At 42.0% G+C, this 1153433-nt stretch overlaps 8 protein-coding genes and 1 long non-coding RNA gene across 20 annotated transcripts in view; 6 read left to right on the forward strand and 3 right to left on the reverse strand.

Annotated features, from left to right (window-relative positions):
* Positions 1-11188: 11188 nt before the first annotated feature.
* CLRN3 (clarin 3) lies at positions 11189-23982 on the forward strand. The gene is made up of 3 exons (XM_048505006.1): positions 11189-11417; positions 17818-17997; positions 23711-23982. Exons 1-3 carry the CDS (start codon positions 11189-11191, stop codon positions 23980-23982), a joined length of 681 nt encoding a protein of 226 aa, XP_048360963.1.
* A 10633-nt stretch (positions 23983-34615) lies between these two features.
* On the forward strand, positions 34616-46827 carry LOC125438440 (basic proline-rich protein-like; the record flags this gene model as incomplete). Its single annotated transcript, XM_048506882.1, has 2 exons — positions 34616-36118; positions 46390-46827. Coding segments are annotated over 2 exons (1941 nt in total), but the record flags the coding sequence as incomplete, so codon positions are not given.
* A 72322-nt stretch (positions 46828-119149) lies between these two features.
* FOXI2 (forkhead box I2) lies at positions 119150-133105 on the reverse strand. The gene is made up of 3 exons (XM_048506883.1): positions 132842-133105; positions 124733-125345; positions 119150-121219 (listed from the first exon to the last, which is right to left on the reverse strand). The coding sequence occupies exons 1-3, from the start codon at positions 133103-133105 to the stop codon at positions 120684-120686; spliced, it is 1413 nt and encodes a 470-aa protein (XP_048362840.1). The 3' UTR covers positions 119150-120683.
* Positions 133106-203869: 70764 nt separating this feature from the next.
* Positions 203870-210798, reverse strand: NPS (neuropeptide S). The gene is made up of 3 exons (XM_048506421.1): positions 210733-210798; positions 210532-210613; positions 203870-204326 (listed from the first exon to the last, which is right to left on the reverse strand). Exons 1-3 carry the CDS (start codon positions 210738-210740, stop codon positions 204147-204149), a joined length of 270 nt encoding a protein of 89 aa, XP_048362378.1. The 5' UTR covers positions 210741-210798; the 3' UTR covers positions 203870-204146.
* Positions 210799-295977: 85179 nt separating this feature from the next.
* On the reverse strand, positions 295978-804372 carry DOCK1 (dedicator of cytokinesis 1). Of its 2 annotated transcripts, XM_048505444.1 has the most exons (52): positions 804026-804366; positions 752949-753032; positions 742381-742421; positions 739675-739730; positions 736975-737071; positions 734502-734650; positions 730990-731125; positions 730112-730269; positions 728625-728706; positions 727947-728082; positions 725773-725845; positions 722646-722725; positions 719027-719152; positions 717396-717520; positions 716963-717061; positions 715707-715779; positions 712516-712619; positions 711606-711789; positions 708202-708299; positions 702790-702879; positions 700632-700732; positions 694800-694925; positions 691979-692087; positions 685546-685616; positions 683582-683688; positions 677046-677173; positions 666336-666431; positions 534705-534806; positions 525534-525628; positions 472569-472647; positions 469790-469890; positions 461434-461492; positions 441546-441694; positions 425780-425865; positions 425427-425583; positions 417920-417960; positions 416022-416112; positions 406645-406764; positions 389848-389937; positions 363909-364013; positions 358680-358821; positions 358294-358372; positions 356575-356659; positions 355712-355798; positions 347870-348046; positions 345135-345218; positions 338788-338928; positions 330555-330700; positions 328319-328517; positions 313493-313643; positions 305846-305991; positions 295978-297128 (listed from the first exon to the last, which is right to left on the reverse strand). In XM_048505444.1, the coding sequence occupies exons 1-52, from the start codon at positions 804069-804071 to the stop codon at positions 297033-297035; spliced, it is 5583 nt and encodes a 1860-aa protein (XP_048361401.1). In that variant the 5' UTR covers positions 804072-804366; the 3' UTR covers positions 295978-297032. The 2 variants fall into 2 exon arrangements, with proteins under 2 accessions (XP_048361401.1, XP_048361400.1); XM_048505443.1 differs by lacking the exons at positions 295978-297128; positions 305846-305991; positions 313493-313643; positions 328319-328517 and having other exon boundaries at positions 330559-330701; positions 804026-804372.
* On the forward strand, positions 572304-710526 carry INSYN2A (inhibitory synaptic factor 2A). Of its 11 annotated transcripts, none has more exons than XR_007245250.1 (7): positions 572304-572931; positions 587222-587303; positions 595390-596590; positions 608442-608534; positions 631481-631552; positions 648512-648825; positions 656640-656742. XR_007245250.1 is itself a non-coding variant. In XM_048505447.1 (6 exons), the coding sequence occupies exons 2-6, from the start codon at positions 587234-587236 to the stop codon at positions 709898-709900; spliced, it is 1542 nt and encodes a 513-aa protein (XP_048361404.1). In that variant the 5' UTR covers positions 572304-572931; positions 587222-587233; the 3' UTR covers positions 709901-710526. The 11 variants fall into 11 exon arrangements, 7 of the variants coding, with proteins under 7 accessions (XP_048361404.1, XP_048361406.1, XP_048361407.1 ...); XR_007245251.1 differs by having other exon boundaries at positions 648622-648825; XM_048505447.1 differs by lacking the exons at positions 648512-648825; positions 656640-656742 and adding an exon at positions 709795-710526.
* A 145275-nt stretch (positions 804373-949647) lies between the features above and the next one.
* Positions 949648-1097431, forward strand: LG08H10orf90 (linkage group 08 C10orf90 homolog). The gene is made up of 9 exons (XM_048504846.1): positions 949648-950017; positions 1004788-1004882; positions 1011907-1013020; positions 1047642-1047932; positions 1053074-1053267; positions 1055601-1055802; positions 1091046-1091109; positions 1093819-1093918; positions 1096308-1097431. The coding sequence occupies exons 1-9, from the start codon at positions 949858-949860 to the stop codon at positions 1096344-1096346; spliced, it is 2259 nt and encodes a 752-aa protein (XP_048360803.1). The 5' UTR covers positions 949648-949857; the 3' UTR covers positions 1096347-1097431.
* On the forward strand, positions 961763-980153 carry LOC125437383. Its single transcript, XR_007245204.1, has 3 exons — positions 961763-961877; positions 975022-975028; positions 980143-980153. It is a non-coding gene; the product is annotated as an uncharacterized LOC125437383 (long non-coding RNA).
* A 23804-nt stretch (positions 1097432-1121235) lies between the features above and the next one.
* Positions 1121236-1153433, forward strand: part of ADAM12 (ADAM metallopeptidase domain 12) — a 327649-nt gene continuing 295451 nt past the window's right edge. Inside the window, exon 1 of the mRNA XM_048505732.1 lies at positions 1121236-1121533. Coding sequence (XP_048361689.1) covers positions 1121380-1121533 — 154 coding nt within the window. The 5' untranslated portion in view covers positions 1121236-1121379. The remainder of the gene's footprint in view (positions 1121534-1153433) is intronic.

The following is a 1153433-nucleotide window of genomic DNA, read 5'->3' on the forward strand; positions in this document are numbered from 1 at the left end:
CCCACACAGATGTCCATGCTGGTCCAATGATCCCCAGCATAGCCTTTTGGGGTGGTCAAATGGAATCCCTCTTTCCCTTTTCAATGCACATCGTTATATGGTGCTGCCTTGTTTTTTTAGTATAAGGTAACCCTTTCCATTCCACAATGGAACTGTCCAGAGTGCGAATCCCGCTGTCCATGAGGCTGGTTGACATGCACAGTCCTGGCTTGGGTAAGGCAGAACTGGGGCAAGGAGGCTATCCCAGTCAGGCAGCAGAGGCAGGGTGGTGAGGCGCTCAGATCGAGGCCAGCTCCCTGGGTTCTTAAAGGGCCATGTGCAAGAGAAGCGGAGCCGGTAGTGTTGGCTCGCCCCCACCCTGCGGATTTTCATAGAAGAAAAAGGCAAACTCCAGCTTGCTTTTAGTAAAAGAGAGCTGTGGCGAATATGGGTGAGGAAGTGGGTAAGTGGGAGGGCAGAGTGAGGTGTGTGAGGATGAGCTGGATGTGTATTGTGTGGTAGCAGTGGGTGAGGCACAGAGAGTGAAAGTTACCTGCGTGTGAGGGGGGGAACCCCACCTGACGTATCACACAGCAAAGTGTGTATGTGTTTCACTTCCACTCGTATTACCTAACAGTATTACCTATTTTCTGTTTTAACTGCTCATCTCTGCCCATCTGCATGAACATTCTAAGCCCTCAGGCCACAGACAGACAGGCTGCACGAACATTCTGAGGGTGACAGTTAAACACAGGCAGCTTCATGGCCTGGTGCGCCAGGAAAAACACGTTTTACCTGGCTCAGGTATGGACTTTCGGCGATTTGAAGGTCCGAGTACCTGCCCGCAACAGGGAGGGACGTCCTGTGAAAATTTGGGGGCGATCTGTCCAGCAGCTTCTGAGGGAGACCATCAGGGACAAACACACTGTTAGATTTTTATACAGAGAGAAGATGAATTCATGGTATGGGTGCATTTGTGATATTGTGTGCAGTTCTGGTTTTTCTTTTGGCTGTACTGTTTCATAAGAGGCTACAAATGCAACACAGAGAGCAATCCAGAAGTGTTTGGAACATCTTTCCTATTAGTTAAAGTGTTTAGGATTTTTTTTAGTGCAGTTGACTTTAGAATGGGGGAGCTGGTTAGAGGTTTATGAATTTATGACTGGTTTGGAGAAAGTGGATAGCAAACATTTCTCTTCTTCTCTCATAATATTAGAACTTCAGCTCACACAGTTAAATTTATTGTTATTGGATTCAGTACAGCCAAAAGAAAAATTTTATTCACATGACATATAAATAACTTGTGGGAAAATGCTTTGGCAAGATTAGTGATGGCCACAGATTTATTTAAAGAGGCATTAAACAAATTCATCCAACAGTCCATCAACTATTATTATGCTTGATATCTTAATGAAACCTGCATGCTCAGAAGCAATGTACCTATGAATACTGATTGCTGGGGGAGGCAATAATATACTTCATGCCTTCTTTGTGAGCTTCCTCAAACTATCTAGCTAATCACTGGAAACTTAACTACATGGAAACTTAGACCAATCCTCTTTGTATGTTTTTTATGTTCTGATATTTAAATTCAAGCCTGCCAATTCAGTTTTAATATCTTCATGACATTAACATTTAAACCAGACCACAGAATTAAAAAAAATGTGAAATAACTGAAGGATGCTGATGATTCTGTGACCACAAAAGCTTCCTCTGAATCAAACTGTAAGAACCATGTTTCAATGCATTGTAGCTTCATTCATTGACTCTATAAAGACATCTAATCAGTGGTGGGATTCAAATAATTTAACAACTGTTTGTTAACAAGCACCATTTTAACAACCGGTTCTGCCGAAGTGGTGCGAACCTGCTGAATCCCACCACTGCATCTAATATTCCCCTGGTGTATGCTTTATGACAAGAAACATTCCACAGTTATTGGTTGTTGTGGGTTTTCCGGGCTGTGTGGATGTGGTCTGGTAAATCTTATTCCTAACATTTCGCCTGCATCTGTGGCTGGCATCTTCAGAGGTGTATCACAGAGAGAAGTCTGTTACACATTGTGTCCAGTGGGGACACAGCCTGGAATACCCACAAGAACCAGTTGAATCCGGCTGTGAAAACCTTCAACAATTCATTCCACAATTATGTTTAACTTGCTAAATGATGTTGGAAAATCCTATCTACACGCAAAGATTTGTAAAAAGAACTTCATCAGGACTTTCTTACATGTACAAAGCCCATCTCCAACCCACAAGAGTGAAGGACATCAGAAAAATAGGTTTACACATGTGTAAAACAATTCAAATGGAATGGGAGATCATGAATTTGGATGATTTTTTTTGTTAGTAACAGTTTAGTATAGTGTATGCCACATGTAGGAAACAACTTACGTAACTCCAAAAATGGTTTCTTCGGTTATTGTTAACTAGTTCTCTAAAATGGTTCTACGCTGTTATCCGAAGGAATACAAGAACTGCATCTTGCTTTCATACACTTTTTCATGTCTACAAAATAATAGTGTTCAAATTGCTTCTGCTTTCCCAATAATCCATGGATTACTATGGATACAAGCTGGACCCATGATGGAAGAGGGAAGAAAAATTATGTAAGCAGTTTGGGGGCCCACTGGAGAGAAACATGGAATATAAATAAGATAAATAAATTTTATAGATTTTCTGAGAAACTGGAATTTTCTCTGTGAGCTGTATAACAATGAATAAAATTCTTTTTTCTGGGAGGCTCTCTATTGAAAGTTTCTCATGTTGTGATTTAGGCCCTTTCTGCACATGCAGAATAATGCACTTTCAATCCACTTTCAATGCACTTTGCAGCTGGATTTTACTGTGCAGAATAGCAAAATCCACTTGCAAACAATTGTGAAAGTGGATTGAAAGTGCATTATTCTGCATGTGCAGAAGGGGCCTTATTTAGGGTTGCCAGTTTCTAGGTGGCACCTGGATTACAACTAATCTGCAGGTAATCAAGATCAGTTCTCTTGGGAGAAAAATGACTGCTTTGGAGGGTAGACTCTATAGCACTTCATTCTGCTGAGGTCTCTCCCCTCCCCATACCTGACATCCCCAGGGTCCATTACCAAAATGGCCAGGTTATTTCTCAATCTAGAGCTGGTGACCTTTTTGTGACCAGTCAGAACCTTTTCTCTGATGGCACCTATGTGGTAAAATACAGGTCCCAGTGACCCTTATCTGTCACCTATTTTGGTTTATGCCAGTCAGGTGGTATAATATAAAAAACATTTTTATTCCCTTAAACTTGGCTCAATTATTTTGAACTGCTTTTAGGTGATTTTGTTATTTATTTCAAGATTATACTGTTTCTGGATTAGTTTATTGTTATTTATGTTGCAGATGATGGTTTGTATTTATATATTTGCCAGATGAAAGTGGTAGATATGAATTTTCCTGAAATTCCATCTTTTCTGTCTCTTGATTCCCAGGAAGACGATGCCTAGCTTTATGGGGACCCAAGGGGTCCATGGTAATAATTTTAGGGGAAGGCAGAATCGTTCATTCATCACTCTAAATCTCTTACTGGCGAGTATGTGACATGTCAAGGTTCATTTTCAAAAATCAGTATATTAAGGATTCCTTGGGAGCCACACAGCCCCCCACTTTGCAGTGGATACCCTTTGTCTGACCCTCATGGACAAAAAGCAAGGGTAGACCTGTAAAGGAAAATATTTTTTTCTGATTCCTCATTGCACCTTCCCCAACCCATGTGGCTTTTTAATAAGTGGATCTCATCTTTCCAGCTTGCATCTTTTCAAGGATCAAAAAGGACTGTTAGGAGAAGGGGACCACTGGAAAAATGCACACACACTCAGTGGCGAAGCCACCAGGGGGAGGGTGTGTGTGCAACGCACCGGGCACACCGATTCTGGTCATGTGGGGGATGGAAAAATTCCCCCTGTGCTCCCCCCATGGTGCCCCCCACCCCCTTTCGTGGCACCCCCCGCCTCCCCCCGTGCACCCCCCACTTACTTTTAGGAATGGAACATCCCAGAGAAGAAGCCTGCCTGTGTTGCCTGGGCCTGGTGGGAACTACATTTCCCAGGGGCTCCTGGGAAATGTAGTTCCCACCAGGCCCAGGCAACACAGGCAGGCTTCTTCAGCCTGCTCATTTCCTAAAAGTAAGTGGAATGAAGTGCCACAGGGGGAGCTGCTGTGGGGGGTGCCGTGGGGGTGGGGGGCTGTGTGGGGGGCCCCAGGGAGCGAAAAGCCAGAGTGTGTACTGGGCGCACTCTGGCCTAGCTACGCCTCTGCACACACTTCACAGGTTGCCAACCAGATACCCTTCCATCATGCCTGCATCAAGATTAGCTAAGAACTGCCTCCCAGCAGGGCACTTTATTTAATGGCATTGTATTAATGGTTTATCCATATACACTGTTTTGGAAGCCATTTTACAATGTATTGGGAATTTTAAATTGTGTACTTCACACACACAAACACAATTCCAGGTTATACCAACAAATATCAGTAAAAGGAAATCAGGAAATAATTTAATTTTAATGTGTTACGCACTCTTACATGCAGTCATATCTACATTAAGCACAAACAACTCAAAACACTTTTTACAGGTATAATCATTTGCAAATGGTGTTATGTAATTTACATTGATGCTCAGTCAAGCAATATAAAAAGGACAGCTGAATACATTCAAGGAAATCAGCATATTTGGTCCATTAGTGCATAAAATGTACTAGAATGATTATCTGCTAGTTTAAACATAAACCTCTTGTCTTGAGCCCTCAAGAAAAATATGGCCACAACCTAGTTACTTCTACAAAACGTCTTGCTTTCTAGATAAAACGTTTTGGAGTGTGGAGGTTTTAAGACTTAATCAATTGGTTATGCAATGAAATCTATATCCTGTTTCTGTGACCTGGTTTGTAAGTGATGCAGGCCAGAGTTGAAGCACTTACCAATGTAAATTCTCCATATGCACCCTCTAATTAACATATGCACTTACCATGTTTGTCAGTCCAGTTGCATACTTCAACCCTCTAAGTGCACTTCCCATATGCTAGTTTACACACTTAGAGTACTGGCAAGCCATCAGCAAGTCCACCGAGGCCACCAGTTGTTGAATTTACTGTACACAAACAAGCCAACATTTAAACAGGACCTGGCATTCACAAGCAATCTCTTTACTTATGGCATTAATGTGGTATACACTGGGCTTGAATTTGGTCAGTTCAATCAAGGATTACAGATAAAACTGGAAGGTTGGGCTTGTAACCATCATGCCTCTCAGCTGCTCTCAGGTGGCTTTCTCTCCCAGCCACCTGGCAAGACCCAGTTCCTTAGGAGGGATTGGTTTTGTCCAAGGGAAACCAGACCTCCTTTGCTGTGTAATTCCATCACAGCTCTCCAATTCTCTTAAGAACTTACAGGGTGGGCTTCTTCTCTGGTAGTTGACACCAGCTCCTGAGACATGTACTCCTTGCCAGTTTGATGCCAGGAGAATCATCAAACAGCTGTTTAATCACATGGGCACAGCAAGACTTCTCAGTAGGAATCAAAGCAGTCTTGATATTTCTTACAGAAAACAAAGCTTTATTCCAGTATCAACATCTCTAGAGGGTATACAAGCTTTAGAATTAAGGTGCAGGTTCTAACAAATCGAGAAAAACAGAATGATTTATTAGTTGAAAACAATGGTTATCTGGCATTTTGCTTTTTTCTCACCCGGCCATTATGGGCTAGAGGAAGTGGATATATATGTGGAAGAAGCTCCCCAGCTGTCACACTTACAAACAAGGAAAGAACTACACGCATCCCCCTGTCCCCTTGGCGCTCCGCCACTGATCTGAGCTCTAGAATTCTGGTTCAAGGAGCCGGCTAGAATGACCCAACTAGCCCCAGTCACTTAAAGAGCTCATGTTACCTTGGTCATGCTCTTTGCCTAATCCAAAGCAAGCTTTTGCAATAACTTCTGGACTTTCTCCTTCAGCACTGTAAAAATAAAACCATGAAGTCTTAAAAACGACACAAAATATCGATATAGAAACAAAACAAGCAATTAAAAGCAAACCAGACACATAAAACATCTAATGAAACAGACATCAGATCCAAAGTAGATCATAAAACAGGTTTAAAAACCATTTAGTTAAAGATTGGGTTAAAAACAAATATTTTGGCCTAGCACCTGAAGACAGTATGGTAGACAAAGGGAAGGGCATTTCCCAAGGTGCCATCACTAAAAATGTCCTTTCTCTAGCTACCACTTGCCTTACTATGAGTCTGGCTTGCAGGATAAGCCTGAACCTATCTTCGCATTCAATGACATAAGCTCCCTCCTCGCCTCTCTGTGTGGAACCAAAAGTGGGTCCAGTGAAGATAGGGTAGGCTCACCTGAGGCTTCTGATGAGTAAGGTCAGCTCGGGAAAAGCCAGCCCCTTGAGAGTCAGGATTAAGAGCGAGGGAGTCTAATCTGAAGAACCAGGTTTGATTCCCCACTCCTCATTATGGCAACCAAGATCATCAGTCAGGGCAACCAAGTCTGTTTGGGTTCAAAACCCAGACCTGAATCTGGACAGAAATTGACCTAGATGGTCCATCTAGAGATGGTCTGTTTCTCCCACTACACCTAGTGATTCTGAGACCCTAAGCAAAATTCAAGGATGTTCCTCTTTCCACTGATTGCTACTAACTACTAGGAGTCAACTTATATGAGACATCTGCCACAAGCCACGGTCCCCCAACCAAACTTACACACACACATGCCATCAAGGAACTAATGTTCCCAATTTCTAGATACAATTTGGCTCTGTTGAAGACCTGATCCAGTCTTCAGGGTGACAGCAATCAAGTACTGTGGGCTCTGAACCAGAAGCTCCAAGATGCCAAAATACAGTTTAAAATTTTGTTACATATATTTTAAAAATGTATTAAAGGAAGGTACTAAAATACAAGTTTAAAAGTAATGGCTAACACATTATGAACCAATTTATGATTTAGACTGACCACAACAGGTGACCACTGGTTGACCAATAAGGGCACATTCTAATTAGAACCTTCTAGGCTATGAGCGAGTTTGCCCCTCCCCTACAAATAAAACTCCCATCTCAGAAGAACTGGTTTCATCTGGTTCTAATTAACTGGGATTACCCCATTCTTCTAAGAAGAACACAGTAACCTTGAGGAAATAAATGCTCAGTCCAGTTAACAACATCTGCAGTTTTGAACTCTTCTAACTAATGAGAAAAGGCAAAATGACTTTTTCAGGCCTTAGCATTCAAAATGGATTCTCTCTTGACAGGTTCACGGGCATAACTTGGCACTTTTTTTCTGTGGCAAAATGGCCACAAGGCACCCTTGTTTACAGTTCCATATGCACTGACTGAATTTGTGGGCAACAGCATTACTAAGGCAGGGCAGCAACTATATTTAGGCAGGGTGGGCCCTCCATTTACCCTAAAGCTGACTTGCCCTGAAGCCACTGTCTCCATGACTTTCAGCAGTGGCTTGAGGATGGTGGTTGAGGCTGTTGGCTGTCGCCCCATTTCCTTTGCAACTGTGCCCTGCCCCTGAACTCCAGCAGCTCAGTTTGATTCGGGCCTTAGTGAAGCCTGTGCTGAGCTTTGAACTGCAGGCCAGAAGCCAGCATTTTAAAGCTGAACCCAAGCAAGCTGAGGCCAGCATCAAATGAGCCTGCACTGATCTTGAATTCCACGTGGAGTCTTGGGGCAGGGTCAGACTGGTTGGCCCCACTCCTGAGCTCCTTGTGGAGTTTGGGGGTGGGGCAAGCAAGCCCACTGGCCACACTCCTGAGTTCCTCATGGAGCCCCACTGATCGACATTCAACTGTGCTCCTGCCTTCAACTCCATGTGGAATTCAGGGGTAGGTCAAGCCCTGCTGGCCCTGTTCCCAAGCTCCACGTGGAGTTCGGGGGGTAGGGCAAGCTTTGCTGGTTGGCATTCAACTGCATTCCTATCCTAAACTCCTTGGGGCATTCAGGGGTGGGGCACAGTTGCGATGGGGCAACCCTGCAATGCACCCCCATGTCACTGTGGGAAGTTCCTTTTGGGACTTTAGCCCCCTTCCCTGTGCCTCCTTGTTGTGCCACTGGCCTGGATGCCCCATGAGTAAGACCACCCCTGTTTCTTGCAGGAGTCTCACAACCCTCTCTTTATCCACTCACCTAATCCTCATAAATTCTAGTTGGTGGCCTTCTGTTGTCCGAGGACAGCAGAACAAATGCTATTACACTTAAGTCTGGATTTTATTTTTGTATGTGTAAGACTCTCAGGAGCAGATCATAAAGACTTTCACAAAGTTGTCTTTCTATAGGACAGTATCCTCACGCACGTACAGTGTTCAAGAGCTAGTAGTTCTCACATAACTGCCCCCCGTGAGTTTAGCTTGCGGTATATATTTTAATAACACGATATATAGCCTTATATTCTACCTCACAGGATACAGGAAATGAAAAAGCAGATGGAAGAGGTAAGTAAAATGTGAGTGGGTGAGTGCGGTGGGGGAGAACAACTACACTGAATCATCCTTCTGACAAGTGAGAAAGTTGCTAATACCACAATGAGTTAGCATAAATAATTATTCCACCTCTGGGCTACAGTGATTTCTTGCTCTCTTTCCCTCTAGTTCCTTAGTACCACTACAAACATGAAACTTCAGTGTCATCTACAACATTTCAGGCATTCTCTGTATAATAGCTAACAAATGGCAACATGTCTCACAACAACAGGCAAATATATCCTTCTGTTGCAAGAAGACAGACAGTGTCTCAGGACATTTCAAGACATTCCCAAAACAGCTTTCCATGAGTAATACGTCATGTATAGAATATGTGATTATGTGGTATATTTATGACTTTCTATTATGATGGTTTGGGATGAGTTGAATAGACCATTTGTTGCTATGCCAATAAGATCTTGATAGAATGCAAGGTATTCCTCTATCCATATGCATGATGTCCACACCCACACATATCCTGTGAGCAGCCTTACATATTATGAATACATATGAAATTCTTTTCTCCATCACAAAAAATGCAGCAGCTTTATAGCATTATACTTTGAACCAGTACTCCATTAATTCTAGTTGTTATCATATAGCCGGATGTTTTTATGTGTAAGTGCAGTGGCGAAGGCTGATAAACAAATGACTGTGCAATTCACCCCTCTGACTCACTAGATAGCCTCAGGTAAGCCACTCTCTCTCTCAATCTCAGCCCAGCCTTTTCCTTCTATCTTCAATATGGGGATAATAATACAGACTTAATTTACAGGACAGGATTAAGTGAGTTTTTGAAAACATGTTTACGCTTTGTGTTGAATAGTAGTTGCAGTTTCATTTACAACATATATAGAACAAAAAAACTAATTTTAAAATAGAAACACAATAGTTTAAACCAAGATGTGACATGTTATTAATCTTCTCTTTTCCTCTCTTTCTCTGCTTAGTCTTCGGAATGTCCAAATATTAAAAGCACAATTCAGAGACACTAGTTTTTATGGGCTGCACCATTCTGCTAGATTTCATATATAAACTAACAGCTGAAATTTTCCCTTTCGCTATGATCATAATAAATCCTTGGAATCACTCATTAATTTCATTGATGCCTGTTGTGTCATCTGATCAATGGGATAAACATCCCAGTTTTTCTTATTTATCAGAGCAGCTAGATTTAATTCCCTAGAACAACTAAGCAATTCAAATGATGTAGTAATTCTATCCCCAGTGAAACTCAATTGCCTTTAAGTGACTTACACTAGGAATTAATTTAACATAATATTCAAATGGAAAGATGATTCCCGGTAGGCAATGCAAACAACACAAATAGCTTTATTCTGTTCAGTAGGTGTTATCATTGATGCTAGTAGGTCAAATTCTTTAAAGTACTAACTTTAAGCAAAGGCACCAACAGTTCTTTTTAAAAATGACGTAAAAAACTATGGTCTAAGAATTATGTATTCAGCCTTCATCAAGTAGTCTTTACACACATTTTTAAAGTAACTATCACAGTATAATAGGACTCTTCTAAGATTATGATCCAGAGAGTTCGATCCAGCAATTTATGAGCATGAAGGCAAATGTAAAGTTCTGTTTGTGCAAGCAATAACACCAGCTGCAGTACTGCAACTTTTAATGCAGGGCCCAACAAATCTCAGCTGCTAGGTCACCACAGTACCTAAAATGCAGAGGCTTGGGGGGTGGAATAGCACCTGGGCAAAATGATGCCTGGGCTCCGCCCCATCCCCCAAGACCCCCCCCCCCACTTACTTTAGTTCAGCTGGCTCACCCTGAGCCTGGCAGGAGGATTTCTGGCAATTGGGGGCCAGGCCAGGAGCATGGGACCAGGCACAGAAGGGGATGGGGGTTGTAATGTGTGTGTGGATGATAATGGTTGAGGGCACTCTTGTTGGTGGGAAACCCTCTTGTTTTGACAAATATTACCCACCCCACACACACACACACACACGTTTGGTACCCAAGTTTTCCCCTGGGACTTGAAAGCTTACCTAGAAGTGGATGTGAATCTTTCATAGGGGTTTCATCTCCCAAGTAAACTAGACAGCTGGACTGGCCATGATTTCTTTCCTACATGTCTGTTTATGAAAATAGAATGAATTTGAGGGAGAAGATCTGAATACTATCTGTAGAATGTACATAGCACCGTCCTCCATACAGTTAACAATGTTTACTTTGTTCCTTCCTTTCTTTTATTCAGAGGGAAGGTGACGTCATGGAACTGACCTGAAGTTGTTTCTATGAAGGCAATGTTCAGCCTATTGGGGAAGCCCATTTCTTCCCCAGAATATATATAGGTTTTCCTAATGGACTAAAGAGCACTCCTGGGACTATTTAAGGTGGGGATAATGGTATATGGAGTAATTTCTATGAAATTATAATGTTGTGATTTCTTATTCAGCCACAATTCAATAATAAGCTATTTGATTACGGAAAGCCTTCAGATCTTTGTCCTTCACAGCAGGTGCGACTTTCTTTGTCACTATAGCAACACCTTACTGGAGACCAAAGTTCAGTTATTTTACAACTTTGTGACCACGGCTGTTAGTTCAAAGTTTATTGGTATAAATAACAAAGACATCAATAAATGTTCCCATTCTCTAGTGGCAGAAGTGGATCCTTCACTGGCTGAATTTCTCCCCAACAGAACCAAAGTATCAAGAAGAAAAATCCTTGACTCTCTGAAAAAATGCCATCCAAAAGGAAGTCTCTAATGTTTGCCTCTGCTTGTTTCACCAGCATTTGCTCCTTTGTGATAATTTGTCTTGTTCTTGCAACCAAAAATTGGGTTTCAAGTAAGATTAGCTTTTCTTCTGGAACAGTGAATACAACATTGATTTACAGATATGGACTTTTTGAAGGACATTTGTCAACAACTGTGGTTAATGGAATTACTAAACCAGAGTCCAGTTTCCAAGGTAACTAACTACTATGGTTAATGTAAATAGTTTTTATTGGAGTGGTTTGGCTTGATGTATTTTATGTAGGCTACTGATTCTGAAAACCTGAATTTGTTTATACTGTTACTTTTATTGAAGTGGAGAGTTTATTGGAAAGTGGAGAGTTATAAAGTAAAACACACAGTAGCAACATTTTAGTATCAGGTCTTTAAAAATTATCCACAGACTCATTGACTCATTTTAGTATATATGGCATGCTAAATAGTAATTTAGGAAGATCAGTAACAGAGATTGCTACCTTGTTACTTCATGAAATCACATTATTGAAATTCAGTCACAGACAAATCAGGCATTTCACTGGAAACCGCTTCTATTTTGTATTTCAAAAAATGTCATAATGTTCTCCATTTTGGAATGTGAAACAGGCAACTCACCCAAATATTATCAATTTACTCATGTGACCAGTCTAATGCCTGAAAAGATTGTCACTGCTTTCTTCATTGGCTGACAAGAACTCAGAGTTTAGAAATGGAGATTGCCCCTTAGAAGAACTGCAGTCTTGTATGAGTTCCTACTTTCAGTGTTATTTTGCTCATCCAAGTAGACAGATCATCTGAGCTGGTATTTGTACATGTAAGCTAGTTAGAACTGGCTCAGGGTTACCATTTGATTCAAAATATTTCTGTCTCCTCTTCTGGATGCTGTTCAATGCATATTTAGTCTTCAAAAGTTCCAGTGAATCAAAGTGAGGGTTCTGTGTTTATTATTTCCATGGAAAATGTGTCCTGAATCACATGGTTATCAATCCACAATTCTGAAGGACAGAGCTTCTACAAGACTAGATGGATGCACACTTAAATGCACCTATGTGAATAACTGAAAGAGAGAGAGAGAGATTAAACTCTATGGTATAATAATAGTTCAAATAATCATCGCTATGCTTTGAACAGAAATTTATAAACTCAAGGTAGAAGAAGAAGAAGAGTTTGGATTTATATCCTTCTTTCTCTCCTGTAGGAGACTCAAAGGGGCTTACAATCTCCTTGCCCTTCCCCCCTCACAACAAACACCCTGTGAGGTAGGTGGGCTGAGAGAGCTCCGAGAAGCTGTGACTAGCCCAAGGTCACCCAGCTGGCGTGTGTGGGAGTGTACAGGCTAATCTGAATTCCCCAGATAAGCCTCCATAGCTCAGGCGGCAGAGCAGAGAATCAAACCCGGTTTCTTCAGATTAGATACACGAGCTCTTAACTTCCTACGCCACTGCTGCTCCTGATTAATCAGGTACTGATTAAGCAGTAATACAATGCAATATTTGTATTGAACCCTGTATTTTAGCAGTCACGTATTTTAGCAGGCTATGAAAGAGTATCTTTGTGGAAGATGCCACAAATTGTTTGAAGTAAATATTCACTGTTACATATATTGGCATGTAATATAAACAAGAACCCCATTCACTACATTGTTCAGGCACCATGTTTTCATAACTGTCTTGCCCTTTTGTGAATGAGATAACCCTGGCTGATAACAAGATGTGTGCCCACTGTTGACCAACCAGATGTTAGAAAACATGGTTAAGGTTCTTGCTTTTATATTATACGTTAATACTATGTAGAGTTTTATCAAATTATCTACCCGTATAATTATCTGAACGTTCCTAAATTTCATGCCATCAGATTTTATGGGACTTAGGACTTCATATGGCATTCAGAGAAATTCCAGCACCCTTGTGTAAATCTCAGTTGTAAAGACCCCCCAATTTATATTTCAAAACCCCGAATTCCAATCAACCAATGAAAAAGAGAATAATACTAGGTATTCAAAAATTTCAAGAAGTTAGATAGTTTATTTATTGCAGTCATAGACCATCCATAAAACACAGAATAAACCAATATAAATTCCAGAATATAACAAATAATTAGCATTTGGTGGAGATTTTATTCACATATAATATGTAACTTAAGAACTGGGAAATAAAGATAACAATCCACTAAAACTTTAAAACCAATTTCTATAAAACCAAAAATTATTCTCAAATATTAATAATATTAAATAGGAAAATATGATTAAAATTGTTATAAGACCTATCACTTTTATACTAATATAATACAATCAATTTAAACAAAGCTATCTCTGATTCAGATAAATAACATTACATTTCTCTATCAATTTGGTTAAAACAATATTAGACCCACTTTAATGACAATACAACGAATACATTATCGTCCCCTCTATTACTGATTTTGAATGCTATCCAAGCTACTTTAATTTCAAAATTTTTGCTAGAGAGCATCACTGCTAGTAGAGTCTTCCTGTCCCTTCCTGGAAAACGGGCTATTATTGGGCTAATAAGAATCATTGTAATGCTATCATGCCACTTGCCATCAAATAGAATATGCTCAAGTGACTCCTAGGATCCATCGTTACATATACATAGACACTTTTCAGATGGGATTCCTCTGTATCAGTGATGACAAACCTTTTAGAGACTCTATGCTGTGGTTACCGGGAAACTCGCACTCTGGGGCACGTGCCTCTTTGGCGCTCTCGCTATGCCCCTGTCCGCCTACCAGTTCTAGAATGTCCCTGGAATGCCCCAGAATGCTGCCGCCATGCCCCTGGAATGTCCTTGCCACATCCCTGCAGGGGCACATGCCCAGTGCATCACGCACCCCTCGCCCCCTTGGCGCTATGCCACTGTCGAGTGTCCAAACTGGGGTGACGGCACAAATGCCCACAAAGAGGGTTCTGAGCGCCACCTCTGGCACGCGTGCCATAGGTCCGCCACCACTGCTCTATATCTACCATAAAGACCACCGTGAGTAATAAATTGTACCTTAGTAAGGTAAAAATCTTTTATAATCTGAATTATCGAACAGTCTTACATAGACCAATGCCACTTTACTTTGTTGGGATCAAAAAGAAATTCTTTAATTCTATTAATGTCCTGTTTTTCAACATCCAGGATTATCTGTTTAAGTATCTCTTTTGCCCGTGAATAATCTATCATTATTAACATCCGAGCAGAGAAACCATAATATCTCAATTTGGACTCAACTAGCTTTCTCCATGGAGAAACATATGGGTCGATCAGTAGGAGAAATTTGAAGTAGAGATTGCAGTGTAGGTGAACACAAAGGAACTACTTAGTAAAGGCAGCAATTTAGCTTCACAATCTAATGAGCTGTTAATATGGGTATACCAAAAGATAAGAACTTCATGGAAGAATGGATACTAGCCATTACAGTCAAATCAAGCATCCAAGTCAACTAACTACATTATGAAGATAGGAGAAGGCTTCCTGCTCTGTTATGAGGGTAAAGACACATCTGTCTGGACACTGTTCAAAAGTAAACTGCTGGCCTAGAGGGGTCTGATCTAGGCAATTCTAATGTGGCATGATTTGACTTTTGTACATAACTAACATGAAAGCTTTAAGAAAGTTGTAAATTACTCACCACATTTCTCTGAGTTATACATACACATCTATATAGCATTGGGTACTATACAACTTAACTTCTGTGGACACAGAATTCCTGCTGATCACAGCAGAGGCTGAGTGTGAGGAGCAGAATGTGGAATGTGCTGTAAAACTCTGCAGTGTGAATGAGATAGATGACTTTTGCCATTACAAAGCAGTGCCTGGGCGGCAAGGAATCTGCTAGCAAGAGCAATTTGCTTGTATATTAAAAGGTCAGTTAATTAGTAGCCTAACTGCAAACTAACAAAGACCTCAGATATTATCCCACAAATTTATTGTGACTGCTGCTCCTCTGAACAATAAATCTGATCTTCTGTTTTACATTTTATAAGTTAACAATGCAGAGCACATAAAGCTCAATCAAAGTAGCAGACTGTTAAAAGGCTGCCACTAGCAATTTATATAGTGCAAAGGCACACAAGCGTGGCTTCATGGACTTTCAGAAGAGAGGCAGAATATACCAACTCACTTTCAGAAACTGTTGATCACCTCTGACCATTGTTAAAAGTTTTATTTAAATAAAATATTTTAAACATGATCATTTCCCTTTTAGCTTATTACCTAGGGATACCAATCTCCAGGTGGGACCAAGGTATCCCCTGGAATTACAGCTCATCTCTAGACTACAGAGAAGAATTTTAATACCACTCTGCCTTTATAGAGCTCGGGGCCACACAGATAGTCACGACTCCTTTGGATAATGGATTCTATGGCATTATACCTTGTTGGCATCTCTCTGTTCTCCAACCTTGCCCTCTCAGGCTCCCTAATCTGTAGAAATATTCCAGACCTACACACTCACAGGGTCTGTGCAAAATGCATCTAAAACTTCAAGTCAATAGTGACTTAACAACGTGTAAGCCTTTACTACAATTATACTTTACATTACTGACAGCAATACACACTGGTTATAGCTTTAAAAGTCAAAGTCTTTACTAAATTCATTTAGGGTTCCAGATAGTGGCTGGAAAACATCCAGAAATACAACTAGTCTCCATATAAAACAGATCAGTTCCCCTGGAGAAAGAAGCTGCTTTGGAAGAATGACTGTCATTATAACCCACCCTCTCATCCCAAACTCTGGTCTTTCCAGGCTCTACTCCAAAATCTCCCAGAATTTTACAATCCAAAGCTGTCAACCCTAAATTCATTCAGATCATACTTAGACCTAAAATTTAATTCTTAGGCATGCTTTTGCTTTTAAGGTTAGTATTTCTATGACTGTAGATCAGGGGTCTTCAAACTGTGGCCCTCCAGATGTTCAGGAACTACAATTCCCATCAGCCCTGCTACTTGGCCATGCTGGCAGAGGCTGTTGGGAATTGTAGTTCCTGAACATCTGGAGGGCCATAGTTTGAAGACCTCTGCTGTAGATCAAGACACAATAAGTGAAACAGTCATCAAGTGAGAATAGTTAGGGTTACCAGATCAGGTCTAAGAAATACCTGGAGGGGAGAGATCTCAGCAAGATGAGATAGATGGAAGACAATGTCAGTATATAATGAGTTGCATTTGGTTATGTTTTAATTTGTTTTTTTTCCTTTCTGTTATTTGTTATTAGTGTCTATTTATGAATGTGTCTGCTTTATGTGTGTGAAAAAATAGAAATTATTAGTGATAAAAAAGAGCTAAGGACACATTAAATGCAAAAAACATTTATGGGGACATAAAAATCAAGCATAAAACTGAGTCACCAATTTTTTGAATTCACTCCAGAGTCCTCATGCAGAAGGGGTCCCATTTTCTACAACTGCATATAGTAGAAGCCTCCATGCTAACACACTGTTTCCCAGCAACATGCTGTTGTAGCAAATAGCATCTTAGAAACTTAATTCACACAAGGCCATCTTCTAGAGTTGCCAGACCCCACTGGTTGTGGGAAACCCCCTGCTTTGCTGCCCTTCTACACCATTCAACCAGCCAGTAGTGGAATTTACTGGTAGTGAACTTAGATCTATGTCTCTGGTGTCCACAGTGCGGCCACCGCATGTTGTAGGTGTTGAAATGAATGATGTACTAAACAATAATTTCAAATACCAAGCATATAATACTCGCACATTCACCAGCTACTAAAGATGCAAAACAGTAATCATATGGTACGCTAACATCTTGCTCTATGTGAACCAGACAGTTTCAAATTTAGGGAAATATAGTGCCCAACGGAAAACAAGATCACAGGTCAATCTCAAAAGATTCTCATTTCTAGAGAACCAGCCAAGTGTGGGTTAGGCCAGTGGAAACATAAATGCTTTGAACAGCTCGAAGTTATCCAGGAGTGATGTGGGCAACATCAAAATTCATAAGAAAGCTGACAAAATGGGTTTAAGACCCCATGAAACAAGAATCTTGTTTGTATTGCATATTTATATCTTTGGGCTCAGGGTTCCATTTTTATATGGTTTGCTCTGGCACCTGATCCCTTGCTTTGTATGTTTGCTTATGCAGTGCAGCAACATAATTTCCACCAGAAGTATGGTCTTTGCATTGCTGATGACCTGCAGGAGTGCTCTGGAATTTGGGCAGAACTCTATGGTAGAAGCTGTTTTTATCATAGAGTTTTGCTCAAATTCCACAGCATCCCCATGGTTGTCAGCAATGTGATCATGTCTGGTGCAGCCCAGAAATAACAACCACACATTGCAGATACCAGAGGCCTCAGCCTAAGTTTACTGCCAGTAAGCTCCCCCTACCCCCACCCAATGGTGGGATTCAGCTGGTTCGCACCACTTCGGCAGAACCGGTTGTTAAAATGGTGCTTGTAAACAACCAGTTGTTAAATTATTTAAATCCCATCACCAGAACCGGTTGTTAAATTATTTAAATCCCACCACTGCCCCCGCCCCCTTGGTTGCCAGACAATGCCTGGCAACTTTACCATTTTTTTGTTAGTAAAACATTAATCTCTATCTTCAATACTAATCTTGCAGTATTTTTTTTCAGTTGCAGACTCACTGAACAATGGCACAGTGAAGAGTTTAAACATCATGATTATCTTTCTTCTAGTTCTTAGCTTGCTCAGCTCCTTCTTGAGTGCAGGGTTTACCTGCTACAATGCTGTCAGCAATCCTTATCAGACTTTTTTAGGGCCTATCGGGGTCTACACCTGGAACTCCATATCAGGTAAGTAGTATAAATCACAGTTCAAATTCCCACTTCCCTCAAAAAAACCTTTGTAACACAGTGTGATTACCCTACCTAAGCAAAAACACCAGCAAGTTTGCCCGTGAAACTACGCTAATAAGGGCTCTGCAGTATCAGGGGAATTTCTGGGTTGCTAGTGTTGTATGGGTACAGGTATAGATAGAAAGAATGAGCAATAAGATATCTTCCAAAATCATGGCAAGGAGATTTACTGTGCAATCCTAAAAAGAATTGTATCCCTCTAAGTGCAGTGACCTTAAAAGATTTAATGAGCAATCCTAAGAATATATCTTCCTGGGAATAATCCCAACTGAATAGACCTTAGTAGGATTCTGAGGAGACTTTAGGGCTGGTCTCTTAAAAAGGTATATCTGTTCAGGACCGCACTGTTAAAAAAGAGTAAAAACAATTGTAAGCATCTAAAACAGCTGTTGCAAAAAGAACTGTTGTAAAAGCAGTTCATGTGTACCACTACAATCATTATAATGTTCAGGAGCAAACAAGCACCTACTTCTTTGCTTAGCAGAAAAACCCTTCATCCATATTGTCTCCCAAACACAACATGGAGCCATTTCCAGAGAGTTCAGCAGAAGCAATCCCCTTTCCCCTGTGTTTCAAACTTTACATGATCAATATGTGGCCATTCACCAGTTTGACACATTGAATAGCAATTGCCATAAACAGTTGAATGAGCCAGTTTATCATATGTGTACACAAACAGATCTTTTAAGTAATAACTGTGTTGCAAAGACTGCTATGCTGTGCAAGACAGTATTTAATAAAATGGTTACCAGAATAAGTGAAGTGCATTGTCTGTAAACCATTAAAACAACATTCCGTTATTCTCCTGCGAACGATTTGGCATATAACCTGTCCAACCACTTTGCGGATTTTAAGCTAATTCATTTTGCCCTGACGAATGCGCCGTTCCAACCAGGGGGGGGGGGGGGGCAAACTTACCTATGGAGTTGGTGCAGTATTTTGCCAGTGTGGGTATTCACCCCACTGGTACAATGAGCAAATGCTCTGGTGAAGGGCCAGATACGTGGGTGGACAAGCACCGCAAAAGTCAGAAGTACTTACTGCAGTGGAGCTTCGCTGACATTCATAACAGATGTTGGCATGGGGGAGGCTGTGGTGTTCCCGGGGGCAAAGCCAACATTAGTCAGCTCCCACCCGGGTTTGTGGCCAGTTGCACCGCAGCTCTGTCAGTATTGACTAAAGGAGGGCTTTCCAGATGAGGGTTTTTGCTATTTCCTCCCTGCTTATGCCTCCAGAAAGCCCTCTGAAGGCAGTGTAACAGCGGTGCCTGCCTGGCCATCTCCAATGTCTGGATTGTGTTCTGCTGAGAGGTATTAGATAGGGTATGATCACATATCCAGAGTCAAGGTGAGCAGCAAGCAAAGGCGTAGTCAAACAGTCCAGAGTCAAGGAAGGCGGCAAGTAAAGGCATAGTGAGGCAGTCTGGTCAAGGCACAGGCTGGAGGTCAGGCAGACTTGGAGTTCAGAGGAAGACCAGGTATATGGAGCTTACCAGCAAGTACACTCATTGTATCCAGGCCAAGCTATGGCCAAAACAGGGCTTAAGTAAGATACCCCTGTTAATGGGTCCGAAATCCTGTAATGACTCAGCCCTCCTCTGAAGCAGATGCCTCCAGCTCACAGAGCCATCTGCCATAACAAGTAGCAGTGTGGGTACTTCTCTTTCCAAGCACTTAGCCTTTTGCCTTTTTCTTGCAGCTGGGCTCGTTACTCAGCTCTTCTGAACCTGATGGCATCAGGTTCTGAAGCTAGCTCTGCCTTGGCTGGCAGTACAGGCTTAGGGCTGGCTCTGTTGCTACAGCTCCTAGTCCACAGTGTCTTCAGAGACTGTCTCAAGACAGATTGGGCTGTTAATTTTTACCGTGCCTTTGTTCCAAGGATCTCAGGTCTCCTCTCCTAATTGTACAATGATCCCATGAGGTAGTTTAGGCCAAGAAAAGCCATTGGCCCAGGGTCACCTAGTGAGTTTTCTAATAGAATGGAAAGTGTAAGTTGAATCTTTCCAACCGTAATCAAATACTTCAAGTACAATATCAAATAAATACTGATTTACCTGCTTGCTCCAAACGATTGTAGGAACCATTTTATCAGTTAATGGGAGGGGTGGGATTAGCCAGGTCTCCTTTGTTTAGATGACACTGTATGAAAAATTGAATGATCCCCTAAAATTAATAGGTCATACACTACAGCTAAGCACTGTACAGGAAGATTTGTAATGGTGAGAATGTGACCATTCTGAGAAGCTTGTCCACACCATTAATGATGTTTATCTTACAGTATGTCCAGGATTTCAGTTCGAAAACTTTGTCCAAAGTACATGGAAAATAATTACAGTGGCTCAAATTATATAATTTGTATGTCTTTGAGATGTAAAACAATTGGAAATAAATAAGTTTATTAGAGATGTGCATAGATGTGATAACTAGTCAAAGTTCAAACTGAAAGCCTTTCTTGTTATAATATAGTTATAATTATTATGTGATTCTTTGGATTCTGCCATAAATCTGGTGCTTGCTGGTATCAATTACAAGTTTATGGAAGTCTAACAAAGGGTAAAAGAATAGACATGAAACTGACAATGATATTTACCAACCAACAGACTAATAGAGGTCTCGGTCATTAGACAGAATTGTTCAGCTAAGAATACGTATTGAAAATGTTTAACATTGCTGCCTCTCTGGGTAGGGACAGATATTATATAAGCCATGCCCTCTCTGATTCCAAGCCTGTTAGACACAGTATTAAATGAAACTGAAATAAGCTTTGCAAAAAGAAAATGAATACTTTTTTGCACATCCTATTGAGTATTGAAATCAATAGCTGCGAACCAAATGAGCCATGAATTCATATACATGTGGGACCCAATGACAGTTTTTCACAGAAGCAGCTGCAGAGGCAAGAAGCTTTTAAATCTCAACAGCTCTTTTGGACTGTGGCCAATATTTCTAAGATAAATTCAATGCTTTAATCCATTATCTTTATAAGTAATACAAATAGAAGCAACACCATGTGTACAAAGCCCCAGCATCTATATCCTTTCACGACTCCAATTTGAATACTATTATTTTTTTCATGAGTTTAATGAATGGTGAAGGTTGCAAATAACCTGGCAACACTTCAGTGACAATTCTTCTGGAGTTCTGAAACTCTTTCCTTTCGCCATGAGTGCCTCATTCAGTAGACAACAGTAAAACTGGTATATGTCATAACAATGAATTTATCACACACAACAGCAAGCAAAAATAGTTCAATATAAATTAAATGATTGTACAATAATAGCAAATCTAGCTATGTCATTTATCAGGCTAGAAGAAAGTGATATCCCAGTTGGACCAGAAAACATTCCAGTCACCAAGATGCAGTGGAAAAAGCTACAAAATACGTAATGGTGGCCCTTTGGCAGGAATCTCATGGGCCTGTCCATTTGTCACACTTTTGCATGCATATAGTTATGAATTACCTATTACTGTCCTGCACATCTAGTTAGACCTACTCTGTATGAGCAAGCAGTTTTACCATACAATGGACAGTGACTCTTGCACTACTGCTTTGGGGCCTCAATGCCCATGGTCCAAGCCCAGGCAGACAAAGGCAGGCCTTTTTCGATCATCAGTACAGAACTATAACCTGCAACCTTTTGCTATGTGATTTGCCTCTTCCACCTAAAACAGCAAACAGGAAGCGGCAGCATTCATGATGCTTCTGCCCCTAAGTAACTCCTCATACTGGGGTTCCCCATACCAAATTTCAGGCAAATAGGAGAAAGCCAGACATTCAGAACAGTCCTCCTTTGCAAGAAGATCTGTGTGGAATGCTGCTAATTGGTAGGTATCATTGTCACTTACATATCTGCTGAGCTGCTCTTTGTCTACCCAGCCCCTCTCTGTCCTTAAACTCTAAGCCACACAGGCAGGACCCAAAATAATGAATTGTTCTCAGTTTCCTATTATCTGTGTTTTCTCCCATAATTAATTCTGTAATCATTTACCCTGTGAAGTCCACACACCAGCCATTTTTATTGGTAATGCCCTTCATTGACTAGGTTGTGCAGTAATAGCAATTAGTCAGTGGCAGCATTGATTTTATAAAATGGTTTGCCTGAGAAAATACACACAGTATTATTTTCATAGACATTTCTGAAGGTTTTCAAGTTTTTTTGTTTTTAGAGTATTTTCAAATTAATGGAAAAAATAAATTTCATATTTCGGTGTATGTTGATTTATTTTACTTTCATTTTAAATGTTTTAATTAAAATGAAATTATAATAAATGCTAGAAAAAGAGCTATGTTCAGTTAAGGTTCTGATTATTTAAGTCTGACTCTATATCCCTTGTTTTATGAAGCGACTAGTTTCTAAGAAAGAACTCTCAGTTGTTCGGATCCAGTGGGTGTATTTCCATGAACAGAAAGTAGAGGCAAATTTCCCCTCTTGTTGCTGTCTGTTCTTGGTGGGTCAGCAGCATTTGGGGTGGCTACACCAGAAACAAGGAGGCAGGGAAGACCGGTCCTACCCCATAGATGGAAACTCCTGCCATCCAGGAAATTTTCAGTGGATCCAAACCAATGCTTGGACAAAAGTGTCAGTTCTCAGGATCTGACTTGTGACGCTGATCCATGTTAGCTGTTCCAAGTGATCGTGCTATCACGTGATGGTTGTGATTGTCATATTACACATACAGAATGCTCAAACTATAGACATGACATTTGAAAAAATCCTACTACACCAGGTTACAGACAAAACATCACAGATCAATGAGTGTTAGAAGGGTTTATAAAGTGCTAAATCAGTGAAACAGTGTACAACAATCAAATCTCAATATACGGAAACATGAAAAAACAAAACCATACATAAATAGCATATGACATACAACATGGAGACAAAGACTGTTCTATATACAGTGTATGAACCAAACATCTTCTGTGGTGCAATGCAGTTCTAAAGAGAAACGCATAAATAGAAAAGACCTCTGTGCTGTTAAGCAGTCAACCAGGGACCATGTGTAGCAAAGTCAGATGGGAATTCTAGATATTTTGCCCACTTCATGGTTCCACCACTTTGTCAGTAAATTTTCATTCAGCCTGCCCTTCTGCTGGAAACTGCATCTGCACAATTATGCATAATATGCAACACTTTATATTTCCTATTGGATCTCTCCTGATGCCAGCTAAGCTGTCTTTCACTGTATGTCTGTGAAAGCTACTGACACATTTTTTTATACACTGTATATAGATTAGTGTTCATCTCGATGCTATTTATGTATGGTTTTGTTTTTTCGTGTTTCTGTCTTTTCAGATTTGATCGTTGTACACTTGTTCACCGATTTAGCACTTTATAAACCTTCTAACACTTATTGATCTGTGATTTTTTTTTTGCCTGTTGCCTGGTGTAGTAGGTTTTGTATTTGTTTTTGACTGGATCTGGTACATCTTTTTTGACTATTCCGGCTGGTTCTGATTTTTAAAAAATCCCAACATTAGCTTCAAAAGGGTCGCGTGAGAACTGAAGTTGAAAAAATAGAATGAAAAATCAGCCATAAAGTTGAAAATAAATTCCAAAAATAAAAACCATATTTTGAGATCTATCATAAAGTAGTAATATAGAATGTTGTGAACTGACTTCTGACTTAAAGTTGTATCTCCATTTTCCCAGGATTCTGCATTTTTCTGGCCTTGATATTGTTTGCTGTGAATGTGGAAGCAAACAAATTATCTGTTGAACTGGCCTCAACTCCCTCTCCCCCTTCAAGACCGTACAAACTCTCCAACTCTTATGGATATTCATACTGGATCATGCTTCTTATAGTCTTTTTAAATGTTGCTACCATAATCATAATTGTTTTCTACCAAAAAGCAAGATATTCAAAAAGGAAGGAACAGCAAAGACCCATGGAAAGTGCTCCAAAAGATGGCATTTTATTTTAACAGCATCTGTAACTTCATTTCAGGACCACCAATCACACAGATCCAAAGTATAAATCATTAAGTACAGAGCTGCTGCCTACATGACTAAAATAAAACAATGCTATGTTAACAATCAGAACTGATAATGCGAAAGCATGGGGCTGAATCTGCAGAACAGTTTTGCTAATGGCAGCACTTTCTCCCATGAAAAAGTTCTTTCACCAGAAGAAAGCTCCTATCACCAGAGGAAAGCATCACAATTAGCAGAAAACATCTGCATGATTCAACCCACTATTTGTATTCTTATATTATTGTAGAGGTTTTAAAAAACTATTGTACTTGGTCACTTGTCTTTCACAATTTGTCCAAATGTAGTTCACCAGCCACCAATGGAAACAGACCCAGGGGTTTATAATCTGTCTGTTTCTGGTATTTGTCTTGGACTTCTAGCATTCCACTGACCTTCTGGGCTGAAACAGTCTTGGCAAACCACAAGTTCTGTAAGGCTAACTGTTTGTTTCCTCTTTCCCCATCTGCTAAAACATCCAATTTAAAATATGTCACTCGAAAGCACTTTGCTTTGTACATAAAATTCTCCTTTGAATCCAGGTTTTCTGCAAAATGTTATCCAGTGGTGTAGAGGTACAGTTAGCCAGCCACCTCTCAATGTGGGTCAGGATTTGGGTTGCACACACAACTCAGAGGCAAAAATAAGTAAAATATTTTAAGGTTTATTGAGTACAGCACATCCTCAATGAACAAAACAATTGAAATAATAAAAATATCCATGGTAGCATAGCCTTGTTTCCAAGGAGCAAGCAGAGCAAAAGATGGAAAAAATGCTAATAAATACTAGCAGGCTAGATCTAACAGCATCATGATGTCTAAGGTAGCAGGTGGGGAGAAAGGTTAAGTGATTGTAATAGTGAAACACAATTATAGTAAAACTACAAGTCAGGTGGCTTAAGCAGACTAATCACATGTTAGTGCCAATTAACAAAGACAGTTGGTGAAAAATCATTATTATCAGGTGCGAATACTTGAAAGAGTTTGTTGACGTTTTAGTTGTTAGGCAAACATCCCACAACTGGGCAATGACCTTCAGCCAACAGCTACTTGGTATCAGGTTGAGCGAGTTGGGAGAAAGCCAAAGACACAAGATTATTTTGAGAATCACATTTCAGCAAAGCCTGTTTCAAAATGGCTTCAGTTAGGCTAACACAGACAATTTATCCACAAGCAGGAATAGGGGAAGGTTAGTTACTGTGAGAAAACAGTATGCTCATGATCTGTCTTGAGCTATCACAAGAGCCCAAGAAACATTATCAAAACATGTAGCAGCAACAGGTGGAGGATAAGAGAGAAGGCAGCTGCAGAAAGTTTTGGGGAGAGAAGGCAACAGCGGTACCAGTTGGTAGAGAGAGTAGAAAGTGTCAGGAGCCCTGGAGGCAAGCAGATAGAGGAAAGTGGTATAAAAAAGGAGGAGGTTTGGGAGGGTGTGAAAAGAGGAGATGATGGAAAGTTGGAAGGAGGCAATAGGGAAGAAAGGTCATGATAAGAGGGAAAGTTCATCCCCCCCCCCCCGGTTTGTTGTTTTTCTTTGAGTAGCTCTGAAAGTTTTACCAGGCCTCTCCCACCCCTGTTCCCCTAGCTTCTAACTAGATGTTTTTAACCAATAAGGAAGATTCCTGCTGTTTGTGAAACAAACACTTTTCCAATGAAGAGTTGTTTAGAACTTGGTTCAGAGCTTTCTGAGTTGTGGTCATACAAAATCAACTAACCTCTATATGCCTAACGACCTCATACCCACACAGACAATACAAATGTTTTGCTTAAACTAGGTTTTAAAGGGTAGCTGATAACAGTTTTACTGCATTGTTCTGAATTCACAAGGGGATAGTAGCCTTTCCAGGTAATATACAATTTGTCACAGGGGCTGTTCAGGGTCTGACAGAGAAGGAGAAACAGTGGGCTTAAATTGTCCACTAAAGGTTTTAATTCAAAGTGAGAGTCCTCAGCTGTTAAAGTTGGAGAACTGCTGTGTTACAGTATATATGATACATTGAACCCCTTTACATTGAACTACCTAATCTTTTTTTAGCCTCCTAGAAAGACCATTGATGTCTGTTGGCCCCAAGGCCTTGTTGCTGTAGCAACCACTAACTGCAAACCTATGTTTCTCTTCAGAAATTGCCAGACTTTTCAGGATGTCCTCTTTATATCAAAGGTTCTGTACCAATGGCATCAAGTACATTCATTTGACTGAATACCCAAGCTGATAATTTTCAGACAAGAGATTGACATGAGCATTCTATCCTCAAGGTGATTATTATATGAAAATTGGATATCTCCTGAGGGTTGTCCACTGCTGATAGCATTTTCCTGCTGCTATACAATTGTTGGAGCCCTGCTGAGCCACTTATTTTTCAGAGCACAAGACATGGATTCCCTGATAACACAAATGCTCTGCTTCTATCATGGCCAACGTCTGATTGTAGATTTAATCACATGGCGTGATGGCTGTTGGCTCAGCAAAACAGTGTCAATTGCTCACTGAAGCTTACTGTGAAAATTTGTGCAATCCAAGCAAAACAGACAAACGCTTGGCTGTGTGCCAACTGAGCTTTGGGCAGGCATGAAACATCTATTTTAGCTTAAACATCTGCACTGGTAAAAAGCAGACTTTAAGCTGCATACACTCTCTAGTTCTCTGAAAAAAGGGCTTATTTAACAAGCTACACAAAATTTATAAAGACCTCCTCGCATAACCTCATCAGGAGGTGCTTAAACTTTATTGTTTCAGGAGTGTTACTCCAGACTACAGAATTCAGTTTCCCTAGACAAAATGGAAGTTTTGAAGAGCAGACTGTATGGTATCACATCCATGCTGAGATCTCTCCCATCCCCTAACTGCACTCTCCCTAGGTTCTGCCTAACAATCTCCAGGAATTTTCCATCCTGGAGCTGGCAACCATACTTGAGAATTCAGTGTTTTCAGTTCTGACACAGTTGCAAAAGATCAAACTGGGAGAATACTCTGAGAGGTCCGTATTGTATGAACTACAGTTATTATCTCATGTAATCTTTATCACTTACATAGAAGATAGGTTGTTAATCTCTCTTAATATAATAATATCCATATAACAACTTCTGTGGCACAGTAATAGTACAGCAGATATATTACACTTTAGTTCTGCAATGTTTGGTTAATGTGCATATGCATTGTGTGGGGGCGAATTCAAACCCCGGGCACAACTTCCATGCGTCATGTGGGGGGCACATTCAGCCAGGAGCCTCCTCCCTCCCCGTAGAAGTGAGGAACTGGAGTACTGCACTCCCTGCTAACACCTCCACTTCCTTTGCCATCCTCCACCTCCTACCTGTCCACCTTTGATGGCACTGCCAGTCACACACCCTCTGCTTAGGCTTCTGCTACACACAGCCACATCTCATCCAGGATGACACCCCAAGCAGAGGCATTCCTCCCATTGGGCAAAGTTGGCAGTTGCCCAGGGCGCCCCCCAAAAATGCAGGTTCGTTTGTGGAATTTTTTGTATCTTCAGTGTTTTTTCTGTTTTTGGCCTGCAGGGGGCGCACGTTTTAGGCTAGCAGCACCAAAAGTTCAGAGATTTTTCAGGAGAGTCTCCTGATGATATCACCCAGGTTTGGTGAGCTTTGGTTCAGGGGGTCCAAAGTTATGGACTCCCAAAGGAACTGCCCCATCCCCCATTGTTTCCAATGGGAGCTAATAGGAGATGGGGGCTTCACCTTTGAGAGTCCATAACGTTGGACCCCCTGAACCAAACTTCACCAAACCTGGGTGGTATCCTCAATAGGGGCTCATGAAGATACTCTGAAATTTTAGTGCTGCTATCTTAATAATTGTACCCTGACAGCAGGCACCCCCTAAATTTCCCCAGATTCTCCTTTTAAATTCACCCCCTTCATGCCAATGCTTGTTTTCTTTCTTTCTTTTATTCTCTCAATGCCTAATAAAGGTTGTTGTAGTTGTTGTTGTTGTTGTTTATTATTATTGTTTTTATTATTATTATTATTATTATTATTATTATTATTATTATTATTATTATTATTATTATTATTATTATTATTATTATTATTAAATGCACCCCGTCCGGCATGGATTTAAAGGGAGAATCTGAGGTCCCCAGTTTAAACATCGAAAGTAATGCTGTTTCAGGGTGGGGGAGAATCCACCCCAAAATAGCATCACTTTCAATTTTGTTTAAAATGTTGTTTAAGGTGGATTTAAAGGGAGAATCTGGGCTCCCTAGTTTAAGCACCATTGAAAATGATGCTATTTGGGGGTGGATTCCAGTATCACTTGTTTAAACTAGGGAGCGCAGATTCACCTTTTAAATCCAACTTAAAGGGAGAATCTGGGGTCCCCAGTTTAAATAACATTGAAAGTGATGCTGTTTCCCCCAATTGGGGGGACTGGATACAACACCATAAAATGTTTCCATAGCAGTAATAAAACATTATGAAAGCATTTTGAAATTGATCTCAAAAAAATTATTTCTGCTGTGTGGCATGGCCTATTGCTGTGTTCAGATTTGTGAGTTGGAGCATGTTCTATAATGTGATGGTGACTTTGAAATGACCTGGTGGAAAAAATCATTGTTTGGTCATGGTGGGGGAGGGTGGCTGCCCATGGGGGGGGGGGGCATCAAACTCAGGTTTTGCCCAGGGCTCCAGTTTGCCTAGGTATGCCACTGGCCCCAAGGCGAGGATGGAGGGCACAGCATTGAGCTGGGCTGCTGCCAAAGGGCTCAGCAGCCAGGTGGGGGACAGGGGAGCACACATGCCCATCTCACATGCTGTTGGCTCCCTCCCAGCACAGCCCACCCATTTGCCAACCTGCCCGCCTGCCTGCCTGCTTGGCCCACAGAGCAGGAGATCAGAATCAGGCCCAGGTGGTGAGTGTACCAGGAGCGAGGTGAGGAGTGGGGCTGTCACCACTAGGCCAAGGCCTACCCTAGGCTGCAGGGTGGATATGGCACAGTGCCCCCAGGAGATTGGTGTGCTGCTCCTTTGCAAGGCAGCTGGTGATCAAAGGTGCAGAGCTCGGCAGGGAGCTGTTTGAAAGAGAACCTTTGTGGTAAATGGGGGGAATTACTCATTGAACTGCAGTGATGCTTCTAAAAGAAGATTGTACACTAAATGTAATTTAGCTCTGTGATAAAATTACAAAATACACTCTCAAAATGTACCCTGAAATGCTGTTCCAAGAAGGGGCCCCTATATCTCTTTAAAGCAGCATTTCAGAGGGCATTTGGTGTTGCAGCAGAATAGGAGTCAGAAGAAACTTACACTTCATGGGAGGAAACTGTTCCACCTATGGAAATGCTTTGCAGGATCTAGGGGTTGCCAGGTCCCCCAGGTCACCAGTGGAGGATGAGGGGGTAGGGTTGCCAGATCTAGGTTGAAAAACTCCTGGAGATTTGGGAATGGAGCCTGGGAAGGACAGGATCCTCAGTGGTGTACAATGCCATAGAGTCCAAAGCATCCATTTTATCCAGGGGGGCTGATTTCTTTAGTCTGAAGATGAGCTGTAATTGTGGGGGATTCCCAGGTCCCACCAGGAGGCTGGTATCCCTAACTCAGGTGTCAGCCACCTTTACCACCCAAAGAGCCATTTGGACCCATTTTCCATGGCCCCGAAGATCTACTGAGCCGGAGAAGCGGCTCCACATAAAGCCACCTCCGGTTTGGCCCCTCCACTCACCTTTCCTTCCAGCGCTGGGAGACAGAGGGGCCGGGCAGGGAAACCCTTCTGCCCGAAGGAGCAGGCACTTGCCTGCTCTGAGGGGCAGAGGGGGGATGGCGGCTGCAGGGATGGCAGAGGCGGGATGAGAGCTGCTCTGGAGGGACACACCCATACTACCCTCCGACCTCCAGGGGTCGGAAGGCAATATAGGCGTGTTCCCCCAGCCCTCCAGAGCAGCGCTGGAAGGAGAGGTGAGTGGAGGGGATGCGAAAAGAGGCGCCCTCACGCATGGAGCCATTTCCTGTTCGGCCCCTCCACTCACCTTTCCTTCCAGCGCTGCTCTGGAGGGCTGGAGGGACACGCCCACGCTACCCTCTGATCTCCAGGCCATGCGGAGCCACAGAATAAGGCTGAAAGAGTCGCATGCGCTCTGGAGCCACGGGTTGCAGACCCCTGCCCTAACTGGATCCTAGACAGAGTGAAAGAGAATACACTGCTAAAATCAATGTACTTAGCACCCCAGCTACCTTCTCCTCCTTTCTGGGACCAACAGCAGGTTACGAAATTGGACGAAAGAGCACTAAGTCGTCTACCATTTAAAAGAGAGAGAGGCTCAGACAGTTACATTTGCATGAGTCATTAACACTTCATTCACAAAGTGAGGTTTCTCTCAGGCTGTTATTCATTCATCCTGTTTTGGTGATGTGTTAATCTGTTGATTCATCAACTAACTGAATCAAATATTCAAAGACAATTCATCTTCCTTCAGCTTTTTTTACTTTTTAAAAAGGGAGCAAGAGATATATCTATAAACGAGGGAACATGCAAAGTTCTGACTGGAAAAAGTGGAGAATTGGAAGAGAAAGAAAAAAGCTTGACCGGAAAAATTTCAAGCAGCTCTTGCTATAATAGTCTGCAGTTCTATGCACAAGGCAAAAGAAACGCAGATAGAAAAAGAATACATATATTTAGAATGTGGTAGCTAGTGTGGTCCAGCAGAGCATGTAGTAAATATGGAGCCAGGTCTGGTTTAAAACCATTACTAAGGTCTATGTGACGATTACCAACTCTTATCCTCATTTAATGCAAGTGAACTGCAGCCCACAAGGAGTTGTCAGGACTGCTTGTAATTGGCTGGCTGCAAAAAGCAGAGTTCTTTAGTCTGTGTGTGGAGATTTTGAAGGGAGTTCTGATCAGAGTGCCAGAGTGAACAGATGCGTGCCAACTAGACTCCATTCTAAATTGGTTAAGCTACTCTGGTTGAGGGACTGAAGGATCAGATTAAAATAACAATCTGTACTACATCCCTGGTGAAAAAAAAGTGACACTAAATAAACACATGGGTTGCTTGGTTGTTTTACTCTGAAGAAAACCTCACTCAGATTCTAAGCAGTTAAGCTTATGAGAGTGCGGCATTTTTAATATAGAGGTAAAGAGAGGAATTGGCTTCCTGAGGGATAGCTGGAATTCTTGCTCTTTGAAGCAATGTGTGGGCTGGACATATCTAGTGGAGAGGATTCTCTAGAACAGGGGTAGGGAACCTGCGGCTCTCCAGATGTTCAGGAACTACAATTCCCATCAGCCACCCCCCCCCCCCCCCACCCCCCCCCCCCCCCCCCCCCCCCCACCCCCCCCCCCCCCCCCCGCCCACCCCTACCACCCCCCCCCCCCCCCCCCCCCCCCCCCCCCCCCCCCCCCCCCCCCCCCCCCCCCCCCCCCCCCCCCCCCCCCCCCCCCCCCCCCCACCCCCACCCCCACCCCCCCCCCCCCCCCCCCCCCCGCCCCCCCACCCCCCCCCCCCCCCCCCCCACCCCCCCACCCCCCCCCCCCCCCACCCCCCCCCCCCCCCACCCCCCCCCCCCCCCACCCCCCCCCCCCCCCACCCCCCCCCCCCCCCACCCCCCCCCCCCCCCACCCCCCCCCCCCCCCACCCCCCCCCCCCCCCACCCCCCCCCCCCCCCACCCCCCCCCCCCCCCACCCCCCCCCCCCCCCACCCCCCCCCCCCCCCACCCCCCCCCCCCCCCACCCCCCCCCCCCCCCACCCCCCCCCCCCCCCACCCCCCCCCCCCCCCACCCCCCCCCCCCCCCACCCCCCCCCCCCCCCACCCCCCCCCCCCCCCACCCCCCCCCCCCCCCACCCCCCCCCCCCCCCACCCCCCCCCCCCCCCACCCCCCCCCCCCCCCACCCCCCCCCCCCCCCACCCCCCCCCCCCCCCACCCCCCCCCCCCCCCACCCCCCCCCCCCCCCACCCCCCCCCCCCCCCACCCCCCCCCCCCCCCACCCCCCCCCCCCCCCACCCCCCCCCCCCCCCACCCCCCCCCCCCCCCACCCCCCCCCCCCCCCACCCCCCCCCCCCCCCACCCCCCCCCCCCCCCACCCCCCCCCCCCCCCACCCCCCCCCCCCCCCACCCCCCCCCCCCCCCACCCCCCCCCCCCCCCACCCCCCCCCCCCCCCACCCCCCCCCCCCCCCACCCCCCCCCCCCCCCACCCCCCCCCCCCCCCACCCCCCCCCCCCCCCACCCCCCCCCCCCCCCACCCCCCCCCCCCCCCACCCCCCCCCCCCCCCACCCCCCCCCCCCCCCACCCCCCCCCCCCCCCACCCCCCCCCCCCCCCACCCCCCCCCCCCCCCACCCCCCCCCCCCCCCACCCCCCCCCCCCCCCACCCCCCCCCCCCCCCACCCCCCCCCCCCCCCACCCCCCCCCCCCCCCACCCCCCCCCCCCCCCACCCCCCCCCCCCCCCACCCCCCCCCCCCCCCACCCCCCCCCCCCCCCACCCCCCCCCCCCCCCACCCCCCCCCCCCCCCACCCCCCCCCCCCCCCACCCCCCCCCCCCCCCACCCCCCCCCCCCCCCACCCCCCCCCCCCCCCACCCCCCCCCCCCCCCACCCCCCCCCCCCCCCACCCCCCCCCCCCCCCACCCCCCCCCCCCCCCACCCCCCCCCCCCCCCACCCCCCCCCCCCCCCACCCCCCCCCCCCCCCACCCCCCCCCCCCCCCACCCCCCCCCCCCCCCACCCCCCCCCCCCCCCACCCCCCCCCCCCCCCACCCCCCCCCCCCCCCACCCCCCCCCCCCCCCACCCCCCCCCCCCCCCACCCCCCCCCCCCCCCACCCCCCCCCCCCCCCACCCCCCCCCCCCCCCACCCCCCCCCCCCCCCACCCCCCCCCCCCCCCACCCCCCCCCCCCCCCACCCCCCCCCCCCCCCACCCCCCCCCCCCCCCACCCCCCCCCCCCCCCACCCCCCCCCCCCCCCACCCCCCCCCCCCCCCACCCCCCCCCCCCCCCACCCCCCCCCCCCCCCACCCCCCCCCCCCCCCACCCCCCCCCCCCCCCACCCCCCCCCCCCCCCACCCCCCCCCCCCCCCACCCCCCCCCCCCCCCACCCCCCCCCCCCCCCACCCCCCCCCCCCCCCACCCCCCCCCCCCCCCACCCCCCCCCCCCCCCACCCCCCCCCCCCCCCACCCCCCCCCCCCCCCACCCCCCCCCCCCCCCACCCCCCCCCCCCCCCACCCCCCCCCCCCCCCACCCCCCCCCCCCCCCACCCCCCCCCCCCCCCACCCCCCCCCCCCCCCACCCCCCCCCCCCCCCACCCCCCCCCCCCCCCACCCCCCCCCCCCCCCACCCCCCCCCCCCCCCACCCCCCCCCCCCCCCACCCCCCCCCCCCCCCACCCCCCCCCCCCCCCACCCCCCCCCCCCCCCACCCCCCCCCCCCCCCACCCCCCCCCCCCCCCACCCCCCCCCCCCCCCACCCCCCCCCCCCCCCACCCCCCCCCCCCCCCACCCCCCCCCCCCCCCACCCCCCCCCCCCCCCACCCCCCCCCCCCCCCACCCCCCCCCCCCCCCACCCCCCCCCCCCCCCACCCCCCCCCCCCCCCACCCCCCCCCCCCCCCACCCCCCCCCCCCCCCACCCCCCCCCCCCCCCACCCCCCCCCCCCCCCACCCCCCCCCCCCCCCACCCCCCCCCCCCCCCACCCCCCCCCCCCCCCACCCCCCCCCCCCCCCACCCCCCCCCCCCCCCACCCCCCCCCCCCCCCACCCCCCCCCCCCCCCACCCCCCCCCCCCCCCACCCCCCCCCCCCCCCACCCCCCCCCCCCCCCACCCCCCCCCCCCCCCACCCCCCCCCCCCCCCACCCCCCCCCCCCCCCACCCCCCCCCCCCCCCACCCCCCCCCCCCCCCACCCCCCCCCCCCCCCACCCCCCCCCCCCCCCACCCCCCCCCCCCCCCACCCCCCCCCCCCCCCACCCCCCCCCCCCCCCACCCCCCCCCCCCCCCACCCCCCCCCCCCCCCACCCCCCCCCCCCCCCACCCCCCCCCCCCCCCACCCCCCCCCCCCCCCACCCCCCCCCCCCCCCACCCCCCCCCCCCCCCACCCCCCCCCCCCCCCACCCCCCCCCCCCCCCACCCCCCCCCCCCCCCACCCCCCCCCCCCCCCACCCCCCCCCCCCCCCACCCCCCCCCCCCCCCACCCCCCCCCCCCCCCACCCCCCCCCCCCCCCACCCCCCCCCCCCCCCACCCCCCCCCCCCCCCACCCCCCCCCCCCCCCACCCCCCCCCCCCCCCACCCCCCCCCCCCCCCACCCCCCCCCCCCCCCACCCCCCCCCCCCCCCACCCCCCCCCCCCCCCACCCCCCCCCCCCCCCACCCCCCCCCCCCCCCACCCCCCCCCCCCCCCACCCCCCCCCCCCCCCACCCCCCCCCCCCCCCACCCCCCCCCCCCCCCACCCCCCCCCCCCCCCACCCCCCCCCCCCCCCACCCCCCCCCCCCCCCACCCCCCCCCCCCCCCACCCCCCCCCCCCCCCACCCCCCCCCCCCCCCACCCCCCCCCCCCCCCACCCCCCCCCCCCCCCACCCCCCCCCCCCCCCACCCCCCCCCCCCCCCACCCCCCCCCCCCCCCACCCCCCCCCCCCCCCACCCCCCCCCCCCCCCACCCCCCCCCCCCCCCACCCCCCCCCCCCCCCACCCCCCCCCCCCCCCACCCCCCCCCCCCCCCACCCCCCCCCCCCCCCACCCCCCCCCCCCCCCACCCCCCCCCCCCCCCACCCCCCCCCCCCCCCACCCCCCCCCCCCCCCACCCCCCCCCCCCCCCACCCCCCCCCCCCCCCACCCCCCCCCCCCCCCACCCCCCCCCCCCCCCACCCCCCCCCCCCCCCACCCCCCCCCCCCCCCACCCCCCCCCCCCCCCACCCCCCCCCCCCCCCACCCCCCCCCCCCCCCACCCCCCCCCCCCCCCACCCCCCCCCCCCCCCACCCCCCCCCCCCCCCACCCCCCCCCCCCCCCACCCCCCCCCCCCCCCACCCCCCCCCCCCCCCACCCCCCCCCCCCCCCACCCCCCCCCCCCCCCACCCCCCCCCCCCCCCACCCCCCCCCCCCCCCACCCCCCCCCCCCCCCACCCCCCCCCCCCCCCACCCCCCCCCCCCCCCACCCCCCCCCCCCCCCACCCCCCCCCCCCCCCACCCCCCCCCCCCCCCACCCCCCCCCCCCCCCACCCCCCCCCCCCCCCACCCCCCCCCCCCCCCACCCCCCCCCCCCCCCACCCCCCCCCCCCCCCACCCCCCCCCCCCCCCACCCCCCCCCCCCCCCACCCCCCCCCCCCCCCACCCCCCCCCCCCCCCACCCCCCCCCCCCCCCACCCCCCCCCCCCCCCACCCCCCCCCCCCCCCACCCCCCCCCCCCCCCACCCCCCCCCCCCCCCACCCCCCCCCCCCCCCACCCCCCCCCCCCCCCACCCCCCCCCCCCCCCACCCCCCCCCCCCCCCACCCCCCCCCCCCCCCACCCCCCCCCCCCCCCACCCCCCCCCCCCCCCACCCCCCCCCCCCCCCACCCCCCCCCCCCCCCACCCCCCCCCCCCCCCACCCCCCCCCCCCCCCACCCCCCCCCCCCCCCACCCCCCCCCCCCCCCACCCCCCCCCCCCCCCACCCCCCCCCCCCCCCACCCCCCCCCCCCCCCACCCCCCCCCCCCCCCACCCCCCCCCCCCCCCACCCCCCCCCCCCCCCACCCCCCCCCCCCCCCACCCCCCCCCCCCCCCACCCCCCCCCCCCCCCACCCCCCCCCCCCCCCACCCCCCCCCCCCCCCACCCCCCCCCCCCCCCACCCCCCCCCCCCCCCACCCCCCCCCCCCCCCACCCCCCCCCCCCCCCACCCCCCCCCCCCCCCACCCCCCCCCCCCCCCACCCCCCCCCCCCCCCACCCCCCCCCCCCCCCACCCCCCCCCCCCCCCACCCCCCCCCCCCCCCACCCCCCCCCCCCCCCACCCCCCCCCCCCCCCACCCCCCCCCCCCCCCACCCCCCCCCCCCCCCACCCCCCCCCCCCCCCACCCCCCCCCCCCCCCACCCCCCCCCCCCCCCACCCCCCCCCCCCCCCACCCCCCCCCCCCCCCACCCCCCCCCCCCCCCACCCCCCCCCCCCCCCACCCCCCCCCCCCCCCACCCCCCCCCCCCCCCACCCCCCCCCCCCCCCACCCCCCCCCCCCCCCACCCCCCCCCCCCCCCACCCCCCCCCCCCCCCACCCCCCCCCCCCCCCACCCCCCCCCCCCCCCACCCCCCCCCCCCCCCACCCCCCCCCCCCCCCACCCCCCCCCCCCCCCACCCCCCCCCCCCCCCACCCCCCCCCCCCCCCACCCCCCCCCCCCCCCACCCCCCCCCCCCCCCACCCCCCCCCCCCCCCACCCCCCCCCCCCCCCACCCCCCCCCCCCCCCACCCCCCCCCCCCCCCACCCCCCCCCCCCCCCACCCCCCCCCCCCCCCACCCCCCCCCCCCCCCACCCCCCCCCCCCCCCACCCCCCCCCCCCCCCACCCCCCCCCCCCCCCACCCCCCCCCCCCCCCACCCCCCCCCCCCCCCACCCCCCCCCCCCCCCACCCCCCCCCCCCCCCACCCCCCCCCCCCCCCACCCCCCCCCCCCCCCACCCCCCCCCCCCCCCACCCCCCCCCCCCCCCACCCCCCCCCCCCCCCACCCCCCCCCCCCCCCACCCCCCCCCCCCCCCACCCCCCCCCCCCCCCACCCCCCCCCCCCCCCACCCCCCCCCCCCCCCACCCCCCCCCCCCCCCACCCCCCCCCCCCCCCACCCCCCCCCCCCCCCACCCCCCCCCCCCCCCACCCCCCCCCCCCCCCACCCCCCCCCCCCCCCACCCCCCCCCCCCCCCACCCCCCCCCCCCCCCACCCCCCCCCCCCCCCACCCCCCCCCCCCCCCACCCCCCCCCCCCCCCACCCCCCCCCCCCCCCACCCCCCCCCCCCCCCACCCCCCCCCCCCCCCACCCCCCCCCCCCCCCACCCCCCCCCCCCCCCACCCCCCCCCCCCCCCACCCCCCCCCCCCCCCACCCCCCCCCCCCCCCACCCCCCCCCCCCCCCACCCCCCCCCCCCCCCACCCCCCCCCCCCCCCACCCCCCCCCCCCCCCACCCCCCCCCCCCCCCACCCCCCCCCCCCCCCACCCCCCCCCCCCCCCACCCCCCCCCCCCCCCACCCCCCCCCCCCCCCACCCCCCCCCCCCCCCACCCCCCCCCCCCCCCACCCCCCCCCCCCCCCACCCCCCCCCCCCCCCACCCCCCCCCCCCCCCACCCCCCCCCCCCCCCACCCCCCCCCCCCCCCACCCCCCCCCCCCCCCACCCCCCCCCCCCCCCACCCCCCCCCCCCCCCACCCCCCCCCCCCCCCACCCCCCCCCCCCCCCACCCCCCCCCCCCCCCACCCCCCCCCCCCCCCACCCCCCCCCCCCCCCACCCCCCCCCCCCCCCACCCCCCCCCCCCCCCACCCCCCCCCCCCCCCACCCCCCCCCCCCCCCACCCCCCCCCCCCCCCACCCCCCCCCCCCCCCACCCCCCCCCCCCCCCACCCCCCCCCCCCCCCACCCCCCCCCCCCCCCACCCCCCCCCCCCCCCACCCCCCCCCCCCCCCACCCCCCCCCCCCCCCACCCCCCCCCCCCCCCACCCCCCCCCCCCCCCACCCCCCCCCCCCCCCACCCCCCCCCCCCCCCACCCCCCCCCCCCCCCACCCCCCCCCCCCCCCACCCCCCCCCCCCCCCACCCCCCCCCCCCCCCACCCCCCCCCCCCCCCACCCCCCCCCCCCCCCACCCCCCCCCCCCCCCACCCCCCCCCCCCCCCACCCCCCCCCCCCCCCACCCCCCCCCCCCCCCACCCCCCCCCCCCCCCACCCCCCCCCCCCCCCACCCCCCCCCCCCCCCACCCCCCCCCCCCCCCACCCCCCCCCCCCCCCACCCCCCCCCCCCCCCACCCCCCCCCCCCCCCACCCCCCCCCCCCCCCACCCCCCCCCCCCCCCACCCCCCCCCCCCCCCACCCCCCCCCCCCCCCACCCCCCCCCCCCCCCACCCCCCCCCCCCCCCACCCCCCCCCCCCCCCACCCCCCCCCCCCCCCACCCCCCCCCCCCCCCACCCCCCCCCCCCCCCACCCCCCCCCCCCCCCACCCCCCCCCCCCCCCACCCCCCCCCCCCCCCACCCCCCCCCCCCCCCACCCCCCCCCCCCCCCACCCCCCCCCCCCCCCACCCCCCCCCCCCCCCACCCCCCCCCCCCCCCACCCCCCCCCCCCCCCACCCCCCCCCCCCCCCACCCCCCCCCCCCCCCACCCCCCCCCCCCCCCACCCCCCCCCCCCCCCACCCCCCCCCCCCCCCACCCCCCCCCCCCCCCACCCCCCCCCCCCCCCACCCCCCCCCCCCCCCACCCCCCCCCCCCCCCACCCCCCCCCCCCCCCACCCCCCCCCCCCCCCACCCCCCCCCCCCCCCACCCCCCCCCCCCCCCACCCCCCCCCCCCCCCACCCCCCCCCCCCCCCACCCCCCCCCCCCCCCACCCCCCCCCCCCCCCACCCCCCCCCCCCCCCACCCCCCCCCCCCCCCACCCCCCCCCCCCCCCACCCCCCCCCCCCCCCACCCCCCCCCCCCCCCACCCCCCCCCCCCCCCACCCCCCCCCCCCCCCACCCCCCCCCCCCCCCACCCCCCCCCCCCCCCACCCCCCCCCCCCCCCACCCCCCCCCCCCCCCACCCCCCCCCCCCCCCACCCCCCCCCCCCCCCACCCCCCCCCCCCCCCACCCCCCCCCCCCCCCACCCCCCCCCCCCCCCACCCCCCCCCCCCCCCACCCCCCCCCCCCCCCACCCCCCCCCCCCCCCACCCCCCCCCCCCCCCACCCCCCCCCCCCCCCACCCCCCCCCCCCCCCACCCCCCCCCCCCCCCACCCCCCCCCCCCCCCACCCCCCCCCCCCCCCACCCCCCCCCCCCCCCACCCCCCCCCCCCCCCACCCCCCCCCCCCCCCACCCCCCCCCCCCCCCACCCCCCCCCCCCCCCACCCCCCCCCCCCCCCACCCCCCCCCCCCCCCACCCCCCCCCCCCCCCACCCCCCCCCCCCCCCACCCCCCCCCCCCCCCACCCCCCCCCCCCCCCACCCCCCCCCCCCCCCACCCCCCCCCCCCCCCACCCCCCCCCCCCCCCACCCCCCCCCCCCCCCACCCCCCCCCCCCCCCACCCCCCCCCCCCCCCACCCCCCCCCCCCCCCACCCCCCCCCCCCCCCACCCCCCCCCCCCCCCACCCCCCCCCCCCCCCACCCCCCCCCCCCCCCACCCCCCCCCCCCCCCACCCCCCCCCCCCCCCACCCCCCCCCCCCCCCACCCCCCCCCCCCCCCACCCCCCCCCCCCCCCACCCCCCCCCCCCCCCACCCCCCCCCCCCCCCACCCCCCCCCCCCCCCACCCCCCCCCCCCCCCACCCCCCCCCCCCCCCACCCCCCCCCCCCCCCACCCCCCCCCCCCCCCACCCCCCCCCCCCCCCACCCCCCCCCCCCCCCACCCCCCCCCCCCCCCACCCCCCCCCCCCCCCACCCCCCCCCCCCCCCACCCCCCCCCCCCCCCACCCCCCCCCCCCCCCACCCCCCCCCCCCCCCACCCCCCCCCCCCCCCACCCCCCCCCCCCCCCACCCCCCCCCCCCCCCACCCCCCCCCCCCCCCACCCCCCCCCCCCCCCACCCCCCCCCCCCCCCACCCCCCCCCCCCCCCACCCCCCCCCCCCCCCACCCCCCCCCCCCCCCACCCCCCCCCCCCCCCACCCCCCCCCCCCCCCACCCCCCCCCCCCCCCACCCCCCCCCCCCCCCACCCCCCCCCCCCCCCACCCCCCCCCCCCCCCACCCCCCCCCCCCCCCACCCCCCCCCCCCCCCACCCCCCCCCCCCCCCACCCCCCCCCCCCCCCACCCCCCCCCCCCCCCACCCCCCCCCCCCCCCACCCCCCCCCCCCCCCACCCCCCCCCCCCCCCACCCCCCCCCCCCCCCACCCCCCCCCCCCCCCACCCCCCCCCCCCCCCACCCCCCCCCCCCCCCACCCCCCCCCCCCCCCACCCCCCCCCCCCCCCACCCCCCCCCCCCCCCACCCCCCCCCCCCCCCACCCCCCCCCCCCCCCACCCCCCCCCCCCCCCACCCCCCCCCCCCCCCACCCCCCCCCCCCCCCACCCCCCCCCCCCCCCACCCCCCCCCCCCCCCACCCCCCCCCCCCCCCACCCCCCCCCCCCCCCACCCCCCCCCCCCCCCACCCCCCCCCCCCCCCACCCCCCCCCCCCCCCACCCCCCCCCCCCCCCACCCCCCCCCCCCCCCACCCCCCCCCCCCCCCACCCCCCCCCCCCCCCACCCCCCCCCCCCCCCACCCCCCCCCCCCCCCACCCCCCCCCCCCCCCACCCCCCCCCCCCCCCACCCCCCCCCCCCCCCACCCCCCCCCCCCCCCACCCCCCCCCCCCCCCACCCCCCCCCCCCCCCACCCCCCCCCCCCCCCACCCCCCCCCCCCCCCACCCCCCCCCCCCCCCACCCCCCCCCCCCCCCACCCCCCCCCCCCCCCACCCCCCCCCCCCCCCACCCCCCCCCCCCCCCACCCCCCCCCCCCCCCACCCCCCCCCCCCCCCACCCCCCCCCCCCCCCACCCCCCCCCCCCCCCACCCCCCCCCCCCCCCACCCCCCCCCCCCCCCACCCCCCCCCCCCCCCACCCCCCCCCCCCCCCACCCCCCCCCCCCCCCACCCCCCCCCCCCCCCACCCCCCCCCCCCCCCACCCCCCCCCCCCCCCACCCCCCCCCCCCCCCACCCCCCCCCCCCCCCACCCCCCCCCCCCCCCACCCCCCCCCCCCCCCACCCCCCCCCCCCCCCACCCCCCCCCCCCCCCACCCCCCCCCCCCCCCACCCCCCCCCCCCCCCACCCCCCCCCCCCCCCACCCCCCCCCCCCCCCACCCCCCCCCCCCCCCACCCCCCCCCCCCCCCACCCCCCCCCCCCCCCACCCCCCCCCCCCCCCACCCCCCCCCCCCCCCACCCCCCCCCCCCCCCACCCCCCCCCCCCCCCACCCCCCCCCCCCCCCACCCCCCCCCCCCCCCACCCCCCCCCCCCCCCACCCCCCCCCCCCCCCACCCCCCCCCCCCCCCACCCCCCCCCCCCCCCACCCCCCCCCCCCCCCACCCCCCCCCCCCCCCACCCCCCCCCCCCCCCACCCCCCCCCCCCCCCACCCCCCCCCCCCCCCACCCCCCCCCCCCCCCACCCCCCCCCCCCCCCACCCCCCCCCCCCCCCACCCCCCCCCCCCCCCACCCCCCCCCCCCCCCACCCCCCCCCCCCCCCACCCCCCCCCCCCCCCACCCCCCCCCCCCCCCACCCCCCCCCCCCCCCACCCCCCCCCCCCCCCACCCCCCCCCCCCCCCACCCCCCCCCCCCCCCACCCCCCCCCCCCCCCACCCCCCCCCCCCCCCACCCCCCCCCCCCCCCACCCCCCCCCCCCCCCACCCCCCCCCCCCCCCACCCCCCCCCCCCCCCACCCCCCCCCCCCCCCACCCCCCCCCCCCCCCACCCCCCCCCCCCCCCACCCCCCCCCCCCCCCACCCCCCCCCCCCCCCACCCCCCCCCCCCCCCACCCCCCCCCCCCCCCACCCCCCCCCCCCCCCACCCCCCCCCCCCCCCACCCCCCCCCCCCCCCACCCCCCCCCCCCCCCACCCCCCCCCCCCCCCACCCCCCCCCCCCCCCACCCCCCCCCCCCCCCACCCCCCCCCCCCCCCACCCCCCCCCCCCCCCACCCCCCCCCCCCCCCACCCCCCCCCCCCCCCACCCCCCCCCCCCCCCACCCCCCCCCCCCCCCACCCCCCCCCCCCCCCACCCCCCCCCCCCCCCACCCCCCCCCCCCCCCACCCCCCCCCCCCCCCACCCCCCCCCCCCCCCACCCCCCCCCCCCCCCACCCCCCCCCCCCCCCACCCCCCCCCCCCCCCACCCCCCCCCCCCCCCACCCCCCCCCCCCCCCACCCCCCCCCCCCCCCACCCCCCCCCCCCCCCACCCCCCCCCCCCCCCACCCCCCCCCCCCCCCACCCCCCCCCCCCCCCACCCCCCCCCCCCCCCACCCCCCCCCCCCCCCACCCCCCCCCCCCCCCACCCCCCCCCCCCCCCACCCCCCCCCCCCCCCACCCCCCCCCCCCCCCACCCCCCCCCCCCCCCACCCCCCCCCCCCCCCACCCCCCCCCCCCCCCACCCCCCCCCCCCCCCACCCCCCCCCCCCCCCACCCCCCCCCCCCCCCACCCCCCCCCCCCCCCACCCCCCCCCCCCCCCACCCCCCCCCCCCCCCACCCCCCCCCCCCCCCACCCCCCCCCCCCCCCACCCCCCCCCCCCCCCACCCCCCCCCCCCCCCACCCCCCCCCCCCCCCACCCCCCCCCCCCCCCACCCCCCCCCCCCCCCACCCCCCCCCCCCCCCACCCCCCCCCCCCCCCACCCCCCCCCCCCCCCACCCCCCCCCCCCCCCACCCCCCCCCCCCCCCACCCCCCCCCCCCCCCACCCCCCCCCCCCCCCACCCCCCCCCCCCCCCACCCCCCCCCCCCCCCACCCCCCCCCCCCCCCACCCCCCCCCCCCCCCACCCCCCCCCCCCCCCACCCCCCCCCCCCCCCACCCCCCCCCCCCCCCACCCCCCCCCCCCCCCACCCCCCCCCCCCCCCACCCCCCCCCCCCCCCACCCCCCCCCCCCCCCACCCCCCCCCCCCCCCACCCCCCCCCCCCCCCACCCCCCCCCCCCCCCACCCCCCCCCCCCCCCACCCCCCCCCCCCCCCACCCCCCCCCCCCCCCACCCCCCCCCCCCCCCACCCCCCCCCCCCCCCACCCCCCCCCCCCCCCACCCCCCCCCCCCCCCACCCCCCCCCCCCCCCACCCCCCCCCCCCCCCACCCCCCCCCCCCCCCACCCCCCCCCCCCCCCACCCCCCCCCCCCCCCACCCCCCCCCCCCCCCACCCCCCCCCCCCCCCACCCCCCCCCCCCCCCACCCCCCCCCCCCCCCACCCCCCCCCCCCCCCACCCCCCCCCCCCCCCACCCCCCCCCCCCCCCACCCCCCCCCCCCCCCACCCCCCCCCCCCCCCACCCCCCCCCCCCCCCACCCCCCCCCCCCCCCACCCCCCCCCCCCCCCACCCCCCCCCCCCCCCACCCCCCCCCCCCCCCACCCCCCCCCCCCCCCACCCCCCCCCCCCCCCACCCCCCCCCCCCCCCACCCCCCCCCCCCCCCACCCCCCCCCCCCCCCACCCCCCCCCCCCCCCACCCCCCCCCCCCCCCACCCCCCCCCCCCCCCACCCCCCCCCCCCCCCACCCCCCCCCCCCCCCACCCCCCCCCCCCCCCACCCCCCCCCCCCCCCACCCCCCCCCCCCCCCACCCCCCCCCCCCCCCACCCCCCCCCCCCCCCACCCCCCCCCCCCCCCACCCCCCCCCCCCCCCACCCCCCCCCCCCCCCACCCCCCCCCCCCCCCACCCCCCCCCCCCCCCACCCCCCCCCCCCCCCACCCCCCCCCCCCCCCACCCCCCCCCCCCCCCACCCCCCCCCCCCCCCACCCCCCCCCCCCCCCACCCCCCCCCCCCCCCACCCCCCCCCCCCCCCACCCCCCCCCCCCCCCACCCCCCCCCCCCCCCACCCCCCCCCCCCCCCACCCCCCCCCCCCCCCACCCCCCCCCCCCCCCACCCCCCCCCCCCCCCACCCCCCCCCCCCCCCACCCCCCCCCCCCCCCACCCCCCCCCCCCCCCACCCCCCCCCCCCCCCACCCCCCCCCCCCCCCACCCCCCCCCCCCCCCACCCCCCCCCCCCCCCACCCCCCCCCCCCCCCACCCCCCCCCCCCCCCACCCCCCCCCCCCCCCACCCCCCCCCCCCCCCACCCCCCCCCCCCCCCACCCCCCCCCCCCCCCACCCCCCCCCCCCCCCACCCCCCCCCCCCCCCACCCCCCCCCCCCCCCACCCCCCCCCCCCCCCACCCCCCCCCCCCCCCACCCCCCCCCCCCCCCACCCCCCCCCCCCCCCACCCCCCCCCCCCCCCACCCCCCCCCCCCCCCACCCCCCCCCCCCCCCACCCCCCCCCCCCCCCACCCCCCCCCCCCCCCACCCCCCCCCCCCCCCACCCCCCCCCCCCCCCACCCCCCCCCCCCCCCACCCCCCCCCCCCCCCACCCCCCCCCCCCCCCACCCCCCCCCCCCCCCACCCCCCCCCCCCCCCACCCCCCCCCCCCCCCACCCCCCCCCCCCCCCACCCCCCCCCCCCCCCACCCCCCCCCCCCCCCACCCCCCCCCCCCCCCACCCCCCCCCCCCCCCACCCCCCCCCCCCCCCACCCCCCCCCCCCCCCACCCCCCCCCCCCCCCACCCCCCCCCCCCCCCACCCCCCCCCCCCCCCACCCCCCCCCCCCCCCACCCCCCCCCCCCCCCACCCCCCCCCCCCCCCACCCCCCCCCCCCCCCACCCCCCCCCCCCCCCACCCCCCCCCCCCCCCACCCCCCCCCCCCCCCACCCCCCCCCCCCCCCACCCCCCCCCCCCCCCACCCCCCCCCCCCCCCACCCCCCCCCCCCCCCACCCCCCCCCCCCCCCACCCCCCCCCCCCCCCACCCCCCCCCCCCCCCACCCCCCCCCCCCCCCACCCCCCCCCCCCCCCACCCCCCCCCCCCCCCACCCCCCCCCCCCCCCACCCCCCCCCCCCCCCACCCCCCCCCCCCCCCACCCCCCCCCCCCCCCACCCCCCCCCCCCCCCACCCCCCCCCCCCCCCACCCCCCCCCCCCCCCACCCCCCCCCCCCCCCACCCCCCCCCCCCCCCACCCCCCCCCCCCCCCACCCCCCCCCCCCCCCACCCCCCCCCCCCCCCACCCCCCCCCCCCCCCACCCCCCCCCCCCCCCACCCCCCCCCCCCCCCACCCCCCCCCCCCCCCACCCCCCCCCCCCCCCACCCCCCCCCCCCCCCACCCCCCCCCCCCCCCACCCCCCCCCCCCCCCACCCCCCCCCCCCCCCACCCCCCCCCCCCCCCACCCCCCCCCCCCCCCACCCCCCCCCCCCCCCACCCCCCCCCCCCCCCACCCCCCCCCCCCCCCACCCCCCCCCCCCCCCACCCCCCCCCCCCCCCACCCCCCCCCCCCCCCACCCCCCCCCCCCCCCACCCCCCCCCCCCCCCACCCCCCCCCCCCCCCACCCCCCCCCCCCCCCACCCCCCCCCCCCCCCACCCCCCCCCCCCCCCACCCCCCCCCCCCCCCACCCCCCCCCCCCCCCACCCCCCCCCCCCCCCACCCCCCCCCCCCCCCACCCCCCCCCCCCCCCACCCCCCCCCCCCCCCACCCCCCCCCCCCCCCACCCCCCCCCCCCCCCACCCCCCCCCCCCCCCACCCCCCCCCCCCCCCACCCCCCCCCCCCCCCACCCCCCCCCCCCCCCACCCCCCCCCCCCCCCACCCCCCCCCCCCCCCACCCCCCCCCCCCCCCACCCCCCCCCCCCCCCACCCCCCCCCCCCCCCACCCCCCCCCCCCCCCACCCCCCCCCCCCCCCACCCCCCCCCCCCCCCACCCCCCCCCCCCCCCACCCCCCCCCCCCCCCACCCCCCCCCCCCCCCACCCCCCCCCCCCCCCACCCCCCCCCCCCCCCACCCCCCCCCCCCCCCACCCCCCCCCCCCCCCACCCCCCCCCCCCCCCACCCCCCCCCCCCCCCACCCCCCCCCCCCCCCACCCCCCCCCCCCCCCACCCCCCCCCCCCCCCACCCCCCCCCCCCCCCACCCCCCCCCCCCCCCACCCCCCCCCCCCCCCACCCCCCCCCCCCCCCACCCCCCCCCCCCCCCACCCCCCCCCCCCCCCACCCCCCCCCCCCCCCACCCCCCCCCCCCCCCACCCCCCCCCCCCCCCACCCCCCCCCCCCCCCACCCCCCCCCCCCCCCACCCCCCCCCCCCCCCACCCCCCCCCCCCCCCACCCCCCCCCCCCCCCACCCCCCCCCCCCCCCACCCCCCCCCCCCCCCACCCCCCCCCCCCCCCACCCCCCCCCCCCCCCACCCCCCCCCCCCCCCACCCCCCCACCCCCCCACCCCCCCCCCGCCCACCCGGCCCCCCCCGGGCCCCACCCCCCCCCACACCCGCCCCCCCCCCCCCCCACCCCGGCCCCCCCCCCCCGCCGCCCCCCGCCCACCGCCCCCCCCCCCACACCCCCCCCCCCCCGCACCCCCCCCCCCCCCCCCCCCCCCCCCCCCCCCCCCCCCCCCCCCCCCGCCCCCCGCCCCCCCCCCCCCCCCCCCCCCCCCACCCCCCACCCCCCTGCATGTGCGGTGCCCCAAAGCATGTCCAGATTTCCCCTGCGTGTCCGGATGCCCACCTGCGTGTCCAGACAGCCCCCCTGCATGTCCCGACAGCCCCTTGCATGTCCAGATGCCCCCCTGCATGACCGGACGGCCCCTGCATGTCCGAACCCCCCCTTCATCACCGGACGGCCCCCTGCGTATCCACACGCTACCCTGTGTTTGCAGACCCTGCGTGTCCGGAAACCCACCAGCAGGTCCGGACACTCCCCTCCGTGTCCGGACGACCCCCGCAAGTTCAGACGGCCCCATGCGTGTCCGGATGCCCCCCTCAGTGTCCGGACTCCATCTTGAGTGTGCGAATGCCCCCTGCATGTCCAGAAGTCTCAACTGTGTGTCCAGACACCCCTCTGCCTGTCCAGATGCTCCCTGCGTGTCTGGAGGCCCCGTGCAATTCCAGATTCCCCCCTGCCTGACCGGATGCCCGCTGCGTGTCCGGACGCACTCCTGCATGTCCAGACGCCCCCTTCTTGTCCGGATGCCCCCTGCATATCTGGACACCTCCTGAATGTCCAGATGCCCCCCTTCATGTCCGGATGCCCCCTTCATGTCTGGACGGCCCCCATGCGTGTCTGGATGCCCCCTGTGTGTCTGGATGCCCCCTGCATGTCTGGATGCCCCCTGCATGTCTGGAAGCCACCTTGCGTGTCCGGACGCTCCCCTGTGTGTCCAGAGGCACCCCCTGCATGACCGGACATCCCGCTGCGTGTCCAGACGCCTCCCTGCATGTCCGGATTCCCCTCCTGCATGACCGGACGCCCCCTGCATGTCCAGACACCCCCCTGCATGTCCAGATGCCCCCATGCATGTCCAGACGCCTCCCTGCATGATGGACAGTCTTCCTGCATGTCTGCACGCCACCCTTCGTGTCTGGATGCCCTCCCTGCATGATAGGATGCCCCCCTGCGTTTCTGGCTGTCCCCCCGTGTGTCTGGATGCCCCCCCTGCGTGTCCGGATGCCCCCTGCGTGTTCTGACTCCCTCTTGAATGTGCGGACGCCCCCACTGCATGTCCGGATGCCCCCTGCATATCCAGATGCCCCCTGCGTGTTCTGACTCCCTCTTGAATGTGCAGGTGCCCCCACTGCATGTCCGGATGCCCCCTGCATATCCAGATGCCCCCTGCATGCCCAGACACCCTCCTGCATGTCCGGACGGCCCCCTTGCATGTCCGAATGCCCCCCTGCTTATCAGGACACCCCCCTGCATTTCCGGATGCCCTTGCATGTATGGATGCCCCCCTGCATGTCCCGATGCCCTCCCTGCATACCCGGACGCCCCCCTGCATGTCCGGATGGCCCCCTGCATGTCCTGACGCCCCCTGTGTGTCTGGACACCCTTTTTCTTTGTCTAAGGCAGGGTCCACCAGGACACAATAATATTTCAATTAATATTATCCCATCTGTGAAGCCAAACCATAATTTTCTTGATCCATTACTTACATCCCAGTTTGTGTTAAAGGCTACAGGAAAAACATTCTTCAGTCCAACCACTGAGGTCTTCTGACTGCTAGATGGATTTCACAAATTTTGTTAATCTTTTCCTCTCTTCCCAGCTTTTTCGCTTTCTTCTGTTCCTTCACAGACAGTGTTATCCACCAATGGTTCCCTCCCCCTACTGCCTTTACAAAACAAATAAAACCAGCCCTGTGCCTCCTAAGAAATTGCTAAGCTGCTACAAAGAGAAACAGAACTAACTGAACTTGACCACTTGAGTAGCTTCATGATGCTACTTGGCAGCCTGGAAAGGGGGGAGGGGTTGTCCCTGCCAGAAAGTCCCAGAGAGGGTTTGACCCCCTTTCCCCCCTGACATTGATGACCTATATGTGAGCTCAGTCCAGGTTAATTTTAAAGAGAAAGATCTCCTTGTAAGACAGGAAGTTTACTACAGATTGGGCTATTTTCAGAGGCTGCGGACAAGACTGATATAGATTTTGTCAAATGCCTATAAAAATGCACTTGCTCCTTTTAAGATTTTACTATCTTGCACAAGCAAAGCTACTAATTTCATGCATCAGGTGTGAAGATTGAAGATAGCTTCACATATCACAAGGAATTGAAAACGGAGTCAGTTATCTTTTTTAAAAAAACTTGTGGAGTTATGTGAGGGCTAGGCAGGAACTTCACTCACCTTCCCTGGGGGACAGAAATAGCTGGAAGGCATCCCAGGTTGTAGGCTGACTGTTGTCTGCTTGAAGCAGTTTTATGACTGTATTTATTATATGCTGTACACCGCCCAGAGCCCTCCGGGGACGGGGCGGTATATAAGCCTAAAGTATAAATAAATAAATAAATAAATATATCTTGAATTAAGTGTGATAAAATGGAGGAGAGGATAATGCTGTAATCAACATTTGGTGCAAATTAGAGGGATAGGTGAGGTATAACTGGAATAAGTAAATAAGTAAATAATAACTACTGAAATCGCTTTTGCAAAGCAGGGTGAACAGATGCAGAGAAGACATTTTAACAGGTCTGTAGAAGATAGTTCAGAAGTTCCAGCTTGTCTTGATGGGATGAGAAAAAGATGCATTTCCAACATTTCTGTCTTCCACAGCTGTTCAGTATAAGAAAGCCTAGTTTCTTTGGCATCTAGTTGCCACCAGCTTCTTCTCTCCAGAAATGCTGCCCCTGTGTCAACATAGATTGGTGCTGTTGCATTATGGGTAGTGTCACAAACTGTCATGATAGTCTAATCCAGGACCAACCACAGGATGGTGCACCTAACAAATTATAACAAGATGAGGTATGGCTCCTCACACTTCACTAGGTAACCTGCCAGCTGTTTCTTTCTCTACCAAGTCAGCCAGAGCCCAAAGGATAACCCCTGACCCTCCTGGGACTAACAGCAAGACATTTGCCCTTGCAATGTGCAAAAGGGTCTCAGAAAACAATTAATTTGGATATGGAGATATATGGAGAGGAAAGGGGGCAACTGCCCCAGGCATGGGCAGAGAGAGGGTGGTGTCAGCCAGATCAGAGGTTGCCCACTTGGTTGCTGTGCATGCTGCTCCCTCCTGAAGATGTGATGCCCTTTCCCTCAGTCAGGCAAGATGGCACCTGCCCCCCAGTGGTGCACGCAGGCAGAACAGCAGCAATACTCCCAATCAGTGAGCCAAGTGACCCCTACGGCAGCCAATTGTGGAGACAGGCAGAGAAGCACAGGACACTTTATCAAGAAAGATGAATAAAAGTTTGTTTTGCCTAGCAATCCCATGCACATATCATTTTTCTTTTCTTCAAAGCTATGACAACACAAATATGTGCACATTGCAGCTTCTCTAGCTGTATCACCATAGCTTCACAAACATTCCCCTCAAAATAAAAGAAGGAAAAACAACACATTCACGGGATTGCTAGGCAAAACAAACTTTATTCATCTGCTTTTTAAATGGAAATTGCACGTGGATATGCTGCAAGCAGATGAAACCTCCATGGTTAATCTCAGAGAATCTATGCTGCAGTGCACAAAATGGTGGGCGTGAGAAGTGAAAATGAAAGTGAGAGGTTTGGGCGGGAGAAATAAAGCATTTCCTGCCTTTTTTTGTTCTTTCAGCAGCCAGAAAATGTCTTCAGCCCAGGTTGGAGGGAAAAGACGCCTAGTTTAGAGATTTTCAAAAAACCCAGGCCGTTTCCGCACGAATGCGGAAGCAGCCGGGTCGGCGTACTTGACGCTGACCCGACGACACTGGGACCGTTCACATGAACGGTCCCAGAAAGAGCCGGGACGACGGCGCCGCAGAGCGCCGTCGCCCGACCGACCCGGCACGTCCCCGGGCCTCCGGCACATCGCCAAGGCCTGAGGACACGCCCCCTGGCCCTGCGCGCCTGCTCCAGCATTGCAGGGCAGGGGGGCGTGTCCCCAGGCCTCGGCGGCAACGCCCGAGATCCAGGAGACAAATAGAATACAGAGGGAGTGGGGGGAAGTGCGGGGAAGCAGCTGCCGTCGCGAGCAGCGGTGGCTTCCAACAGCGTTTCCAGAAAAGTGCGATTCCCAGCGCACTTTCTGGAAGCGCCCGATTTGAAACGCCAGTAGCGCGGTGCAAGGGCTGCGCGGCTGCGAAGCAGCTGCGCCCCCTGTGCGAATGGCGGCCTGGGGACAGCGTTTTTGCCGTCCCCAGACCGCCATATTCCGCCCGTGCGGAAACGGCCCCAGATTGAGAGAAATAAAATGCTTTGAGGATGCTTTGGGGAAAGGAACTGTGCAAACTTCTTTCTCAAAAAACCTTTTTAAAACATCCCCAAAATGTTTTATTTCTGCTGTGCAGAAATCACCAGTGAGATGCACTGGAGTTACAGAGCATACTAATAGATATCACTCCTCATGCTTTTCTCACAGGGTACTGCATTTACACTGCCGCCTTTAGCAAGTTTTGGGTAGGCTTCAGAGATGCTCAAGTGACCTTTTTTTTAATGGCACCAAGATAAATATTGCCAGTTGCTCGTAAAAACTCAGCTCCAGAGGCAAGCGTAACTGTAAGCAACTCTTCTGTCTTGGTGGAAGCCCATTCCAAAGGTGGAAAAGGCCCTTCCCTCACTGCTAATTAATTGCACTAATTATTTTAAAACCTTGTGTTTTCCACATTATTGTAAGGGGTTTTTGTTACAAAAGCAAGGTTAAATGCATTTCCTTTCCAAGCAGTGGCGTAGCGCCAAGGAGGTGGGGGGGTGCATGACACACCAGGTATGCGCTGGTGTGAGGGCATGGTGGGCGCGTTCTGGGGTGCAGCATGGTGGGCAGGGTGTGGCAGGGGTGCAGGGTGCACGCGTGCCCCGGGCGCAGTTCCGCTTCACTCCAGCCCTGCTTCCAAGTACCTGAGAGGTAGATTCAAAGGTATTCCTTCCTTGTTCAGAGTGTGTCCCTGTAGCTTACAGGACACAGAAACACTCCAACACATTCTTTTAGACTGTAAGATGTATCATCGTGGGCACCAATTAAGGATTTTGCCCCTGTTGTCAAACCAGAGAAAAAGCTCAGCTCAGTTCTGCGTCCACTTTCTATTAAAAGAGGAGGTGGCAAAATTTTGGAAGAGATATTCAGATTGAAAAACCAGAGAACCTCAGATGCTGATTCCTAGTGTAAATTGTTTTAATACTTTGTCTCTTATGTAAGTTTATATTTGTTGTTTAGCCATTCAACTGGTATGGTATTTTCCAATTTGTATATGATTATTTTTATTGGGTCAGTAGACCAAAATAAATAGATAGATAGATAGATAGATAGATAGATAGATAGATAGATAGATAGATAGATAGATAGATAGATAGATAGATAGATAGATAGATAGATAGATAGATAGATAGATAGATAGATAGATAGATAGATAGATAGATAGATAAGCATAAGCATAAGCATAAGCATAAGCATAAGCATTTTTATTGTCATTGTGCACGCACAACGAAATTTACAGCAGCATTCCTCGATGCACACAATTTCAGACTCATACATCATCCTCACTTCCCCTTCCTCCACCCATCCCTACACAGCCCCAAATACATCAATATGAAGCAGCGGAGTTTAGCATAGCCACAGCTCTAGAGTAGAAGCTGTCTCTAAAGCCTCTTTGTCCCTAGTTCTAGGAGGAGCCCTGTATGCGTCTGCCAGATGGTAACAGTTTGAAAAGAGAGTGTGCTGGATAGGGCGGGTCCCTCAGAATATTTTGGGCTTTATTTGGAAGCTTCGAGAATTATAGATTTCTTCCAAGGAGGGAAGAGGGCAGCCGATAATCCTTTGTGCAGTAGTGATCACCCTTTGGAGCGCCTTATCCCCTGGCCAAAGCCACTGTGCAGCTGGAGAACCATACACACAGATGCAGTAGGTTAAAGACACTCTCTATAGCACAGCGGTAAAAGGACACCAGAAGTTTTCCATCTAGTTATTGCTGGCTGTAAAGTCTCAGAAAGTACAGTGCTTTGCTGGGCTTTCTTAACCCTTGTGACGATCTATGCGCCCCAGGTCAAGTCCTCTTTGTCATAACGGCGAGAAATTTCCGACAAGCCACCCGCTCCGCTTGATCTCCATTTATAGTCAAGGGGGCTGAATTTCTGAGCCATTCCTTCTGTATCCCACTATGAGCTCCTTTATCTTGTTGAGTGTTAAGGAGCAGGTTATTTTCCTGCGCACCATGAGAGCAATTGGTCCGCTTCATTCCGATGGAGCAGACTCATCCCCTCCAGAGATATAGAGCCCCACCACCGTTAATGTCATCAGCAAATTTGATAATGGTAGTTACTATGATAGACAGGAGTACAGTCATATGTATAAAGGGTGAACAGTAAAGGACTCAACACACAGCCCTGTGGCGTTCCCATATTTAGAGTAAGAACTGAGGAAACCCGATTTCCCAGTCTAACCCTCTGGGAACGTCCAGACAAGAAGTCCCTAATCCACAAACAGATTGAATGTGAGAGTCCAAGATCCACGAGTTTCGTCACCAGATAGATAGATAGATAGATACATACATACATACATACATACATACATACATACATACATACATACATACATACATACATACATACATACATACATAAGCAATGTACAACAGTGGAAGCTACAGTAAAGAGGTTAATACAAATTAGAATCTGCTTACTTGTACATGGAACATGGGTGGATTCCACACAGCACAAATATAATGTCTTTAGGAAGTTATAGCACTTTGGGGGAGAACTTTGCACAGCCTTCTTCCTCAAAAACTAGTTCAGCCCATCATATTTCATAGTTCAGTCCAGCAGGGAGGAAATCCTTGCCCAAACTTCTTACTTTCATTTCCGTCACTCGCACCTGCCATTCTGTGCACTGCAGGAGATTCTCTGTGGAGATTCCCGAAGGAGGTTCCTCAGCTTGCAGCTCATCCATTTGGGGTTTTTTTGCAGCTCATCCATTAGCCTAGTGATCCCATGCATGTGTCATTGTTCCTTTTTTTTTGAGGGGACTGTCTGAGAAACCACGGCAAATATGCACATATTCTAGCAATGTTGCTGTAGCTTCACAGACTGTGGCCTCAAAACAAAACAAACAATGACACATGCATGGGATTGCTAGATTAAACAAACTTTATTCATCTTCTTTTGACAGCAAAAAAGCTAACAGATGAACTGCAAACAGAAAAAACCTCCATGGGGAATCTCCTGCAGCCCACAGAATGGTGGGCACCACTGTGAAATTGACAAGAGCTCCGTGAAGAAGGCAGGAAGAAAGAAGCATTTTACCTGACAATGCTTGCATTCTCCGGTGCTGTGGGAACAAAAAATCCCCAAATGAATCTTTTTATAACATCCTAAAGATGTTATAATTTATGCTGTGCAGAATCCACCATATCTAGGCAATAAGTCGATAAGCAATTAATTTAGTTGACACTGGTGTTTGGTATCGTACTGGTTAGGATTCCAAATTGTTTGGAGCTGTTTAGATTCGTACTGTAATAAGGCATAAACCCAGTTTACAGAAACAGCAAATACAATATCAATAGGATTTCCAATGGTGAATATCAAGAATTCAGACTAGGTAGAGTCTAGGGGAGGTTCAATGGAGGAGCACTGCAGTCGCAGGCAGGTCAGAATATGCAGCACAACTTACAAGCAATCAATTCATCTAAAAATGACTGCTATTACCCTGTTTCCCCGAATATAAGACATCCCCGGAAAATAAGATGTAGTAGAGGTTTTGCTGAAGTGCGAAATATAAGGCATCCCCCAAAAGTAAGACGTAGCAAAGTTTTTGTTTGGAAGCATGCCTGACAAACAGAACACAGAAAAATAAGACATCCCCTGAAAATAAGACATAGCTCATCTTTGAGAGCAAAAATTAATATAAGACACTGTCTTATTTTCAGGGAAACACGGTACTTGTTCTTGTAAATCTCCTGCTACTAATTATTCTTCCCACATATCAGTCAATATATCGCAAAGTCATACAGACTACAGATGTGCCACATTCAGAAAGCTGATAAAGTGCCTGCAGAAAGATAATTCCGTTTCTAGAAGTAAGGCTGCATGGATACCTCAAGTCATACCTAAACAGCATGTGTATAAGGAATTAAGCATGTTAGAAAATATTCTAGAAAACATTTCATGTATAGATCTGTGCTATGTCCTTCCTTGGAATACTGTGCATATTTGCATCTCAAAAAACATATTGAACGGTTTTTCTGAGGAAAGTGCAAAAGACAACAACGAAGATAATTAAGGAGGTGGATCACTTTCCCCCACAGAAGTGGACTGGTACAAGCAAAACTGAAGGGACTTTGCGTTGCTAGAAAGCCTGAATAGCAGGGCTGCTCAGAGGCAACAGCCAGGGACATTAGCTTATCCCATTGCTTTCTCCTGAAAACTGACATCTGTTTGAGAGGACATGTGGCATTCAGTGAGCTGACTCTGATTTCTGTGGCTAAGTAGTTGAGTAACCTCTGAGCAGCGGCATAGTGCCAAGGGGTTGGGAGGGTGCATGATGCACCAGGTGCATGCCAGTACAGGAGCATGGTATGGGCATTTCGGGGGTGGTCAGGGACATGGCAGGGGCACAGGGCACCTGCCCCTGAGGCTATCCCTGGGGCACTAACAGAGTTGCTGGAGCATGGTTTTGCTGCTGGAGCATGGCCCTCTAGAGCGGTTGCCCACCAAGAAATTTCACTGTTAAGTGGATAATTAAGCTTTTCTAGGTATGAAGATCGGTTTGGACAAAGCTGCGCTTGCCCAATTCTACTTGTTAGGCTACTAGTAAAAGTACAATAATACATCCACCAAATGAAGCAGACAATACTATTGATTTGTGTTCAGTGTAGTGGCTTTGCTGCTACTCCCTTTGCTGCTACAATGAGAGAAGCTAAACATATCTTATCCGGGTATGTTTAAATCGCTTACTCTTTTTTTTATTGTGATACAATTTATTGTGGTACAATTTTTATACAATTCGACAGCCTATGTTTTATAACCACACTTCATCACCACTAGATGGCAGCATAACCCTTTAGGTTGTACAAAGAACAAAAGCTTGTTGCATGCTAACATTCCACATTTAAAATGAATTTTCTTCTTGTGGACATTATGTTTTGTGTTAAGCTCTAGAGATTAAATTCATAAAGAACAATCATATCATATTCGGGCCAAGCCTGTACAAGGCAGTTTCATATGTTAATAACTTTTACAACGACAGTTTCCCATTTTCTAAGTTATATTCAATTAAAGTATCTGTTCATAAGCATTTTGCATAATACTGTATTACAATCACTTTAGGATACAATTACTAGAAATTTTCAAGTCAACATCTGTTTGAGTCAAAAAGGAGTTCTGAAAAAAACAAGCTTGTTAACTGTATATAGTTTTATGGTGGAAAGCAGATTTAGTTAACTTTGGCTTCACATTAATCTTTCAAATAATTTGTTTTAAAAAAACAAGCAGTTTTACCAGTGAAATATCCAACTGCTTCTTTGCCAAACACTCACATGTGTACGTGTGTGTGTGTGTAAACATTCTCACTAAAGGACATCAAAGACTGGATAATGATATATTTCTCTAGATAAAGTGATGTACAGCTGGGAAAGGAAGTTCAGCAAAACAATCTGTCAGTGGAACAGTTTTCTGTTCAAATAAATGAGGAAGTCCACAAGAACAGGAAATTCATACGTGTTCCAGAAAACACAAAAGGCTCTCAACTGGGAATTGGCAAATACTGAAAAGCACATACACTGTGTTTTATATGTGAAGCTCCAAGCTGACTCTCTACTGATTCAACCTTAGGGGATTGTCAAAGGCTAGGAGTCCGCCAATGTGGTGCCAATGGGTGCTCTGATGCTCACTGGCACCTTTCCTGGCACTTGCCAAGTGGTTTTTTTAGAAAGTAGGGAGGGTCAGGTAGAGTTTTTGCTCAGTAGAGCTTCTGGTTGGCCTTTGAAGGTCTGATTGTCAAGATTTTTTTAAAAAGTTGCTTCAGCAGCAGCTGCCACCACATCACAAAGATTTTCATACTGAGACTGAAGGTAAGCCGTGTTTATGCAAGAAAATATTTTAAAACTGTGTTCATCATGAAAGGCTTACTATTAAACAGAGCTTCTGCATGAAATACTCAAGATTTAGTATTAGAGTTAGGTACAAGCTAATTTTCTGACCTCCTGTGGCAGCCATTTTATGGTTGCACCCACCATCTTATTTCAAAATTCCAAAGGCACCTGTAAGCTTGAAAAGTCTAGGGACCCCTGGGGAATCAGCAATCTCCCATCCATCCCACTGCCCAACTTCCCACCTGCTTACATATCACTCATTTGACTGTTATTCCCTCCACTCAGGAGCTGTGGGAGCTGTAGCAATCTTCCAAACCCCTTCACTCCCCAAAGCCTTCTTTAGAAGCAGCACAGCAAACCATGCAAGTCAGTTTCCAAACTCTCACAATTGCTTTTACTGGCAAGGGTTGAGCTACTATTTCTGGTTGCCCATTCCCAGGGCAATTCCTGCTATTGTAAAGTGTCATTATGATTGTAATATTACTGTAGCATAAATCTTGCAACCATCATGAATTCACTACATGATCTTTGGCAAGTTATAGTCTGTAATACAGGGATAATACTACCAACCTATCCTTACAGGATTGCTGTAAGGATTCTTGAGATGATGTGTATGGAACACTTCAAACACTCAGAAAATGCTGTATAAATGCTTTACATTGTTCTCATGATATAGCTGGAGCTGTGCTTCAATAGGAGACCAAGGGCCAACTAGACTTTGGGGAACAACACTGGGACACTGCTATCATTTTACAGAACACAGGTCATTTAAAAATGCTGCAAGGACCAGTCGGTAATGAGTCTACAGCATGGTGGAACCAGGGATTGATTTCCCAATGAGTGCATTTTCAAGTGCTGAAACAACCCCCCTCCCCCAAAAGGCTGTTTCAGCACTTGGGGGGGAAAGGAAGGAAACAAGAACCCATATGCATGAAACCAGGAATGGGTCCTTGTGGCATTTTTAAAAGACCTGTGGTCCCCTCTAAAACACGGGTAATGTCCCTGGATTGTGTCCAGAGATGCCTTAATGTCTAATTCTGTCCACAGGAAGCCTTCTGCAAAGACATAAGTGGTCAGTTTCCTTCGTAGTTTTCCCTTTAAGTAAACTAGCTACATTTTAGGTACCCCATCTGTTCATATTTGTTTAAATTTAGATATTTTATGATGTTGTAATGTTTTATGAGGTTATGAATGTTTTAATGTTTTATTCTTGTTGTATAAGCAGCAGTGGTGTAGGAGGTTAAGAGCTCGTGTATCTAATCTGGAGGAACCGGGTTTGATTCTCCGCTCTGCCGCTTGAGCTGTGGAGGCTTATCTGGGGAATTCAGATTAGCCTATACACTCCCACAATGCCAGGTGGGTGACCTTGGGCTAGTCACAGCTTCTTGGAGCTCTCTCAGCTCCACCCACCTCACAGGGTGTTTGTTGTGAGGGGGGAAGGGCAAGGAGATTGTAAGCCCCTTTAAGTCTCCTACAGGAGAGAAAAGGGGGATATAAATCCAAACTCTTCCTCTTCTTCTATTGTGTATTTTTATTGTAAACTGCCCTGAGTCCCTGGATATATGCAGGATATAAACAAACAAACAAACAAACAAACAAAAACAAACAAACTGGCAAAGTACCCAGGATAGATGTTTGAGTGGTCATGCAAGATCCTTCAGTTTCAATGAACTTATATCTTTGTTATCTGAGTTACTATCAAGCAGACAGCGGTGCAAGGAATAGCAAATTCGTCAGAAATTATGGGTTCCCAGTGGCCCCTAAGGAACAGCTCATCACTACTTGTTTACATATTTTACCTGTTTATTGTTGGAGCTCATTAAATATTCAAAATGAGGCTGTCAGGTTACTCAAAAGATTGCAATGTGTGTTTATAGAATTCTCTTCACAATCACGTTGAAGAATGGCACAGGTATCAGTGGATGATGGCAGGCCTTTAGTTTTCATTTGGGACTGAACAATTCTATCCACGACATATACATAGTGTTGTCCTCCTCGATGTTATCCTGGTAACGACTTCATAAGATAAGGCTAAGAAAGAGCAGCTAGCCCAAGGTCACCAATTCAGCTTAATGGATTCAGTGGGTATCCCAGGTCCTAACCTAACACTTCAGCCACTGGAGTGCTGTGTGGTTTCCGGGCTGTATGGCCTTGTTCTAGCAGCATTCTCTCCTGACGTTTCGCCTGCATCTGTGGCTGGCATCTTCAGAGGATTGAAGATGCCAGCCACAGATGCAGGCGAAACGTCAGGAGAGAATGCTGCTAGAGCAAGGCCATAGAGCTTTCGCCAGCTCTCCCCGCACTCCAGTGATTCCGGTAGTGAAAGCCTTTGACAATACACTTCAGCCACTGCAACGCACTCTGTTTATAGGACATAATGGTGATAAGAACCACTCTGTAAAGCTTTCAGTTTTAGTGGGGTAACAGCTTGGCCACCTTAGAATCCTGATATTCACCAAATTTTGGAAACCGCTTGGACCTAAATTAGAATACCCTTATAGGGAGCTACAAAGGTTGAGCTGGAAACCAAATATATATGTATGTGTGTGTCTATTGTATATATATAAAATATAATAAAAATAAAATATTTATTATCCAGAGCACACAAAAATATTAGTTAAAAACACAAGGCCAGGAAACCAGGCTACATCTTAGAAGTCAGTAGAGATTGTAACAATTTCAAACAATATTGGTAGCACATTTTAATGACCAACAAAGGACCAGACACATTTAAACTGATTTAGCCTTCCTCTGTGGTCATACAAACATTATTATAGAAACTACACATCTGGAAGTAAACATGTTGGGTATAGTCATCTGACAATGCAAACCCTTCTCTCATGTGAGGCCTGGTGTTGTCTGGCAGGAAAAATAATGGAGTTTTCACCATTATCTGGCTCACGCATAATCTGGTATATAGTTCATTGTTCTTGTTCCCAGATGTGTTTAATATGACAAATCTTAATAGCCAGACAACACCTGAAGGACATTTGCCTTCATTGCCTGTGGCTTAGTTCTGATTTTTAAGACTTAGTAAAGTCACAGCAACGTGATTTTTACATACATGGAGACAATTTTTATTTGAATCCATCTCTATGTGATATGCCAAGACTATCACATCTTCCATTGGATTCATATCAATTTTTTTCCACATGCAAACAAGTAAAGAAAATAATAATCACACCAAAATTACGTCTTGTGGTGATTTTATCATGGTGATGGAAACTGCTGTCAAGTTGCAGTTGACTTATGGTGACCCTGTAGGGTTTTCAAGGCTAGAGACAAAAACAGGTGGTTTGTCATTGTCTGTCTCAGTGTAATGACTCTGGACATCTTTGGTGGTCTCCCATCTGAGTACCTACCAGGGCTGACCTTGCTTAGTTTCTAAGATTTGGGTAGCCTGGTCAGAGTGATTTTGCTGTAGCAAAAAGTAACGTGAAGCTGGACATAAAGATCCTTTTTGTGCCCATGCACTCAATAGCTATGATTTATATTTGCCTTATCTGAGTAATGGGTTTTATTGTACTGTTTGATTTTATTGTTGCTACTGCAGGGGTTTTTTAAAGTGAAACTGACTTTTAGGCTTTCGCAAAATATAAGACATTAACATATTTCTGAATTCAAGACCTTCCTTTTTTAGATGTAATTTTTCCATGTGTGTTGAGCATTTTTAGGACTGTAGGCTTTGATGCATTGGTTCACAGTACTATGCTAAGCAGATTTACACCCTGCTAAGTCAATTGAAGTCAGTGGAGTAAATTCTGCATAGAATTACACTGTAAATCAGCTAAAGTCTAGCTGAATAAGCAACAGAGCTCATTTTGAATCACTGAAGAGAAATTTCTTATATAAATTAATGGTACATCTGAGGCCTTTTTTGTTCAGGTGTGTTACTCTAAATAATAACTAGGCTCTGAAAAAGGAAATAGCAAAGGTGGCTTTCCTTTTAAACAAGTGATAGTTTTGTTAAACCGTGTCCTTCAATCTCTTGAAAAGGCAGCTGTATCAAATTGAATTTACCATTCAATTTATGGTTAAAACGCAGATGACTAATCAGCTAAAAGCTTTTAATAGGTTGACAGCAAATCCTTCTTCATGGAGAAGACCAGCAAAATATCCATACACATAAATTAATTTGCTATTTAATATTACAACCATTTAGAGTATCTATACACCAAAGAGCAAAACACTCAAGAAAACTAGTAACATAAACTAAAATGGTTAGAGGTACTGAAAAAGAGGTACTGAAAAAGAAATACAAAAGAAAGTGTATGACAACTTGAAGACTTCAAAACTGAACTATTGTAAGTTTTCTCTTAAAAGCAACTTGCATATTCTAACTCAGGAGTCGGCAACCTTTACCACCCAAAGAGCCATTTGGATCCGTTTTCCATGGCCCCAAAGATCTACCGAGCTGGAGAGGGCTCCGCACAGAGCTGCCTCCGGTTCGGCCCCTCCACTCACCTTTCCTTCCAGCGCTGGGAGACGGAGGCGCCAGGCAGGGAAACCCCCTCTGCCCGATGAAGCAGGCAGCCACCTGCTCTGTGGGGCAGAGGGGGGATGGTGACCACGGCCTGCCCAGTGCTGTCACCTCTTGCGCTGCGGGAGGCAGCGGCGCCGGGCAGGGAAACCACCCCTGCCCCATGGAGCAGGCAGCCACCTGCTCCGTGGAACACAGGGGGGATGGAGGCTGCGGGGATGGCAGAGGGGGGTGGCGGCAGCTCTGGAGGGACATGCCCATGATACACTCCAACCTCCAGGGGTCGGAGGGCAGTGTGGGTGTGTCCCTCCAGTCCTCCAGAGCAGTACTGGAAGGAGAGGTATGTGGAGGGGACGCGAAAAGCAGCGCCCTCACGCATGGAGCTGCCTCTGGTTCAGCCCCTCCACTCACCTTTCCTTCCAACGCTGCTCTGGAGGGCCAGAGGGACATGCCCATGCTACCCTCCAACTTCCAGGCCAGGTGGAGACGCAGTATAAGGCTGAAAGAGCCGCATATGGCTCCGGAGCCACGGGCTGCAGACCCCTGTTCTAGCTGGTATAGAAGGGCACATCTTTCTGATATTGTCAGGAGCTAGGTTAAGCATACATATTACAGCCATTTTGCAGTCACACCATTGACTGCCCATCTCTTATCAGGTTAAATTCAAAGTACTGCTTATCACATACACAGCTCTATATTACCTTGGACCTTTATCTCTGCAGGATCTCTGTTCCACCACGGCAGCTTCAATCATCTATTCAGAGCCTTTGGGCAATATAAACCACCACCCATATATATGAATTCTCTGCTGTGACCTCCACCATGTTGTGTGGCCTGCCTGAAGAGTCAGGAAGGCTCCTGTGCTTCTGCCATTCTGCAAACCTTGTAAAACAATTGTTCAGGTGGGTGTTTCTATAAAGGGTTATATTATAACAGAATATTGAAGAAGATGCTTCATAAAGAGGAAGGGGCTGTGGGCTACAGCATTGTGCATATGTTTGCTGTTTGTATTATGTTGCACTATATTATTTTTCTATTGATATAGTATTTTTCTGCACTGCATCTGCACTCTGTATTATGTCTAATGGTCTAAGCTTGTTAAGCTTTCTGTAATCCTATTAGTACTTTATTAGATGTCTTATCATATTGATCGTACCAACTTCATTATGTAATCGGCTTTGAGTGCACGGCCTCATGAGCGGAGATGCACTGGCATAGTTGATGCTGGTGCACACCCCAGCCCAGGGCTGTTCGCACGATGCCCTGCGAATGGCCCCGGTCCCCCAGCAGTCCATGGGGCCACGTTCACACGGGCATTCCAGTGCAGATCCCTCTTACCCTGTCTCCCGGCCGTTGTCGCACTGGAGAGGCCAGGGGACATGCCACCGTGACCATGGCAATGGCTCCAGGGTCAGAGGCCAGGAGGCATGTCCCCTGGCCTCTCCAGAGTGACAACGGCCGGGAGACAGGGTAAGAGGGATCTATGTGGATGTGGGGAAAGTGCCGGCTTCCACCTGGTGCTGTTCGCCTGGCACCAAACAGAAGTCGGCATTTTCCACTGCTGCAGCTGTGCGATCTTCCAAACACACATATACACACAATGGTGTTTTTACCTGCCCCACGCCGGTCTGATTGTCCTGTGCAGAAACGGTCTCAGAGGGAAAGGGGAAATATCAATATAGCAAATAAATAAATAAAAAATTTACTGTAACATATGTAGTTATCCCCAGGAAAATGAGAAGAAAATGTTGGTATTTTCAATGCTGGATTTAACTATAGGCTTGGCAGGCAGATTTCTAGGGCCTCAAAATCTAACAGGCATCCAGCCAAGGTGTATAATATTTTTGAAGCTGTCATAGGCCCTTTCCGCACGGGCCAAAAACGACGGACTGGGGGCGGTAAAATTGCAGCAGCGCCGACCTGACTGCGCTCCCCCTCCCCTAGGGCGGCGTCAGGCCACCCTAAACAACAACCCTTTAAAGGGTTGTTGTTGAGGGGAAAGCGTCTTCCCGGCGGCGCGGTGCGAACCGCGCCACCGGGAACACACTGTTTCCCCTTCCCTTTCCCATGTACCTCTCGTGTCGCCGTCCTGCTGGCCTCCTCTAAGTCCCTCCTTCGCTGTCCTCCGACCCCTGGAGGGGGGAAGAGGCGGCTCCATGCGGAGCCGCCTGCTGTCTGCCGGCCTCTCCAGAGGCCTTCCGCATGCCTGCATGCGAACGGCCTCCGCCTCCACGCCGGCGGAATTCCTGCCGGCGTGGAGGCGCCCTTACGGCCGTGCGGAAACGGCCACAGGCTTTTCTTACTCATGCTGTCATAAAGCACTGTAGCCACTAAGCAACCCATTAGTAATTGTCCTTGCACTCAATTTCAGAATAATACTGTCTTAAGCTGGTAACTCAACCCTAACATTGATTTCTGTACTGATGTTATCCTTCCAGGACTTCACTGAAGTGGATCCCATGTTGTGGTGAAAACTCCCCTTCATGTTTCCCTTTCTAATCAATGGGCAGTTTCTTTATTTCTTAATATGCATTTTAAAACCAACTGTTCAACGATAACAGAAAGTAGGATCTAAAAGTCACACTGTTACTGCCGGGAAGTCATGATGATCTTATTAATGTTAGCAGTACCAACAATAGCAGTACCAACACTTCAGAGTATCTTTAGGAGACCCTCCTGATGATACCACCCAGGTTTGGTGAAGTTTGGTTCAGGGGGTCCAGGCAATAAAATTTGGAAGCTCATGGTTGTTGTTGTTGTTTTAAAAATATAACAGTACACTTACAGTTTTATTTTCTTAAAAATTCTTGTTTATTCCACAAAATGCTTGCAGAGTACGACTATAGCAGAGGTTTTCACAGTGTTAATTTTAACATTTATGCATTTTTTTTAATCACTGCAATATTTAATAATAACATCTTATGCCCTTTAGAGGAGGAATTGTGAGTTGCATCATCATCCTCAGCCTTACTCAATTTTGTTTAAAACACTCTTCCATCTTCCTCTAGTCATAAGGGTAGGGTAGGGTCCTCCCAAGTAGAACAGCCTTGGGCCTCTCTTCATCTAAATCCTGCACTGGATACATTCACATTTTGAGTTGTATCCCAGTTCAATATTCTGAGGCCCAACTTTTTTGCAGTTTTTTTGGATAAGCAGTAAGAAAATATTTAAAATATGCAGATCACAAATTTGTTAAAACTGTGCAATTTACCAGGCATGCTGCTTTAGGAGCTTCATAGCCAGACTCTAAATCAACTTGACAACTCATCCCATCCATCTTCATTTGTCTTTCACAAAGGTAAGAGAGGGAAGCAATCATGAGGGGATCCTTTTCCTCACACTCACTATTAACATGCGATAGCATCTCTGCCTCCTCCTCCTGTTTCCTTGAATTCTAATACTCCTGTTACTTTAAAGCCTTGAAACTTCAGCTGTTCATATTTCACTATTTATAAAATTATCTTCATGAAAGGAAAATTCACACTCTACCTAAAGCCATTGTTGCAGTTGTGTCACAGGCAGTGGACACTACCAAAGCAAGGTGGAAAAATAGCATGTTTAAAGTAATATTTACCATTTATATGAATTAAACATCCCAACATTTTCCAGGAAAGGCAGTTCATTTGTAAAGGCTTTTTCTGTACTGAATATGAAATGGAATATGGCAAATATTTTGGTTTTATGAGGAAAACCACAGACTGGGAAATGTTCAGAATGCATGACGTTATATAAATCTAAGAAGGCCACTGATAGGATTCAAAAATACAGGACACTTCTGCATCCCTAAGATCAACTAAACTAATCATGTTTATACACACACACTTCACTTATACCTCCAATGGGGACCCAAAGAAGCTTACATCATTCTCTTCTCATCCATTTTATCCTCACAACCACCCTGTAAAGTGGGTTAGAATGAAAGTACATGATTGGCCCAAGGTTATCTAAAAAGCTTCCATGGCAGGGTGGAGACGCAAACCTTGGATCTTCCAGACTTTAGTTTGACACTCTAGCCACTACACCACATTGGCCATCCCAGGCTAGCATAATTTTAAATGAGTATCACAATTGTGGGGATGTGGAATGGTATAGTATAGCCCTATCTCATCAGAACACGGTCAGTAGTTGTATGGGAGATCACCAAAGAAGACTGTGCAGAGGAAGGTTATAGCAAACCACCTCTGCTTAATCACTTGCCTTGAAAACTGAGGAGCACTAGATGCTCTGCAAAGCATCTCCAAGTGCTCTGGAAAGAGATTGGAATAAATGTAAGAAGACACCACAATTGTGAATTTGTGTGGCCATGAACCATGTATAGGTAAGTATTAAATAGAAATTATTTAGTTCCTGCAGTGTGCTGTGAAGCAATATAAATAGCAAGTAGTGGCATATCTACCCAAGGACGAGGGATACCCTCTGCCCCCGGTCATCACTAACCTGGTCACATGGGTGGGCACAAAATCAGCCCCCCATGTGACCAGGAAAAAGATGGAAGTCCTGCTGCCTCCTTGTCTTCTGGCACCCTCGCCCCCACCCATGTCATTATCAACATGGGCAGGGTCGAGAGCGCCCCCCTGCTGCCAGCTCCCAGGGAGCCAGCAGCCAGCAGCCCCGTCTGCCTTACCCTCTGGGGAGGCAGAAAAGACTGCCGTCTATTGGCCTCCAGCACTTGCTTTTATAGCACTGAGGCTGGGGTGGGGCTTAGGGGGTGTGGCCATGCCCCCAGGGTGACGTGGTCCAACTGCCTACTTCTTCAGAGACTAGCACCACAGGGGAAAGAACAGTAAAAAGGAAGTACCATGATTCCTACTTGAATATTGGGTTCATTGAGACCAGTGAAAACGAACCACAGTGTGTAATTTGCAACAAAGTGTTGCTAAACAGTTTGATGTTCCCAGCAAAAATGCACCATCATTTTAAGGGGCTCCATCCTGAATGCAAGGGCAAACCAACTGATTTCTTCCGAAGGAAGTACGGTTGATAAAAAGGCTTTGATAGCATCCTACTTTATCAGTTACCAGCTTGCTCAAGCTGGTGAAGCAAATACCATTGCTTAAAACCTTGAGTAAGGACTTTGTGAATGTATGCTGGATGGAAAAACCATGGAACAAGGGAGTTTTGTGAAACTATAAATCGCGCCCCAGGCTTCAGCCTGGAGGCGCCCGCTTATTAAACGCTGAGGGGAGGGACGCATTGGAGGTTGCTGTCCTTCCCGCCGCCGACGCAGGCGGCCACGCGTGCCGGGTGCCGGGCATGTGACATGGGCCCTCTGGCAGCCTATAAAAGGCTGGCGTCGGCTGGGGGCCGGGCCTCTTCTTCAAAGGCCGGCTTGTTCAAAAGGAAGCAGCCGATTGTATTACCGGTGCTCTCCTTTGCGGCCTAGAAAGAGAGGGATTGTCCCTGCCGAGTCTCCGAGCGGGCGTCTTTCCTCCCATTCAGCCTCTAGCTGCGGGGGTGGGGCGCTCGGTCGGAGCGCTTGCGAGGCGGCCAAGCGGCGTCTGCCGAAATTTGGGCGTTTGCGTCGGCCGTGCTCGGCCGATCGCACGTCCTGCGGCTGTTGGGGCGGGCGTTTGCGCCGTCTCAGTTTGAGCTTCGCTGCTCAGGAGGCTGCCCGAGGTGATCGCTTCGCCCACGCTGCTGGCAGGGCCGAAGGCGTGAGGGAGCCGGGCGGGCCCTGGCCATTTTAAGTTAGGTGTTTGCCGCTTATCCCTCCCCTTCCTCCTCCTCCCCGGCTGCTGTGTCAGCTGTCTCGTTGGGCAGCATATGGTCCACACTGCCAGGAGAGGGCTGTTTTGGGCTGACGGTGCAGGCTGCGCGTCTGTCACGAACTTCAGCGAACCCGATCCTGCTCGCCTTCTGTGGAAGCTGCCAGGGATTTTCGTCGGGTTGGAGCGGCGGCCATTTTGGCGCTTGTTACTGCACGCCACTGCAATTCAACAGGAGGAAAGCAAACTACATAGCCTTCTCCACGAGAGCTGTTCGGCGGTGAAGAAAGGGAGCAAGGGCGGCAGCTTTACTTGCTCAGGGCCAATCTTGGCGGCTTATCGTTTTCACGGGGACTGTTACTAGAACTCTGGCAGCCATTTGTAGGAGGAGGGCCCTCCCTTCAACAGCGGCAGCCATTTTAGCTTTTGACTTTTAGATTAACTTTAAAACTGTTGTAGACCCCATTTTGGGTGGAACGGGCAAGAAGTTGGACTTTTAGACTAGCCCCTGCTTTTAGGTACTTAGCAAATTAAGCAGCTATTCAAACAAAGTCACAGCACCAGTAATCACTGTAACATAGAAGCTTCCTTTAATTTTTAAACTGAAGTTGGAGTGCCAGTGGGCACCAAAGCCCGGAAAATCGTCATGAGAAAGAAGGCAAGGAAAGGGGCCAAACAGCACCCACTCAGGGTGTTGGAACAGGGGCAGGCAGGGCCAGCGCCAGGCCCTCCTCCAGGAGTCTGGGACAGAAATGCCACGCCTCGGCCAGGGTAAATGGGCTGCTTCTCTTAACATAACAGGAACGGGATGCCTTCTCTTCCAGCGCAGGTGCCTGGCACACCTGCAGCACCCGCCATAATTCCTGGGCCGGAAGCCATCCGGGCGGAGGCAAGGGCCCAGCATGGAGAGGTGCTGGGGCCGGGGACTCCAGGCCCCTCCTCGGCCTCCCCTATTAGGACGGGGTGATGAATAGTCCCCTCAGTTCCTCATGCCCCTCCCTCATAGTCCCTCAGTGCTCATGCCTCCTCATGGCCAAAGTGGGCTGTCCATATCTGGAAACTCTGTTTTTATGCCATATACTTATCCATATTCTCCGTGAGTATGGGCATGGGAATGTTAACCCCGCTATGGGATGGCCAGGCCAATTCAACCCTCCCTGGTTTTGGAGCAATGGCCAGGGAGGTTTCCATGGGGAACCAGCCCCCTTATTTTTGGCCTTCTCAGGTTCAAAGTTCTTCTGGTAGTCAGCTTAGGGGGGGAACGCCAGGGTCCAGCAGAGCTTGGGTTCCCCTGCCACCAATTTTAGGGGACTCCAGGGTCCATCAGAGCTTAAGTTACCAAAGCACCTCCCGGAGCGTGGCCTCCTTCGGTATCTGCCGCATCCAATAGTTCAGGGTCCAGAGTTGGCAACTGGGAGTAGTACACTGCCTGCTACCAGGCGGGCAGTGGTGAAGCTGCCAGCAGGCCCTTGCCAGCCAGACTGCTGGGCCCAGAGCCAGACCTCCAGACGCATAGGGAAAAAAGGCCTCCCTCATCGTGCTAGATCTTCTCGGCGTCCCCTAGCTCATCCCCTCCGTCTGGGTGAGTCTCCACAGATGAGGATTCTGCCCAAGCAGCAGTGGAGATTACTGGGAAAGAGGGGAAAAGGTGCCAGCTCTTCCCCTCTGGGATTATTCAGGAGGAGAAAAGCGGGAGCTCGCAGGTAGAGAGGACAGTGCTGGGGAACTTAGGGGCTTCAGCCTTCTGCTGCGTGGGCATGGGACCCTGGGGACCCCGGCTCCCACTTTCCGTCCGAGAAAGTTAAGAAGAACGTGCCCTGGATGGGTACTCATGTGGGATATCTTCCCGGTTCTCTGGCGGCCGGAAGAGGATCCAGAGGGAGACGGGTTCCCCCCGTTCGGGCTAAAGAGACGGCAAGAGAACGCCTCTGCGAAAGAGCAAGAGCATCTCCTTCCTCGGCCAACTGGCTGGAAGGGGCTTTGCGGAATATATGGCTCCTAATAGGAGCTGAAGCTTACCCACTAAGGGCCCTGGCATCTGTCTGCTCACTGGGCCAATGTTTTGAGTGGGCAACCCCGTAATTCCTATCCAGCGAAGTGGATCGGCTGCTATCAAGTAACGCGATGAGGCATTCCGCTAAAGAGTGCTCTCACATCGTCCTGGACGAGGAGTGGGGATCTAATACACGCATCAGACGTGGGATGACAAATGTAATTAAAATCTTCGTCATCTGGTGCTACATGGGCGCTCAACTGGGGCTGAGAGGGGCCGAGGAAAAAAAGGGTTTGCAGTCATGCTGGACTCCTCCCGGTCGATTAGCTTGCTGGGCCTTTAACCAAGGCTCCTGTAAGAGGGAAAAATGTAGGTTCGAGCACAGCTGTTCCCGTTGTTTTGGGGCCCACACCAGAGTACAATGCCCGCAACTGGCTCGGCCTCCCTTTCGACGTGGCCGGAACCCTGGCTCCGGCAACTTTAAGAAGGACGGTGGCGGCCAGGGAGGATCATTCTGTAGTAATGCACTGCTGACCCAGCAGCACCGTGGTAGAACGTTGGCACACCAACGGACCTACGGCCTTCTGGTCACACCGCACCCCCACTCCTCAACCCCGTATGAGTCACGGGTCATGAACTATCTGGCTCAGTCACCGGGCGTCCCAGACAAAGGGACAATGATCTGCCCCCAGGTGAGAGGATTAGGCCTCAGACGCTTACGGCTTCTTCTCCGCCCATCAGTTAGCAGCCAGGTGGAGATCATGCATCACATGATGATCTCCCGCTCTCCCGCTCTCCCGGACTCTCCCATCCCGCCCCTCTACACGCCCCCATTAGAATCATAATAATAAAAGGTGCCAGGAACCAGCACGCGGGAGATTCGCTAGGAACACGGGACCTCACAAGGGCGCTCCCGCGTTGCTGGCGATCTCCACCAATTAAGGATGAAATCCTCCTCCAGCGTCTGCTGCGCCTATTCCTTAGCTACTGGCGACCCTGCGGGCTGGACTCACAAGCTGGTGCCGGGTAAACCCGGGAATCTCGAACTCTCCCACCCTGCTCACCGTCAGCCCCTGGGAAAGTGGGCTGTACCGAAGTCACTGCTGGATCGGGCGCATCCAGGGACCACCATTTCGTACATTATCAGCTTCTGTCCTCTGGATCAAGGGCGATCCAGAAGACTTCTCAAGGCCCTAGGACACTCTCTCTCGTCCGGAATGGAACACCGGTGAAGTATGGGAGCTTGCAAAAGCAGGGCTTATGACAAGCTAACGTTAACTTAACTAAAAGCTGCTGCTAGCGAGAAATCGCGACAGGGTCTCCATAAAGAGAGGGGAGCTGCGCCAGAATTGGTTGAGGAGATTGAAGCCTGTCAATGTCCATGGTACCCAGAGGGGGGGGACATTGAATCTTTAAGGACTGGGAAAACATCAGGCGCTCTTCGCGACAGAGCTTCCTGCGCCGACGCCCGATGTCACTGGACTACTGGACGTGGAGACAATGCTGTATGTCAGCCTATCAGCCTGCAGGACCTATGGCTCCCTTTGCTGTAGGCGCCCTCGCTTGGACGGATCTTTTCCAACCTTCGAATTTCAACCCCGGAATTTCTTCTCCTCATCCACTCAAATTGGACGCCTGTCCTCCCTTCTGCCCCCCCTTTGCTCCCTCCTGCCCATTTCCATTCTCCCGCGGCTCAGTCAGCTATGCCCTCCCCTTGCTACTCGCCTTCATTTTCCTCGGGTTACCTGCACCTCCGTCTAGCGCCACGTAATCGCATCGGCTGGTTTCAAAATCTAGCAGAAGCGTATTAGCCAACTTCGATCTGCAAAAGAAGGAAACCCTGACGGAAGACGATGCCGATATCCTCGCATTGTGCCCCGTCCACTTCACAGATACCGAGGGGGAGGATGGCATTGTTCCGGCTGGTTAGTCGAAAATCGCCCCTTAAGCTATAACATCCTCACTGAGCTCCTCATGGCGATGCGGGACGTAGGAGTCATCATCTAGCCCCTACGCGGAGAGGGGCATGCTGGAGGCTATCATGCAGGAACCACCTAGTAATGGTTCTGGACGACTTGGAAGACCACCTTTCGCATGCTCCTGAGCCCTGCACAATTTGTTGTGATCTGGGGAAAGCGAAGTTCCGCCTAGCAGTGCTTCTTAAACAGGGCAGCACCTCTTGGTGGCGCCTACACCGGCCAGCTGCCAGCTTTTCACGGCTTCGATGCTGCTTCACCAACCCCAACGATCAGATTGTTCCTGCTCTGAGGCCACCCTTACGGTGCGCCTTCTGAGTGCTTCTACAAGGCGTTTATCAAGGTTCCCAATGCCGGCCAGCCAACCCAGAAGTTTCTTCCACCATCCGGCCAAAACCCTAAGAGCCCTATGCCGAAGTTTGCAGTGAACAGGCTCCAGGAAGCTCTCAAAAGGCAGAGTTGACAACGAGGGAGGCTCCAGGGGCTTGAACCTCCTTAAGCGCCTCGCCAAAGAGAACGCCTCCGGCTGAGTGCCGCCAGCAGTCACAGGCTTAGAGTAGGAACCCTGGAACTGGCCGACATGCTCAAAGCTTGCCAGGACATCGGGTCTTTCAGCCCACATCAAGCCAGCCCTTTCTAGCTGCAGCTCCTTCTCACGCTGCTCCTGAGAACAGCCCCGGGACGAAGTGTTTCAATTGTACCAAGCCAGGGACACCTCCCATAAGGGACTTCGTGGGGACTGCTTCCGGCGGGGCCTCACAGTCGACACAGAGGGGGGTCTCCCCAGAGCGGCTTAAGACCCCAGGGAGGTCTGGGCAGACCGGTGTTTCCCAAAGCCTGCTGGGAAGGGCTCCGCGACCCGGGCATCTCCCTCAGCCCCGAACCAGGAAGGCCTCGCGACCTCAAACTCCTTCCTCTCCCGGAGCTCCCCATTTAGAGATCTTCGCTGCTCCAGCTCAGTATATAGTGGGATCCCATCCCCCACGGAGACCATTAGGGCTGGTCTTGCCAAAAGCTTCCGGCCGCTGAACAGGGGTTGTTCATCATCCCAGGGGGGTCATCGACTCCATGCACCAGGGGAGCCGGGCCCACATGTTACAGGTATGGACACAAACATCCCGCGAGAAACTGCCAAGTTCATTCTCCAGAACACCCCTGCCCTCATGTCTCTCTGGGCACCTCGAAGTCTAATCTTAAGTTCAGCTAATCCTAAATCTCGTTGCTCGCCTTCCCCTACGTCTATACTTCCTGCTCTGTTAGCTCCCTTCTATTTTCCTAAAGTCACCATGCCTCCCGGCCAGTGCCACAGAGTGGCACGCATTTCAAAAAATGCTCTGCAGAGTCCACAATCACTGAACTACAAAGCAGCTGTAAGGGATCAAATCAGATCTCGTGAGCCTCTGAGCCACCATGTGCACCAAGCTCCTAAGCTCAAAGCTCCCAGTGGCAGCAAGTAAAAATCGTCAGTGCCCCGGGAAGGGCAGAATCCCAGCCCGCAAAGGAACCGCCCTGCAAGACGCAGAGAGCAAGATCTCAAATCAGAGTTGCAATCCTCCTCATTACTTTATATGTGTGCTCTTGTATGCCTATATATAAATCTCTATATGTCTCTGCCCCCTTTCAAAGAGACTCCTAAAGTTTTCCCTCATGAGAGGGATTTTTCCATTGCTTCTAAGCTATGTTCTTGGTGCTTCAATTAAAGTTTTTTCTCCTTTTGACATTATGTGTGCCAATGCCTTGAAAGGAAACTTCTCTACCCATTACAAAGCGTCCCAGCCTTAAACGGAGAGGGTATAGGCAGGCGGGATGCCGATGGGACCTGCTTCAAGTCAGCCTCCATCTTAGTCTCAAACCCTCAAAACTCTTTCTTCAAACCTTCTCCTTGAGAACCTTTTCCTTCTGCCGTCATCATGAGCCTACACTTCTGCCACACATGCATTGGCTGAGTTTACATGTGTGAAGCCAGAATTATTTTCATGCTCCCACATTTCCTTCTTCTAAGCTGAGCACCTCCCTGGCTAGTCAAGCAGTGCCAGGGGGTCTCTCAGCCACACCTATCTTACACAGCTCTCCGCTGTGAAGGTAGGGAAGCGTAGCCTCAAACCCGGCCAAAGATCCCGCTTTACAGGAGGGGAAGGTAGAGCCTGACTTCCAAACCCTTCCCCCCCCCTTTCTCTTCTGCACACCCCTCCTTCTCTCTCTCTAATGGGCTGACACACTCCCACCTCTAGATCTAGGATCTGGATATGGGGCTTTTGCAAACCCTCTCTCCCCAGATGGGTCTGCCCGCTGATCAAACCTCAAGCCCAGGGAACTGTTTTCTTTGCATCTTTCTCTTAAATCTTTCACTATGGATTGCTATATTACAATACATGACCTATAATTGTGGAATTGTTTAAGTTGCTTTGCAAAAAAAAAAACCACACTTTTAGACGCGTGGGATGGGATTGTTCTGTGACCCCTCCCGGCTATCTCTTAAGCCTTCGGGCAATTCTGCTGCTCCTTGTGTAAGAAAGGGGAGTAGTTTCCCCCCCCCTATCGCACTCCAATCTAACTGGGTCCTCCATCCAGCTTCGACCCACATCCAAAGTACTGATATCTCTCTAAACTAACTCAGCTAGCTGCACAAACCCCTGGGGGAAAAAGCGCTTCGCTTGTCGTTTTCTCTCCCACACAGATTTCCAACCCGAGCTGGGGGACCCAACTCAATCCCTGGGATCGAGGGAAAGCCGGCCTCTATTGAGGAGGGGCACGATCGCCTCCCCAGCCTGGGCCGAGGATGGGAGGGATCTCTCTGGGAGCCAGCCACACCCATTCTTCCACGGAGATCGCAGCCCCTCACTTCAACGGACCCCCCCCCCCCCAGGTGGAGGGAACGGGCAGCCTGGGCCAGCTACGGCTCAGAGTTTCCAGATACTGTGTGTCGGCCTGCCCCTCACCTACAATCGCCATTCTCCTCTCCCCTCTCTGCCTCACGCCCTGGCTGAATCCTCCTTGGAATTGCAGCGCCAGTGAATACATTCCTGATAAGATTAACCCTTTGAACTCTCCCGGCTGTTCTCAGTCAGCTTGAATATTTGTTGGAACACGCCTTCTCTCCTGCAAGCCTTGCTCGTGGAGGAATCACTGACCTTGCAAATGCTAAAAGACTATCAGTAGCTCTCCCTACGCTTCTTGAGAAATCCATGGACTAAACGCCATTGTTCGTAGCTTTAGTGAAGTCAAACAGCAGGAGCCATGCATTGGACAATTATGCAGCCACAGCATCTAGCTTTTATGTATTGGTTACCAAATGTTTATTGTTTCCATTTCTATGCCTTTGGCCCCGATTTATGCCCCCCCTTTTGGAGCCGACTCCAAAGGAACCTTTGAGTACTGTAAACCCAAACTGGATCGCTGGAAGCTATTACGCCTTTAATTTTAGAAGTATATGTTACTTAAAGTTGTTATTGCACTCACCAAGGTTGTGGAGAATGTAACGTAATATGTGTTGTTTTAATCTCTCTGATAACTCCCAATTGATTCATATGAAAGTGCGTGGAATTGCAAAAGGTTGTAATCCAGTCTAAAAGTGTATGATGTATTGCTCCAATTGGTGGTCAGTCCCTCTGGAGCTGGTTGGCTGCCGGAGGATGGTTGAGTGCCATATCATACAGCTTTTCCTGCATTGGTTTGATTGTATGCCTCCTATCGGTCGGGTCTTGGTTTCCTTGCTCTTAATGTGTATCTAATATTGCCTGTAACGTGTGTAAGAAGCCCCTCGAATTCCCCTTTTACCCCTCAAGCAACCAAGTTCTAATGTTACACAAGCAGCCTCGGGTCAGCTTTTGACCAGACGGGTGCGGAGGAGACATGCCGGCCCCTTTAAATCAACACCCTAGCATTTCTCGGTCCCCCTTCTAAAATGTACCGTAAGGGAGGAGGAGATGTAGTAATGCACTGCTGACCCAGCAGCATCCGCGGGTAGAATCGCTATATCACCCAACGGACTCTACGGGCCTTCTGGTCACAATCCGCACTCTCTACCTTCCTCAACCCCGCATGAGTCACGGGTCATGAACTATCTGCCTCAGTCAACCAAGGCGCTCCCAGACAAAGCGGGACAATGATCTGCCCCGCCTAGGGTGAGGATTAGGCCCAGAGACGCTTACGCTCTTCTCCAAGCGATCGTAGCAGCCAGGTGAGATCATGCATCACATGATGACTCTCCCCGCTTCTCCCGCTTCCTCCTGACTCTCTCATCCCCGCCCCTCTACACGCTTCCCATTAGAATTCATAATAAAAGGTGCCAGGAACCAGTGCACGCTGGAGATTCGGGCTAGGGAACATCGGACTCTCCGCCCCGCTGCTGGCGGGATCTCCACCAGATGAAACCTCCTCCCGCAGCCTCGCCTCATTCCTTAGCTTAATGGCCCGGGCGGGGCTGACTACACATCTCCCTGCCCAGAAGGCCTGAAGTCTCCGGAGGTTCTTGTAGAGTCTCGCCCCTTCCCCGAGTAGCGTGGTGTAACCTTTATGCCAATGGCTGGACAGGTATCCGTGTGGTCGGGAAGACAACATTATAATTTAAAAGAGGGATTTCAATTTGGTTTCTTCACATCCCATTTGTAGGGGAGAGCAGGGTGGGCAACTTCTAGCTCCTGAACCAACTTAAAACTGCGAAGGGAATTCGCCTCGCGTAGTAGCTGCCAAAATTTCAAAAAAGAATGCCTTGGCAGTAGTAGGAATCGCAGGCCCCTTCGCTGAGCCTCGCTGCTGCCCAACCTTTAGGGTTTCCTCTCTCATTGGGGTGGTCCCCAAAAAAGACCCCTCGAGGAGTATAGAATGATACAACACTTGTCCTATTTCCAGCAGGGGGGTCGGGTGAATCCACTTCACTCGACCCGGGCATCTGCTCTGTTCGGTATGCCACTTTGGATGAGGCAAGTAGAGCCTCATCTGGGAGGTGGGGAACAGCCTCGGAGGTTAGCAAAATGTGACATACAGTCGGGCTTTTCGGCTGCTTCGCCGTTATACACCCTAGGGACTTGTGAACTCTTTAGGGTTTTCTAAATTTGAGGGACAGTGGTATGTCGATAAATGTATGCCCATGGGATGCTCCATAGCTTGCGCAGCTTTTGAAAAATTTAGCACCTTTTTGGAATGGGCAATCAAGGATCGCATGCCATCAGCAAAAGTTACTCATTATCTTGACGATTTTTTATTTGTAGGTGCAGCCGGCACTGATGACTGTGCAGCGATGTTGTCAGCATTTCAGGACTTGGCGGCAGAGCTAGGAGTTCCTTTGGCGGCCGACAAGACTGAAGGGCCTGCGGTCTTCTGGCTTCTAACCTACTTAGGGAATCTTCAAGTTAGACACAATAGCAGGAACATCTTCCCTGCTCCCTCGAACAAGCTGACAGCTGCTAATGCGCGACACTGATTGGCGGTAAAATCTCTGCTAAAAAAGAAGTGCAGGCTTCATGGAAATACAGTCCCCTGCTCGGGCACCTTAATTTTGCTCGTGGCCAGTGGGTTGTCTCCCCGGGAAGGGCTTTCTCTGTTCCCGTCTTCCTCAAGCGAAGGTCCCTTTACGGCTGGCCAACACTCAGTTCCCCACCATCACATCAGGGTTACTTCTGGTCTTCGCCAAGACCTAGGGTAATGGTTACGCTTTTCTGAGCCGCTTTTAATGGAGTTTCATTTTGGGCAAAGTTTCTTGGGAGCTGCAGGATAGTTTTCAAGTCCACACCGGCATGCAGCTGGCTCGATAGGCTTTGGTATTTATTTCCCAGAGGCCAGTGGTGTGCAGGAGTGGGCCACCACGCAATCTGGTCTCAGGACCGGAATTTTGAGGGACATGACTTTCCTGGAGTTGTTCCTCTCTGGTGGCGGGCGGTTCTACATCTGGAAGGATGTGTTTCGCGACCATGCAGTTAAGTTCTGGGTGTGACAAATCCAGGCTGTGGTCAGGGTAGGTAAATCGGGCAGTCCAGCCGGGTCAGATGCGGGTGATGCGCTAGGTAAGGGAATTTTGTAATGGTTTTGCCTTGATTAATAAACATCCTCCCTTTAAAGCTGTTTTCTTGCCAGGTATAACTAACAATATAGCTGACGTTTCTTTGTCTCGTCAAGCCAGGGTCAGCCAGCCAGCCACTCAGCTCCTCAAGCCAGCCAATTCTCCGGAGAGGTGTCCTCCACCATCTGTGGCGCCTTGGAGGCAGTCAATAGTCGGTTAGGTGTCTTGGCAGTCACTGGCTCCAGCTACCCGTCACTGCTGTGATGAAGGGCACTGAGCACCTTTCTTTTGCTTTCTTTAAGCGTTTCCATCGGGCGCAGCCTGTCTCGGACAAGGGGTTTGCTAAGGATTTGGTGTCTCCGGTATTTGGTTTTGGATTTGAGGGGACCACCAAATGGCTGCCAGGACTATTAAGGTCCATTTAGTGGCCATTTCCTTTTTCAGCCAGGCCCTGGGGGATCACTGACTCACCTCGCCAAGCTTTGAAGCTAGAAGAGCAGTGGCCGGTGGCAGCGCCGCTCCCAGACCAAGCGAAGATAGTAGGCGCCCCATCACCAAGGAGCTCCTGGGAACTTTATCACTTTCAACGCCACAGACTCTAGTTTGTGACTCTGCCTATGAGCTCTACACACTGTTCCAAGCCTTGTTTACCTTGGCTTTCGTATGGGCCTTTTCGGTGTAGGTGAGCTAGTGGCCCCATCCACCACATCATCATTGGGCACACTCCCATAAGGCTTTGCAAAGGACCGATGTAACGTCTATGGGTCGATGGGAACTTTTACTCTATATGGTTGGCGGGTCCAAGACTGGACCAGCCGCTGCCGGGAACGAGGAGTGACTTTGGCCCCCTCCCCACCAGGGGCACCCTGTCCTGTGGCTCGCGAGATAGCTGCTTTTAGCTGTCCGTCCTGAAGGGCAGGGGTCCCCTGTTTTATCCACAGCGATGGAGCATCAGTGCGTCCAGATTTCAATTCACGGGCTGTAAGTTAAGTGCCTGTGCTTACAATCTTTAGGACTCCCAGCAGAGCAGTTCGGGTTCCCACTCCTTTCGGATTGGGGCAGCTACCACGGCCTCTGGCAAGAGGGACACTTCGCGACTGAAATTCAGGCTTTAGGGCCGCTTGGAGATCTTTGGCTTATCGTGGTTTATGCGTCCTGCCTCACCTTTCCTTGTAACTTTGTTCTCTTTATAGTTCCGTGGGTAACGTCACCGCTACCTAGTTTGGATGTGGTTGGCCACAGTATTGTTTATCGTGGCAATGGGCGCTTATAGCGCGAAGAGGGTCAGGGCTGGGGACAACACCTTGGACTGGACACCTCCTGGACATTCAACTGGCTGGCGCAGGGCGAGGCATGCGGTGGTCTTCTCTGCTCTTCGAAAGCTGGCGGAACTCCGTGCTTCCAGTATGGCTTCCCAGACGCAATAGTTCTTCAGCTGGGGCCAGGAAAATGACATTCGGGCCAAGGGAGTAGCATTGCAGAACGCCATGAAGGAAGACTTGAAGTTGCTTCGTCGCGAAGATGCCTAAATCCAAGCTGCTCTGGTCGGGCGCTTGGCTGGAGCCGGAGGACTTGAGGTAACGCTGTGGTTTCGCCAGAGTTGGGCCAAAGTCAGGTCCGGTTTGGTCGGGTCCGGCGAGTCCGGCTGGTACTTCGAGCATGGGAGGGGATAAGTTATTCCCCCCATGTTGATCTGACCCATGCTCTGCCGAAGCATTGTTTTTTTTGCCCCGGACGGAGTCCACTTATCGGATTGGGGCCAGGGACATCTGGTTGCATCGACATGTCCGCCCAGGCTCTGCTGGAGTGGCTTCGCTGGCTCCGGCGACTGAGCTGCCCGAAATCTGCTTCTGCTCTGTTGCAGTGACTTTGCGGCAATGCGCACTGAGCTGTGAGGACTCTGGGCTGCTGAAGCCGGGCGGGAGCTGTTGGATTGACAGCCTGGTGGTTGTAGGGCAGCACAAGAGCACATCCTATTTGGGGAAGGCAGTAGCCTGCATGTCGGACCTTCCCACCTCGGGGGCCTTCCCCCCATATGAGGTCCCAGTGGTGGCTATAGAGTTCTCAAAGCCAGCCTGGGGCTGGCGCTGAGAGCTCAGCTGCCCGGCAGGGGAGGGGTGTCTGTTCAAATTGGCTTTGGCGGCCCATGTGGCACCTAGTAACTCTCCTGTTCCGTTCCCTCGGGGGATGTGCCGGACAGGGGTTCTGTCCGAAGGGCCTAAGGGGTCAGCTTGGGCTGCCCTATAACCAGGTTAGCGGTTTGCTACCTGGGGGCCAGGATGTGCTCTGGTATGCTCGCCCAGCTTCAAAGTTTTGGTTATGTGTTAAATAAATTTTGGGCTGCGGCCGATTTCTATTCCAACAAGTTGTGTTAATGTTTTTGTGATTAAATGAGTCTCCACACATCCCCATGCAATGACTCACAGGCTTTTATTCTAGTGCAAGGTTTCATGGACTATGTATCATCGCTATGTTTGTTCGTTGGTCTTGGATCATAATAAAGGTGTAGGACAACAGCAACACTGTATTTTAAAGTTTTTCCTGACAAAGAGCATCTTGGCTCAAAACTTATTGGTCCCAATCCAGTGCTATACATGCGCTGCAACAGTGTGAGACTTTGAGATGGAAAAAACAGCAGTGATCAATTCAGCAGCCCCGTTGTCTCCATCCAAACAGACCGTCCTGCCTGATCAGATATGCAGTGGTGGGTTCTGCACATGATTATCCACCCGAGTGTTTAGCCCTAGCTTGATCAGGAGTATTGAGATGCGTTTTACATTTGTTTATCAACACTGTTTTTCCTGCTGAATTCATTTGCTACATTTTAAAAAAATGCTGCAGGCATAATGTAGCCATTTGTTGAATATGAAGCCAATAACTTTCACTGAAGACAATGAGGCATAAGATATTTATTGTTTATAACCACAGGCCATCTGTTTGTAGACTGCAATCTTAACGTGAATATTCAGTTTGCTCATATTCTCAATATCTGACTATAATATCTGACGGAGGAAAGAAACATTATGAATGGCTCAAACTTTTCCAGAAACTACATGTTAATTCTGGATAGTGGGAGGGCAAAATCTGAGGTGGAAATTTTGCTCATGCTCAAAGACATGTTCATCATTGCTTCACATGTTCGAGAATACAAATTTCTTTTTCCAAAACTTGCCTTTAGGCTGAGTGTTGAGTTATACAAGGTATTTTTTACTTAATTCAGGAAAATAAGATCTTCCGTAAAGTAAAAGAAAAATGATAGCTGAATAGATTTGCCCCCCCAAAATTGAATCAGATTACATATTTAACGACATTTCTTCTTTCCTTTTTTCATGTTGCTCATTATGCGGAGGCCAATGTGCTTAAAGTCAATTCCAGACACAGCCCAATTGCATTCTTGGTATTATTGGGAAAGAAACCAAAAATAGAACAGCCACTATTAAACAATCTATGTACACATATTTGGTGCAGCCTCATCTGAATTCTGAAACATACAGTTGTGGTTGCCATATCTCAAAAAAGGTGCTGCACTGCAGAGATAGAAACAATGCAGAAGAGGGCAACCATGATGATGGAGTGTTAGGAGTATCTTTGTTAGGAAGAAAGGTGAAAGAATGTGGAACTTTTCAGTTTAGAAAAGTAAGGCAACCAAGAGGGGAATGCAATATCAGTTTTTAAAAATTATGCATGGGATGAAGAATGTGGACAGGTAGAGCTTTCCTCCTTCTCTTATAACATTAGCACTCAAGAGCAATTAATTTGGTGGTAATAGATTCCAGATAGACAAAAGAAAATATTACTTTATTCAACAAGTAATTGAATTGTGAAATGCACTGCCAGTAGTCATAGTGATGGACATGAGCAGAAGTGTATTTAAAAAGGGTTTGTGGAGTGAATCCATCTGTAGCTGCTGCAATGGTGACTAAAGTGAACTTCACACCCAAAGGCAATAAGCTTCTGAATGCCAGTACTAAGAGGCAAGTCTGGGGCAGGCCTTGGCTTCTGCACCCTGTTTCTTGGCCCTCTGGGGCAACTGATTGGCCACTATGTGAAACAGGATGCTGGACTAGATGGGCCACTGGTCTGATTCAACAGGACTCTTTTGGCATTCCTATGTGCTATTTATTAATAAGGAGATTCTTTTGTTTTTCAGGCAGAAAACACTTTAGAGGGAAACATTCCTTGAGGAACAACACAACAGCATGAAAATTACATAAATAAAAATGCCAGAAGTCATACAAAATAAGATGGTATAAAAGGCAGATGTATAGTTAGATAAATAAATTGCTGGTAGTGCTTTAATATTGAGTACATTTTTATATGCCCCATAAGTACTTCTGACAGTGCTGGAAAACTGCACACTTTACCCAGGATAAAAGAGATTCAGGTGATTTGCCACAGTATTCTCATGAAATGCATCTAATTGAGTTCAGTGATCCCATCTGGGCCAGTGCTGTCATTTTCCTTCAATCCCCAAGGCTGTTTGCCCTGATCCCTATTGTCAGATTTCTTTTTTCCCTGAACAGTGATGGAGAATTTGCCTGAAGCAACCTTGCTTCTTTCAAAATGTCTTTGTTTGAAAAGCATTTACTCATTTACATTCCTTTGGAGACATGCAAGGCATGTCTGATTTTACAAATCCAGCACACCAGCTATGAAGTCCTAAGTAGAGTTAGTTCTTTCTAAGGCCATCAAAGTCAATGGGCTTAGAAGGGTGTCACTCTGTTTAGGATTGGATTGGGAAAAAATGCGCGTTATCAGTGTCAGAACAGTAAGAGGGTCTCTCCCAGAAAAATAAAGACCTCCAGATTCCTTTCAGTAATAATAATATGTCCCTGCACAACTATTTTTTACTATATTGCAAGCTGAAATATTTCAAAAATGAGTTTGGAATAAAATATGGTGCAAAATATAGTTTAGGACATTCAAATAGCAATTGATAACAAAACCATTTTGTCTAGTGAATTGTGTAAGAAATTTGATTGCATATATTAGTTTCCTGTAAGGAAAATGTCTTCTTAGTTCTAAATACACTTTGTGGCCTAAAGGTTTAATTTACTTATCTAATCCAATTCCTTTTTATTGAAATTTATTGCCTATCCTGTCCTGGAGGCTTGGGACTATTACACTAAAATGTAGTAAGACCCAGAAAGAAAATACCTTGAACACAATCATCAAACTTAAAACTATTATTTGAGCTATTAAATTCTGACCCAAAATTAAAAGCAGCTCATCAAATATAAGGCTTGGGGAAGTTCTTAGCCAATTAGGAACCTTCAGTTTGGTCACCTGTCTTTTCAACATTCCACACAAAATATTCTGCCATTTTAAGTAATGAACCAGGTTCCCTTAGCATTAGCAGACATTTCCTGGCTCATTCCCTCTGAAGCTGAAAGTGATTTCAAGAGTTGTCTTTTGGATATTAGTATGCAGTGGTAGTTAACCCAACAAAATCAACTTTTTAAAGTAAAAGGAAGTGCTTTGATTGTGTGTTCCTGCATTGCAGGGGGTTGGACTTGATGGCCCTTGGGGTCTCTTCCAATTTTATGATTCTATGATTCCCTAGTGTGATCCCTAGACAGTGGGAAATGCATTTTTTAAATTTATACCCAGTTTTTCTTCCAACCGGGATCCCAAAGTGTTGACCACCTGATATCATAATGGAAGGAACTGAGTAACCTGGTTAAGGAGAATTATGACCTCACCTTTGCTAGTTCCTAAAAGGGTTGCCAAGATGAAACTTGAGCCCAGATGGAGTTGGGGCAGACAACAGACATCTAGAAAGGGGAAAACATCCCTTTTCCTTATGTGATAGCCTATGGAGGAGGGTTGTTTCATTCTGTTTGCACACTCCGAGGATAAAATCCTAGATTCCCCCCACCCCTGCTCTTAAGAAAGTGGCATATGGAAACAGGAACCTAATCTAACATTAATCTAGGATAAGATAATGAAAGTTAGCTCGTCCTCAGGGCTGCTTTATGTACTTTTTTGTAACTTGTTTGCCACTTCAGATCCTCCAGAGGCTCCTGGTTGAGGTCTTCCTTTACACTCTCTGTTTAGTCACAACCCAGGCCCACCATTTTTCAGTGGTGGTTCCAGCATCATAGGATTTTCTCTCCAAGGAGGTACCAAGGATGCTATGTTGTTCACCTGCCATAAGCAAGCCGTGGATGCAAGTGGAGCTCTTTGGATACCTATGGCGATTTCCCCACTGGCGATTAATCCCATGATACTGACTTGATTAGTCCAGGTTTCAGCGAGATCTCCCCACAGCCAAAGCGCTGAACACAGATTTATCCCGGTTCTGGCGCTCCCCCCCTCCCTTATCCCGCATCTTTGCTGAACCTGCTTGGAAGTACAACTTTTTAAAAAAACATGTCTCCGATCCAGTTTGGAGGGGAGGATAGGGGATCTAATCCTGGTTCAAATTTCCCGCCATGGAGCATGATGCAAATGCCTTACAACCAATCAGCCCCAGACAGAGAAACCCTCACTATTTTCCTTATATAAGCCTCAGTTGCACTCTTAGGCCGTTTCCGCACGGGCAATTAATGGCGGCCTGGAGATGGCAAAAACGCTGTCTCCAGGCCGCCATTCGCACAGGGGGCGCAGCTGGCGTTTCCCCAGAGCGCTTGGAAGCGCTCTTGTTGGGGAAACGCCGCCGTGAAGCAGCTGCCGAGCGAACGGCAGCAGCTTCACGACGCCTCCCCCACCCAGCACTTACCTTGTCCCCGGGCCTCCGGCGCGTCGCCGAGGCCTGGGGACACGCCCCCCTGCCCTGCGCCGCTGGAGCAGGCGCGCAGGGCCAGGGGGGCGTGTTCCCAGGCCTCGACGACGTGCCAGAGGCCCAGGAACATGCCGGGTTGGCCGGGCGCCGGTGCTCCATGGCGCCGGCTGCCCGGCTGTTTCCAGGACCGGTCCCAGCGTTGTCGGGTCGGCGCACAATGCGCCGACCTAGCCATTTCTGCCTCCGTGCAGAAACGGCCTTAGTTAGACTGCCTTTTGTACGGTATTCTGTGGGAGGGAATCTTAGTTAGACCCTGTCCCTTTAATACGCCCTCTATAGGCAAGAGCTGTATAGCAGTCTTATTAGTTAGCAGTTCCTGTTTTACAGTCTGTTTAGTTCAGGTGTCTGAGGAAGGCTGGAGACAGCAATATCTCTGTTTAAGGTGTTAGAAATCCATAGAACTCAGAGTAAGCAAGTTTCAACAGAATTGCAAGGAAACAGAGTCCAAGTAGCAGCACAGACTTTCTTAGAAGCAGCTAAGGAAAAGTTGGTGCCTGCAAGTTCTTCAAACCAGCATCACAAGTATTCTTCATTTAGTTAGACTTCATGGGAGGAGTCAGAGTCCTAAACTTTCAGTACAATCAAACCTTTTTTGAACTGTTGCTTATTTGTCTGTGGATCTTACACTCTGTTCTGGCCAAGTGCAAGGCACCTGAATTTAGTTTGGTTGGGGAACAGAACAACACCTATGAAACCTAAATAGCTGCTTGCTAAAATCTAGATGTTAAAAGCTGTTTGAAATAAAACATCTTCACCTGATGACAGAAGTAGAGCAAGGAAGAGTCACGCTGGACTTCTGTATGAAAAGTGTTCCAAAGTCTGCCTGCCACTACTAAGAAGGCTCTGCCTTGGGCCCCTACCAGATGTACTGGTGGGATGAAATAGACCTCCCACCGATTGATTTTAGTAAACTGGCAGGTTTATATGGGAATAGGTAGTCCTTCAATTAACCTGCCTTGATGCTATGGAAGAAGGGATAGGGAAATAAAATTGAAGAATGACTGAAGAGATAAAAATCTGAAAATCAGGCGATGTCCATGGCACATTTGCTTTAAATAGGTCCAAATTCTGGCAACTTGAGCAATTCTCACATGATAACAGGGAAATCAGTACAGATACTGATAAACTGGTGGGCACACTCCCTGTGTTCTATCACCAAGGTGGCAGCCCTGTTGCCACACCCTATCAACCACATTCTAGTAAACTAGTCTTAAACTTATAATAAATAACAGGTCTGAACTGGAAAAAAATGTTGCAGGTTTCATAATGACCTATAGCTTTTTGGATTTTTTTTTCTGTTTGATTGAAGATTTTATTTTTATTCATTTTCAGATTCAAAAATTATGTCGCCCAGACAGAAGAGTGGTGCCTAATAGAGAACATTTTAAGACACTCAAGTATTTTACCTCAGGAAATGACTACTCTCAGGCACTTTGGAGCATTTTAAACACCGCAAAAGGTCAACAAGAAGTCCCTGTTTCCAAGGGATTTTATTTCTGCACACAATTTTAAAAAAATATGATGGTTAGATGACTTTAGAATGGAATAGAATATGTTGCTATTAGCATCACAAGTAACTTAGGGCCAACCATATATGACTACAGTAGGCCCAAGGCTTAAGAGGGGGTTCCAGAATAGTGATACTAGCCTCCAGATGAGGCCTGTCTTCTCCCCTGGAATTACAGCTCATCCCAAGATTATTGAGCTCAGTTTCTCTTGAGAAAATGGTTGCTGTGGAAGGTGGACATTATAACATTGTACTCTCCTGAGGTCTCTGTCCTCCCCAGACTCCATCCCCAAATCTCCAGGAGTTTCCCAATCTGGAGCTGGCAACCCTATATTCAGTGGTGGGATACAAATAATTCAGTGGTGGGATACAAACCAGTTCCGAAAGGACTCAGTGGTGGGATTACAGCCAGTTCTCCGAACTAGACAAAAAAATAGCTACCGGTTCTACCAAACTAGTGCAAATAGGCTGAATTTCACCACTGCCTATACTCCCTTGTCCCCTGGCAACCCTACTCCAGAACCCACACCAGCCCTGATGGCTGCACCAAAATTGGATAATCATAAACAAAGTGACATTATGATTTTACAGAACTAGATCAAAGAGAACATAAAATGCTCTCAGTAGGTGAGCCAAGAAGAAAAGTGGACCTTGGTCCAAAGGAATAAGGAGAAGCCCTGTCCCACATGGCAGCCACACTCTTATTTCAGCAGGAGTTATGGGGCAGATGCAGACGTTTAGAGAGACCCCCTAAAGATCCTCTGACATCACTTTGAGAAGACTCAAAGCTAGCCCAGCTCAAGGACCCTGTAGGAAGTTAACAAGAGGCAGAGTTGAAATGGAGTCCCATGACCCTAATAGGATTGATTAATCAGGCCTTTCCTGACCTGAGAAAGAATAAGGGAAGGATCATGAAGACAAGGTCAATGATGACTAGGACTGGGGTTTCTGTGTTCTCTGTCCTTATTAGGTATGCTACTGAATCTCATAGCCATACAGTTTCAATTCGAACATTTCCGCTTCTGACAGGGGTTCTCCACATCTGGGACAAAACTTCAGTGGCCTTTTCCCCTTATCTATACTAATGAAATTCAAAGGACATATTACCATCAATTGTCTTTGCATCAATTGTACATACATGCTGTCCAAGTAGCATTCAAGTGCTGTAAAAAATAACACATGAACTAGGAAACCAATAACAAAAATGAGGGAAACCAAGAAGCTGCTAATTGCAACACATGGCTACAAAGAGAAATGCATATTTGTGTCTTTCAAACTGCAGTTTAGGGATTCTAGTCTACACCTCTGTCTGTCCCTCTCTTGCAACTGAATGTTACAGCCAACATAAGTAATGCAAATGTATATCATTCAGACCATCATAATGCTAACTCCAGAAAATTCATGAGGCAAAATAATCCTTAGGAAAGGTCATCTCAGGCTTAGCTCTAATTGAACATGCTCTTGAAATAATCCTTAGGAAGCATTTGTACCTACCTACAAAATCAGGTATATCGCCCACAGCAAGCGTTCCAAGGACTGTTGAAGGCTTTCACAACCTGAATCACTGAGGTGTTGTGGGATTTCCAGGCTGTATGGCCATGTTCCAGTAGCATTTTCTCCTGATGTTTTTCCTGCATCTATGGCTGGCATCTTCAGAGGATCTTCTCTCCAAAGACTCTTTCTGCCACTTGTGTTTTTTGTTTATGTTGACAAAATAATGAAATTATTGCTTTTGAGGATTCTTTTCCCCATTAAGTGTGTGTCCTGAAGCTGAACCCCATGCAGTGGAATTCAGCAAGAGAAATGGGGTCTAGGATATAGACTGAAGCTAGATGTGGTGAACAGGGAAAGGTACAGTGCCCCCCACCCCACATTTCTTCTGCACCTAAAATATGTACACAGGATAAAATGGTTGTAAACAGTGAGGCCAAAAAGCCATGAAATACAAAGGTAGCAAAAGGTCTGTCACTTTTTGGACAGAGATTTATGAAAATGCCACAAACAGATTGGGTTACTCAACTGTACATGTTCCTTTAGAAGATGGCATTTGTTTAAGTGTGATACTTGCATAGAAAGTGTCATCTGCTACTCCTTTCCTACTGCAAATTTATTTGTTTATTTATTTTTTATATATTTATTACCCACACATCACCAAAATCTCTGGGCAGGGTATAATAATAAAAACACCATAAAAATACAATCATATAAACTTTCAAAAATCAAAGCACCATTTGTCAGATAGGATAGATAAGAGTCTTTATTGTGTCTTGTGAGAAGCTTTAAATAATGTAGCTTAAATAATGTAGCTTAATCTCATCTAGCTTATTTTTTTTTCATTTACATTATTTATTGCATGCCTTTCTCAGTGAGACTCAAGGTATAGAGTACTTCCAGAGTAAGTCAATACAGTCTACAGGATGGGTCATACAATATGCAAATCAATAGTATTTGGATTGCAGAACTCTGGAACCTGAACTGAAACTAAGCATGAACATTAGATTTAAACCCAGTTCTCCAGATTAGAGTCCACCTGCTCTTAACCACTATATCATGCTGAAGGGCAAGGAGATTGTAAGCCCTTTTGAGTCTCCTACAGGAGAGAAAGGGGGGTACAAATCCAAACTCTTCTTCTTATACATGCAACTCAAGCCAGTTCCATCAACTTCTTTGACTCGTCAATCTACTCCAAGTCAGCAAAGGTGACCTTGGATCACATCGTTTTATTTGTGCTTTGATGGCTGTTGACTGTAAACACAATCTGGAGTTGTTTCACCTGCCAGGTGAGCAGGGAAGACAGGTGACTTCTCTTGAATCTTACTACTGTGTTAAAAAAAATCTGACCCCATTTGTGATTCTTAATGTTTACTGTAAATTAAGAAATCCTGAAAACAGATGTAAATAATGCAATTTGCAGACTTTGCTACCTCACTGTTCATCCCTGTTTCCAGGTCATCATATTAAATAATACCAGTTGTAGCACAGAGCCAAGGGGGACCCCACTGTTCACATCCCTTCACTCCAAAAGCTATCCATTTATTCTCACCATCTGCTTCTCTTCAACCTGTTTCTATTGCATAAAATGATGTATTCTATAAATCTAACGTGGTCATGTTTTCTCAGAAACCTTTGGTGAGGAATCTCCCAAAGACATCAACAAAAACTCCTTACCCTGATCACACCTTGCATCTTTACATTATCCCAGTTACATGATGTTTATAAGAGCCAAGCAAACAATTTGAAACTAAGTGGATTGTTTCAGATGCCTACAGAAGCCTTAGAGGATGGCAAAATTTTCCAGAAAGGTTAATCTAAAGAGCCTTGATACAACAGGACATCTTGAAGCAACAGAGGTTTCCCACACAAAGAGAACTGACGCAAGAGTAGCCGCACTTTGGAGTGAGATGAAGGTTATTCTAAAGAAATTTTGTGAGAATGAAAAGAGGGAACTGTGCCAGTGCCTCCAACATGCAGTGTGTGGTTAAAAATCCAAAAATGAAGAATTCAGTGCAAGAGATCTCCCATGGGGTTTTTGGCTTGCAGAGGAGATATTTCACCAGCCTGGAGGGAAAAAAACCTTGTTGTGTGGGATTTGCATGAGGTTTGCATCATGGGGCATAAGTACCGGTATGTGAAAAAGTGATTACAGCCCCAGACCACACAGGTGCTCCCAATATTACCTATATGATCCAACAGAAAATACTGGTGTATACCTCTCAGGTGTTGTGCTAAATCTGACATTGGCTACAGTCCACAAGCTGCAGCTCAGAATCTATAGTGGCATCACAAATAATGCAAGGATGTTCTCCTCAGAATGTGTGCTGTTTCTGGCATCGGTTGCTTCTGTGGTGTTGCAGAGATTGCACATGAATTTACCTACCTTTTTTGCCATCAAGTCACAGCTGACTCATGGCGACCGCATAGGGTTTTCAAGGCAAGAGACATTAGGAGGTGGCTTGCCATTGCCTCCCTTCAGTTCACATCTCTGGTATTCCTTGAAGTCTCCAGTCCAAATACTAGCCACAGCCAGTGCCAAGAATGTGTGACAAGCCCAAGGTCACCCAGCAAGCTTCCATGGCATAGTGGGACTCAAACCTGGGTTTCCCAGATCTTAGTTCAATACCTTCACCACTACAGGCCTGCTTCTACACCATGGTGGTTTTCTGCAGTAGTTTGGTTGCTGGTACAATTCGGGGTGACATCACCTTGCAGTGCAGATTAATCTAGACAGCCCAGGATAATCAATTTTATCTCCATCTAGTGCTGGTTTCACAGCTGAAATGCATTTGAGCTCCTTCCTCTGTGTATTCACATTAGCTCCAAGATTGTTCACCTATCTATTTTTTTTATTTTGAGCATAGGAAACAGAAATATCTCAATACTTTTTTAAACAAAACCTCCACCCATTTGTCTACAATGACTTCTCTCCCTGCCAAAAGAGGGCAGTTTGAGCTATGAGTAATTCCCAACAGTTTTCTTTTAGGGAGGGAGGGAGGGAGGGAGGGAGGGAGGGAGGGAGGGAGGGAGGAAGGAAGGAAGGAAGGAAGGAAGGAAGGAAGGAAGGAAGGAAGGAAGGAAGGAAGGAAGGAAGGAAGGAAGGAAGGAAGGAAGGAAGGAAGGAAGGAAGGAAGGAAGGAAGGAAGGAAGGAAGGAAGGAAGGAAGGAAGGAAGGAAGGAAGGAAGGAAGGAAGGAAGGAAGGAAGGAAGGAAGGAAGGAAGGAAGGAAGGAAGGAATACTTGATAAGAATAATGCAATACTTTTAACAACCTTTTATATATTTCTAGTATTTATAGAGCCTCCAACAACCTCCCTTCCTCTTTGGGGGGAAAGTGATTCTCTTCTGTTTTGCAAATTGTTGTCAGGGACTGGCCCCTTGTGGCTATCAACAAATGAAAACAGAAGCCCTTCAACTGCACTATTACTCCTTCAAACACAAAAAAACACTGTTCATGCTAACAGCACCTTCCTCAGGAAATAACATCTTTTTTTCAGGATTATTTTAAATCAAAAGGGGGTTTGCGCGCGTGAAAAAAACCATACTGTTAATGTTCAGCACACAAAGGTCGTTTTTGCATGGTCCAAATACCTCAGATTGAGCAAGGAAAATATCCTTTTTGGCCAAGAAGTTTGCATGGTTCCTAGTCCTAAAGCGGGTTTGTCCCATGATATTTCCCGCATCTCAGGATTTTCAAAAATGGCCAATTTGTCAACTCTTTTCAAAAATCCGATGTTGAACCCTCCACTGTGCAAACACCATGGGAGCACAACCAGTTTATTTTTTCCACCCAGCCTCATGATCTTTCCGTCATGTCATATCACATCACGTCCCGTCCCGTCCCGTCCCGCCCCGCCCCCCCATCTTCCCACCTGACGTCATGTCAGTTTTCAACTTTGCTAAGCTGCCGACCATTGCAGCCCGCCCTTCCCGAAACATTCCCCCAAGCACATTTTCTGCTCATGATATTGACCAGTGCCATTTCGCCTGGGTTAATCAGGAGTGGAGTCCCAAAATGTCCCTGTTTTCTTTTATGTACATCTACTGGTTGCTCAAAGTGCATAGCTAGGGAGATGTGTACTTTGGGCCAAATGTTAGTGGACATATCATGGGGGAGGGGGGAGTTTTTCATTTTCCACAAAAATATGAGAACGTGAGTGGGCATGTGATGTGTAAAGCAGGTGTAAGGCGGGTACCAGCAATTCAAAAGGCAGGGTGGAGACTTCATTTAAGCAGGGTGGATAATTCATTCAAACTTCATCCAAATACAACAGCCAATCAGAACATGGGACACTGGGGATGTTTGTGCATGTGCAGTTATGCTTGTTGTGTAAATACTAAAAACCCAGGCTCGTGCGAAACAAACTGGAGTATTTCCTCCCGGTCTTCACTCAATTCCTTCACAGAAACGGACAGCCATGTAAAGGGAGAAACTGGGATAAAATAGACCCAAACTGTAATATACCGATAGTAGCCTGGTATAATTGTGCCATGCAGAAACGGCCAAATATAGTGGGCAATGTCATATGGAAGCATAAAAGAAACTGCACCAATCAGGTGGCTGAAACAAGGGAAATTTTTAGTGTGAAAGCTACTCTCGTAAATCCGTACTGCTGTACAATAAACAATATAAGAAACTATATTATTTAACCCCAAGTTTCAAAAAGGGACTCAACAGAAATGTGTCAGTACTCACAAACATGAAATATTCCTTCATGTATCTATTTTCCTGAAGTGAGCAAAAAGAATGTGATCAATAGCCTATCATTGGCCTAAAATAGCTAGATATCAATTCTGACCCAGAAGGCATTTATTCTAGTGAGAAACATTTTATATTGATAAAACAGAATTCTAGAGAACTGTATGAAACTATTAATCAGTGCATTCAATTCAATCTATCCTAATATTGCCTCATATAAGTGACTTATCTGAAGTAGGATTTGGGATGGTTTCTGTACGGATAATGACTCCAAAGGTTAAAAATATAAATGTTGTTACCATTTTTTTTAAAACCCAGAAATTTGCAAAATATACATTCCAGCGGAATTGTTTATGAATTACTTGATTTTTGAGAACATATTCAATAACAGCATTTTGTATGACAAGGGTTTACATTAGCATTTTACAAAAAAGAGGTATTTTTTTCTTTACTTTCCTGGATAACCTCCCATATCCAAACAATGAAAGCTTTTCAGGTTATTTGTTATGGCAACAATGAACAGGTAGGAGGCAGACATATGTGGATTTCCCAAGTCTGTTTTGTCTTTAAAAAAAAAAGAACTTTAAAAAATGCCTTTACTAATCTAGTCCAGAATTTTCTATCTAAAATCAGCCAGGCACAGTCAACTCTCAAGTTAACCAGACTCCCACTTATTTGCAAGTGTTCTGAAATCAACTCCCAAGTAGTTGCTGTATTGTAAAATAATAGGCAAATCTTCCGTCCTCGAACCACTGCAGACACATTCCCACAGTGACAGGTAATAGAAGACCCTGAGCAGTATTTCCCACCTAATGAGCTGCAAATAAGAAAACATTATTTGGATATTCTCATAGAGTGCCTGGAAAAAAATGTTCATAACAAAAACATCATAAATTAATGTTTTATGGTGTTCATGAACCACATCTTTCTGGGCATATGACAAAATGAAGCAGACCCATAAAGCAGACAAACTGATAAAATGTTATGAGCTAGTAGCAAATAAATATTTAAAAGACAAGTCACTGTGCCTTGCCAAAAACATTTTCACATTTTAAAAAATTACCTTTTATTGCCTGATCTTAAGGGATGCTTATGGACCTACAACAGTTTTGCTTTCAAACAAGCATGTATATATAAAATTAGAAAAGGAATGCTTCTCAAATTTGTCTTGGGATGTGTGTTTATTGAGTTTGGAAGAAAAACCTGTTCTGAATATGCATCAAAGTAGTAAAATAGTTAGATGTATGTATTTTTTTATGTAAGATATGCATTCTCTGCCTCTCCCTATAGCATATAATCTGTGATGACACAGTTACAAAAAATTATATCAGTTTAAAAGCAAGTGGGAATAAGAGAATCCGCAGCAAAGCCAGAGAAAAGGCAACACAAATATAAAATAGCCCATTTATGTATTCAGTGCTTACCTTGTGGTTGTTTGCTTCGCAGTGGGGTTTTCCCCAGTTTTTTTGTTTAAACTGGGATTTCTCCTTATGCAAAATGTTCCCAGCTGAGCTGATCTTTCATTTTGCTGCCCCTCCCCCCCAACTTCCTTGTTTTATCCATTTAACCTATAGCTGGAGAGGTTGCCTGCCACCTTTTTTGGGGGCACCATCTTTGATGTAGAATTAATTTGCTACATCTTATAAGTTTTAGAAGAATTTCAAGGGTCTATGTCTCAAGAGATAGACCCTCAGTGTGATTTTTAAAAACAACAACAGCTCTTCTGATTTTTCTGAAGTGGAACTGCTGCTGTGTGAGCAGGAAAAGCCAGGAGGAGCAAGAAAACCCCAAAAAAGTGAAATGCATGTTGATTCCCTTTGCTGTCCCTGTGGCAGATTCCACATGGGCCAAAAACAGTGGTGTGAAAACGGTGTGAAAATAGTATAAACCTCTTTACACCATTTTAAATCATTTTACACTGTTTTCACACCGCTGTTTTTGGCCCATGCAGAATCTGCCTGTGAAGTAAGAGGAAACCTCGCACTTTCACAGGCTTCAGGAACTTCAGAGATTCTCTGATCTGAGACGCAGTGAGTTCAGGAGAGGGGAAAATATATGTGTATCTGAGAATCCACCTGAAGGGAATGCTCAGTGCAAAGTTGACCACAAACAAATAAATGGCTATAGGCATTTGGTACAAATCCAGAAAGTCCTCTAATTCCTAAATCAACCAACATGGACCCAGGAGAAGTCTATTCAAAAGAACCCTGGGGCAAATGCAGGACAGACCAAGTCTTCAATGACACTCCCAAGTACATTAAGATGTGGCGCCTTAAAGGACATAAAGGCAAAATGCAATATCATCTGCAAACAGGACTATGTTTTTGGATGGTATGTATTAATGGCATTTTTGTTGGTGATGTTGACAATATACCAAAGCAAATATTTCAAGTACAGCTACCACTTATGTAATATGTTGAAATTCAGCTGTTTGTGACAACTTAATTCAGTGGATATCAGTTTTATGGAGAGGTTTCAGGTCTGCACTAGTAATTATCTCACAACATTTTCCAGTTTGTAGCAACGAAATTTTTACAAGTCTTAATGGGCAGTATTTCTGCTGACATCAAACTTGCCAAATAAAAAGAAAGAAGCTGGAGGGAAAGTAAACCTATATTCTTCTGTAGAACTACCCTGTGAGGTAGGTGGTGCTCAGAAGAACTGTGACTAACCCAAGGTCATCCAGCTAGCGTGTGTTGGAGTGCATAGGCTAATCTGAATTCCCCAGATAAGCCTCCACAGCTCAGGCGGCAGAGCAGGGAATCAAACCCAGTTCCTCTAGATTAGAGTACACCTGCTCTTATCCACTACGCCACTGAAGCAGCAGGATGTGCACCAGCGCCATGCAAACAATGAAATCTGTGTGGTGGAAAGCTAAAACAGTGTTGGCAATGTATGTACTTAGAGTTCCAGGGTGTGATTTCAGACATGCTGTCCAAGTTGCCTTGCAGTGCCACAGAGGAGGCTGAACTGAACATCAGCTGTGAGTTTTGTTCAAGCATGCTCAGCAACATTGCCAGGGCTCTTGCATGGTGCAGTGGGACCACTGAGGTAGATAGTGTCTTCACAGTATAATGTATTGTGGAAAACTTTCACAGCTGAAATGTTGTGGGTTTTCTGAGCTGTGTTGCAGTGGTCTGGCAGTTTTTGCTGCTAACATTTTACCTGCATCTATACCTGGAGTCTTCAGAGGTATGTCATACAACAATAACCCACAACAGCTCATCTTCACAGAATCATGGCTGACTTGGGACTCAGTTATTTAAGCTAGGAGTGCGTGTGGGGGGGAGCTCCTTTTGCAGGTTTTCAAAAACTTCTATGCCTTCATATATTGAGGATGATAATAACCAGAAGCATCTCTTTTTCATTGCATAGGTATTCAGAGATTACACAATGTATGCAGTGCTAGTACAAAGATACTCTATGACAGCATTTTTATGGAGTTGGGCAAAAGTCAAGGATACCTCCCTACATACACACACTTTATTCTCAGCCAACTCAATCTAAAACACCCATTTGTCACAATGAATGCCCCTTCAAAAATGTATGGCAATTGAATTTTGACTCTTTTTTTCCCCACCACTATTTTTCATCACCCATACAAGCCTCTGGAATCCCCTTCCTATTGTAGGGCCCTTTGTAACTGCCTCATTGGCTGGCTCACCTCAAGATATGGGGTCTCAAAAATAATAGACCAACACCATGCAGAAGCAATGTTCACTGTCAAATATATTAGGGTCTGAATCAGTCCTTTCCCATCCAATCCCTTTGCTCTAGTGCATTTGTCCTCACACAGAAAGACCAAATAAACACATTTCCTTCTTACTACCACTATCTATTTGATGCCATAATATCTTCCTTTCCATTCTCACATAGCTAATGTACTCTTTAGACTTTAAGAGCTATGTGAGAATGGAAAGGAAGATATTATGGCATCAAATAGATAGTGGTAGTAAGAAGGAAATGTGTTTATTTGGTCTTTCTGTGTGAAGACAAATGCACTAGAGGGAGCTTTTGTTCACAGATTCCTTCACTAGATGCAGAACTTACACAAAGAAAATGAATGTAGACATCTAAGGGTTGCCAACCTCCAGGGTGGGCCTGGGTTTCTCCCAGAGTTACAACCAATCCCCACACTGTTGTGAACAACATCAAGGGAAACTGTTTCCTCTTAGGAGGGGCTCAAGTTTATAGAGAGGAACTTAGACCCTTTCCGCACAGGTCAGGGGATGTGGTGTGCAGCCGGGATAATTGATCCCAGTGCAGCCCTGGGGCCATTCACACACTTCCATGCGAGCGACACCATGGCTGCCGTGGGTTGCAAATGCTTTTCCACACGAAGGCATATCCTTTTGTTTTTAAACCTTACCTTCTTCCCAGCGCAGCCCCTCGGGGGAGGGCCGGTCACCCTCTCCTTCAGCGCTGCGCAGGAGAGAAGGTAAGGCCCTTTCCGCACAGCAAACTCTGAGCGCGTTACAGCCGGGATTAACGAACCCAGCATAGCCCTGGGCCCTTCACATGGCTGGCTGTCTCATGGACAGCCAGCGCACCGGCTGGAGTGCGCACCTTCCCACTGAGGTGCTTTTTTGTAACTTTGCTCAGAAACTTACCTCCCTCCAATGCAGCTAGGCAGGCAGGCAAACTGGCTCCCCCAGAGCCTTGCTGGAGCCATTAGTGGCTCCGCAGATGGGAGCAGGGAGGGGAAGGAAAAAATGCAGCAGCATAACACACTTTGCAGCCACGGCCTTTCACTTGGCCCCAGCTGCAAGGTGAGTTAAAACAAAAGAATCACACATGGTGCGATTGTTGTAAAACCCAGGTTGTGGGGGGGACACGGAGTGGATCCACGTTAGGAATGGGATCCGTGTGAAGTTCCCCCCAACCCGGATTTTTCACCACTGTCATCCCAGTTTAATTGGCTTGTGCAGAAAGGCCCCGTTAAAAAAAAAAGCAGGCAAAAGCAGCAGCTGCTGCCCGGGGCCCTTCCATGGGCACAGCAGCAACCCAGGATATTAAAAAAGAATCACGCAAGACATGATTCTCAAATATCCCAGGTTTTGCCATTTAACCCGGAGCAGGACCGATTTAGGGGAGGGAGCCATGCAAAGTTCCCACCCCAAATGGTTTTAATCCTGGCCCTGACCTGGGTTAAATGGCCTGTGCAGAAAGGGACGCTGGGAAAATCTCAATATGTTTTTTGTATTCTGGGTGAAAATAATGAATCCATCTGATGTGGGTAACATCAAACCATTGGCTGCTATGATGACAATTCCAGAGCTCCAATTGGAGAGGAACTTAAAAAGAAATTGTTCTCTCTTTGGGTGTGTATGACAGCTGGGGAGTTTCCTCCATGCACACACCTATCTGTTCCAGCCTGTGATGGGGGTGGGCCAAATGCAAATGTTAAGTTAGGAATATCTGTCTGGATTTTTATTTCTTAGAAGAAAAGGTAAAGTTTCCCCTTCAGTCGTGTCCGACCCTGGGGTATCACTGCAAGCAGTGATTTCATAGGCAAGCCGTTTTCGTGGGATTGTTTGCCATTGCTTTCCCCGGCTATTCTTTTACCCCCAGCCATGCATGTAGGTAAGGGGGGGGGTTCTCGGGTTTGAAACCCCCCCCCATTCATGTCCGAAGCTCCGCCCACCCATTTGTGGGGTTTTAAAGCATTTTAGTGCTTTTTCGGTTTTTGGCCTGCAGGGGGTGCATTGTTTGGACTAGCACCACCAAACTTTCAGAGACTGTTTGGGGGACTCTCCTGATGATACTACCCGGGTTTGGTGAGATTTGGTTCAGGGGGTCCAAAGTTATGGACTCCCAAAGGGGGTGCCCCCATCCTCCATTGTTTCCAATGGGAGCTAATAGAAGATGGGGGCTACACCTTTGAGGGTCCATAACTTTGGACCCCCTGAACCAAGCTTCACCAAACCTGGGATGTATTATCAGGAGAGTCTCTTACTGATACCACCCAGGTTTGGTGAAGTTTGGTCCGGGGGGTCCAAAGCTATGGACTCCCAAAAGCGGGAGTGCCCCATCCTCCATTGTTTTCAATGGGAGCTAATAGAAGATGGGGGCTACACCTTTGAGGGTCCATAACTTTGGACCCCCTGAACCAAACTTCACCAAACCTGGGTGGCATCGTTAGGAGAGACTCCTAAAAGATACCCTGAAAGTTTGGTGCTTCTAGCTTAACAATTGCCCCCCTGACCGCAGGCAACCCCCAATTTTCCCCAGATTCTCGCTTCTTAAATCCACCCCTCTTCAGCATGGATTTCAAAGGAGAATCTGGAGGTCCCTCAGTTTAGAAGAAGAAGAAGAGTTTGGATTTATATCCTCCCTTTTTCTCCTGTAGGAGACTCAAAGGGGCTTACAATCTCCTTGCCCTTGCTCCCTCACAACAAATACCCTGTGAGGTGGGTGGGGCTGAGAGAGCTCCGTAAAGCTGTGACTAGTCCAAGGTCACCCAGCTGGCATGTGTGGGAGTGCACAGGCTAATCTGAATTCCCCAGATAAGTCTTCACAGTTCAAGTGGCAGAGCAGGGAAACCCGGGGAAATCCTCCAGATTAGAATGCACCTGCTCTTAACCACTACGCCACATTGAAAGTGATGCTGTTTCAGGGTGGGGGATAATCCACCTCAAAACAGCATCACTTTCAGTGTTCTTTTACTAGGGGCCCCAGATTCTCCCTTTCAGGTGGATTTAAAAGGAGAATTTGGGCTCTCTAGTTTAAACGCCATTGAAAGTGATGCTGTTTGGGGGTGGATTCCAGCATCACAGCAGCTGCCCGGGGGGGTGCAAAACTCAGATTTTGCACCAGGCTCCATTTTCCCTCTATGCCTCTGCCGAGAGGAGAGGGGCAGGGGAGGGCAGGGGAGTCTGCTATCCTCGACCTCGGAGAGCTGCTTTTATAAGTGCTAGGCCAGGGGCAGGGCTTGGGGAGGCGTGGCCATGCCCTAGGTGTGGGTGGGGTGTGGCCCCACCCCCGAACCCCCCCTAAAAATTCTATACCTACGTCTTTGCCCCCAGCTATGAGCTAGGTACTCATTTACCGACCAAGGAATGGATGGATGGCTGAGGACCATGAGCCAGCTGCCAGGATATCTGACCCACAGGGGGCTCGAACTCCTGACCGCGTGAGTGGCAGTGCAAGCACTTAACCACTACGCCACGCGGTTCCTTCATTTCTTAGAAGCTGCACCCTAATTCTATAACTGGTATATCCTCCAGAGATTATTATCCCACTATCAAACTTTGTTTTTTTTAAGAATTAAAAAACACCATTGATTCCGACTCATGAGCTCTTCTTCACCCAAATTACCAAACAGCCCTACTCAATGCTCCTCCTGGCATCAAATTGGTAAGAAGGGCATGACTTAGGAAGTCAGGACAACTACCAGAGAAGAGGCCATCAAAAAACTCTTAAGAAATGGATGGATTCCCACAGGGTTTCCTTTAAAAATGTCCTTCCTAGCCTCGGGGTGGGATGTACTCACTGGTTTGTTGCAGAGAAAAGGGGAGAGAGGCTGGGCAGAGTGTTACAGAGACTACTGAGATCAGATTCCCTATAGGAAATTAAGGCTTCAAATGGCAAATTCTGTGGTGTACGAGGTGATGCCAGATTCTCCCCTGCATAGGTACTGCCACCAAACCTCCAGGACTTTCTAAAACTGGAGTTGCAACTTTAACCTGAATCCCAGTGCACTTTTGGAAAGTAATAATCGGAAGCATTTCAGCTGGTATAGGCTATATGATTGTTTGTACACCGGAACTGTCATTGATAAACTTTGTTGTCTGAATCCTATCTTCTCTTCAAGAACTGGTCCTATGTGCAATAACAACTGCTTGCATATTTTTGGCAGAGACTGGAATAAAAATTCTCTTCTAAGTTAAAAGAATGGCTGGCGAAGTTAAAAGATACATTCTGTATTATCAAATTGACAGCGTACTTAAAAGAAAACCTTTAAATAATACTGATGTTTCGAGACAAATGGTGAATTAGATTAACCATTTGGTTGACATGAAATGTCAATTCTGGCTGACATTAAATGCTAAAAGGCAGAGATTGAGTTAACTATTCATGTTCTGCTAGTCTCTCAGAATTGCGAATTAAAATATTGTATTGCTAGTATGCTTCTCTGGGGCAAAGAATACAAAGAACTGTAAAAATTTTAATATCATACAATAAAAAGAGAGCTCTAAGAATAAACCAGAAACATTAATACAGGATTCTGGTAGATGCTGGAAGTAGGCATTTTGCTAATCATTCGAATGTAGCTTGATATGTCCTACCTCAGCCCAAGGAAATATTGGTATGCTTATTGGTGAAATATTATTTATGTATTATTACTTTTATACCCTGCCCTTTCCCACATGGGCTCAGTGTGGCTAACAACATTTAAAAATATACAATCAGTTAAAATCAATAAAACCACAACATGGTTATGCTAATATCTACTGTGCTAACTATAATATACCAATCACTGAGGGGAAGAGGGGGGAAGATGACAAATAACAGATGGAGATAGAAAAATTTGTGACACAGACTGGTAACACATTACATCATTCAGTTGGAAAGACAAGGCTTATTTACATTCCCAGCACATCTTTGTGGTAATGGCATTTTTATTGCTTTCTACAGCATCCTGAAAGACAAAAACCTCAAGATCATCACTTTGCTTTGCTTTAGGGCATTCTAGTCATAAAAACCTGCCCATATTAATGCTTATATTTTCACCATTTCTAAACTACCTGAATGAATGTGACAGCAATATTTTATTCCATAGCATGTTTGCACAGAAGTGTCACAGTTCCTGTTCAGATGCAGCTAGCAACTCATACCTCTTCATGTATTATGTCTGGCCAAAGTGTCTGTGTGTGTGTGTGTGTGTGTGTGTGTGTGTGTGTGTGTGTGTGTGTTTTAAAAGGCCTAATTTCCACAGTAACTTCATTAAGAAAAGAGACAGAGGGATTGCAGAAATCAGACCTCCACACTTCAACCATATGAGGTCATCTCAGGCAAGACAAGCAGATGTTCCACCTAAAATGGCTGCCACTGTTCTTATTCTTATGCTGACATAAGCCTGCTGTCCTGGCAGCAATCATTTTAGTAGAAGAGAGTTCACATAACAATGGTGATAGCCACTCTCATAGAATTAGGGTTGCCAGGCAACCAGTGGGAGACTTAGCAGCAGAGCGTGTGGTCCTTCTGAGGACATTTTTATATCACTTCCAGTGTGACCCTGAAGAGAGATCACCAAGTAGGTGTAACTCTCTACTATTTGCTCAAAATTTTATGGGTTAACCATAGAGTTTTGGGTGAATGTTAGAGTGTCACCCCAACATGGTGAAGTTACTTCCAGGCCACATCAGAAGTAATAGCACTCAGAGAATCATAGAGTTGGAAGAGACCACAAGAGCCATTCAGTCCAACCCCCTGCCGTGCAGGAACACATAATCAAAACATTCCCGACAGATGGCCATCCAGCCTTTGTTTGAAAACCTCCAAAGAAGGAGACTCCACCTCCCTCTAAGGCAGCACATTCCACTGTCAAACAGCCTTTACCATTAGAAAGTTCTTCCTAATGTTTAGATCTTTCTTTCTTCACCAACAGTGGCAAACTTCCCCCATCTTCTGATTGATGATCCACAAAGTGGAAGCAGGGAAAGAGGATTGCTGGCTGGAGGTCTTCCACCAATTTAGGAGACCTGACACCTCTTCACAGAGTCCTTAATGTGCAGTACCCCCTGTGCCAGCCTGTCTGCCATCCCTTCTTCCCTTCACAGGCGATCTTTGGCCCATTCTATGGCCTGTTTATGGCCTTGGCCTGGCTTGGGCCCCCATAGGGTGGGCCTCAGACTTGGTGGCCTTCTGGTGCTGGCTCCTCTGGGCCTTGGTGGGGGGCAAGACCTGGCTCTTTGATCCCCCTCCTGCTCTCAGTCTCTTGTCTGACTATGCCTTTCTTTCTCTCTCTCTCTCTGTCCTCTCCACCTTCTTTCCCCCACCCTGCTCTCCTCCTCCTCCTTTTAACCTTGCCACTATTTCCTTCTGCTTAACCCTTCCAATGCTTGCCCCCTGATTGGCTTTCAGGCTGTTTGTTGGGCTCTGCTGGGCAGCTGATTTGGCTCTCTCACCCAAGAGCCCACCTGGACCCTTAAGGAATGGGATGGGAGACAGGGCTGCGATTTCCACCTACGTCCTGCCAGCAACCACCTTGTCTGACTCCCTTGGGCTGCTCTGGGTCTTCCTTGATGTCCTGGCTATTTTCCTAGGGTCCAAAGCTGATACCTGACCCACAGGACTTCCCCACATGCCACCTGGGTGAGAGCCAGGCATGCTGCCATCTGCCACCACTTTGGGACACTTGCCACTGCTTTGGGACACAGCAGAACTCCAGTCTGGTGCAACCTTGCAAGGATGCTGCTTTGCTGCTGCTCAAGGCCAGGGGAGACTGTGCCTGTTACCTCTGGGGTGAGCAGGAGTGGGGCAGGAGAGTCTGGGCTGGTCACTGGTGCTGGCTGCAGACACTTAGCAACTGCCTCCCCAACCACAAATTGCTGTGATACTCCAGACTATGTTCCCACATTGTCCATGTTTGGAAGACACTTATCAGTGATAAATTTTACATGCTTCACTCATTCACACACAACTCACCCCAAATGCCCTGCATGGAATAATTCCAGACATGTAGAAAGGGTTAGAACTCCTGAGACATTTGCCAGCCTCCACATTCTAGTCTATAAGGCAGGGCTGGATATCTTAGACAGCATACAACTGAAGCAGATGGCGTGGTGTGATGGTCTCACAGCTCTGTCTCCTTAGTGTCCCTCCATTTTCTGGCAAGTGTCCAATGTCCAGTTCTGCACAGTTGCTCCTTGTTCATTCCTGGATAGTCTGTATATGTTGTTTTTTTTTTCTTTCCCTCACGATACTTCACATATGAAAAATGTACCTGTCTATTCATTCAGACCATTTTTCCATCTGGTCCTGCATTGTCTGACCGGCAGTGGCTCTCTGAGAGAAAAATCTTCCTCAGTACCTTTTAACTGTGTCCATGAAACATTATGCCAAAACACATGCTCTTCCACAGAACACCTGAACGTACACAGTTCACAAACTGCAGAGCCCTGTAAAACAATATATGAGACATCATATCAAATTGATAAAATCCTCCTTGCGGATTTTTGCTAGGAAGATTCACGGTATGTTCTTCCCTTCTGTGCAGCAGGCCAGAGGCAATCAGGGTAAACAACAGTTACCATGTACATCACAAGAGCTGAACTAACAGTCCCACAAAATATACATTTCCTGATTCAGCAGTTCTGCTGCTAGATAACATTTTCTTTGGAGATGGCAGAAAAAAAATTGTCAATACCGAGCTATAACTAAGGCCAGCCAAGAACTCAATCATGCTCTGAATGCAAACGTAATCACCCTTCCATTCATCACAATGTGACACAAATTGACCAAAAGGTGAACATATACTGAAGTAGGTTTTAACTCCTGAGCTGTTCATCAGGCACAAGTACATAATCCAAAAACAATAATAAGGGTACATGTAAATTGTATGAGTCTACTTGGGTTCCAGGGAATGATCCAACTGAAAGAAACTACAGCAGCAAATCAGAAACTGGTGTGTCTGTGTATATCCAATTAAACTCATGAAGTCTCTTGCTGCAAGAAAGGTTTTTGGAGCATGGGGGAAATGCATTTGAAACAGACATATTTTGCAGATACCTAAACTTCCGTTATGTCAATTAAATTAATCACATCTCTCTGATCCAGACTTAAACTGAAACATGTTCTCTAATTTCATCTTAGTCCTACAAGAGGACCAATCGCCAGTTTAAGAAATTTGTCACATTTTAATGGAGAAGGCTATAAATCTGATGAATGTCTGGGACATATTAATCTGCAATCCCCTTTCAAGAAATATGCCCAGGAATGTGTGCATTTTCAGGAACTGTTGGGATGGTGAGAAAATTTCAAAGAATGAAATATTATTTCTTTAGCAAACTCTTTTGTTTGGTTATTTAACAGTTAACAGGACACCCCTGAAAATGGATAATTCTTGAGATGTAACAATGATGAGTATCTTTTTGCATTATAAATAATTATTATATTTAATATTACCTGTTACATAATGTAATTCAGGACAGCTATTTCTGGCAAGTAATCAAAGCGATAATGAAGAGTGCAAATACTTAGCAGGGTTCTCTTTACAAGAGCAAAATAGATACTGGGATGGTGGCAGAATGTTTGGTTTCCAAACAATTGTGAAAAATCTTATCTACAGTGATTCATGAGGGATTTCCCCACATAGGGGTGGTAAGTTAAAGAAAGTATTTGCACTTGCAGAATGGAAAATTTTATTTATTTATTTATTTATTTATTTATAATACACATTCAATGGGTATTGTGATCACATACATGTTGAGGATATGCTTCAAAATCTATCACATTTCTACCCTACCATCCATCCAAGGAACTCAAAATATTGCACATGGTTCTCTCATTTTTTATTCTCATAACGAACAACCTTGCGAGGTAACTTAGACTGAGAGACAAGCCCAAAGTCACTCAGTGGGCTTCAAAATGAGTGGGGACTTGAACCCAGGTCTCTGAGGTTCTAGTCCAACACTATAATCACTGCACCACATTTGGTCTCATAAATAAAGAACTTCTGAGTTTAGTCAGATAATGACCTCACATCTGAGTTTATATAAGCAAAGGATATCTGTAAAGCTCTCTCTTCTAGCCAGTGGCGTATTTGCCTAGGGACGAGGGATACCCTCTGTCCCAGGCACCACTAATCTGATCACGTTGGGTGCATAAAATCAGCCCCCCACATGACCAGGAAGATGGCAAGGCAGCAGGAAGTCCTGCTGCCTCATTGTCTTTGGGCACCCTCGACCCTGCCTATGTCGTCATCAACATGGGAGGGGCCAAGGAAGCCAGAGGACACCCCAAGCCTCGCCCCCTCCTGACTCCCAGCTCCCAGGGTGCCTGTCGGGCATGGGGGGGTGGAGCCCTATCCCACCCCTAGGTGCAGTGTAGGGGGTGCCCGGAGACAATTTGTCTCCGGGTGCCATTTCCTCCCAATATGCCTCTGCTTCTAGCTTTGTTTCTTTAGAGAAAGCTGTTTAGCCTATTCTATGCATCTTTACTCAAAGACAAATCGATTTTTTTCAGTGGGTCTTACCCTCAGAGACCCAGAAATAGCACAGCAACCCAATTCCTTGCTCTCTTGAACACTAAAAATGACAATTGCATGAACTGGTTAGAATGCTGACTTTGGTTTCCTCTTGTTTTCAGAGTACCATTACCCTCTCTCATTGGTTACATTTGTGTTGTCAGTGTGGTATAGTGGTTAAGAGCAGGTGGACTCTAATCTGGAGAATTGAGTTTGATTCCCTACTCCTCAATATGAAGCCTGCTGGGTGATCTTGGCCAATCAATTCTCTCAGAACTATCTCAGCCCCACCTCCTTCACAAAGTGTCTGGTATGGGGAGAGGAAGGGAAGGAGTTTGTAAGTCACTTTCAGACTCCTTACAGATGAAAAAAGCAAGGTATAAATCCAAACGCTTCTTCATAAGTGATACAGATTTCAGGGGGATAGCTGGGTTAACCTAGTAAAGCACAAACAAACAAAAATAATCTTGTTGCATCTTGAAGACTAACAGGTTTATTGTAGCATACTTTTCCTTGGGGTCTGGAGCCTAGTTTGTCAGTTGCATCAAGTCAGTTTCTAGATGATGAACCTGAGAGCAGATCAGGATAAAGGCTCCTGTTTCATGACATATAAAAACACAGCTGATTTATTTATTCATTCGCCAAATTTATATGCCATCTTGCCAAAGACCTGCTCAAGGCATCTCACCAAGTAAAAAAAGTACAACAAAATCACTAAAATATCAACATAGGAAATTATGGATAATAAAATAAGCCAAAAAACAAATTGGGGCATGAAAACAGTACAAAAACCAAAATTAATCAACCTCAAATGATACTCCTAAAGTTGTCCGTAGGCTGGAAGCAGATTGTAAAAACAGCTCTAAAAGGATAAACATCTTCAGTTAAAAGCTTAGGCAAAAAACAGGATCTTCAGTGTCTTGCTTAGATTTATTTCAAGGATGTCCCAGTTTTAGTCTGCATTCTTATGTCATAAATATGTGATCAAAAGGGGGTTAAAATAAAGTCCTTTTTTTGAACAGGTTGGTAGAGTCATAGGCCCCTTCCACACATGCAGAATAATGCACTTTCAATCCACTTTCAATGCACTTTGCAGCTGGATTTTATTGTGCGGAGTAGCAAAATTCACTTGCAAACAATTGTGAAAGTGGATTGAAAGTGCCTTATTCTGCATGTGCAGAAGGGGCCATAGATAAATTATTGATTAGGTTCATAAAGACAGTAATTTTAAACAAAATGTTATGGAAGCTGACAGAGATAATTGACATGCATTGGTACTTTAACTGTAAAGTCTGAAAACAGTGAAAATCTAGTTGAAAGAGTGAAGATTCTTTGATTCATGAACTTACATTCTAAGGAAATATTTTTTTACATCTGTAAAATATTTGCCTCATTTTCATACCCCTCCCCATCAGTTTACTGTCTACTATGTTCCTGAGGCTGGCAGCAAGATTCTTTCTTCTGGCAGACATTCCCCAGAGATAGTAACTTTTTATGGGTACAGTTTGCCAGACTATGTAATAGATACAATTTACAGTTGTTGAGGAGCATTAGGCTCAGCTATCGGGTGTATGTATCTGTTGCTTTATGGTGGTGTGAGACGAAGTGTTAATTCTTCATAAAACAGCAAGGATTTGCCTTAGCTGTCATCACGGTCGAAAATTCAGCAATTAACTGACCTCCCATAGGTTACCAACAGCCCCACGTTCACCAGGGGTGCTGTTCATGTGCTATATTCCACAATTTGATTTGGCTTGACACATTTCTGAATTGGATTGGCCTCCCCAAAATGAATAGTCACCGCTCATTCCCTGTGAAACAGTATTGATGTTAAAGGGACTGAAGGCAAAGAGTACATATCCTATAAACTGCCTGGAATCCCTTCACTTTTTAAAAGAACAGGGTTCTACTTTTTGGGGAACAATTTTTGATCATAGGTTTGCAAACTCCCACACAGGAAATAACAGAAGATTTGGATGGTAGATCCTAGGAAATGTAGAATGTGGGGAGGGGAAGGACCTCAGTGAGGCATAATGCCACAGAGTCCACCCACCAAAGCTGCCACTTTTCCATGGGGGAACTGATCTCTGCCATCTGGAGATCAGTTGTAATTTTGGGAGATCTCCAGCCTCCTCCCCCTGGAGGCTGGCTACCCTACATAAGAACCTTGCAGAAACATTCACTTTGTTGTGAAAAGTAGAAACTGAACAGACTTATTAATGTTCAAAAGCCACTCTTCACAATGAGTGAATTCTAGAAATGTATGCTTTCTATATCTGAGCATGAAACTGACAACTAAAGCATGGATTCCCTTAATGGGGAGGAGATGTATGGGAGAACATGTATGAAATGTACACACAACTGTACATCAGAAGCATTAATTTGCTGAAGTAGAACATTCCTGTAAATACTGATTACTTATACAGAATCTAGGGATGGCTTCAGAGCAGGCCCAAAGCTCTTTGAGTCTGGTCACCTCAAGTCTGAGGATCTAAAGTTACCTGTGAGCAATGATGAGTTTAAGAGAAAAAAGTCATGCATCTCTCTCTCTCTCTCTCTCTCACCTAATCCAAGCAGTGGATGAACCTGATTTTTGATGATGCACAGTATCAAGAATGCATAGTAATAGAAATAGATATTTCCAGCTTGCTGCATGGTAAAGCCTGACTTTCTCAATACACACTCCTGGGGCTTGGAGAAGCATAGTAAAATACTACAGTACACACAAAACCATGTACCATCATTCCTCACCCGCTGAAAATCTCCAAAGTGGACACAAATTTCAGACGCCTAAATGACTGTCCCAGCAGAACATCAGCTTCCAATCCAGAAATGGGACATGAGGAATTTTTAAACAAATTCTACAAATTCTACATGCTACATAGAAATACATATACCATTTATTTTACTAAAAATATTCATGATCTACAGGCCACAAGATTCATGCATGCACTAAATAAAACACATAACGGACAGAGGAATGTCATCAGATTTCCCATACATGAGCCATCACTCTCTCTTAGCAGAATGTTGTAAATACAGAAGCATTCTTCCTACATCCAAGTACAGTAGCTATAACGTTGTGGATGAATAGGAGCTCCATAAATCAGTGTTAATCTCAGAGCAAGCTGTCAAAACATTGCAGAGCTATTGGATTACAAAGCTAGCCTAAAGTGTAACGTGTTGGCACCAGTGAGTACATCTACTAGATATGGACCATTTAATGTCTAAGAAGGAAGTTTTGCCTGTAGCAGCTGTTTCTTCTTGTCATTGCAGTCATGAGAATCATCTGTTTGGATGGGAGCAAGTGGATGCCACAGGTAGGATTTCTTTCTCTTAATGGAACACATGAGGTTTGATTGGAGCGGGCTGTATTTAAGCAGTAGCAGCCAGAGCTGAATTCAGAGGTGAAACCAGGAGGCCCGTCTTGAACTACAGACTTCTGAAATGACAGAAAAGGCCTGAGGGGCAGACTGATTAATCTTTGTTTAAGTAATTGCCAGTGAGTTAAAAATCTGTCTTTTACAATTCCACCTTATCTTTGGAGGAAAATGACAGCAGTACTTGCCAGCTATTTATCTTCCAAACACCATAGATAATCCTCTCTGCACAGGACTGCAGATATAGGAAAGCAAACTAATCAAAGTTGGCTGTTCTTACCTAAGGTTGTACATGAGCTTAATCTTCTCTGTGTTCCAATGAACCAAAACAAGAGGATAAATCACATAGAGACGTGAACACACGAAGCTGCCTTATACCAAGTCAGCCACTAGTCTACTAAGATCAGTATTATCTATTCTGATTGGCAGCAGGTCTCAGTAGAGGTCTTCTACATCACCTGCTACCTGATCTTTGTAACTGGAGGTTGTAGGGATTACACCTGAGATGATTTTTACACAAAGTAGATACTTTATAACTGAATGACAGTTATGAGTCAAATAGGCAATTTTGAACCCTGAATCTTACAGACCATCACAAAGTGATCCCACTATGGTGATGCCATCTTCCATTCCATCACTGCAAAAATATAAGTTATGGCACCCACCTTGAAGGCTGACACCACATAGCTCATGGCATGCAGAATTTATTGCCAAAACTGGCCCATTCCTAGCCAAAAGATATAGCAACTGTTCCAGTGACTCTCAAACCTTCCTAGCCAGAAAACAATAACATTATTTCCATGGCTTCTGTACCATATAGTGGCATGCAGACTTGTTAAGAGCTTTTCATGGTTTATTGGTGCTGGCATGAGAAAGGGAAAAGTAACAGCAAAGAGCTTTTGCAAATTGTATTCTTCTGGTATTTGACATCCCGTGAAATTGGATGAAGAAGTCAAGTTCCTTAACTGAATTGCTGATGGTCCTACTAGTGACACACAACTGGGAAAGTGACACACAACTGGGAAAGGCTGTGGCCTCCACTTTGCATGCAGAAAGTCCCATGTTGAGTCCCCAGCATCTCTAGTTTAAAAGGACAAAGAAGTTTGGGATGTGAAAGGCCTCTAACCAAGACCCTGGTGAGCTGTTGCAAGTCTGAGCAAATGATAACTGACTTTGATGGGATGAAGATCCAATTCAGTTTAAGCCAATTTCATGTGTGTTCTGAAAAACTAAAATAAATTGTTTGCCTGGATGTATGAAGAAAACCTCTACATCTACTGATTGCATACAAAATCTTTGCAACCTAAACCAGGTCTAACAGTCAACCTGATCCAAAGTTCTGTAAGAGTTCTTGGGCACACAAAAACTGTGCAGTGTTTACGGCCTAACCATGCAGTTTAACATCCAAGTACAGAGCTATTTACAATATTGACCTGAATGGGAAAGCCTTGTTCATAACAGAGGCATATCAGAGTTCCGCAGGGAGCCACTGGTTAGGGACAGTACAATCCATTGAAGTCAAAGGCAATTTCATACACAGCAGACAGCAAGTCCACATTCATTATGTAACATAAACTGGCATAACTAGGTTTTCCTTAATGCTGATAGATCCTGTCATTCTTTTACCATACTAACTCATAGGAATTAGGAGACAGAATCACTTCATCATACAATATCAAAACTATATTAAAGTAGCTGCCATCACCAAAAAACATTGTGTATTTTTATATTTGAATCAATCTTGGAGAATTTTAGTTTTCATTGGTTGAATTCAAAGGCTCCCAGCATGACAACAGCTGCTGAGTTTGGCTTGTTTCCAAACACTAAAGCTCCCCATTCTACCGTTGAAGCCCAGGTACGCAGGTCAGATCTGTGGCCATATATTTATTAAGGGGAAGAGAAGGGGGAAATCGTGGAATCATAGAGTTGTAAGAGGTCACAAAGGCCATCAAGTCCAACCCCCTGCCATGCAGGAACACACAATCAAACCACTCCTGACATATGATCATCCAGCTCCTGTTTAAAAACCTCCAAAGAAGGAGACTCCATCACTCTCAAAGGCAGGGAATGCCACTGTCGAACAGCCCTGACAGTCAGAAAGTTCTTCCCAGTGTTTAGGTGGAATCTCTTTTCTTGCACCTTGAATCATCATCATCATCATTGGTCTTTATTGACATAATCAGACAACAAATATAAAATACAATGGTAATGCACTTTGAATCCATTACTCTGTGTCCTGGTCTCTGAGGCAGCAGAAAACAAGCTTGCTTTTGGCATGACATCTTTTCAAATACTTAAACATAGCTATGATGTCCCCCTTTAACATTCGCTTCTCCAGACTAAACATCCCCTAAGTTTCTCTTTGTAGGGCATGGGTTCCAGTCCTTTTACCATTTTGGTTGCCCTCCTCCGGACATGTTCCAGCTTGTCAATATCCTTCTTAAATTTTGGTGTTCAGAACTGAACACAGTACTCTAGGTGAGGTTTGACCAACTTGCAGAGTAGAGTGGTATAATTACTTCCCTCGATCAAAACACTTATTGATGCATCCCAGAATTGCATCGGCTTTCTTGGATGCCATATCACACTGCTGACTCATGTTCAGTTTGTAGTCTACTAAGACTCCCAGATCGCTTTCACATGTACTGTTGTCAAGTCAGGTGTCACCCATCCTATATCTGTGCATTTCATTTTTTCTTCCTAAGTGAAGAATCTTACATTTATCTCTGTTGAAATTCATTTTGTTAATTTTGGCCCAGCTCTCTAATCTGTCCAGATCATTTTGAATCCTGCCCCTGGCCTCCAGGGTAGTAGCTACCCCTCCTAATTTGGTATCATCTGCAAATTTGATTAACATGCCCTCTATTTCATTATCCAAGTCATTGATAAAAAATATTGAATAGCACTGGAAACCCAGAACAGAACCCTGTGGCACACCACTACTCACTCCTCTCCAGGATGAAAATAGGCCATTGATTAGCACTTTTGTGTTTGGCTAATCAACCAATTACAAATCTATCTAATAGTTGCATTGTCTAGGCCACATCTTTCCAGCTTCCTTGCAAGAATATCATGGGATACCTTGTCAAAGGCCTTGCTAAAATAAAAGGACATATGCTACATCCAGAGTATTCCCTTCATCTACCAAGTTTGTCACTCTATCAAAAAAAGATGGATTAGTCTGACATGTCTTGTTTTTGAGAAACCCATGTTGATTTTCAGTGATCACATTATTCCCTTCCAAGTGCTTACGGACTGTCTCCTTAATTATCTACTCTAGACTCTTTCCTGTTATTGATGTCAGGCTGACTGGGTGGTAGTTGTTTGGGTTCTCCCCCACTTTTTTAAATATAAGGACAACATTAGCTCTCCTCTAGTCTGCTGGAACTTCTCCTGTTCTCCAGGAGTTCTCAAAGATTATAGCAAGCGGTTCTGAGATTACTTCTGCCAGTTCTTTTAATATCCTGGGATGTAGTTCATCAGGTCCTGGAGATTTGAATTCATTTAAAGTATTCAGGTATTCCTGTACTAGCTCTTTATTTATGCTGTGCTGAATTTCCCCTACTATATCTTCTGATCCATTTCCCCCCAGTTGGCCACTGTTTTTCTTTTGGGGGAAAAAAGGGGCAAAGAAGGTATTGACTAGTTCTGCCTTTTCTGTGTCCCCTGTTAGAATTTCACCTTCTTCTCCATGCAGTGACCCTATCATGTCCTTTTTCTTCCTTTTGCTACGGACATAACCAAAAAAGCCCTTTTTATTATTTTTAACATCTCTCGCAAGTCTGAGCTCATTGTGATCTTTAGCTTTTCTGACTTTCTCCCTACATGTCTTGGCTGTTTGTTTGAATGCCTCTTTAGTAATTCCCCCCCTTTCCATTTCTTGTACATGTCACTTTTATATCTGAGCTCGCAAGAGACATCCATCCTGGTTTGTTTAGACACCTCCCATTTTTTTCTCCTCATTGGAACTATTTGAAATTATTCCTTCAAGATCTCACTTTTAAGAAACTCCCATTCATCTTGTATTCCCTTCTCTTTTAGTATTCTTAACTATGAGATCACACCCAGTAGTTTCTTAAGTTTATTGAAATCAGCTTTCTTAAAGTCTAGAATGCATGTCCAACTGACATCCCCTTTCCATTGTATAATGAACTCCAGGAGAACATGGTCACTCCCACCTAAGGATCCTACCAGAGAGTCCTTGGACTGGATCTGTCTCTCAGCCTTATATATAACTTTGGGGTTATATAACCTGTGCGACCCACAGGTTGAGAACTCCATATGTATACATACTCCATATATATACATATGCATACATTCACACACACACACGTGTGGGTGGGTGGGTACATATGAATGAGATGGAAACATAAATGTTACATATTGAGACAACACTCGTTACCTGTAATACTAACAGAGAAATGTGTGCGATTTGGTGTCAGCCTAAATAGGATAGTTGCTCTAGGATTGATTCTCTTTATGTGAACAATACATTTTGTTTTTACAGGGTGTTGTGGCTGGATGGAAATGTAAACCCTGTAAACGCCCTGTAAACACCAGCTGGGTCTAAGCACAGGTAAAGACTTTCAAGCTGATGGCATCTGATTGGTCACTGTAAAATGAAGATAAGCATTTTTGTTGTAATCTGCTCAAATTGGGTTGCCAACTCTGAACTGGGAAATTCTTAAAGATTTGGGAGTGGGTGGTGCCTACCAAGATGGGCAGCTTAGAAGAGATTGGATGCCATAGTATCAGTCAGCCAGCTGAAGCTGCTATTTCCTCCAGGGGAACTTATCTTTGTAGACTGCAAATCGATTGTGCTTCTGAGAGAACTCCAGACCCCACCCGGGGATTAGTAATCTTACTCTTAAAATCATTTACCTACTGATTCTCTCTCCAGATACCAACACATGGGATCTTCTACATAAATATCTACAAAGCAACTATTGAAATATTAAATGAACTAATACAAAGAATGAAATAATACAAAGGAATTTCAGACACGGCCTGATAACTTTTTAAAATATAGAATGTTTCATGTTCTAAACTCAGGTAGTAAACAACAATGTGTACACAATTCCTGGACTTCATGATAGTATACCAAAAAAGTGCTGCCCAATAATTGTTTAGTATCAGGGGCATTAATTGCCAATTTAACACTGCCAGCCCACTTAATTTTTTCAAATTGTTGCTGTGAATCTGAAACCTTCAATTAAAGTATTAAATGTACAACCTCTTTCCCTCTCGATGGCAATCCAAAAGAAATCTGCCCTAAGGCTCATCACAGCAAAGGCATTCCCTACCAACACCCCAAGGTTAAGTCATTCAAACAGGCCAGGGATATTTCAGCTCAGATGCTTGAGTTAATGCATGCCTTAGGCAGGTGAAGAGCACTGGAGCATTCAGCAGTGAAAAAAAGAATAAAGGTGATAAATGACCACAAAGGAAACCTAATGCAATACAAACCTACCCTACAACCACCACCATAGTGTTTGCCTTGTCACTAGGCTGGCCACTCGTTCTCACGAACAACTCCCAGGCCTCCCTTTCAGTTTGAGGAACTTCACATTCGCTATTTAATTTGAACTGTAACATTCTTCTTTGGAAATAAGTTTGTTTTCTCATTAAAATGTTTGGTTTTAACAGGTCTGTTCAGCCAACCTTCTTAGCTACATTGGGTTGAAGTGTCATATCAGGAGATTCACTTCTTGGGGGCTCCTTGTGTTTCAAGTCTCAGAGCTAAGTCAGTGTGACTTTGCTACATGTGGCAATAGTCCTCTTAGCATGGACTCCCAGTTCCCCTGCTGGCCCCACTCCCACTGGAGCTATTCTGACCCAATGGTTTGTGTAGCTCTGCTTGGGTGGTATGTGTGCTGATATGCACAACTTTGCAGCCAATGCCAGGTAGCAAGGGGTGGATCATGGCAAATGAGATAGAGGCCATGGTCATCTACCCAGCCCCAACAAAAGATGTAACACACCACACGCATATGCATATTTTGGGGGCCAGTTTGGGGAAGGGCAGCCTATAAATTGAATAAATATAAACATAAACAATCAACACTTCGTATTTCTTGAATTTCCCCCCTCATGTGTGAAACTGTGGGAAAACAACCTATCCCCCATGCCTTGGATACAACTTGACATGGTCTAGATGAGATTAGAGAGGCAATGTTGTATAGTGGCTAATGCATCATACCGGGATCTGGCAGGCTTAGGTTCTAATCCCCATTTTGAAATGGAAACTTGCTGGTTGACTCTGGGCCAGTCACACATTCTCCGCCTAATCTGCCAGGACAAAATGGAGGAAAGAAGAATGATGTGACCTGCTTTTGGTTCCCACTGGAGAAAAAGGCAGGATATAAATGAAATTGTTTTGGAAGTCAGACCTAGCCAATTATCCATCTAATTCTGAAGTTAAAAGTTATCATTAAATGAAGTTTATAATATGGAGATTAGACAAAGGTTCACAACCAGAGAAGTATAAGGCTGTAAGAAACACACTCAGCAGGAAGCAATTCCCATTGAACTCAGTTTTTATTCCTGCTTCTTGGGGCATAAAGCAATGTTTGCACTGATATTACTATAGTAACAACCACAACAGAAACTCACAACATGTCTCAAGACCTCACCATAGAAATTAGAACATGTCAACTTGTAACCATGCATGGGGTTGTTCTAGATGACCTTGGATATCCCTTCCAATTCTATTTCTTATAATTCTACATAAAACAATAGAAATGGCCTGCTTCTAGAGCATCATTTGAAGGTCTGAAGTATAAAAACTCAGATTGTCAAATGTGCACTTTAGATGAATTTATTCTGGCATAAACATCCACAGACTAAAGCACAAACATGAAGCATTATCTTCAGTAGACAGGTTCATTCAGACAGACGCCCAGAAAAAATTTGGAAACAGTAAGACTCAGTCACAAAAAGGTAGTAATACCTGTGTGGTACAGCGGCTAAAGTGTTAGACTCAGATCATCTGGGAAACCCAGGTTTGAATACACGCTCTGCCACAAAAGCTTGCTGGGTGACCCTGGACCAGTCACACACTCTCAGCCTAACCTACCTCACAGGGTTGTCGTGAGGATAAAAAAGAGGAGAGGAGAATGATGTAAACTGCAATAAAGCAAGTAAATAGTACTTCTACCACACATTAGTAAATATCTCATCCCCCCCCCCATACCACTATAGTTCAGACACATTTTCTAGGGAACTTTGGGAATCTCTGAATTTTAACCCACCCACCCCCCACCCCCCACCCCCAATAAAACCATGTGCTTATTGTGCTGATAGCCTGTCCTGCCTTCAGTTGGCTCAGGGGAGTAACTGGCCCAAAGTTTTTCAGTGAGTTACTGTACCTACTTTCCAAACATGTACATGAAGAAGGTACTTCTCTTCATGGGATGGATACGTGGGATGAGAGCAGAGGGGGAATGAGAGATTCCAGGCTTTCCATCCCCTCTTGGTGTAAAAATGGCTGCAGAAACAAATGTGCTGTGAGTGCTAGAATGCAGCTCCCAGTGCTGAGGTCAGCGGGCCTCCGTTGCCTCCCCAGGGGAGTCCTCTCGCTCGACCAGCGCCTATTGTCAGGCACCAGCAGCCGAGGGCTCGTTTGTGGCCTCCTTGTCAATTTCACTTTTCTCAGGCGCACAGATGAGAAGAGCGCGTCCCATTGGGCACCAATTAGAAGGTGTTTCGCTTTATTTACTTCCTTTGATTTCCAGACAATGGGGACCTCATTTTTCAAATAAGAAGGCCTGCTTGTGATCTTTGTCCGCCAAGTTCTCTTCCATCACATTCCTGCCCCCTCAAAAAATTAATTGCAGAATCACTCCTGGATGCCTCCTGGTGCTGTAAACCTTTCCTCAATGTTAAATAGAATGGCACCGTATGCTGAAAGGTCAGTTAAAAAAAACTCTATGGGGATAAGTCAGTGAGGGCAGTTTGCTGATATACTTTACCGTTTTACTTTGATTTCAGTGGAAGTTGCTTCCACATAACTGACTTGGCACTCAAAGCTTCCCTTTCTCCCTCTGAAAATTCTTGCTCACTCCAACGAGCAAGCCCCATTGAATTGGCGGGTGTGAAGCCTGAATAGGATGGGGTTGATTGTATCTTCTTTAGCCCTTATTAGTTTAAAGCCAGGTGGTTTAGCTTTAAATAGAGATAACAGCAACAGGCTCTTTGGACAACTTTAAATGCTGTAATGTTTCCTAGAGTGTCTGAGCACTCCCCTTCCATGGAAATACTCACAGCACTCACAGGATTAATTCTTTGCCTTAACAACCAATCGCATGATCCACTCCAAGTCAAACCTTTACAGCACAATCTCAAGCAGGAAAAAAAATCCTTTTGAGATCAGTAGGGCTTACTCCCAGGTAAGCATGTAGCTTCAGGAAAGGAATTTTCCATTTATTCCATTAAGCAAAGTCATGCACCTTCAGTGAATTCAGATCCTAAGCACAACTTTCCCCGCAGTCCTGTGTAGGCTTACTTGGTGTAAGTCCCAGAGAATTCAGTAGAACCGACCTTTGAGCAAACTTGCCTAAGTTTTGTTACTCAGTACAATTCTGAGCATGCATAATCAGAAGCAAGTCCCACTGTGTGAAAATAGTGGGTTTGGGAGTGGGAGGAGAAGCAAATTCACTGCCCAGGGTTTTTTTACCCTGTCTGTAGCCCCCTGTGTATATTTCTGTCACCTGAGCCTTAGTAGTCACCTGAGCCTTAGTAGTCACCTGTCACCTGAGCCTTAGTAGTCTTGTTGCAAGGTTCTATTCTAGTTGTAAATTTTGGTGGACCAAAGATCCTTTTGTAAGGTGCATGTTGAGGGACAGACCTGTGTTTGAGAAGCTCATAGATGATATCTTCCCAGTTAGCATCCACTACACTTGCACCTGAGGAAGGGGGCTCTAGTCTAGTCCACCCCAATTTGTGCTAGAGCAAAAACATGATTCCCGTTCCTTTTTGTCCCCCGACGGCAGGATTCCCAGCTCAGGAGAGTTTATGCAAAACGTTCAGATTTCCAAAGATTCCTCGCGATAGAGGCGGAGAGACCCCCTTAGCAAACAGACGGGGTTTGGAACAAGCCGACCCGTCCAGCTTGCTCGCTTATTCCGGACGGGCCGTTTCCCTGCACTCTGGAGTCCGCCCCAGAAGCTGCGGGACAAGCCGCCCACCGTGAAGACGCCGCCGGGCCCGGCCGGGCGCCTTCCTCCAGCGGGCAGCCTTGGCCTGAACTCTGGTTGGCCTCCCTTCTCTTTAATGAGGGCCTGCGCTGCGAGCCGCAGTTATGGAACTGACAGGCCACCGACGGGGCGCGCAGCCCCGGCCGAGAACCACCAGGCAAGACAGGTAGGCTGGAGAGCAGCAAGCCCGGATCCCTTTGCAGCCCAACCCAAGAGCAGCCTCAGTCTCCTCCATCAGAACGGATAACTTGGGTCTTGTAGAGACCAATTGGACACCCCTCTATAAAAGGCAAGGCCACCCCCAGCTCCCCGCGCCCGTCGCCAGTACTCCCTGCCACTCGCTGCGCTCCGGGTCGTTTTCTGCGCAGCCCCCCCCCCCCACCCGCCCCTGGAGAAAAGCCACCCTGTCGTTTTAGTAGGAAATGTTCGCTTGGGAACCAGCGAGTTGCATAGTGGTTAGGCTCGGACTAGAAGACAGGAGGCTCGAGTTCAGATCCGCGCACGGCCAGCCAGGCGATGACGTGGAGCCAAAGCCCCACTCCAGGCCCTGGGGCGAGTTGGGTTCTTTTGAGCCCGCTGGGGTGGTATGAATGAATGTGTGCATAACTGTCCGTGGCAACTGTGGTGTCCTGCTAATGGCAACGGGAAACTGGAAAGAAAGTTGGCATGAGCGTGTTCCCTCTGCAACCAAAGGGGCTTTTCCCAGTTCCAAACTGCGCTCCTGTGTGCGCCTTAGTGGATGCCCTGAATTCCGAGTTCACAGGCCTTGGAGGCGGCCTGCGTGCATCAAACTGAGACCCCGACCCTGAGCCCTTTACTTGGAAGTAGGTCCCCTTGCGAGGACCGCGCTGGCAGGTGGACACGTGACCTCCCCCCCCCCCCCAAACTACAAAGCCTTTAGCGTGAGACCGGCTTGGAAGCGCCCATCCTCAGATGTTGTGTCGCCACTCGGAAGGAACGGGGCTTGTCCTCTCCATTTCTCTGTCTCCCTCTCTCTTTTTTTCCGCCCCCACAAAAGCGGCTCGCATTCAGGAAACGAGTAATTAAAAGGCTCCCCAGCAGGGATCCGGATTAATTTTGGACGCTCGATTAAATCCCAAATTCTTCCGATAAATTATTCTCCAGCTCCCTGGGCGGACACAAAGATGATCTTTTGTGTTGGCCCGAAGAAAAGAGCGGCTGTTGACGAACGGGCCGAGGGGTGCTCAACACGCGAACCTGCCCGTAATGGTAGAGTGTGAAAACAGGAGCCGGGGAGTTTTCCGCCCTGTAAACAACCAAACAAGAGCCGCCGTCGAGCTCGGCTCCTCCTGGCTGCGCCCGCTGCGGTCGTGCCGGCGGCCGGGACAAGTTGGAGCGGCTCCCACGGGCGCATCCGCGCTCTCGGGCGCCAGGAAACCGGACGGCAGCGCCTGCCGGCGGCCCAGCTCACCTCTGCCACGCTAGGCAAGGCCAGCGACCGAGAGAGTCTCTTCCTCAAGTGAAAGATCTCGGCTCAAGGTTGGAATCAGTAGAACCTCTTGAAACCACGCGACGGCACTTCAAACGCGCACACACACATACAATAACGCACGCAGTCACATCCTCGTGAGAATCAGTGGCATGAAAATTACTCTTCACACGCTGCCGCTTCTGCTTCTTAAAGCCCTCTTGGGGTCAGGCAAGATGCTTCCAAGAAAACGTGCCCTCCCAAGGTGGAATTGTCTGCATGCTTTGGACTGGTGAAGATGGACCATTGCCACCACATACCCACAAACACCCACCCTTGAATATGCTCTAAAATTTGGCAGAGCCTGATCCAGATAGCTCAGGCCGCTAGCTTGATCTTGTCAATTCTCAGAAGGTTAAGTGGGATCAGCTCTGGTTAGTGTTTGGATGGGCAGTCTCCAAGGGACACCAGGATCATCATGATGCCGTGGCAGGCAATGGCAAACTATCCACAAAAGTCTCTTGCCACAGGGTCGCTAGAAGTCAGCTGTGATTTGAGGGCACATTCCGTCATCAAACTTGGCAAGGGCTACTAGGAAAGGAATGGAATTTCTGCTTAGGCTTAACTGCTTTAGTTCATAATTGTTGTATCTACCAAGTTCCTCTGGATTTCCTTCTGTGTAAGCAGACAGTGGTGCACCCACATCCCCAGGAACACCATCCCCTGAACATAGAGGGATATACATTTGAGTAAACTTGCCAAGGACTACAAGATACACTTGGGAGAAAATGGACCTTCTGCTCGGGATTAACTGCTATCTTCCATAATTATATCTCTTAATATATCTATTAAAACCTTTAAAGATATTAATAAGCCTTTTAACATTAAAGAACACAACATTCATTTTAAAGAGCACCAAGCACAATGCACAATCTTATGCACACTCAAACAACGATCAAACGAGCAATCAACCATGATTCTTAACCAAAAAGGAATGTTGGGGCACCTTTAAAGAACAACAGATTTATTGGACTAAAGCACATGCGCAGATCAGACTCTCAATTGTCTAGCAGGATAGAAATGAACAAAATCCTTACCAGGCTTCACCCACATAATTTGGATCAAGATGAGAATAGTTATTCTTAGCGCACCATTTTTAACAGTAACTTTTTAAACAGTTGGGCTAACTCTGGTTGTTTACCTACAGGAAGAACAAGCAGTGTTTGCTATCATGACACAGTGCTTTAAAGGTCAACTTTCAATCCCCCTCCTTTCCCATTCTTCTATTCAGACCTCCTTAGGTCTTATTTATTCAAACAGAAGGTGAGGAAACCTGAGATGACACCATCCATCTGTCTTAGGTTGGGTGCCTGTACTTCTAATCCCAGATATGAAGCAATCATTTTAATAAATAATACACGACAGTAATTCTGCACATGGTCCAAGGATTTGACTGCTCCATTACAAGTTCTAGATTAAACGTTGGCATCAATCAAGGCTCTTGCATCTTAAACATTAGTGAGACCTAGTTCAGCTTTAAGTAATAACTATACCTCTTTTCAATTCATAAACACAATAGTTGAATATCAAGTTAGAATTTAAAACATACTAATTTTCTTTGCAATTTTTATCTTGTTTATTGCATAGATCAGCAACAGGGTAGTAACATACGCTGAATCTAAAACTCTATAATCTCTAACATTTTCCAAAACACATTTCCTTCTATGAGATACATACAGCTACTGTACACACATTCTAAAATACTCCTATTTTGTGGATTAGTGCATTTTGTTAAAAGCAAGAATCTAAGGCCATAAATGCATAGCAAAAAAGACTGTAAACAGAGCTAGTGAATGAGATGGTGTGGGTCTTTACCCAAAATCAATATGATTCAAACCACACCTGATAATTAACCTTAGCGCGGTCCCTGGAATGTGTGCCACTGAAGCCAAAGGGACCTCCTCAGTGGTGGGATTCAAATAATTTAACAACTGGTTGTTTACAAGCACCATTTTAACAACCGGTTCTGCCAAAGTGGTGCAAACGTGCTGAATCCCACCACTGGATCTCCTCCCAAGTAGTTCAGATAACTAAAGGTTTTTGAAAAAATATTTCATCAACATTTCTTTATTTGATTTATTTTGCAGTAAAGTTGTTGTAAGGCATAAAATCACACTGTCCTACCATAAAAAGGGCCCGATTTTGGTACTGGAGGTGGAAAATCAAAATTGTTCCATTTCCTACTATCATGTAGTACAATTTTCTGGGAATTTCTCTTGTGGTAGTTCCATTAGTCTGAACTCTCATGCTGATGTACAGATCCTGCTTCTCACAGTAAGGCATGGGGAATGGATCTGACCCTGGGAGTCAGATCAGATCTGCCTGACTTCTCATCTACCACCCTCAGTGGCACCCAATTCTACCACCCAAGGTTCTCTTTTATTAGTGGGTTACTCTTTCGTGTACCACAGCCTTAAGGCAAAATGGCGAAGCACTGAAAAACAACTGTTTAATTCAAACCTAGGCTATTTTACCGTCCCTTTAAACCTCTGTCCCTTCTTTGTTGTATATCAGGTTGTTCACACTGAAGGTGCTCAGGACAGGGGTGCTAAGCCAGCTTGTCTGGCTACCAGCCCCTGCATAGTAATTGACTCTGGAGTGGTTCTGAGAGCCAAGTTCAAATCCAGAAGCTGGGCTGCTGGAGGCAGAGCAAGAGCTCAAACTGGACCCATTCTGCCTCCCATGAGGGAATTCAGAGCCCAGCTGCCTGGAGAAGCCATTTCTGTTATGGACTGTAGCATTCATGGTAGAGAAGAAGGAGGAAACACAACTGCTGGAATCCAGGCTAGAGGATTTACAGTCATTCACAGAACTCTGCAAACATGGAAGCTGAGGAGAGCCCGAGTTGATCAGGGCAGGAGTTTCCAGCACTTGCTGGCCGCCGCCTTTGTCCTCAGCTTTGTCGGAGGCTCCAAGACCGTTTGCTGGATCAGACCTTCTCTTTCGCTTCCTCCTGAAATTGCCATTGTCAAACATCTTCTCACAGTTCGGATCCAAGGTCCAGTAATTGCCTTTACCTGTGAAGCAATCCAGGGCATGTGGATTTAGCAGTGGCAGACAGAAAATCTGGAAAGTGGGACATTTCTGGACAGACTGGCAATAGGCCAAATGGGTCAAAAGAGAGCAGCAGGGGCAGACATTCGTTCCTCCCTATGGCCCTGCAACCGTCGAACAGCATTGGTTTCAGTGTGGTTTTCACATAGTATGTTTAGGATGCTGTTCCCTAATTACTGGTTATTTTCCAAAATAAGAACCAAGTGGACACCATCTAGAGAAAACAATTGGGCTTCAGGGGCACACTCAGATAGGAAAATAGGGGACAGTATAGCAGTGAACCTGAACACATTTACTTACAAGGGAAACATCCAGAAATCAAAGGAACTTTGCTTACAAGTAAATATGTTTAATGGATTAGAACTCATTGTTACAGATGCTGTTGCCAGCAATTTAATTCCAGAAGAGAATTAAATGCTAGCCTGACTGTAGCAAAAATAAACAGGAGTTTTGTGGCATCTTAAAGTTGAACAAGCATTGTAATGTAGGCTTTCAAGGACTACAGAACTTGCTGCATCCAATGTATGTGGGACTCCTCACTAAGTAAACATTTATATATGAGGTTATGAAGAAGAAAAAAATATAAACAGCAAGGTCAAAGGACTACAAAATGCTATGTAATCAAGAGAAGTACAGAAACAGACCATTCGAAAAACTGTATCTGATTAGCAAACGACCTATCCGTGAGCAAAACTATGTAATGGTCTCTGTACTTTTCTTGATTAGTTAACGCCTGCATTGGTTGAGGAGTCCCAAGGTTTTTTAAATCTCCGAGTTTCATACTTAATCGGAGTGGTTGTCGTCCTCCCCTACTCCAGGTGGCTTTCAACAATCTTTGCCTTAATACAAAGCCAAGCCTCTGAAATGATGTTGCTGAAAACAGAATCCATTTGTCCATGATGTTTATACAATGATCCTAAGCCATTGCTAGGAGACCACATTGATTATTAGCATAATTTACTTCCAGGCAATATATTTTGGATCAAAATGCCAGAAAGCATAATCTTTGGTAAACATTTTCAATAATGTAATATATAATACTGATGGGAACTGAGAAATAATTTCAGACCAAAATGGGAGGGAAAACCAGTTTTGAATTGATTGTCGAATGTGGTGCGTTTGTGTGATGTATGCTGCTGGATTATGGCTGAAGCTACTATGAAAAAAACTCATCACTAGCAATTGCAACAATTCAAATGTTACAACAGTGGAATAATTTGGTGTAACGCTTCCCCTTGTTCATTATAAGATCCTAGTGAAAGCCATGGTGTGAAGAAAGTGCAGGAATGGCGACTAGCACATGACATTAAAAACATTCAGTGTTTTCTCCATGTCCGTGGTTCAAACATTCAAAAGTCACATTGACTAGCACGCAGACTCAGTTTTACAAGGGACTACTTTCTATTAGAACATCCCCAGCATTTATACACATGTAAATGTGTTACCCGTGTGCATAAACAATGTTGGTGTGTGCATGTGAGCCTCAAAGAGGCTTCTAGCATTATATGTGAATAGTAGTTACATTTTAATTCTGCTGGGTTGAATAAAATGGGTCCGGTCAGTTCCTTTTTCCAAAGAGGAAGGCTTCCATAGCTCAAGATGAAGGAAAAAGATGAAAACCTCCACTTTCTTCTCAAAGGGGCAAATCTGACTACAAGACTACAGACTATTCACTGTGCAAGTTACTGGGGGAATAGGTTGTTTTTTTTTTCAAAACAAGAAGGTGAAAATGTGGACTGCAAGCTTGCATCTGTTGACACAGGTCCATGGGAGATGGATGACAGCCGCTGATTTGGAAGCAAATTACAATGGATTCCTGGTACTGTTGTGCTCCCCCTTGCATGTTGTAAATGTGGGCATGTAAACCAGTGGACAAAAACAAGGCTGCAAAATAGCAGGGAGTGGGGGCTGCACATTTCTGGTCTGGGTAACCTTAAACTTTCAGAGATGTTTTTGCATAAAGCAGTTTAGCTTCTGCCTGGTTTGGCAGTCCAGCATGTTAAATACCCCTGCAATATACTGACAATATGTTGTCTGTTCTATGCACTCTCTTGCTCTAACTGCATTGTTTGTTGCTTTTGTGATTCCATTTTCTGTATTGATTATCCTATCACGTGTGATCATTTTTCCGCACGGTTCTAATTTTTGTAATACTAGTTCTATTGCACTGTGCGCCAGATCTCTCATGCTGATTACCTTGTTTTACACCATGTAATCCGCCTTGAGTCTCAGTGAAAGAGATGGCTGCTAATGTAAATAAATAAACACCTCAATTCTAAACCCATAATTTGATTTTGGTGGGACAGACTTATTTCTGGGTAACACATTTAAGGTCAACATGAAGAAGGGCGAATAGCTCTGTGCTATTTTTTATTAGGTTTGTTCCATATTCCCCCTCCCACCCCCCAAACAGGCTCTATGATTGGAGGATAATTCAAGAGTGTCAAAAGGTTTTCTCCATCCTTCCAATGCAGAAGTGTGGTTTAGTGGTTAGTAAATTGGATTAAGGCTAGGTGGACCTGGCCATGCAGGCCTGACATTCACTGGATGGCATTGGCCAGTCTTTTTTAGTGTAACCTACCTCACAGGGTTGTTTTGAAGAAAAATGGAAGGGGAGGCTATTTAGAGTTCATTAGAGGAAAGGTAGGATAAAACTGTAATTTATAGACAGACTTATAGGTGAAGTAAAACTTTGAATTCTCCTCAGTGGCTGCTAATGCAGAAGCAGCAGGTACTAATAATAATAGTATGGAGCAACCCTAAATTCTCCCCTTATTGGGGAGAATTTAGGGTTGCTCCATACTGGATACCTTTCTGCTTTGCGTTAATTAATCCAGAACAATGGTCACTCCCCATGCCCAAACGCAGTATAGTAAAAATGTATTAAGGGTAGGGAACTTGTTTGTTTTTTTTAAAAAAAAAGTTTAAGCATCTCATGAAAGGGCACCGACCTGATTATTCAAGGGAAGAGGATCAAATCTATATAGTACAGACTAATTCATCCCCTTCAGTTACCCAGGAATGTGCACCCCATCCATATATATTACCGATCTGGAACAGTTCGCACCGCTGGTTCTATGGGGGCTCCCTCCAACATTTCTGAAAAGTTGCTGGGAAACAACCTCTTCTTTAGTTTGGACCACTTTTTAGCTCCTTAAAGAGGGGGGGGGGTTGATTCTGAGAAGGACCCAGGTCGCTCTGACTCGCCCAGGTGGTCCCGCCAGGCGCCTCGGTGTGGCCAGGGTTCGCCCTTCAGCGAGCAGGACTCCGCGCTTGGAGAGACGCCGAGGTGACGCCTCAACCTCGAGTCTGACCCAGCGGGAGCCCCCGACAGCTCGCTTTCGGGTGCAAATCCTCGGCCACTCCTCCGGATTAAGCCCCGTCGAACAAAGCGGGGCTAACTCCGGAATAAACGCTCCCGGGACCGCGTTGCGCGGCTGGAGGGCCAAGCCCGGCGCCTGCCCGTCGAGGCTTACCGGGGTCGTCGTCCTGGCGGGCCACCTTCCTGAAGCAGTCGTTGAGCGAGAGGTTGTGGCGGATGGAGTTCTGCCAGCCAGCCTTGCTCCGCTTGTAGAAGGGGAAGTTGCCGGCCACGTACTGGTAGATCTGGCTCAGGGTGAGCTTCTTGCCCGGCGCGCTCTGCAGGGCCATGGCGATCAGCGCCGAGTACGAGTAGGGCGGCCGCACCAGCTTGAGCAGGTCCTGCTGGCCGGCCAGCGACAGCCAGCCCAGCTCCGGCCCGGCCGTCGGGGCGCCCAGCAGCGCCCGCCCGCCAGCCCCGTAGGGCGCAGGAGAGTGCAGGAAGGGGCCGGCGGCGGTGGGGCCGGCGGCGGCCAGGTAAGGGGGGGACGGGACCGCCGAGCCGTTGAGCCACAGGTAGGGGCTGCCGCCTGCCTCGGCCAAGCCGTAGCCGCCCCCCGGCGCCGGGAAGAGCCCGCGGGGGTCTCCGTAGAGGCCGGCCGCCTCCCGCAGCTCGGAGGGCTGCTGTGCCCCGCGAGCGCTCATGGTGGGCAGCCCCGAGTCCGGCCAGACGGCGGCCCAGGCACCAGGGCCCAGCGCCGCCCCCTCGCCCGGACTGCCCTCGCCCGCCTTTTGCCCACCGGGAGGGGCAGGGGGAGGCGGGCCGAGCGCTCCCGGAGGCAGCTGGAGGGGACCCTCTGCCGCCGCCCCGGTTGGACTCCAGCGTTGGCATCACTAATGACCCCCCTCCACACACACACACACACACACACACCCTTCCCGAGGGTGAAGCTTTTCTCCGGATTGGTTCGCAGCGCCGCCAATTTGCAGATAGACCCGCGCTGTCCATGGAGGTTTCAATGGAGAGCCGCGGCAGTAAAGCCAGGTCTGCGCTTTGCGTTGTGAAACACCTCAGTTTGTTTTCCTGATCCTTTTCCACATGAGCTTCCTTTCCTGAGGACGTGTGCGGGAGAAAGAACTCTCCAGCTCCTTCTCAGGGTTTCTAGTAAAGGCCAACAAAACAAAAACATCTGGAAATCAAGACTACGATCCTAAGCTTTCCTACTAGGAAGAATGTTTGACTGAAGCAAGTAGCCCTAATGGTGTGTAAACATTCCTAGAAATGGGCCTGGGTGTGTACAGTGAGTAATTATGTTCACCTTTTTTCTGATTGGGTTCCTATACTTTTGAGAGCGGTAAGAGAAACAGCAATTCAACAGGTGGTGCTTATGCGCTCTTTGTTTCACCACACTCAGAAAGTTTTGTCAGAAGAGTTTTGAAGAAGAGTTTTGAATTTATACCCTGCTTTTAGCTCCTGTAAGGAGTCTCAAAGCAGCTTTCAAACTCCTTTCTCTTCCTTTCCCTACAACAGACACCTTCTGAGGAGGCTCAGTTTTAAAATTATAATTTCCCATATCATTGGAAAGTTGTCGGGATTAAGGCCAAAAATAGTTCCAGTGGTGAGCACCTGCAGAAATTAAAAACAACAGTACCTGGCATGATCGCTGTGGGCACTGTGGCATTCATGGATGTATTTCCTAGCATCTGTTTGCAGGGGTGTACTGCCCAGGGGAACGTATAGACTCAAATGTCCCTGGCTGCTGACATTTAGTCAGTGGGAGGCAGAAAATTTCCCTCCACACCCCTCTTCCTCCCCCCCCCCCCGTTCCATGACTTCAAAACAAGTGACTGCAGACTTGCAGAGATGACCTGGTGCAAAAAAAGTTTGGTCGTGGTGGGGGAGGGCAGCCGCCCATGGTGGGGAGTGGGGAAACTCAGATTTTGAACTGGGTTACATTTTCCCTAGATACACCTCTGCCTGTTTGCTTCCCCACTGTTAACCCCAATGAATGGGAAATGAGGTAGAACAATGGTGATCTCTGCCAGACACTGGCCTATACTCTGCTAATGCTGGCAGAGCTTTGAGGGGGGAGGGAAGAGACAGGTAAAGTAGAAAGTGACGTTCCTTGGTGCTCCTCACTGGGTGCCCATTTTCCTTTGTGCCATTATGTCTGCCATCAGTTGCCTCTTTCCTCCCGGCCCCCTTCTGTTTCCTTCACCTAGTGATACCATTTCACTCAGTCAGCCAGCTCAAACCATTACTTCCCCCTGGTTTGCCCCATGCCTTAGGGGGTGGTATCAGTGCCCCGCATTAATTGCTATGTCCTCCTCAACTCATAGAATGGGGTGAAGGAAGCTCAGGACTTCTACCTTGCAAGGAAAGGAGCAGGCTTTACTTTCATCTGCCTGTGACTTCATGAACCCAGTCTGCTGAAGTATATCACTCCTGCCAAGCCCCACTGCCCCACTCTGTGAGTTACTTGATCTGGTGAAAGACCACACAGACAGATTTGTTGCTGATCCCAGTTCCCACCTTAAATATAAAAAAGGAAAATAATTCCCACAATATTGTTGATTGCACACCATTGCTTCTCTGTTGTCTGTGCTCCTTGCACTAATAATGGCTCTGACAGAGTGTAGATACTGCTGAACTGACAATTGCAAAGTCTTTGGCTTGCAGACTGACAGGAAGTGTCTGGATTGATGAGGCTACCATGATTTAAGTGAGGAGCTAGAAGTTCAGGGAATACCATGTAGCTGTCTGAAGGATGCTGTATCAAAAGTGACACTCCCATAATAAGGCTTCCAATAAAGATGTTAATGTTAACCACTCTCAAGTAACTGGAATTGATTATCTTCATACCTGCTTCCCTTTATCTACATTAGCTATATAAAAAGGCAATCCAAGCATATTGAAGGTTTAGATCTCAATGTAGTCTGCAGTCATAATTCATTAGCATCACAATAACTACTATGATGTAGTGGTTAGTATTGAACTAGAATATGTCTGATCGGGAAGTTTGGCCATAGGGGAGACCCAGGTTCAAATCCTCACTCTACCATGGAAGCACAATGGGTGACCTTCAATTAGTTACACTCCACCTAACCTACCACAGAGATACTTTTGAGACTAAAGTTGGGGAGAGGAGAATAATGTAAGCAGCTTTGGCGTATAAATGAAGCAAATATACAGACAATGTTGGATTGCATTTTGTTGCAACAGTTGTAGCAGTAAATGCTTTTGTAGTTATACGCCTGTGGCCATTCTCCAATTATTGGTCTATAAGTGATATAAGTTACACAGGTAGAAGAAGGTGTAATTTCCTCAGCAACCTCCATCCTGCCTGCTTCAGACCTCCTTACATCTTCTCAGTGTGAAGCTTCCATACAGCAAACATTTAAACAATGGTTATAATAGATTGTATGCTTAATTTAAATAATATCAGTAAGATTCATATACCATTAATCATGGGTTAGTCTAGCTAGTATCAAAAGTGACACTCTCAAAAGTGACACTCCCCACGGGGCCTGTTTCTGTGCAGAACTGGTCTCTGGCTTGCTGTTGCAAACATGACTTTAGGTTAGAGTATTGGTGGTGTTTGCCAAACCCTGTGATGGATTCTGCACAGAGGAAGAACGGGCATAGGTTGTGGTGGGTTTTCAGGACTGTGTGGCTCTGGTCTGGTGTGATCTTGTTCCTAACATTTCGCCTGCATCTGTGGCTGGCATCTTCAGAGGTGTATGACAGAGGGAAGTCTGTTACACACTGTGTAACAGACTTCCCTCTGTGATACACCTCTGAAGGTGCCAGCCACAGATGCAGGTGAAACATTAGGAACAAGATTCACCAGACCACAGCCAGACAGCCCAGAAAACCCACCACAACTAGTTGAATCTGACCATGAAAGCTTTCGACAATACAATGGGCACAGGACTTGCAAACACTTTTCCTTTGTCCCACAGCTACGTAGTGGTTGTGTGAATAGGTAGGTATGTAAGCACTGTCAAGTCACAACTGACTTATGGTGGCCCCAGCAAGGGAGTTTCAAGGCAAGTGAGAAGCACGGGTAGTTTGCCATTGCCTTCCTTGGCTGATTCTTCTTTGGTGACCCCCCCCCCGCCCCCGCATTCAAATTCTGACCTTGCTTAGCTTCTAAGTTCTGGAGAGATCAGAGACCAGTGTACAATCTGAAACATGCTTTTTAACAAGAGATATGTACCAGACTGCAACTGGTTTTTCTTTTCTTTTTTAAAAGTCTGGACTTCTCTGAATACTGTGAAACGGAGAGTTCCCCAGTGACTTCACAGGGTAATCAAATGGCTAAATGGCTAAATCGAATGGGTAATCGAATGGCCCATGAACATTGGTCTGAGCTTTATTGGAAGATAAAAGGATACAAATTGAACCGATTATACATGGATAACTCTTATGAAAATTTAAAATAAAAACGTAAAATTTCAGTATCTAAAATGATGTCTTCTCATTAAAAGAAAATTTGATTTTGGGGGACCTGTTTCATTTAGAGTTTGATTCTAGTGCCACCTAGTGGACTCTGCATCACTTGAGACTAATGGTTCCAATCCAAAGACATCTATCTACCCAAGACAGCTTGGAGTTTGTGTGTCTCCAATAGCCTTTCTTGCCTTATGGGAAATCAGCTTGGGAACAGAATGGATTTTAGAGAACAGTTTGCAATTTGGTCAGAAACTCTGCTGTTCTAAGGGGGGAAGAGTTTTTTTAAATTTCCCACTGTATATGGGAGCTGCAATAAGTTCTTGAATCCTAATCAATCTTATATTCTAATAGTGAAGTTGGCCAAATCTGAAAATACTTAATTCCAGAGGATGGAGCTGTGAATGGGCAAGACAGATTTTTCGACAGATTTGAACAATACTCCAAATTTGCAGAAAAGTTGAAATCTGAAATAAAAAAGTAAAAAAAGGAAGTTTAAAAACCCCAAAATCACAAAAGGAGAGACTGCAGGCTGTTGTTAGGCAACTACAGCATTCTAGGTTTGATTTCACTCAGTCAGGGGGAGTGGCAGGACATTTTCTAGGGCTGTTTTGGCCTTCGAGGGAGCACTGATTGGGGCTAGGCCTGACAGCAACTTCCACAGCACTCACTGGTGAATTGATAGTACTCAGCTTCATGACTCACCTAAACCTCGCTGCTTGCTACTGTTCAACAGCCCCTCATGAAAGCCAGTATGGTGTTGCAGTTAGAGCTTCAGAGTAAAAGTTTGCAGGCTTCTCTTCCCCTCTCTTGTGACTTCTCTGGTGCCGCAGGGGCAGGGATGGGCTTCTCTTCCCATCACTCTTCCCATCACTCTTCCCATCTTCCCAGTAGGCTTCTCTCCCCATCACTGCATGGTGCACTCGCAACTTCCCTGCACCCGCAGTGCCAAGGAAGCTGTGGGTGCACCATGCAGTGATGAGGAGAGAAGCCTACCGGCTTCTCTTCCCCTCACCCACAGTGCCAGAGAAGCCACAGGTGAGAGAAAGAGAAGCCGGCAGACTTCTCTCCCCGTCCTTTGTGCACACCAGCTTCTCTTCCCTGCCCAGGCAGCAGCCCCGGAGCAAGAGAATCCCCCACTGGCTTAGGTAAGTGTGGCTTTAGGGGAATGGGTGGGAGAGGGGCACCATGCCACATGGGGGGGGCTGCACCATGGGTGGGGGGAGCACCTGGAGGAGGTTTTACCTCCGGGTGCAATCTGGGCCCCATATGCCTCTGCTTGAGGGCAATTGGTAATTGTTAGTAAATATACTTCCCCATTGTTCTAGACCACTTAATTTAGCTATAGGATAGTAGTTCGTGCATCTGATTTAGTCCCTATCATATTTTTTTTCATTTGTTTCTTGGCTAATTTTTTGGTTCTTTAAACCTCTTAACACTGAAGTACACTTGTTCCCAAATGTACAAGGATTTTGAATGAATAACAGTCTGTGCTTTTTCATTCAAGATTTAAGTCAATCGATTGTGAAGTATGCTATATTTGTTCTATACTTAAACAACAGGGACCGGAGGTGAGGAAGCTGAAATAAGCAATCCCCTAATTTCTTCATCTTAGACAATTTTTTCTAATACAAGTTGATTACATAAAGTTTGAATAGGAACTGGTAACAAATGATAAACCATGGTCCAATTATTTCAGCACATGTAAATCATTAAAGCTACTTTATGGGGGGCAATAATTGTAACTAAATAGTCTTTCCTATGGATAGTTCCTTGCAGTTCATCAGGAGCAAGCTTTAAATCAAGGCTGCCCAGCATCTGTAGAATCCAAGATTGTTTTACAAGGTTAAATAACAAGGGAATCATTTATGTAAGAGCGAAATATGTGTTCAGCCAAGTGTCTGTGACAGATGGCTAGAAGGTGCTGTAATTCTAAGATACTAGAGTGTCATCAGAGGAGGAAATGTGAAGAAAAATAATCTCTCTAGTGAGGTGGAGAGCTTTTGGATAAGCATCCCCAGATAATGCTGCCGGAGGGCAAAGAAACAGAGAAAATTACTTGACACCTCTCTGCCTTGAGGGAAAAGGGGGAACAACTTACTGAGCTCTTGACTAAACTGGCTGAAGAATTACACAAGCAGCAAGACAACTTGCATAAAGGGATGTAACTCTAGTGGCATGTGGATCTCTCTACCACTGTGTAACTTTATCTTCCTCACAACTGCTGTAATTGATTAAATGTTTGCTTTAAGACAAGAAAGGTTTTCAACACTTTGCAGAGTTCAAACACATGACTACTCTGTGCAACTGCAGTCGGCAATACAGGATGGATTTCTAGAAATTCTTGGACCAAAAAGCATCACTTTGCAATGATCAATCACTGACATGGCTAGGAAGGAAAATAAAAACTTGGTTAAGGTAAAGGTGAAATAGATGTATTGTTGCTCCACAACAATTACCTGCTTTCATGCCATGTATTTTTTTTGCTTTCCCAAACAAAATCTACTTTGAAGCTTGTAAAGATTATAAATTTTATTAAAACAGGAGAATTTAGAGTTACAAGCAACATAATAATTGAGTTGCTTGTGCCCTAAAGCATACCTTTGTGGACAGAATAATCAGCAAAACCAGATTTCACATAGAAAAAACTGTGTTTAAAATGTAGAATCTTATTCCATAAATATTGACAGCAGTGCCAAAATCATCATAGATACCACACAATTGCAGCTCAGAAATGTAACATGTATACCGATTGATCTACCAGTTTCAATTAAGATCCTGAAACCGGTGGTTTGACGGATCAAGGAAGGATGGCGTAAATTTCTTCAGACCAGTACTACTTGGATATATTAATTGAATTAAATTGAACTGCTACCTAATGCTTAGGTTTCTAATGCTGGTTTTCTAATATGCAATAGTGCAACTCATGAGAGGGGGAGGGTAGATTCATGGTTGTGTGTGAAGCTGAAAAACAGAAATTCTGGTCTGCCTGAAAACCCCCATAAATGGGCTACACCACATTTTTTTTGGGCGGAAGTCTGTGGCCACTGTTGGGGTGTTCCCGGGTTGAAAGCCCTTTGGAAGTTGACTAAATTTGTCTCCACCGTTGGGAATGCCCCTGGACCACATCCACCAACATCAGCATGTACTCCTACACTGGAGGAGTACCAATGCAGAGGCAGCTTCCGGGTTTGCTTGTGTACTTGCCAGCTTCCGGATTCCACTGCTAACATATTCCCCCCACCCCACCAGCTTATTTGCTCCTTCACTGGCAGAGTGGGCAGTTGTGCTGGCATGACCTTGTACCACTTCCATGAGTCATTTTTCCCATCTCCTGCTCCCTTCCATGGATCGCACTGCAAAACTGTGCATATGGAAGATACACGGTTGTATGTCAGATGCACATTTATGTCATACTGTAGTGAGATGGGGGTAGGAAAGTGAGTTCCATTCTGCTTGTGGAACTTTGGCTGTAATCCTTTGTTTCGTGTTCAAGTACATCAGTAATTATGGCGACTTTAAACTAAAACAGGATCAGGCCAGTTACTTTCATTATCTGGCATTTCTCAAACAAGACCCTAATGACTTGGTTTTTGCCCTTTCTTCATAAAGCAAACTTGGCTGAATTTATATACTACATGGACATGAAAAATAGTACTAACCATGTCTGAAAATGCTTGTGAAAAAACATTTTAAATAATATTTGTTATTTATGCCCAGGGTTGTTTGGCAAGGATTAAACTATATTGATTTTGCTCTGAGAATACTACTTACTGAAACACCACTAGCAGCAGTAATTTGAAAGAAACTAAAATTTATGGGAAGAGCTTACCATATTTGCTACTAGAGGAGTATTTGGTGATCTCTTCTCGTATGGACTAGCATAAACAGCCATGCTGTGCTTTCTAGGCCTGGACTTTGAAGGTGGATCCCTGATGGTCAAGTGAGACAGTCCTGGGACCTGATCTTCTGTACTGTCTGACACTTCCGGGTCTGTTTGTGGCACAGGTCCAGAATGCCAGTTTTCCATTGTGGAGCCAGAGGGCTTGCCCCATCCTCGCTGCCCGCTGGCTCCTCTTCCTCGCCGCTCTCGCATGCATGCTCTTCATCACTGCTGTCGGTGCCAGTCTCAGTTGGGTGCAAGGGGGAAACCACAACAGCCTGCCTCATAAGAACAAGTGAGGAAGGATATTGTTGGAGTGGATATGATGAAAGCTCCAGCAGTGCCTCCCCAACAGACTTGTGGAAAACCAGACATGATCTGATGGACTGATAATGAGGAAGAATCACTGGATTAGAATGCAGAAAGAGAACTGCTGATCTGGTTATCTCAGATTCCTCAACATCTAACTTCTATGTAAACTCAGTAAGCAGCTGCATCTTTTCCCCAGAACAAATCGTCCTTTCATACTACTGTTAATAGAGAGACAATCTTTTCCCTTCATGTACAATAAAACTCAGGTGGTCTCCAAGATTCTACAACACTCTAACCACTACATCACAATGGCTCCACCATACTGAAGCATGTAGAAGGCCATTGAAGTTCCTTTGTGTGTTACCTCAGTGCCCTGAGCTGAACTGTGTTTTGCAGACAGTGCTCCAAATTGGATTTTATTAATATCATTTCTTATGTCTATGAAGAAGTTATGCAACCAGAAGATGATAATTTATCAGTAGTTTCTGTGTCATGACTTTTGTTTAAGTTTAGCTTTTTCAAGTTTCCTGTTTTCTATACACTCTACCCTACCATTTTTATTTTTTGTATTCTTTTATTAACAAGGCTTCTAGTTGATTGATATTGGATTGTATTTACCTTTTTCTATTGGATGTTAACTTTACAGACTATATTTTGTACTGAGTAGGATTATCACACTTTCTTGTCTTTCTATTGTTCATTATGCTAAGTATTTTGTAATTTCCCAATTCCCTATAAAATCAATAAAATAAATCTAAAACTTGTCTAACATTGTATATCTAGGCTTCTCGTTAGAAATTCTGGGTGCTGAACATATTTAACCCAGTTTCAGATAGCACTTTAATTCGCTGTATCTTGTAATTTGCATGTGTGTGTGTGTGCGCGCGCGCGCGTGTGTGTGTGTGTGAACACTGCAATAATGAATGCTCTTGAAACTGTTCTCATACATTCACTGTATGTATGAATTGATTTTGAAGTGAAGGACTTTCAGCATATTTTAATAATATGCTATTCAGCCTATTTTAGTAATTTGCTGTTTGGCTGATATATTTCTGAGTACTGGGGATTGGTAGCAAGTGTTTGGATTACTGGTAGTTAAGCACTATTCAGTGAGAGAAAAAGACTCAAGATCATGACTGCCCAGGAAAAAAAACCTTTTTGATGAAGTAATTCCTACTGTTATTAGGATTTTCTCCCTTCAAATGGGACCTGGAGGTCTCCTAGAATTATGACTGATCTCTGGGCTATAGAGATTAGCCCTCTTGGAGAAAATGGCTGCTCTGTAAATTAGACTCTATAGCATTAAACACCAGTCTCTCCCCTCCCCCATATCTCCAGGAATTTCCCAACACAAAGTTGGCAGTCTTAAGTACAGTAAGGACTCACCGGCTCTCCAGATAACTGCTTTCTTGTACAACTCCCACCTCATACTTATTAAGGAAAAACAAATTTCATCAACACTCTGCTTATCTTTCAGTGTTGGGTTGCATTCCCTTCTCACAAACCATGCCTTTGGGGGTGGGGGTGAGGATTTGTGAATAATACCCTCCCTTTTGTAACTGAGGAGCCAACACTATGAGGTTCTGAAACAAAATCAACACATTTCATCTTAAGTTTCCACAGGAGCCAAAAGCACCCATAGGTCAGAATTGCTTCTTATTTTAAACAAGGATCACTGATCCACATACCACTAGCATTATCCAGTTTTTTTTAATCCTACCAGTGTGCATCTCTTTCTTGCGCAGATTTTTTTCTTTCATTTTATTTCACTGTGTTGCGATCCAATGATTCATTTCCACTTGAAATTCTGTTTGATTTATGGGATTATATCCCTTACTTACGGGATCAAGCCTGTCACATTTCAAGGCAAGAGGGATCCTTGTTTTATAGGAAGAGCCAACAGAGGGAGGTGTTTGCCAACCTATGAAAGCTGCTATTTTGGAGGAGTGTGAACAAATAATATATAAAAAATAACACATCAAACATCACATTTAGCAGCCAAATGGTGCCAGACATTCAGGGTTTGGGGGCAGATATAGTTGGCACAGCCCCCTTCTATTTGCTCTGGGTTCTTAGTATTTGTCTTTTCTCCTTTTCCTTACCTTAGGGGATCAATTAAGTAAGAAGCTGAAGATGTATTACTGAATTTCTAGGAATCTTTAATTTTCTTTAAAAGCAATCAGTGGAGAGGTGGAAATTGGGATTGAAGTTGTGGCATTGGGGCAATAAAGGTTTATTCTTTCACACCAACCCTGACTGCCACATTAAAGGGTAAAGACAGACAACTTCTTAACATTAGTTTAAGGGCAGTGTTACATGTTGTGTGTAGTTCCATGATTTTTAAAGCAACATTTTGGGGGTTTACTGAATATAGCTTCTGGGACTCTGCCGTTTGGGGTGTGCTTAATATTTGCTTCTATCCCCCCCTCCCACAAAACCTGTGGTCTAGTATATAAACAAAATGTTTGCATATTTAGAAAACAGAACCAGAAAACAAGGCAGCTAGGGAAAACAGGAACCACTAATTGTATAATAGCAAAGTCCTCTCCAAGCCAGTGAAAAATCAATGTGCTTGGTATAAACACTCTGGAAATACCTATCAACTGGAATCTCTTGAATAACAATATCAGTATACCTGTTAAGTGGTAACCTTCCCTGTAAGTTATCTACTGAGACATTATTTTCACTCTCTCTCCTATGACTTTCATGAACTCTAAATCAGACAGCCAAGTATCAGAGTAAAGGGTGCTAGAAAAGTTTAGAATGCTGTTGTTTCCCTTACCTAGATTTGGTATAATAATGATTAAGAAAAACACACATGGGCTGATTACCCCATGGGGCAGCGCCTTGGGGCAAGGAATCTTGTCCTGACATGCTTCCTTCCTGGTGCGTGCCAGAAGTGGAAGCACATCAGGGCCAAATATCATGCCCCAACACACTTCCTCCCTGTGGCATGCTGAGGGAGGAAGTGCATAGGGGCAAGTTTTCTTGTCCCAATGTGCTCCCTCTTGCCTCACCCATTCTTCTCACTTTTCCCGTGGAAAGCAACAGCTCTTCTGGTGCGACTTTTGCACCAGAGCAGGGCAAGGGCAGGACAGAGCCGGCCATAGGTAATTGCCGATGATTGCTTTTCAGAAATATCCTTTGCCTCTATGTTTTGGTTCTAACTTTAAACATTTTAAGCTTACTTGAGGTTCAGATAAATGTGTTTCAATCCTGAAGATGGGGAAGGCAGGGAAAGCAGGAATGTATTTATCACTTTAACAGTAGTATATTAAAGTAATGAAAGCAACCAAAGAAGCTCATCTAGGAATGGAATGTTACCAGATATTTATGGATAACCTGTCCTCCAAATAACCCATGGCTAAGGGAGGAACAATAGACAACCAAACATGAAGGCAGCATTGCCAGGTTTAATTCATAACAGCAAATGTGTTCTGGTCTGCATCCAGGGCTTATTGTTTTTATTGGTATTGCATTTTAAAATTGTCACTTGTAAATTTAGGCTTACCAGGTCTCCTACTCCTGCCTCTCAGCTCTGGGGGAGTGTCATGGAAACACCATGACATCTCTTTCAATTGCTTAACTGGAAGTGACATCACACATCCCCTTGATGTCCTGGCAACTCCCACCCCCAATAGATTTGGGAGATTGCTTGAAAGTTGTGGCAATAAAATCAATACAGTCTCTCACTATAAAATCTCAGTAACAATCCATCCAGACGACACTAAAAAAATTGATGGATTAAAAACAGATAAATCTTATATACTTCTCATCCGAGCAGTGTGAGAAAGAAAACAAGGTCGAATTCCCACTGAACATTTAATCTAGATACAACCAAGTTTCAAAAGAATCAGCACCTTTTCATCCAGGTTCCAACATCCTCACTGCAGCATGTTTCTACTGAAGACATCTAGGTTTGCCCCTTGGGGGGGGGTGCCTGCTTTCAGGGGTGCAATTGTTAAGCTAGCAGCACCAAAATTTCAGAGTATCTTTAGGAGACCCTCCTGATGATACCACCCAGGTTTGGTAAATTTTGGCTCATGGGGGCCAAAGTTGTGGACCCTCAAATGTGTCAACCCATCTCCTATTAGCTCCCATTGGAAACAATGCTGGATGGGGCACCCCCTTTGGGAGTCCATAACTTTGGACTCCCTGGACCAAACTTCACAAAACCTGGGTGGTATTAGTAGAAGACTCTCCTCATGATAACACCAATGTTTGGTGAAGTTTGGTTCGAGGGGGCCAAAGTTATGGACCCTCAAATGTGTAGCCCCATCTCCTATTAGCTCCAATTGGAGTGGTTTTTTTTTCCCAAAAAGGTGCATATACTAGCAGGTCCAGGAAAATCCCATGATAAGGGGGGTGGGGGGAGCACCAGAAACGGGACTGATCTGTGTTCCACAGTTCAGCTGTGGTCAATTCCCCACTGGCAATTAATCACGTGGTACTGATGCGAAAAAACCAGGTTTCAGGAATGCCTCCCCACTCCTTGAGCGACAAAGAGGGTTTCTTGCTGTTTCTGGTGCTCGCCCCCCCCCCTTATTCCGCGTCCTGGCTGTACCTGCTTGAAAGTACAACTTTTTCTTTTACCGTGTTTTTTCCCAGTCTTGAGGGGAGGAATGGGGAAGTAATCTTTAATTAAAATTCCTGCCATGGAGCATGATGTAAATGTCAACAACCAATCAGTGATCGGCGGGCACTGAGCAATGTGCGCGCAACATTTCCTGGTTTCATTTTCACCTTTGGAGTCAGACAGCGCATGTGCGAGGAGATGAGGACACGTGAACCGGTAAACCATTGCCATTAGGAGATCGAGCAGCCGCTTAAACGATAAGCCATTCACCCTTCCAAACGAGCAAAAACCAGTTTTTCAGCCGCAAAGGAAAACTTTTTAAAAGTAGCTGCTGACAAAAATGTGAGAACACGAGAAAACGTTAGGTCTCGCAAGAACATGAAAACACATAAAAACGAGAAACGATAACCAATCAGAAAGCAGGGGTGGACGTTCTAACCATGGACCATCTAGTGATCGTGTTTTTTGTGGGGAGAAAAAGGACCTGCCCCAGTACAGCATGCCAGCCAATCAAGAGAGACAAAAAACGGAGATCAATTTGTTGTGGGGATTGCTGTATTTCTGGAACCCGATATAGTCCTACATGTCTTCACTGAATAAATGCTGCAATGGGAAGGTTGAAACCCCAATGAAAAGGTGTAGTTTATTTTTAAACTTGGTTTTAACTATATTTAATTTCCAGTAGGGAATCACTCTGTGAGGAGATCTTGAGGGAACCTGGATATTTTGAGTGACTATCCCAGGATTAATCACCAGTGAGGAAATCACCCAAAACAAAATAGGAGGAGGGAAGGAGAGAGGAAAACAGAGGCTTTCTCGGTGGAATAGCACTGCTGCCTCAATCATAGGCATGAAGGAACAGCTCTATCTCACAGGCCCTGTGAAATTGTTTCAGATCTTGCAGGTTTCCTCTGACAGTACCTAACAAAAGTGAAACTTCTGAATTTAGATCTGCCTCCTCTTTCCCCCTTTCCTATTATATTTCTTTTTAATGTGCTTGTGTATATGTAGACCCAAGATTCTATAGTGAATGGATATACATGTTATGTCCTGGCGGGATCCAGGACTATGCTGTTGCAGCAAACATGAATCTTGAAACTTTGCTGTGGAAAAAATGGTGAAGATGTTTTAACTGTCTATTGCAATTTCCCTTTTCCTGGTGCTACTTTGCAGAGGAAAAGAAATGCTGAGCATCTGCATATTCAGAATACCTAGGTGCTTCTTGCCTTAGACAAGAGAGACATAACTTTATTTGGTGGTAGAAAAAAAGCTTCTATTCCACTGAAGTACAAAATGCATAGGTTGTTACCATTTGTTCTCAATGGCCCTTTCTGCACGGGCCAAAAACACCATTTTGGAGGGGAGCCCTTGCACCGTTTTGGAGGGGGCCCTTCGCAAATCGATTTGGCAGCAGCGCTCTCCCCCCACCGAAATGGTGTTTCAAACCTCGCTCGGGGAACAAGGTTTTTTTTTGCAAATGCTGGCATCCATTTGGTGCTGAGCGAACGGCACCGGGTGGAAGCTGGCGTTCCCTCCCCCCCGGCCCTCGCATACCTCCTGTCACCTTCTGTCACATTGTGAAGGCCAGGGGACCTGCCTCCTGGCCTCTGACTCCAGTGTCGTCACTCTGGCCAGGGGGGCGTGTCCCCTGGCCTCCACAACGTGATGGCAGACGACAGGAGGTAAGTGACATTTTGGGGCGGTGCAGCCTGTGCAAAGGCTGCGCTGCAGGTGGTGAACCCAGAGGGACCGTCCGTGCAAACTGTCCCATGGGGGTGCATCGGCATATACTATGCCGATGCACCCCCGCTAGCTGGCCGTGCAGAAAAGACCAATGGTTCTGGACCAGATAAAACATTTTTTTAACCAGGACTAACCAGGACTACATATACACAAGCACATTAAAAAGAAATTTCCTTCTTACACCATCCAGTAGTGCCAGTCCTATACAAAACACTATTTTTCTTTAGCATTAACTGCTCCTGAGATGCTCGTAAATGAAAGAGAAATGATGGATGTCAAGGAGAATTGCTGGTGTGGGATACACAACTAGAAAGAGGTCCTATCTAGTTTGTCTCCTGACCAATGACCCAGGCTGCTTCTGCCAAAGAAAAGCAGCCAAGCCTCGTGCAACAGAAGTTAAAACAATGCTGAAAATTTGTCATCCTATTGTCACAAATCCCATTTCATGAAAGTAGTTGCTATTATGCTGTGTGTATTGGCTGACTTTATTTCCAGTAAAAGTCAGCCAACGGCTTGTAATTATGCTGAATAGTTTCCTGGAACCTTACTTCTGTAAATGGTGCCATATTTTGAGCAATATATCATCAATGTGCCTTGTTCAGATTATTACGCTAATATATCATTTGAGCTACAGCTAACTGTAGTGATGGATTAGTCTAATACAACTTTAGAGCAACAATTCTCTCTAATAAATCTGGGAAGCTCACACTCTCGTGTATAAGTACAGTGCAATATAGCACAGGAAGGGGATGTTCTATGGTGGTAATCATAAGAAACCAGGGGAACTCCAAAGCTTTATAAAAGAAAGTTTAGGACAAGGGGTCATGAAATGACAAAGCTTTACATTGCCCCAAAATTAGTAGATTGTGAATAAGTTATGAGTTAAAACAATACCCATGAAGAAAAAAAAATCCACCACCTAAAATCTAGTAACAATTCTGAATGTCATAGTGTAAGCAGTCAGACCTCTTCACCCATTAAGGGGTGCCACAAAGGCGCAGGAGCCAAAAGCTCACTACTCCCCAAAATAGATGCCCTGTGGAGTGTTTTGGGATCTACCTTGAGTGCCAAGCTTGGCAGGAAGGCAGTTGAACTCTTCCCCTAGCCCAGCGGTCTGCAACCTGCGGCTCTCCAGATGTTCATGAACTACAATTCCCATCAGCCCTTGCCAGCATAGCCAACTGACCATGCTGACAGGGGCTGATGGGAATTGTAGTTCATGAACATCTGGAGAGCCGCAGGTTGCAGACCTCTGCCCTAGCCCTAAGGTGTACCTGGCTAATCTGCTTTGTGTCACTCTAAGGTGATTCAATCAGTGCTCTGAGCAGACTATTGCTTACCCTGTCTGCACCCATCCCAGCAATCAATCAGTATTCAAGAAAGCAATCCAGGCACTGTCTTGGGTCCTGATGACCCATCAAGCCTCTCCTATCTTTCTGTCTGAACCCTGAAAAAATAATAAATTCTTTGTCTCTGGTTTTCTTGACAGCTTACCTCATATTACCTCAGGACCAATTCTGAGGTATGAATATTGGTCCTTTGGCCATTCATTGTGTGTATACACACATGCGCACACATGTGTGTGAGTGATAGATCTGTTCATGTACCCCCCACTGGCATGTGGGCTCTTCCTTTTGCTCCTGGAAACACAGGTCATTTTCCTCTTCAGTGCTTCTTTCCCTGGGTGTCCGTTCAAGACTTGTACCCTATCCAAGTTACTCCCTTTTTTTTCTCTTAGTCAGCTCTTGTATACTTTCTGCATGTATGCTCATTTCTTGTTTTACTATTTACTATTTTACTATTTTATATATTTCTTGTTTTACTATGTTTTTTTCTTAATAGAACCAATCTTAATTATACAACTACCTGCTCATTTGACAGTTTTCACCCAGGATTATTCTGATAAACACAGATTATTGATTCCTGTTATGATCCCCCTCTTGCTCTGTGTCGAGTCTAGCTAATTCCCTCTACCAAAGTGGAAACTGCCTGTTTAGGGCAACAATAGTTCTCTCAGGCACTGAACTTTGATGTTTATCTGTTTCAGGGTTGGTGTTGGTTTTTTGGTTTGGAAACTTTGGGCTCAATCCATCAGTAAATTTCCACTCACAGAAAAGGGCAATTTTCACTGATTTTCTTTTCCACTGTAGACCCCATTTGTCTCTCATGCCATTCTTTAGGGTCTCCCAATCCCCAGAAGCATCATTTCAGGTCGCAGAAGGACGAGGGAGTCAAGAAAGTCTTATGCAGCTGACGTAAATTCCTCCTGACCACAAATACTATCACTAGATTCATGTTCTGGATTGTTCGAGGTTTGTTTTGATTCCCATTATTTATCATTTTTACAAGATACTTTACAGGTCACTTTTCTATCCAATGGGTTCTCTAGGCATTCATTTTGTGTGTGTTTGTGTGTGTGTGATAGAGCTGTGTTATATCAGGAAGCCACTACCCTCTCTTTCCACGTATCTTTCCTACACTTTCAGAATATGGTAATCAGAGCACTGGGACTTGGTCTGGTTCAAAGAAATCCCTGTAACAATTGTGCCCCTAGCTGGTATCAGAGGTAAACAAGAGAACAGAAACCAGTTTTACTATAATCTGAACAGAAGAACTGGTATCCTGGTGCTAACCCCCTTGCAAATGGATGCCTCACTACCTAAGTCAGTCTTTCCTCATGGAAATGACTTTTAAAAGAACTGCTGTGGGTGAAAAAGAAATAAAGGGGAAGAGCTGTGAGAAAAATTCCTTTAGTTTGAAAATCCCTGAGTGATAACTAGCCAAGTTCAAGCCCTGCCAAATTTCTCTGCAGCTCATAACGATTCAGCACCAGTTCTGTCATCAGCTAGTTTCACCTGTCTTCCATTTCCCATACTTTACACTAACTGTAAGGGAGAGGAGGGAACAACAGCCAAGGTGAAAGCTGAAAGACTGCAGTAGGTGCTGGTCCTGCATGTTAAGCTTCCTGCCAGTATGAATTATGGGAAGTTTAGCTTTTATTCCTCCTAATTTACTGACTGGGAAGAATAACAAAATTGTAATTCCTTAATTCCCATGGATAATAGAGGGTTTAAACATACTAATGTAGAAACTTTCCTTTCAGAGTACAGGAAGTTTTGAAAGTATCCTTCTCTTTCACAATACCTCCTGACATTTGCTTTTCCTCCCTCAGAACAACTAAATTTGAGGAAAGTGGAAAGAAGGTCAATGGAGGGAAATTGGTGTTTTAAAAAGGCCCTACACAATTCATTTGGCTTCTATCAACTTGTGTCTATTTTATGGTCCTGTGCAATAGGTAGAGAAAACTGAGGAGTCACACCATCCTCAAATAATGGTCAAATAAAGAGCAGAAGATGGTGGGGGGCAGAGTCTTGGGGGAGTGGCTATCAGCGATGACATAAAACCACTCCTGGGAAAACCAAGAATTGATATAACACCTCAGTAAGAATCTATGGATTCCTAGAGAAAATTGACGTTATTCTTAAGTTCCCCTGGAAGTGATTACATGCCATCAGCCTGATTGCCATTTCAAAAATTTTTATTCTGCTGCCAATCTGAATGATGGTGGAAAACAGGACCCAAGCATGCAGGATCCCCTGCCTCTGGCAGAGGTCTAATAAGCCTAAAAGAGATTGAGAAGAGCAAGGAGGCTATTCTCCTGATTGTTTCCTTTGCTTGGTAGGAAAATTGCTTGCCAAATCAGAGCCAAAAGAATAATACATCAAAAATAAAGATACAATGAACAGCCTGGAAAACCCACAACAACCAATACAATGAACTTTTATGAACAGAGGTATAGCAAGGGGGAAAGCGCCTGGTGCACCGTTGCATCCTCCGCTCCTGCCCCACCCCAGAATGCCCCCGTCCCACCCTAGAACGCCCCCGGAATGCCCCCACCATGCCCCCGAATGCCCTCACCATACGCCCACAGGGACACATGCCTGGTACATCACGCACCCCCCCCGCCCCCTTGGAGCCACGCCTCTGCTTACAAATCGACTTGGACCCCTCTGATAAAACATATGATGGAAACAGACTTTCTGAATTCCTCTTTGATGGGTAATGGAACTCTCTCTGATATACAAGTGAGAATGTAATATGATAACAAATCGTAAGCTTTCTTGTTAGAAATAAGTAAGCGTAGATTAATCGACACATGATTACGATATTATTGGTTTTCCTTTTGACATGTTTTTATTTATAGTAATAATGAAATGAGATGACGTAGGAGAAGTCTCCAAAATTTGCTATGTTTAATTGTTTAATTCAATAAATATATATTTTAAGTAATATTTTTGTTTTACATTTTTAGCATCAAATTTAAAGAAATAGAGATATATGCATGTTACATACAGAAGAAGAGGAAGAGGAGAGTTTGGATATGTACCCTGCTTTTCTCAACTATAAGGAGTCTCAAAGCAATATACAAATGCCTTCTCTTCCTTTCCCATAACCGATACCTTGGGAGGTAGGTGGGGCTGAGAGAGTTCTGAAAGAGCTATGACTAGCCCAAGGTCACTCAGCAGGCTCCATGTGGAGGAGTGGGGAAACAAACCTGGTTCACCAGATTACAGTCCACTGTTCATGTGGAGGAGTAGGGAATCAAACCCAGTCCACTGTTCTTAACCACTGCACTACATTGGCTCTCAATAGAAATTTAATTTTTAAAATGCTGTTCTTTTTATGGAAGATGATGTTTTGAGTTACAAACGTATGACCTCTGACAGGCAAACGTGGCTGGGGCAATAAAAATCCATAGCACGAAGCCCCCTCAATGTCTCTAATTACCATATAAACAAATTGTAATCAGAAGGTAGTTAAAATAATGGCACCATCACTTGACTAACATTCAGTTAAAACAAAAATGGCCTGACAACATTTATTTCAATGTTAGTCTTTAAGGTCCCACCTTATATTGCTGTAATAGACTGACAAAGTAACATTCAGTTGCAAGTAACATGCAGACAAACACGAGTTGGTAATGTTTGATCACTCATTATTGGGTACTAGTTAACAATACGAATCCAGCTATGGGTCTGGAGCAGCCACACAGTTACAAAGGAAAGAGCAGATCCAGGGAAGCTTGCTGGGTGACCTGGGCCTAGGCACATACTCTCAGCCTAACCTACCTCACAAAGTTGTTGTGAGTATAAGGTGGAGGAGCAGAGAACAATGTAAGCCCCTTTGAGTCCCCAATGGGGGAGAAGGATGAAATATAAATAAATACATTTTGGTCTCATAGAAGGACTAGTTTATATTCTAAATGGAGCCAGAGTTGACCTTACATGTCAGTGATAAGTTGAACAATTACTGTCCATATATTTTTCTGCTATTTTGAGTTCCGCTGTTTCTGCTTTCTGCTCATCCATGGCTAGCTGCAGTTCCAACAATCCCGCTTGCCTTCTGCTTGGTTAGCTTCCCTGCCTGGGGCTGATGCTTAAATTAAATTCCTTTCTTGTGCTACAACTGATACTGAACACATACCTCTTCTCGTCCTGTGGTTCATTGGCAGTGTTTAAGTTTAAAATAATATCCTTAATCCCATATCATGTTCCCCAAATTTCCTTTTACAAGCAATGATGCTATGAGCTATTGTCATCTGATGGGGGTGGGGAGGATAGCATTCTGACCTGAAAATACCTTCTCCTTCCAACTTTTGGCTAGAAGGGGGGGGGGGGGGAACCTGCAGCATGCTTACAGTGGAATCCTGAACCAAATCACTCTGCTCTAAATCCATTGACTTTAATAGCAATAGAAGGATGTAGCTTTGTTTAAAATGGCCCAGTCTGCTAAAAATGGCAGCAAAATTCCTCAGATTTTTAAAATCCTATTGATAATAATTAAATCCTATTGATAATTGATAACTGATTTTACAATAAAAATAATTTTACAAGTGTTGCAATTCTTAAAGTGTAAGCAAAGCTGGGCCTGTTCACACATTAAGTATACATGCAGGGTTTTTTAAAGTGTAAATGTAAATATTTAATGCATGAATGAGACAAACATATCTTTACAAATAGACTTATTAAAATTGTCTGTGGACTCTGTCTAGTCTACATTCATATGCAGAGACTCATGTTTGTGGCTAGGTAATGCAAGTCACACACAGAATGACCCTTTGAGATGTGAAAAGGAGAGTAAGTTAGAAAGACCTAAACTGTAGGGAAATATACCTTTGGCTAGAAACAGGAGTGGAGGTCAATTTGAACAGCAAGAGACAGAGTTGTATCATTCCTGCAATATGATTAAAAGGAAAAGAAGATAAATAAATTCATATCTCAGCAGCAAGCATTGCTAGCAACAGACTCTTCTTGAACAAATGACTGCAACGAGAAAATAGGTATGAATAAAAAGTGTTCGGGGGGGGGGGGGGGGGGGGTCCAAAAATATAACTCCCAAATTGTGTGGGTACTGACCAGTATGTTTATCATTAGGATTATGCTTGAAACCTTTGGTTTGAAACTTTCAAGTTGCTTGTTGAAAATTAGTCCATTCACACTTATTGGAGTGTAATTTACAAGGCAGAAAATCCATCCTTCAAGCAATTTCAGAGGGTTATGAAACAGCTCTCACTCAACCTCTCTCTTCTCCCGTTGACCTTGACATCAGATGGCTTGTGCTTCTTTTAAAAACTGATTGATCTGTTTGCTTTGGTAATATGCTGCGGTAATTAAAGATTTATTTTATACCAACATGATAGAAGCTGGAGTAGATAATTTGCCCTCATGTGTTTCATTTTCCACATGTTCACTTTCAGGCAACATGGATATCTAATTACTGCCTCCTTCCAAAGGGAAGCAAAGATGGGATATTACTGTGGGCTGTCATGGAATGGCAAGAGATGATGGGCTGAAGAATTGCTAGCACCATCGGGCACCTAAGGAACGGGGAAGGAAAATGGAGGTCTTCGTAGTGGTAGAAATGGTAGCAGCAGAGTAAGCAGAGGCAGAGCAGTTGCCCAACCAGTGAGATATAGCAATTATGAACACAAACAGCAGCAGAAATTTGGTGAGATCAAAGGGCACTGGTCTTGTTACTGCCAGGAAATTATAAAAATATTTTTTCCTAAGCTTATCGCCAGATTGCACTGGACAGCCCCAGAGCAAAGAGACCAGTGTTATCCAAAAGTCTCCATAAGTGTGCCAATGTTTTACATGGTTTTCTTCCTGCTTTTATTTCTGTTAAGACTTAGTGTAAGCCCCTCAGTGTTAGATTTATTGTATTGCCTAAATGTATATGCTTATGTCAATCATACATTTTAACTAGGTTTTTTTTCCCAGTTGATTCAAGGTTTATTAATGTTGATTTAGGATATTTTTGTTTGTACTCTTTTATTATATTATAAGTTCTGTAAGACTACATCTAATATTTAAATTAGAAATGTTATTTTAGATATTTGTATCTGTTAATAGAACCAATAGCTTATAGCAGCTGATATTAAGAGCCAAGGAAGCTAGCCTTGGATTCAGTTTTGGCCAACACCCGGTAGATCTCTTTAGCAAGAACAAAGACCCTTTTTGGATTACAAATTGAATCTGATGACGGCACCCCAGATATCCCAGCCGTTGAAGAACGTTCCAAGATCATCATTGGACCATTTGAGCTTTCTTTTGTTGCCAGACTAAGGCACGGAAGCCTCAGGACACAACCCAAGGAAGCAGCCCATCTGATAACAAGATACCTGGGTGCGTTCACAGCCTCACCCAGTTTCATGAATGGACACTCTTCAACCCTTTCTGCCCTATCGTAAAGTCTCGCAGGAAGACGCCTGACAGCAAGATCTCAGGATACCATTCACAAAGTTGTAATTGTACCATTTCTTTTATGTGTTGATTTTTACTTTATTGTTGTAAGGTAAGGAACCTGCCCCCTTACTTGCCCCTTTGCCCCCTTTGATCTGTGTGTATAAAAGTTTTTGCGCTTGACTACGAGAGCCCGATTCACCTGCCTGAGCTGTAGCAACCACTTCTGAATAAAATGCTTTGCTTTTGAAGAACACTGGCTTCCTGCGCCTCACTAAGTTGCCTGAGCTGAAATCACTTAATGTTACCCGAGCAGCAGCGGTAACAGTCTGACATAGCCCTTCCTGTACTTCTACTCTGACCATAACAACGGCCCTTTTGGCATGGGCCAAAAGCGACAGCGGCAGGCCGGTAAAACAGCGTTTTGGGGGGAATGCTCACACAGGCGCCGCTGCCAAATTGCTGCAGTGGTGCCCGGATCCTGCCCAAAAGGTGTTTTTGAATCTCGCTCAGAGAGCGAGGTATTTTGGAAACGCCGGCTTCCATTCTGTGCCATGCGAACGGCACTGGATGGAAGCCGGCGTTTCTCTCCCAGCCCTCCCAAATGCTCCTTACCTCCATTGTGCAGGCCAGGAGACATGCCCACTGGCCTCATTCTCCAGCGTCGTTGCTCTGGCAAGTGGGGGGGCGTGTCCCCTGGCCTTCAGAACAAGAAAGTAGGCGACCGGAGGTAAGGAGCGTTTGGAAGCGGCGCAGCCTGTGCGAAGGCTGTGCTGCCGCCACTTCCAGCAGGACTGTCCATGCGAATGGTCCCGCAGGGGTGCGCCGGCATAAACTATGCCAACGCACACACACCCCTCAGTGCCCATGCAGAAAGGGCTAAAGATTCCCTGTTCTCAACCTCCTTCAGAGATGAACTGCCATGAAGTGGCCCAAAGTAGCTCCTGTTTGTCCACTGAGGGAACATATATGTACAGATGGTCTCAATGGTGTGCGCACAATGCACCAAGCGCACGCTGGTGCGGGGCCGTGGCAGGGGTGTTCTGTGGCGTTCTGTGGCAGGCGGGGGTGTGGCAGGGGTGCAGGGTGCATATGTGCCCCCGGCGGAGTTCTTCCTCAATCCGACCCTGGATGGCCTCACATAAGTTTCCCCAACAACTGTTCTCTAGGCCCATTTCAGGTCAGGAAAATGGTATGGGAGACTGTTCACCATTGTACCAAATTGAATTAGGTCATGCTTAGTGGGGAAATTATTTCCTTGTTCAAAACTGGCCATGCCCTTCCCTACTACCTTTAAAGAGCCAGCATGTTGTAGCGGTTAAGAGCAGGGCACTCTAATCTGGAGAACAAGGTTTGATCCCCCACTCTGCCGCTTGAGCTGTGGAAGCTTATCTGGTGAACTAGATTAGCTTGTGCACTCCAACATATGCCAGCTGGGTGATCTTGAGTTAGTCACAGTTCTTCAGAGCTCTCTCAGCCCCATCTACCTCACAGGGTGTTCGTTGTGAGGAGGAAGGGAAAGGAGTTTGTAAGCCCCTTTGAGTTGTAAGCTCCCTTTGAGGGGAGATAAATCCAACTCTTCTTGTTCCACCCTCCAGCCTTTCCCCAGCCACCCATGTCCTCTGGGGTATTTTTTCCCTTCCCTCAGGGCCTGAATTGGCCCTCTTCCCTGTCTATCTTGGCCTTGCCCCGCCTCCCCAACCTCCCCAACCTCCCTGAGGTCTGCCCTGACATCACCCTGTGAGGCTGAGGCCTGTAGACAGGATGGTAGGTGGCACCTATGCCCAGGATTTGTTGCTTCACCTGGTTGAGCTCCCCCGCCTGGCAGAGCCCAGTTGTCACAACTATCCCTGCCCTGCCACCCTCCTTCCACCATATCTTGGGTCTGTCTTTCCCTGACAGAGTCTGGTGGGCCCCCTGGCTCCCCACTCCCAGCACCGCTGCTCCTGCCACCAACCATCGTCCCATCACAGTGAGGCTTCTCCACGAGAGCCTCGGTTGGGTTGTTGCCGGTTGGGATGAGGCTGAGCAGTCCTGGGCCTAGGCCGACACAGGACACACTGTAAAGACTTAGGAAACTGCCAGATTGTTGCACTGTGTGGTGACTTCACTTCTGAGCACATGACCAGAAGTGAAACTGCAGCATCTAATGATGCCACTTCCATGAGTCTCCGTGACTTAAAAGTTCCCAAGGATTGCCTAGAGCTGACAGCCTTGGCTTTCCAGAACCATTTGCAGTCCTTCAGTCTGTCAGCTCTTGCTGCTCCTAGATAGCCTACACAGCACAATCCGCAGTGTTGTATCTGTGCTTCACTTTGGAGGGAAACAGCCAACAAACAGACAGGCAAATACATGTTACCCATAAGTGAACATGCCAAAAATAAAATGTCTGGTTAGCTTCTCAGTAGTTGCTTTCAACTACTGAGAAGCTTTTTTGGGTTTTTGTCTCCCTTCCCCTATTCTATGCTCATATGTTATTTCTTGACAGTGATTAGAAGTTTGTTTATATAGCGTGATTATTTTGCATAATGATTCTCTTCTAACTTACCTAATTAAAAAAAAAGAAATTGGTAACAAATTTTGGGATAAAAAAGGAAGGGAGTTGATTAAAATTATAAAGTATGAATCCAACTAATATAGGATAATAAGCATGTGATCTATTGCAGATGCAGCCAAGCGATCACTCGACTGTTTTCTCCTAATATTCCATAGTTATTACAAACATTGGACTATATAAATCTTCGCTGGCCTTCCTCCACAGCTGCACATTGCTTTAAAATAAATAACTTGCAGAGAGTCTTAACGCAACTACCGAAATCCATCTGCAATTACAAATTACAATCAATAAAACAAACATCACACTGAGACAGTAATAAACCTCCCCTTCTCTCTTTCTGAAAACACCTTCAGGCTATAGAGAAGGAAACCCATCCTGTGCAATATAAAAATATCTACGAAGTCAATTTATTCCAGAGGAAAACTCTAAATGTCACTGCTTAATGCTGTGCAAGGAATTTCACATCCAAATCATCATTAATAAACTTACCTCTCTTTTTTTTCAAGGGAGGAATTTTTATGGGAAAGCTTGAAAACCCTTTCAAGACAAATGCACCTTCATGCCTGAGAAATGGGGATGTGACACAATGGTCCCTAAGCTATGCGCAACAAAAGAGTAGCCACATTATTAAATCACAAGCTTCTGTGAGCCAGGAGTATCAAACCAGAGAAGATGTTGATTACAGTGCCTCTGCATAAATCATTGTTCCAGATTTGCGTCTTTCCATTCAACAAGCCCAACCAGAAGAGTGACTCAGGAACACCCATGGCAGGCTCCTCTGAGAACAGATAATTTTATTCCTGTGCACCCTTTCAGCTGCAAGACACTTTTTCAATTTGCCTCCAATGTAATGTAGAAAGAAGTGTGGTCTAGCTTTCAGAAGTTCAGGGAACATCTTTGGTAGCATCTTCTTATGGCAATAAAAACAGTAGCTGATGAGATACCTGATTGTGCCAGTAATATACACTATATAGGTATTCAAGTAAAGATGATGAATATATTGAATCTCCAAAAAGAGAAAAGAAACAAGAAAAGAACATTACTGACAAGTTGTTTTTTTTTTGGGGGGGGGGGGTCTGGTTTGTGTGTACTGAACTCCCACCACTAAGTGGCACTGCATCTCCAGCTTTAGGCTTGTAACCTGAAAGTTCTATTGGAGCTTGCTTCTGTTGACCTAGGTCAGGGGTAGGGAACCTGCGGCTCTCCAGATGTTCAGGAACTACAATTCCCATCAGCCCCTTCCTGCATGGCCAATTGGCCATGCAGGAAGGGGCTGATGGGAATTGTAGTTCCTGAACATCTGGAGAGCTGTAGGTTCTGACTCCGTCTAGAATAAGTAAACATATAATGGCAGTACCTTCCATCTAGAGGCCATAGAACCAATATGAGTAAACCCTAGACACACCTAAATCCTAGTGGCAGACATCTTTAAAAGGTACTATCTTGTAACATAATTCTCAAGAAAGTGAGATGTATTTTCATCCTAAATACCTAATTTTATTTATCAGAATCTACACTTGGCAAGAAGGATAGTTATACACTGAGTGAATGAATAAGACAGAAGTTCTGATCAGTTTGGATCCTGCTCTTCCAAATGACAAATACTAAATAAAACTTTTCAGGTTCCAGAGAACTGGGAATATATTTCCTTTTGATGAATTAACAGCTAATTACAAAAAAACCCCTTTTAAATTGTGCAAGTAATGCAACTTTCTGAAACTATCTTTTATTCTCAATTAATATTGTTTATGTTGTCTGTTATAATCCTGCAGTGATTCAATAATAGTGGCTGCTTCCTGTATTTTGCTCCACAATAGCTTTCAAACCAAAGAGAATTTCCCCCCAAGGATCCAGATGACATCATCCTCCAATCAGCTGCTTTGGCCTGTTGTTTCCCATACCTGCTTTGTTATAATCTTTCCTGAAAGAACTTTAAACAACAGGTTTGCCTGCTATGTGGGTGCAGCAGTTCAGATTTTTTAAATCTCCCATTAAGTTGGGCAACATTTCATAACTCTCATGACTCTCATAGTCTTCTGACAGCCATTCACACACTGGAAGGCTTCTTGCCTCATTGGCTTTATATGGCATTGGTGTCTAAAACCAGCTTGGAAGTCAAATGAGGCTGTCTTGTGATCAGTACTGGTGGGCTGGGAATTGCCCCCCTTTCTCCCCTCCTGTCTGATCCCCTGCCAAGAACTCTTCTCTATTGGGATCCAGTCCTTTTCTGCATATTCTTGCCTACTGTTACTCCCACATCTGCTCCTGCTTACCTGCCAGTCTCTCCTTCCAGGGACCGGCATGCACAACAGGCTTGAAGTCCAGTGGAGAAGCACTCTCTGTAGGGATTCTAAGGGAAAGTTACCAACCCACAACCACTGAACATATGGTGGGAGGAGGAAGGGAAGCCTCTTTCCCACTTTCCCACTTTCCAAGCCACCTTTCAGTGTAAACACAGTTTTTTTAAAAGGGTGAAAAACACCATTATTGGTGAAGGAATGGCAGCCATCGGGAAGGTACAATGGAAAGTCCCAGGGGGTGTCTCTACTCCAATTGCAAATGCCTTTCCATTCACTGTGACAATGAACAGAAAACTCTTACCATGTGGAAGCAGTGTGAACCTAATCTGTATTCCCATATTTCCTTTGCAAATCCCGTACTGGACATATGCCTGTACTCTGTTTTCATCCCAACTGGTGGGACATGGAAGAAAGGTATGCTCAAAAACTGTTTGCCATTGCAGCTAGTTGCCACATAATTTCAAATATAATAGAAGTTATTTCTATATTATTTCTATTACAACAGAACTAGGATAAGAACTGAAATAAAAGAATCAGACTTATCTGAATGTCCCCTTTAATTTTACATCAACATGCTCCTGGGTCTGGCAACCTCAGTAAAGGTGACGGCATCCTAGTGGGCACTAGGAGGACACTTTAAATTTAATTTAATTTAACTTTTTAAATTAGAAATCAGTGAAAATGATTGAAAAGGCCCAATCCAAATTGGACCATAGCATGGTGCTCATGTTGTCCCCGCTTAGTGCATTTTCAAATGCTGAAACAGCCACAGGTAGGAGCCATTTCGGCACTTCATAAGACACAGGGGGATGAAACGAGTGTGCCTCAACCAGCTGCACGACAGGATTGTTCAGGGCTGGATCCTTGATACTGTTGTAAATCAATTTTAAATGGTGGTGTGATCCCCATAATGGCTACAATGATGCTGTCACATCTATTTTGCCCAGAAACTGAAGGAACCTGGGCTAGAAGTGGCTACTATGAATCACGTTATGTAATATTCTGTAAACATTAATTCATTCCTTGATTTTCAAGGTGTGAGATAAAACTTTTTTTAAAAGTCAGGTGGAAGTTCCTAAGGGTGTGATTCTTTCAGTAGTGGTTTCCAGCATCAAGAAAGGAAGGAGATCAAGATTTTCTGATTTGTTATCTCCCATGTGAATCCATCCAGTTATTGAACGTAGAAATAATGAAACAATCTTTCCCTCTCTCTCTCTCACTACTTTGAATTCCTTCTCATGATGGGTTTCTAAACATTGTCACAAGATGCTACAGTCATAATCCCTGACCTTTGTTATCAGCTTTAACTCAGAGCAGAAACAAATCTTAACACCAAAGACAGAACTTTTTGATTTATTTTATCTTAGCTACACCTTGGAATCCCAGATAGTTCCCTCGTTCACTTTGGGAAACCTATAGAGATTCAGTATAAGATGCTGGAAAATGATCTGTTGATGAGAAGAAGAATAAATCCAAGGTTTGTACACTTCTGAAATATTTTTTTTCCTTTTTCAATGATCAGCCATAAGAAAGCACAATGAATCTTTTTCATTGGAGTGGATGAGTAACATAATCTTTGTACAATGTTCCAGTTGCCTTTATGGGTTCAGCATTCTGATTCAGACCTTGTAGATTTGTAGCTCACAGGCTGTTAAAATTCATTCTGAAAATGATGTATTCAAGAAATTTTCTTGTCATCAGACAGCTAAGCAGACAGTTCCAGACATGTGGAACAAAAGCTTTTAAGCACAAGTGTAATTATTTTTCTCCTAGGTAGGAAAACATCCCAGCTTTGTTCTTTCTTAATGTACTGTATTTGAATATCAATAGAAATATAACACAATAGGGAGGGGAAGTTCATGGAGAGTGTTAAAAAGAGCCACCAGAAGGAGTCTGAGCAATTTTCTCTCGATGGTATCTTCTGCAACTCAGTTGACAACAAATAGTCCACTGTGGTTTACAACTTTTGTTTTTACTGTTTTGTGTTTTGTTATTTTTTTAAAAAAAATCTGAATCAGAATAAAGATTTTTGGTATAAATGGAGAACTCAGAGGGAAATAGAGCACAATAGTCAACAGCAGATTAGTGCAATTCTACTGTCACATAAACAGATTCATCCCACTGGTTACTTATTTGTTCACTTATTTGTTTTAATCTGTTTTGTATGCTCAGTGTAGACTCAAAGTGACTTATAATGACAAAAGAAGAATAAGAGCTGGTTTTTGTACTCCTCTTTTCTCAAAACACCTTCAATCACAATCTCTTCCTTTCCCCACAACAGGCATATTGTGAGGTAGGTGTGTCAGAACATGTGTGAATGTTTAGATGAGCAAAATCTAAATGACAGCTGGACCCTCCTTCTAACAGGTGCCCTGTGCAGATTAGTATCGAGTGCACAGCTTGTACCGTGTGCAAACCTGATAAGGTGAGGGCACCTGATTGGTACCACTTTTGTATATAGTTAGCACAGACAGCAGTGTGATGTGTGCCTGAAAACACCTGTGGTCTGGTGAAGCACTTTGTTAGTAGATAGCAATAAATAGAACTGCACTGGTGACTGTGTGTCTGTCAGTTCTTGTCTACATTGTGTCCTACAAGGTGGTCTACTCTGAGTAAATCCGCTGCTTCAACAAGGTGACTGGTGCAAGGCCCCCATTGTGGAGGAGTGGTAAATCAAACCTGGCTCTCTAGATTAAAGTCCACCACTTTTAAACACTACACCATGATGGTAAAGCTACCAAATACTGCAAACACCAATAAATCTATCTACCATCAATTGAAAAATCCAGAGGAGGCCAGAGCAGGTGATAGCTGCTCTGCCCTTGCTGGCAACAGGCATTACAGTTCATCTGCTTGAAAAGTATTGACTGTGCACAGCAGGCCAACTAATGGTGATGCCTCTCTGTGGCCCCTTCCGCACAGCAAATGTATAACAGGTTGCAGTCAGAATATAGTAACTTGTTTTCCTGTATTCGCATTCACATGCATCCATGCAGGCAGTGATTGGAGCCCACAGAAACAATCTGGGTTGTTGCTAAATCTTCACACGGAGATGTGTCTTTAAAAAAAAATTACTTTCCACTGATGCGTAGCGACACAGGCATGCACAAATTAACCCCCACAGCCATGCTAATGTCTCATGACACGACCATCTGACCTGCGTAGCTATGCAGATATAAGCCATGAAATTTTGAAAAAGGATAACAGAAGTGAATAAAGCATTTCCTGTCCAGCCGTTCGCTCATGAGTGGCTGCAACCCAGGATTTTCGAAAAGACTTGCTAATAGTGTGATTTTAAAAAAAAAAAAACGATTTGGGGGAAATAACACAGGGCAGACTTGTTTTGGGGTGGGATCTGTGATGTCCCCCCCAAAAAAACTTTTTTTACTGTCCCATACCTGTGTTTATTGTCCTGTGCGAAAGGGGCCTAACTTTGTTTCACTTTCTCTAGCCCCCCCCCCCCCGCTTCTATATTTATAAGTATTTGTCTTGTGATATTCTCACATTCAAATTCAGCACCTCTTTAAAAATCATTAACATAGCATTCTATTTATTGTAGAAAGTGCCAGAGCTGATATGAGTAAGTGACAAAGAAGTCAGACACACAGTTGAAACCCAAAACATTCCATTTTTAACCTGCTGTTATTTTTAAGAAAGGCTTAACCTCATTCCTGTGTTTCACCATGAACCTTATTTTGAATATTCTGGTTTATCTTTGCATTTAAAAAGTTTTGAATTTGTTAAAAGGATGATTGATTTCCTGTTTCCTGACAGTCCAGTTGTGAATTGTTGATATAGTGTAGTGATAGTATAATATACAGTGATGTGAGGATGCAAATTCAGCTCCAAATTCAGGCCTAGTTTTTTTCCACTGATCATTTATGCATGTAATACTTACCCCACTGCTGTTTGCTTCACAGTGGGGTTTTCCCACAGTTTTCTGTTTACACAGAGATTCTCCCCTACAAGTGTTCCTAGCTGAGCCAATCACCATTTTGTCCACCCTTCCTCTTCCTCATTGTACCCATCCAACCTCCATTCAGGAAGGTTGCCTCTCATCTTTTCCCCCCTGCTGTCTTTAGTTTAGCATTAGTTTGCTAGACCACATCAATTTCTTGTCAGTTTCATAGTGAAAATTTAAAAAAGAAAAGAAAGCCCTTCTGATTCTTTGGAAATGGTACCCAAAGAGATGGAGCCCAAAGAGAGGGAGGAACTGCTGTAGTGTGGGCGGGGGAAGGCAGGAAGGAGTGAAAAAACCAGAAGAAAACTAAACACATGTTGATCTCTTTCTCTTTACCTGTGAAAGGAGAGGAAAAGTCACACTGTAGTGGGTTTTAGAAACCACAGGGATTCTCTGACCTGAAGGCAGAGTGACTGCAGAAGATGGGAAAATATGTGCACAACTGAAAATCAATTCCAAAAGGAATGTACACTCAATGTGAAGAAGACCATGAGTGACTAAATGGTCATCATTTTGAAAAGAATGCAATCCTGACTAATCTAGCTGGACTAGAGTAAGACATTTGGCAACAGCAGCTGTTAGCTAAAGTGCCAATAGAACCACATTACGAAGAACCAAACCCTTGTAAATGAATAAGGTTAAAAAGTGGTGATATTACTTGATATGGTAAAGGTAAAATTATATAATGAGAAATTCTGCTGTCACTTTCTGCTTGAACCTCAATGTGTAGTGGAACTTTCTTATTCAATGAACAGCTGGAGATACTCTGATTGCCTTGGGATGTCTTGGAAAAAAGAATCAGAACAAAAAAAATATTTGAAACAAACCACTTCTCATTTTGGTGCCATTCCCTGCATAGATGTAGCCAACAGCTGCGTGTTGTATAAAGAAGGGCTATGGAGAAGGGCTCTGCAAAATGAATGAGTGATATCATTCAAAATAAAATTTCTAAAGTGCAGTCCTCAACAGAGTGACATCTTTCTAAGTCCATTGACTTCAACAGATTTGGAAGGGTATAACTCAGGTTAGGATTGGACTGTTAGTTTCATAAGGGGATAAATAATGAGTCTGGCATTAACGTCATTGAAAAGATGACACAAAGGCAGCTTGAAAATATGTTGCCTGTTCTATCACTTCGTTCTATCAAGGAATATATAGAAAGCTTTTGTTGTGCTTTGGTATGTGAATGGTTAACTGTAGAAGAGGGACATATTTGTGTGTGTGTGGGGGGGGGGGAACAGAACACTGTTGAATGAAATCTCTATCTCCATTAATGAAAGGGAAGGAGAGAAGGGGAATGCGACTGAGTTTATGCCTCTTCCAGCTCTTCGCATACTTTCAATTATCTTGGTGTTTGCTAAGCCTGAAATTTAGTACTGAGTCTGCAATCATGTTCTACTTTGCAATCTCTTTTTGGAGTTCACCTAGGCAGTAACATTTACAATTAAGGCACTTTCAGACCTAATAAGGTAATATTAGTAAAATGCTAATTTTGGCAAATATAATCTACCAATAATAAGTGAGTTTCTGAGTAACTAATAATTTGATAGACTTCAACACAAAAAGCATAATAATCAGACTGAACTGCTATTCCAAATTAATTTACACAGTATGAAAATGCATTTGAATCAAAAAGTATCTTCCTATTTCAGAAATGTGGATGCTACAGCTTTCAAGACTCATTCATTTCCTACGTTTTGTCAGTCAACTGCAGCTACCAATGAGAGTATCATCATTCAAAGAAAGCTCCTGAGGAAATTTGTCTCAAACTATGCTAACAATTAATGCCAGATGTTGTTTACTGGCATATAGACAAGTACTTCATGCCATACCTTTAGACTGGTTAAAAACCTCTGGCCAGAACCCAGTACAGAATTAACCATTGAAATTCAACCAAGCCTGTTCTGGAAAACCCTCCGGATTCAGAGTTAAGTTGAACTAATAACATCTTTTCACTGCAGTATGGGTTTTCTTTAAATTTTGCTTTTGGGCAGTGATGAGAGTCAAATAATTTAGCAACTGGTTCCGGTGGTGGGATTCAAATAATTTAACTGTTTGTTTACAAGCACCCTTTTAACAACCAATTCTGCCAAAGTGGTGCGAACCTGCTGAATCCCACCCCTGCTTTTGGGATTATTTTCCCCCTCAGTTCTTCATTGTAATTTGGTCTCACTCACAAAAGCAAACAAGCAAACAAAACCAACAAAAAAAGTCTCCACTTTTTTTGTAGCTTTTTGGGGCATAAAATCCCCTTACACAGTGTGTAAAGCACAAGGAGTATACTGAGCCACATAGCTTTATTGGCCACAATAAATGCATTTTCTTCCTTTGCAGGGATAATGACACCAAGGGAAGCTTCATGGGAGTAATTGACTCACTTATTTCTTCTATTTCTACAATATCGACTGAAAGTGCTCCCTCTCAAAGGCTGTGAGATAAAGGACGAAACTGAAAAAACAACACAGCAACAATAATGCTTAAAGGCAGCTCCAGCAGACAGGGGCTGTGCAAGTGACACAAATGACCTCATTTTGTGCTTCTGGGTTACGCAATGGGTTTGCATTTTCACATCTCCATGAATTGAGAGGAACACAGACTATTCATACATTGTGCCTCAAAAGAAATACAAATGCTCAGCCATGGTATGTTGCCCAAAGGGGCAAGAGCACTCAGGTCACAGCTTTTTGTAAGGTGAGACGGGGATCTGAGACTTTACTGGGGAAAGGAGGCATCACAGAACGAACATAAGCCAACAAGCAGGCCCACCTTGCAATCGTTCCTCTATCATGTCACTAATCAATATGATACATCTATGCCAGAAAATTCTTTGCACACCATAGTATACTCCATATCTAAAAAAATTAGGCTGCTTTGTACTAAATCAGGCAACTTGTTTATAGAGCAGGAGTGTTTACTCAGCCTGACAGTGATCTTCCAGAGCTTCCAGAGTCCTTCCCAGCTCTGCTACCTAATATCCTTGAACTAAAAATGCTTTGGATTTGAATTTCCTTGGCATTCCTCTTAAATGCATCAATCGCTTTTATATATGATTCAAAGTATATAACATACAAGTGAATAAAGTGCAACAATCAATTATACAACAAAACATGTGCAAATTTGTTGAGAGGCTCTTCCTAATTCTTAAAGCGACAACTTCTATCATCAACTCCAATTTACAGTGCCATATTCAGTACACCCGTTAGTTCAAGATGAGTAGAGTTGTATAGCCACTGCTCGTATGCTTTCTTCAGAATCGAGACTCTCTCCAATTCCTTATAAGAAACAACATCTACAAGTGCCCGTGTTGCGCCGCCTGCACTGGCTCCCAGTTGAGTTCCGAATCGTCTTCAAGGTATTGGTGTTAACCTTTAAGGCCTTTCGTGGTCTGGGACCTTCGTACCTAAGGGACCGTCTGGCCCCATATGTCCCACGTCGGTCTTTGCGTTCGGCAGAGGCCAACTTGCTGGAGATTCCCGCCCCCTCCATGATGCGGCTGGCCTCTACCAGGGCCAGGGCTTTCACGGCCCTGGCCCCTGCCTGGTGGAATGCTCTCCCTCCAGCTGTCCGGGCCCTGCAGGACCTAAATGAGTTCCGCAGGGCCTGCAAGACTGAGCTATTCCGCCGGGCCTTTGGGGAGGCCGGCTGCTGATTATGCCCGTTAACAGCTTGGACCCGCTGTTCCCCCTCTCAGAGGAGTTTAAATGGTCATACGCCATCTGTATTTTAAATAGTTAAGAATTTAAGAGCTGCATTTTAATATTTAATATTTAATATTGTATTTTATCCTTCCACTTGTTTGTATTAATGTTGTAAACCGCCCTGAGCCCCTCGGGGGAGGGCGGTATATAAGTGGAACAAATAAATAAATAAATAAAAATAAAGTCTATGTAGTATTAGAGAATCTTGCGAACCCGTCTGCATAGGATGAACGGTGTACGCGTTTCTTGCCATTTTTGATTAATCTTCATCAGATAGGATTGTCATAGTCACAGCCATATCCGGGGTCTATGCAATTACAATCAAAATTACTACGATACTCTTATTGTTATTCATTTACAATGAATATTTTACATCGAATTATGTTTGAGTATTCTCAACATTTTTTAAAAAATAAATTATTAAATTATTAAATTATTAAGTCATTTTTAAATATTTAATACATTGTTAGAACAGTTATTAACCCGGAAATATATACAGATTTTTTTATCATATATACATTATTTTAATTATTTTATAAAACCAATTATTTTAATTACAAATATTAAAATTCTATTAATAATTTATAGCTTATATGACTTCATAAATACTTACAAAATGCTTTGGATTTGAATTTCCTTGGCGTTCCTCTTAAATGCCAATCTTGAGCTGTGCCACTGATGTTCATTGTACATTTCCTAAATCTATGCTGAGAGAATCATCATGGAGCGACCAACAACATCTTGATCAATGTCTGTAAGCAGACAGAAATTTTTTAAAAACCCAGTGGTGTGATTTCTTTTTGCGTGCTGATGTGTGGAGGCTTGCTTCCAAATGATCACAGTCATTGCTTTCATTGGAATGAATTTGGCCGCAGCCGGTTTTATTAAAACCAGCATAGGAAGGTGGGCAAGCATAAAGGGCACATCCTAGCCTCTGCGCAGCCCCCATGCTGAACCCAGACCTCAGGCAGCAAGCATGCCGAACCTGCCTTCGGACCGCAAGTGTGCTGAACCCCGCACCGTTCCCAATCCGTATTGGGGAATTGAGACAGAAAGTCACTATGTGTCACCTGAGCATGTGCCTATTATGTGACACCCCTTCCTGCTGGGGGTAGTGAGCTCTTGCAAAGCCTCTGCGGCTTGCATTAGGGAGCATGCCCCACCTCCAGACCTCCTATTGAGGCCCCCAGCCGCAGGGAGGTCCAGCGTACAAGCTCAGCTTCCCCATAAAGGTGACCTTGGGCTAGTCACAGGTGTCTTTTGTGGGGAGAAGAAGGGAAAGGCATTTGTAAGCCAACTTGAGTCTCCTTACATGACAGAAAGGTGGGGTATAAATCCAAACTCTCCCTCCTCCTCCTCCTCCTCCTCCTCCTCCTCCTCCTCCTCCTCCTCCTCCTCCTCTTTCATCCAGGTTATCTCCTTTTACCATCCTTTTGCCCAAAAAGGAAAATAACAAGCAACAGTGGCATAGTGGTTAAGAGCAGGTGCATTCTAATCTGGAGGAACCGGGTTTGATTACCCACTCTGCCGCTTGAGCTGTGGAGGCTTATCTGGAGAATTCAGATTAGCCTGTGAACTCCAATACACACCAGCTGGGTGACCTTGGGCTAGTCACAGTTCTTCTGAGCTCTCTCAGCCCCACCCATCTCACAGGGTGTTTGTTGTAAGGGGAGAAGGGGAAGGAGTTTGTCAGCCCCTTTGAGTCTCCTTACAGGAAAGGGGGAATATAAATCCAATTCTTCTTCTTCTTCTTCTTCTTCTTCTTCTTCTTCTTCTTCTTCTTCTTCTTCTTCTTCTTCGTCGTCGTCGTCGTCGTCGTCGTCGTCGTCGTCTTCTTCTTCTTCTTCAGCCCTTTCCACACAGACACTTTTAAATGTTTTGAGGCAGGAAATAAAATGTTTCTTCCATGGAATTCGACATTGTTTTTAATTTAAAATGTTTTATTTGAAGCCTCAAAACATTTAAAACGAATGACCTTTTGAAATAATTATTTGGTTGAAATGTTTTCAGAATGGCTTCATTTGCTTTCAGGCGTTTCCCAAGCCTTTCTGCCTTCCCTGCACTTCCTAATGGGAACCATTTACTCAGCTTACTCCTTGCCCCCCATCAGTTTCTCCTGCAGTTTTTTTCCTGTTTTTCCTGAAGGTTTCTTTATGAGGGGTGGGGGGTGCTTATAATTAAAGAAGGGATTGCAAATGGTGCAGAGAACTGTATCACTCTGCTGTGGAGTATAAAAGCAATGTTCTCAAACAAAAAGAAAGAAAAAAGGGAGAAATCAGAAAATGTCAGCCAGGAATCGTTTGCTTGGGGCGGTGGGGAGGTGAGTGCACACATACATCATGGTAAAGGGGGAATTAAAAACATTTTACAGCCATATTCAGGGATTTGTGCAGAAAGGGCCCTTATCTCCCTATTCCTTCAACAGGAGGTGCTTCAGAGTATTTGCATGTTATTCCTGTAACCTTTCCCATACTCCAATTTCTACCAGTGCATCTGTGTTTCACTCCACTGGCACACAAGTATAATCTCTCCAAAACACCGTATCTGCTGCAGCAGAAGACAGAAAAGGACAAAAATCTCCTTTTTCACACACACATGCCCAATCCGTAATCTATTTAAATATAACCTAAATTAATCTAACACAATTTATTCTCATACCTAACCTAAACAAAGGTCTGTAACATACAACCTCATTAATCTGTGAATCCACTGATCTTAAATCTGGTTGCTAGGTATCATGTAAAGAAATTTTTAAATGGGAATCAGATACAGGAAAAGGTGCTTAGAAAAGAAGAAGAGTTTGGATTTATATCCCCCCCTTTCTCTCCCATAGGAGACTCAAAGGGGCTTACAACCTCCTTTCCCTTCCCCTCTCACAACAAACACCCTGTGAGGTAGGTGGGGCTGAGAGAGCTCCAAAAAGCTGTGACTAGCCTAAGGTCACCCAGCTGGCGTGTGTTGGAGTGCACAAGCTAATCTGAATTCCCCAGATAAGCCTCCACAGCTCAAGCGGCAAAGCGGGGAATCAAACTCAGTTCCTCCAGATTGGAATGCACCTGCTCTTAACCACTATGCCAGTACTACACCACACTGGAGAAAAGAAGGACTGTTACAGCATGCAGAAGATTACTCCACTCAATGCAGATGGATGATGAAGCAACTATGCCCACCTTTCAGTTGGAAAGTACCAACATGAAAGGTTTTTCTGTTGTCTGCCTACTTGGCTTTTCAAAAGTGCAGATAGACATTAATGACATAGGCTTTGCTCTCATCACAGTCTTGCAAAAGATCATTCTACAATAAATGTTATTAGTCTTTTAAGGTGACACTGGACTTTTGTTTCTCATCACAATCCCCTCTTGGCAAAAGCAGGGGACACTAAACACTCCCCCCCCCACACACACACACACTTAGTGCCAGTTTTTTTGGAGAATGTTTTATTTTCATTTCCTGGGCAGTCTAGGCTGTATCTATGAATACAAATCAACGAGATGTCAAACATGAAGATTTATTCAGACTATCTGGAAATACAAAATTCAGATTCATAACATTCTAACTATGATATTATTCAATGAATTCTGAATATTTCTGAATCCAAATGACACATCCCAATACTGAATCGTCAATTCTATGTGGGGTGCATGCACTTAAATGGCTGGTTTTCTCTACAGTAAATCCCGAAGCTATAGGTTGTTGTGAAGAGAAACTGAAGAAGGAATAACGATTTCTGAGCTCCTTGGAGAAAGGGAAAGGTGCAACATAATAGATACTACCATAATCTAAAAACAAAAGCTCTTTCCACCATGATTGCTTTTAGCAATCTGCAAATATATGCTGATTTAATAGTGTATTGATTAAAATTCATATAGCAAATGTTTTTGTTGTAGCTGATACCCTTACAATGGTGATAGTAACCTTGGGTAAATGTCGGTTCTCTAAACTCTGCATCCAGTGTTACCTGCCCTGGCATGAAAAGCCTGGTACATGGTGAAAAGCTCTTGAAAAACAAGATGAAATTATTGGATTTATACACATATCCTTTTATTCAACTTTACACTGGAAACACTGAGTTTCAGGCTGAGGACATTTCTTCCTTTTTTTCCTGAAGTAACGGATCATAATTCTTCTGCTGTGTCTGGAAAAATGCCTCCTGTGTGAAAATGCTTTCTTGCGTCATTAGCTAGCTTGTTGTTTATTAAATTTATTTTACAATACTAGCAGGTCTCAAAAACACTGTGGCATTGATTTCTTCTTGAGTTGATACAAGGGAAAAGGACTTCATAGGCAAACATTTCTTCTCCCTAGAAAGTGAGGCATGTTATTTTGCCTGCTAGCAGATAATTGAAATACGGTTGTCAATCTCCAAGTGGAGGCTGGTGATACTTCGGAATTACAAGTGAACTCCAGACTACAGAGATCAGTTCTCATGGAGAAAATAAATGCTTTGGAAAGCAGACTCTGTGATGTTATACCCTGCTGAGATCCTTCCTTTCCCCAGTCCCGAACCCCTCTCCAAATCTCCAGGAATTTCTCATCCTGGAGTTGCCTTTTTCTTTTTGCTGTTATGAGCTGCTTTAGGCCCCTTCAGGAGGAAAAAGAGGCATACAAATATTTGAACTAATAAAAATAGCAGTTGTGTCAGTCTGTAAAATGACAATGGGACCTACAAAAGGAATAGAGAGCAACACCCTAATCACATAGACAGGAACAAGCTCTTGGAAGCCCTTAGCTGGAATGGATCGAAAATATTCAGGAGATACACATGGGCTTCTCTTTAGTGAACTTGCTTACTGGGGAGGAGTTCTGCATCCTTGCAAACTGCTTTGCAGGAATGCAGCTGAAGTTCCTGATGGATGTTTGTCTGGGTGTCTGAGGTGAAATACCTGCAAGAAATTGAGAACACAAGAATTTTCCACTAAGAATGTGCAGTTGGAGAGTTACTGATGAAGATCAGACCATGTCCCACTTGGAAACAATGGGAAGTTCTTAATCCAACTAAAAATTTTCTTTCCGGTATCATGATTTTGATTTTTCTAGACAGTATGATGACCTGAGTGATAAGGAGACAGGGTAACTGTCAGCAGATATGTGTGTTAAACAGAGACCCTATCCATTCCAGTCCTGACTGGACTTTGATTTCTAGGAATCGACAAGGTTAGGAGCTAAGAAGAAAATAAAATAAATTATATAATCAGCATTTATTGCATAGTGCACACAATATTTAAGTTAACACTCTATAGTGAAAAACTGAATGACAATCATAGGCCATTTCTGCACACCCAGTTGAGGAGGTGCATCGGCACCCACTTGCTGCACAGCCGGTGGCACAGCCTTCGCACAGGCTGTGCTGCTCCCAAATGGCTCCTACCTCCTGCTGCCTTCCATCACTTTATGGAGGCCAGGGGACACTCCGCCATGGCCAGAGCGATGGCTCTGGGGTCGGAGGTCAGGAGGCGTGTCCCCTGGCCTCCACAAAGTGATGGAAGCCAGCAGGACATAGGAGCCATTCGGGAGGGCCATGGGAAATAAGCTGGCTTCCCCCCAGTGCTGTTCGTTCAGTACCGAATGGAAGTTGGCATTTTCCAAGTGAGGTTTTAAAACAGCGTTTTCCAAGAGAGGTTACCCCAGGCGAGGTTTAATAACACCGTTTGGGGGGGAGGAGATCGTCGTTGCATCGATTTGTGTGAAGGTCCCCCCGCCCAACGGTGTTTTACTGGGCTGAAATGGTTGATTTCAGCCGGTGCAGAAATGGCCATACAGTTTTTATTGACCGTAGAGTGTTTTGAGCTTAAATATTTTGTACACTGTGAAATAAATATTGAGTATATAATTTATTTTACTTTCTTCTTGCCTCCTACCCTTTTTTGGTTCCTAGTTTGTTCATCAAGGTGAGTCCCCCTTCCCTTTGACATGTTTAGACTTCGTATTCTCGGTATTTTCCCTTTCCACCTATCATTATACTATCTCACTAGCTGGAGGAGTCTTTCTGATTCTTGATAACTATAGGCCTAGGTTGTTTAGGTCTAAGTTTGATTCCCCGCTCTGCCACTTGAGCTGTGGAGGCTTATCTGGTGAACCACATTAGGTTGTGCACTCCAACACATGCCAGCTGGGTGACCTTGGCTAGTCATAGTTCTTTGGAGCTGTCTCAGCCCCACCCAACTCACAGGGTGTTTGTTGTGAGGGGGGAAGGGAAAGGAGATTGTAAGCCCCTTTGAGTCTCCTTACAGGAGAGAAAGGGGGGATATAAATCCAAACTCTCCTCTTCCTCCTCCTCCTCTTCTTCCTCCTCCTTCTTCTTCAAGAAATTCTCCTATCTGGAACAGATGTCATGAATGATGACTACTATCTCCATCATTTCAAAGATATACTTGTGATTCCAAGACCCTTTGGAGAGTGCTCACTTATGGTGCTATGTTTAATATGAACTATATGGAAATACTACTGCTCAACATTTTTTTTCTTTGCAGTTTCCCAGGATTATATAAAAAGTTAAGAGAATAACATTAATTTATTCTGGGTTTCCCCATGCAAGTTCCATTGAACTGAATTGAATCAATGCAGGAAAATAAGTTGTTCAACATGCACAGAATATAAATTTCATTATTATAATTATCTACCTCATAGCTTTGAGATTTGGTAGCTAGAAAACAAGGGTGTGCAAAAATAAGAACTGTTGTCATACCAGTCAGTTTATAGAAAAGGAGGAAACTAACTCACAGGGTTTTTTTGGTCTTTCTCCAGATTACCATCCACACAGGTTTCTAAGACAGACCCCCAGAAAAGTCTGTTGAATGAATTATCCTTTAACCTAGAGCTGTCAAATCCCACAGTCACCAGCAGTGGATGCGGGTGGGTAGGGTTGCCATATCTAGGTTGGGAAACTTCAGGAAATCTAGGAATGGACTGGGTGGAACGAGAGGAAAGTGCGCCTGGGGATCGCACGTGCCCTGACCCCTGCCATGCCCCCACCCACCCCCTCCTGTCCCGGAATGCCTCCTCCATATCCTGGCCACGCTCCCACACTGGCAGGTGCCTGGGGCATCACACTCCTTAGTCCTGTTGGTGCAATGCCACTGCCCTGAGGAGAACAGGGACCTTAGTGGGACAAATGCCACAGAGTCCACCCTTCAAAGCATCCATTTTCTCCAGCTGAATAGATATCTGTAGTCTGGAGATGAGCAGTAGTCTGGAGATGAGTATCTCCAGGTCCCACCTAGTTGCTGTCATCCCTCCTTTTTATTGTATACAATATCATGCTGCCAAGCAGGCACCAAACAGCACTCCTGTACAGAAGTAGATCATATTGGGTTCAAGATGTTTCAAGAAGATTGGAGTGCAGATTTTATTTTCAAGTGTAAGATACTAATTTAATTCCAGTGGTGCATCTAAGGTAAGGCAGATATGTCATATGCCATGGGAGCCTCTTGAATATAGGCACCAGATCCAGTCAGTGTCAAACCTGGGCAGTGGCTGTCTCTCCTGTATCTTACAACCCAAGGTCACCTAGAGATCCACAACTCAACCTACTTGGTGTGTTAGGTGAACTCGAGACATGGGATGGGTGGGGACTTGCTGGTCTTCAATGTTTGTCCAAAGCTTGTGCATGGGGGGGGGGAATCAGCTGTTCTGGGCATAATTGGCAAAGTGCCAGCTGCTGGTGAAGCCACAAGATCAAGCCACCAAGCCAAGCCAAAAATTGGCAGAGTTGGATGGGGCAGGCCCCAGAGACATGTCCTACATGTGTGAGGTCAACTGCCCTCCCCTTTCCAATCGGACACCTCTCTGACAGAATAGAAATTTCAAAGAAGGCATGGGGGACAATTGCCAATCTCGTCCCACTTCCTCTATTTCACTCCCTTTTGCCTTCCCTCTCCCCCTTCTTTCTTCACACAGAGATAGTGGCAGCACACTGGCAGCAGCTGGGTAAGAGGCTTCTCCCACCACCAGCAGTCTCCAGAAGTTCTGTTGGGCAGGTGAGCCAGGTTGCATGGCTGGCTTTGGTGTGTCATATCACTCCCCTGGGGGCTCACTGTGCAGCTCCTCCTCCTGCCAATCCTTCTTGTGGCAATGAGGGGGCACATTGAAACAGTCAGTCACCTGAAACTGTACTTGCCTGTGACTGCAGGCAAGGGCACATGTGAAGGTGCCCGGAAGCTGGACTGAGTGACAGCCTGGCTCCCCCTGGTTTGCCATTCCTTCTGGCCTGGTCACTGGTTGCCTTCTCAGGCAACTCACAGCAGAAACTCTTCCCACCCCAGCTGGGACAGGATTGTCCAAGGTTGATGTGGGACTTTGGGTGGGTGGGGGTGAACTGACGGTCTTATTTCTCATTAGCTACATAACTATTTTCCTACCCACTACATGTGTAGCAATGTTCCATCACAACAAGCTGATTGTATCTTTGGAAAGTATCAGAAAACTGGTGCCAAGGAAACAGCTAGGGAATGTTGCTCTTGGAATATTCTAGCACTGCAGAAGACCCAGTCATGACACCAGATTCTTCTGAGAAAGCACTCAACGCATCCTGGTAACTCTGATACATAAACATGGTTGAGTGAATATATCTTTTTAATCTATTTCGCCATCTCCTGAGAACTAATTTTTATTCCTTAGTACAGTCATAAATACATCCGAATGCATTGGTGCTGCAGTTCCTTGGCCTTTTTATTATGTAAATGCAGACTTGCCATTCCTTCCAACTGACTAATGCTAATGTGACACATTGTGTCCTTCCATGAAAGTTTAAAAATAATAGAAAATAATATTATGCTGATCTCAGCAGTTGAATAAATTGGTGCTACTTCCTGTAAAAGAATTACAGAGACTTATTTTTTATTACTGTGTAATTTTGTTGAAAATTTGCATTTTGAATATAAGCCAGGAAAGGGCAGATGGAAGATAGTTGGCTTTCCAAAATGCTAACATTATGAGCAAGATCTTTCAGTGATGCTTCAGTTCTTAAAGACCCTGTGTTAGGCAAGTGGTTCACAGTTGCACCATCAGACTGCACCAATGCTCTTCCTGGTTACTTTTTGCCATAAATGGCAGGTAGACTTGCCAAATGGCCAGGGAATAAATGGATTTTTTAGGAATATCTATTTTTTGCTGGTTTTACATGACAACCTATTCTCTGAACCCATTAATTACTTTCAAATGGTCTATTGTGGCCATGCCTCCACGGATCACACATGAATCACATTGACCACAAGGAGAAATAGGGGTGTGTGTTCATGGATTTCTCTCTGCATGTGCAAAAACTCAAAAGACTGTCAAGCCAGCTGTTCTTGCACAAGATTCCTGGATTAGATGGGTGCTACAGGAAACATCTGTCTTGCTGCCTGCCTTGGTTAACCAAAAGTGCCTGAAGTATTATCACCAAAAGAGGAGAAGGGAACATGGAGAATGATGTTAACAAGCCTGTGATTCTCAGAGGCATGGCATGGACAAAACAGTGGCATTCCTTATTTCAGTACTCAGAAGTTACTTCCTCAAAAACAGCAACCCAGAAATGGTGATCCTGGATTTGTGAGTGTGTAAGTAGGCCTTGGCCACGTGTGGTCTTTTTTTCATTGAGCATACATTCCCTTTGAGTTGGATTCTTGGTTACGCAGATGATTCCCCATGTTTGGAACTCACCATGCTCTCAGATCAAAGAATCCCTGCAGTTTCCAAAAGCTCGGAAAGTGCAACTTTTCCTTTCCCTTTGCAGGGAAAAAAAGGAAAGGGAATCATCATATGTCTAGCTTTCTCCAGGTTTTCTCACTCCTCCCTGCCTTCCTGCTTCCATACAACAGCAGTTTCTTTCACTGTTCTGGCCACCCTTTCAGAGGATCAGAAGGGATTTTTTAATACCTAAAATTTATTGCTTGACTCCGAAAATGACATAAAATTGAATCTAGTGAAGTAATGCTAGACCAAAAATGACGACAACAACAAAAAGGCAGGAACCTCCCCAAATGGAGGTTACAAAGAAAGAAAATGGAAGCAGCAAGTGGGCAAAATAGTGGATCAGCTTGGATAGGGAAACATTACAGCAGGAAAATCCCTGTGTAAATAAACAACTGAGGGAAAAATCCATTGTGAAGCAAACAGTTGTGGGGAAGTAGTGTATGCATAAACGGCCTTTGTTTTTTCTCCATGTATATAAATGGCTGTAGATTGATTAGCATGTGGACCAGGACCTTATTCAATAATGGCACCAAGTTTACCAAACTCTCTATCCAAAGGAATTTGCAATTTCCTCTCAATTTAGCCTGTTGACATTGGTTTGTCAATTTACTGCCAAATCCAGATAGGGTAGCCAAATCATCCTGTGGAAGCAACATGGACTCATGTCAGTGGATTTGCCCAGCTTGGGGCACTTACCTCAGCAGAGGGCAAACATGCTCTAGTTTGCCTGGATGTGGTGCTCCTGTGCCACCCCTGGCCCCAGCAGCACAGCAGGGACATTCTGGAGGTATTTCCAGGCATAGACCTGATGTTAGTCAGCTTCCAACCCAGGTTTGCAGGCAGATATTCCACAGGCCAGGGCTCAGACTTACACCAGCCAAAATAAAGGACTTTCTAGTGATGGGGAGGTTTTTCTGTATTTTCTTCCTCCCCACATCACCAAAAAGCTCTCTGGAGATGGTGGGGAGGCACAACGGCAGTGCTGTCTCTGGCCACCTTAGGCTGTGGATTGTGCTGTAATGTTTCTTGTATTTTATTAACCTTTTATTTTTTTTTCCCAGCTGGGGTTTCTTTTAGTTGTTCTATTAGTGCTGCATATTGTTAGATTTTGCTGTTATGAAATACCTTGAGATTGGTTTACTTTGTTGGTTTTTTTTGCATGCTGCTGTTTTAATGTATTTTTGTTCTGTCTTATTCCTTTGTTTTATCGATGATTTTATTGCTTGGCGGGGATTGTTAGCTGATTTATAGAGAGCTATTCATGCTGCAGATTCATGTTTAAGTTAGGCTTGAGAAACAAATATATTTTAGGAGTACATCTTTTCGTCTGCTCTCCTGGTCAGGTTGGTCCTTCCAAATGACAGAGGAGGAAAATATCAGCCATATTTTTTTTAAATGCAACTCCTTCTGCATTTAAAAAATGCATTTAATAAAAAAAAATTAAAAATGCATTTAAAAAATTATAGCCAGAATCTACCCAAATGCCATTCATCAGTTGGGTATGTTGTTTTTGCAGGGTGGCATATATGAAAGGGATATTTATATTGCTAAAGGACATATTGCATTCATATATGTCTCCCTGCAAAAACAGCATATCCAACTGATGAATGGCATTTGGGTAGATTTTGGCTATACAGCATAAGATTTATTTAAAACCTTTTTTTAACTATGCTTTAGCAAACTTGTGACTGAGGCAGTAAATGTTTTTCTCCTTTCCCCTGCCAAATTAGTTCACACAAGTCAGTGAAAATCAATTGGTTGTCAGCATATTTATTTTGGAGTTGCCAGATATTTATTCTAAAATTAATTGTGCAGAAGGCTTTGTACCACAGAAGTTGCTGAACAGTAGTGCTGTCGTCATCTCATTGAAATCTTCCTGCTAATATTAATCTACCAACTTGTAAACAATTATTTGACTCCTTTTTTAAAAAAAATACTAGTATTTCAGGAAGTAGAATTGGTGTGCTTGATGCGCTGATACACAGTTTTATAACAATCAATTTCAGATCGGCTAATACAGCCGTAAACATGTCAACTTCTTATGTTTTTTGTATTGCTATCTTCGACAAAGGCTTCATAACATGGTGATGTATGCAAATATTTTTAAAAGTGAAGTGGTTCATCTTTTACTCTATTAACTCATTTATCAAATGAGGAATGGAGGGTTATCTACATGGTCTCATGAAAGAATTCCTGTTTACAGCCATCCTTCACAGAAATTTTGCCAGATACATTACAGAAGCATCTACTCTGGAAAGCATTAGTGGCAAAATATGAAGCAAGATCAGGCAGAGGCAGAAGGAAACAAGAGAGGGAAGAAGAAGAAGCACCCGAGAAGCGAAAAAGAAGCATACTTGAGTTGCACTTTCTCTTTTCACTCTTTTGGCATAGTCCAGGGGCAACTCACATATCCCTCCCCACCCTGCAACTTCATGCCAATATCAAGACTGTGGAATAGTCAATCCCAGCACCATGAAAATGCATTAAGTCCTGTTGCCCTCCTCCTTATAACAGAACATGATTCAGATAGGTAGTCATTTTAGTGAAAAAAGCAGACTACAAATAACATAAGTAAAATAAAATAAAATAAATATTGCACATCCATTTTTAAGTGGCTAATTACACACAAGGCATCTGCTGCACAATGGGGGCAAAAGTGCATTGCTGCAGGATTTCTTGTGTGGACATATTTCCTCAAGTCCCACGCTTTCACTTTTTATTCTCCCTGCGGCAAGCAAGACTACTTCTAGCACAAATTTAATTTTGCTTTGCAGCCAGAGAGGGCAGATTTTCCAGTGGGGACACCTAGCCTCACCCTCCATTCCCGCACGCTGCTTTGTACGCTCCCCTCTTGCCCTCCTCCCTGTTGTAGACCCCTTCCCGCTTCTCTAAATGCTTGTATCGATACATTGATAGTGTAATGACAGAAAGTTGGCTTTTGCAAAGGAACAGCACAAGTGGGGTCTCTTTCTGGTGCCACTTCACTTTCCCTGCTCTGTTTCTGCCTTCCCCGATGATCAGGAGGGATTTTTAAAAACTTTTTTTCAGACAAGCTTCTATTTAAAAACAAGCTCCCCTCTCTTGCAGCAAGTGTGTGTATGTGGTGTGTGTGTGTGTGTGTAGGCAAAACAAAAGAAACCTGCCACATAAATGGCTACAAACAAGAGTATATTGTGTGTAATAATATAAATGTAAAGTATAAGTAAAGAAATACAATACCAGGAAATATATAGCCCAATAATTCAAAAGGCTAATACAAATTCCAGTATTTCAAGAGGCTAGGCAAAATGATGTGCTCTTCAAAAATGTTTCTGGAGAAATTGTTACTTACTTGTACCTACCTTGTTTTTGGACTCGTTTATCTCCAGTCACGGTGCCTCCTTTGCAACTTCTTTTCAGAATGTTTGGGTGTCCTGTTTTGTTCTTTGAGGTTATTTTACTCTTCCTAGTATTGTATTTCTTTACTTATACTTTGCCTTTATATTATTTCACACTATATGCTATTATTTATAGCCATTTATGTGGTAGGATTCTGCACAGATTGAGTGAATAAGCAACAATGTGGCAGATGAAGTTCAGTGTAGGTAAGTGTAAGTGATGCACACTGGGGAAGAGGGTGGAGTGGAAATCACAGCTTTAAGGATACTCTAATGGGTTCTTAAGTTGCTGAAACTGTGAGGGAAAGAGATCTTATGGACGTAGTGAATAGATCCATGAAAAAAGTCAATCCACTATTCAGCGGCAGTAATAAAGGCAAACTCTATGCTTGGAGGTTATTTTAAAAGGGATTAAATATACAACAGACAATGTTATAATGCCTCGATATAGATCTATGGTGTGACCTTATTTGAATACCAGGTACAGTTCTGGTCACCGTATCTTAAAAAGAACATTGCGGAGCTGGAAAAAAGTACAAAAGAGGGCAACCAAAACAATGAGAAAAGACTGAATAGTCTGAAATGTCAGTTCAGATAAGAGACATTCAAGGGAAGACATGATAGAGTTTTATAAAATTAAGCATTTGGTAGAGTGAACGGAAATAATTTTCCCTACCTCTCCCAAAACACAAGGGGGCATACAATGAAGTTGATAGGCAATAGATCAGTGGTGGCGAACCTATGGCATGGATGCCAGAGGTGGCACTCAGAGCCCTCTCTGTGGGCATGTGCAAACAGAGTTGCCCCCCCGCCCCCCACATCTAGGCTGGCCGGGGCCGCTGGGCTCGATTATTAGCATTAAACCTAAGACCTAGTTTTGGGGAAGCAGTGTAGGTGACCCTGTTAAGTGCTGTTAAACCACACTGATTTTCATTCGAAGTACTAAAGCACGATCCTTTACTTGGGAGTAAGCTCGGTTGCTAGCAATGGGGCTTGCTTCTGAGTAAACCCTCCTAGGGTCGTGATTCACCCATTGAAAGAGTTGTACAGTTGCTTCAAAGCAAAGCCACTGACTACCACCAAGCTTACTCCCGAGGAATGCACGTCTTGAAGCCAACCATTTTTTCTAAACTAAAACCTCAGTATTCAGGTTAAATTGCCATGTTAGCACTTTGCGATAAATAAGTGGGTTTTGGGTTGCAATTTGGGCACTCGGTCTCGAAAAGGTTTGCCATCACTGCAATAGATTAAGAATAGATAAAAGCAAATGCTTCTTCACTCAATGGTGGAAAATGTGGAATTTGCTGCCAGAGGATGAAGTGATCCGAGACATAGACAGCTTTCAAAAGTGATTAAACAGTCTTGGAGATTAGATCTGTCAGCAGCTACTAGCCATGGAATCTAAAGGGACTTCCACATTCAGAGGCAGTAAAGCTCTGAACACCCGTACCAGGAGGCAACATTAGAGGAAGATCTCAGTATCTATGCTCTGGTGTTGACCCTCCTGAGTAACTGGTTGGTCACTGTGTGACACAGGGTGCTGGACTAGATGGACCACTGGTCTAGTATGTCCTTATACCTCTGAAATGAACTGGGTGAGCAATAATGTTTCTGCTAAAGCACACATTTTGCGCTAATTATGTCATGTGATAAAATACTAGAGAAAAGGGCACCTTCTAAATCTTGCTAGAATTGATAATGTATGCATTTCTCTTCCAGCCTCAGCTGTGAATGTCAACACTTTAGGAACAGATTAGCAGTTCACAGGTCTGGCTTAGAGCCACAGGTACATATTATTCATTTTGACAAAATATTTGCATGTCTTCTCACATAGAATTGCTGTCTCATGCCTGAAAGACTTTGATGGAAATATCATGCTGGTAAGACAAAAGGACTTACCTGGTCAACTCTGGAGTGGTTTAAGAGCATCAATTCAAACAGGCCCATCAACCACTACATGTGTAAAATTAACACAGCAGAAATCTGTAAATGGGATCAGTGCACTGTCATGCTAACTTTATGTGCACAGATGCTTTTCACATGTAGTAGATGAGTTTAATGAGAAGTTTACCATGTACAAAGTCTCATTGATCAGTTGTTTTATCCTGCCAGTACCCCATTTAAATCAGGTCTGAATTGCAAAGCGAGAAACAGCTCTTAAACTTATTGCATCCCTAAAGTTTCAAGTTATTTATCAGTTACATGTTTTTATCCCATCTGTCCTCCAAAGAATTTAGGGACTAATTATAGCTAGTCTTTGGATTGTGTCCAGGTCCTTTCCTTCCTGTTGTCTGTCCTGAATCTGCTACATACATTGGATACCCCAAGTTTTTTTAAAAAAAATTACATAAACTCACATAGCAAGAAAAATCAACTGCTCAACAAATCAAACAAGGAACCATATATTAACCTCATAGTCAATATAACAAATGATACCATTAAGTTATAGTAAAGAAAAACAAAACATGCACAACAAAAAAGGGAGAGAAAAGGGCAACCCCATCTGGGGGTGGGGGGTAAAAAGGGCCATAGGGAGCAGTGCAGCTTTTGCGAGGAGCATGAGTTAATCAAGCGCAGTCCTATTTTGATTATCCTTATCAGTACCATAAATGTGATTTTTAGGTACTATTCAAACTGATAAGCCTTGAAGCTGCTTTCATGAGGTCGGCACAGGATCTAGACTCTGACTAGCTTATTCTTTCATGCATTAGTGTTTATCCTTATATGTATGGATGCTTTTGGCTGTATTTAAGCATATGCCAATTTACTTACTTTGTTATGCTACTTGTTGTGCTATGTTATAAGTAAAATTTGCATCCCAATGGGAGGCTTTTTTTCAAGTTTCATCTGTTACCCATTTGGTACAAAAGCATTCTCACCACCACTGCACAACACAGTTTGGTGCAGCTCGAGAATATGTTCTGATTGAGAGTGTTTCAAGTGCCGTCTTAAATATTTTTATTTGGAAGAAGGTCCCACAGATTTAGGAACTTATGATTTTGGTCACCAAGGCAGTGCTGAGAGATAATATTAGAAAAACTAGAACATGTGAAACGATTAGGGAAGATGGTTGACTCAGGAATGAATTCATTCCCAAATGAACATGAATCATCATGAATCAATCGTTTCAGCCTGGAGCAACAATTTTACCAAAGAATTACAACTATGGATTTTTAATGGCAACTGTGAACTGCGAAATCCTAATTGTACTAGTTATAAGGACAAGAACATATGAAAAATTTGTGTGATCAATTGAAAAAAATGTTGTAATTTTCTCACGTCGTAAGTGCTGGTGCCTAGCATCACTCTCAGAAAAATCCATTTTCACGAAGTCTGCAGTTTTGGTAAAATGATCTTTGGGGAAAGAAGTGTTCCAGTGTTTCTTAATGAGATATCGGAATGTTAAAACATTCTCCAGGTTTCAGGAAGACCAAGAGCAATTAATTTCATCTCAGGCAGTGTACAGATGATTTCTACAGAGCAGCAGGAACAACCTTCCCTGCAGTGCTAATCTGTGGTACCAAACCCAGTCTTTCATTGGTAGCTCAATACAAATACATGGACAGGAAATCCTGGCTGGCCTCGGAGGAGGAAGTCTGTTGATTTGTTTTCCTCTCATTGTAACTGCTTCCCTTAGTCCCCACCTAAACAGTAGAGTGAGAAAACTGACTAGGACTCTCTGGATTCTGCACAATTGGAGACCTTTTAAAAGTTGCTTATTTAGAACTGCACTTGCACGTTTTGAAGAGAAAACTAGCTATGGAATGACACGTCATGATACATTTAGACTTCTACTCCCATTTGTCTGGCATAAATTCTACTCTGATATTAACATTTAGGAGGAGGAATGAAATATTTGTTTGTCCGTAAAAAGTAGAATGACGCTGCCAATTTAAAATGATAAAGGCAAGCTCTGGTCATTACTGACTCAAGGGGTGATGTCACATTTTAACTGAGTTTATTTACATTTTTCATTGTCCTTTCTCCTAACTTATCTGGGTTCTGTTCATGCCACCTAACTGGATGTTAATGCACACACACCCTTCATTCACTGGCAACTGGAAGGAGGGTTACAGGGAGTGACAAGGGGGACCTTGTCTGTGGTGCCACATCACATTCAATAAACATCCAGAAGTAGGGCAACTCTAGAAGTTGCCAGAAACTCTATTGTATTGTAAAACCACCAGGGGAAAGGGAACCCCAATCCCCAAAAAGGTCTCCTTGTTCAGCTTTTCACTGCAGGTATTCCTAAGGAGCTGGAAGAAAAGTGACTGGAACATGGGTATCTTTGAAATTTGTGACGAGCCCAGGAGTGCATCTCAGGATTCATTTGACGCCTGAACATTTACTGTTTTGTAAACTTGCTGGTCAATTATACAATGTATATTAACAGACAGATCCTCAGATGTTTGCATGCAACTACAGCACATGGGAAGAAGTGGCTCCCACTGTACTATTTTCATGGCCTTAAACTGCCCCCCACAGCCACTATCAGTAATGTTGCAAAAATTAAATGAAGCCATCAAAGCAATTTAATTTTTGCCCCAGAGCCAACAGCAGCTTCACAGGACAGTTTGATGTCCACAACATACGTGGGATTAAAAAATTTTGGTAGGCCTGTTTGAATCCTGGATAAGGAACCATTTAAATCCTGCAGAGTTCTCTTTCTTGCTATTTGTAGACATTGATAGATTTGAGAGTGCTCAGTTCTTCAGAACTGTAGAACAAGCAAAGGGAAAGACTCAAATTCCTTTGTTAGGAAGCTAACACGTGGAATGTGGTATGGCATTCTTTAACAAATTCAAGGAACACCCTAACCTCCACTTTCTTTGGCACATCACTTTATTCTGAATCATTTCCACAGTGTGGTCTCATTGTGGAAAGTACTTTATAATTCCAACAGCAGTGGTTCTTACAAAAAATCCTCTTATGCTTATAGCTATCTATGCCAGATAGGGAGAGGTGATTCATTGTTTCCAATGGGGTTGGCAGCTGCTGGTTGGGAGATACCTGGAGATTTTGGGGGTGGAGTCGGAGGTAGGTGGGATTTGGGGAAGGGAGGGGATTCAATGAGGTATAATGACATGGAGTTCACCTTCCAAACCAGCCATTTTCTCCAGGTGAACTGATCTCTGTCTCTTGGAGCTCAGTTGTAATCCCAGGAGACCTCCAGCTACCACCTGGAGGTTGACAGTCCTATTTCCAATGTTAAGTGTTCATAGTCATTGGACTGATAATCTAATAAATGTCACATCTGATGTACCTGTTAAGGTTGGGGCAAGTGAAGTGACTGAAGCTTCCAGCACCAGAAAAGGCTTGTTAAATAGAAAGTATCTACACTTTGCCTTTGCATTTTTTCTTCCTTGCTTGTGCAGTTCTGGAGCTCCCACTGCATAGCACAGCTGAGTAGACAAGACAGTGTGTGTGTGTGCAAAGGCGGGGGGGTTCCTTCTAAATTTATCAGTGACCGGGTTTCACACCTGCCTGATATAATCTTTCCTCGGGGATGTCTTGCCAAGAGTGATTTCTTGCATTTCAGCAGCAGCAGCTCAGAATGGCAGGGATGACATTAGTTCTGTGTGTGCTGCTAGCCCAGCTCCTCTGAAGCAAGTAAATGTTGATTATTCATTTTTTTTGCCTATTATATAAATAAAATGCAGCATCTCTGGATTACTTTGCACATATTTTTTAATGAAAAAAAACTGCATTCCTTTTAATATTTCTTCCTTCTTTCTCCCTTGAAGCTGTTCACTGGAATATATTGAGAACGTTATAGGCAGAAAAACAAACTAAAAGCTAGAGGCAGCTTTAAATGGCCATTTAAGCAATATGAAAGATTAAAACTACCTATGAGGAAATAAAACCTCAGCAAAAGTGAAGTAAATGGAGTCATGCCAGTTCACATCAATGTAGGATTCCCCTTGAGCTTTGTCCATCCCCAGAATCTCTTACCTAACAAAACTGGGCTAGAGTTTAACTAACGAAGATTAGGAAGATTGGGGAGATTTCAATTTTTTGGGCTCTGGTGGTAGACTGAGTATTTAAATTACTGGGGAAATTTCTGGTGGCTGCTACCAGCCAGGTACAAACAGAGCTGAGCTCCAAATGATCTACTCACAATGTAGGTTCACTTGAGGATTCACTCTTCAAAATCACATCTCCCCTTATTAGCCATGGAGGATACTCTGACCCTCCAGTTGTAAACTTCTGGTGGTCCCTGGCCCAACCAGAGCCAGAGCTTTTTTAGCCATGGCTCCAGCCTAGTGGAACATTCTGATGGCTGACACCAGGGCCCTGCAGGACTTTAATCAGATCTGCAGGCCCTATAAGGCAGAGATGTTTCACCAGGCCTAAGGTTGAGACCATCTATGAGTCCATCTAAGTCATCTGATAAACCAGCCTCCCATTATCCTTACATTTATCTTCACCTTTTTCTGGTTTTGCACATTTAACAGTATATTCAATATACTGTATATATTGACATTTTAGTGCAATATATTGACATTTTGGTGCAATTTTTTAAAAAATGAAACCAATTGTTGTCAGGGTGGTGTAAAGGACTACCATAGTAGTCCAATCATCAAAAAGGGCTGGAGATGGGTGGGAGTAGACAGGTCAGCACAGGGGAGTGGGGTGGACCGGATGTTCCCAGGTTTGGAGATGACTGCAATCAGCTTCCACCCGGGCTTTCAGGCTGGGGACACCACAGTCAAGGCCTTGGACTTACACCACCCAAAAGGGTGCCATAACTCCATTTTAGCCCTATGAAAGGCTTTCAGGCAGCTGGGATTTTTTCTGTTTCTGTTGCCTACCCCCCCTACACCGCCTGAAAGCCCTCTGCAGTGGCAGTGCCATCCCCAGCCGCCAGGTGCTTGTGGAAGGGCTGTATATTCTTCAAATAGAGGCCACTGAAAAATATTTTCACATGAACATTTCACCAGCACATTTGAAATCTACATTGCATTTATGTCATTAATATCACATGAAGATTCTACCTTGAGTGTTTTTGAAAAAGACTGACTACAAATGCCGTGAAAAAGTATAAAACAAATTAGTTCTTGGGATCAACAGAATATGTGAATTGGTTGCCAAATTGGAAGTATACTACAATGTATGAACATATATTTAATTTCTATTTTACTGTGAATATAAGAGGCAGGAAATCTCAGCTGGTCACACTGAAATTATTGTTGAAGCCTTTCATGTGTTGTTGAAGCCATTCATGGCCAGAATCAACTGGCTGTTGTGGGTTTTCCGGTTTACCAGATTACCGCTAATGATGGGGACTTTCACTGATGCAAAGAACATCTGCTATCAGATGAGGTATGTCCCAAGAAGACAGGACCCTATTATTGGCAAACTACACCTTCTTTTTTTTTTAAGTAAGACTTCATAGATAGCAGAACAGAAACATTAAATCCAACACCTAATTCTTCCTCCTGCTCCCTTACATTAAAGGAGCTGTCATTCAGTCCCTTGACTGATAAATTTTAGAAGGCTTTGGTGAAGGATTTCTCCAAAAGCTTTTTAGAAGTCCAAGTGTTCTAGTTGTTGCAGGTCTATTTTTGTTGACCAGCAGAGAAGGTTGATGAGACAGAACTTCCCTATAAATAAGACACGGTGTTTTCTTCTTCTGTTTCTTTAATCATTCTGTTCTGCCCCCCAAGTGAATCTGTTTTTGGTGCCCTGTACTTGGCTAGGACAGAGTAGAGGAGACACAAGCCAGGTTCAACAGTTCAACAATAGGTTTATTACTTAAGAGGATTAAGACCCTGACTCCTCCTTGGGTCTATCTAAACCAGAGTACTTGCTTGTCTTGAGCAGATTTGAAGCTATAGACTGTGTCTTCTCTTGGCTGCTTTCAAGAAAGTCCACTGTGTCTTGCTTCTTTTTAGTTCCTTCAGTCTTCTTCTGATTCTAATTGCCATTGACCTTAACTTGTGCTCTAAGGACCACCATATACGTCACGAATATTCCAGTCTCCAGCTACCCTTGGCACCTCGCTCTGACTGACTGGCTAGAACTAAAACAGGGGATTGCTGGGTAAAGAAGGAAACTGCCTTTTGGGAAATGTCTTAAAGGGACAGGGGCTAACTAAAATACCCTCCCTCAGAAGACTTAACAATGAACTAAACCCATGCTTACTATGGGGAAACTAAAGCTTAATGGGGAAATAACAAAAGCCTCTGTGGGGGCATGACAATTCTTGCTTTAATAATGCTTTCTATTGGTTTATCTAGTACCAAAGTTAGGCTAATGGAACTGCAGTTTCTGGCTCCCCTTGGTTTCCTTTTAAAAACTTAATGTTAAACCTTCCAATCTGCAACAATTGTGTTAGGAGATTAATAATTTCATACTTTCAATGTAAACTCTTTTATTCTTTATTTTGTGTAGAATATAAAATCTGAAAGTTATGCCTCATCTAAAATTTTTTTACATCAGAAGCATCTGAGTCCTTGTCAAGTTATGCTATGTCACTTGTTTCCCTGATTAATTAGCTTAATTAGTTGCCAGGACTAAGTGGCTTTCCTTCTTCAGGGTCAGGTATAAACAGTATGCATGATCAGTTACCTATAACCTCTCAGAGTGGGAGCAGGAACCTTGGCAAGGATTCAGGAATCTCCCAGATGAACTGTATACCTTTAGCATGATAAAACAGTTACTATATATAGAGCTGCTTTTCTATCATCATTCCTTCTCTTTAGGTTAATGGCCTCACAGCAACTAAATACCATTTTGCACAAACCCCAATTTGAGTTTACAGACATGAAAGTGAAAAAAATTATTAAGATCTTTCTTCATCTTTCCTACACACTGAAAAACAGAAGATATAGGTATGTGATCAATGCTGATATTCTATCATACAAATTAATAAATCATTAAAAGTATGACATCTTTTCCCTTCAACATGAACTGTCCATTCTTCTACATTCAACTACCCAAAGTTGTATTTACTTGATATGAGAGAGAACTTGCACAAAGAAAGAGCTAATGTTGGATAGTGATTAGTGGTCAGGCCAGAATCTCTATTCATCATATCATCTTGCAGCTATGAAACTCAGCAGGTGACCATAGGCCACACAGTCTGTCTCAGTTTAACCTTCCCCACATAGTTGAGAGAATGAAATAAAAAATAAGGTAGGGAAGAACCACGTATGTTCTCACGTTTATTGGAGGAAAGGAAGAGTCAAAATGGTATGATGAACAGAAAATTTTGTCCTATCATTTGATTTGTGTTTCTTCTTCCTTTCTTAGTTTTCCTTACTGGCTTCTTCCTATTGCAGACTTCCTTTCCAACAGATATCCAGATGTAATTCATCAGTGTTCTACCCTTGTGAGGCAAATATCAGCTAGTGATTGTGTGTCTTCAATCAGGAAAAATGCATGATAAAGGGTTAACCACTCTTCCCATAATGCTGTGGCTTTGAGCCTAAACAGATGAAGATGCTATTAACCAAAGCTTTGTATGAGTGCTAAAGCCCAGCTTGAAGGAGACTAAGTTCAGAAGTTCCAATGATACCTGAACTTGGACAAATTCCTAGCATCTGTTATCCTATTTCCCCCTACCTAGGTAAGGCCTGAAACATCCTGTGAGTGGACAGCCCTATCTTAGAGCGTTCTAAACTGTTTGCTTTGCTCCTCCAATTTCTAGCAGAGGTTGCAGTGTCCTAGAAGAAGACTTTGGATTTATACCCCACCTTTCTCTCCTGTAAGGAAACTCAAGGCAGCTTTCAAACTCCTTTCCCTCCTGCTCCTCAAAACAGACACCTTATGAGGTAGATGGGGCTCAGAGAGTTCCAAAGTACTGTGACTAGCCCAAGGTCACTCAGCAGGGATGTAGCAGTGGGGAAACAAGTCTGGTTCACCAGATAAGAGTTCATCTCTTTTGTCAAAGAGTGGGGAATGAAACCCGGTTTTCCAGATTAGAGTCCACCTGCTTTTAACCCTGCACCATGCTGGCTCTACTCTGAAGATCCACAAAATGCTTGATACTGATAATATCGAAGGCTGCTGAAACATTCAACAGTATCACAGATTTTTCTGAAAATCCTTGTCAACAGAAATCATTCATCCATAACAAAGATTATCATATAATACTATATGTAAAGACAGACAAACATCTCCAAGTACAGAGCTATATTTGGACTGCTTTGAAAGATTTCCAGGGTTTTTCTTCTTCCTATAAGGAAATGAAAAGGAAGTGCTAAGAGATAACTGGTAGTAATATATAGTGGCTTAATCACAAAGTGCTTTTTAAAGGGATTTAATGAAGAAATGTGGAATACTGAGTTGATTTACCTTCCTAGTTATATGAGCCATATACCTCATTTTTATGGCCAACCAAAACAATACAATCTAGTATGCTTATTTTAGTTATTTTGGCTCATCTTATGAGGTATTACATAGCTTCTGTTTTTGGATTTTGCTATAGACAAACATGGTTACTTATGTTTTGTATACACTCCCCTAGTTAATTATTTCCAGTGGTCAATTGGTCACTCAAGGGACCACAAGGTACGGACACAGAAGGAATGTGCAGCCTTTTGCCTTTATACATTAATTTTTTTAAACACAAGCTTTAAGCATAGAAAAGATTTCTGAAAAATTTAAATTGTTTTTACATCACATCTTTAGTTTTGGGGAAACCAACAATGAACAAATGCAAGTGCTTGTGGTAAGTTGCTATGTGCCTCGAGATAAACGTGTATCTCTGAACAGAAAATATCTGTCCACTTGAATAGTTGTTTAGTTCCGCTGAATTTAGTGCAACTGATTTCCATGTAAAGTCCCAGCAAAAGTCATTTGTTAACCAGCTGGTGGCAGTGTTTTCATTAGAAAAGGCTAAAAGATAGTGTCTCCATTTTTTTCACAACCTCTTCTGAACATTTTAAAGTGAAAGAATCTCAATCCCTTGATCTTTTTCTCACTGAAATTCTAGTCCAATCCCTACAAGAAGCAAAAGAGTTTGCTCTTTTCTAAGATTGCTATTATTTTAAGTAGTTATATAATACCAAGAATGAAAAAAGTGAAAGATAATATTTCTCAAAACGTGGGGTATTCATACTTTCTGTTATGTATACTGTCAGGATGCTGCTTGGTTGGAAGGATCCTCGCTCTGCCTTTTTAAGCCAGAGTTTGAACAAAGATGTTAAAAGCAAGATAAAAGCATGACATGTTTAATATTGTTTTCTATTCACTACTGTTTTAAGGAAGAAGAATTGCTATTTGAAACAGAAAAGCACTGGAACACACACACGTCTCATTCCCACACATTTTCACTATGACATGTTCTCCTCACTTATTTCACATTAGAAGGGCAAAAACAAAGGAAGAGAAGAAGAGAGTGATTGGTTTATGAATAGTATTGCATTGGCAAGGGAGACACTTCTCAGCATTTCCTCACCAATTGTTAAAATAGCCCATTCAAGACACATTAATAATGTTTGAACATAAAATTCACTCATTTTCTCACTCAGGTTAACATCACACATACAAATTAGCAGTTTATGAAAGACAGAATACTGAAAAACTGAGGACTTAATCTCAGACCTTATCATTTGTTGTCTAAAGCAGCAAGCATCCCATCCCATCTCTCATGGTGATACCATCTGAATCAACTGCCTCTGGTAACTGCCTCCTTTGCTTTAACATAGGAGTCTACATCAGTATCCATTTTCTTTAAATATACCATTACTGGCTGATCAATATGAAAACCTCAGTATCACTGAAATGTGACAGCCTGCTTATGCTAACAGGGGAACTTTCTTTCTGTGGTGGAATGAACCTGGTTGTGGAAAAGAAAGATTGAATCTCTGTTCTCAACAAGGGCATGTGAATTTGGAATGTATTTTGAATAATTTGTCCCTTTTATGAATGTGAGGTGTGTGTTTTAATTATATATTACTTTACAATACTTTAATATCTTCTCTACCTTTCTTCTTGTACTTAGATTGTAAGCAAGTATTTATAATTAGTATTGTACAGAGGCACAATAATAATATTCATTTAAACAAGGATATTAAATTGTGATATCACATAGGATGTACATGATGAGAATTCATCTGTGATTTGCAGCAGTTCTGCAAAGTGATTAAGCAGAATATGTAAATTTACACAAAACTGAAAAAACTTTGGTCCAGTTTTATCTAGTTTGCGCAAGATAAATTCTCCTATAGCCTGTAGAAGACAAATAGCTTTTGTTCTGAGCTATGTGAACTGCCGTTATCCATGTCATTGATACTCGTTCAAAACAATATGATTATTCCCTTGTCACTATCTACCTCCCAATCACTGCTCATCAGAGATGTGAATATGACAGATAGATCTGATTTCTAGATGGGAGTATACTGAAGATGTACTATTAAAAAAAAGGAATGCTGCCTATCAGCTTTGATTGCTTTAAAAGGGGGATCCATCTATATGGCTATTTATCATAGAGGCTAGATGCAACCCCCTGGTCAGGCACAGTAAATGGAACAAACAGTAGAAGGGACAGTTGCCCAAATGCATTCTTGTAAGGCTGGGCACAGTTGAGCCCAGACAAGCTCTTCTCACATTCTTAAAGCCTATACAATGCTCAGATTTGTAATTACTTCTTTGACATATTTTTTTCCTAATGGCACGATTCCAAGTTCTGTCACCCGCTGCTTTGCTTTGGGCAAGGGGAGAGGGAGGGACAACTTCTTTGGTTCAGTTTATTCACTCCCTTTGTCTACTTGGTGTCCATAAATTGAAAGCTTTGCCTTTCACTGCTTTCCAGCTCTCAAAACAATATATTATCGACTGTAGTTAGAACCTTTGGGTTATTAGATACCCCTACAAAAATAACTACTTTGCTACTGGGAAGTCAGCACATTTTCTGAGACTGTTTGAAAACAGCTTTAAAACATGATCATTATGTATTCAAACCCTGGAATCATTCATGCATGGGCTCTGCATGATCAAATTCTGCTGTACAGAGAGATCTAGATAGAATAATGCCAACGTGTCATGTTGGACTTCTCTTGTACTAAGAATACTCTGTGACTGTGTACACACCATAATTATGAAGTGACTCTTTCCTTTCCTTCTAGTCTCACTTACTGAAGAATATCCATTTGGAGGTCAGAATCAGGTTAATAATGCTGGAATCCCGTTGACCTCACTCTTTCTGTGGAAATCCATCCACTGTATTCAAGAGTATTTCATCCAGCAGTGACCTTGAAACAGCAGCACATGCAATTATCATACCATGAACCTTGATTACTATAATTCTCTTTTAGCAATGCCTTTCTTTCTACTGCAGCTTGTTCAGAATGCAGCAAATGCAGTGAGCAGCAGCAAAAATTTATGATCAGCCACCAAGTTTAATTAGGTAGGATCTTAGCCAGTGGTGGGATTCAGCAGGTTTGCACCACTTCAGCAGAACCAGTAGTTAAAATGGTGCTTGTAAACAACCAGTTGTTAGATTATTTGAATTCCACCACCGGAACTGGTTGTTAAATTATTTGAATCCCACCACTGATCTTAACCATGTTCTACGATATGCTCATATGATAAAAATTTCAGGCCTTATTACATTCGGGATAATTCTCTGTAGGGCAAGTTATGTAATCACTTCAACCATCGCTTGTTTCTTTTGACAAATTCCTGAAATCTCCCCATATAAATTTGCTCCCATGTCCATCTCTTTGCAACCTAGAATAAGGGCTGATTTTTACTCTATGGCCAAAAGGGGCCATTACCCCAGGTTCATCACCGCCAAGGGGCCACTGCCATCCTGTTAAGTATGACTCTCTTCCTCCCCTCTAACTGCTACAGAAAAGTAGTTTGGCTAGCTGCAGCTCACATAGCAGAGCCACATGGACACTGAAAATTGTGTGATACAACTACAATTCCCTCCCTTAGAACACTGTACAAGGAACTAAACCCATGCTAGCTATAGGGAAATTGAAACTTAATAAGAAAATAATAAAAGCTTATCTGGGGGCATAACACCCCATCCTTTTTAGAATAAGAAGTAAAATGACTTAAAAATGCTAAATGTAGGATAAGAAGTAATGGTAAAGATTACCTAAGTTCATAATTTTTTAAAAATTAAATATTTTGTGGAATGCTTGATTAAATAAAAATAGTCTGTGGAAAGTAAAGGTGGAGAGACCTTCGCAAAGACCTTGTGCTGATCTCACAAACAACCTTGTCATCTTCTTGCATCTGTTCTCAGGGAGCAAAGCTACTTTTTGACGTTACTTCCTGAAGATGGAGGGAGGGCTTATACAGGGATAGGCACTGTCTTTTACAGGATCCACAATTTATATCTATCAAGACATTTCATACTCTCTGGTCTGAGCCCAGGGGAATCTTAGTCCAAGTCAAACACTAGCCTTCCAGCAATATCATACGCAATACTATACCCTTGTCTACAGTATGCTCACAATTGTTATCAAAACCATTTTTTTATACTTCAGGAAATTGCTTGTACTTCAGCTTAGCTCAAAAAACATGGATCCTAAAAATTATCAAAATTTTCCTGTCAAGACATCCATTCACTAGCTCCCATCCTCAGAAATCATCTCACACACACCTGTACCACAAACATTCTAAAAATCTGAGCCTACACACTGAGTACATTATTAAGGAATCGGATTTCTAGCATGTCTCCAATAAATTTTCAATAAAAGGACAGCAGCGGGAAAGAATTTTTATTCTCTCATCTTTTCCCTGTGGAAAAAAAGAAAACAAGGTAGTAAAGAAAAACTACAGTTTCCCATAGCTCCCTAGAGATCAGCTTTGTACTTCTATCTGAATGCAGTCTTGTGATTGCATGCTTGAGACAAAAAAATGGTCAACAGTCACAAGTCAGTAAGTCAGATGTATAAAGGGGAAGAGCAAGTGGTAATCACAAGAAGTGTTTACTTCTGCTCTATACTACTCTTATTTCTGAAATGCAGTCTTGGGTTTACAGACCTGGGGCAAATCTTCAGTCTCAAGTTCCAACCCTGTTTGATTTAAGGGAGGAAAGAAGAATCAATTGCCTACTTCCATGCCCGGTCTGCCTCTGGCTATTTAGCGCAGGAACATAAAGGTGGAATAAGGAATGAGTTCTACATGAGAAGCATGAAAAATATGTATCTCGAGTCCAGATACAATGGCAGCTCTACACCACCTGCCACCTCTGAGCCCCACATGGAGACCAGAGGTGGTGGAGGTCTGTGCCTGGCTGACAAGCAGACTGACTGCCTGGCTGACTTGCAGACCGACTATCTGGCCAAATACCAGTCTTGTTTTTAACATGGTAGCAAGGCTAAAGCAGCCCAAATCATGCACAAAACATTTGGAATGGTTTGGGAACTGCTTTTCAGCTCCCTTTAAATTACTGCCATTTTTTTTAGGAGGAGTTTTTTTTTCATTTTGGCTTTGCCAAATACATACCCTTAGTTTGATTGTTATTTAAAGAACATTCCAGGCCTTACTTGTAGGTCAGCAACTCTACTTTTGGAAGGGAGCTATGACCAGCAAGTTTGCCTAGACACCACATATGTGGTCTGATTAAGAAGAGGAAGCAGCTTGAAGATGGTAGCAATGGAACTCCAACAAGTTATGTACTGGGCACTTGGGCAGAAAGATCAAAAATTACTAAAGACACCTTAAGATATACATTGTAAGAATGGAAGTAGGGCAGATCCTGCTCCATAGTGCTGACATAGGAGGGCTGCCTCAGATTTATGAGGATTCAAGATGTTGCCACCTCAATGTAGGGAATTTCCTGGAGATTTGGAAGAGAAGCCATAGGTGGGTTTGGTTTGGAGAAGGAGGGACCTAAATAGAGTATAATGCCATTGTTCATCCTGCAAAGCAGCCATTTTCTCCAGAAGAGATTATCTCTGTAGTCTGAAGATTGGTTGTAATTACGAGAGATCATCAAAAGCCTCACCTGGAGGTCAGCACCATACATCAGAGTGGTGAGACAACAGGAAGACAGAAAATTACATTTGGGACCTAATGACCAACAATTCTAACAATTTTAGTAATTTTTGTTCAATTTTAGTACTTCTTGTTCTGTGCCAATAGGCTGTAATTTACCAGGAGCCTGACATAGTTATGCAGCATTTATTTCAGTTGTGGCCTCGTTAAACTATGTTTTGTATAATGTATTGTCGAAGGCTTTCATGGCCGGAATCACTGGGGTGCTGTGTTGTTTCTGGGATGTATGGCCATGTTCTAGCAGCATTCTCTCCTGACCTTTCGCCTGCATCTGTGGATGGCATCTTCAGAGGATCTGATAGTAGGAAAGCAAGTGGAGTATATATACCTGTTGGAGTGTCCAGAGTGGGGGAAAGAACCATTGTCTGTTAACAAGTAAAATGTGCAATTAGCAAGCTAGATTTACATGTGTTGAGTGGTATCCACCCATTAGCATGTGAGTAATAATGAAGATAGCAAGGTCACTAGGTGAGGGCATCTGAATAGAAGTAGCCTGTCCTTTGTTCCCTTTGATTCTATTACTGCCTATAGTCATCCTGTGTTTGGGTGGTGCTGATTAGTCACTGTCTTGACTCTAGTGTTTTTCAAAACTGGTAGCCAAGTTTTGTTCATTTTCATGGTTTCTTCCTTTCTGTTGAAATTGTCCATGTGCTTGTGGATTTCAATGGCTTCTTTGTGTAGTCTGACGTAGTGGTTGTCAGAGTGGTCCACAGATGCAGGTGAAATATCAGGAGAGAATGCTGCTAGAACACGACCATACAGCCCAGAAACCACACAGCACCCTATGTTCTGTATAGTCCTTCAGGAGGTCAATGTTAATGAGTCATGCCTTACCTAATTTAAACCCAGTTTGTCTGATGGTTGAACAACTAATGATACATATTTATTCTTTTTTATACATTATTCACACTTTCTGTTTGCTCTTGCTTCAAAAGCCCCCATTTGACGGCTTCCATATTTTAGGGCATAATGTTGTTTTGACTGCCCCCCCCCCAATTCAGTTTTTTCAGGTTCAGATTAGCAACAAAACTGAAGCAAGACAGAAGACAGTGGCAAAATTAACCCATGCAATTTTTCTATAACTAAGTCGTATTGGATAGTCTAAAGCATCATTAGCAAGGGAACATTTGTTTTTCCAGCAGGAAATGTGGCAAGTTAACGTGAACAGGATGTGACACAAGACACATTTCTAAAAACGACTGGCCTGTGCTTAGTGTTGGGGTATATTTCCCCAAAAACCTCACTTCAAAAAGTTTTCAGATTCAAGGAAAGCAGAAGCTGAAGACCAAACACTGAAAATTGCTTTTAAAATGTGTAGGAAAATGTCTTTCTGACTATGAAACTCCCATCTCATAACCATAAAAGACATAAAGCATCTATAATCCCATTTCCTCATTCAGAGCAGTAATATTCATATATCAAGGTGTTGAGGTGCTTTTAGCATTCAGCTTTTTAAAGCAGGGATGACATTCATCTTTATGACAAAAAATAATTGTAGAATGCTAACATGCACTGACTTCAACTGTGCTTAGAAAAAACGGCATCAATATATAAAGAACTTAGTTTTTACTTCTGAAAATGAAGGAAGTAATATGCTACAAGTTTGATTTCATCTGAGTAGACCTTAAGCTGTATATGGACATCATCTTTTTGGTCTTTCTGAGATTATTGGTATTCAAACATCCTCATTAATGTACTGCAATGTACTGTACAAATCCCTTGCAGTTTAATGCAATATCATTGTGTGTAGGACAGAAGTCCAAGAACATATCAACAGTCCTTAAAATAGGTCGTTGTCTCATTAAACTATGTACTAACTTTAAGGGCTTGGATCTCACAATGAAATACTCTTAGTCTACACCTATATGGTTGTAAAATAAAAAGGGGTTTTGGTATATAACACATTAGTAATTTGCAAAATGAATAGGGTTCCAATATATGTGCCGAGAAGTTTCTGCAGAGTCAAGATGTTCCAAGACAAAAGTGAATATATGTGAAAGCCCATAGATTGGAAACTACTACACTTGATCAAATGGAATCATACCCTCACAATAAACAGAAGGTTTGTGGCACTTGAAAGATTTCTGGGGACATGCCCCCTCTGCCCTGCGATGCCGGAGCAGTCGCGCAGGGCAGGGGAGGTGTCCTCTGGCCTCGGCGACGCACCGGAGGGCCGCAGAGCAGGTAGGTCGACCCAATGACGGCGCAGTGCAGCGCCGTCGTCCTGGTAGGTTCTGGGACCGTTCATGCAAACGGTCCCAGAGGGGTTGGGTCAGCGTCATGTACGCCGACCCAACCCCTACCGCGGCCGTGCGGAAATGGCCAGAGCTCCTTTCTAGTGAACACAGGTGCCAAAAGGCCCAGTTTATTTTTTCTAACACATCATGGCTACTGCGTGGAATTATTAACTTTAAAATATTCTCACAGTGTCTGGTAGAGTCCCTGCAACAAAACCCACTGACAGAACTGACCCCTCATCTACTCAAATGTCTCCATATCCAATCAACAACGAACATTAGCTATACCATCAGTACTCCAGTATGAAACTGCTAATTCACCAGCAGATGTGAGAGTAGTTGACTCAACAGAGACTGGATTATTGTTCCAACTTACAAATTATGTACACTATTTACATCCATTCTACTTTGCTAGTCCATAAGCAGCTGGAAATAGTCAACACCTACTTGGCTAGATTATTTGCCCTTTTGATTTAATATTGTTTCCATCTTTGCTCTGCAATGTTACATGCTAGTGAATCATCTGGTTTGGTATATATATCTCCTCTGCCAGATGAATGTAAGACTTCATGAATTGGATGAAATAAGGTCTGCCATAGTATATTGCTTAAGTCTTTCAAATGCTTCAAAAATTTTGTTGTTATGGACAAAAGAATGTGAATACAGCCTGCTGAATCAGAAGAGTGGTCCATCTAGTCCAGCATAATGTGGTCAACCAGTTGCTCTGAAGAGCCAACAGACAGTGCACAGAGGTCAAGGCCTTCTCATGATGCTGTGCCCTAGCACTGTTATTCATAGTTTTGTGGCATCCATATGTGGAAGCTTCTTTTACACGCCAAGGATAGTAGCCATTTATGAACAGATCCTCCATGGATCCTTTCTTTAAAAGACATTTATGCTTGTGGCCATCACTATGCCCACTGGCAGTGAATTATACAGCTTAATTACTCATTGAATAAAGAAGTATTTGATGTTTAGATTGGGTCTGGTAAACATGAGGGTCTAGAGCAGTGGTGGCGAACCTATGGCACAGGTGCCAGAGGTGGCACTCAGAGCCCTCTCTGTGGGCACGCGCAAACAGAGTCACCCCCACTCCACACATCTAGGCTGGCCTGGGCCACTGGGATCAATTATTAGCATTAAACCTAAGACCTAGTTTTGGGGAAGCAGTGTAGGTAACCCTGTTAAGCGCTGTTAAACCCCACTGATTTTCATGCGAAGAACTAAAGTGTGTTCCTTTACCTGGGAGTAAGCTCGGTTGCTGGCAATGGGGCTTGCTTCTGAGTAAACCCTCCTAGGGCTGTGATTCACCTGTTGGAAGAGTTGCAGGGTTGCTTCAAAGCAAAGCCACCAACTACCACCAACTTACTCCCGAGTAACGCACGCCTCGGAGCCAACTTGAGCCCTTCGGGGATAGGCGGCCTATAAGTTTAATAAAATAAAATAAATAAATAAATAAATAACTGTTTTTTCTAAACTAAAACCTCAGTATTCAGGTTAAATTGCTGTGTTGGCACTTTGTGATAAAATAAGTGGGTTTTGGGTTGCAATTTGGGTACTTGGTCTCGAAAAGTTTCACTACCACTGGTCTAGAGGCAGTCTTTGCCCAAGAGCTTGTGGTGTTCTCATGTCAGTGGGACATAGTAACAATTCTATGGCAAATCCAGAGAAAATTTAATTCAGCAAGACAAATAGTGGCATTACAGTCTGCCCACATTATCTAATACACTTCCTCTGTTAGTGAAATTAATATTACTAATCACATCAAGTTTTGCACATCTCCTAGTCATAAAGATCTGTATATAAGGCTGCAGATTAAATGTACTTTATACTCAGAATTTGTTGGTTTCTAAAATAATTCAAATGGAAGAATGAAAACCAGCAGATATCATAGGAAAAAGTTCAAAAAAGAATAAAACCTTCCCAGATTCTGCCTTTTGGAGTTTAATCCCATAAAACCACTGTCCATTGATAAGCTCTGTGTGGCACAAAGCAATACAATATTAGCAGATGACTTTCTGAGGAAAAGAAATATCTATCTGTACTGTGTTTTTCAGTATGACATCTTAGTGAAGATAAAGGCAGTTCAATGTATTGTCGAAGGCTTTCATAGCCAGATTCAACTGGTTGTTGTGGGTTTTCTGGGCTGTGTAGCCATGGTCTGGTGGATCTTGTTCCTAACATTTTGCCTGCACTTGTGGCTGCATCTTTAGAAGTATATCACAGAGGGAAGTCTGGACACAGTGTGTAACAGACTTCCCTCTATGATACACCTCTGAAGATGCCAGCCATAGATTCAGGCGAAACGTTAGGAATGAGATCTACCAGATCATGGCCACTCAGCCCGGAAAACCCACATAAAGGCAGTTCATTTTCCAAGTAAAGTATATAAATAATGCTTTAATTACTGATCATATGAAGTGATTCACAGAGTTGGAATACCCAAATACTTAAGCTGCTATGATACTTTGCAAGTAAAGAGAAGTGGCTAACATCTTCTTGAACATAGCTGACCTATTCTTGGCCTGAGGTAAGCTTTAGATTTCCATGCATTTCTTCTCTTGGCTTTGAATAATGCATCATACGATGATGTGACAATAGTGCATCACTCAGCATCCTGATGCCAAAGCAGCAATTTTGCAGCAGTTACTTGAAGAGAAAAAAATAGGAAACTAAAAAACCCTGATATACAGGAAGAAATTACCCTATTGGAAATGATACAGAATAGATACAAGAGGAGACCCACAAGAACTTGTGAATATAATTTCATTTTCTCCTCCCCCACTATTTCCTTCTCCCCTTCCCTGAAAACCACTATAAACTTTCATGTTTTCCTGTTCCCTTCTGTCCTTCCTACCCACCAGCCAACCTAATTTATTTGCCCTCTGTCTTCAGTTTTTCCTCCTTCCCTCACCCTGACAGCCTCCACCAAGGGAGCTATTGTCCAATGTAAGAGGTGTTAGCTGCTGGACCCAACCCAGTTTAAGCACTACAGAACCCACAGGGACTTGCAGGGAGCACCTCACTTTTCCCTACATCCCCTTCTCCACATTATTTATTTTTTCCCTTCTCCTGCAAACCACCCCCATATTCACATATTTCCCTTATTGCTTCCTGACTTCCGTCCCACCCATCCACCAACCTACTTTTTATCTGCCTCCTTCATCTATGTTTATTATTTATTTAATGTATACCCCACCTTAATCCACAATGGGGACCCAGAACAGTTTACATCATTCTCCTTCCTGCAATTTTATTCTCACACTAACCTTGCGAAGTAGAAGAAGAAGAAGAAGAGTTTGGATTTATATCCCCCCTTTCTCTCCTGTAGGAGACTCAAAGGGGCTTACAATCTCCTTGCCCTTCCCCCCTCACAACAAACACCCTGTGAGGTAGGTGGGGCTGAGAGAGCTCCGAGAAGCTGTGACTAGCCCAAGGCCACCCAGCTGGCGTGTGTGGGAGTGCACAGGCTAATTTGAATTCCCCAGATAAGCCTCCACAGCTCAGGCGGCAGAGCTGGGAATCAAACCCGGTTCCTCCAGATTAGATACACGAGCTCTTAACCTCCTACGCCACTGCTGCTCCTCCAGATTGGGATTAGAATGTATAACTGGCTCAAGGTCACTCATTGGCTCAAGGTCACTCAGTGAGCATCCTTAGCACACAGTGAGCATCCTTAGCAACATTTGGATTTGAATCTGAGTCTCCCAGTGTGATGCAACACCATCCTACCACTCCCATAGAGGCTTCCTGGTGATCTGGGGAGGCCTACAAAGTGCAAAAGTCTCTCCACTGCCAAGTGACTTAAGTCCAAATTGCAGCCTGTTGGTATAATGCCAGCAAAGACCAGGAAAGAGCTGACTAAGGTCAGCTCCTCCTCTGGCCACATCCCTGGCCTGCCCCGTTTACGCCTCCAGTGGAGGTAGGGGTCCTAGGACGTTAGCACCACGTCCAGTGCCCAGGGGATGGCTGAACCTGCATGCCAGCAGGATCGCTCCTCTTCTGGGGTAAGTGCCCTGGGGAGGACAAATCCAGTGATGTGGTGGCGTGCTGCTCTCAACAGCAGATTCCCTCCCCATTTGGATACTGCTGTTAGTCAGCATTTGAGAAAGTTTTGTTACAGCGAATAGCCAGTAACAATAAGTGATTTCAGCTCAGCAACTTAATGAGGCGCAGGGAGCAGGCGTTTCTTCAAAGCAGGAAGGATTTTATTGCAAGTGATTTCTTGGCACAGCTCAGCAAAAGGACCTCCACATGGCTGTGCATCAGCCCCTTTTATACATTTCCCAGTAACCCAGAAAAGGGGTGTAGGGCAGTCCCACCCCCACAGTGCAAAACCCAGGAAGGGGGCGGTCTCCTTCTATCTAATACAGAGAAAATATCCTAGAACACAAAAGGGAGAAAACAGTCCCTTTGCACATGCTGATGAAATCAAATCCCAGAAGCAAAGCTTACACCTTCTTGCCTGAGGTGGTTCCTTGGGAGTGTTAGACAAAGACAAGTTTAAATGATCCAATGAATTCTTGGATCCTGAAAGTAAGGATGGGAACAGTCCAATGAGCTTCTGGATCCTGAGAGTAAAACTTCAAACAGTCCAATAGCAAAACAGGGTGACATCTTCCAAGGCTGGGTGACCCTTGGGTGCTGGCAACAGATCCGATTAGCAAGTCCAAAGAGGGTCATTGTTCTTGTCAAAGGGTCAGCTGGGCGTTGGTCTAAGCAGCATTCCAGAGTCAACTTCCTTGTTACTTAATATCAGACCTTAACTGGCTATTGCTTCTATTCTCAGACACAAATTTCAAAAATAACATTTCTAACTTAAACATTAGGAAAACCTTAAAGGATAAACACACATACTTATACTTATAGGCAGGACTGTACATCTACCTACTGGCAGGGCTCGCTTAAAACTAATAGAACCTTAACCTAACAGAAGAACCTTATTAAACTAAAATCCTAAACTGCAGGCATAAACTTAACTAAGAGGAGCTTTTACTACATCCTAGAATGACAGAAACACAATGGAAATCATATAGCATTGGCACAATCATGCATATACATTCTTTGTGAACCTTATGAAGGCTTCTGAACCACACAGGTCTCTGTATCCGGGCTGACGTCACACATAGGGGAGGGCTGAGAGAACCTTTAAAGCCCTCCTTTGTGCTGGCCATGCGCTCTAGCCAGCCGACGAGTTGCCCACCCACCGCTCCCTGTTTTATTATGGTGACGCTTGATACTTGTCATAGCCCTTGGCGGTGGCACATGGGTATTGATTTGGAAGTGCCGATGGCGGCAAGAGGCAACCGCCCTGCCGAACCAGCAAACAGGGAACACCTCTGGCCAGAAGCATCCACCCGGCAGAGCCCATAGCTGAGCAAACCCCAACGCTGGGAATCTGCCTGCGGGAGCTTCGCTAGGAAGCAGATAGGCCAGATCGAGACCCATGCTACGCCTCACACTTCTGTTTTTGTTTGGTCAATAAAATGGCTATGGCAAAATGTTTATCCTAGCAAAGAGTGTGGTGACTATTGGGAAAGGATCCACCCCAGGTGGTTCTCACCCTCAGAAGGCAACAGCTCACTCGCAACCTAGAATGTGTCCAAATTGGTTGTGGCCTGTTGTGGCCAGCCTAAAGTATTACCTATTGTGGCCAGCCTAAATCATAAATTTGTTAATTCAGTGTTAGCATTTATCTCATCTTTGATTCTATGTTTCTTGCCCTCCACTCTGCCTGAAAGTTGATTAGAACTTTGCACATATAATGAAAACAACTAGTACCTTTTACTTGCAAGTATTTCTTTATGGTATGTAGACTCTAGCCTTTTGTTATTTGTGTAACTGTATTGCACCTTGATATGAATTTCACTGTTGTTTCAACAACTGTATTTTAGCACCTTGCTTTAATTAATTTAAAAAATATATTTTGGCATTTTGAGTTTTTGGTTCAGAGCCCAGAGAGCTCAGAGGTGCTACCACCCTAAAGGCCAGGTCAGGTCTTTGACATTGGGCCTGGTCCCAATGAGCACTCCCTCAAAGGCCAAAATAGCCCTGCAAAGGCTTAAAGGCTGGAAATACTGTTGTTGTTGCCTAGCAATGGGTACTGAGGACATTTCTTTCTTAAAGATACAGGAGTCACTTCTATTATTTTGGGAGAATTAACCTCCATTTTGATTTGTTTTGTTTTTAGATTTTTCTCCAAACCTGGGGCTTTTGTCAGGTTTATAGAAAGATCTGTCTTTTCTGTTCATTGTTCTGCATTTTATGTATATAATCAAAAATTCTCTTACTTAGGTGGCACTACCATAAGCAACATGAATTAATTAAAATGGCAATCTTCCTTTCTAATGCCATCAAGCTCAAATAACTTGAGCTTGGCAGTGACACTACTGAAAGTGGCCAGGATCCCTGTCACATTTTAATTCATATGATAATTCATCTGCAGCTCCTATATGTCAGGCTATAAAAGGTAACCACAATCAATACAGTTAAAATCTGCTGCTTTTTTTTCCTCCTTGTCACAACTTATTACATAACCACGATGTTTACACAGAATTCAATCCCATGGATTTCAAATTGCCTATACTTTTAGTTAAGAACAGGTCTTTAAATGTGTAGTTAATATTATCCCCTTGTACAGAGAGACACACAAATAATGAAGTTTCTTTCTCTGCCCTCCCACAATGAAGTCTGAATTTGGTGCTATTTCCGGATTCTTTGCATTCTTCCCTCTAATGTTTGTTCTGGCCTGTCACTGATGCTAGTCTTTTCCACATATGTCCATACCAAGACATTGCCTTAACAGGTCAATGTTTTCTAAGAATAGCATAGGCACAGGGCCAAAACAGGGTGCCAAACCATAAGAATATATCCTGAAAGCTTGTTCAAAAATAACCCATCATCATCAACCTTTTTATTGGCATAAGTTTAAAATACAACAGGGAGGTTGAGGAAAATCAAGTTAAAATAAGTAGGTTCAGACATTTCCTGCAGTTAAAACCATAAATAAATAAATAAATAAACTAAAATCTGTGGCGAATCTGCTGTGCCTTGCCACTTCCAGGAATTTGGCAACATCTAGGGATCTCGGAGGAGACTGATCACAAAGCAGAAAGAAGGATTTGACCTTGTCTGGTGAGTAGGCATAGTTCTCAGTGTGTGGGTCTATATATTGTCTTCTGGATGAAGTATATAGTTCGCAATCTAGGAGGATGTGCTCGATTGTTTCAATGGCTTTTTGTGAGCAGGGACACGTTCTTTGGGACACTGCTGAAGGTAGGGCGTTCAGTCAGGCTAGCATTAAGGTACGTCAGAGATATGGTGAAGATATATTGTAAAAGTACCTTGGTAGCCCTTTACTGAAGGGAAGAGGGTGGGAACCCTCCGGTAAAATGCCCTTCATGTATTGAGTAGATAGCAGTTGATTTTCGATGTCGAGTAGCCTTAGCGACAGAAGTTTGACTATTTCAAGCTTCATCCCATGTTTATGAAGAAGTCTAAAAGCTGAAGCCTAATCAGATTAATTTTTTTCCTTGATCAGGAGACTCCAAGTGGAGAGGTAGGAATCCGAAAGCATTCGCTTTGTTAGGCTGTCCTGTTCTGGTCGGAAATGGAGGCGCAGCCAGTATCGAAGCGAGGAGAGCCATATACGTGTTTCGAGAAGATTTAGACCTAATTCCGAACATAAGGAGAGAGATGACACGCTGTTCGAAATTCCAAGTAGTTTACGAAAGAAGCTAGATTGTATAGACTCAAGAGGCTTTAGATTATGATTTAGCCAGATTGGAGCGCCATACAAGGTTTTTGGGATCAGTTTGCCTTCAAAGGCTCTCACTGCTGCTGGGACGCATTGACCCCCTTAAAAATAACCCTTTCCAATCAAGCAAAACACTTCACAGTTGAAAATATAACCTAACAATACTTTGTGAGAAGACTCCAAAATGCATTATACAAAAAAGCCCAGGGGTTTTTCAGCCTCTTGCCGCTGGATAGTAGCCCCTCTTGTCCTGATCCAAAGATTAGAGGACTCTTTAAAGCATAAAGCATAATTCCATAATGCTCTATTTATTTTTAAACAACTTAAAAAATTTAAATGGCTACCCTCATCATTTGGAATAGCACACATCAGTTTCCCCACCTCCCTTTTCCTTTTTTAAAAATTCAGAGGCTGAACACTTTCCCCTCACCTGCGCTAGGACACCTACCTGTCTGTTACAATACAAAAAAGGCTCTCCCCAGCTCTCCCCAGCTCTTCACCTATATTTTATACTAGGAAGAATAGCAGGAACATTGCAACATTCAACAACTATGTATAAATCTCTCAGAGAGGGGGAAAAGTCTGGAAAGACCTTGATAAAACAGTAACACTAAAGACAATGGTCTGATAATCTGCCAAAACATAAAAGATTACCAGAAATAATAGGATCAGTATCTTACTTCTTTTAAGAGAAGCAGATATAAGTTGGAGATGTACCAAAAATCAGTTTTGGAACAACTGTGCAATGATCCAGCTATTCTCAAATAAAGTAAAATTATTAGAGATCTGTCATACTTAAAAATTACGTCTACAGCAAGACTCCTTTGGGGTTATATCAAGGATGTGGTACAAAAAGAAAACTGGGACATTTTAGCTGGTTTAATGACAGCAGCATGGAATGAACTAGCTAGTGAATGCAAAACCCCTGAATATCCTCCATCAGCAGTTTGGGAAATGAGATGTCAGAATCCCTTCCATACAAGCCCTGGCTACACGTAACAGTGAAAGCACATACAGACAGATGAATGTATAAGAAGGATTCAGTGTGTATTCACGTCACAATTGAAATCAGGAACCAGTACCTGGAGCTGAAATCTCATATGCAGTTGTTGAATGTAACATGAGAATTTCACCCAACTAAAAATGGCTTACCTCTAAGAAAATCTACAGAATTAAAGCCTTACACTTTTCTTACAGACTTATATACATTGCTGGTATGATGTCTTGCCTTGTTGCAAGTGGTTTTCCCAGAGCTGTAACCCTACTCAATATGCATATATCCACATATACAAATATGTAGCACAACAGCCCAGCCATGCTAATTTTCTTCTCTCTTGTAATGTAGGAGGACAGTAACATTGTATTCCCCTCAACTGCAGCCTGAATTGGTACAGTCTATTTAATCGTTGTGTTGTATGTAGTAAACAGAGGCTGGGATTTTAGGTTAGAAATCTAGTGCACCTTTTCCTAGAAACAAGCTAGGGTTACTTGCCTCAAGGCGGACCCTGGAGATCAGAGCAGAGAACTTTGTTCCTCTTGAGAAAAGTGCTGCTTTGGAGGGTGAACTCTGTGGTATTATGCCTATCTGAGGCATCACCTCTACCCAAACAATGCCCCTTCAGGGTCTGCCCCAAATATCAAGAAATTGCTCAACTTGGAGCTGGCAATCATCCTAAGGACTTGCTTCCAGGTAAATATTAAAGGATTGGGCAACTTGGAAGCACGTTATGGGAAATAAATGAACTTTGTTTTAGTTAATGTGTTTGTGACATTTCTCCATCATCCGATATTATCTGTGAGCCTTTATACAAACATTTTGCTTTTAAGAAATGCTTCCTATGCTAAAACTTTGAAATCTAGTATACACAGTAAATTATATTTTTATTTTTTTATCACGCAGTCTCTTAACAGTTGTACCAGTTTCTTTCTGCCCAGTGATTTTTATTTGTATTTTATTATGCTAATAATAAGTAATATACCCTTTTCACATCTGTCTTGTTCTTTCCTGCAATCAAAATGATATTTAGTTCTAAAAATGGGAAGAGACTATTTCCTATTATGCTTACAGTAGTTTGTGATGCTAAATTACCCATATATATGCAAATAAAAGCAAATTAGCATCTAAACAGAAAGAACCTCTTTTAAAATATATGCCTGGTAATCATCAGGCCCGTTGTATGCCATTACAATAACTAATTTCAATCTTGTAAGTAAATAATGTGCTTTTGCATCAAGTTGTCTAATTGCCTATTTTGCCAGTATTTTGTGAGAAGCAAAATGTTCCGTCTCCCCATTTCCGTTGTTGTTGATTTAGAGGAATTATTCTTTTTTTTTTTTTTGGCATTTAGGCCCGATTCATACAAACAGAATGTAGGGTGGCTGCGTTCTGAAATACAATTGAAAGTGAAACTACAATGAGCAATGGGTATCATCACCTGTAAGTAGAGCATTAAAAGAGCGGTTGACAACAACTTACAGAGTCTGACCTGGAGACCCACTAAGTATAGATTAAGCACTTCCAGCTGTGCCCAGAAACTGGTTTGATTAATGCTCTCCTGGAGCCTGATTTACTGACTTTGAGAGGATCCTAGCCTCCACTTTTAATCACCCTTTCATATTTACAATCAAGGTGGTATAACAGTGGTTTTAAAAAAATCCCAATTTTCCCCATCCTTTCACTGAATGTTTATGGATAGAAATTGTTTTCTAATCTATGTTAGGGCTCATATTTAAATTATGGGAACAGCATGAATAGTGATTTTCAGTGGATTCCATCACATGCCATTAGAACTGCAAATCACACCAAATCAATCAAACAATGTATTTAGTCCTATGCCAAGGTCACAAGATTTCTGGAAACAGCAGGGTTAGTGTCAAAATGGATTTGGTTCATTGGTCTTTCCCAAGTAGTTATGTTATTCTAATATTATGAAAAATGCTTTTGTGGTTGTAAATAAAGGATCATGAGTGTAATTTTTCATTTACATACAGAAACGCTAAAGGCTGAAGGGCTGATGAACGAAATTGCTATCTGACATGGTAAGATTTGGGTGACAATCCAATAGGACTGTTCCATCTCAAAGGGACCCCTTATGGCCATATTTGCAATCCAGCTCATCATGAAGGCAGTTTGAATAAAAGACCAAAGGCCATCAGAACTGATTGCTCTGAAAGGCCACCCAACAGGCAATTCAGAATCACCAGCTAGTAGACTGTTCATCTCATCCAGATTCTAACCTTGAATTTGAGTGTGACAGATTTTAGCAATGCCTATTTTGTGTTATATAATGAATAACAACCCCACCCTCCACTTTGTTCATGCTAAGAGCCCCATCCAAAGAGGGGAGGTGAATCCTCTTCAGGGAGTGGTGCGTCAGCGGTGCCAGTGGATTTGCCCTCCCAAGGGCACTTACCCCAGCAGAGGGGCAATCCTGCCAATGTGTGGTGGCGGCTGCAGCCCCACCCCCAAAGGCTGGCATGCAGCACTGAATGCCACATTAGGGCCACATCACTTCTGGGTTAGCATGGGTGAGGAAGGGATACAGGAGGAGTTGGCTCCATTTTGACCTTTGCTGGTGGTACACTGGCTGGTCGTAGTCCACACTTAAGCCAGACAGTCAGCTAGCATAAGCCCAGTGCACTCCATTGGGGCTTCACAGTGGCAGGGAGGCTTTTCAACCACCCCATGCTGCCAGGAAGCCACTTTAGGGATGGCAGCCAAGTGCCCAGCTCATGAATGGGGCTGCCCACACACATCTATTCCTAGTACCCATTGTTATTTGATGCTTAATGATTTTGTACATCATGAAGTTGGATTCAGAACATTATTTATTCATTTATTTAGAATACATTCATATTGCCACTCTGGGAACCTGCCCAAATCAGACATCTCATTCTGATTGTGTTGCCCTTGTGCAACAAGATCCTTCATGCAGAAGTCCTACTATGCAGAGGTTTTTGCAAAGAAGTAGAAAATCTTCAAGGACTTGTAGGGGCACCTGGTTTTCCCTTTTCCCCAAATTAATCAGAAATCTGCCATCAGTATTATTACTTTCTTCCACAAAAGATGTCCACAACTGAGCATGTACATAACATATTTTTATTCATATGACAACAGATGGATGATGTTGTTTCTTTTATTGCATTTCAGACAAATTAGCTTTATTATTCAGCCTCTACATCTTTTACTATTTTTGTGATGTTTAAATTATATTGTTTATTCAAAGAGTGACCAATATTTTTGCCTTGTATCAAGTCGACTCTTTATAACATCTTAATGCCAGTACACTGAGTTTGTTACATCACTTCTCCTACAAAATGGCCACAAGGTAAAAGTCACACAAATAATGTAACTCAGCAGATGACCTTTCCTTGTTGACAAAATCTACAATGTTTTGCGACTGCAGAGCTAACCAGGTCTATTTTTGTATAGCAAAGAAATAAAAGTTAAGACCTAAAAAAGTAAAGAATATTTTCTGTCACTGCTCAGACTAACCCATCTTTTAAAGAAATGAATAAAAACGGACTCATTTCAACTAATATTTGTTGCATAACTGTTACACTGATTTTGTTATATTTCCTAGTATACAGTGCAAAACAGGAATGGCATACCCCCAGAGTGTGATTTCTGAGGAGATAATTTTATAAAGTATTATAATGCAATCTGAGGCCACATTTACAGTGTTAATTTGAGAGACTCCTACAAGATAGGTATCTTTTCTGTAAAGAGGTGCATGATCTATAAAATACTTTGGATAGGAGTTCACAAGATGAATTTATATAGTTCATTGCTGACTGAATTGTCCATTGCTTCCTTATAGAAACTGACAAACTGTATTATGAAAAGCTGAGTGACCATTATGGGAATCTGGATGACCAGTTCCCTGTAGCCCCATGTAATGTCCATTTATCCAAATGCCTAGTGCTTTCGATAAATGAAATTATACTACAATGTTACCACGCAAATAAGAATCATTTCAGCAAAACTCAATAAAATATTTCTTTAAACCAGGCATGAACACATTCAGATGTTGTCCATGACCCATTGCAAATAAACATATTCAAACAACAAGACTTATTTTTGTGTTACGAAACATAGTTTCTAACAGGTGGCATTAAATTAAAAATACTTTTTAATACAAATAGAATAAAATGCATACTCTGTAACTCTGAAAAAATGCCTGCTTGAACAATCACATTTGCTTCCACTGTTTCAGATAAAGATCTGTTTACATTATGAACACACTGATACATTTGTCTCTGATGGTTTCATCATCTAAAATGCACTACAAACAATTTTAACCACATCCAGTTAAACTTTTTCTTTCTTCATGTATAGGTCTATTTCCTCAGGCACTTGTCTACGACTTCATTCTTTGAAATGAATTCTTTTTAATTCCTGATCCAACCCCATTTCGAAAGGACCTTTTAATAAACACCTTCCTCAGGAAAGGTTTTAACAACGCTAGCTCTTCAGACCCATCCACCTTGGCTAGGCAACGGTTCATCTGGAGTAGACAGTAATCAGATTTTCCAGACACCTGGCAATTCAAATAAAAAGAATTATTGGTCTGAAGATTTGAGAAGAAAAATATAGATTAGGGGAAAAGCAGATAAGAGAAAGCCACAAATATCTATTTGTATGAAAAGCACACATATACACGCACATAAACCCATTTAGGCTTCAAAGACACAGATGAATTTGTATTATCTCTAAATTACAGATACAGACTCTCAGGTTTTTATGAGGTCCACAGATGAGAAAGCACGACTCACCTGTAAGGACTGCTGCTATTATTGTTGTTAGGTTTACTCTCAGAAGAAAGGTAATATGAATTATGTTATATTGCCCTGGCTTTCCTTTAAGGAAGGGTGAAGATTTGTTGTTGCCAAAAATTGAGTTTCTGTGACTAGTTTAATTAGTAATTTAACTCTTGATGACAGGGAAAGCTTAACATCCATGGTTCAGAATGCACTATTTCTAAACTTCAATGAGGTATTAGGTTTTTTCTTCCCTAACCTATCTGAAGTATAAACAAAGGTTCATAATACATCATTTGCCAAACTAGTCCTTGAAACAGGTTACCCTTAAACTAGCAGCTTGCTGTTCTGAAGTTTTTTACCCTTAATGGTGGCAGATTCATCCCAGCAGCCCTAAAAGTATTCAACACAAAAGTGGTTCAACATCTAATGTATGGGGTTCCTATAGGAATCCATGCATGGAAATCCAAGCTTGAACAGTTGCAGTCCAGCTTCCTAAATAAAATATTTGGAGTTCCACACTGTGTCCCCCATGCAGTCCTTTGCCTTGAGGCAGGACAGCACCTTTTGGAAACCAGGGCATAGGTCACCACTTTTAAATTTTGGGTGCGCCTCTGTTTCCATTCCAATGTCCACAGCTTGGTCTAACTAGTGATGCATGAACTCCAGACCTCTGACTGGTGGCTACTAATTGAGGCTAAGATCTCCTCATTGGACCATGCCTGGGATTCCTTGCTCATGCTCACTGCCAATGAGGTTTATGTTCAACTAAAAACAAATTATTTGAGCAGGAATGTCATGCCCCCACAGAAGCTTTTGTTATTTCCCCATTAAGATTCAGTTTCCCCATAGTTAGCATGGTTTTAGTTCATTGTTAAGTCTTCTAAGGGAGGGTATTTTAGTTAGCCCCTGTCCCTTTAAGACATTTACCAATAAGCAGTTTCCTTTCTTTACCCAGCAATCCCCTGTTTTAGTTCTAGCCTGTCAGTCAGAGTGAGGTGCTAAGGGTACTTGGAGACTGGAATATTCTTGACGTACATATTATTATATGGTGGTCCATAGAGCACAAGTTAAGTTTAACAGCAGTTAGAACTAGACAAAGACTGAAAGAACTGAAAGGAAGCAAGACACAGTGGACTTTCTTGAAAGCAACCAAGAGAAGACACAGTCCACAGCTGCAAACCTGCTCAAGACAAGCAGGTACTCTGATTTAGATAGACCAGGGGTCTTCAAACTATGGCCCTCCAGATGTTCATGGACTACAATTCCCATCAGCCCCTGCCAGCATGGCCAAGTTCATTAACATCTGGGGGGGGCATAGTTTGAAGACCCCTGAGATAGACCCAAGGAAGGAGTTAGGGTCTTGTTTCTCTCAAGTAATAAACCTATTGTAAGAACTGTTGAACCTGGCTTGGGTCTCCCCCACTGTCCTAGCCAAGTACAGGGCACCAAAAACAGATTCACTTGGGGGGCAGAACAAGGAATATCAACATCTTTTGAATAAGGCACAGAGTTCCTGTTCACTCTTGTACTTTGGGATTATTTCCCAAAAGCTCTGTGTTGCCCATTATCTGAACTGACTTCCTAACCATAAACTCAGATGTGCATTCTCAAGTGCAAGATGCAATTCCTTTCTATCATCTTTACTTCAAGGCCGGTTCTTAAACATCCCTCGGCATGATCAACACTGTTCTTTCTGCCCTACTTACACTGACTCCCTTGAACACATCTTGTTCTCCTGCCCTAAGGATAATAGCTTTAGGCCGGACTTCTCTGCCTTAACCTCGGTTGGATTCTCAGTTAGATTCTTGGACCTTCCTATCAATGCAAAGATGATTTTCCTGCTCAACAATCCCAAGGTTCAGATAATGGAAATCGTAGCCAAATTTTTGCTGCGCATTTTGAACTAGATTCCCTTGGCTGCTGACCATATTACTTTTACTGTTCTCTACTGGATTTACTCTTTACTCTCCCTGTGTTCTATATGCCTAATAAAGGTCTCTGAATCTGAACTAGCAGCTTGCCCTAGCCATCTTGCCAACAAAATTGCCTTTAGTGGTAGTAACTGGAACCTAACTGTGCCTCCTGAACCTAGTTATACCCCTGTAATCCACTGGAGTTGATAGCCTTGAAATTATATAACTCTGCTTACAGTACACTTATAGCCTAATTCACAGACCCTAGGTGACTGGGGACTGTTCTCTTCCACCACTTCCAGAGGACTTTCAGATGGTGTGGGAAGACAACTAAAGCAAACAAACATAAAAAAGAACCCTGGCTGCCTGAAAGCCCTCCATAGGGCTAAATACAGTCATGCTACCCTTTCAGGTGGTGTAAGTCCAAGGCCTGGACCGCCACATTCCTGGTCCTAAAGAATGTCCCAACCCACTTCTCCTATGCCAGCATCCAACTGGACACCAGTTTTGCCACTGAGGAGTTGAGAGGTGCCCAGCCACTGATGTCTTTGTCCCCTCCATTGGCGGGAGTGCCCCACACTGCCTTCATCAGTGCATTTGCCCTGCCCCACAGGATTGGGATGTTAGCAAGGATGTAGGTAAGGGGGGTTCTTGGGTTCAGCCCCCCCATTGCATGTCTGAAGCTCCCCCCCTCCCCCGTTTGTGGGTTTTTGAATTTTTAAAGGTTTTTTGGTTTTTGGCCTGCAGGGAGAGCAGTTTTTAGGTTAGCGGCACCAAAATTTCAAACTATCGTCAGGTGATACCCCTAATGATACCAGCCAAGTTTGGTGAAGTTTGGTTCAGGGGGTCCAAGGTTATGGACCCCCAAAAGGGGTGTCCCATTGTTTCCAATGGGAGCTAATAGTAGATGGGTCTACCCATTTGAGGGTCCATATCTTTGGACCCCCTGAATCAAACTTCACTAAACCTAGGTGGTATCATCAGGATAGTCTGCTGCTGATATCACCCCAGTTTGGTGAAGGTTGGTCCAGGGGGTACAAAGTTATGGACTCCCAAAGCGGGTGCCTCCATCCCTCATTGTTTCCAATGGAAGCTAATAGGAGATGGGGGCTACACCTTTGTGAGTCCATAATTTTGGACCCCCTGAACCAAACTTCACCAAACCTGGGTGGTTTCATCAGGAGAGTCTCATAAATATACCCTGAAAGTTTGGTGCTGCCAGTTTAACAATTGTACCCCTGACAGCAGGCACCCCCCAAATTTTCCCAGATTCTCTTTTTAAATCCACCCCCTTCGGCATGGATTTAAAGGAAGAATCTGAAGTCCGCAGTTTAAACATTGAAAGTGATGTTGTTTCAGGGTGGGGACTAATCCACCCCAAAACAGCATCACTTTCAATATTGTTTTATCTGGGGACCTCAGATTCTCCCTTTAAGGTGGATTAAAAGGAGAATCTGGGCTCCCTAATTTAAACCTAATTTAAACACCAAAGTTATGCTGTTTGGGGGTGGATTCCAGCATCACAGCAGTCGTCCAAGGGGAGGGATGTACAAACCTCACATTTTGCACTGAGCTCCATTTTCCCTAGCTACCCCTCTGCCTGGAGGGGAGAGAGAACGGACTGCTGGCTGCCAGCTGGGAGCCCAGCCGGTGGGGGAAGTGGGGCGGGCAGGTCACAGGAGTCTGCCATCCCTTGCCTCGGAGAGCTGCTTTTATAAGCACTTAGGCTGGGGGTGGGGCTTGGGGAGGCGTGGCCACGCCCCCAGAGGCTGGTGGGGGCATGACCTCACCCCCGAACACCCCCCCCCATAAAAAATCTATATCTACATCACTGGCTGTTAGTCTTTCTCACCAAAACTACCCAACATTGATAGATGCAAGAGATGTTGCCTTGGTCATATTAGGGACTGGGATAGAGCTGAATGGAGGTAGAAGCTAGAGAACAACCAGCTGGTGCCTCAGCACTTTTGTCTTTCCTGTATGGCCAAAGCAAGAGGCTTCAAAACAAAGGGAAGAAAATGCATGTTTTGTAAAGAAACTTATGAAAGTATTGTGGTAGGGTACTGTCAACTGTGATCCAGTTCAGGAAAGAACTGAATTACTTAGGGGAAGTACATCCCTAGTTTTCTGCCTGGCTTTGTTTAATTGTCTTTTCTAGCCCACCAGGGTGTGTCAGATGAATAATGGAGTGAAGTCAGCTCTGGAAGCAACTAAGATATTTGGGCTCTTTCTGCTAGGAGCTGGAGATGAATCAGAAGTCATATTACTACTGTGCACCTCTGAGGACACTGATTGGAATCCCTACCCCATAACAACTTCAAGGATTTTGACCAAAATCATTGTTATGAACAAAGCTTCTGTATGTATGCATTTTACTTTCTTTGTAGGAAGAGCCATGGTGCTGCTTCAAGTTTTTAATTTGAATCACCCTCAGTTTCTAGAAGCATAACAACCAATTAGGGTTTATAACTAATTAATAACAGAGCCTTCTTAAAGTGTATGTAAAAGGCAAACTGATAACAGGTATGTGGGAAGAGGAATAAAAATGAATATATTTAACATTTCATATCTCCACAATGAGGCCTGTAAGGAAACACATCCATTAAAAATGGATGAACACTAATCAATAGCCTGGAAAAAACAGAATTCTTGTACAAAACAGAAGACAACTCTTAGAGAAAGGTTAATTGAAAGTTCATGTCAATAAGATAAGTGGCATACTAATAGGTTCCACTTGTACAGCCAATATGTTTTATTAATTAAAACGTGATAATATTACTGTGATGTAAAAATCCCACACTAACCCTAAGATTTTCATGAGAGCAAGCTGATGAGCATTACAAAATTAGCCAGTGTTTTCTAGGGGATTTTTCCCACATCTATTCTTTCTTCAAAAACTATACAGCTTTTACCTATCTGATAAATGTTCTATTATGTGAAAGTGGTTAAGAAACACTTCTGTCCTGATTAATCATTATTTTTCATGTCCCTTGTGCCTTTAGTAATCAATATATAGAATTTTATTGAAATAATCAGACATTTGTTCCTTTTAAATATTTAAAATATGCACTGTGAAATACACCAATCTAACTCTAGCCATGCTTTGAAATGGCAGTCAGTGAATTAGTGGCTCCAGAATTAATGGCTCCAGATATGTATCCCACTGAAAACCAACAAAGGAAGAACACAGTCCCATCAATTTTAGTCCTGGGGCAATGGATAGAATGTTAGAATAAGCACTTCAGACCCAGGTTGAAATGCTTACCAAGGGATGCCTGTAATTATAACTTTCTTCCCAGAGTTATTGTGAAGATGATATGAATAATAAAGCATTAGGTAATGCAGCAGCGATGCAAATTCATGAACAGCCTCCATGAAAGTTAGTAGGCTTAGTTCATGGATGTTTCAGTTTTTTAGAGTTTTGAATTAGAAATTTCAAATCAAGGAGTTTAGGACAAAAATATGTCCTTAATGTTTTGTGTTCCATGAGAGTGCTACAAGAAAATGAGTTTCCCTTACATGTATCATAGCATTATTCATAGAATATTTCCAAAGAAATCAAAATATCTGCAAACAATGGATAACTTATTTACATATAGTGACTCTGAAACAGCAATCGTTATTTCCAGAAAAAGTCTACCTCTGACTTTTTATTAAATTTTGATTCATTTCCCTTTATATAATTTTCCAAATGCTCCTATCTTCAGATGCATAATAGTGTACTTTAAACGATCGTATTTCAAGTCATGAAAACAGCGCATAAATAAAAAATAGAATTAAATGAAGAAAAGTTATCAAAAGAAAATTGTTTATATTAGCTAATTAGCATCTTTTCAAAAATTCCTGTATTCTAAAATCTGGATCCATGGAAATCAAAAACTGGAATTTTTGCAGACACACAATATGTTGAATTAAGCAACTCAGATATACAATTATAGTAAAGGGATTTCAAAAACCTTTGTTAGTAAGACTTTGTTAAATATATTTGATGCTTATATTTAAAGCAGTAAAACAATGTTACAAACAACACATATAACATCTGCCTACACAAGAAATTTTTATTACTTACCTTAGAAGGGACAATAGGGTAACACCTCCACATATGCATTGTTGAGATCCAGAGAATTAATATAACATTTAGCCTGAAGAGAGTGCAAGAAAAACTCATATTAATTTTATATTAGTGATTTTTGCTATAAATCTTTTTTGGAAAAGAGGTTCTTATCCAATTCTATGTTTTAAAAAAAATGTCTGAGTCCAATATATTTACCTGACCATTTCTGTTATTTTTTAAAACTTGTAATTGTAAGTGGAACTACACAATTGTAGAACGACATTCCTTATCTTTCTCACAAGTCATTTCCTAAATGACCATTTTATACCAAGAGTTCAGGAACAAAAATGTCACCAAATCACATTTAAGTATGACTAATTGGTCGCTGGTTGGCTTTTATTCTTGCTAAATGAAAAAATGGCAAGGACACATCCTTGTTGCCAGCACAGAACTATCAAGTGACTGAACTGAAAAGGTTGCCATTAAAAGGCCTTTAAAAGTGTTCACATCTGACCAGGATCTCTTTGTGATACAAATTGTCAAAAGTATAGTGTGCCTACATGTCTGTCATAGAAAAGAAAATGAATTCCCAGGCCATTCCCGTTTATTCTGTTAGATACAGATAAACAAGTTTATTTTACATAGTCATTATGATTTGTATTTTTGTTTTCTGTGATGCTCATTCATTAGCCACCACTTACAGCACTAAATCTACTCAAACTCTAGATCTGCTATGAATTATGAATATCTTCTTGGTCCCATCTTTAACAAGAGCTTAAACAGGGTCTCAGTTAAATGTATTTATTTATTTATTTATTTATTACACTGGTTTTGTATGCCACCTTTCCTCAATGGACCCAGGGCAGCTCACAACATTTCCATAGTACGTGATAAAAACCATTTAAAACATAAGCAGTATAAACATTTTAAAAAATATATAAATACATTTAAAACATTAAGATCATTTAAAACATTTTTAAAATATTAAGAACTTCTAACTTTATGGCATCAAGAAGTAGTACCTGGGGGAGGGGAGGCCTGACGGATGGAAAACCTTATCCACCTCAACCATATGCCAGGTGAAACGGCTCTGTCTTACTAGCCTTGCAGAATGGCATGGTCACACAGGATAGCGTGTTCCAGCAGGACGGGGCAAAGCCCCCCCAAACCCTGGCCCTTGTTGAGGCTAGTCATACCTCTTTCAGGACAGGGATCACCAGTAGATTTTCATTTACAGAGCATAACACTCTTTGGGGGATGATTTATTGTCTGGCTTTGAAGAAATTTACATATATGTTGGACAAAAGATTTTTAAATCGGCTTGGTTCAGGGAAACCTCCTCTTTTCTGAATCTGTACGCTTTTTCTGGCATTGATTTCTCTTCTTGCAATTTTTAGAAATTGCAATTTAAAAAAATTAGTTCCCAAAACAAACACATTAGTTCCTGAGCCAAACAAGAATAATTATGGCATTTTAAAGCAATTTTAAAATGTTGCAAGGGCCTGATTGTAAATGAGCCTACAGAGTAGCTGGTTGAGGCCTTCTGGTTCCCCCATGCCTCTTCAAGTTCTGAAACAGCTGCAACCCCAAGGGCTGCTTTAAAAGGCATGGGAAGCGGGGACTAGAGCTCCACAGACTACTGTGCTGTGGGCCCAGTCAGTGTCCGCCACTCATAGCATTTAAATCACTTTAAAATGACAGTAGCATCCACGATTGAGACCTTTGAATGCCATCACATCAAGTTTAATCCTAATTAAATTAATGAGTTTCTCTGTGGGTAAACTGCTTGACAGTATAACAGATTCATTGATTAACAATTCCAATGCATATCAATCAATCCATCCTTTATCATAGCTTAGTAAACCATTGTTTAAAAATTGCTTTACTACAGCTAATTACTTATCTAGCCTCATGATTTATTAGGAGACACTGAAGAAAGAATGCCTGAATGGTTTGTGCTAAGCAAGTATGGCATAGTGGTTAAGATCAGTGTACTCTAATCTGGAGAATGAGGTTTAATTCCACACTCCTCCACAGGGGGGCTTTCCCCACTTGAAAGGGCGGCAACCACACAGCCGCCCCGACACTGCCGCTCTTGCACCACATCAGCGCGCGTCATTCCTGGTGCTGAAGAAACGGCACCTTTTGATTACCCCGCACCGAGGGGGCGCGAGAGCGGCGCACAGCAGAAGGTGAGTGGGGAAAGCCCCAGGAGCAGCAGATGCTAATCTGGTGAAATTGGCTTCTTTCCTCACTGCTCCATATGAAGCCTGCTAGATAATCTTGGGTTAAGTCACAGTTGTCTCAGAAATTTCTCAGCCCCATCTACCTCACAAGATGTCCATTGTGAGGAGGAAAAGGGAAGGCAGTTGTAAGCCAGTCCTTGAAGGAGGAGAAAATCATAATATAAAATCCAACTCTTCTTTTGAAACAAATTCTGATCTGTTCATTTTAACAGGGGCTTTCTCATGGGAAGAAATAAGGAGCAGGCTCAAGTCTCACACAAACTCACACAGTTCCTTCATGCCCAGACTCAAGTAGCTCATGCTGCTTCCCCCCAATTTTTATATTCATTTCAGTGGTGAGAAAGCCATGGGAAAAGCATGGGGGAGCACTTGAGACTGAGGAGATTTGATTCCTCTTCAGGGGGCATCTTAGCCAGGAAGTAACAATCTACAGACTGGTTACTATTTTAAAAAATGGAGCATACTCCTTGAATCATCCGATGTGTGTAAAGCTGCACTCTATCAAATAACATTTTGATGGCTCCTATTAAAAATTCAACAGACCTTTCAGAGATCAAATCAAAAATAAATCAGAATAGAGCTACCAGCTCCAAGTTGGGGAATTACTGAAGGTTGGAGGGTGAAGCTTGAAAAGCTGGAGGTTTCAGAAGAGGAGGGGCTTCGGCCAGCTATAAATTCATAGAGTCCACCAGTGGCAAAGCAATAAGGGGGCGGGATGTGCACGACGAACCGGCCGCATGCCCATATGGCCATACAGAGGAAGAACATGCCAAGCTGTTAGACAAAGTTCTTTCAACCATAAGAGCATCAGGCTTAAAGTTGAATGAAAACAGAAGGTACTTACTTACTCCAGAAAGAACGTACCTATCTTGAACATCACATAGATGAGCAGGGGATACACTCTGACTGAAAGAAAGTAGAGGCCATCTCAAGGATTGGCCTCTACCCCTATGACCCAGTAGAGAATTTAAAAAGTTTGGAAGAATGGTACACTATCTGGGAAGAGTGTTGCCACTCTTGGCATAAGTATTGCACCCACTCAATGAGCTGCTGAAAGTTGATATTGCTTGGCAGTGGGGCTCAGAACAAGATGAAAAACAAGATGAAACCTTCCTGATGACAAAATAGCTTTTGACAAAAAAAGTACCAGAACTGGCATTGTATTGCATAATGTCGGTTGCAATACTGTATAAGTTCTGATACTAGCAGCTGTCGATTAGGAAGCGTGTTACACCAGGAGCATGATGAAGTGTTGAAACCTGTGGACTTCTGTTCTAGGATATTAACAGCCTCAAAGACCCAATATGCCCAAATTGAAGAGAAGTCCCTGACATGGGCACATTAAATAACCCTCCCTGCCCCATATCTCCAAGATGCCCCTTTCCCACTTATCAAGGCGAAGCAGTGATATAAGGCAGGAAATCAGTGTTGGGAGGCCAGCCAGGAGGCTGAGGTGGCAGGGAAGACCACCAGCAGCACCAGTGGGGCCTGAGAAGATGGCTCCACCACTGACAGAGAGGGAAGCAGCCTGCTTGTAGCCCAGGGCAAAGTTGGGGAGGGAACCATCCTGCAAATCAATGAGAGAATTGGAAGAAAGCATGGTTTAGGCAGCATGCTGTGAGTGAGTGGTGGGGGAGAGCTTGGTGCTGGCAAGGGCAGTGAAGGAGGCCAGGAAAAAGGGGTGACACTTGGTCCTAGGGAAGGAGGGAAGAAAGAAGAGGGAGGTGAATAGGGAAATGTGGGGCGGCACCACCAACTGAGAAAAATCAGTGGCGGAGAGGGGAATTTGGACTTTAGGTGGAGAGATAAAAGGAGGAAATGCCAAATGGCCAGGGGGGAAGTGAGTCAGCCAGGAGCAGCTGCACCCAGTAGCTAGGAGAGCCAGGATCTTTTGTTGGCAAGGATGGCCTCTATTCTGAAGCCAAGTGAATACTCCAGAGACCATGGCAGAGGGTCAGGGTGCTTCACACAAAATATTTTCAAAGTACCTTTAGGGTCTAGAGTCTTTCCAGCTATATACAGATGATAAATCTCTGGTATCACTGATAAATTGCAAAAAAATTGAATTAGGTACCAAGAAGATGTCGAATATGTTTTATTTGTGAAATGCAATATAACCTTTAAGCAGCATAAAGATCAGTTAAAATACCATATTACAAACATCACTACCAATTTCAGATTCACTATTTCAACCTCTCCATATTTTTACTGTCTTTGACCTAGAGCTCCAGAAGGTACTGAGGTCTGTGAGAAAGGAATGACCATCATGTATTAGCAGCATGCTATATGATTCAAATAATTCTTGGTAGAATGAGAAAGACTTACTGAGTCACAGGGCTTAATGTTTCATAACAGTCATCAAGCAATTACCAAATGCAAGAAACTTGCAAAGTGACAACTAAGTCAAGACCTTAAAACAATAATAGAGAACTGTGAATTCTGCCAGAAGAACTAATCTAGTTTTGTACTGTGTGTTTATAATTTGAATTATTTTAGGTATACTTTTAAAAATTATAATTTTAATGTTGAAGTGTTTTAATGTGTTCATGTTTGCCACCTTGAGTACCCTATTTTTATTTATTATATATAGTATGCCTTTCTCACACAGTTAAAATGGACTGCATATAGTATGTCAATATGATCAACAAAATGGGGCATTCAATTAAAAAATGCATTAGGATTTCATTAAAAAACTGAAGCATAGCATAAGTATTAAAATAACATATTAAGCAGTACAAACATTATCCAATAGGGTCCTCTTTACAGTAAGCTATTCGTAGTGGCATAGGCTACAGTCTCTAATCATTTATCTACGAAAGTTTGTAAACCACATTTAGCAGTTTCAAGTAATATGGGGGCTCAGAAGCATAACTGCAAACACTACTTTTTGGATAATCAGGGAAAATGTCATTTTCTGGGATATTTTAAGTATCTGGATTTTGGGTGCCTAACTGGCCCAAAAGGTAAACAGATGTTCAGGTTTTTCAGGTTTTCTGATAATTTGGAAGCTTGAAAAACCAAAATCCTAATTTTACTGGAAAAGTTTTTTTGCTCAAGCCTGATCCCATTACGCCCCCCCCCCCGACTCCATATATATTTCCCCTTCCCTCCTCTCTTCTGGCTCCACCCCCTTCTGCTTGTACTTTTATTCCCCTTGTACTCACTCATCTGCCTCCAGTTTCCCCTTGGTGCATGCTCCTGGTGACCACCATTACCATGTTTTCTGCTACCGCAGTATTTCCTGTGAAGTATCTATGCATATGATGTGCGGCATGGATTGTTGCTTTTTTGTAGTTCCATGTGTAACCTCAGCTTGTGGGTTCTGTGGGGCAGTACTTGGAAGGAGTTGCAAAGAACCAAATTTAAACAAAACAGTTTACTTTACTTAACAAATAACACTATTAAAACATTTAACATTTACACTTTGCAGTCCTGTTAAGTTTGCATTTTCAAGTCCTTATTTACAGTCTACTGATATTGCCAAGTCCAATTCTTCTTTTGCTGTTGGTGGTTGGTTTTGAAGACTTTTGAGGCTTGGTGACTGGGCTTTAAGATGATAAAGGTTAAAAGAAAACTCTCTTAATTTACATACACAAAAAACCTGAAACAATAAATTCTAACATTTACAAAATAGCAAAAAAATAAACTCCCTTCCCACTAGTTCCCCACAACATTGCAGTTACCTTAAACAAGGTGTTAAGGGCTTAATAAAATCAATCAAGGTCCCAGCCTGGTAGTCTCGCTTCCTCCAACCTCATGAGTTCTGCAGCATTCTACTTCATTTCAGACTCCACCCCTTTCTGGGTCATCCCATTCTGACACAGGGGTTACACATGCACCCTATTTATTTAAATATTTTGTTTTGCAATACTTGAGAGTTCCTCACAGGTTTGGAGAAAGCTACAACTTCGCCCTCATTGCCTACTGTATGTATTTTTGATCTACACTGGGGCATTGGTGGTCAGATGTGAGTTTAAATATATACATACTAGATTACTTTTCTCAACAAGAAAGGTTGTGCCTATGAGATGCTATAATAACCATAAAACAACCCATGGCACAACAAAAGCTAACCCTTTCCCTGATGCTCACTTCTCCTACTTCCAAATCTACTCTTTCCAAAGCTGTTTTTGTCATGCTGACAGTTATATTCCACCCCTAATGAACTTTAGATTGCTCAACTCCCTCTTTACAGGGACCTAGTTCTGAGAGCCAACATGGTGAAGTGGTTAAGAATGATGGTCTGTATAATCTGGAGAACTGGGTTTGATTCCTCACTCCTCCACATGAGCGGGACACTCCTATCTGGGTAACTGGATTTGTTTCCCCACTCCTGCACATCAAGCCTGCTAGGTGACCTTGGGCTAGTCACAGTTCTTCAGAGTTCTCTCAACCCTATCCACCTCACAATGTGCCTGTTGTAGGGACAGGAAAGGAAAGGAGTTTGTAAGCTGCTTTGAGACTCCTTCAAGGAGAGAAAGGTGGGCTATAAATCCAAACTTATCTTCTTCTCGTGGGTTGCCATCATGTCTTACTTGAAGATAGTGTTCTGTGTCTATAATTAAACCTAGAAATGCGACTGTTGTATGCTTACAAATGTTTCATTCATGTAGTCATGCCAAAGAGCCATGGCCAGTTATTGTTAGCTCAGAATCACTTTGGGGACAACTTGGATTTGCCTCCGTCAAATGGCTGTTTGGCCACCAGAATTTCTAGCTATTCTTACCACATTCCTTCTTCATTCCTGAAATGAATTTTTTCAGCCTCTTATTATTATCTCCATCTCACAGACCTGGAGTGTGTGTTTAACTTATGATTTCCCTCCCCTATATAAAAAGAATGTGAAATCAGTCCAAATCTCACGTCTTTCTACTTTATACAATGCAAAGATGTCAAATGCAGGAACTAAAAACCTCAGGGACTATGAAGTGTGCGAAGCCCTTAACATGTAATGATTCAAGACATTCAAGGACATCCTCTAGAACTATTAGTAGAGGGGAAGAGCTGGTTGAGGTTTTTTTAAAAAAATACATCAGCAGTGATTTTCAAGGACAATCAGGTGTTAATACCATCAGTGGTAGGGTGTTTTATGATTCTACTATTCACACTCAAAAGAAATATTATTGTTGGTGGTTCTTTTCTCTCTTAGATTTGTTTTAAACTGACATTTCCCATGTTTTTAAATACTGTGCACCTATTCAAGCTTCATGGCTTCTATCAAATCTTATTCATGGACAAATAAACAGATGGTGCTTGAAACTGTTACATAGGAAACATTTCTAACCATCAGATTCCACAAGCAGCAAGAAATCATTCCACTGAAAGGCTTCCAGCTAATTGTCTCCTAAAGATATATGTTTTTAATTGCTAGCTACATAACTAAGGCCTAGCTAGCATGAATCAAACATCATGTTAAAGAGCAGACGAAGGCATTAAGGGTGAGTGACCTGAGCTATTTATTGTGAAATCTTCTGTTGTTCAGATCTGCCTCTGAAACAGCCAACAGGAAATTCTCCCATGTCTTCAGATAATTGGAAAAGATGAGTAAAAATGATCTCTACATGTTATCTAGCTTTTTATATCAAAAATTGAGATTTGCCTATTATTTGTTTCACTTGGGAATATTCAGCTTTGACTAAACTTTTCTGTGTGACACTCAGTGTGGGCAGAAGTCTGTGAGTCTGACTCATCACTGGCCCATTAAAAGGGACATAATCAGAAACAGGCTGGTAGCCACGGTGGTACAAAAAGGGCCCCATCAATCATTTGCCATGCCCAGTGGTGGGATTCAGCCAGTTCGCACCACTTCGGCAGAAACGGTTGTTAAAATGGTGTTTGTAAACAACCAGTTGTTAAATTATTTGAATCCCATCATAGAACTGGTTGTTAAATTATTTGAATCCCACTACTGGCCATGCCCCTCCAGTCAGCACTAGGGTTGGTATGAAACCTATCATTTTATTTATTTATTTATTTATTATTTAAACTTTTATACCTACTTCATCCCAAGGCCTCAAGTGTACAACATAAATCTCGCACAAATAAATACATAAACCTTTAAAACAGCAGTAGAGGCATAAGAGGCACCAAATACCTAATTTTAAATCCTCCCTAAGAGGGTAGAGTGGCGAGTCCTATTGGATAGAAGGACTCGTTAAGAGCTAAAAGAGGGGGGGGGGCACTCTTCAGCCGCTGGTCCCTCTCCAGCGTCCGGGCGAACAGTTCCGCTTACAGGCCCTGCGAACTCCCCAAGGTCCCAAGAGGTCTGATGGCTGGTGGAAGAGTGTTCCATCTGTACCGGGCCAGAGCTGAAAGGCCCTGGCCCTGTGGAGGCCAGCCGCATCATTGAGGGCCAGGGACCACTGAAAGATTGGCTCTAGCCAGCCGGAGAGGGCCGTAGGACATAGGCGATGCGTCTCAAGAGGCACGAGGTCCCGCCACGAAGGCCTTAAAGGTCAGCAATTAACACCTTGAAAATGATTCGAACTCCACTGGGAGCCAATGCAGCTGGCGCAGCACAGGCTGGATGTTCCAGATGGCGCTTGCCTGTAAGCAACCGTACGCGATGTTGGACCAGTTGAGTCTCCAATGACGAAGGGAAGGCCCAGAGAGCGAAGGCCAGTCCAGTCTGGAGGCGGGTGCGGACTGCATGTGACCACTGTGGCTAGGTCCGCTTTGGGAGAGGAAGGAGCCAACCGGGCTCTATCGGCGGAAAAGCGTCCGGAAGAGTATGGGCCAATTTGGCCTACTGAAAGAGACTAATCCAGGTGGACTCCCAGGTTATGAACGAGGGTCGGCGCCACCGTGACTTCTCCTACACCGCGGGCTGGAAAATCCCGCCTCGCGCTGCCAAAGGATCTCCGCCTCGACAGATTCAGTTTTAACTTTGCTCTGTCGCGAACCAACCAGCAACCGCCCAGAGCTACTGCCAGAGCCGCTAGGGCGTGACTGCTCCTCTCCATCAACAGAGAATGAGCGGTCATCCGTGATACTGGATGACAAGCTAGCCCAAACTCCGCATCAGCTGAGCAAGGTCGAGCATAGATATTAAATAATAGCGATAGTAATGCCCCTAAACACCGCAATGAAGCGGGCACTTCCGAGGCCTGATCCCCACACCACTCTGTTGAGTCCCACCCCCGAGAAACGAGACAATCCATTGAAGGACAGTGCCCCGACTCCAGAGACACAGGCAATAAAAGGCCCATTTTACCGATATCAAACGCTACAAGATCAAGCAATACCAGCAGCTCGAACTTCGGTCAAGCTGGGTAGATACCTAAGGTATTCCAGACAGCGACGAGAACAGTTCTCATTCCCATGCCCAGCACGGAAGCCGACTGAAGGGGTCGAAGTCGGCGCGTTATCCAGAAAACCTTGAAGCTGTCTAACACCACTCTTTCACCTTCCCCAGAAACCAAAGATTCAAACGGCTGCACTGGCCAGGATCACCCGGATCTAACCCATGGTCTTTAAGAGTGGGTGGACCATCACCTCCTTCAACCCATCCGAAGACTCTTGCTCATGGTTACTGATGATACTCAACAGATGGGTCAGAGTTCACTGGCAGGTCTTTATAACAGGAGTAAACAAATTTAGATCCAGAGGACAGGTAGTAGGTTCAACAGCAGCTAAGGTCCGTCAACAGCGTCGAGAGCAAGGAAAACCTGGCCAAACAAGGGCCTGAAGACGGCAAGGAGCCTCCAGTTCACCACCAGCCACCGTGGAGGGAAGATCCTGGCGGAGCGGACACGCCACTTTATCCAAAAGCTCATAAATGCCTCTGCACAGCTAATGCTCAATTGAGAATTTGCAGAACTTCCCGATAAGGGAGTGTTAAAGACCGTAATTGAGTACGGAATAATTCGCGCCGGGCGAGAAGGCTGACGCGAGAGAAGAGAGAGAAGACCCTCTTCGCTTCTCTTTCGTCGCCACCATAGGCTTCTTCATAAACGCCCTATAAGATGCTTCAAGCAGCCTCGCTGCCACGAGATTTCTCCACCCTCGCCCCAGACGCCTACCAGCTTTACAGGCGCAGCTCCTCTGTATACCACGGAGCACGCCGAACGGGCGAGAGGTTGTCGCCGGGGCAACAACCCTCGATGGCATCGGAGAATGGAATTCCCAGTCCTCCACCTGCTCATCGAAAGTGTGCCGGGCGGGTTCAGGGTCCCGCAGAGCATTCAGGAAACGGCGGGATCCATTAAGTCTCCGCTGGCGTGGCATAAATCAGCTCCCCGTCATTTGCATTGTGGGCGGCGCGCGGTAAGTCCATCCGGGACCTGGCATAATGGTCGGACGGCGTACTCTGCCCACAGAGGATACCACCAAGCACCCCTAACGCAAAGACCAAATCCAGCTGCAGCTCAGCCTCGTGAGTGGGGCCAGAATTTACTAAGGAGAGGCCTAGTGTCGCCATGATGACACCAGGTCCTAGCCACTGATATGAGGCGGTATTTACATGGACGCTTTGAAGTCACCAAGACACAAGTCTGGGGAACCGCAACGCCCAGTCCGACACTGACTTAGTAGCCGCTGTAGGCTATCTCCCAAAGTGCCATAGGGCACCGTACACCAGAGAATGGCTAACCCCTGAGGCCAACGACGGTAATGCACACATCCCAGCGCCGTGTGATTCCTGAACGGGACCGCCTCTAAGTGATAGACCCACGACAGAACAATGCCACGCCACCCCCCCCGCCCCAGGTGTTCGTAGGATTGGTAGAGACATCGCCGAAACCTGGTGGGCGCGACTTCAAGGCTTAAGCATCGGCCCCATCTTCACAAGACTCCAGGTTTCAGTAGGACACACATGCCAGGTCCACCTGCTGGGCTCCGAGAAAATCCCGGAGCACCATGGTCTCTTGAATCCCGGAGCACCATGGTCTCTTGAACATCATGAGTCTTTCACGTGTAAATTCTCTATTGTAAAAAAAGAAAGAGATTGAGGTAAAAAAGTGTGAATCCTCACACAAATTTTCCAAATGTGAATTCTCTATGCAGTTGACTAGAACAGAATTAGCAGTTAGCATGGGCTGAATGTAAAATGCATGGGATATATGTGTGTGTGACAGGATTTCTGTAACTTTTTGGCACTTTTCTAGTTTTCGTAATCCTAGATCTATTGCATTGCTTATGAGATCCCTCATGGTATTCAATAATGTTGCTTTACACCATGTATATACATCTTGAGTCTCAAGTACACATTTGTTAAATAAATAATAAAGCACAAATAAATAATAACGAAAATAAATTATGGGCTGACCACCACTCACTCCCCTCCCCCTTGAAAATTTTCTGGCTGTGGTCCTGATCAGGAATATGAAAGAGCTTAGAGGTCTTTTGAACATTTACGGTATGTTGAGAGTCCAAAGTTTTAAGGCAAACTTTCCAGAAATTCAGCATGGGAAAAGGTAGGGCGGTAGGGCGGTTTATCAAATTGAACAAACAAACAAACAAACAAACAAACAAACAAACAAACAAATAAATATAGAGACAGGAATAATTTTGCCAGATTGTAAACTTTTTGGAGGAGAATTCTAGAATGCTATTGCTCTTACAGATATTTTGCATTTTGCTGTGGTTCAAACACTTCTTTTCTACAAGCTATCACAATTTATTACAATGTATTACAGCTTTACACAATTTATTACTTTCTCTTAGCAAAATCAGTAGTACTTTTCCTTGGCAAAATTAATATTTGCTGGATAATGCCTACGTTAGACTACGTTCATTCATCGGTGGCCCTGAACCTGCAACTAACAGAATGTGATTTTATTTGGCTGAAGGTGCCTCCTTGATATAGCTGTATATTGCATCCCAGAAAAATGAAATGAAATTTTGCAAGAAAACAAAAACTGTCCAGGAAATGTTTGTGTCTGCTACCAAAATATGCCTTTAGCTTTTATAGACTGAATGGAAACAGTAACCTTTCGTAACTCTCAAGTATGAAACGACAAAAAAGTCAGTCTTAAGCATTCAATACTGCCAATCTCTGAGCAAATTCAGATGCTGCTAAAACACTTGAGCAGCAAAAAAAAAAAAAATGACTTAATTAAAACCAAGCTGTGAACTGTGCTGATCACAAGAGCGTATATCTGGTCATAGGACTCTCTACAAGGAAAAGGAACAAATGAAAGAAGTGTGGCAGTTTGGCCTGAAGCTGTCATATGCGCTCATATCGAGTCAACCTAAATAGACTGTCAAGTGTTCTGCCTGTGGATTTGACCTTTGCTGTCTTCACTTGTCCTTTCTGTCTTATCTGGGTGCCTGTGAGGTCCTTTCTGCTTGCAAAGCAATGTAAGTTAAAGTTAACAAACAAGATTTGTATGTCAAAAACTTCATACTTAACATAGCTCACACACACAATTCTCCAAATGGAATTTTGCCGAGAAACTTCCCAAGACTGAAAATTCTGCAGGAAGTGAGGCAGCTGGGTTTACTCTTTGTCAGTGACTGACATTTTGAAAAGATGTGAAAAGTGAATAGGCCATAGAGCTTAAGGTGCAAAAAAGTAAAAGCAAATCCCACTTTTGCAGCTCTCCTTTGGGTCCAAGCCTTTTTAGAAGATAAAAACTGCATTCACATTTTTTAATCAATCTCCTAAATTCAGGAAGTATAATAAATTTACATTTCTGGAAAAAAGAAACATACTCAATAGATTATTCTTCTCTAACTATACAGTTTTTGCATTCTCATGTTTATGGATGAACTGTCTTATGTGCCATGCGTTCTTCAGTTATCGGTAAACTGGGCTTAATTGTCATTTAAGCATGGGAAAACTATCTTTTCTTATGAGACCCCAATCATCTGACTTTGACTCCTGGTTTTATGGAACTAAAAAAAATATAAGATAATTTCCTCAAACTTTAAATAAAAATTAAGCCCAGCTCCAATTCCAGTCCAATGTGCAGAGAGGCTATATAGGTGAATCTGGTGGAGCTGTCACGCCTGGTATAGATAAGCTGAAGCACAGGCAGGACCCAGAGGGAAATCCATACTGCACTGACAATGGCTAAAAGGGAAAAAAAAGGTGGAAGAACATAGGAGAAATAGGTGAAAATAGGCCAGTACTCATAGAGGGGTCAAGTAGTGAATGTAGTTAGAACAATCAAAACATATCAGGGGTATTTGCTCAAGTCTAGCTATTTCTTCTCTTTGAAAGAAAAAAACCCTCCAACATACGTTGGCTGATAGCAGTATCTGAAAAGAGCTTCTGTACCAAACGGAGTGAAGTCAGATGCAAGAGCTGACTTTGATATCTGGTATCTGATAATACATCATATTCTGTCTCTTAAAATAGTGCTTCCATTTCAACTGTCTTGACTGATAGCCATTAATTAATCAGACTGTAAACTGTACCTACTCAGTGTAGTCTTCATAAAATGCTTCTCAGCTGAGCTAATGCATCTGAGTCTAGTCAGGAGGTATGGTATCTAAACATAGCTGGCTATGGACCAAGGGTCAGAATGAGCTGAACTGAGGCATTGGTCATAAAGTTCTGTGACAGAGAAGGAGATGAGCCAGATACAAGCAATATCTCCTGTGTTGATGGGTTACATCTACAATAGGTGATTTGAATGTGAAGTTGTAAGAATCAGGATTAGAAGATTCTGATGTTCTACAAAGGTCCTGTGCTTCTTAGCTTTCTCCAGCTTCAAATAATATTGATGGTCCCTGAATTGGCTAGAAATAAATGCACTGAAATTAATATATTGCCCATTAAGACTAGCCTGGATTGAGCATGCCAGTACTGCCTTCAGTTGAAGATGAACAGGAGACTTTCTTGGTGGATTGTGCCCCATATTTTAAAACATTAATTTCATTCTGAACAGGTTCTTGACATTCTCATGACTCGGTGTTTTCAATCATATAGTGATAGAGTTGAAACTTGCTTTCTAAGCTGCTCATTTATTTCTTTCCACACTTTTTCAAACAGAAGTTGTTGCTCTTGTTAAAGTGTTGAAAAGAATCAAAACAGCAAGCTTTACCTGTCACTAGCTAGACTATGCATTAAATTAATGTTGAAGAAATCAATAAACCACAACAGTTTTGTGGCTGATGGGTGAAATAGAGGAAGAAGCAATGTTTCTTCTTTCTAGATTGAAATTGTTGGATACCTGGACATTTTTAAAAATGCATTTTATTTTGTTGTGGTTGTTGGTTGTAAATACCAGGTTACTTGTTTTATGATCAAGAACTTGAAAAGACAAGATTGTTTATATCAAAGTATGGTGCAAAATGCAAAATAAATAGTTGTTCACAGGTTACATTTCTGATTCTGACACCATGATAATGAAAATCCCAGAGAGAGGTGCAGACACAGTGAAAGAACATTTGAAAAACAGAAGATGGCTCATTCTACTGAAGTGTTTGCTGAATGTTCAGTATTAGCATTGAAGAACACAGAATTTGTCAAATAATTTAAGACCTTACAAACTGAAAGTTTTCCTTCTCAGACGTAAGCAATCCTTTATTTATGTCATTGTCCTAACGGTTCTGGTGCAAAAATCTTTTTGAATCCAAATATAGCTATCTATCTAGTCCTACGTAGAAGCAGACACCATCCTGATGAATCATCTTCACAAGAACAAGAACAGCAAAATGACCCAAATTTTTTGCTAAAGAAAAGAAACATTTAAATGAAATGTATATATGTAAATGTATTTTTGTTTGAGAAGATGCCCAGAGTTTGTAAGAGGGATCTGTAAGAATCTTTGGTTTATAAAGGAACGAGGATGTTACTTTATGTTGGTGTTATTGAAAATATTAGTCTTCTGGAATATTTGGTCTTTATGAATTGCCTATAAGAAAGAACAAGAGAGAATATTATTAGTTATTGCCTATAAAGATTATTGGGTTTGTTAAACCTGTATGCAACTTGTGCAGAGGGGGATTAATTCAACCTCTAGGTGCACCTACCCCATCCCAGATACGGTGGAGCCTCCAGGTGGGGCGTGGAGATCTGTGCTACATGTACAAACTTCACATGGATGTAAATAAGACAGAACTTAGTTGAAGCAATTTTATTTGGCTTTTATTTGTTTGCAGTCTTTAGGTGCACAGGGAAAACAGACCTGTAATATAAAAAGAGTCAATATTAATTTACAAGTTGCATCAAAACATTTTCCAAAGTAACATGTTCCAGACAACCTTAAGACCTCGGTGCCAAGTACTTTGGTTCCTTACTGATTTAAGCAGATGCAGTCTCATTCCTGCATTCCCCACCAACAGCTGTCTAGAGCCCATTGTATTGTTCAGCACAACAGGCTTTACTACTAATATTATGTATGATACATGAATAAAATTAAGAACTTCCTTAATTATTTCATCAATATTATAGTAAAACCTCATTACAAAGCATGCATTTTTCATTTTAAATAGCACTGAAAACAAAAATGGCAATAGAGAATCACTCACAATTTCATTTGCACACACACACACACACACACACACACACACACCTCAGTGTGGAACATAGTGAACATTTTAAAAACTTTTAATAGGTGATCTTATATAAATTGGCATTTCTTTTAAAATTTGAACCTTCCTCTCAGGGCAGTACCTAACCCCCTAAAGAAGCAGGAAAGCCAGAAAGGACAAGTCCAAATTAAGAGTACAGAGTTTGGCTCCAACTTGCATTTCTACTGATGAATAAGGAGAAAGGCAGTTTCCTGTGGTTTCAGAAAGGTTATGATGGCAATCATAAGACCTGCATAGACAATTCCATGTAAGGAGGACAACAGTAATAAGGGAAATTGGACAAGATCGAGCAAAAGAGTGGATGGAATGAAATGCTTTGTTACCACAAAGATGTCAGCATCAGCCAAATGGTCTCTCAAACAAACTGATTCACAGGCCTTCCTAAGGGGTGGAAGAGATAACGTCTTCCTTATCCTCTTACAAGGTGACACTGAAAAAGCCTCTTGATTCTGAACTGGGGAATTGCAAAATGGACTAGCTACAGTTAACACTGACAAAAACAAAATGCTCAGCTGTTCAGAGCTTACACATTGTTCATAAGAGATACATATAGTCCTTTAAATTCATGTATGGTTTTAAAGGGAAGTTCCAGCAACTATGAGTCCAGAGACAATTAGTGCAGCTATTTCAATATTCCCATGATAGAAACATAGCAACTAATATAGCAGTTAGCAAATAAGCTGCTTTATTTTGTACCAATTGAAGATTCCTTGCCCAATTCAGGGATAGCTTTGTATTCTGTGAATCTAGTTGAGAAGTTACAGAAGTATAGATCAGCATGACTAGCTCAGCTGCACGTATTAGAGAAAATGATTTCTGAATAGGATAATTCTGAAAGAAAGAACTCTTAGCAAGTTCCAACTTGTTTCTCCATCAGTAAGCCTAGGTCCTAAAGCTCCACCAATCTCTTTAGCTAATGACAACAAAGCTCTCTCTTACAAGTCAGTTCTATCCAGATTTTCAGCATTCCCAAATAGTATATCTGTCTTTGGGCTGGAATTCAGAGTTTCTACTTGTGCAACTACTTGTGCACCTTTCTCTGCAGAGAATCAACACCCCCGCCAAAAAAAACCTATAAACAACTGTGAGGAAGCCCACAGGTTCACCCAGGTCACAGCAACAGACCCACTTAAAAATAAACAGCAATTAAAAATTAAAACAAGGTAATAATTTCTCAAATATTGAATTAGTTGAGTCAAACCCTTCACTGTCTTCTCCACGCAGGCAGAATAACTCCAATTTGAAAGTGATCTAACCAAGACAGGTGCTCCAGAAACCCGACAGTGAAAGGACAAGTTCAAGAACCAAAAGCAAACTTTGAACTATCACTCAAAACCTCAGTCTGGAACTGAATGAACTGCTTAAGACCCAGAACTTAAATTTATATTCTCTGGCCAAAACTTAGAAATTTGAAAGTATCCCAGAGAATAAAAACCTTCTCTGATTGGCCAAAGAGCAGTGTTGGCAGCTATCCTGAAACCCCAGTGACCACTGGCAGTTTTCTTCCCCCTCCTCTCTGCAAAAGATACTCTGCAAAGAGTTCAGCTCTCTGCAAAAATACATGGCAGCCACTGGTTACCACAGAATATCCAGCAAGCTCTCTCATCTGCCAATGAGAATGCCTCCATGTTGCCCTGGAAACCACACACAGGGCATGAAGAGGGCAGGGGACAACACAACAAAGGCCTTCAGCAATACAGAAGGGGCCTTAAATAACCCCCCCAGAATCCACCAGTAAACTTACCAGAGAGACCCATCCAAGGTAAGTTAGGAGGAGGGTTGAAAAAGATTCTCCAATTTATTAAAAAAAAAAACTTGAACAGCTTTTTAAAAGGGTTTTCTGGTGGCTATACACTGTGGAAACAGGCCACTTAAATTTTAAATACTGAAAACCGATAACCCAAACATCTATTTGGATTATTGGTTTTTTTTAAAAAAGTTGGGTTTTTTGCTTACCTTTTGTATTAAAAAAATCTCTATTGTGTTAGTGATGTAACATAAGAGCACAGACACAAGCCAGATTGATTGCATCAGCTTTGGCAGTTTGATCCTAAATGAGTGATGTCATGTTAAGGTGAAGATACACTGTGTCTGCAGTTAGGAGCTAGTGAAATTGACAAGGGAGGTTGCTTTTGCAGGAGGGAATTGATCAAAGACTGCATGGGTAACCCTGCAACTGCCATGAACTCTTCATGTATCCCGAATAAATCTGCTTTCACAGTAAGGAAGGTGATGTGAGAATTAAGATATAGGAGCATCACATCCAAGTACAGGTCACGGGACCATCTGAGACACAATCATGACACCTGAGAAAGATCCCTGTGCATCCCTACAGAACACTGCAGTCTCAAGGAAGGGCAGCAAGATCCTCTGCAGGACGTTCATTGCAATCAGTCAGAATATAGTCCATACCCACTATCTATATATAATTAATAAGTAAATATCTTCCTTTGAAGATTAATTGTCCTCACCCCTTTCCTACTTCCAGAGGCATTTCTGTTCTACCAAGTTTTTAAAGTGAGATTTGTTAATCAAGTCTAAGACAGAAGTTCCACCTGTTGTCAGTTGCTGATTTCTGTTAATAAGCTCTTTGAACAGGGGGTTGTTGTTTTTTTTGGTACCGTCATGTTTTATTCTATTTGTGAATGATAGTTAAGATACATTGTCCAAACATCATAAATAAATAAAGCTTCTCATGGTCACAATTATAATAGCCAACAATTAACACAAGGAACTAAACATTCTGGCTCCCATTTTATAACCAGACAGGTGATGCAAGTGGATTATTCACCCTGTCACATTCTGATTGTTTTAACCAAAAAATTTGCACTAAACAACTGAAACAAAATTATCTTCACAGTCTTCACAGTCAGATTTTGTGGATCCTGTCTGAGGCAGATAAAAAAAATATTGGCTGTGTTGAAGTCATCGTTCTGTATTTATAAAACTTAATTCTTAATATGTAATTATATTCTTCCTTTCTTCAGCTCCCCCTCCCACTTTAAATATGCAGGAACAGTGTGGGCAGATGAAGCATCTTTGCATAATTCTGACAATGCATGTCAAGTCTGTCTTGCTCTGTCTCTGTGTAGAAACTGCCAATTATATCAACTGTGCTAGGTTTGGGGCCCAATCCATTTGCATAACTAACACCAACATCCATTGACACACCTGTCTCAGTGTTAGATCCTTTTATAAAAACGGGGAGATTTCCACAGAGACTTCAGCCGAAGCAATCAAACCCATATTTATCTCCTCTGGCACATGGCAAGAAAAATCTATATTCTAAAAATACCTGGCGCCAAGCATTTCAACCACAAAATGCTATAAATAATCTCGAATTTCCAACTGATGACTACAGTAAAGTTTCTACCTGACTGAAACATTGCAGACACTAATGGTGTGATGATCAGAATGCAAGCAAGGATCGTAATTCATCAGTAAAGCACCTTCTTGGCATGCAGAAGACCCTAGGTTCAACCCTTAGCATCTTCAGTAAAAAGAATCAGTAAGTGATATGAAAGACTTCCACCCTGGAAAGACCCTGGAGAGCCACTGCCAATGTCAGTAAACAATATTGACCTTGATGGATCAATGTCTGATGCAGTATGAGGTAGCCATGTGTTCATACGATGACTTGAGAGAGCGGAGTTCAAATTTCCTCATTCTACTATAGGGCTCACTAGGTAGTCAATCAGTCCAAATCATTATTTAATACCAGGGGAACACAGCAAACCATATTTATGCATAACAAGAGAAACTGGGAGAAAACTCATAAAGGTGGACTAGTGAACAGCATTTCCGTTCTGGCAACTTGTGTGTGCCAATATAAATTACATTTTCTGGGACCACTCAAATCAATTGTTAAAGAAGTTGCCACCTTGGAAGGAGATGTCAGGCTTCAGCTGAAGACACCTGTCAAATAGGAAACTTAATTTTGAATCATACAAAAATAAGTGACCCGCCAGTAATCTGTGAAAGATGACAAACATTCATTTTGAATGGGACAGCAAGGATGAGTCCCTATACAATGAAAAGAAAATACAGCATAGCAAGACCATGAAAATTGATGTTTCAAGCAGTAGCAAGGAAGCTGCTGCTACGCTGGCAAAAGGAAGGAAAATGAGATTCCCTTACAATATTCCCTTACAATCCACAACGTAGTTAAGCCAAAATGTTTGGGTGGGAGCCAGTCACATTTCTGCTACTGATTCTTGTGGTATTAAATCAACTTAAATCCTAGTACTTCGGTTAAATTGGACTGAACTACAAAGAAAATGATGCAGGCATTTATGCAGACTGCATGGGCGAAGTCTGAATAGCAAACTTAGTAAATATGTTCAAAGGAAAGCTTATCATGAACATAGCCATTGCTACTTGTAGATTACATCCAATCCCCATCTGTTCCAAGACAAATGCAGAGTAATTCCTTGGCTTCCAATGTGTTTAGATTGAAATTGAAAAAGAGAATCTGGATTGTTACATGAAGTAATATAGACTGGAAAAGAAAAAGGATCAATTCTGCTGGATACTAATAAGATAGCATCCCAGCTCCAGGTTTTTACATGGGAGCAGGCTTGTGTGGTTTTCCAGTTGTCAGTGTGGCTGTCTATACAGTGCACCAGCAAAAAGGCTTCTACTTGGCTGTGCTCCCCTCAGTTTCCCTGCTCCAGTCCCTCAAAAGTGGCCCTCCTCCTTCCATTGGGTCACTGGGCCTTTTTAATTTTTTTTAAATAGTTTTATATTCTTAGATCCATATACCATTGTAACAAAAAGTGGCCGATTTTTCACCAGGTGATCCCAAAGCTGCCCCGTCATAAATCCTAGTCCCACTGCCACTCCCAACTGTTCCCGGGTTCTTCATGGGATTCAAGGCAGGGCGAGCACAGCTGCCCCAAATGTTTCTTCTCGAGCCCGGTGCTTCTCCATTTTGCACAGCTAGCTCTTACGCAATGTCTTCCATGCATGCGCAGACAACCTCCATTTACCACATTCTGATTGGCTGAATCTCCTCCCTCCCACTCACTTTCACTATTTTAGTTTTAATTGAACACAAAACAGGCACTGAAAATAGGCACCCTCCCCCCATCTAAAATCCTTGCATGTGCAATGGAATCGTCATCCTCCACCCCCATCTAAAATCTAAATCTAAAATCCCTGCGTGTGCGAGAGAATCAGAGGTTGCCCCAGCCAGTCAGGTGGCTTCTTGGTCCTGTATCTCTATGCCTCACTCTGAATGTAAACAGTAATTGATCCTGACCTGCACTTTTAAAACACATGCTTTTCTGAAAGCATGACTGCCCACCTGAAACTGGATTCCTAGAGTGACTTTTTAATGTCTTTCGCCTTCATAAAATCTATTCCTTCCTTCCCATGTGCAGTATATGTGAGGAAAATACACTTTAGTTTCCCTTGCTGAGAGGAAGTAATGAACAAAGAAACCTTCTGCATCTTTGGCATATTTCACTTTTCTTTCACCATTTGAACTTCTCTTTTCTTTTTGAGAACATTTTCTTAAGTTTTGTTTTTCTTTACATCAGTGAGAGGGCCAATCAGCCAGAGGTCTAGCAGGGTACTTGGCAGCCATGTCTTCAGCTGATTCAGTTGCCTGCCTACATTCTTCTTCTTTGCTATCTCCATCAACTTTTTTTGTCTTTTCTCTAGGTTCTCAATGTCTTTCTCTCAGTAGTATGAACTTAACTTTAACTCCTGAACTTAGATATTTTTAGCTTCAGACCCTTCCCTCTTGCACCCTTTCCCAACTCTGGGATCTATCCTCACAACGATTCCGGCACTGAGTCAATTAGCTCAATGTGACTGCTTCTCTTTTGTGAAAAACCAGATCATTCAACAAACTTCCTGATCTGCAAAGCAGAGAGATGAAATACTAGAAGATATATCCTTAATCTTGAAAAGAATGATCTTCAAATAAAATCTAGCCAAAAGTATCTCCTTTCAGACTGCTTGGATCCTTTCAACCCTTTACTTTCAGCAGTGTTCTTATAGCCAGCACTGTCCTTTATAGACTCCACCCAAACTAACAAAAAAGGGGGGGGGAACCCCTTTCCAAGCCATTTTTTTCCTGTAAAAAGGCTGAGGAGAACATGAACGGTGCAGACAGCCTTTGAGGAAGTTTTAGTAACCACTGAGCATCAAATATACTTTCATGATAAGCAGAGAGAAGGGATTTTCTAAAATTATTTCTGCTGAAAAGATGAAAAGAAAGTTCTTTATTGGCTGTGCTTTACAGGATTGAAGGCGGAGACAGAACCCAAAAGTAGAGAGGGCAGCAAATAATGGGTGAAAAGCGGGTTGCACAAAACCTACATATTCCTAGTCATCACTTATCGGATGTTATCCTTTGTTAAGCTGATGAGTGACAGCTAGAAGCTTTTCCACTAGTAGAAATGTCAGCTCCAGATCATTATTTGATGACTATCATTGCTCGCACACAGGTCCCTGTGTAGAATAAAGCTAATGTTGCTGTCACACAATTCAGTGCCCAGCCTGATATGGCTTTTGTCTGACTATAAGCAACTGAACCTCCCCCAGTAAAAAGGATCAGCCAAGAATATCACATACCAAGGGATGTTAGAGTTCTCATTTTCTTTTTTTGTACTGGTCTAAGGTAAGGAAATTTAGCCTTTTTGCATTTGTACAAATAGAGTTTTTTTCTCACATACTAGTGCAGTTCTCTTTTATTTTTATGGGTCCTCTTTTTTGTTCATGCACCAGCTCTTGATTGCTAAATTTGGCCTGTCCCTGTCTTAATACCTGTTCCCTACTTAGTATAAGGACACTGAGGCCTTTTCTGCACAAGTTGCTAAAAACATTTCAAGAACATTTTCAAAAAAACCATTGACCATGATGTTTGTCCACACTCACCTCCTCCAAGCATTGGGCTTTTTTTTTTTGGTTAATCCATAGCTTTGTTGCTTTGTTGATATGCAAAAACAAACAAAAAACAAGATGGCAACCAACAGCCAGATGCTGCGTGCTATTTTGAAAGTAGAGTTTAGTTCCATTCTAACAGAGGAGTAAACACATAGGCCGTTTCTGCTCAGTGGCAGAAACGGCTCTCCACCGGCATAATTAACGCCAGTGGAGGCTCAGGAGCTGCAGAGAACCGCAGTGAACCACAGGGTTCATCCAGTTCACCTACCTCTCCTCCCTGCACAGCTCTGGATGGCTGAATGGACACACCCATGCTGTCCTCTGACCTCCGGGGGTTAGAAAGCAGCATGGGCGTGTCCCTCCAGCCGTGCAGAGCTGTGCAGGGAGGAGAAGTAGGTGACCAGAATACCGGAGGGGCCAAAAGCGGTGCTTTGCAACGCACTGGTGGGAAGACACTGCTTTTGAAAAAGTGGCGTTTTAGAATAGGATACTTTATTTATGGTCAATGACCAAATATAAGAGGCATTTTTAAAAAGCTGCGTTTTCAAAAGTGACGTTTTTGCACCGGGGGGGGGGGGTGATGCAGCAGTGCCAGCTGTGCAAACAGCACCCCAGGGACAGTGTTTTTACCATCCCTAGGGTGCTGTTTTTCAGCTGTGCGGAAACGGCCATAGCCTCACCCCTTCAGCCACTTCACATATTCTTTTTGACCAGGAGAAAAATGGGGGGGGGGATACTATCTTATATGGAGGGTCTGCTTTAATACAGGAGCATCCTACTTTCCATCTGAGGGAAAAATCCCCACATGGAAGCCATCAGAGTGTTAGTAGCAATTCTAAACAAAGTGCCATTTAACCAAAACTATGGCAAATATTTGACCACAAAAGCAAGATGAATTTGAAGGACTGTACATAACCTATTTCAGAGGTGTTTTTTCTCCTTACACACACACCTTTAACCAAACAGGTGAGCAAAAAGGTTTGCAAAAAGAAGATATGCATAACAAGTGACTTTAAATCTTTACAAGAATTGGGCAATTGAATTTTATGACTCCATTTTTCAAATCATTCTTTGTTTTGCTGGACATTTTAATCACTGATACCTCAATGCTCAACACTGATGCCAGCCCATCTTTCTGCAAAGCTAATTATAACATTGCTGAATTTTAGCATAATGTTATGTTTTGCTCTGTTGTACTAGTAGCTCTATTGATATGCCATAGACCACACACAGTTATGCTGGCACAGCAAATCTTTAAATAAGTTTGCTATTCTGAAAAAAGGAAACATTATTATGTGCAAAGCTATGCAAATGGGATAGACCCAAAAGAGAACGTCACAACCTCTGCAAAACAAATATAGATAAGACCTTTGTAATCTGCTCAGAGTCATTTTATAGTATGCTTGACAATTTTGTTTTTAGGGTTGATTAGCTATTCCATTCTAGTACCCTTGTTTTTCTATAAATTGCTGTGATTAAATCACTAGTTAAGCTTCTGCTTACATTTTGCAGATGTCAAACCCTGAACACATAATTTCATAAATTTTGTATCCTGCTGTGTGGAAGGTGGCTCAGCAGAACTAAATGACATGTAAATGCACACTTAAAGCTGAAATCATTCAATGAATGGGGACGTTATATGGTTCAGAGAGGTGTTCAAGAAATCTATTTCAATTATCTTTGGCTTTGTGGAGAAATCATTAGGCTAACTCAAGGCACATATCATTGTGTGTGTGTGTGTGTGTGTGTGTGTGTGTGTGTGTGAGAGAGAGAGAGAGAGAGAGAGAGAGAGAGAGAGAGAGAGAGAGAGAGAGAGAGAATCTGCAACCATATAGTCATGGATATTGCCACTATTTCATACTGGATTTTCTTGTGCGGACAAGACAATCCAGTTTCAGAAATGTCATGCAACAATGGCTTAATATTATCTCTGGAGGCAACCATACTCCCAGCCTTATAACCAACTGGTTGTATGGCCAAAGGAGTACCTGCATGTCTTTTTTAAATGAGAAAATATTCCACAAACTCAATTTCTCAGTGTGATCATGAGTTTGAAATTATATTGTCTTCTCTTTATTTAGCCAATTTCCATGAAAAGACATCTTGATTTGCAGTTCAGTGAGACAATCTTTAGTTAAGGAGTAAGAAAGTAAAATTATTTTAAACCTCATTTTCTAGAGGAGGTGGGGAATAGTATCATTGGCCTATCAGTGCAATCCAGATGGGGCAAGTGTGGCGGTGGCTGGGGGTGGTGCAGTGAAGGCGGTGCCATGCTGCCTCCATGGAGGCTTCAGGCAGCAAGGAAAGGAGGGGTATTCAAAAACCCTCCTGCTGCCCAAATTGCCTCATCGCCCAATTAGGCTTACGCTTCACAAAAGTATGGCATAAGTCTCAGGGTTCTGATAGTGGTGCTCCCAGGCTGGACTACAGTTGACTCCACCCCTGGGAAAGTCCCTGTGTGGGTGCCCACTTGAATGCCAGTATTGCTTCACAATGCCACTCACTTCTGGGGTTCGCCACTGCGGAACTGTGGGCTGCCCGTGGCCAGTGCTTTTGCCCTGTCTGCTGGCGGGGGTGCCTCTTGTGCCGCAGAGGGGGCAAATGCATCGGTGCAACCCAGCCCTGCATTCACACACACCCCAGTTGTCCCTTTCCCCATCTGGATTGAGCTGCCCATTACTTAAAACTTGTCCCTCTATTTAAAGACCTTTACAATATATAATAAAGGGCATTAATACAAATTACAGGACAATATCTGAAGAAGCCTTTCTAGTTGTGTCTGTGGAGCATAGACCAGGATTACTATCATTTCACCATGTTAATTGAATACCAGAGATAGCATAATTAATTAAAAGGGCTTGATGTAACTGAAGGCTATTGGGGGGAGTGTCTGGCAAATGAGTCCAATAATTTAACAAAATTTCAGACAAGAAATGGTTGAGTTCTGCATTGCAGTGAAATTGCAAGAACTTCAGCTACCCAAGTATTGTTCACACTGATGCTTTTTATAAGATGACAACTCTTAGATGGGTAGATTCTTGTAACGAACAATTTTCTATTAGAAGGAGACACATTTGTCTGTCTCAGAAGAAAAATAACACTTAGGAGACCATTTCTGCTCCTGACAACTGCTGCATGAAGCAAAGTTTGTGACTCTGAGTGAAAGCCCACTAGCAGCATGCGAATATGATCAGTGTAGAATTATCATTTACATTGCTTGGCTCCATCTTCTGAGATTGTCATTCAACAAGGGGACATTGTTATAAACAATGCATCATGCAGTCTTTCTGGAGTTCCTGTTTTCTATGACTCTGTGTGCCTGGTTTCCATGCAGCTTCACCTGAGAGACTTGGGCTGGAATGTTTTTTTCCTCAGCTGTTTAAAGAAGGAAAAATGCTATGTATGAACTGGACCCTAGTATATATTCTGTTTTTCTGGGGAGGGGGGGTCAAGACAGCTCATGCAGGAGTTACTACTTTGCCCACATTAGCCTGGAATTCAGCATCTCTCTTCTACTCCTAACATGTCCCCAGGGAGAACAAAGAGAAGTGCAATATATTATTTCCTAATAATTGGTTTCTTCCAGCCCCCTCAGCTTAGCATTTTCAGTGTCCTGTGATGCAACCAAGATTTTGGACTGCTGTGGAGAAACCCCTGAGTGTGATGTGATCAGGCAGCCTCCTCAACCACCATCAATATGAGGAAGGCATTCATTTGATATGCGCTTCTAGTGAAAAGGCAGCAGTTCCATAAATAAAAAGATGTATCTGTTGCCCAGGAAACTTTCCTCCTTTTTCTGCAGCATCAGAATCAACATATTTCTTTAATATAGTTATTTTTAATATGAACTTATCATTTTGTCTACATGTTTCATTTAACACATATGTGCAGGGGGGGGGGAACACCTCCAGTATCTGCTATAAAAAGAGATAGTGATATAGGAGACCCTTTTTTTGTTAAATATGGCACAGTTTTATCCTTATTAGCAAAATAGTCACTAAACCAAAAGCCTGTTAAAGCAAACTCTGTTACCACCAAAGAGTGAGGACACATAAACAGCTGTACACATAAGCAGCTGTACACTGTTCAATTAGACTTATTAAGACTAGACTTATTAAGTATAAAGAACTCAGCAATGGAAGGCACAGTTCCAAGAGTCCTGTCTTCATTTGGGAGTCTGGCCAAGGATTATCAGGACTCCTAAAACATCAGATGGATGACCAGAAACCTTGCTTAGCCTAGTACTAATAACCAATGTAAAAATGCAAAGTGACTAACCTGCTGGACCTTCCTCCTGAAACTGCCACAAATCAATTAAGAGATAAAATTAAACAGAAACAGTGGCAAGGTGAAGACTAACAAAATTCATTCCACCATGAGCTTTCATGAGTCATAGCATTAGGTGTAGAGCATGAGCATCCAAATCAAACTGTACTCAACAAGCTACAGAAAGTGAGGATGAGGAAATGTTTCAAAGAGAAGCCAGTTAGAAAGAATAATAAACTGAATATAATTCCATTGATTGAGAATGGGCAAAAAAAGGGAAGGGGGTGGTTAAACATCCTCGTCACATTGGGAACCTTGTCATGTTGAAGAACCTAGTCTTACAGGGAAAAATGAAGACACGTGGACCAGGACAGGACTATTCCCAACTGTAGTAAGATGGCCAGAATAGGATAAGCTCTTTAATCAGAGTTGAAGAAGGTGCAATGTCAAGCATGCATGGACGTAGGTAAGGGGGGGTTTCTCGGGCTTGAACCCCCCCATTCATGTCTGAAGCTCCGCCCACCCGTTTGTGGGTTTTTAAAACATTTTAGTGCTTTTTTTTGTTTTTGGCCTGCAGGGGGCACATTGTTTGAGCTAGCAGCACCAACATTTCAGGGATTGTTTGGGGGACTCTCCTGATGATACTACCCGGGTTTGGTGAGGTTTGGTTTTGGGGGTCCAAAGTTATGGACTCCCAAAGGGGGTGATCTCATCCTCCATTGTTTCCAATGAGAGCTAATAGAAGATGGGGGCTACACCTTTGAGGGTCCATAACTTTGGACCCCCTGAACCAAACTTCACCAAACCTGGGATGTATTATCAGGAGAGTCTCTTATTGATACCACCCAGGTTTTGTGAAGTTTGGTCCAGGGAGTCCAAAGCTATGGACTCCAAAAGGGGGTGCCCCATCCCCCATTGTTTCCAATGGGAGCTAATAGGAGATGGGGGCTACACCTTTGAGGGTCCATAACTTTGGACCCCCTGAACCAAACTTCACCAAACCTGGGTGGTATCATTAGGAGAGACTCCTAAAGATACCCTGAAAGTTTGGTGCTTCTAGCTTAACAATTGCACCCCCGACAGCAGGCACCCCCCAAAATTTTCCAGATTCTCGTTTTAAATCCACCCTCTTTGGCATGGATTTAAAGGGAGAATCTGAGGTCCTCATTTTAGAAGAAGAAGAAGAGTTTGGAATTATATCCCCCCTTTCTCTCCTGTAGGAGACTCAAAGGGGCTTACAATCTCCTTGCCCTTGCTCCCTCACAACAAACACCCTGTGAGGTGGGTGGGGCTGAGAGAGCTCCGAAAAGCTGTGACTAGCCCAAGATCACCCAGCTGGCATGTGTGGGAGTGCACAGGCTAATCTGAATTCCCCAGATAAGCCTCCACAGCTCAAGTGGCAGAGCAGGGAATCAAACCCGGTTTCTCCAGATTAGAATGCACCTGCTCTTAACCACTACGCCACATTGAAAGTGATGTTGTTTCACGGTGGGGGATAATCCACCCCAAAACAGCATCACTTTCAATGTTGTTTAACTAGGGGCCCCAGATTCTCCCTTTAAGGTGGATTTAAAAGGAGAATTTGGGCTCTCTAGTTTAAATGCCATTGAAAGTGATGCTGTTTGGGGGTGGATTCCAGCATCACAGCAGCTGCTGGGGGGGGGTGCAAAACTCAGATTTTGCACCAGGTTCCATTTTCCCTCTATGCCTCTGCCCAGAGGGGAGGGGCAGGGGAGGGGAGGGCAGGAGAGTCTGCCATCCCCAACCTCGGAGAGCTGCTTTTATAAGCGCTAGGCCAGGGGCGGGGCTTGGGGAGGCGTGGCCATGCGCTAGGGGCGGGTGGGGGTGTGGCCCCCCCGAACCCCCCCCCCATAAAAAATCTATACCTACGTCCCTGGAAAGGGGAAATAAATCCTCAGTAAAGGGACAATGAGCTGGGGAGTACTGATATAAACCCTCTTTCTCCAAGGTACTGCATACAGTTCGCTAGGACCAGTTAGAAAGGAGCTGCTGCTGGTAGGGCATGTGTTCTTATGGTGGGGAAGTAAGGACCATGTCAACCTATTCAGCAGGGCTGCCTTGCCTTCTGATCATCATGATGGAAGAAAGTAGCCAGGGGGGGGGGGCTGAGTCTAAACCCAGAAGAGATGGGGAAAAGGCAGATAAGGCATTGGCAGTTTCCTTTCATATTGGAGGGGGTAAACCAATCCTTCCTTTTCAGGGTGTCCAGAAACTAGAGACTGCTCCTTCAGTAAACAATACAGATTGAGGCAAAGGACATTGGCAAGAAACATCTTTAGCCGTTGTCCAAGCTGGATGAAAAAGCAAAGTGAAAAGGGACCTGCAGGTACTTTTCACACATTCCCCAGGGAAACTTTCCAAAGCAGATGAGTGAGGGAATCAATGACCCCTTTCCTCAAGCAGATGAGGGCAGCAAACATGGGGTTTCCAACAAACATGGCATTATCATACAGGGATTTATCTGGTCCTTCCATTTAAGATTATCTGGGGAAATGGAGCCATTTCATTGATGGGCAGTGCAACTGACTGACAAAAAAAATTCCTCAGTATTTGAAGCCACATAGACCCTCCCTCTTCCCCAGGAAGAAAAACCATAGCAAGAAGAAAACCAGGCTGGCCTCAGAGTGAAGCAGATGCAGTGAGCATAGCTTGACTCTTGTCTGCCTAGAACAGGGGTAGGGAACCTGCAGCTCTCCAGATGTTCAGGAACTACAATTCCCATCAGCCTCTGTCAGCATGGCCAATTGGCCATGCTGGTAGGGGCTGATGGGAATTGTAGTTCCTGAACATCTGGAGAGCCGCAGGTCCCCTACCCCTGGCCTAGAAGAACTCTGCTCCCAATATCATTCCTCCCTGGAACTGCTGACCCTGGAGAAAGGTCACTCTGGCCTCTGCCACCAGCCAGGAATCCAGGCAGAGGCATAGCTGGGCCAAACTGCGCCCGGTGTGCAGTCTATATTTTGCACACACTCCCATGGCCCCCCCACGGTGCCCCCCCTGCAGCACCCCCTTCCCCCTTCTCACACTTACCTTAGTTCCTTTCCTTTTCCTAGAAATTTTTCAGGTTGAAAAAAAGGCCTATTCACAGTTCAGGCTTAAAAACGGCCTGATGGGAACTATACTTCCCAGGAGACCTTGTGTGCCCCAAGGTCTCCTGGGAACTGTAGTTCCTCAGGCCGTTTTTAGCCTGTACTGTGAACAGGCCTTTTTTCAGCCTGAAAAAGTTCTAGAAAAAGGAAAGGAACTAAGGTTAGTGTGGAAAGAAGGGTGGGGGACACTGTGGGGTGCGGGAAAGGGGGAGGGGTCTGGTCCACCCCCCAGGCATGCACTCAGTGCACGGTGCACCCCCCTTCCCCCTTGTAGCTCTGCCATTGAATCCAGGTGCTATAGGAGAGTGCCATCAGTTCCATCTATGCAAGACTACCATTGAGAGAGGATCAATTGTACCTAGATTCTATCAAGTTGATTTCCTTTCTCAACCTTTTCCTTCTGCTCCTCTTTCTTAGAGCATAAGGAAGAGATCATCTTCCAAAGCTGCTTTGGGAGTTAATTGTCAGGAAAGCCTTTGGCATCTTCCTACCTCATATTAGGACCCAGCAAAGGGAGGCAGGGAGGAACTGGAGCTTCTTCCACTGGCAACTGGGCTTCTTAACTGCCTCATGCTTGAAAAGCCATGTCACCAGACACATTGAGCATTATTATTAAAAAGAAAAACTAGTGGCCAGACTCCATTAAAGTATTTCTTATCCTGTCTGCCCTTTCCTCTTTTTAGCAACCATTTCTAAAGCTTCTGCACTCTGATCAGCACTTCTTTTTAGTGTGACCAGCCAGCTGGCATTTGCCGCATTACAATGAGAATCTTCTATAAGAGTCAAAATCTCGTGGATGCAGGCATGCAATAGTCTAGCATCAGACAGATATTTTGATGAAAAGGAATAAAAGGAAATGTAAGGGAGCTAGATGGAATTTTACTCAGCCACTCCTGCCTGTTTCTGCCGTTGGCATTCTATTGGCAGTTTCAGCTAGCTGCCGTGGGAATTGTGTACACTCATCCTGAGAACAAAAATCAGCTGTGTGTCTTGTGCCCTACATATAATGAGCATACAGCGGGGAATTTTCAAAGTTGTGAGTAATGCTCAGGAAGGAAAAAAAACAGCTTTATGGGGGGGAATGGTTTGCAGGTAAAGAACTCCATTGAATCTCCTTAATTCAACCCAAATACGGCACAGGATTCTGAAACGTTTTCAGAGTACAGTGAGGGATTCTTCGCACACACACACCCCCCCACACACTCACAGACTTCACCTTCAGCAGACTGTCTATACAAGAACTGTAAAATCCAGTACATTCTATTGCATTGTGCTAGCATGAACCACAATAGAACAGTGCAGCAGTGTGGAATTGACCCAGGAGAAGGTTACAATGACACAGCACAATTCAGAATGAATGGAGACACAATGTTTCAATTGCAGAACTAGATTTGCGTGCAGATGTGTGGATTCCGCTTCCCTCACAAACCAAACACACACTTAAATTCGTTGGAAAAGAAATGGCCGCAGCCCTGTTTATTAACAATTAATGCATAACTCTTTTGGAAGCTGGGCAGGCATATCGGGGCACATCCTGGCCACCAGGCAGCGAACCGCTGAACCTGGTCACTGTCAGCTCCACAGCTGACCCCTGGCCCTTCGGGCAGCGCACTGCTGAACTGCGGCACCTGCCCTCTCAATGGGGACTGGGGACAGAAGGAGTTACTAGCAGATGTCACTTAAGCAGCCTACCCATTTGTGACACCCCTCCTGCCAGGAAGTGAGTAGCGAAGCTTGAAACAGGGCTTCTCCAGGCCTGCAAGTCCTCAAGCCCAGCCTCCTTACCCCCCCAGACCTCTTATTGAGAGGCCCCTCGCCTAGGGGAGGTCTGGGCAAGTGCAAGCCCTGCCTCCCCAAAAAAGGATGTGCCCCTATGCCCTGAGATCCGCCCAGATCATCGCGCATTAAAATGTCTGACAGCCTTAAACAACTTAGCACAAAACAACAGCCAAAAACTCAGGGCGGAAGGGTGGGTTCCGCTTGCCGGCAGCCATGTAAGGAGGCTGGGCTGAACTGGGCATGGGCTTAAATAGCCTGCCCGTCTCCCTCGTCACGTGATGGTTCCCACCCCGTCATGTGACCCGTCGATCCAACAGGGAGGTGAGCCGATCAGCCTCCTTTCCTCCCTCAAATGTTTAATGGCCAGCCCAGGGTAAGTCCTGGTGCGCTTTTTATGAACACACTGAGTAAATTACAGTTCAGACCTCATATTCTGAGTGGCATCTAAATACAATTTACTTTTACCACTTTTAAAATAATATATACAGCCTCTTAACGAGGTATCATTTAGGGTCTTAGCATAACTTGAAGATAACTTATATGGCCCTTCAGCCACACAAAACACTTAATATACTGTAGTAAGCTGTTCTAAAGGGGCAGTCAACCTATTTGTAATGCAGCATGATGGACTTACTACATATATTTCAGGTGCTACTACATATGCTTCGGGTGCCCCTGCTTTGTGAGATTAGGCAGATTGCAACCCAGGAGAGGACCTGCTTGGTCATTCACCAAAGCTCTGGAACTCTTTTTCTTAGGGAGATTTGCCAGTCTCCTTCTGTTGCCATCTTCCACCAGCAGATTTTTGTTTCATTTGGAATTTCCTCAGTGATCTCTTGTTCTTAACCTATATTTTTATGTTTGATGTATGCATTTTAACTCTTTTGTACATATTTTAGCAATATATGTTTGAGGGGGTTGATTGTAATGGTTTTTTTAATGTAATTTTATCATGTGTTTTAAAAAATGGATTGCTGCCTTGGTGGGCCTTGTAAGGGTATAAAGGCAGGGTACAAATTTTGGAAAAAATGAATCTACTCAGTATGCCAGTTTGATTCTGATGGTAAAGTTCATCATGTGTTCTGTGCAGTTAAGGACATATGAAGAATCTAGTTGAACAGCCAAAAGAGCCATCTTGTTCATTGCTATGTTTCCAGTAGAGGCCAAAATGCAACATTCCTTCCTATTTATCCCAAACATCTGTTATTCAGTGGTATACTGCCACTGTGCATGGAGGTTCCAGTTATTTTTTACAACTAAGTGTATCCAACAAGAGTAGAGTAGATACTAATGGCTTCTATTTTATAGTATGTAAGCTGTGATAGATAGTGTCACATTGATCATTTGGAGGTGCTCAAAGTTATGTGCTTTGCAAACAAGCACCTGTTTAGATTGCAGATGTATAACGCAACAGTATGTTTACTGTTACCAGAGATCTTCTCATCTGGCAACTCCACCTACTGCAGCCAACTACGATTACAAAACAGAAAGAAAGAGATGATAGGAATAGGAATAAAACAAGGACTTCTCATGCAGTAATTCTGTCATTAATTTGAAGGGCTTCTATGCTGGTACAGGTCACTTAAGAATCTATTAGGCTTAGCACAAAGTACTTCACACCCTGTTGGCGGCTTAACTGCAGGATGAGAAAGAGTACATGCATATTCCTTCAGCAATGATTTGCAGGAGTCACAAAAGCTTCTCCAATCATATTTTTCCTCCTGCTACAAAAACATCTCAACAGAAATGTTACAGAAATTAATGGGATCACATTGTTGGCACATGAAATATGGAGGATAAGGTGCTTAAAAGTGTAACACTAATAGGTAATTGGTTTGCCTAATTGAGGTGCTTTTGTAAATTTGGCAGAATTTGCATATGTCCCTCAACTACTTGGCGCACCGTAAACAATAAAATGCATGTACTTGCGATGAAAGACATGCACCAATAAATGCTATCTATAGGCTTCAGAACATGATAAAGTATTTCACTGTGAGGTTCATTCATTTCCTTTGCTTGTCTTTTTGTGGGTATCTTAAATATAGCTGCATTACAGATGCTTTTTTAAGTGTTCTGGGGAAAGTATGTTTTGTACTTTAAACTAGGAGATCTGGGTGCACAATCCTGTACAGTCACAAAGTTCATTTCAGTAGTTTTGTTCAAGTTTTGCATTCTGTTTCAGCCTAACTTTCCTGGCAGATCCATTGTGAAAGATGGGATAATCTGTAAAGCTAAAAACAGGATGCCTAACAGCCAGGCAGGACAGGGCCCACCCACCCCATTCTCAGCACTTGCATTTCAGCTCGCCAAAGAAAGGCAAGCAAACTGTCTGTTCACAACAACACTACTTGCAGGTAGACAGAAATAGTGTTACAACTACTAGTTCAGCAGAGACCTTGTCCAATAAAGCTTGTGGCCCTGACCTGGATGGCCCAGGCTACCCTGATGTTATCAGATCTCAGAAGCTAAGCAGGATGGGTTCTGGTTAGTATGTGAATGGAAGACCACCAAGGAAGACGAGGGTTGCTATGTAGATGTAGGCAATGGCAAATCACGTCTGATCATCTCTTGCCTTGAAAATCCATTCTGAACATAGGGGTTACATATGCATCCACTTATTCACTGTAAGAAATAGGTTTCCTGGTACTCTTTTTGAATCATTGTAAAAAGGTTTAAGTCCTGACCTGGGTAACCCAGGCTAGCCTGTTCTCATTAGATTTCAGAAGCTAAGCATGGACAACTGGCAAATTGGGTGGCAGACCTTTACAGAATACCATGGTCATCATGTGGAGGCAGGCAGTGGCAAACCATCTCTGAACATCTCTTGCCTTGAAAAGTCCAGTGGAGGAAGGGGGTGTTCATCATAAGTCTGATGTGATTTGACAGCAAAAAAAAATCTGTACACAGAATTTCTTTGTCACAAACCAGATCAGCATAGAAATTAGAAGCAACAGCTGTAACAGACAAACAAGGCTACACATCTGGAATTTGTAACCATAGGTGTAGAATTTCTGCTAACTGACCATTGCAACATTTTTCACAGCATTCACATTCTTTTAGGACAAATCTGGAAATCAACAGCTAACATGAACAAAAGACAGTCCTTCAACCATCCTAGCCAGTGAGACGGCATCTGCCCAGAAGGTCTTTAATATGTTAATTCCTGTTGGCTTCAGCAAATGTCTTTTGTGCTTTTATGTGAGACTCTCTTTACTCAAAAGACTAAATGTATTGCAATATGGAGAGCAGAGAGTTTATGAAAATCTGAAAAAGACATTAACTGGGATGGATTGCAAATGCTACAGAAATCTAAAATGTCGATTGTAAAGAATGGGGCAGGGGAGGGGGAGAGAATGTTTATTAAACCATGTCCTAAGAAGTATTTATATAAGATTTTTCTTTCTTTCTTTTTTGCAAACACTATTTTAAATTGGGGGTCAGATATGAAAAGTTGTAAAACCTATGCTAATTTTAAATGCAATAGAATAGAAAAGGCAACTTGGAAGAAGGTAGGGTACTCAGTTTCTGATATGAGAGCCATAACATACATGACTTACCAGAGGAAGTTATGCAGCAGCCTTTTCAAAAGGATTAAAAGAATAACTTGGAATAATTCTAGCTCCACATGGATGGTTAAATGCAAGCAGTGAGGCTTGTCTATTGAAGGGTAGAGAGAAAGTGTTGCACGCCAACATGCCAAACACATGAATATGCCAAACCTGGTTTCTTCAGCTCAGCCACTGGAGGAGATGCTAATTGGTCAAAGCACTGGTAATCAATTCCAGTAGCAATCTAGCCTATTAGAGAATATATTTATCCTAAACCATAAAAGGACAAATTAGGCATTATGGTAAGTGGCTTTGCTGTATTAAATTTGGTCCCAAGGTAGCCATCATGCAAACTTTATTCATCTTTAAATGCAATCTTTTAAGTGGGGCACTAAGACCTAATTTTTAAAAAAAGCATTAACCATGGTTCTTTGATTCTACGTTGTGCCCCTGCCCTGATTTAATTGGATTCATTGAGGTGCTTTGAATATGAAGTAGTCCAAAGAAATAAAAAATATGACTATTTTTATAGTCCTAAGATAGGGAAGAAGATTTCGGAAAGTATAAGCAAAGTGCTCTAAAGAAAGGTTTTACCCAAAGAAAATATATACATTGTTTGCAAAATGTATCTTTTTTAGCGATCACACAGGTATCTTAATGTTCAAAGCTATGATTTTTGAATTTTCGTTTCTTTAAAAAAAACCCTACAAATCTCTTCCCAATTTTTATAACATCCATTATAAAATTAGACTTCCTTTCCTCCTTTTCTTTCTTCTCCTTCATCAATCGCCATGCTTTCTCCTCACAAGCCATTTGTGAATGAAGTGTACATGTGTATTTTGTGCTCAGAAATCAGTTTCTAAGCCCTTGGCTGTTTCACAGAAGTCTGAATAGATGGAATGTCAGTCTGAGCCAGTGAAGCAGTATCCACGTACTTCATCCCTCTTTGTAAATGTGTTCCTGATTAAACAGTAAGTTCTAATTAAATGCAGTACTAGTCAGAAGATAATATTGAAGTTGGCCTTCACAACCCTGTCAGCATAGCTCATTTGTGACTTGAGAGATAGCTTCTGTGGGGTTAGAGGGTAAGTGTTCTACTTCTCACTCAGAGACAGACATTGAGATAGCCAATTAATGTAGTGTTGTGACATGGGTGCTTCGCCTATAGGCCAACAAGTACCCTCACAGAAATTACCACAAAGCTACGTGTGGGCAGAATTTAGACTAGCAAGCTAAAGGACACTGAATCAATATCCAATTACTAATTTCACCATATATCACGCTTCACCCAGCTAGCTTTGCTTTTGAAAGGAGGCAAGTTTCCATCCAACCACCATTTCACAAGAAGGAGCACACATGCTTGTAAGTGAATTGCATTTTGTTTTTAATTATTGTCTACTATGTAGTTACAGGTGTAACTATCAAAAGGGTATGACAAGATCCCAATGATATAACAAAATGTACTTTGAAAGTGATTAACATAACCAAAATGTATCTAGGTATGTCCATATTTCTCACAGGGACTCAATGCAGATTACACATAGTGAATCAATACAATCAACAAAATGGGACTTTCAGTATTTTAGAAACCCAGAACTGACACATAGCTTAAGTATTAACATGATGTATTAAAACCCCAGTCCAACAGGGGAGGGGAAAATGAGTCAGTATGGCTAAAGAGCTGGTGGGGTGGGCAAACTGGGAGGCAGGCAAGCACTGTGGAGGCTGGGGTTCTCAGCTGTGTTGGCATCCATGAGGACACCAGCATGGCTCAGGGCATTTCTGAGAGTGAAGGCAATGGGAACATGGCACCTGAGGTTTGGGGTGGCATAATTTCATTTAACTCAATGGGGAGATTTCAAGCAGCGTTTTTCCCCCCTCATTTATCTGCATCTTCAGAGTACTACAGATCCATACTACAGATCCATATAAATGTACAATTTCATAATTTGTCAGTGAGAAATCTATTACATTTTACCTCTCACTTCCAATGTGGTGTAGCGGTTAAGAGCAGTGGACTCTAATCTGGAGAACTGGGGTCATTTCCCCACTTACCTCGACCCCCTTTGCTGTGCACTACTCTCAGCATGCGTTATTTCTGATGCACTCCTGGGCTTCCCCACGACCCCGCGCTCTGTGCGGGGTCATCAAAAGGCGCCGTTTTGAGGGGCGCCAGGAATGACGCGTGCTGAGGGGGCGGGAGAGCGGCAGCGTCGGGGCGGCTGCGTTGTCACTGCCTCTGTAGTGGGGAGTGCCGCAGGACCCCGCGCTACTTGGGGAGAGTAGCGAGCAGCAGATGGTAAGTGGGGAAACAACCTGGGTTTGATTCCCCAATCTCCACATCAACGGCGAACTCTTATCTGGTGAACTGGATTTGTTTCCCTGTTTCTTCACATGAATCTTGCTTGGTGACCTTGAGATGGTTACAGTTCTTCAGAACTCTCTCAGCCCCACCTACCTCACAAAGTTGTCTGTTGTGGGGAGAGGAAGGGAAGGATTTTGGAAGCTGCTTTGAGACTCCTTACAGGAGAGAAAGATGCAAAATCTTTTTCTTCTTCTCTACAGTATAGTCTTTTTTCCCAGAATCAAACTTAAGTTGTAAGCCAACGGCAAACAAAAAAGTATCACCATGGTAATCCATACAATTTTTGATTTCATGGATTCATGAGACTGACTTCAAAATATCTACATACAAAAGGTATTATGTGTCATTCATACTATGTACTGCAGATACGCACTCATCCTTCAATCAGATGTAGCTCTCTGAGAGTAGACTGCCATATGCATTATCATTTCCATTTCAGCATGTAAAAATGAATCTGCAAATCTGCTTTGTCTATTTCCAAAGAATTGTTTCATTACCTGTACACAGCAGGATCTGTCTGTCCAGAGAAATAGAGCAAAGGAGCTGCTCTTGATTTCTACATATGAATGAGCATGGCCAGAACAGTTCTGAGGATGCAATATCCCCACACACGTGAAGAGATAACAGGATTGAGAACATATCTTTAAACAGTTCAAGTCCCACATATTCTCCTTGTTTCAAGCTACTAAATGATGATAAGTTCCATGGGTGGCAGCCTAAATAATAACATAACAAAGAATAACTGGTCTTGATGCTTACCTACTGTGATGCCCCCCCCCCCCCCGCCCACACACGCACACACGCACACACCACCTTCTTAACTCTTTTGGAAGGGAGACTCCTTCACTGACCTGTCTTGCCAGATTTTCAACCTTTTTTTCTCTTCAGGGACTGAGATGCTTCAGAAATTGTAGCATGCTGATAGTAAAAGCACTTTCCCTCAGCACTCAGAATAACCCAGAAAAAGAGCCATATTGCCCATGGAGGACCCTTGAGTCATCTGATAGCAATTTATTGGTTGTTCCCAGCCCCAAGGACATTTGTCTGACTTCTTCCAGAGCCAGGGCCTTCTCAGCCCTGGCTCTTGCCTAGTAGAATTCACTCCTGGTGGACATCAGGGCTCTGCAGGATATAAACCAATTCTGCAGAGCCTGTAAAACCAAGATGTTTCACTGGGCCTACAACTGAAGCCACATGGTTCATATTGTAGCATACTGATCCTCAATTATACCTTCTCCTCTCTTGCCCCATAGGACTTTATGAAATTTGTTGGATAATCTCCTCATATAGATTAAACCGTTTATACAATGAGCAGATTGTGTGGTGGTTTAGAACAGCAGAGCATATCCCGAACATGTGTGTGAGCTTAGGCACAAAGAAAAATGGAGTTGTTTGTAGTTTCTAATCTAATAAAAAGAGCATTTATTAGTGAACTCCATTCTGGATAGGAAGGCAGATAGATAGATAGGTTCACTATTCTATTCTAATCTAGCTGGATGGAGATGGATGCACGGAGCATCCATCCTCTCTACACACATTGTGCTGTAGATGGTTGGAGAGCAAGATGGAGAGTGAGAGAACCAGAAGGAAGTCCCTAAGAGTATCAATCTAACATCAAAGGGATAGTGCCAGCATGATAGAGGAAAGGTGACAATCGCTAGATTCCTATCTAGCATCTGGCTTACTAGTAAAGCCCCCTCTGTGGTTGCAGCAGGAAACAGCGAAAAGTCCTTCTCTTCCAACAAAATTGATCAAACATTGGGTTTAATATGTGAGTAATGTGTTTGTCAAATTGCCACCTGAGTAATTACTATGGATTAGAACATTTTAATTTTTAAGTTATTGATGTTTTTAAGTTATTGAATGTTTAAGATTGTGACTTTAAATAAGTTTGTCAGTCACCTTGAGCCTGGCCTTGGTTGGGGAGGGTGGGGTTTATAAAATAAAAGGATGTCCATATTTTAAACCCTTCTAGGCAAACCAGGTACACAAAATAATTCAGGTACACAAAATAAATAGTGAGGCAGATTTTAAATGTAAACAGAATAAAATGTTTATTTAACAGAGATGAAATGGGAAAGGGAGATAAATAACTTTGATGGAAGGAATTGATGAGGCAAGGAGATACACACACACACACACACACACACACAAAAGAACTTTGGCAAAGATTTCAGTATTTGATTGTTGGCCCAGGCTTGTCAAGTTTGTTTAGTTTCAATTCTTAGCTTAGATGTTATTCAGTTTCATAGATGGTACAATTCTTATGTACTTTTCAGATGTTCTGGAGTATACACTTAGGATCTAACACAGGCTGATACAAATATTCAGTACCCTCACAAGCATTACTCAGAAAACCAAGACTAAAACATAAAACACTCTCTTTTGAGGAAAACTGAAGCGAAACCCCATACACAAGATTAACTGGTGTCCAGGAATTCTTCCCTCACTAGAAGATATATTCCTTTCTGGTTTATATGTATGGCCCTTCAGTTTGACCCCTCAATAAACCCCACCACCAATTCCCTCAGCCTGTGGGAACATCAACATCCTCTGTCCCCCACACCCCTGTGTATCCTTTGTTTCACACAGCTGTCAGGCTGATATCTGTAGAACCAGGCACACACTTTGACTGAACTACTCTTCTCAAAGATGTTATGTTTTAACACAGTAATGGCAGTTATCTCTTTACTTCAGGAACTTCAAGATTCAAAAGGCTCTCAAATTGTTCTAGTCATGCAGGGGCATACCTACAGAAAATGGCTCCCAGGGAAAATATTGAAAACACCCCCAAAAATTGTGCCCCCAAAATTGCATCCCCAGTGAGGGGTGGGGGAAAAACAAAGTGCAAGTGTGAGCAGGACTGGTGCCTTGCTGCAGACCTTAGCAGCCAGACATGGGCACGCGTGCTTCTGAAGAGGTGGGCCTGCAGGTGGACAGAAGAAGCAAGTGGGTGGCAGCAGCCTAAGGCTATTCCCTTCCAATTTCTGGGTCTTACTTACTCTCTAAGCTAAACCTCAAAGGGGGTGCCCCATCTCCTTAGCTCCCATTGGAAACAAAGGGGGATGGGGGCTACCCCTTTGAGGGTCCATAACTTTTGCCCCCCCCCGATACAAACTGCACCAAACTTGAGAGGTATCATCAGAACAGTCTCCTGATGATAACCCTGAAATTGTGGTGCCGATACATCTTAAAATGTGCCCCCTGCAGGCTGAAATGTGAAAAAACACCAAAAAAAAAAACCAGTTCGGCTGCTGATCCGAATCCTATGGATTCAGATCGGATGGGATTCTGACGGCTCGGATTCAGACCCTACTCGTCTGAATCCATCTGAATCAGTGTGGGTTCGGTCCGAATTCTGGATTTAGACTGCCCAAATCTCCAAATTCTGGATTCGGACTGTCCAAATCTTCAACCCTTCCGAGAAGGAAGACATGGAAAAGGTAGTTTCTCCCCATACTCTCCAAGCCTACTGTGAGGAGGAAGAGGCACCCAACCCACCTTGCCTCTTTGTCAGACCTGCCTCACCTCATCTTTCCTCCCAGACTTGGCCTTGCACAGCACGTGGCTTCCCTGCCAGGCCAATTCCATTGACAGAAGCGCAGCCAGTGGGATGCCCCAGTCCTACCTCCTCCCACTGTGCATGCCCCACGACCGCATCAAAGGTGGTGGTGCCTAGGGTCCGGAAGGCCACTCATGTGGGACCAAAGTGTCAGTAGAGAGGCAGGCAACCCCTGCACCAAAGTTGTGCACTTCCTTCACTCTCTTGCCGATGGGGCACAGCTTCTGCCTGTCATGGTACCCAGCCGCCACTGAGAGTGCCAAAAGAGTCTGCCAGGAAGGGAGCCGGCTGCTCTGCTGGCCCCAAGATCAGGCTTGGCTGAAGGGGACTCAGTGTGAGACAGGCACGCATACTTCCATCCATCCCCAGCTCATCCGCTGAGTCCTGCAACAGCCAGGCTCTCTGCATGCCTAGCCCTTGGCAGAGCATCAACATCCTCTGTCCCCCACACCCCTAGGTATGTCATTGTAGTCAAGGAGCTGACTTCCTCCCTCTGCATTATCATGTCATTAGGCCTATCAGAGTGAAGGATGCCACAGCCAACGAGATGGCTTCCCTGTTCCTAGGTCTTTATGACTCACTTTGAATGTAAACAATATTTTGCTTTCAGACCTGCACCTTAAAATTAACTTTTCTTCTGCAGTCTGTCATGCTTACATTTTCCAAATTATCACTGAAAGAATGTTGTAAGCCAGTTTGTCCCAGTGCACATCAATGAAATTAAGTTTATGATCTCCCAATGTAGATATTCCATATTTTGAAGATCTATTTGAAGTAGTCAGTGTGAGAAATACCAACTTATTATTAACAGGCAGGCAAAAAGGCTTAGAGCATCAATAACTAAATTCAAAGGTTCTTCATAATCCAGTGATGCAGGAGACAACTGGCAGAACAATAACACTGCAATTAAAGCATTGCATTTCAACCTTTGTGATATTAATTGGGAACATTTGGAGATGTGTAGCATAATGAAAATAGAAATGACAGATGCAATTAATGATTGTGTTGCAGAGGCATTATTGGTAGCAATTAATGCTTAGATCTTGTTCCAGCTAATGACCAAGACAGTGCAAGGAAATTTAGAAAGAGCTGAGATGCAAGGGTCATGAAACCCCATGGTGATGAATCTGATACTGCACAGCAACTATAAGCTAGAGAATGCCAGAACTCAAAAAGCATGTATCTAAAACAGGCAGGCAGGCAATGAATGGAACATTAACAAATTGATGAAAGGAACTGGCAGATAAAGAGGGTGTTTTTTTTTCATTTGGGGCAGACAGCTATCCAAATTAGAGCAGCCATATTTTCAGATAACCTCTAAACATACAGTACAGAGGCTTCCTGCACAAAGACTGATTGTTAGAAGAAAACCATCTCTCAAGGTGTTGCTGTTTAAATGTACACTCTATTGTGTTTAAATACTTTGATAGTGAGTACAACTGTACAAATATTTTACAATTACTGGCCCATGCAGTTGCTATTAAAGACCAGAATAAGGCCTATGTAAAAATTGTACACCACTGTGACAAAAATAATGCTACAAAAGGAATGAAGATATTAAGTGAAATATGGGATGATTTTTTTTCTAATTAATTCTAGGCATAATGAGGACAACATGAGCAGAGAGTTGTAGACGGAGGCCACATTTTTTGGTGGGGAGTGGGTGATAGACACAGAGCAAAGCTTTGCCACAGAGCAGAGCTCTGTCAGTTTAAACAAACCAGTTCCAAAAGATTCCTCAGGTTCAATGATTTATTGTTCAAGGCTGCAGCATCGGGAATGCTCCTCTGACAAAAAGAAAGGAGGAGGTTAAAAGGACAGTTGTCTGCGTAACTTGTTTTATACCCTTACAAACATCCCTCCCTGTCCTCTGTTCATTGACTAGGTTAGGAGGACACACAGACTGGTCATCTCATCATCATTCTCCCCCTCTGCCCTTGCCCACCTGTACCTCTATATTTGGTCAAGACTTACGTCATAAACATCCTACTTTCACTATGTAATGGTTGCTATACCAACTAAGCTCTATTTTGTCTTTATGTTTTTGTGCTCTTCTGCTGGTCTTATCTTTTGTGTGGCCCTACCTTACATTCCTGTGTGTTTACTTGGACTTTCAGGAAAGTTCAGTTCCATGTTGCCCTATCAGTTTCCCTAGCTAATCTATTTTTCATATGGGGTGCTTGGTGCTTTGTGAGTTACTCTAATATAACTTGTGTGATTAAATATATTTCCCTTATGACTTAATACATCTATAAGTTAATATCTCTATCATGGGTATGAAGGACTGTTCAAAGGATCCTGCCCTGGAGGTCTCATGTTCTTACTAGAACTGCTTGCAGTACTAAAGAGGCAAGATACTTCTCAGCGTTAAACATTTTAGAACATTTGCTTATCTTTTCGGCAGCTGCAGTGGCTGAGATGAATGGCTCAAAAAGAATCCCACCTCACTGCATCCCACTACTCCATGTTGTTCCTGCTGCCTCCAGCCATTTTCTGCTTTCAGCTCCTGCAAGTTTGCAGCAAATGAAAAAGAGCCTTTTGCATTTGCAATTGGCTACTTCTTTATTTGTGTCCTTTTATCTTTTATTCAAAGCAGTATGAGGAGGGCCAAAGTAACAAGCCGTGCATCCCACAAAGCACTTAAACCAGCCTACTGGCACTTAAAGTCAAGTCCATTTCTTTGGCTTAAGTATACTTAATAAAAGGTTTGTCAATTGCACCCTGCTGGTGCACACTGGGTTCATTTTGTAGGGGTTTGATAACCAGCCTGCCTGCTGCCAAACACAATTGAAGGGTTCTGGTGATGTCATCTAAAAGGATTTGGACTGACGCCTTATATTTTCTTTTGGTACGAAGTGTTTCTATTAGCGCAACTTATTGGCAGATGCATCTCTGGTAAAGCTTTTAAGTAAACGTGAATAGAATGCATAAATGTGTCCTATTATTTATTAGCTTTATACATTCATCTAGGTCTGTCAGAATAAAAGGAATTGTACTGAATGTACAGATTACGGGCTTCAAAGTGATGGGGAGAGGGGAGAGTAAGACACATCTATGGTTCCTAAAAATCAGAAGGAATATGCAAGGACCCAGCCTGAAGTGATAGATCTCTATAGGAAAATATGTGCCCCCTTTTTATATTGAACAGGTCACCTAAACAGGAAGTTTGTTCTCTCAAAAGGTATCCCCTGTTTTAACTGTATTTATAAGACACGAAGGCAATAGATTGCCTCATTCTGTACTGTCCCAGCTGGATAAGTGGCCTGTGTTTATAATGTTTCCAAAATCCCCAGAGGTCATGACACTGCATCTTGAGATTGATGCAACAGCAGGGCTTTATGTGGCTTGAGTGGCTAAAACCTTTCAACACCTTGAGAAGTATAGCCTAGGGCAGTTTTTGAAAAACGCTTAATAAATACCCTGCAAATATCTTCATATAAGAAAACATCACTCCGTTATTACAGTGCATGCACAGGAGACCAAATGTGAGGGTTTTTAAAATGCACACATATTTAAATTTGTTTTTTTCCCCCTCAGAATGGAAGGGAATAACCTCCCCCACCCTCACCTTTCACAGGAAATTTTAAAAATCACACCACATCTGCCAAGTGTGCCCCAATAGCTATGCGGCAGACAGTATAAAGCACATATGACAAGTGGGTGTAAATCAAAATATACATAGGAACCATGATCCCTTTGATAATATTTCAGCAGTTGCCTTGATATGGCACAAGCCTTCTACTAGAAACTCATTGCTTCTGTAGTAGTGTACATAAAACACACAGTGGTAGCTGTTCAAGTTTATAAGGCAGTGCCATGCAGTTGTTATGCTATGCAATAGCAGTATAACCTCCGTCAATAGTTAATATTTTAGCTGCTGACCAGATGGGGAGAAGGTAACTCTGTCTTTGAAATCAACAGTTAGCTCCTCCATGAATTCCACTGCTGCTGTAGAGTGATACTGTGGCAGCTATGCAGGTGGTGTTTTGTCAGCACATAAATGAGAGATTACAAATGCATATTTACTGTGTTTAAAATTGTGTGCTAAATTATGCCAAAAAAAATTACAGGCCCCAGCAGCTTTCTAGGCTGTGATATTAAAAACAATGCAAACACTACTCAGAAAGCAAAATGAGAATAGCTCATGTATACTAAAACTCCAGAAGGTCATGATTAGCATGGAAAAATTAGCTAATGGACTCAAATTCCTTAAGAGGCTTTAAGATCATGATAATGACAATGCATGCATAATCGTTTATTTTGATTTGCAGAAAGACAGTGATGGACTGTTCCTTCTGACAGGGTCTCATGTAAGATGCAAGCTTTTGGAACACAGCTCTGGAACATGGAAAATTGATAAAGAGCTGGGTCATATGATAAAGCAGATGTTATTTATCTGTGGAAAGCCCTGAATGAAATTTTTGCCAAGGATGCACATCAGAGGAACTGCAAGCATAAAATATGAATCAAGCACTATTCAACAGGTTTCAGAACTCATTTATAAATGGAACAAGTGGCACTAATAGATGTGAAGCGTGGCCCAGGCAGAGTATAACACTAATCAAATGAAGCTGCACTAGAGAAAAGCACTGGGTGGGGTATTAAGGATTATTTGTGCCTGCAGTCAAAGCAAGAAGAAGAACAAAGAGACTAACATTCACAGTTTGGATAAAAATACTCTTCAACTTTTACTGGAATAATAGTTAAACTGCAAAGACTTGAATGGTTTCTCTCAGACTGGTTTCTGAGAGAATAATTAAGCAAGGCAGAGGATAGTTGTGGAAAAATAGCCTCACAGGTTTTTTTTTCTGCTTATACCCTGTTTCCCCGAATATAAGACATCCCCGGAAAATAAGACGTTGTAGAGGTTTTGCTGAAGTGCGAAATATAAGGCATCCCGCAAAAGTAAGACGTAGCAAAGATTTTGTTTGGAAGCATGTCCAATGAACAGAACACAGAACACATCCCCTGAAAATAAGACATAGCGCATCTTTGGGAGCAAAAATTAATATAAGACACTGTTTTATTTTCGGGTATCCTCTTTGTGCAGAAGTGGGTATCATTGCCACCAGCAACTCTATAGTTCAACAGAATTCTCAGCCAATGGACTTGAACTTAGGTTCTCTCTACTGCCTTGTTCTTTGGAAGTCTCCATTCAGGAGTTGTGATTTTCCCCACTTCTCTGTTCAGTTACTGAGCATATCAACATTCCTGCTTGGATGCCTGGTTGGATGAGGAGGATTAACAACCCCCCCCCCCCGTTCCCTTTTTGGCTTGCATGGATCAAATAAGGGTCTTTAATATGGGTTACAGAGGCCTCATTTAAAATAAAGCGAATGTTATTAAGTCAATAATAGGCATATGCATCTTCCGCAAATGCAACAGACTGAGCAGGGGTAAAAGGAAAAGTGATATAAACATATTCCTCTGCCCCTGAATCTTACATACTCCTTTAAAAAATGGTAGCATGATAGGCTATTTAATTGCACCCAGATGTGCCGAGGTTTCATCTGGCGAATAACCACAGGACACGTCTTGGAATTAAAATGGGCCGCAGCCCTATTCATTGAGGCAGAAGCTGAGCAAGCAAGAGTAACACATCTGAGCAGCTGGTCAGCACCCATGGCTTAACCCCGGCACCAACCCCAATCCATATTGGGGAGGACAGAGAAGGTACTGGACCACCTGGGCAACCGCCTGTTGTGGCCCCCTTTCTGCTGGGGTGTCGGGCTTGATATACATAGTGTGCCATGAGCCTGCCCCACCCCAAGCCTCTTATGGAAGCCCCCAACTGCAGGGAGGTCCAGTGCACAAGCTCGGCCTCCCCATAAGGATGCGCTCCTCTGCCCAAACTACCAAGGCTGCAACAGAATGAGCAGTAGAAAACCCTGCCCAAATAGGGAGGGAGGGTGGGTCAGTTTGCTTTAGGCGTTGAAGAAGGCTGGAGCAACCGCGTGCTACCTAATATATAGGGAGTGTGCTCCACCCCTTGCACAATAGCAGACTTCTCTCAATTTCTCCCTGTTTTCCAGTCCTTGGCTTGCAAACTTTTCACAGAATGTGTTAAACTTTAAATTGTTTCCCTCCACCTGAGCTATCCTAAAATTGGTTTTGAGTTTGCACCTTTCCCCAAAAACGAGGGGCTTATTCTTGTTTTTATTATCCTAATTCAGGATATCCCAATAGAATATCTTACTTTCTCCTGAGAGGTGAGCAATTGGTATCTGCCATTTTTTTTCCATAAAGAAAAAGAATCCCTTCTAGCCTGAATTCCTTGGAGTTCATTACTTCATTCCCAGTAAAGAGAGTGACCTGCCTGGGGCTAGGGTGTCTTGTGTGTTAAACAATGTATCATGCATTTCCTTATCACAACACTGTTAACTACTGGAGAAACTGGAATTAAAAACAGGAGGCTAATATTTATTGTTTTCAGTTCTATATTTGGATGTATTCTCTTGGATGTGTCACCTACAGATTATCATAGTTTATGCTTGAACCTAGTATTTGCCATGATATCAAAGCTGGATATCAATCTTTTATTTACTTAATGTGCACCCCACCTTTCTCCCTGTTAGAACAAAGTGGGTTAGATGGTTCTCCCGTTCTCCATTAGGATGACAGTAAGTATCACTGAGGTCACTCAGTAAGTTTCTATGGTGAAGTGGTGATTCAACCCTGGGTGTCACATATTCATTCATTCATTCATTCATTCATTCATTCATTCATTCATTCATTCATTCATTCATTCATTCATTCATTCATTCATTCATGTATTTAAGATATTTATTGGTAGCTTTAATTTCTTACAGAGCTCAAGGCAGCTTACAATAATAATAAAATACATAACATAGATTACATAGAAAATATAAAACCAAGATTTAAAATCACAGCTTGGAACATCTAGTCCAACATTTTAACAACTACATCAAATGGGCTCTCAGAAAGTAATAGGCCTGTAGTTTCATACATTCTTTTGAAGTTTGGGGTAAAAGCCACTTGCTTTGGGCTATCATTTTTGCTTAAATTATCCATTTCTTCCCAGTCCTTTTCTAAACTTAGTGAAAATTCTTCAGATTCTTCAGATGCACTGTTAGCAGTATTTTGATATCCTTTTTTTTAAGGCAAAGAATTATGAATACAATTGCTATGAAGTTTCAGACCTAATGAATGGAACATTATTTGATACAGGAAAATACTGACCAAAATGGATGTTTAGATAAATGGGAATGTGGTATTCATAGAGTTAAAATTGCCATATCTGACATAGGTGATGTACATTCCATTCAGACAATAACTGAGGTATGGATAATGAGATTCTACAGAATAATCAGTGATCTGCAATGCTGTAAAATGTATTAATTGAATTACTTATTTAGAGGCCATTACACGCATCAGGAAACACATCAGGCCTTGACATGGCACATTTGTCTTATAATAGTTTACAGTGAAAATAAGCATGCTAATGTTGTTACTTCTGTGAGCAGCAAGAAGTTCCAGTGATAGCTGTTGGCTGAATTGGTTCCCTTTGGAGGAAGATGCAGTAGAGTCTTATGACACTTCTGTAATATTTGCTTGTTTTACAAATCCATGAATAGAACATAGAGGGGCAAAAAGTATTCATGCAGTGCCCCAAATCCAATACATATTAGATCCACAAAGAAACTCTGAACTTTGTTTCAGCTAATTCACAGCAATCTGCTGCTCTGTTTCAGATTCAAACTGTTTTTACACACACACACACACGCACGCACAGAGAAAGAGAGAGACAGAGAGACAGAGAGAGATGTACTTTACTTTCCTTTCAAATTGGAAATGGTAACCTCTTCCAAGCTTTGATGTGTGTTTCAGCAAAGCTACTAAATGCTCTCAACCAACAATCAGAATCAATTGTGAAACACTCACCTTACAAGGAATGGTCACTTATTGCAGAAATGTTATACAGAAAGGAGTTGTGATAACCTTTTGTTTTTACTAGGCTATCAGAGTAGTACAAAAACCCCCAAATAATTATAAAATATGTGCTTGAAAACTAGTAAGAAAAATCTTTGAAAATTATTTGTCAAATGCTTAAATATAAGCTCCTAAAAGTAAAGAAAAATAGTAGAGTGCTCCACAGTAACAATTGCAGTCTAAAGAAACCATTATTTTCTTGATGCAATATTAAGGTGAAGGCACAAGAATGTGTTGAAACATAATTGTCTCTCTTGAATGATAAACTCAGGAGCCATGCAGGAATAGCAAGGTCAAGCTATTCAGGGTGTACAGCTCATTCATAATGATCTATCCAACAATGAGCAGCCACAGAGCGTAATGACTTGAAACAGCATAAACATACAAAGTAGTACGTTGGCAAACTCATAATCAGCTGAACTGAGAGGAGGACATTGGAACACCGTTCCGCCAGAACTGCCCAAGGGCCAAAGAAGCCTTCCCTTCCCATCCAACTTCCCTTGAAAAAAACTGAGGTTCCAATGAGGTTAGTCCCAGAGGTTAATGTCATCACTCCTCCATAAAAATGACATAGCAGCTTTAACAATGCAATTCTATGTTTAGACTGGAGTACCTCTGCATGGGATGACATTATAAATATTACTGAAGCTGTGATCCTAACCACATTTCCTTGGAAGTGAGTTACGTTTAATGTATGGGACTCAGGTACGTTTGACATCATGTGATAACTGCATCCTAAAGTGATTGCTTTGTTGTGTCAAACAACCATCACAAATGTGAAAAATAATAAGCAGAATTTTCTGAGTGAAAGAGCCAGGGTAGTGCAGTGTCTATTAGGGGTGTGCACAATTTTTTTCTGGCATTTTTCAGATTTGCTAGGGGTTTTTTAGACCTGAAAACTTTCAGAAAAGCTAGGAGATGATCCAAATGCCCATACTGGTAAATGGACTTCTTTTTTTTGCGTTTTTCCTTTCTTCTTTTCTCTCTTTTCTTTTCTTTCTTTTTTGACCTTTTTTCAGATATCTGAAAATTTTACACTCCAATAAAGTCTATAGGGATTGGAGGGAGCTCTTTTCACAGCAGAAGCAGCAAATTTGCAGGTGACTCTCTTTAGAAGAATCCCCATATTGGTGACGTTTGGATCCTGGTGTCCAATTGTATGGGTTCCCAAGGGGGCCCTTCTAGCCAATGGAGTTTTTAATCGTTTCCAGTGGAAGATGGGGCACCCCCTGTATTGTCTACATCTACATGTAGCTTAGCACTGACTGCTTTGACTAGTAGCTAAAGCCCAGGATCTCAGGCAAAGAAGTGTTTTTCTGGCTACGTGAATCACCTTTAAATAATTATAGTATACAAGGGATTAGGCCTGGGACTCTCAACATGCAAAGCTTGTGCTATACCACTGAGCCACAGACCCTCTACAGTTTAGGTGACATTCTCCTCATGTATTAGGGACTTTGATTCATTTATCCTTTGTGACTAGAAATAGCTACTTCTCCATGGAGGGCAAGGCTGCCTCAATTGCAAAGTGCTAAAGTAAATGTATTGGTGAATTGCAAACTGATTGTTTTGTCCCCCATGGGCATTGTTACTGTCACAGAATTACAAAGCTAAGCAATAAGGATCTTGGCCAGCCATATTGTCACTGTATTGTTCTTCTAGTCTCTTAAAATAAATAAAATTATGAAATCTTCTTTTGTCATTGCAGTCGGTAACATACCACTCAATTGAATAATCTAGTTCAAAAAAGGGGAAAAGGGAAATCTAGTTTTAAAAAGTTTTAAAAAGGAAAGTCTAACCTCTATGCTGCCTTTTTAGATATGAAAGGGGCTTTCGATTTGGTTGACAGGAAGTTGCTTTGGAACAAACTGGATAAAATGGGTATACATACTAGACTCCTCCCACTTATTAAACGCATTTCCCTCTGCTGTTCTTAGGGCCGACCGTTGAATATTCCACTTCAAGATAGAACATGTGCATATTGTCAGGATATTGTTGAGACCCTCGAGCATATTATGTTTTCTTATCCAAGGTATGCGTTGTCTAGACTTTCCCTACTTGTCCCAGCTCTAGGGAATAAAAAAAAGTTGTTCAGAGCATACAAAAACTATTCACCTGCTGAATAATAGCAATGGTGGAATAACTGGAAAAACCGCTGAATTTTTATTAGAAGTGCTCAAGTCAAAGACATAATGGAAGCTTGATCGCCTGTTCTGTACCAACCTTATGTGCTTTGTCCAGTTTTATGTCTTGTTTTAACACCAGCTCTGTCCAACATTTTGTTTTATTTTTTACTGATATGCCTAATAAAGGTCAGTTGAAGATGAAGTTGAAAAATCTAGTTCATTTATTTAGCAGTTTTCTAGATAGCCTTTATCTACACAGAGTGCAGATGAAAGGCACTTTATATCAGGAATCCAGCAATAAACCAAACAGGAAACTGCCTTATACTGAGTCAGACCATTGGTCTCTCACGGTCAGTACTGTTGACCATGACTGGCAATAGCTCTGTAGAGTCTCAGGTCAAGGTCTTTCACCTCACCTACTACCTGCTCATATTAACTGGAAATGCCAATGTTTGAACCTGGGACCTTATGCACCAAGCTACAACCTTTCTCCTAAAGAAAGTTTTAATATAAATATATATAATATAAATATGTACGTGTATATGCAGCTCAAACAGTCAACCATCTCAACCAGCATAAGGACTTAATCAAAGACTCATCTCAATAAAACAACTTGACATAGCCTTCAAAAGGTAGAAAGGATGGTTAGTAAAGACTTATGAAAAAGGAAAAATAAGACATATATGATACAATACCTATCTAGGAATTAAACTAGTCACTGACAGATCTCCTTAGCTTGACTTTATAGACTACCTTGTGACTGAAAATACTAAACTCTTCCCAGGAGGTAGATAAAATCATCATTTGTGTACTCATCAGGTAACAGTTCAAATAATCTCATCATTGCACAAAACATAAAATATTTACTACAATCCTTTGATTAGTTTTCCTACTGAATACAATTTCTTAACAATAAACACAAGTGATCTAACTATGGCTGAATCCATTTGACAGATGTGCTATACATTGCTGGAATTTTCTCCTCTGTAGATCTATGATATACAATGAACTTACAATGTCAGCAGAAATTCAGCTAATCCTACAGCACAGAGAGGGTAATTTCAAAAGGTAATTGATGTCTTTTTAACCTAGAAATGTCAGATTGAATTGAGAATAATGGTGCCTGACAAGTCAACAGGTGAAAGAGAAATTGCAGAATTGATCCACTTTCAGTTCTGAATTTTTAAACTAAGTTAGCATTGTACTTCTACCCAAGCATTAGTACATAAATATTTCCTTCTTGGTATTAAGGCATGTTTCAGAAAGCACAGAGACTGCTGATGGATGGGCACCAGGATTTCCGTCTCTGTTACAGAGTTAAGGGGGAGTTGAAGGTGATGAAATCATAGAAGTGCCTTTTAGGCCTCCTGGGCTGATTTTGCACAATAAAAATCCCCCGTGCTGTATTTGCGAGCATAGCTGCCATGACCCTTTTTACCCTGCTGTTGACTTTGCACTGCTCCCTGGCTATCCTCCATTTGAACCACGAAGTCTTCAGCAATGTCTTCTATGCATGCGCGGGCAACCTCTGTTTCCCGCATTATGATTGGCTGAATCCCCCCGCACTCTCCCTACTCACTTTCACCAATTTAGTTTTAAATGACTGCACAACACAGTCTATTTACAAATGTAAATGGACTGAAAACCCCACCCACAATACAATGTCAACCACACCTTTGCATAGCAAGTTTTACCCAAACACTTACTGATTGGTTCCCCACCCTGGGACATGGACAATATATACCCCACTAAACATTCCCTTCTTCCTGGACACAGTGTGTAACAAACTTCTGTCTTTCACACATCTCTGAAGATGCCAGCCACAGATGTAGGCAAAATGTTAGGAACAAGATCTACCTGACCATGGCCACATAGCCCAGAAAGCCCACAACAACTAGTTGAGTCCAGCTGTGAAAGCCTTTGACTGCCTTATTATTTGTCTATCAAAGTCAATCTTGTTTCCTCTGTCTGACAGCAGGTTTCCAGGGTCTTTGACATTAACAACTACTTTGTACTTTTAGAAATGGAGATGCCAGGAACTGAACCTGGAACTCCATGCCAAAGCACGTGCCCTTCCACTGAGCCACAGATCCTTATTTAAGCTGCCTTATCCAGAGTTAGACTGTTGGAATTGTCTCCTTTGATGGCATCGGCTACTCTTCAGAGACTCTGTCAAAGGTATTTCACATCACCTACTACCTCACACTTGCTGTGTCCCTTTGATACACTTGTTGAATTTGTGCCTGCCATTTAAGAGTGTGTGTGTGCATGTGTGTGGAAGACATGCTGTCCTTCTGTAGGAGGCATGAGAGTACTTGGAAATGAACTTTTTCCCCCCTAGTAAACATTTCTTTTCCTAAATAAACATTCCAAGGTCTAGAATTCACAGTATGCTGATGGAGTCTAGGAGTTTCTGAGCACTTCCTAGAGGCATAGAAAATTTAGATGCTTTTATTACACAGATGTAGGTGTAATAAATGGAACTTGTATATTCTAAGTCATAACACTGGCCCACCTAATCTAATACGGGCTCCTCTGTAGACAGAAGCATTGCTGGTAATGTCAGTAGGTAGGGCCAATTGGTTTTGGATGTTTGGGACGAGAACATAATTTCAGTGCTTGCTGGGGGGTGGGTGGGTGTCATTTTCTGTAAATACTCCCCGGCTACCATTCTTTGGCCACATTATAAGAAGATAAGAGTCACTGGAAAAGATAATAATGTTAGGAAAAGTTGAAAGCAGCAGGAAAAGGGAAAGACCTCCATCAAGTAAACCACAAGATCTGAGCAAGGCTGTTAACAATAGGGCATTTGGGAGGGCATTCATAGGGTTGCTGTAAGTCACAAGTGTCTAGATCTCACTTAATAAAACAATCACAAAACTAACCTGAGAAGTTTTCTTCTATTAAGCTAAACAAAAAAGTGTAATATCTTTGAGAGACAAGGTTTGGATTTGCATAGTAGATTTTAGTATTGTTATTTTAGAATATAGACACTTCCATTTTTAATACCTGATTTCATAGTAAATTTTTAAAATGACATTCTTAAAGTACCTGGGTAGTGGTAATCACAAATGAGCTAGCATGCAACTAACTGTGTTTACTCAGAATTGTCGCTAGTTTGTGCTCCTTGTCAGCATCTCATCCTACTGCTCAGTATAATGTTTGGGAATATGTCCTGCCCCCACAGAGGCTTTTGTTATTTCCCCATTAAGCTTTAGTTTCCCCATAGTTAGCATGGTTTTAGTTCATTGTTAAGTCTTCTAAGGAAGGGTATTTTAGTTAGCCCCTGTCCCTTTAAGACATTTCCCAATAGGCAGTTTCCTTTCTTTACCCAGCAATCCCCTGTTTTAGTTCCAGCCTGTCAACTCTAGAGTGAGGTGCTAAGGGTAGTTGGAGACCGGAATATTCTTGACGTCCATATTAGTATATGGTGGTCCATAGAGCACAAGTCAAGTTTAATAGCAGTTAGAACTAGACAAAGACTGAAAGAACTGAAAGGAAGCAAGACACAGTGGACTTTCTTGAAAGCAACCAAGAGAAGACACAGTCTACAGCTTCAAACCTGCTCAAGACAAGCAAGTACCGGTACACTGACTTAGATAAATACCCAAGGGAGGAGTTAGGGTCTTGTTTCTCTCAAGTAATAAACCCATTGTAAGAACTGTTGAACCTGGCTTGTGTCTCCCCCCACTCCGTCCTAGCCAAGTACAGGGCACCAAAAATAGATTCACTTGGGGGGCAGAGCAGAATATATTTAATGTCTAAAGGATTGTTCAATTGGAACTGGGTCTCCCAAAATTTTCTACTCTAGTTTAGAAAGCCATAATCAATTTTAATTATAGATTGCTTAATTTTGAGAACTTTCCAGCACTTATTCAATTGGCAGTTCTAGAGCACTGCTGGTCTCGGTGGAATAAAACTGTAGATTGCAAAATTGCATAACTGTCTCTTTTGAGGTCTTTGACCCCTTCCGTAGAGAACAAAAGAGTGTTAATTATTAAGAAGCTTTTTAAACAAGACTGGAACCTATTACTTCAAGATGCCAGATGGAAATGTTCCCTGTTCCATCAGAGAATCAAATAGCTGAATTTTAATTTCCATCAGTTCTTTGCATGCTGACCATACGTAAATTAAGTCAATCATGTTTGCATGCTGTAATGTGCTTCCAATAGCACAGATGAAGGGGTGTTTTCCTGGAATTCCCTCAGAACAACCTTTTTGTGACTGTTCCTTGTCAATGGTTGATTCGTTACTACATATCTTTAGTATTATAAACATAGTGTTGCAAAGGAATTTTTTTTTTACAAAATGGGAGTTAAAATATCCACCTACTTCTGATATCCATAAATTAAGACTGTCTGAGTGGCTTCTGTAAAGCTTTCAAGGTTGATGTGGCTATCTTTGCTGTTGTTTTTAATACTTAAAGAACTATGGACTGTAAAGACAAGTAATATCTGAAGGAGGTGATCTAAAGTCACCTCCTTTCCTTTGTACCAATCTCTTGCAGCCTAAGCCCAATGGCAAGGAACCTAAAGCTTAATCTACATCATTCAACATAATTCAATATAGAAGAATATTGTTGAAATGTCCATGGGAACCACAGTGCAGGTGGTACTGATGTAAACAGTGACGACACTATCACATCAATCTACCTACACAGTTCCTCTTTTAGTCTGCAGCTTCTTCTACTCTGAAGCATTAATTATTAATTATATTTTTATCCATGGTCTGATCTCATCAGATCTTGAAAGCTAAGCTGGGTTGACCCTGGTAAGTATGTAATTTGCCTTGAAAACTCCATGGGGTCACTATAAGCCAGCCATGACAACAGCAAATTAATTAATTAATTAGGGTATTGTGGGGTTTCCGGGCTGAATGGTCATGTTCCAGTAGCATGTTTTCTCCTGACATTTCACTTGCATCTGTGGCTGGCATCTTCAGAGAATCTGATGGTAGTAAAGCAAGTGGAGTATATATACCTGTGAAATGTCCAGGGTTGGAGAAAGAACCATTTGCATTGGTTAACAAGTGTAAAGGGTGCAATTAGCTCAGACCTATTGTGAGCGCCATCGGATCCCCTACATATGATTTGGCAAATTTTTTGGCTGCACAATTACAAATCCATATTGGACATACCAAACACTACATTAAGGATTCAGCCCATTTCATAGAATAAATCAGCAATCTAATACTCAACCCCAATGACAAACTGATCAGCTTCGAAGTGGTTTCCCTATTCACCAAGGTCCCCATAGCAGACAACATCGTACTCATTAACCAGATTGTCCTGAAAGATATCACAGCCCTGTTTCAACATTTATTTATTTATTTATTTTTATTTTTGAGGCTTTTATACTGCCCCATCCCCGAAGGGGTCTGGGCGGTGTACAACAAATAAAAGCAACAATACAGGGTAAGTAAAAACATTAAAAAGCAGCAACAATTAAACAACAATTATCAAGAGAATAAAAATATAAATGGGGTCCAACATCTTAATTTTAAAATTCCCTCCCCCACCTCCCAAAGGGAGGCATGGTGGTCTCGTTAGATGACAAATGACCCAGTTGTCAGGGTTGGACGAGGGCCAAACAGGGAGGGGGGCACCACATCAGAGGCCAGTTCCACCAAAGGCCCGGCGGAACAGCTCTGTCTTACAGGCCCTACGGAACTCGCCAGGGTCCCGCAGGGCCCGGACAGCTGGAAGAAGAGCGTTCCACCAGGCTGGGGCCAGAGCCCAGCCGCATCATTGACTCACTACAAGCTACTTCCAATGGGATAATGAATTCTATGAACAGAGAGATGGCATAGCCATGGATAGCCCTCTCAGCTCTGTAATAGCAAATTTTTACATGGAACACTTTGAAAAACAAGTCCTGCGAACAGCACCAAAAAAGCCCACTATATGGTTCCATTTTGTGGATGACACATTCACAATTTGGAGTTATGGAGAAGAAGAACCAAACAAGTTTCTGGACCATATTAACAATATCCACCCTAACATCCAATTTACTATGGAAAAAGAAAATGAGGGGAAACTACCATTTCTAGATGTCTTAGTCATCCGCAAACTGAGCCAATAATTGGGCCACACAGTATACAGAAAACTTACACACACTGATAGATATCTACATAAAAACTCCAATTATCACCCAGGACAAAAAAGGAGCACAATAAAAACTCTGGTAGATCGTGCAAAAAGAATCTGTGAACTCCCACCTCCTTCAAGACAAACTGAATCACCAAACTGGGCTCTACAGGTTAACGGTTACTCTACTACAGACATCAGAAGAGCTGTAAGACCAAGAACAAGCCACAGGAATGAAGATAAACAGCCACCCTGAGGGAAGGTTTTCTTACCATACATCAGGGGATCACTGATCATATTGGGAAACTGATGAAGAAACATAACCTCCAAACAATCTACAGACCCACTAAGAAAATTCAACAAATGCTACATTCAGCAAAGGATAAGAGGAATCCTCTAACCTCTGCAGGAATCTATCACATACCATGCAGCTGTGGACAAGTATACGTAGGGACCACAAAATGCAGCGCCCGGACACAAATCAAAGAACATGAAAGACATTGCAGACTAATTCAGCCAGAAAAATCAGCAATAGCAGAACACGTGATAAACCAAGCAGGACACAGAATGTTATTTGAAAACACAGAAATTCTGGACCGCTCTGGCAACCACTACATCAGACGACACAGAGAAACCACTGAAATCCACAAGTACATGGACAATTTCAACAGAAAGGAAGAAACCATGAAAATGAACAAAATTTGGCTACTACTACTTAAAAACACTAGAATCAAGACAACGGTTAGTGAACACCACCCAGACACAGGATGTCTCCAGGCAGGAAGCAATCAAAGGGATTAAAATGCCAGGCAGTTGCCCTCACTAATTGATTATGCAACTTCATTGTTACTTATATATGCTAAAATGGGTGGATTCCACTCAACACATGCAAATCACACTTGCTAATTGCACCCTTTACACATGTTAACCAATGCAAATGGTACTTTCTCCCACCCTGGACATTCCACAAGCACATATACTCCACTTGCTTGGTAACCATCAGATCCAGGGCTTTCTTGGCCCTGACCCCCACCTGGTGGAATGAGCTCCCTAGTTGGATCAGGGCCCTGTGGAACATAACTGAATTCCACAGGGCCTGCAAGATGGAGTTCTTCCACCGAGCTTTTATCTGTTGCCAGCCGGCCTGAGTATACTACCATTAGCCTCCCATGGGTGTCATTTGTATGTTTTATCGCCATCTGTTTTTACTATGTGGTATTTATCTTCGAAATTGGTTGTTACTGTTTTAATTGTTTTTAAAATGAGTATGTGGTTTTTATTGTTTTACTATGGAAAACTTTTGTTTTACTGTTGTTTGCCACCATGAGCCCCTTGGGGGAGGGCAGGGTATAAATATAAATGAAAATGAAAATAAATAAATAAATAAAACAAGAAAAGTATATAAGAATAGTGGAAATAAATGCATATGTTACAAACACAGTTTAAACCTTATCAAACTACTTGCTACTAAGGAATAGGGGCAGTGGTGGGATCCAAAAAAATTAATAACAGGTTCCGATGGTGGTGGGATTCAAACAGTGGCATCGCCGCACACACGCACCTCCAGTCCCTATTAGGCAAGGAGGTTGCTTTAGGCACTCAGAAAAAAATTAGTAACCACTTCTAGAGAAGTGGTGAGAACTGGTTGGGTCCCACCTCTTAGTAGGGGGCATAAGCCTGCTTCCAGAACTCAGTGAGTCAGCTCTGGAGAGGGCTTCAATTGACCAGACTGGTGGACAAGCAGAGTTGGGGTAGCAGGCTGGGATCCAAAACCAGCTATAAATTGGATGGGTTCAGGAATAACGTTTTATACATTTTTGCTAAGATTGAGGGGGTGTCAGGCCTGCGCCATTCCGGGCCTGGCAGTTCGCACGTCCACAGCCCAGCTGCAGATGGCCCAACCATTATCATTGCTCAAGGCTATGCAGGCCTCCCCCCTTTGCTTGCCGTACCTAGTTCAACAGAGCTTAATCGTTTCTCCTTATCTGCATTCTTAGAGGAGTAAACTGTCTGTACCAAACAATGTTGTTATTCTCACTGTCCTTTCACATGCTGATATTATGGGAATGCAAGGGTGGGGGGACACCAGGGGTTGAACTAAACTGTAAAGTATATACAAGGGGTCAGGGAGCCAAACCCCTCAGTTTCAGCTACCTGAGCCTGGGCTGACGCAGTTCCAAATAAAGCTCTTGAAATCTTCCTGAGTCTTGTTGATGATTGGAGTAACAGACCCTTACAGGGGGAAAGGATGTTGACATTGGAATATGGGAGTGACAAAAAGATGAGCTAATATGAAAAGGGGGGTTTAATATGCGTGTTTTGTGGAAGGGAGTTTTCTTCTTTACCATTAAAGGTAAAAGTATTAAGAAGTGTTACTTTAGGGAGAAGTAAGTATTGATGTCTTGAGTATTTTACATGATAGTGTAGGGAAAGAAATCTTCCTTCCAGATTTTAAGATGAGGAAGAAATAGCTGGCTTGTTGCTCATTGTCTTGGTTATCTGGATTGTTCATTGCATCCAGATTATTAGGGAGGTCCTTAGAAGAAAAGGCCCCTTTGTTGATTCCCACCAGATATGACTTTTGTATGATTAACAGGAACTGACTTCACATTTTTTGGACTCCCTCACTGTCATATCAGTTTGATCCAGACACCATTTTGCATTTCTAGGTCAATGCTAAGATGTGCATGTGTACAGGGATCATAATGGGGAGGGGTCCCCTGTGAGGGCAAATCCTGGGGCATCAGCCCTTGCAAACTGCCCGCGTTCTCCTCCACCATTACCCATCCATGCATCCTTTCCCCACCCACTCTTTCATTTGCCAGCCCTCCCTGTGCTCATACACTCTGCCTCAACTGTACTGCATAAAGTGTGCCACTGGGAGAACAGCTGCTGGGAGTATCATTCTTATTTACCTCATGCACACCCTTCCCCCAGGAGTACTGGGCAGTGCATGCAGATGGGATGTGGATGGTGAACAAGCAGGTGAGGCAATGCAGGTGGAGAGAAATGGCAATGGTCTCCTCTAGAAGACTTTGGCCTCAGCAGCTGCCCCACCTCAGGGTATGTTGACACCAGCCCTGAATTCACTGCCTGTTGAAGTACTGATGTATAGTTTTAAAAATGAGTTAGACAGATTAATGAAGCATAGATCTTATCAATGGCTATCAGCCATGCTAAGACTAGAGGCAGCACACCTCTGAAACTCAGCGCTAGAAAGCAAATTCAAGAGAGGGCATTGACCTCTATATTGCTTATTGGTTCCCCAGGGAAACTGGTTGGTCACTGTTTAGCAGAAAAACCATTGCTCTGATCCAGCAAGCTTTTCTTATGTGGTCTTTGCTTCTATTTAGTCCACTGTGAGGCTTCAAGACCAGAAAAGTGACTTCACTGCCATAAGAAGACCATTTTCCTCATTCCAACAAGCTATCTGTCCACTTTGGTTTTAACCCAGCACATTCTTTTTTCAGTAATTCAAGGAAGGGAGTCCATAGGAAAAAATCATGATACTGCTTTTACTAGGAAGAAGAAGAAGAGTTTGGATTTATATCCCCCCTTTCTCTCCCGTAAGAAGACTCAAAGGGGCTTACAAATTCCTCTCCCTTCCGCCCTAGCAATATACGCGCTATGAGGTAGGTGGGGCTGAGAGAGCTGTGACTAGGTCAAGGTCACCCAGCTGGCATGTGTTGGAGTACACAAGTTAATCTAGTTCGCCAGATAAGCCTCCATAGCTCAAGTGGCAGAGCAGGGAATCAAACCCAGTTCCTCCAGATTAGAGTACACCTGCTCTTAACCACTACACCATGCTGGCTCTCAGGTAAAATGGAAACCTGGGAGAGAGTTTGCATTTAAGAATGAAAAGCAGCACCTGGAGCACTGCATAAATGGCTGCGCTGTGCCTCCCCAGTACAACTCTGGCACTACTAGTCTTGTGGCTGAGGTTAATGAACCCACCCTTGAATCCTGACAAAAGCTTGAACCTCGAACATGCTGTAACATTTGTTTTGATGCACAAGTAAGGATTTAAGGAGTGGAACAATCATCCCCCCACAAAGTTACCTCTGTGGGTGTGAGTCTAAAAGAGATAGAATGAGAAAAAATGAGAAAATAATTTTTAAAACTTTTTAAATTAGGACCTTTTAAGAAATCTGGTTCAAGATGGTCCACAATAAATAACACCATGGTCAGAAAATTTCTCAACCTGAAGATATCTGAGGCAGTCATCAAGGATGGCTGCACCAGTATGTGCTCTGGGGCATTTTATTAAGTACCTTTTCCTTGTTCTTTTAGAAACTCTGCTGTCACAGTAGTTTACTGCAAGAGGTGGAATGCGTGCACATAATTTCCCCCAAACCATGGTGCTAGCATGTGTTTTGTTTTTTTTTAATCTGCCAGCTTTGTTCTTGCTGGAAAATGCTTTCCTCTGCTCCATAATTTTCTTTTAAAAATGAAAGGAGAAACAAGCAGCATTTAGCTATAAGTAAATTATCACTTTATAGGTAGTTGCTTGATTCTGCCTTCTCAATTGTCCTTATCGCAGAATTACAACACTATGGAGCATATTTATTTATTACTTTTACAGCATGAACATTGGTCAACACTTTATCTTCAGCTATTAAAACATTATCTCTTAATGAATCCCTTGTAAACAATTTAAGTAGTCCAGATTACAAGAATTTGAGTCGAAAAGCCAAGGCAGAATTAAGTTTTCTTTCACATTGTGTATAACAATTTTGTGAGTTCTTTCAAATTATTTATTTATTTGTTCTTTCGGTAATAAAGAGTTTATTTGGAATATGGAGTTTATTTGCACTATATCCTACAGCATCTTGAATCGCCAAAGACCTATGCAAGGTCCTCTTTGTTGACTTTAGTTCAGCATTCAATACTATCAGACCGGACATTCTTCTAACCAAACTAAATCAGCTAGCAGTACCTGAGCATATTTGTAAGTGGATCACAAGCTTCCTAACAGATAGGAAACAGCAGGTGAAGCTAGGAAAATTACATCAGACACCTGTAAAATGAGCACAGGGGCCCCCCAAGGCTGTGTGTACTTTTCACCACTTCTCTTCTCTCTGGCCATACCAATGACTGCCGCATCTCAAACGCATCCATCTGTTAAAATACTGAAATTTGCAGATGATACAACAGTGATTGGTCTCTTATTCGAGACAACGATGAAAACCGTCAAGATACAGATTTCGGGAGGTTGAATCAACTAGCCTTCGGTGGTGCCACTGGAACAATCTTAGAACTGAACATACACTTAAAACCGTGCAAAGAAATGGTGGTGGTGATTGTCAGGAGAAACCCTCCCATCCCTGCACCTCCTCTCACAATAATACTAGACAACACAGTATCAATAGTAGAGACCTTTTACATTTCTAGGCTCCATCATATCTCATGACCTAAAAAATGGTCACCTAATATCAAAATGTCATCAAAAAAAGCACAACAAAGAATGTTCTTTCTTAAGGCCAACTCAGGAAGCTCAAACTGCCCAAGGAGGCTGCTGATTACAGTTCTACAGAGGAATCATTGAGTCTGTCATCTGCACCTCTATAACTGTGTGGTTTGGTTCTGCAACCCAACAAGATCGACACACAGACTTCAGAGAATAATCAGAACTGCAGAAAAAAAACAACGTTGCTGCTAACCTGCCTTCCATTGAGGGACCTGTATACTGCACGGGTCAAAAAGGGCTGTGGAAAATATTTACTGACCCCTCGCGATCCTGGACATAAAACTGTTTCAACTCTTACCCACTCTAAACGTGGCTACAGAGCACTGCCGCACACCTCAAGACAACTAAGACATATAGAACAGTTTTTTTTCCCGAATGCCATCACTCTGTTAAACAAATAATTCCCTCGATAATGTTAAACTATTTATTATATACTTATTATATAATTACTGCACTACTTTTTTCATCATTCCTATTACCCATCTCCTCCCACTTATGACTGTATGACTATAGCCTGTGCTGACATTTCATTTTATTTTATTTTATTTTATTTTATGATTTTACATTTTATGTTTTCATTACTACTGATTGTTTCCTGATTGCTTACTAGACCTATATGACAATCATTAAGTGCTGTACCTTATGATTCTTGACAAATGTATTTTTCTTTTATGTACACTGAGAGCATATGCACCGGAGACAAATTCCTTGTGTGTCCAATCACACTTGGCCAATAAAGATTCTATTCTATTCTATTCTATTCTATGATAGAAACTAGTATTGAGACTACTTTGAACATATGCACTACAATCAGCTTTACCAAACTAGTTTGTCTAGCTAGTTCCATTACGCTCTGGCTACCCATGGCACAGATATTAACCAGACAAACTGCCTAGAAATGTAAATATAATGGAGACCATTTACTGGGAAGTTTTAGTTGCTACTAATACTGTTTTAAATCATGAAGAATAAGAGCTCTTTTTGGGGTGGGGGATAACTAAGAGTTGTGCTAAGATTGACTCTAGGAACAGGGGAAAATATATGGAAGGAAAGTCATTATTATAGTCATAAATTTGGCCCAGGAGTTAATGTGTTCAGAGAAGCTCTGAAATAACCTTTTTTAAAGGGAAGGCTCCTTTCATCTTCCCTCAGAAAGTATGTAGCGCTTTGAAAAAACATTTTTCCAGTTCTCTTTTTTATCATACTTTGTTATTTTAAGATAAATTCCACACAGAAGCATATTAAACATATCTCAATACACTCATAAGCACCCATTTTAAATGCAATAAAAATAGAGTTCCCAACACTGCCTCATTAAAGGGAGAGAGAGAAGCTGCAGCAGTGTGAGCTTGAACACACACCTATAAACTGGAATTCTATACTCCATTCCCACTCAGGTGTTCCAGTTGTACAGTTTTGCCATATTTCTGTGAATTCAGCTGTATAGCGCTGGATAGTTGAATAGGCCAGGAAATTACAGACACAGAGAAACATCCTCATTGCAAACAAGATTTTAAAAGAAAGAAATTCCCTCCCACACAAATCTTTTTGTGGTCACTGCTCACTTCCAATTATGTTGTACCATCGTCTAATGTCTGTTGTCAGCCAGAAACAAAGAACATTGGTGAAAAAAATAAGTTCTAAGCAGTGAAATTGTTTCTTTCTGGTACTACAATGGCCTACAGAAAAAGAAAACATTCCTACTGAAGTTACATAATTATGTGTTAGATAACCCTGTCAGAATCCCAGAGGAGGCCCAGCAATGCTGCAGTTATTCCCATTAAAGATCAGTGCCCTCCTGTCAGTTACCTGCCAACTTGAGGTCGCACTGCTCTGGGGACATACCTTTCCTGAACAAAAAGTAAGCCAATATTTGTACTTAAGCTCCTTTCCAAATAGCAGCCTATATACAGCATGAGCAGAAAAGGTAAAATCCCTTTTGCAACATGCAGCTCAATATCCAGATGGACAATTGGGTCAGAGAATCTGCTATTTGTTATCTGCAGAGGCATCTTCGACTTCTATTCAACAAAAAGCAAACTATTATCACCTGTGATTCTGAATCTCATGTCAAAGGTAGGGATCAGGAACACAGCTTAAGACAGCTTTTCAGGGTTCTAATCCTTCAGAGGCCTGGAAGGATGAGGCCACAAGCATGTTATAAAATTCTAAATTATTGACATGCTCTGGTTAAACATTCTGTAAGTTTAAATGAAGTCAAATATAGACTTAATGAATCCGCCACCTGATCCCTAACCAGTGATGGACTGCCCAGTCATTCAGTGGATCAGCAGGGCAAAATAAGAAGCTTATTAAAACCCTGGAGTGATAAGAAGTAGTGGAGCAGATAGTTTTAATTATTAAATACAGAGTTGAATTAGTTTTTATTTGCTTTAAAACATTTATACTGTTTTCCTCTACAAAATGCTTACACAGAAATAACTACTAATATCTAGCACTTATTATAGTCTTAGGTCCATTCCAAAAATTACATTTAGGGCTTCCCTGTTTGGTGACAAAATATGGCACGAGTTCTTGCCTTGTGTGAGGATCATTGCACAGAGCCCTCAGGGGATGGGGCGGTATACAAATGTAATTATAAATAAAATAAATAAATAAACAAGACAATGTGCATTATATGGTATATAGGATTTTTAATGAAAAATATTCCGTTATGGTGTGTTCTTCCTCCCTCATCTTGGAGCTCTGAAGGTGTCATATCCCATGAGTCTTTGCTAACTTTCTAATGGAATTTCTTGAAGCTGTATGCAACATCAATCATTTGAAGGAGAATGGTATACACGCAGAAGGCTAGACATTCTCCATTCTTTCAAAAGATTTGGAATCAGATTAGGCATGCCAGTTGCCTGTTTATTTATTTGTTTGTAGGCCTCCTGCTGGTTGGACCTTCTCTTCCTTCCTTGCTCCTCCAAGTGGCAAGAAAAAGGCACTAGGCTGGAAATGACATCTGATGACATATGACATCTGATGACATTACCCCAGATATGACATCAGTGTGTTATGTGACACTCTGGCCATCCTCAGACACTCCATGGTTATTATAGCTTTGTGTCTAGTCTAAACTTACCACTTTCCTGGTTGGTGATAGTTATGGCATGACAGATAGGAACAAGGATGTGGCATGACAGACAAGAACACACCGTTGCCAACACTCTTGTCACATCTGGATTTGGGGGGGGGGATTTAATGTCACACATCATCAGCTATCATTTCTCTTTATAGCCCTACCGTAATAGCTCCTGGAGATGCTAGCTGGTGACCTAACTCTTAAAGCCTCATTCCCCATGAGGATAGTATAAACACCCAAAATACTTTGGGTGAAAAAGATCTCATCAGATCATCACAGAACACTTAAGGCTGATTCCTGTAGTGTTAAGTACATGACTCAATGTTCTAAATTCATGTGGTGAGTTTTTTAAATAAATACCCTGTTTCCCCAAATATAAGACATCCCCGGAAAATAAGACGTAGTATAGGTTTTGCTGAAGTGCGGAATATAAGGCATCCCCCCAAAGTAAGACGTAGCAAAGTTTTTGTTTGGAAGCATGCCTGACGAACAGAATACAGAAATATAAGACATCCCCTGAAAATAAGACATAGTGCATCTTTGGGAGCAAAAATTAATATAAGACACTGTCTTATATTCGGGGAAACACGGTATGTCACATGACAATAGAAAACACCACATGATAAGCTTAAGATTGAAATGAGGCCTTCCTGTAATGAGGAACAATTGATACTATCACTCTTCTTCCCCCCCCCCCCAAAAAAAAACCCCAGGATTTTGGACTGCTTATCTTCTCTTTAGATCAGCGCGGAGTGCAAGGACTCCTGGAAAGAGACCCAAATTGACCAACACAGTTTATTTGTATACCTGTTATTTGTAGGGATTTTGTTTTATTGTAAGATGAAACTCAAAATAACTAGAGTCAATCTTTTTATACTTATAGTTGAAATATGAAGAATCCATAAAACTATGAACAGCTTCCAACTTTAAATTAATATAAAGTATTTAAAAGGTTTGGCCTTAAGCCGCAAATGCTCAAAATAGCTGCAACCATGTTGCTTTCATTTGGATCATATTTATACCCCAATCTCAAGGTGACTCAAAAAAAGTTCAGTTAAGGCAGAAAATACAACCAAGCTGACAGAAATCTTAACAAATCCATACATTCATACATGCATCAATAATTTTTGTCAGGGTAGGTTTGCAGTCTTGATCTGGGTCCTAATTAGCCAACATGCAAAAATCTTATGTCACTAGATATGGTCAATATAGCTGTATGGTGTAATGGATAGATTGTCAGACTAGGATTCCAGGGGCACAAAGTTTGAATTCTCACTCTACTATGGAAGATTGCTGGGTGACCTTGGGTCAGTCACATTCTCTCAGCCCAATTTACCTGACAGTATAGTTGTAGAGAGAAAATTGAGAAGTGTTCTAAAATGGAGAAATGTTTTAATGGCGTTTGGGTCCCCACTGGAGATAAAAGTGGAGAATAAATGAATGAATGTACTAATGCTATCCTTGCCAGTTTACAGCCTCAAGATTTTGTGAGGTTATAAGAACAAAGTTACATTATTCCATCACCCTTAAATAGCTCATCAAAACTTTTACAGTTGTCTTTCAGTAAGAGGAAGATACTTAGCCTCAAAAATAAGTAGCTTCTATTATGGCTGGAGGTAAACCAATGGGGGGGAAAGGGAAGAAAGTTGCCTACAGTGTGTACTTCAGTTGGACTTTTAGAGATAAAACTTTTTATGGCTTCCAGCATTTTAAAAATAGTGCTTTGGAATGGATTTGTTTGTGCTATACATTGAAATTTTAATTTAGAGGGCCTCTAAATTTAAATATTAATATAGAAATATTCTTTGAAGCCCTTTATAAAGAAGTGGGTATGCTGCTCAACAAACATTCATGAGCATTTATTTATTTATTTATTTGTTTGTTTGTTTGTTTGTTTGTTTATTTATTTAATATACCGCCCCATCCCCGAAGGGCTCTGGGCAGTGTACAACATAAAACCACAGATAAAAACATCATACAATACTTTCAGAAATATAATAAAGCAACGATTGTGTCCTAAAATGGCCTCCCACCTAAAACCTAATCCTCCTAGGAGGGGGAGGAAGAGGTAGCGGGTCCTGATAGTATTAAGGACCCATATATCCCAGTAACGGGTCCCGATGATATAGGGGAGGGGGCACACTCAGCGGCTGGTTTCTCCAAAAGCCCGGTGGAACAATTCAATCTTGCAGGCCCTGAGAGATTTTTGCCACTGTGGATAATGCAGCAAGGAGATATGGTTAGTCCTGTCTTTCCTGTATACACGCTTATAATTATTTAATGCTTAGCCCATCAAAGTGTAAGGTGCAACTGTAATGACAGGAAAAGAAATAGCCCAGAAGCCTTCGCGGCTTGACCAAAGTTTCATTCCTCCTAGAAGAAGCCTAGTGAACCTTTCATAAGATAGATGTTTAGTTCATTAGAAGACCCAGGAATCAGCACTGAGTAATATCCCCTTTGCTTTTGTCAAATAAATAATTACTTTAAGAGAAGGCTAGGATGAACAGGTTTTAACAAGGTCTGATGTAATGGGGAAAGAGAGCCTTATGAGTTGATGAGAAGGGAGCTGAAGGACCGCCCATATAGGGTGAATATTGTAATGATATTGATTATGAGCACACAGAAAATTTGTATTATTCACATCACTGACAATTGATAAGTTTCTGCAGCATTGAAGATTTAGCTAGTGAGGTAATTTGGGAATCTGCCAAGAAACTTTACATGAGCTTTCAAACTTTAATTGGAATCTACTTGCATTTACAAGGTGATATATTGTAGAAGGATGGGAAGGGGAAGAGAGAAGGGTTTTGGTAGCCAATTGAAAGAGATATTGAAGTGTATGCTCTGTCACAAAATGTAAGATTTATTTCTTTATTATGCACAGAAATGTAGGCTGGAGTCTTCCTCCTGCTTGAATATTATAAAAGGGTTAGTTTTCTTTGTCTTGTCAGTTCTTCCCTTTTGATGACTGAACTCTTGTCAGTTGGAATAAAGTTAACTAATTCAACCTCCTGTCTCCTGGTGCTTTTCCTTTCCAATTTCCCTCTAAATTGGGAGCAGGGAAGCTTGCCAAAGATACTCCTCAAAGTATCACAACGATTATAAAACTTGCAACCTACAGATTATAGAAACAAGATAATGACCATTTCCCCACTGAGAAATTAAACCTGGGTACAACCAGGTTTCAAAAGAAACAGCACCTTTTCATTGCGGTTTCTCCCTCCCCACTGCAGCGTGTGTCTAGTGAAGACCTTGATGTCTATTGCTGATTCAAGCAATGTAACACTCCCCACGAACACACGATCTGCTTGGCAGGTCTGTTCTTCCTCGTTCTGATTGGCTGTTGTGTTGTGTTAGGAACTTTAAAAAAACTTTTTTTTATGCAGCTATGTCATTACGTAGATGCATAGGCAAAATTTTCCCGCCTTCTGATTGGCTATTGTGCTGGAGCGGGAACACTACTCTGCCCCTGCTTGAAAATTCATGTTATTCTTCTTGTCATTTTTATGTTCAAACGGAGCCATGCATAAACGATTTATCAAAATCATTATACCGTAGCTTCCTATTTAGATTCCATCATAGCCACGGGCAGCATGGCACAAAAAAGGCTGCGTGCGCTCGGCATGCAGCCCATTGCACTCTGATTGGCTGGAAGGTTTGAAGGGTGGGAAGAATAAGCCATGTCTGTCCCCTGTTTCTCCCCACCGATCCGGCTTCGGAGCATGATTGGGAAAAAAGGTGCACTTCAATGCAGGTTCTGAAAAAATGCAGGATAAGGGTGGGAACACATGCCAGAACCAGGATGAATCCGTGTTCGGCACTTAAACATTGGGGAGTTATTAAATTTATCAAGTATCACGCAATAAATTGACCATGGGGAATTGACCAATGTGTTGTACATGTGCAAGGCAGCCCACCCACATAAGAAGAATACCAGGAGAAAAAGACCACATAAGTCCTGTCACAACAGTCTCAAGGCAGGACATATGTGAAGTTTAAAAGTAGGTAAGTCTCAGTTAGGTAGTAGACAGGAGCTTATCCACTTCACTATCTGTATCAGCTTCCTCAGTACGCAATGCTCAGTCTATGCAGGGATTCCTGTGACGAAGTCAATGGAGCTATAAACATAGTTTACATAAGAATTTGTATATAATAATAATTGTTATTACTATACAACACCTCATAACATTAAAATGGTATATTAAGAATGCATTAAAAGTCTTTATGTGATTACAAATAATTATAAATGGTAATAAATATTAATAAATAACTTGGTTAATAAATAGCCATCAGTCATAATATTAAATAATTAATTAAAGCATACACAAAAATAGAGTAAAATTACTATTGAATCAAAATTATATTATAAACTTACAGTATACGTAAGCTTGTAAAAATTTCCCCAGACAAGCGAAATGGAGGACTTGGTAACAGTCAAGTCTTCTTTTTAATTACCGTGCAACAAATGTAGTAGGTTAATTAACAAATTAATGATTTAATACAGCTGAGGGATCTAAGTACTTAAACTTTTTTTATATCTTTATTTTACAGATTCTGTGAAGACTCACAATCCCAGAAACACTACAAACCATAGATGCTAATACCAAATGTCTTTAAATATCATAAATAAAGATCAAATTAAGAAACGTGAGAAGTCTATTTCATTATTTAACCCATGGGGCGGGGGGAATTAACATAAGGCATAAAGGCATCAATTTATTTACCTTCTTGCTGGAGTAAATGCTCCCTAATATTTATTTGTTTAAAGGGGGATCCTCTGTAAGTATAAAGGACACAGAATCCGTTTCTGTGTATCCTTTTTCTATAAAATGCCCCTCTGGTCAAACAAGAACCTAAATCAATTTATGCCTTTCAATGTTCCTCCCCCACCTTCATGTGTTAAACAATGAATTAGACTTCTCATGTTTCTTACTTTATAATTCTGGGATTATGCACACTATCAATTTAATTTGTTTGTTATGCTGGCTTCTTTTGTAACCTGCAGTTTGGTGTAGTAGATTCTTGTTATTCCTCTGTTGAGTTCCACTAGACCTCCCTAGTGGTTCTATGTTCTTGTGTACCCACTTGTGGTTTCCAGCCTCAGCTTGGGAAATTCCTGGAGATTTGAAGATTTGGGAGACTGGCATTTGGAGAGGGAAAAGAACTCAGCAGAAATGGGATGCCATAGAGCCTACCTACCAAAGTTGCTATTTTCTTCAGGGAATCTGATTTCTGAAGTCTGGAGATCAATTGTTATTTATTTATTTATTTATTTATTTATTTATTTATTTACTTACTTACTTACTTACTTACTTACTTACTTACTTACTTACTTACTTACTTACTTATTTTTCTATACTGCCCTATCCCCAGGGGGCTCTGGGTGGTGCACAACATAAAATTTCACCACAAATACAACCAAACAAAGGGAGCATTCCAAAAGAACTCCAGGTCCCAGCTAGAGGATGATAACCCTCATTTACAAACAGACATTTATTGTGTGCATGTACTGCATTGTGCGCGCAGTAGAAAGTTACAGGTGTAACATATTAAGTTGTAAGGTGCAGCTGGCTGATCCACCTTGCCTCCAGCTTTCATTTACTGACACAGATGCAACATATGCTTTGGCTAGGTCCCTGGCCATTTCTGCACTGAACTGTCTTTGTTTTAGAATGCTGTGTTCAGATCCTAGTGCCTACCGAACAGAACAAGGTAGGCTCTAGGACTCAAATGGAGCATTCTAAAAAAAATGATGGTCCACTGTCCAGCATTTGGTGAACTTTTTTTGGTGATGGTCCACTGTCCAGCATTTGGTGAACTTTTTTTTCTTTTGGTAAGGCAAGATCTGTGTATCTGTGTGTTGTGTTCAAAAAGCACTCACAATTTCCTGTAGCAGGAATATCATATCTGAATAAATGCGAAGGCTATTATGCTTCCTAATGGAACTGCAATTTCCTTATGTTGAAGAGGTGGCTGTTATTTGATGTATACATTTACACTGAGTGATACTGCAGCAATGGGAACAACATGGTATATTCTGTAGTACCTATGAAAGCAGTCTTCAACAGGCTTGTATAGCTGTATTTCTGATAGTGAGAACAAAGCCTAGAAACTCATCTGCATATTTGTAGTTAGGTTTTTCGTTCACTGAAACAAATTCTTTTTATGTGGCTGTATAATGGCAGTGTAATGTAGTAGTTAAGGTGGCAGAGCAGGGCCTGTGAAACCCAGGTTCAAATCCCCACTTGTTCCATGGAAACTTTATGGGTGACCTTGGGCCAGTCACACATGCTCAATACCAGGATTATGACCTGGAGACAGGGAGTGGCAAACTACCGGCTAGCCTCTCTTGCCTTAAAAATCCTGTGGTGCTGCCATAAGTCAGCTGAAACTTGATGGCAAAGTATGTATGTGCGTGTGCGTGCGTGCGTGCGTGCGTGCGTGCATGTGTATGTACATGCGTATGTATGTATGAACATGGGCAGATGGATCTTTGGCTTACAGCTGTGGAAACTGAAACTGCAGAATTAGTCACAAGAACCCGTAGAAGGAAAGGCATGTACGTGGCAGTCAAAGCAGACTAGCTGCATGCAGCTGAGGTAGTGAAGACCCAGATATTCAAGATAGTCATGTGATCCAGGCCATATTTTTTTTCTCAAAAATCTTTTCAAACTGGATTATTGTGTACCATGTGTTCATAGCTTTGAGTGTGGAGGGTCACCTGAGATTGCCTTGGTTCCTTGCCTTTTGCCATGTCCAGGCCTGCCCCTTTGTGTACAGGTTCTTGGTTCCCTCTTCCACTCAAGGTCTGGCTGTTGGATAAATATTGGTTGTCATCAGCCCAAATGTCCAGATGATCTTACTCAGTGGTTGCCTGTAGATGTTAAGGAGCATAGGAGCTAGGATGGAACCTTGCAAGAACCCATAGGCCAAAGGCCAAGGGCCAGAGCAACAGTTCCCCAGCACATGTCCCCAGCACAGTTCCCCAGCACATTGTGACAGGCGTGATGACCGCATGGTGACTTGCCTGCCTGGTGCGAAGGTTGCGGATGTCACGCTACGTCTAGATAGGCTGTTAGACAGTGCTGGGGTGGAGTCAGCAGTTGTGGTCCACATTGGTACCAATGACATTGGGAAATGTAGCCGGGAGGTTCTGGAAGCTAAATTTAGGCTGCTAGGAAAAAGGTTAAAATCCAGGACCCCCCAAGGTGGCATTCTCTGAAATGCTACCTGTTCCTGTGCGCAAGCCGAGCTAGGCAAGCGGAGATACAGGGTCTCAATGCGTGGATGAGAAGGTGAATTACCCAAGGCAGAGGGTTTCAGATTTGTCAGGAACTGGGGAACCTTTTGGGATAAGGCAGGCCTGTACAAAAGGGACGGGCTTCATCTTAACCAAAGAGGAACCAGGCTGCTGGCGCTCAACATTAAAAAGGTGGCAGAACAGCTTTTAAACTGATCCCTGGGGGAAAGCCGACAGGAACTGAGGTGACTTCGGAATACAGAGTCCATGGGGATGCAGACAGAGAAGGAGGTTTTTTTAAATCAACCACATACAAGTGAAGAGCACAGCAATGTGATAAGTGATAGTGTCTACAAAAGGCTAGAGGGCAAAACACATAAATCCCAGGTTAGGGACAGAGACAGAGTATACATAAGTGTCTCTATGCTAATAGTAGAAGCATTAGGCCTAAAATGGGAAGAGCTGGAGTACAGAGTTTTGAAGGAGGACATTGATATAGTGGGCATCACAGAGACATGGTGGAATATAGGAGAACCAGTGGGATACTTTGTTATCCCAGGTTACAGGCTCTACAGGAAGGATAGGACAGAGGCGTATTGGGGGTGGAGTGGCCCTCTCTACATCAAAAAAGGCATAGTGTCACATGGAAATAGACAATGCAGGGGGAGCTGATTCCCCTACAGAAGCACTGTGGATATCAATACCAGGGGTGAAGCATAGTTTAACATTAGGAATATATTATCGTCCCCCTGACCAAAGCGCACAAGGAGGATTCTGAGATGGAAAAGAAGAAATTAGAGAGGCCAGCAAAAGCAAAAATGTCGTGGTAATGGGCGATTTTAACTATCCCCATATAAACTGGAAAAATGCATGTTCAGGGTCATAGTAAGGAGAGAACATTCCCTGGATATGCTAAATGACGCTGGCTTAGAGCAGATGGTTGTAGAACCAACCAGGGGAGATGTGATCCTAGATCTAATTCTATGTGGGACCCAGGACCTGATGCTTGGGGAAGTCCAGTGTTGTTGTTGAGCCGATAGGGAACAGCGACCACAATGCTGTCAGATTCAGTATCTCTGCATGCGAACAAGTGACAACTACTAATGTAGGTGCATTTGCCTTCAGAAAGGGAAATTTCTCAAAGATGAGGGGGATAGTGCTTGGGAAGCTAAAAGGGAAAATCAAGAGAGTCAAAAAATGTCCAAGATGCTTGGAGGTTATTTAAAAACACAGTCACAAAAGCTCAGCTGGAATGTGTTCCACAGGTTAGGAAAGGCAGCGCCCAGTCAAGAAAGCCATACCATGGTTAACAAAGGGGCGTTGAGGGAAATTATTAGGAAAAAAAAGATGTCTTTTTAGAAAATGGAAGTCCAACTTAACTGATAAAGAATACCAGAAAGAACACAAATGGTGGCAAAAGAGAAGCAAGTTAGCTGTAAGGGAGGCAAAAAAAGGATTTATGAGGAACACATGGCTGTGAACATCAAAACCAGCTTAGCAAACAGTTCTTCAAGTACATCAAAAGCAGGAAGCCAGCAAAGGGAAGCGGTAGGCCCGTTAGATGACAAAGGAACAAAGGGTGTGCTAAAAGATTGACAGGGAGATTGTTTAGAAAAAGCCAGATGAATTCTTTGCATCTGTCTTCGCAAAGAGGAGGTGAGGAAAATTCCTGCACCTGAACCAAGCTGTAGGAGGCGAATCCGAGGAACTAACAAAGATAGTGGTAGACAAGGGAAGAAGTTCTGGCAGCCATTGATAAACTAAATGTTACCAAATCCCCTGGCCCAGATTGCATTCACCCAAGAGTTCTTAAAAGAGCTCAAGCATGAAATTACTGATCTTCTCATATTATGCAACTTATCCTTGAAATCAGGCTCCATCCCTGAAGACTGGAAGATGGCCAATGTCACGCAATCTTTAAGAAAGGATCTAGGGGGGACCGAGGGGAAATTACAGGCCAGTCAGTTTGACATCTGTTCCTGGTAAATTAGTAGAATCTGTCATTAAAGATAAAATTATAAAACATGTAGAAAAGCAAGACCTGCTGAGAAAGAGTCAGCATGGCTTTTGCAGAGGCAAATCCTGTCTTACAAACTTACTAGAGTTCTTTGAGGATGTAAACAGGCATGTGGATAAGGGGGAACCAGTGGACATTGTCTACTTGGATTTCCAAAAGGCTTTTGACAAAGTTCCTCACCAGAGACTATTGAGAAAACTCAGCAATGAAGGAATAAGAGGGGAAGTCCTCCTATGGATTAAAAACTGGTTGAGAAACAGGAAGCAAAGAGTGGGTGTAAATGGGAAATTCTCACAATGGAGAGATGTAGGGAGTGGTGTCCCCCAAGGATCCGTATTGGGACCAGTGCTCTTTAACCTATTCATAAATGACCTGGAAGTAGGGGTGGGTAGCGTGGTGGCCAAGTTTGCAGATGATACCAAATTATGTAGGGTGGTGAGAACCACAAAGGATTGTGAGGAGCTCCAAGCGGACCTTGATAAATTAGGTGAGTGGGCTAAGAAATGGCAAATGCAGTTCAATGTAGCAAAATGCAAAGTGATGCACATAGGGGCAAAAAATCCAAACTTCACATACATGCTACAGGGGTCAGTGCTATCAGTCACAGACCAGGAAAGGGATTTGGGCGTCTTAGTTGATAGTTCCATGGGAATGTCAACTCAATGTATGGCAGCTGTGAAAAAGGCAAACTCTATGCTGGGGATAATTAGGAAAGGAATTGAGAATAAAACTGCAAAGATTGTCATGCCCTTATATAAAGCTGTGGTGCGACCGCACTTGGAGTACTGTGTTCAGTTCTGGTCGCCACATCTCAAAAAGGATATTGAAGAGATAGAAAAAGTGCAGAGAAGGGCGACGAGGATGATTGAGGGACTGCAGCACCTTCCTTATGAGGAGAGGCTGCAGCGTTTGGGACTCTTTAGTTTGGAGAGGAGACGTCTGAGGGGGGATATGATTGAAGTCTATAAAATTATGCATGGGGTAGAAAATGTTGACAGAGAGAAATTTTTCTCTCTTTCTCACAATACTAGAACCAGGGGGCATTCATTGAAAATGCTGGGGGGAAGAATTAGAACTAATAAAAGGAAACACTTCTTCACGCAACGTGTGATTGGTGTTTGGAATATGCTGCCACAGGAGGTGGTGATGGCCACTAACCTGGATAGCTTTAAAAGGGGCTTGGACAGATTTATGGAGGAGAAGTCGATTTATGGCTACCAATCTTGATCCTCTTTGATCTGAGATTGCAAATGCCTTAACAGTCCAGGTGCTCGGGAGCAACAGCCACAGAAGGCCATTGCTTTCACATCCTACATGTGAACTCCCAAAGGCACCTGGTGGGCCACTGCGAGTAGCAGAGAGCTGGACTAGATGGACTCTGGTCTGATCCAGCTGGCTTGTTCTTATGTTCTTATGTTCATGTCCCCGATTGGTTCACTTCCAATTACTCTGGAAGAGACATACAATTAACAGCATCAGTCCACCATTATAAAACCTGATCCTCAACTCACAGTGTGAGGAAATGTGCTGATGCCAACATCTAGGAATTGCGTTTTGAGCCTGATTCTAAGACCAGTTGCACTACTGAACTTCCAAGACATTCATAATGTTAAAGCAAATCAATGTTCTTATTAAAGCCATATATCATGATATGAGATTCAAAGTTCATAAAACATTATATTATATAGGCCTTGTCAACAAATCATTCTTGGTCCTGGAATACCAATATTGCTTAGGCAAAGTGTTTAACAAAGGTGCTAGTCTGGATGTGTGATATGTGACCAGAATATATTGAAAAGACACCTATCAGTTTGACCATAATATTCACTGATTTTTCCTTATGTTTTCATATTGTTGAATATGGGTGCTTGAAGTTTAAACCATTATAAATTATGCTAAATTTGAAACAGTTGAATAGAGCTTAAAACGATTATAAATGATTACAAATTAAGATGTACAATTTTGCTTCAATGCAACAATGCACATTCAACACTTTAGGGTATCCATTAATCCCACCAGCCCTGCTTTTCTTGTCTATGAGCAGACTTAGTTGTTAAATGTACTAATTTCTACACCACTGCTCCTATGATCTGTCACTGTTTGCAGCACTGAAGGGAAAACTCAAATTAAGTTGTGCTAACTTAATGTAATTTGTGCTATACATGTATAGTCTAAACATGTAACTAAAAATAGTCATCAAGGAAATAAATTCCTTTGAAATGCAAGTGGAAGAAAGTAATTACATATGCCACAAACCATCACACTTCCCAGGCAGACCAAATGCATCAACTAAAAAAAAATTAGCTCAGAAAAGCAACAGGTAAGTTTAATTCTTCTTTACAGTAGTGGTGCTACCTGCCCCCTTCCAGTCATATTCAATGCTTCCAAGCATCCAATGCTAGCCATAAAAGCCAGACTTTCAGAAACACGTCCAAATCCTTGTTTCCATGGTGGTCCAGCTGTCTATAGAAGAGTAAATAGTGGCAGACTCTGTCAACCAGAAGTTACATTTGCACAGATCACCATGAAGTCAGAGGCCTGGGGAAACTTGGCAAACCATTTGCCATGCTGTCTACAGTGGCCTTCATTGCTTGCCAGATATTAATGAAGTGACATTTTCATACATCTTAATTTTGAACTGGGCCATAGAGTCTGGATCAAAAAAATCTACAGTTCAGCCAGGAATGTAAAGAGAGCAATTTTTACAAGCCTGAGGGAAACCCCAAATTTAGAGAAAAATATAACCCCCCCCCCCCAAATACATTGGGAAATAAAAACTGCCCGTCATAATAGAAAGAACACCTGTAGCGTTAAGAAATAAATACTCCCTGAGCTTTCACAAGCCAACAGTCAGAGATCTTGGTGGCCATTTTGGATGAACAAGTGGCAGAGGCTTCCCCACGACGGTGGGTGCAAGGGTCCGATGGCGGCGGTTTTCTCGACGAGTTGGACAGGGGAGAGTCAGTGGCAGAGACACCCCTACACACACAAGGGCGGGGCTCACCACAGTGGCGAGGACAGGTACAAGCAGGTGGTAGGACTATCTTACTACACTGAGTAGCCAGGAGTTGAATGGCGGGGAATCGGTGGCAGAGATTTCCCCGCAGTGACAGACTAAGACTTCTAATAAGAGCAGACATGGATCCTGCTCAACTGGCCTGTGCTGCCTGTGAGCAAGAACTGGCTTCGAGTCTTTGCACTGATTATCATCGTGACTCCCAACAGACCAGAGGCTATGGACTAATCAATGGATATTGGTGGCAGAAACGTCCAGTAGACTGGTCAAGGGAAAGGAGACATTGGCCTTATTTGTTCCTGAGCTTTTGCACCACTGCTCTTTTTGCAGTTAGTTAGGAGTGTGGGCTACTAGGAGCAGTTGCTCCTTTTGTATTTTGTTAGTTGGTAAGCTTTCCCCTTACATATGTATATAGTTAGGGAATGTAGTTAGCTTTTTCCTCTTCATTGTTAGGAGTGTAAGTTAGATGGACATAGCCAACCCATTTGGAGTAACCAGGTAGTACTATTAGGTTGTTTTGTGCAGCAGTTATAGTTTATTGTAGAGTAGTTGTAGAGTATTGTAGGGTATTTATCAAGGTTGTAGCTTTTAAGAACATAAGAACATAAGAACTAGCCTGCTGGATCGGACCAGAGTCCATCTAGTCCAGCACTCTACTACTCGCAGTGGCCCACCAGGTGCCTTTGGGAACTCACATGCAGGATGTGAAAGCAGTGGCCTTCTGCTGCTGCTGCTCCTGAGCACCTGGTCTGCTAAGGCATTTGCAATCTGAGATCAAGGAGGATCAAGATTGGTAGCCTCTAGGTCTGTGTGTTCAATGTCCAGGCTGCTAGTTGGAACCATCCTGGATTTGGATGTGTAACCCCCATGCCCAGAATGGGTTGACCCAGTAAGGGGGTGGAGACTCGGAGCAGCAGAGAGGCTGCAAGAGCTCTTTTGCAGAAGAAGCAAGGCTACCAGACTTGGACCTTGATTTCTATAAGCCCTTAACACCTTGTTAAGGTAATTTCAATATTGTTGGGAACTACTGGGAAGGTAGTTGTTGTTTTGCTATGTTGTAACTGGTGGAGTTTTTTGTTTCAGGGTTGTCTTGTGTGGCTGTAATGGGTGAGAGTTCTCCTGGAAACCTTTCATCATGTTGCAACCTGTTCATCAAGCTCTTGGAGTCTTCAAAACCAACCACCAGCAAAGAAGAATTTGGACTTGGCAATATCAGTAGACTGTAAATAGAAGGACTTTGAAATGCAACCTGAACAGGACCTTGAATTGTAACGCTAAATGTTGATGTTTTACAAGTGAAAATTGTGAAGAAAAAGTAAACCATTTTGTTGTTTGTAATTGGTTCTTTGCAACTCCTTCCAAGTACTGCCCCACAAAACCCATAAGCTGAGGTTACAAATGGTGCCCAACCAGCGTGGGGCTTGGAAGTGAGATTGCAAATATAAATTGCTTGCAATGCAAGTGTGCAGCAAGTTGGGGCTTTATCCCCATATAAAACTGTTTTGTTATGAAAGTTCAAGAGATGCTGCTGTGTTAATTTGAAACACTGTTTGGCAGTTATATGAAGGAAGGGATCCCAGTTGCAATCCCCCATCCCTTCTGCAAACTGCTTTGCTGAATTTGCAACATTTGCTGGAAAGTTTTGCAAACTTCCAGTGCAGCTAAGTTTGGAACAGTTGGAAACTCTTGCAAGGGAAAGACAATGTTCTGCATTCAGATGCACCAAATGTGGTTCCACCTAGTACAGGACCTTCTGGGGAAATCTCACAGCAATGATTTCAAAAGTTGCATTGCAATTACTGTCGGGACGCATAGAATTTTAGTGGGGGAGAATGTAACCCCCATGCCCAGAATGGGTTGGCCCAGAATGGGTTGACCCAGTAAGGTGGCAGTGGAGTGCAGCACTCGTGAGCAGCAGAGAGGTGCTGCAAGAGCTCTTTGCAGCGGAAGCAAGGCTACCAGACTTGGGCCTGGATGTCTATAAGCCCTTCACACCTTGTCAAGGTAATTTCAATATTGTTGTGGAACTACTGGGAAGGTATGTTGCTGTCTTTAAGATGCTATGTTGTAAATGTTGGAGTTTATTGTTTCAGGGTTTTCTTGTGTGGTTGTAATGGGTGAGAGTTCTCCTGGAAACCTTCATCATGTTGCAACCTGTTCATCAAGCCCTTGGAGTCTTCAAAACCAACCACCAGCAAGAAGAATTTGGACTTGGCAATATCAGTAGACTGTAAATAGAAGGACTTGAAATGCAACCTGAACAGGACCTTGAATTGTAACGTTAAATGTTGATGTTTTACAAGTGAAAATTGTAAAGAAAAGTAAACCATTTTGTTGTTTAAAAATTGGTTCTTTGCAACTCCTTCCAAGTACTGCCCCACAGAACCCACAAGCTGAGGTTACAGATGCACTACTGGATCCTGGAATAGTAGGTCTGGCACTACAGAAAGCCTCCAAGGAGACTGTTGGGACAGTTCAACCAACTCAGAAAACCATGCCTTCCTGGGCCAGTAAGGTGCTAGTATGATCACTAAAGTCACTTCTGTCTGATTTTCCTTAATATCCTGGGAATTAGGGTTATGAGAGGGAACACATAAAACACCCTTCTTGGCCATCTCTGCTTCAAGACATCCACTGCCTCCACTTGGCCATCTTCAAACCTGGAGGAGTATCTCCTGATCTCACTGTTTCTGTGTGTGGCAAACAGATGTGGAATCAGTTTCCTCGATCTGCCCACTATCTCCTGAAAGATGTTATACTTTAGGGACTATTCTCCAGTCTTTTACTGACCTGCTCAAAAAAGGTCTGGGTGTCGAGTCCTCACCAGCTCCTGCTGATTATTTATTTATTATTATTATTATTTATTTAATTTGTATACCGCCCGATCCCCGAAGGGCTTTGTTGCCTGGCGGGATGGCAGCCTCCCTGTAGGAAAATCTCCCAGACTTCTCCTTATTCTTCTTCTTTAGTGAAGAGGCTGATGATGAAGAAGAAGCTTTTCCCAATGCTTTATCAATGTTGCTATTCAGTACACAACTAGGCCTCAGGAAGCCCAGAGCTAGGCACAAAGCAGGGTTATCAAACTGGAGAGGTGGACTCCTGTCAGCCAAGAGATGGTGCAAAAAATTTACATAGCCCTGCCTGAACTATTGGAGGCATGACTTAACCAGCTGGATAACTGAAGCTTTACGGTAGGAGAACTCAGGGACATTCACTATATCTGATTCTCTATGGGCTGTACAGCGCAATCCGAAGGCACTTACTCTGAAGTGGAAGAAGAAATTTGAATCAATATAGTGCTTATCACGCTGATTGTAATAGGGAGGGAAAGTCAAATGTAATCTGGCTTTATTTGAAAGTGGTTTCATTTTTCAAAACGGATGCTTAGGTAAAGGTTAGACATTAACAAGAATGTATTTAAGTTGTAAACTGGTTAGAAATTAACTTCTGTCTTCAGTATGCTGCTGCCAAAATCTGTGCAAATTGACTATTGGAAGTGTAGTGTTTTCAAGGGCACTTTTGCACATTTTAAAACAACACATGGTTAAATGCATACACACAAAAAAAAAATTGGTTTGGCTGAATGAAAATATTAAAGGTATCAAATGCAACTTCTGAAATGAAACTGATCTACTAGCATTTCCTTTAGTTTGTTACGGGTTTTAGATCAGAGCAAAGATCCATCTAATTCAGCATTGCCGTTTCTCCTGGGTAAAAATGGCAGCTTTGGACTGTATGGCATTTCACCCAGCTGAGCACTCTGTCCTCCCCACATTTCACCCCCCAAAACACCAGGGAGTTTTCCAATGTGAAGACTGTGGTGGGGGAGGGTGGCCAACCATATGGGCCTCCCCGAAAAACTCAGATTTTGCCCAGGCTTCATTTTCCCTAGATACGCCTCTGCTTGAATGTGCCCAGCTGTCAGCCTGGCTCCCGCAGACCCTCACACCAGTCTTGGGCTCCCAAACCTGGATCCGGTTCCACAATGAACTTGCAAAAGTCCACACCCTGATCTCTTTTTTGCTTCAATTCTGGTTCTAAGTGGATTTCTTAGGGAACTGACCTCTGCATACAGTGGTGGAGATCCTATGTTCACTTCTCACTGGTCTGTTTTCAGCTAATTCTCCCAGCTAATTCAATGAACAGGCCATACCAGTTTGGGTAACACTTCAGGTTTTTGGGGCATAGTCTAGATTTAAGCTTGTTCCATATTCTCAGAATGGTGCACCAAATATAATGATTATTAAAATCCTAATGGACATACCAAAAATATTAATATCATCCATATCTCAAATCATATTCCTCTAGATCAAGCAAGCATCTATTTTTCAACATAGCCCATTCTTTCAGCCAAACCAAACAACAAGCACCAAGTATAGTTTCAGATTGGGTAAACTATACCTCCTCTTTCCTTTGCATCTTGCAATATTTTATATTTGATCTGAGTTTTTCCCTTGCCAAACAAAGTTTGATATATCCTTCTGCCATTATTTAAATGGACTGTCAGTAGCTAACACAGGTATTGTATTCATGAAGGCTTTCACAGCTATAATCAACTGGTTGTTGTGGGATTTCTAGGCTGTATGGTTGTGGTCTGGTTGTTTTTGCTCCAAACATTAAACATTCAGGTCCCTCTAGGAGGGACCAAATTATCAGCAAATCCTCGTAATTTATGAGCATTGTTCTTAATTTTGATACCCCCAATCTTCTCATCAGGTCTTATGTCTCTATGCAGTTCTTCTCAAACTGATATAAATTGGAGAAGAGATAGTGGGCAGTCTTGTCTTGTTCCTTTCTGTATCTCACATGCTTTAGTTAAATCTCCATTAACCATTATTTGTGCTATTTGCAACATACAAATCAATTTCACCCATTTTAAGAAATTCTCTCCAAAACCCATATTTTCCAAAACTTTGAAACAAGACCAGTTCAAATTATCAAATGCTTTCTCTGCATCTATAAAAATCAAAGCAGCTTGTTTCTCATTTTGTTTCTCCAGATATTCCAAAATTTCCTAAAGTTCTGCCATTGAAAACACCAAATATCAACTTTCAATGATGCTGTGACCCACTTTTAATAAGACCTTAACAGAAATAATGATTATGTGAGCCACCACAGATGTATAAGGACTCGTACAAGCCACAGGCTCTAGCATTTCAGTCTAAAAGTCCAGTCTAAAGGGGGGGGGGATATATCTATGGTGTTGGTACGAGCTTGTGCCAGTGTGTTTGTGCACCCCATTGGCGAATGTGCTGGCAGGGTGGGCTAACTGGGAGACAGGCAGGTACCATAGACCTTGACAGTGCCTAACCTGGAATGGAGGATGCTGGAATGACTCTGGTTATTCCAGAGGTATTGGAGTTACATCATCCAAAAAGGTGGCATAACTCTGTTACAGGCAATGGAGACTTTCAGGTGACCAGGGAATTTTCCGTGCCACCTGAAAGCCTTCTGGAGGCAGTGGGGCAATTGCACTGTCCTTGGCCCCCTCAGGCTTTGAATTGGGCTTCCCAGCCCATACCATCAGCTCATTTCAAGTGCTGAGCACAGTAGGAATATATGTTAGAATAAAGTTATATTTCATTTTCAAACTAATAAGAAAATGTTGCTTTAGTAAAAATGTGGTCAAATGTCTTTTAAAGCAATTATTTGAGTCTACCTATTGAGGTATTCATTCCTGTGAGCTTCTTGCAAAACTAGGGAAAAGTTAAAACCCACCATCAATGCTATCACAAGTAGAATAGCTACTCTATTATTGTCGCTTTCCATTTATGAAAGGCTATTTATTCCCAAAGCTCTATTTCCCTGTATCACCCAAGAAATGGCAATTGTAAGCCCAAAATTTAGTTTAAATTCACACACAAAATAATAAAATTGGAATGAAAGAAATTGAAATGACAGGGCAACTGGACCTTGCAGATAAAATGCAGTGTACTAATGCTGAAAGTTCATGATATTAACAAAAACTCATTGTCTGGTGTCTCTCTGTTATGCATGCTATTGCAAGATCTCTTTCTGTGTTTCCTGTATGCAATATAATTTATATCCTAGTAGTATCTGGTAGCAAGTGAAAAAGGATTTGTTTTCTAATTCAGTTCATACCACAGTTCAGTACAATCAAGTAAAGGGTGGGGGACACAGATGATCAACAGAATGATCAACAGAATGATACAGTGTGCTAATCATCACAGAAGTCTGGTTGCTGGGCAAGGACTGTAAAGCTGTTTCTTTTTTTAAAAAAAGAACCTATCTGAACTTTTTGTTAAAAAAAAGATATACTTTACCACTGAGCCATGGCCCTTTTCCTCTCAGTGAATCCTGCACTTATGGTGTTATTGAAAGGATTATATCAGGCACTTCTATTTATCAGTTTCTGCACTTGAAAAGAGGAAGATGAATCCTTGAGTGTGTTTTTTAATGAAAAAACCAAAACATCGATTGTTGAAGCTTTCAAAATGGTTACCTTCAGTTGTTATGATGCATCCAAGCAGGCAGACACACAAACCACCTGTGCTTGTTTCTCATACCTCCAGCATTGCCTATCATCATATTCCAAGGGCCTTCGATATTTTTTCTGGCCTCCATTTGTCCGGTCTCCTAGTCCTGCTACTCATTTACTTCCTGTTCTTGTCAAGCTGAAAAAATTGTCAGCAGCTCCTCTCCTCCTCCTTCTCCGTTGATCAGGGAAGCCGCAATGCTTTTTCAACATGGGCATATTCTTCAGTCAATCATTTTCTCCAAGCTACCTCATTTTGTTCTTTAATCCTGGCTGCTCACAAAGCCTTGAAGTTAACCCATGACACCTCTGCCATTTCTCAGATTTCATTAGGATTCATCAAACCAGGATCTGAAACCATGGTCTAATGTTGGTTTATTAACCACAGTTTTGAATTATTGTTTCGTGTAATGTACAAACAGTTATTTAGGTTAAACATCAGTACCCGGGCTTGTTCCTTGGGAGAGCCCTTATTGCAGTGCAGTATATCCGCCAGGTCTCTGTGAGGAAACAGTGAAGGCAATGAATCTAGTACTTATCTGCAAGCCAATTCCTGGTTTCACAACATCAAATAAACCAGGGTTTTATATTATGTCTAAAATGAGCTACTGTCTTTTCATTTATAAACCAAGATGTGTGACAGATGAAGCCCAAACCACATTATAATGAATTAAAAACATTTTATGGCAATGAGGAGCCAACTTCATCTTCTTAGAGACAGGAGTATTTTAAAATAATTATTTATTTCTGGAGTCAGAATATTCGATCTATTGTTAAAGTTACAAAGTTTGTTGATGGTAAAAAAAGTACAGTGACATTTAAAAAAAATTAGTTTTCTGGTTTTCCTCATAATTACCCAATATTTTCAGAGTTCTATTAGTGGAAATAGCGTATGAGTTAGCCATTTATACATTTTCAGCAGTTACCAGAATTTAAAAGGCTGTAACATATTTCTAGTTACATTGCACCATTATTACTTTAAAAGCAGGCACAGTGAAATTAAACACATTGTTAAGACCTATCATATATACAAACTGTCTGTACAGAATGACACAACTGTAATCAACCCCACGAAAAATGTTGTTTGCATTTTGTTCCAAAATGGCTTCCCCTATTCCTATTTTATTTATTCCTTTCAAATGATCAATACTTCTGTATTTGCATTCATCATAAATTAATGCCTGCCCAGTAGCCTACAATATGCTAATTACAAGCAAACTCAGGTTCCGCTGTTAGCTGGATCCCCATTCAGGTATAATTCAACTTTAAAAAGCAATCAACCCATGAAACGCCAACATTAATCGCCCAATGCAATTAAAGACACTCTTCACAAATGTTTTCACTTCACTAATTCCTTGACACCAAAGTTTACAAAATAATGATACTAAATCTGCACTCCTGGTATTCGGCCAATTTATTTCATAAGGCTTGTATGTGCCAATTCAGTGGTGGAGTGGCCTACTCTGTGATCTGCCATGATGCTACTTCTAAATTATAAATAGTCCTAGCTTCTAGAAGTCAACCATTTTAACATTTAAAAAATGGTAAATAATATGTTGCCAATTAACAGCATACTTCTGTTTTGGAAAGTTGAGTGGGTTTCCCGCCCCCATAATTCTGAAACCTTACTTGGAAATGCCATCATTCTGAAAGTAAGGACTATTATACTAAACGTTAGATGCTGCAGGGGCTGAGTGGTGTAAACACAGTGTACATCTTTAAACATCTTAAGGAAAAAGAAATTTTACAGCTTAGTCTTTGGAGGTATCCTTTCTTGTGTCACTGGACAATTCCAGAATCCACAGAGGCTTGCTTCCGAGTAGTCTTTGGAGGAGGTGGCGGAGGTGTTTTGCTTGGTAATGGAGGTGGTAGTTGCTAGAAAGCAGAAGTGGAAGAGAACATGTTATTGAGGAACCAACACTGACTGATCAATTTAGGAGTCATTTCCTAAAATACTGTTGTGACATGTCAGAAGAGGACGTGCATTCTTTTAACTCCACTTCAACTTAGATCTTATGCTGCTGGCTCTTAACTAAGTCTAATATTTAATACTGACACGAACTGATTTCTCAGGATTTATTAACAATTTGGCGTTTCAGAAAAGTATGTTATAAGGAGGTGCACTACTGACTATATTGGTATGTATTAACTATCATAGCCCTAAGCACAACAGAGCTGAGAGACTAATGCAGAAATACATTCTCTCCCTGACTTTTATAACTGGCTTCCTGTTCTTTTAGAAAGGTCTTCTTGCTACACAAAAAAAGGATGAATTAATTATTTTATAATTTGCTACTATATATGCATTAAACATAAGATTCTAAATGCCAAAATATTTAGCTTCTGAACAACTTTACGCTTTCAATTCTAGGAAATGACAAGAACTGCCAGTTTGCTTAATCAAATTAATGACAGGCAAGAGCTCAGATTCGACATGCGGTAAATTACTGACTCCCATAAAGATCAAGCTATATGGCCGATGACAAAAATCCATATTGTAAGGATAATGTCAGGCTACTGCAGAATTGCTCACACATGACTTTCAGGGTGATTTTCAACAGCATCATTAAGTATGCGACTAACATTACTTCTCTGCTATAGGACTGAAGTAATACTGCAGTGTTATTTCCAGCAGAGATATCATCTTTCATGCCATCTTACTCCATCAACAGAACATAAACTCTCCTTTCCCTTTTAACGTCTTAATACCTTCTTACCACCTTCCCCTCTTTCATGTTTTCTCTTTCATCCCTTTGCACATTTCCCTTTTCAGATGGTATTCCCCTTTCCACAAATCTATTCAATAACTTTGTCAGATTGTTAACAGTTTTGCTTCTAACCAGAAGGTTATAAAAATGTTAGCCATGCTAAAATAGCTTCAGTAATTACAATATTCATGCACACACAATGTTTATTACATTTCTTCACTGCTGTCACAGGATCGCAGAAAATATCTGAGACAGCAGGAAAAACACTGCTGTATCTACTTCTGTAATCTGCATCATCATTCTGATGCTTCCATTCCCATCTCAAGGCACAAACATTTATAGGCTGGTGCTAAAACTCTCGTTGTAATCAATGTCCTCATTCTCATTTGGTGGTTCAAGTATGTACTTGGGAGGATGAATTACTAAAGGAAGGGATGTCCCCATTTGCTTCAGCATTGGGAGTAGAGATGTTAATTTGGGCTCATATATATATATATCTGGAGCAATATTTTGGACTCTTAGAACTAGTTGTGAATACGTCCAGAACATTTCCAAGACTGGCATTTTAAGGCTCTCAAGTCTCTTTTGTTTCCATTTAACACGTTTCCTGGGCTATGGGTGTGGGAGGAATGGGAGGTAGATCTCCCAGGCAATGGCATCAGACATTCGAGGGAGCATAAAAATGTCTGCTCAGTCATGATGATTCTCTCACAGCTCTTCGTGGCTCTCTGAGCATGACAAAGAGAAAAGCAGACGACAGTGCATTGTAGGTCATGACCTTTGCTAATGCTTCAAGAAGACATAAGTGAAATACCTCCATATCATAGCAACTCATTCATTCTGTTACAGGAATGCTATTGGTAAACAACAATAATAATTGTTTTGATATTGTACTGAAAAAGTAGATTTCTTGTTTGTGCCCATCACCCTAACTTTTCAAGACACTCTATTCATCATCTGGATAAGAATAAGCTCCACTCAAGTGTTCACTATTTGTCCCTGAATAATTGGATGAAGTGTTAGAAAATAAAGAAAAAAGTGTAACATTTATACTAAGGACTACTTTTTAGGGCAACAGCAAATTATTTAAGCAAAGGAATAATTTAATAGTGCTTAACGAATGGAAGCTTATGTAAAATAGACAGAAAGTATATTTGTTGGAGAAGAAGTAGTCTGTAAAAGGAAAAACTTCTTTCAGGTGCAACTGATGGTTTACCAGTACTACCACTGCATTTTCTGCAATTCATCTTATATTAGTGCCTAAAAAACTTATATATGGCTGAACTGTGAATAGTTATTGCTGCTCACTGATCTAACTGTATACCATGACAATTCTGTATGCAGCACAATATAAAAATCCAGAGTTTCAATCTGTCAAGTTTGGAAGATGACTGAGCAATTTTATATTTATTTAGTTATATTACTATCAGCAAAGTCCATTGCAGGGCAGATGCAATGGGCCCTAGCAAAGGGTGAAAGAGGCAGCATCTCCACCCGCAATGAGCTTTAGTGGGGCTGTAGTGCCCCCCCTTGCTTGCGGCTTGACAATTACCTGGTTCTGGGTCTGTGGCTCAGGGTTGGGAGAGGTGTGACTTGGTTTAGGTTGGAAGATGAGGATAAGGGGAAGCTGGAGAGGAGTGGCTTGGGATGGATGTGGGCAGCAAGGTGAGGCTTGGGGTAGAGGAGGATGGAATGGAGTGGCTTGGGGTGGTAAGTGGGTTGAAAGGGGGGATTGGGGTGGCAGATGGGGAGAGGGTGGAACGGAGAAGATTCTGGTGAGGGAGGGTGGAAAGGTGAACGTTCTGGTGGGCCAGGGTGGCAAGGTGAGGGTTGGGGGAGGTTAGTGTGCTGCCGGCTGGCTCGTGACAGTTAGACTTGAGATGGGAGAGGGTTGGAAGGTATGACTAGGAGTGGAGGGACAGTTGGAAGGTGAATATGGGGGTGGGGGTGGGTTGAAAGGTAGAAAAGACATGAAAATGTTTTCTTTCAGCCAAGTGAAACCAAATGAACACTGTGAAAAGAGACACAATATTTTGCAGAAATTCAAAATTTGCTGAAATCTGAAATCAGCCTGGCAACTTTGTAACCAATATTAAGTAGCTACCCACCTACCATCTTGCTTGCTTCTACCCCTAAAATTAGAAGTGACATACATTGGAAATAGGACTTAGAAACTGTGGGATTGGTATTTATTTTTCTAAATATGTAATATATATAGTTCCATTCCATCCCTTTAAAATTATATTGAGAAAATGACTATTAGCCTCTCAGGAACAATATCACTTGCACCCAAGGCATTTCCTTTTACAATACGGCTGAAATACAATGCTGATTTCCCCTTTTCTTTACATTAATTATATGTCTGTGTTTGTGTTTCAGTCATTTCAAGGGTGCTCTTCAGGTTCTAAGAGATTGCTTTCTCTCTGAAATAATGATAGAGCCTGCCAGTTCAAATTAAACTCTATTCTAGGCAGACTTCCCTGAGTCACGTGTACCTCAGGGGAAGTGGGAACCTTATGTAAAAGGCACATCTGCAACATACAAGCAATCTGTCCTTTCCATTTCAAATACCAAATTGCTCTCGTTTGCTTTTCTTCTGTATTAAAAGAAGCAATTGCGCTTAAAAATGTCTTGTTTCTCTTCACTGTCTTGAAGGAGGAGCGCAGAATGTACAGTGGAAGGAAAAAATGGAATACAAAGGCATTAAAGATTTCTCTCCCTCAAAATAAATTATGGCTTGAATAAAGCAGAGCTACATATTGAGAAACTGTGGAAGTTTAAGAGAAGTTCACTACAAAAATACTACTGAAAGTTAATAGATTTCTTTACCACTAACCTGAGCATGTATTTCACTGGCCATAGTTAGTTGTGACTTATTTTTATTTACATTTATTTTATTGTTTGATTTTCTTTTCAAACAATGCATCATTGACTCCATGCTTACAGGATCAATGATTGATAATGAGATAATATTTAAGGGGCTTTTAACAAAATCTGCAAACCTCACCCTTCTGATTCACTTCAATTTGAGTCTTCCCACTGGTAGTCATGATCCACATTCCCCAGCTCCATTCCTACAGGGTGGCATGCAAAGTATTAGTATAAAATGTTTTAATTATGAAAAAATCAGGGAGGCATATGCCTATTGATATAATCCCTTTTGCTTGTAAAAGGGATCATTCAACAGAGACTCCATCAAGGTGAAGGGTAACAACTGAGATACAGCATAGATGGCACAGATTGGCTGAAAAATCTGTTCTCTCTGTGCTGAGACATAACAAGTTCCATGGCTAGGCTCTATTACCCTACCAATTCCTAGAGATCAGCTGGCTTTAGGAGATGTTCTACCCCTCCTTCTCCCAGGGCCTGCAATCCAATTTTATTCTTGCTATATGTGATTTCTGATGGCCTGTCCCAAAACTGTCCTTCTCCCAAGACTCCCTTTTCCTTGTTCCTGCTACTTGTTTATCATATCTAGTAGTTTGCTCTTTGAAGCTGTCATTTCCTTCAGGAAAAGTGATCTTTGTAGTTTGAAAATCACTGCAATACTTGGAGAACTCCAGGACCCACAGAGGATAGCACCCCTTGACCTAGGCTTTCTTTTATAGATATTATATCAAGATGTCACTGGAGATACTTTACAGTATGGGAGTGGGACAATTCCCCCTCTTATCTGTGGAAAATTACCAGTCTTCCTTTAGGATATGTATATAAGATTATTGCTTATAAATCAAACAATATTTATGTGGTTGGCTACCATTCATAAAATATGAAACAATATCCTACACACCCAAATAGACTTGTTGGTGACTAGTTTGAAAGCCTTGGTCTAAAATACAATTTTAGATTACCGTATATACTCGCATATGAGTTGAATTTTTCAGCACATTTTTTTGTGCTGAAAAAGCCCCCCTCGACTTATATGCGAGTGAGGTGTATTTAAAAAATATTTTAGGGTTTTTACTTTGTCAGCTGCCAGGGGGTGCAGTTTTTAGGCTAGCAGCACCAAAATTTCAGGGTATCATCAGGTGGCACTCCTGATGATACCAGCCAGGTTTGGTGAAGTTTGGTTCAGGGGGTCCAAAGTTATAGACCCCCAAAGAGGGTGCCCCAATCCCCAATGTTTCCAATGGGAGCTAATAGTAGATGGGGCTACATTTTGAGGGTCCATAACTTTGGACCCATAATGTGCACCTAAACTCCTAATTATTATCGATAGGATAATCTCTTATGACTTACCAATGAGGTTTGGTGATGTTTGGTTCGGGGATCCAAGTGGGTGCTCCCATTTCCCATTGTTTCCAATGGAAGCTAATAGTAGATGGGGCTACTCTTTTGAGGGTCCATAACTTTGGACCCCCTGAACCAAACTTCACCAAACCTGGGTGGTATCATCAGGAGAGTCTCCTAAAGATACTCTGAAATGTTGGTACTGCTAACCTAAACATTCCTCCCCTGACAGGCACCCTCCAATTTTCCCCAAGATTCTCCTTTTTAATCCACCCCCCCCCCTTCACAAGGTGGATTTCAAAGGGGGGGGGAGGGAATCAGAAACTTCTACAAAACTAGTTTACTGGCTTTTCTCTGAGAATAAATGTTATTCAAAAACTTATTTTACCTTCTAACTCAATTAATGTAATATGTATTTGAGTATCTATTTTTATTTTTTGGGAATTTACCCTAGCTGTGCTGCATTTCCCACCCTCGACTTATCACTTAAGTCCAATAAGTTTTCCCAGGTTTTTGTGGTAAAATTAGGTGCCTCGACTTATATGTGGGTCGACTTATACATGAGTATATACGGTACTCTGAATGTTACCAGAATGCAAAATTACTCCCCAGAGTTAGTCTTTTTATTCACCATTTCATCATATACACAACATTCTCCTCTTAAAAGCACTATGTACCTGGCAGTCCCATCTACTCCTCAAGCTGGAAGACAGTGAATTTAGTTCAACATAGGAAGTCTGGGATCGAGGTACAAAGTTCATAGAATTGAAGTGAACACTCTTACCCAAACTAAATCATAATTCAAATACTTAGAATTAAAGGTTTTTCTTAAGCTTTGCTGTATGAAATCTACCTCTCATAAAAGTAATTTTATTGTCACTACCACCTCAGTGTATCTTCTTCACAGTTCTAAGGCTACCAGCTCTCATCTTTCAACCTTGTATATCATTATCCCGATCTATCAACCAAAGACTTACAAACTCAGCTACCAAGTTACTAGAGACCCACCATTTGGAGATCACTGCTATAAGAGGTGCATTGTTTCTTCTATAAATACTCTAAGTGTACCCAAAATTTCTTTTCTCTTAGAAAAGGTACAGGAAGTGACAGAATGTAAACACTTCTCTTATCCTCCAGAGGATGCACAATCTGTATAGTGAGAATGAAACTTTAGTTGATGCAGCATCTCTGATTAGGTTGTACTACCCTCAGCAGCTTTTTCCTGAGCTTATTCGTATGCTAACATTGCCTCACTGCCTGCTGAGAGAACATAAGAGAAGCCTATACATCAACTAAACGCAGCAACAAAATCTTGAATTCTTCATAGCATACAAAGTTTTCAATATGATTTTCTGTGAATCTGGGGATGTATTCCTGGAATACCAAATGAGTGGGCAATGAATGGGTACATGTAACATGTTCTACCAGTATATTGTACACAGATACACATCTTCTGAAGCTAGCTATGAACAAATTCCGTTTTACACACTGATTGTTTTAATAAAGCATTACAATGGGGGTAAAAATGTGGGAAGCTATCACATGCTATTCTTGCCAGCATCAGTTCACTTATTATGCATTGCTTCCTCTCTATGCTACATTCATCTCATCTAAGCCTATTCGCTAATACCAGCCTACTGAAATGAGTGGAATGAGTCCAGAAATCAAAGCCATTATTTGTGTGCTTAGTAAGTGTTAGAGCCAATGGTATAATTTAAATACTCCATTGTCTGTTTTCTTTAGTTCCTCTTCTTGATTTTGAATGCTAAGCATGCAGCTGATTTTGTGTGCAATGATATGCATGAGCTCGTAAAAGAGCAGAAAAACCCTCGTGGAATTCCTTCATGTAATTGATCTTTGCAAAAAACCTAATATCTATTTTATGTTCTGATACACTATTAAGAAAACCTTTCACCACACAAAGTTTGCTATTCTACTAATTCTTCAAACTATCAATCTAAAAATAATAGTGAGGAGCTTGTGAAGACAAAATTATTTTTCAATTTGATTCAAAAGTGGTTAAAATAAAATTAATATACAATAAACTGGTCATGTTTCTATCCTTTCTTCAAAGAACTCAAGGCAGTGTAAATGTAACCCCTATGTAAGAATGGGATGACCCAGAAAGGGGTGGAGTCTGAAAAGAAGCAGAATGCTGCAGAACTCATGAGGTTGGAGGAAGCAAGGCTACCAGGCTGGGACCTTGATTGATTTTATTAAGCCCTTAACCCCTTGTTTAAGGTAACTGCAATGTTGTGGGGAACTAGTGGGAAGGAAGTTTATTTATTTTTTTGCTATATTGTAAATGTTAGAATTTATTGTTTAGGGTTTTTGTGTATGTAAATGCTGAGAGTTTTCTGGGAACCTTCAACACCTTGAATCCCGTTCACCAAGCCTCTGAAGTCTTCAAAACCAACCACCACCAAAGAAGAATTGGACTTGGCAATATCAGTAGACTGTAAATATAAGGACTCGAAAATGCAAACTTAACAGGACTGTAAAGTGTAAATGTTAAATGTTTTAAAAGTGTTATTTGTTAAGAGAAGTAAACTGTTTTGTTTAAACTTAGTTCTTTGCAACTCCTTCCAAGTACTGCCCCACAGAACCCACAGAAAGAGGTTACATAAACAGTTTTCCCCTCATCCCTTTCCCCCTCTCAACAATAAAAGAAATCATAAAAACAATAAAAGAAACAATAAAAAATTAAGAATTATCAGCCATGACAAATGAACTATAAAGATAAAACAAGGGCATAAAAACAACATGAAACAATATTCAGCACTGCAGTCTAAAATTATATTTATAAAACAGTTCTCAGTTTAGACATAGAGCATAAACAGAGGATTTACTGGTTTTAGTGTCTGTTTTTTATTATCTTCTTCAGATCCTCATATAAAATTCACCCTACAATAAAAGATTTCTACTTCCTTGCATAAGTCTAAACTTCTAATAGTAAAAAACAAGTGTATATGAATCACTTAATTCCATGTCAGAAACAGATAATCTAAGGACATAGCAATACTTTCTAAGGCATCAGTAGCCAAATTTTGCTCAAAAATTTCAGTATTATGTAGAGCAGCAAGATTGCTTTCCTCATTGGCAACTGTGAGAGAATGCCTGTGAAACAAAACTCATACATTAAAGGTGTCTGAAATGTACTTTATTTCCTCTGCTGGAATAAGATTGGAAAAACATAAAATCTAAGTTGCTGCTGGGACTCTCTTCTGTCTTTTTAACAGCCTCCATCAGCCTGTCTAACAGTGCTTTGCTTTATATATAGCTTTCACTACACAATGAATCTGTGTCCACATACAAGTAATTTAGAATGAATTCACTATTCCTTCATGCTCTAACAAAAATACTGTGTTGTAACCGTACAACAGTACAAGAGATCAGCAACCAGAAACACAAGGTTCTGGGGAGTATCAACTGACTTCCTTTTTGCTAATTCAAAGGACAAATGGAAGGAATGGCATGGCAGAAATGGGATTTGGAGCAGTAGATATTGGCTCCTGGAATGCCTCTTTCCATTTTCTCTTTGAACATCCTACAGAAGCAAAAAAGCGTACTGAACAAAGCAGTACACACATTATATATTGCTAATAATATATTACTAAAAGAATAAGGTACTTCACACCTAGATGCAAAACTTACCCTCTGTGGTACAGGTGGGGATGTAGCAGGGCTAACCGTTTCTTGGCTGTCCATGAGGCATCCATAATCTGCCACACTGCCTTTCACAGGTAATGGAGGAGGAATGTCTGTCATTTCCACAGTATTCATGCCGTTTAGTTCTGGATCTAAAAACAAATATATATTTTATAATGGTGCATTTAATCCAATCTTCAAAGACATAACAATTTTCATGCTCTAATATTGAGGCAAAGAAGATACAGGTGAACCAAGAGACCCAACAGTAAATTGCTGCCTGAAAAATGAAAGGCGTATCAAGTAATATCTGATGGATTCAGATCAGTGGGGCAGCTGGAAAAGATGAAAAAAGAAGCTTGAGGAGCGGATCTTTCATTCTTAACCCTCCCTGGCAGAAGGCAATCTGCATGTTCAAAACTGTTTTGCTGGGGATAAGAGGATTCATTAAAAATACATCAACAACGCAGGGTGGAAATGATGACAACCTGAGTAAAATGGCATGCCTCTTTCTTCTTGATTAATGGTGGAACAAGTTCTCCACCAGTGGAAGAGGGAACAAGAAGCCAAGTGGAGTGGAATATTTTGCTTATGAGGATCTAGCAATGTTCACTGGATGACTTTCAGGGATGCCAGGAAAGTTCAAGGAAGGGGAGATCCCCTTCACCAACCTCTTTCCACAACTTCTACTGGCATACTGAATCTAGAGTCAGTGGTATATTTACTTACTTTATATCTCGCCTTTCATCCCAATGGGGACCCAAAGTGGTTTACATAATTTTCCTCTCCTTTGTTTTATCCTCACAACCACTCTATGAGGTAAGCTGAGAGTGTGATTGGCTCAAGGTCATCCAACAAGCTTCCATGGCACATAGGGATTTGAAACTGGACCTCTCAGATCCTAGTACAACATTTTAACTGCAACAAATCAGTAGTGGACCAGTGCTGCCAGATATCGCATTGTTTTAATTAATTAATGCTTTCTCAAATGCCAGTATTTCAAAAGATGCATTAGATGACCTTTATTTTGAAACACGAGTGTTAACAGAGATGCATTTTCAGCCTGGCTGAATTCATGTGCAACAAAAATACACAGCAAATTTTAAAAACCAGGTCTTGGGTGCTACATTCAACAATAAATTGCAAACTACAGAGCATATCTCAAAAGTATTGGTTGTAGTTGCTTTCTGTATCTCAGAAGAAATGGAGATGTTCCTGAGCAATAATCACATGTGGTCAAATACATTCTGTGTTTGTGTGTGGGGAGGGGGAAGCCACTGATTCCTCTCCATGTTACCTATGTGAGGATGGAGAACCATATGTCTAAAAATTGTATTTGATATTAACGAATAAGGGAAATATGGAAACAAAAGATTTAAAAGGGTTTTCTCTATAAAGGCCAGCTTGTCAGCAGTTACATCGTGGTCATGCAGGCAAGCAAAAGATTATATCACGAAGAAAGATATTGTCACTAAGGGTCGAGATGTGACAGAAGACATATCTTGTAGACTTGTTTGGCAAAACTAGCTATATGGGATGGTCTACGTGAAATAAGCATAGCAATAAAGAAATCAAAGGTTAGCATAGAAGGGGATTTGATTAGATAATTAAAAATGTGTTTTTCTACATTTTAATTAACACTGAAATGATAATGAGATATCTATATAACACTATTCTACTAGAATCACTTTTTATATTTGTCAAAATCATTTTAAACCTTTTAAAGTGAATACGTTGCATGGGAAATATTTTTATCCTGGAGAGGTCTCTTTCTGAGAACTCAGGAATGTTGGGAACTGGTTATCTGGATTGAAAACCAGAAAAAAAGAATTCAGTTTATTGCCGCCTCTTGCATATGGGCAAAAGGAGACGTGCAGCCTTTGTGTAACACAAAATAGGCAGACAAGCCAAATTTGATTTTAATGCTAAGGAAGAAAGCACGTAAGGGAAAAATGATTATATGGAGTATGTATGCAGGTATGATTATGAAATATGATGTATGTATTCTTGAAAACTATAAAAGATGAGGTCTTTTGTATGGTGAGGTGTGACTCTCCTCTAGAGAGTTCACCCTGTGTGTGAAATACCTAATTCTGCACAGTAAAACCTTTCTTTCTTTGTTAAAGTTTGATTCTTGGGTATTATTTCCTTATAAAACGCAACTGCGCAGGACCATACACAGGGTGTGACCTGACACCTACATGGTATTCAAAGAGACTGGAGAGATGGAGGTGCCAGAAAGGAATACATGGATTGAAATATTTAACTGGCAGCAATAAAAGTAATGCTTGCCATTAGCAATCTCTCCTGTCCCCGAGCATTCCTAATAAGAAAGTTGTGCCAGATTGTTCCTTCCATGATATGTATCTACTTAATATTCCCAACTCATTCCAAATCTTGTAGCTCATTCCTCCTTAGCCAATACTGAAAATCCAATGATGTTAAAAGTTTATTTTCTAAGATTTATCACAATATGATAGAATGCAACTTTATTTGCTCTTCCACATAAAGCTGTTAAGGAATTCAGTGCAGAAATGAATTTTATTATTAGCCACATATCTTTAATGAAAAGTCTGAAAATTACTTTAATTATACTACATTAGAAGCCAGTAATTGTTTGTATAAATAATCTATTTGGGGGAAAAACATAAAATAATATTGCTCTGAACCTAGTGCAAAATGAGATGAGTCCGCTTGAATCAAAATACATTCTGTCATAGGTTGGTATTTTTTTAGATGCTTGCCCACACTATCTAGGTAGCCAAAGCATTAATTATATTCTTCATTTTTTTAAAATAACTGAAAGTGCCTAGAAGAAGAAGAAGAAGAAGAAGAAGAAGAAGAAGAAGAAGAAGAAGAAGAAGAAGAAGAAGAAAGTGCCTAGAAGAAGAAGAAGAAGAAGAAGAAGAAGAAGAAGAAGAAGAAGAGGAGGAGGAGGAGGAGGAGGAGGAGGAGGAGTTTGGATTTATATCCCCCCTTTCTCTCCTGCAGGAGACTGAAAGGGGCTTACAATCTCCTTGCCCTTCCCCCCTCACAACAAACACCCTGTGAGGCAGGTGGGGCTGAGAGAGCTCCGAGAAGCTGTGACTAGCCCAAGGTCACCCAGCTGGCGTGTGTGGGAGTGTACAGGCTAATCTGAATTCCCCAGATAAGCCTCCACAGCTCAGGCGGCAGAGCTGGGAATCAAACCCGGTTCCTCCAGATTAGATACACGAGCTCTTAACCTCCTATGCCACTGCTGCTCCCTCTTTAATTCTCCCTCTTTAATTAAACCTTTTTAATTCAAAAAAGTACAAATTTCATCCCTAGTCTGATAGGTTAGGGATGAAATTTGTGACAAACTTTTTCATAAAGAAAAACTTGATATGCTAGGAACTGGCCATGTTCCATGCTTGATTCCTCAAATACATAGCATAACAAAAGTACCTTTTTTGCCGCCAAGTCACAGCTGACTTATGGAAACCCCATAGAGTTCTCAAGGCAAGAGACTAGAGGTAATTTGCTATTGCCTGCCTCCACAACATGCCCTTGGTATTCTTTGGAGGTCTCTCATCCAAACCTGGGTTTCCCAGATCCTAGTCTGACACCCAAAACACCTACACCATGCTGGCTCTTTTTATTTTATTTTAATTTATTTTTTAATCTTATAGACCGCCCAACCCCCGAAGGCAATTTTAAAAAGTGCTCTCAGCCTCCACGAGCAGAATTAATATTTAAACAGGGACAGTTCACTGTCATCTGCCAATTGATTCACTCTTATCTTCTGCCTCATAGTAAGAATGGGAAGGAATTAAGAGATTGATGTGCTCACAGGATATGTTAAGATCTCAAGAAGCTTACACTGATTAGGACACTGCTTTATGGAACAATCCCATGAAGAAGGGCTCTGATTTCCTGATTTACTACATATGAGTGAAGGGATGTTAGTTATCCAATTCTGGACCTCTGCCTCTTGGTCTAATCAAGATGGTGTGTTAATGTGCATTGATATGGAACAACCTGTGCCCTTCTGCACAAGCTTTTTTCTCCACAGTTGCTAAATGCCATTATAGGCCCTTAGCAATAGATATTTAGGAGAAAAATGCAGTTTTGAAGAGAATGTTCTACAGTGACTTTCTAATTAATTATTGTATTTGTCTTAAGTTATTCACATTCTTAAGTTGTTCATATACTCCACCAAGTTTTAATTGCAGTCAAACATTAGCAAGCAGTCAAACCTAAGTGGGTCATGCAAGTTGTACATTATCAAGTCACCGGGTGCGTCTTGCCAGACTGGCCCAATAATGAGCCCTCCTTTTACTGACAGAAACCAAACCTATTCTGGTTGCCTAGCAACAGACACCAAGTGCGTCTATTCCTTAAAGCTACAGGAGTTCCATTTATCATTTTGTTTTTTCAAACCTCTCACTGTATTTTTAAAAGATGTCAGATTTTTCTGCAAACCTGCAGTGTTGTTTGGGTGTGTCTTGTCTATTCTGTTTTGTTTGTTCATTGGTTCAGTAACTAGATTTAGGTATCCTCTGGTTTGGCTGACTTGGCACTTAGAATATACAAGCAGGTACCCACAAGGACCTGTGCAGGTGGGAGATGAGAGAATCTTACAGCCTTTTCTTTTTTCCTCCCATATTCTTTCCTTCTCAACTATTAGTCACCCTCCCTTGATCTGCCCCTCTGTCTTCAGCTCCCCCCTTCAGCAGCATCTACCTAGAAAAGCTATGACCCAGTTGTATGTGTCAGATATTGGGCAAGGCTGCTTGTAGGGAACCCTCAATATCTGTGGGAGACACATCACTTTCACTCGTATTTCCTGTCACCCTTTCCTTCCTCATGGCAGCTCCCATATCTTCTCCTCCTTTCTGCCTCATTATCTCCTTATCAAACATTCACCAACCCCTCTTTTTATCTGCCTTCCATCTTCAACTATATTTACTATTTAATTACCTCACCTTTTCCCACAAAGCAGGACCAAAGCAGCTTACAGTTCCTTTTCATTCTCACAACAGTCCTCATAACAATTCTGTTAGGTGCGTTAGACAGAAAATATGTGATCGCCCCCAAATAACTCAATGAGTTTCTGGAGCAAGAAATGAATTCAAACCTGACTCTCCGGGACCCTGAAACTCTAAATGCTATACCACATTGGCTTTTATAGGGTAGCTGCAGTGAAAAGTAGGAAGCAAATAGACCTAGTGGAGTTATGCAACTTTGATGATATCAAGGTACCCAGTGGTTGCTGCCAGGCCTAGGTTTGTCAGCTTCCATGTGGGACCTGACAATCACCAAGAACTCTCTGTCATCTCCAGATGACAAAGATCATTCTCCCTGGAGAAAATGGCTACTTTGAAGGATGGACATTATATCATGATGATGCCCCGTCCATAACTCTTCCTCCAGACTCCACTGCAAAATTTTCAGGAATTTCCTACTCTGGTGTTGGCAACCCTAGCCAGGCCTGGTCCTGATGAGTCTTTCCTCAAAGGCAAAAACAGCCCTGGAAAGGACCCTGGAAAGGACCCTGCCTTTGTTCATAGAAACCAACCAGGAATTCTATGGTTGCCTAGTAACAACTGGGGGGGGGGGTCAGTTTTTTAAAGCTTTGTAAAAAAACTTCCCAATGTATTTTTTTAAAGATTTCATATTTTTCTGCAAACATGGGACATTTTTCAATTTGCAGAAGTTATGCCTTATCAATTCACAGCTCCAATTACCAGTTTGAAGTATCTTCAGGTTTTAAAAGCATCCTTTTAAATATCTTTTTAAAAGCATCCCTTTAAAAATCTTTAGCTGACTTGTCTATTAGAATATACAAGTGGGACGCTCAAGAAACTTGTGGGGTGGGTGCATTCCTCTCCCTTCTGCTTCCTTCTCTCTCCCCCCTTCTCTAACAATCTTTCTCCTCTTTCTCATTTCCTCCCCTTCTATTAATCTCCCCCACCTCTATTTTGCCCCAACTTTCTCCACCTATCTGCCCTTTCCCTTCCCTATCAATCTACTCCCATTTCTCCCTCTTTCACCTACTCTTTATCTGTCAACCTTCCTTTCTCTCTGTTGCCCCCCTTCTCCATCAATCTCCCCTTCCCTTTATCAACATACCCCTAGTTCTTCCCCTATCTTTCTCTGACAATCCTCCCTCTCTCTTCCCCACCAATTCTTTTCAATATACCGGTACTATCTTACCTCTCTTCTCTTCCTTACCTTATTTTACTAGCCAGAGACCTGTGATGTCTGCAAGCTGCTCTGGGCTCAGAGTAGTTCCCCTGTTGCTGAGGCAGGAACTGCTCTAGGCCTTCAGGGACAGCATGGTTGTATCTGGGAACTGCTCCCAGCTCAGAGAAGCTCTCAGACAGTGCTATAGCTAGTGAATTCTGGACTACTGGATACTGCCACTGCCACTAGTGGAAAAAAGGTAAGTGCAGGCAATAGCCTGCACATACTAGGGAGAAAATGGGGGGGGGATTTAAATCCCCCAATAAATTTTTTAAGATGTCAATTTTTCTGTAAAACGGGGCGGGGGGGTGAGGGGAGTTTTCAGGAAAATCAGCATGGCCCTGATCCACAGATTTAGATATCCACAGGTAAGGGCCACACTTTAGAAACAGATATAGTAGATACGATGATGATGTAGATATAGATATAGTAGATACGATGATGATGTAGAAATAGATATAGTAGATACGATAAATACAGTAGACACGATAGGTATAGTAGATACGATGATGATGTAGTAGATACGATCACTGGCCAGGGTCAGTGCTAATTTGTCCAGTGTGCACAAATTATAAACATGAGGTCATGAAGCTGAAGTGAAATCACTTGCTTTATCTGGTATACATTTATTGGGGACACAAAACAAAACACAATTTTAGACCAATCTACTGTTCTGGTGTCCTAGGTTAAGATAAAATACCCCTAATACCAACTACTAATTGTTTTGTAAGGTTGTTCACTGCCATTATTTATACAGATTTAATGGGACCTGAGAGATTCAGAATGGTGTAGTGGTTAAGGTGTCAGATCAGGACCTGAGAAATCCAGGTTCAGATCCCTGCTTGTTTCATGGAAGCTTGCTGTGTGACCTTGGGTCAGTCATCACTCCCACCCAAAACTCTGGCTAGTATTTGGATGGAAATACTCCTAGGAATACCAGGATCATGACATGGAGTCAGGCAATGGCAAACCACTTTCGAACATCTCTTGTATTTAAAAAGTCACTGGAGGTTGCCGTAAGTCAGCTGTGACTTATGGGGGCCATACTCTTGTTCTATATTAGACTACAATTTTAAAGCTGTAATCTGTAATAATCTACTTTTTTAAAAACAGTGATGGGACACATTAGTTGACTGACTTAGGAATTTTTGAAATTATTTCCAGCAGTTTTTTTGTGAAGGTTTCTGCTTAGTCTTCTAGTATAAAATGTCATATAGGAGCTGCCACGGAAACCACTGTACAAAATAAGTTGGATCCTTCACTGCAGTTTCTAAGTAAGGAGTCTTGTTTCAGTGGAGGAACTGTCTTCACTCAGATGGACACACTCTGGAGAAGTATCTTGCTAAGCTAATTATCCAGCTAGGAACAAAGCATTAGACATACCACAGAGCAACTGGAATTTAGTTGGGCAAGATGCCACAATCATGGTCTTGTAAAGAGACTTACTGGACTGCAAACTGAAAGAAAGCTTGGTCCTTGGAGTGATGGGTGGAGGGATAGGCTGAGAAGGTGGTGATGGTGAAACAGAAAAACGTTTTTCACTTCCCATGACATTAATCACTTGACTCTTTGGTCTTTGTGGTCTCAGAGGACTGATCTGCATTGGATTGAAAAGAAAAAAAGTTAGACCGATTTGGAGCCTACCTTACACACAAAGAGCAGTTAGCATGAGGATATATCACTTGCTCTTGCAACTTAGCTTGGTACATTAAGGGAGAAACATTTCTTATTGAGCTGTTGACCTTGTGATAAATGTGTTCCTAGATGTACAATGTAACATCACAGCGATAAGAAAAAAAGTTTTCATTTCAGTGTGGTAGTGCTCAAACAAATATCCTTGGCTTGTCCTTCCCTAGGCATTATTTTGTGCCCTAAAACTTGCAGTTAATTTTTTAAAGAATTTTGAAGTTTCTTTCTAGTTATCTGCAACAGCATGACATAGCTGTTTTCATAGCAGTTATATTCTGTTATAAAGGATTAAAAGACAAATTGTGTGAATCTTGTTTTTAAAACAATTTTGTTTTGATCTCCTAGAAACACATAGCATTGATTTTTCTCATTCAAATCATAGGTTACTATACCATTTTTGACAGAGGTAAATATCATCAGCACAAATCTAATTACTACCCAAACCAATGATATTTGTTTGCTCTTAAAGTCCTGACCCACAGTTTATTTTTAAGAGTTTTTAAACAAAGAAAACTTTCACTTCCTCACCCCCCCAGCTTAGAAGGGAATGCAGATGAGGTGCAGAGACTCAGCTGCGAGAGAGAACTTCAAATGGAGGTGTGTCATCCAAGCCTCACCAGTCTGATGTCCCAGGTGAGAAGCAGCTCCCCAGCTGCTCTGCAGACTCGCTCCATGGAGAGCCCTGGATGGATCCAGTGTCGTTCCCAGCCCCTGGCACAGGTTAGGGTGAAAACCTGAGCCCTTTTGCCATGCCAAACTCACTGGTAGCACCATCTACTCTAAGGTATCCTACACCTTCTCAGTCAGTCCTTAGCCATGAAGGAGGGCAACCCATCACAAGAACATTCAGTATCTCATTGGTCCTTGGTGAATGGAAAAGCACCTTCCAGGGTGATTTTCCTGTAGTTGTAGAAGCTGTGACATCCCAGCCCCAGAGCTGAGTAACCGTCCAGATATCTTCACTGCCTCACTTGGCTGTTGCTTTTTATAGCTTTTCTTTCTCTCCCTGCCCCTACTCCATTTCTTTGCATGGAATTGGAAAAGATCTATACAAAAAGGATAGCTCTATATTTGGTGCTAGCTTCTATTGATATTTTGATAGATCAATATAAGTGCAATTCAAAGGGCTAAGCAAGCAATTGTGCAACTACCGGGTGTAATGAGATCTGTGCCTTTAAGAATCAGTTGATGGGCAGAGTTAAGATCATAGAGAGTTCTCAGGAGAGAAGTTGCATGGCAAGGAAGGAGTGTCTCCTTGCGTGTAAACAGAAAAATGCAAGGGACCACTGTGGAGAGAATAGTCTCAAGGTAAGCATCCCATGCATGATCGCCACTGATATTGAAAATAATTCCCTGTACTGATTGAAACAAAAAAAAGTATCAAAGGATTAAATGGTATACTTTTAGTATTCTCTCACAACTTCATACCAACCAATCAAACAGGAAGGATAGGACTCCTATGACCTCCAGAGATTACTTAATTATAAGAGTTTCTTCTGCTCTGAACTAGAGAGGGTGAGTCACAATTCATAGCATTCAGGCAAGGAGGCACCTATTAACTATTGCTGCTTGCCTTCTCCATGGGGGTCACTCAGTTTCTCATGTGAGAATCTTCCGAAGCTGTTTAGATTAGAATTTTAATCAAGCAGGAGAAAAGAGAACATATATAATGCCAATAGAGGCAACAATTTTTATTTTTTCATTAGTGCATGAAAATAGTTCCTTATATTTATTTAGATCTTTAGCTCACCCTTCAAAATGGGGCTTGAGGCAGTTAATACAACAGTAATATAATAGTGATAATAAAACCACAGTTTCAATACATTCCAATTAAAAACTCAGCAAACAGCAAATGGGTTTGGGCATTAAAAAATCAGCAGCTTTCATGGCAGAGTCCACTAAAATAACTTAAGTAAAATGCCTGGAGGAATAACGGCACCCTCACGCCGGTGTGCTTCACACTGCACTGGCAGGAAGACGCCGCTTTTCAAAAAACTCGCTCAGGGAGCGAGTTTCAAAAGTGGCATTTTCCCACCATTTTGGGGGGTTTGGCACGGCGCTGCTGCATCTGTGTGAAAAGCACCTCAGGGATGGTAAAAACACTGTAAGGAGCTGTTTTTGGGCCATGCAGAAACAGCCCTAGCATGACTGGGATTAGGGCAGAAGGGCAAGAGACAAACTTCTTGCAACTGATGGAAGTGAGAATTATCCTTGGGCATGGAGGCTGATTCTGTTCTCAGAATATTTCCCTTATGCAAAGACCCTTCTTGGCTAAAAACACCTCTATGCCCTAGACACTGAAGTTACTGTTATCAGAAAAACACACATTGAGTATCACAAATTTCGATGAGACATCTATGATTTCTTCTAATGAAGGTTCTGTAATTGTTTGATAGTATTATGTGGAATAAGTATGATTGAAATGTGAATTACTGGGGGACTGAGAAGGGATACTCTTATGAGAGTCAAATGACAACTTCACAGCAATGGCTTTTAAAAATAAAGGAGAGCCCAAATGGGTGCAGAGCACCATTTCAATGGGAGGGAAAGCGCCTGCCTCCCCTGTCCCATTTCCCCACACTTAAACAGCATCTGGGGGGGGGGGGTCATTCCTCTAGTGCTGCACATGAAATCTTTTAAAAAAATAAAGATGATATAATTAGTTAATTTACTTCAGAATTTGTGAAATTCATTTCATTCAACAGACTTTTGGTAAAGATGTCTGCTTAGCTTTCTAGTGTAAAATATCGCACAGTAGTTGCCATAGAAATCACTGTACAAATAAGATGGCCTTCAAAGGAAGACCAACTGCCTGCTGGAGAACAACCACCAATAGCCAAGGCAGCCACTTATCTATAAAGTGTATTGGTCCTTAGCCTCTGCTCCAAACCTGCCTGTAAAAAGCTAAGGACCCGTTAGATCAAGGGAGTAAATGCATCCCCTCCACTAGTGAGTGTATGCTATCCATGTAACTCATAAATCTTAGCAGCTAATGCATTCTTGAAGGACAGGAAATATAACTAAATAGAGAAGATTGGAAATGGGACCAAAGCAAAGAGAGGCAACAGTGATATATGAAAGTGGGAACTTAGCTAAGCAGAGGTGTTCCATAAGTTTGTGTTCCTTTCTGAGAAAGGAAATGAACTGAGGAACTGGCCCACTTCCAAAGAGACAGGAAGCTGAAGCCCCTCGGGGATGGGGCGGCATAAAAATCTAAAAAATAAATAAATAAAGTAAGAAAGTAAGTAAGTAAGTAAGTTAAGGTCTGTTTATTGAATAGTGAGACACCCCTTTGGAGATGCTCTTCCCATCAGAGTGAGATAGCGATCTGCTCCCTTGAGAAACAATTTTAGTACATTTTGTCTTTCATATAATTAGATAGGTAACATGGTAATCCCATGCAGATCTACTCCACTTAATTGAAATCCGTGGGCTTAGACTCTGCACAGGATTGCACTGTCAGTTTGCATGGGCTAGTCCAGTGGTGGTGAACCTATGGCATGGGTTCTAGAGGTGGCACTCAGAGCCCTCTCTGTGGGCACGCATGCACAGAGTTCATCATGTGGAGGGGTGGAAAATCGCCCTCCCCCCCCACACATCTAGGCTGGCCTGGGCCGCTGGGCATGACGTGTAGGTAACCCTGTTAAGTGCTGTTAAACTCCACTGATTTTCATGGGAAGAACTAAAGCACAGTCCTTTACCTGGGAGTAAGCTCGGTTGCTGGCAATGGGGCTTGCTTCTAAACCCTCCTAGGGTTGTGATTCGCCCGTTGGAAGAGTTGCATGGTTGCTTCAAAGCAAAGCCACCAACTACCACCAAGCTTACTTCCAAGTAATGCGCGCCTTGGAGCCAACCATTTTTTTCTAAACTAAAACCTCAGTATTCAGGTTAAATTGCCGTGTTGTCACTTTGCAACAAGTAAGTGGGTTTTGGGTTGCGGTTTGGGCACTCGGTCTCGAAAAGGTTCACCATCACTGGGCTAGTCTGACTTGCTTTTAACAAAATGCAGGGCTGCCAAGAAACTATTCCTTTTTCTAGCATACATCTTGCATGTTTGGTACAATACATATCTTTTTCCTACCTAAAGGACTTCATAATTCTAAAAGTATATGCATACTTAGACTCCATTCAGACTTCTTATTAAGCCTGAATGTGCATGAATCCACATTGATGCTGGGCTCACAGGTGTACAATCCTTTCTCCACTACTCAGGGATTATGGTTCAGTGGTAGAACATTTACTTGGCATGCAGGAAATCCCAGGTTCAATCTCTGGTCTCTCTAGTTGAAAAGATTAGATAGCAGGGTATGTGAAAGTCCTCTTGAGACCCTGAAGAGCTGTTGCCAGTCTCAGCAGACACTATGACTAGCAACACTTGACAAACCAATAATCTGATTTACTGGTAGTCACTTCCATGTGTTCCCTCATTCACAGAGCAAAATGAAGAAATCCTAGTATTAAAGTACACATGATGTATGAATAAAGGTGCACGGCTTAACTTAACCAGACTTAGTCCCCTCCCCAAAACCTAGTTTCTGAACCAGAGTTTAGTGCAAACTTGGAATCCCAGCACGTGTGTGTGTGTTGGTGGTGACAAATTCAATTAACCCTTCATGGCACTTCACAGGGAATGGAGAGATGATGCAGAAGCCCAGCAACAAGCCAGCTTCAGGTACATTCAGACTTGATGTGATATCTGCATACAGCCTTGAAGTGGAGTCCATAGTGATCAAAGCCAACAAGAGTTTTGCTATGTAATGCAGCAGGGTGGAGAACACAACAGACTACTTATGACCCGATAATATTGATGGATCCCTAAACACAACCATCCAGCATAGTTATTAATTTGTAATCTATAGTGGAGGTTTCAAAGAGAATTACATCTTATTGTCCCACAGTAAAAGAGATGAGAAAAATATTTGTGTTTACTATGTCTCCTTGAAAAGCTACTAAGTCTGCTCCAAAAAGAAATGGCAAGAAATGAATGCTAATATACGTCCTATGCAAAGCCATTTGGCTAAAATCTGATCTCATTTCTAAAAAAAGCAAAACTGAGAAAAATTACAATAGTGGTTTGTCTAGACAACATTACCAAAGACAAAAGTGAATACTGATTTACTTGCAGCACATTATAATTGCAAGCTAATAAATGCATAATAGGCCATGCATTATAAAAAGCATAAAGTGTCATCTAAAAACAGTGGGCTCCCATCAGGTTTTGAAATGCACACACTTGACAATGTTTTAGTTTAGGATGAACTGTTTGCAACACAACAGGCTAGACAACGCATCATGCTAGCAATGTAAGCATATGGAAAATAAAGAGCTGTTAAGAGGCTGAGAGCTAGAGCAAAACACAGCCGGTGGCCCCTTATCCTAGACATAATGTAATAATTGTGCAAATACAGATATTAAGCAGACTGTCTCTGATGCCTCTCATTCTGTACCTTGTCCCCCAAACAGCCATTTGTCTGCACTGTGTCTTACAGGTCAGGAAATAAAATAATTATGCTTGGGTGTGTGGGTGGAGAGTTGCAGCTGAGATTCAGCATTGAGGCAGTTTGGCTTTAATTCAAGTTCAGGCCAATAAATCTTTTGAGAGATAGCTTGGTATATCCGAACTTGCTGCAATGGCTATCCCACAAATACCAGTGACATTCATGCAACCATGTTTCAGACAGTGCTAATGGCCCTGTTAGTCAGGGAAAGAACCTTATTTTCACAGTAGAGATATATTACAGTTTGAGTGCTGGGAATTTTTCAGCTACTAAAACACTGCCCAACTATGAGCGCTAGATACTCACTTCAGATTAGTGAGTGATTTTATTGAATCTCCGAGCCAAGGAAAATCATTCTATATATCCCTGGTTGGCAACTAATTTTAAGCAGGGGACATATTTTGGATTAAGCAAGGATGAAGGGCTACAATCTTTGGCTCTGCCCTGTTCTACTGCCACGTAAGCCAACAGAAGCAAAAGGATATTTAACCAGTTCCACCCTTGTTGAAATATCAAAAAAGGAATCTCTCTATATTCACTTAAGCAGCCAACTTCAATTGCATTTTACTTGGTTCAGGATCAAGCAGTTAGGGTTTAGTTATTGTATTCAGTTCCTTTCCCTTACAGGCTTACGGCAGCTTCTAACAAAAAACAGTATATCCTGAACCATAAAACCCTTAAATGACGATAGAACCACTTGATCCATTAAATGCAACCCTTATACTTTCCTGACAATACACCCAAAGGAGGGGTAGGGGAGAGGGAGCTTGTTAAGATGGAATAACTGTAGTTGCCTTAACTGTAAGCCTGGTGGAACAGCTCTGTCTTAGGTTCAGAGGAGGTGGGCTCTATCGAAGCTTCTGTTGCTACTGCTATTGAGTCAGGAGGGAGCTCCAGAGAGCTCAGTCTGTATTGCCTCAAGAAAAATAGTCGATGACTACCAACTAACCATATGAACTGCGTCAAGTGAAGAATATGGTATCAGCTTTGAGGATTCAATGATATGAAAGCGGTGCAACAGTTGTGATGCTTTTTCCACATATTCAAGTCACTGCGGACTGCACAGAAGTAAACAGGCAAACACCTGAATGCTTTTGAAGAGAGAGCAGGCTTGTATACTTCCACATTTGCGATTCTAAATTTAAGTAAATGGGTGAGATGAAAGCTAGTCTTTTACATTTCTTAAACAGAACTACGATGTCAGCAAAGTGGTAGATTTGGGGTGTTCTAAATGGTGAACTACCATTGTGTATCTGTACTGTTATATGGCTAGTTGGAGAGCAGGGTACACTGGAAGTCAGAGGTTTCTGCTTGCTTTGAGAGTACTGTGTATGTCCTGGCAAAAATAAGCCAAGATTAAGAACACTGAAAAGAATCTTGCACTGTTATGTAAGACTATACAATGTTACAAACCCCTTTCCCCCATTAATTAAGAAAGCCACTAATTTTTGTACCTTATTGTTTCCAATGTCCTGCTGCTCTCCTTTAGAAAAGGAGGATGTTCTATCTTAAACCCTTTGGACACACTAAAAGAAGACCATTTAACAACAAAATTCACATCAATTTGCCAATATAAATTTGGATTCAGTTACTTCATGGCAGAGATCTGAATGAAATCATCCTTGTAGATGCATTCACCAAATGTCTCAGCATACTGTCAGTAGTGCTAAAAATTCAGACTTGCAAGTCTATAGCGAAACCTGTGAAGCATACAAGCTGCCTTACACAGAATCAAACCATTGGTCTGTCAGGGTTATTATTGTTTACTCTGACTATTAGCATCTTCCCAGGGTCTCAGCACTGTTTTGTAATAACTACTGCCTAATCATTTCAACAAGAGATGTTAGGGACTAAACCTGGGACCTTCTGCATCCAGATGTTCTATCACTGAGGCCTCTTCCACAAGGGACAATAAACATGGGTGTAGGATGCTAAATAACCCGTTTTTTTCGGGGGGGGGGACTTCACACAGATCCTGTCCCCAAAACAAGTTTGCCCTGTGTTATTTTCCCCAATCCAGGCAGGAGGTGCTTTATTTGCCTCCCTTTTCCTTTTTTTTAAAAAAATGTTGCAGCTTGCACAGGTGCAGATGGTTGTATCATGGGACATCGGCATGACTGTGGGGGTTCATTTGTAGCTATGTATAGGTACACATGGGTAGGAAGTAATTCCAAAAATAGATGCGTCTCTGTGCAAAGGCGTGACAGCAACCTGGATTGTATTCGTGGGTTCCAACTGCTGCCTGCACAGATGCATGCAAACGCAAAAACAGGAAAATGGGTTCCTTTATCCCGATTGCCACCCATTACACATTTGCTGTGCGGAAGGGACCAGAGTCATGGTCCCAATGGTGATCTCTTCCATAAAATCACTGGTAGCTTGCATTTTAAAATTCATGTTACATCCATTTCACAAAGCAGTTCAGAGCAGAACATGTGAATGTTTTTCCATTCTATCCTTACAACAACTTAACAAATGGTGACTGCATCCACTAATTTCTTGGGCATAAAAAGGTATGAACCCCGTCTTTCCCCCATCCCCTTACTGTGGTTACTGTGAAATTGCTTTTTATTTCAGTACTCAGTTTTTTGACCTAGAATGTATGATTCAGGGGCACTTGGGTTAATTATTATTTCCTGAAGATGCCACTTTCCCTAGTTATATAGGTCTATTCTAGAATGAAAATATGACTTTTTAGTGTAATGAAAACAAAATCACTACTCGTTAATGTTGGTTGTGATTAAATCAATAAAACATGTGGCCTGTTATTCTGTTTGACATATGTGTCCGAGTGTTCTGTTAAATACTCAGCAGAAGAATCTGTCCGTGTAAAATGCTCCGGAATAAACAAATTAAGTACAAAAGGTTATATCAAGGAAATTTTCTGCTACTTAGAAAAAGACAAATGGAATCTAAAGAACCGTTACTGATAATAGCAAAATACTGAAGTATTTTAATTATCTTTGTGGAGCAGATCAAAAGCATACAAGAACCATTTAATTAGGATCAATTTTCTCTTTATAAAATGCACAATGTATTTGTTTCTGATCGCTCATTTAAATTAGTATGGTAATTTTCCAAGTGCATAGCGAGAAAAACTTTATTAACACTTTTTTGTAATTGAGAATGTCTCTATAACAATTTAGAATACATTTATGAAGTTTCATATTCTACCCTTATTTTAAAAGAGCACTCTGATGAGCGTTAGTCTATTAATCATTGCCTGCTAGAGAGGGAAACTGGAGAGAGTGGCCTATGGGTGATCATCTTCCCTCAGTAACTTAGGATCTAGTGCAGTGTAGCAGTGACAGTACTGATCTAGGATCTGGAAAACCTTGGTGGATACCCCAATCTTCCAGGGAACTCATCAGGGCCCTTTCCCCACTTACCTTAAGCCCCGCGCTACTCTCCTCAGAAGTAAGCCTTGGGGGGTCCCTTCCTCCCACTTCAGGAAGTGGCAGTGAGGAATGCAGCTGCTCCGATGCCTGCCTCTCTCGCGCCCCCTCCCGTGGCAGTAATTCCCTGGCTAACAGCTTTTGGGAAGTAAGCCTTTTGAGAAAGCAGAGGCGCGTGCCAGGGAATTGCACTGCAGCTGAGGAGGAATTCTGCAGCCAACAACCCCTTGGACAAAGGTAAGTGGGGAAAGGGCCCAGGTGAACTTGGACCAGTCACACAATCTCAGCCCAATAGGGCTGTTGTGAAGACAAACAGAGCAAGAGAGAACCATGAATACTGAGCTCCTTGAAGGAAGGGAAAGGTAAGATTTTTTTAAAAAAATCCGTAGACAGATGAATAGACAGATATATCACCATCTCTTACTGGCCTTTCTGCTGGGGGGGGGGGGGGATGCAAAGTGAAGAGAGATGAAATAGAGTTCTCCCAACAGACAGCATTCGCTCATGGGACGATTCTGAAGAGATTCTGGGGAGGCATCCTATGCCATATTTGCTCAAGATGTCTGGTTTTTTCAAGCCTGGAGAGAGAACTGCATGGGAGGCATGAAATAAGTTTGATGTAGATGTGTGGCTGCAGTTCTTCCTGTATAGTACATCCATTCTTCCCCTTAGAGAGAATAGATGGCTGTGCCAACAAACAGAATCCTAACTTTTTTTTTAAAAAAAGAGTCTCAATTTTAAGAGAAGAATTAAGGCACCAACAAAGTTAGCCACACTCCAAAACAATGGAACATTGCCACATGTGAACACCACAGATCCTGTGCAGTGACACTTTGAACTCAAAACTTAGGCTCTGAACAGTTAACACTTTCCCCAAAACAGCACTGCCATGATAGTCATTAATTCAAATGGATTTTCCATGTCATTGTAACCAAATTCTTCTTTACAATTTATGTAGTACTTATTGCACATCCAGTGTTGTACCTTCAACCTGCAGAGGAAGAGGGCTGGGACCACAAGTGCAAGGCAAAGTGCTACTCCTTTATAAAGCCTAAACTGTAAACCAGTAGAGATTAAAGATGAGCTTCAATTTGCAATGTCTATGTATTTGGAGCATTTGTAAATGCCTTAATGCATCTCAAGTCTGAAGGATATTTTTGCTTTAGATTTTTTTAAAGGAATGGCATATGAACCCTCAGATGAGAGTTATAACTTTATATTGGACATACAAAAGAAGGATGCTTGTATACAAATTTACATATATCCATTCGTAGCAAACTAAAGTCATTTGGTTGGATCCAGACTAAACTGGCAATTTCTACTGACTCTTTCTTCCCCCTGCAGATTCCACCATGTTATCTGTCAGGGTTTGCTGTTTCCCAGGATTAGACTTTCATAAAGATCAGTAGAGGGCAGCAGGACAAGGGAAACAGAAAATTTCCACTCTGCCATTGGAAAATTCAGTCTGGATCTAACCCATTTATCTATTGGGGTGTTGTGTGGTTTCCAGGCTGTTTATCTATTTGTCAGGTTTTGAGAACTAACCTTCAGTTTATTAAATATCTGCATGTTATTGTTTATCTGGGTCAGAACCATTTAGTAAACTAGACTCTACCTCGTGAGCAGTCAGAGCAAGGTTTTGCATCAGAGCAAGACACTGCTATCGCCAAAATGGATGCCCTTCAGAAAGTTGTGGGATCTATTTTGAATGTCAAGCCTAGGCTGGAAAGAGGTTGGCAGATAAACTTTGGCCCCTAAGGTGTGCCTGGCTGGAAAATAGAGCTAGCTAGTCCCCTTTGAGTCACTCTAAGGTGAGTAAATTAGTGCTCTGAGCAGACGATTACCTACCCTATCTGCACTCATCCTTGCAATCAATCAGTATTCAAGGGAATAGCTCAGGCATTCTCTTGGGTCCTTATGACCCATCAAGTCTCTCCTACCTTTTTGTTGGAATCCTGGAAAAGCAATCAACTCTTTGTCTCTGACTTTCCTTACAGTTTACTTCATACCACCTCAGGAACCTGCTGGCTCTTTGGACTTTCACAGACAGACAGACAGACAGACAGACAGACAGACAGACAGACAGAGAGAGAGAGAGAGAGAGAGAGAGAGAGAGAGAGAGAGAGAGAGAGTGTGTTCCTCAGCACTGCTTCTCTGGATATTGCTTCAAGAATAATAACAATCACCTTTCCTGGAAACCTTATCCAACGTCCTCCCTTTTCTTTTAGTCAGCTATGCATGTGCATGTTCATTGCTTGAAATATATTTAGTTTATGTGTATTTTTAAATAAAACCCATTTGAATTGTACAGCCTCCTGCTCATTTAAGAGTTTTGACCCAAGATGATCCTGGTATACACAGGTTATCATTTCCAATTACTTTTTGCTTATTGTCTCCAGCTAATCCCTTTAGCTTGAGACTGCCTTCTTAGGGTAACACATTCTGTGATCCCATATGTTGCAAATAAGTGGTGCAGCAGACTTGCTGCATGTACTAACCTGGCTGAGGTATGTGTGGATAAATTGAGGGGCAAGAAGCAACCCTAAACTCTTGCTTATAAAGTTTATGGTTTAATTCTGGAAAAATGGGTTTGGCATCACACATCCCAAAGTAACTAAAATAATGGCAATGACCCTGCTTCAAATCCATATTATTATAACAAATATAATACAGTTGATGTGTACTTGGAAGAAGAACATATTTTGTATATGATCTGTTGAAAGGAAGAGATCATTTACAAAATATATTCTTTTATGCATGATCATCTAAAATTGCACTTTAGTCTCAAGCTTTGTGGAATTATATCATTGTAGTTCCTGAAGACATTAACAAGTATCTATAAAAGCAGCTTGATTAATTAACCTTTTTGAAGCATTTTCCTCCTGCTGCATGTCAGAATAAATCTGCCACCTTTTAACTTCAAAGCATTTAGTTAACGTGGGCACTGTACAGCTTGCCAAGTAATGTGCAAATAGTGAAATACGGAATTTGTTCTCTTTAAACTGGAAATTTCTCTTTTCATAGGAATATTATACCTGAAAGTCTCCATGACTTTTTATCATGATCAAAAGTTTGTGCAGGGAAAAAGGTAGAGAAAAGAAGTATCCTTACAATATCTATACAAGAACATCTAAGATTCTGAAATCTTTAGGAAGCAGATTATTGGTATTTGGTGCAGGGGGTGGTCTATCAGACCGCCCACTTTTTTGTTCTTGGTTAGTCATCAAATTTTGACTCCATGCAGCCCAGAGATTCTATGAGCAGTATGCAGAAAAGCAGTTCTGATCTGAGAATCCCTAGCAGTTAGGCGAGCCATGTGGTTGCAGTAACTCAATTCAAGGTTTCCTGTAGGGGTATAATTTAGAAAGGAAATTTGACATAGCACTCCCTACATCAGAGCATTGATGTATCCTGTGTGCCCATGGCCTATTCAAGTTAGGATTAGTCTAAGTAAAAGTCCATTTCCATTCTGGGCAAAATCTCTGCTATGATAGTGTCCAACAGCAGTGGCGTAGGAGGTTAAGAGCTTGTGTATCTAATCTGGAGGAACCGGGTTTGATTCCCAGCTCTGCCGCCTGAGCTGTGGAGGCTTATCTGGGGAATTCAGATTAGCCTGTACTGCTCTCACCTGCATGTCCAGCTGGGTGACGTTGGGCTAGCCACAGCTTCTCGGAGCTCTCTCAGCCCCACCTACCTCACAGGGTGTTTGTTGTGAGGGGGGGAAGGGCAAGGAGATTGTAAGCCCCTTTGAGTCTCCCGCAGGAGAGAAAGGGGGGATATAAATCCAAACTCTTCTTCTTCTTCTCTTCAACAATTATACCAGATAAAGTCTTGTCACCAGTCAAGAATTTGATTAGAAAGGTAAGGGGTTTTTTTTTATGTGAGTGTATGTGCTGCTAGAGCCATCTCCTGGGCCCACAGAAACTTCTCTTTGAAGTGGAAGAACCTCCTAATTGAGGAAAAACTCTTCCTTAAGGTATCAGCCCTCAAAAGTCTCCATAAGGATTGAAGCTGGTTTTTAAAATATGGTTCTTTATGGATGTCTACAATGTTTAACCAAGCATTCACCCAGCAAAGTCACAGGTCATTATCATATCCAGACCTAACATACTTGTCAGTCATTATAAAATTGAGTCATCATCTCCCCCAGTCCTCCTGCCCTGCCACAAGTTTGAGGTAGCACAGATACACGAAGCTCCCATATACTGAATCAGGCTGTTGGTCTTACCAAGTTTAGTATAGTTTACTCTGACTGACAGAAGTTCTTCAGGATCTGAGGCAGAGATCTTCCATATCCCCTATGACTTCATCTTTTTTAACTTCAGTTGCCAGGGACTGAACTTGAGAACTTCTGCATGCCAAGCAGATGCTTTACCACTAAACCATGCGCCTCTCTGTGATAATCATCTTCCCCTTTGGAAGCAAGCTGGAACATTCACATGCCTAGTGATAGCCTACCATTTTTCAAATTGCAGGGTGTGCACACTGCTGCATAATATTTTGCTTCCCTCTTGAAAGTTGTGATGTCATAATTACTTGAGAATGGGTTTACAAATGCCTTTTTACCCCACTGCCTAACATACAGTGATGATTTGCATGAATGAGGATGCAAACACAGATTAGTGACCAAAGTTATAAACTCTCTGTGAGTCTACATTAAAGAGACTTAAGGAATGGAGAACACTGAAAAGTGAATCAGCCTGAAGCTATTCATTCAGCCAGTATTAACATAGCAATAAAAGCCGGGTACTAGGTTGGGAAATCCACAGCTCCAAACCAGCTCAGTGTGCCAAAAGTTTTAGAGCTTCTGGTGTATGGAAAGAACAAAAATAATGACAAAAACATCTCTAGAATGTGAGACCTATCAGTTGACAGCAAAGGTCACAGGAGCTTTGCCAGCAACACCTCCAGAAAAGGCAGCACTACTATCTTATTGTCTTATGCAAGGCTCTCAGCCTCAGTTAACATTATCACTTCAGCAATGAGACAGTTTATACATAATATTTAACACAGACCGTGTTAATTGAAAATTAGACATATTTGATCCAGACTAGGGTTCAAAAATGTTATTTGATACCACAAAGATAGAAAAAGTGTTCGTAAAGATTACTTAAAGATATTTTTGACATTCTTCCAGAAAACCCTGTGTTAAAACTTACCTTCTGTTATATAAAGTCTTCCTTCATTCACACAGTCAACCTGATCATATGGATCATCAATAATGGCACTGGCAGAAACAGTAGATTGTGCTCTGTTTTCTGCAGGCTATGTATAATATCCAGTGTTTACTTTAGGCTGGGTCAAGAGTTTCCTATTTCGGTAGGTTTGAAAGGTACGTAGGATCCTGAGTAAAGGATCCTCCTCTGCATATACCCTTGTTATATCTTGTTATATCTTCATTGTGGATGGGAACACGTGAGCACTTTATCAAGCACTTCCACCTGATGTGTGGTAAAATTCTCTTTTCTACTTGAACATGTTCATACAGACAACTGGGTGATCAATTGCTTACTTGACCATTGCAATGAATTACGACTTGAATAAACAATAGTCTGTACTAACGCTACATGTGTTAGGACTCCTGAAGCACTGCTATATGAATTCCTGCGTGAATGATCCAGTCACTGTTCACTAAGTTCAGATACATAAAAACTCAAGCTCACAATTAAGTATGGTTCAGTTATCATTACCGTTTCTGAAAGTATCACTGCTTCAGACTGTTGCAGAGAAATATCTGTGGATTTAAAGTCTTTCTCAAATATCTCTTGGTGCTTGCTGTTTCTCTTTTCTTTCTTCTTCTCCTTCTTCTCCTTATCTGGGTCATCTTTGTCCAACTTATCTTGTGATCTAGAATGCATTTTCTTTGGCAGAAGGGGCTCAAGCACAAACCTGTAAGGCATTAATATTTACTAAGATGACTAATATACTGTCAAAAAAAATGCCATTTGCATTTTGTAACCACAGAGTAACTTAGCACATCAGTTCTTTATCAGCCTAATATACTTAATAGTTCAATGATGGGAAAAGGAACAGACAATTAAGGTCCGGCTGTCTTGTGTTAAAGTTTGCAGATGAGCCTGTTATGGTACAGCCACTGGCAATTCCTAAATATGTGGCAGATTTATTACAATACTAATCTCTGATGTCTGTTAATAATTAAAGTTTACTCATCAAAACCACTCTAACTGAAGAACATCTGTTTGTCTTATTTGATATAAAGGCAGTTTTTACAGCATTATACTGAATGTGTAGCTTAGCAACTAAGAGAAAGAACTATGGTGCAAGAGATCAATGGTTCAAATCTCAACAAATGCCCCTAGGTGGCCTTAGTCACTGTCCATCTGGAGTAAGGGAATATTAATACTGTCCTACTTTACACGGCTGTTATAAGGACTATTGTGATAATTTGTGCCAAGGGTTACAGAAATGCTAAGTATTATTACTGTTAGAAACCCAGATTGATGAAAGTTCAATTTGGATATGTTTAGAAAACATTTGTACAGTTATTAAATGTCTGTATTTGTAACTATATGCACATATTCAGATAGCAGATACATATATGATCAGCAGAGGCAAGGGCAGATTCTCCTATAAACTTGCAACTATATTTGCACAGTTTTTCACACACCTATATTTATGTTTCAATTGATTCAATAATATGTATTCATTAATTTCTCCCAAATAGGGACCCAAAGGAATTGATATCATTCTCCTCTACTCCATGTTATCATCACAATAAACCTGTGAGATAGATTAGGCTGAGAGCGTATGATTGGTCCAAGGTCATGAAGCGAGCTTCCTAACCCTATATCCTTTACCTATCAATTGCTGTGCATAAAAAGGGAAAGAAGAGACTCATACAGAACACCTGAGTGGACAAATACTGATTAATGGGCTATATGGGTTCAGGCTTCACACTGTGCTTTCCAGGTATATGACCTCTCAGAACATCTTACACTGTCTTTTAAAGTTTCTTAATTGCCAAATAAAGCAATCAGTGGGCTTAAAGTGATGCAAACTCTGCTTAGGACAAGGCTGTATTCTAGAACACCTGCTCTGAGGAGCAACAATAAGCAATGGAGACCCTGATCCCTGCCCGTAAAAGTCAGAAAGGCCAGAATTATGATGCAATCATTTAAAATTAGCACTGTAACTAGCACCAGTCAAGAACTGCAACAATTCAGGAATGAATTAACGTTGAGACCTCAGGTGAAATTCATTAACGGATCCTTAATTTTGATACATTTAATAAAGAAAAGAGGGTGTCAAATTAGTATGAGTCCTAAGGCTAGGAATTTTAACTGCTGCCATCTAGACACAAGACCCAGTGTGCAAATTTTAACATATGGGACAAAGACAACCTCCCAAAGACCACACATTTTTAGGTTTTGTGTATGTGTGTAGATATCTGTAGTAATCTCTCATTGTCTGGTCTAAATATTTAAAAAGACAGATTTTGAGTACAAACAAGATGTGAGCTTGGGGTAGACAACCTCTTTGGCATGCACAATTAACTGCAGAATACCAGATTCTTTTGCTTGGCTTGCAAATTCAGCTGTTTGCTCAAGGAAGGAAAGCCCCTGAGATGCTGGCAGCACTATTAGGGCTCAGTTTGCCCCCAACATATCTCTTCGAGTGTAATCCTTTTCTCCCCACCCTTTTTTGTTTTTTAGCACACCAATGTCTTTTACAATAGACAGGAGAAGTTTTGTCCACTTATTTAGTTATTTTCACTTATTTTTGCTGTATTTATACCACAGCTGTCTTCTCTTATGGAACTCATAACATAGCATGCACAGTTCCTCATGACATGTCTAATTCAGGTACTGACTAGACCAAGGTCTACTTAGCTTCAGAAAGGTTGCTGTATAGTGTAGTCTCCCAACCATGCAGACTTCTAACTATGCCATGGAATCTGATACCTACCCATCGGAGCCAGGTCTAGAAGGGGTGCTGTCAGATGAAAGTGAGGAAACAGATGCAATAGACAGTGGCCTTGAGGAAGAGGGCATTGTAAATGATCTAACCATGGATCTTGGACGACTGCCTCGTCTGTCATCCACACTGGAGGGCTACAGAACAGAGAAAATATAATTTTACTGTTTCCAAAGCACACTGAAGATGCAACTGTCGGGTGTTGCCGACAATGACTTTGAATCCACACAAAAATCTACCATTATTTAGGTGTCATTCAAATGTCTTAGCTAAAGAATACTATCTCTTATCAGCCTTCTGTAGAGAATGGTATTTCAAATCACATTTACCTTCATTGAGGCCACAGCAATCTCTCATGAATATTTATATCACTTATGTAATATAAATACTTCAAATAAAATGCTGCAGAAACAAACATGGCACAAAAGGTAGTTTCTCGGAGAAACATTTAGACTGGAAAAATATATTTTATATGGTTGTTTAAATGAGATAATTTATCGGTTTGAATATTTATTCAAGGTTTGTTAGCCATTAATAACTAATATATGCATAAAATAATTGAACTGTTCCAGCAAAACCTGGAATCTCACACTGTTTGATCACAGGTAGATTTTCCCACCCTGTCAGCTTCCAGGAAGCTGGTGCAGCACAAGTCAGACAGAAATGATAAAACTCCATCAATTCTGACAGGTCTTAGCTGCAGATCAGAGCAACAATGGGAGGGTAACATCTGGGAATAATTTGCCAGTCAATTCTGTACTACATTGATATGTGCTACTGAAACAAATGACATGTAAACAGAGTTTATGTCAATCTTTCTCATCTCAGGAAAGAACATTCTCTTCTAGGGCAACAATGTTCAACTGCTGATTCCCCACTCTCCCATATTTTTTATGTGTCACTGGTGGCCCCACCAAAAATGTTTTTAAGTTTTAAAAAACAAGATTCTAATTTTTAGTAACACACTTTGTGTGTGATATTTATTTTATTATTTGGAAATTTATTTGCCAACTTTCCAGAGGACTTTTTCATAAAGCTGCGCATTCCCAGCTTTTTGGTCATGGCCTGATGAATGGAGTGACTTCTTCAGCTACAGATGTTGTTCACACATTTTCAGAAGTTACCAATGCATATTTGATACATGAATTTCAGAGGGTAGCCATGTTGGTCTGCAGCAGAACAGCTAGATTTGAATCAAGTAGCACCTTAGAGACCAACAAGTGTGAGGTATTCAGAATTGGAGAGATGACTGTGCATTAGAGAAGCTGGTGACAAAGTGGGTATAATGTATTGTGGAAGGTTTTCACGGCCGGAATCACTGGGGTGCTGTGGTTTCCGGGCTGCATGGCTGTGTTCTAGCAGCATTCTCTCCTGACATTTCGCCTGCATCTGTGGCTGGCATCTTCAGAGAATCTCTGAAGATGCCAGCCACAGAATGCAGGCGAAACGTCAGGAGAGAATGCTGCTAGAACACAGCTATACAGCCCAGAAACCACACAGCACCCCAAAGTGGGTATATCTCTGAGATTTAAACATGTAATTATTTTAGCACATATAAAAAAATCTCTGAAGATGCCAGCCACAGATGCAGGCGAAATGTCAGGAGAGAATGCTGCTAGAACACAGCTATACAGCCCAGAAACCACACAGCACCCCAAAGTGGGTATATCTCTGAGATTTAAACATGTAATTATTTTAGCACATATAAAAAAATTGCAAAAATCAAGTTAAGTAATTTACATTGTTTCTTCAAAGAATCATTCTCTTTTAGACATCTTCCAAATCAGGTTTCCCCCTGGACTTTATCCATTCCCTCTCTATCATGAAACAGACCAGTATATACTGTAATGGCTTGGATCTAGGGACGTCCAATAAGCATGCTGGGCTGACCTACTCCAACATAACACACTTCTCTAAAGCATGGTTCATACATCATAACTTCAGTGCAAATGCCTCAGTAGTGCACCAAACAATTATCAGATTGCCAGCCATTTGCACAGAAGTTCAGCATATGGGAACTATATCCCTAAGTCGGTCAAATTTATGTGACTGTTTCTAGAATTCCCACTAGTAAACTTATACAATAGCAGTTGATTCAGTGCACCTTCTAGAGCTTCAGTTATAAGGACTACAATATTTTGATTGTATCCATATAAATATTTAATTCAGAGGAGGTGGAGACATTATTGCTCTTAAGCAATTTCTGATTGCTTGTTTGGACACAAATTTTACAAAGCTACTGGTAACGAACCTCTAAAATGACAAGTTTTCATTATTTTGCTTAGCTTCAGGGTTCGAACATGATTTGTGCAGTTAATAAAGCTTGAAAAATTCTCTGCTCTGTGTGGGACCAAATACACAACATATGTCACTGTGATAAAACAGAGAGAACAATTCTGAATTTATACACACAAGATTTACAGTTATAACTGTTTGAAAGATTTCCAAATGCATGCAATTTTTTCCCACTAAACTGTGAAAGTATAAATTACACCTAAGTACTTCCATGTTTTTTAAATTACTTATTCTACCTAAATTATACAGCAGTTCTACACAATGTGCTCAACGCTGATGGAAGTTTAGGCTGACTGTTCACACTCAAAGCACAGTATCAATACTAAAGTTACCCAAGTAGGCCCTATAGCAGTGGTGGCGAACCTATGGCACTCCAGATGTTCATGGACTACAATTCCCATCAGCCCCTGCCAGCATGGCCAATTGTAATCCATGAACATCTGGAGTGCCATAGGTTCGCCATCAGGGCCCTATAGAGATCTAGCTCTGCTCCTGGAAGATTACAGTTTACAAATTGGGGGACCATGCTTATAAATTACTCTCCCTTACTGAACAAACTGCACTCCAGTGAGGGTCAGCATGTCAAGCCTGCTCTCCATTTGCTGAAGTAAGGCCGCTTGAGACCAGAGGCAGGCCTTTTTCAGTTCTGACACCTCAACTGTGGAATTCCTTCCCCACTGATGTTTGCTGGTGCCTAGCTTACTATGTTCTGCTGTATGGTGGGAGATCTCCTGCCCTCTGATGCTGTTGCCCACCACTGCTCAGATGGGTAGTGGGAACAAACTAGCCAGCAAAATGGAGCAACCTGGAAGTGTTGTCATTGAGTCAGAAGAAGAGAAAGAAGAGTTTGAATTTATACTCCACTTTTCTCAATCATAAAGTTTCAGAGCAGCTTACAAACTGCTTCCCTTCCTCGCTCCACAACAGATGTCTTGTGAGGCAGCTGGGGCTAAGAAAATTCTGAGAGCACTATGACACGCCCAAGGTCACCCAGAAGGCTTCATGTGAAGAATGGGGAAACAAACCTGGTTCACTTGCTCCTAACCACTACATCATGATGGCTCTCAATAAAGCCATGCCCTCAGTATAATTACATTACTTCCAGGTTGTGTCAGATGTTGTGTCATCCAGTGGGCATAATGGCAAACCCCAAACTGTCAGTTCCCACTTCCCCCACTTCCTGCCAGGAGCCAATCATGCCTTGCATTCCTAATAACCCTGTTTCTATACTTTCTTATTTGGTAGTAGTGCTTGTTAGATTCTGCACTGATATGCATTTGGATGTAGCCTTTTTATTCTGCAAACATTTCATTCATTCTGTTAACAAAGTACTTAGCAGAATGATCAGAATCAAGATCACTTGAAATGTCATAATCCTGATTTTTTTAAAAAGCAGCCTTACTGCTTGGGGCTAAGCTTGGCAACAAAAATACTATACTATTCCTTGACATGTCCCCCTGACTTCAAAGGGACGTTGCTTCAAAAGCTATCATATATCACTTGAGGATTTTATATGGTATCAAAACTTAAAATTGCATATAACCTTAATTTTAAAGCAAACAGTGAACCCACTATGCAGAACAATCTCATTATCTGTTTGGCTATATCTGAAGATAATGTGATTGCAGTAAAAATAATAATTAAAAGACACTAATACATATTACATTGACGTTCTCCTGGGTAACTGAAATGTATCCTGGGACATTTCAATTCAAGATGGTTTTCTGCTAACCTCAAACTCATCATATTCCTGCAAAAAGACTTCAAAGGGAAGTTTCAGCATGAAACCGGTGAACTAGAATGTATTAGTAAATGAAATTCTCTTGGATTCAAATGAGTTACTAAAGTTATCTTAAAATAGTTGCAGGCTTTCTTGTGCAACAGAATAGAGAAACTTTCACAGGGAGATGTGATACTGGTCCCCTTAGAGTGGACACATGCAATAGCCAAAGATTCTGTCCTTTTTCTGATGTTGTTTGAACACCTAATATGAGGCCCTCAGTAAGATCACTCAGTGTTTTGGAATCTGGTGTCATCAACATTCTGATACATCCTAACATATATACCTTTAACCAGTGCCCCAAAGGAGGTACTGATCTGGTTCTAGAATGTTGCCTGGACACTACAGCAAAGCGGCTAAAAAAGAACAAGCTAAAACTTAAGCCAGACAAGTCAAGAGGAGGAGAAGCTGGTGTATCCATGGCTTTGGTAGACTCAGTTGTCCAGGGGTATTCCTGGATGTGACCCTACAGATGGAGATGCAGGGCTGGTACTTTGCAAAATCTTCTCTCCATTACATATGGTTTGGAAATTGCACTCCCTACTCAATACAGCTGATATCATTTTGATCCATGCTACTCTGATGCTAGATTACCATAGTGCACTTTATGTAGGGTTGCCTTGAAGACAACTTGGAAACTTCAGTAAGTGTTGAAGGAAACGGCTCAGCTGTTGATGGGAGTTGATAAGATGAGCTTGAGAGATGTAAATTGGATTCCAGTTTGTTTCCAAGTTCAATTCAAGGCACTTGCTTTGATATTCAAAATATTTATGGCCTGGGACCCACACTGATGTTGGACTGCCTTTCCTAGTATGAACCTTTGAGATTCTCCATCACAAAAAGGTCTGCTGGGAGTCACTATGCTAAAGAAGGTGAGGACTGTTTCTGCTTAAATGTGTCCTCTCTCTGTGGCAGCCCAACCTTTGTCCAGAAAACACCGTAAGGTTGAACTGTACAGAACAGCCTTTGAGGAATTCATTTTTTATTGTTACCATTATTGTTCCTGATCATAGCAATGAAATTGATGTAGCACCATGGCGGCGAACCTTTGGCACTCCAGTTGGCCATGCTGGCAGGGGCTGATGGGAATTGTAGTCCATAACATCTGGAGTGCCAAAGGTTCACCACCACTGTAGCATCTCTTGGAGTTTTTTCTTTTTCCGCTTTCATGCGCTTTAAAGTATATACAGAAACCCATGCGATTTATATTGGTATAAGCCCATGTTTTGTCCCATTGTTTGTTTGTTGGTTTCATTTGGCGCACTATTATGAGGCCTTCAAATTCAAAAACCAGCCATGTAATAATGTCGTAATAATAATAATAATAATAATAATAAAAATAAGAGCAGAATAAGAATAAAATGCCAGAATAAAGAATAATATAAAATTTCCAGAGTTATACACTTAAACAAAGTCGTAGCCGCTGGATTCTTCTTCTTCTTCTTCTTCTTCTTCTTCTTCATCTTAATCATTATTAATATTAATAATAATATATTATGTCATTATTATTAAATGACATTCGTAAATAGAAAATCGGTATGTAAACAGTTTTTTTTTTTAAAAAAATCTTGGACAGAAGAAAAGTGTAAGCAGCCATACCCCTCTTCCTGCTAAGAGATGTCATAGGCACAGGCACCAAAGATTGGCATAAGGGAAAGACACTGCTCCACGCAAAATGGAGGTCTCTCAGATAATTTTGGGATCCATCTTGTGTGTCAGGTCTGGGCAGGAAGGTGGTTGGCAGCTGAATTTTTCACGGGGTCCTAAAATATGCCTGGCTGGACAATGGAGCTAGCTAATCTCCACTGTGTCACCCTAAGGTGATTTAAGCAGTGCTCCAGGCACACCATTAATTATCCTATTTAAACTCATCCCAGCAATCAATCTGTTTTCAAGAGAATAGCTCAGGCATTTTCTTGGGTTCTGACAACACATCAAACTTCTACCATCTTACTGTTGGAACCTTAGAAAAGCAATCAACTCTTTGTCTCTGGCTTTCCTGCTAGTTTCACTCATACTCCCTCAGAATTCATTTGGGGGTATAGCGATTGGTCCTTTGGCCATTCATAGTGTGTGTGGGCGACGGGATGGGGATGGGGGGGGCACGACACCCTGGGTGCATGCTGCAGCGGGGCGTGGTGTGTCATTCCAGGGGTGTTCCAGGGCAGGCGGTGCCATGGCAGGGGTGCAGGGTGCGCACATGCCCCAGGCATAGTTTTCCCTCACTCTGCCCCTGGTGTGTATTCTGGATCTGTGGGCTTTTTCTTTAGTTCTTGGAAATGCTGGGGTTTTTTTTTCAGTGCTGCTTTCCGCTACTAGGCTATGTCTCTTCCCCGGGCGGTATCTATCAACCGGCATGCAAGAGCTAGCTATCTTCCGTAAGCTAACCTCATAGCAACGGTAATTGGTTAAAACGAAGATGGCGCTCTAATCTGGAGGAACTGGGTTTGATTCCTCACTCTGCTGCCTGAGCTGTGGAGGCTTTTCTGGGGAATTCAGATTAGCCCACCGGAGTTTCGTTCCAGCACTGCGCCAGCTGGGTGACTTCCCCAGGGCTCGATGCAGTTCTTCTGACCCGTCTCCTCACACCACTCACATGATGTTTGTATTGAGGAAAAGAATTATAAGGGAGTTTGTAAGCCTCTTTGGGAATCTCCTAAAAGGGGATGCCAAATCCAACTCTACGCACTGGCAGGCCATTTCTGCACGATGAAGCCATGGGACTGTTCGCACAGTCTCGTGTGGGCGGCCCCGAAGCTGCTGCGAACTGCGGAGGCTCCAGTTCACGTGTGTTGTTTACCTTTTCTTTCCTCTGAGGCTCCAGAGGGAGGAAGAGACATGCCCACGCTGCCCCTCTGTTGCACGGGGTTGGAGGCGCAGCCGGGCATGTCCCTCCTCCCTCTGGAACCTCCTGAGGGAAGAACAAGGTAATCACTCTTTCCCACATCCTAAGCTGAAACAGCGCCAGAAAGTGGCAGTCTCACACTGGTGCCCTTCACATGGTGCTGGCGGAAATATGCTGCTTGAAAGCAGCGTTTTCATGCTGTTTATGGGAAATTTGCGCTGTTTTTTTTTGGGTTGATACCAGAAACTTGGCGTTAATTAATCCTCAGTCAGGCTTTTCTATGTGTGCATTTTCAGGCATACGATATATTCGCCGCTTTCAATAATTATTATTAATAAAGGTGCGTGATTTTCATGTTCATTTGAGAGTTTCGAAATAGGATTGTCCTGTTGCACAGGGTTGTCAGTCCCATTGCCTCTCTGTCTCTGCAGCTAATTCCCCCAATTAGAGACATGACTTCCTGCCGGGAGGTAACTCAAAGTGCTCTTCTGCAAATCCCATTTGGGATTTCACAAATGTTGCCTCCTCTTTTGCAAATGGAAATGCCATTCCATTGGGATAAACTACCTAATTAAATACTGAACACTGTTGTATTACACCAATTTGTTTATGACTGCTGTTGTGAATAGTTTTCCCCCTGTATCATCGCGGCATACTTTCGCTGGAATCTAAAACAACTTGTAATTACGTCTACTGCTATCTGTGCCATTTTCTTGTCTTTTTGGTTCAAATTCGCGCACCCTCAGCGGCTGTGCATAATACCCTGACAAAAGAGTGCAACCCTTCATAAATCTGACAAAATTAGTAGTAGTCGTGAACATTTGCCGCAAATGCCCGATAAACTGATTTAGTTTTCCCCAGGATGGCCCTTAAAGACTTTTTACGTGAACGCTACAGCTAACATGGTTACCCCTCTGACATTTATCAAATGAGCAATTAAAGTCAAGCATGTGTGAACCAATCTAGAGTAGCTGCCTTTGAACAGAACTTTAATTCAACATGGTGTTTTACTTGACTGACTTGCTTGCTGTAGTTAAACAGTAATGGGATTGGGTTTATCAGACTACTTGCTTTCAAGACCCATCCTGGCTGAGTCCCGGGGTGGACTGACCATTTAAGTTAACATAGAAAATACCCAATGCTATCTAAAGGGCTATGGCATGTCACAGGGACCACTCAGACTCATCGCGGAAGTTATCCTCGTTAACCGTGCCGAAATTCACCTAGAACTCAAACGTTATATTCTTGCCAAAGCTAATACTTTTAAGACAACACGAAGCTGACGCATCCATAGAACTTCTTGCAGACTCCTCCACTGCATATTGCTTCTCCGGCACTTTTTCTTCAAGTTGGCAGAAACAGGCTTCCATCCTCTCATGAAATGGCCTAAGTGCTTCTGTTACTTTCTCTCCATGAATTCGGATACCTTCAGTCAGGAAAGGAATCTGAAACAGGTTGTTATATGTTAATGATGAATGCACAGATTTCCAGTCAAAAGAAGGGGAAGGGTTGTTGTTTTTTAATCTGAACTGTAAGCACAACATTTTCTACTGGTTCTCAGAGTAGGACTAAAAACTCACCACCCTAGATTTGGGACTGCTTTGGCACGTGTTGCTCATTCTATAAAGTTTCCATAATAATGTTGTTGACTTGTGCCTTTGAATCTTTTAATTAAACCAGCTTAGGCATTGTGTTTTGAGATACAAAGCTAAATTCATCAGGATGAATAAATTTTCTATTAACATTATGCTGAAAAAATATATCCAAGCCTAGTATGAGTTGAATTAGCATGGTGATGAATGCTGACTCTCAAGGTAGACTATTAATGTCAACCCCAACAGATTTTAAGAGAATAAATAGCAAAGAAACAAAACCTGCCTCTGGGTAATTAATGCTATTTACAACCCTTTGTACCACACAGGAGGAAAAAAACTCTGCTGGAATTTGTGCACATCAGTATCTGTTAAGTAAATGTAGAGACTTACATGCTAACAATCAAACCCATATTTTCTAATCTGGACATGCTTTTTAATGGGTTTACTGGCAGAGAGAAGGAAGGAAGAAGGCAAAAATTCTCTGTTATAACCAAAAAATAATCAGGTATGGGCAAGGCTGTTGTCACAAAATAACTATGCCAAGATAAGATTATACAATTATTGTGGAGGTTTAGCTGACCTTTACAATGTTTTTAAAAAGCTATTTCATGCCCAGGGCTACAGTCCTCTTCTTAGATTCCTTGATGAACTTAATAATAAAGGGGTGGGAAGGGAGGCCTTTTCCAGCCTGCATGATTTCAGAGTTTTACATTCTTCACAGTAATCAAGCTAAGAGGCTGCTTCTTAATAGTTCATAATTAAATCATAATACTGATTAAAAGCAGATTTTTTTTCTAGCATCATGAACATCCATCTCAATGAGCAAATTTACAAGTGTGAAAGATAATGTATACAGATGAACAGCTATTGAACAAAACCAAGGAATCTTGTCAAGATGAAATCTTAAACAAAATATGGTTTGTTGACATTTAGCAGCACACAGCTGCTGGTTCTCTTGGCACTACAAAAGGAAAAAACCCACAATGCTTCCCAACGGTTGCCACAGTTTTTTTACCCTTTCAGGGACGGTAGTTTTATTGCTAAATAAAAAGAATTGCTACTTTCTTGTGGGTTTGACTACAGCTAATGAAGCTAAATTCCTTTAATCATCAATAAGTGATTCTTAGGTTACTTCTGCACAAGCGAGTCTTTTGGAAAACGCCAGCTTCCATTCAGTGCCATTCAGCTCCGGCGCAAATCCCTCTTACCTTGTCCCCCAGACACTTCACTCTGGAGAGGCCAGGGGACATACTTCCTGGCCTCTGGCCCTGGAGGCATTGCCATGGCCACAGAAGTGTGTCCCCTGGCCTCTCCAGTGCAACAGCAGCTGGGAGACATGGTAAGAGGGATCTGCGCCGGTGTGCCTATGCGAACGTAGCCCCGTGGGCCACAAGGGCACTGGGACAGCTCGCAGGGCACCGTGTGAATGGCCCGGGGGGGGGGGGCTGCACCGGTGTCAACTATGCCGGTGCACCTCCACTCATGAGGCCATGCAGAAACAGTCTTAGCTTCTTAGCTCTCTTCCATATGACAATTAAATGGAGGATGCCACAATGTAATTTTTTTTGCCTGATTTGGGAGGTATATATGCTACAGCAAGGTTAAGTATAGATCTGAAGCTGAATCACTTATTACACTTATTAAAGGTAAATTACAGTGAGAAAGAAGTAACGCAGTTCATTAAACATACACTCTAACATTTAATTCTATCCTAGTAGGTCAAACTTCCTAAAGTCAGTGTTATATTTTACATGTATATCACTGCCTTTCTGACATCATTAAATTCAAGACTGCAATCCTTGGAAGCTTTAAGCAAGTCTTCTGTGTTGGGTCTCATCCAACCAATTTAGAGTCACATGGTCAGTTAAATGTAATAATGATGATGATGGTGATAATTATTATTATTCCACTTATTCAGGGTAAAAATTAATGTATGTACTATCATATTATACAAGAATAATTTACAGCTGAAGTTCTTCATTGTAAGGACCACTTTTCTACCTGTCATTATTGGTTCTCCCTCTGCATCGGACAGCGAAGATGAAAGCAGCCTACCACACACCCCTGTTAATCCCCCCACTGACAGCGAAGGGATGTTTCAGGAGCAGAGGCGTGAGAGCAGCTGTTCATCAGAAGAGCATGAATCAGCTGTTGAACAAGAGTCCTCTGCGGGAACCTTGAAGAAGTCCACCCTCACCCAAGCAAACAGTCCTCCCAGTTCACCCACCCCTTTAGAGCAGCGTCACCAACGGTTACGCCTTGAATTATGCCGACTGGCTGCTCGGCATTTGTAAGTTACTAGCAGGATCAGTTCCCTGCAGAAACATTTCTACAGCATTTCTGCCCTCACGCTGATAAGAGACAGCTCACAGCCGGTGTGTTTTTGCAGAAGGCAATTCGTCACCTTGACAGCTACTCTGCTTCAGTTCCGTGAATTGCTCAGAAAAGCCTGCTTTCTGGTAACGACCTTTGGACTTTGCCCCCTGCTTTTGGATTTGTGTTTTGGATTGTGATGACCTGGTAGACTGGTGAGCTTGCTTACTGATTCTCAGAATGAACTCTAACCAGCGCCTTGTGTAGGGGTGAGCCCGCGAACCCAGCAACAGAACTTTTCACTTGAGAAAGAAGCGCATGGAGATGCCTGTGGCCAACTTCGCCCTTCTGGGCGCCTGCACGCATCCCACCCCAGTCCCCGTGAGTCACAGGTCATGAACTACCTGACTCACGGTCACCAGGTGTCCCTGACAAAGGGACAAAGGGGCTCTTGCCCCCAGGTATGGATTAGACCCAGACGCGGACGCTTTCTCCTGCACGTAGCAGCCCTATGAGATCATGCATCACATGATGCTCTCTTGCTCTCCCGCTTTCCTGCCTATCCGCCTCCTTTACATGCCCCCAGTAAAACCCTAATAAAAGGTGCCAGGGACTAGCACACGGCAGAGTTGCCAGGCCCACGGATCAGTGTTGCCAGATGCAAGGACCGCGCTTCCTGCTGCTGGCTCTCTCCACCGGATGATATCACCACGTCTCGCCTCTTCCTTGCGACCCCCGCGGGCCGACTTCAGCCTTGTCAGGTGCCTTAAGAGACATTTCCGACTTGTGTTTAACCTGCAGTAAATATCTATCAGCTGCACCCTGTCTTCTGTCCGTCCTTGACAGTCAGCCCATAACACTACCTTTTATTTTGTCCTTCCTCCAAAGAGCTCAAGGTGGCATGCCTGGCTCACATCTCCCCATATTTACCTATGGTAATCTGTAAATTTACAGATGGAGAACCACCTTGGACAGAATAATTAATACATTTTAGGATGAGGGCAGGCCACTGAAGGAGGCAGTGGTAAGACTTCTTTTGAAAAAGTCTTCATTCCCTAACATAACTTGGCAAATTGTAGACTGACACTGAAGTTCTCCTTTCTAGGCAATGATATCCTCAGCCCTGAACACATGACAACACATTCATATACTAACTGTAAGGGAATGTGGTCAATTAAGATGACTAACCAGCTGCATGATACCCATTTTGTCCAACAATGTATGTATTCTCCTCACAGACTCTATAACTTCCACTTAGAAAGAGTAAAACTCTTTCCACTTAGAAAGAGTAAAAAAGATTATTGTCAGCTACACAGCCTGAACTTCTGGAATTAAACTGGAAACTTCAATTTTGCCATAAATCTGAATGAAGCATGTTTATCTGTTCTTGGATCTCTATATTGAAAGTTGCATATCTCTTGCACTGGAAATTAAAGTGGCTTTTTTGTATGGTGAAAAGGATTGTGTTCTGGTAACATCTTAGGTGATGGAGGCATTCCTTTGTATTTTCAGAAAGCCACAAAATTATCTCGCATTTTTTAAAAAAATTCATAACTCAAAACATCAGCATTATGTCACCCTCCAAACTACAGCACAGGGGCGTAACGAGGCAAACTGTAGCCCTGGGCAAAACCTGAGTTGGATCCCCCTCCCATGGGCAGCCACTCCACCACGACCAATTTTTTTTTACACCAGGACATTGGTGCCTGCAGGGGGTGCATTTTTAGACATATCAGCACCAAAATTTCAGTGTATCATCAGGAGACTGTCCTTATGCTATCCCCCAGGTTTGGTGAGCTTTGGTTCAAGGAGTCCAAAGTTATGGACTCCCAAAAGGGGTGCCCTATCCCCCATTGTTTCCAATGGGAGTTAATAGGAGATGGGGGCTACAGTTTTGAGGGTCCATAACTTTGGGCCCCCTGAACCAAACCTCACCAAACTTGGGGGGTAGCATAAGAAGAGTCTCCTGATGATACGCTGAAATTTTGGTGCCGCTAGCCTAAAAATTGCGCCCCCTGCAGGCCAAAAATGGAAAACCACTAAAAATACCCAAAAACGAACCCTGCATTTTGATGCCCCCCCACAAGGTGGTGCCCTGGGCAGCTGCCCACCTTGCCCAGTGGGCATTACGCCCCCGCTACAGCATATACAAAAATATAATGCAGCACCATAATTCAGTTATCTCATCCAGAACCCAATGATTTTAACCCCTTTTTCTTCAATAAAGTTTCACTGTGGCATCTAATCTCATGTTATTTGGCACATATCTCTTTGAAAGAAAATATAATTTTGCCTTTTCAAAATGTGAAATGATTTTCAGAATGGTTGAATTTTAAATATTCTCCTTTCGTATTAAAAAATAATTACTGTCTCTTCTCTCCCAGCTGCTTCAGATAAAACATATGTTCTATTAATTTGTTTTATTTATGGGCCTTAGTTTTAAGTAAACAAATAGGGAATACACAAGAGATGTGGAAATGAGTGCAACTGTATTACAATAAAATCATGTATACTGTAAAGATATGCAACCTTGCAATAATATATACATTTTTGCTAGCAATCTAATTCTCTTTTGGGTAAATAGTGTATCCGTGAGCACCATTAGAATCCACTTTTAATACAGTTATTTGGGGCAATGACACAGTGCTAACATTAAGTTGTTCTCTTGGGAGCAAATTATTTTTCTCTGTAGGACTGAAAATTCCTAAAATCCAATCTGTTGTAAAAGCTTACGGGAAAGAAAAATCAATAGAATTTCAGAAGACTACACTAGTTTTTTGTTCAGCATGCTTTTGCAGTCTGTAGAGAATTAGTGAATATCTTTTCTTTCTTCAGTGTCTAAAATAAAAGTCCTCTGGAATTTAAATTATTCTTCATATAGTAAGGACAGAATTGAATATAAAGCAACATAGATGTAGCAGCATTTTCTTTAAAAGCATTCTGTCACATCTGTGAAGTATATCAGAAAATTATCCTGAGGCCAAACACACAATGTTTTCATACACATTTGCAACAGATGCTAGAATTAGCTTTCTAGTTCCCCCTTCCATATATTTGGCATTTAACGGAAGTACTAGTCCTTTCACAAGGGCTATTGTACTTGAGATCTACATTTTTTAAAAAAAGATATGGGCCATCAAAGATCTTTAAAAGGGAATTAAATCTGTCACCCCTCTTACACAGTTTCCTCTACTTTCATTAGAGCATTACTGTTTAACTACATAAAATTATCCTGATTTGGACCAAGACATCTCTACTTATTTTCAAAAGCCATTTAATTTTTTTAAATTAGGCCTTGCCTAGATGGTTTTAATATAACCCTACATCTAGCCCATTGGCACTCATTTATCACTTTCTAATGTTCCGAAACATCACCCTTCCTAAAGAATTCAAGTGTGACTATTTGCAGGTGAACATTAATTCACTCACCCCTGCATTCTTCTATCGTAGACAAAAATCAGTCCCAGACATGGGAAAAAGTGACAACAGATTAAGCTACGCAATGATAGTTTATCAGCAGGAAATTCCAACATTATGATTTCTTTAAATTATGAGATGAAATCATGGGCTAATATGTTAGTCATATTTGGGAATATAAAAAGGCACAAAAGAGTGAACTTCAACTTCTGTTTCAAAACATTCAAATCTCTACACTACAGTGAATACTTTGTTGCCTGAATTTTGTTAAAAGTGACAGAAAGTTGCTTCTGGATGTCACTTGGCTCCTTAGCAATTTGCTTTACCTGCCATGCTATTAAGTCCTTAAGTTTTTCAATCTTTTCATGATCTTCTGGGTGGTCATGGATGTACTTCTCGGCAAAAAAAGCCTAGGGAAAACAGAAAACAAAGCATCTCAGTTATTTTACAGAGTGGGTAATAAGTATGTCATTTCAAAGAGGTCCAACAAAAACATTCCACATTACCTTATGTCTACCTTAACATTAGACTTTATATAGCAACAATTCACAATATCAAATTTGCACAGCAATCAGTGTTAAATGCAAAAGATGATAAGTAACATAATGTTTTTGACTTTTATATCCTGGGCTGGATTATAAATACTGGCTGTCACTATTCAGTAGTGACCAAGGCAAACCTGACTGTCTGGCCTGAATAATTCTGAGTTTGAGATATTCTACAGTAGACTATATATCTTAGCAAAGTCCTTGTTTTGCACCTGCACAGGCTCAAAAGATCTAAATGTAGTTAAAGTGTCTGCATTGCAGGTCAGTCCTCCAACATCACTTCAATAAGAGAAGAAAATACTGGCACATGAACATTGATTGATTTCATATTGTTGTATTGCTGTAGGAAAATAAAAACAAGTTCAAGGCCCAAGATTCATTTGTTGGTTGCATATTTATTTAACTCTGTTAGTAGCTGATGGCAAACTTCCAAGCAACCCGATCTGGGGCAGGGGGGAATCCCTATCTGGAACCGGCGCACCCCTGCGCAGCTCTCTGGTGCCTGACCTGAAAGCTGGCTCCATCGCCCAGGCCTGCCAGCCCAAAACACTGTGCTGATGGGCAGGGGATGTCAGCCTCCAGAGCCCAGTTGGCCCCCTTGTGCCAATGGAGTTATACCATGATTTTTGCAGCATATCTCTATTCCCTGATATGGGGGGGTTTTGCCCTTCTTTAAAAAAATATTTCAGGGGTTCCCATGCTGCAGGAAAGCCCTCTGGAGGGGGTGGGGTGGCATCAGAGTAGCACCGTCCCCACCCACTGTTCCAGTCAGGATTGAGCTGATAATCAAATCACTTCTGAAGCTGTATGTAATCATAATAATCTCCATAGCTTGGACACGATGGAGAAAAAAGGAATGGCAATTTTCATCAGTGCCCCCTTCCAATCACATGCCTTCAACTCTCCCCTCAAGCTGTTATTGGGAGTTTTCCTGTTGTCCATGAACAGCATTTCAGGGACATGTCGGGCTGCAGACAGAAACAGGAAAGAAAGTCACATTCAATAGACAGAAATCACTTCTGTCTGTAGGAACCAAGCCAATTTGCTGTAGCAATGAATTTCAGAAGCAAACTATGAGTGTTATTTTGCTGTCAAGTCAAAGCTGACTTAAAATGACCCTGCAGGGTTTTCAAGGCAAGAGACATTTGGAGATGGTTTGTCATTGCCTGCCTTTGAGTGAGCTCAGACAGTTCTGAGAAAAATGTGACTGGCCCAAGGTCACCCAGCAGGCTTCATGTGGAGGAGTAGGAAAGCAAAGACACAGGTTTTCTTAGACTTATCATCAGTTTCTACAAACTACCCCAAGGTTTTTGCATTTTGAGAATGTCAGCTGATAGTAACTATGAATTCAACAGCATAGTTAAAACAACAGCCTGCATAAAGACCAGGAAGGATAACAATAAGGCACCTTTAGAAATCTAGTCTAGTCAGCTATCAATTGGAAATAATATGATTTGATATTTCCTGGAAGTTTAATGAACAAGCAATTATTGTTTTTGAGCACATTTACATGGGGTATTATCAAATAAAATAAGACTTTTATTTTTGGAACTCCTTTAACACTATCATTTTTGATTCCTTGATTGACAAAACAACTTCCTGACCCTTTCACCATTTAACAGACAGTACACTTGACAATCCTTGGCACAAAGGAACAAACAATTCAGAAGTAAGAAATGTGTGCTGTGGCATTAAGAAAGGAAGAACAGAAAGCTGGAAGAACAGATCAAAAACAAAGCTCCAGTGACTATCTGTACATATGAGTTTTCCAACAGACACGAAGTTTAGCACACATTTTGCTCCCCCCGCCCCGGGTGAAAAATGCTTTCTAACTACAAACATGTTTTCATAAACATGTAGATTAATGATTCAAAATATATCTTCTAAAAGGGAATATACTTTTGAAAATCAATAAACATGTATTTTTAGTACTTTAAAGCAGTGGTGTACCACCAATGGGGACATGGGATATCCTGGGCGCATGCCATTTGAACACATGGGGGGGTTGGGTACTGGCTGGGTCCTTGCGTGACCCGGCCAGCCCCCGATGACTTTCTCCATGCAACTCAGGTGGGCACCGCGGCCACAGGTCGACTCCTGCACTCCCCAGCTTCCCTGCTGACAGGGAGGCTGGCTGTAGTTGTGACACCTGCCTGAGTCTCCTGCCGCCGAGCCAGGCTGGGAGGTGGAGAGTGGCTCAGGCGGGCACCTGATGCCGGCTCCTGCCCTCTTCGGCCTCCCTGCTGACAGGGAGGCTGGTTGCGGCTATGGTGCCCGCCCGCAGCTGACCTGCCATAAGTGGGGGATTGGGAAGGCGGGGGAGCTGGGTCGGGGGGGTGCGTGGGGAGCAGGTCATGCGCCGGGAGCCATTTTAGGCTGGTACGCCTCTGCTTTAAAGCTACTCTTACAGTTACAACATTAGACAATCTGTCAATATTTATCAGCACTATGTTTCCCACACTTGAGGCACTAATATGATCATTAATAGTCAGAGAGAAGACTAACCAACATACCTTTTCATAATTGGTGAAGCCACCCATAACTGCAGGATCCACAATGCCATTTAAAAGCATAGACAGAGGATTAATTGGCAGATTTGGATCATTTAAATGTTGCTGAACCATATTGTTGATTTTATCATTTGTTAAGTGCATGGTTTCTATTGCATTTTCCAGTGGGCTGATTTCAACCTGAGGTAACAGAACGGTAAGTGCATTATTAAAAAAATAGATCATCTTAGTAGCTTCATTGGTTTAATGCTCATCAGACTTATCAATTGAAAACAGCAGATCTGAATACAGACATTAATGTCAGTGTAATTTCATTTTAGCAGGTATAAGCAAGCCTCAAATCACAAATATCAGTTTTGGTAGATTATTCTTACAACAAATACAAATCACACACTGCAAGACAACCAACATATAAGTATTTTATCTACTTTTGAATATAAATATATACTGGATATTCTCCCCTCCCCCCTCCAGTTCAAATATATTTAACCCAAAGGGTCAGGACAGATGATAATTTAAGGCACAGAAGTGACATCACTCAGTTAAATCCTCAACCCCTCTGAAATCAGCCCCAACTCAACCAATCTTCTTGTATGAACTCCCACTCTCCTCATGAGATCTTCCACAGCCAATGCCTATATTCCCACTAAATGCCCACTCATTCACAATGACTTCTCCCAATAACTTAATGTATAATACAATATTTATTTTTATAGTGGTCCAACAGCACCTGTAAGACTAGCAAGCACAAGTACTCATGAGTCAAAGCTCATTTCAGCAATATCTGACTAAACTTCATTCGTCTTGAAGGTATCACTGGACTCTTGTCTGATTTTGCTGTTACAGACTAACACGGCTGCTCATCTAGAATCATGATCATGTGCACCCTGTCACTGCATTCATGCCCTGATACATAGTTCTTGGACTGAAGTCTTTAGCCACTGCCACGTAGTCAGGGGTGTAGCTGTAGAAAACGGGGCACAGGGCAAGCACTGAAATTGTCCCGCCACAACATCCAGCACCCACTTTTGCTTTTTCCATCTTTTTAGAGACAAAACTGAAAAAGTATACTGTATGTTAATTAACTATTTGCAAAGAAGTTCCATGAGTTTTAGCATGTATCATGACTCTAATTAGTAAGAAGCTAAAGCCCTATACCTAAGTTAAAATTAGACGTTACACCCTTATTAAATCCATTTCCATTTAAATCTCCCAACTACTACATCATAATGGCTCACATAGAAGCTGCCAGGAGTAAAACAATATAACTCTACCAACACAACTGAGAATCAGTAAGTAGAGCCCGCCACCCTTATTTTCTTTCTTTCAATAAAATCTTTGAAAGACTCAGTGGTTTTTGAGTATCTGGACAAAGAACCAAGGATTCCTAAGACAGGCAGGCACCCCTTAAGCCCCCTGGTCTTTTGACACACACAAACAAAGATAAGTAGGGAGAGTTGTCAAGCTCCAGTTAGGCCCTGGAAATCTCCTGGAATTACAACTGCTCTTCATACTACAAGCACAAGTTCTCTTGCAAAAAATGCCAGTCTTGCAAGATGGACTCTATAGCATCATATACCCTGCTCAGGTTCCTCTCGTCCCTAAACTCTGCCCTCCCCATGGTCTACCCCCCCAAATCTCTGGGAATTTCCCAAACTGGAGTTGGCAACCCTGACTGAGAGTCTAGCACAGGGGTAGGGAACCTGCGGCTCTCCAGATGTTCAGGAACTACAATTCCCATCAGCCTCTGTCAGCATGGCCAATTGGCCATGCTGGTAGGGGCTGATGGGAATTGTAGTTCCTGAACATCTGGAGAGCCGCAGGTTCCCTACCCCTGGTCTAGGAATAGTCTCGGAATCTAAGCAGGACTCCTCAGAAGACCCATTCTAATTAATCGGGCTTGCTCCTAGGAAGTGTTTTTAGGACCACAGCCTTTTTGAAACTCCTCATTTGCACAAACAGAAGAAATACCTCTGGCTATTAGATCAAGTCATACAGAACTTTCTGAAAAAAATCATTCTTCTTCTACGGTGTGGAGGTGTCCGTATCTCCATCTCTCCTTGTTCTTATGAAGGAACTCCTGTACTCTCAAGTGGATCAGCTTCAAGGCCACAACATGTGGCTGGTTCTTCTCACACTGATCAGTCTCATATAGAAATTGTTCCTACCTTTAAGGCATCTAAAAGCAGCTTACAAGTGCCTTCCCTTCCCTTCCCCAAAACAAACCCCTTGTGAGGTAGGTGGAGCTAAGAGAGTTCTGAAAGAACTGGGACTGGCCCAAAGTCACTCAACAGGATGCATGGGGAGAAATGTAGAATCAAACCCAATCCTCCAGATTAGAGACTGCCATTCTTGCTGCTTCTCTGAGTTTGTGATGCTTTTCACCTGCTTCCACTTTTCCTCTGTCAAAACCTGCATTACATAGGTACAGCCCGCTCCCCCCAAATTTCTGCTGATCTTGATCACTGCAAAATAAATTAGCCCCTTAAAAAATCTCCCCAATAAAGTTTATATTATTCTAGACCTTACCTGTAAGAAGCAATGAAGGACTCTAGCATGCCTCTCATGAAGCTTGAGAACAATCCCAGCCTTCCTAGGCTCAAGATTCATGCAAAGCAGCTTTTCTAAATGGGAATGCAAGCTCTCACTCCTTACAGAGACCAAGGATGGCTTTTGATTTGAGGAACAGGGAGGAAGGGACACTAGGGGCAAGGTAAGAACACTGGGTGGGGGCGGCGGGTTAGGGGCAAGGTAAGAACATTGTGGATAGGACTAGGGGCAAAGTAAGAACATTGTGGGTGGGTGAAGGGAGAGCTAGGGGCAAGGTAAGAATGTTGTGAGCGTGGGAATGGGGGCTGGAGCAATTGAAGAGGACCTTTGGATGCTGCAGTGGCTGGGCAGGGGGATAAAGTTAAGGGGTTTCCTTGGCACCCCGCCCCCCATTCGATGCCAAAGCTCAGTTTCCATTGGTCTTCCTCACTGAAGGCATGCTGGGGCAATGAAGGTTGAGCAGGAGAGGGGATGACAAGGAAACCCCTTCCCTTAACTCCCCCACCCACTTGGTTTCTGATGCCCCAGCATGGCTTCCAAAGGCCCTCATAAATGAGGAAGGCCAGTTGAATCCATGCTGTGGATTAGCTGCTGCTCTTGCCATAAAGGAGTGGGGGTTCTTCCTACACCCTCCATGAATGCTTAAGGCTCAAGCCCCCTGCTCCCTCACCACGCCTATGCATGTAGTGCAATGCTGAGGGGCAACACTGTCATGGAGAAGCTGAACCACGTCCTGAGAGACTTGTTGCACTGCAGCTACAAAGCTGACAGTGGGGTTGAACTTCCCCCATGAAAGTGGCACAAGCATCTCAATGGGCTATGCCACCAAATGGGAGCACTCCCAGGCTGAAAGGATTCAGGAAGCTGACTAATGCTGGTCCCTCGTCCAGGAATACCCCTTTTCACACTGGAGTGGGATCCTGAGCTGAAAGAGCACTATTGCCATGGCTGTCATGGTGTCCTGGCATTGTGCTGCTGCACAGCTCTTCAGCACTGACATGAGGGCCCCTTCACTGGCATAAACACCCCTTATGCCAGGCAAGTGGCATTTACTCCAGCATTGGATCACACCACTTCACATCACCACCACCCCGTCCCTTCAGCTTTGCACTATTGGTTTGGCAGGTTGTCTCAATTCCGTAGATTTAGCAAACCTGAATTTTAGCAGAAAGGGTTCTTCCCTTCACATTTCAGCATGACAGTAATTTGGAAGCCCTTTGATTAAAGTGATCCAGAAAGCCTCATGTGCTGCATCACAATTTAAAGCACAGTTGTTTAGCATTATTTTTCCTTGTGAGGCCCCTGGTGTCACATGACAGGTTGGTTTTGAAGCACAGGAGAGTTCAAAAGTAGTTTCCTATACATTGGATGGGTGGGTTTCTTTGTCAAAAGTGCTTACATGAGCCCATAAGGCTCTACTAGGTGACACCAGAGCTTCTTTGAAACAAATGCAGTGCCAGAGTAGAAAAGTTAAGGGGTTAATTGACATATGTTAAAAATGCAAGACTGTATTTGATTGCAGTAATTTACATAACCTTTACATAAGAACACCTTCTATCTAGCTATCAGTAGCTTAACACATCTCTGAGAGGCATTTATAATCAGATCTTTCTAATCGTCACTCCTACACCTGGCACCCTGATTACATCTAACATGCTTTGATGATCATTTTTTAAAGTGTGTTTTATGTATTATTTTGGAATGCAAAATAACATGGCAAACAACTCTGTTATATTTGTCAACCAGCGCGATCTTAACCATTTAGTAGGGATGAATTTGCGATGTCTAGTTTGAACATCAACAATGAGGGTATAAACAAAAATGGGTAAAATCCATGGACCAGCTGGACAGCTGGAATCAAAGCCATGAAATTCAATGTCTTAGATCCAGTCACTCTCTCAATCAAAGTTTGAAGATAAAATGGAAAACTTATCTCTCTAGAAAGGGTAGGATAACAAAATGTGATGGAAAGAAACAATACACATTTCTATACACGATGCCATCCCTTCCTAAGTGTATAAAGAAATCTGTTTTTCTACACGCACCTCCCAGATTTAACATTCTAGTTAAAGTGAGATGTGCATAAATAGTGGCCATCGTACACATCAATAAGATACCACAGAAGTATGTGTACAAATGAATTGCATAAAGTGGACATCCTGCATTGCCCATTCAACATTCATTGTGTAAATCAAAAACCATTAAATGTCTGGCCACTTGCATGTTTTCCACAAAATGTATACTCTGGAGTCAACAGGTGAAATTCTCACATCTTCTCCATCATCTGGAGACTGGCGTAGTAACTGCACAATACGTTCAAATTCTGTGCCAATGCAACTAACAACTGCATCTTTATCCCTTCAGAAAAATGTATGGTATGGAAAATATTTCAGTACGTTCACACAAATCCTAACATGTACAAGAAATCAGTGCATGCATTTACCCTCTCATGTGCTTACTAAGTTTATCACATAAATAGGTTTAAACTAGCCTGATCACATTTTTTTGTCATTTGGAAGCAATTTGTCATGTGAGACTCAATGCTAGGCAACAGGGAATTTTAGATTAGCATACATTTATGTTAACATGCTCAATTAAGCAGTGATCACTTTTCTCCTCTTGGAGAGATAGAAACCTCAGCCCACACACAATAGAGATAGAGATCCTCCTCCCATTTTCCCCCAGTTAGTTTCAATCATCCAGAATCCTGTGATAATCTGGCAATGTCTCCCTCTAAGTACCATCTAATTCCTGGTTCCCTCCCTCCTTCATCTTCTCAGTCTCATTAAATTGTCCAATTACATTAAAATTATTTCATGTCATTACTCTAATTAACTCTCTTGCTTCTTATACATCTGGTCTCTAGGAAGACCTATGCAGACAAATAACGGCAGAGGATGTGTAGAATGAGTAGGGTTAGGTTTGTTTGTTTTTTGAGGTAAGATTAGTTCACTATTCCACACATCTACACATGTCATAAAAAGAACAACAATCAAGGTCACCGAGTATATCCAAAACAGGGAGTTCTAAAACCAAATGGTATCCATCAATCAGTATGGTTAATAATTGGATTAAAAGGAAGCAATCATGGCCTTCAGAAGTACACAGAACTGTTCTGAAGACAGCTTACTAAATGCTCATAATTCAGATCATCTGTTAAACTTCACACCATTTACAGAGTTTCATCCTGGATTCAGCTTATTGGACCTCCAAGTCTAAAAATACATGGAGGTTATAGTCCAACTATTCTTCAAGTTATAGTTCCCTCTCCTGTGATCTCCTTTTGGCTAAGGAAATTATTCATTAATCCTTCTGGTTTTCCATAACTCTCTGAAATTTATTTATTTCTTCTGTTTATTACTTCTGTAGTACTCTTTATTCCACACCTGACATATACAGTTATGCAAAAATACACACTAATGCTTTATCCCCCTTCATCTAAGCCACAACATACATAGATGGCTACTGTCAGACAAAAACTAACAGGATTTGTAATTTAGAAATAGAATATTTGACATAACCTACATACAACAATTCATAGGTTATGACTCTTTTACTCCTCCAGTTTAACTTCTACCTTGTGCAACACATATTTAAAAATAATTTATTTCATCTGATTTTGATGAGATTTTCAGTATTTATATCAGGAATTAAAACTCAGAATTACACACATTTAGGAATAGACAGTTTCCCTGCTACCTTTCATTTGATATGATTATTCAAGAAAAACTAATCCAGCTTTTGTAGCAAATATATTAAGCATAGGAGGTCAACAGTTGTCCTTTTGCTCTTCTTGCATTATTCAATTGGGCGGCGGTTGTACGTTCCTCAACCCTTGATTACAAAAAGCTTATGTAAAACACTGTTTGGAGCATTTCTGCAGTATTTGATGCCACGTGAGGAGCTAAACAGTTCCATGCAGAAAGAACCTGCCTAAAGGACTCTTCACTTCATAAAGTAAAAAGAACAAGAGTCTAGTCAGAAGCAGCTTAAAGATAAACAAAATTTATGGCAAGGTATGAGCTTTTGTAAGTCATTGCTTACTTCTTCAGCGTACTTCTTCAGTGTACAGAATATTACACTTGGCCAGAAATTTTAATAGTCTTTAGGATGCTACTGGACTTTTGTTCTCTTTTACCACTGCAGGCAGACTAAAACAGCTACCCATTGTGATCATAAAACAAAGAAGCTTTTAATTAGATAAAATAGGATTGGAGACAATATAATGAAGTGTGCCATCATTATCATGTGGATACTGAAATTCATTACAAGTGTTTCATTGGTCAAGTACACTTTGTTATATTTTATACCATACACAGTCAAAGACTTCATTTGTTCAATTTTTTTGTCAATCTGAAGGCAACTATACATTGCATTATTCTTATCAATCAAGCAATTTAAAAAAAATCTCATTAATTGACTTTGAAACAGAACAATTGATATAATAACTTTCATTTGTAAGTTTTTCCATAAAGAGAAAAAATCCATTAATACTGGAAGTATATAAAACTGCAGATTTTACAGTAGACATTAAAACTGTTAACGTGTTTAAATGTTATGCAAATGCATTCTGATTAAAATACCTATGTATTTTAAAGTTCCTGCTGTCTTACAGAGAATGCCAGCTGAATAGTGCTTCTGAAAAAACTGAATTAATCCCAAATTAAAATGGAATTGTTAGCTTTTTGCTGTGACACCTAAGAGTCTGGTGCCACCTTTTTCTAAAAAAAGTCCTGCCCATGAAACACTGGTTTGTTTTTTAATGCACAAAATGTCTACAAATACCAGTCCTTAGAAGAGGAGCTTGTGTACCACATAATAAAAGGGTTTGAAAGATCATTTAGCTGAACTGCTGGAATGAGACAGATTGCTTTAGAACTGTGGTTCTCAACCTTCCTAATGCCACGACCCTTTAATACAGTTCCTCATGTTGTGGTGACCCCCAACCCTAACATTTATCCATTTTACAGATGGAGAACACTGATGCAGAGAGTCTTAGGCAACTCTTGTGAAAGGGTTGTTCAACCCCCAAAGGCGTCGCGACCCACAGGTTGAGAACCGCTGCTTTAGAAAATCACTAAGGAATTAACCATCAGATCCTGTGATTAACTGCAATATAGTGAAATGGCAAATCTAGAATTTACAAAAGGTTCCCTGTAGGAAAACAAATACATTTAGGCGGGACAGTAAACAACATCAAATATAGGCATCAAGAAAGTTATTGGAGACTTTTTAAAAAAAATAGCAGCCATGTTATTGAGCTATCCTGGTAAATACTATCTGAATTGAACTTACCATAAAAACTGATTTGACTTCAAACCATCTTAAAATTCCAGGTAATTTATATCCCGTCACGTAAATGGTTCTCTCAATCCACATATTCTGCAAATTTAAGATCAAAAGTTTGAAGTAGAAAGTAGGCAGATTAAGATAGTCTTCAGTCTGACTAATAATTTATATTTCCATCAGCCTTAGCCATATACTAGATTTTTTAAAAAATCACTAGACAAATCTAAAAGATTGCCTTGTGTGCCTGACAAATCCTTGTGTGTAATACTTTGCAGCAATCCCTTTAATATATGGTCAAGGACTTGCACATGTGCAATTCAGGTACACACTACCTTACAAATTGCTTCTGCAAGCTCCATGAACTTCAAAAGCACCACACAAAACTGCACTGAGCTACACTTTGGAACACTGGTAAAAGAGAATCTTGCCTCATGTGCAAGACTTTTCACTGTTCTCTCCAAAGCATGGATTTGACCAGTAGGTAAACTATGCTTCAGGTTTCCTGGGCAAATCCTTCAAAAGCTCCTGACCCTTCCTCTTAGGAAGCTCCACTTTTCTCACTCTAAAAGAGCAAATCTGAGCAGGTCTACCCAGCAGTCATATTATTCAGTGGGCATTGTTGCAGAAAAGGGTTCTTAAGATTTCAGCCTAAGGGATTAACAGGGCCTTAAGTTCCTGCAGGAATACTCCTCAGGGAAGCAATGAAAGTACACAAGTTAGAAACAACACATGGCCCAGTTTAATGAACCAATTTTTTGGTACTCATCATGCCTTGTATGAAATTATTTCATAATTACTAATAAAAATAAATATTATTGAAACCCAGTAAAGAGTATTTCTGTTGTACACAGCACAAATATAAAAATTACCGCAAATTCATTGTCAGGGTTTTTCTCTCCTTTTCGAATTGGTCGTGAATACTCAAATCGCTGAACCTCATTAACCCTGTAGAAACTAGAAGAAAAAGGGAAATATAAAGCTGCGCACATATTTTCATATAATAATATGCATAAGAATTACAATAAGTACACACAATAAATATATCTGTGCCAGTCAAATCTACAATGGCTCTTAAATCACCCGCTATATTTCAAGAACAGCTTTCCCTGTGACAACAGCTGCAGAGTAATTTAAAATGACTCTTATGTATGTACTGATCTCAATTGACTAAAAGATTAATCTAACTTTGATTTAAAAGATTGGAAGCAAACAATAAAGGCTTTAAAATAGCTTTGCAAAAAAGTTTATAAATCCACAAAATTATCTTGATTTGATTAGACATGGTAACATTAGTTGCTTCTAACACACACAATTATATGGATTGTCGAAGGCTTTCACGGCTGGAATCACTGGGGTGCTGTGTGGTTTTCGGACTGTATTCCAGGCTGTATTTCAGAAGCGTAACAAATCATAATAAAATTATATTTTCAAATAATGTTTTTTACAAACAGAATCTAACTTATTGTTGATGGTTTCACAGATGATCATTTATAGTAACCAAGAAACATAGACTGAGGATAGTGAGGGGGTTCATCTGATCTAGCAAGGAAGATTTGTGCCTGACTAACAGTAGAGCCTTTCCAGTCTGTTATTTTACCATACAACAAAGGTGTACTACTTCAGGTGGAGTCTGGCAAAAGTCATATCACTTTTGATCAAGTAATGTCTCACTGGGATCTGTCTTTCCCCTGTACTAACACTATGGGTGTCACTCTTCAAGTAATTTCCACTATGGTTTACATAGAGGGACAGGCTTATGTGATTTTCCTGGTGTTTAGGCAGCTACTGAAAAAGTGCAGTTGTGATTAGGGTTGGCAATTTGGGTAGCTCGAATCGCCGAATATGCCCGAATTGGCTTCATATTTGAGCCAAATCTGGCCTGAATGCAATGACCCCGAATTTGAGCCGGTCCGAATACAAAGTATTTGGACCGGCTTGTATTGACAGTCGGGATTCGGTGGCATTTGAGAATTGTTTAAACAATCCCTGCATGCAGCCGATTCCCGGGGGAAGGGGGTGTGGACTCTTTAGTTTGTTGTGTTCCAGGAAGGGGCTGCATGCGGGGATTGTTTAAAGGGACTCCCAAATGCAGCCAATTCCCAGGTGGAAGGGGGAACCTTTCAGTCCTGCCCCCCCCCCCCCCCGTACCCTTCTCAGTGTTGCTGACTGAGTGCTGGGCTGCTTTCAATTCTCCTAAGGGGTTATATTGACGTAATACTATTCTAGTTCAATTTTAAAAAATGAAAAGGCCTTCAGAGGCAGGGGTGAGAAAGCATCATGGCTGCTGAAGGGTCAAGGTCAGAGAAAATGGCTCCCATGATGGAATAAACATTTGAATTTTCCTACCAACTCAGCAGCCATTCAGGCTTTACTGCAATCATTCCCAAAACTTCAGAGCAAACCAGTTTGAGACAGATCACAGAAAAGCCATGAGGTACAGCAATGTACCACATTGCTGAGGGGAAGCAGGAAAAAATCCACATGTCAACAGCAGAGAACTTGGGACAGAGAACCTGTGTGGAAATGGCCCATGTAATCCAAGTGAGTAGATATAATTGTGAATGGCTTTTAAAATAAAAGAATCATACCTTAAAATTTGTTCTGATACTGGCTTGTGAAACTTTGTTGGTAAATCAAGTTTTGGTTTTACAGTGAAGCACTGAACATCTGAATTTTAGAGTTAAGAACTGTAAAGGTATAAAACTAAAATGAGCCATCAGAGAAATAATTCCAGTGAAGACGGAAAGCATATGATGTCCCAATTTTGCTAAAGCAGGTTTGTATCCAGTCAAAGTCTGAGAGGCCTCCTGGAACTCCATATAAATTTAGCTAGCAAACAGAATAATAAACATTACCTGAAAAATGCATATGAAAAAGTCCATACCATATGCTACAAAAATACACAGGTAACAGAAGCTTGTATGTCACCACAAAAGTGCACCAATTACATCTAAAAGGCATTATTAAAGGATACACTGTCCAGAGGAATTTTTAATGTCTTCGCCTGGGGCTGATGTTGTCTTCATTTTTTCAGCATTAGGAAACTGGGTTAACAATCTCGCCTCAAAATCTTCACGACGCTCATATTCTTTTCCTCGATAAATAAAAACTTTGTTCTATAAACAAATATATAATGAAATTTGTGGGAATGATGGATCCAAAAACAAGAACCCTAACAGAAAGACGATTTAGCACATATGTCCTGGACTGACAATTTATCTGAGCATTTGCCTGCCATAATTCATTTGTCAGGGATTTAAACAATGTGTAACTTTTAATCAATGAATTTGGCCCAACTGATAAGTTATATCTATAGTGTGGGAGCTACTGAAAAATGGTATGCAGTGGCTGTCCACATGACACATAATCTGAAAAACAACTCCCCAAGTGGTTGTAAGTCTTTTTAATTAAGCCAGTGAAACTCTTACCACTTCAGTCTCAGGTTCCTCCCATCTTAAGTTTGTTTTTTGTTTTTTTAATTAAGAGAAGCTTCTCCCTTTAAAATAATATGAAGTAATGGGGATTGGAAAAACAACAGTCTGAGACTTTAGAGAGTTTTATTTATTTATTTTCATTTAGAATCCACAAACCATTCGGCTAGGTTTTCCAACAACTTGACTTCTATACAAGGCAGTTTATCTTTCTAAAATTGCTGTTGTACTATATGTTTTTAAAATATTTTATCACACACACAGTAGGGGATCGAAACTGGAGTTTCTGGGATGTGGAGTTGCATTTTCAAGAATAAGAATCAAAATCTCAGTACGTTAACATTTGTAAATGGAAAAAAAGAAACTTGTTATTTTGCATTAATTTACACTTACAGTAAAATGCAATGGGCCATAACAACATGATTTTACCACACCTTATGATCTGAGAAATGATTCACTTCATTTTAGAGTTATTCTATGATTCAAAATCTTTTTGGAAAGAAAAAAATGTGTTTTGACATTAACATTTTGCCTTCTTTAAATTCAGCGTGGTTTGCCAGGTATGGATTCGGTATAACTACAGCAGGGGTAGGGAACCTGCGGCTCTCCAGATGGCCATGCTGGTAGGGGCTGATGGGAATTGTAGTTCCTGAACATCTGGAGAGCCGCAGGTTCCCTACCCCTGGACTACAGTTACCAATCTCTACAGTTAGGCCTGAAATTTTACCAGAATTACACTGATCTCCAGACTGCAGAGATCAGTTCCCCTGAAGGAAAAAGCAGCTCTGAAGGGTGGATTCTATGGAAGTACGATTCTCAGCAAATCATGCTGTGTATTGATTGGTTCTGGCCTCCACTAGGTGCAGAAAGAAACAGAGTAGCTAATCAAATGAGGGCACTGGCCATTTTTGCCTTCTTCTCCCTCTCACCTCAGCCTTCTCATTGTAGGGACCAATCTACCTTTCCTGGGAGCAGCAGAAGATAAATTGGTCACTATACAGGACTGAGCAGGAATTGGTGGGGGGGGGGGTGGTTCTGGAAATTGGCTGTACTGAGAACCTCTTTTTGCCTGCCCCATACTGTTTTCTGTGGGATAGGTTTTGTCCCATTAAATAGGTTTGGTTTTAATAACAAGTTGTCTGATATAGGGTGGGTTGATTTAGCCAGATAGGGTTAATCTATGGAGGGCATGTTCTGAATAGGCCATCACATGCTTTGTAGCTGGGTGTGCTATGAAGAACTGTTTCTGGTGTCAAAGAGATTTTTTTTTAACCTGGTAGTATTCTCAGCCTTACATACTAATCCAAGGTCAATAAAATGAGTATCCAGCTTGCTGGGGGTAAAGTGTAGACAAACTACCCCTTAAACATAGTCTGCCTAGTAAACATTGTGATGTGATGTCAGTAATGACCTGGTGCTGGCACAAGGGCTACCTTTATCTTTTCAATAACCTTGTGACACATCAGGGGACAGCAATAAAACTGGGTACCTCTCTAGGAACTGGGGTGGATTTGTCCCGAATGCAGACCTTGTGACTGCCTAGAGCAGTCAACCCTCATAATTGTCAGTGTATTGCAATAAGCAGTGAGGTAGATCAGCCACTTATGAAAGTTGAATCTGGACCTTGCCCACCCACCCTAGAGATGGGCGGGAGAGGGGAGTGAGGGGTGGCAAGCAAGAGAAGGGGAGTGAGTGAGGGGTGGCATGCAAGGGAGGGGAGGGGGCCCAGCACCTGGACATGGCCCACCCACCCTAGCGGAGGGGTTATTTAACTGAATACAGTTATTTAGCTGTTATTTAACTGAATACAGTTAAATAAATTAACTGAACCCATGCTTGGGGATTATAGGGGTAAGTACATCCCTGCTGAGATGACTCCATCCTTAAACTCTGCCCTCCCTAGTCAGAAGCCCCCAAATCTCTAGAATTTCCCAAGCTAGATTAGGCAAGTCTATATATGTCCTAAAATAATGTAATTGAGAAAGAAGTGATTAAACATAAGAATACAGTTAGGGCACTATTTACATCAATATGCAAGCAAGTTTCATATTTAATATTTAGCTTGCAAATAATTTCTGCTATCAATTAAAAAATAAACAATAAAGCCATAGAAAGCTAAGTGATGAGTTTTCAGTATCAGCTTTACTAAGGATAGTACGTTGCTTTTCTTTGATTAGACAGATTAGGAAATGGTGTATTTTACTATGTGAACATATCTTGAATATGGGATCTGTTCAGAATCTGGAGCAAGCTAACTCACAGCCATTTAATATTCAGAACAGCTTTGTCACCTCTATTGTGACTGAGGTGACTTTAAATCACTAGCAGATAATTCTTTCCCTAGAGGATATTGTGAACTGTATTATGGAATGCATGTAAATTGGTCTAAATACTATTTCTGTGACCCTAGACAGGAAGTTTCACAGATTTTAATATATCCGTTTTGGATTAAATGTTTCTCAGGAATTTTTAGAAATTATCTCACTGTCTCACTCTGCTAGAGGTGCCAGTTGATGTATAACAAAGCTGCACTTATCTGTAACTGTTGTTCATTAAGTGTCTTCTGTACATGCACGCATGGGACTGTGCAGGTGCAGGCTGGCCATGTAGAAATGACCATAAGACTTCCAGAAGCTTTTGAACACTTGGAGTGCTCTCGTCCCTCACCTCCAGAGCTGAGTGTCGGCTGGTTTCCTGTTCCAAATGGTCACGCAAGAAGGCCGTAAGAGTGTTCCTTCCTTAGCTTTCTCTTCGCCGCCATAGAGAAGCTTCACTGCTTCACTGCTTCACTGAGTGCTTCAACTTACCTCAAGATCTTTTCTTTGATGATGGCATTATTCAAGAAGTGTTCCCAATGTGGTATGAAGATGGCTCAGAATGATAAGCATGTAGAATGCCTCTTCTTTCTTGGTGAGACTCATTTCTATGATGTGTGCCTGTCTTGCCACCTTTTCACTCCAAGGGCTAGACATGAATGGATTTTGAGGCTTAAGGCTCCTCTGTGGAAAGTCTCCCGCTTCAGTGGATATCCTCCAGTAATTTTTCAAAGAGTACATATATAACCTTGGCCTCTTTAAACCCTACAATTCCACTTGCGCCATCTTCTGACAGTTCTTTTGAGAGTACTTCACAGCCTCCTGTTAAGAAGGCCAAAATTAAGGTTAAAAATACCTCTCAGGTCAAGCCACTAACTTTCCAACCCTGGCACTGGTTGCTGATGCTTCTACAGCTGAATTCCCTGGATATCCACTGGATCTTCTCAAAATCGATCACTGTCATCTCCTCAACACTGGTAGTGAATCTGACTCTTCAATTGGTCAATCTGATGCCTCTTCTTGATGTCAATGTACTTTGTCTTTTTGACACCAAGATACTCCATGTTGATAATCCCCTCAGCATCATCTGGCAAAATCTCCTTGTCGAAGTCCCTATTGTAGTCATGTCATTGTACAAAAGTCTCTCACTGAAGCTTCCATTCCTCTCACTGTCCATCATTTTTGTCTCCAGTCAAGGATTGTGCCACCCCTGGTAGTTGCCAGTTCCTCTATCATCCCAGGACACCTTCCCATTCCCCCACACCTTCTAGTTTGGAACTGCACTAAAGAAACAACGATGAACTATTGGATTTCTTCTTACATTTAGCAGCCCAAGCAAACCTGGTAGACTCTGCAGAGAACACAGAAAAATCAGGAATAGCTCTATGTGTCATTCTGATTCTTGAACACCTCACATAACCATATAGTACCAGTGGCAGACCCCAGCAAAAACTATTCAGTGGCACTTAACGTCAATTCTATGATATATTGTGTCTATGCTGAACTTTCATAGGATCCCACGGCTTCCGACTTCATAAACCTCTTTCACTATGGCTGTCCTGGCTTGAGCTGCCAGGCAGAAGTATCAGGTTACAACAGGGAGCTGAGTCCAGTCCAAGAGTCAGATTTCAGAGTCAGAAGTCCAGCCCAAGAGTCAGAATGCACAAAATTCACAAGTAGAGGAAACGTTGCAGCAGTCACATGCTTTCTTGCGTCCAGGCCGGTATACTCTGTGAACCTACTTGAGATAGGGTCTTCCAGTATGTTTGGCTTCATCCTGAGAAGACTCGGCTTCCCCCTCCTGCAGAAGGTGCCTTCTCTGAGCTAGTAGGCATGCACTCTGTTTAATGTGCAACAGCTCCCTCCTCTTTGCCTTTGCTGAAATGTCAGCTCAGGTGAAATAGGTGCTTGAGTCTCTGTAGCTGGAGCAGGGCTGGATGCATAGCCTGCTTCTGCAGGCACTTCTGGCTCCAAGTCTTGACCTGCCTGTTGTTCACCCTGTAAAGTCTGCAGAAGACCTGGTTGCTCCAGGTCCAGCCTTTGTTTTCCAACCTAGTCTGGGCTTACTGGGTTTTGTTCATCCCCTGAAAACTCATCACTCTCCAGGGCGATAGCCCACTACAATGGCCTACATTTAATTATGACCAGGCATGCAAAAGCTATACTTTGGATTTACTTGTTCCATATCATTCTTTTCAATTTTTTTTAAAAAACTATGATTCATGAATACAAATTGAATATAATGTAAACAAATTGATTGGAAAGTTTCTTCTAAATAAAATAATAGAGCCAAGAATGGATTTAAAGTACATATATCTATTCCAAGATTCTGGATTAATATTTTAAAATGCATTGGCTCTCATCAATATATTACATTCCTTTTCAGAATGAAAGCATGATGTATTCAAATGTAGCCATCTATCAATTACCCATCAAATGATGAAAAATAACACTTACCCGAAGAAATGTAGGAAATCCTTGTGCATAGTATCCAACAGCAAAATAATCTGGTTTGGGTCTGATTACTTTCACAATATTTTCATAAAACTGTGCTTGCTTTTTCTGTGTGGGAAAAAGGTAGTTTTAAAATTTCCTTTTATTTTCCTATTAAAACAATCAGCTTATTTATTAGTAATTGCAATCACCCATTTCAAAGTGTTTGATACATTTATTTTTGTTTTTTCAGGATGTTAACATATGAACTATCCGAAATTTGACACAATGTATACACTTCCCCAAAACACCACATTTCACTTGTCAACAACAATTCCAGGCAATTGCAATCAAAGGGCCATACATTTTTATTCTTCATGTAGAACTTAAAGCCCAATCTGGTGGGGGGGGGCGGACCCACATCTGGAGCTGGGGCAGCCCTGCACGGGTATGGATGCTCACGCCACTGGCACAAGGGGGAAATGCACCGGGAGGGGGCTGATTTACCCTGGTGGGTGAATGCCCCACAGCTCCTGGCCCAGAAGTCACTGTCCTTGCCTAGACCTGCCTCTGCAGAAAGCTGCTTCAGTGAGCTGGGGGGGGGGGTTTTCCAAGGATGGGTCTGGGGGTGAAGTCAACCTTAGTTGGCTTCCACTGTATACCCAGCTTCCATGGGGATTATTGGGGGCAGGGTTTTTTTTCAAGCAAGCCTTTATTGGCATAAAGAGCAAGAAAATAAATACAGTAATACTAAAAACTGATTGAAAACATAGATACACAAAACAACGTAAAATGTTGGGTAAAAGGAAATCTACTGGCATTTAATAATTTCCAGAGAAAGTCTGCCAGTATCATACAGAAGGAGGGATCGGGATTGTCCAGCAACTAGTGTAACCTAAAAGGGCTTTTACTTTTTGGTATTCCTGTGCTGTGGGAAAGCCCTTTGGGGAGAGTGGGGCAGCGCCAAGTGGCACTATCCCCGCCCACCAGCCGCTCTGGATCAGGTTGTTAAATTGGAATTGTACAGAAAAATAAAAAAGACTAACCCTATTCAAAAATTTCCAAACCAAAATAGTATGGATAGAAGGATTTGAGGAATTCAGATGTCCTTTAAAGAAGCAAATTTTTTTCACAAAAACATTATGGTTGATCTTGTGGACCGCAAAAAAATCAGCTTTTATGTTTCTATCTCTGTATATTAACATATATCAAAACATACTTTCCTTTTTATTTAGCTAAGATGTTGTAGAACCATCCCAAGGTTTTTGGATCTTATTCTGCTATGTGACATACTTTCATGGAAGTATTTTTATAGAGCATATCCTGTAGTATCTGCAGATCTTCAGAGATACCATATGAGGTACTGGACAGTACAGTTGCTTAAAAAACCACAATCTTTTCATTTCTCCCCCGGGGGGGCGGGTAAAAATAAAGCAGATTAATAGTTGAGGAGGACAAGCAACAAGTGAAAAAAGTTTAGAATTTCCCCCCCTGTAAAAAAGGAAATATAGCAGAGAAAAATAATTCAACAGAACTGAAGTTAAAGAGGTGGAAGAAAAATCAATCAATAACACCCCGCCCAAAAAAACAGAAGACAGCAAAGACAAAATCTGATGAAGTGCTCTAACAACCAGTGACATAAGAGAAAATGCTCCTGATAGAAGCTATTTCAATTTAATTTATTACAGTCAAAGACCAGCAAATTACAGTCAGGGACCGACAAATTCTATACAGCACCTGCCCTACCCCTCTAATCCCTCCAAATAACTTCAGGAAGGCCTTTCTTTAGACTAAAGAGAAATGGTTGGCTGCTAAACAATGAAGGAAAAGTCCCATAGATTACTGTACCCTATCCACAACAGTGAGTGTAAGGGAACTTATCCTATGAAGCAGAATGGATGCATATTCAATAGGCACTCCAAAAGTAGAGAGAGAAACACAGAGAACATCACAGGTCCTGATCTTTATACGCTTTTGTCTTCAGGGGTGAGATGGTGGCAACCAAGGACTTTCCCCAGTACTATCATCTTGCCAGTAAAGTGCCCTTGCCTGGAACCTACTGTATCTCTTTTAGGCACCATTTCATTTTACCCAGACTCTTAGGCCCCTGCACCGGCAGGAATTCTGCCGGTGGAGGGGTGAGAGCCGTTCGCACGGGACCGTGCGAGCGGCCCCCGCAGAGGCCGGCGCAGGAGAGGCGGCTCCTTGCAGAGCCGCCTCTTCCCCGTCCCCCCCACTCACCTCGTTGTCCTGCATCACCCTGCTGGACTCCTAAGACCCGCCCACGCTGCCCTCCGACCTCCAGAGGTCGAGGACAGCGAGGGAGGGGCTCAGCAGTCCAGTTGTAAAGGATTCAATGGTGTTGATGAGCGGGTCAGCCGCCTGGCCTTGACTACATTCCACAGCCCGGGCGATGGGCCAGCTTCTCCAGCGGAGACCTTATCTCTGCGAGGGAGATGAGACCTCCATTCCCATGGGAATCCGGGAGGGGGGATGGGATGGACAGAGTTATAACCTGTGCTTCTGGCGGGAGATCTTATTCCTGCCACTGCGTGTACGTGAGCTTTCTAGGATGTCTGAATAAACGGTCTTTACACCCAAAAAGCCTTTTATTTCTGCTTCTATGGAATTCCTTACATTGTGGCAGGAATCTATCGTTCATCTATTGTCTTAGTGCAGTGGACCTCTGGTGTCTCGGCATGGAGAGGTTGAATCGTTCCTGTGGAAGGTTCGGTAGCCCCCAAAGAGGGCTCCGAGCTCTCCCTTCTGGATTTAGAGGAACCGGCGGGGGAGCGGGTCTCGCTGGTGACTCTTTCCCGTCCTCGTATCAGCACGAGTCTTCCCTTACTCCGTTGGAACGAGGGACGAGAAGACGCACTCATGGGGACTTACATGAGTCGTTTAGCTTGTCTATGGATCGGCCTGTGGATCGGGTATCTACCCGTTTTCGATGGATTACAAACCTCAGATGCAACCTGTCACGGAAGAGACGTGCCTGACCACCTTCATGCGGCAACACAGGAGTGCATTGAACAATCCTGGACTCGTATTTTGGTGATGCTCCCAAAGATCCACCGTGGCATAGCACTGGGGCCCATCCGAAGACCACCCGGTGAAACTGGGCATAAACCAGGGATTGGGAGGGGTATCCGTGCAGATCTTCCGATCGGACTCCCAGATCCCGGACCAGCTGCTGCACCTGAGATGCCCCGTGGTGCCACCGGTGGGCACGACGTCCTGCGTTCAGATGAAGAGGAGTCCGGGAAAGCCTGCACTCCCAGCCGGATCTATTCCCTCTCCCATCGAAAGAGAGCTGGGATGAGGAAGTGGGCCGACTGCGAGAGGCCCAAGAAGCATGGGCCCGTGAACGCCAGCTATGGGAAGAGGAACGAGAACAGCTGCAGCAAGAGCGTGAAAACCTGCAAAGAGACCGGGAACAGCAGCGCAAAGAAATCCAACTCGAATTGGACCGGGCCAAAGACGCGCTGCAACGGCAATATGTGCAGAACCTATCAGTCCATGATAAAGTCCTGGAACACTCCAAACTGGACTTACAGCGTCAACGCGAAAGCGTTCAGGCCTTACGCACGCCAAAAGTGAACTAACTGCAGCTGTTCCAACGAGACGAATTGGCCAAATTGGAACGAGAGAAAGCAGCTTTGCATGCGCACCAGGATGCGCTGACACGCAAGGAGAGAGAGCTGGCAGCCTTGGAGAGAGAACTGAAGAAGCAGCAGAACAGGACAACCCAGAGTTGGAGTCTACGCTGTCACTGGTACAGCCGGGCGCCAGGGCGACGCTGCTGGGTCCTGCCACCTTCCAAGGACCAGATCCCACCAGAACGCCAGCAGCACCAGCGTTGGTACCTCCACCTCCACCGATTCCGGCCCCCCCTGCGCAACCGCTGCCTCAACCTGCGCAACCTGCGCAATGCCAAGGGCCGTGGAGGGATATTATAGACCTCAATACCTGCCCGTTTCGGGATGGGACCGCTTCCAAACTTCCCTACTTCATCTTGCAACTCGATGCCCACATGGAGGACTATGACGATTTATACCGGACTGAGCCGAAAAAATACGTGGGACATCGGGCTCAGTCCTGGATGGGGCAGCAGCCGACTGGTTTGTGACTCTTTTGAACCTGCAAGATGAAGATACTCGCACGGTGCCTCGCGTTCCTCCAAGCCTTAAGGGCTCGCCTTTCCAAGATCCGGGTGCTGAAAATGAAGCTATCCGCACCATCAAATCTATTCAGCAAGGCAACCGCTCGTTTGCAGAATTTGCCCGTGAATTTCGTGCGGCGGCTGCCCGACTCCCTCCTGAGTGGCCTGAGCGCCGTGAAATGTGAATACTTCTCGGATGCTGTTGGCTGACAAACTGCGTGAAGCGGCGTTTTTAATTCGATCCCCCGCACTATTGCTGATTGGATCACATTGGGATCCCCAGGTGGCGTCTCGTTTGAGTATGCTCGTGCCGGAGGCCGCCCACGCCCAAAACCCGCCCTCGACCACCACTGCGACCACCAAGCCAAGCCCAGCCGCCTCTACCGAGACCACCTCCGAAGGCGCCGTCGCCGACTGGGATTGTGTCTTTACTGCGGAGGACCAGGTCATCTGGCCGCTAATTGCCCGAAAAAGCAGAAGCCAACCGCTCCGGCCGCGCGCACCCCATCTGCCAAGCCACCACGCAAATCCGGGCCGCCCCCAACAGGCTCGTCTAAGGCAGTTATTGAAGGCGACCCAGAGGAGGGGGAAGCAGCTGTTTGCCTTTCTTCAGCCCCCATGGACATGGGTTCGACTCCAGACGCGGTGAGTGAAGGCAGCGCTCCCATTACTATCCAAGCGTTTCTGGCCAACCCCGCTAAGCATACTCGTATTATAGCCTCAGCCCTTGTGGATTCGGGCTGCTCCCATTGCTTAATGCGGCCCCAGGTGGCGGAGGAGCTAGGTCTAGACCAAATCCCTCTGGCTAAGCCCATACCATTCACCCAAATGGACGGCAGTCCTCTCGGGAGCGAAGGACCGGCCCAGTTCAAAACGCAACCGGTTCTCCTCCGCTGCGCCGACCATTGGGAGAAAATCAGTTTTATTCTGGCGCCAGTGGCCAAACACTCCATAGTTCTGGGCATGCCATGGTTGTTGTTGCATGAACCAAAATTCATTTGGAAAGAAAGGATCTTAGAATTCACTGACCCTCCCTGCGGTGAACACATGAATTGGGGGGAAAACTCGGCTTCTCCTGACACACACCCCCCCCCGGCTTCATCAGCGATTGCTCCCGATTCTACCGGGATTCCACCGGCTTACCAAGATTTAGCCAGAGTATTTCAGGAGCAAGAATGCGATCAGTTGCCACCCCATAGAGACACTGACTGCAAAATCGTGATACAGCCAGGGGCGCAACTGCCCAAAGGGAGAATCTACGCGCATGAGTCCCAATGAGGAGAAGGAACTTCGTGCCGTCTTAGACAAGAACCTCGCCTCGCGGGTTCATCACGGTGAGCTACCAAACACACGCATGCTGCTCCTGTATTGTTTGTAAAAAAGAAAGATGGGTCTTTACGGCTCTGCACAGATTACCGAGGACTCAATGCAGTCTCCCTGTCCAATAAATACCCTTTGCCATTAATCAAGGATCTTTTAGGCGCATTGGGCAAGGGACGCATCTTTACTAAGTTGGACTTGAGAGAAGCTTACTACAGGGTCAGAATTGCTGAAGGCTATGAACACTTGACTGCATTTAACACAAAGTTTGGACAGTTTGAATACTTAATAATGCCATTCGGGTTAAGTGGGGCCCCCGGAGCTTTTATGGCCCTTATCAACGAAGTTCTCCATGATTTATTGTACAAGGGAGTAGTGGTGTACTTAGATGACGTTTTAATTTATTCACAAACCATGGAGGAGCATGAAGCATTGGTTCGGGAAGTATTGAAACGTTTGCTCAACAACTCCCTCTTTGCCAATCTTTCCAAATGCTGTTTCCACCAAACCTCTATTGACTATTTGGGTTACCAGATCTCACCCGAGGGCCTAAAATGGATCCTGCTAAAATTGATGCAGTCCTCCAATGGCCTGCCCCTACCAGCCGAAAAGAACTCCAATCTTTCCTAGGTTTTGCTAATTTCTATCGTGACTTTATACCCCAATTCGCTGAACTGACTCTCCCACTCACAGACCTCTTACGCACTAAGGGTAAAGATCCACTGGCTGCCAAGCCCGGGCCCCCCCTTTCCTGGTCTGAAGAATGTCAGACAGCCTTTCAGCTTTTAAAATCTGCCTTTACTACCGAACCTATCCTGAAGCACCCTGACCCAGATCTCCCGTTTGTGGTTCACGTGGATGCCTCGGACAAAGCGCTTGGGGCAGCCCTGTTGCAGAGAAATAAAGATGATAGGCTGGTTCTGTGTGCTTATTTATCAAAGAAATTCTCCGGTGCTGAACTTAACTGGACTGTAGGGGATAAAGAAACTGCGGCCATCAAAGTAGCACTTTCCACTTGGCGCCACTAGCTGGAGGGGGCTAAACACCCCTTTCAAGTTTGGTCGATCACAAGAACTTGGGCCCTCTCCACCCTCAAGATGTCCGCTAAGCAACCGTTGGGCGATTTCTTTTCTCGTTTCTCTTTCACGGTCCATTTTTTCCCCGGAAAAACCAATAAGCTGGCTGGATGCGCTTTCGCCGCCTACCGAGGGGGGTGGAGCTGCCTTACGGGACATTCCGCCGCACTGTTCTCCCCCTCCCAATTGGGGCTGGCTGTCACCCGATCTCAGACATCCGCTCCTCCTTCTCCGCCTATTCCCAGCCTGGTCTCTCCTTTCCTACGGGAACTCGAGGAGGCGGGGCTGCGCGAGCCTCCGGCGGAGGAAGGTGTCTGTCAGTTGCGTTCGGAGTATGGCGTTTGGCAGCGGGGATTGTTGGTATGTGCCTCCTCCGGAAGCAGGTTCTCGAGGCCTGTCATGATGCCCGCTTCGGCTGGACATTTTGGCTTTCTAAAAACTCTGCATTTGGGTCCCGCCGTCAGTTCTGGTGGCGCTGGCGATGCGCAAGGACATTGAGGCGATATTAAAGGTTGCTCTGTTTGTGCAGAAGCCAAGAACGTTCCAGCAGGGAAAACCCCATGGTCTGTTGAAACCTCTCCCGGTGGCCTCCTCTGGGAAGTCATCTCCATGGATTTTATTACAGATTTACCAGAAAGTCATGGCAACACGGTCTTGTGGGTGGTGGTGGACTTATTTTCTAAACAAGCCCATTTCATCCCATGTGCTTCCATCCCCTCCGCTCCTAAGTTAGCGCGTCTGTTCATTCAGAAGCATGTTTACCGTCTACACTCCGCCCCCATTAAGGTGGTCTCCGACCCGCCCCCAATTCATTTCAAAGTTCTGGAAAGCTTTTCTAGGGTTGTTAGGGGCCACCGCGGTTGCCGACTACCACGTTCAAAGTGACGGTGAGTCAGAGAGAACTAACAGAACCCTAGAGCAGTATTTACGTTGTTACACCAACTACCACCAAGACAATTGGTGCGAAGCTAATTCCGCTTTGCAGAATCGCCTATAATAATGCGGTTCATAGCAGTACGAAAAAAACCCCCTTCTAAATTGTGTCCGTCGCTTCTTCCCGCCGTTGCCGCAACTACCTACGGATGCATTGGATCCTCCGAGTTTCAGCAGTGGATTTCATCTCTGGCCGAGGGTGGAAAATGGTCCAAACTGCCTTACAACAGGCTAAAGACTCTCAAAAGCTGCAAGCGGATAAGCACCGCTCGGATTTCCCTCTGCGTGTGGGCTACCTGGGTGTATTTGTCTACCAAAAATCTCAGAGACGTGCATAAATTTTCAAAACTAGGCAAAAGATTCATAGGACCTTTTCAGATTACTAAAGTGATTAATGATGTCACTGCCCGATTGGATTTGCCTAACTCTCTTAGTAATAAACATACCGTCTTCCATTCCAGTTTACTCAAGGAGGCTCCGTTTCCGATGCCTGGCACGACCAGCCCGGAGAGACCCCACTGACTATTATTGATGGCCACAAGCATTACGAAATTGACGCCATCCTGGACTCTCGCTTTAATCGCAAACGCTACAATATTTAGTCTCTTGGGTGGGGTATTCCTCTGGGTATAATCAATGGGTTTATTCCGAAAATATTGACGCCCCCGCCCGCATGTCTGCTTTCCACCGCGCCTTTCCGCACAAACCTGGGGGAGAGGTTTTTTTTAAGGGAGGCAGAGGGTAAAGGATTCAATGGTGTTGCTGAGCGGGTCAGCCACCTGGCCTTGACTAGTACATTCCACAGCCCGGGCCATGGGCCAGCATCTCCGGCGGAGACCTTATCTCTGCGAGGGAGATGAGACCTCCGTTCCCATGGGAATCCGGGAGGGGGGATGGGATGGACAGAGTTATAACCTGTGCTTCTGGCGGGAGATCTTATTCCTGCCACTGCGTGTACGTGAGCTTTCTAGGATGTCTGAATAAACGGTCTTTTACACCCAAAAAGCCTTTTATTTCTGCTTCTATGGAATTCCTTACACCAGTAGAGCGACACAGGATGACGAGGTGAGTGGGGGGGGGGACAGGGAAAACAGCGTGTTCCCGGCGGTGCCGTTCGCATCGCGCCGGTGGGAACACGCTGTTTTCCAGGAGGGAGGTTTTTGGAGGCGGCCTGACGCTGCTCTGGGGGAGGTGGAGGGGAGCCAGGTCGGCGCTGCTGCGTTTCAGCAGCACCGCCTGTGCGAACGGCTCCCTGGGGACGGCGTTTTTGCCGTCCCCAGGGCGCCATATATGGCCCGTGCGGAAAGCGCCTTAACTAAGTCTTCTTTTAGACTGAGGACTGTTTTGCAAGGATCATATTAGGTGCTAAATGTTTGATTATGTTTTTATGCCCTGGCTCGGGTTTCAGTGATTTTTATAGGTTTATTGAATGCATACATGTACCCACTTGCTGTCCCACAATAGAAACCTATTCCAGCTTTGACTGGGGAGTCATGCCTAGACAGAAACTCTTTTGAGTGGCAAGCTATCCTCAAATAATTCCTAATTAACAGACCATCTGAACTGCAACAGAATGATAGCTGACATTATTGGAATGTCACAAGATACTTTGACAAGCAGTGCAGTCTGCACCTGGAAAATACCTGAAGTACCACTAGACTATTATCAATGACTAAAAGAGTGACAGAAGACTTTTATGGCAAAAGTTACAATTTTATAGAAAGCATTACAAAAAACAATTTTAAGAATTATTACTGAAGCCAAGCTTCATGTGCTTGCAATAACAGAGATGCAATTTTTATGACCGATACTTTATCTCTGCCATTTTTTAAAAGTTTTATTGCTGCTTTTATTATTGCTTCTGCTGCTTGTAGATGGTTCAGATATTTTAAACTATGTCCTATAATTTTTCAGTGTTGTAAATTCATGTTGGCAATTGTCTTGTATTCTTATGTATTACAGTTAATGATATAATGGAATATATATATATAAGAATCACACTATGAAAAATATTAAGGAAAACATTATAGTAAGTGTAGCCCATGGATGACAAAGGAATGAAATGATTGCTAATGAAGGACAGGAATATTTCAGAGACATTAACTTAATTCTTTGTATTAGCATTCATTGTGAAAAAAACAGAAACAAGAAGAGATGATGTTTTAAGGATAATGTACAAAATTAGATGCACCCGAATAACCGGGGGCAGCCACTGCTGCCGGGGTGAGCAACGTAGCAAAATAAAGGGGCATGCATGGCCTGGCGGCATGCTGCAGAACCGGGTGCAATAATTGGCTCCCAGCCGTAAAGAAGGGAGGAGCCAGGATATATAAGGACGCCTCTCCCAGTCCGTGCCCTTCCCGGCGGCGAGACCCAGCAAGGCGTGGTAGTGCTGGTTGGTGTCTCGTGTAAGGCCTGGAAGGAGATTGGTTGCGGCCTTTTCTCACTCTCCTTCTCTCTTGCTTCCATTTCTACTCACCTTCCTTCATTTCCTCTCTATTCTCTTTGCTTTCCTCTGGTCGTTGGCCGGTCTCGCAGTTTGGAATGGGGCCAAAGCGGGCCAAGAGCAAGGAGCTCCCCGCGGGGGGGGGGGCGGCACCTTCGGGCAGAGCCCGAGCCCTCCTCAACAGGGTCCGGGCTCAGACCGGCCCAGGGACTTCGGACGAGGGCCCCGTGGTGGGTAGTATCGGAGCGGCCGCACGGGCGGCCACCGCCACGGACATGGACCTGTCCCCGACCGGGAGGGGCAGGCCGGTGGGACTGGGGGAGCAGTCCTCCCCGGCTGGGGAGGCTCTCCCTGCGACTTCCAGCGGCGCAGGATCGGTCCCCCGGCCTGGGCCTGCCAGCGAGCCAGGCCCCGATTCCACCCTGGTCCGGAACCTGGCGGACACGCTGCTGCACCTTTCCCAGGCCCTTGGCGGAGTGGCCGGGGAATCTGGAACCCCCTGCGGCGCAGGGGAATCTGAGCCCCCCGCGCCGGCGCCGGCTGGCGCGGTGCGGGCAGACACCGCAAGTGGAACGGCAGAGGACCTCCAGCTCTCCCCACCGGTCAGCGTGTCCACATCGGTGGGCGCGTCCGTCGGTCCCTCCGAGCGAGAGGGCCGGAGGAAGAAGCGGTCGTCGAGGCGTTCCCACTCCTCCAGACGGTCTCCCAGCTCTTCATCGTCGGGTGAGTCTACTGAGGACGATGACTTGCAGGTTAGCGGGAGTTTTGGTTCCAGGGGGAGAAGGTGCCCGCTCTCCCCCCTTGGCTCACAAAGTGGAGACGCTTGGGGGGATAGAGGCGCCATCTCCTGGCCCGGCCCCTGGCGACAGCGGCAACCCTCCCGGGTCCCATCTCCCCAGGAAGTTCCGGGAGCGGGCGCTCGACGGGTACTACGTGGATATTTTCAGGTTTCCTCAGCGGGAGGGGGAACATGGCTTGTCTGGCGGGAAGGCTGACAAAAAACGGAGGGACCCAGTGGCGGCCGAGCGGAATTTCAACAACTGGCTGCAGGGTTTCACCGAATACCTAGCCCTCATTGGAGCCGCCTACGCCCTGCGGGCTTGGCACTTGGCGGCCCATATGGCCCATGTGCTGCGGGCCCGGGCGCTGGCCGGCGAACCCGCGGCCATAGCCTACGACGAGGCGATACGCAAGAACGCTTCCCATAAGAGCCGTTTCCGCTGGGATCTCATCCACGACCAAACATGGATGGTCGTGGTCCAGCCTGCCATGAAAGGGGCCGCAGAACCCTCCTTTCCGGACAAGTCCACCAGGGCTTACCCAGGGCGGGCGGGGGCCAAGGGGCTCTGTTGGGAATTCAATAGAGGCGCTTGCCAGCGGCCCAAGTGCAGGTATGAGCACGTTTGCTCCAACTGTTCTGGAAATCACAGCAGGGTGGCCTGCCCTAAGCCAGCCGGCCGCTCCCCCTTTCGGCAAGCCCGGTCCCCTGGCGCCGGGCCCTCCCAAAAAGAAGCCGGTGGCCAGGGCAGCGCTACCGCCGCCCAGAAGCACTGAACTCCTCGCCCAGCTGCAGTCTTTGGCCCCCACACCCGTCCGGGTGGGGGTGCTGCTGGACTGGCTGCAGCATTATCCCGACAGGCGCGCGGCGCGCATGCTGGGTAATGGTTTTTCGACAGGTTTCAGGATTCCTTATCGCGGCCTCAGGAAGGCCTACCAGGCAAACAACTTAAAATCTGTTCGCGATCACCCTGGCGTGGTGGCCGATAAGCTTGATAGAGAAATCAGGGCCGGTCGCATCGCTGGCCCCTACAGCCACCCGCCTCTCCCCAACCTCCGGGTCTCCCCCATCGGCGTAGTGCCCAAGAAGGCCCCGGGGGAGTTTTGTTTAATTCAGCACCTCTCCTACCCCCGGAGCGACTCAGTAAACGATTACATCGACCCTGAGCTTTGCACAGTCTGGTACGCCACCCTGGACGAGGCCATCAGTCTCATTAGGCAGGCCGGCACAGGTGCCTCCTTGGCAAAATGTGACATCCAGTTGGCCTTCCAGCTCCTGCCCATTTCCCCGCTGGATTTCGAGCTTCTGGGCATCCACTACCAGGGCATGTGGTACATGGACAAGGCCATGCCCATGGGCTGCTCCTTTGCCTGTGCCGCTTTCAAGGCTTTTAGCACCTTCCTCGAATGGGCCTTCAGGCAGCGGGTGCCCTCTGGGCTGGTGACCCATTACCTAGATGATTTCCTGTTCATTGGCAAGCAGGGCACCAGGGAGTGCGAGGTCGCCCTGCAGGCTTTCCAGACAATGGCTGCCGAACTGGGGGTCCCCCTGGCCCCCTACAAGACAGAGGGCCCCACCCCTGCCCTCAGCTACCTGGGCATCCACCTGGATACGGTCCTAGGCACGTCATCACTCCCTCGTGACAAACTCCTGGCCTTAACCAACCTGCTTCAGTCCGTTCTCCCCCTGCGCAAATGCAGGGTGCGCCTGGTGCAGTCCTTACTGGGCCACCTCAATTTCGCCTGCAGGGTGGTGGCACCAAGCAGGGCTTTCTGCTCCCGGCTGGTGAGGTCGTTGTCTGGCTGCAAGTCCCCTGACCACCACATCAGGGTCTCCTGGGGCCTAAAAGACGATCTGCAGGTCTGGCTGGCCTTCATCCGAGGCTTCAACGGCATCTCCTTGTGGCAGACACCTCTGGAGCCTGGCCTGGAGTTGCAGGTGCACTCTGATGCCTCCGGGGCTCACTGTTTTGGTGTGTATTTCCAGGGTCAGTGGGCACAGGGCCTCTGGCCTCTAGCTTGGCACACACAGGGCATCACCAGGGACCTCACTTTTCTAGAACTGTTCCCCATCTTGGTGGTGGTGCACATTTGGCACGATCTCTGGCTCAATAAAAGGGTGCTTTTCTGGTGCGATAACCAGGCGGTGGTGCGTGTGGTGAACAGGCAGTCGAGCAAATCTGCACGGGTCATGCGTTTGGTTCGCAATCTTGTTCTCATCTGCCTCACCTATAACATTTCTTTTAAAGCTGCTTTCGTCCCAGGTTTGCAAAATGAGATCGCTGATGCTTTATCTCGCCAGCAGGTGGATCGATTCTGGCGCCTGGCCCCCGGGGCGGAGCTGTTCCCGGCAACAGTGCCGGCGTCCCTGTGGAACCTTGGCAGCGAACCGTCATCACAGGTGTTCTGAACTCGTTGGCACCGGCCACGCGCAGGCAGTACGACAGAGCCGTGCGCGACTTCCGGAGCTACGCAGCATCCAAGGGGTGCCCTGTCTGTGGCGGGGTGGACACAAGCCTCCTACTGGAGTATTTGGTACAACTCCATGGACGGGGGATGCACCCACGCTCCATGGGGGTGCAACTGGCGGGCATTGCCTTTTTCTGCAGGGTTTCGGGCTTCCCAGATGTGACCAAGGCGTTTGTAGTTCGCCGGCTGGCGGCGGGCTGGCGGCGGGTGGGCCCCAGACAGAGGGACCTCCGGCGCCCAGTCACCAAGGAGGTGTTAAGGGCGGTCACCGGGGAGCTGTCGCAGGTGTGCGCTTCACGCTATGAGCGTTTACTTTTCGCAGCCGCCTTTCACCTGGAGCATCTTGGGGCTTTCAGGCCCGGGGAACTAGTTGCCCCCACTAGGGACCGGCCGTCCAGGACCGCGCTGCAAAGGGAGCACCTCGTCCTGTCAGGGGACATGGTCTATGCGTGGCTTGCCCATTCCAAAAACGACCAGGAAGGCCACGGTGCCTGGGTCACCATGCTGGTCCTGCTGGGCGACGTCACCTGCCCCCTCACCTCCCCCATCTCTTGGCTTCGGCACAGGCCTCGGATGGGCGGCATGCTCCTGGTACACGAGGACGGTTCCCCCCTCACCAGGTTCCAGATGCTGGCGGTGTTTCGGGCATGCTTGGCCCGGGCCGGGCTGCCAGCCGCCAAATTCGGCTTGCACTCCTTCCGAATAGGGGCTGCCACAACCGCGGCGCAGGAAGGCAGGGCCCAGGAGGACATCCGCACCTTGGGGAGGTGGCGGTCGGGGGCCTTTCGGGCTTACATTTGCCCCCATCTGACTTGTTGATTCTCTTCACAGTGCCTCCAGGGACGCCGCAGACTGTTTTTCGACAGGTGTGGGTCATGGGGCACAGCCTTGTCAACAGAGCCGGGGACTACGCCTGCTCATCCGACTGGGGCCAGCATCTCGGACTCGGGGCTCACGTAAGGATTACCTGGCTGGGGCAAGGGCGCATGCTTTGGCATGAACTGGAGCCCAAGCTCATCGAGTACATTTTCCAGTTGGCCACACCGGATCTCCTAGTTATCCACCTGGGGGAGGAGGATCTCCCGGCCAGGTCGGGTCTGGAACTCCGTTGGGCGGTGGCCACCACGCTGTGGAGCCTCACCAGGCATCGGCCCGGCATGACCTTGGTCTGGTCCGAGCTGCTGCAGCGGGTCCACTGGAGGGGAGCTGTGGACCCCACTGCCGTGGACAGGGCTTGCAGAAAAGTCAACAAGGCGGCCGCCAAGGTGGTGCTCTCCCTCGGGGGAGTGGTGGTGGACCATGCTGAGATCACCCGGGACAACAAAGAACTTTTTGAGCCGGATGGCGTCCGCCTGTCCCGCTGGGGCATGGACTTGTGGCTTCAATCGGTCCGGTACACCCTCCTCTGCTGGGTCCGGTCCAGACAGGCTCAGGCTTGAGGAGCTTGGGCAGGGAGCTGCAAGGGGGGCAGCTCGTGGCCAGGTTTGGCACACGGGTGTCGCATTAATCTGGGGAGAAAACGAGCCTTCCGGCTGGGTCTCCCAGGCTTGTGCCCTGTGGAAGGGCCGGGGGGTGGGGCGGGCAGGCCGGCAGGCCGGGCCGCTGCCCGACACCCCAGGGAGTGGGGTTGGGTCGGGCCAATAGGCGGCTGAGGGCTTAGCCGGTGCCCGACACCCCAGCAAGCAAGGAGAGGAGGGCAGGCCGATAGGCGGCCATGGGCTTAGCCGGTGCCCGTCTCCTCAGCAGGGGCGGGAAGGGTGAAGCCGGAGTGTTATCTCTGGGGCTTCCCTTCCCGTCAGTTTCCCAATGGAGATTGGGATGTGATGTGCGACCCGTTTGCCGCCCAGCTCTTTCGTACATAGTTCATGTTGATTATGTTATTGAATATTAATAAACTGGGCTGCGGCCCATTCCTTTCCAGCCTGTCGTTGTTGTGTGATTATTGAGCGAAGTAAAGTCTCACCATCTGCAGCAATTAAAACGTCAGGGCCTGGACAGTATATACCAAAGGGTTCTTAAAGGAAAATGCACAACAGCCTTTTATTAGAGAATTTGAATATGAGCTGTACTATGTTAAAAAAGGCAACTTGTCACAAAAGTTGGTTTGGAAAGTTGCAAATCATCAAAGGATCCAGAGGAGATTCCTGAAATTACCATAGAGTTGGCCTGATGTCTACTCCAGGCAAACTGGAAAAATCTATTATAAAAGAATAGTTATTAAAGACATCTCATGCACACACTCACATAAACAAGCTTCTATCTAACAGCCCAGCACAGAGGATGTAGCAGTCAGATGGCTCTGTCACAGCCCACCCCCTCCCTGCACCAGCATCTGCTTGGATGCCAGCGAACTTCCACGTGGTGGCCTCTTCCAAGTTTCATGACAACAGAGTTCTGGGGCACCCGGGTGCGGGCATCTTTGCCCTTTCTACTGGCTGAGGTGCCCCTAACACAAGCAGAGGGGGGCACTGGCACATGTCTCCTCCCCCATAGGATTAGACTATAAGTCTTCCAACGAAAGTTCCTCAGTAAAGTTATCAGTCATGGAATAAGAGGATGAGTTGTCTCCTGAATTAGAAACTACTTAAATGGGCAGTTTTCATAAGGAAGGGAAGAAGTGGGGGTTCATAGGGAACCTCTGCATTTCACTAGTTCATAAATGATCTGGAATGGAAAATGAGTATTTAAGTGGTCAAGCCTGAGATTACAAAACAAAACACATTGGGAAAAGCTAAAGATAATTTCTTCAAACTAAATGACAGGTCAACCGCTTGGTAAATTTAAGTTCAGTGTATACAGAAATTCTAAGGATCTCAGGACTCTTTAGTTTAGAAAAAAAAGCAAGTAAAGGGGAACATGATAGAGGCATATGCAATTATGCATGATATAGAGAAAGAACTTTTTCTCACTTTTTCATAATAACAAAACTCAGGCGGACCCACTGATGTTGATGGGTCAAAAATACAGAACAGACAAAAGGAAACAGTTAGATGCATGAAGCTGCCTTATAATGAGCCAGACCATTGTTCTATCAAAGTCAGTAATGTCTACTCAGACTGGCAGCTGTTCTTCAGTTTCCAAGCAGAGATCTTTCATTTCACATTTTTACCTGACCCTTTTAACTGGTGATACCAAGGATTAAGCCTGGAACCTGCAATCCAAACATATCCTCTACCACTGAGCTGTAGCCGCTATGCTTCTTCACTCAAAAAGTAATTAACCTGCGGCATTTAATGCTCCATGATGGCTACTAGTTCAGTTATCATTAAAAGGGGACTGAATAAATTTATGGAGGATTGAGTTAATCAATAGCTTTTAACAACAATGATTAGATGGAATCTCTGTGTTCAAAGGAAGTGACCCTGTGAATATCAGTTCAGGAGAGCAACAAGGAAAGGATTCGGCCTTCACGTCCAGCTTGTACTTCTTGAGGAGGCAACTGGTTGTCCATTGTGTGAAATAGGATGCTGCAAACTATTAGTTTGAAACAGCATGGTACTCTTCTGTTCTTATGACAGAAAAAGTGGATGTGATAATGATTTACAATTCTGATTTCCCACTAATAATGCTGTATCCTAATGGCTGACTCGCAGATGCAATGAACTGACAGATTCATCTCTGGTACTTCAGCAAGTATTCCTGATGAGTTAAAACAGTGTATCAGTGTTTGTTTTATTGTACCATTTTATTAGTAAGGAAGCGAAGGCACCAGTGATTATTATCTCTCTCTCTCTGGTAATAAAATCACAACCAAATTGTTTCTCTTTTAAGAACTTCTGAATTCTTGGAAAACTCTGTTCTTCATACAATGATCTAGGGAATCAAAAGCGTATTTTATTTATTTATGGGAGCTCTGATTCTATAATGCAGTTTCATGGCCCCATCCAAAGGGGGGGGGGGACAAATTTCCCCGTGGGAGTGGCATCGGGCCATGCTGGTGGATTTGCCCACACACTATCTGAAAATAAATCTGGTAACATTTACTAAGTAAAATACACAATGAAGCCTAACACAAGTTTAAACAACATGAACTACTAATCAATGACCAACAACTTACAGGGCTCTCCTCTAGAAACTGGTTTCAGCATGTAAAATTTTACTGTGTGATATACCTTCATTAGGAAAGTAAACTGTGTTATTGTATTTCCATGTAGTTTCAGCTTGTTGAAAACAATTTTACTGATTGCTACAACAACTGCAGTTAGAGAGGATGCCCTAGGAAGTTGTAGCTCATGCATACAGGGACCTGGGCCCAAGTTCATGCCTCAAGCAAAGAAAATGTTAGTTGTTTGAAGAAAACTCAAAGTAATGTTGCAGATTAACTTTAGCTCAATGCAGACATCACATTAAATCTAGGGTTTATGTTAACTATAGCTTAGGACCAAGATCTGGTTTGAACTTCTAAATGTATAAGAAAAGCATGATTTAAGGCTAATTGTCTCCTTTTGCTTTCTATTTTGGAACCCTGCAAGCAAAGGTTGAGGAACTTGGAAATGCTCAGGCTGGAAGTGAGGTTGAAAATGATTGCTCAAAGGCTCTCACTTAGACCTCACTGGCAGTCTTCAAGCAGCGCTTGATGAACACTTGTCAGGGATGCTTTAGGCTGATTCTGCAGTGAGCAGGTGGTTGACTAGATAGCCTGTATGTCCCCTACCAACTCTATGATTTTATGATTCCGTTCTCCCATCTCAGCATTCTGACTTCTATGGTGATAGGAGGCTAGGAGGCATAACAAGTGCCACAGCTGTAACCTTTTCCATTCATTACGATTTCGGCACTCCTGTGTTGTAAATTAGAAGAGTGCACTATGCACAAGTTCAATATCTATGTTCACTTTTTATGAATAGATAAATCTTTATTTCCAGTTTTGGTATACATCAGAGACCTAGATTTTTGAAGGGATGCGTTCAAGAATATGGAAGTCAGTGGTTCCACTATATACAAATAAAAGAAACATATAAGAAAGATTTAGAAAGAGGCTTCCAAATAAAAAAGAACGAGTTTGAAAAAGCGATATTAGAGGACAATAGGAAAGTAATCCAAAAAATATACAATATGCTGTTAAACTATAAAACGGAACAAGAGAACATAAGCGACAACATGATAATTTGGGCCCGGGATATAGGAAGAATTATAACAACAGATGAATGGGAAAAAATGTGGTGGAATAACGCAAAGTTTACGTTAGCGATGGACCTACGAGAAAACTGCCAAAAGATATACCATCGCTGGTATTATACACCAGTAAAATTACATAAAATGAAAAGCATGAATAATGATAAATGTTGGAGATGTAAAAAGAAAACGGGAACGTTTTTACATATGTGGTGGGAATGCGAAATAATAAAGAAATATTGGGAAGAGATAATTAATCACATTGAAGAAATTTTGAAAACTAAATTACAAAAAAAAGCAGAAATTTTTCTCCTGGGTCTATTCAATAACAATAAAATAATAGAGCGAAATAACAACCTGTTTATGTACCTAACCACCACGGCAAGAATGGAAATTGCAAAGTACTGGAAAGAACCACGGCCCCCCAATGTGGAAGACTGGAGCAGAAGACTTTATCAAGTAATGGAGGCTGATAAATTAACTTGTATGTTAAAAGACAATTTAGAAAAATTTAAGAAAACATGGAAATTATATGTTGATTATTTAGAGAAGAAGTTAAAATGAAAGTGGAAAAACAACTTAGAGACTTATTCATAGAGACCTGAATGATCTCATCTGATAAATTTGACTCTTTTATGTTTAAAGGAAAACAAAGAAAACGACGAAGACAGACAACAACAAACAAACAGAATAAATAAGAGAAGACTGCGTTATATATATATTGTTTAAAGAGTTCAAAGTCAAGAACAACGCGAATAAGAGTAAAACCAAGAATTATGAAAGGAGATAAAGTATAACAAGAGATAAGAAGTAAACTGAGATTAGTGCTAAAGATGTAGATGATGTTTAGTGATAAGATGTTATTATGTATATAGTTAAAGATATATTAGATTTAAGATATAGAATTGAGAATAGGAAAAGCAGGAGAAATTAATAGAAGAGAGAGAGCCACAATTCTCAGAAAAGCTATGAAAGTCAGAGCAAGGAGTATACAGGAGAGAAAGATGGAAAAATAAAACAAATAATAGGAAGAAAAGAGTATTAATGACTGGGATAACTCCCACTAAACTTGACCTGGAACGTTAATGATTCCAGACGGAGTCAATTCAGGGGGAGGAAGGGTATAGCTTTGAATTGATAAAAGAAACGTCAATGATGGTATAAACGAACCCTGAAGAAGGGGAAATATTTCGGTTAATTGTTTATTGGTTATAATGTTTGATAAATATATTGGTCAAGATAAGACCAATAGAGAAGGTTAAAAGTGAGATATTATAGATAAAAATGGACAATGTCGGATACTCATGTATTGAAGTGACTGAATCCACAATGTAAACTGTTTTAAAACTCAATAAAAACTATTAAAAAAAAAAAAAAAGAATATGGAAGCTAGAAAAAATTAACACTACTCTGTCAAAGAACTGACCTGGTCTTTGGGTGGTAGGAATACCGCACCCTGGGCCCTGAACCAGTATTCAAAACTCAAAACAAAAATTTTATATTCTTTATTTAAAAGAATAGTTGTAAAACAGAAAATTAAAATTGTAAAACAGAAAATTAAAAGTGAACACAAATGCATAAGGTACATTTCAAAGACACAATAAAACAACAAAGAACATAACTTGCTAGAAAGAATACTTGCTGAAAAGTTACTATAGAAGTCCTCAGTACATGTGCAAAGTTCATTAAACAAAAGTACAGGATAAGCATCAGTGAAGACAAAGAAAGCACAACTGGTAACACTTACTAATTTATGTCCATAGCTAGCCATATCAGAGGACCATCAATAAATCAATCAGGTTATGTATTGGTCTGAAAATTCTGGAAATAAACTCACTCTTCCACCCTGCTCCAGAACAAAAATCTATTCAACTAAAATACCAGTTACATCTGGAAGTAAATAATAAGGGTGATCTTAAACCAGGTAAGTGGACTGATAACCTTGGAGTAAGGCACACTGTTCTCCAAACACCAACACCCGCAGTTTGAACCAGAGGCGTTCCTCCCATTGGGCAAAGTGGGCAGTTGCCCTGGGCGCAGCCCTCTGGGGGGCGCAGGTTTGTTTGTGGGATTTTTTGTATTTTCAGTGTTTTTCCATTTTTGGCCTGCAGAGGGCGCTGTTTTTAGGCTAGCAGCACCAAAATTTCAGAGATGTTTTGGGAGACTCTCCTGATGCTATCACCCACGTTTGGTGAGGTTTGGTTCAGGGAGTCCAAAGTTATGGACTCCCAAAGGGGGTGCCCCATCCCCCATTGTTTCCAATGGGAGCTAAGAGGAGACGAGGCTACACATTTGAGGGTCGATAACTTTGGATCCTCTGAACCAAACTTCACCAAACCTGGGAGGAATCATCAGGAGAATCTTTTACTGATACCACCCAGGTTTTGTGAAGTTTGGTCCAGGGGGTCCAAAGCTATGGACTTCAAAGGGGGTGCCCCATCATCCATTGTTTCCAATGGGAGCTAACAGAAGATGGGGGCTACACCTTTGAGGGTCCATAACTTTGGACCCCCTGAACCAAACTTCACCAAACCTGGGTGGTATCATTAGAGAAGTATCCTAAAGATACCCTGAAAGTTTGGTGCTGCTAGCTTAACAATTGCACCCCTGCCACCAGGCACCTCCCAAATTTCCCCAGATTTTCCTTTTAAATCCCCCCGCCTTTGACATGGATTTAAAGGGAGAATCTGAGGTCCCCAGTTTAAACATTGCAAGTGATGCTGTTTCAGGGTGGGGGAGAATCAACCCCAAAATAGCATCACTTCCAATGTTGTTTAAACTGGGAACCCCAGATTCTCCCTTTAAGATGGATTTAAAAGGAGAATCTGGGCTCCCTAGTTTAAACACCATTGAAAATAATACTGTTTGGGGGTGGATTCCAGCATCACTTGTTCAAACTAGGGAGCCCAGATTCTCCTTTGAAACATTGAAAGTGATGCTGTTTCCCCCAATTGGGAGTACTGGATACAACACCATAAAATGTTTTCATAGCAGTAATAAAACATTTTGTTTAAAATGTTTTCAAAAAATTATTTCTGCTGTGTGGCATGGCTTATTGCTGTGCTCAGATTTGTGAGTTGGGGCATGTTCTATAATGTGATGGTGACTTTGAAACAACCTGGTGTAAAAAATCATTGCTTGGTCACAGTGGGGGAGGGTGGCTGCCCATGGGGGGCGCCAAACTGCACTTTGCCTAGATACGCCACTGGGCGTAGCTCTACAAGGGGGGGGTGTGCGCGTTGCATTGGGCACGCGACTGGGGGGGCATCAAACTCAGGTTTTGCCCAGGGCTCCAGTTTGCCTAGTTACGCCACTGGTTTGAACTATGTGGAATGGTAAGAAAGGGAAAATGATACTTGTTAGGCCTTTCAACACTCAAGATGGACTTTCTCTGAATATACTAGGTAATCATTCTCTTGTCCCTCTCTCTTTACACAAAATGGTAAATGCATGCAGTGGGATCATGTATGGCACATTTTCTTGGTAAGTGAGGTACAGATGACAAAACCATAACCAGATGAAAAGGGCTTCTGATTTGGCAAGTCACACTTCACAATGAACCATAGTCATGGTTTACAAACCCACAGCAAGCCATGGTTTCTGTCCAATCACAAACATGGTTTGTCTATTTAGGCATCATACTCAATTATAGCTAAGTCTCCTTTGTATACTAGGTGGTAGTTGCCAACAACTTAAAATATTAAATATGGGCAATTATACATAGCAAATACATGCATTGTAAACCAGTAAACGAATCAATTTATCAAATAATTGACCAGAAAATTTCCATAACAACAGTGATGATATGCCCAAGTTTAAAATTCTGCATAACGCCAAAAGGGCAACACAATAGTTATCAGCTTGTAGTTAAAACCTGTTAGTATCTAAAATATTTCACCTTTAATCTACCAAATCTTTAATTTACCTTTAATCTACCAAAGTAGAATAATTTTGTATGGTAGATTAAATTTATACACTACCACACACATTTGGGCTATCTGTAGAAAGATCTGCGGGTTTTCATCTATTCACAATTTGTTGGCCAATACCACATCCGATCGACTAGGAAATCTATTAAACACAGCAGAGAGAAGCTTTAAAAGAGCTTTGTGGTGAAAGGGAAAATGGACTAAAACATGTTTCAATTTCCCTAAGTCTGCAGGGACAGAACCTCTCTGTAATGGGGACTTTTGAGAATCTTCCATCCAAACCCACTGAGGGAAGGGCTTGACATCTAGCAAGAGTTAAAGCCCTTCTGAAGCTAGAAATCCCCAGATGAGAGAGATATGCAGCAGGAGAAACTGTATATATGGATTCTTCAGCAGACAGAAAAGATAGTATAGTTGCTAGGTCACTCTGTGCTCATTACCCTTTGCTTTAAGACATTTTTTGCCTACCCGTTTCTTAGGTCCAGTAAAGAGAGAGGGGAGATTCCCAAACTTCCCAACTTATTACTAACAGCCTTAAAGCAGAAGTATTGGAAGCTACCGGTATCTTCAAAAATCAGGGACTATTGGCCTTGAGGGTTAAAGTTAAATTTGAGCCACAGGGAGATGGATGCCAAGAGTATCCTAGTCTCTGCTTTTACCACGCTCATCTCCAAATGTACAGTTGCACTAGACACAAAATGGGGAAATTGGAGTGCTGCTCTCAGGAATTTTGACTGGACCATTTTCAAAGGAGTAAAGCAGGTGGGTGGTAGTCCAAGTATGATCCCTTGGAGCAGAAGTGGCATAGGAGATTAAGAGCTTGTGTATCTAATCTGGAGGAACCAGGTTTGATTCCCAGCTCTGCCGCCTGAGCTGTGGAGGCTTATCTGGGGAATTCAGATTAGCCTGTGCATTCCCACACCTGCCAGCTGGGTGACAGTGGTCTAGTCACAGCTTCTCGGAGCTCTCTCAGCCCCACCTACCTCACAGTGTGTTTGTTGTGAGGGGGGAAAGGTAAAGAGATTGTAAGCTCCTTTGAGTCTCCTGCAGGAGAGAAAGGTGGGATAAAAATCCAAACTCTTCTTCTCTTCTTGGAGGAGCTGAGCCAAGGTTTCTCTTCAGATTGTATATATCAGGGGTAGGGAACCTGCGGCTCTCCAGATGTTCAGGAACTACAATTCCCATCAGTCCCTACCAGCTGGTAGGGGCTGATGGGAATTGTAGTTCCTGAACATCTGGAGAGCTGCAGGTTCCCTACCCCTGGTATATATTGTAAATAATATGCTATGCATATAATAACCAAGGCAGTATTTCAGCAGTTCGTTTCCCTGATACTTATCTGACTGCAATTACTTGTCCAGAGTCTTAACAGGATATATGCAAGGACATATACTGCAAATTTGTTACATCTGGTTGTTCAACAAAAACAATTTACAACTATCTATGTGTTTTATATACATGCTGCTTCTGAAAACCAGTGTAAGCCACCAATAAAGCTGCAGAATTCTTTAGTACAAATATGAATTGCATTCAATCTCATATTAGCTTCTTTAGCTGGCAAATATCTCTACAAGTATTATAAAATATGCTCTCAAGTTGCAAGGCAAGTGTTACTGTGTTGCAAAGAAAATGATAAGAAAGAAACTGAACTTTAGTTCAGTCAGCAGGAACAACATTTGTTCGCTTGTCAATAACAGTGCACAATACACGCATAGCATCAGAAGAAAGTTAAGACTAAAGGCAAAGCAGTTTAGAAATTGTCCTTTTCCTGCTTGAAATACCATTTACACAAAGAAAAAAATAGTTCTTGCTTTAAATGGATGGTGCTAGCCTCTGTTCAATCATGTTCTGCATTACACGAAGGCTGTTTTTCAAGATAAGAAAAATGAAAAAGCTGGAGTACTGTATAAGGCTTGGAGGAAGCCAGTGCCTTCAGTCATCAATATAAGAAACCAGGCCAGATATATTTCTGTAGCATTATGTCCAGAATATGTATAGGACCATGTTCAAAGCAAAGGTCACAGGCCCCACACTTATCTAGGCTCTGTTTGCTGACTTGTGGGGTGGAGTGGTGTTGTGGCCCAGACCCACCAAGCAGAAGTCAAGACAGCAGCCTGGTGCTTCACTGTTTATTGGACTTTAGTCCAAGGCAAGGATCAATACACACAAAGGCTCACTCATCCCAAACAATGTTGCTGCCACATTGCAGCCCTATTCCTATAGCCTTATAAACAGAATGGCCTTCCTGCTAATTGCCAACCTCCCCTAGATGTGCTCCCTTACTCTGGCTCCTTCAAGGACTCCCTGTTTCTCCTTGCTTGCTCTAAAGCTGCCCTGGGAGGCGAACCGGTAGTTAACTGATTAGAATTCCACCACTGTAAATACCCCATTTTAAGGTTTCATATTTTCCTGCAAACCTGGGGCCCTTTTCAGGTTTGTAGACAGATCTGTCTTGTTCATTCACTGTTCTGGTCAGCAAACTTAAATATTCAAAGATTTGCCTGACTTTGCCATTAGAATATAAGATGATGAGATCAATTCCCTTTACCGTATATACCGGCCTATAAGACGACTTTTTAAAGCAGGAAAATCTTAACAAAAGCCGGGGGTCGTCTTATAGGCCGGGCACCCCCCACCCCCTGCTCGGACTTGCCACCGCCTAGCCCAAGGCTCTTTCCTGCTTGCTGTGCGGCTCTTGCCCGCCTGCCCGCCGCCGCCGCCGCCACCGGCCCCACACATCCCCCTCGGCTCAGGCTGGCTCCAGGTTGCCGTTCAGGCAGTCAGCCTGAGCCTCTGTCTATGATTTTCTTAAAAGGGCAATTCCCCAAAGACTGCTTAAAGGGGAAAGTTTCCCCTTTAAGCAATCTTTGGGGAATTGCCCCTTTAAAAAATTCAGAGCCGGGAAGAGACTGGTGGGAGATCTCCCCTCTTCCCCAGCCAGCCAGGCAGCCTCCGTGCAAGAGAGGAGCTCCAGCTAGCAGCTTCCATACGAGGACTGCAGGCTGGGGCACCCCTTGTTTCCACGGAGGCTGCCTGGCTGGATGGGGAAGAGGGGACATCTCCCCTCTTCCCCAGCCAGCCAGGCAGCCTCCGTGGAAAAGTCCATGTCCCGTCCCCGCAACAATCGGCCGGCCTCCACCGAGGCCAAGGAAGGCCACCCGGGGTGCCGCCGCTGCTGTCCCGCCCCCGCGACGATCGGTCGGCCTCCGCCGAGGCCAAGGAAGGCCGCCTGGGGTGCCGCTGCTTCTGCTCTGTCCCACCCCCAGGACAATCAGCCAGCCTCCGCCAAGGCCAAAGAAGGCCATCCGGGGTGCCGCTGCCGCCGGGGCTCTGTCCCGCCCCTGCGACGATCGGCCTGCCTCTCCTGAAACCGAGGCCACACAGGGTGTCGCAGCTGCCTCTGCCACGGGGTCGTCTTATATGGCGAGTATGTGCCGAAATCTATATTTTAACTGGAAAAGTGGGGGGGTCGTCTTATACCCCCAGTTGTCTTGTACGCCGGTATATACGGTAATATTGTTTTGATTTGAAGACAAGCTCACTCTTTAATTTTACCACACACATTTTTCTTTTTTAAACTTTCTAATTAATTAATCAGCAGCCAACCATTTTCCAATAGGATCCACACATTTTCTTGCTGATTCAAGTTAGAAAACAAGCTCTATATGAAAACTTTAACAATGGAAATGGAAGAAAACACTTTTGTTCACTTACAATGAACTGAAAAGGAACCTACCAGTAGTTCACTGAGTTGTTCATAATCAAACATTTCATTCTCGTACTGTTCAGCAAGTTCTTTGCCCAAGGCAATAGCTTCTTCCCACATCTGTTAAAAGCACAATTGAACTTCAGTCAAACAGTTACATTTTAGTAAGACAAATCTTTATTTTTAGAAATAATCACCGACTCCAGAAATATATTTATACTGCAAATTGACATAAAACTTTTGTTTGTATATTGCCACAACACAAATATTTTGTAATGGTTCTTTTTTTTACATATTTTACTTTTTATTTCTAGCTCATCTTCAAGCCTTTAAAAGTTGGCTACTGGATTCATAAACACAAAATTTATTTCAAGAAAATTTAAGAATATAATTTACCTGCTTTGGTAATTTCTTACAAGAAATAACACAGTAGATCAATAATCTACAATAGACCAACTTTTTAGGTAGGGATGCTTTGATATGACTATTTGGATTTCTTTTACATGTTCAATTTGCCTCTTCTTCACTACTGCGGTTAATAATCCATTTGTTACTTGTATATACTTCTACACTACTTAGACACCTTTACATAAATGCAAAAACAATGCAAAAAATGTGTTGTCGATGGCTTTCATGGTCGGATTTAACTGCTTGTGGTGAGTTTTCCGGGCTGTGTGGCCATGGTCTGGTAGATTTCCCTGCAGCTATGAAAAGGTTTTCATAGGAACCACAAAATGCAGTATTCAGACTCGTATTAAGGAGCACAAAAGACACTGTCAGCTTAAACATCCTGAAAAAATCTGCGCTAGTAATATGCCCTTTCCACTGGTTCAAGGGGCAAATGCCTTTTGGAGAGGGCAAAGCAGTGCTGAATTGATGTTGTCCCCACCTGCCTGATAGCTCTGGATTGGTCTCATCATCAAGTGTAATGAAAATGTAGCAAAGGAACATAATACAAAGGAGACATCTTGAGTTAAAGGAACTGCCTGTCATACATAACAATGTTAAAGCAAGCAATGTTCTCTAATGTAAAAATCCAAAGGCAAAAAGGTTGATTGAAATGTATGCACTCACATGTATTCTGAAAACAAGTTAAAAACATTTTAAAATTTTTAAAAGTTAAACACTTCTTTTTCAGTTTCCGTAATATGGTGATTAAGTTAACACCCAGTAGGTTTGTTTTAAAAATATTGTTTCCCCATACAATTCAGTTTCTGTGGAAGTTTTAGCCTTGTTTGATACTTTCAGGTAGGGATTATATTACAATAGAAAAGAAGCAGTGCAAGCTACTTCTCTCTTCCATGTACAAAGTGTGTACCAGGCCCATCACATGAAAAAGGCACATCAAAACATGTGAAGAATCTTGTAGGATTAGACCAGCTCCAGTTCCAAAAATGGCAATGATCAGAAATATGCTAAAAGTCAGAGTACAGTCCATAAAAGATATGAAAATCAGCTGCTGTTACTGTAATAACTAGATTGTCTCTCAGATGCCGAGAGCATCCACAGCTCACAAAGGCACTGCAGGGATAAAAACAAGGTTGCACTTACCTGAAACTGTTGTTCATCGAGTGGTCTTCTGTGTAGGCACACACAGGACTGCACATGTGCAGCCTGCCATGGAGAAGACTGACAAGCTTTTATCTGCCTTCCTGCATCTCCAGAATGCTCCCTCTCCCTCCCCTTTGAGCCAAAATGGCCATGAGAGCGGTGGGGGAGGGAGCAATTCCCTCCATTCTCCAACTGCTGGTGTGGACCAGCTCCTTAGAGAGGTAAAAGGACTCATACAGATAAGTGCCAGAGTAGTGAAGGAGCAGTCCACAATAAGGAAGGACGGAGGAATGTGTGCCTGTAGAGAAGACCATTTGATGAACAACAGTTACAAATGTTGTTTCTCATCTTCATGGTCTTATGTGCAGTCCCACATGAGAGCATAGTAAGCTAACCACCTTGGAGATGGGGGTGACACTATGAATGAAGCCACTCTCTCTGAAAAAACAGACCATGTAAGGTAGAAATAGGCAACATTGTTTTATTACCATGATCACTTAAACAGGCTCTGTAACACTGCTCTTCCAACAGCTGTATCACCTCTGGAGTCCACATTGATGATGAAGTGCCTGTTAAACATTCACGGATTGGACCATGTCACTGCCTGGCAGATGTCTCTGATATTCACATGCATGGTTAAAGGAACCAAGTCTGGGCCCTTGTGGAATGAGCATGAAAAATGATGGGACACTCTATTTGGGACATAGCGTAAGCTTTGTGGATAGCCTTGGTCACCCATTTGGACAGTGCTTGAAAGGATACACTATGTCCTTGGATACTCAGCAAAACAAACACAAATTTTTGTCTATCCTAAAATTTCTTGCTTTTTCTTGTTCTAGTGATGCTAAGACATATACAGAGTGAGGGGACCTTTTATGACTATGATAAGGCCAACGTGGATAGTACAACAGAAGGTACAGCCACAGACCCTAATAACTTCAAGGATCCAAGCATGGAGCTGTGAGTCCACGGATGCCGATCCATGATTAGATGATTCTATGTGTACATGACATGGTGGACAATCTCACTCCTGCTGCACAGCTCGAGCAGACACTTAACTTCGGTTATGGATGGAGATCTACAAACTGTTTCTGATCCTCTGTCCTCCAGAGTAATTGGCTGCTCCTCTGATAAGGGTCAAGACTGACTCTGAGATGATGAACAAGGCATCCTCTCAAGAAATCAAAACTATGTTGACCATGGGACAAGTTAGAGCTCGGATGATGAGCACCACCAGTGGTGATCTCTATAGCGACCACTTTTCTGTATCATGCACACGCGACATCATCACCAACAGCACTGGGCAGTGAGTCCCATAATCGGGATGAAGAAGCACTGTGATGTAAGTCTCCCTTTGGAGAAGCCTCTAAATGCCAAAAAGAACTGGGTCTTTCATTGTCAGACAGCAGCATACAACAACTCAGTGGCAAGGCCACATGGCTTGACAAATGACCTTTGAAAGATCTATGGAGATCTCTCAAAGATGTCCTGGATTACATGGAGGAAACTGGCATTTTCATTGGTGGTGAATGGGACTTGGATACGTGGACACAGTAAGACATCTTGTGAGGGGGAGTCTGCTCCTGTTCCACTGGCTTCGACTAAGGGAGCAAGGAGAAAGCCCTGCTACCATGGCTTGAAGTAGATGGCTTTTTTAATGGAGCCAAGACAAGTGAGGGGGATTTAGATGACTTTTCTCGGAATGGATTTAAGGATCTGAAGCCAAGGAACGTTCATAGAGGATTGCCTTCAGTCTCGATGCCCTGGCATGGCGTGCCTTTGTAGTGAGTTGCAAACCGGTCTTACAAGAGTCCAGAATATACCTCTCGCCAAGGCACAAAAGAAAATAAGAATGGCTAATCTTGGCCATCTTTACTCCACACTTGGAGCATTTTTTGAACAATGCTGACCCCTTCTTCTCCATTGAAGCTGAGAGAGAAAAAATGAATAGGCTGACAAAGGCAGGAACATGCCCCCAAAAGTCTTCTCTAAGTGGCGGCCAACAGAGAACAGAGGAGATTGCTCCCTTCCCACCCACTCTCATTTTGGCAGGAAACTTTACTTCCTTTGGCTCAAGGGGAGAGGGCACTCTGGAGATGGAGGAGTGCAGAGAAAAATCTATCACTCTTCTCCGTGGCAGGTCTGTGCATGCACATTCCCATGGGGGACTGCACTAAAGACCAAGAAGATGAATGACTTGTGTTCAGTGCCTCTGTTTGAAAGGATCTCAGTTATCAGGGCTGCAGAAAAAAACTCTTTACTTGGAAACCATGGGAGTTGCTGCCAGTGATAGCAGGGAATACTGCACTAATAGTAAGGCACCATTGTACGTTCACAGATTCAAAGTGCTGGAGGCTGGGAGTTGAAATATTTTATTAGTTTCTTTTATAGCTACGTGCTCCTGTTATTAAACAGTTTCACTTCAGCAGATTCAGAACACCCTGAACCAGCCATTTCTCTGACTAAGTACAACTCTTCATAACTTTCCTTTACATCAGACAACAGAAGTGGTTTTATTTCATGTGTCCACAGTTGATAAGCAGTGACATTTTGAATACAGATTAAAATGTTGATGTAAAAAAGGGAATGATTTACTTTTTTTGTTCTACAGCTGTACATTAATTAATTAATACAGAGGAGAGACCCTGCACTGTTCCTTCACCATGTTTTAAAATACAAAGTACACCAGACTTATTTATTTTGAAAATGTATCTTTCATCTTTGTTTTTTTTTAGATAGTTAAGACAGCAAATTGAAATCCATTGGTAAAACTAAGACTACAATAAAATGATAAAACAATATATCACAGTAGCATCTTGAGAGCCAGAGTGAATGTAGTGGTTAAGAGCAGGTGGATTCTAAACTGGAGAACCAGGTTTGATTCCCCACTCCTCCACCAGAGTGGCAGAGGCTTATCTGGCGAGCCAGATTAGTTTCCTCACTTCTACATTCCTGCTGGGTGACCCTGGGCTAGTCAGTTCTTCAGAACTCCCTCAGCCCCACCTACCTCACAAGATAGATGTTGTGAGGAGTGGAAGGGAAAGGAGCTTGTAAGTCACCTTGAGTCTCCTTACAGGAAATAAAGGGGTATAAATCCAAACTCTTCTTCTTCTCTTAAAATACTTTAGCACAAGACCAATTGAACAAATTAACTAACATGAAAGCAGGGGCGGAGCAAGGGGGAACTGCACCCAGGGTACGCGTGCGCCCTGTGCCACTGCTACCACCTTCCGGCCTTGCCCCTACACAGGCATGTGCCCGGGGCACTGCACCCCCCCTTTCCCATTGGCACTACGCCACTGCATGAAAGCCTGCACCAAATGAAAATACAAGCCTTCAAATCATTCTTGAAAGACAATGTATCAGCTATATCCCTGTGTGTATAAAGTCACAGTGCTGTCAAGTCACAGGCAAGTTATGACAACCCCACATTTTCAAGGCAAGAAACTAACAGAGGTTTGTTTACCATTGCCTTCCTCTGCACAACAGCCCTGGCATTCCTTGGTGATCTCCCATACAATTACTAACCCTGCTGAGATCTGATGAGATTAGGCTAGCTGGGGCATTCAGGTCAAGGTGATGTATCTCTAGGGAGAAATCACATTAGGGAGAAATCACATTAGGGGCAGCAACTGGTCATCATGGGTATCCATCAATCTCACATTTAATAAAATGGGCTCCTAGATCACAGGCTGACTTTATTATTATTATTATTATTATTTTATTGGACTTATATACCGCCCCATCCCCGAAGGGCTCTGGGCGGTGCACAACATATAAAATACAGTATAAAATAAGTAGTAATTTAAGGCAGCGATAAAAAGTTTTAGGTTCCAAGCAGGTTCATATGTGAGGAGACAGTTCATTAAGTACCTAGAATCCAAGCCATTTAGAGGTTTAATGGTTTTTTTTAAAAAAAGAATAATAAATTGGGTCTGGAAATAAACCAAATCCCAGTGCAGTTGATAAAGCACTGGCCTTGTCAAATGCTTAGATGCTGGGTTTTTGTACCAATTGAACTTTTTAGTCAGGGGCTTAAGTTTTCCTTCCTAACTTCCTAAATTTAACCAACTCAGCTGTTGCCAGCATTCTGTATACGCTGAGAATATCGCAAGCCTATTAATATTGATATTTAGTTCTCATCAGTGTGTCTTTTTCTTAGTAGAATCACATATACAGAGGTGCCCATCATGCCTGTTGGTTACATTTAAAGAATTACTGTTTTTTGGCTCAGCTCAAGTTGTGTGAATGTACACAGTGCAGTTTCTACAGTTAATGATAAATACATCAGGGATTTTTTAAAAACATACAACCAGACACAAAATGCCAGAAAAAAAATGTGCATGCCCAAAAGAATATTGGTGTAATTCAAAAACTGAAATCATGCAAAAGCCATAGTTTGGTAGCTGATATAAAAAATGAATGGTGATAATGCATATAGTGCTCTAGATCTTCCATGCTCTAGAACAGGGGTCTGCAACCTGCGGCTCTCCAGATGGCTCTCCAATTGGCTATACTGGCAGGGGCTGATGGGAATTGTAGTCCATGAACATCTGGAGAGCCACAAGTTGCAGACCCCTGCTCTAGAACTTCAGACCCGTCCTGTACTGTGAAGATATGCTCCCTGCAGATGCTACTTTCTATATAGCATTAAGGAGTCAAAGATCAAAGAAGTACTTCAAGAGAATGAAGATCCTTGTCTTGACAATTTATGTGACTGCCAATATTCTGGTAAGGGTGAAGATGTCAGAAAATATCCAGAATAACATTCTAAGTAGAGAACTTATTGGGGGAAAACTATATATAAAACATTCCTGTCAAGATTCTTTTTTCTAGTTTTTAGTTTTTTCCCATCCTTCTCTCCAAAGAAGGTTTTACTGAAGTTCATGATACACTTAATGTGCAGCTTTAATATAGCTATTTGACATTAGGATGGGTTTTCATTGTGATTTTATCATTGTTGTCTGAGGGTTCTATGTTTTTTATTGTATACCTGTACTGAGACTGTGGTAAAGGGCAGGAAATAAATGTAAACAAACAAACAAACAAACAAATAAAGTGCATCACATTCCCAAGTCTGAGGATTTCCTCCTTCCATAGATAGATCTCTGAATGTCATGAAATATGACTGTAAGCATCAGTGCATATGCACACATACAAGGAAAATGCATAGGTGTGCTGTACAAGTGAATGCTACACATATGAATTACAACACCATACAGTTCAAAATTTTCCTTTTAGAAACCTCTCTGTTTGAAAGGAAGATCCACAAGAATTAAATGTAAATCGCTCAATTATATGTAAATCCTTCCTCTGAGGAACAGCGGGGTTCATGTTTAATTAATTAATTAATAGGTTCTAGCACTGCCAAGGTTTTACTACCACTCTATAAATAAAACAGGCACTTAATGAAGTCCTGTGAAAACTCTCGAAAAGTGGACTGTGATCACAACAGCAATTTGTATTTGAGAGAGGGCTGGTGGATTGTCACAAGAGCTTCTGATAACCGAAATCTATAAATATTCTTGAAGGTCAGTAGTGCCCAACAATCTGAACAATCTGCTGTCTTTCAGATTTCCTAGTTTGGAACACTTCCCAGTTTTGCCTGGGACATAGCAAGTCATCTAGATGAATGAGCTGCAGCGGGTAAAGAGCACCAACAAGTAGCATTTTGTTTGAGGTATGTTTTTAACACAAAAGGAAAAAAAAACTCACCTGATTTAATGAAAAAAGTTGGAAATACTGCAGTGAAAAAAATTCCCTTATTTTGCTAAAAGTATGAGATAGTTCATAGAGGGTTCATAAAGTCATAACAAATCTGGAGTGGTATAGTGGTTAAGAGCAGTGGACTCTAATCTGGTTTGTTTCCCCACTCCTTCACATGAAGCCTGCTGGGTGACCTGGGGCTAGTCACAGTTCTCTCAGAACTGTGTTAGTCCCACCTACCTCATAAGGTGTCTGTTGTGGGGAGAGGAAAGGAAGGAGTTTGAGACAACAGCCACTTTGAGACTCCTTGTGGTTGTGAAAAGCGGGGTATAAATCCAAACTCTTCTTACAGGAAGCGAGGTATAAATCCAAACTCTTCTTCTTACTGTTCTTCTAACAGGAAAGGGTGTTTTTTTTTTTTACAGAGAGCTGGGGAGGTATATTGTTGGACTACCAACTGGGAGACCCAGGTTCAAATCCCAGTTCTGCCATGGAAGCTCATCAGATGACCTGGGCCTGTCACACACTCAAAGTAGCCTACTTCACAGGGTTATACAGAGAATAAAATGGAGGAACAGAGAACCTTTTGAGTCCTCACTGAGGAGAAAGGTATAACATAAAATAAAGATGATTACAGTTTACATAGGGTCCTGCAGTTGATTCACATCCATACTGTGACTAGCAGGGAATGGATATACATTCTGCAGTCCAATATTTCCCACAGTCATTGGCCCTGCTGTCACATGCTACTGTGCATGCTGGCATGGCTGTGATGAGCTCAGCAGGCAGTGATATCCACCACCATCCAGCCGGACGAAGGTGAAGAAGGTGCTATCATATGGGCTCGTGGTGGAGCATGCCAATTGCAGCAGTTCCATTACTGCCTGCCATTGTGCCTTCTGGCTCTTGGTGTCAGAGTGGGTCTCTGCCCTTGGTCACGCCACATGGATGGACCTGTTCACCCTGAAGTAGTGGAATGACACTTTTAGGCTGACTGGGAAGCAGATATGTGCTGTCATGGCTCAGGCTGTTCCCTACAACTAGTTGGTGGTGGAGGGTCTATCAATGTTGAGGCCATCCTGCGTGAACTTATTTTGCCTGGGGCTATGGGGAGCAGCTGTGGGTCTGTGGCAGAGCATGCAGAAGGTCCCAGGTTCAATCCCCAGGATGCCCTGTTCAATGGCCCTGGCAGGAAATGGTTTGAATGACCTCAGCCTCAGATCTTGAAAATTGTTGCCAGTCTGAGTAGACAATGCTAACCTTGATGAACTGATGGTCTAATTCAGTATAAGGCAACTTCACATGCCTGTTGTGACAGGTGGCCACAGCTTCAAGGTTCTGTCTGGCAAGTATGTTACCTTGTGCCTGAAGTGTACTCCCAGAGAACCAGTCTGCTCACTCCTGCCTTTCTCCCTGTAGGTTACTAGATCAGTGGTGTGACTAGTGTGAGACCATCAGATGCCAGAGATTGAAATCAGTGATGAGCCGACCCCAACTCCACAGCAAGGGTGAATGGGAAAAGGGAAGAGGTGGACATATCTCATCGTCTTCACTGGTGTTGTGGAGCATTTTATACCCCAATTCTTCAAGATGGGCTGCACAGACTGGACCAGTTATCCTCTAGACCTTGCATATTTGGAATTCACTGGGATGACCAGGTGTGAACATAGTGTCACAGAAGGCAGACTCCACATCCTTGGATGGAGGTGGGGGCTTCAGAAATAGGAGAGCCTAGCTGTGGGGTAGTTCCAGTTGCTGCTGGTGATTTTCTCTCCAAGGGATGCTGGGGATTTGGAGGCACTGTTCAGCCTCCAGAAGTGAAGCTTGCACCCACATTCCCCAAACTCTCTCTTCCATGTTGATGGTTGTAATCTATAACCCCCACACCCTCTCTTCCATGTGGATGGCCATTGAGAGGGAGCAGTTGTAGACCAGGCATAAATGGAGGGATGCTTTGGCCCACAGTCAGCAGGGCTAGGAGACCATCGTGGCACCTATGGTTGAAGCTACTGGGCACCTTCAGCAACTGGTAGCTGTGGCTGGGGTCTTCGATGAGTGGTAGTAACACATCAAGGACCTTCTCAAAAACATGCTGTGGCAATATGATGTTTGACATCAGCATCCACCTCTGCTGCTTTCTCCCAGCTCCACTAGCAGCTGCTTCATGGACCATTCTCACCAACATAGTCATGGTTCTGGGAGGGTCTTCCAAACTGATTGCCAGGCACCTGTGACCTGCCCATTTCCCTGGCAGTCATGGTTAGGCAGTTGGTGCATGAGGTGATGGGGCTGCTGCTTCCTGTTTTGTGCTGCTGCCTCCATTCTGTTTGACGAAGGCTTATGCCAGGGGCATCCATCATGTAGGCCTAGCCTTCCCCTCATATATCCCAAGGGCTGGGTCCCTGTGGCTGCTTGTCTGGGTCTGTTCACCCTGTCTGTCCCAGTCCCACTACCCACCCCTGTGATTTGCTGTGGGTGAACTGGCACAATTGGTGGGGAAGCAAATATGGTCTCAGCCAGAGGTGGGATCCAACCAGTTCTCACCACTTCTCTAGAAGTGGTTGCTAATTTTTTCTGAGTGCCGAGAAGGGGTTACTAAAGCAACCTCCCTGCCCAATAGGGACTGGAGGTGCGTGTGTGCGGTGGCGCCACTGTTTGAATCCCACCACCATCGGAACCTGTTATTAAAATTTTTGGATCCCACCACTGGTCTCAGCCCTTCTGCAGGGCCACTTGCTTGAGTGTTAGCCTGTGCTATTTCCCTTAAGGAAATGTACCAGTGGCACTGCTCCTGTACCAGAATCTGGCCACCTCCTTCTCAGCATCACTTTAGTGGTTCTATTTTGCAATCTTATTTGTTTCAGCTGGCATCCTCCCTTGTTCATTGTTCTCTGGGAAGCCCCTCCTCCTTCTGAACTGTGAAGGCTGCCACTTAGATTATGTTCAAACAATATGAAAGAAATATCTTTTAACATTTTGTCTCAGAATTGTTTACATAGTAATCGGAAATAATAATGTTAATATAGATGGACAAATTATTCTGTTACAGTATACCTGTAATTACTTGTTATTCCAGTAAAGTACAAGATGTACTTCAACTGTTGATTAGAAAATCTCTGTAGCATTCTAATCAACAGAAATGGAAAAACTGAATTAAAAACCCTCTCAGCGTTTTCAAGGACTGAGATCTAATCTGCTTTTCTTGTGATATCCATAATTGGATGAAAAACTCCCAAACTAAATGTGTATATGTCACATATCTAGTCAAGTTCTTGGAAGTCATCAATTTTGACCTTTTTGTTTTTAGTTGTCAAGTTGCAGTCAACTTATGGCAAGCTTGTATTTTCAAGGATTGAAACATTCAGAGGTACCTTGTCAAGAGCAGCAGTGGCATAGTGGTTAAGAGCAGGTATATTCTAATCAGGAGGAACCAGGTTTGATTCCCTGCTCTGCCGCTTGAGCTGTGGAGGCTTATCTGGGGAATTCAGATTAGCTTGTACACTCCAATGCCTGCCAGCTGGGTGACCTTGGGCTAGTCACAGCTCTACGGACATCTCTCAGCCCCACCTACTTCACAGGGTGTTTGTTGTGAGGCGGGGCAGGGCAAGGAGTTTGTAAGCCCCTTTGAGTCTCCTACAGGAGAAAAAGCGGGGATACAAATCCAACTCTTCTTCTCTCTTCTTCTTTGTTGTCTTCCATCCAAATACTAACCAGGCCTAATCCATCTTAGCATCCAAGATCTGATGAGCTCAGGCTAGCTTGTGCTATCCAGGTCAGGGCAATTCTGACCCTAAAAAAACAGAAATTGAAATAGTTCACACTTTCCTACTATTCTTCTGTTCCCCTTCGTATTTTTAAGTATTTACTTAGTTTATATACTGCCCTTCTCACCAATTGGAACCCAAGGTGGATTACATCCTCCTCCTCTCCCTGTGAGGTAGGTTAGGCTGAGAGTGTGTGGCTGCCCCAAGATCACCCAGCAAGCTTCTGTGGCAGAGTAGGGATTCAAGGCTGGGTTTCTCTAGTATCGTAGTCCAACACTGTAACCACTACAACACTCTGTTACCTAGCTTAACAGTTATGAATATATTTTTCAAAGTAGCAATGGGGAAAATAACTCAGCTTGGCAGCGCGAGAGGCAGGCTAGGTGGCATCTTTTAGACAACTATACCAGAATTGGCTTTTGAAATGTTCTACAGAGAAGGCAAGAGACCAAATTGTAGTTTAAAATATTTGTATATAAATTTTGGTTGCAAACAATCACACAGTAAGATATGGAGGAGCATACACACAGTTTCTAAGTATATAAACAGGGAGGAAAAGGTTTTAGATGATAGAATAGGAGGGGAAGTAGGGGACTTATACATTACCTAAAATCTGCAGAGAAGTTCCAGAAGAAGGCAAGGATCCCTATGCCAGCATAGAAATCCAGGTGAAGGACGAATTTGTGTCTCAAACCAACGTGACCAAGAGAGGTTCAGGCTAGTATTGAGCACTGAGGCTCGGGTGTGCAGTATTTTTATACCCCCTTGCACAGGTAAGGCGGGAAATTAGGATTTCATTTCTCTGCAACTGCTTGGGGTTTCCTTGCTGGACTTGCTGGTTTGAGCTAATTAGCAGCTCTATTGTTTCTACTTCCCAGGACAATGGAGCCAATTGGTCCTTGATTACATCTGTGAAACCTTGAATGGTTTATGCAGAGGTACTTCCTAAAGTCTCTGCCCAGAGTATTCAAATTTGGCTGAGGCATTTGTTATCAGGAAGGGAACGTTTTGTTAAGAAGAAAATACAAAGAGATACTACAATCTCAGGGCAGGATGTTCTTGCGTTGTTCGCATAGCTGCAGTCATGGCAAGGTGTGGTATCCAGGAGTTCTACAGATTCCATTATGTTAACGGAGTACTCTGGCAGGGTGGGATAATCAAGATGCATGTCCTTGTCATGAGGCTTCCAGATTGTATCACTGGAGTAACTCATAGATCTAATCTTTGCAAACAGACTGTTTTGCCTTAGGCTTGCTTTCAGCTTGGACATTCTGCTATCCACCCATACAAACATGGAAACTGGCATTTTATAGCACACAATGTAAGAAATAATATGAAAATCCAATATTTCATAAGGCAGTGGATGAAGGCCATGCTAACAACTGTAACCATTACAACACTGCAACGTAGTCCAACACTGTAACCACTACAACATGCTGATGTATTAACTGCAATTAAGCCAGCACTCTTTGTCTAAATTTTGTTAGATGATTGATATTACCCGTTATAACCTTGGCATTCTATAACCAGCTGTATGTACACTGCTCTTTATTTTTAAAAAGCCATTCACCGCAGCTGCCTTGTAGCTGTTTAGCACATGAGTTGGGTTTGTGGAACCCAAATCCAATTCTTTAAAAACAAGCACATCTAGTTTGCCCCTCAGAATGTTGACTTCAAAAGCAAAATGAATACAAATGTAAAAAAACCCCATTAAGTACACTCTGAAGCATAATAACAGGCTGATTCCGCATGGGTCAAATCCAGTGGTGTGAAAACGATGTGAAAATGGTGTAAATCCTTTTACACCATTTAAAACCCTTTTGCACAGTTTTCACACCACTGTTTTTGGCCCATGCGGAATCTGCCTTAGAGAAATTTGAGTGCACTACACTTATCGATCCTCAAAGGTACAGCACTGAACTGTAATCTTGACTTGTGTAAATGCATGATATAGTATCCCTTGCACTCTGACCTTTGCTTCCCTTTTCTTGTTAAAATAACCTAACCATGCTTTTCCATGCTTAATTTGCACAATTAAATTTATAACCGACCACATAACAAAACTCCTCTGAACTAGAATTAATGTTATTTAAAACACATGAAGATGGAAAAAGCAAGCTACTTTCTACTAAAATAAGAATAAATGTGTTTATTCAAATGAGTTCCTATTCTGTTAAAACAGATCAGAGATTATTTTCACTTACTCTAAATCATCAATGAAAAGCTCTCCATCAGGTCTAAGATCAATATTTCTACTTTATGAAACTATGAAAGTCAATTGTGTGGCTCAATGTACACTGCTGTATTCATGCTGAAAGATCTGCACAGGCTATCTGTTTCCAGAAAGCAATTCAAAGAGTTGGTTCTTATCTTTAAGCCCTTCCGTGGTTTGGGGCCAGGTTATCTGAAGAATTGACTCCTGCTAGTTTCGTCCAATCCTGTAGTTAAAATCTGTCTCTCAGGAGCTGTTATCTGTGCTTCTGTCTTCAGAGGTGAGGTGGGTAACAACCAGACACAGTGCTGCTGGACCTAGACCTCCTGTTAGATAGACAGGTGGTGGCAGTGCCTTTTACCAGCTGAAGCTGTGCCTGTCAGGAAAGATCTGGCCGACATGGTCCATGCTATGGTAACACCTGGATTAGTTTGTAGTAATGTAGGGTTGCTTTTGAAGTCTGTCTGGAAGTTACAGTTGGTAATTCACACTAAATCCTAATTTGCTTCCAGGGCCAGTTCAAGGTCCTGATTGACTTTCAAAGTCCTATGTAGCTTGGGGCCAGCATACTTGGAGAACCATTCAATTCCACAGGAACCTACTCAACTATTGTCATCTTTGAAGGCCCTCCTTCAGATGCCCCTACTATCTGAGTCAATTTGGATATGGCAACCTTACCTCCTGGTTCCCAGCTGGTAGTCATGGTGGTGAGACCTGAGCAGACTGTAGCATTCAAACAATATACTGCATAAGGGATGGGTGAAGTCTTTACAATGGTGAATACAGTTCTACACCCAGGATCTCGGGAAGTGACCAAACAAGGGATTTGGGCGTCTTAGTTGATAGTTCCATGAGAATGTCAACTCAATGCATGGTAGCTGTGAAAAAGGCAAACTCTATGCTGGGGATAATTAGGAAAGGAGTTGATAATAAAACTGCAAGGAGAAGGGCAACGAGGATGATAGAGGGATTGGAGCACCTTCCTTAGGAGGAGAGGCTGCAGCGTTTGGGACTCTTTAGTTTGGAGAGGAGACGTCTGAGGGGGGATATGATTGAAGTCTATAAAATTATGCATGGGGTAGAAAATGTTGACAGAGAGAAATTTTTCTCTCTTTCTCACAATACTAGAACCAGGGGGCATTCATTGAAAATGCTGGGGGGAAGAATTAGGACTAATAAAAGGAAATACTTCTTCACACCATGTGTGACTGGTGTTTGGAATATGCTGCCACAGGAGGTGGTGATGACCACTAACCTGGATAGCTTTAAAAAGGGCTTGGACAGATTTATGGAGGAGAAGTCGATCTATGGCTACCAATCTTGATCCTCCTTGATCTCAGATTGCAAATGCCTTAGCAGACCAGGTGCTCAGGAGCAGCAGCAGCAGCAGCAGGCCATTGCTTCTACATCCTGCATGTGAGCTCCCAAAGGCACCTGGTGGGCAGGTGCAAGTAGCAGAGTGCTGGACTAGATGGACTCTGGTCTGATCCAGCAGGCTAGTTCTTATGTTCTTCTTCTTATGTTCTTAAGGCCCCCTCCTCATAAAGTCTGATTTGCTGCCCGCTCTGCCAGCTGGCTTCCAATGTCCTGGAGGAAAATGTGCTGGATCCACTAACCCAACAAGATCTAGAATGATGTTGGCTATGCCTATTAATGCTGGGAGCTCTCTGAACTCTGGATATAAGCCTGAAGCAGGCCCAGGAAAGGCAGGTGGAGTTCAAGGCATGAAAAAAGGATAGTAACTCCTCCTGTCTCACATGTTCTGAATTTTAGTTTCTGGTCACTATATTTGTACAGAAAACAGTTTCTCAAGGGCAGGGGATTAGGGTTAAAGGGTGAGGATTTGCCCACTGTGCTTGGGCAAATGGCAAGCACACTAACCGTTTACTTTTGAAGAACACATATATCATCTCTTCTGGACTTTGTTAAAATAAGATTGGGTCGGATTACAGCAAATTTTCTGATGGAGGGCTTGCTTCTATCCCTTTTTCCAAACAATCAGAAGAAGGACATTTGATAACAAATTTCAGTTAGAAAATGACTTTGTAAACAACAGGGGAAGTGCTAAAATGTGTTCCTTGAATGCTGACAACACAGTTAAGAATAGTACAGATTTTGCTGACCTTTCCAAACTGCTAGAGACAAAGCAGATATTCAGCAGTTCTTAAACAAGCAGACATTTATTTCTCTTTTTCCATTTTGACTAGAATAATATACACAACTGGTGTTAAAATCAAGAACAGATTGCTCTACAAAATAATCTTTTTGCAAACTGTGAATTCTATGTTCTGTAGGGCCTACACAGGTTGAAACATTGTAAACAGGTATTATGCCTGCTGTTTATAAACAGCTCATTACTGCCATGTACCAGAGTGTATGTCAGTATTTAAAATAACTTGGTATTGAAGCATCCCACCTGCAGTGGAAGGTGTTGAAAAACAGAGATACTGCCAAATATACTGCAGGAAGTATGGTTTAAGGAGATACAGATATTTGAATTTTTTTAACAAAAAAATTTCAATTTTCAGTCCTGTTTTTCCCCCAGCCTTTCGCATAACAAGTTCTGCATGACAGACAAATATACATATGTATCCCCAAGAGAATCTCAAAACACTAGAAGGAACTAAGCACCAACTTTTTCAAATATAATAAGGCTAACAGTAGCTATCTCATTGTTGATGTGACTACTCCTCATCTCTACTCTCATGTGCTCTCTACAATTTTTTATTAGTTAAACTATTTATCACTAATAGGAGCAGCAGTGGCATAGGAGGTTAAGAGCTCGTGTATCTAATCTGGAGGAACCGGGTTTGATTCCCCGCTCTGCCGCCTGAGCTGTGGAGGCTTATCTGGGGAATCTTCAAAGGATTTCAGCCCTGTACACTCCCCAATAATACACACCTTTTCAGCTGGGTGACCTTGGGCTACCACATCAGCCGAGCTCTCTCAGCCCTATTACCCACTTCTCACAGGGTGTTTGCCGAGCCAGAGGGGGAAGGGCAAGGAGATTGTCAGCCCCTTTGAGTCTCCTGCAGGAGAGAAAGGGGGGATATAAATCCAAACTCTTCTTCTCTTCTAAATTCCTTCAGCTGGGAAAGGGTACACAGTGTACATAGCATGGTGTAGTGATTAAGAGCAGGTGGATTCTAATCTGGAGAACTGGGTTTGATTCTCCACTCCTCCCCCAGAGTTGCAGAGGCTTATCTGGTGAACCGGATGTGTTTCCACACTCCTACATTCCTGCTGGGTGACCTTTTCACAGTTCTCTCACCCCCACCTACCTCACAAGGTGTCCGTTGTGGGGAGAGTAGGTGAAAGGAGCTTGTAAGCCACCTTGAGTCTCCTTACAGGAGATAAAGTTGGGATATAAATCCAAACTCTTCTTTTTCTACATGACCTTTTAGGTTTTTTCAGCAGCTACAAATGTGCTACTGTTAGTATCATAATCTTGTGGCATTAACCTGTAGCCTGCTTGTACCAGACTTCCCAGATCACAATTTGAAAGCTCAGGGAATGTCACTTGATAAATGCTCTTTTTCTGTTTTTAGCGGGTGACTTTGCATGGAAAAACAATGGAACGTGGTTTCTTATTACCTTGCCCTTGTCAAAATAATGGATAATTTCTTGATACAGCTGATCTTTCAGTTGTCCTTGTGTTGCTGCCTGGTATCCATCCCGCTGAGTAAGATGTGCGGCACATGGCTCTTCAGACCACTAAATTAAATGCAAACAGAGGGAAAAAATAAAGGGGATGAAGGTGATTAATGTACATGTAACTTTGTCCTACTTTAAATAAACACGTGGGATTTTTAAAAAATGACATCAGGGTTGACATTATATTTTGAAGCTACTACCTATATCTGCAGAAGCCAATGTTATACTTAGGTTATTCAGGTTCCTATGCAGAATGCTGGCTGGATAATGTTTCATCAATTGCAGTAAGAGATAAAGAAAAGCTTATGAAACCCGTTTCCCTTTTTAATAAAAGTGACCTTGTGTTGTCTTTCAGATTGGTCAGTTTTCCGTTGTGAAGGAGCACTGAGTTACACTGGTAGGAATAAATGCAACTCTCCTGAACAGAAGGAAAAGAGTAAAATGCACTGTGGAGCAACAAGAAAAAAACAAAAACAAAGTCACTGCTGAAATTATAAAAGGTGCCTATCACTGAACCTTCTTGTACTTGTAGCCTCACAAATATGATGCCACAGCTTTTGCAGTTGAGCTGAAAAGACTTTCAAAGAAACACTAGGAAATCTTTGAAGAGATATCCCCTTGAGTAGATGGGCCAGGAACTACAGTAATCCTATCGTTTTCACCAGCATGGCCAATTGGCCATGCTGACAGAGGCTGATGGGAATTGTAGTTCCTGAACATCTGGAGAGCCGCAGGTTCCCTACCCCTGATCTATACCATTCAGTTAACAGAAAAAAGTGCTGGCATATACAAGTTTTAGCTCTTCAGTCATGAATGAGTTAATAATGCAGTTTGTTAGTAAACATTAGATAGATTAGCATAGTCAAGTAACCAGGTATCTGCCTTAATGAAGTTATCCATAAGTGATGTGCTCCTAAACATGTAGGCACCTTAGGATTCCTTTGTTCTATGTTTTGGTTGAAGTCTTACCTTCTTACAATGCACTAGCAACATGTAGCTCAAATTAGATAGAATTGTTTTGTTATTTTTCTATCATGTTACTCTTCCCTATTTTTGTAGTAAAGTTGTTTAAGCTAAGCAGCACCATCTGTGTTTGTTTACTCTGCTAACTGTATTATATTTTTATACCAACAAAAGGTTATGGGCCCAGACGTTTCTCCTCTGTGTGTTAGCTTAGTCAGAGGCCCTTTCCACACGAGCCAAAAGCGGTGGCAGCGGGCCGGTAAAACACCGTTTTGGCGGGGACCATTTCCACAGCCACCGCTGCCAAATCGCTGAAGCGGCACTCGGTTCCCGCAAAACGGTGTTTTCAAATCTTGCTTAGGGAGCGAGGTTTTTTGCAAACGCCGACTTCCATTTGGGGCCATGTGAATGGCACCAGGTGGAAGCTGCCGTTTCTCCCCCGCCCCTCCCAAACGCTGCTTACCTCCCGTCACCTTCTGTCGTGTTGTGCAGGCCAGGAGACACGCCCCCCTGGCCTCATTCTCCAGGGTCGTCGCTCTGGCCAGGGTGTGTGTGTCCCCTGGCCTCCACAATGTGACAGAAGGCGACGGGAGGTAAGCAGCATTTGGGAGCAGCCACCGGCGCCGCTTCCAGCAGGACCATCCATGTGAAAGGTCCCGCAGGGGTGCGGAAAGGGCCAGAGAGAGATGATTTTTAAAGAATCTATTTTTCCTCTGGATGATAATTTCACCTTCTAAACCTTTTGAACCTAATCAGTCAAGAGAACTTCTTCACTAGAGTCCACCAGCTGCATGGGGCAGAGGAAGAGGGAGCTTGGTCTGATTTATGTGGAGAGGGAAAAGGAAAAGTATTCCAAAGGAGGAGTTTTGAACTGCACGCCTGAAGCCAGCAACATTTCTACCCAGGCCAGAAGCAGTACTAGCAACACAATGCAACAGACTGTCAATCAAATTATTCTTCTATCTCTCAAGTTCTTTGACTAAACCAACAGAACTATTTATAATGTGGTGAAACAGAGTTCTATTTCTCTTGGAAATGCAACAGGTTTTAAACGTTATTACAAAAGATGTGCCCCAGTCAGACCCAGAGAAAGGTGCATTTATGAAAGCAAATTGGAAGGCATATTTTTTATTATTTTGAACTCAATTAATGATAATGAATGCTCTCTAGTAAATAAATGTAAAACTACAAAAGACTTGTGACAAAAATTGTAAAAGAAATACTGCGTAGTCTTCTAAACAGGAACAGATTTTGAGGAGGAAATTATATTCTTTTCGATTGCTCGAATCTAGAGATTTGTATGAACATCTTGACAAGATAATGGAGCATGTGAATTTGCTTAAGGTTGCAGGAATTCTATCACAAATGAGGAAATTAATGCCACAATCATACACCAATAAAGTTTTTGTTTTAGAAACCAGAGATGAGGTGGATCTGGAATACACTCTAATCTTCTTATGGGATGAGTTTGAAAAGAGACAAGCTAATGACATTTCGATTGGAACGCCTGTGTTAAAGTTACAGCAAGGAAGTAAAAGTGCAGTATGTTACAATTGCCATAAAAGGGGAATACTGAAAAGTTTTGTCAATTTAAAAAGGACTTTAGCAAACAGAAGTAAGATAATGTATGCTTGAGAGCATCAAATTGCAGTGCTGCTTCCAGAGGCAGATCCTCTAGGGAAAGGCATGAAAGGAAATCAGTTTAAAATGTTGCTTTTATGGTTCAGACAAAGAGCTCAAATGGAAAGATTTGTGGCTTTTAGATTCTGGATGTTTTTCTCATGTTTACAACTATGTGAATTATTTTGTTGAACTGAAAGGAGTAAAAGGAGAGTTTGTTTCAAGCTGATGGTACCCCTTTCTCTGTTGAAGGAACTGATGTTGTAAAATGACATGTGCTCAATGCAGAAGGGGAATTGATTGGGCTCTACCTAAGGGATTGCTTGTATGTATCTCAGGCTAATGAAAACTTACTATCTGTAAGAAAAAATGTGGACAATGGAGCTCAATTCTTGTTAAAGAAAAATGTTTGCAGAATTGTTCATTCTAAGTCAAAGGTTGAGATCCTTGGAGAGAGAGCTGGTGCATTATACTATTTGAAGAATATTGAAGAGGGAGTGTATAAGGCAAAACAAAAGGAATCATCTCCTTCAATATGCATGCAAGCTTAGCATGTAAGATTAGGCCATAGGAATCTTCAAGTTTCACAAGCTGCTGAAAGAGTATGACACTGATGTGGATGAATGTGATGAGACGAAAGATTGTAAAATATGTATAAAAGCAAGGGAATGCACTGCACCCAGCTACAAGAGGAATCAGTCTTAAATGGATTATACAATTATTAAATGGACTTGGGCATAGATGAACCCAAACCAATAACACTGTTTGAAGATAACCAATCATCCATCTCTTTATCAAAGAGTGAAAATATCTGATCATGGCAGATTAGTGTTTCAGACTTAGATCTCCTAAATCCTACTCTGAAATGCTAACCACTATTTAATTCTGGATTTTGTGTGGTGGCTGCTGTTGAGTTGTAGCTGGCAGCTAGCCCTGGGAAAGTTATATAAGTCACATGGCAGCAAGTCCTTGGTGGTTGCTGTCAGGCCTTACCTTGATGCATCCTTTCTAAAAAGGTCAAAATAGCCCTGGTAAGATCCCTGACCAATCCCTTTGTCTTTTACTGGCCAAATCTAGGTTTAAAGAGTGTGGAGTGGTATAGCAATGGCCACTGAGGCCATTCATTTTTTAAAGCTATAGGCACTGTTTCCTCTTTTTTGATGGGGGAGGAGTTAAATTCAACCCAATAATAGTCCCACAGACCTGGGGAAACAGAAATATTTTCATAGGATTATCTGATGAAATTAACTGAAAAATAAACTGCTTACCATATCTGGTTTATAAATTCAGATTTGTAGTTAAAGATCATTGAAACACAAATAAATATTCATTTAGTTTTATTCTAAAATGTAGCGTCTATCATCCAGTTTCAAACATAGGTAGTTCATCTAGCACAGCAAAGCTTCAATTCTACAGGCCAAGATGCTAGAAGATCTGTGAATGAATAGGGCATTTCAAAATAGCTGTTGCAATCCCCCCCCCCAACCGCCCCAACTGTATGGACCAAGGCTACAGAATGGGGGCTAATACTTCCTTTCATTTTTCACACATCAAATGGCCCCAGGATCTGATATTTATTTTAAAGGCTGAAATATACAAGCAACATGACAACAGCCGGTATGTTTCCAAACAGCAGTTCTAGGGGACCATATGAAATCATCAAAACAACTCCCCCTGCCTAAACCACAGTTCGGATGCAACTGGCGGTCCACATGACTACTATTTAGCAATTAAAATGGCATTTGAGGTGATTCCAGTTCTTTCCATGTTTGCTTGATAGACCTTTAGTATGTGCAGGATTAACATCTTTTGATGCTGAAAAATTGTGCTTTTTTACCCAAGAATGAAGCTTATTTTTGAGTAAATAAGTATGCATAGAATTCTGTTACAGATCTTCACAGGCTCTTTCTCTGAATGATATAACTTTAAAGAACAATAAAAAGCCCACTAACGTTTAATAAATGCTCTTCAGTGATATCTTTATCCTTTAAGTGTCAGTTGAATGTCATTGACATTTTCTTTTTTATATAAAGTCACATCGATCAAATTTAAGGGAAAGATGAGTACATAAACATGAAAATGTCTTTGCATAGGTCTTATAAGTATTCTCTACACCTTTTGCACCCGTACAGTTAATAGATGCACCTGCCATTTATTTAAGGTTGCACTCCATTTGTGCTATACTTTATATACTTATTTTCCTCCTAAATACTTTTCTCCGTCATCATCAAAATTAATTATTGACAACTGAACCTCACAATATCCACTTTTAACATTAATTATACAAGGGCACATGTCATGCAACGCTATCCTAAGGAGGAAATCACTGTCAATACCAATAATAAATAATGATGTGTTTGAACATGTTTGTAATATGTAATTCAGCATTCTCAAGCACATTCACACTATCAAAGATTGTTTCTACACTGCAAGCATGACTAGCCAGTTTTAAGACTTTGAAGAATCAGACTGAAAGTAATCCAAATGATATTTCTGGAACAGGAGGATGAAAATGGTCAACTATATGCCACCCAGCCAAGGACATAGGTAAGGGGGGGGGGGTTTCTCGGGTTCAATCCCCCCATTCATGTCCAAAGCTCTGCCCACCCGTTTGTGGGTTTTAAAAACATTTTTAGTGTTTTTTTGGGTGTTTGGCCTGCAGGGGGTGCATTGTTTAGGCTAGCAGCACCAAACTTTCAGGGATTTTTTGGGGGACTCTCCTGATGATACTACCCAAGTTTGCTGAGGTTTGGTTCAGGGGGGTCCAAAGTTATGGACTCCCAAAGGGGGTGACCCCATCCTCCATTGTTTCAAATGGGAGCTAATAGAAGATGGAGGCTACACCTTTGAGGGTCCATAACTTTGGAAACACTGAACCAAACTTCACCAAACCTGGCAGGTATTATCAAGAGAGTTTCTTATTGATACCACCCACGTTTTGTGAAGTTTGGTTCAGGGGGTCCAAAGCTATGGACTCCCAAAGGGGGTGACCCATCCTCCATTGTTTCCAATGGGAGGTAATAGGAGATGGGGCTATACCTTTGAGGGTCCCCACCCCCGACCCCCCCATAAAAAATCTATATTCACGTCCCTGCACCCAGTTGTTCCAAACAAGGAGAGACACTGAACTTTGTTCAAGGAAGCCTTCCAATTACTAGGCAACACCATCCATTATCATCTCCAGCTTTCCTAAGAATGTTTGTTGTGTTTTCTGTATTTTGTTTTTCTGCCTTCCAAGGGATTTTGAGTTCTGAACAGTGAAACACAGACATACTTTGTGACTAGTTTGCTTTTATTTTCAAAGGGAAAATTCCCCACTACTATTTTGCTCATGGAGGTACACGTAGTATGGACAACCTTAAACTTGTCTTTACGGGGCAAAGTAAATACATTCAAAATGAATATTATATCTACAATTACATATGTTTTACAGAATTCCTTTTCATACAACTTGTAAATACGTTCGGAAAATTAATACTTACTTTTGGAAGTTTATGTGGGGTTCCTTATCATCTCAGATTTCTTTTAAAAGAATGCTACTCCTATTTAATGAAGGAAGATATGGTTTCCCTGGTCTTAGTTTATATTATCATCTTTAGTTTTTTACTAATTACTGGGATCTTTCCTATCAGGAGGACTATCCACCTTGGACTCTTCTGAAGTTGCATGCGTTAGGATCCACTTATACTAGAGTGGATCCCATTTTTCATGCAATGGCACATAATGACAACATTAGAACCATTTTCAAACGCTAAATTAACATTATGCACCAATCCAAACCTAAAAACTGAGAAGAAATATTTTTATGGAAGGCTTGGATTTTTACTCTGTACTAAAGACCAGGAGGATGAGTTTGTGTCATTTTCTCCGCTGAGGTCTAAATTTGACTTGTTAACCTCTGCTAAATAGCAATATTTACAATTGCAACATCTGTTGGAACCCAAATATGGACCTGTAGCATTACGTGTTTCAAAGTCCCCTTCACTCCCAGAAACTCTAGTTGAATCAATGCAGAAAACAATATCTACAATATTTGTTATAAATATTTGATGTTAATTAATAAAGAGGGGATGTAAAGTCTCAGGAATGAATGGAATAAATTCCTAAATCATCCTATTTTGTGAATGCAGCAGGATATGGTCTTAAAGTTTATGCAGGCTTTCTCTATGGTTCCTAAGTTGCAATTTATTCAGCAAAAAATTAGGATTCAGTAAAGTGTTCAATTGTTGGAATTATAACTCACATGACACATCCCTTAATTATCTGTTTTGGCATGTTAAGTCATTTAGTTTTTCTTGGAGGAAGTTATTGCTCAGATCGATTTTGTATTAGAATGTTTACTGATTTTTGATGATGCTTATATTAAATTATTTGTCCATCTCTTGGAGGTCAACAGATGGACAACAAGATGGATACTCTCTGCTCTTGTACAGCTAAAAGACTTGTATTACAACATTTGAAAGATAAATGCCCACTTCCTGTAAAGCAAATACAACTTTATAAATATTTGAACATATGGCATATAAACAATTGCATACTGACATATTTTTATATATTTAGAATTTTTTAGTGAAACTTATGTGTAAAAGTGTTTCCGCTGTTTCTGTATTTTTATTTCCATTCTATAGTGTTTTTAACCTTTTTTCTTTTTTAAAATTAGTTACCAGATTTCAAAGTTTGTTTGTTAAAAAAAAAGTTAAGGTTATCCAAGTAAATATCTCTGTTCTGTTTTCTGTTCTAGAAGGATTTGGGTCCAGAAGACCAAGTTGAGCAATTGGAAGAGAAATAAAAGAAACCCTGTCTTTGCTTCTATCCTCTTACACAGCTTTAAAAAAAAGTATATTAACTTTTCGTGCTACTCTAGGGGTGTTAGCTATTTTACCAGCCAGCTATTATATAATGCTATGTCCCAAATAAACAGTTGCACATATTGCTAAGTGATGAGGCTGTTTCATCTTTTAAGTACAGATATTTAAGCAATTAACAGTCTTTCCCACCATGTACACATGTATATACATACAGATGATTGATAACCTGAATTAGAGAACTTGTGGTTACTGTCACTAGTAATTCTCAGTTTGGAGTTTACTAGTTATGACATAAAGAAGATGTTATAACACTATTTTTTCCAGCCTGAGGTAATATTTTTCTGTGGCCTTCCATAGTAATTCTAGGTATGAGGAATTCTTCAAAACTTAGATGTATTGTATATGTTTTTCATCAGTTTTTTTACTATTGTTGTACTATTGTCTATGCCAATAAAGGCTTGCTGCTAAAAAAAAAAAACTTAGATGTTCTTAGATAGGTTGTTCTGTCACCTGCATGCATATTTTGTTATTCACATGGCAACACAGCAAAAAGTCCCATTTGCTATGAAAAAATGGCTGGGAAAATATTATCAAAGGCTTAGTGGGAAAAGAAATCATGTAGATCTACTGAAAGGTAATTTTGTGCACATGTAAAATGCTTAAAGCAATAGCCAAAGATCACAAGCACTGGTTTAACAAATCCAACAGTTAGTTGCTGAAGGAAGGCAATTCTGGTGAATCTTTAAAAGAAATTACAATGTTCAGTCCACTTTAATTCTTTATTCATTACTGCACCATAATGTTATTGCTTCAGTAGGGACATCACAAACATGCAGTGCAAGCTGGAGACAGAAAGGTATGCTGAAAATTATTTCTTCATACAGTATGGCTCATTTATGTTATTATATATAAGCTTAACCAGCATCTGCCTGGAAAAAGTACCGAAAATGGCAACCAAGATGATTAGATGATTCCCTATAAGAGAAGGCTGAAGAGTGTGGGACTTCTCAGTTCAGAAAAGAGATGATCAAGGGGAAATATGGTAGAAGTTTATAAAATTATGCATCAGGTGGAGCGAGCTTACAAAAAGAACTTTTTCTCCTTCTCCTAAAGCCAATGAAGGAAATACTTATTTTCACAGCTAGGGATTAAAATGTGGACTTCTCTGCTAGAGGATGTAGTGATGGCCACAAGAATAGACAGCTTTAAAAGGGACTTAGACCTATCTTCATGTAGGATAGGTTGGCCATTGAATGAGAGAAGATATTGAACTAGGTGCATCACAGATCTGATCCAGCAAGGCTCTTCTATTCTTATATGTTTGCTATAATATGCAGTAAATTAGAGAAGAGGCTGATTTATATGTAATTTATGGGATCGGAACAAGCTAACTCAGGCTACTTTTCAGTTGTTGTACATGAGCAGGAATCTCTCACTCAAGTAGATCAAATGTACATATGCAGATTCTTCCTGAGAAACAGCTTTACAACTCTTTCTTCTTTGAAACTGCTCTCGGTCAGAAACTTTCAGAATCACCATGTATTTTTTTAGGCAACGTTCAGTGGAAACATTTGTCCAGCATCTTACCAGAATGGGTAGCTGATGAAAAATTTCTTCACTAATCCAGATTTACAGCAGGACGTGCTATGCTGGTTGGAGGTGGACGGTCAAGCCACCCAGGACACTGTATTAACATGCCCCAGCTAGAACTGGGTAGCAATTTTGCTAGTTTAAATTAATCTTCTTTACTTATTTCAAAACTAGATGTTTCATCCAAGAAGTCTTCAAATTCATCTTGAAATGTTGCAGTGGTTCTATATGCCAGCTTTCATTTTACATAATAATTCAACAATTATGTGTTTTACATGTGGCTTTTTGAAAAACCCATCCAAAGCTTACCACAGAAAATGCTCAAATGCATTGTACCTTAAGAAGCTTTGCATGCAGAAGTAATGTGTAGGCAGCTTCAGTGTAGTTATCACATTCTTTGTGCAGGTCACAAAGCTTGTACAAATACCTATGGTAATACAACAAAACTCATTCTTATATCACAAAACAGTCTTGGTTACAGATCCTCTTAATTAGATTCTTATGCTTCATATAGTAAAAAATATTTGGAATAGGTATTCTATATTTCATTCCATCAAATGACTGTTTAGAACAGTGGTTCTCAACCTTCCTAATGCCACGACCCTTTAATACAGTTCCTCATGTTGTGGTGACCCCCAACCCGAACATTTATCCATTTTACAGATGGAGAACACTGATGCAGAGAGTCTTAGGCGACCCCTGTGAAAGGGTCGTTCGACCCCCAAAAGGGTCCCGACCCACAGGTTGAGAACCACTGGTATATAACATAAAGAACAATAATGTATTGGTGTGATTTACAAAGTCATGACTTCAGTATGAGAACTGTAATTCTTTCTGAAGGGGAGACATGTAGCAGCAACAACAAATCACCATGCTGGTATTATTTTTTTATTGAGAATGGACACTATCAAATTCTAATTCTAATTTTGTTTTCTTAGTCCTCTAGAGAAACCATAAGCCAGCATCATGCAATAAGAGTATGGATCTACGGTTGGGTTTAAATCCTCAATTCAGCTGTGTGCTTATGGGATCACTGTAGGCCAGTCATGTTCTCAGCCTAACCTACCTCACAGAATCATTGCACACTCAAGACCTTACACCAGTACATGAGGATTTGTGTGCATGCAGTGCTTAATGTATGGCAGTGCTAGCATCTATTTTAAATGCCAAGGTGTAACTTGGAACCTATGAACTAACAACAGATGAATGTCTGGGCAGATGCAAACTGCATCTTTCTCATTAATTATCCAAATCAAAAGCAATTATTTACAAACAAACGGTAGACCCCAGAAACTCTCTTTTAAAAAGAGTTCAGATGCTTAATAAAACTGTATTCTGGCAAACATTCATGGAACACACACTTGTACCATATGGAGGTTCTCTGTATTTTTCAGCTATAGGAAGGCTTTTTACAGGTATAATTCCTCTGGCATCTTGAGAGAATATAATGTCAGTCTGCTCCAGTTCTCCACCAGTTTTCAGAAATTATAGACTGAACCAACAGCACAATGCTGAGATACATCTTAGATACAAATAAGAAAAGCAGCAGGTGGCTTCCACCTAGCTTTCTGTTAGGATTTTCCCAGAACGCTTAATAAGGTTCAATTAAATTATCATTTCTAAGCATTATTTTTTAGGATAATGCAGTATAATGCTAGCAGATTTTTAAATTATTATTCTGAATTGTTCTTTGTGCTGTTGATTAATCCTGTCCTAGTGCAAAGAGAAGTATTCGCGAAATAATACTGGCTTGTTGGTAACCAGTATACTGGACACCTGTGTGTTCTAAAATAGACTATATATGAAATATGTGTCTGTTCATATATTCTGAGAAGTAAGCTAATTTATAAAGCACTCAGGAGCCATATTGACTTCTCAAAAAGAACAGAGGTTTAACTTTGGTCCACTATCATAAACAGTGAACAAATGGATGAAATAATGCACTTAATTAAACTTACTATCATCTCCAAAGAGATACATTCCTTGTAGGCATTTCTGCATTTATTTATTTATATTTAACTTTTCTCCCTAGTTGCAACCCAGAGCAGCTTAGAATATTGTCTTATACTCCTCCATTTTCTCACAACAACAGTGCTCTGAGGAAGGGCAGGCAGAGTTTGTGACAGGCCCAAGGCACCCCCTAGCAAACTTCCATTACAAATGTGGGGACTGAATTGTATTGATGAAACAGCTTACTGCTTCTGTGAATGGTTAACAAAAAATATATTACAAACCTTATGTACATTTCTTCTCTTTCAATCTCTTTGTAGAAATTCTGAAAGAAGAAAACATATTTTTTGAGAAATTGAGGCAGATCCATATTGGACATACTACAGAAGAAATCACACTTTTTAAAAACTTCGACACACCATGATTCATATCTTTGCTGCGAAGATTCAGTATCTTCAAGCATAGGGTATTTGCAAGTCATACACCATTAAATTTTCTTGGTTTAAACTTTGTAATACAGACAATGTAACTGTGGATTTCAAAGTAGTTTTATCAACACACCATCCATTCTTGAACTTCAATACTTTCTTAAACATTAGAATGCTTAGCTACTTTACAGGACTGTTGTGAGATTGAAAGAGGAAAAAAAGGGGGGGCACTTTGCATATCTCATAAAAGTTTATGTTTCTTTTATGTTAGTGCTGTTTTCTGTTATATATAGTGCTGTTATATTTCATCTTCCTCCTCTTTGTACAGGAACAGCTTGATGAATTTTTTCAGTCTTAAGTAAACCGAACAGAATATTACATAAAATCATAAAAGTTATAAGTAATAACTATCTTTAAAAGGGAACATTACAACAAAATAACACAAAATTATGTTGCTTAACCTTGGTGCATAATCTCTGGAGGAATCAACAAAAATGGAAATGAGATGTAGCTCCTTATCTAACTTGGCCAGCACCATCCAAGCTGCCAGGCGGCTGGCTACACTTCTGCAGCCTCACCACCTCGCTACTGCCATAGAGGCTTTCCGGCAGCATGGGGAGGCATAAAACATGAAAAAGTCTCCCCACCACTGAGAAGCCATTATGGCAGATTTTTGGTGGCTTGTCTGAAATGCCAACCACCAATGTAAGGTAGTGAATGGATGGAAGGAAGATGATTAACGTCAGTTCCTCCCCCAGTCCACCCCCACTATGTTGGCAGTGGCAGGAGTACTGGTGCCACGTCCCAGCTGGGGAGGGCCGCAGTGGCTGCATGCTGGCAGATTCATCCCATCGCCAAGACAAGTGCCCTGGGGAGGACAACTCCACCAGTGCAGCCATGCACTGCTCCCAGTAGCAAATCAGCCCCTCCCCTTTTGATGGGCCCATACATCCATTATAGGGAGAGATGGTTGCCATCCAGTTGCCATCTGCTCCTTGTTCCATGGTGTGGATTAGTCTACAGATGATCTCGGAATACACACATTTAAATACTACTACTACTACTACTACTACTACTGAGAAACAGCATGAGCATGCCATGCTTTATGATAAATTGATCTATACATTTTATTGTGTAACTACAACAAAAAAAGAATCACAAAAAGTTTAAAACGAAACACTTTCCAGACAGTGTGTCATTAAGTGTCAACACTTACTAAAAAATGGCTTGGCCATATGGAGCATTAATCAAAGTTTTAGGGAAAATCTGACCCAGTCATACTCATAATCATGTATTTTCTAATGATCTCTCTTCCTCAAGTTCTATCCTCCAGGGAGTTCAGGCCACTTCATTTATCCACTTTTTTTCCAGACACTTGCCAATTTTCTTTCTCAGCAGAAAAGACCCTGTCGTGTTACGCTCCGTGAATCCCTCCTGTTTGATTTACCACATTTTTTCAAATGTATGGTGATAGTGCAAATGCAATTGTGTAAAATACAGCATTGATTAAGGACATAAAAATCTTTTTCACAGGAGGAAAAGTGTATGTAGGGAGAAATGCAAAGATTATTCTGGATAAGATAGAACAAAACTTAAGCAAACAAGACGAATGCTGAAGTTGGATCCAGAATGAATTGGCAATTCACTGAGTTCACCCTTTCTGCTGCTACCACTTCCAATTTTTTCCTCAAGTTCCCCTATTTTTATGGAAGTTAGTGAGCTGCAGGAGAGGGGTGAGGCAGCAGAGTTTGTACCTGCTGATGGAAAATTTAGTCTTGGTATAGAATCAGAAACTGCCCTTTCCTGCCTTCCTTTGTGCTGGCTAGTGTCACAGATAATATGTCCAGAAATAATACAGAAGGCAAAAATGATTTAAACCACATTGGGCTACTGAGGCAAGAGGAATAGTAAAAGGCATAGGTGTAAAAATAAAGCATTAAATCTCAAGGGTCCTGGTAGCCCTAGCTACCTCATATTCCAGAAAACCCTTTGAGAAAGCTTTGAATAAACATTGAGATTTTATTTACTAGTTATATTGGTTTTTAGAAGACAGCAAATAGCTTACATTATATGTTTCTTGTGTCATTCTTTCTACATCTATGTCTATATTATTAGGGTACTGTATAACTTGTTAACTGAACCCTAATTGTAGTTATACTGTAACAACTAGAAATGAACTCAAGTAAAGTAGTCATGTTAGTTCACTGTAAAAAAGAATGACAGTCAATTGGTATTTTGTGATGTAACTTTTCGTAGTTATAAACTACGTGATTTATCAGATGCATGAAACAATGTAGGCTTTTGTACAACAGTGATTGGTTAAAAATTGGTTAAAAATAAAACAATTGGTTAAAAATAAACGCAAGAGATACAATTTAATTAGCTAGGTGTCTCCCTATGCCTGTGCCTACCAAAACAGATGTTACACAGATGATTGCACCATCTAATCAGAAGGGATGTGTCCTAGTGCTACAGAAGAATGTTACCAGGGTCCTGGCTTGGAACCTCACAATGTTCAATCAGCTTTATTTGAAACAATTATACTACTATATTTGACATTAGGTGGGGAAAAGCGACCTATAAGCCTTACTGAAACAAACCAGAGGTCACCATTCCTTATCCCAATGCTTTGCCATTGAGATAGCAAGCAGTATCTTACTGTCACACAAGACAAAATACTGGACAGAGAGAGTCAAGTTAAGGTCAGTTACAGAAAACAATCCTAGGGGATTTGGCACCAATTGAGCCAAGAAGATACAAAAAAGAAGAGGGTCTGTAATCTTCTAGGTGTTTTGTGGCATACAGACGTAATGAAATACATAAACAGTAAAGATAATTTTATGCAAGGTTAGAAAATGACATTAACCAATCATGATTAGTAATGAAAAGGGATGGAATGTAAATTGAACGTAGGCTACAGTACACTGTATCACATTGCAAGCAGCCATCTGTTTCTATTCCATTCATACACAAAACGTATCAGCAGAAAAGTCCCAAGAGTTGGACAAAGCTGAAGTCTCACTAAAGCTATAGTTTTTCCTCTGAGATGTAGTGACTGAAGAAGATCTCTGGCCCTGCTCCTGAAAGGTCCTCAAATCTGTTCACAGTAAAGATCCCCAGTAGAGATATGGTGTCAGATTTTCTAATGGAACAATTTAGCAACTTTCTTGTTCCAGCTGCCCTCTGACATATCCTGATGATGATAAAGTTTGTCCTCTACTATAGAAAAACATACAAAGTTCTTGGGCCATTTCCTGCATTTGATAAAGCAGGCTGTATCCTACAAAAGCTCATGCTCTTTAAGTGCTGCAAGATATTGTTGATTTAAAAACTACACTATTTTACTGAAATTACATTTTATTATCAAGTTTCCTTTTTTACTATTGCAACTTAAGATTAATTATAACAGCAAAAGCTATACTGTAAACCGATTGATATACTCGGGAGTGAGAATGTGGGAATTAGAAGCCAAGGCAAACAAAGCCAACTCAAGTGACAGAGAACAGTACGGGTGAAAAAAAACCTCCTAAACTTTTCCAGTTTGATAAATTACTCTAATTTCTTTTATATTTTCCAAAAGCAATGGAAGTGTCCCCAGTTTGTTTGTTTTTTGGTGGGTGGCGGCGGTGGTGGTGTCGTGTTTGCATTTCTAGTCAGCTTCCAACAAAAAAGACTTTGTCATTCTAATTCTGCTCAGAAGAGTCCATAGCGTCTTCTAAAATCAAATAGGTGTTATTCTACAGATCATGTATCAGTGACAACTTTCAAGAAGTTTCTCCCTTGCCAAGATTAGGGGGAAAATGTTGCTGCAAAGGACAGGATTTGTAAACACTGATGCAAAAACTCTTTTTTTAAAAAAACCTGGTAGTTCAGACTTTTAAACTGCCCATTTACCTATTAAGCAATTATGCAATACCAGTCATTGCATAGCATCTATTGCATGCTTTGAGAACAGTATTTTAAAGCTACAAGCACACAATATATTGTAAAATTCCAGTTTAAATTTAATTACTTCATCCTCCTGAAAACCAAGATTATGTGTTCTCTTTCTGCATTCTATCTATGTACCAACAGAGAAGTCAGTCAAATCTTTGGATACTTAAATCCAGACAATGGAACAGTGAATGACCAAGACAGATTTTTCTACAAATGTGAAAAAATATACCAGGTTTGCAGAAAAACCTGAAATCTTAAAAAAAAATACAAATAAAAAAATACACAGGGATGATTTAAAAACCATCAAAAGATAAACAGAGCACCTGTTTTTTAAGCAACGTATCCCTCAATGGCCATTGCTAGGCAACCACAGATTCAAGGGTTGGTTCTGTCAGTAAAAGGCATGGGGATGGCCCTTTCCAGTCCTATTTCAGTCTTTAAAGGAGGACTCATTGGGGCCAGGCTTGGCTACAGTTGCCAGTCCCAGGCTGGAAAAATTCTGTAGATTTTGGGTCGCATTTGAGAATGGCAGGATTTGGGGAGGGAAGAAGACACCACTGAACATAGATTTTACTGTCCAAAGTATTCATTTTCTCTTAGGGAACCGATCAGTCATTTATAATTCTGGGAGATCTCCAAGTCTCACCTGCAGTTTGGCAACACTATGCCTAGCAGCAACCTTTGAATGACCTGATATTGCACAACTTGCATGCTCAACTATGCCTGGCTGCTTGTATTGTTCAACAGAAGCCACCCTATGAAATCCAGTGTGGTGTTGAGGTTAGAGCTTCAAGTAGAGTCTAGGAGACCCAAGTTGGAATTCCCACATTGCTGTAGACCTGTCACTAGGTGATTTTGGACCAGTCACATACTTTCAGCATAAACTATTTTACAGAGTTGTTGTGAGAATAAAAAAGAAAATGAAGCTAATATACGCTGCTTTGATCTCCCTATGGAGAAAAGTGGGGTAAAATAAAGTAAATAATAAACATAGCTACGGGAGGTAAATAAAAGGTAGATAGATGAATAACTGAGAATAGAATGTGACAGGGGAAGGGGATAGGGCATAAGCGTTGCCAGACAAATGGAAAAGAGGAAAGAGCACGGGGAGCAGGGTAGAGGGAAAAGTGAGATGATATCACATAAGATTGGCAATCCTAAAGACAAATAAAATGCCTCCTGCAAGCCCTTGCAGGTTCCCACTTGTTTATCTATTATTAGCAATTAATATTTATATAGTGGGTTAAGCATATTCTGTGTATCAAATCTTCCTGAGCTGGCACAGTTTGGGACTCAGCAAACTGAGTAGTGGTCATTTGCAGGTGTTTGACAAGGCCATCCGAGCAAAAAAGAGGTAATTTACTGAGCTCCTGGCTCAAGCAGGGGCATACTGCCCATGGGAACATATGGGGTCATGTGTTCCCGGGCAGCCACCATTTGGTCACGTGGAGGCAGAAAATCACCCCCCACACCCCTCCTCTTGACTTCAAGACAAGTGCCATCAGCCACAAGTTTGTACAAAGGAAGCAGCCAGTGCACAGACTAGCAGACACAGCTCTCCCTGTTCTTTGTCTCCCCGCTCCCCGCCTCAGCCGTTGGGGGGAGTGGTGGATGCACCCAATTCAACAAGAGGGGTCCCCGGTCGCTTGGAGGGGGCTGTGGAGGTTGCTAGATAGCAGCCAGAGGCTCTCAGCTTGGCCAAAGCCCCACACTCCAGTCCTAGCCCTCAGCTATTCAGGGCAGCCAACCAGACCCAGTCCTGCTGGGGTGGATCTCCCAGCACTCCCTCTCCCAGACCCCAACCCTCAGCTATTGGGGGGAGGAGGGGCAGCCACATCCAGCTCAGTGAGGGCAGCCTTCTGGTCTTCAGTCCTCAGTCACTTCAGAGGGAAGTAGAAGTCAGCCTGAGGGGCTCCTAGCTCAGCCGCTCGACATGGGAGGTTCCTAGTTTAGTTCAACTGCTCAAATGCACTTTGGGCACAACTCAGCCTGATGGCCAGAGGGCAGAACGATGGCCCAGCCCAAACAATAGTTGTCCCCAGCAGCAACTGTGGCCTCATGGTAACAGCACATTAACTTCTCTGGCAGGGCATGAACAAAGAGGAGTCCAGAGGTGGGGGGGAGTTCAGATGAAAAAAGGGCTTTGAGATGACCTGGTGCAAAAAAAGTTGTTTGGTCGTGGTGGGGGAAGGCCAGAAAACTTAGATTTTGAACTGGGCTATATTTTCCCTAGATATACATCTGGGCTCAAGTGTGTAGTAGGTTGCATACCATGTAGGCTAGAATATGAAATATAAATTATCAAGATTAATTTCTGACTTCTGGGGAAGATGGCGCTTCAGCTGGTTTGAGCTGTCTACAGCTCCTTGCCATACACTACTGAAAGAGGCAATTTGCTAGCACAAAAGCAGATGGGGTCCGACTCTTGCTGTCCCAAGAGTTCTGGGAACCTTCAATTTGACTGGTGACTTAGTTGGGGATTGTTATTAGACCCACTAGTTCTGAGAATATCCAAAATCAGTATTTGTGAGCTGGCCCCATTTCTCCATTCTTTTTCTTTTCAGTTTCATTTTCCTTGTGGCTTTTATTCTGATTATTTTTTCTTTGGGGTTTTTTAATTTGAATATTTTTAAGATCTTTTTCTTTTCTTGGATTTGCTATACAGAGGAATAAACAAAACTTTTAAAATAATCAAGGATTCTTTTCTTCAGTATAATAACCAGTTAAAATTCAAATAAATACTATAGCATATCCATGTAATATCATTATGATTGTTTGTATCTATTATTTCTTTTCCAAATCTTTTTTTATGTTTTTGTAATTTTTGAGGAAAATTAAAAAATTATATTAAAATCATACGTTACATTATCAGTTTATACGTACTTGCAATATTTGGTTAGAACATGGAAAATAGTTTTTTTCCTTTTAAATGCACATTTGAGAACTGTAGTGAGAACAGGTAAATTTAACAGTGCATCTTGCCTTTTTTCTAACTGAAGAAACAGTATGGAGAAAAAGTTAACCTCCCCTCCTTAGGACATCCTCATTTCATCCTCAGGAGAATTAAACTAGAATTGTGTATTATGAAGAAGAGTGAAATGAAGAGACTGAAAACTGGTTGTAGATGTACCTCATGACATAGATAAACTATATGTGAGCATATTCCTACAAAATTAAGAGGAAAAACTTCAAATAAGTATTAATTTATTAAAATCTTCTCTACAGCATCATAAAAGTATTTCTATTTTTTCCTATTTTATCTCTATTCTGTGCTCTAATTTCACAATCCTATTCTTTAAAATTCATTGTCATTTTCCAACAACCTAATCAAAATCACAAAATCTATGATTCTCATCAGTATCCTGCTGATTACATTTAAACATTCAGCATCCATTCCAAATGTAGCCACTTGTTTCTTTTCACTCACCAGCACATTGACGGTACAGCTCATACGATTCTCTTTGTTTTCATCATGCATAATAGTTCTGTAATCCAGAAGTCTCTCCATCAAACGAACCACAAGTTTAACAAAAGTTTCACCGCTTTTGGCAAGGTACTTATGTTTTCTGCAATGCTCCAGGAGACTGAACAAATAATTACAAAAAAACACACAAAAACTTTATAATCACACTTGGAAACAGGCCCTCAATTTAGGTGTAATTTTAAATATTTCATTCATTAACATACTTTAATTATTGCTAGGCTGCAAAGTGTATTGTCACCTAACAGCTAACTCTCTCAACTATTTCAACACAAATCCCACTGCTCACCAGCACTTACATTTTTTCAAACAACACTTTATACTGTTCATCTCCTCGGCCTCCTTCTACTTCATGATCCAGCTTTGTGATGATTTCATTTTCAAACTATAATTAAACAGAGAGAGTGTACATAACCAGCACAGAAAAATATTTCATTTTATTACTGTACTAATCAATGGGTCACAGGTTCATTGAAGCTCACAATGAGATGGTTAACCATTGTTTTTAATCTTGATTGACTTTTAATGGTGTACGATCTCTGATATTGAGCTAGGCATAATGATCTGCTACACCCTGCGAGAATCTTTCAATTCAGGAAATATTTGGCTACATTGTTAAATGGAGCTTAGGCAATTTCTTTATGAACATCTAAATAAGGTGGCTGATTACAGGAATAAAGGATGGAAAATAACACTCAGAGCAGGGCACACAATGTCCTTTGCAATAATTATAATAGCAACAAATGCAAGCCATCTGAAAGCCCCATTACTGATGATATATAACTCCTTAGGCTGTTCTGCCAATTGCCTCATTCAGCTGGTTGAGCACGTTAACATCTATTTGGATTGGCTAAGATGGCTCACCTCAGAACACATCTAATAGATAGCTTCAAAGTCACTTAGAAGCTGAAGCAGAAAAGACCTAAAATGGGCCTTAAAGAGGGGCGTGTAACATGTTTGCAACGATGAAAAAAAATTCTAACTGAAGCATTTGACATTGGGTGGTGGCATCACCAAGACAGGAAACTGAACCCACAAGTTATTAATGACACATTCTTTCCAACACACACACTATATGTTGATCAAACACATACACACTATATGTTGACCAACAGTTGTAAAGGTAAAAGCAATTCAAGACACCCCCTCCTTTTCTAAAGGTTTGACATATTCAGTATCAAACAAACAACGAGGCTGACCAACTCTTTCACAAGTCTGATTTCCTTCTGCTTTATCTATTAATGATACTTCCTTCAGAAGGCCTTTGAAGTCTCACTGACAACTGCACATCTTTGCATTTATTGTGAAACTAGACAGAAGGTTTTTCTTACCAGTCTCCCTGCCATTTAGGGTCAGAATTTTAAAAAGTAAATAAATATGATCCTTTTGAAATAATAAAGAATTAGAGAAAGCAAAACTGAACCTGTATGCATCTGGGGAGTTTTAATTAGGATAACCATATGACTGTGATTCTAAAAAAAGCAGGCATAGTGATAAAGAGGCAGCCAACAATGTATTTCCACTTAAGAATATAGAGTTGCAAAGGAAAACCTAAGCATCATGAAAGGAAATGCTATCAAAAGTCAAGATGCCTTAGGAGACATAGATGTTGATGATGCTGATGATGGTATAAGTGGAAGTACCTTCTAGTGTCCTTCCATGCCCACCATGTTCTTTTACTTATATACAATAACTCAGTTTTTACTCGGCACTTTTAACATCTCCTTTCTTTCCACCATCACTCCCCCTGCTGGAAGAAGCCCTTTAAATTTTACTAATCTCTGAAATGTTCATGTCTTAATAAATTATGCAAATGTGTCTGATGTACATAATTCAACATTATTAGATGTTTGAGTCTTACTTGTCACTAAGACAGTATATACTTTAGAGGCATGAATAATTTAAATTGATGTTGCTTAAAAGTAGTTTGGCAATGCAAAAGGGCCTTTACCGGGGCATACAATCAAAGTTGAAGGATGTTAAAGCTTCTTTTATAGCACCAGAGTGGTGTAAAGGGATGACAACACAACCAACGATTTACAAATGCAATGTTACAGATAGTACAAGCAATGAAATTATACGGCAAGCATATGCACTTCTACTATGAGGGACAATAAATATATGATATAATAAAACATATACATTTCAGCAACTATACAGTAGAGAACACTTACAAAAAACACTTTCATTCTAGAATATACTCTAGCTACATTCCGCTCATGAAGCACAGGGAATCCACCATGGAAGAATATTCTTTTAAGATCCACTTTTAGGGGGGAAAGTGAATGTACATTTCTTGATGCAAATTCCTTGGAGCTCAGAAATACTTGCAGCAACCAAAACTAACGCAAGCAGTTTGAACTATTAGAATAGTAAGTGAAATGGGAATGAAACACTAGCAAAAGAAAGAAAAAGTCACAACAATACATGACCTCCTTAGCTTCATGGGAAGTATTCAGTCGTGTACCTACATCAATGATGGCGAACCTTTTCGAGACAGAGTGCCCAAATTGCAGCCCAAAACCCACTTATTTATCACCAAGTGCCCACACAGCAATTTACCCTGAATACTGAGGTTTTAGTTTAGAAAAAACAGTTGGCTCCGAGGCACACGTTACTCGGGAGTAAGCTTGGTGAAGCAACCGTGCAATGCTTCAAATGGGTGAATCACGACCCTAGGAGGGTTTACTCAGAAGCAAGCCCCATTGCCAGCAACTGAGCTTACTCCCAGGTAAAGGATCGTGCCCAGGCTTGCCTAGATGTGTGTGTGTGTGTGTGTGTGTATGGGGGTGCCCACAGAAAGGGCTGAGTGCCACCTCTGGCACCTGTGCCATAGGTTCGCCACCGCTGACCTACATGTACCAAGCCATAGTACCCCAGATGGAATGTATTTACATCTCATTTGTGAGTAACCGCACAGTTAAAGAGCCATTGCTCCTGCAATTCCAGTTATCCATTCTTTAATAATGATGCTTTCTCTCAGCACCTTCATAAACAAGGTATAAACTCTTTAAAAATCTACAAATGGTGTTTTGTCAACATGACATTTTGTGTGACATTTATTTATTTAATTTATAGACCGCCCTTCCCTGAAGGGCTCAGGGTGGTGAACAACCACAGTAAACAAATCATTAAAACACAATAAAACCAGCACAGTACCCCAATATTTAAAACATGAACCATATAAATATTAATATCAGATGGCGTTGGACTCTCCCTCCCTCCCCACCCTTGCGCCCATGGGAGGCCAGATGGAATGGTGGCAGATGTACTTAGCCAGGCTGGCCAAATGTCTGGTGGAACAGGTCCGTCTTACAGGTCCTGCGGAAACTCTGCAAGTTCCACAGGGCCCTGATCTCCCTTGGGAGCCTGTTCCACCAGGTGAGGGCCATGGCTATAAAGGTCCTGACTCGTGTAGAGGTTAGCCTGATTGCCTTTTGAACCAGGGATCACCAATAGGTCCTGTTCTGAGGAACGGAGGGGCCTAACAGGGTGATATGGAGAGAGGCGGTCCCTCAGGTATGCCTGCAAGAAAACAGTCAATATGATGATTGAAAGAGGGTCTCTTGGAAGATTACAGGGCATTTCTACATACAAGGTGCACCAACATACTTTGCCACACACCGTGGTCCTTCCCAATACAAGCTTTTGAGAGAGTGTCTTGATGTGCAACTCCTTTCGGGTCTCATAGGACTAATAAAGGCAAAAAGGATGGCGTGGTAAATAGCAACCAAAATAAACAGAACAAAACCCTACCACATCAATGATTACCAACCTGAAGCCACTAAGGAATATATTGTGTAAGGAGGTAAGTGGTCAGAAGACATACAACACAGTGTGTACAATAACAATGATACAAACACAGTGCACAATCAAAGTACAATTTACAAGAGAACAGTGGGTGAAGGAGAAGGAAGTGTGTCCAAGTCATTGGAGAGAAAAAGACAAAAGTAATGGAAGACTCAGATAAGTCCCAGTACATAAGACTCTCAAACAGGTAAGTCGTACAGTCTTCCAACACAGTAATGAATGTCAATTTCTTCAATAATTAATTAACTCTAGGGGATTGCTGGGTCTTTCCCATTTCGCAGAGGCTGGACTGCTTCATCAGAGACACTTAATCTCATAGTCTGCCCATAATGGGAATATTTTATTCTAGCATAAATAATATCAGCTATTGTTTGATCCCAAAAAGTTTCAGGGGCTAGGCATACAAAGCATCTTTTTTCAGAGCATTTACAGGATGAAACTTTGTATTCCTAGCCCCTGAAACCATTATAGGCAGGCTATGAAATGAAGTATGACCGATGAAGCAGCTGCTGCAAAACAGGTGAAAACACCCATCTAGAGATATACAATTATTGAAGAAACTGACATCCATTACTGTGTTGACGACTGGAAGACTTACCTGTTTGAGAAGCTTGTGCAAAGGGTCAGATCTGAGTCTTCCATTACTTTTGTCTTTTTCTCTCCAATGCACCTTTGGACACACTTCCTTTTATTTTACCCACAGTTCTCTTGTATACTGCACTTTGATTGTGTACTATGTTTCTATCATTGGCCCCTTCCGCACATGCAGAATAATGCACTTTCAATCCACTTTCAATCCACTTTGCAGCTGGATTTTACTGTACAAAATAGCAAAATCCGCTTGCAAACAATTGTGAAAGTGGATTGAAAGTGCATTATTCTGCATGTGCGGAAGGGGCCATTGTTATTGTACACACTGTGTTTTATGTCTTCTGACCACTTACCTCCTTACACATTACATTCCTTTGTGGCTTCAGTTTAGTAGTCATTGGTATGGTAGTTTTTCCCCTTGTTTATTCTCAGAGGACTAATGACAGGATATTTATTTATATGAGAGAAAATAAACATGGGTATTTACAGATTTTACTAGAAGAAAAATAATCTGTGCCTTTTTTAACAGTGCTACCAATCACAGAACATTTCTTAATTCCTCTAGAATAGATCTCAGTGAAAAACACTGACAATGAATTCAGAACAGCCTTGCCTCTTCATCTTTGCTGTTTCTTAGTCATTCTTTAGTATGGATACCAAAATTCAGTGCACAGATTACAACATGAATTAAACATATTTGCAGGTTTTCTTCAAACTGTCACTGTGGTTTCCAAAAAATCTGTAATCAGTGACCATGAAAACACGAGGAATGGGTGAAGAATGGTAAGAGAATAGCCACTACAGAAGAAAATGGAATAGAGGTAATTGTGGCACTAGAATCTGTGACTGCATATCTACCTAAAGGGGTCTCACCTTTCAACCTGACCAGACCAGCAACAACTGACATTTTTCTTTGCTGATATAAAGGCAGCTACAGGCTGCCAAATGATTGCACGCTTGCTTATTACCATTGTGCACTCCATATAATAATTTATGCTTTTGGTGCATTGAAAAAGTTAACTCTGGAAAAATGAAAAAAGTCATAAAACAGATTAAAATGCAACTACAAAAAAATATTACTTGGCCTTCTGTGCCCCCAATGAGGCAATGCAATTCTTAAGTATAATATATTTCACTGGTTGTAGAAAGGAAATTAAAATGAGAGAAGAAATAATCCAAGCCACTCCTTGCAATGCAAGCTGAGAGGTGCATCCTGTAGTGCTGGGGCATGCCAAGCAGTAATTTAAAAGGGATACAGTAAAGGAGAAAGCCACAAATCTTTACGGATTCTTTAATGAGATAAAAAACCCAGTACTTTTGCCTGTGACACATAATGCAGAAATTATCCTCTAGCTGATTATCTACTCATCCAGTATATGGTGAAGGGATTTATTTGTTATAAAAGATGTCTGACATTCTGATGACACCCCAATCTGTCAGTCATGTGAAAAGTAAATGCAACTAGCTTGGAGTTCTGCTTAAGAGTGCTGCAGCCATGTTGATCTTATTATTGAGACCAAATGAAGTAAGCATAGCATCTTTAAAAATGCAGATATTACTGTTTATGGGTTTGACCCAGAGAGGCAGCTATGTAATAACAAAAAAATCTAATACACTAGCATGGATTGATTACTGCTACAGGTCAGAGGTTGCCAATGCCCCTACTTTCAAATGGGGGAAACAGCAAAGGATTCCAAGATGGAGCACCATTTTGCCAGATGAACCTTTTGTTGGGGAGTTGTGTGGTTTCCGGGCTGTATGGCTATTTTCTAGTAGCATTTTCTCCTGACAATTTGCCTGGATCTGTGGCTGGCATCTTCAGAGGAGAACCTTTTGCTCTTTTAACATTTTTTTTTGCAGGCTTAGCATGGACCAGAAAGGATATTGTTCTCCCCCCAAAGTGAATCTGTTTTTGGTGCCCTGTACTTGGCTAGGACATAGTGCGGGAGACACAAGCAAGGTTCAACAATTTAAACAATAGGTATATTACTTAGGAGAGTTAAGACCCCAACTCCTCCCTTGGGTCTGTCTAAATCAAAGTACTTGCTTGTCTTGAGCAGATTTGAAGCTGTAGACTGTGTCTTCTCTTGGTTGCTTTCAAGGAAGTCCATTGTGCCTTGCTTCTTTTTAGTTCCTTCAGTCTTTGTCTGATTCCAATTGCTGTTAACCTTAACTTGTGCTCTGTATATCACCATAGAGTACTATGGACCACCGTATACATCACAAATATTACAGTCTCCAGCTACCCTTGGCATCTCGCTCTGACTGACTGGCTAGAGCTAAAACAGGGGATTGCTGGGTAAAGAAGGAAGACTGCCTTTTGGGAAAATGTCTTAAAGGGACAGGGGCTAACTAAAATTTCCTCCCTTAAAAGACTTAACAATGAACTAAACCCATGCTAACTAGGGGGAAACTGAAGCTCAATGGGAAAATAACAAAAGCCTCTGTGGGGGCATGACAGATATCTATGAGCATAAAGCTGAATTAGCTAAGAAATAATGACGTTGGCTGATGGTACCAAAATCTGCTGATGGTAACAAAATTGGGACATCTCACCCCCAAGAAACAAACTCCCCCAGTTTGGAATATGAGCCATTATAAGTTGAGTCCAAGCCTTTCTGAAATTTGGTCCCAGGTTGTAATGGTCTGCTTTTTTGCCAGCACTTTCCATCATAACACAGTCTCCTATTCAGCAAAATTTCCTATGATAAACAGGAAGCAGCAGCAGGGAATGGAGGACTAATATGAAGGACTTCTGCAGTGGCAAGGCCTCATATGTAAAGCTTAAAGATTTCTGAGCATGCTAAGAAGTGTTTACTGCTGCTAGAAATCCTGAGAATTAAGCCTGTAAACACTGATAGTCTATTAAGCAGAGATGCATTATTAGAGTCTGGGTTTTATTTTACTGCAATGGATACTACTGAGCATGCTGAGAAGAATTCAAGAAGATCCAGGTGTAAGATTAGTTCTCAGCTGCTGCTGACCCTCTCACCTGCTGACCCCTTCACCAAGGTTACCAATTCCAGAATGGGAAATTCCTGGAGGTCTGGGGGTGCAGTCTGGGGAGGACAGGGTTTGTAGAGGAGAGGGACCTCATTGGGTCCAAATATCACAGAGTCCACCTCCAATATATCAATTTTTTTCAAGGGAACTACCTGCATAATATGGTGATCAAGTGAAACTCTGGGAGATCTCCAGGCAATCCTACCAGGAATAGTTTTTTTAAAAGGGGATGGCAGAGCAGTTCAGGAGGTAAGCTCCCCACCCTTTGTTGGTAATAGCTCTTAACAATCTCAAGGAGCCTGAAAGGGACTAAATATGATAGAAACTAGACCAGTGCTACTATTAACTTAGTTTTTCTTTGCGAAAACAAACTCAAAGGCACCATTAGACACGGCCTTGTGAGCATCTTAGATGGTTGCATGACAGCTGCTTAAGTGGCATATACCACCATCAAGGAGGCATTGTAATTGTAGCAACAGGGGCATAAAATGGAGAGCTGTTGCTTATAGTATAATGCTGATCCTTCCTTCATTGAGTACAAATCCAAGGTGATTCGGTAGATGTATTCACTGAGATAAGTAATTTAAGAACTCAGATGGCTAATCAACAGAGTGCTTTGCTCCCGACACATTATTCTAAGTTAGTTATTATCAACAGTTGCCTCATCTGTGGACCTCCTCCTGCCAGACAACTCTTACAATCATCATTTTTAATAACGTTCCACCAGGTGGCTGCTCAGCCTTTGTTAGAAAGATGGTGAGCCAAGAAAACAAAGACATCATATCACACCTGGGCATGCCAGTTAGTCTGTTCCTTTCCCTTTTCCTTGTTATTAATCTGCCTATTTTGTTCTCTCCTTTGTTGAGCATGATTATTTTTCCACTGTTCTTCTTCCCTGGGACATCTCACCCCCAAGAAACAATTTGTTTCAATTTCTTCCTGTTATTCTTCTGCTATCATTGGCCACTTGATTCTTCTTATGCTTGGAATAGACTCCCTCTCCATGACAATTGTGCTTTCTCTTTTTGCTTGTTTCAAAGCCCTTTTAAAAATCATCATTTGATGAAAGAAAAACAACATCAATATTTTCTTATCAGATTTGCAGTAGGTGTACTCAGTTTAACCAAGCTTGTTTTTCAAGGGGATGCATTTATTCCTTTTCCTTCCCCATTCCTTCCCCTTGTGTACAAAGATCAAGAATAATTCCTGGCCCAAAGGGACTTGCAATCTAAGCAGATGGGGCAATGAGAAATGGAAATATAAAAAAAGGGTGACGTGCAGTTGTAAAAAAAAGTTAAATTAATTACAATCCAGTTACGCTGAATCAGGCCTTTAGGTGGAAAGTGTCTACCTAACTGCATTCAGACTCTAAACAATCTTACTAAAGGTAAAGTTTGCCACTGAGTTGCAACGAATTTATGACAGCCCCATGAATTTCCACCTCACAGGGTTTTCAAGGCAAGAGATGAGAATTGCCACTGCCTTCCTCTGCATAACTAGACCACTATTTGTAACCATTATGCTATATTCAATGCATAGTGAAGAAGCAAGGTATCGGGCAGACTTTCTGTGATGTTTGGAACCTGTTCTTTTAACATGGTGATAGTTGTTCAGCACAGAAAAGGCAAGGCCTCCAAAGAAACAGAAAGTAACATAAGAGTAAACAAAAGCATAGACCAGCCAATGAGGCATAGCTCCAATGAAGAAGAATAGGCTTGATGGGTTTGTCGCTGCTTGAAAAAACATTTTTCTAGGAGGGGAATATATATCCACCAAAAGTAATAATGATAATAATATTGCCAAAGGGGGGAAGGCTGTGTTGCTTGCCTCTAATAAGCATAAAAATCCAGTGAGCACCTGTGAAAATACATAATGCATAGACAGCATATTAAAAAGGAATATACCCCTGGGGTTATCAATAATATGGTATTTCATATGGTATCAATATTTCTATTCTTATGACTGAAGTATACCATGGTGGGATGAAAAAAACCTGTATAACATATGCACCACTATTACACGATAGGTGGAACAGAACAAAAAGCCCTCCAGCTCCAATTATTTTAACACACTCTTGTGTAGTGAAATTTTTACATTGCTTATATATTTTAAACTTCTTTGCCTGAGGAATAAATTTTTAAAATTCAGCAACAGATTTGCATTGGACAACAAATTCACTAAGGATCAAACTAGATGTGACAGTTTCTTATTTACGATGTTGACACTCACCGTTTCAAAGCCTAACATGGGTGGTTAAAAATGCTGCAACAACCAGCTCCTGATCGGGGACTGCAGTGTAGTGGGATGAAGCTTGTCCCCCCATCCCCATCAAGTGCTGAAATGGCCACAGGGGCATATTCTTTAAGCAATGGTCAAAAGCAAGGAAATTCCTGCCCTTCGCAACCCAACCAAAGGAATAAATATTTAAAAGTGGAAACCCACAAGGACTTCTGGAAGGTATCTCATTTCTCCCTTCCCCATACACTCCCTTTATTCAGTGTCCTTCTGTCTTCTAGGTTGTCTATGTGGGAACTGGAGATCTCCTGGAATCACAAAAGATCAGCCAACAGTGATAAGATCTCCCTTAGTATTGCCAGCTGTAGGCTGGGGAATTCCTGGTGATTTGGGGAAGGTATTATACCATAGTAGGGTATGATGTCAAAAGGTTCACCTATCAATGTTTCATTTTCTCCAGGAAAACTGATCTGGACAGCAGTTCTCCTAGAGGAAATGGTTGCTTTGGACAGTGGAATTTAGAGCACTGTACCCTCTCTGAGAACCTCATCTCCCTGAATTCCATCTTCCTCATTCTCCCCCTACCCCAAATCTCCCGGAAGCGCATAATTTGGAGTTGGCAACTCTATCTCCTTCCCATCCAACAGTGAACCTATCTTTATCTGCTCCTCTGTCTTCATCTACGAATCTAAAATACACATAAGTGACTTTTTTACCCCACATACATATATTTCATGAATTTTAGCACATGGCACAGGTGGTCTGACAGTAAGAGATTTTTCTTTTATTTTCTACTTTTATTTATTTGTTTGTTTTGCTGGAACATCTCGGGTTTTTTATTTCTGGAATAACATAAAATGCATTGCATAATAATCACCAGGCTAGCGCTCAACATGTAAAATAACGTGACAGAATATTAAGTAAAATTCATCTGCAAAATAAAAGTAATACATAGGTACGTGATAGCTGTCTTTTTCTGTATTATCACTAATGGCAGGTCTGTAATTCTCTTGGCTCCATCACAGATAGACATTATTGCAGCATGGCTTAAAACACATCTTACATGTTGATGCTACAGGGTGCATCATGAATAACCTCGAGAGCTGCATATCTAGTAAAATATTTCTCTTTGCCAGTGGTTCTCTTTGCCAATGCAGTAAAATATTTCCCTTTACCAATGGTTCTCAATTTATTTTCCGAAGAAAACAGCTCAACCAGAAGCTATTCAAAAGCATACAAATGATATTGTTTGTGGGGTGTTGTGTGGTTTCCGGGCTGTATGGCCATGTTCTAGTAGCATTTTCTTCTGTGGCTGGCATCTTCAGAGGATCCTGTTTGTGTGTCATTCAATAATCCCAGTTATAATAGTGCAGTGCATTTGTCACAGTCCACATGGTAGAGTTGTACTTATCCTTTGTTACAAAAGCCAGAAGGAAAGTGTCGAGCTGAAATCCTTATTAGAAATTCACGTTAACTTACTTCTGAGGAAGGTATGATGTTAACATCTCTAATACCTTTAAGTCTATCAAGTTCGTGAAAGTCCATTAATTGTGTGATATATTTATTGAGGGTAGCAGAAATTGAGGTGCTGTTAAAAGATAGATTTATACAATCATTCTGCTATAGCTGGCTTACACCTTCCAAAAGAAGTAAAAAGATTCTTGCTCTTCAGCACACCTTTGTATCCATGTACCACCCAATATGACTTGAGATTTGAATACTGAATTAATTGGGGTTTCTAATTTTTTATGATGCTTACTGGAACCATGTTATACACTATGAGCAGCAATTATAAATTTTCAGTTCTGGGGAAAACAAAAGTTAAAGTAGTCACTGACAACTAGATAAAAGACACAGTTGCCTCATTGGTATTACAATTTAATGTACACCTCAAAAATTCAATAAAAAGATTCTTTGTTCCTTTTTGCTGGCAGTCCCAACTAAATTACCTGCTTTTCATAACAGAACTGTAGCTAGGGGTGCTTTATTTGCATGAGTAGTTGGTGTTCGCAATCATGCGTATTATTTATTTATTTATTTATTTATTTATTTATTTTGCTGCCTCTATTATTTTTCTTTCCTATTTTGGGGGCTCTAGAAACATGGCACACTTTCTTTTTATGACACAAGATAGGTAAACTAGTAGATGTTGGATATTGCTAAAATACGGATTTTATATAGCTGCAAATTCTTAAGGAAAGTTTTCACAAATTACCACTTAATGTTGGGAAATAGGTTTATGAAAGCCAAAAAGGGAGTATTTCTTCACAACAGTCATTATCTTCTTATGGAATTAATAACTCCAACAAGCAGTGATAGGCAGCTAGCTTAGGTGGCTTCAAAATAATTAAGTCAATTCATAGATGTTTGCCTGATTGGATGAAATAAAAATTATGTGTTCAGAGGCAATGTCCCTCTGGATGCCAGATGCCAGGAAAGAAGAAAAAGGAAAGGCTATATGTGAGCCAGTCTTAGAAATAGAATGCTGCGCTAGATAGTCTGACAGTTGTTGTTTCTTGGTATGCTACAGTAAATAGTGCCCGAGGGAAGCAGTGAAATTGTGTCCCCCTCCCCATAGCATGGTGGCTGGCACCCTCCCCACGGTGGCAAAAGGCAGTGAGTCAGCAGTAGTCAGTAGTGGATACGGAAAGGACCCTGCCCCCCATCACAGAACCTACTGGGCCACTACAGTGGTGATGCTGGTGTGGGAGCAAGGGCGCTGCTGTTACTTCATTGGCAGTGTCTGCAGCACCTGCTGCTGGTGCTGCAGGTGGTGGGGATCTTCAGCCAGATGGACCACAACTCCCAGGGGGCCACTGCCACACATCTCTCTTTAAGAACCAAGGCAGCATCACTGTTTAGACCAGCCCAACTACAAGTAATGTGCTTGCCACAGCCAGAAGCAGTTCTGTTTGGGAGGTGAGATGTGCACAGGACTGTTCGGTAATAGCCAGGGAGACTGCAAGGCAGCTTTGTGTCTGGCCTTGTCCTGTCCGAATAGCTAGCTTGGCTCCAGGGGGCAAAGCTAGGGAGAAGGTGGAGGCTGAAATACATCTCAGAAGGAGAGAGAGGCAGGTTTCCACGCTCCCTCACCTACTGGTGCTGGGCATGCTGGCAGCGGCGCAACAGTGAGCTGAAGTGCTGCAGCTTCCCACAGATTTCAGGGGTGTGCCTGAGTCCACCTGTCCCCATTGGCTTCTGCAACCCAATACAGTCCCCATTGGCTTCTGCAACCCAATACAGTTGCCTGCTCCTAGGAGGAGGGGGAGCAGCTGAATGTACCCCCCACTTTAAAGTGGTGCTTGGATCATCTGTCATCTCTGCTCCCCCCCCCCCCCAAGTACACAATTGCTTGGATTCAACCATATTGGAAGATTCACTTGATTAAGACTACATGTGCCATGGCACTCACAGGCACCATGGCACTCACAGGCACCTTTTTTGGCATCTGCCAAGTGTTCTTAAGTAGGTGTGGTCAAATGGGGCTGCTGCCTGGCAAGACTTTGGAATGGCTATTGGAGATTTGATTGGCTGGCAGACTTTTAAAAATGCTGCTGTGGCATCAGCTGCCACCCACAGTATGAGAAACTTCACTGTGTGACTAAAGTAAAGCTATGACAATTGTTTTGAGGCTGGCTTCACCTCCTGCAATAGTCATTTTCTGTCAGCTATTTTGTGGCTGCACTTGCTGGCTTAAAAAGGTAAGGGACCCCTGGCCTGAAGTATCCCTGACATGTGTTTGTCCAGTTGCAGCCAATGAAGGGAAGCTCACCACCTACTGAGGCAACCGATTCCACTGCTGAACTACTTTTACTGTAAAAATTGTTTCCTAGCATCCATCAGTACCCTTCCACCCATAATTTAAAGCCATTATTGCAAGTCCTATCCACGGCTGCCAACATGAACAGCTCCCTGGCCTCCTCTTAGTACAGTTTCAAATACTTAAACAGAACATTCATACCCCCCCCCCTCCCCGCCTACCTTCTACTTGCCAGACTGAACATTACCAAGTTCCTCAGCTTTTCCTTGTAAGGCTTGGTCTCCAGGCCCCTAATCATCATCATTGTTCTCTTCTGCACCCATTCCATTTTGACCACATCTTTTTTGAAGTGAGGCTTCAGAACTGCACCCCATACTCCAGGGGCAGTCTGGCAAGAGTGATGTATAGCAGGACTACAACCTTTTGCAATTTGGATGTTACACTTCTGTTGATACGGTGCAACCTTACAGACCCTGAAAGCTTTTTCAGCTTTTCCAAAAAAATTCAGGTCCGATAAACCCAAATCCCCCCCCAAATCCCACCAAAACATGGTGCAAACCCCTTTTCCTCACATATCTGAAAAAGCTTTTCTTCTTTCAGTGAGCCTCCCCATCAAACCTCAGTTCACTCTGAGCTTTGGACTCTCTGATGGTTGATCTACAGTGCCTAGTAACCCTCAGATACTCTTCTTTGGAGATTTGCTCTTCCCTTTATTTTTTGAACATTTCCTTTTTCTTCCTTAGCTCATCCTTCCTTAGCGTCTTCATTTTTTCATATTTAATTTATATCCCGCCCTCCCCCAAGGAGCTCCAGGCGCCAAACAACAAGAGCAACAGCAAAAAGCAATAACAATATAAAACAGCAAACAATTACAGTATCAAGCAGTATAACATAACATAGTAAGATATATTAAACAATTAAATATCAATAACATACATAATGATTTTAAACATCATTAAAATACAACAGAATACTTACATTATATAATTTGAAGCTGAAAACACAAAAATCAAATACAAGCAGCACTTACATGGCAAAAAACTTCCTTCCTCCAAATCAGTTTCCTCCACACTTAACAGGTTAACAATAGCATTGATATTTTAAAAATACAATAACCCAGCATAGCCACTAACACTAACCCACCCTCTTAACCTAAGCCTGATACAAAATCCAAATCTAGTACTAACTCTAACTGTTAACCTACAATATACAATTTCACCACTAACTCTGAACAATATACATTAATCAAGGGAGAACCCACATCTGACTAACCACTCTAAGCTAACTCTTGGATCCTTTACCATGTTTCCATCTCACTGGAATAGTGATGGCTTGAGCTTGCAAGAACTTTTGTATTAGGAGACCCCACCCTTCACTTGCTCCTTTCCCTTCCAGCATTCTTCCCCATAGAATGACACTCACCATGCCTCTAAAGTAAGCACTACTAAAATTTAACATATCTGACTATGAATTCCACCTGTCCACCCACCCCACCCAAAGCCCCCCAACAGCAGAAGGAATTCTAGGAGATCACTTCACCAAGGTTATTACCACCTTCACCCAAATTCCAAATCCAAAACCTTTATTAGGAATAAAACCAGTGTGTGTCATGAATTCCAGATACAGTAAAAGGATATCACCTTCACCCTATCTACCAATTCTTGCCTGTTAGTTAATATTAAGCTGAGTATGGCCAAGTTCCTCATAGTGTCCTCCACCATTTCAAAAAGGAATTTGTCGGCCAGGCAGGTCAGGAAGTTTGAGATTCTGGATGCTTAGCAAAGTTTTTCTCCCAGCACACATCAGACAAGTTGAAGTTACCTATAACTTTAATGTCATGTTGCTCGGATATACTGTCAAGCTACCCAAGCACCTATCTCCTCCCCTTGGTCACACAGTTTGTAGCAGACTCCAGCCACAATACTGTTTGTCCCCCCTTCCCTTTCCTCACTTACAGACTTTTCACATCTATCTCCTCACAAGCAAACCCTTTCCTCATACAAAGTGCCACACCCCCTCCTCTTTGATGTTCAGCACTTGTAAGTGTTACATGTGCCAAATCAGATGATATGTTGTGAGTCTCAATCTGGATCTGCCCTTAAATTTAAGTCTCAGTTAGATCTGGTGCAGAGCATTGCGGCTACAACAATCTCACAAAACATTCAATACAAGAAACCTTTCATTTAAAGTACAAACTTTCAGCCTTGACAGACACATGAAGAGTAAATGCTAAGGTATATGTGGAATATAGGTAGCCAACTGTTTCAGAAAGAGCATAATACCAACAATTTACCTAGCAAAGAGGCAATCACAGGCAATCACCACTAATCTAAATAGTCAAGCTCCTAATTCAACTGATTTTTAGAAAACCCAGCTGTGATATAAATTAATGTTCATTTATACCATGCTATAGGACAAATGGGTATTTATACTCAGCTGCCACAACTTGGGACACACCAGACAAATTCTGGTTTTTGTTACATTATGTTGGCAGGCACCAAGTTGAATATGTGTGTGTTGTGTGTGGGTAGCGTAGTCCCGTTGAGCCACCACTGGGGGCCCACAATTGTGCAAGCCTGACTGGTACTGAAAACATTTTGAAAAATTGCATTTAACAAAGAAACAGTAGAAACCAGGTTTATATTTTATAATTAAATGGTTCTTACCATCTGGAAGCTCCGGGTAGAATGAAACTCACACTGCATCATATCAAAGAAGATTGGAACAGTAGCTTTTCTAAGTTCAGTTTCAGGGATCAGTGTCATTTCTAACATGGGGCCCACCATCTCAGGAATGAATTTAATCTTATGTTGGCCTGCAAGGAGAAAAGATTACATCTGAATTCATGAAACGGTGGCTTTAATTAGCGTCAGGGTTCATCTGTTTTGAGTACATGCATCTGTTATAAATGCCCTGGAAAAAAATAACAGCCTTAGAGCGCCTCTAAGCATGTGGCCAAACTGAGACATCAGAACAGCCATTTGCTCCTGATGGACATGATCTCAGTTTATTGCTATGTGTTTGTGAGAACAGCAGTGGCGTAGGAGGTTAAATGCTCGTGTATCTAATCTGGAGGAACCGGGTTTGATTCCCAGCTGTGCCGCCTGAGCTGTGGAGGCTTATCTGGGGAATTCAGATTAGCCTGTACACTCCCACACACGCCAGCTGGGTGACCTTGGGCTAGTCACAGCTTCTCAGAGCTCTCTCAGCCCCACCTACCTCACAGGGTTGTGAGGGGGGAAGGGTAAGGAGATTGTAAGCCCCTTTCAGTCTCCTGAAGGAGAGAAAGGGGGGGATATAAATCCAAACTCTTCTTCTTCTTCTTCTTCTTCTTCTTCTTCTGTTTTCTTCCTCTTTCCCTTTTATTTTAAAAAGTACTGTAAGGCTTATTCTTGTGGAACCCTTCTAATTAAACTCCAATTCACCAGATGCCATGTCCATGGATCTAGTGCCTGGTTAGAATCTCAGTTTATGGGTGAGAGACAAAACAGAAAAAATAAACCAATTTGTGCAGGCACCAACATTAAAAAGTCATGATAAGCTAGAGTTTGATTGAAGGCTTCTGAAGACAACACAAGTTTAATCATGCTCTGTATGAAAGAAGAGACAGTAGGGAACACACACACCTGGCAGCAGACTGAGAGAACCAGCATGGTGCAGTGGTTAAAAGTAGAGTCTACTCTGGAGAAATGGGTTTGATACCCCATTCCTCCTGAGTGGTAGATTCTTACCTAGTAAACCAAGTTTCTTTCCCCACTGTTTCCCTCCCTCCCTCCTCCCTCCCTCCCTCCTCCTCCTCCTCCTCCTCCTCCTCCTCACCACTCACACATGAAGCCCTACCTGATGACCCTAGTCTAGTCACAGTTCCTTTTAAGAACCTCCTCACAGTCCCACCCACCCTTTTACAAGGTGTCTGTTGTGGGGAGAGGAAGTGAAATAAGTTTGTAAGCTGCTTTAAGACTCCTTATGGTTGAAAAAAGCGGGGTATAAATCCAAACTCTTCTCTTCAGTCATGAACAATTATGCTGTTTGTGATGTCCGAAAGCAGCCTTTTTCCATACTATCACAGCCTGCCCCAAACACATATAAAATTAGGAAGCAGGACTTACGAGTGCAGACTTTACCAATGTGGGATTTGTCTCATATATGGTTCTCTCATAAGCATAAATATTGATGAGCATAAATATTTTCACAGGACAGGAAGATACCTGTCAAAGAAGTAGACCTCCTGGGATCTTTTTTTCTGTTCTCAAGCTCCATCTTCCCCAAACCATGAGTTTGCTGCTACCTTAGAAAAAGCAGCCTGGGCGAGCTCAAACTCCTGTGATTTTCTGCCCCCCATGTGACCCCAATGCCATGTGCCTGAGGTGTGGCACCCCCCTGCCCCGTTGCAGCTGTGCCTATGGCTTCAGTGTTTCCCATCTGTAAAATTAGTAAATGTGATTTCTAGATGCTTAATTTTTTAATCATGTGACAAATGTTTACGATCTTGGGCTTGGATCATTTATTAAACCAACATGTAGAACAGATACTCCTTGCTTTCTCATTGTGGAACCACTACAGTCTATATTTTGTGTCATGATCTTTTGAAATTGATGTAATATAATTTAAAGAGTCAGCAACCCTGGCTGCCAACCTAGGATGTCCATCAATTGTCACTAGGTATTATAGTACCTAAACACTAGGCACAATTGTCAATGCATTATAATGAAAAAATACTAACAAAAAAATAAAGTACAAAAGTACAAAAGGGAACAACATAGGTGCAAAAAATGAGCAATAAATCACCTTGAGCCCACTAACTGAAAATAATAAATTCATTCAAATAATATAAACAATAAAAGATAATAATATCAATTATCACTGCTTTCTTAGTACAAAAATAGTATAAGGTACATAAAAGAAGCATATGAAGATGAACAAGTAACAACTGAAAGCCCAAGCAGTCAAAGTTCTATGACAGTATGCTAGAAACTCTGACTATATATTGATTTATTTTGAAATATTGAAAGGTTCATCTTTGTTTACGGATCACAAATAGTTTCGTATAATTGGATGGGGTGATTATGGACAACTCTCTGTAAGAGATAGGTGAGATATTACTTATATTTATTAATTACATTTATATTTGATTGAATATTGTCATAAAGGTTATTAATGCTACATGGTATACATATTGAGAAGTCACCTGGCATGTTTACTGGGGATGAAGAATTCAAGATTTTGATGGAGAAGACCAATAGGGAAATCTGTCATTTGGACATGCAAATTAAGGACATTTATTGATTGATTGATTGATTGATTGACTGATTGATTGATTGATTGGTTTTTTATACTGCTCTATCCCCAAAGGGCTCTGGACGGTGTACAACAAGGGTTAAATCATAATAACTAAACAACAAAATCAAAACTAAGCAAATAAATTCCAATACAAATACTACTAAATCCCTTTAAAAACAGCAGGTAATACAAAAGGTCAAATCAAATCAAATCAAGGTTTCAAGGGTACTTTGGATAGTAGAGAGTTTTTAGAAAATGAAATGAATCCTCTTTGTAAAGAACTAAAGAGGGTCAAGATTTTTAACAATTGACCATGATGAAGCTGATTATGAGGATGATATCTGTAGTTTTCAAAAAAGACTCCCAAGGATTCTTTCTCTGGGCCATTAACTATGGCTAATGATAGCAATGATTATGAGGATAGCTCGACATATTATTAGGCAGTCTTTTTACCATAATACTAGCACTATGTTGGATCTTTTAGGATCAGGCATATAACATCAGTTGTCAACGCAAAATATGTGGCATTGCCTCACTACCACAATCCCGATGAGTGTAAAGAACAAGAGAACCAATGGTGGTATAAAACTGATTTCTGTACTTTTGTTTTGACAGTACTATAAAATACCACTTCAGCATTCGTATACAGAACTAATACATATACTGTTTGAAAAACTGCAACTCCTTCACTAACGCCCTTTCCGCACAGCAAATTTGAAGCAGGTAGTAGGCAAGATACATGAACCCCTCCTTGTCCCGGACCACTTGCATGGCTGGTTGTCCTATGGAAAGCCAGTGCTTCGACCGGGGCATGCACCTTCACATGGAGGCATGTCTTTTTTATTTTACTTACCTCCCACCAATGCGCACCTATGCAGGCAGGCACACATAAACCCCCAGAGCCTTGCTGACACCTCATGTCCCCAGAAGTGCCTGTGTGGCTTCGCAGATGGGAGCCGGGAGTTTTAAAAAGAGGAAAGCACAGCCACATAACACGCCTCCTGCTCAGACGTTTGCTTGCCTGCGGCTGCAAGGCGCATTAAAACAAAAGAATTACACAAATCATGATTCTTGAAAAACCTGGGAGGGGGGGAGAACTCGGAGCAGACTTATGTTAGGAGTGGAATCCATGTGAAGTTTCCACACAACCCAGGTTTTACCCCGCCCTTAACCCATGTTTATTGGCCTGTGTGGAATGGACCCCAGTCTCTTTAGCGGGGAAAGAAAAATCTCTTTTATATTTTATATTTTATTTATTTATTTATAATTCCACTTATATACCGCCCTCCCCCGGAGGGCTCAGGGCGGTTCACAACAATAACAGCAAACAAGTGGATAAATAAAATCATACAAGTAGAGGTTAAAAAGTTAAAAGCAGAGCAAAAATTTTCACAACCATTTTAAATACAGATGGTATCCGACCGCTAAACCCCTCTAAGAGGGGGGGAACAGCGGGCCTTAATTGATGTTAACGGGCACAGATATCAGCAGCTGGCCTCCCCAAAGGCCCGGTGGAATAGCTCAGTCCACAGGTCTCCAAGGAATTCATTAAGGTCCCAAGAGGGCCCGGACAGCTGGAGGGGAGAGCATTCCACCAGGCAGGGGCCAGGGTCAGAAAGCCCTGGCCCTAGTGGGAGGCCAGCCGCGACCATGGAGGGGGGGGCTGGGATCACTAGCAAGTTGGCCCCTGCTGAGCGCAGAGACCCCACGTGGGACATATGGGGCCAGGACGGGTCTCAGAGGGCAATGAGGGCTGTCCCAGACCGCTGCGTAAGGCCCAGCGTTAATACCAACACCTTGAAGATGAACTGAACTCAATTGGGAGACAGTGCAAGCGGTGCAACACGGGCATGATATGTGATCTCTGATGGCACCTCCTCCCTGAGCAGATCGAGCCGCTGTACGCTTGACCAATTTCACTTTCCGGATCAGTCAAGCGCAGAAAGGAAGGCCCGCGTAGAGCGAAGCTGGGTAAATAGTCCAGTCTGGAGGTGAATCGCTGCATGGATCACAGTGGCCAGGTCCTCCTGGGAGAGGAAGGGGGCCAGCCACCGGGCCTGTCGGAGATGGAAAAACGCAACCCGGGTTACATGGGCCACCTGGGTCTCCATTGAAAGAGACGAATCCAGGTGGACCCCCAGGCTGTGGACTGAGGGGGTCGGTGCCAATGAGACCCCCTCCCACACCGGCTGCTGAAAACCCCCTGCCTCCACCCCGCGGCCTAGCCAGAGGATCTCTGTCTCTCATGGATCTAGTTTTAACTCGCTCTGCTTCAACTAATCCAGCAACCGCCTCCCAAGCAATGCTGTAGAGCTGTAGTGTGTGACCATTCTCCATCCATCGACAGAATGAGCTGAGTGTCATCTGCATATTGGATGGCACACCAGCCCAAAACTCCGCACCAGCTGGAGCAAGGGGTCGTGATGTAGATAAAGCAATAACAGCGGGGATACAGTAGCGCTCCCTGAGGCACACCCCAATGAAGCGGGCACCTCCGAGAGGCTTTGTCCCTACACCACACCTGTTGACTCCGGTCCCGTGGGGAACGAGGCAATCCATTGAAGGACAGTGCCCCGCGACTCCGGAAGCTGCCAGGCTGGGTGGGTCAAAAGATCGCGGTTCACCACATCAAACGCCAAGTGTAAGATCCAACAATACCCAGCAACGCCGATCCGCCTCGGTCAAGCTGCATAATGGAGCGTATCTGTGACGGGCGACAAGAATAGTTCCCATCCCATGCCTGTGCACAGAAGCCGGACTGGAAGGGATCGAAGGTCGATGTGTCCTCCAGAAAACCCTGAAGTTGCTCCAACACCACTCTCTCAACCACCTTCCCCAGAAACGAAAGGTTCGAGACGGGGCTGTAATTGGTCGGACTACCAGGGATCTAACGACGGCTCCTTTAAGAGCGGGGCTGACCACTGCCTCCTTCAACCCACCTGGGAAAACTCCCTTGCTCAAGGGAGCTATTGATGATATCCAAAAGGTGGGGTCGCAGCTCCTCCCGGCATGCTTTAATAAGCCAGGAGGGTAATGGATCCAGAGGGACAGGTAGTAGGTCTAACAGCAGCCAGGGTCACGGTCAACAGCCGCTTCGGAGAGCAGGGAAAACTGGGCCAAACAAGGGCCGGAAGGCGGTAAGGGAGCCTCCAGTTCGGTGAAATTGTCTCCAAGGTGGCAGGGAGGTCCCAGAGCTGAATACTTAATTCATCTGCAAAATAGCTCATAAATGCCTCACAGCTAATAGCCAATTGATCATTTTTTGAACCCTCAGAAAGTGAGGTAAGAGACCGAATAATGCGGAACAGTTGTGCTGGGCGAGAGCTAGCAGACGTGAGAGAGGAGGAGAAGAAAGTTCTCTTCGCCTCCTTCACCGCCATCTCATAGGCCTTCATAAACGTCCTATAAGATGTTCGCAAGAGTCTCGCTACCTAGACTTCCTCCACACTCATTTAGCCGCCTTAAGCTCTCGCTTCAAAACAGCCGTATTCCTCGGCATACCATAGAGCTAAAGCCGGTGATCGGCATCTTAGAGGGCGTCGGGGAGCAACAACCTCGATGGCATTGGAAAGGCGGGCATTCCAGTCCGCTACCAGACCATCGAGGGTGCCGGTGGGTTCAGAGTCCCACAGAGCATTCAGGAAACCAATAGGATCCATAAGTCTCCGCTCAGGTTACACTTATTTAGCAGAAACAAGCAAAGAAAGTAAAACAAAAGGAAAAATCAAATATTGTTATACCATATTGCATGTATTTCTGCTACATTTTACCATGTACATGTTACTAGAATAGGTAATGTGTTTTGGATGATAATCTAGTATGAACAGTCTCACAGATTACTGGAACAAAAGGTACATAGTACCAACAACATTCTTATATGAAATGAATGATAGGGAATTTAAACTAGTCAGCTACAATAGTCCCATGAAGTAAGCAAGTTGTTTTCAGTCTATTGTCTAGTCTTTAAAACACTAATAGGAACATTAAAACAATGGAGTTTCTCTGGATACAGGAACCCAAGATGTTATGAATATAAGGCCGTTTCCGCACGGCCCATTAACGACGGCCTGGGGGCGGTAAAAACACCGCCTCTAGGTCATTAAGCCAGCATAGGGCGCCAGCTGCTGCACCCAGCAGCGGCTAATGTGCGACCGCGCCTTCCCCCAGGGCGGCGTCAGGTCGCTTCTAAACAACAACCCTTTAAAGGGTTGTTGTTGGAGAGGCTGCGTCTTCCGGGCGGCGCTGCGCGAACCGCTACTGAAGATGCTGTCTCCTGCCCTCGCCATACTCACGGTGAAATGCTCGTTGCCGTTGTTGGTGCGTCGCAGCCCCGCCCACACTGTCCTCTGACCTCCAGGGGTCGGGAGGGCAGCGTATGGGCCGCGACGCCCAGCAGGCGCACGACGAGGTGACCGTGAGTGGGGCGGGGACGGGGGAAGAGGGCGGCTCCATGCTGGAGCCGCCTGCCGCTTTCCGCTTCACTCGCTCATGCGAATCGGAAGCTATGTTTCCACTCCGCCAGAACTCTTGGCGGCGTGGGGGCGCATCCTGGCCGTGCGGAAACGGCCAATGTGTTGCTCTTGTCTAAACACTGACAAATCGTTTATTCAGAAAGCCATCCTAAATGCACTGCCTGTGTTGTTTTAAACACAAGCTGCTTGTAACCAAGGTTACAAGGGGTACACATACCACCGAACAGCTCAGAACATCTACATAAAGCATAATGAAAATCACGTTTAAATCAGAAATGATACCGTTGAATGACCATCACTCTATACTTTTGAATATAAGCTGCTTTAATGCATTCAGTGATAAGCTACACAGTATACTAAGAAATGCTTTTAAAAACTCAAAACTAACATAAAGAGTTCAGTTTTACTGTTACTATCATTCAGCCTTTTTTCAGGTGACAGTTTTCCTGTATTATGCCTGAAAAGTGTCAAAGCCAATAGATCAGAAAACAAATTACAATGACAGCATGTTATTCATCAAAGAGATTATCTATGTCATGCTCTATCAGAAAAATCCAAGTTTAGGGATGGATTCTATCAGAAAAATCCAAGTTTAGGGACTGTAAAAGAGACAGACGACGGAAAGGTTTTGAAGTAAACCTGTTAAAGAAGTATGCTACCATAACAACAAATTTGGATTATTTTCTAATATTTATGTGCTCTGCTTTGGTATAAGGTTCCAGAACTACTTCTGGCAGCTTCCCCGTTCAGCTTAATGGAGAGCACAGGCAAACAATGTCCTCTCCACTGAAATGAATGGTGAAGGCAAGAAAGCAGCACATGCAATGTAAGGGCTCCATGTACAGAAGGAATTGGTGTTTCAGGAAGGGGCAATGTGAGAAATGCAAATGAGAATACCTCAGCTCTATAATAACCCCGAGGCCCATAAGACCTATTCTCTTTTTTACATTTTCTATTCATGTCAGAATTAGAATCTTTTATGTGCATTAATCAGAGGAAACGAATCTAAGTAATTCAGTCATTGTTGCCATTTGTGGAGTGTGTCCCACTTACAGTAGTCTGTCCTTACTGGTCTTAATCAACAGAAAATTTAAATCAATGGCTTTCTTCTGAGTGCAGTACAACAGACATTGTGTTTCATGGGAAGGAAAGAAAAGAAGCCAAAGCAATTATGAAACATTAAAATATGTAGAAACACATTGCAAATCAACTCCTCCCCACCAGCTACTTGAAGGTCATTTAGTTTATCAGTTTCAGCTGCAATGTTTAAAGGCATCTTTCTTTGGTATTTACTTCATTTTGCAGCACTGGTGGATGGAAAGGGTTTAAATATATATATATATATATAACATGTGCAAGAACTGCCGAGTCAACAGCCTCCCTCTTTTGAATGTTAAACACACAGCTCCACACATCAGTTTGGTAGCACATATAATATCACAGATACCCAACAGATTCTTAATCTGCTAAGGAATGAGAGTCTCTCAAACTCTTCCTCTTATATCATTTCCTAAACTTAGTGACCATGACCAGGATAAATAATGGATGTTCTTTACATCATCTCTAGAAATACTGATGTTATAAGTGTAGTTCATTGATACATAAAGAGGGCACCTCATATGTAGAAATTTAGTGACCATGAGTTGACTGAGGCTCCTTCCTCGCATGCAAAATAATGCACATTCAATCCACTTTCACAACTATTTCTAAGTGAATTTTGCTATTCCGCACAGCAAAATCCAACTTCAAAATGCATTGAAAGTGGGCTGAAAGTGCATTATTCTGCATGTGCAGAATGAGGTAATACTCATTCATCAGAGTACTTTATAGAGGCTCTTGTAGGGAAGGGCAGGCAATTCAGTTATGTCCTATACTGGCACACCATGCCTCAAAGAAATGACAAGGCTGAAATGGGAAGTAAGAATGCTTTTCATCATTTGTGGTTGCTCCAGTTCAAACTTTGCAAGAATAGCATGAAAATTAATTATATATAAATATATAAATGCTGGTCAGGTAACACAAGAATAGAGCCTAAACAAGAAGCCCAAGACAAAAAGACCCAGTTCCAAAATCTCTTTGATTACGACTCCTCTGATTCTGACCTTAAAACTGGAATAATCTACATGACTGAGGGCTAAGTCCTGACATCCACCTGAACTAGTCTGAAGAGAAATTATCCACTGATTTCTGAGAAGGAGGGTCTTTAAAGGCTCTGAACTAGGTTTTGCACCTCAGACTTCTTTCTTGAGGTCTGAACTGGCTCAATAGCAACCCAATGTTGTTCCTCCTTTCTTGAGAAGGCGGTGTACAAAATCTGAGGCCATCCAGTGGTATACCAGTGCCTGGATTCATGGCAAAATACTTCCTTTTAATTTCCTTGAAACTGTACTTCAGGGCTGGTGCTCTGGGTCTTCAGACTTGGCTGGAGAAACAAAGCTTAGGTGGAACTTTGAATGATGAGAACAACCTTCTGTTGTCCCTTAGTCCTAATTTTGACTATCTATTTTGACATATCTGAGATATGTACTGTGATATAACATCCTTCTTCCTGTTTTTGGTAAGTCATTGTTCCAGGCATATTCCTCAAACTTTGTCCAGCAAACTGTGGACACTTAAGCTAGCTGAGAACAGGATAATATCTTACACATTAACGTCAGCGAAATGAATTGTGCCTTGAATCCTAAATGAAACCAGCATGTTTCGAGCCTGGATGTGCTCTGACTTAGTGTTTTTGGGGAACAAATTGCCCTTTTCTGCATAAACAACAGACTCAACAGTTATCAAAGACAACTTCTTTCTAGCCTTCAAGTAACATATACATGAAAAATAATGTCTACAGCTGCATTTTAAAGGATTGGTCACAGCCTTATCTCTATCGAAGAGTTTGAAAAGAAGTTTGCAATATCGTCCCAATTAGTTGGTGATTCAGACAGGTCCAGGAGTGCCTAAAAGCTGACTGCCTCAACTTATTCCAGGTAATAGGTCTTTTCAAATAAGGAGAGAAGCAGCCAAGTGTCTTCAACAAACTTGATGTTCATAGAAACAGCATATTCTTTGGGGATGCTGTTATGATCAAACATCACTGGTTGTATAGAATGCACAAAACAAGCATAAGCAAAACCTCTCAAGAGCAACTCCAGAGAATACCTAGCAGGTATTATAGGCATATCTGCAGCCCTCACTGCAAGTCAGGAAAACATAATTTGCCCCTGGTCGCTGAATCATCAAATAAGGCCACACACACCACCTTAATGACACACACTAGGTTGTAGAGACTTGGAGTCACCACAGTACAGGCATTTCTTACATTGGTACAACAAAATTATAGAATGAGAAAGAGAACAGAAATATCAGGACACACTTGTGAATGATTCTGAAGTGAAGTAATAGCAACTTTTGTCTAAGGAAACTTGGGAGAAAGTGTTCACTGCATTTTTAATTCAGCAGCATTAGAAAAGGAGTCGTCAATATTCTGCAGGGTTGCAGGTAAGGCACTGGAAGTCAAATCCAGATTGGGGAGAGGCAAATGGCCTATGGAAGGGGCGTTGGGCTGAACCAATGTGTTTTATCGCTCCACCAGCATAAGGGGAGAGGGCAAAGGTGCCAGTGGCTGGGCAACCCACAGCTCCATGGCAGTGAAACCTGGAAGCTGCTGCAAGGCACAGCTGGAATCTGATCAGATACCATGCAGGGGGTCAGCTGGGACATTCCCAGGGGTGGAGCTGACTTTAGTCAGTTTCCACCTGGGTTTTGGTGCCATGAACACCACAGTCAGGGCTTAAGATTTATGTCACCCAAAAGGGCGGTGTAACACCATTCCCTGAGAAGAGCTTCCAGGTGGTCAGAGTTTCTTTTTTTCTTTTCTTTCCTATGCTACCTGAAAGTCCCCTGTAGACAGCACAGTGGCACAGCAGCGACATCATCCCCAGCTGCCTCAGGATCTGTATTAGGCTGTAAACATATTCAAACTTGGCTTCCACTTTTTAAAAACAACAATAACAATAACAACAACAGTACAATAGGTAAACCAAAGCAGAACTACAAAAACAGACAGATTTCAGTGCAAAGTTACAAAGCATTTAAAATGTAAACCAGTACATTCCCTTTTAAGATATTTTAAGAGTTTTAATATTATTTGATTTCATAGCCAGAAACAAGAACTTTTCAGCAGGGCCACAAAAAGGAGGGGACAAAATTCAGGGATGGGTTTAAATCAGCTGAATGGACCTTGAAGTTCTGCCATGTTGTATTAATAGAATGCATTTAAAAATTCTAATGCAATTCTGACTGCAGCCATTTGGTGTGCAGCAAAGGCAGACCACAAGAAAGAGCAGGAACTCTGACACTGCTGGCTCAACCTTTCTGCAAAGTTTACTACAAAGCTGAGGGAACTGCTTGCTTGTCAGATTCTGCTAAACCCATCAGCCAAGTCAGCAATCAGGGACGTAGGTATAGATTTTTCATGGGGGGGTGTTCAGGGATGTGGCCATGCCTCCCCAAGTCCTGCCCCTGGCCTCAGTGCTTATAAAAGCAGCTCTCCGAGGCCGAGGATGGCAGACACCCCTGCCCTGCCCTCCCCTGTCCCCCCAACAACTGGGCTCTGAGCCGGCAGCCCCTTCTGCCCTCCCCTCTGGGAACAGGCGTAGCTAGGGAAAATGGAGCCCAGTGCAAAATCTGAGTTTTTCCCCCCTCCATGGGCGGCCACTGTGATGCTTTCACTGTGATCACTTTCAATGGTGTTTACACTAGGGAGCCCAGATTCTCCTTTTAAATCCACCTTAAAGGGAGTTAAAACAACATTGAAAGTGATGCTGTTTGGGGGTGGATTCTCCCCCACCATGAAACAGCATCACTTTCAATGTTTAAACTGGGGACCTCAGATTCTCCCTTTAAATACATGCCAAAGGGGGGGATTTAAAAGGAGAATCTGGGGAAATTTGGGGGGTGCCTGCTGTCAGATGTGCTAATGTTAAGCTAGCAGCACCAAACTTTCCGGGTATCTTTAGAAGACTCTCCTAATGATACCACCCAGGTTTGGTGAAGTGTGGTTCAAGGGGTTCAAAGTTATGGACCCTCAAAGGTGTAGCCCCCATCTTCTATCAGCTCCCACTGGATACAATGGGGTGGGAGCACCCCTTTTGAAGTCCATAGTTTTGGACCCCCTGGACCAAACTTCACAAAACCGGGGTGGTATCAGTAAGAGACTCTCCTGATGATACTTCCCAGGTTTGGTGAAGTTTGGTTCATGGGGCCCAAAGTTATGGACCCTCAAAGGTGTAGCCCCCATCTTCTATTAGCTCCCACTGGAAACAATGGAGGATGGGGCACCCCTTTTGGGAGTCCATAACTTTGGACCCCCTGAACCAAACCTCACCAATCCTGGGTAGAATCATCAGGAGAGTCTCCCAAAAAATCCCTGAAATTTTGGTGCTGCAAGCCTAAAAACTGTGCCCCTGCAGGCCAAAAACAAAAAAAATTAAAAAATACCAAAAAACCCACAAACGGGGGCGGCACTTCGGACATGTAATGGGAGGGTTGAACCCAAGAAACCCCCCCGTTACCTACGACCTTGCCAGCAATAGAGTAAGGCAACAAAAAACAGGACAAGCTACAGGTATTTCTAATTGCAGCCTTCTAACAAGATCATTATCTCTGGCAGTCCATGGTTTCCTTCTGCCTTTAGTTCCACCCAGCTCCTACCACAGTCAGATCTTGCAAAGGGGCAACCCTGTTAGTATGTAGTAAAAAACAAAGAAAAAACAAAACAAAGAAAAAACATAGGACTGCCTCCAAAAAACAAATAAAAATAAACAAAAACAAAAAGCAAAAAAACCTTTTATTGTCTTTTCTTAAATTTCTCTAACTCTTTTCTCCTTCTTCACTTTGCTCTCTCCCTTCTAATCCCTCTGCCCTCATTTTTCAGTCTCAGCTTCTTCTCATCTGACCTGAATGGCACCTTATAACATATGTAATAGTAGTGCAGCAGCAAACCTTTGTTAACATTATGAACAGAACAGCAGAGTTAATATGTCCCCATAAACGACCAAAGTAGTAAAAGGATGACTCCCCTATATGCATGATAATGTTAATTTGTCCTAATGGCAACAAAAGAGGATGTAAGGAACAAAAGAAAAACCAAAATTAGAATTTATTTATTTATTTACTTTATTTATATTCTACCTGTCTCCCCAAGGGGGACCCAAAGCACGTTATACTATTCTCCTTTTCTCCATTTTATCCTCACATAATCCTGGTAGGTAGGTGGGCATAAGAATGTATAGTAGATTCAAAGTCATCCAGCAAGCTTCAGTAGTGGAGTAAGGATTCAAACTCGGTTTCTCAGATCCTAGTGTGATACTTTAACCACTATGCATGCTTAGCTATCCTTGCAAATACCGTGTTTCCCCGAATATAAGACAGTGTCTTATATTAATTTTTGCTCCCAAAGATGTGCTATGTCTTATTTTCAGGGGATGTCTTATTTTTCTGTGTTCTGTTCGTCGGGCATGCTTCCAAACAAAAACTTTGCTATGTCTTACTTTCGGGGGATGCCTTATATTTCGCACTTCAGCAAAACCTCTACTATGTCTTATTTTTCGGGGATGTCTTATATTAGGGGAAACAGGGTAGTATGGGGATGTCTGGAAAACACTTGGACCAACGTACATTGTTTCCTTTCATTTTAGCCCTGGAACTCCCATGATCATTGTGAAGCTGATAGCCAATTTTTAGATTCTTAGTATTTTTTATGAATTATACCTCCCACAAATGGACAGACAGGTGGACATGTGGATCCTTTTATTATTATAAATGTATAGTAACAGCCAGCCAGTTGATTTGTTTTGTTATGGAATCAGGTTTGGATCTGGGTCATACAGAAGGACAAATGGAATCTTTGTTCAGGGGCCCAAAATTGCTCTTCAGCCTTGCTTTTCAGTGGTTAAAACCAAGCTCCATTTGCACGCTAACTATTGTCCAGCAAATTAACATAATAATCCTGCATTTTCATGCATAATCAGTCTTGCATTCCACAGGAGCGAAGTGCTCATACTTGTGTGCAGGATCAAAACCATAGAGAGCTCTTGCTCATATACTGAGAACGCTATTTCATTTTCTTGGGGCCTATGTTATCATTTTACAGTTTTTACTCTTACCCTGAGAGAAAAAGAAATTGCTGAAATTGTAGTCATTAGTATGCTGTGGTGTTCCCACATAAATAAAAGAGAAAATTATTAAAATTCACAGACTGCAATTCTGCAATTAATTATCTGTGGAAATCAATGTTCCTGTGTGTTTGTTAACTGCATACAGGATAGCAGCCTTAATTTGTGCATTAAAGTGAAAACATTTCCCATTACAACAGACATGTTTTCTCAGTTCCTAAACATTTGGAGCCTCTTCATTTGCAATATCAATACAGTATGGTATTATCTTTAATATATCTTGGGGGCAGTTAAGCACTACCAGCTTGGATAATATTATTTAAACATATTAAAGTACAGTAATTTTTCCAGATATTTATTATTCAAGAAATTGTTTCTTTTTTGAAGAGCCACAAAATAAAATAAATGCCCACTAACGCATTTTCAACTCACATCATCCTAGTAATGTCAAACCGATAACATTTTAAGAACCTTGAGCAAGTATATGATATACAGCATGATGCCACAATATAGAACAGAAGTCACCAACATTTAAGACAACAGTTTAAAAAGAATCAAGAAAGATATGTGGACAACAATGAGCTGTACTTTTCAGATGTCTAGCATTCAAAGTACAGTCTAATAAAACAAGTGATTTCACATTCTTCCCACGCACATTTGAAAACATGGCAGGTGGGGGGGGGGGAATTAGTACTCCTTGGCCAACCAGTAACATGCCATGGCTTGCTGCTCTTTCTGAACTTTACATTTTCTCAAAAATGGCCCAGTTTTATGTGAATGACTTATCTGTAGTAGCATGACTTTGTCCACAGAGAACAGAGCTGCACACAATGTCAATATCTATTTGTCTGGCACATACTTACTGGCCATTTTGTAATCATATGTAAAATAAAATCTTCAAGATTCTAGTACTGAAACAGAGAGAATTCACTTAGAACTGGGCTTTGTATCAACCAGAATAATTAATATAGATTGTTGGATTGAGCTTGATCTATTAGAGGGAGCTTTTGTAGGCTGTTTACCCCTGCCTCAGATATTCCTGGAAATTGTAGGGCAGCGGAGAAGGAGAATCTAGGCAGAGTTTCAACTAGAATCTCTGGTATACTGTGACATATGTCCCCTAGAGCTGCCCCTTTCTCCAGAGAAACTGATTTCTGTAGTCTGGAGATTAGTTGTAATTCTGGGAGAACTAGAGGCCCCCACCTGGAGGTTGACAATCATATTCTCAGAATTTGTGAAACTAAGTGATAGCTGTGACGATGAAACAGGCACTAGTAGAAGAATTCTATTTGGATGTCATGAATTTTACTAAAGCCATAACATGACAAGGTCCAATGGGGGAAAAAATTCTTGCAGCCTTCTAAAGAAGCCACTGAATCACAAAAGGGCATTAGAAATTCTTGAGGGGAGATAATGGAAGGAACGTTTATTAGAAATGCCAAGTATATAAAAGGCATATTTCATCAGGGAATGATGCTAGAAACAAAGTGCCTTGTGGGATTAAAGTAATGATTTAGACACTGAATCAGTAATATGATGTGAGGAAAATGTCAGGCAAAATAAGCAAAAAGGATGTGTGCCAAGTGCATGCAGCTCTGGCAAATTAGTCTTTTCTAAGCAAGAATGAGCAAAGTGAGAACAGCAGAGAGAAAAGAGGTCAGTTGACAGATGATATCCCTCACATAGGATCAACTGGATTGCTAGCAGCAAGAAGAGAATGAATTATGTGAAATCAGGTATTGTCTCTTTTGTTTATATGGTTCATGTGGTAGTTATGACTTTCCCTCCTCTTCCCACAGAAGTCCCGTAGAGGTGCATTATCTGCACAAGGACAAACAGCACATTTTTCTTTTAGGAAATTTAAACCCCTCTTTCATTTTTAATTTAATTTTTCGGCATTTTTCTGCAAACCTAGAGGCTTGCCTTAGGCCTGCACAAAATGTCCAGTGTGTGTTCCCAGCCCTGTTTCTATTGATCCAAACAGGGCCCAGATTCAATATATAAGAAATATTTTTGCCACCCTTTTCCCACCACTTACTGCCTTGACAGACTACACTTGTAACTCTCAAAGAAGACAACAGGAAAGCAATAGTATTACAGTTCCCACTACTCCAATGAAGCTCGGAGACTTTTCAGCCTTTTGGGAGGAACCTGGTGTCAAGAGAGCAATGACTTTAGTTTTTAAAAGAATGTAAGGACTTCTCTGGTGATGATTGGGCTATGGCAAGGCAGTTAACTGTAAATAACACCTGATCATGTTTAGTGAGCTATCCAATCAACAAGTGGCAGGACAATTAGTGCACGTTATTGAACAAATCACCAAACAGATGCAGCTCCTGGAGATTTCTAGAGGGGCTTTTTCTATGACATGTTTTTCTTTCTACTTTCTGTATTTCAGACAAATACGATTTGCAAGAATTTTGACATACTTAAGTATGATTGACATAATATAAGCCCCAAGAAAAAAGCAGTTCTACAGACTTGGGGCAACAAGAGATGGATGTAATCCACATGCATTTTTATCCTGCAGAAAAATGGGTCATAAATAGGGTGTCATCTTGGAAACTGTGTGGCTCATGGAACTGAAGACCAGTTGGTATAACCATAGCCTTATATTTTTATTTTCCAATGAGGTATGTGTTGTAAGTGCCATCAAGTTGCTTTTGACTTATGGCCCTATGAATTACTGACCTTCAAAACATATTATTGCCAACAATCTTGTTCAGGTCTTTCAAACTGAGAGTCACGGCGTCATCAATCCATCTCATCTTGGATCTTTCTCTTTTCCTACCGCCTTCAACTTTTCCTAGCTTTATTATCTTATCCAGTGACTCTTCCTTTCCCCTCATGTCACCAAAGTACGATCACCTCAGTTGGGTCATTTTAGAAGAACAGTTGTTTTTTATATCCTGCTTTTTCTCTCCCTTTAAGAAGTCTTAAAGCACCTACTCCTGGTACACATGTTCAGATATATATTTCAGTTCTATATCACCACATTATGTAATGGCATGTAATATAAAAATTGCCAAACTGAAGAAATTAAGGTGACCAATGACACTTATAATGCGATCTTATATAAACGAACTCCAGTCTAAGCTCACTGGTTTCAAAGGGCTTAAACTAGACTAACTCTACACAGGCCCACACTGTTAAATAACTTTGATTACTAAGAGCTGCAATATAAAGTTCATGTACAAAAGTTAATTGACTATTAAATAGAACTTTGCTAAAGAAAATTATGTAGCACAGCATTTATTAAAACAATTGTAGGTTGAATTACATATGGCTAGATAGAAAATTAAAATGATTAATGTTAAAACTGTCATTGCAGCCTAACATATGAAAGGTAAAATTAGCGGGTGCAAACTATTATTGAAGCCATAGTCCTTGAAGCCATAGTTATTTGGAATTATTGTTCATATTCAATATTTTTATTCATCAATTTATACTATTTATAAAATCTAAAAACTATTTAATTTATAAAATCTCATTTTTCAGACACGAGAGATGGCCAAAATGGTATTATCAAACTATTTAAAATACATCAAATCACATTGGAAAAAAATACTTTAAAACATTTTAAGAACTCTTATAGGAAGAAAAAACTGTGGAACAGGTTGCTGTGAACCATCAACAGATAAACACATGGAATGCAATTTAATTAGCTTAAATTAAATGCCCATTTGAAAAGCAGAATCTTGATAATGTTCTAGAAGACTAACCAGAAAGATGTCTGGCAAGCCTTAAGGGAAAGGGAGTTCAACATATGTGGGTTAACAACAGAAAAAGAAGTGTTCCCTGTAAACAAAGCAGATGTCAGAAGATAAAGGAACATGAAACAGGGCTTTTCCAGATGGTGTCAACATTTGGCATTGAACTACCCATAGGAAGTGATCCTGAGGATTCTTAAGGCTTACACGCAATCATTTAGACTGCTCCCAGAAATGGAAATAGAAGCAAATAAAGAAGTAATAGCATCGGTATAAAAGCAGTTAGGTTCATTTAAAGTTTATGGGAACTTTTCAAGGCAATGCTATATTAGCATATGATACAACAATCTAGTCTTGAAGTCATCAAGGCATAATTGTGTCCAGCTCAGATTTCTCCAGCCTAATTCTCTAAAAGAAACTCCTGGCCCAAAATCTACTCTAGACTGAAGAGGATACGCAAGTTGTAAACTTGTCTTCAGTGGAAGTACAAGCCCATGACATGCTGCCTTTATGCCACAATCATCTATGACCCTTTCTACACAGCACTAATAAGACATCATGAGGCCAGGAGAAAAGGCACAGCTTTTTCCCCAAGATATCCTCAGGAGATGTTACTTTAGCTCAAGAATATTTTTATTTTTGCTATTTCAAAGTCGCTAAAATGTGGACTTTTCCCCAACAAATTGTCTTAAAGACTTCTCCTGCTTGGCTGTGCAACCAAACAGGCAGGAGACATTTTATTTTTTTTCTGCCTTGCATGCCGCCACCCCATTAGAGCACTTACTTTCATTTTCACAGCAGCTTGTGCCACCACTTTCTGCCCCTTGAGAGTTCATGTTGCCACCATTTGCTGCATGCCTGTCTCCCACGAAGTTCTGCATACGCTTGAAGCTCATCCGATTGCTATTTCCTTGTAAAATATTCATGAATAAAATCTGTTTTCCCTAGCTATCTTCCACTTCCTTCCTTCCTTCCTTCCTTCCTTCCTTCCTTCCAACCAACACTCTGTGAGGTGGGTGGGGCTGAGAGAGCTCAGAAGAACTGTGACTAGTCCAGTGGTGGCGAACGTTTGGCACTCCAGATGTTATGGACTACAATCCCCATCAGCCCCTTCCAGGATGGCCAATTGGCCATGCTGGCAGGGGCTGATGGGGATTGTAGTCCATAACTTCTGGAGTGCCAAACGTTCGCCACCACGGGACTAGTCCAAGGTTACCCAGCTGTCATGTGTTGGAGTGCACAGGCTAATCTGAATTCCCCAGATACACCTCCTCAGCTCAAGCGGCAGAGCAGGGAATCAAACCCAGTTCCTCCAGATTAGAGTGCACCTGCTCTTAACCACTATGCCACTGCTGTTCCTGTATTGACTCCTGACCTCTGCCACAGCTGCTGCCAGGCCTGGAGTGGATCCCAGACTCCAATAACAAAGACAAAGGACACACGGTATAAGCTGTGTTGCCTGTGCTTAAGCAGACAATGGTGATTTATTGTGGGGATGATTTAAACCCCCAATGTATATTTAATTGTTTTCAGAGATACACACACACACACACACACACACACACACACACACACACACACACACACACACACACACAAATATATATATGTAGACTTGTGCAGGATTCCCCAAGCTTGCAGAATTATCTGTTTTTGGTTAGTGTGGCCCCAATTCACAGATTTAAGTATCCACAGATTGGTTCATAGATTATTAGAATATAAGATAAGGCAGAAAAATAATAAAAGACCGACAGAGAACAGTAATGAAAGGTATAGAGGAAAAATTAGTAGATTTTTTTCTTGGTTGCAATGGAAGATTTACTTTATGTTACAAGACAAAACCTTTAAGCAAATCCTGTAAAATACTTAAAAATAGTATCAGCAAGATTGTCAACAAATACAGGATCAGATAATGGAACTCCTACTTACCCAGGTTATACCACATGTCTCGGATCTCAAACCCAATTTGTCTCCTCATATCACCATACCTAGGAATAATACAATTTTTTAAAAAAACAAGCTTTGTGTCACATTTCTCTCTTCTACTACTACCATAATCAAGTTGTCATTACAAAAGGGAAAGTATCAAAAATACCAGCAAAGACTAAATTGGATAGCTATTATTTAGGATCCTAATGTACGTTACAGACTTGAGTCAGTTAAGCCTTATAATTAGATATTTGTTGGGCAATTCAACTATTGTTGCAAATGGGATAAAAAGCACACAGAAGATTAAATGGCATTCTGAAATGCATACAAAAGAAAAATAAGCCAAAACAAAACTTAAATATGACAGGCCCCAGTCTAACATCTGCATTTGTTTCTTTGCTTGGAGGAAAAAAGGAGTTCCACTCTGCACAGCTTTTTCTGTAAACGTTTCACCTATGGGAATTTCACTTTGCCTTATCGGCATATTACATAACTGTCCTTTGGGAGTGAGGGGGTAGCTGTGTAGATTAATGCAAGTATTATCCATTTCTCAGTTTCTAATAGCTGGAGAAAACAAACTGCACAGCTTTAGGAATATTTTATTTTTTATGCATATTTTTAGCATACATTGATTGCCCTAAAAATGAACCGAGAAGCACCACATCCAGCAGGTTCCAAGGACATCCAAATCATATGAATTAGCAGTCATGTGGAATTTGAGCTACCACAAAACCTCAAGACAGCTAAATGTAAAACATCCTGAAAAGTTGCAGAAAAATGAGACATAAATAGATGATAAATCTATTTTGGAGCGGGCGGTGGCAAGTGAAGAAAAAATCTGGATGAATGCACAAACCTTGGGAACAGTAAGAGCATGAGAATTTTTTTAAAACGAGGACAGAAAACAGTAGCACAATGCCAAAATGCTTTCAAAAAATTATTTCAATTAATTCAGAAAGTTTACATTTGCCAGATCAAGAATAGTGACAAGACCCTCTCAAAGCATGTAGACCAGCGTGGTCCCAGATGTCACATCAAAGCATAGCTTGCCACAGAAAGATAAGCCTAGGAGATTCTCAAGCTCAAAACTCCTTTCCTGCCCCCTTCCTTTTGCAACCAAACTATTAGGCATTTCCAGATTTGTGGGAAATGTAGTTTGGCGTTATATTCTAAATGATAGTATGTTTCATTAAACCACTGTTTGGAATCAAGGTTTATAGAAAAATGCAAACCATTGTTCACTAGAAAAAGCATTCCAGCAAACTACGATTTGCTGTAAACCTGGAAATATCTAATTATCAGGCCATGTGATGCAGGGGAATGTGACCCTGAAGATCTTCCAGGCTTGTTCATATTCTGAGAACCCATGGTTTACTGTTTACTGGTTTACTATTATACCAAAACAGGCCACTAACTACTCATTTCCACATAAAAGAAGGAGGATAGTGGCTGAAAACACTAGGGGCAATTGTTCATAGGTTTTCTTCTCCTTCCACCTCTTCAGAGACTGCCTCTGGTTGGTTTATCTCCGCCTTCGCTCCTAGTCTTGGTGTTTGGACCACGTTCTCTCTGTTTTGTATCAGAGTAGGGAATAGGTTTCTGGCCATCATACAAACAAAAAAGTAGTGTCACCAGGAAAAATAGCAGCACAGGGGTGCAGTCTCGATTGCTTGCAGAGGCTGTGAGACAGCCAGGCAGGTGAGGAAGTTACTGGAAACACAGGAGCTTTCCTCCATAAGCCACAAGCGCATCTTTGGCTGTTTCCGCACGTGCAGAATACAGCGTCCCAGGGATGCTAAAAACAGCGTCCCTGGGGAGGGGTTCGCACGGTGGCGGCCTCGCAACCACCGAGTGGCGCAAAGCCGCTGTTTCCAAAAACTGTTTTCGGAAACAGTGGCTTCCAACTGCTGCCGTGCGAACGGCAACTGCTGGAAGGCGCCATTCCCCCCCCTTTCCCGAACACCGTCCCTCCAACCTTCGGGTGCGCCGCCCAGGCCAGGGGACACGCCCCCCTGCCCTGCGACTCCAGAGCTGTTGTGCAGGGCAGGGGTGTGTGTCCCCTGGCCTGGGTGATGCGCTGGAAGGTCGGAGGGACGGTAAGACGTTCAGGGGACGGCGCAGCCTCTGCGCAGGCTGCACCGTCTTCCCTGCCCCTACCATGACCGTCTGTGCGAACACCCCTGCAGCGTGGCCATGCGGAAACGGCCAAAGAGTTGATGGCCAGCCAGCAGGGTTCCAGGAAGTCTTTGGGGGTGCAGGAAAGATGTGTGTGCCCCACTGGCTGGCCATCAACTGCTTGATGCACGCACGGCTTGTTGGGGGAAGAGAGAGGTATCCTGTTGAACACGATCCACGTGTAGCAAATCTTCCTCAGAATCTGGCAGAATTTATTTGGTAGTGGTATGTGGTATCCCTGGTATGTGGTTTGCATCTGTTTCATTCATACATGTTTACATTCTTTTCATTAAATTCTTTGATGCACATATACCTGCAATTTGTGTCCAGAACATACAAAGCTGCCTTCTGCTGACTCTGAGTCTGTGCACAGTACCTTGAGCTGTTAGTGGAGACTGAGGAGAGCTTTACTATCCTTGTACAAAAGGACTTGATGTTCAGCAGAGGTGGGGGGGAGGAGTGCTGCTCTACCACATTATAGATTCCTTAAGTGTGGATTTGTTACTGTTAAAATTTTCCTTTTCACGAGATCCGCTTCTGTTACAACGTTATCCTCATCACCATCTATTAATGGCAGGAGAGGCTTTATTGCTTTTTCTTCTAAAAAGGAAGTGATTCACTGATAGAATTATCATTCCTTTTTTTTCTTTAAATGTCAATACTTACAGTTGTCACCCCATTAGCGCCTGCATATTATCTCCACTACAGTTTGCAACACATCATCTCATTAGACTTATAATGTTAATTTTTAAGTACAGAGTTTATGAAATCACCAGGTTACAGCAACTCTACTACATTGCAGATACATACCATAGGGGCTGGGTTGCATACATGGAGCTCTATGTGGAAGCAAGTGCCATTTTATTCCATGGGGCTTACTCCCAGCAGACAGTTCTTAGATGACAGCCTCAGTGACACTGACCAAGCCACATAATTAAGTCTACTACCTTCCTATTTATTTTAATAGGCAAGTGACTCCTTTACAGCAGTCAGTGGGAGTTTAGAGAGTGTTTGGTTTGCATTGATTGTCTGAGGTTGCTAGCTGGACAGGAAAAAGTAATGTCTAGTCCCTTTACAGTGATCTAACTAATGGAAAAGAACAGTTTTTCATGGTATTACTTTAAATAACATCACCTGGTATTTGCCGCAGACCCAACTGATATTAAAGTGACAACTAGAGGAGTAATTTAGAAGTTGGTTACTCCATGTCCATGTTTAAGTCTGAGTTGGAATGCTAGAATTCTAGTAGCCATCAAAAACATCCCCATGTGAAGTGAAGCATCACCTGCTGATTTTAAAAGATCAAGCTGCTGCTAAATGCAGAAGATTGGATAAGATAAGAAGATAAAATGATCTGGTTTTTCCTGATCATTTGACAACCCTGCATTGGAGCAGTGAGTTTAAAATCAGAATGCTAAAGAGGCTTTTAAAAAATTAGGATCCACAGCATTAAAGGAAATACACTTCTGTTTCCATAAGAATCTGGGGCGGGCGGGCGGGGGGGGGGGGAGGAATTTCCACTGATTCTCCCACTTCCTTCTGCATTCAATCTATAAAACATTTTTTTAACATAGAACTCTGACTTGCATATTGGGTTTTCATTTGGCCACACTTATATTCAGCTTGACTCACTGAAATTTGTAAAATCAAACAGGTGAGATGGAGAAGGTGTGATGATGCAGACCTGATTTAAGTGTATGATGCCGAACAAATTACAAGCTGCATAAAGGGCCACAACAATCATACTGGGATGTAGGTGAGGCTGAGAATGCCAGAGCAGGGACTCAAACATGGGTCTCTTAGGTCCAGCACTATAGTTACACACTTGCTAACCAGAACATCTGTTGTCAGGTTTTCTGTCCCAATATCTCTTGGTGCAGTAGGAAAGCTCTTTTATGTGGTCTAACCCAATTTAACCTTTGTAGTACATCTTATATCACGTCTCGTTAAACTTCAGAGATGAACAGTTTGAAAACGTGTGTTGTCTGTTACTTGTTAAGAAGACTCAGTATGTTCTACATGAAAATATCTTTGTAATACACCTGAAACATGTGACATATCATGTGACTTAATTATTTAGAAGTATAAGCATGGCAGTTCTATGCAGGCACATAATGGGTTGCTCTCCACTGTGATAAACTGCACCCATCACACAAAAAAATCCCCCTAACAAAAAAAATTTGGTTACAGGCCTGGGAACAGAACTACGTCTAATTCAATCGGGTTAACTGGAGATGCTTCACCTTGCCCAGTGTCCAGCAATCAGATCAATAAGCACGGATGATCTGATAAATCCCATTTTGTCTTACTAAAGTTTATACAACATTTTTTAAGACATCGCAAGTGTCTTTCGAGACTTGAATCTGTAAACCACCTGATTATGTGCATATTGTTTCTTATAGGTCTGCTGTCAGCAGTGGTTAGTGTTTGACTAGGATCTAGGACAGTGGTGGCGAACCTATGGCACGGGTGCCAGAGGTGGCACTCAGAGCCCTCTCTGTGGGCACACACAGAGTTCCCCCCCCCACCCACATATCTAGGCTGGCCTGGGCCACTGGGCTCGATTATTAGCATTAAACCTAAGACATAGTTTTGGGAAGCAGTGTAGGTAACCCTGTTAAGTGCTGTTAAACCCCACTGATTTTCATGCGAAGAACTAAAGCGCAATCCTTTACCTGGGAGTAAGCTCAGTTGCTGGCAATGGGGCTTGCTTCTGAGTAAACCCTCCTAGGGTCGTGATTCACCCGTTGGAAGAGTTGCATGGTTGCTTCAAAGCAAAGCCATCGACGACCACCAAGTTTACTCCCGAGTAACGCACACCTCGGAGCCAACCATTTTTTCTAAACTGAAACCTCAGTATTCAGGTTAAATTGCCGTGTTGGCACTTTGCGATAAATAAGTGGGTTTTGGGTTGCCATTTGGGCACTCGGCCTCGAAAAGGTTCACCATCACTGATCTAGGAGACACAGTATGAATCTAAATTCTCCTGTGGAAACTTGATAGATAACCTTGGGCCAGTTACATAGTTTCAGCCAAACCCAACTCAGAGATGTTGTAAGGATAAGATGGAAAAGAGGAGATTGATGTACGTTGCATTGGGACCACACTGGAAAGGCAGGTGGGGGTAAAAATGAAATAAATAAATACATGCATTCAGTTTGCCCAATACCTTGACACCACTGAAAAAAATAACCCATCTGAATTTGCTTGAGATTTTTTCACAGTAGCCCTGAACTACTGTCAGTTATGTTTCAATACTTAAATCATGGCTAAATATTGAGTATCAATCATAAAATGTATGTTAACCACAGCCAAAGTTAAAGTTAGGTCAAAGCATTCATAGTTAAGTCCAGAAGTGGGATCCAATCAGTTCTCACCACTTCTCTAGCAGTGGTTACTAATTTTTTCTGAGTGCCAAGAAAGGGTTACTAAAGCAACCTCCCTGCCCAATAGGGACTGGAGGTGCGTGTGTGCTGCAGCGCCACTGTTTGAATCCCACCACCATCGGAACCTGTTATTAAAATTTTTGGATCCCACCACTGGTTAAGTCTCTTTTGTTGCATCTCCATATTTAGGGTGATGCAAATCAATAAAGTTCTTTTCTTTACGTTAACTTCGTGTAAGTGTGTTCAGCCTTACAGAACCTAACTATTTTCTGAGCAATGAGCCCATCGTAGAGATTTGTAGTCACTAAGTATTCTGGAACACAGGGCACAGGAGAATATTGATAGGGAATATTCTGCTGGTAGAAGATAGGATCGGTACTGTTGTCTGAAGCAAAAGACAAAAGTCTTTCCTATTTCTCAGAGAATAGCAACCATACAATTTTAATTTTAACAGGGACAATCTTTGCAAAATATTAGAAATACAAACCAGAAAGCATCAGACAGGGCTATTTTCAGATGCTTAGCTAGAAGTTCAAAACAAGCCCAAAATAAGCCCTGCCCTTTACTACAAACCAACTTCTGAAAATCTGTGAAGACTCTATTAATACCCCTCTCTCAGAATCTGCCCCTCCCCTAGGTTTTTTGTATACATGCTGATTGAGTACAGGAAATGAAGGCCTACTTTGTATCATGACATTACCAGTGGTGGTATTAAAATAATTTAACAACCGGTTACGGTGGTGGGATTCAAATAATTTAACAACTGGTTGCATACACAAGCACCATTTTAACAACTGGTTCTGCCAAAGTGGTGCGAACCTGCTGAATCCCACCACTGCCTTACACCTACCCATGCCCTCATATTCTTATATGTGTCCCTCAATATTTCACAAAAGAAAAAACAAAGAAATGCTTGCAGCATTCCTGTTGTTATGCTAAGCATCATCTTCCAAATTCTACCTTTTCCCACTGAAATACTTTGTTGAAGACTCTTTGCACTGCCTCCAGTATGCTGAATTCATGGGATTTGTCATTGTGATTTAAAATCAAGAGGATGATGTTTATTTCGGTTGTACTAAAAAAATGTAACTGTCCCACAAAATATCTCCAGTTCTAACATCAGCAGCTGCAGTGGGAGAAATAGCAGGCTGTGTACTGCATGATGCCTCAGAGTCTATGCACTTATTTAGATGTACATGACAGATGCACATGCTCATCATTTCCTAGTAATCAGAAATTTAACTTTTATGTAAGTTTACCAGATTGGCTATCTTGGCCCAGCTCCTGACACTGCTCTTCACTCCAGCAGGAGCTTAACTGGGTACTGGTCATGTGACACCACTTCTGGTTGGACCTGGCAGTGACATTATGACACTCCAGGCCATAGAGATTTGTGAAATACCTGGCACATCATGATGTTATTGCTAAGTAAAACCATAAGTGGCTTCACAGTGTTGCTCCACCACCATTTTTTATTCTACTGGAGTGAAGAGGCTCAAAATCACAACGGGCACAAGCTGATTTTTCTTCTGACATTTTCTCATATGCTCCACCAACCAGTGTAGATTGGCAATATGATTTCTAGTGCCTTTAGCTTTTCTGAATCCCGCTTGAACAACTTTATATGTTTGTGTGTGTATAAAATTTTGAACATCATTTTATACATACTTTTAAATATGCTGCTTTAATATTTTAAATGTTTTGCTGTTCACCCCCTTGAGGACCTTATTCGGGTGGAAAAGATGCAAAAGGTTCAAATGAAATAAATATGATAAATAGATATTTTCACTGGCAGCAGCTTTCCAGTGCCTTCAGTAAGAGGTCTTTCCTAGTCATTGAAATCCCAACTGAAAATGGCAGGGATTACACCTGTACATAAAGGCTTCTGTTCATAAGGCTTGTGCTTTTCCACTTCTCTGTGGTGTCTCTCCCAACTCTCCTATATTCTTGTAGCTGTGTGGATGGTCTTGATACCATTTTCTTCAGTCAGTAGGTGATGACTCTTTTTTTTTTGGTTCAGAATTCCCTCATTAATAGTTATTTGTCCTCCTCCTTGTTTGTGTGTTTTTATGTTTATATTTTGTGTTTATACTATGTTTTATTTCCCTTTTAAATGTGTGTGTGTGTGTGTGTGTGTGTGTGTGTGTGTGTGTGTATATATATATATATTTCTATTTGAAATGTTTTTTAAGGTCTGAAATATTTAAATGTTTCAAATGATTTAATGTCTGTAACCTTGGCCCCTGAATTGGTGGAAAAGCCACACATAAATGTTATAAATAATAATAATATCCTCTACTTGCTATGAAATTTAGAATACAATGCAAAAATTCTCTATACAAAGCAGGTGTGAATCCCTTCCAACCCAGAGCAGGTAAAGGTTTTGGCTACAGAACAAAACATTATAGCTATAACAAAACCACAGCAGTTATGAAGATTAGTTACAGAAGGCCTTTAAAAATTAAGGCAGTAACATAACACTCGTGTAATGAGATTAGAATAAGCACAAACCTAAAGAGGTATTAAAAAGAGAGTTTTCTAATACTTTAATTCGGAAATGCCTTGATTCCATGAATATATTCTCAGTGAAACATTTGCTTCATCCTATAATTTTGGATCTTGAGTTGAGTCGAAAGAATATGGTAAATACTTGATTCATGGTTCCCAAACTAACCTTTCATCATGCTATGATTGCAACTCAATAGGTCTTGAATTTTCTAAAGCAGCTAAAATAATATTATGTTAATCAATGCTCAAGTTCTTGTTCATGATTTTACACTTAGAAAGTAACTTACTTGTTAAGTATTTTAGCTCTTTTAGCACTTGAAAAGTTCTCAAGTTGTAGTGATTCTTGGGTAAGAAAAGCAACAGCAAGGTGGAAATAGTTATTCCAAAGCTGCAAGTCACAAGCAAGACAAAAATTATTAGTCAGTATTAGAATTTTGGGATACCTTAACAAACTTCTGAAAATATAATATACATCTAAGAAGACACTAAACTCTTCATTCTTGCTAGGAACCTGGCAAATGGCAGCATCACATGCAGTTCTAATTAAACAAGTTTGCCTATCTGCACAAATATTGAAACCAAAGATTTTCTGATGATTTAAGCCAAAGGGAATGAGAGACCCATGCAGGTCTATTTATGTTGCACAAAAAGTCAAAGAAAATTACTCTAAAATTACTCTTCTGCCCTTTACATCTGGGTAACCCTCCTATGGAGGGGTCTAGCTGTTCCCCCTTTTTTGGGGAGGGTTTGAAAAATGGGTTTACTGGATGCCCTTTCTTGTATTAATCACTGTTTTTAATGGAATTTTAGTAAGTCTTAATGATTATTTAAATGGATGGAGCCTATGTAATTTGTTGTTGTGTATTTGTATGGTTTGCTCCCCTATTTAATATTGTATTGATTTTATGTTGTACACCGCCTGGAGCCCCTTGGGGATAGGGCGGTATAGAAATCTAAATAATAAATAAATGAAATAAATAAATAAAATAAAAATTCTCAGTAGTAGGCTCAAGAACACATGTGAATGGCTGCTCTTTCTGGTTCTACAGAACTCTGACAAATGCCAACAGTGTAAAAGATCTGAAGTGAAGCCACAGAATTTAGCTCCCCTGAAACATAACAGAGGTTTTGGAATATGCCATGCTAAATAAACAGGAAATGATCCTATTTTTGCTTGATTGAGACTACGGATAAATTTGTATGCAAATTAATTAGAACACTCAAGCTCTCAGTAGGTTGCTAGCATGACTAAGTGCTGTAGAGTTTGAATAAAATCAAAATCAAGGGCAAATATTAGTGCTATTCAACTGCAATTTATTTTAAATGAATACTTTTAACATTTTAAGATGTAGTTATCAATAGTTTGTATCATGTAAAATAGGAGCATCAAAACTGAGCAAGTGACTAGACATCTACTATAAACAGGTACACTTCAGGATTATTTCTTGTAAACACAATATTTAATGACAGATTCATACTATCAGATTCTCCATCCATGATATGATACATCATTTCATTCAGTGATAAGTGTCACATTGAGCTACTGATGTAGTTTGTGGCCTCCAGAGATGACAATGGTCACCAAAGACTGACCCATTAATTCTACTTCAGATACAACTTGTCAGAGCAGAGCCTTTGTCCACTAATGATAATTTCATTTCTACAAAGTGGAAACCAAGTATCCCCTTATGACCAGAAATTGGAGGTCTTCATCTAAAAAATTGCTGCCAGCTTTAAAGTAAGACAATAATTGAATTTCCCTGTACCTTGAAATACAACTCACTGTGACCTAAGAAATGGCAGGTGAAAGGATTTAGCTCATGAAACATCACCTAGCTCAAGTTAAAAGAAAAACTGCATGACCCCTTATCCCAACAAGCCAAAGAAACATCCTTACCCAAGTAGGCCTAAGAGGATAGCTGTTACTTTCTGAATCTTACAATCAAGAGGCCTGCTCCTATTATCTGCAGATTGGTCTTAGCCTTTTTGTCCACCTGTTTATCCATTGCTCCTCAGGAGCCAGAACTGACATGATCTTGAGTAAAACAAGATCAAAACAACTCCAGGTGGTGAGGTGGGTGACTGCGGTGCTGCAAGCCTGCCGCTCTGCTGATCCCAGAGTGGCTTTCTGGCAGTACAGGGAGGCTTGCAAAACAAAACTTCCTGCCACTGAGAAGCCTCTATGGGGCTGAATAGAGTTAAGTGACCCAAAAGGGTTGTGTAAGTCCAAATTGCCTGCCACCAAAGTAACACGTAGAATGGCCAGGAGAAAGCCTAATGTTGGCTCCTCCCACAGCCACCCCTCCCCCCGAGGTGAGTGGTGGCCCCATGGTGGTGGTTTTACCTGTCTGCCAGGATAAATGCCCCAGGGAGGAACAATACATGATTGTGAGGTGGAACTGCTCCCACAAACCCTTTTGCCACTCCCCTTTGGATGGGGCTCTTAAACTGAAAAAAATAGCATGAAAGACAGGGAGGGAAAACAGTCTTGAAACAATGAAGAATTTGCCCTTGAAGCAGTTTGTCTCTATTTCTTCCTTACAGGAATCATGCTTGTGTACAAATGCTAATACATATGTGTGCACAGAAACAATAAACACAAGGAAGATGTCAATAGAGTGTGATATTTTATACTTCCATGAAGAACAGGAAGTAAGTTCTTAAATGCTAAGACTCTATAGACTTTCTCTATTTGTGTAAAAACCCTCTGCCCCATGTTTGTGACATATCTTCTAGAGCTGAATTTTTCTCCTATTCCTTATATACATTCAATTTTCATTAAAGCATAAGCTAAATGAAACAGGTCCTTAAATCTTAGGGGACCATGCCAGTTTTCTTGTTTAAGTGGGCTATTTGCATGCTCTGGATTCTGCTTTTATCCAAACCTATGTCTGCTCTTATCCAGACCCTTCAGCACTTAGTCATACTGGCAACCTATTAAAAGCTTGCATGGCCATTCAGTAATCAATAAAAATGCTATAGGTAAGAGTTACAGGTTTGGAAAGGAAGACAGCTTAAACAAACAAATCATCAGAGAGCAGAAAAAACAATATTCACACTACTTACCTGTAGCTCAAAGTTGGCCTGATCAAGAAATTTTTTGTTTAGCATATCTGCATACTGATTAATTGCTCGCAGAAAGACTCTGAAAGATCAAGAGAAAATTACGTAATTACACACTTAGGCTTCATACCTTTATAAGTTTAGCATCCCAATTACGTATAAATCCAGATTGTCTAGAAGGTAAAATCTACTGCAGTGATTTGAAAAGCAGTGTGATCTCACTACTATTAAACATGCAGGAATTATATGCAGATGTTCTCAAAATTAATCAAGAAAATTAGCATATGCAGAATAACAGCAGTACAATTAGTTCTTTGGATGAAATAACTTCTTTTAAATAATACTATGAGACTATCAAAATATCATTAACTATTAGATTTACTGAAAAATGAAAAATATTTGCTTCATAAAACTACTAATATTAATGTACTAATATTAATGGTTTACTGTTAAATTATGTACTTAAATACAATACAATCAGCAGTTGATGAACAATGGAAAGAAACCTATGATTTATATAACCTTTTAAGATATGTATTAGATCATTAAAAGGGGAGAAGCACGGATTATATTTGGTATAATATAAGAATCTCCAAGCAGATGTTATAAAGAAAACTCTACACTGTCAGTTCAGGAATAGTAAAACAATCTTTTGTCTCCAGATCTCTGCTTTTGGGGCAAGTGTCTCAGAGGCAAATTGTTTAATTGGTGTTAGAAGTCTGTTAGCTAATGCCTACGTAAACTGACATGTCCTTTGAATAGACTGTAGAAATTGGAGGTTAGGCCATTATATTTGAAAGCACTGCAGTAATAAAGGGCAGACTTAGGACTCTTTCTAAATGACCTCCCTTTTTTTGCACAACAGTAATCTGTGCAAGAAGAGATCACATTAGGACACAGATAATAAACTTAATTACTTGTAATACATTTCAACATGGAGCAATAAAAGGAAGAGTAGAAATTGAGGACATATGGAATTTTGACAGCTCTTTTACAGAAGAGTCATGGATCACCAGACACTTCGGGACAAACCTTCAACATAGTAAAATGTTTCCTATCTGATCTTCTCTGCAATTTTTTTTCTTTTATGGATGTTATGTATACAAATGCACTCCCAAGTCTTCTGTTACATATGGATTGATTCTCTCTTTTTACTCAAGTACAAGTTTATTATAAATAGATTATTCATTCAGTAAAAATTTTTATATATACATATATAAATCTCACCCTTCATGTCTGATTCATTACTTTTAAAATAACCTACCTTATCCAAATACACTATGGCTGTTTCCACTTGGGTGGAATACAGCCTCCCAGGGATGCTGAAAACAGCATCCCTGGGGAGGGGTTCGATGCAGCAGTGGTAGCCTCGCAACCCCCAAGCGGGGGCGAAGCCGCTGTTTCCGCTTCCAAATGCTGCCGTGCAAACGGCAGCAGCTGGAAGGCGCCATTTCCCCCCTTTCCCAAACACCTTACCTCTGTGACTCCATAGCTGTCGCGCAGGGCAGGGGGGCATGGCCCCTAGCTTGGGCGATGCGCCAGAAGGTCAGAGGGACAGTAAGGTGTTCGGGCGATGGCGCAACCTCCGCGCAGGCTGCGCCATCTTCCCCGCCCCTACCGGGACCGTTCGTGCGAACGGTCCCAGGGGGGTGCCCGCGTCATATACACCGACGCACCCGCCGAGCGTGGCCGTGCAGAAATAGCCTATCTTACATGATTTTGTCTTCCAGGACAGATAATAAGTTATCTAATCACAAATATATAAACGTGTGATGTTGATTCTGGCAAGTTAGACTATTGGGTCACCATGCCTAGGACCTTTTTTCAGAGCTTAAATGAAACTACTCATTAAATCTAATGACCTTGAGCAGTATCACACTGATAAGTTAAAACAATCCAAATAGCCTGACTCTGGACTCGGACTCATTTATTTATTCATATTATTATATTTTGCTATCACGTAGGACAAAAACTTTGGAATAGCCAATAAATGTGTATTCCCTGCCTACCAGGAGAACTCTCTGATACTCTCCAGTAAATATACTTGCTATCTCTTAAAGAGACAGCAACACCCATAATTCTCTTATATCTGAGTGAAACACACATTCCAAAAGACAATGCTCCAATATATCAATTTGACCTGATTTATACAAACATAATCTATAAGTGTAAGGATGGTTCTTAGAAGGACCATGTATCACCTAAGAAAGTGTCATGTTTAATCTAACTAACATAGATGCTCTTCTGCATCATGGAACTGTTAAATATTTTAAATATATCCAGGACAGTCCCTTGGTTATGACAAACTTTAATAAAGGGCGGAGCAAACTCTATGTGCTCAATCATGACTGTTCAGGAAATCTAGTTCATACAAACAGCTCAAAATCAACATTGAAGCAGCTTCCATCCCCAATGACCTGAGGTCCTCAATATGAATTCCCCAAAAGGGAATTCTTATATTCTGATCTAAAAGCAGGATGATCTAATGGAGCAGTGTTCAATGACCTGTGCTGAGCTCCGATAGAGGTGAGACAGAAAGCAGCAGTGGGATCAGTATCAATCAAACAGAGATGCCCAGGAAAATACTGAACACATTGTGCCAAGGGGACGAGCTAGATAGAGGTGACTCAATCTTCCCAGGACAAAGACAGCTCTTGAGAGAGCAAAGAGGGTAGCTGGACAATTATTTTTTTTTGGGGGGGGGGCACCGTGCTTAGACATGATTAGATTTTGGTGTGGAAGTGATGCAATTACAGCTCTGGAATGACACCAATGTAAATGAAGGTGGTTCTTGGAGAGGCTAGTCAGGAAGCCAGAATATGGGATTAGTGCTTAGCACAATGGCTGGCAGGAACTCTTGATGAAATGATTTTAGCATACCCTTTGTTTGAAGGGGACAGGTCAGCTGTGGTCAAAGTGGGAACTTGTTTTTCCAAGCTAAGGCCGTTTCCGCATGGGCCAAAAACGGCGGCTTGGGGGCGGTAAAAACGCCGCCCCCAGGCCGCCGTTCGCACAGGCGAGGCTGCTGAAACACAGCAGCGCCGACCTGGCTGCCCTTCCCCTCCCTCAGGGCGGCGTCAGGCCGCCCTAAAAAACCACCCTTTAAAGGGTTATTTTTGAGGGGACAGCGTCTTCCCGGCAGCGCGGTGCGAACAGCACCGCCGGGAACACGCTGTTTCCCCTTCCCTCTCCCACGTTACCTGCGTCCCTGGCGTCTTCCTGTCTCGGCCTCCTAAGTCCCTCATAAGCTGTCCTCCAACCCCTGGAGGTCGGAGGGCAGCATGGGCGGGGCTTAGGAGGCCAGCAGGACGACGACAGGGACAAGGTAAGTGGGAGAGGGAAGGGGGAAGAGACAGCTCTGTGCGGAGCCGCCTCTCCTGCGGGGCCTCTGCTGGGCTCGCTCGCACACTTGCGTGCGAACGGGCCTCCACCCCCACGCCGGCAGAATTCTTGCCGGCGTGGGGGCGCTTACAGGCAATGCGGAAACGGCCTATGTTTCTTCCTGATTACTTCAGGGAAAGGTGTGGCGGCTATTCGCAAGTAAATGTTAGAAGGATATCTTTGCCCAGACAGGTTTACTACCTTAGTGGGAATTCTGAGCTGATACAGGGATGACTTTGGCACTGTACCACAAGGCCACCTCTAAGATTGGCAGGATAGGTATAGATGCTGTTGTCCTAAAAATAGGCCTCCCCCACCCGCCATGGGTCTATCTGGTAACAGTACTGCCTATCTGAATTTCGATGACCTTGTTATACAGGGTATCTGAAAACAAAACAAGGACATAAATAGCTCTAAGTTTTAATACATTAACATGTATATTTATTTTGGTAAGAACCAAACACTATGGACAAATACCTCACCATTGTGAGCTTCCAGCCCAAAAAAGAAGCAGCAGAAGTGGCTGAGTTCAGAACAGAAAACCAATGAGCAGACTGCTATCATTGAGCCCCTACACCAGGGACCTTGTTACTTTGTACAGAATAGAAAGTTTAGCATTCTGTAAATTAACATAATGGGAATGGCTATGGCTTAGTGGTAGAACATCTGCTTGGCATGCAGAAGGTCCTAGGTTCAAAATCTGCCACCTCCAGTTAGAAGGATCAAGTAGAAGGTGAGGTGAAAGACTGCTGTCTAAAATTCTGGAGAACCACTGCTAGCTTAAGTTGACAATACTGATTGTGATGTATCAGTAGTCTAATTCAATAGAAGGTAGCCACATATGTACCTAACATACATGTTACATACTCCTAAAAGTAAATTTTGAAGTCCAAAACCTTCCTTCAGGGACAGAGGAATAGGGAAGGGTGTCTCATCTAGTGATAGATCTGAAGGAAACTCAAAACTATATTTTGATCAAACAACATTATTGCCCTTTACTGAATCTGAAACATCTTGGGAAGGCTGAAAATAGCTGAGGAACAGATCCAGGGTTAGATCTGTTGTAATAAGCGACTTCTGCATGCCTGGACACTGGGGGGTGCTGTGTATCTCACTCTGTGATGTTGCCTCTCTTGTTTGCCCTCCTTGTCTGGGCCAGGAGACCGCCCACTAACTTCCTTTCTTCCCCATGCTAGCTTCACTTCTGCTCTAGCCTTTGAACCGAGCGCATGGTCAATGGCAGCCTGCTCAGTGGGGCCTTTCCCACTGCAGCATCCTCTCACATCCACACACGTGATGGCGCGTTAGTTGTGCCCACTTGTCATAGGGAAAGTAATCTCTTTAGTCTAGGGTTCTTTCTATCTACCTTTTCTTGGAACAAAGTTGTGAACTGAAGATGATTGAATAAATGTAAGTTTTACCTTTTACATTTATGTCTCTGGAGAACTTTCTATAAACTGCAGTCACACACACTACTGGGCATATCCATGACTCTAAACGAAATCTAACAAGATCCAATGGATGTTCTTGAATCACTGAGGAGTAAGTTGGTGGAACCACTCATATCATAGAAAGATATTAATCTTCCCACTAAGTTCTGTATTCTGGAGCGGAAAAATACAGGTACATTTGTGACAGCACCAGTCAGAAATTTCAGGAGTCCTGTGATCAGGTTTTTTTCAAAGAAATATAACAAAGTTTACTATCTGGTGCTGAGGCAATGTCTTCCTGCCTAACCTCGCTGTCAGACTGAGATAATCTTGCACATGCAAGTGTGGATATGAGATGGGTTTCACAATCCTCCAGACAGAGAGGTTCCAAGATGGTAGAAGCTGGAACAAAAGGGACTATGCCCGAATCCTTAAGCAGGGCCAGAGATAAGAGGGACTTATCCTTAAGAGGGACTTAAACTTGTGCTATGATTTTGTTGTTGCCTCGTCCAAGATAAATTAGAACTAACTTCTGTGAGAGGCAATGGGAGCTGATGATTGAGATCTGTCCCAGCAGATCAAAGGAACTGAGACAACGGACTGGGCCCAGTGCGGCAGATAACTTTGCTGCTGGGAATTTGGAATCAGAAAACTTCTTTTCCCACAACACCACCTTAGCTCTGAAGGTTCTTTCATGACAACCTTTAGAGGTGAACTGCTGACAGATGTGGCATGTAGAGATGCTGTGGGACTCACCAAGGCTGCCCTGTGCATGTGCAGTCCCAACACTAGACATCTCAGATGACCAAAGATGAATTTTCTTGTCTGATGAAGATCCTGGTACCATCTCTGGCAAGATAACTTTGCTAACAAGGATTTTTCTGGTTTGATAAGCAAGCCACGATCAACACAATCAACTCAGCAATCAATGCTCTGCATCAAGGTGACAACTAAGTCAAGTTAGGCATTTTATTGTGGCATGTCTGGCAGTAAATATAAACGTTTCAATGCACGATGTTCCTGGCATGGACAACAGCACAGCAGATGCTCTGTGACTTTCTGGCAAAGAAATTCCATTCTTTGGTCCCTGGCACCAATCCACATCTAAACACCATGCCAAAGAATGTGTGGGCTCTTAGAAACAATACACAATTCAGACAGTATTAAATTTACTAGTACCAGCTCTGTAGTCCTCTTTGTGATGACATATGAGGGCACTAGAAATTCCCTGATCTTCTGGGGGAAGACTCCATCAGTGATCCCAACTGAAAGGCTTTGCTGTAGAATATTAGTCCTTTTGATGGACTAATGGACTCCAAGAGATGGACTCCAAGAGATGCGGCTGGATGCCATAGCCTTTTCCATTAAGGTCAATGGCTTCCTGGCCACCTGTAGCTCTATTATATCTGTGGCAAAGTTCTTATAGGCTTCAGATGGGAAGGTAAAGCTGATAAAATTTGAGAAGCTCAAATGCATTTGCTATTGGATTATGAGTTTACTTGTTCTGAGAGTCTTCACAACTCCCCCTTTTAAAATTACAGGATGCAGATACACACTTCCCTTCCTGGATAAGAAATTTTAGTTTGTGAATTCATGAAAGATAAACTTGAAGTAAATCTATTGAGTGTACACTTTATTTTGGCTTCAACATGACTTGTTTTTAATTTTAGTTATTTGGCACTGTGCAATAAAAAGTGTAACTTTAAAAAATATTTTATCTCAACCTTTTGCTTCCTAGCTGGTTTTACTGGTTATATTTTTTTCCCCCTTCAGTTTGTTGGTCCTTGATTAGGAACCAATATTTACCAAAGGCTCTATGCTCAAAGACACAAATGTTTCACGCCATATAAATGAGAGGAGAAACTGTTAGAAGGAGAAGCATAAAAACTATGTCCCTTGCCTGTCAACAGCATTGTAATGGAAAATAGCTATATAGCTGTGAAATCGGTTCTGCTTTGCTGATCTGAGAGTACTGTGTTGCTGACATTGCTGTAAATGGATCACTAATGTCAGGAAAGAGGAAACCCTTACTGAAGCTTTAGGTAATCTTCCTTTTGAATCACATGATAGCTGTCAAATTTTAAAGCTAGACATAACATCTTTTTCAAAAAGGGAAGGGAGAGAGGTTAAAGTGATCCTGGACAATAAATAGTTGAAGAAAGGGCCAGATGCTATGCCAGCAACATTTGCCTATACCAGGGGTAGGGAACCTGCGGCTCTCCAGATGTTCAGGAACTACAATTCCCATCAGCCTCTGTCAGCATGGCCAATTGGCCATGCTGGTAGGGGCTGATGGGAATTGTAGTTCCTGAACATCTGGAGAGCCGCAGGTTCCCTACCCCTGGCCTATACTTTCTCCTCAATATTATTGATGAAATTATTGAAATATATAGGGTTTAATTCATATCCAAGCAAACACATTCTGCTAATGATGTGTTCTATTTATGTTTTATACCTGAAACAAAATTTGCCAAGCATTATTGCAGTGTAACCTCCATTCATTTGACTGCGGTCTCCTGAACATTAATAACAAATACATAATGAAAAGCTGCTGAAGAACTTGATTCGTTATGCTCAGTATATTACAACTTGTACATCTTTATCATTAAATTGCAGACTTTGCTGAAGTATGTAATCTTAAAGCAATTCAATCGGATAAGCAACCTCTGGCTGGATGAGCAGAAACTTTACATACTTCGTGCGATGTCCATAGTGAAGCACCACACTTTACTGAAGCTCATTAGAGTGTAATTGTTATCTTCTGTCATATATCTGGGATGTGTCATGTCTGGAACTACTTTCATATGATCAAATTTTAAACTGTGCACTGATACACCTTGACTACAATTACACTTCAGTTAGAACTGTATGGAAATTGCCTCATCCTAAGGTCTTATATGCAAACACTTCCATGAATGCACTCTCATGCAATCCAGATATTTGAGACCAGTTCCGTACCTTAAAGTTGCAGAACAAACTCGGACCTTTAAACAGAATCCAGGTCTATGTTCTATTGGACGAAGTTGTCACATGTTATATTAATGAGCATAATAAAACATGATAAGAAAAACTGAACCAGATCTGTATTGTCGAAGGCTTTCATGGCCGGAATCACTGGGGTGTTGTGTGGTTTCTGGGCTGTATGACCCCTGCCTGGTGGAACAGCCTCCCTCCATCTGTCCGGGCCCTGCAGGACCTTGGTGAGTTCCGCAGGGCCTGTAAGACTGAGCTGTTCCGCCGGGTTTTTTGAGGGGTCGGCTGCTGACGGTGCCCCCGGTCCCTCCCCTCCTTCCCTTGTTCTCTGTTTATTATGTGGTTCATTTAGGGGGGGCTTTTGGGGTTCCCCGACCGGAGGGTCGGTTTTAGTTCTCGGATGCTGACTGTATTGCTACTATTGGTTTTAATAAGGAGACAGGGCTTGTATTATATTTGTACTGGTTTTTAACTTTCCCCTGTCTGCATATATTTATTTGTACACCGCCCTGAGCCCTCCGGGGGAGGGCGGTATAAAAATCCAATAATACATACATACATACATAAAATGAAGGGTATAAAGTGTAAACAGGTGTAAAGGGTGCAATTAGCAAGCTTGATTTGTATGTATTGTGTGGGATCCACCCAATCAGCATGTGAGTAACCATGAAGATAGCATAATCAATGGTGAGAGCTATTGAAATGGGTGGATCCGACCCAACATATACAAATCAAGCTTGCTAACTGCACCCTTTACACTTGTTAACAGACATATGGTTCTTTCTCCTACCCTGGACATTTCACAGGTATAGATACTCCACTTGCTTTACTACCATCAGATCCTCTGAAATTTCCAGCCACAGATGCGGGTGAAACATCAGGAGAAAATGCTACACGAACATGGCCATACAGCCATGAAACCACACAACACCCCAGTGAACCAGATCTACCAGAGGCTGTAGATTATCTACTTATGCACGGGGGTGGGAAATCTCCATTAAACTCCAATAAATAAACCTTTTCTCCAAAAAAGTTTGTGATGTAAAGAAGGCCAAGCTCAAATCCCTTTTGTCCATGAGTAAAACTGCTAAACTGCTAAAACTAACTTAATTTATTCTTCTTTCAGAACAACAGTAACAGAATTGCCTAATCTTGCTACTGAGAAAGAGAATTTCATTTACCAGAAGTACAATTCAAACAATAAGAAAGCAAGTTACTATCTCATCATAACAATTCATGAGCTCTAAAAGGACACTGGTAATGTTCTGCCTTACAGAGCCTCCAAAATTTTAATTTGACTGGGGCCTTCCTCATATCTTTGGGAAAGTCATCCCGTAGACCAGGAGCAGCTACCATAAAAGCCCAAGAAAGTCCTTATTAACATCAATGGAGGAAATACTAAAATACTAAAATACTAAAGTCCTTATTAACATCAATGGAGGAAATACTAAAATACTTAGTCGGACAACAAGAGCTACGTGGGGTCATATTTGGATAGGAGTAATCCTTCAGATATGAGGCGGCCAGGTCATGACATCACGGTTAATAAAGTTAGCCCTAGATAGGATTGCTAATTTTGGAAATACTTAAGAGATTTGAGGGTTGAGTCTGGAAGAGTGGGGTTCAGGGAGGGGAAAACCTTAGTAGGGTACAATGCCATGCAGTTCACTATCCATTATCTCCAGAAGAATTAATGTTTTTAGTAAGTAAGTGATTTATGCAGTCTGGAGATCATCTGTAATTTCAGGATCACTTGTAATTCTATGTTGGCAACAAAGAAGTAGAGTGGCAACCACTGTACAGGTCTTAAACATGGTGTCTTGAATAAGAAGAAAAAAAGAGTTCTTCCTATTCCTAGCTAACAAATTTTGGGGCTTCTTCTACACTTATCTATCAGTGTTGTCATACAGTAATTGGATAACATTATACATTCTGATGGCATCTTCCTTTGGGATGTTGTTTTAAGAAACTGAACCACTGATTTTACTTAATTTCATCCACTTCACTTCCTATTTTTCCTAGGCTCCTTTCTGACGGAGAGATAATTTGAACTATTGTTTTGTTTGGAAACCAGCTTGATGCAGTAGCTGAATTAGGAACTGGGAAACCCAGATACAAATCTCAACTGTGCCATGAGGTCATTGGATAACCTTGGGCCAATTACTTTCTCTTAGTCTAACCAACCTTACAGAGTAGTTGTGAGGGTAAAATGATAGAAGTAAAAGCAATGTACACTGCCCTGATGTCTTTGGAGGAAAGATAGGATAAAAAATGTACTAAATAAATATATAAATTGGTGCCAAGCATCATTGTGCATTTTCCAGGAACACATAAGGCATGTCCAGAAAACAAGTCCTAAGTCTGGGTACTTATGGAAATAATGTCTGCATGCTTGTAAACTGATATCTACCCCTTAGAATGATAAATACAGTCTTGATATCTGACTGCAGGAACCTAGGTCAAGGGAAGCAGAGAGGGGTGTTCTTGTAGGATCTACTCCATGCCTGGAAAACGTGACGTACAACTCAGTGCTTAGATAAATTTGAGCAATGGTACTATGACAAGATTTTAATGTTTATATGTTAACAAAAAGTAACTGAATCAGCTCCATGCATGGCAAATTCACCTTGCATTGTCATGCCCCCCCCCCTTTCTTCTGTAACATTCATGTGCTGGATATGTCAGATAAGAACAGAATATTTACAGCATATACTGCTCTTGTCGTGCACATTGAAATTAAAAACAAACAGAAACAAACAGAAAATCATTTTCTTAAATATATTCCTGATCTGTATGTTTATTCCTGGTTTTGGTAAATAAAAATATATTATGTAAGAATACCTTTAAAACTATTTCCCGACATTAACTGGTCTACGTTTTGTAGAATAATAATTTACACATATTTTTCTATGCATTGTAAAGCAACCCTATAAATAGAAACCATTAGCATGATAACCTCAAGACATCTAAATAGTCATGTCAGCTTACTGACAATGGAAAACACCAGTTCTTATAGCACCCACTTTAAGCAAACCGGCTCTCAAATCAAGGACTTCTAGAAAACGCAGGATACATCCTGAGGGATGACAACGAGGAAAGCAAGAAAAGGCAGGTACCAGGATATGCAAAGCTGATTAATTGTTTGAGCATGTAGCTTCAGAGTGTTCTTTTACAGAGATATAAAAGCCTGGAAAGAAACAGAAACATTTTGAAGGAAATGCTTTCCGCCCTGGACTTTTCTTTTCAACAGAAATGTTGGGAAATGTCAGTAGCACTGTTATTTTTAAAAACTCTAATGAAATATTTTTTGATTTGGAATTAATTAAATGTTTTTGAAGATGATGTTTTATTAACTTACGGTGACCATCTGTCCCGATTTTCGCGGGACACTCACGCTTTTGCGTAGAGTGTCCTGCGTCCCACCGGGCTTATGCCATTGTCCCGGACACGATTACGCTCGTCACGTGGCCCGCAGCAGTTAATACTGCCTTTTGCGGGCGGCGCCCCAGTCAGGAAACAGGGGAAGGCGAAGCTGTCGCGAGTGCCTCTCTGGGGCGCTTCCCTGTTTCCTGACCGGGGAGCGCCGCCGCAAAAGGCAGTGTGCTGCTGCGGGTGTGTGCGCGCTCACCCCACTTTCTAATACGAAGAATCTGGTCACCTTATATTAACTTGAAGTGTGTAGCATGAAATTCTTATGCACAAAGGAAAAAAAGGCGGCCAGGGGGGGAGGGGGCTTAACCCTACAAACTAGAATTACCTAAAAGGTCAAGAATTCGTTTAAGAAGTCACTAAATATAAAACTGCTATAAAAATACATATGTATTATTACAAATTAAAATCATACTACATATTACAAAAGGCCCCAAATGGTTTTCCTTAATGTACACAATATCACAATTACAATATGCAAAGGGGTCCTGCGGGACACTTTTTTTACCATTAAAATCACACATGTTTTGGCCTGTTGGCCTTCCTCAGTGGTCAAAAGGAATACAATAATACAGTGTATTAGCTACTGGATTATACATTACAATCACAATATTTTTATGATTGAGACGAACTGTTACAAAGTTGTTTAAAATTAGCACTCAGGTCTTCCATACAAAGTCATTTCCTCTTAAAGAGTATAATGCAATGTGTTAATCATGATCAATTTAGCTATGGCAAAGTCCTATAATTCAACTCAATTGCTCCAGACTAAAAGAATGTCCTATGACTGAGACAATATAGGATTGAAACTTATTTTCAAGGATATATTTATTGTTGATTTGTGAATTAATATGTTCTAATGTGTTTCATGATCATACATCTATGAGGAAAAAGAGAATTGTTCTGATATATTTAGATGTTGGGAGCAGAAGATCCTGTTTCCAACCTTGGCACCTTCTGTTAATGGAAAGTGCTTCAATGAAAGAGAAGAAATAATCCGTTCCCACATAACTTTGTCAGGAATAGTGTTGCGCATCTCAGGACACAGGTTCTCTGGAAATGCAGCTCAGAAAGAAAGAAAAAAAAAGGAAATGTTCCTGTATCTTCAGATGGCCCTGACCTGGAAAGAGGTAGGCTAGTGTGATCTCCTCAGATCTCAGAAGCTAAGCTCTGGGTGGGAGACCGCAAGAAATACCAGGGTAGTGGCATGAGGCAGACAATGGCAAACCACATCTGAACATCTCTTGCCTTGAAAGTCCTATGAGGTTACCATAAATCAGTTGTGACTTGACAGCAAAAGAAAAAAATCCTTTCAAATGTGACAGGGCCTTTGCACTGGCAACTTTGGCATACCTTCCCACCTGGCATCTGACACCATTGCTGAATATGTTTCAGTACCAGGTCATGACTTAATTTCATGTCACACACACAACACATAAATAAAAACTAAAAAAACTCGCCCTCACAACTTCGTTGGTGATTGTGAAATAGCTCAGGGACAGGCACACAAAGTTATATAAAGGGCTATATATATTTTCTTGCAGAACCCCCTAGGCAATTGGGCCTGGTCTCTCCTGCTGGAGCAGAGCAGGATCATCAGGGGCAATTCCGCACATGAGTACAATAGGTTCGACCCAGTTCCCTGAGAAGGGTACTGACCTAGGTCGAAGCCATTGTTGTTCCCCACTGCAACCAGCTTGATCCCAGCTCGGAGGACGGGATCATCCTGTGCCTCTTCGCCGCTCCGTTCCGATTGGCTACTGTTCTACGGCCATGTTCTGTCTAAACCCACACACGTTATTTAAAAAACTGCCACAGGAATGGTGGGACGAAGGTGGCGTTTTTTGATTGGCCAGCTGTACGCATGCCCAAAACACTCAGCTGTGATTGGCTGAATGGGGGACTCCTGGCACCAGAGATTCCGCACTTTACTGGAATTGAGCTGAGTTCGAGCATGGTTCCCTGAAAAAGTAGTAGTTCCCAACTGGAGTTGGAAATTTGACCGTTACACGGGGCGAAGCTGGTACAAAACCACGTCGATACCAGTGGTTGTGCGGAGCACTTAGGTCGAACGCAGCTTGAACTTAGGTTGATAACGCAAGTGCTGAATCGACCCAGGACAGAACTCTGTGTGAGTTCACACACTCACCCCCCCACCCCCACAACAAAAGGACAGGAAAAAGAAAGAGAGATCTGAGAAGAATGGCAAAGGACAAAAAAGGAGGCTCCGCCACCACAGGCTGTGGGCTTAAATGACAAAACAATCAAAGGAAGCCAGAATAAGTCCTCTGCAGAGGCTCCCTGTGCAGCCAGGGAGAGAGATGGAAGATAGGGCAACAGAGGTATCAGAGACATCGGGCATGTGAACAGATGATGCAATGTGCAAAAGGCAAGAATTGCTAATAGTTGTTGATGCACTATAAATGCTCTTGTATGAAAGTACCATATTTAATAATTCACAGAACAATGGTTTTGACAAAGACAGTGATTAAAAGTGAATGTTAATTGTCATATTCATTTGGGACAATTTTCTAACGTAGATGCATACTATTTCCTCTTCCACTACCCCACAACTGACCACACTTCAATCTTTTCCTGGAAAAGAGTATAGATGGTTTTTGGTTTTTTTTCTGTCTCATTTGGTATTAAGATTGCTGTCTTAGCTACTGCTGTGTTCCAGCCATTTTAGTTGAATTGGGGGTGGGGGAAAGTGCTAGCTGGCTATGGGATTGTTTCATTTACTCGTTTTGTATTGCATCGCATTGTGGAGAGACAGTATACAAATGCATGATTTTTATTTTAAAAAAGAACTATGTCTGCCTGAGACCCAGGGTAGGAATTGAGAGATAGCACACAGCACCAAACTAAATAGACAAATGGTCTAGCTTAGACAAAAACAGGACTTGAATCCTGCAAGGAACTGAATCTTTCAAGACCATAGCCATACAAACAGGAGCAATATTTCCAAAAGATACTGCAGCATTCTGATAAAATAATTCTCATACTTTGCAAGCCTCTTTTAAAACCCAGCTTTTATATATTTTAAAGAATTTTTTTGTCTTCTCTCAACATAATGTTGAAGGCACAAAAATGTATTCCTAGATGAAAAATTGTGAGCTGTCCTTTGCATTAGCAACTAGTCCTTCTTTTTGTAACACAATATTCATATCAGACAACAAAACGGATATGGCCTGGTATTTATTGTGACAAAGTGAATGACATTTTTATATGCTGCAGATTCTAAATGTGTATAGCAATCACATCACAGAATTCCATCTGTCTGGAGCAGATATAATTTTATATCATTCTTTGTATAGCTGTCAAATTGTATTATATAGGTACCAACAATAAATCCAATCATAACTACAACTGAAAGATTATAAAGTCAGAAATTGGCTAGAAAAGGAGAAGAAATTTGACTGCATAATCTTTATTTTTAATTTCCTTTCATTTTCTATGATTCACTGTATTTTCTCTTTGAAATATAGTCTAACCGGTAGTAAATAAATCAACCACCTTGTTTGGGGCATTAGAAGATTGCAGTGCCATGTTCTGCATGTCTATTGAAGTTTATATCATTCTGTTTTCACAACTGGGGTATTACACAGTGTTAAATCATGAAGTTGTCTCTCTTTCTGCTCTGTGGCAACTCCGGTGGGTTTGAAAATCCAACACAAAGAATCATTCTTTATGGCAACCTTTGTAGCTGCAAGCAAAACAATTTAAAAAACACTTTTATGGGAACAGTTTCTACATAGCGCTTGTTACAAATTACTTTGCTGTGACAGTATTTCCAGAATATGCAGCTTAGAAATACAAATGGGTTATCAAATTACAATGATGTAAACAGATAGAAAAGTGGCTTCTCATCAACCAAACCATTATAAACTAGCAGCAAAACAGGATTATTTACTCAACATCTATTCATTCTTGCTAATCTGGCACAATATTATCACAGCCTAAGCATTAAATGCAATTGACTCAAATCTTCTGGTGTAATTTACTAATGATGGCATGTTGCCTAAATGTTTTAAAGTTAGAAAGATAGAACAAGCAACTTTGCTAAAATCAAAATGGTTACGGAGACAATCAGCCTTCATACTACTTTATGATTGAGTTAATTGAGTCATATGGGCTGGGAGACAGAGCTGAGGACAGAGCTGCTGGCCAGGTGAGTGTTTGTTTTGTTATTCTCAAATTGCTGAGAGGATTAACTGAGGCCATTTTTACACGGTCAAAATATCCTGGAGTGAGCACAGAAAATATCCTTGTGCAGCCAGGAATTCTGCACAGCTCCCGAAGCTGCACAGGGTCTGCCCCGGTGTCCCCCCACGATATTTATCTTAGCCCAAGATTTTCAAAAATCGTCAGTCTGGAGGTTCGTTTTAAAAATCCAAATGTGACGCTGCTTGTGTTTGTGCCATGCAAAAACTGGTATATTTTTCCCACCCAGCTGGCTGATCTCCCCACCTGACGTTCATTCAAGCTGCCACTCAAAAACAGCAGCTAATCAGAATACAGAATACAGGGCAAGCTCACAGGTGCTTGCACCAGGTCAATTGGGTGAAAGTATTTAACCTTTTCTCTTCTGTTCACAATTTTGTACTTGCAAACTATAATATAGGGGCCATCTATATACTATCAGAAAGCTACAGTTGGCCTTTACAAGGAAATACAGCGTTGCCCCAGAAATCTGTGTGGGTTTCCTGCAGCCTCCAGGGCTTAATTCAAAGTTACTCTCTTGAGATATCAGACTCTAAATAGCTTGTTCCCATCTTACTGAAAAATTGTCTATTCTTTGTTATTTTGCTCCAGATAGAGATGACTCCCACCCCCCACCCCCCCGCAACAAATATGTCATGCAAGGATGAAGCAATGGAAAAATAACACCATAGGTTTTCTTAGCACAATATTTTCTTTTCTATGAAGACTTAAAATCCAAGTTTAAAAAACTAATTTCAGCTCACGTTGTATATTATCAAATGTTAAGGGACCTGGCCCCCCAGACCCAGCCTTTCTCCTGTATGGCTAGGTGGTACCAATGGCTATGTGTACATTTTATAAACTTGGTATACAAGCTGAGACCTTTCCTGGAAAAAAAACAAACCAGGTTGCAACTACACATAACCTGGGAAATTCCAGATTAGTCTACTGAAACCTCTGCCTGATCTGCCTTGAAAACATTATTGAAAACATCATTTCAGCCAAATGCAACTGATGAACTACAGCTGGTTAACTACTGGAACAGAATTTAAACAATGCTGATTGAACTTCACTGGCTGTCCAGACAGAATTAAAAAATGCTGGCTTTGATTATTAAAAGGGTTATGGCACTCATGATTTGGAACATGGATACCAGGAGGACTGTTTTTTTTCCTATATGAACTTACTTAGATCATTTGAGGAGGCTCTACTTTGTGTGTTGTGACCATCAGAGGTTTGATAGGTGCTAATCTATGGCTGTTTCCACACAGCCAAGGCAGAGAGCCTGCATCGGCATTAATCATGCCGATGCAGGCTCTGGGGCCGTTCGCACAAATGGCCCCATGGGCTGTGCAGCTGTTGGAGAAGGCTCCACACAGCCGCGCAGCCCCCTTGCCTTCTGCTGGCAGCCATCGCTCTGCTGTTGCTCTGAGGAGGTCAGGGGAACGCTGGCCCACGGCCGGGTGGTGGTGGCACAGAGCCGCAGGACTGCAGGCCACCGGAGGCTTGTCCCCTGGGCTCTTCAGAGCGATGACAGCCAGCAGGAGGCAAGGAGGCATTTGGGGTCAGGGAGGGGAACACACTAGCTTCCACCTGCTGCCGTTCGCATGGAAGCGGATGGAAACAGAGCGGTGGGAACAGAGCACCGCTGCATTGATTTGGCAGTGATGCCTGTGTGAAGGGTCCCTGTTTTACCGGGCTGAAGGCATTGCTTTCTGCCTGTGCGGAAACAGCCTATAATAGGGAAACAACACTAAGGTTATGGAATGCCTTGTCATGCTTGATTCCGTGAGGCATGTCTTCTTTTGCTCTTTAGGAGATTGATGAAAACTCATCTGTCCAACTGAGGATCAGACATCTTTGTCATGCCCCTTGTGATGTCCCTAGAGACATCCTTGCTATTTTCTTTATTTAAGCCTCAGTTACACCTGGGCTTAGTTGTTTTTGTACAGAATTCTGTGGGAGGGAACCTTAGTTAGACCCTGTCCCTTTAAGACTGCCGTATCTTTATTAGCTTGTAGTCCTTTTATTTTACAGTTTTGATATAGTGTCAGATGTCTGGGGAAGGCTTGAGACAGCAATATCTCAGACAGATAAGGTGTTAAAATCTATAGTACTCAGAGTAAGCAAGTTTCAACAGAATTACCAGGAAACAACGCCCAGATAGAGGACACCAGGAGATCTCAGAAGCAGTGCAAACAGTGAGACTCTCTTAGAAGCAGCTAAGGAAGAATTGGTGTCTGCAAGTTCTTCAAATAATCTCCAATTGTTTCCAGAATCGCATGTATTCTTTAGTTCGTTAGACTTCATGGGAGGAGTCAGAGTCCAAAATTTTAAATACAATTGAACTCTTTTTGAACTGTTGCTTATTTGTCTATGGGTCTTACACTCTGTTTTGGCCAAGTGCAAGGCACCTGATTTTAGTTTGCTTGAGAAACAGAACACCCCCGATAATTTATGCCAGTGTTATTTTAATTGTTGAAGAGCTTTGTAAGTCATTTTACAGGAAAGTGGGTTAGAAATACTGCAATACAGAAATGAATAAAAGGGAGAGAGGTATTACTATCTTCATCTTGTACCTTCAAAGATAGAATGAGCTGAAATAAAATTAATCACACATAGGAAAGTCAGTTATGTTTCTTATGACTAAAAAGCTAGGGTGATATCACACAACTTATGAAGGACTGAAGCTATTAGATAGCTTTTTAAAAAAAATTCTGTCACTGCTATTGAGTACACCAGACAAAGTAAATGGGCTGAAATAGGGGATGAAGTTGAAAGAGGGCAATTGATTTAGACAAGTGGTTCTTAATCTTAAAGTCATTACTTGATACCAACTATGGAACATTATTGACAAGTCCTCCCTCTTTTCCAGGCACAAGTTTTTAAACAGTGAGTGGGAGGTATACAACCACTTTCACCATGTGCACAGTTATTCCTTCCCCTTTTTGTAGTAAGCCATAGTTTGCCAAGACATCAAAAAACGAAGAACTATTGCTTGTGTTTATCTTCCATACCATCATGGTTTGCAATTCCAGTTTGAAAGATGAAAGCAAAACAGTGCTGTTGCCAGACTATGGTTTGCTATGAAACAGGAAGGAAAGGGCATTAAAGTTAGAGTAGAATCTAGCAGCTTCAGATAAAACAGGAATGAGGCCATACTCACACTCTATCAGTTTGGGCCAATACCAGCATGGCCAATTGGCCATGCTGACAGAGGCTGATGGGAATTGTAGTTCCTGAACATCTGGAGAGCCGCAGGTTCCCTACCCCTGAGCTAGAGGCTCTTGAAGAATATGCTATGGTTTGACATTAGCTCTGTACTGATTCTCTAGTTCACAAGTATTGTTTTGTTGTGATGAGCAAACTGGGATCTAAATGGAATGGTATAACTAAAGTATTAACAGCTTTAAAGAATTTATTTTTTTTATTTCCATAATGGAGTTATGTACACAATTGATATCCAAAAACTTTGGAACACTCACAAAAAATTGATTATTATTTTTATGGAAAGCAGTTTATCCGTTACAGAATAATCTCACAGTTGTATTCAGGAGAATGCAAGTACTTCTATAATGGTCTGCAATTAGTAGCAATCAGATTAGTGCATGAATATTTTCTTTTGAAGAGGATCATCACTGTCAGCCACACTCCTCCAGGTGCAAACCATTTATCTAATGTGATTTGTACAGCTTGTAATACATCCAACTAAATAAGTTAAGCGGGGTTTTTTTAGAACTATGTGAAGTTAATAACTGCAAGCATTGTATCATAAGCCAGCTAACCTATTTAGGATAAACTTAGACCAGAAAAATATGTGTTTAGAAATGTGTGTTTACAAATGTGTAGACATTATATGTTTTCGTTCAGACTGCTCACTCATTCCAAATAATCAGAATACTATATGGGCAACTTCTGAAGTGACAGGTAGAAGAAACAATATGATAAAGCAGTGATGGCGAACCTTTTCGAGACCGAGTGCCCAAATTGCAACCCAAAGCCCACTTATTTATCGCAAAGTGCCAACACGGCAATTTAACCTGAATACTGAGGTTTTAGTTTAGAAAAAACGGTTGGCTCCGAGGCATGCGTTACTCGGGAGTAAGCTTGGTGGTAGTCGGTGGCTTTGCTTTGAAGCAACCATGGAACTCTTCGAATCACAACCCTAGGAGGGTTTACTCAGAAGCAAGCCCCGTTGCCAGCAACCAAGCTTACTCCCAGGTAAAGGATCACGCTTTAGTTCTTCACATGAAAATCAGCGGGGTTTAACAGCACTTAACAGGGTTACCTACACTACCCAAAACTAGGTCTTAGGTTTAATGCTAATAATTGAACCCAGCAGCCCAAGCCAGCCTAGATGGGGGGGGGGGCGATTCCCTCCCCCCATGACGAACTCTGCGCGTGCCCACAGATAGGGCTCCGAGTGCCACCTCTGGCACCCGTGCCATAGGTTCGCCACCACTGTGATAAAGTATACTAAAAGGCAAGTTGTACGCTGTGTACAATACATATTCATATTTGTAGGGTCCTCAGAAATCTGTTCTGTAAACTCACATGACTGTAGGTTTTACATTTCCAAGCAATTCAGAACCCACTGCAGACTGGAAAAGGAAGCAGAGAGTTTCTGTTTGTTTCACAGAGAATAAATTCTGCTACTACAGACACCTTGATTCCAAACAGAACAATTTTTGTCTACTAGTAGTCTGCAAACTCTTGACAAATAGAAGCAATCAGCTCCACCACTAGGTGCAAACAACTCAGATTAATTCCATACTTAACTCCTTGAAACATCTCTGCTGATAGAGAGAGACCCTGTGAACAGTGGGAGAAGCATATCCATCTCAAATTCTGCCCATAAAACCTGGGAGGAAAAAAACCTGTGCTGAATGTATCAGCAATGCCAGAAAGCGTTTAGAGCAGGTCCAGGCACCGCAAGCCAGGTCAACATGAAACCAAGAAATTTTACTATGTTGTCTAGTATTTTCAGGAATTGCTACATTGCAGTGTCTCTCAGAAAGTTGCAGCAGATGTACAAAGCTTATTTACTGTTTCATATCAGAATACATTTTTATGTATGCTATAAAAATGTTTCTACTCTAAGTTCTTGTAACTGCTTTTTTACATGTTGACATTGCACCATTCAATGGTAATAGATGAACAGATTTTTTAACTGGTTGCTTTTTCATATCTGCTACAAAATTAAAGTGCGCTTTTAAAAACAACTATGAAATTATGTCTTCCTTTGCTATGCTGTTATGGATCCATTCCAAAGGGCAGTCATCTTGTCTTCAGTGGGGTCTTTCAGTTTGCTTCTTACATGTGTCTGTTCTTCAAATCAACTGATAGCCTTGTATTTTTACTCTTACAGTTTCTTCCTCTAAAGTGTGAAAGTGACCTCTTTAATATTTCATTTTTAAAGTGCATGCAGTAAATCACATGGACATTTATAATGGCATACACAGCTCAATTTCATGATGTCACTTGTCTTAGAAATGATAAAAAACATAATACGCTGATTGGATGAGGTAAGAAAATGCTTGCATTCAATAATATTTGGGCAAGGATCAGTACTGTTTGCTTGTCACTCTGTGTACATTTGTAATCACAGCAAAATATGCAATAATGGCTTTGTAAATGAGATACTTCAAAACTGAAAATCACAATGGTGATTTGCTCGTTGAAAATATCTCCACATACTGGGCTCTGTCCTGTCACTATTGGTCTGCATCCTAATAACTCTTTAGCCATTTATACTTGATTTCTATTTCGGTTTGGCTCATTGGTTATAATGCATGCTATTTCACTCCAGCAGAATAAGATTTTTTTTCTACCTTTAAACTTAAAACTATAACAGGCATGCTCACTTATGAAAGGGCACAGAAGAACAGTTGGTTTTTTTTAGGTAGTTGACTTTCCAGGCAGCCTACTGTAGCAATACTTGTATGCGGATCTGAAACGCTATTTTGGTAGGCTATGTGGGCTAGGAAAGCAAAGTAAATATATCACTGCAAGAATCATCTGTAATACCATTCTGTTTGCCTGCAAGTGAATGTATCTGTCAACACACTCCTCCTGAACTACTGTCACTCACTTTGATGCACAGTATCACAGGTATTGCCAGAAACCTGAGTAGGATGTGAAGATAGATAATCAAGTGGGATTGGAAAATCTCTGATCTTTTATCTAAAACACAGCCACCAAATGTAAAATCACCTAAGAAAAGAAATAAAAAAACATTTGACAGATATAGAAAATCACCCTCTTTGTTCCTGTTTGGCTGTTTGAACTTGTCAACCATTTGCCTTGTGGAAATTGTTTAGGAGAACAACATTGGTTTCACCTTCTTCAGGAAAAACACGATATTCATTTACATCACCCAATCGTGACCACTTTGCCAACCTCATTCCAGGTCAGAATACAGCTGAATAAGGCTAAATACTGCTGAAAATGTTAGGCCAGTAAATCTACGATGAACTTGTGCTTGTATTAGACCAGAAACCAATAAGCGTGAGAGAAAGAATCAACCTTTCAATTTAACTGTATATACAGGCATGAAGTTAGTAAGAAATAAATCTAATCCAAAGATAGGCATATATATCTTCATTGACTATAACAAAGATAAGATTCCTTAATTCTGCATTGAACTGAATTTGAAACAGCAGTAGTGGTAGCAGAAAAAATAACCTTTTCCTATATAAATTCTGAAAGATTGTTTTCAGTACTGTGAGGCTCATGTGCAGGAGGAATACATGTAGTTTATTTATATACCACCCCTCAACTAAGAGTCCCCAAACAAACATATTAAAAAAGAAGAGAAAATTATTGATTCTGATAATTGGGAGAAAGTAATTGATGTTAAAAATGAAGAAAATAGCGAGATGTTACCTTAAAAAACAGGTGCCTAAGTATTTGGGTTTCACCTGTTTTCCCAGTTCTTATTTCCATACATAATCACAGCTAATAAAGACGCCACAGTTATGACTATTTAGGATCTTCGCAGATATATTTGGGTAGATCCCAGGTTCAAAGATCCCAGATGCAAATGAACGCAGAAGTCTGTTGGGTTAGGCAGCCCTTCCAGTTAGAATGGAGGAAAAGGCTGGGTAAAGAGCATGTAAAAACCTGGGACATGCTGGTTTCAGAAAATAATGCATGACTATGGTCCAAATATCAATAATCAATTGAAAAAACTTGTCAGTAAAGGTTTAGCGATGTCACTTTCAGTTTAATACAGTTGACAAGGTGATGACCAAGGGAAATATTTCCATACCTTCATTTCTTATCATTTAAAATCCATGGGCTAGATTTTTTTAAAAATGCCCACCAAGTAATTCTGAGATAGCACATTAAAAGAATATGAAATATTCATTCAAACTCCTCTGTAATATACTTAGATTTGCCCAATAGCCTCTTCAAGTAAACGTTATAAACCGCATTGAGTTATAAACCATACTTCAAATTTTGTTTGAGTTTCTACTACTAATTAGAACTATCAGATTTTTTTAAAAAAAAATCAGCACAGTGTAGGCCTGGCTGTTTTGCTTTTAAGCATAGAGTTTTGAATACTAGAGAATGCTGTGGTTGGTACTTTCAGGTAGTGTGGAGAAGACAATGTGGATGTAACTATCTGCACACTGATCTGATTCTCTCCAGCATGTGGTCTGTACTGCTGATGCATGGCTGGCAATTTCTCACAACATGACTGTGAAGATAAAAAGGATAGACAAATCAATAGGATTTACACACGATGCCTGGCAAATGAATGTATAAGACCTGAAAAATAAATATTTAGTGAGATCAGCAACCAAATGCTTTAGTGCGGAGAGGGAAGAGGTATGGCCTGGAGTGTGCTTTGAGAAACATGTGTCAGAAAGGCAGTAGAGAAAGTAAAGACTGTCTCAGCTAACCTTGTACATCCCACAATACATGCATCATTGTGTCTGATACCCATTTAATTCACCTCTACAAAGAAGCAGTCTGATCGGCATTCATCACTATGCAGAACACCATCTGGTGAACTCAATTCACAGTGTTTTGGAAAATGTGCTAATTGCAAACCACTGTCATGCATGTTAATGTTCCATATATTAACAGGAAACTTGTCAATAACTTGTCCATTAGCTTGTGGCTAGTATTGTGCAGGCCTGAGCCAAAGCACAGAACATTTTGTGAACACTTTCTCACTAGCAAAGAAACACACACAATTTTTGAGCAATTTGCTGTTTTCTCATTTAAGGTACTCCCTCTTTGAATAGACTTCTTGTACATGTACCTACAAAGCAAGCTGGTCACCCCAAATGCTAAACATTTTGTTTCTAAACTGAAGAGAAACTAGTTGGCAAATGATGTTTGATTTGTAATACATTTGAGCTCCACGAAATGAACCAATTCAAACTAGGTAACTATGAGCAAGATAGGAAGGAGAAGGTCAAGTACTCATGCATTTTGGAGAACATGTATAGTTAAACCAAGGGTGTCAAACTCATTTGTTGAGAGGATTGTGTGGCTGCCTTGGCCAACAGCTGGCTTCCCAGCCCAGTTTGGCACTGACGGGGTGGCTACAGATTGAGAGGGCTTATGAGGTCTGCAAGCCAGCTGAGGCACCCCCCCCCCCCCATGTGCTTATCAGGTCAGATCAGTAGCCTCAGCTGACTCGCAGGCCTCATAAGCCCTCTCAAAGGGCTGGATCTGGCTCCTGGGACACATGTTTAACACCTCTTGGTTAAACAGATATTTGTACCTCAATACAAGCAACCACACACACACACACACACACACACACACACACACACACTCACTCACTCACTCACTCACTCACTCACTCTGTACAGTAGTGTTGCTTAGGCCCATCTTATGTTTTGCAGGAGCAAAGTTAGTTGTTGATTTTGTTCGCAGTTATGTTTTGTCCCAAGGTCTGCATAAACAACTAAGGTTTTATACAGATTCATTTAACATAAAGAAAATTGCGCTTTACCAACAAATATTTTCCTGTTCATAAATATATTTTAAAAAAAAGAATGTGAGTAAATTAATTTAACAGGAAGCATTCAAATGCAATGAAAATACCGGAAAGGAAATATGGTTGCTTTTGAATATTCAAGATCTAAACAACACAGGGCTGCCAGATCATTCAAAGCTTAGCCTCCAGGGACAGAGCCTAAGAGCCATTGCCACAGCAGAGGCAGAGCTTAAAGAGATATTTTCTAAAAGAGATCTCAAGCCTCTTTAAGCTAATTCTCTAGCACAGAATTTCCCCATGTAGTTTCAAGTAGATTTCCTATGCCTGTTCCAGTCTCCCACTGTGATAACAAATCGCAAAACAGAAAAAACATGCTGAGAAGCTCGGGAATGGAGAATACTGGTTATAGGCCCTGTGGTAAATACTTGTCCCCTTGCTTCTGGCCCCTTAACTCTGAGATTCAACTTCTTACCCCTAGAGATCTCGGGGAAGAGGCTAAATCCCTGAAACTTTGGGTAATTAAGGAATCTCAGCTGGAGTCCTTGTTTCAGTCTTTGCTCTTCATTCCTATAAGCAGATCAATATTTTTAAAGCCAGATAAATCTCCCTAAAGAACCATCTTGTGTTTTAGTGATAGAAGCCCCACCCTCTTTGACAATATACAGAAAGCTCAAAAGTACTACTATTTTTTATTGCATTGTGACATGTAAGTAGTGATTCTTTTCATGTTTTGTTTCCTTAGTACAAAAATATTTAGATGACAAGCCACCCTATAAACATAGTCTGCCTAATACATGTGTTCTGATGTTACCTAGTGAGTCAGTAATGACCTAGTGCTTTACTTTTTTTAAATGGCCAAAAAGGACAGAGCACACTGCAGCTTCCAAAATAAAGACCCTAATTCTTTGTCTAGCAAGGGAATTTCACATTGATCATATTTGCCCTTTAGTTTTTTCTAGTACTTTTATTATATCTAAAACATAACATATTTAGAAATGACGAGAACCTTTATTATTTTCCAGGCTTTCTCTTATAATCACACTTCACAGATGAACAGGTTATCTACAATTCTCAACTGTTTCTTTGTGATCCTACTGGGAAGAAAACACAGCTTCCTTCCAAAGTCTTATATAATCCAAATAATGTAATTCTGTAGAAAGAGTTCAGTAGTTGCCCGTGGGCAGGCATACAGCCAAATTAGCCCTTGCGGCTTCCCTGGACTTGCTATAAATTTAGGGTTTTGCTGTGTATATATTACTATTCCTGGGATTTTCAGTATCTCAGAACAATTAGATTGCCAGTTCCAGTAGCATCTTAGTGACCAACAAGACTTCCAGGGTATACATTCTTGAGAGACAAAGTTCCATTTATCAGACATAGGAGGAATGAAGATCTGAGCCTCTTTATCCCAGTCAGAAGTCTCCCTTATCTGGCTCTTAGTTTCTGAACTTAGTTTCTGAGCAATCCATATCATACAATGCCCAAATTATTGTTTTAGTCACAATCCGAACAGCTCAGATTTCTAAAACGCTTATCCATTGCTCCACATATGTCAAACCAAAGAGCATCCTGCCAAATTTACTGTCAAAATGTGTAGCAAGTGTCCAACTCAGAGGGATGGCTTAAGAGATGATTTACAGGGTGATCCTAAACAAATAGATAAGCACCAACAAAACATTTGCATCCTTCCAAGTCCACAGATTTCAATGGACTTGGAAAGGTATACCATGCTTAGGCCTGCATAGTCAGTCATTTGAAAGATTGTATTGCTCATGGTTCCCCATAAAGACTGCATTAACCCAACAACTGCTCATGTGAAAACTCAGACAACCTACGTAAAAGCAATGCAACAAAGGGAACCTTTGTAAAAGCAATGCAACAGCTTTCACCCAGAGATGCAAATGAGAACACCCATGCACATAGTGGGTTATTTAACTCTATTCTTCTTCAAATGTAGCTCTTCTGTGCTTCTTTAGAAGCTGATAAAAAAGAACACTAAAACCTCAATTGCATTAAATACATATAAACTGGCTATCTGGAATAAAGCCAGTGTATCAAATCTCATCTAACGATTTTAAAATAGCAGTGTTCCAAAACATCAGTGTCATCCATACATCTGGGGCTACCTTTATAGACAACAGCTATATTGAATATATTTATTTATTTATTACATAAAACGAAAATGAGAGGATCTCTCAAAATAATTACTTTTTTAAAAAAAACACAATAATTGCCACGCTAAGGAGAACACTGAACAAACTTGAAGATCTGTAGAACAAAAGAAAAATTCCCAACTTCTGTTACTACTGGCCATGTCAGACACCAAGTTTAAGAATTTTTTTCCCATATACTTCTTAATCAGCCAATTTCCCCACCAGGTTCACTCAATAATGACACACTTCACTGTTTTTGACAGCAAAATCACTTGAGCTACAATGGAGAGATTTGTAATGAGCTGGCCAGTTCAAATAGCATAAGCACCAACTCAAAGTCAATACGTCTGGAGAATGAAAGTGAATTCTCCTGGTTTCAATTTTGCTATGCTTTATGGTCTTTTCTGCTGTCCAGGGAAGAAGAGCAGATGTGAAGCAACATAGATTAGGTATTTTTTGTTTTGTTTTGCAGGGCGGAACAGTCCACATTTTATTTCTGATTTATTAGGAAACAATGCGGAAAACTCATTACTCAAGAGAATGAGAATGCTTGTTTGGAGAGTTCCAGGCAGTCTTTTGAATCAGATGGGTCCTGTAGGCTTTGTTGATTCTTCTTATAATGATTACCTGTCTCTCACACTAAACTGCAATATAACCAGAATAAATGAAGGAAGCAATTAAGAAGCTAGCTATCAAGAAGGAATCTGGCATTAACAGATACCATGTATTTTTCTAACAGATTGCACATGGTCATCTTTCCACAGTGCCTGGACAAGTCTTCCTCTTCCTCTTCCCCAGCCCTATTTTCAGGATTTAATATCCAGTGGAGCTGCTAACAACAACAAAGTAGCTAACCTAGAGATATCATTGCTCTGAACAGACAGAACTGAAAAGTTATTTCAAGTAAGACTGCAGACATCTATCTCATAGTTTTAGGAGCAGGTAGTTTTAGTAGGTATACACACACACAAACACACACATGTAAAGCATGTGTACACTTTATGTGTAAAAAAGCAAAGGTATACACACACATATCTACCTACATCTTTATCCTGCTCATTCTTTAAAGTTGTCAGGATGACATACCAGTAAAACAAAGAACCTTTATTGGCATAACAATATTATATACACAAGTCCACTTAACCAAATAGAGGGAAACTAAAATAAATGTACTGTATATATTCGCATATAAGCCGAGTTTTTCAGCCCTGTTTAAAGGCTGATAAACGCCCCCTCGGCTTATACGCGAGTCACCATTTTCTATACATCACAAGGAGGCTGGGGGCGGGGCCGAGACAACCTCCCTGCCTGGGAAGCTGCTTGTTGAGGGTGAAGGGGGAACCTTGAGGCACTCTGGCTGGCTGGGCTTCCTCAAACCCCGCAGAGGGAGCTCCTTATTTGGGCAGTGACATCAGGGGGAGTCACTGCCGAAATAAGGAACTTCGTCTGCCTGCCAGCTTTGGCTGCCTCCCGGCTTCCCACCCTCGGCTTATACCCGAGTCAATAAGTTTTCCCAGGTTTGGGCAGTAAAATTAGGCTTATACATGAGTTTATACAGTACAGGAAAAGAGGCTGATGTTCAGGATTTGCTCCTAGGGCGCTGTTTCATGTACAAATCCAAAAATTTGGCGGCTGCATCATTTGCATCACTACTGGGACTGTCCAACAGGAAGATAATCTTTTGTAAGTCAGATGCATACTCTTTTTTGAGTAGCAGGGATGACAGGTATTTGACTCTGGGTACAGCGTAGACAATAAAGTAACATATGTTCTATAGACTCTACACAGTTCCTGTTGCATATGCATAGCCTTAGGTGGTAAGGGTTTTTAGTGAATGTCCTTGTTGATACGGCTGATGGAAGGGCATTGCAACGGGCTAACATCATTGCTCTACAGAGACTGGGCATGGTTATCTGGTGCAGGTATTGAGCCCCCTTATTACCAATGTAAGTGATATCCAGAGCTAAAGGAGAGCAAGTCCTGGAAGCCTTTTCAAGTAGAATCTGATGTTCCTGGTCAAATAGCCTTCTCTTCAAAAGTTGAAAAGTCTCTTTAGATGATAGCATGGCCAGATAATCCAAAGAATAGTCTAGTTTGTTAATTTTTGTTTCTATAGTGCCCCACCATTCCGAATGACAAGAAGTCTTGAGGGCTTTATATGACAAAGAGGCGACATCACGGTTGAAACAGATGCGCAGCCAAAATTTGAGCGTGGCAAGCCATGCTCTTGTCTCTAAAAGATGTTGCCCAGTTTCGAGGCACAGGGTGGCGTAAGGCACGCAGTGAGGCATGCCCAAAAATTTAAATAAAAAGCGAGATTGTACTCGCTCAGCTGTGTTGGACCAGGAGCCTATCCAAAGTGGAACTCCATATAATAATTGCTGGGCCACTTTGGTGTTGAAGACTTTTAGTGCTGCAGGCACAAATTGATAGCCCTTGTTATAAAAAAAAAAGCATAAAATTGCTGATACGCTGATCATGGAGTTTGTAATAGCATGGTCTCTGTGGTTGACCCAACCCCCTCTATAATGGAGGTGCACTCCTAAATATTTAAAGCATTTGACCTGTTCCAATTCGTGTCTTCCTAGCATCCAACGGGATGGCTTCCAAGATTTTGAAAACACTACAACCTTAGATTTTTGGGAGTGGAGTATCAGGTCATTGATTGTACAGTATTCGTTGCAGGTCGCTAGGAGTCGCTTCATGCCGATTTTGGTATGCGACAGCAAAACTGCATTGTTGGCATATAGTAATAGGGGGATTGGATGTCCATCTAAGTTTGGGCAGTGTGAATTTACAGATTTAAGTATGCCTGCTAGCTCACTTAAATAAAGATTGAAAAGAACTGGTGCAAGGACTCAACCTTGTTTTAATCCCCTGGAGATAGATATTTTGGGTATAAGCGATCCCTCCTGATTGCATTTGACTTGACAAACTGTATTATGGTGCAACACCTTGATAAGGAAGATCAATCTATTCTCTACACTCATTTTTTTCAAGTTTAACCCATAGCTTATCTCTTGGGACAGAATCAAAGGCCCCCTTGATGTCCAGGAATGCTGCATACAATAGCCTTTTGGTTTTGTTACAAGTTTTGGTTATCAGTTGGTTAATGACCATTATGTGGTCAAGGGTAGATTTACCTTTGCAGAACCCTAGCTGCTCGGGTCCTAGAATTCCATTTGAGATGACCCAGTTATTCAGTTTGGTTAGTAAGAATTTAGCATAAATTTTTCCTGGTATTGATAGTAGACCAATTGGCCTGTAGTTTTCTGGAGCAAGATGGTCACCTTTTTTGAAAATAGGGACTATTATAGCCCTTGTCCAGGCCTCCGGGATTAAGCCAGTTTTATTGATTGTTGTAAAAGGGAGACAAAAGTGGGGGCCACCAATCTACCTGCTTTTTAAATATCTCAGGTGGTAATGCAACGGGGTCTGGTGCCTTCAGTTGTTTAATCATAGATGCTACTTCTGTTGGGGTGACTGTAGGCCAGTCCATGGGAATATCAGGTGGCAGGGCTTGAGTTGTAAGGCCATACTCTTCAGCACTAAAAGTGTTCTTATAATGCTGGTACCAGGCCTCGATTGAGATGCCAGCGGACAAGTTGTTATTAATTCTAGAGCTACTGGACACTATTCTCCAGAAAGATCTCGTGCCATTAGAATTGGTGGCCTGGATGAGTTTTTCTTACTCTGCATTAATGGACATTTTAAGGTCCTTTAGCCGCTGGCTAATTCTTTTTTTTAATTGAAAAATATGTATCAGGAAGGCTTATTATCAGCTCTCTGCAACATACCAGGCTATCTCTTTCCATTTTTATCAGCACAACAACCCTGTCAGACAGAGACAGTGAGTGTCTCTGCTGCTTATCAAGCAGCCTTCATGGTGTGGAATTTGAACCCAAATCTGGCATATCTTAGCCTAGCGCTCCAGCCACTACACCACACTGGCTCTTATGATACTGAATGCATTGTAATCCCATTTTTCACTACAATGTCACCATTGCAGGTATGTTTCCTAATCAGAACTTTATAGCAGGTACAAAGTTTTATAATGATCTCATTAGGTCATACAGAAATCCAAAAACATAGACTAAGAAGAAAAATGTGGGTTTTTTTAAATCACTCCACCTCATGGCTGTGACATTTACAGTGCAATGCTATGCAGGGTCACTACAGTTTAAGCCCACTGGTTTCAATGGGTGAGACTGGAATAATTCTGCATAGGATAGCACTATTAATCTCGCAAACCACACTCCACATCATATCACTTTGGAGGCAGCTGGTCATACCCCAAGAGAGGTTTACAAATTGTTGGCTAATGGCAGAATTACACCCTTCTAAATCCACTGAGATCAACGGACATAGAATGCTTTCACTGTGCACTGTAAATCACAGGTCACTGAGTTTCCATGCTGAACAACATTAAGCAACGGCATGGCAAGCTACTAAGAGTTTACAAGGGTGCACAAATTGATGACACCATTATAGGAACAATACCAGACCTATCATGCAGTGGCATAGCTTGAAATTAGCACACAATACAGCAGATGGTACTGCCTTATTTATTTAAGTAGTTTTACTCACTTCTCTACCCAGTTGGTATCCAAACCAACCTGCAGTGTACAATTAAATAAACACAAATTAAATAAAAAAGATTTAAGCAAATAAGAATACCTCATGTCTTAGACAGATTCCGGAGCCACTGGCCCAGTTCAGGGCTCAGGTTGTAAGCCCAGGCTATAAGATAAAGACAAAGAGTCCTTCAGTTTATGGCCTTCAGATTGCACCAAAAAGGTTGCTTCTGCACTACCAACAAATTCTGCCAAAAAAGGGGGAAAAACTCAACAAGATATTCTCACCTTTCCTCCCTTCAGTATCTTGCTAAACAGTATCTTGCTAAACACTGATCCATGAAATCAAAGCTAAATTTCCCCAAAAATAAAATCACTAATTATTAACTTGTCTGGATCCACCCAAATGAACATTCCATTAACAGCTACATTCAACGGGCTGACTGGCCACAGCACCACATCCTGTCACTCCTAAGAAGTCTTCCTGGTGGCATGTGGAAGCTTAAAATGCAAAAAAGCCTCCCTATAGCTGGAAATCCCCCATTGGACTTAATGGACTCATGCTACCAAAAAGGTGATGTAAATCCTATGCACTGGCCATTGGCACCACAAGTATGATGGCCAGGTGGGTCTCTCAGCCATGCCCCAAGGCTGTTCCCACTATACCGGTGGGGACCAGGGAGCAAGGATGATGGCATGACATCCAGCAAAGCATCCCACTGCTGAGGAGGGCCCAGCAATTGTGCACAGACAAATTTGCCCCTCTGCCGGGGCAAGTGCCCCAGAGAGGACAAATCTGACAGCGTGGCCCTGCCCTGCTTCCAATGGTGGATTTGCCCCCCCCCCCCACTTCAGATGGGGTCATAAGTCCCCAAGTCAAAGACTGTAAGAATGTGTTTTAGTAGCTTCAAACATCACAAGCAAAAAGAATTAAGAAAAAGAAACATGCCCCTGTTCGCATCTTATATTCTACTGATTACAAACCATAGAGCTCACTGGCATTCTAGTTTGTAGGTTAGCAAAAGCACAGAGATCTGGTGGGATTGCCATGGCACGATTTTACTTATGCTTCCTAAGGAAAGCTGACCCCAGACTTTAGGGTTTTGGCCCTACACTTACTCACTCATATGTATTTCAGAACTGGCATTCCTTGCACAACTTGGGACTCCTGCAGGTGTGATAGGCAGAAGGTAAATTTCAGTAACAACGTAGTGATTTTTTTTCCCTGGCCCCACATCCGTGAGACATGATGCAGATTTAAAGCCTTCTTCCTACAGTACTATTACCCAAAAACTCATTTCCTTATTTTTGCTGGTAATATTCTTAGTGCATACAAATGTGAAACACGAACACCTTCGCCTTTGGTGTTTCCTAGTCATTTTCACTCCTTGTGATCAGCAAAAAACAGTCAATATGGCAGTTGGCCAAAGTACTATAGCTATGGAAGATTAATGCTGATTTGCCCCAAGAGAAGGCAATCTTGCAGTTCATTTTCTTTTAGTTATAATTTTCCATCTACTTTCTTAATGGCCTCACAGATGTAAGTATTAAGGAATAAAATTACTTCAACTTTTTAAGATTGGGCATAAAAAGCCTCACACATTTAACTGTAACATTAATTTTAATTCCAGGGGCGGGGGACAGCAACCCTCCCCTCTTCCTTTCCTTCCCTCCCTGCATTCCCAATATTGGTGGGAATTGTGGTTTTAAGATATATGGTTTTAATTTAACTGTTATCCCTTAGTAGAGTCTATGGTGCTGAGATACAGTGAATTTTCTTGCTTGTATTGTTATTAACAATGTTGTATTCCGTCCTGAGCCCGTGACGTATAAAATAAATAAATACACAAATCCACAGGAAAAAAAATCAAATTTTATTGTTTTATTAACAATTTTGTTTGGGGTGTTTTTGTTGTTGTTGTAGAACATGAAAAAGATAGATCTGATTTATTAATAATTTATTTTCTTGCTCAAGTTATAAGGCAAATTAAACAGGACCAACTAGTGTTCAAAAAGCAGTATGCGAACACTGGAGTTTTAAAGAATTCTTCAAGTTTGGTTTCAGGCAAAGAAAAGAACTGTGTGTGTGTGTGTGTGTGTGTGTGTGTATTTGTGTGTGTGTACACTTGTGTATTAAGTGCAGTCAAGTCACAGTCAACTTCTAGAGATCCCTACTGGGGTTTTTAAGGCAAGTAATTAAGCAGAGGTAGTTTCTATAAAGTCTCCCTCTACTACACAATCTTCCTTGGAGGTCTCCCTTCCAAGTACAGATCCTGCTAAGTTTCTAAGATCTGATCATATCAGGATATATACAATACCATTTCACTGCCCCCCGCCCCCCACACACACAAAAAGTGCCGGAGTCTTAAGTATGAGTGTTTGCAGACTTGTCCAGCCTTAACAGAAAATTAATAGATATAATCAGAATTAAATATGACAGGCCACATATAAAGGTTCCAAAGTCCAAAATGTTTCCCTTAATTATTGTTTTTCTGCTGTCTTCGGACATTTTCTATCCTATCTGGGCATTATGGGTTGGAATTGTAGGAGGGAGTAAGACTGGGAATAGCTATACATATGCACTGGTGCCCTGTTCCGAACTGTGACTAGCATGTTGTAATCTACACCAGGTGTGGAGAGGAGAAAGGGACGATGGCTCCACTTACTCCTCCCCACTTTTACTGATGAAGGGGAGATCATGCCTACAGCTTGGATCCAATGAAGATGGTTCATATGCACTAGATTTGTCTTTAATGCAACATTCTGGCACAAGAGGCCTTATGCTAGCATGGTAGAAGCATGTAGAGATTATGTAGCACTCACATAAGTTCATAGGATTCAAGCCTATAGTTTTTTGGGGAAACCTGATGTATTTTATTTCCAATATCCATGCACAAAAATCTATCGCTAAGAAAAATTACATTATCAGGAGTGAATACATATTAAATGGATAACAGAAAAGAGCCAAGTTCTTTCTACCGGTCACCTCTCTCTAGCATCCAATTGCCATTCTTTTCAGAAACAGTAAAATTACAGTATTCTCTGTTCAGAAATAGCTGCCATGGTACAAGCTACTCAGATAAACTTTTTGAAGCAGTTCTATTTTAATTTAACACTTTTGCCTCTGTTTAATTACTCAGTTCACACTGTGGCTTTTCTAAGTAACAAACACATCAACACGTTCTGGCTTCTGACACTTGCTATGACAGTGAAAAATAGCAACACTTGAAATGTGTCTAAGGCCAGTTCAATGGCTTGCTTTAAATAAAGAATAAGCTATTGCAAAGTCTGGCACATTCAAGCTGGTATTGCAGAAAGCATACTCAGGGACCTGGCCAATCCCAGTCATAAAACCCAGTCAATCTACATCCAGGCCCCTGGATATGTGGGAATCTTTCACAAAAAAGAAAATATGCAACACAGCTGAGTTCCAATAAGGCAAGAGACCCCATACTGGCTCCCAGTTGAATTCCGAATCGTCTTCAAGGTATTGGTGTTAACCTTTAAGGCCTTACGCGGTCTGGGACCCTCGTACCTTAGGGACCGTCTGGCCCATATGTCCCACGTCGGTCTCTCCGTTCGGCAGAGGCCAATTTACTGGAGGTCCTCGCCCACTCTATGATGCGGCTGGCCTCCACCAGGGCCAGGGCTTTTACGGCCCTGGCCCCTGCCTGGTGGAATGCTCTTCCGCCAGCTGTCCGGGCCCTGCGGGACCTCAGTGAATTCCGCAGGGCCTGTAAGACCGAGTTATTCCGCCGGGCTTTTGGGGAGGCCGGCTGCTGATAGGTGCCCATTAATAACAACTGAGATCCGCTGTTCCCCTCCCAGAGTCAGAGGAGTGAAAGGTTGAACGCCACCTGTTTTAAATATTTATGAACTTGGAGCGCTGCATTTTAACTGATATAAATTTTAGCATTTTATTCTATTTATCCACTTGTATGTATTATGTTGTGAACCGCCCTGAGCCCCTCGGGGGAGGGCGGTATAAAAGTGGAACAAACAAACAAACAAACAAACAAACAAATAAATAAATAAGGCAGTCTTAGGTGGTTCACCATTGCCTGCCTCTTCATGGGCTGCAAGAGTTCTGAGAAAACCAAGGTCATCCAGCAAGCTTCATGTGGAGCAGTGGGGAACTGAACCTGGTTCTTCAGAAAGAGTCCACCACTCTTAACTATTACACCACACTGGCTCTTATGCAACTAAATATCAGCAGTAAAGACAGAGACCTTTTCCTTTAAAAAACCGAGCCAAAGGCTGTATGTTCAAAACACTTCTTCAATTCCTCGGTTGAAAATATCTCCAGATCTATATCCTTCAGTTTCTTAAACTTTAGGACACTAACAGTCCAGAGGATCTTGGAAGTGGCAAGGACCCATGCCAACGTATTGCCCACCTGGTCAGCATAAGTGGCACCTATGTCAACAGGAAGGGCATACACAACAGCTCTGGGGCACCTGACCCAGAAAAGGCTTCCTCCACCATAACTGCACCTGCATAATGGGGGATGCTGTAGGGAGTAGGGTAGAGGCGTTCCTGGGGGTAGAACCAACTTAAAGCAGCGTACACTGGGCATTTGGCCTGGGAACGCTACCCTCCTTTGCCGCAGATTTACACTACACAAAAGTGTGGCAACTCCAGTTTGCCCAATAGGTGCTTTCAGGCAGCAAGGGTTTTGTGTGTGTTTTTCTTCTTCCTGCGCCACCTAAAAGCCCTTTGGGCACAGTGCAGCAGTGTGGCACCTTTCCTGGATTGGGCTGCCTGTAATATCTCATCACAGGATATCATCATATTTGGATATGCTCAGAGATTGTTCTCTCACCTTGATGCACCCTTGTACAACATTTTGTAGATAAAGGACATGTGGTCACAGATTTTACTTCTTGCGTCATCTATTCTTATAGAAGATTGGCTTATAGTCATCAGAAAACATCTGTACAGAATTGAGACCAAGGTAATTTACGCTTTCACATCTTTTTACCCTTTCAGGTTAAATAATGAGATCGATTTCACCATCTATGTAAATAAAAAGCTAACCATGCATTTGTTCCTCACGCTCTAATGTGAAAACGCCTGGACCGAATGCTACCAAATTTTCCCATGATGTCCCTCCCCGTTGCGGGCAGGTAATCGGACCTTCAAATCGCCAAAAGTCCATACCTGAACCCAGTAAATGGCATGTTTCTGCAAAACCTGTGGTGGACCAATCAGGGGCTGCCGTGCCAGGGGTGTGTGGCTTGCCTGCCTTCGCTGCGGCGTGCGCGTGCATGCCAGCCTAAACTGAAGGCTGCCAGACTGGCCCGCACAGGAAGAGGAAGGAGGAGCGTTCCCAGGCACCCAATAAGAAACAGCCGTAACGCCTCTCCCCTTCCTCTCTGAACTCACCACACAAAGCCACAGCAAAGTGAGGCCAGGCCCGCTAGTTTTTAAAATAACATTTTATTGAAAATGTTGTTGGATATCTGAGCTGAGTGACTGCTATCTCCTATAAATGAGAACACAGAGTTAATTTTATATCCACTTCTTAAATGTGGTTGCTTTAAGCACATCAATTCTTAATTGTTAAGTAACACCAGAGGTGGGATCCAACCAGTTTTCATCACTTCTCTAGAAGTGGTTACTAATTTATTCTGAGTGCCGAGAAGGGGTTACTAAAGCAACCTCCCTGCCCAATAGGGACTGGAGGTGCGTGTGTGCGGCGGCGCCACTGTTTGAATCCCACCACCATCGGAACCTGCTATTAAATTTTTTTGATTTCACCACTGAGTAACACTACTATATGACGGAAGTCAATCAACATTCATTGCGCAGAGCATACTTTTAGCAGACATTGAGTGCTTAGCCTGGAATTAATTGGGATTCTTTTAAGCCATTTATATATGTAAAATTATGATTATTGTAACCTGATATATGACATCTATTTAATGTAATTTGATAAATGACTTTTATTCTGTATTTATATGATGTGTGTTATCTTGTTATTGTGTGCTTATTGATATATCTTGTTCTCTCTTCACTTTTATTCTCCCATTACAAGACTGCTTGTTGCAGCAGCCTTTGTGTGGTACGTTTTTTCCTTTTCCTGTTCCCACCACACACTTGTCTTCCTTTTTTTGCCTGGATTTTAAATCACTGCTTTCCCTTTGCTTTTTCAGGTTCTAGAAACGTAAAAAATGTTAGTGAATTGTTCTCCCAGCTAAGCATATTTTTACTCAACCATTTTTAACCTAATAATTCTTTAAAGGTTACATTCAATCATTACTTATTTAATTTCAACCTCCAATTCAACCAGCAACTAATACAATCTTGAGTGAATTTTCCAACTCTGTTGTAGAAAGCCCTGGGGCTTCCTGGCTTAACAGAAGCTTGCTAATCAGCTTTCTGAAGAAACCAGGGGTGCCTTTTTACTTATCTTTGATGGAAATGCGTAGATATAGGAGTGCATTGGCATGTTTTAGGGTACTGTCACAGTTCATGCAGAGTAATGATAATTCCAAAAGCCCTGGTCCGCACATACACTGATGTACATACACTCCAGCACATGCACCGCAATTTTCTACAAAGCATGAAAGTTTCCTTCACAGAAACACCAAAAAAATGGAAAGAACCCCCTGAAGATACAAACTTAGAAAACTACTGCTCAAGATAACCAACATAAAAAATATTAAAAAACCAATTAATATACAAAGGTAACTGCTGATCCCCTTCAACCATGATATTCTACATTTTTACAGTAAGGCACAAATTAAGTTTCAGTAATCACATTCTTCCAGTCTTTCCTTCCAATCCATAGAAGTATCTTCTTTGAAACTTCTTCCTCTCTTCTGCTGGTTTCTCCCCTCTTTGCAACTAATCAAAGTTTAGAAGTCACTCAAGTGCCAAAAAGACTGAGGACATACTGAGTAAATGATAAACTTATAGTTGAAGAATTAATCACAGTCAACCTTAGGCTAAGTAAAGTAGTCCACCCCATAGCTGAATTATTAAAATGATACTAGTAATTGTACAGAAGGAAAAATGACATAAAATAACGCTAAAAGAAAGGAAGAATAAAATGAGCCATTGTCTCATAGCTTTTCTGCTTTCCTTAAGAAAGAAAGCTTTCAAATCCCACCAACTCCACACTCCCTAATCTAACATGACACATAACGTACACTGCATTTGCAGAAATCTCATTCGGCTATGCATTTAAGGTAATTAATTTGGAAGCTAAAAAAGGCTATGAGGAAAAAATGGTAGTTAAATCTGCTCTAGAATCTCATCTCTATAACGCTACCTCTGGCAAATTCAATTTCATTGACGCAGAGTTATCACTGATAGGCTTACTATGATAACTCAAGGTCCTAAGAAATAGATGGCTTAAAAAAAAGATCCATTATAGCCCATGTGCTGCTAGAATACCAAGTCCCTAAATACTTGCGTGATGTCATTATCAACAGAATAGCAATGTCAAGCAGAAAATGCCTCAATCTCAACTGTCACAGATAAAACTCTAGAATGTGAGCTTATTGCTTGTGCCATGTAATTCCATTCACAACTGAAAGGAACATTCTGTCAAGATATTTCATCCCTGTGACGTGTACCTAAGAGTTTAGAAAAATAAGATCTAAAAACATAATTTCTGTGTTCTGGTTAAAATGTTAACATGACAGATACAACCACGGGGGGAAAAATCTGCGAAAGGTCTTGAAAAGGCCAAGGGACTGTCCAGCCAGTTCAGAAGAGAGTTTATTCTGTAAACAGACATTTATTAACTAAAAGCACTATTTTCCCTTCTACACAGGGGGAAAATCACAAAGCCCTGGCACCACCAAACCCTACCATTAGTGTGTGTACACAATCTGTGCACTTGGGCAGTTTGGGGAATGGGTTGTCTGTATATGTCTTCCAAATACTAACCCAGCTCTTCCCTTATGTATAGTAAATCATGCACATAAAATGACTTAGTAGAGGAGTTGTATCAATGCAGTTATTACTACTGCACAGGTAACTGCATTCCTCATACTGCTCCATTGCACACAGACTGGGAAAGGGAAAATAGATCTCTATTAAGTCCTGTCCTTGTACTAACAAGCACTATGCCTGCACAGAAAAAACCAGGCCTCTAACTTTTTTAAAAAATCTAAGCTCTACGTAACATATGTAGATGGCCTAAGACAAAAGCAATAAACAAATTGTATAACTGGTTCTATCTACTTATAGCTTTTCTTATGAAATAACTACAAAATATAGGATTTTTTTCACATACGTGTCTGCCTGCCATTCTAGTCCTATTCCTTTTGCATTTGGGAACATGTGCTGGCGATCAACTTTCAACATATGGGGGAATATGAAAGTGATATGAGTTTTGTAAAAGTCTTAAATGAGGTTTCAACTTCTTTTGTTATCTTGAAAAAGCTGAATTCTTAGTAACAAAGATTAGAGTAAACCCTTGTAAAATTAGGAAGTATATCTAGGCTGCATCAAAAAAGTTCCTGTACTATTCTGGTCTTTGAACGTTGCAGTCAGCAACAGAACAACTCAGACAACAGTTGGGCCTGATGTCTGGAATGGAATGTAGAAACAATCCTCCAGAATATTATTCTGCTTCCTCCCCCTGTAGCATCTAGCTATTGGAAAGTGTGGAAGGGACATGATCTCAGTGGGTTCTAGTTCTAAAGGAGAGGGAAAAGAATTTCTCCCTGTTGACTTTCTCCACGCCATGCATCATTTTACTAACTACCATGTTTCCCCTAACTCTTTTTTTTTTGAAGGCTCAACAGCCCTACCGGTAACCATTGAAACCAATCCTCATAGGGCACCTGTTCCAGGCCACTGATAATTTTGATGGTTCTTCTCAGCACCTTTTCAAAATCTACAACATCCTTTTTTTAGGTGCAGTGGCTAGACCTGTACCCAATATTCAAAGCATAGACTCACAATAGATTTGTATAAGGGCAGTTTCTCAGCGTGATCTTGTCAGATCTCAAAAACTAGGCAGAGTTGGCCCTGGTCAATATTTGGATGAGAGTCCACCAAGGAATACCAGGGTCACAACAGAGAGGCAGACAATGGCAAACTACCTGTGCCTTGAAAACCATATGAGCTGTGACTTGATGCCACTCCCCCAAAGTATGATAGCAGCTCTTTTATTTTCTATTCTTAGGCTACTTATGGTCAGCATGGAATTTACTTTTTCCATGGCAGCTGTACATTAGGTCAATATCTATCCACTACAATGCAAAGGTTCCTTTCTTTCTGTAAGCTCTGATCCCTCCATTGCAAGAACAGACCATTTACTCTCTGCTCTGTTTTTAGCTAATTTCTAAACCATAAGAGGGCTTATCCCATGTTTGTGAAATATGTTCAGGAGGCTATGGTGAGGGACTTCCAGAAATCCAAATAAGCAATGTCTATCACCTCATTCCTGTCCACATGCTTACTGACACTTTCAAAGAACTCTATAAAGGTTAGTGAGACAGGGCACCTTTGCAGAGGTGATGTTGATTTTTATTCAGCAGTTTGTCCATAGGCTTGACAATTTTAACTTTAATAATGCTTTCCATCAATTTACCTGGAACAACCACTAAACTAACTATTGACAGCTGATATTGACTCTGGTATGATTCTTGTAACTGAACAGAAATGCTCTTGTGACAATATTTGTATTTAACTATATCATGAATGTTAGCAGTTAGTAATATTAATGAAATGCCAGGTTTCTGTAGCTGAACTAGAAGTATGAAATCACCCTAATAATAGTGTCATATAAGAAACGTAACAAGGTTAGTACTGATATTGGAATTTACTACCTTCCAAACAAACACTCTAATAGAAAAAATAAAATAAATATCACACTATTTTAGTATGAAACATCACCATTTATTTTGTATCTCAAGCTCTAAATCTGGTATCTTTGCAGTGCAGTTGCCATAGTCTAAATCCACTGAAATAATGGCTTAGACCAGAGTTACTGCAAAGGAGTGTATATGTTTCATGCTATCTTTATATCCCTTATCTTTATAATTTGTGCGATTGCAATCCTTTAGTCAAGTAGCTTTGAGTATGGTGTGGTGGTTTAGAATGGTGTACTGTAATCTGGAGAACCAGGTTTGATTCCCTACTTCTTTACATGAGCAGCATACCCTAATACGGTGAACATGGTTTGTTTTCCCTGCTCCTGCACAAGAAGCCTGCTGAGTGACCTTGAGGTAGTCTCAGAACTCTCTCAGTTTTATAAAGTGTCTGTTGTGGGGAGGGGCAGAGGAGGTTATTGTAAGCTGTTTTGAGACTCCTTAAAAATGTGAAGTTACTTACGGCCCAATCCAGGGGTTATTTACAGCCCAATCCAGGGGTGAATCAGCTTGTATAGGTGGTGTGGGGTTGCGCCAGCACATTTGTTTACACCGCTGGCATGAGTGACACTTATGTCAGCATGGAGGACAAACAACGAGACAGGCACACCTGAATCAGAAGTGCCTGCACCCCACAGAGCTGTGCCAAAGTTGGATGCCAGTGTTTCTGGGGGCAGGCTAGGGGTATTCCAGTGCAGGGGTTGGATTTACACCACCATTTTGCCCTATGGAGAGCTTTCAGGCAGCTGGGGGTTCTTGGTTTTCACTGCCTATCCATGCCACCTGAAAGCCCTCTGGAGGTGGAGCAGCAGCAGGACCGTCCCCAGCCACTGTGGCCTCTGCATTGGGCTGTAGATGTTCTCCTTGGTATGGTACTCATTACACGATTGTTAAGAATTTGTGACAATCTTTCCCAAATCAGCATTAAATCAGATTGATTTAAACTGGTCTGTCCACTGTCAATCAAGGCTCAGTCTACCTTAGCTAACTCAATAAGAAGAGAAAGAAAAATCAAGTTAGCCATGAGTAATGAAGCAGAATTCTAAAAATAAGGACATGAAGTTAGAAAATGCTATTCACCAATCTGAGATTTCTTTTTCATTGACAAAGGAAACAGTATGTGATATATACTCTATGGCAACCGTTTACCAGTCTATAAACATTTAATCATATTAACAGTCATTGTAATCTGGCTTTGACTCATTTATCAATAGAAACAGCACACTAAGGGACAGAAATCTAGACAACTATAGTACTATAAAATATGATGAATATGCAACACAATTTTTCAGCAGTCGACAAATTGTGACTATGTTTCTACATGGCATATAAACACACATGGTTGAATCTGTTCTCAGCTGATACAACCATTAGACAGATGTAGATGTGACAACAACAGATCCTATATTTTACTGACAACTTAAAACACCAAAACAAAAGCAAAAAAAATTATAAGGGATGCAGTAGATTGGATACAGATAACTAAGTTCTGCAATGCTCTCAGAGAATTTTGCCCCCTTCTTCCTCCCTCCCTGCGTACAGCGAGTTACAATAGTCTCTAGCTTGGAGGTGACCCATCACATGGATCACTTTGGCTAAATCAGTACAGGAGAGGTAGGGGGCCAACTGCCTAGCCTGGTGAAGGTGGAAAAATGCCACTCCAGCCATGTGCATGACCTAAGCATTCACTGATAAGGAGGACACCATGATCACACCCAGGCTTTTGACAAAGGCAGCTGAAAACCCACAGGCATTTCCCACTGACACAGTTAAATCTTCATCTTCAATGGATTTAATTTCAGCCTGTTCATTAACCAACCAGCTATGGACTATAACCACTGTTGCACAGCATCTGGGGCAGCCAGAGGCATTCCTCCCATTGGGCAAAGTGGGCAGCTGCCCAGGGCGCCACCTTGTGGTGGGCGACAAAAATGCCCAGATTCTCCTTTTAAATCCACCTTAAAGAGAGAATCTGGGGGCCCCAGTTTAAATAACATTGAAAGTGATGCTATTTCCCCCAATTGGGGGGACTGGATACAACACCATAAAATGTTTTCATAGCAGTAATAAACATTTTGAAAGCATTTTGAAAATGTTTTCCGAAAATTATTTCTGCTGTGTGGCATGGCCCATTGCTGTGTTCAGATTTGTGAGTTGGAGCATGTTCTATAATGTGATGGTGACTTTGAAACGACCTGGTGGAAAAAAAATCATTGTTTGGTCACAGTAGGGGAGGGTGGCCACCCATGGGGGGGGCATCAAACTCAGATTTTGCCCAGGACTCCAGTTTGCCTAGGTACGCCTCTGCGGGCAGCAGCTAGCTGATCCTCTATCAGCAGAACAAGTGGGTGTCATTAGCATATTGGTGACAACTCAGCCCAAAGCTCTAGACCAGATGTGCTGGGGTCACATGTAGATTTTAAACAAGGGAGAGAAGAGCCCCCTGTGGTACTTCATACTGAAGTGGGCACCATTAGGACATCCCCTCCTCAAGTGACACTTACTGTCCCTGGGCCTGGGAACCAAGGGCAGCCAGTTCAAAGTTGTGCCCCGAATCCCAATGTTGGCAAGGCAGTCAGTCAAAAGATCATAGTCCACCATGTCAAAAGCTGTGATAAATTCTAATAATGCTAGCAGTGCTGACCCTCCTCAGTTCAGCTGTAACCAGAGCTCATACGTGATGGCGAGCAGCACAGTCTTCATCCCATGACCAGCACAAAAACTGGGCTGGAAGGGATCAAATACCTCTATGTCCTCCAGAAATATCTGCAGCTCTTCTGCCACCACTCTTACAACAAAAGATTTGAGACTGGGTAATAATTGGCCAGATACATTGTATCTAAAGATGGTGTCTTTAAGAATGGATGTACTATTCCTTGCTCAAGGGAGTGGTTGATAATCTCCAACAGGTGGCCTCGTACAGTGGTGGGATCCAAAAATTTTAGTAACAGGTTCCCATGGTGGTGGGATTCAAACTGTGGCGTAGCGCCAATGGGGCTGGGTGGGGCACAGCGGGGTTGTGGCCAGGCATTCCGGGGGCGTGGCATTCCTAGGCGGGGCTGTGACAAGGATGAAGCCGCTGCTTTGGGCGGGAAACGAATGCACACATGAGCAGGCTGCCACGCACGCCGGTGCACCTCCTGCTAGACTGCTTCAAGTTCTGCGCGCTACTGCTGAGAGGAGGGGCGTAACTAAGGCAAAAATCACGTGGCAAAATCCCCAATTAGTAACCCCCTCTCGGCACACACAAATAATTAGTAACCTACTCTCGGGAACCTGTGAGAACCTGCTGGATCCCACCTCTGTAATAATTAAATCCTTTATTAATTCAAACAGTGTCCTCTTCTCTCAAGACATGCTGTGAGGCCTAAGCCCAAGAGATAGAATTCAAAACAGTGTTGGGAAAGTTGGGAGTAGGTAGGTAACAATTAATCAGATTCCTAAATTACACCTGCCTGTAAATAATTTCTTCCAACCTAAATATTATGCCCCAATGCCCAGTAGGTAGAGGAGTTTGCCTCCTATGTAGTTAGGGAATATGATTCTTTATACATGCAGCGTGTTTGCAGGTGTGGCATTTATTTCTGACATTTCAAATGTCATTTTTTTTTCTCATGAGAGGATTAAGATACTAGGATATTACTTTACATTAGCTCCTTTGCCTTCTATAGAAAAGTACTTTTTAAAGTTTAAAATTTCCTGAGCATTATGCCTCTTCAGTCCTTAAATCCTAATTCCAGATTTTGAGGTAGATGAGAACAGGAGCTTGACAATGGTATGTAAAAAGCATTGGTATGTAAAAAGCATTCTGCACATGCTCACGGGCATGAATTTTTTTACCTAGGTAAGCTACATTAGGGTGGTTTGCCTTTAATTATTAAATTCAGTTGTACAACAGAGGATGAATCCTATCTGTGAATGGAAATAGTTAGAATAATGTTGAACAGAAACTCCTCTTTGAGTTCTAGCGACTTGAGACCAGGCTAAGAGTAAAACCCTCATTCTATATTGTTAAAAAAAGGCTTTTACCTTGCACATTTTCTCTTATATATTTGCAATGAAAAGAACTAAGGACTTTTTTAAAAAGCTGGAATTCAGAGATAGGGCCTAACATATTTTGAGAAGGCGGTGCTGTTGCCAAATCCGCCCAGTACAGGTCTATCAAAAATTATGTGCACTGCTACTGTGTTAAATTATTTCCTGAAAGGATTACAGTCAGCAGTTCAGAAAGGATTCTTCTAATATCCCCAAATTTGCTAAGGTACTTGTCATCCAATACTGAAAAATGTTTAAAACAACTGAATGTATAAATTGTCTTCTTCTTGCCCAGAACAGAATATACAATCTTGATTCTTGGAATGAAGTGACTAAATTATTAAATTTTATAACTATTGCACAAATAATAAATATATTAGGAATTATATACTAATGAGATTAAATTGTTGTCATAGAACAAGTTGTTATGTCTTCGTTCCTTTGTATACTTGTTTTATGTAATTTCAAAAGAACATTTTTAAGTGGCATAAAAGTGTAAATATATAAATAAAATTAAATGTTGCAACCTGAATTTTGATGTTTGCAGGACTTCAGCACGGATTTTGCGTTGCTACATTTTACCACATTACAGCAGGAAATTAATGAGTTATATTTTAAATTCTCACAATGGAGAGATGTAGGGAGTGGTGTCCCCCAAGGATCCGTTTGGGGACCAGTGCTCTTTAACTTATTCATAAATGACCTGGAAGTAGGGGTGGGTAGTGTGGTGGCTAAGTTTGCAGATGATACCAAATTATGTAGGGTGGTAAGAACCACAAAGGATTGCGAAGAGCTCCAAGTGGACCTTGATAAATTAGGTGAGTGGGCTAAGAAATGGCAAATGCAGTTCAATGTAGCTAAATGTAAAGTGATGCACATAGGGGCAAAAAATCCAAACTTCACATACACGCTACAGGGGTCAGTGCTATCAGTCACAGACCAGGAAAGGGATTTGGGCGTCTTAGTTGATAGTTCCATGGGAATGTCAACTCAATGCATGGCAGCTGTGAAAAAGGCAAACTCTATGCTGGGGATAATTAGGAAAGGAGTTGATAATAAAACTGCAAGGATTGTCATGCCCTTATATAAAGCAGTGGTGCGACCGCACTTGGAGTACTATGTTCAGTTCTGGTTGCCACATCTCAAAAAGGATATCGAAGAGATAGAAAAAGTGCAGAGAAGGGCAACGAGGATGATTGAAGGATTGGAGCACCTTCCTTAGGAGGAGAGGCTGCAGCGTTTGGGACTCTTTAGTTTGGAGAGGAGACGTCTGAGGGGGGATATGATTGAAGTCTATAAAATTATGCATGGGGTAGAAAATGTTGACAGAGAGAAATTTTTCTCTCTTTCTCACAATACTAGAACCAGGGGGCATTCATTGAAAATGCTGGGGGGAAGAATTAGGACTAATAAAAGGAAACACTTCTTCACGCAACGTGTGATTGGTGTTTGGAATATGCAGCCACAGGAGGTGGTGATGGCCACTAACCTGGATAGCTTTAAAAAGGGCTTGGACAGATTTATGGAGGAGAAGTCAATCTATGGCTATCAATCTTGATCCTCCTTGATCTCAGATTGCAAATGCCTTAGCAGACCAGGTGCTCAGGAGCAGCAGCAGCAGCAGAAGGCCATTGCTTTCACATCCTGCATGTGAGCTCCCAAAGGCACCTGGTGGGCCACTGCGAGTAGCAGAATGCTGGACTAGATGGACTCTGGTCTGATCCAGCAGGCTAGTTCTTATGTTCTTATGTTCTTAAATCAAAAGAGGATTATATTCGACAAAGATGCACTCCTTTCAAAAGCTTGCGAATGGGAGTCAGCTGACCAATTGGTCAGCTGATACCCATTCACAAGCTTTTGGTGGTGGGCAGCCTGTTTTATGAAAAAGTTTACTCGAAGAGCTGAGGAAGCCCCCCCCCCCCCGCATTGCAAAGAAGTCTGTAAAAATGAACTCTTCGAAACTGATTTTTTAAATACCTGCATATCTGTTTTGTTGTTTTTAGTTACTGTGCACTGTTGGTTTCGTTTGCAATTGTTTTATTTTTAACTTTGTTATCAGCCTTAGGTCCTATTTGTTACTGTGAGGAAATGAGAAAGCAATGACAATGAATAGAGTTGTAGTTGGACCTGCAAAATCCTTGACTGCATCTCCAATGTACTACCAGGGGGGGGGGGGGGGAAAGATGCAAAAAGTGTTAGAAGTGTACAACGGATCAAGACAAAATGTTCTGGATGACTGTGTAGAAGACTTCATCCAAGAGTACATTGGCAGAGATTGTTCCTTTTAATCATGATGATAAATGTTTTGCTTCATTCGGTCAACCACCAAATAAACATTTCTTGAGCATATTGGTAGCAATCAGCCAGTGACAAAAATCTAGTGGAAATCAATTACATCCTATAAAGTAAATTCTTGATGAATAAATTGTTTAAGCCAGCTGATGTTAATTACATTTTATGAGCATTGTGTATAGAAAAGTCAGATGCAAGCTGAGTATTAATTGACATGACTTTTCACGGAACAAAAAATCAAAAACAACATTTCTCCCACATGGAATACTAAGTTGTAATTCATCTGTTATAGGTGATAAAGCAGCATGACAAAATCTGCCACTGAAAGTAATATATAAAAGCATAGAGCCTTTAGGGAGAAAGAGAACAGCATTAGACAGATATAAAAAGAAGTGCTTATTCATCAAGGGGCAAAAAGACTCAGTATTTGGAAAATCTGGAAAGCCCAAAAAATCTAGAATTTGTAGTCTGAACTAATGGAGGCTGTTTCCGCACGGACGGAATACAGCGTCCCAGGGACGCTAAAAACAGTGTCCCTGGGGAGGGATTTGCACGTTGCTCCAGGCTGCGGGGGCATGTCCCCTGGCTTCTGCGATGAGCTGGAAGCCAGGAGACAAGGTAGTCTTTCGGCGATGGCGCAGCCTGTGTGAAGGCTGCTCCGCCGCCTCCCGCCCTCCCGGGACTGTCCATGCGAATGGTCCGGGGGAGTGCATCGGCATTTTTTATGCCAACGCACCCCTGCACAGTTGTGGTGCAGAAAGAGCCTAAGCAAAAATTCTAAGCATGTGATACAGTTAATATTTTACTCCCCAGCTTTTTTTTATGTCAAGGTTGTATTTAAAACAGGCTTTATCCCATTTTTATTATATGCCAATGGAATCCTCATAAGCCAAACTGATAGCAGAGAATTACATGCTATATTAAATAATTCATATTGTACCCTCACTTCCTTCAGTCATAACAAAGCTCATTCAGTTCTAAATTATACTTTTAAATGAAAGGAATGAAAAGCACATATAAACTCAGGAAAATATTCCAGTTATCACTGAATGACATGATTTTTATATATAAAGAGCACCCTCATTAACCCTGTAAAGGGGGCAAAAGGCAGCAATTACTGCATGGATACGTTCAGACGCTGCTGTCAACAAGTTTCATTAAATATATTTTAAAAACCATTTTGTGCTTCTGTTTCTTGTCTGGTGGTCTAGGAACACTGGCAGCGCTTTTTTAAAATTGAAGAGAACATATGCAATAAAGCTGTACAATAGTGTGCCAAAATTTTAATTCAAGACTCAAATGGACAAATGTCTATTAGACCTTTTATCTAAGCTACACACAAGCACAAACTTGCATTACTTTTAACTATAAGCATGCCAGCAGCAGGGCAACCCACTTGAAAAAGGCTCATGGGCCACAAATGCAAACATAAGGATTGGCAGTAGGTTTCTCTTCGCCCTGTCTATCCTTCACTGGAACCCAGTACCAATGACAGTCCACCCTTGTGTGCTGACTATGTTCAGGGAGACTGGGAAATGACTCCTGGCCTTATCCTTCCTGCTGTCTGATTGGCAGCAGAGTATGACAACACAGAGGAAGTGGCCATGCATACCTTCCTCACAGTGATCAGCAGCACAGACTTCAAAACATTGCTGATCAAAGCAGATCTTCTGCACAATCACACTCTGCAAATGACCAGGCAATTGTGCAAAGGCAGGAAATGGGGCCAGAGAGCTCATATCTGCTTACCCTCCATGCACTGTGAGTGTCATCTGTAAAAGTAAAGGTAGTCCCCTGTGCAAGTACTGGGTCTTTACTGAACTCTGGGATGACATCACATCATGTTGTTAACCGCCCTGAGCCCTTTGGGGGAGGGCGGTATAAAAGTGGAATGAATAAATAAATAAATAAATAAATCATGACATTTACTAGGAACACTGTGTTTATGGGGTGATTAACTGTTGCCTTCCCAGTCGACTACACTTTACTCCCAGAAAGCTGGGTAATCGTTTTACCAGCCCTAGAAGGTTTGAAATCTGTGCCAACCTTGAGCTGGACACCTGAAACTGACTTCTGTTGGAATCAAACTCAGATTGTGAGTAGAGCACGTCACCACTCTGTGCCACAGAGCTCTTCGTATCATGTGTACCAGGCTTAAAACATTGAGAAATCATTCACTCAGTGATATTTAACCAGCATGCCTGGTTCCTGCGCAACGTAACCATAATGCTTATTTCTGAACAACAACTGAAAACAATTCATTTCTAAATGGTCCCTTCCTCCACCAAATGACAGAGGATGCAATCAAATATGCACAAAGCACGTAAAACTGCCTTCTGTGAAAAGTGGAATTCATTTCCCATTCTAGAGAAGAAGATGAGGCAATGAACATTTATTGTTAATGTCATTTGGGGGAAAGAAACATCTCACAATACTCATCAACAAGTTCCTTACATGAGCACAACAAGCAACTGACAAGTTTCTCCTGTCTAGTCCAGCCTCCGAGCTGTTTCTCATTATGTTGAAAGACACAGACCTCACACTTATCAAAATAGCCATGGGAAATATAATCCATGAACAAGAGTTGCACCACACCCATCTATGTGAGAAGGACTACATTCAACCCCCAGAGATTTAAGTTGTACTGATTTTTTAACTGAAAAATTCACTCGCCTCTTTTATAAGTCATGCAAAGTCTCTCTCTCAAAACAGGAAGAACACTACAAGCAGAAGACAAGTTGAAGCCTTTATAAACTATTTTTGGATAACAACTACAAATGCTGTGAAAAGTTTCAGTCATTTGAATTTACAACTGTAGTGAAAAAGCCAAAGAACACGGATGTATAAATAACCTCCAGTCCACATTAAATTCTAAAGCCAACAATCTTATGAAGGCTTACATGCAACAAACTTCATCAATTTTAATTGTATTTAAGGGCCACGTCACATGAAATGACTTCTCCAGCATGTAGTATTGCAGGCAAGACTGTAGCCAAATGTTCATTTATTAAATATATGAGCTAATTTTCTGCCCAAGACATTTTTAAAGTAATAGCATCACAAGAAGATGCCTGCCCATAAGTACTGAACATACAATTCAAAGATGTCTGCTTTCATTTTAATTAAGTCCTTCTGCCATAATAAAATTAATTTGTGAGAAGCTTCTGCATCTTCTCTGCCAAGGCATACAGTTCAGAGTTTGGCATAGCTAAACTCTATGGCAGATGTAAAAAAATAAAATACCTAAAACATTATGTATTTGCAATCTGACTTCAATGAGACTTTTATTGCAGAAGTGATTTTAGGTCACAGTGCTAGTAATTAAATGGAAGTCCCTTACACCTACCTGCAACATTTGCTACCAGGGCTGTCTTTATACATTCATACACAAGAAAACATATCACAGTTCCTATTCCAAAGAACGGTTAGGAACCTGGAAGACGAACGTCAGTAATTTATTTATTTACATACATTTCTATCCTGTCCTATACCTGGAGGTCTTAGAGTGAGTTACAACATAAGACATAAAAATCATCTAAAAACAATTGTATACATTAGAACTATAAAACCTGCTTAAAATTCAGAAAAACCTATTAGAATTCATAAAGCCTGTTAAAAATTCATGAAATGGGGGGAAATCATCTTTTTTTATCAAAGGCCATGGAAAATAGGTGCATCTTTACCAATTTTCCAAATGAATTTAGAGAAGATGGTTGACGCACCTCAGGGGAAGATTGTTCCGCAATCTCAGGGCCTCCATGAAAAAGCCCTATCTCAGATCTCCACCTTTTAACCAATGAAGGTAGTGGTACCACCAGAAGGACTTCATCTGCTGATCTTAAGGCACAGGCAGGTCAATATGGGAGAAGGCATTCCTTTAGATATTTGGTGCCCAAGCTATTTGGGGGTTTATAAGTCAAAGAGAACACCTTGAATTGGGCTTGGTAGCAAATTGGTAGCCAGCGCAGTTTTTCTAAGACCAGAGTGATGTGCATCCAGTCACAGTGCCCGTCAGCAGTCTTACTGCCACATTCTGCACTAGCTGCAGCTTCCAAACTGTCTTCAAGGGCAGTCCCACGTAAACTGCATTACAATAATCCAATATGGAGGTTACCAGAGCATGGATTACTGTGGTCAGATCATCTATGTCCAGAAGGGGTTGTACCTGGTGAACCAGCTGAAGCTGGGAATGGGTACTTTTGGCCACCACCTTCACCTGAGCTTCAAGCATCATAGCAGAGTCTAGGAGCACCCCCAGATTTTTCACCTTCTAGGGCAATACAGCCCTGTTAAGTACAGGCTGTCTCCCCACTTCACAGCCACTGACACAGCACCTCTGTCTTGTCTGGATTCAACCTCAATTGACTGGTCCTCATCCCACCCATTACTGCCTCGAAGCCCGTCAAAAACGTTGATTACCTCTCCTGATTCAGATGATACAGAGAGATAGAACTGAGTGTCATCAGCATACATATGGTACACTACTGAAAAAATCCTGATTACCTCCTCCCAGTGACTTCATATAGATGTTAAAAAGCATGGAAAATAAAACCGACCCTTGAGGGACCCCACAAGTGAGTAGCCAGAGCGTTGAGCAAGAGTCTGCCATGACTACACCCTTGTACCAACCTCGGAGGTAAGAGCAGCACCACTGCAAAGTAGTGCCCCCATCTGCAAAGCTGTGTAGCCTTTCCAGGAGGATACTGGGATCAATAGTATCAAAAGCCACCAAGAGATCCAGGAAGGCCAACAGGGTCATATTGCCCTAACTCTCTCCCAGAAAAGGTCATCATTCAGGGCAATCAAGGTGGTTTCAGTTCCATGATGGGTTTCTATGTGGGAGGTGTAGGTGATAAAAGGACATACTGAGAATCGTACTATGGTTCTGACTATGCTTAAAGCAATAACAAGGAAGTCATTGCGCCACATCTATTCTTCACATGCTGGCACACAAGGTAAACAAATTAGCAGAACCAGAAATTGTTGGCATCATGATAGAAGCGGACACTGGCTTGCTACTTCTATTAATTAAAATTATTTTCAAACATTAAAGTAATTCTTAAGCTATAGTACAGGACAACTAGAAAAGAGTCAGAAGTTAAGGAAACCAGGCGGAGTGATAACATATATAATATTAACTGTTCCCATGATAGCATTAACTGTTCCACACACAAGTACCATTACTTCTAATCTATCTTTCAATAGATTTCTCCTATATTCTTCACACAAAGATCTTCCATACTAAATTTCAGCTTTACTTCCAACCTTTAAACTAAGTCTTTCAACAGATTTCTCCTATATTCTTCACACAAAAGATCTTCCACACCAAATTTCAGCTTTATGCAGAATATATTTTTCCCCTGTTGTTTTATCAGAGAATGCTTCACATCTCTGCCAGGAAGTCTGTACCATGGCTCTGCAGTATAACTCTATTCCGCAGTGTACTAAAACTATTGTTATCTATATCCAAAAGTCTTTTTATAATCCTAGTGCTCCCTTGAACTGTTGCTCAATTTTAGAAGTCAGCATTTGTATAATATTGTACAATTTCTGCAGTCAATTCTTTAAATACCTGGTTGCATGACAGAAGTAAAAACATGGTTCACTATAGTCTTTATATACGTGCCTACACACATTCAAGCAAAAGATGGTTTCCAAATAAGACAATGAAATAGTGACAGTTTGGTGCTTTTCCTGTGTACTTACTTATTCTGCATCATGTTCATTATAACCCAGTCTGAAGGATACACATTCTTCCCAATGAGATTCTTGAACATAATAAATGTCTCCATCAAGAAGTCCTAAAATGAAAAGGGAAATATCTGTAAAAAACCAATCTTTTAGATACAAAATACCAGCTGGGTAAGAGAAAACACAGTAACTTTATGATCAGATATAAACAGTGTTATTTTGAAAAACTATTATATATTGGTATGCATCCAGTGATATCTGATAATACTTCTGCCACTTAAATACCTTAAAGACTGATTATGACAAGCAGCATAATATTGCAATCACCATTGATTATTATTAATAGATGGAGCACAGAATAAGGAAACAAAAATAAAGTCACTGAAAATTTGGATTTATAACAACCTGCTACAGAAAATAATGTTTCAAACAAATAACAGATAGTATGAAATCGTGATAGAGTAGTAGGTTTTTTTTAACTCTGTTACTTTTTTTCTTAAAGTATTTAAGGTTATGTTGCAATTTCCATGACTTTCTGAGCAAAAAGATTACTGATTTAATTTATGTATTACAGCTTATAGCCGGCCAAACAGTTTTAGCAGCCAGAAGAAAATACATTGATTTTTCAGTCCAATCATTAAATTCAAGGTGTGGCTACTGTGCAGTAAGCAAATAGAATTATCTCATATAATAGGTCTTATGGTGGGATCATTCTAGTAACTAACAACAGTATTTTGATATGAACAGAGTGACCTTGCTGGCTCCAAATTTATAAGTGGTTAATGGGAGTTATTAGCATTATACAATGGAATGTTTTCATTCTAGGCACATACTTATTAAGTCCTTACATTACATGACAGAGAGCCATTACATGATAGAGGGCATGATGCAATGGTAAACGGCAGACTCTGGAGGACTGGGTTTGATTCCCCAATCCTCAACCCAAAGCCTGCTGGGTGACCTTGGCCCAGTCACAATTCTTTCAAAACTTTCTCAGTTCATGCAGAGACAGGCAAAGGCAAACCACCTCTGGATGTCTCTTGTCTCGAAAATCCTATGGGGACTTGGTGGCACTTGACACACACACACAATGTGATCTAACATGAATGCCATCTCCCACACCATATCTTCATGAAAAGCAAAAGAAATTTTCCTAATCAGCCGTAATATTTTGCTGACTACAGCCTGTCTTCCCTTTTGATGCATTTTTCTTTTTGCATAAAATGACTGGCTTCCTTGCAGATCTTGCTTCATAACTTAATAATTGAGACTTCAGTAGGATTTATACCCATGTGAGCAGGGGAAGAATTGGGCCTGTAGAATCAACTCTGAATATTTTATGACAGCAGAGCCACACTCTCTTAGAGTGGATTCTACTTCATACTTTATTAGTTGTGCTGCATGCTTCAGTTGTTGGGTTTTCACATAGTTGACTAAATTTTCATAGTTTGAAAATTGGATAGCTTTCTAAACTCTTCATGAAGGCAGAAGAATAGATTACAGGTTTGAACTTGATTCTATGTATAAAGTATGTAAATTATGCTCTGCTATTCTTACAACTAGTATATCAAAGAGAGAAAAATATTTATTCAATGGTGCTTCTATAACAAAGCTTAATTATTCAGTTGGCAAGTTGGAGCTTGCAGGCTAACAACTGCCCAGTGACGTAGGTATAGATTTTGAGGGGGGGTCGGGGGTGAGGCCACGCCCCACCCACCCCTGTGGGTGTGGCCACGCCTACCCAAGCCACACCCATGGCCTCAGTGCTTATAAAAAGCAGCTCTCCGAGGCAAGGAATGACAGACTCCTGTGACCTTTCCCCCCCATTGGCTGGGCTCCCCAGCTGGCAGCTGGCAGTCCCTTCTCTCTCCACTCCAGGCAGAGGGGTAGCTAGGGAAAATGGAGCCCAGTGCAAAATCTGGGGTTTACGCACCCCCCTCCCACTATGGGCGGCTGCTGTGACGCTGGAATCCACCCCCAAACAGCATCACTTTCAACGGTGTTTAAATTAGGGAGCCCAGATTCTCCTTTTAAATCCATTTTAAAGCGAGAATCTGGGGTCCCCAGTAAAAACATTGAAAGTGATGGTGTTTTGGGGTGGATTCTCCCCCATCCTGAAACAGCATCACTGTCAACGTTTGAACTGGGGACCACAGATTCTCACTTTAAATCCATGCCGAAGGGGGTGGATTTAAAAAGAGAATCGGGGAATTTGGGGGGTGCCAGCTGTCAGGGGTACAATTGTTAAGCTAGTAGCACCAAACTTTCAGGGTATCTTTAGGAGACTCTCCTGATGATACCAGCCAGGTTTGGTGAAGTTTGGTTCAGAGGGTCCAAAGTTATGGACTCTCCAAGGTGTAGCCCCATCTCCTATTAGCTCCCATTGGAAACAATGGGGGATGGAGGCACACCCTTTAGGAGTCCGTAACTTTGGACTCCCTGAACCAACCTTCACCAAACCTGGGTGGCAGATTATCCTGATGATACGACCTAGGTTTAGTGAAGTTTGATTTAGGAGGTCCAAAGATATGGACCCTCAAAGGGGTAGCCCCATCTACTATTAGCTCCCATTGGAAACAATGGGGATGGGGCACCCCTTTTGTGGGTCCATAACTTTGGACCCCCTCAACGAAATTTCACTAAACTTGTCTGGTATAATCAGGAGTGTCACATGACAATAGCCTGAAATTTTGGTGCTGTTAGCCTAAAAACTGTGCCCCCTGCAGGCCAAAAACAAAAAAACCACTTTAAAATGCAAAAACCCACAAACGGTGGGGCGGAGCTTTGGACATGCAATGGGAGGGTTGAACCTGAGAACCCCCCTTACCTACGTCCCTGTAACTGCCCTTTGATCATCATTGTCTGTACCTCCCCAATGTCAACAGAGCCCCCCCCCCACCTCCCTTGTGCTTCCTGAAAAAGCCAGTGTGATGAAAAGAATGAGATGTGAGAAAGGAGGGTGCTATTCTGGTACAATCTAGCTTCTTTCTTCCCACCCTTTTTGCTTTTAAGGAAATAAGCAGATAAGAAATTGCTAGGAAGAAAATGAATTCCCACCCTCAAGCAACCTAGATTGTATTAAGACAATGGGGAATTACCCTTTGATCTTTCAACCTGGTGACTCCATTCCATTCCACTAGGTAGGAAAGGATTACTCTTGCATGCTCCTATATCAGTGGTTCTCAAACTTCCTAATGACATGACCCTTTAATACAGTTCCTCATTTTGTGGTGACCCCCAACCCTAACATTTATCCATTTTACAGATGGAGAACACTGATGCAGAAAGTATTAGGCGACCCCTGTGAAAAGGTCACAGGTTGAGAACCACTGTCCTATATGTTCATGAATACTGATTCAAAAATATACATCTTGACCCATCCCACAGCGATCAAAGCAGTCCACAAAAATAAACAACAAGAACTGTAAAATGGAAACTATTGGCAAATCTTACCACAATACTTAAAACAGTGAAAAAGCTAAAGTAAATGGAGGCAAAGTTATATTTTACAAAGGTACTGTATTGTTCACCATTTAACTATTTAATTGAAACTCCATGCAGATAGTAGACTTTCAGAAGTAAAAAGTCTGAAATAGCAATCCAGCAAGATCTAAACTGGTGCCTTCTCCAACTTCATTTCCTACCATCCTGCCTTATATGCACTGGAAAATAAAACACTACTTGCTCCTTCCAACAGGCTCTCAAATACTTCATAAACAGTCAGTGTTCCAGTAAATCACTGGAATGTTTCAAATGTATTCCAAAGTGCACTGTATTACTTTTTAATATATATATTTCTGAGGGTTAGCACACGCATAGTTACATGGTCCCACTAAGCCTCATGGGAAGATACTTTTAAAATATGTTTGCAGCCATGTGGAACACTTAGCAATTAACAGGAACATCCACAAGAACAAAGGAACTGTCCTTTACAGTTTGGAGAGTAACCACAGCATAGTGGAAGAGGTTTTATTAGTGGCATTTTCAATTAAAATGGGTCTCTGTAGCATGGCTAGAAAAGAACTCTTACCAAAGATGCTGGAAAGCCACTGCCAGTCAGAATATTTACTTATATTATTTATTTGAAAACATTTCTGTGCTGTCTTTCTACCGAAATGGGTGCAAAAATGAAAACATTAAAGCAGCATTTAAAATAAGGTAGTTATAAAGCAGGGCATATATAAAATATTTAAACAATTCATATATACGTACAAACATATCACAACAAGAGAGAAGGACCAATAATTTTATACACTGGAAAAGAAAACAACAAAACAAAAAAAGTATTCATTTGCTGACAGAAGACAATGGAGAGAGACAGTTCCCCCAGGAAGGAAATTCCACTGTTTTGGTTCCATGACTGAGAACCTCTCTCGGGCTACCACCTGTCTAGCATCAGATGGGGGGTGGGGGGCACTTGAAACAGGGCCTTTTTAAATGACCAGAGCAAATTGGTAGGTTCTTAGGGTGAATGCAGTCCTTATGGTATCGTGGCCCCAAACTGTATAGGGCTTCTAAAATCAATACCAGAAAAGATAGTAGTTGCCCAGATGAGCCAATAATGTGATAAAATATCAGCAGCTTTGCACACTCATAGTTAGATAGGACCTCATAGTTAGATAGGACTTTAATTGCAGAGAAAAGCAATCTGGGCTCTAGAAGGCAGTATGTTCCAAGTTAAGGAGCAGAAATTCAAGGTAAAATATTTTTCCTCAAGTCAAAACAAAGAGGAGATCAAATGAAGGCAAAGATCAATTGCTTGATATCATAAAGCAGCAATAAAAGTAATTTCCCACATTTCCCAATGGTATCCAGGTCACTGCATCAGACTTCTAAAGTAATACTTAAATGGACAAAATAGGCAATTAAAGTTTCAGCGACAGAATTATAAGCATGACCCAGCCTGAATAGGATTATTCAGAACTCTCTAAGAATAGAGAATTCATTATAAACTCCCATACAATGGAATATGTTTCAGAAGCAACTAAGGCTGTAAATCCTAGGCATAATCACCAATGCACATTCCACCAAACTCAGGAGGGTTTACTTATGCTTAAGATTGGGCTGTAAAAGTCTCCATGTTATTGCCTAAAACGAGGGGATTAAGGTAATAAAGCACTTCTTCCCTTGCTCAATCCCAGTCAATCTCAGTTTATATCTTCAAAGACAAAATTTGGATTGAGCAGTTATAAATTATTTAGATTAGATTAAAGCAACAACAACAGATGAAGGATAAAATTTCATTCTATAAGTATGGCTAAAAAAAATAGAACAGAAGCAGAATTGCAACCCACTGAGTCTTGGGACTGGGATCATAGAATACCAGTGGCCCTGCAGGCTAATGCAATATTCCAAAAATATTTGAAAAGCTTAATTTTTTTTGTCTTGCCATTAGGAAAATCAATAAATAGGAGTGCTAACTTTGGGATAAAAAAATCTAATTTGAAAATAAGACAAGAAGGGTAAAAAGACTTCAAAGCATACTACTAAAACATTTTAAAAGGCAACACTTATTTAAATACATCAGAAATGGGAAACCAACCAGGGATGCAGTTGGACCATTAAGGAAACAAAGAAGTAAAAAAGACAGGAAGATTTACAAGGAAGATAAATGGATCCTTTACTCTGGTTTTTACTGCAGAAGTTATTGGGCAGACAACTGCCTGGACCAGTTCATTTAAATGTGGGTATCTGAAGAATTCAGTCAGGAGAAGAAAAATGAATTTCTGGACCTAATTGACAAAGTACAAATTAACAAGTCATAAGGTCTAGATGATATGTACACAAACATAATTATGAAGACCAAATGTTAAAGGGCTGACTTCTGACAAAAATATACAGCTCATCACTGAAATCAGTCTCCTTTCCAGAGGATTAGAAGACAGTCAACACAGCACCATTTGTTTTAAAAAAATGGGATCAAAGGTGAAACCTAAAAATAACACAACTTGTCAGCCTAATGTCTGCCTCAGATAACTTGTGCAAGATGAAGAAACAAATCTGCTTCATCAGCCTTTTAAAATTCCTTTAAAATACAGGGAAAATCCAGTACACGTTATACCGTATATACTCGTGTATAAGTCGACCCGCATATAAGTCGAGGCACCTAATTTTACCACAACAAACTGGGAAAACTTATTGAGGGTGGGAAATGCAGCAGCTACTGGTAAATTTCAAAAATAAAAATAGATACCAATAATATTACATTAATTGAGGCATCAGTCGGTTAAATGTTTTTGAATATTTATTTCAAATAAAAACAGTAAACTAGCTCTGTAAGCCCTGATTCTCCCTTTAAATCCACTCAGAAGGTGGGTGAGGTGATTTAAAGGGAGAATCTGGGGAAAATTTGAGGATACCTGTCAGGGGAGGAATGTTTATGTAATCAGTACCAACATTTCAGAGTATCTTTAGGAGACCGTCCTGATGATACCACCCAGGTTTGGTGAAGTTTGATTCAGGGGGTCCAAAGTTATGGCCCCCTGAACCAAACTTCACAAAATCATCAGGAGTGTCACCTGATGATACCCTGAAATTTTGGTGCCACTAGCCTAAAAATTGCGCCCCCTGGTGGCTGACAAAGTAAAAACCCTAAAATGTTTTTTAAAATACACCTCACTCGTGTATAAGTCGAGGGGGGCTTTTATAGCACAAAAAAGTGCTGAAAAATTCGACTTATATGCGAGTATATATAGTATATAGGTTTAAAAAACAAAAACCCTTTTGACCCAGTCTCTTATCACATTATTCTTAAAAGACAAACAAGTGGGGAGCTCCTCCTTTAATCAGTAAGTAGTTAAATAATACAAGGGAAGTAATATGAGAATATTTTGACCTGTGACATGAGCTACAGGATCTTCAAGAATTTGCTTTGGAATGACAGTATTCAAACAATTAGGAATCAGGATGAAAAGTGAGACAGCCAAGACTGATGGTGATAGCAGTACACTCAAAATGTAAAAACCTAAACAGGCTATGAAGAGCTCTAGAAGAACCTTGCCAAATTGGTAGAATCAGCCACAAAATGATATCATGATTAAACTAATATCGGGGTAAAATAATCTCAGCCATAAAAAATGATGGGGTGTTAATTGGCTGTGGGTCTTGAAAAGGGATTTTGAAATCCCATACAGAGCTCAATGATAACGTCAACTCATATATGGAAGCAGTGAAAAATGTAAATTTTATGTATTGGACGAAACCAAAAATAAAAACCACCAGTATTATAACATATAAATCTATAGCCCATATGCATTGTAATAAAGTATAGAGAAGTTGGTTCTGTTGGGTTTTCCGGGCTGTGTGGCTATGGTCTGGTGGATCTTGTTCCTAACGTTTCGCCTGCATCTGTGGCTGGCATCTTCAGAGGTATATTACAGAGAAAAGTCTGTTTCTCACAGTGTCTAGTGAGAAGTTTAGTGTGGTATATTGTCCATGTCCCAGGGTGGGGAACCAATCATTAAATTAAATTAAATTAAATTAAATAAATAAATAAATAAAGTGTTTGGGTGGAACTTGCAATGCAAAGGTGTGGTTGAGTGCATTGTATTACAGGTGGGGTTATCAGTCCATTTTTTAAAGTACTGGGAGCCAAGCTTTGCTAATTTTCAGAGTCTCTTCTTATTGAAATTGTCTTGGTGTTTGTGAATTTCAATGGCCTTCCTGTGCAATCTGACATAGTAACCTTCTGAATTGTCCAGAATTTCAGTGTTCTCAAATAAAATGTTATGTCCAGTTCTGTTTAACACATGTTCTGCAACTACAGATTTTTCAAGATGTTTAAGCCGACAGTGTCTTTCGTGCTCCTTAATATGAGTCTGAATGCTGCGTTTTGTAGTTCCTATGTAGACCTTTCCACAGCTGCAGGATATGTGATAGATTCCTGCAGAAGTGAGGGGGTCTCTCTTGTCCTTTGCTGAGCGCAGGCTGTTTGCCCAGCCACTTTCTGACTGGCTGAGCAAACTAGAGCCATCCTGTTAAACAGAGCTTTTGCCTGAAATGTTGAAGAGTTACTATTACAGTTATGTATATAACCTCACTCCCTGACATTTTGTAGCTGACTCCCCTGCTCAGGAAAGTCATTTTATGATTGCGCCCACTGTCCTTGTCAGAATTCCAAAGGTGCCCATGGCCTCAAAAGGACTGGAATCCACTAAGTTACTCTATTAAACAAAAACCTAAATTGAGAGGACTATGATTATGTCAAGAAAATGGCTATTCATTTTTGCCTTGCTTAAATTCTCAAGCAACAAGATGGATAAAACTAGGAACATACAAACAGTATTTGCAAGAAACTGAAGAGCCCCAATTCTGTCCTTAGTCTCTACAATAGTGAAAAGATTTAATTCTCCCTCAAACTGTTTAAAATGCAGTACCATGGATCTTAACTCCCCCAGGTAACAGAGTCTGTAATCTAACACAGTTGATCAGACTTCAGGTCATCTGCTAATTAATGGATCTCAGCCAACAAGTTTGGTTGCTACTTTGCAGCATCCATTTTGCCATATGGCAATGATAGTTCCAGGTCATTAGAGAGGCATCTACTTAGCTATAAATTCCCTTCTACGATGCTCTAATTAAGTTGTACTATACACTCAAAAAGAAAAGATTAGAAAGAACCTTGAGGAGTTTGACTCATTACAGCGTATCAATAATCAAACATATCTTTAAAACTCAGCTTGTGAAGTAACACTGGATAAAATAGCAGCTACAGTTAAATTATACATATCCAAAGAAACTAAATGCTCTTGGGAAATCTGGCAAGCACCACCTAGAAGCAAGAGTTAGAAGGATTTAGGTAACAGAAATGTTACAAGGAGGACTTTGAACCAACGCTGAATAGGTAATGTTATTTGTCAGTTGTCCAGACCTGCAGGCTAGTTTCAGTTTAGGTACAGGATTCAAATGTGAAAATCAATTGACCCTCCCCCACTCCAATAACTTAAGCCATGTTTTCAAATTTTGACTTTCCTTGAGGATCAGTTGCTTTGTCATTTAATATAAAGGCAATGATACAATCTTTGCTCTTGGCTCAGAAGGTGAACAACAATGCTCCATCGATTTTTATGTCAGGTCATGTGGCTCACGTAATAAAGTTTTCCAGCTTTGTAACTTCCTTCATCAAATACCAGCAAGAACACAAGCAATAAATTGAGAAGGCAAAGAAGAGTTTCATGCTGAACTTACCACAACATCAGATCTCATCTTCCCAAAGGTCTTAATTAAATGAGCATAATGATAATCTTCCATTTGTCTTAAAATAGCTGTCATGCTTGCAACAAAATTCCCCTGCAAACAAAAGAAAACAAATATTTACTAAATAGCCATCAAGAACGCCACACATTTGTACTTCAATTATTTATTTCCAGGCATTTCTGCAAGAGGAACATTGCAACCTAGAATGCTTCAAACTATATTACTATATTCTCCCATGCTTTCACAGTATAACAGAATGTGTTTTCCAAATGTTTACAAGGTGCATGGTTTTAAACACTATTAGTTTTTTTGATGATTCTGCTTTCATTTCATAATTTTGTTTGGTCTGTTGTTCTATTGTATTAAAATGGGATATTACTTTTCAGTTTATCATTTCTTTATACATTAAAAAAATCCTTCAATCCAAAAGCATGTTTATTTTGTTGTTTTTTCCTAATCTGGATAAACAGCTGTACCATAAAAGAAAAAAATTCCCCTTCAAACTGCAATAAAAAGCAATAAGTACATTCTCGTAGTAAGAAATATCCATTTAAAGGGCAAACACATTCTTGTAACAATAATAAGAAACATCCTTTGAAACACTGTTTGCTTTCAACATGTTTATGTACTGTTTCCTTGTGGGGAGAAAAGTTTTTTTTTGTCAAAAACCACTACCAATACAGCAGCAAGCATACCAAATGAATTAATCCCAGGACAAAGTAAGAATGTCTAGTTACTCTAGTACTTTCCCTTGTTCACATTCCAATTGTTACATTTTAGCAGCCTCAGGCTTCAAAAAACAGATTTTGTTGTTTATATTGATAGCGTTTCCAGCTCTTAGTTGGGAATTACCTGGAGATTTGGGGAATGGAGCCTGAGGAGGCAGGGCTGGGGGGGAGGAGGGAGTTCATTGGGGTATAATGCCATAAAGATTGCCTTCCAAAAGGTCCATTTTCTCCAGAGAAAATTGTCCCTGTTGCCTGGAGATCCATTGTAACGGAGGGAGATCTCCAGCCACTACCCAGAGAGGGGCAGTCCTAGATATTGAAGACATGAATAGTTCTTCGATCTGACAAAATGTACTTACAAGTACAGAATCTCTTAAGTTTTTGATTTCATGTCTGTGTAGCTATTTATTTTCCTAAGATGTTGGAACCACAGTTGTCCTTTGAAAAAAGTATAGCCTTAATGACTATGTTATCTACATTTATTTCTGTTTCTGGCTAATAGCTTTGATCATATGCATATGCTAGCCTCATTCTGTTTGTTTAGCAATTTAAATTACGACGAAGAAGGGCAACAACCAAGAGACATTAATCTGAGGCCTGCGGGGAAAAGATTGTGCTGACTTTCTATATGAGTGGAAGCTAACACAGAGACCACATGGATTTATAGATAAATTCTCGATATGTATCAACACTATAGAAAAATACTTGAATTGACTTATCTCCCATGCATATTTGTGACTCCCTTCCTCTATAAAAGGCTAATTATTTAAGATTAATATGTGTAAACACAAACCCTCTCTTTCATATCCCAATACCTTCAGTTACTGCCTAGAGATGCTAATCCCCTCTTTGTAATTCCATGGTGTTCCTCTCTGGGCATTACCACGATTATGCTGATAAGCAAACAAAGAAGATGAATAATTGCTAAGTGAGATTCTTACATAACAGAAAAACCTTATTAATTAGTATGATACGAATCAGACACATTCTATATAGTTCCATTTAAAACAAGAGACTGCTCTTTAGGAAGACATAAAATATAAGGAACAAAGGCAACAACTGGACAAATAGTTGAAAGTAGTTTTATCATTTCACAAACAATAAATAATCATCACATCAAATGAGGGCAGTAGTGAATACAGAGTGTAGCAAGTAGTATAGAGTACAGCAAGATCCTATATGTATGTGTATGTGTGTTAAGGGTTTATTTTTACTAGAGCCATCTTAACTTATATTTATTGTATTTTAAATTGATTGTGCTCTACTTGTATTGTACACCGCCCTGAGCCCTCCGGGGGAGGGCGGTTTATAAACCCAACAAATAAATAAATAAAATAAAATTAAGTAATTTACAACTTATTGCGACTCTATGAATTAATGACCTCCTACTGTTAACAGCCTTGCTCAGGTCTTCCAAACTGAGGACCATGGTTTCCTTTATGGAGTCAATCTATCTCATGTTGGGTCTCCTTTTTTCTTACTGTCTTCAATTTTTCGAAGCATTATTGTCTTTCTCAATGAGTTTTGCCATCTCCTAATTTGGCCATAGTTCAACAGCATCAGTTTAGTAGTAGGGAGAGTTCTGGCTTCATTTAATCTAGAACCCACTGTGAAACCCCTTCTCCACTCAAACAGAGCATCTATCCCCCTCTACAACCTCTCTCTCTCTCTCAAGTTCCGGTTTACAAGTAGGTCAGGCACCACACATCACTATAATTCTCATCTCTTTTAAAACAGAAAGACAGAAAGACATGACCATTTCACACATCATATCCTCTCTCACTCACAGAGACATCAGCAGTCAGGGTAGCCCAGCCCCTTTAATAGCAGGCCCTCACTCACACAGATTTATTGGAGTTGGAGGCTCAGACACTGTTCCATTCACACACTGATTCCATTTATTTCTTGCACACTCCAGTAGCAAATCTAAATTTGCAATGTGAGCTCTAGAATGTCCTTCTCTGAATCCAGATTGAACATGTGGCATGAGTTGTTCTATATATGGTAATAGACTTTGCTGTAAATTTTTGAGCATTACTTTACTCACTAGAGAAATTAAGACAAACGTCCAATAGATGTTGCAGTCTTTGATGTCACCTTTTTTCAGAATTGGAATGTAAATTTAGTGTTTTCAATCTGTGGGCCATTTTTTTGTTTTCTATATTGATTGGCATACTCTTGTTAAGATTTTGATGGGCTCTGTTTCTGTGGCTTAAAAAACTCATTTGATAGCCCATCCAGTCCTGGTGGTTTGTTTCTCTCAATTGCTCTCAATGCTGCTTTCACTTCACTTTATACAATCTTCCAAAGATTTGTCTTGGAAGGAATCTGTCATCCTTTCATAGCTTCTGTTTGGTTCTTTGTTCCCTTTCCTGCTAAATTTGTTTTCCAATGGGTTTTTAATCCAATATGCAAGCCAAACCAAGCCAGCTGCTTGATAATATAATTTAATATTGGGAACTGCCAATCTTCCTCTCTTTTTCTTGTCTTGTAAAACTTTATGTTTTATTCTTGACTTTCTCTTTCATTTCTTGGATCTCGTGGAACAGATCTTTCGTTCTTCCTTTTTTCACACACACAACTCCTTTATTCCATTTTACTGTTCTATTTCCTTACAGTGGCTATTATAATAACAGCCCAATCCAGATGGATAGGCATAATGTGTTGTAGGAGCTGTGTGGGACCACACCAATGTGTTTGCCCACCCACTGGTATAAGAAACATTTATGCCAGCAGGGAAGGCAAACAGGAAGCCCAACCCAGAAGAGGCTTCTGTCCCCTGAGCTGTGTCAGTGTAAAGGAAGGCACCAGTGCTGCTGGGGGAAGGTTAGGGGCAGTGGTGGGATTCACCAGGTTCGCACCACTTTAGCAGAACCGGTTGTTAAAATGGTGCTTATAAACAACCAGTTGTTAAATTAATTGAATCCCATCACTGGTTAGGGGTACTTAATAATGTTTCTGCTTTATGTTTTGCCCTTTCACCCCCATCTCCAGTAACTGAATAACTATATTATGCTTGTTTCAGTAATAATAGGATAATAAGAGCCAGAGACCGAAAAAGATTTGATATACATAAATATCAAAGGTGGAAAATAGAAGAAGTGGGCGGGGGAGGGGGAAAATAGGGATGGAATAGTATTGGAAGAAGCTGTCCAAACCAGGATTGGCAGTCCCTCTCTAGCTTCTCCTGTACAAAAGGTCAATGTCCTGAGTAGGGTAATCAGACAAGGTAAGAGAAGGTCATTCCCTTAATACATTACAGACACAATTCTGCTATGGGATTTCCTGGGTGATCTCTAGTCAACCTCTATTTTGCTGCTTAGATAGGTGTGCCTTGAGTGGCTGCACTTGACAATCTGTACTACTTACAGCATCCTAACTTACTCCAAATCCAACACACATGCTCAGTTTAAAAACTTCAGTGTATTTGTGAACATACAGCATGTTATGTTTGCATCGTGCAAAATTAATATTTGGAACTGGGCTGAGCAAAAGGAAAACAGTTGCGAACTGTTCCAATATAGCATTTTAAATGAGCCCCATTCCTCTCCCTCCCTCCAAACAAATCTCAGACTTAGAATATGCAAAGTCACAATAAAGTAAATGGGTCTTCTGAGTATGTGATGCATTTTCCTTAGCACTATGATAACTCTTTTGGGGATGAATTTTTTGAAGGCATTGCAAATGTGAGGAGAGTTAGTCATACCACACGCTGTTCTATATTGAATCCAGCTAAGTTTTGGCCAAATCGGATAATAAAAGGGATTTTTTTTTTGTGCGATAGCTGGTAAGGACTGTATAAATCCTGTTTGTGCCTTCATTTATTAGTATAAGCAATCAACAAAAATGTGCAACAGTTTTTTCCTGTTGCCATTAAATATTCATTATCAAAATGATATCATTGTTCATTATCAATGTTCATTATCAAAATGATATCCCTTCAGAACACTGAAGTGAGGGAGGCTTGTGTCTTGTTGAACTATTGAACAAAATACTGTTCACACATTCCCTCTCGTAAAAGTGTTGGAGACTTTTAATTTTTTTAAACAAAAGTTGTGAATCTGGTATCAAATTCCCTAAATGGGCGGCCTAAAATATGAGCAAAAACTTGATTGTCCAGGTGCATTAAAAAAACCCTAGAGGGTGCTTTTCTCTGTGACTTCTATTACCTTTCCCTCTGGAAATGTGAACAGCAAACCATTCCTGCTTTGACTATATGTCGATTTCCAGTGGTCAGATGCTGAGACTAACCATCCAAAGGCTCAACTGCTAAATTTCTCAATGTAGGCATGGAGATTTGTTAAGTTTATTACCATCTATATGGGTAACTCTATAAAAGTCATTCGTTGGCTCTTTGGAAGCAGACACCAGTTCTATGCTCAAGCACAGTGGAAATAATGGCAATTGTTTCCCTCCCACCCATCTGCTTTTAATGCTTGCCTTGTACGATGTTGTAATACGGTGTTATATTAACAGAAGCTTTTAAAATTATGTACCAAGGGACATGGAAATATATTTTGCAGCATCCCTACTCTTCACAGACAATAAATCTAGATTTTAATATTACACTATATTTTGTCCAATTTTATTTTAAAAAGCATAAGTTGGAACAGATAAAACATAGGAAACTAGAAATACTGGCACTTAACGTTAATTTAATTTTCACTATAGTTTTTAGTATCTCTTTAGATTTACTGCCAGATTTAATCTTCTATTTATTTAACTCATTTATTTGTTGCACTATCCTTAAGAAAAGTTCAAGACAGTGAATATACTCTGGAAGGCTTTTTAATCCTGTATTACACTTAGGAAATGCTCTCATGTTCATATGGACTGCTAGACAAACATTGATGCAAGTAACACATTTTCCTGTAGTCTGCTTCTCAGTGACAAGTGGAAAGTGACTGATCACAACATTCACTCAAACGTTTGTTAACAGAAATCTGGTTTTGTACATTCAAGAAGAAGAATAGCACAAACAAGGAATAACTTCTTCACCCATTTTTGGCATATCTTACAGTTTAGTATCAATTATTATATGTAAATAAATTATGGTAAGGCTTGTAATGCATCTTTAACATAGCACAGTAATAAACTGCAATACGTATACACACTTGCTATATGTAACATAATTAAATGACAATAGAAAATAATTGTGTTATGTGCCTTAAAAATTAACTAAATATGAATGGAGAGAGAGCTTTGACCAATGGCACTAGTGTTCTATATTATATATTATTTTTATGTTTTATTAAAGTTTATATTAACTAATGAAAAATTATTTGTGATGTTAGGGCGGATGGTCATTCTAAAGAGGTGTACAATGCACATCAAAATTAAACGTTGGGGATCCAAATTTTGTGTAATATTTACATTCAACAGCATTTACTTCATATGTTTATAAGGAATACTTTAAGGATTTGGAATGCACATTGCAGTACCATTTCTAGTGCCATGTTGGAATATTGTGCTTTCAAGGGGAGACAGGATATGCTAGTGCCAAATTCATTGTGGCATCACAATTATAATGTTTTCCCCTGCTCAAGTCATGTGTTACTGTTGGTACTTACAAATCTAAGGTTATGATTTTTTCAGTGTTTATATAATATTATTTCCTTCTGCATTACTACTGCCCACAGTACTAATATTTGCTACAATTACAGTGCAAAAGCTGCTACAGGACATGGCTGCCTCTACACTTCTCCAATAAAGTTTAAGTGGTTGCTTTCCCAGAGGTAGTATTATCCTGCAATAAGAAGAAACTAAGTCACTGGCCTAGTTTGTATGATCAATTCCCACAAATACTATAGTGGAAACTCTGCCCAGTCATAGTCGAAAGTACAAGATTTCAAGGCTGGAAATCAACAAGCTGAGCTGGAGCTGTCCTTCAATTCAGGAGGTGAAAATGTGGCTCTCCACCAGAAGAAAAAAGGACCTGGAGCGGAGTTAGCACAGCAGAGAGCTGTCCAGGATGAGCACTAGATGGTTTGCAATAGTTGTTTAAGAAGCAATAGTTACAACAGTTGTTTAACAGCTGAAGTGAGTTGATGGTCCACCCTTTCTTATAACAGATTTAGATCCCTGATTCTGCAAAGATTCTGTAAAGAAGTGTCTTCCTCCGGAATGCAACTGGAGCGTGGAAGACCTCAGCCCAACAGAGAAGTATTTCTTTACCTGCTGCTGGCTCCAGTTCTGCTGTTATACTTCCTCAGTTACTGGAGAAACTGGAGGTAGAAGGATCCACGGAGGGAAGGCAGGGCTCCTGGTCTGTCTGATCTTGAATGAGAGTCAGCTGTGGCACAGGGCATGAGGTTTGTGGAGAGAAATCTTGGGGTCCAAGGAGTCTTGAATATATTAGGGTCCATAGGGGCTCCTCTCTCCTTGGACTCTTGCTCCTACTATTAGGATTTTCCTTCTGACATTTCAGACAAGGTAGGGCAGGTCCTGACAGAATCTTGGGAGCTAACAGACTGTTGCTAATAACATTTGAATTAGTCTCAACTAATGTTTTCAATGCTTATTCATTAAAGTAAATTTATGAGGTTATTTCCCCCCATATGCTCCAACTGTTCTGTTTATCAAATAGATTTCCTATCTTCTTATACCTATCCTTACGAATATTTTCCTTAGAAAGAATTGGGGATATATGTTAAAAATTTCATTGAGCTTCTTTTTTCAAATTGTATTAAGGTTCCTATCAAGATAGAAAATATTGCTGAATGTTTGGTGCAGCAGCAGCCTACATTGTAGGACCAAATATTCTATTAAATCTTTGTACAAGGAAACTATCGTGATCAGTTTACTAAGGCACTGTGCTCCAGAAGCCAATTCCTGACAAACTGTAAAGTAAATGTTCATGAAAAAGTCACTTCTGCAAGATGGTCGAGTGGTGTGAAAGTTGCACTGGGTGAGGACAATGTAAGCAATCCAATTCAGTTCAGTTAAATGGTGGATAAGTGAAGTTTCCACAGGTCCAGAACACCTATTGATTGAGAATTTATGATTTCCCAAATTGCTTGGTTCTACTGCCACCTATGCCACCTCAAATAAGAAAATGTTGTGCTTCAGCTTCTACTGTGTAACCAATACATTTGGCTACTTAATTACTAAAAATGTCATTATTTCACACTTTTTCAATAGTATGCAGAGCAAAAGTCTATGAAAAGTTCTGAAACTTAATTAACCAAGTATTATTTTAAGTCAACAAATGTATCTTTAGCTCAAACATTAAGCAATTGAAGTTAATTCTCTTAAAATTTAACAGAGAATGAATACATTTAGTTTGACTTCTAACACTGTTTTACCTTATAATTCTACCTTATAAATAATGTTTCTATGTATGCCAATAAAGGTATTTGAATCTGAAATAATGTTTCTAATGGTAGATTTTAGTTCAATATTTCCAGGGAAGTTAGCCCTCTTCACTTAGGAACAGCCTCCCTCCTACCATTTCAACTCACCAACCACCACTTATGCCTCATGTACTATGCAGAATTATTTATGCCTAATAAAGGTTTACTGTACTGTACTGTACTGCCTCATGTACAGCGCAAGACAAAAATGAGGCTGTACAATATATGGTACCATGTCAGATCATAGGTGTGTCCCCATTTTTTTTAATACATAAAAAGCAAGCAGAGCAGTCCAAAAGAAGGGCTAGAGTGTTTCTCATCCCTGCAGTAGGTTTCTGTTTGTACAGTTCATCCACAAAACAGCACTCATAATAACAATCCATCACCCAAAGTCTGAAGTAGTGCAATCTATTCCTCTGACCACTGGCCACTGAGGAAGTTAAAAAGGCTGAAACGTGTATGGTTTTCCTGGTCATTTGTTATTTTCATCAGTTGTAAGTGTAACAACATCTCAGATGTATACAGAGTGTTTTAAGTGCAATATATGTTGGGATCTGATTTCCAAAACCGTTGTTTTTAACTATTCATCTTTGTTTTGTACAATGTGTAAATACATATTTTGATTATAAAGCACTGAAGTTAGCTAGACCTTTATAGAATTATCAGCAATCTATTTCACCTCTTCAGCATTCTTGTACTTTACTCTCTGGTATATGAAAACCTGCTCTTCTCTTTCTCACTTCTCTTACAAATACATTCCAAAGGAAGAAGTTTATTTTCATCCAATCAACACTAAATGGCTTTATGATAGGTATTTATTATCCAATAGAAAGTAACCCATCTCAGTTCCTTCTTCAGCTTAAGCTCCTCTTTATCCCTTTTGTGTTTCTTCTCTATTAAACTAATACAAAAAACTCTTCTAAAGAATTTACATTTTAAATACTTAATTCAAAATTTTCCGCTGTTGCCACAGTATGCAGAGATGTGGCAAATATTTAGATCATAAAAAATGGCACCAATTGGATATATTAAATTTTCCCTGTTCCCCTCCTACTTTGCCTTTGTTGATGACTAGCTTTGCACCCCATCTCATCCATGCTTCAGTCATGGGGTTAGATGGTGACATACAGATGGGTGAGTTTTGGTTCTAGTTTGTTTAATTCTTAATCTATATAGTAGCTGCATACTAATCTGCTCAGGAACAGAATTCTTTAATTTGTATTCCTAAGTAAAAGTGGGGGGGAGTTAAATTATAGAAATGTTGTTTATACACCACAGACTTTTGAGGGAATAAATTGGCTTCGTGGTTTTATTCTTTTTTAAAAGGACAGGCACGTAATATTTAATACAAAATTCCTGTTGAAAGCAAGCTATGTGCAAAGCATATAGAAACTAATAGATGCTAAAGTTGCTTGTATAGTGCCATACATTACATGACAAATTAGCAGGAACCTACCCAGGAAGACCTCTACTATTTTCATTCCTCCTGCCTGACCCCCATAGAATGAATTCTGAATGGAGCTATTGCAATGTGTATAGTATCACTCATTACAATTCCATTGTATTTTGCTGTGATTACTGTGAAGAATGTTCATTAGATATGTTATCTGAGGCATAATAAAGCAATATCTTAGATGCCTGGGAAAGCTCAACAATACAGCATAGCTAACTGAGTACCTGAGCTACATTTGCAGATATATCTTGTATAGAAGGCCAACTTGTATAAATCCAGTACCCAACACTGCCAAAATGTTTTTTCTTGACTTACTTTACATATCCTAAAGAGGATACCGTAAATCTTTTATTATTGGCAATGCTTCTGTGTTAATGCAGATTTAAACATAAGAACATGGTTTATGTGTGAATGTTAGTTTGGAAAGCTAAATGTAATCTCAGTAGAACAACAATGATCTATGAAGCTTGCTTAATTTAGTTGCTGCTATTTTCAATTCTTGCAAAGGAAGCAATAAGAAGAAAGGTTGGCGTTGCAATTCATATATTGGAATTGCATTCTGCCCAAAAATCCATTTCAAATAAACTGTATCATCCAGGTTGTAATAGAATCCTTTATGGACAGAAGTCAACATTTTTTTAAAAATAGGCTAGGATATTGATCCTTCTCCCACTACAGTGAACTTATTAAGACTGAATTACTCTTGCTTCTATTAAGATCTGGTTGAGGGCACAGTCCATCACAGAATACAATTTAGGGTAATCTTAAAACTTCAGCTATCTCAGGTGAAGGAAAAAAATATTTAGCTCTTGCACTAGCCGAGCTTCAGGGATACATAATTAATTATGAGAAAAATTACACACACTATGTATTAGTAATACTTTGGCATTACAGATCAATTACACTGCTCACCAGTGGATACTTAATATATTCTCTTTTTATTAATACTCTGTAAAAGGTTTACATTTTCACACTGCTACTTTGGATGGATAAAGAATAACTGTATGGAGAACTGTATACAGAACCATAAGACCCATATGTTGTTCTTCAGTGTACTAATAAAAATGTACTTTTGAATTACCCCTAGTGTAAAATTGAAATTGATTTTTCAGAAAATTAGATTTTTCTTTGTTCTGCCTGGAGTGACATGCTGTATTAAAGAGGGAAACAGTATCCTGGGGATCTAATTAAGCATTAGAAACCAATGAAAGATAAGCATTTGAAAACATTACTTGTCATTGCTGAAGAGCTGATAGGCTGCTTTAAACATAAACCAAAATCATGACAGATCTAAGTCTAGATAATTGTTTTTTAAAAGAATCTCAATCAGCTATCTTTAGGGCTTAATCTGACCCCATTAACAATCAAGCCTCTATCCCCACACCAGTTTTCAACGACAAGAATACCCTAAGAACATGACATGGTATAATTAGGAAAATGTACCTGAATATGCACAGAGTATCTTTTTCACACAAGCATAAGCATTTTTATTGTCATTGTGCACGCACAACGAAATTTACAATGAAGAGAGAATGTTTCTAGACTAACCGTTTCTCAGACAGGCTTGAATCTAGCACCTTTTATTTTAAACACTTAAGAGAAGGTCTTAAGATCAGTGTCAAAACAAGGGCCATTTATGAGTGCACTGCTTACCCCATGGCTGTTTGCATTGGGTTTTTCCCATGGTTTTTTGTCTACAAAGGGATGCTCTCCCTTGCAAAGTGTCCCTAGCTGAGCCAAACCGCCATTTTGCCTTTGCCCCTTTCTCACTGTTTCCATACAACCTCTGTTTGGGGAGGCTGCCTGCCACCTTTATATTTCCTGCTATCTTCGGTCTAGCATTAGTTTGTTAGACCATGTCAATTTCTTGTCAGTTTCACTGGGTCTATTGCTCCAGTGATAGACCTTCAGTGTAGAAAAAAAAAAATTTTTTAAGGATGGCGGCTGCGGGGATGGCAGAAAGGGGATGGTGCTGCTCTGGAGGGACATGCCCATGCTACCCTCTGACCTCCAGGGGTCAGTGGGCAGTGTGGGCATCTCCCTCCAGCCCTCCAGAGCAGTGCTGAAAGGAGAGGTGAGTGGAGGGGCAGTGAAAAGCGGCGCCTTCACGCACGGAGCCGCCTCTGGTTCGGCCCCTCCACTCTCCTTTCCTTCCAGTGCTGCTCTGGAGGGCTGGAGGGACACACCCATGCTACCCCCCGACCTCCAGGCCACACAAAGCCACAGTATAAGGCTGAAAGAGCCGCATGCGGCTCTGGAGCTGCGGGTTGCCGACCCCTGATCTAAAGGCAGGATGACTGCTGATGAGGGGGAAATGTGAGCATAACCAAGAATCAAACCCAAAGGGAATGTATGCCCAATGCAAAGGAGACTACCACAAATGCATAAATAGTTAAGTACTCAGTCTCCAAGATAACAAAGCGAAGAAAGAATACCAACTATTTACACCTAACACACACCCATTATGTTTTATGTAAGACGATTCTGAGAAATACTGAGAAAATAACACTCTCTTTAATATACTGGAATGTCCAAAACAATATGTCATAATCTTAAGACTGGTCATATAGCAGAAATGTGAGGGCATTCACAGCTCCTCATTCCACCTTCTCCAACCAAAGTTTAACTCATCTGATATGCAAATTTTTAAAGCTTCCACAACTTCATGCAGTTGTCAGCTGAAACAATAAAAATTTGTTCTTGAAAGTGAAACAAGACTCCTATTCAAAGCTTCTGTTATATCACCTCTATGCCTACAACTTGTTCCTGATATTGTCAGTGAAACCAAAGCAGATTGCAAGTTAAGAGAGACACATGCCTCAAACTGGTATCAGTTCACAAAAAATATTTGTTCACAATAAATATTTATAGTAAATAGTTATTGCCAGTAAAAATGCTAAAAATGCAGGAAAATGAAGGAAACTATGTCTGAAAACAGAAGATGCTCAGAGTCATCAATTTGGACTAGATGTCATAGGTTATCTAGTCAACAACATAAGATTCTTAATGTAAAGAAGAGTACAATTAAAATTATTTTTGATTAATTAACATGACATCTGTAGCCACCTGATATATTTCTGAAATACTTCCAGTCAAAGCTTATTTCTCATTTGAAATATTGCTCCACTTTTATTAATTTCTGTTGATTCAAATACAGTTTGATTGCACAAACAACCCAAGCAGCAATATTTTTGGCAAAGCTTAAGAAGCTTCATAATATCTGAGATATACACCTAGGCATCTGGTATGTCCAAAAAAATACTGAGGGCACCTCCTGAGCTGGATCTATGTCTGTAGTTCATTTAAGTTGCTGTATGAATATCCTCTACAGCACTGCAAGAAATGTTGGATTACTTTTCATTTTATGAAATGGAAAGCTGTATTTTGAACTGTCAGATATTTGGTACTAACAGCAGTCCCTTTAATATTTGTTTGCACATTTTGTAACCAATTAAGAACTGTAACTTGAGACAACTTAATATTATGCTCTCTGATGTTGCCCCAGCATTGGTTTAACTTGGAGATTCCTCGCTAACAAATCTATGTATCTTTCCCTGTCAAAGAGATGTCAGAACTTTAAAACATGGCACTTCAAACAACTTCAGAGAGTTCTAGTGAACCATAAAGTTAGCTTTATGAACAATAAGAACATAACATGTATCTTTTAAGTCTAGTGCATGGCAGATTTTGATATCTGACACAGCTGTAAAGGGGGAAAAAATCTTTGCCACTTTGAAATGGCTCACCTGTATCTGCTTTCCTCAGATTATCGGACTGCCAAAATGTGTGAGAAGTTAAAATTCCATTATTCCAAATATATAAGTTGATTTTCAAATTCAGTTGGCAGGAGAGAACTGGATTTGGTCAGACTGCTTTTAAGGTTTCATAGAGGAAAAAGAGACAGGCACAATATGGCACTTTTCTTTTGTCTATGCGGAAGTTTAAAAGCAGCATAGGGAGTGTTTTCCATCAAATAAACTGCATGGGGTGGAAAGAGCACATTTTCACCAGTGCTACAGCTCTAATCCAGTTCCTCCCCATCACTGCATGGCTTCTGTGTCTTAGACTGCCAACTTGTAAAAATCCAGAATGTGGCAAATCTTCAGTTTATGTAGATACAGCATGGCCCTTTCACCTTTCTACAAAAGTATTTTGAATCACAGCAGCAGCAGTGGCATAGTGGTTAAGAGCAGGTGTACTCTAATCTGGAGGAACCGGGTTTGATTCCCCACTCGGCCACTTGAGCTATGGAAGCCTACCTGGGGAACTAGATTAGCTTGTGCACTCCAACATATGCCAGCTGGGTGACCTTGGGCGAGTCACAGTTCTTCTGAGCTCTCTCAGCTCCACCTACCTCACAGGGTGTTTGTTGTGAGGGGGGAAGGGAAAGGAGATTGTAAGCCCCTTTGAGTCTCCTGCAGGAGAGAAAGGGGGGATATAAATCCAACTCTTCTTCTTCTTCTTCTTCTTCTTCTTCTTCTTCTTCTTCTTCTTCTTCTTCTTCTTCTTCTTCTTCTTCATATATTCTACTGATACAATACTTTCAGGATGGTAAAAGTGTTAAGACTAACACAAAGACCCATGTATTTCACTACCACAAATAGGGAAGTTAATCTAAATTCTCAGGTGGTGCCCTGAGCCAGATCAAAAATGTCTTAACATTTGCAGAGTAATGGACCATGAGGTCAAAGTTGTTCTTATTTGACTTTGATTTCTTTGTTGTCCACAAACTAGTCTCCAGACTCAAAGCACTAAAGCTTGGTTATGCCATTGGTGTTGCTCCTGGTTAGATAATTGTGGCCCCACCAATACAAGTTGCTGTATCATCCTGACAGAAGTACGAACATTTTCTACAATCAAGAAAGGAGCATATGGTACTGTATCCATATTCACTAATCCCATTATTTGAATCTGGATATAGAATACCTAGAGCCAGAGGTGTCCCCAAGTTGCGATCCCTATAGTCCTGTCTTAGGTAGAAATCTGCCAGAAACAATAATGGTATTTGCACAATACACCATTGCCAGTGTCACCAACAGTAAATACAATGTTTTGTTCCTCCACTAAAAACTATAATGTGGTGGTATGGTGTAATGGTTGGTTTCAGACTAGCATCTGGGAGACTAAGATTCAAATTATTCCTGTGACATGGAAGGTTGCTGGGTGACTTCAGCCTAGCCTACCTCATAGGGTTGTGAGGTTTGAGGAGCAAAGAACAATACAAGCTGTTGTGGGTCTCCATTGGGGAGAAAGGCAGAATGCGTGTGAAGTAAATAAATAAATAAATAAATAATCCATTCCTTCCCTGTCTATATTTAAGGTAAATTTAAGGCAAGGAGATCTAATCACGTATCACCAACTTATCCCTATTGCTCTAGAGGAATATAAGCTTGCCACTGAGACCTTGAGGGTAAAAAACCCCTGGTGCCTCAGAATTTCTCCTACCCATGTTCTTCAGCAGGTGACCTGTGGTAAGCTTTGCTTAGCCACGACAAGACAGAGGGCCTGCACATGGTCCAGGGTTTTCAAAATATAAACCTTGTATACAGAATAATACTGAAGAAGACAGTTGTTTTTATACCCTGTTTTTCTCAACCTTTAAGGAATCTTAAAACAGCTTACAATCATCTTCCTTTCCCCTCCCCACAACAGATTCATTGTGAGGTAGGTGGGGCTGAGAGGATTCTCACAGAACTGTGATCCAGGGTCATCTAGCAGGCTTCAGGCGCAAAAGTGGAGAAACAAACCTGGTTCACCAGAGTAAAGTCTGCCGCTCAGGAGGAGGAGTGGGGATTCGAGTCCACCTCTTTTAATCACTATGCCACACTAGGAATGAGGAGAGTCTACTTATCATTTTTACCATGCTTCTCAGGCAGATTTGACTTTAAGAATTCCCTTTCTTGTAGAAAAGATCCAGAACAGTGCAAACATAATGTTTCAAAGTCAGAAGCAACAAGGTATCCTAGAGATTTTGTCACTTTTTTGAATTCTGGCAAGAAAAGGGAGGAAAAATTAGAGAAAGAGGAAAGAGGGAGTCATTTGTATTTCTTGAAACCATCAAGGAAATATAGGGTTGCTACGCAGAGAAAGGCAATGGTGAACCAGTCTCTTGCCTTGGAATCTCCATGAGGGGGTCGCCATAATTTGGCTGCAACTTGACAGCACTTTACATACACAAAATGACAGAGCAGATGGTTCTGGTTAATCCAGGTTCAGAAAAATCTGAAAGAAAAACATAGTGAGGGGAAAAAATCGTCCCCCTCCCTCACACTTCCAGGAAGGAGGAGGACGTGACTGGGCCTTGAAGTGACGTTCGTGTGCTGCCCGGGCCAAGGCCTGCCCAGGCGGCGTGCACACATTGTGCCGAGACCCCTTCTTCTTCCCAGAAGTGGCTGAGCCTCACCCCCCCACGGCGCCCTGCTACCCCCAACCACCCACTTACCTGAGGCTTGCAAGGTCTCATGGGAAGTGTAGTTCCCACCAGGCTACTTTTCCAGTTGGCTGCTTTTTGCAGCCGGCTGAATTCAGGTAAGTGGGTGGGAGTGGGGGGCGCCAAGGGAAAGGCACCATTTTGTCCCGGGCGCCAATCCTCTCCCATGCCATTGCCACCTGTTCCCCCTAAGTTAAAGGGGGAAAAGCAGATCTTGAGATACTATATTGTGAGACCTGAGCAACCACTTTGGGGATTCTCTAGCAAAGTCAGTAAACAACACCATAAAGTACAGCAGTGGCAGCAGCTCAGAGGGAGACAAAAGTGATGTGGAATCAAGAAAGGCAAAGATAGTGACTGCAGAAGAAAGGAGAGATGGTGATACTGGGAAGAAGTAGTTATTTGAACTTAAAAGTAGAACTGGAAAAGGGAGCCATGGGGGGAATGGAATTTCCCTAACCCCTTGATATATTTGCAGGACTCCTGCATGGGTACAACTGGATGTCATCTATTCATTATGTTATTTGAACTTAAAAGTTTATATATAAGTAAATACATGAGCTCTAGAAAGGAAAGCTCTGCAGCTTTCATTGCATTTTTAAAGCTACTTTTCAGGAACATAAAACTAGACTGGTTTTACATAAGACACTATTATAGATTTGCAAATGTATTTTATTTTTATAAGCCATATACCTGTGATGTCTCTTTGCCTTCTGGGATATTTGCTTTAGATAAACATACAATGTAGCAATGGTGCTAGCTTTTTAATATTTCTAATAGTGTAATTTTTGCAGAACATTTATCGTTTGTTTTGGACAATCCTTTTTGTACTCAGTGACTCTTTAATCACTTGAATTCAAAACATTTCTCTGACTGCTTGCAAAGATAAATAGATTACAATAAATTATCTGTTTTAATTTATAATTAGCATTTCTCTAAGCCTTTATGCGACAAACTATATCCAAAACAGTTTGCATATTTTGCTTTCAGAAGCCCCAGCATCTCTAGTCTCTGTGCCAGACAGTTGAAGAGCATGGATCTCTGTAGAGAAACTACAAGCAGCAAGAACTATCACTGTTGATATGGAAATGTGTTTTACTGATTACATGCATTAAATTAAATTTTTTGCTAACTAAAATAGAATAATACCTGCAGAGGAGCGGATGGATATGCATATTGTTCCAAATAAACAACTTGCATTACTGTTGTTTTCCTAAATACTAAACAAAGAATTCCTGAAGCATTTCTTTTGCAGAATAGATACAGCTCTTCATTTTAGATCTGATTCTGTTTGGTTCTGAATCCCTCAGAAAAACAGTTATATAAAATGATGTGCACTCTTTGCAATGCTCATAGTATTCCATGCACGTGATATCTCATTTAAAACTGTTTGTCCGTTACATGTGGTTCAGGTGGGCACATGGAACAGCAAAGGGTAACTTTTGTATATGACAGGCATCACAGCAAGCAAGAAGTTATTATTCTTTGTAGCCCCAAGCTGTTCTATCAAGGAACTTGAAGAGGAATGTCTGCTTGAGGTTTAAAAGGCAGGACACAAAAAGGAAAAAGCTTTTTTTAAAAGTTGTCAGAAGTTGAGATAGGGCGGGGGAGATGGGCAGATTCTTTGGCTAGCCATTAGTCCCGCTGGACTCAATTATTACAACCAAGTCTCAGGTAAAGTTTGCTAGCTGACAGTTTACGTTGTTTACCCATTCTGCTCCATAGAGCCTGGAAAATAGAAAGCAGGAAATAATTGCACACCTGAAAACCTGAGCATCTGAAGGACAACCCCATCACGTTTGTGCCTGGTCAAAAGCCTGTTCACCTTGCTTCAGCTGAGCTCTCTTCAGCATACATTACAATGTATGTTTACCTCTTGTTTCTGCCTTTCTTCAAATTTCATGCTTCTATTTACATTCCTTGACTCATTTGTGATCCAGTCTGCATTAAGTTTCTAACCTGTGCAGCAGTATTTGATCAAACCACACATAATTTTTTTTTTTGGTTCACCTTCATTATTGGTTCACCTTCATTATTTGGTTCACCTTCAGAAAATGAGCAGATACCACCAAAGCAGTTGATGTGTGCAGGTGCTAGCAAAATCTCATACTCAATACACAAAGGATGCTTCTCTTTATCTCAGGTGCATTTTCCAAAGCATTGTTCATTAAGATATGATAAAACAGGAGGAATGACCACTGTTGTCTAAGGCAAGCCGCTACCTCAGTGATGGCGAACCTATGGCACGGGTGCCAAAGGTGGCACTCGGAGCCCTCTCTGTGGGCACGCACACACAGAGTTCATCATGTGGGGGGGATCACCCCCCCCACACACACACACACCCATCTAGTCTGGCCTGGGCCACTGAGCACGACGTGTGCGCACCGCAATGAGCAGGGAGGACTCGGCTGGAGGGTCTGGTGCCTGTGCTCTGGGTGGCTGTTGCCCAGGGCGGGGGGGGGGGCGCAGAGGGAGCAGAGATGCTAGAGAGGCACAGAGCAGTGTGCGTGGGACTTGCTGGATCCTACAGCAGGCTGGCCCCTGCTCAAGCGGGTGGGGCGGAGGAAGAGAAAGCCAACCGTTTTTTTTCTAAACTAAAACCTCAGCATTCAGGTTAAATTGCCGGGTTGGCATTTTGCAATAAATAAGGGGGGTTTGGGTTGCAATTTGGGCACTAGGTCTCAAAAAGGTTCGCCATCACTGCGCTACCTGTTTCACAAAAGCAGGCGGCTATAGTAACTTCATATGAGTATACGATTTGTATATTTTATATTGATTCAGAAGAATGACGAAAGCAACATGCTGGAGTTCCCTTATTACAGTTAAAGGCATCAATATGCTTCCAGCATTGCTTCAGGGCTTTGTTCAATCAGTGTCCTGATGATCTTATTCAATAGAAGGGAAACCTGCGATACTTTTTTGGTTTAAAAAAAGAGGTCACAAACAGAAGTTTCAAAAACTGATCTAAGGGAACAATGAAGTCTAGAAATCCTACATCTAAGACTTCGGTAATAGGCAAGTTCTTATGTTCCCTATCCTAAACTTCCCACTAGAAATCATGAACACCACTACTTCAACGTGCAATATTATGAGTAAAATATACACTCCTTTCAGAAGTGCTTTGAAGCTGAAAGGCATTACATAAATAACTTACGACAGCCCATCCTAAAGGAATACTACAGTAAAAAATATAGAAGGATATGACTCAGTATGTCAGCACTGCAAAAAGTTTGCAATACATAACATTTGTAAACATACTGTGAAATCATCTAAATGGGACAAAGTATGAAGAGATATTGGCTGTCTGGCACAGGCACACACAGCACCAAAGAACATTTCCCTCTGCATTACTTCCCACTGATGTTTCATAAAATGCTTCTGAAAGCATTGCAACTGTATGGGTGACACATGATCTGGGACATTGGCTTACAAAGTATACTTGTCTCTTACAGTCCAATCCAGCATTTGCCCACCCTGCAGGCACATTTGGCAAATGCACCAGTAGGGTGGGCAAACTGGGAGGTGGGCGGGCGCACCTGACCCAAAAGTGAGACTGGCCCTCAGAGCTGCATTGGCATCCACCTGGACACTGGCATGACTGGGAACATTATAGGAGCATCGTCAGGGTGGAGCCAGCATTAAACGGCTTCCACCTGGCCTCTTGAACCAGAAATGCCGACCCTGGGGCATCCGAGTTACACCACTTGAAAGGGTGGCATAAGGTCGTTTTGACCTATGGGCGCTTTTGAGGAGGCCAGGGCTTCCTGGATCCTCAATGCCTTGCTGCGCCACTTGGAAGCTTTCAGGCGGCAGAATAGCGGCGCAGCAGTGGCACCATCCCCCGCTGCCCAAGCCCTTTGGATGGGGATGTTAGTTAAAGAGCTTTGCAGGAATTGTTTTAGAACCCACTTTCTCTCTTTGTCACAGGCACACTTCTATAGAGACCTATACAAGCTTCCCACACACTATGAAAAATATCTTAAGAAATTTTGCTGCAATTTGGTCTGTTTTATTTGCTTGCACTGATTAGATAGATCCGTGGTGGCGAACCTTTGGCACTCCAGATGTTATGGACTACAATTCCTATCAGCCCCTGCCAGCATGGCCAATTGTAGTCTATAACATCTGGAGTGCCAAAGGTTCACCACCACTGAGATAGATAGATTAGATAGATTAGATAGATTAGATAGATTAGATTAGATAGGATAGATAGATAGATAGATAGATAGATAGATAGATAGATAGATAGATAGATAGATAGATAGATAGATAGATAGATAGATAGATAGATAGATAGATAGATAGATAGATAGATAGATAGATAGATAGATAGATAGATAGATAGTTAGTCAGGGTTGAATTCATCTTTATCAGTGAAGAGTTCTGCAACATCATGAGTATCACGGATACTGTAGATAACATTCCATCCTTTAGGAATCTGGTATCAAAAATCTTGAGTGCCCCTTAGAAACCTCCTGGAACTGGAGGGTTCAGCTGGAGAGTCTCTTTGATGACACAACCTGTGTACTTCAGGTGGTCCAAGACTACTATTTTGAAACATTTATCTTGGCTTACATTGCCCAGTAAACTACCATTCAAACAACAGGGCATTTGGGCTGCAGTGAACAAGCAGTAACGTGGTGCCCAGTGCAGCAATCGAGCAATCTGGAGCACCAAACGTTGGCATCTGCCCGCCAGGGTTTTGCCCCTCTGCCGGGGTAAGTTCCCCAGAGAAGGCAAATCTGCTGGCATGGACCCATGCCATGTCCAGGAGTCAATTCACTTTCTCCCTCTGGATTTGGCTATTAAAGAGCAAAAATTGGTAACCATGATCCTTTATGAGCTAGCAACAAAATTATATAAGCTCAATGACTATATGTTGTTGGGTTTTATAAAACTAAATCCCCTGAAAGGTTTCAACAAGTTTGTGTAAGGAAATATCTGTGATGCTCTTACTTTTTAAACAATTATATTTCAAATGGAAATCTTCAGGTAAATAATCATAAAAGAATATATGAACAATTATTTCGCTATGTTCTAACGTTTCTCCATATGTTATTATTTCATGGCCTTTGAAAAGTGATCTCTCTTACTTCCAGCATTTCTCTGTAGGAAGAAGTATGTCAAAAAGATTAAATTTTAAAGTAGAAATGTGAAATTATGCCTGTATTTCAGGTTGTCTAAAAGCATAAAGCCATTTTAAGACTGCAGCATACATGACATTCTCCAGTAGCTTCTAGGATACATTGTTATCACATTTTAGTAATTAACTACAGAATTTCACAATGAAATTCAATCCAGCAATGGCTTTAATCAACCTGCATTGCTTGCTGTAATGTAATAAACAGCTTATTAGGAAACATATGAAAAATGATTCTTACTTTTTTCCCATCTATCATTTTCGAACACAACTGTGTGTGTGGGGAGAAATCTCTCGTAAAGAGCTGTGGTTCATTTTGAGCTAATTTTTGGTATTTAATGAGTGTTGCTGATTTTCAGTTGGGCTTTTTCTCTAAAGTTTTTCTGCCAAACATTAACAGAATGCCTTTTGTTTTCATAACGCTCAAATAAAAACCAAACTGTACCATGGAGACTCCTACAAATTGAATTTTTTTTAAAAAGAGTCAGCAAATCTTATCATAACTTTCATACCACATTATGAAAAGTACTCTGTTAATTCACTTTGACTTCTGTATTTCGGTTTTAACTTCTTTTAATGTAATATTTCATATTTACTTATAAAAACTAACAGGTGAGAATGATTCTTACTAGATAAATGAAATTGTAGACTCCTTGATCAAAGAGGAATAGGATCACCGTTTGAAAAGAACAAGAACAAATCTTCCATCCCCTGCCCCAGTGACATCACTCTTTAATTACTAAAGCCTTATGGCAGCAGTTGTCAACCTGTGGGTCACGACCCCTTTGGGGGTCAAATGACCTTTTCACAGGGGTCGCCTAAGACTCTCTGCATCAGTGTTCTCCATCTGTAAAATGGATAAATGTTAGGGTTGGGGGTCACCACAACATGAGGAACTGTATTAAAGGGTCGCGGCATTAGGAAGGTTGAGAACCACTGCCTTATGGCAAAGCCTCATTCCTGGTGATGTCATGAAGACCGCCTACCCTATCCCACACCTAGTGTGGTGTCGTGGTGAAGAGTGTCAGACTAGTACCTGGAATAACCAGATTTGAATCCCCATTCTTGCCACAGAAGCTCACTGGGTGACCTTGGGCTAGTCACACTCTTTCAGTCTAACCTAACTCACAGGTTAGTGATGTTAAAAACAGAGATGCCACAGGGCCCTAGATCCTCAAAAACATGGAATCACAGTGGGCACCAACTTCTACTTCAGAGAAATATACAGCACTTCCAGTTATTTTTCTTCAAATGCATCCCAAAGGATTTGCTTTAAAATCAAGGATGTATATCTTCTTTCACATTGATACAACTATCTGAAATTCATTCACAATCGCTCCTTGCTTACAATTCTGCATCTGTGAGAAAAACAAGGTACTTTACTGGCAGATTTTAAGTCTATGGGGGGGGGAGGCAATTGCGACAAAAAAGATGTTCTAGCAAGAGAAACAAACTGTGAATAAAAGCACTTAGCTTTGTCAATGCTGAAGTGAAAAGTTTAACAAATATCTCTGGAGCTTTAAATGTACGAGTTGGTTTGGTATTTGTTTTTGTTTTTTGGTTACACACTAAGTGCTTAGAATACTTTTATCAAAAACTGAGGGTTCTGAGGGTTCCAGATCGTCAAAAAGAAAACAGGTTTGCTTGCAGTACACATTAGATGCCAAGGCACGGAAATGCACTGTTGTTCAATTGATGTTTGTTGAAACCAAGAAGCATATGTTAGCATCTGGGCCAGCTGTGATTCCTAGAAGAATCATGAATTGTACAACTACCTTCAATTCTTGAAGGAGGCTGTGCAAAAGCAATTTTTGGAGTTTATCCAAAAGTTTACAGGTAAATTCTATTCTATCTGCCATTGGTACCCCACAGAGTGTCTGAAAGCTTTCATCTTTGCTGACTTGCCACTGAAAAAATATGAGCGCATTTAAAGACTAAAAAGGAAACTGCTATTAGTATGAAAAAATAGGAGGTGTATTCTTGGGTCACCAGATCTATCCTACATAATTCAAGTATGGGAATACGGGAAAGGGTTCTTACACTGAAAATCTTGTTAGGCTGTTACATTAAAAGCTTCTTAATATCCAGATTACATTACTTTAATATGCTCTATGTGGGGTCCTCTTCAAGACTCCCCAGAAAATACAACTGGTAATGAATGCTGGGGTTAGAGTGTTACTGAAGTGGGTTATAGGCACTATATTGCCCCAGTCATGTTGCAATTTACTTCTGGGCTCAATTCAACATGCAGTTGTTCACATTTAAAGTCCTGTACAAGTCAACACCAACATATCTTTAAGAACTGCCTTCCTCTATATGAATCTACCCATTCAACCCAGTCATCTTCAGAGGCCATGCTTTGGTCATCTGAATCTAGATCAGGGGTCTGCAACCTGCGGCTCTCCAGATGTTCATGGACTATAATTCCCATCAGCCCCTACCACCATGGCCAACTGGTAGTCCATGAACATCTGGAGAGCTGCAGGTTGCAGACCCCTGATCTAGATGGATGGCAATCTGAGAAAACACATTCTCCATCACAGAGAAATTTAGAAACTTCCACTCTAGCGAGATTCACCTGTCTATTAGTGTCTGTTGCCAGCAGGTGAAGACTTTTCTAGTAAACCCCCCCAATAACAGTTTTGGGCCTCTTAGTTCTGTGTTTATGTGTCAGTAACTCAATTTTATAATTTTAAGTGTATTTTAATTGTTTTAATGTTTGCTACCTTTTGGGCCCTGAAAGGGTTGAAGGGGAACATTAAAATGTTTTAAATAAACAGATAAATAACAATAAAATGTTTGGTTTCAAATGACTGATAACATGCCTTATTTTATAACTAGAAAATAACTGACCAAGATAGGGTGGTGTAAAAATCTTTTTTTAAAAAAATTTTTTAAGTAACAACATTTTATAACGAACACATGACATTTGAACAAAAAAGCTAACTTCCTAGCCTTTCTTGAGGGGAAAAGGAAAACCTTAAAACTTTGGGAATACAAATATTATTTTACTCAGATGTATAAATTTATATTCCAAAAATAATCAATATTTCTATATCCTCTCATGGCATTTTCTTTGGAATACATAAAGGGGTTTGGCATTCCTTCTTATCAAAACTGATCATACTCTCAAATAATTACTCAAATGGGAAAGAAAGACACATTTATACTTCACTGTTCCTGAACAATGAAAATAATAATTTTAGCCAATTAAAATATACAGAAAATATATTTATTTATTTATTTATTTATTTATTTATTAAACTTATAGGCCACCTCATCCCCGAAGGGCTCGAGGCGGCTCACAACATGGCTGTTCCAACGAATAGCAAATCAACAAATCAAATCAACAAATCAACGGATCAGCATATAAAAACTTAATCCCTTAAAACCTATGCAGCAATAAATTAAATAACTAAGTATTTTAAAACGAAAATTATTTAAAATTATATAAAGACATGTTTGTGAGAAGGATATAGTTTTTGCAACCTCACATATTGTAAATTCGTGGCTACCCAGAGTGCTTGAGAAAAACAAAATCAGTCAGATAAGTTTTATTACATTTTGCTTTTTTAATAGCAGAAAATGATTAACCTACTCCTATCCTTTTAGAAATAATAATTATTATTATTTCAATTTATTCCCCACCCTTTCCAATAGTCTCAGGGTGGATTACACTAAAAAGCATGATAAAATCACATTCCTTAAGGTAACCATCAATAGGTGTAAGCTTGAGGATTGCAGTTAGCCCACAGAGCTAAATGAGAGACTGTCCTTTAGATATATATCTCTTAGACCACAAAGGGCTTTGAAGGTCATAACTAGCACCTTGAACTGGTTTAGAAACAAGCTGTCAACTAATGTAGCTGTTTTAATACAAGCAATATATCTTTATGCTGGCTACCCCCTGACAATAATTGGGCTGCTGCATTCTGAAACAGCTGATGTTTCTGGGTTGATGTTTCTGGGTACTTCAACAAAAAGTACATTACAGCAGTCTAACTGAGACCATGGATTGTTCTGGACAGATCAACAGAGGGTATGACTAGACAATACAGTGTCCCTGGGCATAAGCCAGCTCTTGAAAAACAGCATGGATAACACAAGGAGGACTGAAGCTAAGAAAGCACTATTTGTTGCAGCCAATTAATGATCAGTTGATGGTTACATGATATTGAACTGCTGATTTCCCAATTACACTTCATTCTTTTAGCAACTACAAATCAGATAATATAAAGCCTGACTTAAATTTGACACTAGTGGGGTGGGTGCTTGTGCAATGATGCAATCACCAATTGTTTTTTCAAGCATGACCTTCATTCATTTTAGGAAGAACTTTCTGTTATTAAAACAATAGACAAAGTAGCACACCGCAAGATAAAAACAGATAAAACATTCACACAAGCCCTATGCAAACAGCAGTTAGGTAAATCAGTGAATAAATAAGCCAGCAGTAAAGCAATAAAATATGTGGTTTGTCTGAAAAAAAAAGATCAGAACAGAGTTAAAACCAATAGACAGGAAATAAAAACATCACTCCCACATGGTGAGGCAGTAGGTGGACAACAGTCTTAACTTCTAGACTGGAAGTGAAAGGGTAAGGAGCAGCAGCAGAAAATTCCAGTTTATGAAAACATTCACTACATACCCATTCTGTTCTCTCACCAAAGGCATTTAGAAAAGGGCACTCAATGGTGATGCCCCTTAATGCTTACTTTGCAGTCTAGAATATTAGTTACAGGACCATGATCTTTCAACATTTGTTATCACAACATGGAGCCAAAAGGATTATACTACCGCATAATGAAAGAAAAGCAAAACAAATTGTACATCTAAAACATGAATTGCTCATAATACAGTCCCTACAAAATAACTTGATGAAAATAATTTTACATTTGCTCTTTCAGAACAAATGAAAAGATTTATTATTTTTCAGATGGTCAAAAACATTCTGAAATGCAGAACAGGACTATAAAAGGTACAAATCATTTATAATGGTGACAGGCTAAATGGTTGTTCAAATCTCAGCAAAATGCAGCCATTTAGGGTACCATATATCACAGTTTCCAAGATCCTTATATCCTTGTTTATTTCATAACTATACAGACTGCATAATGATTTGAATTGTGGAGTACTTCACATCTGTTGAGAATCTTTACTATGTAAGCAATCCCTCAACCTATATAAAGAACAAAGGGGTTTTGAGATCTAAGACATTTGAAATGGAAATATCTGAAGCCACAGATAAATATTTTCACTTCATTATCAAGTTTATATCTTCAAACTGAATAAAAAACAAAATATGTAGCAGAAATTATGTCCCACATGTCCCATATGTCCCTTATCAATTTGAAAACAACTAGTGATTCAAAGCTTGTTCCACTCATACACACACACACAAATTATCCCATCTTATACAGGTGGTAGAGCCTTCAACACTGGCAGCGTATGATAATTCAGTCTTTGACCTCCTTATCAGAGAGGTCCACAAATCATCGATTGGCTGTTGGCTGTGAGGCTTTTATGAGCTTTTTTGCAGATAAAGTCACGTCGCTCCGCCAGGACCTTCCTGCCACGTTGTCTACAATTAGTGAACTGGAGGCTCCCTTGCCGTCTTCGGGCCCAAGTTTGGCCCAGTTCTCCCTGCTCTCCGATGCCGCTGTTGACAGGGCCTTGGCTGCTGTTAGACCTACTACCTGTCCTCTGGATCCGTGCCCCTCCTGGCTTATAAAAGCTTGCCGGGAGGAGCTACGACCCCATCTGTTGAATATCATCAATGGCTCCCTTGAGCAAGGAGTCTTTCCGGATGGGTTGAAGGAGGCAGTGGTCCGCCCCCTCTTTAAAAGACCATCGTTAGAGCCGAGTGATCTTGGCCACCACCGCCCCCCCCGTCTGGACTCTTTCGTTTCTTGGGCAGGTAATTGAGAGAGTGGTGCTGGAGCAGCTTCAGGGTTTCCTGGATGACACATCGGCTTTCGATCCCTTCCAGTCCGGCTTCCGTGCTGGGCATGGGACGGAGACTGCTCAAATCGCTGCCATCACGGATGCGCCCGTGATACAGCTTGATCGAGGCGGATCGGCGCTGCTGGTTTTGTTAGATCTTACCGTTAGCGTTTGATATGGTCGATCACGACCTTTGACCCTGGCAGCGCCTCTGGGATGCGCACTGTCCTTCAGTGGATTGCCTCGTTTCTCGGGGCCGGAGCCAGCAAAGTGAGGTGCAGGATGAAGCCTCCCGGTGGTGCCCGGGCTTCATTATGAGTACCTCAGGGGCACTGTTATCCCCGCTGTTATTTAACATCTATATGCGACCACTTGCTCAGCTGGTGGCCGGAGCTTTGGGCTGATCTGTCATCAGTATGCTGATGACACTCAGCTCATTCTGTTGATGGAGGGGGGAGCGATCGCCGCCCCTGTGGCTCTCCAGCATTGTTTGGAGGCGGTAGCTGGTTGGTTGAAACAGAGCAGGCTGCAACTGAATCCATCGAAGACGGAGGTCCTCTGGCTGGGCCACAAGGGAGAAGCTGGGGATTTCCAGCCTCCGGTGTGGGAGGGGGTCTCATTGGCGCCGACCTCCTCCGTCCGCAGTCTGGGGGTCCACCTGGATTCGTCTCTTTCTATGGAGACCCAGGTGGCCCTTACAACCCGGACTGCATTTTTCCATCTTCGCCAGGCCCGGCGGCTGGCCCCCTTTCTCTCCCAAATGGACCTGGCCACTGTGATCCATGCAACGGTCACCTCCAGGCTAGACTATTGTAACTCGCTTTACGCGGGCCTTCCCTTGCGTTTGATTCGGAAGTTAAAGGTGGTCCAGCATGCGGGCGTTCACCTGCTCACAGGAGGCGCCTTTAGAGACCATATTCAGCCTGTGTTGCGCCAGCTGCACTGGCTTCCAGTCGAATTCCGAATCATCTTCAAGGTGTGGGTTTTGACCTTTAAGGCCTTGTGCGGCCTGGGACCCTCGTACCTTCGGGACCGCATCACCCCATATATCCCTACTCGGCCTCTGCGATCAGCAGAGGCCAATTTGCTGGTGATCCCTGGCCCCTCTATGATGCGGCTGGCCTCCACGCGGGCCAGGACTTTTACAGCACTGGCCCTGGCCTGGTGGAACACCCTTCCTCCAACTGTCCGGGCCCTGCAGGACCTGGGTGAGTTCCGCAGGGCCTGTAAGACTGTGTTGTTCCACCGGGCCTTTGGAGTGTCTGGCCGCTGATATGGTGCCCCCTACTGCTCCTTATTGCCCTCTGGTTTTCAGGGCTGTTACATCAGGGTCCCCTCATATTGAGGGGCCTACCGTCCCCCCCTTTTTTCTGGGGGTAGGTTTTAAATTTGAGGTTGGACGCCTGCTTTTATGCTTTTATGTATTAATTTGTTTCCGCTGGTTTTAGGTTATTTTAGTGCTGACATGAGATGGAGCTTATGTCTTTATATTGTATATGTGTTTTGCTCCTGTTGTCTCTGAATCCTTGCTGTTCACCGCCCGGAGCCCTTCGGGGATCGGGCGGTATAAAAGCCGAATTAATAAATAAATAAATAAATAAAAAATAATGTGGTTGCAAAAGAAAAAACATCAGTTGCTCACAAAAGTAGTTTACATTCCAGAATGGAAAGAGGAACCTTATCACTTTCTCTAGGAACAAAACCTCTCATAACAGGAAGCTGAGAACAAGGATGAGATTTTTTAGAGGGCCAGAAGCTAAGGGACAAAATGCCCCAAAACAAATGGGTCAGGAAGAGCAACAGACTGAGAGCATAACCTGGAGAAAGAAGGCAAAGGCAGTCGGAAACAGGGGGGCAGAACTGTGGGAAGATTACTATTTGAAAAAGTTCAGATGGGGTTGCCATGCCTTCCCTCTATTGTAAGCAGCTGGTGGTACAAGAAAAAGACATTGTTCTACAAAAAATGGATCCATCTTGTGTATCAAGAATAGGAAGAAAGTTGGTTGCCAGCTGAACTTTTCCCCTGTCCCTGAGTTGTGCCAGGCTGGACAATGGGGCTAACTAATATTGATTGTGTCACCCTAAAGTGATCTAATCAGTGCTCCGAGCAGACCATTACTTACCATATCTGCACCCATTCCAGCAATCAAGTGGTATTCAAGAAAACAGTCCAGGCATTCTATTGGGTCCTGACAACTCACCAAGGATCTCCTATCTTATTGCTGGAACGCTGGAAAAGCAATTAGTTCTTCGTCTCTGGCTTTCCTGTCAGCTTGACTCATACTGCCTCAAGACCCATTTTGGGTTATAAATATTGGTCTCTTGGCCATTCATAGTGTGTGCGTGTTCTGGATCCGTGTGTGTGCACACACACATGTGCGCGTGCGTGCATGTGGGCTTTCTTCTTAGCTCCTGGAAATTTTGGTCATTTTACCCTTCAGCCCTGCTTTCGCTAGATGTCCCTTCAAGACTGGTAATAATCACCCATCTCTGAAACCCTATTCAACTTCCATCCTTGTTCCTCTTTGTCAGCCCTTGTATTCTTTGCACGTGTGTGCTCATTGGCTAAAATATATTCCTTGTTTTCACATAGGGGCAAAAAATCCAAACTTCACATATACGCTGCAGGGGTCAGTGCTATCAGTCACAGACCAGGAAAGGGATTTGGGTGTCTTAGTTGATAGTTCCATGGGAATGTCAACTCAATGCATGGCAGCTGTGAAAAAGGCAAACTCTATGCTGGGGATAATTAGGAAAGGAATTGAGAATAAAACTGCAAAGATTGTCATGCCCTTATATAAAGCAGTGGTGCGACCGCACTTGGAGTACTGTGTTCAGTTCTGGTCGCCACATCTCAAAAAGGATATCGAAGAGATAGAAAAAGGGCAGAGAAGGGCAACGAGAATGATTGAGGGACTGGAGCACCTTCCTCATGAGGAGAGGCTGCAGCGTTTGGGACTCTTTAGTTTGGAGAGGAGACGTCTGAGGGGGGATATGATTGAAGTCTATAAAATTATGCATGGAGTAGAAAATGTTGACAGAGATAAATTTTTCTCTTTCTCACAATACTAGAACCAGGGGGCATTCATTGAAAATGCTGGGGGGAAGAATAAGGACTAATAAAAGGAAATACTTCTTCACGCAACGTGTGATTGGTGTTTGGAATATGCTGCCACAGGAGATGGTGATGGCCACTAACCTGGATAGCTTTAAAAAGGGCTTGGACAGATTTATGGAGAAGTCGATCTATGGCTACCAATCTTGATCCTCTTTGATCTGAGATTGCAAATGCCTTAGCATACCAGGTGCTCGGGAGCAGCAGCAGCAGAAGGCCATTACTTTCACATCCTGCATGTGAGCTCCCAAAGTCACCTGGTGGGCCACTGCAAGTAGCAGAGTGCTGGACTAGATGGACTCTGGTCTGATCCAGCAGGCTCTTATGTTCTTAATAATTGTTATTAATAAAACCCAGTTTAATTGTACAACTGCCAGTTTATTTGAGAGTTTTCACCCAGGATTATTCTAGTAAACAAGGATTATTAATTCCACTTACCCCCACTTGCCCTCCTCTGCAGCTAATTTTCCCAATGGAAGCAGAGACTGCCTACCTAGGATCACATTATGGCAAACAGTGGACTGATACAAGCACCTCCCAGCTGCCCAAACAATAAGAAGCAGGTGATGGTTGCAGGGCACATTATGCACAAACAGAACTGAAAAAAACAGAAACAAGAACGATGACAATAATTGCCCTCCAATCAACAGGAACCTTTTGGAATATTACTATCATTTTACAGATTGTACAATAAAGAAATGTTCAGGCCACTGTTATGAAGGGGCTAAAACTGCAGTATAATTAAACATTTCTGGATATCTCTTTTGTAAGAGAACAAGATAGTATCAGGGGCATAACTACCCTGGGACAAGCCAGGGATCTTCCTTGGGAGCCAGTGGCCTGGGTGTGCACTGGCTCCCCTCCCTTCCCGTAACTGCTGCTGGCTGTGTTAGCCTGCATACTGCATTTTCCTAGCTAATTATACAGGCGAGCAGCCAGGTAGAGACTGGGGGTGGGTACAAGACCCAAGGAAGAGACGTTCCTTCACTGGCCTTGTCTCTGTCTCCAGTCTTCTCTCAGCTGCTCATTTGTGTAGTTAAACATAATTCAGCTCTTTTGCAGTGAAGCTTTCTTCCCCATTTGGTGATCTCTTAGTGATCCCTTCCTCCCATAGAAAGAGAAAATGGCAACCAGGTGGCGCAACCCCGCAACCCCAAAACACCCTTCATGTGCCTTTTTAAAGCTAAAAAAGCAGCCTGCTCCGGTCCATGAGGCTGCGCAAACTGCTGCAGGCCGCAGACGTGGCCTGAGGGGAGGGGAGGGGAGGGGTGGGGGAGTGTTTGCCCCCCGCCGATCCATGGTGTCTCTGCCTATGCTCCCTCCTGCCCAATGACACCATGGTGTCATTGGTGTCATTGACACCATGGTGTCATAAACAACTGTGTTTATTTATTGTTTATATATTTTTGTTTATATATTTTTGCATTTATTTATATATTTTTGCATTTATTTAGCTCTAGTTTTAATTGTTTTAATTATGCCCTCCAATCAACAGACTAAATGTATTTTTGTTGGTTTTAATTTTTTTAAGATGCCATCTTACTATACATGTTTTACTTTGTTTGCCACCTTGGTGTACCTTATGAGGAAAGAAAGGCAGGGTATAATTTTTCCAAAGTAAATAAATAAATCAAAGGACAATAGAGAGGGCTGTAAAACACTTCATAACAATGAAGGCCAATGAAAGTAATATGCTATGAGGGAAGACAGAAGGGTGTTAGAAAAGTGGTCAAACAGGGAGTCCAAATATACTGGAATAGAATGAATCATTTGAAAAAAAGGAGATGCTATGGACAAAGGAACACAAGGCATCTGGACCTGAAGGGTTCTGTTGGCTGGGGGTGGGGATGGGCAAAGAATCATAGCATTGCTATGATCTCAGGAGTCATATATTTTTAATTCAGGGAATTATGAACATTAAAGCACAGGCTTTTATTTCACACCTTATAGCTAAACACTACTTTGCCCACTATATTCTAAACATGATTCTGGAGAACTCAGGAAACTTATCCCATAGTACTGGAGTGACAAAATATTACTGGATTGTCTGACTGTCTTCATTAAATACACTGCAAGCAGAAATCCATTAACTTCATGAATTGCCTTTTTTGTCTCTATACAGATGTAACAGTGCAATACAAAAGGCATGTAGGCTGCATGAATAGAGACTTCGGATTAAGTTCTTAGGAAGAACAGATTTAATTTACTAGAAAACAAATATGTTTAACTTTAGCAAACATGTGTAACAAAAAAAACTTACACACAAACTTATATTTATACCCCAAGCCAAAATTCATCTATCTTGATGTTTAAAAGATGTCCTGAAACAGATTTTTTTTTTTGCAGTGAAAACTCATTTGGGCTTCACAGTACTCAAAAAAGTTATTTTCACAAAATAACCACATTAGAAATAACATTTTTTTTAAATCTGAGAAATTTTTCTATCCCCAAATACAGCTCTCTCTCTCTCTCTCTCTCGGGGAAGCATATAAGAAGGAGTCTTAAGGAGGACCTGTCTTTCACCAAAGACTTAAAAAATGCTTCTCTGGAACAGTATTTTATAGACTTGGGTTTGAAATAGGATTTACTGGGTGGGGTAAAAAGTCATCCCAGTGTAAAATCAGTAGGATTATGATGCTTTTGGTTTACGACAAGGAAACTATATGTAGTAAATCCTAAAAGGACAAAATTATAGAGCCTCTTCTCTAAGTAATCTGCCCCAAAAAGTGAAACTGTGGTGAGAAATACATCCCAAAAACCAATTAATATTTTTCTTGTTATGGAAATGCATGAATTAGGAAGGAGAAAAAAAAGGGAACCAATTATATAAATCAGCCATTTTTATCAATTTTATGATAACATTTACTAACTACCAAACATTTTGTCAAAAGCATTTTATTTTTACCCCCATAGCACTCCAAACTGGAGAACCAAAAAGCTACAGAAAATTGCGAACGCTCTACAAACCCTGTGGATACAAGAACTCATGAAGCTGCCTTATATGGAGTCTAGACTGTTGATTTGTTAAAGTAAGCCTTGTCTACTCTGACTGGCAAAAGCTCTCTAAAGGTTCAGGCCAAGGTCTTTCCCATCACCTACTAACTGATGGTTTCAACTTGAGATTGATCCTGGGTCTTCTGCATGCAAAGCAGGTGCTCCAACACAGCACCATGGTCTCAACCATTGGATACAGCGCCCAATCTTACATACATGGACTTCAATATTATGAAGTCTATTTGGACTATTTGATAAACAAGCAAGAGATTACAGAATTCCAGCAAAACAATGAACATGTTAAACAAAGTTTTAGCACACGAAAAGTATGAAAAAATTTAAGGTATCCAGTTGTGCCACCTACATGTGATACTAGTATTTTTTCCCCTCAGACTAAAGAAATACAGTAAAAAAATCACTGTTGACACTGTCAGAGCTATTAATATAATACACTAACACGCAATTTAAAAATTCAGTAAGCCAATATCTGGTTTTGTTTTACATTATCAAATTTCACTCATTCACTTACCTGGAATTGGGCAAACATGTTTCTTGTACATTAAATTGGTCAGTGGCCCTGAAAATTGATGTTGCTTTACAGTTTGGTTTACTTGAACTATATAATAATAACTGTATGCTTCCCATATTCACTCCTGCTTTTTGCCTGTGGCATAGCAGAATGTAGAAGCTAATCGCAAGCTTCTATCTTAATAGGGAAGGTGACTGTGGTGGAAGGATTGATTTGATGAGGTTTCAGCCCTATGATTCACTAGAAGTTCCATAAAGTGAACTCTCATTATGTCACATAATTTTGTGTGTGTGTTCTAAATAGCACTTAGGAAGATAGGGTATGCAGATGAGTGGAATATACTTTATAGGCAAGAGGATGGAAATTACAGCACTTAGTTCCAATTAACTGTGAAAGACTAGTGGGAACTCGCTAGGACTTGATGGACACATCTCATTTTCCCAACCCCCACTATTTCCTCTTTCAAAAAAGCCCCCATAGCCTCTTCTGTTTTCCTGCTTATTTCTTTCCTTGATTAGGATTGTCAGTTACAGGTTGAGAAATTTCTGGAGATCTAGGGGTGAAGCCGAAGGGAGGGGGGGGGCAAGGTTTTGGGAAGGATGTAGCCTCAACAAGCCACACAGTCTATCTTCCAAAGCAGCCATTTTCTTCAGGGTAACTGATTGGTGTCATCTGGACAACAGATGCAATTTCAGGTGACTTCCACCTGGTTAGTAATCTTTGTTCCCATGGAGCAAATGGCTGAAGTTTAGACAGTGAAGTTTATAGCATTGTACCCTTTAGAGATCCCTACTCTCCACAAAATCCACCTTTTTCAGTCTCCACCCTCCTAATCTCTTACAATTCCTAACCTGGAGTGGTAACTGTAACTCCTTCCTACTCAACAGCCAAACTAGCTTCATCTGCCCCTCTGTCTTAAGCTCTCCTCCCTCCAGCAGCTTCTACATAGGTAAACTGACTCTGTTGTATGATGCTGGACACTGGAACAGCCCACCTGCATGGCATGGAACCCTCAAATATTTGTGGGATGGCACCTCACATTCCTTTGTATTTTGCTACCCACACTATTTCTCTTTTCTGTCGTCTTGGCAACACCCATATCTTTTCACCTTTCCCTGCCTCATTCATTCCACATTCTCTGACAAATCTATCTTTATTTGTCTTCCATTTTCAGCTATATTTTTATTTATTTCACGTATACCTCACCTTTCTCCAGCGAGCTTACATCCTTTTTATCCACACAACAACCTTGTGAGGCTGGTTAGGCTGAATATGTGTGACTGGCTCAAAATTGCCCAATGAACTTCTACAGTCAGATGGAGATTCAAACCGGGGACTCCCAGAACATCCTCTGAAGCTCTAACTGCTACACCACACTGGCTTTCATATGGTAGCTGCAGTGGAACAGGAGCAAGCAGACTGGCCTGGTTAAATCATGCAAGTTGGGTAATATCACATCATCTAGATTCTAGTGGTTGCTGCTAAGCCTGTGGTTGCCAACCTCCAGGTGGAAGCTGGAGCTCCCCCAGAATTACAACTGAATTCCAGAAAACAGTGATCTGGTGAAAATGGCTGCTTTGGAAGATGGACTCTATGGCATTGTACTCTACTGAGGCCTCTTCCTTCACTAAACCCTGCCCCCTTCAGTCTTCATCACAAAATTTCCAGGAATTTGACAACCCTAGTCTGGCCTGGCCCCAATGATTTCTCCCTCGAATGCCAAAATATGCCTGGAAAGGGTTCTTCCCCTCCCACTTTTTTTTTTACTGCCAGAACCAAGCCTTGGAATGCTGCAAATGTCTAGTAACACTCACTGACAGAATCAGCTGCTCAAAGCTACAGGGGGCTTCATTTTTCAATTTTTAAAAATCCCCAATGTATTTTAACTAAAAAAAATTTCTGCAAACTCAGGGCCCTTTTCAGATTTGTAGAAAGATCTGTCTTGCTCGGGCACAGCTTCAGTCATTGGATTTAGGCATCCAAAGATTAGGCCAACTTTGCTATTAGAATATGAGACCTCAGAGGCGGAGCTCTGATGGGACGGAGGTGTGGCGAGGGCGTTTCCGGGGTGTGGCCATGGCAGGGGCGGAGGACACACCAGCCCACCAGGCGCGTTTCCCCCTTGGTCTGTCCCTGTGAGACCTACAAGAAACTTGTGAATATGACTCGGCAGAGGTTCCCTGTTTCCAGCAGCATGTTAAGACTTGTGTTGATATGCAGAAATGGGTTATAAAGTGAACTAAAAACTGCCACTAAAGAGTTTGGAAAATTATTATGGAAAAACTACCAGCTTGTTTTTGCTGTCAAGTTACATCTGACATGTTGATCCCCTGGTAGGGTTTTCAAGGCAAGAATGTTCAGTGTTATTGTGACTACTTCTTCCTGCTACAGCGGAAAGTCTCTCCAAACATTAGTTAGGATTACCTTAGGGTTGGGCCAACTTACCTGATCTGAGTAGATATCTAATAATGGGATGACATATGTCTTTAATACGTGATCTGCCATCACCTAATATCATAACACACATGACATGATATGTCTTGGAGACCAACCACAAGAACAACAGCACAGATGACTGCTGCCACAGAGCATGAGGACTAGAGCATTAATGCTAGCAACCTAGCAATTGCCCAACAGTTTGCCATCAGAAGAAGAAGAGGAGGAGGAGGAGTAGTTTGGATTTATATCCCCCTTTCTCTCCTATAGGAGACTCAAAAGGGCTTACAATCTCCTTGCCCTTCCCCCCTCACAACAAACACCCTGTGAGGTGGGTGGGGCTGAGAGAGCTCTGAAAAGCTGTGACTAGGTCAAGGTCACCCAGCTGGCGTGTGTGGGAGTGCACAGGTTAATCTGAATTCCCCGGATAAACCTCCACAGCTCAGGCAGCAGATCTGGGAATCAAACCTGGTTCCTCCAGATCAGAGTGCACCTGCTCTTGACCTTCTACGCCACTGCTGCTCCCTGCAGAGCACATAGGTAGAAAAATATATGCATGCACATGTACATGGGTAATTTAAAGAATCAGGACTGATGAATCTCCTCAACTCCATCAACAGCCAGTATTAATAAGCAAAAAAAAGTACTGGTAGCAATCTTCTGATGATGGTCTCACAATAATTAGACGTTTGAACAGCAGAAAAGTAATACAAAACCCTCCCCCTTTCTACAAGCAAATTTTATTTATTCAAGATGCACTATGAATAACACTCAATCCAACTTAAACAGTCTTAAGCAGTGCTTAATAATATCTTATTAAATATTTCTAAATACATAAGTTCAGGATCCTGCTACTTGTCTATCAAACTATGGCAGCAAAGAGCCTTACAGGAAAATCAAAGGTAGCCTGGGCAGGTCCCTTCTGCTTTGGAGTTTTTAAATGCACTGCGAGAATGCACATGCACTAACATGCCCTTCACCCCCTTCTCTCTTACAGCTAGCATTAGGGGAGGGCCTTCCAGATGAGCAGATGGTTTTTGTCCCCCTTTCCTTTTATAGAAAAACGACTACAAAACCATATGCGGTTTGCCCTTTGCACAGAAATCAGTACTACATTGTAAACGCCCTGAAAATTCGACACTACTCCACTTTCATCCTGTACCAGCATCTAGAATTCAAGGGCCCCAGAACATGGATTTTGCCGTCCAATGTGCAAAATAGAGTCAAGAGTCTCCTCCCCGCACACACCTTTGAAGGTGCCGAAGAAGCTGCCATGTGACTCCTCCAGTCTGTGTTGTGACTGGTGTTCCCTCTCTCCGTTCCTCCCCTCTTTCTGAGCGCCCATTTATGCTCAGAACTGGGAGCCAAACTCAACAAGTTCTGCATCGGAGGGAACCCGCGGACTCTCCCTAGCGGAGAGCGCGCGCCAGTTCCGCCTCTCCTCCGGCGAGAGAGAGGCACACACGCGCGCGCGCGCTCGCACGCACACACGACCCAAGCGCCAGCAAAGCAGCACGCGCGCCTTTCCCCTCATGCATTTCCAAAAGTAGCAAGGAATTGAGCTTGCCCGAATCCTCCGCCCGCAAGCCAGGACGGCTACAGAGTATGCTTCAAAGTGAACAGGTCGGGAGTCTGGGTTTGAAACGGCGGCCGCTTGAAAGAGTCCTGCCACCCCCCTCTTCAGCTTTCGCCCCATAGCAGCCTCTTTTTCTGTGTGCCCCCCCCCCCCTCCGCTTTATCGGATCTGATATCTCATGGAAGGCAAGTGCAGTAAATGAGGACATTTTCAAGACTGCGCGACTGCTGCTGTTGCTCTGACAATTGCCCTCCAGTCACGGCTGAATTAATATTTCGCTGCGAAATCTAACGAGGAGGAAGAGGAGGCGGTCAGTGGTGGTGGTCGGGGGTGACCCAAGTCTCCGGGAAGGGGCTCTCACCCCAGCTCAAAAAAAAAAACCTTTGGTGTTATCTTGCAGCAGATGCTCTTGCAAGAGTGGATCGTTGGTCTGCAAGCTTGCAGAAGTGAGCCGGGAGAGATGCATCATCGCAAAGGAACAACTGAACAGCCCGTGACTGATTTGTAAGGCAACGTAGTAAGGTAAGCATCGCCCTGCAAATCAAGCCCGGGTTTGTGTGAAAACTGCACAGGCTGCCCCTAAATTTCGGAGGAATCCGCGAGCATCTCTCGCTGGAAGGGGCTTCCTGCAAGCCGTGAGTTACCATGGCTGCCTCATTAAAACTTCGCTGGCAGAAGTGTGAGCAAATATGAGAAGCGTATTTTAAAAAAGAGAGAGAGAGAGAGGAGGGAGGGAGTGGGGTCGTGTTATGCAATAGTACGTGGCTGCCTAGAAACGCTATTGCATCTTATAACTTTCACTACAGACGGGCGGGGAGAGGCGAGCGGAAGAGGGAGGCTGGGAAAATACCACTCCACATGTTAGCCTTGCAGCCTTCTAGAAAAATACCATCCAGCTTTCCCGGGTCACTCGCTACTAGTTACGGGAAACTGCTGAGGTCCGCCAGTGTTGCTGCTGGTGGCCCCCCCCCCCCCCCCCTGCTTTTTGCAAGTAACTACTCCAGGTCATTGACAGGGTTGCTTTGAAGATTATTATACCCACCCACCCTCCTCCGGAGACGAGATGGCAATTAGATCTACCCCTGCCTCATGGTAAAGGAGACTACTACAAGCAGATTTCCTTGCCAGTAAGTTGCAGTGCAGTGGAATATTTCATCACCCCCCCCCCCCCCCGCAATATATCTGTATCTACCTGGCACTAGTTAGGGGCTTAAAGCTGTTGAAATTGTGGAAGGGGGGGGGGGGGAGGGCCTGTCTTGAAATGAAATGTTCTTAGTTAACGCTAACCTTGCTCCACTATGTCCCCGTGTAACACGTTTAAATTAGGAAGCCCTACTCTGCTGCATCAGGGGAACAACCTAAAAGGGCAATAGCGCACCTCCAAAGTCAAAGAGACCAGCTCGTTGGGACTTGGATCCTGCTGCCTCATTCTGGGGGTGGGGGAGGATTTTCCACCTTGCGTCTTTAGCATTGGAATAAAAATCCTCTCTTGTGATCTCAGCCTCTCCACTAAATAAAATGCAGGCTCAAGCTCCAATAATGCAACAGAGATTACAGTTTGCCAGCCAGGACTAGGTGGGGGAGATGAAAGGTAAGCCCCTGCCCATTCTTTGCAACCTGGAAAAAGGCAACAAAATGTTCCATCTGTGCCCCCGCATCCCAAGGGGTTTGTTCCCAAAGCACAGCAACCCCTCTGCTTGTACTCCCAAAAGCTAGACCAGGGGCTGATGCGCTTTAAATTCGACCTTGCCTGTCTAAACAGCTTAAATCCTATGTAAGGCTGGTTGAGAGTATTTAACTCCTTGGGAGCTGGAATTAGGAAGTTTGGAAGGACCCATTCTCCCTTCAGGAAGACAGGGACATATTGTGATACAATAAGGCTAAAACCTTAGCAAAGCACAGAAAGCAGTGGTGTACAGGTGCCCTCTGTTCCTTATGATTTTGCAGTCCAGCAAAGATACTTTATATTCTGTCCCTCATATTCTGTGCATATCAAGGTTAAAATCAAGATGCTGGCTGAACGGCTGCCAGCAGAAATCACATGATGTGACCGATCCACATATTGCACACACTCAGTGTATTTTAAGCAAGCTATCATAGTCACAAATTGTCTAGTAAAAAAACTCATCATAAAATCAAAAAAGATTCTCACAGTGCTGTCCTAAACAGAGTTACAGCCTTTTGAGTTCATTGACTTCAATTGATTTAGAAAGGTGTAGGTCAGCTTTGGGCTGCACCATAAAGTACTTGCTTTTCCCATCTACTTTTTCCAAGTTGGAAATAAAGCTTGTTGTCTTTTTACTATCAATTCTGTATTGCATAAAAGCAGCACTAATAAGTTAAAGCCATTTAGTTATAAATGAACAATTAGGCATTTGGACAATTATTACTAAACTGAAACATCAGTAATCATATGGTGTTTCGCAGATGTTTTAAGATTACTGCTTACGCATTGTTTACTTACTTTTAAAAAACATAGTGCATAACACATTTATGCTTTCCAGTATTAGAATTAAACTGATTTAACCTTTGTGTTATTGAAATGTGCTTTACTGTGGCTCTCAGTGTAGCCTTGATAAAAATGAAGAGAAGATATCATACCACTTCATTTTAAATGTTCTGAAGGAAGCTAATAGCCCTTTCAGGAAGTAGGCATCTGTTTCATATGGCTACATGGACAAATATTCTGTTGGATAAGGAGATTTACAATAATCAATACAGAAACCAGTATTTACTGATAAGGGGGTGAAGAAGGGATGATGCTTAACGTTCAGTGCACAGGTTTGTGCATTAAGCTAACATGCAACCACTTTAGCAGAATGACCTTTGCATTTTGCAAGTTAACCAACAAGTACATCATTTAGTACCATTCCAATCACAATCAGGCCCAAGCAATCAGTAGCAGAACATGTCAGCAAAGCAATGACATGTGGTCATCATCAGAGAAGTAATATTTCCAGGAACTTGGAAGTCATGCAGAAATCTTGAGCTTTTATCTCCTCCCACCCCTGTTCTTAGGAGAACGAACAGAACTTTTGAAAAACACTTCTTCTTCTAATACGTGTGTATAAAATGGCAGATAAAATTACATTCCGAATATTTTTGAGTGAAAACATCACTTTATTTGTAAATGCAATTACAAATATAGTTTATGCTGGAGATGGAACTACATTGTTTCCCTGGAATGTTCCTTAATTCATCCTTGTTTTTGCCAGTTGGTGGCAAAAAGAAAAGTGGAAAATAGAAATCTTCAACTCTGTACAAACAAAAGTTTTACTACCTATGCACAGAAAGTATAGACTGGATCCAAGCCTGATTTTTTGCTTCTTTAAAGTACTTCCACAAATGGGTATATTTTTGTCAGTCACCTTACAATTACTGACCTACTTCCCACCACACATGGTTGCTCAAGTTCCTCTGACTCACAAGAACAGCATTGTCAGCAAGTTCATTGGAATCAGCAGGAAAAAAGAGGCAGGAAAGATCCATTAGCAAAGTTCTCTGATCGTACCTTGGATTCAGCCCCATGAGTCAGTTTCAGCACTGTGATATGCAGAAACATCCTTTTTCTTGAGATAACAGGAAAGAGAGAAGGCTCAGAAAATCCCTGTAATTAAGCAGTAGCAATACAGTTGGATATTACATTTTATAACATGGTTGATGAGTTTGACATCGCAGCATTACACCTAGGCTCATTCCGCACATGCAGAATAATGCACTTTCAAATTGCTTTCAGTGCCCTTTGAAGCTGTGCGGAATGGCAAAATCCACTTGCAAACAGTTGTGAAAGTGGCTTGAAAACGTATTATTTTGCGTGTGCGGAAGGTGCCCTAGTCTTGGTAACTCCAAGTAGGCAAAGCGAGCCATTATTATTTTTGTATATACATCTGCATCTCAGTAAAAAATATGTTATTGAAACTAGTAGCATAGCTCACATTCTTCTTTAATTAATTTAATTTATTGCCTGCCGTCTTAAAACAGATTATGAAGTATGAAGATTAATGATTAATCAGGATCAGGATCATCAAGAGTTTGTTATTCTGGATGTCCATTTTAGAATGTATGGCTTTAAAGAAAGCCCCTCAATTTCAATTCATAATCCATTGGTTTGTTCTTTGACAGTGTGTCTGCTTTTCTAAACACTCATCAGAAGATGGAAGCATCTCAGGCACATGACCCGCAAAGGGTCAAGAGTTTGTTTTATCAAGGTTTTGCCACAATCTTGCAGGAGCAATATGCTTGGCAACTCCCATACTGCACTTCCTCACCTGAGGGAGGTCTGCATTTTGCAGTATAGCCCTCAAGGGTGTTGTTTGCCTTATTATCCAATCAAACGCTGTAGCCATTCTGACATCACCCATGTTAACACTTTGGAATCTTGGATGTAAGAGTCTTGCAGAAGTTCAAACGGGCTGTTCAACAGCCTCATTTTAAAACTAATTTAAAGGTATTTCTTTATTTTACAAGTGTTTTCTTCAGTTTCTCCTGTTATTGTCATTTATGACAAGCCAGTTGGAGATGGGAGAGAAGAACATAATCCCTACTAAACCCATTTCTGTCACTGTAGGCAATTGCCCTGTTGCTTGAAAATTCAAAGCCTGCTAGAAAACAACATATTTAAAAAGGCACTTTACCAAAGAACATGAAAATTACGTTAGATAACTGCCCTGAGTTGCAACCAACCCAGGCACTGAAGTGTAATACTTAACACACACACAAAAATCTGTACTTTGGAATGTAAGCATTTACTCTTACAAAGATACTGATCTGTGAAATCACAGAGCAATTCCAAAAATTTATTAGTCCAGATAGGGGCATCTCTAAGGAACAGTAAACTTCAGAGTTCACAGTATAACGCTGCAGACCACACTTGCTAATGGCATGTGTTATTTATGTTAACACATCCTGAAATTCTGTAGAAACATCACATAAGGTGTTGAGAACAGGTACAGCAATAATAAATCACTAATCCTAAATCCTCCGATTTGCTTTAAGTAGCTATTTAGATCCTGGATTGTAATCTGCAATGTAATCACTTACATAGTGATGTTGAGAACTTCAAGCCAGAGTGGGCTAGATCATATGGAAGAGTTGAATCTCTACCATCGAAGCTCATGGTGTTACTTTGGTTCTGTTATTATCTCAGCTTAATCTACACCACAAGGTTGTTGTAAGAAAATGGAGGAAAGGAGAATAGTGTTGTCAGCTGCTTTTAAGTTCCACTTGGCAGAAAGTGGGATATAAATAAAGTGGGATTGAAATAAATATTCAGGGCAGTACTGTCACCCTTCAGGGCCTTCTGTACAACATGAACAGTAACATGAAGATGCAAATAAAATAAACACAGTATTAGATGACAACATGCCAGGTTACAAGTAATTTGATATTCAAATTTACATACTTTGAAGTCTTCAAATCCATTATTAATTATGCAGAGCATGATCAGATGGGTTTTTGTGCAGTGTCAGTACTGTGTAGCTTATTTACTGGGCAGTTCACAGCTTTCAGAAAGCAATAATACTATAGCACAAAAAGTAATCAGTTGCTTTAAAAATGAACCACATATTTTAGATACACAAAACAATTTGACTGCCAAAGTAAAATATTCTTTTTGTGGCCATACTTTTGCATAATATCCTCCTGGTATATTATTTGAGTTTTACAAATGCGAATGTGGTTTTCCTTTATCAGTATTACTGATCAACCAACAACATCAAAGCAGCTGGTTCCAATTTACATTTACTAAAAAATCTTCTATGCTACCATATGGGACTACATCACCAATAGACATGGACTGGAATACATCCAAATCCTTTTGTTGGACGATTCTTTAATAACTAGAGAGGCATTGTTTACATCAGGGAAGTATTTCAGAAATGGCTAATACACACATGCATATGCACTGCTTGATGTCTCATTACAATGACAATGATTGGGATGTCTCAATGGTTTGCAGTTGGATACGTGAAATGCCTCCATTAAATAGCCAGAGTTTAAAGAACTCTGAAGCTTTATAGAAACTGTCTGTTGTGACCGTTTCATACGTGAACATTTTCCCTTGTTGATGCAGTCATCAGGTGCTATATGAATTTACCCCAAAACAGGTGGAAAACATATAAAAGCCTGAAAAATACATATTAAAAAGTAATATCTAGCCATATTTCCCCAAATAAATTGCATAAAATAGAATTCAATGTAAATTGATAAAACAATGTAAAGATAGCATACAACATGATACTCAGTGTTTTCTGGAAACCCTCAATCATATCTCATTACATTTGTAAGATGAGGTGTTTGTAAGGCTTAAGTAAATTATAAAACACTTTATAAACAAACTACCAACTGAGCAAGTGGCATAACAAACATTTTACATTATCTAATTCAGTAATATGCAAAGTGTTGCAACGACAAACCCTCAACCAATGGGCATGGAGGACTGTCCTGTGTTCAAGGACTGCCCATTGGTTCATGGTTCATCGTCATGACCAAAACAGCGACATGCTGGCTGGCCTCCTTGCCCACCAGCACCTTCTCCAACCACCCTTCCTCCGACCCAAACAAAAATCCCACCAGAGCAGTGATGGGAAGCAGCCCACCTGTGGGGCCCAACAGTGCCTCCCCCTTCCCTCTACCCTGAAGATACAATCCAGTCTGTTGGAGCAGAGGAAGAAAGCTGCCCTCCCTGCTGAGTCTACCAGTGACATTCCAACCAACGCCCCTTGTAGGGAGGCTGGCAGTAAGCTGATCTCCATGCCAGGCCTGACAACAACACTTCCCTGCCCAGCCTCCATCTACCCCAAGCCCCTGCGGGTCCTGGCAGAAGCCTCCCACCCATTACCCCACCTGCATCTTCCACTTCCCCAGCCTTCTACAAGTCCTCCAGGCCAGTCTTCCAGAACTCTTCCTATTCCCCCATGCATTCTCCACCCACCAAAACCTAAGCCGCCCCACTAGAACAGGGGCAGCAAACCTCCCCATGCACCTCCCCCCTAAACCCAAGCTCCCACAGGTCCTGACAGAAGCCCCTACCATTCCCCCCACATCTCTCACCCTCCCCAAACCAAGCCATCTCGCTACAAGCCCTCCCCATTTTTCCGCGCAACCTCAACCCACCAAAAAACCAAACCATGCTGCCAGGACACACTGCCACGCTCTCCTGCTTGGCCTGCCATAACCCCTCCTCACTCAAAATTTTCCTTACCTCAGTCTTTATTTGACTTTTCTGTTTTTTTTTAAGCAAACATTATTTTTGTTTAATTTATTTGCATTCTGCCTTTCTCCCCAATGGACCCCCAAAGTGGCTTATGTTGTTCTTTTCTCTGCCATTTTGACCTCAGAACAACACTCCGAGGCAGGTTAGTCTGAGAGAAAGAAAGCTCCAAACCACTATACCATATTGGCTCTCAGTTGTCAACTGCTATGCAAAAAAGACGGAAAGAAAAAATAAAGCAAAGCTGTGACTTTCCCAAAATTTTTTATCCATTCCCATATAAAATAAAGTTTAGGACGTCTCCTCTCACCATAATAGTACAAAGGGGTTTTGATTTGTGCTACATTCTGGAAGATATTCTAGTTACATAGCTTTTCTTATCACAGTGGTGCTGTGAGATGAAAACAATACACTAATTTGCCTCTCCAATTCTTAGGGGGTAGAAAAGGGTTTTGGGACGTGTTGCATTACTAACTCACCTACTGTTTCACTTCAAAACACCAATTAATATAAACATCCAGCACAAAACACCCAATGTATATGTTACTACACTTCTGTCTAGAAACATCAGCTCATCATAACAGGGAAATGTATGGATCCATAGGTTGTGAGTTATCTATTCACAATCATATGACTCCAATTATACAGCTTGTGAGCAAGAGCACACCTCACTGAATAGATATTAACATGTGTGACCCTCTGGCAAGTATTAAATAACTGAATGGCTAATTCAAGATTCTTCTATTTATTTTAGCTTTGGTGATAATAACTTCTTAATTATTCTATCTATATTCACAAATTCGTAAAACAATGCTTACAGAAAATGTTCTCTGTGGTTGCCTCTCAGCTACTACATTTTGTTAAGAGGAAACTTAGCAATATTACAACAAAGATCATCTTCACAGCACTGTAGACTCTCTCTCAACATTTTAGTGACTTAGATTACATTTTGTCTAACCAAGAATTAAGGTTATATAGTTTATTAGGCTTGAGTATTAATAGCTATGGGCTTATGTTGGATAAACAAGTCCAATTTATTTATGTTTGTCTATCGTGTCCTTTCAGGAATAGGAGTTAAATGCAGTATGGAAAAATACATATGAAAGACTCATAGAAGTTCCCATGATTTTTTTCCTCGAGAAGATAGAATTTTGTAAATAAAGTTCACATTTTATAAACATGCTGAAATTAAACTCTTGGTTAGTGATAATACAGTAAACACTCAAATGGATCAGACAAACAATTCAGTATGTCTTTGGAAAGCTCACAGATAGGATTTACAGGCAAACAATATTTCGAGCAGACGTGTAAGCCTCAGGAACAAAATGGAGCCATAAAAACAGAGCAGCGGCAAGAATGCTGAGCAGATTTGTGAGGTTTGGGTTCTCATCCCAGCTCAGCCTTGAAGTCAGTAAGTCACCATCTCACAGCATATAACCTACATCTGCTCCTTGAAGAAAGGGCAAGATATAAAAGTAATAATAAAACAGTTGTGCCGTAAAAGGCTTTATCCTCTGTCTTGGGCCATCCTCTGGAGAGCAATGAGTCTTCAGGGGATGAGCAGAGCCCAGTAAGCCCAGACCAGGTTGGGAACCAACAAGGGCTGGGCTTGGAGCAGCCAGGGCCCCTGTAGGTTTTACAGGGTGAACAACAGGCAGGTCAAAACTCAGAGCCAGAAGTGCCTGCAGAAGCAGCTCCCTGATATCTCTGCCTGGCAGCAAAAGTTGGGACATCCTCTAAGCTGTGTGAATCCAGACCCTTCTGTTTTCTAAGTTTCTCATAGCAAGTCTGCAGTCTTTGCTGTACAAGCCTGATTGCTAGAAACCTGCCATTTCCCAGTTACAACTATTTCATATTAGAGACCTTTTTTTTTGCAAACCTAAAGATTCAATGATAGCTTGAGCATATTGTACTTACAGAAGCTTTTAGAACCACAAATATTAACCGACATGCGGAGATCCACTTTTAATAAAGAGAGAAGAAACAAGCAAGAGAAAAAGCTGGTATGAATTCTTATGTGCAATTACTACATACTCTGATACAGGCAGATGTTGGAGAAAACACATACCACTGAGGACCCTTTAGTTGTTCTACCAGCCGTTTGAAACCTGACTATGCACAAGTGGCTCCCATAAGGCTGGAAGAATATTTAAATAACTGAGATCATGTGGGCTGGGCTTGTAGATCTATCCCAAGATGTTAACAGCCACTCAAAGAAATGCTGCTTGAAAGACCTGCATAGTTGGGTCCAAACCACACAGGTGGGTTATTTTAAATTTTTTCCCCAGTTGAACACAAGCTGTTCAGGGATAAATGGTTCCCAATGTAGCTGAAAGAACTTCTGAAGGACACCCAAACCAGCAGCAGATCATAGCAAACAAGCATTTCTTTTATGAAAAAAATGTTCATGCAACTTTGTGTTGATTCCCTCCCCTGCAGTTAGTTGTCTCTTCCTTTTCTGAGAATATTATGATCAGTCTTTTGCTGGTTCTTTTAAGGCTGTTCTGAGATGGCTTGTCACTTTTAGTTTTATGGAGAGTTAGCCCTTGGGTTATTTTTTTCATGTAATTTATGTATTTTTCTTTTTGCTGTTTTAGGAATAGTTAAAGCCACACCACAATATTACAGTATTGTTGATAGTTAAATAAATAAATGTGTAATTAAATAAATAACTGTGATGAAACATTTCAGCAAGAAATTTTAAAGGAAGTACTGCCTTCCCCAGCATTTAAAAGTTCAGAGTCATAAATTGAACAATTAAATACACATCTAGCAGTTTCATGTGCTTTTAAAAATAGGTTGCTTCTATGCATATTTACTCTGAAACAATTCCCATTGTTCACTGGGCATTACTTCCTGGTAAGTGTGCATAGGAAAGCTAAATCAGAAAAGTATTAATTTCTGGCACAGGAAATAATGATTTACAATGATACAATACTTGCAGAAAATGGACACAAGAAAACAAGCCTGACATTAAATACTTTTGACAGCACATTTCAACATCAGAACAATTTCCAGTTCAACCATGTAAAAGCCTCCACTAGAAACTTACCATAGATTTTGTCTAATTTTAAAAAGTAAAGCCTCTAGCAATCTGCCAAAAGCTGAAATGGAAGTAGCAGGAAAAAAGATTATCCTGAACTCGCAACTCTTAACACATAATTCTACTGTTATACCAACAGGATTTGATCCAAAACTGAATGTATTTGAGCACAATTCTAAATATACCTTTAGTGCAGAACTCTAAAATCACAGACAAATAAACACACAAAGCTGCCTTATACTGGGTTGATCAGTGTCAGTATTATCTGTTCTAATTGGCAATGGGTTTCAGTTGAGGCCTTTCAGTTGACCTATTACCTGATCCATTTAACTGGAGATAGGAGTGATTCAGCCTAACACTTTCTAGATGCAAAACAGATGCCCTACCACTGAGCCACAGTTTCTTCTCTAGATGTTCATCTACAATATTACAGTGATTTTTTTAATAATATGAGTCTTGTTTTATATGTCTAGGATTAAAACATTTCAGAGTAGTCAAAACTTTACATAAGCAACAAATAGGCTAGAGTAAGCTCAATGAAATTAAACTAGCTTTGAGGTTTGAAAGCTAGATCATATGTAGACAATCATTTTTTATATTTAACATTACAAAGTTCACTGGCATTCTGATCAGTCAATATGTGTTGCAATAATAGTATTGAAAATGGATATATGTTATAGATATATATCGACCTGTGGCATTCTACCGAGTTCCATCTTATCTTCCATGCTATTTAATGTCTATATGATTATATATGCTGTATAGTATCAGATCATCAGGAGATAATGGCTGTGGTGTCACCAAGATGCAGATGTTATTTAGCCCTAACTTTCTTTTCCAGCCTTTCAGTGGCTTCATGTAGACAGTAGGATAATATGGAACTTAGTGGCACCACACAGGCCAATGGCCACTGGCAGAGCAGGAGCCCCCCCACCACGTTATCTTCTCTGACCAACCCCCAGACAGAACTCAAACAACTATAACATGGTACCCCTTAGTCCCAGTCCTGAGATGCAGCTCAGAAAGATACTATGCTCAATAGTATCAAAGGTTGTTGAGAAATCCAGCAGTATTAGTAGGGTCCCATTGCCCCCTGCGTAGATCTCACTAGAGATCATTATCCAAGATGACCAAAGCTGTTTCTGTTCTAAACACCAGTCTGGAGCCAGCCTAAAATAGGTACAGAACACGAGTCTCTTCCGAGAACTCCAGGAGCAGATTCTGATGTAAAAGTTGCTGTATCTGTGTTAAATATTGCTTTAGTACGTGGGGGAAAACTAGACATGGATGCAAACAGCTTAAATAAATGAACCAAACTGGCAATTAATGGTTTAATTATTGAATTATAGAGGACAATGCCCTTCTGTTAGGTTTTAAAATTAAAATATTTATGCTTTAGTTCACTAAATAATTTTTTTTTCAAATTGCTGGTCAAAGAGAAAGTTATTTGTGTTTAAGACCAAAACTCTTACTTAGCCATTATATCAATAAATGTGTGCTGTTGAAGAAAACACGAGTGTTTTGAAACAAGGCAAGCATGTTTTTCATAGTGTATAAATGAAACTGAAATATGATATACTGATTTGATCTGAATTACATGTCAGATGGATTGCATAAAGCCTCCATAGGTTTTACAACTCCTTAAAGATCACTTTGGTGTTTTAAATCCAGGTGTCATTCATGTTCTTGGCCCTGTATATAACAGAGCTCTTGCACAGCAGCATTTAAGATGATACTGACGTCTGTGTGATCTTTGCATCTATGGCTTTAGTCAAGCAACTCACCTGGAAGTTTTGAGAAAATATATAGCACAATTGGATATGTACCGTATTCAGGAAAAATGGGATGTTCACTATACCGAGGACTTAGCTTATGGTTATCTTCATAAACTACCATCAATACAGATAAGACAGACTCATCAGAGACTTGCTCATGGTCTCTCAGTTCGCTTAAATGCCCCTTTTTTATTTCCTAAGATTTATACATTTTCATAGACTCTAAAACCACACCTGTGTCTTTTTTGTACAATAAACTGTCATCTAAAGATCGTGTTACAGACTATATGAATCCTAACAAATGGCAAAAAATATTGTACTATGTATAATTTTTAGCCTTCTAGTTTCTATGGAGACAAGAGAAGGTTGAACTTAATGGAGAGTAGCTTTCCTATTTGGAGCAACAGGGCTTGGGATATTAAAGCGTGATATAAAATGGTGCAATATTCAGTATCAGCCACAAGGGGAGTCCAACTGGATTGAAAATACACAAAATAAAAACAGTTCAAGGCTGATACCACCTTCTTACAAAATAAATATAAAGGTTAAACTCCACACACGCTGCATAGATAAGCTATATCATTTTTAAAAATAAGAAGGGCCACTCTGCATTTGTGATCCATTAAAACAGCTGTGCTAATCAACAAGTGTCAGCAGCATACAATATGTTAACAATTTGTTCTGATGTGAATGTAGTTCTTTTTTCCGTATATATCTCGTCAAAAAAAGGTTTCCATGTGGAGTAGGTCAATCTTATCATATGCAAATAAACCCTTAAGTATTTGCTACCTGACAGATCAATATACTGATTTTAAGTAAAATGTAAGAACTTTTCTTAATCTATAATTAAGCACTCTCTGCTTCATCCGTTTTTCAAGGCTTTGCCTCTTTTCTTGATAACCAGCTTTGCTGATGCTTTTTTTTCTTGCCATCTGTTAATCTTGCTTCACTTTTTATTTGAGAAGATTGATTCACAATCTGATTCCTTTTCTGCTGCGTTTACCTCTAAAACATGCTTTCAAGCAGCATTAGTGTACATTAAATAAAGTTGTAATGAATTTAGGACTGACAAGTGCTGTAAAAATTAGAGTGATTCTCTCTTTCTAAGACTATGTATTGTGCCAACAAAAATGAACCTGAAATTTACAAGAAACGATAATGCCTGGTAATGACTTAGAAAGGCCTACTGTTATCTGAAAGACCTTATGTTAATCTGAGGGAATTATTTTTCTAATCTGTTTTATAAACCCAATTCATTCCAGATTGGAATAAATGGCCACATGCAGTCACATAGGTCTTGGACTGGAGACCCTTGTTAAAGATTTTGAAGATTCAAAGGTAACCTGGGAGTTAGTGAAGTGGTTAGCAGGAACTTTCTATATTCAGGCCCCTTTAGTACATAAGTAAGTAGTATTACAACTACTTGTTTCATAGTTTTGATTTACAACATTGGCTGCTTCAGCTGGGAGGGAAATGCAAAGCATTGACCAAAATTACTGCAGTATTATGAGCCTTGCTTCCAATATTGCCCGACTGGAACACCTGCTGAACTTCATACTGTAGATTGCATATTCACTCACTTCAGCTCTTGGCCTTATAGAGTCTGATCTGGAAAATATCTTCCTGCCATCCTTCATCTTGGAATAGGTATGGCCATTTTCAACATTGGCCCAGAGAACACTTGACTCAATTGTTGATTAAGCATTTATATTGCTTTCCAGCCTTCATGCCTTATAGAGATTTAAAATTAAACTAGATCATCTTCTCATCTTTTGTAATTGTTTACATAGAGAGGTTGGGAGATTCTGTCAGATAACCATGTGAAACAGCCAGTTTTATTACACACTGTAAATTTTAGGTGATGTGTAAGCAAGCCAGTCTGTTTTACTAAGTAAGCCAGCTGTTACACAGCAGGTTCCACTTGAAAATCTATCAGCCCTTCAGTGGATTGTCCTTTTACCTACTGAAAACACAAGATGATTAACATATGGATCACTGTCTGATAGTGCTTCAGTTTTCTCTTTTAGCAACTTAAAAAACCCTTAGTATGGGAACCTTCTTACATAGAAACTAACTTTAATTAAGTTACTTATTTAGGTACAAATGCAATTTCAAATAAAGATGATACACTTTCTCAAGAAATATATCTCATAAAACTCTCCTGTTCTTAGTGAAACAATCTGTAATTCCTAATAACTCTTCTTTCCAGCTCTAAAGTCCACTATTCATAAATGTGGTAAAAAGGTGTTTCTAAACAGCAACATATATTTAATTACCAGTTTACAACTACAAGTTATGAACTGAAGATAATTGGGGATGTGTGAAATTTCAGCACTATGACAAGTGGTTAAGTGAGCAGACAGCCCTCTACTACTTCTCCCGAATACTTATTTCAACTCTGTTTACATGCTGTTTTTAATATACCTTGTTAAAGGCTGGTTTGACTAATATATTTTTTTTTCATTTTAAATTTTAACAAACATTTACAGAACCCAGCTAATGGATCACTGAGCTACCATCTTGGATTTGTTTACTCAGTACTCATTTTAGATTCTAGTATGCAATTGCAGTAATCAAGTTGACCATGCATTTCTTTTTAATTCAGATATTCAAGGAAGAAAATGTCATAGAAAGGGCAAAGGACTTCACCTCTACTCCGTTCAAGGGAGGTTTAGTGTTGTCCCATTGGTGAATTTTGTCTTTGACTATGTGGATATACAAAGGATTTAAAGTCATCCCCCACAACATACTGCCTGTCAGTAACATACCATGTGTTAATTTTAGGCAAGTGGCAAGATGGCTAAAGGAACTGATAATGAGATGTGGAATCTTTCATCTCCAGCCTCACAATCTCTCAATGATGAAGGTGAGTGCCTCCATCAAGACCTCCGTAACTGTTGTTGGTAACATTACTTTTAAAAAGGGTAGATGTGATTTGCTGAAGATTCCAATTCAATTAAAATAATTACAGTCATCCCTTCCACATCCCGGGGGTTAGGGGCTGAGCATCCCCCACAATGTGCAAAACTGCATAAAGTTTTCCCCGCTTCTAGCTCAAGCTCTTTCTTCCTCCATCTTGCCCTTCATGTCATGCTTGCCTCTGTCAGCTCCCTCCAGCAGCCCTGCCACCTCCTCAGCCTTTTCCCCTCCCCTAGGCCTCCAGATGAGTGAGGCTCTGGGGTTGTGTTGGACGGTGACTTTCAACCAACGATCTGGAAAACTGATGTGGAAAGTGGCGATGTGGGAGGGATGACTAATGGGAAAATATCAGTTTACCATAAAAACATGTTGACATAAATCCATTAAAAACTGGTTAACAAGATTCAGCAGATCTTTACTATGTATATATAGTAGTTCTGCACAATCTACTCATTACAGACAAAATGTTAAAATTATGCATAAAATTGAATACAGATGTTTTTACTTGTCTATAAAAACCTTTGTCCTATCATCACAAACCTACCTCTAATGTGCTTCTAGAACTATGTTTGCCTATCTTAAAGTGAGATATATTCAGGTTCAAGACTATCTGAAGCAGCAACAATAGACTTTTTAAATTTCAAAATGTGCAGCACTAATTATAATGATCTCCTTCACACAATGAATAATGTAAACTCCCTAATGGAGTCTCCCTCTCTCATTATTTCATAAATTCCAGGGCTGAACCCTGATACTGAAAAAAGGGCCCAGTGACATCATATCAATTAGATCATATCCTTGTTCAGATTACTTGCTCCTATTTTTGCTGTAGATTGTATCTGTATACAGTCAACCTTACATGATATTCTCAAAGAAATAAAATTCAACTCCTGCAGTAGAGTGCAACATAAAGCATATTTAATTCCTAACTAATTCAACAGAATTGAAAGCTATTTAGTTTCCAGTGATTAACTGTTAAACAGTTTACATGCATAGTGGCCATTTTGTGTTTCTTTTAGCTCTTAACCTTTTTACCTTGTTACTTACTGACAATAGGTTGATGTTAGCACAGGTTTTTCCACTTAGAATTTACTAGAAAGAAATATACAAAAAGGAGTTTCTCTTACAGATCATAAAGGCTGAACTATCTATTTCCCATAGCAACTGAATCACTTAGTTGACAGGTTTGTATGGCAGTTGTTATTTTCAACATTGTACTGTCTGTCTAAACAGAGCATAATTTAGAAAAACCCCACAAATCTTGGTGTAATAAGAACAGGATGGAAGACTGCCAAAAGCCGTCATTGCCCCTTCTTTATCTTAACTGGAAACAACTCAATTATATGAAAACCAATACCATGACGTGGGTATCTTACTATATAATTGAGCAGTGTCTTCATGACAAAGAACCAGAAAAAGCAAAGGACTCTGGAAGATGTAGTCCAGAGGGTGAAATTTCTCATATACAGAGAAGCTGATAGGACTACAACTCTTAGGCCGTTTCTGCACGGAGGCGGAAGGGGTCGGGTCGGCGCAATCCACACTGACCCAACCCCTCTGGGACCGTTCACATGGACGGTCCCAGAAACGGCAGGGACGACAGCGCAGAGCTGCGCCGTCGTCAGAGCAACTCACCTGTCCTGCGGCCCTCCGGCGCGTTGCCGAGGCCAGGGGACAAGCCCCCCTGCCCTGCACGACCGCTCCAGGGTCGCAGGGCAAAGGGGGCGTGTCCCCAGGCCTCGGCAACGCGCCGGAGGGCCACAGGACAGGTGAGTCGCCCGGTCGGGGGTGGGAGGGAAGGCGCCTGAAAGCCGCTGCCGTTTGCACGGCCATGGCTCCAAGCCGGCGTTTCCCAACAACCTCGCTTGCCACCAGTCAGGCGGCGCGAGGGCGGCGAGGCTGCGCAGCAGCTGCGCCCCTGTGCGAATGGCTCCCTGGGAACGGCATTTTTGCTGTCCCCAGGACGCCATAAACCACCCGTGCGGAAAGGGTCCTAGACTCCTTCTCAGCTGGTAACACTTCTTAAAGCTCTGGGGTCCTTACATGGCTGTCCTATCCCTTGCCTAAGCCAAGTCAGTCAGCAGTGAGCCCAGTGCCAGCAGCCAGGACCTAACAGGCTACCTCACCCCAGGCTGCTTGAGAGGGGGAAGGCCTTGCCACACTTGGAATGGCTTCTTGAGGCAGTGAGTGGGGCTTTGAGGGGAAGAGGTCTCACGACAGCTACAAAGAGCAATCCAGGTAAACTAGTGAGAATTGGACTGGGGGATAGAGTTGGAGTAGGAGCAGAAAGAGAATGAGTGCTGGGGAAATGCAGAAAGAGAGAGATAGGGTAGGTGTCCATAAAGAGAGAAAAAAAACTGAGGTAGGGTTGCATAAACTTGGAAGTTCGAGAGCTGGAATAAGTAAGCAGACAGAGAGAGATGGCATAGGGGGGCAGAAATAGAGAGCTGGGGTAGCGAGCTAGAAAGAGAATTGATGTAGCTGGGCAGAATTAAGAGAAGATTAAGAGAAGGGGTGGCAAGATGGTGAGAGGCAGAGAAGAAAGGGGAAGAACAAGAAAAATGTAGCGGTAATGTCCTCTTGAGTCCCCACGTGAATTCCCAAGAGCCCTTTGTATTTTTTCACACTACTGACTTCCCATCTTCACAGGTACCTGCTGGCTTCCCCTTTCTACTAAGCCGAGATCCAGCTTTGCAAATGGGGAGGAGGTGATGCCTATGAAGATGGGGAGAAATCTCACCCTGCTGCCCCTCCTTGGCAAAGCTGGAGTGTTTGGGCAGGGTGCAATTTCAGTTTTTATGTCAGGTGCCATTTCCTGTAGATCTGCCCCATCCTGTCTCTTGCCCTGGGAGTATTAGTTTTCTATACCCCATTGTATTTTTTCACATAACGAGCTTTATTGCTAGTCATAAATAATGTAATAATTGGTTCACTGTATGCATTGTATATTTTCCCAGATTTTATTCAAGAACTTGTACCTCACTCACAGTTGATCAGGACAGTGTACAAGTTTATACTCCCAACAATCCTGGGAGATACTGTGAAGGATACCTGACAGCCTTTAACTTCGGAATCTCCCTCACATACACACAACAGACGTAGATGTAAGAGTAGTAGGAAAACTAATTCCTGAGTATCTCTGTTATTAATGGCATAACTTGAGTAAGGGCAAGGCAGGTGACACACTCATTTGCCTTGGATGCCCAACACTAAGGGGCACAGAGAAAGGGTATCATGACTAGGCTTGGTCAATACCCTAGAAATTCGGTAAAATTCAGATTGGGATTTATTCAGGCATAAAATTATCTGTATGCCCAAATAAGACAAGTGACATATTCAGATATACCTGAATATTTGGGTATACCCAAAAAATTAGGGTCCATCTGATTTTTTTAAAAAAAATTGGGGGGGGGGGTTGCATTTGTGCCTGCAGGGCGTGCATTTTTAAAGCTAGCAGCACCACAATTTCAGGGTCTCATTCGGATACTCTCCTGATGATACCACCTGAGTTTGGTGAAGTTTGGTTCAGGGGGTCCAAAGTTAGGGACCTCTAAAGGGGGTGCCCCATTCCCCATTGTTTCCAATGGGAGCTAACAGGAGATGGGGGCTAACAGTAGCTTTAAAAATGCAACCAATAGGAGAGAAGAGAGGTCCAGTAGAGTATAATACCATACACTACTCTCCAAAGCATCCATTTTCCTCCAGGGGAACTACAGTTGCCAACAACCAGGTGAGGGCTGGAGACAAACCCATAATTACAACTGCTCTTCAGATGACAGAGAGTTCCCCTGGAGAAAAATGGCTGCATTGGAAGATGAACTCTGTAGCCTTACACTCTGCTGAAGCTTCATCCTTCCCCATACCTTATTGTTTCAAGGCTCCGCCCCTACATCTCCAGAAATTTACTAACATGGAGCTGGCAAACCTAAGGAGAACTGAGTTCTGTTGTTGGGAGATCTAATGTGGTTCTGGGAGAAACTCTGCCACCTTTTCTGCTGGGCAGGTGGCAGGGGGTGGGGTGAGGAGCAGGCTGGGAAAACCTTCAACACTGCTGCTGCTTTGGGAAGGGGAAAGGAAAAAGGTGTAAGGCCAGAGGGGTGATGGGGGCATAAAATGAGAGGAATAGAAAGAGAGAAAAAGTGACAGACATGGAGGAGAGAGAGAGTAAGAAGGGGAGTGACAGAAGGGAATTAAGAGCAAGAGACTGAGAAAAGTAGGGGGAGAGGGTAGGAAGGAATGGAATAACTGCTCCCACAAGTTTCTTGCAGGTCCCCACTTGTAATTTCCAAATCTTTAATTTCTTATTCAAGCCGTACTTCAAAGAAACTACATCAAACACTACATCATTTCCTTGCCTACTATGACTGTTACATATCAATGTATCTTCCTTTGAACTGCATTGATACTGGGTTTCCTGAAGTCTTAAAACTGTCCAGAACACTGGGAGGTACCCAATAATTCCTTCCCACTAAGTGAATCATCTTTCTCTGCTGGTACAAAGTTCCTCAGATAGCAAAACAGAGTCTGTATCCAATCAAGTTTTTCAAGTGGTGGACAAATTAGGGGCAATTTGGAACAACTAGGCTTAGTGCCAGAGTATCTGCTTTGCATGCAGAAGATTTGGGGTTTATTCTGAAATCAACAGAATCAGGAAGTTTGCAGTGTAAAAGAACTACCTAAAACCCTGGGCAGACACCACTAGTGAGAGACAATGACACTGTTAAACCAATGTGTAAGGGAGTTTTATCTGTACCACATTGTTCTCTGTTCCCAGGTTCCCCTGAACCAACAGGGTGTGGGAACATAATGGGTTATGTGAGCAGAGGCCTGTTTGTGATTGGATATATCTCAATATGTTTTTGGGAAGAGAAATTACTTTATAAGAAGCTGCCCTCTATATCCTTCCTCTTACAGTTTACGAGAACAGTGACTTAGTTTGCCTTCACCACTCAAAATCCCTTTGTGTCTTCTGTAAAATGGGTACAATGTTTAGAGGTTTCTTGGGGATGTAAATAACTACATAATAGAAAATTCTGGTCAGCATAACAGGTAACTGTCAAATATAGTTATAAAAACTTAGATTACTGTGCTCACAAGTAGATATTTATGAATTCACCATTGAACATATAAACAGCCACTTGCTGAAACAAATGAAAACGTGAATTTGTGACTTTGGAAGGCAGCTTGGATATCAACATGACTTTTATATCAGCTAAAATAATTAATTTTGTGAACCCTGTACCTTTTGAGCTTATTCTCTTGGTTTGTGGACTAGGATCCAAGATATATTTTATCTTCAAGGCAAATAAAATGCTGGATAAACTTTCCAAGGCCGTAAGCAAGCACTAATTGGTTTGGCTTAGACAGGCATAACTAAAACCACTTCTTTCATTCCCTTTCCACTAGCAATTAATAATTCATTCTGTTAAAAAAACAAAAACGGTGTTCTCCATTCTTGTTCCATGGCAGGTGAGCTTTTGTTTTTATGTTCTCCTATCCTACTGCTTGGCCTAACCAGACGATTACAAGATAAGAAACTTCATTTTACACACATAACAGAGAAGGCCACCAGATGTTTTCTACCCATGTTCTAAGCTGCCACCCAAATTCCTTCAGATCCTGTTTTTTTGAAAATATCTTCCTTCCAGGAGTCCCCAAATCATCTTCATTGTAGTGAGTATGAGCCCCCCACTTTCTTGAGATACGAATTCTGGTCCCCTTTCCTCTAAGAGCTTCTCCTCCCTTCCTGGCATCTCACATCACTGAGAAGAATTTAATATGCAAGATGCCTTTTAAGCCATGACCATCCCTTCCTGCCTGAATGACTGGTGCAATGGGCAGTAATGACAGCAGCTTACACGCTGAATACTGCATTGAGAGGTGCTAGAAAAGAGGAGTCATGCATGTTTAGCAGTATGGTTTCTTGAGCTGTAAAAGGAAGGAAGTGGCAACAGCAGCTGCAGAGTTGGTTCAGTTAAAGCAAACTAGGATCAGTGTCTTCCCTCCCCCAGTCCATGTTTAGAAAAAAGGGAAAGAATATTCCATGTGGCACTACATTTCAGATAGGATCTCCAAAATGCAGTGCAATATACATGATCCCACCTTTTCCATGAGGCTGGCTTTGGGAAAGGGATTAGGCTTTTAAAACAGTTGTCTGGGAAGGTCAGCATAGAGTCAGATGAAATACAACCAGGGCCAAATGGTGGTGAACACCATGGAAGACAAACTACTACTGCTAGCCAGAAGTTGAGGATCCCTGCTTTCTGCCAAGAAGTCAACTGACTTGGCTTCAGGTTTCTTTATTTGTAATGCTTTATTTCTTTGGAAAGTGAAAGGAAAAACTACAAGTACCTTGATCCCATTTTCTAAATTGAACAGTGAAGTAAAATCAGAAAAATCTTGCTCTTCTAAATTTCAACTTTTTTTCCTCATTTACAATCTGCTCAAATACTTTAAGTAATGGACAAGAAATCAATCATGGCTGACTGCTCTCCTCATACAACCTGACACGGTTACTCTAAAAATCAGCAACCAAATAAACTTCATCATGAGTATAAGACAGCTGTGAGGCAGCATAATAAACTAAGGTGTGACCCTTAAAGTATTCCCTGAACAGAACTGAGCAGCCACCTGCATCATCTTAGCTACTTTTAATAATTGAATACACTATGAATATTAAACAGTACTAAATGTAATGTTTTTCTACTGTAATTAAAATTTTCTTCTTTAAATCTGACACATGAAAAATAAGGTTTTGCTACAAAAACGGGATATAGCAAAATAATATTTTTCCTATACAATATTGATTCTTTGGTATTCAAAGAAATTCACGGGGCTCCATTGCCACGGAAAGCAGTTAATAAGGATGAACACTTCCACAGCCATTGACCTTACTGGCAGGGCAACAAAAAAGAAACTGAAATCCAGGTGACTGTTCAAGCCCAGCAGCATCCTCCTGACATATTGAATCACACAAACAAGCCCTACATAGCCTCACTTCCATTGTAAAATTACTGGTCACACAGTCACATCTGCTTATATTGGAATACTTATCTTTTATAATAATATGTTCACTGTAATCTCTTCAGATGTTAATTATGAAATTATCAAAAATTAAGCAGTCAACTGAATTCTGATCCTAATAAATGAGACCTCTAGGAAGATAGAGTGGTAAAACGTACCTGCATGAAAGTGTTAAATTACAGGAAGTCAGCATTACTTAATGACAATCTCTGCAAAATGAAAACCATTGCCCCTTTTGACTGGTAAATCTTTAAATGTCTTGAGTGCTATATAACATTTTTACATAATTTTTGCAGCTCGTATTCATAACTGCTACCTCACCAACTTCCTTCAATGTAGATAAATTATTATTCCTATAGTAATAATGGAAAACATAGCCAAGCTGATTAGCAGTTGTAGGGCATTTGTGGAGGGTTCCAGTTCAGGCTCTGACTGTCTAGACCATTTAAATATCATAGAAAATACTGTCTACGGATCCCTTTTGTATTTACTTCTGAGGTAAGTTAGGCTTCAACTTGGTTACTAGCCCAAGATCAGGCAAAGAATTGCATGGCTGAGCAGGCACTCTTACCAGTCCAAGTTAAAAACTGTTTCCACGGTCTCTCATGTGGAGGTAGTAATACAGACATGACAGAGATATTGTACAGATTCCTAATATAATGTAGGTAGTGTGGATATTCTAAAAAGTATATGAATACTAGGTATTGACATCATTATCATCTTCCCAAAGCTGTCCGCTGTTCATCTGGATCCATAACTGAGTTAATTCCAGGTAATCAGCTCCAAACCCAGCATTACCAGCGAAAATATATCAGTTCAACAAAAAATGAAAAGGATAACATATTATAATGCGGGGTAAGAGATATATCTAGGGATTTTTTTCCAGTAGATAGGAGACCCAAAACTTTTAACAACCCCCCCCCCCCCCCCCCCCCACACACATAGATATTTAAATTAAGCACAAGAAATTGTAGTGTAAAACTCTTCCTAAAAACTGTTTTTGAATACAGGAACCATGGTGAGTAAAGACCCCAGCAAATGCTTGCTTACAGCCTCTGAAAGTGAAGTCGATCCAGCGACATCGTTTGCCTTAGAGATGAAATATGCACTGGATTCCAATCGGCAGATCAAGAAAAGGAACAAAGCCCTTCAGGTGAGATTCAAAGACATCTGTGAGGCCCAGAATGAGCAGAGGGACAAGCAGCTTTCTACATTACAGCAGACAGATAAAAAGGAAGCAAAGCCCATCACTTACAGAGCAGCTTACCGGAAATATATGACAGTGCCTGCCCGCAGATCAATCCCTAATGTTACTAAGAGTACAGGAGTTCAGACTTCACCTGAACTTAAAAAGTGTTACCAGACATTCCCTTTGGACCGGAAAAAAGGGAATATCATCAAAAGCATAGCTTCTGTTGACACTTTTCCCAGTCAAAACAATGGATTCCTAATAGATGTTAAAGATAAAGACAGCAGACTCTCAGGGGAGGCTGCTCAGTGTAGCAAGAAAGTCACTGGATTTGTGACAGCAGAGTTTATTTCCCATACTAATGAACGGATGAATGCAATAGAGCAGCCTTCTAGTGACAATTGTTCAGAGACATGTAGAAGCATTGATTTGCACAGCTGTACTAAAGAACCTCCTTCTCTTCGAAACTCAGCAGCTTCTGTTTCAGAAGAGTCTGATTACCAGCTGCATGACAAAGCAAAATACCACACAGGGCCATTGGGGAATGAAGAGGCTAATCCAGCCACCCATGGAAAAGTGTTCAAGACCGAAGTAGCTTCTGTCTACTTGCCTGCATCTGGTTCACACACCTCACAGACTGATCTACAAAATTCTGCAGCAGGGAATGAATGGACTCTGTGCCCAGCTGAGGAGGACAAAAAAAGAACAGTGCATATTAATGGCCTGCAGTCACAAGCCGTAAGTGCAGCTCAGGCCTGTTCGACGCAGGCACAGTGCCAATCGACCGAATGTAATGAACAGACCCTTCAGATACATGTTTCACCTATGGAAGGAAATCAACCTTGTCAGACAGCAGTCGCTGTGAGTGAAGGATGTCAACAAATCGTGCCTCACACAGAAGTGGTAGACTTGAAAGCACAGCTACAAATGATGGAGAACTTGATCAGCTCAAGTCAAGAAACCATAAAGGTCTTGTTGGGTGTTATTCAGGAGCTGGAAAAAGGAGAAGCTCACAGAGAAGGGTAAGCCACTCTTTTACAATCTTCCTTAATATGCATGATCATTTCATTTGCTAAAATTGTTTACAGCTGAATAGAATTCTACTACGCATTTTACAGTTTCAATTATATTTTATGCATCCTCAGATTTTGTTTTACTCCAAACACGTTAGAACTGCTGTAAAGATAGCTGTAACTGCATATGTATGAGCTTGTTGAATTACTTCTAATTTCATGAAATAGTTATAACTGAATCACTATACCTGCAATACATACTTCAGAGTCTAGCTTGACACTAATATACTAATGCTGCAAAATGACCTTCATTCAGTCTGTTTCATTTGTTTCCAGTGTATATAAAACACTTTCGGTTTTAGTACAGTTGTGCTTGTAAATAAGCATGCCTTTGATATCAACATAATTTCTTCCAAAAGGTTAGTAAAATTAGAATATCATGGTTTTAAAATGACCATTTGATTTGAGGCAGATATGTACATAATAATATTACCATCATCCAGTTGCCCCAGAAAATGTTTAGCAGATTTGTCCTGTAGACAGCAGGAAAGCATTCAACAAAATCAAAAATTGTCCAAAATATATAGCAGTTTCATTTAACTGGAATGCCTGTAGAGTATTTTAAACATGCATTAATGTGTTCCTTGTTTTATTTCACAATTTACTGTGTGTTACTCAGATCTATTTGTACAAGCATAGTCATTTATTCAGATTTAGCTAATTATGTCTTTATCTGATAATTGTAACTTTTGTGCTTTTGGCATCTCATGCACTCTCTTCCCTCACCTCTTTGAAGATGCATTGTCTTTATCTCCTAGTTAATTCAATGGTTGCCTTTTGGAACATACACTTTTCAAATTAGTGACTGTATGCTTTAGACGCCTCCACACTTCCTAAATGTTTTGCACAGCCCTAGTTCATCCCGTTCGGAAAAACATTCCACCATTTATTCATTATAGTTTCCTAACATTCAAAATATCTACATGTATTGCTTGTGGCTTCTAAACAGGGAATCCAATAAGCATAAGATCAATTTACAGCAGAGAAGCAAGGTGTTCTCTGGAAAAAATGTTTCAGCATTCTAATAATACTGTGCTTGGCCCCAAAGCTTGACATCATTTATTCATTTAATGTATAGCCTGCCATATCCTTAGGGCTCAGGCCAGGTTACAGAATTTTTCAAAAAGCATTCTAAAGTTTCAGCTACTAGGTCACTCACATCCTAGGTGCTTTTAACGGTCTGTGCTTTTAAATGGCAATGTTGAGTCTTTACCTAAACTATCTTTTCTTTGTAATCTGCACTGGGAGAACTTCTCTCAAAGTCTTGTTGCTCCAGAGTGTCTAAAGTTAACATTCCTTTTGGTCATAGTCAAGAACAGATAAGTTATAAACCACTTACACATGTTTCTAAAGAATTATACTTTATTCAGAAAGTACTTTTCTAGTTTCAGTTTGAAGTGCAGATCGATAATATAGAATACAAATTAATGTCTGATTTTGAATATTTTTATTATATAAACAACAATCACTCAAATTAGCAATCTTCTATTTTCCTTTCAAAACTAGCTTTTTAGGAAATGAAAACATATATTTTCCAAATGTTTACTGTAAGGACCAGATTTTCAAGTTGTACTGATGGTAGATTTCTTGCAGATCACGACACTTAAAGCTAACCAGTATTTGATGGCTTTTAAATTGGAATGGATTTGTGCTATTTGTCAATATATGAGGTATTGACAATTACAGAGGTCTACTTCAGTTATATTGCCTCCTTACTGTTACTCTACTTGCTTGAACCATTTTGTGAAAGGTCAAAACTGTTGGAATGTATTTGCTACCATTCCTGATATAATTAAAGGACTTGGCTTAACTCTCTTCCTCTATGCACTTGAGATTTCAAAAGTCCTAGGTCACTGACTTGTGGTTTGTTTGTTATCTAATAGTTAAACAAACATTATATGTAGCATTTGAATATGCTCCATTTGTCTTCAAACTTTCTGCCTTGTGAAAGCCTGAACCATAGTGACTCATTTGTCAAGAAATCCGACTGCCACAGAAGTCCCAGAAATGTCTTCAAAACATTGAATGTGATCAAGAGCACTGATCTTCAGTTATTGAGTCACAACCTGTAGATAGATCATAACATTAGTCTAAAATGGGCCATATCAGAGGCATTGTAGCTTTTACTTGAAAGAAAGCATGAAGAGAGCAAGGATGACTACACATCTATCCTAATTCTTGACTTTTTAATAGGCATGGCTTCTCCCTACCCCTTCCCACACCATTCCAACCCTAAAAACTGCAATTTGGTAGTGACACTAGGAATTTTCTTGAAATCTCTCCTCACACACCCACACACAATAATTATAGTACCTCTTGAGGAGGATAACCAGCATGTCTGCAGAGGATATCTACCCTAAGAAAAAAGAGCCACTTTTCCAGATGTAATGCTAAGTCATGAGTTAGCACTGTGCGAATGAACCTTGTGTTTATGCATACCCTCCTCCAGCTTAACTTGCTCTAAATGAATTAAAGTTCTTCTTTGGTGAAAACATTCATTTGCTACTATATCAACAACAACAAACTATGGTGGTGGTGAAAACAGTACAGCCAAATGAAGGGGAAGGGAAAATATGTGAGTAAAAGGCTTTTCACAATTTGGTATTGCATCTGAATTAAACAGAGTTAAAGAAATAAAGGAGAACCAGCATGGTATAGTGGTTAAAACGTCAGATTAGGATTTGGGAAACCCAGGTTCGAATCCCCACTCTGCCATGGAAACTTGCTGGGTGACTTTGGGCCAGTCACGCACTCTCAGCCTCGACCCTGGCAAGCAATTGAATGCAAGACCTCTAAGAAATACCAAGGGCAAGATGCAGAGGCAAGCAGTGACAAACCACTCCTGAATGCCTCTTGCATCAAAAACCCCACCAGGGGGTTGCCGTAAGTCAGCTGTGACTTGATGGCAAAAAGAAAAGAAAAAGAAAAGAAAAAGAACAAGTCCCAATTCTGAACATTTTCAAGAGTTAAGACTTCCAAGTCACAACAAAGCTAGTTTGTTGTGCTACTCTCTTGTGTGTAAATAAGCAAATGATCTAGAATGTATCAAAGATATTTGCTGGAGAAGATATTTCAAGCATGTTTGAAGGAAAGCTGTCTACCAGGCAAGATAAAGATGTTAGTTGCTTTAAAAAAACTCTAAACATTAAAATATTTCTGAATTATCACTAGATTATATGTTACTTTCTCCAGCAGACAGTGGAAGTTTGTGTAGTGCTTGTTCTACTGTGAACATTCAAAGGGAGAGGAACGTTGTGGAGTGTTGGACAAGCTTTAAAGAAAGCAGATAACAAAGTCCTGTTTCATTTTCACTATTAATGTAGGAATGCAAGGTGATAAATGCAACGGTATAATCCAACAGGGGAGATCTTTTTCCAAACAGAGTAGCAATTAAAGTCTTAGGGCTCCCACTTGCATTCCATATTGATATAAAAGATGTAGTAAAAACTGCCAGGACTGATTATAACATTAAGTAAAATTAACAGTGTTTGGATTAACACAGTATTTATCACTGTCAAGTGTGAATGTTTATATGCTGTGGCAAATGTAATGATAAGCACCAGACTGAAGCCAGTGTACAATGCCTGTGCCAGTGCAGCTGAAGTGTGCTTAGTAGTGCCTTGGTTCCTACTCATGACGTTATTTCTTTTCTCCCCTCTTTTGGTTCTACATATACTGTTAAAGCTCAGGTGCTCAAATTGAGAGGTATCACCCCTAGAGAATAAATATCTAGAGCCCCTTCTGCACACGCAAAATAATGCATTTTCAAACCACTTTCACAACTGTTTGCAAGTGGATTTTGCTATTCCGCACAGCTTCAAAGAGCACTGAAAGCAGTTTGAAAGTGCATTATTCTGCATGTGCGGAATGAGCCTAGGAAAGGAGAGACTACTGAGGCAAGTAGAACATTCCTGCCTCTCCCACAACCCAATTTAGGCTCAATAGCATCTGACAGAAGCCACTATGAATCTATAATGGATTTATGGGTGTCACAATCCCAACCTGATTCAGTATTTGGGGATGTTTAGTAAGATTTGAAGCTTATCTCTGTATGGTTTGGAAGTGTGGGATATTTTTCATCCTCTGTGAGACATGCCCTGTTATATTCCCCTTTCTGATAGCAGTACTGTAACTATGCAAGTAACCAGGGATGGATGGGAAATAAGTACACAGATAAGTAAATATGTGCAATTATGTCTTATCGCTGGCCTATGAAATGAATTCTTGGTGCTTAGTAAGGAGAAGACCAAATATTGTTTTATTTATTATTTATTTGATTTAATATGCGGCCCCTCTCCTTCTAGACTCAGGGCAGCTTACAACACACACACACCTTTCAAAACATTTAGACATCAATAAAACATATTACTAGATTCAAGCGGCAGTGAACTACCAATAGATAAGATTTAAGAAATAACAACAACTGTAACTCCAAGGAGCCCTGATAACTGGAAGATAAAGTTGGAGATCAGAGATAAGGTTAACTGTAGTTGCCTCAACCATATGCCTGGTGGAACAGTTCTGTCTTACAGGCCCTATGGAACTGCATAATGCCATGCAGGGCCCTGGTTACCTCACACAGAGCAATCTACCAAGCTGAAGCCAGGGCTCAAAAAGCTCTGGCCCTGGTTGAGGCAAGCAAGATATTCTTGGGGCTAGGGATCACCCATAAGTTGGTATTTACCAAATGGAGTGATCTTTGCCAAATGGAGTACCAGGAGAAACAAGTACAACTGTCACAGACTGTTTGGGCTTTGTAGGTTAGTAAAAGAACCTTGAATCTGATTCAGTACTCCACCTGAAGCCAGCACAGCTGGCTTGAATATGTGTCCACCAGACAGAACCCACAAGGGCCCTCACTGCCACATTCTGGATGAGTTGGAGTCCCTGGAGCAAACCCAAAGGTCCAGGACATAGGAAAGGGGGGGGGTTCTCGTGTTCAAACCCCCCCATTACATGTCCAAAACTCCCCCCACCCGTTTGTGGGTTTTTTTGTATTTTTAAAATGTTTTTTCGGTTTCTGGCCTGCAGGGGGGCCTTTTTTAGGCTTGCAGCACCAAAATTTCAGGGATTTGTTGGACGACTCTCCTGATGATAACACCCAGGTTTGCTGAGGTTTGGTTCAGGGGGTCCAAAGTTATGGACTCCCAAAGGGGGTGCCCCATCCCCACTGTTTCCAATGGGAGCTAATAGTAGATGGGGCTAACACTTTTGAGGGGCCATAGCTTTGGACCCTGATCCAAACATTACCAAACCTGGGTGGTATCATCAGAATAGTCTCCTGCTGATACCACCCAGGTTTGGTGATGTTTGGTTCAGGGAGTCCAAAGTTATGGACCCCCAAAATGGGTGCCCCATCCCCACTGTTTCCAAGGGGAGCTAATAGTAGATGGGGCTAACCCTTTTGAAGGGCCATAGCTTTGGACCCTGATCCAAACATCACCAAACCTGGGTGGTATCATCAGAATAGCCCCCTGCTGATACCACCCAGGTTTGGTGAAGTTTGGTTCAGGGAGTCCAAAGCTATGGACTCCCAAAGTGGGTGCTCCTATTGTTTCCAATGGGAGCGAATAGGAGATGGGACTACTCTTTTGAGCATCTATAACTTTGAACCCCCCGAACCAAACGTCACCAAACCTGGGTGGTATCATCAGGAGAGACTCCTGAAGGTACCCTGAAAAGTTGGTGCTGCTAGCTTAACAATTGCACTCCTGACAGCAGACACCCCCCAAATTTCCCCAGATTCTGCTTTCATCCACCCTCTTCGGCATGGATTTAAAGGGAGAATCTGAGGTCCCCAGTTTAAACATTGAAAGTGATGCTGTTTCAGGGTGGGGGATATTCAACCCCAAACAGCATCACTTTCAATGTTGTTTTATCTGGGGACCCCAGATTCTCCCTTTAAGGAGGATTTAAAAGGAGAATCTGGGATCCCTAGTTTAAACACCATTGAAAGTGATGCTTTTTGGGGGTGGATTCCAGCATCATAGTGGCTGGCCATGCGGGGGGCGCAAACCTCAGATTTTGCACCGGGCTCCATTTTCCCTAGCTACGCCTATGCCCAGAGGGGAGGGCAGAAGGGACTGGCCAACTGCGAGCCCAGCCGGTGGTCTGCCATCCCTGACCTGGGAGAACTGCTTTTATAAGCACTGAGGTCGGGGGCGGGGCTTGGGAGGTGTGGCCATGCCCCCAGGGTGGGGGGCAGGGGCCCACCCTCTAACCCCCCCATAAAAATCTATACCTATGTCACTGCCAAGGATAGCCTGCTTGAAGCAAATTGCAATAGTCTAGCTTAGAGGTGACTGTCACATGGATCATAGTTGCTAGATCCCTCTGGAAGAAATAGGGCTTCAGCTGCTTTTCCTGGTGCAGATGGAAAAATGCTAACCAATGTGTGCTACCTGAGTCTCCATAGTCAAGGATCCACACTCTTAAAAAAGCTGATGCAGCTCACAACTGCATGCCATCTAGGGTCAACAGCCAGCATTCCCCAATCAACCCCCTCTGATCCAGCCACATGACCTCCGTCTTCAGTGGATTCAGCTTCAGCTGGCTCTCTCTTATCCATTCCATCAAGGCTCCGAAGCAAATGCCCAGATCTTCTGGGCATGCATCCAGATGGCCATCCAATAACAGATATAAATGGGTGTCATCAGCATACTGATGACAGCCTAGTCCAAACCTCCAGATTAACCTTGCAAGAGGTTGCATATAGATGTTGAACGATATCATTGAGATAATTGTCCCCTGTGGAATGCCACACACCAATGGCTGGCATGTGGACATTATCTAGCTGATTGCAACCCTCTTTCCCTGGCCATGGAGAAAGGAGCACAGCCATCAGCATACTCCTATATTCCCATGCTGGTGAGACCGTTGGTCAAGATGTCATAATCGACCAAGTCAAATGCTGCTGATAGATCTAAAAGAAGCAGCAATGCTGACCCACCTCAGTCCAGGTGTCTCCGGAGGTTATCCATGAGGGTGGCTAGAGTTGTTTCTACCCCATGGCCAGCACAAAAGCCAGATTGGAAAAGAGTCAAGGCTGATGTCTCATCCAGAAAAGTCTGGAGCTACTCTGCAACAGTTCTCTCAATTACTTTGCCCAGGAACAAAAGGTTCAAAACCAGGCAATAACTGGAAGGATCGCAAGGATCTTAAAATGGCATCTTCAAGAGTGATCTCACCATGGTGTCCTTAAATCCCTCAGGTAAACTCAGGAACAAGTTGATAATATTCCCTAAGGGAGTCTGCACCGCATACTCGCTGGCCTTTACCAACCAGGATGGGCACAGATCCAAGAGGCATGCAGCCTCAAGAGTTCTGTCCACATCATCCTGGGAGAGTTGGTGGAAGTGGTCCTAAACAGGACCAGAAGTCGATCAAGTGGCTATCACTATTTGCATCAAGTATGTATAGCGGAACAAGTTTAGAAAGCTAGTTTAAGTTTGAGACACTTTTATATACACAACTAGGTTCATGTTAACTTAAGGAGAACTGAGTCCCAAGTGCATCAGGAAAATGTATGAACATCCTTATTGGCCAATATAAATAAAAAAGAAAAATATATAATTTTAAAATAAGCGTGATTTTGATGGTTCACACAACATGACTCAAGCAAAGTGATTAGACATTAAAGAGAAAACTAACCAACAAATCTTACATTTAAATTTATGTTAACAGAGAATACATATTAGGATACCAAAAGATCACAAACCATGTGAGTTAGGCAGACTTCAGCTGATTTTCTTTGAATCTAGGAGCTAACCTCAGTAAATTTGGAACCATACTAATTTTTCAGTCTTCAAGATTTTGTATTCTAATGACCATGATATTATTGCTTCCTAAAACTTGAGTCCTTTTTTCACATATTCTTGTCATTTAATTAATGCTACAATGAAAATTCCATAGCATATATACAAATGTAGGTGTAATCATGGTTGTCAGCATGACAAAAAGCTATCTTCTAATGGTAATATCACTTCTTTCCCTCGTATCTCATAAAATTGTAACTGCTTTAAAAAGCTCCATTTAATTTAATAGTGCCAACAGTATAGAAAACAACTACTTTAATGAATGAATTCATTTAAAGTTTATGCACATACATTTTATTTTCAACATATATTTTGATGAAAAATAAATGAACTTTGTTCTTGTGCCAAGGATGGCTGAGACACATCACACACACAAAAATAACTGCCAAAATATTAGGACCACGGAAATTTTTAGGTCCCATAGCAACTTGGCAGCTAGTACTGTCTAGAATGTGGATAGTAATTTTTGTTTGTTTTTATACTGTCATTTTTAATGAATATTGTGACTGTTCTACGTGATGGAATCAGCTGGTACTAGCAAGTGAAAACATCAAACAATGTAAGAAAATTATTTCTCCAGTCCAGTAATAGAAATTTTAAACTCCAGCTCTTATTTTGTCACACTGTGATGGGACAAAAACATTTAATAAGTTTGTTAAGTTATTCACCCATACCTGCCTCAAGTCCATCTTGACTTCCTATCTTTAGTAGCTAAGTTCCAAAAGAATAATTAATCCAAAATAGCAGTATCAAAGAACTGGTCATCCCATTTTCATACAGTGTAATGCTGTTACCTGGGTGTTTGGGATGAGACAGTCTGTTTACTACTTTTACCACATAAGGAATCACCTAGTTTACATAATACAGTTGCTAACAACTAGCATCAGCCTGTAATATCAATGCAGTTACAGTTGGCATTTGGTACAGATTTACTGTAATTACATTTCCTTTATTCTTAAATGTTGTTTAAAAGTTAGCTATTTTTCCAACACTGGTAACCTTTTAATGAAGGATATTTCACTGTCTTACAGGTGGTGTTGCCATTCTCCAAGTCAGGGCAAAGAATGTCCCTTCCCCTCCAAGTTAGGGCAAAGAATGTCCCTTCACCTATCTCTTGTTTCCCATTTTGCTTAGGATATCAGCAGGAGGGAAAAAAATGGCCATTGGGCCCATGGTGTGCCCAATAACGTCAGCCCTGTCTTAGAATTACTGAGTATTGTTATACCATCAAGTTTCCAGCGATTCTTAGAGTTAAAAGTTTTCCTGGAAGTTTGTTATTGGCACTGCCTTATGTCCCCACTTTCCCCAGTCTCCTGTCTGGCAACCCTAATTATAGGCAAAGAGCACCAAAACAAATGCAACACTTAGAGCAGTGAATGTTTGCAAATTTGTACCATGTATATTTGCTGTACTGCAGACTATACTGTTGGTAAGCATAATTATTCTTCTATTCTGGTAAGCATAATTATTCTATTATTAGCAATTTTAACATTGTTAAAAATGTTTCCTAATGTATAAACTTCCCCATTGCTGTTTCTTCACCATAATAAAAAGCAGAATAAAAACAGCTTCCCTAACCTCAGAAAACACTAGACTACCAGCTTGATACGTTGTCATGATCTGGTTTTGTGTATGTTCATGTGGCTGTAAAATGGTTTTCAAAGGGAAAAACTTTTCAATTTACAAAGCAAGCAAATTAAATTTGCATTTTACAAGCCTAGTATGACTACTCTAGCTTTCAATTATATAAAAAAGTTTGTGCTACTTAATATCTTTTTAAAAAACCGAACACAGCAAACCTAATAATTGATACTTTCCCAGTTACAGCTCATAACTGTTTTAATGAGACTGGAAAATTAATGCTTAGCAGACTTCTCACAAATACGCTGGAGGCCTTGAACGATGCTGAGTTTGTCTGTACTGATAACAGCTATATGCTGATAATATGTCAGCACTGCAACATTTGTGAAATTACTGTCTGGGTATCTGTTTACTTTTTAGAACTTCAATTCTACTTCTTCAATGTTGAAAGCTAACAAACCATCATCCTTGATGATGCAGAAAACACATTACAGAACAAATGAAGAGAAGGGAGAGCAGTTCTGGTCCAACACCAAGTAGATGACTTTTTTCCCCTGGCATTCATGCTTATATTATAACCAGGGGACAGAATTTTCCAAACTCTGAAACCTGGCTGAAGTCAGGATACATTAATAGATGCTATTTGAATCACTGCAATTTTCAAAGATTTCTGAAAGGACAGTTTGAGAAAATATGTCTGATCACAGAAAACACAGGAGTTGTTTATTAGTAGCAGTTCATACAAATTCGAAAACTGCATACCTAACATTAAAAAAGAGAAAGAAACCAGGACTTTTTTTTTCAATGTAAGGCTGATAAATATTTCCTCTATATTTTCAAGCATTACAAGGAGCCTTTAAAATATTTTAAAAGATTTAAACAACATAATAAAATGACAGGCATGAAAACAGCAAGCAATCTGTAATTACCACTTTCCGCACAAACTAGAAAGCAATAATTTTCTTCATACTACACATCGTCACAACTAAAATACTGCATGGGAGGGGAAAGTCAATTTGATTATGCATCAACAGTAATTATTTATTTAGTCCATGTGAATTACTTTGAAATGCATTCATTTTAAAATTAAATACTGCAATTAACAGATTTCTTGTATGTGACCAATGTAGGTAGCTAGCATAAAATTGTTCTGGTGTAGCAATTCACTCTTAGGATGTGTCATCGAGATGTTAATTTAAATTTAATTTAATTTCCATAAATTGAAAGAAATTTACAATGGGCAAAAGATCCCCTGGATGATTACCAAGTCTTCACTAACCCCCTTTCCATCATTGGATAAGTAAACAATACCATGGTTATTTGCTCAATATGTATAGTGGATTAGAGTTCCAAGTTCCCAAACAGGTAGCAGTGACCCAAGATGTCTCTCACATTCTGTATAAAAAGAAGAATCTGTTCAAAATAATAACCTGGAATCAAGCTAGAACCATCAGTGAAAATGTACTTCTCTATTTTCTGATTATAAGCAAATCCAGCTCTTATTGGAATTGCTTTTCGCCCTGATCTGGATGGCCCAGGTTGGCCTGATCTTGTCAAATCTCAGAAGCTAAACAGGGCCAGTCATGGTTAGAACGTAGATGGGAGACCACCAGAAAATACCAAGGTTGTTATGCAGAGGAAGGCAGTGGCAAATCACCTATTCTAATGTCTTGCCTTTAAAGCTGACAGTCAGCTGTGATTTGACAGCATTTTACAGACACAAATGTTGTTCTTAAAAACCATTGGTTTATTAAATACCAGAAAATATCCCATTCTTTACAGTTAAGGGTAAGTTTTAAAAAATAAATATGTTCAGCAACAAATTAAACAAAACAAGTTAATGGGAACACACGTGAAATTTGGTCTCCAATTTTTGTTGTGGTATGCATCCAGTGAGGCGTATTGGCATGTGGTTTGAAAAGTAGCTTATTGATAGTAAAGCTCTTGACGTTCATGCATACTAATCCCTCATGCATGGGTTTAGGCATGTACTGCTCCCTGACAACATTGCTTGCCATTCAGAGCTACACTGAGACCAACGGGATCATTTTAAGCTGAGTTCAGATAATTTAAAATACTCAACTTCAGTCCTGCAGAAAAGCAAGGTAATATTTTCCTCAATATTTTCTCTACACTACACACAGGGTCTCTCTTAATCTTGTAATTTTCCACATACATTTCTCTATCAACTTTATTATAAAACTTATCAGTTTCTAGGACTTTTATCCAAATCCAAACTAGTGATTCTCCTATGTAGAAAAAATGTATGGTGAAATATATGTGAAAAATATTACGTGGGTCTGCAAAACTCTGATTGCTGCTCACTCTTCACCAATTTTTTGTCCTTGCAAAATCCATATGGATTTTGAATCCTACATAATTTTTTCACATGTATTCTTTCACAGATATTGTTCCATGGGGAAAAACCTTATGTCGAAATCGGACCTTGACTATGTAATGAAAGCTTCTTCTCATTTGTTGAGACTTGATCCATTAAAGTAAGTCTTTTACTATCAGTGTGACTGGATTGCTGTAAATCAACTATAAATTATTTCAGCTGAGTTTAAGATACAGGTGTAATAAGAAAAAGTTTTATGACAATCTAATATCATAAGGCTGTCTTTGACCAAATAAAAAACAGGAAGATGAATACAATCTTTGTGAAGAAATTTTTAGAAAACTAAGAAAACTGCAAATAGGATTCAGTAACTGGAGAGTTTATTTAGCCAGACTCCTATGGAAAATTCAGCATGGAATGATCAAGCATACTCTTCTGTAAGTCACACTTCAAGGTCACTTGACTATAGTGCTTGGCATACACCAGCATCATAACACATATATAGCAGGACCTATTGGTCTCAGAATAAGCTTTGGGCTTCATGTTGTTGACAGATATCTGTGTGTTGCTTTAGGAAAATTAGTAAGAGAAGAGTGAGCCCAAGTCAGATGATGAAGGATCTAAGCGTCACTCTATCTACGGGAATTACAGTTTCTATTATGTAATATGGTTCTGGATGCACTGCACCTATACATCCAAGGCACTGTTTATGTAAACAGTTATATATGAAACATGAGCAGATCACTTTCCACTGCTCCCTAGCTGCCTGCTTGGCACAGGACCAGAGAACCCACCCACTCTGTGCCATATGAGCAGAGAGACCTAAAGGCATACTTGTTACAATGAGAGATCCAACAAATTTAGCTAAAGCATTCCCTGCACTTCAGCCAGAATCTATACACGCAGAATTAGCAATCTACTATATTTAGAAGATGTGAGAGTGGATTATTCTGGGATGGGCTGCATTCAACAAACAAGAAAGAAGAAGAAAAAGTGTTCCATATTGTGTGCAAAAATATCCAAAAGCAAAAATCCGTCACTTGTATGTTTATATACACAAGCAAAACTAGGATTTTTATGACAGCTACTAAAATATTATTTAACTATTGATTACTATGGTACCTTGACAGTACACAATTGAGTATTCTGGGATGGATTATTTTTGCTTTCTTTAGCACAGTTTTCACACGTCTTTCTGTTTGGTTGGGTCAGTTTGCTGACACGGAACATATACTAACATACTGAAGGCTGCTTTCCTCTCCCCCAAAAGTATTCTAGCTATAATTCTGTGGATGCATTTTTTATAGATCCTTCTTGAATGCAAATGTGCTAAAATGGCTTGGAGGCTGCAACAATTCACTGTTTTACAGTAAATACCGCAAATCTATTTGGACATCTCCTCCTTGTCAAGACAAAAATAATTCTGTAGAAGCTTGTGCTGTGCTGACTTTTGCCTGCAGTAGCTACTTCCTTGAATGTTCTTTCAGTCGTGCTCCCCCTTTTGCTGGCATCATAAATTTCCTTCCTAGAGGATGAACATTTTTCATGCTTTCTGAGATAATGCCCAAGGTAGTAACAGCAGCTGCTGCAGTTTTTTTCTTAATTTTGTAATTCTGAAAAGGACATACCTTCCCAGGTTACAAAAGTCTGTCTTATTAAAATGCTTTTCAAAGCTATTTAACTCTACTTTTGATTAGTAGCTTTGCTGGGAGGAATAAATCAACCCATACTGTACATGATAATTAAAGCCCATTGAACTTGAGAATTGGTGGTTATTATATCCTCGGGGCAAAAACTAGTATTCTGTTTCCAGGCGAGCTGTAGGCTTTTCAGATCTGTGGCCCAGGCACCAGATTTGCCTTTAATTGGGTGTACCAACATATTACACTTACCAACATGGTACTTAGCCCTCCAATTTAAAGAATCACTGAAACTGAAATACTGTGAAGGCAGGACTAGTACACACTACTTCTGTACCACTTTATGTTGACACTGTTATACAGTCTAGTGCACGAATGTCAAACTCATTTGTTACAAAGGGCTGGATATGACTTAAATGTGACTTGGTCAGGCTAGGCCCTGGGGAGCCTGTATCTGCTGGTTCCAGAACAGCACTGAGGGGATGCTTGGACAAGAAAGTCTACTGCTGAGTGTGGGAGGCTGCCTTGAGCGAGCTTATCAGACCCATGAGCCAGCTGAAGCAACCCCTCCCCTCACCAGGCCAGATTGAAAGTGAAGGGGGGCTTGCCTCAGCTGGATCACAGACCTGATAAACCCACTCAAGGGGCTGGATCCAGTCCCTAGTCCAAATGTTTGATACCTCTGGTCAAGTGCATTAAGAAATTTTTAAAATATCATTCTTGTCTTCAGAGTGTTATTCTAACCTCTTGATAATCAGTTTTTATGCTGGGCTGGGTTTTAAATATTTTTAATATTTTTAAAGGTTTTTTTTTAAAATGGTAAGCTACTTCCAGCAAGTTCCAGAGATGTGGCATAAACATTTTTTTCTAAATAAAATAATAACTGAATAAACAGAATACTGCCAGCAGAAGTAGTCAAGATCTCATAGCAGAGGTGTCTCCCAGAATTCAAAAAGCCTAAGTTTTAGCAGATACTGTGCAGATAGCTCACACAAACAAAACTACTTCCAAGGAGGGGAGGAAAGACACAGGGAGAAAGCCTCACCAGGTCTGCTCAGATGTAAATCCCATTTTATTCAATATGGCTTACTCTCAAGCAAATGTTAAAACTGCAGCCATAATTATTTGCCAACAAAGTATCAGGGAAATCTCCTTTGTAAAACCAAGTATTTGGGGATTAAGAAAGGCCCAGAAATTATGCAAATCCCATCAAGACTGAAATTACATATGCAGGAAGGCTGAAACACAATTGTAAGTTAACCTTCTTGTGTGACCACAAATTTATTCAGAAACCAAGTATCAGTGGGTTCTGTTGGGTTTTCCGGGCTGTGTGGCCGTGGTCTGGTGGATCCACCAGACCACGGCCACACAGCCCGGAAAACCCAACAGAACCAGTTGAATCCGGCCGTGAAAGCCTTCGACAATACAAGTATCACTGCACTCAAAAGACCCTGTTTTTTGCACATGAGAAGCCTGACAGCTGTTCCTTTAGGATTGTCTTTCTTTTTTCACATATGCAAACAGCAAGAGCCTAAAAGTCTTTTTAAGTGTTACTTATACATTCAGATTGAAGCTGCTCCAAAAGAAACATTATTTTTGTTGTTATAAATTGACTACTTTCTTCCACTGGAAGAAAACAGAAGCGTTTAGAACATTTCAATGCGCATGATAACTGAAATTCAGATAAAAGCTAGATTAAGTAGCCTGCAAGTATTCAGTCAGTGCATGCTTTCTGGCTTTTTACATTTGTTTTTATGTTCTAATACTTTTCAAACAGCTCTCCACCTTACAGAACATGGATATTAATAAGATTTCTGAGTCAGTATAGCCAGTTCTCAACATGGCCTTATTTGTGAATGCTTAAATAACAAACAAGGCCAATATTTCTAGAAACTTGAAAAAAAGCTTCAGTTTTGTAAAAAAAAAAATCTGGAATAAAAAAGGGTGTTAACCCTCTGCAAAATAACAGAAACAGAATCTATTCCTTTAAGAACTGAAGGCCCTGTCAGTAGCCGTTGCTAGGTAACCACAATAGTACTGCTAGCCTTTAAGTCAGAGGTCCCCAACCTTTTTGATCCTACGGTCACATTTGAAATTCTGATATAGCATGGGGGGTGCAGCAAAAAAAATGGCTACCACAAACTAGCTGGCATGGAGGTGGAGACAGCTGCAGAACGACTGCCACAGCTTTACTTCAGTAACAAAATATAAGTCCTTGTGTTGTGCTGACAGCTTCTGCCAAAACAACATTTTGAATTTTTGAAAAAAAGCTGCACAGCAGATCAAATCTCCAGTAGTAAATTGAAAGCCTTTCTAGGCAAAAGCACTACCTGGCCCCACCAATAGGGACCCCTGCTAAAAGCCATGGTTTCTGCCAGTAAAAGGAAGGTTGATAGGTCAGAGTTCATTCTAGGGTTATTTTGGCCTTTGAGGAAGGACTCATTGGGGCCAGGCCTGACAGCAACTACAGGCAAATTACTACTTCATAAGTTGCAAATGCCCACTCAACCTGGCTGCTTGCTGCAGCTAGTGCTGTGTAATGGTTAGAGTTTCAGATTGGGTTTGAATCCCCACTCCTCTGTTGAAGTTCACTGGGTAATGTTGGACCAATCATAGTCAGACTAACATATTGCACAGGGTTTTGAGAATAAAATAAAAGAGAGGAGAATGACTTAAGTTGATTTGATTCCCCATTGGAGAAAGATGGAATATATGGGAAGTAATTAAACAATAAATATAGCTGAAGAAGGTAGCTTTGGCTGGTTGATGGGTAGGAGAGACAGAAGCAAGAAAAAGCGAGAGGTGGTGGGAGCTTTTGGGGAAGGGAAAATATAAAATAGTGGAGGGGATGAGATGCCCACCACAAATCCTCACAAGACCCCTGCTGGCATGGTATAATGCTAGTTCTAGTAGCAGCACAGTCCCAGCAAATTGTCCATTTTAGCTTTCAGACAGGTTTTAACATTTCTCCTTTCAGAGTCAGTCTTTTATGGCTGGAGCAAGCAAAAATGACTCAAACAGAAATGCTGTGTTCCTTTACTTGGATGTATGCCCAATGAATTCAGCAAGACTAAGTACATTTGCATAAGATTGGTATTTATAACAACAAAATTTGGACCAGCGAATAAAATCTGTAGTCGTGTTAAGTTTAATCTCATTTTACAATATCTACTCAGCACAGCATAATACATAAGACATTTTAGGAACGCAATTCTGGACTACGATAGGGATTCTTAATTCTATTGCAGAAGTTTCATCTGTTCAGTAGCACTCTGGAGAGCATCAAAAATGGGTAACTACATCCTTTATTGCTTGTATTCACAGAGGACCAATTAGGAAAATATATTATAACCTTTTTTACCCACAAGCCATTTGGGATAACAAAAGAAGGAAAACATGATCTCAGCCATGCTGAGAAAAGTAGCCATAAAAACTAATAAGGAAAAGTGTGACTGAAATCACAGAATTTGCTATTGCCCATTACACATCACACAAGTAAGGGAGACTTATGTTTGTATGCATTGCATGCAGAATGTCCCAATTATAATTTCTGGCATCTATGGCTTAAGGGGGTCCCAAGTAACATGACTAGAAAGGTCTCAGGGAGCTGCTGGTCATAAACTAGTGAAAGTTGACAATTAACTGACTGGACAAATACAATGTATGAATTAATTTTAATTTCTGTCATCATTTTTGGCAGGGGCAGTTTGCCTCTATGAAGTAAAATCTTGTGAGGGCATATTACATGTAATGGCTACAATGTTTGGGTTAAGCTCAATAGCGGCCTCACTGACTCTCAGCCTTATCTAATTCACAGGTTTGTTATGATACTTAAATGCTGTCCTGAAAGAAAGACAGGACGCAAGCATAAGAAATAAATACTGGGAGGGTGACATTCCTTTGAATTTCACTCATTAGTTGGCAGCCTAACACAAATTAGTCTAATTAACATCTTAAAACATTTTCACTACTTCTGAGAGCTGGAATCACTGGCATGAAATTTAGATAAAGAACAGCTGTGTAAAATAAACTTGATGTGAGGGTTTTTAAAAGTCCTCAATTTTGTTCTCTTTAGTGTTGAATGTCTGGTGACCTACTCTGATGAATTCATTCATGCTAGTTAGAGAAGAGATTTTACAAAATGGGTCAAGCTGACCCTAAACTATGCACCAGGAACAGAAGCTTTAATGATCACTCTTTCAAAGAGAGTATCACTTAGGAAGTAAATGATCAGCTTTTTATTTAAAATTGTCACAGCAACCCTCTAATTACTGTTTGAAGAACAGAACAGGGAACTGCAGACTTGCTATAGACAAGTAAAATATTTGGATTTTTATGAAGTCATAAAGAGCTGGTTATCCAGGTGTAGTAAGGAAAGCATAGAAACTTTCAATTACATAGCCATCTCATATCAGATGCCCTTAAAAGTGAATGAATGGTGTTCTGGGGGAATATTGTCAAGTAGTGCATTTCTTTCCCACAACATTTTGAGATAGATTCTCAGGAATGGTTTTAATTCACTTCAACTTTTCAGAGACCCTGTTGGACCCAGGTCTTTGGGTTTGTACTAGGAGAGAAAGTGGGAGCAGACTCCCCCTTATTCCAGAAAGAAGTAAATGACTAACAGTGTAATCCAGAACAGAGTTACTCCAGTCTAAACCCATTGACTTCAATGGGCTTAGAATGGAGTAGCTCTGTTCTGGATTGCACTGTAAATCAGGAAAGGATTAAACTTGCAGGTTTGAGATAATGTTCAATATTCAAAATGATCAGCTGTCAACTTCATATTAGAGAAGCAGGATCTACTAACTGGGTTATTCATTTTTCTCCAAATGAGAAAAACAGGGAAGATTGAGGGAAAGATGCAGAGGAAGTGGGCCTGAAGCTCGCTATTCTGAACACAATTTAGAAAGACAATAATATATGAATGGATCCATAGTGATTGCATTAGAAATGTGCTGCTGAAGGCTGAGGCCACATGCCATCGGTACACCATTCTTTCCTAGGAAGGCTGTATCAATCCACAAGAATGATCATCGTAGCAATAAGTCCATGAAAGATCAGTTACCTTTCCTGTGAATTCCCATTTGCAGTATTATAAGACAACTGACTGTAAAGATAGCTTCTCCAGTTAGTTGCAGATTGAGTCAGTTGGCATATAGCAGTGGGCAGGAGGCATCCTTAGGATTTACAGTGCCTGAAGAAAGCCATATTGCACATCCCCTAGCCTAGCATGTGTTCCCACAGACCTTAGGCACCTGGATTATTTGGGGTGGGAGTGGGGGGCAGCTTTGCTGAACCTTACTGAATCTCTTAACAAAGGTGTTGACCATTTTAACAGTGAGGTCTAATTATTGATGACAGATTGTTTTCTTCTCTAATGTATTCCTGAAGGGCTAGAAGTCCAAGAGAACTGGCTTTCAGATTAATCCATTGATGCTTCTTCTGGTAAACTTGGACCAGCTTCTCTACACCATCCAAGTCCCCACCAGTTGAAACAATTCATAGTTCATAATCAAAATTCAGTATATAACTTTGAGGGGCGTTCCTAGGGACAGTATACTGAGAGTTAGTTTACCACCATTTGGCTCCACGGTCCTTGTAAGATAATCATTAATCAATGAAGTTAGCGAGTAGTTTGGTGCTTGCTGAAAGGGCAGAATTTTTTAAAGGTTAGCATGAAACCTCTTGTAAAGCTGTACGCCCTGACAAAAACACTTTACCTGCCTAGTAGCTGGTCTGTCATCAACAAATCAATTCAAATCCCCAAGAACCAGAATGTAAGTCTTCTCATTTTCTGACAGACTTTGTCCTCCTGAGTACCAGTGTTCACTTGCCAGCTATTTATTATTTGCTTTTGTTCTCCTTTATCACAAAATCATGCTGAAGAGATTGAAATAATATTTTTTACATTCCTTAAGGCTTCAAGGAAATCAGACAGGCCAATGAGAATATTCTCTAGATATGGAAAAATTGATATTTCCTATAGATTCAGAAAGAGGACCAGAGCTGACAGAACCTTTATTTTAAAAAGCTCAGAATAACAAGATGCCGCAACTTATAAAGTCCAGTACGGACAGTGTTTGTCTGCAAAGGCAAGGTGAAGAAATTTCCTATACTTGTGGCATATAGACATTTATGGACAACTTTATCTTGGAAAGTCAGCAGTTAACGTGTTGGACTAGAATTTTGCAAACTCAGGTTTAAATTGCCAGCCTTCCATGGAAGCTTGCTGTGTAACATTGGGCCAGTCACACACTCTCATTCCTGACCCATGCTAGTATTTGGAATAGGGGCCTCCAAGGAGTAACAGAGTCATGATGCAGAGGCAGGCAATGGCAAAGCACCTCCAAACGTTTCTTTTTTTGAGAACCCTAAGAGGTCATCATGAGTCAGCTGTGACTTAACTGCAAAAAATAAAATTAAAACTTGACAACTCCAGTGTCCAAATGTTGGCTTTTTACTTAAAAAGTCAGGTTGTGGTTGGTTGAGTCCTCTATCCTTACTGAAGTTACAATCTGATTCCTTGGAACCCAGACTAATTCAAGGAGATAACTGAAAAACATCAAGGAAACATCTGTATTTGATCCCTGCCAGGCATTTGTGAAGTTTTGGAGGCAATCTCTAATCCATTTTAGACAGAAAAATACCTCCATGGTGTTACAAACATGGCTTCTTCTATTCCTTTGAAGAAGAAAAGAAGAAGACTGGTAGAGGGAGCTATATTGCCTGCAGTTTGGGGTATGGCCAATTGAAACAGTAATTTATTTAATTCTGGAAGTTAAGTAAGTAGGGAAAGGATTAGATTCCTGTCACCCACAGATAGAATGTTTAAGAAAACAGAATTCATTACCGATACTTGCAAAGCTAAAAAAGCTTATAACCTTCTTTACACTTTTGCTGTATGTGGGACAGATGGGTGCCTAAACAGAACTGCCGTAAAACCACCATCAGTTGTTTTGCTGTGAACTCAAGTGAGATCCTATTACTATTATTTTATTTATTTACTGTCTTTATAACCTGCCTTTCTCCCCAGTGGGGACCTAAAGTAGCTTACATTTCCATTTTATCCTCATAACAACCCTGTGAGGTCAAGTGGGTTAAGAATGTACGACTGTGTCCAGGTCACCCAGCACGCTGTCATGGCAGAGTGGGAATTTAAACCTGGGTCTCTCAGATTCTGGTCCAGCACTTTAACCACTTTACCATGCTGGCTGTCTATTGTTGGCTAATTTGTTAAGGATGACCTAGTAATCCTTCAGAAGCTTCTCTTTTTGCATCTTCTGCAAGATAATCCCATGTAAAATCAAACGGGGATGCTATTTCAAAGGTCAATATACCTTCTTCTGAGCAAGATTACAAAAAAGGAACTTAACTTTCATAGGAGATCTCCGCCTCTGCCCCCTTTATCGCTCAGTATTTGCTCAGTTTTGATAAGAGCAAGTTTTAAATAGTAAATTCCATTCATTGAAAATACACAGAACATCCAGAATGTATGAATGCTGTAGTAAATGAGTTAGTAAATGTGGTTATTGCATTAAGAAATGGTGTTGGCTATGTGGAATAATTTAGGATAATTTAATTTTTCTCCAAAGAGCTACTAGATATGCAAGTCCAATGAAGTGAAAAGGATGTTAAGCATCAGCAATGCTTGACAGATTGCACCCAAGGTTTATTCCATAGTGGTAACTGTACTACAAAAGGAAACATGACCAATTTGCAAAGCAATATTCAACTCTGATAAACCTGTGTATATCAAAACTAAATGTTGCATTATAGAGCTATAGTTGGCATGTTTTCCTTGTGGACTTCCATGCTGATTTTATCAGTTAGTACATGTTTATTACTGCTATTAGCTGTGGTTTCATTTCAAAGAATGAGAATTTGAAAGTGTGTTCATAATTTCTATTTAATCATCAATAAAAAATAGTATGCTCATTCATTGTAGGCAAATGCAGTTAATTTACAGGGATTTGTACATTCAAATCTGACAAGTTTAGTTTGAAATTTGTATTGATTTACATTTTCTTTTACACTTATAAGGGCATAACTATAAATACCCAGTTATGAGAATCCTTTGTGTTCAAACTCACTACTCCTACTGCCTAGATAACCTATAATTCCAAAATGTTTCTGCATATACATAGAAAAATGAAGTCAGAACTCATACCGTAATTAAGCTATATACTGAATTTGCATTTATACATATCAGCAACTGGGTTTTTTGTCTCGAATACAGGTATCCTCAGTGCAGTGTTCTGAAATGACTGTCATAAAACCAACCTAAGATTTAGCAGCATGTGACTCAACCAGAAATAAGCCTCAAGCTTATATTTTGGTGTCATATTCTGGGGCAAATTTAATTTGCCATTGTGGATATAATAGCTATTGTCCTAGAAAATTTTTTAAATTCCAAATCTTTGTAACCAATAATATTTCTTATTATTTTCACTTACTGAAATACTGTATATGCCTACTACAAAACACAGAGATTTGGTGGTATCAACTTTATTGAAAATTGCTAATTCACTGTTAGCATACTGAAATGGACCCAAGTGAACTACAATTCAAGGATATAATTCTAGTGAGTTATAAAATTCACCAGAATCCAATTGGATATGGAAACTCTCATTTACATAATAACTAGGATATTATTAATCTCTATACTCTGACTGGCTAAGGGCTATTAGCCACAGTCCATGAAGTAGAATAATCACTGAACAGTTGAGAGCTTATTCTGCTAGTGATTCTAAGGTGATACGAACTTGTGTGGACATAAGACAGTCAAAAAGAATTCGTTTAGCAGCCCTGCCATTAAAATCATCCATCTACCTGACTCCTAAAAAAAGCATTTCATGTTTAAATTAATTTGGCAGGGGTGAACTTAATAGGTGTTCAATGGGATGCATATATTTATATCTGGTTAAAGCCAATTATGAGGGGATGTAGTGGCTTTGAGTTCAGTCACTGGCTACCTATTAGAAAAGTCAGAGACAGACGCACTATCAACATTATATTAAATAAACTGTGCTGTACAGACATGAGTAAGTTGCTTGGATTTTACAACAGTAGCTAGCCATGAACATCTCACAGTAAAGCAGCTCTCCCTGTCCATCATTATTCATGGCTAGCAAAGGGGGCTCAGTACAATAGTTACCCAGTTTGAGAGAAACTGATCTCACAGAAGATTTCTTGATCAAACTCTTGGAAGTTAAGTTATTGTCGAAGGCTTTTACAGCCGGATTCAACTAGTTGTGATAGATTTTCCAGGCTGTGTGGCCATGGTCTGGTAGATCTTGTTCATAACATTTCACCTGCATCTGTGGCTGGCATCTTCAGAAGTGTATCACAGAGGGAAGTTTCTGTGCCCAGTGAGAAGAGAATGTTTTAGTGGGGTATATATTGTCCATGTTCCAGAGTGGGGAACCAATCAGTAAGTGTTTGGGTGGAACTTGCTATGCAAAGGTGTGGTTGATAGCATTGTATTGCGGGTGGGGTTATCAGTCCAGTTTTTCAGTCAGTTTCATTCACATTTGCATTCCCTGCAGTAGCAACAGTCTTAGTGAATGCCCTCAAAACAGTACCCAGAAAACCCACAACTTGGGTCTGATTTGTGGATGACATTTTTACAATCTGGAGTCATGGCGAGGAAGAACTGCTGAATTTTCAGGATCACCTTAACAGCATCCACCCAAACATCCAATTTCCCATGAAAACTGAAAAAGAAGGAAAACTACCCTTTTTAGATGTCTTGTTCTTTCGCAAACCCAACCATCAATTGGGCCACACAGTATACAGAGAACCTACACACGGAGACCTGTACCTACAAAAAAACTCCAAACCATCCACAACAAAAAAGGGGTATAATCAAGACTTTGCTAGATCATGCAAAACAAATTTGTGAACCTTACCTACTCCCTGATGAAATCAATAATCTAGACTGGGCTCTGCAAGGTAATGGCTACTCCACAACAGAAATCAGGAGAGCATTAAGACCAAGAGAAACCCAGAGGACTGAGGAGAAACAGCCCACCACAGGAAAAATATTTCTACCATACCTCAAGGGAATCACAGATGAAATAGGGAAACTGATGAAAAAACATAACTTACAAACAATTTTCAAATCTACCAGAAAAATACAGCAGATGCTATGCTCAGCAAAGGACAAGAGAGACCCCCTCACTTCTGCAGGAGTCTATCACATACCCTGCAGCTGTGGAAAGGTCTACAATGGAACTCCAAAATGCAGCATTCAGACTCGTATTAAGGAGCATGAAAGACACTGTTGGCATAACCATCCTGAAAAATCTGCAGTAGCAGAACATGCTCTAAACAAAACTGGACGTAACATTCTATTTGAAAACACTGACATTCTAGACAATTCAGAAGGTTACTATGTCAGACTACACAGGGAGGCCATTGAAATCCTCAAGCACCAAGAAAACTTCAACAAGAAGGAAGAGACTCTGAGCATTAACAAAATGTGGCTACCAGTAATTAAAAACACCAGAATCAAAGGCCAAGAGCATGCTAGGTTCATGGACAATGGACTCCACCCAGACACAGGGTTTGCATTCAATAAGACCAGGGGTCCCCAAACTTTTTAAACAGGGGGCCAGTTCACTGTCCCTCAGACTGTTGGAGGGCCGGACTAAAAAAAACTATGAACAAATTCCTATGCACAAATGATTGTAAAATGTTTGATTTCATGTCATGGTCTATTTTTAGAACAGTGACCAAAGTATGTCAAGTACACGGTGGGCTCCAAATATTGTTGGGGAGGCTGTGGAATTCCTTCCCCTGTAAAAAAAAAAGCAGAACTTTCCCAATGAAGCATTCCATCTAACCCAGGATTAGGTATCTTCCTGGGTTCTTCCTCCCTAGCAGCCAGCGAGCGATTCACCAGCCTGGCTGATGCCAATGGGAGTGAGCCGGAACAGAAAGCCTGAGAGCAACACATGGAGTAGCCGAGAGGGAAGGGCGGAGCAGGAGTTGCCACGTGTAAGGTTTCCAACTCTGGGTCAGAAAATTCATGGAGATTTGGGGGTGCCATCATGTAATTGCAATCAACAGCCGTTGGGGCCGGTTCCTCCTCTCCCTCGAGCCCTCACTGCACATGAATGGAGCCATCGCCGCCATGCCTGGCGGGCCGGATAAATGCCTTCAGGGGGCCACATTTGGCCCCCGGGCCGTAGTTTGGGGACCCCTGAATAAGACTGTTGCTTCAGGGAATGCAAATATGAATCACTCCCTGGACTAAAAAAACTCCACCCGCAATACAATACTATCAACCACTCATTTGCATAGCAAGTTCCACCCAAACACTTACTGATTGGTTCCCCACCCTGGGACATGGACAATATATACCTCACTAAAACATTACCTTCTCACTGGACACATGTGTAACAGACTTCCCTTTGTGATACACCTCTGAAGATGCCAGCCACAGATGCAAGCGAAACGTTAGGAACAAGATCTACCAGACCACAGCCACACAGCCCGGAAAACCCACAACAACCAGTTAACTTAACTTGATCATTAGTGCATTGAACTGACAGAGGAGATCAGAACATTGGTATTGGAGATCCTTAGAAAATTAGTTCTGGTAGACTTTAACATTCATGCCGACTCTTCTTGGTTGGACTGTACTCAGGACTTCATGGTCACCATGAGATTGTCCCAGGTTGTATTGGGATCTATGCATTTGGTCCTAGCTATATCCACTTTCCCACAGTCAGGAGTTTTATAATAAAGAGGTCTAGCTTGATCACCACTTGTTGAAGACATGACTAAATTTTTCTGTTCTGCATTCCAGGAGGACCAGCATAGGATGGTTTCCCTTCAGAGATTTTGAATTACAGTAGTGGCTCACAGCCTAAATTTCAATATGAAACAAAGTTTCTGAGAGGATGGAAATAGTTGCTCCCCAGTGCCTTCTGCTTCCTTCATATACCTCTCTGTGATGTCTTTACAAGGTGATAGTCTCTGATTAGGACACACCTGGAAGGCAGTTTCATCTGGGCTTCTGCCAGATGTGTCAGAAGCACCTGCTTGTCTCAGTTTTAGATTGATTGCCTTGATGAATGTGGACAAAGTGCTTGAGGCTATGAAGTCTACTGCATACAAAGCAGATCTTGGAATCTCTTAATTAAAAGTTGCCAGGTGAAGATAGGGAGACTTCTTTAAAAGCTGTAAAATCCTTATTGGTATAAGTCTATATTAACCGTAAACAGCTATGTTTAGGCCTTTGTTGAAGAAATCATAATTGACTATGGATGATTTGGCCTACTGCAAGTCTTTAATGAAGCCTGCCTATTTAGGTAAGGTGACTATTTTGTTACTCTTGTTCCTCTTTGTCTTGTTTTTAGACATACCAGATGGCGCCACTGCCTCTAAGCCTGCGGAGCAGCCTGTTCACAGGTCATATCTGCCCAGCTCACACCCCGCTCTTCTTCAATGGGAATCTATGTCCACCTTGGATAGAAAATCATCAGCCATATACTCAATTCCCATAATAAAGTCCTATCTCTGAGAGAGTTGAGAATCTCAGGCAACTGTTTAAGAGTGCTCAGCCAAGGGATCACATTTTTTCACATTTTCACAAGATCACATTTTTTTCAAAGATTCTCACAGAAATTAGGGAGGACGGAGAGAAGTAGGCGATAAGAGACAGCACAAATTAGATTAGGGGAGAAGAGATATAAAGATGATTAGAAGATTATAAAATTAAGATAAGGATAGATTTAGCAAAAAAAAAAGACAGGGACTAGATGCACTGCTTCTCTCTGTGAGACAGGAAAGAAACTGAGAATCAGAGGGTGACACCCACTGGATACAGAAAGTCAAAAGTTAGTTCCTGCCTCCCTAGTTATTTAGTGGGAATCACTAGATGTCCTCTGGCTTAGAGGGAGAACAAGTATGTCGTGGTAAAGCAGATTGAGGCATACCTTGCTCTAAAACAGAACTGCCTTGAAAAAAGTTTTGTTGATTTCCAATTCACCGCTGGATTAAATTAACAGTGCTGTTTTTCATTTTTAATGTCCTTCATGACTTGGTACCCACATATCATTAGCACCTCCCCTTCCTGTACAAACTCAATGAAGGTTTGGTGTTGTGTGGTTTCCGGGCTGTATGGCCGTGTTCTAGCAGCATTCTCTCCTGACGTTTCGCCTGCGTCTGTGGCTGGCATCTTCAGAGGATCATCCTCTGAAGATGCCAGCCAAGCCAATCGACAATTCAATGAAGGTTTTTCTTTGGAGGATACCTTGATGTTTTAATGGAACTTGAAGCTAGGGATTTTCAATGAGGTACTTAGCTATATGAGAAAGTTGAGCCCACTGCTCAGGATGACTGTTTTTAAATAGTTGAAGTTGCTCTGCATGACTCATTCTAATACATTGCACTGCACTCTACATAGCTACACAGGTATCAGGCTGGAATATGGCTAATTTTACAAGAATATCACCATCATAGGAAATCAAAGCTGGGTCAATTTTCAACCTGTGTATCGCAGCCTCCTAGTGGAGGCAGTGGTCCTTACAGATAACACAAATGCCATTCATAGATCTGGATATTCCTATGCTGTTTCCATGTGATGCCATACTTGTATCTAAACTGTACTATACTCTGTCTCAGGGAAAGATGACAATGTGACCGTGTGTGCTGCAGCGGAAGTTGCAGCAGCATGTTTCCACATTTTAAAGTAGCGCAGATTCTCTTCCAATGTTCGAGAATCTTACTTAAGCACCACCTTCGTCAAAACCATTATTGCATGCAATATCATATATTGAACTTTGATAAAAGAGCATTTATATTGCTTTGGATGGCTAGTAGCAAAATTTGCCTTTCGGTAATGTTGCCCCCGCTGTTTTCTTCCCTGTTCAGTGCCCTGTTCAGTGCTGTGGCACTTAAAGCGAAGGTAGTGCTTAAATAAGATTCTCCTGCCACTGAAAGAGAATCTGAACCTGAGGGGTGGGGAGAGAGAGAACTTGGCAGTGTCAGGGCTAGATTTCACTTCTCCGGGTCCCCTGTAAGTTTCATTTCTCCGTTCCTGCTGTAACCGGGAACTGCCCACCCACGCACCTTATATATACTGGAACTGAGGGCAAGAACCCTCAGTTCCAGCACCCTGTAGCTAGGGCGACATACATCAATAAAGTTATTCCTGTTTCACAGAACTGACTTCGTTTGAGTGTGTTCAGCCTTACAGGCAGTATTGGATCCCACAGAGCATTTTAACACAGGAAGATGTGGTGGTTTGATTCACATCTCCTGCCATCATTCCTTGAAGTAGAGTATAAATTTTTGGATTTTCTTCTTCTTATTAAAACACTAGGAGGTGGGAAAAGTTGATAACTATTGTAAAACTTACTATATGTGAAATCTGCATTCAGTTTAAAAAGATAACTGAAGAGCAATACTACATATTTACAGTAATTAATTGCTGAATTTAAATGCATTAGAAATTTCTGTTTCCACGTTGATTTCGGTCTTTGAATTTATTGCTACTAAACCACATTAAACTAGGAGATTCAACATGGCCCAATCCAAAGGGGGAGGAGATGGATTTTGGGGATGGTGCCTCCTCTTATCAGCATATGGGGGAGCGGGGGTGTTCCCAGAGGTGGAGCCAACTTTAGTCAGCTTCTACCCAGGCTTTGGTGCCAGAAACATCATGGCACGGGTCTTGGAGTTACACCACCCTTTTGGGTGACATAAATCTGTTTTAGACAATGGAGGGCTTTTCTTTTTTCCTGCTTCCCCCATACCACCTGAAAGTCATCTGAAGGCGGTATGGCAGTGGCACTGTCCCAGCGACTGGAGCCCTTTAGACTGGGCTTCCTATCATGTAACTATATTCTCTTCCTCTAACAAAGCTTCTTTCGAATGCCCCTTATCTCTATCCTTTTCAAAAGAACTCACCTATCTTCTTAATTATAGTAGTGCAGTATCACACAATAATTCATACATCATTAAATAATAAAAATTAAGACTTTTGTTCAGCCTCTTGATGCAGCAAGTTTGCATTTAGTTTCTCAGTTCATCTTACTGCAGTTGTGTAGCTCTTTCAAAATGTTAGCACACACTGGGAATATTTATATTTGCACAATGGTAATTTGTAAACAGATGGCTAAGCTACTAGAGTTGGGATCCAAAGAACTATTTAGGATGCAGTTTCTCCTAGTGCAACATCATACTGTCTAATTAGTTAGCCCTTATGCCACACCACAATCTGCTTTTAACATTAAAAAGGATTTTGAGAAAGCCAAAGCTCCCTTACACTTCATGGAAATACTACCATACTTCTCGTGATACTTCTTTTAAATCTTTTCAGATGTTAAATTATAGTAACTGATGTATATTTTAACTTGGAGTATTGCCTGGTCTATAACTGTTAATAAAGTATACATACATACCATAGTTCTCTGGATGTGGCCCTAGATTCTGAGTAATGCATTTAGTCAGTGGCATATTTACCTAGAGGACATGTAGTCCCCTATGTCCCCAAGCGCCCACCAGTGGAGGGCGCGAAAATTTCAGGTTTGTTAGTGTGTTTTTTGTATTTTTAGTGTTTTTTGTTTTTGGCCTGCTGGGGGCACAGTTTTTAGGCTAGTTAAACAGGGGTAGGGAACCTGCGGCTCTCCAGATGTTCAGGAACTACAATTCCCATCAGCTCCTTTCAGCATGGCCAATTGGCCATGCTGGCAGGGGCTGATGGGAATTGTAGTTCCTGAACATCTGGAGAGCCGCAGGTTCCCTACCCCAGGGCTAGTAGCACCAAAATTTCAGAGATCCTTCAGGAGCCCCTCCTGATGATACGTCCCAGGTTTCATGGGGTTTGGTTTTGGGTGTCCAAGGTTATGGACTCCCAAAAGGGGTGTCCCTATCCCCATTGTTTCCAATGGGAGCTAATAGGAGATGGGGGCTACACCTTTGAGGGTCCATAACTTTGGACCCCCTGAACCAAACTTCACCAAACCTGGGTGGTATCATCAGGAGAGTCTCCTAAAGATACCCTGAAATTCTGGTGCTGTTAGCTTAACAATTGCATCCCTGACAGCAGGCACCCTCCAAATTTCCCCAGATTCTCCTTTTAAATCCATCCCTTTCAGCATGGACTTAAAGGGAGAATCTGAGGTCTCCAGGTTTTTTTATCATCATCATCATCATCATCATCATCATTATTATTATTATTATTAACTTTTGTATACCGCCCTCCCCCGAAGGTCTCAGGGCGGTGAACACAGAGTATACAATTAGAGCACAAGGTAACTTGATGCTGTTTCTGGATGGGGGAGAATCCACCCCAAAACAGCATCAGTTTCAAAGCTGTTTTATCTGGGGATCCCGGATTCTCCCTTTAAGGTGGATTTAAAAGAAGAATTTGGGCTCCCTATTTTAAACACCATTGAAAATGATGCTGTTTGGGCATGGTTTCCACTGGAGGTGTTTTGTGAGAGATGATGCTGACATTTGTTTGGTAAATGTTTTGCTGGGGATTTGCGAAAGATTTACATGCTTAATACCCACATGCACTGGCTTGGAGCTGTTTCTCAGGCTAACAACCTACCTCATAGGGTTGGTGTGAGGATAAAACTAGGAAAGAGTTGGTGGGGAGAGGTACATGTATGTTTTGCTGGGGGTGGGAGGAGTTTTGTGAGCTGGAGCAAAAATCATTGTTTGGTCGTGGTGGGGGAGGGTTTGTGTGTTTGGCTCAGGGATGGGTGGGGGGGCAACAAACTCAGGTTTTGTCCACGGGCTCCAGTTTGCCTAGATAAATTGCATTTAGTACATTATGCAAATGCCAAAATTAAATATAAATCTGGGCTAAATTATTTTGGCAATGAAAAATATTAAGAACATTTAATTCTTCTCAGGAATTCTGTACCAGTGGTTCCCAACCTTTTTGGTATGATGACCCACAAATTCAAATTCACTTTGTACATTGACACATCCAGAGCTGGCCCAAGGTATTTTTGGCACCCTAGGTGAACTATGACCTTATCATCCATCTATTCCAACATTCCATTTTCTACAGTACCTAGCAGGATATTTTTTCAGAAATTAGCAAACATCCCATTAAAGGGCACAGCTGCCCCTACTGTGACAAGTGACATTCTGAAGTATATAACCTTTACATACAGCAGTTATATTGCATACGAAAGTTACATTTGACCACACTGTCGCTCTTCATTACTTGCTGTAATTCCTCCTAAGATTATAAAAAAATTTACTCTAGTAAACGTCAGGGCACATTTTACTTGGTTCTTTATCAGTCAACTTGCATATACAGTGAAGATAAATACCCACTAATGTATGAGATGGAAGATACTGTTCCCAGAGTCAGGTTCAAACTACTAATCAAAGCCTGGCTTTCAAGTACACATTAAAATTGGTTCTTCTAGGAGCCACTTTACACATGATGATTTTCCTCCAGAGAGATTATTTCCCATAGGAAAGTATGTCTATGCCTATCATTTGTAATGTCATGGTTTTCTTATTGAGATGACAAAATTGGTTGCCATCATCACAACAGCGTATATTCTTTTATTTACAAAGTAGAAATACCAGTGCCAGTAAAATAATGTAAAAAAGGCCTACTTTCCAGCCTCAGTACAGTGTAAGGGACTTTGCATGGTACAAGCTGTGAAAGCAACCTAAATTTAGAAGGCACAGTTCTCTTACCATTGCGGAAGACCACAATGCATGGTAAAGTAGATGTTATTAAACAGTTGTTTTGCACACATTAATTGCACACATAATTTCTCCTCCAGTTATTCCATCCTATGAACAAAGCTCCCACCTACTCTGCAGCCTTCTTTCCCCTTCTTCCAGTTGTTATAGTAAAGTTGCCAGACAGTTCCCTCTCCCTTCATTGTTGATGTAAAGAGAGAGGAAGAGGCAAGAATTTGAGAAGCTGGCAATGAAGAGGAGGAAATAGGAGGATGCAAAGGGCAGCAGCTGCCATTAGGGAGGGCTGGCTTGTGACCCACAGGTTGGGAAATATACCCATGGTACTATAGCGGCTTTGAGGCATGATCTGATGCTTCAAAAATCCAGAGCCATGCTTGCATATTTCCTCCCTGTCTTTATCTTTCATATGCTCAGATTAATGACTTCTGCTATAGTTCAATAGTTTGCCATTATATCTGAGCCTTCCTTGCTGACATGATTACAAATCACAGTTCATTCCTTGACTTGCAATCTTGGTTTCAAAGGGAAACAAAAACCACAGATTATTGGTTCAGATACAATGGCAAACTAGTCTGCCTAAAAGAGGAAGTCATCAATTGATTTCAAAATATGTGATGGGGAAGGTATAGTGCAAGCAAAAAGTTTTCTCACCTAATACCAGTCCATGGCTTTACACTGTGTCTAAATCACATCTGAGCCATAGTGCTGACCAATAACTGAACAGCACCACTGTTACTGAGATGCATCAACAAGCTACCATCACAATTACATTTCATACCTCTGGCACCTGGGATAATCAGCGCTGTTTCCTGGGCACTGATGGTTTGTGTTATTAGGAGTCTTTGGTTACCAAAATTTATTGTCACAGGTCAGATCCTCTGAAGATGTCAGCCACAGATGCAGGCAAAAAGTCAGGACTAGAGCTACTAGAATATGGCTAAATAGCCCGGAATCCACATAACACCCCAGTGATTCCGGCTGTGAAAGTCTTTGACAATACATTGATCTGAATTTTTCTAAAGGGACCCAGACATTTCCAAACCCCCATATCTGAAAATCCAGGATGCCTTCCAAAATTCAGGTCTATCACACCCAAATCCGAATTTACCTAAACAATAGCAGCGGGGGGGGGGGGGGGGGCCCCTAGTCCCATGTGGAACCTGAAAGCCATGATGGTGGACCTTTGTGCCAGATCTACAAGTCTGGCTAGTCTGGGACAAGCTGGGCTTGTAACTTTGCACCCACCCTTGCCTCTGAATACTACGTGGAACCCAAAGGCCCCAGCAGTGGAGCTCTGCACTCACCCTGACCTCCAAGTCCCACATGGAACCCAGAGGCTGCTGCAGTGCAGCTCTGCATAGAGCCATTTATCCATCTCAGCTGGCAGTTCTGGAGAAGGGATTCGTTTTTAAAAAATGGTGGCGAGGTCAAAGTGGCTTGAATTATGCCAAAAAATCAGAATGATTTAAGACCCACTTTTCAGCTCCCTTTACGTTGCCGGTCCGGGTTTTTTGGTGCAGCTTTGATAAATGCACACCCCAAAGTGTTGGCACTTGATAAAGTGTGTGGGGTTGGAGAAGAGCACCTCAGCCTAACACACTGTATGCCTGATAAGATTGGGCGCTTGTAGCATTCTTAAATGGCTAAAATTGGGCAACAGCTGCATAGTGGCCATAAGAACACCACAGTGTCTCATTTGGCCCACAGAAGCACTCCAAATCAGAATTAAAGGACAGGCATGTAATATTTATTTACTTTATTTACAGACTGTCTTTCCTGATAAGTTTCATAGCAAGTAACAAAAGAAAAACAGCAGAAGTCATCCAATGAAAAATGCAATGGTACAAAATTAAAAGACAATACAAACATCAAACTGCCAAAGGCAAGATATACCATGTGTAGTGGCTAAATATCATATGCCTCTTATTTTCTTGATCGGTTCCAGCATGGCTAGAATTCTTATTTCACTTTCAATATAAGCATAAAACGGTGAAAAACAATAACCTCAAAGCAGTAATTAACTGTAACTTACTCTTCATAAGACATATATTCCATTTCAAGGAACATATTTGCATAGAACTAATTAGATTCTCCTGAAGCAGGACTTCCAGTGGCAAATAGATTTTTCATTCCTTCTGCAGCAAATTGAAATGGAGATTAGGCCCCAGAACAGGTGTAAAGGCTTATGAAAAGTACTGTTGGAACCTGTTACATTAGTGTGATCAGGCTCATTTCAGCAGCCAGTACCTTTTACATGGTGACCTAATAGCTTCATTTCTGTCCCTTCACATGTGCCAAAACAATTAGAGCACACTTGTGTGTGGAAACATTACTCAAAGATCTAAGTAGGGGTTAACAGAGCCACATTTAATCCATAGACCAAAAGCCAAAAACTGACATATGGGTATCAGGTAAGCTGCCTGGAACTAAGAGGAAAGGTAGAATATAAATGCTTAAATAAACAGACAGTAAAACGTCCTGTTTGTCTATATTTTATGTTTTGATGTGATAACCCATTCTGATTGGTATTTTAAGCATTTCATGATGCCATTTAGGTTATCAAAGCCCTGAGCTATAATTCAAGAACCAAGCAACCAATTACAAATATTAAAGCACTACTGAACAGCTAACAAATTCCCTTGCAAATGCCTAGTACTAACAATGTCCTTATACATTACAGTTTCATAATATAAGGCCTAAAATCATGGTTTATTGAATATAACATTATTCTAAACCAGATAGTCACCTGAAGTATTTCAGCTAATTATAACTGACTAGCAGCAAAGCTCATTGAGGTGGAAATGCAATGGACCCTAGCAAGGGGGTGGGGTGAGTACTGGGGTGGAAGGAGGGGAAAATGATGAGGCTTGCTGAGTCCTGTTCGCCAACTGGTGGAGGGTTCGTTGTCGTGACATTCCATCGCTTAGCCATTTTTTGGGGTTAATGAGCCATAGCAGTAGGAAATTCATTTTGATGTACTATAGTTAGGCTATTGAGAACTGATCCACATTTTATGTGATTTTTAGCCAATCTAACTGGATAATAGGTAACTCTGAAGTACTGCAAAGAAACATCTTTTAGTTTTGTGAATCTGACACTGGTAAATATGCATATATTTTTATTTGCAAATGTTATTCTGTCATCTCACAGCTGTTAGCATTTAATATTTTATTCAATCTATTTTTAATGTTCATCACTGTTATCATCATCTGAAAGCACAAATAAGTACTGCCACCTCACCATGGGTGTCTCACTGGAGACCCTGATACATGCTATAGTTATATATATATATATATATATATATATATATATATGGTTGCACAAGTAGAAAGGCAAGTGGATATACAATAAGTCTGATTAGCACAAGTGGGTTCTGCAGTCTATTTCTTGTGTCTCTGCTTTTGGAAGACCTCTGGCAGAAGTGTAAGTTTTACAATGTCACCAACCTCACATTTTCTCTGGTGTGCCACTATGCTGCCAACATGTGTGCTTAAGAACTCTACTAAATGCCAAACAGATTTTGTACCACATGACCATCACCTGAAAACGTAGAATTGGTCACACAGTGTTTTTTGCAAGGTATGATTATAAATGTTCATTCTAGAACATTTTAGTTAGAATCTCTGAAATTGTCACAAGTTTATCAGCATCTCCATCTTCCTAAGGGAAAATGCTAATTTTTAAAAGTTAACTGGAAAAGAGAAGAAGTTTTGGTTGCTAATCAAGCAGAAATCAAATACTTGTTAATGATCATATATTCTTATCTTTGTAGGCTTTCATATCGGACTGGTCAAGACACATCTAACTGTGACACATGCAGGAACAGTGCATGTATAATCTATAGGTAGGTTCATTCTTTTACAGCTGTGAAAAATCATTGATTTTATTATTTAGTGGGAGACTGAATCTAAGTCACAATTTTAAATTGCTATTTCAGCAAGAAATCAGGAGATTAATGCTTATGGCATTATAAAATTCAATTTATAAAGTATTTCAAATATCAAAACTAAAAGAAGTGAGATGGAAGGCAGATGTGTATAATGTGATTCAACTGATTAAATCTCAGAGATGTTTTATATATTACATTTTTGTCCCCACTAGAAACAGGTACCTCCACTTCAAATAATAGCATGGATATTCACCACGGGTACCATGCAACCTGTTATTCATTTAAATGTAAAATGTGAAGTCACCTTCAAAAACTGTGGGGAACGAAAGATAAGTAAGATTTCCAGTAGTGGTGGTGGTGAGTCTCCAGTGCCCTTCTCATAACTATTAGGAGCAGGATAAATATTCAAAATAAATGTTTGTATGTTTTTTTTAAACTAATACATAATTTCTGTCCCTTATTGAGTTCAGAATTTGATTGCCTTAATGCAGAAGTTAAATTCTTTTAGTACAGAGTATGCAGAGCTCTGGACATGGATATTGTATCTTTTTAATTTCTCAATCGTTGACAGAAGAGTTTTGCAATTCTTTCCTTAGTAGGAGCAGACGTAATATGGTAGCAAAAATGAGTTGCCGGGGGGGGGAGGGGGGGGGTTACCCATATACCATATCATTTTCAAAAACACAGGGAGACAAGCAAGTTGGAATCAGGAAGAACTTTTGCTAGTTATATTTCTAGGTGGCACGCTATGGACATACTTAAGAATAAGCGTGAAGCCTGAATGCATCGACCTGTAGTTAAGCAGAAGACCACACACATCCTGGTACTTTTAATGCCATCTGACTGCAAACTACAATTAATCCAGAATTAACTGGTTTACTATAACTGAATTGCAGGAAGCCTAATGCCATGTCATTTGTTCTGCTGTGTAATGTACATCATTAAATAAATTAGGTGCTCTAACTTCAGAAAAACTTAAGTGCTGAATGGTTTCAATTCCACATAAGATTTAAGGGTCAGCAGCAGCAAATGTGCTTCCTAAATATTTAACAGAGAGTTTTAATTGGTTTCTTTCAAGAGGTAATCTTTGGTATTACCGGTACATGCCTTATATTTATTCCAATAAAAACTCCATTTAAAATGAGAAATATCATGAGACACCAGTATCCAGATTAATATTTGAGATGTGATACTGGAATTATATTTATGCCCACATAGTAAAGAATATCTTAAAAGTGAAAAAAATGGATTCAATCCTTTCTCCTGCCCCTCCCCCAAAATTTTACCACTTTTTCTCTATTTTCTACCTCAGGCTTGCAGACTTGTGTTTGCTGTGACAGCACATATCTTGAACTTAGTGAGTGAGGAAGGCCCCAGCAAGGAATTTCTGGAGAAAAGAGATGACTGGACAGGGTTTACATACCTTCCATATTCCAAGGCACTTCTTCCATGGGATACTTTGCAGTGGAGAATCAAGCTTTTTGTATTCACAGCTACAAGTAATATTTACTGTAGCCCTCACCATGTGAGGGCTAAAGTAAAGCCTGAGCCCCAGAATGTACTTAGCGGTACCAAAGACCCACAGTCAACAGGTTTTACAATAAAGAATGCCACACTATTCTTTACGATAGATGAAGTTTTTCTATAGGTATACTTGCAATGGGAATTAAAAGCCCAAAATAGGTATTAAAAAACCTATAATCATACTAAAACACTCTTAATTTAGGTATTTTACACTGAAAGAATAGCCCTGATCATCCCATCTTGTCAAAGCTTGAAAGCTAGGCAGGATTAGCTATGGTTAGTTATTGAATCAAGGAAGTTAAGGATTGCTACAGAAGAAGTTAAGGGTTGCTACCAAAGGAAGGCAATGGCAAGCCATGTTTTCTTGTCTCCTGGCTTGATACCCCTTGAGTGGTCACCATATGTTTATTGCAACTAGATGGCACTTTATTATTTTTATTACTCTAACTTGCCTAAATTAGATGTTTTCTTCATTATTTCTTCATTATTGCTATATATCGATTTTTAACATCTAGAATTATTCATTACTTTTTAACGAAAAAGACTCCCTTCAAAATGTTTTCTATGAGTGATTGCTTTGAAATCTGACTGCAGCAAGATGTGGTAAATATTAGTCTTCCTTCCTTTCCAAATCACTTAAAAATACTTTAGCTTCATGATTGCTGTTTTTGATTGGAGGCTTGGTTTTTAACTACATGCATGCATGCATACATACTGCCTTCACTGGGGGGGAGTAGAGATAGAAAGTGAGCTAGAATAATGACACTGGGGGGACATGCAATGATGTCGTTTCCCATAGAGTCAGAAGTTGTAAAATACAAACAACATTTTACTACTTCATCTGTAGTTTGTGTTAATTAGGCGTAACCCTTAATTCAATCTCCACAAAACAGGCTCAAGATAATTACTTCCCAAATGAAACTCTAAGCAGCTCAAGGCTCCAAACACATTCTCAAGTGAACTCATATCAACAATCATATAATTGCTATATAAGATATGAGGAAACTGCCAGTTCTGAGAATATCAAGTTTTAACAGAAGAGTTTTTAGTGAATTTGAGGACACCAAATATGCTGCTGATAAAAAAATCAGGCCCAACGTAATAATGTTGAAATATACAACCTTAGTACATGAAAGTTTTAAAGTGCGGTTTATCAGTGTTTATGAGATAGATATAAATTCAGCAGTCTTCTATGTCAGATATTTATCTCCCACCCCACCCCACCCCAATTCAATTCAATTCAAATGTCCTATGAACCCATGATTTTATTAAACTGTGGTTAGTTTGAACATCTAGATGCAGATCATTCTTCCAACTGTGGTTAGTTAGGGTATATCAAACCAGACGTGAAACCACAGTTTGAAGTTGGCTTATTAATCACAGTTACTGTGCAATCGGGGGCGGGGGGGGGGTCCTGAAGTTGCATTGGAAGCGATAGAGGTTGTGCAGGCGTTTGTTCCACCAGTGGCATGCAAAGTGGCATGGATGCCAGCACAGAAGAGCTTGCCTCGGCAGTGAGCTGCTGCAACGTCCAGACCCAAAAGTTTGGTCCTGCAACGGCAGATATCTGCCAAAGCAGCCTTCATTGGTTAGAGGGCGGTTGTGTCCTGGGGCAGAGCCAACTTTAGTAAGATCCCAAAGGACTTTCAGCCTGGAAATGCTCCTCACACCAGCAGCCAACTTATGCCATCAAAAAGTGTTATCATAAGTTGGTGTTTTGTGTAGAATTTTTCAGGCAGCCAGGACTTTCTTCTTTCCCCCCGCTTCCAGTGCCACCTGAAACCCGACTGAGATGGTATAAATGTGCTGCCACAGCACTGTCCCCAACTGCCACTCTACCACCACCACTCTTTGAATTGGCTGTCCGTTGACGCTGAATTGAGGTTTTCAGTGGTGAAATGTAACCATCCTTGCTTACACCCTTCCTACAACACAGGCTGGGATACCAGCAGGGTCTCAGTGAAAGAACCAAAAAAGAATAAAGGCAGTGAAATCAGGATTTGATAAGACAAACCAGGATCTGAATTACTGTCTGTCCATCAAATCCTTGTTTCACAAACGAATCACTGTTATAAACCATGGCTTTATGTTATATATGAACTAAGCAATTTATCTTTCATCACCTACCCATATTACTGCTACAACCCAGTCCAAACCATTCTAATGTAAGTCAGCAGTTGGAAATATTGCTCTCCCATTCTCTCACTAGATTATACCTAGGGAGAGGGAGCAGATAAAGTGATACTAGCCACAATTTTAATGTGTGTTTTACATGATGTGCAATAGCGCTCTTTCTATTGTAATTTTGATACATGATTTTTAATGCCTAATACAGGTTTTTGATTGATTGAGATAAAGTGATACACTATTCTCCAAAATCCATTGCAACTTTCTCTTCCCTCCTCCCATTCAAAGATAGCATATTCACAAGGTTTAAGGAAAAGTAGAGACTACTGCGATGTACAAATAGGACAGAACAGCAGAACATGGCTGGTGAATGTGGTCAAATAATGGAGGGAATGTTCTCCACTAATACTTGTAGTACTTTCAGTGTTGCATATAAAATACGGGACCATAAAAGAGCAAAAATAGAATGTGCTTGAAATTCTCATCTAAATAATGAGACCGTTTTAAACTGATTTAAGTGTAGCACAAGACAATGATACAGCAGTAAATCTGTTACCCTGATCACTTCCCAACTTTGTCCTCTAATGTCAAGGACAGCATGACTGAGTAAGTAAAATGTAGAAACGATTAAAAGTAATTAATTCCCCCCTCCCCCAAGATAACATTCTTGGAATATTAACATGGCATGACACAATAGCTATATTTTAATTAAAGACCATCCCAGTATAAAAACAAAGATTTCAGATATTTAAAATATTTTTTCTTGATTTCTGCTCAAATTTATCAAAATATCCTCTAATGATTTCAGCAGTCCTTGGCAATATTGCTTTAACATTTGTGCATATCAGATCAAATCATAAACCTTTATTAGGCATCAAAATAGAAAATCAACAAATGAAATGTAGTAGCTGAAATAAATCCAAATCCAAATCCAAAAACCTTTATTAGGCATAAAACCAGTGCCAAGAATTTCAAATACAATAAAAAGATCATTATTGCTCAACTTGCAGTACACCGAGCAAAAACATAGCAACAGCTTCAGATATTTCCACACTAGAGCTATTTAGAAGCTTAGCCATTTTTGTTTTATCAGAGAGGAGCATAAATCCTGTTGGTAACACAGTTCTCAAATTGGTTCTGATGTTGTTGTACTTTGAACAATGGAGCAGAATATGAGAAAGTGTTACAGTTGTATCAGGACAGAATTGACAGCGACGCTCATCTTGTGGAATACTAGTAGCTGAAATAAATAAATACACACACACACACACACACACACACACACACAGCATTCATTGGAGGATTTTGCATAAAACATTTTAGTTTTATCTGGTCCTCAGCTTCTTCAGGATGAAACTGATTCTGTACACTCAAAGGGTTGAATTTCTCAAATAGCAGGCCCTGATGTCATACTGAAAACTAATTTTCAAACTAAAGGTACTTTCAGAAACAGTATGTTATACAACATGGGCTGTTCAATGAAAGTCCAAATCTCCCTGGGTGTACCCAAATCCTAAAGTAACTTTTTAGATCCAGCCTCTAAAACGAAAAACATGGATGAAGAGGATTACATTTAATAATAACAAGTTCTGAACATTGTCCAGAATCCATAGCACAGTAGAACTAATTCTACCAATCTGAGCAGGCTAGTCAACCCAATCCTGGGGCGGGGGGCATTCCTCCTCTGGAGGCAGCAGAGGCCCTTGGCTTATTTGCTCTGCCTGGGGCACTTACCCTGGTGGAGGGGCAAATCTGCCAGTGCCCTGGGATGCCCAGCCGTGGTGCCCAGCTCTGCATCGGTGCTTCTGAACCACGGGAGTGTGGAAGGGGTGTTGCTGGAGCAGACATTAGTTGGCTTGCAATGCCCATTTAGCCCCCTTGCACAGGCGGAGCTGGCCTCAAGAGACATGCTACATTTTCTGAGGAGTATTTCCACTTTCCCTTGGTGGACTTTTTCTTTTCTTTTGGGGCTTCCCGCGCAGCCCCACTACCTCAGAAATTCTGGGTGATATGACACATGGAGGTTTTAAGAAAAAGTCAGAAAGACTAGTGGATAACATAAGGCTGTTAACTGAGTCTACAAAGTTCACTGGATCCTGCCTATTGTTTATACTCTCATTATTTACAGAGCACTTAAAATGTACAAATTACCTATGTTTCCTGATATTCCCATTATCACAGCATGCACTGGGACATAATGATGTTCCTGACTAAATGTGAATTGGAACCAAGGTTCTCTTTGGTGAAAGTCCAACATTTTTTCCATTTAACTATGTCCACAAGCAAACATTATTTTCAGAAATGTGCCAACAAGTAATGCATTGATGCACCTAAAGCCTGAATCATATAAGTAGGCACTTAAATGTGTAATTTTATTTCAGCAGCTTTTAGCTGCAAAACAGTGCGGTATTGGTCTCTAACACTTTTTCCTAAGAAGATACTATTAAATGCACTGACTTGCACTTAGTTAAGTAGGAGTACGTGTGTGCAGTAAAAACCACACTTTGTAATTTAAGATGGTCAAAAACCCACTAATGGCTAGCTTTTCCCTTTGAAGGGAAAAAAAGTAACTCCTAACAGAAAAAAATTAGGCAGCATTAAAATTCATAGCAAACTGAAATGACAATTCTTTTCCATGTAGTGATAAGAAAAATAGATAAAGCCCCTAAAGCTTTAATAAAATGAGTGTAATAAAAATGATTCTTTTGTTTCGCTGTTAGATGTTCAAACAGAAAAATCTATCCCATTAGTGTGAAGATCACAATCTAGCAGATCAAGTATGTCTTCCATTTAGAATCAGCTATTTTTTATAAAATTGCAAGGAGATTTACCAAAGGAATGAAATCAATGCAGCACAAAAACTTGTGCATTATTAGCATTAATCAAGATAAAGGTAAGAGCTCACATATTTCTCCTTTATTATGTTCTTACTATCGAGAGGTAATGGCATTTGTATGCTGCAAGTATGCTAATCCTATCATGTTCCAAATATCTTTGACAAACCCTGTGAAATTCCATTTTTTTCTGTATCTCACGATAGAAATGGCCTTTTTACTTCTGATTAACAGGAGTAAATTCCTGTTTAGTATTTTGTACAGAAATCCAAGGCACTTACTATGACTTAAATTAATGAAATAACTTTCTTAAGCATCCATATCAGTCTTCACTCTGTTCAAAAAGTAAATTCAGTCTTATTTCAGGTTTAGAGTTGACTTATCTGAAGCACAGTGTTTATGGTGCAATACTGATTAAACTAGACTATAGAAATATTATGACTTTTTAAACTAGTGGTTCTCAACTTTCCTAATGCCACGACCCTTTAATACAGTTCCTCATGTTGTGGTGACCCCCATTTATCCATTTTACAGATGGAGAACACTGATGCAGAGAGTCTTAGGCGACCCCTGTGAAAGGGTTGTTCGACCCCCAAAGGGGTCCCGACCCCCAGGTTGAAAACTACTGTTTTAAACCTTGAGATAGCCCAGGTTTATTCCAGAAGGTCAGCCACACAGAATCATTGAAGAGAGGGTAAAGTAGCTGACTTTGTACAAAATACATGGAAAAAGGCAACAGACAGAATGACAATGGAAGACAGATGCTTAATTCCTCTGTTAAAATGGATAAGATTACTCAGCATGTTAAATATTGTTCCTAAGTGTAAGTAAAGGTAATGTGCATGGCAGTTTAAAATGCCATTCTCTTAAAGCAGATGATTAAAAATGGGATGTTGTTCCTTGTCCATTTATTGCAATGATAGATTATTGAGCCAAAAATTGCTGTGGGAAATAACTGGAGTTCTAACCCTATTTCTATAGCAGATTAGGACTCTACTGTATTAAAAATTTCTTCTCTACCACCATCCACCCCAGTAATGCCATACCTTGTGTGATACCATTTTTAAGTTCAAAGTTTTTTTTAGGCCAGAGATGTAAAGTTACTATATCAAGCAAAACTATTCTATTTTTATATATTAACGTTAAATAGTAACTTCCATCCTGGTGGTGTGTTATGTCCCCCACCCACCAGCCACTTCTTGTATGACACTAACATGACATGTTTAATGGCAGAACTTCAACAGATAACCAGCCTCTGTGGGACTCCCTTATAACAAGTCACAGAAAATTGTTGAAGCTCGTCAAGGTTAGGAAACAGGAGCTTAGCAAGGCATAGGGGTGATTTGGGAATGACTGACACTGTATGCCTCTGAATCTCTATCTTCCACCACCACTCTCTATATTAGCAGTACTTGTGAGGAGCATCAGGAATATGTGAATAGTACAGTGAAATACAGAAGGACTGAGCAGAATGGAAGTTAAGTTTACCACCAAGAGAAGTAGAAAGAATGGTGACAACCCATGTGGAAAAAATAACTTTCATTACAAGTATATTTAAGCCAGTAGGACTGTGGGAAGCAAACTATCTTGGCATGTGAGGGGACTTCCGAGGATGAACACTAGCCTGGGAGCCTAGATTTTGAGAAATTTCATTGTATTTAGGCTGAGGAGTTGCAGGCAAGTGTAATGATACTTGCGGTGGGCCACTAGTGGCATTTCTGAAGAGTTTTAAGGAAGTAAGATAGGAGAGGTACATTGGGACAGAATGATTAATTTTTTTTTGTTTTAAAATACTGGGGTCTCCATTCTTTTTGAACCTGCAGGCACATTTGGAATTCTGACATAGCATAATGGATGCAGCAAAAAAATGGCTGCCACAGAATGGCTGCTGCAGGAGATGGAGCCAGCCACAAAATGATTGCCACAGCAAAACTTCAGTAACACAGTTTAGAGATTTGTGTTATGGTGGCAGCTGTTGCCAAAGCAACATTTTTAAAAATCTGCCAATGAAATTGTCAGTCAGAAGCCATGCTAGGCAATAGCCCTACCTGGCCCTACCCATTTTCTAGAAACTCTTGGCGGGAACCAGAAAAGGTGTCAGTAAGCATAGTGGTGTCCCACAAATACTACACTGGGAACCCTTGCCCTGAACCATCTTTGTAATGGTTCGTAAACAACAAGGCATGTAGGATGTAAATTTTTGCTCCTATTGGACTTGCAGGAGTACTTTAGATGAAAAGGGGTGGTGTAAGTCCAGGACCTAGGCCACAGTGCAACCAGCTGCAGTCTCAGGATGGAAGCTGACTAACGTCAACTCTACCCCCAGGATTGCCCCAGGCTGTTCCCTCATACCAGCATCTGATTGGGATGGTAACACACCTCTATGGCAGCCCAGACATCTGGTTTTTGCTGCTGCAGAGCTGAGAGACAGTCACCCACTGGTATCTTTGCCCTCTCTGTCAGCACGAGTGCCCCCTGGGGTCAAATGCATCAGTGTGCCACTCCCTAAGGACATTCATCCCCCCACTTAGGCTGTGTAATCCCAGCAAAATCTAGTAGGGAGAAACAATCAAAAACATACAAGTAAAGGAACTGCAGAGAATTATACATTCTTTAGAATTCCTGGAATGGCACAATTCCAAAATGAACTGTAAATCTATAGACATGGAACTCGATGTCAACTATTGCCCCTCTCTGCACAAGAAACAATGTTAAGTTTCCCCTCTTTGCCATTTTTTCATGTCCCTCATCTCGTTTTCTTCTTGCCTCTTGACTTTTATCATTTCTGTCATTTGGATTTTTTTTTACTGTTTTGGTTGAATCTATGTAGCATTGATTAAACAGAGCTGCAGAGAATTAATGAAGCATTGTTTCCATGAATAAACCCAAAACCTTTTTTTAAAAAATTCCTCATGGAAGCCTTCCCTTATGGAAGGGTGATGTCAAGTTAGAAAGGGCTTGGGAGAGCTGGTATTTGACACAAGGGAAGGACGGGTGGGGGGAATGGGAGGGTGATACCGGGACCCATCATGTCATCTTGGTCTTTGGGGTGAGGGAAGGGCAGGTGAGGGAGTAGGGATGGTTGTGCCGGGGCTGCGGGGCGGTGGGCAGCAAGCTGCTGCTACCCCACCAGTCCAGCTTGGTCTTTGGAGTGAGAGGAGAGCAGGGAGGGGGAATGGAGAGGATGGTTCTGGGGCCAGCAGGGTAGCTGGCAGCAAGCGACCGCTACCCATGCTTCCAATCAGCATACAAGACTCAGTTACATGGCTGGAAGTGAGTCCTGTGTGTTGATTGTAGGGAAATGAGTAATCAACTCAAGTTCCGTGTCTTAGCAAATTATGTCTTAGGATGTCTAGTCTTTACAGCATTCTTGCAATGGGAAAATAAATTCCTGTGGTGACTAGTTTGTTTTTCAAACACATATCATGTAAATGTACAGTTTCTAATAACAAAGTCATGTTTCTTCATTGAGAAACCTTTACAGCCCATTTAACCACTTTGGCATTAGATGAATTGGTCTCCTTTTTCAATGTGGTTCAGGATGTGTATTAACCCTGGGCCTTTAGCCATACCCAAAGGCACCACTACTTCGAATTTTTGCCCTTGTTTTTGTTCTCTGAAATGAAACGCAGATGAGGAAACTGCTGCATAAATTGCCTACTTCATGTTACATAAGAATTATGCAACAAAGAATGATTTGTTGTTAAGATAATAATCTTTACCTGTCCAAGATTGCTCTGCAATACCATTATTTATTGCCCTTCTACTGCAGCTTGAAATCATGCACCTTTTAAAATAAATTAAACCTGAAGTGAATTTTAGTAATACATGTTGTTCTCTGAGCTATATTTTTTCCCCAGAAATCTTTTTTCCTTAACTGCAGGGCAGCCAGCAAGGTTTTCCACTCCACATACTGCTCCCAATTTAGGATGAGCTTTACTTCACAGTGCTGTGATGCAGTTTTAAACCTTCAAATGAATAACATATTTGAATTGGTTTCTTCTTTGTAATCTTTATATGTAGAAGTTATGTTTTACAACACGATGCTCTATAGCAGTTTCACTGGCTTCATCTTTGTAATTTGCCTATGTTTAGGTTACTACACACAAGAAGATTTTGCCTTGCAAAGAAAAAGCAAAAGGGAAAAATAAAGAGGTCATTGTTTCAATGGAATGACAATGTTTAGAGCAAAGGAATAAGAACCCCAGATTGTGTTGAGGACTGCAGTCCTAAAGTAGAAGGCCTGATTTCCTCATTATGTATAATCTGCTGATTTGCTCAAGCTATAGCAAGAGTTTATTCAGACATTTCTTTAGCCCTGTGGCTGCTGCAACTATCCCATTTGTCTGTTCTAAACCCTGGAAAAAAGAAATCTCAAGAAGTGAGCAAGAACCCAACAAGCAATGACTACAGGTAACTCAGGATTGACTGATTTATCCTGGGTCAAATTCCCAGAAATAAAATGTCCACAAGCTCCAAATTTAAATGGAATTCCCATGTGATCTTGGCAAGTATCTTTAGATAATAGTATAACATGGCCCTTGGCTCTTAGCTTATGGTTCAGAGCCTGTAGCCTTGAGTGAGTTGGTCAAACGGGTGCCAGCCCAAGCCCAGGAATTAGAGACACTGTGTATATTTTGTTATTGTTGTCCTACATTTGCTTTTCTTTATAACCTGCCTCAATCTCTAATGGGGCAAAAACCAGAGTACTATTTAAATGAATAAATAAATTTGTATTAACTCCAAAGGGGAAGAATAAACTCCAGCTTTTCGAGGACTATTTTCAGGGTATTATTTAAATAAATAAATAACTTTGTATTGACTCCTAAGGAGAAGAATAAACTCCTGCTTTTCAAGGAATATTGACTATTCTCATCTCTGTCATATTATCAGGAAAAAATAGATCCAGAAATGGGAGCGATGACAAATCCTCAAGCAAAACCTAGGGACAAGCATACTCAGGTTTCTAGCAAGACAAAGTACTAGAGTATCTTATAACTACTATATATCCTACATCTATAGTTGATGCTTTTATTCATTGGTTTACCTTTCATACTTTACTGTGTACATTGGTTTGAGCACTGGACTAATATGGACTGAGGTTTGGTTTCCCCCTGTGCTATCAAATTTAATTGGGAACTTGGATCAACCTTTCTAAACCTATCCTACTGCACAGGGTTGTTGTGAGCATAAAATGGGGGATGAGTGAACTATATACACCACCATGAGCCACTTGGAGGAAGGCCAGGATACAAGTGCAACAAATCAGTTTTAGAACATTGCCAATCATTGTGTTCTGTTGAAGGAGGGGAAACATTTTTTATGTATTTGACTCATTTTCAATGTTGACTTAGGTGAAATCCGTATCTTGGCAACTGATTATGGTTTTCTCTTTCCTTCCACTGTTTAGTGTGGAATTAGATTTTAAGCAGCAAGAAGACAAACTACAGCCAGTTCTGAGAAAACTTCATCCTATTGAGGAAACTCAGGTTGCACCTTTGCCTTATTCCCAGGACAGTTACTCTTCAACTCCTAAGCAAAAATCCAAAACTGAATCAAAAAAGCACGGAAGATGGAAACTCTGGTTTCTTTAACTAATATAGTATATGGAATTTAAGGCCTTCTTTGAAAACAAAAAAGGAAAAAGTTGTGGAATTTTTAAAGGGTTCTTGGTTATTTGAACAGGAGACAGTCAGCGAGTGTTAATCTGACTATATTATGGAAGCATTCTGTTCTTACCATATGTACCAAAAAGGCCTTTGTACCTATGAACTAACTTTCAGGAGCAAGGCATTAAAATCACCCCTTGCCAACTTTTTATTCAGATTTCACCAACGTGGGATGTAAAAAAAAAAAATCAGAATAGAAATTCATGTTAGCAAAGATGAAAGTAAAACTACTCTCCCTGAAACCCCGTAAACCCACAATCATTTTTATTCACATTTTAATGTCAAACCGCCATCTTGTTCACATCAGTACAGTTTATATTAGTATATCAATACAGTTAAGAATTTCTGCAAAGGATGTGTGCAAGCCTTTTGTTACAAAAGGCCTCCATTGTTACATTGCATTCCAAATATGCTGCGGGTTGGGTAGTGCTGTTTTCAGCACATAATATCCTGAGGAAAGCACAATATTTTCAAATGGTCTCAGACCATGAACAATCTTTAAGATGTGACTGTGTATACTTGCCTTTATGTGCTGTAGCATTAAGCCAAGTGATTGCATCCCAGTGAAATGCTGGCACCTTTAATTTAGTGTCATCTTCCATCACCCACACCAGATGGTGAGCAGTGAAAAGCCACCCAAAGTCAAGACATGCCTTTAATCACTGCAAGTTGACAGGGTCAAAGCTAGGGACACTATGCTCTCTTAGATATAATTTTTAATCTGTTGGTACCCAACAGCTAAAATTATGTGTTCTGGCATCATATTTATTGGGGCGGGGGGCGGGGGGGGGGGGCGGAGAGGTAGATAACATTAAGGGACAGATCATTGGCAGCTGCCACAATTTAATACTCTTTTGTAATTCAGTCTTGAGAAAACACTCCACGCAAATGGCGCACTGTGCCAGAAATTTTATAATGTGTCGTGCTTTTTAAAAGTTCACAAACGCCTGGCAATTTTATTTACTTGTGCATCAGAGAAATCCAACCATTCCAGTGCACGTATTTAGTTCAGTATTAGCAGATCAACACTTTGAATGAAAATGCTATGAAATCATACAGTTTTAAGAGTAAGCTGCAGTTTGCCCTCAGAAACAACTTCGATAACAAGCAAGCCAAAGTAAAAAAAAACTTTTAAGTTCCACTTACAGCAACAGTTTAGAGTTGAGTACTTAACTCTCCCGCTAAGGTTAGTGGGTTTTGAAAATACTCAACTTTGGCAAGATTGTGCTCTGCATTTTCCCCTTTAGTTATAAATCTCTCTCTCAAAAAAATCTATAGTAGCTTTCTTTGGAATTGTGTGCATTGAGAATTCTGTTTTAGCTTATACTTTAAATTTCAATAGGGTTTTATTGGATGTACTACAATTTCACATCTCAAATCATTCAGGGAGTTTATCTCCGTACTACTGGAAAACAACAGAAAGGATGAAGAATTAATGTAATTGGGAGAATCCACACCTAAATGCCCAACTACATAAAATTCATTATCTGAATTTTACCCATTTTAAATGGATCCCAGAGCAAGCAATCTGGTCATTTAGAAAACCTGTTAATGAGTTTATGAAGCATATGGCATATAAAGATCGTTATTAGCATATTAGTAAAGTTACGGTCAACACACACAACATCCTATTTATGCTTTAATGAAAAACTTACACCTTTATAGTAAAATTCCAAGAGGGCTACAAGTCACTGTACATAAGCAGACAGTATTCATTTCTTGTGTGTGTCTGAAAGCCGAAAGATCAGAAAGGCATTTCTGTGCCATGAAGGAAAGTGCAATTGTTTCACATTAGAGGGGAGAATTAATGTATTTTATAATGTTTTTAAATTAAAATTCAGCAACTGTTTACAAAAAAATCCCTGCATAACTATTTTAGAATCCCATTTATCTCAGAGCATCAAATATTTTTTATGAAAATAAGAAAAATCCTGCAGTATATGCTTATATAGATTAATCTGTTTTACGTGCTACCGAAAATGACATCTTTACATACATGAACAGATCAGTTCCTATGTCCACTTCAGCTTGATCTCGGTGATAGTAATAACTGAGAACTGAAGATCCAGGTACATAGGCAGGGCCTTTAGTTCCTGCTACAGAAAGCAATGCCTGATTCCACCTCACAAGCTGTTTTTAAAGTGGTTTTCAGACCAAAAATAGAGTCCAATGCAGGCAGCTGCTATTCAGTGGCAGTAAACAGAAGCCCAGCTATATGGTTGTAATCTCCAATGGAAAGATTAACTTGCTCAGTTACCAATCTACAAAAAAAAGAGAGAGAGCACCTAATGTGCATGTTAGAGGCTACATATCTGGGATTTCCCATTTTTGCTCTAGCAGCCTCTTCATTTATCTTTCTCCTCACCCAGTGCTGGCAACATGGAGCCATACTTTCATCCAGAAATTGTTACTTTGGCATAGGCGTACCACCCACAGGACGGGGGGGGGGGGTGTCAAATGACTCTGGGCACAATGGCGAAAGGGAAAGAGGTGGCTTGGATGGGCGCCTAAAGTAAGAGCTAGTCTGCTACCGCAGGGCCCATCCAAGCCACCTCTTTCCCTCCCCAGGCCCTCGGGGCACCGGGGGGGGGGGGAGAGAAGGTGTTGTCTCCGGGTGTCATTTCCCTCCTGATATGCCTTTGTACTTTGGAGAATGCTACTTTAGGAAAATGAACAAAACACAGTGTGTGCATATCTAGGACACCTTTTAAAGAGTTGCTGGTTTACTGCCAACACCATGGTTATTTTCTTTTTTGGAACTGAGCCAAAAGTATGACATGCTATGTGTATTTTAAACATACATTCTTCTGACATATATACAATTTGAGCTACGTGTTTCACAAATAGCCCATATTATCATGGGCTAATATTCACCTACAAATCCAAAAATGTATTTTGCTTTTTGCCAAGTAATACGTAGGCTACCATTATCTGAAAAAGAGAAAGATAGGAATCTTTTTGGAACTGAAAAATTAGACTCCTGTCACCTAACAGAATATTTTCCCTAAACAGGATTGCAAATTTTATTTTTTACATTTTCCTTCTGAAAAAGGTAAAGTAGGTATTCTTGCTCAAAATTACATATTGTGTTACCGTTCCATACTATGTAACTTGTAATAAAATGTTCTTTGCCAGTATGTAAACTGTATCATATTGTATTACATTTAGGATCACTCAGGCACAGTTTACAGGTTTTAAGGGGGAAAGTTAATTATTTTTAAAATGTAGCTCAATGCAGTATGTGATTGAAATAGTGATTGTTCCACTTAAATGAGAGATCATGTTAAAAAACAGGTAGAACCTCCAAAAGCAAGTGTATCATCACTCTCCAATCTGGCATACTATTTAATTTGCTGCTAAATTCATGAGCAATATCATGTGGTCCTAAACACTGGTTGACTGATAAACCCACTACCATATCATGCTTTGACTCATTTTTGACCAATAAATGCTGCAGTAATTTTATATTACTTGCTATTTTCATACTACAGGGACAATATTTTCTAAGTTTGCATAATTCCCATAAGGCAACAGTAACATAGCTCTTTGTTTTGAGATTGTTATTGGGAAACAATACATGTAAATATCACTTGTTTTCTTAAAGAAATAGACACTGTAAGATACTTTCTATAGTTAGGATAAAACAAAACTATTAAAATTAAAAACAATGTATGAATTGTTTGCTTTTATTTTTATTTTTGCTTACAAAAATACTCTTGTGCAACCAATGAAACAATACTGACTGTGCCGCCTGCATTTTCTTTCAACATTTCATTGCTAAATTAATTTTTAAAAATCTAATAGATTGATTTTAAAATGCTCATGAAAAATTAAACTTCTTGTTAAGATAGCATTATTCCAACAGCATCTGCATAATAGCACTGGGTTGATATTATTTGTAAACTTGGTAATTATCATTGCCACTAACAGCATCATAAAGGCGCAGACTTCTGCTGTGCTAGAATGAATCAGTGGGCTTCCAGCATGTCTCAGCATTATTTCCATATCAATAAAGTATGAATGCAGGCTGTTTAAATTAATGTGGGCTCCTGGAAAGATACTCCCAATTTATTTAGCTGAATGCAGTCTGTTTAGTTAAAAAAAAAGATACAGCATGTTCCATTTCCATTATGCTGCATATAGTACAGTGGAAACCAAAAGTAATAATAATCATAATAACAATTTAAATAATAACAGACCTACAGTATGACTTGCAGTACAATCATAAGTGGAGGTCCAGTCTTCTAAGTCCACACGCTTAGAAGGGTGCTATTAATTGCTCATGGTAACAATATGCAGTAAGGAAACAAGAAGCCTCTTCATGAATGAACGCAATTTAAGCAAGGACTATACTAGTGAACTAGTCAGCTAATTTAATACAGTTGCTAAGAGACTGAGCTGCACCGCAGTGCCCTTCATTCAGAATCCCACTTTTGCCTTAAGCAAACCAGTATGCTCTCAGCCTCTTACTGTGCTCCAAAATGCCCCCCAACATTTCGGGGAATATTTGGGGATGCAGTAAGTGGACGGAAAATGGGAAAGTAAAATCCCACAGGTAAAAACACGTATTTGAATGCAATGATTCAACAAACTGTTGACCATAAGTAAGGATGCAGAAGAAAGCTGTAGGGATATCCAAACGTCAAAAGTATCTGTGTTCTCCAAGTGTCAAATTGATTCACTCAGAGAGCCACAAACAGCGTTAGTCATTAGTCAGCGTTAGTTTTCTTCTCAATCAAGCCCTTTTCTGGATTCCTCAGGTTTTCCTACAGCAGCCTCAGACTCCTTTTACCCTACAGTACACATTCATGGTACAGACACATTTGAAGCTACAAACGGTTTTTTTCTATATGTGGCTCTCTGAATGAAGGTCACAGAGAGGCCTCCACTGAATGGACCCCAGAACTCAGTCAGGCCTGACTTCATCTACCTATCATCAAGAAAGCCCACCAAGATGTTACAGAACTTCTAATCCCAAGAAGAGGCCAGGGGTTCATTGTCAGCATTAGGATGGGCTCTGTCTGCTCAGTGGATGTTGCAAAAATGATTTGGCTACAGCACCAGCTACCAACAGGTAAGCTTAAGTTTGATTCTTTCATCTGTTTGAGAAGGCTGAATGGTTAATTATGGTTCGTGAAATAGAGTTAACTGACCGCAGTCAAATATTCTTAAAAGTAGTGTATATGTTTGTGTGGCAGCACACTTTCTCCACTGTCTTTCCCTGTAATAGTAAAGTTGATAGTCCTTTTATATCCCTTACCCTTTCAAATAAAGGCTGGACAGGAATCCCTCCCAAAATGGTTTAGGTATGGGATCAACATTCTCAATAAAGGTTTGACTAAGGCCGTTTCCGCACAGAGGCGGAAGGGGTCGGCCGAGACGATGGTGCAGAGCTGCGCTGTCGTCAGATCGACTTACCAGTCCTGCAGCCCTCTGGCACGTTGCCGAGGCCAGGGGACACACCCCCCCGCCCTGCGCAACTGCTCCAGAGTCGCAGGGCAAAGGCATTTTTGCCGTCCCCAGGGCGCCATAATCCGCCCGTGCGGAAAGGGCCTAAATGATCTATGATACTTTTCCTAACTTTGATATTATGATTTATACCTTTGAAAAGGAAAAAAAAGATAATTTAATCATTAGCAACCATTTAAACAAGCCCTAGAATGCAAGCAGAATAACACGTTGCTTTAATTACCAAAGCCTAGGTGAATACTCCTGAAATATCAGATGTACACACAAGCCAATTGAGATATCAGAGCAAACCTCACAAGGATTCCTCTCTTGCACGGACTGTTAATATAGTCTTATGACTGAGTTCATGACCATGTCTGTGTCTCAAAGTCAAGCTGACAAGTACGTTACGGACAATACAGTCTACAATGTACAAACCTGACACCCATTTAAAGATGCTATCCAGAAACTTAAAAAAGAAAACAGAATCAACATTATAATAAGTGAAAATAATTTCTCCTATAAATTAGATGCTGAACTTACGTTTTCTTGAAGCTAGAAATATACAATTATCAATTAAAAACTGATTAGACTTGAGTTTACATCCCACTAACAGAGATCCATAATACTATATTCTTCCACACATGAAACAGCATGACTGATTTCCATAAATTATGATGCCTACATTAAAATACAGTAGTATAAAGAGGTGTGATTTGGCCATATACAGTTTATATTGAATGTCTAGGCAAATATAAAGGAACACAAACAAGCCTAGATCTGTAATTTTCCTATTCTGATAAGGCACTAGACACTGCAGACTATTTCAGCCAGAAAAATCAGCAATAGCAGAACACATAATAAACCAACCTGGACACAGAATATTATTTGAAAACACAGAAATTCTGGACCACTCTGAGAACCACTACGTCAGACTACACAGAGAAGCCATTGAAATCCACAAGCAAATGGACAATTTCAACAGAAAGGAAGAAACCTTGAAAATGAACAGAATTTGGTTGCCAGTTTTGAAAAACACTAGAGTCAAGACAGTGACTAATCAGCTCCACACAGATACAGGATGACTATAGACAATCAAAGGGAACAAAGGCCAGACTACTTCTATTCAAATGCCTCACCTATTGGCCTTGCTATCTCTATTGTTACTCACGTGCTACACTTCATTCTTACTCACTTGCCAGGCCACTCCTATTCAGATGCCCTCACCTATTGACCTTTACTCACAGGTATATATACTCCACTTGCTTTCCTTTCTAACTATCAGATCCTCTGAAGATGCCAGCCACAGATGCAGGCGAAACGTCAGGAGAGAATGCTGCTAGAACACGGCCATACAGCCCGGAAACTACACAGCACCCTAGACTTAAAGTGGTTCGAGTTCTTAATCTTATTGCAGCAATTATTTTTACTCATCTTAAAACAGATTCAAATAAATGCTAGCACACTATCTAAACTGCTGGTCTATGCAGTACTTGTATTTAGCTATCAAACACTGCTATCAAAGAGATTTACAATGAAATCAAGGATGTCAAACATCTACAGGCTGTGTGGGCAAGTATCTTTTTTCTAAATGTTGTTTCTTTTTAACATCAGAAAAGAAACAGAAGATATGTCTGTATATGCAATTTTTTTCCAAAAGTTAATCTTGAAACCCCAAAAAAACTTATTGAAATGGATCTGAAGGAATTAAAAAATAAACCCTTCTTAACTTTTGGAACTTATTGTTGCAGTATTCTAACAGTAGACCTGGAAAACATTAACACAACAGCTTCAATGTACGTGGTTTATTGAGTCAAAAACATCACACAACACATTGGAAATATTTTGACAGTGCCAATCAATCTGATTTCAATACACTAGCAATAATAATTTAAAATGCCATTTGAACATTAAACACACTTGTGCAATGAGCCATACACAGCCTTCACAGTGCTTGACTGTTGCCTGCATGTTATTCTTAGAACCTTGATAAGCCAACTCCTTGTTCTTTTTTAATAACTGTCTTACGGTTGCAAAGAAAATTTACGTATACGTTGATAGATATTTGATATAGGTTTTTGTTGCTGAATAACACAGCCCATACTTACATTCCACTATATCACACTTCTTCCCTTATCAACAACTTCACGTTTGCACAGCAGCAAGGTTAAAGATACAAGAGTTAATAATTTAAGATTTCCTCTGAATTATGCATACTTTCTTGAAACAGTGAATGCAACATGCAGTACTTTTATCTTGTGATCATTTCTGTGCACCTTTACTGTATCAAGAAGATAAAGACAGCATCATTCAAACTCCTTTTCAAGAAAAGTGTATGTCAATTCAGGGCAGCTCCCGGCATTAGAATTGGTACCAAAAATATGCAAGTCCCTTTTGTCTTCCCCTGTTTGCTCTCTGCGTTTAATACCTGTGCATCGCATCCTACCCTCAAATGAGGATTATTCTGGTGGGGCTGGGAAGGGGGGGGGGGGGGCAGGTAAAGTGACCATCATAATTTCCTGGAAATGGCTTATGGGAGAGATAAGATTTTTTAAAAACCAGAACATGACTTCCTTTTTTAGAATTAACCTGAAGGAGAGGTTATGCCTAGACTAATAACAGAAAATATTCTCCAAAGTCTTTAAAATATGCATTGACTGTTTATACTAAGAAATGAATCAAAGTGATGAAAATCTCCTGGAACATTCCATTTCATATTTAGTCTAATACAGCGATACCCATATCTGAATCTAGTGATGTCAATTGGCTTAGACTGGAATAATTCTGCAAAGGATTGCACTGTAAACAACTGCAATCAGTCATTATGTCAGATGTCGTATAATACAAATTAAGAATTAACCTGTAAACCTGGAGGTCTGCCTTGTCCTATTTACATGAGCTTCAGTTTCATGTATTCATTTACGTTTTAGTCATGTATACTAACTCTGCCTATGAAAGCACTTGCTAAGGTTAACTTGAACAAGAGGGAACACTCAATGTAGTCTTTGTAACAGTACATTCCTAGCCCATAATTTTTTCTGCGTTACCGTATAAAATGATAAACAGGCCTAGATGTAACTCACCAATCCTAGGTCTCTGTAGCATTACATTCCTAACTGATTCTAAATTTTAAAGCCAAGCTGATTCTTTTTGCTATGAAGGAGTGACAGGACTAGAGTTGGGCCCAAATCTGCCTTTAATCTATGTAAGAAATGTGAACCATGAATGAAATAATAAATATAAATAAAATGATAAGGACTAATAACAGAAACTCTTGACAATGAGAAAGCAAATCATAACAAGCCTCAATGGTTTCAAAATACATATGCTGTAATTTTACGATACAGTTATGCATATCTCTCTTTCCATAATTTAACGTTAGATATGAATGGTTAATACGGCTACTGATGGAGATACCATATACAACTATTGATGGAGATACAGTGGAACCTCAGTTTTCGTTGGTAATCCATCCAAAAAGAATCGATGAAAACCGAAACTGATGAAAACCGAGGCAAACTTTTCCATAGGAATCAACGTAAATCCAATTAATGGCATTCCAAAAAACATACAAAAAACACATTTTGGTGAATAAACATAGTGTTTAATGCTGAAAACAGTAACAAACAATAACACTAGGACCAGCTTCAGAGCCAGTTGACCAATGTCGCACCAGAAAGCTGTCCAAAGAGGTCTGTTTCTGTCGCCTCTTTAAGATTTGTCTGAAATGGGGCAAGACATTGTCATTAAACAAGTTGCAGACACGGCCTGAACATCTTTCTCCGGGTGATTTTTCTGTGCAAACCCCTGCACCTTACTACAAATCGATGAAAACCGAGACAAATTTTTCACTGAAAAAATCGATGAAAACCGAAACCGATGAAAACCGAAGGCAATGAAAATCAAGGTTCCACTGTACCATATACAAGTGCATTTGTTGTAGGTTGTTTAATTACTTGCTATCTCTTTATACCTACTAGATCATAGTGCCAAATTTGTTTATTCTTACCTTGGCCTTGATGTATTTGAGCAAAGTTTGTGTTCCCTTGAAACTTGAAAAAATCTGTAACATTTTCTAACTATGATCATTTTGGATTTGAATGGTTCAAATCGATGGGTAAAATTCATTGCAAAAATTATTGAGAAAGGCTCCCATATTTCCCCTTTCCAAGCAATCCTCCCAAATTCCAGGAAAGTATATTCCCAAGGCTGCAGAACTCACATTGAGTAATAAGCCACATGTGTAGAGATGCTGAAGTGGGGAGTGAAAAGTGGGATCTACTTACAAAGTAGCAATTTTGCTCTCTTCTCCCTCTGTGCTGCAGCCTCCCTATCGGCATCTCAAAACTCCAAGGATAAATGGATGAAATGGAAAGATGGGATAATCAGCAACCACCAGTGCCTTCGGCTGAAGGACCACAGGATACAAATCATAAACTATTGATACAGATGTTAATGTTTGTCTGTTTATATCCCACTTTTCTCCTTGTCAGGGACTCTGAGCAGCTTTTCACATAGTTCCCCCCCCCCCCCCCGCCCCATTCTACTTAACCCTCACAACAATAACCCTGTGACAGGCTTCAGTCCCCTGGCAGATTTCCATGGATGAACAAGCCCTGGGAAGGCTGGAAATGTCATTAATATTAGTTGAAGCAACTACTAATGCCCTGAAGGTATTATACTTTATGGCAGCAACAATTTCCAAGTGATAAGATCCCGTCTTGGTGGGTTCATTTACTTTTCCTGATTATCTGCATGCTCTGAAACTTAAAACAGAATGGCACGATAGGTCACTGAAGGAGTTTAAAGAACCAGCTCTCCAAGGTATACTCGCATTTGAGTAGAGCAGGCTGCAAAACAAATGACAGAACATGTGGAATTCCAAGTGTAGATAATAGATAACCAGGACTTTAAATCAGTTGGCGGGGGATAGATCTTTCAGGGCCTGTAGGATGCTGTGGCTGAATCACAGAGTTTGTAGCCTCTTCAGTTAAGGAGAGATGTCAGCACACTCTGACCACAATAGCTTGAATTCTATGTAGCACAAGCAGAACTACATTGGCACAAATGGAAAACAACTTTCATTCCTCCCCCGTAGTTGTGTTTAATTCTCATGATGCCCCTGTGAATTACTGAGCACCCAGGAAAACAATGGAGATCAAAGCAGAGAGTTGTAGGAATTAGCAAAAACTGCCTTCCCATTCTTTTTTGAGCAGAAGTAAACTAGTGTGAATGGAAAATAAATAACACAAATGGAAAGGGAGGTTTGGATCCAAGCCCAAATTGTGAAAGGATATAGTCATGCCATGGAGACAGTTCTGCTATGTAAGACCTCTGACAGTTATACTACATTTGATCTAAGCTAAATCCTGCCTCCTTAGTATGAAAAATGGTTTGGGACACTTAAATCTAGACTTGTACCTAGATAGTTTTCAAGCTGTGGAATATTTGAGGGCTAACAGACATTACAAACAGGGTAAATGGATACTAAGACCACTTAGCACCCACATTCCAATTTCCTAGCAACTTATGGAGGAACCTTCACTATTTCTGTTGCAGAGCAATACAGATACTGAGTTAAGTGGTGTCACCAGTGATTCCCTGAAGCTAAATCAGCTAGTCTCACTGGAAAGCCTGAATAGAATAACTGGTGGTACATAAATGAAGCAGTGGGGGCTTAAAATAGGGAAAGGGGCATGGGCTTAGTCAGGGCGAGTAACTGAGGCACATGGTAAATCACCTAAGAATTACCTACTTTAAGAATCCACTGGATTCTTGTAACTAGACTATGTAAATAGCTATTATAGTAATTGATATGTCACAGCCATATACCTAGACCAATTTATTTATGTTATTTTTTATTTGATTTTATTTAATATCAAACCCTCCCTGGCTCAGGGTGGCTAACACACATATTTAAAAACAATCATAGTTTTATAAATTAATAAATTAAAATCCTACAATATATCAAAAGTACAAATGGTGACTTACCTAGGCCTTACCGACATCAATCCTAGTCTCACCGTGAATCTAAACGATGGCTGAGAGAGGAGGGGGTGTAAAATTGGGGGCCAATTGTAGGCCCAGCAAAACATTTCAGTCTTACAGGCCCTGCAGAATTGATTGATATCCCACAGGGTCCTGATGTTTGCTGGGAGTGATGGCTAGGATAAGTGAGTTGTGCCACTCATACTCAAGGAAGCAGTGATTAGACTTCTTTTGAGAAAAAACCCTCTCTAATAGGTTGGGGTGAGGGAACCCTCTCTAAGCCCTAATAGGTTAGAAATTTTCCAGCCAATCTCCAAACTTCCACTCTTGAGCAATATGCTAGAGCAGGTTACTGCATCTCAGCTGCAGGGGCTCTTGAAAGGGAATGATTTTCTGGATCCATTTCAACCTGGCTTCAGGCCAGGATTTGAAACAGAGAATGCTTTGGTCCCCTTGGTTGAAGTCACCTATGGAGAACAAAACAGATGGATTGTAGCCTGCTATTTCTGCTGGATCTTTCAGCAGTTTTTGATACTACCAACCATAGTATCCTACTAAGTTGCCCCTCAGCACTGGGACTAAGGGACAGCATGTTATGGTAGTACAAGTCCTATCTGGGGATCAGTCTCAGAATGTAATTTTGGTAGATTCTTGTTGTGCCTCACTGGCCTGTGGGGAACCAAGTAGGTTCCATCTCATTCCCAACATGAATCCATTGGGAGAGGTCATCAGGAAGTACAGCCTGAGGTGTCACCAATATGCAGATGATATCCAGCTCTACCTAACTCATCCACCCAATTCCAAAGATGTAGTTGATATTTTGGCCTAGTGCTTGAAGTCCACAGTGAACTGAATGAAGGGGAACAAGCTGAAACTTAATCCTGATAAGTCAGAGCAGACCAGAGCAGACCAGAGACTTGAACAGACAGACCAGAGACTCGAGAGCTATGCTCCTTTGGATGGAGTTATACTGCCCTTCAAAAGCCAGGTTCACAGCTTCAAATTGCAGCTTGACAGAAAATCAAATGGAGGGGTGGCTCAGAGTACTTTTGCTCAGCTTGTTCTGAAGCAGGCAGATAGCGAGGGCCAGAGGGATAAAGTGTAGTCCAGAGGCAGTCCAAGGTCAAGCATGGTTCAGTCAGAGTTCAAGGCGTCAACACAGGACAGGGCAGTCAGGTTACCAGGAAACCAAAATATAACGGAGATACAGTGCTGATACACAGAGTGGTGGTGGCAAGTTGCTTCCACAACAGCCAAGTCTAACTGGTGGCTTAAACACATCCTTATATTACTGGTTAGCAGGCTGCTCTGATATTACAAGCCCGGTGGTGTGCTTCAGCCATGCTCTGCCTTGTCACTGCTATCAGAAAGGGGCTCTACACTTGGCTTACAACCTGGCACTTTAGCATTTCTATGCATTTTGTGTCAAACCCATCTTCTTCTTTGTTCCAGTGACTTTGGCAAGCCCTCTGGGAACACTGCTTGTTGTGAGGCATCAGGCCAGCTGGATTTGGAAGGCTGTAGACATGATGAACTATCTTCTGGCTGTGGCTGTTCCTCTGTTTTTACTTCTACTGGTGGCTGATGCCCTGTTCTAACTTCTGCATGTGACTATTCCTCTGTTCTCAGACTAACTCATCCTATTTCCTCATTGTCTGAGGTCTCACAAGCTGAATCATGACACAGCTAGTGTGTCAGATGTGCCCATTTCTGGTTCAATAAACTCTAGCCACAGTGATCTATGCCTTTGTTATATCTAGAATGGATACTGGCCTTCTCAGCAGGCAGGCATAGAAGTACCCAGATCCTTGCCTTCTTATAAGATACTGCCGGAAGTTAATCACTCAGTAAAGATGAAGTGCTTGGCAGAAAAACTGAAACATTAAAACAGCAAACTGATCCCAGTGAGCACTATTATGCTGGTCACTGGGCAAGCCAATATCCATTGTCATAATGGCCACAACTTGGTTCTTCACCAGTCAGTCCTACAGCTCTGGCACCAGTGGTCCTCCAGAGCAGGGGTCCCCGATGTGGTGTCCATGACCACCAGGTGTCCGCTAAGTGATTTTAGAAAGTCAGTGGGGTCAGGTAGAGCTTTTGCCCAGCAAGGCTTCCAATTTTCTATTGGAGATTTGATTGGGTGTGCAGATATTTTTAACTGTTGCTTTGGTAGCAGCTGCCACCACAGCACAAGGACTTGCACTATGTTACTGAAGTTAAGCTGTGGCAATCATTTTGCAGCAGCCATTTGTGGCAGCAACTTTGTTACTGTACTCACAGTGCGATGCCAGAATTCCAAATTGGCCCACAGGCTCAAAAAGGTTGGAAGTTCCAGGGTCCAGAGCAACAGCCCACCAAGAATTTCCCTGGTAAATTAAAGGCCAGTTTGCTCCTGACACTTGAGTCTGTTATCTAGTCTATGTACAGAAGTGGCACCTGTGCGAGAAGGAATCACAAGCTGTTTGAAGTTTGCATGCTTGCCATGCAACAAGTTCACATTGGATATTACAGTTGCAGTAGAAAAATTGCAGGAACAGGTATTTGCCATATATGCATTTGAAGATTCATCCAACATTTGAAGCTGATCAACTCAAAGATTCTTTCTTGCAGCTAGATTCCACGAATCCAGCAACAACTCATATTAATGAATCAAAGGACGTCAGTTCCTTCACATGAGATCATTCCCAGCGAAAGGTCAATATACCAGTAACATCATTTTCAGATGAAATGCACAGATATTAAAAAAAAGAACACATACACAATTTCAGACTGAAATTTCAAAGGACTAACTACTCCAAGTTGCCTGCAGCAAAGAAAATTCTATGGCATTTGAAACCGATCATTATACTTTCACAAGACTCCTCATTTTTATTTTATATCTGGATCAAAATACGCAAGTTCAGAGGCATACCAAACTTATCATATTTTAGATATATCTGAGATATATTCCACAGAACTCTAAAAATGTATAGTATGTTATCTTCTGTAAAAAGCTAAAACATGAGTTGTAGCAATGAGCAAAACATTGAATATTGTTAAGTAGGCATTAATTGTTTCAAAGAATTAAGGACATGTCCAGAGGCCTCCACAATAGCATTTCCCTTGTGGAAAACATACTTAACGTGGACCTACATTCAAAATTAAATGTTTTATCAATCCTGTACACCGTATGAACTAAATGACTTCAGTACATATTGCTCCAGCCAAATAATGCTTCTCATCAAATGCCAGAAGCCATAGGTGAGAAAAACATCTGGAAACCTCAAAAATGAACTGAGGAACACAAATCTGTCTGCAGAGAATGGGTGTTCCTTTAGCAAAACATTTTTCTTGGCTATAGAAAAATGCCTTAAAATATTCTGGTTTAAAATGAAATCTGAACTTAATACAAACATTACCTTCTTAGGAAAGGCTGTTTTTGGAAAACATCACACCACATAGTAGTTCATGTATTTACACTGAGGACCAAGAACTGGCAGATCACCACAGGTCCATCTAGGTAACTTTTTACTCCTATTTGATGCCCAACAACTATCACGATGTCTGCAACAGACACTACTCTCATGATTAAAAAATGGGGGGGGGGGAACACCACTGGCAGTTTCCTTTCAATTCATGTAGAACATGGACTATTTTCAGCCCTTGCTCCTAACTGAGATTATTTTCTTTTTTGTATGGTGGGAGTAAAGCAGAATAGAGCAGCCTGATCCAAAGGAAGAGGGCAAGCTGAAGCAGAAAGGCACACTGAATACAGGAAGCGCTTTCTAGAGATGATTTCAAATAGCATCTGTAAAAAAAGACACACCCTATTTGGTGCTGGAAGCATAAAGTAAAATTTTCTGAAATACCAAAAAAGCAAGTTAAATGTAGTGTACCCTCACAGATTGCAAAAAAGCATTTCTGGTAGCAGTCCCTTTACTTAGTATCTAAATACCACATGAAAATTTTGATTTACATAAGTGATTTAAAGTTGCTTTTTTTCCTTTGCAATTTAAATAATTACTTAAGCTACTGATTTACAACAATCCACCCAGTTTGATAATGATCATAAACCTACAATAAACCTATTTTGGACTACATAAAATTCACAGATTAATGGCAAACTAATACTGAAAAAGAAGAATGTATCTGAGAATTACAAACAAAATTTGGAATAATGGAGGTAATGAAATCCCTGAATTCTCATTCCTGATTTAGATATCCTGTTTACTTTCTTGTCTATCTACCAAAAAGTGAGCTTCTTTTCTAGTCTAGATATGTAATTTATTCTCTCTCTTTTTTTCAACCTGAATTTACTTTTTTACAGGTTATAGCAAGAAAATATCACCAACTGCATGTTGGTAATTAAATATAACACTACTCCAGAAGCTGCAAAATTAATACTATTTTAATTAAATAAATAATTAAATAATATACCGTATATACTCATGTATAAGTCGAATTTTTCAGCACATTTTTAATGCTGAAAAAGCTCCCCTCAACTTATATGCGGGTCATTGAATTTTTTTGTGTGTTTTTACTTTGCCGGCCAGCAGGGGGCGCAGTTTTTATGCTAGCAGCACCAAAATTTCAGGGTACCCTCAGAAGACACTCCTGATGATACCAGCCAAGTTTGGTAATGTTTGGTTCAGGGGGTCCAAAGTTATGGACCCCCAAATGAGGTGCCCCCATTCCCCATTGTTTTCAATGGGAGCTATTAGTAGATGGGGCTACCCTTTTGAGGGTCCATAACTTTGGACCCTCTGAACCAAACTTCACCAAACCTGGCTGGTCTCATCAGGAGAGTCTCTTTATGATACCAGCCAGGTTTGGTGAAGTTTGGGTCAGGGGCTCCAAAGTTATTGACCCCCAAAGGGGATGCCCCATCCCCCACTGTTTACAATGGAAGCTAATAGTAGATTTTCCATTTCTGATAATATCCCTCTTAAAATCTAAGTTGGGTTACATTTGGGCATACAGATGATGATGAGGAATCCAGTTTTGGAGGATTTTAACTCTTGTGTTTTAGCTTGGTTGCTGGTTGAGCTAAGGTTTTTGTACTTTTAAAGTTATTGTTGATACCATATTGTTCTTGTTGACCCTCTTTTCCACTTACAGAGCCAGTTTACTGTTTTTCTTTGAAATAAATATTCAAAAACATTTAACCGACTGATGCCTCAATTGATGTAATTTTATTGGCATCTATTTTTATTTTTGAAATTTACCAGCAGCTGCTGCATTTCCCACCCTCGACTTATACGCGAGTCAATAAGTTTTCCCAGTTTTTTGTGGTAAAATTAGGTGCCTCGACTTATATGCGGGTCGACTTATACGCGAGTATATACGGTAGTTAATATTCCAATATTAAATATAACACTACTGCAGAAGCACCTGAAAAAATAACAATTTAACATGGTTTGTCACATGTCATCTTTCTACAATTATTTCCATGTATTCTGATAACATCTTTTTTATAATGGTAATGTTATTATTCTAAACAGTTTTATTCTGTATTAAATTTAGTTGTAAGGGTTTTAGCCCTTTTGAATTTAAGTCATCATTTATTCGGAAATAATATTCTTTTAATGATTCTCTTAAATAGAGCTTAATCTGATATTATATTCCAAAAAATGGCCACATTTACTTTCATCCCTGGCATAAGGCCTGTACCTCACGCAGCCTCACAAGTTACTTGTTTTTCTAGTAATGGCTGATTCAAATTGGAACCACTTGCCAATCACAATTCCCCTGCATAAGAATTGTGTCCACTTTCCTGCAACATAAGACAGGTGCTAAACAGGGGAACAGTGCTCAAAAGAGCCACAGGTGGTTCCCGAGGTGCTGCGTATACTGGCATAAGTTAACTCTGCTGCTCTTCTACAATATTACTAATGTCACAATTATTTCCAAGATATTGGAAGAATTTAATTAAAGAAGTTTCATACAATTTTTTTTTACATTTAGATTTTCACAATTGGAGACCTGCCCAAAAAATTGCAGAGAAAGGTGGGCAGAGGCTCCCCAATCTTCAGAAGTGGACCAAGTGTGCCCTTCTCAATGACACATTGAGATTTCTTGCTACCTCCCAATGATATGCTTAGCATCCCTGACCCCTCCTCAACAGCGCACAGAGGCTTCTCCCCCACCCCCTTTCTCTCAGCAGCTTGCTTGTAGTAATATAGGCAGGCACACTGAGTTTTCCCCCACAACCTACATTTTGGTGGTTGACCTGGATTGTTCCAGGCAGGTACACCCAGGCCCCTGCTGGGCCTAGAATGGTTCCTAGGCTGCACCACTGCTGCCAGCTTGAGGTACATTTATTTGGAAGGGTGAAATTTAACCCCCCCTTTTTTAAAGGTCAGATTTTTCTGCAGTCCGAGATGGTCCCCCAGATCTGCAGAAACATCTGTTTGGGATAAGTGTACTCCCTCTCTGCAGATTTAGTGCTCAGCAGAGAGGGGGCATACATGGGAATTAGGTATATAGATGAAGATACTGTTAATGCACAAGTGTGTGTACAAGTTATCTCAAAACTTAAAAATCTAGTTCTAGTTACTGTGAATTAAGGTACTTGCTTTTGTAATAATTTTTCTTTGAGTTACTATGAATTACTATGCTTTGAAACCATTTTTCTTTCATCCTGCATTGCACCAACCTAGCATGAGATTCACCATGTATGTCACCATACTGATCATCCCATAAGAAAATAAGTAATGCACAAGTCTCTGACTGACAGTGATCCATGAAAGACAAGATGATACATATTGAAGATCTGTTACACTTCAAAAAATTTTCACTGACACCATAAAAATGAAGCTTCAACAGCAGACTGTAATGACTTTTTAAAAAGAAATATACTGACTTTTGAACGGGTAAATGCTGCACAAAAGTTTTTGGGGCTGTCAGCATGATTGTAGCACATTCAAATGTAATGCTTACAAGACGGTGGTCTTGTCACAGTAGCTACTTAATACAACTGTATTTGTCTATAAATGTCTAGAGAAGGCTAACCAAACATAATTTACTCAGCTTCAGGGGACAGATGAACAAATCTAGGCAAGATCTACCACTGCATTACAGTGGCATAATTTAGTGAAACACACCTGGCTATATATTGCCTTCATAAAACTACAAAGAATATCAAATTACAAAGCACAGCAAAATTCACCACTTCATCATAAATCTGCTTGTATATTATCTTCTCTGGATACATCAAAACATTCTTACTATAGCAACAAGTAAAGACTTCTTTTATCTACTACATTTAAATTAACACGTTTTATTTAAACTGTTTGTAAAAACTGTATTTCCTAGGATCAAAGCAATTTACAGCTAAATACAACAATTCCAACAATTGTATAATAAAACCCTATAGCAAATCAGCACAAATTCAGCAGCCAAGAAATAATTAGGAGCAGTCTCTAGTCTCATCAGCCTACAAATGGTACCAGAAAGCTACTCAAGGCTCATTTTGACCTAAGATGGAGCTCAATCCAGAACCACAGGGAAACTGCAATAAAAGCCCTACTTCCAGCTGATGATAATTTCATTTCGAACAATAGGAGTAAGGACATTGGTGTAAAAGTTCATACAGGGAGAGACAGACTCTGTTGTTCCCAAACTGATTTTTAAAGGTAAGCTCCAGCACATCAGTTTGGACCCAGAGGAATACTGGTAGTTGTTATATGTAGTAAAAAACTGGTTGAATGTTTTTCTACCTCGTCAGGAGACCAACTACATCATTTTGCAACTTCGAGGGCAGCCCCACATAAAAATGAAATCATTATTAAGTATTACAGTATCTCAACGCTCCCAAAAGTGGTGGACCTGCACAATAAATGCAGCTAGTAAGAGAAACTTGGGGCCATTGCTGCCACCTGATTATCCAGGAATAACCAGGGCAATCTGCAGTCTACAAACCTGACGCAAAGCAATACATACCACTCCCCTTAAAGTAAGCATAACGCCACCATCAAGAGCACATGGACAATCCAACAGAATCACCTCCAGTTTATCTGGTTCAGTTTAGCCTCATACACTCATGGCTTCCAAAACTAGTTTGGAGTGGAGGCAACTGTTCCTGCGCTGAGATTAAAAAAATACAGAGCCGAGTACATATCTATGCCTAAAAATCTTTGTGTAGAAGTTATGCAGCATCTGTGATAATACAAAGTCAAGAGGGATGCTTGTGAACAACTACCATAGCACTAAACTACCTTAATTAATGCCCATACCATCAATGCAGTAAAAACAGATGCCAGTCCATACATTCCATTCACTCTGCAGAACTGTATAATTTTCAGTGTTACAAGTTTCTTGGAGGCCCAAAATGCTCAACCAGAAAATACTGCTCTTATCAACCACAAGATATAAATCATCTTCAAGGATTACACATGTTGACTCACACAATCCTAATTGGAAAGAGTTGAGTAAGGATGCTATTAGGCACATCTGAATTCAGAGGAGATCCAAGTGATTTTACTAGCAAAGAATCATACAAAATCACAACAAGGGCTTATTCAGAGGATCCAATAGAGAGCATTACATCTGGACCAGCTCAGATAATGGAGTCACGCTCCACAATGAATGTGAAATATACAGAAATGTGCTCAAGATACACAGAAAATCTTACATTTGAAGTGAATACTGGTAAGAGAAACAAAGTCATAACACATAGCAATGAAAGAAGATATAGTGAGAACAAGCTGGCAAGAAAGTGAAGACAGGACTAGACAAGATAATTAGTTTAAAATAGGCACTACTTTAATTTTGTACAAAGGAAAATGCTACATAATAAATTCAGTGCACCAATAGACCATAGGGAAGCATAAAGAGCAAAAGGTAGAATAAGTTTACAATATCAAAGAACAGGAAAATCAATGTAAAGAATGAACAGCAAAGTCAAGCCTGTTACCTCTGAAGTTCCCAATGATGCTAACATACAGATGGTTTAAAGCCTCTATTTTTCACACAGTGCATAACTGAACTATGAAGCATTGCCAACAGAATTCACAGTTGCTAATGGTAAAAGAAAACTTCAAAATGTTCATACTCATACGTACAAAATATGTCAACAGTTAGGAATTTGCCAAATGCAATCTGAACTTGTGACTCACTACATCTTACAGAGCTGCTGTGAGGATAAAGTATAGGAAAGGACTGCAATGCAAGCCACTTCGTGTCCCCAATGAGGGAAAGCTAAAGAAGTAAGTACAATTAAGTAAACTCTTTAATTGTGCTATTTATAGCTCCTCTAGCAAAGCTCAGAGGGTATAATACATGTGCAATCAAGAAGTCGACCATCAATTTGATGAGCTTCAGAAACAGAACTACGTTGATGTACATTTAAAACCTTTTTCAAGCAGGAAAGCGAGTGGAGAGGAGGTAAGGCATGGGGAAAAAAAGGGGGGGTACACTTTAAAGTGCAAAATCACAAAAGCAGAAAGAGCTCTGCACTCAAAATGATTCCTGATCAAAAGATGATTCCTGATCAAATGATTCCTGATCAAAAGATGAAACCGGTCAGGTAAGTTGTGAACATTCTACCTCCACAGTGGAATTAGAAATTGGTCTTCTCTTTCAAGCAGAAGATGCCATCCCAGAAGCTGACATCTCTTTTGGGGCATCAGGGAAAAAAATCAGATTTCTATTCTAAGGCTTTTCATTAAATGAAACCTTGTGGTGAGTACCTTAAAAACTTCAGGACCGTAATTCAACTTTAAAGTAATCATGGCGAACAGTACAAAAGCTATAGCTATAAATAGGATAAATTGCTTACTGATATCAAGTTGGAAACATTAATTAAGTAATTAACATTCATTAGAATTGGCAAAAGAAAAATTGTTTTCAGTATCTTCCACAATATCTTCCACATACTAGTTTGATCTCGTCAGATCTCAGAGGTGAAGCAGGGTCATTCTTGGCAAGTACTTGGATGGGAAACCTCCAAGGAATACCAGAGTTGTGACACAGAGGCAGGCCATCACAAAAAACCTCTTAATGTCTCTTGCCTTGAAAACCCCACCATGGGTCGCCATGTCAGCCGCCACTTGATGGCAAAAAAAGGACATTCCAGCTAGTTAAAACTTCACCATCTGTCTAGTAATCAAGATCGAACTTTAGTGTATAACCAAGTGTATTTGACAAATGAAATGATCTTCAAAAGAGTAGGCAGCAATATTTAATGGAAAATACTACTGAGGTGACAGTTGATGTCTTATAGATGCAAGTAACTACAATTTTAGATAGCAATGAAATTATATACTAATCCTTCTTTTATCGGTGAACAACAGACACAAATAATTCAAGCAAATATGGATCTGAAGGCCACCTTCTGAACAGCTTTTCTTCTGCACAAACATTGTAAGGTTAAGGGGTATGACTCCTGAAAACAGGTGCTTACAGGCATATTGTCATTTGTTGTACTGTTTGGTACAACCTGTACCGAACAGTTTACCTGTACCAAACAGTACAACAAATGACAATATGCCTGTAAGCACCTGTTTTCAGGAATCATACCCCCTTAACCTTACAATTTTTCTATCTGAAGATATCTCAGAGGGAAATAGTCAGCCATGAAGCCAAACCAAGCATAAAACAAAATAATCTCTCACAAATAATAGTCATGTGTCTTGGTTCAGTAATCTATACGTTGAAAAAGATTACCTCAACTCTTCATGTTAGATGCAAATATATATATATTGGCTTCTATATATATCAGTGTAAAAACACACAGGCTTGGATCCAATGACAGTTCTGTGCATACTAGATAGTCTGCCACAGCAGGCCCTTCTTTTGCTAAAAACTTCTGTTTGCACAAGGGCTCATTAAACTGATCTAGCACAAACAGAAGTTTTTGCAGAAGAGAAAACACATGACACAGCAGAAACTTGTGTGCATGGAACTTGTAATAGGATTCCAGCTTAGGGTTTTTTTACTTCTGTTTTTCTCCTGCTGTCCAAGAATTATCTTTCATACCTTAGGGTGCAATCCAATGGGATTCTGTTGCAGAACAAGCTCCCACCAAAATAAGTAGACTCACTTGAAACTATATTCATGCCTTATACAAATGTCTTACTGTTTTCTTTACTAGAGGTTTCTAGTGGATTATGCACTTGCATAAGCGATAATTGTAACAATATTTTTAGATTCTTGCCAAGAAGCACTTACTATGAGTTCTGAATCACGTCCCATTGAGATGACGGTTCTGTTTACTGTCCTCAATAGTTTCTCCATAATAATCTGCACATGTCGCTGCGTAGGCCCCTAAAGACAAGACATAAAATCAATGGCTATCACCAAAACCAATTAAGCCAATCCCAGCAGTAGAGCTTGTAACCAAATCAGATCATATAAATTGTATTTGTTTGGCTCAAAATAAAAAAACTGAAGAATATCAAGAGACATAGTTTTTGATCGTCAAGTAATACATCACACTCACAAAAAGGAAGCTGTATCATAGACTTCAATGCTATGAAAATGTATATTAGAACCATTTTTGTGGGAAAGAAATATGAAAATATTTAATAAAAACACAGAAAATTGAAAAGGCAGCTTTATATCTACTGCTATTGGGTAACAGAAATTCTATTTTTTGTTGTTCTGACCAAAAAACAGTGCCAGCAAGAAACTGTTCCAGGTATTGATCTTAAGTCCTTCTAAAAAGCTCAACTGAACAAAACAACGGGGAAATCATTCACTACATCTTCCTTGCATATGCAAAAGTCTTCCGAATTGTCAATATAATGACTCAGTCCAAAGAAGGCAGCTGCTGAAATTAGAGAACGGCCAGACTTCTTCTGGGTCTAGGTTTTTCTGTCCTGATTACCAGTTATTTTTAATGCCTTATGTTTGACCCTCATCAGACATCAGTGCACTAATAGCTTAAATATCTTAATTTTTAAAACTGTATTTTACATATTTTTTGTATTTTTGTGAGCCACATTGAATATGCATGTTGTGCTGAAAAACAGGATATATATATTTTTAAAGATCATCATCATCTGATTTGGAAGAGAGTAGTAGTTCCACTCAAACTGGGCTTTTGACCCATGGAGTGGTTCCATCCTCATGCTTAAGCTGAAATTGTGGACAATTTGTCCCTTAATATCAAGCTAGGAGAATATAATGCTATTCATAGTCTTAGAAACAGCACTTATATTATAGTCAAAGAGACTGACAAAAATGCAATGGTTGTCATGAAGAAATCAGATTCCAAAGCAGAAGGGAGAAGATAATTCTTGAGCCCTGTCTTCTATAAGACATTGTCTTCAGATCTCATTAAAGAGCTATATGAAACCTGCTGAAAAACAAAAACAAAATCTTTACAGATATATGTGCATTAACAGCTGAGAGTCAAAAACTCATCAAAGACTTCTAAGTAAACTTGGCAGTTCTGGGATATGAGAATGAGTTCTTTTGGGGATTAAAGCAAAGGGAAAGCAACAAGTAGGAAAGAATTTTCACAATGGAGAGGAGTAAGCAGTGGGCTTCCACAAAAATCATTGGGCCCAGTACTACTTCATTCATTTATAAATGATTTGGAACTAGGTGAGAAGCGTAGTGAACAGGTTTGTTAATGACACAAAATTATTCAGGATGGTGAAAATCAAGGACAACTGTTAAGAGCTCCAGGAGGATCTCACAAACTGGAGAGTGGCCAGGGGCCACCAGTGATGCAACAACAGCCAAGCGCCATGGAGGTGGGATCCCAGCCAAGGGAGAATCTGGAGAAGAGCAACTAGGGTGAGATAAGGCTCTGTCACACTGACCAGGCCTCGGGTCTGGGCAGGGGAAAAAGGTGGGGCCGGCGGAAGGCATAGGAGGGGGCTGGCAGCAGCAACGAGGGACAGGAAGAACAGCCAATGCAACCATGGAAGGGTGGGCTCAATGCTGGCGAGAACTGGTGGGGTTGGCTGGGAAGGCAGGACAGCCTGTAAATAGGGAAAGGGAGGAGGAAGCAAAATCCCGTTTCCAATGCTGGAGAGTTGTATGGATCTTGAGGGATCAGCAGTTGGTGAGTCCTCTCCCCTGACTTCTGAGGCTGCATGGAAACCCAAGGCACTGGCAAGCCTTGTTGTGGAGTCAGCACAGGAAAGCATCCCATCTCATGGGGGTGCCACACTATCTTAAGGATTATTAGGAATGAGAGTATAAATAAAATGGCCAATATTATAATGCCCCTATATAGATCAATGGTCCGGCCTTATTCGGAACATCATCTGCAGTTCTGGTTACCATACCACAAAAGACAGATTGCAAAGTTGGAACAAGATAATCATGATCATGAAAAAGATTATCATGGAGTTGAACCAACCAAAGTTGCAACTTTTTCCCTATGAGGAAAGGACAAAGAGTATGGAACCCATAACAGAGGTCTGCAAAAGGATCCTTGATAGAGGTTTATACAATTATGCACAAAGTGAAGGGCACTGACAAAGAGAATGTTTTACTACTCTTCCAAAATACTAGAACTCAAGAGCATCCGATGAAGCTGATGGGCAATCAATTCAAAAAAAGGAAACACAAAGTAATTGATTAAAATGTGGAATTCACTGCCAAAGGATATAGTGATAACCACAAGAGCAGATGGGACTAAAGTGTAGGGGGAAAGGCAGGCAGACTCATGTGATGATAAGATTCACTTTTTTGGAAGACAGAAACACAAAGAAGTGAAATATGAGAACAAAAGTAACATACTACAACCAGAGAGTTACATGGAAAAGTTGTGTAAGGACAAAGCAGAGCTCTAATAACTTCCCTACATGTCCAATGGAAGCAGGAAGAGAACTGAGGATGAAAGGCAGTCCCAGGAAGAAGACACACTGATAAAGATTATGCCACAATAAATCTGTTAGCTATTAATGAGCCTTCAGATTCTTTGTTACAGATCCTATATTTCACATGGGAAATCTACGTAAACTTTCAAGTACCATGTGAAAGACAAATCAACATAATCTGGACTGACAGTGAGAGAAAAAAATACAAGACAGGGAAAAATAAACAGAATCTTCCATATGTGTGGTATCCGTGCTTTTGCCTTCTCTTCACTGTCTTTTTGTTGCAGGTCTGGAATTTTTAACTTGTCTGGAAGATCAGCATGGGAAAGACATCAATTTCTTACTTTTGATGCTACTATGATATCGGCTACACTAGTGAGGTGCAGAAGCCAAAGCAGTAGCAGCAGCAGAACCTGAGGGCTGGTGACTTCTGTCAGCATGCTCCTCACCTCCTCATTCCTCCACAACACTTCTGAGAGGGAAAGGAAACGTTTTGGCTCACCACACCAATTTTCTTAGTGGGGAAAAAAGGGTTTCACTGCCATTCATTTTGCTCTAAACTGCTAGTTACAAAATGTTGTAAGTCTCTGAGAGTGCCAGTAGCTTATATGTGAACTAGCTAAATAATATTAAGCCTCATATAACAGACCATGTGAATTGCTGATTACCATGCATAATCTTATTTAAGCTGACAGTGACTATCTGAAACCTAGCTCAAACAGAACAGACTAGGGGACTTAACGTTTCAGTCTCTGAAGATTTTTGCCAGATGAATAAGGTTGAAAGGAAAACTATGCTGAAACACCCTCAGCTATATACCTGCCACTTGAAGATCAGAAAAGTCAGCATTTATTGACATTAAAAATGTACATGCCACCTCTTCAGAGACCTGCTCAAGGCAGCTTACAGCTAAGGCAATAAAACACAGCCATTAAAACAAGCCACTAAAAATCAGGTCAACACCATTAAAAAAAGTCAGGACATGTTACATAAAATACATAGAGTGACCTAAATGATGTCGATAAAATGTTTCTCAGCCCAGAAGCAGACCATAAAAGGAAGATTAGTTAAAGCCTAGACAAAAAGGAACATTTTAGCCCACTGCTTCGAAGAAACTAAGAAAGTCACCAAATGAGCCTCATGGGGTAGGGCCAGTGGTGGGATTCAAATAATTTAACAACCAATTCTGGTGGTGGAATTCAAATAATTTAACAACTGGTTGGGTGCTGTGTGGTTTCCGGGCTGTATGGCCGTGTTCTAGCAGCATTCTCTCCTGACGTTTCGCCTGCATCTGTGGCTGGCATCTTCAGAGGATCTGAGGATCTGAGGATCCTTCCAAGAGGATTTCAGATCCTCTCTGAAGATGCAATACACAGAAGCTGGCGAGTAATGGAAGAATGCTAGTCTAGAACACGGATATACAATCTACAGCACCTGATCGGCAAGTGAAAGCCTTCGACAATACATTTAACAACTGGTTGTTTACAAGCACCATTTTAACAACCGGTTCTGCCGAAGTGATGCGAACCTGCTGAATCCCACCACTGGGTGGGGCATTCCACAGACAAGGCACCACCACTGAAAACACTTCCTCTCTGGTTATTATTACAATCTCACCACTGAAGGCCAAGCATTGAGATCAGGGCAGGCACGTAGGTGGGGGGGGGGGTTCCACGAGTTCAAACCCCTCCCATTACATGTCCAGCTTGCTTGAAACAATGCATAGAATGGAACAGTCAGAAAGTCAGCTCAGTCACTGAACCAACCCCATTAAAAATCTTTTTTACGGCACTGGATCAGAGTATCAGAAGATACAATATGGGTGGAAGCAATATTTTCAGTATGCTGGTCCCAAACCATTTAAGACCTTTGCCTGGACACAGATGGGCAGTCAGTGCAGATCTTTCAGCATAGTGGTGATCTAAATCTAAACAATAACCTGACTTCCACATTCGGGACCAACTGAAGCTTTCCAAACAATTGTCAAAGTATTCTCATATAAATCACAGTAACCTAACCATAGTGATCAGATAACAAATCACTATGACCAAATCATGGAAGGGCTGCAACTGATGTAAAGGTACTACATGACACAGAAGAACCATGGCCCTACAGCATAGGCCAGGATCCAGTAGCATCCCAAGCTGTAATCCTGTTTTTTCAAGGAGAGTGCAAAATCTTCAAGGACAGACTGACTTCTCCAGCCTCAAGCAGCTTTGCCATTACTCAACAAAACTTCAGGGCCAAACTATAAGTGATGGCATCCTTGTGGCTGCTACAGGGATGCCAATCACTTTAAAGTGATTGAAAAATGTCATGTCTACAAGCATAGTGCTCTTGTTTCCCTAACCCCTCTCTTTTTCAAGTGACAAAAAAGCCATGGGAGTGGTCATTTCAGCACTTGACAAAATACAGGGGGGCATGTCCAAGTCATTGCTAATGGCAACATCTCTCCCAAGAAAAGGGACTTTGTTTGAAATGTGATCCTGAGGCAAGATCAGCTTTGTAGGAGATACAAAGCTGGAAGAGGAAGCACTTTGATCTGCTGATGTGGGTAGGAAGATGAGTTAGGTCACTGGAAGTTTGCCAGCAGCCCCATCTACTTCTTCCACCGGAGTCTGTTTCATATCATATTGACTGAGGAAAGAAGAGGTAATGCCAGCTGTCAAAGCCTTAGCAATGCAGTATTACCTGTGAAACATGATGGATAGGAAGGGAAACAAAAGGGTCATTTTGCCATCCTCATGTTGTGACCAGCAAGACCTTTGGATCTGCTGAAAGATGAGCACCATCTGTTTGTAGGCAAATTGAATGAACTGCATCATAGATCACAGATCACCATTTTGAATGAATGAAAAATTATAGTGTGAAACTAAAACATTCTCTTAAAATTGACTTTCTAAAAGAGATAATGGGAGACTAGAGGAGGAGTGGAGGAGAAGCAAATGAACTATAACTCATCTTGAAAAAAGAATGTTTATCCTGGTGACTGTGATTTTCTCAGAAGGGAGAGGGGAGGAGATTGCATGGAGATTGGACTGAATAAAGCTGAGTGGATTAAGAAGAACATCAGGTGAGTCAAAAAGGACATCTCGTGGCAAGGGTGAAGATGGCAGATAACACAAGAATATGTGCTGGATCTGATGCTAGTGGATTGGACCCTATGCAAAAAAATAGAACTGTTGTTAACTTCCATGCGAAATGGTATGTCAGATACGAAGGACACGATGATGGGGGAAATGTCAGACATAAAACAAGAGATTAAGGGCTACCTACTGACATTAAAAGGATTTCAGAGGATTTCAAGTCGCTTGAAATGGAGAATCAATTCAGAAAGAAAGAGATTGTCAAGCGGAGAAATTACTTTGTCTGGATTTAAAGCAAAAGGAATGTGCAGTCAGAATACGTATAATATCAGAAAAGGAGGGAGAAAATCTTAGAAAAGATTTTATTTCAGTGTTAGTAAAGTTCATGTATCTTTCTGTTGCAAAAATAGATTCCATAGTGGATAAAATTTATTGTGTAAGATCTTTAGCAATTAAGAACAAGAATCTCCCACAGAATTGTGTCATGCATGTGACACGAAGATCATTTAAAGAGATCCTTCATACACATTACCAGAAAAAATACAGTTTCAAGGTCACAACCTAATTATCACAAAAGAACTTCTGTGTGAGATATTGCTGAAACATAAGGAGTATACATTTTTCACAGATGCTTTGAAAACAAAAAAGAAAATCCCATTTAGATGGATGTTGATTGAGAAGTTGAGGGGCTAGGCTTTATCTTCAATGGAGCCTACCAGAAGATCACAGATATTTAAGACATGAGAAAGTTCTTTAAGAACAAAAAAAATCTTCAGACCACCTGAAAGTGCTTTCTGTTACCTTGTCTTTCTAATTCTTTTTATAGCGAGTAACATAAAACCAAGGGGTTAAATGTAGAATCAGAAGGGGTAGGAGGGATAGAGAGTAAGATAAAAATTATAGTTTTAAGATGTGTTAAAACTAAAGGGTAATGATAAATGCTTAAATAATTTGAAAATAATTGTATATAACATGGGAATGCAACAGGTAGAATGAGGGATGAAACAGAGGAATTCAGTAAAAATGAAAGATTATATGTTTTTGTTGCTTGTTATCCATTGGTTAAGTACAAATAAGATGATATTAGTGGAACTATTTTTTAAAAAAAGGTGAGAACAAAAAAAACATAAGATGGTACAGAAGTAAATGGGCTTAGTAAATTAGCAATATTATGCATAAGGTGAAGGCAGGATGGGAACTAGTTAGAATTTTTTTCCTTTTGATTCTTCTATTCTAATCTTTTCTTCATTAAATGTCACTGAATGGGTTAATGGTTATTTTCCAGGGGATAGAGGTTTCATTTCGTATATGTTTTTTCTTTTATCTCTCTATGTAGGGTGGCTGTTACACCATCTTATAGCTGATGTAGTATAAAAAATAAAAAGACAAAGTACGGGGTTAGCAGCACTTCTGCCTGCTGTACTGTGGGCCCAATTCTGATTGCCTTTTGGCTTTTTAAAAAATGGCATTGGTGGTCCTGTAGTGGCCAAGAGGATGCTATCACATCTAGTCTGGCCCTTTCCTTGCTTTAGTTTATTATCCTTCATTCATTCTATTATTTTCCCCAAGTTCAGGACTTCTACAGACCACCAACTCAGCTCATAAGAGGAAATAGATATCAACCACATTTTCCAGTAGTTTCACGTAGATCCCTGTAAAACTCCAAATACCTAAATGCCATGGACATAAAGAGCTTCTACCTGTGACACATGGATTTGGGTACATTAGCATGACACTTTGCGACTTGTTTTTCCATCTTGACTTTCTATATGCCTGGATTAATGTGCCCTTCCTGAACATGTGGAATTCCTCACATTGTAGCTGAAATTAACAGAACGCTCTTGTGACCTTTCAAGGTACTCCAAATGGTGGAAAAGATTTTCTTATATTCTGTACATCCATGTCCAACTCTTCCTCCTGAACCACAAATTCTACCAGCTTGATAGTAAGTGATAATTACATTTCTAGCAGAAGCAATACACAACAAGGGTCACTGCCTCTCACACAGGGGAGAAATTCACTTTCTTTTCCCTAATGATAGTTACCAATTATGCTTCTCTTAGAGCTATCATGCCCTAAATATATAGTAATTTAACCAACAAATTTCCCTGCCAGGTTCCAAGTATTCTTTGGAAAGTGGACTTCCATTAACATTCAAAACTATTTCTCTCTGTTCAGCAAACTCATCGATTGTTTGCTGTCTCCTCTCAGTAGGTATCCTGCCACCTTTCTAAGCAGAAGCACCTCAGCTTTGCTCCTCTCTGCAGGAATGAAACTGTAATATAATTGCTAGTGCCCCAGGTACAACTCAAACAACTTTCCTTAAAAAAAAAAAAATTAAATCCTGCAGATGAAGCAGTTAGCAGCACTATGCAAGGCCACATTTAACCAAACATGCGAGACATTATCAAGTTAAATAGTGTCACTGGCAACTCATATATCTTGAATGCAAGGAAGTCAATTTAAATCAGCAGTGTCCTAGTTCAATAAAGTCTAGCAAGCCGTTTTAATAACCCATAAAACCTAGTAAACCCTCTGAATGGATGTAAGAGCTCCAGTACAGTAAATATTAGGACCTTACAATGCTAACTAATTGTATATTGGGGCTAGGGAGAGAAAAGAAATACAATACAATTATAAAATCACATGTTGTCATCCACACAAAACTACATACTGCACTAAAAAAACCCCACATAAATAACACAGATACACTGAAGATTTCCAGTTAGGTACACTGAAGATTTCAGTTGCACAGTCCCATCCTGCAAGTCCCACTGCATTTTTTTTTTTGTAGGTCAACCCATATTTATATAAACCTGCTGTCAACATTATACCATAAACATCAAGAATTCAAACTAGGCCTACTATGGTGATACAATAAACCTCCACAAAAGTAGTTTATATTGACAGTGTGTGTGTGAGTGTCTGTGTAAGGACAGCCTAAGAGTATACATTAAAAGTAGCATTTTTAAAAAATGCACAGAAAGAAAGGGATGTCATTCTCTATCTATATATTTATCTATTTCACAAACACTCAAGAGTGGGAATTTTTTTTAAAAAAACAGGCGCTTGGGAAAAGATCAAAAAGAACACACAGAGACAAGGGAAGGAAAAGAGAATAAATCCATGCAAAAGACTGAGGTAGGAGGAGAAGGGAAATCCCAATACTGGTAGGGAAGAAGAACAGCTGAAAGAAGGGTTTCCTTCTGCTCAACTTATGACTTTCCTCATACATCTTCTAGGTTCCTTGCCACTAGCTTGCTTGTCCTGCTAGGTTCCTTGCAATTAGTTTGCTTGTCGCTAGCAACCCATCGAAAAGGCTTTTCTTTCATCCTTACCAGTGCCCAGGAAAATAGCAGGTCAGATTGCACTGGCGAAAGACTTTTCTCTCATCCTCTGTGGTAGCCCAGCTACACTACAAAGCAGAGGAAAGCCCCCCCACCCCATTCCCAGTGGCAAGCCTCAGGTGAGAACAGTCCCACCAGCTTGCATGAGTGTGGGAAAGTCTTCTCTGTCCTGGCAGAATTTTTGTGAACTAAGGCCCATTTAATTAGATGTAAGTAGTGTGTCTTATATTGATACACACATATACATACATACAAATACAAAATTAGACAAATGATTTGGATTGGGGCATATAAGCAAAAGGAATGGAAAATCTTCATCCAGGAACCCACAGTGATTCATGGCAGTTCTAGCTATCAGCTGCAAAATGTGACTACCATGAGTCAAACCCTATTCCAGATCATTTGTGAACAGCACTGACTCCAATAATCAATAGTTGTGGAATACCAGTGCTTACTTCCAACCATTTAACTCCTTCCATTTAACTTCTTCCTCTCTTCTTATTGGTTAGCCAATTTTCAATCCACAACAGGGCCTGCAATCTCATTCCATTATTGCTTACATAAACCTTGTTGTAAGGTTTTCGATATATAAGCATCAGATATATCAACATGCTTTTTAATCCTCTCAAAAAGCTCCAAAAAGTTGGTGAGATAGCACTTCCCTTTGCAAAAGCCATGTTGATTTTTTTTGTCTCAACAGGTCTTGCTCTTCTATGTGCTTTATAAATTTATCTTTAGAATCAGTTCCTAATAATAGGTAATATGAAGGTTTTGCTGCGCACTTTAAATTTCTGATGTTTACAACATGAAACTAACATCCTGGATTTACCATCATCTAAAATAATTCTTACTGGTTTTTCCCAATTTCCCATATTGAAAGGCAACCTTTATCAGTATGAAGCCAGAAAACTGGAATAATAATACTTTTTTAAAACGTTTCGACCAACTTCCTTGTTGATAAAATTCAATTAAAGGCCATATTCAGACTACTGCAGATGTAGAGGTCTCAGTACACACCCTGGAATGCAACATACAGTATTTTCTATCGTGTTAAAAATAGGGATGTTAAGATACTAAGCTCAGTTCCTAAGTGATTATATAAGTTTAGGTTCTTTGTGAGTTCTGTTTTTATTCTTCTTAGAAATGTAAGCTTGAAGCCTGAAGCTTGAAGACCTCTTTACAGGTAAATAGAGACAAAGGTTTTCAGTCATCACCTGAGTGATGAGTTGTTCAAACTGAGAAAAGAAGCAAAATCAAAGTTTTGTAGAAGAAGGTAAAATCCTATTGGGCTCCCATACCATCTGAGTGTTACTAAACTGATAGTGGCAATTACAACCCTTTTGTCCTCTTAAGCAGTGACATTCAAGTATACCAAACAGGAGACTGGTAGCCCTCTTCTTTGCCAGTGGTCATACTGGCACTGACAGTTACTGTTCTGAGTTACATTGCCAGAATCCTCAGTTCAAGGCCTCCTGCTGTATTCTACACCAAATATAATAAAATAACCACTGGAATCACAATCTGATTTTTCATAATATACTTCTCCCAAGTTGAATGGTAAGCTAATCATAAACAGCCGAGACAGCTGTGTTATAGCTTCATATTAATCTTTTCCAATTCCTAATATTTTCAAGTCTCCAATGTTAAGTATGTACACAAATTTCTTACCACATCGTTCCTATAAAGAACTTCCAGGATGTTACTGAGCAACTGGCAACAAGCTTCCAGGTCTTCCTGCCTTTCCAGATGATACTTCAGCTGATCTGTCATCATTGGCAGCAAAATCTCTCTGCAGTCTGTGTATTTTAAAAAACAACGAATTAAAGAGTGGTCTTAAAATTTTTATAATTGAAAATAGATACATTTATAGTTCCTGAAACAAGACAGTTTCAGAGGCTAGCTGTATTGGCATGTAGTAGAACAGCCAGAGTCGAGTCCAGAAGCCCATCAGAGAACAACAAGATTTTAAGGGAATAAACTTTCACGAGTCAAAGCTCCCTTTGTTAGATATCTGATGAAGGGAGCTTTGATTCTTGAAAGCTTATACCCCTGTTGTTCCATAAGGCGCTACTGAACTTGAATCTAACTGTACAACAATAAAGAATCTGAACCACCCATTTAATTGTAATGTAAGTTCACAGATTAGGACTGTTTGGCTAATGCAAAAAGTCATGATTAAAATGCTTTACTCAGACCACAAACACACAAGGATGGATGGATCCAAACCTTGGTGATGGGCAACACCAATTTCCTACTAATTACCACCGCTAAACCCAGTATTGTTCCTGGGGGTCATTAAACCAGTTCCAGTATTTCAAGGAGAACAACAAGCTGGAGGAAAAGTTCTACAAGTATAGCTCCACTCATGGTACTTTAGATTCAGCACTCCCCTTTTTGCAGTTTTCAAATCAGGAACTTACTTTCTGGTACTTAGCTGTCAAGCTGTGTGGACAGCCCATGCACTATAGTGCATATCAATAACAGAACTAACAATGAGGGAACTGTCTGCCTATAGTATTTCATCACTAACATGATTTTTTTTAAAGCAGCTGTTTTAAATTTTGCTCTGCAAGTTCTTTTTCCAGTCTTGATTATCAGGACACAGTGATAAGCGAATTGTACAGAAGAATATGTTAAACAACATCAAACTACTATTACATGTACTTCCCAGCACTGATTAATGAGTGACCTTGAAAAAAATCTATTGTCTGTAGGATTATGTTCTTGTTCACAACCCAAAGGCTGAAGATAGCTCATGAGACTATAATCACAAGCAACAATACTTTAGCATCTGTTCATCCTCTGCTACCCAACCCTAACCTACATTGATTAATGTCAGGTGAGCATGTGCAAGAATAAAGTATTAATCTTTTTTTTAAACAGATGCTCAGCAAAGCATCAGCCAAAGCAAAAAACCAGACGTTAACATCCATGTAAGCTGGTAGATTTGTTAACCCCTTTTAAACAGTGTGTTCTGAAAGGAGAAGGGTTTTGATATTTTGCTGATCACTTTAAACTCAATAAATTATAATTAACAATTTTTTTACATCACAGAGTACTTAAATCAATTAACACTTTTAATGAAAATTAAAACAGCAAGAGCTCGTATAAATGGCATATGTTCTACAGTCCTCTAAGAGCAAGAAATTCCTAGTAACTGGAAAATACAACCACTATATCATTCCCTGCTCAGCTTAATTTAAAAAATGCTTGAAACCTAAAGACATAAGTTAATTATTACACTGCATCATTTGCATAAACCCAAACCTGAAGAGGCCTTTATTAAGAAAAAATATACCTATACACTCAGACTTGCAACTTACATTACCCCTTGTTAATGTAATATAATTAAATTCATAATAAATCAAAATGACCTGTTGATCTGTAAAGGACTGTGAAATATCGAGAGAGCCAGATTTGAACAATGTTAAGCCACTTTGGGTCCACACTACGGATTATGCAACATAAGACCAAGGGGGGAAATGGGAAAGCACCTCTTTACAATACAATTAAATTTTGTATTTAATTCTAAAAAATGTTTCCTGTACAAATCTCCTGTTCAGTGAGCCTGAACACCCAGTTTTGGAGGTAGTAGTTTTCCAGTAGTCACTTGCCATCATGTGATTTTCAAAACAGACCCATGAAGTCTGGACTGGCAGTAAGTCATAAGAAGGAAAACCAAATGCCTTGTGTGGGGATCCAACGGGTTGACAAAAATTTGCCACAATCCTTAGGATCCTTCCACTAGCCGTATTTTACTTTTGGGAAAGAAAACACTTTTATCTACACATAAATTCAGAGCAAGCATGACTTCCAAGATTATTAGATCCCACCAAATACACATGGCACAGTCTCCAGAGCTGTATTCAGCAACTATGACAACATGAGTCATACAAAAAAAGTAGGGAATTTTATTCAAGTTTCAGGAGTAGCACAGCAAAGGACACTTTTATTATATGTGTCCTTCCCATGGTTAAAAGACCAGAAGCAATCTGCCTTTGAACCAAAGGATAAGAGTCAGCATTCCCGATTATTAACACCACTAGCAATTTAACTTTTCCAAGAAGTTAATAATATCAGAGATCACAGGACCATGCTCAGGACTATACCACATGTTCTGGTAAACAGAAAACAACTTTTAATTTCACTTAGAAAGCATATTTCCAAGTATATTTACCTCTGATTTCAGAATTTCAAATTCCTTTATCAATTCTTTTAGTTTTACAATTGAAGAGATTTTATAAATCAATCAGGTCTGGTACCAGAATTTTTTTAGATGTTTGTTAATGCTTTAAAAATGTTATTGGTAGTCTCTCAATACACAGAATGGCAGGTTTAGAATCGAAAGGTTAGGGTGGATCCAACCATTCTGAACATAACTTTCCTCCAGATTAAGAGGCGGCTGCTCCAAAATTTATTTACTTAAATATTTCTATATAAATGTTTAAATAAACTTTGTTAAGTAGAGTTCTGGGATAGAGATAGGATCCACCTCCACATTTTATCCCGGTTTCAGAGGATAATCAGATAAGAAAAAAACAGATAATGTTTTGCGAAAGGTTAACTGAGGTTCTTGTTTACAACTGAAAAAATCTTCAACATTCTCCCTCAGGTGACAAGCCACTGTCGGCTACTACGTAAATGGTAAGCTAATGAATGGGCTTGCAGTTAAATCTGAACTGGCAAAGCATGCTTTGTGCTTCCCTACAGATCAGGATTCCTAACTGGAAATGAAGCATTACATACAATTCCAGTCTGCAGGAAAACAGTGTTTGCCAGTTCAGGCATTTCTTAGCTGGCTACTTGCAAGAGAAGTCAGGATGCCTTGGGATCATTCATGATGGAACTGAGACCTAGAGTTTTTTGCAGGTTTACAAGACATCCAATGTAACAAATATGGGAACACTGCAGACCTACAATAAGTATTTGGCTGCTGTTAAATACTGACTACAATGCATGAAACACGCATATTTTCCATTGTTGTCTGTATATTTATATATCAAATATATGTAATTCTTAAATGTTAGCATTTGATTAGGGCCTGATAAGAGAAAAATATTGTATTAATTAGCTTTTTTTTTTTTAGATACATGCTAGAGAAAGCACCTCTGTACATCCAGGGAAATTTCCAGATTGCACATTTGATTGTATTGATCACTTTTTCGAAATTTGCAAAAGCTCAAAACATCTGACTTTAAAAGCTGGGTACATTTCAAATTTCTATGGAGTAGTCAGTCCATATTGTATGCATATTGCCCTGCATTTTCTTCTTCCTCCTAAAACATTGTTCTTCTGCTCTATACAATTGTTTAGCTCAACCTACCATAAGGCAGCAGCAGAACTACTCATCTATAAGCCTTCATGTATTTATTCTGCTGGATCAGACAAATTAATACATTTTAATGGACTTTGGGGCCAGGGGATATTAAATTACCAGTACTGCCTGGGTTGTCTTTGCTAGATGTTTACTTGCAAACAAACATTCTTAGTGCAAAGCAGAGCTGGGGGTGGAATTAAATATCCTCCAAACCTCACCCCGATGCTTGCTGCTTTCAAACGAGTTCACTGGTGTTCAGAGGCCAAAGCAGCTAATGCTTTGGCACTGATTTTTTCCTTTTCAAATTGTTATCTTTTTTCCCGTATAAAGCAGTAAGCTGTCTCACAGTCAATGAGATATGGCTAACAGTGTCACAAAGGGTATTGTGTAAAAAAAGGCTAACTCCCTTACTTTGCATTCAGTTTGCTCATTCTTGGTGACACTGGCACATGATCAGATCTAAATTACTGGATGACATTTTTGCTGGTTTACAGAAAGAGAACAATTTGAACAAAATATATAGTGCCAATGCAACAGCCAATCAAAGGTCTAGTGTGGGTTGTGGCATGAGACACAGAGCTGTGCAATAGATATGTTATCTGAAAGACCCAGGTTTGAATCTCTGTTCTGCCATGGAAGCTTGCTGAGTGACCTGTGCCAGTCACCCATATTCTGCCTAACCTATTTCACAGGTTTGTCACAAGAATAAAATGGAGAAAGAAATGTGGGTCATTTCAGATCCCCATGGGATATAAATGAGGTAAATAATATTTTAATGGATTATAGAAAGAAGTAGAAAGCTGTAGATATTGACTCCTCCTTTCACAACAGAAATGCCTTTATGGTTGCTCAATGAAATCCACTAGGGATCTTTAAGGTGAGTCAGCAAAAAACGAAGTACTTAAATCACAACATCCCTATGGCAACACATACTGTTCAGTCATACTACACAATCAAAGGAAGTGGTACTGTTCACAAAGTTCAGCATCCTGAAAACCTCAGCTTAATTTTTTTTAAAAAAAACCAGACTTCAGGGAAAGCCTATTAACATAGCCATCATAACCCCAACTATGGATGCTGATGAAGAAATTAAAGGTCTTTATGCAAGTGTCCAGGAAGATATTGACTGCACACCTAAACAAGATGTGCTGATAATCATAGGTGACTAAAACTCAAAACCAGTATGCTGATGATAGTCAGCTCATTCTGTTGATGGAGGGGGGGGCAGTCGCTGCCCCTGCAGCTCTACAGCATTGTTTGGAGGCGGTTGTTGGGTGGTTGCAACAGAGCAGGTTAAAGCTGAATCCATCGAAGACGGAGATCCTTTGGCTGGGCTGCAGGGGGGGGGGAGGGGGGGGATTTTCAGCCGCAGGAGTGGGAGGGGGCTATATTGGCACCAGCCTCCTCCAGATCCGCTTGGCCATGGGGGTCCACCTGGATTAGTCTCTTTCAATGGAGACCCAGAGTGGGCCCATGCTTAACCCGGGTTTATGCGTTTTTTCATCTTCCAACCAGGCCCAGCGGTTGTCCCCCTTCCTCTCCCGGGCAGACATTGCCACGGTGATCCATCTGGCAACGGTCACCTCTAGGTTCAGACTAATTGGTAACTTCTAAGCTTCTATCATGGGCCTTCCCTATATCGGTCTGATCCGGAAGCTGAAACTGGTCCGACATGCAGCAGCGTGTGTGCTCACAGGTGGTGCCTTTAGAAAACACATTCAACCTGTGTTACGTCGCTTGCATTGGCTCCCAGTTGAGTTCCGAATCATTCATAAGGTGTGGGTACTTACCTTTAAGGCCTTACGCAGCCTGGGACCTTCAGGACCGTCTTACTCCATATGTCCCTGTGCGGCCTCTGCATTCAGCAGAGGCCAACTTGCTGGTTGTCCCTAGCCCCTCGATGATGCGGCTGGCCTCTTCCCGGGCCAGGGCCTTAACAGCCCTGGCCCCTGCCTGGTGGAACACTTTGCCACCAGGTAGCTATCACATTGGAAGTCCTGTGGGATCTTTGGAGGGGAGTTCCACTTGGGAGCCTGTAGGAAGACCGAATTGTTCCACCGGGCATTTGGAGAGGCCGGCCGCTGATGTACATTTTTTGATGTACGCCTCTTCCCGTTTTTACACTCTGGACTCCTAATTTTTATGGGGCCCAGCTCTCTGGGTTTCCTCTTTCCAGGGTGGGTTTATGAAGTTTTATGAAGTTTTATGCTGGATGCCGATGTAATTTTGTTTAATCTGCTGTTTTAAATGGGGGTTTTAATGTGATTGTTTGTTATTGTTGTTCACCGCCCAGAGCCCTTCGGGGGAGGGGCAGTATATAAAAATGATTGTAAATAAAAAATAAATAAATAAAAAGTAGGGGACAAAGAATCAAATACTGTTGGCAGATTTGGACTAGGAACATGAAAGGAAGCAGGAGAGTGAGTCTTAGAATTTTGTGAAGACAACTATTTGTTCATTGCAAACTCATGTTTTAGGCAAACGAACAGATGATTAACTACATGGATATCATCGAATTATTGGTATAGAAATCAAATAGATTACATAATTGGAAGCAGAAGATCTAGAAGCTCTATCCTCTCTGCTAAAACAAAATCAGGATCTGATTGTGGTACAATGAATAATAAAATAAAAATTGATGTTAATCCTGAATAATGGGAACAGGTGTACCCTTTTCCAAACCAGAGTTCCCCAAATTAACACAATATTTGATTACATTTTCTCCTAGAACTATATATCTTTTTATATTGGCAATACAGTGATTTTTATTGGCTACAAGCTCTAATACTACCTGCAGTAAAGCACAGATAACATTGACAAAGACTGGTAGATAACAAATAGTGTGACAATTTAATGATTCTTTAAAGATTCTTTGATTTTTCCTTACCATGCTGTGTGAAAAGGTCAGTGTGAACTATTTCAATCAAACAGTACAGCTTCTGAATTGTGAGACGACCCACTGGAACATTCAGTATAAAATCTGTAAATAGTTTGCTAGTAAAAAGGAAAGAAATAAAAAGAAAAGGAACAGAAAATATAGTTTTTAGGGGTATGCAGCAACAGAACAGCTGGAGATTAGTATTAAATGTTTTTAAACTTCAAATTAAAGAATATATAGGAGTATCTGTAAACACTTCTGAAAAACAAATTAAAAAGTAATAAATGTGTCCAATATTCATGTAATCCCACCTTATCTGCATTTTCAAATGTGCTATACTCTGTTCAAAGTATAGCGACAATTTTTTGCTTTCACCTAGTTTAGTTAGTATGGAAAGTGAATACACCACAAATATAAGTGCCAATTTAACCGCTCATGTGGTAAAGAGAGCTACTTAACTTGCTGAAAGGTAAATTTAATGTTTAGCTAAAATGAGAGGAAAGAATGCTAAAATATCAAGGCACCCAGCTGGAGAAAAGTCTCTAATCCCTCTAGCTTGCTGGGATTCTATAGTGTTACTAGGGGATTTTAGGCAAAAATGTCAGCATGGCTTTAAAAAGCTAGAAGCAAAACTGTTAATATGGGATAACAAGTCTAAACAGCTTCTAAAATAACAAGACCCCTACATGTGTAAACATAAATTTAGTGGTGAAGAACTTTTCTACCCTGTGAAGCTTGTCCTGGAGATATTCTTTTTATGAGCCTCAGCTCTTTCCTACCACTTATGTAGAAAAGGATCTAATAAGAACAGCCCACTTTTAGCATATCCTTTTAGCCTGACTGAAGCTCAGCAGTTACACCAAGACCTCTTCTCTGATCCCAGATGTTAATTTAATTTTTAGCATCCCTTCTTTAACTCATCTGCCTTACTATACCCAAAACCTATCTAAATTCCCCTCTATAGTTTAACTGCCTGGATCATGTGAGGCTCTCAAAGGCTACCTGCTGACTTTAGTTACCTGATACTTCCGAGAGTCAGGTGCCCATCTCACTGGATCATGTACACAACAACAAGACAACCAAGCTCAATTTTACACTGGGGCATTTTTGTACAATCGCAATAATTTTGACACTACCTAATGATCATTATTTCAGTCTGCGGATATTACAGACCATTTGGTGACTATGACTTTCTCAAAATTCCTACCAAAATCAAATAGCTTTTATACATGTCACTAAAGATTTCATACCACATTTAATAATACTGTTATATTAACAACAATAAAATAACAACAAAGATGTTATTGTTCCTACTATAATCCTTTCCTGGTTTAAAGTTTTGAAGAGCTATCCCACATTATTTTGTTCCAGTTTTTAAACAGATTTTTAAAGTCAATCTCATAGAAGTGTCTAGATTATCCTGATGTGCTTTTTTTTGCTTTTAACCTAAGTATTAGATTTATCTCCTAATAACTGTATAAACACACACAGAGTTAAAGGAGGAGAATATGATTCTCTCTCGACTATTCTGACTACTTAAAAAGAAATACTACCACTATCTTGGTATCAACTCATGGAACAAGCAAAGATCAGAATATTTGTAATGAAAAATGTATTCAAAACTAAGGTGCATTATACTATGAAAAATAAAGAATAACCATTAAGATTCTAAATCCCCAATAACTTATGATCTTTGACATTTTACTTTAAAATTTATTGAGATCAAAAACATTTGTCTGGGGAAAATATCTATTCTAAAAGTGATGTATGTGCATTCTATATGTCTTCAAGATCTATAAAATAGCAACAAGTAAATACAGTTAATCTTGGGTGCAGATTTCCAATGCAGCAATGAAATACCCATCATATACATTCTCTATGAATGTTAAAAGCAAATGAAATCAGTAAAGTAAGAAGCAAAGCTAAGAAACAAAACACACTTTTAGGTTCTTATTTATATAGGTAATACTTACCTAAGTTCTTTTGGATCAAACACAAGTTTCACATCATTCACAATAGTAGGCAAATATTTAAGTGCAGCTCCCTAGAATTGAAAATAAACATACTGTTTGATAATATATTGTGATCACACACAACTGAATTCAGGTTCTAAGGTATTTAATAATCTTGGCTCCTTCTTTCTCTACACTTAAATGTTCTCTGCCATGCTACTCTTCATCCCTGGAAACTACCTCCAATCAATGCTTCACAATTTCCACAACAAACTTTTACAACACAACCATTCCTAAACCACAACACCCTTGAGAATTTCTGCTCATATCTCCTCTTTCACTCTTAATACTGATATCATTACCCAGAGCAAAAGACATCTGGTGAAGAATGTCTCATTGTAAACATGAGATAAAGCAGCTTTTTCTTTGCAAGCTACCAGACAACTCACCCAAATCTCACATTCAAGAGTAACGACGTTTCAAATGAATGTGGGAAGAAAAGATCAATTTAGGTGTCCATTACAAATGGCAAATCATGATCCCTCCTACATGCTTATAACTTACAGAAATTGTCCAGGGTCGCCCAGTCACAAATGTTTACAGTATTAATGGTTAGAGAAGAAATGATAAAACTGAGAAGAAAGCAATATAGATAAATACAGATTATTTTTGCTCTATCCAACTACTCATTTTGGTTCTGCCCAGTAGAATTATTTGATTCTCTGCCCAACATCATGTACTACAAATATGAGGAACTCTTTCTTGATGGTATATTCAATTTTTCTTGAAGATCATACCATGTTCAGAACATTATAACTGCAGATCATCATACCATGAAACATTATACCATCCTCAGAACCTTATAAGTGCAGATGTTGGCCTACAGCCTCTGGCAAAATGTTGGCCTCTGCTTGTTTGTTGCAGACATCCCACCTTCATAAGTGTGTAAGGCTATTATGCTACACAAATTTCGATTCTAGCTACAGTAATTTTAGCTTATTATCTCCCTGATATGAAATTAGTTCACTGCGAAAGCCAAGTTAGTCCTGCCCATGGGCTATTGAGTGCCCGTGTCATAACCTACATTTAATTATCTATTAGCCTTCAAACTTGATAAGTAAAAAATAACTATGGATAGTGTGTAATAAGTACTATTTTAGGGTGAAGTTCAGGATACATTATTCAGTATAATTATTTTAATTAAATCCATTAGCATATCTTTATATAAGATAAGGACTATCAATGATACAAAATAAGCTTTTCCTTGAATAATGTATGAGATAATTATTAATTTATATGTTTCTCTAGATGAAGTCTATTAAGCTGATTTTTGTTAGCAAAGAATAAAAGAGACATTCACACAAACCATAAATATAGGAGTTTTCTCTTTAAGAAAAGAACAAAGCTTTCCACACTAGATAAACCAATATTATGGACTCTTTCAAGACATCAGAACACATCCGAAGTCACTAACACCAAAAGATTCATTCCCACCTCATGGTAGTTTTTATAAGAATAGTGTTCCTGACATTCTAACAGACATGTTTACAAATAATGGATCACATCTGAATCATGTCATTTCAATCTTACAAAAATTCATTTTAAGCTTGATGAGTTAAAGCACGAGTCCCCAACCTGCCACCCATGGGTCTCATGTGACTCCCAAGCCTCACCCAGTCCAGTTAATGGGTGTTGCCTTCCCACATCTTTCTCCAAGCAAGTTTTCTTCCCCCCAACTGCCATTTTTCTTCTCATGATTTAGGGATGGCTGACAGGCAATATGTGCATCATGCATGCAATTTAAAGCAAACTTAACGCCATATCTTCTGCTCCAAGTGGGAGATGCCCTTACAATCACTCTGCTCCAAGTGGGAGATGCCCTTACAAAATCAACATCTGTCAGATTCAAAAGGCAGCCCTGCTGGCATCCACACAAATACTATATTCATATGTTACAATGTTCTGACCTCTGGGTGAGGCTTGAATTGTAATGAAAGGTCATCAACCAGCCAAAGAACTGGCAGCTGTGATATCAAACAAAAGTTTGTTTGCTATCAAACAAAAAGTAATATAACAATACAGTTAGCTTCAGGCAGTCCCTCTTAGCTTAAATATTTTGTATTTCTATAATCATTGTAATGGATTTTGTTGTATATTGGTTAAAATAAAAAACAACTTTCCCTAACTTTTCTTAATTTAACATTTGTTCCAGTAATTCTAATATGAAGTAAAAGTTGGCCCTCAGTTTTTCAAAACAAATCAATGGATACAGAAACATCTACATTTAGTGTCTCAGATCTTATTAAAATATAATATAGCTGGAAAGAACAAAGGAAGGCAAATGGTTCTAAATTGGTTTAATCAGAAAGCCCATTAGCACAGCGCAAGGTCAATACTAATTCTTATGAAAGCTATGCCAAGACTGTAACCTTTACTCTATTTTCAAGCTGTAGTTGAAATGAGACTCTGTATGATTAGTGGCATCATTACTATCTTGGCTATTCCCAGATGCTGATATACATGAGTACAGGAGCATTAATTTCAAGAAACAATAATCAGATACCAATGCAACATCAGGAACAATTACCAACAATTAAGCAGTTAGTTAACTTCTTAACATTTTTAATTAGAATTAGTAACATACTTGTACAGCACTACAAAGTTCACAAACCTATTTCCATCAAAGCAAAAGTGACAGTTTATTCAGTATTCCAACAACATGGATTTCCATAATCACTCACTAAAAGGATAAATCAAACTAGCTCTTCACCACTCTTAGATGTGGTACTTTAAACAGTGCTGGTATGTGTGCGCCAACAAAAATGAAAGGATCTGTTATCCTTCTGAGACTGAAGGACTCTTAGGAGAACAAAAACTAAGAATACATTATAGGTAAAAGTACTAAATGGAGCAAAAGTGCGGATAAAATGGGCAGCTATATGTATTTAAGTAATTAGCTTATTAGGAATAAAAAACATGGGACCAAAGTGCAGAAATACTTTTCTAAATGGTTAGCAACTTTTTCATAGAAGCATTTTTGTACATCTAAAAGCAAGAGACTCAACTACCAACTGTGACAATATCTATGTATACAAACAAAAGGCTTGACTAAAGATCAAGCAGTCAAGATTGATCAGTATACATCCATGGGAGCTAGCTTGGTCCATCATAGAGTTGCTGTGAAAGACCAGCTTTGCAACTAATCCACAAGTATTACTGGGTAGCACTCACAAATTTCTGCAATTCTCTTTACTAAGAAATAAATGACCAATTTGCGAAACATTTTGCAGATAAAATTCTTCTGTCCTTTCTGATTTGTCTGTTCTATTCAATACAACAACAATTCCCGGCAGCTCTGCAGTTATCCTCTGTCTGAGTTTCAGGAGGTTCCCATGTGCAGCCTTGCCATCTGGATATAGTCATCAGAAAGCAAAAAACCCAAATACTTCACTGTTCATCCTGGCTGTTTCAAGTAGATGGAGAAAGGGAGAAAGCAGTCCTTGTATTATTTAAAGAAACCACAGCATAACTAACACAGAAGAACTCTTCCATCACTGCTTCTTGAGTAGAACAAAATTCAGGCTAGATCCTAGCCTTCCATACTGGGCATGGTCAGCAAATATATTGTGGTCTCTCAGTTCTTAGGTCTTTACGGTTTCTATTTGGATTTTAGTCTAGTTTTACCACTGAAATAGCCATGGTTCTCTTGAACAATCTTTGTCCGTAGGGGAACAAATTCCTTAGTTCTCCTGGACCTCTCGGGAGCTGCTCAACTACCTTTGATGTTCCAGGCTGGGTCTATGTATGAACACAATTCTAGGAGAGTGTTACAGATACATCAAAGCAACTATCACCTAAGCATGAGCTCGTTGGAAGAAGGATGGGATAAAATGTAATCCATTAGATTAAATTGATGACGGAATATCAAGTTGCAAAACATAGCTGTAACTGTAGTTAACGCATAAGTATTTCAAGGGACACAGTTCAGAGATAAAGGATAGCTCAGAAGTGCAGTACCACTGTACCTGAGCAAGATCCCAGATCCCATCCCTGACATCTTCAATTAAAATGAGAACAATCAGATGGGCTGGAAAAGAGAAGAGCAGGATCATTGTCACCTACCTCTGTGACTCCACCAAAAGAAACATGGAAACTTTCAAAGTTATCAGTTCTCTGAAATCAGTTTATAAAATAAAGAGGGGAAATGCAGTTGGTTGAATACAATGCCTTAAATGCAAACAACTGCACATTATGTTCCACACAGTGTTTCCTGCTTTTTGTAAGCTTCACTCCCTCCACTCAAACTCCAATGTATTAGGGACTTCTCTGGAACAAAATGCAACTCAACTCAACAGAAGAACTTCCAGCTTTGAATAGTAATGAGCAACTGATCCATTTCATGTGTGAGCAGAAATACATTATGGTCATCTACAGGGTACTCTGGGTAAAAACGACTGTCTTTGTAGTAGTTAGTGAGTTTTGCATCCAGTCAGCCATATTTTATTTTTATTTTATTTCTAGCCTGTACCTTTTCCCAGCAAAGCTGATTGCATGTGTGAATTGGATTACAGTATTAGTCAAGAGGTACAATAATTAATGAGTTTATTCATTTCAATAGTTTCCACAACCTATTTTGCCTTCAGTTACTTGAAGACAATATGTTCACCATGGGATGTTTTCTGTATCTTTCTAGGAATCACATATATTCTGACAGAAAGATCAACCACTGCAAAGTTAATTATTCCTTAATGAAAGTGACACAGTTCACAGGCAGAGTTATTATAGGAAACAAATTTCTCATTTATTTAAATCACTAGGTATTCTGTAACAGAATATGAAAAGGCTATTTTCTAGGCTGATCAGAATTAAGAGAACTGTAATTTCACAAATCATCAATTGCTCCTGGATCAGACCACAACGTAAAGCCTATGATGAGAAAAGGGGGGAGGCAGGAGTGAAACTGTAACATGACACAATTAGAATGCATAATTACTACATTCTCCCTGTAAAAATGAATATCTCAAGTATAAAAAGTAACTAAATACAGAAATTTGAGATATGCTAAGCCTGTTGCTAATTATTCTACCAGTAGCACAAGGTATTATTAGATTTGTTTTCACTCATGCTACAATCTTTCAGCAACACATTTTAAGTCCAATTCAAATAAAATAAAAAATAGATGTACACAGTGAAGAAAGCTTTTACATTGTCGAATGCACCTATTGCTCTTGAATGATATGGCAGCATTTTAAATTCTTGTATCCAGCTGGTCAGGATATCACAACTAAAAAGCATATAACTTTCATATGCATGTATAAGAATGTGTTACACTCTACCAGTACAGAGTGCATTAATATAGTCTGGGTCCAGAGCTGTATAGCTACCACTGTTTGACACCAATCAATTTTGTGGTGGTCAAAAAACAGTTCTATTCATACAAACTCACAGAAAGACTGCCTTGTCCAAGGATAAGAGGTGGACCAGCAACATACATGATTAAACACATCCAAATCCATACCATTTAAGGAACCATAATAAGAGACAGTTTTGAATGAAGGATGTATGACTTTCTAGTTTTGCCTTTTTTTTTTTGTAAAGGTGCTTATTGGACAAGGGTCTTTTATAAACTATATCCAATGCACCTGTCATGCAAAACTGCAGCTTAGCAAAGACAGATATGTACAACTGCCAACTCAGGGTTTTGCCTCAAAACCATACAGGAGAATCAACACCTTATTTATACTATTAAATAACTGAAATTTTATGCCTATTAAAGGTTAATAAAGATAAAGATAAAGATAAAGAAATAACTGAAATACCTAACCTCTCAAAAGCAACAGGATTAAGGCCCCACTACAAGATATGTGGCTACAAGGTATATAATAATATATGATTTTCCACTATAATAATTATGGTGAGGAGACCATTGCACAACTCACTCTCTAAATATCCCCGCCTTCTCCTCTCACATACTACAATCTAATTAGACTCATCTACTTTTGTGACATTATATTCATCCACTTTTTGTGGCAATAACCTTATGCTATAGTCACACCAGCAGGCTATGGTTAACACTCTTTCAAATCCAAATTTCAAATCTCCATCTTAACCCAAGTTTGAAGAGAAAACTCAAACCTACAGTTTGCCAGTACAGACAAATTAGTCTGCTGCAAAAACGTACATGTTTACTACTCTGGTTACAAGCAAAGGGATGGAGAAGTATGCAAGTGCAAAACTTCTCGGCTTCTTATATACCAATACATTATGATCTGTCGTCATGTCTAGAACAAGGTGTTGTCTTAAATTCTTAAACAGATTGCCTTTCAAATCAAATTCAAAACAATAAACTTAATTTTTTTTCTTCAACCATGATACTTTATATAGGACACTTTGAAATGTGGTACTTCACAGTGTGGGAAGACAAACATAAAATAATTTTATTTTAGTATCATACCTTCACTATAACAGTCTGATCAGACACACTACTCATCATCTCATTGATAGATTTAAAGAGCTGAAGCAAAGACTCCTTAAAGTCAGCTTCTCCTTTGTTTTCATACAGTCTGAAAAACAAACAATATAAACATAGTTAGAGCATATAAGAAAAGCTGGATTACAGTTAGATATATGTGAAGTGAAAATTGCAGGAGAAACATTAACAATTTGAGATATACCAAACATACCACATCAGTGGCAGAAAACAGGAAGACTTGAAAACTGTTAAAGGAGAAACCAGCAAAGCAGGACTACAAATGACCATCAAAAAGATAAAAATAATGACTACTGAGGAAGTTAGCTTTAAGGTGGTTGGTAAGGAAACTGAAATTGTTCATGACTTACCATTCCTTCGCTCAACCCTCAACCAAAAGAGAGACAGCAACCAAGAAATCAGAAGGCTCCATGTACCGCCAAAAGACAAATCAGTAAGGTTGTTTTTTTTTTAATTAGATTTTTATACCGCCCTATCCCCGGTAGGTCAAATTAAGTCTGAACTGTTCACAGAAGCTAAAATGACCTAACTGAGGCAACTGTGCTTTGGCCATATTATGAGAAGACAAAACTCACTGGAGAAGACAATATTGCTAAGAAATGTTGAAGACAGCCAGAAAAGAGGAAGCCCCAATATAAAATGGATTGAATCTATAAAGGAAGTCACAGCCCTTGGTTTGCAAGACCTGAGCAAGTCTGTAAACAACAGGAGGACATCAATTCATAGAGTCAATTTTGGAGGACATCAATTCACAGGGTTACTATGAGTCAGAAGCCACTTGACAACACTTAACACACGCACAGAGTGAATCCTATTTTGAAGAAGAAACATTCTTTACCATGATTTTCTGATCACTGACAGACAAAATATCCCATGTATGGGGTTTCCAAGGTTACAAATTAGCTTCTATAAGTATCCAAAAGTTGTAAAAACAGAAAAAAGTACTTTTCATATTAGCAGAGTTGTGCCTCCATCTTTCCAACACAGAATACTCAGGCTGGTCAGCACTCTCCTGACTGAAGTGATCATAGTACATTATGACTTTTAGAGGCATATTAAACCTCTAGTGATAGTCTTATATTTTTAGATATAATCATTGTATCACTATTTATTAAACACTTCTCTTTCAAAAAGAACTAAAGGTCAGGTAAGTTTGCTTAAAGCTCAAAGTTGGGAAGATCATTATCCTATTGGTAATTTATGCTGAAACTATGTTCTTTTTTCCTTCATCAATATTCTTCTGAGGGGAAAAAATCATTGAACCAGTACTGAATAATTTTGTCACAGAAATTATTTCTTAAACCAAAAATTGTAACAAAGACCACAGAAGGTACATTTTTGACATTCTTACTGGTATTAATTTACTTCATTTATACCTTCATCTTTCTACCCACAAGTACACAAAGCTTATACAGTACAAGTTGTCTTCTTAATAAATGTTATGTGCTAGCATTTAAAAAAAACTTTTTTGGTTCGGTCACTCAGATACACACAAAGAGCCAGAATACAGAATGAGATCACAAATCCTCAAAAGATTCCAATTTTATCTGCCTTGGAACAATAGTAGCATTATTCTCTACTGCTTGCAAGGACAATTAATACTGCTGTCAATCAGTACCATACTGAACACTGATGCCATCTAATTTTCTAAAATGCTAATTCAAACCAATGTGATCTCCAAAATAGCCCAAAATAGACTAGCCCAGGAAAGATCCAAGTTCTAATCTCCAGAAAATAAATAATTTACACATTGTCAGTACCTTGTGAAATCTGTTACAAAATAATGTGCAGATTGTAAGTGCTGAGAAATTAATATTAATCCTAATTCTAATCATCCAAATGCATCAATAGATTATCCTGAGTATCAAGGAAAATATACTGAACTGTCTTCTATATTGTCAAAGACAGATATTTTCAAAGACCCTAAAATTATAATATAACCTTCACTAAGCATTTTCATTATAGCCAAGAAATTATCTACTGTTTGCATTTCAACTCTATGGCAGTTTCAATATTTCTTAAGCATCTCTATTATCAAGTAGGAGTGTGAGTTTAAGAATGAGATAATATTATACCATTAAATTTGGAGTTTTCCCCTAGTTATTCGGACATATTGCCTTTCTAGAGTCAACAGTAAAACAAACCGAATGAATAATTAACCCACAGGAAAAACAGTGTAATGCAAAATAATCATTGTTCATTTCATTAGAGAGTAATATAAAGGAGTATTTTCCATATGCTAAAAAAAGTATTGATTTCTTTGAGCTGAGTTCATGAAGTTCTGAGTTCATGTCCCTCCTTTTCATAAGCAGCCTCCAAATAGCAGGGCACTTTCATGGTATGGAAGGAATCAGGTAAACCACCTCCTATCTCTCCTCCATCAAAACCAGCTGTGAGCAGAGGTGGGGAAAAAGAAGCTGTGACTCAATTCCCCTTTACTGTTGCAGCACCTCATCTTACATCACTTTTTGCTTGTATGGCCCTCCCAATCCTCAGAGAGGAATTTCAAAACAGAAGGCAGGCTGCTTGTGGAAAGTGGGGAAGATCCACCATGCCAATTCCTTTTGTGAACTCTTCTGCTAGATCAATTCCCATCAGCCCCTACCAGCATGGCCAATTGGCCATGCTGACAGAGGCTGATGGGAATTGTAGTTCCTGAACATCTGGAGAGCCGCAGGTTCCCTACCCCTGTGCTAGATGCAACCCAAAGTCTAATGTTAACAATCATTAGTACAAAAACTGAGACAATTTTAAAAAGTGGTAAGACCAAAACCAAGATACATACTGGTTGAACAAAATTCTTGACCGTACAATAAATTTGAAGATATATTCCAAAGATTTCATAGCTTTGAATAGTTGATCAGTGACACCAGCGTTATCCACATAGGTTCTTAAAACTTTTGTCAGCTTTCTGTAAGGAAAGTTTTTTTAAAAAATATATTATTGGCAAATTAATAAATAACACATTCTGAAATGACAAATTTATGTACAATGGACAGAATTCAGAAAAGGATGGGATCCCAAAAAACAGACAAACAATTCTAAATGTCTGAAGAGAGATTTGGGCCTGTACTTCTCAAACAGCTGCTATAAGCCACTTAAAATGCAGGGAAATTCAAAAGGTAGGAAAAAGGAAGAAACAAGGTGCAAGGGAAAACGTTTTATTTGACTTTTTAGATTCCAGGGGATTTTGTTATATGTTTTGTCAGGGGATCTAATAAAACAAAGTTAAAATCAATACAATGAAATCAATAAATATTATATAATTTAGAATAAACGTTCAAACTAATAATTAGAAAATTTAAAAAAATTAATTTCAACACACTGAGTATGACATAGGGAACCTAGCATACTCTCTAGTGTGATATAAAAAAAATTTCACACTAGAATGTAAGGTTTCCTATACAATGCTCAAAATGTGATCCAATTTTTAATTAACTCTAATTATTGGTTTGTACAGTTATTCTAAACTATATAATATTTCTTGATGCAGTTGGATCTATTTTAACTTTATTGTATTAGATCCTCTGATGAAGCTTATCACAAAATGCATAGGGATCTAAAAGGTCAAAGTATGAATTTGACAGAAAACTATTATAAAGTCTTCCACAGATGGTATTTAACATCAGTTAAAGTTTCACCAGTTATAGTTTTGAAAATGTGTGCAAACTGTTCCCCAATTTCTTGGAACTACAAAAAAAATCCATATGTATTTCCATACATTGTGGTCCTGTAAAAAGGTTTCGATGTTCTGGTTAACAGTTCATAGTTTATTTCAAAAAAATTTAAAGACAAAATTATATATGAATCCGGAAATCTTCCTATTAGGAATATTCAATATTGAAGTATTAAATGAGAATGATTCCTTGTTTCTTTATATGATTACAGAGTCAAAAATGACTTTAGCTAAAAGCTAGAAAATGTCCAGCTGAGGCAGAATGACTGAATAAACTATGGGAGTATTTTGAATTAAATAAACTAATTAAAATGCTGAAAGAAAGCCCATTAGAAAAATGAGAGAGAATATTGTCTCCCTGGTTAGAATTCATGAAAGAACAATATGGCTCAGATTTACAGCCCAATCAAAAGGTGACAGGCGGGTGGGGATGACGCCATTCCGGCACCACCCTGCCCACTCCAAGAGGCTTTCCAGTGGCGCCCAAGTTTTTTAAAACTTATCTTTAACTTCCCTATAAGGGGAAGCAGAAATACACTGCAAAAATCGCAGTGTATGCCTAAGCCCTGCTTCACCAGCACAAGAGGACTAAACTCGTGGTGGAAGCTAATTAAGGTCAGCTTCACCCCCAGGAATTAAGGTCGGCTCCACCATGTCAATGCAGCTCAGGGTAGCAGAAAGCACCAGTGGAGAGCTGCACGCAGCAGCTAGCTGTCCCAGGGCTCAGAAGCAGCCAAGCACCAGCGTAAGAGCCCAGGGGGTCACTTTCTCTAACAAAAGCATGTGCCACATGCAGAGGGGGATTCAGTCCCCCTCCCCAGATTGGACTGTTACTCTCAACTGGGTTTAAGTTTTAGAACTGAGTGTGGATATTGATTTTAGATGATATTGCATTAATTTATCTTCTTTTTGGTTTTTTTTATTCTTAATCTTCTGTATGATACAAATTAGATATCCATATGATATATATTACCAGAGAGATACAGTATAAGATAGTTGTTTCTTGGATGAATGTGAAGATGGCGGTCAGGAATATCTGCATGATATTGATTTAAGTGCATTTCTTCTTTTACTTCTTTGTATGTATTCTTTTTGAGGAATTTAATAGACTTTATTATTATTATTTTTTAAAGGACAAATGAACTGTTCTTGTTTGCACACAGTCATTGCGTTTTTTTCCTCCAACTTACCAGTACATTTTTTCCCAATTGCTGGGAAGCCAAAGCCCACAAGAACTGGATGTCAAGTCCTGCTCCCTGTACCACTTCCTTCAGAGGTGAGGCTGGCAGCAACTAGAGACAAAGAATTTTCTGTGGTAGCCCCTTATCTTTGGAATATCCTCCCTCTCGAGGTTTGCCTGATATCTACTCTACTTTCTTTCAGGCCTCAAGCTAACACATTTTTTTACCCAGCTTTTAATTTTAGTGTCTCATCAGCATTTTAGTGGTCTGCTTCTGTTTTATAGATTGTTTTTATTATGTTTATATTTATTGGCTTGTTTTTAATGTTTTTGAAATGTGTTGTGATTTTAAATTGTAAGGCATCTCAGGTAGGACCATGAAAAGATAACGAAGAAATAAATAAAAATAAAACAAAGCACTGGATGTTATGATACAGGTGAACAGAAACAGTCATTGTTAAAAAGAAAGAAAGCAATGGGGAGAGAAAATCCAGCTGGGATAGTACAGGCTCTTAAAATACCCTAAATGAACTTTTTAGATTCCCACTCAAAAAACTGAACATGTGTACACTGACTGCCCTATTTCCATGCATAGACTTCACATTTGATTTAGCTATGAGAAGCAAGACAGAAAAGAGTAAGGTAAAAAAGGATAGCTTCCCCTTCTTCTATGAAGATGCATACAATGATCTCTGTCACTATACTGAGTGCACTGCAGCAAATTAAATATGTACCATGAAGCAAATATTTCTGCACCACCATTAATCATATTTTTGAGTATACCCATTTTGATAAATGCCAGCCTGTTACATGACAAAATACTGTTCATAGTTTTATGTGGTACTGTGATGCCATTAAAAACAATTGGAAAGAAAAGTGCAAGTGACTTCTAATCAGGCCAGCTACAAAGTAAATTCTTTTTTCTCCCATTTCCATTTACAGTTCTTTGCTAAGTAAATGTAGGTTAAAAATGTTGCAGTGTCCTAAATGAATTAAATTGCAAATGATAGTAGATAAGATTAAGATTTGATTTAAATCCCTGTTCTGCTTGCAGATGTACTGTGTGTACAGTTAATACGGATGACATTAAATATTGACAAAATTCTTAATACACAAACTTAGCAATGGTTACTAATAATGTTATACGTTTTGTAATAAAATTAAAAATGAACAATACATTCTAAAGGCAACTATGCATGTTATACAAGAAATACCACTACTGCATTTATATTTGAGCTTCCATTTATCGCCTCACGTGAAGCAATCATTATGGCCAAACAACATTTATAGCACCTCTCAAAATACTAAACAAAAATTTTTGTGGATTTTTTTCTCTCTTTTCTTTCATTGTATTGCTATGTTTACATCACTTTGATCCTATGTACTTCAGAATACAAAAAATGCATAACTCACCCATTTGACATAAAAACTTCAATAAATTTAAGGGAAAATAATTTTATCACAATTTCCCAACTATGATACCAGCATTTTTACCCAGAAAAGAGGTTCCAAAGGTATAAAAGAGTCCCTACATGGCTCCCTTTGCAAGTACAAGAACTTTGAGTGAATCACATGGTCTTCTCGCACATCAGAATATTTGAAGCTACAAATCAGGGTAGAATGTGTGTTCGTTCCAGAACATTGTAATTAAAGCTACCAAACAATTTCAATTTTTGAAGTCTTGAAAAGTAATAGTCTTCTTTTAAGTTAACATGAATAGAATATGCAATACAGATTAAATGAAAATATTCCTCAGACACAACTTCTACTGTACTGCAAAACCTAAAATGGCTTTCAGGAGCACTGACCTACCCATATACTCTATAACAGACCACATTTTAAAAAAAATACTAAATTTTTAACAATACCAAAATAAGACAAATCTACAACACTAACAGCTCAATCTGGAGGTGGGGGAGCAAATCACTGTCAAGGGGGGCAGGCCAATGCTTGCAGATTTGCCCTCTACCAGAACACTTATCCTGGAACAGGGGCAAATGTGCCAGCATAGTGGAGGTATTCTGGAGGCATCGCCTGAGTGGAGCCGACCTTAGTCAGTTTCCACCCTGGTTTTGCCTCTGGATATGCCCCAGCCCAGAGTTCGTATTTACATCACCCTTTTAGGTAGTGCAAGTCATTGACGCCAATGGAGGGCTTTTCAGCAGCAGGAAGGTTTTGTTTTGTATTTTGCCTCCCTGTGCCACCAAAACGCCCTCTGGGGATGGTGGAATGGTGCCACAGCAGCACCAGCCCCAACCGCCCAGTGCTCTGGATTGGGCTGTAAATTGTAGTTGTGAAATAAGAATATCCCAACTGTGTTTTCTGTCAAGTATCAATGTTAATACTTTGTATCACATGATCACTGGATCCAATGAAGCTGCCAGATCGCTGGCCCATAGTTTTCAGTATTGTCTGCTCAAACTGGCTGTGTCTTTCCAGGATCTCAGGCTGTTCTAATACCAGCTATATGAGATGCTTAAACTTGACATATTTAAAACCCACTGTCATCCCGAATGGGAACTAGGGGTGAATACCATTTTTTTCAGCATTTTTCAGGTTTGGTTTTAATAATCCCAGAAATTTTTTGAAAAACCCAAAAATTGCTGAATCCCCACATTTTTTAATGGGAATTTGACATTAAACCCATATCTGAAAAATTCCAGCTGCCTCCAAACTTCACCTGGGCATCAGAGTTCAAAGCTGAACAAAAGAATTAGACATCATTCAGCATCAGCTTTTCAGCCCCCTTTTGGCTTTCTCCTATGCACACTCCTAGCAGCTTACAATATCATTATCACCACAACAAATACCCTATAAGGTAAGTTAGTCTGAACCAATGAACTGCCATGGTAGAATAGAGATGCAAACATAAGTTTCCTAGACCCTACCCCAGCTAAGGATAAATGTGCTACCTTCTGCATTCAAAACATGTGTTCTGTCACTGAGTCAAAGCACTGCCAATATACAAACCTTCCCCCTCGTTTCTGTAATCTGTGATAATATAATTAGGTTAAAAGGGCATATACATCCCAATACGGTAATATAGTTCACAGTGAAGGTAGACACTAGCAATAATCATTCACACAAAACAACAAATCTTGTTTTACTTTACAGAATGTTAAATACCGCAGAAAACTATAATATTTTTCACAATTAAGGTATACATTAACAATAATCATTTACATAAAACAGGACAAATCTTGTTTCTCTTTACATGCTAAATAGAACGCACCTATTTTAATGTTAAATAGTAAAGTACCTATTTTAATGACAATGAATGGACTTTGACATGTTTAAAAATCAGAGAACACTTAATACATTAAACTGATTACCAAATGCTGGCCCAAGCTAGATGCAAAAAAAAAAAAAGCTCTCACATTTTGGTGAAAGAGAAGGAAATAATTAATATCCCTGAAGGGAAATGTAAATCATGGAACAGAGAAGACTATCTTTTCATGAAGGTGTGACTTGTTAGCAATAACACAATGATGATTTCCTCATCTCTTCTTTCAACCTTCTAGGTCCCTGCTCACAAAGAGAACTTGCATTTACAGCTGCTGAGAAACAGCTCTTGTCAGACAATTACCAAAATCAACTCAGTTCAGCTTTGGCATGAAGAAAGTAGCCTTCAAGTTACCCATCTAATAATTTTGGAATCCATTTTGAGTAGATAAATCTAACAAGAATAGCCATAATAATAATGACTTCTCAATCTAACCAGTATTTAAAACATTATTTCTGGATTAAAATATCATACTTACGTGTATGCCAAGGTAGCACTGAAATGTTTCTTAATGTAGGTTTCCAAAACAGGATTAAAATGCTGGAATTTCCGGTCAGCAATCAATCCAATGATGAATACCTATCCAGTATGAAAGAACAAGCAGTTACCTCAAAAATATGATATGAAAGAACTCCAGGGTTAAGAAACTGTGAAAGGGACCTCACTTGCACACATTCCATTCAAAGGGGAAATGGCCAAGCAGAATTTTGAACAGGCAATTAAGCTTGCAATGCAATCATATTGTGGGCTTTACAGCCTGGACTTCTGACATCTGAAAAAGCAGCTGGCGAATATGTTTGTTTGAACAGTAGCAGTACTGAAAATTGATAGCATTGCTTTTTTGTGGAATGCACAGCTTATTTCAGTTTATTATCCTTCATAGTCCTTTGCAGATCTCTTAGAAGCTACTACCTTTGTTGAGACAAAGGTGCTAGGTTTGGAGTTGCCAATGGAAAAAGCTGATGGTATGGGATCATCCCTGCTTTCTCCTCCACACTTGAGCCTCTTTTGACTCCAGGAAAGTTTATTGCTGGGCTTGAGGAACAGTCCTGTATTAACAGGGACACCAGCTATATATTGAAAAGGAGAAAGGGAATAAGCTCTCTTCCTGTTTCCTTCTGCAGGATCCTCATTTACATGGCTATTAGTGCACTCAAGTCCCTCAATGCCAAAATAAACTTTCAGGCTCAGAAAGGGCTCCAAAGAGGAGGGGAGAGGAAGAAGAATAACAATTCTTATGAGTGCACAATGAAGAATCCAACCTCTAATGGAGATACTTATATAACTTGTGTGTGTGCACGCATCTGTGTGCGTGTGTTATATAAAGTACATGCAAATTAGAATGCTTCACAATACCTTATAATGTTCACAGAGTCAATATCTCCTATATTGGCATAATTCTCAAGAATGGAGCATGAACGACTCCTTAGACAGTTAGAAAGGTTTGTCATAATACTTTCAAGAGCCCAATTAAAGGCCATCTGTTCACCATTTACTGAACCTCCAATGGTTTGGCATCTAATATTAGAGGGTTCCATCTTTGTGCATGGCTATTGAACTGAACAATAAATAACACAGCAAACTTTTGAACAAGTTTCCAGAGTGTCTGACAAAACAAGTGCTCTAGGAAGACTACATTTTCCAGAGTTGCAGGGCTGCTAATACAGAAGGGAAGGCAGCCCTTATATGTGATCTCCTCAGATAGTGTAAGGTAAGCAGGATAGATACTTTGAAGGGAGACCATTAAGGAAGATTTTGCAAAAGAAAACAAAGGCAAACCACCTCTGCTTCTCACTTGAAGACTCTTGGTAGGGTCACTATAAGTTGGTTGCAACATGACAGCAGTTCACACATAAACACACACACACTTTTGCAGAAAATGTAGTTCAGTTTGCCAAGTCTAATTCTAAACTGAGCTTTAAAATGCTGTCTGCCAGCAATTCTACATAACAAATGACTATTACGAGCAACTAAATGGAATGCTGTCTTATGTCAAACAATTTGATTGTCCTGTGCTGATAATACTACACATTGCAACACATAAAAAGGATCACAGCACAGATTTTTACTGTTTTTTTGTAATCAAATATAAGGCATCCAAAAACAGACTTCTATGTCTTTCCTGAATCTTATTCCTCTGCATCAAATTGTAGTCTGAAGCAGCAGCTCTAATTTTCCATTTGTATTGTTTTCTTCTACAAATTTACAAGATTTCAAAGTTCTCCATAGCCTTACTTTTCACCACCAGGATCACACATGATCAGCTCACTTTTAATAAGTTGTTCCCTCCTATGTTTGATTTACAATCCAAATTATCATTAATTCTTACAGCCACTTTTGGGTGAATAAAAATAAAGGTGCTAACATTTAAAAAAAGCAACAACAATATCACTAATAATCATTAATACTCCTGCTCTAACTAATCATCTAAACAATGTCAAATTAATGTATTTCAGGTTTGAAAGACGCAATTGTTTAACACAAAATTTCAAGAGAAATCTTCTGTACTAAAAAGTCTAGGATCACTTAGGAAGGCAGTATAATTCCCAACTGCCATACTTTAACCACTCAATCACTCCACGTAAGTGACTTTAAAGAACAAATAATATAATATGTAATTTAGAATATATAGTTACCAAAGCATCAAACACCAATGTGTCAAAAGTTTCACTCTCTGAATTCTCCATCATGATGTTAAACAGTGCATCAAGAGTATCTTGGAGAAACTGCAAAGAAACATTCAAATCACTATCGTAACAGGAAACTTCAAATTCAGTTTTTCTATGGTAATCAATTTTTGTTATTATAGCTCAAATTACCCTGCCAGCAATACATGAAATTATTGGAGGGATAATAGAATTTGCACAGAATTAAAATACATATCTATTACATTCTTATATTCCCACCTGTCATCCAAACAGCTGGGGATGAGTGCATGGCTTTTGTTCTTACTTCCACTGTATCTGCTCAATAATGCTATGATGCAAGTTAAACTGAAAGAGTTTAACTCCCTCCTTCACTGTAGGATTTTTATGTCAGCCCATCTAAATGCCTTCCTCTCAATTGTACTGTCTGAAAGGTACCAACAAATTCCTTTTCAGGAGAGACTTTGCCCATGCAGTCTGAAAACACCTGACTCAATGCACCATATAATTGTAGAAGGATCTTTGGTAACTTACCTGTGAGAGGTCCGTTTCCTCTGAGAGATAAGAGGACATCTTGCGGATGATTCCCACCATCCAATTGGGGAGGCAGGAAATATTTTCTTTCCTCTTCCTGTTTGGTGGAATCACCCTCTTGCTCCTCATTCACTCTCCAAATACTCTCTAACTGATTTATGAACACACAACTAGTAAGGGATGTTAAACTACATACTAAACAGAAAGGCGAAAATGTGAATATGAGTCAACAGGAAGAAGGCATAGTGACACGTACAAAAAACGTGAGAACATCAGAAAAAACAGGTTGCCTAAAGGACTGGATATTGGTGTTGCTAGGAGGTCAATTATATCCTCTTATCGCTCAGAGGAAAAGGACCTCTCACAAATGAGTAACCAAAGGCTTTTTTTCACTCTGAGCTTGAGGACATCTTGTGGGACCTCACCAAGTACTGTCCCCCATACCTTGAAAGGATTCCACACATTGTAGAACTATAAGTCCAAATGCAATTGCTGATGAAAGTCAATATCATAGACCACATGGCAGCCTTGCACACGTCATTCATTTATACATTCTTAAAAAGTGTTATGTTTGCTGCAGCCCCCCTGACAGAGTGAGCTGTAATGCCCAGAGGTGGTTCCATCTTCCGAGCGCAGAACAACTCAAGAATGCCGGACTTTATATATCTGCTGATTGCTGTGCTGGAAAGTGCCTTACTCAAGTTCGGTGGTGTCACGGCGATGAATATCGACTCGATCTTCTGGAATGGTTTTCATTCTCAGAAATTTGAGTGGCATCTAGCTAGTGGGTTTGAACAGTGACTTGGTAAGGTTGTTGAGGACTGTGTTCAGTCTCCAGTTAGGAAAGCAATGAAGCTGTAATTTATCCTGGGCCTGGGCACCCTTGAAGAACCAGGAGACGTATGAATGTTTGATAGTTTTCCATCCCTCTAGGTGCAAAAACACCATGGCTAGTGCAGCTACCTGTCATCATACTGTGGAAGAGCGAAGACCTGAGTCCAAACCACCCTGGAGAAATCCAAGGATTGATGACACCCAAGAAGAGGATCCACCTTCTTCTTTCTGGCCCACCTAATGAAGGCTTTTTGTGACATGTTATATATAGTTTGTGGAGGTCAGAATAGTTTGGGCCATCTTTTCTGAAAGGCCAGCAGTTAAGAGTGTGTCTCTCTCAATCGCCATGGGGTTAGTTTTCATTTCCCAGGATCTGGGTGGTAAACAGGCTCCCAATGTAACATGTCCTGTTGAAGTGGTAGCTTCAGCAGTGGTCAGGTCACCCTCTGTCGCAGTGTGTAGAACCACAGGTATCTGTCCCAGTACAGGGCCACCACTAGGGCCTCTGCTTGAAGATCCCTGATCTTTCTCAGCAGTTTCAGAAGGACTGGCAGAGGCGGAAAGGCATAGAGAAGACTCCATGGCTCATCAAGTTATCTGTGCCTTCTGTCACTGGATGGAAATAGGTGATAAAGTATCAGCATATATTTGCATTGCTGGGAGAGGCAAATAGATCTGGAGCAAAACTGCTGGGCCTAGTCATTGAGCAATCCACTGGTTGAGACGAGGTTGTTGAGACGAGGTCAGGAATTTAGGCATGGACTTGGTCTTGTCATTACCCACTACTAGAATCTTTTCCAGGGATTTCACAAAGAATCCATCCCTATGGAAGGGATAAGCTGTGTCCACTGTCTTTAAGTGTTAGTCGACAGGTCAGACACAAATCCAACGAATCCAATGGATAGCTGCTGCTGAAGCCATTGCCCTGGCAGAAAAGGTGAGGGAAACAAAGTAACATATACCAAGAAGGCTGCAGCCTTTAATAAATGAGAGGCACTTTCATGGAGCTGGCAATTCCCAGCACTTTCATGGAGCTGGCAATTCCCTTCTGGAAGCACCTGGATCATGTTGAATGCCCACACAATGGAGGCTCTGGACACTACTGAACTGGCGGCAAAAGCTCTGATAGACGTGGCAATGATCTTGTGTGTCCTCCTAAAGGCCAAATCAGCGTGTCCATCTAGGCTGTCTTATTGTGGCCCTCATCATCCTCCACCAGTAACTCTGTAGTTTGTAGTGTAACTAGCAGGGTATCCAAAAGAGTACCCTGTAAAATGTCTTTTGCATATGGGGAAAGGATATACAGCTTTTTAACCAAGTTGGGGAATTGCCTATTAGCCATAGGCTTCTCCAACTAAACCTTGAGTTGAGTTTCAAAGAATTGGGGGAAAGGGAAAACCTTTTTGGTGGATGTGGAAAAACTCCTCATCCCCCTTGCACTTAGATCTGATATCAGGCTTAGGCTTATCCTCCTTTCTCTGGAAAACCTTCAGTTGGGAGGCAGTGCTGCATTTATACAATAAGTACTGGTAATCATCAAATCTGAAGAAGTGGGTATCCTTCTCAAGGACCTTGACTTCCTCAAAACCCCATTCATTCTGTAGGAGGAATTCACTCTCTTCTTAGGGTTCAGGCTTGCTATCAGATGAGTCAGGGGGGTTCCTACAGGGACTAGCATGCGGCCGCTTCTTAGTAGCTTTGGTTAGCCAAGGCTTTCCTCTCTTCCCAGAGCCAGATCACTTGGGATTGCGCTCCCTACGAGGGGAGGGTGAAGAAGTATGACTGATATCTCTGGACTCTGATATCCCCAATTGGATGGTGGGAACTACCCACAAGATGTCCTCAAGCTCAGAGGAGGAATGCCCCTTTTTTGATGACCTTTGAATAGAATAATTGGCGATGCTTTTACAACTTAGAGAATCTGTTCATACAGTATCTGTGATTCAATACTTGTTGAAAGAGTGTGATTCTGAAATCACTAGTACTGTCTCTAGATTTTTAGTAGAATTTAAATCTAAATCAATTTAATCAATATAATAATTAAATTTTATATACTGTGCTTATTTTAGTATTTACCTAATATGCTATGTAATATGTATTTACTGATGTCCTATTGAAATCTTCATTTATCATATTGTTTCCTTATTGGTATGCCAATAAAGTTTGTGAATGAGTAAACTGAAAGAGTGCTACTGACCCAAAGACACCAAGTAAACTGCATGGTTGTGTGAAGGTTTGGACCTGGATCTGCTCTCCTAGTACATCATAATTTTAAAAATTGTACTCATGAATGTTCCAGAATTTTGAGAGTTAATTAATAAATTATTTGACTTGAAGACAGTGCTTTCTTCATTTTGGAATGTTTTCTACATAACGATCCCAAATCAAAGAAGTGCTCCTACAAATCATCATCTAAAATAAAATTCTAGCTTATCCTCTTTGAATTGTCATGTAAAATACATTTCTAAAACTAGATGTGTATATGTCTTAACAAAACCCTTGTCTCTTTCAGGAGTAAACCTGAAAACTTTCATGTAATTCACCTTTGGAAAGGGTCACTGACAGAAAGTGAATGATGGCAAAAAATAATGAATTTGACAACTGAAACCTAAAACCATTTCTTTAATTTTATCCACCCCAGCTGAGAGGAAACTGTAATAGGCAACTGTAACTTGTAAAGCAAGACACCATAGTGTAGCAGGCAACATTAAGAGAAAGATCTGATCAACCATTGAGCTCACTGAATGATTTTGGGCTAGTCATCACCTTTCAACATCGTCAACATCATAAGATTGTTGCAAGGATTGAAGATGAGAAGAAATAGGACATCTGCTACCCTACATTTCTTGGAATAAGGGCAGGATAATATTTATTTACTCAGAATAACGTTCTAACTCATCAGAATTTGGGTAAATGCTCATTCTACTGGAATTACTTACTCAGGGATACATTGCAAAAAGGAGGGAGGGAGGAACACATTAACAGACTGTGCCTTGCTAATGACTATTAGCGTAGTATTCAAATGTCAGCATCAAAATATTAACCTAGCTGTGTGAAGGAAAATCTCTTTTATAGGAAGCTGTTATATCTGTTACTATTATTATGTAAGGTTTATATATACTCAGAAGTTCCCTGTCCACTTCCAAAAACTTTTCTACCTGCATATTAGGACTTCTCTAATTTTCTGTTCTAATTACAGCTATGATGATGCAATGTGAGTTTGTTTTTCCATTTCTTCCCTTTACACATTCTATCTGAAATGGCTGATTCTGCAACACGTGCAACTGTGACTGAAACACTCTGAAATCCACTGAACACAAAGTAGCTTTCTATGCAGTAGTTTACATAAATATGGATTTTGGGATGGAATAGATTTCTAATTACCTAAAACAATATTCCTTCACTGGTGAAGGATGACCAGTCCAAAACATTTTTTTAGTCGTTAATTTAATTGATGTAATACAAAACAAGCACAAAGGCGTCTCACAGTTCACCCACTCCCACTATATTACATCCGTAGGCATACAATTGGATTCAGTTTAGTGCAAGAGTATTTGATTGAGTCAACCAATAAACCTGTCCAAATGCTGGTATCTAACATTATTCACTATAGCAAATTATCAGTTATTTGGCCAAAGCACTGCAATAATCCTATGCATCGTTACACGTAATTAAGTTTTATTTGAGGTGATAGGTGCATAACTGCACATAGAGTTGCTGCTTTAATTCTCAGCAAATGGAACACTTTTCTGAAACAAGAATTATTTGATAAAGGGAATAAGCTTATTAAAATTCATTTTGCTTTTCCCCAAAAAAGGCATTTACTACTTTATCAGCATATAATAAAGGTTTATAAAAAGAAAAACTATAAGTGTTTTTATGGGCACATCCCTGTGTTTCAGACATCTCAAAAAAACAACACATGCTGACAAACATCACACTAAATTAGAACTATATCACAGAAATGTGTGCTGTGCACCTGTTTTCAAATCAATAAATCAGTGGACTTCACTGACTGGAAACTGGATTTGCTACCTTAACAACTTCACCTCCATCAACCTTCATAAGTTGCCTCAGATTCTGCTGCAGCAGACTTGTGTTAGATCGCCACTTCAAAAGCCCCAGCAGGTCCACTAAGAGCAAAGAAAAAAAGGGAGGAAGTTGTTGGCTGTACAGGCAACAATATATTATGAGTAGGAGAACAGAAACTGCAAATCTGTTCGGTCAGTAAGTATGAATAACAAAAGGCACACAGGCAAATGAAAGACAGCATAAAGTGGTGGGATTAAGACATACAGTCTATATCCGTATGGCATGACCCCTTCCAGAGCAAGCAGAGCATTCAGCCATGGTATTCCCACATCTGTAATGGTTCAGCCATTCCAGCAAATTAAGAGATAAGTTGCAGTGTCAGCAACTCACATGATTTTGTTATTCAACAATTTTCTTATTCAAATATTACTGGTTTAACATGAGATCAAGTCAAAGGGAAACAGCAACGAATCAAGCTGCTCAATTAACAGGTAAATTCCATCATAAAGAAGGGCAGCTAATTGAACTGATGATTATCCATAAGTTGTACGCTTTCTTATCTGTCGCTGCTCAAAAGTTCAACATACTTTATCACACAAATCTATTTAATTTTGCATTTTATTTTAATTGTTCTGCTAGGATAAAAGACAGAGGCATAAAAATACAATTCTAGAACAGCTTAATTGTTAGTAGAAAATTTCACAAACTGTTAACAGATTATAATCCCTACACTCCCAGGAAGGGGAGACCAAACAGAGTCCAACACCTAGTGGGATCCTTGGACTTGCTGATCCTTGCTTCTTCTCCAGCTGAGGAGCTGGGGAAATAGCGTGCTCATCAGTTCTGTGGGCAAGTCCCCCAATGCCAGGATCCATTCCTGTGCTATTCAGTAGCTCCTCTAGTCTAGCCTGAACTCAATAAACAGCTGTGGCCAGTTAATTTTGCCAAACAAAACCGTCCATGTTATTTATTTAGCATGGAGCTCCCTGGCAATCCCTTCCTTAGCACAGCAAATGTAGTAACCTAACTGCAAAGAAATGGGATTTTGATTAACCTTTTGGATCACTAAAAATAGCACATGCTGCCAATGTGAATTCAACTTAACTGTAATGCTTTGACAAATATTAAAATATCAAAAAAGTAGGTATGCATTCATGAGGAAGGAATAAGACACCAAATAAGTCACACTTTCATACAAGATGTTTTTCTTTTTACCTGTGAGTAACAAATAAACCAACGTCAAGACTGATTAATCAAGTAGAGTCAAACTTTTTTTCGTGAACAGTAACTAAAAATAAGACTGCAAAATATTGAAACTTGTTTGTCAGTTTCAGGAGAGGCCAATGATGTTAGCTGCTTTGTGACCCCACTGTGCTGAGGGTGGAGGGGGGAAGGCGGAGTATAAATGAAGTAAATAAATCCCATTCTTGGGCAACTTGATGATTCTATCTTTTGGGGGGATGAAGTGGATTATACAGATGTCTACCTCGGGGGGACAGGGAATAGTATCAAAACTGACTTGGTTGCTTTAGTTGTCAACCTTTTGCGGCAGAGTTATGGAAAGTGTTTCTGATCAAATTTTGATATTGTTTCTAGGAAAGCTAAATTTGTTTGTGGAGTCAGCAGTTTTCACCGGATTCTTCAGTGGATCACCAAATCAGGCAGCAATGGAATGAATATGAGGAAACAAACAGAAGCTTAATCTAGACAATATGGAAGTTCTGTTGGTTGGAGATTCAGTAAGTCTGAGAATGTAATTCAATTTGTTTTGGACAGGGTTGTACCCATGCCTCTGAAGACTCAAGCATCTGCAGTTTTGGTTATGTCTAGATCTGGCCTTGCTCCTGGATGCCCAAACAAAGGCAATAGTTTGAGATGCATTTTAGTATCTGAAGCTGATTTACCAAAGTGACAATAATTCCTGAAGAAAGCTGGACTTGATCAGTCAAATATGCAGTCTTTAGAGAAGTGAGAACTTGATTCTTCCATCAAGCTTATGGATCAAAACAATGTTTGGTTCTTCTAAAGAACTGGTTTAAATTCTTTAATAAGAACATAAAAAGAGCCTTTCTGGATCAGCAGTGGTCCATCTAGTCCAGCATCCTGTCTGACAAAGCAACCAATTGCTCTGGAGGTGCAGCAACAGGGCACAAAAGCCAAGGTCTTCCCTGATGTTGCCTCCTAGCCACAGTTCCTTATACAATGTACTAAATTTTGAATATTTTGGGTATACTAAATACTGGCTGAAGTTCTTAATGTAATGTATTGTGATTTTTCTGATTTTTTATCTTTCACCTTTTACAACAACACTGTATTTTCACTGAAGTGAAACTGTTGTTTTCAGCAATATTTGAATAAAAAATAAAAAAGTTGTCTTGCTTATCTTAAACTGACTTGTCTCTTTAACCTGAATTTTAAATTATAGTGAGTGAAATATGAAACTCTTTTGAGGCTAAAATCAACCAAATTATTTTTTAAAGTGATGGAGCAACAGATCTCCTAATACACTTTTGAAATTATTAAATACTCCTATTACATACTTCTTGTCACCTCTCAACATATGCATGTCTGAAAACATCTGAAAAATGCTGCTGTTGCAGAGTATGCACAACAGACATCTGGTGTTTATCAAGCCAGAATAGATAAGTTCTATTTTTGAATAGGGTCTGTGTTCTTTGTCTATTTAGACCAATTATTTGTCTAGTTAGAAACTATTTTGTCTTATATGGAGCAACCAGTCAGTATTAGCCTCAGCTTTCTAGATGGTAGAGAAAAATGTATAGAGGAATGTCTTTGTTATTTTCTTCTTTGAGAATGTTTATTTACATGTCTTCACTTTACTACAATAAATGTTTATTTACATGTCTTCGCTTTATTACAATAAAAGCTACAACACGAGTCCAACTGTTTGTTTAAACAGACTTATTTGTATAATAACAGGAGTAGTTCACTATCATTTTCTCCTTTTTTTTACTAAAGCAGTCATTTACTATTTTCAAAAAGAGCATGGAGGTCCTTTAAAATGACTTTGGGTGGCCCAGTCCTCAGAGTGGAATATACCAGCTCATAATTCAGGGATTCAACTACTTTTGCATGACTGAGAAAGAATAATTGAAGCATCGCTACTGCTTTCATTGCTGTCCACTGCTTTCATCACTGTGTATATGAGACTCTAAATGATACTACATCATTTATAATCATGTACCTTCCTATATTTGCGAGCATAAATAAAGAAATGAAGAAGTAGATAGCAGAGGATGAAAGAGATACAACAAAAGGAAAAAGACTTGTTCACACAGTGACAGTGTATGTGTCTCAGAAAATCCGAACAGAAAGGATGCAAGCCATCTTTATCTCATTTGAATTGAATAAAATCTTTTTTCCAAGGGTCTAAGTGTATTCCTCACCATTTTGAGTTAGTTTTGTTGAACAAACTAGAGTGGAAATCTGGAAAGAATCTTTACTGATGGTGCAGCTTCCAAGATTCTGCATGCTCTTGCCAGCTGTGGAGTGACCTTTTTCTTCCAATTCTATTTTAGTGGATGGCAAGCTTAAATATGTTGAAGAATCTTCTAACTTCTTCACCTCTGCCTGCAGTGGTTCCGCCAAACAAAATACAGAGTTGAATCATGAAGCTAAAAACATTTAAGTGACAAACAAAAATGAATTTTCCCAAATCTAACCCACAGCATTTATTTTTGCAGTCCATTGAGAGTAAGAGCAGATGCACTTAATCATTTATTTCATTTTTAAAGAGATGGTAGATTAAAGACACTCTTCCTTCAGTATCTTCAGGGATCAGAACAAGCACATCACATAGCAAAATTAATTTGTATCTGAATACACAAGAACTCTGGTGATGGGCAGGAAATAAGTGCACAGGAAATAGATAGATAAATATTGAGAGACAGGGAAAACAAGGAAGAAAAAGACAGAAGCTGTCATATATCTGGCTTAACTATTTCAAAGCCACAAATGTTTTCAACTAAAAAAACTCAGCAGCCAATGAGCAGTACACCTATTTCTGAAACAGCTATACAAGAGCAAGATTACAGCCTTGACTCTTATACCCTGGAAATCTTACTACTACCAATAAGGTGATACCAGATTTGAGTCTTGCTGTTTTATTACAGACCAACATGGCTGATCACCTGAAGTGGTGTAGTTGTGAACTTCCATTCTTGTGTCTGATACATACATTTCTTTTCTGCATTGAATATAGCCAATACAATATAATTCAATAATATATTCAAATCATACTCTTACTTCACATTCCCCTGAACATTTCAATTCTCCCAGCAAATTAAAGAGAAATACCTTGTATACTATGAGATCATGCTCTCCATCCCGCAGAGTTGTGCCATCATATCTCATCAATTTAACAAATGCCAAAGCAAATATTTTCTCAGACTTATCCTTAGCTGTTTAAAATAAAAAAAAGAAATACCAATAAATCAATTAATGAAGTCTATAAATGCAGACATTTTAAAAGGTAGATACAACCCTTTCTGATACCAAACATGAAGATTTAGTTAAGGCTTAGAACATACTGGGTCATCTCAATAAGGGCAATTTTTCAAAAATTATGTACAATTAGTATTTGGTTGGCATCCAGGGTCTACTAGTATTTGTCAGAAACATTCCTCCAGTTGAGTAGATTTTATATCTATATTCTTGACCTATATTGTTGACAAAACAACTGGATAAATTATGAATATTATTTATGATCTTATAGGACACAAGTTGCCATTAGAACCAATAATTATACTGCTGTTGTCTAAAGAAATATCTTAGCCACAGATAGGGAAATAATAGTTTATTAAACAGCAGAATGACAATGTATTGCTTCCAGTTGAGTATCACAAGAAGCACTTTCTATACATGAATGGATTGAGAGAATTTGGAAAACAACATTTGTGTCTAATTTAACATATCAATATATAAATCTTCAAGTTGTTAACCGAGAAATGAGAAATGTTTAATAGCACAGAATAATAAAATTACAGATGGGATTAGACATATGTATTAATGTTTTGTGAAATCCATGAAATACTTACTTCTGTAATTTTTTTGTAAAAAGTAATCTGAAGAAGAACTTACAGAGTCATCAGAATTTATAAGATGTTAATAGAAATTTAAGGCACAATCCAGCAAAAACCACCAGACCATAGGCACCAGCCCGGAAAACCCACAACTGTCAGCCACAATCCAACTGTCTGCTTGCATACAACTTTCATTATGTACTGACACCTCCTTTCATGGGACACTGGCTCTGAAATCCAGATGCACATGCCACCAACTCTTAGGCCCCTTCTGCACACACAAAATATTGCATTTTCAAACCACTTTCACAACTGTTTGCAAGTGGATTTTGCTATTTCGCACAGCTTCAAAGAGCACTGAAAGCAGTTTGAAAGTGCATTATTCTGTATGTGCGGAATGAGCCTTAGACACAGCCTGAATAAATCACATGCATACAAAAATCACACTACTGCACAGAAGATGGATACTGGCTATGGGAAGTCCTCTACTGCTACCACCAAGGAATCAAACTTCACAAACACATGAACATTGGCCAAATGAATCTGTGAGAAGATTCCCATATCCCTAACTTACTTGTTGGTGGCATTTAGACTCCATTGGTATTGCTGATAGTTGATTTGGATTGACCTCTTTGACCTACCTCTATAAAGCAACATGCACCAACTAGTAGAATCCTTGGTTACCCCATGCTTCTCAGTATATCCACCTTCTCCTATGAGCTACTTTGCCATGGCACTAGTACAAGACTACATTAGCAACACTGTTTGGCCCAACAAATGAGGGCTACATACTACAATCTTCAAGGAAGTTAATATGTACAAGGGAACAATTGCTCAAGAGTGAACACATTAAAGTTAAGAAAACACACCAACTATGGTTTCAGAAAACAACTGAACAAAACCATCTCCCCTTAGAACTCAATTAAAAGTATGAAAAGTAATCTACACTGCAATGAAATGATCATAAGAACATAAGAACAAGCCTGCTGGATCAGACCAGAGTCCATCTAGTCCAGCCCTCTGCTACTCGCAGTGGCCCCCAGGTGCCTTTGGGAGCTCACATGCTTTCATTTTGGTTACTCAGCTACTTTTTGTTCATTATTATTAATAAAGGAACTAGCTAGTGAAAGTTCAGAGTGACAAAAGAAATGGAAATGAGATGAGAAGTAGAAACAAGTGGGCAATATTCATCAACTGCACAGCAACTCACAGAATTTGTGAAATAGCACTATGGCAGTCCTAAGCCTTAACCCATAAATGAATATAATAATCTAGAGCTTAAGACGTTTTGACTGCCCATGATCCATTGTAACATAAAGTGAATGCTTCCTACTGAATCAATTTGTAATTCAGTCATAAATATGACAGTAATTTGTTACATGTTGCTTTCATTAGCAAAATATTCTGTTCGAATAAGCACTGCTTTCATTCATATGACTAATTTTTACATCCAAATAGCTGCTTTTAATTATACAAGCATTAACCATTATGGAAAAGATGTCAAACATTACACGTTCTTAAGTACATCCACTGAATGTTACACGATTAAAGCTTTGATTCCTCTGCTGACATTATAATGAAAATTCAAACTGCAGGTTTTCATAAGATTTCAGTCATGTTAGTTAAGACAACTGGCTTATCACATGCATACAAAGCATGCTGTACTTCTCAATTATATACACGAAAAGGATACTAGGGCTGTCAAGAATATTACTGGTGACTTTAATTTGAAACTACTTACTGCCTAATAGAGTCAGTACATTGCTAATAAATAAGTCACTAGCAAGCTTTTCCAACAACTGGACTTCATAACTAACGAAGACCACAGCACCCCACACAAATTATACTCTGAGCAAGTCACCATACCTTTTCCATAAAAGGACTACTACTTACCCAGCTTCACAAAAAGTACAGTCAATGCCAGCAACTATCTTACTTGGAGAAGTGATGGTGGGATAAACATAAATCAAAAAGGAAGCCAAGAGAAAGGGGAAATGACACATCAGAGGAAAAATCCTCCAAAAGCAAGAACAGTTACTCCACATCATTCAAAAAGTTGGAGCAATGACTTTCACTCAGCACTGGGGAATAATATGACTTTAGTAGAGAACCTTGTATGGTAGAGTGGTTAGCATGACCCACCTGGAGTGGGAAACACAAGATTCAAACCCCTGTTCAGCTGTGGAATCTTGCTGGCAGACCTTAGGTCAGTCATGCTCTCTCAGCTTAACCTACCTTACAATGGGGTTTGAGGATAAAATGAATGAGAGAAGAAATGAATGAGCATAAAATGAATGAGAGAAGAAATGAATGAGCATAAAATGAATGAGAGAAGAAATGAATGAGCATAAAATGAATGAGAGAAGAAATGAATGAGAGAAGAACAGTGTCCTGAACTCCCAGAAGTAAAGGTAGAATAGCAATGAGACAGGTAGATAAAGAAAACCTAGAGATGCAATTACTTACAGTCTTGTGATGACCTGTGTCGAAATGTAAACCTCAAGTGGCTGCGGTTTACATCTTCAATGGGAATTGCAACCTTTGAAAAAAACAAACAAAATGTACACCCAGAGGTTTTTAAAAAGCTGCTAGCATGAAAACATTTCACCAGCTTGCCAACGCACACCTACATTAGCCATTTGGCATATACAATGACTTCATAGAAAGAAAATTTTACATGATCTCTCTTCCAAAGTACAAGAACCTTCTCTGTCTAGCCAGCAGCAATAACCTTGATCACCACAAGCCTGAAACCATAGATCAGAATTTTCCTTTTTTTGCCATCCCTTCCTTTTAAGCTCTAACTGTTCCTCTAGTACTACACATAATTTTATCACTTCCATTCCAGAATGGCTGTTCACATTCTCAATTCTCCTAATCTTAAAAAAAAAACACTCCAGATACACTGTGCACAAATTTCTTATAATATAAAGACAAACTACTATGGCCAGACTTCTGGATTTCTTGCATCTATAAGCATCTTCATATATTCTCCCCTGCCTAACCTTTTGTCTAGAAGCTCACTCAGCAAAATATTGATGCTGTAACATCTCTCTTTCTGAACTATCACATTCCTCTTTGTATCCCAAAGGTCTTCAACTACTGTGCCATATGGCAATATGCTGTAAAGCAATAGTTTCACCAAACACATATCGAAGTATATTTGCACTCAATTTTATAGTATCACTCTTGCTTCCTTTATTCCTTTCTTTATTCCTTCCTTTTGTCTTTTTACCCTTTCCCAATTTAAAAATTAAACTCCTTTGGGTTGAGAATGTCATTAATATGCATAGTAACAGCATGCATTTATAACAATAACAATTAGCATTTACATTGGTTCGATAGGGTTGTACTTTCATTAACAATGCATGAGAGAGCCCAATAACCTAAAGTACATTTGTATACTTTATAGCAGTATATTTCTATCTAACATTATGCCCACTTCCTATACCAGTGAGCTTTCTATTGCAAAAGAGATACTGGACAGATACTGGAATAATTCTTTCAAAGCTGTCTTGACCAGAAGACTGAGAAGTAAATATGTTCCACTCAATGTCTTTATCTTTGTTGTTCCTTAGCAACCTTCAAAAGCTTCTCTAGCACAGATACCTCGTTTACTCTGACAGCAATATACCAACTCTATCAATATGATTTGTTCTCTTTCTTCTACCCTCCCTCCCTCTCTTTTTATTTTTTAAAAAAACCTTTAATGCCAGGCGTACCTTCACAGTTTCAAACCAGCGAGGTTGTTTTACTTGGTAATATATCACAGACTTATATTCTGAAAGTGCTTCATCTCCAGCACCCGGGAATATCACATTCTTTACCAAAAATAGAAACAAAGATTAAAACCAATTAATCAGTTAACAAAAGTTATAATACTTAAGGAAAACCAGATGTTTTAAAAACTTCCAATCAGATACCATCAGCTGTAGTAAGAATGACAATTACTAACACACTTAAATGCCTAATAAATGTTGTGTTCTTGACAATTACTAACACAACAAAAATAAATTTATCATAAAGAATGAGATCTGTTGATTCAAAAAGGTAAGATTTAGATGTTCAACATGACAATATTTTTCTTCCTCAGACAAAATGCTGGAAAAGGTTTTAGTTAACACGGAAGATAAAAAACCTTTCACAGTCAGATACCTCTAATCTTTTGCCATCTTCATCATAAACAGATACTGTAACCTCTACATTTTTTGCAGTAGTTTTGCTTCCTTTGTCAAAGTCTCCTTGGACTAACGTAACATAGATATCATTACGGACATCACCTAGGAAAAATGATTGATGATTTCACATAAACAGAATGTAAATGAAAAAAAATTCATCTGGATTATACTTTTAAAACAACTATTCCTCATTAAAAATCATACCAGTCCACATTAAAGCATGGATAGTAAGGAAAAACATGTAGAAAGAATTGCAAAAGTACATCTTCCCCACCTTGCCCTACCCTGTCAGCCCCCCTGGACAACTTAAAGTCCTCCACAAAGAGGCAGGAGAACCCTCATACAAAACATCCACCACAGCAAATGGGGTTGCAATAGGGAAAAGAAAACCAAGCAAAACTGCCTGCTTCTGCTTCCATTAACATTTAGTCTACTATCAGTAACTGGGAGAGACAATTTCACCCAATTACCCCTCCTACTGAGACCACTCACAGTAAGCATTCACTTACATTACTATATATTACCAGATAACACATTCAATTAGAATTACATCACATTACCACTCTAAATATGCACTAAATAAAACAGCAATCACAACTACAGCTAAAATAAAACTAATACAGGACAAGGTCTTCTTTCTAAAGTACAAGTCAAGGAAAATTGTCCCATCATAGTTTAATGGGTAGTGGGCAAAGAGACATAGGAGAGTTTCCATAGATATTAAATTAGCGTCTTTTCACTGAATTCAGATGTTCATGTGTAAATAAAGAAAATTTGTGTTTAAGACACGTTACTGTACAAATGATAACGTTCAGTTCTGAATTTATAAACATATGCTGAATACTGCTTCTTGAATTGACCATCATTCTTTAGTTTTAAGAAAGAGTAGGATATGTACCCAGTTACATAAATCTGGATGAGTTTCAGAAACTCACTGATGGCTCCTATTCCATAAAGCAGTCTTCCAGAAGATACCTGTAAGGTGCCACATCTACCAACTTTATGTAAGCAGAATTTTTATGTGAGCCCAGCTTTCCGAGCATAGGCCATTTTCAATTAGAAGGATTCTTGAAATACCATTGTTAAAATATAAAGGTGATGGTGTAAATGCTATTTTAAAGTTATTTTGCCACATATTTTGAGATAGTTCTGCATTAATGTATTAAATAATAGAGCAAGCATTTCACTTAGTAAATGTTAGCATTTTGCACACAAATATTCACACATCTGCATGTAATACAGGGTAAGATTAGCATTTAATGGCCCATTTGGATACACAGAGGCACTTTTGAAGTCTGCCTTTATTGCTTCATAGTTTTATTTATATGATATATTAAAAGCCCAAGTAGTCAAAACATACCAGGATTCTGTACTTTGAAACTAAATGAATGAGACATTATACCATCTGTGCACAGTTAGTCTACCATATTTACAATAGTGGTACTACATTATTAATACAAGTCTGAAAGTAGATGGAAAATACAATTTTTAAGTCAAATCTCTCCAAAAGACAATTTAGTACCTATATCTTTGAATTCAATTTATTTGTTTTCTTCAACTACTGTTTAAGAAACCTCCTTTTTTTTTTTAACAATATCAGAATCTCACCAGGCATAATAATCTCAGGAAACCCCATTTTCCGAGCCACAGCTGTTGATCTATCAACTAGATGAGGAAATTCTTTTCTTATCTGGTGAATATCTCCTGGAAGGAGTTTCAATGTCACCCATAAACCTGTAGTGATAAGAACGAAATGTTATTTAGTAAACATTATTTAGGGAAAAAAACTTCACATGCAAAAATGTCCCTGCAAACTTCATACAAGGAAAATAACTTTAATATTCCAGTTCTAAAACAAATAATAGGCATTTGTTTAAAAGAAAAAGAAACACATGAAGACAGAAAGGGTAATATTTTTCATGCCCAAGGCAAATATACGATTACAATATTAAGGCAGGAGAGTCACAAGCTTCAAATGCCATCAAACAGAAGGCCATTTTTGGAAGAACCAAGTAATACAAACATAGGTTGGTAGGAGAGTCCCTAAATTGCTGATCTTCTCACTTTAATATGCAACTTATCCCTGAAATCAGGCTCTATCCCTGAAGACTGGAAGATGGCCAATGTCACACCAATTTTTAAGAAAGGATCTAGGGGGGACCCGGGAAATTACAGGCCAGTCAGTTTGACATCTGTTCCTGGTAAATTAGTAGAACCTATCATTAAAGATAAAATTGTAAAACATGTAGAAAAGCAAAACCTGCTGAGAAAGAGTCAGCATGGCTTTTGCAGAGGCAAATCCTGTCTTACAAACTTACTAGAGTTCTTTGAGGGTGTAAACAGGCATGTGGATAAGGGGGAACCGGTGGACATTGTCTACTTGGATTTCCAAAAGGCTTTTGACAAAGTTCCTCACCAGAGACTATTGAGAACCCTCAGCAATCAAGGAATAAGAGGGGAAGTCCTCCTATGCATTAAAAACTGGTTGAGAAACAGGAAGCAAAGAGTGGGTGTAAATGGGAAGTTCTCACAATGGAGAGATGTAGGGAGTGGTGTCCCCCAGGGATCCGTACTGGGACCAGTGCTCTTTAACCTATTCATAAATGACCTGGAAGTTGGGGTGGGTAGCGTGGTGGCCAAGTTTGCAGATGATACCAAATTATGTAGGGTGGTGAGAACCACAAAGGATTGCAAAGAGCTCCAAGCAGACCTTGATAAATTAGGTGAGTGGGCTCAGAAATGGCAAATGCAGTTCAATGTAGCAAAATGCAAAGTGATGCACATAGGGGCAAACAATCCAAACTTCACATACAAGCTACAAGGGTCAGTGCTATCAGTCACAGACCAGGAAAGGGATTTGGGCGTCTTAGTTGATAGTTCCATGGGAATGTCAATTCAATGCATGGCAGCTGTGAAAAAGGCAAACTCTATGCTGGGGATCATTAGGAAAGGAATTGATAATAAAACTGCAAAGATTGTCATGCCCATATATAAAGCAGTGGTGCGACCGCACTTGGAGTACTGTGTCCAGTTCTGGTCGCCACATCTCAAAAAGGATATTGAGGAGATAGAAAAAGTGCAGAGAAGGGCAATAAGGATGATTGAAGGACTGGAGCACCTTCCCTATGAGGAGAGGCTGCAGTGTTTGGGACTCTTTAGTTTGGAGAGGAGACGTCTGAGGGGGGATATGATTGAAGTCTATAAAATTATGCATGGGGTAGAAAATGTTGACAGAGAGAAATTTTTCTTTCTTTCTCACAATACTAGAACCATTGAAAATGCTGGGGGAAAGAATTAGGACTAATAAAAGGAAACACTTCTTCACACAACGTGTGATTGGTGTTTGGAATATGCTGCCACAGGAGGTGGTGATGGCCACTAACCTAGATAGCTTTAAAAGGGGTTTGGACAGATTTATGGAGGAGAAGTCGATTTATGGCTACCAATCTTGATCCTCTTTGATCTGAGATTGCAAATGCCTTAACAGACCAGGTGCTCGGGAGCAACAGCTGCAGAAGGCCATTGCTTTCACATCCCGCATGTGAGCTCCCAAAGGCACCTGGTGGGCCACTGCGAGTAGCAGAGAGCTGGACTAGATGGACTCTGGTCTGATCCAGCTGGCTTGTTCTTATGTTCTTAACTGATATCAATATCACATGGACCTTACTTTAAGATAGCTAACTGTTAATGCCTCTTCAACACTTGCCTACAACTACATGTTCTTATGAACATGAGAATCAATACAATAACTATTATACAAAGGTAGTGGTGAAACAAAGAACCATTTGTCCATATAGCATTCCTCAGTCTAATCTCTAAACGTTAGATTTCTCCCTACTATGAAGGATGTGCACAATACTCCATACCTCTACCCTACTACTTACTGAAAGCTTTTTTCATCACTTTTGATGTTCCAAATACCCAACATGCCTTTAATGTGCCTTGTGTGCCTATATTCCAAACCAGTATTAAAGATCCAAGGACACTTTAGTCCATTCCGTACAGCCAGTGGTGGAATTCAGCAGGTTCGCACTACTTCGGCAGAACTGGTTGTTAAAATGGTGCTTGTAAACAACCAGTTGTTAAATTTTTTGAATCCCACCACTGGAACCAGTTGTTAAATTATTTGAATCCCACCATTGTGTACAGCTGAAATAAGATGTCCTGAGGACGCAAAACAAGGTATCCAGAGAAGGCACTCTGCACAGCCTTTTTCAAAAGAAATCCTTAGGACACCTTAATTCTGCTTAAGGCATCTTTTAAAATAAAATGCTTCGAAGTGCGCCCTTCTTGCCGAAACCCCCTACAAGATCTCCTGCCTGGCTGTGCGGAATGCAGAGCTCAGGAGGCATCTTATGCTTCCCGCCTGACCATTTTGGGTCTCCCGCCCATTCAAAAGTATTGGATTGGCCAGCCCTAAGTGAACCAACTTAGTTTTTCTATGCAGTTAAAAAAAAACTAAGTTAACTACAACTATGTACTTTTGGGCTGAAAAGGCACCCAGGATTGGAACAGTGTTACTCATCTCCAAAGTGCACATGAAGCAACTGCTCCTAGTGTTATAGAAATCCAAAACACTTAAGGAACAACAAGCTCCAATACAAAACACAACTACTTTCCTACTTCTAAGAACCTGGATTTTAAATTTCTTCATTGAAGTGGAAGTTACTAAATTGACTAGGGTATACTTCAATGCTTCTTGTTATTTTTAATCAGGGCCTTTTATAGGCCCTGCGTGGCCCTTTCGGATGACATGCTCTTGCGACCTCGTGAGAGCACGCCGTCCAATTGTGGCTCGGTTCCCGCACATGTTCAGGCCGGGTCGGGCACCCGCTGGCCTAGATGCCGCCTTAGACAGGCAAACAGCCCTCGCTGGGGGTATCCCAACCTCCTCCAATAGCGGCCATGTCGTAGGCGCAGCCGCTCTTTTAAGCAAGTAGGCTTCTTTGTTTCTTGAAATGCTAACAGCAACAACCTACAATAACTAGTGGAAATGTTAGAACAACTTGTGTAGAAAAGGGCTAAATGCTTCTAACAGGAGTTGTAATGTGGACTAAATCAATATAATCATCAAAATTCCAGCAAAAGAAGTGGCTATGATTAGAACCCAGAATTAGCCCTAACTAGATAAAATACTATTCAGTTTCTAGAGGGAACTAAAAGTTATACCTTCCAAGCAATTATAGTATTTCCCATGGTAATCAAATAAGTGAAGCAAAATACCTACCCTGACCCTTGTGGTTAACTTCTTTAGCAGCAATCACTTTGTTTATTACAGTCTGAAGGAAATCATTCTCCCCTGCCACCCTGGGTGAAAAACGGGATGATATGTTCAGCTGCTTGTGTTGAATGGCGTTATCCAAGGCAAGCCTGGAGGATGCACATGAGGACCAACACCAAAAGGAAACGAAGGTGGGGGACAGAAAGGCAGCAGTCACAGTAACAAGGAAACACAAGAAAGTATCATATAGTTGACAAAGAGTGTTCATTAGTCAACAGAAGACAAAGGATAAGAAAGGGAGCAACAGAGACATAGAATGATAATCAAACCAAGAAAATGTGAACCTAACAAAGAAAAGAAAAGCAAACCTATGATTCTGAGAGCAAACATGTATCAGATCCTAGCTCCATTTCTAGAAGCACGTAGAGCAAAACTGAGAAGTCACGTATAAAACAACAAAAGACTTAAATGCAATACCTTATTCCCGTGGAAAGCTAAATGTCTGCTTTGCTGTTACATGAATTAAGTGGTAGAATAATGAGAGTTAACAGATGTGGGGAAGCTACTAGAAACAGAAGTCACTTAGAATGAGGAAGCATGTAAAATTTCATCAAATATTTTTGCTACTACTGCTGAAGATGAAAATAGAAAAGTAATAAGCGAAATACACAATTCACAGAACTGGCACTTAATACCCCAACTTTACAAAAGGCTATGGTTATGTTTTTATTCACTTGACTGGCACCCAAAAACTAGCGTATAAAAAGAGAAACACCTAGTGGTACAAAAAAGACACAGTGTGACAAAAAAAGCCATATACATCAGGAAAAAATGCCACATACACACAATAACAACATCTGCACTGAATGACACTGCTATCCACTTCAATTGTATATGTTACTTATTTCTCTTTTTTTAGAAGAATATGTTCATTTACTGTGCCAAAGGAAAAAAATGTTCACATTTTGTGGTTCACACTATTGTGCATCCTTTCAAAAATGGTTCATACTATTGTGCATCCTTTAAAAATGGGTTTGTACATATTGCTTTAAATAAGAATTAGAGCAAATAATTTGTAAACATTCCATTAACATCTCACAAACATATATTTCCAATGTTTTTCTCATCTATTGAAATATAATGAATACATTATTCATTATGTATAGTGAACTTTAATGGTGTGATCATCTGCAGTTACTCAAATTTAAGCCCATTGTTATAAATAGGTTTAAACAGGAGTAACTTCACAGAGGACAACACTGTAAGGGAATTTTCCCATCACCAACGCACATACACAGGCTTCTATTGACCCTGAACCCTCATATTTCATTTCTAACCAAGATGCTCCTAACAACATTAGATATCTATCCATTCCCTAATTTTTTAATCACAGAATGAATTCATAGCAATTAACGCCATCAAGCCTATATATTCTAAATCACAAACTAATTATTAATTTAGCAAATAAAGAACAGTCTACTCTCACCTCACTGTTTCCATACAAGGTTTCCATACAAGTTTATTTTAATTGCTTGTCTTTTAATGTGCCAAAGGGAAAAATGTTCACACTACTGTGGTTCACACTATTGTGCATCCTTTCAAAAATGGTTCATATTATTGTTCATCCTTTAAAATGGGTTTGTACATATTGCTTTAAATAAGAATTAGAGCAAATAATTTGTAAACATTCCATTAACATCTCACAAAGCAGGAGCAGCAGTGGTGTAGGAGGTTAAGAACTCGTGTATCTAATCTGGAGAAACCGGGTTTGATTCCCAGCTCTGCCGCCTTAGCTGTGGAGGCTTATCTGAGGAATTCAGATTAGCCTGTACATTCCCACACACGCCAGCTGGGTGACCTTGGGCTAGTCACAACTTCTCGGAGCTCTCTCAGCCCCACCTACCTCACAGGGTGTTTGTTGTGAGGGGGAAAGGGGATGGATATTGTAAGCCCCTTTGAGTCTCCTGCAGGAGAGAAAGGAGGGATATAAATCCAAAATCTTCTTCTTCTTCTTAGTTGCTAATCTGAACTGAATACATTAGTACAAAATGCTGCCTATTTACAAAGCACACCTGAATTGCTTCAGCATCATCCATATGATGCATAATTATTGCCCACATTATAAATAATCTGGTGACCAAATAAGTGCCAAAAAGGATGCAACTGAAAGTTTATGGAAAACCCCCAAAAAGGAAACACCATCTCTCACACTGTACCAACAACAAAATGCTTGATTGTTGCTCTTGACAACTAATTAATTTGAAAGAGCAAAATGAATTTCCCTATCACTTAGTTCAGGGGTCTGCAACCTGAGGCTCTCCAGATGTTCATGGACTACAAATCCCACCAGCCCCTGCTAGAATGGCCAATTGACCATGCTGGCAGGGGATGATAGGATTTGTAGTCCATGAACATCTGGAGAGCTGCAGGTTGCAGACCCCTAGCTTAGCTGACCAGCAATCTTACATTTGTCTTTTAGGGTTTACAGAACTTATGTCTAATAAATAGTTACTTTTTCAATTTCTATACAAGAGGGTTCCTATAAATTTCAGTGGAAGCGGCCAGACTCTATGAAGTGCAAGCACAGATTAGTTCTTTCTACTAAAACATGAAGCCATCCAAGTGGGAAGATCTAAAGAAACACCAGATCTGCCATTGCTAGAACAAATCACAAGATAGTAGAGTTTCTAAATTAGATTATGACATAGCTGAGATGTCTGCTATTCAAAGTTTTAAAAATCCCACTACCTGCACATAAACTTTGTGTCAAAGCCAGACATGACACTAAGAGTTGCATTCACTTGGATTACATCTGTGACACATTCAACAAGTCCCCAAGAGACCAAGAAATAATGCATGGAAGGCTGAAGTTGACTCTTATAATTAGTTGGATAATTTTAACCTAATCAGCTAGCTGTAAATTACACAGAAAATTTATCTAAAATAAGTGATTTATTCCCAATTAGGTATGGTATTTGAGCTGAGCATAACATTAATTCCTTCGCCTTCTTTAGTTTCCCAGTTATCAAAACCATCTGAGCTAAACTGTAACCTGGTAAGGTCACAACAGTCCTTTTTAATATATTTCTAAAAGTCACCTCTGACATTGCTTTGTGCATTTCTTTGTACTTACGACTGAAATGGAATGAAGTGTTGCTTGTCCTCATCATCTACTTTCCCATTAATTATGTCAGTTACATCCATTACTGAAATTAAACAGACAGAAACTTCATTAAAGAGATCAACATCTAAAAGAAACTCAGTAACAAAGATGAGTAAAGACATCCTTGTACCTCATGACAGTTGTAAGGAACTGCTCCATAGCATAATATATTCTTACATTCAAAGATAACCTGGCAATTTTCACATCAGAAAAAAAAGGAGAGTCTTCGAGTGCATATACTCATGTGCAATGGTGGGATTCAAATAATTTAACAACTGGTTGTTCACAAACACTATTTTAACAGATTGTAAATGCCTTAGCAGACCAGGTGCTCAGGAGCAGCAGCAGCAGCAGAAGGCCATTGCTTTCACATCCTGCATGTGTGCTCCCAAAGGCACCTGGTGGCCCGCTGCGAGTAGCAGAGTGCTGGACTAGATGGACTCTGGTCTGATCCAGTAGGCTAGTTCTTATGTTCTTATGTTCTTAACAACCAGTTCTGCTGAAGTGGTGCGGACCTGCTGAATCCCACCACTGCTCATGTGTCTTCTACTGAACAATTGATAACTTACTCCGCAGTGGAATACATAAACTCACAGAAGATTCTGCAAGATTGAAGAGCAAAATATCTATTGGAAAGAATGCCCCAGATCTCTTTTTCTGAGACATTGAAGTAAGTTCAGTTAAAGTCACACAGTGAGTATGCATGCAATATTTTCAGAAAGATATTTCAATATTCAACTCTGCACTGGAAACAGTCTTTATTTATGTTAAGTTCAACAAGGCTACTCATCCTACATCAGATAACACAGCCAGTGAATACTTTGACCTTACAAAGGTGATAGATTTTGTCAGCTAGCATCTACTTGACAGTATATCATAACTCCAGGGTTGTTACTGAAGTCCAACCCTTAAGAGCAAAAGGAATGATTAGAAGGAGACAATTAACATATCACCATGAATGTGCTGGAACCAAGAATAACCACTATGTGCATAGATACCCAAGGAAAATGAAAAAATACTCTCCCTATGAATGCTGCCAGTATCCAAGGAACTGAAAGCTATCCAGTCCCATAAAATTAGAGCCATGTTGGCAATGTCACCCTTCTGACTATACTTAGTTTCACTATCCATGTCTTCGTAACTACTTTTAGAAAGTGATCAATCAAAACAGATTCCAGTCTACTTCTCCCTGAGGACAGGCAGGGAAGCAACACTGGATCCTTACATTCCAAGGTAATGCATTTTGAAAAGAGAAAGAAGGAGATTTGGCATAGAAATCTAACAGTATTCAGACTGAGACTTATATATGAGTCCAGTTACCTCACTCTCATGCAGCCCAAGTAATGCTTGATAATTGATCATATGAAATGGATAGCTAAAGAGACCTGAACCCATCCACAAAACCAAATTTCACATGGCATTCAAGTGCATAGAAAAATTGTTTCTTTGTTTTATTGCCCGACCTCAGGGTAGCTTACAACAGGTACCACTGCAATAAAAATCAGCAGAACCAAGAAGAGTTGATTTTTATACCCCACTTTTTCTCTACATTTAAACAGTCTCAAAGTGGCTTAAAATCCACATTCCCATTATCTTCCCACAACAGACACCTGATGAGATGGGGCGGGGGGGAGGGAGGCTAAGAGAATTCTGAAAGAATTGTGACTAGGACAAAGAAATTAATGTCACTTTGCAGTGAAATGCTATTTATACAAATCTATCCCAAGTAGTTACACTTGAAAGGCACAATATCATTTTAGATTCATCAATATCACAACAGATTTCAGTGTTACCACAGTAATAAATAATGCATGCCATTCTTGCAAGCTACTTAGCCAGCTTTACAGCTTATCATGGGTCTACCCTTCCAGAGCTACAATTACTGACAGAAATAACAAGTCATTCTATAGGCTATTTAGCCTTTTATAGCTGCAATTGTTGCAGTCAGTCAGATAACCTTTATCAGGCATATACAAGTGTTTCCTTACAGCTAACACTTAAAAGTGCAAAACACACATGGCATGATCCTGAGCAACCTGTTCTTCATAACCCTGTAAATATGCAAAGTCAGTGCTTCTTCAATACTGAGCAATAGTTCTAATATACAGCACATTTTGACAGTCTACCAACAGAGAATGGATTACCTGCCACGCCAAAAGGTCGCCGAAGGCCGGAGGTTAGTTTTCTTGTGTTGTTGTCTCTTAGTTCCATTCTGCCTACTCGTACAATCTGACAGACAAAACTGATTTTCTCTCTTTTCAGGTCTTTGCTGCCAAGGTCCTAAAAGTATAAAGTTTTCATAATTTACTTTATAAACCACATTCATTCGCCCCTTGAGAGAACAAAATGAAGAAGATTACCATTTGTCATTCAGTTTCCTCAGATGCTACCTTCTGAATATTCAAGCAACTTACATGGGAATGTTATAAATGGCACTACACAGTCGTAAAACAATTTAAAAATGTATTCCCTGCATACAAGTGTCAAAATGCATTCTGAAGTGGAAACTGTGAGGTTTAAAAAAAAGATGAAAAACACAAAACAGTCAGATTTTCATAACCGAAAAGTACTTAGAGTCAAACTAAATTCACATGAAATTCTATAAGCTAGAGGCCAGCACTATATTGCTTTTAGACCCCATTCTGTCAACTTAAGTCTCTCCCTTCAGTCAAAGAAAGTTGAAGGGAAAGCAAATGGTTCTGCATAGACTTGTGAAGGAAGAATGTTAGCAGACCATATACACTGCCCTGCCCTTCTTTAAACAGTTCTTGTACTTTATAAAACATTAAAGAAACTGTTGCCAGTACAAAAAGATAACTTACTGTGAAAACTGCTCGAAGATTGTGTAACCTGTCTATGTCTTTTGGTAGCCCAGAACTTGACCACCTGACCAGATAGTTTTCACTATAAAAAGAAAAACAATGTAAGTCTTGCATTTCTGTTCAGCTGTTGAAAACAAAAGGTGTCACTTTACATTACATTAAAAGTTATCTTTAAGCAGATATGCTGGATACTGTTCAGTAAAGCAGTTTGTAGAAATGTTTTGGCAGTATTTTTAATGAAAGTAGATACATGTATTATACACAGCAGCAGGTAGGTTAGAACTTTTTAGCACAGGGACATCAAAAGTGTGTCAATGGTTGGATGCAAACCGTTATTTCTATATTAAGATCTTCTGCAACCAGGTGTAACAGTCCATATTTTTAATTAAACCTGCCTCCCAAACTGATCCCAGTAGCAACCAGATCCCGGTAAATCTCTAGCAATTTACAATTAGTTCAGCTGGACAATAGTTACCAAAAAAGAATGAATGAATAAAATACAAAAATCAACCTTTACCACCAGAAGGGATGTTCAGTCCATACGGTGGAATCAGGTGGTGGTTTGTAAAAATGTTTGGCAAACAGCTGGAAGGAGTGATAGTCAAGTAATGTGTGCTTAATAGTTAAGGAAGAATTGCAAGGCACATGCATCAGAGGGGACTCTCCTCTTCCACCTGTGCTTAGAAATATAGATTCCATAACATTCAGTTCTCAGCCAAACAAGGCCAGTTTCCCCTCCTTAACCTCCTAAGGCAGTGGCACTCAACCTTTTTCACAGTGGCACTTGGCAACCCATTTCCTTAAAACTGCACCCTTACATTAGCAAACCCACTATGTTTTTTTTTTTGCATACCCCAAACACTCTGGCATGTACCCAGGTTGGGAACCACTGTCCTAAGGGATGGAATTTGATCATAATAAAAATGATGGCTTGAGCTTAAGGACATCATTATTCTGGCAATCACATATATTCCACGACATCAACTAATCGAAACCTTGTCTTCTTGGCAGCTCCATTCATCATTTTTAATTCTAACATGCTCTAAAACACATACACACACAAACACACACAAAATATGATGAGCAGGATCAGAAGGAACCTCCAACTGAGAAAAGATAATAGCAACCAGTGTGAGCTGAAGGACCAAACAACAGCAGGAAATTCCAGAACATGAGTTTACTTCCTTCTAATATGTAATTGGGCTTCAGAAGACATTTACTTCAGGAGACAAACTCTCTGGGGCAGTTTGAGGGATTTCTTCCAAGCATAATGAGAAAGAATTTGGAACATGTTAAGCATAATCAATAATCACACTCATTACATTGTTAGTTTTTACAAACTAGCTACCAAGAACAAGCATTTCTCTCTCCCTCTATGCCCCAGTTTGTTCTGAAGACAGTTTAAACATTTATATAGTCACATGAACAGTCTTGGATTACACAGGTTTTATACATCTATAATTTTAAAAATCCATAAAAATACTGACCTGATAAACTTGTATTCCAAAGGATCATACAAAGACATAAGGACTTCAGCATCTTCTCCAATTTTACAGACAACATTTTTTAGGTTTACAAACAAAGCAAAGGAAGGTGTTGCAGCGAACTTTGCTTGTCTACTAATGTCAAGATTCTGCTTTTGAGACTAAAGGGGGAAATTAAAAAAGCCACTGAATATATTTGTACTGCAAAATAATTTAACTATAGCCTTAAATATTTATAGATGTTTGAGGACTACTTAATGACCTATTTTGTGTCATTTATGAGCTCTTACTTCTTCATTACTCCTTCAGTTGGAACTTACTCAGAGCTGAGGCAGGAGACAGAAGAACACAGTAAAAATATAAAGCTATAACAGCTACTTTTCCTTATCATTTACAGTCTTACAAGCTGCTCAGTATTGTTTCGGCTGCACCCTGTCACTTCTGTTTGCAAGAAGTAGCACAGACCCAAAACGGGGCTGGATCCAAAAGGTTTCTTCCACTTACAGCAAAGAACTTTCACCCTTCATGCCAGAATGCTGCATAAGGAAAAATTAAATCTAAAGATGCTCACCTACATCTGTAAGCACAGAAGTGCTGTGGAACTTATCTATTATTATAGTACTGCACAAGCTGTAAAGGTTGGAAGCAGAGACATACGGACCTAGGGATATGGGGATACCCATACCCGGACGCACACCTTTCAGTCATGTGGAGGGGGCCAGAGGGGATATGAAATCACCCATGTCTTGGAACATTTAATCTTGGAAAACCTAATAAGCTGAACATTAGAACTCAGAAAGTATTTCCAATATTGTCTTACTAGCCAATTCCAATCTTACCTGCCATTATATATTTCACAATACATGGTAGGGAAATCTTACTTTTTCTTCCAGCAGTCTTTCTTCCACTTGTTTGGAGGCTACTTCATGAGCTCTGAAAAGGCTAATGGTGCTGGTTTGTTCTGGATCTAGAATGTTGCCATCTTCATCTCTTACCACAAGATCCAAATCAAGAATTCTGTGTGAAAAAGGGGCACACAACACCAGATGATGTTCAACATAGCAACTACTTATTCCCCAAAAAAACATTCCACATGAGCTCCCCTCTCATAACCAATAAACCTTTAAACTACTTTAAATGTAAGGGGGATTAATAGCACATTCTATAGAGGATAATACGGCATAATATACTCCCTTAGGTACTCTGGATCCTATGCGTTCATTCGGGAATGCCCTAGTTTAGTTCCAGAGCAGAATATAGCCATTTAAACAATTGCAGGGTGAATTCAATACATTTCAGCAAGGAACTGATGTGAATGATATTGTGAATTAGAAAGACTTGACAACACAGGATGGGATAAAAGGAGGAACTACAATAGCTACAATAGCTATGCGTCAAATATTCTTCCATCCAGAAGCTGCTAAAAGGAAATCCATAAATTTATCCAGGATTAGGTTGCTCTTTTCCTTTCATCACCTATTACTGATGGATACAGCTGAAGTTCTCGGACAGAAAGGAGTAAGGGACACAAAAGACAGAACCTCTGGATGAAGGTGGTAATAAGGGGTGAGTATAGAAAGTGTATCAGCCATCCACTCATTGCACTATTCTCTATAACCCACAGATTCCCAATCCATCACACACGTGAACAGGAAGGGCAACTGAGGCTAATGTTAAAAAGAAAAACCTAAAGAATAATGGCCTCTCCCTAAATCACAGCATTGGTCTATTGCCAAATAAATCAGAATGGCTTTCTCTTATGCTATTCATAATATTATCACTTCATATAATCCACAAATGAGAAGATTTACTCTTCTCACTCGACAAAAGCTCTCTCAACAAAACAGTTCTGGGACTACTGTGATGGCCAGAAAGCACTATGAATTTTAAAGCCCCATGTCCAAAGCTACACATCTAACTTCATAAATATTTTGCATTTGTTTCAGCAAAACAACCCTAAAATTCCATTTTTCCAATATTTCAGAAAACAAAGAAAAGCAAGCTGTTTAGGGAAGTCTAGAGGCCATTTACTAAAGGCATAACAAATAAATGATTATGTCTGCAGAGATTGGATCTGAAACTGCCATTTTTGTTTCGTTAAGGAGAAGACAAAATACAGTCACACAAACAAAAAAAATTGCATTCTTTTATGGAAAATATTTTATTCTGATTATACTCAGTTCACTTTCTGGCTCTACAGAGAATGTTTCAGCCATTTAACTAGCTCATCAAAACAATAATGCATAAGGATACAGTACAAGATATTCTATAATGTCTGAACATAGAGCATCTGGAGGTTATTCAGAATACCTTTTCACCACTTCCTTAGCCAGATGGCAGAATAAAGTAGCCAACAGATAATACCAACAACATCTGGCTAATTGTGTGAGGTAGAGCAGCCCATATCTGGGACTATAAAATGTTCTAGCACATAAAGGCATCAGAGATTTCTTCATAACCATTTATGTTGACAAAGAATGTACAGAAAAGAAATATTTAAAGATCACATACAGCTGACTTCCCAGGAGGCAGCATGCCAAGTGCCCCAATGGAATTTAAAGATCTGGAAATGCTGCTGCAGAATTTCTGTTCTCCCACGAATGTATAAATTGTATAATTGTATAAATCATCGCTTTTCAGATATTTAGAATAACATGTCAAAGTAATTTTCAAACTTTTGGCCCTGAGGGAACTCTCTTCCCACTTACTTGTCAGCTGAAGAACTCCTGCACACCTGCCAAAGGATCCAAACAAGTTGTAGAAAATTCTGAACAAGTTTTAAAACAATTCTCACAAGAAACCAGCCAGGCCTACTGAAACTCACAGAGCTAAGTGTTAGATGAACATTCCTTGCAATCTCATGCACCTGTGAACTACAATGCAAAATTCCAAGGGGCCAAGAAGAATCCCTGGGGATCCCTGCAAGTGTTTAAGGGATCTTAATGTTCTACAGAACACAGTCTGAAAACTAGTGGCATATTAAAAAAGATAAAGGTAGTCTCTAATTATGTATTTTAAGAAAATGAATTTAATTTTCTACTAAGTAGCCAGAAGCAAAATATAAGTTATTCTGGAAAAGTTGTTGGTAACCAAGTCTTCAGACATTTTTGAGAAACCTGTCAAATCCACTTCATCCAAAAACAGACATCTTTCCAATACTAATGGTAAGTTAATGTTGCAATTTTTTTTTGAAAGGAACCAATTTGTGGCAGCTACATAATCTTTAACACAAAGTTCCAAAAATCAGCAACTCTTGTGAACCTGTTAATCACTTCTACATACAACATTTTTCAAATGATATGTGCATGTTACAGCGAAAGCAGCAAAAGCAGAGACCATGAGGTCATGAAAATTTGCCACTTTTCTCATGAACATGCTTTCTGGTTTTCTCAGAGAAGACAGACTAGATACATGAGGGGGGGGGGGGGCGACAACATTTTCCTTTCCGGAATACTCCTTCCCTTTTTGCGGTTCTTGTCAACAGCAAGGAAAAACAAATAGCTAAAATTGAACCACTACTAGATTTGATTAATCAGCATGTCACCTGCGTAATATGCAACCCAGGCAACCTGAATTTGTAGAGTCTGGTTACAACAACCTACTTCCACCACACCTAAAATGGCACATGCGACTTCACACTAAATTTCAGATTTCCATAATCTGAGAACTGAGTTTCTATGAAGATAGAGGTAACATCTATATAGCAGGGGTAGCATATACAAAAGTATATTTATTGTGATTAATCTCAACATGCTTTTCATTGAAGTTCTGTAAATACAATTTCTTACATCTGTAGCAGCAGCGTGATACAGTCATGATTTGACCCCTGCATGCATGACATACCCAGATTCCAGTTATGACATTATTCTTAAATTATATGTGTGGTTGGGATTTATTTTAAGTAAGGTGATACATGTATATTTATTCATTTAAACAAACACAGAAAAATTTAAAAGGCCGGAATCCTGCCTGAACCATTAGAAAATGCAAACATTAAAACCTAAACCAACATTTAATTAACTAGTCCACACATTTATCATTTTAGCGGTGAGGCTGGACACACAGTACAGCTGCAAGGCTCGGATTGTGATTGCAAGGCAGTTGAAAGTCTTTCTCTCCAATCTGCCTTTCTCCTCAGTGTCCTAGCTTCCCAGGGCCAAGGAAGAACATGCAACAGCTAACCAACCATGCAGCTTTGGTGTTCCTGTTTATTCTGATATGTGAAGAAAAGAAGAGAAGAGAGAGGAGAGGAGAGGAGAGGAGAGGAGAGGAGAGGAGAGGAGAGGAGAGGAGAGGAGAGGAGAGGAGAGGAGAGGAGAGGAGAGGAGAGGAGAGGAGAGGAGAGGAGAGGAGAGGAGAGAATGCTATGCATTTGAAACCATGCATCACAAACCTGTTTCCGTAGTCAATCTTGGCAGTGACTTTCTTTTTCAGTTCCTTCAGCTCATCCTGGGGTAAAGTTCCAGAAAGGATTTGTGATCGCCATTCAATTAGATTATATATCATGTGCCTCACATTATGGAACATTTCTCTGTTGTCTTGCTGTAAGAGAGAAGATGAGTTGAAATCCATATGCCGGTTTGACACAATTGGAGTCAATGGGGGCTGGGATTGGTTAGATTACTAGAGAAAGTACATCCTTCCTTTGAAATTTATGTACAATATTCAGATGCATCCTGTTTTGCCAATACATCAGCAATTGAGAGTGGGTCACACACTTATTCCAACTCAACTACAAGGCTCAAATGTGTACCCTAAGAAGTCAACATCTGTCAACCTAACCTTTTTCTCAGGCTAGAGCAGGGGTAGGGAACCTGCGGCTCTCCAGATGTTCAGGAACTACAATTCCCATCAGCCCCTTTCAGCATGGCCAATTGGCCAATTGGCCATGCTGAAAGGGGCTGATGGGAATTGTAGTTCCTGAACATCTGGAGAGCCGCAGGTTCCCTACCCCTGGGCTAGAGCAATGTTAAAATGCTACTTAACTTCCTTAGAAAAAGGTGGGGATGGGTTGGGCGTATAACAAATGAACAACTGCTTGATAAGAATGGCATTTTCTAGAACAGGCATTAGTGGCCAAATACTGAGATTGACGAAACCTCAATTTTTCCCTAGAATATTGTATTGTTGGCTGAAATCAGCTAGAAGAAAATACTGGATTTCTCCGTTAAAAGTTCAATACAGATGTCAGATGGCTCACACCGATTTCCTTCAGGTGTACTTGATTTGTATTTACAATCTATACATGGGATAAGCAGAAATACAGAATTTTTATAATACTGCTAAACTGTCAGTTTAAATTTCTTCAAATGTATTTTTATGGCTTTAAATAGTTGGTAATGCTTGCTATTTTGCATTCAGAGGGCTTAAAGTCAGTTAAGAGAATTATATGACTTGGCCCTAATCCAAATGTTTTCACATGTAGTAACAACCTACATGTATGCAGTTGTGGACAAATTACAGCAATACCACAAAGATTGGGAGCACTTGTGAGGAGGAAAGATAATGACTCTTGGTTCCATCTACTCACTTCAGTTGGGGACACGAGAAATAATGCATACAGCGCCTCATGCTAGAGGGATGAATCCAGCAATTGACTAAGCAATATAAGATAAGGAATTCATTTCAATCATGTTCTATAACTGCTGTGATAAGTAGCTTTGGGCAAGCACAGGATATAAATCTCCCATATAATAATAAAATTAGATTCTCAAAGAATCTTGAATCCTTTGCAACCACTGGATACCAACAGAAGTGTGGAATTATTTCCAACATCCTCTGTAGCATGGCTGATTCTGCTTCGCATAACTTTGTACTGAGGAAGAGTTGTTTTTCCTTGCTCTTTTCATGGAACCTTCATGTTGCATATTACCATATCAGACTTGTCCTGGGGTGCCATCTTTTACTTCTTGTCATTTTTTTCATTTTCAAGGTCTGGGGATGATCTTGAACTCCTCACTAAGCTAGTATTTAAGTTTCTCAGTGAAGGCTTTTTAAACATTTCTAGCTGCCAATGCATTTTCCCACAAGGCAGCTCTTAGGAAGAAGGCCGGGCCTCGTCTAATATCAGGCACATAGCAACTTCGTGTCCCTCACAAAGGCCAATAAGGAAAAGGACTGTCAATTTGGGTTATATTTATTTTGCATCTGTTGTTATTTTTGGAAGAATCTTTATGAATGAAATTAGCAGTGGAAGAGAACCATAAGTGCAATTAAGGATTTTATGTACAAGTATCTTTCTTAGTGAGCGAACTGCAAAACCTCTTCTTCTGACAGTGGCAATGTGAGGACTGAGTAGAAAAGTGTACCCGTCCCACTTTACACATGAAGAGGAAAAACTGTTTATAAAAAAAGGGGATGCCTTGACATTCCAGTGAGTTTTCACTGCTGTACAGCTGCCTCCCTCCCCTTTCCCCGGATTCCCATCAGCTGTCCTTGGGACTGACAAGAGTTTTTCCCATTGACCCCACCTCCCTACCATGGTCATGCTTGTCCCGTCACCATGTGCAACACTTTCATATCCCTACCAGGATATGCCAATCAGCAGGATATGCCAATCAGCATATCCACCTGGTCCTCAAAGGTGGGCCATCTTTTCAGATTCAGCCAATGGCACCTTGTTCCCCAGAGCTGCTCTGGCTGCCAGTCTTGCTGGATACTGGCTGGACTCGGCGAGACATGGGGTGGTCTAATTCCGGGGCTCCTTCAGAAGTATTTTGCTCCAGTGAGTCCAGCAGATCACTAAGGCTACATAAGCAGGGTTCAGATGAGTCATTGTGCCACCTTCCTTCCTGTCTGCCTGAACTATCTCTGCTGCCTCTTCCAAACTGCCCCTACCTAACAACTCTATTAAAAAAGCTACTTACAACATAGAGCTGCCGCCATATTGTGGACCATTCCCGTAGTGTTGTGGTAACTTCCTGAATGAGTGGTAATTCACTAGGTATGACAGTTTCATGCTGCCTAAAGATTTAGAACATATGAAATAGTAACATCTCATTGAAAAAGATAGTTATTTACTAACGATCAGCCCATCAATTAATAAGATATCAAGTTTTTAAACACTTTGTTATTTTAGACAACCCATTCCACACACAAATTCAACAACCAATAAATCATATCTAACACATTTCTCATAAAGATTGAAAAGTGGATGTATTAATTCTAAGGTAGTAATTATTTAGCATTCATCACTCAAGCAGGAAAACCAAGAGAACATTACACACGACTACAGAGGAGACTGTTCAACCTCAGCAGTGCTAAGTTTCAAAGACACAAAAAACAGTTTTGCAATTAGTGTTTCTACCTTTAAATTACTATATTTAAATATACCATCTGAGTACTGTAGAACTGATACACCACAAAATATGTCAGAAGTACAGCCCTAACTGCAATCATTCAGGAATGTGCTATTATGCAGTAATCAAATGATGAGTGCTTTCATAATTTACATATTTAAAGAGGTATAAAAATAAACCAGGCAGAAGAGAATCGTTCTTTTACATTCAGATCTGTAATTGGCAACGTTTTTGTAAATTCAAAACTCTATCTGATCACAATTCCACCTACCCAAGTACCAGTTGTCTTAACTTTTAATTCAGATGCATAGTTAATTGGGTACTGCAAACTGAATTCATAAATAGCCCAAAATATTTGTAAGTTGAGCCATGAAGACAACACAGTACATAAGTCACCATCAGAAACTGAAACAGAGTTGTTCTTCAGTACAGAGCAATACAAGATCTGGCACAGTAGGCATATATGAAAGATTTTTGATCTAGAAAAATAGTCTTTGTAACAGATCTTCGCTAGAGGGAACTGGATACTCCATTACTTTTTGCTGTATCAGAGAAAAAATATGGCACGGTAGTTGTATCAGAATACTATTAAAAACTGAAACTGGGAAAAACAATATACCTTTGTAGTAATAATTACTAAATGGGTTGTCATGAAAAGTAATGGGTCATCCTTCACTCCAAACATACCACACCTCAAACTAAACCCTACAGGGATAGGGCGGGATAGAAATCGAATAAAATAAAATAAACAATAAATAAACCTGCCAGTTCAGACCACACTGCACACAGTACTCATTCCATTCAAATGTGATCTCCACATTCAACTGAACAAAATGAACTGCTCTGTTCTATACCTGCAGAGAAGCTTTAGATTGGGGAATAACCTCAACATCACTTTTTATGGCAACTACTTGCTTTGGGGAAAACAAGTGTGAAAAAAATCCTAAAACCTGCTCAGGCTCAGAGATGGCACCTGGAGCATCTTCAACCCTTGATTACATTACAATAAAGTTATTCATGTCCATCCTGTATTGGACTATCCTGGCAGACGATCCTTTTTGGACAAAGGGCAAGCCAATATAGAACAAACCAGGTATTTGAAACTGCACTTCAAAGCCATTGTCACTGTAGTTCAAAGCCAGTTCAAAGAATGGAGGAGATGAGATATGGCTCTGTTTGGTAAAAGTAGCCTCTCACAACAGAGATGGGGATTTGCATGGGATTGGCAAAATCCACTGGTCAGAAGGGAGGCCAGCTGAGGTCCAACTCCGCAGTCATACTCTTTTCCCTGCGTTTTGTTTGTCTTTTGCTTGCAAATCAATCATCTTTTCCTCTGTGTTTTTTTTTCTTTTTTACAATAAAATTTTTATAAAGACTTTTTTGGCTTCATTTAGTATGGTCTATTTCCCTGGGATATTTCTTTTAATCTATTTCCCATGTGCTAGATTGTACAGGTGATATCAGATTGGTTATGAATTATTCTCTTATTGCTCTAGTACTGCAGTGGAAGACTACCTTTTCAGAGGGTCACTCAGGAGATCTTTTGTGGTGGCAGATGGTTACTAGGGCACTTTCTAAGGAAGTCTTGGTCTAAGGGAGTTTCCCACCAAGGAAAGGAACCATTTCCCCCTTCCTGCAATAACAAGCAGTTTCTGGGGAAGTCTGTCATATGAACAGTTCTTTCTAAGTCCTTTCCTGCCATTTCAAACAAAATAGCAGAAATAAAATCTCACAGGCACAACAGCCTGATCTGAAGGGGAAAAACAATTTAGAACACACTTTCTCACTTCATCAAGAAACGTTCTGAAATTCCTCAAACTTTGAAAGTTAGGATAAAACCCCAGAGCATAAAGACGAAATGAGTGGGTATTCATGTTGTCACTTAAAAATGCTATATGATTGATATAAATTTGGACCAAATACTGGTCTCATCCCTGTTGTCCTTCTGACGAACCTTATCACTGAAAGCAGAGAAACCATTGTATTTATCTATTTCATTTATACCCCACTTCTCTCCCCAATAGGAACTCAAAAAGTCTTATATTATTCTCAACCCTCCATGGTATTATCACAACAACCCTGCGAGGTAGGTCAGGCTGTGTGATGGGACCATACTCACCCAGAAATCTTCCACAGCAGTATGGAACCTGAGTCTGCCAACATGACAGCACTACACCATACTGGTTTTGCTACATCCATTTTTATCCATTAATAAGTTCGAAAGACCACTGTAATTTTCATCGATTAACATTATACCCCAAAACTTACCCTTTTCCTTCTACTATTGCTTCTTTAAGCTGAATATAGGAAGCAGGAAATATGCCCTTTAACAGGAAGGAGAATGTATGTGTTATTATTTTAAGTCTTAACGTCTTAAAGTTCATATTTAGATTTGTTTTTATTGCAAATGCTATTTAACGTTTATATTTTCATCCTTCATATGTTTTAGAAGATATAACAAAACTGCTTAAGGCTATGCAGCTCATTCTATTCAAAAATACTTAACCTGTAACAAAAAGGAGTCTCCTTATATTTCCAAGCAGAGTTTCCCAACCTGTGAGTCCTGCCCCAAAAGCAGGTCACAAGACCTATGAAAGTCAGTCCCAGGATTTTGCAATGTTATTGAATGGTCATGCTATATTTTTTAGTGGATCACCATACCAAGTAAATTTGGACTTGTGGTTATCATAACAAAAAGGGAGCCACTGCTTTAAAGATAAACAGATTTATTAAACGTCTTTGTTAGCTAGAGCCTACTTCAGTCTTCATGGTGCCATGACCCCTTTTTTGTTCTGCTGTTCCAAGCTAAAACGGCAGTTTTAAAAATAAATCTGACCTATTCAAATCAAGATAGCAAAAGTATTTTCAAAATCTAAACAGGATATTACATGCTTTTAGTAGATCACAACCCAATATATGTCTATTGCTGGGGAGAACAAGGCCAGGCCCAGAAAACCATGCAAATAGCTCCACATGTCCAAGAGACAAGCCTCCCTTGAAACTGTCAGCTCTCTGTAGCTATACCCTGAGGACCAAAGAAAGATTAAAATAATGTCCTTTAAATAGAATTCCTCAAATAAATGTTGGATTCCGCTTGAATCTTGTCAAGTGGAAGACCTATGAGAGATTCAATCACAAAGAGGTAATGTATGACACAGACTAAAATCCCACTTTAGATAAAAATACCATTTAAAGCCATTTTTAAATATACTAGACTGTTGTCCTAGTCTACAAGAACCACAAAATAGGTAGTAGAATCAACACATTATTCATAAGATATTACTATAGCTAATGCTCTGAAAAGTTCTGGAGCCATCAGAAACTATTATTGGAATAGAGGTGGCCATCACATCGCGGCTGCCATTAAATTATTTAAGGCCAAATCATTGGCACAACTATCCTATGGCACACCACTCACCATAACCGGCTCGCTCTGCAACTTTGAACGTCCTCAATCAAAATTTCTGAGATCTATTCTCCAGCTCCCAAATAACATCTCGAATGCGGCCCTACGTATAGAGACTGGACTAATCTCAGTACAGGCAAAAGTTTGGACACTCTCTATACTATATTGGCTTAAATTATGCTATTGCCAGAGAGGCCTTGTAAGACTACTCTTGTTTGATACATTTATTCCCCCATGGCTTAGAACAGTTCTTCAGAAATTATCATGCTATGGACTTTCTCCACAACTACTCACAAGTATGAACTATGACAGAGCCAGGGATTTAGTCAAACTCAGAATCACAGACGTGGAGAGGCAACATGATCTCAATAAGCTTAAAAACCCTATTTTTAATAAAACAAGGTTAAATAGACTTTCAATAATGCCTTTTTTTAATTTGCTGCCCAATGTTAACCTTCGTAGAGCTTTTAGCCTACTTCGTTATAATGCCCTTTCGCCTTGTTATACCAGTGGGATTTACAACAAAGTTCCAATTGAGGGCAGAATTTGCAGCTGTCAAATGGGGGGGCATTGAAAATACAGAACATATTTTATTTGATTGCCCTTATTATGATAAAATACGTTGGATGCTCATTCCCCTAATGCACCAGGCTAATTCTTCTTTGACTAAGAAAGAAAAGTGTCAAATATTGCTATCAGGCACAAATAAACATCTAACACACACTGTTGCAAAGTTTGCCTGGATTTCTAGTAAAATTAGGAAGGACCGACAGAGTTCCACTGGAGCAATCAGCTAATTTTCGTTTGTTAACAGCTAGGATACTCGATATAGGATCTGTATGCACGTTATGAATATTTCTGCTCCCTATTAACTGTATGCTGCTATTTTTTTTAATCTGTATTAATAACTGTGCTTTTTATATAATTTTTTATTTTTGTACTTTGCTGGTCAATGACCGTAAATAAACTGACTTGACTACTATAGATTACTTTCATGTGTGAAAGACTCAGATGCATGAAGAACTGTTGAATTTGAAGTTCCTCAAATAAATTAATACCCAAGTAAATCTTACAGTGTCTGAGTTCAGTTGACTAAATTGGATCTTGTTAGTTATTCTTTTTCTTTATCAAAATATTTTAATTTCTAGGCTGTCTTTTCTTCAGATAGAGAATATAATATTTAACTTTGTTTAAATCACTATTAAAATTGTAATTCAAAGTTACCTTTCCCCTCTTATAAAGGGGAATGCCTTTCCCCTCTTATAAAGATGGCTGTAAACAAATAAAAATGTAAGTACTTCTACAGACTAATCAACATTATTTTTCCAGAGAAGGGCAGAAAAAATCATGAGTGCTTATCACTTTTCAAGAAGCAATTTCATTTTATGAGTAATTCATTATTTTAACAAAACAAGGCGCCCATTGCATCAGCATTTAGACACTTCAACACGTATTACACAGAAGTTATAATATACCTTTCAATAAAAAACTTTCAACAGAAAATAGCATCTATTAAGAAATACCAAAAGCACACGTACATCCAATTACTATGGAAACAGAGTACTTACTTTTTTGGATTTTTTCCTTAAAGTGTAGCCTCTGTACCAACCTAAAAGACAGAATTTCTTAATAAGCTATTATTAGCAAATTGGAAAGCAGCATGTCCTCAGTCCTAATAGACCTCCATGTAAGATACAGACTTATTACAGATCATACAACTTTTGCCAAAAAAGCCTGTTCCTTGAAAATGCTGACACAAAAACAAAGCAAAAGATGTCCTTCTCTATAAAATGGCCATCCATGGTGCACTTCATACTTCAGTTTTCATGCCTGTAAATGGAGTATTCAATAATATTTCCAAAACAATAAATTATTTCTGAATACCAAGTTCAGCATTTTATTTACTAGTCAGCTTCTACTCTGAACCTTTCTATAAAATCGTAATCTGTAATGAGAACTTGTTCATGCCAAAAGGGAGCCTTTATGACATCATATAATTTTAAATTCTCTGTCATGATTTTTCAGAAGACAATTTGGGATTCCTAAAAGCAAACTGAAGTCTTTAATCTGTTTAATCTTGGGGCAATCCTACTGACTTCAGCAGTTTTTTCCAAAGAACAACAGATTCGGAATTTCTAAGTAGGCAACAAATAGGTTTCACTAATAAAACTCTAATAAAGCCACAAGAATTCAAAAAATTGAAATCTTTCTAATTTTCTAATTTTATCACAAAATATCTTAAAGAATGCACTAAACTTTTTATACTTTGTAGCCATAGATGTTCAATTTTCATATTTTATGCTAGTTAAATGTTGATTAGTTTTGAACCGATGTACTTATCTTACAACAACATACTTTGTTTTCTGTATCAAGTAAAAGTTTATCAAGTATAACCACAGATGCAGGCGAAACATTAGGAACAAGATCTACCAGACCCCGGCCACACAGCCAGGAAAGCCCACAACAATCAGAATAAATTTTCTGTTTCTCAGATCAGACAGCCAAATGCACTGCAAAATTTACAAGAAGGCCATGACAATGAAGCTACTTCCTTACACTTCCCCACTCCCTACTGCCTTTGGTATTAAGAGGTGGAGGACTCTGAACAAAATGAAACTGCTATTAAGGTTGGACTACTATTCATCCAGCCTGCTGTTGGTCACTCTGATTGGTAGCAGCTCCCCAAGACCTCACATAGATTTTTCCCAGCCTTGCTACTGAAAAACATTTCAAATGGATGTGCCAAGGACTGAACCCGGAACCTTCAAGAAAGAAAGCATTGATCAAGGTCCTCCACTCTAAAGTGGCAGTGAATCTCAGAAATTAAATATAAAGTTTTTACTTTGTTTGGTGATCCCTAGTGCTAACATCCCCGCTCTCCCTTTTAGTTCCATGAACTTTTAGTTCTATGAACTTTTATTGAATCTTTTTAGCTGCCTTTAGTATGGGCTGGGGGAGCGCTCTAGTAGAAGATAGTTCAGTCTTTTGATTCATTGAGCTGCTTTTTTATTTACCTTTTCAGAACTATTGGTTTCATTTTCAGAATCACCATAACTACATTCTACATGTGATCAAATTCAGGGTATTATGCCAGGAATGTACAGTATATACTCGTGTATAAGTCGACCCGCATATAAGTCGAGGCACCTAATTTTACCACAAAAAACTTACTGACTCGCATATAAGCCGAGAAAACTTATTGACTTGCATATAAGTCGAGGGTGGGAAATGCAGCAGCTACTGGGAAATTTCAAAAATAAAAATATATACCAGTAAAATTACATTAATTGAGGCATCAGTAGGTTAAATGTTTTTGAATATTTATTTCAAAGAAAAACAATAAACGAGCTCTGTAAGTGGAAAAGAGGGTAAAGAAGAACAATATGGTCTCAACAATAACTGTTTATGTTAGCAGTACCAACTTTTTCAGAGTATCTTTAGGAGACCCTCCTGATGATACCAGCCAGGTTTGGTGAAGTTTGGTTCAGGGGGTCCAAAGTTATGGACTCTCAAAAGGGTAGCCCCATCTATTATTGGCTTCCATTGGAAACAATGGGGGATAGGAGCACCCACTTTGGGGATCCATAACTTTGGACTCCCTAAACCAAACAACACCAAACCTGGCTGGTATCAGCAAGATATTTGGTTCAAGGGGTCCAAAGTTATGGACCCTCAAAATGTAGCTCCATCTACTACTAGCTCCCATTGGAAACAATGGGGGATGGGGCACCCCCTTTGGGGGTCCATAATTTTGGACCCCCTGAACCAAACTTTACCAAACTTGGCTGGTATCATCAGGAGTGTCACCTGATGATACCCTGAAATTTTGGTGCAGCTAGACTAAAAACTGCGCCCCCTGGCAGCTGACAAAGTAAAAACCCTAAAATATTTTTTTAAATACACCTCACTCTGTATAAGTCGAGGGGGGCTTTTTCAGCACAAAAATGTGCTAAAAACTCAACTTATACATGAGTATATACAGTAAGATACCAGTGGTCTCCATAAGACTCAACAAGAGCCCATTTTGAAGTGACTGGCTTAACAATGCTAGAGCACTAATCCAAAACCACAGAGACCCCAGTATTTGGCACTTAGAGGGCAAAACTGAGCAGCTATGCTATTATTTGAATTGGAATTTCCAAGGCTAAATATGGACTGTATCCAACTTATTCCTATTGATAGATTTGTAAGTCTCCAATCTTTCAAACCAAACAATATCTTCCTTTAACTTTGCCAAAAGAGTACCTTCATTCAAAACCTATCCTCACCTGTCTTGCCCTTATTTCTTTGGTAAATTCAGACTAGTTCAGCTTCTGTGCACAACAGGCTGTTTATATCCTACCTATTTATCCCAAATTGACCTATAAAGTGCTGTCTAATGCAGCTACCCAATGTGCCTAATCAGGCTAGGCCTGCTCAGAAAGACAGAAACAGCAGATAACTAACTATGCTTGCCTGCTTAACAGACCAGAAAAACAGAAACGACAAAACAAAGATACTTACTGATGACTAAATGGGTTTTTAAATAAATACATTTTAACAGGAGTTTGTTTGTTTTTTGCAATGCCTACCAGAAGCATCCCTTCACTTACCCACCTTATCAGCTATACAGTTTTTCCTCACTGACAACCCTATCGTAGTATAATTATTTCAGCCCATCAGAACAATTCTCACATCTGCGGAGGCAGGATGCCATGCCAAACAGAGAGGTAATTTCTCATTCACTGTGACCCCCTCCTCCTCATCCACAACACATCTGCAAGCGATCAGCACTACAGGCTTTTATTGCTACCAAGTCCATTTTGCTTTAGTGTGACTGTTTAATTAAAAAAATCCCATACACAGTAGTCGTTGACATGCAGTGATTGTACTGTGCCAGGCAAATTGGGAGGGATCTCACATACAAACTGTACCCAATTCAGCACAAAATTGGCAAGCAAACCTGCATTGTAAACTGTTCTGTATGTCAATCTCAGTAAATATTGGTCCTTTCTCTCCCTGATCCTCTAGAGAGGCTAGAAACAAATGTTATAACAAAGATGGCAAAAGACTACATAGTTTCAACACATATCAACGCCACTAATTTCTTCCAATTAAACGGGGGGGGGGGGGTCCCTACAGGCAATGCAGAGGACTTGCCTGCCTCAAGTCAAAGAGATTATTACTATACACCTGAGGAAAGGATCTCTTGCCTACCTTCTATTCTGTTTAATAGAACTGCAGATAGAATAAATATGAAAGGACTTCCTTCTCCAATTTAGTTGTCATTTTAAAAGAGTAAATAGATTTTCAACAAAATTATTTTGGGGCCACTTAACAAGAAGCTTGCCTAATTTAATATTGAATGAGTAAAACTGTTATCCATTGCCTCAGAGAAGCACTAATTAACAGGATAAAAGCTTCTAATTATTATAATGATCATGTTTATTCATTTGAAGCATGATCCCAAGCTATCTCCAACCAATGGTTGCAAAAAATATCTAGTAGCCAAAGTTGGGAAGGACTATCTCCATCGGTATCAAGCCAAATCCAGTCAATTAAATGGGTCCAGAATGAGCAAATCAAATAGTAATAGAATGGAAAATAATTATACAGAATGTTTGATGAAACATTTAATTTTGTTAATTACAAACTACAAAGACAGACCCTTATCATTCCAGTTCTGCATTCCAAGGGCCTTTGCTGTGATTTTTAATGGGCTTCCAATGAGTCTGCACTGGAAACAGAATGTGAACTCAGTTGTCCCCAGGTCAAAACTTATTGGTATGCTAGGCCACAGAGATTCCAAACACTATACAGCTTCCCTATTTCTTTAAAGAAGTAGCTTGAGACTAAGATTGTAATAAACCAAACTTTAAATAGAACAGGGCTATTTAGAAAACTTTGCCCATATAACTGTAATTGGATTACAGACCATCAACTGAAATTATTATTTTTGTTATCATTGAAAGATGCTTGTAAATTATATAAAACTGCATGCTTTGCTGTTCCACTAAGGTTTTTTCTCTGTTTTTCTGTTTTAGCTTCAACATTCTCAATACAGAAACACTTTCCTCAATAAGAGCATCAAAACACAGGTATCAGATGCCTGTTTCTTCAAAAGAACAATTACCCATTTGAATGGCAATTTTGAATCCAAGGTCTAACCTTATGCTATTTTTCTAAATGTTTAGCTAAATTTTTGAGTGATTTAGAAGCAAAACACCATATAGGCTTGGGATTATTAAATTAAATTAAATCACAACTTCATAAAGGGACATTACTACTCACACATCAGTGACTAGACTATCTAACAACTGTGGTGTCAAATGCCACAAGAAGCCTTCCGTGGCTAGTTAGGAAGCACCCATTGTTGGTAAATATAATCATCTTGATTGAAAACAGAATAGCAAAGTTGACCTACATGTTTCTTTTGGCATTTCAAAGAAACATGTTATTAATTTGTCAATGAAGAAGAAAATTAAAAACTAGGTGATTAAGAACATTAATTTAAAATTTGAGAGTAATAGTCATTAATATTTTAGAGGCTGACTGAGTTAACTGCATCTCCAGCAATCCAGCACAATATATTCTGTCAAACTTTAAATACAGAAATTCATGAGATTAAAAAAAAAAAACCTTTCCTACATTTGGTTAAATAGAGTAAAGCTGAACTCAAGCCCAGTTGTCTAATACACTATTTCTCAAGACAAGACAATTTTTGCTCTAAAAACTTCTCAAAGACAAAGGAAAGCATGTTACAATGTCTTGAAACAACACCTGAACATACCGGAAGACGTTTTCTCTTCAGTGAGACAAAGTAATCCAGACTGGTTAAGTCACGCCCCTAGTTGCTACAAGCTGTAATCTCCAGCCATCCTAAAACCTAAGCCATGCAACTCCTTTTTTCCAGAGTGTCTTACGGTGCAGCATGTTGGGTTTCAGCCCTCTTTTCCATACCTCCACCTAGTCACTACTAGTGAAGTCACTTTCCACTACAGATATTTTAGTTCTGCTGACTTAATGGGTTCAAAAGACTTCATGACAAGTCATTTCAACACTTTATTCGATTCCCAAGTGGAAAAACAATGCTGCTCCGGAGGAGCATCTGTACTGTTCTCTAATAAATCTTTTGATGTACATATTTCTGGAAAGGTTTTTGATGACTTTGTGTCCAAACACCGCTGACAGTGCAGCCACTCACCTTTTCAGCATGTTGGGTTTCAGCCTTCTTTTCTATGCCTCAAATAGGAAAAGGAAAAACATCTTTGTTGGTTTGGCCAGGTCTAATGCATGGGAAGTTACCAATTTCTTATACTGAGTCAGGTGTGATTGTAGATTCTCCTGGTCTCTGGTCTCCCAGCTTCCACCATGACATGAATTATGTCTTCTTGGAAACCTGACTTCCTTAAGGATGCCCTTTCAAAAGCTAGGCCACTAGGTTCAGCCACTCGGTGTCCTGACGGAATACTGGACCTTGCTGAAGCAAATTCTGTGTCTATGCTAGTGACCATGGTGGTGTCAGTGAACTCCAAGTACCATGGTCTGCAAGGTCATTTCAATTGCCAAAGCCTTGTCATTCTTTAACCAGTTGATGACTCTTCCCAAAATTGGAACCAGAGAGAAAGCATAAAGAAGGCCCAAAGGCCATACTGATATTAGGGCATCCAGTGCTTTGACTTTCCCATCCTCAAACCTGGAAAGAAATCTGTAAACCTGGTTGTTCTTTCTGGTTGCAAATAAATTCATCTTCACTACCTCTTGAAAGATGCTTCTGCTTAGCATTCATTTTCCTAAAGAAAGGAACTATGAAGTGAATAAACTTTCTGTTCTCCAGTGGTCCAGGGTGGGACAGTCACAAATAATGCAATGTGCAAAAGCAACATACCCCAAAGTGGGTCAAAAGAAATCTAATTTGTCAGAGTCTGTTGAAGGACTCTGCTCCTGAAGGAGGAATCAGCAGACACCTCCTTGTCAATGCTGTTACACCAGATGAAAGTATGTATAGACCTTTCATGTAGCTTCTCAACAGACCACCTCTAAAAAAGGAAGAGACCTGTATGGAGCAGAGGTGATTGTTCCCCTAAAATAATGAATCCCAGTTAGGGTTTCAATCCTCTAGCCTTATACATCATAACAATATTACCCTAGTCCACCTTCCCAGGGTGGACACTGAAACTGTGGAACCCATAGAAGACTTTTTAAAGGAGAAACATGGAATCAGACTTCATTACAGCCTTAGTCCTATTAATATAAAAACTCAAGGCTCTCGTGTCATCAAAGCAATGCCAGTCCCTTTTCTGGGGATGATTGGAAGTTAGAGTAAAAGGAGAACAGAGCAATCTCTTGCAATCTGTGAAAACAGGAATTTTCTTTGGGGATAAAGACTGGGTCCATTCTCAGAACTACTATGTTATTGTGGAGGACACGAACGTTTTTTAACCACAGATAAAACATAAAGTTCATCCTATGGGGTGATGTAATCCCCACTAAAATGAGAATGTTAACTTATTCAGTGAACACATAGCCATAGGCTCAAAAGGCCCCATAGAGACTCAAAAGGCACCATAGAGAATGTCCTTGGAATCATATTCAAATTCCACAAAGGAAATCTATGAGCTACTTGGGGAGGGGGGAAGAATCAGGGCCACCACCCTTCAGAGGAACCTCTTGATGGGTAGATTGGAAGAGAAACCTTGCTCTTTCTTACCCCTGACTACTGTGGAAATGTTTGCCACCTCTGTCTGAGGGCACTGGCATGCAAGCTCTTATCTACCCTAGCTTGGAAAACCCCCAAAATATCATCACCCTTAGTCTTGTGTGGGGCCAGGACCGCGTTACTGGTCCTACACAGCTGAGTTAGTTTTAAGAAAAACTTAAAATTTGAAATAAAAGCAAAAGACATCTGACATTAGAAACAGAGAGACAGTTTTTACTTAGCAGAATATAAATAAGATTACAGAATGTGAACTCTCCCGAGGAAGAGACACGCCCCAGTGCTCTCAATTGAGAGACACAGAATTTAGAACGTTACAGGAGGTTACCCCTCCCGGGTGGCTCTCGAAGGAGGCACACCCTCTAGAGGAAGAACCTTAATTTTTATAGATGCAAAAACGTCACATAGTCCATCCCCTTACTCACGTATTAACCCATACTCCTTTCACGTGCTACAAGCATGTATGGTCAAATCCCATTGGTCAGAATCTGTCTCCTGATCACATGAAGACAGCCTATATTCTACGTCAAATGCTACATGCTGTTAGTGCATGGCCCTCTAGGCATATGCAAAGGACAGCCATAAAGCTAGCTTGCTCCTCCAAGAAAAACCTGTTTTGCTAAGTTTCTCCCAGAGAGAGCTATCCCCTTCAAGCAATGCAGGCTTGAATCTACATACTTTTAGATCATAAAACTTTCCTTCCCCAGCATGAAATGTTTCTAACATTTTAAAAGATTTTACAAACATGATTCTAATACAATAGAATTATAGTAAAATACTAATACATGTGAATTTCTCCTTATCATTTATGTGTTCATTTAACTATATAGAAAAACACTTGTTGATTTAACTAATCATATTCATTTCTAACCCAAAAACCAAAGTTATAAAATGTATTTGTCTTCTGTCACGTAGTAACCTGTAGTTACAAGATGCTAAAGATGTTATCTTAGCTGGCCTGCATAGTCACTGACAAGCCTGGCCTTTTGACCTACTGCAAAAATGCAGGCTTTTGGTCACTTACACAGAAGCTCCCATTTTGATTCTTAGCTTCTTTGGTTCATTTGGATTTTCCATATTTCTTGATTAAATACAATTTATACACATTCTGGCCTGTCTCCACACTTGAGATCATCAACAGACTTCTCTCCAGACCAGGAACAGGTGTTACTTGAACAGGTTTTACTTGCCAGGTGTTACTATCTCTCCAGTGTGCCTTCTGCCTATGGATACTTAAATCCAAAGATGGGAGCACACTTCCCCACAACAAGTTTTTCTGCAGACTCAGTGAACCCTGAGTCTGCAGAAAAATATGAAAAAATGAAAAAAAAATGACGAGTTAAAATTCTATCAATGTTTTTGAAAAGCATTATCTGTGCTCGTGCAGACAATGCTCTTACCAGCTGAAGTGGATGCCGATACCATCTCGGAGATCCATGCCGGCCCAGGTCAGCTTCAAGTGAGGGAGGCGGCCTCACTCACTCAGAGTCGCTTCCAACAGGTGATGCCTCCCCTCAAACATACAAGCTCCACTCTTTTGGCTCACCTGAAGCCACTCCAGGAGACTGTGCAGATGAGTAAGGAAGGCTGTCTCACTGGCTGAAGCTAAACTTTTAAAAAATGGGTGGAGGAGTACACCAGCAGCCACTCTGAGCCTGGGAATGACGAAGGAAAAAAGGAGAAGGGGAAGGAAGCCACAGTGGGCTCAGCAGCAGAGGCAAGGAGCTTCACTGGCCCTAGCAGTGATGGGGGGGGGGGGGGCATGAAGAGAAACCAGAAGCCACTTTGGACCCAATCTGTCACGGACTAACTACTAGGAAAGGAGGCAGGCTGAAGTTAACAAACGTCCACAGTCTTTATTTAACAGAGAAAATAGTCCCCAAAACACCAGGCAAAGCAAAGGTCAGAGTCCAGTCTTAGTTAAGCAAGAAAGCTCACTGGCCAACCGAGTAGCAAAAGTCTCTGCTAATCCAGAAAGCAAGTTCAGGAGGCAGAGTCCAGGGTTGCACTATGGCCCTTTCCACACGGGCCAATTATCCCGGCGTGGGGCCGGGATCAAACCCAGTTGGGCAGAAATGTCACACAGTTCCTGCCCCTAAACCAGATTAATCCCCAAGGTGGGATATTTGATACTGGGCCTAGCAAAGATCCCCGCCTAAGACAAACAGAAACTTCTCATTACATATGCTTGCTAGAGATCCAGTCTTAATTTATGCCACTTCACAAGTTTGCATATGTCATTGTGCTGGTGAGGCATGCATCAGTGTCTGACTTTTAAAATTAACAAACAAATGAGAAAGGAAAGGCATACCTCCTGCTATTAACTGTGATAGAGACCCCCTGTTGTGCATTTTATGCAAGCAGCCTTTCTAGGGCTGTAAAGTGTCAGTAAAAACTGTGAAACTGCATCCTTTGTTTGGGCCTGAAAAGGTCACAGGAAGAAAATCCAGAGGAAGAGCAAGAAAATATACATATTGATGAGAAACAGAATAAGACTCCGATACTGAAAAGAGGGGGGTTCAATAAAGTTTGTGTACATGAAGCCTTTTGGATTTTAGCCCTCACTACTGATGTATGTATACACAAAAGTGCTTGACGGCAAATCACATATAAAAGAATGCAAACAATGTCTGCACTAAATGGAAACTACAAATAAGAGCTAAATATTCTCTCCCCCAATGCCACTAGCAGTCCCTTGTCTCTGATGAGGTCAGCCAACATAAGGCTGACCCTCGAATTCCGATATCAGCGAGGCAGTGGACCAAAAGGTCATGATCTACAATATTGAACGCTGCGATGAGATCGAGCAATGCTAGCAGCGTCGAACCGCCTCTACCCAAGTTGAGCCAGAGTTCGTCCACGACTGTGACCAGAACCATCTCGGTCCCATGGCCAGTGCGGAAACAAGACTGGAAGGGATCTAGTACATTTGCATCATTCAGGAACTTACTGAAGCTGATCAGCTGATCCACCACTGCTCGCTCAATTACCTTATCCAGAAACAATAGGTTCAAAACCTGGCAATAATTGGAGGATATTCTTGGAGCTGATCCGCCACCACTCACTCAATTACTTTACCCAGAAATGATAGGTTTGAAACCAGGTGGTAATTGGGGGGTATCTGAGGGTATTCTTGGAATATCTATCATCTTTCTTACATCTCTACAGTTACTACCACAGATCCATACAATTTAAGTCACAAAAATATAAATCTTGCTGTTACAAAAAAAAGATGCATCTTGGAAAGGCTATTCATTAGATACTTCATTTCTTCTCATTTGAAATGGTGACTTAATTGGTGCCTATTTAAATTTTTCAGAGTTTCATTTGTTTTTGAATAGAACTCAGTATCTAAAAAAGGAAGATATGTTCACTCACCCATATACACACAATAATGACTATATAAATAATGTGTAGGAAAACAACTTTTGTACCACGCACCTTCATGTGTTTCCAATATGTGCACCGTGTCTCCTATCTGTAAAGAAAGTTCATCTGGCCCCCTGGCATCATAGTTGTAGAAAGCTAGTGTGAGGGAAAAGAGAGAAAAGAAAATCAAGTTTTCAGTATCACCAACAGTGATGCAAACTAGATAATTAGGAGATGTTGAAAGCGATTTGCTGCACCCAAATGACTGACAAGTGGATGATAAACACTCTTGTGGCTATTAGACAGAAACTTCATCTCCTACTACTTCCCCTATCACTCCAAATCTACCGTGGATTTCCAATATGCTGCTATTCACATCAAAAGGTAATCAGACAAATAATGTAACGTAAATTCACATGAACATGGACACCTACACATATGACCACTTGAAAACGGTCCATTGGTTCACTTACCATGAAGGGGCCTTCTCTTGGACGGCGGAAAGGCATCTTGATGGGTGGTTTCCACCCCAGCTCAGGGAGGCAGGAAAAGGAATTTCGTCACTTCCTGTCGAGGCTTCGAAGTCATTTTAGGCAGTATTCATCTGACCAAGCAGTAGGAGTATTAGTAATAGAAAAACAAGAAACTCGCAACAGGAGAACAGATGAAAGTGAAGGGCAAGGTAGAAATAACCTTGTTATAACACTGGAACAGAGAGGTCTAACTAAAAACCTGTAACATATAACCCCTGTTTAACTCTGATTTATAGATAATATACATACAGAACTAGAACACGTAATACAGCCAACGACACCTAGGGAGGGCCAAGATGCCTTTCCGCCGTCCAAGAGAAGGGCCCTTCACGGTAAGTGAATCAATGGACCGTTCTCTTGGAGGCGAAAGGCATCTTGATGGGACCTCCCAAAGCAGTGTCCCCAGTAGGGTGGGCTGTCGTTAAGCTTCTATGATGTGTTCCAGAACCCTTTGGCCAAAAATGGTGTCAGCAGTCCCCCATGATTGAAACTTGTAATGTTTTACAAAAGTTGAGAGGGTAGACCAGATCGCTGCTCGACAGATTTGTTCTACAGATGGAGTGTGTCTGAAGGGTCTGATGGGAATATGCAGGTAGGCTTTGGCTAGATCGAGGGAAGTCATGTAGTCTCCAGGCCTGAGGGCCTCCGAGATGGTCCGGAGGGATTCCATTTTGAATCTGCGAAGCCTGAGGAACTTGTTTACGGTTCTGAGATTGAGAATGGCTCTCCAGTCCCCGCTCTTTTTGGGGACGGTGAAGAAGTGTGAGTAATGACTGGAGAAGAGCTCTCCCTTGGGGACCGATTCTATTGCTTTGATTGACAGCATGTATTCTATGGCTTGCAGCGTCCTTAATGCTTTGTCCGATTTGTGGCTTAGGGGAGACGGGAGAAATTTGTTTGGAGGGAAGGAGAGGAATTCTATCGCGTAGCCCTGAGAGACCGTCTCCTTCGTCCAGGCATCTGAGTGACAGTGGTTCCACGCCTGTTGAAAAAGAAGAACACGTCCTCCCACCGGGGAGGAGTCAGGACTTGGCAGTTCCCTTGGTTCTAGTAGACTTGTCAAATCTTGACCTGAAGTTCCCTCGTCTACGAAAGGAACCAGATCCTCTGTTGGTCCAGGAATTGGTCCTGGAGTCCCTGGGGAACCAGGAGGGCGACTTGCCATCTCTCGAGGTTCGCGGAAGCACCCTTTGGAAATGAAAGGATGTCCTGGGCCATGTTTTGTTTCCATCTGAACGAAGAAATTTGGGAAGTATCTTCTTCTTATCCTTGGATTCTATCAGAATATGTTGTAGATCTTCGCCAAAGAGGGTCTTCCCTTGAAAGGAGTAACTGGAGAGCAGTGTCTTGGAATGGATGTCCGCTTGCCAGGATCTGATCCATGTGTTGCATCGGGCTACCAAGGAAGAAGCCCGACTAGCCCACACCAGTAATGCCCTGGCGACGGTAGAGGCTGGGGATAGGGCCTTGATGGAATTAGTCATTGATTCATGAGATCTTTTGAGCATGGAATCTGATCTCTTGTATAGGGGATCTCTGATGTTCCCCTCTCCGTCTTTGGACAGGAGGCTGACCAACTGTGTGGCCACCACCGGAGCATCCACCAAGGGAACCTGCAGGGTGGAATCTACGTATTCAGGTACCAGATAACGTTTCTTGACCGAAGACAGGGAGTGTTTATTGGATGCAAGGATTTCCCACTCTTTCTTAATTTTCTGGGATGGGAAGGACCAATTTGGGGTCTTCATCCTGGGGGAAATAGTGTGCACTTCCTTTAGGACAGCCCTTAATGGGTGGTAAGGAAGAACTAGCCCCTGGAATTTGGGCATCCTCAGCATCCTGCAAATCCAAGGCGGTGGTAGTTTTGGCTATGAGGAAGGCGAGTTCCTCATCCTTGAAGCATTTTTGTGAATTGTCTGGGATGGGAGGTAGTTCCTCTGAAGACTGTTCATCCTCCTCTGCGCTGTCCCGAAGAGGGTCTGTGGTAGGGGTTCTAGAGTAACCCCTAGCTGATAGCTGATCTGGAGATGGGGATCTAGGGTAACCCCTAGCATGCCCATGCGGAGGGGGGGTCCTGCTGAGAGTACCTAGGGTAACCCCTAGTTGGCTCCGGAGAAGAGCCTGCTGGACCCGGCGATGGGGAGCTAGGGTAACCCCTAGACCCATGCCTATGTGACTAAGTTGCCCCTGAAGACATGGGAGCGAATGGAGTTGACTCTCTTCCTCCGTGATATTGTTGCAGCTTGTCTTCAATAGCTTTGTTGAGGAAATTAGCAAAGTCTGCAGGAGTCAGTGATTGCCAGTTAAAAGGGATCTCAGCATCCACCAATTCTTCCCCCTCCTCTACAATGAAGCCCTCCCCTTCCTCAGGGTTGTAATCTTGCCTGGTCTCCTCAGGAGGAGGGCGCGCAGGGAGGTTGGCGTTGGGTGTCTCTCCCTCTCTAATGCTGGCTGCAGCATCAGCACAGTTCCCCTGCTCTGTCTGGGCGAGCGACAACGTTCCTTCCGAACGTCCTCCCAGGGAGGCGGTAGGATTAGCGGAGGATTGACCCGGGGCGCCGCATAAGGGAGCGGGGGAGGCGCTCATTGGCCACTTGGAATGTGGCTTGTCTTTCGGTCACGGCTGCGACGTGGCAGAAGCAGCGGGGGCGGAGCGTTTTGAGGGCGGCTGTTTCTCTTTGTCTATTTCTTTGCCGGCCCTGCAAAGCCCTGAATCGGCGGTCTTTTTGAAAGACCCGGCAGGCGTTTCTATCGCTGCGGGGGAGAGACGTTTCCTGGAAGCCCTAGTGGCTTCTGCTGCTGAGCGATGGTAGTAACCCCTAGGGAGAGAAAAGCGCTGGGCAGCCATTTTGTTAAGGCCCCGTCAGGTCTCTCTCCTTTTGGCAGGAAGGCTAGAAGGGGGGGAGGATTGGGAGGGAAAGACTGTCCTGAAAGCCCCACTAACCCTTCTATTCACAGTTACAAAGAAAAACAAAGAACAGATAGTCAAAGACAGGAGGACGGTAGTTGAAATCAGACTCTAGAACAGTGGTGGTGCACCTTTGGCACTCCAGATGTTTTGGACTACAATTCCCAACAGCCCCTGCCAGCATGGCCAATTGGAGTGCCAAAGGTTCGCCACCACAGCTCTAGAAGAATTTTGGTACAGAGGACTAAGAATTTCGTGCACTCCCTGGCAAGGCAGGAAAGAATACTGCCTAAACTGGCTTCCAAGACTCGACAGGAAGTGACGAAATTCCTTTTCCTGCCTCCCTGAGCTGGGGTGGAAACCACCCATCAAGATGCCTTTCACCTCCAAGAGAAGAACATGGACACAGCTCTACACAGCTATGCTAGAGGGGACAGGGTTGGGAAATTCCTGGAGATTTGAGGTTAGAACCTGAGGAGGGTGGGTTTCAGCAGGGTAAAATGCCATAGAGTCCACCCACCAAAGCAGCCCTTTTCTCCAGGGGAACCGATCTCTGTAGTATCTGCTGTAACTCCAGGAGACTTCCAGATCCCATCTGGAGGTAGAGAACCATAGCATGAACCATGCCACTGAAGCATCCTGCCCCAAAGAGAGGCAGAGATGACACAGCTAGTATCACTCTAACTACAAAGTAAGAAAACTACATGTATAAAGCCTATTACGGTGATAATACTTTTGTTATATAAACAGTCATACTGTCATTTAAATGTATCATCATGTGATACATGTTTTAGGATACATAAATTCTAAACTGCTCTGAGGTCCTAAGCCATAAAGAACACACATTTTATTTTTATTTTTTCAATGAAGCACTTTCCTAGCTGCCCACGGCAATTAAGAATTACTCCAGACAAAAGACTGGAAGTCTGTTATTAAAAAATGATTACACAAACAACAAAAATAAGTTTGTGTGGGTAAGTGGGCTATTAAAAATGTTTATGGGTTAAAAAGTTATCTAAGTTCAATAGAAAGTTGAAATAGGAGTAAGTATTAGGTGCTTCTTAACAAAATGTCACTGACATTTAGCACTGAAAAGTAACAAATTCAAATTACTGGGTCACTGCTTAAAATACCCTGATCATTTTAAACAAAACACACACACACTGAAGTTACCTAGGGCAATATGTACCTTAAAGAACATATATGGCTAAGACAAGTTTTGAATGTACACATTTTAACACTCAGTGGGAAGAAGCAAAGTTGTGTGAACAAAGCCTACTTTAGAAAAGACTAGTTATATAAAGCAGACAGCATGAATTATGAAATTAATGTCTCGACCTTCAGATACTTTCAGGAACAATAATGTACTTATTGTGTCATCTCCCTCTCTTCTATCTTTAGACTTCTCCTTTGCTTTGTGAAATATCAGTTTAATAATGTTCCAACAACCCCATCACCATATGCATATGAGTCCAACAATCTCATCACCATATGCATATGAATTCCATCAGCTTCCTAAATCCATCATTGTAACAAAGTGCCTCACAACAAATAAATGCTATTCAAATCTTATCCCTTTACCAACCAGCTGTTCCAGACATCGTCAGAAATTTTTTTTACAGAAAAAGTGTTTAAGCAAAGAAGTGCTGCAAACTTCCTATTACAATCTAACTTTAGAACTATGTATGTTAAAGAGCAGAATCTATATCTATAAACGTGAAATACCACTGACTGACTCACTGACTGACTCATCAAAAGAACTCAAAAACCACCAAACCTACAAAGTTGAAATTTGGCACACCGGTTCATTATGTGGTTTAGGTGCTCACTAAGAAAAGATTTTTCAAAATATTCAGTTTTACTCAAGTTATTACACATTTACTGTTTTAACTGCTCATCTCTGGCCATCTGTGCGAATATTCTAAGGGCAAACCAGCCCTTCAGTCCACACAGACATGCACAGGAACAGATTCTAAGGGTGACCAGTTCATGGCTTACCCACCAGCTCCACCTCCTTCACCATGGTCCGCCACTCTAACACCAGCACTTTCCCACAAGCTGCCGACGCGGAACCTATTTGAGAAAACAAACCCACATCAGTCCACAGACAGGCTGTAGAGGGAAATGGCTTATGCTGAATGTCACCCCCAAAGTTCCTACAAACAGGCTGTAAAGAAGTATATGTGTTGATTTGTGTCACCCCGAAATTCTAATAAGGAGCCTGTGATGGGAAGTATGCGTGGCCCGAAGCATGGAGTTGCCCTACTAAGTAATGTCCAGGGATAAAACCTAATCATGAAACCATGCATAATATATCACCCACCCACCTTCATCAAAAATCATACTAGGAAACAAGTGTGGATAATGAACAAGAATATGCTGAATTTCTTTTGTGTAGTCAAGTCATTTCTGATGAAACCTTTGATAGGTGAAAATTTCTCACTCCAAATAATAGACTATATCATCCCCAAGTCACTATTTGGAACGGTCCATTGGTTACTCACCGAGAAGGGACCTTCTACGGACGGAAGGAGGACGCCTTGTTTGGGTTATTTCCCAACCGGAACTCAGGGAGGCAGGATCTCAAATCTTGTTACTTCCCGTGATTCGCCCGGACGTCCCTTTGATCTTCAGTAGACACCTGTCAGAGCAGTAATGGCACTCCCTTCTTTAAAAATAACTGGAAGTGCTCCACATAAGGAAGTAACAAGAACAGAACAAGGAAAGAACTGGAACATTAACAATAACAGTAACTATGAGCAGAGCCCAGAAGTCTTAAAGAGATTGCCCTAAGGTTAGGTGTGCTTATCTGTATGATAATACATTCGCTTAGGTGGAGAATTGTAACGGAGGAGTGTTGGGGATTAATAGTGTTGATCCAGGGGAGAGGCCTTAAAGGCGAAATCCTCCTTCTCATCCTCAGAAAGGTCCCTTCTCGGATGGAGTAACCAATGGACCGGGTTTCTATCATGGAGGAGGAGGGGCATGTTTGTTTGCAGGACCTCCCAGAGCAAGTGTCCCTCAGCAGGTGTGGGTCAGAGATCAATCCCTAATAATATGCTCCAGTACCCTTCCTACCAAAGGTAGCTTCTGAAGCTGCTAGGGTGCATTGTATTTCTCTTATAGTGCCTGGTAGACCAATGAGGACACCGATGACCAGGTGGCCGCTTCAGTGCAAATGTCCTACAGGACCCTGACACCTGTCTTCCTCAAAGCTGCGTTAGTGGCTCCAAAGCTCCGTGGTAGAGTGAGCAATGTGATTCCGACGATGGAAATCTAGAACAGGTTGGTCGGTGGCTTTGTACATGCGCTCCCCCCGATGATGCATTACCCAGCCTTGGATTGTTCGGGCTGATTGCCGCTTTCGACATTGTTACATCCTGTATTGGTTAGTTTAAGCGCGATGTTGATGCCATAGGCTGCTGGATTTCTGACGGGTGTCAGTCTCTGAATGATGTAAGCTTTCCGGGAGAGCTGCGATCTCACGTCAGGTTGTGCGCGCAGTTTCTTTTCTTTCGGGTGAAGGTTGGATTGGGGAAAAGGTGCTGGGAACCACTGCATAGTATCCTGGCTGAGGTGTAGAAAGGTGGACGGACCTTAGAGTACAAATGTTGGATCTTAAACGGAGAACTACCCTGGCTCCTGCGGAAAATGCAGAGATCTTTGCGTACTTGATAATGCATGTAGTTCTGAATATCACCGCTGCCTGGCTGGAGGTGATCGCCAGAAGGAACAGGGTTTTCTGGCAAGCGTAGCCATTTCAGGTGTATGGTTTGCACCGTTCTGGTTGGGACTTCTCGCGGAGGTGCCGAAAGGACCAGATGTAGCCTCCAGGTAGGGAATGCGCATGATTTACAGGAGGTTGGAGCTGCTGAACTCCCTCTCAGGAATCTCACCACATCTATGGGTGCAGTAGAGGCCGGGGACCCTTGGAATTGCGCCAAATGGACGCAGTTGCCGCCACCTGGCGCTATAAGCGGGGTTGCACCGCGTAGTCCCTGGTCAAAGCCTTCCTGCAGGAACAGGAGTATCTGGGAGGATGTCGGGAGCTATAGGACGACCGAATGCCTCCTGCACCATCTGGTAAAGGCTCTCCACGTGCAATTGTAAATTCTGTTGGTGGGAGGCTCTAAAGTGAGCGCGAGGAGGGAATTATCGGCCACTTGATCCTGAGTAGCCCTTCTGTTTTAGCAGTCTCCTCGCCTCAACAACTATCGCGGGTTAAGGCTGAACCATTGCCGGGTTCGGGTGATGAACTGGGCCCCAAATCAGCATACGGGAGGGTGTTGGTAACGCGGAGAGGCTGGAAGTTACACCGCTGATTTCCAGAATCGAGGAGAGCCATGGGCGCCGTGGGCTGTGAAGGGGCTACCAGGATGATCAGGAGCCTTCTCTGCAAGGATTTTCTCCAAGAACCTTGGGGATGATCGTGTTATTGGGTGGAAAGCTTGGCCAGTACAAGCAAGGCTTTGGGGCCATGAGGTTGTCAGGGCGCCCACCCCACGGTGGCTGTCCGAGGTGATGGGAATCTCTATTACGAAGGCTGAGTAACCTGGTAGGTTGTGGGCCGGGCAACAGGGTCTATTTGGGGTGTGCCGAACCTCTGAATAATCGCCGTGGCGATGGAGGGATTTAGCTGCCACTCACGCCTCTTCCACCGCCTGACGCACTCAGCCAGTCCCGCCAGATGCTGAGGCTGACTCCCTGGATGTGTTCTTGGCCGCCACCGAAAGCAGGTGTGCGTTTTCCATGCCCAGTTTTAAGATGCCGTTATATGACGCTTCCTGATGCAGCCGGGACGCATCTGGATCCCTTCTGATTGTTCAGGTAAGCTTTAAGGACCACGCTATCCGTCGCGAATGAGGATGTGTGATCCCCCGGGACCACTGGCAGGAGGCGCTGGAGGAGCCAGGAAGATGGCCCTGGTCTCCCAGGATGTTGATTGGCAGGGAGTCTTTGTGGTCACCTGGGGGCCGAGTGGCCCCAGATGAATCCTGTTCTGTACTCGTGGCTCCCCACCCCTGCAGGGCTGGGCATCGGTGAAGACCTCTGGGAGTCTGGCCAGACGGAGGTACACCTTCCCCTTTTCCAGGCTGCATTGCATTCACCTGGGGCTCAGTGGCTGGTTCTGGAGATGATGAGGTAGGGGAATGGAAGCCGCATCTATCTTGTTCATGATCTGAAATTGGAATGGTTGGGAGGAACTTCTGAGGGGGGCGCAGCATGGGAGTCTCCCCATTGGACCACGTCGAAGACAGACACCATGAGCCCTAGAAGACTGGCAAGTTGGAGCAGGGATGCTTCCTTGCTGGGGTGTGTTGTTTCACCGGTGATTGCATTTTGATTACACCTTGGAATTGTGGGTATGAATAGGAGCATTCTGGATGCAGTGTCTATGAGTGGTTCCCAGGGTGTTCCATTCTCTGAGATGGAATGTAGGCAGGACGCTTTTGGTCGAAGTGATTAGGAAGCCGTGTTGTTTGAGGACATCCTGGAGCCCTGGGCTTACATCCTTTAAGCTTTGTGAAGCAGGATTTGGATCTGATCTGTGATGTCACGAGGTAAGGAAGTGGGCATGGATGGCCTTCTGTCAAGAGGGAGGGTGATGGGAGTGCCAGGAGCAACCTTCTCGGTGAAAACTCTCGGGCCGTGAGAGAGAGCCCGAACGGAAGAGCTTTGAATTGAAATTGTTCCTCTTTCTATGGCGTAAGCCGTAAGAAACTTCCCGTGGGAGGGGTGGGATGGGGACGGAAGATAGGTCTTCCGCCAGGTCGAGAGACGCGGAGGAATTCCCCTGGCCGCGAGAGGTTTTCCACGCATTGAACGTAACGCTTCCATGCGGAAGCAAGTTGTAGCTTCTGATGTGTTTGTTGATGAATCTTAGATTTAGGATTGCCCCTCCAGTCAGCCGCTTTGGGAACTGTAAAGAAGTGTGAGAACACTCCTGAGGACCTCTCCCAAATGTTGGGACCTGTTCTATGGCCTGAATCTGGAGTAGGTGAAGGATGGCTCTATGGTCCTGGTCGGCTTTGGCCAGGCTGGCGCTAGGAGGGGAATGTGCTAAAACCTTGGTTTGGGAATCTTGCTGAATTCTATGATATACCCTGACTGGATGATGTCTCTGGTCCAGTTGTCCACATGTTCGGCCGCTGGGTCCATAGGTTTTGGAATAGCTGTAGACGCAATTCTCTGACAGGTGCCGCATTAGTCAGGGATTTATTGTTGTGGTTGTTTCCGGTTGTTGCCGTAAGAACTTGCCTGGATTTAGGTTGTAATCCGAAAGGACTGATTGCTGTTATTGCTGGTGTTGAAGTTGTTGGGCCTCACTTATTTAAACTCTGCTGGGCGTATTGCTACCGCCTGTCAGTCTCTTAGGAGCCCTGGGGAGGGTTCGGTGAGAGCTGAAGGTGGAGTTAGGTTTAAAGAGTTGTGCTCCAATCTGAAGTACTTGGGCATGGCCTTTTTTTATTTCCTTTGGTCTCTACAAGTATTCTGTCGAAGTTCCCGCCTGTAAGAGGGTTCCCCCTTGGAAGGCAAAGCCTGCCACTCACAGTTGTTTGGAGTGGTAATCGCTTGCCATGATCTGAGCCAAAGCGAGACGCCTTGAGGGACCGGGGAGGCGGTAGCGATGGCTTTGGAAATAGCCGCACCAGGAGCATCGAAATTAGAGTCTGCTAAGAAGGAAACAGTCATCAGCACTCTCTCAATTCCTTCCCCTGATGCCTTGTGCTGAGTGGTGGGATCATGTCTTAAGAGCCTGCGCGAGCCAGACAATGCCGGCCCTGGCCATGGTGGCCGGTGAAGCTGGAGATCTTGAAGGCCATGGCCAGGATATCGCAGTGCAGTTCTCTTGAGGACTACTGGCCCAGACGCTTATCTAGCTGGTCCTTGATGCGTTGCCCTCCTCCTGCCTTGGGAGACCACCAGGCCCCCCCGACTGAAGGGCGTGACTGGGGCATCTACCAGGGGTGTAAACGCTTGAGTGCAGGCGCTTGGACATAATCGAACGGGCGATAGCTTCTTAAAGCTAGAGGGGAAGGTCTCGGCTTGGGCAGCTGGATTGGACCATCTCTTTCTTGGCAGGATCGCTCAAAGTACTCCAGGGAGGGCAAGTATTCCTTGCTTTGTTCCTCCTGGGGAAGATCTCAGTTTTCTCCCTTTGGGGACGCCTTTGATTGGCTTGGCTGGGGTGTCGGAGGGGACAGAGGGGTCCACTCAAGCTGCCCTTCATGCCCTCTCAAACTACAAAGCAGCTTACAGCTTTGGAGATCAAGAGGGAGGTGTCTTCCACTTTGAAGAACCTGTGGACCTGTTCTGTGGAAGTGGTTGGTGCTTCCTTCTGGGTCAGAGAAGTGATCAGAGTTCACGCGATTCCCCTTCACTGGGAGTCTCCTTCACCCAGGAAGGATGAGTGGGAACCCCTAAGTGGGATCTGGACCTGACCTGGGGGGAGTTGGGGCGGAGGGGCGAGGAGGCGAGGAGGAGGAAGAAGGGATCTTGGCCCTTCTGTGGTATGTCCTGTGGTATGACTCCTAATCTCTTCCCCTCATGGACTTCCTAAAGAGGTCCACTCAGTTGTTGGGGAGGAGTGCCTGCTGCCAACCTCCCTGGAAGGAGAGGGTCAAAGCGGGCTGAAGAAGAAGTCCCCCCCACCATCGCTGACATCTTGGCCTGTGCTGGCGCCGTGGGGATCCTTCTGAGGTGGTCGCCTGTTCTGGCTCCCTGTGTTCTCCTCGCAGCTCCCTTCCGGGTGTGCTGGCAACGCCTGGGCCGGGTTCGGGCTTGCTGGGCGCTTGAGCCTCTTTCTTCACGCTCTGGGAGCTCTGGCTGAAGAGAGCCTGGCTCATGCTGGCCTCTCTGGCGCCGCTTATGGGCGGCGCGTATAACTTCCTCCGCGCTACTCTGTAGGTGGCGCTTGGTGTGTTGCAGGTGGCACTGCCAGCGCTTCTTGCTGGCTAAGTTGCCGCCCGATTGACATGTCTGCCGCGCGCTGCCTTCTTCTTGGCCGGGTTGTTTCGTGCCGGCTGTCTTCCTCTCGAGAGGGCGCCTTGGCGCTTGGCCTCGCCCTGCTCCGGGATGGAGCCTTGTGTGGCTGAGCGAGGTCCTCTCAAGGAGGACCGCTAAAAGTTTCCGCTGGCGGGGGCGTAAAATGCATGGCTTCCATTGTGCCCGGAGGATTTGGCGGGAACGAAGTTGGGGAAATCTCGCTTGCTTGCCAAGGACTCCTCCCAGACGGATAATAGAAACCACAGAAGAAACTGAAAAGAAAGTAAGAGGAGATAGAAAAGGAATAGAAAATTGGGCAAAAAAGACAAGGCTTGAGGAGCTCGCTCTGAGTGCTGCAACTCCCTGCTAGGCAGGAAAAAATACTGAAGATCAAAGGGACGTCCAGGCGAATCACGGGAAGTAACAAGATTTGAGATCCTGCCTCCCTGAGTTCCGGTTGGGAAATAACCCAAACAAGGCGTCCTCCTCCGCCAGTAGAACCACTGTTTTCCTCCCTGCTTCATTATCCCCTCCTACTTGACAAATCACATCAGCAATCCCACCCAATCCAGATTTACAGAGACAATGGAATACTACTATAACACTATGCAAACAATTAGGTTTGGAGATCGAAGGAGATGTAAAGTGAGCAAAGCTGAGAAGAATTACTGAACAGAAAAGAACACAGTTTGGGCAGTCCAAAAAGAGCAAGTAGTTTCAACTCAGACCTAACCAGAGGCTTCACCTTAGCCTAAACCTCCTGCTATTCAGATACTCAGGCCGATTGTGCACAAGGTGTCTGCTGCACAGTTGTTAAGTCCTGGACCAAGGATCAATAAGCAGACTCTAGATTTGGAATCAGAAATCTTTGGGTTGGCAACAGGTACTCAGTTTCAAAAAGCCAGTTCTTATGACCCTGGCTATTACAGTAGTATTTATCATTTACTGATTCCTCCAAACTCCCCCTCCCTCCTTCTCAAGGAATGCGGGAACAACGACTGCAAAATACTTTGTTTTTCGAAAGCAAGTATCCCGAGGCCACAGCAACAGTCTCCTGTCGGGCTGCGCCCACAGCCTCCGTTCCTCTCTCCTCCCTTCCAGAGTCCACAACAGGGATGCCCTAGTTATCTACATTACTAAGCGCATTGAAACAGAACAGAACAAAAGACCCATTAACATATGACAGGTGTGGGTACACAGAAGGTCAGCATTCACACTCTTGCCCTAGCCAAACCGATTTCCCCTAGCCCAAATGTGCCTCCCAGTGCCTCTTGGTCTGAGGTTGGGAGGGAGCACGGGTGCCACTCCTGACAACTGTGGGGGCAAATGTTAATTGCAGAAAGATTTCTTGTGCAGAGCCCTGCTTTCAGTTTCTCTGCAGCAAGAAACACCACTTCAAGCTCGACTTTTAATTTGCTTCACCGAAGGTGCAGGTAGATTTACTAGTGGACACAACTTTGCCCCAGACATCTTACCTCTGCCCACAGCCAGCCTTCCCACTTCCTTGCACATTAGTGATAACACCTGTTCTCCACTGAACCTTTCTCCCTGAGATGCAACATGTATATGTTCAGGGAGTGGTACTTATTGCCTAAAGTAACACAGTCCAGGAAAAAAGATACTTGTGTGGCAATTATAAACTGGAACAGCTGAGAGACAGAACCAGTTGCTAAAATTTTGTTCCAGCTAATATACACCAATGGGGCTTTCCTTACTGTGAAGATTACCCAAAGGAAAAGTGAAGTATGAACAGGGGGGGGGGGGGGGGAGGGGGGGGGGAGAGAGAGAGAGAGAGAGAAGGCTAAATATCCATGAAATAAAATCTATCCTATCGATAGTTTAACAACATACAGAATTGTTTCTTTAGCAATCCCTTTAAAGCCTACCACTGCATTTCCTCCACCATTGCTTCTTCTCTAGTATAACAAACACAACTTTGAATTAAAATTTGAAATGGTGGTATCTTCCTTAAGAGCACCCTTAAGTTTCTACAGATGTAATGTCAACTGATTCACTTTTTCATTATGCAGTATTTACACAATACTTCACAACAAAGGAATTAGCAACAAAAATCACAAAAGAGAGCAAGAGTGCGGGGGTGGGGGAGAGAAAGACTGACATGAAAGCTATTAAAGGAGTTTATAGTACCTGGGAGATAGTGCTTAATAGGAAATTAAAAATATGCTACAAAGCGCGCACACACAAAATTGCTAACCGCTTTGTTTCTCATATCCTTCAGCAAATGTACTATGTAAACTATAGGGATACTGCAATTATGCTGATACTGAAATCATCCACAGCAATTATTTTTGGCTTTAAATACAATCTTACTCCCATTAAAATAAAAACCTTTACTAATATAAAAAAACAGCATTTTGAAAACATAATGACTATTCAGCAAATAAAAACTTATTAAAAAGTCATTACAAGCAAAACGTTAAATGTTCAATATGCTTAATCAAGTGAACAACAGCACAGGGGATAAGCTAGCAGACAGTAAATTAGATAAAACTTTCAGTTTAGATATTATATATCAGAGGCAGCAAGTTACTGCACAACCCAATTCCAATGGTGGCACGCAACATACCTGAAGGTAGACAACTAGGTGGTATTTTAAAAACTTACCTACCTTGATGGGTGTTTTATGTAATTTATAAGGCCACTTTCCCATTTCAAGAAATTATTTAAAATTAACCATTCTGTTCAGTTGCCATTTGTGTATGTAAAATTCATTACTGTCCTTACATTTCTCTATGAAGACTACATTATTCTCTTGGCAAAGAAAATGAACAGGACTGTCAACTCTGGGTCTGGAAATTTGGGATAGAAACTGGGGAAGGCACCATTTGGAAGGGATCTCAATAAGGTTTTAATGCCATACAGCCCACCCTTCAAGGACATAGGGGAACTGATCTCTATCATCTGGGGAGCAGTTGTAATTCTGCGACATGTCCAGGCCTCATGTGAGGTTGGCAACCTCAGAACCAATGCCGCAGATATAATTTTTAGGTCAGTTTATTTCTTCTTTGTTTTCAGTTGGGGAAATACCAGTGGTTAACACTATGGCTGGAAAAATGTTTATCATTAAACACAGTCTGCAAGACCCAGAGCTTCAAATGGTGATTTCATTCCAGGGTCACTGAGGATCAGGAGGAATAAAAATAATTTTTATTTAATGGATTTTAAAATTTTAAATTCGATTTTAATTTAAATTGGATGTTTTTAATAAAATGCTTTTTGAGTAAAAATCTATCTAAAGTGAGTATAAATAGTTTTCTATTTAACATACATTATAGTCCAAAGGCTATTCATTATGAAATAAGGATTTGTTTTTAACTATATAGCATAAGACTGTATAGCATATAACTGCAATGGTTAATTCTGGGGGTAAATGAATTCTATTAATCCATTCACAATGATATGCTCTTCCAGAAGTTTCTGATTATTTTGGGCAATTTTTCATCTAAAAGATGCTTGGTCTTGCAGTTCTCAAAACCGTTAATTTGTGTCTATAGAGATAACATGCCTCCTCTTCACAGTAAAAATGTTATAAAATAAGCATACAGAGTTGAGAAAAACACCTTAATCCGATTGTTCCTTTGCAAATCTTTCAGTTAATAGATGATTGTGTGGAGTAGAACAGATCTACATAAGGAGCTAAGTGTGAGGAGCGAGTGGGAAGATATAAAAATGAAACGGAAACCTTCTGAGCAGACTACTTCACAAGTCTTGGGAACTTTATGTGTATAGCATGAGGCTTATCATATTATTTTGTCCCTGAAGAAGAAAATCTATAATGGCAGCAGGGAAAAAAAGAATATTGGGAATATTTTCATGAAGTTCCTTTACCTATGGATAAGGCAGGCATTTTTGCAAAAAGCAAACACTGCAATAAATAAATGCAAGACCTGTTAGCCTGAACGAAACTGAAGATAGTTCACCTTGAAAAATTTCATAATATTAAGATTATACTAGACAGAATGAGTTTTTACGTAGAAAACCATGATTCAAATCAAGTCTTACCAACTTGTGCCTTAAATTGTGATTTAAATCAAATCCACTCTGCTGCAAATTTAATGCTAACTCAAGTTATCACTAAATTTGAAAGTAAGATTGAAAAGAACTGTGGCACACAGCTGGTAACTGAACAACATAATGATTTCATTATTATGATTTCCAAAATTACAGCACACTTAAATTACATTGCACTTTGCAAAGTTAAGTCCTGTACTGGGACCATATGTATAAGTAGGTTGGGAAAGTACTAATTGTTCTTAGTCCAAATATACCAATCAACAACAGGGAACCTGTTACACTCCCACTGCAGGCAAAAACAATACTCACATAAAAGTGTAAGGTGATTTACACTGAACTAGTGCAAAATGTGCAAACAATTATAATGTTTTAAATAAACAAACCATCTCAATGTCATACACACACATACAAATCCCCAAAAATACACAAACGGAAGACAAACAAGGACAAAAATAAATGCTGCAACCAAAGTCTCTCTATGTTTCGCAAATATTTGAATCCAGCCCAAAAGGTACTGAAGGCAGACTGTTGCAACAAGGAATCATTTTGTGATTATTGATTCATCATAAGAATTATTCCGTGGTGGGAGCACCTAAGCCCTGTATCTATTATTTCATAAAAGACCGTATAACTGTATATGCTTTAACCATCTCTTAAAATTCTGTATTATAAGGTGATAATGTACTAAATAATTGACTATAAAACTGTATAGAAAACATCCAACAGGTCATGTAAATTATAGAATTATTATTCTTTATTTTACAAACATTAGCACTTTGAATTTTTACTGAACCTTTTAAAACAATTATTTCTTATAAATGTAGCATATCTATACAGCATATCTATATCTATGTAGCAAATCTATTTACTCTCACTCCCATTCCCACTTTATTAAACATCCAGCCTGATAAAGAGCTCTAAAGAGCTCAAATGTTTTCACACTCTGTTGTGTTATTTTGGTTGGTCTTAATAAAAGTTATTATATGGCATTTGGTTTAAAATTTCACTAGGACCAAAGCATTTTTAGATTTTGCAAAAGAACTTAAAAAAAATTATTAACCACAATCCTAAACAGCGTTACATTCTTCTAAGACCATGGACTTCAAGGGACTCAGAATGGGTTTGAGATTGCATTGTTAGTCTCTGAGAAATAGAATCTTTGACAAAGAGATGGAAATGGTGGTGCTTTATAAGTGTGTAAAATTATTCATTAAAAGACCAACAATAGTAAAAAGGTTATGCACCAAAAAGAAACTACAACAAAAACCTACATCCAGTTTAAGACAATTTTTATACATAACCTGTTATTTTTCATTTATTTGTTTTGCTGAAGGGTCTTATGGAACCTTCAGCAGCACACAAAATTTCTGGAACAAGCTGAGGAGGACACTGACTAGAGAGCTTAACGGTCAGGTGGGGAAAAGCCACTTTTCTCCTGACACCCATGCTACCTGGACAAAAGAGAGGTGGCTTTTTAAGGCGTCCTTGGGACATCTTATCTGTGCTGTCCAGATTAAAAAAAAGAAATCACCTCTTTTTAAAATGTCCCCCAGACATCTTATTTGTGCTGTGCAGAATTGGCCAATGATGCTTTTACAATTTGGAGTCATGGTGAGGACAAACTGATGAAACTTCTGAACTATCTTAACAGTATTCATCCAAACTTCAGTTCACCATGGAAAAGAAATAGAGGGCGAATTGCCATTTTAGACATCATGGTCATCCACAAAACAAACCAACACCATGGCCACAGAATCTATAAAAAACTGATCCATTCAGACTGATACCAACACAAAAATTCCAATCACCACCTACAACAGAAAAAAAAGCATAATCAAAACTCTGGCAGACCACGCAAAACACATCTGTGAATCTCACCTTCTCACTAATGAAATGAATCACCTAGACTGGGTTAATGGCTACGCCATAACAAAAATCAGAAAAGTGATCAAACTGAGAGAAAAACACAGGAGTGAGGAAAACCAGCCCCCCACAGGGAAGGTAATTCTACCATACATCAAGGGATTCACCAATCGAATAGGAAAACTGATAGAAAAATTTAACCTTCTGACTGTTTTGAGACCCACCAGAAAAATACAATAAATGCTTCTGTCAGCAACGGACCTCTCCAAGTGTCTATCATATACCATGCAGCTGTGGACAAGTATACATAGGGACTACATTCTGACAAGAATTAAAAAATGTGAAAGGATGAGAAACCAGCAACAGCTGAATATTTATTTATTTATTTATTTATTTATTTATTTATTTATTTATTCATTCATTCCTTCCTTCCTTCCTTCCTTCCTTCCTTCCTTCCTTCCTTCCTTCCTTCCTTCCTTCCTTCCTTCCTTCCTTCCTTCCTTCCTTCCTTCCTTCCTTCCTTCCTTCCTTCCTTCCTTCAATTTATATACCACCCGATCCCCGGAGGGGAATATGATGTAAACCAAGCAGGAAATAGGATGCTATTTGAAGACACAGAAATTCTTGACAACTCTGACATCAGTTATGTCAGACTACACAAGAATGCCACTGAAATCCACAAACAACGGGTCAGTTTCAACAAAAAAGGAAGAGAGTCTGAAAATCAACAAAACCTGGATTCCAGTATTAAAAAAAACACTAAAACAAAAAACCAGAGACATTCAAATGTAATTGAAAATGAACTCCACCAGGACATATGCTAACGCAAATGTAATTTCAAGGGCAACTGCAAATACAATTGCAAATGCATCTGTGAATGCAATTGCAAATGTGACTGCAAATGAACTCTACTTAGACACATACAAGTGTGCCTCACCTTTGAGGTATACAAAACATAAACCCCACCACTCGATCACTTTATGTTGTATCACGGAAAGAAACATCTTACTGTGACATTCCTCTGAAGATGCCATACGTAAATGTGGGTGAAAAGTTAGGAGCAAAAACTACCAGACAACAGCCAAAAAATATTTAATTTTCTCTGTCATGAATGAGAGCATAGGAATAGCCTGGACTTTGCAGCTCTCTCCCTCCATATGTTTCTTGCTCTGCCCCAGGGAAAGGCAGCATCCTTTCCTACTCCATCCTCTAGGCCAGCAGACAGCCATTGGTTTACAGGTCTAGATACATGAGTAAGCTTGGAGCAGCAAGTACAAGGAATGTGATGGATTTGATATTTCTGATGATTACTACAATCATGAATCATAGTAATTTACATAATGTAGAGAGCAAATGCCAGCTTTATTTCCTAGAGATTCAGAAATTGTCTTAAAACTGTTGTCTGGAACCCAGACACTGATTTAATTTATTTGTCCAAAATGTATTTCTTTTGCAGTACTGACCATATTTTCTGTTGTCAGAGTCTCTTATGTTCTAACCTGAAATTGAAGCTGCTAGTACATAGCAAAGACTGAAGCACAAAATGGGATGACCCATTCTGCACGTCAGAAAGGCCACTTAAAAAGCCACACACAGCTGTGCCTCCATTGTGACTTTGTTTTCAGTCTGCAACTCTATGAAAAGAATACTAAAAAGTCTGTGGGAGTGTGATGTTGACACTTATTACAGCACTGCAGCTATTCAACAACCAACCTCTTAAATAACCAAAATAGCTATCAGGTAGGAACTGTCAATCACGTTCTGTGCTGACTTCTGATGAATTAGGAGCATTGATCTAGTATTTGGCAATGAGATTTTAATTACGTTTTTTTAAAACCATCTTGTAAAGAGGCATTGCCCAAAGCATGTAGTTCAGCAAGTTTCTTCCTTGAAGTGATCCTGAAAGAACTAAGCAGAAAATCTGATTGAATTTGAAAAGGGAAATGTGTACTGTCATTAAAATGTAGAATATAAATGTTGGTTTATGTTAAAATACATGTTTAATATAAACTACAAGTTGGTCCAGAATGCGATTCTCAAGTGTAACTTGCTATCCGAATAAATTGGTAGTTCCATCAATTTTAACTGTATGACAGTGTTTCTACCCAAATAGTATGCTTTATTTTGTTAACTGCAGAATTTGCTTGCTATCTTCCACTTGTATTTTTCCCTCTCAGACAGCGATTAAGAAACATGGGAGCAGAAGAGGAACTAATTTTCAACTCTTTCTCATGCACTAGATATGCTTTAAATTTTCTAATAGAAAATAAAGACATTTATACTTGTAAATCATTCAATTTTACCTGCTAACCATGTTACAAATGTATTTTATGCTGTTAAACTGGTAAAAGAAATTAGGCTGGATAGGAAAACAAGCACTGTGTACAATGACATTTTCCTACCAATTCAGATTTTTTTTCATGGCTTCAAAATTTTCAATAATTGTACATCTTTAAATTTTCTGAATTTGTTCCAAACAATGCATTTCATAGAGAGTGTCAAATACCTTACATTTATCTAAATATGCTGCATCTAATTAATATGGAATGAAGTTAACTTTACCAGAAATTCAAATTTAGGGGGTTATGTTCTAAAGCACTGGATTTACCATCATACCCATTCAGGGTAAAACTGATAGCTTCTGGGGCTGTTTTTCCCATCAAGGCTCTTTCGCATTTTTCTGCTGCAAGACTTGCCACTTCTGTTTTGGCCTTGGGGTTTCCTTTGTCTGTTTTCCCTCTAGTTCACTGCTCCTGTGGCTTATGGAGATCAGGCCATTTCCCAGTAGTAGAGAGAACAGCAGACCTGGGTCCATGTCCTCTTAGAGAGAAATCCATCCCTGAAGATCTCCTCCTGAACCTTGAATTCTGCCTTGACAGGAAGGGAGGGGGGAAAAGAAGGATGAAGAAGGAAAAGGGCAGATGCAAAGAATGTGCAGGAGAGATAAAAAAAGGCTGAGAATTTTTATCTTCTGGGGTGAACAAAAGAATTTGGTAAAGTTATTAGTTGTAAAAGGTATGGCTGTTGCAGAGTGTTATATCCCAGCTGCTGTCCCTGTGAGAAGCAGAAGTAAACTGGCCTCAGAATATTCCCACCTAGGAGACAGGAAGTGATAAATTAGTCCTGACTACCTGAACAGCGGGTGGTAATCACCCAAGATCAAGATGCCCGCCTCCTCAGAGAGAGAAATAAATACCAACAATTTCAAATACCAACAATTTCAAATACTAACAGCACACACTCAGTGTTGTGCATGAAGCAGGCAAAAAAAATCTTAGATCAAAACACCTGGTAACTGATATCATCTGACAAACACTGTTAGCTTCCACAGTCGTTATAGGCAGCCATTGGTAAGGAAGAATAAGGAAAGTCAGCCATCCATTCGAAACACTGAGAGAAAGCTAAATGCAGATTTACATGCCTGCAGTAAAAATATTAACTGTGGAGAAAAGTAAGAGATGTAAAGCAGTAACCTTAAACCTTAAAATTGCCTGTAAATGAATGGCACAAACAGGGAAAAGCCAGTAAAGGGAAGAGACCTTTGAAGGAGGCTTACACAAATACTGCTAGGACGGAAGCCACAACAGACTAGTTCAAGATTGATCAGAAAGTGATGAGATACTATGACCAGGTAATGATTATAGGGAAATAAGGTATCATGAGGTCATCACTAATCAGTAAAATCCTATCTCCTGGTTGGAGCAAAAAAAAATCCACAATAGTCCAGATGAGATATTCTTTTACAACACTTCAAACTGATTTCAATTAAATCATGACAAACCAACACTTAAAGGAAAAAAAACATGGCAAAGCAAACTTTCTTGAGTGCACATAATCTGGATTGTAACAGAGTGAAGCAAGTTACAATAGGAGGGAAAAAAAACCTCATATAGATTGTCCCCAATAGGGGACAGGTTAAGCAATAAATACTGCAGCAACAGCAACCCAGTCCTTTGAGCAAAGCACTTTGAAAACACCATATTGAATGGTGCTGACAACACAGCAGGTGCAAGACACAGGTGACAAGAATGGAACAAGAAATCAATAAACCTTGCCAAAGGCTTATCTCAGCCAGCCTCTGCCAAATTGTCACTTTAAATGGATTTGCACTTGGGTGACCACTAGAATTGGATTTAACAGTAATCAATGATGCCCCAAATCAGTGAAATGGGATAGGTCAACATCAAGCTAGACATGCGAAGAGTCACAGACATCAAAATGAAAGTATAATTTCTAAAAAGAAACAAAGAAAGTAGGTGACTGCGATGTATTCTGCTCTCTTCGACCGCACTTTAATCAGTGATTAGACTTAAATAATATTACATATCAAATAAGATAATGACTTAAGCAAAACAGGAGTCAAGCAGTAAGGTAAAAGCCAACATTCTCATTGGCTAGTATGGCTGTGTGCTGTCCAGGCTCAGCTGACTTAAGACAACCCCCGCAAGTGAGAGATGTTTGGAAGTGCCTACTTCCACACGATGTGAGATAACTGTATCTGGTCCAAGATCACCCAGCAGGCTTCATGTGGAAAAATGGAGAATTGATTCTGCCTCCTGAGACCTAAGCAAATAATTGCTCTCTCCCTACAGCATGTTTACATTGCTTCATTAAAGCTACTTTAAGTAAAAACAGTTGTGCTGGATGTCACTATTGTGCTAGATGCTACAAAGCAGAAAAAAGGGAAAAATCCGAAACTGCCTTAGTTTTCCACTGTAGACAATTAGGGGGAGTTTGAAGAAAGCTTATCTTTAGGTATATATACATCAGGGGTTACTCTCTGCTCCAACTGACAGCTCATCACTGTAAAACTGCATTGTATTATTGCACCATCACACTTCTAAACATAGTCACAACCAGCAGAATATAGAATTCCAGTAACAAAACAAGTGCCACTGAACAGTCAAGAAACACATCCTACTTATGCATCTATGTATCTTCTGAACTGGCAAGCTTAAGTAGCATCTCGTTTAATGGGAAAGAAGGTACTCTCTGATTTCAACCTACCCATGAAGTTTTTCAAGACCTGGAGGCTCTATAATAACCACGGCAGAACAAAAGATTGCTGTAAACCCTTCCCCCCACTTACACACACACTCTCTTGACTTCATTAAAACGAATTATAAGTGACAAAACTTTCTGCTACCAGCTGCAGCTTGTGACACCAATATTTTATCAGCCAGCTATCCATATATTTTTAAACCTTAGAAAACTAAGTAGATATTTAAACTGGAGATGCTGTCAGCAGAGAATGAAAGGCAAGAAGATATGTCATGTGACTTCTCGTTACTGACTTTGGGTAAACGGTTTTTCATGTTTTCACGTTTCACAACAACATCCATCTGTAAATAATGCATTATATTGCCACATTCTTAACATATATGGTTACTTTATGTTGTTAGAGAGATGGGTTTAAATTTGCAAAGCTGTATAGGCTTGGTGATTCGGTAAAGCCAAATCAGAAAAAAAAAACCGAATCAGCAAAAAAAAACTGAAAAAAGCCCAATTAGGTGAAGTTTGTTTTAGGGGGCAATGCGGGATGGGGGCTACCACTTTGAGGACACATAGCACGCCCCCCCTGATTCAAACTTCACCAAACCTGGATGCCCTTACCAGGAGGGTCTCCTGAAGCCACCCTGAAAGTTTGGTGCCTCTATTTTGAGAAATTAGCTCCCTGCAGGCTAAATGGAACTCCTCATCTAAGAAAGATTATGAGGGCAGCTAAAACAATGATGGTTAAGCTACTGAATAGGCAATATCCATGGTCTATCATCCATAAAGTAAAATGAAATCTGACAGTGTGTCTAGGGAGGCTTTATTTCCTCCAAATGCTCACACTAATACAGCTAGGATTGTATCATCTTTTGAGTTTATTGAATTAAGTTTAGGAATTAAAATATTATTCTTAGATATTGGCCACTTCTCCAAGATCTCCCTGGTTGTTCTGTTCCCCCTTTGATAACATTTAAAAGAACCCAGAATTTTGGAGATATTTTGGAGACTCTGGCAAGCAATTGAAAAAACCCTTATCAGTGAAAGGTCACTTTACATGCAGCAACTGTACTGCCTGTCCTTTAGCAATTGAAATGAGGAGTGTGTCTTCCCTGAGACTAATTACTTCAAAGATTTGGATAGTTTCTCCAACTGCAATTCTGTGAATTCTGCATATTTTACAGTCTGCACTTGTAAAAATATTATATTGGTAAAACACAGAGAAAATTGAAATTATGCACATTTGAACACTCTTCTCGTATCAGGAATGGATTAAGGATGCTCCACTTGTTGACCATTTTTTGCGTATGACTCATCCTTGGGATTCACTATGCTTTAGAGTTTTAGCCCTTATCTCTGATGTGGATTGCAAATTACATCGTCTCAGAGTTTATCTTTCAGTTGAATACACTCCACCCCTCCAGTTTGAATCAGTCAATTGATTTTCGACCATTTTTGTAATGAGGGAATGATTGCACCTGGCTATTCCCTTTCTCCTCTTTGTGGATTGTATAATGAGCCTTGTATTTTTGCTCCTTTAAGGGGTTTGTGAAAAGTGGAAGTCAGGCTAACAGGGCGCAGTCCCTTTTGGTATCCTTTATATATATTTAATTTATTATATTTTGTTTACATTATGGATTTTGGTTATAAATTGATTGTATTTGTATATACTGTTTGCGGTTTTTTTGGTAGATTATCCCATTTTATTGTAAAGTTGTGTTTCTTAGTACCATTCAGTTTGTAAGTATAAAAATTGTATATTTTGGGCTGGGGGTTTCTTATGGACTTTTCTATTTATAAACATTTTTGTTATCATTTTTACAGAATGAGCCTTGAAGTTTCATTATGAGGTTGGCATTGAGTCTAGATTTCCGGCTGCCTTGTTCTTGTATAGATGGCTGGTTTGTTACATACTTGTAAACTTGTATGCATTTCCATTTAAGTTTGTAATGAAATATATAAGTAAAAAGTCTGCTGTTATTGCACTCCAGTTGGAGGCTTTATTTTGTCAGCATTAAGCTGTAGCCTTGTGGTACAATCTTGTTCTTTATTACCATCAGCTAAAATAACAGCATATTTCCCTAATGTCTGCAGTTTAAATAGATAATAAGTGGCAATGTGGCCAGAGCACTAATATCCTTGCTAAGAATGTTTTGCAAGGCCTGTAGATAAAAACGAATCTTCTCATCTCCAACATGTAGCAGCTAAGTTTTACAAAGCTATCCCATAAGTCAAGTGCAAGTAGTCTCAATTTTAAAACAAAACTGCCTATGATCTATTGTCTCATCACAAGCTCACCACATAACTGATCTTCCGATGACCAAACAAGCACAATGAAAAGAAGTTTAAAGATGCCAAATCAGCTGTGACTTGATGGCAAAAATTGGATTTAAATGTTATAAATTGCAAGGTGCTAGTGTTAACTTTTGAAGTTCTCAATAGATTGGGTCTACAGGACCACCTTCGCATGCCCAGGTGCCAAAATTCGTTTCGACAAAAAGCAACCAGAAGGCTTTTATATTAGGATTAATGGGACTGCTGTCTTTTTTTAAAATTGATTTTACTGGATATATTGTGCTATGCTGCTGAAGCTGAATTGTGATTGTACAAGTTTTCTATGTAACATTGTTTGAGACAAGTAAGTCTGTATACAGCTTTGAGTAATGCTGGCAGAAACATGGTCAAACAACCTGGGAAGATTACAAAAGAAGGAAAGAAAGCCACATATACCACCCTTAGTTCCTTGAAGGACAAGCATATAAAAATACACAGATGGGGAAACAGAATTTCCTGCAATGCTGGTAAAAAGTGATGGAGAACAACTCACATTTTGCAAGTTGCTACTGTTCTGTTTCTAGCTTTCAGTGTTTCTGCCCATTCATTACAACAGAAAAGTGTCCTTGAGGACAGCTGAAGGCACCTTGGGATATCACTTTTGCAAAATCTTTGCTTATTGCTAATATTACTTCAGATTCTGTGTAGTGGTGCTATTTGCAGGATGGTATCATGAACTGGTATTAGACTTGATGACCCACTGCAGCTCTGTGATTCTGCTTCTGCTCTAAAACACAGCACATACTGCGTCCAACTAACAACCAGGAAGTTTCAGAGATGGAAGAGTGAATGGCAGCTCATTCAAGCCACCTCAGACTACTAAATACTCTGTATGCCAGCAGCTGAACTTGGCGCACTTCTTTGTCTTGGGCAAATAGCAGCTGTCACCCAGCAAGCTGACAGGTGGCATCATCTGGTTCTCTGTTCATCACCTTTGAGCTCTACTAACATAGAGCTCTTTGTCCAAGTGCAACAGAAAATGTGCAGGTGTGTCTCTGGCACTTCAGAAAGAAAAGATGTATCCCTATAGAACTTTATGGAAGGATTTCGTAGCTACACAGATTCAGGCTCAGGGCTACTTCCTCTCCCCAAATATTACATTAGGCAAAACCAAAATCTGCTCATTGCAAGTACTACACATATACAACAAAAGGTACACACCCATGCTAAGAACATGTTACACAAATATTTGTGTTCTATTGAGCTCCATTGAGCAACATGTTCTATTGATGTTCCATTTGTGCTCCATTGAGCTCCATTGAGCAACATGCCACAACCCAATATAACTGGACCACAAACATAACTGGAAGCCTTGAGAACAGGATAATGGAAGCAGAGGCGTAGCTAGGGAAAATGCAGCCCAAGACAAAATCTGAGTTTTGCGCCCCCCACCCCATATGGGCGGCCACCCTCCCCCACCACGACCAAACAATATTTTTGCACCAGTTTATCTCAAAGTCACCATCACATTATAGAATATGCCCCAACACACAAATCTGAACACACCCAGGGCTCCCTAGTTTTAACAATTTTGAAAGTGATGCTATTTTTGAAGGGGGGAATCCACCCTGAAACAACATCACTATTAATGTTGTTTAAAATAGAGAGCCCAGATTCTCCTTTTCAATCCACCTTAAAGGGAGACTCTGGGCTCCAAAGTTTAAACAACATTGAAAGTGAAGATGTTTCAGGGTAGATTCCCCACACACACCCCAAAATTGTAGCAAAAACCCGAAACCTAAAACTGACCATAGCCCTATTCTCGGGCTGTGCCCTAGAACTCACGGCTACACTAAGGAAGGCATGAGCTCCTTATTTAATTTATTTTAATTTATTTAATTTAGTTTTTGTTAAAATTTTGGGAACAATTTATGATTGAAAAAATGAAATAAAAATAATAAGCTAGGGTTTGGGTTAAGGTAAGAGCAGGGGCTCAGGTTTCCCTTAGTGTTACATTGAGTTCTATGGCCCAGTCTGAGAATAGGTCTATGGTCAGTTTCAGGTTTTAGGTTTTTGTTACAATTTGGGAACAATTTATGACTGAATAGATTAAATAAAAATAATAAGTTAGGGTTAGGGTCAAGGCAAGGGCAGGGACTCAGACTTGCCTTAGTGTTACATTGACTTGTAGGTCGCAGTCCAACAATAGGGCTATGGTCAGTTTCGAGTTTTTGTTACAATTTTGGGAACAATTTATGACTGACTAAATTAAATAAAAATAATAAATTAGGGTTAGGGTTAAGGCAGGGACTTTAAATTCACCCAAAGCATGTGGATTTAAAGAGAGAACCTGGGGAAAATTTTAGGGTGCATGTCAGGGGAGCAATGTTTAAGCTAGCAGTACCAAAATTTTAGGTTATCGTCAGGAGACTCTCCTGATGAAACCACCCAGGTTAATGAAGTTTGGTTCAGGGGGTCCAAAGTTATGGACCCTCAAAAGGGTAGCACGATCTACTATTAGCTCCCATTGGAAAAAGTGGGAGATGGGGACAACCCTTTTGGGGGCCCATAACTTTGGATTCCCCTGAACCAACCTTCACCAAACCTGGGTGGTGTCAGCAGGAGGCTCTCCGGATGAAACCATCCAGGTTTAGTGAAGTTTGGTTCAGGGGGTCCAAAGTTATGGACCCTCAAAAGGGTAGCCCCATCTACTATTAGCTTCCATTGGAAACAATGGGGGATGGGGTGCCCCACTTTCCTGAGATTAGACGAGTGGCAATCACAGTATCAAAGCTATGGAATTCTTTTCCCCAGGTATTCCCTGAATGTTCCCTCCTCTCTTTCTGATGTTTTAATCACTGCTTTATGTTATTTTTACGTGAATTTTAGTTTTGGCTTTACTTGTTTCTACAATGTATTTTACAATGTTTTGTTAGTCATTTTGGTGGCTCTAACAGGGCAGAAAGATCATATCCAAATTTGGTAAATAAATAACAAAATATAACAAAGAATGTCAGAGCACTTTGCAGCTTATTTGGATGAATGGAAGCAAGTTCTGAAGTTCTGAAAACAGTGTAAAAGTAGTGTCTATGGATTTCCTCTTTAGCCGAACCTAATCTGAAGGCCCCCCCAAAATAAAGCTACTTGCAACAAAAGGAGATAAAAATTTTGAATATGGTAAGTTTCTCCATAAAATATTTCTAAATTTACTCTGATCAGCACTACAGAAGGCAGGGTGAATTGGGGGGGGGCGGGGGGGCGGGGAATGGCTGTCTCAGGTTCCAGCACCTCGCCTGCCTAGATCAGAACTGGGGGATGTGGTTGGCATTCAACTAGTGAGCCCACAACAGGCTCACCATCCCAGATCAGCACTCGAGTGGCTGGCTCACCAGTTCAGATTGGCACAAGGTGAGTCTCACCAGGCCAGATTGGGAGCAGGGGGGCTACCTCAGCTGGCTTGCCAGCCTAATAAACCCTCTCAAGGGCCCTGATCTAGCCCCACATGTTTGACACCTGTGTTCTAACCACTATGTTACACAGACTCTCAGACAATCAAAAGGCAATCTGGTTCAGATCCCTGAATCCAAAGTGACAGAGACAGATGTGAGGTGTGCTGTGTAGTGACCCAACTAATCCCAGAGAATACAGCAGAAGACCCAGCAGAATTCTCTCTTCTTTGTCAAGTGCTACATTATATGCTTTGCTGAGTCCAGAATCAGAGATATAAATATAGCAGCCAAAGCAAAAGGTACCACAAACCCAGGGCAAGTAACTTCAAAGCAAGCCAGCTATTACTGGTTTCCACACAACCCACCCAGACAGTTAAACAGCACAAGCAAAAATAAAAGTGGGGCGTGTATATGGCTGCGATGATGTTACATGCTGACCCAAGTAGATGACTGGAAACTAAAAAGACAATTATACTGCATGTGACTTTTCAGGAAGAAAAAAAGATTCAGTTCCTTTGCCAATCCACCCTTTGCCTTTTTGCCAACATTAGACATTGAATTAGAACTATTTTAAAAAGCTAGATTTTGTTTACATTAAGCAGGAAAAATTGAACTGTTATTAGAATTAATTCTCTGTTACCTGAAAGGTCATGTAATCGATCAGCTATTGGTTAAATATGCTTAAAATATGCTTAAAAGACCACCTTCTTGAAGCCTTCAGATTGTTTTCACCTGTTGGAAGTAACAATTGTGTGATCTGCTAAGAAAATATGAATCAACTTCATCCCAAATTATCCATAAGCAAATAAGAGGACATGCAATATAATTGCTTGTGGTTTGTGAAGCCAAGCAATGATGGAATGTTAACCCTGTGTATCAAACATTATGCTGTAAACACAAACCATTCAAAATTTTAATCACCACAACGCAGGTGCCTCTCCATAAATCAAGTAGCAAAGCTAACTAAGTAAATACCCAGCTGAAGCGCAGACTACACAAGCAGACAAAAAACAAACTGCAACATTCATTAACATTCCACTCACATTAACAGACACACACCAGCATAACCCAAAGAATCACTGCAATCCTATGCACAACACAATTTCAGCAAAACTACTGGCAATGAAACAACATGGAAACTGAAGCTGTGTTTTTTCCTGAACCACTTTTTAACCACTCAATTCAATTTTCAATTCATTAGACTTGATAGGCCACCCTTCCCCTTCTGGCCTTGGGGCAGCTACCATCAGAACAATAAAATACATATTATCTGAACATTAAAAATCTAACAATCTAGTGCAATTGTACAATAACTAGTACAATACCTCTGACTATGTTTGATATTCAACAGCTTAGCATAATGAACGATTACCGTGTTTATCTTAACAAGTGGTTTAGTTCCCCAGTAGTTAATAATGCATGTTGTCAAGCTATCACAAACACCTGGGACTCAAAGGGCACTTTTCTTCCATCTCACCGATTCAGGCATATGGCTGGTGAGTTCTGAGCAAAGAAAAAAATTCTGAGCAAAGAAAAAAAAATAGGCCCCCACCTATTCTCCTCAGTGTAGGAGTCAGAAAACACTGACATGAACACACACACACAAAATAGTCTCTCTTTCTTCTCCCAAAGTCTGTAGATATCTAACAAGCCTATTTTACTCCTCCCTAATAATTGCACAAACTCTTCCTTGAAACACTGAAAATTATATCAATCCACAATAGAACAAAAACAGCTGACCCATCAGTACCCTCAACTCCACCCTAGATTCAAAACGAACTTCTAAATAGCACTTCAAGCTTCAGTGATCTAATTCCCAGCTCTAGCCCTTAGTTATAGTCATAAATGGCCAGCAGGGCTGAGCAAGAATACAACAGCTCTTTGAGAGTAGGTTTCATTCCTTTGGTTGTTTCTCTTATCACAGAATTATCTTGACTGTGTCAACAAATATCAGCTATGTCTTCATATATCAATAGTCCAGGCCATGGAGCAGAACTACATATTATATGGAATAAAGCCTGGCCAAATCATTGTGGAAAACATATTAGTATATCGAGCCACACCAATGCTTATAAGAGCTGGTTCAACCTCAAAATATCTGTTCCACTTCCATGTCTCCCTTGTGCGAGTCTATCTTTTCAAGCTACTTTCAATTTTCAAGCATCCAGGGTGATTAATAGAAAGGGAGTGAAAATGAGAAACAGCAGTGCCACCAGGCCATTGGTCTGCACTTCTACTAGCCAAGGGGGAATTACCAATAGGCAAAAGAAATAAAAATATGATTTCTAAACAATTCCCTAGATCCTGTGATCACCTTTTACCCTTCACAAATGGAACTTTAGACCTTAAGATCCTTCTCCCCCACCTGCCCCCCACTGCGGTTCTTGGTACTGCTAGAGACCCCCAGAGGCTACAGCTCTGCTTCAGTTTCCTTGGCCTACAAAATACTCCTCTTCAGCTTTCTCTTCTGTTCAGAATTGTTCAGAAACAATTCTTCGCTTTCTCAGACATCTCCTATGGCTCCCCTCAGGGACAGAATAATCCTTTTCCTCAGATATTCCACCAGGCAGCCAAAGCCATAAGGTTACATATTCATGAACTCCACTGCAATACATTTATTTTGAAGCTGTAACTGCATTCAGAATTTGAGAGTGGCATTCAACTGAAATAAAATTCTGCTAAAAAGGTAGCATTTTGTACAGCTTCTAGACCTGTAAATCAGCAAAATCATCATCATCTGTCCAAAATGAAAACTGAAATTCACGTAAGAGAATTGCTATCTGTCCAGGACTGTAGCTACTACATAAGGATTTTAGACTGATTATTTAACACAAACAATTGTGCTAAAAGTACACTTCATTCATGAATTCAGTTATCCTGAGTCTACCACTTCCTGCACAATTATAATAAGTTAGAATTTGTGGCATTCACATCTGAAAAATTCCCATCCAAACATGTTTTGGAGAAACAAGCTTGTGAAGCAAAGTCAACAGGAGATGTGAAGTAATTATTTGGGCATGGCTCAACCCTCAAATCATATATATAAGGATTTAGGTCAATGGGAATATGCAAGCTTTCACAAGAGACATACAGAAACAAATGAACCAAAAAAATGTAAATGTACCAAAAAGTCCTGGGCAAAGCTGGACACAAGAAAGAATTTTGAGAATGCCAAGGGGCAGGGAGAGGTTTCCTATGCTAACTCAGACTTCCAAATTACAATAGTGAAATTGGCACCTTCAGTTCTAAAAGAAAACAAAAATGAAACAAATGACAGCCTAGGTATAACACATACATGGTAGAACTGGCTGTGTTAGTGGGGTACATGTATCTCTGAATGTAAAATCCAGTGAGAGAGCAGGAAATGATATATTTGGGGTAATATTCTATATACTAAAGAGAACACTGTGAGCCTAAAAATGTATAGTGAGGACCAAACTCATAATCAACTTGAAAATAATTTATTACCTTCCCAACCAAAACTCTGGAAATACAATATTTTTTAAGGAGATAAAGCAACATTACTCCCATATTGAGCGGGTAAGTGTGACAAAGAACCAATTCTAGATACAAAGTCCTCTAGGAACTCCTAACAGACTGCATGGGTTTCCAGCATACTAAACAGTCATAAATAATTTAGTGTGATGTGCATTCTCAGCTAGTGAAACTTCACCCCAACAAGATGGTCATGATCCTGATGAAATAAAGGTCTGACCCAGAATTTAAAGTATTACGCAGTCTGGGTGGGGTTGCATTCTCCTTGAAGGAACAGGCTCATAGCTTGCAGGTACTCCTGGAACCATGCCTGCTGTTGGATAAGCAGGTGGCAGCTTTGGACAAGAATACAGTGACAAATTAGCCTTATTTACTGCAGGTGGACTGCAGCCCACAAGGAGTTAAATCAGGGCTGGTTGCAGAGTTATACTGGATGAAAATGGTGCCTGGAGCATAACCTGCTCCTTGCACCTCCCCCGACTGGCTTCCCGCACCCCAGCTTCCCATGCCCCCCCAGCCGACCCCACTTATGGCTTGTCAGCTGGGGTGGCGGCGGGTTTCGTCGCAGCGTTCCAGGTCTCGGAGCGCGGTGGCTGTGTACTCAGCGGTGGGCGGCTCAGGTCACAGGCCAGCTCCTGCCCTCCCCAACCTCCTGGAGGCCAGAGAGGGTAGGAGCAGGCCTGCAACCACAGCACCCACCTGAGATGCTCGCCACTGAGCACAGAGGGAGCCGCTGCGCCCCCCTCCCATGTGATCAAATGGCATGCACCCGGGGACATGCGATACCCCATGCCCGCATGGGTGGTACACCACTGGTTGGTTGTGATTGGCTGGCTGCAAAAAGCAGAGATCTAAGGAGATTTTGACAGGAGTTGGGTGGGAGCTTAAGGGGCTCCATTCTAAATTGGTTAAGCTACTCTGAGGGACTAAAGGGTTAGATTTAAAAAAGAATCTGTACTGAGTCCCTGGTGTTAACAAAACAGTGATACAAATGAACCAGTTAGTTTCCTCCTCCTAAACCAGGGTTTAATCGGGCTTAAAATCAGGGACAGAAAGGAACAACCTTTAGTTAATCCACACACCTATACATAACCATAATGGTTTTTAAACTAGAATTCCTTCATTACACTCTGCATAAGAAGTGAGAGAGAGGAGGAAGGGATATGAACATGTCAACAAACAGAGCTTGTGCAGTCAGACTTTATGACAGTAACAGGATGTTTGAAGGCAGTACGGTACTTATAACCTCAAACTACACATTTAAGAGGGATCCCACTATATGTTGCATGTAACTGTTCACTATTGAGACTGAGCACTAGTTTTTCTTAAGGTAAAGAAAATATATATATCCATACATAAATATGAATGCACACAATAGTCATTTAATTAACAATAAACAATTTAGCATATAAGCTAATTCAGACAGACACTAAATTAAAAACATTGCTTAATCTTGTCAAATTTCAAATTTATCAGTTTAATCCTTTCCGAAAGTGTCTTGGATAATGTTATATAACATGCAGAGCTGCTGGCCTGAAGGAAGGGGTGGACATGCATAATTAACAACCTTGGCAGTGGTGAATCATAAGCCATCACCCATAAGGTTTATGCAAAATATATCACTGTATTACAATAGGAATTTCCTACTCCCACTATGAAGGGAATAACACATACAACTCCAGAATCAACTAATAGTATTTCTGCATTTAAAGTGTTGCTTCCATTTATTTTAGAAACAAGACTGCCAAGCACATCTGCATTTTATTACACATGTTAAAGAAAGAAGGGTTGTTCAGTTGATAGTTCAAAAAATTTTTAAATATAGTTTTATAATGAGAGACTTCTTGTCTCCCAGTAGGCCATCTCCAAAATAGGACACTCAATTGTTACAAGCAGAAGGTCAGAGCAAACCAAGTATATGGTTGCCTGCTGACTGTAGAACTCCAGATTATTCAAGCACAATAGCCAAGCCACGTATTTTCTCTCTATGTGCGTATATATGAAAGAATGCTTAAGTTTATTTAGTGTTCAAGAAAGCACAGTTTATAAGAAACAAGATGACATTTATGCAACAACAGCTTAAATAGAGCAGAACAGGATGTTTGCAGCCATGATAGTTTCACAGGATGTGGGAGTCAGTGCATATTAGGATGTCAGGAACTAACCATCAGAATACATACACTCTCCAATCAAATTCCCCCTTATCTATAGTCAGTGGAAATACCAACATGAATGTCAACTGTCTTTGTTGTAGAATCTTAATACATTAAAAATAATATATTAGTACTATTTCTACAGAGACTGAAGATTCTGGGTTTTTGCAATTATTTAGATAAGTAACTGCATATCCTCCCCTCACCATGTCCGTTTAAAAGAAATGCAACTTTTATTGTAGTAAAGTAACACCTTGCCAAAATTTAGCAGTCAACAGCAAAAAAAAAAATGAGGAAAAAAAACAGGTTTGAGCTGCAAAACTTGAAATTTCACCACAGAATGGTAGGCACTGGGAAACTTACTCAGTTTGGCAAGTAATGCTTGATCAGAAATAAATTCTGTTAAATGTTTCCTTTCAAAACACCAACTTGCTGAGAACAACTATTGTATAGTGGTTAGAATGTATGAACACCCCTTGTGAGAGTTAGTCCCCCACCTTCTCTGCTATTGTGTTCTTCCCACTAGTTCCTCTTGGGCCTCAGAACTGGGGGTCAGTAGGACACTATGCTCTTTTGCACTGAACGATCAAAGTAGAATTGTAATTTCTTCTGCCACATACTGGACCGTCTTTGTTTTAGAATGCTTCACTTGGGTCCTAGTGCCATAGGACTCAAACGGAGCATTCTGTTACTATCTACATCAGGAAACCTTGGCAGTTTCTCTTGGTTATTGTGAATTCTTACTTATGTGATGTCTACTGATCAACCAGACAATGTCTGATGCAAAATTTTAAATTTTACTGCATTGTAAATCAACAAAATTTATTTATTTAATTGTTTGTTTGTTTGTTCCACGATATACCACCCACCCCCAGAGGGCTCTGGGCAGTATACAATAGCATACTAAAACATCACAATATAAAACTCCGTAAAATACCATAAAACTATACATTTTAAAATGGTAAAAAGTACACAGAAATCTACAAATGGCAAACAGCATTTCGTCCCACGGGGCTGGTCCAGATGGTACAACCACCAAATTAAAATACAGGGTAAAATGGAATAGATTACAGGGATGGCACACAGTCAATGGCAACCCCCTCCAAAAGCCTGGTGGAATAATTCTGTTTTACAAGCCCTGCAGAATTGTTCAAGATCCCACATGGCTCTAACAGATGATGGTAATGAGTTCCACCAGGCAGGGGCTAAGGCACAGAAGGCCCTAGCCCTGATGGAAGCCCACCATATCATGGAGGAGCCAGGGACCACCAGTAAATTGGCCTCCTCAGAACATAGAGGTCGTCTGGGGACATACAAAGAGAGATGGTCCCTCGGGTATGAGTGCCCCAAGTCACAGAGTGCCTTAAAGGATAATACCGACATCTTGAAGGTGATCCGGTATTCTGTTGGGAGCCAGTGCTGCCGGTGCAGCTCAGGAGAGATGTGATCCCATATAGAACTCTGTGGGGAGCCACACCACTGCATGCTGGACCAACTTCAACTTTCAGATCAGCCACAAGGGCAGGTCTGCGTAGAAGAGGGGAATCTACGTCAAGTGTTACTTCATTATGCAGCCAGATGCTACATGACTGATTCCCAACATGGTTACATGCACCCACCACAGTACGTTTACAAATGGCCATTATCTAATCAATCAACCATGTCATTCATTTTCTGCCTGTTGCTCCCATACACAGTCCTACTGCTCTTCCTTTCCCTTTGTAGATTCACAAAGGATCACTACTCTTCGTTTTGGTACAATATCACTTACACATCACCAGCAATTGGTCTCTAAATCCCTCCAGATTTAAACAGCTTTTCTCTTTTAAATAAGATGTTTAGGAATAATTAAAAAGAGTCAGTGTATGGTGGAAAGACAAGGACCCTGAAATCCCAGATTCAAATCTCCAAAGTTTCCTAGGTTGCCTTGGGCCAATCATGCCTTCTCAGCCTAACTACCTCACAGGATTGTTGTAAGGATAAAATGAGGACAGGAAGAATAATGTAAGCTGCTTTGGGTCCTCGCAAAGAAGGTAGAGTAAAAATGAGGCAAATATATATAATTAAAAGAACCTCCATACAGATATTAAATTCTGGTAGTTCTGAAACCTGGGGGGAGGAGGAGACTATTTTGGGGGAACTAACATTTTGGGGAAGATTGCTTATTTAACTGACATGTATTTTATGATTTTAAAGAAGTAAAATATACATCAATTTAATAAGCAATCTTCCCCAAAACGTCAGTTTCTTTCAGGGAGTGGGATAATTCCCGCCTCCCCATAGGCTTCAGAATTACCAGATTTTAACATCTCCATGGACGTTCTTATAATTATGGGATAATTATTTATTTACTTCATAATGCATAATGTATAACTTGGCACGCAAAATCTGGCCTACGCATGCTGCGCACTGAGAGTGCTTAGAAGAATACATTAAAAGCCAGGTCAGTTATTCCAAAATATTTCATAATTTTTTCAATTATCTCAATAATTTCCTCAAAAAGGTTATTTTTTAAAAGTTCTCTGTCTTTTTTAAACGGACTTTTACCTCCCTATATCTTTAAACATTTTATCCAACACCAACCTAAAGGCAACCAGTTTATCAGCAACCACAGAACAGAGCAGAGTCTAATCTCAAGCTGTACCACAAGATCCAAATCACACAGAAACACAGCCCATATTTTAAAAATGGGATATACTTCAATGCTGTCATCTGCCTTGAAAGAAGAAAAATAATGAAGGTAAAAGTTAGGGGTTTACTAGACAGCTCCTAATCACAGAATTGCTTCATTCCCACAATTATCAACATACATAGTTTGCAGAAAGTGTGTTCCAGAACCCCTCAAAAATACCTTGCAAAACATAGTATGAGGATGCAAACTTTAAACTGCCTGTAAAGCACTAATAAAAGATATTAGCCTGCAGAAATGCTTTGTGTATACTCTATGGGTGACATTAATCCTGTTAAGAAACAACGCACTTTCCCCTATCTACCATTTCTGGCCCATCTTTATTCTTGCATGAACTACTGCAGGATGTGAGGCTGAGTCACCCATACAACTGCATTCTGCGATAATATTTACAAACTGCATTATAATGCCTTTTGTTCCAAGGCAGTAATTTTCTTTGGTATATGCAATGGGCATTCAGGATGGTTTATAAATCCAACACGACAAGATTAGTTTAGCAGAGGGGAAACAGCTTTTCAGGGCCATTTATACCCCACTGTAGTATCATACTGACAGCACAACCTTTCAGTACAGATACAGGGAATAAGTTATTGAGATGTATATCACAACCAGTGGTCTTGGGAACATAAGAGATTAGAGAAACCAGTCACGCACAGGAGTGTACAGTTCAAAAGGAAAGACTATTCTTTGCTGAACTCCCAAGACTGCAGTAGAAATTACAAAACCAATGAATAAATTCAGAGAGTTCTATAGCTCCAGTACAAACCCATGTCCCCGCTTAAAGGTAGCATATGCATTAAAAAGAAGATCATTACAAGTAGGTTTACATTATGTCACAGCTTTCAACAGCACAATCTCCTATGCTTCCACAACATTATAACCAGTAGCAATGTGCTGATGCAGCAAACAGATTGCCGATATCAACCTAACGCTGAAATATGAATTTATTTTGCCACAGAAGTAATCAGGACCATGCCACATGTGGCATGAGGGAATTTAGCACATATCAGTTTCATCTATAGTGGTTGGAACATGAATGATCTGACAGCTTAATAGTATAAGAATCCATCCAACTGTTAACCCTACATGACAGGGTAAGCTATAAATCTAACTTGCATTAGTGTCTTGTAAGGCATGCTGATGCTATAAATGCATGCAGCTACAGTGCCACACACTCAGACCTTTCCTTTAACATGCTATGAACGTGACAATACAATACTGAATACTTACACGTTTACAATGTTATAAAGTATATCATTATATCCAAATATGATGCTAGCTCTATTAGGTCTTACAAACCTGTTTCTGTTCACATAACACATTTCTTTTCCTTTTCCAAAATGTTGCAGTTTTTGTTTTCAGTTTTTATTTTTCGCTGCTTCTTGGCAAATCTAAATACATGTGCTAAGGAAGCATATGGTTCAGTAGTTAGCAGCACGCTCTTTTTCCAGTTACTGGGTATTTCAGTTTTATTTGTAAAAATTATAGACATTTATATCTTTAAATTTCATGCTAATTTTCATGCTACATGAAACAACTGAATGTATTAAGCAATAAATGATACAGTAAATATTGTTAAAGCAGTAAAATAAGTTTACTTAATAAGGAAGTATTGTATGTATTGCACTTTTCCTAAAATATATATTTTAATTTCCAAAAGAAAAAATTGGTGGATCAAGTTTTTTTGCTTGGTTTCAAAATGTCTGAAAACTTTACACTTCAATGCCTTTCATGTTTAAAAGAGCCAACCAGCACTTCAGGGTAGAAAATCATACGAAGGGTATCATTAGAACCCTTCAGCCAACTGAAAATGCAGGACCATAGGATGTTGGATGCTTCCTTGATACCAGAATAAGATTGTAGGATTGGACCGCAAAAGTTCAGTAGTTAAAACCAGTCCACAAAAACCAGTCATTCAGGAAAGATGCATTTTGAGATGGCTGCATTTTCATCATCTTTGGAAGAGTTTGATGTAGATTTAAAATATTTAATTGTGCTATCCAAACTTGGACTTTTGCAGCACTGCAAAAAAGAATGGACCATTGGACACTTATTGGGAAGGGTCCTTCTCCTAGAGAATAGACCATCTTGGTGGGGGTGATTTCATACCACAATCTCCAGGAGGCAGGAACCTGAATTTTCAACTTCCTGTGCGAAGGACCATTCTGTCTGGGTGAAAAATACAGAAGTTCAAATTGACAGAAAGTGCTCGAAGTTCCAAAACCCGCCTGGCCAAAGTGATGGCTACTAGAAAAAGGGCTTTCATTCTTAACCACTTCAGATGGATAGACTGCACAGGTTCAAACGGAGACTTCGTGACAGCAGAAAAGACAGAGTGCAGTCTCCAGGAGGGGAACCTATGCACTGTTGGTGTTTGCGTCTTACATACTCCCTTGAGGAATCTTGTAACATAAGGATGACACAATGAGGGTATGTGGAATTGGGCCAAACTGTAGAAAGAGCTGTCACCTGTCGTCTCAAGGTTGAACTTCGCAAACCTAGTTCAAATCCTTCCTGGAGAAATTCCAATGCTGATGACAGTTTAGGAGTGGTAGGATCCAGATGGTTAGTTTTGGCCTAATGGACGAAGGTTTTCCAGGAAGCATTATAAATTCTCACTGGAGGCTAGCAGCGTATCTGTCACCTTATCCAAATAGCCTCTCTTCCTCAGCTTCTCCCTTTTAATAACCACACGGTCAGCTGAAACCATTCGGGATTTGGATGAGTCAAAGGTCCCTGAGTGAGTAATTCTGGCATTGGCAGAAGATGGAAAGGTGGTTGTGCTGCCATCTCTTGAATGACTGAGTACCAGGGTCATCTTGGCCAGGCGGCAGCTACTAAAATAAAACTTGCCTGCTCTGCCGTGATCTTTCGTAATAGTTTGGGAAGAACCGGAAATGGAAGGAAGGCATAAAGCAGTATCTTGGGTCATGGAGTCGTCAGGGCATCCATGGTGTAGGCTCTAGGGTCAAAAAACCTCGACATGAAGCATGGTACTTGATAGTTCTTTGCTGTGGCAAAGAGATCTAGTGCCAGGTTTCCAAACTTTCAAGATATCATCTGGAAAACTTGTCAGTTGAGTGACCGTTCCGCATCCATTATCTTCCTGCGACTCAACCAGTCTGCTATCATGTTCAACTTGCCTTGTACGTGTTCCGCATGGAGGGACAGAGTGTTCTCCACTCAGATGAGTATCTTGTACACTTCCCAATGAAGTTGGGAAGACCTCGACCCTCCTTGGTGATTTATATAGATCTTGGATGATACTTTGTCTGTCCGAATCAATATGTGACGCTGTCTGATTGAATGTTGAAGACTCTGAAGTGCCAGTAGGATGGCTCTGACTTCCGGAATGTTGATTGGGAGTTGAGATTCCTGTTGAGTCCAGATTCTTTGTATGAATTGGTCATCCAGAGTGGCTCCCCACCCCTGGAGGTTTGCATTGGTAAAAATCTGGGGCCGGGCCAGAAAAAGATATACCTTCCCTTGATTCAGATGCAACCCAGCTATCTATCACCAGATGATCAACTTGCTACGTTCGAAACCATGCATTCCTTCTTGCCACAGTGGAGACGGCCATGGAGAGTGCAGCAAACGATGTTGTGTCAAAAGTTGAGTCAGCCAAGAAGGAGTCTGCCAAAAGAACTTGCTCTAGATCCTCTTGCATGCCGGTTTCCTCAGATGGCACCATGTCCAGAAAGCGCTTGAGCCAGACGATGGAGGCTCTGGTTACAGTAGAAGAGGGGACCAATGCCTTCACTTTCCCTGCCATTCATTCGTGGGACCATCTGAGGGCTGCGTCTGATCGTTTGACCAAGGGATCTCTGGGTGAACCCTCTCCTTCCTTAGATATCAAGCCTCTTGATTGTAACCCAACAATTGGGGCGCCAATCAGAGGGATACGAAGCATCTTATTAAAGCATTCTGGGACTACATAGAACTTTTTTAGCAACTGCAGGTAGTCCCCTACTAAAAGCTGGGCTTAGCCAATCCTTCCTAATTCTGTTCTCAAAAAGCTCAGGCACAGGGGAGCACTGTGGGCATTCCTCTTCCCTGGGGAAGTAAACCTTGTTGCCTTTGGTTCTGCCCTTAATTGGATGGTTCAACACGGGATTGACTCCAGGTGGGTCCTACGCGTCTTCTGGATCTTGCAGTTCCAAAGTGGCAATAGCCTTGGTAACAAGGAAGGCCAGGTCTTCCACCTTGAAGAACCTAGCTGACTGCTCAGTAGAATCCATGGGCAATTCCTCTGCATCACAGAAATATTCCTGAAGTTGTCCCTCCTCCCCCTCACTCTGTTGATCCTCTCCTGGGAAGGTGAGAGGATCCCTATAGAAATGCCTGTGGGAGGCTGATGGTAGCTCCCCAGGTGATCTGGATCTATCTGGGGAGAGGAAGGGGTTGAGCTGATTCCCTAGATCTGCCACTGGAACTCTCTACTGCCTCCTTGACTGTTCTGGGCCTTGCCAGCCTTGGGCACTCCCCTCAGAAGGGCTGCCCCCAGTCTGCACAATCTCAGACCTAGACTGCTCCCAACCCCCACCCCCAGGGTCCAGGACGGTCTTGCCTGCATGAAGAAGTCTCTGATGCTGCAAACTGAATGGTTAAGGGCTCTGACTGTGTGCTGGAAGCACTGATCCCAAGTGGTCATTTGCCTCATCTCCGGCTCACCTGTGCCCTGCTCGTCAGCGGCACTTGAAGCGGCATGCTCAGGAGCACCGGGATGGCGTTTCTCCGGCACCCACTGTTTCTTTTTGGTGGGCGCACCTTTGTCCGGTCCTCGGCCAGCCTGACAACCGCCTGGACAGGCTCCAATGCCCTCCTCAAAGCTAGCCTTGCGGCTGCTTAAGGAAGGAAATTACCGTCGGAGCCCTGGCAGCTCTGGTGCCTTCCGTGGCTGCTTTGGCAAAGGTCTCTCTCTGGGGAGAGAAAGAGAGGGTCGCCATCTTAGGAATGCTAAAAAAGCACCCCAAAACACACCAGTCCTCTCCTCAACAATTACACACACAAGAGGGGAGGGGAGGGCTACCGGGTAAATAGACTACAACGACAGACAAAAAACTACCATAAGACAAGGACAAAGGTTCCACAGATAAGCAAAATTCAAGGAGCGGATGGAGGTCCTAGCTCTCCCAATTGAGGCAGGAAAAATACTGGCTCAAAATGGAGATCAAGGACAAGACAGGAAGTTGAAAATTCAGGTTCCTGCCTCCCGGAGATCAGGATATGAAATCACCCCCACAAAGATGGCCTTCACCTCCAGGAGAAAGGTTCTTTTTTCATAAGTTAAGATTTCTAATATTCATAGAGATGATTCAAGGTATTTCTTACAGAGAAGAAGAAAATTTTGGATTTATACTCTGCCTTTCTCTTCTACAAGGAGACTCAAGGTGGTTTACAAGCTCCTTTCCCTTCCTCTCCTCACAACAGACACCTTGTGAAGTAGGTGGGGCTGAGAGAGTTCCTAAGAACTGTGACTAGTATAAGAGTGGGGAAACAAATCCAGTTCACCAGACAAGAGTCCACTACTCATGTGAAGGAATCAGGAGTCAAACCCAGACTAAAGTACATCTGCTCATAATCACTATACCATGTTGGCTCTCTTCATTACCACATACTACAGAGCAGTAAAAGAATAAAGAGGGGGGAACCATTGTTGGGAGCAAAGGGATGGGAGTTTGAGTGTGAGATGAAGAGAAAGAGACAGAAATATACAGAGATGGAGCAAAATAATAAACATTGGCTAAGAGGAGAAGAAAGACAAGAGAGCTTGCCTCACTCAGAGAGCTTGCCTCACCAGAACTTACCCCATCAACAGTTGTCTTGAGCCCATTTTATTTTCGAAGGCTTTCACTGCCAGACTCAACTGGTTCTTGTGGCTTTTCCGGACTGTGTGGCCGTGGTCTGGTGGGTCTTGTTCCTAAAGTTTCGCCTGCATCTGTGGCTGGCATCTTCAAAAGTGTATCACAGAGAGAAGTCTGTGTCCAGAGAGAAGGGAATGTTTGGGGTATATATTGTCCATGTTGCAGGGTGGGGAACCAATCAGTAAGTGTTTGGGTGGAACTTGTTATGCAAAGGTGTGGTTGATATTATTGTATTGCGGGTGGGGCTTCCCTCTGTGATACACCTCTGAAGATGTCAGCCACAGATGCAGGCGAAACGTTAGGAACAAGATCCACCAGACCACAGCCACACAGCCTGGAAAACCCACCAGAATCCATTTTATTTGTTCAAAAAGTGAGCTTCATTGTTAGTTTCATATAGCAAAAAATTACCACAAGCCCTATGACCATACTAGAACATACCTCTGATTAGGCAAGCCTAGACTGCTGCTATAATGTATTAGAGGAGAGGACTAAAAGAAAACAAGAAAAGCAAGCCCACCTAGACAGCTGCTATAATGTATTAGAAAGAACAGAAAAACAAGAAAAGCAAGCCCACCTAAGACGTACAATATTGCATCACATAGTAACTTCTAGATAAATATCCAGTAACCAAACCATCCACATTTAAAGGTCTGATATTATGCTCTGTGCATTGCTTTTATCTTGTTAAGGGACTGTTATGACTCTTTGTGTCTTTACTGCTCTTTGGAGTGTAAAAAGGAAAAGCGGGACACCAACATTTTAAAGAAATGTATGACCAATTTTTCTACTAATATTAGAACCCAGAGTGGCTCTCAACAGAAGTTCAAAACAGAAGAAATACAGAAGTTCAAAACAGAAGAAATACAACTGGTGCTCTGCTAGAAGATAGGGGGAGGGGTGTGCAAAGCCGTCCAAAGTCCTCCCCAGGCCTCAGATGGTTCTACTGACATGGATAGAGGGTGCAGTAAACCCATAAAATACAGGAGATGAAAGACAGATGTTTTAAATCAAATTAGGTTCCTAATTAACACACATCTAAGATTTGAATTACAGATGTGGAAAAGGTCTCCAAATTCATCAGCCAATCTAACCTGAGACAACTGTGATATTCGGTAGACTTCAAAAGATGGGGAAGAGGCAGTAGGGAAATCCTCTTTTAACATACCCAATCATTAAGCCTTCACAGTGTACGGAAAAAAACATTTCACCTTATACTCTAGTCAAAATACATTACACAACAATGGGATTCTAAAGTGTTGCTATTTACATGTAAATTAGTGGATTACACAGACTTCTTGTCAGTCTGTTTAGTTCATGCCATTCTAATGAAACAAAAAGAAGGATTTGGACATATCCTTGCACCTGATACAGCAGACAGCTTATCTATGTTGACAACAACTATTTGACACTAATTATTACTCTAACAATCCCACATCAAAAGGCAAGCTAATACACATTATCCTCATTTATCATATAAAAAGAAAAATGCCAGTAGAGTACCAGTTCATCCTCTAACACATAAAACTTCCACAAAAGACAGTCCATAGTGACACTTCTATTTGAACTTTTTGTCAATACCAGGTATTCAACACAGAGATGCAATTTCCACTTAGATTCCAGTCCATTAGCACCTAAGCTCCTCCAGGGAACTCTTGGCTTCAAAGGTGCTACTGGACTTGAATCTAGCTACTCCACTGCAGACCAACACAGTTGGTTACCCAGTGAAACTACTTCCACTTAGGAATAAATTTATGGATCTGCCCCATGAGACCCTTCGCCAGAGAATAAGTGATTAGAATGAAGAACATCTGCAGCTGCACAGGAGCATCTCAGCATGATATGTATGCACTCCACTGGATACACAGACTATTCTCAGGATGTCACACTATTAAAGTGCCATTAGCTAGTCCTGTTTTAAATTGCTACAACCTCAACTGTGAGATGCAGGACCAAGCATTGCCACACAGATGAGAATGGAGAGGGGGCCTAACATATTTAAGACTAACAAACTTCTACAACATACTAAACACAGAGCCACCTGTGTTATTGCAGCACCAGGACGGGAAGCAAACAGATGTATGAAATGTTGTGAACAAAATATTTTATGCAATTTGAGGTTGTTATAAAAAGTTTGGCAATGAGCATACATCAGTACAGAATGGTCTTGTCTAGTCCAGTACTGTCTAGGAGAACATTTACATCAAGTGATGAAGACGGCTATAATTATTATATATGGAATTTAATGTAGCTTCATTGTGTAACTTTTTCAGAACAGGCTTGGAGGTGCACATGGACTCAGTGCTGCTGTTTGGAAAACAGGTGTCAATGTGCCTTTTATCAGATGCATCTGGTTCAACAATTCTCTCTTTTCTCAGACTCAGACAATCTGGCCATCCTGATTGATGATCTCATAGATGGATTATAATAACATGTTCTAAAGTGGGCTACCCTTGAAGTCAACCTGGAAACTGCAGATGGCCCAGAATACTAATAGGTGGGAGGATCTGATGTCCATTCTAAAAAAGCTACACTAGCTGCCAGTCTGTTTGCAAGTTTAGACCAAAGGGCTGGTTATCCCCTTTAAAGTCCTTCACAGTGGGGGCCCATACATCTAAAGAACCATCTCCATCCATACATACCTGTGCATCATTTACAGTTTAAAAGCTCCCACACTTTGAATGATATGCCTGGCATCAACCAGAGCCCAGGCATTTTCCATCATAGCTCCAGCTGTATAGAATAGGCTCCTTTGAAAAGGTTGAAAGTGCCCCCCCCCCATTGCAGAACAAAGTTTATTTGTTTGCCACTTGTAAGTCACCTTGACCCAAGAGGAAAGGCAGGGTAAAAATATTAAATAAATAAATATTTTAACCATTGTCCTCTAATTTAATAATTTAATTATGTTATATGAAATGTAACATTTTACTGTATTGTTCTCAAAGCTTACAATGCTGCTTAACTGTCTATATGGGTGTGTGGTACTCTAATTTTCATGATTCTTTGTACTGGTTTTACTGCTTTGTTTTTATTGTAATTAGCAAGACAGACAGACAGTAAATGAAGTAGATAAATCATCAAACAGGGAATTGCCACACAGTGCAGCTATTTCATGTTCAGCACAAGTCAACTGTGTGCCATTAGATCTACAATTAGAGTATTGGCACCCTAAATTCTCTGTTCTTGGATACAACCACCACCAGCCAAGTTCTGATGGGTTTTTTTAATTGCCTATTGCCTTTGCCCCAAAGTAGCTCATCAAACATGCAAGACATCAACATATTATCTCAACAAAAAAACATGGTACAACCCAGATGCTTGTTGTTTTCTATGAACAAATACACCAAAGAACAAGATTTTATTACTTCCACTGTGCTAAAATTCACAATGTTTCCTTCTTCCTTGCATCACTCGATTATCTAAGAAAAAGCACAGCCACATCCAAATAATTATTACATTTCCAAACCATATTTTATATCATAACCCAGTGATGGCGAACCTTTTTGAGACTGAGTGCCCAAACTGCAACCCAAAACCCACTTATTTATTGCAAAGTGCCAACATGGCAATTTAACCTGAATATTGAGGTCTTAGTTTAGAAAAAACGGTGGGCTCCGAGGTGTGCGTTACTCGGGAGTAAGCTTGGTGGTAGTCGGTGGCTTTGGTTTAAAGCAACCGTGCAGCTCTTCCAATGGGTGACTCATGACCCTAGGAGGGTTTACTCAGAAGCAAGCCCCATTGCCAGCAACCAAGCTTACTCCCAGGTAAAGGATCGTGCTTTAATTCTTTGCATGAAAATCAGGGGGTTTAACAGCGCTTAACAGGGTTACCTACACTGCTTCCCCAAAACTAGGTCTTAGGTTTAATGCTAATAATCGAGCCCAGCGGCCCAGGCCAGCCTAGATGGGGGGGGGGGGAGAGACTCTATTTGTGAGTGCCCACAGAGAGGGCTCTGAGTGCCACCTCTGGCACCCGTGCCATAGGTTCGCCATCACTGTCATAACCTCAGTCCACAATCACAGTTACAAACTGGAATTAGAATTCCAAACTGCAAGTAAGATTGAACAGATGACCTCAAAAAGCTTTACATGTTTCAAAACATTTTCAAAAATCCACATAACTGCATCAACAAGTTACTAAAATTCTGCAGAAGGTTATCTTATGTATGCAGTCAAGGTCTATCATGAAATTCCCTGCCATTTTCAGAAACTTTTTAGAGGAACTAATATGTTTTTTTCATTTCAGATAAGTTCAGACGACAAGAACAAACTAGATTTTGTCTGAATAGGCAGAAGTCTGGTTAAGGGAACATCCTAAGCAGGCCTACTCAGAAGTAAAACTCATAGTGTTCAGTAGCAATTACTCCCAGGAAACTGTTCTTATGATTGCAGCTTAGATGCCAGCTCACATTCCCTCCCTACTTCCCTAGGCAACATGCCAAGATTGAACACACAACTCTTTCAGCTAAATTCAACCACCTTAATTGTAAAAGGAACGATCCTTTCCCCCCACCCCCCACCCCGCCACACAATAAGTGGAATTCTTAACCAGGCTTCAATAAGTTACTGAGTTACTATATTCATTACGATACCCATATCCTACTGGATTTAACTGAAGACTTGCCACACACAACACACCAGGAGGAAGTGCTTAACGTGTCTTAAAACCCTAGGTTATGACTCAACACTGCATTTTTTCAGTAAACCAAGTAAACTAACTACTTAAAACTCCTAAACAACATACATAGAAACACTTCAGGATACTTCCATTCATCAAGAATGTTTACCACAGAGAGAGGGGGAAAAACACTTTAACAGATTGAATCTGTAATGGTAGTGTGAACTAGTACAGATATTGGTTATAATAGCAAACAGAAAAAGGAAAACTTCAGCATATCTTCTCTAGCACCAAGACATAAAAGTGATATGTCCACCTAAAATAAGACATCACACTTTTGACTTTCATAAAAGACCAAATCTACATTAGCTAAAACCCATAATGCACAAGATAGAAAATACACACAATCTAGTGCATCAAGTGAAGCTCCTGCAAATAGGATCCATAAAAGACCCAGAAAGGATTTGCAATAAAAAAGGTAACACAGGTGGTTTAAAAAAATGCCAAGTGAAGGAAGGCAAATTCAAGCCAGGGACAAGAAAATGTTCCAATGGTTTAGAGACCCATGCTGCTTTAACTGCATAGCAATGCATTTAATCCCTTTGCAAAAAACTTTGCAGCCTGAACAGTGGTATGACATCCTTCTTATACCTCCCATATAACATGATTTCTTGTCCTGCAATCAGGACAGAGAACAGCAAAAAATAAAATATATTGATCATGTTAGACTGTTAGCATAAATAGAAATATTCAACTCATAAATCAACAATGAGGTAGGAAATCTTTAAATGTTACCATAGACAGGTTGAATGAAGCTGCTTTTCTTTGAATGTTCATCTCTCACTAACTCTTGTAGTACCTCAGCTGAAACTGACCGCCTATCATGGGTGCTTTTCATTTCATTGAGAGCAAGGGGGATGTAGTGGTTAAGAGTGGTGTGCTCTTACCTTGAGAACCAGGTTTCATTCCCAGTGGCATATTTACCTAGGGGACATGGGGTACCCTATGTCCCCGGGCACCCCCTAGTAGGGGGGCACAAAAATTTCAGGTTCATTTGTTTTTTTTTGTATTTTTTTAGTGTTTTTTCCGTTTTCGGCCTGCAGAGGACGCAGTTTTTAGGCTACCAGCACCAAAATTTCAGGGATTTTTCAGGAGACCCTCATGATGATACCACCCAAGTTAGGTGAGGTTTGGTCTGGGGGGTCCAAAGTTATGGACTCCCAAAAGGGGTGACCCATCCACCATTGTTTTCAATGGGAGCTAATAGGACATGGGGCTACACCTTTGAGGCTCCATAACTTTGGACTCTCTGAACCAAACTTCACCAAACCTGGGTGGTATCATCAGGAGAATCTCCTAAAGATACCCTGAAATTTTGGTGCTGTTACCTTAACAATTGCACCCCCTCCAAATTTCCCCAGATTCTCCTTTTAAATTCACCCCCTTTGGCATGGACTTAAAGGGAGAATGTGAGGTCCTCAGTTTAAACATTGAAAGTGATGCTGTTTCAGGGTGGAGGAGAATTCACCCCAAAACAGCATCACTGTCAATGTTGTTTTAACTGGGGACCCCAGATTCTCCCTTTATGGTGGATTTAAAATCTTGGGCTCCCTAGTTTAAACACCATTGAAAGTGATGCTGTTTGGGGGTGGATTTCACTGGAAGTGTTTTGTGAGAGATGATGCTGATATTTGTTTGGTAAATGTTTTGCTGGGGGTGAATTGTGAGAGATTTACATGCTTAATACCCACTTGCACTGGCTTGGAGCTGTTTCTCAGGCTAACAATCTACCTCATAGGGTTGGTATGAGGACAAAATTAGGAAGATAATTGGTGTGGAGAGAGCCATGTATGTTTTGCTGGGGGTGGGAGGTGCTTCGTGAGCTGGCGCAAAAAATCATTGTTTGGTCATGGTGGGGGAGGGTGGCCGCCCATACCGGGGGGGGGGGCAAACTCAGGTTTTGTCCCCAGGCTCCAGTTTGCTTAGATACGCCGCTGTTAATTCCCCACTTCACACGAGCAGCGAACTCTAATCTGGTGAACCAGGTTTCTTTCCCGACTCCTGCACAAGAAGCCTGTTGGGTACCCGCAGGTGAGTTAACGTTCTCTCAGAGCTCCCCCAATTACACCTACCTCACAAAGTGTCTGTTGTGGGGACAGGAAGGTAAGGCATTTGTAAACTGCTCTGGAACTCCTTAAAAGGTAGAGAAAATGGGTATAAATCCCAACTCTTCTTTTTCCAGAACATAACCAACCTATTGCTAGATTTCCTCAACAGATAAGTACTAATATTTCCATACTGCAACTGAGAACAGTTGATAACTCTCACCTTCTTAGTAAGTTCATGGCAAGATTGGAACGGAAGACTTCCCAGTTCCGTTTCAGCTGGTAGATACTACATTCTACAAGTCACAACAACCAATACTAGATAACAATGACAGTTGAAACCAATTTTGTTACTGCCAAAAGGTCCACTGCACCTGAGACAACTGGCATAAAAGCAGACTCATTTCCCACATAGAACTTGGCACCAGAGACAGCACAGTACAGAATTTCTGTTCTTGAATGGCAAAGAGAAAGGTTTAATCTTACCAATACTTCAAGACTATGAGAAGATATTTACATGCTGGTTCTTTTGTCTCCTATTTTTTTCTCCTTGTTTATTACACCTTCTCTATTCAACACGGAATATAACCAGCAACACATGGCATCTTTCCTGCACACTCTACATCCCTCCACAAAAACAGAGTTTTAAATATAACGTCATGTTTGTTTCTACGATAATAAGGATCCTAATATTTCAAATATCTTCTTTCCACAACAGTAAGAGATGTAGATACCCTTTATTAGGAGAAAAGGAGGTGGGCAGGAAACAATTTGCAACCATTATCCAATCCTAATTAAATCTGCAAGATTTAGTTAATTTATTTAAAATCTCTGGCCCAATTAATTAGGCTCAACCATATCAATCAGGCAACACCTTTTATTTAAAAGTTACTTCTGATGTAAATACAAATCCACACATGGCAGGCACCTTCCTAAAAGAACAAAGTCTTGTGACAAATTTGACAACTGATTAATGTATGGTGATTAAAGCTTTTGTGAATTTAAGCCACAGTAACACATTTTGTCTTTTAGGTACCACAAGTCTCTTTGTTGTTTTTGCTGTAGTAGACTAACACAGCTACCAAGGTAGAATTCTTTTTAAAAGACACATTCCACTTTCTCCTGCTTTTCAGGATGACACCTGCTGTAATGCAAACATGCATCATCCAATGTTATTTCCTACAGATTTTTTTTCAAATCCAAATCCACACAAGATTTAAATGGATTAAAATCCAGACCTAATTAATTTATAGGGATGGTCTACAGCTAAACCTCCCCAAGCCTAACACCAAGATAGTGCTTTGCCAAAATCAATCCAAATGTGTTTAAAGAAGAAAAAAACTGATCACTGGATTAAGAAATCCCCTAGTGTTTGAAGGCCAGGGGAGTTCTGCATAGTCAATTTAGAGCAACCTTTTAGGATTTTCAAGTCAAGAGACTCCGAGGAGGCTTGCCATTGCTTTCCTCTATATAGCAACCCTGGAATTCCTTGGCCAAGCAATATCCAATCCTGCTTAGCGGAGAACCGACTAGATCAGGCACCAGCAGCAAACTGCATCCTTTTTAAAAGGCGCAAGAGACCTAAATCAATGGAACTGCTAAGATGCAAATCTGGAAACTGAGAAGCTCTAACGATCACGAATCGCGCAAGAAGCCCGGCCCAGAAATGAAAGAGAATAAGGCGGCGTAAAATTGGCAGCGGGCCTCAGTTCCAGATGGGGCGAGGGCGGGAGAGGAAGGCAGGGGCAGGGTGAGGAGGCAGCCAAGGGGCAGGAAAACACAAGCGTCTCGTTCCAGAGGAAATGCTCCTTCCAACGTGAACTGGAGCGAAGCAACAGCAGCTCCACACCCCACCCTTCTGTCTCAGGGCCCTTTCCTGAATGCGCTTCCCCAACCGTCCGCCTCTTAAATGACCACAGCTGCAGAGTCTGGGTTTTCTCCTTGCAAGCCTTTGCCTGAGTCGGGTCCCCCAGGGCAGCCAAGGAAGACAATGAGCCCAAAACGAGTCGGTTTCCTGAGCAGGGGGTTGGGCAGAGAAAAGGACAGTAACTGGGAGGCGCTCTGGCCAGTCTTAAACCAGGGAAGTTTTGCAGCTCTCAACTTGGAAGTTCCCAGCAAAGCGCAACAAGCGGAATCCTGGGGAAGCCGACAGAGGAGAGAGAGGAGGAGGAGGAAGGCTCGCTCACCCACGCCGTATTTCTCTTCCCGCTTGGTGGGCACCCAACGCGTCATGGCGCACGGGAGGTTGGCACGGGCGACAGCCAAAACAGGGATGCGCGCCTAAGAAGCCGCCATTTTCCAGCCTTGGTAGCAGCAGCCGCTACGGGACGAGAAGGAGGAAAAAGTTTGCAGGCAACGGAGAAGTCATGTGGTGCAGGCGGAGCCAGGGGCTCCAAGGCCCTCCCAGTCACTCGAGGCCGGACAGGAAGCCAGGAGAGCGAGAGGCCAGGCTCGACAGCCGTGGAGGGAAGAGTCGAAAGTTGGCGGCTCTCGAAGCGCGCGCCTCTGCCGCAAAGTCCGGAGTGGCCGCGCGCGCCACGGGCTGGAAAGAGGGGCAAGCTGCTCAGACCCACACAGTGACGTTGGGAGGAGGAACGAGCCGGCGGGGAAGTCCTGCGGTTCCCGAAGTTGGGCGCAAGTAGGCAAGAAGGGTGCAGTACGCTTCCCGCGCCACTCTTCTTGGCTCCTTGTTGCTGCCTATGGTGATATTGACCGGGAGGGCAGACCAGATGCCAGTCCCACCAGCTTTTCATGCGCATCCCTGATTCTTGACAGCGGGAGGGGAAAGGCTGGGTAGAAGTCAGATGTGGAAGGTTGTAAATGGACGTTCATAAATTCGTATGATTTTTTCCACTGGAACAAAAGTGGATTCCACACAGCATATTTATAACGACTTGTAGTCGTTATAAATGAATTTGTTTTCCATTAATAAAAAGGGGAAACGAGTTCGTTTATAATGATTGCAATTCGTTATAAATATGCTGTGCAGAATGAGCCAAAATTGGATGACTGTCATATTGGTTTTTAAAATATTTTTAATTGATTTTCAGAGAATATTAGACAGAATCGAATTGGGAAAATACTAAAGAATAGGTCAGAGTTAAACAGACAGGACATCTACCCAAAACTATATTGATAAACATCAGGGACGTGGGTATAGATTTTTATGGGGGGGCTCGGGGGGGTCACACCCCCACCCACCCCATGGGCATGGCCACCCCTCCCCACGCCCCGCCCCGGCCTAGCACTTGTAAAAGCAGCTCTCCGAGGTCGGGGATAGCAGACTGCCCTGCCCTGCCCTTCCCCTCCCCTCTCCTCTGGGCAGAGGCATAGAGGGGAAATGGAGCCTGGTGCAAAATCTGAGCCCCCCCCCCTCCGGGCAGCTGCTGTGATGCTGGAATCCACCCCCAAACAACATCACTTTCAATGGTGTTTAAACTAGAGAGCCCAAATTCTCCTTTTAAATGCACCTTAAAGGGAGAATCTGGGTCCCTAGTTAAACAACATTGAAAGTGATGGTGTTTTGGGGTGGATTGTCCCCCACCCTGAAACAGCATCACTTTCAATGTGGCGTAGTGGTTAAGAGCAGGTGCATTCTAATCTGGAGGAACCGGGTTTGATTACCTGCTCTGCCACTTGAGCTGTGGAGGCTTATCTGGGGAATTCAAATTAGCCTGTGCACTCCCACACACGCCAGCTGGGTGACCTTGGGCTAGTCACAGTTTTTCGGAGCTCTCTCAGCCCCACCCACCTCACAGGGTGTTTGTTGTGAGGGAGCAAGGGCAAGGAGATTGTAAGTCCCTTTGAGTCTCCTACAGGAGAGAAAGAGGGGATATAAATCCAAACTCCCTTTAAACCATGCCGAAGGGGGTGGATTTAAAAGGAGAATCTGGGGAAATTTGGGGGGTGCCTGCTGTCAGGGGTGCAATTGTTAAGCTAGAAGCACCAAACTTTCAGGGTATCCTTAGGAGTCTCTCCTAATGATACCACCCATGTTTGGTGAAGTTTGGTTCAGGTGGTCCAAAGTTATGGAACCTCAAAGGTGTAGGCATCATCTTCTATTAGCTCCCATTGAAAACAATGGAGGATGGGGCACTCCCTTTGGGAGTCCATAGTTTTGGACCCCCTGGACCAAACTTCACAAAACCTGGGTGGTGTCAATAAGAGATTCTCCTGATGCCACCTGCCAGGTTTGGTGAAGTTTGGTTCAGGGGGTCCAAAGTTATGGACCCTCAAAGGTGTAGCCCTCATCTTCTATTAGCTCCCATTGGAAACAATGAAGGATGGGGGGCCCCCTTTGGGAGTCCATAACTTTGGACCCCCTGAACCAAACCTCACCAAACCCAGGTAGTATCATCAGGAGAGTCCCCCAAATAATCCCTGAAAGTTTGGTGCTGCTAGCCCAAACAATGCGCCCCCTGCAGGCCAAAAACCGAAAAAGCACTAAAATGTTTTAAAAACCCACAAACGGAGGGGCGGAGCTTCGGACATGAATGGGGGGGTTCAAACCCGAGAAAACCCCCCCCCCTTACCTACATCCATGATAAACATTACATAATGGATCCCAATATGACATTCTTATATTGCTAGAGAAACCATTATGGAGTCTTACAATCTCTGTCATTTACTCACCTACTCCAAAACATCCTTATTGACTAGATTATTATAACTTAATCATTATCATTTTTATCAAATTTTTTACATGATTGATTCTGCTTTGTATAGAAATTAAAGTCCCCATTTCTCATCAAAATAATTTTTTGAGCAAACACTGGATCCCCATAGATCAGGGGTCTGCAACCCGCGGCTCTGGAGCCACATGCAGCTCTTTCAGCCTTATACTGCGGCTCCACATGGCCTGGAGGTTAGAGGGTAGAGTGGGTGTGCCCTGCAGCCCTCCAGAGCAGCACTGGAAGGAAAGGTGAGTGGAGGGGCCGAATCGGAGGCGGCTCCATGCATGAGGGCACCGCTTTTCGCATCTCCTCCACTCACCTCTCCTTCCAGCGCTGCTCTGGAGGGCTGGAGGGGCATGCCCATGCTGCCCTCTAACCCCTGGAGGTCGGATGGTAGTGTGGGTGTGTCCCTCCAGAGCAGCCGCCATCCCCTCTGCCATCCCCGCAGCTGCCATCTCCCCTCTGCCCCACAGAGCAGGTGGCATCCGTCAGGCAGAGGGGGTGTCCCTGCCCGGCGCCTCCGCCTCCCAGTGCTGGAAGGAAAGGTGAGTGGAGGGGCCATACTGTAGGCGGCTCCATGTGGAGCCACCTGTCCGGCAGAGTAGATCTTCAGGGCCATGGAAAATGGGTCCAAATGGCTCTTTGGGTGGTAAAGGTTGCCGACCCCTGCCATAGAACCTCATGATTTTTGCACTAGGCCACCCTGAAATCGCCATCAGATCCCATATCATGTCCGTAGCCTCAAAAATCATAGATCTGATGCTTCGTGGCAGCACAATGGTGCAATAACATGGTTCCAAAGCATGGATCCTTGGGATTTTTGCTTTAGATCATGCCAAATTCACCATCACACTGTATGCCTGTAGCCCCAGATCTGACCACAAAATGGCTGTCACAGAATGACTGCTGCAGGAAATGAAGATTACCTCCAGACACATAGTGAATATCCTTGTATTGTTGGTGGCAGCTGCCAGAGGATCATCTTTTTTTAAAAAGTACATAGCCAATAAAATGTTCAGTGACTAATCAGGAGCCATGCTGGGCACAATTCGCCACCTGATCCCAATTTCTAAAAACATCTGGTAGGCATCAAGAAAGGCAGCCATTGACACCACATTAGAGACCTCTGGTTTAGAAGCTTCCATTGACAAAATTTGTTGGCAAGAAAACTTGCAATTAAACCTCCATTCATAATTACCAAAACCCCAAAAAACAATCAACTTTTATTCTGAAATTATTTTAGCTGAATTCAATCAGGATAGAATCTTTTCATGATTAATTTGGTGGTCTCCATCTAATGGGTTGGTATTCTACATTCACAAATAAGACAATCACATTCTCTGCCTTGGATATTTTTTCAGGTTGGTAGCAGTGGAAGCTGTGGACATGAATTTGATTTCTCATTTTAATAGACTAGATCCGTGATTTTTGTAGTTCAGGGAAGTCCCACAGACGTCATATGTGATCTGATGTTGACCCAACACAAAAATCATGAGGATCCATGAGGATCCATAACTCAGAACCATGTTTTTACACCATGGTATTGCCACAAAGCCATGGACCAATGATTTTTTTGTGATACAAGCTATAGGTTGCTGACGTGCCAAGAGTCCCTGGGGAGCACATGCTTGGTTTATGAGGCTTCAATAGCTTATCTGTTCAGGTCTTTTAGTCTTTATTTCTTGCAAAATGTACAACTCATCACACATGCTAGTGAGTCGAATGCAATACAATTCAAAGAATTTTATGGCAAACTGCTTCTGACCATCATGAAAGGTAAGTATTGGCCAACATGAATGACATTAAGCTGTTCAGTTTAGCTCTGAAGTAGATCTTTAACCAAAATTTAATTATTTTCATCCAGGTCTTAGTTTCCACAAATTGCTGGCCTGTTTCGGTACAAAGAGTTGCACAGTTTACACACTGCAGGACTTCTAATATCTGGTGTAAAAAAATTGCTTGAATTTGCACAATTTTGATGTTTTGGGCATGGATCCAGATAGAAACTCAATATAGCAGGGCCAGAGTGAGAAGGAACTGTGCCCGGAGCACACGTGCACCTGCCCCTCTACCATGCCACGCCACCTGCCCCGAAACACCCCTGCCGCACTCGCGCATCAGCGCACGCCCGGTGCATCATGCACCCCCACTCCACCCCCTTGACACTACACCACTGCTATATTGGGGAGTCACTTTGGCATTAAATATGTGCAGCATGGCTGGCACTAGCTGGTTTCCTCTGATGAAAAAATTGTACAATTGCAGATGATGTGCATTTCGCCAAAGAGATCATATGGGATCTATGGATTGTCCATTGAAGAATATAAAATTTAGACCAAGATACTTGACAGATTTTGTTTGCTCAATTTGAGTGGATCCAATTCTCCATTTCGATGGGCGCCAGCTCTTGCATAAGACGATAACATTTGATTTTTCATTATTAGTATATAAAGAGTTTGATTGACAATATAAAAGAAAATCTTACAAGTAGCACCTTTCATAAGTTCCTTTCCTTACTTATTTTCATAAGATGCAGACAGTATAAATGACTAGAAGATTAAAGTGTTCATAATCTGGAAACAGCTGGGCATTTGTCTCAAATATGCATTTAACTATTCAGCCACAAGATGACTTGTCAAATACATGCCTAAGGAACCCATTTTAGTTATCCATGTTATAAACTTGTACATCGTCCAGCTACCATCTTTGTTTTATGAATTCATGTACAGAAAAGCAAATGTTGAAAGTGGCCCTAAGAGGCCTGATCTTTCACTTCATCACACTTGTTGTCAGCCTAGGTCACATTTGATATATCACTACTGTAATAACTTTTACTTTCCCACTAGACCTTTCCATTTTTATTTATGTAGATACCATTAATACATTAATGCAAATACTGGGTAACAAACAACAATGTACCTTAATCGTTACAGGTAATAAGCCAGGTGACTACATTATGGTCAGCCAAGATTAGCCTAGTTGGGAAGTAGTTGGTGAAACAGCTTTCTTCAAATGCAAAGGATGGGAAGGATCCTCCATTTTCAACCCCACTATTGGAAAATTATTGGAAAGACCAAGAACTGCTATTGGCAAAAGCAAAGTAAAGGTTCAGACAACAGGCAGAGGATAGGCAAGATTCCTGTGTCAGAATCCCAAGGAAGTCTGTACTTGCTGAGCAGTGCAGTGGTTAACTGAGCACAGGTGTGGGAGTGGAAGGCAAAGGAGAAACCTAAGGTAAAAAGTGACCACTAGGTCCAAAAATCCCAAGGGGGATGGCATGAAAAGAAGAACCTCCTTTTAAACTGTGACCATCTACTCCTTATTCCGAGTATACAGATATTCACTTCACTGCCTTCTGAGCAAACTGAATAAAACCTTTTTGGGAAAGAAAGGTAAATCTGTAGTCAGAAAAAAACTAAGTGACCTTGGTAAGCCAAGTATATTATTTTCCTTCAAACTCTGAAATATGTTGTGTATGTTGTATACTGTTAGGTGTATTATTTGTTGAGCTGCAACTAGAATAAAGCTACAATAATTTCTCTGTTCATTCAAACATGAAAAGGAAGTGAAAGGCAAGTCCATCCATCGTATCTCTGCATCAGTTGTTTGGAAGTATGAACCATTTAGGAACGCTTTGCATGAAGCGAAGGGTCATCCCACTAGAGTGACTTAACATCATTTTACAAAATTCAGTCCACCCACATTATTTGACACCATTAGCATTTGAAACTCCTGATCACAGCATTAGGAATATATCTGAAATGGGATGAGTTGCAACAGTGCTGTCAATCTGCCTGAAAAATCTTTGTAATAAATACAAGAGAGGTGTCACATAATGTAGGAGTATAATCAAGCTATTTCATCTTAATAAACAGTGCTACCCAGAATTCTCTTTTTTGCTTCTCTCCCATCTCTCATATTTTACATAATTTGTTTCTGCTTATTATTAGCATGGATTTTATAATATTGGGGACGGGGGCTGAAATCATAGTTTTGTAGTCCAATCTTCCCTTTAGGGATTATTGGTAATTCAGCTCTATGCATTAGAAGCTAAGAAGCCAGACACCTTGACCAAGTCTTAATTCAATTTGTGGTGATCCTAACCACAGTTACCTTAATTCAATTTGTGGTGATCCTAACCACAGTATAATGAACTGAATGCAGTTCTGAATATAATGAAAGAAACCTAGTCGTAAAGGAGTTTATTTAGAAAATGCATGTGTGGCCTCTACAGAGACCTGCTCAGTGACCACAATGCAAAGATCTAATTCAGGTGCAGAGACCTATAGACTCTCCTGCGGTTCCGAGACTGGCCTCCTATCAGTTACCAGCATTTCGGCGGCCAATTGGCCAATGCTGATGAGAGCTGATGGGGAATTGTAGTTCCCTGGTAACATCTGGAGAGCCGCAGGTTCCCTACCCCGATTCTACACTGAAATATGTCTTTATTGAATGCGAAATTATTTAGTTAGCAAGAATAAGTACAGATTACTGGTTTGTCCACCGATAAATAGAATCACTATTCCGCACTTTAGGTCTTGTTCCCTAATAAGCCACAGGCAATGTACTACAGGCATCCTGGACTGACACTCTAAGTTTCTCCTTTTTTCACACCTGTTCCCATGGCTATGCTAACACTCTACACTTAACCACTGCTATAGTAATTTATTATGCATGCCTAAGCAGTGTAAAAAGCAGACACAGGCAGCTCAATCCAGAGGGGGATGCGAATCCCTCTCTGCAGGCAACACAGGCTTACATCGGTGGATGTGCCCTCCCTGGAGCCCTTTTGCCAGTGAAGGAGCAAAACTGCCAGCCCCAGCCGCTGTAGGGCCCTGGGACAGCTGACCACAGTGCCCAACTCTGCACTGATGCTCCCATGCCACACCCAGCTGAATCAGTGTGGTGGGGGTGTTCCAGGGGCCCCCCGATCCTAGTCATCTTCCAGAGCCCATTTGGCTCCCATGTACCAGCAGAATCCCCAGCAGAGGTATGCCACAAAAATCTCTATTCTTGCCTATGGGGGTGTAACAGGGTGTGGAGCTCAGATTCCCTTTTTGGAGTCTGCCTCACTCCAACTCTCCCCAGTGAAAATAAAAGAAAGAACCTCTGACAAAAATGGAGAGGAAACTCTGTATGAGAGAGTGTTGGCCCAAATGCTGACAGACACCTCCCTTTGTAGGCACACTGACAAAGTAGAGTGGAATTTCAGGTAACGTGAAACAGATTTTGTAAAGTTTATTTTTCTAGAAATGAAGGCTTCTCAGTTGACTTGAGAGGTTTTAAACGCTTGTTGATTACAGAAAGTAAACAGCTTCTACTTGCGAGGTTAATCAATCAGTTACAATAAAGTTTTCTATTTGGTCACACGCAGGTGGCCAATATACTTCTTTTCTTAAAGAGGTTCTGGTTCTTAAGCTTTCTCATATACACAGGTTCTGTTTTACTTCAGCTTTCTCTCACAGAGGTTTCAGCTTTTAGTTGTTACACACAGAGACACTAGATTCTCTCTGATCCACACCCTTTCTAGTTCACACAACCACCCAAGTCTTAAGACTGGAAGGACTCTGGCTCAACACTCGCCACTTTCCCTTGCTGTCCCCTGTTAAGGCCTAACTGCCCCCTTTATGGACTGGTCTTCTCCTGACTGGGCTTTGAACTGGGGTTGGACAGACACTAGTCTGGACAGCCAAGCTGCCAAGCACCTGAGTGGCGGATTCACCTTCCACCAAGCCCAGGGCTTTCCCTTACACTCTATCAAGCCTCCTCAGCCTGACTAGAGCAATCTGACTTCTTGTCAGAACACACAAGTAGCGACAGATCTCCCTTCCTGATCTGCTGTCTCTGCTTTGGATCCTGGTCCAAGCATGAACCAAGGAAAAAGAACCCTCAGCATTCAAGCTGCCTCCTTTTCTTCTCCCTGGCAATTTCCTCCAGCCAATCAGGACTGGGCAGGACTTAACTCTTTCAGGGCAGTCTCTCACTGGAAACCCCTTCCCAAATATGGGCATTTGTCACAGGGGGATTCAAAGGTGAGGGTTTTTTAAAAACTTTTTTGGGCTTCCTACACCATGGAAAAGTCAGAGCAGTGCCAAAGGGGCGCCATCTCAACCTGCCTGACAGCTGTAGACTGAGCTGTAAATCTTGTATTGTGTATTTTAAAAATGTACATCTGTCCCTGGTTTAATGGTACCTTTCCAAAGAGAAGAAAGACACAGATATGATTGTTCTTTCCCAGACTTAAGATGTCATGAGGGAAAGTGCAGGACATTTCTGCAAAATGAGGCTGATTCAGAAGCATATTCAATAGTTTTCAGTAATATATATGTTCCATGTACAAATTGATTTCAGTTGTGCTTTGACGCACATGTAACTGCATAAAGAACTTCTCCTCTCCTATCTCATGTTTTGTCTTATTCTGTATTGGTGGGGTTTGGTGAAGTAGCAGAGCTTCAACTGAAGAGATGGCCTATTCTTTTTCACCAGCACAAGGTTCTTTGTGGTAAATCCCATCTGTTCCTTCCGTTGTATAGCAAAGCATTCGATAGTTACATAGTATTTTTTACACAGAATAATAATAGAAAAGTAAAATAAGAATTCTGCAATTCCGTTAATTTGTACATATCCACAAATGATAAATGATTTATCATAAAACCTAAACAGGTAGAGTGATGGTAAAGTTACTGCAATCTAAGTCTATTAATTTCAATGGGGCTTAAACTGGAGTAGCTCTCCTTAGTACTGCACTATAAATGTAGCACCCTAATGTCCTTTCTGAAGGTCATTCCTCATTAAGACCAACATAATGACCAGCCTAGTAATGTAGCCAAAAGATGAAAATATAATTTATTTCTATTTATAATGGCTTGCATTTTACATTTCCAAAGTACTACACAAATATTAACGATTAGCTTCATAAAATCGTTGAGATACAAACATACAGGACTGTCTCCTAACTTAACAGTTTTTGTTCAAAGGAATTTGTATACATTGCTCATGAAATGATTTACCAGTTATAGGAAATGCTTTATTGAATTTCTCCGATTGAGTCAGATACATTAATGTTGATTCTAGATTCTCAACTACTGAGTCATGAACAGACAGTATATTATGTCTTGCAAATAATATAGTATTTTAGCATCGAAGTGACCTTTGAGAGGACTTTTGTGAATAAACATGGTATTGCAAATTGATGCTCCTGACAACCTCCAGAAAAGTAAATCATCAAAGTGTGAATGTATTATTATTTATTATTATTTATTATTATTTATTAAATTTAATTTAAATTTAATATTCATGAGTTGTTAAAGGTATGTAGATAAAGTGGACAATTACAAATTAAATCTGAAAAATAGCGAAAGGTAGAGACACGGGATAAGCAATATCATTTACTTGTATACTGAGATATTTACAACCCACTATTCTCTCCAGTAGGGACCCAAAGCAGCTCACAACATCATTTTCCCTTATAAGGTGGTTTACAAAAAGAAATTCACATCAAACCAGCCATTCAATAAATAGCATCACAGATCTCAGGTGACATGGATCAAGTGAGTCACGTTTGATCCTTCTAAAAAAAATCATTCTAAGCAGTAAAATGATTTAACGCTACAACCCTTAGAGATTTGCCTGAGCATACACACACTCCTCGATTATATCTCAAACTGCATTGTTATCAGTGTGTGATTGGTACCTGTCAAGAATCTGAGTCCCTTAGTGCAGTTTCTTGTTCTTTTACACATTGGTTCAGGCTTCAGGTCTACAGTAGAAAGTTTAAGTTTGAAAATAACTGTGCTGTTGCTTGATTTCAGCAAGCTGTGACCTTTCCCAATGGAGATAAGAACCCAGATGCTGGGAGGAAGCAGTTTCTATCCTGATTCCCTTCTAGTCTCTAAGACTGGAGCCACATTCCATTCAATTAGTGAAGTTGAAATCATGAACCTTTACACCTGTGGGAACTGGGTAGGCTTAGCTGCAGAAAAGCCCCCACCATTCCATCCCACTTTGCCCCCCAACCCAGGTCACATGACAAGTAATAGCATTATGTAGTTAATTTACATTAGCCATTACAGATCTGATTGGTCAAATGAGATCAGGCTAACTCAAACCCTAGCCATAAAGTTTAGCATTTTCAGTCTTATTTTATCCTCTTGGTGTCTCATTCATGGCTCCTTGATCCACCCTTGGACTTGTTTTTATTTTTTACCTGCTTTATAAGTCATACATGTTGTCTGTCCACTCTATGCTGACTCTTGGAGAAGAGTGGATTTTGCTGGAGGATTTCACTAGTAAGAAGAAGAAGAGTTTGGATTTATATCCCCCCTTTCTCTCCTGTAGGAGACTCGAAGGGGCTTACAACCTCCTTGTCCTTCCCCCCTCACAACAAACACCCTGTGAGGTGAGAGGGGCTGAGAGAGCTCTGAGAAGCTGTGACTAGCCCAAGGTCACCCAGCTGGCGTGTGTTGGAGTGTACAGGCTAATCTGAATTCCCCACATAAGCCTCCACAGATCAAGTGGCAGAGCGGGGAATCGAACCCGGTTCCTCCAGATTAGAATGCACCTGCTCTTAACCTACTATGCCACTGCTGCTACTTATCAGTAAGTGTATCATCTGCAAGTGTAACATCTGATAATCTGAACTGTAGATAAAGTATCAGTGAAACATCTGAATTATAGATAAAGATTATCAGTGTAATATCTGATAATCTGAACTGCTATTACTGTTTGGTTATTTTAATGCTTTCTGCTAACTGTTCTTTTTAGAAATATGGTTGCACCATTTTAATACATCATTTAAATTACATCTTGTGGTGTTTTGTCTTCAAACGGCACCACCCTAATTCTGGTACCTCCACATAGATAACCACACATACCAACTTAATTGTTTTGTGTTCATACTGCAAGTGCTCTGCCTTGCAGGGATGACATACTTGACTTTAATGCCAGGAAGTTGGAAACTTGTCCTTTGTCTTCTGGCTGTTTGGGTAGTGAAAATGAGGTGGTGAGAGCTGCCAAGATTTGAGATGTGAGGACTCGTACCCCAGGGTTTTGAAATTTTGTGTGTTGCTGGCCTATCCCAAGAATACCTTGGACAAAGGGTTCTTGACAGTACCACATGGAAACTTCTACTATTATATAATTTCTAAAAAAGAAATGCTACCTTAAACAGAATTATACCTTTCCAAGTCATGGACTTACAAGAATTAGGATGGTTCTTGGCAAATGGGAAACTCTTTATACTTGTTGATCATTTGGAAGATCTGAAACTGTCTATTTACAAGTGTTGTTTACAGAAGAGTTGTATATGAATAAAAATCCAAGTTGCTGGGATGTGGCCAGTATCTTTATTTATTTAGGACAGGGGTAGGGAACCTTTAACACTCAAAGAGCCATTTGGACCCGTTTTCCATGGGAAAAGAAAACACTTGGAGCCGCAAATAATTTTTGACATTTAAAATAAAGATAACACTGTATATATTGGGTTTTTTCACCTTTTACTCCACTCATTCTGAGAAGTGCATGGATGCGCCCGCCCTGCTGCCTGCAGGGCGGGCAAGGATGGGGCCAGCAGCTCAGCTCGTGGAGCCACAGTGCAAGGGCAGAAGAGCCGCATGTGGCTCTCGAGCCGCAGGTTCCCTACCCCTGATTTAGGAGGATTGGCACTCTTATTTTTATTCTGACCAGTACTGAGAGAGTATTTTATAGATCAGTATAGGAACAGCAAAAGTAATTGTGAAGTCTTTTGCACCTGGTTTAAATGAATCTTTACTCAGAAGTTCCACTGAATTAACTGGGACTTTCTCTCAGATTAGGACACATAAGACTGCTCATGATACATATCTAAACAGCATAGTTTTTTGTGTGTTTGTGGACAATATGCTAATCTCTAACTTTGCATCAGCCCCCACTAATATTACATTGTTGTTTTTTAATGATGTACAAAATCATGCATAATTCAAAATCTTATTAAGAAATAATAAGTAATCCGAACTCTGGCTTGCAAAATTCCAGAATTCCAGCTGACCACAAAGATTCATTCCCTTGGAGAAAATGGATGCTTTGGAAGCTGGACTGAGTGGCATTGTAGCCACTATGACGTTGGATCCACTGTCCTCCCCAGGCTTCATCCCCAAATCTCCAGGAGTTTTCCCATCCTAGATCTGGCAACCCTACCCATTATCCCCAATCAATGATCAGGGAGACCCTAGAAATATCTGGGAGGGACTTCTTTTTTTCCTAGATTCTATGATTTGATTTGATTTATTTTTAGGCCATTCTTTCCTAATGGGCTCATAAACAAAGGGAGCTCCAAAGAAATATAGGGCTTATTCCTTGTACAGTGATTCTCAATCTGGGGGTCTGGACCCCTTTGGGATCGAATGACCCTTTCACGGGGTCGCCTAAGACTCTCTGCATCAGTATTCTCCATCTGTAAAATGGATAAATGTTAGGATTGGGGGTCACCACAACATGAGGAACTGTATTAAAGGGTCGTGGCATTAGGAAGGTTGAGAACCACTGTCCTTGTATGTTTTTTCAGTGGCCCATCCTCCTGCTGCTGCTCTTGATGCTTTACTTCTCTAGCTTGGGCTTAGAAATAAATTAGCAGTTCCTTCAGTCAGGCTCTAAATCTTCTCTTTCCTGCTGCAGGCTGATAGAGATGGTAGGCTGGGTTGCCAGCTGCAGGTTGGAAAATACCTGGAATGTTGGGGGGTTGAGCTTGAGGTCAGGATTTGGAGAGTGGAGGGACTTCATCAGGTATAATACCATAGAGTCCAGCCTCCCAAGGCAGCCTTTTTTCCCAGGGGAACTGGTCTTGGTCGACTGGAGACCAACTGTACGGTAATAGCAAGAAATCTCCAGATGTCACCTGGAGGTTGACAACCCTAAGGATGGAGCTCTTGCCATGGGTAATAAATGAGCAATTTTACTAACTTCCCGTTCTCTGTGACCTTTTGCTCCCAGGGCCCTAAATGCTAAACCTTTTTAAATAGAAATAATATGTTAAAGAGAAAATGACACCAGCTACACATGCATCAGATCTGTGACAATGCTCTCAGGTAGAATAAAAAAACAACTAGTGAGCTTTTTTTTCTTATTTAGGCATATAAGCAGACATCTGTGCTTCAAAACCCTGCAAAAATTCACTGAAATAATACATTATAACAAGAATTAGATTGTTATTACTAGTGTAGCTTTGTCTCCACAGTTTTTTCAAAACAAGATATGTAGCATGGAACACAAAGAAAGTACAACCTTGCAAATATTATATTGGCTTCTTGTAGATATGAAATGGATTGTTCTCACAGAAGGAAAACTGCACTCCAGATTCATCAAAAATGCCTTCTGTCTCTGAGTGAACATAGTTATGTAAAGTCATATAAAGGACAACAGTGGCACACTTCAAAACTGATATTTAATTTGAAAACTAATGTGTTTTTACATGGATTTATAAAGAAGAATTCATGCCAGACAAAACTGATTGCTTTTTTAATTGAATTATAAAATTAGCAGATGAAGGCAATGGTCTGCATATAAAATATCTATGTATTAATAAAAAAATTTCATTGAGCATCTGATTTGCATGCAGAATATCTCTCGTTCATCTCATACCATCTTCTCGTTTAGCAGTAGGCAAGAAAGACCTTTTGTGTTCCACAATGGATTAAGATAGTGGGGGACCTGTAGCATATGTTATAAAGGGCTCCTAATTTCTTTAAAAATGCACATAAATATTAAAACATAAATTATTTACTTGCATAGTAAGGTAATTCAATTTTTTTGTTATACAACTAGATAATACAATAAATGTCTGACACTTCAGAAATACTATTTACATGCAGGTATCAATTTTGAATGTTAACAGTAAGAAAACTACAAATTAACAGTTAAATGTTCAACAGCACTGCCAGATCATCAGAATATGGTCAGATGCTGATTTCACCAGACTGCTTGCAAACATTTAGTAACACATGCTATTTTTTTGCTACTAGGTTAATCCAACACTGAGAAAGGGTAGCAGAGCGGTCTATTCTGAGTGAAATAGACCAAAGATCTGAATGTTTCATATTTTCATAAGACAGTAATTGACAGAACTTTCCATGGATATACACAGGCCTATCCACTGAAATTAAATCTGGGGAAGTTCATATATTATGAAGGCAGGAGATCTATCTGTTATGATAATGAAGCGCATATATGGGAAGGTAAACCCTGCCCCATCCTGCACCTTACTTCACTGCACTTAATTACTCTTAGCATTTTCTTTTAGCCTGGATTCAAAGCCAGAAGTGAACTGGACTGGAAGAAAGTGCTGAAAGCAACTGCAATAGCAATTGTAATAGTTAAGCAGAATGGGGAGGCGTGATTTAGATCCTTGCACCCTTGCACTGCTGTCATCTTCATTGACATAAGAGCCATGTTACCAGAGACAGAACTGAGAAAATCCTGGAAATGTGAAGGTAGAGCCTGGGAGGGCAGAGTTTGGAGAGGTGAGATATCTCAGTGGGATAGATGTCAATAGAGTCCAACCTTCAAAAGCTGCCATTTTCAAAGGTATTTTCAAAGGTATTCCATCGATGGTACTATACTCTAATAAAGTTGTAGAAGATGACAGCTATTAAATCAAAACAATGCTGGAAATGTAAGAGAAAGGTTGGTACCTAGCTGCATATGTTTGTTTGGAGATGTCCATTGTTTGGAGATCAGTCATAATTCTGGGAGATCTCCTGACTCCCCTTGGAGGGTGGCAACCCCATTTAGTAATGTATAAAATTTTGATGGGCATGATATGTCAATGGTGCATTTCTATCCCATGCCCATTGCACTTCTTCGATACTTTACAAGAGCCAGGTAAGAGAAACCATGGGCAAGAGGCAAGCTTTACAATTGTACCAAGTCTACCTAATAGGTGCCTTTGTAGATAAGAACTTCAGCTTAAGTTTCCCAAGTCCGGGGCCAACCTTTTATCTGTTAGATCTTCTTAATCTCAATAGTAGCACTTTTGTACAGGTAATAAAGAATACTGAAAAATATTAACATTTTATAGCTCGAAGGCCAGCTGAAGGTAATTATAATAAATAAACTTTCCAGTCTATTTTTCATAAACCAATATACACATTATAATTTATTGCATACCTGACTCTGATTCAAGATTTTAAAGATGCTGCATTTCAATAGCATCTATGAGATTTGCCCAAAAGAAATCGTTATAAACAATATGCTTGAGGGACTCAGCAAAATCAATTGCACATTATTGTTTTCTTCATGATCAGCATCAGAACATATGATAATGAAGACCACCATTTCATAAATCATAGACATGCAAAGTTCATATTGGATATTGTGCTTTGGTAGAGGGGTATTAGTCAAAGTAGAGACTTAGTCAAACTTTCTGAATGAATAAAAAAAGTTCTATTAAATACTGTCTAAATGAAATCGTCAAGTCAAGGCACTCAAAAAACTATGGGTATGAATAAGCATATTTATTACCTCGACCCGGGCCAGGGCCTTCATGGCTCTGGCCCCTGCCTGGTGGAATGCTCTACCTCCAGCTGTCCGGGCCCTGTGGGACCTTGGTGAGTTCCGCAGGGCCTGTAAGACAGAGCTATTCCACCGGGCTTTTGGGGGGCTGGCCGCAGTTCTACCTCCCCCCCCCCCCGAGGCTGCCTGTTTTTCCATCTTGGCTGGGCCTGATTCCATCTTGGGCCCTGCCTTTCCCCCTCCCTCTCTGGCCTTTAGATCAGGCGCCTGTTTTTAACAACTTTTGTTGTTTTTAATTTGTATTCATTTAAATTAATTGCTGCTATCAGGTTTTAATGGGGTTAAGTTATATTTTTGTACTTATTTGCTGTCACTGAGAACAGCCATATTGTGAGCCGCCTCGAGCCCTTCAGGGGTGAGGCGGCCTATAAATCTAACAAATAAATAAATATAGTGATTAGTGATGTCTAGAGAATCAGTGTAAGCTGTATCTGTGAGTTTCATAGCTGAGCAGAGGTTTGGACCTGAGTTTCCCAGATCTGACATTCTTTCAGCAGCTAAGGAGGGGGGTTCTCCCTACTTACCTAGCTTTCTGTTTGCATGCCTCTGGTTAAAGCTTATTCCTATGAAGCATTTGCCATGTGATATGTCTTTTCTTGTTTATTAGCATCTGGACTACTTGCTGTAGCTGTTGCTTGCCTTTTAAACTTTCTGCAAAATTGGACTTGTGGAGGAAAACTTACAAATTTCACGTGTTTGCTTAAACACATTTGAAAGACAATAGTAACACAGCCTATCATGTGTTCACCAATCACGTTGCACTAATAAGAGTATGCAAATCTGCACTGCATAGCTTATTTAGAAAATCAAGCAAGCTTCTGTTTCTCTGGTTTAGTAGCTAAAAATGTGTGCATTTTTAATGTTGACGCTTTTTCAGATAAGGAACATTGTGTTTATTTATTTACAAGTTTATGACAAACCGGCATGTGTATTATGTTTGTATACAAAATCTAGATAGCTACGAAACAGCTGATTTGGCTCAGAATAATCCTTTCTGTTTCAGCAAGTGATGGATTTTAAGGGGCCAAGTTAAAACACTGATTGCATGTCCCAACAGTGTTTTGAACTAAAACACAGGCTTGCTAAATTGTGGATTTGTTTGCAACAGTTGTGTAGAGATGGGGCCGGGGAAGGGGAGGCAAAGGAAGTGGTTAAACCTTTTCTCTATGCCATTTTCCTAATCAAAACTGCATCTCCAACGACTGATCTCCCTGTGAAGGAAAAATATAGTTACCTAATTTCAAAAGCCATTTTGTTCTTTGTGGCAAGGGAACTTCAGTTCAAGAAATACAAACCCAAAGCTCCCCTGAGTGTATGCAACGCATTGCAACCTTCTTTAGATCTCAGTCATAGCTTTCAAATGTGTTTGAAAACAAAGAAATACTCTGAATATAGCACTGCTTTCTTCCTTCAAAGTTGTTTTTTCACTAATGTCTTCGGATTTTTAAAAGTTCATTGTCACAGCTACCTTTGGGTTAGGTGAGTTGAAACTGATGTTTTGTATAAATTTTTGGAGTCGAAACTCCAAGGAGTTCGTAAACTTACTACATTACCTGTAATTTGTACAAACTCTACAGGACGTCCTTCCATAGAGCCAATACCCTTCCTCTTTCTTCCACCTTCATCAGATGCTTTAAAACTTTTGCTAAAACCTGTGCATGCATGTAGACTCTAGCTTACCACCTGCTTCAGTGGCAGACTGGTCCTTAATCAAGAACATTCCTGGTGGGTTTCTGCTCTCAAAAAGGCTGGAAACAAACTGGTGGCAATGGGGATATGGTCTTGGCTGTTACCATTGAGCTGTATCACATTGCTTGCAGCACTGGGGCCTGTAGGAGGTTAGGGCCTTTTCTGCACAACTGATATAAAATGTATCCTGCTGCCAAATGCTACAATTCATTGTTAGAATTCCTCATGGGTTTTGCCCCATTTGGTTCTGAAAACATTTCCACTTCATATTTTCTCAGTTGTTTTCCTGCACTATTTTGTTTCCCCCCCCCCAAACCACTTCTGAGCTACCTTCCCTTGAGCATGCTATCAGATTAAATTGGTCTTTATTTCTCTCCCCCACTAAAGATATGGCCTTTAAGCACACCCTCATATAGTTGCCCAACCTCCCCTTCACCCATTTTTTCTTTCCCTTGGTCAACCATTTTCCCCAACCCCCTTTCTTCATTTCCTCTCTTGCCTTTAAAAAATTCAGTAAGATAAGCAATATAGAGCTGGTACAAATGGGTGTGTGAGTGCCATGCTAACCTCTCATGAAGAGTCACCTGTCTTTTCCATGGGTGCTGGAGTCCATTTCATTGCATATTGAATTTCACCTCACAAATAAAAAAAATAATTATGAAGCAATTATGGGAATGTTAATGGAATCCTAAATATTGTTACCCAGCTTAACAGTGAACAAATTTATTTTTATAGAACAATGGGGAATTACTCGGCTTGGCAATGTGAGAGGCAGGCTGAGAGGGGATCTTTTTAGAACATGTATACCAGAAATGGCTTGAAACGTATCTGCAGAGAATTCACAAAAGACCAAATTTCAGTTTAAATATGTTTATATACATTTTGGTTGCACACAATCACACAGTGAGTTGTGAAAGCACATACACACAGTTCCTGAGGGAGGAAAAGATAGGTGGGATGATAGAATGGGATTTGGGGAAGCAGGGGACTTATATGTTACCAAAGATCTGCAGAGAAGTTCCAGAAGAAGGCAAGGATCTGTATGCCAGCATAGGGACCCAAGTGAAGGATGATATATTGTGTCTCACACCAACTTGACCAACGGAGGGTCAGGTTAGAAATGAGCAATGAGCTTAAGGTGAGCAGGACTTTTATAGGGTGGATCGCTAGTTTGGCGGGAAAAGCGACCCTTTGCATTGGTTTCTTTTCTTACCTCTATGCTGGTTGCAGGGCTGAGCTAATTAGCAGCTCTATCTATTGATCTACTTCCTGGGACAATGGGGCCAATTGGTCCTAGATTATATCAGTAGCTCTGAAAGGCTTTATGCAGAGGTACTTCCTAAAGTCTCTGCCTTAAGTATTCAAATTTAGCTGAGGCTTGAGTGATTTAGGAAAGGTTTTTGTTGTTAGGGAGATCGTATCTGAGAGGTGGGGGAAATGCAAGGAAGAAGCAATTGTTTGGAGAAATGTTTTCTCAAAGGCACGGTATCAGGAGCTTCCAAAGAAACAGTTTAGCGAGGTGTGGTGCTCAGGAGTTCTACAGACTCCATTATGCTAAAGTAGTATTCTGGCAGGGTGGGATAATCAAAGATGCATGTCCTCATTATGAGACTTCCAGATAGTATTGCCTGGAGTAGCTCATAAATTTGCAAACAGATTGTTTTGCCCTAGGCTTGCTCTCAGCTTGGACACTCTGCTATCCACCCATACAAACATGGAAACTGGCATTTTGCAGCACACAGTGTAAGGAATAATATGAAATCCAATAATTCATAAGGCAGGGTATATAGGGCAGGGTTACAATATGTTGAAGTTCCACACACTGTCCATTGCAGGGCTATGGCCATCTATGTACTCTGACAGCATTCCTCCCATTCCCCCAAATCTGTATTATTACATTAGTGTATTGTTGATGTAATGTTGTTAATATACTGATTTATTATTAATGTATTGATAGTATGAAAATTCATGTATGTTGCTCTTCTTGCAGAACTGACAGGATATATAGAACTGTCCTATCAATGTGTTTGGTTGCTGCGGGGCTGATATTTGTCATTAATGCTTGTTTCCCTAGACATTTGATCAACTACAAGGGAAGGATGGTCACCTAGCTGCCCCATATATTCTATATTCAGAAGTTGCTATTTGAACATAGTGCAATCTTACATACAATTATACCAGTTCAAAAACAATGGAATCAAGAGGTTTCGACTGGAGTAACTCTGCATAGGGTTGCAACATAAATCTCAGTTGGAGGCTAAGGAAACAATACATTTCAAAAAAAGAAGTCTTTCGCAAATAAAAACATATTGAGAGCAGTCAGCATTTAAGTAATAATGTATGGCCATTAACTCCATTGATTTTAATGGGACTTAGACTTGCTTAACATTTGCTAGATTGTATGTACCATTTTTATTTTCTGAAAAGCACATTTTTCCTCTTGTTTTCTTTTTTCTCTGTGGCAGCTCTTTATGCTGCAGCATAAATTGACTGAAATTCTCTTAGCAAAATAGTATCTTTTAGTAGGTCATTCTTACCCCAAACTGTTATGAGAAGAAAGCACTGTTCTCATGAGCTGACTTTTTAATTAAATCATTTTTTTAGCAATATCTCTTTGGCGTGCCTTCATGAATATGCATGACACAGCAATAGATGTAAGCTGCTTCATGGCCCATTGTTCACCTCAAAAAGCCATAAGCTGCCTACTAGCAAAATAGTGTACTTTGGCTTTTCATGTGTGAATTAGAATAACTTGTTTTTGCCTTGATATTTGCTTCAAAGTGGCACAGTGGGTTACATGTTGGGGAAACCTTCTTGATCGCTTCCAACGATTGTTCAGATTTCTTTTGTTATTTTATCTCTTTAATCTCTGAAGGAGTCTCTATTTTTTTCCAGAGTCCATCACATTTCCACATCTCTTGAGAACTTTCACCCCTAGCAAGAACAATGTGCCCCTCCCACTATGTCTCCTAATGAGACTGTTAAAACAAATTAGATGTTCCATCAACAAAAGACTGTTTTGGAAATGTAAGACTTTTAACAATGAACACAAAAAGAACCTTTGGGGAGTGAGTTTTTGTTTTTATACGGGGTTTTTCTTTTCTTTTCTTTTTTGATCATGGATAACTTTGAAAGGACACACTGTCTTAAGAACGTTAATATAGGCAAATAAGGTTGGGGTCTTTCCCCAAACAGAGAGCAATACATTAACTGTTGGAATATATGTTCATTTTACAAGAATTCTATTATTGAACTCAGCTGTATTCTGGAAATCACTGAAAGCTCATACAATTTTACACTGAACAGCAGTGTTGTTTTTCATCTTGTAATTCTCACAATAGACTATTAGGAGTGTTCCTTCTCATTAAAGTATTTCCCTTATATAAAAGGGCTACTAACAAGAACTATTACTGAATGAAAATAATCTTTTTTTCGTCAAGATATTACAAGACATCAAGGCTTCTTAACTTGCAGTTCATGCTTTGATATAGCTAGTAAACTTTAAATGGTAGCTTTTGTGTTTCTGAGGTAGAAATTGGTATTTTACAGCTCAAATGCCAACAAGAGCATTATATAGACAGATATTTACAAGAACAGATCCAACCCAAAAGTCTCAGGGCTTGTGAGAGTATTATATATATTGAGGTCTACAGGTACTACACATCTCAGCTGTTAGCTGTGTGCTGATTGGGCTTGAAGTGGGCAGCATACAAACTCCTTGCCTTCCTCTCCCCATGACAGACATCTTGTGGGGTAGGTGGGGCTGAGAGAGTTCTGAGAGAACTGTGACTAGCCCAGGGTCAGCCAGCAGGCTTGTTGTAGAAGAGTGTGGTAACAAACCCGGTTCACCAGATTGGGGTTCATTACTCATGTGGAGGAGTTTGGAACCAAACCCAATTCCCCAGATTGGAGTTCACTGCTCTTAACCACAGCAACACGCTGGTGAAAAGTCTCAGTGAATATATGCCTATGTGAATTGGTCAAAAGGAGCAGCACTCAGCCTAACCTACCTCACAGGGTTATATAAAGATAAAATGGAGGAAAGGAAAATGCTGTAAGCTGCTTCAGATCTCCATTAGGGAAAAAAGTGGAGTAATAAATGAAGTAAAAAAATATAAAGTATCTAGATGTATCTATACATGGGTAGTCCATACAGAACCCACCAATGCGTGTGTGTACAGTGCACCCAAGGGGAAAACACAAGAAGGGAGAGGGTTATTGCAAAATGCTGAGGAAAGATGAAGGGCAATAATGTTGCACTCAGTACAGAAAAGTATGTGTGTGTGCTGGGGGCATTAAAATGGTCAGATGTCTCTGGGTGATGGAAAACTGACCAATCCAAGCACCTGAGAGTGTGGCTAGCATCATCCACCACAGGGTTGTAGTGCATAACAAGGGAAAAGAGTTATGATACTGTAACCCTCCTCATTTTCTTTACTCTGTACTGGCTCTCCTTCCATACTCCCTCCCTCCAGTCAACCTCCTCCCATTCCCCCTCCTTTTTTAATGGCCCCAGATCCACAGATTGTCCTTGTGCTTCCACCCTCCTCCTCTCTATCCCTTCTCTCCATAGTCACACCTTGCTTTAAACCACCTGAGCTCAGAGAGATATTGCTTGCTCCCTCATGCTCACTCTCTGCCACCATGCAGCAGACTGCCAAAGCTGCTCTGCTGCTGAGGCTACCCAGAATGAGCCCTCCCATTCCTAGTCCCAACCTGCCTCACCCAGGTAAGATCAGCTGCTTAGCACAGGGCTAGGTCCTGCTCTGCCCGGCAGGCAGGGACGTAGGTATAGATTTTTAATGTGGGGGGTTTCAGGGGATGGGGAAACACCTCCGGCTGCCCTTGGGGGTGGGGCCACACTGCAAGCCCCACCCCTGGCCTCACTGCTTATAAAAGCAGCTCTCCAAGAACAGGGACAGCAGACTCCCCTGCACCACCCACCCTCCCCCCACTGGCTGGGCTCCCAGTTCCTTCTGCCCTTCCCTCTGAGCAGAGGCATAGCTAGGGAAAATGGAGCCCAGTGCAAAATCTGAGTTTTGTGCCCCCACCCCATGGGTGGCCACTGTGATGCTGGAATCCACCCCAAACAGTATCACTTTCAATAGTGTTTAAACTAGGGAGCCCAAATTCTCCTTTTTAATCGCCTTAAAGGTAGAATCTGAGATCCCCAGTTTAAACATTGAAAGTGATGCTGTTTGGGGGTGGATTATCCCCCACCCGGAAACAACATCATTTTCACTGTTTAAACTGAGGACCTTAGATTCTCCCTTTAAATCTATGCCGAAGGAGGTGGATTTAAAAGCAGAATCTGGGGAAATTTTGCCTGCTGTAAGGGGTGCAATTGTTGAGCTAGCAGCACCAAAGGTGTAGCCCCCATTTCCTATTAGCTCCCATTGTAAACAATGGAGGATGGGGGCACCCCCTTTGGGAGACCATAACTTTGGACCCCCTGGACCAAACTTCACCAAACCTGGCTGGTATCAGCAGGATAGTCTCCTGAAGGTACCCTGAGGTTTTGGTGTTTCTAGTCTATAAATTACACCTCCTGGAGTCCAAAAACGGAAATCACTGGAAAAAATTCAAAAAATGCACAAATGGGGGGCGGAGCTTCTGACGTATAATGGGGGTTGAACCCGAGGGAACCCCCACCCCATTACCTACGTCTTTGCTGGCAGATCATTGCCAGGTCATCCTCCATGAATTAGTCATCAGGTATGATCTTCCAAGACTAGACTGGAATATCAAGTTAGTGTCAGACAAGCATTTTCATTCCTCCAGCCTCATTTTAGGAAGGAAAAGGGAGTTCAGTTGCCCTCCCACTTCAGCATTGTGCAATCTTTTTGCTCCAAAGGAATGGCATGGCCTGGACCTTCTTCCTCAGGTCTCCATGGGCTGGCCTGATAAAAGATTGTTCAGGGAGAGCAAGTTGATTCCCTCAGTTCCACCACCACCACCACCACCACAACACACTGGGCCCACCATGAGTGAAGGGAATCTGAGCCAATGGCCTTGATAGCTGGACGTTTCTGTCTCCTCCTTTGCCCTTCACAAATATCAGATCCAGTATGTGGCCTACTAGGTGTGTGGGCTCTGTATTAACCAGGGGGAGTCCCAGTGCTGCCATGGTCTGCTGCTTGTGATTATGAGGTCAATAACACCATCAGGACTAGTAATAGGCCAGGGACCATCTTGCTGTATCTCTTACCTGCTGCTTTGTTACTTATGCTGATTTCAAAGTGTTGTAAACTGTGTAAAAGTATGTTAGGTAACTAGATTTTGTTATTTTATTGCACCTGCTTGTAAGAGGCTACTCTGATGGCTTGCACAGTTGCCGAGTGGCCCAAGCCACTTATGGCCTCCCCCTCTGACCTGTTATCAGGTACAAGCTGTGAACCAGTGGGGTTGTCAACTAGAGAGATATGGGCATTATGAACAAGATGTCTTCAATGTTTGCAAACATTAAATCATCCCTGCACATGGTACTAAATGGCCTCAAATCTATGGTCATTTCTCTTTAAAGAAGTAATAATTCCACAGAATAGTACTGATTTCAAGCAGAGTTTATGCTACATAGCTGCAGGTTGCTCTAGTTCCAGAGGCTTATTGGGGGGGGGGGGAACGGTGCCCAGAGACAACTCCTTCTCTGGGTGCCCCCTGCCCCCCACATTCAGGGGTGAGGCCTAGAGGAGTGACCCTGCCCCTGTGCCCCACCTCCACCCTCCATGTAGGCCGACTTTTGAAAGCCAGAGATTTTGAAAGCATGGAGGCCGAGGGCAGGTCCACACCCCCTGAGCCACGCCTCAGCCTCTGTGCAGGCCAGGGGGTGGGGCTCAGGGTGGGACCATGCCTATGAGCCACGTCCCCAACCTCCATACTTTCAAAAGCTCTGACTTTCAAAAGCCGGCCGGCCAGCGGGGGGGAGGGGGGGCTTGGTGGCCTGTGCTTGGGAACATGGGTGTCCCCATGTCCCTAGAGAAGTATGTCCCTGTCTAGATCTCACTGCTTTTTTTCTTATATTTGACATCTAACTAAAGTTTGTAGCTTTGGCCAACTATATAACCAAGATAATGACAGGCCTTGTTAATCTTTTTTTTAGTAACTATTAACACAAATTATTATGCATTAACAGACATATGCTTACACAGCACAGAATACCCACAAAATTTTCAATAAATTATAAAAAGCAAATGGATAGATTTTATCTCTTATTTTCTCATTCAAAAACATAATGAACAATATGTAACGTATTATATTTATCAATTTTCTGCAAGTAACTCCTCTGAGTTCTCTCATTATATGCCAATTTTACCAATAAAGCAGTGTGCCAGATTTTGTTAAGCCATTCACTTATGGATTTCTTCCAGTTGCCCACTAGATTTATTGTTGCTGCAGTAAATAAACTCAAAATTAATGCCTATCTGAAAAATCAACTTAACCTTTTTCATTTCCTAATAAAATTATCTTGGGTTCAAAGGGCTTAATGCAACATAAACGTTCATTAACAAACTGAACAGCACCCTTCCAAAATGACTGGTTGAGAGGACAAGATCAAAAAAGATGTAATGCATCTATGGATGATAAACTGCTCCTCCAACACTTATCTTATGCAAATCTGCATTAAATCTATTACATTCCAGTCCAAAGGGAAGGGGTAATGGAACTGCAGTCAGAGATGATGATGCAGCACTGCCTCCAAAGAGACAATTGGTGGCATGGCCGCCGGAGGAGAAGAAGGGAAAGCCCATAGAGGGATATGACATCTCCGCTCCATCCAAGTACATCCTCCTGTGGTGCAGAAGTGCTGGCATGAACCTTCCAGGTTCTGATGCCCTTGCACCATACCACCAAGGTAAGTTCCCCTTTCCCAGTGTCTGTGCCACTTTGTGCAGTGCTGCTGGTGTAACCTCAGCTTGTGGGTTCTGTGGGGCAGTACTTGGAAGGAGTTGCAAAGAACCAAATTTAAACAAAACAGTTTACTTCTCTTTACAAATAACATTAAACATCAACATTTCACATTACAATTCAAGGTCCTGTTCAGGTTGCATTTCAAGTCCTTCTATTTACAGTCTACTGATACTGCCAAGTCCAATTCTTCTTTGCAAGTAAGTTGGCTCCTGAAGACTCCAAGGGCTTCATGAACAGGATGCAACATGATGAAGGTTTCCAGGAGAACTCTCACCCATTACAACCACAAAAAAGAAACCCTTAACAAGGTGTTAAGGGGCTTATAGAAATCAAGGTCCAGAGATCTGGTAGCCTTGTCTTCTCCAAAGAGCTCTGCAGCATTTCTGCTGCTCCTGAGTCTCCACCCCACTTACTAGTAGTTCAACTCCATTCTGGGGATGGGGTTACATTCCTCCCCACTAAAATTCGCTATCATCCCGACCCAGTAATTACATAATGTCACAAACTCTTCAAAGAATCATTAACAATGATTTCCCCAGAGATTCCTGTACTTGGAGGAACCACATTTGGTGCATCCTGAATGCACTGAGACATTGTCTTTCCTTAAGCTTAGCTGCACTTTGGCATTTTGCAAAACTCTTTACAGCAATTGTTGCAATTCAGCCAAGCAGTTTGCAGGAAGAGGATGGGGGGGATTGCAACTAGAATCCCCTTCCTTCATTTAACTTCCAAACAGAAGTCATGTGTTTTCCAAATTCACACAGCAACATCTCTCCTTGAACTTACATCCCACATAACAAAACAGTTTATATGGGGATCAAAACCCCAACTTGTTGCACACTTCCATTGCCAAGCAATTTATATTTGCAATCTCACTTCCAAGCCCCACGTTGGGCGCCATTTGTAACCTCAGCTTGTGTGGGTTCTGTGGGGCGAAGGTACTTGGGAAGGAGTTGCAAAGAACCAAATTTAAACAAAACAGTTTACTTCTCTTTACAAATAACATTAAACATCAACATTTAACATTACAATTCAAGGTCCTGTTCAGGTTGCATTTCAAGTCCTTCTAGTTACAGTCTACTAATATTGCCAAGTCCAATTCTTCTTTGCAAGTAAGTTGGCTCCTGAAGACTCCAAGGGCTTCATGAACAGGATGCAACATGATGAAGGTTTCCAGGAGAACTCTCACCCATTACAACCACAAAAAGAAACCCTTAACAAGGTGTTAAGGGCTTATAGAAACCAAGGTCCGAGTCTGGTAGCCTTGTCTTCTCCAAAGAGCTCTGCAGCATTTCTGCTGCTCTGAGTCTCCACCCCCTTACTGGTTCAACCCATTCTGGGGATGGGGGTTACACTGGCACAACCCTTCTGTCCCTTCTAATGTAGCTTCAGCCCCTCCCCCCCAGATTGCACAGTTAGTCTTAACATCCTCTTCTTAGCAATGGATCAAATGGTTACTTTTCTCATTTATAATTTAAGATTTTCATACGAGTTTAAATGAATATTATTGCAGCATGTTAAATAGTCCACATTTAAAAGATAACAATTCACTTCAGGTTGCATAACTTGACACAAAATGTTACCTCCAAAACTAATATAAACATACATATGTATGTATGTATGTATGTATGTATATAGCACTTCTAAGTAGCTTAAATGTTTAATTTAACAACAACAACAACAACCTTTATTAGGCAATTAAAATAGGCTCCAGAGTGTTACAGACATTTCTGAAAATGTTTAATTAGTGGGTAACTTTACCAAGATTAGTTAAGACTTTCCACTTGTTATTTTTCATATTGTATCCTTCTTCAGAATATTTATTACTGCTTAGTAAGTTATTGATACCTTGGTTTAGCACTACTATTAGTAAACAGTGATTAGTAAGTTAGTAATTACTAAATTAGTAAGGTTTAAACAGTAACATGCAAAAAGGCTTTCTCTTGGATTCAGATAATACTTTAACTATAAAATATAGTCACACAATAAAATTCATTTTTTATGACAGGTTGTTTAAAAAGACTGATTTTTTTGTTGCCTTCTAACTTTGGAAAACTGTTGATTAATATTTGTACTGTAACCTGAGAATTAGGATTGTTTAAGAATTCTATGACAATATATAGTCAATGACACATGATTCATGAACAGTCAACCACTGAGATGAGGCATTTGTTAGTGTGTATGGTCAGAAGGCAAATGAACCTTGGATATCTTTGAATATAGCCCACTTCCTAATTGAAGCCCAACTCCACCCTGAGAATCCTGAGGAAGGTAGTTAAGGAAACAGTTAAAAAACAACAACAATGTTTATTTTCTTTCTAGGCTTGGGAAGAGGGGAGGGGGCAAAGATGTGGGCCAAAGGGGAGGAAGCTCCTGATAATAATTTCAAATAAAATAAGGGATGGAGGGTTCAAGTTGAGGAATGGTGTCTGTTTGGATCAGACTTAAACATAAACATCAAATTGGGAGTTTGGTGGGTGCACCAACCCCCCTTCTCAGAACGAGGAGAAAACAGAGCCTTCTGGGAAAAAAAGGAGGGAAACTCTGTTTTCGGAGGATAGATTTTTAAAACGTACAGGCACTACCCCTTTCTCTCAATCAGTCACACAGGTACTTGGTAAAGTTTAAAACAAAACTAAATTTTATTTACAGACTGGTTTAGCTTCTCAGATGGAACAGAGAGGTTTCAAAAAGCATTTAGGTTTCACAGGTAGTTATTTCTTTTCTCAGATGTTACAGCACAGTTTTCAGAACAGACTTATTCACCCACAGGTGCCTCTTGAGGGAAAACTTTTCACCCACAGTCAAGCACACTCCTAGTTCACCCGCCCTTTATCACCAAAAGGGAATGGTCACTGACTTTAGGAGGGCCCCCACCATGTGAAGTTTCCCTATTCCAGAGATCCAGGCTATCTAGGCTATAACAAACACTGTACCACCCTGACAGTCTGAGATTAGCGGAATCTGGCCACCTAGCCTTCCTCTCTCTGTCTCTCACTGGCCTCACTGCCGCTAGACACAATCTCTCTAGACTGAAGGATCTGTGGGCTGACATGATCTGTGTTTGATTCCTGAATCTGCGTGTCTCTCCACTCAGATTCAATTCCCGCCAAGTAACACTGGCAGGCTTCTTCCTGCTTTTTATAGTAGACAGCGCACCCTATCTGTGGTTACCAGCTATAGCCTTACAGCCCAGCCAATCAGGTTGCGCTCTGGCTGTTACTGTGGTGTTTTGCTCTGGCTAACTGCATCATTGCAAATTAACCCCATAAGAGCCTAATCCGTCACAGTGACCAATTCAAACTGTATAGATTGGAATTGTTGGTCAAATAGTTCCAGGCAAAAAATCAAAATGGAGGCTTCTCCATCTATGGGCATGTATTCTATGTGGCAGTGGTATCAATTCCAGCACAAAGCTACAGGGGAGTGTGTATGTGTATGTGAACAAAGTGGAGGCATATGAAGTTGCTGTATGGAAACAAATGTGAAAGGTAAGAGTATGAAAAAAATTGTCAGTTGCTTGCAGAATTGCATCTGCATTTTAATTTATAAGTAATTACATTTAAATAAAATCACATATTACCAAAATCTCAATATAGCTGCTTTATTGAGGTATTGAAAGAAGTGCATGATAACAGCTTAATAATTGATAGCGACTGTACTTTATAAGAAAAAAGGTCATAATGGTGTTTTCTTTCTCACTCTCTATTATAATAATACATTCAAACCCAAACAGCCTCAAAAATAAACAACTCTGCCCTAGACTTGTGGCTTCATTGGATGTAATTTGCCTTCATAATTGGCTGCCAGTGATTAATTGGCAACAGCATTTTTATTAATCTACTAATTACATTAATTAAGGCTGCAAAAAAAATCAGAAAAAAATCAGCATACTAAGTAGATGCTGTAAAAGTTTGCAAGCCGGGTTTTAAACCTAGATAGTCAGGACTGACCTCCTGGAGAGTTACTAGCAAGCTTTATCTCTATCTTGGACACCTTAGATTCTGCAGACATTTTGAAAACTTTGACTTCTTGATAATGCTTTTCTAGACCATGGTAGCTGGTAAATCTGATATTACAAATTAAATTTTCAGTGATTAGCACATCATAATTTCTGTAACATAAAGAATAGTCAGGGAAGGTAAAGAAAACCTCTGCTGAGTGTGAGGTTGCAGTTTTGAGATAAAAATGTGTGTAGCTATCAACTTCTTTCACACCAGTTGGTCTTGTTTTGAAGAATCTGTTTAATTATCTTTGTTCTTTAACCCTGCAGGGTGTAAAATCAAGCATAATTTAGGGATGATTGCTTTGCGAACATCACAATCTTATTGGCAGAAACACAGCTTTTGGCTGTCTTTTCATATGCTGTTTTGGGGTTATGGTTAAATATCTGTTTTAATGTTTCATCTCAAACATCTATCTTCAGAGTTATATGGTGGCTTTATAGAAGTTACCCTTAAGCAATATCACTTTAAAATTTATTTGAACTGCATGCTTGTTGGTGTATGTTATGAACCCGTGGCAGGCACAGAGAGGGAGCATATTTTATCAAAAAATAAATACTGTTGTTTATTTTATACAATTTATAGTATATTTGTATGTTTTATCTTGAGAGGAAAGGAACATAATGACTATGTAAATTATTAATTCAGTTGATGTACTTTTCAAACATAATTTAACAATGAAATACTGAGAAGCAAAATTAAATATAGAACATTTATTTAATATTCACTATGAAAAAGAGAAATGTATGCATAGTAAGAAATAAACAGAATAATATAGTCTATTAAGAGGTATTAATGTTTACAATTGATTTAGTAACACAAGGTAAAGTGATCAATAGCTTCATGTTCCTTAACAGGACTGTATAAAATAGGCAATTTATTGTCTTCTATAAAGTATTCTAGATGCCTTTAATTTGAGAGTTTTAGAATACTAGAATATTAGAATACTAATAGAATTTTAGATTAGTGCCCAGGTAGCCAAGGCATTTATTCTAGGTTATTGTTCATAGAAAGACATTTTTTTCATAAAAGAAAGCAAAGAAAAATCCAACCTAACCCACGCAGCAACATTTACAGAGAAAGCAGATCTAAATGGAACCTTTTAACCAAAATTTAAAAATGCATGGTCACTTTTCTGGATGTATTCAGACACTGTGTGATTCTTTTCATCCATGAGTTTATTGAACTTCTCAATCCCCTAATATCCTCAATGAGCAGGCCACTTTTACTTACATCTGATTCTCCATTCTCTGCAACAAGGAGACATTATGAAATGCTGCTAATTCTACCTCAGTTTCCCTAGTTAATCAAAGAAGAATATCCTAAACCTTGAAAACCATCAGAAATATTTAGGATTTGCAAAATAGTCACTGGAGATTCATATGAAAATGTGGGTACAGAGATGGGCTGCAATGGAATGACTGCTTATCTCTTATGTATTCATGTGTGCTCTGCTTTTCAAGCACAGCAGTCTTTGAACATTGGCTACTAAACAAGCAAACAGGTTTCAGGTGAAGGTACAGATTAGGGTAATGTCTGCTGAGATCACAGAAAATCTGATGGTTTCCTAAAACAATGATATTCCTTTATATATTCTTCATATGAACTGACATAACGGGGCCATTTCAGAATAAACTTAGCAAGTTCCCGAAACACACTCTGTTGCCATTGTCAGCTTTCGGGTGATACCCTTCCCAAATGTTCAGAAGAATGTGGGCAGATAGGCAGGTGGAGATAGGAAATACCAGTACAGAATATCCATCTGCTCATTTCCATCAGAGTCATAAATGTTTTGAATCTGTTTGTTGTATAAAGACACTCCTGAGATAACTTGCCTTTTTTAGGACCACTAAACCACCGATTGCCTTTCACATAGGTATCTGAGGAATGTAAACAACCTGTGATGCCTACCAGAATTAGACTTCCTTACTCTTTGAAAGCTGCTTAAATCATCCTGAGCAGGTCAAAGCATCTGGCATTGCTCTGACAGCAACATAGAAGAATTACTGCAAAAATTCCATGTCCAAGTGCAGGCATGAAAAAAACTTGAGAAACTTAGTATGGAAATGTATGGCAGGAGACATGACAAGATTATGCCTGGGGATGAGGAAGCATAGTCAAGATAGGATTATGATGCAAAGAAACAGGACAAGGATGGAAACTGGAAAATGTACGGCAAGGGATATTCTTGGGTTAATGTCAAAGGCAGCACTAGAAAATAACAAGTGGTTGCTGAGATATATTTTTGTTTTCTTTCTAAGCACTGATTAATGGGAGGCAGAAAGTCAGAGCAGTTTTGTGGGAATTAACAGCACAGAAAGTGAATAGTTCCAGGTAGTGCAGCAGACTGATTGAACAGTTTCAGTGTTTCTAGGGGGCTATTCTAATGGACATGTCTAACACTCTTTCCATGAAGGACAGCCATGTATTTTAAAACCATTAGAATGGGTTGCTATTAATGATTCTATAGATCATTATTATGTCAAATCTTTTCAAGAATTTATTAATTTTTCAGTAGTTACAGCATATGCAGCAGATGATAATGCTTGGTTGCTGGGATGAGAATGAAATCATTAAATATGTATATTAATATAATTTATCTAGTAAATTTCATTATCATTTTCAATGATGTATAAATCTTATTTCAGTATTTGGTTCTAGCCAGGACTTTCAAATCAACTACATTTATTTGCTCATTTTTTAAAAAATCCATTAAACTTTCCTCCCTTGCATTAACTAGTTGTTTTAATGGTCAGACAAGTTTAATCATATAGCAAAACACTATTCTTTATTGAACATAATTATATTGTTTACGTCTATTTTGCTTGCTTCTATGACAAAAACTTTTAAAAACTTTTTAAAAAGATTCTACTGCACAGAATTATCAAATTCTTGCTTTTTAAAAACTCATCTAATCTATAAATGGAAAAGTCCACTCACTGGCTCATCAACAGAACTCAAAAACCACTGAAGCCACACACATGAAATTTGGCACACCTGTTCCTTACGTACTCCAGGTGCTCACTAAGAAAGGAGTTTCCAAAATATTCACTTCCACTCGATTTATTACCTATTTACTGTTTTCACTGCTCATCTCTGGCCATCTGTGTGAACATTCTAAGGGCAAACCAACCGCTCAGTCTACAGACATGCTGCATGAACATTCTAAGAGTGACAGTTACACACCACCAGCTTCATGTCCTTCACCATGGTGTGCCAAATGCACTCTAACACCGCCCTCCACAATGCATGCAAACCTATCCCTTCTGCTGAAACCGCTATGGGGAGAAGAGGAATTAAACGCAGAAAGCGCTTTACACACTGCATTAGAAAAAGACAACTACAGGAAGCTGCTGCAAAATATGCGAAAACAAACCCATCAGTCCACAGACAGGCTGTAAGGAAATATGCTGCATGTCACTCCAAAGTTCACAAACAGGCTGCAAAGAAGTATGCTGAATGTCACCCCGAAGTTAACAGACAGGCTGTGAAAAAGTACTCCTCCACCCACCCTCAAGTTAACAACTTTCACAGACAGGCTGTGAAAAAGTACTCCTCCACCCACCCTCAAGTTAACAACACCGCTACAGCCAAATACTGTCAAAATACATTACAAAACCACACTATCACCTTGGACTACTAAACATTTGTCAGGTTTTGCATATGGACAACAAATTGATTACTGTGGAGACAAGTTTATTGCTCTTGGCCTCCGATCACCCTGTGCTTGGTGTTGTCTCTGAAGTGGCAGGATAAGTCCCCAGGAATGTGCTGCAGTGGCGGTACAGTCCAGCTCTCAAGCCTCTCAAATTAGTGAATCTCAAGCCCAACACAAGTAGCTTTTCATACAAGTAGCTTGCTCCTGTCTTGGATAGCCTAGGGTAGCCTGATCTCACCCAATAATGGAAGCTAGGCAAGATCAGCCTTGATTAATTCTCTGATGGAAGACCATCAGGGAAATCCAGAGCTGCTGTGCAGAGGCAGGCAATGGCAAACCATCTCTGAATGTCAGTTGTCTTGAAAACCCTGTGAGGCTGGCATAAGTTGCCTGCAACCTGACAAGGAAAAACCCCATCTTGCTCCTGGAACTGAATGGCCTACGTCTCCACCTTCTTGAAAGAATATTTAAGGCCATGCTATAGTGCTGTTTGCTTCAGTTCTCTGCCTAAACTCCTGGACCTCAGCTTTGAGCAGGACAGCTCCTGCCCTTTGTGGTTATAATTTAGAATGCATTATTGTGTTCAAAAACTGTATGTCAGCAGATCTGTTTTGCCATCATTACAATGCTATCGTATCATAGTAAAACTTTTGTTTCTTCTGCACATCCAAAACAAAGCGGGGTGCAGCCGGGGTACATGAGCCCAGTGCAGGCCTGGGCCGTTTGCACGCCTCTGTGCTGGTGGCCCCAGAGCTAACGAGGGTCACTAACGTGCCTTCGCACGCCTTTTTAAAAGAGACTCACCTCTGTAACCACGACGGAGGGCAGGCATGGCCCCCACAGCCATGCTGACATATCGCATTGCCATGAGACATTCCAGCAATCCTGCAGGGCTACATAGCCACAAGGCAGGGGTGTTTAAAAACCAGGAAGCACGGCCGAGTACAGCGCTTCATGAAGAAACTGTTCGAACATAAGGAGCTGCAAAATGTGCTTAAACAAAGGAATAGTGCAATTCTCAAATAACCCATTTTTGGGGGGATAGTGCAGGATAGGCTCATGTTAGTGGTGGGAACCATGCGAAGTTCCCACCCACAATGGGTTGCATCCCGTCTTTATCTCAGGGTTATTGGCCTGTGCAGAAAGAGCCTTAGAATCACTGGCCATGGCTCAGGCTAGCAGCTTGACTTAATCCTGGCCCATTTCAACATCCCATTCTGCCCCTTTTATAGCATGGATCTTGTTGCATCGAATAGACAGAGTCTTAGGGCACAGCTAAATGGTCTGATCCGTGAATACAGCCACCATTTTACAAATGACCCTGGATCATTTAAAAATGCCTCAAGAGCCCAGTCCTAATGATGGCAGGAGTGGCTATTCTAGCTGTTCTTGCAGAAGTTACTATCCTACTTACGAGTGATAAACTATTGAAAAACTGAGACATGTCCTGAAAACTTACCTACTACTGGTCAGAATACTCAGGACTATTAGGAAAGACACTTCTTTATACAATGTTTAATTTAGAGATGGTTTGGTTAAAATAGTATAGTTTTCTTACTCAAAAGTATGCTAATCATTCAAAAATATTTGCTGATGTTTGTTCTTAAAGTTGACTGATGTTTTCTGCAACTTCACAAATGTAATTTTAATATGTAACCCCAGAATGTATTTATATATACTGAACTAGGATATAAGCTTGTGCCAGAAATAAGGGAAAGTTTTCTGTTCTCTCCATCTTAATGTAATCCTCTGAATAAATATGACCGAGCTTTATATGTACTCTCTGAAGTCTCTGTCTTATGTATGCCTGGCTTTGCATTTGCACTTCCTTAGGGAGAAATTCACATGCTGTGTTAATGCCCTTGGACCTTAAATAGCAACAAAACATACAATTTTCAAAGGTTGGAACTTGTATATTTTTATATGTTGAGGAGCAATAGGTACCATAGAGTATACAAATTGAAAATATAGATAGAGATAATAGGTCTATTTAATTTAGATTTAAAAATTCTAAGCAATGCCACTCTGAGCCTTTAATTTGGAAGATATAATTTGGTTGTCAAGCCTGTCCTGTTTGAAAATCTAAACAAGTTCTTCTTTAATCTTATTGAGTTTCATACTGGGCTAGTCTAAACAATTACTATGTACAATTCTAGGTATATCCATGGGTATCAGTAGTTGTTATGGCTTTTGTCAAATACAGTAAAACAATGGGAGAAGAAAAATTATTACTTCTAATGAATTTCTTAAAAAATATAAAACATGTGTTCAATGGACCTTTTCTTTAAATCTCTTTCTCTATTCATCGATATAAATATAGAAATCAATGCCTAATAATGGTATGTAAGGCTATCAGAGGTTATCGCTGCCATAAGAGTTCAATCATTCCCCCCCAAACCCAAAGTTGAATCCTACTGAGTCAGTCATTTCATCTGCTCTTTACTCACCCATCCACCTAGCAGAAGAGCAGGAAGTGATGTTCTTTTTCTTGCTTAACCATGTTCAATAAAAAGAAAATGCCAACACTTGCAAACCTTTGAGTTAAGACACTGGGAATAATTCCAGAAGACACTGTGATGGTATAAGTAATCAATTCAGAGTTCAGTGAGTTGTCCGTTTGCTCAAGCCTTCACTTAATATCACCCTTTCAGTTATCCAGCAAAAATACCCACTGCAGTGCATTCAAGCATTGTGTGTCCCAAATGACCGTTGTATTAATTGTTACATTGCCCCCTAGTTTCTGCATCTAGAACTGTTTAATCTACTTTTGGGAATGCTTAAACAATTTATGAAAAACATAAAGAGCCTAAGAAAATAAACCATGAAAGAGAGGTTCCAGAAAGAAAAATGGTTCAGGGTGATACTATCTGTCCAGAAGACCAAGGAACAGAGAGCAATGCGGGACCAGTGCATATTAATTTGAACAGATAAGGACGATGTTGGGTGTTTAGACAAAAGTCCAGGAATTTCCCAAGCCACATTTGGCAACTCTGTAACCATCCATGAATCTACTCCGGTCTCTGACACTTACATTTTCTGGAGGTGAATCAAAGCTGGAAGAGCTAAAAGAGACCAGGCTTAAATGGGCAGCTTTTTAATTGGAGAACCTCGTGAATTATTTAACACATCCAATTGTAAATCAATATTTAAATATGTTGGCTTGTAAATCAGGAGCCAGTTATTAGTCCCAGTTCTGCAATAATTGGAAGCTCACTAGTAACCACTCAAATCAGTATTGACCTCCATTATGGTCAATGTATATATGCCCCCAAGCCAAGATAAGGAGTCCTTGGCTGCAGTATGGAATAGTCAATCTATATTGTGGAGTTAGAATTGCCATATCCCCATTCAGAAATTATTTTAGCGGCTGATTTTAATGCTAGGGTAAGCAATGATGTGCTGGCACTTCTGAGGAATTTATCGAGCTAGATCAACTCCAGATATTATTCACTCCTCATCTTCATAACTGTAAAGATGGGATTGTCAATGAGGCTGGTCACAAATTAGCAAGATTTGCTTTGGGCTGCAATAAAACCTGGCTAAATGAGGTATGCTATTTTGCAAATGCAAGGGAGTATACATTTATATCCCCTAAGGGTTGTACTGTGATAGATTACTTGTTAATCTCCCTGATTATGAAAAATTATTTAAGATCTTTTACTGTAGGAGACACCGTTATTAGCGGTCATCTTCCCTTAGTGTCTTCCAAATTGAACAAGATCCACAAATTCAAAAAGTAGTGGATTATGATTCGACCAAAATTATTGGGTCACCTGATGTTGCCCTTAAAACTTTGACAATTTTAAATAGTTCTGATAATTTGAAAGGTTCAGAGCTTTTAAATTCTGGATCTAAGTACACCTTAAGGCAGATTCTCATAGCCTACTGTTATCAACTGCTATTGGAATCATGTCACTCTAAGTGGATAAGTATAATGGAAAAATTCTATGGGTTGATTGCTGGACCTTTTTTTTTATTACCTCTGGCCCAGAAAGCAATTATAAAAAGAAGGATCCTAGAGAATGAACAACATGAATTGTTGAGAGAAGCAGGCTCACCTCCCCTGTCTTCTTAGGAATTAAATTATCGCCAGGCAAAATGACTGAATATTTATCTCTCCTCGAAAATCCAAAATATTGCAGAGTTTATTAATTAGCTCATTTTAATTCCCTTCTATCTACTATGTTATTCTGGAGATTTCAGAGTATAGCATTAGATAGGATAGCATACTCTCAAGCATTTTAGCACCTTACTTGTTCAATCTCCATCTAAGTGATCTTGCTCCTTATCTGTCACAGACAAATATCCATGCACCCATCCTGGCCAAAAACCAATCCACGTGCTTCTCTACACAGATGACTCAGTGCTTTTATCTAGCTCCAAGGTGGGCTTGCAAAGATTGCTCCAAGCCTTTGCTACCTTTTTCAATAATAATGCATTGACGATCAACTTTGATAAATCTAAAATTCTGGTTTTCTCCAAATCTAAAAAACGTAGCACATGGAAGGTAGGCAGATTGAACAGGTTTATTCATTTAGATATTTGGGAATAAACTTCCATCATTCCCTGATATGGTCACCTCATATTCACTCAGCACTCAACACTACTAAAATCAGGGTGCTGGCTGCATCTAGGTTCTTTCATACCCAAGATGGACAGTTTGTGTCCACTGCAATGAGGGTCTTCAAATTAAAACTATTGCCTCAATTACTTTACGGAGCCCCAACTTGGGGAGTAAAAACTGCTACCAACCTTGAGGGTGTTCAATCTCTCTTTCTCCGTCATTTATTGGGACTTCCAAATTCCGTAACCTATTAAGTCCTCTGCCTAGAATCTGGTACAATTACTATCTCCTCACAGGTCTGGCTCTCCATCTACAATTATTGGTTATGCCTACACTTCAGAGCATCTCCAGGAAGTTTGACATACTCCCTGCTCAATAATCATTTCAATTCAACCTGGAGCATCTCAATCTTAAACCAGATTAAACATATCGGAATCTCTCTCGACCAGCTGCTTCCGCTAAATGAAGGCCAAGCATTCAGGGTCTTAAAACAGCAAACCCTGGACATTGAAGGCCTGATGCTGATGGCAGGTGCCAGGATAACCTGCTCTCCAATGTACTATGGCATCCAGCCACCCTTAATGCCAAAATACATGAGCAATCTGGCTACGCCTTCTCTTCGCTGATATTTCATGATTGAACATTTTACCAACTGCCTATACTAAAGACAGATATCATAATACTCCAAAATGTGAAAGACTTTGCTCTTGCTCAGCAGGTCTTCCCGAGACATCAGCACACAAACTTCTCTGTTGTAATAACCTGGCGACTATACGATCACTTTTTATTGAAGCTTTGTTGAAGAAGAGACCTGAGAGAAGTGACCATGAAACAGTAGCTTACTTGCTCAGTGACCAACATCTGTATATCACAGAGAGGGTAGCTCAGTTCTTACCGTATTTAAGGCTTTTAGTTCTCACGAGAAATTTTTATAAGTTTTAGTATTTTGGCTAAACTTATCCTGAATATCTGCTCTATTTTGTATACTTATGCCATTAAAGGTTTTTGAATTTGAATGTGTAGTTGTATTTGTAGAATTTCTATTGGTCTACCCAACTGACAGAGCATTTTGTGAAAGACTGATTTCCCCTATCCTTGAAGAAAAAAGGAATATTGCAGGGTTTGAATGGATAAATTAAACAACCATACGGCTAATGGCTGTGAAAGAGGTGCCAAGTTTTTGTTAGGAACTACAAATAAATGTTGTAAGTTATTGTAATGGCTTCCAAGGATGGTTCAATTTATGGACCGATTGTATGTTTTGGACTTTTGTGCTTTATATTGTGCTTTATATTTATATTAAATGCTGATAAAGGCTGAATAGAATAATATTGACTTAATTTGGACCTTCTCACATAAGTAATATTGTTCTTCAAAGGCTCTCGGATTGCACTATAGGGAATCATTATTCTTGAAGCACATGTTTATTATGTATCTTGCTAATAGTTACTAATAGTTATTTACCTGTACTATTTGCCTGAAAAGTGACTAGGTAGTAATTTCCTATTATACTTATAGGGCACCAAAATTGTTCTATGCAATTAAAATTTTACCTTAACATTAGCCATAAACTTAATGTCTCCTTTGCCAAGTCCCACATTAACTATATATCTCTTTATTGTAAAATTTAAATTATACTAGCTAATATTAAAAATAGTCTACTTATCTACTATAAAATGCTAGTCAGAAAGAAAATGAATGTGCCAGTTTAATGAGAAAATCAGTTATCACTTGGTTTATTAGACGATTCTGCTAATTATTCCTGCTAAGAGACAGGATGTTCATTCAGCAATTGGCCATGCTGGTAGGGGCTGATGGGAATTGTAGTCCATGAACATCTGGAGTGCTGCAGGTTGCAAACCCCTGCTATAGGCAGTGCGCCACTGCTCTTTTTGAAGACACAATTGCTAAAATGTCCACTACTTTCTCTGTAATCTCGGGATTATAATCAGCTAAAAGAAATTTAATACTGTGATTGTCCAGTCATGATGGGGATTGTAGAAGGGGATAAATCAATGCAGCTGAATATGCAATGGACCGTGTTATAGGATCTGTACAATAATTTCCAGTTCTTTAATTGTATTTTAATGGGAAAATCTTTAGTTGTCTGTCCCAAAGAAGAAATTAAACCAGGTTACTTTTTTCTGTATCTTCTCACAGCCTAGAGGAAGTATATAACAATATTTTAATTCCACATAAAGAGAATTCTGGATGAGTTCTGAATATGTACAGGGCTCATATGAATAGCAAGTGGGAAGTAAGCTAGAACCTTTCTGTCTGTTGTTCTAAAAAGTTTTTTTTAAAATGTGTACTTGAGAACTTGTTCAATATGTGATCTTTTGATCTCCTGCAACATGAAGAAACATGGATAAGGAAGGGCCAGTTAACATTATTTTGCAGAATGTCTTACTTGGGTATTCTGTTTTGGAATCAGTGGTTTACACTTTGATGTTAATGTTGAAAAACAATAACTTTTCTAGAACATTCAGAGTCTTCATAAGAATGGGTCTACACACATCAATTTTCTCAGGGAAACTATCATTTTCTTATAATGGTATCCTATCTAAAATTGTCTTACAGACTAGTTCTCTGCTCCAATGACCTATATTTTGTGCTGTGATCTAGCCTGGAATTATGTGCCAAAGTAGCAGCAGTCACTTGTTGGTGCCTAACCAGATGGAGAACGCTTGCACTTTATAAGAATTGCAAAGAAATAAAGAATAGCACTTCCATTACGTTTTTATCTTGTAAATAGAATGTGCTTGCAAGATGGTTCTCCCTGCATGGAAGGTATGTAACTTCCTCCTCTCTCACCTCAATGCAAGCCCAACTCACTCACGGATCTTGTTTTGCCACTTTCAATGCATGAAGCAGCTCTCAGAGAAAATAAATGTGTTGTGAGATTGATGGGACAGAAATGCAGGCCACTGATGACCTCAGCACTTCACCCTAATGGCCAAGGGGACATTGTACTTCAGAGCCAGATAAAGATATGCTGAGACCTACTTACCCTAGGCATAAATCCAGTTCTGCTGGCCCAGCACCAACACTATTTTGTGTTTTAGCACAAACAGTATTTATAACTGACCATAGAAACAATGTTTTAACAGGTCATATATAGGTTCAGCATCCACCTGAAAACACTGTCTGAACAATAATTTTTTTCCAAAGATGAACATGTGGGCAAATGTGATGCTTACTGCAAATAATGTATGTAAAACTAGAAGCAACCCTTTTTATTACGGTCAGATTATTTTTTAAATGATCACTTACACTTTTGTTGAGTCCCTGGTGCAAAATTATTGTCTTGGCTTTTAATGATGAATTCCTGTGCATAAAAAACTAATACATGAAGAAGAAGTCATGAATGTAAACAAGGACATTGTCAGTCTAAAACTCTTGAGCAAAGGCTGCAGGTCAAAGTTAGTTTATTCATGTCTAATACATAATTTCTAAAATATTGATTAAAAGCAGCTGGCTGCTTTCTCAGTCAAAGTAATATTAATTACTTTAAGAATGAGGTGTAGATATTGGAAAGGACCTAGAGAAGGGGGACAACCAACATTCCATTCACAGAAATCTTTAAATATGAAAAAGGCATTGGACTTTAGACCACAATAGTTGTGTGGGTAGATATGTTTCACTGAATTCTTGCTCCTAGTTTCTACCATCCAGTCAAAATTGGTCCTACATCCAAACATCCATTCATTACCAAGTTCAAAAAATGCAAGAGATTTCAATTTGGTATACCAAGAACAAGAAAAGGGATCAATTGTGAGGAGACTAAATGGAATATTGTATATTCCAGGAAGGATGTTTAGACAATTATTTTTTTATAAATAATAAAGTATTTTACCACTTTCATATTCTAGAGATTTCAACTTGACACCAAATTAAAGTATAAGAGGCCTAGTAAGTTGTAATGTATAGGCATAGTATTTGTGTGGATCTCAGCAGGTGTCTACCTGGACTCAGAGGACTCAGTTGCAGAACCTGCTAACGCTGGGCCCTCAGAAGAGACTCCTCACAAGGAAGCAGAAGCTGACCACACTGTTCATAAGAAGCAGCAGTGGTGTAGTGGTTAAGAGCAGGTGTACTCTAATCTGGAGGAACCGGGTTTGATTCCCTGCTCTGCCGCTTGAGCTGTGGAGGTTTATCTGGGGAATTCAAATTAGCCTGTGCACTCCAACACCCGCCAGCTGGGTGACCTTGGGCTACTCATAGCTCTATGGAGCTCTCTCAGTCCCACCCACCTCACAGGGTGTTTGTTGTGAGGGGGGAAGGAAAGGAGATTGTAAGCCCCCTTGAGTCTCCTTACAGGAGAGAAAGGGGGGTATAAATCCAAACTCCTCCTCTTCCTCTCCTTCAGCCAGAGCAGGCTGCTCAGGAAGAAATTCAGGAAGCAGAGCTAGCTACCAGCCCTTCCTCACCTGATGCCACGCAGTTGAGAGATCTTGCACAGTCCTCCATCAAACCCTGTGATGAGCCAGCTGTACAAAGAAGGCGGCAACAGCAGCAGAAGCTACAGAGCCACTGGGTACTGCTATGTCAATGATGGTCACTTTCTTGTCCTTTATCACTGTGATGTCTGGGGTATTATGTGCCAATACTTTGTCCATTTGGATTTGAAAGTCCCACAGGATCTTGACCTTCTCATTTTCCGTGACTTTTTCTGGATGATGTTCCCACCAGTTTTTATCTGTCCGAATGTTGTAATTCTGTCTTAAATTCCAGTGGATCATCTTGATTTGGTTCTAATGGCTTGCTCTTGAGCAGCTAAAATCAGGGATTCAGTTTCCTTTTTCAGAGTTCCAGTTGTTAACCACAGCCAGGTATTTTTGTTGTCCACCTTGTTGTTGTTGCTGTTATTGGCATTAGGTAAGTCACAGCTGTCTTATGGCAATGCCATAAGGTTTTCAAGGCAAGTCATTCAGGAATAGTTTGCGAAACTTAGACTTCCTTGGTAGGCTCTCTCTCTCTCTGTCTGCCTGCCTGCCTGCCTGCCTGCCTGTGTGGGAATTTCCTTCACTCATACCTACCCAGGAAGAAACAGGTGAAATCAAACTGGCCTGTATAGGGTTAAAAAGACTGAACCTTTTTCCCTCTAACGAAAACTGTAACTATGATATGAATTAAAACACTATATTCCAAGGGGACAATATATAAATGTTGGTGTTGCATTCAGAGCTCTGTGTGGCAAATGAGGGGGTCTTTACAGACCTAGGCAGTGGAGATTTGAGGACCAAGCAATCTATTTATATCAAGCCTAACATAAATGAGTTAGCTGATGTCTATCAGAGAAGAGTTTAATTGAATGTTTTCTTGAGATCAGTGTGTCATGTGCATATATAAAATATATATTTTTACAAGTGGCGGAACCACTTGTGTGTATTGGGGCAAGAATCCTATCCTTCCCCCAGCCTTCATAGGCTAGCTACTCATCAGCCAGCTTACTTTGCTGCAGTGTCACTGCTACTCCCTCTATCCCTATAGTAAGTATATGTTGCCTGCTCTTGCATAGACATTGCTTCTTTCTTTGGGAGTGGATTTAAAATAACCCTTCCTTTGTATTTTCACATTTTTCTGCAAATCTGGGGGATTCTTCATGTCTATAGAAGAATGCCCTGTTTCTGAACCTGACACCATTCTCTGGACCTATTGATTTTCATGGGGGCCACATTCAGCTGAAGATATAGGATAAAAATACTACTTTGACTGGTGAACTGTATTTCCTAATGCCTTACATATAATATGGGAAGGGGGCATTCACTGTGATATTACATACCTTTTGAGTTAAGATTCACTGGCCTAGAGATTGCTTGAATGGTATGAATAGGGAGTTCAAAGTGTTCACTTAGTACAGCAATAGAATATTTCCAAGATGAGATAATATTTAAAAAATATGTAAAGACATTATTAGATTATAAGCTTCCTTCATGCGTCCAATGCTAATGCAAGGATCCATTAGCCTAACGAGATGATTCAATTATCTCAAAACTGACTTGGCAGAAACAGAAGTTATCATTAAAACATGTAAACCATCACTCAACAATTTTAAACCATGAGGAAGAACCTCAAAATTAATTTATGTAACTATGTCCTAATGTTCACCCTCCTTCCCCCAAGTTAGCGAAAAATAATTTAGATTCTCACACTCAGAGGTTGGAGGAGTTTGGTGGATTTCACGCTCTTCCTGGCCTCTTATTACTAGGGAAATGAAAATATTTGCTTGCAGAGGCTTAGTTGGAAAAACAGTGCCCAGGATTGACTCTATATTTTCTGCCCCCCTATGGGCCCCCACACTGCCCCATGTGCCCTGCTCCTGCGCCCCACTTACCTGGCTCTGGGCCAGCCCTGCTCCTCCTGGGAAGGGATGTGCCAAGTGGGGCTGGCTCAGTGCATCAAGGAGGAGGCTTGGATGGCGCATCCCTCTCTTGACGCACCAACCCAGCCTTCTTCTTGGTGTATGGGGGCAGCCCCACTCCTCCTGGAGAGGGACGCGCTGAGTGTGGCTGGCCCAGCGGGCCAAGGAGGAGGCTGGGACATCACATCCCTGGGACGTGCTGAGAGAGGGGTGTGCACAGCAGCCTCTGGTGGGCCTGTGGGCCAAGGAGGAAGGAGGACACACCCCTCCTCTTTTCCCACTTGTCCTGCCATGCCTGGCTGAAGCCCCAAGGGGCCTGCCTGGGCAGTGCCTGACTGCTCTGTGCCACTGCTGGGTTGTCTGCTGCCCGAGGGGTGGACTGAGGCCTGCCTCTCAGCCCAAAGTGTGCTGACTTAACAGGGCCCGCCCAGGGCATTTGTCCCCGGATGTCCCCATTGCAGCTATGCCACTGTTTGCTTGTTATTGATGTACCAATGCTGATTTTGGAGACTCCAACATAAAGCAACAGAGTTTTGTCTCCTGGGAAATTACCTTTTAAAATTAACTGTATCACTTTAGGTGCTAGCTAACTCTTTAAACCTGCATTTTAACATGAGAAAGTCACTAAATACCATGAATTGAAAATTGAGCTTCAGTGTCTATGGCACAAACTAGCTGAGGTCGTCCTAGTGGTAATCGGCACCCTGGGCACCATTCCGAAAACACTAGGGTAGCACTTGAAACATCTTCAAATTGACAAAATTAACATCTGTCAGATTCAGAAGGCAACCCTCCCGGGATCCCCACAAATACTATGCCAATACATTACAACTTGCTAGGCCTCTGGGTGAAGCTCGAATTGTAATGAAAGGCCAACAACCAGCTAATAACTGGCAGCTGTGAAATCAACCAATAACAATAATAATAGGTAACAAAAGATGGGACAAACCTTGAATTTGTTGATGTGATTGTATAAAATGATGCCACATATGAGGCTGAAAAAATGCTTTCTGTCATGCAGGTTGTTTCTTATTACTGGGGTAACCACTTCCATCCAAGCTTCTTAGCTGTTCCTTTAACAGCAGCTTGATGTGCAGCAATTAGCTGGTGATAATATTTAATTCTATGCTATGAAAACTTCACCTATTGCTTTCTGCATATTAGACTTCAGTAAAAGGAGACATTTTTCTTCAGGCTGGTTAGTGTTCTCTAAAGACACTTCTAGCATACTTTACTATGACTCTTCCTTCTCTTTGTGTTATACAATTGCCCAGAAGATATTCAAGGTCTGTAGTTCTGTGTCATACAATTATATTTCTCATCCATTGCAGAAAGATGTGGGGGAGCAAGAACAGATCCATTCATGCTTTGTCTGATGATGTTGTCCCAGTTTTTGTGAGTTCTTGATTAATGAAAATGCTGAGAATCAAATGTTTGTTTCCTCAACCTGGGACTGATTGCAAAGCTCTAATCATCACTAAGATCCCTGAATCTGTGATTTGTAAATTATATATTCAGCAGGCACACAGAGCTGTAAGTGATGCTCGCATCAGCAATACCTGTGAAAGCTAATTTTCAGCATAGCCCCAAGGACTTCTAGAAAGGTAGAAGTATTTTACAATGAAGAAAACATTTCTTATCTTGATTGTGCAATTTCCACTTATGGATTTAAATTAGGGCCCGAGATTTTGGGCACACATGAAGTTAGATAAACCTTTTAAGGGCTTCTCTTATCTTTCTTAAGAATCATGTGCATGCAGAAATAATTTGATATGGGCTGCCTACTGCAACAATCTTGCTTTATCCGTAGTGGTGCAAACCTCTTACTCTAATGAATAAGCCAAATAGCACCTTATGCTTTGCAAGTGAGACCATTTATCTCATACACTTGTGCAGATTTTGTGTGTTGCAGACAGTGGTGTAGTGCCAATGGGGACATCCAGGGCAGATTGTCCCAGGCGTACCCACGCCAGGTCACGTGGGGGGCGCAAAAATGCCCCGCACGCATGGGCAGGGAAACCCCCTCTGTTCAAGGGAGCAGGCTCCATTGGCAGAGGGGGAATAGCGGCGGTGGCCTGCTTTGTGCCGCCGGCTCTCGTGGTGGGGGAGCCGGTGGCGCCGAGCAGGGAACCCCCTCTGCCCCAAGGAAAAGGCAGCTGCCTTCTCCCTGGGGCAGAGGGGGAATTGCAGCAGCACCCTGCTCTGTGCTGCCGGCTCTTGCGCCACATGAACTAGCGGCACCAAGCAGGGAACCCCCTCTGGCCCAAGGAGAAGGCGGCTGCCTTCTCCCTGGGGCAGAGGGGGAATTGCGGCAGCGCCCTGCTCCTGTGATCCATGGGCAGTGCCAGCTTTCCCATCTACCCCATCCCCATGAAGCTTGCTCTGCCCATGGATCACAGGTTTCATGGGCAGAGCAAGCATGTGGGGCAAGAAATTGTTGTTTGGTTGTGGTGGGGGAGGGCGGTCACCGGGGGAGGGGTGTAAAACTCAGTTTTTGCCCCGGGCTCTTTTTTGTCCCTAGCTGTGCCTCTGGTTGCAGAAGAATCAACAGAAATGGGCAAAAAAATGCAAAAATTTATGTTATGTATGTTCTGGTTGAAATACTGGAGCCATTAGGACTGGGATAACACACTCTCACAATAAACAATAACTGGCTGTAAGTTGTATTTTAGTGTATTACACGTAAATTTCTGATTGCTAAAGTATGAGATCACAAGTTCGTTTCTTTTAGAATGCTGATTCACATTCTTGCAAAGGGGGAAACTCAAGCATGCTTTCAATGCATATTTCTGCTCCCAAGACAATATGTATTCCATGAGCATTAAAGAGAGATGTTAAAGAAATAAATGCTCTCTAAATTATTCCAGAACATCAACAACAAAAACCCACAGAGAGGTTATGTCAGGTTGCTAGGAAACAGATGTAACTGAAGGCTTTAGGAGACAAGAGCCTTCTGAATTAAGATTATGTATTTAGTGTGATTGTGACTACATGTTGTAAATGCAATGTAATAAATGCTGTAACAAAATTTCTTTACAGTTTTCTTAGCTATACACTTATGCATAAAGCACAAGTTATTGCTCTAGACTATATTTATTTTGGCTCACTGTTGTTTCTGGAAAAACTCAAGATCATGGAGATAAATATATGGTAAAGTTTATTCAAATATTTTTCACTATAATTACATATTTTGGAGGGAGTTCCCCCCTCTGCTACAACCTCTACAAAGTGGAAAATAAAGAACGGGGGGGGGGGGGGGCTGCTCAACATTCTCCAGTACTTAGGACAATTTTTTTCCCTGTTGTGTAGCGAGAGGCCAGAAACAGATAAAGGTCTGCAGCAAAAATTTTATTGAGCCCAGAGGAAGACTATAAGGCATATTCGTCTGGTAGAATTCCAATTCAGACTGTCAGCTTGCTGCTTTTTTAACTCTTACTGAAAGAGTCTTATAGGTGCTTGGGCAAGTAGCATTGTAAGAAGTCAAATATTTATACTGTGGTTATAATTGACCCTTACATATTACATTGAAGATTATGGTATGGTTCAGTATACAGTGGTACAGGTAGGGCTGTAGCCAGAGTCCATCAGTACTGAGAAGGAGGGTGGATTGGGGTTGCCTAAATCCTGAGACTCATTAGCGGGGTGTGATTATGTCAAGGATAGGGTCTAGTTCTGTGGTGGAGAACCTTTTGGACTCCAGATGTTATGAACTACAATTCCCATCAGCCCCTGCCAGCATGGTCAATTGGCCATGCTGGCAGGGGCTGATGGGAATTGTAGTCCATAACATCTGGCGTGCCAAAGGTTCGCCACCACTGGTCTAGTTACATCATGGGGTGGGCGGTAGTTACATCCGGGGGAGGGCGGTATATAAACCTAATTATTATTAGGCATGCACCATTTGTATCTGTGTAGTCAACAATCCTATCACTTTGAAGAGATAGCCTGCTTACCAGACAAGCAGCCTTATCCATGAACTGGGTGCCCGGCTGCAATGCTACATTTGACCACTACCCCCAAAGAGGTTTTCTGATGGCATGGGGAGACTGGAAAGCCTTCCTGCTGCCAAGAAGACCCAATGGGCTGCATTGCATTTACTCCAGCTAAAAGGCTGGCTTAAGTATGGACTATGATCTGCTGGTGTAACAGCATCAAAGGCCAGGAGGTTGGCTCCTCCCTGACTCCTCACCCTGTCCACCCCCACTTCTAATCCTTTAACTCAAATTTCAAATGGAGGAGAGAGGCAGGAACTTTACAGCATGAGTACTTATTGGTGAGTAAAAGGCATTCTGCATATGATCAGAATTGTACATTTTTTTTTACAAATTACAGGTTGCTTGAATCTGGTTGACTTCAATAAAAAAAATTAAGCAACTTAAGCACAATTGCTCTGACTTAACTAGTTAAGCAGTACCCAAGCATGATGACCTGGATCCTCCTACCTTTCCCTCTTGATCATGCCTGATTCCCCCACTCATGGCAGTCTCCATCTCATGTGCTGTGTATCTTTGTGGATCTCACAATTCCTAGAATAGCCTTCCTCCAGTGGAACAGCTGGTAGGATCCATCTAAACCAGTATTAGCAAAAATACATTTTTTTGCAAAATTCTTTTATATTTCTGTCAGTCTGTCATGAGCCAGTCCCTGGGTACTTACCAGGATACAGAGGACTCTGATGCAGAACCTGACAACACAGTGCAGCCAGAGTTGGCCAACTGCCAACTGCCAGCCCTTCCCTGTCTGATGACATGCAGGCAGAGAAGCCTGCAGATCCTAGGGAAACCAGGAATGAGTCAGCTGTGCACAGGAGGCAGAAGCAGAGGCAGCTGCTGCAGAAGCAAAGGAAGAGTGCTTGTATTGCAGCAAGATATGGGAAGTGTGGAGTAATGGCTCCTCCCCTCTTTCTTTTTCTCCTTCCCTGCTCCCATCAGGTATCATAGATTTGGAGGACTTAAAAAATGCCAGAGGAACATCAGGAAGACCTACTTGACCTAGGGGGAAAAGATATCATTTCATTTCATTTCATTTCATTTTAACCTTTAATGGCATACAGGGGAAAAGATATCTTGACCCAGCCTGGCCTGGTCAAAAGAGGGTGGGGTCTAGGAACTGATCAAACTCTAGGAAGAGAGGTGTGAGGGCTCTTCTCTTGCTGCTGGGTCACTGAAGGGAGCAGACCTCTTGCCGGCGCTGTGAAGGGAGCAGCCATTTTTGAATCATGTATTCATTCAGGGAGCTCATGCCAGGTAATGAGAACTTTTTGAGAATTGCAATCTTCTAAGCTTTAAGGACCTTCCATATTTTCAACAACTGCTAGGGTATGTTTGTTTAAGGAGAGGGACAGAGGATTTGTTTTTATATATCCTTTGTTTTGAAAACCCTTGCTCAATCTGGTGCAGTGCAAAAATATACTTGTAACCATTTTATTTTTAATAAATACTTTTAAACCTTAGATGTGGAGAACAGTTTTCTGTACCATGAGTGCCCCATCGTCTTGGCTGCACTATCTAATAGGAGGGGGGAGGAAGGCTGGCAGCTGGCGAGCAGCTTTTCCTCTGGGACCTCCAATCTGCCCTGTGGAACCCAGGAGAGGGGAACCAAGGGAAACTGAGGCTCAGCCTCACGGTTGGAAAGGAAGTTGGGGAACCCTGGCCTTCCCCAGTGGGCAGTTCTTCAAACGGTCAGGTGGCGGCAGCAGTTTACCCAGAGAGAAAGCTAACCCTCCCAAGGAAAAGTTGGTAACCCCTGGGAGAGGCTAGGGAGCAGAATAGGGCCTGCCAGGCAAAGCAAGCCCATTCTGCCACAGGAAGATAGAAGTCTCTGTATCTGATGAGGATTAACTCCTTGCAGAATTTTGGACAAGACTCTCTACATAAGCCTTGCTGTGAGCTTGCTTCTGCCTAGGCCCTAGGTGCAACAAGTGTGTTTCCTGTTGCCTCCATGTGCCTGGTCTACTGCTGATTCCCAGCCTGTTTATCTGATCTCCTGTGCCGTGACCTGCTGAACTGACCCGTGACTACGCCTTTGCCTGCCACCTGCCTTGACCCATTGGACTGTCTTCTGACTATGCTCTTGTCTGCCGCCTGTTCTGTCCTGCATTCCAGGCCCTGCCTGCCTGCAGCACACAGTCATGGATAAAATACACAAAGCACTGAAACTACAGGTGGCGCTGAATTTTGTTAGCCTCTTGAAAATACTTTGAGCTGTTCTCTGAATTCTGATATTTTAACAGTCATTGTTATTTTACCTGGCATTACCTCCTTTAAGCCTATTCACATAGTCTTAAAAGTTGGAGATTTTTTAAAAAGTTAAACCTGAGATGAACATGTGCCCTATCCTAAGTGCCCTATCCTAAGTGAAAACTTGTGAAGTCAGAATTGTGTCAAACATGAAGAAGAAGAAGAGTTTGGATTTATATTCCCCCCTTTCTCTCCTGTAGGAGACTCAAAGGGGTTTACAATCTCCTTGCCCTTCCCCCCTCACAACAAACACCCTGTGAGGTAGGTGGGGCTGAGAGAGCTCCAAAAAGCTGTGGGACTAGCCCAGGGGTAGGGAACCTGCGGCTCTCCAGATGTTCAGGAACTACAATTCCCATCAGCCCCTACCAGCATGGCCAATTGGCCATGCTGACAGAGGCTGATGGGAATTGTAGTTCCTGAACATCTGGAGAGCCGCAGGTTCCCTACCCCTAGACTAGCCCAAGGTCACCTAGCTGGCGTGTGTGGGAGTGCACCGGCTAATCTGAATTCCCCAGATAAGCCTTCACAGCTCAGGTGGCAGAGTGGGGAATCAAACCCGGTTCCTCCAGATTAGAATGCACCTGCTCTTAACCACTACACCCCTGCTGCTCCTTGTCTATCACCATGTACATCACTTTATGCACAATTCTGGTTATGTGTTACTCATTCTACAACAAATAGTGTATCCACAAGGAAAATACCCAGAGGAAGAGCAGAGAGATGCTTTTATACAGCTTCCATACATGTCAATGGTGTATGACAGGAGGAATTTCCAGTAGTTCCAGTAGATTGTTTCCAGTGTTTGAAATACTAAATTCACCTCGCCTGTGTTTAATAAACTACACATCTCTAATTACCCAAATAATGTGAGAGTGAATTGTACCATCATGTCCAAGATGATTTAAGAGGACTTTGTGGTTCTCTCCATCTGAGAAAGGAAAGCCTGTAAACAATTTTTTTATTTGAGTTTTTTGTTACATTGCTTTACTTGTTCAGATTCTTAGTTATAGGTTTGTATATTTTTAAGTCACCAGGGCCCCTGATAGTCTGCTAGTATAATCTTCCATGGTGTATGAATTATCAAGATCTTTTTTTTTGTGTATCAGTGGACTTATTTTTCTTCACAGTGAAATTGCACAGTTTTTTATTCACAGTACAAAAGTTTGACCAGCATTTGATTTTTAACTAAGATAAAGTGTATTTCTCTATCACACAGATTAAACCAGCAATGTAGGCCAGCTATGTAACTAAGTGACAGTACATTCTATGCAGGGTAATTTTTCAAATTTAAAATGGAGGAGTGATGGTGGCCTAGAAACACAATAATGAAAGTGGCAAAATAAGGTTTTTTGGCAGGACTAAATCCTGTCAATGGAGCATCATTAACTAAATGGATCAATGAAGAATGAGTTACCACCAGAGGTCACTGTAATCTTTTAATGCCCAGGAATAACTGGGCAATTAAGGTTTTTTTTTTAAACTTATGTATTCTGTAAGGCAACATTTCAGTCCACCTCACCTGGTAGGAAACTATTAGAAACCAGTTTTAAACCTTCCCCAGCTAGATTTTTTAAAAATGAAAATATTTTCCACAAGACAATATTTGTGACTTATTGGATGCACTAACTAGCTTCACACCCTGGCTTTAGATCCTGGTTTGAGGGATCCTAATGAACCATAGTGTGATGGCCATAGTTAACTGATGGCCCAAACCCATGGTCCATGCGTTAGCATTATCTGTCTGAACTGCGTTAGCATTATCTGTCTGAACTGAATCGAATGGTTTAAATGTGTGAATGAACCAACACTTAAGAAGCCTGCTGAAGGGAACAACATTATTTGTGGAAGGATCACATGTGCCAGATATGAAAAAAAGTATTACTCTTCTAGGGCGCTCCACTATTTGAATCATCTGTTCCAAGTGCTGTACCAAAATACTAATGGACACCAAACTTCAGGTTTTTCTGCCTATAGGAGCTTGAGGCTGGGTAGAGAGGAATAGGTTTAGAGGCATGAAACTTTTTGCAGAACTGCAAAAAATATTCCTGCTGACCCCATGGTGTCCCAACAAGACTGTAGCAGAGCATGGATGGTCATGACAGCTGTGGTGATCAGATTATGATTGGCTAGGACTAAATAGCTTTTTGTACCACAAGATTCCATTTGAAAAGCAGAGTGAACTTTCTATGCTGGCAATAATGGGCCCACTCTTTAGGCTTCAGTAATTGGTCTTGCCCCACCAAAATATCTAGCTACATTACTGCTGAATGGATTGTTGTGGCCATCTTTGCAGTAATCCTGTTGTAGAAAAGGAAGGCCCTTTACTGTTCAGGATGCACAACTAACTGATCTTACCAGAAGAGTCATCCATTGGAGAAGGAAGAAGGTGGTGCCAATCTTAGGTTTAACATGATTATATATGTGCTAGAATATCCCCCTCTTCTTAAGCAGCAGTGGCGTAGGAGGTTAAGAGCTCGTGTATCTAATCTGGAGGAACCGGGTTTGATTCCCAGCTCTGCCGCCTGAGCTGTGGAGGCTTATCTGGGGAATTCAGATTCGCCTGTACACTCCCACACACGCCAGCTGGGTGACCTTGGGCTAGTCACAGCTTCTCGGAGCTCTCTCAGCCCCATCTACCTCACAGGGTGTTTGTTGTGAGGGGGGAAGGGCAAGGAGATTGTAAGCCCCTTTGAGTCTCCTGCAGGAGAGAAAGGGGGGATATAAATCCAAACTCTCTTTCTTCTTCTTAATTGGGAGGTTCCATAAGCAATCCTGGGTGTTATATAAGTTTGCCAGGTCATCACACTGTGGGAGTTGGTGGACTATGACACTCTAGGACTTGTCCCAAAACTTAACAGTTTCCATAAAGTTTTGGGGAGTGTGTTAGAGTGTCCCCTGGTGTTATGGTGCTTCTGCATCACACAAGAAGTGATGCCATTGTGCGGGAATGCAGATAATTCCCACCCTTTCAGCAGGCTTGCTTCTGCCTGCTGAACAGCTGAGTGTAGGCAGTGCCAGAAGATTGGCATCTATGCACAGGAACCTGAGAACCCTAATAATAAATGAGAGTTAATATTGGCAGTTGAAAGGATTAATTCATGTTAAAGGGAGTGCAGTTACAGTACAAATTGTAACAGTGGAGGATTTTGTATACTCAGGAGTGTGCTAGCTGAACTCACTAGGAGAAGCATTGGTAGCGCTGCCAACCTCTAGATGAGGCTGGGAATTCTCCTGGAATTATAGCAGATTTCCAGACTACAGAGCTTAAGTTCATAGAAGAATTCTTTATAGTATATCATAGATTCTAGTGAAATTCTTTATAGTATATCATAAATTCTAACAAAAACTTTATAGTATATCGTAGATTCTAGTGAAATTCCTCCCCAAATCCCCTCTTCACAGGCACATGCCCAAATCTCCAGGAATTTCCCAGGCCAGAGTTGGCAACTCCAGGCACTAGACAACAACATAAGTATGGGAGAAGGAAGGTTCCAGACCTGCAGGAACAAAGAATCATAGGCCTGCCTTGATTACATTTTAGGATTTATCTATTAATGTTCTTCTTATGGTTTATATATTGAAGTTCTTTCTAGTTAATTTCATTTAATTAAAAATCTAACTCATAGTACACAAATGCAATTGCAATACTCATTTGAAATTACATTGGCCTGGGATGACCTTTACATGATTGTTTTTTTCTATGTGGGAACGGGGAGGGGTTTGTCCTGAAGAATCAGTGCTCACTGTGACTGTACTGAAGAATCGGCTCCAACAACAGCAGATTAGTTATAATGATGATTAAAAACTACATGGACAGAGCTTGATTTGGACCTGGAGTTTCACCAAGGCTTAGCACTGAATCTTTGTAAAAACTCACCTTTGGAACATGAAACATAGTAATAAACAAGAACATCTTAAGAATTCCCTGTCTTGACTATTCAGTCTTGTGCTGCGACTCTTTCTCCAAATATCTCCTTAAAACAACAAGGTATTCAGGATAGCTTAAGGCCTGGAGTGGTTCTAGCACTAAATACAAAACCATAAAAAACATAAGAGAGGAGTGTTCTGGACTGGGTCAAGGGTCTGCCTTTATCAGCATTCTAACTATAAGCACAAACTGAATATGAAGTCTTTTCCATGTTTTTGTTCTTCTGTGTTATAATCCAGTCCAGCATGTCTGGGGTCTCCTCAGATGAGGACTCAAATGTGGGAGAGGGCACAGGTTTGGCCCCAGAGTCCCAGGTAATGCCTACAGACTTAGAACCTGAGCCTCCATCAGTACCTGCAGGACCTGGCTCAGAGTCTCAGGCAGAACCTTCAGTAGTTCCTTCAGGACGAGATCCAGACAGAGCGTGCAGACTGGGAGCCACAGTCAGGCCCAAGCTCTGAAATTCCCCAGCCTCCAGACACCAAACTAGGGGAGGCCCTGCTTGCTCTCTCACCCCCTTTGTCTCCAGAGCCCTGGATGCAATGCTGGAGAAAGCTGCATGCCAGTTTGCAGTAAAGAAGATGCAGCAGCAGGCTAGTAGCTCTGGAGTGACCTGGTCTCAGTGATAAGTCTCTGCAGGAGCCAGACTGAAGTAATGTAGCTGCATGAGGTTTTGCACTGATGAGTGGGACATTTGGCACATGAAGAGTTGGAAATCAAGTGGTGTTGTGGCAGCAACATTATGTTTGGACTTAAAAGCCACTGTTTGTGTTTCTGTTTCTTGAACCAGAACTTGCTTTGGACTCGACTCTGTTACGCCCTTCCGTACTTGGTGCTTTGATTACATTGAATTGCTGAACCGGCTGTGAACTGCTTCCAACTCTGCTTGGTGAGGGTCAGCCTATGAGACATATACAAAGGGACACAGCTCTGTGTCATTGATGAACCTGTCCTCTAATCTCTTTTTAAAGCCCTCCACTCTAGCAGCCCCATCATTCCAAGTTTTGCTGTGAGTTATCTGTGTGCTGATGCTAACACAGCTTTATTTCATTTGATCCAGATATGGCAATTTCATCCTTCAATGGTTGTTGGGGATTCAGTAATAGCCTGGATGAGCATGACTCATTTGCAGCTCAATTCAGACAAGAAATGGTTGTTCGCAGGCTTGCCAACTACCTAGAGAAAAAAATGTCCTGACCCTTTAACAAAGGATTAATTCACCAAGTGACGCTATTTACCACCATGCCATAAAAACTTTCAAGTGTTTATTTCCATACATCAAACTTCTCTTGAAGGGACAAGACATATTTCCTCTTGGTTGTTGCCAACCCTTGGGTAGGATTAAGACCTTTAGAGGCCCTGAGCATTGAAAAGATCATGGTACCCTCATATCCTGTATATATAATTCAAAATAAAAATAACAGTAAACCATTACACACACACACACACACACACACACACACACACACACACACACACTAATGAATAAACATAATTATTTATATGAAACAAAATAATGTTTACTGTTGCTTACTTATAACTGTATTTATATTACAAAAAGTTTTCTCCATTTTTAATTGCTAAGTCTTTGATTGTATCCTCAACATTAATCTGACGTAATAAATCTGCTTCAATACTTAGCAGAGATAAGGAGAAAAAAGCTCTCTTTACTTGAAGCCCTAAGCACATTCTTATTTTGCTTAATGGTTAAACCAGAACTGGGCAACCCTAGTTGCTTCAGATGGGCATTGGCAGTTCTTTTGGTGTGGCTGAAATGCCACTCCTGCACTTTCCCAGAAAGCCAGTTCCCACACCTTTCTAGAGTTCCCTGGGAGGAGGGTATAATTATGAAGCCAGGCTAAATCCACCTTGCTGTATGGATTGAATTGCATTTATCCAAAGGTTTTTTGTGCCAAATTATTACTCCTGAATTTCATAAATTTTAAAGCCACAGACTAGTTTAGCTACTGCTGTCATTTGTTTGTTTTGTAGTTAACTTTTTCTCAAGCATTATACCTAAAAGGAATGGTGGAAGGGAGACGGATACATGCTAGCTACTGTGGAATAAAATCAAAGGAGGGCTGCCGTGCTGGATTTCACAGCTGGCAGGAGAAAAGGCCCTAGTACTCCAGTGACAATACAGATCATCTGGCAGTGTAGCAATTCTGTTTCTTGCTTCACAGAAGATATTATGTTTGTATTTAAGCAAGCTCAGTGTATCATTGGTATGGCTCTCCCATGTCTGAGGTAAGAAAATTGAATTGTTTCACAGATGTGTGTCTGCAGTGCAAGAGCGTGAGGTTCAGTGAACATGCAATTATGTGTGAGATTCAATTAGGTGCTTTTTGAAGGCATCTCTGTTTCATTATGAAAAGTGTTTGTATAATTCTTGCACGATCCGCATGTTGCACCTTTCCCCTTACTTCTAAATTCACAAGCAGAACAGCAGCAGAGCTAGAAAGAGGTCTCTGGTGTTTTGTCTTCCATGATCTCTGGAAATGTAACTTCTAAGCAGGGGTGTGCCATTGGATCAACTGTGATTTTCAAACTTTGTTATTACAAGTAATATCAATTAGCAAATTAATAATTCGTCATACTGGGAAACAATTTGATTTGGCTATTATTCTTGAGCTTCACTGTGTGTGTATTAAGGTCAAATGAAGGACTCAGCTGATAGGTTGTTGATAGTTTATAGATTTACTAGTTCACAGAATTATATGCAGTCCTTACAACAAAACACTCCTCCACTGAAGAAAACTTTGTTTTCCAAAGCTTTGGGCATTTCCCCACTTACCTTTGCTGCCCTTTGCTGCATGCTACTCTCAGCGCGCGGCATCTGTGGCGCGCGCCCGGGCATCCCCATGACCCCGCTCTGCGCGGGGTCATCAAAAGGCGCCGTTTCGAGGAGCGCCAGGGATGCCGCGCGCTGAGGGGGTGCGAGAGCGGCAGCGTCGGGGCGGCTGCGTTGTCGCTGCCCCTGTAGTGGGGAGTGCCGGGGGGACCTCGCGCTACTTGAGGAGAGTAGCGCGGGGCTTTAGGTAAGTGGGGAAAGGGCCTTTGTTTATACCAGTAGTATTGCTAACTCACAGACTTTGATCTTGTGTAATTGCATTGTTTTTTGTTTGATGGCTAGTATGCTTGTTTGATGGCTAGTATGTTCTCTTTGGTTACTCCTTCTCTATACAGGGTCTAATTACAGGAGATGTGAAATGCATTTCATGTGTGACTTGGTATTCACCTTTAAAATGGGGAAGAGGGCAAAATTGGCTCCAGTGTATGGTATGGTGCCAGAAAGGGCTTCAGCTTTCCCTCTGTTCCAGCCTGTGGGTTATCACCAGAAAAAATGGCCATGGGGTAAGGCTGCTAGTCTCTTCCCAGTTTCATGTGTCTACCCAAGAATAAGTCAAACAGCTTCCCCTCCAACAGTAATTTTTTTAGGCAAATGTATGTGAGGTGTAAGGGAGAAAATGCTAAAGCTTCTCCTGCCATGCCACACACCAGAGCCACTCCCCCACTCCCATATTTTTAAGATGAGCTGAGAGAACAGCAATAATTGTGTTGATACTGGGGCAAATTCCCCAGAATTCATGGAGGGAGAAAATACAACTGCCTCTCCAGAATACCTCTAAACTACAGTCCAGATTGGCTTGCAGCCAATCACAGCTCTTTGTGATAAACCCTATGCAAGATACTCATAAGTTATATGACAAGGGAGTGGCCTGAGGCTTCATCTGTCTGGTCTCCTATTGGATACATTTAGAACCCGCATGAGAGGCTTTAGTGGACGTTTCCCCACTTCCCTTGGTCTAAAGGTTGCTGCGCGCAACTCCCAGCGCGCGCCATCAAAAGGCGGCATTTCAAAAGGCGCCAGGAATGACGCGCACTGAGGTGGCACAACAGCGGCAGCGTTGGGGCGGCTGCGTTGTCGCCGCCCCTGTAGTGGGGAGTGCTGGGGGACCCCGCGCTACTTGAGGAGAGTAGTGCGTGGCTTAAGGTAAGTGGGAAAACGCCCAGTGATTGGAATTCTGGAGAAAAGTGGATCTGCACAAACAGCCAAGGAAGAGAGGAAACCTGGTTGCAGCATATTTCTAACAAAGCTTTGTTCAAAGCCCTTAAAAGGAACTCCACCTCAGGACACAACACCAAAAGGAACTGTACTCCTCCAACTCCAAATTCTCAATAAATTTAGTCCCTTTATTTGAGAGAGCCTGCATCAACCTCGCATCATTAGGTGCAAAAGGACTGGGTCAAGTGTATGTCAGCTCTCACCTGAGCCAAACTGTTTGTTTAGCTGAATGAGGACAAAGTACGGATAATGGGAGATGGGAGTGAGAATTCCGCTAGGGTTGCTGGCAACAGCTTGGGAAATCCCTTCTGGGGTAGAGACTGGGGAGGATAGAGTTTGGGTAGTGGAAGGAGCTCAGCAGGGATATGATGTCATACAGTCTCACCTCCGAAGCTGCCATTTGCTACATGGGAACTGATCTGTGTAGTTTCCAGACCAGTGGTAATTCCAGGAGATCTCCAGGCCACATTTGGGGATTGGTAACTTTTGCTTCTGCCTAAGATCTTAAAGTAATAGGTATATTGGCAGCTATGTGTTGAGACTGGGTGCCTATTGTATCAGGGCTGGCTTCAGGGAAGCGGAGTACTCTGTCTCTGGTTTTTACTCTTGCCCTTTTCCCTGAAGCACTACATCTAACAGGGTTAAAAGCAAGGACAGACTTCATTCATAGTGCTATGCTCAAAGGACAGTTGCTTGGATAGCGCACTCAACATTTTCATCGGTGTGCAGTGATAGCAAGAGCTTTATCTATGTTTCTGTGGTCCAGTCGAACAACTTTCAAAGGTTATAAGGCCGTGGTGGCGAACCTTTGGCATTCCAGATGTTATGGACCACAATGCCCATCAGTCTTGCCAGCATGGCCAATTGACAGGGGCTGATGGGAATTGTAGTCAATAACATCTGGAGTGCCAAAGGTTTGCCACCACTGTTATAAGGCCTTGCTATAAGGTCAGAATTGGCAACCATAGTAATCCAATCCTTTCATGATTCTGTGCCTGATGCCATTCAGTAAACATGTGAATTGTTCCATAACTGGGTCTCTGTTTGATGAAGGCTTGATACATATTGGAAGTGAGGAACTGTCATTGTCTCCTGCCTCAATGACAGAGAAAGACAAGAGAATCAGAGAGATAGATAGGCAGGAACACCCACCTCCTTGCTTTCACCCCTCTGATGCTATTTGTTTGAAGTACAGACTGCTATTCTTAGGAACTGCCTTCCTTCCTGGTTCTTCTTCACACATTTCTCCATTGTGCGCCATGAGGTCAGAGATCTGGACAGCAACTCTGTCCATCCAGCTAGTTAGATTAGAATAGAGAACCCATCTCTTCACTTTCTTAACTAGAATGGACTTCTCTAATAAAGACTCCTTGTATTAGTTTGAAACTACAAACTAGCTATGAGGTTCATATGTTTTGAGCACACGTGCATGCTTGCATATGCTTTCTTGTGTTCTTCCACTGTGCACTCTGCTGTAATGCAAAGGAATCTCAAGCCAACAAGATCCCAACAGTACATAGGTTCCCTTCCTCCTGCTCCTGACTGACCTCAACTGCCTTCAGCATAGGATTCATGGGTGGGAGAGGAATGAGGGATTCCTCCTCTTTTGGTACAATTTCATTTCATTTTCATTTTAACCTTTAATGGCATATAAATTATTAGTATATTTCCATTTAAAAGAGAAAACTTTTAAAACATTTAAATACGGGTGTTTAAAATGCTTTCCAAGAATTTAGCCACTGCCAAGGTGATCGATGGATTACAGTCACTGGTACAATTGATCTTTAGCAAATAGAAGAAGCTTCCTCATGTGGCACAATCCCCAGTCATTGCTGGTGTCTTATAAGTGGTGCAACCTGCATGATGGGAGTGGGAAGGGATGGAATATGTAAGGATTGCTGGGATTAATGGTAATGAGCCCACTGAATGCAAAAGAAGTATGGTGCATAAGGCAAAACCCACCAAAATGATTAGCAAGGAAGATAGCCGATAAACGTGACTGACCCATCCCAAGTGCTTGCATTCAATGGTACAAAAGTTCAGTTGTGTTTAGGACTCTTTCCAGAACTATCTTGTAGCTAATCTCATGTAGGGTTGTAATTGGGAACCTCACATTTCTGCTGAGCTATGCCTTTCTCTGCAGTCCTCCCTACCCTGGCATAGTATAATTAATATATGCTATGGACTGGGTTTTTAACACCCGTATCACAAATGGAGGTATCACAAATGTGCTGTTCTTGCTGCCAGAAGGAAAATGGTGGGCACAACTTTACAGAAAGGCAAGTCTTGCTAATAGCTGCTCAGAGCAATATAAATGCTCTTGTATCAAAGGTCAATGTTTGCAGAGAATGAAGGTTTTGATTAAGGTGGAGCTTAAATAACATTGTTAGATGCTGAAGGAGGGGGAACAGAACTCGGCAGGCACTAGGTCCCCATAGAGTATTTCAACACAGGAAGAGGTGGTGGTTTGATTCACATATCTCCTGCCACCTTTCCTTAGACAGAGTATAGGCGAACTATGTTTACAGGGAGGTTTGTCATTGCCTTTCCCAGTCATCTACATTTTACTCCCAGCAAGTTGGGTGCTCCCTTTACCAACTTCAGGCTGGAAAGGCTGAGTCAACTTTGAGCTGGCTACCTGAAACTGACTTCTGTCAGGACTGAACTCAGGTCATGAGCAGAGTGTTAACTGCCATTCTGCACCACGGGGGTTCCTTGTTTGTGTTTAGCTACAACAATCTGTCCAGCAATGCCTTAAAAATACAGATACTGGCTACCACAGAAGGTGAATAGAAGGAAAAATGACTGCCTATATTCTAATATAGCTGTAACCTTGAGATTACACCAGTAATGTGCTATTTTGCCACATCAGTAAAACTGAAATCTGCTGTGTAAGTGAAATCATAAGCCGTAGCCTACAATTCCTGACATCTAGGATGTTCATGCCTCTGTTTGTTTCTTTTTTACAAGTGTTAGTAGTAGTAATGTATGATGAGTGGGAAACCTCTGCACCCTACATATTTGTGGCATGTATATGTGATTCTGAACTACATATGGATTTGAATTTAAAATGTCAATTTGATATAAAATGATAGAATGAGGATGTGTCTGCCAAGAGTACGCATGCCATGTGGATGGGTTGGACAAAGATGAACTCTTCTTCAGGATTCCTCCTTCTGGCTATGTGTTGAGAAAAAGCCCTTGTTGATTGAGGAGGAAACTGATTAGGAACAGAAGACAAGCCTTGGTGAAGGCGTATGAGTTGTATTTCTAACCCATAATTCCTGCAAAGAGCTCATATCAGAATAAATGCTTTTCTACTCTTTGTTTTACCTCTCAAAAATCCTATGTGATAGGCTAGGCTGAGAGAGTGGACTGAGCCAAGATCATCTGGTGAATTTCATGGGAGAAGGGGAGATTTGGGTCTCTTCAATCCTAGTCCAACTGCTATAATACACTGCTTGCAAATCAGCTAACATTCAGTTTTGCACAGTGGCCCATATAATGCACTTATAGATTCTTCAGCAGGGACACAAGGGCCAAAGCCTCCGGCCACCTTATTTTGGAAGAAGCTGACACAAATGTTAGGATTAAGAACATCTGACATGTATTGCTATCAAGCATCCATTCCAAAGATATGTATCCATGTAAAAACTCTTGCATTAATGTAATTTATCTTTTAATATGCTTTTTTTTTAAAAAAGAAGAAAATTAATAATATACACAACTGTTTCTATGCTGAAGTTGAAAAATGGATGTTGCTGCTTTGTATAACATTCCTGGAGGGACTCAGCTTTTAAATATTTCTACCCTGCTTTTCTCCCTGCTTACAAAATGCAAATGTGCCATTTAAATGGAGAGAAAAACTGAAAAGACAATACTCCAAATTCTGAGTTGCCCTTGATTTGGAAAAGCATGCATTTTAAGCACGTTATCTCTGTATCTTATGATTGCTTGCAGAGCATGACAACCGCGTTTGCAAAGCCGAAGTGGTTCCTTCCTCCATGGTTATTTCTGTGATTTGAATCGTTGTTACGTCCTCAGTATGGCATGAAACATTCCTCCATGATACAAAATCCTCTGTACTCTAATGTGAGATACGCCAAGACATGGCCAATTATGAGTTTGGTCCCTGGAAATCCATCCTTTTCTCTGCATACATGGAGATTTATCTTGCTCTCTTGAACTCTTTCTCTCTGTCTCCTGCTTCCACCCTCCACATTTGGTACTCTGGAAACCAGTAGCAGGATTGTAAAAATGTGACTGAGGGTGACTGTAATTTAGGTCAAACAGGATACTTCAGGTCAAACAGGATGGGAGAGCCATTAGGTTACCCAAGGGCATAAGACCAACCTGTTCGTGTTTTGTACTGTGATTTATTGTACAGGGAAACTGTTTTTGCATCTTGCAATGTTTTTATTTTAAGATGGTAAGCCACTTTGTTTTATACAGAAAGGTGGGATAAAATTATAGAAACAAAGCACATTAATACATTTTTCAGGCTTCTTTCTGGACTTGGAATATTGGGCATTTTGGAGACAGTTCTGTAGCTTCCAAGGAAATGAGATTTACCCCTAGTTTCAAGTTGAATGTAGCTTGCAAGCTATATGTTATAGCTTGCCAAATACTTGGCATGAATAATAAACGAGAGTTCTTTTGAGTCCCTTGTGTGCCACTATATCTGGCTGGTAGTCAGGATTTGGCTTAGTGGTCCACAAATTAAGCTGGCCTGTTTTAGCCATCTATTTTACCCTGATACAGTAGGTGCTAGAGCAGCACATCCTTGCATTAAACAAAACATATTCCAGCACTTAAAGAACTGTCTGACCTAATGTCTTCATCTCCTTAAACAGACTTCATGAAGAATTGTAGTTTCATTTTCCTTTTGCAGAATGTTAAACCTGAGCCTCTAATGAGAACATAGTGGATAACTTTCCTGCCAGTCTCTTTATCTTCATTTCTGCCTGGTCACTGAAAATATGATAGAGGAATGTTTAATGCTCTTTAAACACTGATCTTGCTTTTAATTGCCCATTGATCCTAATGTGTAGCTCTCTGCCTTGCCTCAGTGAAGTATATATTACTAGGTATTGGTAAATCTATACACCATATTTTTATGATCTGTTATCCCAAAGGGATTTATGAAAACCATTATACATTAACTTATTTAGTCTGATGAATAGGTTTCTACTTTCCCTTAGCTCTGTTATAAATGAAAATGGCAACCTCACATTTTATCTTGTCTATGTCTACATTATTATTATAAAACATTTAATGATATTCAGATGACATCCCTCATTTTGAATGTAGGAAGCCTAGTACTTTTAAAATGCTGGATGAAACATTACATTTTATTTCCTAATGTTCTTGGAAGACTATAGTGTGAGTTCTTAGCTAAGCTATTTTCTGATATAGAATTAAACATGTCCCTAACACAACAAAATACCCATTATGTGAAAAAAAATCTGTAATTTGATTTATCTTTTGACTTTTTTTTAACTGATGAAACCAGATATTAATTTGACCAGAGAAGTGACAGGTGACGTACAGGTCCCAGACTCATTAGAGGCCCCATTTGCAGGCCAACAGGGAATGGGCGGAGGAGGATGCATTGTTTGTTGGCTGATGAAGTCAGTGATGTGACTGGGCAAGTGTCCAGGGAAACCTCTGAAGCTGCATGGGCACCCCAGCACTTCTCTTCCTCTGGCCTGGCTGATCAGGAGTGGTCTGATGTTGCTGGGCCAGTGGAGTGCAGCAAGGCAGTTCTCTTTCAGGATATAAGTCCACCTAGGATATAAGAGGTCCACCCAGGATATAAGAGGGCCCTGACATGCCACCAAGATCAGCTGGCCTCATGGTTTTGCCTACCTGTTCCACCCTTGCAATGTTATGGAGCAGCAGTGGCGTAGGAGGTTAAGAGCTCGTGTATCTAATCTGGAGGAACCGGGTTTGATTCTCCACTCTGCCGCCTGAGCTGTGGAGGCTTATCTGGGGAATTCAGATTAGTCTGTACACTCCCACACATGCCAGCTGGGTGACCTTGGGCTAGTCACAGCTTCTCGGAGCTCTCTCAGCCCCACCCACCTCACAGGGTGTTTGTTGTGAGGGGGGAAGGGCAAGGAGATTGTAAGCTCCTTTGAGTCTCCTGCAGGAGAGAAAGGGGGGATATAAATCCAAACTCCTCCTCCTCCTCCTCCTCCTCTTCTTCATCTTCTTCCTCTTCCTCTTCTTGGTTCATGTTTTGTTCATTCTCTTTCTTTTTGTCAGCAATGTCAACTTAGGCCAGATCCATTTTCAGGGGAAATTCAGCCTGCACACCCCCTTTCCACCATCTTGGGGATCACCTTAAGGGATTTTGGAGGGAGGAGTTGCTGGGATCATATGCAGCTCAGGAAGCTGTGAAGGCACCTTTATTCCAAGTAGAGGGGAAATCATACAGTGGCCTGCCCATGTAAGGTCAAACATATTGCCATCCCATAGTTCTCCCCCAGAAATTGGACAGTGGATAGGTGGTATGCACATCAGTTGGCTAGCTGTTGCCTAGATCCATTGTCCCCTAAGTTGTGCCAAGGCTCTGTCAGCTATAACCAATACAGTTCTACCCAGTAATTTGTCGGTGGTTTCTTCCATGTCTGTTGGTGGGTCACCTCACCATTCCCTTGGATGCTGTGTCCACAAGTGGAGGGGGAGTGGTTCTGTCAGGCCATTCTCAAAAACTAAATCAACCTCCCCTCCAATTCTATTTTTCTGTGGGAGGAAGGAAATGCTATAATACAAGCAGAACAAATGGCATCTTATCGGGATGGAGATATTGATTTCAGTAAAACAGCATGAACTGGAAGTTAAATGCCACCTCATGCTGCTTCCTGATCTAATTAGCATCCTCCATTCTGTTACTGCATTCCGTTTTAAAAATAAAGAATTAAGAAACCAGCATTGGATCCAGATGCAAATTATGCGCATAGAGTTTCACTAAATAAGCCTCTAGAAACAACCATCTCTATCTAGGTTGATGACTGGTTGCCTTAATTAAATGGCTGAGGCATGGTCCCCTAAGGACTTTCCCCTGTTTTTTACAAAGGGGAAATTGGAGAAGCATTGGGGAAAAATAGCTATGAAATATTTGTCTCTTGGAATTAGTGAAATGCTTGTACAGGCAAGGTTTTACTCACTAAAAAAGTGTAGCATTAACATTTTTATATAAAACGGTCTAGATCATTTGATAATGACAAGCAGGGGGACCAGTGAGATGTGCAAGGGAAGGAAATGCCACCCATTCTCTGCCTACCAATTTCTCCCTTCTTAGATTCTGCAGACGCTTGCTTCTGTTTTTTTCTTTCTCCCAACTAGGAAAATGTGGAAAATGTGTTTGTTTGGGGGGAGGAGGGCACGCAATGTCCTTGTCCGTCAAGAGGTTATATGGGAAGTTATTTACCAGGTGATGTTAGCTCATGGGACATGAAAAGTATCAGCTGCTCTTTCCCACATTGGGACTCTTAGACATTTCAACCCACACCCCGTTTCCCCCTTTCCTCCTACCAGTCAGTCAGATTCACAATCAGGGCAAGCAGCAGGGGGTGGGGACAGTTGAAGTTGAAAGGGTATCCTGTATGCTTTCTGTTCCAAGTCTTTGCCTGCCTGATGACAGGGAGGTTGGAAGATGGTTTCCTCTCCATCTCCCCATCAGCAGGCTAATGGCAGCAAAAGACAAGCAGAATGAACTTTCTGCATGGTCTCAGACCCCTAACCTGTGGAACAGCCTCTCTGAGAATGCTGAAAAGGCTTTCATAAAAATCTGTGAACACACAGTTAATCAGGAAGGCATTTGAGGGCAGTAATAGGGTAACAGTTCCTGTATTTTTCTTTATGTTGACAGTTTCTTTGGGTCCATTTTTGAGAGAAGGGATTTACAAGCATTATAAATAAGTAAATATCACCACACAGTTAAAATTTTAGTTAACCGATCAATTCAGCATATGACTAAAGGAAAGTTCCTGTCTTTCCTGCCTACCATCTGTTATACAGAGATAATAGTGCTTTCCTTAATGTATGATTTGAGAGGGTTATTGAGGTACTGGGTTACCGAGCTGGCAGTGTTGCCATATACTAGGAGGCAAAGACATTTGAGTCTTCTACTTCCTTGGTTTTATTGTTTGCGGCACACGTTCTTGGGATCCTGCCTGTTAAAATAGATGGAGGAGTGTGTAATGAGACTGGGGATGACAAAGAATGGGTTGGAGAGATTGTTTCCTGCTACATTTCCTGCTACAATAGAAAGGTACTACGCTGGATGCTGGAATGGAATGTACCACAGGGCTCTTATCTCCTTAGTGAACATTAACTGTTGTAGGTAGGATTTTATCCTTCTGTGTTTTCACAGGGGGCTGTGATTCTGTTTATATTGCTGAAGGCAAAATGTATAATGTCCCTTGTAGTTGATTTGATGGGGTATGTATGAGGAGACTGTGGTGGCAAAAAGCCATCCCAGAAGCCAATTTGTCTTTGTGGAATTGAGTCAATTCTCATTGCTTCATCTGTGGCTGTTTCATCAGACACAAGATACATATAAAAGCTGTGTTCACAGTCCCCTTTTCTGGGCAGTCTGCCCACTTTGTGAATGTGTGTGTCTGACAAGGTAGATTCTTCTCTGCTGTTCCACAAATAACACAAATCATGATGTATTTAGAGTTCCCCCACCTATGAAACAGAATTTACCATATGGTCTAAGAGACCAAAATGTGTTTGTTTGGCCTGAATTTCCCTAATGTTGCTTGATTTACAAAAAAAGGTGGTTAGCTATGATCTCCCAGACTGTTATTGCCACCATCTTGTGCTATCGGCATTGCTTCTATGAGTCATTTCTGGAACTATCAATATTTAATGAATTCATGATTCCTTTTTCCAGTTTCCTATCTGATTTGCCTGTACATTGTCACCAGTGGAGGGGAGGGGCTTTATTTCACTCTATGGGGCCCACTGTGCATCTTATATTGTTTAATCTGATTAATGGGTTTAGGCTCCACATTTGTATTGTTCTGTCTAACTCCCAGTTCTTTTTCTATCAATCAAGTTGCTTGAAATAAGGCAGGCTACACAGAGTAGCTTATTCCTCTCCACTTTATTTCCTTGAGTCATTTGTCATTTTTCCTCTTCTTTATTATACTTTATTTTCTTTTAATGCTTACATGATTATCCATATCCATTAAACACTGAAAAGTAATCAAATGTATGATTTTTTTAAACTTACAATCACTAAAACATCAGGCTTAAGTGTCACATACTGCAAAATTTTACCAGAATTGTGTGGGCACCTTCACCCATTGCATTTGGAGACTGCAGACTACCCTTACCTCAGGAGGCTCAGAATTTTTCCAGTATCTTGCCTGAAAACAATAGTTACATGATACAGCCATGTTTGAATGTGTATTTTACTTTGTGAGTTGGCATATTTCTTTTGTGTTTGCAGCACTCATTTAGTAAGTCAAAACTAGTTCCCTAATGTTGTATTCATTTGTGTGAGCTTCTTTTGAATGGAGGAGACAGGAAATAGGATGAGCTGTTTCCCAGGCAGTTCTGATTATCCCCTACAAATTGAGATTATAAAATCCCAGTTTGTGAGTAATGACCAGGGTCCAGTTTACCCAGGTACCTGCATTTAGACATCATGGGTAAACTTGTTTCAAAACTAGAGCGCTTCTATTATTTTGTACTCACTATGGGACAGGAGAATAGACCTAAAAATTGTATTTGTATATTGTATATTAAAGAAAATTGTATATTCAAGAATATAGGGGCCCATATAACCAATAGGATGGTTTTTTCTCTCTCTAGGCCGACTGGTCAGTAGTTGAATGCAGGCAAAAAAGCTCAGCACTGAAGAATGTGGTACAGAGTGGGATAGGGTTCAGAAGTCAGATTAGAGGAGACATGAAGCTTATGAAATAATTGGAATTGTGTTTTTCTATATTTCAATGTTCATGAAAAGTATGCATGAAATGTACTCTAGTATAATCACATATCATAGCTAATTGTTATAATCATTTTAACCTTTTAAGTGAATAAGCTGTATGTTTGTGAAATCTTTTTTTACACTGGAGATGTCCCTCTCTTGGTATACCCCTCCTTCAGGAATTCAGGTGACTGTCTATCTTGATAAAAGCCTGGAATCCCGGCTGAGATTTACAAGTCTTTTCCTGATTGGTGGTCCCCTCTATTAGCCTAATTATTCACAATTGTGAATGATTCTGGCTCAGTGCCCGCAATCTGGACTAATGCAACCATCATACCATTGTTCAAAAAGGGTGACTGCAATCTTCCCTCCAACTATAGACCAATCAGCCTGTTGTCTGTTTCAGGCAAATTGTACACCAAATTCTTATTGAATTGTCTTATGGACTGGATCTCGATTAATAGACCTATAGGAATAGAGCAGATTGGTTTTACAAAAGGAAAGTCCACCCTGGACCACTGCATGACACTGAAAGCACTTGCAACCAAATACCTCCACAGAGGAAAATCCAGCCTACATGTAGCATTCATTGATCTAAAGGGGGCATTTGATTCCGTAGATAGATTACAGAAGCTTGCTATAGAACCCAGGCTTCTTTTACTAATTAGGTCTCTATATAATAACCCCACCTGTCAGTTAAGGTGTTCATCATCAGGTCCTCTGACACCCAAAATAGTGGTCTCAAAGGGTTGTGTGTTGGCACCTGTATTTAACCTTTTTTGTACAATCTTGCCTCTATTTTGAATAACTGCAACCCTCATTGTCCTTATCTGAACGGTGTTCCTTTGTCCATCCTCCTTTATGCTGATGATGCAGTCTTGCTATCAAGAACAAGGTTAAATCTCAAAAACTCCCTGATCAAATGCGAAGAGTATTGTCGAAACAACAGGTTGGCTATTAACCCTGTGAAATCTAAAATAGTGGTCTTTTCTAACATTTTTAGACCCATGAGATGGTCCATCCAAGGGGTTGACATGGAGCAAGTCAAATTGTTCAAATACCTTGGGATAACATTTCATCATAAATGCTGGACCACTCATAGGGATAACACTATTAAAGGTTGCAAGAATCTGTCTGCTGCAGTTCTGAAATTTTTTAACATCCATGGTGGGAGGTTTATTCCAGCAGCACTGAAGGTGTTTAATGCCAAGGTGGTCCAGTACCTATTGTATGCAGGTATCCTGTCACTGGATCCAAGCTTGGCACAAGAACCTGGAGCGCATCCAATCAAACTTCCTATACCTAAGATATTTGGCACCCCACAGTTGTGTCCCTTATGGTGTGCTTTTGTTTGGAATCAGGGCAGCGACATCTTATTAGAAACTGAGGACATGGGTTTGTAACAATGTTTAAGATTTTGAAACAAATCTGATCTTTAATGCTTCTGCACGAGATCCAAAAGCGTATTTTTGCTAGAAATGAGGGAGCTTCAGCTTTCGAAGTGGTGGCTTCACATTGAAAAAAAAAATCTTCTCCTTGGGTTTCTCATGGGAGTCTCTTTATATGCTTACCGCCACGGAAATTTACCATTGTCTAAAGACCAGACTGTTTGACCAGGAATACCAATTTCTCCTGAGTGCTGCGCAAGATAAGCTCTTGTTCCCTCTCTATACTTCGAATCACACCCCAGAAATCTAGCCCTGCTGTATATTTAGAACAGCATTGGCTTAACTATAAGTGCAGATGGCCGTCCTTGGTACCAGAGCGAAGGTGCAACTCATTCCCCTCTGCTCTATCTTCAAGGTCGTTTCTTTCAGCTATCCCACCGAAGTGAGCTGTTGTAGTCGGCGTACTGCCACCCAACACTATGGACTCAATTCCTCATATCCTGTTTTACTGTTTGAGGTATAATGATATTAGAACCGATCTGGGAGCTTTACTACCTCTAGAATTTATGTTTTTCTCAAACTAAAAATGTCTAAGCTATTGAACAGCCCTCATGTAAAAATTTCTGAAGCAGTTGCCACATTTTTAATCTGTGTTCTACATGATGTGTAACAATGATCCTGTTATTGTACTTGGAATGTATGGTACTTCTGGTTCTATGCCTAATAAAGGTTTTGTGATTGGATTGGATTGGATAAAAGCCAGACACCCCTTTAGCTTACTCGGGAGGGGCGCCATGCTGTCTTTTTTCAGAGAGGCAGAAGGGTCATTTTGATTTTAGCTTACCTCATGAGGGCTGGATCTTAGAGAAATATGATCATAAGGCAGTGGTGGCGAACCTTTGGCATTCCAGATGTTATGGACTACAATTCCCATCAGCCTCTGCCAGCATGGCCAATTGGTCATGCTGGCAGGGGTTGATGGGAATTGTAGTCCACAACATCTGGAGTGCCAAAGGTTCGCCACCACGGTCATAAGGCATATGTATGCATGTAAGGGGATGGGTTTGAATTGTAACATATGTATTCTTTGTATCTATAAAAGAGAGAGAGGTCTTTGTCTGGGCAGGGTGTGACTCTCTTAGAGAGACCACTCTGTGGGAGATATCTATTCTACACAGTAAAATAAATTAATCTTTTGATAGAGAGGTTAAATATTGACATGTCATCATCTGTTATGAACTTTCTACTCAACAGTTCTTGTGATCTTATCTGTGAAAATGTTGCGAGCTTTCTGAAGTATTACCTGGCTAAGCGTAATTATTCTCCACAAAAACAGTCACGGTTAATTTAGCTCTCTTTGTGTTCTGTATACAGGGTCTGGGTGTAGATATTTAATGCATATTTTAATGTATTTTAATGGGTTCAGTTAATAGATAAATGTTCCCTTTTTGTTTTTAATATTGTAATTTATAATGCCAATACAGTGGAACCTCGGTTTTCATTGCCTTCGGTTTTTATCAATTTCGGTTTTCATCGATTTTTTCAGTGAAAAATTTGTCTCAGTTTTCATCGATTTGCCTCAGTTTTCATCGATTTGCAGTAAGGTGCAGGGGTTTGTAGAGAAAAATCACCTGGACAAAGCTGTTGTAGGCTGTGTCTGCAACTTGTTTAATGACAAAATCTTGCCCCATTTCAGACAAATCTTAAAGAGGCGTCAAAAACAGACCTCTTTGGACAGCTTTCTGGTGTGACATTGGTCCACTGGCTCTGAAGCTGGTCCTAGTGTTATTGTTTGTTACTGTTTTCAGCATTAAACACTATGTTTATTCACAAAAAATGTGTTTTTGGTATGTTTTTTGGAGTGCCTAGAACGGATTAATTGGATTTACATTGATTCCTATGGAAAAGTTTGCCTCGGTTTTCATCGGTTTTGGATTTCATCGATTGTTTTTGGACGGATTACCAATGAAAACCGAGATTCCACTGTAAAGGCTTCTGTTTAATGTTAATGTAAAATAATTTATTTTCTTTTAAAACTTGAGTCTTTAGTATTTTCTTCTTCACCAGTCTTTCCAAACATAACTGAGCTGGGCTACAAAGAAATTTTAGTCCTGCACCACAAAGGGACAGGAATCAAGGAAGGAGCCAGGGGGCATGGGGGTATGACAAACAAGCTTTATTTGTCCCTGTCACAACAAAGTGGACTGCCATTAAAGCTTGGTGTGACCTCTGAAAGTAGCGTATATGATAAATAATACGTACTTTGCCATATTTCACACTTACATGTACATGTTACAAAGTTAATCTTCTGGGAAATGGCAGTACAAGAAGTCTCCAAGATTCATTTCATAATATACAGTTCTAAAAGGCAGAACATGAGCAAATGGAGGAAAATAAACAGGAGTATGCTCTTGTCGAAAAAGGAAGAAACCTTATAAAAGTATATTGAAACTAATCAAAGTTGAAGAGGGAATAGGCTGTGAGATAAAAGGCTATACATTTTGAGAATGGTGGACATAGATTTATATTAACTTTCCAGATCAATGGCAACACATCAGAAAATACTCCATGAAAAGCAGCAGATACTTAAGAAAGGTAAAAGCAGACCTCTAGTTATCTTTGGTATTTGGGTTCTAGCAGTGCTGCCCTCTGCCATCTGGACCACAAAGTAAAACATACCATAAATATGGTCTTTTCAGAGAAGAAGAGAATTAAAATACAATGGGTATTATGATTGAAATATGATTATTTTTAAATTTCTCTTTGTAATAAAACTTTAAATGTCAGGTTCAAAAATACTGTTAGTTCCTGTGAACTAGAATGATATGCCCAGTAGGAGGGCATCCCACAGTCACCCTTCCTTATTAGTTGGGACTGCCACATTTTTAGGATGGACTCATAAATGAATGGAAAAATAAGAGATTTGTTCATAACCAGCAGATACTTCCATAGTTTATATAATTTGCTCACTAAACACAAGAGTATTTAATGTGTAGTTTAGTATCTTTGAATGGTTATCGTCGTAAACATATAAGAGCAGTTGTTTTTTAAATTCAAAAGCTTTTATGAACTGATGATGAAACTGTCCTTTAAAAATAAACACCTCATATACAACAGACAAACTTAGAAATGATTTTATAAAGGCTACCTACAGGGGAAAATACACATTACATGTCATAATGGTCTCTCTCTCTTTTTTGCAGGAAATATTATTTGGAAAAGGGGGAAGATGGAAAAAGTGTTGGTGATGGCTGAAGCTTTACAATCTCTCGTTATAATTGAGTGCACAGGCTCAGTATCTGTGAAATCCTACGTGACTGTAACTAGAGGACTCATGCCAGAGGACAAAGTGATGGCAATGAGTTTTAAAAGGGAATTAGTCAGGTTCATGGACGATAGATGCATCAATGGTTATTAGCTATGGTGATTAAAGGAAATCTCCATAGTCAAAAGCAAAAAACTTCTGAATACCACTGTTAAGAGGCAAGATCAAAGAAAGGTCTTTGCCCTGTTTGTTGGCCCTTTGGAGCATCTGATAGATCACTGTGTATAACAAGATGATGGATTATATTACCACTGGTTTGATGGTGAAGGCTTTTCTTCATCCTTTTATTTTTGTTGCTAACTGATTTTGCATGTTGCCATTGCCAATGTAAGGCTTAGTATGCCTGTCTTTTTCTTTATGTCAGTGATGACGCTTTTGTTTTAAAATGTCTTTTTGAAAACCTTTTTAATGCAATTTATACACATTTGCATGATTTTGAAGCTATTTGCCACCACTGATATGAAGTTGATGCACAAATATTGGTGAAAGTGCGTTAGGAGAAAAGTGTCACAAGAGATATGGTACAGAAAACACTCAGTATCTTTCTTTCTTACAAGACAGAAACAAAATTGGAATGGAGATATTCAAATGGATCCAGCCAGCTTTCAGAATAGGGTTTCATTCCAATTGTCATCTTTAGTATCAAATATCACCAATCATGAGAGAAACTAGTTTGAGTGGTGAAGTAGACTTCTAGTCCCTGCATCATTAAAAGGAGAAATGAATAGGCCTTAGAAATATCATGTTGATCATCCTTTGGCCTTTCTGATTATGAGGAATCCTATTTTAATGGCATAAATATCCAGGATTGTTAATTTAATTATCTTCTGTGGACTTCTGAGAATGTGTAAAGACCCTTCTTTGCACAGATGTGCCGGGGAAGAAAGTAAAATTTTATGACAAATAATAAAAGTCACTATAAAGAATGGAGGGGAAGGGAAAAACACCCAGTCTGTACATTTTCTAGGGGGAATGCACTCTTTCACCCATTGCCATATATTCTCCTGTTTATTACAAGTTTTATTGCAGACAAAAAAGAGTTTTAAAAAATTCCTTTCAGTAACTGCTTGAGTATATCAGTGGCCTGTCCTGAGAATTTGGCCTTAAAGTAAAAAACAAGAACAAAACAAAGTCGTCACCAGTCACGTTAGTTCTATACATTAAAACTCAGACTTCTGCTCTTCCAATTCAGATTCAGCTGGTGCAAAAGAGCTATTATTTCTACCTCCTGCCCCACCTCCCAAACAGACAACATTTCAGCTCTGAGAATCAGAAGTAAGATGACAGAAAAGGAAGACCATTCACAGGTTAGCCACCTGAGCTGATTTTGTGACACCCGTAGAGAAATGGAGGCTAAATGCCATTAAAGTGCATCAGGACAGGAAGAAAAAAAGAGGAAATGATTTTCCTTTTCTCACTTCACCTCTGCCTCACAGAAGATGTAAAAAACAAGAGGCTAATGAAAGTTACACTCTCATAATGCTGTAATTTTGCCTGCCCATAGCTCTTATTTTGGAAACTTTCTTGGGTATTTTATTCCCCTACCCCACTTTTAAAGGCAAGGAAATCCATAAACCAAAGTAAAAGATCATAGCCAGCTATGTAGCACCTTAGTTATTATCCTGCCATCCTCCAAGGTGCACTGAGCAGCATCCATTGTTCTCCCCTGTTGCTTGTTACTTTCTCAAGAGCTCTGTAAAATGGGGGGAGGGGATGCTGAGCCCATGGTCACACAGTAAGCTTTATGGCAGGCAGGGATTTAAAGCTGGGTCACACCATAGTCTAACCCAGGGGTCCATGACCTTTTTGAGCCCATGGGCATCTTTGGAATTGTGACACAGTATGGTAGGTATAGCCACAACATGCCTGCCACAAAGGAACTGCTGCAGGAGATGCAGCCATCTATACAATGACTGCAGCAGCTTACCTTCATTTGCAGGGTGAAGATCCTACAGTTGTGGTAGGAGCTGCTGCCAAAGGAATCTTTTTAAAAAATCTGTGCTACTAATCAAGTCCTCAATGGCCAATCAGAAACCTTGGTGAGAAAAGGCCCACCTGGCCCCACCCTCTTTCAAAAAGCACTTGGTGGACACCAAGAAAGGTGTCAATGGGCACCATGGTACCCATGGGCCATGGGTATGACATTGGAGACTCCTGGTCTAACCCACTATAACACCAAGACACTTTCTTTTATTTGTTTATTCAAATCCTACCTTTCTTCCCAGAGAGGATGCACAGTGGCTTACATTGTTCTCCTCTCTTCCATTTTATCCTCCCAACATTTTATCCTCCTGTGAGACCACCAGTGAGCCACAGCCCCTCCCCTGCTAGCACTGCTGGTTACTGTTTACCCCACTATATCTCTTATAACAGACATTGTTTCAAATTTGAGATAGATGTAGCTTACTATTTCCAGCTTTGTGTAACAAGGCTTTCACGGCCAGAATCACTGGGCTGTTGTGTGGTTTCCGGGCTGTTTTCCCTTCATCTGTGGTTGGCATCTTCAGAGGATCTTCAGATTCTCTGAAGATGTTAGCCACAGGTGCAGGCAAAACATCGGGAGAAAATGCTACTAGAACACGGCCATACAGCCTGAAAACCACACAAAATCCTACATTTAGAATTGTTTTCAGAGCGTTGGGGTTATTTTCTTCCTTCTAGAAGCTATGAGACATGAACAATGCTAACACTGTTAAAATCAATAGGACTACTTTAAAAAAAAGTAGTTTGGAGAGCTGCAATGCAGTCATATTTTATCAACCATTTATATTCTTGAAAAAAATCTACCCTTAATTGTCTTATGTGAACAGAATTACATTTCTTGTGGCCAAATGCCTACCATCAAATTAACTCATTATGATAATATATACCCTTGGCAGCAAAAAGATTTAAGACTGAACAGAAGAAAGATCTGCAGCCCCAAGAAGGTGTGTGAAGGACTGCAATTATAGTTTCATGCCAGCCTGTGCTTGCTGCCATATCTGTAGTCTCTGCAGAATGGGGAGCTAGGTCACCTGCTGCCTGCCCGAACAATTTTTTTTCTTTAAGTACCAAACATGGTCGTGCCAAGTAGCCTCTCTCTTAAAAGGCTGATTCCGGTAATGTGTCTGAGCAGATCTTCTGGCTTTGGGGTAGGTGTAGGTACATACCTACATTTGGGCACAGGGCAAAGAGATATTTATCACTAAGAAGCAGGGGTGCTGAGAACTTAACCACAAACATGCTCACCAGCCAGACTTGTTTAATTGTCAGTGATTGGTACAATGGGGATGTGGACTATTCATGCCTATTTGTGAGTTTCTAACGCTACCTGGTGAATGACAATTGGAAACAATTCTAGATTAGGTACCAGGGTCCCCAGCCTTGTGGAGTGAAATTGTGGGCACTGATTGAATTTTGAGAAAGGTGATTGGCTTCCACCATAAAATTACTACCATGGGAGGTGGGGCCTGTTGCAAATTGACTGCCATGGAGTGCAATTACAAAATGCTGGGAAAATCCCAAGTCCAAATATCCTTCTCAATTCAGTTCAATTCAATAAGCCTTTATTGGCATATACACGATAGTTCCAGTTAAAATATAGTTCCAGTTAAAATATAGTTCCAGTTAAAAAATACAGTTTCAGTTAAAACATGAATAATAAAAAACTTCGCGTTTGTCATACATTCAGTTTACAAACTTCTGACAAAAACTTTGCCACTATAAGGCAACAATGAAAATCCTGACAATTTAAAAGCATAACTACTTTATCTGATTCAGTATAATCAATCATAGGGTCTATAGCTTGGGACAAATATCCTTCTATGTTGAGAGCAGTTATTTTTGAATGGGTGCTCCTCTACAGACCTAAAGGTGATACTGCCTGATTCTTTCTGAAGTGCCTCCTACATCACTGAGACAGAGGAAAGCCAGGATTGGCTCTTGGCTTTGGGGAAAAATTTGGGAAAGAAGAAAATGGGTTCTAAGAAATCTATCAGTGGGTGCAATGGTGCCCAGAGGCACAGTGTTTGCGATCACTGAGATAATCATGATCTGTTGTAAGTCAAACTTTGCATTCTTATGCTGAACATCGCTTGCCTTGTCTTTCCTATTGAAAGTCAACCCCCCACTTTTAGCAATTACTAAAGTGGATTGTAAAGATATGGGAAGTAATGTGCCTTAACATCCTGATTCCAAGCATGTTCTATTGAGTTCAAATAAATATATTTCCCAAGTAAACATTCTTGGGATTGTAGCCCCAAGCTTTTCCTTTCATGACAGCATCACCATCACCTCACCTTAGCAAACTGCCTGTTTTTGTTGTCATTGGTGGTTAACATCAAGATGAGTCAGTCCCAAGACAAATATATAAGAAGAAGTGTGGTAGTTTGTGTGTAAAATTAACATATTATAGCTCCTGTCTAGCTTGGCCCTAAATTTCCTAGGAACTAGATATTTAATGCTATCATAAAACAGTTGTATTGTATTGTTGCAATTGTAGCTGTTTGATAGATAATCAACATAAATGAGCTTATATCATTCTCCTTTAGTGACTAAGGAATTAATCTACTTTCCTTGTGTGTGGTGCACTTAGATATTCAGTAGACGATGTGTATTTAGGTCTTTAAAGGAGGTACTCTACTGAAATAAAAGGAACTATGGATACATGATGCCACAAAATACATGTCTGTGAATTCTTAATCTGTTTCATAATGAGATTAACATTTACAACCATGAAAAATGTTCTACTGTAGGTTACACAGTGTTTTCTGAGCTTATCTGCAGGGGTTTGCACAGATCCAATAAAGCATTAAGCAGCAATAAAACAGATTACCATGAATTCAGAAATTGGTTATTTGGTTTCCTTAGAGAGAATGCTTGATAGGTTTTCTTTTTCTGGGTGGCATTTTGCTTTATTTGTATGACATCGCAGGTGAGCAGGTTCAGGTTCTATTTGGCTTCCAATAAGAAGGATGGACAGCAGAACCAATGTGTTGTGTTTCTCTTTTGCACTATAGCACCCGCTTGTTGAGAGCAGAAGAGCAATAAGGATTGGAGGAGAACAGTTATAAGCCGCTTGGGGTCCTCGTTGGGAAAAAAGTTGGGGTGAAAATGAAGTAAATAAATTAAAATGCAGCAACCAATAAAAATGCCCCAATGAAGTAAAATTATAAATCAGAACCTAGCGCCAATTCTCTGCACAAGCAGCTGCTTGAGGCAGAACAACATAAGCCTCATCTGCAGCAGACCCAGTTTTCCTTCTCATTTTTGCTTTGATTCCCTTCCCTCCTTCTATTTTTATATTAATTTTAGGAGTGTGTCAATCCTCCAACTGTCCACATTTTATCACTGAACTAGAACTACTCCTTCCCCAATTGGTATAAACATCCTTTCAATCTGAAGCCTGAAAGGTTACGATGCTACAACCCAGACTTCCTCTGTCCTTATAATATTAGTTACTAGGACTAGCAAATAAATCAGCATAAAATGAATTATTTTAAGTAAATTTTTATCCCCCCCTCAATTATCCAAAAAATTTCAATGTTAAATAAATTTACTATTGCTGGGCCAAGGGCACTCCAGCTGTGCCAGTGACCATCCTTTCCTCATTGCGGTCAGTGGGGGACCTGTCAGCGAAAAGGTGAGCAGACACACTCCATGTGAGCTTTTGGAAAAGTCTCCTGGGTGAAGTGAGGCAAGGGTCCCTTCGTGTCTGAGCCAAGCAGCTGTTGACACTGGCAAAGGTAGGCAGGGTCCCTTCCTGGCATGGCTGGAAAGGAGATGTGTGCTAGGAAGACACCAGTGGCACACTTGATTTTCTTCCTCTTCACCCAGGAGCATCATGGAGAGCGAAGGAACCTGCTTGGCTGAAGGTGGGGATGCCCTGTGGGTGACCTTCACTGGGGGTGGGAGTGAGGCCACATGGCAGCGCTTTCCTCTCTAGGCTTCTCCAGGAATGTCTCCAAGAGCTGCTTCTCATGGGAGCCCACCCTGGAGTAGTGGTATCAAGCAAGTGTGGCCCATGGGGAGGGTATTCCAGCCACCACACCACAGGGGCACAGTTTCACTGCTTGCCCCGGGTGCTATTTACTGTAGATACGCAGCACCTCTGACTCTTGGTTGCAATTCCAGTGAAAGACTGAAAAAATAAGCCAGTGGCTGCAACAGAAGCTTCTGGGGCTTGGGAAATGTGGAAGGAAGGAAAAAAAAACTTCCTGCCATTTTCTGCTGCTTGTGCTGCCCATCATTTGCTGAAGTTCGCCTGGGACGTTTCCTCAGCTGGCATTGTGGCTGCCCACCTTTTCAGTGATTAAGGTATCTTTAAACCTATGAAGACTCGATATAAGAATCCATTCTCCTATCAAGTCTTTGTAGCTTCAAAGATACCTCACCAAAATTTTTAAAAAACAGGGAAATGAAATGTTGCTGTAATTGGCAGGAAAAACTGAGTTCATTCATGTACTTTAATCACTGAAAAGGCAGGCAGATGTGATGCCAGCTGAGGAAACTTCCCAAGGGAACTTCAGCAGATGGTGGGCGGCAAAGAGAATCACTCAAGGAGCGGAAAATGGTGGGTGGGAGAAAATGAAAGTAAGAGCTTATAAGTTGGGCGGGAAAAACAAAATGCTTTCTTTCTCCACACAGGAAAGGAAAAAAGGGGGAAAAGATCACTAATGTAGCATTTTCAAAATAAAATGGGCTGAGCTGAAATAAAACATCCTGAAGACGTTTTGGGGAAAAAGCTGTAAACTCCTCCCCAAAATGCTTCTTTTAATGTCCTCAAGACATTTTATTTGTGTTGTGCAGAATCAACCATTTATTAGCCACTGTTTTTCTTCTGGAACTCAAGGCGGGTTACAACATTAAGCAATTATTCCTATAAACAAATTAGAGTGTGGCGCTGAAGGCTATTTTCTGTGAACCCATGTTGTACTGTGTCGGGACTTGAGGCATTGTTGGGGAGCCATATTTTTACAAAATAGTAAAATATCTCTAAAAATACCTTCCAAAAAATGGTTCCAAAAATCATGAATATTGTCTTCTTTCCTTATCCTGTCCAGGAAACATATGCATCTTTGAAGGTACTGACTAAAAAGATTGACCTCTGTAATCAAAGCTGGTCAAAGGAAGGAAAGGTGTGAAGGAAGAGCAGATGAAGTCTCAGAGGCAGGGGCGTAGGTATAGATTTTTTATGGGGTGGGTTCAGGGGTGGGTTCTGGGCAAGCCCTGAACCCACGCCCCACTTGCCTGTGAGGGTGTGGCCACGCCTCCCCAAGACCTGCCCCAGGTATAAATGCTTATAAAAGCAGCTCTCTGAGGCCAGGGATGGCAGATTCCCCTTCCCCCCCACCATGCCCCCCCCACCGGCTGGGCTCCCAGCCAGCAGCTGGCAGTCTCTTCTGCCCTCCCCTCTAGGCAGAGGCATAGCAAGGGAAAATGGACCCAGTGCAAAATCTGAGTTTTACGTCCCCCCCCCCATGGGTGGCTGCTGAGATCCTGGAATCCACCCCCAAACAGCATCATGGTGTTTAAACTAGGCAGCCCAGATTCTCCTTTAAATCCACCTTAAAGGGAGAATCTGGGGTACCCAGTTAAAACAACATTGAAAGTGATGCTGTTTGGGGTGGATTATTCCCCATCCTGAAACAGCATCACTTTCAATGTTTAAACTGGGGACCTCAGATTCTCCCTTTAAATCCATGCCAAAGGGGTGGATTTAAAAGGAGAATCTGGGGAAATTTCTGGGATGTCTGCTGTGAGGGTGCAATTGTTAAGCTAGCAGCACCAAACTTTCAGGGTATCTTTAGGAGACCCTCCTGATAATAACACCCAGGTTTGGTGAAGTTTGGTTCAGGGGGTTCAAAGTTATGGACCCTAAAAGGTTTAGCCCCCATTTCCTATTAGCTCCCTTTGGAAACAATGGGGAATGGGGCACCCCCTTTGGGAGTCCATAACTTTGGACCCCCTGAACCAAACCTCACCACACCTAGGTGGTATCATCAGGAGAGTCTCCCAAAAAATCCCTGAAATTCTGGTGCTGCTAGCCTAAAACAGCGCCCCCGCAGGCCAAAAACAAAAACCACTTTAAAAATACAAAAAACCACAAATGGGGGGGGGGAGCTTCAGACATGTAATGGGGGGTTAAACCCGGGAACCCCCCCCCCCCTTAACTACATCCTTGCTCAGAGGAGATAGTGAGAAAAGTGGACAGACTACTGTGACTTGGCTCTTTCTCTATGGGAATGATGTGAGTGGAAGATCTGGTGCCCTAGGAAAGTCCCCTTTTTATGCCGCCCAGTTGTATATTGTAAAATAAAGCAAAATAAAGCACAGTCCTCAGTGAACTTCCCTTGAAAGGGAAGCAACCAGGCAGGTACAGTATCTTCTAGAATGTCTTGCTGCCCAGGTGCATAATGCTAGACTGTGGCAATGCTTTTTTTAATCTCAGGAAATGTTCTAATATACTTTCTAGTGGTTACAGAAGAAAGCTATTAAGGATATTTCAACCCTGGGTTATTTTCTTTGTTACATTCAAGGATAAAATTCCCATGTTTTTGAACCACAGCAAAGAAAGCAGAAATTGTTCCACAGCTTGGCAGGTCTAGCTACTTCTCCATAATTGCTTAGGCTAAAATAACACCATTCAGAATTGTTTGACCTCCCCTTTTCCAGCACAGAATGCTATGACTATTATTTACTCTTCCTTCTCTATCACTTCAGGCAAATTAACTGAAATTGGGAAACAACTCTGCATGGGATTTTTGCCTATACTCACATGACCCATGAGTAACCAGTGAACTAAGTCACTTGAAATAATACTAATCAAAATTCTACACAGAGGCTGCTACATTTACAGTTAGCAAAGGTATCTGCATGAGAATATATTTCAGCAGTTTTGAAAGAGCTCCACCGGCTGCCAATTATTATCAAACACAGGTCAAGATGGTGAGGCTAACTGTAAAGCGCTAAATAAAACAGAATATTGGTACTAGTAGGACTGTCTCCTGCCTATGAAGTTTTTGGTTTCTGTGTATCATCTTGAATAACAATCTACAACAGTGGTTCTCAAACATCCTAATGCCGTGACCCTTTAATACAGTTCCTCATGTTGTGATGACCCCCAGCCCTAACATTTATCCATTTTACAGATGGAGAACACTGATGCAGAGAGTCTTAGGTGACCCCTGTGAAAAGGTTGTTCGACCTCCAAAGGGGTCTTGACCCCCGGGTTGAGAACCACTGATCTACAAGTACCTTAATTAGAAGTAAATTACACTGAATAAAATGTTTCATGCGTTGATCTTATCAGGATTGAGCTGTAATTCTTTCATTTATTATCAGAACAATCCCAACAATAATTTTGAAGAGTTTTTTGTGTGCAGTTACAAGAGGAGCAGAAGCCATGATAGAATAGTTTCCGTATATGGTGCAAGTGTAAGCTTTAGACTGTATTTCTACATAAGTATCGTATACAACCCCAGGTATCATGGTCTAGTTCAGGTTTATGCAGGCTCGGATGGAACCTAGCAACGTTTGCAAAAGTATTGCACTTTTGACTACATATGATAGTCTATAGCGCAATAAGCATCTCAATGTAAATGTTATGTGTGGAATATCCACAAAATCATTGTGGGAGAAGGAGGCTGAGATATAGTCAGCCTCGACCCCCTTCTGATCTTCATCCCATTCCAAGATACAGCAGTGGTAGACCTATGAAGTTATACCCTTCTCTGACACTGGTGCTGTGCAATGCCAGGTCCATAAATAAAAAGACCAAAAATGCTACAAGATTACTTTGTAGCCAAAGTGTGGACCTCGCCTGTGTGTCCAAGACCTGGATTAGGAAAGGCAAAATGAATGCTTTAAAATAGCTTGCCCCACCAGTCTCAGACAAATGACCAGGGTGGAGTGGGGTGGCAATGTTTATCTAGGAGGTTTCTCCTTCAGAGCACTCCTTATGCCAATGATCTCTGGCACCAGGCTCTGTGAGAGCCTGATGTGGAATACTGTGGAGAGTTTGGCTATCCTGCTGGTGTACCAGCCCCTAGTGTGCCAGTTGATAGCCAGCTGACACTGCTTGAGGTCATGTTAAAGTGGGCCTTGAGATTCCCCAGGCTTCTTGTCTTGGGGGACTTCAACACCCATGTAGATTCATCACATCATCACAAGCAGCAGATTTGGTATCATCCATGGCAGAACTGGGACTTTCCCTGATTGAGACTGACCACACCCATCTTTGGGATGGAGATGTCTATGATGTCTATGGATAGAGTGCATGGTCAGACCACTTTGTTCTGAAGACTGGGTGGACATTGATGCTTCCCCCCATCTAGGCAATAGGTTTATTTATGTTTGCCTGCAGGAACTCATGGATCCACTTGGTTTCCAAAATGCCCTGTGGGATCCAAAGCTTACCAATGGTTCCCTTGATGTGCTCTTGTCCTTCTCCCCAGGCTTGAATGGTCTTTCTGAGAAGGGGACCTGTATCGATATGGGATAGGTGCTTTTCATAGGTCTATGTTGTTATTTGCCATCTGAGCTCTTATTTTTTGATACAATGTTAGTCAGTATACTTTCTGTTATAAATGTTTTTAAATATGTGTGTATGCCATCCTGATCCTTGCTATGGTCGGGAAGGGTGGGATATAAATTTAATAAAATAAATAATAATAAAATTTATTTGATGGAAAATTCATGTTATCTTTTCATGCAGCATGGAGAGGTTACTCTGTGTGAAACCACAATGCTGGATAGTAAGTCTCATAACCTTCACCATTTTGCTAGCTTGACTCCCACACTCATTGTATTCATCTAGCGTCCTATATTAGATCACAAATAATCTGTGCACCCTTATACTGATACTTGGGAGCTATAATTCAGGGCAGTAAGCTTTGACCTGTGCCTTCATGATGAATACTACTGACTGATGAATGACATTCAATTGTACATATGCAAAAGAAGCACGTACAATGGAAATGTAGCTGATTTTGAATGATGCATAACCTGTTTGTGTGCTGTGGCCCTGGGATGTCCAATAATCAGACTCAGTTAATGATGACATCTGTTTATTGAAAGATAGCTCCCAGGAATGCTACATGGTAAGAACCTTTGACAAGACTACTTTTGGCACCCAAACCTTCCAGATGTTCAACTCTATTGCCTCCTCCTATTGCTAAGTGATTCAACCTCACTCATACAGCCATTATTGAAGCCGTGCTATGTTCCCAGATGGAGAACAGTTGTGTGAAGCAAGCTTGCACACTAGCAAAGCAGTGAAAAGCAAAAGTAACCAGAAACAGTTAGAATAACAATCCAACAGTACAAGTGTCACATCCCATCTGGGAGGCATGGCAAGAACTGAACAGATCTTGACATCATGATAACATTGGGACATATGGTATCCAAACTAGTAAATGATTAGTATGGTGAATACTGCCAATTTTACAAACATGAAACTACTATTTTAAAAATCAGAAAGTATACATAGTCTTTCTGAAAGATTTTTCTGAAAGTTTTGGAATCCCAAATTGCTATGTCCAGTGGGATGCTAGATTGTATTTTGGTACGGGTGACTATGGATTTTGGCCTAAGTGTGGCAGCCATTCTTCTTATTCAAGTCCAGTCTGTCTATACTGGCTTCATAGCAAAATTCTAGCTAGGCAGCACAGATGTGGATTAAGAAGGGTTTGCTAGGGAGGAAGGGAGAATCTCTCTCACCTATGTTTTTGGCTTGAGGATCACTGAAGTCATCACTGTGATGCAATCACCATAGTTAGTTCACCACTGCAAATATTGGTTGTCACCACAACCCACAATGTTCACTCTTCTCAATTACTTAGGATTTAAAAAAAGGTTTTTGTGGTTTCACATGTCTGGTCAGGATTCTGTTACAGGATTCCTTAACATTCTTTGGATTCAGTGCCATGAGGTGGAAAAATTGTGGCATCTGGTAACTGTGTAACCTTTTTAAAAAAGAACATATGGCTGTTATGTGGAATAAAACAGATTAATTTTCTGTTACTTGAGACCTACTGTACAATGGAGCCAGCCTGCAAGTGAGCAGATGAAACAGAATATCTGATGATCTGAAGGAGCTTCCTAGAACAGTTTAATAATGCTGCAGTTGAGGCTTTTATATTACATATCCACTTTCATGGCTTTGGATTTAACAGCACACAGAACTTCATAGGTTGAAAATATTACAAAAAGCAGAACTTTGAACAGGAGCAGCTATTAAAGCAGCTTTAAGCATCCAAAAGTTAGAATAAGGAGACTTCTGTTCTGCTGGCGGATGTCTGGACAGCGAAATTGATAGTAGAATGTGCTGTCCCAGAATCTGCACCTACAACTAGAAAATCTCTCATGAGATCTGGTCAAGAAGTGTCAGATCAAAACCTTTAGCACCTGAGAAACAGTGCATGTGATGATAAAGGATTCTCATTGTGGTTACAGTAACTATTATCAGCCAAAGAAATAAGACTCTGGTTCTGTAAATACTTAAATATTTGGTGGAAAGTCTATCTCAGCATTTATTCTACAGGTTACTAACATGAGAATAATGAGAATACTTTAGAACTATATTTAGTAATATTGCATTGTTTGGGTAGTGATAGGTAAGGACTTTGAACCTTATGTTCGTATATTTTGAATGTTAGCACCTGAAGCAAAGGTTACATTTGCTATTCCTATTGTTTTACTTAGTAGTTATATGTTTTGATTTTAAACAGGCAATAAACCTCTTCATTTTTGACCCATTTAGCCGCATCCACAGGCTGGGAGCCTGGCCGTGACACCACTACTGTGCATGGCTGCTACTCCTAGAGGGACCTCCTGGTGGCATTGGGAGGTATGGAAAGAAAACATGCCTCCCCGCTGCCCAGCAACCCCAATGGGGCTTAGTCTGAAATGCTCACCTGCTGACCTAGAGCAGCAAATGATTAGGAGGGAGCTTGCTGCAATTGGTCCCTCCCCCAGTCACGCTCCTGAACCATGCTGCAACAGTGTCCTGTGCTGTGTTCCTGTGCCTGGGGGTGGTGGCAACCAAATGCCAGTGGGATTGCCACTTCACCGGGGTAAGAGCCCTGGGGAGGCTGAATCCACTGGCACAGCCACGCCGCCACTCCCAAGAGCAGATTCCCCCCTCCCCTGGATGGGACTGTAACAGTCTAATGATTGCTGTTGGGTGTTGAAATGCTGGCCATTTTTGCTTGCATTTTTGTATTGACGTTTCCTTCTTTTTTCTTTTTCTTTTGTATTTTATTGAACTACAATCTGTTGTAGTTAAGTATATGACACCTTACAGACAGACAATAGATTTTAAGCAAGAAATAAAAAAAACTTATGATCAAGGTGCATGGTACCTTATAGAGTAGAGCAAGAGAGATGTTTCTAATTGGGAGAAATTAAAATCAACATATTTTACTACAGAAGAAAATAGCTATTTTTCTATGTGAAACATAATTGCTGGAACAAATTATCACACAGATCAACTGATTCAGACCCTTTTAATTATACCAACTGTACCAACAGCGCATGTTCTTCAGGACATAAGTTGCAAATCACTTCTTTGAAGTTAGTGTGACCAACAGTGCCACCTTAAGCAGCGATATACCCTTCTTAGCTGAATGACTTCAACAGCCTAGTAATGTAGCGTAGGGTGATGCAGTAAGACTGCAAGGACATGTTACACTTACTTCATTATTTTTTTCCTTGAGGACTCTCATTTATCAGGTAAAGCAGCTGTGGGTGGCTTCAGACTGACTGGAGGACTGGGGTAGCACATATCCCCAAAGCTACCTTCGTCTCCAAAAGATAAAAGATATGGAAACCTGTACCTGTAACCTGTGTTTTTGCTCTACATCTTATTGTTTAAAAAGACATGAGCTTTAGCACTTTGAGTTGTAGGTGGAGTCTGACATGACTGAATGCTTCTAAATAAAAAAAATCCTTGGTTAGAGAAAACTAAATGTTAGGGAGAAAGCTAGGCAGAAAGCACAGTCACTTTTCCACATGGAAGTCTGAAGTAGCACAATACAGATTTACGTTTAACATCTCAGTGAAAACTGTATATATGTCAGAGTTAGTGATCAGGTCAAAATCTCTAAATTAAGGGACAAACTACATATTATATTAGAAGATCCATGACTGATCTCCTGACATTTTTTAAACTAAAGGCAGTTGTAGGGCCCCTACCCCCACCTCCTCACTCCAGAAGCATATAGAGAAATTTTAAAGATTAAAATATCGAGGGAATAAATACATTAAGTCTGAACCATATTTGAACTCTACAGCTAATTCACACCGGCAGGCAGTTAACTTCTAGAAAGTAAACATGTATGAAATCTGATCAGCTCTCCATTGTACATGGACTAAATTATGCAAGGTGCTGGAACTGGATAGATTGTCCTGTGGCTTGCTCATCCCCTCTGAACAAAGTAGCAGGCAGGTTGTAGCATTTTGTGTTACAAATCAATACCTTTGCTATAAAATTAAAGGACCATACTTTATTTTGGGAAGAAAACATGTCTTAGAACAAGGAAGAAATTTAATCAGCACCAAATCCTTCATCATGTTACCTAATTATAAAAAATATTAAGTACACTGTGGAAGGGATCTGGTCTTTAAGAGGGACAAGAATATACTTTACTCCAGTGACTATTGGGACCATGACACTGACATGATTATACAAGGGAGGGGTAAAGGTTAGCAGATGAATTGAGACTTTCTGGTGTTCTAGGCCTAGGGGGACCTAGATCTTCTGGAAGTGCTTAAGATTCACTGATGAAAATATGCTTTTTTAAAGTGCCCCAAGAACCCTTAAATGATGAAAATGGTTTTGGGGAGCAAAATTGGGTCCAGAGGCCATGCTGGAATGGTTACAGGAGTGAAGGCAAGGAAAGAGCTCTAAACTACTACTACTACTACTACTACTACTACTACTACTACTACTACTACTACTACTACTACTACTACTACTACTGATATTCAGCTGAGATCATCCCAGTGGTATTTGGCACCCTGGGCGCCATCCTGAAAACACTAGGGCAGCACTTGAAACATCTTCAAATTGACAAAATTGACATCTGTCAGATTCAGAAGGCAGCCCTCCTGGGATCCGCCTGAATACTACATTGATACATTACAACTTCCTAGGCCTCTGGGTGAGGCGCGAATTGTAATGAAGGCCAGCTAAAGAACTGGCAGCTGTGAAATCAACCAATAATAATACTAATAATGAAAAGATCTGGCTGTGGTTAACAACTGGAACTCTGAAAAAGGAAACTGAATCACTGATTTTAGCTGCTCAAGAGCAGGCCATTAGAACAAATTCAATCAAGGCCAGAATCCAACAATCCTCAGATGTTGCAAAGTGCAGGTTGTGCAAGGAAGCTGACAAAACTGTAGATCGCATACTCAGTGGCTGCAAAAAGATTGCCCAGACTGAGTACAAACAGAAGCACAACTCAGTGGCCAAGATTATCCACTTTATTTATGCAAGAATTACAATGTTAGGACAGCTAAAAACTGGTGGGAACATCATCCAGAAAAAAATCAAAGAAAATGAGAACATCAAGATTTTGTGGGATTTTTGAATGCAAACGGATAAAGTGTTAGCACATAATATATCGAGATGGAGGACAAGAAAATGACCATCATCGACAGAGCAATATCTGGTGACAGCAGGGTCATTGAAAAAAAACTTGAGAAGGTCACTAAATACCATGATTTGAAAATAGAGGTTCAGCAAGTATGGCCAAACAGCTGAGGTCATCCCAGTGGTAATTGGCACCCTGGGTGCCATTCCAAAAACACTAGGGTGACACTTGAAACATCTTCAAATTGACAAAATCAATATCTGTCTGATTCAGAAGGCAATCTTGCTGAGATCCACAGAGATACAACACCGATACACTACAACATCCTAGGCCTCTGGCTAAGACTCAAATTGTAATGACAGGCCAACAATAAGCTAAAGAATTGGCAGCTGTGATATTAAACAAAATCAAATGATAACAAGAACAACAACAATCCTGCCCCATTTGACATTCAGCCTGATAGTCTTGAAGCTTGGAATCAGGGGCAGACCTTGGGCTCTGTGCCTTGTTGACAATTGGTTAGCCGCCAGGTGAAACAGGATGCTGTGCTAGATGGGCCGCTGGACTCATCCAGCAGGTCTCTTCTTACATTTACAGATCTCTCTGCATGGCTGCAGATATGTAATATCCCTAAATGCACGAATATTTTTGAACCATTCATGTTTTATAATTTACAGTTAAGATGGATAAATTTTCCATATGTACAATGACTAAGCTGCCTGCTTCAATACAGAATAAGGGCTTAACTCTTCATTGAACAATTATAGTTCATCATTGAAACACCTTAAAATTTCCCCAACATTGGATCAATGCTTTACTTGGTAGAATATATAATACTGTAAGGAGAAGGCATTATTTCATAAAAACTGTCTTCTCAGGTTTGAAAATAGATTCCTATTTCAAAAAGATTTTGCAGAAGACAAAGGTAACTATAACACAAAGCAAAGAAGCATTGCAGGTGGATGATGGCAAACTCTTCTGGGTCAAGAATCCGAGTTGAATTACAAGAACATATTATTTCCTCCAGTGCTGCTGTCAAGTAACCCTCTCGATCAAAATGTCTTTGAGGAGATCATGATTGTACCATGATGACTGTTACCTTGCAAGGGAGAAAATAATCACTCATCCGGTAAAAAGAAGTCTTGTCACCTGTCTTTACCCACAAATGTTACTTCATTTTAAGCATATGTCATAGGAAAGGTGCTCCTAGCTCCTTCATAATAGCTTTAAAAGCATCACTGCATACTTTTAACAGACTGTAAAGGGGGAAAGAGTTGCACTTATCTAATAATTTATTTTGGTTGCTTGAACTGATATGCATCTCATCTCCCTTCAAAGGCTGTTCTGTTCATTTCAATGGAGGCAGCAAATCCATATCGTATGTGTGTCTTTTGAACAGGTGAACCTGCTGCATCTATTAGCTTTAGCTGGAAAGGGCGTGGTATCAAGTTGAATATTTTTTTTTAAAAAAAGATGAGTGTAAAGACCCAGTCAAGATTTCAGCTTTTTCCTGGGTCTTGCCATGAAGCTGTGGGGTGGACCAGGAGAAAGTGGTACCATGAGAGACTAGCTTGCTATGCTGTTATCCCTGGGTTTTTGTACTCTCACATTTAGGCCTACAGCAGCTCTCATCACCCTTCAGCAGTGGCGTAGGAGGTTAAGAGCTTGTGTATCTAATCTGGAGGAACCGGGTTTGATTCCCCGCTCTGCCGCCTGAGCTGTGGAGGCTTATCTGGGGAATTCAGATTAGCCTGTACGCTCCCACACACGCCAGCTGGGTGACCTTGGGCTACTCACAGCTTCTCGGAGCTCTCTCAGCCCCACCTACCTCACAGGGTGTTTGTTGTGAGGGGGGAAGGGAAAGGAGATTGTCAGCCCCTTTGAGTCTCCTGCAGGAGAGAAAGGGGGGATATAAATCCAAACTCTTCTTCTTCTTCTTCTTCTTCTTCAAAGCAGTTTGCATCTGATCCTTATCTCTTGCCTTGGCCATGGAGGCCTCACACAGCCTGAGAACACTTCTAGTGATTTCACCCCACTGGGATGCTGAGGGAGGAGGCTGGAGGGGAGTTTAAGAAAGGGATATCAATTAGTAGCTGTGTAGTGGACCTCAGTTCCAGCAAGAATTTGCTTGCATCCTGTTTGCAGTGTTCTTTCAATAAACCGATTTCTGAATCCAAGGATATGGTTATTGGGGGAGGTTGACTGATCCTGACAGTGAGGAAGCTAGAATGCACAAGAGCTCCAGGTGAATGTTACAACATGGTGAACTTTTCATTGTTCATTCTTTTGGATCACGTTGTGCAGCCATTTCTAGGTTCCACTTTACATGGTTGGAGAGAGATGGCTAAACTATTATCAGTTTATATCTGTTTGTTGAAAGTGGAGTACTGAAAGAGAAATCTTCTTTGTCCAATTATAAAACAGAATTCTAGACAAATCTTGAAAAACAATATCTTCCTCACGATGTTGTTTTTGTATGGATATTTGCTACAAAGATTTGGGTTTGCTCATGCACCATTGATGCAGAGAATATATTATTGAAATTAGGACTAATTCTGTCAAGAAAGGAAAGATAAAAGGTTCCAAGTGTTTGTTTTGTGTACTGATGCATGGCTATGAATGTAGACTGCACTCCTGTACACCATTTTGTTGTATAAATTGCAATGAGGGTGAAGGGTCTTAAGCAGCCTAAATGTGTAAATTCAGTCTTAGTCCCTGGCTGTTTAAAAGCGTGCTGTGGTTTTTCTTTTAGCAACCCACATTCATTTAGCAAATTATGCATAATATTTAAGAATTAATATCTCTTGGCCTATTGCCAAACTAAGAAGGCAAATTAACCAAAGAGCTGCCCTTGATTGCTCTTATTGCAGATTGGGTGAATTTCAACTCCAGGGTTTAGATTTTAGGATGAAGCTTATTTGAATAACTTAAAGTGGTGTAACACATCTTGGCTCTTCAGGAAAGGGAACAATCTGCTGCAAAGCCTTCATTTCACTTCAAAGGACAGCACATTTTGTGTCAAATTGAGATGAACAGCTATCAAGGTCTGCAAAACTTCTAGAAAATACAGATTATGTAATATAATTCATCACAGTCTAGCAACAACATTTTTTAAAGTACCCACTTCCAGCACATCAAAACAAGCTGGCAGTATCTGTTTATATGTAAAATTCCACTTGGGTTGTGGTTGCAATTTGCATGATGTTTTTCTGGGTTTATTTTTTTTAAATGAAAAGGAAAGCCACAATCTTTCTATAAAGAACTACCAACAAAGATACGGATAGCTACAAGTGTGAAAAAACCACATAATTTTTATTCATATACTAACAATGGAATAATTCTGCCATTTCGTTTCAAACAAGGGATATTAGCTGTGTGATAAAAAGCAACTGAAAATTTAAATGAAAAATGTAATGCTCTTTGCACCCTTATTTATTTTAGATTGGCAAGTATGACTACGTGGTGCTTAGAAAGGGAATCGCTGTGAAAATGAAAGGGTTTGCTTCCATGGGAGTATGGTGACATGAAATTCCATTGTGATTGTGAGTTCACAATACATAGCTTGTGATATGAAAGGAACAGAGCTGGCAACACAGATGTATGATCAGATGTTAATATTCTCTTACCATACAACAGAAACACTGCAACTTCAACCATAAATGCCATCACATTTACAAATATCATTGTGAGTGAAAGCAGGTGGCTCATTTTCATCCTGGAGAGAAGTGAGTAGTGGTGTGCCACAGGGTTCTGTCCTGGGCTCAGTGTTATTCAATATTTTTATCAATGACTTTGATAATGAAATAGCGGGCATGTTAATCAAATTTGCAGATGATGCCAAATTAGGAGGGGTAGCTAATACCCTGGAGGCCAGGGGCAGGATTCAAAATGATCTGGACAGATTAGAGAGCTGGGCCAAAACTAACAAAATGAATTTCAACAGAGATAAATGTAAGTTTCCTCACTTAGGCAGAAAAAATAAAATGCACAGATATAGAATGGGTGACACCTGGCTTGACAACAGTCCATGTGAAAGGGAACTGGGAGTCTTAATAGACCAAACTGAACATGTGTCAGCAGTATGATATGGTAGCCAAGAAAGCCAATGCAATTCTGGGATGCATCGATAAGAGTATAGTGTCTAGATTGAGGGAAGTATTTGTACCACTCTACTTTGCACTGGTCAGACCTCACCGAGAGTACTGTGTTCAGTTCTGGGCACTGCAATTTTAGAAAAGCTTGAACATGTCTAGAGGAGGACAACAAAATGGTAAAAGGTCTGGAATCCATGTTCAACGAAAAGAGACTTAGGGAGCTGGGGATGTTTAGTCTGGAGAAGTGAATGTTAAGGGGGGGGTATGATAGCTATGTTTAAATATTTGAAGGGTTGCCATGTCAAAGAGGGAGCAAACTTGTTTTCTGCTGCCTCAGAGGCTAGGACATGGAGTAATGGATTCAATGTGTAAGAAAATATATTCCATCTAAACATCAGGAAGAACTTTCTGTCAAGGCTATTTGACAGTGGAATTCACTGCCTTGAAGAATGGTGGAGTCTCCTTCTTTGAAGGTTTTTAAACAGAGGTTGGATGATCATATATTAGGAGTGCTTTGATTGTGTGTTCCTGCATGGCAGGGGTTGGACTTGATGGCCCTTGTGGTCTCTTCCAACTGTGATAGATTATCTGATAGTGTGAGGCAATGTTTAAAACATAAACACCTTTGGAAATACATGAGAGGTATTTGAGTGATAATCTAATGCCCTTGAACTGGAACTGAGCAATGACATGGTCCATGATATTACTATTCTTCAGCACCAGTTGATAGAATCGATTCTGAAAGGAGAAATCAGAAATAAATTGTAATGTGTAAATGACGTAATGATAAGTCACTTTCATGTGTCAATGAACTTTTAAAAAAACCCTTTGATATATTCATCAGAATGTGCAAAGCAAGTTTTAGTAGATAGCTATATTGCATGGAGTACACAACTACCAGCAAATTCACCTCCAATGGAACTTAGATTTGCCATTCCTTCCTTCTGTTATCCTCTATAGTTGTCTAGGATAGTGGAAGAGCCAGTGAATAGAGGGAAGGGTATTCATATATAATACATGCTTACACCATGCATCTCTGGGGTCTGCTTTACTACACCATATTATCAGCCGATAATGAACATGAATTACACCTGGCTTGGAAGAATCTCATGTGTAATGATCTGCCATCAACCCTCTCCCTGCATTTGGTTAGTCCTTTATTTAATATGGGCCCCTTCCGCACATGCAGAATAATGCACTTTCAGTCCACTTCCACAATTGATTGCAAGTGGATTTTGCTATTCCACACAGTAAAATCCAGCTGCAAAGTGCATTGAAAGTGGATTGAAGGTGGATTATTCTGCATGTGCAGAAGGGGCCATGGTTATCCATATTCATTAAGAGATCTCATCCTTCTCAGTGAAACACTTTCACTTTCAGGGATGAGGAAGAAAGCAAAACAAATCCAACTGCTGACAATGTCACAGTCTATGACCACTTTTATTCACAGCAGTTAAAAACAGGAACAGAAAAAACAATCCTGCAGGTAGTTGCACTACTGGTTAAAATACCATTTCAGTACTGACTAAAACAAGGGCTACACGCCTTAACTACCACCCTTCTTGCACAAAGGACAAAAGAGTTTCTGCCTTTCCCCTTCCTCCCTTGTGCTTATCTACCCTTTCCTGTATCAGCACCAGCTGTTTCCCTTTTAGGCTGATAATGGGCGTTTCCCCACTTGCCACGACCCCCCTATGCTGCACACTGCTCTCAGCGCGCGTCATTTCTGGCACGTGCCCAGGCTTCCCCATGACCCCGCGCTCTGCACCGTTTGGCACCGTTTGGAAGAGCGGCAGGAATGATGCGCGCTGAGGGGGCGCAACAGCGGCAGCATCGGGGCGGCTGCGTTGTCGCCGCCCCTGTAGTAGGTAGTGCCGGGGGACCCCGCGCTACTTGCCTACAGTAGCGCGGGGCAGAAGGTAAGTGGGAAAACGCCCAATGATTATGTCTTGCCGGCAGTAATTTATAATGCAACCCTTGCATACAGGAAGGTTAATCAGTGAAAGGAGTACACAGCACTATCACAATGTTGGTCGCTATGTGGATAGCATCCTGATCTGGATAGTCCAGGCTAGCCTGATATCATCAGAAGCTAAGCAGAGTCAACCTTGGCAAATAGTTGAATGGGAGACCTCAGGGTCGGGATGTGGAGGCGGGCAATGGCAAACCACCTATGAATGTCTCTTGCCTTGAAAACCCCACTAAGGGTTGTCATGTCAGATGTGACTTGGTGGCAAAAAAATGTGAATAGCATGTCATATCAGTAATGTGATTCATATTAGAATGAAAGAGACTGAGGGTAGATGGGAAGCGCAAATAGTATTGCAGATAGAAAACATGCATGAATTTAGATGACTTTTCACTTACACTATTTCTAATCATAATATATGGATGCAGACAGAAATCTTACCCAAAGAGTCAGACATTATAGCTGCTGCTCATGGGTGGAACCAGCTATGACATTGTCTTTTTGTTGCTTGTCCAGTATATCCTGAGAGATAAGCCAACAAAGATAGCCTGTGACTTATCTCACTTTCTTACCATACCCTCTTTTTTATTCTTCTTCGTACTGGTGTAAGAACTGCAATTGTTTCAGTATGCACAACTAAACACCTGTGCAACTCTGGCAGGAAAATTGAAAAAGAAAAAAACAACAACTAATCAGTGAGGATGACAGCCCATAATGGCTTACCAACAATTTTCTTGCTCCCTTGCTTGTAGATACAAAAGCCATACATTTTCATGACTGAGCTTCCACAAGAGCTATTGACACGGTCAAGAATCAAGAGAGACATGAAGGATTCTTAGAAGACAACCATCTTTATTGTTTTAAACAAGATAATTTATAACATAGCTGTCTGGATGGGGAAAGAAGAAGGCAGTTTTTAGATGTAGGTTTTTAGATTAGGATATTGCTCACCCTCCCATCCTTGGCAATGCTCCCTTGACCACCCTTCTATATGCCAATGACACGGTATTACTCTCGCGTACCAAGATAGGCCTGAAGCGTCTACTCCACGCCTTCGCAGACTACTGCGAATGCAATCAACTTACAATAAACTATGAGAAGACTAAAATCATGACATTCTCAAAAGCGTGGAAACCAGCAGCATGGTCTATCAGTGGGAACAGAATTGACCAAGTCAAAAGTTTCAACTACTTGGGAATCCGTTTCCAATATAACCTGAATTGGACCGAGCAGTACAAGCACATCTCCCTCTCCACCAATCAGTGCGCGGCAGCAATTAGGCGGTTCTTCTACTCCCAAGGGGGTCAATGCGTCCCAGCAGCAGTGAGAGACTTTGAAGGCAAACTGATCCCAAAAACCTTGTATGGCGCTCCAATCTGGCTAAATCATAATCTAAAGCCTCTTGAGTCTATACCAGGGGTAGGGAACCTGCGGCTCGAGAGCCGCATGCGGCTCTTCTGCCCTTGCACTGCGGCTCCACAAGCCGAGCCGCTGGCCCCATCCTTGTCCACCCTGCAGGCAGCAGGGCGGGCACACCAACTGCCCGCGGCCAGCTGGGCCACGCCGTGGGCTTCCCCTCTCGCCTGCCCCGTTGGAGCGGGGCGGGTGCTTTCCCGGCAGCTGGCGAGGCCGAGCTGCTGGCCCCATCCTTGCCCACCCTGCAGGCAGCAGGGCAGATGCATCCATGCACTTTTCTCAGAATGAGCGGAGTAAAAGGTAAAAACCCCCAATATATACAGTGTTATCTTTATTTTTTTCTCAGAATGAGCAGAGTAAAAGGTAAAAAAACCCCCAATATATACAGTGTCATCTTTATTTTAAATGTCAAAAATTATTTGCGGCTGCAAGTGTTTTCTTTTCCCATGGAAAATGGGTCCAAATGGCTCTTTGAGTGTTAAAGGTTCCCTACCCCTGGTCTATACAATCTAGCTTCTTTCACAAACTACTTGGAATTTCGAACAGCGTGTCATCTCTTTATGTTCGGAATTAGGTCTAAATCTTCTCGAAACACGTATATGGCTCTTCTCGCTTCGATACTGGCTGCGCCTCCATTTCCGATCAGAACAGGACAGCCTAACAAAGCGAATGCTTTCGGATTCCTACCTCTCCACTTGGAGTCTTCTGATCAAGGAAAAAATTAATTCGTTAGGCTTCGCTTTAGACTTCTTCATAAACATGGATGAAGCGCAAATAGTCAAACTTCTGTCGCCAAGGCTACTTGACATTGAAAATCAATTGCTTTCTACTCAATACATGAAGGGCATTTTACCGGAGGGCTCCCACCCTCTTCCCTTCAGTAAAGGGCTACCAAGGTACTTTTACAATATATCTTCACCATATCTCCGACGTACCCTAATGCTAGCCCGACTGAATGCCCTACCTTCAGCAGTCCTGAGCGGCAGATTTCTCCAGATCCCATACCAACAAAGAACGTGTCCCTGCTCACAAAAAGCCATCGAAACAATCGAGCACATCCTCCTAGATTGCGAACTATATACTTCATCTAGAAGACAATATATAGACCCATACACTGAGAACTATGCCAACTCACCAGACAAGGTTAAATCCTTCTTTCTGCTTTGTGATCAGTCTCCTCCGAGATCCCTAGATGTTGCCAAATTCCTGGCGCTGGCACAGCAGATTTGTCACAGATTTTAGTTTATTTATTTATTGTTTTAACTGCTGGAAATGTCCGAACCTACTGATTTTAACTTGATTCTCCTCAACCTCCCTGTTGTATTTTAAACTTATGCCAATAAAAAGGTTGATGATGATGATGAGATTAGGATATTTAGATTGGGATAGGAACTTTAGAAATTATTTTAAGAAACACCAGTCTTTCTGACTGGTAGACGTCTTTCCGACAGTCCAATAGCCTAGCCATGCAAATATATTAGATACAGAAACATGAAAAGAAGCAGATAACCAGTGGCAAATGAGCAGTCAAGCAGTCAAGTGTATATGTCACAACTGTGCCAATTATTGTGTACATGCCACACCTGTGACAGTTGGAACCACAGTTCTGTTCCACAACAGCGCCATCTGCTGGCTGTCAAAGCAACACCCTCTGATACAAGGGAAACCATGCCTTCTTTGAAAACCGCTGCCATTTGGAGTGAAAGGGATGGCCTCGCCATCTGGACATGGCCCACCCACTTTAGCGGAGGAAGGGGAAGGTGAGAGAGGCTCCGGGGTTTTGTTGGACCAAACGCTCTGAAATTTGAACACAACGTAGCTCGTGCCTCCCAGCGTGTTTTAAGCTACTTACCTAGCTCATGTACCACACTGGCCAAGGTAAACCATGATAACAAGCTACGTTCCGCCCATTTCTCCCCCCCCCCCACACACACATAGGAACCAAAAGCCAAGTAGAAATGGATAAACTTTCATACACACATCTCTTAGGGTGCGTTTCAGTCGAACTGTGAGAGGTATTGTGTACCTGCCACACCTGTGACAGTTGGAACCAGGGTATGGTTCCACAACAGCGCCATCTGATGGACATCAACAGCAACACACTTTGCCTGCAAGGGAATGGAATGAAAGGAACAGGGTCCACCATCTGGACATGGGCCACCCACCCTAACAGAGGAAGGGGAACGTTAGGGAGGGAGGGGGCGGGGTGCCATGCAAGGGAACGGGAGAGAGGGAGGGGAACGAGGGGCCCCTTGCCCCTCCCCTCCCTTGCAAGCATTGTTCAATGAGACATGTTTGAACCGTTCGCTTTCCCTTTTCTTTCTTTTCCACTTCACCAGACTGAAGCCACAGCAACGCGTGGCTGGGCACGCTAGTTTATAATGAAAAAATAGTGGACATCACATTTGGTGGCTGCAGGTGGAAGGGTCACTGCAATCACAGTAAAGCAGGTATAGGAAATAAAACCTGGGGGAAAGCTAGAAGTGCATAGATGCACCATAGATGCATAGAATGCTGTTTGGAAATGGGAATCCCCACCATACACACAGCTCACATTGGCACCTAAACTGGACCAAAACATTGGAGGGCAAGACACCAGAGACAAATCATTAGTTCATTTAACCACCATTGCTTGTTCTGGCAATTGCCCTCCAAGGTCTCTGACAGGAAATAGTGTTTCCCAGCCATGCTGCCTAGGATTCCTTTGCAATAATTAATTTAAACATTTCTTCAACCATCATCCACAGATCTCTTGTGGCTAGATTAGAACAGCAATTTCTGTGGGAATAATTACATCCAGTTAGAAATAGGGATAAACTATCCCAACACACTGATGCCTCCATTTGTAGAATATTACACAGATCTGCATGTGGTTACTATCTTCATTACACTTTGCAAGAAAATGCCAAACACTTAAAATATTTTCTGCCTTGACTGTAATAGAATAATATCCATTACAGGTTATCTAAATGTATTGGTCAATTGCAGCTTGTTATTTAGTCTTCACTGTTCCTTTGAAGTCATCGGTTTCCCAATTTCATTTTCTGGCAAAATTTGCTCTAGGGGGAAAGAAGAAATTCATCATGCATTTTATTTCTCAACAAAATGCTTTATTTGGGTCTGATCCTGTCATTCTAAATGAATGAAAGCTTCCAAAAGCTAAAGTGCTCTAGGACAGCTTTGGTTTTTAAGTGAGCACCATATTTCAAACAGTTTCTAGCAAGTTATTAGATAGAAAGAGGAATCTTTTTGAAAAAAATATAGATATGCAACAGATTTTTCTCATCACCGATAAATCACTCTCTGTGTCTGTGAAGAAGAAAGGAAACCTTTTATTCAGGTAAAGATATCCACTTTCTGTCTTTGTGGAAAAAATATTTCCTGAGACTTTTATTTACCTCTTCTCTTTTAAACTATTAATAATGAGATGCACTCTTTGAAGTAGTCTGAATGCAATGCTATTGTACTAGTAAGGTGTTAGGCAGATTAGAATTTCTAAATCAAAATAAAAGCTTCCCAAAGAGAAGGAAATGAAAGGGGGGGGGGGGATCAAAAGAAATCATCGTCATTTCAACTGTCTTTTTGGAACATTTGTCCAAATGTTCATGAAGATACCATCATCATCATAATTTACTGTGATGTTCAAGTTGCTCAGACAGTCACCCATGATGGATTATTAGGGAAACAACTAGCAGTAACATTATTAGAGAAGAGGGCTAAATATGATGGATAAGAAGATTGGTAAGCTGAACCAAATAATTAAGTAAAATTATCTAGATATATTTCTGCCACAGACAGTGCTATCTGGTTTCAGCAAGACAATTTTGTACCTAGGGGTAGAATTTACAGTTCTTCAGTGTCACATGCTAAAGGTCTCAAGCCCTTATCTCCTGAGAGCACATTCCTTTTCACCATTCTCTCTACTACATTAATGCCTTCAGAAGAAGAGGAACTAAAGATCTCACTGACAGAAGATGTGACAGAGCAATGGGAAATGATTCTGTTGGCCAGTGACACCAGAGCCCTTCGGGGGTGGGCGGTATAAGAAATTTAAATGATGATGATGATGATGATGATGATGATGATGATGATGATGATGATGATGATGATGATGATGATGATGATGATGATGATGATGATGATGATGATGATGGATTATACCTTCCCTGGAGATCTGGTGGTAGAGGCTTACTGCAAGTACAGCAAACAGTGGAAGAGGAGAAGCATGCGCTGGCCGATTATGTGAATGAAAGTAAAAAAACAGGCATTGATGAAGTGAAGAACAGACATTTGCTGAAGTCCCAGAAAGCCAAACAAGAATACAGAAAAATGTGATTAAAATGAGGATTGAAAGCTGGGACAACAAAGCTCTGCATGGCCAATTTCTGGAGATGATCAAGGACAAGGTAGGCAATGAAAAGATCTGGCTGTGGTTAGCAACTGGAACTCTGGAAAATGAAACTGAATCCCTGATTTTAGCCGCTCAAGAGCAAGCCATTAGAACAAATTTGACCAAGGCCAGAATAAAAAAATCCTCAGACGATGCAAAATGCAGATTGTGCAAAGAAGCTGATGAAACTGTAGATCAGTGGTTCTCAACCTGGGGGTCGGGACCCCTTTGGGGGTCAAATGACCCTTTCACAGAGGTCACCTAAGACTCTATGCATAAGTGTTCTCCATCTGTAAAATGGATAAATGTTAGGGTTGGGGGTCACCACAACATGAGGAACTGTATTAAAGGGCTGCAGCATTAGGAAGGTTGAGAACCACTGTGTAGATCATGTCCTCAGCTGCTGCAAAAAGATTGCCCAGACTGAGTACAGACAGAGGCAAGCAAAAATTGTATGCTGGACCCCAACCCATTGAATATGGAGCACTTAGGAAGAAAAATGCCCTCTCCTTACTTAGGCCCCAAAGTGTGGTGTAAATTATATGACACTATAACCTCAAGTCATTTTTGGTCCATGTCTGGGAATCCCATGTATCTCACCGTGGAATTTAAATATAGTAAACAATATATCTGTTTATTATATTTGCATCTTACCCTCTCTTCAAGAACATGAGGGCAACACTATTTTAGATATTTGAATGTGCAAACAAACAACATGGGTTAAGATTGATGCCTCATTTTTTTTCACAGACGCATGTTAGGAATTGGAAATCTGGCTCTGGCATTTGTATCTGAATTCTCAAAATCCAGAAATGGCTGGAAAAAGGAACAAATGGATTCAGATAGTGTTTCTCCTTCTGTTGCTCATGCTCCACACCTGCCAGTTTACTTACCTTGTCAGAGACTATGACTAAGCTTCTGCCTGGGCTGATTGGTTCTTCATGCAACAGTCTTACCTTCTCCCCACAAGGGAGTGATTCCCAACTGTGTACCCCCTGCTACTTGAAATTGAGAGACATCCATTGTACCATCCATTGCCTCCTCTTCTTCAAGCTGCCTGCTGGGCTGCTATCTCTTGTTGACTTTTTTGGTTGCTGAGGTTGTTGCATCACTGGCTCTGTGTTGTTTCCCAGGCCAAGCATGGAACTCAGATAAAGCTTTATCAGGGGTTATGTTTGTGCTGCTCAAGTCAAGAGTCAGGGATGATTATTGGTTAGCACTGGATTTTCCCTTCTCCATCTATCACTGGGCTAGCTCAGGACTCCTGTCCATGGTGCTCTGCTCCGGCTTGATCTGTAGCCCAGGTGAACTGTCTCAGTGAATGTCAAGTGATAGCAACATAGGCAAAGCAGTGCGCATATGGGGCAGAGGTGAGGGGTGGAGTAACTGTCCACAGGCTATTGTACTCTTTCCCCAGCCATATCTACTTTTCTCTGGGATCAGCTGCAGTTTAAAAGAATGCCTAATAGATTAAAATTAAGTTAATCTAGCATTCTGTCTGCAGTGTTCATTAAACATTTCTGGAAGTCTATAAGCATTTTCCATCTCCACTCTGTGAGGAGGACAGAGGATAGGCAAGAGCTAAATACTGAACCCTTGACACCATTTTATATTATCAAAAGATGTGCAAATCTGCTAAAAACCTGGCCTTATGTTGCACATTGGTTCACTGTTAGAAATATGTGATAGCTGATAGGAACATAATAAACATTTAATGCAGTTAATGCTGACCTGCCTTACAGTGTGGTTAGGATTGATGAGAAAATGTCTATGGAGTATTTTGCCCTCTCAAAATGCTATTGCAATAGTAATATTATTACTGGCAGTAGGTGGGTTTGGAAGAGGTTGGAGGCTACACTTTCACTAACCACTTTATCCTGTATAGTGTAGAAACAAAAATAACCTATTGCAAGAGGAAACTTTTTACCAGGTCAGTAATGCATGTGAAACCTCAATGTTGCTATCTGTCACGCAGGGTGATGGAATTCCAATTACATCTTACCATGCACATTGTATGGATCACAACAAGAGTCTCTTTATTTTACAGATTGTTCTGATATCAGTTTAATCACTTGAAATTGTAGCAACACAAGTGGACTGATAACCATCAATAATGCACATGGATCATGTCAGTATAAATTGTTTGCAAATCAAGCTTTCTGCGCTTAATGAGATCTGTGTCCAAGGTGTGTGGGCTATACTGTCTTATGCTTATTCATGTGTTGCTGTTAGGTTAATGAAATCTCTCAGTTCAAGGATTCTTGGAAGAATACCGTATATACTCATGTATAAGCCGACTTTTCCAGCACATTTTTAATGCTGAAAAAGCCCCCCTCGGCTTATATACGGGCTGGCTTATAGAGTATATATGGCATTTATATACAACTGTATGTGCCCTAGTCTATGCTGATAACCTCACACCAGCTATAGCTGAAGCTCTGTTTGGATATATAGATGATGAGGCATAATGCAGTTTTGAAGGATTTTAACTCTTGTGTTTTAGCTTGGTTGCTGATTGAGCTAAGGTTTTTGTACTTTTAAAGTTATTATTGATACCATATTGTTTTTGTTGACCCTCTTTTCCACTTACAGAGCTAGTTTACTGTTTTTCTTTGAAATAAATATTCAAAAACATTTAACCTCCTGATGCCTCAATTAATGTAATTTTATTGGTATCTATTTTTATTTTTGAAATTTACCAGTAGCTGCTGCATTTCCCACCCTAGGCTGATACTCGAGTCAATAAGTTTTCCCAGTTTTTTGTGGTAAAATTAGGTGCATCGGCTCATATTTGGGTTGGCTTATACTCGAGTATATACAGGGTATATGGGAAGGAAGCACAACTGCAGGAGAAAGAGGGGATTGAGTTACAAAGCATTTCCATTTTGTGGCTTTTTAAGGTAACAGACTGGGGTCTGCTCTAGAGAACTGGCTTTATATAGTGTGTATGTGCTTGTCCACATGTATATGCAAAACAAACACAGTCTTGTGCCTTGCTTCAGTCAGGGAATATATTTAGCTTTTGTGAAGGCTCCTTCAGCAGTAACATGAGCTGAATAGTGTACCTATACCTAGCTTTTTCTGAAAAGAACTTTCATTTAAAAGAATTAATGGCAACTAATTATCTCTGTGCTGGATTTAGACTAGCTACTAACATCAAAAACTGAAGGTTTTATACTTTTGGTGGAATTTTCAGGTCAAAGGATCAAAACATTAGTTTGAAGACTGGAGAACAAAAAATTTGAAGATCTAATTCTTATAAAGGGATTACTCTAGGCTATTTGATATCACTTCTAATTAATCCTAGCTGTTCAAGACTCATTTTGAAACAAAATAGACTGTATACTCAAACCATATACATTTTTGGAACTAAGTACACATTTGTTTAGACATACAACGTGGGGTAGTGGTTAGGAGACACAGGTTTGAATTCCTACTGTGTTATGGAAGCTTACTTGCTGAGCTTCCATTTTCTCTCAGTCTAGATCACGGGGCTGTGATTGAAGAATAATATGGAGGAAAGCAGAATTATGTCAGAAACCACCCTGTATACCCATTGGAGAGAAAAATATCAAAACAAATGTTTAGAAAACCAACTTTAGAAGGATGTGATTGGGTGCAGAGGGGAGGTTTGTACTGTATTTGAACCTATCACTGGAAAAAAGTCACATATATATTGTGAGAGGGAGATATTGAAGGAAGTGGTGACCATCCTCTCTCAGGCCTCAAGCCCACCATCCCCAAAACTGCTTTTCTAAAGTGAAAAAGACACTGACTGTGTGATGTGCAGTTAGATCTCCAGCTATATTTAAGTCCTACAGAAATCACTCCAATCAGTTGGTCATGACCAATGCAAAATATTGTGCATTAGCTCGCTGCAGGTTTTTACCTTTTTCACTCCATTTTGCCCTGCTGGACTAAACCACTTTAGTAGCATTTATACATGTCATTAGATGCTGCAATCTCTGGTGCAGTAGCACTGACTGTTGCTGCTGAATTGGCACTGGGTCAGCTCCTCGTCCTGGCATAAAAGCAACTTGTGCTTTTACGTTATACCTGGGAATTGCAAACCCAGTCGAAATAACTTCTGTACCAATGCAGCATCACATAGAGTGGGTTACTAGTTAACACTCTGGGTCCAATAATTTTCTGCACTTGCAGAGTTGCATTATGAAATATATTAAACAACCTTCCTGTATATGCTAAGATACACATAAACAGAGGTGGGGATAGAGAGAAAGGATTGGGCAGACAGCTGATCGTAAAATTGTGCAAACCTTTGATGCCAGGAAGCCTCAAATAAATGCTGATTTGACTCTCCCTCTGGCTCTAGCAGATTCTTCACTGCTTGCCTCCTTTTTTTATGTAGCTTGGTAACACATACATCAATAGAAATCTAATCAAGCAGATTGCCTTGCTCTAAGATGATGTCTGAAGCTCAGCAAATCATAGCTTTTAGTTCATATGATTTCCCTAATCTAATTTCACTTTTCTATGCATCTCTTACTATTTGGTAAAACCATCCTTGTTTTTCTAGAATTCCCTCTTCATACTCCCCTTTCCATTTGTGCTCCAGTCTGGCTGCCTCAGCAGGCAATCCTAACCACATACTTTTCTAAGTCATGCAGACTGTGGAGGGTGTAATTCTGTTTAGGATTGCACTGCAAATCTCTTGTCTCCACAGCCATTACCCATTTTGGAAAATAACTGTGGGAAGTGACGAATACAATGGCATTTTGTTTTGCTTGATTCTGTATGTCTGGATCAGTTGAGAAAGGGGTGTTTCAACTAGTGGATTTTCAATAATCATAAAATATCCTCTGGATTGTTATTTTTGTTGATTTTATTGTAGGTTCCATTGCCTAGCACTTTTTGTAATTGTCAGATACTTTGAGAGCCACATCTGGAAAGTTGGGTTTAAAGCCAAAAATCCATTTAAAAATGAAAGCAGCTCAGAATTCAGTAGACAAGCACAGAGAAGAAATCAATAGAAGAGCATCTGGAATGAGGATATGTAATGTGGCTACATCCCTTCTTCTTGATTTTTATATGTTCCCATGGGCTGAACTGTATGTGATAAGCAGTCCTAGAATTAAAAATGGTAGGTTAATTCTACACCAATTTTATAGTGCCTGACTGTAAACCTTGGTATTAAGTATTACACCATTTCAAACTGGGAGATGATTGTGATGCTTCCTTCCTGTAATGAATATGAATTACACAGGAGGCACTATATATCCAGCTTGGTATGATGCCTCATGAATTGCATCTATTTTACAGGCAAATTAATGGTTCTTTTGCAGAACGCATGTTCATTCAGTGGCATACCTAGGCAAACTGGAGCCTTGGGTAAAACCTGAGTTTGATGCCCCCCCCCCCCATGGGCGGCCACCATCCCCCACCATGACCAAACAAAGATTTTTTTTCACCAGGTTGTTTCAAAGTCACAATCACATTATAGAACATGCTCCAACTCACAAATCTGATAGTCAAGACCCCTGAACTCTTTTCCTGTATCATTTCAAAAATCCAGTTTTCTGGCATACTTGATGGCTTCTCATGTTACATCTATGGGTGTGTGTGTGTGTGTGTGTGTGTGTGTGTGTGTGTGTGTGTGTGAAGTGCTGTCAAGTCATAGTCAATCTATGGCAACTCTAAAGGGTTTTCAAGGCAGGAGATTAACAGAGGTGAATTGCCCTTGTCTTCCTCTGAATAGCAATCCTGGCATTCATTGGGTTCCCATGCAGTTACTAACCACAGCTGACCCTGCTCAGCTTTTGAGATCTGATGAAATTAGGATAGGCTCGGCCATCCAGGTCAGAGCACCTATGAATTAATGACCTCCACAATGTCTATTGTCTGCAGTCTTGTTCAGGTCTTGCAAACTGAGAGTCATGATTTCCTTGTTTGAGACAATACATTTCATGTTGGGTCTTCCTTTTTTCCCTGCTGCTGAGGACTACTTATGGCCGATTATCATACAAGTTGAAGTGAGAATTATGAAATACCCTTTTATACATCACCTTCCCATTTCATTGGGAAAACAAATGTTTGGAGGCATGTTATGGTAAAATGTGTTTCTCTCCATGGTATAGCATGGAATGATTATGTGGTGAGGTATACATTTTGTCAATCTCTCAAGTGTTTGGTGTGTCTGGGTGGAGTTCATTCACAGTTGCTTTTGAATGACTCTGGGTTTTGACTTTTTAATTTTTTTCTTCGTAAGTATTGGTAGCCAGTACTAAACACCAAAAGCAAAAACCAGAGACATTCAAATGCTACTGTAAATGAACTCCAACCAGACACATCCAAATGCACCTCACCCCCCTCCCCCACACCACCTGAGAGGTAGACAAAACATATACCCTCCACACAATTACTCCACACTATGCCATGGAGAGAAACACATCTCACCGTGACATGCCTTTGAAGATGCCAGCCAGAGATTCAGGTGAAACATTAGGAGCAAAAACTCTCACGGCCACACAGCCTGGAAAACCCACAGCATCCAGTTAATTCTAGCCATGAAAGCATTTGACAATACACTGCTGTGTATTTGTCAAAAAATCTACCTCATGAAAAGCCTTTTTCACATGACAGCCATTTTATATGCAGCAGACTCTACAATCATATATACATTGATTTGGAAATGAATATCACTATGCCGTTCTTCCAAGTAAATTTGCATGCAGTTGGGCTGCTCATGTCTAAGGTGCCAATTGTCTTTTTTCTTCAAAGTAGCATATCTACTTCAAAGTAGTATATCTACTGTTATAAGATAAATATGAAAATTATTCATATCCCTGATAATGTGACATTGTAAACTGCATGTTAAATGGATAGCATTTTCCCAATATGCCTGGTATCCTTGAAATGATATTCATAAGTTGACTCACACTGTGCAAAAATTAGTGTTGATGGTTACTTATACTAATACTTGACAACTTTACTGATAACTTCCTTTATAAACAGCTTTATGTAGCTAAACAGGAACACTGACTGGTGATGCTGTGATATTGTTCTTCTATATAGTTCCGTATGTGCTCAACCTAAAATGATACACCTGAGTGGAATCCAGAACCTGTAAAAATGGAATGTTCCTCAAAGGAAAGAAATTTTTGGGAAATAGTCCCCTAATAGTACTGTTATCCATGTGAGCTTGGAGAAGGTAACCACTCCCAGATGGAAGATAGATTTATGAGCACGTGTGAAGAAACAGCAGAATTTGGAAAGAGAGTGTGTGAAAAAGACACAGGGGTGTAAGTTGACTGAAGCACCTTGGGGGCGGGGAGGGTTGCAGAATTTCCCCCCCTTTTTCCTCCTGGGGATCTCATTTGTAGTAGCAAATCTTCTGTCCTGTAGGAGTGCCTCCCCTGCATCCCCCAATGCTATACTTCTATGTTGGTAAGTAAAGTAAATATTACAATATCTTGCGTCTACTGTGCTCTTTCATTCCAGTGGAAGGAACCTAGGCCATAGCACTGCCCTTGGAATAGGCAATAATATACAGTAGATTATGCCATAACAATGCCTAAATACCTGCTATAGATACCAGATCTGAGAAAATCCCAGTTTCCTTACAAAGCACTCTATCGGTTCTTTTTGAGAATTACTCCCAGAAGACTTGAGTTGCTCTGCTGCCAATAATACCTCACATTAATTCCAAACATGGTTCTGACATCCTTGAACTTCAGAAATATTCCAGTGCTAGTAAAATCCAGAGTCTGCATTATTCTGACTTTGGAAGAACAGTTTGCTTTGTGCCCCTTTTCCATTTACGAAATCCCCAAAGACAAAGGCCAGCACAGTGCTCAGAAAAGTGGATATAATTTGTGGCCTACTTTTTCGTAATTATATAACGTATTGCACAGATTGCGTTAACATCTTGAAAAATATAGATCCCCTTGAATAATTTTAAATGCACGGTTTAGATGCTGTTCGGTCACTTCTCTTTCACATTCTCAGTAACTATACACCCAATATTCAAAGTAAGCCACTATAGGGTGAGTTAGTACTTCAGTTTTTATGTTGAAGAAGTGGCTCATGATATATTCTAGATTCCTTTTGTTCCCCTGAACATGGTAACATGCAGCTGCCTTTAAAATATGGCAACCCACAGGTGAGAAAGCTTTACATTGTTCATTTCTCTGAGCAGCAATGGGAATTATATCTATTATTCCCTTTATGTCAGTGAATAATAATATATTGCTCTGTAGGGCAATAGGAAGGAATTTTGCCTCTATTATGTGAGTGGTGAATCTGAGAACGCCCCCCCCCCTTCCTTGCAGTGCATGGGAAAAAGCGTTTGGATATATTTCCTTGATAAACCATACTACCAGAATAACTGCTGTACAACCACTTTTACATGTTGTTTACAGATAATATTGACAAAGAGCCTTCACGGTTCTAAAAAAGCCAAAGGGCTACCCTTTAAAATCACCATCATAGTTGACAAAGCTTTTGGATAGCAGTGATTTTCACATGATATTCCTGACTTTACCCAGAACATAATGAAAATCTTGTGGGTAAGCTGCCAGCACAAGGGCTTAAGTAATGCAGCAAAAAAGGTCCATAGGCAGAATGGGCTGTCCTTCAGGTCAACATGTTGGTCTCCACGTGTATGTTTGCAGTTGAGCTGTTGCAAGAGTTCAGGGCATCCATTCTAAAAGAGGCAAGCAGCTAGACTACTGTTAGAGGTATCCATTTGCACTTCAAGTCTCTCTGCTGGGTTGAAAAAGTTTCCTTGAGCCAGATGTTCTGGTTCCTAATGTCCACAGACAAAGAGGAGATAAAGTATTCCTAGAGGTTTCCCAGGGCAGTATTAGTTAGTACTTCCCTTACCCATCTTTCAGCTTCCCTCCAGCCTTTCTCTTCTTCTGTCTCCCCTGTATCTGCTGGACAAAACAATTCACAGCCACCACTGTGGCAAGTAAATAAGTTAACACACCCACACAAAAAAGCCAGTCAGAGATACCCTCTATGAGTCCTTTATTACCACATAGAGGTGATGAGATTGTGACAAATGGTTTGAGGATGCAGGGTGTGGTATGAAGAGTGACCAAATGGGGGAAAAATCTTAACATTACTAGTTATACCTTCCCTAGTAATTCCAGACTTACTTTCCTTGGCAGGTTGCTCCTTGCTGGCTGATCTGGTGTTTCCATTTGAACCCTGTACAAAATGTGCTCAGAACTTTCTTTGTCCAGAAAGCTATACCTTTCTCTCAGCTCCCACCTCTTCTTCCCTGTTTGAAAAAGACTGGAAAGGGGAGGTTTGATGGACCTTTGATTTAGGGAGAAAAAGCATGGTGAAAGCTTTACACCTTCACAGGCAAAGAAGCATCAATTTTCATTCCATGGATGGAGGCTAATTCAAACAAAAGGTGCTGGCAGGGAACTTACTCAGTGAAGAAAGAAGTCATACAAAGTGGGAAAGCCTTTTACAGCAGTAAATTGACAATGTTGCATTTTAACTTTAGCACATGAAATCATCTAATCCTGCTCCCTTGTGTGACTTAAATGGAAGAGCTACTTGTGTGACTTAAATGGAAGAGCTACTAAGATTGAAGAAGGCTTTGGCTGAAGGAAGGCATTTTGCTCAGTGGAGCAGTTGGATAACAGTAAGATCCATACCACTCATTATCATTTAAATCTCCAAACATTTGCCTTCAGCCCAGAATCAAGCAGATGAACCAAGATGTTGCAGAATATTGATATTTATGTTATCAAATGTGCAGCCTAGAACACAATTGAATGAGAGGAACCTAGAGGGAGTTGGAAGGGCCTATTCCACTGGATTTTCCAGATGTTCTTAAACATGCAATCATATGTCATACATAGTGTCACAGTCCCGCCGTACTTCTAGAAGATGCTAACATACTAACAAAACTAGTCACCATGTTAGAAACTAATCCAGTAACTAGTAATCTTACATAGGTTTCACTAAGCAGCTATTACCTAAAGACAGCCATGTACATTCTAAAATGTCAGTCAAGAAGTATGGTTAGTATTAGGGCCTTAATCCTCTCTGAGTCTCAAATTACCCTTTTGTAAATTTCAAGGAGTCTCTTGTCCTAGTTCCTCCAGAGTATTGCAGGGTTTAATTAAAGGGTGTAGGTGACTTTAGCTCATTGGAAGACAATTATTATTGAGCTGTACAGAACTGATCTTTTTGCCTTTATCAAAATACTCTGACTCATTCCCCATAGGCTGAACAAGTGCTGTTAAAATGTGAAAAAAAAAATGCCAGTGTGGTGGACAGAAAAAATCCTTACTTGCAGATATGATGCTTCAGAAGCAGCTGATTCATTTTCTCAAACATTTTTGGGAGGAAGAGTGAGGGAATTATTCTACACGAGTCATTAAAAAGTCTCTGTTATTTACAGCTTGATAGCTTGCTTTAATGAAATGTTAATAATATTGCACTGCCTGGAAAGAGCTGCTGATGAAATAATGTTGTATATTTCTGGGATTTATAAGCCAAAATGATCATTTCATGCATGCTTATACCATAACAAGCATAACCCCATCAGAGGTTCATATGATACAAACCAGGGAATTAAAGACATTGCTTTGTTGCTTCTTCTGAGATCCAAACTTAAAATACACTTTCATTCTACGAGAATGTGGAGGCTGCTACCTAGAAGAAGCACATCCATCTTGGCAGATGGTGTGATTGTATGTACAGTGTAGTGTAAAAATGTGGCAAGACTTGTGTATGTGGCAGCAGATTGTGAAGAACAGAGAGATGATATTCTAGCTTGCTGGTAGGACGGCAGGCAGATGAGTCACATGGGTAAATGGTTATGAAATAGTTTGAGGTGAATAATTTGATTTAATATTCTATAATGGACCTCAGCTAAAAGAAAAGTGGGAGAGCACTCACTTCAAAGCAATTCAGCACGACAGATTCATGCCAGAATAGGGAGATGCAAATATTATGAAGTGGGGCAGTCATCATGAATATGCTGTTTTCAGACCAGTATACAGGTCCTGAAGATAATACATGGACAGGTTTCCAGACGCACTGCCTAGCATCATATGCATACATAGCTATTTTTTTCATTACAATATACGCTTTGGTCCATTCAAAGGTTGTGGCTGATCCTATAATAGGAGAAGCATTCCTAAGGTAAGTAGAATATAAAAGTCTTATCAGTGCGGTCTGGAAACACAATAATCCAGCCTGTTGATTTCAATGGGAGATATTCTCAACTTTGATAGAGTTCAGGGGATCTTTGCTGACTTGATAAAGAGCTTAGGGGTTTTACGTTACTGCTGGAAAAGCAAGTTTCTAAAGAAGTAAAAACAAACAAACAAACCACTTTCCTCCACCTTAGTTTAGCCTGTGTGATAGTACCCTACATTGACTTGACTGATCTGGCCACCTGTATTCTAGTGATGATAACATTAAAACTAGATCATTTGAGACATGACATGAAGCTGCCTGTTGCTGAACCAGACCCTTGGACCATTAAATTAGTCAGACTGACAGCAGCTCTTCAGGGTCTCAGGTGGAAGTCTTTCTACTGTCAGATCCTTTAATTGGAGACACTGAGGACTGAACCTGGGACTATCTGCATGCCAATCAGATGCTCTACCACTGACCTACAGCCCCTCCCCTGCTGTTACACAGTCTATATAGGTCTCTCCCCAAAGTCACCTTGGAGATTCCAGTCAGTGCAGAGTTTTGCAGGAGCTACTCAGACCATACTTTCATCTGGCAGCCACTCCATTGTTACTAGGTTCAGATCAAGGTTCTGGCTACCATATACAAAACTCTCCATGGCCTTGGACCCTATATCTGCTGGATCACCTCTCCTCCTATGCTCTGTCATTTCAACATCACTCATCTGATCAGGGCCTTTGGTAGATCAACAACTGCCTGTACAAGAGCATTCTCTGTTGTAGTACTCACTTTATGGAATGGCCTGTCTGATGAGGTCAGGAAGGCTCCCACTCTCCTGGCATTTCACAAACTATATAAAAATGAATTATTTAGGCAGACATTTTCACAAAAGCAATAGGCTGTTATTATAATGGAATGGTTCAGAAAGATATTTTAATAAAGGGAAAGAGATTATGAACTATACTACTGCTTCTCAATGTACAGTAGACCTGTCCTCTGTGGTCCCAATGCTTTTCAGTGCAAGTCCTCCAAGTGGCTAAAATTCTCTTATGCATGTCTGTGTTTATTCAAAGATAGCTCCTCCAAAAATTTTTTAAAACAGGAAAACTATATATTGCTGGAATCAGCAGGACCAGCTGAGTATAACTATGTATTTTTGGGGCTGAAAAGGTGCCCAGGATCGGAGTCTGCAGAGCAAATGTTCTGAGGCAACTTCAGCAAATGGTTGCAGGCAGGGAGAATCCCTGCCGCAGAGCAAAATGTCGGGCACAAACAGAGGATAAAACTGACCAGACAGTTTAATGGTCAGGCGGGAAGAAGCTTCTTTTCTCCTCTGATGCCGGTGCTGTCTAGAACAAACATGAGGGTGAAACTGACCAGACAGCAAAATATGAGTGGGAAAATAAGACACCTTCTGAGTGCTGCATTTTGCACAACCAAACAGGAGATGTCTTGCAGGCAGCTTAGGGTGAATAGGTGCACTTGGAAGCATTCTCCCCAAAAAGACACCTGGAGATAAAATAAGGTGTCCTGAGGACATCTTGCAGTGGCGTACCGGATCTAAATGGCACCTGGAGACCAAAAACCCCCCCGGAAACCCTCCCCTGCGGAGCCCCGCTTACTCGCTTAAGCAATCTTTGGAGCATTGTCCTTTTAAGAAAGTCATAGAGACAGGCTGCCCGAGATGCAGCTTCCCTGAAGCCGAGCCTCAGAGCCTGTGGGGAAAGTAAAGAGTGAGTGAGGGGGCCAGCCAGTGGGCAGCAGTGGCGGTGGCGAGCGATGGAGGGCAGGAGCCTGCTGGGCGCCCCACAGGTGTGCGCCCGGCGACATGAGTGGCCCCATATCTCCATAGGAAGTACGTCTCTGATGTCTTGGGAAGAAAACTGGGCAGAGTGCCTTCAAAGGACACCTCTTTTTAGCTGCCCTAAGGTGTATTATTTAGGATGGACCAAAGGCCATCCTAAATGTATGCAGCTTGAATTCTATGACTGACACCTCATTCTATGACTGACACAACATCATGTTGCTCTCCAAATGCTTTCCCTGGTTGTTTTTCTTGATTTGCCAGGAAAGCTGCTGTAGTCTTGAAAAGTATTCATTTAAATTAGTTGATGAGTTACAGACAATCCCAGAGGCATTTAACATCATATTCTGAAAGTTTTTATAGTTTTAATGTTAAATATTGTATTGTTTGTTTTATTGTGTTTTAATTGTTGTAACCCACCCTGAGCCCTTTGGGATAGGATGGGATAAAAATGTGAATAAATAAATAAATAAACAAACAAACAAAGTGAGATGGCTGTATTCATACTTTGATCAAATAGCAAATGAATCATAAATAAACCTGAGCAGTGAATTCCAAGGGCAGTAAAACTTCAGATGCAAAAAGCGATTCACGGTGCAATGCAAAGGGGAGGGGAGGTAGCATGGTGGCTGCAGACAGCATCTCCTTCGAAGAGGCAATCAAAAGTGTGAGTGCCAAGGAAGAAGGAGAAAATTCTTTTCCCTCCCATTTGTGGAAATGATTTATGTCACCCTTTATGGTAGCATAAGTTTGCACTGCAAAAAGGGGCTATTCCTGGACTGAAACTACACTGAGAGCCGACTAAAGTCCCACTCTTAGGAAAATGCCCCAAGAATGCCCTCTCTCCACTGGCACAGGCCCCAACGGTGCAGAAGTGATGGCATGGAAGAAAACATCTGGATTTGGGTGCTGTGGAGCCATGTGGTGCCCTGGTGCCTTGGCACTGGTGTTCATGCCACTTTGTGAGGTGCTGTTGGTAACAGCAGTGGTGAAGCGATCATTCTGCTTCCAATGTGGCTTTGCCCGGCTCTCTGGATCGACACAAATGTTTATTGTATCCAAATAAAGCTAAAGAAATCAAGAAAAGGGTGGTAGATGAAAAGTGCAGAGGTTAAGAGAAGGTTATTTGGTTATAAGGAGAACACAAGGCTTTTAGGAAGGGTTTAATGGCTTTCACAGCCTACCACACTTCTTCTAACCAACATTCATCTATCATTATGGCAAATTGACTATATTACTTTACTTCAGATGGAAGCAAAGTAAACAGAACTGTCAACTCCTTGAAACTGGTAAATACTTAAATATTTAATGAAGAAAGAAGTGACTGAAAAACTGATTAACAGTGAATCCTGACACCCTTCCAAGGAACACCGGTGATGCAGGATAATCAGTTTAGAGGCAGTCAATGCATCGGGATGTTCTAACTAGTATGTGCATGCAAAGGCCTGGAACTAACACTCTGAGAAGGATTTGTCCTCCCCCACTTCTTGTGATTGCTTTTGGAGATGTGGAGCAACCAAGCATCCAACACAATTGCAAAACCTGTGAACACCTTAGCATATTATACAGAAGTAATTATCACAAATAAATTGGACTTTCGCCCCCAGCGTAACGTGCTTAGGATCAGAATTTTACACTGCAGCTCTAGACAGAATTATGTATGCAGAGCTCTTGCTAAAATCAATAGAATTTTACCTACATAACTGAACCAAGAAACCTAGGAGAGTAAGTATCAATTTACAGAAAATAAACTCTTGTTATTTGTTTCACTCATTACCCAAGAAAAAAAGTTAGGTGATTGGCAGAAGAAGAGCTGCAATTTTTCATTATCATAAATGCTTAAAATATTGGCTTGTAAGTAACCCTTTATTCTTCAGATAAATAACATAAACCAGATAAATAACACAAAAAAACAATGGCTAGCAGGAGGAGTTCAGTTAGTGGTCTTTTGGTTGATTAACCAATACATTAAGTAATAAAAAAGTAGTAAACATGGTGGTCATTGAGGACATTAATAAACACATATTTTTCTCTTTATGTTGTTGGTTTCAAAAATCTACAACATAAGATGTGGGTTGTTTTAGCACAAGTCACCTAAAACCTTTTAAAAACATTAACATTAACATGATTTTTGTTCACCCTAACCCCCTTGAAACAATTTCTGGCCACCATTTTCTGTTTTTCCCTGTTTTTCCCCCAGTTTGTTTACAAATCAATGCTACCATGCTTCTTGTGCTGCAATTCCCTGAGTCTTATGCAGTTGGTGCTGTGAAGATCAATCTCTGCAGATCACAAAAACTCTGTAAAATGCTCCAAAAACATGTGAGCAAGGAGTGAGTTCACAAAATGGCACCAATGAGGAAGTGCAGAGAAGGCAGAGAGGCATGGGAAACATCTTGGACAAATGAAGGCTTTTTAAAAAACACTTCAGGCAGAGAATAGTTTTTACAGGGGATTTATTTTATTTTTTTACAGGGGATTTATTTAAAATGTCTTGAGGCTGCAAATAAAATGTTTTATGGTAAAAACAATGCAGAATTCCTTGGAGGAAACATTTTATTTCCTTCCTGAAAATGTTTTAAAGTGTCTGTGCAGAATGGGGCGTAGGGCTACAACCTGTTTTAGATGTTAGTTTTCAGTCCTGTAATATATAAAGAATACATGGCATTAAACAGGAATTAGACATATTTTTGAAGAACTGATCCATCAATAGCTACTAGTCAAGATGATAAAAATGAACTTCCACATCCAAAGGCATGAAACCTCTGAATAATAGTGCTAAGAGATGATGTTAGAGTCTATTCCCTGTTTACTGACCCTCAGGGCAATTGGTTGGCCATATGATGAATTAGCATTCTTAATTAGATGGACCACTGATCCGATTCAGCAGAGCTCTGATTATGTCCTTGTTCTGCCCCCCAAGTGCGGGAGACACAAGCCAGGTTCAACAATTCAAACAATAGGTTTATTACTTAGGAGAATTAAGACCCTAACTCCTCCCTTGGGTCTGTCTAAATTAAAGTACTTGCTTGTCTTGAACAGATTTGAATCTGTAGACTGTGTCTTCTCTTGGTCGCGTTCAAGAAAGTCCACTGTGTCTAGCTTCCTTTTAGTCTTTGTCTGGTTCTAATTGCTGTTAACCTTAACTTGTGCTCTATATATCACCATAGACTACTATGGACCACCATATACATCACGAATATTACAGTCTCCAGCTACCCTTGGCACCTCGCTCTGACTGACTGGCTAGAGCTAAAACAGGGGATTGCTGGTAAAGAAGGGAAAATGTCTTAAAGGGACAGGGGCTAACTAAAATTCCCTCCCTTAGAAGACTTTACAATGAACTAAACCCATGCTAACTATGGGGAAACTGAAGCTTAATGGGGAAATAAAAAAAGCCTCTGTGGGGATATGACAGTCCTTCTGAAAAAAAGCAGAACTTTAGAATTTATACACTAATGAATGCAATCAGATGTTAGTTATAATTAAGGGTAGATTTCACATGGCTCCCTTATATTTGTGGGCTAAATTGATCACACTAAACAAATGTAGTTCCTCACTTGAGAAAGTAAATACCACTGAAAAAAATCATCCTAGTACAACGACTAGATTGAAACAAATACAGAATGTTTATAATGCCATTGCCACTGAATGCAGTCTCATAAAGGGACAGCAATATTTTATTTTAAAAAATTCTTTGTATGCAAATAACTACACAGTATTAATCACATCAATTAATCCATGCATCCAGCTGTCAATATAGTCTAAACTGCTTATCTAATGAGTCCAAAAGGATACAGAAGGAAACCAGGCTTTGGTTCTCACTGACAAAATCTGATGCAAAAATTCAAATTGCCGTTCTGAAATCTGCCAGGGTTTTTTTTTTAAATGAATTTGTTTACAAATCATATGTTACATTTTCAATACTGACATATTTTCATATTGGTGACATTTTAACCTTTCTGTGCCATTTTTAAGAGTTTTCTGTTGTCTTAACCCTTTCACATCAATTCATGTATATCCTTTTGAGCCAAACCTTCAGCTCAATTAAGTCTCTGAGAATTTTGCTAAATTGGCAGCACAGATGGAGACTGCCAAATTTTGAATAGATATATTTCCTCACAAAACAATTACTTGAGGCTGAGAACATGGAATTCCACCACAGCCTGTTTGTTTGCTTATTTATTGCCTTTCGATCCCATCCATTGTGAAGATTTATACTGCATTCCCAGGAGGTCTCCAAGTCAGTTAGTGGCCAGACACAGACTTGTTTGGTTTCAGCAAAGTTGCTGCATTGTGGGCCTTCCACCCATACTCTGGGACCACTTGTAAACCAGGCCTTTGCAATATTATCCCTTGAGCACGGTTACAGTCGGTAGTCTGCCAAGAGCTTGATGAAGCTCTTATTTTGCTGCTTTTTCCAGGACTACAAAAACAAAGAGTCTATGAAGTAATTGACAGGCCATCATTTATTCCTGGTGGGCTGTATTTGTGGCAAGTTGAACAGCCATGTTCCAGACCATGCATCTGAGTTCTTGGGCATTCAGGAAGTTACTTTACATATTTTTTGCTTCAAGGTGAGCATACCAGTGCCACTTAAAGCACTTGCTAGAGATAAGTGGCTTTCCCAGCATAGCATTAACAGACAGCAACAGGCTAGATTCAGCAGTTTTCAAAGACACTAATATATTTCATGAACAACAAGTCAAGGATACAGGATACAGGAGGGCTTCTGCTCAAACAGCTGCAGAATCAACCAGCTTTGTTAATTGCTTGTACCAGCCTACAGCTGCAGCCTGCAGTCATTGCGTGACTCCAGATACATTCATTGATCCCAGTGATTCAGAGTTTTCGCTTCCAGGCACAAAGCACATTTAACAACTCAGCGCCGTGGTTCAAAGATCACTCAGCATTTCTTCTTCCTGATCCATTTCAATTGCAATAAAGATGAAGTAATTTTCACTTAGTTTGAGAGATTTAAACATGGGGAAAATCAAGGGAGCATTTGACATGCATATCTAAAGGGAAAATGAAATCCCATAATCAGATCTGAAACTAAGCAGTTGCCAAAATACTGTTATCACTTCTACTCGCAAGCAATTTAACAAATAAAAGCACTTCACTTTCCTCACTCTCCTGATTGAGCAGTGTCAGTGAAGAAGGGCAAACTTTCTCCACAGGACAAAGGGATTCAAGGGAGATGATCAAGTTTAGATCTACAGTCATTAACATACCAAATTTGGCCCAAAGTACTGACATTACTGGATCTGATCTGAACTCAGGTAAACTTCAATTTGCTGTATTGCTCCTATGTTTCCAGGATAAACTCTCTGAAAGCATGTTTCAGTGAGTAATGTCTGTAAGACAAAATAAACATTAAGACTGTTCCTAAATTCTGTAAATGTATCTATTCTTCTACATTTTCTTCATGGCATTTCTGAATCTATCTTCATGGACTTTTTTTCTTAGCAATCAGGAATATTTTATCCCATAATCTAGCTAGTTTCCGTTAAGAACAGAAGAGCAGCCAGGCCAGAGCAAACCAAGAGTTCGTCTATTCTGGCATTCTGTTTCCCAGAATGCTTCCAAGAAACTCACTAACATAACACATAGATCTAACCATAACCTGTTATCCTAACAACTGCTATACAGAAAAACACTGTGTCTTACCTCCAAGTTCCATTTAGCTACTGAGGCTGACATATTGATATATACCTACCCTCCATACTTTTGTATTTTGAAAGCCAATGGCCTTCTCTATACCATAAATCATAAATCCATAAATCAGTGATGTGAAACATATTATCCATTGGAACAGAAGTTGAAGTTAAAATGCCTGATATGCCCAATACCATATTTCATCACAAGTTTTACTCATTGGCTACAGGTGATTCTTGATTCCACTCTTGAGAGTAAACAGCTATACATATAATTTATCACAGCCCCACTCTCACTGGGCTTCATTAGTGGAACACTGGAAGAGATTGCATGGCTAGATGCAGGCCAGTGCCCCTTCAATTATTTTCTTGGAGATTTCTTGGGTTTTCTTTAGGTCTTTTTGCCTCACAATGACTTTCCTCACCCATACCTTGATGCTTTGCATTGTTTCAGTGGCTGATGCCACACTCTTCTAATTCAAGGGTCATAATATTTTCCTTTCCCCCCAGCTTGTATCAGGTATGATTCATGGTGGAACTTTCCTGCCGCTGATATGAGTGCCCCTCTCATCCTCCTGTATTTTGGACCCATTACCATCTATGGGACCCATTCTTTTTCTCCCCTACTGGGAGAGTCTAATAGGAATTGTTGCGGGCATTGTTGTTTATTATTTGCTGCATTTTAATTTAAACTATTTAAAGTCTATTATGTAATTGTAATTTTATGTTGTTCACCGCCCAGAGCCCTTCGGGGGTTGGGCGGTATATAAGACTGATAAATAAATAAAATAAAATAAAATTTGCAAACAGCATTTGTATTTAGCATTCAAAGCTTGAGTAATTTTGTGTTCAAAGTATGCATTAAGACCTTAGAGAAAAAAGACTGGGAGATGCGCCTGGTCAGGAAGCTTCATAGGAACTTAATTCAAATAATATAATGATGTTATATGAGGGGTTCTGCTTTCATGAAAAGACATAAGCAAATGGAGTCCTTGTTCATTCCACTTTCACAATGCCTTGCCGCTTTAAAATTTGCACTCCCAAAATTGCTGGTTTTTTCAGGGGAAAATTAAATTCATCTATACTATTCCACGTTCTTAAAATTAATTGCTTGCCTGGTAGAATGCTCTGTCTGATGCGATGCAGTCTCTGTGGGACTTGGTGCAGTTCTGCCGGGCCTGTAAGACAAAGTTATTCTACCTGGCGTATGGTTGAGGCAGCTATGGTAGTACCATCTAAGTGGCCTTCAACTTCTCTGTCTCCTCGGTGGGATTTTTATCAGGGTAGATATGGGATAAAAGCAGGAAAAACCAAACCACAATCTGGGTTTTTATGGACTAATGATGGTTTTATTTTGAAGTTTTATTTTGGCTGCATGCTTTATATTGTAATTTTTGATATGTTGTGAGCTGCTCTGAGCCTGTAAAGGGAAGCCCAGCATAAAAGTTTAATAAAATAAATCAATAAAAATAAATATTTGATACATTTCATATAGACCGAAATCTGACACTATTGAAAAATCCTGACATTTGTATTAACATCAACTTCAAATAGGCCCTCCTGGAGTATCAAAGTTGCTGGTGTCCTGCATGTCAAAAGTGACAAAGAAGTATGACAGAACTGAAGGCAAAAAGGACGATGGGCTTGGCACAAAGGATAGGGAAACAAAATGCTGATTCAGTGAGAAAGAAACATGCAGCAGGTGTTTGGAGAGCAGACAGGCAAGATTAGGTGATCTTGTGTCAGCCTGACAGTAAAATGAGGTCATGCTGCACATAGCCGCTATCTGACAGAAGAGGTCAGAGGACTTGAAAGATAAAGGTGTATAAAAACAAAACAAAAAGCGAAGGCGAAGGCACGACAGGAAGAGGTTGACTGGCACAATTGCAGTGATTGATGAAAGCAAGTGAATAGAAAAAGAGAGGGGGAGTGTGGGGGTGGGAGAGGAAATTTATTCGTTTCCCCTGAAAACTTTTTTTCCTCAATGAAAAATGATCTAAAACTCTGAATGTTCTGAAATGCTTTTAAATGGAGATGAAGTCCTAACCTTGACTATGGATGTCAGATCTGTTGAATCTCAAGAGAGTTGTGCATCAGACACACCTGTCTACTGGAGAGGGTCACTTGCCCCTTCATGGAAAGACTCAAACAAGGCAGAGCAATTAACAGAGCAACCCTAAGCAGGTCCATTGAGCTTTAGAATGGAGGGGCTAAATATTACACTTAGGAATGTTGGAAATATGTTGGGCAATGGAAGAAAAGGTCCCACTTCTTTCAGGGGAATTTGGAAATATTAATATTAATATATCACCATTCTTTCTCATTCTTGCAGCAATATCGCATGATAAGTTCCATCCTATATGTAGGAGAAGCAAAAGTCAGGGTGAAATGTGAGAATTCTACTCTTTGGGTCAGGTCACTTTTGTCTATTACACAGAGCATCTGAAGCAGGAGTGCTGATGATGTGGGAAACAATTTAGCACTGTAAACACCCATCATGGTTTTGTGACAGATAAGGGACAGCTGGCCAAACATTTTCTGTAACTGAATGGGCACAAATTTCCCTAGCAAGAACTAACTTCCCTGCATTTCCCTAGACAAACAAAACTTACCTTTTAGAAAGTGAATAGGTGTACCATCATCTGCCATTTACGATTCAGAGATTCTGGTAATCATGAACGCTCCCAAATAAGTCTGGAGACAGTAATTTGTAACAGAATTCGAAGCATTGGGCTAGAGTTAGATTATATTTTCCAGTGGCAGAGTAGGTTTCTGCCTCTGTCTTCTCACTGCAGTCCACTAATCTCTCAGTAACATTGTTCCGGGGGAACAGGAGTCCCAAAGGAATGACAAGAGAGGGGTCCATCAGCAGAAATTGACAGTTTGGATCCAGCCCATGGAGTCAGAATGTAAAAGGAAATGCACTGGATGTTATTGTTCCAGTCACTGAATACTCCATACTACAGTATGGTGTAAGTATGTGTAAGTATATTTACACATACTTACAACTCAGGGACTAAGAATTGTTCATTTTAGGGATAGCTAATAGACAAACATATACTCTTGATGAAGCCTGCTCTTGATACAGCTAGGTGCTCTTCATTTCGTCAAGCAGCATGAAGCACAGAAAAAATGCTGCAAAATGTTAAAAGGTATTGTCTTCCAAAGGGAGAGGTTTCTAGTCATTGGTGAACATTAATGTTTTCCTGTTAAAGTCCCTGATCAGCCATTAGCTGCCTGGAGATAGGTCTGTTGAACAGGAATCAAGGCATGCCATTCTTCCAGATGTAATGAATCTCCTACAATTAATTTGGCACAACATGAGCCTGCAAATGTTACTGTGTGAAAATCAGTCATTGGAAACCTACCCACCTGTTCTGTGCAATGCCCTCTTTCATGCAGCTCTCACTCTTCCACTTAACAGAGCAGAGCTCTCCATAAATCCAACTTTAATTATTCTTTTAATAAGGAGAAGCCCCCTCAGATTGAGCAGAACACCAGGCTCTTGAAATCACTGGCTGGAAAGAAGAATGTGTCTCTCTTAAAATATTAGTGATCTGTCAACCAAAAGGAATACATTATTTTAATTAAAAATACCTGTGTGCCGCTGTCTATGGAGGAAGGCACAAAAAGAGTCCAGTTTTTCAATGGAAAGTGGATGTTTTTTCTAATAGCGATGTGCATCTTTGTTGTAAGGGCTACAATTGAGCTTTCCATAGAGCTTGGCAACTGAAGTACTATCTTTACTGAGCCATTAGATGCTCCGTGAAATGGAAAACTTCAACAGGTGCCCTCTTTTTTCCTAGCATACAGATGCTGTTATGCAGGCAAATTCTATGCAGCTATTAAAGCGACTGAGCAATTTCAGGGTGATGAACTGCTGTAGAGGTCTGTCCAATATAGTGCTTTCATTAACTCTTGTAAAATGGAAGCTGAGATTCTCTGGATGCTTATTTCTATGTTCGGTACCAAATGTCATATATGTGTGTAGCCCTGTGGCAGAATAAATCCCCTAGTCAATACCACAGAGGCAACAACTAAGAGACCAACAATGAGGTGAAACAATGAGCTTCCCCAGTAAAATTTGCCTCTGCCACACAATCACTAGGTGGTATAAGATGTCCCTGTCTTTTGACCTCAGCTCTCTCCCCTACCCAAAATATACAATATGGGATAATGATAACAATATTGACCTACCTTGAAGGGCTGTGGAAAGGACTTCTGAGATTTTCAAGCCATGGCATATTGAGTAAATAATTATTCAAATACTTCTGTGGAGGGGGCAAAGATGCCAGCACGAGGCCAAACCACATCTAAGTGGTGATTTGGGCCCCCTTTTGGGTGGGGCTGATAGTGTAAGACACTCTCACACCACTCCCCCAGAACAGCACAGCAATTGCCCCATAGGCAAGACCACTACTGAATATTATGTATTCATGAGAAAGAGGAAGATTATTTGAAACAGAAGAGTATTTTAAAGCCCTGCTGATCCACACAGTTGCTTCAATAAAACACATTTTCCTAAATAATACAGGTTGCTCTCTTACTGTCTTTCTCAACTGTATAAAAGAGGGCTTTTCAAAAGGAATTTGTGCTTCAGGGCCCATTCACTACAGATGACAGGGGTCCAACCATAAATCAGTTATGTTCATTAGTATATGTTTAGGCGTCATATTTGACTCCCTGGAAATCAATATATAACCTTCAGCAAGAACAGGGGATATGAACAATCCTGACAGTCCTTCCTTTACCAGAATAAAAATAGTAAACTGATTGATACAATTTACTTGTATTCTTTTGTAATTTTTCCCTTTGATGCTTAGTGGGGAGGGGGGGAGAGAGATAACTTTATTGAGGGCTATAGGGTGGGATTGGAGGAGTACAGCCTTCATATTTACTATATCTAAAAAAGGCATGGATCTAAAACAGAACCTCAGGCCTACTTTGCAATCTATTTCCCACAGGAAAATGTAACTGTAATCAGTTCTTTTAAAAGTATGTTTGTGATTTTCTCAATAAGAAGTAAATTGTGGACTGAACTTCATTATATGTTCATTCTTGATAAAATATAGATTTTACCCTTTGGCAAAGTAAGCAAGCAAAACTATTTGCCTTTGAAATAGGTAATATCCGCAATAGTATGATATTCCCGTATCTGCTTGTCCTAGCTGAAGGTTATAACCGCCAAAAAAAAAAAATCCAGATAACAACTATGAAAGAAAAGTAAACTCTTTAGCCCTAATTATTAAATTATAGCCCTGGCAGCTAAATTCTACCTTACTCAAAACAGTGCAAGAGTTGTGAAAATACACTTTTCACAGGCTTCAGTCCTATACTTATTTACTTGGAAGTAACTTGTTGGGATCTAAACATGCCCCGGGTCAATATGAGGCAAATGTATTGTGCTGCAATGGTATTTGAAACCTACCTTGGGCAAAAGCTTTCATTCTACCAACCTCTTGGGATCCAAGATCATTCTTAGACCATCCTTAGGGTTGCCAACTGACAAGAAAAACATGTCTAGTGTACTCCTCTGAATCTAGGGTTGCCAGTTGGCCTGAATAAAACCATCCTGATCCTCCAATAGAAGTTTAATGTGTGGAAATGGGAAGGCAAAGCTTTTAAAGGCATGGAGATAAATATCTCCTAGGAAATAACATCTGATTAAGCCTCTAATAAAGGAACTGGCATCTTTCTCCCAGCAGTTAGTAACCTCATAACAAAGGGTAGTACAATTGCTAAGCTTGAATACACACACAAGCAGGGAGTAAATATTTAAATAAGTAAATAAGTAAGTAATCATCATCATTCCTATCCAGAAATCACCATCACTTCGATCCACAAAGTGTGCATCAATGCTATTAAGAAATACAAATAGCAGGGAAAATCTCAACAGGTGTGACTTCCTCCAATCTGGAATGCAAAGAATGAGTCACACAGGAAAATTCCTCTTCTTTCCCTCTCACCTTGCAACTGCCTTCAAGGTAGGACATATGTTAATTACAATTAATAAAAATCACTTGATGGTTTCTTCTTTAAGTAATAGAGAGTCCAATCCACAGCCCAAGATGGCCGGGGATGGTGCCACTGCCACGCCACCCTGCTGCCTCCAGAAGGCTTTTCGGTAGTGCGGGAAGATAGGGAAAATGAAAAAAAAAACATGCTGCTGGAAAGCACTCCAAAGGGCTAAATGGAGATACGTCACCCTCTTGGGTGGTGTGACTCTGAGTCCCAGGCTGCAGCATACCTGGCTGCAAAGCCCAGGTGGAAGCTGACTAACATTGGCTCCACCCCCAGGAATGCCCTGGCCTGCCTGCTTCTGTGTTGGCATCTGATTGTATGCCAGTGTAGCTTCGCAGCAGTGACCATTTTTGGATTTCGATGCCGACAAGATTTTTGGACATTGGTGTCCTTGCCCTCTCCATTGGCGGGGGTATCACTTAAAGAAGAAACTATCAAGTGTTATCACTCACTGTATACAATGAAAAAAAATCTGAGATTGTATTTTTATTGTTTCTCTGATAGCAAAAAACAAACAACTACAACTACTTCCAGTTGTCTTTCTGCCCTTCATACATGATCTATTCCACTCCCACTGATATGTGAGGTTTTTTTTAAATGACATCCATGTATGATTGATTTTGCAAGGTATCTTTGGTAGTTGTAATTGTTTTCTCAACAATGACACCCACATGCCCTTACGTTAATTAGTGTTATGATATAGCCTAACTTGAAAAAGTTATCCAGATAAAATGGAACTAAAGTATGCAAGTAGGGTAGGGGAAAATGAAGAAATTACATAAGCCTATCATTGCCTTTTGCCTTTTAGTGATCTTAGAATCACTAAGATGGCACCTCCCCGTGTTCTCATTATTTGAATGCATTTGATCTCAAAATAATTGTAAAATAATTATAATTCTAATAAATGGGATATTTTCTGTTGGAAATAAAGTATAGCTGAAATGTCAAGACAATTCAAATACAGAAGTTATGAATATCTGAAGCAAGAATGTCTATGCTTTTGCACTGTCACTGCAAAATCGCACATGACCAAGTAGACACCAGAATAGTACAACTCAAAAACAGCTGTTAAAACAAAACATGAATCACAGTGACCAATGCCTGTGGATCACTGAAGCTCAGTCCTACTATATTCAAAAACATCCCAAAATTATCAGGGTGAGCAAACAAATTAAGTAACCACAGAAGGGCTATCTTCTGAACCCAATGGGCACTTAACTCCTGTGTGATCCTGAGGGAGATAATCACTACAGATCCTATCATAGCACATAACCAAAAGGCCAATGACACTGGAGCTATAGGGAGAGTTTTCAACCCCCCAAACTGGGTTAGTTTATTGCAATAACTTTCTGCTGCTGCTACACTGCACTGTCTAGGCACTATGATAATACTCATGCTTCAAGATCAGGGTATGATCCTTCTCTCACCCCCTCTACTTCCTTTCTTCTGTATAAGCACCACTTTCTCTACTACTTATCAGTACTTCTGCTCCCCTCCCCAACCCATACCTCCCCTCCTACCCTAGCTAACTATCAGCTGGTGTATAAATTCTATCTCTCTTCATCCCAGTTAGATCCTGCTGGAGCTGTGCTTCCTGTTACCCCCTTCCTTTCTCTGAGAAGAAGAAGAAGAAGAAGAAGAAGAAGAAGAAGAAGAAGAAGAAGAAGAAGAAGAAGAAGAAGAGGAGGAGTTTGGATTTATATCCCCCCTTTCTCTCCTGCAGGAGACTCAAAGGGGCTTCAATCTCCTTGCCCTTTCCCCCTCACAACAAACACCCTGTGAGGTAGCTTGAACTTGAACTGCTTGAACTCTGGCTGCTTCTCCTTGTCTCTGACTATTATCCAGCTGGCACTGTTTCCCTTTCTTTTTTAAACCCATTCCCAATCTAGGCTTTAGTCTGGTGGATCTCCTTTCCAGGGCCTCTCCTATCCTCTCACAAACTCCCTCTTTCCATTCTGGTGGGGTTATACTGAACCTATATTACTGGAAAAGGCTCTCTTCCAACTCAGCCTGGGCCAAAGTATTGCTCCTCACCTTGAGTGACTGATCTGGCCCCCTGGATCCACACCACAATAACATTGAAATTAGGCTACTGCAATGTACTGTACATCAGTCTTCCTGCAAAATCAATTTGGAAACTCCAGTTGGTGCAGGATGCCATGACTCTCCTATTCTGGAGGTAGATGGAGAATGCATATTACTCCCATCCTGCAAGCTCTTCATTGGTTGTCCATCAATTCTCAATTAATAAAGTATTATTTATACTTTAATAATTTAAAGTATTAGCTATTATACACAAAACCCACCATGGCATTGGACCCTCTCTCCCTATTCTTCAGTTGGAACAGGGTCTTCTGCTGGTACTTACCTGCACCAGGTACATGTGAGGGGTTTGGGAAAACACAGCAGAGGTAGAGAGACTTTTTGGACGGTATGGAGTATTGGCCCTTTTGAATCTCCTGACTCTTCTGCTAAAACTTCCATCAATCCTGTGTTGTTTTCTCCCAGGGAAAGCTACTGTAAAATATCTAGTAAATTAAAATTCTTACTTCTAAAATGTTGCTTACATAATGAAGGGGGAAAGCACTCTTTAATTAATATTAACAATTGAAAGAAGATTAGAGCAAAAATCCCCTATTAGCAGTTTCACTAATCCACCTATAATTGTGTACCAAACTATCATTGAATCCCTTAAAATCTTTAAAAGCTTTAGTCAGACCCAGAAGGCAGTTGTCTTTTCTAGCATCTCAGAAGAATGGATAGGGACCTTGTAAAACTACCAGCCCTTATTTTTTTAACTTGTATGTTTTCCTACCATTTCGCAACTATACCATTGTTTCTTCCGAAAAATAACAGAGTATAAAATAAAAGTATGAATGTAACCAAGCTTTTGCCCTCAATACAAAAAAAAATAATTACATTGGATTCTGGTTTTAATACAGAGTAGCAAATGTTAGTTATTGAAATCAATAGCAGCTTAATGTGAGTGGTTGGGAACAGGATCACATGGAAGAGATGTGTATCTCCCCCTCCCCCACCCCCAAGTCAGAGCAAATAAGACCACAGTGGGTTCAACTACTCCTTAAAATATAGGAAGCAACTTTTGAGTCACATTTAGGATGTTCAAAGCCAAAAACAATTGCAAAGGTTCTTTTCCCTGCAAGACAGAACAGTTTCACATTTTCCCCCCAAGGGGTACTAGCAAAACATCTGTACCTAAAAAAAATTTAAAAACCTGTAGGTAAAGCTTTTTTTTTTTTTGCTGCTGGAGAAAGCAAAAACCATTTCAGTTCTTCTCATCTGGTAGGTGTTAATTGCACTTGAAACCTGGCAGACAACTGTGGCAATAGTAATTACACTTAACATCACAAATCTTGTTATGTAGCACTGTGCAGTTGGCCTAAAGGGACTAGCATGCGGACCTTTAAGAAACTAAAGTTAATGTTCCTGAATGGGTGCAATAGTCTCCTGATTGCTCTATTCTTGAATGAGAGTTTGGAGAAGACAAATTGCACTGGGGCAGCCCTGTGAGTCTATTGCGGCTAAAATAAAGAGACTTGTGGTACCTTGTAGTGAATTCATCTTCATGCTCTGACATGTGGCTCACAAAAGTTTATGCCTCAATAAATGTGCTGATCTTCCAGGTGCCACAAGTCTCTTAGTTATATATGATAGAAGATGACCCCTCCCTGCTGAAGGGAAAAAGCAAGTGTGTAAAGATGTGAAGAAGCAGCTTCCTTGAATTTGAGGCAAGGGGCTTCATGGATGTTTCTTGTTACTGCAGGATCTCTTTCTCTGAGGTTTTGGTGTGGGATACCAACTACCAAGTCTGCAATCTTGAAGCAATGCCTGCGGGCCTCCAACTCTGCTTTTACCTGTATATTTGTCAACACAACACATAATATAAAAATGCTAGCAGTGACCGATCTCTCATCTAAAGAAACACAAACAGGCAATTCTGGCCCTGTAACTTTTCACAGCTGAGAAAATGGGGATAATATAACACTGTGTTATGAGCCCTTTCTCTCCCCTTGTGTTTCATTACTTTCAATACAAACAACTCAGTAACAAGTAGTTTAATTACATGTGTATTTTCCCTTACTCCTATCTTCTTTAATTTATCCTTAGAAATGCAACTTTTCCTAAAATTTCCTTCCAATTATAGGCCAGGATCTTGTGCCTTTTTCATATATTCAGCACCTATATTCATATATTCAGCACTTCACACATATTCAAATGGTCATTCTTACAACTGAAGAGATATTGAAAAGACCAGCATATTAAAGCAGACGGAAGAGAAAGGACAGAGAAGAAGGGGAATGAGACAGGACAGGACAGATGGCTGGGGTGGATCATTCTAAGGTGAGGCCTACCGTGGGCAGTTCAAGAGGGAGGCAGCACAGCAGCAGATACATGAAGAAATATAATATAGTATATAATATAAGGGAGATGTCAATTTGTACTTTTGCCCCCTTTAACAATATGTCGATCTGGTCCTGCCAGATGGACTTCTTTTTATGTGTCACATGTCCACATGGTGTTCCCATGTTTTGTTATGTCTATATCTCCCACATGTATCTTTTGGGTCCCTTTCTATCCAGGCTTGTGAACTAGCCAGCAAGCAGGTAAATAAGGCACAATCCCGCCTACAAACTGAGGGGATCCTTTTGCTAAGAAAAACCTAACCTTCTCTATAGGTATCCCTCACTGCTCCCAAACTCTCTTTAGAACTTTGGAGGGCCTTTCCCTTCAGTAACCTTTTCTGCCTCCCAGAATTCAGCCCTCTTACCATTTTGATGCCAGGAGGACCATCAAATAGTGCTGTTTGATAATGTGAGACATGGCAAAGCTTGGAGATAGAAATCACAGCAGTCCCTGTCTCTTAAGAGAGTACAAAGCTTTAACCCATTATCAGCATCTCTTGAAAGTATACAGGCTACAGAAGAGAGAGTGCAGCTTCTAAGAAAATAAAACAGAAAAAGATTTCTAACCTAATTGGGAAGCAACTGCTACCCCTTCCCTTTGGCCAGAGCAAATAAGTGCATGGTAAATGATGCTCTCTCATATACACACACAGATGTGCTGTCACACAGAAACAAAGACAAAATAGGTCCTTGTCAATTTTCTGTTCTCACTCCTCAGCAATGGTTCTCACTCCTCAGCCTCTAGGTTTCCATTTACAGAAGCACACCAGAATACAGCAATGAATGGGTCGGGGTTAGTCACATCAAAGGAATTCATTATTTTCTCTGTAGGATGTAAAAATATACTGAACTGGGGACCAAGGAGATCTGCCCTTCCTGGGTGTTTCCTTTACCATCAGTTCATCTCAATAAATGTCAGCCCTTTCTAACAGGAGACAGTTTCTCTGGCTTTCATTCATGACAATGGCCATTCTCCATATTCTTCAGCAGTCTGGTCCACCTCTTCTGATTTATGAGACATTTGTGAATCTGGGCCTGAGCTCATGTGGAATCAGTGAAACTGCAAGAAGCAATGGCTACCATAACATAACTAATTTTAACTGGCCCTTTCCAAAGCCACCCAGATCATGATTTGCCATCAAAACTGTGTTTGTTAGTTTGTTTACTCAGCCCTATCCAGGTGGGTAATTTATCCAGGGTAAAAAGCATTATATTAGGTTCCTACCTTAGTGAGGTTGTAATGTAAATTGCAGTAAAGAAACAACGCCAGAATAGACAACAAAAGCAGGAGTGTCATGCAAAAATGCAGACACGTGCATTTAAAATTCGTTTAGCAGGGTCTCAGGATGAGAGACCTAAGCAAAAAAAGAAGTAGGCTTTGAAAGGTGAAGAGAGAGAGAGAGAGAATACCTTATGTAGGTATTCTTGGAAGAAATCTTGAGTATTATGGGTAGTAAAGAGGAGGAAGATCAAGATCTTCAGAAAGGTAAAGGTAGTGAATACCCGGAGAAGCAAAGAATACAGGCAGGGAGACATCAAAGTATAATGCACAGAGATAAGGAGAGACAAGGAATGGTATATATCTACGTACAGATATAGGTGGTTTCTGCACAGCATATTTGTAACTGGTTGCAGTCATTATAAATAAATCTGTTTTCTTTTATGTCATTCCCATGTGTGCCATTTTCCTGTTCAGGCAGCGATTGGAGCACATGGAAACAATCCAGGATGCTTTTGTGCCTTTGCACAGAGATGCTTCTCTCTCTTTTTAATTTCCTGCAGCACATGAGTAGCTGCAAAGTCATACAGACATGAACCCCCACAGCCATGCAGATTGCTTGCATAGCTGTGCATGTTCAACACATACATACACACACACAGAAAGAGGGACCTTCCTGCAATGGCCGGGCAACAATAACTATGTTGCTGTAGTCAAACTTGCTGCCACAGGGAGAAATCGTGCTTGGGGGATGGTGTGCACTGGCGGGCACTCAGAGAATCTGTCCACAACATGCTGGGTGACCTGGCGGAAAACCGAAAGCAGTGATGGCGAATCTATGGCACGGGTGCCAGAGGTGGCACTCAGAGCCCTCTCTGTGGGCACACGCACACATAGTTTGTCATGTGGGGGACGGAAAATCACCCACCCACACACACACATCTAAGCTGGCCTGGGCCACTGAACACGACGTGCATGCACCACGGTGAGCAAGGAGGACTCGGCTGGCAGGCCTGGTGCCTGTGCTCCAGGTGGCTGCTGCCCAAGGGGGGGGCGCAGAGGAGGCACAGAGCAGTGAGCACGGCTGGAGGCTGGCTGGCCCCTGCTCAAGCATGTGGGGCAGAGGAAGAGGGAGCCAACCGGTTTTTTCTAAACTAAAACCTCACATTCAGGTTAAATTGCCGGGTTGGCACTTTGCAATAAATAAGTGGGGTTTGGGATGCAATTTGGGCACTCGGTCTCAAAAAGGTTTGCCATCACTGACCTAAAGTGAATGGGTGGAAGGGAGAGAGATAGTGTCTCCAGCCTGTGGTGTTTATGAGGGAGTGCCTCTAAACTGGGATTGTGCAAAAGGATTACTGGCTTAGAGATTTTCAAAAATCCCAGGTTGAGGGGACTAGAACAGCCCTAACTTGTTTTGGGGATGTGGTCTGTGCAAAGTTCCTCCCCATAACAGTTTTTATAATGTCCTGCAGACATTATATTTGGCCTGTGCAGAATCCACTATAGAGAAAAAGCCAGTATAAAGAGGAGTATCACAAGATACCCAAGTCCTACTCCAATATGCTAAATATTGCCAATGCATACCCAAGAATGCCTGCATTTTAGAATCAGACTGAAACTCATGTATGTTTGTGTATAAAGTACTGTAAGTTGCAGCTGACCTGCAGCGACCCCTTAGGTCTTCAAGGTGAAAGGCAAACAGGTGGTTTGCCATTGCCTGCCTCTGTGTAGCAGCCCTGGAATTCTGTGGTGGTCTTCTATCCAAATACTAACCAGGGTTGACCCTGCTTAACTTCTGAGAGCTAACAAAATCAAGTTCTGAACTCATAGACTAAGTATAAAACTGTGGCTTACTCACCAGCATAAAACAAAGTACTTGATTTGAGATAAGGACAGAGAATTGAATCATACGGCTCTGGTTGGATAAGACCTAAGCTTTTGCTGATTGTTAGAAACAGTAAAACCATGTAGTAAACTAATTAATTTCACTCACTTTTGACATAGTGCTTAAATCAGCTTAGAAATGCAACAGCTGAATAAACCCACCTTAGAGTTCATGATTGCTTCCTTCCAATAGACCACCTCACATGCCAACATTGACTGGGAGAGTGCACTGAAGAGAGGCACTTAATTAAATAACTCCTTGAAAAGAACGAGACATTGAAATATGTTTTGAAAAACTATGTTACCAAATCCATGTGATTTTTAAGTGAATGATGATACAAAGGATCATAAATGTTTATATGTACAAGGGTAATAGATGTAAGATGTCCTTACAAAGAATGTTAATCACTAGAGGTCAGCCCTAATGATTTTTTGGGAACTAGGGATAATGTGATGGACACAGAGGCCCCTTCACCATGGGCCAATAAACACAGGTGTAGGATGCTAAAAAAAAACCTTTTGGGGGGAACTTTGCACAGATTCTGCCCCCAAAATGTGTCCGCCCTGTGTTATTTTCCCCAACCCAGGTTTTTTGACAATCACTTCACAAGCAAGTCTTTTAAAAAATCCTGGGTTGCAGCTGTTCGTGAGTGAACAGCCAGGCAGGAGGGTCTTTATTTGCCTCCCTTTTCCTACACAGGTGCAGATGGTTCTGTTGTGGGGCTTCATTTGTGCATGCTTGCATAACTATGCATGGGTGGGAAATGTCATGCCCCCAGAGAAGCTCCTACTATTTTCTTATTAAGTCTCTGTTGTCCCTTTAGTTACAACGGATTCAGTTCTTCTTGTATAGTGTTCTATGGGAGGAAACTTTGGTTAGACCCTGTCCCTTTAAGTAGCCCCCTAGAGGCAGCAGCCTTACAATCTTCCTTTTCATTACCCAGTAGTTCTCCTGTTCAGTCAATAAGGTGCCAGTGGAGCTGGAAGGCTGCAACATCTCTTACGTCTAAGGTGTATAAGGGGAATAAAAGTCTGAGGTGTATAAGGAGCATTAAGTCTGAGGTGTTACAGAAAGTAGAGTCCAGATAAAGGACACTGAAGGAACCAAGAAGAAGCACAGACAAAGTGGACTTTCTTGGAAGAAATCAAGAAAGAATCAAAGACCCTTTCTGCACGGGCCATATACGGCGCCCTGGAGACGGCAAAAACACCATCCCCAGGGAGCCGTTCGCACAGGCGGCGCTGCTAAAATGCAGCAGCGTCGACCTGGCTCCCCTCCACCACCCGCAGGGCAGCGTCAGGCCGCCTCCTGGAGGGAGGTTTTTGGAAAACAGCGTGTTCCCGCTGGTGTGGTGCGAACGGCCCCGCTGGGAACACGCCTTTTCCCCTGTCCCTCTCCCACTCACCTCGTCGCCTTCGTCGCTCTACTGGACTGCTGAGACCCTCCCTCGCTGTCCTCCGACCCCTGGAGGTCAGAGGGCAGCGTGGGCGGGGTAGTTAAATAGAATCCAACAGAGGCGTGACGCAGCTGGCGAGGTGAAACGAAGGAAGAGGTGGCTTCGATCTTGAGCCGCCTCTCACGTGCCGGCCTCTGCGGGGGCCGCTCGCACGCTCCTGTGCGAACTGCCTCCACCCCTCCACCGGCAGAATTCCTGCCGGTGCAGGGGGGCCCTTTCCACAGTGCGGAAAGGGCCAAAGTCTCAAGCTTCAAATTGTTCCTGTCAAGCAAGTACTTTGTTTTAGTCAGACCCTGAGAGAAGTTAGTCTCAATTCTTCTGTGCAATAAAACCTCTTTTTTTTAAACTGTTACACTTTGCTTGTGAGACTGTTCTGGCCAAGTACAGGGCACCTAAGACTGTTTTACTTGGGGAACAGAACAGGAAGTAACCAGTGTTGGGATTCAAATAATTTAACAACCGGTTCTGCCAAGTGGTGTGAACCTGCTGAATCCCACCACTGGAAGTAACTAAAAAAAATAGATGCATCTCTGTGGGAAGGCGTGACAGCAACCCAGATTGTTTCCGCGGGATCCAATTGCTGCCTGCACAGATGCATGTGATCACAAAAACAGGAAAATAGATTTCTTTATCCCATCTGCAACCCGATATACATTTGCTGTGTGGAAGGGGCCAAACAGACTATAGCCTGGAAATAAATCCTCTGAAATCTTTTCCATCTTGTTGTATCTGAAATTATTTTATCCAGTTTTATCTGTCTAGTTTTAGTATTGCATAAACATGATTGGGATATTGCTATCTATCTGTATATAGAAGGGTGCAATAGTCCGTGTCTTTGTTCAGAGCCCTGGATGGGACACTTTAGGAGTGCAATCCTAAAAACACTTTCCTGGGAGTAAAGTCACTGAACAGTCCCAAGCATGATTCTGAGTAGATCCTACTTAGGATTGCTCTCTTTATCTCCTTATTTTCCCACCCGCTCCCCAAAATCTCACTGTCTGTTCTTGTAACAGAATTATCCCCACATGCTAGCTATATTGCTCATTTAAGAAATTATAGTTTTAAATATTTGATGTCCATGAGCTGCATTATAATGGACAGTGATGTTTCAGTTTGGCGCAAGGTTCCCCAGTGATTCTGCCATGATGGGTGAAGACTAGAGCCCTGGAACTCCCTGATCATTGAGGGGAGAGGCAATATAGAAATTAAATAAATGAAATGAAAGTGTGCCCAGGAGCTCACCTCGGGATTCCCATTTTCAGCATCAGCCCTGAGACAGCCATAACATGTAGTTCATATCAAGAGGAAAGGTGTTGTAACTGTTGTGATGCCTCTTCATTCCTGACCCATATGCCCTTGGCTTCTTCAGAAGTAAAATAGACATGGAAATAATATCGCATCCATAGTGATATGAAATTCACAACCCACCTTTTCATGAAAGCTGTGAAGCTTTGACTTTGAACTATTACCCTCTTGAAAAAAAGAAAGCTTGAGGATGTACCAAACTTTATTTGTCCATCTTCCTCCAGTGTTGTCCTGACTTTTCCCTTCCCTTTTGTCTTGTGCTTCCTCCAAATTTAGGGCCAAACCAGAGGTGGGATCCAACCATTTCTCACCATTTCTCTAGAAGTGGTTACTAATTTTTTCTGAGTGCGGAGAAGGGGTTACTAAAGTAACCTCCCTGCCCAATAGGGACTGGAGGTGCATGTGTGCGGCGGCGCCACTGTTTGAATCCCACCACCATTGGAACCTGTTATTAAAATTTTTGGATCCCACCACTGGGCCAAACTAATATATCAGCTGCATGAGCAATTTATTGGAGGTTTTATCTCATGAAACGCAGCTGTAGAGTTTGGGAAGAAATGTGTACTTAACAATGACTGTGGCAACTTACAGGCTAAAACAATTTATTTCATTATGTGTTTTCATGGATCATAGACCACTTACACAGTTAGATATGTCATTATACTGGGTTTGTGGTAGAGGAGTCAGGGCTATTGTTTTCTGATCCCTATCCTACCTTGTGCTCACCCACACTAGTTTCTTCTTTCCATACATTAAAATATATCAGTGTCTCTTCCGCTATCCCTGAAAGAAAAGTTATGAGTGGGGGCTGATGAGAAAAACAGCCTTTAAGGAAACAGCTAATCTTCCTCTATCCTGTTTGTTGCTTTGATCAGATTGGCTGCATTTCAGTAAGAAGAAAAAGGTTGGCAGGCACTTTGTGTGACTGCTATTCTGTAAAGTTCCATGGATATCAGAGGTGCTACAAAAATATCAGGAAAGGAAAGTTGTGAAATTCTCAAATTAACTGCAGTAAGCGTGGGAATTGCATGTGTGCACATTATCCTCTAAATTGCTATTCTGTTTTTGTAGATCTCAGCACATAATCCTATCAGTCAGTCTAATTGACCTGTTTTAAGTTTTTAATTTACAACAGGCCTTCCAGCCATTTGAACTCCCTGGGAAGCTTTGCCCTGCCTAGCAACAGCTTCAGTTGAGCCTTTATAATCTCTGAGTTGCCCCCCTCCCCAGTTTATTTCACAGAATAGCAGTTTTTCAGGTCAGAAAGCAAGGTACCAGGTGCCAGTGATAGATTTCTATCTCTCCTCTCCTCCTTGGGTGCAAGAGTGTTTTGTTAGACTGTTTACAAATGCACAAAATTATCCCTTTCGCTGTCCCTTTAATATCACTTCGATCTGCAGCAAGTACCAGGCGATGTTATTTACTGTAAGCCCAGTGCCTGGAAAGCTTCATTTTAAGCCTCGATCAAAGGGACATTTTTTCTGGGTTGTTGGCAACCATAATTCTGAGAAAGAGCACCACATTTGATTTTAACCTATTCTCATAAAAATTAAAGTGTTTCTAGGCGGCTGATCTTGCTTGCCATGACACAGACTATCAGCAAGTGATAAAACCTTCAAAGCTGCAGTGTGAAATGTTTATATTGACAACATCTTCAAGATATCTTGGGGAGGGAGAAGTTTGAGGGGTTATTTTGATTCACTGCAGGTAAAAATAAAAAGGCATGCATCAAGTGCTCTCACACAATGTAAGATTAGTTGCTTTTGTTGTGACCAGTGATGGAGATAGCTTGAACTAACTTCAGGTTGTCTGCAATTAGTTGGCAAAAGTTGTTGATAGAATGGAAAGGTGGAAAAGACTCTTGATCAGTTGTTGCTTCACAGGACAGTTCTAAGGTTGCTTATAGCTATGGGAAAATGTCATAAATTAAATGGGGTTCAGTGGATATACATAAATGATCAGAATTAAGGAACTGGAAGGTCTTGAGGAAATTACTTCTTAGGAAGGTTAATCCTGAGGACACGCTAAGGGACAAACTTCTTTGCATAAACAAGGGAACTAACAATGAGGATGCTTTATCTATTCAAGTGCTATTGAAATGAATGGGTTTTTTAATGAAACACACTTACTCTCTGTTGCACACCTTAACATATCTATCTAGAAGATCATAGTAGGCTGGCTGTATTCCAGAGCTCCTTAGAAAACAGTGTATTCCTGAATGATGCACTGATGTTACTGGATGAGAGCAGAGGCATAAGTAGGCAAAATGGAGCCTGGGGTAAAATCTGAGTTTTCCGTGCCCCCCCCACTCCATTTTCCCTAGATACACCTCTGGGTCTTAACAGGGGGTGGGGGGATATTGGGAGAGACGGTCCCTCAGCTGGATCTGTAGGTCCAGGCCACGGAGGCACGGTGCACAAACACTGCTGGGGGCAAGGAGCCTCTAGACTGCTGGAAGGGGCAGCCTGACTTGGCCCAGCCTGGGAAAAGTCCAATGGCTCCCCAATGTGCCTCTTTCTGGCGAAGCAAGTGGTGGGTGTGCCCCCTGGCCCAAATCTCCTCCAGGCATAGCCTCAGGGGAGAGGGGGAGCACTTCACCACACTTCCAGGCTTCTGCAGGCAAGAGGTACAGTGAGGAGACCCTCCCTCCTCCTTGAGCTGCTGTTGCTGCCTGGGAATCACCACCCAGCCTAGCACAGGGGCTGAGGCCTGGAGGGGGGAGTGCCGGGGGGCACCTCTCTGATGGAGGGGTGCGGGGGGTGATTTTGCACTCACGTGAATAAATAAGTGGCGCCTGTGGACATGTGACCCCACATGTCCCTCTGACAGGTACGCTTCTGGATGAGAGAAATGATGAAGAGGCTGATTGATCTTTTGCAACTGAATGTAGTTTGGCCTTTTGTTCTGTTCAGAGAGGAGTTTTAGAAGGAGAGGAGGGAGAGGAGTTTTAGAAGGGAGAGGAGTTTTAGAAGGGATGTAGAAATGTGTTCAGCAGAGCCTGAGCTGAGCTCTGAGTTGCACCATAAGGTTTTTAAACAAGAACTGAAAATGAGGCGAGTACACACTTTTTAAAAGCTGAATTATGTGACTTATCTGATATTTCAGTGTCTGGATTCAAATCTAGCAGAAGACACAGCAAGAAGACCTTAAGTTAGCAGAATTTAAATGTCAAAATCATGGAGCTAAGCAAGCCCTGTGTGGCATGGTAGCCTTAACATTCTTGTGAAAATCAGATTTGTAAAAAGCTCTACCCACTGTTCATTATTTGAACACCAAACTTAGTTCACTAAAGAACTAAAGGCAAATAATTATTTATTCCTAAACCATGCTGTGTAACTAAATCATCTACAAAATATTTACTACCACAGATCACAGTGGTTCAGATTGCTGTATACAAATTGCTTAGGTTCACATTTCCTTGCATCTGGCATTTAAATTATCCTAAATGTATGTTTTGTCTTTGTGGATTTTTTTGATATTTGAATGTGTGCTTATGAGGTGCCGTGTGAAAATCATGAAAATGTGTGCTGATGCTATGGAAAAAAGAATTATGCTGCACTGTGTTATGCTCTCATGCCTTTTCTTTTCATTCTCAACCTCATATTCTGTGACACCACCTTTTTGTACTGAGGAGAAGGCCACAGGCACAGATTAATGAAATGAAGTTGTTTAATAAAAGAATCTCCACATTTCCGTTTAAATGGAAGTATAGGTTATATTCCTCATACTAGCATTTATCACTGCAGTCCATATATTTTGCCCATGTTTAACATGGGCAACTTCTGGCACACTTTTGAGCATTAAGTCAAACTTTCAGTGACATGAAGATCTCCATTTTATTTTCTCCTGGCTCCTCTATGATTCCATAATTATACATTCATATGTGTTTTGGGGGTTTTGGGAGGTGGGGTATGTATGTGATCCCTTTCTTCAAACATACAAAATAACTAAAAAGTACGGACTGAGAACCACCCCCCAATAATACATATGTTTCCTTTATCACAACATATTATGATTAGGCAAGTGTGGTGTACCATGTTTCTATATGTAAAATGCCAGAAACACTATCTGCCCATGTCATTCAAATATAACAAAAAATTGATTTACTAGGGGAAAAGACCACCCCCAAAGCCAATCTGTGCTCAACGTGTTCTATGCTGGTAGAGTCTGCCATTCATTCCAGTTTTTACCTGCACTATGTATTTCTGTTAAATAGCTGTGAGCAAATTAGAAAGGAAATGTTTACTAGACAATTAAATGGCCTGTATTAATTTAAAGGCTTTCAGGAGAAAAAATAAATTAATAAACGGAAGCTATTTCAGGTACCTTATCTTTTCAGACAATAAATGTTGACTTGATTTATATTTTTCCTATTTATTTTGGAGGGCTATAACAAGACAAAAAGGAAATTATTACCCTCTTTTATACAAATGGCTTATGAGCATAATCATTAAGTGGTAGGCAGGCATGTGTCTCTTTATATAGAATGCTAATTTGATTTAACCCAATTGCTATGTCACAGTCTTCTGGGAGGTTGCAAACAGCTTTATAAATACTGTCTGTGATTAAATTAAAGCACAGATTTTTTTAACGTTCTGCAGTTATTTATATCCCATAACAGTTTCAGACAGAAGAGTAGTGAGGTTTGTAAAACTCCTGAGCAAGACAAAACTCATGATAAAGCACAGAGGTGAAAGTAAAATTCTTGCCAGGAGTCCCTCAGGAGGCTCAAAGCAGAAGACAAGAGATATCACTTTCTCACTGGCACACTGTACCAGCGCATATAGGCTTTCACACCAGGTAAAGAAATTCCCTATTACGCCTTTAACTCTGAGCAGGGATGCAAAGAGCCAGATTTAATAATGAGGCACAAGAAATCTTGCATGTTTCAAGGGACAGGTGAAGGAGATCATCGGTTCCCAGGAGAAATAAGCCCAGAGGCACAGCTGGGCAAAGTTGCGCCCGGGACAGCCTGCCAGTTTTCTGCACCTACCCCACACGCCACCACTTACCTTACCTTCTAGGTCAGGGGTAGGGAACCTGTGGCTCTCCAGATGTTCAGGAACTACAATTCCCATCAGCCCCTACCAGCATGGCCGTGGCGTGCTGTGAAAGTGTGAGGCCGGAGATTCCTGAAACATCTGGAGAGCCGCAGATTCCCTACCCTCATTGGAGCGATGGTGCAGCACAGGGACCCACAGGGGGGAGAAAATGTGGAGGCCGCCATCCCCCCTGTGCCCCATGGAGCAGGCACTTGTCTGCTCCGTGGGGCAGAGGGGGTTTCCCTGCCTGGTGCTGCTGCCTCCTGCAGTGTGAGAGACGGTGGCACTGGGCAGTCTGCAGCTGCCATCCCCCCTCAGCCCCACAGAGCAGGCGGTTGCCTGCTCCGTTGGGCAGAGGGGGTTCCCTGCCCAATGCCACTGCCTCCCGCAGCGCCTGGGACTATCCGCCCTGACTGTCCCCGCTACACTTCTGAATAAGCCCACTGCTGGAGCCCAGCCTTGAACTCTCTGAAGCATCCATACACCAACTTGCAGATTGTTGTGCTTCCCCATCATTTTTTTCTGAGAAACATGAAGTGACATAATACCATAGGAGAGCAGTGTTTCTGGCCACAACACCACATTGAACCCATCTGCACTCCTCATAAAGACAGCAGGACTTGGAATAGTCACCAGATGTTACTGGCGCGATTTGCCCGGAGCTGATGAGGAAATAATACTCTCGCCAAAAGTGTTTGTGAGCGCTCTTTGCTCCTATCAATCCGGGGGCATTTCCTATGTGGTGCGGATGGCGCAGTATTAATAAACTATTCAGACAAAGATTCTGGTTCAACAGGCTCCTCCCGGAGCCTCCATTCAACCAGAAGTTAAGAAGGAGCCTCTGGCTCCTGAAGACTGTATGAGCTGGGACAACTTATCTAATTAAAAAAAGAATCTGGCAGACTTTGACAAGCTCCTCAGAACAGTAGACAACTTGGATATCATCCAAAGAATGGATGCTCCACCTGAAGAAAACATAAGCCATTTCTGCACACTGCATTCACCCCATATTTTAGGTGCTGTTGATCCAATTGTGTTCTATGATTTTTGTCGTCACACCTCTCTTCTGAACACTGTTTTTTGTTCAGTTTAGTCTGTTTCATCTTGTCCATATAGGAGGACAAAATTATTTGGTGGGGGAAGCACCATTTTAATTGCACAATGGAAAATCTCTCCATTGTGGGTATGTTCAGTACATTCCCTTCAGCCCCTCGGACTTTGGAACAATTTGAACTCAAAATGGTGTGATCCACATTTTGCACCATAAACTGAGGTGTGATCCACCATTACACAGCTCTGTACCTCCTCCCCCAAACCCAGAGACACAGTCTTTAAGAAAAGAAAAGGCTAGGATCTTCATGATTCTAACCTGTTCCTTCAACAATGTTAACTTAATATTCACTCGTCCATCTGTACCAGTACTCTATCAATAGTCTTACTTCAAAATTTACACAAAATGTGAGGGGGGAAATGACTGACCAAGGGAGGTTGGGCTGCCACCAGGAAGAGGGGACTTTCTATGTGAAATTTCAACATTGATCTGATCCACCCAGCCTCTTTGTTTCTCAGCTTGAATGTTAACTTTGGGAGCTCTGTGAAATTGACATAGTTCTTTTGATTCACCCTGAAAATGGAGGACAAGGGCATGAAGAACATGGGTGAAAGGGAGTTGGGCAACTGCACAGAGGCATAGATAATGGCCAGGGCTTTGGCAGGGTGAAGAAGTAAAGTCTGAATCATTATGATTGCATCCTTAAGGGAAGCTAGCTTGGAAACAGATTGGGCAAAACATTGCAGTAAAAGTGTTCCTAAAAACATTGGAGAAAAAGTTAACTGGAAACATTCTAGAACCAAACAGGGAAAAAAATATGTAGAAGTCCCTGGGGAAAATGTAGCATTTGCTGGCATGATACATAGTAAATGACTTGTGCAGAAAAGCTCATAGTGAAAAGTGGCAGAAGGTGCAAAAGTATTTACTTCTGCAGCTGTACATTAAAGCTTTCTCAACACATTTTCATTATTACTTCCCATTCTCAAAGGAAAAACTCAATGTACATTTAACTGTTTTTAAAAGCAGCTGTGCTCAGATCTGTTGGGATAACTTTATTGAATTATCATTGTATCTGCTGTATCTATTGTATGTTTCCTGTTTATCTTAAATTTCTGTAGATTGTCAAAAACTGAAAAAGCAGTAGCATTTTCAGATGCATGAATGGCAAGTACAAGCTTGATTGCTTTAACTTCAAAGGAAGCAGGAAATCCTGTGAGGATTTATGGGTGCAAGAGCAAAAAATGATTCCTTCTTGTCATTTTGAATACCATACCCAGCAATATTGTCTGGCTGTTACAGAAACCCCCTATAATTATCCCATGGTTAATATTCTGATGAGCAAAACCATGTTTTTTTGCAAGCAAATTACTCTGAAAAGCCAGAAAACTTTGAAGTTGTGAAGCCCAGCAATGTTTGATGATTGTCATTCTTGTTGTTTTGCTACAACTTAACATGCCTTCAGCATAATAGGTTAGAATCCCCCAGCCTTCAGTAGTTGACCCAAAAGACCATATCTATGATCCATTAAGTTCTATTTCCTGGCTCAGTTCATATCTTATTAGATTATTTCAAGCTCTGCTTGAGATCTGACTAAATCTGTAAATCTCCACACTGATACACATTGTCTCTCCTGGACACATAATACAATGGTATCCACTATCCATATATTTACATGATCCATTATCCAACATTATTTAAATCAAAAACTGGCAAAACTTAAATGCCCTTCTGTTACTCCTAGTAGCCTTGGATTCTACATAATACTCATCTCACAGTAAAAGCATTCACTAGAGAAAATACTGCATGTTTTTTTCTGGTGAAAAAGTGCATGGTGTAATTTGAGCGCTGAAAAACCTGAGTTTGGCACCCCAGGAACAATATCTAGAAAAATCAGCATTATTATCAGAACCTGTTAACTGCACAGTTATTATGCTTTAAACAAACAAGCAAGCCAGGAAGGGCTGTAAGATGGGCTGTCCCCTGTTGGCAGAGCACAGGCTTTGAATAGGAATCATGAGCAGGACTGTCATGACTCAAAGCAACAGCTGCAATCAAGGAGCTCATTGTGACTAGCTCAGAGAGTACGGCCTGTTCAATCATGAGTCCCCTGATTAAACCGCAGACTCCCAAAGGCTTAAAAGAAAAAAAAAATCATAATGCAGGACTTATGAGGAAATTCAGCTGCAAGCACTAAAGCAAGCGGTATAATGGAATACTTCTTGTTTCTTTTGAGACACACAGATTTTGTTGTTTAAAAATGCACCTATCTCAAGGCAGATTGAGACATTCATGCAGTCTACCAAGAGACCCATTTTGCCATGTATATTTGCCATTGTAAGATTTGGTTACATGCTTATGGCAATATCATATGCCACTGAAAAAAGACTACTTGTCAATCATGTGTAATTTCTGTATTAAAGAAAGGTTTGCCTTTGTATGTGAGATAGAAGCACCGGGCATTGGGGGTTGTGTGTTGATAGATGTCTACCTATAGATGTCATCCAGTTTCTGAACACACTCATGATTTTGAAAATTGGAAGTGAGGGTTTGGACTTGCAAGCACGAGTAGCTTTCTTTCAGAGAAAAAGTGCATTTGTCCTACATTCAGATGTCAATATAGCTTATTATATTTGTTTTCTTTTTTTCTCCAAATGAGGTTGTTGCTTCATACTGGAAATGCATGTTTCTCATATATGCCTCACAGGAGAAAAATCAACGCATGCCATTAAAGCTGGCATAGTGATAAACACATGGATCAGTTCAGTCAAATCCATGTCTAGACAGTTGACATGTGGATGAAGCAAGTGAGTTTTCTGATGTAAACAAATAATGCTTTCTGCAGAATGGTTTCCATTTGGCAGGCTAGGCTACCACTGGCTTTCTGCCCATTCATGGAATCTAGTTGTTCCCTTAGAGTGTATGAAGGAACACAGGAAGGTATAGAGTTGTGTATATTCAGTATTTCTGTTTTAAAATTATATAATGATAACCTGTATTCTGCAAGTGGAATCAATTGTGACTATTAAATAAACTGCTTCTTTGTGGAATTAATTCTGTTTCTCCTAGCTGAGTAGGAGACGGGTATGTGACATCTCCTGTAATCTGGAAATTCTGCTCAACCCAACCCGTTTTGCTTGGTTTCTGAGATTTTGCTTGGTATTACCCCACACTTTAAAAACTCAACTTAGGGACTAGAAACTTGAATTTAAAAAGAAAAGTAGAATTTTCCATTTAATGCCATATATTAAATTTTGCATTTGCATGATGCAATAACAATGAAAGATTTAGCATATTCAGAAACTAAAAATCCTACAGATACAAACTTTCTAAGAAAAGTGGCATAAAAAACAGGAACCAAATGACACAATTTAATTTTACCACTTTCCCAAGGATATTTTTTTAATCCAAACTTGTTTATTTAAAAGTTATGGTCAGAACAACAGTGACAATAATATTAGACTTTGTTTTGTATACTAGGGGTGCCAGATTTCAGGTGGGACCTGGGGATTCTAAGGAATGACAATTTATCTCCATATTATGGAGATAAATTTGTTTATCTGGAAAAAAATGGATGCTTTGGAAGGTGGGCTTTGTTGCATTGTACCCCACTTACTGGTAAGTCCCCATGCTTCCCAGTCTCCATCCCCAAATCTCCAGGTGTTTCCCAACCTGGATCTGGCAACCTGATTTCTCTGGACCCTGACTGATACCTTGTGCCCTTTACCTTGTGTCTTATCTCCAACCTACCAGGTCACAAGCAAGTTACATAAAGTATAAAACAAGCATTCAAGCGCTTAATCAGTCCTAACGTTTGCTCCACAAGGCACCCAGAAACAAAGCACACCCACCAGTTTAAATATTAAAGTTGAGAGAATGAAAGATTCATGTGCTTCAGCCAGAGAGATATTCTTGCCGGCTGAATGTAAGATCTCCTGCCAACAGAAGGCTGAAAAATGCAGCAGCCAGAATTGATATGCGGGCAATGGTGGCCCTACATTTAGAGACGCAGATTCGAACCAATCAGGCTAAATGAATCAGTAGGTCCAAGTCTTATCTTCCTAGATAACCCTCATTAATCCAGCGAGCTTCCGAGGACAAAAGAAAGAAATGAATTGCTTCATTTGTGTCGCTTGAATGGAATGCTAATGAGGGGAGGTGGAAAAAATGTTAATTATTCATGCCAGCCGGCTGAGAAGAAGGCAGCTCCTGGCTTTCCCTGTTACAATTGCAACAAGTGGCTGCCGGCCTAGGTAGGAAAAGATTGGAACTCTCAAAGAGGCGAGATGCCTTCTCAGGAAAGGAAACTCATGTTCTGCATCACACACAGCCAGATGGATTTAAGAGCAAAGCCCCCAGTAGCCTGGAATCAGGAAAGAAAATCCTTTATATCTCAAATTTACTTCATCATTAATCACTCCTACTGGGAGGGACCTCATGGCCTGGGTAAGTTTTTGACAATATTTTGAGTTAATAAGTGGTTGCACAGTGTTTTGTGTCTGGTGGCATGTTTGATTAACTTTTGAAAAGTCAGTGGGTACCATGGCAGATTTTGTACACGTAGAACAAGTTTTAAAGCAAATATTGAGAATCAATGTTTAAAATGCTTGGATATTAAATACCATAGAATAAAAGTACAACAGCAGACTCTTAAATTCTAAATTTTTCCCTTTGTCAATCAGAGATAACAAAATCTTATCAAAATAAGTGAAGAAAATTTTTGGTTCAATATTCAATTTCCTGCAAGCCAAAATGGTACCAAATTCAACCCATTCTTGTAGATGAGAAACCAAAATGAATCTAGATATTTCTTGTTTTGTTTGTTTTTCAGATCTGTGCAGTTTTCTATATAACATATGCACAGTGCCAGGTAGATACCATCAAACATTTTTTGAATTTGTTAGAATATTTGTTGAGCAGCCTGAGTGCTGGTTTCTAGCACGACTGTCTTCTAGGATGTATGCTCAGCTATACATCATTTGAAAGCAACATTATTAATGAATCTTGTTTTTCCAATGGCAAAAAAGACAGATGCTGTGTCTGTGAGACGCAAAACAGTGGGAGGGCGGTGTTAGGCATCTATCTCCATTAGTCAGGGTACAAAAAACTCCTGAAAGTTTTGATTTGTTAGTCAACACCAGTGAAATTGTTAACATTTCCCCATATGCCTTGCTACAGCAAAGACAAGCATCTCAAAATGTAAATAATGGGCTTGCATTAATTCGGTACAACTCACATGCCAACTTGCCAAATAGATTTTATTCCATTTTGAGAAAAAAAAGACTGAAATAAATAACTTCCAAGACAAGAAGACAAATCAAAATGGGCTTAATCTTCTTATGTGAAAACAGTATTAGCATATGCCTTGTTTCAAATTTACTGGCTTTTCCTCAGAATTTGTGATCTATAGCAATATTTTTTGTTGGTTGAAAGACACCATTTTCTTTCTTTTTTATTTTTTACAAAAATGTATATACAGACTGAAAATGCCACTCTCAGTTTAGAAAAAGCAGCATTGTGTATAACAGAGCACTGTCACTGATAATGCTTCAAAATAACTTGGGTGCAGCTTTTGAGTTTGCAACTAAAGGTGCAGGACTTAACGCTGGGCTGGATGAAAACTGGCACAGCCTTGGGGAAGTTTGAAGCAGTTCGTTGGTCTTTTAAGCTTGAGAACTTGAGTGGATTTACTTGGTCTTTGGCAAAGTGTCTGCTTACTGAGTAAAGTATAACATAGGCTTCTGAAAATGTAAGCTCTATCAGACACAGCTACCAAAAGTACCTTCTGTGGTAATAGAAAACTATTAGTTCAGTTGGCCCAGGGTAGGGAGTTCCCCCTCACCAATCAGTATGAAGATGTCCATGTGCTGTAGGACTTTTGTTAGATGTCAACTAGTTCTGTGGAACTGAGGGTGGAAAATAGCAGTACCAAATCTGAGAATGTATGTGATGTGGGGTATGGAATGGTATGGTTTAGTTCAGTCTTGTCAGATCTTGAGGCTAAGCAATGTTGGTACTTGGATGAGAGACTGCCAAGGAAGACTTTGCAGAGGAAGGCAATGGCAAACTGTCTCTTGTTAGTCTGCTGCCTTGAAAATTCTATGGGGTCACCATAAATTGGTTGTAACTTGATGACACACCCACATGCATCTGAGGTGTAACATCTAAAGTCATTCTTTCGCTTAAATTCCCTAGGGCAGTGGTGGCGAACCTTTGGCACTCCAGATGTTATGACTACAATTCCCATCAGCCCCTGCCAGCATGGCCAATTGACCATGCTGGCAGGGGTTGATTGGAATTGTAGTCCATAACATCTGGAGTGCCAAAGGTTCACCACCACGGCCCTAGGGGCTACATCTCTTCAATTCCCCTTTAATCTAGTGGCATGAAAATAACATTCCAGGTACCGGTACTTGGGGAATGGAGAATCACTTTGGCTGTTAGAGTTGTTATTTGTGGATAGGTGTGTCAGTGTCATGTGGTAATTCCATATGGGTAGCTGTGTTAGTTTGTAGCAGCAAGGCGAAACAGCAGTCCAGTGGTAAAATTATTAGTCTTTAAGGTACCAACCCAACATCATGTGGGTTGGGGTGGAGGAAGTTAAATTATACACCTTTATTCCAGTGAAGTCACTTATACTTTGGCCAGCTTTGGGGTACCGGAAACGTAAGCAATGGTTTCAAGAGCCAGCTTTCTGCACCTGGAAAACAAAAAAGAAATGGCTCTGCAAATCACATTGTATTTTGTTTGAAAATTATGCAAGTGTGTGTGTGTACCTGTTTGTATCAAGGCATCATAGCTGGCCTGTGGTCTTTCAGCACTGTAGAGACATTTGCCCTTGGACAACTTGCTTCCCTGCCTGGTAAGCTATAATCATGCTGTAACTGTAGGGCTGCCAGGAAAGATAGCACAGCTGTGGGTTCATTCTATAGTAATTGCATTATGGATACTGAATACTTTCTTATCTTTGTTTAATGCCATCCTTCTGGCAGTGGGCAGAGGTCAACTATTCATGCTGATTTTATTAGATATTTTAGTATCTTTTCAAAGGACTGATCATGAGGTTTTATTGAAATGCCCCTGGGTCCTTGCAAAAGATGATGAGGTTGCTCTTGATTCCTTTCTGGCAGGCACAATGAGCCATTCCCATCCTTATAAAGGCAGGCTTCCTTTAGGTCCTGCTGAATTGGGTTTTCTCCTATTTAAAACAATGTATCTGATATTGATGTATTTGTCTATAGGCAGTATGTGTATGATCTAACCTGCTCACATGTTTTCTGCAGGAGAAATGCTAAATGCTAAGGGATGGCATTCATTCCCTTTCCCTTGATATAAAACTTACTGGCAATGTTGAATTTTGTTTTTATACAGTGGCTTACTAAACAATGCGGATCTTTATAATTATAGCTAAACAATAAAACCAAAAGTAGCAGTATAAGTTTGCTTGCTTTTTTATCTTTATGAAGGTATTATGGTGTTCTTGCATTTGAGCCCCCCCCCCCAAAGAACAAACACAGCTGCTTGAAATAATAAAACAGTATCAAGGAAGACTGTGGCATTTCCTTCTCCAGAACTTATCACTTCTTTTAGTGCTGATTTGTCTGTTGATGTTTTGCTCAATATGGCTTAGGTGTCACAGTTTCCTATCCCTGCCTGTGGTAGGTGCTGCTAACTATTAGATACTTGAAGCTGACCATACTTCTAACCATGCTTGCTCAATGTTCAGGGAAGATACTAGAGACTTAAAAATAACCCCATCTGTTAAGGGCCTTTGTGGAGTTCATGCTAGCCAATGAGCATTGCTTGATAGGTTGTCTGAGGATCAGTTGTCCATCTTTTTTAATCAATGTAAATTTCTAGACAGAACTGGCCCATATGCTTTACCTGCTCATCATTGGGCTCAACACCTAAGCCAGGCCACTAGGAATGTGGGATTCATGGAAATTTGTAGCTCGATTGGACTACTTCAAACTAGACCAGAACCAGGGTATTTTACAACCATCACAGAACCTCCAATTATGGATTTCTCAGTGATACTATGGAGAGATTTTCAGTTTGCCTCTTTCCTCAAGATGTGTGTGTGTGTGACAGAGGCAGACTAGCTCCCCCATCCAGGTGATTGTGGTCCCTCCTGCACCACTTATGTATTTGGATGGAGATGTTCTTCAGGACTTTCTCTTCTAATTTAAGTTATCTTGAGTGGGGCAAGTAAATAAAGGTGTTTGTCATCAAGTTGTTGCTTTCCCTCTGATAATTAGTCACTTTGGGCTTCTAAAAGAACTTTATTTCATTAAACCTCCATTAAAGCAGAAAGCATGGATAGTTAGGAGCTACCTTACAGAAAAAAGGAACGATAGCTGGTGTTAACTTATACTCTGTTGAACAACCCTTGGTCCTCTTTGTGTGGGGGAGATGGACCAGTCCCTACAGTCAATTGGATGACTTTCCATGTGTGTTTCAGGACTAAATAAAGGGCATGTGTTTGCATGACCCTTTTACCTGTCTAAGGACTGGGAGTATCCTCTTGTTAGAACCAGTGACAACTTCCAGGTCTGCTCTCTAGTTCCCACCTGAAAACCAATCACCAATGTTATTCCCAGTTATCAACCAGAAGGTTGCTGTTGCCCCTCCCCATTTGGTGTTGGAACACTTCCCTTACACATAAGATGAGAGCAAGTTCCTCCATTAGAAAAAAGGTGATAGCTAGTGGGTGCCTTACAACCTCTGCCTTGACTTTCCTAGATTATGGATCTCACTAACCTATTTCTCTTCTGGAGTGCAGCTGGGGATCTGACGCTCATTCCAGCAAATAAACCTATTTTAGAATCAGAGTGGTCCCCATTCATATTAACTAGCACCTTAGGGGATGGGGCGGTATAAAAAACTGAAAAATAAATAAATAAATAAAATAAAAGGTGACCATCTTACCAGTAGCCAATAACATGAGCCCAGGCTAACAAAAGGATAACATCAGAAGGTATGCTAAGGCTGTTATAAGATCTACTCTACACATGTGGCCAAATGTTGTTGCAAAAAAGTGGCAGAATGGACTGCAGATGGTAAGTTAGGACTATATTAAAAATTAATATAGATCAGGAGTCCTTAATGTGGTGCCTCTGAGTGCCACAGCATTTGTCACATCTTTTCTGGCACCCACCAAGTGTTTTTAGGAAGTTGGTGGAGCCAGGTAAGGCCAGGGGGGTATCTAAAGAAAATCATGCCCAGGGCAAGCACAGAAATTGCACCCCCAAAAAACATTACACCCCCCCATGAAGCTCAAAATACACTCAGCCTGCTCCTCTAGATAAAGGGCCTGTCTTGGCCCACAGGCAGGGCACCACTCACCATAAAGAGAATGTCCAGAAGACTTCTCTGGAAGTCTTCTATCCTGTCAAGGGGAAAAGTTCACCTCTCAAACTTGGATTGGTGGTAAGAGCTGTGTTACCCAAAATGGTAGGGTCTGTCCTTTTTAGGATGGGGAATTAGTAGGATCAGATTTTGCTTTGCAAGGTAAGCACAGATCTCTGTCACTAAGGCTGCTTCCAAGACGGGCCATAGCGCCCCCCACGCCGCCAGAGTTCTGCCGCTGCAAGGTTGAACTTGTTCTTCGCGACGAAGCGCAAGCGCAGCAGGCTGCTATAGGCCCCGGGCAGGGAGAGGTGGTTCAAGATGAAAGTCGCTTCTTCGCCATTGCCGCGCCAGTTGGTCGTGAGGTCTTCGCTTCATCGCTGCCCTCTGACCCTGGAGGTCAGAGGACAGTGCGTGGGCGGAGGCTTCACGGCCAGCGAAGCGGCGACACGAGACATCGTGAAGTGGGGAGAAAGGGGGGCAGTGTCTTCCAGGTAGCGGTTAAGCACCAGCTGCCGGCTTGAGAGACGGCCTTCCCAACAACAACCCTTTAAAGTGGTTGTTGTTGTTTAAAGCGACCTCAGCGCCGCCGGAAGGCGCGAATCGGAGTTAAAGCGCTGCTGCGTTGCAGCAGCGCCACCTGTAACTGGCAATGGCCTGAAGGCGTTTTTTTACCTTGAGGCGGCCGTTTTTTGAACGTCGCGTATGAAGCTGGCCTGAGTTTGCAGACGTTTTTCTCCATCAGAATCTGCAGGAATCAGAAGATTTTTGTTAACAATTTTTATTGGAAAATAAAATAATAAACTTACCCATGCTCAGTGGTTAAACACAAGCACACAGAGGATTTCAAGTTTCTTAGGATTTAGAAAGAGGTGAGGGGGTAGGTTTGGAATAGAGTAGGTCATTGCAGGAAGGAATGATAGCTACCTGTCTCATAGAGGAGAAGGTCCAGAAGTAGAATCCAATGCCTGTATTGAAGTCCAAAGAGATGGAGTAAAAAGCAGCACTGGGCACAGTACTGCTATATCAGAGGCCAGTCCAGAAAGCAGTGAGCAAAGACTGCAGAGTGAGCTGCCCAGTTACAGTAAAATTTGGCCCTTCAGCTATGTTAAGAGAGCGAATCATCTTAAACAATGAAAGTTCTTGTCCTCCAGAACAGGACAGTGCAGTGGACATTGGATTAATGACTTGTAGCTGGGGACTGTTGTGCAGTTGATTAGATTTATGGTGGAACTGATGAAATCACAATTATGGGGTTATTCCAATTCAAAGTAAAGTGGTGGTTTTAAAGAATAAGGCAGGAAAAAAGAACTGATAGGATTAGAGAAGTAAGAATAGCTGCCAGGAAACTTTAATTGTATTGGGCTGGCTGACACTTTAACATATTATTTGTAAGCAAGAGAACAGGTATGCTGAGTACCAAGGACAGTGGCTGTTTCTCTGGGCTTGGCCATTGTTCTCCAGATATTTAGGAAAGGTGTAGCATTCTAATGTGGGACTGATAAACTTCTCCAGAGAGATGCAATTTCTATAGGCAACACAGTAGAGGGCTCTGGAGATGTATCCATTTTAGCTTGTATTGCCAGGGCACCTCTATGGAGGACTAGTAGAGCTCTGCTTCTTAAAAACAGCCCCCCTTGTCCCACCGCAGATTGGCCTGATAACAGCTGGACTCGTCCAGTCCACAGTCCCCTTCATGCTGCTCTTCCCTTCCCTTTTACTTTCCCCCTGCACTCCTTTTTCAGGGGAGATCCCTGCATACAGAAAAGAACAGGAGAGGTAGCTGCGGGGTGGCCTCCCCGCTTTCTTCCCAAGTGAGACTATGGAAAAACAGACTTCTCCTACCCAGTGGTTCATTCTAAAGCAGGGCACAAGTGCTCAGCCCATTTGGGCTGTGAAGGGAGCAGGTCAGAATGTCACCTCACTGTCTCTATTCCCCCCTGTAGGCACTCTCTCCACTGTTCAGACAGCTGACTTCCATCCCTCACCACATCAGTAATTTTCCACCCAAGGGTGCCTCTTTAGATTGCATGCACCTGTGGAGGGGAGAGCAAGGGAGTCAGTCATGTCACCAGTGGACCTCTCTACCCTTGCAGCTTAAGCAAGAGTGATGCCTCTGAGGCTGGCCTGGCAGTGGGAAGGCAGGTGCTGGTGGAGAAGCAGACAGTCAGCAGCATTGCAGCCTGACCTGTGGGAGGTGGAGGTGGGTAGGGTGGGAGGGCGCATGGCAGCTGCCTTAAAAAGGGGCAGCCATGGTTCCTCCAGTCAAGTGTGCTCAGGCACGTGACCTGGTTTGCCTCACCCTTATTATGCATCTGGGTAGGGATTGACTATTGGAGATTTGATTGGCTATGAATATATTTTTTAAAGTTGCTTTTGCAGCAGCTGCCACCACAGCACAAGGATCTGTGCTGTGTTACTAAAGTTAATTTGTGGCAATAATTTTGTGACTGGCTCCGTCTCCTTCAGCAGCCATTTTGTGACTGTATCCATGCTGTGTCGGAATTCCAAAGGTGCACACAGGCTCAAAAAAGTTTGGGACCATGAGCTAACCTTTAAAGGGAAGACTAGCACACCATAAAAATGACTGAGATATAATAATTTTTCTCTCAGATCTGCTCATTTTTATTTTGCAGGGATTTTTTACATGGAAAATAGCTTATGATCTTCCTCCCCTGCAGTCTCCCAGTTCTACCCCCTCAGGACTATACTCCCTCATACTGCTGGATGTATAATGATATGGGCTTATTTCTTATATAGGGATATGTTTCTAAGACAACATTGTTGAACATCTGGCTACCTTTGTGATAAATACACATGAAATCTGAAAGCTTGTATTCCTCTATCCTATAAGATAGTGATTCAACAAAAGATACCACTTTTCTTATTTTGAGATTTTTGTTTCCTGAGACCTACAGATAAACCTTTTCAGGTTACCATCTTCAAAGATCAGTGCCATTTGTCCCCATCTTGATGGAGATTGTAATTTATGTAACCCTTTTTTTTGGAGCTGATTTTAGGGGTTTTTTTTACTTACATCATACCAGTCTCTCTTTTTCTATTGCTGGTAACTGGGTTCTGGAAAGACTTTGGAACTCCAAAGTAATATTTTCTGAGACATTTCATTTTGTTAATTTGTTGTTGTTGTTCTGATGTTTGACATTTTCTAATCATGTACAACTCTCATTGGACTAGATTCTCTTTCTGCAGCACGGCATATTGTAGACACAATTTGCTTTAATCAGGGCCCTTGGTATTCTGAAGTACTTTGGAACAATTTCTACAGCAAATTTGAATAAATTCAGTAGCAATGTCTGACACAGTGATCAAATGTAATTGCCTGCAATTTCACACCCACAAGATCCTTAGTTGACTGCAAAATTCCTGGTACTGTGGCTTTTCACAATTTCATCACCATGGAATCATTCTCTTACAGTGACATTCAAGTCTTTTAAGGCACTTGCATGTTGGGTAGGGTTTAACATAATGTATGGAGATTCAGCCATGCAGCCATGATAGGGTTTTTTTAAACAGAAAGGGGGAAAAAACCATGAGAATAACCTAAAAGTGAGCAAGAGATAATGACACAAGAAACATACAATTCCATAGCCTCATTAAGCAACCCAAGTTTATATTGTTCATTCACGATAGCTTACCCAAAATAATTAACCTCTATAAAAGCCTCACCAGTTCTGAAGCTTTCATTAGTGGAACCCCCTGAAAAAAAATAACAGCTATTATTGAATAATTACATGTTTTCACGGTGATGGTAGAAAGTATGAATAAACTCTGGAGGAAGCATTTTCCTTGTTTGTCTATCCCTCCTGTGTTAGACTTTTTTTTTCAGATGTCTTCTCACACTTTATATTTCATCCAGAGCCTTAAACTTCTTGGCATTTCTTCCCTCTGTTTGTTTCTTTTCTCCAGCTCTTTCCTCTCCTAAGCTTTCTTTGAACCAGGCTGGCAGCTGTGGCAGAAGTCTATTAGTGCTGAGTTTCGAAGCATAAGTGCTTTCCCTGCAGTGCCACTTCCAAAGCACAACTGAGTAAGAATCTTGTTGGGTGCTCCAGAGAGCAATGATAACAAAGTTCTTCTGGTGAAGCAGCAGGAGATGGTAGTCCTGTGGACTTCAGGAACTGGGAAAAGGTAACTGGCAGCTAAGTTGTGTACAAAAACTGGCAGTCAATAGCTTTGATCACCCTGTAGGTCGAGGGCAAATGGATATGAAGAAAAGAAAGAGGAAACAAAATAGGAAATGGTTGTGTCACATGGTATTACTCGGTGAAACGATCTTTATATTTTGTTAGGCTGCTGACATGTTTTTGAGAGGATGTGGAACCTGCTGTTTTATATCTCATTCAGTATGGCTTGCACAGTGTACTTTGAAATATTCTAGCTGGCACAAAAGGTATCCTCTTAAATGCCAAGGTGGATTACTAGTACAAAAGCAACTGATTGGCTCTGTAGATCTGATGTGTGATATTTGGGTATCAGTATAATGACCATTGTAATATTTCTTGATGTTTCTTTTGAAAAAGTAGTACTTTGAAACCAGGCATTTAAATCCAGATTTTTTTGTCTTGCAGAATTGCTTTCAAATTTTGTCAAGGGAGAAAGATGGGGGTCAAGTAATAAGAATTAAGGAGAATTTGCTATTCAGTATGTTTCAAGCCATTATGATACCAACATGGTGGGAGTCCCTTTTAGAGTGGGGAATTAGCGAGAGCAGACTCTTGGCTTGGCAAAAGATTGGGTGAGCTTGAAATCTTTGTTGCCTATGTATATAAAAGTCAGCTTTTGCAAGAAATTCGCAGGCGAGTAGGTAAAGTTTAAGAATTTTATTAAAGAAAAAATAATAAAAATACAAGCACACAATAATCAATGCAGCAGAACACACACACAGTCCCAGGATATAAGCAGTGAAGGGATTGGTTGGGAATAGTGAAGAAATTGGGGGAAATCTTAAGGGTAATACTGTACCAGATCCTGAAGTGGCTTTGGGTCTGTGAAACTGAGTCCAGCGACCTGCAATGGCCTCCAAGGAAGCAGGGTGAAAAGCAGGAGGTACATAGCAGCAACTGAATCCAAAGGCAGGCTTAGAAGTACTGGACACTGGGTGCTGGGAGGGGGCTATTTTATAGGGAAGGTTGGGCCCTCTGGCCATAGAGAACTTCCTAGACAATGGAGAGTCTTGCCTTTTCAGGAAGAGACAAAAGATAGACATCAACTTCAATGCTGAGTCATTAATCTAATGGCTTGAGTATTTAGCCTGATAGGCTAAGCTGAGGGTTCCTGGAGGTGGGCAGAGAGGTGAGTCAATCATAGCTATAACATGACATTGGAAATAAGGTGATCTTTAGAGAGAAATTAGAGGAAGACATTTGGGCAAATACATTAGCAAGTCTTCTGTCTTAGTAGAGTGGGCAGTTCAGAGCTGGAGGTAGAAACACTTTTCAAGTCAGAGGCATTGTTTTCTCTTTTCCATTGGAGGAAGAGTTGCTTAAACTGGAGGAGGTCAATTAGGGCTGAAGGAAATCTCCTTGAAGGATGGGTTGGACCCATTCCAATTTTGGCCAGAGTCCTGAATTACTATTCAGGCCACATGAGAAGTGGACTTTAATAACTTATATCTAATTAGCAAGGTCACAGTCTGTGGCAGTGACAGAGCCTGAGAACCTTCTTGAGCAAAGAAGTTGGATCCAGTAGAATATTTCCATGATTTTTGTGAATTCCCCCCTCCTGCTGAAGACTGCCTATGCTACTGTGGGAGTAAGAAAATGGCAACTGCACTGATAGAAATATCTTCTGTCAGCAGAGATTAACACTGGATCCAAGATTAAGATCTTACCAGAGTGTATCTGTGTGGGAGATAGAAGCACTACAGTATCTTTTTGATCCTTGCAGTGACTGCGTTTCCCAATTTCACACAGTGTCATTTGTTCCAACGTGAATTAAAAGGAAGGGATAATGGTCAGTGGGCTTGACACGTCTTCTCAGCCTCTTTGTGACATCACGGATTTTTGCCCCAGAGAGACAGCACACCTCACGATGCATCTTGCTGCAAATTGCTGCTTCTGTACCCCTTAGTAGGGAGTCCCCTACCACCACCACACATCTCCTCTGGGGTTTTGCAGGTGACATTTCATGGGTTGAACTTTCTGTCACTTGTGCATTCTCTGAGAGCTGGGTCTGTTCCTCCTGTGCCTGTTCCTTATCCTCACTGAGAAGGGAGAGAACCTCAAAATAATTCTGAAGTTTTAAATTTCCAGAATGCTCTCTGGTCCTTCTATGAATTACATTTCTCCAATTGCTCACCTCCTCTGTTTGAGAGCTGCCATCCTCCTCAGAGATGTCCCCAGTGTGTTCTCTACCCTGTCTGCTCCATTCTGTCCAGAAAAGTCTCGTTCTTCTTAATGTGCTGAAGTGTAGATACTTGTTTTTCAAGCTGCTGTACCTTCTCTTCTAACAAAGTAACCAACTTGCACTTGCTGCAGGTAGCTACCCATATCCTCTGGCAGAAAAACAAACATTCCACAGCTATTGCAGGTGACATAAGGAACTCCTTGATGATCCATATTTAGGTGTCTTAAGTTCTGCAGAACAGATTTCTGGGCCTCCCTTTCAAAAGTCCCTCTCTACACTTGAGCACCCAACATCCAAGTTAGCCTTGCTTCTTTATAGCCTGCCCTGTTCACTGATCTACAGACCATGACCTGAGGATTGAAGACTTCTGCCCCAAGTCACTACCTTATGTTTTGCTATCTCCCCGAAGATGGGTCCTTCTGGGTAAGAACTGCTGCTTTTGAACAAGTCAGACAGTGAGTGGTAGCAAGTGGCAGTTGATTCAAATTGGCTGGGTGATTAAGCAGAATCCCCACCCCTTAACAGCTTGAGGCAAACACACAGACAACAGCAAAGGGACCTCCCACACAGACAAAAGCTTCCCCAAGCCCTCAAAGTTCATCATTTCCTATCTTTTTTACCTTCATCCTTTAGTTGGTATAATTTGGTATCATCTGCAAACTTGGCCACCACACTACCCACCCCTACTTCTAGGTCATTTATGAATAAGGTAAAGAGCACTGGTCCCAAAACGGATCCTTGGGGGACACCACTCCCGACATCTCTCCATTGTGAGAACTTCCCATTTATACCCACCCTTTGTTTCCTGTTCCTTAACCAGTTTTTAATCCCATAGGAGGACTTCCCCTCTTATTCCTTCATTGCTGAGTTTTCTCAACAGTCTCTGGTGAGGAACTTTGTCAAAAGCCTTTTGGAAATCCAAGTAGACAATGTCCACTGGTTCCCCCTTATCCACATGTCTGTTTACACCCTCAAAGAACTCTAGTAAGTTTGTAAGACAGGACTTGCCTCTACAAAAGCCATGCTGACTCTTCCTCAACAGGTCTTGCTTTTCTACATGTTTAATAATTTTTATCGCTTTAATGATAAGATTCTACTAATTTACTACAGGAACAGATGTCAAACTGACTGGCCTGTAATTCCTGGGTCCCCCCTAGACCCTTTCTTAAAGTTTGGTGTGACATTGGCCATCTTCCAGTCTTCCGAGGGATGGAGCCTGGATTTCAAGGGGGGATAAGTTGCATATTAATATGAAGGAACATCAAGCAATTCTCTACGCTTGAGCTCTTTAAGAACTCTTGGATGAATGCAATCTGGGCCAGGGGATTTGGTAGCATTTAGTTTATCAATGGCTGCCAGAACTTCTTCCTTGTCTACCACTATCTTCGCTAGTTCCTCGGATTCACCTCCTAAGAAGCTTGGTTCAGGTGCAGGAATTTTCCTCACCTCCTCTTGGGTGAAGACAGATGCAAAGAATTCGATCGATTTCGAATACCTTTAATGGCATATAAACCGCATATACATCACAAATTTAAAACAAGTTTTACAATTTCAAGCGCATTGAAATAACACCGTTTAAAAATTTAGCCACCGCTTCCAACAGATCAAGGTTGTGGCTATTTAAAAGATATATAACCTTCTGATGCAAAGAATTCATTCAGCTTCTCTGCAATCTCCCTGTCATCTTTTAGCACACCTTTTGTTCCTTCATCATCTAACGGGCCTACCGCTTCCCTAGCTGGCTTCCTGCTTTTGATGTACTTGAAGAACTGTTTGTTGCTGGTCTTGATGTTCGCAGCCATGCGTTCCTCATAATCCTTTTTTGCCTCCCTTACAGCTAACTTGCTTCTCTTTTGCCACCATTTGTGTTCTCTCTGGTATTCTTCATCAGTTAAGTTGGACTTCCATTTTCTAAAAGACATCTTTTTTTCCCTAATAATTTCCTCAACCTCCCTTGTTAACCATGGTGGCTTTCTTTTGGACTGGGCGCTGCCTTTCCTAACCTGCAGAACACATTCCAGCTGAGCTTTTAAGACTGTGTTTTTAAATAACCTCCAAGCACCTTGGACATTTTTGACTCTCTTGATTGGGTCAAATGTCTTTATAGGGGAAACAACATGAGGTACTTTTTTGACAGAAGTCACATGTTTTTTCTTAATGTGCAGCTCCACCATCAGGTCTTACCACATCTTAGCAGAAACATTTCTGAATACCTAAAGTTCAAGTGTCCTGTGAGCTCCTACAAGGTTAGAAGCCACAATTCAGATAGGGCTATTACCTTAAGACTGGTAATAATTTAAGTTGTTTCTTGATACTGGCTAAAACTATCCCATGCTTTGAGTATTTTTTTTTTTAGTAATAACTCATTTAGCAAGATTTGAATATAATCATGTTTTGGAGAAAACTTCTGTAGGCCTGTTTTAATAGATTTTGGGTCAAGACTTATTTTTAATGCTTTTGAAAGAAGGACCACTTGTATTTATGTGGTAGTCTATGAAGTAAGTACATATCTAGGCTACATGAGGCCAGAGGTTAAATTAATTAGAGGATAGAGACATATGAATGAAGTACGGAAGTAATCCTTGCCTCTTTCTCTAAAATGGAATTATAACTACGTGATCTGTTCTAGAGTGTGGCTACTTTAAATTCATTCTGATGGATTTTTACAAAAATGACTGTTTGAACACCCATCACAGGGAGCTAATGTGGAAGGAATTAAATAACAGAGTTGCAGAGAGAAAAGAAACTTCTAGTGAAAGTGGAGTTTTTGCTTTAAGGTTTCTTATGTAAAATAAGAACTCCATACAGAGCAATATAAAATGTACTCCCCCTCCTATATGCTTTTGGCAGAGAGAGCTGCAGTACTGTTGGGTTACAGGTATTGTCATGGATAATGTTATGGAGATTTATTCCTAGCTAGAGGCTGAGCATGGTGTCCTTTTACCAGTTCTGGATGAAATATGAATCTCTTCTTTTATAACTTTACAGGCATTCACAAATATTGTGTAATTTCATAGCCGTTTTATGGTAGATTAGAATGTAAAATTGACTCGAGTATAGAAGAAGAGTTATTTCTATTGCAATTTCTCTCGCTCACATTTATGATGCATGGCAAGTATCTCCTGAGACATTAGACACTTCTCAGGTAGAAACAGAAAAAATAATCATCATTTTGGCTTGATACTAATTTCATTGCAACTTGGCACACCTACCAGTTCTGGTTGCTTATGTTAAGCAAGGGTATTGACCCATATATTTCATCCGGACACTGTCTTAATCTGAATGTTATGTTCTTTTGAATAGTCGTTGCATTATTTTATACTCCAAGTGGCAGTTTAATGATCAATCCTTGATTGTTATTACAATTACAAAATAAAATGCAGCTTAGTAAGACTGAACCGTATGTTCCTATTATCTCCTGTCCTCTATGTGATATCACTGAAAATCTGCAAGGGGGTGAGTTATGTTAACATCTCTCACATATATCCCACTACCTTTCTGTTGTCAACTTTTTATAAATATATCGGTCTAGTGGATGGGTCAGTTCATGCATCTGACAAAGTGAACTCTGACTTATGAAAGCTTATACAGGATTAAATTTTGTTAGTCTTTAAGGTGTCACTGGACTCCTGCTTTATTTTTCTTGCTCACAACTACCCATCTGGAATTGTCCTCCCTAGTGCTCTTTGGACAAAGCAGATAACATACAAGCCAGGCCAATCACTGTTCATTTGGTTGTCCCTTGTCCTACTACAAAGGATGAAGAAAAAACCTAATGCTTTTAAAGATGCTTTTACAATTGTAAGTGCTTCAGTGAGGTCTTGTAAAAGCTCTGAGCGTTCTACTTTCAGGAGCTGTAAGCTTTTTTTTCTTTGCAAAAAACATCTGAAGTTTTATGCAGACTCTTCTCTCATGTTATTTATGAGGTCTGTAATGTAATCAGCACTACCTAATATGATATTCCATTCTATTCAAGCAGCAGCATATCAGTTTGTTAACAAAAATGAAAGGGGAAAGAAGCCCAGATCTTTTGCATATTTGAATAATGTAGACATACCATGGCCAAAAGAGTCTTTTCACATTTTCCAGTTCTTTATCATCCTGCATGTGGCAAGCATAACTTTTGTAACAGCCATCCTAGAAATGGCTGTGTTGATTTAGAACTAGTGGGTTTTTCACTGAACTATGAATAGTAACCTGCCTTTATGTTGAGGTTTACAGGTTGATTTAGCTTTCTGTGGTCTGTCATTAAAAAGTCAGTTTGGCAAAATGTTCAAGTCTACCATTCTCTGAGACATTGCTGAAAAACATGTCAAGATGGAGGCTCCTATTTAAATGGTGACTCTAGAGTCTAGGAGTAAGGTGCTCCTGTATGGAAGTCATGTAAGTTAAGAGAAGAATACATTTCATGTGTATCAAATGCGTCTCCTGGGATAGTTTAGTGCAGTAATGCTGTATTGATAGTAAGCCATACGTACCACCAGTGAAACCTTAGGATGGAAGATACCAATTGCTCAGTAAAGAAAACTGGGCAGAGTTGAAGGTATGGCAGGTGAGGTAGTCTTAGGCTGCTGTTCTTGCTCCAATCTGATTCCAATTCTGAGCTAACATACCTTTCCTACTGAAGTCAATGGAGAGTCCAAGGTAACCTTCTACCCCTCTGTCTCTCGCACCCAGCTATAATGAAAAATAGGATTTCAGTTAAAAAGACACTCAGTGTACCATTACACATATAAAACTCAACTAGGCAATGTGTATATCAAAACTACAGCATATATTTGCAGAGCCATATGTGTAAAAGTAGGAACTTTGTGATGCAGAACCAAGATGAACTGACACTTAATGTAAAGGGGACATTTTGCAGGAACAAGGAATAGCCAAGTACAGCAATAGAGTAGGAAAGACAGGTAAATCTGTCCTCACCTCCACTACTGAAACTGGAACTGGTTTAGTATCTTGTTCTGTTCCAGTGTGTATTTGGTTTTTCTCAGGCCTTCCTCTCTAACTGATGTCGCTCCTACTTCTTTGTTCTTTTTCATGCTTACAGGGGACTTTTAACCCTCTCAGTGGTATACATGAGGCAGTGATGCAGTGTCCTTGGTGGCAGTGCATTGCTTCTACATTGCATCAACAGCCTGTTGGGCTGATCAAATGACAGGATCAACACATAGCCTGCCACAGCAGGTTTCCTGGCACAGTTGTAACAAAGATGACCGCCCAAGTGTACTGTATATAGCAAGAACGTACTTATCTCTTAAGGAAGATAGAAATGGGGGGGGGGGGAGAAGGGAAGAAGATGCCAGGATGGACATGTATTTAAAATCAATCACAAGCTGATTCTGTGTTAGCAGATGGCATGCTAAAACTAACACTACAATAACTAAGTCACATGCACCCAGTAGCATAATGGACAGCTAAATAATATCAGGAACAAAGAACTAGTGAAGAACCTACAGCTACTCCCACAGACTTTGGCACTGCTCACTTGCCAACAGTAACTAGAAGGAAAGGCCAGAGATCTTCTTGGCCCAGTGGTTAGATGGGCAGTAGCTCGATACCTGTGACCATGAACTTTCTTTTGAACCGTAGTCTGAATCTTCTGGCAGTCTAAACACCAGCAGCCTACAAACAACCACCCTTTTGCAAGGGAATACATCAACAAGCAAATTGGGATGGCCATTCCAGACATGACAACTACCCAAGAGAGGTTTATTAATGCTTTGCTTCTGGGGGTGGGTGGTGGACATGAGTTGAGAGAGTTCTGAGAGAACACAGTCAGCAGGCTTCATGTGCAGGAGCGGAGAAACAAAATAAGCCTTTTGGGGGCCCATAAAATTGAATAGCTTTAAAAATGCGCCACCTGCAGGCCAACACGCGAAAAATGCCAAAAAATACACACAATTTTTGTCCGTACATTCCCGAAATCACCCAAATTCGGTCCGAATCTGGTATTTGTTACATCTGAATCTCTAACTCTAATTTCAGGTGTGAAAGAGAAACTACTGTTTTGTGTGTGAGAGAGATAGTGCAAGAGAGAGAGAGAGTGTTCTGCAAGCTAAACTGTTTTTGTTACAAATTCATTTTGTTGGTTTTGTTATTAATGCTTACTTGTAGGTGAGTAGCAGTACAACAAGGGTCAAATCTCCACTACCGTCTTAGCCAGGTTTCAGAACACAAACTAACCAGGTTTGAGGGATGACCTCCCCAGTCAAATCCCCACTACCGTCTTAGCCAGGTTTCAGAACACAAACTAACCAGGTTTGAGGGACGACCTCCCCGGTCCACTACCGTCTTAGCCAGGTTTCAGAACACAAACTAACCAGGTTTGAGGTCGTTTGTGTTCTGAAATCTGGCTAAGACGGTAGTGGGGATTCGACTTGGGAGGTCGTCCCTCAAACCTGGTTAGTTTGTGTTCTGAAACCTGGCTAAGACGGTAGTGGGGATTCGACCAAGAACTGAAAACCACAGTTCTGTAGTGTTGATTGGGGCTTTGAAACAAATAACTGATCTCTTCTTCCATTGGCTTCACCTTCTATTATTTCTCTCAAGTGTTATGGGGTTAACATGACTATCCTTCAAGGAGGTAAAATTACATTCTGATAATTTCAGTGCCACATAAAATCTGGACGGTAAACCTTTGTGGATTGTTACTTCCTCAGAAAAACAATGAATTTTTATTAAAGTGAAATAGTTTTATTAAAGTATAGTTTTATTAAAGTGAAATAGAAGTTTCAGCAAAAAATGTTTATGTAGTGTCCCCCTCGTCCCCCATGCTTCTTATTTTATTTTTGGTCTGCGTTCAGATTCTAGAACAGGGGTAGGGAACCTGCGGCTCTCCAGATGTTCAGGAACTACAATTCCCATCAGCCTCTGTCAGCATGGCCAATTGGCCATGCTGGTAGGGGCTGATGGGAATTGTAGTTCCTGAACATCTGGAGAGCCGCAGGTTCCCTACCCCTGTTCTAGAAGCAAGGAAGGATGGTCTTGCTTTTTTTAAAGTTATATTTTGTATCTGCTTTGCATTTAAAAAAAATGTTCTGTAATTAGTAGTTTTATCCAAAGTCATACAAAAGGTTTTTTTTCACATTAAGTATTTGAAGGGATGCTATGGTCACTTGTTACATAACAGAATCAGCATGACTGTAATATCCCCATGGCCTCATTCCATGATGCTTCAATAATGCAGGATTGCAGAAGTAATGTGAGAAAGAGGGAAGAACTATACCAGTTTAAGAGTTTGGGTCATGGAGTTGGAATGGGAATAATTCCTCTCACATGATCCTGCACCTCTGCTTGCATAGTTTGGCTTCGGAGTTCTAAGCGTAACAGAAGGATGTGCTACTAGCCAATAGCTAATCTGCCTAAGAGTGCATTTCAATTCACCCTTCAGAAGCTGAACTTCCAAGTAAAACTATCAGGTTTCTTGAGTAAGCCTGTGTTTGGGCAAGCTTAAATTTGCAAGAGGCCTTTGACTGGTCTTTTATTTTATGAGATAGATGTATCCAAATTGTCTCCTGTTTAGCTTTAACATTAGGGAATGAATATTGAAATATATAAAGTCTGAACTAGAGTATTAGCTGTATAGATTCGTTGCTCATAAGAGTGACGAGACATGCAAACCTCTGACTCCATGTGGACAGCTACTGTATACAATGTGAAGGGAATCCAGCTTCCTGTTGAATCTTTTATGATTTTTATTTTCAGGAGGATTCAGTTCTTTCCTTTCTGAGAACCAGGTATTACTTTGGAAAAATACTCTTTTTTCTATTTCCTAGCAGAGTTTCACATTCTATGTCTGAACCTTAGTTGATGTGTTTGGAAATAACCTGACACATTATGTAGTAGTTAGGTAGATAACTATTTCTCCTGGGACCTATCCATTTTTGAAAAATGGCTGAGTTTCCTGTGTGAATATCTACAGTTTAAATATATTTACTATTTAGATACTGTGACAGACTGCTTAAGAAAGGGTTAATTTCAAAGTGTAGTTCTGTCAAATAAAAATAGTCTAATGAGTTAACTCAGAGCTCCACCTGATTAGCTGGCTGCTGCTGCAGCTGTCTATAAGGGCCAGAGGGTGTATGTTTGTGAAGCAGATAGGGAAAAGGCAGAGAAAGTAAGCCAGAAAGGCTGAGAGAAAGTTCTCAGAGCTGAAAGAGCTTTGGTGTATAGCCAATTTTGTTAAAGTGCCAAAGGAAATATCATCACAGGGACAATAATTACAACATACGGAGGGCTTGGTTGTAGGTCTTTGCAGAGAAAACACCTAGATACGGGACCGTGGGGTCTCTGAGGGTGTGTGTTATTTAATTGGCAGAGTCAGGAGTGGATTCCAATTGTAGTACCCCAGAGCCCTGCTCTGAGAAGCCCACTGTGCCTTTCTTTAGTGGAAGGAGTAGGTTATTTAAGTATTTGTCTGCATCTGGGAAAGGAAGATTTTCCCTGAAGAAAGTAGTTTAGTGAAGGAAGTTTTATTTAAACTGAGTCAAAGATCTATCTGTTACAACTAAGGTGTTTAACTAAAAACTGCCTGTAACAACTAAAAGATTTATCTACATATTTCTGCCTAAGAAAAAGAAAAGCTTAACTATCTCTATAACATCTATTCTTGTAAATCTGTAAATAAACATTCCATCTGTTTGTTAATAAACCTCAGAAGTCATTTAAGAGTGCCCAATCCCTCCTGATAAGAGCAATCAGTTTTGTAGGGAAAAGTGAAATCTCCACACAGTGTTAACAATATTCCCTCAGAGCGGCAGCTAGAATAGCCTGACAGGATCTCCTGAAGAGCTTGGGTGTGTGCCTGCTTGCTCTCTGTTCAGTCCCTGGGCCACTTTTAATAGTGGTGGCTTGGGGCGACGATATTATTACAGATACATTACAGGAACACTTACAGTGTTGGTCTTATTTCTTCCCTTTTCTTCATACAACACTCTGTGAGGTAAGTTAGACCAAAAGTGATTATCTGGAGGACACCCAATGATCTTCCATGGTAGAATGGATAATTCAAGCTTGGGTCACACAGATCCTAACCCAGCACTCTAATTGCTACACCATACCAGCTGTCATAGGTCGATTCTGCACTTGCGTTATTGACCTAAGTTCGAGCTGCGTTTGACCTAAGTGCTCCGCACAACCACTGGGGTTGACGTAGCTTTGTCCCAGCTTCGCCCCGTGTAACGGTCAAATTTCTGAATCTACTACTTTTTGGGGAACCACACTCGAATGCAGCTTCATTCCAGTAAAGTGCGGAATCTCTGCCGCCAGGAGTCGTTTTTCAGCCAATCATAGCTGAGTGTTTTGGGCATGCGTAGAGCTGGAGAACCGCTGTGGCAAAAAGCGATCCCAACGGAAACAGCGACTCATGCCACATTTCTGACAAGAGGCGGGAGCTATGCAAATCTCGCCCTCATCTGTATGGCGCTTTGTCGCGTGGCCTCTACGGGGTCGCGTTTCCCGCTGTAGAACAGTAGCCAATCGGAACAGAGTGGCGAAGAGGCACAGGATGATCCCCCCCTCCAAGCTGGGATCAAGCTGGTTGCAGTGGGGAACAACAATGGCTTAGACCTAGGTCAGTACCCTTCTCAGGGAACTGGGTCGAACCTATTATTACTCGTGTGCGGAATCGCCCATATTTTCAAACTGTTACAAGAAAGGCAACCAGTGTATGTGTTGGATGCATGCATAGGTATCAATGTGCATAAAAAGAAGTTTCTGTATTGTTGCTATATGTGTGCTGCCTGAATGCTTAGAGAGAAACCAAAAAGTTTCTACCATGGCCTCTGCTGTCTCTTCTGAAACCAAGCCTGTCTATTGATACATCAGATTTATACCCATGTGACTTAATATTGGGATTTACTAGGGGCACTTTCGCACATGTAGAATAATGCACTTTCAATCCACTTTCAGTGCACTTTGCAACTGGATTTTACTGTGCAAAATAGCAAAATCCACTTGCAAACAATTATGAAAGTGGGTTGAAAGTGCATTATTCTGCATGTATGAAAGTGCCCTAACACTTTCTGCTGGTTCACTGAGTAGTAAGAGCTTCCCAGGTATTTCATTTGGTTTTACTAGAGATTCAGACACCACTCGTCCCTGTCCAAGCTTTCTTACTTCTCAGAGTTGTAAATAAAGTTCAGTTGCCTACCTACATAACCAACAGTACAGAAAATGGTTCAGAACATACCACAGAATGGATTGATTTTTGTAATCACATTTCTTCAAATAGTGAATTTTGCTAATTGTAACTGATCCCTCCCCTTTTCAAGGAAAGCTGGCTGCCCCATACATTTTCTTCCAAATCTGCCATCAAACCAGTTGCTACACACTACAGCTAATGTCCATAATTTGTTTACAAAACAAGGAGAACAGCTTCTATTTTTCTGTGTGTTTGAGTGGAGGGAGCCCAGACATGCGAGTTTATTTGTGTAGCCCAAATAATTCAGTGTACACAAATAAGAGTATCACACACATGCATTTTAAACGTATATCTTTATAGAACACTTATTAATTAATGAAAAAAAATGCATATGTTTATGTTAAGGAGACGATGTACCTTTAAAAGCCAAAGGATTCCTGTGTGGCTGAAATTTAGCCTTAACTCTTCTGTTGTATCTGCTATTACAAATGTAGCCAAGGAATATGTGACCTTACATAACATTATTACATGCTGTCAGAACTAGGGAGAGGAGAATGCATTAAGGTCTGAACAGCACACAGCAAGCTTTAGAATTTCCTGTTCTTTGAATCTGTCAGGCTAGTCACATTTTTTTAAACTCAATCTTTTTTGATTAATTAAAATCTAAGGAATGCCTGAACTTCAGGTTAATCCACTCAAGGTGACTTTAATTAGTTTGATTTTAATTTGCCATAAATATTGCCACTGCAGAACACAGTGCTTAATTTTCAGTTCTTCTAAGCAATGAAGCACTTTATAGACATCACTACAGACATATATTTTCAATCAATACCACTTTTGGAATTGGGAGAGCTAATTGGACCTGCACTGCTTCTCAACTCAGACCAAAGAGGACTGCATTGGATAGAGAAAGGTTTGTATCAGCCACTAAATAGTCCTAGGCCCCTTCCGCACACCCAAAATAATGCATTTTCAAACCACTTTCACAATTGTTTGCAAGTGGATTTTGCCATTCTGCACAGCTTCAAAGAGCACTGAAAGCAGTTTGAAAGTGCATTATTCTGCATGTGCGGAATGAGCCCTAGAGTTAGGGCAAGCATTACTTGCCATGTGGATTCTACAGAAAACTGAAAATTCCCCATCTTTTAGAACTGATTGATTTGACCATCCTTACCAGAAGTCAACATAGGTGGAGAACCAAGAATAGTTTCTATGCAATATTTACTGTATGAGAGCTGTACTCCATATAGTAAGAGGTCCTGGATACATCATGGTGATTGAGAATCGGGGGGATGCTGTTTCTGGCATTGTACTTCAAAATTTAATGAGCCATAGTTCAGTCTGAAATTTGCTTTCTACGTCAAACCTGGCCTCTTAAAATATTAATAATGAAAATTATACAAACATTGTTGGATGTTAGGGTGATCTGGTTGTGAGATCTGTCACCCCATTGATTGCCAGGGTTGAGTCAGTTGATCTGACTGGCTAGGCAGATGTCCTCTACCTCCCTCACTGCTCCATGTGCATCCCTCCCGAAGCTGCACACTCGGTGGAAGAGGATGACCATCCCAGATAAGAAGATTGTACTGTTCTTTGGTCAAAGGTATATGGTAGTTGCATGCCCCTGCTAGACCCTTGAAACAAATGTTTATGTATATGTACAAGTTATATTAATTCCTTCTCTGTTGTGTGTTTCACTAATGGCATTACAACTCAAAACACCTGCCAGTTTGACTCACTTCCCTGGGGAGGCAACCAGTGAGTTGACAGGCTATTCAGCTGTGAATATGTACAGGAACAGGGTATTTACAACAACCAGAAGCCAATTCCTAGCTAATAAAGGATCCCCTGTTGAAAAAAATTACCCAGCAAAGTGGGGTTTTTTTGGGGGGTGGTGGTGGTGGTGGTGAATCAGAAGCAGACTCCCAGATAATTAACTAGACATTAGATTCTTCTCATCTCTCATCCTCCTGCAAGCTTAATAAGATACAGCAAATTTAGGAACTGAGGCACTGCACTGTCCAACTGATTTTCCTTCTCTTCTCTCTATTCAATGCTGTGACTTGGACTGCAGAGGAAAGGGGGAGACACCAGCACTGTCGCTTCTCCCTGTTGCAATGCAGACAGTGCAGATAGTAAAATAGTATATCTGATCCTGGCCAGTTGAGGGAGGGGAGAAACAAGCGGTCCCTTTTGCACTGAAAAGGTTAAAAACATTTTGTCTGCCCCTGAGGGAAGAGAAGCAAAGTGTTTGCCTTTTGCAGTTCATAGTTCAAAAGCTCTGCCTCTGTCCCTGCCCAGTTTTAACAGGAGGGATGTTTGACAGACAGGAGAAAATTCTGCCATCTTCACCATTCAGCTCAGACCAATTATATTTGAAATGCTGGATGGTACAGAGGAAAAAAAAGCCTGAGGCGATTTAACATCCAGTGACCAACTGAAGAAAGGGAAATTGGGTTTTGGAGGTAGAAATGATTGGAAGTAAAACTACTAGCAAAGGATGAAAGCAAAAGATACTCATTGATAACATTTTAATTCACATTTTCTTGATTTGTGATGAAAACCACAAGGAGGTTCATAAGAATCCATTTCATAGAAATATGCATTAATAATGAAAATATGCATAATACTTTAAGACATAGAAATTTGAAATCATGGTTCCACCTAATTGACCTTAAACACTGTAGTAATGGCTGTAATGCAAATAGTTATGTCCTTGACCCAAAAAAACTTTTAAACTGTTAGAATCCACCTCAAGACTAGAATTTCATGGCTTCATAAGGGCTTAATTAAAGCTTTGTAATTTTTGTAATGGCTTTTTAGGTGTAAAATTATGTGATCAGTGCCAGACTATACAGACAAATATTGGGCATGGAAACAGCAGAGAGAGTGAGGGATCAAATGTGACATCATCGAAAGATGTCTGTAAGTGAGCACAGTTTCTTTAGCTAATCCTTCTGAAAAATATAGCTTTTACAAGAAAATAAGTTTGACATTCTTTGATCTAATCCATGGGTACACTATGTCTCTATTCCACACTCTTAAGATTACAGTTCACAATGAATCATTATCCCTTGTGGATGAATTGCACCCTTAAGGTTATATACTTCTCTGGATTCAATGTCTTACTGAATGATAAAAAAATTCATTTGTAATTACGTGGAATATTCCTGCTTCTTTTGAAAATATCTTACAAGGCAAGCTTACTCACTGTAATGCTTCTACTACTAAAAATATTAGCAACCTGTTCATTTAAATTATGAGACTTTTGATGATACTGTTATGGAGGTAGATCAGCATTTGGAAATTACTGTTTTAAAGGACCCACCTGATATTGTATATTTGCTCCAAAGATTTTAAAAATACATTTCTAGGCACAGATTGGAAAAATTCGAAATGGAAGAATATTGTATGCTGTATTGTTATGAGAGACAGCACAAAGGTATGTTCTGTGATATGTTTATGATTCTATTGAGAGTAGAAGCAGAGAGAATTTCAATTCAGTAAAACAGGAAAGAGATAAAAATTTAGCAATGTTTTGCAAGGGAACTACAGTTTTATTTACAAGCACATTTCTGTAACATTATAGTTTCCAAAGAAAACCAGTATAATGTGAAAATTGTGGAAGTAACATTTTTCAAATTTACAAGTTTTAAAATTGACATCCAGATGCTGTAATTTCCAGTGTCAAAAGTCCAGTTTTATCTGAAGACCTCCCAGATCCTTCTAGGAGCTAGAGGAATTGAAGCTCAGTTCTTGTAATCAGTACAGTGGTACCTCGGTTTTCGTTGATAATTTGTCCGAAAGGAATTGACGAAAACCGAAATCAACGAAAACCGAGGCACCATTTCCCATAGGAATCAATGTAAATCCAATTAATCCGTTCGAGGCACAGGGGGTGACATCAGGGGGTGTCACTGCCCAAATAAGGAGCTCCCTGTGCCTCCTGGCTGGGCTTCCTCAAAACCCAGCCGGTTTTGGTTTTCGTGGACTTTTTCTGGGCAAACTTTTTCTGGGTTTGAGAACGAAAACTGAGGCAATCCACGAAAACCAAGACAAATTTTGCCAAGAAAAAGTCGACGAAAACTGAAACCAACAAAAAACAAAGTCAGTGATAACCGAGGTACCACTGTATGGCCCCTTCCGCACACGCAAAATAATGCGTTTTCAAACCACTTTCACAACTGTTTGCAAGTGGATTTTGCTATTCCGCACAGCTTTAAAGAGCACTGAAAGCAGTTTGAAAGTGCATTATTCTGCATGTGCAGAATGAACCTATGTCACTGCTGCTAAATAGCCTACTTATTTATTTTACAATAGACGTTTTAAAGTGAAGCAGTGGGAGAGGCTGTGGCTATGTGGTACAGCATCTGCTTTGTGTCCATCAGATTCTACATTCAGTACCTGTCATCTCCAGGATCAGGTAGTAAGTACAAAAAAATATTCTGGGGAACCTGGGAGCTGCTGCTAGTCAGAATAGACAATACAGCTTTGGTAGACCAATGGCCTGATTCACTACAAGGCAGCTTCATGTATTCATGTAGAAGGGCTATGACTCAGTGGTCATCATCTTATGCAGACTTTCAATGATTTATTTATTTTATTATTTATTATTTCGATTTTTATACCGCCCTGTCCCCGAGGAGCTCTGGGGACAGGGCGGTATAAAATGATGATGATGATGATGATGATGATGATGATAATCATACATTTTGTTTGTATCCTGCCTCCCTTGGACACGCTGGGCTCAGGGTTGCTTGCGACAGGGATATGTACAATACAATTTACTTTAAAAATTTAAAACCACAATGAACATTAAATACTAATAACGCAAACATTCTTGAGTTGATGTTAACTCAGTCTAGCATTGTGCAGTATATTAGAATGGTACACATCCAAGAGCAGAAGTAGAAGGAGGAAGTGGGGAGAGGGGGAGGCCAGGCTCTGATTTTAACTGATGCTGTCCTCAACAATATGCCTGGTGGAATATTTCGGTTTTCAAGCTCTGCAGAATTGCACAAGATCCCACAGGACTCAGGTGTCACCTGACAGAGAGTTCCACCAGGTTGGAGCCAGGGCTGAAAAAGTCCTGACTCTGGTCAAGCACAGTTGGATAGATAGGGATTACTAACAGGTTAGATGAAGTTGAGTGTAAAACTCTGGGGGGGGAGGGCATATAGGGAGAGTTGGTCCCAAAGATACAAAGGTTCCAGACCGTTTAGGGCTTTAAAAGTTAACACCAACATATTGAACCTGATCTGGAATTCAACCTGGAGCCAGTGCAGCTGGCAGAGCACTGGTGTTATATGTGCTCTATATGGAGTCCCTGTTGGGACCCTCACCACTGCATTCTAAACATGTTGCAGTTTCTGGAGCAATCTCAAAGATAGCCCTGCATAAAGCAAGTTATAGTAATCCAACCTAGAGGTGACCGTTGCATGGGTCACTGTGGTTATATCAGTTTGAGTCTGGTAGGGTGACAGATGCGAAACCTGTTGGAGGAGAAAAAATGCCAACTTGGTTATCTGCATGACCTGGGCCTCTAAAAAAAGCAAGGCATCCAAAGTCATTCCCAAATTCTTGGTGGAGGGAGCTGTTATAGCTGAACCCTATCCAGAGTGGGAAGCTGAACCTCCTGATCCAAGCCTCTCACCCAGCCATAAGATCTCTGTCTTTGATGGATTCAACTTCAGATGACTCTTTTATCTACCTTGCCACAGCATCCTAGCACACAGTAGGCTTTCTGGAAAAAAAAATGCAACCTGCAGAAATTTACCAATCCACTGGGCACATATTCATATTTCACTGGATGACTTGAGTGATTTAGTGTGCATCAATGTTGTTTGTAGTCAGAAGGAATAATTGGTCCAAACTTCTGATGTAAAAAATACCTTATCATAGGGTTGCTAGCCAGCTACTGGTGGTAGTCTGGGGGTGGGGATGCAACAGGGGATGGGGACATCACACCCCTCTAGGAATCACTGGAATCATTTCCAGTGATTCCTTGAACAAATGGATGTCACCTCCTGGTTTTCTCTAGAAGTAATATCCTGTCATCACAGCGGTGTTTTTTTAAAGCATTATTCTTCTCCCACTGACTGAAGGAGTGGTGGCCAGATATGGGAACTTGCCCTGCCCATGGAGGGAAAATGGCAGCCTCACCTCAGTAGCATCTCCCAAACTCATAATTTTATCCCTATTCCCTCTGATTTTTGCCGGAGCTCTGAACTTATCTTAGTAGCTGCATGGTGAGATCACAACAAAAGGGCTGCTAAAACCAATACATATGGCATGAAAATATGGATGGTGACAAATTATATCAGTCTAGAAACAGTCAAATTGGAACAGTACACATTTTCTATGATGATTATGTGAAGTAAAGATATTGGTGTGATTTTTCATCAAGTTTCCAGGTTTGGTAGTTTAAAAAAGAAAACTTTTTAAAAAGCATGTGGCAATATAGTTGAGAACAATGTAGGACATAATGGATCATAAATTCATGCACGTATGACTCATACAAAAGGAACAAAAGCTTTCAGAAGTACTGCTGTTTTCTCATTGTCAGGGTAGTATGCCGGTATAGAAACCTTCACATTAAAAAACAATTTCTAATGTCATCTCAGTTTGTCTCACCATGTGGAAAAAAATGCAAAAGTGCTCTGCAGTCTTATCAGTCATTCAGGAATTTATCATTTAAACACGATCAACAGGCTGGATCTTACTCAGAGGGCCATTCACTTTGTAAGCTCATGCAGATGATTCAGACTACCATGAGGTAATATACGCATTTCTTGTAGGATAAACTGTGACCCTTAACACTGTTAAGATTTGTGGTTATTAACAGGCTCTGAACTAGCAATCTTTTTGCAGCTTTTTTGCAGGAAAACCTACTGGTTTATCAGTTCCCACAGCCACTTCAAGGCATTTCATGACAAGGCATTTCATTTCAAACATTTGCACTGTTTTTTTTCTTGTTTCCCCTTGCTAATTTAAAGACTACCTCTAGCCTGAGAATATCTCTCCTCATACAGATGGTACTGTACTGTACTAAAATCCCTGCTCCTACCTAAAAATTACCTGGTTTCTAGAAAAGCCAGCTTTTGAGTTCCAAAATACTTGCTCTCTGAGCAGGCCAGTAGATAGAGCTAGGCAGAGTCTGTTAGCCTTGATTTGTTTTTCATGATGCGTGGACATGTCTGCAGGCAAGTTGTTTGTTCCTATGGAGAAGCAGAGGGCTCTACAGACCAAAATACGATTCATTCAGTGATAGTGAATGAGATTTTGTTCTACGCCAAACCGGAGAAAGCGTTGGTGCCCTTTGAATATGGGAATATGCAGGTATGCCTCTGACAAGTCGATGGATGTTAGAAACTCATTTGGCTGAAGTGAATCTGCTACGGCATGCAAGTTCTCCATCCTGAAATGACGCAATTTGACAAACTGGTTTATGAATTTTAGATCGAGGATGGCCCTCCATGTTGCCGGCAGCCATTTTAGTCACATGTTTCTTTTTCATGGCTAAATTGCTATTAGGAGGGCTTGTCTGATGGTGGAGATTCTCCATGGGAGACTGGGAGTGGGCAGCTCTGACTGGGGACGTGCCCACCCACTGTGGCTGTGATGAGGCTCCAGCTTGTCCCTTCTCTTCTTGCCAAGGCATGATTGAGCCTCGCTCTGCCCAGTTCCATTGGCCGCTTGTTTGTCACTTAGTGCTAAAGGCACTGAAGGTTGTTTGCTGCAGCCCTCTGCCAGTCTCACACAGACAGAGACAAAGGAGGAATTAGGACATAAGACAAGAATTGTAAAGATAAAGCTCAGGTGCACCTGAACCAAGCTTCCTAGGAGGCGAATCCGAGGAACTAGTGAAGATAGTGGTAGACAAGGAAGAAGTTCTGGCAGCCACTGATAAACTAAATGCTACCAAATCCCCTGGCCCAGATTGCATTCACCCAAGAGTTCTTAAAGAGCTCAAGCATGAAATTGCTGATCTTCTCACTTTAATATGCAACTTATCCCTGAAATCAGGCTCCATCCCTGAAGGCTGGAAGATGGCCCATGTCACACCAATCTTTAAGAAAGGATCTAGGGGGTCTTCATTTTTATATATACTGAGACATTTATCCATAAAATGGAAGTCATGCATCATTATTTTGGAAAATGCTGTCCTGTATTTAAGTCCACCCAGTTTTACTTGGACAGAAACTTTTGCACCTCAGTAAGTGAACCTACTGCCTCACAAAACTCTGAAACATGTTCATGATTAATAAAGTTATTCCAGCCCCAGGCTCTGTGAGCATCTGCAAAAATGGGTCAAAAACCAATATGCAGCTGCCTTAAGGCACTATTGGCTTATTAACACAGCTTCATTGGTTGTTGTGGCAGTTATTACTTTGCTTAGCCATGGCTAGATGATGTATTTGCTATACATTCTTGGTCAACATTTCAAATGCTCTTTTGCTTTATCAACATTTATAAATACATATTTTATCAGAACGTTTTTGCCAGTTTCCCTTGAAGGGGAATCATCCCCCCTGCCCAGATATCTTTAAACTGGTCCTCTGTTTTTAGAGACACTTTTTGCTGAGGGAAATGCTTGAAGTTTTTGTGGATATGAGTGACTTTACTTTGTATTGTGAATTGTTGTAGAGGTGACAAACCTATAGGCCTTGTTTATATATTTTCTTCAGCCTCTAGGTTCAACAACAACTTTTAGGTATAGACACAAATGCCGTAGGCGTACTGAGAATATATGTCTCAAAAGAGTAGCGTGAAAGCAAGACAGAGAGGCTCACAGACAGTTTTTCGCAGCATATACAAAGCATGTGCCTGCTTGACATTTGCACTGAGACATTCTTTGATTAAAGTTGCCATTCTAAGCATATTTATCAGGAAATAAGTCCTGCTGAACTTGATAGATGTTTCTGAAAAATAAGACTGGACTGACAGAGATCTACTTCTTCCACATAGGCTTGCCAGGAACAGCTTGTCAACTGGTGAGGGGACTTAACGGAGGGAATGGGAGCCTGCCAGTGACATAACAACATCATGAATATAAGTTGATTTTACTCCTTTTGCTCCCAGAAGTGTCATCGAGATGTTGCTGAGGACACTGGGGATCTCTGGCATTTGGGCAAAACTGTTTCAATCATCTTTCACCCACTGGCCTACTAAGCAGCAGCAGGGAGTTCCTGCTGGCAGCAGGGGGTAACTTGCCCCATCAGGGGGACAGCAGCCCTGCTTCCACAACCAGCAGCAGAGAAACTGCCAACACCCCAGTTATATCATAGTTCCATTCAAAACAAAGAAGTTGCATGTTCATTGTATCAGTGGTTTTGATTTGATTTGATTTAAATCTGAGGCTCATTCCGCACATGCAGAATAATGCACTTTCAAACTGCTTTCAGTGCTCTTTAAAGCTGTGCGGAATAGCAAAATCCACTTGCAAACAGTTGTGAAAGTGGTTTGAAAACGCATTATTTTGCGTGTGCGGAAGGGGCCTGAAACGTAACTTAGCAACTGAATTTCATAGAGCATGTAATAAATCCCACAGCATCATGTCAGCATTTAATGCTCAATGTAAATCTGCAAGAAGGCAAATTATTAAAATATTTTTCTCTCTGCATTAGCCCTTTACTTCTTCATATTTGAATGCAGTGTTTGTAGGTTCTGAGTTCTTTGGTTTGTGTAAACATGAGGATTTTATTTGTTGCTAAGCAACATTTTTTTTGCCTTCTCAGAAATGGTAGCATTGTTGTCTAGTGTGAGCAGTCCAGGTCAGATACGGCCAGTATGACTAACAATGTAGAACTTTCTGTAGCAAATCCTAAGCCAGATATGATTTCTGGAGATTGAAACATTATCCTTTGCTGCTGCTTTTGTAATTCATGAATCTACTTTTTAATTAAGCTTGGTTGATGGTTTGTCTCTTTACTAGAATAGAAAGTTAAGGATCTGGGGGTCTGAGTATTTAAGCTGATATCAAGCTTTGCTGTATTCTCTACTTCCAAATATAAAGCTCAAGTGATAAAAAAGCAATTACCAGTTATCTTTTGTTGAAACTGCAGATAAGAACAAAATCTGCTTACATTCTACTTTACTCTTATACAATTGTGCTTTGTTTAATCTTGGAGATCATCTGAGCTTCCTAACATGTTGCAGTTAAAAAAATTTTTTTTTGGGGGGGAGATTTTTTTCAAAGATAAAACCAATCCATAATTGCACATTGCATATTAAAACCAAAACGTGTCTGCAAAGGAGCCTTGTAAATATCAGGGTATCCTGACATTTGTTCAGTTCAGTTCTTCAAAAGATATACCTATCTAGACTAGCTCCTCAATTCAATTCTGATTGAGAGCCAATGATCTGAGAAAAACCAGTACTATCTTCTCTTTCTGTGATTAGTGACTATGGTTTTGGAACATGGCGAATCACAGGGAAATGACATGCATGTGTAAAGGCATTTCCTCTACACCATTCGCCTTGTGCAGCTTACTTGTGGTGTGTGTGTGTGTGTGGGGGGGGGGGCAACACACTCATGCCTGCTCTTCCTCCCTGTGTGGTGAGTGAATGTGCAGAGAGAATAATTGCACAGGGCTTGTATTTGTGCTTAGTGCTGGTTGAGGAAAAAAGTAATACCTTGAATAGTTTTGAAAACTGTATAACTAAGTTCACACATTATCTTCTGAGGGTGGTAGTCTTTCAAACTTGCACAAATATATACAGATAGTATGGCTGGTATTAGTTTTTTGGTATTTTTATTAATATGATTTTTTGGTAATGTTTTTACTCATAAGAAACATTGAGCAGGATTCTAGAGAGGCAGCATCAGTTTTCATGTTGTGAGGAAAATGCATTAATGTGAGTCTTGTATCTGATTCTCTGGCTCAGAAATCAGAAAGGAGAAGAACTGAAAAGCATCTAGGAGTCCTGGATGGAGCATAAGTCTTTGACACAGTTCTGTTTTTCCTGCTCCAAGACCTCTCACCTTCTTGGATTGAAAAAAATATTTTTAAAAAAATATAACACGCACGGTTTGTAAATTAGCGCATACTGATGTCACTTGAAATTTGGTTTGGTTTGATTTTTTGCATACAGTTTTCACATAGGCAGCTAGACATTTTGGGTGCATAGGATACAGGCTGGATGCAGGAGCTGAGACTATCAGACAGAAAACTGTCATCGTACTGAGCATAGAGACCAGATGCTATCTATTGTCCTGAGAGGTTATATTGCTTCAGATGGAGGAACTGGAGCTAGCTTTTACCACTCCCATGAAATTCAGTGAAGTACTCAAGTGTTTCTGTTGCCCTGAAAATATTGTTGCCTGCAGTAAGATTATGGATATATGTTGACAATTACAATTTTTGTGTGCTTTATCCCATGCCTATTTCTTTTTACTGTAGCAACTGCATATCCTAAACTCATTTTGGACTAGATTGATAGGGCAGGGTTGTTCCATACCATTCCCTGATTCCTGAAATCATGTCTGTGTTTTTAATTTTCAAATGTAAATTGTGAGAATTTTTATGTTCGTATAGGAACCAAATAGTAGCCAGGAATCTTTTTCAATATTTTTCTATCTTTTGCTTTTAAATTTTCCTGTGCAAAACCTTTGGTCCTTTAATTTCTTGTTGAGGATGAGATACGGTTGCACTTCAGAGCTCCTTTAGTGCGTGAGTGGATAGGAGCAGATAGAACCATTCCACTGTAGTGTCCTTTTTCATTTTACTACCCATTTTATTAAAATCTATAGAGGTGTCTATGTAAGCCTTCCTCACCCTTTAACGTTTGAAAATCTTCTTCAGGAACACAAGATTTAAACACCCGGTGAAATAGACTCTTAAAGCCTTTCCTCTCAGTATTTCCTTACTCAAATGGTCAATCCCTCAGATGGTTTTTCAGATGTGAACTGGTTGGGGCAATTCACACAATAAGCTGATGTGGCAATTTAAATCCATTCTTTTCTCCCCACTTGTAGCATTGCCCTCAATTGCTTTCCTTGAACTAACAAATGACCATTGTCTATATTTGCATATATTTGCTTGTAACGTATTTTTGCCCCTTTCATCCTTCTTCCTCCACACAAGCTGGGCATATAATAGAACCTTCACTGCTGAAGAAACATCTCATTTTTGCTAGACAGCCCAATCCAGATGGTGTGTGTGTGTGGGGGGGGGAGGGGGGAGAGTGGACTTGTTCTAATGCATTTGCCTTCCTGGCTGGCATAATAACTGCCACTTTTGCTAGCCAGGAGGGTAAACAGGGAGGCTGGCGGGTGCTGCAGAACTCCATGGCACCCTGCTTGCCTCTAGCTGCCACTTCCAAAGTTGCATCGACCTAACTTGTACGCCAGCACAACTGGGAGCATCTCAGGGGCACGTGGAACTGATAGTTGGCTCCCACTGGGCTTTCCCCCCTGGTGGTGGGGAGGACAGACTTAGGAGGGCTTTTGCATGGCCAGGGAGGCATTTTGTTTCTTCTGCCTCCCTGTGCCACCTGAAAGTCCTCTGGAGTCTGCGGGGTGGTGCAAAAATGGCTCTGTCCCCTTCTCCCTCTGGGATCTGGATTGTGCTGTTAATTTTTTTTGATCAGAAATCATTTTATTCTCTGAATTTTAGACTGTAACTAGTCACTTTATTTAACTGACTGGGAATGTAATTTTGAAAATGAGTAAGAATTAAGCAAAGCACATTTAAAAAAATTACATGTGCGGAGATAGAAAAATGGGTTACTTTGTTCAAATGTTCTGAGTAATCAGACATATTACTGGTGCTTTTTGTAAAGAATACTGTTCATCTTACTAAACAGGCATAACATATAATGGCTTTGTAGAGTAAGACCCGATACTTCTTTCTGCCCAGGGCCTTCTAGAAATGGAACCTCACCCAATAACATTTTTGGTAGCCCCCTGATAAGAACTTGTCCTCTACTGGTGCCTATAATAAGAGATTTACGACTCCTGGCTTTTTTGATAGCTGAACAGAGCTCATTCATCTGTTTCACAGTGGATCCTATAATCATCTCTGCAGGCAGTCAGCTATTGCTTCAAGTTACACAAGCCCCATTAACAGATCTCATGATGTTCTTTCGAATAGAAACAAACTCATCTACTACACATCTTCTTCGGAGAAACATGCCTGTGCTTTCTATATATGATGAGTTTGTTAATACGCAAAGCTCATTTCTGGTTGCTTCATTTCCTGTAACATGAAAATGATTTCTTGTGAAGATTTATCCCAGGACTTTACTGACAGAATTTGCTTCTGGAATATATGAAGCAATAGGAACATTTGCTATTGTCAAGTTGTCATTTTTGGGAGGGGGGAATTGTCTGGGAGGGCTTTTGCTTTTGCAGGTGCCTGATTATCTCCTAGTTCTTGAGGTTTGTGGCTGGGAAGAGACTCCAGGCTGGACACTACTAACTCTGTTGTTCCCATGTAGGGGTGGAGATTGTGCTATCCATATTATCAACTATTCTGGTGCGCTTTCACCAGAACTGTCTTTCTACTGTTCCTGACCTGCCTTCAATAAAATCCTTTGAACCTCACATGCATTTTATTGCCTGAGTGAGGGATTGGCAACTATTTATGTAACACTTTTGGAATATAGTTATCCCTCCCACATCTCTGGGGTCAGGGGTGTGGTACCCACTGTAATGTGGAAAACTGCCTAAAATTGCAAGCGGCTGGCCTGCAGGTTATTCAAGTGACCTGAATGTGGTGGCAGGCATTTGGCTTCTTTGAGTGGTTTCTATTCATCTGCTCTAGAGGTGGCCAATGGCAGCATTGGCAACAGTGGCCCCTTGATAATGGTGGATGTGGGGGATCTTTTCTTTGGCAGCCCTCCTTTTGGTACCTGAGCTCACTTTGGGGGGGGGGGTTTGGGGGGTTCTTTGTGTTGGAATGGGTGGGGTCTTGTGCTGACCCACGATCAGTCAGAACCCCAATGTGGAAAGTCATGATGTGGGAAGGACAACTGTATTCAAATTGGGTGCTGTGTGGTTTCCAGGCTGTATGGCCGTGTTCTAGCAGCATTCTCTCCTGACATTTCACCTGCATCTGTGTCTGGCAACTTCAGAGGAATCCTCTGAAGCACTGGCGTAATGCTCATTGGGCAAGGTGGGCAGCTGCCCAGGGCATCACCTTGTGGGGGGCATCAAAATGCTGGGTTGGTTTTTGGGTATTTTTAGTGGTTTTCCATTTTTGGCCTGCAGGGGGCGCAGTTTTAGGCTAGTGGCACCAAAATGTCAGCGTATCATCAGGAGACTGTCCTTATGCTACCCCCCAAGTTTGGTGAGGTTTGCTTCAGGGAGTCCAAAGTTATGGACTCCCAAAGGGGGTGCCCCTATCCCTGATTGTTTCCAATGGGAGCTAATAGGAGATGGGGGCTACAGTTTTGAGGGTCCATAACTTTGGCCCCCCTGAACCAAACTGCACCAAACCTGGGAGGTATTATTAGGGCAGTCTCCTGATGAGACCCTAAAAGTTATGAGACTGTGCCTTCAGAAATGTGCCCCCCCAGCCTGCAACCCCCATTGACAGCAATGCAGAAAACTCAATGCAGAACAAAGATTCTGGGGCAAATTTCGGGATGTTCTTGCAGGGAGGGCATTCTTGGACGTATCAGCACCAACATTTCAGGGTATCATCTGGATACTGTCATGATGGCACCCCCAAGGTTTGGTGCAGTTTGGTTCAGGGGGTCCAAAGTTATGGACCCTCAAAAGGGTAGCCCCCATCTCCTTAGCAAAGAATGGGGGATGGGGCACCCCCTTTGAGGGTCCATAACTTTGGACCCCCTTAACCAAACTGCACCAAACTTTGGGGGTAGCATAAGGACAGTTTCCAGATGATACTCTGAAATTTTGGTGTCGATACATCCAAGAATGCCCTCCCTGCAAGAACATCCCGAAATTTGCCCCAGAATCTTTGTTCTGCATTGAGTTTTCTGTATTGCTGTCCATGGGGGTTGCAGGCTGGGGGGGCATTTCTGAAGGCACAGTCTCAAAGCTTTCAGGGTCTCATCAGGAGACTGTCTTGATGATACCCTCCAGGTTTGGTGCAGTTTGGTGCAGCAGGGCCAAAGTTATGGACCCTCAAAACTGTAGCCCCCATCTCCTATTAGCTCCCATTGGAAACAATGGGGATGGGGCACCCCCTTTGGGAGTCCATAACTTTGGTTCCCTTGAACCAAACCTCACCAAACTTGGGGAGTAGCATAAGGACAGTCTCCTGATGATATACTGAATTGTAGTGCTGATATGTCTAAATATGCAGCCCCTGCAGGCACCAATGTCCTGGTGCAAAAAAAAATTGGTCGTGGTGGAGTGGCCGCCCATGGGGGGGTGACATCTAACTCAGGTTTTGCCCAGGGCTACAGTTTGCCCAGGGCTGCCTCATTACACCCCTGCTCTGAAGATGCCAGCCACAGATGCAGGCGAAACGTCAGGAGAGAATGCTGCTAGAACATGGCCATACAGCCCGGAAACCACAAAGCACCCAAGTGATTCCGGCCGTGAAAGCCTTCGACAATACATTGTATTCAAATTATCTCGCAATTGTTTCATCATCCTACAGTATTAATCTGGTATTATAAATGGCGAGGGGAGGGGCCCTGAGGTTGTTTGCTGAAGACCAACACTGAGTTTCTAATTGAGCTGAACTTTTGAAGAGTTTTCCACAACTTGCACTACGTAATTTCTCCCTTTGTTACCAGTTAAGTGATAAAGGTACAGAATAGATGAAGGTTGTTCTTCCCTCATCCATAAGGGGCTTTTCTGCACATGTTATTTCCTTGCTTGTGTGTCAGTATTGCATCAGGTTTTCCACTTTTCTAAACATGTTTCTTCTAGTGGTTCCTTTGATATTTCATCTAGCACAATGTGCTTGTAAATAGGCTGAAGATAAAGCATGAAATATTGAAGCAACCAGTAGAGGGAGCAAAATGTGTGGAAAGGGGAATAAACCCATGCAGTACAAGCATACAAGTGACAAAATAAAACAAGTCCACAACTAATCCTGCCTCTTCTTCCAAACTGAGGTTAAGGAAGAAGATTTCAACTGACACCTAGGTATGAGTCTGGCACCCCTATTTTTTTTTTTTTTATAATAAAGCACTAAGCATCCCCTTACTTCTTTCTTTTTCCACCACAGGGCTCTAGATATTTTACAGTATTCTTTTTCATTCATGCATTTGAAAGGCATGGTTCACCATATTAATTCCTGTGCTGTGCTTTTTCTGAACTTCACTTTACATTATGTAAACAAATCCATAGGGATTGGTTGGCTGTACCAGTTGTGATGGCCACTCTTAGATACAGTTTCAAAAGTCTTGGGGGCATGATTTGGCCTCCTATGTCTATTCAAGGATCAAACCCAGCAAGTCTTGACCTGATCTCCAGCTTTGCATTGCTTTTATGTTGACTTTCAAATAATGGTTAAAGTTCTTTTCCAGATTTAGAGTGAAGATTAGTTGATTATATGTATTCTGCAAATTATTCTGCAAAAGCTATGAAAAACCCTACCACTTTATTTGTTTGGGGGCGCCCCTTTAATGACTGCCTAATGATGAAAAATGATGGTCAGTTTGAAAAGGTTTCTGAGTCTTAAAAATGGCCCTAAAGTTATTGCCCTCCCCCTCATATAAGTTCTGAAGATGGAATCTTAGCTGGAATGTCATGGCAACATAATAATGTAAACATTCTAAGACAAGCTTGACCGCACTGATATGCTGCTGCTACAGCAATGAAAGGCTGAAAACCTGAATTGTTTTGGTGACATTCCAGATCTTTAACTGTGACAATATATCCACTGAATGTACCATTTATTTTCCTTGTGTAGTCTCTGAATCTTTAGTGAAATATGATCCATGAAATATGTGAAGGTGAGCTTATTTCTTCAGTTATATAATGTGCCCTCTATCTTCAAAGCATTTGACATATTGGAAAAGGAGCAATTTCTCTTAGACTCTGGACTGAGGCTTGTTAGGATTACTTATAATTCCTTTAAGTACTTCGTAGAGGTGAGGCATAAGATTTGTTCTTAACTGTTTTAGCTGTGAGGAACAAAAAAATACAAGGTCATGACTTAATAAAAATGGCCTTTTTGGCCAAAGAAATAGTGACAAGTGCACCCTTGACATATGACAGGTGGCAAAATTAACATGATTCTTCTTTCCTGAAGGTTGTCACAACTTTTTGCCTCTCCCTGTTTATTGAGCCAGTGCTCAAGGCCAAAGTGGACAAATCAGCAACAGCACCCATGAATCTTACCACTAAAACTGTAAACAGAGACTTGGATCATGATGTAAGCTACAGAAGGGAAGTAGGGAGGGATACTTAGGCCATAACCCACTTGTCTTTCCCTCCCAAAATCACTTCTGTCCAGCCTTTTTCCTGGAATAATTATATTACTGCCAGAAAAATGACTGGGGAAAAGGCATTTTGGGTAAAAAACTTGAGTTAGGCTAAGAGCCAGGCATCCACAGCTGCCTTCCCCCCCCCCCCCCACACACACACTTAACTTACTTTATAGGTTCAGTTTCACCAGTGCCAGTTAGAGCTACACAAATGAATTTTTGTTTCCACATTCTTTTTTTTAAATTGTCACTGCTTTGTTTGTTCTGTTGGTTTTAAATGGAAAATACACCTGTGCCATAATTGTCCATATCCAATTTGGATATTGAACCCTCCCAGAAAGGATTATGCCCACCAAATTTCAGACTGAATTTTTGGAGGCAGTTTTTTTGAGCAAGTAAACTCAAAATTCACTTTTGAATGGGACCTCTTTGTTTCCTGTCCACTTTGGATAAGTGGGTGAGAGGCTGTACCCTTCACAATAGGGACCTTACATACCAAATTTCAGGAGCATAGGAGAAATTGTCCCAGTTTAATAGGCAATGTAAGTTAATATGTATACCAGAAATCTTTTTGAGGATATATTGATTAAATGACTGCTTTCTGGATGCCAGTTTCATCCCTCTTGTTCTTTCCTGACTCTGTCTCTTTCCTTGAAATATAGATCTGCTTTACTCTGATGACTAATGAAGTGCTTCCCTATGATGGATTTCTTTCTTTCTGATGATTGATTATTCTTTCCTTTAATGTCTTAATTGATTCGTTCTTTCATTATTGATTATTCTTTCCATTTATGTCTTAATTGATTTGTTCTTTCATTATTGATTATTCTTTCCTTTAAAGTTTTAATTGATTGCTTCCAATTTATATGAAAATCCCCTTGGGAATACACATAACTCACCACATTTCATTGTAAAGTTTTCAAGATGCTGTATGATCTGATGTCATTTATAGTCCCAAACCATTATGTTAATTGCCAAAAAAATTAGGACACTTTTTACCATCTCTCTAACATTTAACAGGTAATTATATATTGATCACAGGGTATGATCCCTAAAACAGATCATCCAAACTGGATCTGAAAAAAATATGTTCATCATTATATCTTCAGTGCAGTCCCATATGGGGACTGTGAAGGCACAGGCTGGCTGTGGAGATGTGATCAGAAAGGCTTCTAGAGTTTTAGGGGGCTTGGAGAGCTCTTCCTCCTCCCTATGGTGCCAAGAGTGGGCAAGCTTCCTGCCCAAATGCTCACATAAAAGGAGGTGAGGAGAACAGTATTCCTTCAGTTCTCTGTTTGCTGCTGTGGAGAGAGGACTACTTTATTGAGCACTTCAACATACCTCACATTTTTTCTTCTTTTTGTACCATAGCTTTGTTTAAAACATATGCAAAACATGGCACTACAATAACTAGAATGATGAGTATGACGACAGTCTGTTTTGTCTCAGTAAGACCCATGTTTCTGAGACTTGTCGGCCTTGTTGTCTGTTCACTCTAAAGGCCAGACAAGAATTGGGCTTCGAGGCTGAAGGGCTCCCTCTTTGTGAAAAGTCCCTTACTTCAGTGCATACTCCTGCTACAAAGTCCTTGGAGAGGACTTGTACTCCATTCTCTGAGGGCCAGTTTCTGATCTGGTTTTACTGAATTCATGAGCTGATTTGGAGTCCTCCATCAGGAAGAGCAAAAAGAAGTTCTATAGTACTTCTTGGGCTTCCTTCTCATCCCCTGGGCACATCACTGACTTATCCTCATTCATGTTTCCTGGTTTGTCTATTGGAGGATGCTCCTTGACATCAATCGCTGCTGTCTCCTTGATGTCAAGGCTTGTTGCTAACACTTCAGTCAGATCCTTCTTGCTGTTGATCTCCATCATCCTCTCATCACTGAAACTTCCCTGTTATCCACCCTTTTGATGTAAAGAGTCGAAGTCACTTCCTCCTCAAAGTCCCTTTCTTGTTTGTGATTGTAATTGGATGCTTTGCATCAAAGTTCCTGCTCTTCATGCGATCCATTGATGCTGTCTCCAGTTGATGGGCTCCACCATCCCTGCTAGTCCTCAAATCCATTGGCTAAGAATACCCTCGCCTATGTTTGAGCAGACAGTCCTCTCTCTCATGGGGAGATGGTGTTTTTGAGGCTTTTTTCTGCCCTTAGATGAAGGAAAGGCTTGAGGTCAAGATCATGTCTGTTTGCTCAGATGCATGACTTTCATCAGCCTTGTCAGTCATCTTGCAGATGTCTGGGGTTCTATCCCCATCCTTGTATCCATTGAGATACCTCCTCTATGTCATCCTGTCATCCAAGAACCTCTGTCCACCAGCTGTTGATGCCAATGCAGGATGTTCCTGTCCTATCAGCAGTCAAAGAAAGGGGAGGGATCCAGACCTAATCTAAAAGACAACATAGAAACTCAAGAACGAGAAATCTAAGAGATGTCTGTTAAATATATGTTAAATATAAATTTTATTGAACTGTGCTTAACTCTTATCAATAGAACACTGCATGTAAAAATCTCAATAGAAAATATATATCAGTATCTAAAAACACTGCCTCTTTGACATACATGTGACCACACATTGTTGGTTTCATTTCAATCCAGGATAAATATGTAGTATTACACAAGTATTGATAGCATCATGCAAACCCTCCATGCAGAAGTCTTATGATACCAAGTGGGCACATTTCACCTGCTGGTCTCAATCATAAGCCTTGAGACCTGACACTTACTTTTTGTCTTATGTTTTCCAGTATACTACTTCCATCAAGGTTCACCTTGCTGCAGTTTCTGCACATTCCAGTGGGGTCTTTGTTATGTATTTTCAGCATCTGATTCCGAGCATTTTTTGAGAGGTCTATCCAACCCAGTGTTTCCGTACCTTTTCCACGTCACGGTACCCTTGACCTCACTCTTCATATCTCACAGTACCCCTGCCATCTCCCCACTTCCTCTTCCAATGCCCCTGCTTTCCACCTCCCCACTTTCCCCTCCCAGGGTGAAGGGAAGCACTGGGGGCAGGGCAGGAAGTGGCTGCTGACCTTGCGACAGGCCCTGCCCCCTGGGCCAGTTCCATGTTTTTGCTGGCACCGGCAGGAGACACCACAAAAGTGAGGGGGGCCAGTAGTGTTGCCGCGGTACCCCTGCGACATGCTCACGGCACCCCAGGGTACCACAGAACCCTGGTTGGGAATCGCTGATCTAACCTCTTCTCTGTATTTAAACTTCCTTTGCCTTTCTGGAGTTTGTCTTTGGTTTTGTCACAAATTATACATAAATCTCTTGAACTTCTGTCAAAATCTAACTCATCTACACAGCCGATGAAAGATAATTGCGTAAATTCTGTATTACCTGTTGTGTCCTGTGAGAAAAAGTCAGACAAATAGTGACCTTATAAAATGAAGTTTGTGGTTTCTTGTTTAAGAGGCAGCTAGTGTAACACAAGAATAATCATTTTATTATGTTATGAACCAAATGTCAGAGGAACAGTGATGGGTTGATCTTTGTGATAAAATACGTTTTGCCATAGCAAATAAGATACAACAAACAGCTTCTGCATCAGTTTTTCTAGACAGAAACACAGCCCTCCTGGTCTTTCCCACATGCTGGAAAGCATTCCAAGCCCCCCAAGTACATTCTGTCTTTGAAGATTGGTAAGAGCCTCTTTCCCTCCTCTTTCCCCATTTTTACTCAGGACTTTGCTGCCCACTGGCAACCTTGTTGCTGTTGCTTGGCAACCTTGGGCTTCCTTTCCCTTCCTCCTCTACCACTTACTCCCAAACAAGAAGATATTAAGCTGGAAGACTTTCATGCACTGAAGAGACTGTCAGTCTGAACAATTTATTATTGGATGAGGCTGGTAGCTGATTATAAGACTTCGCTGCAGGGACTCAAACAGCTGCTTTACTTCTCTCAGTCTTGTCTTCACAAACCTGCTCAGCCGGATATCCTACCTGGAACCCTATTGATTTTTTCATTTAGACTCCGGCATGCTCATTGTCAAAACAGCATGCAATACTAGAAATTCATATACAGTGGAACGACAGGCTAGGTCAAATTGATTTGTACAAGTCAACCCTACCACCCTGCTACCACTGCTATTTCTTGGTCCATGTTTGGCTCCTTAGGGTTTCCAGATCATAATGCTACAGTGATGGTAGTTGCCACAATTGATAGAACTTCCCCATCTTTAAATACTAAATTTATGGTACTCTATCTTAACTCTTTCCCTTGCTTGACTTCTTCTTTAGCTCTAGGCCCTATATATGGCTTTGAGCCTGTCCACTCCTCCTTTGTGCAAGACCTCAAGAGAGAGGTATGTTAGACCTCCAAAAAGCCTGAACAGAAATTGAGAAATGGTAAGATTATATTGCCTAGCTCTCAATTCACCATCATAGGGATTGCATTTTACATCTAGGATGAGAGGGATATACTTATCACTGCTTTTATGCTTCTTTATTCAGTAGTTTTTAGTCAACTTTCGCTCAGTTACACATTCTCCATGTCACCCATGACTGAATATAAAAGTACAGCTATTTTCTTCTTTTTCTGAAATGGGTGTTAGGGTTGTCTTGTCTATATTCTGTGAAAGACTAACTTAGTTCACATATACTATAATGCCAACAGGAGGTGAGGAGTTTCCTGCCTGGATCAGAGCTACTCTGAGTCCAATTTCCAAAGACCTTCCCTGCATCTATGGTGGTTTACAGTAAGAATGTGATGTTTAATTTTAAGAAAAGTCTCTTAAGAGACAGAAACAGAGCATCTCAGTTGTAAGTTACTAGTGTAACATCAATACAAATTAGTAGTGTGCCTGAGAAAATAAATTTTGAGACAAGTGAAGAGCACTTCAGGGCTGGCACTTCTATTATCAACTCTGGTGAGTTCCAGCAACTGTACAGACATGCAGTTAATAGCATCAAGAATTGTACTGAGTTAAGCAAATGGGGAAGTTTCAACTGAGAAGGGGTGAGAAGTAAAAAATGGGTTCCAAAGAAAAGTCTCTAACAAGGTCTTTTATGCTCGCCACTTAAGCTGCATAAATGCCCTCCCTGGTTCCCTTCTTATCAGGGCTCTCTGGGCACAGCCAACACAACATGGAGCTTCAGTCTAACCACAGGAGTCCAAATTATCTGCTTTATCTTCCACAAACTCCACGGGTGTCCTTACAGCTCAGAAAGGCCTGTCTCTCCTGAAATGTTCCCCTCCGACCTTTCCTCAGTTTTTCAGTTGTAGAATTTGATGACAGGGTTGCTGTAACTTCTGAGAAGCCTATGCTGAAATCATATGACACAACTGTTCATAAATCATGCATCTTCTTACCTGGTGTGTGTGTGCATTGTGTGCATGTGCATACTATGGAGGAAGGGGAGATTTTTTAATCTAGATATATTGGAGCAAAAAAAGAAAGATATTCTTCATTTCCTGGGTTCCAAGTACCAGTATTTGAATCTGCTTTTTTTCTGAGTTTCTAATCTTTTCAGCTGTATAATTTCCTCTGCAGACACTTTCCAGAGGGCTAGGGGGCTGTCTTTAAAGACACTGGCACTAAACTTCAGGGGAGGTACTGGTGCATGTCCTTTAAATAATCCCACAATTTTGTTAGCTAGACTAAGAGGTCCAATTCTGTGAGCCCCCCTGAACTAAGTGCCCCCCCCAATCACCCTCCATTATTTGCTCTGGAGAGAAGAACCACAGCAAAAAAAAATATCCCTGGAAACTCCACCATAGGAAGGATGCTACTACACCTAAGCAATGTAAAGCCTCACAATCTGAAACTATTTAACACTCAATAATCTGAAATTATGTACACTTGGGAATCTGAAAGAATGTAGAACACAAGAATGTCAAACTATGTAATATCTGTCTTATCCATCTAGCGCTTTGAGCACATCTCTGAGAAGGTATTGTTATGCAGAAAAAAAGATGACAGGCAAATACCCCAAATGACAGAAAAACTCAACCTGAGAAACTGAACGAATGTGAAACACAAGAATCTCAACCTATGTAAAATGCAAGAATCTCAATGTAAAATGTGAGAACCCACAAAAACCTCTGAACTGCACACAAACCAACTCCAACTAAGAACAAACTTTTAAAAAAATAATAACACTTGCAGCTGACAGAATGTTTCCTAAAGCAGCCTAGCAAGCTGATACTAAGTCCTGGAACACATTGAAACACATAGTAAAAAGACGGGAGAAAGAAAAAACAGTCCTGGGAGTCTGCAAATCTAGTATTTCTGGTTAATCCCTAATATTTCTGGGATTTTGGGGACCCATTTTTCAGTATCCTGAAAAATCATATGTTTTGGAGACCTGATTATGTTTTTTAAAAAAAACTGATGGAGGTGTATGTGTGTATGAGAATATACATATATATGTCAATCTATCACACATCCTTAGTAAGCACTTTGAGCAGGTATCATTATTCAGAAAAAAGTTGACAGACAACTACCCCAAAAGTTCTGTAAGTGAGAAACTTGAGGTGATGCTTACTGCCACAGCTATTGTTAACTTGCTTTTTATATTCTTCTCTCCAGAATTATGTGCTGATGTTACATCCATACAGTTGTCTGATCTTGGCACATAACATGATGTCCCCCACAGTTTCTCCCTCTGATCCCAGGGCAAGTTGTCACTTGGTATCCCTACTGGCAGAATGCCTGTGTTTACAACTGGGTGCACCACTAGTGGTGAGGACACATCAGAAGCTGGCTGGGACTGAAACTCCTGAAAGGGTCTTTTAAGGCATCACTTTTTCTCTCATTCCTGTATCTGACTGTCTCAGAAATTACCTCATCTTTATTGCTTAGTACAATGCATCATATTTTCGTTTTATCATACAAATAGTTAGTCTTTTTAGCTACTAGTACTGACTGAAATTGAAGATTGTACAACTAGTAATCATATCTGACTTCAAAAGCACTTAGTATAAAAATTCAGAAACTGTTCAAGTGGAGTTCATTGCAGTGTACTTCTAAGAGCTTTGCAGATAAGTCTTGCAGGTAATTTTTAGTTTCATTTTCAATGGATGCTTTTCAGTGCCTCAAAAGCAAGGTTTTCTTTCTCTCATGATATCTTCTTCCCCAAGATATCTTGCTCCCAAAACAAGGAGCCTGTCCTGGCTTTCCTCCACCTCATTGGAGCAAGGGAACCCAGAAACAACTGAGTTCATAATAGGATTTGCCTTGCAACTGCCCAACATTTTGTGATTGTCCAATGTACCCCATAGCAGCCATTTCCTGATTGGCTCTGACCCTCCATTGCAACCATTTTGTGGTAGCACCATTCCCAGTTCTCAGAATTTCAAAAGTGCCCACATGCTCAACAAGATTTAGGATCCCTGTTATAGCCCTAAATTGTATACTCTGATTAGCAGTTGGTCTCAGCTGCAGGTCATTCCTAGCCAGTCATTCCTGCCTCAGATGTTGTCTGTAAGTGCCCATATCTTATCTTTCTGTCTGGATTCAAAGTATGTAATATCTGAATAAACTCTTCCTCCCAATCCAGTTGGTAAGTACCTGAAAAAGTAGACTCTGCCACCAAAAAATATGCCAGTCTTAAAAATATGTTACAGACCTCTTAGTTCTTGTGAAACTTGTCAGTTATCTTTATTTCTGTAATAAATTCTTTCAGATGTGAATTCAATTCTTGTCATGGTGAGTATTTTATGAAGGGCTTATACCAAACCCAAAGATTATATAAAGGGTCCATTTTGTAGAACAGACGAAATCCCAAATGTAAATAAGCTATGGATTGCTTGGAAATGTTCACCCTTTTTAAACAAAACTTCTTCAACAGAAAGTTTATAGGTTATGCAGTACTTGTGTTTGCTGTGAAAAAGAATTTTAAGTGTTTGCTACTTTAGATAAGATGGAAGATATCCAGTTTACTTCTTCACGTCCTTCTTTGTGCTTGTGGCAGAATAGAAATCTGATTTGCTGAAGAACTGAATTGTATGATTTTTAAACGGTAATATTATAGTGTCATAAATGTTGGGTATCAAGCCCATCCATGACTTTCTGAAGAGGGTCCAGTTTTGTTAGGGTTTCCAACAGCAGTCGCTTTGTTGAACTCCTTTAAATTTGCATTTCTCTTGTCAGGTGTAGCATGGGTGTCCTCAATGAGTCTGTGGATAGTAGTATTCCTAAAGAAACGCATAATTTTAATATCATACCTTCTGGAAAAAAAGTGGCGATGTTTCAACAATAGTGAAGGCATTTTAGATGTACTAAAAGTTAGGGCAATTCTTTTATAGTAATCCACAGGGGGCAAGTATTCATATGAAGTCAACTGAGTCTTGTTTGGAGCACACTTTAACAACTGGCTCAAAGAGAACCTAATTGCACTATAATTTGACCACCTATTTTGGTTTAGCTTGGAATGTCCAATATACAACACCACTTGCTCTTTTTGCAAAATTAACGAATTCATATTAACTAGCTTTAACTGCCGGGTGGGCGTAGGCCTTGAAGGCCAATGGGCAGTGTCTGAATAAAAGGGAGCTACCGTGTCAGATCCATTTCCTGAAGCTTGTGTCTTTAAAATTTGATGGGAGATCAAGTCTAATTTAGCCCCCAGGGTGGTAAAATTTGTTAAAAGTAGGTCAAGAGTTTTTGAAATTAAAATCAACTCATTAGAGAAAAGTTCCTGTCGAATGTATAAATTGTCATGTGTTGTTAGTTCTTTATTCTTGTTTGGAGGCTTTTGTAAACTTGGAATTAAAGCATCCTGTTTTCCTAAACCAGTTGGAGATGGGCTTGTTGCAAAAACTTCTTCTGCAGGGCTTGGAAACATATCCTCCAGCTCCAGGTTAGCTTCCAATGGAGCAAATCTATTTGATAGTGTTAAGCCCTCAATTAGTGCCTCCACTGGAGAATTGTCGGTGAAAAACTGGTCAATTTTAGTCTGTTTACTAGACTTCTGGCATGGAGAGTGTGGGGATGAAAGGTACCGTTTCCTCCCGTTCTTCATTTTAGATAGCAGCCGTAAAACAATCAGACAATGAGTAAAATATTCACACAGGAGCAATTATTTACACTAAGCTAAAACAGACGCTTAAGATGGCAAGGGCTGGTAAAAATACTGAGTAGCTAAAAGGGTTAAGAGCAAACTTCAAAAGTTCATTAAACTTCAGAAGTTCATTGAAAATATATAATATAAAACAGAACCTTGACAGCTGGTGTTAAAAAAACTTTAAACTTTAGTAGAAGTCTCAAGGCTTTTAGCTGAGAGTTGGGGCTGTGGCGTCTCCACACCAGCTGGTCAGGGAATGAGCCAGCAAAAAAAAACAAAAAAAAAAAACCAAAAACCCTCAAACTCTCTGGTTGAGCCAAGAAAATAAAAAATAAAGATAAAATAAAACCAGCAGTTCAACCACACCTGATGATAGGGAAGCTCCAGGCTTCAGAAGTACACAACTTGTTTTAAAAACAAAAGGGAAACAGACTCATTAGTCAGCACTGCTATTATTAAAGTATTGTGGATTTTAGCCTGGTTTTAAAATATCAACTCAGAAGGTTCTTTATTATAGTCTGTGTCAACAAAATTGCAACAGAAAGCTCTAATTTAAAAGAAAGTGCTAAATGCTAAGAGATAAAACTACAAAGGGTAGGAGAAATTTAAAACTTATCTTTAAAAGGTGGAGGAGCTCAACGAAGAGCGACCGCTCGGCACCAACTCCAACCAGCGTCTCCGGCCATCTCATCCATGACTTAAATCCCCTGGCCTAGATATTCACAATGTTTTGATAGTAACTAGGCCACTTCGATATGTATCGTATATACTCATGTATAAGACAACCCGCATATAAGTCGAGGCACCTAATTTTACCACAAAAAACTGGGAAAACTTATTGACACGTATAAGTTGAGGGTGGGGAATGCAGCAGCTACTGGTAAATTTCAAAAATAAAAATAGATACCAATAAAATTACATTAATTGAGGAATCAGTAGGTTAAATGTTTTTGAATATTTATTTCAAAGAAAAACAGTAAACTAGCTTTGTAAGCCTTGATTCTCCCTTTAAATCCACTTTTTCCGGAGGGTGATTTAAAGAGGAGAATGCTAGGAGAAAAACTGAGCAAGGGGTGCCATGTCAGGGGGAGGGAGATGTTTACTTTAGCAGTACCAACATTTCAGAGTATCTTTAGGAGACTCTCCTGATGATACCACCCAGGTTTGGTGAAGTTTGGTTCAGGGGGTCCAAAGTTATGGACCCTCAAAATGGACCCATCTACTATTAGCTTCCATTGGAAACAATGGGGGATGGGAGCACCCACTTTGGAGATCCATAACTTTGGATCCCCTGAACCAAACATCACCAAACTTGGCTGGTATCAGCAGAGAAGTTCAGGGGTCCATGGACCCTCAAAATGGACCACTCCTAGCTTCATTGGAGAGCAATGTGGGATGGGAGCACTTTGGAGATCCAGTTCCTGAACCAAACATCACCAAACTTGGCTGGTATCAGCAAGAGATTATCCTGATGATACCACCCAGGTTTAGTGAACTTTGGACCCTCAAAATGTAGCCCCATCTACTGTTAACTCCCATTGGAAACAATGGGGGATGGGGGCAACTCCTTTGGGGGTCCATAACTTTGGACCCCCTGAACCAAACTTTACCAAACTTGGCTGGTATCATCAGGAGTGTCACCTGACAAGACCCTTAAATTTTGGTGCCACTAGCCTAAAAGCTGCACCCCCTGCTGGCCAACAAAGTAAAAACCCTAAAATATTTTTTAAAATACAGCTGACTTGTGTATAAGTTGAGGGGGGCTTTCAGCACAAAAATGTGCTGAAAAATTCGACTTATATGTGAGTATATATGATAATTGCTTCGGATAAATGTGACGGTAGATAGCACAAGTAGCAGGGGCTGTACTACTGATTCCTGGACCTTGGGTGAAAGTCCAGGATGAGGTCCCAGAATCACTGCCATCCCCACCTGGAGTTCTCCACTCCCACCTGTAATGGGACCAAGCAAGGGCTTTAGAAACAAATGGGAGCTGTCATTGCATGGAGTGGTGATGGGCTGCCCATCCCAGATGAGGGGGCATGAGTGATAGTCACTGCAAACAGAAGAACTGTGGTCTGGACAGGATGGTGGCTGTGGGTGTTTGCTCTTTTTTTTCTTTTCTCCCCTCCATCAGGGGCTGAGACCATGGTTATTCTGTGCACCCCAGCATGGGACCTGGGCCAGTTTGCACTATTGCCCATTGGCTAAGACCATCCTGACAAGTGGTGTGCCCACCCAGTGCCATGGCCAACTGCCAAAATGTAAGAAGCAACTACCCTCCAGAAGCATTCAGCAGATGGTCAGGGGGAGAGAGATAAATGTCTTTGTGTACAAATGCCTTCATGGGTGAAGATTTGCTAGCTCTTTTTTGAATGATTAATTGCTTTGCAGTGGTCTTGTATATTGATTTGGTGCTAGTACAGCATGTCTTACTTGCTTGAGAGATATGTTCTGCATGCATTTTGATTTTCCTATGCTTGCTCAATGTTTTGGCTTACTTTCTTGAGCAATTTGCTGTTTTGTTGAGTTTTAATATTCTGTCATTCAGCATTTTCTTAAGATCTGCAGTGCACAAGTTTTGATTTCTCTGCTATGGTATAATTTCAGAATGTGTTCTGAACACCTAATAATAAATGTTTAGTAATATGGATGTCTGTCAGTAAAACATTTAAACTACAGCATTCTGACCTGCTTGAGTTAAATGTAACTTTAGTTCTTGCTTTGTGAATGTGGTATGCCAGGAATTCAAATTGTGGTAGGTTTATCCATTTTGGTTTGTTAGTGTTTATGAGTATATCACTTTGTTTGTCTGTCTGTCTGTCTGTCTGTCTGTCTGTCTGTCTGTCTGTCTGTCTGTCTGTCTGTCTGTCTGTCTGTCTGTCTGTCTGTCTGTCTGTCTGTCTGTGTATGTGTATGCTGCAACAGCTCCCACTCCCTGAAGAGAGACAAAGGCCCAACAGGGGGAAGCATGTTGTGGGGATGGATGTTTGATAGTTGTTAATGGCCTTGGCACTCCCCAATTCACGCACACACACAAGCCTTTCTGTCAAAAATCCTGTCAAGAAACTAATATATATGCTGCCACCAAAATCTGAAGTAAAAATTGAACTTAAAGAGGCTTTTGAAAGATAAAAATGAAACTAGATTGTTGTTACAGAGAGGTACTTAAACATTTCTGGTTTCTTTAGGCAGATATTTTCTTAGTGGTTACAGATCAAATGCAGTTTCTTAAATGGATGTTTCAGTTACAAGATATAGCTTCACTTAAATATATGGCTGTTTCAGGTTCCAGATTACTTCACATATAGTTTCACACACACACAGAAGTCTCTGTTTAGGGGAAACCTTTTCAACACAGTTCTGAACACTCTCCTAAAACTCCCACTCTTAACTCCAAAGGGAACTCACACTGGCTTGGGACAGGTTAAGCTCTGGGGTTTCACTAAACCCACTCTTAACTCTGCCAGTTAGGCTAAACACACCCTCATGACCTCTAAGGCACCAGTATCTAGGTGTGGTCTCATGAGACAATAGTCAAGCCCTCTGTGTGGTTTTAGGAGTATCCCTGTGAGATAAGCTTCCCTCTTGGTTTCCACCCACACCAGACCTCCTCGCCACTGGTAAAAACAAGGCTCTTTCCTCCCAGTCTTTGAGATTTCTTTGAGAATACAGGCCCCCTAGCTGTTCTCCCTCTGTCTCTGTCTCTCTCTGTGACACGATCTCCCCTAATTGAACCTGATGACTGACATTATTGGTGTGTCACACAAGCTCTTAAGCTGCTTTCAAAACTCTGAATCTCCCAAAAACTCTCTCTGACAGGCCTTTTCTGCTTTTATATGAGCCAACACACCCTATCTGTGACTCCTGGCTACAGCATTTCAGCCTGCCAATCAGGTGGTTCTCTGGTTAACACTTGGTGCACCTGCTCTGGTTGAAGTGCACTTTTTAAAATTAACCATATAAAAGCCCAATCCATCACATAGGTGCACACACACATAGAATAGCTGTGTACCTTACTTGAATAGAATATTTTCTGTTGGTTATGCCCTTTAATACTTCAGCATTGCCCTGGGGCACATATTCTCTACCTTTGATCCCACTGGTCATTCACCTTGGCAACTCTATTGTTATACCAAATCAATTTATTCTAGGCATTGTAACATAAATGTGAGTTCTGCAGTTGATTTTGTTGGGTTGCAGGTTGCAAACAAAGAACTTGGGAGAAGATTTTTTAAAGTTGTTTAAAATCACACCCAGGCTCCTCATGCTCCCTAAATAGTTTATAAATCATAGTCAAATTTCTGTGTTTTGCAATTTACCCTCAGGCTCTCCAGTGTCAGGCTCTGGCAGAGGGTGAAATTATAAATATAGCAATTATAAATATATATTCAGAGTCATGGGGATTGAAGGAACTGAGTGATCATCACAGCCATCCCACCCTGATCATCTGTTCATTCTACCCACATCCCCTTTATAACAGAAGCTTGCTGCCCATGAGGTGGTAAAAAGTTAAAGTGGTACAATGGACAGTACCATTTCATACTGCAGATAGGCTACACCATCATTTTAAAAATCTCCCTGCAAATTAAACAAACAAACAAACACGCAAAACAGCACATTGGGGATAAAGATCTTGTTCAGCCTTTGTTTACTGTATTGCATATTATTTCTTATTTGCAGGGTTTTTTTTAACATAGTGAAATTTTCCAGAATATGATCTAAAGTGGTTCAGTCCTTTCCACCACCTCTGTCTGCTAGAAGTGTGGACCAGGCACAAACAGGTATAGTGCTCTGCAACTCACAGCTGGTATGAAAGGAAAACAGCACTAGAGAGATAAATAGTAAAATGATTGAGAAGGCCCAAGTAAGTGAGTCATGCTACATGTTACAGGAGACAGGTCATCATCATCATCATTATCATCATCATCATTGGCTCATAAGACACCAGACAGAACAGTAGTTGAAACGAAAAAAAAGCATGATAATTGATGTAGCAATTCTTGGTGACAGCCGGGTTGAAGAAAAAGAACTGGAAGAGGTTATGAAATACCAAGATCTGAGAGTGGAAGCTGAGAGATGATGGCACAACCAGCAGTTGTGGTCCCAGTGATTATTGGCACACTGGATGCCAAACCAAAAAATCTTGGACGGCACTTGAATGATCTGCATATTGATAAAATCTCCATCTATCAATTACGAAAGGCCACATTGTTTGGATCTGCGCATATATTATACCGATACATTATAACATCCTAGGTTCTTAGGAAGAACCTGATACATATGAAGACCAACACCAGCTGAGATCTGGCAGTTGTGATTTCATAAAATAATAGTAATAATACTTCCATGGTTACAAGCCAGTATGACCTGGAAGAAGGTTCAGTTTAGGGAAGGGCTTCAGCACAGGCAGTATAGACCATGCTATAGATCCCAAGTTCACTCTCTGGCATTGCCAGTTAAATGTGGCACAGACTTACCTGCAGATGCAGGTTTCTGCAATGGAGGAAATGGGGAAGATGAGGGGACTCTAAGTCAGCCACATGTTGCCCACCAGGCAGGAACATTAGTGGGTTGGTTCAGGAGGCATCAGGATCTTTGGCGGCCACCTCAGGGGTATGGACAGGGCACGGTGTAGCCATAAAGCATGGCCCGTGTGACTCCTTGCCCCCTTTCCTGTTCCATCGCCCGCATTGGTGGCAGGACTGGAAAGGACTTGAGACCTTACTGAGCTGCTGCCAGTCACTTTAGACATTACGGGCCTGGTTGAATGACTACTATGCACTTTATATGAGATGGCCATGGAGAACAGTTGGTGATGGAACCCCTGAGAGGGGAGAACTAGGTGGCCCCTTTCAGTTTGGGACCTATAGAAGTTGGTGAGATTTGTTTTTATACAATGCTTAGATTGATTCTGGGTGGTGTAAAGGGGACCTTACAGAGGGACCAATGATGGGTCTTCGTAGCTCTGGTTCATAAGCTTCAGTTGATTCAAAGTGCAGCAGCAAGATTACTGGATGGTATAGATCAATTGGCCATGCTGGCAGGGGCTGATGGGATTTGTAGTCTATGAACGTCTGGAGAGCCGCAGGTTGCAGACCCCTGGTATAGATCATAGGGAACGGTATATTTCCAGTGCTGAAATAAAGCTGGCTGTAATTTTGTTTCTGGACACAAGTCAAAGTACCTTTACAATCAAAGACCTAAATGGTCTGGGAGTGGGTATCTGAAGGGTTTTTTTTTTACCCACAGGGGTCTTACAGCTGATATCTTGTTTAAAGTCTGTGCTCTCTGTGCTTCCACTTTCAAAGGGAAAGGAGGTGGCTGCCAGAGCTTTTCTTCTTCTTTTGCTCTCTTTCCTTGCAATGATTAATGTAGAGCAAAACTTACTGAGTTTCAGGTATTGCCAACTCTCCTATTGTGTTGGCATTTACGGTTTTATTGCTTGCTTGGATTTTGTTGCTTTGGTTTTATAGTATCCTCATTGGTCGTATGTGGTGACTTCTTATTCTTTGTTATATGCTGCTGATTTTGTTCTGCTAGATTTCATTCTTACATGGTTTTATTATGTTAATTTTAGAACTGCCTTGTAAGATTTTAGTTGAGGTGTAGAATAACAATGTTTTAAATATATGTAACTGCTCATCTCTGCCAAGATGGACAGCTACATATATTCAGCTTTTGACAAAAATATGGTTGTTGTATAGACCATAAATTTGAAGTAAAGTTCATCCAGTGGGATTCCTTAAGGGTAATTCTTCTTGGCCCATGGTGGTGGTGGTGGTGGGGTGTTTGGGGGTACCAGACTTCCAAATGGTATCAGTGTCTTTCCAGTAGGATTTTAGCTACTGCAGCTGTCAGATTAATAGCTTCTAGATAATCTTAATTAATCAGGGATATTTTAAGGCCTTTGGCAGTACTGAACTTTATCTCAAGCTTTAACTATACTTTCATATGATTGTAAGTTACTTATTATCTTTCATCTTTTTTCTTTAGGAAGAAAAGAAAATCTTTATGGAATTAATGCTTTGAAACCATGCAGAAGTATTCAGTATAATAATGCAGCAGAGAATGAGTCAAGCTTCCCAAAGGTACAAAAAAAAAATTCAATGGAATTCCATAGTAGTCAGCAGAATGCACCGAGCTTTAAAAAAAAAAAATCATTTATCTGCATTCAGTGTGTCACCATTTGTTTGTGGTTTAGTGAGACTTTACTTACTCAGCAATATAGTCAATAAAGTGGCAGCTAAAATATTGCATTTCTTCTGGCAGCACATTTATTAGTTCATATCCTTTTCACATTCTTGTGGAAGACTGACAGTCCAATCAGATTCCTTAGCAGCTGGGGATGGCACCGCTATGGCGCCACCCTGACACCTGAAGAGGACTTTCTGGTTGTGTGGGGTGAAGGGAAAAGCCAACCCCCACTCCATGCCACCAGAAAGCCCTCCATAGGGCTTAATGGACTTACACCATCCAAAAGAATGGCATGAATCCTAAACCTGGGCCAAGGCACAACTGGTTTCTAGCCCTGCCCCTGCCGATGCCAGCATCTGATTGGGACTCCAGTACAGCTTTGCCATGGCCCAGACTTCCAGGTTTTGCCATGAAGGAGCTGAAGGGTGGCAGGTGTCCCTTGCACCAGCAGAGGGGGCAAACATTTCGGCACACCCCTGGGCTGCCACCACAAGTGGATTCGACCCCTCCCATCTGGATTAAAGGAAAAACAACATCTTCAGAAACATCACTGGTCCCACATTACAAGTCAAGGAATGTGGCAAGTTTTCCAGATTTTGGATTATTTTCCAGGAAATGTCACCTTGGGGCTTCCTGTGTTGCTCAAAAATAGCTTGACACGTGAGCTTGCAAATTAAAAAATTCTTCTCCTTTCTCAGGGTCTGTTTTGATGCAACATTTACAGGCCAATTTGATAACAAATGGAAGATCCACCCAATGGGAGAATCAAACCATTTGCACCACTATAGTGTCATATTTTTCAGTTGCCATTACACTGCCATTGCATTGTTTCAAATAAACACAGAAAGTATTGCATGGGTACAATGTGCTAACTGGGACAGCTCCAACATGAAATAAATTTCCTGAAACCTTTCAGGTCAGAGCAGTGGACCTAGCTGACATTGGATGCAATCCTATTGTTACCCAAAATGGTGGGATCTGCCGCTTTTAGAGTACGAGAATTAGCAAGGGCAAACCTTGCTTAACGAGACGCTGAATAACTTTACATGATCTTTTCCATCTATGTATAGGTGTTGTGCACTTAAGTTAAGCAGTGGATAGTTAAAATTAATGGCTGGACTCTTGGCTTAATGTTCTAAACCTGGGAGTGCCCAGGGATAGGGGAAGCTGACTCAATCACTCCTTCTAGAGTAGACAATGCCAAATGTAAATGAAGATGGTCTTGGAAGAGGTTAGTCAGAAATTGGAAAAATAAGATTATTTGTTTCACGGAAGCACGTAGACCAGGGCTAGAGATGGGAACTGGTTTTCCCAAGCTGGAGTATAATTTTTCCTAATCCCGTTAGGAAAAGGGTGAGGCAGGTGATTTTGCAAGGCTGATATTGACAAGGGCTAGTACAGACAGGTTTTTGGTCCTTATGGGTGACACTGAGGCAATGCAGAGAATGGCACCCCATCTTGAGTTTGTAAGCCCCTTTGAGTCTCCTTGCAGGAGAGAAAGGGAAGATATAAATCCAACTCTTCTTCTTCTTCTTCTTCTTCTTCTTCTTCTTCTTCTTCTTCTTCTTCTTCTTCTTCTTCTTCTTCTTCTTCTTCTTCTTCTTCTTCTTCTTCTTCTTCTTCTTCTTCTTCTTCTTCTTCTTCTTCTTCTTCTTCTTCTTCTTCTTCTCCTTCTCCTTCTCCTTCTCCTTCTCCTTCTCCTTCTCCTTCTCCTTCTCCTTCTCCTTCTCCTTCTCCTTCTCCTTCTCCTTCTCCTTCTCCTTCTCCTTCTCCTTTTCCTCCTCCTCCTCTTCTTTCTTTCTTTCTTTCTTTCTTTCTTTCTTTCTTTCTTTCTTTCTTTCTTTCTTTCTTTCTTTCTTTCTTTCTTTCTTTCTTTCTTTCTTTCTTTCTTTCTTTCTTTCTTTCTTTCTTTCTTTCTTTCTTTCTTTCTTTCTGTTGATACTATACTGCTAGGCACCTCAAGGATTGTCAGGATGAGTGGCAGGATGAGACACTGTTGTCCTAAAAACAGAGCTCCCCCAGCTACCTTGGTTAAGTCTGGTAACACTATGTGCACCTATGTGCAAATAAACCCTACTGAACACACTGGGACTTAATTCTGTGAAGACATGCATAGAATTGTGCTGATACAATGGTTTGGAAACACCTATTCTAGCATTCTAGAATCACAATGCAATTCTATGTCAGCTATGCACACAGCTCTCTCTCACACATCTTTTTTGTTTTAAATGGCTGCTCAGGGAAGAGTGATTATGTTTCCAGACTTGTCTTTGAATAGTTGAGGCAGTTTCCTTGAGTAGTGCAACAATGCCAGTGGGCAGATGGATGCCGAGCCTCTTATTGATTCACTATAAGACAGTTCTGAGTCACTACAGGCAAGTGGCACTGTAATAAAATAACTCTCACTCATTCCTTTCACTTACATGGATGCAGTTACTGAACCAGCAGTTGTCCTTTGGTGGCAAAAAGTTGGACTGTCAGTGGCAGCCAAAGGGGCAAGTGGGATGTATGGCACAACAGTGACAGCTGACCAAATGACTAGGAGGACCAAACAATAAGCATCTCAAGGCAGTAGTGGATCCAACAGTCATCTGCAGCCAGTGCTGTCATCTCCTGGCTTATTTATTTATGAGCAGTGCACACTGTGTTGGCATTCAGGATGACATTGATGACCTGTATTAGGTGGAGGGGGGGGGGCTGTTGGCAGCATTGTTACTGTGGAGTGTTGACTTCTGATGACTCCCAGCTAAACATTACATTGAATAAACCACCTCATCTTCATGTATGGACAATAACTAGATGCTATGGTCAGACGGCTGAGGAAGAGTAGTCTAAAACTTAATCCTGATGGAGTTTACTGGTGATGTAGCCTAACTATAGTCTGCACTCACTGAAATTTCTACTTAGTCGTCAAGGGCAATACTGCATAAAATCATGTATCAGAAGTCCTTTCTCAAGGTTACTGTACCATGGATTAGCATGGCTAAGTCAACTGAGTCTTTAAAAGGTGGCAATTTTCGTGCCATATGAAGTAGAAAAAGAGGTACTTTTTGCCATCTGATTTACGAGCTTTTTCAGCAAAAGTGCTAGATCCAACATAATTCCACGCTTCTTAATTGTGAGTTGCCTATTAGTGGTAAAGCCATACCATCTAATGTAAGCAGGATAACTCCCTCCCGAACCTGACGGCTGAAGCCAGATTGAAAAAGATCATAGGATTATTTGACAAATATTATGCCAAGTTTAAGGTGATTACACTTCATTCTTTTGTCACCCATGTTGGGTCCCAAGACGCTCAGAAGAAAGGTGGGAATAGAAATATTTTAAATAAATAGAATTAACCTCAGTCAACAATCAGCATACAGATGACAACCCACACTGCTTAACCACTACACTACGCCGGCTCTCTATTGAGCACATATGACATTGAAATCTATCTTCTGCTTCTGTTTAAATTCATTCTGCCTGTTCAGGACACAAGTGCTTTCAAAAATACATGATCCCCCGATAGCAATATGCATATGTTACATCTGGTGGGGAAGACAACATTTTAAAAAGTATTGTTGCCTCTTTTTTTGCAGCCACACAGGCAGCCCAATCCAGAGCCCTGGACAGGTGGGGAAAGTGCTGCTTCCCTGCCACCCCACTGCCTCCAATGGGCTTTATGGAGATGCGTGGAGACAGAAAAGAAAAAACCCTTCCTGCTGGTGGAAAGCCCTCCATAGGGCTATATGGACTTACGCAATTCAAAAGGGTGGCATAAGTTGGACCCTTGGGCTGCAGTGTCCACAAAGCCAGAGTGAAAGCCAACTAACATCAACTCCACCCCCAGCCATACCTCTAGAACATCCCCACTACACCAGTGGGGCATCTCAGGGGGCTGTGGCAGTAGCCCACTGGCATGTTTGCTCCTCTGCCAGGGTAAATGCCCTGGGGAGGACAAATTTGCCAATTTGGGCCCCCATCATCTTCATGAGTGGACTTAGGCTCCCCTATCTGGATTGGGCTGGAAAAGGCAGATGAAAGCAATGCAGCTTCTCCTAATATTTATTCTATGTTCTATCATTTATGATGGACTTTAATAACGTTAAAGTGGACTTTAATAAAATTAAATTTTCTTGATAAAAACATATTCAACAATTCAGAAGATTTTAAAGATTAATATACGAAGGAAGCCAGAGGCTTTTCTTTTGGGTCTTATGGAGAGATAGCTTGAAAAAAAACTGCATGCAACGTGTGTTTTTTTATGATACAGGCAGTGAGAATACTATAGACACAAAAATGGAAAACTGCATCTATGCCCTACAACAGAAGAATGGCTTATGAAGTTGTTGGAACTGGCAGAAATGGCTAAACTTACTTTGATTAGAAAAAATAACTTATCTACATTTCTTGATAATTGGAAACTGTACTTTTTATTAACCTTTTTCTCTTTGGGTTTTGATTCATATGGTCCTTTTTTGTTTTTGCTTTATGCTTGTTTTTAAAGTCTAAAAAAAATCTCCTAGAGAAAAATGGGTATGTATTCTATGTTCTACAATTATTTTTTAATGAAGGCCAAGAAAGTGATATCTACACACCTAAAAACTTAGACAATGTATTGTCAGCTGTGACCTACTTTGTACAGCTACGGTAAATATTGGGGAAATATATCACTAAGATTTGTTTACTATTTTACAAGAAGGCTGACAGCTTAACATCAGCTACTTTTATATGAAGAATATCTTGATTATTTCCAACCCTTCAGCTTTCTCTTATGTGTGTTGTAGAGTTGCCACTTTCCCCCCAACCCTTCCTCTATGCCTTTCATAATCTCATGACACGTGAACATTTAGTGAGGAGATGTTTTTCTGTCATGGTTCTAAATTATGGAGAAAATGTCATCTACTTAAGTTTCCTACTTTGTGAAGCAGCAAGATTCCTGAACTTAGGCACTCTCTTCCATTCCCTTCTCCTGTTATATACAGCTATCTAATTAAATACTTTTGCTATGGTGAAAAAACAGTTTCCCATTATGTCCACACCTCCAACTGTGTTTTTCATTTTTGGTTATTATGATTTGGTTTGCATAGAAACCATAGTTTACTGGTTTGCATAGAAACCATGGTAGCAGGACTGGGAGAGGAGCTGCTTTGGCTGGAAGCCTGCAGTGGGCTTACTATCCCAGAATGGCACTGTGGGAGGTAGTCAGCCCTGGGAAGGGGGCTGTCTCAGTTGGGAAGCCTGCAGCAGGCTTGCCAGCCTTGATCAGCACTGGGGGAGGTGGTCAGCACTGATAGAAGGGTGACTACCTCAGCTGGCAAGCCCACAGAGAACTTGCCAGTCCAGGACATGGCCCACCCACCCTAGCGGAAGAAGAGGGAGGGGAGGGGAGGGGAGGGAGGGGTGGCATGCAAGGGAGGGGGAGGGGCCCAGCATCTGGACACAGCCCACCCACCCTAGTGGAGGAAGAGGGAGGGAGGAGAGGGAGGGGTGGCATGCAAGGGAGGGGGAGGCGCCCGGCATCTGGACATGGCCCACCCACCCTAGCGGAGGAAGAGGGAGGGAGGGGAGGAAGGGGTGGCATGCAAGGGGAGGGAGGGGAGGGAGGGGTGGCATTCAAGGGAGGGGGAGGTAACTAGATTCCTGTGCACGTGGGGAAGAGGTAGGTGGAAGGCACTTGTAAGCTTGGAATTTCCAAGGCAAATTGAATGGTTTGCCATTATGTCTAAAATATCTCACAGAGAATAGTAATTCTCTACATGATGCCATTTTGATATCATCATCTTGTTTGCTTTGTGGTTACTGTGAACCCTGTAAAATGAATATAAAGTAGTAGGGGGAAGTGAGCACTCGGGTACATGTGAAGTGAGTTGCCTTGACAAAAAAAATCTGAGCTGAAAGTCAAGATCACAGCTCAAAGTAGAACATGCTGTTAGATAAAAGCATATTTCCTGATTCAGACCCTGGCTTAAAACAAGATTTATTCTGCATTTCAAATGTAGCATGGGGGTAGGGATATGAAAGAGACATATGAAAACTTATGGCTATAATCATTGTTAAATGGACTCTTTCCTGCAGACATCCAATTACTCAGCTTTGTTTTCCACTTCTGGACAGTGTGGCTATACAATATGTTGTTGTATTTTATAACTATCTCCAGAGACCAGTTTTAGGATATTTGCATTGTCTGCAAGAAATCCTGCCTGTATGCCAAAAGTGGCAATGATTGTAATTGTGTGTGTGTGTGTTTATTGTGGTCACTATTAATAAGTCTTGGGTGTATGATTTTACTGTGAATATTGTTTGTAGTGAAGGGATGTTAAACAATAAAAACCAAATGAAATAAATGACACCCAAAATGACTACAGGAATGTTTCCATGCAATTTGTGGGAGACTAGAGTAGAAGAATTCCCCCCTGGTCATTCTTGATGCTTTTGTGCAAGGGCACTGACCCAACTCCCACATAAACACTTCACAAAAAAATAGCAGCCCGCCCCTGTAATTCATTTTGCAATGCATTTGGAGGCTGTAAGTGCTCAAAGTGTTTTAATATTTCAGCAGATCGGCATGGAAGCACAGTGTGGCATAGGTTATAATCTGAAATTGACAGTTGCTATTGGCATGCACATTGTTACATAAGCACAAGACCACATTCCCCAACAGAGCAAATCAATTAATCATTCAAACAAACAGTTTTGTGAATGCATCATTTGTGCATGAAATTGCCCATATATTCATTTGTGCTTGTGTAGACGTTTCAGAGTTTGTCTCATCCACATGTCTCTTAGAAATGACCTGAAGTGAGCTGCATGAAGCAGAAATGTAACAAAAACCCTAATATAAGCCTATTAGATATTATCACAAACTCTTTAGATATAATTAATAATGTATTACTGCGGAGCACTTTAATAATTATTTGGATCTTTTCTTTGTAGGATGCTCTGCTGGTGCAAAATACGAAAATGAGTTCATCTATAGTCATTTCACAGATGATTGATGAGAATAAATCAAAAGAAAATACGGCTGCTTTCCCTATGCAGTCTGTAATCACCCAGTCAGAGGCTTATCACATGAACCAATCTTTAGCTAATCATAGCTCAGTCAACATTAATAGAGCATTCATATTGCTCCCCAGAAGATTAGGAGTTCAGATATCCTCAGATGACAATGTATTTGGAACAGTCTCTGAATGTGAAGTGAAGAAACAGTGTCATAAGCAGAAGAAAGGCTTTACTTCTATCACTATCACTGCTAGACGTGTTGTGTCACCTTGTTACCAGACGTCGCAAACAGATGCTCCTGGTTCTTCTTGTTTGCAGTGCCAGGGTGATAAGCTGCTAATGAGTACTGCTACTGCTTCAGCTGTGTCTGGGCTTGATCAGATATCCAAATCTTTGTGCAATCAAGGATCTCAAAACCAAAATGCTACTAAAATGAAGTCTTCTGCATCGTGTTCACATCTGTCCAAGAGGCCTTCTGATTGGCTTTCTCCCACTGAAAACAAAGAGAACAGAATGGTGTTCCCAGCAAATGCCCATAACAAAAAGGCACCGCCGTCTTTTGTTTCGAGTGTCCACCTTAGCATTTCTCAGCAGAGACCAAATGTGATATATTACATAGACAAGTCACTCATAGTGCCTATCAACCAAACACAGAGTAACAACCAAAACATTCATAGGTCAGTAGTGTCTTTCAATATAAATTGCAGTTCTCCAAGTTTAACACCAGATGGAGTAGATGGTTTAGCTAACGGAAAACTAATCACAGGAGTACTTAAGACAAAGCTCCCAGAGGATAGCAAGTCTTCTCTCAGAGCAATTTGGAATGCAGATTCTAAGGAGATCGATTTGGGTAGAAAACAGACCTTGGAAATGGAATCTTTGGAGACTGAATATCTCGGGACACGTACCTCTCCATCTGAAACGCCATCAGTGGTGGATAGCCCTCAAGGACGTAGTAATTTAAAGCTAAGAAAGATCAATGACAAAAATCCAAGTGACAATGACATTACATTTTCTCCCCTCATTTCTCACTGGACTTGTGATGAAGGTGAGTGCCTTAAATAAACTCAAACTTGTGGATCAGATGCCCAGGCCAAAGTAAATTCATCATCCTTTTACTAGCAGGTAATTAGAAAAAGTGGCTTTGTTAAAAAATAAATACATGGTGAATCTTAGGTCCACTTCATTTTGTACTTGAAAGCCAATTTTCAAGTATAACTACACACAGCATTTGTGTATGATGTCCAAACAAATACATGGGTTTTTTGCCTGCAAAATGTTCATGGAAAGAGCTATAGCTGGTCTCCCTTAGGACAAAACACTGGAAATAGCCCTGAAAGAATATTTAAATGCCCAGCTATCAGGGTTTGTATTCTACAAATGCCTGCAGAACTTACTCAGTTTCCCCTATATTCCTTTCTTCTCTGCAATTTATTTTGGCCCCTGGAAAGCAAATTATTACTACAGTTGTAGGATTTATGTGGATGAAGTGCAGAACTGTGCTGATAGAACAGACAGATGGGCAATAAATGCAGGGATCTCACCTTCATAGGAGAAAGGTGGGTTCACAGGATATCTGGGACCCTCCCACCGATCCATTCAGAACCACAAGGCTAGTTAAAAACCTTTCAGTGAACTCATATAGTTCTTTTCTACAAGAAAAGCCAAAATTACATTTCATTTTTCTACATTAGCTGTCTTTTGTTTACATTGCATTGAACAGTTCTCATTACAATGAAATCAAATGTTTGGGTGCTCATTCAAGATGGGGCAGTGAGCCTTCTCTGCACCGCTAGAAGACTGTGCATGAGATGAAGTAATCCACAGTGTGCTTGTGATGTAGGAAAGTAAGACAAATATCCAGTAGAAGTTTTGTTATTGCTTTTGATAGCTTCCTGTGGCTTTCAGCTCACCCTATAATCTTCCACTAGCTGGCGTGGAATGTAGTGCACGTTTTATAGTGCACAGCAGTAGCTGTAGAGAGCAGTCTATTGGAAGAAGAATATAAAAAGTTCGGAGAACATTTAGATAGCCTGAACTGACTTGTGTGAGCAGTTTTAGGGGAAGGAAAAGAAACACTAGGTACAAGAGAAGTGAAAAGACAAGTTGTATACTTGACTGAGTGACTTGGAATTTATCTGGATCATAGTCAGGTTGGGGAACACCATATTAACAGATTCTCCACAGGACTTGTTGCCAGCTTGTTCTGGCCTACCATGCTTTTTAAATGAATGTGCGTGAAAGTAGCCTTGGAGTGTTGTTTCTTTCAATAACATTGATGCGCTGTTGTGAGCATGGCTACTGGCTGCAGTCCAATTTACACTGCTGAGCTCAGATCTCAGTGGTCACATCCTTTACTCTCCTAATATTAAACACTATTAAAAGAAATCTGTATGGCTGCAGGACTTCCTCTGGCATGTCACAGACTTGATATCTGGTGCAATTAAAAATACTTGTAACCAAAAAAAACACCCCTTAAAATAATTCAACTTCAACAGCTTGCTATTCACATTTTTTTAAAAAAAATGCGTGTTTGTGAGCAGTAATATAAAGATAGGATTTTTAATTTCTGAAAACATTTGTTAGATTCAAGGAAATGTAAGTCACGTAGGAGGGAGATCAGTGAAACTGAATTTTAAAAAAGACTGCATAAGGTGTAAAAGATCTGTGGTCAGATTTCCTGACAAGGCAGTGATGAGAATACAGTTTTTTCCCCTCACTGGGGCAAACATGAACACCATTGGGAAAATTTCCATGGAGACCCTAGTTGCTTTTAAGTAAAAAGTTTTCTACTTCTCTGCTATTTGTAAGATTTCCTACATTATATGTCATAGTAAAAGTACCGTTACTGTTGGATCAGAGATAAGACACTTAATTAGTTGACTTCTTTGATACCATCCTACCTTGCAACTATATTGCACTTTACAATAACTATGGTAAACAGTTGTACAATTTTAATAGACTATATTCATTTTAGTTGTGAACATATTATATCCTCCTTTGAATTGTGGGCGGTGTAGCTCAGTGGGAGATCACATGTTTTACCTGCAGAAGTTTCCAGATTCAGTCCACCAATGAAAAAGATCTTTAGCATCAATGATAAAATAGATATATACCAGAAATCTTGACAAACTGCTGCCTGTCAAAGGGAACAATGGTAGATCAGATGGACCAATGGTCTTATGCACTGTAAGACAATTTGATGAGTTACAGAAATGTGTATATGCCTCTAGAGTGGTTTCCATCTGATTTTTTTGGTAACCTTGCTTATTACATTCTTTCGTTTCTGAAAGTTATGAATAGAACTAATTAATAATGACTCAAAAGATCATGATCTTACTTGTTGGGATCAAAAAATTAATGAGTAGTCTATTACTTGTCAACCATTTAGCGGTGACAAATTATAGGAAATGAGTTAATATTCATGGGACTTCATTAAAATTGGTTCTGAGTTATACCTTTGAATGAAAGACAGGAAAGATCTATTAGATCATCTAATCCAATTGCATATAAAATGCAGAATAGTTCTACTATTTAATAACTTGGAGCAGTGCAGACTGATGTTGGTTGTGAAAGATTAATGTATTCCTTGTGATACAGTATATTTGGATATATGTCCCAAAAGTTACACTGCTGTTTCCTACATGGTTATCACAGTTGATATGGGGGGGGGGGGGGATCTGTGAAACATGAAAGCTTATGTGCTTATAGGAAGATGCTAATTAGTTATGGATAATAAGAGAAGACAGAACAGTTTAAATATATTTATGGAGAAACTTGAACAAAACAGCAACAATTTAAAGGTAAAGGTCACATTCTGTTAGTAGTTACAGAGGTTTGCAGCTGGTTTGAATCCAGTAGGAGTTGGGCTAATAGGAGTCGGGGATGATCGTATTATTGGTGGATGTTCAACACAACTTGGAATTGAGAGCATGATAACAAAAGAGGGTCCTGTATGGAGACAAAAGGACCAAGAGAGGCCAGGGCTGATGGAGAGGGAAACTTGTTATAGGTGTCTTTATTCCAGCAATTGAAGCCCCAGAGCCAAGATGGGAGAGCTGCAGTACTTGATGCTAAATGAGAGTTTAAAAATAGTGGGTGTTTCACAAACATGGTACACTGGGGAAATCAATTGGATATGGTCAGTATGGTGTAGTGGTTAAAAGCAGTGGACTGTAATCTGGAGAACCTGGTTTGATTCCCCACTCCTCCACATGAGCAGCAGACTCTCATCTGGTGAACTGGATTTGTTTCCCTGCTATGACACATGATGCCAGCTGGGTAACCTTGGGCTAGTCAGAGTTCTTCAGAACTCTCTCAGTCCCCATCTACTTCACAAGATGTCAGTTGTGGGGTGAGGAAGGGAAAAGGAATTTGTAAGCCGCCTCAAGTCTCTTTACAGGAGAGAAAGGGGGTGGGTATAAATCCAAACTCTTCTTCATCACTTCTAGGTATAAGCTCTGTTGATAGGTAAGGAAGAGACCTGTTGGGGGAGATGTTGCTTTAGATATCAAAGAGGGCATAGAGTCAGATAAGCTAGAAAACGCTAGGGGAATGAGCTCCCCAACAAAATCATTAAGAATAGAGATTCTAGGATTATTTTATAGTGGTTGTACACTTTCACTCTCCTGATTAGCCTTGAGACTGATCATGAGATGGGAAAGAAAATAAGGGAGGTGACTAAGCAGATAATATTGTCATACTGGGTGACTTCAACTGCCATGACATTGACGAAGGAAGATGTGCTTGAATTATGCCGTACAAATAAGGTTGTTCGACATCATAAATGACTGTGCACTGGAACAGTTGGTCACAGAGCCAACAGAGAAGTAGAAATCTTGGACTTGGTTCTGAATGGGGCTCAAGACCTGGTGCAAGATGTAGATGTAGTTGCACCAATTGTGAACAGCGACCACAATGCTATTTTCAGAATTCTTGTCAACCTAAAGCTATTCTGAAAGTCCAAATCACTAACATTTGATTTCTGAAGACGGAACTTTACAAAAAATGAGACTAGTTAGAAGGAAGTTGAAAGGAAATGCAAGAGAGTCAATTCTTTATAAGGTGTTTGGAAACTGTTTAAATCCACACTAATTGAAGCCCGATGCAATGCATTCTCCAGGTTAGGAAGGTATTGCCAAATCTAAAAGGATGCCTGTGAATTTAATGACCCAAGTGAAGGAAGCCATAAAATGCAAAAGAGCTTCTTTTAAAAAGTGTAAGGTATGACCCAGTGAAATGAACAGAAGAGAGTACAGGGTCTGGCAAAAGAAATGCAAGTTAATGATTAGGCAAGCAGAAAGAGAATCTGAGGAGTAGATTGCTAAATGCATTAAGACCAGCATTTGTTTAAATATATTCAGGTCAAGAAACCAACCAGAGAGATAGCTGAATTTTCAGGTGCCCAGGTACCAAAAGCAGTGCTAAAGGAAGTTGGGAAGATGGCAGAGAAGCTAGAGTGATTCTTTGCATCTGACCTTTTCTTGGCAGTTGAGCCACCAGCATTGGAATTGGGTTGGGTAGGGTTCTTCCACACGTCTGCCCTCCCTGAACATTTTTACAGTTATGGTTTATTTTCTTCTGCATGTGCCTTAACTAATGAGAATTTTAAAGCAAGAATGGACCCTAAAATATCAATATATTGTAACATGGTAACGATAGTTTAAACAGATTCTCTACCCCCACCCCTCATAGAAATGTAAAAGAAAAGGCATATCTTCTCAAGAGAAGAGGATAGAGACCTACTTTTTTTATGGAAGTTGGAAATTTAGAAGACCTTTTAAAATTATCATTACAACCTATATAAATATTTTATGGCCGTTTAAACCTAAAAACTGCAGTCACTTGTCTACAATGCAGAAGAGAGGAGAGGGAGTGATTCAACGATAATGACAATCCAGTGATTGAAAAGTTGGTGGGAGTGGATGGGACAAAGGCAATCAGCAGAAACATTACAAACAAAGAGAAAGCTGACTCAGAGACATTATCTGGGTAAAAGTGGTTTATTTGTTTATACCTTTTTAAATTCAGTTTATTTCAGAAAAATCCTGGGGGATAACCTAAAAAAAATTTCAAAAACAAAAACCACCAACCTGAAGTGAAAACTAAAGGCACAAAAATGCATATGGAAATCAGGGGCTAAACCAAAGTGGTATAGACTCAAAACTGACAGGAAAAAAAATGAAGAGTCCTGTGTTCATTATGGACAGTGAGGACCATGTACCTAAGTGTAGCCGCTGGTGACTCTCTGAATAACCCCCCCTCCCAAGTTTGGTGAAGGGGGTCCAATTTTATGGGAAACTATTTTTCTCCTCTGGAAACAATGGAGAATAGAGGGGGGGGGGCCTTTTGGGGGCCCATAAAATTGGATCCCCTGACCCAATATTTACTAAATTTGGGTGTTCTAAGGAAAGTCAGTGGAAGCTATGATACAATTTTATGGATCCCTAAAGAGGGTGCCCCCATCCATTCTCCATTGCTTCCAAAGGAAAAAATGGGGCCCCATATTATTGGACCCCGTGACTCAATTTTCATCAAAATTCACTCTAATTTTGCGCCCATCCTTGTTCCTTAAACACTAAGAACATCCAAGCACAGTAATCAGCTTCATAGCAGCTAACATGTAAACGAATTTATGAAGAGTCTCTTACCTTGGTTAAGTAGACTTCTGTGCTGTGATATTTACTTCACTTAAGGGGAAAACAGTGTGGTCTCTGTGGCATTGCTAACCTTCAGGTGGCACCTGAAGATCTCCCACTATTATAGTCTCTAGACGACCAAGATCATTTCCCCAGGAAAAATGATAACCTTGCAGTTTGGACTCTATGGCATTATAACCTGCTGATAGCTCCTTCTTTCTCAAAATTCACCCTTCCTAGGCTGTACTCCCAAAATCTCTAGGAATTTAACAACTCAGAGCTGGCAACCCTAGGTTTCTGCCACCCCTTCAAACCATCTGTATCTATAACCAGCCACTTTGCAATACCAGCCAGTTCAGCTTCTCTCTCAAGAATGACACAATAAACAATAGAAAAGAGCAATTAAGATAATAGAATACTGTCATGTCTCAAGAAACAGGAGTCGGAGGAACAAAACATAGTACTTTATTCCATAGCTGCTACTCACACATAGCCTAAAATCACTCTGCAGCTGTGCTCAATATAACACACTTACTGATTACCAATTACAGTGCAACAGCTGCAGACTCTTAAAACAATACAATACATTACACCCCTTCCCCCTAACTCCTGTAATAATCTGGTGGGATTCTCTTTCGCTGCGATCGTCTCAGCTCCCGCTCTGGCTCCTGAGTCTGTGTTTGTTCCTGGTTCTGCAAAACAATTGGATCATTTGCTGTTTCCTTATCCTGCATCTCCATCTGCCCCCTTAACGCCCCAGATTCCTCGGGGACAATTGGACTATTTGCTGTTTCCTTATCCTGCATCTCCATCTGCGCCCTTAACGCCCTAGATTCCTCGAGGACCTGGGGTTCCTGATCTACTATTGGACCTGGCACTCTCTTTCTTACTTGGTCAACATGTCTGCGGATCACCCGCCCTTCTTCAGTTTCCACCCTATAAGACAAGGGCCCTGTTGGCTGCCTCACAACTGCTGGGACCCAACACGGACCTGCTCCATAATTTTGGACATACACCGTATCATCCCTATCAAATGTCCGAGGTGCTTTCAACACTTGATCTTCTTTTCGTGGACGATCATCAACTGAATCGGGATGCATTCGGTCCAGCAACGTCGTAAGTTTCCGATTCATTAGCAACTCCGCAGGACTCCTCCCGGTGGCTGTACACGGTGTTATGTGCTGTGTTAACAAAAAATTCGCCAACCGACGGTGCCAATCCCCTCTACTATTAGCGCAATGCATCCTTTGTTATGCAGCACCATCCTTTCTGCCTGCCCATTCGTAGCCGGATGAAAAGGGGCCGAGGTAACCTGGCGAATAACACCATTAGCCAGGAATACTCTAAACTCCTTGGATACAAACGCTGTCCCATTATCCGATACCACCGTGTCCGAGGAGGCCATGGGTTGCAAATAACTTCGCCAGTGCCCTAATTACTGTTTGTGATGTCATTGACATTACTGGCACTACTTCTAGCCATTTTGGAATATGAATCCACTACGATGAGAAACACCTGTCCTTGGAAAGGCCCTCCAAAATCAATATGTACCCTTGACCACGGTCTTTTTGTGGACTCCCATTGATAGGTAGGGGCCTGAGGTGGGGCAGGTCGCGTTATCTGACACTCCCTGCACCTGGCCACCCATTCTTCTATTTCACTATCCATCTTTGGCCACCACACATAACTACGGGCCAATGCCTTCATTCTCACTATTCCAGGGTGCCCTACATGCAAGGCCTCCAGCACCCTAATCCTTAAAGCTGCTGGGATCACTACTCTATTTCCCCACAGTAAGCACCCCTTGTGGACAGATATCTCGTGCTGCCTCATTCCAAATGGTCTGAATTTTTCCTCTAACTTTCCCAATGGCCAACCCTTCCATGCCCAATTCAAAACTCAGGCAAGCACTGGGTCCTTAGCTGACCTCTCTGCTATTTCTGCCACTTGCACTGGATGTTGAAATCTGATAATGATTCCAACATCAAAACCTCCAAGAATGGGGAGTGATCTTCCTCCTCCCTTTGTACTGGCAAACGACTCAACGCATCTACATGACCAATTCTCTTTCCCGACTGGTACTGCAAGACATAATCATACGCATTCAAGAACATTGCCCACCGCAACATTCTAGGGGACAATATCTGTGGTGTCTGGCGCTCTGAGGGAAAATAATCCCAACTTAGCGGCTTATGGTCTGTAACAATCACAAATGGTAAGCCCATACACGTAATCATGAAACTTCTTAACCCCAGCCACTATTGCTAATGCCTCCTTATCTATTTGGCGTAATTACGCTCCGTTGTGAACAACGTCCTAGAATATCACGCATTGGAGCTTCCTCGCATATCCTCCAATTGATGGCTCAACACTGCTCCAACTCCATCACGGGGAGGCATCGCGCGTCAAAATTAATGGCTTCCTCTCATCAAAATGAACCAATACACTTTCTGATGACAACAATCTTTTGACATCTCGGAATGCCTTCTCATGCTGACTTGTCCACTGCCACACTGCCCGCTTATCTAATAAGCAGTGCAGTGGCTCCGCCACTGTGGCCTTATCCTTTAGAATGAATGGTAAAAATTTAGCAATCCCAAAATGCCTGTAGCTCTTGCTTTTGACTGTGGTGCTGGGGCATCCTGGATGGCCTTCACCTTTGCTGATGTCGGGTGGATTCCCCTTGCATCTACCATGTATCCCAAAAACTCTGCTTCCGCTACTCCAAACACACATTTTTCACGCGGCGCAACCCTACATCTGAGAAGCACTGCAGTACTTTCCGTACCCGTGTCATCAGTTCCTCCTCAGTTGCACCCACTATCAAGACATCATCAAAATACGGTATGACTCCCGGCAAGTTTCTTAATATTTCTTCCATCAAGCTCTGGAATATCCCAGGAGCTACACTCACTCCAAATTGCAGCGGCTTTACTCTTAATGCCCCCCTGGGGGTCATTATCGTCTGGGCTTCTGCAGTGGCATCATCCACTTCCAGCTGTTGGTATGCCTGCGCTAGATCTAATTTTGCAAAAACCTTTCCCCCTGCCAATGTTTGCTAACAACTGACTGACAACTGGCACTGGAGTGCGGATGTTTCTGCAATGCCTTGTTAATTGTGCACTTATAATCAGCACAAATCGCACATCCCCATTGGCCTTCAGGGGTCACAATTGGAGTTTCCCATTTTGCATTTACCACTGGTTCCAGTATTCCCTGTTCCAATAACCGATCTAATTCTGCATCCACTTTAGAGCGCAAAGCAAATGGAATACGGTGACGTGATTTTAGACGATATTGGGGTACTTGAAGGATCAAGATACAATGATATAGGTGGACCCTTATACTGCCTCCAGTCCCTCAGCAAACACACACTCTTAAATTTCTTCCCACTAGCACCTCCCATGTTAACTTGCTAACCTCATGAATTCCAGTGAATTGCAATACCCTAACCTCCCGAGACCAGTCCAGCCCCAATAGGGCTTGTCCGCCTTCCTTCCACTATTAACAATTGCAAACATCCATCAAACATATGATATTTCACATGCACATTACACATGCCAACCACAGGTACTCTATGTCCTTGATAATGATCCGTGAAGTGGTAAAGTCCACCAAGATCTAATGTCCAAATCATCCTGTGGGCAAAATGTCTTATAGGAGTGTCCCATGAAACGATGGAGAATGCTGACCCAGAATCCACTTCCATCACACAAGGGACATCCTGGATCCTCACAGTCACCGGGGTCAACTTATGCTGGATCTCGGGTTGCTTGCGTGGTTAATTACATCAGCTGCATGAACACCATCACACTGCTCATGTGGGGTTGGCCAGCCAAGCCAGCTACATGGGGACAGCAAGGTGCATCCACAGAGTGTGTAGCAGGATGAGCCGGGACCATGTCTTCTTAGGTCCTTGATGCCTTTTCTCTGCACACTCTTCCCAATATGCCCCAATGTTTACAACAGAAACATTGTGCCTCTTTAAATTTACACATTTCTCTCTCATGGGGGACCACCACAACTCCTCAAACATTTCTCTGTTGACATCCTCCCTTTCTGCCATTGTGGTGGTCTCCCCATCTTCTCGATACACCACATGCTGCAGTCTCTGAATTTCACCATTGCCAGGGTCTACAGTCCCACTGCCAGCTGGGTTTGCAGTCTCTGTGTGCTCCTGGCTTGTCGCGACCTCCCCGAAAGTAGAGGCTGCAGCAAGTTCAAAAAATTCAAAGGTTTCTTGGTATGCCGTTTGGAAAGTCAAGTTCTGTCTTTGCCAGCAGCAACTTTTGCAATGATGCCTCTCTCAGGCCACATTGGTGACCAAAGCGATCCCTTAACATTTCTTCCAAATTGGAGAAATTGCATTGCTTGTGCCAACCGTCGTAAGGCTGCAACATAATCTGCAATGCTTTCAGACCCCTCCTGATCACGTTTGTAAAAAACACTCCGTCTGGCTATTTCTGACGGTTGGGGAATGAAATGGTTCCTTAATGCAGTCAATATCTCTACAAGTGGCGTTGCTGATAAGTCTCTTGGCGCTATCAATGCTAAGGCGAGGTCAAACACCCCTTCACCACAGAGGCTCAAAAACACAGCTCTTTTCCTTTCTGGGTCTGTTATGCCATTTGCCAGAAGATAAAATTCCAATCGGGCCTCATAACTCTGCCACTTCAAAGGAAACTCCAAATTAAACTGTTCCAGCTGCCCTTGAAAGGCCATAATTTACTCACATTCCACGCTTCACTAAAAACCTTCCAAGACCTTTCATAATCCCATCCTCGTCGCCAATATGTCATGTCTCAAGAAACAGGAGTCGGAGGAACAAAACATAGTACTTTATTCCATAGCTGCTAATCACACATAGCCTAAAATCACTTTGCAGCTGTGCTCAATATAACACACTTACTGATTACCAATTACAGGGCAACAGCTGCAGACTCTTAAAACAATACAATACATTACAAATACGTACAAATTAAACAATCTCTGGAAGCTTAGAATTCTGACATCTTTCACAAGCCAAAAATCTCCTGGAAAAGGACAGCCCGAACTAGTAAGGGCTGAGAAAGAAACAGATGTGGTTTTAGTGGATATCTTGATGAATATATAAAATCAGTGCAGGAGTAATAAAACAAGTACATTCTGTGTTGGGGATTATTAAGAAAGGATCTGAATATCAAACAGCCAATTTTTAATGGATGTTGTAATTCCCTTATATAGATCCATGATGTGGCCTCATTTGGAATACTGTTTAGAATTTTGTAACCCTATCTCAAAAAAAGTTATTGCAAAACCGGAAAAAATGCAGGAGAGAGCAACAAAGATGTTTGAGGGAGTGAAAGGCTAAAGAGTCTGGGGTTATTTGGTTAGCAAAAAAATGGCCAGGGTGGATAAATATGTCAGGGTGGATAAAATGGATAGGGAAAATGTTTTCTCCCTCTCCCATAATACAGAACCTGATTACATCTTATGAAGTTTCCAGGCAGAAGATCCAGGATGGCAAAAATAGGTACTTTATTAAATGAGTAATAAAAACTGTAGAATTCTCTCCCAGTGTACCAAATGATGACCTCTAGCATAGATGGTTTTTAAAGGGAAAGGACAGATTCATAGAGGATAGGTCCATCAGTGTCTAGTGACCAAGATAACTGAAAGGAACCTCCACATTCAGATACACTAAGTTTCTGAATATAATTGCTTGGAAGCAACTCCAAGGGAATGCCTTGGGTTCTATGCCTTTGTTGGCCTTGCAACACCTCTCCCTCCCTGAAGAGAGACAGAGGCTCAAGGGAGGGAAGCATGTAGCTGGGGTGGTTGTTTGATAGCTGTTGATGGCCTAGGCACTCCCCACCTCTCTCTCTCTCTCTCTCTCTCTCTCTCTCTCTCTCTCTCTCTCTCTCTCTCTCTCTCTCTCTCTCTCTCTCTCTCTCTCTCTCTCTCACACACACACACACACACACACACACACACACAGAGAGAGAGAGAGAGAGAGAGAGAGAGAGAGAGAGAGAGAGAGAGATTCTATGTCAAAAATCCTGTCAGGAAAATTAATATATGAGCTGCCATCAAAATCTGAGGTAAAATGTGATCAGAGGCCCTTTCTTCATGGGCCATAAACAGCATCTTAGGGAAGGCAAAAACGCTGTCCCTAGGGAGCTGTTTGCATGGGACTCGCTGCTGCATTGCAGCAGCACTGCCCTTGCTCCCCCCAGCGGCACGAAGACGCTGCTTTTGACCCTCACTCCCTGAGCAAGGTTTTTCAGAAGCAGCGTCTTTCAACTTCTGCTGAACGAATGGCAGCAGCTGGAAGGCACCATTCCCCCCCTTTCCTGAATGCCATACTGTCCCCTCTGGCCTTCAGCACATTGCACAGGCCAGGGGACACGGCCCACTGCCCTGCAACTCCAGAGCTGTTGCGCAGGGCAGGGGGGCATGTCCCCTGGGCTGTGCGATGCGCCGGAAGGCCGGAGGGGACGGTAAGGCGTTCGGGGGACGGCGCAGCCTCTGTGCCATCTGCACCATCTTCCCCACCCCTACCAGACCATCCGTGTGAACGGTCCCAGGGAGGTGCATCAGTGTTGGTTATGCCGACGCACCCTCGCAACGTGGCCATGCGGTAACAGCCTTAGTGAGGCTTTTGAAAAATAAAACTAAACTAGATTTTATTTTACAAACTTTTCTTCTCGGGTTGTTGTTTCAGAGAGGTACTTAAGCATTTCTGGTTTCTTTAGGCAGATATTTCTTAGAGGTTACAGATCAAATGTGGGTTTACTTAAATGGCTGTTTCAGTTACAAGATTTAGCTTTACTTATATATGGCTGTTTCAGCTTCCAGATTACTTCACATATAGTTTCACACATGCACAGGTGTCTCTATTCAGGGTAAACACAGTCCTGAACACTATCCTAAAACTCCCACCCTTAACTCCAAAGGGAACATACACTGGTTTGGGACAGAATAAGCTCTGGGGTTTTACTAAACCCACTCTTAACTCTGCCAGTTAAGCTAAACACACCCTCGTGGGCTCAAAGGCACCAGTATCTAGGTGTGATCTCCTCATGAGATAGTAGCCAAGTTCTTTGTGTGATCTTAGGAATGTCCCCGTGAGATCAGTTTTCCCTCTTGTTTTCCACCCACACCAGGCCTCCTAGCCACTGGTGAAAACAAGACTCTTTCCTCTCAGTCTGAGATCTCTTTGAGAACACAGCCCCCCTTAGCCAGTCTCCCTTTTTCTATGGCTTTCTCTGCCCTTAGACATGATGTCCCCTAACTGAATCTGAGGACTGACATGATTTGTGTGTTACATAAGCTCTCAAGCTGCTTTCAGATCTCTCAAACTACCAAAAACTCCCTCTCTGACACTTTTCCTGATTTTATATTAGCCAGCACACCCTTTCTGTGACTTCTGTGACTTTCTGTGACAGGCTACTGTATTTCTGTCAGCCAATCAGGTCGTGCTCTGGTTAACACTTGGTGCTCTTGCTCTGGCTGAACTGCACCTTTTAAAATTCACCATATAAAAGCCTAATCCATCACAGTCCTCCATATCCTTCAATGTGATGCAGGGCTGTTATGATCTTACAGTACTATGTCGTGTACTTCTTAGCAAGAGAGCTAGTATATGAGAGCAGGGTTTCTCTAGGAGATTTGCGTGCAAGTGTGTTTTAGTTAGGATACAGATTTTATCAATTAAGGCTAAGAAAAATAAGTATCCAAAATTGTTATATTAAATTTGACCAACAGAGAGTGTTACTAAGCTCATGGGCAAGAGATTATCATGACTGTTATCTGATTCCTGTTTTCATTCATCAGGATCTACTATTACAACCACTTAAAACTAACTTTACCCTCACACTCATTGGCAGATTCCACATGGACCAAAAACAGCGGTGTCAAAATGGTGTCACACTGTTTTAAACCATTTTAAACCATTTTATACCATTTTCACACCACTGTTTTTGGCCCATGTGGAATCTGCCATTTAGACATTGAATTAGATGCTGAAATGAACTGGCTTGAGTTTACTTAGTCACACCAAAAATACTTGTGAAAAGAATAGTCAGGGCATTATCTCCTCTATGTAGAGGTTAGTAAAGTACAGAACTGAGGTTAGTAAAGTACTAACAGAGGTTAGTAAAGGGCAGAACCGCAGGGATATGTTTTTAACTATTTGGAATTAATGCTGCTGAGTTTAATAGCTTCAGAAACTACCTTAGATATATTCTCAATCAGAAGTATTAGGCTATTGAATATGCAAATATTTATGCGTAAGTGATGAATTTATGCAATTGCATTTCATCCAGTGTTCTCCATTCAATTTTTATTGTCACATTTCTTGACAGTGCACTCTGCAGGTTGCAAATGGAGTGTGACTTACAATTGAACAGTGGAGCTTAATAGCAGGTGGCAGTTGAAGATCTGTCAGTTACGAACACATCTTGCTGCTTTTGTACAAGATATAAAGTGACTGATCTCCAAGTTCTGATTATTTTTTGTACAGCATGGCATGTATCTGTGAGAAGGATATATAGAATTGAAACGTGCTAATGAAAATGCCCCATTTAATCAGTGAGTCAGGATTATTGAAAAGTAGCTTTTTCTTCCTAGTAAAAACATCAGAAAGCTTCAATTTCCTTTCTTGGGATTTTTAAACATGAATGATAACTTTTGTTATCTGAAACTTCAAGGTGTCTGTGCTGGAGGGATGTACTGACATACTGGATTGGAACAAAGTTCTTTAAAACCTCAGTTTTTCTTTTCTTTGGAATGCTTGGGAAATGAACTTTCCTTTTATAGATAACAATAGTCCTCTGTGCAAGCACTGGGTCAGTAATGGGGGACCGTCATATCATAAAGTCTGCCTATACTCTTTTCCATGAAAAGATTACAGTAAATCTGTATATTAATCCACCATTTCCTAGACCTTTTTTGAAGAATGCTTCACAATGGTCATAGTGTCTACCTAGTTCTTCTAAGTGGGCACTAGGATCCCCCCTCCCCAGAGCATTCTTCTACAAAGAAGGTTCTGGAAATGGCAGATTAATATATGAATTTACTTTCATCTTTTTGTGGGAAAGAATATAGGCAGATTTTGTTTATGGGGTGGTTTGCCATTGCCTTCTCTAGTCATCTACATGTTACCCTCAGCAAGCTGGATATTCAGCCTTGGAAAGATGGAAGGCTGAGTCACCCTAGAGCTGGCTAGCTGAGTCCAACTTTGGGATCAAACTCAGGTCATGAGTTGAGTTTGGACTGCAGTACTATAGCTTACTACTTGCAGTTATGTTCATGTTCTACAGGATCACCACATTTGCTGCCCACTCTTCCATAAACCCTTATTGTTGGACTGTTCACATACACAGACCTTTTCAGATTGCTTCCAGATTCTGTCTTTGATTTGATCATTACAAATCCCCCCCCCCCCCCCACCTTGTGACTGCAATGTCAGGGCTGTGATGGATAGGGCAGGAAGAATCAATCATAGCCTGCCAGGAATGGAGATGAAGCACTTCACATGTCATAGTTGAGGGTTGGGGAGAGGCAAGGCCTTAGTTTATGCAGCCATTACCATGGCTAACCCACCCCCTAAAGGATCAGGGCCCCATCAAACAGAATTGGGACGACTGGTAGAGACAGCAGTTGACAAGAAGCCCCTGCAACCTGCCCACTGGTGGTAACTCCAAACAGATCCATACTGCATGCAGTCCAAAAGCCACAACTACCAAGAAAGGGGCAAGAGGAGATTAGAAGAAGAAGTATGCCCAGCCAAGAGTGCCTGGCACTTACTGAGTGGCCATGCTTCCAAAGCTATTCCAGACAAGAAGATGACTTTTGATTTATATCCCACTTTTTTCAACTTTAAGGAGTCTCAAAGCAGGTTACAAACTCATTTTCCTCTATCCACAGCAGACACCTTGTGAGGTAGGTGGGGCTGAGAGAGTTCTGTGACTAACCCAAGGTCACCCAGCAGGCTTGCGGTGTAGGAGTGAGGAAACAAATTCAATTAATCAGATAAGAGTCCACTGCTTATGTGGAAGAGTGGGGAATCAAGCCCGGTTCTTCAGATTACAGTCAACTGATCTTAAACACTACACCATGCTGGCTATCTCAGGCATCCCCTGCCAAAAGTGGAAAAGGATGAGGCCCAGAGGGGTATACCTGTCCATCCTAACATCTCCAGGAACCTCCAGCAGCCTTCCCGAGTGCCTAGCAGTCACTGTCATGGATGTGACCAGCCACTGCAAGCACTGGTGACCCAGGAGAAAGCATCCCTAAACATACTGGATGTTCCACTGCTCCTGCTTGGTCGACTCCCACATGGAAGAAAGAGTTGGAGCCATGCTGTGCTGAATTGCTGGCAAGGGTTCCAGGATTCCTGGGTCTCCAAGCCCACAGTGGCTTCAGCAACTAGGGCCTGAGGCAGCTACCTCACCAGTGCCCTTCCAATTCCCCGCTACTCTCATTCCATCCCCATAAAGATGTTGAGTCCATATACTGCCTAGGCTCTCCCCCAACTGTTGACTGTGGGGATTCCACAATGCCCAGTGTTTGGAGGATGATCATCCTGGCACCATGGCTTGTTTCAAAGGGATCAGGGTGCAAAAGTAGTCCATGATATCAGCAGCAAAAGTCAGTGTGAAGGGGCCATAGGGGAAGCAGGGAGGATCAACAGAGTTGGTTGGCCTAGTGGAAGTCATACCAGGGCAGGCAGGTTGACCATGATGACATTTTCCTCTTCTGGACCTGCAGTTGGTTTCTGGATACCCAGGGTATTGGACAGGCCTGCCACATACTGGAAGGCCCAGCAATGCTATCCTTTTTAAGTAAGTCACTTGCTGAGGAAAAGGACAGTGACAAAGGGGTACTAGAAAGTAGAAGAATGGTGGGGGTGGACTGGCAGTACACACCCAAGGATGAACTGCAGCCACCAAGCCTCACACCCAGTGAACAAACCTACCATATCACTTTATGTGTAATCACCTCAGTTTTTGGCAGTCCCTTCTCCATCACCTCCTTGTAATGGGAACCCTGGGCCATAAGAACATGCACATGCTTCCAAGCTTGCCCAAAGGAGGCATTCCAGTACTTCAAGGCAGACATCTCCATCTGGGTTGCACTGCCCAGGGCAGAGACCCCCTCCAGGGCCGTGCACCAAAAAACATGGTGGCAAGAAGTACCCAAGCTGCCCCAACAGTGGTGAGGGTCACATTGGCATACTCCACCACCAACCGATAACTGGCTCAGTCTAGTTAGTCTCACAGTGACTATTGCCACTACCAGATGCCCCCATGGTCACTGGTAAGGAAGGTGGTTTGGTGCAGTTGTAGCTGAGTTAACACTTCGAGCTACAACTCCTCCCTACATTCTTACCATTCACCAATGTACCTTCATGCAGCTGGCTTATTTTGAGTTATCTCACCTAGTTTAGTTGGAAGATGCTGGAGATTTAACCTTGGGCATTCTAAGTGCAAAGCCTATACCACAACTTTTTGTAAAGACTAATAATATTGATTTTACACCATACTATATCATTCTATACCATGCCATGCTTGTACCAGTATATACTATTATACTGTTATCACAATATTCATAACTTGGGCTATATATTGGCCACAATGCATTCTGGATGATATGGGTTAACTCTTACCAAGTGTGCTGCATTTAAAAGAAGTCTAAGACTCATTGCTATTGGTTGAACAAGATGATTTCCATGTTCATGCTAACCTTTCAATTAATTGTGTGATTTTACAACTATGTATTTATCTCTGTCAAATGAGAGCCTGTCTTTGTAACCATTAGCTGAACAGTTATTGCCTTAGGTGTTATTTGTATCAGGGTTAAAATTCTGTGAATATTGTGGACAATTTACTTCGTTTTAGCTTAGCTTGTCATTCTTGTATTCAACAAAACACAAAATGGTCTCTTTAGATCAGGGGTAGGGAACCTGCGGCTCTCCAGATGTTCAGGAACTACAATTCCCATCAGCCCCTACCAGCATGGCCAATTGGCCATGCTGACAGAGGCTGATGGGAATTGTAGTTCCTGAACATCTGGAGAGCCGCAGGTTCCCTACCCCTGCTTTAGATATAGCATCATGTACAAGACATAAACACAAATGTGTACTTTTTAAGACAAAGAAGACACTTACATAGCAGAAGCTTGGCTTGCATTTCAGCCAGACGTTTCCAGGCTAAGGTGCTTAAGATTTGACCATAAAGGCATCTTTTGACCAGGTATGGGTGACATCACAAAGTGTTTCATCTTTGTTCTGATGGAGATTACACTGACATCAGTATCCTTTTATGCCATAATCTTTGCTCCAAATGGATAATGTTTACTGGTTGTGGTGGGTTTTCCGGGCTGTTTACTTTCTCCAGTGTCTTTCACTGTCCCACCTTAAGTAAGTACACATTTGCTGTGGAGAAGAATTAAAATCTGGACACTGGTATGCTGCTTACCAGATGCTTAGGAAATTCTGGATAAGCTATACCATATCTATGAAAACATTGTTTTGTAAGTGATAAGGATAGCCTAGTTTTTTGTTTGTTTGTCTAAATATAAAACTAAATTCAATAACTTACAGCAGATTTAAATTTTACATACCGTTCTACAGATTGCATTTTAAAATGAAGTAAACAAAACTAAGAATACCTTTTCATGCACCTTATAATTATATAATGAGGATTACTTTTTGAATATAATTACTATATACTAGTTCTGCTGGCTTCTTGAATTTCATAATGATGTTACTATAAATACAAATTATATAAACAATTAATAATTGGGAAGTTTAATTGAGTATTTGTTCTGTTTTCATTTCCATGTCTTTTATCTTGTTGGAAGTTATTTGCCCAGTTCTATTGAGGTGTGTGTGTGAATCATGATGTGGAGGTGGCATGGGGACACACTGATACGTATGCTCCCTCCAGCAGTACAAGGGGCACCCCCACTGGTGGAGGGGCAAAGGCACCATTGGCTGGTAGAGTTCCAGGCCACTGTGGAGCTGTGCTGATGTCTGATTGAATGGTGGCCTGCAGGTGGGCCTGGGTGTTCCTGTTGGTGGAGCCAACATTAGTCACCTTCCTCCGCCCCCCAGGTTTGTGGTCAGCTGCGCTGTGGCCCAGGGCTTGAACTTGCACCACCCTTTGGGTGGCAGAAGTCCATTAAGTCTTATGGAGGCCATTCCGGCTGCTGGGTTTTTTTGGTGGGTTTTCTGCCTCCCTGCACCACTAGGAAGCTGTCTGTAGGTGGTGGGGTGCTGCTGTAATGGCGCCCTCCCAGCTACTTCAGGATTTGACTGTTATAATATAATCACATTAGGGGAGGATGGGCTTTGCCTCCAGATTGGGGCTTAAAAACCCCTTTGCTGTAGATGTAGTTCATTCGCAGAACATAAAAACAGGATTTGCTTCCTAGAATCCAAATTGTTGTCCTTTTCTGAGATACAAATTTTTTAAAAAGTTTTTTTGGACATTAGAAATGTAATAAAACAGAATTTCTTTGTGATGTTTGCAATGCAAAAAATGTTTTTTTAAAAAAATCAACATTAGTAGATGTTCATAAATTAATTTGTGGTGTGTTAGCACTAACATAAAACTTTGACACTGTCATGTTGATGCATTTGGTAGGCATGTCCTCTTTTTCCCCAGACAATTGGGCAGAATTGCTAGTGTTGTTTTCTAGCTGGGGCTTTAAAGGCTGTGATGAACAGAATATTAAAGTCCCTTTAGCTTTTCTTTTATATCCTGGATTTACAGAACCCTACAATTTAAAATCCTGTGAATTCGCTGGCAAGGGGAAGAGAAAGAATGAAAAAGGAATGGTTCAAGTTACATATGAAGAAATTGGATCCTATTTAGTGGTCATTTGCCACCCGAGCGAAGGACTTGACAGCCCCCAAAGTATGAACAACCATTAATGTAAACAACCAAACATTTCGTGTGGGAAAACATATCGGCCATAGCCTTTTATTTATTTATTGGTTCAATATTAACAGAAGCGAAAGGTGCAGCATGGGGGTCTGATCTGTTTCCTGGGCAGCCCAAGTGCTGTCCCCCAGCTACCAAATTTCCTCAAGCCCACCTACTGAGAAAAACCACAAACATGCTAGAGCAGCAATGGGAGATTCCAGATGGGCAGTGGTCCACTGCCTGAAGAGTCCCTTTGCTGCTAGGGGAGCAAGCCATAGTAGCCCATGTCTGGGCACTCTACCTGTTGGCTCGCTCCACCCCAAACCTCTTAGGGAGGTTCCATCAAAGTGGGTATCTCACCTGCTCACCCACACTGAGAGATCAGTCCCCCATGCACAACCCACCAAAGAGCAGGGTGAAAACAGCTCCCACCAAACACTTCTCAAACCCTGAGCCAATCACACAATTCACTCCTTAGGCTCACAGACCCATACCCCATGACTAATGCACCCCATCTGCACGGTAGAGAGGTTCCAACCTGTGAGAAATGTTCCAATGTGTGATATACCTCTCCCCATGTTCGATGACAAAATGCAATGCCGCCTGGCAATTCTTACTTCTGGCTAAGTCCACTTTTTCAGGGGCCATAGCTCCCCGCCAGCAGTGGCTCTCCAAAAATTTGGACCAAAAAATGGTAGTCCCTGGCAACAAATGATAAATACAATCCAAGACCAACAGCATATTCTGGATTAATGCGATCCGCTAGTAAGTCATTTTCTCAGAGGTGGATGATGAGGGCATGAGGAGGTCCGAACCGCTTCAACTTGTCTTTCAGCATGGGCAACAAGGTACTCCATCACATCCCTCTGCAGCTGTACCACAACACTCGGACTCCTGCTGGAAGGCCCAGATTCCAACCCCAACTGGATGAAGCAGCATAGTGTGAGACCCAATGAACGATGCTGTGACCAATAATCCAGATGTACGTCCAGGACCTGAAAAACTGAAAGGCAAAGATCATTAAGTATGTGTCAGCAGCCTGATGTAAGACTTGTAGGCGGGTATTTCACCAGCTCACCCACACCAAGAGATCAGTCCCCCATGTACAATGCGCCACCTGGCTATGACAGAATAAAAAGGCATAATACAACAACATTGAAATAAGGAAGAGGAGGGTGGGAATGCATCTGGCTTCAGAGAGACCGGCCTGGGCACAGCAGGGCCTGGTCTTATAAAGGCCCAGCTGGTCTGTCCCCTCTGACGTCGGGACGAGACCCCAACATCAGATGCAACCACTCATGGCCGGTCTGCGCATGCCCAGTGGGCCTGCCAAGTCTCACAAGCCAGCCCAAAATGTCACAAGACCTGGGAAGGGGAGCAGTGCGTGCATGGGCTGCCTCTTCCCCAGTCAGCAATGGGAACTGATCTACATCTTCTGAAGAGCAGCTGCAATTCCTGGAAATTTCCAGATCCCACCTAGAGGTTGTTAACCCTCTTTTAGGGGCAATTTCAAATCCCATGTTTTTGATGGTTCAAAAGATGAAAGTTGAGTGATGAGTAGAAGTTTGATCCTCAATGTAGCCATGTTCATAGCAGGCTTACTGTACACTGAGGGTTGATCATGTTTCAGCTGTTGCTTCAGGTTTCAGATCCAATCTCTGAAACCTGAACCTAGAATTTGCTTGGTATATTTGGTATATCATCACAGTTCTTTTCACTACTGCTGGTACCTGTTTCTGTGGCTTTTGCTCCTGCTATCTGTTGTTGATGCTTGGTTGATTGCATTTTGTTAGCACATGCATAGTTTAATTTCCATAATAGTAGCAGCATAGGATGTAAGAAGACCGAAACGTATTTGATTCAATTCTAATTCTTATATTTCTGACCACAGTTCCTGCTTTCTAGAGATAATTTTCTAGGACAACTGTAAATTGGTTCCCACCCTTTTAGTTGGGTTGTCCCCTCCTGCTCCTAAATATCCTCTTACCTTATACAATCCTGATGGGAAAGAGTAAAAAGTACACTACAAACAGGAAATCTTAACACTGGCCCATTCTGCACAGCACAAATAAGACATCCTGGGGACATTTTTTTAAAGAGGCACCTCTCAATTTTTGTCTGGACAGCATAGGTGTCAGAGAAGAAAAGAGGCTCTTCTCCACCCAATCGTTAAGCTCTCTCTGGTCAGTTTCCTCCTCAGCTTGCACCCAACATTTGGTGTGCTGCTGAAGGGATTCTCCTTGCCTGCAGCCATTTGCCCCAGGACATTTGCTCTGCAGACTCCAATCCAGGGTGCCTTTTCAGGAGGTTGAAGAGTTCATAGTTCTACTTTTCAGGCTGAAGAGTTCCAATTCCAGCTATATATAGTCTTCTTTTTTTATTATTATTTTCAATTAGGTGTCTGCAAAGAAATGCAGACATGTTATGAGAATCTTAGCCACTCAGAGGACTGGTCTACCTCCTATTGAAATGCATTGGGACCGCAGAAGGCATGTCTATGCTTCTCAATGGACGGTAGACCATTAACTCTCATTTTTGGAGTGTAATACCAAAAGCTTTCAAGTAGATAACTAGAAGAACTCTGCTAAAAAAATCCCCACTTATTGGACTGAATAAATTTCAAAAAAGACAAGCAGCCCTATCGGAGGGGAGGGCAAATCCCACTCTGGAACCAGCATGTTCCTGCACCAGTAGAAATGCCAATTCCATTGGAGCAGGTGGAGCAGCACCATCCCCACCCACCTGACAGTTCTGAATGGGGCTGTAAGTTACTGGGGAATCAAACTATCAGAAGCAACAGCTCTGCTTTTGAGGCTGACTCACCAGGCAATGAACCAGAGAATGTGACAGAGAGCGACCCCTGCCCCAACCCTGACCAGGCAGATCACACTGGTGGAAAATGTGGGCACACTGGCCTCCCTATGAGGTGACCTCCTCTTCCTCACATTCCCACACCACCAGGTTGGAAGTATGGCAGGACTGACCTGCGAACCATGAGAGGGGCTACAACACCAGCCATCCATTCAAAGCCATGTGCAGTGTTGCCACAGCCAGCAGCAGACTCTGAAGGACTGCTGATCATGGATCTAACACAGTTTGGACAGTTGCTCACTGAGCATCAGACCCATTTCTATTGTGAAATAGCCCAACAGCAGAGCGAAGCCACGTGGCGCTGATAGTTCCAACAGATCCTGGAGGAGGACTGGGCCTCAGCTGTCATGGGCCCCAGCAGTGACTTCTCAGATGGTGGGATGGCTGCATGCTGGCTGGTCACCCAGTGGTTAAGCTAGGACCAGGAAATGAAAAATTTGGTGTATGACTGTTCTTGAAGAGGGCATCCCTGACTGCAGTCACACACGTCTAGGTAACATATGGCATAGCAAGTTGAATGTGTGCTGCCTTCGAAGGTGGTCCAGAAACTACAGCAAGTTTGAAATGCAACAGCTGGAAAATTTGGAGGAGTTTGCCTTAAGAAACATATATCAACTATATGACTTCCAGTTTGTTTCTGGGCTCAATATAATGTGCTGTTTTTGATCTTTAAAGCCCTGAGACCTGAGTTCCTGAAGGGCCATTTCCTCTTCTCCAGTCCCTGAAATCATCCAAGAAGGTCCTGTTACTGGAGATCCACAGTTGGCAGCCACTATCTCTGGATTTTGGGATTCTTTCTCCAGTGCATTTCAATACTAGTTGAAGAGTTTTTATAATCTTGGAAGGTGTTTTAAACTTGAGCTCTTATTCTGTTTTTTTTTAATTGCTTGAACTTTTATTGACTTAATATTTACATTTTATTGAAATTATTATGTGTGTTTTCCTGACCTTATGAGCGGCCTGAAGTATTTTTAAGGGAAAGGTGGTAAATACATGTAATAAATAAAATTATAAACATTCCCTCCCCTTACCAGACATTCAATTGCTGTCAACATCCATCTGGTGCATATTTAGTTCTCATTAGAATTCCCGCCTTCAATTTAATTTGCAAAGTAAATTTTTTCTGCATAGTTTAGAAGTATGTATACACCAGCCTTATCTGTTGTTGACCCTGTTGTGTGACTTCTTTGGCCAGCAAGTTCCGTACTGACGAGAGTGATGTAATTATGATTATATTTAGGTTGCTTGCATGCAAACTGGTACTTATACAATCCTGTACTCAGTACTTGAAATTTATTTTATTTTTTCTTCATTTACACCCTTCCTTTCTCCCTGCTGGGCACCCAAAATGGCTTACACAATTCTCCTCTTCCATTTTGTCCTCACAACATCTTTGTAAGGTAAATTAAGCTGAGAATGTGACTGGACCATGATCACCAAGCAGTGGCACAAGTGGGCATTTGAACCCGGGTCTTCATATACTCATTCTTCACTCTTAACCACTTTACCATACTGCATGAAATGATCCCATAGAAAGGAATTGTTGTTTACCTAATATTAGGCAACATAGAAAAATTGTACTTATGTTGCTTGACTCAGGTTTCCTTCACATTATCACAGCTAACCCAATTTTATTTATTAAATTTATTCATTAGGGGGAGAATGGTAACCTGGACATTTGTCCCTGCACATATGCAAGCCACCTCTTAATGCTGCAATGATTAAATGGCAGACATGCATGTATGAATGCGCCTAGCTTTCCGTGGCATAGGAATAAATATGTCTCCTACTCTCTGTAAGCTTCAGATGCCATCTTTCCCATTCCATGTGTGTTCTATAGTTTGCTTGAGTGGAGGAAAATAGAGCACAAACTATACCCTTTTCAACAGAAAGAACTTTGCAGAATCGTAACTTCATCTGCAACATGCTGGACCATCTTTGTTCTAGAATGCTCTGCTTGGGTCCTATCTTGTTCTGTTAGGTAGGCACTGGGACCCAAGCAGAGCATTCTAAAACAAAGACAGTCCAACATGTGCTGAATGAAGTTACAATTCTACTTAGTTCTTTTTGTTGAAAAGAGTATAGCTTGGAGATTATAATTGGAATAATTACCTTTTGACAGAAGGATTCACTTTACCTCTAACTAGTGCAATAACAGAAAATGGACCTGAGTTTTTCTCATTCACATCAGAATTTACTTCTGTGTCGTGTTGATATCTACTGGCCTGGATATGTTTTCAGGCTATAGTACTCAGGGAGGCTTGTTGCTTACTCATTTTATTTAGTTTACTTATAATCTACCTTTCTCATAGAGGCTCAAGAAGGATTACACAGTGTAAGTCAATATGATACAACAGGGTGGGACATCCAATAAACAGTTCAACAAACAGTGCAAAAGACATCTGAAAACAAGCAGAAACCTGAAACAGCTAAAACAAAGCATAAATATTTCAACATGACCCATTAAACTTATAGCAAAACAGTACACAGTGATATAGTGCACAGTCCCTGTCCCTCTACCGTACTATTCTGAAGCATTTCAGCACAGTACAATCTCATTACCTGCATAAAAAATCTCTCCTGAATAATTCAGTTTTTCACAGTTTGCAGAAAGCCAGGCAAATGGAAGCCTTCCTAACCTCATCAGACCTCATCATCCATAACGTGGGTACAGCAGAGAATGCACATGTATGGGCCTCAAGATCATGAAGGACTTTGTATGTGATAGCCAGTACCTTTAATTGAACCTGGTAACTGATAGGCAGCCAATGGAGTGACTGCAGAATATATAATCCTGCTCCACTTAGCTCATGATAATAACCAAGCTACTGTGTGCTGCACCACACTCTAGTCTCGATGTTAGTGTGGTGAGGCCAGATCTGCCATGTTATGGTAGGAAGCCATCCTGGGGGTGTGAGTGAGTTGGAAGGAAGTGCTTTTTTGCAGCTGTATTAACTTGCTTCAGCACCAATGCTTGATCCATTATAACCCCATAACTCTTAACAGAGTCTGCAAGAGTCAGCTGCACCCATCAAAACTAGGAAGTACAACGTTCTTTAAGAGCCCCATCTTCTCACCCATCATCACTTATATCTTGTCTGAGTTTAGTTTCAATTTGTTCACTTTTGGTCATTTGAATACAGCAGTCAGGCAGTGGCTCAACATTTACTGCATCACCAAGGCAAGATAGCAAGTTGTAGAAATGGGTGTCATCAGCATATTGCTGATATCCAGTTCCAAAGCTATGGATGATTTCTCTGAAAGGCTACACTAAAGATAGCCAGTCTCCAATGGCAACCCTCTGAGTCTGATCCATGGAGAATCATTTAAATTAGTCCAAATTACAACTCCTGATTCTTGCTTCTGCCTCCATATATCTCAACAAGATGGTATGATTTCCGATATCATAGGTTGCCAATAGATAGCTTCGGTAGAAGTAATGAAGAAGCAGGGCCTTTGTCTATATTCAGACATTGGCCATAGCTTTACCAGCTCTAGGTTGGGAAATACCTGGAGTTTTTTGCTGTAGAGTCTGAGGAAGATGGTGAGGAGAGGGACTTCAAAGAGGCATAATGCCATATAGTCTACCTTCTGAAACAATCATTTTCTCCAGGTGAACTGATCTCTATCACCTGGAGATCAATTGTAATCCCAGAAGATCTCTAGCTATCACCTGAAGTTTGGCAACTCTAAGTGGGGTGGGTAGTAGGGGTGGGTAGTAGGGGTAGTGTGGGAAGTAGGGGTGGGTAGTGTGGTGGCCAAGTTTGCAGATGATACCAAATTATGTAGGGTGGTGAGAACCACAAAGGATTGCGAAGAGCTCTAAGTGGACCTTGATAAATTAGGTGAGTGGGCTAAGAAATGGCAAATGCAGTTCAATGTAGCAAAACGTAAAGTGATGCACATAGGGGCAAAAAAGCCAAACTTCACATACACGCTACAGGGGTCAGTGCTATCAGTCACAGACCAGAAGGGATTTGGGCGTCTTAGTTGATAGTTCCATGGGAATGTCAACTCAATACATGGCAGCTGTGAAAAAGGCAAACTCTATGCTGGGGATAATTAGGAAAGGAGTGGATAATAAAACTGCAAGGATTGTCATGCCCTTATATAAAGCTGTGGTGCGACCGCACTTGGAGTACTGTGTTCAGTTCTGGTCGCCACATCTCAAAAAGGATGTCGAAGAGATAGAAAAAGTGCAGAGAAGGGCAACGAGGATGATTGAAGGATTGGAGCACCTTCCTTATGAGGAGAGGCTGCAGCGTTTGGGACTCTTTAGTTTGGAGAGGAGACGTCTGAGGGGGGATATGATTGAAGTCTATAAAATTATGCATGGGGTAGAAAATGTTGACAGAGAGAAATTTTTCTCTCTTTCTCACAATACTAGAACCAGGGGCATTCATTGAAAATGCTGGGGGGGAAGAATTAGGACTAATAAAAGGAAACACTTCTTCCCGCAACGTGTGATTGGTGTTTGGAATATGCTGCCACAGGAGGTGGTGATGGCCACTAACCTGGATAGCTTTAAAAAGGGCTTGGACAGATTTATGGAGGAGAAGTCCGATCTACGGCTACCAATCTTGATCCTCCTTGATCTCAGATTGCAAATGCCTTAGCAGACCAGGTGCTCAGGAGCAGCAGCAGCAGCAGGCCATTGCTTTCACATCCTGCATGTGAGCTCCCAAAGGCACCTGGTGGGCCACTGCGAGAAGCAGAATGCTGGACTAGATGGACTCTGGTCTGATCCAGCAGGCTAGCTCTTATGTTCTTAAGTGGTCATCAGCCAAAGCCACCAGAGCCATCTCTGTCTCATAGTCCATTCTGAATCCAGACTGAAAACAGTCCAGAGCAAATGGGTTATCCAAAAGACCTGGAGTTGGTCTGCTACTGTACGTATCAACAGCTGTTTTAAGGTGGGAACCACCCGCAAACCACAAGCTCAGCTGGGCAAGGGCCATAGCTACTTTCCTAAATCATGGAATGGTGTCATACTTGGGGGACAGTGCTCAGAAAAGACCCAAAGGGCACCTCAAACAGCCACATGTTGTTTACCCAAGCCACTGAGTGAATATTGTTTTGAAATATTTTGGGGAGCAGATTTTTTTCTGTCCCTAGTGAAATAGCGGAAAATAGTTTTGTATGAGTACAGTACAGTTAATACTTGCTCCATAAAATTATGTGATCCACAGATTCAGCTGGGTCACTCCATGAAGAAAAATATAAACAGTGTAAGCAAACGATACCATTACTAGGTTGAAGATTTACAAAGGTGTGTAAGTTTTTGTGTTAACTCTTTGTCAAGTTATTTAAAGATTTTAAAAGGAGAAAATAATTCTGGTGTAGTTTTGACCTAGTATGTTGATTGTTTCCATTTCAGCTGGTCTTTTTGTGTCAAGCAGTTAGGATATATTTTAAATATACTTTTGAGTCACCCTTTTGTCTTGTCCAAGTTCAGCAACTTGACAGTATCCCGTGAAGCTATTTGGGTGTGAATAATATAACTTCATTTTGAAATCTTTCATGTTTCGTAAATGAGCAGTCAGTTATAGCCTTTTCCTTGAAAAAAATCAACAGAAACCTACACAACCTAATGACCACCTGCCTGAAAATGTTTGCTTTGTAAAAGAGGTTGTTTTTATGCAGCATGATCCATTGGGAAAGCAACAATGATAATCCACGGTATGGCTAGTTACCTTGAACAAGAAAAAAAATTAGCATACATTTATTTGAGGTACATAAACTTGCAAGAATTAATTGGGAGGGAAAAAGTTTCATGTTTCCAAAAGAAACAGTGGGTTAGATCTTGAAGGCCTTAATAGAAATAGATCTCCTTTTTCTTGCAGCCCCCTCATGCTCTCCTGAAAAGCTGCCACTGAAGGTCAGAGGCAGGGTTTTTTTTTTTTAATAAAATGTCATGTGTCCTTGGGTGGAGATCTGCAAAAAGAAAGGAAGCAAATGTAGGAACCAAGCTCTCTCTGCTCAAAAAAGAGAGCATGCATTTGATGTTGCCTGATACCCCCTTCTGTCAGTCACCCATACCACAAGGCATTTATTCAGGACAGGCCCCTGATTTTCAACATCAGCTTTTCTTAGCATTCACAGGAGGATGCTGAATGAAGGGGAAGATGGGAAAGATGCAGTTCAGGGATATTTGGACCCAACCCAAGATGTTCAGAATTAAAGTTTGAGAACTCTAAATAACTTAAAATCAAAGTGAACTAAGAAACTGTGTAGGTCACACAGTTAGTAAGTTTTGTTTTTCTTTCATATATATAAGCTCAACATTTTATTCATGGAAACATCCTGCTTTTTCTCTTAGCTGTTTTGTTCTCATATGTTTCCTGTTGCATTAGACTTTCATGTCTTTTTTCATTAGCTTGAAAGTCTTTCTTCAACTGGGATAATAGCAAACCCCATCTCCATCCAATTGCAATTCTAGCTGTTCTCTGCAGGTTGCATATATTTCCAGTTCGTTGCTAGGAAAGCTAGAAATACCACTCTAGATAGTCCTAATGAGAGATACATTCCTTATTCCCCAAAGAATATGCTGAAAATGTTCCCAGAATATGAAAAGTGAGCTTTGTGATTTTAGCCTTCTAAGCAGTTTTCTATTTTCCCCCCTGTACATTATTTGCATCTGCATACTTAATATTTTAACTAATTGACAGTGTTTTGCTTCATTTCTGCTGTATTTATATGAAAGGAAGAGCCATGTTTTGGTCATTTTTGAAAGACTTAATTGGTAAAAGAAAATATTTAGCAAATGCAGCTGCACAAATTATTTCCGTGCTTGCCAGATAAGTGGCACGAACTGATTTTAGGCAGAGTTTGTAGCTAACATTAAATTCTATGGTTATAGCAGAATCTGCTCCAATGATATTTCTCAGTGTCATCACTAGCATTGCTACTCAGAGGGTAAACAATCGCAGGATAGAATTCTTTATTTTGTTGCTATCATGACTGCATGTTGTTTATTTCCTGACCAGGTCTATTCCTAAGGGACGTTAGATTTCATTCCTGCCAGAATGGGAGAGATTCTGCCTGCTAATAGCTGAAAATGTGGAAATTTCCTCACTACATTTTAACTTTGAGTTTTACATTTATTTACGTTAAAAGCCTGATGAACTTTTAGAACTATTTCATTTCACAGGCTTTTGGGTACTTAGGAACAGATTCTCCTGGATTAAAAGTGGAGAAACAATTTCAGGAATTCTTCAGTGATCAGACACTCATTAAGACCTAGATAGGTACTTTTAATCATCTGTGGGGATGATGGCCAGGCATCGACCTTGGAACTGCAGGACAGCCCAGTTAAGTACTAGCTGCTGGTATCCCTGCATTCTTTTCTGGTAAAATATTGCTAGTACTTCTGGGAGTCCCTTTACACTGTCAACTGTAGTGCAGAGTATATCAGGGAAATCAAGTTGCAGCAGTGTCTCTCATGGCACATGGTTTCGGAATTAATCTGTATGAAAATCCCAGTCCTCCTCTAATATTCACTTTGCTGCTTTGTAATGTAATGATCCTAGTGTCTCCCTGTTTCGTGTCCTGTCTCTGGTATTTCAGTACTTTTTATTACTAATTCAGTCTCTCTTAGGCAATGTGTTCCTCAGTTGTTTCTAAAAACTGCCTTATTGTTATAGTTGTTTTGCTGAAATTTGTGTTTTTCTTTTCACACAGCATTGTATTGACCAAGACAGTATCAATAGTTGTAAGACGTATTATAGAGGTAAAGCTTTTCACTGCAGACATGAGAGTTACCCTTCTAAATGGTTTCAGAAACTTTAGGACTGCATTGTTAGTTTTATAAGGGTTCAGTACCACAGAGTCCCAAATGATTGTTACTATATGGACAGACAAAGTTGGGCAGGAGATACATCAGGGAAATCAGACAGCATTGAGGCCGCAAATGTCTGGATAATATGAGAACTATTGAAAGTCCTCGGTGTTTCATCACTTAGAAGGAGGCCACACTGGGTTGTGTTAGAAGACAATGTTTTTAATGTAAGAAGTGATGAAAAGACAGAGGACTCTCTCTGTGTGTCTATAGCAGGGGTAGGGAACCTGTGGCTCTCCAGATGTTCAGGAACTACAATTCCCATCAGCCTCTATCAGCATGGCCAATTGGCCATGCTGATAGAGGCTGATGGGAATTGTAGTTCCTGAACATCTGGAGAGCCACAGGTTCCCTACCCCTGGTCTATAGTGATGGATCTTATGCAATATGGTTTCAAAAGCAACAGATGATATAGTGCAAATATATGCAAACAAAGGAAGATATTTATTTTGACAGTTTAATATTGAGGGGATGTTTGTAGAATTTATATTTATCCATGTTTGATGGACTGCCTAGACAGACATGGATTGCCTGGGGAATGGTTTTGAACTGTTCAGATGTGCTTAATATTAATGCCAGAATTATTCAAAGAAGATTTTGGTGGTTGTTTTTGCATTCAAGTCACAACTGACTTATGGAGACCTCATAGGCTGGGCTTTCAAAGTAAGAGATAATCCAAGGTGGTTTGCCATCACCTGCCTCTACACCATGACCCTGGGCATTCCTTGAAAGTCTCCCATCCAAATACATGTAACGATTTGGGCTGACAGTGTATGACAGGTCACCCTGCCAAGCTTCCATGGCGTAATTGGGGATTTGAATCTGGGTTTCTCAGATCCTAGTCTGATACCTTAACCACTGCACCATGCTTGCTCTCTTCAAAGACGTATACAACAGGTATAAACTATGTGGAGTCTTCTCTGTGGTTATCCAGCGCAGTGGGGCTCTGAGGTGTTTCTGTTAGAGTTCTGCAAGTATAGCAGATTGTAACTTTTGTAATCAATTGAACAAGGATTCAATGCAAAACAATTTTGCAAAACATTGGTTCTATTCTGTGCTTTATCAATCGCAATTGATTTCGGTTGTGTGTCTTTGCTATACTCCTCTTCTTCCAGCACTCCTTTCTGACCCAGAATGGTTTATACTTGGGATTATGGTAGCCTAACAGTCACATGAGTTATACAGCTGCAGTGAAAAGGGGGTTTCATTTTTGGTTATACAGCAAATGGTAAGGAATTCTGGTCATCTCATTCTTGACCAGACAAATGAAATTCAGTTACAAAACTGACATTGATGCCTGTTTTTCTTTTGTCTAAGTGATCTAAAGGCATGCAAGTTAGAATGCCACAAAAATGTTGCAAAATGTTGCAAAAGAAACAAATGAAACTGAAAAACTAGCAAAGAAATTAAGTGGGAATGAAACACTGGCAATGAATACTTATAAAAGCTGGGGGGGGGGATTAAAACTGCAGATTCATGTGGCCTGGATTTCCATTTACCACTGTTTTGTTAATTAGATTTCATTGCTATCTTTGCAGACTTGTAATTGTGCACCACAATCAGTCTCTCATGCACACATTTCTGCCCCCCATCTTTTCTCAGTGAGCTCCACTGGTCTGTCCCTCTGTGCTGAAAGCAGTTGTCTTGTAAAAGATATGTGGATTGTTCAGGCTTAGTTATAGAATTGGTCTTAACATAGGAGACGGGGAAGTGAATGATTATGTGGAATGAAGCTCCAGCTGAGCAGTTCTAGAGAACTTAAACTAGCCCTGCTTATAGAGTTTGCTGTGAAACCATTACAATTTAATAGAAATCACAGCATGAGAGAACTCTTATTGTCAAGCAAAGCGAGCCTCTTCATGGGTTTTTCTTCCCTTTAAGTTTTATTTCCATTTAGCTTCTGTAATTAAGGGGCAACTTAATCTGATCCATTTAAGAAAAGAGATGGTTGAACTGGCCAGTGAAGCCGTGAGGCTCTTGCTGAAATGATATTAATGGAAGAGACAAGGGTGGGAGGAACCAAACAGTGAAATGGGTCATGGTCGAATGAATCGTCTAGAAATCCCAGGAGCCATTTTGCCCCCTTGTCCAGTAATGGAAGGTTGAGACTGGCCTTTGATTTTTGAGCCCACCTTTTGCCAAAGCCATCTTTTCAATGCAGGCCAAAGAAACCAACTTCTTAAAAAACTTGAAAATTCATGACTCCAAAATTGCAGTTTATTATACTGACAAGAACTGCTATTACTTTAATCCAATAATGTTTAAGCAATTAGAACAGGAAGAGGAAAAACAACCTGAATCCAACATTGTTGCGGCGGGGTGGGGTGTGTGGGTGGGGAGGTTGCATATTCCTGGAGGAAACTTATATCATTTTTCTTCCTAGTATTGTAACATAGAAATTCAACACTACTAGATCAGACTATTAGCTTTATACCTTGTAAAATATTCTTTTTCTAGCCAGGCCAGTTCTGTGTCTTTCAGATTTCATGCACAGGACATCAGGACATATGCTTAGGTTTGTAAGACACCTAAAATGTCTAATTGAGGCCTGTAGAATTAGCCACCTCTTACATATTTACCAGTGCTATAGGAGAGAAAAATACAATGTCATTTTCATTGTATCTCCAAACCTGGCTTCTGAAACCTGGAACCATAGGCAGAGGATCTACTACATCATTAGCGTTTTGACATGTAGTTTGTGAATTCCTATGCTGGTGCAGGTCCAACTAACTTTGTAAATGAAGGCTGCAACACTGAACTTTGCTGTTTTAGCTGCTATTACAAGGGAAGATGCTATGTGCATCTGCTGTTGTGTTTACCAACCCACCAGTATACACCATCCTGAACAGTATCTTCAAATATGTTTTTTATTCCAAGTCCTCCACACAGGTTCACACTGAGAAGCCTGCCTTAGAGGAAGGGTGAAGGGAGTCACATGATAGCATTTAGCTAGGTAGAGAAGTGCAAGGCATGGAAATGTTTGAACTGATTCAAGAAAGGGACCACATTGCGTGCAAGATTTTGAGTGACAGTTCTTAACAATATTGTACAATTAATTGTATAGCTAGTTTGGGATCACCTTTAGATTTGGCTACAATTCTGTTTCTTGTATTGACTGAACTGTTCAGTGAAGTGGTTGTTCAAAAGTGTTTAGCTGGAGTTACCACTGATGTCCATTTTTTTTCTCCTGCACTGCATTAAATCTCATTTGGGACAGTGTATATATGCGGAACTCTGGAATGTATAAGGACATAGCATTCTTTTGTCTTGGGTCTTTGATTCAAGTTTCCCTTCAAGAGTATATTCCTCAGTAGATCATGGGAAGTGGAAACCTCAGCAGGGTTTCGTGAACTTGGCATATGTCTTCCTTGAGAATTCCAGTAATCCTTGTTCTTAGCAGTCACTGTAATAGCCATTGAGAGTTTTCCATTTCATTGAATTGTTTGATTACATTCTGCACCAAATTATATATCCACTTCTTTGCCTTAGAAGTCTTCAAAAGTGCTGCTGCCTGTCAGTTGCCAGCAAGGGAAGATTTGCTACCCTCAAAGGCTGAACAGGTTCTAGCTCTTGCTTAGTAAGCAGTGGTCTAAACCAGATCACAACCACAAAGACTAAGGTCAAAATCTGGAAACTCTTCCCAAGTGACACTATCACCCCACAGAAATCATCTTGTTTGCGTTCCTGAAACTTGTTTTTAATGTGATTTTATTGTGTGGATTTTTGTAACCAACCTTGGAAGATCTGGGAGGCTGTAAATGGGGCTACACATTTTAAAATATATTGTTCACCTAACTTTCCTAATGTCATTTATCAAGAGCCTTACATGACAACTCTACAAGTCAGGTTTGGTCTTGTGACAGATTTCTGTCAGGAAGGTACTGGAGAAAGGCAAATTGCTCAAACCTACAGTGAGCCACTGGAATGTGCTCACAGAATAAATTTGGGCTTATACTGCCAGTGTGCCTTTTATGAAGCATGTCCTATGTTCCTGACAATTATTTTTCTCAGTAGGTTTCTTAAAGTTGCGAAGTGTAGAATCTTGTACTGTGGAAGCAACACATCGGTATACATACTGGTTTGGAAGCTATTAATTTGTAATCACAGGTAGTCTTGTAGGGAAGAGGATAACATGATGAAAAGCAGTTTAGGGAACAGGGAAGTGAAGAGGCTAATGATCTCATGCTGTTTTTTGGTGGCAATGACACAGCATCCCTGCTTCAAATATGTGATATATTACACCTATATTAGTACTTGAGGATATATTAAACGTTTTAATAAAAACAACACCTGCAGTACTACAAATAACATTAGAAGAAAGTCTGCAAAAGAAAAAAATGAGTACAAAGAGGTATTTCAAAAAATTGGTGCCTATTTCTTGCTTTGAATTCCCCCCTTAATTTTTAATAGACTCACAAGGGTTCTCAAGAAGCAACAGAAAACAGTGCAAGAGAGACAAATGCCATGAAGCACCTGCCTCTTTTCTGGACCAGTCATGCAAGCATGAGCTCACAGTAGAAGGTGGGAGTTCTTTGAAAGATAAATATCCATCCAAAAGCACTTTGAAGTCCAAAGAGATTCAGACGCAAAGCATTCTAAAACCACAAAAAATTCTATCTGATTGCGGGTGCCAAGGAAAGGCTTTATCAAAAACAGCACTGGATGAGAATGCTATCCACAGGATTGATCATTTCCCGAAAGGTAAGCTGCATCCTTAACTTTTAGTGTACAGTTTTGAATGTTAAAATGAGATCAAACCAAAAGGTACAACAGATTTAATGAGGAACTTGTCTGCTTTTAAATTTTGTGCAGCTCAGTAAAGAGACAAGTTGAGGCTGCTAGCTAAGCACACTTACTAGGAAGTAAGCCCCAATGAACTCAATAGAACTTACTTCTAAGTAAACATATTTAGGGTTATGTGGTGTTTCACTGAAATTCATGAGCAAAACCTGGAAATATTGACCATAGCCTGTAAAACCAAACAAGAAATAAAAATACAGAATCCTTAGAAACAACATGCTGCTTTTAAATCTTTGTTGGCATGAGAAATTCACTGGAAAATTACTCCCCCACCCGCTCCTTTTTCCCCTAGCTTCTGACTCCACCGCTTCTTGCTTTGCTACTTTGATGTTTACTGAAGAGCAAAGAGGCTGGTTTATTTTCCTTTCTTACGTGTTCTTTTATTGCATGGGCTTAGTAATGGGGGTGTGTGTGTGTGTTTTGAAATCTTTGTAGCCTCTCTAAGTCCCTGCCACAGAGATATCTAGACACACACCGATACTCACACTTGCAGGGCAGGGGGGAGCTGAATCTAGGAATATATCTCTACCCCCGCCCCCTGGGCTCACCTTGGCTCCATGATAAGGAGAAAGAAAAGCCTCCCCATCCCATAAAGAACAGTACAATATGTAGAAGGGGGGGGGGAGGAGAAGAAGAAGAGTGGATTGATACCCCCTTCTCTGAAACGTAAGAAGTCTCAAAGCAGTTTACAAGCTCCTTCCCTTCACAGTGGACATCTTATGAGGTAGGTGGAACTGAGAGAGTTCTGAGGGAACTATGATTAGCCCAAAGTCACCCAGCAGGCTTCATGTGTAGAAGTGGGGAAATCTGATTCACCTGGTTAGAGTCCACCATTAAGGTGGAGGAATGGGGAATCAAACCTGGTTCTTCCAGATCAGGGGTAGGGAAGCTGCGGCTCTCCAGATGTTCAGGAACTACAATTCCCATCAGCCTCTATCAGCATGGCCAATTGGGTGCGTAGCCAACGGCGTAGCCTTCACATAGGCCTTCACAACCCACTGGGTGCGTAGCCAACGGCATAGCCTTCACATAGGCTGCGCTGTCCCCAAATGGCTCTTACCTTCTCCTGGCTTCTGTCACATTGTGGACACGCCCTTGTGTCCAGAGTGATGGCTCTGGAGTCGGAGGCTAGGAGGCGTGTCCCCTGGCTTCCACAACATGATGGAAGCCGGGAGAAGAGTCGTTTGGGGGAGGCAGGGGAAAACGTCACTTTCCACCCACTGCCGTTCGCACGGCAGTGGGTGAAGATGCCGCTTTCAAAAGCGGTGTTTTCGCACTGCTTGGCTGGCATGAGCACGGTGCTGCTGCGATGCAGCAGCGCCTGCTGTGCAAACAACGCCCCAGGGATGGTGTTTTTACCATCCCTGGGGTGCTGTTATCACTGGTGTAATGCCCATTGGGCAAGGTGGGCAGCTGCCCAGGGCATCACCTTGTGGGGGGCATCAAAATGCTGGGTTCGTTTTTGGGTATTTTAGTGGTTTTCCATTTTTGGCCTGCACGGGGCGCAGTTTTTAGGCTAGCGGCACCAAAATTTCAGTGTATCATCAGGAGACTGTCCTTATGCTACCCCCCAAGTTTGGTGAGGTTTGGTTCAGGGAGTCCAAAGTTATGGACTCCCAAAGGCGGTGCCCCTATCCCCCATTGTTTCCAATGGGAGCTAATAGGAGATGAGGGCTACAATTTTGTGGGTCCATAACTTTGGCCCCCCTGAACCAAACTGCACCAACCTTGGGGGGTATCATTAGGGCAGTCTCCTGATGAGACCCTGAAAGTTTTGAGACTGTGCCTTCAGAAATGTGCCCCCCCAGCCTGCAACCCCCATTGACAGCAATGCAGAAAACTCAATGCAGAACAAAGATTATTGGGCAAATTTCGGGATGTTCTTGCAGGGAGGGTCTCATCAGGAGACTGTCATGATTGCACCCCCAAGGTTTGGTGCAGTTTGGTTCAGGGGGTCCAAAGTTATGGACCCTCAAAGGGGGTACCCCATCCTACATTCTTTGCTAAGGAGAAGGGGGATACCCTTTTGAGGGTCCATAACTTTGGACCCCCTGAACCAAACTGCACCAAACCTTGGGGGTGCAATCATGACAGTCTCCAGATGATACCCTGAAATTTTAGTGATGATACGTCCAAGAATGCCCTCCCTGCAAGAACATCCCGAAATTTGCCCAAGAATCTTTGTTCTGCATTGAGTTTTCTGCATTGCTGTCAATGGGGGTTGCAGGCTGGGGGGGCACATTTCTGAAGGCACAGTCTCAAAACTTTCAGGGTCTCATCAGGAGACTGCCCTGATGATACCCCCCAGGTTTGGTGCAATTTGGTTCAGGGGGGCCAAAGTTATGGACTCTCAAAACTGTAGCCCCCATCTCCTATTAGCTCCCATTGGAAACAATGGGGGATGGGGCACCGCCTTTGGGAGTCCATAACTTTGGACTCCTTGAACCAAACCTCACCAAACTTGGGGGGTAGCATAAGGATAGTCTCCTGATGATATGCTGAAATTGTGGTGCTGATATATCAAAAAATGCACCCCCTGCATGCACCAATGTCCTGGTGCAAAAAAAATTTGGTCGTGGTGGAGTGGCCGCCCATGGGGGGGGGGGGGCATCCAACTCAGGTTTTGCCCAGGGCTACAGTTTGCCCAGGGCTGCCTCGTTATGCCCCTGGCTGTTATTGGGCTGTGTGAAAACAGCCTTAGTTTCTATCCTTTTCAGGGGATCCTGGCCACCAGAGCTCATTGGAATGCAATTGCTTACTTTCACTTAGTCCCATACTGACCATTAAAAATAGAAGTTGCCGTTGGTCTCCTAGGGCTGGAATGTGGGTTAAAGGGTTGTGTCAGTATAACAGTCTCTGATGGAAACCCCTTACCCCAACTCAGACATTCTGCATGTACCTGGGAGTTCTGAGGTATAAAACGCAAGAACACATCTGTATTCACAGTTGAAATATATACAAATGAAGTGAGCATAATATGGCAATGCATCTGGAAGGAAGACTGTGCTTACCAGATGCCGATGGAATTTTGTGTCTGGGGAATTATTTAAAATAAAGTTTTCAGTTTGATACGTACTCACTTCAGGGAGAACAAGTTTCTTGGCTCAGTATAAATGTGTTGAAGACAAGAGAGAATTGATGGCTTTGTAAAACAGGTGCAGACACCAACTTTTGGTTTTTCTGTGCCGGCTTTTTTCTTTTTGGAAAGCAGTATCAGTTTCTAGCATGAAATGAGAGGAAAAAGTGTTCTCTTTACTGCAACTGATCACTGGAAACAAACAATCTGAAGTAGGCTTTCTTTCCAGTTGCTTAATGCCCCAAATCATGCTGTTTGGCAGGAGAGCCCATTCTTATTGTCACACTTGTTAAATTGGTGCATATGAGCGTTCTGATTTTAATTTGCTATTCTGAATTAATCCTGTATATTTAGTAAGTAGCTTGGAAAATATTTTGCAAACTGCTATTTGTGTTTTGGACAGAAACTCCTGTTTTTGGTGATAAATTATGCAAGAAACATTGATCATAAAAGAGCAATCAAGAATGATTATACGTAAAGAAAACATTTTAAAAGCATTATATTTTAGCATTTGTTTATTAGTTTTTCTGAGAATAATAATATCACAAAAATAGGACCACTGAATATGCAAATAAATACCATAGCAGTGAAACAAACAACTGCCAGGTTTGTATGAAAACCCTAGTTTGGCTGGTGAAAAATTCAATATGTAATCATATTTTGTTATCTTCCATGATCAATGTAGTAAATCTAAATTGCCTCAAAGCATATGAAAATTGAAATAGAATAATGTGATTCAGTGGAAAACTTAAGCAAGTTTATCAAAAAGTAATGTCCCCTATGCCTGCGAAGCTCACTCCCAAATAAATGTTCATAGGATTTCAGTTTTAAAAGTTTGAGTTGAGACCTTGGATCAGATGCCATCTGTGCCTCAAGCTCATTAGGTGGCATTCAACAAATCATTCTCAGCACCAGATCTTCATTTGCAATATTTCCTCCTTTCCTTCCATCATGGAACTTATATGAGCTTAATAGCTGCACTATCTTCAATTGATACCTTGGAATCAGTTATATTGAGGTAATAATAGTGACCTACCTTCCAGCTTACGGTGAGAGATCTCCCACCTCTGTTCAGTTGAATGGCGAGAAGAAACTGGCCAATGAAATGGAGGAGGGGGGGGATTGTTGTCTCAAACGTGATGACACAACTTCAGGTGCAATCCAGAAGTGACATAATTAAGCCTAGGGCAACACCCAAAATTTGCCCCAAAGAGTGATTTAACTGTAGAGTTTTGGTCAAATTCTAGTGCATCTCCTTGGATGCAGTGTCATCGCTTCTGAGTTATGCCAGAAATTACACCATCGTATCACGGTTGATAATCCCACACACCAAATCTGTAATTTCCCATCTTTCCCATACCCCATACATCCCTGCATGTGAGCAAAGTACTTTGAATATTGAAAATATGCTACATAAATGTTCAGTGTAGCTTGGATCCTATGATGTGTGTGCCTAGTATTCACAGGAGGGAGCTTTGTTATCTCTGTCCATGAAATTCTGCCTCCAGGAATCTGAGGAATGCTGAAAACTGCTTCAGAAGCATTGTGGCAGTCTGTAAAGGGAAGCGGAAACTGATATAAATGGCCCCTTTGTTTTCAGTGGTCAGAAATACCTTCTGTCTACAGAAAACACAACTAGACTACAACCCGCTATTCTTAACTACATGAACAGCAGCTGTTTTTTCTCCTGAAAAGCAGTGTATTAGGCAACAGTTTTAGTTTTCAACAGGCAAGCCCCTAGCGATGATGGACGAGTCAAAGTAATTATGCTTCATTATGAGATCTTGTTTGCTGTGGGACACTTCTTGGGTCAAATAAGCACAAGTCATATCTGACATGGCCTGAACTCTTCAACTCTTCAGTATATTCCTCTACCTTTTTGCTGAAGAAACTATACTCTGTATTTAAAGATATTAAGAAGAGTCCAATACCTGTACCCTATTAATAAATATTTATCTTGTTTAAGGTGATTACAAATTCTGTGATGCTGCAGACAAACTGAACGAATATCATACAAGTGAGAAGAATGATATGATCAGGAGTGTAACGACCTCCACAGTTCATGTACCAGATGTTAATCATGAGAAATATGAAGCCTTCCAGCAGCCAGGGGTCTGCTCTGAGCCTGAGAACATTCCTTCAAACCCACTAACTCTCAGGGTACAATATCAAAATGTTTTCTCTGCTAATGCTCACTCCTGCAATGGGTATTTTACTGGGAATATAGTGGAGTCAAAAAGTCAAATTTCCCCTTTTTTAGTTTTAAATCACCAGAAAAGAGAATTCACTTAAATCTGCCATTCATTATTCTCAAATCATTTTACTTACCTAGGGGTGATATGTTGAGAATAGGAGTCATTTGTAACCTTAGTATCCAGGTTTCTGAATGCTCCTGGTTATCCTCCTTTCTTGTCCATTCTTTACTGATCCTATATGGTTAACCAAATTACTAATCTAATAGCTTCAGCCCAGTTATTGGGGAGGTTAAGTTCATCATATTAGACCATTGTGTTTGGTATTCCTGTCAGATGTATAAATTCTGACTAACGAAAATGTTGCTTCCCCCATTTTTAGAAGCTGTTGGCATAGTTTTAAGGTCCAAGAGGATAGGACTCAACTTCTTTTATATACCACTCTCTATGTATGGTGAATGGAGTGATATGGGAAGATATATTGATCACAGTGATGGCATGTGGCACATCACTTCTTAAGGGAAATGCAAAATCGTTGTACATGAAAACACATGATCAGCCCAACCTAGAGCTGACAGGTGGGTAAGGACAACATTGCTCTGGCACTGCCCCACCCCTTCCAAAGGGCTTTCCCGCAGTGCAGGAATCATGAAAAGGTTTTTAAAACCTGCACTCTCCCACAAGGGAGAATAGAGATAAGCCACAAAAAGTATGGCATATCTATGCTGGCAGCTCACCGGTGCACGGGGATCGACCAGCTGACTAAAAACTTGCCCCCCAGAATGCCCCTGACCATGCTGGCACAGCATTTTGCACCAGCAGGCCTGGGTGACAGAGGATGTTTCCAGGTAAATTGCTGCCCAGGTAAGTTGCCCCTCTGCTGGCACATTTGCCCCTTACACTGGGGGAATGGACACCAGTGCTTGTGCAGGGTTCACAGGCTTCAGAGGGAGATTCACACACACCCCTCCGATTGGGCTGCCAACCATCTGTGATGTAGTGGTGAAGAGCAGGAGAAGCAGTGGCATAGTGGTTAAAAGCAGGTGCACTCTAATCTGGAGGAACCCGGTTTGATTACCTGCTCTGCCGCTTGAGCTGTGGAGGCTTATCTGGCGAATTCACATTAGCCTGTACACTCCAACACATGCCAACTGGATGACCTTGGGCTAGTCATAGTTCTTCTGAGCTCTCCCAGCCCCACCTACCTCACAGGGTCTTTGTTGTGAGGGGGTATGGGAAAGGAGTTTGTAAGCCCCTTTGAGTCTCCTTACAGGAGAGAAAGGGGGGATATAAATCCAACTCTTCTTCTTCTTGATTCTTCATTTAATTACTAGTTTGTACTTGTAGGTTTAATATAGTGCAACTCTACTCAGAACTTCTATGAAAGAACTAAAGAATCTCAGTATGGTAAATTTAAGATATTGCTTTGTTCATTTCTGCATTAAAAGACAGCAGTGTATCAGCTGGCTTTGCTCTGCTAGGTGCAACTCATGAAATAACTTTTGTCATTATTGTTAGATGTCCTTCACAGCTGATGGCAGATAGCTTTATAATGTGGTCTTGAAATGGTCTGAAAGAAGGGATAGCATGTCACTAATAGCAAGAGTAATTTATGGAATAGTTGCATAATAAAAAGACTGAATAAATATATAACCCAAATACACTTTGGATGTAGACTACTCTAAACTATGTATTGTCAAAGGCTTTCACGGCCAGAAACTAGTGTTGAAATTCATTTTTTAAAAAATATTAAACATCACACATCTAAGTCCTGTGGCCATGAAAGTGGCCATGAAAAAACTAATGTAGAACATTCTGAGTCTAGGAGAAGAAAGGCCGAATAGCAAAAATGGCTGAACTTTTAATGAATATAATAAATTGCCTTTTGACTTTTTCTCATAAAGGGATTTTGCTGCTTATTTAACCAGTCTGATACAGCACAATAGATACTGTCTCCTGGACCCAAATACCAGAACTGTTTAAGAAAGCCATTAATTATATCCTGTTGTTTCTCTGTATGGGCACTTGGGCAAATAAATAAGTTCTACCATCCAAATGAGCCACAATTATAAAAATAAAACATGTTTTCCTTCTCAGATTTTTCAGAAATATCCATGTTAGTTTTTTCCTAGCAGCTTTTCTGGCACAACTATTTTTTGCTGTGATATTTACTATAGACACTGAATGCTACCATTACACTTGAAAAGCAAATTTTCCCCTCAGTTCTGGTGAAGCGGTGGTATGGACTATGTCCTCTGTTTTCATCATCGTAATTAAAATTATTTTCTCCATCTCTTTTAGGAGGCTCTAGAAGTTCACAAGTCTCACTTTATTTATTGCTCACAAGAACGGTTGAAGAAACTTGAACACATGGTACAGCTGAGGAAAGCCCAGCAGGGAGATGCTTCTGGAAAGAAACAAGGAGCTGTTCTTTCTCGCAAACTTTCCTCATCTTCAATTTTAAGCAAGAAGAAGCAATATACGGTTCCTCATCCTCTCAGTGGTGAGTTCGCCTATGGTATCTGTCACAGAAATTGAACTGATGGCTAATATACCACATTCTTATGTTAACTTCTTTGTGGATATTATTCAGCTCAGAAGAGGGGTGAGAGATTTCATCACTGCTACTTCCTGTAAGTAATCTATAATGTGGCTAGTAGCTAAAAGCAAGCACACAGGTTTGAATTAATGCAGACATGTATTGGGGGGGGGGGACCAACCCACTTACAGGAAACCTCTAATCCTCCCCTTACAGAAAACCTCTGATTCCTCCCACCCAAGCTATTGTCCTCTTCCCCAGGAGCAGTATTTCAAGGGGGCAGGTTAGGCTGCTGTGGCAGGAAAGAATGAGCAAATATACTTGTCCTCACAGAAACTGTTGGGACTTAAGCCAGTGTATTCCTATATCATTGGTACTACTCAAAACAAACAAAGATTTTATGTAGCTGTTATAAGTTAATTCCACTTTTGTAAATAACTTTTTATGACACTCTTAAATCCAGATCTCATGGAACTGTCTGCTCTGATGTACACGTACACACCTTGATATGATAAGCAACAAACACAGATATTTGGGGTGTGTAAAATCATTATATTTTCAAAAGGAATTATTCCACTTCCATGATAAAGTGGGATGTCAGAGCTATTTTGCTGCATAGTCTTCAGACATAATTTTGATAGCTGGAAAACAAAACCAGTGTTTACTAGAACGTTATTTTTTTTCTACTGGAGGAATCAACAGGGTTCTAAGTTTAATCTTTTTAGCTTTTCTCCCCTTAAACTTTAAGAACATTTCTCTGCTTTGTCACAGGAAACTGACAATTACCCAATGGTGAGATTTCCAGTTGTAAGCCTCCCAAGTCCTTTTGCTTCTGGGAGAAACACAAGTGTATTGTTCCCCTATTTAGAATACAAAGAAAAGAAAGAATCATACTAACTGATGGAGTCAAAGATGAAAATGCTTGTCTATTGAAGATTTGTTTCTGAATGACAGTTAAAAGCTCTGGCTTGGATTTCAAATTCCCATTCTGCCAGTAGTGAAACTTCCTTCTCATTTGTGGTAGCTTTTGCCTTCACAGGGAGCCTTGCTGTAGTGGAACTGGTATGTCCCTTGAACTATTACAACTCAAGACTCCTTGAATTGTAGGGAGGCTCCTCTGTTAGTGAAACAGAAGTTTTTATCTTTAAGGATAAATGTCACCCTTGAACGATTACAAGTTAAAACAATTGTTCTTTTTAAGCTTTTTATAACTTTGTTTTTAAAAAAGTAATATACCAAAGTACAACAAATAGTTTTCTTTCATAAAGTCTCATCCTTATTCATTACAATAAGATATCCAAACACTCACCTCCTGCTTATAATTAACAGGATATATATATTTACTTTTAAGCATTGATAATGTTTCTGTATATTTATTTTATCAAGAGTTATTTTTGTTGCAGAGGGTTTTCCAAATACCTACAAAGTTAATTGCAGCCTTCTGTTACAAGCCACCCCTTAGTAGTAGCCACTGCTTTCTACATTTCTAGTAGCCACTGCTTTCTCATTGTAGTTCAGCAAGACATCCTTAGTAGATGTTTCTCATTGTAGTTCAGCAAGCACAATTTTTGGGAGGGTATTTTGGGAGATGTTGTGCGCGCGCGCGCGCGTGTGTGTGTGTGTGTGTGTGTGTGTGTGTGAGAGAGAGAGAGAGAGAGAGAGAGGATTCCACACGGGCTGTATACAGCGGTGTGTGGCCAGAAAAAATGCCACTGTGTGGGAGGACTTTGCACAGCTGCCACTGCTGGACTTGCTAAATGAGCGAATCTTTTTTAAAACAGTGGCGTCCACCCAGTTTTCAGCAAACGGCACTGGTTGGAAGGCGTCATTTTTCGGTGCACCACTGTTTTTGTTCACTTACCTCCTCTTACCTGCGTAGCTCTGTGGGGTTGAGGGGGACACACCTCCTGGCCTCCGACCGCTGAGGCATCGCCGTGGTCATGGGGGTGTATGTCCTCAACTCTGTAGAGCTATGCAGGGAAGAGGAGGTAAGTTTTAAAAAGCAGCATGCCTCCGTCGGGAGGCACCTCCACGGGCCGCAGCAGCTCCGGGGCCATGCGTGTGAACTGCCCCGGGAGTGCACCAGCATCAAGTATGCCGTAACTGTATCTTATATTGCTTTGTTTCATATGCCAATAAAGTCTTACTGAACTGAGCAAGTATGCTGGTGCACTGCTGCTCTTAAGGCCCGTGAAGACTGGGGCAAAGAGAGAGTTTTTAAAAATCTTTTGATCTTTTTTTGATATACAAGTGTCAAAATGGAAAGTGGGCAATGTAATATAACTGGGCCATTAGAGAACATGCTGAAATCAATGAATCACACATATGCAAAACAGACAAATTGGGGAGTAACAAGCAGCATAGAGCTTCATGTACACCGAGGAGTAAAAACAGGGAAAACTCTTCCAAATGCTGTTTTGGTGTAGGAAAATGACTTTGGTGGCTTTCGTCCCCTCACCATGGTATTCAAGCCTGTTTGGGCTCTCCTTTATTTTTTAAAATCCATTCTCTGCACCTGCTATGTGACTCTAGAGAACCTGAGTTGGGTCCCAAGAACTCATTTCCATCTCTTTGAAAACCCAAACATCTGGTGTGACCATAAGTCTCTTTGGTGCCACTGGACTTCTGTTTTGTCTTCCCCCTTTAGTTGGTTCTGTTTCCTGTTTCTGCAGAAACAAAGAGACTAGCTCATAAGCTCTCTAATCAGCTGCAGAGCAAAGCAGAAAAGAAAGCATGCGAGAGCATGGATTCCAATTCTGCTCTTCCAAGCCAGTAGGGCCTTGCTAGGCCCTATGGTAGTCTCTCCATCAGGGCTGTTAGTTGGTATTGAGGCTTTATGTGGGAAACAAATTAGCCCTCTTATAGGTTTTCTCTTGGAAGAGGGTACAGACATTTTCCTCAAGGGGGGATTACCTCTTCAGTGCTTGAGATTCACAACAGAAGTTCTTTACCTGTCAGGTCCAGCAATAGAAACCCAGACATGGAAGGACTTTTGAAGTAACTGAGGTGAAGAAAGAATGACTTTTCCTAGTGTGAAGAGTAAAAGCTGCATATTTTTTTCAGGTTTACTTTGAAGCAAACCACACTGTATTCATTGGTGCTCACTCCGAGTTATTGAGTACAGGACTGCATTGCTAGAGTTTCAGAACAGACTTCCTCTACTACATTTTTGAGAGAATTCTAGGCAAGGCTATCTGTACCCCTCAGCAGGACACTTAAGCCCAATATCCTCTCAATCCTGTTCATCCCATCAGTTCCCCAGAGGATTTCTAAAGTTCTTCACAGCTGACAATACATGTTTCCTTTTCAGCAACATTCCATCAACTACTTGAGGAAGATTAAACACAGACTATAAAAATCATATGTCAGCTTCAAGTAACTTGCAGGCTCTGCAGCCTCCCAAATGACCTTATGGAAGTTATGGCAGTTCTCAAAGTCAGTCTCCCATCACAGTTCTCAGGTCCTAGATGGTAATGACACTTCCTCCCCCGCACATTTGCATGAGAGAAGGAAAGACATAGCACTGAAGAACACTGACATTCTGGGCACTGAGCTTTGATTCTGTAATTTTGCAAGAGCAGCATATTTGTGGACATATCAGTTCCTGTTTAATGTCCAGGATATAGTCCTTCAAAGATTCTTTGTAAGTTTGATTTCACAGCTGCCTTTTCATATTCAAGATGTTGTTAAAAGTGAGGATCCTAACTGCAAGTCTAATTGCTTAAAGAAACATATTTCTCTTGGTCTGATTAATAAACACTGATTACTGAGAAGTAGCACACGTCTTCTGTTGTAAGTTATTTGGACAGGTTCTAGACCTAGTGGAATCTGAAGATCAAAAAGAAAATTTCTTGGTCTTCTTTTTTTTGGAATTGAATGCTGAAACGTTCCATCTGTCATGACTTTCTGGATTCTCTAAAGTCAAGGGCTTCCATTTTAGCTGCTGTAGTTGGAATAGATCAGCTGTCTCAAGAACACAGTTCTTACCCCACATCTGAAGCCATGTAAATATAAAAGCCACCTCCTTACAGTTTCCATTAATGTCAGGACTGGGCTTCAGGAATCATTGACACAATGAGAATAAATAACACTGGATCGTTGGGTTCTCAACTCTATGAGAAATTGATACCTCAGAGAGGCCCTTTCCGCACGGGCGGATTATGGCGCCCTGGGGACGGCAAAAACACCATCCCCAGGGAGCCATTCGCACAGGGGGCGCAGCTGCTGTGCAGCCGCGCCGCCCTCGCCCCGCCCGAGCCGCCGTTTCCCAACCTCGTTTCCCAACCTCCAAGGCGCCCTCCCCCCTTCCGCCCTCTACCTACCGTGGCCATGGCCGTCTGGCGTGTCCGTGGCCGTCCAGCGTGGAATACGCCGACCCAACCCCCATCGTCGCCGTGCAGAAACGGCCAGAGTTAAATCATTTATCAAGTGCTACTGACTCATTTATCAAGTGCTACTGATTGCAAAAGATCTTAACCTGTAGAAAACAAATTGTAGTTTACAATAGTGTAACTAGCCCAGCCCCAAAAAAGGGTTCTGATGTATTCTCCATCTTATGTACATTTCTAAAAAGGAATAGAAGGCCTTGAGCCATACTGGTTGAAAGTATTCCATCATTTTGTAAAAGAAAATACTTCTGAATAAGGATGTACCAACATTTCAAAATCGTTTCTTTTCTCATTTTAAAAACTTTATTCAGCTTCTTTAATATTAAAATTAAAGTTGACTATATTAATTTATCTGAAGTCATTTCTATTGGTTTCACTGAAATAGCACATTTTTGTATAACTTCTCTCATCCCAATTGGAAGGAAATTATTAAGCCCAGAATCTTTTACTCAAGGTGTCATCCCTCTCAAAAATAGCATTAAAAATCCTGTTCTATAAGCAATTAAAATTCTCAGTTGCAAAGTAGACACAGGAGGGCATAAGGTGGCATGTAAATGTGTTTTCCCCTCCTTTCTTGAAATCTTGAAATTCTCAAGCTGAAAGTGGGGAACTTTTTTAAAAAAATGAAATGAGGTATATGAACAAGGGGAGATTAACCCTTTAACTACTATCCTTGTCATACGTAACTGTGTTAGGTTACTTATTGTATTTTTCTCACAGAACAGGGAACTGCAGGTGTCATATCCTGGCTTAGAGAAAATACATGTCAGACACCAGAGGTGAGATGATGACAACCAGAAACAGGGCTTTTTTGGTGTTGGCAGCTCTTTTTTGGCTTGCCTTCCCCCTTGAGACTCACCTGGCAGCTGCTTTACTAATTTTGGCACGAAGACAAAACTTTTTTAATCAGGGTTTCATCTTTCTTCACTGTTTTTAAGTTGTGCTTCTAGCCTGAGCATTGAATTATGAATATTATTTTTGGCTACTGGCAGTTATTTTGCTGCTATTTTTATGCCCTGGCATGTTCTTATAGCTTGTTTTATGATTATAGCTTGTATTATTATTTTATTGTATTGTTTTTGCCTTATGAGTCAACTCAAGCAGGTCTCTAGAAGGTAGTGTATACATTTTCTAAAAAAAAATAGATGAAGATACATTTGGGAGTATTCGTCTAGTTTGTCACAGATTGTCAGGAGTCCCCTTTCATTGAGGAAACCTTTGTTCTTGTCCTAGGGAAAGAGGATTTATCAGTTGTTTTTTAATGTCCTGTTCCTGACTAGACCAAAAAGAAAACAAGACCTCTCTTTTGAAGCACGCTAGTTCATCTTCCTTAATTTATAGAATTGGCTGGAGGTTTGGCTGAGGGAGGAGCCAATTATGGTCATTCAGCACACTATGACAGCAGGCCAGGATTGGGACTACCCTTTTGGGTAGCATAAGTCTATGAAGCCCAATGGGGTTTTTTTGGCCATCTGTCACACTTGTGCAGCCTCATATGCCACCAGGAAGCCTCTTTGGAAGTGTGGGGGCGGGGTGCCGCAGCTGCAGTGCCATGACCAATCACCTGGACCTGTGCATGGGGCTGTAAATGTTACCATCCTTTTTCTCCTACCACTATCAGTGCTATCAGTCACAGACAAGGAAAGGGATTTGGGCGTCTTAGTTGATAGTTCCATGGGAATGTCAACTCAATGCATGGCAGCTGTGAAAAAGGCAAACTCTATGCTGGGGATAATTAGGAAAGGAGTGGATAATAAAACTGCAAGGATTGTCATGCCCTTATATAAAGCAGTGGTGCGACCGCACTTGGAGTACTGTGTTCAGTTCTGGTCGCCACATCTCAAAAAGGATATCGAAGAGATAGAAAAAGTGCAGAGAAGGGCAACGAGGATGATTGAAGGATTGGAGCACCTTCCTTATGAGGAGAGGCTGCAGCGTTTGGGACTCTTTAGTTTGGAGAGGAGACGTCTGAGGGGGGATATGATTGAAGTGTATAAAATTATGCATGGGGTAGAAAATGTTGACAGAGAGAAATTTTTCTCTTTCTCACAATACTAGAACCAGGGGGCATTCATTGAAAATGCTGGGGGGAAGAATTAGGACTAATAAAAGGAAACACTTCTTCACGCAACGTGTGATTGGTGTTTGGAATATGCTGCCACAGGAGGTGGTGATGGCCACTAACCTGGATAGCTTTAAAAAGGGCTTGGACAGATTTATGGAGGAGAAGTCAATCTATGGCTACCAATCTTGATCCTCCTTGATCTCAGATTGCAAATGCCTTAGCAGACCAGGTGCTCAGGAGCAGCAGCAGCAGTAGAAGGCCATTGCTTTCACCTCCTGCATCTGAGCTCCCAAAGGCACCTGGTGGGCCACTGCGAGTAGCAGAATGCTGGACTAGATGGACTCTGGTCTGATCCAGCAGGCTAGTTCTTATGTTCTTATGTTCACTTATATAAAACAGTTAATACTATGGGATAGTAATATTTTGTGATGTTTTGAAGAGCCTTTCTGATCCCTTTGCTGCATGATATTCCTTCATATTGTTACCCCTTTGTTGTCCTCTATGAAATGATTTATTATAGATCAAATTAAACTAAGTTATTTCCCCTGCAATATATTTACTGTTTAACACAAAAAAGAAAGTACTAGCTAAACTAGTCATTTACTACTGCAGTTCTCCCCATCCATGACAGCTTTAATTTTGACCATTGAGTTAATTTCTGCCTTGGCTTTTTTGTTAGTTGATCAATATAACCTTTAACTAAATAATTAATGTATGTCATGGATTAAACTATTACCTATTTAATCTCTGTCTTTCCACATTGTATTGCACATTCTTTTAATTTCTTCTTTACTTATAAAATCTATATGAAATCCTAACAGGTCTTTTTTCTTTGATCAATAATGCTATCAGTCTTTCCATGAGCACTCCAGGATTTCTCAGAAAGATCGAATCAGCATTCTTGTTCTCAGTTGTTTTTACAACCCTTGAATTTTCATGTCATTACCAGATTGTGTCTTTATGCACAGATTAAATATCAATAGAGAAAGAAGACAGATTTGTTTTGCACTGTTTTGAGATGAGAAGTGTTTCAATAATTGTCCATTCATGGCAATACTTGCTAATAATGTACTACTTATAAACCAAGTCTAGCCATCTAAGCATAAAATTGTGTACACTTAAGCTCTTTATGACTTATAAATTATAGTATCAGGAGAAAGCATGACTCCATGGTAAAGCACCTTATTGCATGTAGAGGGTCGCTAGTTCAGTCCCTGGTGTCCCTACCTAAAGGATCTCAGGTAGCAGGTGGTGGGACAGACATTTCATTTCCTGAAAATCTTGTGAGCTGGAGTCAGTTGGAGCTAGACAGACCAGAGTAGCCTGATAAGGCAGTTTCACTTAATCAAAAAATAGATTGGCTGTTCTTTGGAGATGTGTTTGTAACCTAGAGACTTACAGCATCTGAAAGACTAACACAGCATTAGGAACAGGGATGAGCCCTGGAAAACCCCACAAGGGAGCTTCCAGGACTGTGAGCACCTGTCTTCCAATGCTATGTTCTGGAACCGACCCCAGAGAGAGGAGGAGAACCACTGTCATACAGTACCCCCCACCTCATTCCCCAGAGTCGGTCCAGTAAGATACCATGGACTATGGTACTGAAAGCTGCTGAGAGATCCAAGAGAATCAACAAAGTGGCATTCCCCCTGTCTCTCTCTTGGTATAGGTCATCTGTCAGTGTGATCAAGGCTGTTTCCATGCCTTGACCCCGCCTGAAACCAGGTTGATATGGGTCCAGAAAATCTGTTTCCTCCAAGTACGTCTGCAGTTGAACCGCCATCACTGTCTCTAAGACCTTGCCCAAAAATGGGATTGGCAACCAGGTGATAATTGCCCAGTTCTGTAGGGTCCAAGGAGGCCCCTTCAAAAGGGCCCCCCACCTCATTCCCCAGAGTCGGTCCAGTAAGATACCATGGACTATGGTACTGAAAGCCAGCACCATCCCCTTTCCTCAAAGAGGCATTCAGTATCTCCTGAACCCACTGGGCAGCCCCCCTCCCCAGCTAGCTTTTATTAGCCAGGCTTGACAAGTGTTTAGAGGACTAGTAGTAGGCCACATCCCTGCAAGCAACTTGTCCACATCCTCATACCTCAAAATCTGAAATTGATCCAACAAAACATGACCAGACAGTGCTCCAGACACCTCTACAGGAACTGTTCAACAGTAGAATCCAACTCTGTGAGGATCTGAGCAACTTTATCTTTTAAATGCACAACAAAATTGTCACAGCAGATACCAGGGAGTGTTCCAACCACTGAGATTTTTCTGGCAACATGGTCAGTGCTCTTCTCGAGGCTATGGTCTCACTTTGGAATGGTGAGATCAAAAGGGCTATCAACATGATCACTCCTGAGTGCCCTCACCTACGCCAGTCACTACCCTAAATAACTCTGTTGGATTGCTACTTGCAAATGCAATGAAGGCAGAGAATAATATCTTTTTCACCATGGCCACTTGGTAGACCCCATAATGGGCTCTCAGAAATGTCCAGTCAGATCTGCAGCAGAATTTCTGCTACCAGTGCTCAAGCCATCACCCCTTCCTCTCTGTCCGCTGCTCCCTAGTATACCATGGGGCTTGATGGACCCTGCTAGCAAGGTGAGGGCACTCAGGAGCGATCGTGTTGATATCACCATTCCAAAGTGAGACCAGGGCCTTGAGGAGAGCACTGACCATGTTGCCAGAAAAATCTCAGAACCAGTGGTGTATTTGCCTAGGGACATGGGGTCCCCAGGTGCCCCCTAGTGGAGGGGGCAAAAATTTCAGGTTCGTTTGTGTGTGTTTTCTATTTTTTTTAGTGTTTTTTCAGTTTTTGGCTAGCAGCACCAACATTTTAGGCTAGCAGCACCAAAATTTCAGGTATTTTTCAGGAGACTCTCCTGATGATACCACCCAAGAAATGAGGTTTGGTTCTGGGGGTCCAAAGGTATGGGCTCCCAAAAAGGGTGCCCCATCCCCATTGTTTCCAATGGGAGCTAATAGGAGATGGGGGCTACACTTTTGAGGGCCCATAACTTTGGACCCCCTGAACCAAACTTCACCAAAACTGGGTGGTATCATCAAGAGAGTCTCCTAAAGATACTCTGAAAGTTTGGTGCTGCTAGCTTAACAATTGAACCCCTGACAGCAGGCACCCCTCAAATTTCCCCAGATTCTCCTTTTAAATCCACCCCCTTCGGCATGGACTTAAAGGGAGAATCTGAGATCCCCAGTTTAAACATTGAAAGTGATGGTGTTTCAGGGTGGGGGAGAATCCACCCCAAAACATCATCACTTACAATGTTGTTTTAACTGGGGACCCCAGATTCTCCCTTTAAGGTGTATTTAAAAAGAGAATTTGGGCTCCCTAGTTTAAACACCATTAAAAGTGATGTTGTTTGGGGGTGGATTCCACTGGAGGTGTTTTGTGAGAGATGATGCTGACATTTGTTTGGTAAATGTTTTGCTGGGGGTGATTTGTGAGAGATTTACATGCTTAATACACACTTGCATTGGCTTGGAGCTGTTTCTCAGTCTCACAACCTACTTCACAGGGTTTGTGTGAGGAGAAAATTAGGAAAGAGAGTTGGTGGGGAGAGAACTGTGTATGTTTTGCTGGGGGCGGGAGGTATTTTGTGAGCCGGTGCAAAAAAAATCATTGTTTGGTCGTGGTGGGGGAGGATGGCCACCCATATGGGGTGGGGAGAGCACCAAATTCAGGTTTTGTCCCCAGGCTCCAGTTTGCCTAGGTACACCTCTGCTCAGAACTCTAAGGAATCCTTGGGATTTCATCTTCCTCCAAGGGCAGACTATTTTAATTGGCCCCCTACCTCTGCAGTGGGGGAGCAGCATCTGAAAACCAAACTTCACCAGACAGTGGTTTGTCCATGGTGGTGGAGAGGATTAAAGGAAAGGAGCGGATGTGAATGAGTAATTCTAAGCTCAGAATAGGGCATGAAAAGGCCAAGATATTTCCTAGGGTTTTTGGCAAGTAGTTTGGCTTTTCCAATCCCAGTTCTGGTTTCGGGTGCAAGCCCATCTGTACTTGTTATAGTACGATGTGCATTTTAAAAAGGCATGTAATATATTACCTTGGCTACAATTTCCTTATTTAACCTTTAGTTTGTTTTAAAAGGTCTTCATTTCTGAAATAAAAGTTTATGCCAAGTTAGAGAAAAATATCTCATTAAAGAAATATGTTATGAGGATTTTGCCTTGACTCATTCTGCTGACAAAGCTTTGAGTAGTAAAAATGCAGATGTTTCTTTTGCAAGCTAATTAATTCTGTCCTCAAGAGATCACATAGTGAGACTGTAGTTGCATGTACATTTACTCAGTGATTAACTTCTTGAATTTGGGGGATTCATATGATTTTCAAGTCCTCATTCTGCCATGATGCTGACTGAATGGTCCTTGTGCCTGACCCTACCCACACAGGATTGTTGTTGTTTTCATTCAAATAATTTTTCTCCACTGCCCTTAGTTATGTGAAGGAAAAAAGCCAGAAATGCCACAACTGTGATAAATATAGGGGTTGGTGGCTCATCAGCTCTGACAGTCTCTGGTGCAAATACAAAACTCTGTATGTGTATTACTTCTGTGACTAGCATAATTCTCTGTCCATGAAACAACCTATTTTGAAAACAGTCCTGATTTCTTTTAAATTTAAAAGGATGTGGCTGTTCAGAAAGAGATATATTTTATAAAGTATAATGCGCTACTTATAACAAATTTTGATTTTCAAAACAAATGATCTTGCAGCAAGCAAACAAGGAAACCCCTGTGGAACCTTGGTCAATACTTGTTCATCCTTTAATTCAGCAGAGAAGTAAGAATAGTTTCTTCACTAATAAGAATTGGTAGAACATTTTGAAAACAGTCCTGATTTCTTTTAAATTTAGAAGGATATGGCTATTCAGGAACAGATACAATTCAATACTTAGAAATGAATTTTGATTAAAAAAACAAACGACCTTCTTGCAGTAAGCAAATAAGGAATCCCCTTTCTTTTGTTTCACTGTATAATTTTGGTCAATCCTTATTCATATTTTAATTCAGGAGAGAAAGGAGAATCATTTCTTCACTAATAAAAATTGGCAGGACTCCCCTAAAAAAGGTGGTTTTAAGATGCCTTCTGCCTGAATTATAAATGGATGGAAATCTAAAAATCTTATCTTCCATCTCAAATTAGTTATCGCTGACAATTGGATTAAGCAGATGTTGGGAGTGCCTGCCCCTTCTCTGTAAATCCAGTTGCAGTCCAACTCTTAAGATGATGGCATAAATTCAATAAATATTACATTTTTAAAAAATTCCCACAGATTTTAATGGATTAAGAAGTGAGCTGTGATTCACAAAGATCATATTTAAATAGAATGTTATTCTTTAAGATGCCACTGGTCCTTAATTTTGCTACTGTAGTCTAACTCTGCTTCCCCCTTCAATAATTTCTCCCAACAAGGAGTATTACCTCTTGCTACTTGGTTGTATATCAGTCCATTCTCCTTCCCCACTCAAAGTCTGTAATATAATCTTTAATTCAATGTAATTTATCCAGAGGACAGGGTCAGAATTCAAAATGATCTGGACAGATTTAGAGAGCTGCGCCAAAACTTAACAAAATGAATTTCAGCAGAGTTAAGTGTAAGTTACTTCAGTTAGGCAGTAAAAATGAAGTGCACAGATATAGGCAGATGACATCTGGCTTGACAGCAGTACATGTGAAAGGGATCTGTGAGTCTTAGTAGACCACAAACCTAACACAAGTCAGCAGAGCAGTGTGATGCAGCAGCCAGGAAAGCCAATGCGATTCTGGGCTGCATCCACAGGAGTATAATGTCTAGATCAGGGGTCTGCAACCTGTGGCTCTCCAGATGTCCATGGACTACAATTCCCATCAGTCCTGCCACTTGGCCATGCTGGCAGGGGCTGATGGGAACTGTAGTCCATGAACATCTGGAGAGCCACAGGTTGCAGACCCCTGGTCTAGATCAAGGGATGTAATAGTGCCACTCTATTCTGCACTGGTCAGACCTCACCTGAAATACTATGTACAGTTCTGGGCAACACAATTCAAGAAGGATATTAACAAGCTGGAATGGGTCCAGAGGAGGGCAACTAAAAAGTCTGGATTCCATGTCATATAAAAAGTAGTATGTTTCATCTAGAGAAGAGAAGGTTAAGGGTGGCATAGTAGCCATGTTTAAATATTTGAAGGGATATCACATTGAAGATGGAACAAGCTTGTTTCTGCTGCTCCAGAGACTAGGAAAAGGAGCAATGGATTCAAAGTATGGGAAAAGAGATTCCACCTAAACATTAGGAAGAACTTCCTGACAGTAAGGGCTGTTTGACAGTGGAATACACTACCTTGGAGGGTGGTAGTTTTCTTCTTTGGAGGTTTTTAAACAGAGGCTGGATGGACAACTGTCAAGGATGTGTATTCCTGCATGGCAGTAGGTTTATTGTAATTATTGTTTTATCATGTTGTTCACCGCCCAGAGCCCTTCGGGGGAAGGGCGGTATATAAGACTAATTATAAATAAATAAATAGATAGATAGATAGATAGATAGATAGATAGATAGATAGATAGATAGATAGATAGATAGATAGATAGATAGATAGATAGATAGATAGATAGATAGATAGATAGATAGATAGATAGATAGATAGATAGATAGATAGATAGATAGATAGATAGATAGATAGATAGGTTGGACCTGATGGCCCTTGTGGTACTGTGGAGTACTGTGTTCAGTTCTGGTCGCCACATCTCAAAAAGGATGTCGAAGAGATAGAAAAAGTGCAGAGAAGGGCAACGAGGATGATTGAAGGATTGGAGCACCTTCCTTATGAGGAGAGGCTGCAGCGTTTGGGACTCTTTAGTTTGGAAAGGAGACGTCTGAGGGGGATATGATTGAAGTGTATAAAATTATGCATGGGGTAGAAAATGTTGACAGAGAGAAATTTTTCTCTCTTTCTCACAATACTAGAACCAGGGGGCATACATTGAAAATTCTGGGGGGAAGAATTAGGACTAATAAAAGGAAACCTTCACACAACGTGTGATTGGTGTTTGGAATATGCTGCCACAGGAGGTAGTGATGGCCACTAACCTGGATGGCTTTAAAAAGGGCTTGGATAGATTTATGGAGGAGAAGTCAATCTATGGCTACCAGTCTCGATCTGCCTTGATCTCAGATTGCAAATGCCTTAGCAGACCAGGTGCTCAAGAGCAGCAGCAGCAGAAGGCCATTGCTTTCACCTCCTGCATGTGAGCTCCCAAAGGCACCTGGTGGGCCACTGCGAGTAGCAGAGTGCTGGACTAGATGGACTCTGGTCTGATCCAGCAGGCCGGTTCTTACGTTCTTATGTTCTTATGTTGTGGTCTCTTCCAACTCTATGATTCTATGACAAATTCATTGAGTCATGTCACTCTGTTTCACCTAAAATAGCAAATAATTTTGTGGAGCTTTAAAAGACTAATGGCTTTATTTGCATTTCTTTATTTACTGTAACATATTCTGCCTTTTCTCGTGGTTCAAGATGGTTTACAATTATAGCTAAAAAGGTTTTCAGTTAAAACCATAACAAAATAGCAAACTCCAAATCTCTCCCATCTGGTGAAGTGGGCTCTGATGTATAAAAACATATGCCACAATAAATGTGATCAGTTTGTTAAGCGAACGTAAAAAGGTATAGCATCAAAACCATAGTCTTTAAGGTAGCACAGGCGTCTGTGTTGCATCATCCTTGCCCCTGCTGGTAGAGAGCTGGTTCTAGCCATATGTTCAACTAGCCATATGTTCAAGAGTGAGAACAGTGAGGCACACCATTTTAAAAGTCATTTCTGCATGATATAGCTGCCACATGGAAGCCATTTTAAAGAGCTGTGTAATGTTTATTTATAGTATTTATATTCTCTGCCTTGTAGTGGCTATCTCCATGTGGCAAGCCATCCTATGCTTATGCTGATTGGGCAGATTTTTCTATATTGCTTTCACACCTTTTTTTTTTTTTAAAAAAAAGTCTGTGGTTAAAAAAAATGATTTTATGGTCTGATTGATGCCATTTCAGACCTGATGGCCCCAAGTGATGGCTATTAAAAATCACTTCTGTTTGGTGACCCTTAAGCTACTTGTAATATTTGAAAGCCTTTTTCCATAGAACATTGGAAGAGAAGAGGCCAGAATTTATAATACACAAATCAAGAACATGAACATCCAAGGAAGGCCTCTGGGATGTATATGCTTTTCACACAATAAAATATAAAATATCAATTTCAGGATGAAAAATTAGATTGCATTTAGATTACTTTGCAAAACTTTTCAATTGCAATGATAGAAAGATGTTCCTAAGAAAAATTAATTATTTTCTGGGCACTACTATTAAAGATCAATTTTATCTCCTTAAATGAGTAATAAAAATATAATATTGAATGCATTTATTAATTATTCAAGCAGCTGTAGTTTCCCCGTGTAATGGTTGTTAATGATAAATGAAACTTTCCCATCATTCACCTACCTCACCTAGTTCTTCAAAGAAATTTGTGTATAATATTTTGTTTATGAGTGTTTAACTATTCTCAGAATGGCAGAAATGGCTTTATCAGTTAGGTGGTGCATAAATTCATTAAGAGGTCTGATCTTCACAGTGATCACTGCAACACCATAGGTGAAGAAATTATTACTCCAGTTTTTCAACCAGTTCGATTGGGGGGGGGGGGGTGTTGTTATTTCTTTGCTCCACCATTCACTCAGCTAGCCCACCAAGTATGTAAAAATTACTACCTGAAAAAGCAATAATTGCTTGAAACAGCTATGGTGCACTATCAGAGCCCAAATTCATTCAAAGCATCTCTGACTGTGTAATGTGAACCAGCCATTAGTATCCTGGAATCCTTATACACAAGTCATAATTTTTCATGCATAGGATTGAAATTTTTTAAAATACAGTCAGATTATCTCAATACCAACTTTCACGGGATGAGGAGCCAAAACTAACAGATTTCTGCAAGGACTAGAATGGTAAAGTTGTGCCTGGAAGACAATTTGCTCTTTGAGGCAGAACACTGAGTTCTGCTTGAGCTGAAACTTCTGGACTATCACCAAACTCTTTAGAGAATAAATTACAACAAACATGAATATTGGTTGCCAGGTCTTGATCAGATAAAAAGGTCACAGCCTTCATACAAAATAGATTATTAAAAAACACTTCTGGCCACCACCACTGCCTGATGTTCCAAGCACAGCCATGGAGATATGAATATTCCGCTGTCAGAAACCCAACATGCCAAAGGTTCACAGCTGTTCTCTGTTTTGGGGCCCAAAATGTGAAAGCCATAGTTTTCAGGATTCTACAGAATAAAGATGGAGACATCATGCTGTGAAGGTTGGTATAATAAATGATGCTTGAATAGAGGTAGTATGACCAGCATGGCCTCAACTCCAGCCTCCACCTGACAGACTGAACTTCAGTGCTTCTAAATTGTGCTATTTCAGTTGAGGCTTCAGGTGAACTGGTGGGGAGGGGAGGAGCCTTTAGTAATGTTGTTGAATGGAATAAGATTGTTCAGTAAAGAATCCTGAAATGATTTTAAAGTATAACACATAACCACCCTTCTGTTTTTGGCCTTCCTCAGCCTTAGGAATGTTACAGTGTGACCTCCTTCTGAAAATTCTAGTTCTTTAGCTAACTTTACCCCAAAACTGGGCTCTGAGTTAACACAGTCTCTTCCTTAGTGTTCACTTTAACCTAGTTTCTCTCAAGAGACAGGTTCTGAGCAGTGACGTAGGTATAGATTTTTTTATGGGGTGGGTTTGGGGGCAGTGCCACACCCCACCTGCCCCTGGGGGCATGACCACGCCTCCCCAAGCCCCGCCCCTGGCCTCAGTGCTTATGAAAGCAGCTCTCCAAGGCTGGGGACGGAAGACTCCCCTGCCCCACCCTGTCCCCCCCAACGACTGGGCTCCCAGCCAGCAACTAGCAGTCCCTTCTGCCCTCTCCTCCGGGCAGAGGCGTAGCTAGGGAAAATGGAGCCCAGTGCAAAATCTGAGTTTTGCGGAGGGGCCCCCCATGGGCGGCCACTGTGATGCTGAAATCCACCCCCAAACAGCATCACTTTCAATGGTGTTTATACTAGGGAGCCCAAATTCTCCTTTTAAACACACCTTAAAGGGAGAATCTGGGGTCCCCAGTTAAAACAATATTGAAAATGATGCTGTTTTGAGGTGGATTATCCCCCACCTTGAAACACCATCACTTTCAATGTTTAAACTGGGAATCTCAGATTCTCCCTTTAAATCCATGTGGAAGAGGGTGGATTTAAAAGGAGACTATGGGGAAATTTTGGGGGGTGCCTGCTGTCAGGGGTGCAATTGTTAAGCTAGCAGCACCAAACTTTCAGGGTATCTTTAGGAGACTCTCCGGATGATACTGCCCAGGTTTGGTGAAGTTTGGTTCAGGGGGTCTAAAGTTATGGACCCTCAAACGTGTAGCCCACATCTCCTATTAGCTCCCATTGGAAACAATGAAGGCACCCCCTTTGAAAGTCCATAACTTTGGACCCCCCTGATCCAAACCTCACCAAACTTGGGTGGCATCATCAGGAGAGTCTCCCAAAAAATCCCTGCTAGCCTAAAAGCTGCACCCCCTACAGGCCAAAAACTAAAAAAACACAAAATAAAAAAACCACAAATGGGTGTGTATGGAGCTTCGGACATGTAACGTGGGGGGTTGAACCCGGGAACCCTCCCTTACCTACGTCCTTGGTTCTGAGACCTATTAAGTATCCTGAGACAAGAATCTTTCACTCTCACTCAAACCCAATTTAAGAATTTACTGTTTTAGCCTGCTTACACCCAAAGCCAGCCTCTGAGACAAGACCGCTTCAATTTCACTCTCTGAATTTCACCCGATCTGATGTGTGCTGGCAGTGTAAGAGATTTTTCTGTTTCTCTCCTATCTGGCTCCTTCAGTCTTCCACGGGTCATGATTGACTTTTATCTGCTGTATAAACACACAAAACAAGAATAAAGGGGATTGATGGTTGACAGAAAGATGTAGTCATACATGCCCCTTTGACACCTTGACAAGTATCAGTAAGAAAGTGAAATTTTATGAGTCATAATTTCAGTGTATCTAGAATTGCTCCCATTTCAGGACACTTTTTCAAGATCACATTTTGCCCTAAAGGGAAACTACTGTGAGGTCTCTTAGTTACTGATTATCAGTGGCGCAGCACCAAGGGGGCGGGGTGGGGCATGATGCACCAGGTGAATGTCAGTGTGAGGATATGGCAGGGGCGTTTCGAGGATGGGTGTGTGGCAAGGGTGCAGAATGCAGTCATGCCCCGGGCGCAGTTCCCCCTTGCTCCGCCCCTGCTCATTCCATATTATATGTTACTTCTACTGAGTATTGTTTGGTATTATGTTCTCACAGTGTGATTGGTAGGGCAGATATTCTGCAGTTCAAAGGCCCTGTTATGACAGCAGTTTTCATAGTGGCTATTAATTCAGATTAATTAACATGAAGAGTTCTCATAACAACTGAAGCAGATTTATATGTGAAAATGATCTTTGAGAAAGTAGATGAAAATTCTTAGTCCAGATAGAATCATGAAGACAGAGACAAATCAATGTCCATTATTAAGCACCTAGTCCACACATGAACAACATTCTTTGCTCTCTTTTATAAACATGCATTGCAACTTTAAAAGTGTGTGTGTAATTTTTTACTTCCACTGAATTGGAGGGGAAGCACTTTAAATTTTTCATTTGTGTCTCTTTCACTGTACCTTTTCAAATAAACTTTGAAAGACAAAATATTCTGTGAATACACTTGGTATGTGGATGATATATTTTTTTAAAGGCACTTACATTCCCTAGCGTTGTTACATTAGTTCTGGCTGCTCAGCTGAGATATGAGGGAATAGTTTAATGATCTCACTTCTGATCTACCTACTAAGCTGAACAGAAGAGCGTACACAGCGTTCCTGGAAGTGAATGTCCTGCTGCAGAAACACTAAATGTCGCTAGTGCTAAATCGTGATATTTTAGCTTTTAAAAAGCAAACATAACTGAAGGCAGAGAGGTGTGGTGAAGATGGGCGAGGAAGTGGAAATGTGATGTTAGAGTGCGAGGGAGGGCTGAGTGTGGTGATGAGTTGTGCGTGTGTGAATGGCTGAATGCGAGGGAGGGGAGAGCGAAGCGTGTGTGGGTGAGGTGGATGAGTTGAGTGGTAATCCTGGGTGAGGCAGGGATTGAACGATTAAAGGCACAAAGTGAGGTAGTGCAGGGAGAGGGTTTTGAAAAGGATGGAGGAGGCTATGGCTGTGTGAAGTGTGGCTGTGAGGGAGGGGAGAGAGGAGTGTGTGAGATGAGGTGGTTGTGTTGAAGTGTGTGAGTGCAGTGAGAGAGTTTTGAAAAGGATGGAGGAGGCTAAGGCTGTGTGAAGTGTGTCTGTGAGGGAGGGCAGAGAGGAGTGTGTGAGATGAGGTGGTTGTGTTGAAGTGTGTGAGTGCAGTGAGAGAGTTTTGAAAAGGATGGAGGAGGCTATGGCTGTGTGAAGTGTGGCTGTGAGGGAGGGGAGAGAGGAGTGTGTGAGATGAGGTGGTTGTGTTGAAGTGTGTGAGTGCAGTGAGAGAGTTGTGCGAAGGATGGAGGAGGCTATGGCTGTGTGAAGTGTGTCTGTGAGGGAGGGCAGAGAGGAGTGTGTGAGATGAGGTGGTTGTGTTGAAGTGTGTGAGTGCAGTGAGAGAGTTTTGAAAAGGATGGAGGAGGCTGTGGCTGTGTGAAGTGTGTCTGTGAGGGAAGGCAGAGAGCGGGGAAGCAAGGGGGGTGGGAAGGAAAAGTTTGTCACAGTGGGCGGAGGCGGCGTTTGGCTGAGCGACTGAGGCAGCGTTGGAGATGAAGTGAGCGGGAAAGCAAGGGGGGTGGGGTGGGGAGGGGTTGTAACCGTGGCAGCGCGCAGGAGGAGTCTTTGTCACGCTTCCGGAGGGGAGCTGAGCGTGCAGCTGAATGGAGGGGAGTGGACTGCGTGGCTGCTGGAAATGGCGGGACGGATTGGCTCAGCGAGGGATGTGAGGGGAGTTTGAGGCATGCACAGAACGTGTTGGCTGGAGGAAGGGGTGTGTGGAAAGAGCAAGTTCTAATGGACGCAGCATCTGGGAGGACACTGGGGCGTGGGATGGGAAGCTGCGAAGAAGCGGATTTGATGGCTCAGGACGGTTGCCGGAGTCATGTAAATGTTGCTAAACACTCTCGCTTGGCAGTGTGACGTGCCTGGGAAGTTTGGGAGGAGTTCGTCCAGCAGTTTATGAGGTAGCCCCTCAGAGACAAACACACTGTTAGATTTTTATATATATAGATATAATGAACACATTATTTCTAAAATGCACAAATTATTGTTCAGATATGAAATGGAAGAAGAACAGTCTTTTAACTAACTGAAATCTTTCATATTATTGTAAATAAAGGAATCAGTCACAAGAAATGCCTTCTGACAGTAATTGTTCTTTTGATTTCATTTTACCTTCCCCTTGCGAGGTGTTGAGAATATCATCATATACCATCCATTTCTTTTCAAAAGTCAGTTAATGTCTAAACAGTGTTTCTTGTGGTGACAGCCATCTTGGTATTCTTTGACATAATCTTTGACATACTCTAGGTTTTAATTTAGTCCATATGACATGCCTAATATAATGGTAATAAAAAAATTTTTTACTTTAACCTTATCATACCATAAAATGGCATGCTATTCAAATTTCAAGTTATGTCCTTCTGGATCTAACAGTCTTTTATTTCTTAATATGATCCATTACTTCAACTAAATTAAACAAAAAGGATGGGAAAAAAGTTTCTGACCTGACAGGCCTAATTTCCCCCTTTTCTTTCACGTCTTATAGTATCTTGAGTTTGACACAAGGTCACTTGTCCTGCCATATAAAGCTTGATGTGTCCTTTTGTCACTGTTTAAACAAGTTCAGTGCCACGTTCTAGCACTGGGTGGTGGTTGTGGCAGAGATCATATGCCATCAGGATCACCGCTCTACCAGTTGCCCCAGGAAGGGCAAATCTGCCAACGCAGCAGCCTGCCACTTCCAAGGGCGAATTTAGCCCCCCTCCCTTTGGATGGGGCTCCTGGAGGCCAAGTCTTTTGAAATAATAATTCAAAAGACTTTAAAAATGAATATACAATTGGAACCAAAAGTTTTCTTATTGCAATTTATGGACAGATCCATGGAGAAAAAACATGGAACTTTTGAAGTGGCATCAGCTGCGAGAATTCTTTATGCACAAAATGGAAAACTTCAGATATTCCTGCAATAGAAGAATGGTGGATGAAGGTTTTGGAGTTGACAGAGATGGCCAAACTCACTTCACTACATTTTTGGACAACTGGAAACTGTTGGTGAATTATTTAGATAAAATAGAAAAAAGTAAAATGATGATTACTGGTTTTGAAAATTAGAGGATTATTATTATAAGACTAAACAAAAAAAGTATTTTAATTATCTGTAGTTGTTAATAAATTGAAATTTTAAGTATGTGGTTAAAGAGCAAGTGGTATTAATTTTTACTGTTCAGACTTAATGTAGATGAAATTGGAAGTCCTTATTTTAAGTGTACTTTTTAATAGTTTTGATCTTCTTATTTTCTTTGCTTTTTGTAAGTATTTTAAGTACTTATAAAATTTCATGCAGGCTTGGATTCAAGCCTGGATTTGTGATGGAAATTACTTTTGTCACCCTGATGGATGATCTTAGTTGCAGGAGTGATTGGAGGAGCATATCATTGTTGATTCTTCTGGACCTCTTTGTGTTCAGTACCATTGACCCTGATATCCTTTTGGAGAAACTGGTTGAATTGAGAACATTTGCATGAAACTTCTAGAAGAGATCATCTGTGGATTTGGAATGTGGTTGTCACACTCCTTTGTAATTTTGTTCCACTCTGTCAGTTAAGATCTGCCTCACAAACCCCGCTCACTGTGCTCCATATTCAGACAGGTAGCAACTAGAGACAAGGCATTGCCGTCGGCGGATGGGACTGCCCTTGTTCCATGACCCCCTTACCTTTTGACCCAGAAAAATTGTTCAACATACATAGCTGTGGGATAAAATTTTGGCCAAACTGTTTATTAATGCATATGCAATTATGAAGTGTAAGGTACAGCATAGGATCTGATCTGTAAACTGGGCATCTCGACTGCTGTCCCCATTGAGCCACTTCCTCCAACCCACCTGTTGGAGGCAGATGTCACCTTTTAACTCAGCAGGGCAGAATGGCCACTTGCTGGATCTTCTACTGGACTCAGCTGGGCAGAGGGCCACATGCTGAACATCCTTTTACTGCCAAGGGGCACAAGCCTTGGATGCCCCTCCCTTGGGGGTTCCACCCTATGGCTTGTTCTACCTCATATCCTCTTACAAGGATCCCCAAAGAGCGGTAACTCCATGGCTCCTCTCCCCACAGATCAGTTCCCATGCGCAACCCACCCATCTGGCTATGACAAAAAAAAACATGCATCGTCAATGTCCAAATGTCCTGAGGGAGAGGTGGGTGGGAAACTTGCCATCGTCTGCTGGAGGGAGAGGGGGTGAGAGGCTCATCCTCGCCTTTTAAGGCACCTGCCTCACCCCTTCTGATGACCTTGTCCTCTTCTGCCATCCCACTCCCAGCCAGCAATGGCAGCCTTGTTGATCCACAGCTGATCTTTGTCTGTGGTATCAACTTGCCTTTGGAAAGGCCTGCTTCTTGTGGCTTGCTTGGTGCCCACGATTCTTTCTTTTTGGTGCCAGGCAAACTTTTCTACCCAAGGCTTCTAATTAAGGGGTAGATTTTTAAAACACTATTTTAGCCTCAAAGCTACTGTTTTAAGCTGTCTGTAATTTAGTTTCATGATTTTTATTTTTATTGCTGGGCTGAAGGTTTTAATGTTGGATTTTAGCAATGCTTTTTGATGTTTTGTTTTCATTATTTTTATTGTAACTGGTCTGAGGCAGGTTCCTGGAGAGGCAGCATAAAATTTTCAAAGCAAATAAATGTACAAAGTACCAATTTAGAATATACGATTATTGGCTCACATATAAATCACACAATTGATTTTGTCAGTGCTGTAATTTAATGGTACATTCTACGTGGAATGGTAACTGGCATCCGGTACTATTTTCATGGAAGTAGCAATGTCTGTGCAATTCCTGTTTATTTTCTCCTCTACACAAGAAAACTCCTTACTAAATGTAGTTGTAACCAATGCAGAGGATTTCAGAGGATGCCAGAAGTAATTTGAGAAAAATTAGCATGTTTAGTCAGCAGAAGATTTTATCATCATAAGAGCACTTCAGTAGCAAACAACCTGAAACTCTTTTAGTAGCCTTTGTATTGTATAATTTTATGGTTAATTTCAAGTAGGCTAATTAGTCCATGATAGACTACTTTGCTGTTGACTACGTTGAACAAATTAGAGATCCTACTGTGATGAACTGAATAGAAACACTGTTCAAACAACTAGATTTAAATCTCAAAAACTGTGATGTAATTGCTTTAGTGACAGAGGTACCAGCTGTTTATAGTACTTTAAATCCTCATAATGAACAGCCTTGTGATCTTAGTGTACACAAGTACTCATGGATTTTTTTTTAATTTGCAAGAGCCTATTTCTGTCCTATTATATGTGCGACTATACCTCTCTTTTTCTCTCTGAAAGTCTATTTCCTCATGGAAAACCACAATACAGAGATTCATAAAGCTGCCATTCAGCCTTGCATTTGATGCCCATTTGTCTCGACTTGTTATGAATTAATCTTAGTGTGGGTTTCTTAAATCCATATTTACTTGAGTACTTGAGTGGGAAATCTGGGAAGATGTTTTGTGTTACTCTTCATGGATTTAATTGTTATGTACAACTCTCATACACAGTCCATTAAGGGAAATATTCCCCCAGCAATTTTGTGCCTGTTGTGCGGGTTGTTTTTAATGGTTTGTGGGCTCCTAGTATTTGGAGGATTGTAGGTAAAGGACCATCAGTCGGTCTATTTAGGCTAGAAGAAACAAAGTATGCAAACAAAGATTTATTTTATGTGACTTTGGACTTCCTTGGTGATTCAAACAAAGTAACTCTGGTAGATTCAGTGGGCTGTTGGTGGTCTTGGAGACCTGTCGAATACCTCACTTTGTTACCTTCTAGAACACACCTGGAAAGTAGCAAATCACAGTTAGTACTACTGAACTCATGCTGAGTTTTTTACTCTGTTTTAATGCCCTTTAATGTATCGGATATCTGAAATAATTTGGGGAGGAAGATGGGATGGTATAGCCTGATCTCATCAGAAAGCAAAAGCTAAGCAGGGTCAGTATTTGGAAGGAAGACCACCAAAGAAGACTCTGCAAAGGAAGGCAATAGCAAACCACCTCAGCTTCTCACTTGTTTTGAAGGCACCTTGCTGGAGTCCCAATGAGTCAGCTGTAACTTTACACACAAACATAAGTTAAATAGTTTACATCCTGTGTTTATTATTTCAGAACATCAACTGTGGAGCAGATTCATAGAAACTAGTACTTGTGATGTTATATCATAGTGGATGTTGACTGGTGGCACGTTGATTTTTTATACAAATCCATATAGTGACCTCCTCACATGATCTGGAAATCTTTCCATTCAGAAAGTAATAGCTAGAAGCATATAGTTTTTAAATAGTTTTTTTAAAGGATGGTTTTACTCCCTAAACATGGTTATAATACCAATTAACTGAGCAATGCAAGAATCTACAATTTGTGCAAGTTAGAATGTCATCATTCTCATTCTTTTCAGCCTCTGCCCCTATTCTACAGATGTACAAAGTCAAAGTAGAATTCCTTCCCCATTATTTTAATCAATGGCTGCCTTATAACTTAAGGGCCATCTTAGAATGGCCCTTAGAATTCTCCACCTATCCATGTGCATCTGGATAATTTGTCTTGATTTGTCTTTCCTACCAGGAAAGACTGAAGGGTCCGGGATTTTTCAGTTTAAAGAAGAGATAACATGATAGAGGTTTATAAAATTATACACAGGGCAAAGATGGTGAGCAGAGGGTATTCTCCCCAAATCCTAAAACTCTAAGGCATCCTGTTACCGCGAATTGCCAGGTAACAATAAGTGATTTCAGCTCAGCAACTTAATGAGGCGCAGGAAGCCGGCGTTTCTTCAAAGCAGGAAGGATTTTATTGCAAGTGATCTCTTGGCACAGCTCAGCAGAAAGGAACCCCACATGGCTGTGTATCAGCCCTTTATACCTTTCCCAGTAACCCAGAAAAGGGGTGTAGCGCAGTCCCACCCCCACAGTGCAAAACCCAGGAAGGGGGCGGTCTCCTTCCATCTAATACAGAGAAAATATAACACCAAAGGGAGAAAACAGTCTCTTTGCACATGCTGATGAGATCAAATCCCAGAAGCAAAGCCTGCACCTCTTTGCCTGAGGTGGTTCCTTGGGAGTGTTAGACAAAGACCAGTTTAAATGATCCAATGAATTCTTGGATCCTGAAAGTAAGGATGTGAACAGTCCAATGAGCTTCTGGATCCTGAGAGTAAAACTTCAAACAGTCCAATAGCAAAACAGGGTGACATCTTCCAAGGCTGGGTGACCCTTGGATGCTGGCAACAGATTCGATTAGCAAGTCCAAAGAGGGTCGTTGTTCTTGTCAAAGGGTCGGCTGGGCGTTGGTCTAAGCAGCATTCCAGAGTCAACTTCCTTGTTACTTAATATCAGACCTTAACTGGCTATTGCTTCTATTCTCAGACACAAATTTCAAAAATAACATTTCTAACTTAAACATTAGGAAAACCTTAAAGGATAAACACACATACTTATACTTATAGGCAGGACTGTACATCTACCTACTGGCAGGGCTCGCTTAAAACTAATAGAACCTTAACCTAACTGAAGAACCTTATTAAACTAAAATCCTAAACTACAGGCATAAACTTAACTAAGAGGAGCGTTTACAACATCCTAGAATGACACAAACACAAGGGAAATCATATAGCATTGGCACAAACATACATATGCGTTCTCTGTGAACCTTATGGAGGCTTCTGAACCACACAAGTCTCCGTGTCCAGGCAGGGAGCCAGTGTAGCCAGGCAACCTGACTTCAGGAAAATATTTTGTTTATTTTCCCATCGGTAACAATCCAATGAAGTTAACTGGCAGTAGATTCAGGACAGACAAAGGGAAATACTTCTTTACATAAGAAGTGATTAAATATGGAATTTACTGCCCTGGATTGTAGTGATGGGGTCAGGCTCCACCTCTCTTAGGCTGGCATCAGGGTTTACTTTTCTGACGAGCCTTGAAGTCTTTTTAATAGTTAAAATAAAAGAAAAAAAATCAGACTTATGAAGGGAAGGCCAAAAAAATTGATTTGGATTTCCTCCAGATTGTGGGGGGTGTTGCACTCCCAACCCCAATAATGTTGAAGAGATTACTGCCAGGAGGCAACATCAGGGAAAGTGCTTCTGTTTTTATGCCCTGTTGTTGGCCTTCCAGAATAACTGGTTAGCAACTGTGTGAGGGTGGACTAGATGGAGCACTGGACTGGCTCAGAAGGCCTCTACTCACATTCCTATGGTTTTGATGAATTGTTTCAAGATAAAAAGATATCCATGATTTTGCTGCATATCCTGAAGGGATCCACTTCTGCTGCTCTGTCTTTTGGTCCACATAAGCGCCCATTCTGTTCGCATTTTGCTAACAGAGGATGTGATGATAGGATGCTCAAGCACCATTCAGTACATTTCTGCCTTTGGTTATACATTGCACTGTGGGACATAATATCTACGTTCAAGCATAAACAATCAGATCTGTGAGTCTCAAAGGCTCATTCTGCATGTGCAGAATAATGCACTTTCAAACTGCTTTCAGTGCTCTTTGAAGCTGTGCGGAATAGCAAAATCCACTTGCAAACAGTTGTGTAAGTGGTTTGAAAAAGCATTATTTTGTGTGTGCGGAAGGGGCCAAAGTTCATTTACAGGGTGACTTAGGTCCACCCAACATGCTTCACAATAGTATCATGTTTTCTGCATTTTTCTACCACATTCTTACTGCATGATATTAACTACCAGAGAAAGCCAAAACCATGTGTTTGCTGGAGAACTAACTTTGCTGGAGAACTCTAGCTTTGCTGGAGAACTCTTAGGACCAGATAAAGTTAGAGGGTTTTAAGTTAGCATGCTGCTTTCAAATTACCTTTATGTTTTATGTAGGTTTTAATTTGTTGCACAAGCACATGACTCCTCACTACTGTGCTACACAAGGTATAACTAACTTGCACTTCTAATTAGGCGTGAAGTAGAACTTAATTATCTCATCCATGGTAGTCTCTGTCCAGATTACAGCAGAAACTGGGAATCAGGCAAAGCCACTAATGCTTCTGCTTTTTCCTCCTTTAATTGCATATCTGAATCAGCTTGCACTATAATCAGTAAAAAGCATAGGTTGGTTTGTTATTGGATTGTACTTTTATGATATTTTATTTATATTGCAGGCTGCCTTAAATTCCAGAAGGGAGAAAGGTGGCTTTTTTTTGTAACTGTCAATTAACAGTTGATTTACAGTGAACCTGTAGGGTTTTCAAGGCAACAGATGTTTGGAGGTGGTTAGCCTTTGGCTGCCTGGGTGTCAAGAACCCTGTATTCCTCGGAGGTCTTCGATCCAAATATTAGTCAGGGTCAGGGCTGAGAGTGTGTGACTGGCACGCTTCCAAGGTGTGTGTGGGAATTTGAATCTGGGTTTCCCAGTCCTAATCCAACACCCTAACCCCTGCACCATGCTGGAGTTGTTAATCTGTGATTTGTATAGGTTTATATAGGTTATCTCATCCATGAGATTAGAAGTGCAAGTTAGTTATACCTTGTGTAGCACAGTAGTGAGGAGTCATGTGCTTGTGCAACAAATTAAAACCTACATAAAACATAAAGGTAGTTTGAAAGCAGCATGTTAACTTATATAGGATTTGTATAGGTTTATATAGGTGAGCTCCCAAAGGCACCTGGTGGGCCACTGCGAGTAGCAGAGAGCTGGACTAGATGGACTTTGGTCTGATCCAGCTGGCTTGTTCTTATGTTCTTATGTTCTTATAATTGTTTTTAGAATGTTTTTGTGATGTTTTATTTATATTGTGAACTGCCTCAATTTCCACAAGGGAAAAAAGCGACAAATGTTCTTAAATAAATAAATAAATAGATGACCACTGTGCTGAGGCAGTGTTACAAGCCATGTTGTTGGCAGAGCTTAAAAAGGACAAAGACTTGTCAATTCTGACTTCATGCCGGAGACCTCAAAACATGAAAAATCATAAGAAGAAGGAGATTGTGGCAGAGCACATGCAATTACCTTATCTACACCATGAAATAATCCCAATTATCCCCTGCACAATTAGAATGATGAGTAAGGGGGCCCCCCATTACCAGTCAAAGAATGCAATACCCAGACTTGCTTCAACACTTGCAGCTTTTCTTGAAGAAAGTAAATACATTTAATCTTCACTCCTTTATCAGCAGTTTTGACTAAGGGCAACAATCCAGCTGACTCCTCCTATTTTGCTCTTTTCTAACAGCCCATCTTTCCTGTGGCTTTAAGTGGGTTCCCCACTAGCTAATGTGTTTTGCATCTCATTCGTCTCCATTCTTCAGGGCAAACATTAGCATTTGTTAAAATGTGTTCTAAAGATAAGCTATTTATCTTGGTCTGCTGCCCAAATATCTTGATGGTGCTTCCTTGCCTCACTGGCCACTTGTTGCAAATAAACTATTAATCGAAAAAATCTCAGCAGAGTTTTTAAAAAATTGAACAAAACCTGGTAACTTCCTCCTCCTTGCATGTTGCCTGAGTCTGTATCGGAATATTTATATCAGCAGTCAAACTAACTTCCTCTGGTTCTTTCAGATTATTTTTTACTTTGTGTTCAAAGAAACCTACTTGTGTTAATCTTACTATTATCATTTCTTAGCAAATGATTCCTGTCCTCTGGGGATCCTTGTATCTTCACTGATATTTTTTTTGCAACATTGGAGTTTTATTTCCAGTTCTGAAAATGGTCACTCTTCTATTACAATTCTATATATGCATTCCTCTTTGAACTGTGCTACAAGCTAGTGATGTGCGGTAATAACTGGGGATGCAGATTGATAGCTGCCTTGTCTGGTGATTTACTGCTTGAAAAACCCCTCCCAGGCTGCCATGGGCCTTGGACTGTCTCTTGGGTGCTGCCAGCCCCCCCACAGGCCCCATCGCCATGAGGAGAGGCATATGGAGGGGGGGGGGAATGAGGACCCTGGAGCCCAGACTCCCTACCATAACCTAGAGCATGGTTTAGGCTGGTCCCATCCCTGTGCAGTAACAGGGTGGGAGTCTTTCACACAGGCTGGAAACACCTCTCCCTGTGAGGCAACAGGGGAGAGAGAGAGGGAGGGTGGGACCTCTCAAGTCAGCCAGGGGAAGAAAGGCGGAGAGACCTGCTAAGAGGGGGGGCATTGGCTGTGTGGGGAAGGCCAGGAGGTACACTCACGCAGGTGCCCTGTGGGCGAGGTTGTTTTTTGGCCCTCCAGGCCAAGAAACACAGTCTGGGGAATCCAACCCACAGGTCAGGGAAGGAGGGATGGCACACTCGCCTGAGGACACCGGGCAGCTAGGGGAAACGCCACGTAGCCATGTCCTTAATACTTTTTTGTTGTTGAATAGAAGAAGAGTTGGTTTTTATACCCTTCTTTTCTCTACCTTTAAGGAGTGTCAAAGCAACTTACAATTGCCTTCCCTTTCTCACAGTAGACACCTTGTGAAGTGGGTGGGGCTGAGAGAGTTCTGAGAGAACTGTGACTGGCCCAAGGTCACGCAGCAGGCTTCATGTGAAGGAGTGAAAAAACAAATCCGACTCACTAGATTAGACTCCACCGCCGCTGCCATTTCTAACTACTAAGCCATGCTGAAAGCATACTGACCTCTCATTGAGATGCTACCAGAATTAGAATTGTGTCTCTTACTTATGTGTAGAAATCCAGGTCCATATATATTGTCTCTAAATAAATGATAAGAGAAGCATTATTGGATGAGAACACACACAACCTCTATGAATCAGTGGTCTTCCATTGCAGCATTTGACCCTTTAAGGCCTAAAAGCAGGTCAGATTATTGTTGTTTTCTGGTCAGCTGACAGCTGGACAGCCCCATCCAGGCACCACAGCCACTGTACCCCACCATTCCCAAGAGAGCTTTTTGGTGGTGTGGGGAGGCAAAAAGCACAAAAAAACTCTCTACCAGAAAGGCCTCATTGAGCATAACGGACTTACACCATCGGTGGCAATGGCTGGCTGGAAGCCAACTAGCATTGGCTGCTCCCCCGGCCCCACTTCTAGACTGCCTCTGCTACACTGTTGGCAGTGGCACTGGAACACCAGCTTGGTGCTCTGTGCCATGTTCAACTGCCATGAAGGGCCACGGTGGCTGCCCACTGACGAATGTGCCCCTCTGCCCAGGCAAGTGCTCCAGGAAGGGCAAATCCATTGGCATGGCCTTCAGTGTTGGATTTGACACCCCCACTCCTTTTGGATGATGCTGTGAGGCTACAATTTTAAGAGTACTTTCTGGGTTATAAGTCCAATGAATAAAATGGGACTAACTTCCAAATAGGCCTGGTTGGAATTCTTTCCAAAATTTCCAAAGCATAGCATGGTGATGAAACAGAATGGAAACAATTGTTTCGAGCCCTTTGTGGATTAGGCGGTCTATAAAATCTAATAAATAAACAAACAAACAAATAAACAAACAAATAAATAAATAGTCTGATTTTCAGGAGCTGTTCCAAAAAATAACTAAAACATTTAAGCATGGAGATTCTAGACAACATGCTTTGGGGGGGGGGGGGTTCCGTGTTTGGACATTGGTTGTCATTTGCCCATTTCTATCAAATCTATTCAAATGTATTTGAAATGAAACCCCTGGAAAAACATCCAATGTATAATGAGAAAAGATTAACACTTCAGCTTTCTGAAGTTTTGCGACATGAATTTCCATATTGTTAAAGAAGGATCTGAAAAACTATTTGATTTGCAGCACTTTCTTTTCCTTGTTGTTAAATGTTATCAGTATGAGGAGGAAATGCTGTACACTGACTTGTGCAAAATGCTCTACTCCTAAATGAAAAGCAGTCTTTTCCTCTGTCAGAAAAATAGTAAATGGAGTGTAATTGCAAAACTAGGTGTGGCTCTTTTAAATGCCTGCATTCATTGGTTGCCTGGGGCATGAAACACATGTGTCTTTAAAAGTTGGGAACAAACCGTGCAGAGCAACAAATTTGTTGCATTAACATCTGTATTGAACTAAGCAGCTCTGTGGCATGTTACTTATATTAAATTCACACATTTTTTAAGCCATGTTGTCTCACAAAAAGGCAACAACAGCAGTGTGGAATTTTTACACATTTATTCGAAAGTTCCAGTGATTCAGATCAGGATAAGATCAGCACACATTTCAGGGCATACATTTCACCAATTTCAATCAGATTTAAGGCTGCTCAGCTTGAACCTGTACATGTTGTGACAACACCCTGTCTATGTCTCTAGAACGAGGGACTTATATTTCACATCCTACAGACTTTAATTTTCATAATTGAGAATGTTGAGACCTGCTTAGTGTTCTAGTCCTCAATGAGGGAAATGCCTCTAGACTCAGTGTGGTACCCAGCATTCTTGGGGCCCAGTGGCATCTCTACAGAAAATCTCTACATTCTTGGGGCCCAGGGCAAGAACTGATTTTGTGCCCCCCCCCCCCCCAAACATCCAGCACCTATCTTTTTAAATAATTTTCCAGGTGCCTTGGACGGGGACTTTTCCCTGTGGGCTGTGCTTGGTGCATTCTTTCAGCTGGTAAAAGGGCTCGCCTGAATCCAGCCCTCCTAAAGCCCACCCACCACTCTTTCTCCTCCCTCCCATCACCCCTCCCCTCCCCCTTTCCAAACACAAGCCCTTCCTTTGTATTCCTTCCCATTACAGAAGCAGAAAAGGGGAGCAAGGGCACAGGGGAGGTGGGAGGGTGGGATCTCTGCTTTCACTGCCGCAAACCTGCTGCCCAGACCTTGCTAGAATCTCATTCCGAAAGCCGCTGGTATATTTTTGGCTGGTGGGGCAGGCTGCGTTTCTCCATTCTTTTCCACCCCCCATGTGACTAAGTGGCCTCCGCCCAGGGATATTTGACCCCATATGACCCCATGGGCGGTAAGCCACTGATGTGGCCTATTATTAGAGGATTATAGACTTGGAGGAATTGCACAGTACAGTAGCCTCAGTGAAAACAACAAAGGAACAAGCTTATTTCAGTGGTATGTGTAGCTTGGTGGTTTCTTTGTTTTCCTTTTCTCCAGCCCTTGAAATATTATAGCAACAAAGCTATAGTTGGGGCCCGAGATGTCATAAAGCTACTAAGCAAGTTTCTTGTTTTAATTTTTTCAGACTTGTAGCATGGCACAGATAAGCATTTAACTTTTAACTGTTTTTAACAGGAACAGCACCCAAACCTTGATAACACAGACCAGATAGATACCCTCTTTTTAATCTGTTTTTGACAGGAACAGCCCGCAAACCCTTCAAACGTCCCCAACGGATTCCCTGCCTGACCAGCAGATCTCCTAACCCCTTTCCCATCAAAAGCGAACAAACCCCAATTATTTCAGTTTGTCAGCAATTAAACTGCCTATCTTCCTCCCTCCCCCCTTTCATTTCAATCCATTCCATTCTATCCTTTGAAAGTAATTAGCTGAGGCTTCTAGGGGGCAGAACTTGAAACCATCTATCACATATGTCTACTCAGAAAAGGTTACACTGAAGGCAAAGCTAGATGTGACATCTGCAAAAGTTGGGTTGGGATTCAAGACAGACATTACACCAGGAAACTAATGTTTCCACGCACTTTGGGGATTGATTTGACTTGGGAACATGGTTTTCCTGAGCTTTTGTGCTGGTCATTTCATTTTGAAAAAGACAGTTGAAGGAAGCTGAAAGTCCTCCTTCCCGAAAATGAGTTGTGGAAATACTCCTTTCTATATAGTTTATAGGTGCCAGTTACTACATGATCCTTGCGGTGCTTGCTTAGATATAATCTGTGAAACATCTTTAAAGTCTACCATATTTTAAAAGCATTAAGAGCTCTGTGACAAACTGACACCTTTTCAAAAAGCCAATTACCATCTGTGCTAAACTCGCAAAATGGTATCTGTAAGTTAAACTGCTTTTTTCCTTGTTTGACAGTATTCCTTCCTAACTCCCTGAAGGTTTTATTAATAAAATTCTACAAATTATTTGTTCACCTTTGAGAAAGTTTCCTGTTTGGTAATGTGAGGTAAAACAGAGGGATAGTGAAAGGAAGCGGGGATCACCGAATTTGGTACAGTTCCCTAAGTTGGTGCAACTAAACCTTTATTTTAAGGAGGAACAGGGTGAGACAACTGAAGAAACCCCCCTTCCAATGTTTTTTTATACATATATAAATGCAAGCATGCAGATAACTGTATTGTATGGCTGCAATACAATGCATTTACCTGTGAGAAAATCCATATTAAACTGACTAGAACTCTCTTCAGAGGAAGCATTGCTGTAACAGACTGACTTGGAAGCTCATGGAAACTTACCTTTGAGTAAGCTAAGCTCAGGCTGTCAGAAATATATAATGTGGTCCAATCTCCAATTTTCCTAAAAAAATTCCTAAAATCCAACATTATAGAATTAGTTCTTAAAACTGTTGTAAAAAGAGGTGTCATTTGTTACAAATTACTACAAGATTATGGATTCCAGTTATCTCCTTGGCTGAACTTGGCTGTCTGTTAAACAGTCCCTAGAGTTAATTTTTTGGAGATGGTTCTCTGGACTTAAGCATATTCCAAAGTAACATTCTTCAGAGCCAGAAAATGTCCTAAAATACATGACTGTGCTCTTAGTTTTTCCAGTGATGCAGAATTTTGTTTTGAATCCACAGCCATGTTGATTCGTGTAATAATGAATAATGGTTGCAGTTTAAGGTGTCTGTTAAGACTTTCTGATACAATAGCATCATTTTTTGCGATGAAGCCAATCTTCCCCAGGGACTCTCTCCACCCTAATACAATAAAATACAATACATAAGCTGAACTCTACACAGTTATTTTTCTCTCTCCCCTTTAAACATATCTATCTTTCTGATAGAAATATACAATATAATCATCATTCTGTATTATAGCCCAAATTCCTGTTATGGGTGGGATGGAAATGATAATCCCTCTGGTCATTTTTTGTTGAGAGACAATGTAAAATTGGGTATGATAGATGGGGGAATTGGAGAAAGAGGCATAACTTTATATTGATAGACAGGTTCTCAGTGGCAGTGACCCTTTCAAGCCACCAAGTGTGGCTGTACTTCAACAGAGTGGCTGTGGGGACACCTGGATCTTGAGGCTTATGCGTAATTCTTCTTTTCCCTTTTCTAAAAAGCTCTGGACATTCTGGAAGGTACAAAACAGTGGCAATGTAGCAGGGAAGAGTGCTTCATATTCAAACAAACTACTTCACCACCAATTAATTGAAGACACTCATAGGCCACTTTTCCACAATTTGAAAGCAGCTATCAGATAAAATACTACTTAAAACTGGGAATGCTCATGCCCTATTCAGTAGTTATGAACAGCATTGCTGAACATTCAGCAGACTGCTCACTGTTCAAACAACTGTGTTTGTGCTAAAAAGCTAATTGCACAAGTAAGATCTCATCTTGCTTTCCTGCAGATCCCCATCCAACTTCCACTTCTCCTTCCCTGTAGTTGTCACACTCTTAAATAGCTCTATTTATACAACTCACAGTGACTTGTAGATGGATTGTCTCTCAACTCAATCCAGATGTGGAAGGGTGAATGGGCTGTGGGTATGATGCAGGGCTGCACCAACCTATTTGCTCCTTTTGCAGTTATAAGGGGTGCCCCACAGCTCTGCAGTTATGAAACCCAGAAGCAGGCACTGTTGCAGAGCAACGCTAGAGTCTGCGTATACGCCCATGTAGATGGGATGGGCTAGGGTGTTCCTGGGGGAGGAACCAACTTCAGTCAGCTTCTACTCGTGTTCCAGACTGTGAACGTCACCATCAGAGCCTTCAGATGTGTGATGTAAACCTGTTTGAGCTATGGGGCAATTCAGGCAGGAAGATGGTTTTCTAATTAAGCTCCTTTCCACACTGCCTAAATCCCGCCTCCCCAATCTGGATTGCACTGTCTGTGTCCAGCAAGGCATTTGCAGTTCTTGCCAGAGTTTTCCCAAGTTCAGTTTGGCTGGCACTCATCAGTCATGACGGGCGAAGATTCAGATGCTGTGATTGGCTTGCACAATACCAAATCATTTGGCTTTGACTGGAGTAGTTCTGCTTAGTATTGCACTGTAAGTAGCCTGTCAGCAACCGCAAGAGAGACCAGACTGAATCAGTCTAAGCTACTGTAAGCAGGTGTTTTTAACATTTCTGATTCAGACTATTATTGGACTGTTATATGCAAAGCTGAGCATCAAAGAATTGTGTGAATGGATTGCTCTAGGCTCTTCCAGTGGGTAACCTTTTGTGGCCAATAGCCCATGAAAACCTACAGATGGCAGAGCCAGATAGCTTGGCAGGCATAGGGTACCATTTTAATTTTGATGATCTGAGTGTGCATTAGCATAAGTTTATACACCAAAAAAATAAATGATTAGTTCCACTGAGTGTCACCTGTGCAATTTTAATTTTTCTAGATAACCTATTTAAGCCAAAAGAAAGGTTCATATCAGAGAAAGAGATGCATATGCGATCCAAAAGGTAAGAGACATTTGATGTCTGGTTTATCTTCCTTCTACATTTAACCTTGAGTTCATTTATTGATAGGGAGGAACTAAGGATGTTGCCATCGGCAAGTGGAAATTCTCTTTTGTTTTAGATACCAAGCAGTATACGAGTAACATAATAAATTATTAAGGCTTGGCTGGGATGCTGTTTGTGTTGTTTTTTTCAGTTTCATTTTAATGGCTTCCATTTCTTTAGTTCTTCCCCTTTACTTCTATGTTTATGCCATGTAGGCAGTTGCATAGTTTGCCTTTATGGTTGGGCCAACCTTGCGCATTGAGCCAGCCTTTTCTCTGTCCAAAAGTTGTTAGTAATATTAATTTCTAATCTTATGCAATTACAACACAGTATTGCTGTTGGATGTAGCAATGTGCAAAGAAATTGAGAAAAAGACCCAGCAGGGGGCAGGCAAGTGGTCAGCTAGAGAGGGCTGTAAAGTTCGTGACCCCTCCATTCTTTTGTGTCATCTCTGGTCTGTCCTTAAGACTGATACTCTAAGGTTTAATACCCTGATTCTTCTCGGAAGTTAGAAAAGAGACTCTTCCTAGCTAGCAAGATAGCATGCTATCTTTCCCTTTTTACTATCCTAAATGTACTTTCTGATAAATATTTACCTTTTGCCCTTTTAATCAGTACATTAGCCGGTTCTCTGTCCAGTAAATTCCAACAATTGCATGAGCAGAATTCAGTGCAGTAAGTGTAGGACATCTTTCATGTTTTAACAAACCATATACAATTCTTGCCTTGAAGTAAACAGAACCTTTGCAAAAATATTTAGAAGTCTGTGCTGGTATTGCACATTCTGCACTTTTACTTTTTCCTGTAGGAGTAGTTGGTGATGTTTTCCGCACAGCATAATTACACCAGGGTACAACCGGGTTCGTAAATTCTGGGTCAGTGTTATCCCAGCTCCTCCCTTTGCATCGAGTTAAGGTTGGGATGAATTGCTCACATTTCTTTCACACAAGTGCAGTTCCTTTGAATTTACATGCACATCTCCCAAGCACAGCCTCTCGAGCACACAATATGCACAAAGAGGAGAACAGGAAAATTTCGGAACCGCATTCCCCATTAACCGAGGAGGAATGTCAGCGGGCCGCTGCCATGAGCGGGAAACATGCCCGGGGAGGGGGGGGCGCGTGTTGGGAAGGGTGGGCTGCAATGGTCGGCAGGAGAGAAGAATGTGATGTCAAAAGAGTAGGCCAAGGAGGCAGGCTGCTGGAGCAGGGAGATCTGGCGGCAAGGTAGGAAAAATAAACCGGCCCAGCTCCTGCGGTGTTTGTACGGCAGCGGGATCAATACGGGATATGTGAAAAGAACCACCAATCTGACAATTTTTGAAAACCCCAGGATAAGGGAAATGCCACAGGACACCCCCACATTAGCACCAGGAACTGCATGAAAATCTTTTACAAACTGGGATAAGTCACTGCCCCATCCCAGGATATTTGGACCATGCGGAATACGCTGGCAACTACCCACTTATATTGGGGAAAGCAGTGTGCATACTCAGGTGTATGACAGGGCCCATGGCTAAACTTTCCCTCAGAACTTTCCATGCTGATTACAGTCACTTGATTTAGTGTCTGACTATATTGGTAGTTGGAGCCACCACCAATGTAACCTGCGTTCTGCATGGGCTATGCCATGCTGAATGATGCACTTTCAATCCACTTTCACTGCACTTTGCAACTGAATTTTACCGCGTGAGACGGCAAAAAAGACATTTGCAAATGATCATTAAAGTGAAAGTTCCAGGAAATGCATTATATAAAGTGTTTGTAGCACTTTTCAATGAACAGATTAAGATTACCTGACAGAAGCCCATTATGCATGGTACGTCTTCCTAGGGTCACTTCGCTGCACAGTAGGGTTGTAGTAGGGTCTCCTCTTGCTTCTCCATTTACATGTGAGGAGGCACCCACTGCAAGAGCTCAGGCCTCAGAAAGTGGGTCTCCATGGTTCCTCTTCTTCATATGAAGCCAGCAGACTAGGAAGTCACTAAAGGAAGCAGTCTGGGTTTTTACTCATAGCAAGCCTTCCAAATTGGAATTATTATTATTATTATTATTATTATTATTATTATTATTATTATTATTATTATTATTATTATTAATTCGATTTGATAAACCGCCCTACACCCGAAGGGCTCAGGGTGGTATACAACAAAAACGAGAACAACCATAATAAAACAAATCGAATAACCCCAGTTAAAATACAAATCTTAAAACTATAGCAGCAGCAATCCACAATAAATAGTTAATAGTTAATAATAAGGGGCTTCTGGCATCACACCCCGGCGATCAAGACCTGGGAGTGGACAAATTCTGGGAGGGGGCTGGCAGATGGTCAGATGGTCAGGTGCACAGCCAGTAAACAGGGCAATAAGAAGGGCAGAAATATGACTCTTCCAAAATGAAAATTCCGTTCATCCTTAACAGAATTTTTTCATGAGATCACAGACATTTCAGTCTGTAGGTATAGTTGTGCTGTGAGTGGTTTTACCTACCCAACTCTTTTATAAAGGGGCATGCAAGAAACGTTTATTGTCATATAGATAAAATATATTTTGAAACAAATTATAAAATGTCTTACCAGAAGAGATTTTCATCTTTCCAAAAGCCAGTCAAGCTTGATGGTCTGTAATGATACATGAAATATAATCTTTTTAAAAAACACTTCCAGAATTTATAATAATCTGCCGGAAGTGAAGAAGAAACAAGAAGAGAAACAGAAACGGGTCATACTGCAAAGCAACAGGCTGCGTGTCGAAGTCTTCAAGAAGGTAATGGTTCTCTAGTGAATTGCGGTAGTATAATAAAAGAAAGGATGGGTTATGTTCTCTTGCATTTCCTTCCACATTTCAGCATTCCACTGTGTCCCTATCATACAGTCATACCCCTATTATATGTATGTACACATGTGCCAGCAAGTCACAACTAACTCAGGGTGACCTCCAGAAAAGGGCTTTCAAGGCAAGTAAGAGACCCATCCAAAGGAGGGGCAAAGGAGCTTGATGGAGCAGCATGCCCTCACACTGGCACATTTGCCCTCCCCAGGGCACTTACCCTAGCAGAAGGGGAAAGTGCCAGAGGCTGCCTGTCACATAGCTCCTCTGCCATAGAACCCAGAAGTCCGGACTGCAGCACTGCTGCATTGGTGTTTCGCTTGGATGCCAGCATGGGAGGGAGTGGGGCAGGATGTTCCTGGGTTGGAGTTGACTAAAGCTCCCTCCTGCGATTGAGGCCAGTAGCATGGTGCACTGGCCTTCAGACTTACACCTGCCTTTTGGCGGTGTATGTCCTGTCAGCTCCATGGGGCTTTTCAGTGATGAAAAGGTTTCAGGGCTTTTCCCTGCTCCCCACACCACAAAAAGCCCTTTTGGAGGTGGTGAGGTGGTGCCACATTGGTGTCATGACCCACCATCTCCAGGTTTGGATGGGGCTGTAAGATCCTGAAGGGGTTGGCCATTGCCTTCCTCCACAGAATCGTCCTTGGTGGTTCCTCGTCGAAGTACTGACCCAGCTTAGGTTACAAGATTGGACTATTTTGTAACATTCCACGTGCAGATCTCTGTCATACCCCACCCCCCTCCATTTTAAGGGACAGCTCTATTTCTGTATCTTGGGCAAGGTAGGTAACACTGTCTCTGATTTCTAATGTTCCAGTAAAGGGGAGACCCTCATTCGTGTAAACCCAGATTAATCATGTGCTTCTATTTGGGAAAGTAATATATGATACAGCCCTGAGAAACCAGTTGAAGGAAACACAACTTCCAGACCCAGTTCTGTAGGGAATAGGCCTATGTGCTGGCAGGCTTCCCTTCTCTTTCTGCTGAGCAGCTGGTAGCAAAGGAAGAAGAGATTTTCATTCCCACTGTCATTGCTCCAGCTCACCATGGTCCCATCCTCACCCTCACTTCATGCTGACAATCTCATTAATTTTAATAATCTGGATTTACTACACCATTTTTTCTAATGTCTTGGTGGTAAATAATCATAGAATTGTGGTGGTAATGAGGGAAGTTCCTTTAGCAGATGACTTGTAACTGGAGCAGTGTTGTGAATATGCATGCATTTACGACTGCTTCTCGAAGGCCACCCTGTATCCTTTCCTTCCTTCTCTTCCATAATGTTTAGTAATACAAAACACATGGCTCAGTTTCACCACATTGCAGGTTTCCTTGCTCTCTCCCTCTCCCTGGCAGTCAGTAAAGTGGTGCGAGGGTTACTTGACATTAGTACAGAAAGTGGAGGAGGCGATAGGGGACTGCTGCTTTCAATAGCAGTCACATGTGTGCCTTTTAATCTGTTGCCCCAGGCAGAAGGTACATTATGAAATAATTACACTTTAAATAGGTTTGTCAGACAGTCTGTTTACATTTCTGCTGCCAGTTGGATATCAATGTGTAAAAATTTGAAGATTTTCTAGAGAAACAAGGTCTTTTAAAGGGGGGAAAAAGAAATAATGAATCAGAACTGTGCACATTTCGAAAATAAGAAATGCTATATCAGAACCATGCACATTTTGAAAGTGGGGGATAGGATTCAAACAGTTTTAGGACTCAAGCAGCACAATTTGGGTTAAGCAACCTTGCAGTTTGAAATAATAGAAAGACCTTGTTCGATTGCACTTAGCTGAGGAAATGCAGTCTAAGCTGAAGTATCTGCTACCTTGAGGTCTCTACAGCCTTAACTATTGCTCATGTGGAACCCATAGAGAGCAGAAATAAACAGTCTCACCAGAGGTTCATTTTTCACACAAGTGCTTTCTTGCAAACAACTTCCCCTCTAAAAATCAAAGTGGCATATGTGGCATAACTGAATGCTGTAACAGTTACATGCCAGCAAGGCTGAAATCCTAAGGAGAGTTTCTTGGAAGCAAATTTCATTTAAATCAACAGACTTGCTTCTAAATTAACATGATAGAAACATGTTGACATGATTAGAAACATGCTGCAAATGGATTTAGAAGTGGACTGTAATACACTGTATTTACTCACATGCAAGACAAGGTTTCCCCCCAGGTATGCCATAAAATGAGAAGGTCATCTTACATCCACATACAAGTTACCTTTTTGTATATAACATTTTAAAGGGAGGAATTGGCTTAAACTGAGGGTCATTTTTCAATACACTAAACTTTTTAATTTATTTTGTTTGTTTTATTTGCAGCAATTGCTGGACCAGCTTCTTCAAAGAAATACAGAATGAGTAAAGATTTCTTGGCATGTCTCACTTATTGGACTTTGAACGCCTTTGATAATTAAAAAGCCATACAAACATATCATGAACTTCGTGATATGGAGATGTCATTCAATTCCTGTATGCAAAGAAAGAGCTTGAATTTTTTAAAAAAATTAAAGTCCTATTGGCAGTGCAAAATCTCTGGAAAATAGGGGTCCATGACCCATGGAATAATACCTTTATGCATTTAATGAGGCATTTATCTTCTCTGACAGAGTTTTATTAAAGGAGGCAGCTTTTTGTAAGTTAACAGTCACACCAAATATATATATATGTTTGTATACAGTATACATATATTAGGTAGAATCCAAGCTTCTGTGCACAGTCAGATGGAACTTCTGCTGAAGAATAGGAACTCCCAATTGCTGCAAATTCCTAGCTCCAGTTTCACCTCTTCATGCCTCATCATACATTGTTTCTGAGGGTCCCTGACTGCTTTTTGAGTGTGCACATGGCCTGCAGCAGGACAAGGGCCAAAGCAAGACAAGAAAAAATTCATTCCATGGACAGAACTCTACTCAGTTCTCTGCATCCTGCCCATGATTCCCATTTGTTCCTGATTGCTTCATGTATTAAGCTTGCACTTCTTGAAAGGAAGGAAAAATGATCATTTTGTTATGGTTATACTATATAATATGTGTCTAATAATTTAAGCTGAATTTTAAATTAACGGTTCACATTGCAAAAGGGACCAATATTTTAGTCCGTGAAGGACCACATTCTTGTTTGCACAGTGAACCCAAATAAAAGGGTTACCTGTTAAAAACTACTGTTTAGAACCTCTGCAGTAATTCTGCTTCTGAAACATGTACTTTGCTATACCATGTAATTTTGCCTGGCTTCATATGGCATAATGTATTTACAGAAATGCATATTTTTTTAACAAAATGGTACAAATCTACTCAGTGGTTTCTACCAAGAAAAATGCTTGTGTAAAGATTACTTAATTAAAACCATCTGTAATATATCCTTTAAAAAATTTCAAATGGTACATTTCAAAATATAGAAGACTAGTTTTTATGAAAGGAAGAAATAAAGAAATAAAGTAGAAAAATGTCCCAGATCTTGTCAGTTTTGTTTACTATTGTTAATTTCAAAGCGATTGTTACAAAGCATAACAAAATTCATATCTTTCTGACAGTATAGCAATGTGGTTATTCATCTGACTGAGAAAATATTTCCATGTTTTTTTCTTGCTTCTGTGTAATGTGAAGTGATTATTGCTTCACAGTTATATTCGTAGTGTGGCAGGCAGCCCAAACCAAAGCTCTTGGCTCCAGTCTAGTAATTGGTATCCTATTGTAGTTCAGCAGAGAGGAAATTGGTACAAAAAAGTCCAACTTCAAGGTGACAAGAGCATCAGACCCCATAGCAACCTGACGAGTCATGAAATGGCATAGTGGCAACACACTCATAACATAGATGGTAGCAGCCAAATTGCACAGCATTCCTGATGCACAACTCTGCTAGTCTGTTGTCCTGTGCACACAATACACAACAACTGAAAAGAACAAAGGAAGCATAGCCCACATATACTCTCTCTCTGTCTTGGAATGAACTGTAGGACCCCTGGGATGATGTCACAGCCCAGGGCTCCCTGCCTCTAGGGTAGAAGCAGTAAAATGGAAGCCAGCCCTAAGAAAAGCAGCATGTCTATGGCACAGCTGGAAAGACAGCCAGTTGGCACAGCAACAGAAAGGGAGGAGAGGTTGGCAGGAAAGCCCACCAGTCCTAGCTCCCTATGGAGCTAAGATCTCCTCTGGGATAAAGGATAAAGGTCTCCTTGAGAGAAAGGCCTTACTCAGGAGTATGTACAGGGAAACAGGATTCCTTTCCAATAAAAGTCTCCTTGCTTAAGAGTAGAAGCAGGGAAACAAGAACTAGGAATGGGCAGGTGAAGAGGGATACAAGGCTCAGTTGAAGGTTAAGAGAAGACTTTGGGCTGGCAGCTTTGGGGTCTTTGTACACAGGAAAGATCCATGCCTTCTGAAGACCCAGTAGTCAGCATTCTTGGATGTAAGAGCAGCTTAGGGAGGCTTTGTGGACCTTACCGAGGCAGATAGGCTGCCCATAGTTTAACTCTACAAGAAGGTGCAGAGGACAGGACAGGAATTTAAGGACCTGCGAGAAGGACCCATGTGGGGAAAGAAGTCCTAGCAGTGAGGTGTAAAGCCAGACAGACCACAGGGTGATGGGTGGCCTGTGAAGTTGGTGGAATAAAGGAACCAAGCCCTGAACATACAAGCTTTATAGTTCTGGTATGTTGCCTCATCTGTGATAACATGGAGAAAAGATGCCCCCCTCCCCTAGGGGATGTATTCCCTAGCCATGGGGGCTTCACAGATACATATCATCTATCCTGTCTACACTTAGTGGACAACTGCCTGCCAGGAGTCCAAAAAGATATAAGGACAGTAATTAGTATTATTCCATAGTAGAAGGAAATGGGCTCCAAACATATGCACGTGGCATTCCTGTAATTTCCTCAGCTTCTCTTTTTGTTTGAGGTTTCCCATATGGTGGTATACACTAGATGTACTGTAGCCACTAAATCAATATTTACCCATCCATACTAGAGATGTGTAGTTGAACATGATCTGCATGTTCTTCTGAGGCTACTTAAGTGCTTAACCAGCGGAAGGAAAAGTTTAAGTGGAATGACAGGTAACCACCCACAATTGTGGTAGTGCTCCCTGAGTGCTTTACACAGATGTTTGAGGGAGGGCTGTTACATCAGCATGACAGCAGGCTGATACAATTATACCTGTGTGGGCTCTCCCTTTTCTTCACTGTGTATATTTACTACTAACAATCACCGAGAGACAAGGGGTTGTTGAAACAATAAACAAAATATGTATATGTGACATGGAGAAGTGTTTGAAGAAATTTCAGTCTGAAAAAAGGAATCCCCTCGCTATCCTTGCATCTCATTCACTACAGTTCACGTCTCCAGAGTCTTCCATGTTCTTGGTATCTGCCTAAAATGAAGTTCATGAAAAGTAGCCCCATACCACACACGTTTTTTATCATCTGAGTTCCAGGAGTCTTGGTGGGGGTTGCTTGCTTGTGAGAGTTGTGTGTGGCTGCCAGTTGAGTCAGTATCCTGAACAGTTCCATGGCTTGGAGGCATGGTGGGAGGCAATGGAGAAGGGTTTTTTTAAAAAATCCCTATGCCTATCATTTTTATGATTTTTTTTCAGTTATGCCAAGGTTGTTGCTAGGATAACATTACACTGGTACTGAGGATGTGAGGCCAGCTGAGGAGACTGGGGATACAGACTAAGCAAATGTGTGACACCTGAAGGCAGCTGTAAAAGCTGTTATGACCAACTGCAGCAACTGCAGCAACAAGCTTCTAGGGATCAACTATTTTTGCAAAAACTAAAATTGCCACTTGAAAGGTAGATCTTTGGCTTGCATTTGATGCAAGTGGCCAATGAAATTAGATATTTGGAAATCAGGTTCATCCTAGTCTAAGCATATTCAGCATATTCAGTATGTTAAACATAGAATTCAAATGTAATTGTTAGCACTTAAGAAACTCTTTTTTTATCCAGGGTCCTCAGTTCATACCAGCACTGTTGAGAGCAAACAGGGCATTACCCAATTTTAAATATAGGCTTCTTGATGCTAAGAGCCTTTCAGTGTTTACTTGATCAGCAGCTTGAGAACGCAGTTGGTCCCGGTGGAATGAAATTCTAAAATCGCACAACTGGCTCTTTTGAGGTCTTGACCTTTTTGAGAGAGAAGGAAAGAGTGTTAATTATTAAGAAGCTCTTAAAACAAGACTGGAACCTATTCATCCAAGATGCCAGATGGAAATGTTCCCCACTCCATTTGGGAATCAAATCAACTGAATTTGAATTCCCATCCTATCTTTACATGCTGATGATGCCTAAATTAAGACAGTCATATTCGCTTGCATGCTGTAATGTGCTACTTACCGCACAGATGAAGTGATGCCTTGCTGGGATTCCTCCGTAACAACTTTTTGCAGTTGTTCCTTGTCAGTGGTTGATTTGTTACTGCATGTTTTCTTTTATTGTTCCAAATATACTATTGCCAGACAGATATTTATTGTGAAATGGCTATCAAAACATTCAGCCACTCCTAATACCTATAAATTAAGATTGTTTCTGAGAAGCTTTTGTAAAGCTTGCATGGTCAACATAGCAATTTTTTTTCTTTGGTGTGGTTTTTAATTCTTAAATATTTTCTTGGTGTATGGCTTATAAACTGTTAATCCTGAAGGGAGTAATAGTGAAACCAGCACTGCCTCGTATAAACATCTGTTCAGGGAACATAATAATTGTTCAGTGGTTTTGGGGGGGCTTTTTAACCTCCCAGTTGAACAGGCAAAGTGGTACACAAAGGACAAGTTGGATAATAGCAAATATAATGTCAGGAACTCTTCTGAACCTATTAAAAAGGACTGACTTACTGTGTTGTAGGCAGGAGCTAGGGTGTGACCAGAAAAGCCAGAGGCAAGGCGAACAGCACGTGAGGCACACTCAACCTGTCCGGAGTCAGGACAGGTAGCAAGCAAAGGTGTGATCAAGGCAGTTCAAAATAAGGACAAGCAGCAGGCAAAGGCATGGTCAAGGCAGACCAAGGTCAAGGCACAGGCAGGAGATCAGACAGGCACGCTGGGAGCCAGAGGTCAGAGGAAGACCAGGCCCATGGAGCTTACCAGAAACTACACTCATTGCACTCAGGCAGCGTCAAGCCCAAGGCAGGTTTATATAGAGTTCAGGCTACTGAGGCTGGGATCCTGCAAGGAGTCAATCTTCCTGAGATGAAGATGCCTCCATCTCGCATAGCCTTCTGCCATACCTAGCAGCAATGCAAGCACTTTTCCATTTGTCCTGTAACTGTAGACTCTGCCTCTATCTCCTTGGAGCAACTGGATCATTACTTGACTCTTCTGAGATTCCTGAAGTCTCTCCAGGTGCCCAGCATCAGGCTCAGTCTGAGCTTGCAAGGAAGGGCTTAGAACTGGCTCTGCTGCTTGCATTTCCTCGTGAGGAACCAACTCTGAATTCAGTGTCTTCAGGCTCCATATTAGAATCCTCAGTTCCCAGGGGCTGGCTCATGACACCGGCTTTTGTTGTTTGGACTATTGCTCATCTTTTCCTCTCATTGTGGAACATTTTCACAACACATGATCCAGTGACCTCCACCTATTGCACAGAACCAGGCTTAATTCATTCTATTGATATTTGAAGCGGCTTAACATTTGAGAATGACTTTGAATTATTCCATATGCATGGGTGCTGTGTGGTTTCCAGGCTGTATGGCCGTGTTCTAGCAGCATTCTCTCCTGACGTTTCACCTGCATCTGTGGCTGGCATCTTCAGAGGATCTGAAGCCACAGATGCAGGCGAAACGTCAGGAGAGAATGCTGCTAGAACACGGCCATACAGCCCAGAAACCACACAGCACCCAAGTGATTCCGGCCGTGAAAGCCTTCGACAATACATTCCATATGCACTTTTTGACATTTAAGGCTTACTCATCTATTTGCTTTTTTTAGATGCCCCTCCTCCCCAAATGATAGTGGAATCCTTCAAAGAGTCACTCTCTAGACCTAGTCAGGTTATTTCAGTGGACTTAGATTGCAATAACTCTGAGGGTAAAATAAGCTGCAATTTCTGATACAATGTCTATCCCATATTGTTGGAACATAGCAAGCAAAGAGGCCTGCAGCAAGTTATTGCCCAGAAACAACAGATTCAAAAAGAATATAAATTGGGAGGAATCTGTGGCAGATCTAATTTGTGTCTGAATTTTTAAAGAGAATATCATAGTGAGTTTAGCACTTTCTTTAGATAAGGTTTCTGCAAGAATCCTGATAGTTTAGGGAAGCTACAAATGCATATACATCTTTAAGATTCCATGGGACTAATAACTGGTTTACAACATTTTGACACTGAAGCAAAAAATTGCAAACTGTTTTTGTTTCAGTTCCAGTATGTGCAAGGAACTGTTCATAAAATATTCCAGTTTTTAAAATTCCATTTTTACACACATAAATATCATTCTAAGTTCCCCAAGTACAGAATATGAGCTATAAATGCAGTTTATAACTGCAGTTCCACTTAGACTGTGAAATGGTTGAGTAGAACTAACATGAATTGAGTGTATAGTTTGTGAATACAGTATCTAATAATTAACATAAATCCTCATGGGAATCTTTTTCTGGATGAACAAAATAATCAGAACTCCATTTGCGTAAAACAGAGGATTCAATGCATGGCTTTTCTTCATATAAAAACATGTTTCTGTGTTGCTAAAACAACAACTCTGTTCTCATTTCCTACTACCTGATTTTTCCTTAGCAGCAAACTCTATTTAGTATGTGTAGAACTGCACACTGGTGATGTTCCCAATTTCCTTGCAACTGGAGACTGACAACTAGGGAACCAAATGCAGATTCTGTATAATTATATTTTGTCTGTAGAATACCTATAAGACAGTAAGAAAATAAAACCAAGATACAAATGCCACATTTAGAGCGAATTCCCACTGCCTCCTTAGCACGGTTTCGGGCCACTTACCAACACAGTTTCATCGACGTCCTCCCCATGGCTTCTGTGGCAGCAACCGTTTCTGACGCTCGTTCGCCCTGTTAATCCGCATTCTGGCAGAACCTGGATGCAAGTGGTTCAGGCCCCGTTATCACAGTTTACGGCTGTTCCGAGGGGAGGAACAAGGTTTGGAACCTGGAGTTGTTCCCCGCCCCAGAGCGTGACGTGCATTTTGCGCAGCCAATCAGATTGATTTGACCCTTGCGCAGTCTACTTCCGGGTTGATGGAACGATCACGTTTCTGAGCATGTGCAATACAAGTAAAAGGTCGCCTAGTAACCGATTTAACAGTAAAACTTTCAGAAAATAGTTGCTTTACAGTAAATGACAAGTATTCATAGTGGTTGCACTTCAGCGTTCACACAGGTTTTTTAATGGGTAAAAATGGGTAGTTTTTCTGAAGTGGCTAACAGGTCCCGCCCAACTGAACACCGACCAATCAGATTAGGGCAATGAAGCGCGATCACATGGCTGTGGGGATTGCAACAATGCCTGCACCCGGGAGAGTCTGCTGTGTGCTCGCTGTGGTGGGGAGGGAGAAACTGCGATGAGGAGGACACGGATTCACAAGGAACAGGTTTGGATCCGCTTGCAATTTCAAGTGGGGATTCGCCCTTAATTAAAAGGGAGAAGAAAAAACCATAACCATGGAGGATTTGGGATAACTTTCAAATTTTGCCACAGACACAAAGTTACCATGACAGCCAGTAGAATTAGCATTTATTCAGCACATTAGAGTGTTCAAAGGTGCTCCATATATTAGTAATATTGATACAAATCAAAAAAGATAAGCAAATACTAGTGTCCCAAAGCAAAAACACTAGTGTCCCAAAATTATAAGCAAAAACACTAGTGTCCCAAAAGATAAGCAAAAACACTAGTGTCCCAAAATTATAAATCACAGATAAGAAACAGGTCAGTGCATGTTAGCCCAGTTCTTCCCAGTAACACAGGAAGTGGGAGTCCTTTTAAGAGCAAATGGGGTCTGTTGGGGAGGAATGCAGGATGTCCCCTCCTCTTGCACTAAACTCCATTCAGTCTGTCTGCTTCTCCCCACCCTGCTATATGCGCTTTTCTACTCTGCCACACTAAGACAGTAGGTGTTATGTTTTGCTTGGTGAATGTATAGTCCATATTTCTTCTCTCAAACAAGACAAGTCATAAAACATCCAGTAAAACACTACCATCATTAAAATGGCAATATAGATAAATATGTGGAGGACTCGCAAGGACTCATGAGAAGAATCTAATTTCCCCAGTCCTCCTTTCTTTTCCTCAGCAGTGTCTCTAACATCTTCTCCCTCCACCTTCCTACCTTTTTCAGTTTTCCCTCATCCTGGCAGGTCCTTCCCTTTTCTTCATCCCGTCCTACCTTCCTTTTTCCTGTTTCTTTTCCTAGCAGAGTTAATCATTCAGTCAGTTTCCCCCCCCCCACTTTTATCTTTCTCTCCCAGTCTTCTGTTTTAACTTTCCTTCTCCCTCCCACCATGCTTCTCCCTCCCTTCCTCCATTTTATTTTGTGCTTTTTGGTCATTTTATGCTTTTTGACCAGGGGGATACTACTACAGAGCAGCTCCCAAGGCAAACCCCAAGGGCCATGCCTTCCCACAGCTGCACCCTCCCCCCTATGGCTGCTGCCCCCCCCCCCCAGCCAGGGCAAGCAGAGCACAGTGAGTTATTAGTGAGTGGGCAGGTGGAAGCAGTGGCAGGCAGAAGAAGCAGCAGTGAGCTTCTTAGAAAGACACGGTTTCTATTTTTGAGATTTTTTTTAAACCCTGAGGTTTTTAAAAATATATTCCATATATTTAATATTTCATAAAAATGTATTTCATATTTCATACATGCCCTGCAAACCAAGGGATTACTCTTGGTTTGTACATGGCCCCATGTGCAGATTTTTTGATCTGCACTCTGCCTATGTTCAGAATTGAGTACATAAAAAGTAAATAACAGCAGCATCCATAACAAGTCCATTATAAATACAGCACAAACTGGTGAAAATATTGTTTACTCTTACTCATAAAGTTTTATGATTATATATATAAATCTCCATTGGTAGAGGATTTTGTGCAGTGGCTGAAAAAATCTTAGGTCATATACTCATGAGAGTCACATCAAATTTGACCTGAGATATAATCATATTTCCTAGACCATCTAATGGATTTACAGATTAGGTTAAGATTTTAATAGGGAACATTCTAAGGCTTCTCTTAGTCACCACAGTTTATGATCTCTAGAATCCTTGGATATTGCAGGCATGAATACATGCAATGGCAGATTATTATCTCCAGAGGTATTTTATTTGCATGTGATACACATCTGTCCTTAAGTACAGTGGGTACAAATCTGTTTTCGGTGCCTCTTAAACAAATATTCAGAAGTAACAATTTGACCTTGTTGGGAGTTCCACCTCTGGTAAAACTGTGCAATACTAAGCAGAATTGCAGCCTTTAAACTCCATTGAAGTCAATGGATTTAGAAGGAAGGAAGTACTCCTGGAACAACATCTCAGCAAAGTATCTTCGATGTAATGAAGCAAATAATGATTTATCAAGTATATACACTGATGCTCAGATGCAGTAATGATTATACCTTGAAGCATAACGCTTATGGACAATTGCCACTCATCCATTGCACAAGCACTGCAGTGAGCAGAAAAGTCCTCAGAGTTGCTTTGCAGAAGTGCTATATGTGTGAGCGTCCTCAGTGAAAAATGTCCTAAAATGTGGCATGAATGGTGTATTGTTATTAGCCTAATCTTTGTTTTTTTCCTTCCCATGTGTAAATGTTTTTAATTTCTTCAGTAAGCCAGAAGCAAGTCCTTTTGAACGGGAGAATTCAGGGTAAGAAAGATCCATCAATCCACTTACCTTCCTAAACACAGGTAATCGCCACAACATCCATTCCGTTGTACCACAGTATTTTACTTGTCACTACTAACAGCTTCATAATCAATCTCACTAGATTTCCAAGACACACTGTGGATCCTAATGCCATTTGGGCACTACTAGTCTAAGCCAGTTCTATCATCACAAAAAACTAGCAGTGGCCAATGGAAAGTTTTGATTTTTTTTAACATGATAAGCATGTTGGAAATGTTTGCTGGCTTTGGAGGCCCTAAAACATGTTTTAAATGTTGTAGTAGTGCTCTGGGAACCACTTTTCCATGGATTCATGATCCAGCTATTATAGTTAAAGAACCACAATCATATGAGACAAACTAGATGTAACAGTTGCCAGGGGGCCAATCTAGAGAATAATTTAGCGATTTCAAAATTGCTGCAAGGGCACAGTCCCAATCAGGCCCTAGCAGCAATTTTTAAATGGCTGAATTCTTCTCTAAAATGACCTCAGTGGCAATGGGTTGGCCCCATGGCTGCTGTAATGTTTACTTTGGCCCATGGTTCTTTCTATTAAATAGGTCCTTTCCATTAAATTGACCTGCAGCCAGGACTGGGGACTGTGGAATGGACTCACACAATCAGTCCCTCCTACATGGTTGGAGGTCTCACAGAGCTGTAGGATGAAAACACCAAAGTACAGATTTCATGGCACTATTGTAATTTTTAAAGTGTAGACAGTGTTGGGAACATCTATTTAGAGACAACAATGTTCTTGCAGAGTCAATGTCATTTGGCAATTCTGCTTGTGTTTTGACTTTTTTTAAAGCACAGGTAAAAGATTCAAGCATTTCACTTTCTGCAAGTTAGTTTGGCACTTTACCAAAGCTGTAGGAGGCAGAATAGCTCAATATTCATTTTCAGTGACCTACAGAGTCAGATAACAAGCAGCAGCATCTGCCTACCAGATGCAAAACGATATCGAGAAAAAATGTGCAGATGTGCTATTTGTACCAATGACAACATAAATAATTCTAAATAGAGTTGGTCGTAGGTTAAGAGCTGGAATAAATTACTGAGAAACGGCTTCATTTCCTCAATAGAAACAAGAAATGATAATTGGCTAATGACACTTTTTTTGCCATCCCGTCTGTGGATGTGCAACACATTTATATAGAAAATATTAATGCCAGACCTTTTTTTCACATGAATATTTCCAACATTTTATAACAGTCAGATATTAATAAACAGGCAATAATAAGCAAGTCTCTGGTCAGTATGATGTTCCATCGAGCATAATAAATTATTCCGTAGTTAATTTGTAGCTGTAGTTCAGATCTCTGATTCAGAATGGCAAAGCATTAAATTAACTTTTACCTTTATATTTCCTATGGTCATATAGGGTCATTTTGATACAATACATCATGCATTTCAAAGGAAACATAATGATTCACTTTGAAATCCAAGAATAAGTGAAGAGAGGGGAATAATAGTTTCCTGCCCAGAAAAATTTCCCATTTGATTATTCTGTCCCTTGCATCCTTGGTTAGCTAAAATAGCTAAAAGTGGAACGGCACCAGTTACCTTTGAAAATACTGTACAGATACTAATGTTGGTGGTCCAGGATATTCTGTTTTTCAGTGGCATCCAGTAACATCAGCTAAATCCCCATGGTAATTTCTATTGTCAAGGTCTACAGATAGTAAACTGATATTCTAATATTATATCTACAGTATGTTGAGTCCTCATGCCTAATCGTGTTACAATGAATACCCAAGGAATTAGTAATGATAACCTACATGACTACAGTGTGTAGTTACGTATATATCTAACTTGCATTACTATTGACTACATATGTATAATCTTTTTGCATTTGTTGCTGCATAAAAAATTATACCTTTGTTGACTGCTTAAATTTAATTACATAATGGCATAAATTAAAGTGCACACAAATTTAATTAGGGTTAGGAATTATGTCAAACACTATCTGCTGAAGCTATAAATGAAGCCAATATTTTCTTACCATTTTTCTGTTTGAGCACATTTCCATTATAGAAATTGTGACTCCAAGCAGATGCAGGAGACACTGTAATGTATCATATTGCTGGGGAATATTCTATGAACTTTTGAAATGCATTTCATTTATGTTGCATAATTTACCATGAGCAGGATCTAATATAAATCAAGAACTAGAAAACATTTTCCACCTAGATAAGTCTGGCCTTCACAAAGTAACTTTTTACTCAGATAAAAATGGCAGATCCAGAACAAGGTGTTATCTGGCCCCAAGTTAATCTGCATGTTGTTAGGGGCCCTGTTATCATTAGTGAGGTTGTCAGATCTTTGTCAGGAGTTTATATGCATTACTTTAAATACACTGAAGTACTGGACATTGCCCAAGCCCCTGCATCTCCTTCCCAGTCTTCCACTGATGCTTCCATCTATTGACTTCTCTGGTTTATTTCTGGGGCAGAACTAGAGATCTGAAGATGGTTGACCTTAACTCAGGGTATAAATGTTTTAATAAATAAATAAACTACGGAATGGGCAAGGGGAAGGCAAGAGGCAAGGGGAGCTCCATCATTGGTTTAGATGGTTCTGCACAGCCAGCTTTTGGCCAGGGCTTTTGAAGGTATATGAATGGCAGCAGTGGTGGGAATCAACAGGTTCACACCACTTTGACGGAACCAGTTGTTAAAATGGTGCTTGTAAACAACCAGTTGTTAAATTATTTGAATCCCACCACTGGAACAGGTTGTTATATTATTTGAATGCCACAATTGAATGGCAGGCATCTCTTAAAGGGGGAGGTATTGGAGTTTTTTTTATTTATAAGCCTTCTCAAGCCAAGAGGAAAGGCAGAGTATAATTCAACAGGTTCTGTTGAACTCTGAACAGATTAAACTCTGTAAAATCCCAGTTTCTTTTCTGTGAAGCGGAAATGCAATTGACATTTTTTAAAAGGTACATGAAATACCTGATTACCCTTGTTGGGTTTTACCTTAATTTTCAGCCATTCATGATATATGTGCTTGATGGGAATTTTAAATTATTTCAATGGCTTTAGAAGGATGTAACTCAGCTGAAGGTAGTGTTGAATATTTCTGTTTAAGCTCTGGTTCAAAGCTCAGAGGATCCACTATACAGGGACTGCAGTTCCAGTCATGCTTATTTGGAAGTCTTTTAAACTTAAAGGGACTTACTTTTGATTTCACCTACCGGTTGTAGCTCCAAAATGTATGAATAATAAAAGATGAGTGTATCTAAGCCTTTGCAGAGTATATTTTCCTCACCAAAGAATTATCACAACCAGCCTGTAAAACACCTAAGATAAGAGACAAGGCTTCTAAGAGTGTGGCATCTAATCTTTCCGCCAGGACCTACTTGCTTGGGAAGTTAACCACTGTCCTCTCATCCTCATCTTCAATATTAGAGGGTGCTCTATATTTTGGTTCTATTATAACACAACTACCATTAATTACCCATATCAGACAGTGGAATACCTGACTCTCTGCTGTGCTTTAACCTGTTTGTCCAACTGCTCCCTTGTACTCTGTTGCGTAATGTTTTATGTTACCATAGAGTCCCATACATTACAGAATATCTGCTGCTTTAAAAGAAACTCACCAGAGAACTAGAGGATTTAAAAGTGAACGGAATGGAGAACTGCAGCTTCAGACAATTGTGATACTTTATTACATAAAGTAAATTGGGATTTGGAGAAACTATACACACCCGAGTAGTTCTTCACAGGCAGCAGCATAATTGCAAGATGTCATGGAAGAGAATCACAATCCCAGTGAAACTGAAAGAGAGCAGACGAAGATCCCACAGCCTACCACTCTAGCATCAAATCTATATCTAGGTTCTGGACACCAGAATTAATTTTCTGCAGGAAAAAAAAATCAAAATTAAAGGGAAAGGATGGTGTCAAATGGAAATGGGTAGAGACTGGTGGTCCTGCACATATTATTCTGTTCCAGCTCTGTTTCAACCCTATGCCCTCACTATAAACCAAATTTGTAACCATTTGAATACAAATGATGGGTTGGGAAAAAAGATTTAATAAAGTAATAAACATTTGATCATTTCCCCACGTCATCTTACTCTAGATCACTCTATGGAACATGGATAATAACAATGCAGTTGTTGTCATCAAGAGGAAAAATAAGTGTTTTGAAAGGTGCATGGGAACAGGGACTCAATTTTAACTATCCCAGGGAATGGTCTGAAGACACATAATGTATGTCTACTGCTGAAACTAAACAGATGTGGCTCTGTAAGCTTTCAGATATGAGATTGCCATGGAAGTATGCAGAGACTATTCTGAGCTCTTTGTAGCAACATTTGGGCAATATGCAAGTGAGCTGTCTGACCTGATGATGGACACTATTCAGAACTTGTCTACAGCAACACAAACTCATGCTAACTGCTTAAACCAAAATGACAGAGTGGACTATTGGACTGATCCAGGTATGACATGGAGGTGAACTTATTGGCAGAATCAGGCAATGAAAGACTGCTATGTTAAGATGTTGTTCCCCACAGCATCAGACATGGCAGTAACTACAAAGTTGTGGAGTACACAAACTTTATATATACACTTGATGTCCCAGTTCTTTCTAATCGGAATTATGCTTGGTGGCATCCTATAAGTGCTGCTTAATGAAATTCTTTTATTCTCTCAGAATGTGGTCTCATTTTGAGACAGACTGTTGCCAAAAGATTATAACTGCAGCATCTCATATTTTATAAATGCATAAATAACCTCAGGATGGCTCTGTCACTTTTATTTATATTTGAATATAATTTTACAGTGCTTTATTCTAATAAAAAAAACAATAGTTTGGCAGAATTTCCTTCTGAAGTCCAAAAACCTGCTGTCATTTCAAAAAACATATCACCCAGTTTGGGATGAAGCTCAGCCATTTTAATGATTAAATCAGCAAATCAAAGGCAGCAAACTTACTTGGGAGTAAGTCCCACTGGCATTAATGGGACACTTCTTACTACATATGCGTAAGATCAGGTTGGAAGTTTATTACTCAAACCAATACTGTTTAAAAGATGATAATTTAGTTGTTACTGAAATAAAAGGCTCTTCAAAAATCACAGAATAGAAACAGAAAAATAGCTTCAAATCCTGGATATTTTCTACACGAAAATAAACACTGACCTTAAAAGTTAGAAAATATTCCTTTGGTTATTTGCTTTATATAATGTGCTTTACCTTATTGGGCTGAATCCAAAGGTTTCATTCGGTTAATGGTGGAACTTTTCCTCCAATGCAAAGTGCCTTCCACTGGCACAAGGAACCTTGTTCCAGTAGGTCTGATTCTGCATAGCAAATGTATAATGGGTTGCAGTCATGATAAAGGAACCCATTTTCCTGTTTACCCATTTTCATGCATCCTGTGCAGGCAGCGATTGGAGTCCATGGGTTGCTGTTGCACCTTCACTGGAGACGCTTCTCTCTTTTAAAAAATTTCTGGCAAAATATGCATAGCTACACTGGCATGCAGAGATGAACCCCCACAGCCATGCCAGTCATCCCACAATATGACCGGTTGCACCTCTGTAGCTTCACAGATGCAGCCCACAAAAATTTTTTAAAAGGAAAAGGGGGCTCCATGGAACAGCTGGGCAATGGCAGGCAGCTTCTTCCTTACTGTGGAGGGTGCAGTGGAAGGGAGGCAAATAAAGTGCCTTCTACCTGGCCATTCACTCAGGAGTGGCTCTAATCTAGGATTTTTCAAAAGAATCACAAGTTTAGTGATTTTCAAAAAAACCTGGGGTTGGAAAAACAAAACAGGGCAGACTTGTTTTAGAGGCAATACCTGTGCCACCCTCCCACCCATGGGTTTTTAAAACCCTGTGTTTGTTGATCCATGCTGAATGAGCCTACGAGAGTTTTAGAATGTGGCAAGTGTGACTTGAAACATGTTTGTTCAGATTTCATTTTAAATTAGAATTTTTTTAAAATAGTCATCAACATTTATTTCAAAGAAAACCCAATTTAGATAAAGTCTAGATTTACAAGCACACATCAATTTCCACCCACTCTTGTCTCTCAACGATGAGCAATATCAATAAAAGTTTCTCAGAAATATGATTTTAATTTGGTATTGCTTAAATATGAAAGCTTTAGTTGCAGAAAAGAAAATGAAAGACATTTCAGTAAATCAAATATAATTGTTTGAACATATAATTGTCTGAAGTTGAAGGTCTCATCTAGAGGCCAATGGAGAGCCCAGACAAGAAAAAGGCAGGAAGTAATTACCCATGGCTCTGAGTGCTGGAGAACTGCACTGAGCAAACACATGGTTGCATTGAATCATCCAGCTACTGTCAGAACCTTGATGCCCCATGAGGATGCAGAACTCACAGTCACAAGGGCCGAGTTACAGGTTACAAAGCTCAAATGTTGGACACATGGCCACCACAAGGACTTGGGGTCAGATATGTACTTGAAGCTCTGAGCTTGGAACTAAATTCCCAGGATTGTGGGGGTTCAGATAAGGATGGCAGTGGTGGACAGAAGGCACTTGTGACTCCATCTCTCATACCATTTTCCTGATCTGAAACCGCCCTGGGAAACTGCTAGTCGCCTCATTGGGGAAACTTAACAGTAACCATCGGTACATATGAGTTTTGACAATATGGAAATAGTAGCTTCCAAGTTCTCTTTCAGGTTGGGGAAAAGTATGTATGTGACAAAAGGCTTAATCTGCTTCTCTGTGCATGCTGCAGTTGTGATCTGTAACCAGGATATAAGTTCCCAGTGGGAAGCTCCCAAAACTAGGATTAGTTCCCTGGCTGGCAGGAAAGAAAATGGAGGTAAGTGGAAGGAACATCATTGGTATCCCGATGCTCTGACATCACTGACACTCCCTATCATTACATTTCTGGTAAAGACCCCAGTTCCGGATAAATCCCCCCACAATTGCCAGGCATTAAAAGCAATGTGAATGTATAAATGACACTTTTAAAAATCATCTGGCAATCTTATCCATTTCATGTCTGTGAAAAGTCCATATGGACTTTTGCTTTTAGAGTCTGTCAAGTTTGTGCAGTGCTGGTGGACTACTCCATAGACTAGGAAATGGAGTAATGGATTCAAACTACAGGAAAAGAGATTCCACCTAAACATTAAGAGGAACTTTTTGATGGTAAGGGCTATTCGACTGTAGAATTTGCTGCCTCGGAGGGTAGTGGAGTTTCCTTTTTTGAAGGTGTTTAAACAGAGGGTGGATGGACATCTGTTGGGAATGCTTTGATTGCGTGTTTCTGCATGGCATGGGGTTGAACTGGATGACCCCTGTGGTCTCTTCCAACTCTATGATTTTACAACTTTTTCAAAATATCTGGGATACTTGAATGCAGGGAGACATGCGGTCCAGAGGATGAAGGGATATGATGCGAAAAAGAGAGGATAGGCCATGTTAGGGAAGTGTCTTGACAGAAATGGTTTGGGACAGAAGAAATTACTGCCTAGACTGTTGTTTCTCCTTCCTTTTAGTGCTGAGTCAATGGAAAGTGGTAACCAAAATATTACCTCTCTATGCCTCCTTTTGTAATAAGAATGCCAAAGAATATTTAATAATTAGAATCTGACAAGGCTACAGTTTTATTGTCTCTTCTACTTGATGTCATATTTTAGATTCAGTGTATTGAAATTTTGGTCCATCGACACCTATGGACAAGAATTTATTGCCTCCAGGATGCCTGTATAAACCTGAACAATTTCAAGCATAAATAAAATTCAAAAGTAGATTGTCATTTACTTATTCATCAACATAAGATAAACATCTTGCACACTGTAGATCAGAGTATGTATATTCTAGGAAACTTAACGGTTACATTTTGAGCACAAAGATTCTCAGAGAGAGGGAAGACAGAATTCATAAGCCTTACTGCTTGACAAAGGATCATTTCATATTTGTAATGAGCTCTCGCAGACAAAACAAACTCATTATCACTCCTACAATCCATTTTCACACAATCTCTGTAAAATGCAAGTCTCACAGTTTGTAAAATGTAATAATGGTACTTTGAGTCTAAGTAATTGTCATGTGATTTTTCACAAGTTACAGGCATCTTGACACAATTAAGGCATTAATAGGGATTATATGTTACAGGGAATGTGAATTTATAAGTGGCACTGTTAAAAATTCACCCACGGCATCTTTAAAACTTGAGTTGAAGTGATAGTCTGCTCTATATTTTTTCTCTTGGGTGCTGTAAATTTTGTATTGTTTTGTTGGGTTTGTTTGCTAATCTGTTTATATTATTTTCTGTAAGGAGCACAGCTAAAGTACACTTTCCTAGTTGTGATTTGCAGCCATACTACTTAAGACCAAAATTAATTCCATTTCTATTGCCTAGGCAAGCAGTAGTATATATTTATGAGTTTACAATGCTATGACGTACATGTCAATGAAGATTATTATTATTAGTAGTAGTAGTAGTATATATTTATAATGAACTGCATTTTGTTTGTTCCGAAATTACTGCGTTTGCTGGGATAACATGAAAATGTCCATTATTACAATTAGGCAATCATTCTTCTGAAAGCATATTTTAGAGATTATTACAAAGATCAGAGAACAATACTTTCCTTTACAGATGAAGATGAGACATTTTGAATTGCTTACATGACTATGTACAATATATTTAAGGCTCGTAAAAAAAATCCTACCAACTATAATCCATGTGAAACTGGCATGTGAATATACAGTTACTTCTTTTATAATTTAGCAGGGTATTACATTTTGGCAACACCGATGCTCACACTTGTCCCAGGTCTGATTTCTTAGTATACTTTTAGGTTTGGTAATCATTAATACAAGCTTCTGTTTTATAGCTAAAATCAGTTAACTATGTTCTGACTAAGTGGTTTATACACAACACAAAAGGTTGGGCTTGTCCACCTGAAGACCTTATGAAGCTGTTGGCCTACACCAGACCTGTTGTGGCTCAGATCTGATAGAACAGCCCTGCCTGATTAGGACAGGAAATATTCCACTCTGGTCTTGATCTGTGGAATATACATAGTGCAACTTTTTGAAAGGCATCATGTCTGCTGAAAGTTTGTAAATGGTTTGTCGTGTTGGCTTTCCAATTTTTGTAATGTGTCTTGAATCTTCTGTGAGAAAGAACTACCAGCCCAATCCAGACCATGGAGGTGGTTGGGGGCATTGCTGTTGGTGCACCACCTTACTGCCCGCAGAGGGCTCTCTGAAAGTGCGAGGAGGGAGAAAACAACAAAACCTCTCCCCACCTGCGGAAAGCCCTTGTAAAGAGGGGAATGGAATGCTAACGGTTAGTGCTACCACCTATTGTTTGTCTTATCTCTGCTTGGTGCCTTTCCCAGACTGGCCTGGCTCAGCGTGTGAAAGGTCTGAGTGGGACGGGCAAAAGTTATCTTGAAGTCTGTCTGGCCGTTTCCGCACGGCCTCCATTCGCCCCCACGCCGCCAAGAGTTCTGGCGGCGTGGGGGCGGAAGCCCGTTCGCACGCAAGCATGCGAACGGGCCAAGCAGAGGCCGACAGACGGCAGGCGGCTCCGCACGGAGCCGCCTCTTCTCCCTTCTCACGATGTCCTCGTTGTAGCCTGCTGGGCGTCGGCCCGCCAGCTGCTGCCCTCCCACCCTGGAGGTCGGAGGACAGTATGGGCGGGGCTGCGACGCCCAGCAGACGGCTCGACGAGACATCGCGAGTGGGCTTAGAAGGAAACAGCTGCCGCTCGGCGGCTGGTTCGCGCACCGCCGGAAGACGCTTTCCCTAACAACAACCCTTTAAAGGGTTGTTGTTTAGGGCGGCCTGAGGCCGCCCTGGGGGGAGGGAAGCGGAGTCAGGTCGCCGCTGCTGCGTTGCAGCAGCGGCGCCTGTGCGAACGGCGGCCTGGGGGCGGCGTTTTTAGCGCCCCCAGGCCGTCGTTAATGGGCCGTGCGGAAACGGCCTCTGTATTTTTGCTAATCAGTTCTCGCAAGGACTCTGAATGAATCTTGCCATTCTAATAAAGATCTTTCTGTTTTCAAGAAGATTCTTTTGCACCAGTTCGTTACAGCCCTCCATTGGGGCCAATGAACTTAAGCCACCCCAAAGTCCAGGGCCAGGGCTGCAGCGCAACTGGCCGCAAAGCCTAGGTGGGAGGAGCTGAGTAATGTCAGCTATACCCTGGGGAATGCCCTGGCCTGCCCCCCCAATCTGGCATTTGTTTCAGACACCAACACAACCCTGCTGTGGCTGGGACTTCTGGCTTTTGCAGCAGTGGGGCTGAGGAGGTGCTCGGCCACCCGCATATCTTCTTTGTTGCTCTTCACAGCTTTATCATCTGCTGACTGAATATTGGCCAGTCCCCTCCCGGGGGGTTAATGCCGGACATCATCTACTTATTTTAATTGTGGAAGATCACTGCTGCTAGTGTTTTAATGTTTAATTTATTTATTGTTTTAATTGAAACTATTTGATGTATTTAAATGTTGATTGTTTTGTGAACCGCCCTGAGCCCTTCGGGGGTAGGGCGGTCTATTAAATTGAATTAATAATAATAATAATAATAATAATAATAATAATAATAATAATAATAATAATAATAATAATAATAATAATAATAATAATAATATCGAATCCTCTGGTGGCACATTTGCCCTTGCACTGGCAGGCTAGGCACCTGCACTAGCACAAGGTTGCAGTGGATTCAGAGGTAGTTCTGCCCCTCCCCCAGATTGTGCTGCCAATGAAGTAAATAAGTAAATAAATAAAACCTGTAGTTCTATAACCACATTCTCCACAGTTATGTGCTTCCTATCTCACTTAACAGTGAGAACTACGGAGAAAGCTGCATGGGGTTTGCTTCTTTTGAATAGGAGATCATTGGAGACATTCCTTTTTTTAAACATCTGCTATATTTTCAACTGTACAAGCATAGCAGACTGAAAGCAAATAGTCACCTACAGCAGACATCAAAACTGCTGATCTTGGATCAGATTCCCAGAAAGCAGGAGCATGGATTCCCACAGGTACCTAGACTTTTTCAACTAACTAAACTCACAGCTCAAAACTGCCAGCTCTGCCTGGATTTCTCGAGTCAAATAGCAACACAAATTCCATGTTTTCACTGATAGCTAAAAGGCATTACATTCTAAAGACAGGGGAGAGGGATTTCTAGCTATTTAAGAACACGAATGTTCTTTAAGTTCCAAGTTTGCTGCTTGGAAATAGATTCATTCTCAGTAATCAAAACAGTAAAACTCATGCTACTGTGTATTTTTGGCAATTTGCTATATGCTTACTGTTAAATTGGGGATGGGGAGCACTCCTATGATCGGCTAGCCCATCTCTGACTCCAGTGCAGGGCATCCTTTTTTTAAAAAATCCCTAATAGTTACTTATCCCACATCTGTCCATTGGTCCTCCTAGTGTTTCTTGAAGCTTTCTCCAAAGGTAGTTCATCTATTTACTGTACAGTTCATGGTTTTAAAATGCTCCTAATATCTAATCTATATCCAGTTCCTATCCTATCTTTAATGGATAGGCTGAACAACTATTTCTTCTTTATTACCTTTTAAATATTTGAAAATCATTAACATAGGAACAAACGGAACTGCCATATACCAAGTCAGACCATTGGTCTAATAAAATTAATATTGTCCGTTTTGACTGGCAGCAGCTCTCTGAGGTCTCAGGTAAAAGTCTTTCACATCACCTACCACTTTATCATTTTATCTAGAGATGCCAGGGATTCAAACTGTAATAGTTTGCCCCCAAAGCTGCTGTACCACCGAGTCATGCTCCCTCCCTTTCCCTATATATTTGTCCTCTAACATAAACATAACCATATTTTTCCTCTAGCAAAAATATAATTTTTACCTTTTCAAAATCTTCACAATACACCAAATGTTATTGTTACAACCTCTAGTACTTCTGTACTTTATTTGCTAATAACAATGCAAATAAATGCTAACATTGTAGATACTCTGCCCCCTTACTACATTTCCCCCCCTAATAATTTAAAATGTGACAGATTTCTTAATTGACAAGTTTAACTTGATCTGTTTTCCTGATCTGAAGAACTGCACAGTTAGAGTGAAATTAAGGGCTGCACCAGGTAGAGGGAAATTAAGACAAAATAAAAGAGATTATTAATATGGTAGGATATCTACCTGCTCCAAAATCAGTTCTAGGAAGGGTTGGAGAATCCTCTCAGTGAGAATGTCAGTAATTAGAAAAATCAAGAAATAGATTTTTGATGGGCATAATGATAGCATAGTAATTTGCCTGCCAAGTGGAAAGGTTACACAAATCTCATGATGTCTACATAGCTGCCTAGTGTAGGGTAGAAACCCAAATACTAAGAAATACAGTCATGAAGTTCTAGAAACCAAATATAAGTGATGAGAGTGATGGCCCCCATCCAAAGGGGGGTCAAATCCACCCTTGGGAGCAATGCCAGGCTGCTCCGGTGGTTACCCTCCCTGGGGCACTTGCCCTTGCAGAGGGGTGAATCTGCCTGCCTGCGGCTGCCATGGCCCTTCCTGGCAGTGGGACGCAGCACTGAATGCTTCACCAGTGTCCCTGGAGGTGTGGCTGGGGGAGGAGCCAATATTAGTTGGTTTCCTCCAGACTATCATCATGTTGGCAGGGGATGATGGGAACTGTAGTCCATAACATCTGGAGGGCCACGAGTTTGACACCTCTGCTCCATTATCCCAATTGTTCCAGCAGCTGGGGCTTTGGACTTAAGTAACTTTTTTTGTGACATAAGTCCATTAAGCTCAACTGGTGACGGTTAGGCTTCTAGTTGTTTGTAGCTCTCCATGCTGCCGAGAAGCCTCCTTGGGAGCAGCAGGCCAGTGCAGTTGTGGCATGTGGCTAGTTGCTCGCCCACTATGAATGTTGAAGCCCAGATTCTCCAAAGTAGTGTTCTTAGAAATAGTATTTATTCTACAGGCAGAAAGGCAGCATGGTTCAGCCTGCTTTTGTCAGATCTTGGAAGCTAAGCAGGGTCAGTACTTGGAAGGGAGACCACCAAGGAAGACTGCAGTGGAAGGCAATGGGCAACAACCTCTGCTTTTCACTTGTCTTGAAAGCCCCTTGCTGGGGTTGCCATAAATTGGCTGCAACTTGACAGCACATATGTTCGTGTTATTCTACTTTCTAGCTCAACTAGAATGGCAAAAGGTCCGGCTGTTATTTAATAGATGCGACAGATTTATTCGGGCATTTGGGAATACATTGGGCAAGACATGCTTGTACAAAAAGGTGGGCTCACCTTGAAACACCATGAAACAGACTCCAGATGCTTAATATCAAAAAGTTTGCAGAACAACTTTTAAGCTGACTTCCAGTGGGAATTGGTGAAGCCCAGTGCCACCTGTGTGGCTTGCCAAGATGTCTTTACAGTGACCAGGGGGGAGGAAGAGTAGGATGGCAGCACATCATGATATTTTCACCCGGGGCCCGTAGACAGAAAAGTTTCATGGGGGGAGCAAATGAGTTCAGTGGTGGTCAGCTGATCGTTATTTATTTTCTTTATTATTTAATGTGGTTTATTATTTATTTGTCAATGTTCTCCTTGACAGAAGGTGTATACATAATATAAAGCAATGAAATTGAATGGCATGAGGGATCTAATAAGCAATGCTATAGCTCTAGGATTTCAAAAATTAGAAAAGTGCAAAAAAAGTTTGAGAGATCCTATATCACCTATCATCCTAGGCTTTTAAAAATAGGACTCCTCATCCCTGCCAGCTGCTAATTCTGTCCTTGCTAATTGCATAGAGAATTCACTTTTGGAAGATTTATGATGGGATTCCCATCTTTTTATCTCAACTCCTTCCTTTTTTTACATTGGCTCATTCCGCACACGCAGAATAATGCACTTTCAAGCTGCTTTCCCAACTGTTTTTGCCATTCCGCACAGCTTCAAAGAGTCCTGAAAGCAGCTTGAAAGTGCATTATTCTGCGTGTGCGGAATGAGCCATAGAGAATTTATACTTGAAAGATTCGTGATGGGTTTCACATCAACCCTAGTGCGAACTGGAGGGGCATGACAAATGATTAATGGGGCCTCGCCCCCTTTTGCACCACTGTGGCTAATGATCTGGTGTCACCCTCCCTCCAGTCTTTCAGCTGAGAACCTTGCATTGCTCAGCAACAGGTCTTGTCAAGAGTATTGTCAAAATGTTTAGGAATGCTGCTCTCAGTGTGATCAACACATATGTAAGGCATTTCAAAATCCAGCATGGTGGCATTCAATTTAAAAAGGAGAAACGTCTCAAAAATGCATGAGTTAAGGGAAAGGAGAGTCACAAGGAAACTCAGAGGCTCATTTTGCACATGCAGAATAATGCACTTTCAAACTGCTTTCAGTGCTCTTTGAAGCTGTGCGGAATGGCAAAATCCACTTGCAAACAGTTGTGAAAGTGGTTTGAAAACGCATTATTTTGTGTGTGTGGAAGGGGCCAGAGATTGTTAAAAAGTGTTATAACAACACAACAGAGGTACAGTACACATCTCAAATCAGGAAAGTTACAAACAAGAGGATGGATTTACACCAGCATTATGTGTATGAACGTGTATTCACACAGACCCACAACATGGTTGCTAAATGTCGTTACAGAACCTAATCCTTCCAATTTTGGAAGACTTTTTAAAAAAAAGTCTGTCATAAAAGAAGAAAATCATCAACATCATTCATTTATATATGTTCAAGGGATAGGTGACCCTGTGTCAGAAACAAAGGTAATATCTTTCTCACTCTCCTGACAGCTGTCACAATGTGAAGAAAGGAGATTTTAAAGAACAATCCTGAGGGAGGGACATTGAAACTGTGTTTTGTTCCTTAACATTTTTAAATGGCACAAATTGCAATTCAAATAGACATCAGGATCCAGCAGAATAATTGTACCAATAATAATCCTTCAGTTTTCTGGAATTTTTTTAAAAAGCCAGCGGTGTCTATCACTTTCTACTAAACTCATTTGAATCTCACACAGCAAAACCAGAGGACAGAAGAGAGTTTGAGACAAAACAAGATCATTCATTATTGCTGGAGTGGGTGAGAGATTTTACAGCCAGCCTTAAAATTAAGGCCAAATGAGGGAGTCTCCTTCCAAACGAATTGAAAATTGGCAGGTCACCTCTCTGCATTGAGACTGCTTCTGGGAGCACATTGGCTAGGCACTAGGACCCGGCGCAGGAGCAGTAGGGCGAAGGCAAAGAAGACAATAATTTGTTCCATTGTAATGAGAACTGTAAGTGTTGGCAAGGGGTAGTTTTTCACAGGCCTGCCTTCTTTCACTAAAGTTTTTTTTTTTTTGGTGCCTCCTGTTAGCCAACCCGGACAACTCGTTCAGTTAGTGCAACGGTCAACAGTTCTGTTCTTGCCAAAAAAGAAAAAAAAAACACCCTTTTTTAAAATGAAAGCAAAGCCCAGCTCATCATCAGAGCAGGAGGGGCTTTAGAGTTAACTGCATGCAGGAAATCTCTCACATCCTGATTTGCAGCGCTCTCTCTCTCGCTCTCTCTGTAACTGTATCTTAATGGGGTTGCTCTTCGGCCCCAGCTGATGAAAGTTTGTCTCTCGGTCCGGGCTAAAATGTCAAAGCGTCTCCGTGCAGGAAAGCAACGCTGTCCTCCGTCCTCTCACTCTCCGACCCAGCTCTTCCTTCTTCGGCTCAGCCTGACCTGCCTCTTAATAGTCTCGTCATCTGGGGCGCAAGGTAAGTGGGCACAGTTTCGATCACTACCAACGCACCTCCCGGTTGCAGAAGTGAAAAAGCCAACCCGACTCGCGCTTCGAAGCGCAACTCTGTCCAACTCGCTTTGCGACTGCCAGGGAAGTTGCTGCAGCCAGCCGCTGTTTGCACCCACTTCTCGCGTTGCAAAAGGGGGAAAAAAAGTTCCTACGCTGGCATAGCGGTCTGCGTCTCCCCTGCACCCACCCGGGCTGGCAACTCCGGCCCACCCCCTTTGTGTGAATGTTGGAAGGGAACAAGATCAGGCAGGGCTAAGGACATGCCCGCCTGACGCCTCCCACGCTCATTCCCCTCCTACTTCTTCGGGAAAGCCATGGCTGCTGCTGTTCTCCCCGGCATTAGGGAACGGGTTGTGTGGCCTCTTCTCCCTGCCCTTTGTGTGGACTGCTCAGTGCCCGACTGCCCGTCTACAGTTAGGCCCGGGTGACCCGCCTTTCCTCCCTCAAGCTCCTCTGTTTGCAACAGCTGCAGCGTGGTGGGAAACTTGACAGGAGACGCTTTCCTGCCGTCTCCCCCCTTCCTTTTCGACTGCTGCCTTACTGGATGCTGCGAAAGACGGGATCCAATGGGTAAAAGAGAGCTAGCTTGGTGTAATGATTAAGAACAGGTGGATTCTAATCTGGAGAACTGGGTTTGATTCCCCACTCTTCTACTTGAGTGGCAGAGGCTTATCTGGTGAACCAGATGTATTTCTGCACTCCTACATTCCTGCTGAGTGACCGTGGGCTACTCACAGTTCTTTGGAACTCTCAACCCCACCTACCTCATAGGGTGTCTGTTGTGGGGAGAGCAGGGGCGTAACGAGGCAAACTAGCCCTGGGCAAAACCTGAGTTGGATGCCCCTGCCCCATGGGCGGCCACTCCACCACGACCAATTTTTTTTTGCACCAGGACATTGGTGCATGCAGGGGGTGTATTTTTAGACATATCAGCACTAAAATTTCAGCATATTATCAGGAGACTGTCCTTATGCTATCCCCCAAGTTTGGTGAGGTTTGGTTCAAGGAGTCCAAAGTTATGGACTCCCAAAGGCGGTGCCCCATCCCCCATTGTTTCCAATGGGAGCTAATCCCCAAATTGCGTGCCCTATGCAGGCCTTTGTCTGGAGTTAGGTCAAAACTCCTCAGAATCAGCTGCTTGGCTGAGGGCTTTTAGATTCTGGCTGCGGATTCATTTTCTCTCGGACTGTAATTCCCTGGTCCACCGTCTCCTCTCTGACACCCATTCCAACCCCTGGTTTTCCATAATTGAAGAAAAAATGGCCTCTATTGGACTGTAAGTGGATTCACTTTGCCCTTTGTCCTATTCAGAAGCTTATAGAAAATTAAAAGGTCAACTATTGGATAGAGAGTTCTCTACCCTAATCACTGCAGCCAAGAAAACGTGCTCCCCCCTGTATTTTTCTCTCCCATTTGGCTACTTGGCACACTACCTGTATTGCTTAATAAACCCTGCTCAAAGGAGAGCCATAATGCTTGCCAGGTTTAATGTTATGCCTTCTGCCTTGTTACATGGCAGATTTAATAAGCAAGAAAAGGCTAAAAGATTGTGCCCATGTAATGATGGCTCACTTGAATCTCTGGCCCACCAATTACTACACTGTTTCAGATTCAAGGAAATCAGATCCAAGTATGTGAATCTTACTCCTTTACATTCACCCGATCTCCCCGATTTAATTAGATTACACTACTTGTTGGACAATCCTGATCCTTCTCTCTGTATGATAGTGGCAGACTTTCTCCTGGAAATTATTAACGCCAGTAGATTTCCTTCGACCTAACATTTATTTCCTGTATTGTATATGCTTTTTAATCCGTTTTTATTATTGTTGTACTGTTGTCTATGCCAATAAAGGCTTGCAATGGGAGCTAATAGGAGATGGGGGCTACAGTTTTGAAGGTCCATAACTTTGGCTCCCCTGAACCAAACTGCACCAAACCAGGGGGGGTATCATCAGGGCAGTCTCCTGATGAGACCCTGAAAGTTTTGAGACTGTGCCTTCAGAAATATGCCCCCCCCCCCCCAGCCTGCAACCTCCATTGACAGCAATACAGAAAACTCAATGCAGAACAAAGATTCTTGGGCAAATTTCTGGGATGTTCCTGAAGGGAGCGCATTTTTGGATGTATCGGCACCAAAATGTCAGGGTATTATCTGGAAACTGTCCTGATGGGACCCCCCCCCCCCGTTTGGTGCAGTTTGGTTTAGGGGGAGATGGGAGCTACCCTTTGCTAAGGAGATGGGGGCTACCCTTTTGAGGGTCCATAAATTTGGACCCCCTGAACCAAACTGCACCAAACCTTGGGGGTGCCATCATGACAGTCTCCAGATGATACCCTGAAATTTTGGTGCTGATACATCCAAGAATGCCCTACCTGCAAGAACATCCTGAAATTTCCCCAAGAATCTTTGTTCTGCATTGAGTTTTCTGCATTGCTGTCAATGGGGGTTGCAGGCTGGGGGGGCCACATTTCTGAAGGCACAGTCTCAAACTTTCAGGGTCTCATCAGGAGACTGCCCTAATGATACCCCCCAGGTTTGGTGCAGTTTGGTTCAGGGGGGCCAAAGTTATGGACCCTCAAAACTGTAGCCCCCATCTCCTATTAGCTCCCATTGGAAAAAATGGGGGATAGGGGCATCCCCTTTGGGAGTCCATAACTTTGGACTCCCTGAACCAAACCTCACCAAACCTGGGGGGTAGCATAAGGACAGTCTCCTGATGATACGCTGAAATTTTGGTGCCTGAAAACTGTGCCCCCTGCAGGCCAAAAATGGAAAATACTCAAAATACCCAAAAACTAACCCAGCATTTTGATGCCCCCCTCAAGGTGATGCCCTGGGCAGCTGCCCACCTTTCCCAATGGGCATTATGCCAGTGGGGGAGAGGAAGGGAAAGGCGTTTGTAAACCACCTTGAGCTTTCTTACAGAAGTTCTCTCTATGTGAGTTTTGACAGCTGACCTTGGGATTCAGCTGAAACCTGTTCTTTCTGTAGCATTTAAGGTAAAGGTGCAAGTACCCCAGGTAAAGGCATTTAAGGTAAAAGTGCAAATACTAGGTCATTCCTGTACCCTGTGCAAGTACCAGGTCATTACTGTAGCATTTACTGAGGCTTATTTCACACATGCATGCTCTGCCCCATTGGGCCAGGCTCAGCTGTTCCAGGAGCCAGGTACCCCCACCAATGGGCCCTCATTTTGGTCTACAGATCTCAATCTCTGGTGTTCAGTAAGTGCACCTCTGATCTGGTTCCATGCTACATGATGCATGTCAAGCAGCCACATGGCTATTTTCATTAGCATGTTAAATAGATTACTAGAAAGAAATGCTTTGAAGGGGCACTCTCATTCTTTTTGCCAAATGCCTTGGAAAACTTAGATTTGGGGTGTGGGAAGAGATTGTCGGAAATTGGCCACTTGGAATTGGGTTTCTTGTAACAGCAGATGTGTAAGTCAAAATTACAATATACTTTCTATAGGGTTGAATTGCAGCATGCTTCTCCGTGGACAGATCCATTCCTACAGTGACCTGACCCTCTGTTTGCGCTTCACTTTGCTATGTTTGTGGATTAAGAAAGCATTGTTGCTGAGCAGCTGTGTTCTTTTCTTAGATAAGATAAAGAGTACATCCGTAAGGGCCATTTTTAGGAGTCTGACACTTATCTAGTGAGCTTTTGCTATCAATGGTTAAAATGGCACCTGATGCCTCTGTACACTGCTCTTCTCTATGTTGGATGTGATACATACTGTACGGTATGTGATCATAGGGGCCATTACCATAGGAACAAGCTCGCTTGCCTGATATGTCTCTTCTTCCACCACCCCTCCTTAATATGTCTGCTTCTCCATGAATTGCTTGAAAGTCCAAGTTATGGGTCGCTCCCTGTCCTCGTTTGCCATAAAACGGAATGGCAATCTTAAGTACTCAGGGGTTAAGTTACATGAACTCATAAGACTACAGCAGTTGGATATTCACACTAGGCTTTCATAGTCTGATTATTAATGGAAGTAACTAATTGTAAGCACAAGATAGCCATTTTCTCAAGTTATAAATGGAAGTGACTGGTATTGGCCTCTGAAAATTAATGGTGTAACCCTAAACAGAAATGCACCCTTTAAAGTCCCACTAACCTTAATAGACAGGGTATAATTCTGCTTTGAAGTGCACTATACTTTCTCCAAGCAGGTTAATACTTACAGCTGTTCTGATTCCAGATGGCACTAATGTAGCTGTTCACACATAGGTCATAGCTTATGTGTCCCCAAGTAAGGGAAATCTATGGGTGGTGTAGGATATGTGGGAGAACTAATATAACTAAGCTATTCAGCTAATGAGGGCTTTGACCTTAGACCCAGTCAGATGTTGTTCTTCTGTCCCTGAAGTATATGAATGGAACCATGCTTTTCTGGGGCACAGCTCCCTTTCATACTTCCTTCCTGTGCCCACATTACTTCATGAACTATTAAATCTTTTTAGGGCCTTCTCAAAGCAAGAAAGATGGTTTAAAGCTGAGATGAAAATTAATAATGGGTAATATGTTAAGAACCATCTGTTCGTAAACTTTTTTTGCAAACACTGAGGAAAATATTAATCGGTCATGATTAAATTTCCCAACTACCCACTTTTGCTATGAAACATTGCTTCCTAGCTGTTTCATGTTCCATGTTAAAAGTCTTTTGTTGTTTTTATTAGAATGGATGAATGTCTTTCTCTGTGGAATTTGTTTCATGTCAAATATTTGAGTGCAATTATCATTGCTTGAGTCATTGTTTGAAAAGATCCTGGAAGCACTATTTCTGTGTTCTGATGGGCAAGATCATATCAGATATTTTCCAACACTAATAATTTAAAATAACACAACGCATGTTTTTACCCTAGAGATGAGTGGAAACATCTGCTCCACAAAATGATTGACTAAGCTAGATGTTTCAGTCAGTATGTCTTCCAAGTTCTGGATATGATTTCACCTACAGAAGAGGTGCTACGCCTTTCTAAGCCCACAGAGGGATGTCCAATGCATAGTGAAGCTTAATAACTTGATCAACATCATCTGAGAGACAATATACAATGCGAAAGTCCTGAATTAGAAATAATCAAGAAATCAAACTCACCCTTGCCTAAACAGAGATTGGGACTTACTTATTCCCTATATATCTAATTCCTACATGTGCCCCCTGGCTGCGGATAATTAAATCCACAGCTAAGGTTACACTCACCACAAACAGATGTTTCTGCAGACTTGAGGAACCTCCTAGATCTACAGAAAATCTGATATTTTTTAAAATTGGAGACTTTAATTCCCTCCCCCCCAAAAAAACATTTTCTGTGGAAGTGCAGAGAACACACCTCAGGCTGCTGGTGGTGCATCCTGGGAACTGTGCTGGGCCTGGGCAGTGGTGGCTCCTGGTGGCAGCTCCTGGCAGGGGCCTCAGTGCACATGCCCAGAGCAATCTGGGTGTGCTGCTGAGAGAGGGTGGGAGGGTGGGGGCATGCCATTGAGAAGAGAGAGAGAGAGTGAGCCTTGGTGCAGTGCTAAAGGGGAGGGAGGGGAAAACATCTGCCTACCTGTCTTCACACAAAACTGTGCTGCAGCTGGAGAACAAATGGGAAGAAGAGTGGGAGCTGAGGCGCATTCCCAATGGGCAGGAAAGAAGAGGTAAGAACTGCTCTTCCCCTTCCTGCTCAGATGCAGAAGCAGGAACAATGGGACACAGTAAGTGGATAGCCAGGGAGTGGGAGAAAGAGAAAAGGAAAAGGTAATGAGTTAATACAGTGTGAGATGGGAAGGATATGAGCAAACTTAAGTGTATGAGTCAGAGAAAGATGGAGTGATTGAGAAGAAAGAAATTGACAACAGTTTCTGTTTATGTGTTCGTGCCTGTGAATGTGGAGGGAAGAAGAGTTGGTTTTTATATCTCACTTTTCTATTCCTTTAACAACACTCAAAGCGGACTACAATTGCTTTCGCTTCCCCTCCCCATATCAGGCACTTTGTGAGGTAGGTGGGGCTGAGACAGTTCTAAGAGAACTGTGACTAGCCAAAGGTCACTCAGCACGCGTCGTGTGTGGAAGTGAATAAATAAATTGGGTGTGCCAGATGAAGGTCTGCCTCTCATGGGGAGAAGTAGGCAGTGATTTACCTGTAGAAAATGGTACCTACAGGGAAGTACTGATTGTGTGCCCACCCACCTCCCAGTTGAGAGAGGCAGCCAGTGAATGGGGTGAGTGAGCAGGGCAGGCAAGTGGGGTGGGTAAGAGGTGAGCAGGGTGAGTGGCGGTTGGTGGGCGGGTGGCCAAATGTGCCCCCCAGGTGACCCAGGTGAGCAGTGGCATACAGCCCTAGGGACATGGGGTCACGTGGGAGGTGCCAGATGGCCCCCCACAGTACCAAATGGAGCCATCTACAGAGCTCCCAGTCCTGCCTTCCTCTGACTGACAAGGCACAAAGCTGAGCAGGCTGCCAGGTCTCCCAGTTCTGTCTTCCCAGGACTGGTAGCCCCTGCCATGGCTCCTCCTCCCTGCCAAGAAGCCAGAGCATGAGGGAAACTCGCGCCCCAGCTTCTAGGCTGCAAAGAGGGACTGCTCAGCTCCTTCTCCCAGCCTAGAAGTCGGGCGCAAGGGAAACTCGTTCCCTGTCTTCTAGGCAGCAAAGAGGGGCTGGAGCCCAACTTGCAAGTAAGTGTGGCACCTGGAGGGGTTTTTGCCTCTGGGCACCATTTGGCCCCAGTACGCCTCTGCAGGCAAGTGGCACCTGGGTCTTGAGTCCCCTCATGCCCCCAGGTATGCCATTGGAAGTGAGGAATCAAACCCAGTTCCCCTGATTTGAGTCTGTTGCTCTTAACTACTATACCATGCTGCTGGGGACAGAGGAGAAGAATGGAGAAAGGAAGAGAAAATATAGTGTATGTTTGTGTGTGAGAGACCAGAGGGACATACAGAGAAAGAGAAATTAACAGTGCAGTATGTGTTTGTGATATGGGGGGGGGGGGCTTGAGGGATGAATGAGTGTGCGTATTTCAGAAGTCATTGGGGATGCAGAAAGAAAGAGGGAGAGCAGGGGTTAGGAGACAGATAACAAGAGGAAGACAGGCATTGGGAGAGGGAGAACCAGCGAGAGAGAGACAAAAAGTGAGAAAAGACAGGGGGAGGGGGAGGAAGTAAAAGCAGAGGGAATGCTATGGCTACCTCTGCAACTTTCTTGTGGGCTCCCATTTGGCTATGTATTTAATAGCCAACTAAGTTTCAATCCGTGAATACCTAATTCCGTGGATTGAGGCTATTTATGCAGAAGCAAGATTTCTCAGCAAACTTGGCAGACACCTGAGACTTGAAAAAAAAACTGAAAACGTTTAAAAAATACACCTAGGGGGATTTAATTCTACCCCAAACCAGTAGCATTGTTTGCACTTGTGCAGCTCTTATACTCCTGAGATAGCAAACCTGCAAATAGTTGGGAGAGGAATAGCTGCTGCCATTGAAGAGGCCAGCTGTGCAATGGGGGGGGGGGGTGCAAAGGGAGTGAAGATGCTGGCAAGCAGCCAGGGAGCTTCCAAAAAGCCAGGGAAGTAGTCGGGGGGGGGGGGGCAGAATATGATGTGCTGCTACAGAAAGACTGGATAGGGACTGGGCAAGTGGCCAGGTAACTGTTTTAAAAAATAGGGGAGTAGTTGGCAGAGCCATCGAGGTGCCAAAGCTGATGGGGACAGTAAACTGCTGCTGTGGAAGAGAGGGTGATGGTAAGGGGTTACTGTATGATAACAGACAGCAAATCTAGTAAATGTTCAAATGAACACTGTTCATTTGCCTCAGAGTCCCAACCATTCTTATGTGCTAAACAAAAACACTCTCCCCATTCTTTAAATGTACTTCCACAATTTTCCTTATTTGTTAACCATTACTCCCCAGTTTAGTTCAACCTCATTAGATCTCAGAAACTAAGCAGTGTCAGCTCCGTGGTTGATATGTGGATTGGAGATGTTCAGTTCCCCAAGCAAACTAAAATCAGGTGCCTTGCACTTGGCCAGAACCGAGTGTAAGACCCACAGACAAAGAAGCAACAGTTCAAAAAAAGGTTTAATAATATTGAAAGTTTAGGACTCTGACTCCTCCCATGAAGTCTAACTAAATAAAGAATACTTGCAATGCTGGAAACGATTGGAGATGGTTTGAAGAACTTGCAGATCCCAACTTTTCCTTAACTGCTTCTAAGGAAGTCTGCGCTGCTTGTGCCGCTTCTGAGATTTCCCGGTGTCCTCTACTTGGACTCTGTTTTCTGGCGATTCTATTGAAACTTGATTACTCGAATTCCATGGATCTTTAACACCTAATATGTCTGAGATATTGCTGTCTCCAGCCTTTGCCAGACATCTGAAAAAAACTAAACAGACCGTAAAACAGGAACTCTAACTAATAATGCTATAGTGCTTTGCCTCCAGAGGGACAGGTGCATCTTTTACTCAGTCAAAATATCCCCGGGTGAACACAGAAAATATCCTTGTGCAGCCAGGTATTCCGCACTGCTCCCGGAGCTGCATAGGGTCTGCTCTGGTGTCCCCCCATGATATTTACCTTACCCCAGGATATTCAAAAGTTGCTAGTCTGGCGGTTCTTTTTAAAATTCTCAGTGTGACACTGCTTGTGCCTGTGCTGTGCAAAAACCAATCAGGAGCAGAAACGTTTATTTTTCCCACCCAGCTGATTTCCTCAACTGACATTAATTCAAGCTGCCACCCCAAAACAGCAGCCAATCAGAACGCAGGATACAGGCAAGGTCACAGGTGCTTGCAGGTGCCACTCAAAAGCAACAGCTAATCAGAACAATTTTCCTCAGTACAAGCTTTATTTTAAATTAATTAGCAGACCTATTCATTAGTTTTCTCCCTTTGACAGCAAAATCTTATTTTAAACCATTAAAAACACAGATCAGTTTCTTCCATTCCCACAGCACATACACAAAAACACCAGTCGGGGGCAGACCAAGTGTATTGTTCCCGCCCAGCCGGCTGATCTCCTTGCCTAATATCCATTCAAGTTTGTAGTCGACCCACGCGGTCAGCGTAAGAACGAGACGAGACGCGGAGATAACATCTGGTGGAGATCGCCAGCAGCGGGAGACCGGAGGTCCGTGTTCCTAGCGAATCTCTCGTCTGCCGGTTCCTGGCACCTTTTATTGTTACTCTATCGGGGGCGTGAAGGAGGGAGGACTGGGGGGGAGTTCCGGGAGAGCGGGAGGTCGGGAGATCATCAGGTGATGCATGATCTCATCTGGCTACGTGCGGAGAAGAGCGTACGCGTCTGAGCCTAATCCTCACCTGGGGGCAAGATCATTGTCCCTGCGCCCGGTGATTGAGCCAGACAGTTCACGACCTGTGCCTCATGGGGGGATGAGGAGTGGGGGTGCGATGCAACCGGCAAGGCCGCAGGTCCGTTGGCGTGCCAACGTTCTACTACGGCACTGCCGGGTCGGCAGTGCACTACTACATCTCCTCCTTTTTTACATTTTAGAAAACGGGGGGCGAGAAATGCTAAAGAGGCGATTTAAAGGGCAGCTTGTCTCCTCCCGTCGTATGGTCAAGCTGACCAAGCTGCTTGTGCAACATTAGAACAGTTTAGGGTAAAGGAAAATGCGAGGGTTTCCTACACACGTTACAGGCAATATTAGACACGCATTGAGCGAAGCAAGATCCGATAATGAGGCATACAATTAGAAACCAATGCAGAGCTGTACAATAGCACTCAACCATCCTCCCGGCAGCCAGCTCCAGAGGGCTGACCACCAATGGGGCAAAACATCATACTTCAGATTAGATACAACTTCTTGCAGCTCACGCACTTTCATGTGGATCAACTGGGAATTATCAGAAAGATTAAAACAACACATATTATGTACATTCTCTGACCTTGGTGATGCAACAACAACAAATAATCAATGGCCCGACGCGATTGTCTAGGGTAGCCGAAGTTCCTGCTGCTTGGAGGCCAGGGCATCCAGGCGGTGGAGGTAAGAGTTGATGGACTTAAAGGGCACAGGCCAGCCGGCCAATAGTCTTAGCATTGTAGGAAGCGAGTCCGGGGTGGGGACCCCCACTAGGAAGTTGCGAGGAGGCGAACTCCGCCGGAGGAGGCGACGGCGTCGCTCCGACAGGAGGGTCGGCGGGCCCGGCGGCCCGGCGTCAGACTCCGAGGTGGAGCCTGGGGTAGGACAATGGTGAAGGCGACTGAGGCAGCAAAGAGTTCCGGCGAGTGGCGGGGATGTAGTTAAGCGTCCTCTCCCCGCAGGTCCAGAACCGCCAGCCCCTGGGGAGCCAGGATGTTTCGAACACGGGGAATGTCCTCCATGGCGGTATTACTGCAGTTCCAACTGGCGGCCGAGGCAGCCGAGCGGGCGGAGTCGGTTCCCGTTCGCCCGGTGATCGGGCGCAGAGTGTTGGACTTCGTGGTTAGCGACGTCTTGGTGACAAAGGGAAAGAAGCGCCAGCCGGAGGGTTTGGACGGCCAGGTCCCCAGTCGGGCTCATAGAAGTACCTGATGGATGAGGCATTCATGAAGGGGCTCAGCCCAGACTCCGCCAAGGAAGTCTCCAGGCTTTACAGGCGAGGAGCAGGCAGGGAGCTTAGCAGGCTCCCGACTCTAGGTACTGGCCCAGGCAGAAAGATGAAGGCGTTGGCAGCGGCAGCAAACTGCTCCCAGATGTTGGTCTGGTGAAAGCTTCGTCAGGGTGGCCCGGTCGCCATGCGGCAGGAGGCAACAGAGCAGGCAAAGGATGGTGGTTGCTGAGTTGGTGGTGATGATCGCAAAGAAGGCGGCACAGAGGTTCTCGGGTGTCACCGGGGTGGTCTTGCTGGCGCAGCAGCGCTAGGAGCCTGGCTGGTGGCCTTGGCGTCTCCCCAGGTCATCCGGGTCTTTGGGCGTTAGCGTGGCGTTCCTGCTCGAGATAAGCTGGGCGGGATCCTTTAGAGAGATGCGTTCCATCTCTGGGATGGGGTTGGTTTCCTCACAAGCCATTCCATGGGTGGGCCACCTGTCGTGGCGAATCCAGTCCACGGGAACCTGTAGGAAGAGGGACTGAAACATACCCCTCTTTCCCAGGTTACGGGGGGGGGGCAGTCCCGCCAGGCTCAGTTCTAGAGCCGGATGGCGGGGGATTGGGATCGAGTTAGTGTTTATATTTAGTATGGGAAGGGAAGAAAGGCTTGTTTGCAGCCTGTGAAGGTTGCTGTCTGGCAACCCTCCTGGGGGGCCTACACTCCTCTTTCTTTAGTTGTTTGACAGGGAGGGCAGGAGGTAGAGCCCTGGTGGGAATGTGGCTTCAGAGCGTCATCAGGGTGCGTCCAAAGGCGAGGGTCCGAGCCTCGAGGGGAGGAACAGAAGGCGAGGATCCTGGGGGGGATTGTGGGTATGCATGCTTAATCAGCAACACAAAGGGGCTTTGGAAGCACCTTTAGGGATGAATTGCATCCGGGGAATGAAGCAATCAGGCGATTAGAGGCAAATTCCTTGCACACACAAAGGAGAAAGGAAGGGGTTTTTCTTTGCAAAGGGAGTTGCACTTACCGTGACCTTGGTGGCCAATACAGGAAGCTGGATGGTGCTAAATTTTGTGTCCGAATTATCTGGGGAATTGCCGCCGAGACCGCCTCCTTAAAGGCGGTTTGGCTGAGCGCCAGCCTTTAATGTGGTACTGATAAAGTTGCCAGGCGCTGGGCAGCCATAACTTAAGCGGGTTTGGGTATTAGGCCGATAATAGCGGCATCCCTTTTAAACTGGGGCCTGTCCTGACAGTGCTGCGGTATCAGGGCCGGGCCCAGATTTTAATCCAGGGAGGGCCAGTCAGCCAATTGGCCTCCGCCCCTTTGATATGATAGAAAAAACAGAAGGAAAAGGGGAAACAGATTTCCTGTGGAAATTAGGAGGCAACCGGGAAGGCACGATTGGAATCAATGATCCGTGGCGGCTTTACTCCATCCCAGACCAGAGTCGTTTGACCTGACTCATGAGGTCTCTTCCCCAGAGATTGACATGGATGTCTAGAGCGATGGGGCCGGACTGTGAGCTGCGCTCGAGTCCTGGGCTGTTGACCGTGGCCCGAGCGGATGCTCCGTCTGCGGTTTGTCTCCCCACCCCCCAGATGTGCGGGCAAGCCTCGGTCGGCCACTGAGTCGGGCCACTTTCGGCTCTGATAGCCCGGTAACATCAGCGCCCGGTGTCCACCAGGCCCTTGAACTTACATCCTTCTATGGCGAAGCTCAGATATGGGCCGGGAGCTCCCGATAAGCGTCTCCACCGCTGCGACGGTGGCGTAGGCTGCGCCATGTTGGCTGCTGGGGCTCGTAGCCTTTATTGGGTCAGCAGCGGGCAGCGTATGGGGCAAGAAGAATCAGCTGAGCGCAGCTGGCTCCGGCGAAGACGCTCCTGTGGGATGTTTGTCCAGACCTGGAGGTGGATGGGTCCTTGTAGATGCGTGGAATTCGATCACTCCGGGGCGATGAACAGTCCCTGCTCAGCGGCAGAAGGCCTTTGGCAGCACTAACCCAATTGTCCCGGTAGGGATGGGCAAATCATACTGGGTTAGGCGACAAGAACCTCGGGGGGAACTTAAAGGAGGCGGGCTGGCATGTGGCGAGATGCCACGAGAGGAGGGGTGGTTTTGGCAGGCCTTGGCATTTGAGTTTGCTCTAGTACTCTCTCCTTGGTCCTGGAGTACAGGGAGGCGCCCGGTGAGGAGTTTCCCGGGCAGACGTCGTCTCTCCAGTGGAAGCCCTTCTGGCAGCGTGGGCACGGGTTTTGGGTGGCCTTCTCCTCCTGGGGAGGACCTCCTCCATCGGGGTTGTAGGCCCCGCCCGGGCTGCCTACACTCCCTTCGGAAGTGTCGGGTCTGCCGCGAGTTAAAGCAGTCATCCTGAGACCGTCTCCCGCCCGGTGGAGAGTGCTGCGGCGAGGGGAGGCTAGCTTGGTGGGCGGAGGATCCAATGTCCTGGCAAGCTTTAAGCATGTCGGCCAGTTCAGGATTTTTGCCTAGGCCAGTGATTGCCCTGCGGCACTCCATGGAAGCGTTCTCTCCTTTCTTGGCGCGTAAAGGGAGCTAAGCTTTGAGCCTCCTAAGCTATCTACCCACCTGCCTCTTGAGCGCTTCCTGGAGCCTGTTCACAAATTCAGCATAGGGCTCTTGGGGTTTCTGCGGATGGAGGAGAAACTCTGGAGTTGGCTGGCGGCATTGGGGACTTTGATAAATGCCTTATAGGCACTCAGGCGACCATAAGGGTGGCCTCAGGCAGGACAATCTGATCGTTGGGGTTGGCAAAAGCATGAAGCCGTAAAGCTGGCCGGCGGTGTAAAGCGCCGCGCCAGAGGTGGCGGCTCTGTTGAAGCATTGCTGGCGGAACTCACTTTCCCCAGACCACAAATTGCGCATGGGGCTCAGGAGCATCACGAAAGGTGGTTTCCAGTCATCTGGAACCATTAGGTGGTTCCGCTGCGATGGCTTCCAGCATGCCTCTCCGCGTAGGGCTGAAGTGACTCCCTACGTCCGCATTGCTTTGCGGAGCTTTCGGTAAGGATATATTATAGCTCAGGGGCGGTACTCGACAACCCGCCCGAACTATGCCATCCTCTTCGCCGGTATCTGTGAAGTGGATGGTGCACAATGCAAGAATATCGGAGTCGTCTTCCGTCAGGGTTTCCTTCTTCTGCAGATCGTAGCTAATCTGGCTCTGCGGTTTCGAAAACCAGCCATTACGCTGGCGCTAGCCGGAGGTGCAGTGGCCGGAGAAAATGAAGGCGAAGACAAGGGGCTGAGCGGCGGGGAGAGTTGGAGTGAATTGGGTGAAGGCGGGGGGGCAGAAGGAGGACGAAGGCGTCCAATTTAGTGGATAGAGAAAATTCGAGATTGGTGAAGGTGAAAGATCGAAAGGAGGGCGGCCTACAGCAAAGAGTGCATTAGGTCTGCAGGCTGATGTGACAAAACATTGTCTCTCCCGATCAGTAGCAGCGTGACATCGGTATGAGGAAACTCTGTCGCGAAGAGTCGCCCGATGTTTTCCCAGTCCTTAAGATTCAATGTCCCCCTCTGGGTACCATGGACACTGAGCTTCAATCTCCTCAACCAATTTGCGCAGCTCCCTTCTCTTCACGGGGACCCTGCGCATTTTGTTAAGCCTTCAGCTCGTCAGCGTGCTTGTCATAAGCCCTGCTTTTGCAAGCTCCCATACTCACCGGTGTTCCGTCCGGACGAGAGTGTCCTAGGGCGTGTCTCTGGATCGCGCCCGATCCAGAGGACAGGCGATACCAGCAGGGGTCCCCTGGATGCGCCCGATCCAGCGGACTTGATTATGTGACCCTTCCCCAGGCGGCGGTGAGCAGGGTGGGGAGGTTCGAGGATTCCGGGTTTCGGCACCAGCTTGTAGATGCATTACCCACGGTCAGCGTAAAGAAGCGAGACGAGTGACGCGGAGATAACATCTGGTGGAGATCGCCAGCAGCGGGAGACCGGAGGTCCGTGTTCCTAGCGAATCTCTCGTCTGCCGGTTCCTGGCACCTTTTATTGTTACTCTGCTCGAGGCGTGAAGGAGGGAGGACTGGGGAGTTCGGAGGCGGGAGGAGTCGGGGAGATCATCAGGTGATGCATGATCTCATCTGGCTACGTGCGGAGAAGAGCGTACGCGTCTGAGCCTAATCCTCACCTGGGGGCAAGATCATTGTCCCTGCGCCCGGTGATTGAGCCAGACAGTTCACGACCTGTGACTCATGGGGGGATGAGGAGTGGGGGTGCGATGCAACCGGCAAGGCCGCAGGTCCGTTGGCGTGCCAACGTTCTACTACGGCACTGCCGGGTCGGCAGTGCACTACTACACAAGTTGCCACTCAAAAGCAACAGCCAATCAGAACACAGGACACTGGGCATGCTCAGAAATGCTTCTGAAGCAAATACAGAAGTCCAGGTCATGCGGAGCAAACTGGAGCATTACTAACTCTGCTCCTGGGCAGAAGCGAGGAACCATGCGTGCACAGAAACCAGGATAAAATAGCCCAGGTATATATGATCCCAGCTCAATCCTGGTGTAATTGTGCCATGCAAAAACGGCCAGGATCTAACAAAGGTTCCCTCCCACAGAATACTGTACAAAAGGCAACTAAAACCATTCTAACTAAGGGTACAGCTGAGGCTTAAATAAGGAAAATAGCGAGGGTGTCTCTAGGGCATGACTGGAGACCTCCAAGGAATGCTAAGGTCATGATGCAGAAGCTGGCAATGGCAAACTACTTCTTAATGTTTCTTGCCTTGAAAATCCTGTGGGATTGCCATGAGTCAGTTGTGAACTGATGACAACTTCCACTTTCATATTAAGTAAAGCAAGCATTTGTTTATTTAGTCATCATTCAATCTAGCTATGTCTGATAAGGTTTCTTCAGTGGTATGTCTTGTCCACTAAACAGCATGGATGCTACTACCTGTTCTGGAGTCTGGCAACGGGAGACGGTTTTGATAGGTGAAAGATTTAAATGACTCAAACCTCTTACTAAGTACATATGCTTGAGGGATTCAACTTGCAAAACTCCTCATTGAATTATATTGCTTCTAACTTAAATAATTGGCACACAGGATCCATAATTGATATTGATGTTTGTTTAAGGAGACAAATGATACACCTGAGATATTAAACCATAAAATGAGTTACTGTGCCTGTACTGTACTTCACAGTGCAATTTTATGTCCTGGCCAAGTATTAATTTAATGAATTTTAGTACCACCAAAAGTGTTTAAGAACTAAAATGATTAGTAGAAAGCTATATTATTGATGAAAGTAACCAATCTATTCAAATAACATACAGTGTCTTTTGTCTAGATTGCCCTGTTTCAGTGGCCAAATTATCACCGAATGCCATACTCCCAATTAATTAATTAATTAAAATATTTGTATGCTGCCTTTCCCACTGCCCATGGTAGCTTAAAAGAAGAATGACCTGGAGATATCAGATAACTACAATAACAGACAAAAAACCCTGTAATATAGCTTTCCAAATGAGCTGCAAAATTCCCCGGGTAAAAAGAATAGCCTTGCATTTCTTACAGAAGGTCAACAGTGCAGAGATGTCCAAACTTCCTTGGGAGGGGTTCTATAATATTAGAATTGCCAGGCTTGTCTTTTGACTAATAGAAGATTCGACAAAAAGGTGGCCCTAGAGCCATTTTCTCCAGGGAATGAGTCAGTTTTGCAGAATAGTACTGATGCTGACCTGTTTGCCTCCAGAACCAGATAAACAACCCTTGGATAAGAACACAATGCCTGACGTTTTCCTCAGAGTTGAAGGTCCCTTTTTAGACATTGGTGGAAGTGCTACATAACATTATATAATTTTTATTGCACACTAAATGTAGCACACAAATGTAGCACTAAATGTAGCACAAATGTTGCACATGCACACTAAATGTAGCAAATGTTGTTGTTTTTTGTTAATCTACTGCCCAGTATTTTTTAACGACTTTATTATTTCAAATATGAAACAGGATTTATACTTAGTTACTGTAAACACCAGGGCTCATCTAATGCGCATTCATTGATAGTTTATCCCTACTCAGGGAGATGTGAGGAGCACCGTGGTATACCGTCAGGGGTGGGATCCAGCAGGTTCTCACAGGTTCCCGAGAGTAGGTTACAAATTATTTGTGTGTGCCGAGAGGGGGTTACTAATTGATGATTTTGCCACATGATTTTTGCCTTAGTTATGCCCCTCCTCCGCTCCTCAGCAGTAGTGCGCAGAACTTGAAGCAGTCTAGCAGGAGGTGCACCGGTGTGCGTGGCAGCCTGTGCCTGCGTGCATTCATTTCCTGCCAAGGACTGGCGCAGCGGTTGCGTCCTTGCCACAGCCCCGCCCAGGAATGCCCCACCCCCGGAATGCCCGGCCATGCCCCCGTCATGCCCCACCCAGCCTCATTGGCTTTACGCCACTGTTTGAATCCCACCACCATGGGAACCTGTTACTAAACTTTTTGGATCCCACCACTGTGTACAGTGATAAGCTGCAGTATTGTAGTCAAAGCTCTGCTAATGGTCTGAGTTTCTGCTAATGGTCTGCTTGATCCCAGCAGAAGTTGGTTTCAGGTAGTGGGCTTAAGGTTGACTCAAACTTCCATCCTTCTGAGGTTGATAAAACGAGTACCCAGCTTGCTGGGGGTAAAGTGTAGATGACTGAGGAAGGCAGTTGCAAACCACCACATAAACATACTCTGTCTAGTAAACATCGTGATGTGATGTCACCTCATGGGTCAGTAACAACTTTTACCTTTTACAGGTAACAACTTTAGTTTAAATATCAGGTAATATTTCTTTTATGCAAGCATGGCTTTATTGAATCCTTGTGAATAAACAATGAATTAAATAATTTGTAACTATAGTGAAAGCAGAAATAATTTTGTGCTCACTTTGGAAATATTCATCACCCTTCTTTTTTAAAATATTGATAGCCTGATTTTAATCATGCATAATTTATAAAATAGGTGCCCTTTGTATATTTTTAAATATCATTCAAGATTTAGGCTGTTGCCTGTAGTGCTTAAAAATGCAACGGCATTTAACTATATCATTTTAGTGTTTTGTCTGCTCTGGAGTTTGAGGAGATCTTGGAACCATAGATTGGATAGATTGGATAGACATTCATTTTGCTCCCAAATCTATGATCTAATGTAGGAACAACAAGTACATTCCATGACCAGTTAATTGTACTGTCTAAATATATATAACAAGCCGTACAGATTTGAATGTAGAATTTGGCAGAAGTACTTGTTGCATTTGTTGCCAGCTATCACACAAAAGAGGTTTTAATCAGGCATACATTAAAAACTTTTCTGGCACTGACCTAACTTTGTTGTTAAATATATGGGTTTTGTAATACTCATGATGTTTGAAAAAAATATTTGTGTTCTCTACTGCTGGAGAACTATACATGTTTAACTGCTTATCTGTGGAAGATTACCGTATATACTCGTGTATAAGTTGGCCCGCATATAAGTTGGCACCTAATTTTACCACAAAAAACTGGGAAAACTTATTGACTCACATATAAGTCGAGGGTAGGAAATGCAGCAGCTACTGGTAAATTTCAAAAATAAAAATAGATACCAATAAAATTACATTAATTGAGGCATCAGTAAACTAGCTCTGTAAGTGGAAAAGAGGGTTAACAAGAACAATATGGTACCAACAATAACTTTAAAAGTACAAAAACGTTAGCTTTTTTTTGTAAGGAAGGGTTTTAAATAATGGATCTTACAATAAAAACTGGAATGAACATTCCAGTTCACTGTGACTCAAAACTACCCTGCTTTTTAAAAGAATAGTTCATTATTTTTAGTGTACATATTTTTAAAATTGCACAAGGCAGGTGTCATTTTAAAAGGAACATTCACACAACCTGTCAGGGGAGGAATGTTTATGTTAGCAGTACCAACCTTTCAGAGTATCTTTAGGAAACCCTCCTGATGACACCACCCAGGTTTGGTGAAGTTTGCTTCAGGGGGTCCAAAGTTATGAACCCTCAAAAGGGTAGCCCCATCTAGTATTAGTTCCCATTGGAAACAATGGGGGATGAGAGCACCCATTTTGGGGATCCACAACTTTGGACCCCCGGAACAAAACATCACCAAACCTGGCCGATATCAGCAAGAGATTATCCTGGCGATACTAACCAGGTTTAGTGAACTTTGGTTCAAGGGGTCTAAAGTTATGGACCCTCAAATTGTAACCCCATCTACTATTAGCTCCCATTGGAAACAATGGGGGATGGGTGCACCCCGTTTGGCGGTCCATAACTTTGGACCCCCTGAACCAAACTTTACCAAACTTGGCTGGTATCATCAGAGGTGTCACCTGATGATACCCTAAAATTTCGGTGCTGCTAGCTTAAAAACTGCATCCCCTGGGGGCCAGCAAATTAAAAACCCTAAAATATTTTTAAAATACACCTGACTCGTGTATAAGTTGAGGGGGGCTTTTTCAGCACAAAAATGTGCTGAAAAACTCAACATACACGAGTATATCACAAACATGAACTTCATGCCCTGAATGGTGATAAAAAACTGTAAGTCTTCTATCTCTTTTTCTTGACAGCACATTAAACAAGTGAAATGAGCATTCAAATATAAATGTAAATATTTGACTAGTTCTATTCATTACATTACAGAAGCATGCCCTAACCTCTTTGCATGCTCAAAAATTACTTTTCAAAGTACCGTACTTTAAAAAAAAATAATGTGGCACAATATAAGCAGAGAGGTTGTTTCTCTATGTTAAAATGAAATGTCATGTCTAATGCACATAGACTTATAGTAAGCTTTTATCTGCTGCATGTGGTCTCCATCTGGCTGTGGTGTTTCATGTGGCTTGTTTGTCCTCTTATCCCAACTTGTGAAAAAGCACTTCATTTCTATGTGTTGTGGGTAGTAACAAGTTTAAACGGAGGTTGAGCTATTTTCTCTTGTTCTATAATTTATTTATTTATTTATTTATTTATTTATTTATTCCATTTTATCCCACCAATCCCCCAAAGGGCTTGAGGTGGCTTACAAAATAGTTAAAATATAACACAACAGTATAAAAACAATACAAAAATGTAGAAATATATAAATATTAAAACCAGTTTAAGCAAGGTGGCACAAAAAAATTCAAAGGCATGAAAAAGCATGTGTGCCACACCCAGCCAGAGGACAGAGGATTATTGTAAGAAGAGGGATGCACGGCTGGCCTGACAGAAGAAGTCCAGCGGAACAACTCCATCTTGTAGGCCCTGCAGAACTGAGATAAACTCCACAGGGCCTGGCTGTTATTGGAGGCACTTTCCGCACAGCGGAAAGAGTGCCTCTGCACCGGCAGGAATTCTGCCGGTGGAGGGGTGGGGCCGTTCGCACGGGAGCGTGTGAGCGGCCCCCGCAGAGGCTGGCGCAGGAGAGGCGGCTCCGCATGGAGCCGCCTCTTTCTCCCACTCACCTAAATGTCGCCTTAAAATTAAGCCCTGCTGGCCTCCTAAGACCCGCCCACGCTGCCCTCCGACCTCCAGGGGTCGGAGGACAGCAAGGGAGGGTCTTAGGAGGCCAGCAGGGCGACGAAGGTGATGAGGTGAGTGGGAGAGGGACGGGGAAAACAGCGTGTTCCCGCAGTTCCATTCGCACCGTGCCAGCGGGAACGCGCTGTTTTCCCAAAACAGGAGGGAGGTTTTTGGAGGCGGCCTGGCGCCACCCTGGGGGTGGTGGAGGGGAGCCAGGTTGGCGCTGCTGCGTTTTAGCAGTGCCGCCTGTGTGAACGGCTTCCTGGGGACGGCGTTTTTGCCGTCCCCAGGGCGCTGTATATGGCCCGTGCGGAATGGGCCGGAGTGTGTGTTCCACCAGGCTGGGGCCAGGGCCATAAAAGCCCTGGCCCGTGTTGATGCTAGCTGAACATCCCTGGGGCTCAGTACCACTATTCTTGTTATGTTATTCTATGTTATGTTATTCTAGTCAACTAGAACACTGTTCCTCCACTGTTCCTTAAACTCTTTAACCAGAATTTCTAAAATTAACTCTAGTATAGCGGCATTCTCCAGTATGCCATAGCTTTTTGCTCATTTGGTTTTCTCCCACCAACTGTTACTGATGTGTATGTGTTACATTGATATCGATGATATACCATTTAATTGATTTAAAAAATGGTAGAGCACAACCAATGCTGTTAGAGTCCTGCATATGGCAGCGTAAAATTTTGTGTGTTGTTTTTCCAGTGTGCACATTCTGTCCTGCACATTGGTGAAACACTATATGAAAAACTTGATATATCTATCAAGATTGATAAAATGTTACAGAAAAGAGCAATGTTACCAGACAGACACATACTTGGGGGGGGGGGGCTGTTTGCTTATGGCAACAGTGTCTCTACCTATCCTGCCAACCTTAGAGGTGGCCTAGTAATGCAGTGCCAAGATGGATGCCATCCCTGCATTTGCTCAGTGTTACCACTAAGGCAGAAACTTGTCTGGGCAAAGATCCTCTGCAAGTAGCTGCCACACTTTTTCTTACAACAAGCAGGAAATGAAAAACTTCTAGTCTGCAAGAGCAAGTTCCCATCTCAACCACAGCTCACTTGTCCCCGTGAAACAAAGGGTACATGCTAAATGATTTCATCAAGAGTTCCTGCCAGCTATTCTTCTAAACACTTACCCGTCTTCTAGTTTCCTGACTAACCTCTACAATGATCACCTTCGTCTGCATTGGCATTATCCTGAGTTGTGATTGCATCAGCTCCACACAAAATATATTCATTTCCAGGCACGCTCCTGGTTTTGAGAGAGCAGCAGTGGCGTAGGAGGTTAAGAGCTTGTGTATCTAACCTGGAGGAACTGGGTTTGATTCCCAGCTCTGCTGCCTGAGCTGTGGAGGCTTATCTGGGGAATTCAGATTAGCCTGTACACTCCCACACACGCCAGCTGGGTGACCATGGGCTAGTCACAGCTTCTCGGAGCTCTCTCAGCCCCACCTACCTCACAGGGTGTTTGTTGTGAGGGGGGAAGGGCAAGGAGATTGTCAGCCCCTTTGAGTCTCCTGCAGGAGAGAAAGGGGGGATATAAATCCAAACTCTTCTTCTTCTTCTTTGAACATTTAGCCCAAGTCCCACATTTTGTCCCCCTTTCAGAGGACAAGAGGCACCTTTGTCCTGGGAAGATCAGGTCTCTTAGCATGGCTATAAATTAGCTGTCCACTGTGCAGTCAACACCCAGAATTTTCTGAACTAATTCCTGGTTCAGTTGTGCTGTGTGCCATCTGCTTCACTCCATCTTTTTGGAGCTTAGTGCAGGCATTGAACTCTGCTTGTCTGGATTCCTTCTTCAGGATAAGGTAATTATCACTTATCCCCCCCCCCCCGATCCTGACCTGTTCCAGATCTATACCCTCAACTCTATCTGTGTCCTATGACACTGTGAATTCTGTGTGCACTGACCATTTTGTGTGCTTTCAAGTTTATTATTTTACTTTTTCTAATAACATTGTTAAACTTTTGCTCCTGCTTCCTGCATATTTCTTGGGGAAACCACCTCCGTAAACTCTGGTGGAAAAGATCTTATAGTAATTATCCGGTCTCTTGTTCAGCCAGGTCTGCCCACACTAATTCAGTGTCAGTTTGTATGCTTGTTGCAGTCCTTGAAGGTAATCTGGGCATGATAGTCTATGTTGTGATTACATTCCAATTACAATACTGTGATACGCTGTGTGGGGCTGCCCTTGAAAACTGTCCAGACATTTTAAAAATTGTTCCAGCTACTAGGGTACATGCTAGTATCTTTCTGGTACTAGAAGGTCCACATGCATTGCCTATTTGCTTCCAGGAAAAACTCAAATCAGTGCTTTCTGCTTATGACCATTGAATGGTTTGGTTATCAAGGTACTTGTAAGGCTGCTTGATCCCATATGAGCCTGCTAGTCAGTTAGGATCTCCTTGAGAGGCCTCACTCTGTATTCCCTCACCAGCACTGGAGAGTTGGGTGTGAAAACTGGGTTTAGAAATCTTGGGATTTTCTTTCAACTTGCACTGACATGGTCTGAAATGACAGTGTCCAACTCCTCCCTTTGATAGTTTGCAACTCATTGAGTAGCTGATGGTATTGTTTCAGACCCAGCCTTTAGAAGTATCATACAAACTGAAAAAAATGCTGCTATTCCTTGTTCCAAATTAAAAAAATGTTAATATATTGTATATTTCTCCACCACAGAACAAAACAGGCTGGACCTTCTTTGTGATAGAATGTTCACGTTGGGTCCTAGTGCCTGTCTAGTCTGCTCCTTCCACATCTGTTTGAAAGTAAAGATATAATTGTTCAATGAACTATGTATCAGTGTCATGTTCAGTAGTACACAAAATAATGTTTTTGACAAAGGTAGCACATAAAAATGAATGATCATTCTCATAGTCAGGATTATATTCTATTGAGGAAGCATACAATTTTCTCAGCCACTGCATACTAACATCTTTATGTGGAATAGAGTATAGTACTCTGTGGTACAATATGATGGTGTTCTTAAGTAATGTGTCTCTCATAGTAAAAAAGATAATTTCTTAGGAAATATTTTTATCACTCATCTTAGAGGAATCATGTAGGACCTTAATATAGTGGGAAGAAGATGAGTGTGTGCAGAGCAGCTCTGAACTTTTCTGTGGGCAGTATGAGCAAGGAGAGCACTGGCATGCTTTTAGATAAAGTAGTGGAAGTATTCAGAGTAGATACATGTACACATACACATATAGAGTAGATACATGTATACATACACCTGCTACATGTGCTAATCCAGGCCAATATCTAGAGCCAGATAGATTAAGGTAAATGACTCAAAATACTATTGAAGTCTAGGATTCCAGAAGCCATCCTACAGTCTTTTCCATGTTGTGTTCTAATATCCCTCAGCAATGCTTTCTTTGCCATTTTTACACATACTACTGGGAAAATTTGAATGAATGATTTTTTTCATACGCATGAATGCTTGTGAAAAAACACATTTTCATCTCATCCTCCAGAGCATTCTGTACTGCCAGTAGAATATTATGATATATAAAAGAAGCCAAGCTGCTTGAAACCGTAAAGGTGAGAGCTTATTAAAGTTTCAAAGCATCTTACCAGATTTTGGGCAGATAGTCTGTGTAATTAATCCAGATAAAGATCTGAATATGCCTCTTGCAATGAAGACTGGAGGGACGTTGAATGTGAACCCTGAACCCCCTTCTATAAATCCTAGATTAAAAATGCATTGGGTAACTTTTACTGGGAAAACTCGTAACAAGATCTGCATTGCAGTGTACATCATACCTGTGCCTACGTCTATTTGAGAGCCAGTGCAGTATAGTGATTAGGAGCAGTGGACTTTAATCTGGTGAACAGGTTTTGTTTCTCCACTCCTCCACATGAAGCCTGTTGGGTGACCTTGGGCTAGTTCTAGTTCTCTCAGAACTTGTTGAGTCCCACCTATCTCACATGGTGTCTGTTGTGGATAGAGGATGGTGATCGTAAACCACATTGAGACTCCTTAAAAGATAGAGAAAAGCAGGGTGTAAAAACCAAATCCTCTTCTACGCGTCTTCTATTTCCTAGCATTTGTACTGGCTTCAAATGTGCAATTATTTGTTGCATCTTAGCTTACACCCCACTCTCTTAAGAAATCATTGTAATTTCTCTTTCTTGGTTTGTGTAGGTACGTACGTACACACACACACACAAACAGGGGCATGTCTACAGAAAGTGTCACCCAGGACAAGCTCTCAAAATGCTCTCCCCAACATCTAACACCCATCTTTTAGATACCTATTCTATAATATCAGCTAAAAAATACAAGGAGGTCAGAGTTGCATACCCAGTTCTTCCTGTCCCATTTTTGCCCTTATCCCAATCTTTCATGGCAGAGAAATTTGAAACCAGGACTCCCAGATACTGGTCCAACCTACTTTCCTCTTCAACAGCAACAACAACAGCTATATCAAGAAATAAATAATGCAAAGTATTTTCTTTATGTATTCACCGCAGAGATGTAGCTAGGGAAAATGGAGCCCGGGACAAAATCTGAGTTTTGCGCCCCCCCCCCCATATGGGCAATCACTCTCCCCCACCACGACCAAACAATATTTTTGCACCAGGTTATCTCAAAGTCACCATCACATTATAGAACATGCCCCAACACACCATCACATTATAGAACATGCCCCAACACACAAACCTGAACACACCCTAGTTTAAACATTGAAAGTGATATTATTTTTGAAGGGGGGGGATCCACGCTGAAACAGCATCACTATTAATGTTGTTTAAACTAGAGAGCCCAGATTTTCCTTTTAAATCCACCTTAAAGGGAGATTCTGGACTCCGAAGTTTAAACAACATTGAGACTGATGCGATTTCAGGGTAGATCCCCCCCCCCACATCATTTTCAATATTGGTTGTTGTCGGTTTTCTGGGCTGTGTGGCCGTGGTCTGGTAGATCTTGTTCCTAATGTTTCACCTGCATGGCTGGTATCTTCAGAGGTGTATCACAGAGAGAAGTCTGTTATACACTGTGTCCAGACTTCTCTTATAATAGACTTCTCTCTGTGATACACCACAGATGCAGGCAAAATGTTAGGAACAAGATCTACCAGACCACAGCCACACAGCCTGTAAAACCCACAACAACCAGTTGAATCTGGTTGTGAAAGCCTTCAGCAATACTTTAAATTATTTTTTTAAATCTAGGGAGCCCAGATTCTCCCTTTAAAACCACTCCAAAGGGTGTGGATTTAAAGAGAGAACCTGGGAAAAATTTGAGGATGCATGTCAGGGGAGCAATGTTTAAGCTAACATTACCAAAATTTTAGGCTATCTTCAGGAGACTCTCCTGATGAGACCACCCAGGTTTAGTGAAGTTTGGTTCAGGGGGTCCAAAGTTATGAACCCTCAAAAGGGTAGACTCATCTATCATAAGCTCCCATTGGAAACAATGGGGGCACTCCTTTTGGGGGGTCCATAACTTTGGATCCCCTGAACCAAATTTCACCAAACTTGCATAGTATCATCAGGAGCTTCATCTGACAATAGCCAGAAATTTTGGTACCACTAGCCTAAAAACTGCACCCGCTGCTGGCCAACAAAATAAAACTAAAAATACCCCCCCCCCCAAATTAGAAATGAGCCCAAATTTTTCTGTGCTCCCAATGTCCCATTTGTCCCTGGATGTCCCCATTGTAGCTGCACCTCTGATTCACTTCCATGCAACTGGCATTTTTCCATTTGGATAAAGCAACTAAAATTAGCTCAACAACTTGTTAGGACTGAATGGTATGCCCATACAGAAGTTTTGGAGAGCCACCATTGTATACAGTAGGACTTAAATTTGGGAGAGCCAAGACTGACCCCTCCCCCAACTTTGCAAGGGAAGCTCACTGAGTAACCTTAAGAAAACTTTTACTGAAAGAAGTTTCTTTGCAGTGTTTGCTCCCAAATATTTTTGACTCTAATATTTTAAAAGGCATTGAGAGGGGTGAAATGCCCAGTTTTTTCCCCAGGGTATAATATTGCTCTCTCCCATTTCTGGATCTGCCTCTCCCCTGCAACTTCTGGATCTGCCTTCTCTTTTTTTCATGATTGGAACCCCCCTTGTAGGGGGGAAACAGATACAGAAGGAAGGGTAGGTGTTTCCAGTTTGCATAGTGGGACAGTTTTTAATGTCCCCCTGGTCTCTCCAAGTCTTTGTTTTACTGAATAAAAGGCAGGAGGGAGTGCACCCACAGACTGCAACAAAATGATTTTCATGCTGTTTACGTAAACGGCCTGGCACCATAGCAGATCACATGCACTGCAGGTGCATGTATCCAAACGACATGCAGTGGTAGCAATGTGGCTGCCAGCAGTGGTGAGCTTTGTAGAGGGGCACCCAGACCAGAGATTGGTGGCAGCAGCTGTTCAGGGAAGTCATTGCTTGTAGCTGGGGGTGGGGTGGGAGGTGGGACATGCCTACCCTCAGGACCGCAAGAAGGATGCCACAGTGGAAACCAGAATGACATTGTTTTAGGAAGGAGCCAGGGGTGAGGGCATGATGAGGAAAGAGAGGCTGCCCCACATGACCCATGCAAGTTGCATCTGGGACTCCCACCCTCCCCTGCCCCTCTGATTACACGTCTGTGAAAGTAGGGAAGTTACATAGGAATTATTGTGTTGGTTAAGCAATAGATTGTCCATTAATATATTCCTAAATATAAAAATTAAAAGTTTGTTCTTATCCTTAGCTTTTCTTCTTTTTCAGTTGCCATTACCTATTGTAAATATATTTGTTCAGTAGCGTTGTCATTAGAGGATTTTATTCTTTTTTGTTGTTTTACACTGAATACTGGAAATAAACTTGTTTCTGTATTTCAGTGAAAAACATCAGGTGAAAAATCCGTGGTTAATTTGTCAGAGTCTGTCATCTGACATTCAGGCAGGATCTGAGGCACAAGGTGAATACCCAGTTAGAGATGTAATTACATCTGTAATTTAAATGTTGCATTAGCCTTGTGTTGTAGAGTGAATGGGATGAGTAACTTTGGGTTTCAGAGTTCAATGCATATAGTAGTTACTTAGTTATATTGTAGTGCTTTATCTTGACAGATACTTCAGATATGAGGTACCGAGGAAGCAAAAACAGCTTGCATGCATTTTGAAGGAAATGATGACAGCTTCTTGTTAATACCATCTTCTGGTCTCTAGGCATGGGTTTTTTCCCCCTTCCCCTCTTACCTCCAAAATGTTGGCTATATAACAAGCCAGGCATGTAGCTTAACCACAGTGGTATATAAGAAATGAAAAATTTACAATATGTCCAGTATGTCCAGAGATACCATACTGATCTATAAACCAGGTATGTTTTAAAAGACAAGTTCAACTTTGAAATCTTTGACTTAAACATGCCCTTTTCTTTTAGCTGGTGCCAAACATGTGTTTGAATAACTGACGGAGTCATATGGCTTCCAGAATGAAACACTTTATTGTGCATATACTTGCAGCTTTCCAGAAGTCACACTCCAGAAGCTGGGAGATTAAGAAGATCCAGCTGTTAAGGACATGTTTTCTACAATGGATACTTTTATATTTATGTAAGATGTGTTTATTCTCCTCTCAATCCATTGGTATGTTCAGCTGTCCAGACAGAGAGATTAGCCACCAAGGTCTATAATTATGGTCTTCACTTTCTGAATGACATTTAGACGAGATTGGAAGTGAATGGAATTTGAGGGAAGAAAGGACTGTTCCTCCTTGCAGCCTATTTTATCAGCACGAGCTAAAACTAAAAAGGAAGTAAGTCACCGAAGAGCAAGTGATGACAGCAGCTATTCTGTTGAATTATAGAACTGAAACACTGCTTGGTGTTTTTATGCTACTTAATAAAAGGAATCAGTAATACCTTAAAACTTGTCTTTCTCATGTGAGTGTAATGTCTTATGAATCTGAGCAACATAAAAGATCAAATGGACATGCAACAAAACCCTTCATAGTTTGAAGTTGGCAGTCTTGTCAGGTTAGAGAAAGGATATGTTTTGATTAGAAGCAGAAAGAACCAAAAATTAAATTTAGAAGCACATGGAGTTATCTAGCTGCCGTTGTGTCCTCTAGCTCATCAAAGGTTTAGTTGATTTTAAATGTTCTCCAAAAATGTTTGATAGGAGAATTAATCTTGAAAGGAGAAAAAATACAAGTTGTAAATGAACAAGACGATTTAAAGTTAAGGCTATTTGAACTCAGTGGTGTGTAAATGACAAATGAATTTGATGCTTTGTCAAAGAAGGGCTGAACTTCATTCTACATTGCAGTCAGTGGAATTACTCATATGTCTGTGTACAGGATTGTGTTCACATGGCCCTGGTTCTGTGTGGCTGGCATTGCTGCTGTGAATGGCAGTGGCAACAGGCAGCAATATAGACTTTCCAATTTCCTGAGGGGAGTGGGCAGTATTTGGACCAGAGACATTGCTGTGCTAAGTCCTTAAAAGAACTGAGGTCCAGTGACATCACAAAGAGAGGACTCCATTGCCACTACCTATGGAGGTGAGCCCATGAGGGATTTAGGGAGGGGCTCCCCAGAAATTTGAGGGAGCCTGGGAAACCCCCTAACAGCACATCTGGGGTAGGCAAAACTTAGGAAAAGGTGGGACTTGGCCAGTGATTTATAGTGGTATCTCAGTGATTTCCTTCTGTATCCTGTTTTTAAAATTTACTTCTAGGATAGTCATTTTAAGGTGACTTTAAAATGTGCATAAGATAATTTAATGGTCACAAATTTGACACTAAGACAATACAGAAAAGTATGTAGGGCAACATTTTAAAAGTTTTCCTGGGCATTCATTTACAGGAGTCCTGTTACTGCCTTATTCGTAAGAGTGACAGTGCTAAAATGAATACAGTTCTGGCATCACAGATGACTTCATTTGGTAAATACATGGTTGAAATCTCTGAGCCAGGGCAGATTACAAAACAGTTTCTGTGCACTCAATTTCTGAGCAATGTACAGAGTTCACAATAGCTGTAATCATCTTCTCATTTCAGATTCATATCCTGTAAGTGAGTACAAGAACATTTTGAAGCAATTCAAAGCAATGCCCATAGCCATGACCCCAAAGGAAACCCACAAGTTATACCATGTAGGATTTTATATACCTTGCTTTCTTAGCACACTGGCTAAAAACTCCACCTTAAAAATACAGATATTCAGAATAAATTATTAATAAAATTAAAAAATAAATTTTATGGGAAATGACTACATTCCTATACATAGTTACATTTTACTCTTTAGATTTAACTTATAAAACACTCTTTGCTTCAACAAATGATCTTCATGTCTATGAAATGCATGTTTTTTGTGTTTTTTAAATTATTATAGTGGGAGAGGGGAAATTAGGTTTGGAGGTTTTTTTCCTTTTCTTTTTTCTGTATGCAATGTTTATATGTGCAAAATAAATAGAAAACTTTCAGGAAAACAAATGAACTTCAGAAAGATGAAATCCAACTTTAGTTGGTAATTAACACTACAAATTGTTTATCTATTTACCAAGGACATAGGTAAGGGGAGGGTTCCCAGGTTCAACCCTCCATGTCCAAAGGTCCGCTCCCCTCCTCCCTCCCCACCAGCTGGGATCCCAGCCAGCAGTTCCTTCTGCTCTCCCCTCCGGGGAGAAGAGACTGCAGTCCCGAGCCTCAGAGAATTGCTTTTATAAGCACTGAGTCTGGGGGTGGGGCTTAGGGGATGGGGACACACCCCACCCACCCCTGGGGTGTGGCCATGCCTCCCTAAGCCCCGTCTCCTGGCCTCAGTGCTTATAAAAGCAGATCTCTGAGGCCAGGGATGGCAGTCTCTTGTGGCCTCCCCAGAGGGGAGGGCAGAAGGAACTGTTGGCTACTGGTTCAGCTGGCAGTGGTGGGGGGGTGGAGCCAGGTGGGGGCAGAGCCTCCATCTCCAGGCAGGGGCCAGCAGATAATATCAGATATTCTCATAATTCCTTTAACTGGTAATTAACACTACAAACTGTTTTTCTATTTACATTTTAAAAATTGCAGTAGTATCAGATATTCTTTTAATTCCTTAGAATCACAGAATTATAGAGTTGGAAGAGACCACAATGGCCATGGAGGTCCAACCCCCTGCCATGCAGGAACACGCAATCAAATCACTCCTTACATGTGATCATTCAGCCTCTATTTAAAAAGCTCCAAACGAGGAGACTCCACTACTCTCCAAGGCAGTGAATTCTACTGTTGAACAGCCCTGACAGTCAGAAAGTTCTTCCTAATGTTTAGGTGGAATCTCTTTTCCTGCATCTTGAATCCATTACTCTGTGTCCTAGTCTCTGGCAGCAGAAAAAAAGCTTGCTCCCTCTTCGAAATGACATCCCTTCAAATATTTAAACATAGTTATCATGTCCCCCCTTGACCTTCAATTCTCCAGACTAAACATCCTCAACTCCTTAAGTGTCTCTTCATAGGGCATGGATTCCAGACCTTTTACCACTTTGGTTGCCCTCCTCTAGACATGTTCCAGCTTGTCAATATCCTTCTTAAATTGTGGTGCCCAGAACTGAACACATTACTACAGGTGAGGTCTGACCAATGTAGAGTACAGTGATACAATTACTTTCCTCGATCTTGGCACTATACTCTTATTGATGCATCCTAGAATTGCATTGGCTTTCTTGACTGCCATATCACACTGCTGACTCATGTTCAGTTTGTGGTCTACTAAACTCCCAGATCTCTTTCACATGTACATGTTGTCAAGCCAGGTGTCACCCATCCTATATCTCTGTGTTTCATTTTTTCTGTCCAAGTGGAGAATCTTACATTTAAGAATCTTATTACCCCTTTTCCTTTTCCCATGAGCATCCTTGCTTGTCATATCCCATGTATTATCCCCAATTTCCCTTCACCTTCCCACCCCAATAGGTGGCATGTGTTGGCATGATTAGTGGCAAACCTATACAGATTGTCTCATCTAAGTACAATCCTTTGGTTAAAAGGTAAGAATTCAAAAAATGCCATACTGAAATGACACTGAATGTGCTTGTTCTAACTGATATTATTTGAATGAACATTGGCAGTAGCGTTAAGATCAATTTCCAGAGGGATCTATTTATATCCATGCAGAAGAGCCATGTGATTGAACCTTTTACTGTCTCATGTTTGACTGTAGAAAGATCTTTATTCTACAAAGGCATGAGAATGACCTTTCTGAGGTGCAGGAGGAAACAGGTATGGTAAGGCCTATTCTGATAAGTTTAGTTAACTCTGATAGTAGCTGATGTAGATACTTTTCTTGTTCTCTATTGAACAGATCAATCACATCACAAAGAGCTAAAACTTTAAATTTTTTGTTCCCATGCAATATCCAAAAACATATCACAACAAAGCTGTAGTCAGACAGCATCCCGGTCAATTTTGTAAAAGTTTGTTCTTTTCCTGATGAAAATGTTTAAACAAAGCAAGCCATTTTGGTGAAGTTTTCACAAAGGTGATCATGTCAGAAAACTCATTCAGAAAATTTCTAAATATAGTAATATTTTCTGATACATCTTGTACCACTAAGTACATGACATGTGTAAAACAATGAACTCACTGTGCTGTTGTCTGCTCAGTCTTTACAAGAGCCTGTGCTCCACTTAGATGTCCAGCAACATTTGAAACTCCATCATAGCATTGGCCATGACATCTGTCAAGAGAAAGATCAAAGCAATGGAGTACATGTTTCAAAATAGAAATGAGAGCTTTAGCAGTGGTGGATTCAGTTTCATAAAATAAAAAAAAATCTTCCACAAAGATATCCTTTATAGCCACGAGGAAGCAAAATGAAACATGTTCTTGTGTGGTGAT

The sequence above is a fragment of the Sphaerodactylus townsendi genome, linkage group LG08 (genome assembly GCF_021028975.2).
Source record: "Sphaerodactylus townsendi isolate TG3544 linkage group LG08, MPM_Stown_v2.3, whole genome shotgun sequence".
Lineage (NCBI taxonomy): Eukaryota > Metazoa > Chordata > Lepidosauria > Squamata > Sphaerodactylidae > Sphaerodactylus > Sphaerodactylus townsendi.

What these genes read in the sequence shown, in the direction of transcription:
- DOCK1 (XM_048505444.1), bottom strand. Translation starts at nt 804,071, where the DNA reads ATGACGCGTTGGGTGCCCACCAAGCGGGAAGAGAAATACGGCGTGG. An exon ending in TAAGGAAAAAATCCAAAAAA is followed by an intron (nt 739,731 to 742,380) that starts GTAAGTACTCTG and finishes TTCCTGTTAAAG; the next exon opens with GGCATATTTCCTGCTTCCTA. An exon ending in AGTGCTACCTTGGCATACAC is followed by an intron (nt 694,926 to 700,631) that starts GTAAGTATGATA and finishes CTTTCCTTACAG; the next exon opens with AAAGCTGACAAAAGTTTTAA.
- CLRN3 (XM_048505006.1), top strand. Translation starts at nt 11,189, where the DNA reads ATGCCATCCAAAAGGAAGTCTCTAATGTTTGCCTCTGCTTGTTTCACC. An exon ending in ACCAGAGTCCAGTTTCCAAG is followed by an intron (nt 11,418 to 17,817) that starts GTAACTAACTAC and finishes ATTTTTTTTCAG; the next exon opens with TTGCAGACTCACTGAACAAT. An exon ending in CACCTGGAACTCCATATCAG is followed by an intron (nt 17,998 to 23,710) that starts GTAAGTAGTATA and finishes CCATTTTCCCAG; the next exon opens with GATTCTGCATTTTTCTGGCC.
- NPS (XM_048506421.1), bottom strand. An exon ending in ACCCTATTGTCCCTTCTAAG is followed by an intron (nt 204,327 to 210,531) that starts GTAAGTAATAAA and finishes TTGAATTGCCAG; the next exon opens with GTGTCTGGAAAATCTGATTA.
- INSYN2A (XM_048505445.1), top strand. Translation starts at nt 587,234, where the DNA reads ATGGCTAAAGGAACTGATAATGAGATGTGGAATCTTTCATCTCCAGCC. An exon ending in TTGAGACTTGATCCATTAAA is followed by an intron (nt 608,535 to 631,480) that starts GTAAGTCTTTTA and finishes TTATCTTTGTAG; the next exon opens with GCTTTCATATCGGACTGGTC. An exon ending in AGTGCATGTATAATCTATAG is followed by an intron (nt 631,553 to 643,492) that starts GTAGGTTCATTC and finishes TCCACTGTTTAG; the next exon opens with TGTGGAATTAGATTTTAAGC.
- FOXI2 (XM_048506883.1), bottom strand. Translation starts at nt 133,105, where the DNA reads ATGCGAGAGCGGCGAGGAAGAGGAGCCAGCGGGCAGCGAGGATGGGGC. An exon ending in CTCCTCTAGTAGCAAATATG is followed by an intron (nt 125,346 to 132,841) that starts GTAAGCTCTTCC and finishes GGTGGGCAAAAG; the next exon opens with GCGGGCGAGGGCAGTCCGGG. An exon ending in CCGCCAGGACGACGACCCCG is followed by an intron (nt 121,220 to 124,732) that starts GTAAGCCTCGAC and finishes ATTGCTTCACAG; the next exon opens with GTAAAGGCAATTACTGGACC.
- LG08H10orf90 (XM_048504846.1), top strand. Translation starts at nt 949,858, where the DNA reads ATGCCTTCTCAGGAAAGGAAACTCATGTTCTGCATCACACACAGCCAG. An exon ending in TCACTGGACTTGTGATGAAG is followed by an intron (nt 1,013,021 to 1,047,641) that starts GTGAGTGCCTTA and finishes AATTTTTAATAG; the next exon opens with ACTCACAAGGGTTCTCAAGA. An exon ending in GATTGATCATTTCCCGAAAG is followed by an intron (nt 1,047,933 to 1,053,073) that starts GTAAGCTGCATC and finishes ATCTTGTTTAAG; the next exon opens with GTGATTACAAATTCTGTGAT.